Source organism: Pongo pygmaeus, chromosome 8, assembly GCF_028885625.2.
Source record: "Pongo pygmaeus isolate AG05252 chromosome 8, NHGRI_mPonPyg2-v2.0_pri, whole genome shotgun sequence".
Taxonomy (NCBI): Eukaryota; Metazoa; Chordata; class Mammalia; order Primates; family Hominidae; genus Pongo; species Pongo pygmaeus.
The window spans coordinates 103615328-104768760 of record NC_072381.2 but is presented as its reverse complement, the minus strand read 5'-3'; the positions used below and the strand labels follow the sequence as shown (position 1 = coordinate 104768760).

The following is a 1153433-nucleotide window of genomic DNA, read 5'->3' as shown; positions in this document are numbered from 1 at the left end:
GGGTAGTCTGGGGGCACAGGGACGGTTAGTGATTATAAGCTCTGGCTCACAGTAGGATCACCAGGATAGCTTTAAAAATACTGATGCCTAGGTTAGGCCTGGTGGCTCATGCCCTTAATCCCAGCAGTTTGGGAGGCCAAGATGGGAGGATTGCTTGAGGCCAGAGTTTCAGACCACCTTGGGCAACATAGTGAGACCCATCTTTACAAAAAAAAAAAAAAAAAAAAACAATTAGCCAGGCATGGTGGTGTGCACCTGTTGTCCTAGATGCTTGGGAGGCTGTGGCAGGAGAATCGTTTAAGACCAGGAATTCAAGGCTGCAGCAAGCTATAATTGCACCACTGCCCTCCAGCCTGAGCAACAGAGCAAGATCCTGTCTCTAAAAACAAAACTGATGCGTAGGCTTCACACCAGACAAATAAAAACAGTCTCTGGGGTGGGGCCCAGGCATCTGTATTTTTAAAAGCTCCATGGGTAATTTTAATGTTGCGAATCGCTGGGGCTAGGCTCCAAAGAAATGTCAGAATTTTAGAGCTGTCAAAAGAACATTCCAGAACAGAGTCCCTGTCTGCTGGAGAGGGGAGGGCTTTGGTTCTTTTCCCAAACTGCGTAGGTACCAGAGCAGAAGAGAGTAAGAAAGGCTACATTCCATCCTAATACTCAATGGATTTTCTCTGGGAGAAGAACTGAGGTAGTCAAACGTGCTCTGTTTTTGAGAAATTAGGGCATTTCCAAGAACAGCAGTCTTTGCCATCATTCCCAGAACCAACAGAATCAGCATTACCTGGGAGCTTTTTAGAAATGCAGAATCTCTTGGCTGGGCTCGATGGCTCACACCTATAATTTCAGCACTTTGGGAGGCGGAAGTGGGAGGATCGATTGAGCCCAGGAGTTTGAGATCAGTCTGGGCAACAAAACTGAAACCCATCTCAACACCACCAAAAACAAAATAGAAAAAAATTAGCCAGGCGTGGTGTTGTATGTCTGTAGTCCCACCTACTTGGGAGGTGAGGCTGATCACTTGAGCCCAGGAGCTGGAGGTAGCAGTGATCCATCCGTGATGGTGCCACTGCACTCCAGCCTGAGTGACAGAGGGAGAACCTGGCTCAAAAAAAAGCAAAAAGCAGTAGCTGTAGTCCCTCCCAAACCTACTGAATCAGAATCCATTTACACAAGATCCCCAGGTCATTTCTGTGCACTTAGAAGTTGGAGAAGCATTGATTGAGGTAGTTGTTCTCAAAGTGTGATTGGGGAATTGTCGGGGTACAGGTGAGGGTGAAAGGTGGGCTGTGGTTCTCACATTCTAGCCAGTTTCAGAACTATCTGAAGGGTTTATTAATCACTGATTACTGGGACAATTCCCAGTCCAAAGGGAAATTGATTAACTCATAAACCATCTCATTCAGTAAGTCTGGGGTGAGGCATAAAAATTTGCATTTCTAACAACTTCTCAGGTGCTATTGATCCTGCTGATTCTGGATCATGCTTTTGGGCTATTACAAATCAGAGTGTTATGACCATTCGTGTATAATTCTTTGTACAACGACATGCTGTCATGTCTTTTGGGTAAATACCTAGGAGTGATGTTGCTGGATCATAGAAGAATTGTATTTAATTTTTAAAGAAACTCCCAAACTATTTTTCAAAGTAGTTGGACCATTTTATCCTCCCACCAACAATGTATGAGAGTTCTAGTTCCTTCATATCTTCAACTCTTGGAATGGTCTACTTTAATGTAACCCATTATAATAGGTATGTGTGTGCTTTTAATTTGCATTTCCATGATGACTAATAAAGTTATCTTTTCATGTGCTTTTTTGCCATCTATATGTCCTCTTTGGTGAAGTGTCTGTTCAAGTCATTTGCCATTTTCTTATTGGGTGGGTTAATTGTTTATTATTGAATTTTTTTCTAATTAGGTTTTGATAGTTCTTTATATATTCTAGCTACATCTTTTATCGTATATATGATTTGCAAATATTTTCTTCCAACTTGTGGCTTGTCTTTATTCTCTTAGCAGTGTCTTTCAAAGAGCAGAAGTTTTCAATTTTGATGAAATCCAGTTTATCAATTTCTTTTTTATTAAATGTGCTTCATTTGTGTCTATTTTTTTTTTTTTTTTTTTGAGACAGGGTCTTGCTTTGTCACCCAGGCTACAGTGCAGTGGCATGATCATGGCTCACTGCAACTTTGCCTACCGGGCTCAACTGATCCTCCCACCTCAGCGCCCCCCAAGTAGCTGTTACTGCAGGTGCTCACCACCATGCCTGGCTAATTTTTTTTTTTTTTTTTTGAGATAGGGTCTTACTCTGTCACCCAGGCTGGAGTACAGTGGCTCGATCTCGGCTTACTGCAACCTCTGCCTCCTGGGTTCAAGCTATTCTCCTGCCTCAGCCTCCCGAGTAGCTAGGATTACAGGTGCCCACCACCAAGCCTGGCTAATTTTTTGTATTTTTCGTAGAGATGGGGTTTAACCATGTTGGCCAGGCTGGTCTCAAACTCCTGACCTCAAATGATCCACCTGCCTCGGCCTCCCAAAGTGCAGGGATTACAGGCATGAGCCACTGCACCCGGCTATGCCTGGCTAATTTTTTTTTTTTTTTGGTAGATATGAGGTTTTGCCATATTGCCCAGGCTGGTCTTGAACTCCTGAGCTCAAACAATCCACCCGCCTCAGCCTTGCAAAGTGCTAGGATTACAGACATGAGCCACCAAGCTGGGCTGGGTCTAAGAAATTTTTACCTAACCCAGGGTCATAAAAATTGTCTCCTTTGTTTACTTCTAGAAATGTTATCATTTTAGGTCTTACATATCATTATAGGTCTTATATATGGATATCTAATTTTTTCAGCATCATTTGTTGAAAAGACAATCTACTAAATTGCTTTCTACCTTTGTTGAAAATCAGTTTTTCATATATGTGTGCATCTATTTCTGTTGATCTAATTGTCTGTCTTTAATCTGATACATTGTCCTTTAAAAAATTATTAGTTTCTGGCCGAGCACGATGGTTCATGCCTGTAATCCTAGCGCTTTGGGAAGCCGAGGCGGGCGGATCACGAGGTCAAGAGATCGAGACCATCCTGGCCAACATGGTGAAATCTCGTCTCTACTAAAAATACAAAAATTAGCTGGGCGTGGTGGCACACACCTGTAGTCCCAGCTACTAAGGAGACTGAGGGAACCCGGGAGGCGGAGGTTGCAGTGAGCTGAGATTGAGCCTCTGCACTCTAGCCTGGTGACAGAGACAGACTGCGTCTCAAAAAAAAAAAAAATTAGTTTCTTTTTTAACAATTTTAACTGTTATTTTAGATACAACTTTTATGTGCAGATTTGTTACATGGGTATATTGCACCCAGGTAGTGAGCGTAGCACCCAATAGGTAGTTTTTCAGCCCACACTCCCCGTCCCTTTTCCCTCCCCCCTCCCCTCTCTAGTAGTCCACAGTGTCTATTTTTCCCATGTTTATGTTCATGTGTGCTCAATGTTTAGCTTCCACTTATAAGTGAGAACATGCAGTATTTAGTTTTCTGTTCCTGTGTTAATTCATTTAGGATTATGGCCTCCAGCTCCATACACATTGCTGCAAAGGAAAAGATTTCATTCTTTTTTTGTGGCTGCATAGTATTCCATGGTATGTACGTATTACATTTTCTTTATCCAATCCACCATTGATTGGCATCTAGGTTGATTCCATGTCTTTGCTCTTGTGAATAGCATGGCAATAAACATACACATGCATATGTGTTTTTGGTAAAATGATCCATTTTCCTTTGGGTATGTATCCAGAGATGGGATTGCTGGATCAAACGATAGCTCTGTCTTAAGTTCTTTGAGAAATCTCCAAGTTGCCTTCCACAGTGGCTGAACTAATTTACATTCCCACCAACACTGTATAAGCATTCTGTTTTCTCTGAAGCCTCATCAATATCTATTGTTTTTTGACTTTTTAATAATAGCCATTCTCACTGGTGTGAGGTGGTATCTCATTGTGGTTTTGATTTGCATTTCTCTGATGATGAGTGATGAAGAGCATTTTTTCATTTGTTTGTTGGCTACTTGTATGTCTTCTTTTGAGGAGAGTCTGTTCATGTCATTTGCCTATTTTTTAAGGGGGGTTGTTTCTTGCTTGTTGATTTATGTTCCTTTTAAATTCTGGATATTAGACCTTTGTTGGATGTGTAGTTTGCTAATATTTTCTCCCATTCTGTAGGTTGTCTGTTTACTCTGTTGATAATTTCTTTTGCTGTGCAGAAGCTCTTTAGTTTAATTGATTCCCACCTGTCAATTTTCATTTTTGTTGCAATTGCTTTTGGGGACTTAGCCAAAAATTCTTTGCCAAGGTTGATGTCCAGACAGGTATTTCCTAGGTTTTCTTCTGGGATTTTTATAGTTTGAGGTCTTACATTTAAATCTTAATCCATCTTGAGTTAATTTTTACATATGGTAAAAGGTAAGGGTCCAGTTTCATTCTTCTGTATATGCCTAGCCAGTTATCTCAGCAGCATCTATTGAACAGGGGGTCCTTTGCCCATTGTTTATGTTGGCCTTGTTGAAGATCAGGTGGTTGGAGATGTGCAGCTTTATTTCTGAGTTTTCTCTTCTGTTCCATTGGTCGATGTGTCTGTTTTTGTATCAGTACCATGCTGTTTTGGTTACTGTAGGCTTATATAGAATATTTTGAAGTTGGGTAGTGTGATGCCTCTGGTTTTGTTCTTTTTGCTTAGGATTGCTTTAGATATTCAGGTTCTGTTTTGGTTCCATATGAATTTTAGAATGGTTTTTCTAATTCTGTGAAGAATGGCATTAGTAGTTTGTTAGGAATAGCATTGAATTTGTAAGTTGCTTTGGGCAGTATGGCCATTTTAATGATATTGATTCTTCCTTTGCATGAGGATGGAATGTTTTCCCATTCATTTGCATCATCTGATTTTTTTGAGCAGTGTTTTGTAATTCTCGTTGTAGTAATATTTCACCTCCCTGATTAGCTGTATTCCTAGGTATTTCATTTTCTTTATTCCTGTTATAAATAGGATTGTGTTCTTGATTTGACTCTCACCCTGCACATTATTGGTGTATAGTAATGCTACTGGGCCGGGCGTGGTGGCTCCCACCTGTAATCCCAGCACTTTGGGAGGCCGAGGCGGGTGAATCACAAGGTCAGGAGTTTGAGACCAGCCTGGCCAACATAGTGAAACCCCATCTCTACTAAAAATACAAAAAATTAGCTGGGCATGGTGGCAGATGCCTATAATCCCAGCTACTCAGAAGGCTGAGACAGGAGGGTCGCTTGAACCCAGGAGTCGGAGGTTGCAGTGAGCTGAGATCGCGCCATTGCACTCCAGCCTGGGCAACAAGAGCGAGACTCCATCTCAAAAAAAAAAAAAAAAAAAAAAAGAAATGCTACTGATTGTCATACATTGATTTAGTGATACATTATCTTGATTACTGTGGCTTTATAATAGTGTTAGTCCTTCTACTTTTCCTTTTTCAAAGTTGTTTGGACAATGCTTCTTTTCAAAGTTCTTCGGACTTTGCATTTCCATATAAATTTTAGAGATAATTTTTCAAATTCTACTAAAAGTTTGCTGGGATTTTTATTGAAACTGCATTGAATCTACAGATCATTTTGGGGAGAATCAAAATCTTAAAAAATTGTGCTTTCAGAGTCATGAATATGGTGTATCTCTCTATTTAGGTTTTTAATTTCTCTCAATGTTGCTTTGAAGTTTTCTATGTACAATTCTTCCACATCTTTTGTCAGATTTATACATAAGCATTTATATCTTTCATCAGATTTATACATAAGCATTAACATCTTTCAATGCTCTTGTAAATAGTATTTTAAAATTTCAGTTTCCAATTGTTTATTGCCGGTGTATAGAAATATCATTATTTTTTGCATATTGATCTTGTATCATGCAACCTTGCTGAACTCATTCTAGGAGTTTTTTGTAAATTCTGTAAGACTTTCTGCATAGATGATCATGTCATCTGTGAATAGAGAGCGTTTTACTTGTTTCTTCCCCACTGGATGCTTTCATTTTCTTTTCTTTATTATTTCATTGTCTACGTTCTCAGTACAGTGTTGAATAGGGGTATTAAGGGTAAATATTACTATCATGTTCCTGCTCACAGAGAGAAAGGATTCAGTCTTTCATCGTTAAGTATGTTAGCTGTAGATTTTTTAGAGATTAAAAAAAAAAATCAGATTGAGGATGCTCCGAACTATTCCTAGTTTGTCCATTAAAAAAAAAATCAGAAGTGGATGTTGGGTTTTGTTAATAATTTCTCTGCATTTGTTGAGATGACTATATGGTTTTTCTTTTTAATTTAATTAATATGGTGAATTACACTGATTTTTCAAATGTTAAACCAGCCTTATATTCCTGGGATAAACCCCACTTGGTCATGGAGTGTTATCCTTTTTATATATAGCTGGATTCATTTTGACAAATTTTGTTTAGCATTTTTGTACCTATGTTCATAAGGGATATTGGTCTGTAGTTTCCTTGTAATGCCTTTATCTGGTTTTAGTATCAGGGTAATGCTGGCCTCATCCAGTGAGTTGAGGAGTATTCCTACTTTTTCAATTTTCTAGAAGAATTAATATAGATTTGGTATTATTTCTTCCTCAAATGTTTGGTAGAATTCACTAATGAGGTCATCTGGGCCTGAAGTTTTCTTTGTGGAGAGGTTTTAATTACAAATTCAATTTCTTTAGTAGATAAAGGGCTATTCAAGTCATCAATATCCTTTTGAATGAGCTTTGGTAGTTTGTGTTCTTCAAAGAATTTGTCAATTTCATGTAATTTGCTAAATTTGTTGGCGTTGATTTTTTCATAATATTCCTTCATTATTTTTTAATATGTTTAGCATCTGTGTGGTCCCTGTCTCATTTCTTATATTAGTAATTTTTATTTTTTTTTTCCTGATCAGTCTGGTTAGAGTTTTATCAATTTTATTGATATTTTCAAAGAATCAACTTTTGGTTTCATTGATTTTTTTTCTATTTTTCTCTTTTCTACTTCATCTCTTTCTACTTTAGATTTAATTAGTTCTGTTTTTTCTAGTTTCTTGAGGTGGAAGCTGAGATCCACCAATGATTCAGTTCATTGACGTGAGATCCTTCTTTTCTAATATAGACACTTAATGCTATTAGATTCTCCCAAGTAGTATCCCACAAATTTTGATATGTTGTATTTTCATTTTCTTTCAGTTAATATTTTCTTCTTCTCCTCCTCCCCCTCCCCCTCCCCATCCCTCTCCCTCTCCTCCTCCTCCTCCTCCTCCTCCTTCTTCTTCCAGAGTCTCACCCTGTTGCCTAGGCTGGAGTGCAATGGTGCGATCTTGGCTCACTGCAACCTCTACCTCTGGGGTTCAAGCAATTCTCCTGCCTCAGGCTCCTGAGTAGCTGGAATTACAGGCATGCACCACCACACTCAGCTAGTTTTTGTATTTTTAGTAGAGGCAGGGTTTCACCATGTTGCCCAGGCTGGTCTCGAACTCCTGACCTCAGGTGATCCACCTGCCTTGGCCTCCCACAGTGCTGGGATTACAGGCTTGAGCCACCTCGCCCAGCCCCCTTAAAAGGGGGATTAATATTTTCTAATCCCCCTTTTGATTTCTTATTTGATTCATGAGTAAGTTAGAAGTTGTCATTTGATTTCCAAATACTTGAGGATTTTCCAGAGACCTTTGTTTTCTGTGTCTACTTTAATTCCATTGTGGTTAGAGAACACACCTTTTATGTCTTGAATTCTTTTAAATGTATTTGACTAGTTTGTGGCCAAGTATCTTACTTATATGTTGGTGAAAGTTCGTTCCATGTGCACATAAGAAGAATGTGGGCTCTGCTTATGTTGCATAACATGTTCTATAAATGTCAATTAGGTCAACTTGGTTGATTGTGTTGTTTAACTTTTCTCTACCCTAATTTTCTTTCTACTTGTTTTATGAATTGTTGAGAGAAGGGTATTTAAAGGACAAATTATAACTGGATTTGTCCATTTCTTTTTACAGTTCTACCAGTTTTTGCTTCCTGTATTTTGAAGTTCTGTTCTTAGGCACGTAAATGTGCTAGATTGTTATGTTGTTTTTTTTTCTTTTCTTTTTTTGAGACAGCGTCTTAATCTGTTGCCCAGGCTGGACTGCAGTGTCACAAGCATGGCTCACTGCACACTCCACCTCCCAGGCTCAGGGACTCTTCCTGCCTCAGCCTCCCAAGTAGCTGGGACTACAGGCACATAACACCACATCCGGCTGATTTTTAATTTTTTTTTTTTTTCTGTAGAGATGGGATCTTGCTTTGAGATCTCATCTAGTCTCAAACTTTTAGGCTCTAGTGATCCTTCCGTCTTGGCCTCCCAAAAAACTGGGATTATAGGCATGAACCACCACACCTAAGTGTTATGTTCTTTTGATGAAATGGCTTGACATCTTTACCCCTGATAATACTCTGCTCTGAAATCTATACTGCCTTAACATAGCAACTCCAGGTTTCTTTTGCTAAGTGTCGGCATGGAATATCTTTTCCTGTCCCTTTACTTTTAACCCCTATGTGTCTTTAGATTTGAAGTACATTTCTTATAGATAGCATACAGTTGCTTCTTGCTTTAAAAAAAATCCAATCTATCTCTGATTTTGAATTGTAGTAGACCATTTACATTTGATGTTGTTATTATATGGCTAGGTTTAAATCTATCATCCTTTGCTCTGAGGACTTGACTGGTGGGGAAAATGGGGAGAGGGAACCAATAAATCTATTATCTTGCTATTTATTCCATTTGTTCTTCTACCCCTTCCATCCTTTTCTGCCTTCTTTTGGGTTAATTTTTTTACGATTCCATTTTATCTCCTTTGTTGCCTTATTATCTATAACAGTTTTATTTTAGTGGTTGCTTTAGGGTTTATAGATACACGTCTAATATATCACAGTTTACTTTCAAATGATATTATTCCACTTTATATTTAGTATAACAACCTTACAATAGTATACTTTCCTTTCTCCCCTCCTTACCTTTGTGCAATTGGTGTCATACATTTTACTTTTACATACGTTATAAACTCCATGCTACATTGTTATTTTGTTTAGACAATAAATGGGCTTTCAAAGAGACTTAAAGAAGTATAATAAGACATATATTTACGTGTTTCCAGCTTTCTTATTTCTTTGTGTAGATCCATGTTTCCATTTGTTATAATCGTCTCTCTGTTGGAAGGATTTATTTTAATAGTTCTCTTAGTATGAGCCTGCTGGTGATGAATTCTTTCAGCTTTCGCTTTAGAAAGATATTTTCACAGGGTATAGAATTCTTGCCTGATACTTTTTTGTCCTTTCAATATTTTAATGATGTTGCTTCCTCACAAGGAAGCATTTGCATTGTTTCCAAAACCAAATCTGTCAACCTATCTTTGTTCCTCTGTAAGCAGTGTGTCTTTCTGTCTTTTTTCTGGCTACTTGTAATATTTTCTCTTTATCACTGATTTTGACTAATTTGTTTATGATGTGCCTTGGTGCTATTTTTCATTTGCCTTATACTGGAGGTTCACTGAGCTTCTTGGATCTATGGATTTTCATAATGTTTGGAAAAATATATTTTTGGCCCTCTTCCCTCTCCTTTTCTTGGAGGACTCCAATTACGTGTATATTAGGCTTCTTAAAGAAATTACTAGCGAGGTAAAGTGGCTCATGCCTATAATCCCAGCATTTTGGGAGGCTGAGTGAAGCAGGTGGATCACTTAAGCCTAGGAGTTCAAGACCAGCCTGGGCAACATGGCAAAACCCTATCTCTACAAAAAATGTGAAAATTAGCCAAATGTGGTGTCATGTACCTGTTGTCTCAGCTACTTGGGGGGCTGAGTTGGGTGGATCACTTGAGCCCAGGAGACTGAGGCTGCAGTAAGCCAAGATCATCATGCCACAGCACTCCTGCCTGGATGACAGGGCAAGACCCTGTCTTTAAAAGAGAAAGAAAGAAAGAAATTACTGATTCTCTGTTTTTATTTTTATTTATTTATTTAATTTTGTCAGATCTAATGGTGGGATGTTTTTAAAATACTATATTTTCTTTGTTCCATTTTGGATAGTCCTATTGCTGTATCTTCAATGTCACTAATCTTTGCTTGCTGTGTTTAATTTGCCGCTAATATCATCCAGCGTATTTTTTACCTCACATATTGTTTTCATGTCTACAAATGTGATTTAGATTTTTAAAAAATATATATTCTTGCTACAGCTGAACAAAAAAAAATTTAAAAATGGGCAAAAAGTTGAATAGACATTTCTCCAAAGATGATATAGAAATGGCCAATTAGCGTATGAAAAGATACTAAACATCACTAATCATTAGGGAGATGCAAATGAAAAATACGGTGAGGCCCAGCATGGTGGCTCACACCTGTAATCCTAGCACTTTGGGAGGCCGAGGTGGGTGGATTGCCTGACGTTGGGAGTTCGAGACCAGCCTGACCAACATGGAGAAACCCTGTCTCTACTAAAAAAAAAATACAAAATTAGCCAGGCGTGTTGGTGCATGTCTGTAATTCCAGCTACTTGGGAGGCTGAGGCAGGAGAATCGCTTGAACCCAGGAGCCACCTCCCGGGCAACTAGAGCGGAAGTCCGTCTCAAAAACAAACAAAACAAAAAACATAGTGAGATATTACCTTATATTCATGAGAATGGGTACAAAACTGCACATGTACCCTGAATCAAAATAAAAGTAAATTAAAAAAAAAAGAACTAAATAAACAGAAAAAAAAGTACTGATAAGGATGGGAGAAATTGAAATGCTTGTTTACTATTGATGAGAATGTAAAATGGTGTTGCCACTATAAAAAACAGTAGGGTCGTTTCTTAGAAATTAAAAATAGAATTACCATATGATAGTAATTCCTGCTCTGGACATATATCCAAAAGAATCTAGGCCAAGCAATATCAAAAAGAGATATTTACACTCCCCAGTTAATAGCAGCACTATTCACAATAGTCAAGAGGTAGAAGCAGCCCAAGCGTCCATTGCTGGAGAGGTAAAATGTGGTGTATGCACACAATGGAAAATTTTTCAGCCTTAAAAAGGAAAGAAATTCTGACACATGCTACAACATGGATGAACCTTGAGGACATTATGCTAAGTGAAATAAGCCAGTCACAAAAAGACAAATTCCATGTGAGTCTACTTATATAAGGTGTATAGTGTAGTCAAATTCATAAAAACAGGCCAGGCATGGTGGCTTATGCCTGTAATCCCAGCACTTTGGGAGGTGGAGGCAGGCGGATCACCTAAGGTCAGGAGTTCGAGACCAGCCTGGCCAACATGGTGAAATCCCGTCTCTACTAAAAATACAAAAATTAGCTGGGAGTGGTGGCATGCTTCTGTAATCCCACCTACTGGGGAGGCTGAGGCAGGAGAATCACTTGAACCTGGGAGGTGGAGGTTGCAGTGAGCCAAGAACACGCCATTTCATTTCAGCCTGGGCAACATGAGCAAAACTATCTCAAAAGAAAAAAAACCCAAAAACCAAAAAACAAAACACATTTATAACAACAAAGTAGAATGGTGGTTTCCAGGGACCAGGGGTAGGGGGAAATGGAGAGTTGTTATTTAATGAGTAGTTTCAGTTTTGCAAGAAGAAAAAGATTCGGAGATGGGTTGTACAACCATGTGAATATATTTAACACTACTGAATTGTATACTTAGAAATGATTAAAATGGTACATTTTATGCATTTTTTACCACAATAAAAAATCCATAACAAATTATAAACAAGATAATAAGAAGTCAATTAACATAATACCAAAATATTACAATAAACAAGAAGTCTATTAACATTATGCCAAAATATTTTTGGGAAAAGTAACATATTGGTTGTCTCTCAGTAAAGTCCATTTTTAAAACATGTCCTTTCTAACCACATAATTATAAATAAATGGTATTTGTTTTTAAGAAAACATATCTTCCATGTCTCTACTTAACTTTTGGAACATATATAATAGTTATCTTCCATGTCTCTACTTAACTTTTGGAGCATATGTAATAGTTATAACTATTTTTAATGTCCTTCTCTGCTAAATCTAAATCTGTATCTGTTCTGTTTCTGTTTCAGTTGTTAATCTCCTTGCTATAGATTATACTTTCTTGCTATTTTGATGTCTGGCAAATTTTTATTGGATTCCAGGCATTTAAATTTTTTGTTTGGTGCTGGTTATTTCTGTATTCCAATAATACTGTGGAGCTTTGTTCTAGAATTTGGATAAATCACTTGGAAACAGTTTGATCCTTTTGGCTCTTGTTTTTAAGGTTTCTTAGATAGGACTGGAGCGGTGTTTGGTCTAGAATTAACTAGGTCTTACCACTGATGCAGTGCCCTTATGTACACTCTCACATACCCCACCATGAACCTTGAGGTTTTCAAGTCTGGCTGGTGAGAACAGATGCTATTCCCAGCCTTATGGGAGTGACTGCCAGTGTTATCTCTTTTCTTTTTTCCTTCTTTCTTTCTTTCTTTCTTTCTTTCTTTCTTTCTTTCTTTCTTTCTTTCTTTCTTTCTTTCTTTCTTTCCTTTCTTTCCTTCTTTCTTTCTTTCTTTCTTCCTTCCTTCCTTCCTTCCTCTCTCTCTTTCTTTCTTTCCTTCCTTTTTCTCTCTCTCTCTCTTTCTTTCTTTTTCTTTCTTTCCTTCCTTCCTTCTTTCTTTTTTCTTTTTGAGACCAAGTCTCACTCTGTCGCCCAGGCTGGGATGCAGTGGCACGATCTTGGCTCACTGCAACCTCCTCCTCCTGGGTTCCAGTGATTCTCCTGCCTCAGCCTCCCAGTAGCTGGTATTACAGGCTTGCACCACCATGCCCAACTAATTTTTGTATGTTCAGTAGAGATGGGGTTTCACCATGTTGGCCAGGCTTGTCTCGAAATCTTGACCTCAGGTGATCTGCCCGCCTCGGCCTCCCAAAGTGTTTGGATTACAGGCGTGAGCCACTGTGCCTGGCTCCTTCCTTTCCTTCCTTCCTTCCTTCTTCCTTCCTTCCTTCTTTCTCTCTTTCTCTTTTGACAGGTTCACACTGTCACCCAGGCTGGAGTGCAGTGGTGTAATCATAGCTCACTGCAGCTTTAATCTCCTGGGCTCACGCCATTCCCCCACCTCAGCCTTCTGAGTAGCTGGTACTACAGGTGCATCCACCACACCTGGCCAACTTTTAAATTTTTAGTAGAGACAGGGTCTTGCTACGTTGCCCAGGCTGGTCTCAAACTCCTGCCCCCAAACAATCCTCCTGCCTTGGCCTCTCAAAGACATGGGATTATAGGTGTGAGCTATTGTGCCCAGCCAGTACCTCTAGTTTTTTGGGTGTTTTTTTTTCTGGCCTCCGATAGTTTCCTCATGTGCATGTGCTGATCAGTCCTTAGCTGAATACTTGAGTGAGAACCCTCTGCAAGCCTCGGGAACATCCTAGCAGCCTTGGTCTCCCCAGATTCTCTGTTCTGTATTCTCAACTCATGGAGTTTGCCTGGTTCTACCCAGGTTCCCCTTTCTTTGTGGTGTGGCTTGCAAACTCTCTCAAGGCAGTAAACCATGGCAATTGTAGCACTTACTTCATTACATCTCTCGAGACCACTGTCCTTTTTTGCCTGATATCCAGTGTCTTTCAAACTGTTGTTTCACATATTTTGTCAATTTATTTGGTTGTTTCAGCTAGGAGAGTAAGCCAATCCTTGTTATTCAATGTTGGCCGGAAGTGGAAGTCTACATTTAAACTTTACAGCATGCTTTTATCCTAAAAGTTACTTATGTATTTTGCAGAATTAAAACTAATTGATTTATGTAGTTCTCAAATCAAACCATAGTTTTGTTCACCTGAAAACAATTCCTGACCAAGTGGATTGCCCTTTAACAGGAACCCCACTGCTCTCTCCAAGAAGTTAGAACAGAGCTGCATCTGAACATAAACCAAGCTGCATTAAATCACTGTGTGTGTACTTCACGATGACTGGTAAAACACAACTGTAGTTCTAGGTATAGCCACTTGACCGAGAGCAGCAGCGTTAAATCTTTGCCTCACTCAAGTATGGCCATTCTATGGTTTGCTTTACAGTTGACATGTCAAAGACATTATGAGGAAGAAGATGAAACTCAAAGGTAAGATTTATAAACATACGCTCCCTGCTCTTAGATTAAGCGTCCCTGAAGACTTCAGCCTAAAGTGGATCTCTCTAAGTCAAAATCCTGATCATGCACACACTGATGTCTTCTATTTGGATGCCAGTGCAAACCCTTAAGCGACGATGTAAATCTGACGATAGTGAAACACAACCATTTATTTGTTGGTGTTGAATGGGCGGAGCTGCAAAATGTGAAGCAGTAATAAATGGAAACTTCCTGCAGACCTAGAGGAATGACAAAGATATTTCAGGCATGTACTGAGGTATTAAAGTATAAGTGTACTATAGAAAGGATGAGGACTCTGCAACCTGGATGCAAATCCTGTCTGTGACAATTATAGCTGTGTAACCATGGGGAAGTCACTTAACCTTCCTGTCTTAGTTCCCACAGTACAACTTCCCAGGGTTATTGCAAGAATTAAATAAAATAATGTGTGCAAAGCACTTAAAACAGTGCCTGGACATAGTGCACTCCATATAAATGTGAGCTATTGGTATTATCATCATCGTTATTGTTGTTATGGACAATTGCAAAGGCAGGAAGGGATGTAGAATGCATGGAGCATCAGCAGGGAAGGCCTCAACAAAGTGGACTCTAAGCTGTGCTTTGATGTATAGAAATTTTCAAGTGATGGAAATGGACAGTGATTCTGGGTGTAGGGAACAGAATAAGCCAAAGACCAAAGGAAAAATGTTTGAGATATGCTTAGAGAAAAAGTAGGCAGTCTAGCTGAAGTTTATGATGTTGTTGGGAAGTACAGAGTGATAAAGCTGAAAGGGGAAAAATTATAGGATTTGGCAACATTTTGATATGATAACTGAAGAAGGAGGTGTTGTATATAATCCAAATATAAGCTGTACATCCACATAACTCAGTCTCAAAGCAACACTGAACTAAAAAAAAGTCTAATAATCAAAAGTATTTTAAAACTAATTCAAAATTTTACTTGCCATTCTCTAAGAACTTTAAAAAGCATACACTTCATAGTTTAGGAACAATTTTTAAACTTCTCTTTTCTGTCTTTAGTACTTAGAACTCATCAGTTCTGGAGTTTCTCACTCTTCTAACCTCCTACTTTCCATCTCTTTTTCCTGGAAACTCTCTCAAAAGCCTCAGCCCATGAAGCCCTTGTCTTTTGTTTTTTCTTTCCTTCCTTCTGCCTCTTCAGTCTTATCTTTGTTTTTCCATTCTCTTGGTTTTGAATCATGAAACTTAAGGGACCAGCCTGAAAAAGGCAGAACTCTCCTAAGAGGGCAGGCTTAGCCAAGCTATCAAAGACAACATTCTCTTACAAGTAGGTGGTAGAGAGATTGGGGACATGCTCATATTAATACATTTTTAAATTCATCATACAAAGATAACACTAAGATTTGGGGCTTTGGTGATAAGATAATGGGAGGTATACCATCAAGAAATGAAAGAGCTTTGGGGGTAAGATGTTGAGTTGGGGAATGAACATGAATTGGAGGCTAGAACATCATCATTTAGATATAGATGGACAAAAGAAAGCAGGATAAATAAGTCATGGATCTAGACAGATTTGAGCATCATCCTGAAATAAGTGATAGTTAATGATGTAGGAGTGAATGAGAAGATAAATAGAGAAAAAAATAGAAATATGAGGATTACAGACAGAATTTTAGACAATATCTGCATTTCAGGGAGAGGACTCATGAAAGGAGAGAGAAATCCTGGTGTACAGGCCTCATCCAGACTAATTCCATCAGAATCTCTGGAGCTGAATTCATGCATTAACATTGCTTAAAACTCTCCGAGTGATTCCATATGCAGCCAACGTTGAAAACCATTGTTCTAGTGGCTTATACAATGCTGAATGTTTTTAGAGTTTTACAGGAAAGCAGTGGTTAAGGAATGAAGTCCTAGTTCATTGGATTTAAAATCCAGAAACTTCAACACTCTGATTTTGCTGAGGAACTTGAGGCTCTAAGGGACTGATTAATTTTGGACCTTAAACAAGACACTTAATGAATTTCCAACCTACTGCTTACCTCCATTGCCACTGATGCAAACCCCTCTTTCTCCTCTTTTCTCGCTCCAGACTTCCTCATCCTAGCCCAGGTCCTCTACCACCCTTGCCCTGAAACTTCCTGCCCCTAGTTCCAAGGCTGTGCAGTCCTTCCAAAGGCTCTTGCTTCAGGTTTTAGAACACCAAAATCTGTCAGGTTAAAGGCTCATTTGAGGTACTTTCGGCAGCGGCAGACCTAGAGGAGTGATCTGCATGGAAATGCTGCCAGAGGAAAACTGTTGAAGGGGCTTTCTCATAACTTTGTGAGCCTGGAAGGAAAGTTTTACCTCTAGAAGAAAATGGGAGGGAGGGAGGCATCCAGTATTTTTAGGTGCTGGAGGTAAAGATGCCCTGACTTGTAGCACAGCCCCCTCCTCAGAGACTCCAGCATGCCCTCCACGCTGTTTATAAAGTGGTGGCGATGTCTGGGGCTGTGGTGGTGAGTCCTGCCAGAGCTGACGAGGACACAGCATTTGTGGGAATTCTGTGACTCAAGAGGCAAAGGGTCAGTTTCTTTTCATTGACTGTGTTCTTGCTGCCCAAGGGTTTATCTCTGAGAATCTTGACTGGTTTCCAGGGTCAGGCTTCACCTCCATTGTTATCTGGAAACACAGGAACAGCCCTTTTGTCGTGCCAGAATGGGTGAGACAACCCCATTCCCTGTGGCACTGTAATCACGCTCTTCCCCCACGAGTAAAGTTCCACACACTTTCAAAAGAGCTAGAAGAGGATTTAAAAAAATATATACAAGCCAGCTCATGTTTTTCTCATGCGTAGACATTTGTGCTTGATTTACACCCTCCTCTATATTTCATTTTCTCTGTGGTTCCACAAAATACCCATGAATGTGTTCTAACAATGGAATGCACTCTGGAGCTTGAGGACACGCCTAGAATCCCTTGCAAACATTGGTCTTTCACTCGTCCTCATACACATAAAGGATATGCACGTGTAACCCCTGAACTCGCATATGACTCCAGCCCACAGGCACGCTCAATGTGGGTTCGAGTTACACATGTGCTGCTTATACCTTGGTTCACAAAACCCCACCTGGAGGTTTGTGTCCATAGGGCCTGTTCACTCCTAGCAGAGCCGGCGTCTGTGTTCACAGTCATATGAAAAATACACTGTTAGGTTTCTGAGAAACAAACGGCAACAGAGAAGAGAGCCAGGGCAGCTGAAAGAGTGGAGCTGCTCCTTCCTCCTCTGTCCTGAAGCAAAGCAACCAGGGTGTTTTGGGCGAGTTTAGTGTGCTGGGTTCCAGTGTAGACTCTCATAACAGACCCTGATTTAATTCCAAGGCCATGAGCAGCAATCTCCTCCCCAGCGATGTCTGTTGGGTTCCTCCAGCTGTCTCCAGGGCAGTTCTCCCTCAATGCAAACTATTAGCATTTCCTGTTAAAATGTTTCTAATAAATAAATGAATACATCATCTTCCCAACCCAAAACAGGTCTCAAAGCAGCCTTAGGAACTGCTCTGAGCTAAGGACCGACATGGACCACCCAGCACCAACCCACTGGCCCAGAGCCAATGCTGCTTTTGTTTGAATTCCTGTATGAGTAACTGCTCGGGCTGACGCCAGCCAAACTCAGTGAAATATTATTTTTAATATTAAATAAATAGATGGTGGGGTGTGTTGATCTTTTTTTTTTTCTCAGTAAATTGCAGCATCACAACCTAGAAGTTGGCGCTCGTATCCAGATTTCCTCAGATAGCAGAAGGAAGGTTGACATTCTCTTTGACCTTCCTCATGGAGCGCTTACCCCCCAAGAGACAGAAAAGTCCCAGTTGGTGTTGACAGGACCCTATTTGGAGTAAACTGGGACTTTAAATGGTAACAAAGCATGTAAAGGATCACCAACCATTTTTGTTAATTTTTCTAATTTATTGTTTCCCTTCAATATACAAAAAACATACGCTTTTTTATATAAAAATCAGAAAGCACAGACAAACAAGAGGAAGCTGAAATGAACTACCCTGGAAGCGGTGATTACTGCTAAATTTTGGTGACTGCTCTTCCCAGCTTCGAATATTTATAGGCATATGTCACACTCGGTGTATGTTGATTTGACAGAAATGGGATCACAATGGGCATATGTATGTTTGTTACAGAAAATTATTTTGGGGTATCTATTTTAAATACTCTTCTAAAACTCCACTCTTCAGAGCTACTTGATTATATGAATATGCTACAGTGTACTCAAACCATCTTCCATCATTGGATATTAAGGTAGTTCTCAAGTTTTTGCTATTAGAGAGAACACTCCAGTAAAGAATCCTTGTAGCTAACTCTTTGCATCCATTCTTAATTGTTTTCTTACGCGAAAGTCCCCCAAACAGAATGTGTTGCTTTTTTTTTTTTTTCTAATATAGAGTCTTAATCTGTTGCCCAGGCTAGAGTGCAGTGGTGTGATCACAGCTCACTGCAACCTCTACTTCCTGGGCTCAAGTGATTCTCCTACTTCATCCTCCCAAGTAGCTGGGACTACAGGCACGCACCACCATACCTGGCTAATTTTTCTATTTTTTGTAGAGATGGGATTTTGCTTTGTTGCAAAAGTCTTGTCTCAAATTCCTGGGCTCAAGAGATCCTCCTGCCTCGGACCCCCAAAGTACTGGGATTACAGGCATGACCCACTGTGCCTGCCCCACCACTCAATAGAATTTTAAGGCTGTGGCTACATATTGCCAAATTGCCCTCTGCAACGATGGGAGCATTACTACCAGCAGGGAACCAAAATATTCCCCTGCTTGTACCTCTGCCACACTGCAAGTATTCTTCAAAAATAATCTTTGACAATTTTTTAGAAAAAACAACAACAACAACAAAACAACCCAACTTAAATGTTTAACACATGAGGTGAGCAATATAGTACTTTTGCAAGTCTGAGTGGTAGGTGGCTGCAGGGTGGACAGTGAAGGTGGTCAACCAAAAGGGAGACCCTGACTGTGGTGGCCCTCAGCACGTGAGAAGACACCTTGACATCAGGCTTGGCTGGATGAAAGAAGTGCTCAGAAGCCCCAAAGTGAGGAAGACAAGAGGCTCTACCACAGAGATTCTCAATGAGATTCATTTCTTTGGAAGGAAAATGACACTGAGGTCAGGAAGTTTAGGGTGCTCTGGGATAAAGCAAGTTAGACAGTTTCTTCACAGCAGAATTTCTCAGAACCTGTGGAATGTGGACGCTCCAGGAGGCCGACACTGTTTCTTGAACTTATTGAATCACTGATGGCCTGCTTCGGACCCATCTTTTTTATTTTCCACAAAGCAAACTGTGGATCCAGTGCCTGGTGGAACACACTTTGGGAAACAGTCTGACGCCATAAAGGGAAAATGGTTTTCACAGAAAGGGCAGAGAAATAGGACAGAAGTGAAGGGATGAGGGACAGAAGAAAAAAAGGGAGGAGAAAAAGAAAGAGAATAAAAAGGGAAATTAGAAAAAAGGACAGGAGAGAAACCAAAGGAAATGATAAAAAGAGAGGGAGAAAACAATTTAAGAGAATAAGGAAAAGAAATTGGGAGCAGGAGAAGTATAATAGAGAAGTCCCTTATTACTAACCACCTCCCCATTGCTTTTAGGAGAGATGTAGGTGCCTGTCATCTCTTCCAGGCACAGGGCTCCTACAGGCCACCCCAAACCTCAGCCTGTCACTCTTCAAGGTGATTTTCTCTGAAATGTTCTCATTTCACAGCTTTTTCCTCAATTGGCTATTACTTAAAATGCAAGAGTTCACTGGCAAGGGAAGCTCAGATAGAAACAAATGGTAGGCCTGGCTGGGCACGGTGGCTCACGCCTGTATTCCCAGCACTTTGGGAGGCGGAGGTGGATGGATCACCTAAGGTCAGGAGCAAGACCAGCCTGGCCAACGTGGTGAATCTCTGTCTCTACTAAAAATACAAAAATTAGCTGGATGAGGTTTGTCACTCCTGTAGTCCCAGATACTCAGGAGGCTGAGGCAAGAGAATTGCTTGAACCCGAGAGGCAGAGGTTGCAGTGAGCCAAGATCATGCCACTGCACTCCAGCCTGGGTGACAGAATGAGATTCCATCTAAAAAAAAAAAAAAAAAAGAAATGGTAGGTCCTAAAGAAACCCTGGAAAAATAGAAAGAAATTCCAAAAGTATGTAATCATTATGTCTTTTATGGTTGTTGTGTAGCTTTATGTCGAAGCACAGTAGGACATGACCAAAATGAAACAAACACCCTAGGGCCTACCCACTTAGAAAGCCTGGTTGCCTAAAGAGCCGACAAGGCAAATCGATGGCTTTTGAACACCAGCTGGGCCTTTCATCTATGAGGGCCTGCTTTCTGGCAAACTGAAAACACCAAAGTAGTCAAATAATCGAAAAGCTTAAATGCAGTGTATGTACACAGTTCATAAACCCTTTAGAATTCTGCAACAAAAAGACAATTATTTAATAGAAGCTATTTGTTATTTTTTTCAAAAAAGTCTCAAGTAATTGCATACTGAAATAGAAATAGGCATTTTGAAATAAACTCATGGTGTGTTCATCCAAATCTGAAGCCCCTAAAAATTTCAGAATTACGGGGTAGGATTTGAAGCAGTTACATTAAGATTGATATCATATTTCATTAGAACATTGATTCCCAGGCTCTTAATCACCAGGAGTTTGTTTATTAGCATTGTTCTCTGCAAGCAGTCACTTATCTTAGGTCATCACTGTGTATTCAAGTCCACAATTGCTCATGGATTCAATTGGCATCCTGGACTGTCAGGTGGACCAATAACATTCCAGAAATTTTTGTGACTTCAACAACTGTCAATCATAGCGACTAGCGTGATACACCATTAGTGAATGGGTAGATACTATTCTGCTCAAAAGGAAAGAATCTTGACAACCCTATCATAGGGAAGGAGCTGGGCCTTCATATTATCAAAAATAAGATATAAGTCATTATTACTGAGTTTGTAAATGCCTCACGAGTCAAGACCGCAAGGATGGAAATGCCTACATTTGAGATTTTTCTGAAAACCTTCCAGCTTTCAATAATTGTGACTTTTTTTTTTTTTAAATTTAAGACGGAGTCTCACTCTGTTCCCCAGGCTGGAATACTGCAGTGGCACGATCTTGGCTCACTGTGACCTCCACCTCCCAGGTTCATACAATTCTCCTGCCTCAGCCTCCCAAGTAGCTAGGATTATAGGTTGCCATCACGCGCAGCTAATTTTTGTATTTTTAGTAGAGATAGGATTTCACCATGTTGGCCAGGCTGGTCTCGAACCCCTGACCTCAAGTGATCTGCTCGCGTTGGCCTCCCAAAGTGCTGGGATTACAGGCCTGAGCCACCGTGCCCGTCCAACACTTCTCTGAGTTGACTTATCTTGAGCCTGTCAACCAAGGACAGCTAGTGATGCCACAAATGTGGCTGTTCTCACTTCCCTGTCTGTGCAGACATCTCCAACCCATCTATACTCTTTCCCATTGAGTGATTCTTCTCAATGTAATGTTCTAAGCAACCAATGAACCAGAGCTGTTACTGGAGATGGAAGTCACTTGCCTTCCTGTATCCCAGGTGATTTGTTCATAAGGTAAGTATGAGGGATACAGACTCAGATTCTCTTAAGTAGGGAAACTTGAGATGCCATGATAAGGGTGGAAGATATAGACATGAAGGGAACGAAGGGATGTAGAGGTCACTCAAGAATAAGAATCTGGCCGAGCACAGTGGCTCATGCCTGTAATCCTAGCACTTTAGGAGGCCAAGGCAGGTGGATCATTTGAGGTCACGAGTTCGAGACCAGCTTGGTCAACATGGTGAAACCCCATCTCTACTAAAAATACAAAAATTAGCCGAGGGTGGTGGTACACACCTGTGATCTCAGCTACTCAGGAGGCTGAGGCAGGAGAATCACTTGAACCCAGGAGGTGGAGGTTGCAGTGAGCAGAAATCCCACCACTGCACTCCAGCCTGGCAACAGAGCTAGACTTTATCTCAAACAAGTAAGAATCTGACTTCTCTTCCACCCCTATTGACAAGTGACTATAAATCCTTATTCTTTTTTGCCTCCTGTGCTCTTCCATGCACAGATACAAGGGTTGAACAAAAAGGTATCAGAGTGAATAGGAAAGGTTAGTCCAAGAACAAATTAAAGGAAACTTCCAAAATATTCTTGGGAAAATACCCTACATGACAAAAAGGCCAGGGCTTCCTGTTCTCCCAAGTCCTTTCTCTCACATTAACTACTTGGAGCCTGATGCTTCTATGAGAACGGGAGAGAAGGTGTTGGTGTCATCCTTTCTTTTACTCATGGCGAAAGAGAAGCTTAAAGATGATGAGTGATATTTCAAGATCAAGACTAGGAAGGCATGGTATTGGAAAAGAACTTAGATTTAAAACTCTACGTCCAGTCCTCTTTCTGATGTACATGTGCTTCTCATATTGGGGTGTGAACATCTCAGGGCAAGCACGGTAGGACTAGGAAATTATTTCAAAGATTTGAGATAAAATGGCCCTTCTCAAAGGTTTTTAGGGAGACATTTTGATATAAAAAATATAAAGGCACATGATGAAGTAGAATACAGAAACTGCATAACCTTTTATGATAAAATACAAGATTTCAAAGATATTGGCACAAATGGTAATGGCTTTTCTGGCCGTACCCCGAGATGTCCTGATGGTGTGCTTTGATTGTTCTCTGTTGTTCTGGTGGAGATGAGAAGTACTACTCTTCACCACAGCGCCTCGCTTCTTTCCCTCTCCTCCTCCTCTTCCTCCTCTGTTGCTCTTCTTCTTCATTTTTTTAGTTGATATTGCCACTCTCTCAGCACTCCAATGACAGCTTGTTTGCAAGATCATTTCAGAGGCATGATGCTGCTGTCAGGACTGCAGTTGTGGGAGGAGCTGACTCTCCCAGGGGTGATGCAGACAGGGTTGGGAAGAGACTGAGTCACACTCTAGGCTGTCACCTTCACTGTGTAAGTGTGGACCTGCAGTTGAACCACTCTGCTGGTGGCATGTACCCTAATATGCCTGTTTCAGCGTATTAGTCAGATTGGGCTGCTGTAACAAAATACCATAAACTAGGTAGCTTAAACAACGAAAATGTGTCTTTTTTGCAGTTCTGGAGGCTGGACATCTGAGATCAGGGTGTCAGCATGGTCAAGTTCTGGTGAGGGCTCTCTTCCTGGCTTGCGGATGGCTGCCTTCTTGCTGTGTTCTTATGTGTCAGAGAGAGAGAAAAAGAGGCTTTCTAGTACCACTTTTTATAAGGATACTATTCCCATCTTGAAGGTCCCATCGTCATGACTGAATCTAAATCTAATTATCTCCCAAAGTCCCAGTCTCCAAATACCATCACGTTGGGGGTTAGGCTTCAGCATATGGATTGGCGGAGAGTGGAGGAGAACAATGAAGTACATAGCAATCAGTGAGGGTGATTTAAGTTGTAAGTAACAGAAGACCCAACTCAAAGAAACTTCAACAATGACAGGCAGCTGTTGGCCCACGAAACTGGAGGCATGTTAGGGTGGCTGTCAGGAACAGTTGATGCTGAACAGCCTGAACCATGGAATTCTGGTGTCCATAGCACTGCCTTCATCCTAAGACTGCTTATTCTTTCTTTGTGCTTCCTAGTTCACCTCCAGTGAACATGTCTTCTAAGTTGAAATTATGTCATGGCCTCATTCCCACATCAATTACTGTGGCCAGTTAAACCAATCAAAGTTTTTTTCTGGGAGCTGAAGAATGAACCCATTCAAATTCCATAGCTACTTCATAATCTGAGAAAGAAAGGAACAGAGATGGTAGGAGATGATTATGTTGCCCATTAAAGTTTTGTCTTTAAAATTGTCCACTTTAAAAAGTTGACTGTGTCTGGTGCATGGTAAGTTCTCAGTAAATATAAGTAATCTAACTTATATCCTGCCTGCATATTAGGAGTTATTGTGAATGTCCAGGGAAGGGGTAATAATGATATGGACCCTATGGAAAGCATAAAGGGAAATGCTGTCAACACCTCTCTGAACTCTTATGTTGTGGCAACACAAAGAAATTCAAGAGAGGGGCAGAAGTTTGTGGCCCCAGAAGCTGCATTTGGGGTTTCACTGGGATCACATTGCATCTGTATGCACTTCCTCTTCCACATATGGGGAGAGCCATTTTCATTATGGAAATTGGCATTGGGTCAAGCCAGCCTGGTAGGATCTGAATTTTCTCTTTACTTAAAACATTCGCCTGAGGTCAGGAGTTTAAGACCAACCTGGGCAACACAGTGAAACCCCGCCTCTACTAAAAATGCAAAAATTTAGCCGGACGTGGTGGTGCATGCCTGTAGTCCCAGCTACTCGGGAGGCTGAAACAGGAGCATTGCTTGAACCCGGGAAGTGGAAATTGCAATGAGCCAAGATGGCGCCACTGCACTCCAGCCCAGGCAACAGAGCGAGACTCCATCACAAAAAAAGAAAAAAAGAAAAAAAATTTACTGTGACTTATATCCATACATCATATTGTAAATAACTTTGGAATATATCTAGTTAACAAGCTGGGAGTCCATTATGCTAAGTGAAATAAGTCAATCACAAAAAGACAAATACTGTGTGATTCCACTTATATGAGATACATAGGGTAGTCAAATTCATAGACACAGAAAGTAGAATGGTGGTTGCCAGGGAGTAGGCGAAGGTAGGAATGGGGAGTTAGTGTTTAATGGATACAGAGGTTCAGTTTTGCAAGATGAAAGGCGTTCTGGAGATGGATGGTGGTGATGGTTGCACAGCAGTGTGAATGTACTTAATGCCACTGAACGCTACACATAAAAGTGATTAAGACAGTAAACTTATGTGATGAATATTTTACTATTTGTTTTAAAATTAGGAGTCATGTGTGGGATTTCCTTTTTTACCTTTTACTATCTTTTTTTAAAGCTCTTTTCTATTGCTACTTTAATCGTCTTACTTGTACAGTCAGCAAAAAAGATAATTTGTTTTTTCCACCCCAGGCACCAAGATTTCTTTTTTAAGATTAAATTTAGACCTCCTAGTGAGGTACTCTAGATTATTTTCTAGATTTACTATGTATTACTTTTCTTCTAAAATTTTCCTTTCCATTTTTGCCCTCTCTGGTAGTGGAATTGTTTTGCAGCTCCTTTTTCTCCTTTTTCTTTTCCCAAAATTGACTAACTTTAGTGGCTATTAGAGTTACTGTCATCATACATTTTCTTGGGAGGATAAGAACAGCCCAGCCAAGTTTTGAGTAAGATATAGCAAAAGCCAAATTCTCCCATGTATTGTGGCTGCAGCCTGAGTGTCACATCCTTCGCCAGGTGATCGACTGTCACCTACTTTGCCAGGTCCCTTATAAACAGGACTTCATTAGCTTGTCACAGCTTCCCTGTGAGGTGTGTCTCATTGTCATTATACACCAGGACACTCAGCGAGGTTGAGTAACTTGTTCAACTCTCACAGCTGGTATCCTTGGCCCTGAAGCTTGATAAGGTCTTTTTTTTTTTTTTTTTTTTTTTGAGACAGAGTCTCACTCTGTTGCCCAGGCTGGAGTGCAGTGGTGAAATCTCAGCTCACTGCAACCTCTGCCTCCCAGGTTCAAGTGATTCTCCTGTCTCAGCCTCCCAAGTAGCTGGGACTACAGGCATGTGCCACCATGCCCAGCTAATTTTTGTATTTTTTTAGTAGAGACGGGGTTTCACCGTATTTGTCAGGCTGGTCTTGTACTCCTGACCTTGTGATCCGCCCGCCTCGGCCTCCCAAAGTGCTGGGATTACAGGCGTGAGCCACCACACCCGGCCAGGTCTTTCTTTTTATACTCCACTGCCTCCATCCAGTCTTTTCCTCCTATCAAGGCATTAGGATAGCCCCATCTCTGACCTCCTGGGGCACTGTCTGCATTTGCAGGGGAGTGAAAAAGCCTCCTGGGAAGAGCTGGTAGTAGAATCCCCTGCAGTAAGAGATGAGTTATCCTGGCTTTCGAATTGCCTCCCATCGTATCCCCTCTCCGTCTGCCCAGTTCCTCCACGTTCCCCTAGTTCTCCAGCTGCTGTCTCCACATCTAACCCAAAAGACACTTTGATCCTCTCTTGGAGCCAACATGGGTGTAGACAAACCTCCTTATTCTTTGTGTTCGGTAGAAACAAGGATAGCACTTTTCACAAGTAAAGGAACATTTTCTAAGAAAGAAGACGATACCAAGCTGCAACCAGAAAAGACAAAAGCATCCGAGTAGATGTACTGACAGTGGATGTACTGCTTCTCTTCGTAATTTAACTGCAGTCCTTCCAGAGTGGCTAAGGGTTTTTTTTTTTTTTTTTCCTCATAAGTTATTGGAGTACACGTGGTATTTGGTTACATGAGACATTCTTTAGTGGTGATTTGTGAGATCCTGGTGCACCCATCACCCAAGCAGTATATACTGCACCATATTTCTTGTCTTTTATCCCTCGCCGCTTTCCCACTCTTCCCCACAAGTCCCCAAAGTCCATTGATTTAGCTGCAGTTCTACTCCTCAGTCCCCTCAAGGGGAAGCAGAATCCCAATTCTTTCTTCCTTCCTAGGGCAACAATAGGTCTGAGTGGCCGGTGGACCGCTGCCCCTCAGGAGATAACGTTCACATTTCTCCAGATTTAAGGTTCCATGACCAATTTCCACACCTGGAACTTAGTGTCCTCCTCTCCTGACAAGGGGATGAGGAAACTGACATACTGAGAGGACCTTGACAGGAGTTTAATCCTCCAGACCACTCCCACAAACAAGATATTATAAAGAAGAGTTAAGAGTGTGTTCAAATTCCAGCACTGCCCACCGCTAGCTGTGAGACTTCAAGGTAGGCAAATTGTTCAGCCCTTTAAAGTCCCCCTTCTCCCCATGTAGGGGCTCAGGGAGAATTGAAGAGGTTTGTACACACAGTGCTCAAAAAACCCCCAAAACATTCAATGTTATTAACGACCCTGGGAACTGGGTGTCAATACTCCACTTTTACAATTAAGGCAGGTCTGCTGAGGTCAAGGCCCACATTCTTTCTATTTCCCCATTGCTGCGGCCCTCATCTGAGCACTTGTTCTCATACTGCCTTGCACCATTACCAGACTGTGCATTTGTGGAGGCCATAATAGCCCTAAGTAAATAACTGTTTGAATTAAATGCATGAATGCCTGTGTTAGTAAAAGGAGAGGAAATGATTTGAATTTGAGAGACAGCAAAAGTACTTATACCAGCGGCGAATAGATTAATTCATTTAGACAGTTAATATTTACTGAGTATTCACAGGATACCCAGCCCTATTCATGCTGATTCCACAATTTTGGATGCCTGGAGGGCATGGGGACGGTAGGGTAGGGCGACTGGAAGAACGGGGAAGTTGGTCTAAAAAAGTCTGAATTATAATTAATATCCTTCTTTTCAGATAATTATAATCTTCAAGTTGGGTTGAAAAAGTATTGTTGGATTAAGTAAAAAAATGATAATATCATTTGCAATAGCTATATTAGTTATTATTATAGGAAAACATTTCTGCCTCTTCTATCCCCAAATCCTAGTTACATGAATACTTTGCATAATCTCACAAAGCTAGTAATTTTAATTGTAAATTGGTATAGAGTCCAAGTGAAGTTTTTTATTGGACTGTTCCTATGGGCAGAAAGTGACACCATGCCTCGGATCAGGGGACAAGATGCCGGAGAGCAGGGCTTCCTGTCTTGAAGATGGTATATAATCTCTGACTTGGTCATTCATTTGATTTAAGAACAGGACAAGTAGCACAGGTGGGAATCCCAAAGGTCACAGGCAACTGCAGTCAGTTTGGGGTAACATTGCCATTGCTACAAAGGCTTGATGCAGTCAGGGTCCTGGATAGATTGGTGAAATGAGGGGAAGACAGAGGATTCCAAGGCTGAGAATCTCTCAGTGTGGGCATCTGCAGGTTCAGACAGGTAAGAGAACAGACAGGTTAAAGCAGGTTGGATCACAGATGACACGGTGAGAAAGGACTCATAGGAGCATGAGTTCTTGAAAGTAGTGTTAAAATCAGAGTGAGCTGAATCTGGGGACCTCAGTTCTCTTGCAATCAATCTTGAGTCATTAAATGGATTTTGGTTGATGCAAAAAGGGGACTTGTGAAGGCAGCCTAGTAATGTGTCTCCAAGCATATAGTATTTGAATCCCAATCTGTCACAAGCTGACTGATAGCAGTAAAATATGTAATCTTTGGGCTTCCACTACCTCATTTGTAAAGTCAGGATGACAACAGTACTTGCTTCATTTGGATGTCATGAGGATTAAATAACTTGGCAAAGGTTACATGCTTAGCAGTACCCAGCACCTAGAAGGTGCTCAGTACCAGGCAGCGATGATTATTATGAATGTATAAGACCTAGAGTTGCCACATTTGGTTTGTGAGTTCCTCAAGGGCAGGTTCTATGGTTTTGTCTTTAAGTACTCATCAAATTACTTAGTTCATCATCCCTACTGTCATTAATAAAATAACTCTCAGCTACTTTGAAACATGGCTTCTGCTTCCAATGGCGACTACTGTCTGATACCAAGCAACCTCTCCATGGACCTGGAACCAATTCTTCCAGATTATTTCCACCAGCAAAGAGATAGCTGAGCCATGGCAATGTGCACAAGCTATCACGTGAGTCATCCCTTTGCCCATCACATACTGCTACACTATTCCCTGGACCTCAGATCCCAGTAAAGGTGACAGTAGGGAGTACTTCTGAAAGCAGAGGTAGAGAATTCTGGACTCAGAGGGTTGGAAGGGATTTTAAAAGTCCCCCAGACCAACCAGCACACAGTAACAGTCAGAATAATTAGAGTAACGACAAGCAGGAAATGGAGAGTAGTGAAGGGAGGAAGGAAGGGAGTCCTCCGAGAAAAGGCAAGTGTAAAGGCCCTACGGTGGCACAACAGAAGCCTTGCTTCTAATTAAGAGTTTATCAACTGTTCTCCTTTAATTTGGGTGGTCTGGGACCTCTGGGGAATAGACAGGACCTCTCTTCTTCAAATACTGAGGTCTCTGGCTGAGAATTACTTTTGCAAAGAGGCAGCTAGCATCTCTTGTGTATGTTCTCATCAGATAATCTTAGTTAAATTATAGAGATTTATAACTTTTTTTTAACCCTACTCTCTTTTGTGTGGCTTTCGTAGTATGTAATACATGTTACCATCTTTCTTTCTTTGCAGTTTTTAAATGTTAAGGCTCTCTACATCTCATACATTCAGAGTAGAATTTTTTTTAAAAAAACTCCCTTCATTTTCTTATTTTCTCTACTCTGCCTCTTCAATTCTTTATATTCTGCCCCTTTGCCATTGTCTTCTTTATTTATTTTCTTTTCAGTCTTATTCTCTGTTCATCTTGCTCTAATATTGCATATGAGTTTCTATTCAGTGAAGGTTTTTATTGGACTGTTGCTATGGGCAGAAAGTAGTTAGAAAATATCTTCAGCCCAAGACAACTCCACCTGTTTATAGAGAGGGAAAGCTGGAGGTTCAGGACTGGAAACCAGGATTCTGGCCCTTCCCTGATTATGTGGCTCTGACATTCCCTTAGTGCTTTCCATTCTTAGGTCTTAGAATTGAAAAGAGAGAATAAACTAGGGCATTGCTCAGTAATGCGTTCCATGAATCACCTTTTTACGAAAGTCTTAGAAGACACAGCTTCACTATTCAAGGTCCAAGATATTATGCTCTCGGAGAACTAGGTGTTCTGGCTGAAGCCCAGTCTCTGCTGCTCTATTGTCCACAGGCATTGTGACACTTTGTATTTCTGGGTAGGCTTTGCTTTAGAATCAGAGACTTTGTGGGAAAGGTTCTTCAAAGTCATGCAGTCCATCTAGCCATCTGATGTCTGAATCCCTGAATCCAGGGAAGGGAAACTCCTACTTCCCAAGGCAGCCCAATTCATCCCATGGCCAAATAATAAAGCTGAATCTTCAAAGAAAACATCTCTATGTGGTTCTTTGCTTAGCAGACACTCCTTCCATTAATTACAAGGTTATCAACTGTTTTCCTTTGATTTGAATGGTCTGAGACCCCTGGGGAATAGATAAGAGGTCTCTTCTCCAAATACTGAGGTCTCTGGCTGAGAATCACTTCTGCAAAGAGGCAGCGAGCACCTCTTGTGGATAATAGCTAGTCTTAATTTTCAGTAGCCATGGCTCATTTCCTTTCTATTAAGGTTTTTGCTGGGTGCAGTGGTGCACACCTATAGTACCAGCTATTTGGTGGCTGAGCATAGGGTGGGAGGATCACTTGAGCCCAGGAGTTTGAGTCTAGCCTGTGTAATAAAGAAAGACTCCATGTAAAAAAAAAAAAAAAAAAAAAGAAAGAAAAGAGAGAGAGAGAGAGAGAGACAAAGGGCTTTAAAGTTATCAGAATACTGGATTAATACTTCATTATTTTTCTTAAATTTAGATATGGATGTAAAAAAATGTGTCTCTAGTGCACGGATCCATGCTCATCATCCATATCATGTCAATGATAATAGCTAACACTTCTATAATAGCTTCCACTTCTATAGATACTAATAATTCTAACACTATTATGTGCTAGGCACCGTTCTAAGCATTTTGCAAAATTAAATCAAGAAAATGTCATTTTTCTAAACAACTTTCCTTATTTGCTTCCCTCCAGGGGCTCAGAATCAACAAAAGAAAGAATCTGATGTTGTTTCGTCCAATACCAACTTTCCAGATAAGTGTCACAATATATGTCTCACTGAAGGCCACACAGCTATTAGGGGCAGTCAGATCTCCTGGCATCTGGGCCAGAAAATATCCTGAGCACTTCAAACATCTTAACAAGAACAAGCTGATTATTGATAACCAGGATCAAGTAAGGTATTTTAGGAACCTGAAATTATTTTATCATAAGAACCGGTCTCATTTTGCTCAACATGTGTGCAATACTCTTCCACAAGATGGCAAAATCACCTTTCTATTTTTCTGAATGTTTTTTCTTTAAAAATAAGCCCTTCTTTGAATTTCCCTTTAGGCCCTTGTATCATCTCTCTTTCCATTTCCCAGGCTCTTTAAAAACCTTCCTTATGTAGCCAAGTGAATTTTTATTCAAGTTAGGACAGGGGTTTCTGGATTGGGAGCAAAATAGTCCTTCGAATTTCTCTACAATTGACTCTCTTATCAGAACTGACAAACACAGTTTGGTTGACCTATTCAAGATCTGTTGGCTCTTCCTCCTGTGTGGCTTGCGGTGAGGGATGTAAGAGCAGTGGAGGGAGGTGCCAGAGAGACGGAAACCCTGGGTAGAGGAGGGACGAGGATGGCATCTTAGCTGGCTGCATAATGAACAGAACACCTCCCTAGAGGGAGAGAAGAGCTGGGTCCCTGGCTGTTTGCTTCCATGGAAATCCATCTGATACCTGCTTCTGGGGCTGACCAGGAGCACCATATGGAAACTCCCTGACCAATTCTGCTTCTGAACATTTCCTCCCAAGAATCTCTGCCTGTGCCCTGTCCACATTTGGAACCAGGACTGGCAACATCAATAAAGATGAGAGACTTTTGTCTTCTCAGAACATGGGGATATTCTAAGTCAACAGCAGTTTTTTAATGGTGGTTTGATGAATCAGTATGTGGATTACATAGAATATTCTAAAAATCATGTTTGCCTGCAAGAAGTAACAGCTTTATAAACAGCATGGACATAGATGAATGAGTCAAATTCACTTTAAAACATTTGCTAAGACAATATCGAAACGATTTTGTTGCATAAGATATTGTCCAGAATGTATTCATTGGGTTTGAGCTTCTTTTAATTTTACAAAGAAATTATTATAGCTATATTTGTTGGGGAAAAATACTGAAGATAGATTTGTTGATTTTTAGTTAGGTTTTGGGCAAAACATATGTTTTCTCTAATTATCTGAACTTTTCTCCACTTTAGTAACTAGCAAGATGGGATTTGTATGGGTTTTAGAGTCACACACACCTGTGACTTACAATTGTGGGAGCTTGTTTATGTTACTTAACTCTCTGAGTCTCTGCCTCCTTACATGTGATAGTACTTATTTCACAAGCCATGGTGAGCTTCAAATAAGATATTGCACATAGAATATATTTGTACAGTACTAGGTATACAGATATTCTGTAAAGGTTTCTCTCTCTCTCTCTGTGTGTGTGTGTGTGTGTTTGTAGTGTGTGTGTGTGTGTGTGTGTGTGTTTGGAGAGAAGAGGAGGAATTGAGTTGATGAGTATGAATTGGAGGACTGTTCCAGAAATAAATGATCTGTAAACATCATAAGTAACTAATAACCAAATACAAACCCAGAAAGGAACAGAGATAAGAAATAGAAAAAAGAAGTTTGGAAAAATGCTGTCGACAAAAAATACTTATTAAATACCTGCATTTAGGGTCCTTTGCCAGGTAACCAATGTATGGGACTGAAGGATAGTTCTTGTCCTCGAGGAGTCTTTAGTCCATTTGAGGATACAAGACTTATGCATGTGTAAAAGGCTTAATTAAAATGCAAAGGAATCATTACTGTTGCAGTTGAAAGGAGAGAGCAATCTCTGTATTTATCATGTCTTTGGAGACCATATAGAAGTTCAAGGGTGCTGCGGGCAGAAGGAAAGGGCAGATGTGAACATTTTGAAAGCACCAGCCTTATGAGTCTGATGACAAAGACTCACAAATGTCTACACATTTAGTTTTGTTAAAACAGCAGCAGTGAAAAATTATCTTAACAATCTCGGAAAAAACAGAAAATCCCCAAACAATGCTAAGTGGGGCCTGGTAGCCTCGCTGCACTTATGCCAAGGGGGAAGGGATGGATGGACTAGCTGAACATGTTCAGTGCACACTCCTGGCTTCCTTATTCGGTCTAAGAGACACCGACACCGTTTGTAGAGTTATCCAGATCCTCTTTAAGCTCCATTTCTTTCTCTTCCCAGCCGATCCCTGGAGAGATGCCCTTTCAACCCTCCATCTCTGCTAAATGCCTGTTGGATCCCAGCAGTGGAGGCTGCTAGATGGTTGGATTTACTTAGAACAGACTATTATGAAGGTCTATTAGGGTTGGTGAAAAGAATTCTAGACAAATCTTCCAGGTTAGAAGATAAATGACAGCTCTTCCCAAAGGTATTCCCATGAGAAAGCACAGCCACCATCCTATAGAGGGTTAATAGTCTCCCCCCTCTCCAACCCCCAACTTGCTGTCAGAGATCAGCTAATCTGATAATTACGGCAACAAACACAGTTTAGACAAACAAGACCTGACCCTGAGGGTTTGGAATGAAAACATTTACTCTCTCCCTCCCCAGAGAGATGGTGCCTGGAGCATACACACAGAGAGACACTGGGAAAATACCCTTGTGCTGGAGCAACAGGGTGAAAACATCTGTGTTCCTGAGCTGCTTAGGAAGATAAAGTTGCTGGGGAGGCGGCTCGGGTGGGGGAGGCAGGAGGAGCGGGGAATGGTGCAGTCCAAGGGTGTGCATGTTTGGAGCAGATGGAAAATGTACCCCCATAAGTGGGGATGTAAGCAAATTATAATTGATTTTACAACAGAGACAGAGTGAGAGGAAAGGTACAAAGGAGACCAATGCAGGATTTGAGTGAAAATCTGGGGAGTGGCTAACGGAAGAGAAACAGCTTAAAACACCAAAGTAGGATTTATTCCCAAGAGCAAGAGGGGAAAGATCTTCACAGCAGTCTTGATTCTAAGCAAATCTAATATCTTCCTGCCAGTGAGGAGACCCAAGCTCTAACAGTCTCAGCTGGCCAGTCATCTTCTTCCTATCCCCTAGTTTAGCTTCTAAACTGAACAACATGCCCTTTCCCCGTCACTGCCTGTCCTCAAAAATTACCAAGCTATTTTTTCCCCTTTTACTTATAAAAGCAGCTTCTTAGAAGAAATCTTTCTGGGTTGCTTAAACCAGAGATTGTGACTTGGATCTTCCTCAACCTGGAATTCCAACAGTTACTCCTTTCCCAACTCCAGCCTGAAGTTTCCCACATATCCCCATCCTAGCGGCCACACATCATTTCAGTTTTGCCCATGACTGAGGGTGAGTCAGCCGGCAAACACTCCTTGCCCCTTAGGATTCTCCAAATTAGATCTAGGCATCCACATCCTTGTGGTATTTGCAGATCGCATGTATGGATGCACCAAGCTAGGAGGATAACTGCTGTGATTGATGATAGGATAAAGATTTTAAATGAATTACATAAGCTGAAAGACGGTCTCAAATCAATAAGAATGCACCAGGAAAAAATGCAAAGCACTGCCTTTAGGCCCAACAATCAATTGCACAAATATAGGATGGAAAACAAAATATAGACCTACAAAACAACAGTTGAAAAAACAGACCAGTTTTTGTTCTACAATTGGCTCAGTATGAGACAACAATGAATCTATCTGCTTAAATAGTGAATGCAATCATAGTAGGCATTAATAAAAGTATTGTGATCACATTAATAGTTCCCTGTGTTCTTAACAAGGGAAAGGTTGGATAGGACTGAACAAATCTTTTTTTTTCTTTCTTCTTCCAACTTTAGCTGTTGGTTGACCAAGTACATGGAGTCCTGTAGGCTGTGCAGAGCAGTTTTGTTTTTTGTTTTGATTTCAGGTTCAAGTCCCCTATTGCAATCTATACAAGGTCCACCTTGGCAATTGTGAGTGACTCCCACATCCTGTTTATCCTGTTTATCCCACTTGCTCCTGTGTTTTGAGGCTCACTTGGCTGCTCCTCTGCTAGTCTGTTGGAGAGTCCTGTACTCCCAGAGAGAGAGACACCTCTTTCCAGACAGAACAGTCTTCTAACTGTTCCTCACACACACCATGGTCGTTTGTTCATTCATATATCCATGGAACATCCACTATGTGCCAGGCACTGTTCCAGGAACTGGGGATTCAGTGGTGAACAATAAAGACAGAGTCCTTGACCTCATCAAGCTTCCATTCTCATGGAGGTAGGCAGGCCCAAAAGAAAAACTTTAAAATGTCAGAAAAGGAGAAGGTATGAGAAGTTACCCGGTACTTGAAAAACCTTCCACCTTCTGCCTGGACTTTTCAGAATGTGACTTCCTGCTTCCTAACCCAGCTCAAATTCCACTTTCCCCTTGGAGGCAGAGAACTCCTCTGAGCCGTCATCATCCCCGAACTGTTGCCCAGGGGCTTGTACCACATAATTTAGCACTCAACTGTGCTCTAATTGTTTCCCTAATGCCAATTTTGCTTCCCCGACAGACTGTAGGAGACTGTTAGCTCGTTGAGGTTATAAGATATGCCTTCAATTTAAATATATTTAGTCAAGCTCTAGCTAGGATGCTCTTTAGAGGGAAATGAAAAGCACAGTTCAAACATGACTTTAGGTTTTTAAGCCGATTCCCAGATAACAAGAGAACTTCTTCCTGTGCTCCTGAAATCCTCTAAAATAAGAATGTAAAGTTAGGACAATAGTTTGTTTATTTGCTGAACTTACATCCCCCAAAGAGTCCTAGACTCTGTAAGGAAATCTTTAAAACAACAAACATACCTTAAATCAGGCAACAAAAAGATTAGGAGGGACCAGCAGGAGAGAAACATCCAACAAGCTCAAAGAGGGAGGAAAGGTAAGTACAAAAATGTCAAATTCCAAAAAATGCTTAGTTTAGAGTTTAGCCCAAAACAATATTCTTCTGGGCCCCCTCACACTCTGTGGAATCAAAGCAGGCCAGGAAAACCCAGAAACAATACAAATGGTCATCAATAAAAGACTGGTTAAAGAAGTAATGGTGCCTTCATACTGTGGGCTGGTATGTGGAAAAAATTAAGTAGGTAAAGCTATATACACAGACATAAAAAGTTTGATCATTATATAGTTTAAGAAGCAAGTCTCAGAGCAATATAGATAATAGAATCCCTTCAATTGAGTGTGTGTGTGTGTGTGTGTGTGTGTGTATATCAAATTGTTTGCCATGGATATTTCTGGTAATGGGGTTATAGGTAATAGGTTGGGGGAGACAGGTAGGGGAATTTAATAACTTATTTTTGCTTTATATACTTGTGAAATATTATATATCCTACATTTGTTTTATTTAGAATGAGCATTTATTGTTTTGATAAAACAATAAGCAGTAGAAACAACCAGAGCATTCATTGATCTTTCTTTTGGAGATGACACACATGTTGTAAGGAACATGTTCATTACTACTGTTTGGTTTGCTCCTTGGAGAATTGTGGGTGCTTTGTGCACCTGTGGGAGCACTTCTGGAGATAAATCTAAGTATTTGTCAATGGACTGTATGTGGTTATCCCCTAGAGGACACTCCTTAGGGGGAACGAAAGCATATCCAAACTGAAGACATGGCAGGGCACACCAGGGGAGAGATGTGGAGGCAGCTAGAGGCAGGTTTCACAAGTTTGCTTCCTAATGCAACTCAAGGATGCACTCAACAAATGCCTTGACGATTTTTTTGTTGTATATAATGAATTCCTAGAAAAATATGTGTAAGTAAAATTTTATATCAACTGTAATTTTAAGCAGCAAGGGAAAACAGTATTTAAGAGATGTTGAGGTCCGGAGCATGGCTTTGGAATGTTAGAGATGTTTTGAATTCTAAGTTTGCCACTTACTAGCTTTGTGATTTGGGGCACACTGTCACCTCTCATGTTTTCTTACTACCTCTCTGAGGCTCTTTTGGGGACTCTTCCTTCTCTTTCCATTCCTGAAATGCTGGCACATCCCAGGCTGCTGGCCGAGGCCCTCTTTTGTCTTTCCTGGGTAATGTCATCTTCCCATAGCTTCAGTTCCCACTGCATGCCCATGGCACACATCGGCTCAGGCCAGATCTCCTCAGCTACATGCTTTGACTAATACCTGATGAATCTCCATAGACACACAGTAAAACCCTTTAAGGTATTTTATAGGGTGCCTCTAAATCTGGGTCCAGTGTATTTTGATACAAAATATCTTACATATTTATGGGGTACATGTGATATTTTGTTACATGCATGGAACGTATAAGAAGTCAGGAGTATTTATCATTTGTAAGTGTTGGGAACATTTCAAGTCCTGGCCTCCAGCTATTTTGAAATACACAATACACTGTTGCTAACTATAGTCACCCTACTCTGCAACTGAATATTAGGACTTAATTCTTCTAACTGTAAGTCTATACCCATTGACCAACTTCCCTTCATCCCCCTGCCATCTCACACACCCTTCCCATCCAGTGTACCTTTTTAGTCTTATTGCTGAAACCTCTCTTTCCTTTCCACTCTAATCATACCAAATCACTTTTCAGTTCTTTGACCATGTTATATGCTCTCTTAACTCTAGGGCTTTGCAACTGCTATATCCTCAGCTGTGAGCCCCCTTTCTCCTGCTTTTCTGTTGGCTAATTTGTGCCCATATTTAGATCTCAGCTTAGACCTCACTTTTTCTGAGAAACCCCTCTTGATCCTCCTTGTCTAGGCTAGTCTGTCAGCATCTAACCTAGCAATTTCCTAGAACTGCTCTCCTCACACTGCACTGAATGGTTCATTTATACATTTGGATTGCTCTCAGGATTGTTAGCACCATGAAGGCCAGAGAGTTGTGAGTCCCTTGGTATCTGGGGGGAACTGGTTCCAGGACCCGTGCAGATACCAAAATCTGGAGATGTTCAAGGCCCTTATATAAAATGGCATAGTATTTACATATGGCCCATGCACATTCTCTCATATACTTTAAATCATCTTTAGATTACTTATAATCCTTAATACAATGTAAATCCTATATAGATGGTTGCTATACTGTATTGCTATATTTTTATTGCAACTTTTATTTTTTTTGTCCCAGATATTTTCAATCAGCCGTTGATTGAATTCGTGGATGGGGAACCTGCAGATTGGGAAGACCAACTGTATTTGTCTTGTTTGTCACTGTATGCTTAGAGCATAACCCCTAATACTAGCACTTAATAGTCCCATAATAATTGTTGTATGAATTACTGTTATTATGAATATGAGCAAGGTGATATAATGGTTAAGAGTTGAACTCTGGTTTCAAATTTTGGTTCTTAACAGCTAATAAAAAGCAATTGGCTAAAATCAGCAGCTACTATGACAAAGTCATGTGGCAGCATCAGGCTCAGCAGGGACTTTATTGGGAGTTACCTTCCAGATGGGCATCTGAGAAGTTGGCACTGGGTGGTCTCTGGGAGATGCTTCTGCTTCAGGGAGTGATCTCTGGGGACTGTTGTTGTCTTCAGAAGAACCCTGAAGATGAACTGGCTCTACCTTTAACAGGAACAGCTGCTGAGAACCAAGTCTGGGCTTGGCAGCCAGTTGGAAGGGGAGCTGTCCCCAAGAGGTGCTTCTTGAGGGTGCTATTAGGAACCCTGGCTGGAGGTGCTGCCCTAGGCAGCTGCAGATAGTGGCATTGCTTCTCAAAGGGGCCCCAGGATTACCTGCAGCCAGACTCACCTAGAGAGTTTGTTAAAAATGCCTATTCCTTGGCGCTGCTCCAGATCTTCTGAATCAGGATCTGTATTTTAAACATCTTTTTAGGCTGGGCGCAGTGGCTAACGCCTGTAATCCCAGCACTTTGGGAGGCCAAGGTGAGCGGATCACGAGGTCAGGAGATCGAGACCATCCTCGCTAACATGGTGAAACCCCGTCTCCACTAAAAAATACAAAAAATTAGCCAGGCATGGTGGCAGGCGCCTGTAGTCCCAGCTACTTGGGAGGCTGAGGCAGGAGAATGGCGTGAACCTGGGAGGCAGAGCTTGCGGTGAGCCGAGATCGCACCCCTGCACTCCAGCCTAGGCAACAGAGCGAGACTCCACCTCAAAAAAACAAAAAAACATGTTTTTAAACATCATTTTAAAAGTCTGCTTCACAGATTTTTCTGAGGTATGTTAAGATTGTAAGATTGGAGAACCACTGACAGAGGCTGAGTTGAGGAGACTTTGAGATACCAATGCATCCCAGCCTCTGCTGCCTGGAGTGGAGAGGCATTTTTGTTTCATTACACTCCCTTTCCTGAAAATCCAGCAAAATCAGGGTCCCAGGCCCTCTGCGTGGAACCTCAGACTGACTTCTCAGATCTTAAATGGTCGCCAGCCCTCAAAGACCAGCTGGAGGATGTAGCCTGGAAGAGATGTTTGTAAATCAAAGTATAACTTTCTTTGAATTATTAGGCATTATATGTACTTTTCTGAGGAGAACATGAATGAGCATTTGGTTTGCAGGAACTGTCTTGTTAAAAATGATTTTCTTTTGTGAGAAATCTCAATTATGGTAGATGAGCCTTGGTCTGGATTCTTCCTGTTGGGTCCTTTGAGGGCGACAGGGCCATCCCGGCACACTTGGTTCAGGTGAGTGAAATGTTTTGTAGGTGACATCTGCTCTCTGTATCTGTCAAACAAAGATGGATGAGCAGGGCCTCGGCTGCCACGGGGGACATTACCGCCTTGGTTTTCCCATCAAACTCTGTCAGGCTTTGTAACTTGAAGAAATGAAACAGGAGCTAGAGAGGGACAGTTCCTAACGAGCTGTCAGCAGGGCTGCCGTGGGCTGGAAGCCTCCCTCTCTGTCGGCCTGCCTCAGCCCTGACTTTGTTCCAATGCCATTAGGGCAAAATCCTTGATTTTCTCCTACAGAAAAAGAAGTGGCCTGGAGCTGAGAGGCACAGATTTATAAGTAGTTTCTCTCATTATGCACTTCCAATGCTTAATCACCATTTCAAAGAGGAAGAGCTATCACAGCAGACTTCGAGGATTTCTCCCTAGACAGGATGCAGATCCCTTCTCCTACAGCTTAATCAGTGTACTTTTCTCACTTGCCTGAAATGGAGGCAACCTAACTTTCAGCGAGGCTGAGTTGTAGATGGCTGTCTGTCTCCAGTGATTTTTAGGGCTGGGCCGAGGAAGGATTTACAAAGTACTAACATCAAGATTCTTCTGGAAGTACAGTGCTTGCCTAGGTGAGTTTTCCAAGGAAGCAGAGAGGCTGTTAGAGTCAATGCCAAGCATAACGTTGGATAGGGAGGGTATCCAGAGAAGTCAGGGAAACACAGTTCCAGCCATCTCAGGGTCAAGAAGTGACAGGCTCCATAACAAAAGCCCTGCGTGTCCTAGGAGCTTTTGTTTTGAGTTTATATTTAGATTTGCTTTGTTTTTTTGTCAACCACTATATTATCTATTATAGAATTACTCACTCAAAATTGTAATATTAAAATAATAGTTTAAATAGTCTATTATCCAGGATTATAGATGGTATGACAGCTGACCGCCCTGGAATATGTTTTGAATAGTTATGCAAGTAGTGCATGAATATGTTTTTGTTGTAAAATGTTTAGAGGTTTACACAGCAAAATGTCCCTTTCCCTTCCATTCCTATTCCCAGATGTAACCACTGTCAACAATTTGGTACATGACCTTCAGTAATCTTTCTAGACGTTTATGTATATGTGCCTGTATATATGCCCATAGCTTTTACATAAATGAGTTTTGTATTTAAACACACATGTATTGTTGTGTGTTTTGTTTTACTTAATAGTATATATCTTGGAGATGTTTCCACAGCAGTACATATAGGTCTGCCTCATTAATTTTAACAGTGCAGTATTGCGTCATATGGATGTGCCCTACTTATGTAATCACTCACTAATTGGTGGACATTAAAACTGTTTCCATTATGTTTGTTATTACAAACAATGTTGCCACAAGCCTTCAGGCATATACATCCTTGTACACATATTTTAGCAGGACAGATTCCTGGAGGTAGCCTTGCAGGGTCAGTGGCAAAGCTCAAGCCATATTTTTCAAGCAATTTTTAGCCCCTTAGCATTTCTATGTTTGCTTATTACACAATGGATCTAACTCTCCTCATCTCAGGACTCATCTCTATCAATGGTTTTCAACTCTGGCAGTATGTTAGATTCACTTCCACTGAATCAGAATCTTTTGGGAATAGGGCTCAGGCTTTGGATTTTCAGAAAAATTTAGAAAATTCTGAAGTGTAGCAAGGATTGAGAATCATTGATCTAAACAAAATAAAACAGAACTCTAGAACATTTCAAGACAATATTTAACATAACCAATTACGGAAACAAATAGTCATTGATTAATCTTTAATTGTTTACTCTAAAAAAGTTTGAATAAGTCAAGTTGTCCAGGTGCAAATAAATTTTATATTTAATAATTCTATTGCACTTTTATCTTTTGAAAATGCTTTCTTTTTTTAATTTTTTTTTTTTTTTTTTGAGACGGAGTCTCACTCTGTCACCAGGCTGGAGTACAGTGGTGCAATCTCGGCTCACTGCAACCTCTGCCTCCCAGGTTCAAGTGATTCTCCTGCCTCAGCCTCCCGAGTAGCTGGGACTACAGGTGTGTGCCACCATGCCCAGCTAATTTTTGTATTTTTAGTAGAGATGGGGTTTCACCATGTTGGCCAGGATGGTCTCGATCTCTTGACCTTGTGATCCGCCCATCTCAGCCTCCCAAAGTGCTGGGATTACAGGCATGAGCCACCTCGCCCAGCCAAAAACTAATAATAATAATAATAATAATTTTTTTTTTTTAAATCTCAGAGCTTCTTCCCTTCAAAGGTGTGAGCAGGGTGGGTCAGGAACGGCCTTGTCCATTTTACAGTCCAGGAAGCTCATGGGGGTAAAATGATGCTTCTTAATTTATTGTGCTTGGGAAAAATCTGAGGATCATCTTAAAATGCAGATCCTGATTTAGTAGGCCCAGGGTGGGGCCTGAGATTTTGCATTTCTAACAAGCACCTGGGTGGCACTATACTGCTGGTCTGAGGACCAATCTTTGATTAGAGCACCTAGATAAAAGTCAGCTCAATACAAGGGAGAAGGAAATTCCCTAGAAGAAACTATGTGTCATCGAAATGATAAATACTTGCCATAACAAAGAAGTGAAAGGAGAAGGAAATACAGGGTGGGGAAGGGTGGGAGACAAAGAGGCCCTTCCTCTACATGAGCTAAGCAAGGGTGTCCTTCATCTTAGGGTCCCTTGCCTTAAACAGGGGCATGTCCTGAATGTGACATTAAAAGCATTCTAAGCTGTTGGTTGTCACACCATCTATAATTCTGGAACTTTTCCAATATTGTTTCTTGCCTCTGACTATATATAACCTTCCCTTCTGGGGGATCCTGATGGAGCTCATGCATCCTTTAGTTCTCATCACACTGCTTTCCATGCCTCACTCACAGCCCATTCCTCCCTTGGGGGAACCAGAGGCCCCAGCTCTGAGCATGACCTGTCTATGCCCATCACCTGCTCTTTTGACACAATGGTCTTCCAGAGGAGACTTTGCAGCCTAGCTCTGGCCCCCATGCCCATCACACATGAAGGAGATGCTGCATGTCACTCGGTGATGTCCACATACCACCAATGACAGAGCTGTCCTCTTTGGGCAGTGCCAGTATGTTTTCCTTTTCACCTTTAGAGATTCTTGTCCTATGTAGAATAACAAACACAAATAGATGTTTCTGGTTCTACCTTCTCTTGATATTTGTGTCTTCCTTTAACTTGATAAAGATCTATGTTATTCTTACAGGAAATGTCTTATTCTTCACATTTCCCAACAGAAACACAAAGATAAAAGTACTTATATCTTATGAATGCAAATTAGATTTTTAAAGTGATGTTTTTGTCTTTTGGGAAAAAAGCTAGAAGCAATAATAAAATGACAAGACAATAAATTAAAAATATTATTTTTAATGGGCCATTTTCTCTTGAAAACATTGGCTGCCAACATGGACTCCAGAACTTTGTCGTATGTGCAAACTGTAAGGTCTAAGAGGTATAGCTGGGGTAGGAATTAGAAGTGGAATGCTATCCATGCCGGGTGGAAGATTCTGAGGGGGAAAGAACTGGCCTCAACTAGATTAATTCCCTCTATTTTATGCTTTCATGGACTTTTTCCAAGAAGATATGTGGCACTTACCATGGCTGTAATTTAGTAATCTCAGATTACTAAGATATGTAGCACTCAGATATGGCTACAGTTTAGTAATCTTAGTATTTCATTTGGCCAATACTCTTATTATCTATTTCCCCATTAGATTTCAATCTGTGAAGAAAGGGATTTTGTCTTTTTGTTCATCATGTTATTCTTAGCACCTAGTGCAATGCTGGCGCATAGTAGATGGTCCATAAATATTTATGGAATGAATGAATGAATCATGAAAAAAAGAAACACTGGTATTTTTATGGAATGGCGTTAAACTAAGGTTAAAATGAAAACTGGCTGGGTGCGGTGGCTCAGGCCTGTAATCCCAGCACTTTGGGAGGCTGAGGTGGGCAGATCACCTGAGGTTGGGAGTTCGAGACGAGCCTGACCAACACGGAGAAACCCCGTCTCTACTAAAAATACAAAATTAGCCGGGTGTGGTGGTGCATGCCTGTGATCCCAGCTACTTGGGAGGCTGAGGCGGGAGAATCACCTAAACCCAGGAGGCAGAGATTGCGGTGAGCCGAGATCGTGCCATTGCACTCTAGCCTGGGTAACAAGAGCAAAACTCCATCTCAAAAACAAAAAGAAAGAAACAAACAAACAAAAAAAACAAAAAATGAAAACTAGCCAGCAGGGTGGGTTGTGCTTATAATCCCAGCTACTTGGGAGGCTGAGGTGGAAGGATTGCTTTTGCCCAGGAGTTTGAGGCTGTGATAAGCTATGATCATGCCACTGCACTCCAGCCTGGCAACAGAGACTCCATCTTAAAAAAAAAACCTACAAAGCTTAGATATAAAAAAAAGATGATTCCTGATTGAAAAAGTTGGAGACTCATTGCTTTAGTTATGCAAAAGATTAAAACACACACAAACAACCTTACCCCTTTAAACAATTTTGACATTGTTATGTAATTCTCTGTAGGCCCTATGCCTCTTCCATTTCTAGAGCAAGATATTTCTGTGTTTGGAACTTGGAAGTGTTGTCATGGAAATGAATATGATGTCAAAAAACAAATACAGTGATTTTATCATAGGAACAATGACCTCCCATGTTCTTTTTAAACACAACTATTAAACCAGTAATACACTAAAACATGATTTTAGAAATATGCTCTACCTCAAAGGGAAGTTGTGGGAATGATTTTTAGGCATGATTTGATGTAAAATATTCTGAGGTTTCTGGGGCAAAAGCATAATATAATTTCAAAAACAGTAACACTTTATTCATTCTTACATTTAGTAAGTTTTTACCATGTGGAATGCAATATGGCACCATGGAGAAGTGACCCTGGAGGCAGACTGTGTTCATATCCCCACCATTGTCTAGCTGTACCATCATGGGCAAGTTACTTAATTGCTCTTTGCCTCAATTGCCTCATCTGTTAAATGGAATAATTAGACCACCTACTTCACTTACACAACTTGAATGAGTTAGTGTTTGTAAAGAACTTAGAACAGTACCCAACATATGATAAGCACTATATAAATTCTTTTAAATAAATAAACTTTTGTGATGTGTTAGACACGTATAAGTAGTGAACTAGTATCTATTAAACACTTGTTGCAGAACAAGTAATAATCATTAGGCAATTTTACATCTATTCTTATAAAAACTTGGGTGCAAATATCTTCACTCAATCCTTCAGCCAATATTTATTGTCTGTTCCATGTCAGGAGCTGTTCTAGGTCTTTGGATACAGAATTGTGGGATTCATTTTTTTTCTTCAACTCTTAAGTTCAGGAGTACATGTGCAGGATGTGCAGGTTTGTTACATAGGTAAATGTGTGCCATGGTGGTTTGCTGCATAGATCATCCCGTCACCTAGCTATTCAGCCAAGCATCCATTAGCTATTCTTTCTGATGCCCTCCCTCCCTCCTCCTCCCACCCCTGACAGGCCCCAGTGTGTGTTATTCCCCTTCATGTATCCATGTGTTCTTCATCATTCAGCCCCACTTATGAGAACATGCGGTATTTGGTTTCCTGTTCCTGCGTTAGTTTGCTACGGATAATGGGGATTCATATTTTAAAAAATCACTATTTTATTAACTAAGGAGCATCAGTAGCTCCCCAGATTTCCAGATCAAGTCTAAACTGTAGCACACCACATTGTTCTTCATTTAAAAATAGTTTCTCACAGTATCTGAAGTTTTAAGTTACTACACACATACATACTTTGCTTTGGAGAATTACTTTTTCCTGTCTGTTCTACTTCATTATCATTGTTAGAAACTATCTAAATTTTCTATTCCTGTGAAGTGTCTCTCAAGCCTGTTTTTAAAAAATTTTTATTTATTTTTGTTGACTCAGCAGGTGAGTTGTTACACACGCCTTAGTGGATTCCGACTTCCATGGCCACTGTCCTGCTTCAAACCTGTCATTTTTATTTCCAATAAAAACGTGATTTTTTTTAGGCTACAAAAATAATACATGTGTTTACTCTTTTTCTATTAAAGCAAAGCTACAATGCATAACTGTATGCCTACATATCTACATACCTATCTTTGAAAACTTGTATAAATTTCTTTAGGATAGATTCCTAGAGGAGAAATTGCTTGGTCAAATGGTATTATGTGCATTTTAATTTTGACTGTTATTACCAAAATGCACTCTAAGAAAAGGCTTTATTGATTAAGTCTCCCCTCAGTGCTCTTTCCCCTCAACACTATTTTTTGAACATTTAAAATGTTTGTCAGTCTAACGGATAAACATTGATAAATTAGGATGGTTTCAATTTTATAATGAGGATGATTTTGGACATGTTTACTGGTTATTTGTATTTATTCTTTTCTGAATTTCTTTATATCCTCATTTTTCCACCAATACAATGAAGCTCTGAGTATATAATAGATGTGACTAATAAGCATGTTGCAAATATTCTTCCATGTTATCACATATTTATTTATGGTGTCTATAGCCATGCAAAGTCAATTATTTTCTTTCTAGCTTCTGAGATTGTGCCATGATTAGGAAAGTCTATTCTACTCTAATACTATGTTTCAAAAATATTATTTTCCCTGTATTGTTTAAAATATTTAAATCTTATATCCATCTAGAATTTATTTTGTGCAAAGGAGAAAACCAATTTTTTAATATATCAAACAAATTTGACATAATTGACAGTCACATCAGATGAAAATCTGTGCTTGAAAAGGTGCATTGTTTTTAAAAGAGTTAAATACAATCTTGCCATCCTGAGAGTTCCAGAACTCTCTACAGCCAATGCAAGGTCCTTTTCTAGGACAGTTTCCCTTCATACTCCAGGCCTCACACATACCGGCCAAATAAAAATGCTATTGTGATACCAACAGTGATTAGAAATAATACTTTATTTTCAGTAATTAACAAAAGTCAGATATCCTGAAAATCAAATAATTGGCAAGTGAGTTTATATTTTAACCTGATAATTTCCTTCTCATAAATGTTTAATTGTATGTTAGACATAAATCACTCATGAAAGCATTCTATAGCGGCACCTTCTTTTCTGGCATCTATTTTCAGGTTTATAGAAAATGGCTAGGCCAGGCACAGTTGCTCACGCCTGTAATCCCACCACTTTGGGATGCTGAGGCGGGTGGATCACTTGAGGTCTGGAGTTCTAGGCCAGTCCTGGCCAACATGGTAAAACACTATTTCTACTAAAAATACAAAAATTTGCCAGGCATGGTGGCAGGCACATGTAATCCCAGCTACTCGGGAGGCTGAGGCAGGAGAATCACTTGAACCTGGGAGGCAGCGGTTGCAGTGAGCCAAGATTGTGCCACTGAACTCCAGCTTGGGTGACACAGCAAGACTCTGTCTCAAAAAAAAAAAAAAAAAAAAAAAAAATTCTGGATGAAAAAGTCCTAGAGATGTGTTGCACAACAATGTGCATATAGTAAACACGAATATACAGTATACTTAAAAATGGTTAAGATGGTAAATACATGTTTTTTTACCACAATTTTAAAAAGAGTTAATTATGTCTTGTGGTTTATGTTTGTAATCAACCAACAAATATTTGAGTACCTAGATACCTTGTTGTGGAGGATACCAAGAAGTGCAATTGATGGTTTCAGCTCTCAAGGAACTAGCAACCAAGTTGGGAGAAAATATTGAGTATGCATAAAAGTTAATTAACAATCTCAGGCAATAGAATGATACCAAATGAGGAGAAGAGACATAAAGTCTTCTAGGCAGGAATCTTTTTGGGCTACAGTGATAGAAATATTCATTAGGTACTTAAATGGCTTTCAAACCATTTTAATACATATTTTCTAAATTGACCCTTTTAATAAATCTAGGAGGTATTATCTCCATTTAACAGATGAAATAAAAGCTCAGAGATTGTAATTTGCCCAACTTCACATGGCAGAGCTGGGAACTAGACTCAACGTCTTTCAGTGCTTATTCCTAGTGGGATTTATCTAAATTGGCATTGAAGATTTGCTGCCAAAAGAGTTTTCAGGGTTAAACAGAATCCAAATGTGCTAGAATTACCATGGTTTTGTATTTGCTAAAATTAGAATTATTCTGTCAGCCTGCTAAAGAGCATCAAGTAACTTTTAGTAAAAAATAACAGATCATTTTTTCTTGCTATTTACTGGTTAGGGAAACTCAAGTCATACTGTGATAGAATGACGACGAGCATACAAGGCTTCAATTTCACTACTTACACACAGCCATTTAGCCAACTGCAGTCCCATGAAAGACATTCCTTACCCATCTTATCTGACACCACTCCTTAAAGTCATAATACACATACTGTATTTGAGATAGTTCTGACCTGACCCATGTATGACAGAGAGCAACACTAACACACAGCAGAATAAAGGCAGTGAATAAGAATTTAGAAGCACTTATCAGGGCTAAGACTATATGAGTTACACACATTTTTTAAAACCACATCCTGCTATTTCAGTAGATTGACTTCTATCCAGAACGTGCAGGAGCATTAGGTCTGTTCATACAATAACCCTATCTGATTACCCAGGGTCAAGCTACTGTTTATCTTTACTAGACAGAACCCATATCCTGAGTGGGGGACCTCAAACCTTCCGTGTTTTTTGCATTACCTGGTGTACCACTTCCAGGCAATCCAGGCTCTGACATTCTTTATACATAATCACCTAAACCATAATAAAAATACTCCAATTTTTTGTTTTTTTTTTTAATGGTAAAAGTAAACCCAGACACAGGGGTCAGGAGCTTTGCCTTTATTTTCCTCCTCAAGAGTACCCAACATTTTGCAAAAGAAAGACAGTGCTGCCCTCTACTGCTGAATGTTGAAATATTATTAATACACGAGGTTCCTACTAGCTTTGTGTACTAGATTACCACAATTTATTACATTGTTTTAAACGAACCCTTTAAGAGTTATTTAAAAGACTATGTTCTTGGCAAACACATTGAATTTGTTTCCTTCATTATCTCTTCATATACCTTCATCTTGTACCAAAGAGTAGGATTTTGGGACACGACGCAACCAAAAGAAGGACATTACAACTTTGGAGAAGAAAGGTTAATTAACATGGCTCTAGAAGTAAGAGACTGTACTGGTGATCCATTTAAGGAGAAACAGGGCAAGGAGAGGAAATTTTCTTCTGACTTCAAGGTCTGTAGCCTTCCCATTCTTCTGTTATTTGGAGTGTCTTCATTTGTTTTTTTGCTAAGGCAATCCATTTCCTTCTCTGTGTTTCTTTGGAGAAGGCTGCTGCCCCAGGATGTCGAGAGAATAGTGTTTCTAAAACATTTTTCTATTCTTCAGAAAAAGATAATATAGCTATACAAAGGGCTATCATTAACATTTACATTTTAATTAATTATTAATAAAGTTGTCTTATTACCTTTAAATTGCCTTGAGATTTTATAGATCTCTACAAAGACTTCTTGGAGGGCTCTAGATATTTTGAAAATTGTGTTCTCTGTTTTCTTTTCCATTTGAAAAATATTTCAGAGTACATGCCTGCAAGGGGTCAGATCAGGCAGACTTCAAAGAGAGTTTGCCTAACCATTAGCACCCTACAGCAACCCAGGGACTAATTTCCTAATATCTTTGACAATAGTAAAAACAATAATTTCTATAACTGTGTTAAATGTGTGTATATCAACACTAAGCAAAATTCTTTTTAAAAGTTATTTACATATAAGAATAGTAAAACTCAGAGACATCAAGTAATTTACTCAAAGTTTCAAAACTATAAGAGGTAAAGCTAGAATTTGACTCCAGTCCCCAGCCTACGTACTGTTCTACTATGCCGCTCATAATTTAATAAAAAAGCTAAACAAATCTCAAAGGCAAGTGCTTGTAAACAACATCTGTAATGATGACAGTCCCAGTTAATACTTGAGTACTAAGTGTCAAGTACAATTCAGAGTTTTGTATGAAATCATTTAATTAAATTAAATCATTTAATCCTCATAGCAACCCCATGAGGTAGAACTATTATTATTCCCAGAGGAGGAAACTGAGGCATACAGAGGCAATCTAGTTCCAGAGGCCATGCTTTTAACCATTATGCTAAACTGTTTCTTAAGCAACATACGAAAACTACACAGCACAATTTCTAAATGGTGCCATGGAACTTAATCACGTTCAACAAGTAGGTAAAACCATCAGTAGTTTTCAGTCCTATTGATCTATCTGTTATACAAAGATTTCAGCAGCTTTAAATAAAGTTCTGCACATGTGGGTACTCAGTTCAGGAACTAACCTTAGACCCTGTCCACTCTATGCCCTTCTATGAGGTAGGAAACAGAAAAATATCCTCACTTGGTTCAATCCATGTGTGCGGATTATGGGAGGAGTCATACACAAGGGAGGGAAGGAGAGAACTGAGGGAAGAGAAGGAGACATGGTTCCATGAAGGCACACTCAGGAAACAAGCCAGTGAATTTGAGAGGAGAGGTTGATAAAGGATCACTTTCCTTAGGAAGAAGAGTAAACTCATTACAGTGGGAGAACAGCACCACCTCAGGAGCCCTATGCTTATCTTATCGCACACTATTTAGCCACACTGTGACTCTATAACAGATCTCCTCATACGGCTTTGGTTTTTAAAGAAATATTTGCTCAGCACACAACTCAGCTTCTAAATAATATCCTACCCATAGTGCCAGCACTCACCCAAATATAACGACTCCAAAGAATGATAAACTCATCCCTCCCTTGACTTTTTCCTAAGTTTAGAACTTCTGGGTATTCAGGAGCAAGACTGAGTAAAATAAGCATGTGTGGCCTGGTGCAGTGGCTCACGCCTGTAATCTCAACACTTTGGGAGGCCGATTGCTTAGCCCAGGAGTTCGAGACCAGCTTGGCCAACACGGCGAAACCCCATCTCTACAAAAATTAGCTGCGCATGTTGGTGCACACCTGTGGTCCCAGCTACTTGAGAGGTTGAGGTGGGACAATCACCTGAGCCCAGGAGGCAGAGGTTGCAGTGAGCCGAGATCGTGCCACTGCACTCCAGCCTAGGCCACAGAGTAAGACTCTGTCTGAAAAAAACCCAAAAAACCATCCACATGCAGATTTGCTTACAGGTTCATGCAGTGCTCACTGCTCTTCTTGCCTGTCCAGCCCTGCAGGCTTCAGATTTCCAAGACAGTATGTTCTAAAGGAATTCATTCCAGGTGATGCTGTTGCTATATGGGTTCCCAGTTCCTCTTTTCCACTTCTTTTGAAGAAAAGGTTTCAGGGACAGGAGCAGGGGAAGGCAGAAGGGAGATGCTAGGAGGACTCCTGAACAGACAGTCATAAAGAAGGCAGGAGGCAGTGAGAACACCAGCCTCTTTCTCTTCTGACCCTTACTGCTCTTTCCCTGGACACTCACTTTACCTGGCTGCCTACCTGTCTGGGCAGCATCCAGCTCTTGAGTTTTTTGCTTGAATTATCCATTCAGCAAGGAGGCAGTGTTGAGTCAATTCTAAGCCAAAGTGTTCAAATTAGCGATGACTTGGAAAGCATTCTGTTTATTTCAAGACTGGCATTAAACTAGAGGGGCAGACTACAGGGCTCAAGACAGAAAGGTACTGCACTTAATCTCCAAGAACCTCACACTACCTAGGAAAGCAGTTTGAGACTTGGATCCTACATAATATATAGGCTTCCTTCTCCCCCAGTAATTGCCTTTTAAAATTCAGAGCGGATATTGTGGGGACATGGAGAAAAACTGCACATGGCACCTTCTTTGTCCCTATCAGCATTGGCTTGATTATGGGGCTGCTTAGGATGTTAGTAAATATTTGGTCTTCGCCAACAGTGTTTAGGTAACCTAGGGTTGTTTTTCTCCCAGGGAATGACGTAGGGAATGACCATGACATTGCTGGCCAACGCTGTGAAGATCATACTTTTAAATCAAATTCTGGGAAGGTTAGGCTATACAATGCCCCCCTCAGCAGTTGCCCTCTGCCCCTGCTTTTGGAAGCACTGAAAGTTTGTTGTCATTTGACTTTCAGTGTTGAACTTGTAATGCTTAAAATGTTATTAGTGAAACACTGTGGGCAGTTACCTTTAAAACCAGAGGCAATGTTTCGGAAAAGAAATAGATAACACAAAAAGTTGACAGATGTTACACAAAGTTCTTTGGCTTGTGTTTATTACTCTGAATGAAAATTCATTTTAAGATTTATAGTATTATCCAGTGGAGAGGAGCTGTGATATTGTTTTCTTCTGAAACACCAAGAGAATTGACTCTTCTACTATTTGTTGAAGGCTTAGTAAGTGCAAGAAACCTAGGGAGACTTACAGGTCCCTAGCCAAAAGAAGCTACATGGCCAACAAGCATATAAAATACTCAACATCACTAATCACTAGAGAAATCCAAATCAAAACTACAATGAGATATCATCTCACACCAGTCAGAATGGCTATTAATAAAAGTCAAGAAATAACAGATGCTGGTTTCTGGTAAGGTTGTGGAGAAAAGGGAATGCTTATACAATGCTGGTGGGAACGTAAATTAGTTCAGTAACTGCGGAAAGCAGTGTGGCGATTTCTCAAAGAGCTTAAAACAGAATTACCATTCCACCCAACAATCCCAGTATTGGGTCTAGACCCAAAAGAATATAAATCATTCTACCATAAAGATACATGTACATGTATGTTCACTGCAGCACTATTCACAATCGTAAAGACATGGCATCATCCTAAATGCCCATCACCAGTAGACTGAAGAAAATACGGTACATATACACCATGGACTACTATGCAGCCATAAAAAAGAAAGAGATCATGTCCTTTGTAGCAACATGGATGGAGCTGGAGGCCTTTATCCTAAGTGAACTAAGGCGGAAAAGAAAACCAAATACTGCATGTTCTGACTTGTAAGTGAGAGCTAAACATTGAGAACACATGGACACAAAGAAAAGAACAACAGACACTGGGACCTACTTGAGGCTAGAGGGTGGGAGGAGGGAGAGGATCAGAAAAAATACCTGTGAAGTACTATGCTTACTATCTGGGTGACAAAATAATTTGTACACCAAACCCACATGACAAGCAATGTACCTATAAAACAAACCTGTGCATGTGTCCCGAACCTAAAATAAAAGTAAAAAAAAAAAAAAAAAAAAAAAAAAAAGCAGTTTACCATCTACGAAGGGTGGCACATATGCAATGTTAACAATAGCTGACATTTAGAGAGTCCTTCTTATAAGCAACTAACCACTTCGTATATGTATTAACTCACCAACTCCCCACACCAACTCTGAGGAAAATACTATTATTTCCACAGAGCAGGAACTTCCACAGAGAGGTTAAAATAACTTGACTAAACCTGCCCAAATTCGTAAGCGGCAGCCAGAATCTAAACCTAGATAGTCCGGTCCCGGGGACAGGTTCTTAACCACAAAGGCATTTTCTAAAATTGTTAAAGTACAGAAGCACAGGAAAGAGACATTTTGGCCAGAATAAGGGTTAAGGGAAGGCTTCATGGATGAAGTGGCATTCGCTCTGGGTCTTGAAGGTCAACAGATGGAGAGGGCTCCTGGGGAGGAAGGACTCTAACGGGGAAGGAACAGCCTGACGAAGAGGAACTTTGGGTACCAGCCAGCTGACGACAGCAAGATCTGGTCCGGTGCGCGCGGGAGGAAGCTGGGAAGAGACGCCGAGCCCAGATCCCGAGGTCCTTGAGGACCAGGCCCTCTCTGCAAGGAATCGGGGAGGAAAATCTCAAACTATTAATAGAAGAGCGGCAAAAAGGAATTCGTTGGCACCCCTCCCTGTTGGAAGGACCTTCCCTGCCAGAGACCAAGACTGGCAGCACAGGTATACTTCCCTCAGGGGGAAACAGCCGACAAAGGTGGTCAAGGTCGCCCGCGCGGGCTCTGGAGCTGCACGTTCTGGCCGAACACTCGCGTCCCGAGCACAGACGCTGGGTATTTGGCTGCCAGCCCGGGCGCGCCAGGCCGGGCCTGGCAGCGCCAACACCTGCTCGGCGGGAACAGGAAGACCTGTGTTCGGGAACTCCCTCCGGCCACCTCCCCGTAGCCTCCTAGCCCTCGAAGGTCGAAAGGTGGCCTCTCAGCGACACCCGCCGCTCGCTCGGCTCCTCCCCTCAGCCGGGAGACCCAAGGAATAACAGCCTCTGCGATAGGAGCACGCTCTACCAATCAACCGTAGTCTCCGCCCACGCCTCAGCCGGAGTAAATTGCATTGGTTGCATCATTCTCGGCCGCCGATCAGATTGTTTTCTTGGATTGGCTGATAGCGTTCCTTCTCCCCTGTCTCCTTGTCGTCAGAAGCTGACGATTGGTTAATCGCGTTGCCAAGCTCTGGACGCGGCTCGACCATTGGAGGCCGCGGGCCCGCCCCCGCCGGCTAGGTGAAGGTGAGAGTCTCCTCCAGTCGCAACGTGCAGACCTGACGGGCCAGCTCCGGGCGAGGGGTGAAACCTCTTGATTTCCTACTCTCTCGATATGGCACCTCCGTCAGTCTTTGCCGAGGTTCCGCAGGCCCAGCCTGTCCTGGTCTTCAAGCTCACTGCCGACTTCAGGGAGGATCCGGACCCCCGCAAGGTCAACCTGGGAGTGGGAGGTAAGGATGTAGTGCTCTGGAGTGTGAGCAGCTCGGGGAGTGGAGCGGACCCAACCCAGGTCGTGGAGACTGTGGGAGAAGCCGAGGCCCAGTGTGGCGCTGCCTGGAGAGGGCGGCGCCAGAGAGGAGGCTGGATCCACGAAGGCTTCCTAAAACCTGCCCATTTTACAGATGCGGGTGTGGAGTCCCTGGAAAGGGGCGATGTGTCCGAGGCCGCACAAACCAGGTGTAGCAGCCAAGACACAAACTCAGTCTTTTTGATTCCCCATTCTGCCTTCTTTATACTACATCCTCCTAAGAAATGAGGCTGCCGGAGCTTGTAGAGAGAGGGAGAAAAATAGGAAGCCTGATAGGCTTAAGGTTCTAGTTGCTAGGAAATGGGTAAAGGAGAACTTTTAACGCTAGAAAGCTCTGTTGTGGGTCGGTAAATATTTGAGTGACCACCGAGTATCAATCAGCCACCTTATTAAGCTTTGTGGGGGGAGACTGAGGCTTGATTTTGCCCTTAAGGATTTAAAAATCTGCTGGTGTTACACAGTGCTTTGAGACAGGTTAATGCTGCCCCCGGGGGGTCTGGGGAGATGGTTCTGGCCGTCACAGATGTGGTAGAAATGGGTAGAGATGGTGGAAAGGAGTGGAGAGAAGTATGGTTGGTAGACGCTTACTTTCCACACATCCTATCTTCATTTCTTGATTCAAGTGATTCTCATCTGTACCTTGGACAACTCAGATCGTGGGCCTCAGTTTCCCCATCTGAAAAGAAGATTTATATTGGAGTGCCTCTCAAATTTTTTACCCCTAACCCTCTCTGGTGAATTTGTTATTCTTCTCACTATCATTTGGATGTTTGAAGCCCCACAGACACTTTCTCCATTTGGGTTTTGCCACGTGCAAAGACCAGCCAGAGAGATGAAAATGGGTGGGATAAAGTCTTATGCTAGGGAATAGACTTAGAATAAAAGGACTAGACATTGTGGAAAGAGAAGGTGGAATCATTTTGTAGCAGAGTGTGACATGAAGGACGCTCAGAATCAGGTTTCTCATAGATAACGTTTTGTCTGTGCATAGCGTTTGTTAAAAAAAAAAAAAAGTCGGCTGGGCGCGGTGGCTCAGGCCTGTAATCCCAGCACTTTGGGAGGCCGAGACGGGCGGATCACGAGGTCAGGAGATGAGACCATCCTGACTAACACGGTGAAATCCCATCTCCACTAAAAATACAAAAAATTAGCCGGGCGTGGTGTTGGGCGCCTGTAGTCCCAGGTACTCGGGAGGCTGAGGCAGGAGAATTGCTTAAACCCGGGAGACGGAGGTTGCAGTGAGCCGAGATCGTGCCATTGTACTCCAGCCTGGGCGACGGAGCGAGACTCTGTCTCAAAAAAAAAAAAAAAAAAAAGTCTTCACTAAGGAGTATGGGGAGGGGTAAGGAAAAATCCATCGAAAAGTGATGGTTTGTTGAAGCTGGTAATTTGTTGAAGCTGGGTGATGGGTACATGGGCATACGTTGTATTATTCTCTCAGCTTTTGTATAGGTTTGAAATTTTTCTTCATAAAGCTTTTAAAATAAGGCAGTACTGCATAGTTTGGCCCATTGAGGGAAAATGATGTTTTTAGCAGGCAACAGAGTGGGAGAAATATTGAAAGACTGCCTCAAATTGAATTTGAATGGACACCATTTGGTCTCTTAATTTAAATCCAGTCCAAAACCTCCAAGCGTTTCTTTGCAGCCAGATATATACAAAGAATTAGTATTACTGTCAATCTAAATACATCTTTTTAAAACGTCAGATTTTGCCTGCCATGGTGGCTCACGCCTGTAATCCCAGCACTTTGGGAGGTCAAGGCAGGTGGATCACCTGAGGTCAGGAGTTCGAGACCAGCCTGGCTAACATGGTGAAACCCCATCTTTACTAAAAATACAAAAATTAGCCAGACGTGGTGGTGCACACTGGTAGTCACAGCTACTCGGGAGGCTGAAGCAGGAGAATCGCTTGAACCTGGGAGGTGGCGGTTGCAGTGAGCCAAGATCACGCCATTGTACTCCAGCCTGGGTGACAGAGTGAGACTCCATCTCAAGAAAGAAAAAAAAAACAGCAAAAAACCACATCAGATTTATTTTATTAATTCAGTTTATCTTTGAACTATCTTACAGGGTTTCTGTGAGGATTAAGTACATTTAAAGTGTTTATAGCTGTATCTGGCACATAAGTAGGATTTATGTAAGTGTTAGGTATTACTGTTGTTGTTTTGGCATTTCTTTGAGTGATTCTCATAAAAGATATTGAATAAAAATTTTCAGTTCAAGAACTGCAAAATGAACTAATTTATGACATTGGTTCACAAATAAACTGCTCATGCAGAGAAAAAGCACCCCAACAGCACAGGCCAGAAGCGATGGACTCAGGATTGGAGTCATTGACTCAGACGGCCACCTCAGCTGTGATGGTGCCTTTGTCATGTTTTCCAGGAACTCCAACTCCTTACCATGAGCAAATTATTTATGAATGTAATCTCATTTAATGCTCACAACTCTGGAGGGTGGTTTATTACTATTACTGTTTAGAGGCAAGGAAGCTGAAGACTGGAGAGGTGAAGCAATTTGCCCCAGGTCATTTGACCACTGGGTGGTAGAGCTGGGAATCCAGGCCAGGTCTCTCAGGCCTCAGAGTCTCTGCCCACACCTCTATTTCAGGTACCTCCAGGTGGTAGCCAGTACACTGTAGTGGGAAGAGCCAGGAGACCTAGGTACAGGCCCAGCACTGTGGTCCAGCCATGTGACTTGGAAGGGTTATTTAACATCCCTGGGGCTCATCTGTTAAATGAGGAGCCAAGACTGAATGACCTCTCTCCCAAATTCTACTCTTAAGAGTCTACTGGGCCAGGCACGGTGGCTCACGCCTGTAATCCCAGCACTTTGGGAGGCCAAGGCAGGCGGATCATGAGGTCAGGAGATTGAGACCATCCTGGCTAACACGGTGAAACCCCGTCTCTACTAAAAATACAAAAAAATTAGCCGGGTGTAGTGGCAGGCGCCTGTAGTCCCAGCTACTCGGGAGGCTGAGGCAGGAGAATGGCGTGAACCTGGGAGGTGGAGCTTGCAGTGAGCCGAGATCGCACCACTGCACTCCAGCCTGGGCAACAGAGCGAGACTCTGTCTCAAAACAAATAAAAAAATAAAAAAAAAAGATTCTACTGTACTAAAGGTCTACTCCACAATTCACTAGCACATTCTATGACTGTAACGTAGGATAATAATTTTACTGGCCTCATCAGTTGTCTGAGGATTAAATGAATAATTATGTGTGAAATGTGATATGTAAATGAAAAGTGTTATATATAAATGTTATTTTTTATCATCACTGTGGCCCGTCTTTTTGTGGATAGCAGGTGTTTGGATAAGGATCTAATTAGAGTTGAATAAAAGGTCTCCTTCCAGCCGTTGTATGTCCTAGTCTTATTTATACACATCCCCAAGTATACCCCTTGTGAAGAAGATGTAATTAATCATTGACCTTAGGGAAGATACTTTTTTTCCCCCAAGTTAAGATAAAACCTAATGGAGGTTATCTAGTTAATGTTCCAGTGATTTTGGACACATTTAGAATAAACTGCAACTGTAATCTCAGACAGTTCCTACTTGCAACTAGTTTCCTCAGTTTTTCTTCTTGCTGTGATGATTTAAATAATTTCCTTATAGGTAAACAGAGGAGAGTATCACGTTTTCCACTGCTAAGCACAGTGCTTTCTAAGTTGATCATTTTAGTGCTTCTCAAAGCTTCAGACTGAAGTAGTTTTAAGGACATGGAAATGGATCCAACCTGGTGCAACCTGTAGCAAGAAGTTTCTTCAAAGACTCCAGTCCATTTTTTCATGTGAGCCTAGCTTTCTTTTGGCCCAGATAAACTCTGCTAGCTTTAATATTTCTTATTTTCAACATGGTTTCCTAGCATCTTCAAATAAAATATTTGGAAAGATATGCTTTATCAGATGTTTCTGAGTACCCCGGCCTTCTCCCCAGTATCCTAATTAGGCTCTTGAGTGGGGATAGGTGAGGGAAGTGGCGATCTTAGGAGGAAGATGAGGGTGATGGTTTGACCATTTAAATCTGTGTTCTTTCTTCCTTTCCTTCTGCAAAGCAAGACTGCTGGGCCCACCTGTAGACTGTGTGACTCCCCTAAAAGGGTTTATGTCCAGGAAGAAGAGCAGTGGGGCATGGAGCTGGGGAGCATGCTGATAAAAAGGCCCCTGACATGGTCCCAGGGACCTGCTTGCTTCAGGCTTTCTCTAGACATCTCTTGCTTTTAAAAAAGCACGTGGATCCATGAACTTAATAGTATGACAGCCTAGCTCTTGTTATCTCTGTGATCCTAGGCAAATGATTTGACTTTTCTGGCTGCAGCAGCCAGATCCTTAAAATAGACATCACAATATCTATTTTGTGGGTTGCTATACGAATTAAATGAGAGTAAAGAAATGTATTTAGTGCAGTACCTTGTATGTACAAAGTATTTAGTAAATCCGTGTTATTTCTCTGCCCTCAGGTTCCGTCAATGTCTTTCTCCATGCCCCAGACCTCATCTCTGAATGTCAGGCCTACAGTGGACACATCCTACAACTCCCTCAAATCCAGCATGTTCAAAGCACAGCTTATCGTTTCCACCTTCCCCTTGATCTTTTCTTTTATCTTCCCCTTGTGTTCTAGATCTTGGTCGACCCCACCACCACCACCCACTCATTATCCAGACTTGAGGGAGACCTTGGGGTCAACAGCAGCCCTTTCCCCAATCCCCTGTCTTTTTATTTGGTCAATAGGTTCTGTCTTTTCTACCTCGAATCTATTTCCAGTAGCACCGCTTTTCTTCATCCCTGCTGCCATTGTGTGAATTCAAGGCCTCATTATTTCGCTTCTGGAATATTGCAGTAGCTTTCTACTGCTTCTACTACTAGTAACTCACCCTTCTTAGCTACTGTCTCTGTCCTTCTCTCCGGTTTATTTTCTGTGGTGTCACTCAAATGATCCCGTTAAAATGTGCAGCTGCTCATGTCATTCTCTTGCTTAAATGTTTGCAGTGGTTACCCATTGAAACTGAAGTTCCCTAAAAGAGACTCCAGGATTCTTTTAGCCACTCCCCACTAATCCTTAATGGATTCCACGTCAGAGTCATGAAAATGCAGATCCTCAAAGACCTCATGCTCCCCAGGCCTCTGAGGTCTTGCACAGGTGTGCCCTCTGGCATGCCCTTCTTCCCTTGTTTACCTTTTAAACTCTTATTCATCTTTCATTCTTCATTATCTGTAAAATCTTCTCTGATTCCTCAAATTAGAATTAAAGGCTCTATCTATGCTCTGTGTTTCTTGGAGGGCAGATGGGATCTTATTTTATCAATCTCTGTAGCTTCTACTAGCCAGTGCCTGGCTCATGGTGAGACTTAGTAGGTATTTGTTATGTGAGCGAGTGAATGAAAGTGTGAATGAGAAACTCAAGGGTCCAACAAATAGGAATAAAAATTCTTGGGGAGAGCAGGAATAGTGGTTGTTGTTAATGCCTGACCTCACTGCTCCAGTCACCCAAGAGGAATCTGGTTCTGCTTCACTAGGGCAGTTAGGAGAGGCATTGGGAACAAATCTAGAACTCAACCTGGGAAAAACTGGGCAATGGAGAAGGAAGGGGAGTTGTAAATTGGCCAATTTTTTTTTAGTCACAGTACAGACACAATGCCTCTCCAACCATCCCCAACCCAAGTAGTAGTATTGGAATTTTAGAGTTTCACAGAGTATTCGGTAGTGGTAAGAACAGCAGTATTCCAGTCTTTTCTTTCTCTTTCATATTTTATTTATTCATAGCACATTATTTATGAATGACATTATCATAAATATAAACACATAGCCTAATAATGTTGTAGAATAGATATAACACCCAGACACAGAACTGAAACATAACAGAACTGGTTTTTCTATAAACAGCCCAAATTTTTTTGCATCTACATAGTATCCTTTGTAGGTAGTTCAAATATGCTTTTTTTGTTCCAAGATTCTAGAAACCCCTTTTAGACTGGCTATCAAGGCGTGTAGGACCCACACAAGAGATCATTTTTTAAAATAATTGTTCTCCGTGAGTTTTACCCAGCTTATTCACCCACTCTTTTCAATGGAGATGATGCAAATGCTATTCCCGAAAAATAATTGGCTTTCAAAGGACTAAGATTTGGCACTATTGAGGATATTCAAAATAATGAGATGTTGCCTCTAAAAACAATTTCAAGAGAAGTTTCAAGAATATTTTGAACAATGGTAGCATTGTGATCATAGATAGGTTGATGTGCTTTAGGGACAACTCTTACTTGGAAGTAGTTATTTTGGTACATCTTTAGAGAAACCAGACCAAATCCCAGCTGGCGAAGGAAGCTTTTTGAAGTTGTTGAGAAGTTTGGTGGACTAAGGGGTATACTATGAATGGTATGAGAGTATTGTGAATTGGGCCAGGCATGGTGGCTCACTCCTGTAATCCCAGCACTTTGGAAGTCCAAGGCGGGAGGTTTGCTTGAGCCCAGGAGTTTGAGACCAGCCTGGGCAACAAAGTAAGGCCCTGTTTCTATGAAAAATAAAAAATAAAAAAATTAGCTGATCCTGGTGGTGAATGACTTTGGTCTCAGCTACATGGGAAGCTGAGGCAAGAGAATTGCTTGAGCCCAGGGGGTTGAAGCTGCAGTGAGCTGTGTTCGTGCCACTGCACTCTCACCTAGGCAACAGAGTGAGACCCTGCCTCAAAAAAAGAAAAAAATATTGTGAGTTAGATTCACCAGAGCCGGAGGGTAGACTATGAGTGGTGTGAGAGTATTGTTTGATTCACCTACCCAGAGGCATTTGGTCAGTGGCTCTGTCAGTCTGTAGCCCTGTCCACATTTCTATTACTAGCTTGAAATGTTTTTCAGATTTGCAGATGACACATTCCTGGAGGGTAGAGTTAGCTGTTAGAAGACATTCAAAATGATCTTATAAAGTCTTTTTGCTGTATATCCTGTGACCTAATAAATTAACATTTAGATATTTTTCCTAAGAAAACACTCACGAATATGCATAAATATATGAACATTTATCACAATGTTTATAATAGCAAATAATTTAAAGCAACACAGTTAATAAATTATATATAAAAACAAATATTATTTATCCACTAAAATGATGTTGTAAATGGCTCATATGTATGAAAAATACCCAATTGCATTCATAATAAGATAAATGCAAATTAAAACTATTTGACATATTATATTGGCAAAAATTCACTCAGTGCGTAAGGCTGTGTGGAAGCAAACACTCTTAAACAGTGCTGGTGGGAATGTAAATTGATATAATTCCTGTATCAATTTGGACAATTTGGAAGTATTTGTCAAAACTACAAAAACACATACTTCTTAGCCCACTCTTTTGTTTTCCGCCCGGCGTCTTACAGATATATTTGCATACGTGTGAGATGACGTATGTACAGGGTCGTTCACTGAAGTATTGTTTTAATAGCCAAAGATTGTAAACAACTCAAATGTCCAACAAGAGACTGGCAAAGTAAAATATGGTACATTCATCAGCTAAGCAGCTGTAAAAAAGAACAAGACACTCTCTATGCGCAAATGTAAAATGATTTTCAAGTGGAAAAAGCAAGGAACACAAAACAGTGTATAGTATGCCGTATGCTACCTTTTGTTTAAAAGGGCATATGTAAGAAGCTGTGTTTGCTTGTGTAGGCATAGGGAAATGCAGGAAGGATATGTAAGAAACTAATAGTTGTTATTTATGGAGGGAGGGATTTGAGAACTAGGTAGATAGAGGATAAGAATGGGATGGAGACATGCAAACATGTCACCTATTAGAAGAATAGTTAATGAGGAGGAAAAATTCATAATATATATTTAAATGGAAAAAGGCATGTTGAAAATTCTACATACAGTATGATCCATATTTTATAAAAGAATATGCCCATCAAAAATAAAGCTTAGAAGGTTGTACACCAAAATTTTCATACTCCTTGTCTCTGAGTACTGGGATTATATGTTATGTTAGTTCTCACATTGCTATAAAGAACTACCTGAGACTGGGTAATTGGTTTAATGGACTCATGGTTCCACAGGCTGTATAAGAAACACGGTTGGGAGGCCTCAGGAAACTTACAATCATGGAGGAGGAGTGAAGGGCAAGCAAGCACCTTCACATGGCAGAGCAGGAGAGAGAGCAAAGTGGGAGGTGCTACACACTTTTAAACAACCAGATGTAGTGAGAACTCACTCACTGTCACAAGAACAGCAAGGCAGAAATCCGCCCCCATGGTCCATCAACACTGGGGATTACAATTCAACATGAGATTTGGGTGGGGACACACAGCCAAACTATATCGTTCTACTCCTGACCCCTATCAAATCTCATTTCCTTCTCACATTTCAAAACACCATCACACGTTAATTATAATGTTTATTTTTTACCTTCTGGGCTTTTCCCAATTTTCTACAATCAACAAGTGTTGTTCAGTAAACAGTAACAACAGCTCTAAAATGTAATTTTTTTTTTTTAAGTCAGGGATTAATGTTGGGCAGAAATCAAGAAAATAAAAATCAGTATCACTCTAAAATTTTGTTTCCATTTCAAAATCACTTGCGTAAGTGTAGGATTATTGAGGACCTAAACATTCAAACAGAGAGGCAAATGACCCCTGCCAGGAATCCTACTTGGAGAGATTATTGGCGTGGGTGCAAAACTAAAGTAACTGCCCTGTAAAGCTCTAATCCTAACATAATCATAGAATAGTGTAGGGAAAAAAATTGGTGCTGGATAACTCAGAGTGACTTAAAAATACTTTCAGAGGAAGAGGAAATGCTTAGAGGTTTACTGTAGAGCAAGATTAAATATTGTGAAATAGATCAATTTAGATCAATGAAGGGGTGAGGCAGATGAAGTGGGATGAAGTCAGAAGGGTAAATACTGGCTGAGGTCAAAATACAGAGAGAAGATAAAGATGTGTTTAAGTGGGTCTTGGGTGATTGTGTCACCTGTCATTGAAATCGTCAGGGCATTTGCTTATCATTCGTCTTATTTCTGCTCTTCTAGGACAAGAGGAGTGGTGGGCCTTCTTCCACTCCTTCTCCACGTTTGTGTTAAAGGTGCCAGGTTCATGTGGAAGTAGCACCTAGGCTTTTTCTGGAAGTCTCTTGGGGAGATGCAGAAGGAAGAAGACTGCTGGGCCAATGGCCTAGAGACCTCAGTGCACTAGCGATATTGACATGACATTTGCAAGATGCTTTTTACTTTGCAGAGTGCTTTTCTATGTACTTTCTCATGTGACCAGGCTCTGTGATGTCCCAGTTTTATTTCAGCATTCTACTTTTTGGAGGTCACATAGTTAAGAGCTGTAAGTTCCACAAGGATGGGGACCACATCTGCCCTTATGTTTGCCCAGCACCTAGCCCAATACTTGGCTCAAATTAGGTACTCAGTAAGTGAACAAACTTTTCTCCAATTTCCTTCACTGTTCTGTTTTGACCAGAAGGTGGTGGGATTCTCCTAATTCACAGTTACAAACTCTTAACTTGGACACAGCCTGAACCTCCTCTATGTATAACTCTTTTCCATTCTCCAGCGTATCGCACGGATGACTGCCATCCCTGGGTTTTGCCAGTAGTGAAGAAAGTGGAGCAGAAGATTGCTAATGACAATAGCCTAAATCATGAGTATCTGCCAATCCTGGGCCTGGCGGAGTTCCGGAGCTGTGCTTCTCGTCTTGCTCTTGGGGATGACAGCCCAGCTCTCAAGGAGAAGCGGGTAAGTTTTGGGTAAGGATGTATTTTCTTTTTAGAAACTGAAAGTAAAAAGATGTTGAGAATACAGTTTGTTTAAAATATTAGGTGTTATGTCTATTGAACTGCCAATGAATAAGGGTTTCAGTAGCGCGAGTTCAGGAACCTGATAGTGCAAATAATGTGGCCATGTACAAAGCACGGCTTTTTCACTTGTTCAGTTTTGCCCAGTAGATCATCAGATTTTAGCTACTGCATTTGAAGCAGTCAGTGGAGATGCCAAGTAGAAAGAATTTAATGGAATGATAAAGACACCAGGGTTCTAGATCCAACTCTGCCACTACTTTTGATCATAGGCAAGTCATTTAGCCCTCTGGCCTCACATACACGTTAGAAAAAGACCACATAGTGCGAGTCTATGATCCCATGAGGAGCACTTGCGTAGGGAATTGTTTAAGGGGCCTCTGAGTCCCCTGAAATTATGTGCAGAATTTTGTGTGTACTTATTTCTCAGGAGAAGGTGCATAGCTTTTATCAGATTTTCAAAAGGTGTCTGTGGCCCTCCAAGGGTTCAGGAGCTACTAGTAGATGCTGTCTAAAGTCCCTGCCAGTTCTAATATTCTTTAATACTTCTACTGTTGATCTCAGCATCTATCATTTAAGTGGTTCCTGGTATATATTCTATGTGTAACTGGAGATACATGGAGGAAGAACACATTTGGAAGTAGACACAGCGAGATAGGCTGTGTGTTCCAGGAAGTGGAACAGATTCTCAGTGTTGTAGGAATTCAGAGGGGAGGGAGACCTATGAGTGCTGGAGATGGCACTTGAGCTGAACCTTAGAGAATGTGTGAGCGAGGCTGGGACAGTGGTTCTCAGCTCCAGCTGGATGTTAGTATTACCTGGGGAGTTTTTAAAAACATACTATGGCTGGGCCCCGTGGACCCCATGCCAGGCCAGGTAAATCAGAATCTTGGAGGCACCACCCTTCTCCCCTCTCTTTCACTCCCTTTTCTTCTCCCCCATGGGCATATTTTTTAAATACTCCCCAGGTGTTTCCAAAGTATAGCCAGTTTTGAGAACCACAAAATATGGAAGAGGGGCAAGAGGAAAGATATTCATCTTGAATGGTAGGAGTCCAGGGACAGAGGCAAGAGCTAAGCAGGTCTAGCTTGTAAAGAGACCTACCTGATGAGAGCTGGGAACATGTTGGATAGGTTAGGCAGGCTGATTCTGGCAGCCAGGGCAGAAGAAGCCAACTGAAGGTTGGAGTAGAGGAGTTACCCAATAAAAGTGTTGTTTGAAGAAGATAAGTCTGATTGGGTGGGTGGGAAAAAGAAGAGCTCAGATTTTTGCACTAGTCCAGTTGGGAATTGTGCAGTTTAAACCAGTGGCCATTATTGTTCCCCTGGGTCAGTGTTGTGATGTAGCCTGTAGTTCATGCATTGAGAAAACCGCATCTTGGAGTCATCTGATTTATTCCCCACATGCTGTGTACAGTAGGTTTTTCTTTTGTATATCATGTTACCCAGATGCCCTGATAAGCAGAACGGCAGAGGACAATAAAGGTTGCACACCCATACATTTGTACATGTACCAGGAAGCAGGGAAGGCCCTGGTGAAGGTCTTGGGACTCAGGTCCATGATTAGGCAAGTAATGAACTTGATTAAGGTTTTGTATGGATTGGAATGAGAGATTATGATTTGCCTCAATGAACTGAAGTCATATGGTTAGAATAGTTAAGAGTATAGAGATTATTAATCATATTGGGAAGTTGTTCTGAAAATCCAGTGTTTCTGCAGAGGTAGAGGACAATCCTAATGAAGTTTGAAAGTGGGGAACTGACCGGGCGTGGTGGTGCACGCCTGTAATCCCAGCACTTTGGGAGGCCAAGGTGGGCAGATTACTTGAGCTCAGGAGTTCAAGACCAGCCTGAGCAACATGGCAAGAACCCGTCTCTACAAAGAAATACAAAAATTAGCCGGGCATGGTGACATGCACCTGTAGTTCCAGGTACTTGGGAGACAGGTGGGAGGATTGCTTGACCCCAAGAAGTGGAGGCTGCAGTGAGCCATGATTACACCACTGCATTCCAGCCTGGGCAACAGAATGGGACCCTGTCTCAAAAAAGAAGAAAAAAAAAAGAAAGAAAAAGAAAGTGGGGAACATAGGCCACTGGGGCCTCTCTTCTGAAACTGAATAAATTAGTTGGAATTCTGTTGCTGACAAATGAAAACAGAGATTCCATGTTGGGGAGTTTCTTCCTCTAGGACTGCATTTCTTATATAGTTGTTAACTATGTTGGGCAGATGCTGTTCCTCTGCCCATTGATCTCCATTTGATGACTTAACACTGTAAGACTTAAGGCTATTATTTGTAGCCTTGACCCTGGGAACATAGCCCTCCCTCTTAGTCTAGTTTCTCCTGTTTTATATTTTTGATCATAAAACAATTTTAAAAGGCCATCTTCATGGCAGCAAATATTTGAAGATACTTTTTGGATACTCTCTTGGCATCTATTAATACATCACTCTGGGTACCAGTTGCTATTGAGCTCTGAGCCTTTCTTTTTTTTTATATATATATATATATATATATATATATTTTTTTTTTTTATTATACTTTAAGTTCTAAGGTACATGTGCACAACATGCAGGTTTGTTACATATGTATACATGTGCCATGTTGGTGTGCTGCACCCATTAACTCATCATTTACATTAGGTATATCTCCTAATGCTATCCTTCCCCCCTCCCCCCACCCCACAACAGACCCTGTGTGTGATGTTCTCCTTCCTGTGTCCAAGTGTTCTCATTGTTCAGTTCCCACCTGTGAGTGAGAAGATGCAGTGTTTGGTTTCTTGTCCTTGCGATAGTTTCCTGAGAGTGATGGTTTCCAGCTTCATCCATGTCCCTACAAAGGACATGAACTCATCCTTTTTTATGGCTGCATAGTATTCCATGGTGTATATGTGCCACATTTTCTTAATCCAGTCTATCATTGATGGACATTTGGGTTGGTTCCAAGTCTTTGCTATTGTGAAGAGTGCTGCAATAAACATATGTGTGCATGTGTCTTTATAGCAGCATGATTTATTATTTTATTTATTTATTTATTTATTTATTTATTATTATTATACTTTAGGTTTTAGGGTACATGTGTGCAATGTGCAGGTTAGTTACATATGTATACATGTGCCATGCTGGTGCGCTGCACCCACTGACTTGTCATCTAGCATTAGGTACATCTCCCAATGCTATCCCTCCCCCCTCCCCCCACCCCACAACAGTCCCGAGTGTGATGTTCCCCTTCCTGTGTCCATGTGTTCTCATTGCTCAATTCCCACCTATGAGTGAGAATATGTGGTTTTTGGTTTTTTGTTCTTGCAATAGTTTACTGAGAACGATGATTTCCAATTTCATCCATGTCCCTACAAAGGACATGAACTCATCATTTTTTATGGCTGCATAGTATTCCATGGTGTATATGTGCCACATTTTCTTAATCCAGTCTATCATTGTTGGACATTTGGGTTGGTTCCAAGTCTTTGCTATTGTGAATAATGCCGCAATAAACATACGTGTGCATGTGTCTTTATAACAGCATGATTTATAGTCCTTTGGGTATATACCCAGTAATGGGATGGCTGGGTCAAATGGAATTTCTAGTTCTAAATCCCTGAGGAATCGCCACACTGACTTCCACAATGGTTGAACTAGTTTACAGTCCCACCAACAGTGTAAAAGTGTTCCTATTTCTCCACATCCTCTGCAGCACCTGTTGTTTCCTGACTTTTTAATGATTGCCATTCTAACTGGTGTGAGATGGTATCTCATTGTGGTTTTGATTTGCATTTCTCTGATGGCCAGTGATGGTGAGCATTTTTTCATGTGTTTTTTGGCTGCATAAATGTCTTCTTTTGAGAAGTGTCTGTTCATGTCCTTCGCCCACTTTTTGATGGGGTTGTTTGTTTTTTTCTTGTAAATTTGTTTGAGTTCATTGTAGATTCTGTATATTAGCCCTTTGTCAGATGAGTAGGTTGCGAAAATTTTCTCCCATTTTGTAGGTTGCCTGTTCACTCTGATGGTAGTTTCTTTTGCTGTGCAGAAGCTCTTGAGTTTAATTAGATCCCATTTGTCAATTTTGGCTTTTGTTGCCATTGCTTTTGGTGTTTTAGACATGAAGTCGTTGCCCATGCCTATGTCCTGAATGGTAATGCCTAGGTTTTCTTCTAGGGTTTTTATGGTTTTAAGTCTAACCTTTAAGTCTTTAATCCATCTTGAATTGATTTTTGTATAAGGTGTAAGGAAGGGATCCAGTTTCAGCTTTCTACATATGGCTAGCCAGTTTTCCCAGCACCATTTATTAAATAGGGAATCCTTTCCCCATTGCTTGTTTTTCTCAGGTTTGTCAAAGATCAGATAATTGTAGATGTGTGGTATTATTTCTGAGGGCTCTATTCTGTTCCATTGGTCTTTTTCTCTGTTTTGGTACCAGTACCATGCTGTTTTGGTTACTGTAGCCTTGTAGTGTAGTTTGAAGTCAGGTAGTATGATGCCTCCAGCTTCGGATTGACTTGGCAAGGCAGGCTCTTTTTTGGTTCCATATGAACTTTAAAGTAGTTTTTCCCAATTCTGTGAAGAAAGTCATTGTAGCTTGATGGGGATGGCATTGAATCTATAAATTACCTTGCACAGTATGGCCATTTTCATGATATTGATTCTTCATATCCATGAGCATGGAATGTTCTTCCATTTGTTTGTATCCTCTTTTATTTCGTTGAGCAGTGGTTTGTAGTTCTCCTTGAAGAGGTCCTTCACATTCCTTGTAAGTTGGATTCCTGGGTATTCTGTTCTCTTTGAAGCAATTGTGAATGGGAGTTCACTCATGATTTGGCTCTCTGTTTGTCTGTTGTTGGTGTGTAAGAATGCTTGTGATTTTTGCAGATTGATTTTGTATCCTGAGACTTTGCTGAAGTTGCTTATCAGCTTAAGGAGATTTGTGGTGAGACGATGGGGTTTTCTAGATATACAATCATGTCATCTGCAAACAGGGACAATTTGACTTCCTCTTTTCCTAATTGAATACCCTTTATTTCTTTCTCCTGCCTGATTGCCCTGGCCAGAACTTTCAACACTATGTTGAATAGGAGTGGTGAGAGAGGGCATCCCTGTCTTGTGCCAGTTTTCAAAGGGAATGCTTCCAGTTTTTGCCCATTCAGTGTGATATTGGCTGTGGGTTTGTCATAAATAGCTCTTATTATTTTGAGATACGTCCCATCAATACCTAATTTATTGAGAGTTTTTAGCATGAAGGGCTGTTGAATTTTGTCAAAGGCCTTTTGTGCATCTATTGAGATAATCATGTGGTTTTTGTCTTTGGTTCTGTTTATATGCTGGATTACGTTTATTGATTTGCGTATGTTGAAACAGCCTTGCATCCCAGGGATGAAGCCCACTTGATCATGGTGGATAAGCTTTTTGATGTGCTGCTGGATTTGGTTTGCCAGCATTTTATTGAGGATTTTTGCATTGATGTTCATCAGGGATATTGGACTAAAATTCTCTTTTTTTGTTGTGTCTCTGCCAGGCTTTGGTATCAGGATGATGCTGGCCTCATAAAATGAGTTAGGGAGGATTTCCTTTTTTTCTATTGATTGGAATAGTTTCAGAAGGAATGGTACCAGCTCCTCCTTGTATCTCTGGTAGAATTCGGCTGTGAATCCTTCTGGTCCTGGACTTTTTTTGGTTGGTAAGCTATTAATTACTGCCTCAATTTCAGAGCCTGTTATTGGTCTATTCAGAGATTCAACTTCTTTCTGGTTTAGTCTTGGGAGGGTGTATGTGTCCAGGAATTTATCCATTTCTTCTAGATTTTCTAGTTTATTTCCGTAGATGTGTTTATAGTATTCTCTGATGGTAGTTTGTATTTCTGTGGAATCGGTGGTGATATCCCGTTTATCATTTTTTATTGTGTCTATTTGATTCTTCTCCCTTTTCTTCTTTATTAGTCTTGCTAGTGGTCTGTCAATTTTGTTGATCTTTTCAAAAAACCAGCTCCTGGACTCATTGATTTTTTGAAGGGTTTTTCGTGTCTCTGTCTCCTTCAGTTCTGCTCTGATCTTAGTTATTTCTTGCCTTCTGCTAGCTTTTGAATGTGTTTGCTCTTGCTTCTCTAGTTCTTTTAATTGTGATGTTAGAGTGTCAATTTTAGATCTTTCCTGCTTTCTCTTGTGGGCATTTAGTGCTATAAATTTCCCTCTACACACTGCTTTAAATGTGTCCCAGAGATTCTGATATGTTGTGTCTTTGTTCTCGTTGGTTTCAAATAACATCTTTATTTCTGCCTTCATTTCATTATGTACCCAGCAGTCATTCAGGAGCAGGTTGTTCAGTTTTCGTGTAGTTGAGCGGTTTTGAGTGAATTTCTTAATCCTGAGTTCTAGTTTGATTGCACTGTGGTCTGGGAGACAGTTTGTTATAATTTCTGTCCTTTTACATTTGCTGAGGAGTGCTTTACTTCCAACTATGTGGTCAATTTTGAAATAAGTGTGGTATGGTGCTGAGAAGAATGTATATTCTGTTGATTTGGGGTGGAGAGTTCTGTAGATGTCTATTAGGTCCTCTTGATGCAGAGCTGAGTTCAATTCCTGGATATCCTTGTTAACTTTCTGTCTTCATTGATCTGTCTAATGTTGACAGTGGGGTGTTAAAGTCTCCCATTATTATTGTGTGGGAGTCTAAGTCCCTTTGTAGGTCCCTAAGGACTTGCTTTATGAATCTGGGTGCTCCTGTGTTGGGTGCATATATATTTAGGATAGTTAGCTCTTCTTGTTGAATTGATCCCTTTACAATTATATAATGGCCTTCTTTATCTCTTTTGATCTTTGTTGGTTTAAAGTCTGTTTTATGAGAGACTAGGATTGCAACCCTTGCCTTTTTTTTGTTTTCCATTTGCTTGGTAGATCTTCCTCCATCCCTTTATTTTGAGCCTATGTGTGTCTCTGCACGTGAGATGGGTTTCCTGAATACAGCACACTGATGGGTCTTGACTCTTTATCCATTTTGCCAGTCTGTGTCTTTTAATTGGATCATTTAGCCCATTTACATTTAAGGTTAATATTGTTATGTGTGAATTTGATCCTGTTATTATGATATTAGCTGGTTATTTTGCTCGTTAATTGATGCAGTTTCTTCCTAGCCTCGATGGTCTTTACAATTTGGCATGTTTTTGCAGTGGCTGGTACCGGTTGTTCCTTTCCATGTTTAGTGCTTCCTTCAGGAGCTCTTGTAGGGCAGGCCTGGTGATGACAAAATCTCTCAGCATTTGCTTGTCTGTAAAGGATTTTATTTCTCCTTCACTTATGAAGCTTAGTTTGGCTGGATATGAAATTCTGGCTTGAAAATTCTTTTCTTTAAGAATGTTGAATATTGGCCCCCACTCTATTCTGGCTTGTAGAGTTTCTGAGAGAGATCCGCTGTTAGTTTGATGGGCTTCCTTTTGTGGGTAACCCGACCTTTCTCTCTGGCTGCCCTTAACATTTTTTCCTTCATTTCAACTTTGGTGAATCTGACAATTATGTGTCTTGGAGTTGCTCTTCTCGAGGAGTATCTTCGTGGCGTTCTCTGTATTTCCTGAATTTGAATGTTGGCCTGCCTTGCTAGGTTGGGGGAAGTTCTCCTGGATAATATCCTGCAGAGTGTTTTCCAACTTGGTTCCATTCTCCCCGTCACTTTCAGGTACGCCAATCATATGTAGATTTGGTCTTTTCACATAGTCCCATATTTCTTGGAGGCCTTGTTCGTTTCTTTTTATTCTTTTTTTTCTAAACTTCTCTTCTCACTTCATTTCATTCATTTGATCTTTCATCACTGATACCTTTTCTTCCAGTTGATCGAATTGGCTACTGAAGCTAGTGCATTCGTCACGTAGTTCTCGTGCCTGGTTTTCAGCTCCATCAGGTCCTTTAAGGACTTCTCTGCATTGGTTATTCTAGTTAGCCATTCGTCTAATCTTTTTTCAAGTTTTTTATCTTCTTTGCGATGGGTTCGAACTTCCTTCTTTAGCTCAGAGAAGTTTGATTTTCTGAGCCTTCTTCTCTCAACTCGTCAAAGTCATTCTCCGTCCAGCTTTATTCCATTGCTGGTGAGGAGCTGCATTCCTTTGTAGGAGGAGAGGCACTCTGATTTTTAGAATTTTCAGTTTTTCTGCTCTGTTTTTTCCCCATCTTTTTGGTTTTATCTACCTTTGGTCTTTGATGATGGTGATGTACAGATGGGGTTTTGGTGTGGATGTCCTTTCTGTTTGTTAGTTATCCTTTTAATAGTCAGGACCCTCAGCTGCAGGTCTGTTGGAGTTTGCTGGAGGTCCACTCCAGACCCTGTTTGCCTGGGTATCAGCAGCGGAGGCTGCAGAACAGATAATATTGCTGAACAGCAAATGTTGCTGCCTGATTATTCCTCTGGAAGTTTTGTCTCAGAGGGGTACCCGGCCATGTGAGGTGTCAGTCTGCCCCTACTGGGGGGTGCCTTCCAGTTAGGCTACTCGGGAGTCAGGGACCCACTTGAGGAGGCAGTCTGTCCGTTTCAGATCTCAAACTCCATGCTGAGAGAACCACTACTCTCTTCAAAGCTGTCAGACAGGGACATTTAAGTCTGCAGAGGTTTCTGCTGCCTTTTGTTCGAGCTCTGAGCCTTTCTTCTGCTTGGAAGGCCTCACCATTCCCAGGCTGCTGTCTTAGTTCACTAATAGCCTCTTAATTTACCTTCCTGCCTCTAGTCTCTTCCCCATTTTAGTACATTCTGCATGCTGCAGCTAGGATGACCTTCCTTGGCAAAATAAGCTACTCATGTCACGTGTTCCCACTGCCCACCTCCACCGCCCATAGCTCCCCCATTGCCTTTAGGGTAAAATCCAGACTTTGAGCTTGGCATGCAGTGAATGTAGGTGACAGGTGATAGTCTTCATCCTATTCTTACAGTTGCTGATTTCCCCTCACTCCACTAGAGGTCCTGCCATTCTAAGAGCCTTGCTGTTTTCTAGACCTACTGGGCCCTGTCAAGACTAAGAACCTTTGCCTGGCCCTTCTCTCCACTTGGAATGCCCTCCCTTACTGCTCTAGCTCTCCAGTCCCCACCTCTAAGTCCTTCAAAAGCTGATCAAGGGTCACTTCCACACTGAATCCTTAGGTATTTTAGGCGGAGCTTGTTGTTTAAGCTCTCTGAGTTATCACAGGACTTTGTTCACAGCTTGGGAATAACAGTACTTAACTGTGCTTACTATAATGGATAATTTTATAAGTCTTCATCTCCCACAAGACCCTAACTTTCCCCAGGGCAGGGATCATTGCTTACTTATTTACCTTGCAGATTTTCAGCATTTGGCTCCTATCCGAGTACCTCAGATTCCAGAGGTTTGGATTCATTCATTCCTTTAGTCATCAGATGCCCACTACTAGAGCCAGGCACTGTTCTAGATGCTGGAGCACAGCAGTGACTCAAACACACAGAATCCCCTGCCCTTGCATTCAGTTTCGGGGAGAGGAACAGACTCTAAATGTAATCTTTTTGACTATATCAATAAGAAAATGATATAGTATACTAAAGATGATAAATGCTATAAAAATAGAGCAGGAGGAGGCATGTTAGGAATTCTGGGAGTGGATACAGTTTTAACTAGGGTAGTTATGATAGAAATAGAAATGACATTTGAGCCAAAACTTAAAGACGAGACATAAATGAAAGAATGAGTGAACAAGCAAACCAACAGTAATTGTTTCTTCCCTTAGATTTTTCTTCTCCAGATTCAACATTTCCAGATCCTTTACTCATTTTGAGGAGACCTATTTTCTAGACTCCTCACTGCCTTGTATTACTTTTCCACTTTCAGATCTTAGGATCCAGACAGAAATGTCCATTTTTCATCCCCGGCATAGTGCTGTTTCAGCTTTGAGATTACTGAGCATTGTAGAAAGGAGGGCTCATGGGCCATAACTCATTGTCACATCATGACATCCCACTCTCGCTTTGATTGCCTCTAGGAGACTTGGGGCTTCTGCTGTGGCTCAGATCTTTTCACCACTGTCTTCTTTCTTCATCTAGTTCAGCACATGCTTATGTAGTACCATGTGCCAGATGCCGTCAGAGATGCTGGGGGCACCCAGATGAATGCAGCATGGCTCTGGCCACAGGCAGCTCCTGATTGCTCTCCTACTCCTCATGGTGAAGTCATAGTATCGGCAAACTGTTATCTCAGACAAGGGTTCTAGAATCCAGCAATCATGCTGACATGTCCAGCTGAGGCCTGCTCTGTCTAGCTTCATACCAAGTCTTCCTGGATTTCCCTTGTTCTGGATACTCTTGTTTACCCAGGTCTAGTTGCCTGGCTCCTTGAGAAGTCTGTGCTTACTTCCTTTGATGTTATGATTTTCCTTTATAACAAGTACAGGACATTCTTAGGCTTTAGGACAATTTGCCAAAAATCAGTTCACAGAATGACCACATTGCTATGTTATTGATTCACCAAAAACTTGTTTCTGTTAGTTGCTGATGTTTAGAGCAACTTATGTTTCACTGAAGCCATCCAGTATTTAATATAGTTTTAGGGAGTGATAACTTCTTGAGAATTTGATATTTCAAGTGTCATATATGTCATGAATGTCAAGGATTAGTTAATGTGGAGTGGGTTTATTTCTTCTAAGCACATTTTTAATGTATTCTACTGACTTTTTTAAAAAATGAATTTGTTTTCTGTAGTGGGAGAGAAAGGGTGGAGTTAAAAGTTGAGCACAGGAAATGAAAAATTATGCCTGGGAATGTTTCCACTGGTATCTATGCATCTATCATGTTTCCGGAAGTTAAAACCATGTTCAAGGGAGGTCTTGCTCATTTGCTTAGGAAGTATTAGCACTCTAGAGTGGCTTAGGTATCTGAAATGTGAAGTCATGTATGAAATTGATATTCAACTTAGCTGGATGACAAATCCATAAAAAATAAATGCACATTTGTGTTGTATCATCTTGGTAGCAATTTGCATAAAGAATTCAGGTAAACCACAATGTGGGGGCAAAACTTTTAAAGTAATAGCAAGGGATGAGTGCTCAGTAAGGATCACTGTAAATAACAGAGAAGTTAGCACACCAAATCTGACACACACTGAGCATTTTCACCCCAGTGCACTGCCTTTGCCCCTCTCTGTAATGTACAGCTGTGTTTAGTTCTGCATCCCCTTGAATGTCAACTTTGCTTATGTTTCACATTTCAGGTAGTATTCTTTCACAGATGCTTACACCTATAAATACAAACAGAACATTGGTGCATAATAGTGCCGATAATTGGTAACATTGCCTTGTTCCTGGCTTAAATGGGATTTCTACTAAACGATTCATTGTTTTTAAGCTGACTTATGGGTTAAATGAATTTTTTTCAGTCATTTTCAGGAAGTATCCACTGTTCCCTGTTTTACTAAGCATTTATCTCAGGAATAGCCAAGCTTTTCTTACCTGTTGTGATGATCATTTGGGTTTTCTCTATCTAGCAGCACGACTGGTTTTATATCTCTTATAATCCATTCATGGGATGACTCTCAATCAAGGGGGTTATTTTAATGTACTGCTGGATTAATATTGTTCATTAATGTTTACTTGGGAAGTTAGTATCAAGGTACGACCTAGGTCTCTCATTCTACTTTTTTCCCTTTTGTTGTCTTTTAGCAGCAATGTTATGTTAGGTTCTTAAAAAGATTTAGGAAGCTTTTCTTCTCTAAGAAGAGTTTTAAAACCTTTTTATTGGCCAGGCGTGGTGGGCTCACGCCTGTAATCCCAGCACTTTGGGAGGCTGAGGCAGGCGGATCACAAGGTCAGGAGTTCGAGACCAGCCTGACCAACATGGTAAAACCCCATCTCTACTAAAAATACAAAAATTAGCTGGGTGTGGTGGCACGTGCCTGTAGTCCCAGCTACTCAGGAGTCTGACGCAGGAGAATCACTTGAACCCAGGAGGCGGAGGTTGCAGTAAGCCGAGATTGCGCCACTGCACTCCAGCCTGGGCAACAGAGCGAGACTCTGTCTCAAAAAACAAACAAACAAACAAAAAAAACAAAAAAAAAACCCTTTTTATTATGGGAAATTTCGAATCTATATGAAAGTAGAGAAAACAGTATAAAGAATGAATCCCTATGTATCCATCACCTAGCTTCAACAATTATCTGTATAGGGTCAGTCCTGTGTATTTCCCTCTACCCCACTCCCTGCCTCCCTGCCTCCCTGCCCTCCACCAAAGCTGGATTATTATTTAATAGTAAATCCCAGACATCTAAATAGGTGTTTTAAATTGTTGTAAAATTTTATGACTAATACATGAATACACTCATCTTATTTTTAAAAAAACGACTTATAGATTAGGCCAAAGTCCCTTTCAACCACTATTCCTACATCCTTGGACCCCTCCCCAGAGGTTGCCATTGTTAGAAGATTGGCGTGTGTCCCTCCTTGTATTTATTTATTTACTTGAGACAGAGTCTCACTGTGTTGCCCAGGCTGGAGGGCAGTGGTGCGATCTTGGCTCACTGCAACCTCTGCCTCCCAGGTTCAAATGATTCTTATGCCTCAGCCTCCAGTGTAGCTGAGATTACAGGTGTGTGCCACCAAGCCCAGCTAATTTTTTTTGTATTTTTAGCAGAGACAGGGTTTCACCATGTTGGCCAGGCTGGTCTCAAACTCCTGGGCTCAAGTGATCCACCCACCTTGGCCTCCCAAAGTGCTGGGATTACAGGCGTGAGCCACTGCGCCTGGCTAGATAGACTTTTTCATGTGATCTTTTTCTTCCTTTCTCTTCAGTCCTTTAGACAAATTGGGCAACGTGGTTTATGACATTTTTCTGCTGAGAGACTTATGCTGAAACCTAATTAGAATTTTGAAGAGGCAAAATCAAAGATCTATAGGCAGAGAACTACATCATTAGAATGTAGTGACTTGGTCTAGAATGGAAAACCTGGATTTGTGCTGAGCTATGCCACTCACAGCTGTGTATCCTTTGGGAAAAACATGTCTCTGAATCAGTTCCTCATTTTTCAGGGGATATAGACTTGACTTTAGAGGCATGTGGGCATTGAATGTACGTGAAAGCATTTTGTAAATGATAAAATATAGGAACAGAAAACCAAACACCACATGTTCTCACTTATAAGTGGGAGTTGAACAATAAGAACACGTGGACACAGGGAGGGGAACATCATGCACTGGGGCCTGTCGGTGGGTGGGAGGCAAGGGGAGGGAGAGCATTAGGACAAATACCTAATGCATGTGGGGCTTAAAACCTAGATGACAGGTTGATGGGTACCACAAACCACCATGGCACATGTATAGCTATGTAACAAACCTGCACATTCTGCACATGTATCCCAGAACTTAAAGTAAAATAAATAAATAAATAAAATATGACTTTTATTATTGCCTATGTTAGGTCACTTTAGGATGAGAGGAAGCTGGCCGGGCGCAGTGGCTCACACCTGTAATCCCAGCAGTTTGAGAGGCCAAGGCAGGCAGATCACAAGGTCAGGAGTTCGAGACCAACCTGGCCAAAATGGTGAAATCCCCGTCTCTACTAAATATACAAAAAATTAGCCGGGCGTGGTGGCAGGTGCCTGTAGTCCCAGCTACTCGGGAGGCTGAGGCAGGAGAATCACTCGAACCTGGGAGGCGGAAGTTGCAGTGAGCCAAGACCATGCCACTGCACTCCAGCCTAGGCAACAGAATGAGACTCTGTCTCAAAAAGAAAAAAAAAAAAAAGATGAGAGGAAGCCAAGGAGAGGAAAGTAGTATTTGTGCATCACCTCTGTTTTGTTAGAACATACTTCTAAGGATTAATAAGCCTGAATTCTAGAGATGAGGAGTAGCACAGATTGATGTCAATGACAAGTTAGGAACACTGTTTTAGAGGCTTATGCTAGAGGGTAAGTTTGATCTTAGGATGGGTGCTGAAGAGATGGGTTTGCCTTCCAAGGCATGTGCGTGCATGCACACACACACAGACACACACACATACACACACACTAATATGGCCTCGGTGTGTCCCCTACCTCTGTGTTCAGAAGGGAAGCTTCTTCTAGTGTCAGACCTCCTGGGTTGAAGACTGGCACTCCTGCTCAGTAGTTGGTAACTTTGAGCAAGGTTCTTCACCTCTCTCAGCCTCAGTTTCCTCAGTTGTAAACATGGGCAAATCATAGTACCTTTTTCATGTAGTTTTTGTAAGGTTTTGATGAGATAATACGATTAAAAGGCTTAGCACAGAGCAGGCATAGAGTAAGTGCTCATTGTTACCTTATTTTTGTAAATATTATCTGACCTCACCATTATCAGCCTGTGACCCTGTTTCTTCTCTTTCAGGTAGGAGGTGTGCAGTCTTTGGGGGGAACAGGTGCACTTCGAATTGGAGCTGATTTCTTAGCACGTTGGTACAATGGAACAAACAACAAGAACACACCCGTCTATGTGTCCTCACCAACCTGGGGTGAGTCTTTCAGCTGAAGTGAGAGGAAAAACAGAAACCAGAGAGAATTATCCTCATGACTCTCCCTGGTTACATAGAAAATGTAATCCAGCCCTGGAACAACTGACTGTTGGGAATGGCTTGAACAGTGGGTTATGGCAGTGCATGAGAAACCTGCTGCTCAAAATCAAGTTAAGAATACTCTTTCTCAAGACTCTTAGTAGACTTGTATCTACCAAGGCTATGTTGAAACTCCCCAGAGGAGGCATAGAATGTAGATGCAGGAAGTATCATTGTAGTAGAATGTAAGTCTGGCATTAATGTGACTGGTTGAACTTATTCTTGGTTACAATCATTCCTCTACATCTTAACCCCCAGCCTGGATGATGCCCAGTGGACATTGAGCCTGGGAGGGCCCTGGAAGCTGACTTGCATCCTTTCCACTCATGCCTCCTAGTGTTTGTAAAGTGCTTAACTTTTTACTCCTTTGCATGCAGAGAATCACAATGCTGTGTTTTCCGCTGCTGGTTTTAAAGACATTCGGTCCTATCGCTACTGGGATGCAGAGAAGAGAGGACTGGACCTCCAGGGCCTACTGAATGATCTGGAGGTGGGTGATTTAGAGGAAGAAGTAGAGAACTGCATGGTGTCAGGAATCTCAGGCAAAGTCTTTGGACCAGTTGCTAAGTGAATGAGTCTGAGACACCTTCCTCACACCCGATGGTGGTTTCTGACATAGCATGTAAGAGAGAGGGCACAAAGAGACATGAAAGAGTGACAAGAATATGGTTGCCCTTTGCCCTCCATCACTGACCAATCTGCTGCTGACTCTGTCTCCCAATATTCCCGTCAGTGTTAGAGCTGACATAGCTTCCTTCTCCTCAGAACGCTCCTGAGTTCTCCATTGTTGTCCTCCACGCCTGTGCACACAACCCAACTGGGACCGACCCAACTCCGGAGCAGTGGAAGCAGATTGCTTCTGTCATGAAGGTAACTGCCCCTTCAGAGCATCCCTTAAAAAATAGTATGTATTCTTAATGTATTCAGAAGCAATACCTGTTTGCTGAGGAATTAGGAAAATGGAGAAAAGTCCAAAGAAGAAAATAAGTATTAACTGTAAATTTTATTACCTAATGAAAGATACTGTTAATGTTTCGGTAGATAGAATGTCAGACTGTGTGTGTGTGTGTGTGTGTCTAGTTTTATGTATATGTTTTACAAAGATGAGATCATTTTGTCTGTACTGTTTTTTGCAACACAATTTGTTTTTCATTTTCACTTCTTTATATACATGTCATTGAATATTTTGAAGCATCATTTTTCATAGCTATATTATATTCCTTTCATGGATATGTCATATTAGGGATGGGGTAAATCATCTGATGAATATTTAGGTTTACTTCAGATTGCTTGATCTGATGAAAAATTATGTAACAAAATTTCCTTTTATCATTTCTTTGGCGTAACTTTCTAGGTGGGAATTCCTAGCTGAAAGTGTGTATATTCTTCCTTAACAAGTTTGTAGAATACTTATTAAGGAACTGCTGTGTATTGGACACTGTGGGAATACAGTATTGAATGGAGCAGATGCAGTCCCTACCCTCAAAGACAGACAGCCTGTTTGGGGAGATGGACGAGTACTAAGGCAGCTGTGATGCTGTGAGATAGCTGTGTTGACAGTGTTATATGGGGGTACATAGCCCAGACTTTGGGCAGTGTATATGTGGGAGTTGGGGGGTTGGTGGCAGGAATCTTCCTGGAAGAAGTGGTTTCTATGTTGAGTCCTGTAGGATGGGGAGGAGTTAAGAAGGCATCAGCAGACAGGGGTTGACAGGGAAGGGATGTGCTCTGCAGAGGACAGAGCATGGTCAGAAGCCCCAGGCAGAGATCATGGGGAGTGTGAGTGATGAGGCTAGAGTGAATAGGGGCAGGCTCTGTGCTGAGGCTTGGACTTTATTCTCAGGGCAGTGGGGAGCCACTGAAATCTTGGATGTCGGGGAGTGACATGATTGGATGTGCATGGTCTTAAGGGCACCTAGATGTCATAGCAGGGAATGGATCAGAGAGAGGCAAGACTAGACAGGCTGTGGGAGCAGTTAGGAGACCGTTGCCCTAACCCAGGTAGGAGTTGATGGTGACCTGAATGAAGTAGGTAGCAGTGGGGACAGTGAGATGCAAAAGGATTTGGGAGCTCTGAAGAGACAGGACTGATGAGACTTGGGGAGTGCCAGGATGTGGGGGATGAGCTGCAGAGTTAGGAGTCCAGATTCCCCCCAGTCCCGCCTAGTCAAGATAAACCTAAGAGATGGGAATCAAAGTACAACCAAAGGCTTGGACAGTTCCGGGGAGGGAAGTGGTGTCCACTCAGAGAGCACAGCTGTAGAAGCAGGTTCCCTGTGGAGAGCTCTTTGAGGAGATGAGTGACAAGAATGGAGGCTACTCTGTTCCCTTCCTCTTGAGTACCTAGCAGAATAGCCTCGGGGTCGTGAGGAGCCCTGGGGATACCAAGCCTACACTTGACTAAGGCTCTCACGCCAGAAATTCACGGAGGAAAATCCACAACGTAGGACATTGTCTCCTTGCGTCAAAAGTAAGACCTGTTTCTCTAAGCCGAATTGGGACACTCTAGGACAATTTACTTTTAAAAAGTAAAGTTTACGGAAAAGGTTACACTTGTTGGTTGTAGAGAGAAATGGATGTAAAGTGGTGCTTGGGTGCATATAGTCAAGAAATAGGAGAAACGGACAGTGTTTGAAATTCCCTCCAGGCATCAGCTGAGGAAGGAAGGCCGGTGTCTGAGGTTGGTGCCAGAAGGATTTCCTGCCCTGACTCACTTTCCTTCCCCGCAGCACCGGTTTCTGTTCCCCTTCTTTGACTCAGCCTATCAGGGCTTCGCATCTGGAAACCTGGAGAGAGATGCCTGGGCCATTCGCTATTTTGTGTCTGAAGGCTTCGAGTTCTTCTGTGCCCAGTCCTTCTCCAAGAACTTCGGGCTCTACAGTGAGTGCTCTCCCAAGGAGTTACAGCCCCACCTCCTCGCATCACTCCCCGCTTCGGCAGCCACAGCTGATTCTGGTCCCTCTGTTTAGATGAGAGAGTTGGGAATCTGACTGTGGTTGGAAAAGAACCTGAGGGCATCCTGCGAGTCCTTTCCCAGATGGAGAAGATTGTGCGGATTACTTGGTCCAATCCCCCTGCCCAGGGAGCACGAATCGTGGCCAGCACCCTCTCTAACCCTGAGCTCTTTGAGGAATGGTAAGGGGCTCCCAGTCTGGTGGGCCGGGGGGTGGGGAGTGCAGAACAGTGGTTGTCCCGGTACATTTAACTGGATGTCTTCCTTTCATTTTGGCAGAAGCAGGATAAAATTACTTTAACTTCTTTGACTCTCAGATATTTGTAAAACAGGGGCTGATACCCACTTCACATGTGCATAACACAACACCTGGAAGACAGGAGGGGGCACTCGATGAATGGTAGTTTTCCCCAATTTCTCCTCCACCCAGTCTTCCTCCCTATAAAGTTGGAAAACCCAAGAAGGTATTCCCAGCAAAATAGAATATCCAACGTCTAGGTAGTTTAACAGTTTGGGAGCTCTTGGTTTTTATCTATAATTTACATACACTTTATCTTATTTTAGAACACTAATTTTTATATAGTAGCTAAATCTGCAATCTCTGTTTAGCAAGTCCTGATGAAACATATTACCCTATTAATATCTATAGCAGCACCTCAGTGAAGCCTGAGTTGAAATGTGAGTGTATTCTAGCCAGTATACCCAAGACTAGCACTAGACTCACTAGTAAATGCAGTCCTTTCCTTCTGCCCCCTAAGTCTCTCTCTCTGGTATGTTAATCCACCCATCCAGACATCCACATGCCATAATAGGCAGGTTATGATCCCATTGTCAGCTGTTGTTTAAATTACAGTTTTTAAACCTGTGTGTTTTCGGGTACCATCTCTCCTGTCTGGATTGGTATTTACGTCGCTGTCCATGCTTCAGGACAGGTAATGTGAAGACAATGGCTGACCGGATTCTGACCATGAGATCTGAACTCAGGGCACGACTGGAAGCCCTCAAAACCCCTGGGACCTGGAACCACATCACTGATCAAATTGGCATGTTCAGCTTCACCGGGTTGAACCGTAAGTGGCCCCCACCACCTCCAGCCCATGTGTGCATGTAGACACACAACATTCCTTTCAGTCGCTCACCTTGAGCTCACCTTCATGGCCTTTGCCTAATTGGGCAGCCATTGCTTTGGACCAGGACAAGTTAGGTTTTCTTAGGGTGTCCCACCATCTCATAAACTCTTTGGGTCTCAGAAGAGTATTGTGGTCTGCCCTGCTGACCCACAGCCAAGATATTTCCATGTTTATGGGTTGGGAAGTGGCTCAGAGCCAGCTGGGAGGTAACAGGATTGGTAGCTGGGAGCCTTAATTTATGAAAGGTTCTTATAAATGCTCAGGTACATTTTGGGTTTGCTTTAATCCTGAATATAAATATGTATGATTATTCAGGGACCTGATTTCTTAACAGGTCTTTCCTATTTCTAGGTATTATCCTCAAAAAGAGGTTATAAAGTTATCTCTGCATTTCATAAACAAGAACCTAGATTGGGCTGGGCGCAGTGGCTCACGCCTGTAATCCCAACACTTTTGGAGGCCGAGGCGGGCGGATCACGAGGTCAAAGATCAAGACCATCCTGGCTAACACGGTGAAACCCCGTCTCTACTAAAAATACAAAAAAAGTAGCCGGGCGTGGTGGTGGGTGCCTGTAGTCCCAGCTACTCGGGAGACTGAGGTAGGAGAATCACTTGAATCCAGGAGGCAGAGCTTGCAGTGAGTCGAGACCACGCCACTGCACTCCAGCCTGGGCGACAGAGCGAGACTCCATCTTAAAAAAAATAAAAAAAAGAACCTAGATTGGTGGTTGGAATTAAAAGCTGATTGAAAATCTAGTAGGCGGTCATGCATGATCTTGGTCAGTTGTCAGTAGGGCACATCTGCCATCTGCAGTCCCATCTGATGACAGAAGAGTCATTTCTTCCTTTTTTTTTTGAGACAGGGTCTCACTCTGTCACCCAGGGTGGAGTGCAGTGGTGCAATCTCGGGTCACTGCAACTTCCACCCCCAGGGCTCAGGTGATCGTTCCACCTCAGCATCCGAGTGGCTGGGACCACAGGCGTGAACCACCATGCCCGGCTAATTTTTTGTAGAAATGGGGTTTCACCATATTGCTCAGGTTGGTCTCAAACTCCTGAGTTCAAGTGATCTGCCCACCCCGGTTTCCCAAGGTGCTAGGATTACAGGCATGAGACACTGCACTTGGCCAGAAAAGTTTTAAACATACAGAAAAGTTGGAGGAATTGTACAGTGAACCCCCATATACCCACCACCTAGTTTCTACAATTCTCACATTACAATACTTCCTTTGTTATCTTTTTTCTGTCAGAATGGGGCTTTTAACCTGGAGTCCCTGGATGTACATTTAGGAGAACTGTGAAGCCCCTGAAATGATGTTTAAAAAATTGTATATGTGTATTTTGGCCCTGCTCTAGGGAAAGAGTCCATAACTTTTACTAGCTTCTCAAACTGTGACACTTCCCTCCTCTGAAAAAGTAGAAAGGCCTCATTTTTACTAAAACAAAACCAAAAACCAGGGTAGGAGCTGTTTAATCACTGCCTCAGGGCACAGGCTTTTAGAAACAGTGGTGCACCAGGGGCTGTGTTGGCTTGAGGCTCTATCCCCTTGGGTGACCAATTCACACAGGTAAACCTCTTCTGAAGCTTGCTTTGTTTGTTCACTGGTTTGGAGGGGTCAAGGGAAAACTTACCCTTTGCCCTCTGAAAGTTTGCTGGAAATCAGCTGACAAGAGGCAGATGAACAGGAGAAAAGGCATACAAATTTATTTATTTATTTTTGAGTCAGAGTCTCACTCTGTTGCCCAGGCTGGAGTGCGGCGGTACAATCATGGCTTACTGTAGCCTCAACCTCCCAGGCCCAAGCAATCCACCCACCTCAGCCTTCGTAGTACCTGGGACCACAGGCGTGTGCCGCCATGCCCAGCTAATTTTTAAGATTTTTTTGTAGAGACAGGGTCTCCTTATGATGCCTAGGCTGGTCTTCAACTCCTGGGCTCAAGCAATCCTCCCTCCTGGGCCTCCCAAAGTACTTGGATTACAGGCATGAGCCACTGTGCCTGGCCAGCATGCAAATTTATTAACTTGCACAGGTGTCTTACAAAATAGAACTCAAATAAATGGCCAGATGATTGAGCTTTTATACCATCTTGGGGTTACAGAAAGAATGGGAGCTTGGAGCTTGCCAAAACAGATTATGGCAGGCGGAGAAGAGAAGGCCTGGTTAGCAAAGGTGGTCTTGCTATATTATGTAGATAAGTCACAGGTAGCAGCCCTCAGAGAAAATAGCGGTAAAGGTCTATTTCTTTTAGACCTTTAAAGGCATCAGACACTCAGTTAATCTCCCCTAGATCTGGACAAGGGAGGGCCTCAGAGAAAGCCTAGCTGCAGCCATGCAGATTTTCTCTACAGATACAGATCTCTCCCACAAAAGACAGCTTTGCCGGACTACTTCTGTATGTAGGCCCTCTCAACAGCCATCTCGAAATATGTCAAAGTGTATTTTAGGGTGAACTATTTTGGTTTCCTTCAAGGAGCACTGAGTCCAGGGTCCAGATTTTTCACTTCCATAGAGAGGCAGTGTAGCGTCACGAAGGCAGTGTACAGCCCAGACTTAAAATCCTGCCTGAAAATCCCACATCCACCACTGAGCAGCTGTGCGGCCTCGGAGGCCATTTAACGTCCTTACGGCCTATCTGCAAAATGGGCGTGATAAAGTTACTATCAGGATGAACTAAGATGCGGTGCCTAGAACACTGCCTGGCACATAGTGTTCGCTCCTCTGATTATGATGATTTTATTATTATTCCATTTCCTTAGGTTGGTGGTATCTTAAAGGTACTAATTACTTAAGCAAGAATTCACTAAAATTCTTTATTTTTTTGAGACATAGAGTCTCGCTCTGTCACCCAGGCTGGAGTGCAGTGGTGTGATCTCGGCTCACTGCAACTTCCTCCTCTTGGGTTTCAAGCAATTCTCCTGCCTCAGCCTCCTGAGTAGCTGGGACCATAGGCACATGCCACCACGCCTGGCTAATTTTTGTATTTTTAGTAGAGACTGGGTCTCAGCATGTTGGCCAGGCTGGTCTCAAACTTCTGACCTCAAGTAATCCACCAGCCTCAGCCTCCTGAAGTGCTGGGATCACTGGCATGAACCACTGTGCCCCGCCAAATTCACTAAAATTCTATCAATGGATTTGCCAAATAGCAAAACTGCTCTAGAGACTGCTGTATAAAGGAAGTACAGGTAGTCTCTTCTTACTCATATGTGATGCATTTCTGCAAACATGGAAAAACTACTGCATCTGAGAGACAGCTGAGAAATGAACAGAAGTCTGATGGTGCCAGGTCAGAGAGGTCTGTGTCGTTTCTCAGCTCGTTGGTTAATTCACACAGGATTGATCAGGTACCTCATGCATGGGGCCTTGCCCAATGTATTGTAAAAATGAAATGTCAAAGGGAGGCTGCCGCGGGTGCTCAGTGCAAGTCCAGGTTAGGGAAGAACTAAAGGAAGCACTTCATAGCCAGCGTTTCATATTGTTCTCTGTCTGATGGTTGTTTTTAGGTGATAGGGGTGTCCCAGTGGATGTAATGTATAAGGCTTGGTTGGAAGGCAATCTCAGATTAAAATTCCCACCAGTAGTAGCCATATTGAATTTTCTGGGGATTCAAAGGTGAACTAGTAAGAGTACTTTCCAGAATCTAGTGAGTGTATTTTTCTGTTTGTCAGTTGGACAAAATAGCGCCTTTTGTTTTGCTTCTCTCTCTTAAGGGGAAAGAAGTAAAGCTGTAATTGTCATATAATTGCTGAGCCTCCACTGCTTTAAGGATCCCCTCCGTTCTGATTATGTCTTCTTTTGGTTTTCAACAGCCAAGCAGGTTGAGTATCTGATCAATGAAAAGCACATCTACCTGCTGCCAAGTGGTCGAATCAACGTGAGTGGCTTAACCACCAAAAATCTAGATTACGTGGCCACCTCCATCCATGAAGCAGTCACCAAAATCCAGTGAAGAAACACCACCCGTCCAGTACCACCAAAGTAGTTCTCTGTCATGTGTGTTCCCTGCCTGCACAAACCTACATGTACATATGATGGATTAGAGACACTTGCAGGACTGAAAGGCTGCTCTGGTGAGGCGGCCCCACATGAAGAGAACATCCCTTGAGACGAATTTGGAGACTGGGATTAGAGCCTTTGGAGGTCAAAGCAAATTAAGATTTTTATTTAAGAATAAAAGAGTACTTTGATCATGAGACATAGGTATCTTGTCCCTCTCACTAAAAAGCAGGAGTGTTGCGTGTGGCGGCCACGTGCTTCTATGTGGTGTTTGACTGTACAAAGTCTAGTCCCAAAGATCAAGTTGTCTGAAGGAGCCAAAGTGTGAATGTGGGTGTCGGCTGTGGCATTAAACTCATCATCTCAACCCAGAGTGTCTGGTCTCCCTGCTCTTTCTGCATGGTTGTGTCCCTAGTCCTAAGCTTTGGTTCTTTAGGGTGACTGTGGTAAGAAGGATATTTAATCATGACATGCATGGACACATACATATTTAACTGAAACAGAAGTTTCACCAAACAGTATTTACTCGTGATGTGTGTAGTGCATTCTGATATTTTCGAGCCATTCTATTGTGTTCTACTTCACCTAAAAAAATAAAATAAAAATGTTGATCAAGACATGGAGTTGATTTTATGACCATTAATGGGTTGTGACCCACAGTTTAAAATGCATGCTTTAGAGGGTTTTACTAGTGGCTAAAGGAAAAACTACAATGTGTTCTTACAGTATAGCTTCCTTCAGTGAACTCACCATATAACTCCCTGGTGATTTTGCAGGCTTGTCATTTGGAGGCCAGCTGTCTTCTTATGTTACTTAAGAAACTGGACTTCTTGGACTTGTGAGAGGAGATGACATCACTCAGGTTGATTATAGAACATCAGCCTGTCCCCTGCTGTCAGAGTCCCTCCTGGTTTATTGAAACAGTTGGAACCACAAAAACATAGATCACAATTTCCAGAGTCCAAGGGCCGCTCCAAATGGCCATTTTGTAGAATTTGGTGGGGTTGGATGTTACTTAACACAAGAGATCTATTATTTGGAGTTTTTAAATATTTAAAGTTAATTCTTGTGATTTTAATAGGATCTGCCACTTTCTAGGACTCATTTGGCTTGTTAGAAAATCCTGCGGTCCTGAGGTCTTGGAAGTCATCAAGTCCTGCCTCTCCCCCAGTGAAATAGTCTCTCCATATTGTCTCTGACTCATCCATTTCAACTGGTGGGGTGGTGGTGGTGATGGATTCTTTAAATACCTGGTGAGGCATCCCCTTCTGCTGGTGGAGCCTCTTAATTAAAAAAAAGAGGCTCATTTACCTTTAGCTCATGGTAAAAGTTCATCTTTGTTCCACTCCCCTGCCCTTCCTTTCCTTCCTTTAAACCACAGATAGTAAATCTACTGGCACTTCTAATCTACCACCTTTCAAATATTTGAAAGTAGCAGTTGTCATTCCTTGTTTACAGTTTTCCATGTGAACTGCCTCTCCCCCACCACTTTTGTTTCTGCACAAGATGTGGTTTCCAGATCCTTCCCTGTCTGGCTGGAGCCCCGGGAGTCCTTCAGAGGACACTCACTCTGCCACTGTGTGGTTGGGCTGGTGGAAGTTCATGAGTGAATGTGATTAGATGCCCTCCCACCCATCTCTTCACAGCTTTCTGAACAAATCAGTCTTTGTTCTCCTTCCAATGTAAAGATGCTTGTTGTTAGTAAGGGAAGGCAGCCAATAGAGAAGTCGAACGATTCTACCTTCTGTCAATCTGACATTCTCTCCAAACGCTTTCAACCTCTCATTCTCCATGGGGATGATACTGCCTCCATGGGGACGAAAATTGGCTCTTTGGGGCAAAAAAAAAAAAGCCTGAAATATTAAAATGTCGCCTTCCAAAGTGTAATCCTACCTGACCATCTTATTAGTATTTAATTTCTCCTGTTAGGGAAAATTAAAATTTTCTCTTTAGGGGGCTGCCAAAACCATTAAAGATAAACACATCTTTAAACCTAAGTGACAGTACCAAAGTGCTCAAATGGTTTTAGCACTTGAAAAAGGCCCATCTCAATGGGAATCTGGCCTTCTTCTATTCCGACAGATATGTTGGTCGATATGGCTCCCACTGCGTTCACCTGAAAAAGGGTTGTGAGTTTGGGAAGCCGGCAGGACTCCTCAAGCCTCTGACATGCCAGTGAACTTCAGAGGTGGGATTGTTTCACCAATTTTGCCCACTCAAGAGCAGGGCACTCCAACCTCCAGGCTCTGCCAGTTCCCTGGTGTGTAACCGTGAGCAAGAAGACAGTAATCTTGCAGACAGTAAACCCTCCTCCACAGGGTGGTTGAGAAAGAAATGAGCTAATGGGTACTTAGCACAATACTTGGAACATAAAGCCCTTGGCAAAATAGTTGTTTCCATCATTTATTATTACCGTTAGTGAAATGAATAGCCTCTACTGAGGTTCCTGAGAAGAATCTTAAGAGGTTTTGGCATAGGCCCCTAATCCTCCTGTTTGCTTTGAGAAATTAGTAGTAGGTGTCAGATTTCAGCCTTCCTTCCACACAGGTATTAAATGCCCAAACACATCTTCCCACCTGCCTGGCTGTTCCCTCCCTCCAGTATCGGCTTAAAACTGACCAACAGGCCTGGCCCATTCTTGTGTTCTGTTCCCTAGCCTTTGGTTGCAAACTGCCAGAGTCATGCCACTTGGACTCCTTTCTGAAGGTTCTGCAGAAGCGAGCTAGTGTGACCAACATTCTGTCTCAGGGGCTTGTCTGGGTTTAGCCCCCAAGACCTTGAATGTGGATGGCACCCAGCACAGCACCTCACCCATCACGTGGGTTCAGCAAATGCCAGCCCTTCTCACTGTCGTCTTAGTTCCTTCCTTGTCTTTATGCACACTGGCTTCTCATTTGGGTTTTACTTCTCATTTCTGGCATTCACTCCTGCAAAATCTTACCATCTGGCCTCCCAAAGTAGTGTGCCAAGGCTTCCCCGTGACCTCACCGCAGCCTCACACCTGGCCCGGAGCGGCATGCCTCTTCAGGCAGGTGGTCCACAAGTGAGATCATCACACGTGGGCATCACTCAACCTGCATCTCAAATGAAGCTACGTCAGAAGATTCCAGGGGCAAGGAAAACAGCCACATTCCAGGAAAGACATTTTCATTTTATTTAAAAATTATTTACAATTTATTGAGCCTTCATAAATGCTTTATTTTAAAATCTTTTTTTTAAACTTTTTTTTTTAACCTGAAGAAAATCTTTGTGGGGTGGGGGTATATAGGAAGGGGAGTGGTGACAGGCTCCATAGGAATTTTGCAAAGGGATGGGTGTAATGCAACAGCAGTGGCTTGAGCCTGGTGGCCTCAGGGGTGATGAAGACCAGCCAGGCAGGCACCCCTGGGGCCAGTGGTCATCTGGGCAGGAAGCCTGCATGATGGTAGTTCTTGTTCAAAACTCACCATTTATTGGTTTGGGTCTAAGTACCCAACACTGAGGGCTGACACTTTGCCTGTTCCTACCAGGCAAGAGCAGGTGTTGGGACTGAATGGCTGTGAAGTTATCTACGAGAAGTCATGCACTGCTGAGCCTCAGGCCAGGCCAGGCAAGGAGTGTGGTGAAGTCAATAATCATTGCTGGAAAAGGCATCTCTAGCTCCAAAGTCTTTACTTCCACATGCTGTGGCCCTCCTGTCTGCAACACTTGCTCTGGGTTCTTAGGGAAGAGGGGACAAAGTTATGTAGGGGTGTTGGTTGTACAATACTCTAGGGTGTGTCAAGAATTTCTGAGGACTTCCACTTCTTGGTGGGTGCCAGCCTTCCCCATCAATTGATGGACACTTGAGAAGACCACTTATGATTAAAAACCTGTCTCGAACTGCCCAGTATCCACTTCACTCTGCATTGCAGAAACGCTGGGCTGAAAGTTCCACTATTTAAAATAGTAGTGTTTTTGTTTGTTTGTTTGTTTGTTTTAACTCATTGTAGGTCTGAGACCTTTGAGAACCTTATGAAAGCTTTAATGCTCTGGAAAAAACATACAAGAATAAATACATTAAATACTGACAGTTTTAGGGGTTTCATAGACCCTCTGAAGTCCAACTATGGACCCCTTGGGGTGATGGACCCCAAGTTAAGAACCCCTGAGTTAGCAGTTCCTGTGGGTAAGCATTTTCTTTTGAGATGCAGATAACCCAGAGGAATGATCAGTCTCCCTCCTCCCTGTGAATGACTGAATGGGTGTGGGGAGGTGGGAGTGAGGGTTTTGGAGGAAGGGGAGGGAAGCTTGATGGTATACCACGGGGAAAGGTTTGAGAATGGTTTGGAGATTTAGCAGACAGCACTCAATCAATGAGTTCAATGAGTACCTGACTGAGAACATCTAAAGCGTAGGAGACAGATCAGAAAGGGAGATAGTTATTCTGAAGACAAATTTCACTTACTTCCAAGTTTTCCCTAAGGCTGGCTGTGGTTGCTTTTCTTTTCTTTTCTCTTTTTTTTTTTTTTTTTTTTTTTTTTTTTGCGGGGGAGACAGAGTCTTGCTCTGTTGCCTAGGGTGAAGTGCAGTGGTGTGATCTCAGCTCACTGCAACCTCTTCTGCCTCCCAGGTTCAAGCGATTCTCCTGCCTCAGCCTCCCGAGTAGCTGGGACTACACGCCCAGGAGAGATGGGGTTTCACCATGTTGGCCAGGCTGGTCTCAAACTCCTGACTTCAAGTGATCCACCCGCCTCGGCCTTCCAAAGTGTTGGAATTACAGATGTGAGCCACCGCCCCCGGCTTTGTGGTTGCTTTTCAGAACTGTTTTATTCTTGGAAGCAGGTATGCGCGGTCACTCTGCCATCTGGTGGTTATGCTTGGAATTGCACCTGCCCCCAACTTCAGGAGAAAAACCAGAGATCTAGTAAGTTCTTGGAATAAAGTACACTCAGCCGATCTGCTAGGGTGTAGTAAGGGGTGGGAGAGGGACAAATGCATGAAAAAGAAGAATGATTCTTCCACATTCCTGTGTAACTCTCGCTGAAGTCCCATGAGATTATGTATCTTTCTTGGCTAACCTGGGCACTCTTTGGTTTGTCATGGCTAAACTTGCTTTCAGCACTTACAGTTTTTCCATGTAAGTTTTGTTTGTTTTTTGCTTTTGTTTTCACTTAAGACCTGAAGTTCCATCTCTGGCTCCCAGTTGGGTCTCTCTGCTCCCTGTTCCTTCTCTTCCAGAGCAGAATTATTGATCGATTGAAGACTGCTGATTGGGAGCCAAAACAGATGTGTCCCTGGTAAAAACAGTGACTTGAGGTTCCATCTCACATTCTTTCCATTCCAGCTGAGACATACTGCCCCAGGCTGCTGGAACCCTTATCTAACAGGAAACCAGTCACTAACAGTTTTCTGTGCTGTAATGTCAATCACACGCCAACATGGCTGAGTCCCACTTCTTTAAAGCTCTGGCGGAAATTCTTGGTCCATCCCCTGAACTAATCTTCAGACCTCCCACTCCAGCCTCCCATGTGCCTGTCTGCCAGTGGCACCTTCTGAGCCAAGCTATGCATGAAATGTGTTAGAAAGTTAACATTTTGTTCTGGAGGAAAGAATGGCAAGTTCCAAGACGATAGGTCTCCTATGGCATCAGGGGACCCAAAGAACAAAGAAGAGCATCAGGGGTCCCAGAGTGGCATTGTCAGCTTGCAGTCAGACATTTCTTCTCCAGTCCCAGACTATGCTGTGGAAAAGACCATTTCTAGCATGTTCTATCAGAGGCACCTCCTTCTGTTATGGCCATGTCAAGGTTCTGAGTCGAACTGGAGGTAACGAGGGAAAATCTGCCAAACTGACAGCTAGGGGCGAAGAGATGGAAGGGAAGGCAGAACATTCTGTCACCTGTGGGAGGCCTTGGGGGAAGCAGATGATGGGAGGGTGGGTTCTCCCCCAAAGCTCTGGAATTTCACACACCCAATGAATGCTGGCTTTGCCCTGTCATGTGATCAGAGGTGTTAAATTGGAGTTGTCCTCAGAGGTTCTCTCTCCTTCTGATGACCTCTTCCTTTTTTGGCCACCTGAAAAAAACAGGTTGCAAGTATCAGCCTGTAACACTGGAGGAACATTTATAATTGCTTGGCAGTCTGAGTTCTTTTCAAAACAGAAGCAGAAATGGAGACAAAGCCCTTGACAGCTTGGTTAGAACTAACCGGCATTGTATGCTGGTGCTGATATTGGCATATTTACATCTTGAAAGATTAGGACGTACTTTCCACATAAGATGCCATCTCTGAAAAGTCACAAACCCAGGCTGGTGCCTGGAATTGAGACTTCCTGGAGGGGACTGAGTAAAGCCCATGTAACACCTCAGGCCCATGCCTCCTGCGCCCCTTGGGGGCCAGCCCCTCTGACTGCCAGACACCCTCAGAGAGAACCAATCTCATAGACTTTGATGTCCCATGAATCAGGGTTGGTGGCTGTAGCTGGGAGCCATTTCCAGGGACCTGCATTCTCTAGCTCTGAAGCAACCTCCCTGCTGCAGTGGGGCAGGTGGGCATAATTACATAGTTGTCCTCAAGGATGAGAGAGCAATCTGTTCCCAGGTCTGTTTCTAGGAAGGAATATCTTCACCTTGTTCTCTCCACCATTGACTTCCATCTGTGGAGGAGATTGCTCTCTTTCTATTGAGTCTCCTGAACACCAATTCTTTAAAGGACTAGACAGAAAATATTAGAGGCCTGTGGGCCATATGGTCTCTGTCACAATTACTCGACTCTGACATTGTTGCCATAGATAACAAATGGATCTGTCTGTGATCCAGTAAGTCCTTACTTACAAAAACAAGTAAAGGAGGGAGGTCGGAATTGACCTGTGGGCATGATGTGCAGACTCCTGTCCTAGAGGACAAACAACTGAATGGGACAGATCCCAAAACTATCAAGGGTGCAGTGCTGGCCCAAGCCCTTTTGCGGATTTCCACAATTGTACCTCATTAGGGTTTCTAAGAGGAGTCCATGGCTCCTCCCCCAAGAGGAAGATGCTAACATGCTTTTCCTACTAACCATCAGCAGGGTGGCTTTCATCTGGGTGAAGAACTAGCTACTCACTCAAGGTTCTCAGCAGCTTCTTGCCCACGTTTTCCTCAAAATCGCTACTGCAGGGGCTGGGCTCTGTATCCAGGTTGATGTTACAACATTCACTATCTGATGCTGAGAAAGGAAAGAAGAGAGAACTCAAGTTGTCTCAACCTACACACTCAGGCATCAAGACGGTGATTCTGAGTGACATCCCTCAGCAAGTGAAGTTTAAGACGTGAGCCAGGTGAGGGTGGTGTAACAAAACAGGGATGCCCAGGAAAGTACGGGGTGTAAGTAGTTAGCAAGAGGCATTTTAGTGCCACAAAAGGAACAAAAAGATGGAGAACAGGAGCCGGAATCCAACGATCCATGCAAAGTCAGAAATCATTCCCTCTTCTCAAACACTGTTTGGCAAGAGAGAGGGGTTAGAGAACAATGTGTTCTCCACCCAGTCTATTTGCCAGACTAAAAGCACACATGAGGATAGGTGGAGGTCTCCTTGGTCTATTTGCACAAACCCTGGAAAGCCACAGGGTTCAACAACAATGCCCCGTCTTCTCCCACAGGACTCAATGGGAATTCAAAGAGTTACAGAATCTGAGAGCCCAGAAGGGGCCAAGCCTTACCACCAATGCAAATAAAAACCTAAGGCAGAGTGGTGTGCTGGAAACGGCACTGCACTGAAGCCATGAGGCTAAGCCTACTTCTGATGCAGTTTTTGGACTTGAGCAAGTTATTTCCCTTCTCTAGGCCTCCAGGGTCCTCATGTGTCACAGGACAAGGGTGGACTAGATGATCTCCAAGACCACTCCATCGCCTTCATTCTTATTCCTTTGTTACATTTTCTTGCTATGTGCTTTAGCTACTAGATTTGGTGTTGGGGGCAGAAAAAGAACATCAGTTCTAAATTCAGGTCCTGTAACAGTGACTATGTATGTCCCAGATTTTCTGGGTTAGCCACAAGTTCAAACATATTGTCTTGTTAACGTTAATTTTTTTTTTTTGAGACGGAGTCTTGCTCTGTCGCCCAGGCTAGAGTGCAATGGTGCCATCTCAGCTCACTGCAACCTCAGCCTCCCAGGTTCAAGCGATTCTCCTGCCTCAGCCTCCCGAGTAGCTGGGATTACAGGCACCCACCACCATGCCTGGCTAATTTTTGTTTTTTTTAGTACAGATAGGGTTTCACCATGTTGGTCAGGTTGGTCTCGAACCCCTGACCTTAGGTGATCAGCCCGCCTGGGCCTCCCAAAGTGCTGGGATTACAGGCATGAGCCACCGTACCCAGCCAACTTTAAAAATCTTGGAGCACTTTTTCAGGTTGTTGCTCTGGACTTGAGAGGTCTTATACTATGGATTGAAGTAGGTCTGACAAGTCAGGTAGGGGAACTGCTGGCTTGGGTGCAGGCATAGGGGGCTACTGAAAGCTTGGGGAAGTACATCTTAGTGAGGCAAACACAGAAGCTTCTCAGGACTGCTGGGACCCTGGGAGCTCAGAGCAACACCGCTGTCAAGGCAGAAGTGTTCAGTGTCTCAGAGGGGGGTGATATGGTCTGAGACCTCACGAAAAGTCTTAGAGACTACACCTTTGGTCAAAGCCACAGCTAGTTAGAACGATGGCTGACTTCAGTTTCCTAATCTGTAAGGTAGGCCTAATAATATCTATGTAACATTTATAAAGCATAGTACTGAACACTGTGATATGCCTTTTACCTACGTTATCTCATTTATACTCAAAGCTACTTTATAAGACAGCTGTCATAATTTATACCTATTAACATAAGGATACTTATCTATTCAGATAAAAAAAAAACTGAGTCTTAGGTTCAATAACTTGCCTAAAATTGCATAACTCCTAAATGAAGGAGCCAGGGTCTGAATCCAGGCAGAAACCCAACTCCTAATACTGCCCTACACAATTTTCCTAGGAGAATGAAACAGACAGGGCCTGACGCATGGTAGATGCTCAGTAAATGTTTCCTTTCCCTGGCTGTGTAAGGAGGTCGGAGGTTTAATGCAGGGGCTGCGGTCCCAGGGCTCCCCTCAGCCAGCTTTCCCTGGGCCATCCCAGTGCCCAAAGGCAATGATCTCCCTTGCTGCACTGGGCCCAGTTGGCCCCCCTGACCTGCTCTCATGGGAACGGCTGCAGGAGACAGTGTAAGCTGCTGTGTGCTGTGCTCCTCGAAGTCAGTCATTTCTTCCTGGGTGAAGGCCAGCTCCTCCATCCTCAGGTACACTACCTCGCTGGGGCTTCTCAGCCCGTCTGAGCGGCTGCCTGGGGAGGACAGTGAGTGCATCACCTCTCTGCTTTGGAGAAGACCCAGGGCTCAGGTGGTGTGAGCCCTGGGCAGGGCTAGAAGAGGAAGGCAGGGTCGTCCTCACCCCACACCAGCCCGGCCTGCCCGTCTGCCCAGCTGACTTACACGGCAGGCTGTTCCTGTTGTTCAGCAGCGTGATGGCGTGGTCATCCTTAGGGGTCTGGGGTGTGCCCCGGGTTGTGGGGGCCTTAGTGGAGTCCCCGTCTGTGAAGGCCTCCATGTCGGGGGACTGAGGTGAGCTGTCCATGTGGCAGGCAGTGAGTGCATTCTGATACTGCTGCCGTGTGATCTGGAAGGAAGAGGGCAGGAGCTTAGGAGCAGCTAGGCAGAGACCTCCCGGATGCAGTCAGCCTTCCCAGGCTCAGGGGCAGCCTTGCTGGGATGCTTGGAACCCTCGGCCTCTGAGTCCTGAGATCCACGAATGGGGGCCTTACCCATGCTGTAGCAGTCCAGCAGGGACAGTGAGGTGGCCCTTTGCTGGTCTGCCACCAGCTCCCACTGTTCATTTTTATTGGCACCTGGAAGAGCCAAACCTTCTGAGACCCTGGAGAGGATGGAGGGCATCTTCTGAGAGCAGGGTGGTTGCCCATGGAGAAATTTAAAACACCCATTTATACTATTGCCAAAGGCCCAAAGGGTCAGTCGGGGGTGACTTGGTGAGAATAAGGTAGGACTCCAGCAGGGAAGCTCTCATGCCCCAGGTCTCAGTGTCGGGAAGCTGGAGGCTAAGGCCTGAGAGAACATGGGCATTTCTGATTTGGACTAAGCCCATCCCTGGATGTAGGGTCATGCTCCTATGCTGGCTGGGACCACAGCAGGGAGGATTCCCAGCTGTCTCCTCAAATCACAGGAGTCAGACTTGTGACTTTCCTGATGTGTCAAACATCACCCACAAGTGAAGGCATCTGGAGGGTCAGGCTGCAGCCAGACCAGACAGGAGTCTCCACGATTCCAGGCAGGAAAAATATGGATCAAATATCTCTTCTAAAAGGCAGGAGGGTGTCTCTGTCACCCCTGTTCTCTGGGTGTACATAACAGACTGGCACGGTGAATCCTTGCTAGCAGTGAAAACAGACTAGGTTGTGTGCCACCCAGTACCGGAATGTGAAACTGCTCATCAGCGGCTGGCACTGGGGGAAGGATGGAAATGGTACATGGCATAATATTCTTCCCAATCATACCATCTCCTAAAGCGTTTTCATCCCTCCTTCACTGCATTAGCGCTAGAGAATGGACAAAACCACAAATTCTGCTCATTTTGCCTTCTGTTTCCTCTGGGGCAGAATCGGTATTACATGTTGAAACAGAAAAGACTTCTGCTGGAAATAGGAGAGGGGATGGTTAAGGCTTACACATTGGGACAGAGAGTAGGCTTGAAGTTGGCTTTGTATCCAGCAAGGTCTCAACAGTGGCTCCTTGTCAACTACCGACAAGACCTATTATTTTACCGGACACGATCAATCCTTTCTTTAACAAACTTCAGTATATTTTGCAAGAGAACCAAGCAAATTCTAAGCACAACTAATCTAATCACAAAACACCAGTTAAGAATGCATGCCTGGCCAGGTGCAGTGGCTCACGCCTGTAATCCTAGCACTTTGGGAGGCCGAGGCAGGCAGATCACCTGAGGTCAGGAATTCGAGACCAGCCTGGCCAACATGGTGAAACCCAGTCTCTACTAAAAAATACAAAAATTAGAAGGGCATGGTGGCAGATGACTTAATCCCAGCTATTTGGGAGGCAGAGGCAGGAGAATCGTTTGAACCCGGGAGGCAGAGGTTGCAGTGAGCCGAGATTGAGCCATTGCATTCAAACCTGGGGGATAAGAGCGAGACTTCTCTCAAAAAAAAAAAAAAAAAAAAAAAAGAATGCGTGCCTTTTTGCAGAGCATATGGAACACACACATGCAGAGATTCCAGGCTTCCAATCATACTACTGCCCATTTGAGTGGGCAAATAGAGTTTTCTCCTGATGATTTAAATCAGTGATTCTCAAACCTCAGCATCAGAATTATCTGAAGGACTTGTTAAAACAAGATTGTTGGGTTTAACTCTCAGAGTTTCTAATTTACTAAGTCTGGGGTAGAGACTGAGAATTTGCATTTTTAGCAAGTTCCTCTGTTCCTGGTGCTGCTAGTCTGGAGATCACACTTTGAGAACTGCTGACTTAAGACTTAGTTAAAATCAGATACAGGTACTACTCAGGTTTTGGTTTTTTTCTTCTAAAGGATTTTAAAGGACAAAGCAGCAAAGTGTTAACAACTGGCTTCGATATTTTTCAGGTCAAAATGGTATGTTCTATGCTTTATGGCATGGAACCACAGGTCTCCACTTAGCATTTATCCAAAGTCTTCAATCGATTCAATGTTCTTGTTGAGAACACCTGATTTTTGCAACTCCCTCTGTTGGGAAGTGAGAAGTCAGGTTCCAAAATTGCCCCCAAAGATGAGAAAATTTGGCTCTAACACCAAAGGACGGGAAAATTCCCTAAATGACACTTGGTAAGCCCAGTAAAGCAGTGGATCTTACTCTATTTGGGTTCTTTAGTTATTTAGATTTGGCTTCTAGTTTAGTCAAAGGCCAAATGTCCCTTCACCTAAGAAATATGGCAGGAAACACACTGCCAAGAACTAAAGTTCAAGTCTCAATTTTACCACTTTCAAGCTGGGTGACCTTGGCCAAATATATATACATTTTTAATCAGCCAATGGGCAAATGAATACACTGGCCACATTGTTAACCTCTCTGATCTTATAAAAGAGGCCCAGAGATAATGAGATAACATGAGTGAACCCATTATACAAAACTGTTAGGAATGGTTGTTTAAAACATGTCCACGTGCATGTCTCACCATTTGACTTTATAATGGGCATACATTTCAAAGACAGCTGTCAAGCTTACCATCTCATTATGTCTAAATTGCCGATGCCACACACAGGGTGGAGGTGGGGGAAGGAGCAGTGTCCCCTCTGCCTCCAGAGTCAGTGTGACTGGAGATGCCGTGAAAGCAAGACTAGGTCTTGGAAAAATAAATCCTTAATCAAGAAAATAAAGCAAAAGGGAAAGTAGGGGAAGGAAGGCAATTCCAAGTATGGACAGTGGAGAAGTGGGACAGAAGGAAAGGGACAGTGAGTGAAGAAAGGAGAGGAGGAAGAGAGAAGGAAGGGGCTGTTTCAGTAGGCTTTGAAATGGATTTCCTGTCTCAGGGCCCCTATGAGTTGGTAGACTGGCTGCGTCCCCTAAGCTGGAAGTCTCTTGGGAATGATTACTGTTGCAAAATGCTCTATATTATTTAACTAATTTATTTTTGGAAAAGTTCTGCCCAGATTTTATCTTCAGTGAGTTGTACCACTCTTTTTTTTAAATTTTTTTTCCTTTTTTTTGAGATGGAGTCTCGCTCTGTCTTGCCCAGGCTGGAGTGCAGTGGTACAACCTCTGCCTCCCAGATTCAAGCAATTCTCTTGTTTCAGCCTCCTGAGTAGATGGGACTATACGTGCACACCATGACGCCCAGTTTATTTTTTTTGTATTTTTAATAGATATGGGGTTTCACCATATTGGTCAGGCTGATTTTGAACTCCCGACCTCAGGTGACATCACCCTCCTCGGCTTCCAAAAGTGCTGGGATTACAGGCGTGAGCCACCGCGCCCGGCCTCTTTTTGTTTTTAAGAAACAATGATAAGCCCCTCTTGTTACCTGGAATCAAGGATCCAGGAACTCTAACCCTCTTTTTAAGCATTGTGAGGGAGGAAAGGATGGGAAGAAAGTATTTTTGGTAACAATACTGAGTGAATGGGACACACTTCCTCGTAAGGTACCAAGTTCCTCATCATTGGAGGCATTCACACAGATGTTCAACCACCACTTGTCAGTGATGCTAAAGAGAAGATTCAGAAAGCCTTATTAGTAGGAAGAAGCATGGCAGTGTATGGCAGTAAGGGTGGGGAGGGGTAGGGGCTGGAGAGGGTCCGCACTGTTGGTGGGTGTTTATATAAAAGGAAAGGTACCACCCAATGGCTAAATCCTCTATGTGACTCACAGCCTTAACAGCCTTGCTTTCACACAGCTCTCTTTTTAAAAAATTTTTTTTTTTCAAAATCATGAACTCCTGCCATGTCAATGTGTTGCCTTAAAAGAAATTGTTGACAAGGTGCCAATGTATCCAGGGAAGCAACTCTGCTCTGCCTCTCCCAGAGGCATTTCTAGGTTCGGGTATCACTTCTTGTCAGTTCCTTCTCCTTGTTCAACAACTTACGACAACTTCTTTTAATCTAGCATAATACTGTTGAAGAGAAATATAACGTGAGTCCCATGGGTCATTCAAAGTTTTCTAGTAGTCATATTTTAAAAAGTAAAAACAGGTAAAGTTAATTTTAATAACATATTTCATTTAACCCAATATATCCAAAATAATTTCACATCATCATGTGATTAGTTAAAGTGATTAGTGAGGAATTTTAAATTCTTTTTTGCACTGGTCTTGAAATACAATGTGTATTTTGCACTTATAGCACATCAGTTTGAAAGAGACATACTTCATGCGTTCAACAGCCACATGTACTAAATGGCTGTACTTATAGATGGCTACTGGCTACTGTACTGGATGGTGAAGGTTTAGTGGACCGCCTAAACGCTGTGCCCAGTTTCGATGATCTGGCCTTGAAGGGCCAGCAGCACTCCCACTACTCACCAGGACAGAACCACTGGTCCCGCCCAGCTTCTCTCTCTACCCAGTCCCTCGAATGCACCATGTCTACTTGCCTTCCATACCTGTTTAAGGGTGTCCCTTTGCATGGCATTGCCTTAACTCTCCTCTTGTTCTTTCCAAATTCCTAAAATACATTCTCCAGCCAATTAGTGCTTAAAAAATTCCAGATAGTGGCTCACACCTGTAATCCCAGCACTTTGGGAGGCCCAGGCGGGTGGATCACGAGGTTAGGAGTTCGAGATCAGCCTGACCAACATGGTGACACCTTGTCTCTACTAAAAATACAAAAATTAGCCAGGCGTGGTGGCGCACGCCTGTAATCCTGACTACTCAGGAGGCTGAGGCAGGAGAATCACTTGAACCCAGGAGGCGGAGGTTGCAGTGAGCCAAGATTGTGCCACTGCACTCCAGCCTGGGGGACAGAGTGAGACTCTGTCAAAAAAAAAAATTCCACATAATTTTGTAATGAATTAGATAGTACCCTGCATTGGTCACTATATTTAACTTACCTTAAGCTTCCTCTCTCTAACTAGGTCTTAATCTACTTATAAGGCAGAGGATATATTTTTATTAGATTCTATTTCTGTAGTATAGCTCATGGCACCCAGAACCATTGTTAATGCTTAACAAATACTTATCGATTAGCTGACTGAGGGAATCAAGCCACTTTTCAACAGACTCCATGTTTTTGTTTCCTCTTCATTGCAGTAGATATAACCATTTATTAGCAACAGCTTTAGTTCAAATTGTCTTCTCTTATAGAGTGGCCAGTTTAGAATCCAAGCACCCACTAAGCTACAAAGGAAGCGGAGGTCTGTTTATTCTGACAGTAGCAAAAAGCAAGGATGCTTTTCTGGACTTTTTGACTTAGCAGCCAAGATGTCCAGAAGTTAACCTTTAGGCTAATGTGATGTCTCTGTCATTTTATTTTAGAGACAGGGTCTCGCTCTGTTGCGCAGGCTGGAGTGCAGTGGCATGATCACAGCTCACTGTAACCTTGAACTCCTGGGTTTAAGCAATCTTCCTGCCTCAGCCTCCCGAGTAGCTGGGACTACAAGTGCATGCCACCATGCCTGGCTAATTTAAATATTTTTGTAGAGATGAGGTCTCACTTTGTTGCCCAGGCTGCTCTCACACTGCTGGCCTCAAGTGATTCTCCTGTCTCAGCCTCCCAAAGTGGTGGGATTACAGGTGTGGGTGACTGCACCTGGCCTCCTATCACGGTATGATGTTCTGTTTTCACTTTCAAGTGGTTTATTCATCCCTGAAGACACAATGCTGCAATCTAGGGATTTGGCCACCAGACGGTGATGAGGAATCTTGGTCAAGGTTATGCAGTCCAGACTGTAAGACATCTGCCAAGTATTCTTAGCTTAATGATGACACAGAACTCATTTCAAAAAACCTTCATAAGAATTCTTCGGTACCTTCATAACTTATTAACTAGTATTAATCATGGCTTTGTTTAACACCTTTTGCAGATAACTATTAGATACACCTTTCTATCTCATTTTGTAACTTATCTTGAAGTTCAGTTACTCCTGGACTTAATTCTGGACCTTCAGTCTGTTGGATATAAAAAGCCCTTGCGAAACCTTACAGCAGCCAACCACAGGGGCTTTGCCCTGTGAAAACACTCATCTTGCAGTCTTCTCTTTAGCTTCCCCCAAAACCCTCATGTTAAAAAACACAATAATAACAAAAGGAAAGATGGGGAGAGACGGGTGAGGGAGGTAGACAAATGAGCAGCCTAAATAACATCCCTAACACAGTCTAATCAATCAGGAGTAGGTAATTTTCAATGTTAATCTAAGGCAGAATCTTATATTTTAAAAAAAAGAAGAGAGAAAATCAAAACAAAAAAGGCACTTGTGTTAAAAAAAAAGGAGCTTGAACTCACAGAATTCCTTTTTGGAGAACTACCCATTTTAATCAAAATTTTTTTTTTGTTTTTTTTTTGAGACGGAGTTTCGCTCTTGTTGCCCAGGCTAGAGTGCAATGGCGCCAATCTCGGCTCACTGCAACCTCCGCCTCCCAGGTTCAAGCAATTCTCCTGCCTCAGCCTCCCGAGTAGCTGGGATTACAGGTGCCCGCCACCATGCCTGGGTAATTTTTGTATTTTTAATAGAGATGGGGTTTCACCATGTTGGCCAGGGTGGTCTTGAACTCCTGACCTCAAGTGATCTGCCTGCCTCAGCCTCCCAAAGTGCTGGGATTACAGGTGTCAGCCACCGTGCCTGGCCTAAAGAGGTTTTTGAATAACACTCTTTTTTTTTTTTTTAAGACAGAGTCTCACTCTTGTCACTCAGGTGGAGTGCAATGGCCTCGGCTCACTACAACCTCCGTGTCCTGGGTTGAAATGATTCTCCTGCCTCAGCCTCCTGAATAGCTGGGATTACAGATGCCCACCACCATGCCTGGCTAATTTTGCTTGTATTTTTAGTAGAGACAGGGTTTCACCGTGTTGGCCAGGCTGGTCTGAAACTCCGGACCTCAGGTGATCTGCCCACCTCAGCCTCTCAAAGTGCTGGGATTACAGGCGTGAGCGGCCGCACCCAGTTGAATAACACTTAGTTGGTTTCCACCTTCCTCTCAACTTCTCTACTTTTGACATTTAGTCTTCTCGATTTCAAAATATCCAGATGGAAAGAAAAATCAAATTCTGTGCTGCTCAGCTGCACTGATCACAGCAAAGTCTTCTGTTTGGACAAAAAGGACAGACACCTACACCTGAGAACTGACCTGGGACTTGGGGTTTTCAACACTGACACGATCTCACATTGGGAAACAGACTTTTATGTTCCTTGTGATTTGTAGAATGTTCCTTTTCCTTATGTTCTAGGGTTGGAGATATGAGATCATTGGCAAGTTTTGTTTTGTTTTTTTTTTTGAGGCTGAGTCTCCCTCTGTCACCCAGGCTGGAGTGCAGTGGCATGATCTCAGCTCACTGCCACCTCCGCCTCCCAGGTTCAAGTGATTTTCCTGCCTCAGCCTCCTGAGTAGCTGGGATTACAGACGCCTGCCACCATGCCTGGCTAATTTTTGTATTTTTAGTACAGACGGGGTCATGTTGGCCAGGCTGGTCACAAACTCCTGACCTCAGGTGATCCACCCACCTTGGCCTCCCAAAGTGCTGGGATTACAGGCATGAGCCACCGCGCCCAGCCCATCGGCAAGTTTTAAGAAAATTCTTACAAACTTAATGCTAGGTAATCATTTTAGCACATTCCTCTGAGGAGTTGCCAAATCCATCTCCTGAAAGTACTGTCCAATCTGTAAAGACTAACGATGTTTTGCCCATTGAATATGACTCTTCAAAATCTCCTTCACTTTTCTACTCCAAGCAGCAAACCAACTCTTCATACTGATTTTCTCAACTTCTGATATGAATGGTTATGGACTGAATATTTGTGTCCCCTCAATATTCATATGTTGAAATCCTAACCCCAATGTGGTGGTATTAGCAGGTGGGGCCTTTGGGAGGTGATTAGGATATAAGGGTGAATTCCTCATGAATGGGATTAGTGCCCTTATAAGAAGAGAGCTTGTCAGCACTTTGAAGGTGGAGGCAAGAGGGTCACTTGAGGCCAGGAGTTTAAGACCAGCCTAGTCAACATAGTGAGACCCTGTCTCAATTTAAAAAAAAAAAAAAGAGAGAGTTTACTTCCTTTCTTTGCTCTCCACCATGTGAGAGTACAACGAGAGGTAATCTGCAAACTAGGTAGTGAGCCTTCATCAGATGCTGGATCTGCTGGTACCTTGATATTGGACTTCCCAGCCTCCAGAATGGTGAGAAATAAATATCTGTTGTTTAAGCCACACAGTCTATGGTAATTTGTTACAGTGGCCGAAAATGACTAATATAAATGAAAAGAGAAACAAACTTAAAAATTCTGGCTGAGTGCCATGGCTCATGCCTGTAATCACATTGCTTTGGGAGGCTGAGGTGGGAAGATTGCTGGAGGCCAAGAGTTTGAGACCAGTCTGGGAAACATAGTGAGACTCCTGTCTCTACAAAAAAAAAAAAAAAAAAAAAAAAAAAATCCCACCACACATAAAATAGAATCCAAATTCCTTACTACGGCCTAAAGATACCAGGTGATACCACCTGTGATGCTACATTCTCATGGAGCCTCTGCCTTTGCACACCATGGGCCGGCACTCGGACCTTTAAACTACCAAGCTCTTTCCAGCCTCTGTTGTTTCCATCTTGAACATTCTCCCCCTCCCCTTTATCCCACCACACATAAAATAGAATCCAAATTCCTTACTACGGCCTAAAGATACCAGGTGATACCACCTGTGATGCTACATTCTCATGGAGCCTCTGCCTTTGCACACCATGGGCCGGCACTCAGACCCTTAAACTACCAAGCTCCTTCCAGCCTCTGTTGTTTCCATCTTGAACATTCTCCCCCTCCCCTTTCGAGTCTCAGCAAAAATGTCCTTTCTTGGCCTGTCTGATAGCCATTTCAAGAGCAGTCTCCTTGCCCTCTCTGCCCAATCACTGATCCCAATGACCTCTTTTTTATTTCCTTCACAGCCCTTATTACTACCTGAAATTACCTAGGTTATGTATGTGGTTGTTGTCTTTCTCCCTCATTAGCCTGTAAGCTCCCGAAAGGCAGCAGCTTGCTGTCTTCACCACAGTATCTCAACAGTGCCAAGAACAGAGCAGGCCTCCATTCAATATTTGTTGAATCATGTACTCATATTATGACTTTCCATTTCTTTCCCTACAGATCACATGTCCAACATGAAAACCAACCAGACTTAACATACTAGACTTCCTCTTTTCCCAATTTTTCCCTACCTCCCCTTCTGGGGAAGGTCTGCATTAGCAATCAGGAGGCTTCAGGGCTGGAAGCTATGAGGAGCAGAATCGTGGGCTATGGTTTTCTAAGGTTGTCACATTAGACTTAAGTGTCCACAGTCATATGAACCCATGAGCATTGCTCGGTCAGCTCGTAAAGGCACTTGCCTAGGGTTCCTTTAGCTCCGATGTCCTACCGCTCACTCTAAAGCCCACTGACTTCAGGGCTTGGATTCTGGAGGCAGAAAGACCCAACTTTGAAGCCTGGCTGTGCCATTTACTAAGCCGTGTGACCTTATACTCCTCAAACCTCAACTCTTCATCTAGAAAATGGGAATGACAGCAATACCTACCTCATAGGGTGGCTATGAGATTAAATGGATAATTCAAACAAAGGACTCAGTAAAGTGCCTTGCACAGTTTACTGCAAAATCAGTTATTGTCTCACCCCATCCCCCAGGTTCTATCCCTCCCTTTGGCAACATTCCATGGTTACTTTTCAAGGTTACTTTTATAGGCTGATGTCAGTTTTAACTCAGGGCTGTCCACAAAGTCCTGAAACACAGAAAACTGGCCAGCACACACCCCTCTCCAAATAATGAAGGCATGTGTTCTGGAAAGAAGGACCTTCTTCCACCCTGGTGATTTCAGTGCACCTCTCATGATCCAGCCTGCAACTGTACAACAGCTACCAAGTGAACTCACTGGGTGTTCTGCTGGCCTGGGCTAAATGGGGCTCTAGCTAGATCTCAGGACAAAGTTTGTCATGGTTTGCAGAATACTAGGAAACAAAACAGGCTGGGCATGGTGGCTCACGCCTGTAATCCCAGCACTTTGGGAGGCCAAGGCAGGTGGATCACAAAGTCAAGAGATCAAGACCAACCTGACCAACGTGGTGAAACCCCGTCTCTACTAAAAACACAAAAATTAGCTGGACGTGGTGGCGCGTGCCTGTAGTCCCAGCTACTTGGGAGGCTAAGGCAGGAGAATTGCTTGAACCCAGGAGGTGGAGGTTGCAGTAAGCCGAGATCACACCACTGCACTCCAGCCTGGGCAACAGAGCGAGATTCTGTCTCAAAAAAAAAAAAAAAAAAAATAGAACCTACGGAAACGAGGAAAGGGGAAAATGTTAAAGGCTCCTGTGCGATGCCAATCCCAGTGAGGGGTATGAAGAAACAGCTCCCCTCCTCTTTAATTATGAGGCCATGAGCCTTTTGCTACCTCTCTCCTGGGCAATTGCACATGGTTCTCTTCAAATAGCTTAGTAATTTTCAAGGGGTCCTACTAGTGACTACAAAAGATTTTCAGTTAACACACAGGTCAAGTTGTGTTTTAGACTTTAAGGTATAAAAATATATTATCATATCTAAAAGTATAGCATGGTTTCTTCTTTTGAACCAACAGACAGGCAGATGTATAGCATGGTTTCTTCTACACATCACTTGGTTTATTAATCACCTGCAAACTTATCTTGGAAAAATCTTATCTTGGAAAGACCAATGAACAAAATCAAACTGATGCCAATGGTAGGGGATCCAAAAGAAATGATTTTGGCAGAAACTTGTGTCAGGCAAGCTAATCTATTACTTTGTGCCTCATTTCCCCACATGAAAAAAGGGGGCCAGGAGATGTTAAAAGAGTGACAAATAATGAACAGTCCTAAAGCTTACTGAAAACAGCCTTTATACAGCCAGTAGCAGTTACCACCCAGCACTGTATTGGAACACAGGGGAATGGTGCGAACATCCCACCTAGGAATGGGGGTGGTCTTCTTGTCCCGCTCACCCAGCCAACGCTGCCCACTGGGAGAGGATAACCTTCCTGGGGGAGTTACCTTCACAAACTGCACATCACTGAGGATGTGGACTGAGTAGTCGGGCATGTAGAGGTTGTTGTTGCTGCTGTACAGCTGGGTGTTGCTGCCCCCAAAGTCACTGCGCTCTCGGTTTGGAGACTCAGAGCGATTCAACCCACTGCAGCGAGAAGGGGACCGGTTTACTGCAGATGGTGAGAGATGGAGAAAAGACAAGGAGGGATGGGTGGGGAGGAAGAAGGGGGAAGGAGGGAGGCAGGGAAGGAGGGAGAGATAGGTGTTGTTTACTGAGGTCCCATATGACTTTCAGGCAATGGTAACACTGGGTGGTGGTGATGGGCCTCACCCTTCCCATCAGAGCCCGGGAAGGAGCTGAGCTGCTTTGTTGATGTTTATTCCTAAGATGAACAAATACCTAAGACAAACTCATGGCTCCCTTCCACTCAGCTGCTCCCCACAACCTCTCCCAGTGAGGAGCTGGAGCATCTGTTTTCCCCAGACAGGGGGGACAGGTGGTTCACATCTTCCTTGGTTCTTGTCTTCAGGTTAGGTGCACAAGGACCCCGAACGAGATGAGGTACTATAAGCATGGCTTGCTACCCTAGACCATGCGCCCCTCTATCATGGTGAGGTATTTTACATCAACTCCAATCACAAACCTTATTTTAGAAAGGCCAAGGCCTTGGGTTTGCCCTCAAAACCATCTGTCACAGTACAGGCAACCAATCCTCATGTGGCCATACATTTTAGTGGGAGGAACTCAGGCCTGCCCCCACATTGGCAGGGCCTGAGACAAACAGAAGCCCACAAACCACAAGGATAAATATTTTTAAGTTAGAAGTTACATTGATAAACGGTAAAAATAGGCTTTATCCTCTTCCTTGACAAATGTTCATAGCAACCATGCCAGAAAACAGAGCTATGGGTGGATAGTCAGCACTGGCCCTAGGGCTTTTGGACCCCTGGTCCCCTAGGATTGTTTGGGTGGGGATTCCAGGATTCTGGATATCTGAAATGTGGTTTAGAAGGGAGGACACAGGCTCTGGCTCAGCACATCCCTTTGGCCCTGAGAACTCTTTGCCCCATATAGATGGGCTGGACTGAGAAGGGCCAAAGTGTGGGTCTAGGGCTGGGCTCCCTCTTGCATAGGCCTGAGGGGGGCACTGGGATCATCTGCAGGCCTTCTGTCAAAGATCTCCTGAATGCTTAGCCAGGTTCTTTTCACATTTTTAAGAAATACTTCTTGGAAAAGTTCAATTAAGACCATGTCACTTGGTTTTATGTGAGCTGCCCTCTGCAGGAACAACAGAAAAGAGGATACCAAAGGTGACTCCAAACATCATCTCAATCGTGGAACCACCCCAAGTGGTAGACTGCAAAGCTCCCCCAATCCTTCTGCTTCTTCCAAAAAAGGGGATGAGGAGGCTGTCAGCTTCTCTTAACACAGATTTAGCTCAGGGGGCTCAAATGAAAAATCAGATTCTTTATAGATTCTGCTCTTTCAGGGTAGAACCTTGGGAATTTAATCCTGTCTCTTGAGATAAAGCAAAATATTTGATTAGCCTCTATTTGGAATGAGTCATGGAAGATTGATGATCTATTTAGCTGCCAAGCTGTTGTCTGGCAAACCATGTAGCAGAAAGAGTAAAATAATAGGTTGAATCATTTTCTCATTAGAACCATAATCATCACTGTCTTGATCTGATTATGGAATTAAGGAGTCCACTCCCAGTCTTCCCCCTTCTCAGTAAGTGTCATCCACTTATATGCAGTTCCTGAAACCAGAAACCCCAGGATTGTCCTTGACTCCTGCCGCTCCCTCAGCCCCACATGGAGCCTTGCTATCCATCTGACATAATGAGCCCATCAGTCCTATCTCTGTCTCCATTCAAATCCCAGCTACCTCAGCCTCACCTGGACCACAGTCTCCCCACTTAGAATCTTATAATCTGTTTTCACCTCAGCTGCCAGAATCACATTTTTAAAACACAAATCAGCTTCCTGTTTTGTCTGAATAAAATCCAAATTCCTTGCTGTGACCTGGCCCCTGCTTTCCCATCTGATCTTATCTTGGGACCTCCTTTCCTCTCTCTTGCTTTGCTTTAGCCACTGGCCTCCCTGGGCGTCCTTAACCATGCAGGCTTTCCCCACCTCGATGAATGCCATTTCCCCTCCCCACCCCACCTCCTCCCACCTCAGCTAATGGCTGTCTGCTCCTCAGTCACTAGTTCTCAGCTGAGGCACCACCTTCTCTGAAGACCTTGTCTGGTCACCTAGGAAGATTCCTCTTGTTCTCCTCTATCATGATCCCCATCCATCCTTTCAAAGCACTTTCACAAGTACTAATTACATATTAGTAACTACTTGTTACATCTACTTAATTCAACTTTTAATTCCACGAGGGCAGAAACCTTGTCTTCTCTGGTTATCCTCATTGTACGCCCAGCACCTAGCACAGTACCTGGCCTAGAGAAGGTACTCAAGGAAAACATGCAGAATAAATGAATCAGCACGTCAGGGTCCCACAGGGCGATACAATGACTCTAAAAGTTTATAATCTAAATTTGTTTTAAAAAAAGGTTTCAGAGCTCTTAAATCATCACAAAGCTAAAGTCATTAAAGCTCTTAAATCATCAAACTAAAGTTCTTAAAGTCACTAAAGCTCTTAAATCATCACAAACCTAAAGTCATTCTGGGGAAGCTGACTTCCCCAAGAAGTGAGGGTGGGGAGCAAGACACTCCAGAAATGTGGCTGGATAGAGTAAAATAGTGTGCAACTAGAATCAAAGGGCACCAAGAAGCCTCAGGCCTTGACCCAGTAACTTGAGGAAGAGGCCACATGGAGCAGCAAGACTGTTTGTTTAATAAGGGCATGTGAAACACGGGGTCCTGAAGTCAGATGCCTAAGGCCCTGCCCATCCACTGTGTGATGAAGGACCAGACCCTTCTCCAGAGTGACTAAGAACTGACAGGGACAGGGACAGTGATGGTGCTGTAGAGAACAACATGAAACACCAAGGTGATTGTAAAAAGCAGTAGTGTCGGGCAGAAAAAGGTACATTTCACTTCTGGGCCTGATTCCTTGAAAACAAACTGGTGAGTTCTTAAAAATAGAACTAACATTCAAGCCAGCAATCCCACAACTGGATATCTACCCAAAGGAAAAGAAATTATGTAAAAAAGATACCTGTACGTGTATGTTTCTTGCAACACTATTCACAATGGCAAAGATACAGAATCAACCCAAGTGTCCATCAATGGATGACTGGATAAAGAAAATGTGATTTTGTATACATATATATATATGTGTGTGTGTGTGTGTGTCAGTGTGTCTGTGTGTGTGTGTGTGTACACACAATGAAATATTATTCAGCCATAAAAAGAATGAAATCATGTCTTTTGCAGCAACAGGGATGGAAATAGAGGCCATTATCTTAAGTGAAATAACTCAGAAAGTCAAAGACTGCATCGTTTCCCTTGTAAGTGGGAGCTAAATAATATGTACAAGTGGACATAGGGAAATAATAGACATTGAAGACCCAGAAGGGCAGGAGAGGGTGAGGGATACAAATTATATAATGAGTACAATGTATACTATTTGGGTGATGGCCACACTAAAAGCTCAGACTTCACCACTATGCAATATATCTATGTAACAAAAATGCACTTGTACTCCCTAAATCTATAAAAAAAGAAGAAGAAAAGAGAAAACAAATTGATGAGTTCTGGCTTGGCCAGATCCATTTGTGGCTGTTTTAGGGTGGTGGCTGGATAAGTCTGTGTTCTTTCCTCCAGGCTAGTTGTTGCAGAAAAGTGGGGCAGAGAGTCCTGCCCAAGAGTAGCTTTTTTGGCCCCAGTGCAGCATCTGGAAAACCATACCTTGACCTGGTGGGTTTTGACCTCAACTCAGTTTGGACATAACCAAGGGAAGAGAGTGTGAGCAGGGCTTGTGGCTTCAGCTGCTCAGAGAATCACCACCATTCCTCAATAATCCTCCACTTTGCCTGGCCAGACATGGGCTTCACACACCCTACACCAGTTGTTCCACATCCTCATCTCTTATGTCACAATTCAAGATATGTTCAGGGAGGACAACAGGGAAATAGCCCTATTTTATCTACTAAACTCCTTCCATCCGTGGAAGCTTCTCCTGTTGGAGACAGAGGCAACAGCTACATCCCAGTTCCCTCCAAAGCTCTCATCGTTTCACTGGCACCCGGTGTAGATGACACCCACAGGGACTCACATGTCAAACACAAGCTACATCACTATTGTGCTGGGAGGAGGAAAAACATGTCTTTTTTTTTTTTAAGTAAAAACAATGCTATTGAAAGTTTATTTATAAAATCATAAAGGATTCCCAACACCAAACGATACAACTGTCTTACAAAGATCGAGTTCATAAAAGCAATTTTTAAAAGAAAAAAGAACCTTTACTCTGTGAGAAAGTCCCAGCTCCTCTGAGTATTGTGCGAGATCAATGTTTTCGTGTCCTGGAGTCTGACATTCCTCAATAGGTGGGATGCTGATGACTTGGCATTTTGGTAATTGTGCACATACACTCAGAGGTTTCTGAGCAAGGGACATGGAAATGCTTTTAATAAAAAGCAGAAGAAATCAGTAACAGACAAGTGTCCTAGCAGCATGGCAAACTAGTTCAAGGTGTATAATTCCCCTTGGCATATCCTAAGAGCACAGAGGCACAGCTTGGGGGAGTGAAGCGAGGGGGAAAATCCTAAGTATAGTGCAAGGAGGTCTGGAAGGAGACAGATCAAACAGTGGGATATGTAACACCAACCACGGAACCTGTCAGCAGGCGGCAGGCCAAGCAACCAACCCATCCCTTGCCCACTCTTGCTCTTGCATCAGACCCTCGGGTTGGCTCGGGTGTAACCGGGTGATGGGGAGCAGGGTTTTCTGCTCTATGAAACTGTGGCAGACCTCATTCCTGCAGCCTTTGAGTGGTCAGTCTGTAAGAGATATCTGTCCTGGGTTGGCTACTTGGATTGCTGAGGTTTGGGTGGAGAAGGCAATAGGGTAAAATTGGGGGCAGGGTGGCAAAGGGTATGGAAGAGGACTTCACACTGTAATTGGGGCTGGATGGAATCTCCTCTCCTTCTGCAGTAATAGTCAGGGGCCCTGAAAATCTATACACAGCAGCTCTGGGACTCTTGCTTCATTTGTGACACCTGTATCCAGGGAACCTTCACAACCCTATGCTGGAATCAGACCCCAAGATACAGAAGTAGAATGCTAAGCTCCCATTTTCCTTATGGGGATTTGAGGAAAAAGGAGGGTTCAGGGGTTGCCTGCCTATATCTTTTGTACCATCAGTGAGGGATGAGGGGGAATGGCCTACTTTGGTCTGACTGTGATTGTGCCATGGGCTATCTCTGTTCTCCAAAATGGATGAGGAAGCTTAATTACATAGACCTGTAAGAGTACAAACTAGAATTATTAAAATTCATTATACTGGAGCAATATTTAGCATCAGACAACCGAACACCAAAGTCAGCTGTCTGTCAAAACTACAATGTGAACTCTAAGCCCAAGTTAGGATCCCAGATGAACTCATTCACTTTACACAGAGCTTTAATGGTTTCCAAATGTTCATCACACAAGAGCCAACTCGAAGGAATATTTCCACTTACCACATTTTGCAAAGTAGAAATATTATTTTTAGAGATTCCCTGTATATTCAAGCAGAAAACTGTCATTATTGATCTCAGTGCACATTATGAATAGATAACCAAGCACTGAAAAAGAACTCTTGGTTCTAAAGTCTCTGTCTCTGTGCTTTTGTGGATTTGAAAGGACTGTGATGGGGAATTCAAAATTATCTCCACCACCAGGAGAAGAAAGAAGGAGTGAATCTAGGGAAAGGGAATGATAATTGCAGTGGGGCTGTGTACTTTCAGGGAAAACCCCTGATCAGAAGTTTCATTTCTTAAATGAAAGCACCTGCCAAGTTGGTTAACCACACCACACCCTGGAGGTAATCTGTGAACCACTGTGCTCTTATTTCAAACTAAGGCTCAAATAGAAAGAGACTTCCTATGGATAATGATGGCAATATTTGGTGCAGAGACCCCTGGCCTCAATCTAGTGTGAGCACCAGATTCGTAATTAGCATTGCTTTCAAAATGCAAATAAATCACAGCCCTCTAGGGGGCACAAAATGTCTGTATTCAGAGGTACAGCAAGGTCCCAGGCAGTAGGTGGAGAGCAGGATCTAAGACTTAGATTCCAGTCCTTGTCCCTCTACCTACCTACTACACATACAACACTGACTGACTTTCTCAGAACCTGTTTTTTTAATCTGTTGTTTTTCAATGACAATTCCTGCCTATCTCCCAAAGTGATTGTGGGGAGTCAAATAAGACAATGACAGTTCTTTTTTAGACTTAAAGGCCCTACTAATTTCTAGGATTTATTTTCCCCCCATATAAGATAGGGTTGAGATTTAGCATATAAGTAAATTAATGTATCTGGATCAGAAATCAATATTTCCACTTAGCACATTTTGCAAAGTAAAAAAATTTTTTAGGTACTTTGGTATATTCTAGGAGAAAATGGCATCATTGTTGATCTCAATGCACACTATGAATGGACGATTGAGCACTGAATAAGAACCCTTGGTTCCAAAGTCTGTGCTTACAGGGCCAGAAGTTACCTGGAACTTCTTTCTACAAAATCCCAGGCCTCTGAGGCTACTTCTTTTAATGATATAGAACAAAAGCAAGAGTGACAGAGGAAATACCACAGAATAGGTCCTGTCAATGTCACCTGATCACTGGGAAGGCACAGTGATTAGCTCTAGATAGGGACCAGACATAAGGTGGACAGGAATAAGCCAAAGGAGAAACTAGGCACTCCCTACCTCTGGTTTTCTCCCACTGTACCCACCATTGCTCCACCCTGCAGAGTTAAACCAAGGGTGGGAATAAGCTTACCTCTTTATGCGTAGGGTTTCCATTGTGTTGACACTAATTTCCTGTTGTGTTGAATATCCACAGTCATGGAAAAGGGGGGAAAGTTGAAAATACTCTCAGGGGCACAGGACACCACCCAGAGTTGGATCAGAAGTCTCAGCACTTCCTGGGGGTTCGGCACAGCAGGAGGGAATCACTTCCATCTCTGTCTGACATTGAGTTATCATGAACCTTATCATAATCAATACAGATGAACTAGAATTAACCTTCCTTTAACTGGGAAGTTACAATTAACTAGGTCATCTGGTTAACTGAAGGTTAATTAAAAAGGAAAACACATCCTCGCTTTGATCTTTTGGGCTGAAAGTCTTTTAAAGTGTTCATCTCCCCTTTCCTCTGAACCTTCACAGCACACTCTTGGCATTCACCAAGATTCACTGCATGTGAAGGAACTTGAAGGTGCATCAAGTGGTCATTTCTAATTTTGTTGGCATGTAGGAGCAGACCATTTAGCTTGTGAGGGCACCAGGTTGGCATCTCACATTGACTGTCCAATCCTGTAGTCATTATGAAGGCATGAGCTCTCACAAAGCAAGAAAAACTATTTCTTAGTGGAAAATCACCATCGAGAGAGACAGAGAGAAAACTTCGGCAAAATTTGAGAAGGTGGTTAACTCATCTTGTATAGATCAACATGAGGACCAGATGGTTTTTGATGAAAAAAAGTGATTTTGGGAAAAAACAGAAGTCAACATAAATACTTCTGAGGTTGCAAATTGGAGGGTTTGAAGTCTCAAAACATAGCCTTTTTTAAATGTTGAGGGTCTACTATACAGACAGAGAAACATAAGCGATTTCTCGATGACTGAGGATATGGTGGGGTCTTAGTATCATTACCCCAGCAACGTGATAAGGGATACAGATTTAGAGGGTAGAGGAAATTGGACTGTGTTCTAACTGCAGGGCAATTTAACAAATACATTCCTGGTTTAGTCATTACTTGCTCCAAGAGCCCAAGAGAACAACCTCTAGAGATGAAAACAAACAGTTGATCATTCAGATTTGTTGCATTCTACTCAGTCATTGAATTATTGTCTAGCTCTATGAGGAATTTTTACCCAATTAAAAAGAAACCCAGTGACTATTTCATTTATCAACAAAAGAGGTTAAACCTAATGAAAAGTTGTTTTGAAAGTTTTACATATAGCATCCTTTGTACGAGCAGAGCTAGTGAGAATATGATCATCACATAGTAACATTATTAGGAAGATGAGGACATGGAAGGAAAGAGAGGTAGTAAGAAAATAGGTAGAAATAAAGCATAGTATTCCACTATTTCTACTTCATTCATGCTGTACTCCTCATCCCTCCATTCTGTAGTCAGACAAATGAGGAAAAACTCACACTATCCCTCACCCCCACCATTTTTCCATGTGCATACACAGATACATTCCTGGGAGGTAAACTCACAAATGACACCACTGAACCAGCAATGCCTGGGTGGTATGTGCAAATGAGTGCTATTTGTGCAAAGTGCTATGCCTTAGTCACAGGAGTGCCTGTTGGAGAGATTAGTTCTCATGCAGGAAAGTGACAGAGGCCAAAGGCTTTTTGCAAACCCCTCTGGATCTACAGAGACCCGAGACACCCATGCATGTTTACCTGGGGAGCCTGCCAGAGAGTCCCCTCTGCTGACAGCGAAGGTACGAGACACAGAGACGGGCACTAAAGAGTCAGGGGCCAAGGATTTGTGAGTTGCGAAAGGGAAGATATAAACACAAAAGGAAAGAGACAAAGAACAAAGTGGGTGAGACAGTCTGTTCCTGGATCTTCACATCACATTTCTCTGTAAAAAGGAATCTTGACTCTGAAAACACAGGAATCACATCCTCTTACAAAGTCACTCTCCAGAAAGACAAGAAAATAAAATGGATTTTTCTGAAGGTCATCTGAAAAGATGTACAACACATCTTGGAATCAGATGTAGAAGCACAAGCCGAGCTCTGTGGGAAGCATGTAGGCAGCATTCTCTGAGGCTCCCATTTTGAGCCAGCAAACATGCTGGGAGCCCAGCGCTGCGTTCTCACCAAGCTCTCCCAGCTCTCATGGAGCTCAACTGCCAAGGGCACCTGCATAGGTACTCAGAGGCCTGAATGGAAAGCGTGTGCTCCTGCTAGGGGCATCCTTGAGGAAGCTAGATCCTGCCTCAGACTCCTAGGACAGCCCTCTGGTCACAGTGTTGGTGAAGAACTGTGCATTGCTAGAGGATAGGGATAAAGGAAGAACAATATCTCTAGCAGTGTTAATGTGAATCAACTTGATGAATTAAATCAAAGCCACTTCGTGGTAAGTACCAGTGGTCCAAAGTATCTCTCCGTTCCCTTTTCCTTCTCTTTCCCCACAGAGTTTGAAATGGTGCTGGCTATCACTTGGGGGCCCGGGTAGAGTTGAGTGTGTAATAACAGTCCAGCCCCTCCCCCTTCAAGTGGTGTCTGGGCATGGGAACTATGGGAACCTGTCTTCGTCTCTTTTATCTGATCATTCCCAGAGTCCTTTTTAAGGAGCTAAATGAAACCAGTCTGCAGATGATAGCATACGGAAATAGACTGCTTCTGCAGTTTTATTTGCTACACCAAATGATTTTATTTGAAATTACCTACTTGATAATCCTTTACTCTGACGTGAGATGTTAATGAATATTAGAATGGGCCTCTAATATTATGAGACACAATGGAGTTAAGAAACTCTCTATTCTCAAGAAGAATCATATTTCTAAATGTATAAATGTATACACCAAACTGTATACATTGTATACACCAAACTGTACACATTGTATACAATGTATAAACGTATATACCAAACTGTATACATTGTATACAATGTATAAATGTATACACCAAACAGACAGGAGACTTGTTCTTTCCATATCTGCACACCTGTGTGTGCACCTATTCCAGCTACCCTGGGTTCCTGGCAATCAGAACCAAGAAGAAGAAGACAGTGTAGATTATGTTCCGTTCACCTCATACAGGAAAGCCAGAGACTTCTTTGTAGCCTCAAGTTCAACTCTGAAGCATAGGTCACTGTGCCAGTATTCCAGCAAACTCATAATCTCACTCCTCATCCTCAAAGGCTGATTAAGCTAGCTTCAAGCACAGGGGGACGGGGCTGGGCCAAGACCCTACAAGATTTTATTGCCTTTTAGCTTAGACTTAAGCTCTCCCTCAACCTATAGGTTGAGGTTCTTGGCCAGTGAAAGATGCTGGGTGGCTGGACCATGGGCTGAGCATTCACCTGGGATAACTGTGGGGTATGGCTGGCCTTTGCAGTTACTTCACACTTCACTACACTAAGTATGGGTTCGGGGAGGATGGAAACTGTCTTTTTACCCCATTGGCTAATAATATTTCTTTTTCCTTCTGAAGATTTACAGAGATGCTCAGTAACATGGGGAGAGAAAGAGAAAGAGTGCTATGCTTCTTTTCAGTTAACTAGTTTTAAATGAGAAATCAATGTTGCAACTTTATTTCTATCTCACTGATGCAACTGAAAGCTTTTGAAAGAAAGAACTAGAGACAGGAAGGAAGAAAAGGAAGAAATCGGATAACAACTTCCTTCTACTTAAAACATTTTTTTTTTTTTTGAGATGGAATCTTGCTCTGTAGCCAAGCTGGTGTATGGTGGCATGATCTCGGCTCACTGCAACCTTCACCTCCCGGGTTCAAGCGATTCACCTGCCTCAGCCTCCCGAGTAGCTGGGATCAAAGGCACGTGCTACCGTGCCTGGCTAATTTTTGTATTTTTAGTAGAGACAGGGTTTCACCATGTTGGCCAGGATGGTCTCGATCTCCTGACCACGTGATCCACCTGTCCTGGCCTCCCAAAGTGCTGGGATTACAGGTGAGAGCCACCATGCCCGGCCACAGCAATTTTTTTTTTTTTTTTTTTTTTTTAAGAAAGAAGGTCACATAAATTGGGTGGGCTAGGAAGCCATATGTAGGTCTTTTTTTCTCAGAATTTCCACCTCTTTTAGTCTTCTGGAAGAGATCACAGACATTTCTAGGTAACATATTAGAATCCCAGGAGTAGTCCCTAATGGGATGAATGATGGAGATTTCCTTTAGAGAACTAAGGTTTGCCAAAGTCCTGTAGCCCGTCCCTCACCCACCCAGAGTTCTACTGAGCACTGATGCTTCCTTCATCAACCTTGATTGAGATTCATTAAGTATAATAATGTACCAGGGTCTTTTCAATTTTACAGATCTCCTCCAACTCAAGTTCTGCCACTCTTCACACTGGGCAGGTACTTCATTTCAGCCACTGGCTGGGCTATTACACTGTAACAATTAAACTGTAAATTGTTCCACTATTTGCACTTAGAAATTGCATTCCAGAATATGATGGATCTGAAATCTGTATTTTATTGTGCTGTGTGAACTAGCCAGGACACCAGGAAGCATCTTGGCCGGTCACCAACTTACTGGGTGATTTGAAGCAAGTCGTTTCCTTAGTTTCACTCATGTTAAAATGGTATCTACCTTGCCATGTTCCAGGGACTATGATATCAAGCTCTGGGACCCTCTGATAATTCCCACCACAAGGCAATATGTAAAATCTTTTTTTATGATAAGAGGAAAGACCCTATTTGCCATTGGGTGGTCACTGTAAATACTAACAGCTGAAAGCAATGCAAAATTCAGATCCGTGAATCAGAAAGAAATCTAGAGAAATAATTCTTTCTGGATCACACTTTTAATCACAAAAAATGCCATGCCCTTTAAACACAAGTGCGATAACTACACAGAAAACAGCAAGAAGGCACAGCACAGAAGGGGCAGAGTAAACCAGCCATCAGCCCTGTGCCTGCCCCCCACCAACAGCATGCACAGCCAGCTGGCAGATACCTCTCCACTAGCTGAGAGGTGGAGAACCAGGAAAGAGAAGCAGATAAGCAATGTATTGCACGAGGGTGGAACTTACATCCCCAAATCTTCTTACTGAGAAGATTACATCCCCAAGTCACTTCTTACTGAGGACAAACCCCACAGACACGATAATAGCATATGAGAGTTTTGAGTAAAGGCCGTAGGTGAATTGCTATTGCACAGAAGGAAGGGCTGAGCCTCTGCCCAAGCACACAAATCACCTGCCTGCATTCACTGGAAGGTGGCAATAAGCAGTGCCTTCCCTCACAACCCCTGCATCCCCCCCAACCATGTGAGCACAGTAGCGGCAGAAAACATTCCAGACACACAGAACCTAAGCTCCCATGGTCTGTGGGTACCTGGCAGGAAGCAGTGTTCCTGGCAGAACATTACAAAGGGGCTGCCAGCATTTGTCTTAGCCCCAGCCCAGGCTCAAAGTGATCGGTCCAGGTCCCCAGAGCGGGCTGAGGCAGGACTGCGATGGGGAGGACGAGGAAGGGGTTTGAGAGATACATACGAAAGACAGAAGATCCAGCCAGACTTCCAACCTTCCGCACGTCATTATCTAAGGACAGAAGGATGCAGTGGGTTTCAGAGGCAACTCAGAAAACACACTTCTTTTGGGAATCTTCCCCCTTCTATCCACCCCCAGCACCAATTAACCCTGTAAAAACCGGCAATTAAATGGAAGGGTAGGGAACAAGTATAAAAAGCAAAATAAGCTTGTCTTTTCATACTGAAATCTATCACCCTAGATCCCTAACACTTGACAATATTACTGCTTTTTACAATTCAATTTTTTGGTCACTTTTTTTTAAGCACTAACTGAATGAAAAGTGATTCATACACCCATTTTGCAGAGGAACGAACTAAAGTCAAGGAAGTTAAATGGCTTGTCCAGGCTGATTAACAAGAGTCAAAGGGGGAGTCAAGACTTGAACCCCTGTGCTTTTTCTGCCATATCCCATTACTTTCCCAATAAACAAATGGAAACTAGAATACCTGAGCAAGCAGTGGCCATGATGGCTGGGACACCATAGTAAGTAAAGGCTCCATTTTCAAAGCGAAGGCCTTCCTTACCAACCTCCACCTCCACTTTACCCTGGAAAAAAAAAAAGGAAGTGTACTATGAATGTGTATGAGCACTTCCAATTCTACTATTGACTAGAATCCTAAGCATTGCTGCTTGGATAACAAGTGGACTAGACCCATGTTCTTATCACAGAGGAATGTTAATTCTCTCCAGATTTACATGTGAGAAAGCACCTCCAGCTTTAATAGCTCTTTGCAGTAAATTCAGTGCTTCATTGTTCATAAAACAGCATCCAGTCATGAATAACCAAGCTGTCCTTGCGTACTGTAATGGCCCTTCCATGATGCAGGCCTAAGCACCAGCTAATCCAGGGCCTCATAAACTGCCCCACTGGTTTAGACCAAGATTGGACCATTTCTAAGTCAGGTCAAGATAAAATCTAGGCTGGGTGCGGTGGCTCACGCCTGTAATCCCAGCACTTTGGGAGGCCAAGGTGGGTGGATCACGAGGTCAGGAGTTCGAGACCAGCCTGGCCAATATGGTGAAACCCTATCTCTACTAAACATACAAAAATTAGCTGGGTATGGTGGTACACACCTGTTAGTCCTAGCTGCTCGGGAGACTGAGGCAGGAGAATCGCTTGAACCAGGGAGGCAGACGTTGCAGTGAGCTGAGATTGGGCCACTGCACTCCAGCCTGGGTGACAGAGCGAGACTCCGTCTCAAAAAAAAAAAAAAAAAAAAAAGATAAAATCTAATTCTATGTGAAGCTTGTTTAATTCATTGCCAATAATAGTGATAGCTGATGTGTAATGCATAGCATACATGGACATCACACTGTGTTATGTGCACTGCATAGATTCTCACGCAATTAGCCCTACAACCCCATGAAGCCCATGCCATTTTTATCCCCGATTTACAGGGGACTCAATTTTGAGGCTCAGAGATTGAATAACTTGGTCAAGGTTAGTTAGGAAATGGCAACAATGGAATTTTAAAGCCATATTTTTCAAATTTCTGAGGGTACACTCTTGCTACTACATTTTATTCCACGTTTTATTTGAAAACTGTTAAGTTTACATTCAGCATAAGACATGAAACTATGTGATCATTACATTATACAAACAATGTAACATGATTCTTGTTGATTTCCAACAGTGAAGCACATGACTCCATTTTTTGGAGAAGAGAGGTCATTTTGTTCAGACCATTTGGAAAGATATATGTGAGGCAAGTTACAGTGACAGAGCAGAGAGGCTGGAAGTGGACAGTAACAAAGAGACCATTTCTAAGTTCATGTGAGCTTAATCAAGATTTTAAAATACAATCAGTGTATTTAGGATTCACAACATTATGTTGGGAAGGGACAGGGAATCAGTGGCAGAGCTAATGGTGAAGCCAGACAGGGCACCAGCAGTGTTACAAGCTGTAATCATGTCAGACACTTATTTAAGACAGGCCTATTCAGGTATCCAGAGCAGAAAGTGATCATACTTATGTGAACACTGGGAAGATGTTGCACTTCTTTGAACAGGTCATTTTCCCCCTTCCTGGTCCTCTGAAGGGGGAGAAGATTTCAGGAACTGCAAAGGCTGAAATGCAACTGAGAGAATGAATGTGTCCCATGTACCTCCAGAGAGCAGAGCAAGGACCAGTATGGAAGTCACAGATGGTGAGATTTCCACTTGACAGAGAGAAGGGTTTAAAGAAGCATGGTCTAAAGTTTAGGAGGCAGTGGGCAGTTTCATTTCAGGGGATGTTCAAGCAGAGATGAGGAGGTATTATAGCTTCCGCAGAGCAGCAGTTCTGGAAGTTTAGAAGCAGAACCCCTCTATTGGAGAGGTATTCAACCCACCCCAAACATCGCTGAGTTGTCAGACTAAATGTCAAAGATCCCAGCACTCCCAGGACACCAGTCTTCCATGTCTAGGCCCCTCCTGTGGGTCATGAAGAAATGTCCACCCAGCTGGCCTTGTTCCTGAGGCAGCCAGCCAAGTCTTGGAACTTGGTGCTGAAGGAGGCATGGCCATTTCTTCACCCTGGAGATGCCCTCGTCTGGCTCTTAGAGGTTCCCTGACTTTCCTACTCACCTGTAGAAGCAGCACAAAGTAGTCCACAGGGCGGTTGCGCTGGTAGAGGTAGTGTTCCGGGGCCTTCTTGTTCTTCTCATCAAACTTCAGTTCCTGGATCACATTGGGATGTTTCAGGAGCCGGAGCAGGATCTTCTCCGAAAGGTACAGAGACTTAAAGGGCTCCACTTCTAGAGGAGAATGAGTGGGAAGGGAGGAATCAGCATCAGCTGTGTTCCACCCATTCTAGCAGTGGCAGCTGGGAGGAGTCAGAGTGGGCACAACTAGGACCCCTGTGCATGTATCTGGGCACCAGGCTGGCAGGGCTTCTGCAGTTCCTCTGGAGTGGAGGATCCTAATCCCAAGTGTGCATCTCAGGGCCTTACCCACGTCCTCTGGAGATGTGTGTCCCTGCACTGGCATCTCAGGAGAAACAGGTCTCCATTTGGAAATGTTTGTTTCGTTATTAATTTTCTTTGATTTTATTTAAAATTGGACATGGACAACTAAGCCACATAAACAACAAAGACTTTAACGCTATAATTGAATGAAATGCAGATAATTTATTCTGGCTTATTTGTATGACATATATCTGCTGAATGAAATGAAATCCCACGTTACTAAAGACAGGCAATTATTTAAATAATAAGTTGCCAATAATGTGAGGCATCATTGCATCATATTTATATATTACAGCTATTACTTATATTACATATGTTAAACTTATATTATATAACATATGCTCTGGGAAGTAGTTAAAAGAAATCTGTATTCAGAACTAGAAATTCTATCTTAAAGCAGCTCCAACTTAAAATTTTCTACTCTTTAGCACCTAAAACAGTGCTAGCACTCATTATATACTCAATAAATATATGTTGGATTAATTAAATATTGAAGTTAGTGATAGATATGATCATTCTAGGTCAGCACATTAATTAGGCATGGATGGTCAGAGGGTTCAAAGACAAACTTTATCTTCTTCACAAGAAGGAGTTTATCTTTGGATTTTCTCACTTTTTTTTCTTTCTAAAGATCCCAAGATGCACAATACACTTCTGTATTTTAAAAATTCATAGCTGACAGGCTTCTATGGTACTGCTCTAGGGCACTGTAGGTCAAACAGACAGGGAGATGGCCTCAGGCTTCAGCGAGGAAGTGAGTAGAAGAGGGAAAAGTGCAGCAATGGTTTCTTTAGCTCTTTTCTCTGGTAGAAGAGTTGAGTTATACTCATTTCTTCCTCTATAAGATCAGGCCTGGGGCTCAGTACGACAGTAGGTGGCATCCATTACCCTGTCTAAGGCAACCTCCTTCCTAGAACAGTGCTTCTCAGTCCTGACAGCACACTGGCATCAGGCTGGAAGGTACTAACAAGGATTGGTGCCTGGCTCCCACCCTAGAGATTCTGTTTTAGCTTCTCTGGAGTGGAGACTTGTCCTACCTGTGGCCATGAAGCGGTGTGTGGCTAGCAGAAGCTGTGGTGAGATCTTCACCCGCATCTCCGTGTCCGAAAGCTTAAACAAGGAGAAGTCATGCCGCTTCCGCTCCCGGTGCGGGACCCTCTGCTTTTTCCGATTGTCAGCTGTGGGGTCACAGAGGACAGATTGCAGCTATCTCAGAATCACGTTGGTCTTTGGAGGTTTTCCCAGAATCACAGGGGACAGAACATTTCTGCAGTGTCAACTATGGGTGACATCACAATATCACCCAGGAAGTAGAAGGATGTTGGTGAGGGATAGACAATGGGAGCCTGCCATCATTTCAGTGTTTTCCACACTTAGGGGGTGTATAGTAGAAAAAGGGGAAAGCTGGCTTGGGGTACCCAAGTCTGGGGTTCTGGGGCTGGTTCCCCTACTTACTCACCATGCAACCTCTCTAAGCATCAGAGTTTTTATTTTAATCTGTACAAGGAGGCTAATAATATTTAATATAGCTCTCATACTCATCTTGTGCAATTAATAATGAGACTCCAACTGGAAACTACCTGTGAGAATGCTTTTACACAAAGTCATACACACACAAGGGACCTTCATTCTTAGTATCAAGAGGGTTGCAGAGGCCCAGGGAATTTCTGACTCTGTCCCCCTCCTTTGCCCTGAACTGGCCTCACCTAGTCTCCTGCTACTTATGTGAACCATGCTCTGAGTGGTACCTGAAGCATGCCACACAAGGAAGGAGGGAGGCCACCACCTCTTATCTCACAATTTCCCTGCTTCAACCCCAGTCCCTCCACTGGGAGGGAATCAGGGGAAATATAGGGAAGAAGAGAGGAGAAGAAATAAGATTGGAACTATAATCTCTAAAGGTGGGTTTTCTGGGTGGGGGCCTCAGGGAGGGTCTGGTACCTCCCAAGAGCCTATGTATCAGGCATGTAATTATTGGTTGAAAAAATTTGCTTTTTCCAATTTAATTTGCTCTCATTCTTTTTAAAGCTTGTCTAAATATATCTACTTCCCCCCGCCCCCGCTTTTTTTTTTTTTCGTTTTTCTTTTTGGTAGAGGAAATGTTTTCTTTGGTTCTTTCTCTTTTGCTTTCTCTGAGTTTTGAGTAAAATTTTGAAACTGCTAGCCCATCTTATCTGCACTAAGGGGAACAGGGAGAGAGATTTGGGTTTTCTCCAAACTTGGCCTAAAGAGAAACAGGGCTGTGGGGGAGCGTCTGGTGCAAGCTGAGTGGATGCAGTGAGAATGAAAAGGAATGAGCACTTTCGGCAGGAAAATAAGGCCCCAGAATCCGGCTCCCTGGTGTGCCCCCTCTCCTTTTGGGGCTTGCTTTTGGGTTTCCTTCTAGAAGGGTCAAAGTGCCCTCCTGCCAGCACAGCTCTCCCATGGCCCACTCTGACTCTGGGTCTTCACAGTCATCTGGCCCCTGCTTTGACACTCCTTTTGCTCAAGTCACAGTGGGCAGACCCAGACCCAGGTGTCCAGATAACGTAAAAGGTCAGGGTCATGCAAGAAGAAAGACAGTATCCTTGGCTTCTGGGCCTTTTCACAGCTCTTAAGCAATCATGCCAGCAGCTATTTATAGGTAGAAAGACCCTAACCTGCTCCTGTAGAAAGAGGATCACTCAGTAAAAGAGTAGCAAATACAGGTTATTAGCCCAGTTCTTTCGCTCTCACTAGTGAGCAACTTTCTGATTTGTATGATAAGTTTGCCTAAATAGCCCCCCTCTCCCCCATCAGATTGCCACTTAACATGGCATCATTAGGGAGTCATTCCTCTGATCGCCCCCTTCATTCCTTAGATTTTAATAGTGTGTGTTTGAAGCCTTGAGGTTGTTCAAACAAGTGCCCTGGGAGGAGCTTACTCATTTAGACTATTATCAGCACCTAACACCTTAGTGTGAATGGCTTCACTAGTTTATCTGAGACATCTGGGATTTTTTTTTTTTTTTTTTTTTTGAGACAGCCTTGCCCTGTCACCCAGGCTCCCATGCTGGAGTGCAGTGGCACAATCTCAGCTCACTGCAGCCAGGACCTCCCAGGCTCAAGTGATCCTCCCACCTTGGCCTCCCAAGTAGCTGGGACTACAGGCACATGTCACCACACCTGGCTAACTGTTGTATTTTTTGTAGAAATGGGGTTTCACCATGTTGCCCAGGCTACACCTGAGAATTCTAAATCAAGAGTGGCAGGCAGAGGTGGGGGAGGGAGAGGACATTTCCGAGCTCGATCCCCATGTGAGGAAGACACGCCTGGTCGGGGCAAGCACAGCAGTGCCCAGGCTCTTGGAGGGAGGCGCCATAACTCTGTTGCTTGTCTTTGTCAAGGCCTGCCCCACCTTTTAGAGTTGATCTCTTCTTTGTCTAAAAGGAAGGCACTGTTTCTGCACTGCTCACTACCTTATGGTATCAAAGCTCTTTCTACCAGGAGCCAGTTTCTGAAAGGCCGCATCTCACAAACTAAGGACCAAAGTCTGAAATGAGTTATCGGGAAGGAAGAAAAGGATGGCTATTCCTTGAGATGAAATTCTCAGGAGGAAACACTTCCCAGCCTAGGGACTCCCATGGACTTAGATAACCTTCCAGTCCTAGAGACAAAGCATGCCTTTGTAATGTCTGCAAGCAAAGCTTTGATAAGGTTCAGTAACCCAAAGTACTCACATCAGCATAGAAAAGTCTGTATTGTTCCTGAGTGAGGGAGTTAGGAAGGGGAGCAGACCAGAAAGAAGGAAGCAGAGATAAGAGCAGGGATGCTGGTGGCAGGGAGAGAACAGAAACCCAGGGTGGTGGGCTCAAAGGCATAAGAGGACAGGGAAGTTTGTAAGAAGGAATATTCAGTTTTTGGCTTAGGCTGTGAGTAGGCAATCTCTTGACAGTCTCCACTGCTCACTGATGTTCTGGTGTGAGTGGAACCCCTGTTGGGGTCTGCATCTAGGTGGATGAAGCAACCAAACAAGAACATGGGGGACAGAAACAAGGGCAGAGAGGCCTCTGGGCACCATCCTGGGAACACTGTGTTTCCTGTAGTCCCTTTTCTACCCAAAGGCTGGGAGGTCTCCTTTTCATAGTCTTGGCTCAGTTCCTGAAGTTTCCCTCCTGATAAACACTTAGCTAGCATGTTCCCAGTGACTCAGAAATGATTCCAACTAGGGTATCTTGCCACAGCAGCACCTGGCATAGGTGGCTGACACACATCAGGGCACAGGGTTTGCCCTGACACCCTTTCTATAAATCAAACGAGGCTTTACCTGAGAGTCTTGGAGGAAAATAAGATGACCCTGGAGAACAGCCAAGGCCGTGCACTTACTGTAGAGATCAGTTTCATCCAGGATCTCCGACTTGATAATCTCCTCTATGATATCCTCCAGCGTGACAATGCCCATCACCTCATAGAAAGGGTCCCCTTCTCCCTCATTATTCACCCGCTGGACAATGGCCAGGTGAGATTTTCCTAGAGAACAAATGAAATCACAGTTAAGTATCGGGGACATTTTCAGAGATCTTTCTTTGTGAGAAAAACGATACAAAGTTGCTGTCTGACCAATCTCAGGACTGCACTCATCCCTGGACCTCCTTAAAATATGAAGTTTTTATGCAAGCACTTATAAATGCAAGGGCTTATAAATGCAAACCTTATTCTTCTAGATTTGTGTTTCTATTTAGGGAAGTTACTGAATATACTCAAAACCAGTTAATTTGTTTTCTTTGAACTTTTACAAATTAGCAAGTATATGTTAGCTGATATAATATGTACTAATTGAAAGAGCAAGAATTTAGAGTCAGAATTACAGTAAAAGACATTCTCCCCCCTTAAGCCCCCTTCCCCGCTAACTATCCCAGTTACTATTCCTTGGCAAATCATTTAATCTCCATTGAATTACCATCTCTCATCTAGAATCAGGAAATAATGCCAGTGTGGTGATTTTAAAACATGGCCTTTGTGGTATGCCTCCCACGGAGAGGTGTGGTCTACAGCCCCTCCCCTTGAATCTGGCGGGGCTTGTGACTACTTCAACCAAAAGAGAATGGGAAATGAATGTCCACTATAGGACTTCTGAGGCTAGGTCATAAAGGCATGTAGTTTTTGCTGCAAGAACATTGTAAGAAGTCTGACTACTACCCTGAGGCCACCATAGCGGAGAGGCCACATGTAGGGGCTTAGGTGCCAGTCCCAGCTGAGCCCACCCTTCCAGTCTTCCCACCAAAGCGCCAGGCAGTTTGGCAGAAGAAGCCGTCTTGGAAGTGGATCTGCCAGTCTCAGCTGATCCAGCCCCTTGTCTCACTCACTAGCCTTTCTTTCTTTCTTTCTTTCTTTCTTTTCTTTCTTTCTTTCTTTCTCTTTCTTTCTTTCTTCTTTCTTTTTCTTTCTTTCTTTCTTCCTTCCTTCCTTCCTTCCTTTCCTTCCTTCCTTCCTTCCTCCTTTCCTCCTTTCCTCCTTCCTTTCCTTCCTTTCCTTCCTTTCCTTCTTTCCTTTCTTTCTTTCTTTCTTTCTTTCTTTTCTCCCTTCCCTTCCCTTCCCTCCCCTCCCCTCCCCTTCCCTTCCCTTCCCTTCCCCTCCCCTCCCCTCCCCTCCCTTCTCTTCTCTTCCCTTCCTTCCTTCTCTCTCTCTCTCTCTGTCTCTCTCTCTCTCTCTTTCTTTCTTTCTTTTTGAGATGGAGTCTCTGTCACCAGGCTGGAGTGCAATGGTGTGACCTCAGCTCACTGCAACCTCCGCCTTCCGGATTCAAGTGATTCTCCTACCTCAGCCTCCCGAGTAGCTGGGACTACAGACAAGCCTTCCCACACCCAGCTAATTTTTGTATGTTTAGTAGAGACGGGGTTTCACCATGTTGGCCAGGATGGTCTCAATCTCTTGACCTCGTGATCCGCCCGCCTCGGCCTTCCAAAGGGATTACAGGCGTGAGCCACCTTGCCCAGCCTCTCCCCAGCCTTTCAAGCAGCTCCCAGCTGTGGCCCCAGACACTGTGAAGCAGAGATAAGCCATTCCCACTGTACTTCTTTTGAATTCCTGACTCACAGAATCTGTGAGCATAATAAAATAGTTGTTGTTTTATGGCTCTAAGTTTTGGGGTAGTTTGTTAGCAGCAATGGTAGCTTGAACAATCAGTACCTATAAGGTGATTGTGGAGCTCAAATGACCTAGTGAATATGTGAAAAGACTATAAACTACAATGTGTCATTGGCAGAGACTTCATAGACTTCATTTTTATTGCCCGATGACTGAATAATAATAGTTTCCATTTATTCAGGTCTCACTATGTGCCAGAGAACTCTAAATTTATCTATTTAATTCTCATAACAACCACTGAGGTAAGTGCTATTCTCCACATTTTACAGATAACAGAACTGAGGCACAGATTGGTTAAGTAGCATGCCTGAAGTTACACAGCCTGTAAGAGCAAAGCTGGATTGCAAACCTGGTAACTAGGTTCAGTACTAACCTGGGGACTGAAGTTTTGTCTAATAGTCCTGCTTCATATCGGTTTGTTTTCTTCTGCTATAGACACATTTCCTGGTCCTTTTTCAAAAGTAAAAATCTGGTTGGTTCTTTCCCTTGGCTCAGAGACATTTAAGGAGAAAATCTGGGGTACTGACTCAGATGTTATTATGGAAAACAATAAAAAGCAAGTTCATGCTTTATTAGCACCCTTTATAAACTCTTTTTTTAAATTATACTTTAAGTTTTAGGGAATATGTGCACAACGTGCAGGTTAGTTACATATGTATACATGTGCCATGTTGGTGTGCTGCATCCAGTAACTCATCATTTAACATTAGGTATATCTCCTAATGCTATCCCTCCCCCCTCTCCCCACCCCACAACAGGCCCCAGTGTGTGATGTTCCCCTTCCTGTGTCCGTGTGTTCTTATTGTTCAATTCCCACCTATGAGTGAGAACATGCAGTGTTTTACCCTTTATAAACTCTTGCTTGACCATTGCTAAAAAATATCAGTCAAGAGGAGTCATCAGTTAGTGGGAGGCATAATTAACAATTAAAATGTAAATGAACTTCTGTATCAAATATCTGAAATCGTAAGATAGCTACCCCTTGGAGTTTTTAAACTAAAACGAAATTGGAAAGACGGCATTTGTATCACCCAAGAATGGTCTCTAATTTTTTCCCCACCTTCAACCTAACCTTCAGCCTCCTTCTGTACTGATCTGATCATGTTACAACTCTCCTCAGAAACACTCTATGGCTCCCTACTGCTTACAGAATCAAGTCCAGGCTCATTAGTTTGGTGTAATATCATCAAGATTCCACAATGTGGCTCTCCCCTGTCTAACTGTATGCCCTGCTACATCCCCTAATCATTCTATGCTTCAGGCATACCAGGTTACCACCAGTTCCTTGATTTCTCTTCCCCATTGCTGCCATCTCCCCTACCCCCAACTCTGAGCTCTAGCCCAGGTAGCAGCTCACCAAGAAAGCTCCCCCAGATCCACCCCACTCTGAATCTGAACCAACCTCTCTATTACAGCATTTATCACAAATTGCTACTTCTTGTAACTAGCAATGTATGTCTCCTACACTAGACAGCATTTCCTCCTCAGATCATGAACTACTTTAGGACAAAGGATCATATACTTAAATAAAGTTCCCTCCGTATATCAGACAGCCAATCAGTGCCCGATGAACCGAAGACTGAATAAAAACTCATAATTTATACAATAGGTGATATTAAAACCAGATACTAAAGAAAGCCTTTATTTTTTGATAAAATATAATAGTATGTTTAAATTAAAATTTAAACCTTGCATCAGTGTTTCTAAAATTATCCTTCTTGGAAACAACTACATCCTACCCAGTTTGGCCAAAGTACTTTGTAGCTTAAATTAGATTATATTAATTGTTAGAATGTGCTCAATTTAAAGTTTTTCATTTCTAACACATTTTTCTTAACTTACGGCATCTATTCTCACTTTTCTGCTAACATGTGCTAGCAGATGACAAAACAAATGACTAGTATAATGAAAAGTCTTGGAAAAGTGATTTCTTAAAATTTTTTCCTATAATTGGATATTTTTTGGTAATGTGAACCCTAGAATACATATAATACAGCCATACTCCCTACCACTAAGATAATTTATTCATATGATGAAATTAAATTAACAGTTTTTGATATTTTACAAAGAGTACTATAATTTCCACATTAAAAAACCACCATTGCTCTATACTTTGAAAGTTCAGTTTGAGGACACACTATGTTATCACCAAGGAATAGAGATTTTAAGCCCTAATTATATAATATTTAAGATAATGTACCTAGGTAAGCTATTTAGAAACATTTTATAATTTACTCTCAGCCTCTGAGCTTCCCTCCAAAGCCTCTTGAGATCTGCTACACAAAAATGAAAGAAGCCATTTCTTCTTAAGTACAGACTGGGACGGGAATTGTCAGTCACAATCCTTATTCCGAGTTGACACTCACAGAGACAAGAAAACCAGCTGTTTCCATGTCACACATACCACACACACTCATGAAAGGTTGGTCTTTAGGAGCCCTATGCCTGCACCTCCCCTACTCCCTTCCTAAGCTCTAGAGGTGCTGGGGGTGGCCCTATGTGAAGCCAATCTTGAGACAAGCGCAAGTCACTCCCTCCTGCCACAGCACTTTGTACACATCTCTGTATTGGCATTTATAATAACAATAATAGCTGTTATTATTATTATTGAAGCTACCTGTTGCTATGCACATTCTAGGGGCCAGGCACAGTGTCAGGCATTGCACACACATTATTTGACCCTGGTTGTTTTCTATTTATATGTGATCCCCACCTCCACCCATGAGGGTAAGCTCCCTGAGAGGCAACAGGTATGCTACAACCTATTTACTCCTGTTTCCTCAGAATCTAGAATAGCACCTGGCACATCATCAGTAAGGAAATACAAATCAAAATCTTACAACTCTTAAGAAGACAACTCCAAAAGTGGGCAAAAGATTTGAGTAGATATTTCTCCAAGGAAGATAAACAATTGGTCAATGCACACGAAAAGATGCTTAACATTGAGAAGTCAACAAATAGTAGCGGGTAACTGGATATCCACATGCAAAAAAATGAAGTTGGATACCTACCTCATACTATACATAAAAATGAACTAAAAATGAATCAAGCATCTACATATAAGAGTAAAAACTATAAAACTCTTAGAAAAAAAAATAGGAGAAAACCTTAGAGTAGGCAGTGATTTCTTAGGACACCCAAAACACAATCAAATAAAAAATAATAGATCAAATGGACTTCACCAAAATTAGAAACATCTGTGCAAAGTACACCACCAAGAAAGGTAAAAGACTATTCACAGAATGGGAGAAAATATTTGCAAATCATTAGATAAAGGACTTATATCCAGAATATATAATGAAATATTACAACACATAAAAAACCAACTCAATTAAAAAGTGAGCAAAGGATTTGAACAGATATTTCTCCAAAGAAGATATACAATTGGTTAATAAGCAAATGAAAAGATGCTTAACATTGTCATCATGAAGGAAATTCAAATCAAGATGCTAATGAGATACTTTATACCCACAAGATGGCGATAATAAAAAAGACAGATAATAACAAATGTTGGTTAGGATGCAGAAAAAATTGAACCTCTCAGACATTGCTGGTGAGATTGAAAAATAGTCTGGTGGTTCCTCAAGATGTTAAACACAAAATTATCAAATGACCCAGCAATTCTACTTTTAGAAAAATGAAAACATATGTCCACACAAAAACTTGTACACAAATATGCAGAGTAGTATTATTCCTAATAGCCTAAAAGTGAAAACAATCCAAATGTTTCCAAACAAAATGTGTTATATCAATAGAATTGGATATTAACCTGCCATCAGAAGGAATGAAGTACACCCTACAACATGGATGACCCTTGAAAGCATTATGCTAAGTGAAAGAAGCCAGACACAAAAGGCCATATGATTCCATTTATGTAAAATTTCCAGAATAGACTAATCTACAGAGGAAGAAAGTAGATCATGGTTGCCAGAAGCTGGGGAAAGGAGAGTGTGGTGGGGCATGGCTAAGTGAGTACAGAGTTTCTTTTGGGGTGATGAAATGTTCTGGAATTAAATTAGTAGGGATGCTTGCACAACTCTGAATACACTAAAATGCATTAAGTGTGCACTTTAAAAGGATGAGTTTTATGGTATGTGAATCTTATCTCAATGAAGCTATTATTTTTTAAAAAGAAAGCCAATTGAAAAAAATAATAATCCATGCCTGAATGAGCAGGAAGTTGGTGCAGCTGAAAGTTACAACCTACAACACAAGTTGAGTAAAAGTAGGGACTGCTTCATAAAGAGAATGGGTTGAAATGAGAGGAATGCTGGTTTGGACTTGGGTAATAATTTACAGCACACATTACCATTTTGTGCTCTAGGATGTGTGGAGAGTAAAAATGGTCTCCCACAGGTGAGGCCACTGGGAGACCAGAAATAGGGGAGAAGGCACCATATTATGAGGTCTGTGCAGGCGGAAATGGTCAACAGGTATGAGGGCTTTATTACAGGCAGGAGAGGGAAAATATAAGAACAAAGAGCTGTTGGCCTGGTTCACATCTTTCAGAAACCTCATCAACTCTCGGGGATGACTTGTGAATATTTACAACTCCTAAACTGGGTCCAACTGGGGCAGTGTGGACTCAAATATCCCAAGCGTTTCCATCTTTCTCTGGGCAAATGCTCGTATCTAACACATTATTTCTCCTCTCTACCTGTTCACCATTTCTACCTTTACTTCCTAATGGCATATGTGGTAAAGTGGCTTAAGTTTTGGTTTTTCTCTTCTGCCTTCCTATGAGATTATGTGAATGGGAACTGTGGCCTTTTCTGTTGAGCCATCCCTCTACAGACTAGCAAAAATTCTCAAATGCCTTCTCACAACTATTAGCCCGATCTCAGTTTCCTTCCAACTTTCTAGAAAAGTGAGATGGCTGCGAAATAATTTAGGCTAATAATGAAGAAGAATATCATTTACACAGAACTTCATAGTTTGTGAGGCTTTATACAGAGTACAGAAGAACACTGAAGTTGGATGTTCTTCAGGACTTCCTGTACCCATCATGGTGTGAATCAATGATTGGACAGGTTCTCAGCTTTCTCCAGAATCTATTGAGACATGTGTCTTGTGCATATTTTTAAACAAGTTAGCCTTGTTTCCAACTTCCATTGAAGGGTTCTATCTCATTTGCTGGGAATTTTCCTTGGCGAGGTGGTGGTGCTGGCCGGGTGGAAGCAGAGACTGTATTCCCTTAGGATCATTACTACAAACAAGACCACACAGTAAAGCCATATTAAGCTACAGATGTTGAGGAGTAGACTAAGCTAAGTTTGCTGTACACACTCTCAGTCTTGAGTCAGGTCCAAAACAATTGGGGCCCTGGCAAATTCACCCTTCCAATTGTTAAAAATAGTAAAAGTGACAAACTTTAATCCTGCTAAGTCCAAGAGCATAATGTATCTCATAAAGATTCAGCAGAGGCAAAAGGTACTTCTTTGGGTGGAAAACTCTTGAATGATACTAGTTTATGAGGCATTTTTACATGTTTCTTGAGCATACTACTGTGCCATTGAACATCAATAGATGAGAAATCTCTGGGCTGAGTTGAAAAGTGAAGAAACAGTGGGTTTTATGAAAATGCACTTTCTAAAAATGAAGGCTACACCTGTCTCTGAGGTCTAAAGAACATATTTAACTCTGGGCTCACTGGTGTCTCACTTGGGATCTGGTGACTACAAACTCTTTGGCCTCTGGCTTGATTTTCTGCCATGTTCCTGGTGATCAGCCTCAACAGAAGCCCAGCACTGTCCTTATGGCCCTTCCTGATTTCTACCAGCTGTGAGCACCTCAAGCCTTGGTTTGCTTCCCTCGAGCCTTGACTAGTTCTTCCCAGCCCAGCCTCTGATTTACAATCTCTGGCTTCAATCTTGCCCACAATCTTGATGAGACACAACAAAGATGATCTGCAACTGAGATTTGAACCTTGTGTGGACTACAGTGTTGGGATGCATTTGGGTGGAACAGGAGAAATAATCCTCAATGAAGCCTCAGGGGTTGGAGTCATACTTCTCTAGGATTAACTGATATTTACTGGTGATCTATCTTTCCTCTATTAAACAGGGCCATATGGTAAGACCCTCCACTCTCAATGCTTTGGAATGCATCTCACCTAGTTCAATGGTTTTCAATGCTGGCTGTGCATTAGAATTACCTGAGAAGCTTTAAGTATATTCTATTAATATAACTCAATCTCACACCTGGAAATTCTGATTTCATTGGTGAGGGGGTGGCATCAGTAGTTTAAAATGACCCCCAGGTGAGTCTACCGTTCAGCCAAAGTTGAGAACTACTATCTTGGCTTATGGCATTGGTCCTCAAAGTGTGATCCCTGGACCACCAGCATCAACATCACTTGAACTAATTAAATATGCGAATTCTGGCTGGGTGTAGTGGTTCATGACTGTAATCCCAGCACTTTGGGAGGTTGATGCGGGGGGACTGCTTGAGCCCAGGAGTTTGAGACCAGCCGGGCAATATGGGGAAACCCTGTTTCTATAAAAAAAAATACAAAAATTAGCTGGGCATGTTGGCATGTGCCTATAGCCCCACTTACTAGAGAGGCTGAGGTGGGAGGATCACCTGAGCCTGGGGAAGTTGAGGCTGCAGCAAACTGTGATCATACCACTGCACTCCAGCGTGGGCAACAGAGCAAGACCCTGTCTCAAAAAATAAAAAAATAAAAATGCAAATTCTCAGGCCCAACCCTAGACCTAGTGAATCAGAATCCCTGGGGGCATAGCCCAGTGATCTGTGTTTTAATAAGCTTTACAGGTGGTTTTGATGCAGGCTAAAGTTTGAAAACCACTGGTTTATGAGTAAGATTTGTCACACTGGTTATGAGGAAGAGAAACCAAGTACCAAGATGTCTAGTAAATACTGGTCCCTTTGGTGTACCTAGCTTAAGGGTCACAAGATCCTAAGTACTCATGAAAAGAACCTCCCAAAACAAAGGGTAGCTGCAGTGGCAAGGTGATTAATGCTGTATCTTATATTGTGTGAGTGGTTGTAGTATTTTGTTGACATGGGCAAAAAGTAGTAATTGACTATTCAACGCTGGGTTTGGGAAAGGGTCTCTTTGTGGCTTCTGTACTAATCTCTTCTGAGACACGCTTGAGATACCACATTACCTATTAGGCTCTTGGCACATTTGAGGTCAATAAAATTACCCATTACTGAAGGTCAAATTAGTGTTTTCTATTGCCCCAATAATCCAAAGGGCAGTCCTGGTACTGGTTACTGGCAGTGTTGTACCTAAGGTTTTATCATCACTACCTCGTATTGACATACCCAAACTACAAGTCAGATTTCTTAGAAGATGAGGTTTCCAGGCATTGCTTTTAAAGCAGTGGTTCTCAAATGGAGGTGATTTTGCCCCCCAGGGGACATTTGGCCATGTATGGAGACAATCTGGTTGTCACAACTTGGGGCAGGGAATGCTACTGGCATTTGGTGGGTAGAGGCCAGGGATGAAGCTAAACATCCTTCAATGCATAGGACAGTCCCCCACCACAAAGAATTACCTGGCCCCAAACATCAATACTATCGAGGTCTAAAGCCCTGGCCTATTAGGGGGGTGGGGCTGGGGGGAGGGAGAACATTAGGAAAAATAGCTAATGCATGCTGGGCTTAATACCTAGGTGATGGGTTGATAGGTACAGCAAACTACCATGACACACGTTTACCTATGTAACAAACCTACACATCCTGCACATACACCCCGGAACCTGAAATTTTAAAAAATGTAAAAATATACAGAAAGGCAGTGGCAGCAACATCACAACTGTATTTTGATATTTGAAGAAGCTAAAATAGCCTCCAAAGTCTTTAATAAATATAGCCTCATCTATTCTACATGGTTTAGGCACATCCATAGAGAAGAGCTCTCAAGGACTCCATTAGCATACCTCCGATGCCTTAGGGGAACAAAAAGGCAAATAATTGATTTGCTTCCTCTCTTCTTCAAAAATAGCTACAGCACTTTGGTAACTGTTCCCAAGATAAAAAGCTAGGAGGAAAGCATATTGCTTGGAAATAGAGAACTAAGCAAAATCGTTTTATGGTTTTATGGTTTCTGCCTCACTTGTGACCTTCACCTTATAAAATATAGTGGCTTTTGCTACGTTCTTCTTCCAGGTGTGCTTGCAGCATCTTTTATTCATTTGGTAGACAGCATTGAGTGTCTCCTCTTTCTTACCTTGGTCTTGGTCACTTGGTACCAATGGAAATGTATTCCTTGGAGTAGCAGCATGAACACTACCTGGGCCTTTGTTCAAAATGCAAGATCTGAGGTCCCATCCCTGCCCTACAGAATCAGGATCTTGTGGGGTGGGGTGGGGTCCAGATAGCTGTTTTTTGTTTTTTTTGTTTGTTTTAAGACTGAGTCTTGCTCTGTCGCTCAGGCTGGAGTTCAATGGCGCGATCCCGGCTCACTGCAACCTCTGCCTTTCAGGTTCAAGCAATTCTTCTGCCTCAGCCTCCCGAGTAGCTGGGACTATAGGCTCATGCCACCACGCCCAGCTAATTTTTGTATATTTAGTAGAGACGGGATTTCACCATGTTAGCCAGGATGGTCTCGATCTCCTGACCTCATGATCCGCCCACCTCAGCCTCCCAAAGTTCTGGGATTACAGGCGTGAGCCACTGTGCCCGGCCCAGATAGCTGTTTTAATGAACTCTCCAGGTGATTATTATACATACTAAAGTTTGAGAAACACTGCTCTTGACATGTGCTACTCAAAGTGTGGTCCTTGGATTGGAAACATGGTATCACTTGGGAGCTTGTGAGGGAAGCAGAAATTCAGGCCCTCATCTTAGCTTTCTGAATCAGAATTTGCATTTCCTCAATATCTCCAGGTGATTCTTACGCACACTTGGGTATCAGAAATCCTGGTCAAGACTACCCTACTTCTCTTCCCACCCTTATGACTGGATCTTTTCTATTTCCATTGTGGATTCCTTTTTTTAAATCCTCGCCTACACATAAATATATCTTAAAGACTCCGACTCAGTGATTCTTGACCCTGGCTACACATTGGAGTCACATACTGATGCCTGTGTCCCACCCACAGAAATTCTGATCTAATTGATCTTGGATGAGGCTGGGACACTGGAATGTTTAAAACTTGTTCAGGTGATTCTAATGGGCACTTGCAGTTAAGAACTTCTGCTCCTGTCCTTGATCTTCTGCTCATCTCTCTTGCTGATTAAAGATCCCAGCAAAGCCTACTAATTTAAATATCACAATCACATCTTTCCTGAGAACTGGATTTATATCTGAACATAGGTGTGTATTTTTTTGTTTTGAGACAGGGCCTCACTCTGTTGCCCAGGTTGGAGTGCAGTGGTGCAATCTCAGCTCACTGCAACCTCCGCCTCCCAGGCTCAAGGGATCCTCCCACCTCAGCCTCCTGAGTAGCTAGGACAACAGACTCAAGCCGGCAGGCCTGGCTATTTTTTGTTTGTTTGTTTGTTTGTTTTTGTAGAGATGGGGCTTTGCAATGTTGCCCAGGCTGGCCTCGAACTCCTGAGCTGAAGCAATCTGCCCACTTTGGCCTCCCAAAGTGCTGGCATTACAGGTGTGAGCCACTGCACCTGGCCTTGATGTCTATTTTGAACACCCTTCCTGTTTTAGATATTTTGCCTGAGCTGTCCTCTTGTCAAAATCACTTACCCAAATAGGAACTCCTAATCTTCAAGACACATTGCCCCTGCTCTTCCTCCGTCTTCACTACAGTAAATGATACCATTAACTCTAGTTACCCTAAGTCATAACCCAAGAGTCATCTTTTATCTTTCCTTTATGTCAATTTAGAAAAAAATCCCCACATTCTTTCAATTCTTCTTCCTTTATTCTTTTAACAAGTACTTACTGAATGACTACTACGTGCCGAGCACTCTTCTAGGCACTTGAAATGCAGCAATGAGCACAATGCACAAAATCATTTTCCTCCTGCAGCTTACACTCTTGTAAGTAGAGGTAAGAGATAATAAAGCAAACACATATCTAAAATATATAGCATAAGGCTGGGCGCCGTGGCTTAAGCCCATTATCCCAACACTTTGGGAGGCTGAGGCAGGAGGACTGCTTGGGCCCAGGGGTTTGTGACCAGCCTGGGCAATGAATCAAAACTTCATCTTTACAAAAAATTAAAACAAATTTGGCCAGGTGGGGTGGTGCATGCCTGTAGTCCCAGCTGCTTGGGAGGCTGAGGCAGGAGGGTTGTTTGAGCCTAGGAATTTGAGTCTGCAGCTAGCAATGATTGCACCAATGCACTCCAGCCTGGGTGACAGTGAGATGTTGTCTCAAAAAAAAAAAAAAAAATATATATATATACACACACACACACACACACACACACATCATATATATAAAAATATATATATAGCACAGTGCTAAGGGGAAAGCAAAGCAGGGAATAGTGATGAGGGAGTGTGTGGGAGTGAGAGAACAGGTGTTACAATTTTAGGGAGGGGAGACCGGGGATGAACTCCCTGAGGCGATGTTTCAATAAAGCCCTGAAGGCGGTGAGGTAGGGAGTCCTGTGGAGATCTCTGCAGTAGAACAGGGTGTAAAGGCCATGCATTGGGAGTGTAACTGATGTGCTTAAGGAATGGCAAGGAGGCCAATGCGGTGGCTGTAGAAACTGGGAGAGGAAAGTAGTGGGAGCCAAGGTCAGGGAGTTGAGGGGTGGGGGAGGTGCCAATGTGACAGAGCCACGAAGGCCTTTGTAAGGACTTTGGGTCTTACTCTCAGTGACATAAAAAAAAGCCATTGCAACATTTGTGTGTGTGTGTGTGTGTGTGTGTGTGTGTGTGTGTGTTGCAAAAAGGTGACATGATTTGACTTATGTTTTTGTTTTTGTTTTCGTTTTTTGAGACAGAATCTTGCTCTGTCCCCCAGGCTGGAGTGCAGTGGTGTGATCTTGGCTCACTGCAACCTCCGCCTCCCAGGTTCAAGTGATTCTCTGCCTCAGCCTCCCAAGTAGCTGAGATTACAGGTGCCTGCCACCATGCCAGGCTAATTTTTTTGTATTTTTAGTAGAGATGGGGTTTCACCATCTTGGCCAGGTTAGTCTTAAACTCCTGACCTCATGATCCACCTGCCTCCGCCTCCCAAAGTGCTGGTATTACAGGTGTGAGCCACCATCCCTGGCCGACTTATATTTTAAAAGGAACTCTAACTGCTGTGTTTTTTTTTTTTTCTTTTAACTTTTATTTTGGGTTCAGGGTATATGTGCAGGTTTGTTATCTAGGTAAATTCATGTCACAGAGGTTTGGTGTACGGATTACTTCATCACCCAGGTGCTAAGCATAGTACCCAATAGGTATTTTTTTCTAATCCTCTCCCTCCTCCAGTGTCTGCTGTTGCCCTCTTTGTGTCCACGTGTTCTCATTATTTAGCTCCCACTCATAAGTGAGAACATGCGGTATTTGGTTTTCTGTTTCTGCGTTCATTTGCTAAACTGCTGTGTTAAGAATAGACATAAGGCCGAGTGCAGTGGCTCACGCCTGTAATCCCAGCACTTTGGGAGGTTGAGGCAGGAGGGTTGCTTGAGCCCAGGAGTTCCAAGATCAGCCTAGACAACATAGTGAAAGCCTATTTCTATAAAAAATTAAAAATATTAGCTGGGCATGGTGGCTCATGCCTGTAATCCCAGCTACTAAGGAGGCTGAGGTGGGAGGATCACTTAAGGAGTGTGTTTGGCAAAAAGAGTAGGAGCTCAGTTTTGGGCAGGTTGAAGTCTGAGATGTATTTTATTTAGACTTCTAAGTGGAGATGTTCAGTGGCAATTAGAAATGTAAGTCTGGAGTTCATGTTGATAAGTTTGGCAGAATGAATGAAATAACTGAGGGAATGAGAGTAGACAGAGATCAATTTCTGAGCCCTGAGGCACTGTAACATTTAGAGGTCACAGAAATGCAACATTCATGGGACAAATATTTGAGCATCTGCTATGGGTAGGCACTGTGCTAGGTGCTGAAGATACATCAGTGGATATGATGTAGGCAGAACCAGTAAAGGAGACTGAGGAGGAATGTTCACATGTAATGAAGTCTAAGAGATTTTTTTTCCTCCTCTAATTCAAAGTGTCCTAATTTCTATGCCCTCATCCCATCTTGGACAACTGCACCAATATCCTAACCATTCATCCTTTTGGTTTTTCTAGCTGTAATACATCTTGTACACTAAAACCAGATTAACGATCCCCCAAATACTGCACTTGTGAGGTTACTCCCCATCTCAATCACATGTAGGAGGATCATTTAAGACTAAGCAGGATCATTTCTGAACAGTTCTTCCTTGCATTAAAGGCTCCCATGATTTCTTGGTATTTTTTTGCCTTCTTTCCCACTACTATGTCGAAATGTATTGTTCATAAAATAGCTGGTCCAGAGGCAATGCAGAATCAAGGGTGGTGGCTCATAATCCCAGCACTTTGGGAAGCTGAAGTGGGAGGATCGCTTGAGGCCATGAGTTCAAGACCACCCTGGGCAACATGGTAAGACCCCATCTCTTAAAAAAATTTTTTTAAATTAAAAAATATAAAAGAAAACAAAAATAAAATAACTGGTCCAAGAATACTCCGCCAATAAATGGTGAAGCCAAAATTGAGCCCTGGCTAGGATTTTTGGAAAGCTTCAAGACCCAACTAGAAAAGGCTGGATACATTAAGCTCAGGCCTCTCAGATACAGAACTGGTCTTGGAGACTGCCTGGGCGGTCAGTTTGACTCTCTCTCTCCAGGTTCAGCCTAACCATACCAAGAATCCCCTGCTTAAAAATCACCATGGTGACCCAGAGTGATTTGGCTAAGCTTTGGCAGATGGTGTCATTCTCAGGTCACAAACCAACCTCAGATATGAGGATGATACATTGAAAGGCAAACAGGGCCAACTTTAGTCATCACTTAGTTCTGGGCCAGCCAGGGACTGTGGTCAAGCTAGGCTAGTCCCTGGGAGAAGAGACATATGTGGACTCTCAGGGGCACTATTCGAAGTAAGCTAGATACCTGAGATGATCTTAAAATCCACGCTTTTGAAGGTTTTCATTGCAGCTGAAGACAGCCTATAGATTCTTCAGTGTTCTCCATATCATTTTTGATCTAAACCAAGCTGAATCCTGAGACTCCATTTCCTAGTTTTTGCCATAGTAGTTTCTGCAATACCTACTGTACATTGGGTGCATATGTTACCTCTGGTCTTCATAATATCTCTACAAAAGGGGGATTGTTATTACTAATATGTAGATGAGGAAACCGAGACTTGGAAAAATAAAGTGACTTATCCAAGGACAATATTAGTATGTGATGGAGCCAGGAACAACCCCAGGTCTGTCTGCCTCTTGACCTTGTGCTCTTTCCAACACAATGCAGACTCCACATTCCAGGCCAAATCTCAGGTTTACTGTCTCTGACGTGTTAAGAGCAATGGGCACATATTCTGTAAATGCCTAGAGGCTGCAGGAAGGCATGCTGAGCTAATGCCTGGCACCTCGCTAGTGATTAGCAAGGGAGGAGAACGGCTTTGAACTGGGAAGGGGAAAGGAGTCACAATTCCACCTCCTCGCTACACTTCTGCCTTCAAGTCCAAGCCTTCTTATGTTTAGCCTGATATTTTATTTTAGCAGACTGATTGGAGCTTTGAGGAGTTTTGTTTATATGGCTGTGATATTTGTGTATATGGTCAGGTTTTTTTATTTGCCTGAGATGTCTGAGGAAGGGCAGAGTGATGGGGGAGGAAACTGAATTCTAACTGATGACAGGATAAAAGAAATGGAAGGAACCTCCCACAGCCCAATTTTCATCCCCTGGGCCCTACCCAAAATAAACAGCTTTCAATTTTGTTTTCTTATTATATACAGTTTTACATGGGCTGGATCAGAGAGAGAAAGGACTTGTTATACAAGATGACTAACTGTATACAATTCATTTAACTACATCAGGGAGGTAAGAGGTAAATGGTGGAGTCTCTTTAGGGCTATACTGGAATTGTCTTCAGCCTTCACAGTAAACTCACAATGTAGTATCACTATTCCCTCCCACCCCCCCCTTTTTTTTGAGACGAAGTCTCGCTCTGTTGCCTAGGCTGGAGTGCAATGGCATGATCTCAGCTCACTGCAACCTCCACCTCCCGGGTTCAAGTGATTCTCCCGCCTCAGCCTCCTGAGCAGCTGGGATTATGGGCACCCGCCATCATGCCCGGCTAATTTTTATATTTTTGTAGAGATGGGGTTTCACTATGTTGGCCAGGCTGGTCTTGAACTCCTGACCTCAGGTGATCTGCCCACCTCGGCCTCCCAAAGTGCTGGGATTACAGGGGTGAGCCAGCACACCTGGCCTTTCTTCCTTCTTCTTAAAAAGGGAATAGGCCGGGCGCAGTGGCTTATGCCTGTAATCCCAGCACTTTGGGAGGCCACGCGGGCTGATCACCTGAAGTCAGGAGTTCGAGACCAGCCTGGTCAATATGGTGAAACCCCATCTCTACTGAAAAAAACAAAACAAAAATTAGCTGGGCGTGGTGGCAGGTACCCGTAATCTGAGCTACACAGGAGGCTGAGGCAGGAGAATCACTTGAACCCAGGAGGCAGAGTTTGCAGTGAGCCGAGACCGTGCCACGGCACTCCAGCCTAGGTGACAGACGGAGACTCCATCTCAAAACAAAAAAACAAAACAAAACAAAAAAGAAGGAAGACAAGTGTCAGAGTGATATAGTGACCCGCCCCAGTTGTAGCTAATCAACGAAGGTGCTGGGATCTGAGTTCAGGCCTCTGGGACCCTCTCTCTGTGTCCATGGCTCCATGGTCTGAGGTGGCAAGTCAGACATGTGAGTTCTGGTTCCACCTCTGTCACTAACATTGAGCAGGACACTTCTGTCTTTAGATCTCTGGTGCTGCATATACAAAATGGGGAAAAAACGCTGACCTCACATTTATGGTGAGCACAAAATGAATTACTAAATTGGAAATTTTGTTTATATGGCTGTGATATTTGTTTATATGGTCATTAAAAAAATTTGCCAATAAATAAACATAACGCCTTTGCAACTATGAGGGATTATCATTGCTCTTTTTAGTATTTGTCCTTTCTGTGCCTCAGTTTTCTCAATCATAAAAGATGTGCCGGGTGGTCACGGTGGCTCATGCCTGTAATCCCAGCACTTTGAGAGGCCGAGGTGAGCAGATCACCTGAGGTCAGGAGTTTGAGACCAGCCTGGCCAACACAGTGAAACCCCATCTCTACTAAAAATACAAAAATCAGCTGGGAGTGGTGGCAGGTGCCTGTAATCCCAGCTACTTAGGCTGAAACAGGAGAATTGCTTGAAACCGGGAGGTGGAAGTTGCAGTGAGCCAAGATTGTGCCACTGCACTCCAGCCTGGGCGACAAAAGTGAGACTCCATCTCAAAAAAAAGAAAGAAAGAAAAAAAAAAAAGATGGGACCAGGTGATCACCAAGGTTCCATTTCTGGCTCTAAAATTCTATGCTTTTATAAGTCTAAACAGTTCTGGGCTACAAAACAGTTTGGTTTTACAGGATACTTATTTGCAATGATATATGCCAGAATTTTAACAGTGCTGTTAGAGCCTCTTGTGTTTATAAAGGGCTCTGAGCTCCTAATCTTTGTATCTTAATATTCGAAAGCCTCCTTTGGAATAAGATGAGAAACAGCTACCTTGACACATACTAGATTTTTGTTGTTGTTGTTGTTGTTGTTTTTAACTATACAATCAAGTGAAATCATTCTCTACCAAATTAGGAAGAGAAACACAAAAATGTTATTCTACCAATCCTGCAGCAACCGTCTTGATATGGAAAAACAAAACTGTCCCTTTCTCTATCTTAAAAAAAAGGCTGTACTTTATAGTAATTATCCTGCTCTATTTTATCAGAAATAATCAACACTTTTATCACAAAATAACTTCTTGAGCCACTAAAAGGCAATTATAAAAAAGCCAACTGTGTCATCCAGAGCACCATGGTAACCAACATCACTAGGGCATGAAAAAATAGTTGTTCGTCACTAGAATCTCAGCCAGTTGGTGGTTTGGCTTGCTAAGCAACACTGTAAAAATAGCCGAGTAACAACCCATTATCTGGAGGTCTGACTTCCCACTGTTTTGAATATGGTCCCAGAAAGAACTGTCCCAGGTCTCTCCATTGACTCCCTACCCTAGGCTTACAGTCAAAACCTAACTAATCATTTAACCAACAAGTATTGATTGAAGCATACTATATATCAGCACATGATTCTCAACACGGTATTCACTTAGTTTATCTGTGAAACAGAAACTGTAAGTGAGATGAACACAGGAAGACTGGTTTTGTGGAGAATGGTGGGGCAGGGATTTGCGGGAGGCAGATTCAAAGAGAACTAACAGCTGTCAGCCAGAGGACAGAAAAAAATGTAAAAAATAGGGAATACAGCATAAAATAACTACACTCTCATGATCATGATCCTGCGTCATCAAGAAAAGATTAAGTTATATTTAGAATCCTTTGTTAAGGAAGGCAGGAATGGGTACAAAACATTTTAGAAATATCACCATCAAAAATGGTTAAAATTTACAGTTTTAGCATTTGAAGGAAACAAAATTATGTTTGACAAATATCTCCGGCTGCCTAGCTCCCCATTTTGCTGGAAGAAAAGCAGCGTTATGATAATGGCTTTCCCAGCGTTCAGACACAGTGTCGGCTCCCTCTCTGCCTTTCTTTTTCAGCTCAAACTCCTGCCTTAGCTGGAACACTCTTTCCCTTCATAATTGCTTAGCAGGGTCCTTCTCCTTCTTTTAAGGCTGAGCTGAAATTCCATTTTCCCAGAAAAGTTTTCTCAGATCATCCAGGGACTATTTCTCCCTTCCCTTTTCACCCACAGATGTTTTCTGGATTCCCTTGCCTGTACCCCAGGCCACCTCATATCATCATTTCCATCATGGCCCTTCCCTCTTTCTTGTTCCTGGAGGGCAGGGTCAGCACTGCATTTATATCCATGTCTATCTGCTGAGCCCTGGTACTCAGTACATGCTACTGAACTGACCTGCCCAGACGATGTTGAGAGTCACTGGAGGAAAACGGGAGGGTGGCTGGCAGAGGTGGCACTTTCCCTCCTGGATGTTACACAGCCCAGGAGCCCAGCATGGCACCCATGCTGGCCCTCATTCCTCAGGGCCTTTGCATGTCTGTTCCTGTCTCCTGGGAAGCTCTTCCTCTGATGAATTCCTTCTCACCGTCCTTTAGGATTCAGCTCAAATACCACTTGGCGAGGGAGAGTCTGTCTTTACCTATAAGACCAAGTCTATCTATTATATGTTCAGAGCTCCCTATACTTTTTCTTCAACTCACTTAGGACAATTTGTAATTATTTATTGCTTGGTGTCTCCTACTCGACTACAAGCCCTAGGAGGGCAGGAATGGTGTCTGTCTTGTCCACACTGCATCCCCAGTGCCTAACACAGGCCTGACAGAGAAGAATGGCCATTAAATACAGGAAGGAAGGAAGGAAGGAAGGAAGGAAGGAAGGAAGGAGGGAAGGAGAGAAAGAGAAAGAAAGAAAGAGAGAGAGGGAGGGAGGGTGGCAGGGAGGGAAGGAAGGAAGGAAGGAAAGAAGAGAGAGAAAGAAAGAAAAGAATTGAGGAGAATCCCATTTTGAAAAGGAACATAACAGTAGCAAATAAAAAGAGAATTTAGAGTTGTTATTGAAGGTCCCAGAATCTCCAAACATGGGCCTAGAAGGAACTCGTTTTAAGACAGTACTACTAGGAAAACCCATAGACCTTCCTCGGAGACACCCAAATGCTTTAAGGGAGCGAGAAACACAATCAAATGTATTTGGTAGCTAAAAAATGGAATTGAGATGAGCTATGATATTCTTCAAATAAAAGAATACTCACAAAGGATGATAAATAGAAAAAATGGAATTTAACTGCAGCCTGTGGGATTTAGATAGATAAAAAGTTTGACAATGAAGGCTGGTATGGCCTGGAAAAGATAACTAAATCTGAAAAAAGTGTGAATGAGATTCTCTCACAGGTTTTTTTACTGCCCCTTCCAGTTCAGATTCTATTGTTACCTGGCATTTCTTTTGCCAGGTTGGAAAAAAAAGAATATAACATTATAACAATCACGATGAAAATGTTTAAAGGAAAAAACCCCACAAGTTTATCATCTTGAATATTAATTATTTTCACTTTTTCATTTCCTTTCATTCTTTCTCTCTATATACAATGGACTACACTTGGTTTACTGTTTGCTCTATTACAAATTTTACTAATTATTATTTAGCAACATTTAACACATTTTAAAAACGTAATACAACTATTTATAACAGTGAAATGTAACTGTGAATGAAAAAATTTATTTTCTTTTATGGAAGACAAAGAATATAGCACTAATGTTTTGGCAGGTGTAGAATTAAGCAATGGAATGGTTATTCTTCCTGCAAAAATAGCTAAGGTCAGCATTTGGAGTGTAAAGTAAAACACTGGCTTTTTGGACTAGATTATTCTGCAGTGAAAAGGTCACATTGTGTGTCTGGGCCAGAAGCACTTACTGGCTGGTTGGAATACTTTAGGCCAGAGGTCCCCAACCTTTTTGGCACCAGGGACAGGTTTTGTGGAAGATGATTTTTCCATGAATTGGGGTGGGAGGAGGGCGGTTTGGGGATGGAACTGTTGTTCCACCTCAGATCATCAGGCATTAGATTCTCATAAGGAGCACACAACCTGGATTCCTTGCATATGCAGTTCACAATAGGGTTCTCGCTCCTAATGCCCCAGCTGATCTGACAGGAGGTGGGGTTCAGACAGTAATGCTTGCCCACTGCTCACCTTCCACTGTGCGGCCCAGTTCCTACCAGGCCACAAACTGGTACCGTTCTGCAGTCTGGGGCTTAGGGACCCCTGCTTTAGGCAACAGACCACTTGCAGGAAGATCAAAGATGGAAGAGGATATTTTTAGCTCCATAATGTCTGCCTAGCTCACCACTGTATTCCCAGAGTCTAGCGTAATGCCTGGCCCGAAGCAGGAATTCAAAAAATGTTTACTGAATGAATCAATGAATAAGCAAAGACTGAGTATGCATTGTGCAGTAGGCTGTGTTACAGCCATGCTAGTGTACAGGTGGAGCAGCCTAGCATATGTGGGTTGTGCTCTTTTATTTGCAAAGATGGTGTTACTAGCCCAGCAAAGCTAAATTGTTTGAGTTAAATGTCAGTCAGTGCTGTATTACTCAGAAGCTTTGACTTCAGAACAAAGCTTTATTCCTTTCCCCTGTTGTCTATACAGAACTCGGTGTCTTTTAAAAGCAATCCAATAATAGAGTAGTAAATTTAAGAAGTATGATAAGTCTCTATGGCTCCATTTTTAAAATTAGTCTTCCCAAATTATAGAACTCAACCCTGAGGAAACTATAGCAAAAATACCATCCTATAAGAAAATCACTCTTAGGATTAGAATGGGACATTTGATTTGTGCTTGAGGGCAGGACAATGGGTTTTTCCTTTTGTTTTCTTTTTAAGAATTTCATTAAGATTGTTATTATGTGCAATATATTTTTAATATGACAAAATATTGAGTTACTATTTCAGGACAGTGGGATGATTATCTTCATATGATTTTCATACTTCTTTTTTCTACTATTCTATACTTAAATTTTTTTCTGTATAAATTATAGAAACATAAACTTCAGTAAAAAATTTATAAAAGCAAAATATGACTGGGTGCAGTGGCTCAAACCGGTAATCCTAGCACTTTGGGAGGCCGAGGCTGGCAGATTGCCTGAGCTCAGGAGTTCGAGACCACCCCAGGCAACACGGTGAAACCTCGTCTCTACTAAAATACAAAAATTTAGCCGGGCATGGTGGCACATGCCTGTAGTCCCAGCTACTTGGGAGGCTGAGGCAGGAGAATCGCTTGAACCTGGGAGGCGAGATCACAACACTGCACTCCAGCCTGGGTGACAAAGTGAGACTCCATCTCAAAAAAAAAAAAAAAATGCCACCTAGTCATAGTTATTGTATCCTCCATGTTCCCATTGCATTTTTGTATTTCTAGTATAGCACTTTCATTTTAATGCTTTATGTACCAAGGTCTGTCTTACCCATATCCTGTACTTATATACTGAGACATGACTTGTAAATTCAAGGTCACTGGAAGTCATGGGAAAGGTGAGTGTCCAGCTTGCCTTCTAGCTTTGCAAAGGGAAGTGCTATTCATCCACTATGCTTTAGGCTCTTTGGGAACAGAGATTTTTATCTCATACCCCTAACTCTTAGCACAGTGCTTTACATGTGAAAAGAAATTGGTGTAATAAATATTAATAGATGTACCTAAAGAAGCTGAGAAACAGATGCAACACTTTTCTTCGAACACGAACAAACTTCTAAGTTTGATTTGTTCTTCTGCATAGTCCAAAATGATTTAATTGATTTACTAGCGCTCTGCAGATCTCTTCCATTATATTAAAGTTTAACTCCTTAAGTCATCCATTCAGTCTTTAAACAAACATTTATTGAAAATTTACTATGTGTCATATCCATCATTAGCTGCTGGAGCTACAAAGATAGATAAGACAGTTTTGCCCTGGAGATGCTCATTATATGGGCGGGAGGCACTTATAAACAAACACTGATAGTACAGCTTGTTAGTTCAATGACTGAGATATGCACATAAAACAATGAAGCTGGCCCAAAAAATCTATTTTTGTATTTTGGAGTTTATAGGAGAAGTTTCCCAGAGGAGGAGGCCCCTAAGCTGAGTGTCAAAGAGCTGGCAGTGAATTAGTCAGGCAAAGCATATTCCTGACAGAAGTGCAGTGTGAATAAAGGGACAAAGGCAAGAACAGCACAGTGCACCACAGAGTTCAGCGTTGCTGGAGGGTAAAGCTGTGGCAGGGAGTGGTGAGCGATGAGGCTGGAGGGGAGGGCAGGAAGCAGGTCATGTGTGCATTGCTGGCTGCCTTACCAGCTTAGCCTCTCTCCCGTAGGCAGCGGGGAGCTGCAGAAGGGTTTTAAGTAGTGACATTACCGGAGATTATTTTAGTGGCACTAGAGAGAACGAATTTGAGGGAGACAAAAACGTGAAAAAGTGTAACTTCTTAGGAGGCATTTGCATAAATGAGTAATAGACTTGTGTTTATATTTAATAATCATAGCTAACATCTACTTAGTACTTATATGAAAGGTAGTAAGTGACATTACTGGAGATTATTTTAGTGGCACTAGAGAGAACGAATTTGAGGGAGACAAAAACGTGAAAAAGTGTAACTTCTTAGGAGGCATTTGCATAAATGAGTAATAGACTTGTGTTTATATTTAATAATCATAGCTAACACCTACTTAGTACTTATATGAAAGGTAGTAAGTAAGCACAATGCAATAGTCTTAATATTTCACAAAATCTTATGAGTAAATATTAGTATTATTTGCATTTTACAGCTAATGAAACAGACATAAACAGTTAAGTAATTTGCCCAGGGCCAGTATCAACCCAGGCATTCTAGTAAGTCTTATGTTCTATTTTTGAGACAGGGTCGCATTCTGTTGCCCAGATTGGAGTTCAGTGGCATGATCTTGGCTTACTGCAACCTCCGCCTCCCAGGCTCAAGCAAGTCTCCTCCCTCAGCCTCCCAAGTAGCTGGAATTACAGGTGTGTGCCACTACTGCCCGGCTAATTTTTGTATTTTTAGTAGAGACGGGGTTTCACCGTGTTGGCCAGGCTGGTCTCTAACTCCTGGCCTCAAATGATCCACCTGCCTCGGCCTTCCAAAGTGCTCAGATTACAGGTGTGAGCTACCACGCCTGGCCAAATCTTATGTTCTTAATCACTATCCTGTTTGTTTAATTTCTGTCTCCTGTATTAGAGTGAAGCTCTGTGCAGACAAGGACTATGTTGATGATGTTCTCCACTGTGCCAACACAACTATTTGCTGAATAAAATCAGCAAATAACCTAAGTGGAACAAATAGTGGATTAAATTATGTACAGATTTAAGAAATCGTCATGCACTGCTTAACTATGGAGACACTCTGAGAAATTCATTGCTAGGCAATTTCATGATTGTGTGAACATCATAGAATGTACTCACACAAAACCTAGAGGATACAGTGTACTACACACATAGGCTATCTGTTATAACCTATTGCTCCTAGGCTACAAACCTGTAGAGCATGTTACTGTGCTGAATACTGTAGGTAATTGTAACACAATGGTAAGTATTTGTGTATCTAAACATAGTAAAGGTAATGTGTTGCCTTACGATGATGTTAGGTGTTATGACCACTAGGACATCACTAGGTGACAGGAATTTTTCAGCTCCAATGTAATCTTATAGGACCACCATCGTACATGCAGTCCATCATTGACCAAAACGACATATGACTGCAGTTGGATGCAATATTGGCATCCAATTATTTGGCCAGCTTTGGTGATTGTTATGGACTGAATGTTGTCTTCCCACAAAATTCGTATGTTGAAGCCGTAACAACCCCCAGAGAGGCCTCTAAGGAAGTACAGTAGTTAAGATTACATGAGCGCATAAGGGTTGGCCCTAATCCAACAGGATTGGTGTCTTTCTAAGAAGGGAGGACCAGAGCCTCTTGCTCTCTGTGGGTATGCACTGAAGAAAGGCCACGGAGAGAAGGCACCCATCTGCAAGCCAGAAAGAGCGTCCTCACCAGAAACTGAGTTGGCCAGAACTTTGATCTTGGACGTCAAAACCTCGAATTGCGAGAAAATAAGTTTATGTTGTTTAAGTCACCAGTCTATGCTATTTTGTAATGACAGCCTGTGCAGATGACAATGATTAATAGGGTGAGGTGAATGCAAACGAAAGCTTTCTAGCCTGGGAGACTAAAGGGACAAGTGGTGCCACTTATTGGGGATAGAGGCCCATGAAGAGGAACAGGAGAGATTTGCTGGGATCAAGGAACAACATTAATTATTCTGTACTTAGGGTTCACCTCACTCAAACATAGAAATATCGAAGTTAGGTATTTAAAACCATTTATTCAATAAATGTTTATATATCCCCTAGCCATGGTGGTCACTGTACTTGTCCTGAGAATACAAAGTAAATAAGATTCATTCTCTGCCCTCAAGGAACTTACAGTCCAGTGGTGAGAAATACTGTTCCCTTTTGTAAACGTAGCACTGTAGTGTGAAAGACGATTTTCCTCTTCTCCATTTCTAAAGACTTGCAACTCATAAGAAGTAAAAAGATAAAATCCCATATCATCACCTGTAATTGCAGAGTTGTTTAAGATTGGACAAGAGAAGGTATATAGAAATGTTTTGTCAAGTGCAATATGCATGTTAGCAATTACTGTAATTATAAAGCTACATTACTAACCTGCAGAAACTGGAGGTGAATCAGCCATGGGCAGCAATCAGAGGTGAAAAGGCTACCTTTGAACCCTGAGTGTGGAAGGAATTCCAGGATAGAGGAAGGAATAAGATGGGCATAGCTGGGAAAGAACAGGCTTTGGGGTCCTACAGATGTAGTTCACATCACAATTCAGTGGGTTATTAGATATGGAAAGTTGTACAAGTCATGCTATTGGTCTGAGCTTCAGTTTCCTCATCTGTAAAATGGAGTTAATAACATCTACCCAGGAGGGTTGCTCTGAGTATGTAAAGGGCCTGGCATGGTGCCTGGAAGAACTGTTGGTGCTCAATTAATGGTAACTGTGGCTCCTATTAATATCATAATTTTCCTCTTCTACCTTCTAAGGGGTTTGTTGGTGGTTAAGTTACTCGAGATGAAAGGAAGTAAGGAAAATGGAAGAGCTATTAAAGACCTGCTTTAAAAATTATTTTATTATTATTTATTTATTTATTTTGAGACAGAGTCTTGCTCTGTCACCCAGGCTGGAGTACAGTGGCACGATCTCGGCTCACTGCAACCTCCACCTCCTGTCTCAGCAATTCTCCTGTCTCAGCCTCCCAATTAGCTGGGATTACAGGTGTGTGCCACCACACCTGGCTCATTTTTGTATTTTTAGTAGAGACGGGGTTTCACCACGTTGGCCAGGCTGGTCACGAACTCCTGACCTCAGGTGATCCACCCACCTTGGCCTCCCAAAATGCTGGGATTACAGGCGTGAGCCACCGCACCCAGCCAAAAAAGTTATTTTTAAAGGTAAAGAAAAGCAGTTCAACCCAGCTTTCATCTCCTAACCTATGGTGCAAATGTGTAACTCCTAAAGAAAATGACCACTACGTTATATGGCTTGCAGCCTAAGAGCATCCACCTTGTTCATTATGTCTTATATTCCATCCTAAGTAGATCTACCAAACACTGTTATAAGGGGTCTCTGAAGGCAATACTCCTCAAACTTTAATGTCACATAGGAGCCACCTGGAGACTTGCTAAAATGCAGATTTTCATTCAGTGGATTTAGGGTGAAGCATAAAATTCTGCATTTCTAATAAGCTCCCAGGTGATACTCATGCTGCTGTTTCATGGACGTTACTTTGAGGAAGTAGCAAGGCTATGAAAGGAAGTGGAAATATCTTCCTTGGTATAGTATTCTCTGTAATGGCTTGCTTCTCTTTAGTGATCTACCTAAATACAAAGTAGCTATTAATATAACACTAAAGGAGCTTTTTTTCGACCAGGTTTAGAAATTCTGCACAGGGATTCATTTCAGATCAATATCAACTTTTTGGAACAGCTTACTATGTACAAGGCACTGTGTAAGGTGCTGGGGATATAAGAGTTGATATGACAATTCCTGCTTCAAAAGACTCCTCATTATGCCCTGTATATTGCTAACCTCCTGAGGACTGTCTTCTTGTCTCCCCTGTTGCCTAAAACTGTATAGATGTTTAAAAAATACTAAATGAGGCCAGGTGCAGTGGCTCACGCCTGTAATCCCAGCACTTTGGGAGGCCAAGGTAGGTGGATCACCTGAGGTCAGGAGTTCAAGACCAGCTTGGCCAACATGGTGAAACCCCATCTCTACTAAAAATACAAAAATTAGCCAGGTGTGGTGGTGCACTCCTGTAATCACTGCTACTTAGGAGGCTGAGGCGGAAGAATTGCTTGAACCCAGGAGACAGAGTTTGCAGTGAGATGGCGCCGAGATGGCGCCACTGCATTCCAGCCTGGGTGACAGAGTGAAACTCTGTCTCAAACAAACAAACAAACAAACAAACCTAAACAAACGAATGAATGAGTTCATAGGAGTTTCATTTAAAACATCTTCTGCCAGCACATGACAATGAGACACTATCTTAACTGCTCTGTATCTTAACTATCACTTTTAAGAGGTGACTGAGTTAAAATAAGGCCATTAGAGTGGGCCCTAATCCAACCTGACTGGTGTCCTTGTTAGATGAGAAAATTTGGACACACAAGGAGACACCAGGGATGCATGCATACAGAGGAAATATCATGTCAGGACACTGTTAGAAGGTGGTGACTGCAAGCCAAGGAGAGTGGCCTCAGAAGAAACCAAACCTGCCAGACACCTTGATCTTGGACTGCTAGCCCCCAGATCTTTGAGGAAATAAATTTCTGTGGTTTATGCCACCCAATGCCCAGATCTAAGACCCTACTTCTGTAAGATACACAAAATGTAAGCATAATTCTAAGAGTGGATAGATGAACCTCAAGTTGCAGTGGGAACTATGAATGCAAGGATTAAGGCGAGATGGACTGAACAGGGTGAGACAGCAGCCAAAAATGGACTAAAATAGCTGCCATATATACATTTCTCTCCCTTCTCATCATACCAACACAAAGTCTAAGGCTGTTCTCTCAAATCTGAGACTGAAAGTAGCTTTTAGACCTTTTTCCCCCCGGAAAGGCTACATTTTAATATTTAATATGATTTCAAAATATTGTAGCAGGAACAAGACCCCAGATTTGTATTCAAAGTTCTAAAGATTATTTATGATGTTAAAGTAGTGAGATTGAATTTCCCTTCCCCTTCCCCTTCCCCTCCCTTCCCCTCCCCTCCCCTCCCCTCCCTTCCTTCCCTTCCCTTCCTTCCTCTCTCTCTCGCGCTCTCTCTCTCTCTCTCTCTCTCTCTTTCTTTTTTCAGACAGGGTCTTGCTCTGTTACCCAGGCTAGAGTTCAGTGGCACAGTCATAGCTCACTGCAGCCTCGGGCTCAAATTATCATGAGATTAAATTTTTGACAAAAAATTTATACAAAATGCCGTCAAATGAGAGTACTGCTAGCCACAAGGAAGCTGTATCTGAAGCTTGAATCTGAAGTCAAGGGATTGATTTTTTGGTTTTTGTTTTTAATAAACATTCCAACTCACATCAGATGAATGCCTCCTTCAAAGGAGTCATTCTGGAAAGTTCTACACTTATTCTAATTATGTCCCTGTTTTCAAATTATGATGTCTGGAGTTGCTTTCAGGGTTTGTGAGATAGTCTTTTGAATGCTCTCAGTGTTGACTCTTGAAAGGAGATTTGATTTTAAAAAACAATCAAGGGTTCTGGGCCAAATCTGGTGAACTAGGGGGGTGGTCAAACTGTGTAATGCCAAGAGGGGTGACTCTAATGTATCCAGGCTGATTTTTCTTGAGTGAATTTGTAGTCACCAGAAGGCACTTTCTGAAGACAAACTCAGACATGAAGTAAACATGTTATAAGCACGACATCAAGCTTGAGTTTGGACAGGAGGGTTGGAGGATGGTGGCGGCGCTGAAGGAAACCCCACTCATTTGGGTATGCAAGTTTTCTAGGATCTCCTCTACCCAGAATATTTCTTCAGATCCAGCTCTATCCTATTTCACAGGACCACAGTTCCCAGAATTACAAGGATGCTACTGCCTTAGTCAACTTTTAACCCCCAACCTGAGTACTTCCCTCCCCCAGGCAAAGACAGGGTCTTGCTCTTTTGTACAGTGGTGGGATTACAGCCCACTGAGCTTTGAACTCCTGGGCTCAAGTAATCCTCCTGCCTTGGCTTCCCAAAGTGCTGGGATTACAAGCACGAGCCACGGCGCCCGGCCCTGGACCTGAGTACTTGATATGTGTGCAATCAATACCTGATGGGAAGTTAAGTATGGGGAAGAATGTCTAAGGTGTTTGGGTTTAGTCTACATGATTCAAAAGGCAGAAGAGCTCAGAGGATTTGGAGACACACATTTCTGCTCTATATGAGGAAACACTGTCAGCCACTGGAGCTGTCCAGCAATGGAACTAGTTTGCTCTGTAAATAGTGAGCTTTCAGCCCTAGCAAGTTTAAAGCAAAGTCTGCTTGTATGGGAACCTGTAGAGGTGCCTCCTGTAATAGGTGGGGAGCTATGCAATGACCTTCAAGGGCTATCTCCCACCTACACAGTATCTGATACTTGGTAGGCCTTGGAAAAACACTGGTGGAATGGAATAAATAAGGAATATGGTGCATCTTGTGAATCAAGTAGAGGGGAAGAGGCCTGGGGTTCAATCAGGAGCAAGAAGTGAGGCAGAAGTGAGATGAAAATAACCAAGGAGCCAAGAGGTAGTCTTCCTTGGGTTTTTAGTACCATAGGAGTGAAATTGCTTCGGGTACTTAGAGCCTCACGTGCTTAGGAAAGGATAATACCTTTGAAGGGGATAGTAGTTGGGGGAGAAGATAGACTACTGCTCACCTTTCTTAAACTCCTCCAGAACCGTGTCCAGTCGGGTGTCATTGAAAACACAATGCAGCGGCCGGTTGTAGAAGCGGGTGACAGTGAGGAGCGGGGTGCAGTCGTCAGGATCCACGAAGGCCAAGTCCTTGACAAATAAAATGTCCACAATGTTGTGCCGCTGGTCACCCTCGTACACTGGGATGCGAGTGTAGCCGCTGCGCAGGATCTCAGAGACAGTGGCGAAGTCGAGCACCGCGTCTGAGCGCAGCATGAAGCAGTCTCCCAGGGGGGTTAGCACCTCCTCTACTACTTTGGTGCGCAGCTCCAGGGCACCCTGTATGATGTTGAGCTCCTCCTTCACCAGGTCGCTGTAGGGGTCTGCGGCCCGCAACGTCTCCAGCAGCTTCTCCCGCGTGTAGAATGTGCTTATCTCCTGGCGCAGCGCCCAGTCCAGCAGGCGGCCCAGCGGGTAGCACACGGGGAAGGCGGCTGCCATCAGAAGTCGGGTCAGGCACACGCTGTGCGAGGCGATGGCCAGCCCGTGCCGCGAACACACTGAGTAGGGGCAGATTTCGGCGCCCAGGAATACCGCGCCGGTGCACACGAGTGCCGGCAGCCACGGGAAGTGGATCCCCTCTTCGCTGTAGTCTTCCCCGGTGTCCCCGACGCCCGGCGGCAGCGAGGTGTACAGCCAGCCAGCCAGGGCCGCGTTGGCTCCGGCTTGGCCCAGGAGTAGGGTGCAGAGCAGATGGGTCCCCCTGCCGCGAACGGCCTGCACGCGGCGCGCCTGCTCCTGCTCGGCGGCCGAGCCGCTGTTCCGCAGCACCCGTAACTCCACCGGGTCCAGCGACAGCAGGCTCAGGCGCAGGCCGCTGAACAGGGCCGACAAGGCTAGCAGCAGGAGCGCCCCGAGCGCCCGCAGCCACGCAGGGGGCAGCAGGTCCCCGCCTGGGCCGTACAACCGCGGGCGGACACGCAGCAGGAAGCCGCCGGCGGCGCCGTGGTGGTGCCACGCGCGCCCATCCCAGGCGCAGAGTGAAAAGAGCTTCCCGCCACCGCCCGCGCCGCCCCGCTCCGCCTCGCCCTTGCGCAGCTCCCGCACTCGCACCTGGACCAGGGCCGAGCCTGCCACGCCCCCGGGACGCAAGGGCCCCAGGACTTCCACGTCCGATGCCCAGTCGCTCTGCTCCCGGCAGCGCTGCGGTCCCGGGGGGCGCGTGGGGACCGCGCTGGGGGCCACGCCGCTACCGCCCGGGGGCTCCTCGATGAACACGAGCCGCGGAGCCCAGTCGCCGGTGCCATTCTCCCCCGAGTTGAGGGTCGGTGAGGGCACCGGTGCGGCGGTGGCTGGTGGTCCTGGCTGGAAATAGACACGCAGGAGGAAGCTGGTGCCTTCGGCGGCGCGCAGGGTGCCCCCCTCAAGGGACACGCGGCCTCCAGCAGTGTCCTCGGGCCGCAGGCCCAGCAGCCAGGCGGCGGCGGCCGGGGGCCGAGGAGACAGGGAAAAGAAGAGCAGGAGCACAGCGCCTCGGCTGCAGCAGTCCCGGAGCCTGACACCCACCACTGCTGCCGCCGCTGCGGCCGCCGCCATCCTGCACCCAGCGCGGCTGCACGTGATACTGCAGAAAGCCGAGCGAGAGCTGGAGGGAGGAGGAGCCGGAGCCGGGAACCCAGCCGCAGGCAGGTCACCACGTGTACGCCCACTGCGCGCGTGGGCTGGTGGCAGTGGGCATTCAGACTCCGCCTGGGCAGGAGTTCCCCGCGGGAGGCTGGAGGCGGCCAGGCATCACCGCACTGTGCGTAGCGGGTACACACTTCGGTATATCTGAGATGGAGCCTGAAAAGTCTGGGTTTGCAGCATGGCCTCCTACTCCAAAATTAAGGTGCTCCTCTGCGAACTCCTACCCGGCAGTAATTCCCTGCCGGCTCCACTGCTTCCCCATTGGCCCGGGAAATTTCCCAACTTTTCGCTTTTCCTGCCACTTGCATTCCCCCTTCTGGTCAAAAGAATATTCTGGAGTCAAGTCTTGAATATGTGAAAACTTTTAGCCTCAACTCCAGCCGACCTTTCATTATTGTAAACATTTCTGGATTATTTAAGTTCAATTCTTAGTTAAGATTCGAATGTCCATCAATAAGAAACTGTTGAAATAAGTGAAACCACTGTGCAATGGAATACTATGCGGCAATAAAAAATAATGTGGTGGATCCATTGTATATGTGATATGGAAAAAAAATCTCCAGAGTAATTGTAGAAACAAAGTAAGGCACAGAACAGCAAGTATAATATGCTACCATTTGTGTTAAAAGTATTTATGTATAAATTTGCACACACACACATTTATATGAGATTTATTTATATATTTATTTATTTTGAGATGGAATCTTGCTGTGTCGCCCAGGGTGGAGTGCAGTGGCACAATCTTGGCTCACTGCAACCTCCACCTCCCGGGTTCAAGCGATTCTCCTACCTCAGCCTCCTGAGTAGCTGGGATTACAGGCATGTGCCACGGCACCCAGCTAATTTTTGTATTTTTAGTAGAGATGGGGTCTCACCGTGTTGGCCAAGCTGGTCTCGAACCCCTGACTTCAAATGATCCATCTGCCTCGGCCTCCCAGAGAGCTGGGATTACAGGCGTGAGCCACCGCGACCCACCGGTTACATCTTTTAATTAATTAATTAATTTATTTGGAGACGGAGTTTCTCTCTTGTCACCCAGGCTGAAGTGCAATGGCGCGATCTTGGCTGACTGCAACCTCCGCTTTCCAGGTTCAAGCGATTCTCCTACCTCAGCCTCCTGAGTAGCTGGGATTACAGGCGCCCGCCATCACGCCCGGCTAATTTTTTTTTTTTTTTTGGTAGAGACGGGGTTTCACCACGTTGGCCAGGCTGGTCTCGAACTCCTGACCTCAGGTGATCCTCCTGCCTCGGCCTCGCAAAGTGCTGGGATTACAGGCGTGAGCCACCGTGCCTGGCCGGTTACATCTTAATTATAGTACAATATCAAAAGCAGGAAGTTGATATTGGTGTAATGTGTGCGTGTATAGTTCTCTATCATTTTATCACGTGTATGGATGTATATGACCATCACTGCAATCAAAATACAGATCTATTATTACCAAGACCTGGGAGGGAGACTTTCTTATTAAATTCCTTGTATTGTTTGAATTTGCTCTGGGAGTATATTATTTTTATGCATTTATTTTTAAACTTTATATAGTAAAATTCACTTTTTGGTGTACTGTTCTATGAATGTTGACAAATGCATATACATGTAAACATCACAATAAAAAGTAATTCCATCACCACCACCCCCCAAATTCTCTTACTGTCCTATTGTAGTCAACCCCTCCCTTCGTCTTATCCTCTGGGGACTACTGATCTGTTCTCTCCTATAGTTTTCTTTTCCAGATTATCATATAAATGGAGAATAGAGTCTGTAGCCTTTTGGGGTCTCCCTTCCTTTACTAAGTTAGCATAATACATTTACGATTCATCTATGTTGTTGTGATTTTCAGTAGTTCATCCTCTTGTATGGCTGAGTAGCATTTCATTATATGGATGTGTCACTGTTTGTTTATCCATTTAATAAAGGATATTTGAGTTATTTCCAGTTTTTAGCAATTATTAATAAAGTGGCTATGAACATTTGTGTGATGGTTTTTGTGAGAACATAAATTTTTATTTCTGTTGGGTAAATTTATCATAAGTCTGTATTACATTTTAAAATATAGTAATCCCAGCTACTTGGTAGGCTGAAGTGGGAGGATCTCTTGAGGCCAGGAGTTAGAGAACAGCCGGAGCAACGTAGGGAGACCCTGTCTCTAAAAAATTAAAAATAAAAAAAAATTAGCCAGGCATGGCGACACATGCCTGTAGTTTCATCTACTTGGGAGGCTGCAGCAAGAGGATCACTTGAGCCCAGGAATTCGAAGCTGCAGTGAGCTATAATCGCATCACTGCACTCCAGCCTGGGCAACAGCATGAAAACTTGTCTCTAAAAATAATTAATAAATTAAAAAGGAAGAGTTGTTTTACATACTACCCTTGGCACCTGGGTTTAGTGTAAAATCATCCCTATGTGTGAAATCTCATTTTCCATGGCATTTGTGACATGCCATTGTGTCAAAATACACTAGATCCTCTCCACTATAAGCTGCTTCTTGCATGGGCTACTTAAGAGACAGAAGGGAGGTTTAATCTTATGAGGGAACATTGAGGCGTTTATTGGAAGTATAAGGGAAGGAGAGAACTGGGGTCAACCAGATGATTGTTTCTCTTTCTTTCTTTCTTTCTTTTTTTTTATTGAGATGGAGTCATGCTCTGTCACCGAGGCTGGAGTGCAGTGATGCGATCTTGGCTCACTGCAACCTCCACCTCCTGGGTTCAAGCAATCCTCCTGTCTCAGCCTCCCAAGTAGCTGGGATTACAGGAGTGTGCCACCACACCCGGCAAATTTTTGTGTTTTTAGTAGAGATGGGGTTTCACCATGTTGACCAGGCTGGTCTCGAACTCCTGACCTCAGGTGATCCACCTGCCTCGGCCTCCCAAAGTGCTGGGATTACAGGTGTGAGCCACCCGCCCAGCTGATTGTTTTTCTTAAGCGCATAAAAGCTCTTACATCTTTCCTGACAGTTACACTTCTTTCCCTTCCCAACCTAAACTCCTCAGCACAAAGATACCTGCTATCCCAAGGGTTTTCCCAGCTCTTTTAGACCATAGAACATTATCATCATTACAATACCACTTAACATCTTTAACAAGCTTTAAAGTTATGAAGGAATTTCTTATTATTCCATATACACAAGAGACCTGGGAAGTAGGTATAATTATACCCATTTTACAGATCAGGTTAAATGACTGGTAAAACTTCTTTGGACCCTAGGTTGATGCTTCCTTTATCTGGTAGAGCTGACGGAAATAAAACATTTAAAAAATATTAGAGCAGGAATTAAAAAACTGAAATTTTTGGTTATAAAGTATTACATGCTTATTAACAAAAATTTTAATGCAGAAGAACATAAATAAAAATACACTATGACCTACCAACCAGAGATAAACACTGTTAACATTTTTTATACTCCTTTTTACATTTTCTACATAGATAAGTAATTGAGAAATACATGCACACACACACACGTGCTCTCCATATAGTTACATATTTTATAATTGAATATGTGTTATATATATAATTCTAGTCAGCTCCTGTTACTTAACACATCAAGGGCTTTTTCCCCAATGTAATAAAAAATCATTCATAAATGTAATTTAAATAAATCAAATATATATGTATTACATATGTATTGAGAAAGAGAGAGAACTGTAAGAATGAACCTATTCCCAATTGCACCAGCTCTATTATTAACAAATGTCAGGCTTGGAAAATCAATCTACTTTTCTGGGCTCATTTCCTCATTTGTGAAATGACAGTTTTAAGCTCCCTACCCTTTCATGAGTCAGTGAGTAAGGGCTAATGTACACTGTGTGAAGATAATCTAGAGAGACTGAGTACTTTTCCTTTTACTGAACAGGAGGTTCTGGAAAAGTACTGGGTTTCCAGAGCTCTGCTGTAACTGAAAGGATTCCTGGGGACAGGTTCAGGCAGTGTGATTCTCCTAAGGAAGAGCTGCCAAAAATAGCTCCCCAGAATCTGAATGTTTACTGTCTTCTTAGCTTACAAGATGGGCACTTCCTCGCTTCTCAGAGCGATGGAGGAAATAATACTTACCTTTAATATCATGACTATGCTATTTCAGAATGTACATGTTAAAATGCTTTTGTTTATTTCATTTCTTGTTCATCCATTCCATAAATATTTGTTAATCATCAAAGTGCCAGGCCTTGTGATAGATTGGGCATATCCGACACTATCTTTGTCATCTTGGAGCTTAGATTCTCCTGAGGAAGACAGACCTAAACCGGAAATTATCTACCTGTCTAATTAATTAATTACTGCCATGAAGGAGCTGTTCAAAGTGCCCTGAGGGTGCATGGGACCCATCATCTAGAGAAGAGGGTCTGAGAACTCTATCCACAAAAATTAGATGTTATAAAAATGGAAGAATTTATACATTAGGAAGAACATAAAATTATTAAATTTTGTATCTTCTATTCCTTTTTTGTACTTTAAAACTATGACAGTATATTAGTAATATTCCTAATAATATAATCTGTTAGCTTTCTTTTTTTTTGAGGCAGGGTCTTGCTCCGTCGCCCAGGCTGGAGTGCGGTGGCATGATCTCCACTCACTGCAAACTTCGCCTCTGGGTTCAAGCGATTTTTGTGCCTCAGCTTCCTGAGTAGCTGGGATTACAGAAGCACGCCACCACTCCTTGCTAATTTTTGTATTTTTAGTAGAGACGGGGTTTCGCCATGTTGGCCAGGCTGGTCTCGAACTCCTGACCTCAAGTGATCTGCTCACCTCAGCCTCCCAAAGTGCTAGGTTACAGGCATGAGCCTGTTAGCATTTACTGAGTGTTTGCCATGTGCCAAGTACATTATACCTTTTAATTCTCACAATAGATGAGAAAATTGAGGCTCAGATTAGGTGACTTTGTGAAAGTCACATGATTAATGGCTAGTGAAGCTCAATGGGACACATAGTTTGAGTCCAAGGTCTACAGTTCCAAAAGTTAGGAAAACAATAATACCAGGTAACCTTTACAGAAGGCCACTATGTTTCATGCATAAATTAACTTATTTAATTCTCATAAGAACCTTTGGAATTAGGTGTTATTATCATAATTTCCATTTTACATGAGGAGGCTGAGCTACAGAGAAATTAAGTACACTGGTGTCCAAGATTATACAATGGACGACCAAGGCACTGCCAATATACCACACTATTTTACACAACACTACATTATAGCAATCTGTTGTACTTTTGTTTGTTTACATACATCCTTTTACATAGCTGCACTTATAATGTTCCTTTTTTTTTTTTTTTTTTGAGACAAGAGTCTTGCCCTGTTGCCCAGGCTGGAGTATAGAGGCGCGATCTCCACTCACTGAAACCTCCGCCTCCAGGTTCCAGCAATTCTGGTACCTCAGCCTCCCTAGTAGCTGGGATTAAAGGCGTGCACCACCATGCCTGGCTAAATTTTTTTTGTATTTTTAGTAGAGACAGGGTTTCACCATGTTGGTCAGGCTGGTCTTGAACTCCTGTCCTCAAGTGATCCGCCTGCCTCAGCCTCCCAAAGTGCTGGGATTACAGGTGTGAGCCACTGCGCCTGGCCAGTTGCACTTACAATGTTCTTACCATTGTAGTATTCTAAACTTTTTTTTAATTCCTCATTATAGCATATTTTCCCTCACTAAAACTATAAACATGCTTTTCCTTTTTCCTTCCCTCCTCCCACCCTCAGTTGTTGTTGTTGTTGGTGCGTGTTTGTTAGTTTTATCACAGGCACAGATAATTGAGTTAATCATCTTCCTCAGTTGATAGTTGATGGTACACTAGCATCATTGGCTATAAAAAGCCTCTCTTACCCCATTCTAATCCCCAATCTCATCCCTTCCCCTTTCAGATAGCCACTCCAATATTGATTGATATATCTTTAAGTATGCATGTATCCTTGTAGAATACTTAGTATTGGTTTGTGTTTTTCTTTTATTGAGATACAATTTACATACCATAAAATTCAACCTTTCATTTTTATGTTTTTTAGAGACAGGGTCTCTGGAGTGCAGTGCCAGGATCATAGCTCACTGCCTTCTTGACCGCCTGGCCTCAAGTGATCCTCTCCAGTAGCTGGGACTACAGGTGCACACCACCATGTCCAGCTAATTTTGTTAAAAATAAAAAAAAAAAACTTTGGTAGAGATGGAATCTCTCCATGTTGCCTAGGCTGGTCTGAAACCCCTGGGCTCAAGTGATCCTTCCACCTTGGCCTCCAAAAATTCTGGGATTACAGGTTTGTACCACTGTACTAGGCCAAATTGACCCTCTTAAAGTGTAAAATTCAGTGATTTTTTTTTTTTTAGAATATTTACAAAGTTGTTCAACAATCACCACTATCTAATTCCAGAACATTTTCATCACACCTAAAATAAATCCTGTACCCATTCACAGTTTCTCTCCAATCCCTGCCCCAAGCCTCCAGCAACCACTAATCTACTTTCTGCCTGTGTATGTGTTTTTAATTTTCATAAAATTACTATAGAACTTGTCCTTTTTATTACATTTTCACACAACAATCTTAGTGTCAAATCTGTTCATGTTGCTGAACATATACCTGGTTTGGTGTTCTAAATGCTGCATGGTGTTCCATAGTGGATAGCCAGAACATTATTTTTATCCATTCCTTTGGAGATGGACATTTAGGTTACTTCCCACGACTACAAATAGAGCCACAGGGAAATCCTTGACCATGATCTTACTGGATCTGTGAGGCAATTCCTTTAGGATGTAGCTGCCATGGGACTGTTGGACCACAGTGTATGCATTCACTCAGAATTATCTCTCCACCAGTAGTGCCTAAGGTTTTCTGTTTTCCCACATCATAGCCTACATTTGGTATTGTTTACTTTCCAATTTGGCTAAGCTGATGGGCATGAAGTGTTATCTCATTCTTTCAGTTTGAATGTCCCTGATTCCTAACAACTTTGTGCCTCTCTTCATATATTTGTTAGCCTGTCAGGTGTGAAATTGGGAGCTAAAGTTTTGAGCTGGCATTTAAGGTACATCTGTTCTGTTTTATAGGACATTCCACATTCAACAGAGCTTCACATATGAAAACATGAACCTATGCTTTACTGTGCTTGAATCTCTGGACCCAACTCAGGCAGAAGCTGAGAGATACAGCTTCCATTCCACAGCGTAGAGCTGGCTGCTTCTACACCTGCCAGTAGAGCAGGTACAAGACCATCTAGACTTGTTAATGTCCACAAGAAATGATTAATTTTGTGTATAGCATTTCTGAGATAAGCTGTTTCTATCAGTTAATAAGAGAAGCTGCCTAGGCTAGGGAGGTTTTTTGTTTTACCAAAAAGGTTAAGAAGTTTTTCTGGAGGGAATGAGTAATCCCCAGCTTTTGGGCAGTCAGAAGGTCAATCCCACTTTTGCTACCAGTTTACTCAACACCTGAATCAGGGTGGGGTATCAAACTAGGTCAACAGAGAGCCAGAAGCAGAGGTGATAAACTCTAGCCAAACAGAAAAAAGATTGAAGACATTTTCTTTACTGAGAGGATCTGAAAGAATGGAAAGCTGTATGTATGTAATTGGCTTTGAGTGTTGTTTGTCAGGATAATCATGCTCTTAAATGGGTAGGGGGAAAATGTCTGTCTGATTGAGACAGCCTTTAGCACAATTAAACATTCATTCTTTTTCTTTATAGAGCAATGGTTCTCAAATTTTATTGTACATAAACATCATGTAAATCACCTGGGGAGTTTGTTGTTGTTGTTGTTTTTTGCTTTGTTCTTTTGTTTTTTTCAGGTTCTAAAAAATACACAGAAAACTGGTAATAGTGGTTGCCTCGCTGAAAAGAAACCGGTAACTAGGAAACAGGGATAGGAGATTTTTTGACCTTTTAAATTTTGTCAATTAACGTACTTATCCCAGTCAAAAATAATTGACATTCCTATCTCCATTTGCATTATGTATGTCTAGAATAGGGCCTAAGAATCTGCATTTTACCAAGCATCCCATGTGATTCCAATAGAGCTGACTGTTGGCTCAGTCTTTGAGAAATAATGATATAAAACAATGGTTCTTAATCTTTTTGCAGTTTACACACTCCTATGAGATTCTTTTTTGTGTGTGTGAGACAGAGTCTCACTCTGTCTTATAGGCTGGAGTGCAGTGGCGCCATCTTGGCTCACTGCAACCTCCACCTTCTGAGTTTAAGTGACTCTCCTGCCTCATCCTCCTGAGTAGCTGGAATTACAGGTGTGTGCCACCATGCCCAGCTAATTTTTTGTATTTTTAGTAGAGATGGGGTTTCACCATGTTGACCAGGCTGATCTCGAACTCCTGACTTCAAGTGATCCACCTGCCTCGGCCTCCCAAATTTCTGGGATTACAGGCGTGAGTCACCACACCTGGCCCTCCATGAGATTCTAATGAGAGCTATTGGCCTTTTCCCTAAAAAACTGCATATCTACTCAAGGATACAACAATGTTAATTTATTGTGAATACAATCACAGGGGTGCATGGGAACCCCAGTGTGCCATCGTGTCTGTGATCCCCATGTTAGGTAGGGATCCCTGATATAGACGTTTTGTTTATGTCAAGGACTGTGTGTGTGTGTGTGTGTGTGTGTGTGTGTGTGTGTGTGTGTGTGTAAGAAAAGAGCAGAGACAAATTCTACTTTTGATGAATGGGCTCCTTCTCCATTTCTAGAACCAATACCTAACTAATAAAGGAACAGAAGATGAGTCCCTCAGCACTTCCCTTCTAGCTACATCCTGTTCACAAACATGTTAATGAAATTTTCAGATGACCCTAAAAGAAGACATGTTGCAAACACCAGGGAAGCAAAATAAATTATATAAAACATTAACAATATGGCAGAGGGAATGACACTCAACTTGGAAAAATTTCAAGCAGAAGCATCTGGGGAAAAATAATCGGAAAGAAATTTTTTCATGAGGCGGGCAACACCTGGAAAATAGTAATAGCTGTAAGAGGCCCTAGGGTGATGCTAAACGGCAAATTAGAGATACATGTCTGCTGTATAATATTGTGAGAAAAATATGACATTGGTCTCTTGTCATAAAGCAGGGAGATAATAGCTCTTTCTGTTTGGCCCTAGTGAGATAGCACCTGGGATGCTGTTTTTAGTTTTGGACACTTCATTAGCAGAAAATTGTTGATTAGCATTTGGGAATTTGGAGGCAAGAAACAAGAACAATTAAAAACATTTATTTGACATGACTCAACCATTTAAAACCAATGGCACAAAGGGAAAAGGAAATAATACAGCTCTGTACTTAGATTGTGTTGCTGAGAAATCAAAGGTCTCTTCAACTTCAGCATCGAACCGCTGATTATTAGAATAGGAGGGACTTTGGAGATGAATTTTCATGAACTTTAAGTTCATGGGCAGTGCTGAAATTTTGTTAGCTGAGCAGGTTGCTTGGGGCAATGCGTTTCACAGAGATCTAGAAAGGGTCTTCTTAAAACATAGACCTGATAATATTATTTACCTGCTTAATACCCTTCAGTGTCTTCCCACGACATTGAAAATAAATCCAGCCTCTTAACAGGATACACATGGTTTTGCTGAATCAGGCCTTCACCTAAATGTTTGCTTAGCTTCCGCCACTCTCCCCTGAGCTCACCAATCATCGGCCACACTGGCCTCTTGTTTTGAGAACTCTCCAAGCTCTTTCCATCCTTATGATGGTTCTTATGGTCTTCAAATTTGCTGCTTATTTCTCCAGCTCCTTGCATTGTTGATTCCTTCTCATCTTTCCTCTGTCCCTGACCATCTTACCTAAAGTCTCCATCCTCATTCCATTATTCTCTTTATAAGATTATCATACTCTGCAATTACCTTTATTTACTTGATTGTTTATTATATTCCCCCTCTTTAGGATACAAAGTCCAGAAGAGCAAGGATCTTCTCTATCTCACTCATTGCTATATTCCCAGTGCCTAGCATACAGTAATAGCCAACACTTATTGAGTTCTTAGAATATTCCTGACTCTGTTCAGTATTTTACATACATCAACTCACTTAACCCTCACAGTAACCCTATGAGACAGGACCATTATCTCTACCTTACAGATAGGGAAAGTGAAGTGAAAAGTGGCTAAGTATAACTTGCCTAAGGTCACACAGCAAGTAAGTGGTTGAGCCGGGATTTGCATCTCAGCAGTATGACTTGCCCAGGGTCTAGAGAACAGGCAATGAATTAATTACTTGGATAGTTATGGATGATTATCTTTTTTCCTATGAGAAATTCTGGTAAATAAGAATTTGCCTCCCTATTTGAGAATGTGTAATCTTGAGTCATTTCTTTTGGGGATAATGAGGAAAAGAGACAGTTTAGGGAGAGGAAAAGGGAAAAAAAAGGAGAGAAAACATATGTAAGAATAAGATTTGAGCTTTTTGCGATACAGTCTTGGGAGAGGTAAACGAAGCTAAGAGGAAGTAAAGCAAGGATTTGTTTTCTGGTCTATTAAGAGGCAGGGAATTGGGCTGGTGTAAGAAGAGTTGAGGGCATGTACCTTGTCATGAACTTATGTATCATGAGCTGAAACAAGACCTATAACCCTATATTCTGGTTAGAGGATTAAGAAATACCTCTTCAGCTAGGCATAACCGACTAAAGTGTGCCGAAGGCCTTTCTGTATTGAGTACACAAGTGACTCTGTCTCTGTGAACCTGTGGGATCAAGGATAATAGGAGTCAAAGACAACCCTGTGTTACAAAATCAGACAGACATATTTGGATGGAGGAGCCAATAGGGACATCTTTTTAGTTTGCAGATTATCTGCAACGAAGCAAAACAAATTTCCAATCATCTTGTCAAAACTGGTAAGTTTTTGGCAAGCAAGGGATGATAAATTGAAATTATTTGGACACATTGCTATTATTCACATAGGTGAATGTTAACATTGACAGCCTTCACTGTTTTATTAACAAGAGTGAAAACATATCTATAAGGGATTTCATTGGTTCACTCATGGTGGCCTTGGCTTCTTCAAGCCTATTTTTCCTAACTCCAGTCTTGTTTTGTTTCTCTCCTCCGTTCTTTACAAGGCAGAGAGTAATCTTTATACGATATAAATCTAATTATGTTAATCCCCTGCTTAAAACCTTCCAGTGGTGCTCTATTGTTCTTAGGATATATCATACACCCCTTAATATGGCTTACCAAAGTCCTTCACAAGCTGCCTTTTCCAATCTTTTAAAGATATTTAATTTTATTAACTTGATTTTTTAAATTGACAAATAATAATTGTATATATTCATGAGGTACATAGTGATGTTTTGATATATATACTGTATGGTGATCAGATCAGGGTAATTAGCATATCTATAATCTCAAACATTTATCATTTCTTTGTGTTGGGAACATTCAAAGTCCTCCTTCTAGCTATTTGAAACTATATATTATTGTTAACTATAGTCATCCTACAGTGGTATACAACACTAGAACTTATTCCTCCTGTCTAGCTGTCATTTTGTATCCTTTAAAAAAATCTCTCCTCTATCCCTCCCTTCCTGCTTCTCAGTAGTGGCAAGTGGGATTTGAACACAGATAGGCTACCTCCAGAACCAAGAGTCATAACTACTCCCTGCACTGCCACCATTCAGCCATATTGAGTTTGTTTCAGTTTCTCCAATGAGTCATGCTTTCTCTTGTCTTCTCTTGCTACACGCTGTGGCTTTTGCCTGGAAATTTCTCTGTCCACTTTCCTTGGCTTAGAAAACTCCTCCTTATTTATATTTTAGGTCTCAGCTTTGAAGTTTCTCTAAGCTTTCCATAATTCCCCAAGTGTGGGTCAAAAGCACCCCCACGTTGCCACAGATTCTTGTTCTTCTCCTGGCATTTATAATATAATTACTATAACCATAATAAAATAATTATATTATTTTACATATAATTATTTTATAATTAATTATAAATGTCAGGAGCACCCCCATGTTCCCACAGATTCTTGTTCTTCTCGTGGCATTTGTAATATAATGGATAATAGCTTATTTTTATTTAATGGTAAGTAAACTGGCCAGTAATAGCCAGTTTTATTTATTGCCAGGAATTAGGATTCTGTCAAATTCTTGCCAATAAATGATGCATATGATGATTCCAGGGACTGGAATATTTCCAGTATCCACCACACAGTAAGAGCTGGGAATATATTGTGTGTATAAACAAACAGAAGATTTAAAAAACCATAGTAGGGGGTTCTCCCACTCTGGGAGTTTTCAGAAAGTACACGCTAGGTGGCCAGGAGAGGTGGCTCAAGCCTGTAATCTCAGCTCTTTGGGAGGCGGAGGCGGGCGGATCACCTGAGGTCAGGTGTTGGAGACCAGCCTGGCCAACATGGTGAAACCCTGTCTCTACTAAAAATACAAAAATTAGCCATGCGTGGTGCTCGGCACCTGTAATCCCAGCTACTGGGGAGGATGAAGCAGGAGAATCGCTTGAACCCCGGAGGCGGAGGTTGCAGTGAGCGGAGATGGCGCCACTGCACTCCAGCCTGGGGGGGTAGAGGGATACTCTGTCTCAGAACCACCAGCACCACCACCACCACCCAGGCTGGGTTTGGGAAAGGAATACAGTAGTTATTTTCTTGTTTGGCTCTGAGGGGGCGGGGGAAGATACTCTGGGACAAACGGAATCCGGTGCTGTTTTGCTCCGAGGGCTTCTTAGTCAATGACCCTTGTCTGCTGGTGAATCAGTATTTTGTCTGGGTGGGGCTCAGACTGTGAGGTGAGAGGCTGCGGCCACACAGTCCCCTGCATGAGCGCCGCCGGGCAGGCTGCTCGTCCTCAGCCAGGCCCGCCATCGCGGAGCCTCCTCACAGGCCCGGAACTTTTGCCTTTGAAAGCGCTTCAAGGGTCATGGAAAGTTCGAGAGCTTCCTCATAGGCCATGACTCTACAGCGACCCTCTAACACGTGTTCCGCCTCTGCCCTGACATTCTGTGGCTTGAATGCCCCAGAACAGCGGACTGGAGTCAACAGAGCCTGCGGAAGAATGGTGGTCTCTGGAGCCGAGCTCCTGACAGGAAAAGGCGCCCGAGCGCACTAGAGCCCGCCTGAGCCCCAGCGGAATGGCAGCGAGAGCAGCCACCCGACGCCTGGCGGGAGCCTGTGCCCTCTGAGGGGCAGACCGCGGAGGGTCCAAGAAAACCGATGATTGATGTCAGAGGGGCTAGAAGGCTCTACTTCCAAACAAGAGGGAGCCAGAGAAGATTATTTTCAGCGCCCCCGGGTGGGTGGACAGAAGAGGCTGACGACAGCGCGGAGCCGCCGGCACCCAACAGTGGGCTGAGGGACCCAGCGTGGAGGAACCCGGAGCTGAGGGACCTGGAGATGAGGAAGCCGGAGCTGTGGGACTTGGAGCTGAGGGTCCAAGAGCAGCAGGTGGCGGTTGAGAGGTGAGCATCCCCCTCTTTGAGGACTCCTAGAGGGACTAATGGGGAGGGACTATCCCAAGAAAATATGGACTCCCTGTTAATTAAGGGCACAAGATTTGGGGCGTGACTGTGAAGTTGCTGTTCGGGGAAGAGGGCTGAAAATCCTGGTTGTATTGGGACTTGCAGTTCTGCAGCCGCGTGACCCTGTTTATGGAACTGAGGAAGAGATTAGTGGGTAGGACTCAACTGAAGAACCTAGTTATTATAAAATGTTAATGTAAAATCACCTTAGAAATAACCACATCGCTGGCTGTGAATCTGCAAGCTTTTCGTGTAGCCCGAGCCCAGAGATTGAGATAGATTTCCTTCTTGCCTGTCTTCATTCCATTCCTTCTACCTGTCCGTCTCCTCCTTTCCTCGCTTCGCTTTTCCCCTCTCCCCTGACTGCTTCTCTTCACCATCACTCCCTTCTTCCTTCCATTATTAAACTAGGAGTTCTTAACCCTAGAATTCTGGTCGTCTGTGAACGAGGGTGGAAAGAAAAGAACATCTTTGTTTTGTCTAATATCTGAGTAAATGTTAGCATCTTCTTCAATTATGAAAACAATCACAAAGCACGGTAATATTAGCAGTACCTGTGACTGTCACCAATAGAAATCACAGGAGTGTTAACAGTACCTGCACCCTTGTCACCATGGAAATCACGGAACTGTCACGCACCTTGTGGTATGTAGAAATATTTTTGCTCACGGCTGTGAAATTATGAGGTATTTGACCTGCTGCCTGATCTTTTACTTAATGCATTAACATTAAAGCATATTTAATACTATGTCCCTAGTTTTAAAAAATATCTTGATAACTATACTTAAATAAAATTAGTGGTCTTTGTATACTTCTCATCCATTCCTACTCTTGCTAAGGTGCGTGGAAGGAAAATTGGTGCTGGTCCTGAAGTGATTGACTCAAATCTTGGAGCAACAAATCTTTTTCAGTTTAGGTGGTTTCTTTCTTTCAACCAAATTGAAGAAAGACCTAATGTAGCTGTTAACTAATAGATAATTAAACGTTATTTTAAATCATAGATCACCATGGGATGTTTGGTATGTAACTCTGAGGAGATCAAAGAATTTTATGACATTGCCATTAAGGAAATGGTCACTTTTCCTATCTACTTATTTATGTAAGCAAGCTTTCTCAGAGCTTATATTTAAAAATAAAATAAAAAGGATTTATTTTGTACATTGACTAATACTATTATAAGTGCATAGATTTGTAAAATAAAATCCACATTAATCTCATTAAGAGATACAGGCATACCTCGAGGATACCGCGGGTTTTGTTCCAGACTAACACATTGCAGTAAGTCAAAGTTTTTGGTTTCCCAGTGCATATGAAAGTTATGTTTACACTATATTGTAGCCTATTAAGTGTGTAATAGCGTTGTGTCCAAAAAAAAACAGTGCACATACCTTAATTTAAAAATATTTAGGCTGGGCTCAGTGGCTTATGCCTTTAATCCCAGCACTTTGGGAGGCTGAGGTGGGAGGATCGCTTGGGTTCATGAGTTCTAGACCAGCCTGGGCAATATGGCGAAACCCTGTCTGTACAAAAAATACAAAACTTAGCTGGGCATGGTGGCCTGCATCTATAGTCCCAACTACTTGGGAAGCTGAGGTGGGAGGATGGCTTGAGGTCAGGAGGCGGAGATTGCAGTGACCTGAGATGGTGGCACTGCATTCCAGCCTGGGCTGCAGAGACAAACTTTGTGTCAAAAAACCAAAACCAAAAACTTTATCGCTGAAAAATGCTAAAGCTCATCTGAGCCTTCAGTAAGTCATAATCTTTTTGCTGGTGGAGAGTCTTGCCTTAATGTTGGTGTTTGCTGACTGACAGGGTGGTGGCTGCTGAAGGTTGGGGTAGCTGTGAACATTTCTTAAAATAACAATAAAGTTTGCTTCTATTCACTTAAAAGATTTCTCTGTAGCATGTGATGCTATTTGATAGCATCTTACCTACAGTAGAACACCTTTAAAAATTGGAGTCAATCAGCTGGGCGCGGTGACTCATGCCTGTAATCCTAGCACTTTGGGAGGCCGAGGCGGGCAGATTATGAGGTCAAGAGATCGAGACCATCCTGGCCAACATGGTGAAACCCTGTCTTTACTAAAAATAAAAAAAATAGCTGGGCATGCCGGTCCTCACCTGTAGTCCCAGCTACTCAGGAGGCTGAGGCAGGAGAATCACTTGAACCCGGGAGATGGAGGTTGCAGTGAGCTGAGATTGCACCGCTGTACTCCGGCCTGGCAACAGAGTGAGACTCTGTCTCAAAAAAAAAAAAAAAAAAAAAAAAAAAAAAAAAAAAATTGGAGTCAGTCGTCTCAAACCCTGCTGCTGCTTTATAACTAAGTTTATGGAATATTCTAAATCTGTTGTTTTCATTTCAATAATGTTCACAGCATCTTTACCAGGAGTAGATTTCATCTCAAGAAATAGCTTTCTTTGCTTATCCATTAGAAGCAACTCTTTATCCATTCAAATTTTATCCTGAGATTGCAGCAGTTCTCTCACATCTTCAGGCTTCACTTCTAATTCCAGTTCTCTTGCTATTCCCGCCACATATGCAGTGATGGGAACCTCCACTGAATTTTGGAACCCCTCAGAGTCATCCATGAGCATTGAAATTAGCTTCTAAATTCCTGTTTATGTGGATATGTAGTCCTCCCATGATTCACAAATGCTCTTAATGGCATCTTGTATTAGTCGGCTCTTGCATTGCTAGAAAGCAATACCTCAGGCTGGGTAATTTATAAAGAAACAAGGTTTACCAGGTTTAAAGCCTGCACAGTTTTGCAGCCTTTACAGGAAGCATGATACTGGCATCTGCTCAGCTTCAGGGGAGGTCTCAGGAAGCTTAGAATCATGGCAGAAGGTGAAGGGGGAACAGGATTGCCACATGATGGCATAAACGACCAGATCTCATGAGAATTCACTGACTATCATGAGAACAGCACCAAGGAGATGGTGCTGAGCCATTCATGAGAAGCCCATCTCTATGATCCAGTGACCTCCCTCCTGGCCCTACCTACAATATTAGGGATTGCAATTCAACATGAGGTTTACATCTATAATAATGAATCTTTTGCAGAAGGTTTCCAATTGACTTTGCCCAGACCTGCCAGAGGAATTGCAGTCATATCCTTATGAAATGTATTTCTTAAATCATAAGACTGAAAATTAGAAATTATTTCTTCATCCATGGGCTACAGAATGGATGATGTGTTGGCACGTGTGAAAACAACATTAATTTTCTTGTACATCTGCATCAGAGCTCTTGGGTAACCAGGTACATTGTCAATGAGCAGTAATATTATGAAAGGAATCTTTTTTTCTGAGCAGTAGTTCTCAACGATGGATTTAAAATATTCAGTAAACTTTGCTGTAAACAGATGTGTTGTCATCCAGGCTTCGTGACAACAAAATGGAATATTATTTATACAACACAGGCAAAGTAGATTTAACATTCTTAAGGGCCCTAGGATTTTTGGAATGGTAAGTGAGCAGTGGCTTCAGCCTAAAGTCACCAGCTGTATTAACCCTTAACAAGAGAGTCAGCCTATCTTTTGAAGCTTCAAGGCCAGGTGTTGACATCTCTGTAGCTATGGAAGTGCTAGGTGACATCTGGTTCCAAGAGAAGGCTGTTTTGTCTACACTGAAAATCGGTCGATTAGTGTAGCCACCTTCATCAATTATTTTAGCTTGGTCTTCTGGATAACTGGCTGAGGCTTCTACATCCAGCACTTACTGCTTCACCTTGTAATTTTATGTTATGGAGATGGCTTTTTTTCTTAAACCTCGTGAACCACGCTTTACTAGTCCCAACATTTCCTGGGCAACTTCCTCACCTCTCTCAGCCTTCATAGAATTGAGGGGAGCTAGGGCCTTGCTCTGGATTAGGCTTTGGCTTAAGGGAATGTTGTGACTGGGTTGATCTTCTATCCAGACCACTAAAACTTTCTCAATATCAGCAATAAGGCTATTTCAGTTTCTTATCATTTGTGTGTTCACTGGAGGAGCACTTTTAATTTCCTTCAAGAACTTTTTCTTTGTATTTGTAGCTTGGCTAACTTTGGCACAAGAGGCCTAGCTTTCAGCCTATCTCAGCTTTTGACATACCTTCCTCACTAAGCTTAATTATTTCTAGCTTTTGATTCAAAGTGAAAGATGTGTTGTTCTTCCTTTCATTTGAACACTTAGAGGCCATTGTAGGGTTATTAATAGGACTAATTTCGATATGGTTATGAATAGGACTAATTTCGATCAGGGAATAGGAGGTCTGAGATGAGGGAGAGAGATGGGGGAATGGGCCAGTCAGAGGCGCAGTCAGAACATACACAACATTTATTGGTTAAGTTTGTCATCTTACATAGGCATGGCACCCCCAAACAACTACAATAGTGATACCAGAGATTACTGATTACAGATCACCATAACAAACATAATAATCATAATGAAAAAGTTTGAAATATTAACAAGAATTACAAAAAAGTGACATAGAAACGTGAAGTGAGCACATGTTGTTGGAAAAATGGCATTAATGCAGGATTGCCACAAACCTTCAGTTTGTAAGAAACACAGTGTCTGCAAAGTGCAATGAAGTGAAGCACAATAAAATGAGGTATGCCTACACATTGCCAATAAAATTTTTATGTTCCATATCTATTTACATTTGATGATGTTTATGTTATTTTGCTCAATTGGGTACTAATAATAATTGTCATAACAATATGACTCAGAAGACTTTTTTAAATACTCAAAGCCTTATGGTCAGAAAAGTTAAAATATTAAGTTTATCATACTTTTTTTGTATCAGAGAATTATGATAGGATGATTGATAGATCTCCAAATATAAAAGTATAATACATTCAGATTAAATGCCGTAGGGAAAGTGGAATGAAAAATTATGTTATAGGAGAAATAAAAATGATATGAATTTCTGAAGATCTCATTCTTCTGTTTTTAAAATGGATGATGGGTGGCTCATGCCTGTAATCCCAGCACTTTGGGAGGCCGAGGCAGGCAGATCACTTGGGGTCAGGAGTTTGAGACCAGCCTGGCCAACATGGCAAAACCTCATCTCTACTAAAAATACAAAAAAATTAGCTGGGCGTAGTGGCTTGTGCTTGTAGTTCCAGCTACTCGGGAGGCTGAGGTGGGAGAATTGCTTGAACCCCAGAGGCAGAGGTTGCAGTGAGTCGAGATCACGCCACTGCACTCCAGCCTGGCCGACAGAGCGGGACTGTCTCAAAAATAAAAATAAAATGGATGATGCTGGGTGGGTATTAAATCATTCCAGTATTTACATTCCACTGGATAGATCTGAAGGGGTGATATAACAATTTTCTTTAAAAATATCTTTAAAAATTAGTCCTTTGGGTATATACCCAGTAATGGGATGGCTGGGTCAAATGGTGTTTGTAGTTCTAGATCCCTGAGGAATTGCCACACTGACTTCCACAAGGGTTGAACTAGTTTACAGTCCCACCAACAGTGTAAAAGTGTTCCTATTTCTCCACATCCTCCCCAGCACCTGTTGTTTCCTGACTTTTTAATGATTGCCATTCTAACTGGTGTGAGATGGTATCTCATTGTGGTTTTGATTTGCATTTCTCTGATGGCCAGTGATGATGAGCATTTTTTCACGTGTCTTTTGGCTGCATAAATGTCTTCTTTTGAGAAGTGTCTGTTCATATCCTTTGCCCACTTTTTGATGGGGTTGTTTGTTTTTTTCTTGTAAATTTGTTTGAGTTCATTGTAGATTCTAGATATTAGCCCTTTGTCAGATAAGTAGGTTGTGAAAATTTTCTCCCATTTTGTAGGTTGCCTGTCACTCTGATGGTAGTTTCTTTTGCTGTGCAGAAGCTCTTGAGTTTAATTAGATCCCATTTGTCAATTTTGGCTTTTGTTGCCATTGCTTTTGGTGTTTTAGACATGAAGTCCTTGCCCATGCCTATGTCCTGAATGGTAATGCCTAGGTTTTCTTCTAGGGTTTTTATGGTTTTAGGTCTAACATTTAAGTCTTTAATCCATCTTGAATTGATTTTTGTATAAGGTGTAAGGAAGGGATCCAGTTTCAGCTTTCTGCATATGGCTAGCCAGTTTTCCCAGCACCATTTATTAAATAGGGAATCCTTTCCCTATTTCTTGTTTTTGTCAGGTTTGTCAAAGATCAGATAGTTGTAGATATGTGGCGTTATTTCTGAGGGCTCTGTTCTGTTCCATTGATCTATATCTCTGTTTTGGTACCAGTACCATGCTGTTTTGGTTACTGTAGCCTTGTAGTATAGTTTGAAGTCAGGTAGCGTGATGCCTCCAGCTTTGTTCTTTTGGCTTAGGATTGACATGGCGATGCAGACTCTTTTTTGGTTCCATATGAACTTTAAAGTAGTTTTTTCCAATTCTGTGAAGAAAGTCATTGGTAGCTTGATGGGGATGGCATTGAATCTATAAATTACCTTGGGCAGTATGGCCATTTTCACGATATTGATTCTTCCTACCCGTGAGCATGGAATGTTCTTCCATTTGTTTGTATCCTCTTTTATTTCCTTGAGCAGTGGTTTGTAGTTCTCCTTGAAGAGGTCCTTCACGTCCCTTGTAAGTTGGATTCCTAGGTATTTTATTCTCTTTGAAGCAATTGTGAATGGTGGTTCACTCATGATTTGGCTCTCTGTCTGTTATTGGTGTATAAGAATGCTTGTGATTTTTGTACATTGATTTTGTGTCCTGAGACTTTGCTGAAGTTGCTTATCAGCTTAAGGAGATTTTGTGGTGAGACAATGGGGTTTTCTAGATATACAATTCATGTCATCTGCAAACAGGGACAATTTGACTTCCTCTTTTCCTAATTGAATACCCTTTATTTCCTTCTCCTGCCTAATTGCCCTGGCCAGAACTTCCAACACTATGTTGAATAGGAGTGGTGAGAGAGGGCATCCCTGTCTTGTGCCAGTTTTCAAAGGGAATGCTTCCAGTTTTTGCCCATTCAGTATGATATTGGCTGTGGGTTTGTCATAGATAGCTCTTATTATTTTGAGATATGTCCCATCAATACCTAATTTATTGAGAGTTTTTAGCATGAAGGGTTGTTGAATTTTGTCAAAGGCCTTTCTGCATCTATTGAGATAATCATGTGGTTTTTGTCTTTGGTTCTGTTTATATGCTGGATTACATTTATCGATTTGCGTATATTGAACCAGCCTTGTTTTATGCTAAAATTCACTGTATATCCTTTCTAACTATTTACACTTTACAATGAAAAATTTTAGATGTTAATTAATGATGAGCAAAGAACACTATAGGTTTTTCTTTTCTTTGAAGTATAACATGCACACAGGAAAAAGTAATCAATTACAAGGTTACAACTCAATATGTTTTTATGTATTTTAGTGGCTCTATACGCCCTGGAGTGGAATTGTTGGATAGGCTGATAATGGCTCCCAAAGATATGTCTATGTTCTCATACCAGGAGGCTGTAAATGTTACCTTATTTAGAAAAAAGGTCTTTGCAGATGTAATTAAATTAAGGATTCTGAGATGAGGACATAATCCTGGATTTTCCAGGTGGGCCCTAAATGCTATCATAAGTGTTCTTATAAGAAGGAGCTGGTAGGAGGTTAGAAATACACAGAGCAGAAGGCAATGTGAAGATGGAGTGATATAGCCACAAACTAAGAATGCTGGCAGCCACCAGAAACTGGAAGAGATAAAGAATTTTCCCCTAGGGCTTTTGGAGGGAGTGTGGTCCACTTGATACTTTGTTTTCAGACTTCTGGCTTCCCAAACTGTAAGAGAATAAATTGTGTTGTTTTAAGCCACTAAGGCTGTGGTAATTTGTTACAGCAGCCACAGGAAACTAATACACAAAATATATAGCATATACAAATGTTGAGTTACAGTAGATACTGCCATATAGTTTTCCAGAATGGTTGCACCAATTTATAGCCCCAGTAGCAGTGTATCAGAGTTCTGGTTGCTCTACATCAAGGGTGGTGGTCCAGATATTAATGAGCTATATAATAGATATTTTAGGCTTTGCAGGCCATATGGACTTGTGGCAGATACTCAGTTCTGTCTTTGTAGAATGAAAGCCATAGACAGTACATAAATGAATGAGCATGGCTGTGTTCAGTAAAACTTCATTTAGAAAAGTAGGTGGTGCATAATAGTTTGCAGACCCTGCTCTGTGTCTTCATGAACTCTTAGAATTTTCTGTGCTTTTCATTTTAGCCATCTGGTTGGTGTGTAGTAGTATCTCATTATGGTTTTACTTCACATAACCCTGATGACAAATGAAGTTGAGTACCTTTTCCCAAATTGACTGTTTAGTTGTACTCTTTTGTGAAGTACCTGTTCAAATGTTTTGCTCATTTTTAAATAGTTTGAGATATATTCCACATAATATAAAACTAATCCTCTTAATGTATACAATTCACTGGTTATTAGTATATTTACAGAGTTGTGGAACCATTATGACTATCTAATTTCACAGCATTTTCATCACCTGCCCCCTAGAAACCCACTTATACCCATTAACAGTTACTCTCCATTCTTTCTACACCCAGCCCCTGGCAACTACACATCTACTTTCTGTTTCTATGGATTTTCTAATTCTGGACATGTCATATAGATGAAGTCATACAATGTGTGGTCTTTTGTATCTGGCCTCTTTCACTTAACCATTTTCTTGTTTAGAAAAAAAAAAGTACAGCTGTCTGCCAGCACTCATTTAATTTTACATAAATGCACTCTTTGAGGCTGAAGCAAATCTGCCTGATTCTCAATGTGAAAATAAAATATAAAAACTGTTCTTGGAGTTATTTCTAAACCGAACTAACATCAGCATCGTCTGACTCATCAGAATCGCCTATTTTGGAAAAATTAGATTCATCAAATGAATCTTTGGCCAACAATTGTTCAAGAATGATGTTATCATCCCACGTAGGAATGCTATGTTTTCTAGGATTTGACATTTTCAGTGATCAAGAATTACTATATTTTGTAAATGGAAATGCCACTACTAAAAACAGAATTCTGTAAATAGAATGATGTATTTTGTCTCCAAAGTTGATATACTAAAGTGATGCAAAAATAATAATAAAAGTGAGATATTCTGTGGCAAAGTTATCTCTGGGTAACCCTTGCAGCCACAGGTGCTGCTGGCAAGTATTCCTGGGGCAAACGGAAAAAGGGTTAATGAATTTCATATAATGTTTTCAAAGTTCTTTCATGTTGTAACATGCATCAGTACTTCTTTTCATGGCCAAATAATATTCCATTGTATGGATATGCCACAGTTTGCTTATTTCATTGGTTGATGGGGATTTTGATGGTTTCCATTTTTTTGAGACAGAGTCTTGCTCTGTCGGCCAGGCTGGAATGCAGAGGCACAATCTCGGCTCACTGCAACCTCCACCTCAAGCAATTCTCCTGCCTCAGCCTCCTGAGTAGCCTCCTGATTTCAGGCATGTGCCACCACACCCAGCTAATTTTTGTATTTTTAGTAGACACAGGATTTCACCATGTTGGCCAGGCTAATCTTGAACTCCTGACCTCAGGTAATCTGCCTGCCTTGGCCTCCCAAAATGCTGGGATTACAGGCATGAGCAACCGTGCCTGGCCGATTGTTTCCATTTTCTTGCTCTTTTGAATAATGTTGCTTTGAACATTCATGTATAAGTTTTTGAATGGACATATGTTTTTAACTCTCTTGTGTGTATACATAGGAGTAGAATTGCTGGACATATGATAACTTTAACATTTTGAGGAACTGCCAAAGTGGTTTCCAAAACAGATCTTATTTAGATCAAATTGTGAACCTCTGTTTCAGGTTTTTGTTTCTTCCCACTGTAGCCATTTGTGTGTGTGTGTTTGTGTGTGTGTGTGCATTTACTAGGTATAATTCAAGGGGACTCTTCTCTATTATGCTCATATTTATCATTTTTTCATTCAGACATTCTCGAATTCATATAATCAGGGTCAAGGGCATACCCCATGGTAATGGTTGTTAAGGATTTAGGGATCCTGGGTTTAACATAAGCCTGAATTAACTCCTTGGCTGTGCCATGGGGGTGCCATAGATATTTTCCTCTATAACCATAAGGATCAGAATCTTCTTTTTTTGGAGCAGAGGCCTAGCCAGCAGAAACAGAAGCAGAGGTGTTTAAGGCATAGGGTGTTGTTGAGCCATATGTTCCTGGAAGAGTGGACTTCAGCACGCCACTTGGTGTCTACTTCTCCTCCACATGAGCGATGGGCCATGTATCACACAGTGTATTGGTCTTCTCTCTGAGTGTTCTGTAAAACAGGGGCTACCATCTGATTGAGGTGCACAATCAATAGTCACAGGGTAAGAGTCATTCCCGTAAGTCTAGTGTTATAGCTTATGCTGGAATTGAGACATACGATTTAATATGAAACACACAGATAAATCCTGGTCGAGACATGTGACCCAGGGCCATTTTAAGGAGGGATCCACTCCCATACTCCTGTTTCTAGTGCCAGCTATTGAAACTTCCAATGTAGGTCTGTTAAATTTCAAACAGGAGTCAGTAAATGCAGCACAAAGCAGCACGGCTCCAACTGCAAACTCTCCAGCAGGCAGCAGCATAGCTCAAAGAGTTCATTTGCCAGCAGGCAGCAACTTAAAGTATATTCTTACTAGCAATCAGCAAAGCCAGTTAGCAGGCTAAAACAAGTAAAGAAAGGCTGGGCATGGTGGCTCACACCTGTAATCCCAGCACTTTGGGAGGCTGAGGTGGGCGGATCACCTGAGGTCGGGAGTTCGACACCAGCCTGACCAACAGGGAGAAACCCCATCTCTACTAAAAATACAAAATTAGCTGGGCATGGTGCCGCATGCCTGTAATCCCAGCTGCTCGGGAAGGCTGAGGCAGGAGAATCACTTGAACCTGGGAGGTGGAGGTTGCAGTGAGCCGAGATTGCGCCATTGTACTCCAGCCTGGGCAACAAGAGTGAAACTCTGTCTTAAAAACAAAAAACAAACAAACAAAAAAACAAGTGAAGAAAGATCCCCATGGCGATGATCATTGTCTCAATATCTTGCTCACAGTACCAGTTGTCTTATGGTTGCCCTGTGGAGGTCAGGATCAACACACTCCACCCAACATTTCATTCATTTGTTGGGACTGATGATGCCACACATACACCAAGAGGGCATAAAAAGATTTATTATTCACATAATGAGGTTTTTTTGGGGGTAACAGGGCAGGTTGCAAAGCAGGCCCCCAAAATGGCTTGAGAGAGCAAGGAGGAGAGACTGGCTTTAGCTTTTATTGTGGATAGAGGGTGGAACTGGAGTAAGTGCACATTGGCCAGGGCTTACGTGGTTTGAACTTCTTGCCAGTGCCAAAGGAGAGAGCATGCAGGCTGTTTTATTGGCTTGTCCAGATATGGGTCAAGAGGGTAAAATGGAGGAGGAGGGCTTGAAAGCTGCCAAAAAATGGAATCAAACAATTACAGTGGATCTTTCATCACTTTTAGAAAATCCTCCAACATATCTCCTCAAATACTGCTGGTGTTCCATTTCCTCTCTCCTCTCCTTCTGGAACTCTAAATACGTGTATATTAGATCTTTTGCCCATGTCCCACAAGTCTCTAGGCACTGTTTTCTCTCTCTGTGTCTTCTTCATTTTTTTCTTCTCTCTTCCCTTGTTCTCTCCTACTCCCCAGCAGTCTGGTGTGTGTGTGTGTGTGTATGTGTGTGTGTGTGTGTGTGTGTGTGTGAGTTTGGATATTTTCTATTGATTTCTTTTGAGTTTACTATCCTGTCTTCTGTTAGGTCAATCTATTTTTACACACATCCATTGAGTTCTTAATGTCAGATATTTAGTTTGAGTCAGAATGTCCATTTGATTCTTTCTATAAATTCCATTTCTCTATTGAAATTTTGTATCTTTTCATTTCTATTGTCTGTCTTTTCCTTTATTTGAATATATATTCATATATATAAGTCATAGGTATTTTAAAGTCCTGGTCTACTAACTCCAATATCTGTTTGACCTATGGGTCTGCTTTTATTGGTTATCAGCCATGTAAGATGTATTATGTTAAAATAATAACACCCCAACTGTCAAGGCTTCAGAAGATGGTTTCTTCCACCAGAGGTGATTTACCCATCAACCCTTCCTTCCTTTGTTTTTTCCTTCCTTCCTTTTTTTTTTATTTTTATTTTTATTTTTTATCTAGCCTTCTCTTTTCTTTTTTTTTTTTATTAGCATTATACTTTAAGTTTTAGGGTACATGTGCACAATGTGCAGGTTAGTTACATATGTATACATGTGCCATGCTGGTGTGCTGCACCCATTAACTCGTCATTTAGCATTAGGTATATCTCCTAATGCTATCCCTCCCCCCCACCCCACGGTAGTCCCCAGAGTGTGATGTTCCCCTTCGTGTGTCCATGTGTTCTCATTGTTAACTTCCCACCTATGAGTGAGAACATGCGGTGTTTGGTTTTTTTTGTCCTTGTGATAGTTTACTGAGAACGATGATTTCCAGTTTCATCCATGTCCCTACAAAGGACATGAACTCATCATTTTTTATGGCTGCATAGTATTCCATGGTGTATATGTGCCACATTTTCTTAATCCAGTCTATCATTGTTGGACATTTGGCTTGGTTCCAAGTCTTTGCTATTGTGAATAGTGCCGCAATAAACATACGTGTGCATGTGTCTTTATAGCAGCATGATTTATAGTCCTTTGGGTATATACCCAGTAATGGGATGGCTGGGTCAAATGGAATTTCTAGTTCTAGATCCCTGAGGAATCGCCACACTGACTTCCACAATGGTTGAACTAGTTTACAGTCCCACCAACAGTGTAAAAGTGTTCCTATTTCTCCACATCCTCTCCAGCACCTGTTGTTTCCTGACTTTTTAATGATTGCCATTCTAACTGGTGTGAGATGGTATCTCATTGTGGTTTTGATTTGCATTTCTCTGATGGCCAGTGATGGTGAGCATTTTTTCATGTGTTTTTTGGCTGCATAAATGTCTTCTTTTGAGAAGTGTCTGTTCATGTCCTTTGCCCACTTTTTGTTGGGGTTGTTTGTTTTTTTCTTGTAAATTTGTTGGAGTTCATTGTAGATTCTGGATATTAGCCCTTTGTCAGATGAGTAGGTTGCAAAAATTTTCTCCCATTTTGTAGGTTGCCTGTTCACTCTAATGGTAGTTTCTTTTGCTGTGCAGAAACTCTTGAGTTTAATTAGATCCCATTTGTCAATTTTGGCTTTTGTTGCCATTGCTTTTGGTGTTTTAGACATGAAGTCCTTGCCCATGCCTATGTCCTGAATGGTAATACCTAGGTTTTCTTCTAGGGTTTTTATGATTTTAAGTCTAACGTACATCACCTTCTTTCCTTTTAAACATTTATTTTTAAAATTAAGATTCACCCTTTCCTAGTCTAAGAAAATAGAATGGGGATCTGAACCCCTTAATCCAGTTTATGCACTTATTTAGGTCAAGTCTGGTTTGCAATTTTGGTCAGACTAGTCCACTTTTGTTTCCCTGTTCCTAGGAAGTGGTACTTCATGGCTTTTCATTGAAAGCCTGGGGTCCTTTGTTTAGAACCAAGGCTCTGTGGAAATTTTCACTCCACTTTACAGAGGTTTTGGATTAGCTCTTTAGCCTTCTACCCCATGAAGCTTCAAAATATCACAGATTTATTGAGGAATAGAGTGGCTGCTGGTTTAAAGTCTGTCAAGTCTCCAATTTTGGTACAACTGTACAACTGCCAAAACTCCACCAAAACTCCACCAGTTTCTCTATTTTTCAGAAGCAGCCTTCTGACAAGTGTGGATTCTCAGCCTCTAGCTGTGCCCATATTGGCAAATGTGACAGCAGATGTTAGTATTAATCTCCAGGGCTTTCACCTCTCATGGCTGTATTCAAGGCTCTTTTCCCTAACCAGTCTTTGTTTCCTAAATAGTAAGTATTCATAGACTCTGGGAAATTCCATTCTGCTTTTCTAAAGTTTTGGCTTATCTTAAAAATTCAGAAAATACCTTGAGGAGGAAGCTTGTGTTTGAGGCTTCTCAAATCTTCCATTTTGTCATTCCTGCCCATGTGTCTATAAAAAGTTTCATTCGTTTCTGTCTGTAAGCAGCATTTCTGTGCTTGGCCCAATTCCAGATCTCAGCCACTAGCCAAAGTGCTTGTCCCAGGAGTGAGCACATACCCCAAATATTTGCTCAGAAGTGGCAAATGCCCTGAAAGCACTTTAGACCCTTAGATCACCTATGAATGGTTCTCTGCTCTCTGGAATTTTGTTTCTGATACTCCTTATTGCCTTTGTAGTTCTTTGATACCTTTAAACATATGATTTTTGCAATATATCTGATGCAGGGCAGGCGAGCCCCAAAGTGGAGCTTAGCCCACAAGGGTTCTTGGCTTTGCCCAGGAAAGAATTCAAGGGCAAGCCAGAGGTAGAAGAAAACAGCATTATTGAAGAAGCAGTGTTACAGCTCTGTGAAGCTCCTGCAGAGCAGGGCTATCCTGGAGGCAGAGAGTAGCAGCTCAGGGCAGCTTTGCAGTCATATTTATACCTACTTTTAATTGCATGCAGATTAAGGGGCAGTTCATGCAGAAATTTCTAGGGAAGCGGTAGTAACTTTTGGCTCACTGGGTCATTGCCATGGAAAGGGGCAGTAACTCCTGGGTGTTGCCGTGGCAGGCTGGTAGGCATGTCTGATTGAAAGTTGCTTTTGCTCTGGCCCTGTTTTAGTTAGTCCTCAATCTGGTCTGATGTCTAGGTCTCACCTCTGGAGCTGAGTCCTGCATCAGATTAGATACTCCTCCTTAATCTTAAACAGGCTTCAGAAGGGCGGAGGTCCATCTTCTATCACTGCTTCCTGCTGAGCTTATGGGCATAGGCTCAACCCATAGTAAAAAATCTCTGGATGTCTAATCTAAGGGGCCCAGAGGCAGAATGCTTTTATTCTCCAGGTCAGTAGATGGGATGGGTTGGAAGCCTTGTGCCAGCATTGTTTTACCTGGAACGGTTGTAATCTAGAATACATTAAGAGGCTAAACAAGCAAGGGCAAAAAATTAGTGAAAAGATAGTGATCAAAGATCCTAGGAGGGGTAAAAAACAGAGCAGGAAGAAGAGCAAAATTAAAGTGCCTTTCCTACCCACAACATCATGTTACCACTTCTGGCTGAGTGTTGATTCTTTTAAGCAAGTAGCAGAGATCCTCCAAAGGCTCATATATGTAGTTCGTGGTGTCCTCCTTTTGTGCCTGCGACTCATACAAAACATGTTTAATCCTGGACGGGTGTACCCAACTAGCTGTTCCCTGAAGTTTAACAGTAGTGTGGGTACTCAATAACACCTGATTGGGGCCCTTCCATTTTGACTGTAAATGATCTTCAGGGGATCCTTCTTTCCAAGTTTTAGCAGGACTAAGTTTCCTGGTCGAATAGGGAGGTTAATTATTTCCCTTTGGGGAGGGGGCAATATTTTATTTCCATATGCTTGGAGGGCCTTCAGAACCTGGCCTAAGTTGATAATATGGGTGCTTATTCTATGTGTCTCTTAATCAAGCAGGAGGTCTGAAGTTAAAAAGGGTCTCCACGAGTCAATTCAAATGGACTAAATTTTAGAGTTCCCTTTGGAGCCATCTTTACACATGAAAGGGCTGTTGGTAAGAGAGAAACCCAGGCCTCTGAGATCTTCCAACAGAACTTTGCTAATATCCTTGTTAAAATATGAGCTTTTGCTCTGTTACCTGAGGATTGAGGTGTCCAGGAGGAGTGAAGTTGATAGGTAATACCTAAGGCTGAGGAAACCTGCTGGGTCACTTTAGCTGTGAAGGAGGATCTGTTATCACTCTGCAGACTTTTAGGTAATCCAGATCTTGGGATGATCTCTTTAAGTAAAAATCTGGACACTTTTAATGCCTTCTCTGTCCTTGTAGGGAAAGCTTCAGTCCACCTAATGAAAGTGTCTATAAATACTAGCAAATATTTTAGTCCCCTGAAAAGTGGCATCTGAGTAAAATCTAGTTGCCAGTCCTCCCCAGGATATGTCCCTCGATATTGTACAGATTTGAGTAGAGGTGGGGCTATGGGGTGTCTTCCTGGGCCATTACAGTCACAAAGTTCATAGGCCTTGGTGACCCTCTTTACAGTCTGGAATAGTTTCTTTCCCAAAAAGATTTGAAAACCTAATTTGAATAGGGAGTCCCATCCCAAAGGTGAGGAGTCATGGAAATACTTAACTATCTTCCATTGCTCAGCCTTGGGAAGAAAAAGTTTGTTGCTTCCTAGTAACCATCCTGAGGGATCTTTTTGTAAGCCTTTCTGTTCTGCCCAGTTAATTTCCTCATGGGTATAATATCGTGTGGCTGACATGGGTGGAGTACCTGGCATTAGTGCAGTGGCCTGTAATACTGGTGTTCTTTAGCTGTGGTCTTAGCTGCTTTGTCAGCCAAGAGCATTTCCTTTGATAATAGAGATTTCTCCCTTTTGGCGTCCCCAGTAGTGAATAGTGAATAACTGCTACTTCCTTTGGGAGCTGGACAGCATCTAAAAGTTCCAGGATCTCAAAGTGATATTGTATGGGGGATGCCTTAGCTGTTAATAGTCCCCTTTCTTTCCGTTTAGCAGCATGAGTATGGAACACCAGGAACCCATATTTACAGTCAGTATATTTATTGACTCTTAAGTCTTTTCCTGATTGGAGGGCCCTGATTAATAAAGCAATTAGTTCTACTTTTTGAGTGGAAGTCTGGGGAGACAATGTTTTTGCCTTAGTGACTGCTTGTTGGCTAACTGCTGCATAACCCACCCTTTTTACTCCCTTATGTGTAAAGCTACTCTTCTCCGTAAACCACTCAACATCAGGATTAGGCAGGGGCTCATCTTTGAGGTCAGGCCTGCTAGAGTAGATCTATTCTGTGGTTTCCACATAGGAATGAATGAGTTGGGGATCTGTTTCCTTGGACATGAACTTTGGTAACAAGGTAGCAGGGTTTAAAATGTGACATACGTTAAGAGTTACATCTGGGGTGTCAAGCAGAAGGGCCTTGTATTTAAGTAAGTGAGCTCCTGTTAACCATTGGTGTCCTTTTGTTGCTAAGACCTCCTGTACTTGGTGGGGGCTCATGATATCTAATTGTTGTCCCAAGGTAAACTTTCTGGCTTCTTCTACCAGTAGAATGGTGGCAGCCATGGCTCACAAGCACCCTGGCCACCCCGCTGCCATCTGGTCTAGGTGTTTAGAAAAGTAAGCCACTGGTCTGGAGCTATTCCCTAACCTTTGAGTTAGGATGCTGTGTTAGTCCATTTTCACACTGCTGATAAAGACATAACTGAGACTGGGCAATTTACAAAGGAAAGAGGTTTAATTGGACTTACAGTTCCATGTGGCTAGGGAAGCCTCACAATCATGGTGGAAGGCAAGGAGGAGCAAGTCCTTGGGATCAAAGTCCTTGTCCCAGGAGTAAGCACATACCCCCAATATTTAACCTTCTGCAAAGATCTGGGCTATATGGGGGGATACCTGATACCCTCACTTTTTGCTGGATTGTGTCTCTGTCAGAGTCTTCCCTAGTAGGGCTAGAAACTAATAAGTCATCTACATATTGCAAGAGGGACCCATTAGTTTACTGTAGTTCCCTTAACTCTTTGTCCAAATGATTGCCACAGAGGTGGGAACTATCCCTAAAACCTTGGGGAAGGACTCTCTAAGTAAGCTGAGATGCAGCATGAGTGTTTGGATCAGTTCATTCAAAAGCAAAAATATACTAGGAATATAAAAAGAAAGCATCCTTTAAGTCTAACACTGTGAACCAATAACCATCTTCAGGGACTTGGGTCAATATTGTAAGGATTAAGAACTATTGAGTGAACTGGGACTACTGCCTTATTAACTGCCCTTAGATCCTGAACAAATCTATACTCCCCATTTGGTTTTTTTACAGGTAAAATTGGGGTGTTACATGGAGGCTGACAGCATTGTAATAATACATACTTTGGGAACTTTGTTACTAGGGCCTGGATGCTACTTTAAGCCTCAGGTCTCAAAAGATACTGTTTTTTTCCGTGGGTAATTAACACTGGGTTTTAAAACAACCTCAACTGGGGGTACAGTAACAGCTCTGCTGGGAACTTCCGTGTCCCAAACAGAGGGGTCTACTTGAGAAACAATACGTGATGGAAGGGAGGTCTTCTTATCCGTGTTAAGAAAATAACTTAGAGTTAGGAGAAGTGTCCCTTCCTGGCCTGTTGCCTTCTCATGAGGCATCCCAAACTGAACTGTGGCCTGTAATTGGGAAAGTAAGTCTCTCCCCATGAGAGGGATAGAACACTCAGGCATGAGGAAGAACCTGTGGGGAAACATATAGTACTCCATGGTGCAACCAAGGGGGTGAGTGAATCTCCTAATTTTTGGCTGGTCATCAATTCTCATTACTGTACAAGAGTAGGAAGACAGTGGCCCTGAGAAATGGGTTAAATCTGAGTAGGCTACTCCTATATCCAATAAGAACTCAGTATTTTTGCCTGTTCCATCAGGAGTTACCTGAGGTTCTTCCATGGAGATTGTAAGATGTCCAGTGGGAGCTGTAGAGGACCTTGGGCCTCATCAGTCCTCTACCTTCTTGGCCATTATGGGTCTGGGTGTCTTAAACTCCCTCTTAAGCCTGTGGCAGTCTTTCTTTCAGTGGCCTTCTTGATTACAGAAGGCACACTGATTTTGACCTAGAGGCTGTTGAATGGGGGGCTCTTGTCTGAATGTCCCAGATGCTGATCTCATGACATTTCCTTGACATGGGTAACCCTGAGGCAGTAGGGGGCCCACAGCAGCCTCTAACAATTGTGCTTTTTGGCCAATTCTTTTTTTTTTTTTTGCCTCTCCCTCTGTCCTGTCCCTATTATTGTAAACCCCAAAAGCAATGTTTAAGAGTTGACTCATGGAGGTTTGGGGTCCCATTGTTCCCTTTTATAGCTTCCTCCTAATGTCAGAGGCAGACTAAGTAATGCAATGCACACCCAGGAGAGCTCACTCTTCTGGGGAGTCTGGGTCTGTAATAGTATATTTCCTGAGTGCCTCAACTAAACAGCCCTTTAATAGAGCAGGATTTTAATCTTTCTTCTGAGTTATTTCTCTCACCTATTCATAATTTACTGGCTTGACCGCACACTTCTTCATACTATCTATTAAACAAGTTAACATATGATTTCTGCATTCAAGATCTTGAGGTCCTCTCTGGTAATCCCATTGAGGGTCTAAATCTGGAGCTGCATCTCTTCCCACATGATACATGGCATGGCCTGGATTATGCACAGCCACTCCATCTGCATGTTCATGAGCAATACCTTGAATTCTTTGTTTTTCCTGTACAGTACAACAAATGGATGATAATTTCTGCATGCCATGCCAAGTTAAATCAAAAGACATGGTCAACTTAACAAACTCCTCTATAAACTTTCCTGGGTCCTCTGAAAACCAACCAACCAAATTTTTCCTTGCAGAAAGCCAAATCAAACATGGAAAAAGGCACATATTCTCTGATTGTTTCTCCGTCTCCATCAGCTGCCTCCTGCAGTAGATACAGGTTCAATTTAGGGGGCTGATCTGGGGCCCCACTCCTAGTAGTACTGGTCCGGCTTACTTCCTCAGGCAATGGGGAATAGGGACCAGGGTTTGTTGGATGAGGGGGAGGGGTTCCTGATGACTTTGGAGTAGAATTCTGCACTAGAGAACTAGTGGGGCCCCTCTCAGAACTAGGGGAGGGGGAGTCTCCAAAGAGGGAGCACAGACCTCCTATGGGGAGCAACTAGGAGGGGGTCATCTAGGATAGTTGATGCAGCTTCTGGGTCTCTGGGAGTATCAGGAGCCAGAGACATTCTACAGCTAGCCCTTAAGTTAGCATTCTGGTAGAGAGCTATAAAAACCTGTACAGGCTGGGCGCAGTGGGTCACACCTGTAATCCCAGCACTTTGGGAGGCCGAGGCAGGCAGATCACAAGGTCAAGAGCTGGAGACCATCCTGGCTAACATGGTGAAACCCCATCTCTACTAAAAATACAAAAATTAGCTGGGCATGGTGGCACGTGACTGTAGTCCCAGCTACTCGGGAGGCTAAGGCAGGAGAATCTCTCGAACCCAGAAGGCAGAGGTTGCAGTGAGTCAAGATCATGCCACTGCACTCCAGCCTGGCAACAGAGCAAGACTCCCTCTCAAAAAAAAAAAAAGAAAAAAAAAAGCCTATACATAGTGAACTTCTTCCTATTTTCTTTACTTTTTACAAAACAAGTCTAATTGTACAATATCATTATGACAGAGAACCATGTCTAGGCCAGATTTGTTGATTTGCTAATTTTTATTGAACCCAAACCTTCTTGCCATAGTAAATGAGTTTTTTCTTTTTCAATTTGGCTGATAATGTGAACTTACTCCAGTTGTCTAAAAGACACCTTAGTGGCAAGGCTTTTGGGATGCTTGCTGTTGTCCCTATGTCTAGTAAGGGTCACTACAAGGGGTTTCAGTTAGCCTAAGTTTGGTAAATGCCTGCTGACTTTTCCCTTTTCATTTCCCACTTTCTATTGATAGCAAGGTGTTACAAAAGTAGATTACAAGCTTCAAATGGGCAGTTGGGTGTTAAGCCTAAATTCCACAGAGAGTGAGAGTTGTGCAGAGAGATGGGCTAAACGGATGGTGACTGTGTAAGGGAGGAAGGGAAGGGTAGACAGCGTTGCCCAGGTGGAGACCTCAGAGGCTCTGACTTGCCAGAGAACCTACCCAGTAGCAGAGACACTGAAAAAGAATATTGGGTGTCCACTTGTCTAATGCTGTAGGTAGCTCTGTCAGGCCAAGGGCCTAGGAACTCCCATTTCCTTTGACCAAGAGGGGCTTGAGCAAAGCAGTTATAAGACAGCACACAGGAAAGCACTTGGAATTGGCAATTAAGAAAATAATACTTTTAACTTTAGGGCAGAAAAAGGCAAGACCAACATTCACCTGGGGGAGCGGCTATAACCCACAATACTAGAGGGAATGTCAACACCAAATACCCCAAAGCATCTGGGGGGTGGTCAAAATTACCAATGCTGAAAATTCAGGGTGCCCAAATTACAGCCAATAAGGGTCCCCTCGCCAAGTGTTGAAAACCCTGGGCCACCCAGGGGGTGGCCAGCAGTGAACCCAAGACCAAGTTAGGGTCACAGAATGACATGACTCTGGCATCCTAGAGTGAACAAAACAGGGGTCTCTCACAATCAGGTGTCTTGTTATAATTACCCACACACAATTAACAGAAAGTTAAAAGCAAACATAAGACTGCACCCATTTTAGGACTGAAAATAAAATGACTGATGGAACAATACAATGGAGTCAGAAGACAAAGGAGTGGGAGAAGGGGTGACAAGGACATGCTTTCTGGCACTCAAACAATGAGGGACTTCTAAGCAATTGCCTAGCCAAAGGCTGTTACTTTATTCCCTAGTTCTCCTGATACTATGGGAGTGTGGGCAGAAGGAACAGTCACCTCTTCACCAGAGTGGAAATGGTGCTGACTGATTTTTAGTGTGGGACCTTGGTGAAGATCTCTCCAGGATACCTCAGCTTGCATGGGCTTGGTTCAACTGCGGCAGTTGAACCAAGTTGAACCACTGCATGGGTGGTAACTCACCGGGCTGCCAGCGGGAGGGGCGGGTGTCACATGAGGCAGACTGCATTATGGCCACTCCACCAGTAGGCTCAACTGTGGCAGTGGGATGGGCCTGCACGGGTAACCCACCAGGCTGCGGTGGGGAGAAGCAGGCCCTACACGAGGTAGTGGAACTATGGCTGCTTGTCCTTCTGATGGGCTCTGCTGCCTGCCGGGGAAAATGTAGCTCTGAAAAGAGCCCTTGGTTGGTGTTAGAGTATTACAGCTCTGCTTTGCTGCCTCTCTGCTCCTCATCTCGCCAATTGCCATCCACTGACTGCTGTCCTGCCTTCCTGCCCTCCCATTGATGATTGCCTTCCTGCCAGCTGCCGTCCAGATGATTACTTTCCTGCTGACCGTCACCCTGTGGATTGCCAGCAGGCTGATCTCTGACGGCCGCCTGGCCAGTCCTTGACTACTGCCCTGCTGACTGTCACTGGCCGACTGCCACCTTACAGACTGTGGCTCCCAGATCTCCGACTGCCATATCTCATGAAGCCATCTTCTTTCTTCACCCTACATTGGGTGCCAAGCTGATGCAGGGCAGGCAAGCCCCAAAGTGGAGCTCAGCCCAGGAGGGTTCTTGGCTTTGCCCAGGAGAGAATTCAAGGGCAAGCCAGTGATAGAAGAAAACAGCATTATTAAAGAAACAGTGTTACAGCTCTGTGACTGCTCCTGCAGAGCAGGGCTACCCTGTAGGCAGAGAGTAGCAGCTCAGGGCAGTTTTGCAGTCATATTTATGCCCACTTTTAATTGCATGTAGATTAAGGGGTGGTTGATGCAGAAATTTGGGCTCATTGAGTCATTTCCGCAGAAAGGGGCAGTAACTCTGTGTTCATAGCAAACATAAATTGAAATGGCATGTTGGGGGGGCATCTGATTGAAAGCTGCTTCCACCCTGGCCCTGTTTTAGCTAGTCCTCAATCTGGTCCAGCATCTGAGCCCTGCCTCTGGAGTCCAGTCTTACCTCCTATCTCATATCCAGCCTTTCCAGTTATTGTAAGTGGTAATGTTTACATGCTTCAGACTACTGCATCCTACATGGAAAGCTAAGTGTTCAGAGGCCTGTATTTAATAAAAGTCTTTTGGAAGGCTATATGAGCAAGCTTTTAAAGTTTGCTGCAAACTTCAAAATAGCTATTGAAGTTCCCCCAATAGAAAGTGATTAAACAGACAATACTCAGTGTGATAAGTGATATGTCACATTTGGGGTGTAATCGCTCCTAAGCCAAGGCTAAAGAAGCTAGATTTAGGCAGTCAGGGGACACTTTTTGGAGGCAGTGTTGTCTAAGATGATAACCTAAAGGTTATGCTGGCCTGTACTTCAGACTGAGAAATAATACCAAATTTCTTTCCAATTTGTTTCCACCTGAACCATCTTACTTGATCTTTGCAGTGATTGTAGGGTTTGTTTATATCGCCATTCTACAGATGAGGATAAATCTTCCTTACAGGGTTTGGGTGGAGTGTTTCAGGTTTTTCAGCTTAAGTTTTTTTTATTCCAAAGGCATAATCTTTATCTGCCTTACCTTGCTATTTTTCATAAATAAGTTTTTGAAAACAAAGTGTATCATTGAGATCTATTCTCTCATCAGCAAAAGTATGGCTGTACTTTCCAGTTGCCTCTTGTATAAAAAAGTTAAATACAGTATTACAAAGATTTTAGAAAATATAGGGAAAAAAGAAAAAAAATCTTTAATTCAGTCTTTTCTTGTCTTGTTTTACTTAGTTGCAATAATAACTGTGAGTGTGTTTATGTATGATTTTATCTTGCTTTTTTTCACTTAACATTACAACATAAGCATTTCCAAAGTCTGAATACATCATTCATAAACCCAAATCAGTGGTTATTTAGTAGTCTATTGTGTGGACATAATTCCATTCTCCTGAGAGGCAGTATTTTGTGGTTGTTGAGAACACAGACTTTGGATTATTTCCTGGTTCTACCACCTTTTATCTGTATGACTTTGGACATCTTAATTTGGGTATGTCAATTTCTCTATTTTAAAATTGAGAATATAGTACTCGTCTGTTGAAAGGATTAAATGAGTCAACACATGAAAACCTCTTAGAATATTGCCTGATACAAAGTAAATGCTATTTATGACAGGCTATTATTTTATTAATAATAATATTAATAAATGTTATTAATTACTATTTATTACTAGTAATTACTTATTTATTATAATAGTATTATTTTTTATAACATTTATATAATTATTTATTATAATAGTAATAGTAATTTATTACTATTAATTACTATTTATTAATAAATAGTAAATGCTATTTATGAAAGGCTATCATTATTATTAATTTTCCACTGATAAGTGTTTAGCTTAAATTCATTTCTCATCTAACAGATTATGCTATTATGAACATCTCTGTTTTTATAGATTTTTGCGAGGCTATAGTTAATTCAGACTTCAGAGAGTAGAATTACTGAGTGAAAATGTGTGTGTGTTTTGAGACTGAGTCTCACTCTGTTGCCCAGGCTGGAGTGCAGTGGCGTCATCTCGACTCACTGTAACCTCCGCTTACCAGGTTCAAACAGTGCCCCTGCCTCAGCCTCCTGAGTAGCTGGGATTACAGGCATGGTGGTACACGCCTGATTTTTTGTATTTTTACTAGCTGATTTTTTTGTATTTTTAGTAGAGACAGGGTTTCACTATGTTGGGCAGGCTGGTCTCAAACTCCTGACCTCAGATGATCTACCCGCCTAGGCCTCCCAAAGTGCTGAGATTACAGGTGTGAGTCATCACACCCGGCGAAAGTGTACTTTTTTAAAGCTCTTGAAATATCTCTCCCAGTAGATTGCTAATTTACAATTTGCCAGTCCCACTTACAATGTCTTAGAATGAGTATTGCTCTGTCCTGTGAATACTGTTGGTAAAGTATAATAAATATAGCACAGCAATATATATAAAATATGTATTTATATATAAATGTATTATATATTACTATATATGTTAATATATTATATATTATAGATAATATAATATATTATATATTATAGATAATATAATATATTATATATTATATATAATATAATATATTATATATTATATATAATATAATATATTATATATTATATATAATATAATATATTATCTATAATATATAATACATAATATATAATATATTATATATTATATAAAATATATGTAAGACTTGAGCCTTAGACCACCAGGGTTTCAATAATCCCCACTCTTATGAAGACACATCTTCTAATTTATATGTACACATATATATATATATATATATAGAGAGAGAGATGACCTGTGCTATATGTGTATGTATTTATATATGTAAATTTTTAAATATTATATAGTATATAATACATACATATATAATATATAATATGATATATAATATAGTATATAATATATCCTATATAATATATATAATCTATATAATATATAATCTATATTATATTATATAACATAGATTATATATTATATATTATATGTAATACAGATTATATTATATAATATAGATTATATATTATATAGATTATATATAATACAGATTATATTATATAATATGGATTATATATTATATATTATAATATATTATATATAATATAGATTAGATTATATTGTATATAATATGGATTAGATTATATTATATATAATATAGATTAGATTATATTATATATAATATAGATAGATTATATTATATATAATATTGAGTATATAATATTATATATAATATAGATAGATTATATTATATATAATATAGATTATATATTTTATATTATATTCTAGATTATTTATATTATATTGTATATAATATCATATAATATATATTATGTTGTATATAATATATTATAAAATATATAATCTATATTATATTATATATCATATGTAATCTATATTATATTATATAATATATAACATATTATATATTAAATAATATGTTATATATTATATATTATTTAATATATAATGTTATATATTATTTAATATATAATATGTTATATATTATTTAATATATAATGTTATATATTATTTAATATATAATATGTTATATATTATTTAATATATAATATATTCTATATTATATATAATGTATAATATATTAACATATATAATAATATATATAATCTATTATATTATATAATCTATAACATATAATCTATTATATTATATAATATATAACATATAATCTATTATATTGTATAATATATAACATATAATCTATTATATTGTATAATATATAACATATAATCTATTATATTATATAATATATAACATATAATCTATTATATAATATATAACAGATAATCTATTATATTATAACATATAATCTATTATATTATAAAACATATGATATATTATGTTATAAAACATATGATATATTATGTTATATAACATATGATATATTATATTATATAACATATGATATATTATATTATATAACATAATATATTATATAACATAATATATATTATATAACATAATATCATATATTATATAATATATCATATATAACATAGTATATTACATAATATATTATATATTATATTAAATATAATATATTATATAATATATAATATAAAATATTATATATAATATAATATAAAATATTATATATAATATAATATAAAATATTATATATAATATAATATAAAATATTATATATAATATAATATAAAATATTATATATAATATAATATAAAATATTATATATAATATAATATAAAATATTATATATAATATATAATATAAAATATTATATAATATAATATAAAATATTATATATAATATATAATATAAAATATTATATATAATATATAATATAATATAAACATAATAGATTATATATTATATAAACTATAATATAAACATAATAGATTATATATTATATAAACTATAATATAAACATAATAGATTATATATTATATAAACTATAATATAAATATAATAGATTATATATTATATAAACTATAATATAAATATAATAGATTATATATTATATAAACTATAATATAAATATAATAGATTATATATTACATTAAATATAATATAAATATAATAGATTATATATTACATTAAATATAATATAAATATAATATATTATATTATATTAAATATAATATAATATAATATATTATATATTACATTAAAGATAATATAAATATAATATATTATATTATATTAAAGATAATATAAATATAATATATTATATTATATTAAAGATAATATAAATATAATATATTATAATTATATTAAAGATAATATAAATATAATATATTATATATTATATTAAATATAATATAAATATAATATATTATATATTATATTAAATATAATATAAATATAATATATTATATATTATATTAAATATAATATAAATATAATATATTATTATATAAATATAATATAAATATAATATATTGTATATTATATTAAATTTAATATAAATATAATATATTGTATATTATATTAAATATAATATAAATATAATATATTATTATATAAATATAATATAAATATAATATATAATATATTATATCAAATATAATATATAATATATTATATCAAATATAATAGATAATATATTATATTAAATATAATAGATAATATATTATATTAAATATAATAGATAATATATTAAATATAATAGATAATATATTATATTAAATATAATAGATAATATATTATATTAAATATAATAGATAATATAAATATAATATATAATAGATTATATTAAATATAATATATAATAGATTATATTAAATATAATATATAATAGATTATCTTTAATATTATAGATTATATTATCTTTAATATTATAGATTATATTATCTTTAATATTATAGATTATATTGTCTTTAATATTATATATTATATATTATAGAAAATATAAAATATTACACATTATATAAAATATAAAATATAGATTATATTAAATATAAAATACATATTATATATAATAATATATTATATATAATATAATATAATATATTATATATAATATAATATAATATATATAATATAATATAATATAATATATTATATATTATATATAATATATTATATTATACATTATATTATATATAATGTATAATATATTATATTATATATAATATATAATATATTATATTTAATATTATAAATATTATAAATTTAATGATATAAAATATATAATCTATAAGATAAACTATATAATCTATATTATATATAATATAATCAATCTATATTATATATAATATAATCTATCTATATTATATATAATCTAATCTAATCTATATTATATATAATATAATCTAATCTATATTTTATATAATATAATCTAATCTATATTATATATAATATATTATAATATATAATATATAATCTATATTATATAATATAATCTGTATTATATATAATATATAATATATAATCTATTTTATATAATGTAATATAGATTATATATTATATATAATATATAATAGATTATATATTATATATTATATAATAGATTATATATTATATATAATATATAATAGATTATATATTATATATAATATATAATAGATTATATATTATATAGATTATATATATTATATAGGATACATTATATACTATATTATATATTATATACTATATTATATATAATATATAATCGATTATATATTATATTATATATAATATATAATCGATTATATATTATATGATATATAATATATAATCGATTATATATTATATGATATATAATATATAATCGATTATATATTATATGATATATAATATATAATAGAGTATATATTATATGATATATAATATATAATAGATTATATATTATATGATATATAATATATAATAGATTATATATTATATGATATATAATATATAATAGATTATATATTATATGATATATTATATATAATAGATTATATATTATATGATATATTATATATAATAGATTATATATTATATGATATATTATATATAATAGATTATATATTATATTATGTATTATATATAATATATAATAGATTATATATCATATAAATTATATGTATTATATAGGATACATTATATACTATATTATATATTATATATTATATACTATATTATATATTATATTATATATTATATATGTATGTATTATATACTATATAATATATAAAAATTTACATATAATATATAAATACATACACATATAGCACAGCTCATCTCTCTCTCTCTCTCTATATATATATATATGTGTACATATAAATTAGAAGATGTGTCTTCATAAGAGTGGGGATTATTGAAACCCTGGTGGTCTAAGGCTCAAGTCTGCACTCTTTGCCACCATCCTATTTTGAGTGTTAAGAGGTATTAATTTAGGTGCAATCTTATTAGATATAAATTTTTAGAACATAATCCACTGGTCAGACACTACTGCCGCATTCACCTGAGATAAATATCTTGAGGAAGGGTCATTCATGCCCTAAGTAGGTTTACTAGCAGGTGAAGACTGAGGAGGAAACCTGAATCTGGTTTGGAGTTTAAGATGTTAGTCTTGTCCATCAGTGCTGGACCTGGTCAAGAATTTGTCCAGGCATTTTGACAAGCATTTTTTCTGATAGACTTGGGAAGTTACAGGAATAATTTGGGTTTGGACTGAGAGAATAAGACATTTATACCTTTCTCTGTAGGCCATGCCCTGCACATATTTTCCTCTATTTTCTGTCTCTTGTAATTGACTATAATCTGGGCTGAAATTTTGAAAACTCGTAATTGTTATATTATTGATTAAAGTATAAATGTTCTGTTTTCTTGATTAATTTTTTAGTTACTCTTTTGTCACTATATACTTTTAAAAACTGTTTAAAGATTAAAAAAAGCTTTGCCAGTGTCTGTTTTCTTTTAAAACTGGCAGCTGTAAAAACCAGTTTTGTTTCATTTGATCATGACCCTTAATCTACCAACCTATCCATTTTTATAGGAAGAACAAAATGTTCTTATCCCTTTCTGTAAAAGTTATCCTAGAACTGGGTACACAATCTTCTCAGAAATTTTTAAAAATGCATTTTAAGTGATGAATGGCCCAAGTTTTCAAATTCTTTTATGTTTTATTTCAATGTGCATTATTCATTTTTCAAGATACAGTTCAAATCCCATTCCCTCAATAAAGGCTTACCTGACTGTTCTGGCCTATCCAATGTTTCTCAGTTCTAACTTATACCATTTGCTGTATGATCAGGCACTACTTTTTGAATCAACTTATATAGCTTTCTTTTTTTTTCATTTTTGCTGTTTACTTCCCATGTTACTATTTTATTTTATATTTGTATGATGTTAAGATTTTATGACAATTTTCAAATAGATGTATGTGTGAGTGGTAGGTGGGGTATGGGTAGCTAAATATCAGACCTCACAGGTGAAGAGGGTCATTTATACACTGGAAAACCATAGAACTTTTGGCCCCCTGCTTTAGCCAGCAAAGTAGAGATTATCAACTGCGTAGGAAGGAAGAGGCGAAAATAGAGAATTCCTGTTTGAACAAGGAAGGGTTTGGGGAGGCGGGAGCAGAGAAGGTATATATCAAAAACTTCAGACAAATGTAATATTTATGTTTATCAAAAGAAGTTTGAGAAGTATTGCTCTAGATCTGTACTATCCAATAAGGTAGCTCACATGTGGTTTGTGAAAACTGGAAATACGGCTAGAGCAAATTGAGATGTGCAAATACACAGTGGATTTTAGACTTAGTATGAAAAAAAGAATGCAAAATGTAAAATATCTCATTATTTTTATATTAATTACATGTTGAAATAATATTTCAGATATGTTTGGTTAAATAAAATATATTATTAAAATTAACATATCAATTTATTTAACCTTTTAAAATATAGCTGTTAGAGAATTTTAAAATATATATGTGGCTCATATTTGTGGTTCTCATTATTTTTCTGATGGACAACACTGCTCTAGAATGTGAGTTCCATGAGTGCAGAGGCTGTCTCATTCATGTCTGTAATACCTAGCACCTACCACAGTGCCAAGCATGTGGTAAGCACTCCCTGAATGCTTGTTCAATCATATGTCCTCCCTCCAACTAAATTACAAACTTCTCATGACTCAGAGTGCATTTTAATGTTTTGAGTACTTCCTTCTAGGCTTAGAAGAGTGTTATACACTAGTAGACATTCAGAACATATTTATTTGATGAATGAATAAAAGAAGAATGCTTTCTGGTGCCAATTTCCAGCCAACTTCCCAGCTATTTACTTACTCTGCTTTTAGCCAGTTCCCAGCCTGTTGTCAAACATTTTCCATGTGATGTGTCTGGCTACTTCCTCCTCTCCCCTTTCCTCCCCTCCCTTCATACTCTTCTGCTTTTTGGACATTTTCAAACCAACAGGATATGTAGGCCCTTGCAACCTTCTATTTATTTCTTCAAAAGCCATTTATTTGGCCCCCTCTGGTTTCTAGTTTTTTGTTCATTCTTAAAAATTCATTTAAATTTAACTGGAGGGGAATGGAGCTTGCCAAAAGCTGAATGGAAGAATCTGGCTTTTCTCTCTCTCTGCCCAGACACCTGTGCAAGCCTTTCTCAGTGGGGCTCACTACAGTGTGATTTACTCGACAGTTTGGAACCCACTATAGGCCATTATCTTTTATAACTAAATAACTAAATGGGAGTGAGAACAAGAGAGAGAATGTGCGCCAAGGAAGAAAAAGTATGCAAACCTAGATCTGAAGACCTGAGTTTGTCTGGGTGATGGGCCTAGCCCTGTCACTTACTAGGAATATAGTTTTCGAAAATCTCTTCTCTTGGGGCTTCATGGATCTTCATCAGAAAGAAAAAACGAGATAGGATGCCAAAAGGTTGATTTCCATGGTCTCTTCTGGCACTAACATATGGTGATTCTTTTTTTTTTTTTTTTTCAAATGGAGTCTTGCTTTGTCACCAGGCTGGAGTGCAGTGGTACAATCTCAGCTCACTGCAACCTCCGCCTCCTGGATTCAAGTGATTCTCCTGCCTCAGTCTCCCAAGTAGATGGGACTGCAGGCAAGTGCCACCATACCCAGCTAATTTTTGTATTTTTAGTAGAGATGAGGTTTCATCATGTTGGCCAGGATGGTCTTGATCTCTTAACCTCGTGATCTGCCCGCCTTGGCCTCCCAAAGTGCTGGGATTACAGGCGTGAGCCACCGCATCTGGCCCATGTGGTGATTCTTTAACCACTAATCAGAGAGGGCAGAAGTGAGAAGCAAATGAAGACCAGATCCTTGTAAATTCAGGATGGGAACTCTATTGGTTTTGATCCATCCCCTGTGGCCTTGTGTGCTAATTCATGTTATTCTGACATCAACTTTGTAAACTCTTTTACCCTTTACTCCTACTTGTAATTGTTTCCTCCCCAGTATTCTTTCTGGGGACAGAATACTCATAAGAAGGGGGCTCCTTCATGGTTCACTTTAGCTCAAATTACTTTTCGTTGTTCAACAATTACTTTTACCCTTTTCACTTATATCAGATCAAAAAGTCTTTTTGAATGATTTCTAAATGTCAGTAACTATCCCTAGGACTTAATTTTCTTGATTAGAAATATTGATGACACCTCCAAATATCCTCAGAAATCTTCAGCTCTGTTGATCCAGCAGCTCAAGAAAGTTCTACACCTCACATTCCAATAATTTGTCTGGGTCACCTAAGGTCATAGAATGTTAAAGTTGAATTAGACCTTTGAGATTATTTGGTATAACCTTCTGTTACCATTAAACTGAGCCTTGGAGAAATTGTTGTTCTCCACATAGCTAGTTTGTGGGAGGTTCATAACTAGAAACCAGCTGTTTTATTCCTTACAACTCTGTGCCCCAACGCACTATGGGCCAATAGTCCATAAATGGAGCAGTGATCAGAGAGAAACATAAGAACCACCTGGTCTGAGGTGGAAAATTCACTCAGGCTTTTCACTTCACTGATAGCTGTTTCTTAATAAATCACATGATCATCTCTCCAGTAAAGAGATGGATCCCTTAATAGTGAGTTGCTCTGTTGTCAGTTGGGCTCAGTGGCACCCTTTGCCCTCCTGGAAGGAATGTAGGAAGATATGACTGACATCATTAGGAAGCCTTACTTAGACCTTGTTCAATAATCCTTTTACAATTCTTACAAGGTATGAGGCAGAGTGTTGGGTACTAGGGACACAGATGAATGAAATACTCAGGGTTCTGCCTTTTAGAAGCTCCAAGGTTTTTCACTCTGGCTTTTTCACTTCTCCATTATATCTGCCCTGAACCCAAATAAAGGCAAAGAAAACTTTAAGACGACTCTCTTCCCTGCCCCCTACTCTCTTTATCATTTTATGAAGACGTAAAGTTAAAAAAATAGTTTTAATCAAATATATTTTCATAATTTGAAATTTAAACAATCTATAGGTTTATAGATCTATAAGTGGTGGGGGGGAAGCTGTTCTTGGCCCAACCCCTGCTTACCTCTGAGTCTTCTGTCAGAAGCAACCATTTTTAGTTTCTTCTTTAGCATATTAGATATTGGGTGCCTTCTGTGAAAGATGAGGATTTAGTTCATTTATACTGCCCTGTCCTCCTCCTGCTCCCCTTGTCTTCTAGTTATTATATAACCTTTTGTTAGCTGGTATTTATTTATTTCAGCAATACAGTTTTTAATGTAATTTTGTTTAACTGAAACCATAATTTAATTTGCCATAAACTGAAGTGAAAGAACATTACAAATAAGCTTTTAACTTGAGTGTCGGTTAAAATAACCCTTTGCCAAGACGTCAGAAGTTAAAGAAAATGACATTTAATTGCAAGTAGGGCACCATAAGTTGAAGAAAAAGAAAATAACTACTTTAAAAAACTAGTCATCTGTGATTGGAAAACCTTAACTTTTATATGAAATAATATTTTTACTCCAGTGATATTCCCCCATGTTAAAATACTCTTGGCACTGAGTAAAAAATTAATTAACTTTCAAGAAGATGACTCAATCAGAATAATATAAACTGCATTCTAAAAAGGAAAATCATGGATAACAATTTTTTATTGCTAAAAATTGCCACCAGTAATTGTAGGATGTGAAAAATAAAGGAATAGGACATTTACTACAACCAAACGAAGAAGAAAGTTTCAAAAAAACCAGATGATATCTCCATTAACACACTCTTGGGTTCTAATATTAGAAATAATATTTTTTGCAGCCACGTAAATTGTTTCATCTTCTATTTATGATTTAGTTTAAGTACTACAGATTTTTTAGAGACTTCACCTTATTTATGCAACCTGAAATTTTGCAATCTGCTGCACTGTGGATGGTTTCAAACATCAGCTGCCTCTCAGTCCATCTTTAGGCACTCCTGATGCTTCTTAAATTGCCTCTCCTGTGACCCAAGTCTCCATTTTTTGTCACTTCTTACAGGGACGCAGAATGTTACCATGTGAAAACATCTTTTGGGGCTTGGTAAAACAGAAGACAGTGACCATGGCTCAATTTAATGATATTAGATTTTTAGCTGGTATTTTAATGATTACCAATACTATGAAAATATTCACATAGCTAAACTATTGAAGTATACCATAATTAAATTTCTTTCTTACACAAATTTTATTTTCCTTAGGGTTGAGAATTACCTGGCTGATTTTTAAATGCATCTATTATTATTTCATCCCAGAATCTCTATTATGCTTCCTCAATTCACTCAAACATATAATCTACCAGTTTCCATTCTGGTTTTTTTTTTTTTTTTTTTTTTTTTTTTTTTTTTTGCTTGAGGCTGTCCCTCTTGCAGCTCTTTCACGTCTTTCTCCAATCTGGATTGATTGTTCTCTAGGCTGCTGTACAGCTGTATAGTTCCCAGTGTCCCCCTTCACCATTACCTTGGATTCCCTTTGCTTTTCTCCTGTGTTGAATTCCCTGGTTCCTGGATCCCATGTATTTTTCCTCATTTCATTCCCTCATTTTGGTGGAAAGGAGATAAACTTTTCATCAGTTATATGTCTTATTTTAGTCATCTTTATCCTCCTCCTCCTCTGCCTTTTACTCTTTTTCAGACTTTACACCTTCTCTTTATTCTGGAATAATTAAATTCTAAAAGCTTAGAACTTCAAGATACCCAGTTGCTTTTGTATTAAAGTGGCAGAAGTCTTTTGTATCATGTACATAAAATATATACAGCATAAAATTACACGTGGAGCTTATGTGTAAGCTATCCTGGTAGAGCTTAACAGAACCATCCACCGTGACCCTACCAATTCAACATCATGTTCTAGATTTTCTTGCTCAGGGCTCCCTGGAACACAATTTAAAGAACATGATATAATCTAGCCTATCCCTTAGATTTTAGGAATGGGGAAACTGAAGCCCTGAGAAATGACTTACCTAGGGTCTTAACTTATTTCCTTCACTCTTACTCTTATCATGTTAAATTTCTCAACTTACTGTGAACCCTATTCTTACATTTTTTCAACTCAAATAATTATGTCAGTTCTACCTGTAAAATTCAAAATATGATATGACCTAACCCCTTTAGCTACAGCTTCTAGAAGAATCTAACCTCATGCTGTCTTAATCCAATGACTAGTGTTGCACAACATGTCTTTCTTTTTTGACTTGGGTTTAGGATCCCCTACCAGAAGCCATTTTTAATGTAAACTATTTTTACTCCTCAGTAACTAGCTTTCTTATTTACCAGTTATTAAAGATAAGCAACTTTGGCAAAGTAATGGCTGAATGAGCTTGAGACATCAAAATATACATCTCTACATTGACATATGAATGCTATTGGTTTTCAGACTCCCTTGTTTTAAAGTGAACCACCTAGGGAAAAATTCCCATTTTCTTAAGTTAAATGTTTGAAGTTGGTGTTATAATCATGGAGGTGTACTGCTCAGATCTCCATTTAAGAGGATCTGCTGCAAGAAACGTAGCTGGATGACTCCAGATGTTCACACCAGACCATATTCTCTTCACATTCTCTGTGATGTTCACTCCAAGCCACACACCCCTGCCACCTTCACACCCACTGTTGCTCCCAGCCAATGACTGAGCTCAGCTGGTTTACTAGGTTGGGCCATTTCTGCTCAACTGGGACTCCTCTTATCGCAGTCTTTGCTTGGACACTCCATGTTGGCCTGGTGAAGACTTTCTCTGAGCTGTGCTCTAGCTTGAGGTTCTTCCTGCCCAGTCCTCATTCCTTCTGTTCTTTCACAATTGTCATACCTAATCATAACTTGAAGGCTCTCCTCATTTATTCCTGCTGCTTCTCTCCTTGATCCTTCATGGGCATTTCCCTAAATAAATCTCTTGGATGTCTGATTCCTTCTTGGCATTTGCTTTTCAGAAGACCTGAACCAACACATTTGATATTTGCAGGATTAGCTCTAAGATAATTCAACAAACATTTAATGAATTCTGCTCTAGGGAAGGTTCTGTACTAGATGCTGGAGATACAAAGATAAATGAAACAAATCTCTGCTATTATGTTGTTTGTGAGAGGTATTTAGTGATCCCCAAGTATAGGATAGTGATTAAGAGGGTGAATTTCAAGTTCAAATCTATGCACCACTGCTTACTGCAGGCTCTCTAAGCATCATTATTCTTATTCAAAAAATGGGATGATAAAAGTATCTATCTTACAGTGTTACAGTGAGAATTAAATGAGAGACTATCCTATTAAGCAGTTTGCACAGTTCCAAGCATTTAATAGTAGTACTCAAGGAATACTGGTTGGTATCAACATTAATTTAATGGGATAAGTCTCAAATATTTTGTTTTTTTAACACATTAATTTTTTTCATTTATAAAGCTTTTTTATTATGATGAAATATATATAACAGAAAATTTTCATTTTAACAATTTTTAAGTGTATAATTCAATGTCATTATATTCACAACATCATACAGTCATCACCATTATTTCCAAAACTTTTTCATCACCCCATACTGAAACTCTTTACCTATTAAGCAGTAACCCTCATCACCCACTTTCCCCAGCCCCTGGTGACCACTAATCTATTTTCTGTCTCTATGAATTTGCTCATTGTAGATATTTCATATAAGTGGAATCATATAATTTTTGCCCTTTTGTGTCTGGCTTGTTTTGCTTAGTGTGTTTTCAAGGTTCATTCATTTTTATGGCTGAATATTCCGTTGTGTACATATATAAGATTTTATTTATCCATTCATCTGATGATAGACACGTGGATCATTTTCACCTTCTTGGTTATTGTGAATAATGCTGCTGTGGGCATTCATGTAGAAGTATTTGAGCCCATCTTTTCAGTTATTTGGATATATAACAAGTGGAATTGTTGGGTCATATTGTTGGTAATTCCACGTTTAATTTTTTGAGGAACTGCCAAGCTGTTTCCACAGCAGCTGTGTAATTTCACGTTCCCATTAGCTATGTATGAGGAATCTGATTTCTCTACATCCTCAGCAATATTTCTTCTGTCTCTCTCTCACTTTTGTTGTAGCCAACGTAGTGCATGTGAAGTGGTGTCTCATTGTGGTTTTGATTTGCATTTCCTAATGACTAATGATTGGAATATATTTTCATGTGCCTGCTGAGTGTGTGTGTATATATATATAATTTTGAGACAGGGTCTTGCTCTATTCCCCAGGCTGGAGTGCAGTGGTGCAATCTCAGCTCACTTCAACCTCCTCCTCCTGGGTTCACATGATCCTCCCACCTCAGCTTCCAGAGTAGCTGGGATTATAGGCATGTGCCACCATACCTGGCTAATTTTTGTATTTTTTGTAGAGACGGGGTCTCACCATGTTGCCCAGGCTGATCTTGAACTCCTGGCTGCAATCCACCCACCTTGGCCTCCCAAAGTGCTGGGATTACAGGTGTGAGCCACTGCACACCCAGCCTCATTTATATATTTTCTTTGGAGAAGTGTCTATTCAAGTCCATCACCCATTTTATCCTTCCTTCCTCCCTCCCTCACCTTTCCCTTCCCCTCCCTCCTCCCTTCCTCCACCCCACTCCTTCCCTTTCCTTTCCCTCCCTCCATCTCCCTCCCTCCCTCCCTTCTTCCTTCCTTCCTTCCTTCCCTTTCTTTCCTTTGCATTTCTTTTTTTTTTGAGATAGCATCTCACTCTGTTACCCAGGCTGGAGTGCAGTGACACACTCAGCTCACTGCAGCATCAACCTTCCAGGCTCAAGTGATTCTCCACCTTATCCTCTTGAGTAGCTGGAACTACAGGCATGTACCACTCTGCCCAGCTAATTATTTTTCCTTTTTTTTATAGACACAAGGGTCTCACCATGTTGCCAGGCTGGTCTCAGACTCCTGGGCTCAAGTAGTACTCCCATTCAGCTTGCCAAAGTGTTGGGATTACAGGTATGAACCACTACCTCAGCCCATTGCCCATTTAAAAAATTTAAATGGGCCATTTAAAGCCCATTTAAAAGATTGGGTTGTCCCTGCACATGTGCCTCTGAATCTAAAATAAAAGTTGAAATTATAAAATAAAAATAATTGAATTGTCTATTTGTCTATTTGTCATTGAGTTCGTTATATATTCTGAATAGTAAACCCTAATTACTTAAGTGGTTTGCAGATATTTTCTCCCACTCTGTGGGGGTGTTTTTTCATACTCTTGACAGTGTGCTTTAATATACAAATGTTTTCAATTTTCCATGGTATATATGTATCACATTTTCTTTATCCAGTCTATCATTGATGGGCATTTAGGTTGATTCCATGTCTTTACTATTGTGAATAGTGCTGCAATAATCTGTATAACAAACTCCCATGACACAAGTTTACCTATGTAACAAACCTACATTTGTACCCCTGAACTTAAAATGAAAGTTAAAAAACCCAAATATTTTTAATTTTAATGAAGGCCATTTACTTATTTTTTCTTTTGTTGCTTGTGCTTTTGGGACCATATTTAAAAAGCTGTTGCCAAAAAAGAGAGAAACTGTTACCAAACACACGGTCATGAGGATTTGCCTGTGTTTTCTTCTAAGAGAAAACTAAGAAACTTTTATAGTTTTAGCTCTTAATTTTAGGTCTTTGATCAATTTTAAGTTAATTTTTTTATCTGGTGTAAGGTGACATCCAGCTTCATTCTTTTGCCATTGAGTATGATGTTAGATGTGAGTTTTTTTTGTATATGGCCTTTATCACTGTGAGGAATTTTTCTTCTATTCCTAGTTCAAGTGGTTTTATCATGAGACGGTATTGGACTTTGTCAAATGCTTTTACTCTATCAACTGAGGTCATTATATGTTTTTTTCTTTCATTCTGTTAATATGGCATATTACATTGATTAACTTTGTATGTTGAACCATCCTTGCATTCCTGGGGGTTAATCCTACTCACTTGATTATGATAAGTAAGTCTTTTAATATTAAGCATTTAATATGCTTGCTAGTAGTTTGTTGAGGATTATTAACATCTATGTTCATAAGGGATATTGGTCTGTAGTTTTCTTTACTTGTGTGTTTGTCACCCTTTGGTAACAGGGTAATGGTGGCCTTGTAGAGTGAGTAAATGTTTCTTCCTTTTTAATTTTTTTGGAATAGTTTTAGAAGGATTGGTGTTAATTCCTTTTTAAATGGCAGAATTGGTAGAACTCGTCAGTGAAGTCATCCAGTTCTGGACTTTTCTTTGTTGAAACGTTTTTGATTACTGATTCAATCTAGGTTTTTGATTACTGTTTCAATCTCCTTACTTGTTTTAGATCTATTCAGATGTTCTGTTTCTTCTTGAGTTAGTTTAGGAGTTTGTGTGTTTCTAGGAAATTATCCATTTCCTCTAGGTTATCCAATTTTTTGGTTTACAGTTATTCTTAGTATTCCCTTTTAAGCCTTTTTATTTCTATAAAATCAGTAGTAATGTCCTCTCTTTCATTTCTGATTTGAGTAATTTGGGTCTTCTCTCTTTTTTTATCTTAGTCAATTTGCCTAAAGGTTTGTTAATTTTGTTAATCTTTTCAAAGAACTAACTTTTGATATTGTTGATTTTCCCTTTTTAAAATTTTCTTTTTAACTTCTTTTTTTCTTTTTTTTTTTTTTGTGAGGGCCTTGCTGTGTCACCCAGGCTGGAGTGCAGTGGTATGATCAGCTCACTGCAGCCTTGACCTCCTGGCTCAAGCGATCCTCCCACCTCAGCCTCCCAAGTAGCTGAGATTACAGGTATGAGCCACTGCAGCCAGCTGTTGATTTTCTCTTATTTTTTTCTCTATTTTATATATCTCTAATATTTATTATTTTCTCCCTTCTGATAGCTTTGGGTTTGTTTTGCGCTTTTTATTTGTAGTTCCTTGAGTTTAGGTTATTGATTTGAAATCCTTCTTTTTTTTTTTTTTTTTTTTTAACTGAGACGGAGTCTTACTCTGTCACCTAGGCTGGAGTGCAGTGGCGTGATCTTGGCTCACTGCAAGCTCTGCCTTTTGGGTTCACGCCATTCTCCTGCCTCAGACTCCCAAGTAGCTGGGACTACAGGCGCCTGCCACCATGCCCAGCTAATTTTTTTTGTATTTTTAGTAGAGATGGGGTTTCACCATGTTAGCCAGGATGGTCTCGATCTCCTGACCTCATGATCTGCCCACCTTGGCCTCCCAAAGTGCTGGGATTACAGGCGTGAGTCGCCACGCCCGGCCCCTTCTTTTTTTAACATAGGCATTTACAGCTATAAATTTCCCTTTTGCTTTTGCTGCATCTCATAAGTTTTGGTATGTTATATTTTCATTTTTATTTGTCGCAGTGCATTTCCAAATTTCCCTTGTGATTTCTTTTTGATCTGATTGTTCGTTTAAACATGTGCTATTTAATTTCCAGATATTTGTGAATTTTCCAGTTTTCCTTTAGTTGTTTTCTTGGTTTCTTTCTATTGCGATTGGAAAACATATTTTGTATAATTTTAGTCTTTTAAAATTTGTTCTGTGGCTTAACTTACAGTCTGTCCAGGAAAATGTTTCTTGTGCATATGAGAAGAATCTGTTCTGTTATTGTTGGGTAGAGGATTCCGTACATTTGTTAGGTGTTATTAGTTTGTAATGTTGTTAAAGTCCTCTATGTCCTTGGTGATCTTCTATTTGGTTGTTCTATGATTGAAAGTGAGTTATTGAAATCTTTAACTATGATTGTAGAACTATATATTTTGCCCTTTAGTTCTGTCAATTTTTGCTTTATTTATTTTGGGACTTTGTGCATATGTATATAATTGTTATATCTTGATGAGTGAAGCCTTTTTTCAACATACAATATCTTAATTTGTCTTTTGTAACTTTCTTTTTTTTTTTTTTTTTTGAGACAGAGTCTTGTGCTGTTGCCCAGGCTGGAGTGCAGTGGCATGATCTCGGCTCACTGCAAGCTCCCCCTCCCAGGTTCATGCCATTCTCCTGCCTCGACCTTCTGAGTAGCTGGGACTACAGGCATCTGCCACTGTGCCCGGCTAATTTTTTGTATGTTTAGTAGAGACAGGGTTTCACCTTGTTAGCCAGGACGGTCTCGATCTCCTGACCTTGTGATCTGCCTGCCTCGGCCTCCCAAAGTGCTGGGATTACAGGCGTGAGCCACCACCCGGCCTGTCTTTTGTAACTTTCTTTGGCTTAAATCTATTTTTTTTCTGATGATAATATAGCCACCTCAGCTCTCTTTTGGTTACTGTTTGCATGGGATATAGTTTTCTATCCTTTTACTTTCAACCTGTTTGTGTCTTTTTATCTTCTTAAAACCCTTAAATGCCTTTCTGGTATATTTAGAATTAAATCTAAACTCTTTACCATTATCTACAGGGTCTTACACAATCTGTTCCTTGCTTAACAATCTTAATTTAAATGAGACAAACTCTTTTAATAAAGTAATCCAGTAGAGTCAAAGGATTAATCACAACCTTTAATGATAAAGGGAAGATAAAGGAAATTTCAAAGCTCTTTCACTTACTTAACAAAGAAACTTCCCAAGTAGCATACTTTTCAGAAAATAGATAATAATTCAAATACTATTACGAGAGCAGTAAGTTATTAAATGAAATAATCAAGAATGGAGAATTTTAGGAGTTATAAGTTACTTTCGTAGGACAAAGCAACAATTACTGATTTCTTGTGTTTTTACAAATGACACTTATTATAACAGAAAACAGAATATATGTTTTCAGATGTTCTTAAATAAGGTAGCATTGGATATTTTGTGAATTTTCTCGATATAACACTTTATTAAATATAGTAATTACAAAAATAGTACAATAATAAGTAACATATATTACATATACAATGTATAGTATATATAGTATATATTATATATATTAATATAGGCATTATTCTGTTTTTAATATTTACTTAAAATTAATAAGATGTAATATAAAATGAATAAGATAATATTAATAAGTTATTGTTTAACAATAATAAGTAACATATACAATGTACAGCATCTATGGTATATGTTATTATATATTAATATAGGCACTATTCTAAGTTTTTAATATGTACTCTTAATCCTTCTAATAACTCATGAGATAGGTACTATTATTATCATAATTTTACAATGAGATTTGAGGTACAGAAAGTTAAGTAATCTGCCCAAATCACACATTTAGTATGTAGCAGGTCAGAATTCGAATCCATGCAGTCTGGCTCCAGGATCTAGAGCTGTACCTCACACATAAAGGCACTTAATATTTGTTGAGTGAGTGAATAAAATCCCATTTAATAGACAAAGTAGCTGAACCTCAGGGATTTAAGTGTCTAGTTCAAGGTCACAGAACAATTAAATGGAGGAGTCTGGATTTGAATCCAGAGCTGGAATTTTAATAACTGAGCTGTATGGCCTAGCTTGCAATGTGAGACAGACATACTCACAGTTAATCATAACACTAGGTGGCAGGAAGTGACAGCTGTGTTACATATGCAAAGTAGGTAGGGAAGGTACTGAATAATTCCCGAATTTGGTCAGAGGTGCTTTTATGCTTCAAATTGTGACTGTTCCATTGTCCTTAAGAGTCTAGGAAAGGGAAGGGGAAATTCTGTCGTTGTTAGCTTCTCTAATGAAAGGTGTGGAAGGGAAGTTGAAGTAATCATTAGGCAGTTGAGATTTGGGAATGCATATAAATCTAAAATGCCCATTTTGTTCTGTTTTTATGTAACTGGGTACATTTGAGGCTTTACTATACAGCAGATGTTAGATAAATGTAAGTGTGCTTTAAAAGTTGCAGTGGTATTCAAAACCCTTCACGGTCTGGCCAGACCTCTCTCTTCAACCTTTTCTCATGTTATTACCCATACTGAATCCTTCTTTAGATGATCAGGTTCATTCACTGACCCTCTAATAGACCTTTCACTCTCCTTTCCTTAGCTCTTGCCTCATGAGGCCTGTAACCTCCCTTGTGACAAATCTGTGATATTCACAAACTAATCATTTTGGATTTGGAAGGGACTTTGAAGAACTTCTGATTCAGAGAGCTGAAGAGACTTGTCCAAGGTCATACAACAGTTAATGGCAAAGCCAGTGAAGAACCCAGCTCTCCTGGACCTTATAGTCACAGGCTCTGTGCATAGCCCCACTCTATCTCATTTTTGGGTTGCTAGAAGGAGTCTCCAAAGGATTTCCTGAGAAGGCCTCTGGGTCTCCTCTGACATCAACTTAAAAATATGTGCCAATGTGAATTTTCATATACAGAGTATGGGATTCTTCAAGAAAGTCACGTCTGTTTTATTTACTCAGTGTAGTCCCTGACAGCAATATGCAAATAGAGAATTTATTTAGTCTGCCTCCCCTGGTGACTTGCCAGTCTCTGAGGGGGTGGAACACATTTTATGTTTCCCATGGGTTTTGTTTGTCATAGCTTGGTTTCCCATAGTAAAAAAAGCCCTGGGTAGCCGCATATGGGACAAAGCTGGAGATTATTAAATGCTTCTGTCTTGTGTACACTAGGCATTCATATTTACTTATGGAGTTGTTCCATGCATTAAATTTAGAGCTTGCTAAAACCTACCACTCAAAAATTAGTTTCATGGGTATTCTGATGAACCACAGTATTTGACAAAGGAAAGCTATTCTTTTAGTTATAGTGTAAGAAATTGGAACCTGGATTTTATTTACAATTTAGGAATCTCTCTTAGTAAAGCATACTCCCTTAAGTAAGTAATAAAAGCCTTGATTTTTATTGAGAACTATAAACTCTTTTACTTCTGTTTTTCCCGTGCCAACATGTTCTTTATCAGAGTTGATGTTCTTGTTCCAAAAATCCAGCATCATCCTGCTTTTCTGTATATAATTTGCTTATAGTACTCTCTGAGATAGCTCATTTTTGGCGATCACTTTCCATGGTATCAGTAAAGAGCAATGGAATCCTTTCATGAAAATAATCCATTTTCTTTCTCCTTCCTAACTGGTTCTGTCATCTATCAAAAAGAACAATTGCAACCCTGTTGAAATTCTGAAATGATATTTCTTTTTTTTTTCTGATGATAAATGAAGATCCAGGGAATCCATATGAGCTCACCAACTAGGAGAGAAACATAGTTTTTGTAAATTGTGATTTTGATGACTTAGTTATCTTTGGTAGTTTGAAGTGTAGAATCTAAACAGGCATTTTTTGAAAGGGAAATACTTGCCTAGAACATAGTCTCCTTTAAACATTTCATGATTATTCTTATTCTCCATTGCAGAACACCCTTTTGGTACTTTCAGTAAAGGAATGACCTGAAGCTTTCATTTACTGAACACCTACTGTGTGACAGCTACTTTTACATACTCTCCCTTCAATAAGTTTATGAAGTGGCTATTTTAATAGTAAATTAGAAGAAGAAATAGAAAGAAAGTCCAAATAATTTGCCTAAGATCACACAGTCAGTTTAGTGGAACTGGGATTTAAATCCAGATTTGTTGATTTCTGTGGCCATGAATGCTAGTTGCCTACTCAGTATTCATCCTTTTTTCTTCCTGATAAACAGAAGCCCACATTTTATTTGAGGCAGCAAAATTATGTATTTCTCAGCCTCCTTTTTAGCTAGGAGTGGCCATGAGATATAAGTGGAAATTTTTGGATGGGAAATCCAGGAATGACACAGCCGTTCCTGTGTAGAAATTAGGTGTGATGACTGGAGTTCCAGCAGCTGTCTTCTGAATGTGAGAGAACCCTGAGAATGGAAGCTGCATGCCAATGATAAGGCCGAGTGCAAAAAGAGGAATTTGAGACCCTGGTGATAGGGTCAAATTTTATTTTTTAAAAATTATTATTTTGTGAGGACATAAGTAATATGTATTTATTGTAGAACATTTTGGAAATATAGAACACTATAAAGAATAACAGAAAATCACTTGTAAATCCGGAAACAGCCATGTCTATCTTCCAAACTTTTTTTTCACATACATATTACTTTACAAATGTTCATTATCAAAATATTGTGAAGAGTCTTCTATCCCTAATTTATTAAGTTTGGAGTTTCGCCTATCAGTTTTTTTTTTTTTTTTTTTGAGAGGGAGTCTTGTTCCCAGACTGGAGTACAGTGGCGCGATCTTGGCTCACTGCAACCTCCGCCTCCTGGGTTCAAGCCATTCTCTCGCCTCGGCCTCCCGAGTAGCTGGGATTACAGGCGTGCACCACCACGCCCAGCTAATTTTTGTGTTTTAGTAGAGACGGGGTTTCACCATGTTGTCCAGGCTGGTCTTGAACTCCTGACCCCAAGTGATCCACCTACCTTGGCCTCCCAAAGTGCTGAGATTACAGGCGTGAGCCACCATGCCCGGCCGCATATCAGTTTTTTTTAAAGTGAGGTGAGGTCCACACATATTAAGCTGTATTATATGATATCTTTCCATCTTTTCTTAGGAATTTGTGGATTTATATTTTACTGTATTGTGCATATGACATTTAGACATAGAAAAACCACCATGATACACAAACGCTAAATGTTTTTATTAGAAATATTAAATAGAAATGCTAAATATTTCTATTAGATGCCTGTAACATGGAGGGTCGGGAGGGGATCTTAAGTTCCCTCAGGGGTAGAAGGGCTCATAGAGCTCTCACTTGGTGAAAAACCAACACTCTTCCACTATTTCTGTCTTTTCGTGGTTTCATCCAGTGACACTGAGCTCACTACCTCATAAGGGATTCATTTTATCTTTGCCGAACAGCTTTACTTGGCAGACTTTTCCTTAAACTGAGCCAAAAACCTTATTTTTGTTTACTATTTACTTGTTGGTTCTAACTGTGCTGTCCACAGCACAACAGAATAAAATGCTTGAGCTTCTTTCTGATTTTCTCAAAGTGGTGTAAACATCCCAGGAGAATTAATGAGATTATCTATGGTTTTTAACTTGTATTTTTGCACTCATGTGCACCTGCATACACAATTTTGACTTTATAAAGCCATAAGATGATATGATAGAGATGATTGTTTTTATGTTATTTATATCCCCATGGGTATCTTGATTTGAACGGGTGATAAATTAACTCCCAGCAATTTTCAAATGTCTGCCTTAAATAGTTTCCCTGTAATTAGATAAAAACCCACAAGATGGCAGTCGCTATCCATTGTCGCCTCTGTCCCATTCTTTCAGAATTGACCTGGTAATTTAGCTTATGACTGGGTAATATAGCACCATAATTTAATATTTCTATTCCATCCGGGTGACAGAAGTATAAATGGTTTCAATCAGCAGTTTTGGCGTTATTTTAAATTTACAAATATGCTCAAATATTATTATAGTAGGATAATATTTTTATATTACAATATTCTTTCTGGTACCTAAGTCACTCCACGGTATCTAATTTGACATACTAGGGTACTTCTGTAGAACTAAATGGCACCCCTGTGGCTTGAATAAAAAAGAATTAGCCTGTCTTTGTATTTGTGTCATTGTGCCTGATTTAACAACCTCTGCAGAGAACTCAATATTGTTTCTTGTCTGCTATTACTAATAGCAGCTTATCCTATTTATCAGTTATGGGGATTTCAAGACTCTAAGCATAGATTAAAAAAAAAGATGTAAAAAGAATTCTGGAATGCATAAAAGAACATTATAAATATAATTTGTATGAGGTTATGAATGTTCAGATGAGAGCAAAGAACATTCCTGGGCTGGAAGCAAAATTCTTTAAAAAGTGATGGCTAGACAACCATGCCACACAAATACTCAACTATGCAATTTTAATACTTTTCTATAGAGTTTTGTTTGCTAATGAAATAAAGACATTTAGTGATACAAAGAATAATTATTGGGTTGTAGGGTAAATAGGCATTAGTAGAGAAAATGTATATGAAGCACCGAGTATATAGTGTCTGGCTCACTGTAGTTGTTACTAAATGGAGTTGTTATGATTATTGTTCCAACGAATAATATTGTATTTATATGTAATAATTCAAAAATTAGTTTTATTCATTTTTCAACATAATTATTGGGCATTTACTACAGGCGAAGCACTATGTGTGATAAAAGGAATAAGATCCTAATGTTTTGGGTATATATACTACCATTATTAAATATTACTAATAAAACCAAATTTTCAGTTATTTCTATTTGGCTGTTTTTTTCTTATCTATGTCCATGATACGATGTGCTTTTAATAAGTCATTAACATTACCAGGATTGCACATCACATACACACACCCACACCCACCCCTTCATGTAATAATCTCTTCCCTTCATTCCCAATAGAAGGGTTCTCTTACAGTCCCATGCCCTAGATGCTCTGGCCTGAAGGAGCCTGCTCTGAGCTGGTACCAGAGATGATGTTGCCTGCCCTAGGGGAAACACTGCAATCATTTTGTTGGGGGCAAGGGTATGGAGAAGACCCAGGACGGATGTTACTGTTGGAAAGAGGGAGGATTCAAAGAGCATGGGCTTCACATATCCCTGGGATGGAGTTTAGGATTAGAAGAATGCTGTAAAATGGGTCAGGATTAAATTCAAAAGGAAAGAAGGGAGAGGAGCTGTTGCTGGGATGGTTTTTAGCCCAGACAACCAAAAGCAGGTAATACTTAAGAAGGGTGACCATAGCATGTTCCAGTTTGTCTAAGAAAGTCCACTTTATGTGTTGGTCATTGTTTACTTATTAGTAATATTCCCTTTAGTGCTCATAAATGTCCCAAGTTAGATAATACATTATGTGGTCACTGTACCCTTGGGGTACTAAGGCGTAGGAGTCAAGAAAGACTTCCTGGTTCATGCCATCTACATGACCATCTGCAAAGAAAACAGAGATGTACTAAAGAGGAATGATAATAAAAAGGGTTAACTGTAAACAGTAAAATAAACTTTAAAGATTTCATCTCAGTGTGTCTTTATCTTAATCGAAAAAATTAGAAGCTGAATGCAAAAGTACTTCAGTTCTCTAACAGCCATTACCTTTTTTCTCTTCCCAGATGTTTTCGGAAGGAACTAATACTGGATTTGGGGAGAACTGTTTTCTAAATTTGAGTCACTAACTTGCTACAGTAACTTGCTCTCTGGCCCTGTAGGAGCCCAAGTTTCTACATCTGTAAAATGAAGGGCTAGATTAAATTATTTCTTAGGTACCTTGCAGTTCTGATATTAAATAATAAAATTTTTTCATAATAATAAAATTTTCATGAGAACTGGACTGGCAAAGTGTGCCCTTGAAGAATTTTATTCTAGTTTAAAACGTTACACCAATGTAAGTGAGATAGCTAAGTCTGCTTTTGGTGAAGTATATTTCCCAGCTGAATGTTGTATGGTTTCACTTTATGCTATATGAAAACTTCCTCCAGTTTACTCTGGAAATTTTAAAAGAAGTTATTTTTCAGAGAGCTGCAGTACCATCCTTGTTAGAGAATTTCATTAGCTGCATTTAGCCTCCTAATAACTAATCTCAGACAGAAAGGGAAGTTCTGAAAGCATCCAGCTGCTCCTGGAAATGTTATCTCTCTTTTTTTTTGGTTGAATTTTTTTTTTTTACGTATATGAGAGTCAAATTTATTTTTTAAATGGTTAACACTTTAAATATTTGGACACAGACTACAGGCTTGACATATTTAAGTATAAAAATAATTTGAAGGAAACTTACTCCTCTATTAATGTTTTTTAATTTTTGTTAATTTTTATGAAAACTGAGTCTTAAAAATAATTATTTATTTTCTGTTTGAAGGTGTTTTAAAAAATTTTACTTTATTTTAAGTTCCAAGGTACATGTGCAGGACGTGCAGGTTTGTGGACTTCTTGCCTTACACTGTTTCTTTTTATTTTGAGACAGAGTCCCAGGCTGGAGCACAGTGGTAGGATCTTGGCTCACTGCAACCTCCGTCTCCCAGGTTCAAACGATTCTCCTGCCTCAGCCTCCCGAGTAGCTGGGATTACAGGTGTGGGCCACCATGCCTGGCTAATTTTTTGTATTTTTAGTAGGGACAGGCTTTTGCCATGTTGGCCAGGTTGGTCTCAAACTCCTGGCCTCAAGTGATCTGCCTGCCTTGGCCTCCCAAAGTGCTGGGATTACAGGCATGAACCACCGCACCTGCCTGCTTTACACTGTTAATAGGCATGTAGCTATTCTTTACTTATACAAATGTTACCAGGGAAGTTACATGACTCCAGATTGATTAATGATGGGTTTACCTTTCTCTTCTGTAAAGGCTTGCTTCAGACTGGATCTTAGAAATTATGTCCCTGGCAGCAGAGATAGTGCACACATTCTCACTGGCCAAAGGATCATGGCTTCTTTTTGTCTCTGTCATGGTTAAAGGGCAATCCCTCCCACCTGTAGTACTCACTTTTAAAAGAGAGTTCTGTCAGTTACTGGATCATTTATTTGTCCCTCCCTGCATCTGTTTGTCTATCCATCTTTCCATCCATCATCCGTCTGTCCATCTGCCCATTTTATATGTGTTCTGCCTAAATATATGCATCAAGCAATTCCAGGAGAGAAGACTTATGTCCTCTGTTTCTCTTGGAAACTAGTCTCATATCTGTAGGGGTTGGTTTATGTCTTGGACCTGATTCTCCCAAATTTCAGTGCCTAGATTTAGAACCCAATTTTCTCAGATAACATTTTCCTTGTCTATCATTTGTAAATTATTGCATTTAGGCCAAAGGCAGAGACAGAAGGAAAATTCTCAGACCATGATTTTTTTTCTTCAACTAAAAAAATTTTATTTATTTATTTATTTCAATAGGTTTTTGGGGAACAGGTAGTGTTTGGTTATGTGAATAAGTTCTTTAGTGGTGATTTTTGAGATTTTGATGCACCCATCACCTGAACAGTGTACACTGTAGCCATTGTGTAGTCTTTTATCCCTTATCCCCCTCACTCTTTTCCCTGAATCCCCAAAGTCCATTGTATCACTCTTATGCCTTTGCATCCTCATAACTTAGCTCCCACTTATGACTGAGAACATACAAAGTTTAGTTTTCTATTCCTGAGTTACTTCACTTAGAATAGTCCTCTCCAGTTTCATCCAGCTTGCTGCAAATGTCTTTATTTTGTTCCTTTTTATGGCTGAGTAGTATTCCATGGTAGATATATACCACAATTTCTTTATCCACTTGCTGATTGATGGGCATTTGGGCTGGTTCCATATTTTTGCAATTTTGAATTGTGCTGCTATAAACATGCATGTACAAGTATCTTTTTCAAGTAATGACTTCTTTTCCCCTGGATACCCAGTAGGGGGATTGCTGGATCACATGGTAGTTCTTCTTTTAGTTCTTTAAGGAATCTCCACAGTTTTCCATAGTGGTTGTACTAGTTTACTTTCCCACCAGCAGCGTAAAAGTGATCCCTTTTCACCACATCCATGCTAACATCTATTATTTTTTGATTTTTTTATTATGGCCATACTTGCAGGAGTAAGGTGGTATTGCATTGTGGTTTTGATTTGCATTTCCTTGATAATTAGTGATGTTGAGCAATTTTTCATATGTTTGTTGAACATTTGTCTATCTTCTTTTAAGAATTGTCTATTCATGTCCTTAGTCTACTTTTTGATGGGATTTTTTTTTTCTTGCAATTTGTTTAAGTTCCTTATAGATTCCGGATATCAGTCCTTTGTCAGAGGTATAGATTGTGAAGATTTTCTCCCATTCTGCGGGCTGTCTGTTTACTCTGCTGATTGTTTTGCTGTGCAGAAGCTTTTCAGTTAATTAAGTCCCATGTATTTATCTTTGTTTTTGTTGTATTTGCTTTTGGGTTCTTGGTTGTGAAGTCTTTGCCAAAGCCAATGTCTAGAAGGGTTTTTCCAATGTTTCCTTCTAGAATTTTTATGGATTCGGGTTGTCTTTGTCCATCTTGAGTTGATTTTTTTTTTTTTTTGAGACGGAGTCTCACTCTGTTGCCCAGGCTGGAGTGCGGTGGTGCAGTCTTGGCTCACTGCAACCTCTACCTCCCGGGTTCAAGCAGTTCTCTGCCTTAGCCTCCTGAGTAGCTGGGATTACAGGCGTCCGCCACCATGCCCGGCTAATTTTTGTGTTTTTAGTAGAGACGGGGTTTCACCATGTTGGCCTGGCCGGTCTTGAACTCCTGACCTCGTGATCCACCTACCTCGGGCCTCTCAAAGTGTTGGGATTACAGGCATGAGCCACTGCACCCAGACGTGTTGATCTTTGTATAATGTGAGAGAAGAGGATCCAGTTTCATTCTTCTACGTGTGGCTTGCCAATTATCCCAGCACCATTTGTTGAATAGGGTGTCCTTTCCCCACCTTATGTTTTTGTTTGCTTTGTTGAAGGTCCGTTGGCTTTTTGGCTTTATTTCTGGGTTCTCTATTCTGTTCCAATGGTCTGTGTGCCTGTTTTTATACCAGAACCATGCTGTTTTGGCGGCTATGGCCTTATAGTATAGTTTGAAGTTGGGTAATGTAATATCTCCAGATTTGTTCTTTTTGCTTAGCCTTGCTTTGGGTATGTGGTCTCTTTTTTGGCTCCATATGAATTATAGGTTTGTTTTCTCTAGTTCTGTGAAGAATGATGGTGGTATTTTGATAGGAATTGCATTGAATTTGTAGATTGCTTTTGGAAGTATGATGATTTTCACAATATTGATTCTACCCATCCATGAGCATGGGATGTGTTTCCATTTGTTTGTGTCAGCTGTGATCTCTTTCAGCAGAGTTTAGTAGTTTTCCTTGTAGAGGTCTTTCATTTCCTTGGTTAGGTATATTCCCAAGTTTTGTTTTGTTTCGTTTTGTTTTATTTCACAGCTATTGTAAAAGGAGTTGAGTTCTTGATTTGATTCTCAGCTTGGTTGCTGCTGGTGTATAGCAGAGCTACTGATTTGTGTATATTAATTTCATATCCTGAAACTTTGCTGAATTCCTTTACTAGCTCTAGGAGCTTTTTGGATGAGTCTTTTGGGTTTTCTATGTATACAGTCATGTCATCAGCAAACATTGACAGTCTGACGTCCTGTTTACTGATTTGGATGCCCTTTATTTCTTCCTCTTGTCTGATTGCTTCTGGCTAGGGCTTCCAGTACTATGTTGAACAGAAGTGGTGAGAGTGGGCATCCTTGTCTTGTTCCAGTTCTCAGGGGGAATACTTTCTGCTTTTCCCCATTCAGTATTATGTTGGTTGTGGGTTTGTCATAGATGACTTTTATTATATTAAGGTATGTCCCTTCTATGCCAATTTTGTTGAGGGTTTTAATCATAAAGGGATGCTGGATTTTCTCAAATGCTTTTTCTGCATCTATTGAGATGATCATGTGATTTTTGTTTTTAATTCTATTTATGTGATGTATCATATTTATTGTCTTGCATGTATTAAACCATCCCTGAATTCCTGGAATGAAACCCCCTTGGTCATGGTGGATTATCTTTTTGATACACTGTTGGATTCAGTTAGCTAGTATTTTGATAAGGATTTTTGCATCTGTGTTCATCAGGGATATCGGTCTGTAGTTTTTCTTTTTTTGTTATGTCCTTTCCTGTTTTGGTATTAGGGTGATACTGGCTTCATAGAATGATTTAGGGAGGATTCTCTCTTTATCTTGTGGAATAGTGTCAGTAGGATTGGTACAAATTCTTCTTTGAATGTCTGATAGACTTCAGCTGTGCATCTATCTGGTCTTGGACTTATTTCTGTTGACAATTATTAAATTACCATTTCAATCTCGCTGCTTGTTATTGGTCTGCTCAGAGTATCTATTTCTTCCTAGTTCAATCTAGGAGGTTTGTATATCTGCAGGAATTTATCCATCTCCTCTAGGTTTTCTAGTTTATGCACATAAAGGTGTTCATAGTATGATCTTTTTGTATTTGAATAATTTTTTGTATTTCTGTGGTATTGGTTCTATGGTATCTCCCATTTCATTTCTAATTGAGCTTATTTGGATTTTCTCTCTTCTTGTCTTGGTTAACTTTGCTAATGTTTTATCAATTTTATTTATATTTTCAAAGAACCAGCTTTCTGTTTCATTTATCTTTTGTACTTTTTTGTTTCAACTTAATTTAGTTTTCTGATCTTGTTATTTCTTTTCTTCTGCTGGGTTTGGGTTTGGTTCATTCTTGTTTCTTTACTTCCTTGAGATGTGACCTTAGATTGTCTATTTGTGCTCTTTCAGACTTTTTCATGTAGGCATTTAAGGCTGCTATGAACTTTCCTCTTAGCACTGCCTGTGCAGTATCCCAGAGGTTTTGCTAGGTTATGTCACTATTATTGTTCAGTTCAAAGAATTTTTAAATTTCCATGTTGATTTCATTGTTGACCCAACGATTGTTTAGGAGCAGGTTATTTAATTTCCACATATTTGCATGGTTTTGAGGGTTCCTTTCGGAGTTGATTTCCAATTTTATTCTGCTGTGGTCTGAGAGAGTACTTGATATAATTTTTAGTTTTCTTAAATTTATTGAGGCTTGTTTTGTGGCCTATGATATGGTGTATCTTGGATAATGTTCCATGTGATGATGAAAAGAATGTGTATTCTGCGGTTGTTGGGTAGAATGTTCTGAAACATTAAGTTCATTAAGTTCTAGCATAACATTAAGTTCATTTGCTCGAGGGTATAGTTTAAATCCATTGTTTCTTTGTTGACTTTCTGTCTTGATGACCTGTCTAGTGCTGTCAGTGGAGTATTGAAGTCCCCCGCTATTATTGTGTTGCTATCTATTTCATTTCTTAGGTCTAGTATTAATTGCTGTATAAATTTGGGAGCTCCAGTGTTAGTTACATATATATATTTAGGACTGATATTTTTGTGTTGGACAAATTATTTTTATCATTATATAATGTCCCTCTTTGTCTTTTTTAACTGCTGTTGCTTTAAAGTTTGTTTTGTCTGATATGAGAATAGCCACTTCTGCTCACTTTCAGTGTCCATTTGCATGGAACATCTTTTTTCACTCCTTTACCTTAATTTTATATGAGTCTATGTGTTGTTAGGTGAGTCTCTTGAAGACAGCAGATACTCGGTTGGTGAATTCTTTTTTTTTTTTTTTTTGACGAAGTCTCACTCTTGTCCCCCAAGCCAGAGTGCAATGGCACGATCTTGGCTCACTGCAACCTCTGCCTCCCAGGTTCAAGCGATTCTCCTGCCTTGGCCCCTCAAGTAACTGGGATTACAGGTACCTGCCACCATGCCCGGCTAATTTTTGTATTTTTTTTGGTTGAGATGGGGTTTCATCATGTTGGCCAGGCTGGTCTCGAACTCCTGACCTCAGGTGATCCACCCGCCTCGGCCTCCCAAAAGTACTGGGATTACAGGCGTGAGCCACCATGCCTGGCCCATGAATTCTTACCCATTCTGCCGTTCTTTATCTTTTAAGTGGAGCATTTAGGCCATTTACATTCAATGTTAGTATTGAGATGTGAGGTACTATTCTCTTCATCATGCTATTTGTTGCCTGAATACCTTGTTATTTATTTATTTATTTATTGTGTTTCTGTTTTATAGGTCCTGAGAGATTTATGCCTTTTTTTTTTTTTGAGACAGAGTCTTTCTCTGTTGCCCATGCTGGAGAGTGCAGAGGCCCGATCTCGGCTCACTGCAACCTCTGTCTCCCAGGTTCAAGTGATTCTTCTGCCTCAGCCTCCCAGGTAGCTGGGATTATAGGCACACACCACCACACCCGGCTAATTTTTGTATATATTTTTTAGTTGAGACGGGGTTTCACCATGTTGGCCAGGCTGTTCTCAAACTCCTGACCTCGTGATCCACCCACCTCAGCCTCCCAAAGTGCTGGGATTACAGGCGTGAGCCACTGCACCTGGCCGAGATTTATGCTTTAAGGAGGTTCTGTTTTGGTTTATTTGGAGGATTTGTTTCAAGATTTAGTGCTCCTTTTGGCAGTTCTTGTAGTGTTGGGTTGGTAGTGGCAAATTCTCTCATCATTTGTTTGTTGAAACAGGCTGTATCTTTCATTTTTATGAAGCTTCTTTGCTGGATACAAACTTCTTGACTGATAATTGTTTCATTTAAGGAGGCTGAAGATAGGGCCCCAATCCCTTCTAGCTTGTAGGGTTTCTGCTGAGAAATCTCTGTTAATCTGATAGATTTTCCTTTATAGGTTACCTGGTACTCTTGCCTCACAGTTCTTAAGATTCTTTCCTTCATCTTGACTTTAGATAACCTGATGACTATGTGCCTAGGTGATGATCTTTTTCCCAGGTGTTTTTTAAGCTTCTTGTATTTGGGTGTTTAGGTCTCTAGCAAGGCCAGGGAAGTTTTCCTCCATTATTCCCTCAAATATGTTTTCCAAACTTTTAGATTTCTCTTCTTCCTCAGGAACACCAATTATTCTTACGTTTAGTGTTTTTTTGGTCTTTTGTTTTTTTTTTTTTGATGGAGTCTCGCTCTGTTGCCCAGGCTGGAATGCAGTGGTGTGATTTTGGCTCACTGCAAGCTCCGCCTCCCAGGTTCAAGCTGTTCTCTTGCCTCAGCCTCCCTAGTAGCTGGGACTACAGGCCCCGCCACCATGCTGGCTAATTTTTGTATTTTTAGTAGAGATGGGGTTTCACCATATTGGCCAGGCTGATCTTGAACTCCTGACCTTGCGATTCACCTGACTCAGTCTCCAAAAGTGTTGGGATTACAGGCATGAGCCACCATGCCCAGCAGGTTTGGTCGTTTAACATAATCACAAACTGCTTGGAGCTTTGTTCATTTAAAAGAAACTTTTTTCTTTGTGTTTGTTGGATTGTGTTAATTTGAAAACCTTGTCTTTGAGCTCTGAAGTTCTTTCTTCTGCTTGTTTGATTCTATTGCTGAGACTTTCCAGTATATTTGTATTTCTGTTGAGTGTGTCCTTCATTTCCAGAAGTTGTGATTGTTTTTTATTTATGCTATTTCACTGAAGATTTTTCCCCTTGTATCTTGTATCATTTGTTTGATTTCATTAAGTTGTACTTACCTTTCTCTGGTGTCTCCTTGATTAGCTTAATAATCGACCTTCTGAATTCTTCTGGCAATTCAGGGATTTCGTCTTGGTTTGGATCCATTGCTGGTGAGGTGAGCTAGTGTGATCTTTTGGGGGGTGTTAAAGAACCTTGTTTTGTTATATTACCAGAATTGTTATTCTGGTTCCTTTTCATTTGGGTAGACCATGTCAGAGGGAAGATCTGGGGCTCAAGGGCTGCTGTTCAGATTCTTTTGTCCCATGGGGTGCTCCCTTGATGCAGTATTCTCCTCCTTCCCCTAGGGATGTGGCTTCCTGAGAGCCGAACTGTAGTGATTGTTATTTGTCTTCTGGATCTAGTCTCCCAGCAGAGCTGCCGGGCTTCAGCCTGGTACTGGGGAGTGTCTGCACAGAGTCCTGTGGCGTGAACAATCTTCAGGTCTCTCAGCCATGGATAGCAGCACCTGCTTTGTTTGAGGTGGCAGGGAAGTAAAATGGACTCTGTCAGGGTTTTTAGTTGTAGTTTTGTTTATTGCACTCGTTTTGTGTTGATTGGCTTCCTGCCAGGAGACGGTGCTTTCAAGAGAGCATCAGCTGTGGTAGTATAGGGAGGATTAGGCAGTGGGTGGGGCCCTAGAGCTCCCAAGAGATTATGTCCTTTGTCTTCAGCTACAAGGGTGAGTAGAGAAAGACCATCAGGTGGGGGCAGGGTTAGGCGTGTCTGAGCTGAGACTCTCCTTGGGTAGGGCTTGTGGTGGCTGCTGTGGGGGATGGGTGTGTTGTTCTCAGGCCAATGGAGTTATATTCTCAGGGGGATTATGGCTGCCTCTGCCATGCCATGCAGGTCACCAGAGAAGTGTGAGAAAGCCAGCAGTTATAGGCCTTACTCAGCTCCCATACAGCCCAAAACATTGGTCTCATTCCCACCATGCTGCCACAACAGCACCGAGTTTATTTCCAGGCAGCAGGTAAGCAGGGCTGAGAACTTGCCTCAGGCAACCAGCCTCCTGGCTGAGAAAGCAAAGCAGAGCATTCAGATTTTGCACCTCCCGACCTGCTGTGGCTTCTGTGCTGTGTCTGCACTGGTAATTCACTCCCTCTCCCAAGTTCTCTCCAGGAAACTTCGTGTTAGGTTGAAATTGTTACAAAGTTCAACTGCAAGTTTCCTTCTCCCTGTTGTCTTTTCCCAGTTCCTCTGGTAGCCCTCCCCGAGAACCTCTGTGAGACAAAGTCAGAAATGGCTTCTCTGGGGACTGAGAGAGCCCACAGGCTCTTCTTGCTGCTTCTTCTACCCCTGTATTTCACTTGGCTCTTTAAATTTGTCTCTGCTCCAGGTAAGGTCAAATCCTTCTCCTATGATCTAGACCTTCAGGTTCCCCTGTGAGGGTGTGTGTTTGGGCGTGGACAATCCCCCTTTCACACTTTCACACTTTGGGCACTCACAGTTTTTTGTCTGTCTCCCAGGGCCTGCAGAAGCAATCCACTTTCTTCAAAGGGTCTGTGGACTCTCAGCTTTCCTGGTATGTTCCTGTGGTAGTTCTTGGAGCAAAAGTTTATTATGTGAGTTTCCACACACTGCTCTGTCCATCTGAGTGAGAGCTGCAGTTTAGTCCTGCCTCATATCCACCATTTTTTGCTTTCACTCCTTTCTTCAACTTTTAAGTTCAGGGGTACATGTGCAGGATGTGCAGGTTTGCTACATAGGTAAACGTGTGCCATGGTGGTTTCCTGCACAGATCATCCCATCACCTAGGTATTAAGCCCAGTGCCCACTAGCTATTCTTCCTGATGCTCTCCCCGCCCCAAACCACCTGACAGGCCACAGTGTGTGTCATTTCCCTCCATGTGTACATGCATTCTCATTGTCATGCATGTCTATGTGAAGAGACCAACAGGCTTTGTGTGAGCAACAAGGCTGTATATTTCACCTGGGTGCAGGTGGGCTGAGTCCAAAAAGAGAGTCAGCAAAGGGTGGTGGGATTATCATTAGTTCTTACAGGTTTGGGATAGGCGTACAAAGTGCCTTCTTAAGGGCAGGGGAGAATATTACAAAGTACCTTCTTAAGAGCGAGGGAGAATATATCGTATCAGTTAGGGTGGGGCAGGAACAAATCACAATGGTGGAATATCATCAGTTAAGGCTATTTTCACTTCTTTTATGGATCTTCAGTTGCTTCAGGCCATTTGGATGTAGATGTGCAGGTCACAGGGGATATGATGGCTTAGCTTGGGCTCAGAGGCCTGACATTCCTGTCTTCTTATATTAATAAAAAAAAACAAATAAGAAAAAACAAAATGGTGAAGTGTTGGGGAGGTGAAAATTTTCGGGGATGGTATGGAGAGATAATGGGTGACGTTTCTCAGGGCTGCTTCTAGTGGGATTAGGGGCGGTGTGGGAGAGATTAAACTGAGGAAAGATTTTGGGGTGAGGGGTGATACTGTGGGGTTGTTAGAAGGAGCATTTGTCATATAGAATTAGTGGTGATAACCTGGATGCAGTTTTGTATGAATTGAGAAACTAAACGGAAGACACAAGGTCCAAATAAAAAAAGGAGAAAAATAGGTATTAAAGGACTAAGAATTGGGAGTAACCAGGACATCTAATTAGACAGTGCCCAAGGGGGTTCAATATAATTATTTGCTTGGTTAGTGAGTTTTTGGGCTCCACCCTTGAGTTTTTTTATGTTGTCATATGCCAGGCCAGATTCATTTAGGTAAAAACAACACTCTTCATTTAAAAATATACAGAGTCCCCCTTTTTTTTTTAGCAGTGAGTAAGTCAGGGCCTCGGTGATTTTGGAGGAAAGAGAAATGCAAAGCCAGCAATTGTTCATTAAAGAAGGATTAGAAACTGCTAGGAGAGGCTGGGCGCAGTGCCTCACACCTGTAATCCCAGCACTTTGGGAGGCTGAGGTGGGTGGATCACGAGGTCAGGATATCAAAACCATCCAGGCTAACACAGTGAAACCCTGTCTCTACTAAAAATACAAAAAATTAGCCAGGCATGGTGGTGGGCGCCTGTAGTCACAGCTACTTGGGAGGCTGAGGCAGAAGAATGGCATGAACCCGGGAGGCAGAGCTTGCAGTGAACCGAGATAGCGCCACCACACTCCAGCCTGGGCAACAGAGTGAGACTCCATCTCAAACAAAAAAAAAAAAAAAAGAAAAAAAAAGAAACTGCCAGGAGAGAGTGAGTGAGATTGATAGCGTGGTGGAGATAGCTGGGGAGAGGTAGAGGGTGGCATAAGAAAGGGAACGAGAATAAGAGTGAGTATAAAAGTAAAGAATAGGACTTCATCAGGGTGAAAGTATTGGAGTGTGTCCTGTCAGCAAAGATCATCTCTCCACTCCAAGAGGGAGTCAAGAGTGGTGGACTGGGGATTGATTTTCACGATGGAAAGGAAATGAGAGGTTTTAAGAGGTGGGCTAACAGCTTGTAACCTACATGGAAGAGGTTATGAAATGACGACAGAATAGGATGAACCTGTGAGGCTGGAAGGAGATTTTTTTTTTGGTCTAAGAACCATCTGCCTTGAGTGTAGAGGGATTGATAGGTGGAAACTTCAGTGGGAGAGTAAATAGGAGTGACCAATGAGAAGGAGAAAAACTGGCCCTGAGGGACAGAAGTTGGAACACTAGCTGCCTCTTTGGCTACCTTAAAGCATAAGCATTCCCCTGAACGATGGGATCTGATGCCTTTTCATGGCCCTTGCAGTGAATGACTCCAGCTTCCTTTGGAAGTAAAGCAGTCTTGAGAAGAGTTTTTATTAAAGAGGCATTAATGATGGAGGACCCTTGCATAGTGAGGAAACCTCTTTCAGCCCATAAAACAGCATGGTGGTGCAGGATATGGAAGGCATATTTAGAGTCAGTATAAATATTGACATGTAGTCCTTTTGCAAGAGTGAGGGCTTGAGTTAAAGCAATGAGTTTGGCTTGCTGAGAGGTAGTGGAGTGGGGCAGAGCGGTAGCCTCAATGATAGATGTGGAAGATACTATAGCATAGCCTGCCTTTGCTGGTGAGTGGCGATTAGGCCTGGTGGAACTGCCATCAATAAACCAAGTGTGATCAGGGTGAGGAATAGGAAAGAAGGAAATATGGGGAAGTGGAGTGAATGTCAGGTGGATCAGAGAGATACAGTCATGGGGGTCAGGTGTGGTATCCGGAATAATGTGGGAGCCAGCTTAAAACAGTAAGGTCAAGTTGTTTGGACAGAAAGGCTACAGGGCGTGGTCCTGGCTCTTGTGTAAGAATTCCGACCACACAGCCCTGCACTTCGGCTGTGTGTAACGAAGAAGGTTGGGATGAGTCAAGGAGAGCTAGTGTGGGAGCAGCTTTTAGGGCTGTTTTTTAAGGAATGTAAAGGGGAGTGGGGAAAGGATTTAGGATTTATGGGGTCAGCTAGGTTTATCTAGAACAGCATAATGGGTTGTGGAGGGAGGTATTGAGGATAGGAGAGTATATGGATTTGGCACCACGGGGTGGATAGGCAAGACAACTTGGTTGATAAGGCACAGATCCTGAACCAACCTATAAGACTTGTCTGGTTTTTGGACAGGTAAAATGGGGCAATTGTAAGGAGAGTTTATAGGCTTTAAAAGGCCGTGCTGTAACAGGCGAGTGATAACAGGCTTTAATCCTTTTAAAGCATGCTGTGGGATGGGATTTGGCATTAAGTGGGATAAGGGTGATGAGGTTTTAATGGGATAGTAAGGGGTGCATGATCGGTTGCCAAGGAGGGAGTAGAGGTGTCCCATACTAGTGGATTAAGGTAGAGAGATACAAGGGGAGGATGCAAAGGAGGCTTTGAACTGGGGAAAAGGGCAGCAGTGAGGTGTGGCTGTAGCCCAGGAATAGTCAGGAAAGCAGATAATTTAGTTAAAATGTCTCAACGTAATAAGGGAGCTGGGCAGGTGGGGATAACTAAAAAGGAGTGCATAAAAGAATATTGTCCAAGTTGGCACCAGAGTTGGGGAGTCTTAAGAGGTTTAGAAACCTGGCCATCAATACCCACAACAGTTATGGAGGCAAGGGAAACACGCCCTTGAAAAGAAGGTAATGTGGAGTGGGTAGCCTCCATATTGATTAAGAAGGGGACGGGCTTACCCTCCACTATAAGAGTTACCCAAAGCATCTGTGATGGTCCTGTAGGCTTCTGAGGCGATCGGGCAGTGTGAGTCTTCAGCTGCTAAGCCGAGAAGATCTGGGAAGGAGTCAGTCAGAGAGCCTCGGGCCAGAGTTCCAGGGGCTCTAGGAGTGGCTGCCAGGCGAGTTAGACAGTCCAATTTCCAGTGGGGTCTTGCAAAGATGAGACACAGCTTAGGAGAAATCCCAGGCTTTGTGCATTCCTTGGCACAGTGGCCAGATTTTTGGCATTTGAAGCAAGATCTTGGGGGAGGAGGTCCTGAAGGAATGCCTGACCACTGTGGTTCAGGTGTTTTGAAGTTCTTTTGTGCTGGAGATGTGGCTGGGGTTTTTCTCACAGTGGAGGCAAGTAATTGCAACTTTTCTCTATTATTGTACATCTTGAAGGTGAGGTTAATTAAGTCCTGTTGTGGGGTTTGAGGGCCGGAATCTAATTTTTGGGGCTTTCTCTAATGTCAGGAGCAGATTGGGTAATAAAATGTATATTGAGAATAAGATGGCCTTCTGGCCCCTGTGGGTCTAGGACAGTAAAGTGTCTAAGGGTTGTTGCCAAATGGGCCATGAACTGGGCTGGGTTTTTATATTTGGTGAAAAAGAGCCTAAACGCTAACTGATTTGGGAGAGGTTAGATAAAGAAAAAAGGAGCATTAACCTTGACTATGCCTTTAGGTCCAGCCACCTCTTTAAGAGGAAATTGTTGGGCAGGTGGGGGAGGGCTATTCGTGGAACGAAACTGTAAGCCAGACCAGGTGTGAGGAGGGGAGGTGATAGAAGGATTATAGGGTGGGGGAGCGGAGGCTGAGGAAGAATTGGGACCTGGCTCGGCCTGGCAAGGAGCAGCCTGGGGAGGAGCAGAGAGGTCATCGAGATGGGTCTGTAGAAAAGGAGGATTCACAGAACTCAGAGCTTGGGGTGGAGACTGAAGTAACAGGAGAGAAAGAAGAAAGATTTGGGATAAATTGTATTGGGAGCAGAGATTAGGGAGGGACAAATGTGTAAAAGAATGCGTGGACATCAGGCGCACCTCGGACCCATTTGACCATTTTTTGACAAAAATCATCCAGCTCTTGTAAAATGGAGAAATTAAAAGTGCCATTTTCTGGCTATTTGGAACCACTGTCAAGTTTGTACTGGAGCCAAGTGGTATTGCAGAAGAAAACACGACGTTTAAGTTTTAGGTCAGGTGTGAGTTGAAGAGGTTTTAAGTTCTTGAGAACACAGGCTAAGGGAGAAGGAGGAATGGAGGGCAGAAGGTTGCCCATAGTGAAGGAGGTAAGTTTAAAGAGAAAGGTAGAGACACGGAGAAGGGGATGGTGAGCAGCCCTGGGCTGCAATGTGGGTGAGCAGCCAAACCAGGTGTCCCCACAGTTGACTTGCCACCAAGGGAATGTGGGTGAATGACCAAGGCAGGCGTCCCTGCAGTGATTAAACACCAAGGGAAGACTGTCTTCCCAAGTCTGGGACTGGCACCAGAGTTTTGGGTCCATGGATAAAATGTGTCTCCTTGTCTCTACTAGAGAGGAAAAACAACTGGAATTGGAAGGGCAGGGAGATTGAAGGGTAGCGAGAGAGGAAGATTGAAGGGTAGTGAGAAAGGCTGGAGAAGAGTGAAAAGACCGCTTTCCTGATTTGAAATTGGTGAGATGTTCTTTGGGCTGGTGGTCTGAGGACCCGAGGTTGTAGGTGGATCTCCTCACGAATCGAGGGTGAGGACAGGGGACCAGTCTCCCGAAGGAGTCCTCCTGTCCCGGGTTTTGGCACCAAATGTCACGCGCATCCGTGTGAAGAGACCACCAACAGGCTTTGTGTGGGCAACAAGGCTGTATATTTCACCTGGGTGCAGGCGGGCTGAGTGCAAAAAAGGAGTCAGCAAAGGGTGGTGGGATTATCATTAGTTCTTATAGGTTTGGGATAGGCGTACAAAGTACCTTCTTAAGGGCGGGGGAGAATATTACAAAGTACCTTCTTAAGGGCAGGGGAGAATATATTGTATCAGTTATGGTGGGGCAGGAACAAATCACAATGGTGGAATGTCATCAGTTAAGGCTGTTTTCACTTCTTTTGTGGATCTTCAGTTGCTTCAGGCCATCTGGATGTATATGTGCAGGTCACAGGGGATATGATGGCTTAGGTTGGGCTCAGAGGCCTGACACGCATCATTCAGCTCCCACTTATAAGTGAGAACATGCAGTGTTTGGTTTCCTGTTGCTGTGTTATAGTTTGCTGAGGATAATGGCTTCCAACTGCATCCATGCCATGTAAAGGCTTCCAACTCCATCCATGCCCTATAAAGGATCTTGTTTCTTTTTATGGCTGCATAATATTCCATGGTGTATATGTACCACATTTTGTTTATCCAGTCTATCATTGATGGGCATTTAGGTTGATTCCATGTCTTTGTTATTATGAATAGTGCTGTAGTGAGCATACACATGCATGTATCTTTATAACAGAATGATTTATATTACTGTGGGTCTATATCCTAAGGGGATTTCTGGGTCAAATGGTATTTCTGCCTCCAGGTCGTTAAGGAATTGTCACAGTGTCTTCTGCAATGGTTGAACTAATTTACACTCCCACCAACAGTGTAAAAGCATTCCTTTTTCTCCACAGCCTTGCCAGCATCTGTTGTTTTTTGACTTCTCAGTAATAGCCATTCTGACTGATGTGAGATGGTATCTCATTGTGGTTTTGATTTGCATTTCTCTAATGATCAGTGATGTTGAGCCTTTTTTCATGTTTGCTGGGTGCATGTATGTCTTCTTTTGACAAGTGTCTGTTTATGTACTTTGCCTGCTTTTTAATGGGTTTCTTTTTCTTGTAAATTTGTTCAAGTTCTTTGTAGTCTCTGGATATTAGACCTTTGTCAGATGGATAGACTGCAAAAATTTTCTCCCAGTCTATAAGTTGTGTGTTCACTCTGATGATAGTTTCTTTTGCTGTGAATAAGTTCTTTAGTTTAATTAGATACCATTTGTCAATTTTTGCTTTTGTTGCAATTGCTTTTGCCATCTTCGCCATGAAATTTTTGCTTGTGTCTATGTCCTTGAATGGTATTGCCTAGATTTTCTTCTAGGGCTTTTATAGTTTTGAGTTTTACATTTAAGTCTTTAATCCATCTAGAGTTAATTTTTGTATATGGTGTAAGGAAGGGTCCAGTTTCCATTTTCTGCATATGGCTAGCCAGTACTCCCAGCACCATTTATTAAATAGAGAGTCCTTTCCCCCATTGTTTGTTTGTGTCAAGTTTGTTGATGATCAGATGGTTATAGGTGTGTGGTCTTATTTATGAGTTCACTATTTCTGTTCCATTGGTCCATGTATCTGTTCTTTTACCAGTGCCATGCTGTTTTTGATTACTGTAGCCTTGTAGTGTAGTTTGTAGTTGGGTAGCATACCTCCAGCTTTGTTCTTTTTGCTTATGATTATCTTGGCTATTTTGGCTCTTTTTTGGTTCCATATGAATTTTAAAATAGTTTTTTTTCTAATTCTGTGAAGAATGTCAATTGTAGTTCAATGGGAATAGCATTCAATGTATAAATTACTTTGGGCCGTATGGCCATTTTCATGATATTGATTCTTCCTATCCATGAACATGGAATGTTTCTCCATTTGTTTGTGTCCTCTCTGATTTCTTTGAGTAGTGATTATTTTTAACATTAAAAAATATTTTTATTATGTAGCTTTTCCAAAAGACCATCAAAATAGGATTGTATAGTTAACCCTTGTGTATCTACCCAGATTCAATAATTACAACATTTTGAGAATCTTTTTTCATTTGTCTTCCCTGTCACTTCTTTTTCCTAGAGTATTCTAAAATAGTCTACTTGTAATTTCGCTTGTAAACACTTCAGGATGCATCTCTAACTTATCAGGACTGCAGTTTTACGAAATATAATGACCCTGACACCCTGAATTTTGTTCTATCTTTGGTGACCTAGTTTCTGCTTAAGGGAACTTTTATAACAGGAAAAGTATGAGAAATGAAGGGGAAGTTGGGGTGTGTAGATGGGAGCATAGGAACCTAGCAGTGAAGGCCAGTTGTTCTTTTTTTTTTTTTTTTTTTTTTTTTTTTTTTTTTTTAATTTCTGAAGTATTTATTGATCATTCTTGGGTGTTTCTCGGAGAGGGGGATATGGCAGGGTCATAGGATAATAGTGGAGAGAAGGTCAGGAGATAAACACATGAACAAAGGTCTCTGGTTTTCCTAGGCAGAGGACCCTGCGGCCTTCTGCAGTGTTTGTGCCCCTGAGTACTTGAGATTAGGGAGTGGTGATGACTCTTAAAGAGCATGCTGCCTTCAAGCATCTGTTTAACAAAGCACATCTTGCACCACCCTTAATCCATTTAACCCTGAGTTGACACAGCACATGTTTCAGAGAGCAGGGGGCTGGGGGAAAGGCCATACATAGATCAACAGCATCCCAAGGCAGAAGAATTTCTCCTAGTCAGAACAAAATGGAGTCTCCTATGCCCACCCCTTTCTACACAGACACAGCAACAATCTGATCTCTCCTTCCTTTCCCCACACTTCCTCCCCTTCTCTTCAACAAAACCGCCATCGTCCTCATGGCCGGCTCCCGATGGTCGCTGTCTCTTCGGAGCTGTTGGGTACACCTCCCAGACAGGGCAGCCGGGCAGAGGCGCTCCTCACCTCCCAGACAGGGCGGCTGGGCAGAGGCGCCCCTCGCTTCCCAGACGGGGCCGCCCGGGCAGAGGCGCTCCTCTCCTCCCAGACGGGGCGGCCGGGCAGAGGCGCTCCTCACTTCCCCGACGGGGCCGCCCGGGCAGAGGCGCTCCTCGCTTCCCAGACGGGGCCGCCCGGGCAGAGGCGCTCCTCAGTTCCTCCCAGACTGGGTGGCCGGGCAGAGGCGCTCCTCACCTCCCAGACGGGGCGGCCGGGCAGAGGCGCTCCTCCCTTCCCCGACGGGGCGGCCGAGCAGAGGCGCTCCTCACTTCCCAGAGGGGGCGGCCGAGCAGAGGCGCTCCTCACTTCCCAGAGGGGGCGGCCGGGCAGAGGCGCTCCTCACTTCCCAGACGGGGCGGCCGGGCAGAGACGCTCCTCACTTCCTCCCAGATGGGGTGGCGGCCAGGCAGAGGCGCTCCTCACCTTCCAGACAGGGCGGCCGGGCAGAGGCACTCCTCACCTCCTAGACGGGGCGACCAGGCAGAGGGGCTCCTCACCTTCCAGACAGGGCGGCCGGGCAGAGGCGCTCCTCACCTCCTAGACGGGGCGACCAGGCAGAGGCGCTCCTCACTTCCCAGACGGTGTGGCGGCCGGGCAGAGGTGCTCCTCCCTTCCCAGATGGGGCAGCCAGGCAGAGGCGCTCCTCACTTCCCAGACGGTGTGGCGGCCGGGCAGAGGTGCTCCTCCCTTCCCAGATGGGGCAGCCAGGCAGAGGCGCTCCTCACTTCCCAGACGGTGTGGCGGCCGGGCAGAGGTGCTCCTCCCTTCCCAGATGGGGCAGCCAGGCAGAGGCGCTCCTCACTTCCTCCCAGACGGGGTGGCGGCCAGGCAGAGGCGCTCCTCACTTCCCAGAGGGGGCGGCCGGGCAGAGGTGCTCCTCACTTCCTCCCAGACGGGGTGGCAGCCGGGCAGAGGCACTCCTCACCTCCCAGACGGGGCGGCCGGGCAGAGGTGCTCCTCATCTCCCAGACGGGGCGGCCGGGCAGAGGTGCTCCTCATCTCCCAGACGGGGCAGCCGGGCAGAGGTGCTCCTCACTTCCTCCCAGACGGGGTGACGGCCGGGCAGAGGCACTCCTCACCTCCCAGACGGGGCGGCCGGGCAGAGGCGCTCCTCACCTCCCAGACGGAGTGGTCAGGCAGAGGCGCTCCTCACTTCCCATATGGGGTGGCGGCCGGGCAGAGGCGCTCCTCACTTCCCAGATGGGGCAGCCGGGCAGAGGTGCTCCTCACTTCCTCCCAGACGGGGTGGCAGCCGGGCAGAGGCGCTCCTCACCTCCCAGACGGGGTGGCCGGGCAGAGGCGCTCCTCCCTTCCCAGACGGAGTGGCCAGGCAGAGGCGCTCCTCACCTCCCAGACGGGGCGGCCGGGCAGAGGCACTCCTCACCTCCCAGAGTGGGCGGCCGGGCAGAGGCGCTCCTCACTTCCCAGAGTGGGCGGCCGGGCAGAGGCGCTCCTCACTTCCCAGAGTGGGCGGCCGGGCAGAGGCGCTCCTCACTTCCCATAGGGGGTGGCAGCCGGGCAGAGGCGCTCCTCACTTCCCAGATGGGGCAGCTGGGCAGAGGTGCTCCTCACTTCCTCCCAGACGGGGTGGCGGCCAGGCAGAGGCGCTCCTCACTTCCTCCCAGACGGGGTGGCGGCCGGGCAGAGGCGCTCCTCACCTCCCAGACGGGGCGGCCGGGCAGAGGCACTCCTCACCTCCCAGAGTGGGCGGCCGGGCAGAGGCGCTCCTCACTTCCCAGAGTGGGCGGCCGGGCAGAGGCGCTCCTCACTTCCCAGAGTGGGCGGCCGGGCAGAGGCGCTCCTCACTTCCCATAGGGGGTGGCAGCCGGGCAGAGGCGCTCCTCACTTCCCAGATGGGGCAGCTGGGCAGAGGTGCTCCTCACTTCCTCCCAGACGGGGTGGCGGCCAGGCAGAGGCGCTCCTCACCTCCCAGACGGGGCGGCCGGGCAGAGGCACTCCTCACCTCCCAGACGGGGCGGCTGGGCAGAGGCGCTCCTCACCTCCCAGAAGGGGCGGCTGGGCAGAGGCGCTCCTCACTTCCCATATGGGGTGGCAGCCGGGCAGAGGCGCTCCTCACTTCCCAGACGGGGTGGCGGCCAGGCAGAGGCGCTCCTCACTTCCCAGATAGGGCAACAGGGCAGAGGCGCTCCTCACTTCCTCCCAGACGGGGCGGCCGGGCAGAGGTGCTCCTCATCTCCCAGACGGGGCAGCCGGGCAGAGGCGCTCCTCACTTCCTCCCAGACGGGGTGGCAGCCGGGCAGAGGCGCTCCTCACCTCCCAGATAGGGCGGCCGGGCAGAGGGGCTCCTCACATCCCAGACGATGGGCGGCCAGGCAGAGACGCTCCTCACTTCCTAGACGGGGTGGCGGTGGGGCAGAGGCTGTAATCTTAGCACTTTAAGAGGCCAAGGCAGGAGGCTGGTAGGTGGAGGTTGCAGAGAGCCGAGATCACACCACTGCACTCCAGCCTGAGCACCATTGAGCATTGAGTTAGCGAGACTCCGTCTGCAATCCCAGCACCTCGGGAGGCCGCGGCAGGCAGATCACTCGAGGCCAGGAGCTGGAGACCAGCCCGGTCAACACAGCGAAACCCCGTCTCCACCAAAAATACAAAAACCATTCAGGCGTGGCGGCGCGCGCCTGCAATCCCAGGCACTCGGCAGGCCAAGGCAGGAGAGACACAGGAGCCCGAGGCAGGGAGGTTGCAGCAAGCCGAGATCCCGGCAGTACAGTCCAGCTTCGGCAACAGAGGGAGACCGAAAAAAGAAGGAGAGGGAGACCGAAAAAAGAGGGGAGAGGGAGAGGGAGAGGGAGAGGGAGAGGGAGAGGGAGAGGGAGAGGGAGAGGGAGAGGGAGAGGGAGAGGGAGAGGGAGAGGGAGAGGGAGAGGGAGAGGGAGAGGGAGAGGGAGAGGGAGAGGGAGAGGGAGAGGGAGAGGGAGAGGGAGAGGGAGAGGGAGAGGGAGAGGGAGAGCGTGCCTTTTTCTCTTGATGCTTTGGCAGCTTGGGACTTTGTGGATTTTGAAAGGAACCCAGTTGTTCTTAAAGGGAATTTTAATACCCCTTTTAAAACCAGATACAGATGATCAGATGATTCAGACTCTAAGTTGTTACTCCTGATATCACCATGTTATGGTTATTATTTAATGTTGCTTGTAAGTAAGTGCTCTTGTAGGGCTCCCTAACACTGGTCTAGGGCTTGAGGACATTTTCATAACTATTTTATTATGTTCCTAAAATACAAGGACTCATTAAAGAACATAACTATAACCCTATAGTTAACACATAACTACAACCCTATATATAACACATATATAACAATATCTTTTGGAGACCTACTAGGCTGGTCATTATTTCTTGGTTCTTTCAGTGAATAGAACTAGGAAATATGATTTTAACAAAGTTAAAATATAGCCTGAATTTTTAGTAATACTCCCCATTCAAGCACTACAGGGTTTTTACTTGACCTCATCTTTTTGTTCGCATGTTTTTAAATATTAGGTGTGTTATTCTAATTCTATTTCCTTTTTTCTATGCTGAGAACGCTGGTTCTCATGAAGGCTGCATATGATAGAATAAAATAGAATATTACATACAATTTGTTTGGTTTGTCTGCATTATACTTATAATAGTTGATAGTAATAATAGCACACTACCACTGAAAATTATGATCATTACAAAAGTATAAATTACTGTGCTTTAAAATCACTTGAAATACTTACGCTATGTGTGGTTATATCCTCACTTGGATATATATTTAGGTTACTTTGTTTCATTTAATTTTTAATTTTTAGGGGCTGCTTTTAAAAAACTTTTCTTTTATATTTAAATAAAATATTCACATGGTTCTGAAGTCAAATCAGTAAAACAAGTTGTATTTTAAAAGTTCAATATCTCTATATAATATTTTAGTCCACTTGTACTTTGTTTTTGTTCTGTTGGCTTCCTAATGTGAGCAATATTGAAATTAGCCAAGTAACTTCTCTCTCCCATTTCTTCTCCCCCAGCATCTGATATGAAGTAATATCCTTCTACTCCCAGTTAATAACTATGAGTCAATCAGTAAGCTTATTCTTTTTCCATAGAGTCTCTCTCTGTTGCCAGGCTGGAGTGCAGTGGTGTGATCTTGGCTCACTGCAACCTCTGCCTCCTGGATTCAAGCCATTCTCCTGCCTCAGCCTCCTGAGTAGCTGGGACTACAGGTGTGTGCCAACATGCCCAGCTAATTTTTGTATTTTTAGTAGAGATGGGGTTTCACCATGTTGGCCAGGATGGTCTTGATCTCTTAACCTCGTGATCTTCCCACCTTAGCCTCCCACCTTGGCCTGCCAAACTGCTGGTATTACAGGCATGAGCCACCGTGTCCAGCCTCATTTTTTCATTATTTTTACTGGATCTACATTGTTAGACCATATAGCCATTGTCTACTATGTTCTCTCCCTTGTAATCATCACCTAGTCTTAGTTCTATAAGTAAATACAGTCATGCATTGTTTAATGATGGGGATACATTCTGAGAAATGCATCATTAGGCAATTTCCTCATTGTGTGAACATCATAGGGTATACTTACATAAACCTAATGGTATGGTCTACTACACACCTAGGCTGTATGGTATAGCCTATTGCTCCTAGGCTGCAAACCTGCATAGCATGTTACTGTACTGAATACTGTGACAATTGTAACACAATGGTAAGTATTTGTGTATCTAAATACAGTAAAGGTATAGTAAAAATACAGTATTATAATCTTATGGGACCATCTATTGTTGACTGAAACTTTGTTATGTGGTACATGATCATACATGGTTAATGCTTACCATCAGTTCTTACATAGATATCTCTCCAGTCATTTGAGTTCTCTAGAGTTTATTTTCTGATAGATTTCTCTGGAAAGGCTCTTGGGAACAATATTCTTTGAGTTCTTACATGTCTCTAATAGTTTTTCTGTGGCCTTTATACTTGAAAGTCATTTTAGCTTAATATAAAATCCTTGTGATAGCAGCAGGAGGGAGACAAATTCCTAGGCAGATAGGGGTGAGTCCCCAGTGAAACCTGACCTCCAAGCCAAAGACAGCCTGAAGTCTGAAAACCAAGCTGCCAGTTCCAGGTGAAATCCCCGACTGGAATGAAAACTTCTATTCCTGTTTGCCCACCCTTTCCTGATTGGTTCTTTCTGAATAATGCTTTTTAACCAATAAATAAATAAATAAATAAATATTTGATAACTGTTTTTGTCTTCACAGAATATGAGTAGCACATTACATATTTTTAGATAATCTAATTAAGGCTCTAGTGGGCCATGCCCAATTTGTCCTCAGGATGTCCATGCTTTTTCATCATCATCACCTGGACTTTCAGACATTTCAGCAACAGGGTTTTTTTTGTTGTTGTTGTTGTTGTTGTTTTTTTTTTGTAGGAGCTCATGGCTGTTGCTATATTTGAGATTGCTGTTTCATCTATCATTATTCTCACAAAGATGCATAGGCACATCTGTGGGCTTTAACTTTAACGATATTTCTGATTGATCTATTCCATATTTTAGAATTGTTTACTTACCATCAGTAACAAAAATCTTGAAATTCTGGGTTTCTGCTACTGATGGTGAATAAGCAAGTCCTAGAGCAGCAGTCCCCTACCTTTTTGGCACCAGGGACCAGGTTAGTGGAAGACAATTTTTCTACAGGGGAAGGGTTGAGGGTGGGGATGATTTCGGGTTGAAACTGTACCACCTCAGATCATGAGGCATTAGATTCTTATAAGGAGTACACAGCCTAGATCCCTCGCATGCACAGTTCACAATAGGGTTTAGGGTCCTATGAGAGTCTAATGCCACCTCTGATCTGACAGGAGGCAGAGCTGAGGTGGTAATGCTTGCTCGCCTGTTGCTCACCTCCTGCTGTGTGGTCCCCCTTCCTAACAGGCCACAGACCCATACTGATACCAGTCTGTGGCCTGGGAGTTGGGGACCCCTGCTTTAGAGTGTTTACCTAGTCCATTTCTGTTGTTTTTGACATTGGAATATCGTTTTATTCATGACATCTTGGTATTGCATATTCCTTTCTTCCCACATTTCATTGTGGCTTTAATTTGCAACTCTCTTAATGACTAATGATGTTGAACATCTTTTCATGCAATTTTTTGTAATTCATGTATCTTCTTTGGTAAAGTATCTATTTAAATCTTTTGCCCACTTTATTATTAGGTTGCTTGTTTCTTATTACTTTTGGAATGTTCTTTATGTATCCTGTATACAAGTCTTTTATGGTATATGTGCTTTGCAAATATTTTTTTCCCAGTCAGTAGCTTGTCTTTTCAGCCTCCTAACAGTGTCTTTTTTTTGGGGGGGGGAGGGGTTTGCTCTTGTTGCCCAGGCTGGAGTGCAATGGAGCAATCTTGGCTCACTGCAACCTCCACCTCCCAGGTTCAAGCGATTCTCCCACCTCAGCCTCCCATGTAGCTGGGATTACAGGCATGTGCCACCATGCCTGGTAAATTTTTGCATTTTTAGTAGAGATGGGGTTTCCCCATGTTGGTCGGTCTGTTCTTGAACTCCTGACCTCAGGTGATCCACCCGCATCAGCCTCCCAAAGTGCCTAACAGTGTCTTTTGAAGAGCAAATGTTTTATTTTTCACAAAGTCTTTTATTACATTTTTTCCTTCATGTGTTTTACTTCTCGTGTTGCATCTAAGGGAATGCTCCTTAACCAAAAGTCATAAAGAACTTCTACGTTTTCTTCAAAAAGCTTTATAGTTTTAGGTTTATAGTTAGGTCTATGATCCATTCTGAGTTAATTATTTGTATGTATGGTGCTAAGTTTTGTTTGTTTGTTTTGCATATGGATAGCCACTTGTTTCAGCAGCATTTGTTAAAAAGGCAACCCTTTCTTTATTGAACTACCTTTGCATCTTTGTCAAAAATCAATTGTCCATGTATGTGGGTCTATTCTTGGACTCTATTCTGCTCTACTGATCTATTTGTCTTGATGCCAATAACACATTGCCTTGATTACTCTAGCTTTATAATAAGATTTGAAATCAGGCAATGTTGGCCCCAAATTTATCCTTTTTCAGACTGGTTTGGCCTGTTCTAGGTCCTTTGTATTTTCTTCTGCATTTTAGAACCAACTTGTCATTTTCCCTTAAGAACAAACTGGGATTTTAATTGAGATTGTGTTGAATCTACAGAACTATTTTGGGAGAATTGACCTCTTAAGAAGATTGAGTATTTCAACACAGGGTCAAAGTATATATATATATATATTACTCCATTTAGTTAGATTTTCTTTCATTTATCTCTCAATGTTTTATAGTTTTCAAGTCTTGCACATCTTTTGTTGGCTTTAATTCTAAGTATTTATCTCTAAGTATTTCCCCGGTGTTTTAAAATTCCTGAGTGCTATTATAAATGACATTGTTTATGAAATTTCAATTCTTTATTATTTGTCGCTAATACATAAAAATACAATTAACTTTTGTATATTGATCTTATAACCCACAATCTTTTTTTTTTTTTTTTTTTTTTGAGATGCAGTCTTGCTCCAGTCACCAGGCTGGAGTGCAGTGGCATGATTTCAGCTCACTGCAACCTCTGCCTCCTGGGTTCAAGTGATTCTCCTGCCTCAGCCTCCCAAATAGCTGGGGCTACAGGCGCGTGCCACCACGCCCAGCTAATTTTTGTATTTTTAGTAGAGACAGGTATCGGGGGAACTTGTCCCCGATAGTCACGTAGGTTCTTTTCTATTTTCTCTAAGTGTTGGCTGGTCTGAGAAATAAAGGGACAGAGTATAAAATAGAGAAATTTTAAAGCTGGGTATCCAGGGGTGACATCACATGTCGGCAGGTTCCGTGATACCCCACAAGCCTCAAAACCAGTAAGTTTTTATTAGTGATTTCAAAAGGGGAGGGAGTGTATGAATAGGGTGTGGGTCACAGAGATCACGTGCTTCACAAGGTAATAGAATATCACAAGGCAAATGGAGGCGGGGCAAGATCACAGAACCACAGGACTGGGGTGAAATTAAAATTGCTAATGAAGTTTCGGGCATGCATTGTCATTGATAACATCTTATCAGGAGTTAGGGTTTGAGAGCAGACAACCGGTCTGACCAAAATTTATTAGGCGGGGCTTTCCTCATCCTAATAAGCCTGGGAGCACTACCGGAGACTGGGGCTTATTTCATCTCTACAGCTTCGACCATAAAATATGGCTGCCCCCTGAAGCGGCCATTTTAGAGGCCTACCCTCAGGGATGCATTCTCTTTCTCAGGGGTGTTCCTTGTTGAGAAAAAGAATTCAGTGGTATTTCTCCCATTTGCTTTTGAAAGAAGAGAAATATGGCTCTGTTCTGCCCAGCTCACCAGCGGTCAGAATTTAAGGTTATCTCTCTTGTTCCCTGAACATTGCTGTTATCCTGTTCTTTTTTCAAGGTGCCCAGATTCCGTATTGTTGAAACACACATGCTCTGCAAACAGTTTGTGCAGTTAACGCGTTCATCACAGGGTCCTGAGGCGACATACATCCTCCCCAGTTTACAAAGATGATGGGATTAAGAGATTAAAGTAAAGACAGGCATAGGAAATCACAAGGGTATTGACTGGGGAAGTGATAAGTGTCCATGAAATCTTCACAATTTATGTTCAGAGATTGCAGTAAAGACAGGCGTAAGAAATTATAAAAATATTAATTTGGGGAACTAATAAATGTCCATGAAATCTTCACAATCCACGTTCTTCTGCCATGGCTTCAGCCGATCCCTTGGTTCGGGGTCCCTGACTTCCCGCAACAGACAGGGTTTCACCATGTTGGCCAGGATGGTCTTGATCTCTTGACCTCGTGATCTGCCCGCCTCAGCCTCCCAAAGTGCTGGGATTACAGGCATGAGCCACCAATCTTAGCCATAACCTACAATCTTGATAAATTCATGTGTTAGTTCTAGTAGCTTCTTAGTAGAGTCCATCAGATTTTCTATAAAGACATTCATGTTGTTTGAGAATAAAGATAGTTTTACTTTTTCCTGTCAAATATAAATGCTTTTTATTTATTTTTCTTGCTGATTGCACTTTCCAGAACTTCTAGTAGAATATTGAATAGAAGTGGTAACAGTGGACATTCTTGTGTTATTGCAGGTCTTAGTGTCATAGTCCATTTTGTGCTAACAGAATATCAGACTGGGTAATTTATAATGAACAGAAGTATGTTGGCTCAAGGTTTGAGAGGCTGGGAAGTCTAAGATTGAAGGGCCGGCATATCATAAGGACCTATTCGGTGAGTCATCTCATGGCAGAAGGGCAAAGAGAGGGCAAGAAAGAGCAAGAGATCAAACTTGCAGGCTCAAGCCTTTTTATAAATGGCATTAATCCATTCATGAGGGTGAAGCCTGCATGACCTAAATTCCTCCCATTAGGCTGCACATCCCAACACTATTGTATTGTTTTTCCATGAACATGGAACTGCTTTTAGCAGTGTTTTGTAGTTCTCCTTGTAGAGATCTTTCACCTCCTTGGTCAGATATATTTCTATGTATTTAATTTTTTTTTTTTTTTGAGATGGAGTCTTGCTCTGTCACCCAGGCTGGAGTACAGTGGTGCGATCTTGGCTCACTGCAAGCTCCGCCTCCCAGGTGCACACCATTCTCTTGCCTCAGCCTCCCGGGTAGCTGGGACTACAGGTGCCCGCCACCACGCCCAGCTAATTTTTTGTATTTTTTAGTAGAGACAGGGTTTCGCCATGTTAGCCAGGATGGTCTCGATCTCCTGACCTCATGATCTACCCACCTCAGCCTACCAAAGTGCTGGGATTACAGGCGTGAGCCACTGCACCCGGCCGGTATTTCATTTTTTTGTGGCTATTGTAAAGGGATTGTGTTCTTGATTTGGCTCTTAGATTGAACATTATTGGTGTATAGAAATACTACTGATTTTTGTACATTGATTTTGTATCCTGAAAGATTGCTGAGGTCATTTATCCATTCTAGGAGCCTTTTGGTGGAGTCTTTAGGTTTTCTATGTATAGAATCATATCATCCATAAAGAGAGATGGTTTGACTTCTTTTTTCCCCCTATTTGGATGACTTTTATTTCCTTCTCTTGCATGATTGCTCTGGGTAACACTTCTAGTACTATGAAGAATGAGTGTTAAGAGTAGGCATCCTTGTCTTGTTCCAGTTCTCAAGGGGAATGTTTCCAGTTTTTGCCCATTCAGTATGATGTTGGCTGTGGGTTTATCACAGATAGCTCTCATTATTTTGAGGTATGTTCCTTTGATGTCTAGTTTCTTGGGGGTTTCTATCATGAAGGGATGTAAGACTTTATCAAAAGCTTTTTCTGCATCTATTGAGATGATCATATGTTTTTTGTTTGTATGTATGTATGTGTTTCAAGACAAAGTCTCACTCTGTTGCCCAGGCTGGAGTGGAGTGGTATGATCATGGTCAACTGCAGCCTTGACCTACTGGGCTTAAGCAATTCTCCTACCTCAGCCCCCCGAGTAGCTGTGACTACAGGCACATGCCACCATACCTAGCTATTTTTTTTTTTTTTTTTGTTAGAGAGAGTGTCTCACTATGTTTCCCAGGCTGGTCTCAAACTCTTGGTCTCAAGTGATCCTCCTGCCTTGGCTGCTTAAAGTGCTGGAATTACAGGTGTGAACCACCATGCCTAGTCAATTGTTTTTAATTCTGCTTATGTGGTGAATCACATTTATTGATTTGCTTATGTTGAACCAAACTTTCATCCTAGGAATCAAGACTATAAGCCTATGTGATCATGGTGAATTAGCTTATTGATGTGCTGCTGGATTCGGTTTGCTAGTATTTTGTTGAGGATTTTTGCATCTATGTTCATTAGGGATATTGGCCTGTAGTCTTTTTCGGTTGTGTCTTCGCCAAGTTTTGGTATCAGGTGATGCTGGCTCCACAGAATTAGTTAGGGAGGAGTCCCTCCTCCTCGATTTTTTGGAATAGTTTCACTAGAATTGGTACCAGCTCTTCTTTGTATGTCTGGTAGAATTCGGCTGTTAGTCTATCTGGTCTGGGACTTCTTTGTTTTTTGGTAGGTGCTTTATTACTAATTACATTTCTGAACTTGATATTGGTCTGTTCAGGGTTTCAATTTCTTGCTGATTCAATTTTGGTAGATTGTATGATTCCAGGAATTTATCCATTTCCTCTAGGTTTTGTAGTTTGTGGCATAGAAGCATTCATAATAGTCTCTGAGGATCTTTTGTATTTCTGTGAGATTGGTTGTCACTTCTGTCATTTCTGATTTTACTTATTTGGATCTTCTCTACTTTTTCTTTGTTAATCTAGCTAGCAGTCTATTGATCTTGATCCTTTCAAAGAACAAACTTTTGTTTCTGTTGATTCTTTGTCTAGATTTTTGTGTCTCAGTTTAGCTCAATTCTGCTCTGATTTTAGTTATTTCTTTTCTTCTGCTAGCTTTGGAGTTCTTGTTTTTCTAGTTCCTTTAGGTGGAATGTCAAATTGTTAATTTAAGATCTTTCTAATTTTTTTGTGGTAGCTATTTAGTGCTATAAACGTTCCTCTTAATATTGCTTTTGATACAACTCAGGGATTTTGGTATGTTGTGTCTTTGTTTTCATTTTTTATTTCTAAGAATTTTTTAAATTCTGTCTTAATTTTGTTGTTCACCCAAAAGTCATTTAGGAGAAAATTGTTTAATTTTCGTGTAATTGTGTAGTTTTGAGAGATCTTCTTGGTATTGATTTCTATTTTTATTCCACTGTGGTCCAAGAGTATGGTTGGTAGGATTTTGAGTTTTTTGAATTTATTGAGACTTGCTTTATGGCCTAGCATGTGGTTGATCTTGCAGTATGTTATGTATGCAGATGAGAAGAATGTATATTCTGTGGTTGATGAGCGGAGTATTTTATAGATGTCTATAAGGTATAATTGGTCAAGTGTCATGTTTAAGTCCAGATTCTTTGTTATATTTGTGCCTCAATGATCTAATAGTGACAGGGTGGTGTTGAAGTCCCTCACTATTATTGTGCAGCTAAATCTTTTTGTACGTCTATTTATTAGCCTATTCTCTTGTTGCTATTAAGAAATACCTGAAACTGGGTAATTTATAAAGAAAAGAGGTTTAGTTGGCTCACAGTTCCATAGACTGTATAGGAAGCATGGTTGGGGAGGCCTCAGGAAACTTTCAATTATGGCAGAAGGGGAAGCAGGCACGTCTTACATGGCTGGAGCAGGAGGAAGAGAAATAAAAAGGGAGGTGCTACCCACTTTTTTTTTTTTTGAGATGGAATTTTGCTCTTTTGCCCAGGCTGGAGTGCACTGGCATGATCTCAGCTCACTGTGACCTCCACCTTCCGGTTTCAAGTGATTCTCCTGCCTCAGTCTCCTGAGATTACAGGCACCTGCCACCATGCCTGGCTAATTTTTGTATTTTTTAGTAGAGACAGGGTTTCACCATGTTGGCCAGGCTAGTCTCGAACTCCTGACCTCGTGATCTGCCTGCCTCAGTGTCCCAAAATGCTAGGATTACAGGCATGAGTCACCACACCTGGCCACTACACACTTTTAAACAACCAGATTTCATGAGAACTCACCCACTATCACAAGAACAACAAGGGGCAAATCCACCCCCATGATCCAATCATCTCTCACCAGGCCCTTCATCCAAAATTGGGGATTACAATTCAAATTGAGATTTGGGCAGGGACACAAATCCAAATCATATAATTCTGCCTGCAACCCCTCCCAAATTTCATGTCCTTCTCACATTGCAAAATGTAGTCATCCCTTCTTCACAGTCTCCCAAGTCTTAACTCATTTCAGCATTAATTCAAAAGTCCACAGTCCAAAGTCTCATCTGAGACAAGGCAAGTCTCTTCTGCCTATGAGCCTGTAAAATCAAAAACAAGTTAATTACTTCCAGTATACAATGGAGGTACAGACACTGGGTAAATACACCCATTCCAAAAGGGAGAAATCAGCCAAAAGAGAGGGGCTGCAGGCCCTATGCAAATCCAAAACACAGAAGGGCAGTCATTAAATCTTAAAGCTCCAAAATAATCTCCTTTGACTCCATGTCTCATATTCAGGGCACACTGATGCAAGGGTTGGGCTCCCAAGGCCTTGAGGAGCTCCACTGCTTTAGCTCTGCAGGGCTCAGCTCCCATGGCTGCTCTCAAGGGCTGGTGTTGAGTGCCTGCAGCTTTCCCAGGCACACTGTACAAGCTCTTGGTGCATCTACCATTCTGGGGTCTGAAGAACAGTGGCCCCTTTTTCACAGTTCCATTAGGAAGTGCCCTAGTGGGGACTGTGTGTGTGGGATCCAACCCCACATTTCCCCTCCACACTATCCTAGTAGAGGTTCTCCATGAGGGCTTCACCCCTGCAGCAGACTTCTGCCTGGACATCCAGGCATTTCCATACATCCTCTGAAATCTAGCTCAAGGTTTCCAAGCCTCAGCTCTTGCCCTCTGAGCATCTGGAGGCTTAACACCACATGAAAACTGCCAAGGCTTATGGCTTGCACCCTCTGGAGTAGGAGTCTGAGACCTATCTGGGGCTCTTTTAGCCACGGCTTGAGCTGGAGGGGCTGGGATGCAGGGAGCAGCATCCTGAGATTGCACAGGGCATTGAGGTCCTGGGTCTGGCCCACACAACCATTCTTCCCTCCTAGGCCTTGGGGCCTGTGAGGGGAGGGGCTGCCACAAAGGTCTCTGAAATGCCTTTGAGGCATTTTCCCCATTGTCTTTGCTATTAACATTTAGTCCTTTTTACTTATGCAAATTTCTGTAGCTGGTTTGAATTCTTCCCCTGAAAATGGTTTTCTTTTCTACCACATGGCCAGGCTGCAAAATTTCCAAACTTTTACGCCTCCCTTTTAAATATAAGTTCCAGTTTTACATCATTTTTTTTGCTCATGAGTGTGCATAGGCTACTAGAAGCAGCCAGGCTACATCTTGAATGCTTTGCTGCTTAGAAACTTCTTCCACTGGATACCCTAAATCATCACTTTCAAGTTTAAAGTTCCACAGATCCCTAGGGCAGTTGCCCAATGCCTCCAACCTCTTTGCCAAAGCGTAGAAAAGTGACCTTTTCTCTAGTTCCCAATAAGTTCCTCCTCTCCATCTGAGACCATCTCAGCCTGGACTTCATTGTCCATATCACTATCAGCATTTTGGTCACAACATTTTAACAAGGCTCTAGGAAGTTTCAAACTTTCCCTCATCTCCCTGTCTGCTTCTGAGCCCTTCAAACTGTTCCAACCTCTGCCCATTACCCAGTTCCAAAGTCACTTCCGCATTTTCAGGTATCTTTATAGCAGTACCCCGCTTCTGGTACCAATTTTCTGTATTAGTCGTTTTTACACTGCTATAAAGAAATACACAAAACTGGGTAATTTATAAATAAAAGAGGTTTAGTTGGCTCATGGTTCTGCAGGCTGTACAGTAAGTATGGCTGGGAAACCTTAGGAAACTTACAATCATGGCAGAAGTGGAAGTAGGCATGTCTTACATGGCTGGAGCCTGGGATATAGAGAGAAGGGGTAGGTGCTACACACTTAAACAACCCAATCTCATGAGAACTCACTGAGTGTCATGAGAACAGAAAAGGGGAAATCCACCCCCATGATCCAATCACCTCTCACCAGGCTCTTCCTCCAACACTGGGGATTAGAATTCCACATGAGATTTGGGTGGGGACACAAATCCAAACCATATCACCAACTCTTTACTTTAAGCCTATGGGTGTCATTATGTGTGAGATGGGTGTCTTGAAGAAAGCAGATGGATTGGTCTCATTTTTTAAAAAAATCAAATCACTACTCTGTGTCTTTTAAGTGGGGCATTTAGACCATTTATATTCAAGGTTAATATTGATATGTGAGGTGTTGATCCTATCATGACGTTGTTAGATAGTTGCTTTGTAGTTTCTATTGTGTGGTTGCTTTATAGGATCTATGGGTTATATACTTAAGTGTGTTTTTGCAGTAGCGGGTGTCATGTTTTCATTTCCATGTTTAGAACTTCCTTACTTTTAAAAATACATAGTAAACCTGGAATGAACTTAGGTTTGACCTCAGAACTAATTCATGTTGCAGTAAACTGCCTTACTAAGATTGTTTTCCTGGGAAGTGATCTTTACCAAAAGGTTTAAAAATGTCTTTTGGTAGTCTTTAAAGGAGATTATATGTTTATCTATTTGGGGAAATTAAGATAGTTTATCTCTGTGAGTCTTAACTGTATAGCATTCTGTGACATTTACAATGGTGATGGAAGGGTATGTGTGTATGCTTGTGTGTTCTTGATTTTCTTAAATGACATGAAATCTTGTAAGAAAGATAATTCCTACTCTCTAAAACTAGGGTCTTGAACTATATGATTTCTAAGATTTCTTCAAGCCCAGATATCCGATTATGGGTATGATTATTTTTGTTTTCGAGAACAGATTGTGAGGTAGTTGGGGGAGTTTCAAACATTTCCACCAGCAGATGGCACTCTAGCATTTCTACAGCAGGCAACCCTTAGCTATTACTAAAGTAGAAGCTAGGCAAAACTGGACATATAAAAAGAAAAACAGTATGAAATATTTTAGTAATTATTGTAATGCAAAATTACATATGTATCAAGTAATAGGCTTCTATATATACAAATTGATTTTTTTTTTTTGAGATGGAGTCTTGCTCTGCTGCCAGGCTGGAGTGCAGTGGTGTGATCTCAGCTCACTGCAACCTCTGCCTCCCCGGTTCAAGCGATCCCCCTGCCTCAGCCTCCTGAGTAGTTGGGACTAAAGGTACGCTCCACCACACCTGGCTAATTTTTTGTATTTTAGTAGAGATGGGGTTTCACCATGTTGGCCAGGATGGTCTCAATCTCCTGACCTCATGTGGCCCGCTTGCCTTGGCCTCCCAAAGTGCTGGGATTACAGGCATGAGCCATCATGCACAGCTGCAAATTGATTTTAAGTCATAATCCCTTATTGTGCTCCACAGCACCTTTCACCATATTTTTATTATAGCACTTATCAAATGGATTTGTTAGCCTGTTCATTTTTCCAGGTACACTGTGAGGTTTCCAAGGGCAAGGATATTCTTATTCCTCTTTGGATCTCAAGGTGGCAGGAGGACACAATACCTGGTCTATTGTCAGACCTCAATAAATATTTCTTGTTTTTTCCCCCCCCATAATTGGTTAAGTATTGCCTTGAATGTAAGAGACTGTTTACGAACATTGGTCCATGAAAAGTCTTTTTGTTTTATTTTCTTTTTCTTTCAACAACTATCTTATAGGCATCAACTTTAATGCATTTGATGTATGTCCTTTGATGTTTTCGTATCCTTGTAAAATATATTGTTTAACATATGTGTTTAATTTGCACTAACATTGTGCTATAGGTATCATTCTGGTTTTGTGTGTTTCTCACCTATCATTGTATTTAAAACCTATCTATTTTGTGTACATATCTATGTGTGCACATTTAGTTCATTGCTTCTAACAGTTGTCCTCATTTTACCTATCTATTTCCTTTGTGATGGACATCTAGGTATCTCCAATTCCTCACTATTAAACTTAGCGCTTTACTGACCATCTTCATTCAAATCTTTTAATGGCCTTTTTGCAAATTTTACTACTGGAGTTTATGCCCAGCAGTGGGATTACTGGCTCTTAGGGAATATACATATTTAATTTCAATAAGTATTGCCAGATCAGTCTCCAGAGTGGCCCAATTAGTTTATACTTCCATCAGCATGCAAGAAGTTTCCCATTTTTCTACATTCACAATTAGTGTTATTCAATATTTCAAATTTCCTAATCAGATGGTATAAAGTGAAAATATTTATTGAATGAAAGAATGATCAGTTTGAGAATCTGTTAAAGCTAGTAGGATGTATGATATTTACTTGCATAATTTTCCCCCTTAGGGGATGGTCCCTCTCTATCTGAACTTTCACTTTCTAAATTAGATGTAGAATAGATTCCAATAATTTTTTTGAGATATCCCTTAGAATCTGACCTATTTCTCCTCATTACCTGAAACCTAGGAATCAAATAGATTAAATAATATGGTATCCTTTGTCATTTAAATTTGCTCTCTGAAATTAGAAACCAAATAGAATTGTATAGTGAGGGATCTGGAATATTCTCAGGCCCTCCTCCAAATAAATTATTAAAAAGCTCCTCAGATGATTTTAATGTGCAGCCAGGGGTGAGAATCCCTGACCTAGGCTTGCACATTATTTTCATTTCTGCTTGAAAGGGGAAAAGACTATTTTTAAGTATTTGAGCACAGGAAATACTATTTTATTGTGTTGTCCAGGCTTCAGAAAATCAAAAGAAGAATTTAAAATTTAAGTGTCTGATCAAAATTAAATATACTTCCCAAGAGTCATCAGCATGTTGATATCTCTAGATAATGAAAAGGACTAGAAGAATTAGAGAATTTGGTGACAGTTAGGGCTGATAAGGTTTAATATAACTAGTATTGAATTAAGGAAGGTCTTGGATCTGCTTATGTGGGGACAAAACTACTCCAAAGAATTAGGGGTCTAGATGTTAATTCAAGCAGAAGTAAAATATTCAGTTGAGTAAGTATGTACTACTAAAGTCTGTCAGCTGATTTTGATTATTGAGTAGTGGAATGAATCAGTGGTAAGCCTTCTGTTATAAACATTTGCTTAACTCTCCTTATAATGAACTAAACATATTAGAGTATTTAAAAAGGTCAAAGTCTCATGCCTGTAATCACAGCATTTGGGAGGCTAAGGTAGGAGGATTGCTCTAGCCCAAGAGTTTGAGACCAGCCTGGGCAACATGGAGAGACCCTGCCTCTACAAAAAATAAAATAAAAAAAATTCAGGCATAGCTCACACCTGTCATCTCAGCTACACAGCGCTGCTGAAATGAGAGGATTGCTTGAGTCTAGGAGGTAGAGGCTGCAGTGAGGCATGATCACACCACTGCGCTCCAGCCTGGATGACAGAGTGAGACCATGTCTCGAATAATAATAATAATAATAATAATAATAATAATAAATAAAAATAAAAAGGTCAAAGTATGCCATTAGCCTAGAGAACAAAAGAAAATACAGTTGTAGGCCGGGCGTGGTGGCTCACGCCTGTAATCCCAGCACTTTGGGAGGCTGAGGTGGGCGGATCACGAAGTCAGGAGATTGAGACCATCCTGGCTAACATGGTGAAACCCTGTCTCTACTAAAAATACAAAAAATTAGCCCAGCACGGTGGCGGACGCTTGTAGTCCCAGCTACTCAGGAGGCTGAGGCAGGAGAATGGCGTGAACCCGGGAGGCAGAGCTTGCAGTGAGCTGAGACAGCACCACTGCAGTCCCACCTGGGCGACAGAGCAAGACTCCGTCTCAAAAAAAAAGAAAATACAGTTGTAGCTAGTCACTTTTTTGGCATTGACAAACACAATTATATTACAGGCAAATGTTTTATTATAGGTCCATTAATCTCAATGTTGAGATTAATATTTTATTTTATTTTCGAGACTGAGTCTCACTCTGTTGCCCAAGCTGGAGTGCAGTGGGGCAATCTCTACTCACTGCAACCTCCGCCTCCCAGGTTTAAGCGATTCTCCTGTGTCAGCCTCCTGAGTAGCTGGGATTACAGATGCTTGCCACCATGCCCAGCTAATTTTTGTATTTTTAGTAGAGATGGGGTTTTGCCTTGTTGGCCAGGCTGGTCTCGAACTCCCAGCCTCAGGTGATCTGCCTGCCTCAGCCTCCCAAAATGCTGGGATTACAGGGAGATTAATATTTTAAATGTATTGAGATAAATATACATGATTTATATACATTGCTTTCTTAGAAATTATCTTTAAGATTGATTAATATGTAATAATTGTCTAAGAAAACAGTACATATAAAAACAACTTATACATACATACATACATAGTTAATGAAGCTATAGAACATGTGAAAGGCAATGATTTTTTACCCCTAGGATATTAAAAGTTCTTGGTATTTTCAATAAGAAACATACTCAAAGTGTAGTTCAGTAGAGCTGGCATTAGTTTCAAATTCTTCAAGAAACGGCTTGAAAATTTTAACTCTATAATTTTTTTTTTTTTTTTCGAGACAGAGTCTTGCTCTGTCACTGAGGCTGGAGTGCAGTGGTGCAATCTCAGCTCACTGCAACCTCCGCCTCCTGGGTTCAAGCAATTCTCCTGCCTCAGCCTCCTGAGTAGCTGGGACTATAGGCTTGTGCCACCACGCCCAGCTAATTTTTTTTTTTTTAGTAGAGACAGGGTTTCATCGAGTTAGCCAGGATGGTCTCAATCCCCTAACCTCGTGATCCACCCGCCTTGGCCTCCTAAAGTGCTGGGATTATAGGCATGAGCCACTGTGCCCGGACTTAACTCTAATTTTTTACCCAAATTATGAAGATAAAGTCTGTGCTTTTTTATGCTATGAGCATGAAATTAAATAGTATATATGTAAATTATATTTCAAAACCTTAGGTTGTAGGTATATAATTTCCTTGTAACCCATCTGTGCAAATTACACTCATCTCCACAGTGAAACCCAACCAGGAGAAGGAAAATGACTTTTAATGAGTAGCAACTATGTGCCAGGTACTAAAGATATTATCTCATTTAATTCTCACAACACATTTGGAGGGAAGTAATCTTATGCCTGTTTTATAGATGGGGAAATTGGGACTCAGCAAGGATAAATAACTTGTTCAACAAAGGTCACATTAGCAGATATTAAATTGGGAATTAGATTTTAATCAGTCTATCAGACTCCGAAGTCCATGCTTTTTTCAATACAATATGATGCTTTTCAGGACTTACCTGAATGTATAAATGGCAAAATTGGCAGGGATGGTAAAAGATAGGTTCTTCAATGGGTGTGACTAAGACATGAGTAATTTTAATCTGCTTTTCTGTTAGTTTTCTATCTCTAGCAGTCCCTCAAATAACTGTCATCCCTACCTCCAAACATGCTAAGGGGTTTCAAACTGAACTTATTAGAGTCAATCACATTTATTATGGTTATGATCTTCCCCAAATAAATGTACTGCTTGATGGCAGTAGTAAGGACAAAGACCAGAGTTTTCTTAATATGATGAGGTGGAGCAATCACAGTTATAAATTATGAAGCCATTGAACACATGAAAGGCAATCTGATTTTTTTCCCAGGGACATTACACATAGAAATTCTCAGGTATTTTCGATAACAAACATCCCCAAAGTGTAGTCAGTAGAGCTGGCAATTATTTTCTCCTTCAACATTCCATATGGAGAAAGTGTTGTCATCCCTTGCTTCTCCTGGCAGGACAGAGACAGTCCTTGATGGTAAAATAACATACTTTGTAACCAGCGTTCTCCTGTACTGTCCTTTGCCTATTCCTGTTTCCCCTTTCCTAGTAGAAAATCGAGGACATTTAAAACCTACTCTAATTTCTTCCTTAAAAGATGCTAATCACAGGCAGAAGAGCCTACATGATTAAAATATGTGGTATGGACTTGTTTGACCATATTTATTAACACCATATTATATTAGATAGAGTTGACCTTTTGTTTCAGGTTTACCACTAAGTCATTCATGTATAACTTAATTCTTACCATAGTCATTAGTTAAGGGGATGCATCTTGTGGCACGTGTGGGAGACAGGAAATAAGAATGAATAAGAAAGCGATAGCACAATTGTATAATTTTTTTTATTTTTTTGAGATAAGGTCTCGCTCTGTTACCCAGGCTAGAGTGCAGTGGCATGATCTCATGGCTCACTGTAGCCTTGAACTCCCGGGCTTTAGCGATTCTTCCCACCTCAATCTCCTGAGTAGGTTGGACTACAGGCATGTGCCACTATACCCGGATAATTTTTTAAACATTTTGTAGAGACAGAGTCTCACTGTGTTGCTCAGGTTGGTCTCAAACTCCTGGGCTCGAGCAATCCTCCCGTCTTAGCCTTCCAAAGTGCTGGGATTAGCATGAGCCACTGTGCCTGATTGATTGTATATTTTAGAATTTATAAAGTACTTTCCCCGTACATAAACTTACTAATTATTACTTCACTCTTGGATATTATATCAGTTTTACAGATAAGGCAGCTGAGGCTTAGAACCATTAAAAATTTTATCCAAGTTTACAAGACTAGATCTGGTAAAGTCAGGACTTAAACCTAGGGCCTCCAACTTCTACTCTAAGGTTTTTTTTTTGTTGTTGTTTTTGTTTTCCCACTATACATTGACAGGTTCTGGAGGGTTATACAATACTTTAGCCACTTGTGGTGACTAAGAACACAAACCTAGGGTTTAGAGTCAGATGGCCCTGGGTTTAATTCTGTGTTGGTACTTATTAACTGTGTACCATGAGAAAGTTAATATCTGAGTCTCAATTTTTTCATATGTAAACTAGGTATAAGAAGAAGTTTATAAAAAACTCTTCTTAGGGTTTTTTTTGAGAGCACCATGCTTGAACCATGAGATCTCAATAAATATTAGTCATCATAGTTGGGTATACAGGCAGTAAGTGAGGACACAGTGGACTGGCTGTTATATCTTCATGCTTCCCAGTCCTAGTTACAGTGTAAAGCATTTTTTTTATTTCTATTAGATAGCTAGGCATAATTATTGCAGAAGGGGAAAATAGGAATAGTGAAAACTAAGCTTTGAATGTTTAGTAGAAGGAAAGGGCGGGTGGCATATAGAGTTAATGAGTTTGTGACAGGCTGAAAGTGAGAAAAAGCCATAGGAAAAGTCAAAAGAAATCATTGTAGGCCAGGCGTGGTGGCTCATGCCCGTAATCTCAGCACTTTTGGAAGCCGAGGCGGGCAGATCGTGAGGTCAGGAGGTCGAGACCATCCTGGCTAACATGGTGAAACCCTGTCTCCACTAAAAAATACAAAAAAATTAGCTGGGCATGGTGGCGGGCGCCTGTAGTCCCAGTTACTCAGGAGGCTGAGGCAGGAGAATGGCGTGAACCTGGGAGGCGGAGCTTGCAGTGAGCTGAGATCGCACCACTGCACTCCAGCCTGGGTGACAGAGTGAGACTCTGTCGCAAAAAAAAAAAAAAAAAAGAAGAAAATCATTGTAGTCAAGATGACCATTAGCTGTACATCTTGCAATACAATATGCTACAAAGTAGAATTTGGACATAAACACAGAATAATATCCCAGTAGTCCCATTCACCAGTCCTAGTACCCATTGTTGGTCACTGGTATATATTTCCACTTGTGTGAGATGAAATGATAATAATATAGGGATTTTTCTTTTCTTTTTTTCCCTTTCTTTTCTTTTTTTGAGATGGAGTTTTGCTCTTGTCGCCTAGACTGGAGTGCAATGGCATGATCTCAGCTCATTGTAACCTCCACCTCCTGAGTTCAAGTGATTTTCCTGCCTCAGCCTCCTGAGTAGCTGGGATTACAGGCACCTGCCACCATGCCCAGCTAAGTTTTGTATTTTTAGTAGAGACTGGGTTTCACCATGTTGGCCAGGCTGGTCTCGAACTCCTGACCTCGGGTGATCCACCCACCTCGACCTCTCAAAGTGCTGGAATTACAGGTGTGAGCCACTGCACCTGGCCGGGATTTTTCATAAAGCTAAATTTACTCAGTTTAAACAACTGCTCTTTATTTATACTGTAGCTTTTGTTCAGATGTTAAAATTTTCCTTTCTTCTGGAAAGTAATAGAGATAAGTAGTTGACAGTTTTTATTAAGGTCCTTACTAGACGATATAAAAAGTTGACAAACGGGGCTGGGCGTGGTGGCTCATGCCTGTAATCCCGTCACTTTGGGAGGCTGAAGTGGGTGGATTGCCTGAGCTCAAGAGTTTGAGACCAGTCTAGGCAACACGGTGAAGCCCCGTCTCTACTAAAATACAAAAAATTAGCTGGGCGTGGCGGTGTGTGCCTGTAGTCCCAGCTACTTGGGAGGATGAGGCAGGAGAATTGCTTGAACCCGGGAGGCGGAGGTTGCAGTGAGCCAAGATCGCACCACTGCACTCCAACCTGGGCGACAGAGCGAGACTCCGTCTCAAAAAAAAAAACCCTTGACAAACATATGTCCACTCCTCCCCATTAACTAATATTTATTTTGAAATACCAAAGTCTAGAAATCACTGAATCAGTTAATCTTCACGTTTTCTTACAGTTCTGGGAACCTGGGCTCTTAGATATCAAAGCAATTTATCTATGAAGACCATTCAGTAGACACTAAGCAGAGCATTTCCAAGGAGACATCAGTGCATCTAGTTCCTGACAGTTCATATTTTATTTTTTTAATCTTAATTTTACTTTTTATTTTTTTGAGACAGAGTCTTGCTCTTATCACCCAGGCTGGAGTGCAATGGCTCCATCTTGGCTCACTGCAACCTCCTCCTCCCAGGTTCAAGCAATTCTTCTGTATCAGCGTCCTGAGTAGCTGGGATTACAGGTGCCCACCACCACACCCAGCTAATTTTTGTATTTTTAGTAGAGACGGGGTTTCACCATGTTGGCCAGGCTGGTCTCGAACTCCTTACCTCAGGTGATCCGCCCGCCTTGGCTCCCAAAGTGCTGGGATTACAGATGTGAGCCACTGCGCCTGGCCTGACAGTTCATATTTTATACAGAGGCCCAATACTTGTCTTCTAGGAAGTTACAATCTAAGACAAAACAGAGATGCAGATTGCTGTCACCTAGCACACAGAAGACAGGATAGAAACATCAATCTAATATACTGATTACTAATGAACTACTTACAGCATATTAATAGATAAGAGGCAAGACAAAAACCATGATATGGTATATGTGTGGCAGCTATTTGCAGAGTATCTCTGGAGATCTAAACCCAAACTAAACCAAAGGGCCAAACAATCAAATCATCTTAGAGACCAACAAGGGCTAACCCCTTAAATATCAGTTATTTCTTTCCCCTGATGTCCTCTATAGAATGACTTAGAATTTCAATGGCTAGACTAGAGAAATGGTTTTCATCAGGAATTAAGAAAACAAGCACTTTGTTTTGTTGGTTTTGATTTTAATACCACATACAGATTCTGATGAAAACATTAAATACTACTTAATTAGGCCAATAAACCATTACAGAGTAGTTAGGTCAGTAAGCAAAAATGGTGAAAATTCATAATTATGTGCATTCTCTTTATACTCAAGTTCATTCTTGGTCACAAGAATAGGTATTTTTGAAAGGTATTAATTATAGACATCTAGTGGATATACATATTCAAATTGTCTTCCATTGGTCCCAATTAACATGGCTTCTAAAAGTGCATTCACTTGTAAGCCAAGGGTATTTTAGGCCCTTGGAAAATCTGGCTCATTGTCAAAAATATATAATTTTAAAATTTCTTAGTATAGCAAATGAACTAATGGCTTTACACGTTAAGTATTTTTTGAAGGAGATGGCCAGGAAAATGTTAATAACTGGGAAAACAAATTATTGAACAGAGACCCAAAACATAATTTACTGTGACAAATAAAAGTATTTATTTTTCACATTGTTCTGGAGAGGGGCATATTATTTCAGTGTGTTGAGCATGATTGGATTTACCATTAATTTATTTCACAGAATTTACTGAGTGCCTACTAAGTGCTCCGGTCTGGGAACACAAAGACAAAAGTGTTTGCTCGCCAGGCTGTTGCCATCTCTAAGAGGTGCTCAATACATACTTAAAAATTACGAGAATTTCGACTGAAATTTATATCACACCACACACCCACTCATAGACACACACACACAGTTTAAAGGATCTAGATGTGTTAGAAATGTTCAGGAACTGAAGGAAACAGGCCTTAGGGCTGGAGCCAACATCCAATACTTCATGTAACAGCTTGATTTAAAAAATCATCTTTAAATAATATGACTTGCATTTGCTTTCTCCGATATCCTCATCTTATGCAGTCCTATTTCTAGAAGGTCGTCATGGCGCTTCACAGATGAATGCAACATAATCTCGATTTCCTGGGTGCTTAGGTTGGTAGAGGCTTTTCAGGGAACTTCAGTTGAAGGTCGTCTATTCCAGCTGTTTTCAGATTTGTTAATCCTGGTCTGGGTGGAGGTAGGAGGATACATGTTGCTATTACGCGTTTGCTGGGCTTTAAGACTAACCCTTGTCCATCCACCCCTGGGGAAAACCCTTGCTCTGAATTTTAGGGTTTTGCTTGTTTGATACCAAGGAGGGCCCTGGACGCTTCTGCGTTTCTGACTGCCCACACTACATAAAGTAGTTCCCTTCATCTGCCAAGTAGAAGGCCCATTTTGTCCCAGAAAGAAGCCGAAAGTGGGGCCCAGCAATGTGACTGCAGCAAACTGTGCTTGATCCCTTTCCCGCGCTTCAGGATAGGACCTAGAGTTCAATTTGCAAGCTGTTGTGGGGTGGAAGCTCAATGAGCAGCGGCGGGTCATGCATCACGCGGCTTCCGGCTGTTAGTCCCCATCCAGGGCTATGTGACTCTGGTTTTGACTGGGGGCCGAGATGGAAACCCGAAAGTGTCACTATGGTCCCATCTGGCACTGTAAAGGTGCACTTCCCTGCAGGAGGGCTAAGTATAGGATTGACCTCCAGGAGGGTCTGGAGGGGGGACTCTACCTGTGCAGCAGAATAGAGTGGCCAAGAAGTGGCACAGTTGGACGCAGAGCCGCCCTGACTATCCAAGCACAGCTCAGGTAGCTTCGACTTGGCCAAAGCCAGCATATATTGACGCTCCCAAGACCCTTATTCCTCGGTTGCGGGAAGAGCAGAGGAGAGCCAGGGCGCATGTCCCTTTTGGCCCTCGGATCGGAAAAGCTGCTTGACCAGGTCACTGTGTTTTTCCTTCTTGCCACTCTTTGCCCTGTCGAGGTCAGAGGATGCTTCGGTGTGGCTACCCAACGCGTCACAGATATCAGGGCTCCTCTTCGGGGAATCTCCTTCAGGGCTCTATGCTTTGACAGGAATCACCGCCTCAAGACCCTTCTGCAACTTAACCGCCCTTGCTATTGCTGCTTCAACCAGAAAAGGGCCCTGAGCGGACGAAGTGCCTCACGCTGTCAGGACAAACAAGCGTGCTGTCGGTGGGAACACTACCTCAGCGCGTCCGGGGTTGGCGCTGGGGCTTTCGGGTTGGAGTCGGAGCTTGAACCGCCCTCCAGAGCCTCGCACAGAAGTACGTAAAAACGAGGCGTTTCGCTCTGTACCGGAGACGGTACAACAGCATGGTTTGGATTCCTCTTTCTGCTTCCTGACCCTAGAGGGTTAAATTAGGAGGGTACAACGCCACTCTTTTCTCCTCCTTCCCGCCTGCTCCCCTCCCCTTACCTTTAAAAAGTTAAAAAATGTCTGCAGTAGAAATCTCTTAAAGGGGCGGTGCCGGTGTACGAGTTCTCTTGGCAAGAGTCACTGGGAAGGCTGGCTAGGGGCGTGAGTTCGCTCCACCAGCACCAAAACACTGAAAAAAAAAATTAAAAAAAAAAAAAAGCGAGCGAGCGAGAGAGAGAGAGAGAGAGTGTGTGTGTGTGTTGGGGGGGTGGTGGGAGGAAGGGAAAAAAAGGGGGGAAAAAGGCGGACAGACACACACTTTAGATAAGGACAATTAGTCAGTAGCGAGACCCAGTAGGAAGAGAGCTTTAAATCAGAGGGATTGAATGAGGGTGCTTTGTGCCTTCCCTGAAGCCATGCCCTCCAGCAACTCCCGCCCCCCCGCGTGCCTAGCCCCGGGGGCTCTCTACTTGGCTCTGTTGCTCCATCTCTCCCTTTCCTCCCAAGCTGGAGACAGGAGACCCTTGCCTGTAGACAGAGCTGCAGGTTTGAAGGAAAAGACCCTGATTCTACTTGATGTGAGCACCAAGAACCCAGTCAGGACAGTCAATGAGAACTTCCTCTCTCTGCAGCTGGATCCGTCCATCATTCATGATGGCTGGCTCGATTTCCTAAGGTAAGGCAGGGGCTTCGATGGATCATTTAAAATTTTTTAGTAACAACCCCTCAACCGCTTCCTATCCCCCATTCCAAAGGGGAAAGAAGAAAATAAGCCAAGCAGATCTCTCAAAGAAAGGAGGTTTTCCTCCTCCTGGATTGTGTGCTGTGAGGCTGTAACTAGTGATTGAGAAAAGCAATGTTTTCTATTAAGATGCACATGTTTGCAATGCAGAAGGCATTTCAGAAACTTATCAGTTATGACTGAAAAAATGTTGTGCTTACATATATCCACAATTAGCCTTCCCGTCTCCTGAAAAAGAAACAAGAGGTTCAGAGCAGTTACAAAAGCGAAGAAAAGGTCTCAAACAACAAAGAGCTGAAAGGAATGGGTATGCGTGTGGGGGTGTGTGTGTATGTGAGACAGAGAGGAGAGTGTGTGTGTGTCTGTGAGTGTTCAAGCGGGATTGCACGAAAGTGGAATTTTCCACGGAAAGATCGTTTCGTCAGTTCTCTCCCACTCTCAGACAGAAAACGAATTTAAGCAGAGGCTTGAGTGGTAGGCAAGTTGGATCGGAGTTAAAAATTTTTATTTTATATCCTCCGCTGTCATTTCCAGACTTCAGGACTTTGTAAGGCGCTTTTTATAGACGGAATGCCCTCCCTCCCCCCAGTTCCTCCTCCTTAAATCTCCTGCGGTAACTGCACAGTTTAGCTTTTCTTTAAAGAAAAAAAAAATCCTCGCTGGGGTCACAGTGTTATAAGGCAAGCGGTAAGAGTCCTACAAATACTCCAGGGAGGCTTCGGAGATCTGAACCCCGCACCAGCAGATTAGCAAACCCGGAGGTTTGTGATCCCCTTTGCTCTAGGGCTTGTAATCTAATTGGGCTCACACTTCCCGGGTTGTTGCAGTTTGGCAGTTAGGCAACTGCGATCCCTTCCCATCAGAGACAGAGTTGCAGTGTAAAATACGAAATAAATCCTCTGCAATGTCGAATCCAAGTGTTGAGTTTTAAAAAATTCCCTCCAAGTTGGAGCCTCAGCTGTGGGTTCTCCTCGAAGAGCCGTCAGCGCTCTCAGTCCCACTTTGCCCCGAGGCCAGGTCCGTTGCGCGTCCTTCGTATTTTTCACTCCTTGCGAAATTCGAATTTTGCTTCTTGAGGTGCGCCCGCCTCTCAGCTCTTGGGGTTGTCCCCCTGGCCCGGGTCGGGTCTGCGGACGCGGCAGGTAGCGGGAGGCGCCACGTGGAGCGCTCCTTCCACGTGGAGGAAAGGTAGCCGGAGGACTGAGAGGCTGTAGCTGCCCTTGCTGAGGCCGTTTCGGTTCCTGTTGGTGCGGTTGCTGCGAGGGCGGAACAGCCAGCTCCGCGCGGCCCAGCTTCCTCTTCGAAAGCTCTTTCGTGCAGCAGAGCGCGTCTCTGAGCTCGTCCGAATGTAGGGTGCAATGGAGTTTTCCGCAATGCTTGTCCCACTTTCTTTGAACGCCTACAGCTGCGCAGACCCCCTTTCCCCACTACCTTGCTTTCTTCTTTTTAAAAATCAGCCTGTTCGCCTAAGGCTTTACTGCCTCAGAAACGAGTCTGGAAGGCAGATTTTCGGGGAAGAAATCCTGGCGGAGCGCATTCGCATTGGCTATGCAGGCTTCTGGATGAAAGGTTGTTGGAACTGCCCTTTCCCCAGGACCGGATTCGCGCGGACGTCTCCTTTGCTATAGTAGGCCCACGCGACGCCCTGACTGTGCCTGTCCTGGAGTGCGGTCCCGGAGACTTCAGCCAAACGACCATTCTGGTTACAAGACCCTGGGGTAGCCACGTCTCTTCTCAAAAAACTCTTCAAAAGCAGAGTCTGTTTTTTCTTTCTCGTATCCACCTCCTTTATGATGCTCTTTAACGTCACCATTTGGATTTGGGTTTTCAGAATCTGAAACAGTAAAGCGTTAAAAAATAATTTACAGACCTGGAACTCAACAGCTGATCCCCTCAGCATTATCAGTATCTGCATTGCTCCTTTTCTACTCCTTCCCAAAGCAGCAGTCTTTGGCTTTTAAAAAACCTATTGATGGAAATCCTGACCTTCAATAGATGCAAATGCTATTGTTTTGGTGCTCATTTAGTATCCCGTAACGCGCAGGTTCCACATTTCGGCAAGCTTCATTTTCCCTAGCGGTTCCAAACGGCCCCAAGTGGGAAAGAAGAAAGATGGAGCCTAACTCGGGGGTGGGGTGGGGAGGAGGATGTTACCTTTGCTGAGATCAGGCGGAATTATTTCAGGGGCCAAAGAGACTTTGCCTTTACTGTGTGTGTGTGTGGTAGTGGTGGTGGTGCGGGAGTGGAGAAGTGTTCTTGGAAAGGCAAGGGTTTACCCTGGGGATCTCTCCGTCCGGGGATTTGGGAAACAATGCGGTTTTTACAATATAGTGAAAAAGGAAAATCAACTCGGACATTAAAAGAAAGAAAGTAGGAATCCACTTAACCTCAGGCGCCGGGCCTGGTCTGAGAGAAACAAGGCAGGTTTCACCTCCTGCACGGAGGTTTGTGGGGCCCCTGGGGCTGAGGAGGCAATGCCAGCTTTCAGTATACAAGTTTTTGGCAACGGTCGGAAGCCAGAGGTAGGCGCGCCTAGCGCGTCTCCGCCCGGAGCGCTTCCCTGGCAGTGGCAGAAGCCGGGCAACTGTGCTTTAGCGCCGTGCTCGTAGCACGTACACCCACCCCATACAAACACTCTATGAACAAACACTATCTGTAGCCTTTAGGAGATCAGGATCTGGGTGTCTGCGGGAGGGGGCCGCTGCGGGCGCCTGGAAGCGGGAGGCACAGCCCCCGGAGCCGGGCGGTCGAGGGCGGGCTGGGGCGCAGGGCACTAGCTAGACGCTGCGGGAGCGGCCAAGGGCCAGCGTGGACTGCCGGCTGGGGCAGGCATGGAGTCTCTAGCCCCGGCCAAGTCGCCCTCAGGGAGTCGGAAGAGGGCCCTTCTCGGTGCCCCACGCGCTCTCGTCCTGTCCCGGGAAACTTTCCTCTCTTATTCTCTTCCTCTGCAGCTCCAAGCGCTTGGTGACCCTGGCCCGGGGACTTTCGCCCGCCTTTCTGCGCTTCGGGGGCAAAAGGACCGACTTCCTGCAGTTCCAGAACCTGAGGAACCCGGCGAAAAGCCGCGGGGGCCCGGGCCCGGATTACTATCTCAAAAACTATGAGGATGGTGAGAAACTTGATTACCATTCTTTATTTGGGGAGCGGAAGCAAGCCCCCGCTGTGTTTGTGTATCTGTGTGTTCGTGTGTCTGTGTGTTCGTGTGTGTGTTCGTGTGTGTGTTCGTGTGTGTGTGTGTGTGTGTATGCGCGCGCGCGCGCGTTGGGGCAGATTTGGAGAGCCTGGTTGCAGCTCGCCTGAAAATGAAAAGTTGGAAGCTTCAGACGAGGAGACACTGCAGTGTGGAACTCCTGACCTCATTGCGCAATGGGGGTTCTCCAAGTTGTTCTCACCCAGCTGCCGGCCTTTTGCTGGGCGGCTGTCTTGGAGGCTGAGAGCTGGTAGCCCAAACTGCTTAGCAGGCTGTTCCTGCGGGGTGTAGATGCAGCAGGTTTTTTGAGAAAATTCAGCCAGGTTCATAGATTATTAAAGGTCAGAGTCATATTTCATTGCTAAAATTCTAGGCAAAGTGCCTTTCTGTTTTTCTTATTTCTTGCCTTCCTGTGATTAGGGTACAGAAGGAATTCAGCCGTTTTTGAAACCCACTCTAAAGTTTTCTGGAATAATCCCTTTTAAATTCGTCCCTTGTTGAGGAAGGTTTGGAAATCTCCACAGTTAGTTCTTCTTCAGATTGCCTAATCTCAGAGTTGCATTTTTTTTTTTTTCTGTTTTAAAATGGGATTCCAAATGCCAGCTTTCTTTCCTGACCGGATTAGATAAGTGTTGGAAGGGCTTTGAAAACTTTAAATCCTATTTCAATCTGAGAGGCCAATCTTTTTTGGTTTGAACAGTCTCGTTTTCACTAGGGAAAAAAATGAAAATGCTATTGAAAACTTTTTGTTTAGAAGGTTAGGTGTTAACATCTATAAACTTCCTGTTTAAGTGGAGGGACGTACTTTCAAAGAGGCACGATGAGGGTATTGGTTTCTTGAGCTATTGACACTGTTAAGATTGGATAGAAGAGGCATTAGTGTCCATTCTTGGAGGGCTGTCATCCCCGTTGCTGTTCCTTCTCATAAGTAAACTACAGTTTTATATATAAAGGGCTCAGGGACAGGTTTTCAGAGCCTTCTGAATTTTGTTATATCTTGTCCTTACAAATCAGCTAAAGGAGCAAATGCCCTTGTATTTTCTTGGGCCTTCATTGAAAAGTACTTCTGGAGAGGTATTGGAATGTATTTCAAGGGTGGCAAAGGAACATTTTTTTTTTTTTAAGTGCCAGAATAGAGAAAGAGGGCAAGGCTAAGGCTTCTTGAGTTTGGAGCATGACTAGGACTTACTCTTTTATAACATTTGCCAAAGCATGTAGGTGTTTAAGGCTATATCTTTTCAAAGATAAAAGTCATTGCTATAAAAGTATGGATTGCAAGTAGACTTTTGCTGTCACTCAGCATAAATGCGGAAAGGTAAAAGATAGTCTTTAACAGCACCTCCTATGGTAATTTGACCCAGAACCTTATAGCTCCCAGGGTCACTGTCAGCTCTGTGACATAAGAAGGGAGAATATTAATGGTTTTTCTGATGAGATAGCTCTTCTTCCAATCCATTTGAACTACTTCCTCTTTAGTTTGTGGGAAAACTTGTAAGAGCCCCAGGAATTGCTGGGGGTGAGGGAGGGAGGAAAGGACCATTATAAGTTTAGAAATTGGTCTGTTTCTCCCAACCTTGTACCTAGGATTATGTTACGTTGAGAACAATGAGATCTGCTTAAAATGAAGGCTACAATTTGTTTCCCTTTGTGAAAGGAGAAAGTGGGCATCATGGGGAGAAAAGAAATTGGCAGAAGGCAGTGCCCTGTAAAACTATATAGAATTAAAAAAAAAACATAAATGGAAAAGATTTAAGAGGTTACTTCAGTCCTCTATCACGTCAGGGGCCAGTATAGGATCACTCCATATGGAATCCTTTTCTTGTTTTGTCCAACCTGGCATTAAATAGGAATGTAGTTTTTCACCACTGGTAGGGGAGAGAGTTCTTCTGTCCCATAAGCTTTTGCTGGGAAATTTCTCCTGAATTTTCCCTTTATAAGTATTTACAATTATTCCTGTTTGCATTTTTTAGACATCTATCTTCAAAATAATTTCTGCCTTTGGTGTGAGTGTTAGCTTAAAAAAAATGTTTCCTCATAGCTGTTTTTTATCTAGACTACCTGGATCTAATTCTTTTAAAACTTTCTTTAAAGTCAGTCCTTCCAGACACTAATCTGTTTTATTGCTCCTAGCTGAACTCCTTTTGATTTATGTTTTCCTAGTAATAAGATGCTCTGAACTATATCAGTATTTGAGGCTTTAGCAGAGTTAAAGAGAATGAGAATGTCCTATTTCTGCCCTTTGAAGCTCACATATCCTTAAATTACCCATACTGTCTTTGTTGTTGCATGTTGCATTGCAGAATTCAAGGCAAAATGTTCTTGGTATTGTCTCAGCAATTTTGAAAACATTATGCTTCTGTTGTCCCTTTTCATCTAGTGATAACTGTTATCATCACGAGCATCTTAAAGTAATTAAGCCTTTTTAGGAAATGGCCCTGTAGTAAGCACTTGGGCATAAAGGCATCTTATTAAAAAATGTATTTACTTAAACATAGTACAGAATAACAACATACATTTTGAGTAATGAGATATACCTACTGGCACATTATGAAACTGAATGATACAGTGAAGAGAAAATGGAATTTGGACTTAGGAAGCTTGTACTGCAGGCCTGGCCCTATCACTTATGAATGTGTGGCCCGGGGCTTACTGTTTATAGCATGTGGCTGATGATAATTACCTGCTGTACATTGCTTCTCTGAAGGTTCTAAGAGGTAATGTTTGTAAGTTATTTTTTTGACTGCACAACACTATAAGAAAGGTAAGGATTCTTACTTTCGTTAAAGGTAACTTCAACAAATTTCTAATATATATTTAATGTTTTAAAGTGGGATTAAGGAGTGAGTACGATTTCATGAGACTGAAGTTTTTACAGAAGGCAGAAGGTAGATTTATGGAATTACCTGAGAGGATTGAGAGAATGTAAGGAGAATTATCTTTAAGGAACAGAGTTGAGAACCAAAGGTGGCTTTTGTTATGTACTAATGTTAAAATGAATGGATAGTTGTAGCATTGAGCAAAAAGCCTCCACTTTTCTGGTTAATCTGTTTATATTGCTACCCTAATAAGATTTTTTTTTTTTTGAGATGGAGTCTCCTCTGTTGCCCAGGCTGGAGGGCAGTGGCATTATCTTGATTTACTGCAATCTCTGCCTCCTGGGTTCAAGTGATTTTTGTGCCATAGCCTCTTGAGTAGCTGGGATTACAGGTGTGCGCCACCATGCCCGGCTAATTTTTGTATTTTTAGTAGAGATGGGATTTCACCATGTTGGCCAGGCTGGTCTTGAACTCCTGACCTCAAGTGATCTGCCCAGTTCAGCCTCCCAAAGTGCTGGGATTACAGACATGAGCCACTGTGCCCCGCCCCTGATGTGATTTTGTTGTTCCCTTTGTTTCCCCATGAATTAATAATGCAATTAACAACTCATGTGTCTTCTGTTTTCCAGATACTTTCTGAGCACATTAATGCAACTGTATTTTCTCTAACTTTGTAAAACCACTATTTGTGTATCACTTTGGGAGCTTCACTGGTTACTCCTTTAACGCAGTTAACTATTCTACTCTGTGCTTAGGCACCTTGAATTACATACACAAATAGTGATGATGGAAGAAGTGAAAATAGAGTTGTTCTTTATACCCTAGGAATCTTACTGTTGCCTGACTTCCTTTTTGTTCTGTGTAATGTTATGCTTTACTTGCTCTCAACAAGGAAATCTTGGGTTATTCTTCTGTTCTTAAGTTTATTTTTTTCCAGTCTTTCCCTCTTTGTATTGTATTCAATTTGGTTTATTTGTATGCATGTTTTTTTAAGACCATAACTGCATCTTTAATGAAGATGTACACCATTTTTTTAATGTACATCAAAAGCCAGCTTAATATTTCTAAAATGTCATTCATCATGTTGCTCTTTTGCTAAAAAACTATGGTTATTTTTGGATTGCTTACATAGTATGTTCAGACTCCTCAACCTGACATTCAAAACCTTTCACATTTCAGGCTCAGCTTACTTTTACTACCCTGTGTTTCCATACACCTTTTATTACAGCCCAACTTACTTGATTGTTCACTGTCTTCTTAAAGCATCTTTATTGTCTCAACCCCATACCTTTGTTCAGTTAGTATATGAATGTCTTTGAATGTCTTTGAATGCCTTGAATGTCTTTCTCTTGGCTCAAGTCAGAGCTTACTCCATCCCACCTAGTTTTTGAAGGCCCATTGCAAATGTTCCTTATTTGCACAAAACTGTTCTTGAACAGGTCATTCCACAGTGATCTCTTCTTTCTTTAGAGTGCTGTAGCTTTTACTCTTTATGCTTTTCTTTTGGCTCCTTCTATCTTGTTTTGCCATTTAATTTTATATATATATATATACATACACACACACATACACATATATATATACACATTCAACTTTATATATATACATTCAACTTTATATATATACATATATATATATATATTTTACCTTTCCATCTAGAATGCAAATTCTTTATAGGAAGAGACCATATCTAATTATTGTATATCCACAATGTCTAGCCTTTATGACACGTGGTAGATCTTCAGCAAATTTTCTTGGGTGTATGCTAGGTTAAAAGCACTGTGAAAGGCCCTGGGAAAATGGAGGTGACCAGTGGAGAAATGACTGAAGGTATACATGAAGATTCTATTCATTTTACACTTTCAACACATATTCCCATGCAGTCCATTCTTGATGCTTATTTTTTAATGGCATTCTTCATTATTTTAACCATGTGCTCCTTATCTTTGGTTGTCTAAGTTGTCTTGATTTTATGCTATGTGTTAAATTAACTTTACCACCCAGTTTAAAGCCTTGCACTAGAACTACGTTTTAAAAAATTGTATCTGTTTTTACCTTGCCTTTACTTTTGCTTTTCTTTGTTAGCCTAATGTAATTTCTATCCCTGATTTTTCAATTCCTGGTGTAACAGTGCCTTTTCACAACTTTCAAATATCTTTTAGCTTTATCTCCTGAAGACTTTTCAGAGAGCTTCTAAATTCTAAATGATGAATGTGTGTATACTTTGTAAACTCTAAGACACTGTATAACTATTATTATTCTCTTTTCTCTAGGAAGCTTTTCCACAGATGAAGTAGTTAATTCTTTTTCTTTTTAATTCCATTCTATCAATCAAGACTTACGGTGTAAGAACAGCACAACTGCCAAAATACATATTTGCCTTGAACTTATCCACCTTCTATTATCTCATTTTATTTCACATAATGGTTTTGAAATTCTGTTACATTTAATAAGTATGTACTGATTATCTACTCTCTGTTTAGTTTCATGCTAGACAAAGAGTGGAGAATATAAAATAAATAAAAGATGCTATCCCAAATCAACATTAGAACACAACAGTAATAATTGCTTTAGGCGAGATACGTTAATCAAGTGTTGGACTTAGCGGGTGGAACTTTAAAAGAGGATATTTGCATAGCCTTAAAGCATCTCCCTCATAATATATATTAACTAATTATTGTGGTGGTTTTAATATATGTCCACAAATTCTCCGCCTCTAGGAGGTGGAGCTTAATTCTTCTTCCCTTGAGTGTGACTTGGATTTAAAGAAGAGAGTCTCCAAAGGGGAAAATAGTAACTTTTCACTGAAGCAATTGACAGATATCATTTTATCAGCGACTAAGGTTAACATCAGCAGATAAATCATATTGATATCATGTATTATTCTCTGATATGATATAATGAGAAGGGCACTTCACCATGTAGTATTCTTTCCCCAGATCTGTTACTCTCAGTAAACATGAGAAAACATTAGTCAAACCCAAACTGAAGGATACTCTATAGGATACCTGACTTGTATTCTTCAAAAGATACTGCATCTGCTGTCAATGAACCAATAGTGTAGTTGGTGAGACAACATTAACACTGACAAAACTGAAGAATAACAGAAAGACAATTTAGAATGAAGTGCTAAGTGGAATATAATAGTTTTCCAGGGTATAACAAGAAAAGTAGAGTTGAATGCTGGTGAGACTTAGGTGGGAGTTAGATAGGTAGGTAGACCTTAGAGAGAGAGAGACAAGAAGAGAGGATATGCAACTCAAGGGAAAGAGCATGAGGCAAATCCTCGTATATATTTGGGCAGGAAGGAGACCACCCTGGCTACATAGAAAGTATGTTAGAATTATCTTACTTCATGTGGTAGAACTATGTCAAAATCTCTATAGAAGCCTGTTTACACATTTTTGTTAAATAGAAATGTTTATAATTAAAGAAAAATGTATAAAAATAAAGTACATTAGAAATTATCCCAAGCAAAGTTCATATTGCTAGAATTATGTTTAAATTGGGTTTTAATACATTCTAATCTATTTTTCTTAACTTCAAAATATGTAATTGAAGAAGAAGAAGAAAAAGAAAGTACATGTGTGAGAGAAAATGTTGGTTGGGTAAATCCAGATCAGATTATGGGAATCTTGAAATTTAGGCATAGTAAAATGGAATTGGCCCTAGAGGAAAAAAGAGGCTATTATAACTTATTTTACTTCATTGGAGAAGGGAAGGACACATTTCAACAAGGGCCTTCCATGACACTGCTCTCTCCCATCTTCCCTTTCCAAATCACTAGACACATTCATCCCCTCCCTCTAACTAAACTGTGTTATAATAACTGCATTTGTCAAGGTTTGAGTTACAAAGCATGCTTAACAGACAGATCCTAAAATTGAATTATTAATTAGATCCTTACATTGCAAGTTTTATAAAGTAAAAGGTCTTAAAATTTGCTTGTTATTTTATGTTATTCTTCTTTTGTAGAGTAAATACAGGCTAGTATTTTATAATCATTTATTTACTCATTGAGTAGGCATCCAGTTTCAGGCCCCTGTTTGACACTGAAGCTGGGAAGATTAATGGGGCCCAGGTGTAATTATCGAATTACTTACTACTGACTTCTTGTCACTTCAGCAGCAGCAGCTAAAAGCAGTTTGTAGAGAATTTTAGGCCCAAGAAAAACCTTCATTCTAACTTCATCCTTGGCATTTCACAATTTGTCTGCCAATAACTTTAGAAGGATTTGATATAATTTAATATTCTATTAAAAAGTGTCAGTAATCACCTGAAATTTTATGTATGTTTATTTATTTATGAAGTATTATTTATGTTTATTTTATTCTGCCTTTTGAAATCAAAATGGATGCATTTCTGTAATACATTTGAAATTTTGTACTCAGGCCCTAAGTGTGAGCTGCAGTTCACTATATCCCAGTAAATTTGAATTTGTATCTTACAAAGATTTAGTCACCATGTCTAGTCACAGTGTAGTCATTGTGGCCACGTGCATACTGCTAGAAGTGGTAGAGACCAAGAAATACTGGTCCATTACTTGTGGAGGTGGCTTAATTAATTTCAGTGAATCAGAAAAGCCAGTAAATAAACCTTTTAATGCTGACCACATTTGTATAATTTACCACCTGGGCATTGGGGAAAAAGGTAATTCATCAATTTTTTTTGTACAATGCAACTGTACTACTGTTGCCAATACCAAATTATTATTTCATCTGCCAAATTCATTTAAATTATCTCTCCTGGTCTCCCAATCCCTACTGATGGGATGGGGACCTCATGGAAGAAAAGCAGTTTCTTTCAAAAAGTTTTCTGGTTTTGTTTGGTCTGCTGGTCACGTGATCTGGACTCCTGTAGTCAGAAGTCTCGTCTGACAATCCTTCATCAAAGTGGATTAGATGTTAAGAATCTTAATTTGGGTACTTCTTAGTTCCTTAATCATGCTTTCAGCTATCTCAGTCTGTAAGACAGTAGACTGAAACTCTGAGCTGTGTGTGTGTGTGTGTGTGTCAGAGAGAAAGAGAGTGAGAATGAATAAGAGAATCAGAGAATTTTGTGTTTCATTCCCTGAACTTGTCTATCAGTGGTAATTTAGGCCAAGTGAAGACGTATTTCTTGACTGGTGGTTAGTGCTGTTCAAGGTTTACATACCTTGTACTAGTTTGTTGAATTATTTTATCCATTGGCTTTCATGATCTAATTGAGTTTAGTTCAGTTCCATTCAGTTTTCTTCACTTTGATATGGTAAAAGACAGTGTAATTTTGCTCAATTCAATAAATGTTTTTTGATTATCAGTTATATATAAGCCAGACTTAGTGCTAGATATTGGGACAACCAAGAGGAATAAACATGAACTGTACTCTCAAGAGTGCTGTGACCTTACATATTAAACATAAATTTTGTAGTGGTCTCCAGTGTCCTCTCTTTAGTTAGACCAATCTTTGCTTAGTTCCTCTACTTCTCCACTTACATATATTATACTTTCCATGTTGAACACACATCTCCCTCTCCCCTGACATTGAAAATTTTACCTGTTCTTGAAAGCTCTGCTCAAATTCCATCTTTCATTAAACCTTCTGCTAAGTCAGTACCCATTAATTTCCCTCTTTCTCTGAATTTTTCTAAAATTCTTTCCTGAATACACACTCCAATTTAGTCCAAGTACCCAGACTGACTTAAGCAGGTCATTTTTGTCCTTAGGAATTTATGATAAAAATACACTGCTATTGTTACACATACAAAAAGCAATGTAGACATAACCATCACCATACTGCATGGAACAGACACATTAAGTCAAACAAAGTATTTATGTTATTTACAAACCTAAATATATGTGTTTTGGTTTTTGTGTAGCAAATAATGAAGAGTGAAATGTATATGCTGTATATTTAGAAAAGATGGGTGCATGCATGTATCTGTATGTTTGTGTTGAAGGAATTAGGGGTTAAACCAGTACCTTATTTTCACTTGGTTTGGAATGTGAAGTTAGAAAGCTGGGAAAAGGTAAACTGCCCAGATTTGGGACATTATCTCTTAAATACTGTGGAAGAATGAATGTTTCTGTGCAGCCCAATAATAGTAATAACACAACCATAATAATAATACTTAACGTTATTGAATGCTTATTATGTGCCAGGTACTGTTTTAAGCAGTGTACATGCATTAATACATTAATCCTTCCATCAACCCTATGAGGAAAGTACTGTTTACCCCATTTGACAGATGGGGAAACTAAGGCACAGAGAGGTTAAGTAATTTGCCCAAGACTACCCAGCTAATGAGTTGTGCTACAGGGACTCAGTGATATCAGTCATTAAACCTTCAAGCTTAAATGGAGCCTCTGCTATGAAGTATTAAATAGCAGGATTAGATCCCAGTCCTGTATTGTGCTTAGGTAAGAGAGGGATTCAATCTTTGAATCATCCGTTGTCTTATTTATTCGTCCATTCATTTGTCTGGCTGCGAAACCCCTAAACTAAGCATTGTGGAGCATTAAAAAAATGTGTGCCATATGCCTTCCCATGAGTATAGTCCCATGAACATATTCAAAGGTCTTGTGGGTTATGACACAAAATAGTTGTTAGGTAAAACAGAGAACAATAACTGCAGGAAGACACATGAACAATTGAAAGAAATGATTGTCACATGTTAGGACATGTTGAAGGAGTAGAACAACAACTGATCCAATGTAGGAAAGGACTTATAGTTTCTCTAGGAAGGAGGTATATTTTGGAAGCAAATGTGTTGAAGGGAATAATAGAAATGGATCAACGGTGTTATTGATGTAAGGGAAATTTTAGGAAAAAAGAGAAATAAGAATATTTGAAAAAATTATTGGACAATTTTGAGAATATTTGAAAAAATTACTGGGCAATTTTATAATTACTTTTTATTTATACACTGAACCATACTCTGACTTATTCTTCCTTCAAGTTTTAAGCCTAGTGAAGTCCTGTGAAGAGAAAAGGGAATTGATAAAGGTGAGATTTGAAGAAAGCCTTTTCTTCATACTTCTTTCCCTTATCTTTCTGTTTGAACTGTGATTTTGTTAAATTCAAGTAGGGAACACAACTATAGACACTTAAAATGAAGAAATCAAGGAACAAAAAGGTTATATAGTCTGCAAAATGTCTCAGGGTTAAGTAACTGTACTAGTAAATGGCTGAGCTGTGGTTGAATCCAGGTCAGTCTCTCTCCAAAGCTGGTGATTTTCATTACCCCTGTTATAACATGGCAGCACAGTGTTTCTCATTCTTCTACCAAGTCAGCTTCAAAGGCCTTTCCCCTAGAGGAAAGGCCTTTATATTAGCTGGAGTCTGATTTGAAAGTTTACTTGTAAATAGGGCTAAATGATAATTATTGTTGTTTCCCTTGTGACTGTTTTCATCTGGTTTGGGCACTCATCACCTCACACCTGTTCTGTAGCACGTCTCAGCTGGGTTTCCTGTTTTCAGCCTCTCTCCATCTTGTTGTCTTATTAACCTTTCTGAAGCTCCACTTTCCTCCTGTCACTGCCTAGCTCGAAACCTTCACAGACATCCCTTGTCTGCCAGCTCAAGTTTTTGAGCTTTCCAAGGCTCCCTATGGTCAGTCTACTCTCCTTGGCCAGCTTTTTCTGTCTGCCTCCCTATAGGAACCTAAGTTTATTCACAAGCAGATGGTATAGCTTGTTACTCTACTTCTACCTTCTCTGACATTCTTTTCATTTCTAACCCTCTGGATATTTCACCCTATCATCCCTCTGCCACATTCTACCCATTTCTGAATTCTGCCTACTTTTCAAAGCCCTGCTCAAGTTTTTCCTCCTTTTCTATGATTCTTTACTGTCTTAGCTCAAAGTGTTTAATTAATTCATTTATGAAACACTTATTGAGCCTGAGTTTCTAAAATGTTTATTGTGTGAGGCTATTTTCATATTCTGCTTTATGTTCTCAGGTATTTTTTTGTGAATGTTCATGTAAACTTGGCTCTACTTCTAGATTATAGGGCACTGTGAGAGTAGTGATTGTAACATTTCTGTTGTTTCTACAATCTAGTAAAGTGCCTTTTATGTAGTAGCTCTTCAGTAAGTACTTGTTGACTGGTTATTTCTCACTTATTTGGTAGCTAATATGCTAATAACTTCTCTTCCAATTCTAGTTGTTGCTTAACTTCGTCATACTTTTACAGATTTATGCTTTTTATTCATTTTATTATCAGTGTAATGCATGCACATGAATACTCTCATTAAATAATATGTACATCAAATAAAAATTGAAAGCTGGCCAAGCGTGGTGGCTCATGCCTATAATTCCAGCACTTTGGGAGGCTGAGGCGGGTGGATCACCTGAGGTCAGGATGAGACCAGCCAGGCCAACATGGTGAAACCCCATCTCTACTAAAAATACAAAAATTAGCTGGGCGTGATGGCGGGCACCTGTAATCCCAGCTACTTGGGAGGCTGAGGCAAGAGAATCGCTTGAACCTCGGAGGTGGAGGTTGCAGTGAGATGTTGCACTCCAGCCCGGGCAACAAGAGTGAAACTCCGTCAAAAAAAAAAAAAAAAAAAAAAAAAAGTGAAAGCCTGCCTTCATGTTCCATCCCCACTTTTTTTTTTTTTTTTTTTTTTTGAGACGGAGTCTCACTCCGTTGCCAGGTTGGAGCTGGAGTGCAGTGGCGCAGTCTCAGCTCACTGCAACCTCCACCTCCCAGGTTCAAGAGATTCTCCTGCCTCAGCCTCCAGAGTAGGTGGGACTACAGGCATGCACCACCACGCCCAGCTAATTTTTGTATTTTTAGTGGAGACAGGGTTTCACCGTGTTGGCCAGGATGGTCTCAATCTCTTGAGCTCATGATCCGCCCACCTCGGCTTCCCAAAGTGCTGGGATTACAGGCGTGAACCACCACACCTGGCCTCCATCCCCAATTCTACTCCATAGGTATAACCACTTTCAACAGTCTGACCTGTATCTTTTCAGATCATTTGCCATGCATACAGAAGTATATACATTTTAAAGTATATAGATAGAATCACATTGTTATAAAACTTGCTTGTCTAGATAACCTTATAGTTGGTAATTATGGTGTGTTTTTCAGTGGGTAAAGAATATATGCAGAGGACCTGTTTATTCTCTTTCACTGGTAGTTTTTTTTTTAAACAAGAAGTTATCTGTTTGTTATTTGTGCTATAGTATCATATTTCTCTGATCTAAATTAATTCTTTCCCTGTAACATCTCTTTAAACACCATTATCCATCTTAATTCTTTTAACTATAGTGCATTCTTTGGGTAAGTGTCACAAAAATGGCCATAGCAAAACTAACCTTATGCATCAAAATATGATATCCTTTAATAAAACAAGTGCTTTGTAAAGTTTTGGATGCAGATAGAAAGTGACACTAACATTATTTTGATTTTTGGCTCAAATAGTATATCACTATGTCATTTGTAAGAAATCCTGGCTAAGGAATTTTTGATTTTCTTTGAATATCACTCATCTCATTAATGCTGCTCTGTGAATTTGAATACTAATCAGCCCACAAATAAAGATTTTTAAATACCTGGGATAATGTTTAGTTAGAAACAGACTAAAGAAAGCAGAAGGTCACCATTTTTGAATAGGTCCCTAGCCAGTTGTCTGCAGGAGAAAAATAATTACACTTTACAGTTGTAATATTTAAAGATTGTAAAGACTGTGATTTTCACAGTACAGTACTCTTATTTTAAGTTGGCGTCTCCATTTTATAACTGAGAAAACAGACTCAAGGAAGTTGCTCAAAATAACATGGCTTTTACGTAGAAGAGCTGGGATTAGATCTCAGTACTTATACCTTTAAGCATGACATTCTTAAATGAAGTATAACAGCTAAAAGTAATCCCTCCACTCCACTGAAGTGAACTGGCATAGGTACTTGTGTTTTGGGGGTGGTTGGGCCAATCTGAAACAGGTTCTCTGGGAGACTAGAGTGGGTCTGTGGTTTCTGGGAGAGGCCATGTGTGCTTGTAGGTGTGCAAGGGTGAGTTTACTCCTGGATTCTTCCATGTTTTTGAACTGTCATTCATTGACAGACTCCTGAAGAGGCTGTAGAATGACATTCTTGGAGACTTAGGACTTGAATCCCAGACCCCCTTTGCAGTAGGCCCCAAACCCAAGGTGTGGTTAGAAACCAGTCCAGAGACTAGGAGCACTATTTGAAAGCACTCTGGGATGCCAAAATCACTTCTGAAACTTCCAAAAAGATTCTAAAAGCCTTTGAAATGCAGACATTCATTAGCTATCACAATGCACCCAGTGAGAGGGAGGAGGAGTCTGTTTCCTTTACTGCAGAGGAGGCCCATAGTGAATAAGCAGAGGAGTGGAAATAGAACTCGAGCTTTCCGGTGACTTAGTCACTAAGCCATGCACACTTTAAAAAATGAATGTAATCACCATTGAGGTAAATCTTTGGTTATCTCTCAGTGGCCTGGTAGGTATGTTATTCTCATCTGGGAGTTTATTTCCTTGTAATTGTTGGAAAAGCAGATCATGGACTTATTTGCCTGGCCATTACGAATCTCCTTGGAAGAGTAGACTTAGGGTAAATCCTGTGAGATGTAGATTCAAAAGGATCTATACTTAGGCTTAGCCAAGTTAAAATCCATAGGTGAAACTAAACATGTAACCTAAAACTATTAGAAAAATAAGTGCTATTGTTTCATAGAACATTTGTAGAAGCAAATGAATGGCACCCCTGTCCAAAAGTCAGGATTTTCAACAACTTGCAGCAGAAAACTTACACTTATGAAATGTCTTCACTTGGGGTTTTTGTGTCACTGAATGACTGAGGTCTTTTGTTTCTGTTGTTTTTCTCATGGCAATAAAGTTGAACTCAAGCTTTCAAAATGAAATTTCTCATAGAAGTTATAACCACAGGTTTTAAGTTTTCATCACCTAAATGTGGAACAGAACGATTGAAAACTTAGGGGGAGGGGAAAAGAGAGTTGAGGACACATGTGGTGTGTATCAAGAATCAGTGTAAATCAGGAAGGTGTGGTAAGGGGGATTTCCTGTGTTACAGACTTGTTGAAATCATGCTCCCCCACCTTCCATCAATAAATTCCAAATGAAGGTGCTGGCCTTTCTGACACCTTGCAGAGGTAGTTGGCCCCTTACCTGACACTCTGAGTTTCCTTCAGAAAGCTTCAAGGAAACTCAAAGTGTCAGGTAAGGGACAAACTTGTCCTTGGAGATAATGTGTTCTTTGACTGTGGCAGTTACCTACCTGTAGGATGGGACCAGACTAGTACAATCTGAGCCTATTCTTTTTATCCCTGTTGTTGCATTCATTTACGGGTTTCCAGATATTATAATAATAACTACCATTTGTTGATCACTTAAATGTTACAAGTACTGGACCAAGAGCTTTTCAAAGGTGATCAGGTTTGGTCTTCACACCCCCACGAGGCAGGTACTATTAATTGTCCCATTTGATAGAAGCTGATAGAAGTTATCAGTGGTTCCCAACTCTAGCTGTCCATTAGTATTAGCTAGGGGAGCTTTAAAAAATATTGGGGGCAGGCACAGTGGCTCACACCTGAAGTCCCAGAACGTTGTGAGGCTAAGCCAAGAGGATTGTTTGAGGCCAGGTGTTTGAGATCAGCCTAGGCAACATAGGGGGACCCCGTCTCTACAAAATAAAAAGTTAGCTGGGCTTGGTGGCACACACCTGTAGTCTTTGCTACTTGGGAGGCTGAGGCGGGAGGATTGCTTTAGCCCAAGTGTGAGGCAGTGAGACATAATCATGCCACTGCACTCCCGCCTGGATGACAGAGTTTGTCTCAAAAACAAACAAGCAGCAGCAGCAGCACAACAACAACAACAACAAAAACAACAAAACTGGGTCCTAGGCCAATTCAGTCAATCTCTAGGGTGGAGCTTAGGCATTGTGATTTAAAAAAATCTGCCCAGGTGGTTCTAAAGTGCACACTGGATAAGAACCTCTGAGTGAATTGATTTGCCAAATGCACTTCAGATGGTCTGCAGTGGCCTTTAAATCTAGAGCCCAAGTATAGCCAGCTTGAATCTAAAGCCAGGCACAGCCAGCTCTTACGGAAAAATGCCTAAAGTTTTAATGTGCATTTGAATCGCCAGTGGATCTAGTAAGAAATAAGATGCTGAATTTCTAACAAACTTCCAGGTGATGCCCTCCTCCTGGCCCGGAGTTTTATAGTTTCAGGTCTTAAATTTAACCCTTTAATCCATTTTGAGTTGGTGTTTGTATAAGATGTGAGATAAAGGTCTAACTGCGTTCTTCTGCACGTGGATATCCAGTTTCTCAACACCATTTATTGAAGAGGCTGTCTTTTCCCTATTGCCTGTTCTTGGCAATTTTGTCAAAAATCAGTTGAGTGTAATGTGTGGCTCCATTTCTGGCCTCTCGGTTCTGTTCCATTGGTATATGTGCCATTTTTTAATGCCAGTACCATACTTTTTTTTCTTTTTATTACGATAGCTTTGTTGTCTATTTTGAAGTCAGGTAGTGTAAGGCCTCCAGCTTAGTTCTTTTTGCTCAAGATTGTTTTGGCTGTTTGGGGTCTTCTGGGGTTCCATATGAATTTTAGGATTTTTTCCTAAATCTATGAAAAATAATACCATTGGGATTTTGTTAGAGACAGCATTGAATCTCTTTGGATAGTATGGATATTTCAATGATATTTATTCTTTGAATCCATGAACATGGGATAGCTCTTATGTGTACGAGTCTTTTACCTGTTTGGTTAAATTTATTCCTAAGTATTTTATTTTTTTGTAGCTATTATAAATAGAATTGTTGTCTTCATATCAATTTTGTCAGATGCTTTTTCTACATCTGTTGAGATGATCACAAGGTTTTTGTCCTTCATTCTATTAATATGGTGTAACACACACACATTTGTGTATGTTGAATCATCCATGTATCCCTGGGATAAATTCTACTTGTTCATGGTGAATGATTCTCTTAATGTGCTGTTGAATTCAGTTTGTTAGCGTTTTTCAACTATATTCATCAGAGATATTGGCCCATAATTATCTCTTCTTATAGTATCATTGTCTGGCTTTTGTGTCAAGGTAGTTCTGGTCTCATAAAATAAGTTTGGAAGTATTCCCTCTTCTTCAATTTTTTGGAAGCATTTGAGAAGGATCGGTATTAGTTCTTTAAATGTTTGGTAGAATTTAGCAGGGAAGCTGTCGGATCCTAGTCTTTTCTTTGAGGAGAGACCTTTTATTTCTGATTCAGTCTCCTTAGTCATTATTGGTCTGTTCAGATTTTTTATTTCTTCACGATTCAGTCTTGGTAGGTTGTGTGTGTCTAGGAATTTATCCACTTCTTCAAGGTTATTCGATTTTCTTGCATATAGCTGCTCCTGGTAGTTTTCTTAGGATCTTTGTGTTTCTGCGGTACAAGTTGTAATGCCTCCTGTTTCATTTATAATTTTATTTATTTTAGTTTTTTCTCTTTTTTCTTAATCTAGCTAAAGATTTGTTGATTTTATCTTTTCAAAAAAACAGCTCTAAGGCTGGGCGCAGTGGCTCACGCCTGTAATCCCAGCACTTTGGGAGGCTGAGGTGGGTGGATCATGAGGTCAGGAGTTCAAGACCAGTCTGATTAATATGGTGAAACCCTGTCTCCACTAAAAATACAAAAATTAGCCAGGCGTGGTGGCATGCACCTGTAGTCCCAGCTACTTGGGAGGCTGAGGCAGAAGAATCGCTTGAACCCGGGAGGTAGAGGTTGCAGTGAGCCAAGATCATGCCACTGCACTCCAGCCTGGGTGACAGAGCAAGACTCCATCTCAAAACAAACAAACAAACAACTCTTAGTTGTATTAATATTTTCTATTGTTTTTCTAGTCACTATTTTATTATTTCTGCTCTGATCTTTATTATTTCCCTCCTTCTACTAACTTTGGGCCTAGTTTGTTCTTTTTTTCTAGTTCCTTCAGGCATAATGTTAGGTTATTTAAAATCTTTTTTTTTCCCCGTAAGCATTTATTGCTATAAACTTGCATCTTATTTTGCTGCTTCCCATAAGTTTTGGTATATTGTGGCTCCATTTTTATTTGTCTTACAATGTTTTAAAATTTGCCTTTTAATTTCTTCATTGATCGATTGTTTATTTAGCAGCGTGTTGTTAAATTACCATGTATTTGTGAAATTTCTGAATTTCCTCCTGTTACTGGTTTCTAGTTTTATACTCTTGTGGTTGGAAAATATATTTGATATGATTTCAGTCTTCCTTAATTTGTTAAGATTTGTTTGTGGCCTAATATATGACCAATCCTGGAGAATTTTCCGTATGTGCTCAAGAAGAATGTATGTTTTGCTGCTGTTGGATGGAATGTTTTATATATGTCTGTTATGTCCAATTGGTTTGTAGTATTGTTCATGTCCAGTTTTTCCTTATTAATTTTCTCTCTGGATAATTGCTGAAGGTAGGTTATCGAAGTACCCTGCTATTATTGTATTTGTCCATCAATCCCTTGAGATCTATTAATTTTTGCTTTATATATTTAGGTGCTGCAATGTTTATTGCACAGATATTTTTAACTATTATATGTTCTTCATTAATTAATCTCTTTATCATGTTTGATGACCTTTTTTGTCTATTTAACAGCTTTTGACTTAAAGTACATTTGGTCTAAGTTATAGCTACCCCTCTTCTCTTTTGGTTTCCTTTTGCATGGAGTAGGTTTCCTCATCCCCTCATTTTCAGCCTGTGTCCTTAAAGGGAGAAGTAAGTCTCTTGCAGGCAGCATATAGTTGAGTATTTTTTTTTTTTAATCCATTCAGTCACTCTATGTCTTTTTTTTTTTTTTTTTTTTTTTTTTTTGAGACTGGATCTCACTCTGTCACCCAGGTGGGAGTGCAGTGGTGTAATCATGGCTGACTGCAGCCTCGACCTGCTGGGCTTGGTGATCTTCCCATCTCATTCCTCTCATATAGTTGGGACTACAGGCATGCACCATCATGCCTGGCTAATTTTCTGTATTTTTTGTAGAGATGGGGTTTTGCCATGTTGCACAGGCTGGTCCTGAATTCCTGGGCTCAAGAAATATGCCTGCTTTGGCCTCCCAAAATGCTGTAATTACAGACATGAGCCACTTTACCTATTCACTCTAATGCCTTTTGATTGCACAATGTAATTCATTTACATTCAAGGTAACTATTGATAGGTAAGGACTTACTACTGTGATTTTGTTAATGTTTTTTGGAGTTTTGTTTGTTTCTTTCTTCCTGTCTTGTCTTCATTTCTGATTAGGTGATTTTTTAAATAGTATTTTGCTTTGATTTGTTTTTGATCTTTTGTGTACAATAGTTCTTTTTGTCCATCGTTTTGCTTTCTGAACTTTCAGTTACTATGGTGCATTACAATAAGATATTTTGAGAGAGAAAGAGGAAGAAAGAAAACATTCACATGTTTGAATTTTATTGTGGTATAACTTGTTATAATACTATTTTATTATAGTATAACTTCTTATAATATAATTATACTATAATAAATTATAGTATATTGTTATAATTGTTCCATTTTATTATTAGTTATTGTTAATCTCTTACTGTGCCTAATTTATAAATTAAACTTTATCATAGGTATGTATGTATAAGAGAAAACATTATATATATTATATGGTTTGGTACTGTGTGTGGTTTCAGGCATCTACTGGGGATCTTGAACTGTATTGCTTGTGAATAAGGTTGGGGGTGGCTATTAAACCTACTATAGGTTTCTGCTTTGTATTTAGAATGAAGCTTACATAAAAACATAGTTATTTTAGGCTTTTTTAAACTGTAGTAACTTCGTTCACATAAAAAAACTCAACACCTTCACTCTACTCCCTCCACATGTTATGTTTGTGATGTCACAATTTATATCTTTGTATATTGCATATTCTTTAAAAACTTTTATTTTTAAGGTTCCTTTATTATAGCCATTATTATTTTTAGTACTTTTAGTAATTTTGTCTTGTAAGCATTATACTAAAGATATAAATTATTCACATACTATCATTACAGTATTTTTCTGAATTTGACTCCCTTTTACCAGTGATTTTTATATCTTAGTGGGTTTTGGTGTTGCTAGTTAGCATATTTTTCTTTCAGAACTCCGTTTAGCATTTCTTAAAAGACACGTCTGGTGATGATGAGTTCCTTAGTCTTTATTTGTCTGGGAAAGTCTGTCTATCTTTTATTTTGGAAAGGCAGCTTTGCTGGGTACAGTATCCATGATTGGGTATTTTTTTCTTTTAGCCCTTCGAATATGTCATCCTTCTCTCTCCTGGCCTGTAAAGTTTCTGCTGAGAAGTCTTCTGCTAGCCTTGTTATAACTCCCTTATATGTCATTTGCTTCTTTTCTTTTGCTGGTTTCGGAAATCTCTCTTTATCTTTGATTTTTAACAGTTTGATTATAAAATGCCTTGTAGTCTTGTTTGGACTGCAGTTGATTAAAGATCTTTGACTTTCCTGTGCCTGGATATTTATATCTTTCTCTAGATTTGGAAAATATTCTGCTATTATTTTTTAAAATAAGCTTTCTTTCCCAGTCTTCCTCTTATTCTTTTTGAACTCTTATACCTAAAAAATTTGTCCTTTTGATGCTGTCTCATAAATCTTGTAAACTTTCTTCATTCCTTTACACTTTTCTCCTCTGGTTATAGATTTCAAAATAACCAGTCTTTGATTTCATTGATTCTATCTTCTGCTTGATCAGTTCTGCTGTTGAGGCTCTCTATTGCATTTTTCAGTTCATTCATTGTATTTTTTAAGCTCCAGAATTTATGTTTAATTTTAGAAGATAATTTCAATTTCTCTGTTATATTTATAATTTTGGTCATTTATTGGTTTCCAGATTTCATTTGTTTCTTTTTACCATTGACCCTTGAACAACATGGGGGTTAGGAGTGCCAATTCGCCGTGCATTCACAAATCCATGTATAACTTATTTATTTATTTTTTTTTTGAGACGGGGTCTTGCTCTGTCAACCACTGCAGCCTTGACCTCCTGGGCTCAAGCGATCCTGCTACCTCAGCCTCCCTAGTAGCTGAGACCATAGCACATGACACCACCCCCGGCTAATTTTTTGTAGAGATTGGGTTTCACCGTGTTGCCCAGGCTAGGCTTGAATTCCTCAGTTCAAGTGATCCGTCTGCCTTGGCTTCTCAAATTGCTGGAATTACAGACATGAGACACTGTGCCCAGCACATGCATAACTTTATTTCTGAAAAACATGAGTACTAATAGCCTTCTTTTGACCAGAAGCCTTATGGAACAGTAGATTAACACATATTTTGTTTTTTGCAAATGTGTAAGGTTTTTGCACCTGCTGTTGTAGCTGCACTGACAGCTTCACAGATTTCCTATTCTGTTTTTATAATGATCTTTATGCTGGATTTATCTATATTGAAATGGTGGACATCTGCAGTTGCAGACCTCAACCTACAGTATATATCAAGCAATTGAACTTTTTCTTATAATGTCATGACTTTTCTCTGCTTCCTGGGAGCACTTCCAGCATCACCAGTGGCACTTCATATGAGTCCCATGATGTTAGTCAAGGTTTGCAGCATTGCACTAAACATGGTGGAAAATATGTGAGAACCACAAGAGATCACTTTTTACTGCCATATGTAGTTTATTGGAGAGACAAATTGCTCATGCAGAGATGATTAGCATCACATGACATTTTAGGTCGGTGCTCCCAAGACTTGAACTTACTGTGTAGCAATAGCAGGTGGCTACAAAATTAATATAGTAGTATGGTATGTACAACAGTTAATTTTATGCAGTTATGATTTAATACTGCATTTTATATTTTTTTACATTTCTTTTGACTGTGAATTGGCACGTCCAGTTTGTGTAGGTTTTGATATATATATGTATTTTTATGTGTGTGAAATTTCACATGAAATCCAAGAAAATGAGCTTTTTTTTTTTTTCTTTTGAGACAGAGTCTCACTCTGTTGCCCAGGTCGGAATGCAGTGGTGTGATCTTGACTCACTGCAACCTCTGCCACCCGGGTTCAAGCGATTCTCCTGCCTCAGCCTCCCAAGTGGCTGGGATTACAGGCACCTGCCACCATGCCTGGCTAATTTTTGTAGTTTTGGTAGGACGGGTTTTCACCATCTTGGTCAGGCTTGAACTCCTGACCTCATGATCCACTCACCTCAGCTTCCCAAAGTGCTGGGATTATAGGCGTGAGCCACTATGCCTGGCCTATTTTTTTTCTTTTAAACATTATTCAGACCAGATCTGGTCTATTTTTTTAGTTTTTAAATTTTATTTTAGATTCAGGAGCTACACATGCTTCCTTGTTACATGGGCATGTTACATACTGGTAGGGACTGGGCTTCTAGAGTACCCAGTACCCAAATAGTGAACATTGTACCCAATAAGTAATTTTTCAGCCCTTGCTTCCCTCCCACCTTCCCCGCTTTTGGAGTTGCTGGTGTCTATTATTTACATCTTTATGACCATGTGTACCCATTGTTTAGCTTCCAATTATAAGTGAGAACATGCAGCATTTGGTTTTCTGTTTCTGAGTTAGTTCACTTAGGATAATGGCTTCAGCTCTATACACGTTGTTGTGAAGGACATTTCATTCTTTTTTATGGCTGCAAAGTGTTGAAAAATATTAACTCATAAAGATTTGCATGTATTTTATGGCAGCAAATAATATAGACTACTATCTACATATATTTTATGAATTCATGACATACTTAACATTTTCTTTTTTTTAATATTTCTGTGCTATGCAGTTCATCTGCAACTTTTTTTCAAATTGTTGCAAATGTCCAAAAAATGTTTCCATATATTTATTCAAAAAATCTGCATATAGTTGAACCCATGGAGTTTACATGGTGGTGGTCACAGGTCTACTGTATTTTCTTGAGGTTTGTTGAGCTTCCTCAAAATAATTACTGTAAATTATTTATTAGGTGGTTTATACATCTCCATTTCTTTGGAGTCAGCTATTGGGAGATTATTGTGTTCTTTCAGTGGTGTTAATATTTCCTAGGTTTTTCATGTTTCTTGTTACCTTATATTGATGTCTGTGCATTTTGTGAAGTAGGAATTTATTTGAATTTTTGCAGACTGGTTTTGTCTAGGAAAGCCCTTAAGCAGTGAGACAGTCCAGAGTGCTGAGGCACGTCTGAAGCCTGGGACTGCTGGGGTCATCCTCGTGGTGGGGTGGGCCTGGAGACTGAATCTGCTAGGCAGGCCAAGAGCTGGTGCTGCCGGATCTGGCTTGGCATTAGGGAAGGTTTGGAGGCTCATTCTGGGGCCATGGGGGCCTGTCCAGCACTGGACTTTACTGAGGATGTCCCAGTTTCAGGGTCCAAGGCAAAGTCTGATTGCTCACTTCCTTCTCTTTCCTTCTCTCTCCATGATGTGCTGCCTAGAGTCGGGGGAGGGGTGACATGGGTAAAATTGTCCCTCTTATTCTCTTCAGTATGTCTTTTCTTATTTTTTGTGCTATGCCCAGGTGCTATAATCTCTCACCTAGTTTTCTTAGCTATTGTGAAGGTTCGTTTGTGTGTGATTAGTTGTTCAAATGGATGTGTCTATAGATGGGTGATGAGTGCTGGAAAGTCTTATTCTACCATCTTGCTGACATCTGGCTGGGACTCTGGTTTATATTTTATCTCATTTAATCCTCACAACTACCCTACTAAGCAGGTTTCCAAATACCACCATTTAATTCATTTTTAAATTGATACATAATAGATATACATATTTTGGGGATACATGTGATAAAATACTGCCATTTTAAAGATGAAGAAACTGAAGTTCAGCAGGGGTTAAATAACTTGTTCCAGCTTTACAACTAGGATTTGGGAATTAGTGCTAATGATTCTAAAATCTGTCATTTTCAACAATACATGGTTACTCTTGCTCCATTTAAGAGTATCATCATTTTTAGTTTAGTGATGAATACATATGGTTGATCAGAAATACTTGCATCGTTATATTTAATTTCTGAATACCCTTACAACATTTAAAAGCCAAATAGGGGCTAACGATCCTCTTAGTATCAAATAATGATGCCTGAGGATTTGCTCTACATTTCGTCATCTCTGTTCCTCATATCTCTGCTCTTGAGTATATCATGGTGTTTTAAAAATCACTATATATAACCGTTATCTCTATCTCTATATCTGTCTATATCTATATTATCTATATCTATATCTATATCTATATCTATATCTATATCTATATCTATATCTATCTATATATCAGATGTGAGGAGGGTATAGATTGTATTCTGGCCTGGCAGTGGATTTACTTTGTTACTTCCAGCACCTGGCTTGCTCTTCCAGTGATCTCATTTTATTTACTAGAATAGGAGATGGCTGTGGTTAGAGTATGGAAGTGAGCATTGTGAGACCCTGGTGATATTGTGGTGGGCTAATGAGTTACCACCATGGAGTATGGCGTCGTGCTCATCTTCTGGCCATTTTGGTTTCTTGGGAGTTGGAAGGGCTCTGGAAAAAACTAGGAGTCTAGGCTGAGAAATTAAGTTTTCTTGGAAATGAAGGAATATAGAATGAGTTTTTGTTTTATGCATATTAACCTTTGATCCCTTTTCTGAGGTTTTTAGTCATTATCAGGAGTATTTGGAAAGGAAGGGATACTCTTGTTTATGTTTCACAAAGTGCCTAATGTTTGGAAATTGATAAGTTACAGATAATAATAATGTGTCATTGGGCAAATCCCATTTCCAATATACTAATGTAATTTAGGAACCAGCTGTAAAAGACTTTCCTTGAAAAATGAAGTTGTAGGGGTTGAGATCAGATTGTGGAAGACAATCTGAGACAGCTTTAGCATTAAGATAAGGGGATTTTATTTTTCTTTAAAAGATAGGGAGTCAAGGAAAGATTGTGACTAAGAAAATTATGTGTGATATTTTAGGAAGATTTATCTCATGGCTTCTCACAGGACAGAATAGAATAGTGGTGAGGCTGCCTAACTTAGAAGGACCAAAAAGGCTAGTGAAGATATTCAGGAGTGAGATGAGCATGATTACGTTAGTCAAGCAGCAGTGGAAAAGAAAGGGATAGTTAGGGACTCATTACAAAGGAAAAATTGACAGGATATGGTAATTGATTTGATCTGGATAATATCCTTTGCAATTATTTGTATTTGAGTTGCAATATGAAAGGGAGACATTTGTATTTTTTTGGAAAATTTACTGGGATCAAATAATGCTTATAAACTGAGGAGTTAATAACATGGGCATGAGTCAAACTTAATTTTCAAAAATTCAGTGCAGATTAGATTTTTGGCTCTGTCAAATCAACTGAAAACAATTCACTTTTCTGCTTTTACTTATTTATTCTTTTTGCCTGAGTCCTCTCCTAAAAGCCAAAATGCAGGCAGACAATTTGATAGTTGAAGATGGGTTAAAAAATGGTTTCCAAGTATTGGTACATGGGCAGGAAGTAATTTTGTATGTGAGATACCTTCTTATACAGCTAAATATGACATACCAGTGTGACAGATACATATGAATCTGGTTAATATAGAGGGGAAAATCTTTCTGTAGCTAATAATGTGCTCCTAAACCTACTTTGTTTTCTTACAATTATATGTTCTTGCTTAGAAATAAGGACTGGGTGAGTGAATGGCCCAGTTACTTGTCATCATCATCATTGTCATCATTATTTTATTATTGATGATACTTATTAAAACATTTAATATGAACCAGACATTGTATTCATATCATACCTACCATTTTATTTAATTATCATAACCATCTTATGAGGTAGGTACCATTTTTATTATTGCATAAATGAGGAAGTTTAAGCTGAAAGATGTTAAATAACTTGTTGAAGGTTGTACTGCTAATAAATGTCAGAGCTAGGACAGGAATTCAGATCACTTGACTCCAAATCTCTACTATATCTGCTAAAACACTTCCAGGTACCTCTTCAGCATCAGTTTTAGAGCTATAAAAACTTGCACCCTAATATTATTGTACTTCCTAAAGAGAAATCTGGTTATAGGGACAAAGAGTTACTTATAAAATGTTTGATGTCATGTTTCCAGGTGCCTATCGCTTTGCTACATACAGAACACATTTCGGTCAGGCAGTTACTAATAGTAATGGGTCACTATCTGCCCAGGTGATTTTTTTTTATTGTGGTAAAAAAACACATAATATAAAATTTACCATTTTGAACTAATAAATTAATTCAGTAAAGTTGTAGATACAAAATCAGCCTACAAAAATCAGTTGCATTTCTTTACACTAACATTGAGCTATCTGAGAAGGAAATAAAACAATTCCATTTACAATAGCATCAAAGAGGGTAAAATATTTAGGAATAAACTTAAGGAGGTGAAAGACTACTATGCTGAAAACTACAAAACATTGATGAAGGAGTTGAAGAAGACACACGTAAATGGAAAGACATTCCATGTTCATGAGTTAGAAGAATTAATATTTTTAAAGTGTCTGTACTACGGAAAGAAATCTACAGATTCAATGCAATCCCTATCAGAATCTCAATGTCTGTTTTTTTTCTTAACAGAAACAGAGAAAAAAATTCAAAAAATCCATTTGGAATCACAAAAGACCTTGAAATGCCAATGCATTCTTGAGAAAGAACAAAGCTGGAGGCATTACATGTCCTTATTTCAAAATATATTACAGAACTACAGTAATTAAAACAGTTTCGTAAGGGCATAAAGACAGACATATAGACCAAAGGAACATAATTGACAGCCCAGAAATAAGACCATGCATATATGGTCAAATAATCCTTGACAAGGGTGCCATAAATATACAATTGGAAAATGACAGTCCCTTCAACAAGTGATGTTGGGAAAACTGGATATCCACATGCAAAAGAATAAAATTGGACCCTTATTTTACACCATACCCAAAAATCAAACCAAAGTGGACTAAAGACTTAAATGTAATACCTGAAACTGTATGACTCCTAGAAGAAAGAAAATATAGGGGAAGAGCTTCATTATGTCAGTTTTGGCAGTGATTTCTTGGTTCTGACACCCAAAGCACAGGCAACAAAAGCAAAAATAGACAAGTGGAAATATGTCAAACTAAAAAGTTTCTGCACAGCAAAGGAACCAGTTAACATAATGAAAAGACAACTTATGGAACAGGAGAAAGTATTTGCAAACCATATATATAAAAAGGGATTAATATCCAAAATACAAATGATTTTTTTTTTCAAATCAATAGCAAAAAACCAAATAACCTGATTTTTAAAAGGACAAATGACTTGAATAGATATTTCTCCAAAGAAGACATACAGATGACCAACAAGTGTATGAAAATATGCTCAGTATCACTAATCATCAGGGAAATGCAAATTAAACCACAGTGAGATATCACTTCGTACCTGTTAGGATAGCTATTATTTAAAAAATGATAGCTGTTGGCGAGGATGTGGAGAAACTGGAACCCTTTTATACTATCGATGGAAATGTAAGATGGTGCAGCCAGTATGTAAAACAGTATGGAAGTTCCTCAAAAAATTAAAATACTCTATGATCCAGAAATCCTCTTAATCTAAGAGAATTGAAATTAAAATCTCAAAGAGATATTTGCACTCCCATGTTCCTTGCAACAATATTCACAATAGTCAAGATGTGGAAACAACCTAAATGTCCATTGATGGATTAATGAATAAAAAATGTGGTATATATAGACAATGGAATATTATTCAGCCTTAAAAAGAAAGCAATTTTGTCATGTGTGACAACATGGATGAACCTGGAGCACATTATGCTAAGTGAAATAAACTAATCACAGAAGGAGAAATATTGCATGATCTCGCTTATTTGAAGTATTTGAGATAGTCAAACTAATAGAAACAAAGAGTAGAATGGTGATTTCCAGGTACTGGGAGAAGAGGAAAATGGGAAATTATTATCCAGTGGGTATAAAGTTTCACATATGCAAGATGATTAATTAATTCATTAAGATCAGCTGTAGAGTTTTGTGACCTTAGTTAACAACAGTTATTTGTAAAAATTGAGGGTAGAGCTCATGTTAAGTGTTATTACAATAATATAAAAAATTTCCATCATAGCCTTCATATTATGAAACCCTAAAGTTTATTATATGTACATATTAAGGTTTTAAAGTGTTGTACTATGAGTCTTACCTATAGTTAGGTCATGAGTAGTGATTTGCCATTTCAATAAAATGATGCCATCTGTTATTATTTATGGTATCATAACTCAATTGTAAGCTCTATAAAAGTGGAGTCCATGTCTTTTATTTCTCCCATACCTTGTGCTTTAAAAACGTTGGAGAACCATGCAGTAGTTAGTGCTTTCGATTTATGCAAAGATTTATTAATTATGAGGAGAGTAAGTACCTTCAAACTGAATGCTGGAAACTGTTATTTTTGAACATTAACTGTGTACCAGACACTGTCCTAAATGTTTAATATAGTTTGTTTCATTTAAACATTTATTAAACCCTGAGAAAAAATTATTATTACTCACATTTTAAACATGAGGTATCTGAGATTCAGAAACATGTGAGTTGTGTGAAATGACATAATTAGTAAGATTTGAAACCAGGCCTTTGCTGTTTTTGATTATTTTTTATTCTTCAAGAAATGTATCTTATTAGCTGGTAATAAATTACTGTGGCCTTGGAAAAAATTCACTTTTTTTTTTTTTTGAGACGGTGTCTCACTCTGTTGCCCAAGCTGGAGTGTGGCACAATCTTGGCTCACTGCACACTGCAACCTGTGCTTCCTGGGTTCAAGCAATTCTCCTGCCTCAGCCTCCTGAGTTGCTGGGATTACAGGTGTGCACCACCGTGCCCAGCTAATTTTTGTATTTTTGGTAGAGCTGGGGTTTCACCATGTTGGCCATGGTTGGCCAGGCTGGTCTCGAACTCCTGATCTCAGGTGATCCATCCACCTTGGCCTCCCAAAGTAATGGAATTACAGGTGTGAACCAATGCACCTGGCCCATTGTAACCATTTTTAAGTTTACAGTTCAGTAGTGGTATGCTCGGGTGTTACTGAGTCTATGAAAAGGATATATCCTCTCTGTCTTGTTTATCTTCATCAGACTCATGTTTTATATTAGTATTTCTATATTACATTTACATGATATTTTACTATTTGCTAAGTGCTTTGCATGTATGTGTCATTTAATCTTCAAAAAACTGTCAGGTGGATACTCATTCTTTTCTTAGCAGTATTATTTATTTTGTTTTCTTATTTATTTTTATTTTTAATTTTTATGTACATAGTTGGTATATATATTATGGGATACATGAGATGTTTTGATACAAGCATGCAATGTGAAATAAGCACATAATAGAGAATGGGGTATCCATCCCCTCAAGCATTTATCCTTTGAGTTACAAACAATCCACATACACTCTTGTTATTTTAAAATGTACAATTTATTATTTACTGCAGTCACTCTGTTGTGCTAGCAAATGGTAGGTCTTGTTCATTCTTTCTATTTTTTTGTACCCATTAACCATCTTCACCTCCCTGCCAACCCCCCATGACCCTTCCCAGCCTCTGGTAACAATCCTTTTACTATGTCCATGAGTTTAATTGTTTTGATTTTTTAGATCCCACAAATAAGTGAGAACATGCAATGTTTGTCTATCTGTGCCTGGCTTATTTCACTTAACATAATGATTTCTGTTTCCATCCATGGTGTTGCAAATGACTGAATCTCATTCCTTTTTATGGCTGAATAGTACTCCATTGTGTATATATACCACATTTTCTTTATTCACTCATCTGTTGATGGATACTTAGGTTGATTCCAAATCTTAGCTATTGTAAACAGTGCTGCAACAAACACAAGAGTGCAGATACCTCTTTGATATACTGATTTGTTTTTTTGGGAGGTATATACCCAGTAGTAGGATTGCTGGATAATATGGTAGCTCAATTTTCAGTTTTTTTGAGGAACCTCTAAACTCTTCTCCATAGTGGTCGTACTAATTTACATTTGCACCAGCAATGTACAAGGATTTCCTTTTCTGCACATCCTTGCCAGCATTTGTTATTGCCTGTCTTTTGGATGTAAGCCATTGTAACTGGGGTGAGATAATATCTCCTTGCAGTTTTGATTTGCATGTTTCTGATGATCAGTGATGTTGAGCACCTTTTCATATGCCTGTTTGCCATTTGTATGTCTTATTTTGAGAAATGTCTGTTGAAATCTTTTGCCCATTTTTTTGATCAGATTATTAGATTTTTTTTCCTATAGAGTTTGTTTGAGCTCCTTATGTATTCTGGTTATTAATCCCTTGTCAGATGCGTAGTTTGTAAATGTTTTCTACCATTCTGTGGGTTGTCTCTTCACTTTGTTGGTTGAATCCTTTGCTGTGCAGAAGCTTTTTAACTTGATGTGATACAGGGTATTCATTTTCACTTTGGTTACCTGTGTTTGTGGGGTATTACTCAAGAATTTTTTGCCCAGACCAATGTCCTAGAGATTTTCTGCGATGTTTCCTTTTGGTAGTTTCATAGTTTGAAGTCTTAGATTTAAGTGTTTAATCCATTTTGATTTGACTTTTGCATACAGTAAGAGATGGGGCCTAGTTTTATTCTTCTGCATATGGATATGCAGTTTTCCAGCACCATTTATTGAAGAGACTGTCCTTTCTCCAGTGTATGTTCTGTGTACCTTTGTTGAAAATGAGTTCACTGTAGAGGTGTGTTTTTATTTCTGGGTTCTCTATTCTGTCCGTTGATCTATGTGCCTGTTTTTATGCCACTACCATGCTGTTTTGCTTACTATACTGCTGCAGTACAATATGAAGTCAGGTAATGTGATTCCTCCAGTTTTGTTATGTTTGCTAAGGATAGTTTTGGCTATTCTTGGTCTTTGGTGGTTCCATATAAATTTTAGGATTTTTTTTTGTATTTTGATGAAGAATGTCGTTGATATTTTGATAGGGATTGCATTGAATCTGTAGATTGCTATGGGTAAAATGGACATTTTAACAATATTGATTCTTTCAATGCATGAACATGGAATATCTCCATTTTTATGGTGTCCTCTTCAATTCCTTTCATCAATGTTTTATAGTTTTCACTGTAGAGATTGTTTACTTCTTTTGCTAAGCTTATTTCTGGGTGTTTTATTTTATTTCTTGCTACTGTAAATGGGATTACTTTCTTGATTTCTTTTTCAGATTGTTTGTGTTGGCATATAGAAACGCTATTGATTTTTGTATGTTGATTTCATATCCTGCAACTTTACTTAACTTATCAGTTCTAATAGTTTTTTTTTAATGGAGTCTTTGTTTTTTTCCAAATATAAGATTATATCATGTGCAAATGAGGATAATTTGACTTTTTCTTTTCTAATTTTGAGGCCCTTTGTTTTTTTCTCGTCTTATTGCTATATCTAGAACTTCCAGTACTATGCTGCATAGCAGTGGTGTAATTGGGTGCACTTGTCTTGTTCTAGATCTTAGAGGAAAGGCCCATTCAGTATGATACTAGCAGTGGCTCTATTGTATATGGCTTTTATTGTGTTAAGGCATATTCCTTATATACCTAGTTATTTGAGGGTTTTTATCATGAAGGGATGTTTAATTTATCAAATGCGTTTTTAGCATCAGTTGAAATGATCTTTTGGTCCTTCTTTTTGTTGACATGATATATCATACTGATTGATTTGTCTATGTTGAGCCATCCTTGCATCGCTGAGATAAATCCCACTTGGTCCGAGTGAGTGATCTTTTTAATATGTTGTTTATTTGGCTTGGTTGAATTTTATTGATTCTTGTAACAATGTTCATAAGGGATTTTGGCCTGTAGTTTTCTTTTTTTAATTTGTCTTTGTCTGGTTTTGGTATCAAGATAATTCTGGCCTTGTGGCGTTGTAGAATGAATTTGGAAGTTCTTCCTTCTCTAATTTTTCAGAATAGTTTGAGTAGGTTTGGTAATAGTTCTTCTTTAAATGTTTAATAAAATTCAGCAGTGAAGCCATTGGATCTGGGCTTTTCTTTGCTGGGAAACTTTTTATTAGCATTTTATCTCATTACTTGTTATTGGTCTGTCCAGGTTTTGGATTTTTTTCATGGTTCGATCTTGGTGAGTTGTATGTGTTTATTTCTTTTAGGTTTCCCAGTTTATTGGCATGTAGTTTCTCAAGTAGCCTCTAATTATCTTTTGAATTTCTGCAGTATCAGTTGTAATGTCTTCTTTTTCATCTCTGATTGTATTTATTTGGGTCTTTTTTTAAAAATCTGGCTAAAGATTTGTTGATTGTGTTTGTCTTTTCAGAAAATGAACTTTTTGTTTTATCAATCCTTTGTATTTTTTGTTTCAGTTTCATTGATTTCTGCTCTGGTCTTTATTATTTCTTTTTTCTATTGATTTTGGGTTTGGTTTGCTTTTGCTTTTACAGTTTGTTAAGATGCATCATTATATTGTTTATCTGAAGTTTTTCTACTTTTTTGATGTAGATATTTATTGCTACAGACTTTCTTCTTAGTACTGTTTTTGCTGTGTCCCGTAGGTTTTGGTATGTTGTGCTTCCATTTTCATTTATTTAAAGAAATTGTTAAATTTTCTTCTTAGTTTCTACATTGTCCCACCAATAAGTTAGGAATATATTGTTTAATTTACATGTGTTTTATAGTTTCAAATTTTCTCTTATTATTAATTTCTAGTTTTATTCTATTACATTCAGAGAAAATACTTGATATGATTTTAATTTTTTGAACTTTTAAGAGTTGTTTTGTGGCCTTACGTGGTCTATTTTTGGGAATGACCTATGTACCGAGGATAAGAATATGTATTCTCCAGCTCTTGGATGAAATATTCATTAGATCCATCGGGTCTCTAGTGCAGATTAAATCCAGTGTTTCTTTGTTGATTTTCTATCTGGATGATCTGTCCAATGCTGAAAGTGGGGTGTTGAAGTCTTCAGCTACTATTGTATTGGAGTCTATCTCTCTCCTTAGCTCTAATAATATTTGCTTTTTATAATATATCAGGTGCTCCAGTGTTAGGTGCCTATATATTTATAATTTTTGTATTCTCTTGCTGAATTGACCCCTTTATTCTTATATGATGACCTTTTTGGTTTCTTTTTGTAGTTTTTATCTTGAAATCTATTCAGTGTGATATAAATATAGCTACTCTTGCTCTTTGTTGGTTTACATTTGCACAGAATACCTTTTCCCATCCCTTTATTTTCAGTTTGTGTGTGTCTTTATAGGTGAAGTGTGTTTTTTGTAGGCAACAGATCACTGGGTCTTGTTTTTTTTTTTCTATCCATTCAGCCACTGTATGTCTTTTGATTGGAAAGTTTAGGCTTTTTAAATTCAATGTTATTATTGATAACTAAGGACTTACTTCTGCCATTTTGTTATTTGTTTTCCACTTGTCTTGTAGTTTTCTCTTCCTTCTTTCCTTCCTTCCTGTCTTCCTTTTAGTGAAGGTGATTTTCTTTGGTAGTGTGTTATAGTTTCTCACCTTTTATTTTTTTGGTACTTGTATGCTTTTTGATTTGAGGTTACCATGAGACAAATAATACCTTATAACTCATTATTTTAAACTGTTGACAGTTTAACACTGTACAAGAAAAGAGAAAACTAATAAAAACTCTACTCTTTCCCCTCTGCTTTTAAACATTTTGTTGTTTCTGTTCCTATCCTGTTGTACTGTCTATGTCTTGAAAAGTTGTTGTAGTTATTATTTTTGATAGTTTTGTCTTTTAGTCTTTCTATTCAAGATATGATTAGTTTACATATTACAATTATAGTGGTATAATATTTTGTATTTTTCTGCACACTTACTATTACCAGTAAGTTTTCTACTTTCAGATGATTTCTTATTGCTCATTAACATCCTTTTTTTTTTTCATATGAAAAACTCCCTTTAGGATTTCTTGTAGGACAGGTCTGGTATTGATGAAAATCTTCAGCATTTGTTTGTCTCAGAAAGTTTTTATTTCTCCTTCATGTCTGAAGGATATTGTTGCTGAATATACTATTCTAGGTTAAAGTTTTTTCTTTAGCACTTTAAATATGTCATGCTGCCCAGGCACAGTAGCTCATGCCTACAATCCCAGCACTTTGGGAAGCTGAGGATCGCTTGAGCCCAGGAGTTTGAGAATAGCTTTGGGAACATGGTGAAACGCCATTTCTACAAAATAAAAAAAAATAGCCAGATATGGTGGCATATGCCTGTAGTCCCAGCTATTTGGGAGGCTGAGGTGGGAGGATCACCTTAGCCTGGGAGGTTAAGGCTGTGGTGTGCTGTGATTGTGCAACTGCACTCCAGCATAGGTGACCCAGTGAGACTCTGTCTAAAAAAAAAGTCATGCCACTCTTTCCTGGCCCATACGATTTCCACTGAGAAGTCCACTGCCAGATGTATTGGAGCTCCTTTGTTACCGATTTCTTTTCTCTTGCTGCTTTTAGTATCCTTTCTCTAACCTTGACCTTTTGGAGTTTGATTATTAAATGTCTTGAGAGATAGTCTTCTTTGTATTAGATGTGTTTGGTGTTCCATAACCTTCTTGTACTTGAATATTGATTTCTTTTCTAGGTTTGGGACGTTTTCTGATATTATCCCTTTGAATAAACTTTCTATTTCATTCTTTCTTTCTACCTCTTATTTAAGGCCAATAGCTCTTAGATTTGTCATTTTGAGGCTATATTCTTGGTCTTATAGTTATGTTTCATTTTTAAAAATTCTTTTTTCTTTTGTCTCCTCTATGTATGTTCAAATACTCCATCTTCAAGCTTACTAATTATTTCTTCTGATTAATTCTATAATTAAAGGATGTTGATGCATTTTTCATCTCCAGATTTTCTGCTACTTTTTAATTATTTCAGTTTCTTTGTTAAATTTATGTAATAGGATTCTGAATTCCTTCTTTATGTCATCTTGAATTTCTTGGAGTTTCCTTAGAACAGCTATTTTGAATTTCTGTCTGAAAGGTCACGTTTCTCTGCCTCTCCAGGATTGGTCCCTGGTGGCCTATTTAGTTCTTTTGGTGAGGTCATATTTTCCTGGATGTTCTTGATGGTTGTGGATGTTCGTTGGTGTCTGGGCATTGATGAGTTAGATATTTATTGCAGTCTTCACAGTCTTTTTGTACCCATTCTTCTTGGGAACGCTTCCATGTATTCAAAGGGATTTGGGTGTTATGATGTAAGTCTTTGGTCACTGCAGCCATATCTGCATGAGGGGGCACCCCAAGCCAAGTAACAGTGTGGCTTATGCAGTGTCATAGAGGTACTGCCTTGGGAGTCTTGGGTAAGATCCAGGAGAATTCACTGGATTAGGCAGAGACTCTTGTTTTCTTCCCTTACTTTGCCTGCAAACAAATGGAAACAGTCTGTGTCTGTCTGTGCTGAGCTGCCTTGAGATAGGGGAGAGGTGACTTAAGCACCACTGTGTTCACCACCCCTGGGACTGCACTGAGTCAGACCTGAAACCAGCACAGCATTGGGTCTCGCTGACAGTTCATGGTCATAACTGCCTGGCTGCCACCTAAGGGGTCTACAGTCAGCAGTGGTGAAGCCAGCCAGGCTTGTTTCCTTCCATTCAGGGTGGCGAACTACCCCCCAGCCTCAAGTGGGTCCAGAGATGTTGTCTGGGAGCCAGGGCCTGGAGTTAGGAACCTTAGGAATTTACCTGGTACTCTATTCCACTGCTGCTGAGCTGGCACCCAAATCTCAAGACAAAGTCCTTCCCCTTCTTCTCTCCCCTTTCTTCAAGCAGAGGAGTCTCTCCCTGTGGCCACGACCACCCTAGGCCTGCTGTGAGTACTGCCTGGCTACAGCCAATATTCATTCAAGGCCCAAGAACTCTTCAGTCAGCTTGTGTTGAATGCTGCCAGTCCTGAGTCTCTCCCTTCAGGGCTGTGGGCTCCCCTCTGGCCCAGGGCAGGTCCAGACACACCATCTAGGAGCCAAGGCCTAGAGCTGGGGACTCCCAGGAGCCTGCCTGGTGCTCTGTTCCACTGTGGCTGAGCTGGTACCCAAGCTGATTTTTTTATTTTTATAAAGGTGCTTTTTTTTGTATGGATAGTTGTTCAATTTGGTGTTCCTGCACGGGGAGGGGTGGCGGGAGGGCGAACACAATTGCTGGAGGCTTCTATTTGGCCATCTTGCTCTGCCTCCTCCTCTCCATTTTCCACAGAACATGTTTTGAGAAAGTCTGGGCCTGAGAATATTTTGGGAAGTCAAAGTGGTATAGCAGTTAAGGACGCTGGATTTAGAGTCAGACAGACATATATTTGAACTCTAACTGTGTGATCTTGGACAAGTCAGTTAATGTTGCTAGGCCTTAGTTGTTTTTTTTTTTTGTTTTTTAATCTGTAAAACAGAAATAATAAATAGCTAATACTTATTGAGTATTTCAATCTTTACAGAAATTCTGTGTAACAGATTCTTTCATTATTTCAGTGTTATAGATAGATGTGGAAACTAAGGAACAAAGAGATTATGTAACTTCTGCAAGGTCACTCAGCTTATAAGAGATGAAGTAAAAACATCTAACCCAAGTAGTCTGACTCTAGAATTTGAACTATTAATTAATACTCTGTATTACTACCTTGTGTTGTTGTGAAATGACATCATATTATACATATAAAGTATTAGCACAGTGCCCAATGCATAGTAGGTAGTTAACAAATGGTAGTTACTCTCTCTCTGTTCATTTATATGTCACTACATGGTTGCCCCATAAAGTGATTTGTGACAGGAAGGACTCAGTACTGAAAGATGTTAGAAAAAGCCCATAGAGAGGAAGACAGTGGAGATTCATTAACAGAATTATCCACCTAGGCTAGTTCACAGAGGGTTGGAGGCCCTGTCTCTGCTCCCAAAGCTGGCCAAAGCAGCCCTTGGGCCCTCTCTTACTAAAGAACAGCAAGAACTTGGTATCAGACAGTGGGTCAATTCATTCAAAGGAAGGGAAGACATTTTAGAAATTTTCATGTGTTTACTTCCATCTCAAAATGGACCCATAAGAGATGCACTGTTCCCTTTAGACCCACAGTCAGAGCCCATTCAGAAGATTATATTCAACATGAATAAAACCAAGCAAACAGGCAAACAAAACAACAGAAAAATCCTTGCTTGGTATGGCATTGGTTATCTGTACCCTGCAGCCAAATGCATTCTTTCGGGACACCAACTTTGGAACTTCCTAATTTAGGGTTAAGCTACAGTTTTCACGTGGTTCTGGTGTTACTTTGTGCATGGCTCCCACATACTCAAACTTTGCAGTAGAGAGCACTTTATTAGAATTTCGACACAATGACAGAACTGCTTAAGTAAGTTCATGCTTTTTATTGAGGCCCTCTCCTCTCCTCCCAAGGTCAGGGTCTTTTTCTCCTTAATTGTCTGTTCTGACATGTGGAAAAGGAGAGAAAGTTAGGTGTTTCTGTCTTTTGGGGAAATGTGGTATCTTCCATTTAAACTTACTCTCATATTGTTTTGCTTTCTTGACCTGTTTATATAAATACAAGAAGCCAGAAGCCAGTGAAAATAAAAATCATGAAGTTATCCATGAGACATGCAGAAGCAGCCTCCTTGTATGATAAACAAGCTCAGCTGCAGGAAGATCTGTGGTCTGATATTCATTACTGAAAAACTTGCATTGGATGGACAGTTTGTCCGGATGAGTTAATTAATTTTAAGAGTTCTCTGTCTTCTTAGAAATATACCATTCCAGATTGGCTGAAAGCATGTTTATTTTCAACATTCATCGGTAATTCTGGGCCAGCCACTCCACAGTTTGGTTTTCCTTGGTGCCAGCTGCATGTGGCAGAAAAGTTAATTAGATGTCTCTTGTGTTAAAAGAGGAAAAAGTCATGTGGAGGAACAGGACTCTTGCAGAGAAGGGAGTGTAGAATTTCCAATTTTCCTCAGGACTGAGAAGTCATTAGCACACAGACTAGTCCATGAGGAGCTCAGGGAGTTTTTCCAAGGATAGCTTCTCATCTCTGCAAATGAATTTACATTTCGATATTATAAAAATATTTAAACAAATTATTTCACTTGTCCAAAAGCTTTTTTTCTATCTCACATTTATCCTGCCTTCCAAGTCCTATTCGAGTCCTCCCTTTACTCCCAAACATTCTCTTGCTACAGTGGCTTTGAGATTAAGCCTCCTCTTCTCTGAAGTTCTAAAGAACTAGGAGATGATAGCCATGCTTTTTCCCAATATATTGTATGATTTGCTGTTGTTTCCAGTATATTTAGTAGATATCTCAATTAGATTTAGGCGAGGAATTACCCTGTGAATGGGTAAAACAAGAGATAACCTTTGCAAATGATTTTAAAAGAATTCCTGTTCCTTCTCCTCCTCTTCCCTATCGCCTTTTAATTGGTCAACATTATTAAGGTAAAATTTGCCAATTTTTAAGTATATAATTTGGTGAGTTTTGATAAATATGTTCATTCGTTAGCTACTACCATACTGATAGAACATTTCTATTCCTCAAAAAGTTTCTTCTTGCTCCTTTACAGTCAACCCTCCACCCCACTCCCCCTAGGAACTACTGATCTGTTTTCTGTCATTATAGTTGGGCTACTTTCACTTAGCGTAATGTTTTGGGGATTCATCAATGTTGTTGCAGAGTTTGTTTCTTTTTATTGTAAGTAGTAGTATGTTGAATGTATATATACACTTGTCCCTCAATATCCATAGGGGATTGGAGGACTCATCGTGGGTATCAAAATCCATGGATGCTCATGTCCTGTAGTTGGCCCTGCAGAAACCATGGGTATGAATTTGCTTACTATACAATTTGCTTATCCATTTACCACCTGATGGAAATTTAGGTTGTTTCCAGTTTTGGGTATTATGAATAAAACTGCTATGAAGATTTATATCTTTTCATGGACGTATGTTTCTATCTCTTTGGAGCAAATACCTAGGAGTGGTTTTCATGGATTGTGTAGCAGGTATATGTTTAACTTTTTAAGAAACTGCCAAACTTTTTCCCCAAGTGGTTGGACCATTTTTGTATTCCCACCAGCAATGTGTGAAAGTTAAAGTTGTTCCACATCCTTATCAAAGCTTATTACAGTCAGTCTTTTTAATTTTAGCAGTTCTAGTGAGTATTCAGTAGTATCTTACTACGTTTTCATTTGCATTTCCCTAATGACTAATGATAATGCGCATTGTTTTATGTGCTTATTTGGCATTTGTATTCTTTGGCGAAATTCCTGTTCACATCCTTTATCTTTAAATTGAGTTGTTGGTCCTATTATTGAATTGTAAGTGTTTTCAGAATACCAGTCTTTTGTCAGATATTTGTTTCGTAAATATTTTTCCTTGTATCTGGTTTGCCTTTTCATTTTCTTAAAGTGTCTTTTGAAGAGTAAAAGTTTTAAATTTTGATGAAATCCAGTTCATAATTTAAAAAGTAATTTGTGCTTTTTATGTCCTAGGGTTTATAAAATACATTTTAAAATAATTTCTTTCAAAAATTATACTGCTTCATGCAAAGTATAAGTACACTTCTCTGTCTTACCTCTTGCTGTTGATGTCATAATTTCACTCCAACATATTCTATACATGAAATTTTTTGTTTCCATCTTTGCTTGAAACATTGTTACTACTTAGGATGATTAACAATAAGAAAAAAAGTGATTTTGATTTTATCTTCATTTATTTCTTTTCTGATATTATTCAATTTTCTTTTATATTCAAGTTTTTGAGGCTGGGTGGGGTAGCTCATGCCTATAATCCCAGCACTTTGGGAGGCTGAGGTTTGGGGATTGCTTGAGTCCAGGAGTTCGAGACCAGTCTGGGCAGCATGACAAAACTCCATCTCTACAAAAAATACAAAACACTAACTGGGTATGGGAGTGTGTGTTTATAGTTCCAGCTACTAGGGAGACTGAAGTGGGAGGATAGCTTGAGCCAGGGAGGTTGAGGCTGAGGCTGCAGTGAGCCGTTACTGTGCCACTGCACTCTAGCCTGGACAACAGAATGAGACCCTGTCTCAAAAAAAAATGTTTTTGACATATATTCCTTCTGTCTGAAGGCCTTTTCTTTAGTATTTTTTAAAGAGTAAGCATGCCTCCAGGAATTTAAGTTTTTTTTCTTCATTTTTGAAGGATTTTTTGCATAGTATGGAATTTGAGTTAACATTTTTTTTCTTCTAGCACTTTAAAGATGTCAGTCCATTTTCTTCCATAGTTTCTGATGAGAAGTCTGCTGTAAATCTCTTTTTTTTTTTTTTTTTTTTGAGATGGAGTCTTGCTCTGTCACCTAGGCTGGAGTACAGTGGCGCAGTCTCGGCTCACTGCAACCTCCACCTCTCGGGTTCAAACGATTCTTCTGCCTCAGCCTCCCGAGTAGCTTGGACTACAGGCACCTGACACCACGCCCGGCTAATTTTTGTATTTTTAGTAGAGACAGGGTTTCACCATATTGGCCAGGCTGGTCTCGAACTCCTGACCTTGTGATCCACCTGCCTCGGCCTCTCAAAGTGCTGGAATTACAGGTGTGAGCCACCATGCCCGGTGTGCAATTCTTATTCTTATTCCTTTATAGGCAATGTATCTTTTTCCTTTGGCTGCTTTCAAGATTTTCTCTTTGTCTTTGGTTTTTAGCAGTTTAATTATGATATGCCTTGTGTGTGTGTGTGTGTGTGTGTGTGTGTGTGTGGTTATTTATCCTGCTTAATGTTATCAGTGTTTATTGGATCTGGCCATGGTTTATTGTCTGTCACTAATTTTGGAAATTTCTCAGCCATTATTTCTTTGGCCCTGTTCTTTCTCTCTTTGCCTTTTAGGATTCCAATTATGCATATACCAAGTTTCTCTGCTCTATTCAGAAAACTGAATATTCTCTATTCAGTTTTTTTCACTCTTTTTTCCTCTTTGCATTTCATTTAGATAATTTCTATTGATCTATCTTCTCTTGCTTGTATTGTTTCTGACAAAATATCCGCCATCATTCCTCCCTGCCCCACCTCTATTTTTCTTTTCTTTTTTTGTCTTTTGAGTTGGAGTCTCGCTCTGTCGCCCAGGCTGGAGTGCAGTGGCGCAGTCTCGGCTTACTGCAAGCTCTGCCTCCTGGGTTCACGCCATTCTCCTGCCTCAGCCTCCCGAGTAGCTGGGACTAAAGACACCTGCCACTACGCCTGGCTAATTTTTTGTATTTTTAGTAGAGATGGGGTTAGCCAGGATGGTCTCAATCTCCTGACCTCGTGATCTGCCCGCCTTGGCCTCCCAAAGTGCTGGGATTACAGACGTGAGCCACTGCACCTGGCAGCCCCACTTCTATTTTTCTGTACCTGTATGTGCCTTTTTCATTTGGCTAATTTTTAGAATTTATATTCATCTCTAGTTTTTGGCAATTCGATTATGATGATTATGGTATTGTTTTCTTCTTATCTCTTCTTCTTGGGTGTTCTCTGGGTTTACAGTTTTCATTTAGTTTAGAAGTTTGTGTTGTTTTTTATTTTTTTGAGACAGAGTCTTTGCTCTGGCACCCAGGCTGTAGTGCAGTGGTATGAACTTGGCTCACTGCACCCTCCGCCTCCTGGGTTCAAGTGATTCTTCTCCCTCAGCCTCCCTAGTAGCTGGGATTATAAGTGTGTGTCATCACACCTGGCTAATTTTTTTTTTTGTATTTTTAGTCAAGACAGGGCTTCACCATGTAGGCCAGGCTGGTCTTGAACTCCTGACCTTAGGTGATCTGCCAGCCTTAGCCTCCCAAAGTGCTGGGATTACAGGTGTGAGGCACTGCACCCAGCCAATTTAGAAGTTTTGACCATTAAGGTTTCAAATACTTTTTTCCTGTCTTCTCCGTTCATTTTTTTGGAGGTACCAATTACTTGTATGTTAGGCCAGTTAATATAAGCTGTTAGCTCAGTGATCCTCTGTTACATTTTTTAAGTGTTTTTCTCTCTCTCTCTCTCTCTATATATATATATAAAACATATATATGTATGTTATATATATATAACATACATATATATAATATATAATATATATAATTATATATATATAATTTTGGGTAGTTATGTTGCCACATCTTCAACTCCATTGGTCTTTTCTTCAGCAGTGTTTAAGTTACTATTAATCCAATCTAGTGTATTTTTCATTTCTGCTATATATTTATTTTTAGAAACTCAACTTGTGTCTTTTATACATTTTATAGTTCTCATTATTACTCTCCTGTTTTCCTCTACCTTCTTGAACATATATAATATATTTCTTAATGGCCTTCCTCTTAGCTTTTTTTTTTTTTTTTTTTTTTTTTTTGAGACAGTCTCACTCTGTTGCCCAGGCTGGAATGCAATGGTGTGATCTCAACTCACTGCAATCTCCACCTCCTGGGTTCAAGTGATTCTCCTGCTTCAGCCTCCCGAATAGCTGGGCCTATAGGCGTGCACCACCAAGCCTGGCTAATTTTTATGTTTTTAGTAGAGACAGGGTTTCACCATGTTGGTCAGGCTGGTCTCAAACTCCTGACCTCAAATGATCTGCCTGTCTTGGCCTCCCAAACTGCTGGGATTACAGGTGTGAGCCACCATGCCCGGATGCTTTTTTCTTATCTTTGCTTGCTCTTTCTACCCTCTGTATCATTTTGATATCTGTTTATATTTATTGATTTTTCTCTTCTTTATGGATCATATTTTCCTGCTTCATATGCCTGGTAATTTTTAATTGGATGTCAGACATTTTGAGTTTTATGTTGTTGGGTGCTAGTTGATTTGATATTCCTTTAAATTTTTTTGTTTTTTTCTGGGATGAAGTTAAGTTCCTTGGAGTCAGTTTTTTTTTGTTTTTTAAGGCTTTCTTCAAAATTTGTTAGGGTGGTAAAAAACAGTTCTTAGTCTATGCTAATTTGGCTTCTCTACTGAGGCTTTCTGAGGCTGTCAGTACCCTTCTATATTCATACCCTTCTTACTCAGTGCCTTATGTGTTACGAAGTCTTTTCAGTCTGGCTGTCCAAACTGAACTATTCCTGGTCCTATGTGAACTATGGTGATTGCTTCACTTACTTCTTCCTGGTGGTTCTGTTATAGAAACACCAGGGGTTTGGTCCAGGTCCTGCTGCTTGCCGCACAGAAGGCCAATGACTGAGATGACAAGTATTGTCAAGGAAGAAGGCTTTAATCGGGTGCTGCAGTTGAGGAGATGGGAGCTCAGCATCAAATCCGTCACCCTGATTGACTAAAATTAGGGGTTTATATAGCAGGGAAGAAATGTAACAATGTGTAAGAAAACAGGAATTAGGGAGGGCCAAGGAGGCATGTAGTGTGGTGATCTTGTGAGTTTCTGTTCTTTGATACTTTTTTGAGAGGCCTGAAGGTCCTTTCCTGAGGATAAAACAAATACAAGTTTCCAGCTGTAACAGCAGAAAGGTCAGTTTCCATGTTTATCCAAAAACAACTGTGTACAGGGACTATTGGGGCCATTTAAATTACTTTCCTTGCCTCAGTAGTTTCCTTACGTATATGCATAGGTCATTACCTAAATACCATCAGGGAACCTCTCTGCAGGTCTCTGGAGCTTTTGCTCTTTGTGAAGCTCCATCTCCTATACTCTGTCCTATAAATTCTAGTTGCCTTGGCCACTCTTAACTCTGAATTGTGTTTCCTTGACTCAGTAAGACTACTGAGCTCTGTTTGGAATCCTCCTGTCTGTACTACAGTCTGAAAACTGTCTGTAGGCATTGAGGTGAGGGTACTCATAGGGCTCACCTTATTTGTTTTTCCTTCCTCAGGGATCACTGTCCTGCACTTTCTGTTTACCTATATCTGAAACTGTTGTTTTATGTATTTTGATTTTTTTAAATTTTTTTTTTTTTTGTGGTGGCGTGATCTCTGCTCACTGCAAGCTCCACCTCCTGGGTTCACACCATTCTCTTGCCTCAGCCTCCCGAGTAACTGGGACTACAGGCGCCTGCCACCACACCTGGCTAATGTTTTGTATTTTTAGTAGAGACAGGGTTTCACCATGTTGGCCAGGATGGTCTCGATCTCCTGACCTCGTGATCTGCCCCCCTCAGCCTCCCAAAATGCTGGATTTACAGGTATGAGCCACTGCGCCTGGCCTGTTGTTTAGATTTTCAAGATAGGATGGTTAATCTGGTTCCTGTTATTCCATAATTACTGGATACCGAAAATCATGTTATGATTTTAAGTTTCTCAGAATGTCTCCCTGTCCCCAGATATCTGCTGGACTGCCTTTCAGGGTGCTTATAATTCCATCATAAAATAATCATTACTTTGGATCTTTTTATATTTTAATATCTGCTTAGAATACAAAAGTGTCCCATGGGAAAGGAAGCATAACAGTACAAGTAGCTTGCTAAATATTTATAAGGCATCTAAAGGCATAGAAATATTATAGAACTGGAAGTCTGGGTACCTGGCTTTTAGTCTTGGATCTACCGCAAACAAGGTGTGATCTGCTAAGTTATTTGACTTTTTTGGGCCCAGTTTTATCACTTGTAAAATAAGGGGGATAAACTAGGTGATTAGTTGGCCTCTGACCTTGTGTACATTGGCAGAATGTAGAAGCCTGGAATTAGAGGATTTGGAGGAGTTGAGGAAAATCGCTAAAAGAGGAGTAAAGAGGTCTCTTTTAAAAGTATCCTTAAGTTTAGTACATTAATTTGCTAGGGCTACCATAACAAAATACCACAGACTGGGTGGCTTAAACATCAAACTTTTATTAATCACAACAGAAAGTTATTCCTCCCAGTTTTGGAAGATAGAAGACTAAGATAAAGGTGTCAGGAGGTTTAGTTTCTTCTGAGGGCTCTCTCCTTGGCTTGCAGATGGCTCTGCTTTTTCATTGTGTTCTTACGTGGTCTTTCCTCTGTGAACAAGTGTCCTTGGTGTATCTCTTTGTATATCCTAATCTCCCTCTTCTTTTTTTTTAAAATTATACTTTAAGTTCTGGGATACATGTGCAGAATGTGCAGGTTTGTTACATAGGTATACACGTGCAATGGTGGTTTGCTGCACTCATCAACCCTTCATCTACATTAGGTCTTTCTCCTAACGCTATACCTCTCCTAGCTCTCCACCCCTACAGGTCCCAGTGTGTGATGTTCCCCTCCCTGTGTCCATGTGTTCTCATTGTTTAAGTCCCACTTATGAGTGAGAACATGCAGTGTTTGGTTTTCTGTTCTTGTGTTAGTTTGCTGAGAATGATGGTTTCCAGCTTCATACATTCCCTGCAAAGGACATGAGCTCATCCTTTTTTTATGGCTGCATGGTATTCCATGGTGTATATGTGCCACATTTTCTTTATCCAGTCTATCATTGATGGGCATTTGGGTTGGTTCCAAGTCTTTGCTATTGTGGACAGTGCCATAAACGTACATGTGCATGTGTCTTTGTAGTAGAATGATTTATAATCCTTTGGGTATATATCCAGTAATGGAATTGCTGGGTTAAATGATATTTCTGGTTCTAGATCCTTGAAGAATCATCACACTGTCTTCCACAATGGTTGAACTAATTTACACTCCCACCAACAGTGTAAAAGTGTTCCTATTTCTCCACATCCTCTCCAGCATCTGTTTGTTTGAGATGGAGTCTTGCCCTGTTGCCCAGGCTGGAGTGCAGTGGCTCAATCTTGGCTCACTGCAACTTCTGGCTCCCGGATTCAAGCAATTCTCCTGCCTCGGCCTCCTGAGTAGCTGGAACTACAGATGCCTATCACCACGCCCGGCTAATTTTTTTGTGTGTATTTTAGTAGAGACGGGATTTCAGCATGTTGCCCAGGCTGGTCTCGAACTCCTGAGCTCAGGCAATCCACCCACCTCAGCCTCCCACAGTGCTAGGATTACAGGCATGAGCTGCCGTGCCTATCCAATTTCTTGACTTTTTAATGATCGCCATTCTAACTGGCATGAGATGGTATCTCATTGTGGTTTTGATTTGCATTTCTCTAATGACCAGTGATGATAAGCTTTTTTTCATATGTTTGTTGGCTGCATAAATGTCTTCTTTTGAGAAGTGTCTGTTCATATCCTTCGCCCACTGTTTGATGGGGTTGTTTTTTTCTTGTAAATTTGTTTAAGTTGCTTGTAGATTCTGGATATTAGCCCTTTGTCAGATGGATAGATTGCAAAAATTTTCTCTCACCCTGTTCACTCTGATAATAGTTTCTTTTGCTGTGCAGAAGCTCTTGAGTTTAATTAGATCCCATTTGTCAATTTTGGTTCTGTTGCCATTGCTTTCAGTGTTTCAGTCATGAAGTCTTTGCCCATGCCTATGTCCTGAATGGTATTGCCCAGGTTTTCTTCTAGGGTTTTTATGATTTTAGGTCTTACATTTAAGTCTTTAATCCATCTTGAGTTAATTTTTGTATAAGGTATAAGGAAGGGGTCCAGTTTCAGCTTTCTGCATATGGCTAGCCAGTTTTCCCAACACCATTTATTAAATAGGACATCCTTTCCCCATTTCTTGTTTTTGTCAGGTTTGTCAAAGATCAGATGGTTGTAGATGTGCGGCATTATTTCTGAGGCCTCTGTTCTGTTCCATTGGTATATATATCTGTTTTGATATCAGTACCATGCTGTTTTGGTTACTGTAGCTTTCAGTATAGTTTGAAGTCAAGTAGCGTGATGCCTCCAGCTTTGTTCTTTTTGCTTAGGATTGTCTTGGCTCTGCAGGCTCCTTTTTGGTTTCATATGAAGTTTAAAGTTTTTTTTTTTCTCATTCTGTGAAGAAAGTCAATGGTAGCTTGATGGGGATAGCACTGAATCTATAAATTACTTTGAGCAGTATGGCTATTTTCACGATATTGATTCTTCCTATCCATAAGCATGGAATGTTTTTCCATTTGTTTGTGTCCTCTCTTATTTCCTTGAGCAGTGGTTTGTAGTTCTTGAAGAGGTCCTTCACATCCCTTGTAAGTTGGATTCCTAGGTATTTTATTCTCTTAGTAGCAATTGTGAATGGGAGTTCACTCATGATTTGGCTCTTTGTTTGTCTGTTATTGGTGTATAGGAATGCTTGTGATTTTTGCACATTGATTTTGTATCCTGAGACCTTGCTGAAGTTGCTTATCAGCTTAAGGAGATTTTGGGTTGAGACAATGGGGTTTTCTGAATATACAATCATGTCATCTGCAAACAGAGACAATTTGACTTCCTCTCTTCCTATTTGAATACCCTTTCTTTCTTTCTTTTGCCTGATTGCCCTAGCCAGAACTTCCAATAGTACGTTGAATAGCAGTGGTTAGAGAGGGCATCCTTGTCTTTTGCTGGTTTTCAAAGGGAATACTTCTAGTTTTTGCCCATTCAGTATGATATTGGCTGTGGGTTTGTCATAAGTAGCTCTTATTATTTTGAGATACATTCGATCAATACCCAGTTTATTGAGAGATTTTAGCATGAAGGGGTGTTGAATTTTGTCGAAGGCTTTTTCTGCATCAATTGAGATAATTATGTGGTTTTTGTGATTGGTTCTGTTTATGTGATGGATTAAGTTTATTGATTTGTGTATGTTGAACCAGCTTTGCATCCCAGGGATGAAGCCGACTTGATCATGGTGGATAAGTTTTTGGACGTGCTGCTGGATTCGGTTTGCCGGTATTTTATTGAGGATTTTTGCATCGATGTTCATCAGGGATATTGGCCTGAAATTTTCTTTTTTTGTTGTGTCTCTGCCAGGTTTTGGTATCAGAATGATGTTGGGGTCATAAAATGAGTTAGGGAGGATTCCCTCTTTTTCTGTTGTTTGGAATAGTTTCAGAAGGAATGGTACCAGCTCCTCTTTGTACCTCTGTAGAATTTGGCTGTGAATTCGTCTGGTCCTGGACTTTTTTTGGTTGGTAGGCTATTAATTATTGCCTCAATTTCAGAACTTGTTATTAGTCTATTCATGGATTTGACTTCTTCCTGGTTTAATGTTGGGAGGGTGTATATGTCCAGGAATTTATCTGGTTTTGCTAGATTTTCTAGTTTATTTGTGTAGAGGTGTTTATAGTATCCTCTGATGGTAGTTTGTATTTCTTTGGGATCAGTGGTGATCTCCCCTTTATCATTTTTTATTGTGTCTATTTGATTCTTCTCTCTTTTCTTCTTTATTAGTCTGGCTAGCAGCCTATTTTGTTACTCTTTTCAAAAAACCAGCTCCTGGACTCATTGATTTTTTGAAGCGTTTTTCGTGTCTCTATCTCCTTCAGTTCTGCTGTGATGTTAGTTATTTCTTGTCTTCTGCTTGCTTTTCAATTTGTTTGCTGTTGCTTCTCTAGTTCTTTTAATTGTGATGCTACAGTGTTGATTTTAGATCTTTCCCACTTTCTCCTGTGGGCATTTAGTGCTATAAATTTCCTCCTAAACACTGCTTTAGCTGTGTCCCAGAGATTCTGGTACTTTGTTTCTGTTCCCATTGGTTTCAGAGAACTTACTTATATCTGCCTTCATTTAGTTATTTACCCAGTAGTCATTCAGGAGCAGGTTGTTCATTTTCCATGTAGTTGTGTGGTTTTCAGTGAGTTCTTAATCCTGAGTTCTAATTTGATTGCACTGTGGTCTGAGAGACAGTTTGTTATGATTTTTGTTCTTTTGCATCTGCTGAGGAATGTTTTACTTCCAATTATGTGGTCAATTTTAGAATAAGCGTGATATGGTGCAGAGAAGAATGTATAATCTGTTGATTTGGGGTGGAGAGTTCTGTAGATGTCTATCAGGTTGGCTTGGTCCAGAGCTGAGTTCAAGTCCTGAATATCCTTGTTAATTTTCTGTCTCATTGATCTGTCTAATATTGACAGTGGGGTGTTAAAGTCTCCCACTATTATCATGTGGGAGTCTAAGTCTCTTTATAGGTCTCTAAGAACTTGCTTTATGAATGTGGGTGCTCCTGTATTGGGTGCATATACATTTAGGATAATTAGCTGTTCTTGTTGCATTGATCCCTTTACCATTATATAATGCTCTTCTTTGTCTTTTTTTTAATCTTTTTTGGTTTAAAGTCTGTTTTATGAGATACTAGGATTGCAACCCCTGCTTTTTTTTGGCTGTCCATTTGCTTGGTAAATATTTCTCCATCCCTTTATTTTGAGTCTATGTGTGTCTTTGCACATGAGCTGGGTCTCCTGAATACAGCACACTGATGGGTCTTGACTCTATCCAGTTTGCCAGTCTGTGTCTTTTAATTGGGGTATTCAGCTCATTTACATTTAAGGTTAATATTGTTATGTGTGAATTTGATCCTGTCATTATGATGTTAGCTGTTTTTTTTTCCCCATTAGTTGATGCAGTTACTTCATAGTGATGATGGTCTTTACAATTTGGTATGTTTTTGCAGTGGCTGGTACTGTTTTTTCCTTTCCATATTTAGTGCTTCCTTCAGGAGCTCTCGTAAGGCACACCTGGTGGTGTGAAAATCTCTGAGGATTTGCTTGTTTGTGAAGGATTTTATTTCTTCTTCACTTCTGCAGCTTAGTTTGGCTGTATATGAAATTCTGGGTTGAAAATTCTTTTCTTTTAGAATGTTGAATATTGGTCCCCACTTTCTTCTGGCTTGTAGGGTTTCTGCAGAGAGATAACCCTGTTAGGCTGATGGGCTTCCCTTTGTGGATAATCCGACCTTTTTCTCTGGCTGCCCTTTATATTTTTTCCTTCATTTCAACCTTGGTGAATCTGATGATTATGTGTCTTGGGGTTGCTCTCCTCAAGGAGTATCTTTATGGTGTTCTTTGTATTTCTTCAATTTGAATGTTGTCCTGTCTTGCTAGGTTGGGGAAGTTCTGGATAATATCCTGAAGAGTTTTTTCCATCTTGGCTCCATTCTCCCCATCACTTTCAGGTACACCAATCAGACATAGATTTGGTCTTTTCACATAGTCCCATATTTCTTGGAGGCTTCGTTTTTTTCTTTTCATTATTTTTTCTCTAATCTCGTCTTCACACTTTGTTTCATTAAGCTGCTCTTCAGTCTCTGATATCCTTTCTTCCGCTTGATCGATTTGGCTGTTGATAGTTGTGTATGCTTCATGAAGTTCTTGTGTTGTGTTTTTCAGCTCCACCAGGTCATTTATGTCCTTTTCTAAACTGGTTATTCTAGTTAGCAATTCGTCTAACCTTTTTTCAAGGTTCCTAGCTTCCTTGCCTTGGGTTAGAACATGCTCCTTTAGCTTGGAGGAGTTTGTTATTACCCACCTTCTGACGCTTACTTCTGTCAGTTTGTCAAACTCATTCTCCGTCCAGTTTTGTTCCCTTGCTGGAGAGGAGTTGTGATGCTTTGGAGGGGAAGAGCCATTCTGGTTTTTGGAATTTTCAGGCTTTTTGTGCTGGTTTTTCCTCATCTTCATGGATTTATCTACCTTTGCTCTTTGATGTTGGTGACCTTCTGATGGGGTTTTTGTGTGGATGTCCTTTTTGTTGATGTTGATACTATTCCTTTCTGTTTGTTCGTTTTCCTTCTATCAGTGAGGCCCTTCTGCTGCAGGTGTGCTGGAGTTTGCTGGAGGTCCACTGTAGGCCGTTTGTTTGCCTGGGTGTCACAGCAGAGGCTGCAGAACAGCAAAGATTGCTGCCTGTTTCTTCCTCTGGAAGCTTCATCCCAGTGGGACACCTGCCAGATGCCAGCTGGATCTCTCCTGTATGAGGTGTCTGTTGACCCCTGCTGAAAGCTGTCTCCCAGTCAGGAGGCATGGGGGTCAAGGACCCACTTGAGGAGGCAGTCTGTCCCTTAGCATAACTCGAACCCTGTGCTGGGAGATCTGCTCCTCTTTTCAGAGCCGGTAGGCAGGAACGTTTAAGTCTGCTGAAGCTGCGCCTGCAGCTGCCCCTTCTCCCAGGTGCTCTGTCACAGGGAGATGGGAGTTTTATCTATAAGCCCCTGACTGGGGCTGCTGCCTTTCTTTCAGAGATTCCTTACCCAGAGAAGAGGAATCTAGAGAGGCAATCTGGCTACAGCAGCCTTGCTGAGCTGTGGTGGGCTCCGCTCAGTTGGAACTTCCTAGCTGCTTTGTTTACACTGTGAGGGGAAAACCACCTACTCAAGCCTCAGTAATGGTGGATACTCCTCCCCCAACAGGGTTGAGGATCCCAGGTCGACTTCAGACTGCTGTGCTGGCAGCGAGAATTTCAAGCCAGTGGATCTTAGCTTGCTGGGCTCTGCGGGGGTGGGATCCACTGAGCTAGATCACTTGGCTCCCTGGTTTCAGCTCCCTTTCTGGGGGAGTAAACAGTTTTGTCTCGCTGGCGATCCAGGCACCACTGGGGTATGAATACAAAAAACAAAAAATACTGTAGCTAGCTTGGTGTCTGCCCAAATGGCCACCCAGTTTTGTGCCTGAAACCCAGGGCCCTGGTGGTATAGGCACCTGAGGGTATCTCCTGGTCTGTGGGTTGTGAAGACCATGGGAAAAGCATAGTATCTGGGCCGGAATGCACTGTTCCTCACGGCACAGTCCCTCACAGCTTCCCTTGGCTAGGGGAGGGAGTTCACCACCCCCTTGCGGTTTCTGGGTGAGGCAACACCCCACCCTGCTTCTGCTCACCTTCCATGGGCTGCACCCACTGTCTAACCAGTCCCAGTGAGATGAACCGGATACCTCAGTTGGAAATGCAGAAATCACCTGCCTTCCGCGTTGATGTCACTGGGAGCTACAGACTGGAGCTGTTTCTATTCCGCCATCTTCTCTCCCTCTTCTTTTAAATAAACCAGTCAGATTGGCTTAGGGCACACCCTAATGGCTTCTTTTTAATTTAATTAACTCTTTAAAGGCCCTGTCTCCAAATACAATCATGTTCTCAGGTACCGGGGGTTAGGGCTTCAACATATGAATTTTAGGTGGATACGATGCATCCTGTAACAGCTAGTAGTTCCATAAGTACAAACTGGACAGGTACCTAATTATTCACTACAAATGCCTGAATTTCTGTGGTTAGACATGTTACCAATCTAGGATTTGAAGTGGCTGATCTCAAGTATTGATACCTTTATTAACTTTGCAGGATAGGGCACAGAATAATGGTCATCACCATAACAGGGAGGCTTGCTCCCATAGTAAGATCATCGTTGATGATACATCTCCTATATGGTTAGCTCTATGATAGGAGCTATAGAAGCTACAGAAGTAGACCCTGTGTTAGTTTTTAAGAAACTTACATATAGTTGAGAAATACGACAAAAGTTTCTTAAAACTGCAGCAAATCATAAAGGACAGTGAATATTATTTATGCCAAGTGCTATGAGAGTTCAGATGTCAGAACTAATAAGGTCTGAAGAAATAAGGGTTTGTGACAAAGATGGAACTCAAGATGTTCCTTGAAGGTTGGATATTTTTGGATAAGCCAAAGAGGACAAAATAAAGGGAATAAAATGTTCACTTTTGTGAGAAAAATTTCATTGTCTAATGAGAGTTTTGTCTTCTGTGACTGGGTCAATTTCAGGGTGTTATTGGTGAAAATGGATGTAATTGCTCCTTATCACTAAGGGATGACAATAATTAATATTGTAATTGTGGTTATAACTCTTGCAGTTCTTTTTTTTTTTTTTTTGAGACAGAGTCTCGCTGTTGTTGCTCAGGCTGGAGTGTAGGGGCGTGATCTTGGCTCACTGTAACCTCTGCCTCCTGGGTTCAAGCGATTCTCCTGCCCCAGCCTCCTGAGTAGCTGGGACCACAGGCGTGTGCCACCATGCCCGGCTAATTTTTGTACTTTTAGTAGAGACGGGGGTTTAGCCATGTTGGCCAGGCTGGTCTCGAACTCGTGACCTCAGGTGATCTGCCTGCCTTAGCCTCCCAAAGTGCTGAGATTACAGGCTTGAGTCACAGCACCTGGCCTCTTGCAGTTATTTTGAGATGGTTATAATTTTTTTCAGAGTTATAAGTTTTACAGACCCTTTCCAGTATTTATTAAACACTTTTCAGATCTAATTTGTATCACAAATAAAATTTACTAAAGTTCCTCAAATAAAATTTACTAAAGTTCCTCATTATCACTTCTCTTGGCTTCTCCTGTGTTCTCTACTTTGGTTAAGGGCATCACTGTCTACCTTGGGTCTTAAGGGAAACTTTGAAGTATTTTTTACTCTTTCCTGGGTCTAATCTCCGTATTAATTTGGCTATGAGGTATAGCTATTCCTACTTCAATATTAACCTTTCTTACCTCTTTCTTAGTCTATTATGGCAGATTAATGGACCTCTTTGCTTCCCAGCTCTCCTAATATCTTCCTTATACTGCTATTAGAGCATAGCAGTATACTATGATGGGATGTTATTCTAGTGAACAGACTTCAGTAGACCGCTTTTCTGAGGGCCTCTGACATCTCTCCAGAACCTGGAGTATAAAGCTCAAACCATAAGGGCACTTACAAATTTGCTTCTAGCCTGGCTTTCTAGCTTTCTTCCCACCCTACTATACTCCAGGCTTAGTATTCTGAGTATGACAGCAAGTGGAAAAGGGGGGGTATTCTAAACAAGAAGGCATGAAAATGTGTAATGTACTTATATCCTCCATTAGATAGACTTGTACTTACTCTTTAAGGCTTGGTGAAAATGTCATCCCCTTGATTACACATTCTCTGACTTCATTCCCTTTCTTCTTTTTCTTCTTCTTCTTCTTTTTTTGAGACAGAGTTTCACTCTTGCTTGGGCTGGAGTGCAGTGGCCCAATCTTGGCTCACTGCAGCCTCCGCCTCTCAGGTTCAAGTGATGCTCCTGCCTCAGCCTCCCAAGTAGCTGGGATTACAAGCATGCGCCACCACGCCTGGCTAATTTTTGTATTTTTAGTAGAGACAGGATTTCACTACATTGGCCAGGCTGGTCTGGAGCTTCTGACCTCAGGTGATCCCCCCACCTTGGCCTCCCAAAGCCCTTTCTTAATTTATACAGATTATAAGTACTTACTATATTGTTTCAGAGTTATTTCTGTTCTTACATGTTTCCACAGTAGGCTGTGAGCTCCTTGAGGGTAGATAGGACCAATATTTATTCATCTTTATATTCCTAGTGTCCAATATAGGGCATATTGTAGGAACTGATGTGTTTGTTTGAATTGATCACCAGCATACATAAATTATACTCTCTTTTGAAAGCCTGGTTCTTCACAAGGCTCCTAGCTCTGTAGGTCCCCTGAGGCTACCACTAGGAGGCTCCAAAGCCATCCACATGAGGAAATTTGGTTTGCTTCCAGGTTAGGCAAGAAACTGATGATGCTTGACAAATTCTTATAAAAAAAATTCAGATGTTTTCAAGATGGCAACAGTACACACTGGGGACTAATGGGTGAGAGAAGGAGGGAGGCAAGGGTTGAAAAACTAACTCTTGGATACTAGGCTCACTATCTGGATGATGGGATCATTCGTATCCCAAACCTCAGCATCATGCAATATATCCATGTAACAAACCTGCACATGTACATTCCCTGAATCTAAAATAAAAGTTGAAATTATAAAAAGTTATGATATCTAAACCTTATTTTAATTTTTTAGAATTCTGTTTTGTGTTCTGGTTGATGTTGGCATTTAGCAGCTTTGGATTACACCAAAGGGCAATCCCTTTGGTGAAGTTATTCCTAAATGATAGTAAGTCAGGAATATAAACATTTCAATCCTGGACACTCTAGGGGAAAGTCAATTATCAAAGAGGTTAAGTTTTTTTTTTTAGTCACAAAATGAAGGCAAAGGCTATCGATGCCATAATCCAAGGCCTAAATACTTATTTGTTTCTTCATCAAAAAGGATGTATCAAGTGTCTTTGCCCATTATTCAATTAACTTCCAAAGGATGTTCATATACCAGATTCCAACGGAAATTGCCATCTCTGATTATTACTGCTCAATGGTCAAATATGTCAGGGTATTGGCTCTAATTGGCACTCATGAATGCTACTTTGGTGTAGTCAGTTCTAACTCATTTTCTTATAAGGTTTTTTTTTAGGGTCCTCTTGATATTGGGATAATCCTAGAGCTTCTGTTTGGAGGTGAGGAGTAAGAGATAAACATTCAGAGCTACATCCATCTCTTCATGCACCTCTGTCTTTTTTTTCCACATCTAAATTCTGTCTTTATGGCTGAGTTCATCTTCTATGAGGGCTTTTCCAGACTGTAGTAGTCTCTCTTTTTTTCCTAAATTTGGAATAACTGCATCTTAGTGTTAGAATAACTTTAGTTAATGTAGTGCGATATTCTTCCCAATGTGTGAATTCCACCAAGTGTGGTTTAAAATGGCCCCAGATACACTGAGTGAATTAGCACATGTCTTGGTTTTGGCCTAGGCTAGTTATGTAGCTGTTCTTATCTAAATGCAGTCCTCTTGTAAGAATGAATACTTTCTTCAAGCTAGGTATATCACTGCTGACTGTTTTTTATGATTATATTTGTCCCTTGGTATTTGTGGGGGATTGGTTGCAGTTCCTCCAGTGGGTACCAAAATCTGTAGATGCACAAGTACCCGATATAAAAGGTAGTATTTGCATATAATCTGTACATATCCTCCTGTATACTTTAAATAATCTCTAGATTAATTTTAATACTTAATACAATGTAAATACTGTGTAAATAGTTGTTACACTATTGTTTAGAGAATAATGACAAGAAAAAGTCTGTACCTGTACAGACACAATTAAAAAATGTTTTCGATCTGTGGTTGGTTGAATCAACAGACACAAAACTCATGGATACAGAGGGCGGACTGTACTCAGTCCTTTTATTTAGCACTTTTGTGAAGAATCAGCCAAGCCAAACAAAATATCAGTGTGGATGGAATCACAGAAATTTCAGGTGAAATAAATGAAATAGATTTGATACATTCTGATACTTTGTATAGATTAGTATTAGATCCAGTTCTGCAGGGATTTTCACTTGAAAATACCCTTCACATCACTTGGATATGAGTCCTAGTGTACAGATGAAAAATCATGGCTGTGGTCAATACTGTGAGGAGGGCCTTAGAAATATTTAGCATATGAATGATTTATGCTGATTTGTTGTGGCTGCTGCTGGGTTCAGCCTCCAACCCAATTGTATTGCATGTTTTCATGAACATTCTGGAGATGAAACTATAGTGTCTTCATCTGGTAATGATGTAAAGCTAGAGAAACAATGCAGGCCAGAGAGAAGGGAGCTGGAGCAGACTTGAATATTCATGGATATCTGCCAAGTATCCATATATATTTGCGTACATTTAGAAGTGGCTAAAAATACTTGCTGAGGCAGTTCCTGCCAGAGTGTCGTTTGCTCTGCTGGGTGATACAGTGAGAAGAGCATTAGCAGTCAGGAGGCTTGGAGTCTAATCTTTCCTTGGTACAAAATGGCTGTGAAACCTCAGGCAAATAAATCACTTCATCCCTAGCCCCAGTTTTCATATCTGTGAAAGGATATTCTACTCTACCCGTTCCTCTCGAGCAGGAGTCAGCAAAGTACAGTCTGCAGACCAAATTCTGCCACCACCTGTTTTCGTATAGTTTTATTGGCACACAGCCATGCCCATTCATTTATGTATTGCATATGGCTGCTTTTGTATTTGGTATCAGAGTCATATTTTGTTTTTTTAGTTTAGAAAGATCTTGATTTCCCTTAGAGAGTTGCAGCCCAGCCACAGAGTTAAGTAGTTGCAAGAGATTGTATGACCCACAAAACCTAAAATACTTTCTGTCTGGCTCTTTATAGAGAAAGTGTGCCAACCTCTGCTCTAGAGAACATTTGAAAAATTAGGGGGACTTTTCCCCCAAGAGACTGGGGATGCTACTGGTATCTGGTTGGTAAGGCTAAGAATGTCAACTGTCCTGCAGGGCAGGACACAATGAAGCACTATCTTGCCTGAAATTCTGATATTCTGATGACTCCCTCCTAAATATTCCTTCTCCTTTGTGAAAGAGAACAGCCACTTTGAAAGCTATATTAACTATGCAGTTTTACAAGTTAAATGGGTCAGGACTTTTTTTTTTTTTTTTTTTGAGACGGAGTCTTGCTCTGTCACCGAGGCTGGAGTGCAGTGGCGCCATCTTGGCTCACTGCAACCTCCACCTCCCGGGTTCAAGGAATTGAACCTCAGCTTCCTGAGTAGCTGGGACCACAGGCGCATGCCACCACGCCCGGCTAATTTTTTGTGTTTTTAGTAGAGGCGGGGTTTCACCATGTTAGCCAGGATGGTCTTGATCTCCTGACTTCGTGATCCGCCTGCCTCAGTCTCCTAAAGTACTGGGATTAAAGGCGAGAGCCACCGCGCCTGGCCTGGGTCAGGACATTTTTTTTTGAGACGGAGTCTCGCTCTGTCACCCAGGCTGGAGTGCAGTGGCGCAATCTCGGCTCACTGCAAGCTCCGCCTCCTGGGTTCACGCCATTCTCCCGCCTCAGCCTCCCGAGTAGCTGGGACTACAGGCGCCCGCCACCATGCCCGGCTAATTTTTTGTATTTTTTTAGTTGAGATGGGGTTTCACCATTCACAGGATGGTCTCGATCTCCTGCCCTTGTGATCAGCCCGCCTTGGCCTCCCAAAGTGCTGGGATTACAGGCGTGAGCCACCATGCCCTGCCGGGTCAGGACATTTTTTAACCACTCTCCTCAACGTGAAAAAGGGTATCTGCCTTGAAATGAAATCATTTTTTATGTTTAATGGTGAAATATTACAGCATTCCCTTTAAAATCAGGAAGAAACCAATGCTCTTACAGATTATACCGGAGATTCTAACCAGCACAATAATGACAAGAACAGTGAGGGGACTGAGGTTTCACCCTACCTGCAAGCTAAGCTAAGCTAATTGCCTGAAATTCTGATATTCCGATAACTCCCTCCTAAATATTCCTTCTCCTTTGTGAGTCTACCTGCAAGCTAAGAAAGACAACCTACCAGAGTGCAGAAACTCAAGAGTTTTATGTCTTACTACAAATAAGAAAGGTAAAGTAAATAAAAACGTAAGAATTGAGATGGAAGAAACAAAATTATTATTAGCAGATGATATTTCCATAGTGAATTCATGAACATCTCTAGATAAAAATAGAAATAATGGGAGAACTCACCAAAGTTTCTGAATTGAAGCTCCATATACCAAAACCAGTTGCATTTTTATAGAGGGGCAAAAATTTAGAACATACTATAAAAATGATACCATTTATCAGGGCAGCAAAACTCAAAGTACCTATGAATAATCTGACAAATGTTATACCAAATTTTAGTAGAGGAAATTGTAAAATTTTATTGAAAAACATGAAGACTTACATGGAGATATGTCATGTCATATCATGGATAGGAAGACGAAATATCTTGAAATTGTCTCCAAATTAATGTATAAATTCAATGCAATTCAAACTCCTACAAGCCACGTGTGTGTGTGTGTGTGTATGTGTGTGTGTAAGTTAATAGGCTGATCACCTCAATAGATGCAGAGAAAGCATTTGATAAAATTCGGTATCCATTCATGATAAAAACTCAGCAAACTGGAAGAGTAAGGAACTTCCCTAAGCTAATAAAATGTATAACGAATATATTTATGTGTATAGAGCTGAAAACTACAGAAAGTGGTTAAAGAAATCAAATAAATTGAGAGAGAGAGAGAGAGACAAAATGTGTTCATGGATTAGAAGACTCAGTATTATTAAGATATCAGTTCTTCTCGATGTGACCTATAGATTAAACTCAATCCCTAAAAACCATAGAAAACTTTTCTGTATATGTGTGTTTGTGTGTGTATGAATATATGGACATGAATACACACACACACACGCTAACTAGAATAAGTAAAACAGTTTTATAAAAGTAAGACAAGACAATATAGAGCCATTATAATCAAGGGAGTATGGTATTCATAGAAGAATAAACACATAGATCAATGGAGCAGAACAGAGAGCTTAGAAATAGACCCACAAAATAATGTCAACTGATTTTTGACAAAGATGCAAAGGCAACTCAATGCAAAAAAGAGAGTCTTTTCAACAAATGACACTAGAAAAATTGGAAGTTCTTATGTGAAAAGATAAACCTTGCTACATTCCTCATACTTTATGCAAAAAATAGCTAAAACAATCATATACCTAAATGTAAAACACAACACTTATAAAACTTCTAGAAGAAAAGGGAGAAATCTGTGTGACCTTGGAATTAGCAAAAAGTTTTTAGATACAATATTGAAAGTATGGGCCGGGCACAGTGGCTCATGCCTGTAATCCCAGCACTTTGGGAGGCCGAGATGGGTGGATTACTTGAGGCCAGGAGTTTGAGACCAGCCTGGCCAACATGGTGAAACTCCGTCTCTGCTAAAAATACAAAAATTAGCCAGGTGTGGTGGCACATGCTTGTAATCCCATCTACTAGGGAGGCTGAGACAGGAGAATTGCTTGAATCTGGGAGGCAGAGGCTGCAGTGGGTCAAGATTATGCCACAGTACTCCAGCCTGGGCAACAGAGCAAGACTCTGTCTCAAACAAACAAACAAACAAAAACAAAAGAAAAAAGAAAAAAAGAAAGTATGATCCGTAAAAAGAAAAATAGATAGATAAATTGGGCTTTGTCAACATTTGAAAAATTTTGGTCTGTGAAAGACCCTTTAATGAAAAAGTGAAGCCACAGACTGGGAGTGATTTTTTTCTTTTTTGAGACGAAGCGTCACTCTGTCATCGGGCTGGAGTGCAGTGGTGCGATCTCGGCTTGGAGGGAATGTTTTAAAATCACAAATCTGATAAAGGATTTGTGCCCAGAACATATAAAGAACTCTTAAAATTTAAAAAATTAGAAAATAACCAAATAAAAAGTGGGCAAGAGATATGAACAGTTTACCAAAGAAGATAGATGAATGGAAAATAAGTATATGAAAATATGCTCAACATCATTGTCATTAGGGAAATGGAAATTAAAACCACAACTAGATACCACTATAAATCTATTAGAAGTTGAACAAAGATAACTGAAAATACCACAATTAGATACCCCATAACTCTATTAGAAGTCTAACAAACAAAACTGAAAATACCAATTGTTGTTGAGAGTATGGAGCACCTGGAACTCTTATACAATGCTGGTGAGAATGCAAAATAATACAGCCATTCTGGAAAAAAGTTTGACAGTTTCCTATAAAGCTAAATGTGTAATTACCATATGACCCTGTAGTTTTGCTTTTATGAATTTGCTCAGGTCAACTGAAAACTAATGTTCACAGGAAAACTTGTATATGAATGTTTCTTGAAACTATATATTCATTCTCGAAAACCGGAAACAAGCTGGATTTCCTTCAGTGGGTGAATGGGTAAACAAACTATAGTACAGCCATTCAATGGAATATTATTCAGCAATAAAAAGGAATTAACTATTGATTCACAACAACTTGGGTGAATTCTAAATGCATTTTGCAAAGTGGAAGAAGCCATATCCCAAAGGCTACATATTGTATGATTCCATTGTTATGACATTCTGGAAAAGAGAAAGCTATAGAAACAGATAAACAAAACCAAAAAACAACAAATAAGTGTTGGCCAGAATGAGGATGGATGGAGGGGTTGATAATAGAAGGTAGCATGAGGGAGTTTTTTGGGGTGATCATATTATTTTGTATGGTAATGTGCTAGTGGTTACTCGATTCTATGCACTTGTCAAAACCCACAGGACTGGCTGGGTATGGTGGCTCATACCTGTAATCCCAGCACTTTGGGAGGCTGAGGTGGGCAGATCACGAGGTCAGGAGTTCGAGACCAGCCTGGCCAGCATGGTGAAACCACGTCTCTACTAAAAATACAAAAATTAGCAGGGCATGGTGACACGCATCTGTAATCCCAGCTACTCAGGAAGCTGAGGCAGGAGAATCACTTGAACCCAGGAGGTGGAGGTTGCAGTGAGCTGAGATCACACCACTGCACTCCAGCCTGGGCGACAGAGTGAGACTCCATCTCAAATAAATAAATAAATAAATAAATAAATACATAAATAAATGGACAGAACAAAACAAAACCCACAGGACTGTATGCAACAAATAGTGAATTTTACCATCTTGAAATTTTAAGAAACAACCAGGATATTGGGGGAACGTAAGGCAGACTACAGATCTGGCAAATAAATTTAAGTGTATTGTGATGAATGGCACAATCATACTGAAAACTTGGAGAAGAAAGAAGCTGAATAACTTTATTTTGAATGGACACCGTAAGGCTAAAGAAAAAAGAAGTATGCAACACTGTACTGTGGTTGGTAAATATATTTCTTAAAGGAGTATGGGTTAGCAATTCTGAAACTACTTTGTATGTGTATTAGTGTTGAGCAAATAAGCAAATATATTGTAGTTTATGAAAACTAGGCTTTACTGTCAGAGAAAGAAATTACAGATAAGAAAATGAGAATGCTAAAATGAATTCTTTTTTTTTTTTTTTGAGACAGAGTCTCGCTCTGTTGCCAGACTGGAGTGCAGTGCCACGATCTTGGCTCACTGCAACCTCCACCTCCCGGGTTCAAGCGGTTCTCCTGCCTCAGCCTCCTGAGTAGCTGGGACTGCAGGCGTGCGCCACCATGCCCAGCTAATTTTTTATTTTTAGTAGAGACAGGGTTTCACCATGTTGGCCAGGATGGTCTCGATATTTTTTTTTTTTTTTTTTGAGACAGAGTCTCACTCTCTTGCCCAGGTTGGAGTGCAGTGGCGCGATCTCGGCTCACTGCAAGCTCAGCCTTCCGGGTTCACGCCATTATCCTGCCTCAGCCTCCTGAGTAGCTAGGACTATAGGCGCCTGCCACCATGCCTGGCTAATTTTTTGTATTTTCAGTAGAGACAGGGTTTCACCATGTTAGCCAGGATGGTCTCAATCTCCTGACCTCGTGATCCGCCCACCTCGGCCTCCCAAAGTGCTGGGATTACAGGTGTGAGCCACCTGACCTCGTGATCCACCCACCTTGGCCTCGCAAAGTGCTGGGAATACAGGCATATGCCCCACTGCGCCTGGCCTAAAATGAATTCTTTAGTGTTGGATTGGAGTTGGACTAGAGTGTCCTTCTTTTCCTTTTAAGATAGTGAAATAAATATAGATATATATGTGTACATCAGTTAGTAAGCCTATATACCTCTCTGAGCTCTTTCTACCCGAGAGGGTCTAGAAGTAGTGATACCCCAAGTAGCAATGAACACGTGTGGTGCCTAAATCTTGGTTTCTAAATATTATTCTCCAACAAAAGGAACCAGGTTTCGTTAGAGGAGTGGATGATTCTAGGATGGGCGGGAAAAATACAAGATGAGACTGGGACATTTGTGGTGCCAGAAAGTAACGAAGTGCTTAAAAAAAATAGATTGAGGATATGTCAAAAAATTATAGAAGCTGAGCTGAAAAAGCTCTCATCAGCCAAAGCTGGAACAGTTTGTCCAACAAAATAAAGAAATGCGGCTTAATAAAATAACATTCATAAGTTCATATATATATATATAATGCTTGAATAAATGAGTGGAGAAGAGACAACTCTCTTCCTTATAGAAGAATTCCGATTAATAAATGTAGAGTGATTGAGAAAATAAGAATTGGAACATCAGAGTAATAATTGGTGTAGGTGAGATCCACTGAGGATTGCTAAAATTAGTGGGCAAAAGTTTACAGAATAATGTGGTATTGCATAGCCTCAAAATATCTCCTACAAAATATTCATTAATTACAAAGGCAAAATAGTAACTCTGTAGTGGAGAAACCCACCAGAACTCATTTTAACCAAGGGAACAAGGTTATTAATGTCACCATTAATAAGCTCCAAACATACCTTTGTGGTATCTTTCCACAAAATCTGTAACTTATTTCAATTAAAAAGAAACTTCGGTCAGCCCAAACCAAGGGATATTCTACCTAAAACTGATGAGTACCTGACCAGTACTCTTCAAAACCACCAAGATAATGGAGACAAGGAAAGACCAAGAAATTATCATAGTTCAGAGAAGACTAAGGAGACATGGAAACTAATGCAATATGGGATCCTGGTTTTGGTCCTGGATTAGAAAATAGTTCTAGTAGAAAAACTGGTGAAATGTAAATAAAGTATGCACCTAATTAAATTTATGTAAACATTGGTTTCTTAGTTTTGGTAATTTCCCTTGGTTGTATAAAATGCAATAAAAATGTAAGCCAATGTATGTTTTTTATTCATATGATGAAAGCATATACATGTACACACATGTGTACATACATATAAGCATATTACTTTCAGGATTTATGATGGTGGTTATCTTTCTGAGGATGTGGAAAGAGGAAGGAGAATGTCATTGCAGAGTGGTAAACTGAGGACTTTATGTATTTTTGAACTATTTTATTTCTTTAAATAAATCTGAAGGAAATACGGCAAAATGTTATCAAAGAATAGAGTGTGAGGGTGCATGGATTGTGGATGGGCATTTTTTGATTTTTTGTACACTAAAAAATATTTTATTATGAAAACAATGTTAAAATTAAGGCTTTTTTTTTTTTTTTTTGAGATGGAGTCTTGCCCTGTCACCCATGCTGGAGTGCAGTGGTGAGATCTTGGCTCACTGCAAGCTCGGCCTCCTGGGTTCACGCCATTCTCCTGCCTCAGCCTCCCTAGTAGTTGGGACTACAGGCATCTGCCACCACGCCTGGCTAATTTTTTTGGTATTTTTAGTAGAGACGGGGTTTCACCGTGTTAGCCAGCATGATCTCGATCTCCTGACCTCATGAACTGCCTGCCTTGGCCTCCCAAAGTGCTGAGATTATAGGTGTGAGCCACTGCGCCAGGCCATGAAGCCTATTTTCCAAAGATGGTATGCTGAATGCCTCGGAGATCTATGAATCTGGATTTATGAATATTGTTTTGGACTGTTTTAGTTATCCAGATATGAAGTAGATAGTATTAATTGGAATTGAAAAGAAGGGGACAACACTGAGACATTTTGAAGCCAAAGTGGATAAACTTGGTAAACTGAAGGGGCAGGGAAAAAGAAATAAAAGATGACTGAGGGTCAGAGACTAGAAGACTAGGGAAATTAAAGGACAAGTTATTTGGAGGGAGAATAGGGTAGATAATGAGTACTTTGGCTTGGGAATATTAGGATCTCAGCACAGAAGCTCTTCTAAAGTCTGTGAACCTGTTTCAAGGATCTGAGGAAGAGTCAGCATCTTCCTTTTCTTGCTGCTGTTGTAGTGGCTGCATTGAAGACAGGAGGGAAGGGAGTGGTACTAGTTTTAGCCCTGTCACTGTGTGTGAGGGAAGCCAAAGCATTCTTTCAGGTCTGCACCTGCTTCTTCTGGACCTAGTTTTAGCCCTGCCTGTGTGAGGGAAGCCAAAGCATTCTTTCAGGTCTGCACCTGATTCTTCTGGACCCAGCACTGTAACAGCAGCATACAAAATTCTATCCAAGTTTTAATATGCAATCTCATATAATCTGCAGAGAAACAGAATATACATGATGTAACAATGGCATTTGAAGTCCTAAGGTTTTAAGATGGTTCATTTTAAACTACAGAGAAAACTCTGTAACTCTGTTTCTTTTTATTGATTTTTATTTCCGTTAGAGTTTTTAAAAACTATGGTTAAATACATAGAACAGAATTTACCACTATAACCATTTTTGAGTGTATGATTCAGTGTTATTAAGTACATTCATAGTTGTTGTACAAACCATTGCCACCATCCATCTCCAGAACTCATCATATTGCAAAACTAAACTCTGTACCTATTAAAAAATAACTCTTCATACCCATTCTCCTCAGCCTCTGTCAACCACCATTCTACTGTCTCTATAAATTTGACTACCCCAGGTACCTCATATAAATGGAATCATACAGTATTTATCTTTTTGTGCCTGGGTTATTTCACTTGGTATCATGTCCTCAAGGTTCATCCACATTGTAGCATATGACAGGATTTCCTTTCTTTTAAGGCTGAATAATATTCTTCTTTATGTATTTATCACATTTTGTTTATCCCTTTGTCTATTGATAGACACTTGAGTTACTTCTACCTTTTGGCTACTGTAAATAGTGCTGCTGTGAACATGGATGTATTATTTTTGTGACTTTTTGATAGCTTTTTTTGGAGCTATGATTTACATATTTTCACAAAATTCACCCATTACAAGTATATAATTATTATTTATATATTATATAATATATAATATATAATATATTAATTATATATATTAATTATTTCTATGAAATGTATAAAGGCTTCCAACAATTATCTTAATCCAGTTTTAGAACATTCCTATGCTTGTTTACAATCAAGCCCTTCTCCCATCCCAGCCTTAGAAAACCACTGATATGCTTTCTGTCAATTGATAAGCGTTCTCCAGAAATTTCACATAAATGAAGTCATAATACGTGGTCTTTTTGTGTCTGGCTTCTTTCACCAGACACAAAATCTAGTCTAATGTTGTTGAAGTTATCCAGGTCTAGAATTTATTAGTAATTAGTTTCTTTTTATTTCTGAATGGCATTTCATTTTATGGATTTGCCACATTTTGTTTATCCATTTACTGGTTTCTGGACATTTGGGCTGTTGCCAGTTTTGGCTGTTATGCATACTGCTACTATAAATATTCATGTACAAGTCCGTTTTTTTTTTTTTTTTAACAGAGTCTCACTCTGTTACCGAGGCGGGAGTGCAGTGATGGGACCATGGCTCACTATCGCCTCAAACTCCTAGGCTCAAGCTGTCTTCCTGCCTCAGCTTCCTGAGTAGCCGGGAGTACAGGCACATGCCACCACGTCTGGCTAATTTTTAAATTTTTTGTACAGATGAGGTCTCCTTATGTTGCCCAGGCTGGTGTCAAACTTCTGGCCTCAAGCCGTCTTCCTACCCTGGCCACTCAGAGTGATAGGATTATAAGCATGAGCCACCGTGCCCGACCTCATGTAGAAATCTTTATGTGGACATATGCTTTCATTTCTGTCAGGTAGGCTCTCAGGAGTGAGTTTGTTAGGTTGTACAGCAAGTTTATTTTGTTCAGAAACTACCAATGTGTTTTCCGAAGAGGCTGTAGCATTTTGCATTCCCACCAGCAATGTGTGAAGGCTTTTGTTTCTCCACATTCTTGGCAGCACTTGGTATTGTCGGTTTTCTGGGTTATAACTATTCTAGTGGGTGTGCAGTAGTATCTCATTGTGGTTTTAGTTTGCATTTCTCTAATGAATAATGATATTATGTATAATTTTATGTGCTATTAGCCATTCGTATGTCTTTGGTGAAATGTCTACTCAGATCTTTTGTCCATTTTAAAAATTGGATTGTCTTTTTATCAAGGTGTAAAACATTATATATATTTTATCATATATGTAATTTTAAAATATTTTCTCAGTTGGTGGCTTATCTTTTCATTAGCTTAATGATATCTTTTTTTTTTTTTGTCAGAGTCTGGAGTGCAGTGGTGCATTCTTGGCTGACTGCAACCTTCGCCTCCCAGGTTCAAGTGATTCTTGTGCCTCAGCCTCCCCAGTCGCTGGGATTATAGGCATGTGCCACCATGTCTGGCTAACTTTTATATTTTTAGTAGAGATAGGGTTTCACCATGTTGGCCAGGCTGGTCTTGAGCCCCTGGCTTCAAGTGATCCGCTCACCTCAGCTTCCCAAAGTGCTGGGATTACAGATGTGAGCCACCACGCCTGGCCTAATGGTATACCTAGGAATCCAACTTACAAGGGATGTGAAGGACCTCTTCAAGGAGAACTACAAACCACTGCTCAAGGAAATAAAAGAGGATACAAACAAATGGAAGAACATTCCATGCTCATGGGTAGGAAGAATCAATATCATGAAAATGGCCATCCTTCCCAAGGTAATTTACAGATTCAATGCCATCCCCATCAAGTTACCAATGACTTTCTTCACAGAATTGGAAAAAACTACTTTAAAGTTCATATGGAACCAAAAAAGAGCCCGCATCGCCAAGTCAATCCTAAGCCAAAAGAACAAAGCTGGAGGCATCACGCTACCTGACTTCAAACTATACTACAAGGCTACAGTAACCAAAACAGCATGGTACTGGTACCAAAACAGAGATATAGATCAATGGAACAGAACAGAGCCGTCAGAAATAATGCCACATATCTACAACTATCTGATCTTTGACAAACCTGAGAAAAACAAGAAATGGGGAAAGGATTCCCTATTTAATAAATGGTGCTGGGAAAACTGGCTAGCCATATGTAGAAAGCTGAAACTGGATCCCTTCCTTACACCTTATACAAAAATCAATTCAAGATGGATTAAAGACTTAAATGTTAGACCTAAAACCATAAAAGCCCTAGAAGAAAACCTAGGCATTACCATTCAGGACATAGGCATGGGCAAGGACTTCATGTCTAAAACACCAAAAGCAAGGGCAACAAAAGCCAAAATTGACAAATGGGATCTAATTAAACTCAAGAGTTTCTGCACAGCAAAGGAAACTACCATCAGAGTGAACAGGCAACCTACAAAATGGGAGAAAATTTTCGCAACCTACTCATCTGACAAAGGGCTAATATCCAGAATCTACAATGAACTCCAACAAATTTACAAGAAAAAAACAAACAACCCCATCAAAAAGTGGGCGAAGGACATGAACAGACACTTCTCAAAAGAAGACATTTATGCAGCCAAAAAACACATGAAAAAATGCTCACCATCACTGGCCATCAGAGAAATGCAAATCAAAACCACAATGAGATACCATCTCACACCAGTTAGAATGGCAATCATTAAAAAGTCAGGAAACAACAGGTGCTGGAGAGGATGTGGAGAAATAGGAACACTTTTACACTGTTGGTGGGACTGTAAACTAGTTCAACCCTTGTGGAAGTCAGTGTGGCGATTCCTCAGGGATCTAGAACTAGAAATTCCATTTGACCCAGCCATCCCATTACTGGGTATATACCCAAAGGACTATAAATCATGCTGCTCTAAAGACACATGCACACGTATGTTTATTGCAGCATTATTCACAATAGCAAAGACTTGGAACCAACCCAAATGTCCAACAATGATAGACTGGATTAAGAAAATGTGGCACATATACACCATGGAATACTATGCAGCCATAAAAAATGATGAGTTCATGTCCTCTGTAGGGACATGGATGAAATTGGAAATCATCATTCTCAGTAAACTATCACAAGAACAAAAAACCAAACACCACATATTCTCACTCATAGGTGGGAATTGAACAGTGAGAACACATGGACACAGGAAGGAGAACATCACACTTCGGGGACTGTTGTGGGGTGGGGGGAGGGGGGAGGGATAGCATTGGGAGATATACCTAATGCTATATGACGAGTTAGTGGGTGCAGCACACCAGCATGGCACATGTATACATATGTAACTTACCTGCACGTTGCACACATGTACCATAGAGCCTAAAGTATAATAATAATAATAATAATAAAAAGAAAAAAAAATAAAGAGCGAACACTTTTACTCTTGATGAAGTTCAATTTATTATTATTTTTCTATTTTGAATTATACTTTTGGTGTCATAACTAAGAAATCTGCAGTTAAGGATACGAATATTTTTTCTTATATTTTCGTCTAGAAAATTTATAGCTTTAGATCTTATATTTAGGTCTGTGATTCATTTTGAGGGTTTTTTTTGTATATGGTGTAAGGTAAGGGTCTAAATTCTTTAAAAAATATTTTGAAATAACTTTAGACTTATAAAAACTTGCAGAAGTTGTACAGAAAAGTTAAGTAAGCTACAGACTTTATTCATATTTCACCAGTTTTACATACACTCATTTCTTCTATGTGTGTGCATGTATAGTTCAATGAAATTTTATTACATATATGAATTTGTGTAACCAATATAACAATCAGAATGCAGAACTGTTTCACCACGCAAAAGCAACTACCTCATACAACCTCTTTATAATCTGTTCTGTATCGTTATAATTTTGTCATTTTGAAAATGTTTGAAACCTTTTGAAAATGCCTCCCTCCCTATCAATTTTGGTAATTTGTGTCTTCTTTCTTTGTCATCCTAGCTCAAGGTTTTTCAATTGTATTAATCTTTTCAAATAATCAATATTTTGTTTTATTGACTTATCTTTTTGTTTTCTAGTTCATTGATGTCCATTCTGATGCTTTTTTTCTTTTTTTTGCTTGTTTTATGTTTAAAATTTTCTTATTTTTCTAGTTTGTAAGTGCGAACTTAGATTGTTGATTGATTGATTATTGATGTGAGAACGTTCCTTTTTTAGAATATAGATGTGTAAAGCTATAAATTTCTCTCTAAGCACTGTTTAAACTATGTCTCATGAATCTTTTGAAACTCAATCTGACAGTCTCTCTTTTGATTGACTGTGTAGTCCATTCAAATTTAGTGCAATTATTAATATGATTGAATTTATGTCTTTCACTTTGATATTTTCTATATTTCTTTTGTTAACTGCCTTCTTTTTGTTAAATGGATTATTAAGATTCTTAAAAAGACTAGTCAGTTAATTACTCTGTTGATTTTTACACTATGTTATTTTCAGTTATTTTCTTAGTTGCTCCAGGGATTTACTGTGCATCTTAATTTATCACAGTCAATTTCAGGTTAATGTTAACTTAATTTTTATAAATTACAACAACTTTACTCAAATATAGCTTGTTTTCTTATCCTTTCTATTGTGTTAATTTTGTTCTGTATATTACTATTACATCTATATATGGTATAACTAAAACATATTTTCTTCTTTATATAATCTTACAAGTTTTTAAAACATGTAAAAGAGAAAAGGATTTTTGTTTATTTACATATTTACAATTTCTAGTGTATTTCATTTCTTCCTGTGTATTTGAGTTATTACTTGATATCATTGCCTTTTAACCTGAAGCACTTCCTTTAATATTTCTTGTGTTGCAAGTCTGCTAGCAACAAATTCTCTCAGTCTTTTTTTTTTTTTTTTTTTTTTGAGATGGAGTCTCGCTCTGTCGTCCAGGCTGAAGTGCAGTGGTGCGATCTTGGCTCACTGCAAGCTCTGCCTCCCAGGTTCATGCCATTCTCCTGTTTCAGCCTCCCATGTAGCTGGGACTACAGGCGCCCGCCACCATGCCTGGCTAATTTTTTGTATTTTCAGTAGAGACGGGGTTTCACTGTGTTAGCCAGGATGGTCTTGATCTCCTGACCTCGTGATCTGCCCGCCTCGGCCTCCCAAAGTGCTGGGATTACAGGCATTAGCCACGGTGCCCAGCCTCTTTTTTTTTTTAAAATATGGAAATGACTTTATTTTGCCTTTATTTTTGAATGATAGTTTTGCTGAACATAGACTTATGGTTGTCAGAAGTTTTCTTTTAGCACTATTTATTTATGAGATAGGGTGTAGCTCTGTTGCCCAGGTTGGAGTACAGTGGTGCAGTCATAGGTAACTGCAACCTCAAACTCCTGAGCTCAAGCAGTCCTCCTGTTTCAGCTTCCTGAATAGCTGGGATTATAAGTGCATGCCATCATGTTTGGCTAAATTTTTCCTTTATTTTTTTTTTAAGAGACAGGGTCTTGCTGTTACTTTTAGCCTTTTGTAAATGTCATTCTACTGCTTTCTAGTCTCCATTGTTTCAAATTGGAGGAAGTCAGCCATTAATTGTATTGCTTGTTCCCTTTATGGATTAGTTTTTTTCCTCCCTGCTTTTAAGATTTTCTTTTTATCTTGGGCTTTTAACATTTTTATTATAATGTATCTAGATGTGGATCTCTTTGTGTTGAGTTTTGTTGTACTTGTGCTTGAGGTTTGTTGTACTTCTTGAATCTGTGGATTAATGATTTTTATCAAATTTTGAATGTTTTTGGTCATTATCTCTTCAAACAATTCTGCCCTTTCTTTATTTTTCCTCTCCTTGTAGGACTCCCGTTGTGCATATGTTTGATTGCTTCATGTTGTCCCATAATTCTCTGAGGCTGTGGTCATTTTTCCTTGGTCTTTTTTCTCTTTGTTTTTCAGGTTGGGTCGTTTCTATTCACCTATCTTTAAGTTCTCTGATTTTTTCTTACATGGCTTGTAATATTTTATTGGAAACTGGCCATTTTAGATAGATTATAGCCAATCTATACCATTCCCCTCTTGCTGATCTTTGTTGTTTTGTAATCAAAGTAGTTCTTTTTTTCCATGACAATTGTTGTTTTATGTTTTCTTTGTTTTTAAGTAAGTTATTTGGACTTTATATCTTTTTTTTGTGCTGTTACTGATATTTCTTTATAGTTTTAAAAATTTTTATTTTTATTTTTTAGCTTGGTTTCCTAGGGTTTGCCTCTGAGTCTGCATACCTTAGTGATCAGCCGATGACTGTTCAGAGGTTATGTTTCAAACATTTTGGACCCTTAATGTTTTCACGTTTAGCTGATGGATTTCTCTGTGGATTGATAAACACATTAAGTTTTGTGGCATTTTTTAGGTCTTTTTCACTTTATTTTTTCCTGCTGATCTCTTGGGTCTCTCCCATGTTTGTGCGTAGCCTCCCCATTAGCCAGTTATGTGTGAAGAACTTAGCCTATGTTGGAGCTCCCTTGCATGTGCACATAGCCTGCTAGTCAGCCAAGCTTGTATGGAAAGCATATGTGGCTCATTTTATGTCTCCTGAAGTGCCAGATTCTTTCTATTAAAATGTTTAGCTAGGCCAGATTTGGTGGCTTATACCTGTAATCCCAGCTTTTTGGGAGGCTGAGGCAGGAGGATTGTTTGAGACAAGGAGTTTGAGACCAGCCTAGGCAACATAGTGAGATTTCATCTCTACAAAAAATTTTTAAAATTTAGCCAGGTATGGTGGTGTGTCCCTGTACTCCTGACTGTTTGGGAGGCTGAGGTGGGAGGATTGCTTGAGCCTAGGAGTTTGAGCTGTGGTGGGCTATGCCACTACACTCCAGCCTGGGTGACAGAGTAAGACACTGTCTTAAAAAATTTTTTTGGCTGGTCTGCCAGTCTGTCATTTGTCTCAACCAGAACTGCCACCTTAGGCTAGCACTGCTGTAGGTTACTAACTGGTTAGTTTATGGAAAAGGTGTGGAAGAAAGAATAAAGAACAAAAATACAAATGCTTTTATACCTAGATGTCCAGAAATAATTATAGACAATAAATTGATTCTAGTGCATCAACTTTGGTGCAAGATGCCCGCTCCTTTGTTGCATCTGTCAGGGTATATATTGGGTATTTTGGCATCCTTGAATTGTATACTAGGGTAAGGACCATAAGGGGAGATGGGAAGAGGAGTATGGATAGCTTGATATTTGGACCCAAGTTTGGAACTCTACTTTGATTACATAACAACAAAGAATATCTGTAAGAGGGAAGAACTAGCAGGGGGAATGAAGAGGTTTAGAGATCATCCAGGCCAGCAACTCCCCAGTTTGGTGTACCAGGAAAAAAAAAAACAAGCATAGGGTTTTTAATTTTTAGTTTAGAGTTTTATGATTATTTGGTAAATTAGTTAAATGTATATCTAAGTTTTCTGGCTTTGAGTCTTTATTCTTTGTATTATGTCTGATAAAGACATAAGAAAAGCACACATTTTTGTGGAACCATAAAAGTGTTGAAATGACCTAAAAGAATACTACTGTCCTCCAGTAATAACTTTCTGATATTACAATGTGCTGTTATTATTGACAACCACTGAAACATCTGGCACTTGTTGAATTCCTAATATGTCTCTATTACTGTGATAAGTTCATTACAATTAAGCTATTGGTATTTTCATGTTTCTAAAAAACGAAATTCCCTTCTTTATTAGGAAAGGCATTGAGAGATTTAGTGGTTTGTCCAAGAGCTCTCTGATAATAAGTACTAGAGGGATCCAAACTTGTATATATTTGAATTCAAAACCTGTGCTTTTAACCATCCTGCTATATTGCTTCACATAATATAGGTGAAAATACCTAATCTTGTATCTGGCAGGTTTTAATATCTGGATTGAAATTACTTCATTATACCTGAGTCACCCATTCGCTGCTTGAATATCTCCAGGGATGGGAAACTTACTCCTTCATGAACTAGTCCTTTTCCTTATTTGACAGCTTCTGTTGTTAAAAAAGTTTTCTCATGTGGAACTGAACAGGTTTGGTTTTTGGGTACTCCCATAATGTTTGGCTTTTTAGATTTCCACAGAATAAGTCAACTATTTCTTCTGTATAAGAAAACAAGTCATCTTTGGCTCTTTCTTTGCCAGGCTCAGTTTCAGCTAGTTTTTTTGTATAAATATATATATTTATTTTTTAAACTTCAATAGTTTTGGGGGAACAGGTGGTGTTTGGTTACATGCATAAGTTCTTTAGTGGTGATTTCGGAGTTTTGGTGCACCCACCACCCAAGCAGTATACACTGTTCCCAGTGTATAGTCTTCCATTCCTCACCTGCCTCTTGCCCTTTCCTCTGAGTCCCCAAAGTCCATTGTATCATAGTTTCAACTATTTAATTAATTAATTAATTTATTTATTGAGTGGAGTTTCGCTCTTTTTGCCCGGGCTGGGGTGCAATGGCGTGATCTTGGCTCACTGCAACTTCTGCCTCCCGAGTTCAAGTGATTCTTCTGCCTCAGCCTCCCGAGTAGCTGGGATTACAGGCATGCGCCAGCCACCATGCCCGGCTAATTTTGTGTTTTTAGTAAAGACGGGGTTTCACCAGGTTGGCCAGGCTGGTCTCTAACTCCAGACCTCAGGTGATCCGCCCACCTCGGCCTCCCAAAGTGCTGGTATTACAGGCGTGAGCCACTGCGCCCGGCCAGTTTCAGCTATTTTAAAAGATCAACATTATTTTCCATATTTGTACTTTTCTTTGGACGTACTCTAGATTATCAGGATTCATCTGAGACTATTATAGCTGGAAATATATAATACCACAAGCAGGATACTAATAACAAAAATAATTATAGGTACTCTTTATTGTGCTCTTATTGTATGCATAGTGCAATGCCTTTTGTGTATCTGTACAATAACAGTAGCTTAAGAAATGTAATCTTAGAAAGGTGTTTTGTCTGCAACTTTTGTAACTAATAAGCGAGTACCAAGCCAGGATTTGAATAGAGGTCTGCTTAACTCTAAACTCTTCACTGTGCTGCACTTGGTAGGCATGGAATGTAGCACAGCTGTGTTGCCTCCTTTATTCCGCATGTTCTGGTTCTGTTAATTTAGACTAAGATTGCATTAATCATTTTGGCAGCAATATCATAGCACTGACTTATATTAAGCTGGTATTCAACTAAAGCCTACAAATCTTAATAAGATCTTAAGTATATGAGCTTCTGTTTGGTCTGGCTTTCCCATCTTAAATCTTATGTCATTAATTTTCAGTATAAATATAGGACTTTGTGTTCATGTCTTTACCTTCCATTTTTGGGATTTCAGCCTAAGTTTTTAGATTTCCAAGATAATTTTGAATTTTGAGTGTGTCATACATGATACTAACTCTTCCTCCAGATATATTACCATGTGCTTCTTTGATAAGTATCTTTGCTTTGTGTTTATCTAGTCATTGATACAATTTCAAGCAGATTAGAGTTGAATAAGGAATTCATACTTTTACTTTAGATACAGCATGTCTATTTTTTTTCCCTAAACATTTTTGAAATCTGCTTTTCTAAAGTTTAGGACATACATTTGGCCATGTTCATAGTTTTCTTTTCTGACTGTTATTAATATAAAGGTAATGTAGTTACTTTATTTCAAGGTTCTTGTTGGAATGATGTTGAGGATATCAGTTGTAATTGTTGCTTCTGCTGCATTCTGGCAATAGATTTATTAGATAGGAAATAGGGAGTTTAGTTGGTGTTCTACTCTTCAAATTAGACTTATATCAGAAGATATCAGGATAATTGAAACTCTCCTTCACTTTTTATAGTATGTTTTGATACAAGTGTTATAATCTTTTCTGAGAAAGCATCATTCATATTTCTTTTCCACATGAACAGTCTATGGAATACCATTGTAACAGTATAATTCAGTTTTTCTTTTTAGTTCTTCCTTTTATTGTTTAATGTAATTCTACTATTAAGCTCATGAGTTTCATATAGGAGCTCTGGAAAGAGCACTGAAATTGGCTTTGAACATCTCTGGGTTTGAGGACTGACCAGGTTTTGTGAACTTGTGCAAGTCAAGCTTTGTGGACCTCAGTTTCCTCGTATTTAAGATAGAGGTAATAATAGTGTTCTTTATCATTTAGGATTATACAACAGGTTAAAATTTTAGAAACAGGAAACTGACTATTAATGACTTACATAAATAGTATATTTGTCTCATATGACAAGAAATTAAGAGATAGGCAATCTAGCACAGGTATGGTAGGTCAATAAAGACATTAGGGACTTAAGCTCTTTCCATTTCTCTGTTCAGCACTTTTAGTGTGTAATCCTTTACCCTCTTGCTTATTTTTTATTTTTTATTTTTTATTTTTTGATGGTGTCTCACTCTTTCACCCAGACTGGAGTGCAGTGGCGCAATCTTGGCTCACTGCAGCCTCCGCTTCCCGGGTTCAAGTAATTCTCCTGCCTCAGCCTCCTAAGTAGCTGGAACTACAGGCATGTGCCACCACGCCCAGCTAATTTTTGTATTTTTAGTAGAGATGGGGTTTCACCGTGTTGCCAGGCTGGTCTTGAACTCCCGACCTCAAGTAATCCACCTGCCTCGGCCTCCCAAAGTGCTGGGATTACAGGCGTGAGCCACTGTGCCTGACCCTTACTCTTGCTTCTTAACTCAAGGTTACAAAGTGGCTACTAGAACTCTGGGCTTCATGTCTATGTTTTAGACATAGAGAATAGGAGGGACTAAAGGACTAAAGGGAAAAACTGAGTTTCTCTTAGTGAGGCTGTCTCTTTTAATCTGGTAAGGGAAGTCCCCCTTTAAGATGTCTGCCTGCAGCTCATTTTCCAGAACCATGTTACATAACTACCCTTTTCTGCAAGGAAAGCTGGAAAATTGTGTAGTGTAGCTTTTCAGTCTCTATAATAGATGAAGGCAAGGGAGAAGGGATTGTGTTTAGGGTTTGGGTCAGCCAGTCAACAATGTCTGCCATTTACTTTGATAGTATTTTTGGAAGGATCCAATGAGATGATGTAATCCAAAAAGTTTTATAGAACGTAATTTATATAAATGTAAAATGCATTATTCCTCTTTGACTTCTATTGGATTGTCTTAAAAGCTAGTATGTTCTTGAACTTATTTATCCAATTTTTGTATTTAAGTCTCAGAAAATCTGTGAGACTAGTTATTTATTAAATGAGTTCAATTTATTACCCATATTCAAGAAATTGGTATATACATGTTTAGGCATAAATACTGCATTATTTCTACTCAGCTCCCCTGTTTTAATCTAAGAATTAGTGAGGACCATTTTCACATCTGGCTTATCTTTGTGTGCCACACATCCTAACCCTCATAGTCATGGGTTTGTATTTATACCTGGGCTTTTCTTTTAGAAATCTGAAAGAAAAGACTGCTTCTCCAGAACAGTGTTTCACCCTTTTCACCATATGCCCTATTTTCTCTTTAAGTGTCACTCAATATAGCTTTTCTTTTAGTACCATTAACATGGGCATTAGTTTTATTCTTTCCAAAATCATTGGTGTCAAAAGTGGCAAAGCAGTTATTTTTTAGTGCCTTCTATTAAAATTCTTCAGTTTTGTTATGCAAAACTTGAAAGTTTTTAGAGTTGCCACCTAGATTACTGCTGATGGTATCATTTGTACCTATGAGAATCAGTTGAATTATATTTTAATTTGTAAAAAATTAATAAATAACTTTAGGGCCTGAGAGCTTCCTGCTAATTGGGAAGCATTCTTTTTTTTTTTTTTTTTTTTTTTTTTTTTTAAAGACAGAGTCTCCCTCTGTTGCCCAGGCTGGAGTGCAGTGGTGCAATCTCGGCTCACTGCAACCTCCGCCTCCTAGGTTCAAGCGATTCTCCTGCCTCAGCCTCCCAAATAGCTGGGACTACAGGTGTGTGCCACCACGCCTGACTAGTTTTTTTGTATTTTTAGTAGATACAGGGTTTCACCATATTGGTCAGGCTGGTCTTGAACTCCTGACATCGTGATCTGCCCGCCTTGGCCTCCCAAAGTGCTGGGATTACAGGCGTGAGCCACCACACCCGGCTGAAGCATTCTGTATGAATTTTTCTTTTTGAGGAAGCTGTTTTCTGGAGACTATATCTGCTTTGAATGAAAATCATACCGAAGTATAAAAAGCAGTATGGGAAAATAGTTGGGGAAAAGGCAGATCTGCCATGACTCTAGACCTCCTGTGCTCTCTTCAGTGACTCAAAAAATATTTTTGGATTGAAAGAATGATTATTGAGTCAGAATTTAACTATTTTACTTGAGTTACATGAAAAATAGCAGAAAAAACCCTGACCAGGTAAGCCATAGATCGGCAGCTCTAACTTGAGCTGAGTAGGCTGGCTGGCAGGTGAATTAAAAAATAGACCAAGTATCCTAAATACACATGCTGGAGCTATCACCTGGTCCTGTAGAACGAGGTAGAGAGAATAACCTTGATAATTACTAGTATTCAAAATTGTATTATAATACTTTTTCCCATGGAAAACGGTAAGATATGTTAAGGAAAGGCCCTAGGAGGTAAATAAGTTCTGAAGGGCTGGGAAGGAGAATTGAGGAGTGAGAATCTTAAATGATGTCAGAGAGAGCTAAGAAACAGATAGATCTCCCAAGAATTTGGAAATGACCAGAGGAACTTTCAGGATGTGTCATGGAGTTGGAGAGCCTTCTGATTGATTACTTCTGCATCCTTTAGGCTGATGAAAATTCTGGTAGCTTATTAATTCTGTCATTTTGGATGAAACAAGACTTTGATGATGTATTATTTTTTGTTTTGTTTTAGTTTTTGCTGCCTGCTTTCTTTCTTTCTTTTTGTAGACATTGTTCGAAGTGATGTTGCCTTAGATAAACAGAAAGGCTGCAAGATTGCCCAGCACCCTGATGTTATGCTGGAGCTCCAAAGGGAGAAGGCAGCTCAGATGCATCTGGTTCTTCTAAAGGAGCAATTCTCCAATACTTACAGTAATCTCATACTAACAGGTAAGGCTATTGGAGTTGGTTGAAATCTTAGAGCATTCAGTTAGTAGTAACTTGTTTTTTGGGTTACACATCTGTCTGTCTACACCCACTGTATCACTTTTTAAATTGTGATGACTTGTCTTTCTATTACAAATATTTCTTGTAGTTTACAGATATATTTTGGTTTGAAGTTATGGGTGCTTCAGCATGTGTTTTCTTCTCAAAACTGATGAAAACCTATTGAAGCCTTTAAAAATATGACTTTCTAAATGTGTGCCAGTAGATTTGAGAGAATTACTAAATTTGGTGTCTTTTAAGAAGCAGCTATTTTCCTCTTTCCGTGTATGCCCTTTCTATGAACCCAGTGAATATAAAGATGAAATGTAAAAGAGATAATGGTCTTCAGGCAGAGCAGAGAATGTTCTGTTCTTGGTGGAGTTTGGAAATATCTGGGGAATTTGATTTTCTTCTTAAGAGCAAAGAGGCTATGAGACTAAGCCATGCTCCCTTACATCCTTGGTTCTAGGAGGAAAGTGAATATGTGTCAGAGCTACAAGGAGAATCAACTTTTTTCAAGGCTGCTTGCAGACTTGCTGGTAATGAGCAAACGAGCTGCATGCTTTTGTCAGGCTTTGGAAAAGATTATAATAGCAGAATCTTATGTGAGAATCATTAAGGATTTGAGATGAACTCAGAAGAGTAGTCCAAATTACCTCCATTTTCTTGAGACCACATAAGGCAGACCTACGTTATAGTGATCCAAATAAACTTTGACAAATCAAAAGTATGTGTTTTCCCTTGTTTATGAATATTAAAAAAATAAAAAGATGGATTGTCTGACAGGCTATGAACATCTCACACTTATTTTTGTAAGCTCTAAGTTAGGAAAACTTTAACTTTTTTTTTTTATAGACTTCTTGGCATGTCACCAGGAATTGCTGAGTGGCAACCAAATTGTTTTGCTTTTAGAAAAGCACAAGACTCTTCCAGCTTTTCATCTTGTACCTGGTGAAAAACCCAACAGCATGAGATGAAAGCCAGACTTAAATGTGGCTTTGGGGAGCAGAAAAGGGGATTATGGATTTCATAAGTATAGGCCCTGTTTTTTGCTCTTTGATAGGTCATTAAGAAGGGAAAACTTAAAAGTGATTTATGGCCAATGCATGTATTTCCCTAAATTGGTTAGTGAAATTGGATTTAAGTTTAGATGTTTGGGAAGAGCATAGATGTTTCTTCAGGGTTTTTCAGTCAACCTCATATGTATGTGTGCATGTGTGTGTGTATAAATACGTGTGTGTGTGTGTGTGTGTGTAATATTTTCCAATTCAATGAGTGGAAATGAAATATTTGTATTCCATCTTTATTCTAATATTTTTAGGCACTTATTAGAGGGGTCAGACCTTCTGTTCTTTAATGTGGTATAGAAAGGGCTTAGGGTAATTCTAACCCTAAACCGAGGCTCCAGAGTATGGCTTGAAGGCATATTATCTTTGAAAACACAAGTGTTCTATTGAGTTTAGTGGAATCTTTTCTAATTCTCAGTAACATAATCCCTTTGGATGTTTATTCGCAGTTCAAACTGTTGGGATCAACATTGTCAACTTTTACCCTGACAACTTGCTTACTTTCTACTAAACAAACTTACCCTAGAGAAGAGCCTCTTTCCTGCTCTTACTTCTCCTAAGCTGCTTCAAAGAGTCCTCAGGCATTTTCCACATTTTTCACCCAAATGCCTGTGCAGAGGTGGTACCTTGGTGCAGACAGAGGATTTTGCATGTCCTCATTTATTTACATGAAAGTTCAAAAGGTTTTGATTCCAGGTGTTGGGAAGAGATGGAGCCATTTCAGTTTAGCACCAATGGTAAAACTATTTTAATTTCCTTTAACTAAGTCTTTGATTTTACACAGTGTGGTTTTCTAATTGTTACGAAGTTTAATCCTTGATTTCTTGTATAAATCTTGAGAACATGGTCTCCAGACAGCTAAACATAATATTTAAACATAACTAAACTAACTTTTGTAAATATTTCCCTTTTCAGTGATGAATGTATATTGGTAAGGAGGGTGAGGTTGAAGGGGCAGGGACCTCTCAAATGAAGTGACTTTCTTTACCAACACATTCAGAACACATACTCCAGGATTTCTTTCTGTATAAGTCTGGCATAACAGTTGAAATATCTGCAGTGAAAGTATTTATGTGGGAACACAATGAGGAAACTGGGCCTCTGCAATCTCAGAAAGAGATCACTTTTTACATCCTTCTCCTCTACCCACCAGTTATTTATAGAATTTCATGTGTGTGGGTGTATAGTAATTGTTTTCTGGTCAGTTACTGGTATATTCTTTATTTTAAAAATGGGACAACTAAGATATCAGTATAGTAACAAAAATTAAGTGATTCAAGTGTCAGATGGTTAAAAGCATGTTAAAAATGATAGTTGTTGAGTTCCACCTCACAAGCAACTCCTCATTCTTTGATGTTCCACCTTTACCTAATGTGACTGTCAGCTGTTGATGGGAGAGGCATGCCTTCATATTCTGCATTACAGCTAATGATCCCTGTTAAACAGCCACTCATTTATTCCAGATAAGGGAAAATTGTATTCTAGCTTTGAAGGTCTTTCAACCATTTAATAAAAGAAAACAACTCTACAATTGTTAGTGATAGCCCAGTTAATGGAAATAATAAAAACTAATACAATTTAATGTATATACTTTGTTGAAGTATTCCTTATTACATTGTATTTGTAGAAAAGTAGATTCTTTTAATATATTTTTGCATAGTTTTAAACTTGTCTTAATGTTTTCATGTCAATGGTTTATATATACTGGAAATAATGTTAGCCTCACCTAGCCTAGAGAGTTTTTAAAGTAAACTCTAAGGTTACAGGGAGATGATGGAGTAATTCCAGTAGAGCATCAGTGATGGAACTGTTTTAAATGGTGATGAGTCATGTACTGCACTTTTCCCACTGACTCACCTATGGGGGCGTATATGTTTGTCCTGCAGTTTTTTGAGCTGGAGAGTGTTGTTATTGTGCATGTCACTCAAGGAGTGGCTAATGAGAGGGAGAATTGGGTAGGAGACTTTAGAAAAAGAACAGGAATCAGATGTGTTCTTTGTGCTCTCATGATTCCTAATATAACAATGCTCTATAAATTTGTTGAAAATGTTCTGCTGTGTACATAAAGAATGAATTCATTAGAAGACTACTTTTTTTTTTTTTGAGACAGAGTCTCGCTCTGTCACCGAGGCTGGAGTGCAGTGGCACAATCTCGGCTCACTGCAAGCTCCGCCTCCTGGGTTCAAGCGATTCTTCTGCCTCAGCCTCTGGAGTAGCTGGGACCACAGGCAAATGCCACCACACCCGGCTAATTTTTGTATTTTTAGTAGAGATGGGGTTTCACCATATTGGCCAGGCTGGTCTCAAACTCCTGACCTTGTGATCCGCCCACCTCGGCCTCCCAAAGTGCTGGGATTACAGGCGTGAGCCACCGCACCCAGCCAGAAGACTACTTTTTAGGTATAATGTTGACATGTATTAAATAACTTTTATGGGTTCGAATTCAGTTGTCTCCCTTAACCTTGCTCCTTCCCCTTTAGGTATAAATTGAACTTTTGAGGTAGATCCTTGTGCTGTAATCAAATGAAAAACATAAAAGTTAAGTCAACCTTATGGGGTAATAACATTTCTAGGATTTTGTTTAGAACATAAACTCCTAGAAGGCAAGGAATATTATATGTGTGCAGCATTCTGGATTGCATGTAAAGCATAGTGAATGATCCTGAAATGAGGTCAAATTTCTAAAAATTTATTTGTGTTGTGAAAGTCATCTAGTCAACCATCTGTATCCAGACAGCTTGAAACTGTAGCCAATAATTATAGATGGATGGCATTACACAAGACACTTTCTAATATTCCTTTAGGAGGATTCTTGTCATGTGTTGGCTGCCATTTTTGGTCTTCTAACTCTTCATTCAGTCATTAGACTCCAAACTGAACTGAGATTCCAATGGTTGGCCTTATAGTGTTACTGTGGCAAGTAAATTAAGCAAAAGAGACTTCCACTTCCAGTTGTGGCCCATTCTGTTAACTTCAATTGAGCAAAAGTGTGCAAATCAGTGAAACAAGGACTATTTCAGTTAGCACAAACCATAATTATCTGGGGACTATTGCTACTTTATCAAAGTAAAATAATATTTAAAAAAATCACCTTGAAAAGTGATTATGTAGCATTGTGTGCTATTTATTTGCATGTTTATTAAAATACTATAGAGTGATGTGGATTATATCACCATTATTTTACTTTGTCTGATAAAGTTGGAAGCAAATGCCAGGGGGATGAAACCTGGTATTAAATAGTCTGCGATCCAGGAGTTTGGGTTGTGCTGTACATCCAATCACACCTACCTGGGTTCATATTAATACACAAATGTATTTTCCTACAAAGCAGAAAGCAAATGAAGTAGATGGTTCCTTGTCTCCTGACGCTAATGTAAAAGGTGACTCTTCTAGAAGGCTAGATTGTGTTACATGTATGTATATATATATCCTAAACTTTCTAGGGAAATTTTTCCATATAAAAATTTATAGACTAGCCCCTGCAATGGGAAGACATGTTTTACAACAAAGCTGATAAATGAAATCCTTGTATTCATGCTTTATAAGTAATAATTATAGTAAACATCATAACTATTCAAGCACACTTGATGGGATTTTTAGTGTAATTTTGAAGTAACACATACATATATTTAACCTCTCTTTTCAGTTTTAGTTTTATTTGTTTATTCATTAATTTTTATTATTTATTTATTTAAAATGTCAACAGCTTTAGGGGTACAAGTGGTTTTTGGTTTTATGGATGAATTGTATAGTGATGAGGTCTGAGATTTTAGTGCACCCATCACTTGAGTAGTGTACATTCTACCCAATATCTAGTTTTTTGTCCTTCTCCTTTCTCCCTGCTTCTGCTTCTGAGTCTCCAGTGTCCATTATACCACTCTGTATGCCTTTACAAACCCATAGCTTAGCTCTCTTATAAGTGAGAATATACATTATTTGGTTTTCCATTCCTGAGTTACTGCACTTAGAGTAACGGACTCCAGCTCCGTGGAAGTTGCTGAAAAAGACATCATTTTATTCTTTGTTATGGCTGAGTAGTATTTCATGGTATATATGTCCCATTTTCTTTACCCACTCATTGATTCATGGGCCCTTAGGGTGGTTCCAAATCTTTACAATTGTAAATTGTGCTGCAATAAACATATATGTGAAGGTGTCTTTTTGATATAGTGACTTCTTTTCCTTTAGGTAGATACCCAGTAGTGGGATTGTTGGATTGCATACATTCAGCCTCTTTTTAAAAAATGATTATACTTTAAGTTCTGGGGTACATGTGCAGAACATGCAGTTTTGTTACATAGGTATACACGTGCCATGGTGGCTTGCTGCACCCATCAACCTGTCACCTACATTAGGTATTTCTCCTAATGTTATCCCTCCCCTAGCTCCCCATCCCCCAAAAGGCCCTGGTGTGTGATGTTCCCATCCCTATGTCCATGTGTTGTCATTGTTCAACTCCCACTTATGAGTGAGAACATGCGGTGTTTGGTTTTCTGTTCTTGTGATAGTTTTCTGAGAATGATGGTTTCCAGCTTCATCAATGTCCCTGCAAAGGACATGAACTCATCCTTGTTATGGCTGCATAGTATTCCATGGTGTATATGTGCCACATTTTCTTTATCCAGTCTATTATTGATGGATAATTGGGTGGGTTCCAAGTCTTTCCTATTGTAAATAGTGCCACAATAAACATATGTGTGCATGTGTCTTTATAGTAGAATGATTTATAATCCTTTGGGTATATACCCAGTAATGGGATTGCTGGGTCAAATGGTATTTCTGGTTCTAGATCCTTGAGGAATTGCCACACTGTATTCCACAATGGTTGAACTAATTTACACTCCCACCAACAGTATAAAAGCATTCCTACTTCTCCACATTCTCTCCAGCATTTCTTGTTTCCTGACTTTTCAATGATCACCATTCTAACTGGCATGAGATGGTATCTCATTGTGGTTTTGATTTGCATTTCTCTAATGACCAGTGATGATGAGCATTTTTTTGTATGTCTGTTAGCTGCATAAATGTCTTCTTTTGAGACACGTCTGTTCGTATTCTTTGCCTACTTTTTGATGGGATTGTTTGTTTTTTTCTTGTAAATTTGTTTAAGTTCTTTGTAGATTCTGGATATTAGCCCTTTGTCAGATGGATAGATTGTAAAAATTTTCTCCCACTCTGTAGGTTGCCTGTTCACTTTGATAATAGTTTCTTTTGCTGTGCAGAAGCTCTTTAGTTTAATTGGATCCTATTTGTCAATTTTGGCTTTTGTTGCCATTGCTTTTGGTGTTTTAGACATGAAGTCTTTGCCCATGCCTACATCCTGAATGGTATTGCCCAGGTTTTCTTCTAGGATTTTTAAGGTCCGAGGTCTTACATTTAAGTATTTGATCCATCTTGAGCTGGTTTTTGTATAAGGTGTGAGTAAGGGGTCCAGTTTCAGTTTTATGCATATGGCTAGCCAGTTTTCCCAACAACATTTATTAAATAGGGAATCTTTTCCCCATTGCTTGTTTTTGTCAGGTTTGTTAAAGATCAGATGATTGTAGATGTGTGGTGTTATTTCTGAGGCCTCTGTTCTGTTCCATTGGTCTATATATCTGTTTTGGTACCAGCACCATGCTGTTTTGGTTACTGTAGCCTTGTAGTATAATTTGAAGTCAGGTAGCATGATGCCTCCAGCTTTGTTCTTCTTCCCCAGGATTGTCTTAGCCCTGTGGGCTCTTTTTTGGTTTCATATGAAGTTTAGTAGTTTTTTCCAATTCTGTGAAGAAAGTCAATGGTAGCTTGATGGGGATATAGCATTGAATCTATAAATTACTTTGGGCAGTATGGCCATTTTCACGATATTGATTCTTCCTATCCATAAGCATGGAATGTTTTTCCATTTATTTGTGTCCTCTTTTATTTTATTGAGCAGTGGTTTGTCGTTCTCCTTGAAGAGGTCCTTTACATCCCTTGTAAGTTGGATTCCTAGGTATTTTATTCTCTTAGTAGCAATTGTGAATGGGAGTTCACTCATGATTTGTTGGCTCTCTGTTTGTCTATTATTGGTGTATAGGAATGCTTGTGATTTTTGCACATTGATTTTGTATCCTGAGACCTTGCTGAAGTTGCTTATCAGCTTAAGGAGATTTTGGGTTGAGACAATGGGGTTTTCTAAATATACAATCATGTCATCTGCAAACAAAGACAATTTGACTTCCTCTCTTCCTATTTGAATACCCTTTCTTTCTTTCTTTTGCCTGATTGCCCTAGCCAGAACTTCCAATGGTATGTTGAGTAAGAGTGGTTAGAGAGGGCATCCTTGTCTTTTGCTGGTTTTCAAAGGGAGTGCTTCTAGTTTTTGCCCATTCAGTATGATATTGGTTGTGAATTTGTCATAAGTAGCTCTTATTATTTTGAGATATGTTCCATCAATACCCAGTTTATTGAGAGATTTTTAGCATGAAGGGGTGTTGAATTTTGTCAAAGGCCTTTTCTGCATCTACTGAGATAATCATGTGGTTTTTGTCTTTGATTCTGTTCATGTGGTGGATTACATTTATTGATTTGCGTATGTTGAATCAGCCTTGCATCTCAGGGATGAAGCCGACTTGATCGCGGTGGATAAGCCTTTGGATGTGCTGCTGGATTCAGTTTGCCAGTATTTTATTGAGGATTTTCGCATCGATGTTCATCAGGGATATTGGCCTGAAATTTTCTTTTTATGTTGTGTCTCTGCCAGGTTTTGGTATCAGAATGATACTGGGCTCATAAAATGAGTTAGGGAGGATTCCCTCTTTTTCTGTTTGGAATAGTTTCAGAAGGAATGGTACCTGTTCCTCTTTGTACCTCTGGTAGAATTTGGCTGTGAATCTGTCTGGTCCTCGACTTTTATTTTTGGTTGGTAGGCTATTAATTACTGCTTCAATTTCCAAACTTGTTGTTGGTTTTTTCAGAGATGTGACTTCTTCCTGGTTTAGACTTGGGAGGGTGTATGTGTCTAGGAATTTATCCATTTCTTCTAGATTTTCTAGTTTATTTGCGTAGAGGTGTTTATAATATTCTCTGATGGTAGTTCGTATTTCTGTGGGATCAGTGGTGATATCCCCTATATCACTTTTTATTGTGCCTATTTGATTCTTCTCTCTTTTCTTCTTTATTAGTCTGGCTAGTGGTCTATCTATTTTGTTGATCTTTTCAAAAAACCAGTTCCTGGATTCATTGATTTTTTGAAGGGTTTTTCATGTCTCTATTTCCCTCAGTTCTGCTCTGATCCTAGTTATTACTTGTCTTCTGCTAGATTTTGAATTTGTTTGGTGTTGCTTCTCTAATTCTTTTAATTTTGATGTTAAAATTCAAAGATTGAATGTTAAAAGAATTAAAATTCTTTTAATTTTTTATCTTTCCTGCTTTCTCTTGTTGGCATTTAGTGCTGTAAATTTCTCTGTACACACTGCTTTAAATGTGTCCCAGAGATTCTGGTATGTTGTGTCTTCGTTCTCATTGGTTTCATAAAACATCTTTACTTCTGCCTTCATTTAGTTATTTACCCAGTAGTCATTTAGGAGCAGGTTGTTTAGTTTCCACGTAGTTGTGCGATTTTGAGTGAGTTTCTTAATCCTGAGTTCTAGTTTGATTGCACTGTGTTCTGAGAGACTGTTTGTTATGATTTCCGTTCTTTTGCATCTGCTGAGGTGTGTTTTACTTCCAATTATGTGGTCAGTTTTAGAATAAGTGCGATGTGGTGCTGAGAAGGATGTATGTTCTGTTGATTTGGGGTGGAGAGTTCTGGAGATGTCTATTAGGTCTTCTTGGCCCAGAGGTGAATTCAAGTCCTGAATATCTTTGTTAATTTTCTGTCTCATTGATCTGTCTAATATTGACAGTGGGATGTTAAAGTCTCCCACTATTATTGTGTGGGAGTCTACATCTCTTTGTAGGTCTCTAAGAACTTGCTTTATAAATCTGAGTGCTCCTGTATTGGGTGCATATATATTTAGGATAGTTAGCCCTTCTTGCTGCACTGATCCCTTTACCATTATGTAATGCTCTTCTTTGTCTCTTTTGATCTTTGTTGGTTTAAAGTCTGTTTTATCAGAGATGAAGATCACAACTCCTGTTTTTTTTTGGTTTCCATTTGCTCCATAAATATTCCTCCATCCATGTATTTTGAGCCTATGTGTGTCTTTGCATGTGAGCTGGGTCTCCTGAATACAGCACACTGATGGATCTTGCCTCTTTATCCAATTTGCCAGTCTGTGTCTTTTAATTGGGGCATTTAGTCTGTTTACATTTAAGATTAATATTGTTATGTGTGAATTTGATCCTGTCATTATGATGCTAGCTGGTTGTTTTGCCCATTAGTTGATGCAGTTTCTTCATGGTATCGATGCTCTTACAATCTGGTATGTTTTTGTGGTGGCTGGTACCAGTTGTTCCTTTCCATGTTTAATGTTTCCTTCAGGAGCTCTTGTAAGGCAAGCCTGGTGGTGACAAAATCTCTCATCATTTACTTGTCTGTAAAGGATATTATTTCTCCTTCACTTATGAAACTTAGTTTGGCTGGATATGAAATTCTGGTTTGAAAATTCTTTTCTTTAAGAATGTTGAATATTGGCCCCCACTCTCTTCTGGCTTGTGGGGTTTCTGCAGAGAGATCTGCTGTTAGTCTGATGGGCTTCCCTTTGTGGGTAACCCGACCTTTCTCTCTGGCGGTGCTTAACATTTTTTCCTGCATTTCAACCTTGGTGAATCTGACGATTATGTGTCTTGGGGTTGCTCTTCTCAAGGAGTATCTTTGTGGTGTTCTCTGCATTTCCTGATTTTGAATGTTGTCCTGTCTTGCTAGGTTGGGGAAGTTCTCCTGGATAATATCCTGCAGAGTGTTTTCCAACTTGGCTCCATTCTCCCTGTCACTTTCAGGTACACCAATCAGACGTAGATTTGGTCTTTTCACATACTCCCATATTTCTTGGAGGCTTTTTCTGTTCCTTTTTATTCTTTTTTCTCTAATCTTGTCTTCTCTCTTTCATTAAGTTGATCTTCAATTACTGATATCCTTTGTTTCGCTTGATTGATTTGGCTATTGAAACTTGTGTATGCTTCACGAAGTTTTTGTGCTATGTTTTTCAGCTCCATCAGGTCATTTATGTTCCTTTCTAAGCTGATTATTCTAGTTAGCAATTCGTCTAACCTATTTTCAAGGTTCTTAGCTTCTTTACATGGGGTTAGAACATGCTCCTTTAGCTCAGAGTAGTTTGCTGTTACCCACCTTCTGAAGCCTACTTCTGTCAATTTGTCAAACTCATTCTCCATCCAGTTTTGTTCCCTTGCTGGAGAGGAGTTATGATCCTTTGGAGAAGAAGCAGTCTGGTTTTTGGAATTTTCAGCCTTTTTGCACTGGTTTCTCCCCATCTTTGTGGATTTATCTACCTTTCGTCTTTGATGTTGGTGACCTTCGGATGGGGTCTTTGAGTGGATGTGCTATTCTTTTGTATTTGTTAGTGTTCTTTCTGACAGTCAGGTCCCTCTGCTGCTGGTCTGCTGGAGTTTGCTGAAGGCCCACTCCTGACCGTGTTTGCCTGGGTATCACCAGCAGAGGCTGCAGAACAGCAAAGATTGCTGTCTGATCTTTCCTCTGGAAGCTTCTTCCCAGAGGGGAACCTGCCAAATGCCAACCAGAGCTCTCCTGTATGAGGTGTCTGTTAGCCCCTACTGGGAGGTGTCTCCCAGTCAGGATACATAGAGGTCAGGGACCCACTTGAGGAGGCAGTCTGACCCTTAACAGAGCTCAAATGCTGTGCTGGGAAGTCTGCTGCTCTCTTCAGAGCCATCAGGCAGGGACATTTAAGTTTGCTGAAACTGCGCCCACAGCTGCCCCTTTCCCCAGGTGCTCTGTCCCAGGGAGATGGGAGTTTTATCTCTAAGTCCCTGACTGGGGCTGCTGCCTTTTTTTCAGAGATGCCCTGCCCAGAGAAGGGAAATCTGGTAGTCTGGCCACAGCAGCCATGCTGAGCTGCAGTGGGCTCCGCCCAGTTTGAACTTTTCAGAGGCTTTGTTTACACTGTGAGCATAAAACCACCTACTCAAGCTTCAACAATGGTAGACACCCCTCACCTCACCAAGCTTGTGCATCCCAGGTCAATCTCAGACTGCTGCTGTGCTGGCAGTGAGATTTTCAAGCCAGTGGATCTTGGTTTGCTGGGCTCCGTGGGCATGGGACCCGCTGAACCAGACCACTTGGCTTCCTGACTTCAGCACCCCTTTCCAGGGGAGTGAACAGTTCTGTTTTGCTGGCGTTTCAGTCGCCATTGGGGTATGGAAAAAATAACTCCTGCAGCTAATTCGGTGTCTGCCCACATGACCGCCCAGTTTTGTGCTTGAAACTTAGGGCCCTGGTGGGGTAGGAACCGGAGGGAATCTTCTGGTTTGCAGGTGTTGAAAACCGTGGGACAAGTGCAGTGTCTGTGCCTGAGTTCCTCAGGCTCAGTCCCTCATGGCTTCCCTTGGGTGGGGGAGAAAATTCTCCGACCCCTTGTGCTTCCTGGGTGAGGCAACGCCCCACCCTCCTTCGTCTTGCTCTCCATGGGCTGCACCTACTATCCAACCAGACCCAGTGAGATGAACCAGGTACCTCAGTTGGAAATGCAGATATCACCTGCCTTCTGCATTGATCTCGCTGGGAGATGCAGACCGGAGCTGCTCCTATTTGGCCATCTTGCCAGCAATCCCCCATTCAGCCTCTTTTAAATGATTCTTGTGATTCTGGATTTCAGGCTTCTCGAATCAATATCAAAGAGTTCATTTTTTACATTTTATTAATTTTATTTCAATAGTTTTTGGGGAACAGGTGGTTTTTGGTTACATGCATAAATTCTTTACTGGTAATTTATTTTCTTTCTTCTTCTTCTTTTTTTTTTTTTTTTTTTTTTTGAGATGGAATTTCCCTCTTGTTGCCCAGGCTGGAGTGCAATGGCACAATCTTGGCTCTCTGCAACCTCTGCCTCCCAGGTTCAAGTGATTCTCCTGCTTCAGCCTTCTGAGTAGCTGGGATTACAAGCATGTGCCACCACATCTGGTTAATGTTTAAATTTTTAGTAGAGATGGGGTTTCATCATGTTGGCCAGGCTAGTCTTGAAGTCCTGCCCTCAGGTGATTCTCCTGCCTCGGCCTCCCAAAGTACTGGGATTACAGACATGAGCCACTGTACCCGGCCTTTAGTTGTGATTTCTGAGCTTTTGGTGCACTCATCACCCAAGCAGTGTACACTGTAATCAGTGTGTCATCTTTTATCTCTCTCCAACTCTGAGTCTCCAAAGTCCGTTCTATCATTCTTATGCCTTTGCATCCTCATAACTTAGTTCCCACTTATGAGTGAGAACATATGATGTTTGGTTTTCCAATCCCTGAGTTACTTCACTTACAATAATGGTCTCCAGTTCCATCCAGGTTGCTGCGAATGGTCTTATTTCTTTCCTTTTTATGGCTGAGTAGTATTCCATGGTGTGTGTGTGTGTTTGTTTCTGTATATATATATATATACACATATACACATATATAAATATATATCACATTTTCTTTATCTACTTGTTGGTTGCTGAGCATTTATTCTAGTTCTGTAGTTTTGCAATTGCACATTGTGCTGCTATAAAATGCATGTGCAAGTGTGTTTTTCAAATAATGACTTCCTTTCCTCTGGGTAGATACCCAGTAGTGGGATTGCTGAATCGAATGGTAGTTCTGCTTTTAGTTCTTGAAAGAATCTTCATACTGTTTTCCATAGTGGTTGCGTTTTCCCTTTTCAGTATGATGTTCATTGTGAGTTTGTCATAGATGGCTTTTATTACATTGAGATATGTCCCTTCTATGTTGATTTTGATGAGGGTGTTTTAATCATAAAGCGATGCTGGATTTCCTCAAATGCTTTTTCTGTATCGATTGAGATGATCATATGATTTTTGTTTTTAATTCTGTTTATGTGATGTATCACATTTATTGACTTGTGTATGTTAAACCGTCCCTGCATCCCTGGTATGAAACCCACTTGATCATAGTGTATTATATTTTTGATATGCTGTTGGATTTGGTTAGCTAGTATTTTTTTTGAGGATTTTTGGATCTATGTTCATCAGGGATATTGGTCTGCAGTTTTTTCTTTTTGTTATGTCCTTTCTTGGTTTTGGTATCAAGGTGATACTGGCTTCATAGAATGATTAAGGAAGGGTTCCCTCTTTCTTTATCTTGTGGAATAGTGTCAGTAGGATTGCTACCAATTACTTGAATTCAGTAGAATTCAGCTGAGAATCCATCTTCTCCTGGACTATTTTTTTTGTTGGCAATTTTTAAATTACCATTTCAATCTCACTACTTGTTATTGGTCTGTTTAGAGTTTCTGTTTCTTTCTGATTTAATCTAGGAGGGTTGTAGACTTCCAGGAATTTATCCATCTCCTGTAAATTTTCTAGTTTGTGCATGTAAAGGTGTTCATGGTAGTCTTGAATTATCTTTTGCATTTCTGTGGTGTTGGTTGTAATATCTCCCATTCCATTTCTAATTGAGCTTATTTGGATCTTCTCTCTTCTTTTCTTGGTTAATCTCACTAATGATGTATCAATTTTGTTTATCTCTTCAAAGAACCAGCTTTTTGTTTCTTTTATCTTTTTTTTTTTTTGGTTTCAATTTCATGTAATTCTTCTCTGATGTTTATTTCTTTTCTTCTGCTTGGTTTGGGTTTGGTTTGTTCTTGTTTCTTTAGTTCCTTGAAGTATGATCTTAGATTGTCTATTTGTACTCTTTCAGACTTTTTCATGTAGGCATTTGATGCTATGAACTTTCCTCTTAGCATTGCTTTAGCTGTATCCCAGAGGTTTTGATATGTTGAATCACTGTTATGATTCAGTTCAAAGAATTAAAAAATTTCCATCTTGATTTCATTGTTGACCCAAAGATCATTCAAGAGCAGATTATTTAATTTCCATGTATTTGTATAGTTTTGAGGGTTTCTTTTGGAGTTAATTTCTAGTTTTATTCACTGTGTTCTGAGAGGATACTTGATATAATTTCAATTTTTAAAAAATTTATTGAGACTTGTTTTGTGACATATGTGGTCTATCTTGGTGCATATTCTATGTGCTGATGAAAAGAATGTATATTCTATAGATGTTGAGTAGAATGTTCTGTAAATATCTGCTAAGTCCATTTGTTCTAGGTTATAGTTTAAGTCCATTGTTTCTTTGTTGTCTTTCTGTCTTGATGACCTGTCTAGTGCTGTCAGCGAAATATTGAAGTCCCCCACCATTATTGTGTTGCCGTCTATCTCATTTCATTGTTTTATAAATTTGGGAGCTCCAGTGTTAGGTTCATATATATTTAAGATTGTGATATTTTCCTGTTGGACTGATCCTTTTAGCTTTGTATAATGTCCCTCTTTGTCTTTTTAAACTGTTGTTGCTTTTAAGTCTGTTTTTTCTGACATAAGAGTAGCTACTCCTGTTCACTTTTGGTGTCCGTTTGCATGGAATATCTTTTTTTCACTCTTTTACCTTAAGTTGATATGAGTTGTTATGTGTTAGGTGAGTCTCTTGAAGACAGCAGATACTTGGTTGGTGGATTTTCTTAAAACAATGAAATTAAATTTTATTTTAAGTTCTGGGATACATGTGCAAGATATGAATATTTGTTACATAGGTAAACATGTGCTATGGTGGTTTGCTGCGCCTATCAACCCATCACCTAGGTATTAAGCCCAGCATGCGTTAGCTATTTTTCCTAATGCTCTTCTTCCCCTCACCACATCCCCCAACAGGCCCCAGTGTGTATTGTTCCCTTCCCTGTTCCAGGTGTTCTCACTGTTTAGGTCCTACTTATAAGTGAGAACATATGGTGTTTGGTTTTCTATTCCTTTGTTAGTTTGCTGAGGGTAATGGCTTCCAGCTTCATCCATGTCCCTGTAAAGGACATGATCTCATTCCTTTTTGTGGCTGCATCGTATTCCATGGTGTATCTGTACCACATTTTCTTTATTCAGTCTATCATTGATGGGTATTTTGGTTGATTCCATGTCTTTGCTATTGTGAATAGTGCTGGAATGAACATATGCATACATATATCTTTGTAATATAATAATTTATATTCCTTTGGGTATATACCCAATAATGGGATTGTTGAGTCTAATGGTATTTCTGCTTCTAGGTCTTTAAGGAATTGCCACATCATCTTCCACAATGGTTGAACTAACTTACAATCCCAGTTTGGTGGATTTTTATCCATTCTGCCATTCTGTATCTTTTAAGTGGAGCATTTAGGCCATTTACATTCAACATTAGTATTGAGATGTGAGGTACTGTTCTATTCTGTATTCTAATTGTTGCCTGAATACCTTGTTTTTTTTCCCCCCATTGTGTTATTGTTTTATAGACCCTATGAGATTTATGCTTTAAGGAAGTTCTATTTTGGTGTATTTTAAGGTTTTGTTTCAAGATTTAGAACTCCTTTTCGCATTTCTTGTAGTGCTGGCTTGGTAATGGTGAATTCTCTCAGCATTTGTCTGAAAAAGACTTTATCTGTCCTTCATTTATGAAGCTTAGTTTTGTTGGATACAAAATTGTTGGCTGACAATTATTTTGTTTCAGGAGGCTAAAGATAATACTCCAATCCCTTCTGGCTTGTAGGGTTTCTGCTGAGAATTCTGTTAATCTTATAGGTTTTTCTGTATAGTTTACCTGATGCTTTTTTCTCACAGGTCTTAAGATTCTTTCCTGTGTCTTGATTATAGATAATTTGATGACTATGTGCCTAGGTGATGATCTTTTTGCAATGAATTTCTCAGATGCTCTTTGAGCTTCTAGTATTTAGTTGTCTAGATCTCTAGCAAGGCCAGGGAAGTTTTCTTCTATTAGTCCCTCAAATAAGTTTTCCAAACTTTCAGGTTTGGGGCAGGGTTAGGTGAGTCTGGGCTCAGGCTTGGGCAAGGCTTGCTGCGGCCACTGTGGGGGATTGGTTGTGGTTCTCAGGCCAATGGGGTTATATTCCAGAGGGGATTATGGCTGCTTCTGCTGTGTCACATAGTTCACCAGGGAAGTGGGGGCATAGCTGGTAGCAAAAGGCCTCACTCAGCTCCCACACAGTTGGTAAGGCTGGTCTTGCTCCTGCAGTGCCTCATTCAGACCTTGCCCCAGGTTGTAAGCTTCCCTGCTGAGAAAGCAAGCACAGATTTCAGGCCCTGCCCCTCCCATCTGCACACACTGTCATCACCAGCTCCTGTGCTCGTATCTGCAGCAGTCCCCATTCACCCCCTGGATTCTGCTCAAGTAAATTCACTCCCAGTCAAAATTATTACAGATTTCATTTGGAAGCTTCTTTCACCCTGTAGTCCCTCCCTAATTCTACTTGCTGCCTTCTCTAAGGACCCTGCGAGATAAGTCAGGGATGACTTCCTTGGGCTTGAGCTAAAGACTAGGAGTGCCTACAAGGCTCTTCCTACTGTTGCTTCTACTTCTGTATTTTGCATGATTCCCTAAATCCATTTCAACTATAGGTGAGGTTAAATCTTTCTTCTGTGATCTGGATTTTCAGATTCCCCATTGGGGATGTGTGTTCAGAGGCATATTTTCCCCCTCTCACGCTTTGGGAACTCACAGTTTTTTGCCTGTCATGGAGAATTTGCAGTGGCATGCCACTTCTTTCAAAGGATCAGTGAATTCTTTCAGTTTTCCTAGTACGTTCCCATGGTGGTTCTTGGAGCAAAAGTTCACAGTGTGAATCTCCACATGCTGTTCTGTCCATGCCAGTGGGAGCTGCGTATTAACCCAGTATCCAATCTGCCATCTTCCTCAGCTATCTCAGCTTCCTAATATTATAGTCTAGGAGCCAGGGGATTAGATAGAGTCTGAGCAGTGGCCTCTCCCATGCCATAAAGAAAAGTTCAAAATTAAATTTTTGTCATGGAACGACCAATCATAGAAACAGTCTCTGCATGATTCACTCTCCAGGTAGTGTAGCAGAGTTCATTTTGAAGTATGGTTTAAAATAAATGAATTTTCAGGATTTTTATCCAGAGCAGTGATTCTTAGATTTGGGAGGGGAAAGCTTTCTTTATTAGGGATCAGGAGAGGAAGATTTTGTGTGTGTGTAATTAAGAGGTTTTATAGCTATTTTCTGCCTGGTTGGGGGCATGGGTAATCAAAATACCCTGATTCAACTTTCAACAGCATTTGCTGAGTGCTTACTGTATACCACTATCTCTTCTGCTGCTACTCACAATACTGTACTATGTCATCTTTTGGGACACTCCATTATTAGACTTCCCTTATGCTATTGATGGCAGTGGCAGCCCATATGGAGTGGCTGCTGTGAAGATGCCAGCTGCAGTTTGGGAGGCACAGCCAGGGCTGCACACTCCATGGAGCTGGCAGGAGCCCCACCCCATTTCGAGTTGGCAGGGTGGGAGCCCCATCTTCCCAGACACAGCTGAAGCTGCCCAGTGATGGCCACAGACCCAGGGATCTCTGCACTCTCAAATGCCAGGGAAGCCCCTCTGCCCCAACAGGCTTTGAAGTGCCTACTCCTGCTGTCTGGCCTCGCCATGCTCCTGGTGCCTGCACCAGTTTTGGAGCAAAGTTGAGGCCAAGCCTGGGTACTGTTGCAACCTGGCTGGGTGGGCATGTGCTTGGGGCAGTGCTGACACACCAGTCCCCTGCTGCCTTGGCCCCCTCTGGACTTTGGGTGCCAACAAACACAGGAGGGAGTCTGAGGGAGGGGCTGAGGGTGGCTCGGCACAGGCCTGCAGGCACCCCTTGGCACTAACAGCCTGGGAGCTGTGGACATGATTGATGGTGGCAGTAAGCAGACAGGCTCCTGGGCAGAAAGTGGTGGGTATCTGGTGAAGCCCCACCTTCAAGCCAGGAATTGCCTGAAGCATGGGGGCCAGGCTGTGAGTTCTGGCTGGAGTCTGCAGACCAGAGTGAGAACTTACGGTGCTTTTTCCAGGCCCACCCATAGCCACCCATGGACCAAATCAGTACACACTTTCTCCCTTCTAAGTCCATAAAAACCCTGGACTCAGTCAAACTCAGGCAGAAATCAGGACGACCTGCCTGCACATATGAGCCACCCACTCCAGGTATCTTTTCCACTGAGGACTGCAGCATCAGTGGGACAGCCTGCCTCTGATAGTGCCCAGGCACAGCCTCAACTTTGCTCTGAAATTGGGTAGGAGCTACCCACTCTGGGTCCCCTTTTTGCTGAAGGCTGCACAGACGTCAGGACAACCTGCTTATGGATAGGAGCTACCCACTCTCGGTCTCCTCTCTGCTGAGAACTGCACACTCATCAGGATGACTTGTTTGCAGATAGGAGCTACCCACTCTGGGTCTCTCCTCCACTGAGAGCTGCACAATTGTCAGGATGACCTGCCTGTGGATATGAGCTACCCACTCAAGGTTTCCTCTTCACTGAGGGCTGCAAACTTGACAGGATCACTTGCCTGTGACTAGGACTGCTCACTATGGGTCTCCTCTCCACTGACAGCTGCATCATCAGAACGACCTGCCTGTAGAAAGGAGCTACCCACTTTGGATCTCCTGAGAGCTGTATAGTCACTCAATAAAGCACCTATTTGCCTTGCTCACCCCTAGTTGTCCATGTACCTCATTCTTCCTGGACATAGGACAAGAACTCAGTGGTGGGACTGAAAGAGCTGTAACACAAACAGTGCTGAAACACACACCCACTTGCCTTGTTGTGGGCAACAAGGAGGGACAGAAGCGATAAGGAGAGAAGAGCTGAAACCATGCTCTGCCTTTAGTGCTGTTTTTAATCTTTTTTAGTCTAGCAGGCAAAGCCTTTAGTGTTCTTTTAAAGTTTTTTTCAGTCTAGCAGCTAAAAAACGTCTAATTTTTGCAGATTGGGGTGTGTATATTTTAACCTGTTTATTGGTGATTTACATATCCTCTTTGATGAATTACCTTTTCATATTCTATGCCTTTTTAAATTGGGTGTTGATCTTCTTCTTAATAGTTTGTAATTGCTCTTTGTGAATAGAAATGTTAATCCTTTGTCATATGTATTGCAAACCATTTTTCACTCTGGATATCATCTATTTTTTGACTGTTTTTAATTTAGAGCTTTACTCTTTTACTGTGACTGGAATTTATGTTTACATGTAGTGTGATGTGTGTAAGTATATAAAATTTTCTTCCAAATGACTAGCCAGCTTTGTCTACACTGTTTTTAAAACATTTTTTGCCACTGTATTGAAATACCATAGATGTTATATATTATATTATACTCCCACATATATTTGTACCTATTTCTGAATTCTGTTTTCTGTCATTTTCCTATTCTTTATTTCTATGCCAGTGGTATACTGTTTTGATTTCTGGTAAGGCTTATTAACTACTCTCTCATTTTTCTTTCTAAAGATTTACTTGACTATTCCCATATAATTACTTTTCAAAATGAACTTTTCATTTTCTCCAGTTCAAGAAAATTCATCACTGGATTCTGTTTGGAATTATATTCAAATTATTGTCCAATTTGGGAAGGATTGATATTTTTCAGTATTGTCTTCCACTTAAGAAAATAGTATATCTCTCCATTTGTTCAGTTATTTTGTGTCACTTGGTAACTTAGTAATATTTTAGAATTTTCTTTCTATTCTTATTAAATTTATTTTAAGATATTTTATAGTTTTATTGAGAGTGAATTTTTTCCCCTTGTAAGTTTTTTTCTGGTGTAAAGAGAAGATGCAGATTTTAATTATTTTAAACTTGTATTCATTCCTTTTACCAAATTTTCTTATTAATTCTAGTAGCTTATTCATAGAGTGTTTTTTGTTGTGTAGGTATACAGTCTTATCAAGGACAAAGGTATATTTGTCTTTTTTCTAAATTTTTACCAATTATTTTCCTTTTAATTTATCAAAATCCCCAAAAGAAGATTGAAAAATAGTGGTGATAGCTGCTTTTCACATGATTTAAATGCAAATAACTTTATTATTTTATGTGCATAACTATCTGAATTTTTCCCACTGAAACCAGTACATTTGAGGTAAAAATAAGTTTATATATATTTAAAAGTAGGATAACTTCTGTTATTATTTCTGATTATAATAGAGATAGAAATATTTTGATTGATTTTCTTCCATTCATCTCTTTATGCATTCTTGCACACATGCAAATATAAGTCATAAACTTAGAAACACATACATATACATAATTTTATATAAATCAAGTAATACAGTACATGCTTGTTATCTTGTTACCACCTTAAAATTTTGTGGACTTCTTTCTGTCTATAGCAATAAGTATAGGATCATATTATTTTTAATGGCTGCATTAGAATTACATTGTATGGATGTATCATAATTATTTAATTGATCTTCTGTTGATAGCTCTCATGGTTGTCTCTAATTTTTCATGATTATAAATGATGTCATGATGAACATCATTGTAGATATATTTTTGCACAATTCCTAGAAGTGTGATTGCTTCCCGCATATTTAAAATTTTAATGTATTTAGTAAAGGGACTTTTATAAATGTCCTGCCAGTTTATACTTATCCCAACAATACACAGGAGAGCTCATAAGTCTTGTCTCATGTTAATCCTGATTATTTTCCATTCTTTTATCTATGTCAGTGTAATAGACAATAATTGATATGGCATTGTTGTTTGTAATTTTATTTCATTGACTGCGAGTGAAGTTAACTGTCTTTTTATATTCTTTGTTATTTTTATTTTTTCTGTGAATTATGTTTTAAAATATATTTTTTTTAAGTTAAAAACTTTTTTTAAACTTGTTTCTTTTTGTAAGCTTTTATTTAATATATTTTTTAAGTTCAGGCGTACATGTGCAGGTTTGTTATGTAGGTAAATTTGTGTCATGGGCGTTTGTTGTACAGATTATTTGATCACCAAGGTATTAAACCTAGTACCCATTAGTTATTTTTCCTGATCCTCTCCCTCCTCCCACTCTTCACCCTCTGATAGGCCCCAGTATCTGTTGTGCCCCCTGTGTGTCCATTTGTTTTCATTGTTTAGCTCCCACTTGTAAGCGAGAGCATGCAGTATTTGGTTTTCTGTTTCTGTGTTAGTTTGCTAAAGATGATGGCCTCCAGCTCCATCCATGTTCCTGCAAAGATCATGCTCTTATTTTTTATGGCTGCATAGTATTCTGTGGTACATTTTCTTTATTCTGTCTACCATTGATGGGCATTTAGGTTGATTTTATGTCTTTGCTATTGTGAACAGTGCTGCAATGAACATACGCATGTATGTGTCTATGATACAATGATTTACATTTTTTTGGGTATATAGCCAGTAATGGCTTTGCTGGGTTGAATGGTAGTTCTGTTTTTAGCTCTTTGAGAAATCACCACACTGTTTTCCTCAATGGTTGAACTAATTTACACTCTCACCCACGGTGTATAAGCATTCCTTTTTCTCTGCATCCTCGCCAGCATCTGTTATGTTTTGACTTTTTAATAAAAGTTAGAATGGTTGGCCGAGCATGGTGGCTCATGCCTGTAATCCCAGAACTTTGGGAGGCCGAGGCAGGTGGATCATGAGGTCAAGAGATTGAGACCATCCTGGCCAACATGGTGAAACTCTGTCTTCACTAAAAATACAAAAATTAGCTGGGCGTGGTGACACATGCCTGTAATCCCAGCTACTCGGGAGGCTGAGGTAGGATAATCATTTGAACCTGGGAGGTGGAGGTTGCAGTGAGCCAAGATCGCATGATTGCACTCCAGCCTGGGCAACAAGAGCAAAACTCTGTCTCAAAAAAAAAAAAAAATTAGAATGGCTGTTATTAAAAAGTCAAAACATAACAGATGCAGGAGAGGATATGGAGAACAGATGCTGACTGTTGTTATCTTTGAAATGGTATCTTATTGTGGTTTTGATTTGCATTTCTCTAAGGATCAGTGATGTTGAGCTTTTTTTCATAGGATTGTTGGCCGCATGTATGTCTTTCGAAAAGTGTCTGTTCATGTCCTTTGCCCACTTTTTAATGGTTTTTTTAATTGTAAATTTGTTTAAGTTCCTTATAGATGCTGGATATTAAACCTTTGTCAGATGCATAGTTTGTAAATATTTTCTTCCATTCTGTAGGTTGTCTGTTTACTCTGTTAATAGTTTCTTCTGTGGTGCAAAAGCTCTTTAGTTTAATTAGATCCTGTTTGCTAATTTTTTGCTTTTGTTGTGATTGCTTTCGGCATCTTTGTCATGAAATCTTTGCCTGTTCCTATGTCCAGGATGGTATTGCCTAGGTTATCTTCCAGGGTTTTTAAGTTTTGTGTTTTACATTTAAATCTTTAATTCATCTTAGCTGATTTTTGTATATGGTGTAAGGAAGGGGTCCAGCTTCAATCTTCTGCATATGGCTAGCCAGTTACTCCAGCACCATTTTTTGAATAGGAAGTCATTTCCCCATTGCTTGTTTTTGTCAGCTTTGTCAAAGATCAGATGGTTATAGATGTGTGGCCTTATTTCTGGGCCCTCTATTCTGTTCCATTTGTCTGTGTGTCTGTTTTTGTGCCAGTGCCATGATGTTTTGGTGACTGTAGTCCTGTAGTATAGTTTGAAGTCAGGTAGTATGATGTAATGCCTCCAGCTTTGTTCTTTTTGCTTAGGATTGTCTTGGATATTTGGACTCTTTTTTGCTTCCATGTGAATATTAAAATAGCTTTTTCTAGTTATGTGAAGAATGCCGTTGGTAGTTTAATAGGAATAGTATTGAATCTATAAATTGCTTTGGGCCGTATGACCATTTTAACACAACTGATTCTTCCTGTCCATGAGCATGTAATGTTTTTCCATTTGATTGTGTCATCTTTGATTTCTTTGAGCAGTGTTTTGTAGTTTTCCTTATAGAGATTTTTTACCTCTCTCATTAGCTGTATTCCTAGGTATTTTATTCTTTTTGTGGCAGTTGTGAATGGGATTGCATTCCTGATTTAGCCCTCAGGTTGACTGTTGGTGGTGTAGGAATGCTAGTGATTTTTGTACATTGATTTTGTATCTTGAGACTTTGCTGAAGTTGTTTATCAGTTTAAGGAGCTTTTTGGTGAGACTATGGGTTTTTCTAGATATAGAATCATGTCATCTGTAAACAGGTATAGTTTGGCTTCCTCTCTATTTCAACCTTTCCTTCCTTCCTTCCTTCCTTCCTTCCTTCCTTCCTTCCTTCCTTCCTTCCTTCCTCCCTCCCTCCCTCCCTCCCTCCCTCCCTCTTTCTTTCTTTCTTTCTTTCTTTCTTTCTCTCTCTCTCTCTCTCTCTTTCTTTCTTTCTTTCTTTCTTTCTTTCTTTTTCCTTCCTTCCTTCCTTCCTTCTTTCTTTTTTCTTTTCTTTCTTTGTTTCTTTTGTTCTGTCATCCAGGCTGGAGTGCAGTGGCACACTCTTGGCTCACTGCAACCTCCACCTCCCAGGTTCCAGTGATTCTCCTGCCTCATCCTCCCAAGTAGCTGGGAATACAGGTGCCTACCACCAGGCCCAGCTAATTTTTGTATTTTTCGTAGAGACAAGGTTTCACCATGTTGGCCAGGCTGGTCTTGAACTCCTGACCTCAAGTGGTCTGACCACCTCAGCCTCCCAAAGTGCTGAGATTACAGGTGTGAGCCACCACACTTGGCCCAGGATGCCCTTTATTTCTTTCTCTTGCCTGTTTCTCTGGCCAGGACTTCCAATACTATATTGAATGGAGTGGTGAGAGAGGCTATCCTTGCCTTGTGCTGGTTTTCAAGGGTAGTGCTTCCAGCTTTTGCCCATTCAGTATGATATTCACTGTGGGTTTGTCATAGATGGCTCTTATTATTTTGAGGTATGGTGTTTGTTTGTTTGTTTGTTTGCTTGTTTTGAGATGGAGTCTTGCTCTGTTGCTCAGGCTGGAGTGCAGTGGCGTGATTTCGGCTCACTGCAAGCTCTGCCTCCTGGGTTCATGCCATTCTCTTGCCTCACCTCCTGAGTAGCTGGGATTACAGGCGCCTGCCAACACACCCGGCTAATTTTTTGTATTTTTAGTAGAGATGGGGTTTCACCATGTTAGCCAGGATGGTCTCGATCTCCTGACCTTGTGATCCGCCCACCTTGGCCTCCCAAAGTGCTGGGATTATAGATGTGAGCCACCGCACCCAGCTGAGGTAGGTTCTTTCGATACTTAGTTTATTGAGAGTTTTTAACATGAAGGGGTGTTGAATTTTATGGAAAGCCCTTCCTGCACTTATTGAGATAATAGTGTTTTTTTGGTCTTTAATTCTGTTTATGTGATGGATCACATCTATTGATTTGCATATGTTGAACCAACCTTGCACCCCAGAACTAAAGCCTACTTGATTGTGGTGAAAAAGCTTTTTGATGTGGTGGATAAGATTTTTGATATGCTGCTGGATTCAGTTACCAGTTTTGCTGAGGATTTTTGCATCGATGTTCATCAAGGATATTGGCCTGAATTTTTCTTTTTTTTATTGTGTCTCTACTAGGTTTTGGCATCAGGATGATGCTGGCCTCATAGAATGAGTTAGGGAAGGGTCCCTCATCCTCAATTTTTTGGAATAATTTCAGTAGGAACAGTACCAACTTTTCTTTGTATAACTGGTAGAATTCGACTGTGAATCTGTTTGTTCCTGGGCCTTTTTTGGGTGTTAGGCTATTTATTACTGTTTCAATTTCAGAGCTCATTATTGGTCTGTTCATGAATTCCATTTCTTACTGGCTCTGTCTTGGGAGGGTGTATGTGTACAGAAATTTATTCATTTCTTCTAGATTTTCTAGTTTATATGCATAGAGATGTTTATAATAATCGCTTATGATTATTTATATTTCTGTGGGGTCAGTGGTAATACCCTCTTTGTTGTTTCTGACTGTGTTTATTTGGGTCTTCTCTCTTCTTTATTTGTCTAGCTAGAGTTCTATCTATTTTATTAGTTGTTTTTTTTTTCCCCCAAAAAAACAACTCCTGGATTTGCTGATCTTTTGAATGGTTTTTTATGTCTCAGTCTCCTTTAGTTCAGCTCCGAGTTTGGTTATTTCTTGTCTTCTGCTAACTTTAGAGTTGGTTTTCTCTTGGTTCTCTGGTTCTCTTAGTTGTGATGTGAGGTTTTTTGTTATTTTTATTTATTCTGTGAATTATCTACTTATTTAGAATTAATTTAATTTATTAATTTATTTAGAATTGTTTATTTACATGACTTTTAAATTGGGGTATTGGTTTTCTTGAATTATAAAATCTCTTTATTAAGGATAGAAATCTTTTGTCATGTATCTTGCAAAAAAAGGTATTCTCTGCTTTTAAAGTTTGTGTTGTATGTATTGCTTAGTAGTCTTTTTGTTTTTCTTTTCACTTTCTTTCTTTTTTTGTTCTCACCCCTGCCAGGTTAGCAGTTTAGGGATTGTCGCTATTCTGTCTTTAGTGTTCCCAGACCAGAATCTGTTTGGGGGCTCCTGCTCTTTGGTGATATTTGGGGGTATTGTACTTTCAGTTCCTGAGCCATATAACCTGCCTGCATTCTAGGTGGCAAGGCAATGCATTTATCCTCTCCTGCAGCCCCTATCTTCCCTTCTTGCTGCCACTTCCCATCAACTGTTGCCTCTGGTAGCAGGCAAGCAGTACTTTTTCTTTTTGGGTTCTAATTAGGGAGTCTGGCTTTTGTTCTCCATGTCTCACAGGGCACTTTTTTATCTGCATTCTCTCTTAGAAGTTCAACTACTGGCTGCCACTTTGACAGAGATGAGGTTGGCAGGTTCGGAGTAGGGACTGCTTATATATGGCAGTCAGGAAAGGCCTCTCTTAGCTGTGACTTTTCAACTGTATAATCGTTAGTGTTAGAAATCTTGGCATCCTCGTCATTGATAGGTGGGTAGTAATATTTGCATTGCTTTAATCTTGGGGTTATTTTAGGAATCATTGTCTTTGAGGGTGTCAAAACTGGAGTAATAATTTTCTTTGTTTTTGTATTTGAATAATAAGATAGAGTGTAAAAATATAAATGCTAAGAAATCTACATCTTTTTATAGATGAAGGAATCATAGTGGGCCCTTGGTGCAGAAATGTGCAAGTGGTTGGACAACTTTAATTCTACATAGTATATTGATTCACAATGTGAGGTTTGGAATTTAGACTGTTAGAGTTTGAATCTAGATCAGTATTTCTTGGTTATCTAGGATGTATGTAAGGATTAGTGAAATAAAATGCAAAGAATCACTCAGTCCCCTGGGAAATAAAGGTCTGAAAATGTGTCTTGGGAAGCATTGTCATATTTTAGCCAAACATTTTGAGTTCTTTTAAGGCATGATGCTAACTAGATGAACATTTGTTGGTATTAGAATTCTTTCTGATTACCCTAAAATGAAGCTGAGCTGAACAAAAATTAGATGGCATTTTACATTTTTAGAATGAGCCTAATGCTGTTATCAACACAATGGAATGTCTGTGTAAAAGTCAATGGCCATGCACAAATGTGGTCATGAGATTAAAAGGCACATGACTGGAAGTTCCCCTTTTCTCTAACTGTTTTATGTCAAATTTTAAGTACAAAGATATGCTCTCTGTTGCTTAGAAGTCCTCTTATAAACCATCACGTAAGGGAATACTTTTTTTTTATCAGCTCAATTTTTCACTAGATTCAACCTTCATAAAATTATATTTTATACATATGATCAGAAAAAAACAATATGGGAAAAAGGATATAATTACAAAAACTGTACATATTGTACAGTAAAAGCATTGCATTGGCAATTAATACAGAAAATCACTAAAGGATGCCAGTTGTAATGGCTCACTCTTGTGATCCAGGTTCTTTGGGAGGTCAAGACCAGAAAATTGCTTGAAGCCAGGAGTTCAAGACCAGCCTGGGCAACATAGCAAAGCCCCGTTTCTACAAAAAAAACCAAACAAACAAACAAACAAACAAACAAACAAAAAATTGGCCAAGCGTGGTGGCTTACGCCTGTAATCCCAGCACTTTGGGAGGCCGAGGCAGGCAGATCACGAGGTCAGGAGATCGAGACCATCCTGGCTAACATGGTGAAACCCCGTCTCTACTAAAAATACAAAAAAATTAGCCGAGTATGTTGACGGGCGCCTGTATTCCCAGCTCCTTGGGAGGCTGAGGCAGGAGAATGGCATGAACCTGGGAGGCAGAGCTTGCAGTGAGCTGAGATCGCGCCACTGCACTCCAGCCTGGGCGACAGAGCGAGACTCCGTCTCAAAAAAAAAAAAAAAAAATTTAGCTGGGCGAGGTGGTGATGTGTATAGTCCCAGCTTCTCGGGTGGCTCAGGCAGGAGGATCCCTTGAAGCTGAGGAATTGGATGTTACGGCCAACTATGTTCCTGCCACTGCACTCCAACCTGGGTGACAGAGCAACCCTGTCTCAGTAAAACAAAACAAAGAAGCAAACAAAAAAACTAAAGGATATATATTTTTAAAGTAGTCGTGTTCTTCTTCTTTTTTTTTTTTTGAGACAGAGTCTCGCTCTGTCACCCAGGCTGGAGTGCAGTGGTGCCGTCTTGACTCACTGCAAGCTCTGCCTCCCGGGTTCATGCCATTCTCCTGCCTCAGCCTCCCGAGTAGCTGGGACCACAGGTGCCCGCCACCACGCCCAGCTAATTTTTAGTATTTTTAGTGGAGACCAGGATGGTCTCGATTTCCTGACCTCGTGATCTGCCCGCCTCGGCCTCCCAAAGTGCTGGGATTACAGGCATGAGCCACCGCACCCAGCCGTTCCTCTTTTCTCAGGATTAGACTTGGGAACATTGATTTATTTATATCCTAAGTTGATGAAACTTTGTCTTTATGAATTTCAGAATGAACTTCCTCCATGTTTGTAGAAGTCTTTGTGTTAAGAGACCTGAAAAGATGATGATTACTTCCTGTTTTTCATCTTCCTTTATTAAAGATAATGTAGGAAGAAGTCCTTAGAATTCATTTTAACTTTAGCTCTCCTGTTTTCTCAGTATGAGAAGCAGTTTCTTAGAGGTTCCTTCATTTAGTTTGATGACATCACATCAAAACTCATTGAATAAAAAAGAATTTTTTTTGGATGGTGACTTAAATGCAGACAGCTCTTTCCAGATTTGGTTGAATACGGGTGCATTTTAGAGTATTTAGTTAAGTGCTGTCCAAGGTCAGGTGTGGACCAGAGAGGCACTCTAGAAGATACGCAAGGAAATCCCCTGGGTGGGGAAGTTTTGCTAATAACCTGTCAGAAGATGACTTGTTTTGTACATTTCTGGTTTATTCTGAGAATACAGTGGAAATTTTTCCTAATTGATTAGTTTATTTCCAGTGTATTTCAACATGTTGCAGTTCACATGTCCCTAGCTAAGTGGACTTAAAGGGATTTTTGAAAATAAATTGGATTAAATATAGTACTAATAATGTCAGCACATAGGAACAACAAGAAAATTGCAAAGCTAATGGTTTGTCTTTAATATGAACTCTTGGTCAGCCATATAATGAGGTAAAAATAGTCTAAAAAGAAGTTGAGCAAAAAAAAATCTAAATTACTTCACTAATACACAGTATATTCATGTAACACAACTGCACTTGTAACTCTAATTTTATAGAACTAAAAAATTTAAAAAACTTAAAGTCTAAGTTATCAAAAAACTATTTGAAACTTGGATTTACGTTTGTTATTTTTAATGAATCTTATTGAAAGTTTATATAATGCCCAGAACATCATTATTAATATTATTTTTTAAATGGAGCAAAATGGTTTTTGAACCATTATCAAAGTAAAACAAATTTTAAAAATATTACTTAATTTTCAGCTGATTAATTTAAAATTGTATTTGATCTGTTTTATAATGTAATTATATATTACCACAGTAGATGCATGTATAATATACATATGTGTGTATATGCATATGTATATATGAATGATGTATGTTCAAAAATGTTTTGTCAATAAGTATATACAATAAAAATTTTTGGAGACCAACAACCTGTGAAGTCCTTTATTCCTAAAAGCAGCATAGAAGAATGGTTATGAGCAGGAACTTTGGGGTTAAACCAACGTAGGTTTGGATTCTGTATTTACCATGTACTAGTTTTATGGAGCTTGTGCAAACTACTTGATCTCACTCCCGCTTATATAGTAGGGAAAGCAATATAAGATCATGAGGATTAGATTAGCCAATATTATTGAATGCTTAGTAAGAAGCCATGTACTCAATGACAATGCTATTGTTGTCTGTTATATTGTTATTAATAGAGAGTTGCCTATCCTTTACAAAAACGTCCATAAATAAGCTCATGTCTCAGATACAATCACAATGCAAAGTGAAAATGAGCTAAATGGAGTCCAAAAGAAGTAAGTCCTTAAGTTTCATGGTTGTCAGAACTAAAATTTTGCATGCATGTGTGTATGTGTGTTTGTGTATGAGTCTAGGCCTTAAAAGAAACATAGTTTATTATAGAGATTGCATGGGTATGAGCAATTGGACATACTTGCCACACTACTTTCCCAGAGCAGTTCCAGTCTCTGTTACACTTCTGAAGAAGAGAAATGCAACCATCCTACCAATTCTTTAGTGTTCTGTTTCCTTAGAATGTAATAGCTTCAGCTATTATATGTTACCTGTTCATTTTCTTAGTATGAAGAAAATTTACAAATCTGAAAATAAAGTTCACATATAATCTGGGTGAGGGTGGAAGTATGGTGGGAGTAGGAAATGATAAATTGTACTTAGCCAGCAGGGAAAAATAACTTTATCTTCATTTGAAATAGTCATTTTAGGCCGGGCACGGTGGCTCACGCCTGTAATCCCAGCACTTTGGGAGGCCGAGGCAGGCGGATCACGAGGTCAGGAGATCAAGACCATCCTGGATAACATGGTGAAACCCCGTCTCTACTAAAAATACGAAAAAAAAAAAAAAAAAAAAAAAGCCGGGCATGGTGGCAGGCGCCTGTAGTCCTAGCTACTCGGGAGGCTGAGGCGGGAGAATGGCGTGAACCCAGGAGGTGGGGCTTGCAGTGAGCCAAGATTGCGCCACTGCACTCCAGCCTGGGTGACAGAGCGAGACTCTGTCTCAAAAAAAAAAAAAAAAAAAAAAAAAAAAAGAAAAATTAAATAGTCATTTCGTTCTCCTATGGCTTATGTTATAAAATATATTATTGTTACTGTATTAGGCAGAAATTTTCAGAGTTGAGAGACCTGGATTTTAGCTTTGCCATTTGCTTCACATGTATTCTGGGGCAAGCCTCAGCTTCCTTATTCATAAACTTGGAATTAGAGTATTTGCCTTTTGTTAATATTCACTCAACCCATATTTGAGCGCCTAGAATGTGCTAGCATGTGCTAGTGCTACTCACTAGGGATACGTAGATGATAAGACTTGACCCAATCCCTGCCCTCACTGAAGTTATACTTCAATATGGACAATATTTATTATTTGAAATATGTACAAACAATTACAGATCTCTAGCATTGGGGCTATATTGGAGGAATAGGAGTCTGAGTTGGCCTAGGGGAATTAAAGGGCTCTTCATAAAGGAAGTGGTACTAAAAGTTTCCTACTCTTACACTAAAATTCTGGTTAGCATGTGTTTTGGAAATTAAGAACTGTTTGACAACTAAAAGACATAGGCACAGCAGCACAGTTTTCTTCAATGTTGTTGGTAGTATCTGATGCTTTCAAATAAAAAAACTGGTTTATAGGTAAGTAACATACCTTTTTTGTATACTAAGATTAGAGGTACTATATTTAAGCACCTGCAGATATGTGGTTTGGAATTAGAATTGTTGAACAATTTGATAGGAATGCAGTCTTTCTTCCTTCTTGTTCTTTTTCTTCATTTCTCTCTTCTCCTTATATAAGGATATACAGCAGGGTCTCAGCCCTCTGCCTTCTCCCTCTAGATTTTAATCTACAATAATCATAACTTGAACTATGCAGAGGTGGGTCCTGATTTTGTGGATTCTGTAGCTTACAGAATTACAGAGGCTCTCTTTAAGAAAAAGAATACAAAATTATGAACTCACTTATAAAAGTGTATATGGAAAGGCAAAAGAGCTAGAATAGCCAACACAATACTAAAGAGGAAGAACAAAGTCAGAGGGCTGACAAGTCCCAACTCAATACTTACTATAAAATGACAGTAATCAAGACCATGTGGTATTGGTGAAAGAATAGACAAATAGATCAATGGGACAGAATAGAGAGCCCAGAAATAGACCCCCATATATATAGTAAACTGATCTTTGACAAAGGAGGAAGAGCAATTCAATGGAGGAAGGATAGTCTTTTTGACACATGGCACCAGAACAACTGGCTATCTAGATACACAAAAAAATGATTCTGAAAACAGACTTTATATCCTTCATAAAAATTAACTCATGGATCATGGATTAAAAATGGATTAATAAACCATTTTAATGGATCACTTAAAATGGATCATACACCTAAGTGTAAAATGATAAACTGTAAAGCTTTTAGAAGATAACATAGGAGAAAATATAGATGACCACATAGGAGAAAATGTAGATGACCTTGGGTCTGGCCATGAGTCTTTTGATAAAACAACAAAGGCAGGATAATAATTTGACACAAAATGATGATTTGACTGATGCTTTTGCAAATTTTTTGGGTAATTTCAATAGAATTTTTGTGTTTTCTAATATATTAGTAAAGGAGAGATAAATAAAAGTGATATTTTTCTTCTGTCATTAGGATTTAAGTATAGCATTTATTTTATCCATAAAATCATTATTTTTAATTGCCAATTTCTATTTACTCTGAACATATTTTCCCAGGATCACTACTTTTCAACTTCTTTTGTGAAAATGGGATTTTATATATCCTTGTATAATTGAGTCTTACTTCTCCAAAGTCTTCTCCTTTCCAGTGCATTCAAGTCATAATCTGTGTTGAAAGGACAGAGAATACTTATTATTCTCTTCTCATAGGGCAAGGAGGACACAGTATGCCATTCAAGGATGGAGCTTTTGCACATACCCTGAGGAGCAGTTTCTGCGTTTATTCTGTGGCTGCTGCACCACTCTCTTAAGACAGGATTTACAGCTGAAGAGCCAACTAGGCTCTCCAGCTGCTAATGCAGTCTCTTTTTCAAGTGGGCCTACCTAGCCTAAAAGAAGAGTATATACTAAGCAGAAAACACTGCAGTAAACTAGTGCTATAGAGCATGTCTTTTTCTTTTAAAATAGTTTCAAGATTATATTCTTTTAGGAGGAGAAACCAACAAACTAATATCCTTATGTCTTTGAGTCAGATAATTCTCTTTATGATGTTTAAGAGATGTTTGCTTGTGATACAAATTTTTGCTATCATATAATTTCTGGAGAACAAGTTGGTCTGCCTTCCTTAAATAATTTTTATTTACACTTCCCTCCCCCACCTCACATCACTGACACCAGGCCTTTATTTCTTGATCCTTCGTATGAGTAGATTCACAGAACTTGATTTTCATGGGACCTCCACAAGCAGACTCATATTAAACATTATTGTTTACCACTTTTATTTCTTCCAACTTAAGTGTTACCTGTGATAACTCCATGATATCTTTCCTCATGAACTGGCAATACCCAACCTAGTGTATGGAAAAGTTTTCTTCATGTCATCTTTAACCTCTTTGTAGAAGAGGAGAATGGAAGAGAAACACAGGGCCCACATTGGTTTTGTAGCCAAAGCGCATTCTGGAGTGTTTGGTGGGTATTGAATGCTGCCAGTTTTGTTCTTGAGAACACTTCTCTTGAGATGAAGAGGCAGTAAAGAGACAACCCCATATAGCACAAGACCTTCCTGGTTAGCATTATCATTCCTTTCTCAGAGTTGCCCAGTTTCAGCTGCGAAATAATCTATTCCACCCTGTGCTAGTTGGGAATGACTCTTTTGTTTGCTTGGCTGAAGTCATCATTTCAGCGTTTAGTACTCTAGGCAAGAATTCCAAGCAACTCATAAAAAGTTAACCAGATAAAAAAGTTTCCAAATTAAATAAAATTTAGTTTGAAAGGTTATGAGAAATCAAGTTTTACCCTGATACATTGTAGGTAGATAAACTGAGGCTGTTTGTTCAAGGTCACACAGTTATCTAGGTGAGACTAAAATCTAAACGTTGGATTTTGAGTTCATTGTTCTTCCCATTACATTGCAAAATGCTTTCTTTTCTGGAAATGAAATAACATTTTGCCCAATTGGAAAACAGTTATACAATTAAAGACTTGATTTGTATATGTACTCCACAATTTTTATTGAGAGGCCGCTTTGTTGAATGCAGAGGTTGTCACTCACAAAATGGTTGCCGTAAGTACATTAGTGTTTCAACCCTGGATGAGCCTTCCTGACCGAGAGATTCATGACAACACATGGAGGATAAGTGCTGTGCTCTCAGAGATAGGGATAAAGTGTTGTGGAACTCAGACTAACTTGCCTGGGGAATAGGGACCGGCTTCACTATGTGGATGTCTTACCTGAGTCTTGAAGGGAGAATATGAATCATAAAATGCATGAGAGGATATAGTTAAATTTTATTGAAAATGTGCCATACACTTAACCTTTTATGGCCTACTGAGACTTTTAAGTCCCTGTAGTAAAGGTATCACTTACAAGAGCATCTAATTTAAGTAACCACTTCGTGCTAAAAGGACTAAGGCTACAGTATAAACCTAGGAGGGACTTCTAAATTGTCTGTCTTTCACTTTTATTTTTGATGGCTATTGGTAGTTGCTAATATGGTCTCGTTATAGAGTAATGAATAAACTTTAGGCAGGGATAATGGAGAAAAACAATATCCCTCTATCACGTGCTTGTGTTTTTAATAGAATTATGATTGTTTATGTGATAATATAAGTTAGTCATGAAATATTATATACAGTGAAATTGGAAGAAACATATCTAAACATAAGGGGTATACTGTGTTACTAAAATGAACTGATTTTTTTTTTTTTTCTAAACAATGTCTTCTCTCAGACTTACCACACTAGTTGCTACAGGTTTCTTTCAGTATGGCCTCTTTTTAGCTTATGTCTATTAGTCTGAAGTTATAAAATACCTGCTTAGTACTTTTCTTCTAATCTCTCAGAGTATAATAGGCTTTCAACAGACTCTCAAATCCTCTGGCACAAGTCACTTTTCCAACTGCCTAGTTACCTGTCTCTTTTTTTCATTCTTAGCTGTTTGCTGTGTGGTAGCTCAAAATAACAGTATCTTCACTTTCCAGGCGCTCTGAACTGTCTTTCAAAGAGGAGGCATGGAATGTCACTATCTGCTTCAGCCATTTTTAATTCCTTCATCTAGAGAGGAATAGTCTGTTTAATTTATAGGAGTTAGGTCTATATTTTTATATCCTAATTGAAAAAGCAAAACAGATTTAAGCTGTTAAAAGGTCTCCTTACAAATAGTTCAATCTTGCTTCTCAGTGGAATATTAATATTTGCAGAAGGATGATAGGATGCTCTTTTAGAATAATGAATCCAGGAAATACTTAGTGTTCATTTTCTTCTCTTTCTTCATTCCAAGAAAACCAAATATACTAAATGAGCATGTACCTGGGAGGTACTTGTTGAATGTTCGTCTAGAAGTTCAGGAACTTCCAATAATGTGTTACTGGTATTTTGAGTAGTCTTTTATCAGTCAATCATTTATTAACTGAAAGTTAAATGTGTATATAGGTATAATGGTGCCATGGAGAAAAATAAGTTGAATATATGTTCTTGATTTCCAGGGTAGCTCACTAAACAAAGTGTTAAATATTGATCTAAAAAAATGCAAAATAAAAATATGATTTAGAATTACAATTTTAATAGGCACATGTAAAATTAAATTTATGCTTAGTGTTGCTTGAGGTAGAAGACGGCATGGTTCGATGGAAAGTACTAACCCATTTTCCAAATTAGATGGGAAATATGGAGATAGATTGCTAAGACATGATAAAGGTTAGAAAAACCAATGGTAGAAATTTCAAAAAATTACAGTATCAGAATAGAAACTGACTGGTATTTAAAAATATGGTTGGTTAATCTTTCATAACTAAAGGAAAGTTTATTTAAGGGAAAGTTTAAATACTCTGTTTCAAAAGATGTCTAAACTATTTTCGGATTGATATCAGAGAAAAGGATATAGAAAAATTAGTGAAAAGTAGTAAATTCTTAAAACTTAAGAGTCAGAGGCTGGATGTGGTGGCTCACACCTGTAATCCCAGCACTCTGGGAGGCCAAGGCAGGTGGATCCCCTGAGGTCAGGAGTTTAAGACCAGCCCAGCCAACATGGTGAAACCCCGTCTCTACTAAAAATACAAAAATTAACCAGGCGTGGTGGTGCACACCTGTAGTCCTAGCTACTGGGGAGGCTGAGGCAGGAGAATCGCTTGCACCCAGGAGGCAGAGGTTGCAGTGAGCTGAAATCACACCACTGCACTCCAGCCTGGGTGATAGAGTGAGACGCCATCTCAAAAAACAACAAACACAAACTTAAAAGTCAGAAAGGCCTAGAATGAGTCAGCAGGACTAGAATGCTAACTTTAACATTAATAGTGAAACTTTGGAAAATAACCACTTTAAGCCCCAACTTTCTTAGCTATAAATGGGGATAATATTATCTACTTCATAAGGTTATTATGAAGATTAAGTAGTTTGTATGTTTAGGTTTAGCACAGTACCTATCTTATAGTAAGCCCTTAGGTAAGTGGCAGCCATTATTAATATTAATATTATTATTATTATTTTTAGATACAAAGTTCTTTAATAACTTACTAAGTCAATTCAACAACATATAAAACTTATAAAAAAGATTATATATACCATGATCCAGTTGGATTTATTTCAGAAATGCAAGATTGTCTTTATATTTGAAAATCAGTTAGTGCAATGTGTATATCATATTAATAGAATGAAGGGCAAAAATACATTGTCTCAAAGATGCAGAAAAAGCATTTGATAAAACCCAACATTTATAATAAAAATTCTCAGCAAACTAGAAAAAACTTCATTCTGATAAAGGGCATCTACCAACAATTTAACAGAAGTATGATAATTGTACATTGCATTTTATAAACCGTTCTTGAAATAAATTAAAGAAAATTTAAAATAGACAGCCTATGATCATGGATTGGAGAACTCAGTATTGTTAAGAAGACAGTTTTCCTCAAATTAATCTGTAGATTTAACACAATCGTTATCAAAATCCCAGCAGGCTTTTGTGTAGAAATTGACAGGTTTCTCCCAAAATTTATAAAGAAATGCGAAGGATCTAGAATAACCAAAATAATTTTGAAAAAGGAAGAACAAATTTAGAAAACTTTTACTACTCAATATCAAAACATTTTGTAATACTATAATAATGGAGACAGTGTGGTATTTGTGTAAAGATAGGTATACAGATAAATGGAACAGAATTAAGAGTTTGCAATAATCGCTTATGATTTTTGACAAAGGTATTAAAACAATATAAGAGTGAAAAGATAGTCTTTTCAACAAGTGGTACTGGGACAAGTGGATATTCGTATTAAAAAAAATAAATTTAGATCATTACCTCAGACCACACACAAAGTTTAGCTCAAAATGGACCATACACATAATGTACCAGGTAAAACTATAAATCTTCTACAATAAAAGATAGGAGAAAGTTCTCATGTTCTTGGTGTGGGCAAAGAGTTCTTAGACATAACCATAACAGCTAGGGCCATAAAAAAAAGCATGATAAATTTAACCTCATTAAAATTAAAAACTTTTGTACTTTAAAAGACACTATTAAGAAAATAAAAAGACAAGTCACAAGCTGGACAAAAAATTGCATATTATGTATCTGGTAAAGGTCTTCTATCCAGAATAGAAAAAAAAAAAACAACTCTTACAACTCGATTATATATATAAAAAAATAACCCAATTAAAAAGAGACAGAAAACACTCACAGAGAAAAAAAAATAACCTGATTAAAAAATGGGCAAAGGACATGATTAGACATTTTTCCAAAGAAGATATTCAAATGGCTAATAAGCACATGAAAAGATGCTTAACATCATTAACCAACAGGAAAGTTGAAATTAAAAGCACAATATGATATCAGTGCACATCCACTAGAATCTCTCTTGAGAAGATTATAGTCTGGTTGGAAAAGACAGACACATAAATACTATCTGTTACTGTTACTACCAGGCAAATCTAAATAGGGTTTAGTTAGACATAAAAAGGTCATGGATGAAAAACTGTAGCAATAGACAGGCTGGATACCCCTCACTAGACTATGATGTTTCTATGATGTTTTGACTCCCAGCTTTTCTTTTTTTTTTTTTAATTATACTTTAAGTTCTAGGGTACATGTGCACAATGTGCAGGTTTGTTACATATGTATACATGTGCCATGTTGGTGTGCTGCACCCATTAACTCGTCATTTACATTAGGTATATCTCCTAATGCTATCCCTCCCCTCTCCCCCCACCCCACGACAGGCCTCTGTGTGTGATGTTCCCCTTCCCATGTCCAAGTGTTCTCATTGTTCAATTCCCACCTATGAGTGAGAACATGCGGTGTTTGGTTTTTTGTCCTTGCAATAGTTTGCTGAGAATGATGGTTTCCAGCTTCACCCATGTCACTACAAAGGACATGAACTCATCCTTTTTTATGGCTGCATAGTATTCCATGGTGTATATGTGCCACATTTTCTTAATCCAGTCTATTGTTGATGGACATTTGGGTTGGTTCCAAGTCTTTGCTATTGTGAAGAGTGCTGCAATAAACATACATATGCATATGTCTTCATAGCAGCATGATTTATAATCCTTTGGGTATATACCCAATAATGGGATGGCTGGGTCAAATGGTATTTCTAGTTCTAGATTGTTGAGGAATCGCCACACTGTCTTCCACAATGGTTGAACTAGTTTACAGTCCCACCAACAGTGTAAAAGTGTTCCTATTTCTCCACATCCTCTCCAGCACCTGTTGTTTCCTGACTTTTTAATGATCACCATTCTAACTGGTGTGAGATGGTGTTTCATTGTGGTTTTGATTTGCATTTCTCTGATGGCCAGTGATGATGAGCATTTTTTCATGTGTCTGTTGGCTGCATAAATGTCTTCTTTTGAGAAGTGTCTGTTCATGTCCTTTGCCCACTTGTTGATGGGGTTGTTTGTTTTTTTCTTGTAAATTTGTTTGAGTTCTTTGTAGATTCTGGATATTAGCCCTTTGTCAGATGAGTAGATTGCAAAATTTTCTCCCATTCTGTAGGTTGCCTGTTCACTCTGATGGTAGTTTCTTTTGCTGTGCAGAAGCTCTTGAGTTTAATTAGATCCCATTTGTCAATTTTGGCTTGTGTTGCCGTTGCTTTTGGTGTTTTAGACTTGAAGTCCTTGCCCATGCCTATGTCCTGAATGGTATTGCCTAGGTTTTCTTCTAGGGTTTTTATGGTTTTAGGTCTAGCATGTAAGTCTTTAATCCATCTTGAATTAGTTTTTGTATAAGGTGTAAGGAAGGGATCCAGTTTCAGCTTTCTACATATGGCTAGCCAGTTTTCCCAGCACCATTTATTAAATAGGGAATCCCTTCCCCATTGCTTGTTTTTGTCAGGTTTGTCAAAGATCAGATGGTTGTAGATGTGTGGTGTTATTTCTGAGGGCTCTGTTCTGTTCCATTGTTCTATATCTCTGTTTTGGTACCAGTACCATGCTTTTTTGGTTACTGTAGCCTTGTAGTATAATTTGAAGTCAGGTAGCGTGATGCCTCCGGCTTTGTTCTTTTGGCTTAGGATTGTCTTGGTGATGTGGGCTCTTTTTTGGTTCCATATGAACTTTAAAGTAGTTTTTTCCAATTCTGTGAAGAAAGTCATTGGTAGCTTGATGGGGATGGCATTGAATCTATAAATTACCTTGGGCAGTATGGCCATTTTCAGGATACTGATTCTTCTATCCATGAGTATGGAATGTTCTTCCATTTGTTTGTGTCCTCTTTTATTTCGTTGAGCAGTGGTTTGTAGTTCTCCTTGAAGAGGTCCTTCACATCCCTTGTAAGTTGGGTTCCTAGGTATTTTATTCTCTTTGAAGCAATTGTGAATGGGAGTTCACTCATGATTTGGCTCTCTGTTTGTTATATGTGTATAAGAATGCTTTGATTTTTGCACATTGATTTTGTATCCTGAGGCTTTGCTGAAGTGGCTTATCAGCTTAAGGAGATTTTGGGCTGAGACGATGGGGTTTTCTAAATATACAATCATGTCATCTGCAAACAGGGACAATTTGACTTCCTCTTTTCCTAATTGAATACCCTTTATTTCTTTCTCCTGACTGACTGCCCTGGCCAGAACTTCCAACACTATGTTGAATAGGAGTGGTGAGAGAGGGTATCCCTGTCTTATGCCAGTTTTCAAAGGGAATGCTTCCAGTTTTTGCCCATTCAGTATGATATTGGCTGTGGGTTTGTCATAAAGAGCTCTTATTATTTTGAGATACGTCCCATCAATACCTAATTTATTGGGAGTTTTTAGCATGAAGGGCTGTTGAATTTTGTCAGAGGCTTTTTCTGCATCTATTGAGATAATCATGTGGTTTTTGTCTTTGGTTCTGTTTATATGATGGATTACGTTTATTGATTTGCATATGTTGAACCAGCCTTGCATCCCAGGGATGAAGCCCACTTGATCATGGTGGATAAGCTTTTTGATGTCCTGCTGGATTCGGTTTGCCAGTATTTTATTGAGGAATTTTGCATCGATGTTCATCAAGGATATTGGTCTAAAATTCTCTTTTTTTGTTGTGTCTCTGCCAGGCTTTGGTATCAGGATGATGCTGGCCTCATAAAATGAGTTAGGAAGGATTCCCTCTTTTTCTCTTGATTGGAATAGTTTCAGAAGGAATGGTACCAGCTCCTCCTTGTACCTCTGGTAGAATTCGGCTGTGAATCCTTCTGGTCCTGGACTTTTTTTTGGCTGGTAGGGTATTAATTATTGCCTCAGTTTCAGAGTCTGTTATTGGTCTATCGAGGGATTCAGCTTCTTCCTGGTTTAGTCTTGGAGGGTGTTTGTGACCAGGAATTTATCCATTTCTTCTAGATGTTGTGGTTTATTTCCATAGAGGTGTTTATAGTATTCTCTGATGGTAGTTTGTATTTCTGTTGGATCGGTGGTGATATCCCCTTCATCATTTTTTATTGCGTCTATTTGATTCTTCCCTCTTTTCTTCATTAGTCTTGCTAGCAGTCTGTCAATTTTGTTGATCTTTTCAAAAAAACCAGCTCCTGGATTCATTGATTTTTTGAAGGGTTTTTTGTGTCTCTATCTCCTTCAGTTCTGCGCTGATCTTAGTTATTTCTTGCCTTCTGCCAGCTTTTGAATGTGTTTGTTCTTGCTTCTCTAGTTCTAATTGTGATGTTAAGGTGTCAGTTTTAGATCTTTCCTGCTTTCTCTTGTGGGCATTTAGTGCTATATATTTCCCTCTACACAGTGCATTAAATGTGTCCCAGAAATTCTGGTATGTTGTGTCTTTGTTCTCATTGGTTTCAAAGAACATCTTTATTTCTGCCTTCATTTCGTTATGTACCCAGTAGTCATTCAGGAGCAGGGTGTTCAGTTTCCATGTAGTTGAGCGGTTTTGAGTAAGTTTCTTAAACCTGAGTTCTAGTTTGATTGCACTGTGGTCTGAGAGGCAGTTTGTTATACTTTCTGTTCTTTTACATTTGCCGAGGAGTGTTTTACTTCCAACTATGTGGTCAGTTTTGGAATAAGTGCCATGTGGTGCTGAGAAGAATGTATATTCTGTTGATTTGGGGTGGAGAGTTCTTTAGATGTCTATTAGGTCCGCTTGGTGCAGAGCTGAGTTCAATTCCTGGATATCCTTGTTAACTTTCTGTCTCGTTGATCTAATGTTGACAGTGGGGTGTTAAAGTCTCCTGTTATTATTGTGTGGGAGTCTAAGTCTCTTTGTAGGTCTCTAAGGACTTGCTTTATGAATCTGAGTGCTCCTGTATTGGGTGCATATATATTTAGGATAGTTAGCTCTTCTTGTTGAATTGATCCCTTTACCATTATGTAATGGCCTTGTTTGTCTCTTTTGATCTTTGTTGGTTTAAAGTCTGTTTTATCAGAGACTAGGATTGCGATCTCTGCCTTTTTTTGTTTTCCATTTGCTTGGTAGATCTTCCTCCATCCCTTTATTTTGAGCCCATGTGTGTCTTTGCATGTGAGATGGGTTTCCTGAATACAGCACACTGATGAGTCTTGACTCTTTATACAGTTTGCCAGTCTGTGTCTTTTAATTGGAGCATTTAGCCCATTTATATTTAAGGTTAATATTGTAATGTGTGAATTTGATCCTGTCATTATGATGTTAGCTGGTTATTTCGCGCATTAGTTGATGCAGTTTCTTCCTAGCATAGATGGTCTTTACAATTTGGCATGTTTTTGCAGTGGCTGGTACCGGTTGTTCCTTTCCATGTTTAGTGCTTCCTTCAGGAGCTGTTTTAGGGCAGGCCTGGTGGTGACAAAATCTCTCAGCATTTGCTTGTCTGTAAAGGATTTTATTTCTCCTTCACTTATGAAGCTTAGTTTGGCTGGATATGAAATTCTGGGTTGAAAATTCTTTTCTTTAAGAATGTTGAATATTGGCCCCCACTCTCTTCTGGCTTGTAGAGTTTCTGCAGAGAGATCTGTTGTTAGTCTGATGGGCTTCCCTTTGTGGGTAACCCGACCTTTCTCTCTGGCTGCCCTTAACATTCCTTCCTTCATTTCAACTTTGGTGAATCTGCCAATTATGTGTCTTGGAGTTGCTGTTTTTGAGGAGTATCTTTGTGGCGTTCTCTGTATTTCCTGAATTTGAATGTTGTTCTGCCTTGCTAGATTGGGGAAGTTCTCCTGGATAATATCCTGCAGAGTGTTTTCCAACTTGGTTCCATTCTCCCTGTCACTTTCAGGTACACCAATGAGACGTATATTTGGTCTTTTCACATAGTCCCATATTTCTTGGAGGTTTTATTCATTTCTTTTTACTCTTTTTTCTCTAAACTTCTCTTCTCGCTTCGTTTCATTCATTTGATCTTCAATCACTGATACCCTTTCTTCCAGTTGATCGAGTTGGCTACTGAAGCTTGGGCATTCATCACGTAGTTCTCGTGCCATGGTTTTCAGCTCCATCAGGTCATTTCAGGACTTCTCTACACTGGTCATTCTAGTTAGCCATTCATCTAATCTTTTTTCAAGGTTTTTAGCTTCTTTGTGATGGATTCGAACTTCCTCCTTTAGCTCAGAGAAGTTTGATCTTCTGAAGCCTTCTTCTCTCAACTCGTCAAAGTCATTCTCTGTCCAGCTTTGTTCCATTGCTGGCAAGGAGCTGCGTTCCTTTGGAGGAGGAGAGGTGCTCTGATTTTTAGAATTTTCAGTTTTTCTGCTCTGTTTTTTCCCCATCTTTGTGGTTTTATCTGCCATTAGTCTTTGATGATGGTAACGTACAGATGGGGTTTTGGTGTAGATGTCCTTTCTGTTTGTTAGTTTTCCTTCTAACAGTCAGGACCCTCAGCTGCAGGTCTGTTGGAGTTTGCTGGAGGTTCACTCCAGACCCTGTTTGCCTGGGTACCAGCAGCGGAGGCTGCAGAACGGCGAATATTGCTGAACAGCAAATGTTGCTGCCTGATTGTTCCTCTGGAAGCTTCATCTCAGAGGGATACCTGGCTGTGTGAGGTGTCAGTCTGCCCCTACTAGGGGGTTCCTCCCAGTTAGGCTACTCGGGGATCAGGGACCCACTTGAGGAGGCAGTCTGTCCGTTCTTAGGTCTCAGACTCCGTGCTTGGAGAACCACTACTCTCTTCAAAGCTGTGAGACAGGGACATTTAAATCTGCAGAGGTTTCTGCTGCCTTTGTTCAGCTATGCCCTGCCCCCAGGGTTGGAGTCTACAGAGTCAAGCAGGCCTCCTTTAGCTGTGGTGGGTTCCACCCAGTTCAAACTTCCACCCTGCTTTGTTTACCTACCCAAGCCTCAGCAACGGCGGTCGCCCCTCCCCCAGCCTTGCTGCTGCCTTGCAGTTCAATCTCAGACTGCTGTGCTAGCAATGAGTGAGGCTCCATGGGCATGGGACCCTCTGAGCCAGGCACGGGATATAATCTCCTGGTGTGCCATTTGCTAAGACCGTTGGAAAAGCGCAGTATTAGGGTGAGAGTGACCTGATTTTCCCAGTGCCGTCTGTCACAGCTTCCTTTGGCTAGGAAAGGGAATTCCATGACCCCTTGCATTTGCTGGGTGAGGCGATGCCTCGTGCTGCTTCGGCTCACGCTCAGTGGGCTGCACCCACTGTCCTGCACCCACTGTCTGACAAGCCCCAGTGAGGTGAACCCGGTACCTCAGTTGGAGATGCAGAAATCACCTTTCTTCTGCATTGCTCACGCTGGGAGCTGTAGACTGGAGCTCTTCCTATTCGGCCATCTTGGAACGAGAATGCTATTATTAATATTACATAACCAAAGCTTTGAAAAAAGGTAGATGTTTAAAATACAATAAAAATAGATTAAAAGGCAGTTTTTTTCTCTACATGCCTGCTATAGTTTGAATGTATCCTCCAAAATTCATGTGTTGGAAACTTAATCCCAATGCAACAATGTTGGGCAGTGGTGCTTAATGGGAGGTGATTAGTTCATGAGAGTTCCATCCTCATGAATGTATCAATGCTGCTATAAAAGTGCTTTTGGGAGTGGGCTCTTGCACTTGACATTCCACCTTCTGCTATGTGATGATGCAGCATGCAAGGCACCATCTTGGAAGAAGATGACCTCTCCAGACACTGAACCTGCGGGTGCTTCAACCTTAGACTTCTCAACCCCCAGAACTACGAGCTACTAAATTTCCCTTCATAAATTACTTAGTCTGGTATTCTGTCATAGGAGCACAAAACAGTCTCAGACAATGCCTCTTTATGATGTTTTGCTTCTTAAACCACGTGAATGTAAAAATTTATTCAAAATTTTAATTTGATAAAGTCAATGTTACTAGTTTTTTTTTTTTCAGGAAGATATTTTCATTCAAAAATTTTAACAAGACAGTTACGATTGATAGCTAGTTAACAGAGCTGAGAGGGGAATTCCTGAGTAGTAGAAAGGGCAATACTTTTTTTTTTGAAATGGAGCCTTGCTCTGTCACCAGGCTGGAGGTACAGTGGCGCAATCTCAGCTCACTGCAACCTCTGCCTTCTGGGTTCACGTGATTCCCCTGCCGCAGCCTCCCAAGTAGCTGGGACTACAGGTGCACACCACCATGCCTGGTTAATTTTTTGTATTTTAGTAGAGATGCAGTTTCACTATGTTGGCCAGGCTGGTCTCGAACTCCTGACCTCGTGATCTGCCCACTTCGACCTCCAAAGTGCTGGGATTATAGGCGTGAGCCACTGTGCCCAGCCAGCAATACTTTATAAGAAATGTCCTTATTGGAAAATGAAGTACATCTGTTTATATGACCAAATATTATATAATTTTAGATTCCCAGAAGTCAACAAGTCTCATTGGAACCACAAAAGCAGTTACATTATTTTTTTGATGTCTACTATGTCCTAGGTGTGTTATTTCTAATTGTTACGACAACTCTGCAAAAATTGGTGGTGATATTTTCAATTATGTATTAAGAAAATGGTGGCTCAGAAAAGCTAAATGGACAACGCTGGCTTTGAATGTTTTACTCCAAAACTCAGGCACCTTCCCTCAGACCATGCTGTACCATGCTGTATCCAAACTTCAGTTGATTATGCTTGCAGATATTTTGAAGTAGTAGCATTTTGGAAGTATCGTTGCTAAATACTTAGGTTCCTGAGGGTTTTCAGAATGTTCTTCTCTGTGAAATTTCTATTGGAAATTGCAAATTGACATTATTTTTAAAGGTCAGTGAAGGTGCTTGCTTTGGACTGAACACATTAGGACCACAGTTTACCATTTTTAGAGTAATAGATTAGTTGAGTCACAGTACTTATTGACCTGATTATTGATGCTAATGACAATAATATCAATCACTTAGTAAACTCTTATTATTTAGTAGGCATTATGTTTATTGTGTCTTCTAATGTTTATCATATAGTAAAATTCTATGGGATTTGATTAGATGTTGTGTGGTGGGGAAGAGGTTGCATGGTTACGCAGGTTTGGGAAATACTAAGTTAAAACAATTTTTCCTATAGGACTTATCCAAGCCTTTAATACGCTGATATATATGTGAATCTCAATGAGATGAATATAGAATGTGGTTTTCCCTAATTTTATTTGATCAGTAACTCTTTTCCTCTCTGTTTCTCCCCACTTTCCCAGCAAGTCTTGAGACTGGAATGATCTAAAGAATGTATTTTCAAAAGTACCCTCTAAAAGGATTTGTTTGGAAAGGATTCTCAGCAATTGAGCTCATGCATGTAACAAAAATGACAGCAACTTCTGAGTTAAAGAATTTCTGAAAGCTCACAGATAATTAAAAATCCATAGTGAATTTTAAGTTAGTGAAGGAAGTGACATGTCCTTTAATGAGAGAGAATGTGGTAAAAGGATGAGAAAAAAATGATATGGCAGAAATACAACATCAAGAACATTTGAAATAGGGGACATAGTAATGACATTCATGCCCCCATAAAAGAGTAAATTAAAAGCAGCTGGGCAGAAGAATATGCTAGCATGGCTATCAAAAAGCACCACAATAGGGAATGGAGCACAGAATGCCAAATGGAGCATATTTAGGAGACTTTGTGCCTTCATTTTTTTTGTTGTTGTTTTTGTTATCTTATATTTTAAGTCAGAGCAACTGCATTTTTAAGAAAACAGAGAATGGGTTCAAAATCATAGCAAGTAGTGGCTGTGCTTTTAAAAAAACTTTGTTAATAGATTGATGTAGCAGTGAATATTGTAGAAGTAATCATGGACATAGAGTCTAGAGACCTGTGTTCAGCTTTTGCTCTGCAGGTACCAACTAAGTGGCTTTGAACAAATAACATAGTGTTATTTACTCTCTTTTTCACAAGATTTAGTTTTAATAAGGTAATGGGTACACTTCTCTGGCTACATAGGCATTTAATAAGTTTAGTTGTAGTTCTGTGTCTCTTTGAGTGCAGAAAAGAAGGTTGGGATATGTTAGAGCTTCTGTTTCATTTTTAATTTGATGGGATGCTATTACCAGAAACTGCTAAGGACTAATGGTTTAAAAGAATATTTTTGTCATAGGTAGAAATGTTGATCTTTCAATATTTCTGAAGGCTTGTTAGCATCAAAAGAAGATATAGCTCTTTTGTTTGGTGTTTTTTTAAATGTGTAGTTAAGGTAAAATCTGAATGTTGAAATTAAAAGAGGATCTGGATTCAAGGAGAGAGCCCTGTGGAAGGCAGGCCAGGACAGAATTGGCTGCAGTGGATTTTGAGGACTGATAAACTAAAACAGTAGTTTTCAAAAGTACATAAGCATAAGAATTACCTGAGGAACTTATTAGAAAAATGAAGATTAATAGGCCGCAACCTCAGAGCTCTTGAGTGGAGGCAGGAAATTCCTTTTTTTTTAACCAATAAACACCTTAGATATTTTGAGGTAGATAGATCTTTGATCACAATTTGAAAAAATTGAGCTACAACCTACGTAAAACTATCATTAAATAATGGTAGATGATATAATAATGTTATAACAGATGAAATAATGGTTTTTAGGAAATTTAGTATTTTCACATATTTGATTACTGTGTCAAAATAAATTCCTTGAAATGTTTTTTCTTATCCTACTCATTTATTTATTTGTTCAAATATTTCTCATTTATGCATGTATACTTAAATTTTATTTAGCATTTATTGATACTTAAATTTATTTATATTTATATTTTCACAAGGAAAGTATTCTGGTAATGGTTTCCTGCTTTGGGAAGGTCTTGTTGCAGTAGAACTTCCCAAAAGCTCTAGGCTCTTCTTAAAAGTTCCTTCCTTCATTCAGAACATATTTATTGGGGATGGACTATGTACCAGGCACTGTTTAATTACTGCAGAATATAATAATGACCATTTTAGAAGAGAAGAGAAAATAAGCTAAATAAAATGTTTATTCTGCTAGATGGTGATGAGTGCTATGGAGAAAAATTACAGCAGGAAAGGGGGGCTAGGGAGTATTCAGTTTTAAATAGAATATTGAGTCCTAGCCAGAGCAATCAAACAAGAGAAAGAAAAAAAGGGCATCCAAATCAGTAAAGATGAAGCCCAACTGTCACTGTTTGCTGATGACATGACTGTATATGGAAAACCCTAAAGACTCATCCAGAAAGCTCCTAGACTGGTAAATGAATTCAGAAAAGTTTTAGGATACAAAATTAATGTATACAAATCAGTAGCCCTGCTATATACCAACAGCAATCAAGCTGAGAATTAAATCAAGAACTTAACCCTTTTTACAATAGCTGCAGAAAAATAAAATACTTAAGAATATACTTAACCAAGGAGGTGAAAGACCTCTACAAGGAAAACTATTAAACACTGCTGAAAGAAATCAGAGATAACACAAACAAATGGAAACACATCCCATGCTCATGGATGGATAGAATCTATATTGTGAAAATCACCATACTGCCAAAAGCAATCTACAAATCCAATGCAATTCCTATCAAAATACCACCATCATTCTTCACAGAACTAGAGAAAACAAACCTATAATTCATATGGAGCCAAAAAAAAGAGCTCACATAGCTAAAGCAAGACTAAGCAAAAAGAACAAATCTGGAGGCATTTCATTACCCAGCTTCAAATTATATTATAAGGCCATAGTCACCAAAACAGCACAGTACTGGTGTAAAAATAGGCACATAGACCAATGGAACAGAATAGAGAACCCAGAAATAAAGCCAAATACTTAAAGGCCAACTGATCTTCAACAAAGCAAACAAAAACAAAGTGGGGATAGGACACCCTGTTCAACAAATGGTGCTATGATAACAGGCAAGCCACATGTAGAAGAATGAAACTGGATCCTCATCTCTCACCTTATACAAAAATCAACTCAAGATGAATCAAAGGCTTAAATCTAAGACCTGAAATCACAAAGATTCTAGAAGATAACGTCGGAGAAACCTTTCTAGACATTGGCTTATGCAAAGAGTTTATGACCAAGAACCCAAAAGCAAATGCAACCAAAACAAAAATAAATGGATGGGACTTAATGAAACTAAAAAGCATCTGTACAGCAAAAGAAATAATCAGCAGAGTAAACAGACAACCCATAGAGTGAGAGAAAATCTTCACAATCTATACATCCAACAGAGGACTAATATCCAGAATCTATAAGGAACTCAAACAAATCAGCAAGAAAAAAAGCAAATAATTTCATAAAAAGTGGGCTAAGGACATGAATAAGCAGTTCTCAAAAGAAGATATACAAATGGCCAACAAACATGAAAAATGTTCAACCTCATTAATTATCAGGCAAATGCATGTGATACCATCTTACTCCTGCAAGAATGGCCATAATAAAAAAAAATAGATGTTGGTGTGGATGTGGTGAAAAGGGAACACTTTTACACTGTTGGTGGGAATGTAAACTAGTACAACCACTATGGAAAACAGTGTGGAGATTCCTTAAAGAACTAAAGGTAGATCTACCATTTGATCCAGCAATCCCAGTCCTGGGTATCTACCCAGAGGAAAATAAGTCATTATACGAAAAAGATACTTGCACATGCATGTTTATAGCAGTGCAATTCACAGTTGCAAAAATGTGGAACCAGCCCAAATGCCCATCAATCAATGAGTGGTTAAAGAAAATGTGGTATATATATACCGTAGAATACTACTCAGCCATAAAAAGGAATGAAATAATGGCAATTACAGCAACCTGGATGGAATTGGAGACCATTATTCTAAGTGAAGTAACTAAGGAATGGAAAACCAAACATTGTTATGTTCTCACTCATAGGTGGGAGCTAAGCTATGAGATGCAAAGGCATAAGAATGATACGATGGACTTTGGGGACTCAGGGGAAAGGGTAGGAGGTAGGTGAAGGGTAAAAGACTACACATTGGCTACAATGTATACTGCTTGGTTGATGGGGGCACCAAAAATCTCAGAAATCACCACTAAAGAACTTATTCATGTAACCAAATACCACCTGTTTCCCCAAAACCTATTGAAATAAATAAATAAATAAAGTATTGAGGGGAGAGGTCACTGGGAAAGTGGCATTTGAGGGAGACCTAAAGTAGTTGGGGAGCAGGTCATAAAGGTAATAGGGAAAGTATTACAAGCTGATGGAGTATCATGGGTAAAAATCCATGAGCCATGAGCATGTTGACTGTGTTCCAGGGACTTCCAGGAGCCCAGTGTGGCTGGAGAGGGATGAACAAGGGGAATCTAGTAGGCGAATATGTTTAGAGAGTTAATGAGAAGGAGGGTTCAGGAATTAAGGGGTGGAAGGGAATGGATGGATAGCTTATGATCTTGGGAATTCTAAAGTTAGAAATTCAGTTGAAATCTATAAGAAGTCATAATTTCAGCTCTTCAGATAAAAGTACTCTTCTGTATTGCCATATTTAGACTGTTAAATAAAACTTCCTGTTTTTAAAATTATCAGCATTCATTGGAATCTCAGTTTTATTTTTTCTTTAAATAGGGGGTAGATCCAGAAATGAAAAATTTTGCTGTGGGCTAGTCTTCAGGACAATAGCAGACCCAGGGACTTACAGGACATAAAATCTCATTCTTTGCTTAGGTCAAAAGGCCACACACCCACCCGGTCACGCATGTAGCTTTTCATTTGATCACAGCCTTCATGCATCATTTCTGGTATCGTGTGCACATTTAAGAGAAAAGGAGCCAAAATCAGACCAGTCTTAACAAACAGAATTTCAGCAGTTACGTTACGAATATGCAGAGGACCATAGTCTGGCCTTAGATGCACACCCAGAATTTCCATTGACGTCAGTACTTATTGCTTACATGTATCCAAGGGCAGGATCTGGTCCTTAGAAATTAAATTAAATAATTCCCTGTGTGGGACGCCAGAAAGTATCACAGATTTACTGAGAGCGACAAGTTATTAACCATGAAAGGGAAGTTTTTCTGTGGTAGTGTCAACACTGACAAACTTAAATGACCCAGGGATGCAAAATATGGGCCCCGCCCATTACTGTTTAAGTTTACAAACATTGTGATCTGCAAATGTGCTTTTGAAAGTACACATGATTTTTCAAACATGCAAGAGATGGCTCCAGTGAAGTTTTCATTCGTTGCCTGCTGTATGCATTTAAATGCAGTGAAATTAAAATTCGAACCCCTAAGATTTTAAAATAACTTTCATTCTATAATTTTAGCTTGGAATAATATGGAGAAACCCAAACATTCTTCAAGCTAGTGCTACATTTCATCCATTGGTGGATGCATTTTCTACAATGAAGTTGTCTGGAGTTTAAGAATTGCTAGGGATCTTTTGGACTGAACAAATGGGATGATAATACTCTGTGTTATCTGATTTGGGAGTTGGTTGGAGGTCAAGCTCTTGTCAATCCTCAGAAGGAGAGGAATAGTTTTATGCTTTTATTTGGCATAATAGTAAATGGCATTTAGTCTTCAAAATGGGAAAACACATTTACTTTTTGGATGAAAGATGAGATTAGGATGATTTGTTTTCTGTAACAGATCCAATTCAAATATATAGAGAGGTAATTATTTAAAATCTTCAGATGAAAGTACTTTTCCGTATTACCACCTTTAGACTGTTTAATGCTGGTTAATAATAATTCCTTTTCTTCAAGTCTTCAATTCACTTAAAGTAACATTTATTGTGTAACGCTTTTATGTTAGTTTGAGGGCTAGCATTCTGGGCTAAACACTGAGTCCTAACTCTCTAGATACTCAGCATCCATTGAAGGGGCCAGGCATACTATACTATATATAGAAGATAGAGTATGGTAAGTTCTGTAATAGGCATATAAACAAAATTCTGGAAGAGAATGAAGTGGGGGAGAAAGAGCTTAAATTTGCCTGTTTTTGGAAATGCCTTAAGTAGCCCTTATCATCTGTGATGTACTTTGGAAATGAATGTGGTTTTGACAGGTGACAGAGGTGTGGGCAGGGCAATAAGAACAGTATTCTAGGTGGAGTGATAACCCTGAACAAAGAATTAGATGAGTGCTTGATGTGGATATTAGGGAGCAGTGAGGCATCTGATGTGTTTAGAACTGAAGTTATATTGAATAGGGATAGTGGAGATAAAATAGTTGAGGCCAACCTTTGACCTTTGAATGCTAAGCTGAGGAATTTGGCTTTTGCCCTGAAAGTACACATTTCTTACTGTTTTTGTCTAACCTCAGTCCATAACAGGATAAAATTCTAGTCATTTCACTTAAAAATAGGCTCAGATATAATATCACATACACACACCCAGTTTTAATTTTTTTTAACCTTCTCTCAATACTTTTAATAAATATGATTCCTTACCTGCTCAGGAAGGTTTTAATGCTGAGTAAACAAGTTTATGAAGCAGTATGATGGATGTCATAGAAGGGACTCAAGGTGAAAAGAAGTGATGTGAAAATCTTTGGGTGAGAAAAAGAGATACCATGAGGCAGAAACACCTTTCAGTTCTTATCTTCTTAGGGGAGTCTTCTTTTGCTTAGAGATGATGTAGATTTAAAGCACAGGCATGCAGCTAGCCCCATCGTGGCACACTATGGTTCTGGGACATAAACCTGGGCCTTGGTGTTAGCTACAAATACAGGAGCTTGGACAAATTACTCTACTTCTCTAGACCTCATTTTCTTTATTATGAAAATGAGAAGTTGGTCTAAACAAGTTCTAGGTTCCCTTCCTCTTCCATGATTCAATACTGAGCAGTCATGGCTGCACCTAGTAAGAGAGACCCCTCTTGGATTTGTCTTTGCTGCTGCTGGGCAGTGCTAAAGCACACTAGCTTCTCACTCTGGATGCACTTGCAGATTCCTGCACCTGGCTTGCACTCCTCCCTCCCTTTGCTTTGCACCTACAGGCCATGTGAAGGGTGATGGAGGAGAAAGGTAATAGAAGTGAAGAGAATGAGAAGTGCTAGAGGTAAAGGAAAGTTGGTAGTCAAAGGTGTACTTTGAGCTGGAGGTGTGAAGTACGTAATTTTAGGAGAGGGAGAATTACAAAATAGGCAAAGCTGTTCTTTCTCACTGCTGAGTTTGTTACTTTTTAATGTACCTTCTGTGTGTCAGGCAGTGGTAACGGGCAAGTTGGTCCATTGGCTTATTTTTACAGATTTTACTCTGTTTACTTCTTTAAATACGATTGCATTGTTTGCTGGCAACCAAAGACAAGCATTTACAAGAGGTTCTGTCTCTGCCTAGCTTTACTAGAATTTTGTTTTTGTTTTTTGTTTTTGCCTTTTAGAGTTTTGTCCCTTGAAGAGGTAAAGTTCAAATTGATGGCCTCATGCAAATCAATTTCTAACCAGTGGAGCCAACCTGTGCAGCAAAAATGGTTCCCCAGGGAAACTCAGTCTGGCGTTGTTTGCAGAAGTCTCTAACTTTAAAAATAACTCTCTGAGTATAAGGAAAAGAAAACCCATACCCTGAGAACATTTGGATCCTTCCTCTTTTAGGAACTTTGACCTACCTGGGAACAAATGTGCACCTTGTGATTTGTCAGCGAAAGGGGCCAACACATATTTGCATAGAAAAGAAAGTCCACTTTACATTTTAATTTCCCCCCCCACCCCCGGCACTTTTCTTAGGGGGAAAAAAAGAACCTGAAATAGCTGTTTTGTTCTTAGTTCTCAAGAATTGAAAGTATGGACTTCAGTGCCCTTAAATGCACTGGTTACCAAGAAAAGCAAATGCTTCTCTGTGGCATTCTGTTGATGTTCTGCGTTACTCTGCCTAGCATTTATTTCAGGATAGGGAGGAGTTGAGTTTTATGGTCCTTGCTGCAAAGGGCACAAGACAAACAAGTCTTGGACTTCTAAGCTGGGTATCAATGACAGCCCTTTTCCAATAGCTATATTTTCTGTTTCAGATAAAAAATGGGATAACTGAGTCTAAAATGACTCTTGGGAAAAAACCTTGGGCAGTTACTTAAAAAAAAAAAAAAAAAAAAAAAGGCTTTCACACATTCCCATATGGTTTTTTTGGCCCTTTAGTCCAGACTTGCAGATGAACAATGCCTTCTGGCTCAGGTATTTCCAGTCTTTTTCAAAATTCACAGTCTTCTTTGACTTTTGTTCTTTTTCCTTCAAGACATTTTCTTTTCTATTATTGGCACCAAAAGCATATTTGTTGGAGGAAAAGAAACTCAAGAGTCCCTCTCAACAAATACCTCTTCCCAAGAAAAATAAATGAAAAGATAGTTGAGATGGGATAGAGAACTTGGTCTATTTAAAACCAAGATTTCTGATCTCTACCCATCTCCCCCCGCCCCCTGATTTTTAATCCTTCAAGCTGAGGCAGTAAATCTGGGGTACCATGTCATATAAAATAAAGAAGTAAAATATTTGGAAGCCCACTGTAAATTGTGAAATGCTATCTAAAGGTAAGATCTTATAAAAAATGGAAGAAGGGATTTAAAAGAGACCTCCTAGACCCATTATGTGATTTACTTCAGGAACTTGGAAATGCCCTATTTTTCACAGATGCTTTTGATTACAAAATTTGTAGAATAGTGACCTTGAGGTTATCTAGTTCACATTTTCCTTTGGGCAGAAATCCACTTAAATCATGTTAGAAAGATGGATACTCTTTCCATGAAAGTCTATAGAGTAGGAGAATCCGTATCTCTTTTGACAGCCTTTGCCAGTGTTTCACATCCCTTGAGATATGAATTCTGATTTTTGATGTAAAGACCTCCTGCTAGTAATGTAAGGCTGTTCCTTTGTCCCATTCTCAATGGAAACAGGATAGCTGTAATATCCCTTTATATGCTTGAAGGCTTGGCTTCTCTAAATGAAACATGTCTGGTTGCTTTTGAATTTCTATGTAGTGTCTATTTCCTAAAACTTTATTCCTCTGAACATCTTCTCAATTCCCCAGATCTTGTTTTAGTTGTAGAGGCCCAAAGTAGAGCTCTCTAAAGACTTCCTCAGTGCTGTAAAATGAATTTGTATCTCTTTGCTGTTCTCTTCTTTTATGTATTTCTACATATAAAAATCATGTTTATTTGTTTTGCTACTAAATGGCATAATTTATTTTTGAAATTCAGTTATTTTTGTATTTTGCATGTTAAGGCTCTAAGCCTTAACTTAGGGTCTGGGTAAATATGAACTCCAAGGCTCCTAGAAAATAGGGTAGAAATGATAGCAAAATTAATGATGTTTGTATTCTCTGTGAATTTATTTTTTCATTCATTCAACAAAGAATGTGTATCTAGTATGTGCTAGGCATTATAAATTTAGCAATGAACAAAGATGATAAAATCTCAGCTCTCCTGGAGCCAACATTCTAGTGAAAAATTTCTCTTTCTTCAACTTTTTCTGTTGACATTTATATGGTCTAACAATGTAGCTGAGGCTGGGTATATAAGGTGGATGACAGTAGGGTACCTGCTCAGCTGTAACATAGAATGAATGAACCCTTAGCCATGAAATTCTAAGAAAGCAATAGCAACAGACAGATTGTCTAACGTTTAGAAGCTTAAGTGGGGTGCTCAGCCTTAACAAAGATATGAAACAGTCTGTGCAGCAACTTTTTCACTCCGTGTCTCAGTTTGCTATTGTGCTCATGAATTATTCCATTGTAATTATCTTTGAGGTCTTTTGGGAACTTTCCAGCTGATTGTACACCAAGTGCTTCAACTTTCTAGTATTTCTGTATTTCGGAATTTTGTTTTTTCTGATAGGTTTAGATTTAGGGTTAGGGTGAAGTTTTCTTCTCGTTGACGTGGTGACCACATGTAGCAGGCCCCTACCCTTTCTGTGCCATCTCTGCCCCTTTATAAATTTGTGTGCAGCAGCTTTTATAGACTGTAAATGACAGATTATGTCATTGCTTTTAGTCATCTGAAGAGCTATGGAAGAAGGATTAACCATGGTACAGTTTAAAAGGAAACACGTTTTAATTCACTGTGTGGAAGGGCTTTGCAATAAAGCTGTCTGAAAATGAATTGGTAGCTTTAAGAAATTGTATCATCATCAGCTGGGCAGGGTGGCTCACGCCTGTAATTCCAGCACTTTGGGAGGCCGAGGCGGGTGGATCATGAGGTCAGGAGATTGAGACCTTCCTCAAAAATACAAAAAATTTGCCAGGCATGGTGGTGGGGGCCTGTAGTCCCAGCTACTTGGGAGGCTGAGGCAGGAGAATGGCGTGAACCCGGGAGGTGGAGGTTGCAGTGAGCTGAGATCACGCCACTGCACTCCAGCCTGGGTGACAGAGTGAGATTCCATCTTAAAAAAAAAAATAAAAAGAAATTATATTATCATCATCATCGTCATCATCGTCATCATCATCTTTAGTAGTAGTAGAATAGTACTGTAGTAGCTACTTGAGCTACTAGTGAGTGCCTAATATATCCAGATACTGTGCTAAGGGCTTTAAAGACATTATTTTTAATCTTTAGCACATCCTGTAAAATATCATTATTTCTGTTTTGCAGATGAGGCACCTGAGACTTAGAGAGTTTGTGAGTTCTCAATTCAGCATATAGGCTAAATGATAAATGGCAATGTTGTAAAGTGATTGAAACATTACATGGGAGAAGATGGACCACTATCCATCTTTATATTGTGCAATGCAAGTTTTAAATACAAACAAAAGAGCATTTAACTTGCATGTGGAACCACAGGATTTTATAGTTCATACATGCATATGTATTTCTTTCTTACCAGAACAATGGAAATGCTGTGCAAATTTAACAGTCTTTTACTTTACCTTCGGATGTCTGCACACTCTACCAACACTCTCTACTTTTGGTTTACTCATGAATAAGGAAGGCCTGAGGCTGGGTGCGGTGGCTTACCCCTGTAATCCCAGCACTTTGGGAGGCCAAGGTGGGTGGATCACGAGGTCAGGAATTTGAAACCAGCCTGGCCAACATGGTGAAACCCCATCTCTACTAAAAATACAAAATTTAAAATTTTAGAATTCAAGAAATGTAGCTTCAAATACTCTACAGTCAGCATTATATAAGAGATAGGTACTTATTCCAAATAAACTGAACCAAGATGTGTCTGTAAGAGGAATTTTGGCCTATAAAAGTGAAAAAAAACCTCGTTGTATATGCTAAGAGAATGCATTTGGCAAGAGCATCGGCTTTAGTGGAAACTGATAGAGCTGGTTTATATAAAGCATCTTTAACCCATTTGCCACTTGAATGATGGCTTCTGACTCAGTCTCCTTATTTCAAAGGATACCATTTGAGCATTGTCTTAAAGAGCACTTGTAAAACAGCACTTTGATTTGCTAAGTGGAACTAAATCAGAAACATGTAGACTTGGCATCCCTAAGATTTACAAAATGAGCAGTGTCAGGGTAATGCCAAGTAAAACAATGCGATAAACTCTAAATATTGTTTTCTCACATACCTAAGACTACAAGGTTCAAGGCACTCCAGTGTCAATGCCAGAGATGCCCTCACCCTGATAAGACCTATGGCTTTAAGAAGAAAATGTACCATGGTATTTGACTCCAAAGCCATTTCCCCCACATGCCATAGCCTTGTTTATGTTGTTTACTAGATAGTTAAGAAGCAATGAGAGCACTTTTTGTTGCTATTGTTGGTTTTATTTGGCTAACATAATTCAAACTAGGCTCATTAAAGTAGTGCCCACAAGGAATATTAGGCCAACAATTTAAACAGAATTTTTTTAAATAAGAAATTATTGAGCAAGGATGGATAGGAAGCTCTAGACTCTCCTTTCCTGCACAAACACATCTGTTTAACAGCAAAACATGGACAAGTTCCTTTTTTGAGACATCCAGAAACTAATTGAGAGGCTCTTATATCCTGGGTGAGTGTGAAACCAGCCACATTAAAACTGGTATTGAAATTCAGGATACCCTTTCACAAGAATTGCTACCCTGGCACAGTACCATACAATCGGAAAGAAACCTCCTAATTCTCAGCTTCTCCTTGGGAATGGAAAGAATTGGACCATGTATCTAATACTCCAACTTTTTTGGGGACTACTGAGAAGACTGCTATATGTCTTGAGTGTCTTGGAGTGCTGACAGGACCTGGCATACTTTAGCTGCTTGGGCACCAGTTTGGACTGACTGTCACTATAGCCCATGCCCCCAACTCAGCACAAAGCGAATGGATGAATAAACCCAGCTCCCAAATTTTTCCTGGTGAGAAAATGAGTTGGACCACACATCCAATGCCTCAACTTCTCTGGAGGTGCACTAAAGACTAGATCCTGTTTTGCCTGTTATGGGATCCTGACAGGTCCTGGCATATTATAGCAGCCCTGGAACCAGTGAGATCAGACATGGTGGTTTAGGCTGGCTTTTACCATAACCCCCAATCCCAGCTCAGCACAGAGTGAATGGGTGAATAACTCCAAATCCCAGCTTCTCCCTTGGATGAGATAGAGTTTGACCATGTGTCCAATACCCCAACTTGCCTGTGGACTGCCCAAATGACTACCATCTGTCTTGCCTGTCTCCGAGTGCTGATGGGACCTGGCATACTCTAGCCACTTGGGGCCAGTGAGAACCGAGGTGGTAGTTTGGGCTGGCAGTTGTCATAGCTCCTTCCCCTGGCTCTACACAGAGCAAGCAGATGAATATACCCTAGTTCCCAGCTTCTCTCTGGGGAGGGAAAGAGCTGGATCACACATCTAATGCCCCAACTTCTCTGTGGGCTGCCAAAGAATGATTTCTTTCTTGCCTCTTATGGGGAACTAAGGGACCCAGCATACTTTGCTGCCTGGGGACCAGTGCAGACAAAGACTGTGGTTTGAACTAGCAGCTCTCATAGCCACTTTCCATGACTCAATACAGAGCAAATGGGCAAAAAATCCTGCATCCCAGATTTTTCTTGGGGAGGGAATGAGTTGGATAGAACATCCAAAGATCCAACTTTTCCAGAGGCTGCCTAAGATACTGGGTTCAGTCTCATTTATCTTGGCATGCTGACTGGACCCAGCATAATCTTGATGCCTAAGGGTGGCTAAGAGCAAAGAAAGCAGGTTGAACCAGGACACAGGTTTGAAAAGTCCCCAGAATTTCTAGCTAGGCTGATTGAAGAGGGCCTTTACCTATACAAGGCCAGTCTGTGAAAGGTAACTGTTCTCTAATGCACAGATACCATCACAAATAATCAAGGAAAATAAAGAAACAAGGATATATGTCCCACACAAAGGAATAAAGTAAATTTCCTGAAACCAACTGTAATGAATTGGAGATACAGTGTTGGCCCTCCATATCTGTGGGTCCTGCATCCATGGATTCAACCAATGACAGATCAAAAATATTTTTTAAAAATTTATATCCCAAGGCTTAGCATCATGCAATATATGCATGTTTCAAGTAAAAAAAAAAAAGCATCTGTATTGAACATATGCAGACTTTTTTGGGGTTATTATTTCCTAAATAATACAATATAACAGCTGTCTACATAGCATTTACGTTGTATAGGTATTATAAGTAATCTAGAGATGATTTAAAGTACATGAGAGAATATGCATAGATTATATGCAAATACCATCCCATATTATATCAGAGACTTGAGCATCCATGGATTTGGGTATCCGTGGAAGGTCCTGGAATCAACTCCTGATGGATAATCCAGGGATGACTGTATATGACTTACCTGAATTCTCTGACAGATAATTCAAAATAATAATCATAACGATGATTGTGTTGGTCTATTTGTGTTACCATAAAGGAATAGCTGAGACTGGGTAATTTATAAAGAAAAGAGGTTTTATTTTGGCTCATGGTTTTGTGGGCTGTACAGGAAGCATGGTGCTAATATCTGCTTCTGGTGAGAGCCTCAGGAATTTTCCACTCATGGTGGAAGGTGATAGGGGAGCAGGCCCATATCACATAGAGGGAACGGGAGCAAGACAGAGAGAGGGAGAAGTGTCACACTCTTTTAAATAACCAGATCTTGTGTGAACTGAGATCAAGAATTCACTCATTACTGTGAGGAGGGCATGAAGCCACTCGTGAGGGATCCACCTCCATGACCCAAACACCTACTACCAGGCCCCACCTCCAACAGTGGGGATTTCATTTCACCATGAGATTTGGAGGTGACAAACATCCAAACCATATCATGATCAATGAAATCAGGAGAACAATGTTTTAGCAAAGTGAAAATTTCAACATAGATAAATTTGTGTGTGTGTGTAGTACACACACGTATATATATATACACACACACATATATATGAAATGGATATATATGGATATTTATACACCTGTATATATTTAATGGATCTATATATGAAATGGATGTGTGTATATATATCAAGTGAATACACACACATATACACATACACACACATACACTCACACACACCCCCAAACAAATCTTGAAACTGAAGAATACAATAATTGAACTAAAAAATTCAATGGGAGGTTGAATAGCGGACTAGATCAATCAGAAGAAAGGATCAGTAAACTCAAAGACAAATTACCAGAAATTATTCAGTCAGATGAACAAAAAGAAAAACAAGTGAAAAAGAATGAAGAAACCTTAAGAGACTTATGGAACACCATGAAAGCAGACCAAGAGACATATTATGAATGTTCCTGATGGAGAAGAGGTGGAGAAAGGGGGAAGAAAGCTTATTCAAAGAAGTAATGGCTGAAAACTTTTCAAATCTGGTGAAGAAACTTGACATCCAGGAGCCCTAACAGACCTCAAATAAAATGAATCCAAAGAAATGCACACCAAGACACAATGTAGTCAAATTGTCAAAAATCAAAGAGAAAGAGAACCTTTTGAAAGCAGTTAGAGAAGAACAATTTGTCATATACAAGGGAACCCTCATAAGACTATAGTGTATTTCTCAGCAGAAACCCTGCAGGCCAGAAGGAAATGGGATGATATATTCAACGTGCTGAAGGAAAAAAAAAGGCCAACCAAGAATAGTATACCTGGCAAAATTGTCCTTCAATAGTGATGGAGATAAAGACTTTCTCAGGTAAACAAAAGCTGAGAGAGTTCTTTACCACCCAGACCTGCCTTAAAAGACTCATTAAAGGGAGTTCTTTAAGTGAAAACGAAAGGACACCTAACAGTAATACAAAAGCATAGGAAAATGTAAAGTTTGCTAGTAAAGGTAAATATATAGACAAATACAGAATAATGAAATATTGTAATGGTGGTAGGTAAGTAACTTGTTGTTCTAGTGTAAAAGCTAAAAGACAAAAGTATGAAAAATAGAGTCAGGCATGGAGGCTCACACCTGTAATCCCAGTACTTTGGGAGGCCAAGGCAGGCAGATCACCTGAGACCAGGAATTCAAGACCAGCCTGACCAATGTGACAAAACCCCATCTCTACTAAAAATATAAAAGTTAGCCAGGTGTAGTGGCTCATGCCTGTGGTCCCAGCTACTGGGGAGGCTGAGGAACCAGAATTGCTTGAACACAGGAGGCAGAAGTTGTAAGTGAGATGAGATCACACCACTGCTCTCCAGCCTGGGTGAGAAAGCGAAACTCTGTATCAAAAGGAAAATATGAAAAATAACTATAAATATAAAAATATGTGAATGGATACACAAAATAAAAAGATGTAAATTGTAACATTATTAACATAAAATGTGAGGAAGGGAGAAGTAAAAGTGTACAGGTTTTTCTGCAATCAAAGTTACATTATCAGCTTAAAACAGATTATTGTAACTATAAGATATTTTGTGTAAGCTCCATGGCATTCACAAAGAAAACACCTATAGAAGATACACAAAAGAAAAAAAGAACCAAAGTATATCAATACAAAAAAATCAATGAAAAACAAGGGAAGACGGCAAGAGAGGAAAAGAGGGACAGAAGAACTACAAGACAGACAAAAAGCAATGAAAAAATTGAAAAAACAATGAGAGAAACCTATGAAAAAAATGGTCCTTTCCTATCAGTGGTTATGTTACATGTAAGTGGTTTGAACTACCCAGTCAGAAGGTATAGTGTGGCTGAATGAATTAAAAAACAAGATCCAACTATATATATCGTCTATAAGAAACTCATTTTAAATTTAAACACATACATAGGCTAAAAGTGAAGGGATAGAAAAATATATTCCACATAATTGGTAACCAAAAGAGAGCAGAGTGGCTATACTTATATAAGACAAAATAGACTTTTAGTCATAAACTGTTACAAGAGCCAAAGTATGTTATATAATAATAAAAGAGTCAATTCACCAGGAAGATGTAAGAATTATAAATATATATGCACCCAACATGAAAGCACAATGCAAACATTGACAGAATTGAAGAGAGAAGTGGATGACAATCCTATAGTAGTGGGACACTTCAGTATTCCACTTTCAATAATCAATAGAACATCCAGATAGAAATCAATAAGGAAACAGCTGACTTGAAAAACACTATAGACCAAATGGATGTAACACACATATATCAATTATTTAACCCAACAACAGAGGAATATACATTTTTCTCAAATGTACCAAACATTCTCCAGGATAGATAATATGTTTAGCCACAAATCAAGTCTTAGGAAATTTAGGAATATTAAAATCATACCAAGTATCTTTGCTGATCGCAGTGGAATGGAAACTAGAAATAAACAGTAGATGGGAAACTGGAAAATTCACAAATATGTGAAATTAAACAGCATACCCCTGAAGAGCTAATGGATCAAAGAAGAAATCATAAGGGAAATTAGAAAATATCTTGAGACAAATTAAAATGAAAACACAACATACCAAACCTATAAGATTCAGCAAAAGTGATCCTAAGAGAAAAATTGATAGTGATAAATGTCTCTATTAAAAAAGAAAGAGATCTCAAGTAACCTAACTTTATACCTCAAAGAATTAGAAAAAGAACAAACTAAGCCCAAAGGTAGAAAGGGAGGAAATAAAGATTAGAGCAGAAGTAAATGTAATAGAGAATAGAAAAGACCAACAAAACTAATAGTGGGTTTTTTTAAAAAGAGCAACAAAATCAACAAATCTTTAGCAAGATTAATGAAGAAAGGGGAGAGGATTCAAATAAATAAAATTATAAATGATAGAGGAGACATTACAATTGATACCACAGAAATGCAAAGGATCATAAGGGACTACTATGAACAATTAATTATATGCCAACAAATTGAAAAACCTAGAAGAAATGGGCATATTCTTAGATATATCGATATATCAGTCTACCAAAACTCACTCATGAAGGATTAGAAAATCTGGACAGGCCAATAATGAGTAAAGAGATTGAATCAGTAATCAAAAACCTCCCAACAAAAAGCCTAGTGCTAGGTGGCTTCACTGGTGAATTCTACCAAACATTTAAAGAAGAACTAATACTGATCCTTCTCCAACTCTTCCAAAAACATTGAAGAGGAGGGAACACTTCCAAGTCCATTTATGAGGCTAGCATTACCCTGATACCAGAGCTATACAAAGACACTACAAGAAAAGAAAACTCCTGGCCAATACCCAGATAAACATAGATGCAAAAATCCTTAACAAAATACTAGCAAACTGAATGAAAGAGCACATTAATAGGATAATACACCATGATTAGATGGGACTTTTCCCTGAGATGCAGGGATGATTCAGCCTACAAAAATCAGTTAATGCAATATACCCCATAAACAGAATGAAGAATAAAAATCTCATAATTATCTCAATAGATGCAGAAAAAAACGTTTGACAAAATTCAACACCCTTTCATGATAAAAACTCAATAAACTAGGAAAAGAAGGATATTACCTCAACATAATGGCCATATATGCAAAGCCCACATTTAACATTATATTTAATGGTGAAAAACTGAAAATTTTCCCTCTAGGATTGGGAACAAGGCATAATGCCAACTCTCATCGCTTCTGTTCAAAATTATACTGGAAGTCCTAGCCAGAGCAAATAGGCAAGAAAAAGAAAAGTCAACCAAATCAGAAAGGAAGAAGTAAAAATTATTTCTGTTGGCAGATGACATTATCTTACATGTAGAAAATTAGAAGGATTCCACCAAAAAAAAAAAAAAAAAAAACTTTTGGAACTAATAAGTGGATTGAGTAAAGTTTTAGGATTCAAAATCAACATATAAAAGTCAGTTTTGTTTCTATACACTAACAATGAACTATCCAAAAAGGTATTAAGAAAACAATCCTACTTATGATAGCATCAAAAAGAATAAAATACATAGTAATAAACTTGAGTAAGGAGGTGAAAAACTTGTACACAGAAAATGACAAAACATTTTTGACACACATACATGGAGAGGCAGCTCGTATTTATGGATTGGAAGACTGAATATTATTATTTTTTTAACCTTATTTTCTATTTTAAATTCCAGGTTTCATGTGCAGATTGTGCAGGTTTGTTATATAGGTAAATGTGTGCCATTGTGGTTTGCCGCACCTGTCAACCCATCACCTATGTATTAAGCCCAGCATGCATTAGCTATGTTGCCTAATGCTCTCCCTCCCCCACCCCACCCCTAACAGGCCCCGGTGTATGTTGTTCTCCTGCCTGTGTCCATGTGTTCTCATTGTTCAACTCCCACCTGTAAGTGAGAACATGTGGTGCTTGGTTTTCTGTTCCTGTGTTAGTTTGCTGAGGATAATGGTTTCCAGGCTCCATCCGTGTCCCTGGAAAGGATATGATCTTGTTCCTTTTTATGGCTGCATAGTGTTCCATTGTGTATCTATACCACATTTTCTTTGTCCAGTCTATCATTGATGGGCATTTTGATTGATTCCATGTCTTTACTATTGTGAATAGTGCTGCAATGAACATACACGTGCATGCATCTTTGTAATAGAATGTTTAATATTCCTTTGGGTATATACCCAGTAATGGGATTGCTGGGGGAAATATTATTTCTGGTTCTAGATCTTTGAGGAATTGCCACATCATCTTCAACAATGGTTGAACTAATTTACATTCCCACCAACATAAATATTTTAATTCATAATTAAAATATTCATTTGATATTAAAATTGATTTAATTGATTTGCACTCTTGATATGGTTCAGCTGTATCCCTACACAAATCTGACCTTGAATTGTAATAATCCACATGTGGGGCCAGGTGGAGATAATTGAATCATGGGGGCAGTTTCTTCCACACTGTTCTTATGGTAGTGAATAAGTCTCACAAGATCTGATGGCTTTATAAATGGAACTTCTCCTGTACAAGCTCTTACCTGCTGCCACGTAAGATGTGACTTTGCTCTTCATTTGCCTTCTGCCATGATTGTGAGGCCTCCCCAGCCACGTGGAACTGTGAGTCAATTAAACCTCCTTCCTTTGCAAATTACCATATGTCTTTATTAGCAACATGAGAACAGACTTATATAGTAAATTGGTACCGAGTACTGGGGTGCTGCTGTAAAAATACCTGAAAATGTGGAAGTGACTTTGGAACTGGGTAACAGGCAGAGACTGGAACTGTTTAGAGTACTCAGAAGACAGGAAGATGCGGGCAAGTTTGGAACTTCCTAGAAACTTGTTGAATGGCTTTGAGCAAAATGCTGATAGTGATATGGGCAAGAAGGTTCAGGCTGAGGTGGTCTCAGATGGAAATTAGGAACTTGTTGGGAACTGGAGTAAAGGTCACTTTTGCTATGCAAAGAGACTGGTGGCAGTTTCCTCCTGCCTTAGAGATCTGTGGAACTTTGAACTTGAGAGTTATGATTTAGGGTATCTGGCAAAAGAAATTTCTAAAAGTATTCAAGAGGAAGCAGAGCATAAAAGTTTGGGAAATTTGTAGCCTGACAATGCAATAGAAAAGAAATACCCATTTTCTGAGGAGAAATTCAAGCCTGGTGCAGAAATTTGCATAATTAACAAGAAGCCAAATGTTAATCACCAAGACAATGGGGAAAATGTCTCCAGGGCAAGTCAGAGACCTTCACAGCAGCCCCTCCCATCACAGGCCCAGAGGCCTAAGAGGGAGAAATGGTTTTGTGGGCTAGGCCCAGGGCCCCTTTTACTGTGTGCAGCCTTGGAACTTGGTGCCCTGTGTCCTAGCTGCTCCAGCTGTGGTTAAAAGAAGCCAACATACAGCTCAGGCTATTACTTTAGAGGTTGCAAGCCCTAAGCCTTGGCAGCTTCCACATGGCATTGGGCCCACGGGTGCAGAGAAGTCAATAATTGAGGTTTGGGAACCTTCACCTAGATTTCAGAGGATGTATGGAAAGGCCTGGATGTCCAGGCAGAATTTTGCTGCAGGGGTGGAACCGTCATAGAGAACCTCTGCTAGAGCAGTGTGGAAGGGAAATGTGGGGTCAGAGCCCCCATACAGAGTCTCCACTGGGGCGCTGCATAGGGCAGCTGTGAGAAGAGGGCCACCATCCTCCAGACCCCAGAATGGTAGATCCACTGACAGCTTGCACCATGCACCTGGAAAAGCCACAGACACTCAACGCCAGCCTGTGAAAGTAGCCAGGAGGTGGGGTGTACCATGCAAAGCCACAGGGGCGGAGCTGCCCAAGGCTGTGGGAGCCTACCTCTTGAATCAGCATGACCTGTATGTGAGACATGGAGTCAAAGGAGATCATTTTGGAGCTTTAAGATTTGACTGCCCCATTGGATTTTGGATTTGCATAGGGTCTATAGCTACTTCGTTTTGGCCAGTTTCTCCCATTTGGAATGGGTGTATTTACCCAATGCCTGTACCCTGATTGTATCTAGGAAGTAACTAACTTGCTTTTGATTTTACAGGCTTATAGGTGGAAAGGACTTGCCTTGTCTCAGTTGAGACTTTGGACTGTGGACTTTTAAGTTAATGCTGAAATGAGTTAAGACTTTGGAGGACTGTTGGGAAGGCATGATTGGTTTTGAAATGTGAGGACATGAGATTTGAGGGGGGGTGGGGGGCAGAGGCAGAATGATATGGTTTAGCTGTGACCCCACCCAAATCTCACCTTGAATTGTAATAATCCCCATGTGTCAAGGGTGGGGCCAGGTGGAGATAATGGAATCATGTGGGCAGTTTCCCCCATACTGTTCTCATGGTAGTGAATAAGTCTGGCAAGATCTAATGCTTTTATAAATGGGAGTTCCCCTGAACAAGTTATCTTGCCTGTCGCCATGTAAAACACGACTTTGCTTTTCATTTGCCTTCTGCCATGATTGTGAGGCCTCTCCCGCCATGTGGTACTGTGAGTTGGAGTTACCCAGTCTCGGATATGTCTTTATTAGCATCATGAGAATAGACTAATACAACTCTAATCTTTATTTTTTTTCCTGTCTTTTCTTTGCTTGGGGTTGAGTTTACTCTTCCTTTTCTAGGTTCTTAAGGTAGAAACTTAGGTCATTTATTTGAGACATCTTTTTCCTTTTCTAATAGAGCCATTTAAAACTATAAATTTCCCTCTAAGTATTGCTTAACTGAAAATGGATAAATTTATTGCTGATTATTTTTACTTCAGAAGCTGTAGTAACAGTTTGTAATCTTGGTTTGGCAGAGACTATCCAGATATTTGTTCTGTTTGGATATTGGGGTTGAATATTTACTGCCCTGCCAAAGCTATAATCTTTAGGGGCATATACACTGTTGCTGGGAATTCTGTTTTGTCCCAAACATTAGTCCTCTAGTTAGAAAACAATTTTCCCAGCTGCGTGCCTATACTTATTGACTTTCTGCCTTGTACTTATGGATTTCTGTGACTTCTCATTTTACTCGTTCAATTGTTTTCCATGATCCTTTAAAGCTGAAGAGAGGTGAAGAAGGGAGGGAAATAGTATTCCAAATGATGAAAGAAACTGGAAGTTAGAAGGGTTGGATTTTGTTCCCAACATCATTGCTCATCAGGATCAGACATGTATTTTGGATAAAGCAGGTGATGTGGTTTCAGAGGTATCAATAAATCATTTTTAATACTTCCTTCCTCCTACCCACTTTTGTCTGGTTAATGCCTACTCACTCTTCAAGCCTTGGCTTAGATATTTCTTCTTCTAGAATTCTCTGAGTGTTTGTACTTGATTAGACCTCCTCTTTCATAACACTCTGTCTTAACCCTATCATAGTGAGTATTACAATTTTATGTAATGGTATGCCTGTTTATCTGTTGTCCATGTTCTCTGAGAACAGGGCCCATCAATTTGGTTCAACTCATATCAAATACCTGGGAATGTGGGGGGTTCATGTTGAATAAAAATAATTGATTTTTAAAATTTAGCAGTTATAGCTGTATTCCTTTGTGTGTGTTTTTTTAACTAATCAATGTAAATTTGTTTTTCACATCCTTTCCAGAAAGTAGGCTTTGTTGGGAGGGAGATGGATATCTTGGAAAGCAGCACCAAAGGCAAACTGGGTGCAGAAGGAAAATGCGCACACCAAAGGCAGACTGCACTGACCTAATAGTTTTGGATACTGCTGCTCCATTTGCCTCTGAGCTTAACACAGTTTTTCATGATTCATATTTTTGGATAACATCATAACATGTTTATATTGTCTTTACTGAAAATGGAAAGAATATCACAAAATTGAGCTGGTGGTCTTGTACCAGAGAGAAATATGTTCAAATTTAAAATTATCTGACAAACTGAGAAAATGGGAAGATATAAAAAGAAGGAAATTTAAGTTTGGTGTAATTATTTTAGAAGACAAGTAGGTCAGGGAAAGCTTCATGTTCTAGGAATAATATTAATGTCTGCAATAAGCTTTAAACATGAGAATAATAGTAGAGAAGGAAAAAATTTACAGGAATTTTTTTCTGATTATATTGTTTCTAAATAGTGTTATAATTCTGTATTTTAAATCTAGAATTACCACATTTCCTTATGTCAAGCATAGGAAGCTTGAAACAACTTTTAAAAAATTTTTCTTGACTCAAATAATTTTAAATAAGAAATTCTGACAAGAAATAGTAACATTTCATACTGTGTATCACCTTAATTTTTTTTTTTTGGTTGATAAGGTGTATTTTAGAATAATATTATGCTTTTTTTAATAATTGGCAAAACTTTTTTTAAATGTTAAGAAGGAAGTTCATGTTGGTTGGGGAAAATTATGGGATATATATATATATTTAAGTAAATATTTTCCCCATAATTGAGAATGGGACAGTGATTGCATATAACTATAGTAAGGTCATGGTGGTGGTGAGGAGAGAGGGCATAGAGGAGGGAGAAATGGTCATGGAAAGCAACTGTGCCTGTCTTTTATCAGTTTGCTTCCAAAATCCCTGTCAAGAGGTTTCTGCTTCAGCTGGCCAGTAACTTACACTGCTTATGAGTTAGAATCCTAACCAATATTACATTATAGGGTAGTGTTTTATAAGAGGATTAAACTGTGCAGTGTTCTGTATCTTGCTTTCTTTATTTGATGATTACTCCCTCACACAAATCTTACTTCTTTGTTAGATTTCAGATTGGCTAGGAGGTACATGGCAGTTTATATATTTAAATAAAATATATAAAGTACAAGTTCCTTCTACCCCAACTCTTGTTATCTAACCCTGTTTCCCTGGAATAGATATCATTAGCAGCTGTATAAACTTCCAGACCTTTTTCTGTTTCTTTTTTTTTTTTTTTTGAGACGGAGTCTCGCTCTGTCACCAGGCTGGAGTGCAGTGGCGTGATCTCAGCTCACTGCAACCTCCAACTCCCTGGTTCAAGCAATTCTCCTGCCTCAGCTTCCTGAGTAGCTGGGATTACAGGCAAGTGCCACCATGCCCAGATAATTTTTGTATTTTTAGTAGAGATGGGGTTTCACCATGTTGGCCAGGATGATCTCAATCTCCTGACCTCAGGTGATCCACATGCCTCAGTCTCCCAAAGTGCTGGGATTACAGGCGTGAGCCACTGTGCCCGGCCTTCCAGACCTTTTTATATGCACATATGAACATATATTTATATTTCTATGCACATATAAGCACATTTATATAAACATATGTAACAAATGCATAAATATAAAATATTTGTGTATAGGCATTTATTTACCATTAATTTAGTTATTTTAATCTACATCCTTTTATGTGTATTTTTATGAACTTGTGATAATATTTCTGATTGACAATTTACTAAAAGTAGAATTGATAGACTAAAGGTTATTCACATTTTAAATAGTACAGGGAAATTGCCTACCTAAATGGTTTACACTCTTTTCAACTGTGAATGTGAGTATTCTTTTTCTCCACACCCTTGCCAACATGGGTATTACCAATCTTTTTAATTCTTGCCAAGCTGAAAAGTGCTATCTTCCTGTTTGCAATTTCCTTATCCCTAATGAGATGGAGCCTCTGGTATTTCTTCTGCAAATTGCCTATGTATATACCCTTGCTGTTTCTTTTTTCTATGTGTGTGTTGTTTGTATTTTTCATATTGATTTGGGAGCATTTTTGGATTATTGGGGTACTAACATTTTGTTAAATATTTGTCATAAATATTTTCTTCGGTCTTATGTTTATCTTTTTTAACTTTTCTTCCAAAAAATTTATTTTTATTTTGTCAGATCTTCAAGATTTTCAATATATTCTCATATAACTCCTAAAACAAACTTATGAAGGTAAAAATTACTATCATCATCATATAGATGAACTAACTGAGGTTCATAGGGCTTCAGTGACTTGCTCTAGAAGGAAGGGCTCACATCAGGCTCACGCTAGAAATGCACACCATGACAAGGGAAAGTAGAAAATAGGTGAATGGGAGCCACAGAACAAAGAAGGCTTTAGTACCATCCTTGTTTTCTTTCAGACTAACTGCTTCTCAGGGACCAGCTATTGGTCAACAGTGTTTAAGGAGGGTGTGCCTAAAGCAGGACTAATAGTTTAGTTTTGCAATGGTCTCTGGGTGGTTCTGGTGATATGAGGTGTTTGTAACTTCTTTGGCTTACATTTGACACCCATTTCCCTTCCTCACCTCTCCTCTGCCAATGTTGTTTTATGGCTCTTGGCTCACATCTTAGATACTAACTTTGCTTACTTCATGATTTCTGGCTCTGATCATTGGCTGTGCCTATGGACAGATTACTGGCTGAAATCTCAGTGGTTCCCTTGATTCCAGATATAAGGTTTTGGCTCTGATTGAAGGTAATGGTGCTGATACTGGTCTCTTAGGCCTTATATCAGTAGATAACAGAGAGATGGCAAGTAGAAAAAAATGCAACAGAAAAAAAAACTATTTAAAATGCTCTCAAAATATTTAATGGGAAGATTTGGCTACTGGATACCAAATGTCTGTGAATAAGAAGAATGGCTGGAAGAATGTTGTAAGAATGGTACATTTCATTCTTCTGTCTAACTGAGAACTAGTTGTGGACAGTTTACTCTCCTAGCATGGATTAAATCACATAAATTCTTCTTAAACATTCTGTCACCTGGAGTTGGACAGGAGCAGAGACACTAGGAGAAACTGGCATCCACCTCCTAGCCAATCTGAAATCTAGAAAGCAAGGTAAGACTTGTATGAGGGAGTTATCATCAAATAAAGAAATCAAGATACAGAACACTGTGCATAGTTTAATCTCGTTGTAAAATAGAACACTGCCCTTGGATGTAATATTGGTTAGGATTCTAACTCATAAGCAGTATGAGTTACTGGCCAGTTGAAGCAGAGCCTCTTGATAGGGATTTTGGAAGCAAATTGATAAAAGACTTGGGGCAGTTGCTTTGCATGCCCATTTCTCCCTCCTCTATGCCCTCTCTGCTCTCCTCACCACCACCATGACCTTACTGTAGTCACATGCAGTCACTGCTCCATTCCCATCCATGGGGAAAAATCCAAAATTATCTCCTCAATACTTCTCAGTAGATGGAAATTCCTACCTTATGAATTTACTTTTATTAACAAAAGTACTTTATGTACAATATCTCGTTTAATCCTCACAACAAATGTATTTGCAGATAAGGAACATGAGACACAGAGAGTAAGTAATTTGCCCGAGCTCAAACAGCTAGTAATTGGCAGAGCAAAGGGCTCCATAGTCTGTGCTCCTAACCATTTTAACTACTGTGCTGTATTGCCCAACTTAGGTGAAAATATGGGAGAGGATGAATGTGTTCTTTAACAATGGCTAACATTTATTGAGTTTTTATTATATTCCAGGACATCTACTACATACTTGACAGGTAAAATGTTACTTAAAGCCATAAAATCAATAATGGCAGTGCTGGAATTTAAGCATAGATTTGCCTTATGCTAGAAACTGTGTTAACTGTCCTGCTATACTGATAAAAAACAAATGAAAACAAACCCCAGCTACATTTAGTCTTCTAAGTAAACCTATAATTATAAATTCAGATATTAAAAGGCAACTTTTGGAAAATTTTGAGAGAGAAACAGACATGAACACACCTCACTTGAGGACTTGGTGTAGGGGAGGTGTGTTACAATGGATGCATACTGGGTCATCTGGGACATGGGACACTAGAGTTGGAGTCCTAGATCTGGTGCACCACATCTTCCTCTCAACATCTGGATTTCTTTTCTGCAAAGCTCTATGCAGGACCATGGTCCTCTGTAAACCACCACCCTAGTCCACAGCCTTCTTTGGATTCCTGGATTAATTATCATGTGTACCTGTCAGCATATAATTAATTACCTTGAATTCTTTATTATTGTCTCCCTCACCCATTTTTCTGTAAAATTTTAAACACTATGAGCTTGAACTTTTTTAAATTAAAAAAAAATTTAAATTTTTATTAACCATTCTGACTCTCTTACCCCCAACAACTGCCATTCCCAGCCTCTGATAACCATCATTCTACTCTCTATCTCTATGAATTCATTTGTTTTAATTTTTAGTTCGCACAAGTAAGTGAGAACATGCAAAGTTCATTTTTCTGTTCCTGGTTTATTTCACCTAATGACCTCCAGTTCCATTTGTGTTTTTGCAGATGACAGGATCTCATTCTTTTTATGGCTAAATAGTATTCTATTGTATATATGTACCACATTTTCTTTATCCATTAGTCTGTTGATGGACACTTAGATTGCTCACCTTTTTTTTTTTTTTTTTTTTTTTTGAGACAGAGTTTCACTCTTATTGCCCAGGCTGGAGCGCAATGGCCCAATCTCGGCTTACCGCAACCTCTGCTTCCCTGGTTCAAGTGATTCTCCTGCCTCCTGCATGCACCACCACGCCTGGCTAATTTTGTATTTTTAGTAGAGACAGGGTTTCTTCATGTTGGTCAGGCTGGTCCCGACCTCCTGACTTCAGGTGATCTGCCCACCTCGGCCTCCCAAAGTGCTGGGATTACAGGCGTGAGCCACTGCGCCCAGCTTGATTTTTGTTTTTTATGAAGGTGTTTTTTTGGATAGATAGTTGTTAAATTTAGTGTTCCTGTGTGGAGGACAATCAGTGAAAGATTCTATTTGGCCATCTTGCTCCACCTCTTCTAAGCTTAAATTGTTTAATACATAGTTGACATTACACATAAAAATATGTCCCCAAATATATGCCTCAAGGACATTCTTTTATGCCCATATTATCCTTTTCTTATGTCTTTTGTTATTTATTTCCCATATTTTACTATATTTTAAATAATTGTCCTCTTTTTCTTTTTGAATAATTATTCTTTTATATCCATAGGTTTATTTTTGTGTGTGGAGGGGGAGATGTTGTATTATATTATTACTTTTTATGGCATATTTCTAATTACAATTTCTGTAGGTTTTTATTTCTATTATGTCAATATAGAATTTTATATTGTTAGAAATTTTCATATATGTTGAATTATGTGAAGTATTTGCAGTTATTATATTACTCTTTTGTATGTCTTTTATACTTCTACAACTAGACTGTACATTTTTTTAAGAGCAAGACCATATTTATTAGCTCTATCAGCTTATGTCCTGGTATCTTTATCTATGTGTAGTCCCTTTAGTGAGAACTGTGAAAAGTATTTGCAGACACTTAACAGTTATAAATTTTGTGCTGCTCTTGTGTATTTTTTTGTGCCCAACTGTTTTTCTCTTTTAAAATGACATGCATTTGTTGTTCCCGGAAAATAAATCTATTAAGATAGATATGCTGATTTATTTGGGGGGAAATATGTTTATTTAAAAAAGGAGAGAGAAAAGAAAGATACTGGTACCTGTATTAGCCTTTATTAATACCAAAATAAAACACTAGTAAATACTTGAAAATGCTCATGGTCACCAAGAGACGACTTTTTCTTTATGCCAATGAGAATGAAAGAAAATATGTAAAAAGAATGGGCAAGTAGAGAATTTTTGAAAGTTTGAAAGTAGTGAAGAAATGTATTTCAGATATATATTTATTTAGACCTCCAGACATCTGCTGATCCTGAGAGTGAAAAATTCACAGTTCTTCATAGTAGAATTGAACACTTAAAAAAATCTATTCTGGGTAAGACACCATGTGAGACTCTTACTGCAACCATTGTGGAATTCTAAAGCTGAAGCTTGTATAATGGTCTTTACTGGTATGTTATAAGGATTGGTAAACTATGGCCCATGGGCCAAATCTGGCCTGCTTCCTGTTTTAGTATGGTCTGCAAACTAAGAATGGTTTTAACATTTTTAAATGATTGAAAAAAATCAAAGGAAGGATAATATTTCATGACATGTGAAAAGTATATGAAATCCAAATTTCAGTATTCATAAATTGGAACACAGCCATGCTCATTCATTTACATATTGTCTATGGTTGCTTTTATGCTACAACAGAGTTGAGTAGTTGTAACAGAGCCCATATGGCTCACAAAGCCTAAAATAATTACTATCTCCCCTCCAAAAAGGTGGGTAGCAGACTGAGGCAGAATTTCTTTCCTGTTAACTTTTATTTCTTCCCTTGCCCCCCATTTCCAAGTAAGCTCTATTCTTCTTTCTCTTTCACACATCCCCACCCAACTCCACCTTCAAATTCACAGACACATATATGTTTGTGAAAAAAAGAAAAATCAAAGTCTTTCGTTATTATGAGAGTTACTGGTTGCTCTTAGTTTTTAAAATCATATTTTCTTTTATTGCTTAAAATATAGAGTTTGGATCATCTTGGAAAGAGCTGAGGATCTCAGTATGTAGGCTCTCCATTTGGCAATACCTAAACAAAGTGCTAAGACTAGTCAAGAGGAGTGAAACTGAAAATGAAGCTTTGTTGGCTTGTATTGGGAAATTTGGATCAGATCCAACAGTTTGAGTGCCATTTTTGACTACCATGCTTGGAATCCTGTTTTGCTCCTTGGTATAGGAAACGTTTAGGGGTGAGACTCCAAACATTCAGGTCTTTGTGAGGAAATGGAAATGACAACACAAAACTAGAGGCTCAGTTTGGAGGAGAAGCTGAAACTGATTCAAACAAGATTTCATTAACTAATTTGGGGAACATTTGAAGCTGTTTTGAGCTATACAATTCCCCCCTTTTCTCATCTCTACTGGCACTCTGAGAATCAGATCACCTGGGGAAAGCAGATTTAAAAAATTCCAGATGGTGTGTGTGGTGCTCCAGCTGTGGAGAATCTCTCCCAGTCAGGCAATCTGCCTTTCTGCCGGAACCCTCTAAAACTGTGCTGCCCATTTGTCATGCTTCTCCAGTTGCAGCCTTCTGGATAGCTTCTCTTTGCCTTGTCTGACTCTCCCTTTACAGTTTTTATCATTCCCCTCTACATTCCCCTCTATGAGCTAATGTAGTAACATCCCTTCATTGGCTATAAATCCATAGAAGAACCCGATATAAAATATGGTTTTGTGAAGGAAAATTGGAAGACATCTGTTTTTTTTAACCCATAAGATTCAGTGTTCACTTGTCTTGTAAGACAATGTGACTGTTTGTGCATATGTGAAAAGAAAAGAAAGAGGAAGAGGGGAGGGAAAAGATAGCATGAGAGTGAGCAAGAAAGAATTCATGCATGTATTTTTGCAGCCAGCTGGACCAAATAAGTTCATCACCATGTCAGCTTGATTAGAATCCTGGGTTAATGTTGGGAAAGGTCAGTCTTCCTGACTTGAATGAACTTGATGGGGCTACTGAGGAAGCAACTGCTTCTGGATTGGACCTGGTTGTTGTCTTGTTGACAAACTGAGTGTGGAGTTATCCCCAACTTATGGTGGCAGTGTCTGAAAGCTTATAGGCATTTTTTGATCTCCAGAGGGGTCAGGTGGGTTTTTCTTGGAAGTTTAGCATTGTTGGGCAGTGGTTAAGGGAAGAAGCAGATGACAGATCAAATCCCATGCTGTTGCCTACCCTCCTTTGGTGTATATTCACAAAAAAATTGTGAATATACCTTTCCTAATCTGTAGAGTATTAAATGGGAGGATTTTAGAATCTTTCATTTTAGCTATGTTATGGTCTATAGTTTGGTTCAGGTAAGGCACATGGGTCACTTGCTTTTATTTTATTTAGTACTTGGTACTTACTGAAATCTAGATACAAAATTACATAAATTGGTAGGAACTGAAGGTTTTTCCCATATTGTAACTTTAAAAAATTGAAGTAAAATTTATATGTGGTAAAATGCAAACATCTTACATGTACAATTTGATTAGTTTTGATAAAATTATACACCTATGTAACCACCACCTCAGTCAAGATCTAGAACATTTTCATCACCCAGAAAGTCCCCTTATCATTTCTTTCCAGCAAATCCTCACCTCCCAAAGGCAACCTGTCACTATAGATTATTTCACCTGTTCATATACTTCATACGTACTCTTTTGTTTCTTGTTTAAGCTTAACATAACGTTCTCAATACTCATCCACTTTTGTTGTATGTATCAATAGTTCACTTAAAAAATTTCTGAGTTGTTTTCCATTGTATGAATATCCTACAATTGATATATGATTTCTCATGTTAACTTCTAACTTGTTTTCAGTTTTATAGAGTAGAAAGTTTTGATTATGATAAAATCCAGTTTATCAAAATTTCATTTTATGGTTAATGCTCTCTGTGTCCCATTTAAGAAATTGTTGTCTACTCCCAAGGGCATAAAATTTTTTCTCCTTTGTTTTCTTCTACACATGTTATAACTTTAGCTCTTACAATGAAGTTTATGATCCATTTCACATCAATTAATTTTTAGGGAGATTAATATTCACTTTTCCCATATGTTTATTCAATTGTTCCAGCAACATTTGTTGAAAAGACCACCCTTCCCAGAACTTAGTTGAGGATTTGGGCTATTGGTTTATAACCTTTTTTTCTTCTCAGATTAACAGCTTGTCAGATTTTTGCATCAGGCTTAAGCTATCTCATAAAATGAGGTGAAAGCATTCTTTTCTCCTTTATTTTCAGAAAGCATTTGTGTACTATTGATGTTAAGCCTTCCTTCAAGGTTGAATTTACCAGTGAACCCAATTGCACCTGGAGTTTTCTTTTTGGGAAATTTTTATTATATATTTAGTTTCTCTAATATGTATGGGAATATTCAGATCTTCTGTTTTTTCATGAGTTAATTTTGTTAAATTGTAGTTTTTTTTAAAAGGAATTTGTTCATTTCATTTAAGTTACCAAATGTTTTGCCATAAAGTTGTTTATAATAGTCCTATATTGTTCTTTTAATGTCTATAGGATCTGTAGTGCTGTCTGCTTTTATTCCTGATATTGTTAATTTGTGTTCTTAAAGTCTTTTTCCTTATTCTTGCTAGGTGCTTATTAGTTTTGTTAATCTTTTAAAAGAAAAACTTTGGATTTTATTAATTTGTTCTATTGTTTGCTGATTTCAACTCTGATCTTTATTATTCCTGTCTTACTACTTTGGATTTAATTTGCCCTTCCTTCTCTAGCTTGTTAAGGTGGAGATTTAGATAATTGATTTTAAATATTTTTCTTGTCTCTAATATAGGCGCTTGAAGCTGTAAGTTCCCTTCTTCAAACACTGTTCTGGCTGCATCCCACAAATTTCGATACGTTATGGTATTATTATTCAGTTAGAAATACATTCTAATTTTTCTTCTGATTTCTTCCCTGACCCATGGGTTATTTAGAAATATGTTATTTAATTTGTAACTACTAGGAGATTATCTAGATATCTCAGTATTATTGATTTTCAATTTAATTTTGTGGTAAGATAACATACTTGTGAGTTTCAATCTTTGGGTTTTAAGGTTTACAGTGGGTGTTTTTCACCAAAATTGGGAAATTTTTGGCCATTATTTTTTCCAATATTTTATCAGCTTCAGTTTCCTTCAGGACTCAATTATATTAGGTCATTTTATATTGTTCCAAATATCCGTGAGGCTTTTATATTTTTCAATAATTTCTTCCCTCTCTTCTTCAAAGCGTATTATTTTTATTGATTTGTCCTCAAGTTCACTTCTCTTTCTTCTACAACCTGCTTTTAAGCCCATCTAGTGAGTTTTTAATTCCAGCTCTAGTATTTTGTTTGGTCCCTTGTATGTGTATTTAGTTTCCATTTCTCCATGTTAATCTCTTAACTTACTAAAACTACATATTCTTTTAATTCTTCACATATTTACAGTAGCTGCTCGAATGTCTTTGTCTGCTAAGTCCAACATCTGGGCCATTTCTGATTTGGTTTCTGTTGACCAATTAAAATGCTTGTTTTGGTTTATTTATTTATTTTTGACTATGGATAACATTTTCCATATATAGCTGGTATATGTTTCTTATGTATCTGGTGAATTTTTAATTGAATACTGACATTACAGTTAAAAATATTGTAGAGTAGGCTGGGCACAGTGGCTCACACCTGTAATCTCAGCACTTTGAGAGGCTGAGGCAGGCAGATCACAAGGTCAGGAGTTTGAGACCAGCCTGGCCAACATAGTGAAACCCTGTCTCTACTAAAAAAATTCAAAAAATTAGCTGGGCATGGTGCTGGGCACTTGTAATCCCAGCTACTCAAGAGGCTGAGGCAGGAGAATTGTTTGAATCCAGGAGGCGGAGGTTGCAGTGAGCCAAGATCACGCAACTGCACTCCAGCCTGGGCCACAGTGCGAGACTCCGTCTCAAAAACAAACAAACAAACAAAAAACAATAAATATTGTAGAGTAGTCGGATTCCATTATCTTCCTCTGAATAGTATTGATTCTTATTTTAACAGGCAATTCAGTTACTGGCTGGTCACCTTAAACTATTGTAGGCTTGGTTTTATGCTTTGTTAGTACAGATCTGTGGAAGATCTGTGATCTTGAGGTGTTTCTTCAGGTCCCTCTATTTTAATAGGACTTAACTTGCAAACTGTGTCTCTGTTGTGGATCTCATCAGTACTTGGTTTCAGACCTTGTTAGTGTGGATTTAGGGGAGATCTAAACTAGAGCTTAGCTTTTACTTCTATAGTGTAGCATTTTGATGTCTCAACTGAATGCCAGCAGTATTATTAAAGTTATTAACAAGATCGCTCTGTTCTGATAGGGCCAGGAACTCTGCTTTTACTCTAACATTGCTTTTCTTCTAATATCTCCGTTCCTTTCTCAACTCTGTAATATCTGCTATCTGATAAACATAGCACTGTCTAACTGTGAATTAAGTTAGGAATCACATGCAATTTTCCATGTAAACTCCTAGCTCTCCCTTCTCTTCATAGCCACCTTTTCTCTGATGTCTTGTCTCGTAGATTACAGTGACTTTCACCAGCCTGAACTCTGATTTCTGCTGCCTCAGGTCAGTGGGATCACTTTGATCTGCTAAGATTGCAACTCTTGACCAGGCGCAGTGGCTCATGCCTATAATCCTAGCACTTTGGGAGGCCGAGGCGGGCAGATTGCCTGAGCTCAGGAGTTCGAGACCAGCCTGGGCAACATGGTGAAACTCCATCTCTACTAAAATACAAAAAAAAAAAAAAAAAATTAGCTGGGCATGGCAGCATGCACCTATAGTCCCAGCTATTCGGGAGGGCATGACTCTGTCTCCAAAAAAAAAAAAAAAAAAAACTGTAACTCTCTGTACTTAATTCAGGAAATTGTGTCCAGTAAGAGCTAGATGCTCACATCATTAGTTTCCTTTCTTTCAAGGGTTGTAATCATGTCCTATCTGTTGCCCACTCCCTGAAAATGGTTTCGACAAATAGTTCGTTCAAGTTTATAGTTGCTTATGTCAGGAGGACTGGTGTAGTACCAACATGATTGGAAGTGGGATTCTAGGTCTGTCATTTTGTTGTTTCCTTTGTCCTGTCTGTTTTGTTTTTCTTCTATTTTTTAAATTCCTGCTTTATTTTGGGCTAATCAAATCTTTAGATGTTTTATTTTAATTCTTCTAATGTCTTTTTAGCTATAACTTTTTGTACTGTTTTTTAGTGGTTGCACTAGAGATTACAATATGGGTCTTTAACTTATCACAATCTACTTAGAGTTAATATTATACTACTTCCATAAAATGGAAAAGTTTTACAACGGTATAATTTTATTTAACTTCTCACCCATCCTTTTTGATACTATTGTCATGTATTTTACATTTACATGTATTATAATCCCCACAATATAATATTATAATTTTTTCATTAAACTACCAAGTTTTATTGTGGTAAAAATAAATTATAAAATTTATGATCATAACCATTTTTAAGTGTACAGTTTAGTAGTGTTAAGTATATATAGGCAGTTTGTTTTTTTCAAGAAATTAATAAAAGATGGAAAATACCATCTGTTAAAATTATCCATATATGTATCATTTCCAATCACCTTTATTTCTCTTTATATGTTTCAATTTCCATCCGGTATTATTTCTCTTCACCAGATAACTTCTTTGGCATGAAGTGTATGTTTTTTCAAGATAAATCCTCTCTGCATTTGTTCATATGAAGATGTCTTTATTTCACTGTTTCAGTTTTGAAGGATATCTTACCAAGCTATAGATTCTAAGTGATAGTTTTTGCTTTTTATTTTTTAAATGTCATACTTTTTCTTGGCCTTTTCTTCTTTACAATGAGGAGTCAGTTTTCATTTGCATCATTCCTCCTTTACATGTGATGTGTCATTTTACTCTGGCTGCTGTCAAGATTTTCTTATTACCTTTGGTATGGCTATTTTACTATGTGCTGCATGTGGTTCTCTTTATGTTTTTCCTGATTTGGTTTATTGAGCTTCTTGGATCTAAAAGTCAATGTTTTTAAATCAAATTTGGGAAGTTTTCATCCATTATTTTTTTTCATAATTTCCCCCCACAATTTCATAGTTTTCTCTTTTTGAGATTCTAATTACACATATGGCCAACTGTTTGATATTGTTCTACAAACCCTGAAACTCTATTCATTTTGTCCTGTCTTTTTTTCTCTGTGGTCTTTAAGGTTGTTCTATTGTTCTGTTTTCAAGTTTGTGAACTTTTCTTGAGATGGCTTCAGTCTTCTGTTAATCTCATCTATTTAATTTTTTATTTCACACGTTGTACTTTTCATTTCTAGAGTTTCCACTTGGTTATTTTTTATAATCTTTTTTTACTTAGATTTTCCATCTTTTCATTCATCATGATCATTCTTTCCTATAGTCCTTGATTATATTTATAATATCATCTTTAAAGTTCTTGTCTGTATTTGTAACATCTGTGTCAGTTTGGGGTTTCTTTCTATTGACTGCTTTTTCTTTTAATTATGGGTCACATTTTTATTACCCTGTAGAGTAATTTTTATTGTAACTGGAAATTATATTTGATATACCCTGGAGAATCTGGATTTTGTTCTTGTTCCCTGAAGAGTGATTTTTTTTTTTTTTAATTTCAAGCAGACAGCATAGTTATTGGCTGATCACCTTAAACTAGTGTAGGCTTTATTTTACACTTTTCTAGAGCAGGTCTGTTTTCATTTTTCTTTTATTCTTAGTGTGAATCTATAGTCCTGAGACATAGTCTTTACTCCTATGGCATTACTACTTTCTGCAGATACACTGGAGAGTCAAAGATGTTTATCAAAACTCTTTAGGATTCAAACTTAAAACACACTCTCCCTGAATTAGGTAGCAGCTGAAACCTCTGTTCAGACTTTTCAGCTTTCCAACTGTTGCTTTACCAGACTTTTCGGAGTCTCACAGGTTGGAAGTTAGTTTATATTTAGATTTTATACTTAGATTACAACTGTATGCTTACAATTTATGCTTAGTTTTGGTAACTCCCTCTTCTATGGCTTTTTCTTCTCCTGGATTTCCTATCTCAATTACTAGCTTCTTTGCCTGCCCTGAACTCTGTGTCCTGGGGATTTCTGTACCATTTGGCACAGACTGATGAATGCCCTGAGTAGAGTATTGGGTAAATTATTATTTATAGGTCTTTCTTTTTTTTTGTTTATGTGCTAAATCAATGCTGCATGGGAAAAATGGAGAATATTTTACAGGGATATTTTGGAAATATTGCAGGTTCTGTTCCAGACCATTGCAGTAAAGCAAATATTGCACTCTGTTGCCCAGGCTGGAGTGCAGTGGCGCGATCTCGGCTCACTGCAACTGCCGCCTCCTGGGTTCATGCCATTCTCCTGCCTCAGCCTCCCAAGTAGCTGGCACTACAGGCGCATGCCACCATGCCTGGCTAATTTTTTTGTATTTTTCTGTCTTTTTAGTAGAGACGGGGTTTCACCAGTGATATATATTTTTTTCACTGAATTGTTCACTTTGTGTTTTTTTATTGAATATTAACAAATGATAACTGTATATATTTATGGGGTACAAAATGATGGTATGATTTTTTTCATACACACACACACACACACACACACACACACACACACGATCGAATCAAGCTAATTAACATATCCAAACCTCAAATATTTATTATTTATTCCTGCTGTGTAACTTAAACATTGTACCCTTTGACTAACATCTACTTATTATCCCCACTCTGCAGCCTTTGGTAACCACCAGTCTACTCTCTGCTTCCCTGAGTTCGATTGTTTTAGATTTCATGTGGAATTTGTCTTTCCATGCCTGGCTTATTTCATTTATACTAATGACCTCCAGGTTCACCCGTGGTGTCCCAAATGACATAATTTCCTTCTTTTAAATGTCTGATTGTTTCTATTGTGTATATATACCACATTTTCTTGGTGTCCATTGGTTGATGGACACTTAGGCTGATAGACACTTAAGTTGATTCCATAACTTATTGCAGTGATTCCACATTTATTGCAGCGTTATTGTGAATATGAGAGAGCAGTTATCTCTTTGACATACATAATTCAAATCCTTTATATATATACCCAGAAATAGGATTGTTGGATCATATGGTAGTTCTATCTTCAGTTTTTAGAGGAATAGCCATACTGTTTTCCATAACGGCTGTATCAATTTATATTCCCACCAGTAGAGTACAAAGGTTCCCTTTTCTCCACATTCTTACCAACACTTGTTATCTTTTCAAGTTTTAGGGTTTTTTCTTTTGAGACAGAGCCTCGCTCTTTTGTCTAGGCTTGAGTCCAGTGGTGCAGTCATACCCCGCTGCAGCCTCAAACTCCTGGGCTCAAGTGATCCTCTCACCTCAGCCTCCCAAGTAACTGGGATTACAGGTGCATGTCACCATGCCTGACTAATTTAAAACACTTTTTTTGTAGAGATGAGGTCTCACTATGTTGCTCAGGCTGGTCTTAAATTTCTGGCCTCAAGCAATCTTCCTGCCTTGGCCTCCCAAAGTGCTGGAATTACAGGCCTCAGCCACTGTGCCCAGCCTACATTTCCTTAATGACTAGTGATGTTCTCTATATTTTCATGTGCTTATTAGCCATTTATATATAGTTAAATATCTATTCAGTTCCTCTGCCCATTTTTAATTGGATTGTTCATTTTTATTATTAAGTTGTCAGAGTTCATTATATATTCTGGGTAGAAGTCCTTTATTAGATAAGCAATTTGCAAAAAATATTTTCTCCTGGTCTGTAGCTTGTTTTTAAACTTTTCTTAATGTTGTCTTTTGAAGAGCAAATGTTTTTTATTTGATAAAATCCTTTTAATTATTATTTGTTAATAATTGTTTATCTTGTATATCTTTATTATACCCTTGCATTTGTAGTATACTTTTGCTGGATCTGGAAACTTTGGTAGACAAGTTGTTTTTTTTCCCTTGTACTTTGAATATGTCAGTCTACTGCCCTCTGTTCTCTACTGTTTCTAACTAGAAGCCAGCCTTTAATTATATTGTTATTTTTCTTTGTATAATTGTTTTTCTCTTGCTTTCAAAAGTTTATCTTTGCCTTTGTCTTTCAAAATTTGACTGTGATACTAGCTTTGGATCTCTTGATGTTTATCTTACTTGGGGTTCTTGAGCTTTTTCAATATTTAGTTTTTATATTTTATCATTTTGGAGATACTTTCAGCCTGTTTCTTCAAATATTTTTTCTGTTCCCTTTCTCTTTGCTTATTTTTAGAAAATATTATGTTGTAATGCTAATGTTTTAAAACACTGGAATAAATGAAAAGATCAATGGCATAGAGTATAGAAAAGAAGTAAAAAATATATGGGAATTTCTTTTAACTTCAACTTTTACTTTAGATATAGGGAGTACATGTGCAGATTTCTTGTACAGGTATATTGCATCCAGGTAGTACACATAGTACCCAATAGGCAGATTTTCAAGCCAAGCCCTTCTCCGTTCTTCCCTCCTCTAGTAGTCTACAGTGTTTATTTTTCCCATGTATATGTCCATGTGTGCTTAATGTTTAGCTCCCACTTATAAGTGAAAATATATGGTTCTTGGTTTTCTGTTCCTGTGTTAATTCGCTTAGGATTATGGCCTCCATCCATGTTGCTGCAAGTAACAGGATTTGATTCTTTTTTATGGCTGCATAATATGCCATGGTATATATGTACCATATTTTCTTTATCTAGTCCACCATTGATGGATACCTAGGTTGATTCCAGGACTTTGCTATTCTGAATAGCACAGTAGTGACCATAGAAGTACATGTGTCTTTTTGTATAATGATCTATTTTCCTTTGGGTGTATACCTAGTAATGGGATTGTGGGGTTGAATGGTAGCTCTGTTTTAAGTTATTTGAGAAACCTCTAAACTGCTTGCCATAGTGGTTGAACTAACTTACATTCCCAAAAACAGTGTATAAGCACTCCCTTTTCTCTACAGCCTCACCAATATATCTTGTTTTTTTGACTTTTTAAAAATAGCCATTCTGACTGCTTTGAGATGGTATCTCATTGTGGTTTTGATTTGCATTTCTCTAATGATTACTGACAGTGAGCATGTTTTCATATGTTTCTTGGCCACTTGTATGTCTTCTTTTGAGAAGTGTCTGTTAATGTCCTTTGCCCCTTTTTGAATGGGATTGTTTTGGCTTGCTTATTTTTTTTTTTTTCAATTTGGGAGCAGGTACTATTTATTAACTGACCAGCTTAGAAAAATAAAATGGGTGGTCTTTTTCTTCATTCCACCTTGTGGAGAAGATACTTTGAAGGGCCACAGGAAGTTATTTGCTTCTTTGAAGCATTTTCCAATAGTATAGATCTCATGAATCAGATCCTCCATGCAGATGATGCCATATTTATCAAGAGATCAAGCAATCAAAGGGTTATCTGTCAAAGCAATTTGCTTCTTATTGATTTTGCCATAACCACGCTTGTAGATTAGTTCATTTACTGACATCAGATTTGGGTACCCCCATGCAATATATGGTTCTACAGTCCACAGCATGGTAATTGGAGCCTTGTTGAGCTTTGCAAAGGTTCATTGAAGACTTGATGAAGGCAAAGAAGCTGAAACATCTTTTGGACCTTTGGGCTAACACCATCGATACCTCTGATCCTGATGACAAACGCCAATTTGGGTTCTGAAGGTACATTAAAGTTGCCAGCTTTTCTTGCCATCCTCGCCATTCAAATTTCAGTTCTGTACATCTGCCTATATTCCTAGTGATAGTGCTTTGCTTTTTCATAGATAAGCTTCCTTTTTGCCTTTTGAAGCATCCTTTGGGCAAACTTCTTTCTTAGGTGCTTGATCTTCAGCTCTGTGAAATTCCTTCACTTTTTCCTAGGGGTTTCTGGCACAGCAGGAACCTTCTTCTTCTTCTCTTCTACACCATCCATGGTTCCAGCCAGAAAAGAGCTGCTTGTTGAATTAAGTCCCTTAAAGATTCTGGCTAGCAACTTCAGCAAAGTCTCAGGATACAAAATCAATGTGCAAAAGTCACAAGCATTCTTATACATCAATAACAGACAAACAGAGAGCCAAATCATGAGTGAACTCCCATTCACAATTGCTTCAAAGAGAATAAAATACCTAGGAATCCAACTTACAAGGGATGTGAAAGACCTCTTCAAGGAGAACTACAAACCACTGCTCAAGGAAATAAAAGAGGATACAAACAAATGGAAGAACATTCCATGCTCATGGGTAGGAAGAATCAATATCATGAAAATGGCCATCCTACCCAAGGTAATTTACAGATTCAATGCCATCCCCATCAAGCTACCAATGACTTTCTTCACAGAATTGGAAAAAACTACTTTAAAGTTCATATGGAACCAAAAAAGAGCCCGCATCGCCAAGTCAATCCTAAGCCAAAAGAACAAAGGTGGAGGCATCACACTACCTGACTTCAAACTATACTACAAGGCTACAGTAACCAAAACAGCATGGTACTGGTACCAAAACAGAGATATAGATCAATGGAACAGAACAGAGCCATCAGAAATAATGCCACATATCTACAAGTATCTGATCTTTGACAAACCTGACAAAAACAAGAAATGGGGAAAGGATTCCCTATTTAATAAATGGTGCTGGGAAAATTGGCTAGCCCTATGTAGAAAGCTGAAACTGGATCCCTTCCTTACACCGTATACAAAAATCAATTCAAGATGGATTAAAGACTTAAATGTTAGACCTAAAACCATAAAAACCCTAGAAGAAAACCTAGGCATTACCATTCAGGACATAGGCATGGGCAAGGACTTCATGTCTAAAACACCAAAAGCAAGGGCAACAAAAGCCAAAATTGACAAATGGGATCTAATTAAACTCAAGAGCTTCTGCACAGCAAAAGAAACTACCATCAGAGTGAACAGGCAACCTACAAAATGGGAGAAAATTTTCGCAACCTACTCATCTGACAAAGGGCTAATATCCAGAATCTACAATGAACTCCAACAAATTTACAAGAAAAAAACAAACAACCCCATCAAAAAGTGGGCGAAGGACATGAACAGACACTTCTCAAAAGAAGACATTTATGCAGCCAAAAAACACATGAAAAAATGCTCACCATCACTGGCCATCAGAGAAATGCAAATCAAAACCACAATGAGATACCATCTCACACCAGTTAGAATGGCAATCATTAAAAAGTCAGGAAACAACAGGTGCTGGAGAGGATGTGGAGAAATAGGAACACTTTTACACTGTTGGTGGCACTGTAAACTAGTTCAACCCTTGTGGAAGTCAGTGTGGCGATTCCTCAGGGATCTAGAACTAGAAATTCCATTTGACCCAGCCATCCCATTACTGGGTATATACCCAAAGGACTATAAATCATGCTGCTATAAAGACACATGCACACGTATGTTTATTGCCGCATTATTCACAATAGCAAAGACTTGGAACCAACCCAAATGTCCAACAATGATAGACTGGATTAAGAAAATGTGGCACATATACACCATGGAATACTATGCAGCCATAAAAAATGATGAGTTCACGTCCTTTGTAGGGACATGGATGAAATTGGAAATCATCATTCTCAGTAAACTATCGCAAGAACAAAAAACCAAACACCGCATATTCTCACTCATGGGTGGGAATTGAACAATGAGAACACATGGACACAGGAAGGGGAACATCACACTTCGGGGACTGTTGTGGGGTGGGGGGAGGGGGGAGGGATAGCATTGGGAGATATACCTAATGCTAGATGACGAGTTGGTGGGTGCAGCGCACCAGCATGGCACATGTATACATATGTAACTTACCTGCACATTGCGCACATGTACCATAAAACCTAAAGTATAATAATAATAATAATAAAAGAAAAAAAAAAAAAATAAAGTTAAAAAAAAAAAAAAAAAAAAAAGATTCTGGCTATTAGACCTTGGCATATGCAAAGTTTGTGAATATTTTCTCCTATCGTGTAGGTTGTCTCTTTAGTAATAGTTTCTTTTGCTGTGCAGAAGCTCTTTTGTTTAATTAGGTCCCACTCATCAATTTTTGTTTATGTTGCAATTGCTTTTGGGGACTTAGCCAAAAATTCTTTGCCTAGACCAATATTGAAAAGTGCATTTCCTAGGTTTTCTTCTAGGATTTTTATAGTTTGAGGTTTTCCATTTACATTTTTAATCCATCTTAGGTTAATTTTTGTATATGGTGAAAGGTAAGCATCTAGTTTTATTCTTCTGCATATGGATAGCCAGTTATCCCAGCACCATTTATCGAATAGGAGTTCCTTTCCCCATTGCTTGTTTTTGTCAGCCTTGTCAAAGATCAGATGGTTGTAAATATGTGGCTTTATTTTTGAGTTTTCTACTCTGTTTCATGGGTCTGTGTGTCTGTTTTTTATACCAGTTCCATGCTGTTTTGGTTACAGTAGCCCTATAATATCATTTGAAGTTGGGTAGCATGCTGTCTCCACATTTGTTCTTTGTGCTTAGGATTGCTTTGGCTATTTGGGCTCATTTTTATTGTTATTCCATATGAATTTTAGAATATCTTTTTCTAATTTTGTGAAGAATGATGCTGGTAGTTTGATAGGTATAGCACTGAATCTACAGATTCCTTTGGGCAGTATGTCCATTTTAATGATATTGATTCTTTCCATCCAGAGCATGGAATGTTTTTTCATTTATTTGATTTATTTCAGCAGTATTTTGTGGTTATCCTTGTGGAGCTCTTTCACCCCCTTAGTTAGTTATATTCCTAGGTATTTCATTTTCTTTGTGGCTGTTGTAAATGGGATTGTGTTCTCAATTTCACCCTCAGCATGGACATTATTGGTGTTTGGAAATGCTACTGATTTGTGTATATTGATTTTGTATCCTGAAACCTTATTAAAATCATTGATCGTTTCTAGTAGCCTTTTGAGGAGTCTTTAGGGTTTTCTAGGTACAGAATCATATCAGCAGCAAAGAGATTTGATGTCTTCTTTTCCTATTTGTGTTTTATTTATTTTTTTCTTGCCTGATTGCACTGGCTAGCACTTCCAGTACTATGTTGAATAAGAGTAGTGAGAGTGGGCATTGTTGTCTTATTCCAGTTATCAAGGGGAATGCTTCCAGTTTTTGCCTTTTCAGTATGATGTTGGCTGAGGGTTTGTTATATAGCTCTTACTATTTTGAGGTATATTCCTTCAGTGCTTAGTTTGTTGAGGGTTTTTATCATAAAGACATTTTGGATTTAATCAAAAGCTTTTTCTGTATTTATTGAAGTAATCATATGGTCTTTGCTTTTAATTCTGTTTATGTGGTGAATCACATTTATTGATTTGCATATGTTGAACCAGCCTTGCATCCAAGGAATTAAAGTGTACTTGATTCTGGTATATTGACTTTTTAATGTGCTGCTGGATTCAGTTTGTTAGTATGTCATTGAGGATTTTTGTGTCATCAGGGATATTGGCCTAAACTTTTATTTTTTCACTGTGTTCCTGCCAGGCTTTGATATTAGGCTGATGTTGGCTTCCTAAAATAAGTTAGGGAGGAGCCTCTCCTCTTCGATTTTTTGTAATAGTTTCAGTAGTATTGGTACCAGTTCTTCTTTGTACATCTGATAGAATTCATCTGTGAATCCATCTGTTCCAGGGCTATTTTTGGTTGGTAGGTTTTTTAAATTACTGATTTAATTTCAGAGTTTGATATTGGTCCATTCAGGGTTTCAGTCTCTTCCTGAGTCAATCTTGACAGATTGTGTGATTCCAGAAATTTATTCATGTCCTCTAGATTTTCTAATTTTTGTGTATAGAGTTGTTCATAGTATTCTCTGAGATATTTTGTATTTCTATGGGATCAGTTGTAAAGTCATTGCTGTCTTTTCTTATTGTACTTACTTGGATCTTCTCTTTTTTTCATTGCTAATCTAGCTAGCCATATGTTAATCTTGTTTATTTTTTTGGAGAATGAATTCTTGTTTTCATTGATTTTTTGGTATGGGTTTTTGCATCTCAATTTCATTTGGTTCTTCTGTAATTATTGTTAGAGAGGAACTGCTAGCTTTACGGTTGGTTTGTTCTTTTTTCTTCTAGTTCCTTTAGGTGCAATGTTCGATTGTTAATTTGAGATCTTTCTAACTTCTCAAAGGCATTTCCTCTTATACTGTTTTAGCTGCATTCCAGAGATTTTGGCATGTTTTGCTCCTAATTTCATTAATTTCAATGAATTTTTTGATCTCTGCCTTAATTTCAGTGCTTACACAGGAATTATTTGGGAGCAAATTATTAAATTTCCATGTATTTGTGTAGTTTTGAGATATCTTTGATTTTTATTTTTATTGCACTGCAGTCCAAGAATATGGATGATATTATTTCAATTTTTTTGAATTTATTGAAGTTTGGTTTATGACTGTGCATGTGGTTCATCTTATAACATGTTCTGTGTGCATGTGGGAAGAATGTATATTCTGTCGTTGTTGGGTGGAGTGTTCTGTAGATGTCTATTAGGTCTAATTGGTTAAGTGTTGCATTTGAGTCCATAGTTTCTTTGTAAGTTTTCTGCCTTGATCTGTCTAATGCTATCAGTGAGGTGTTGAAGTCTCCCACTGTTGTTGTGTGGTTGTCTTAAGTCTTTTTGTAGGCCGAGAAGAACTTGTTTTATGAATCTGGGTGCCTCAATGTAGGTGTGTATATATTTTAGGATAGTTAAGTCTTCTTGTGTGCTTGTACTCTTTATCATTATGTAATGCCCTTCTTTGCCCTTGTTATTTTATACTGGTTCAAAACTTATTTTATCTGATATAAGAATAGCAACTCCTGCTATTTTTTTTTTTTGTTTTCTGTTTGCATGGTAAATCCTTCTCCATCTTTTTACTTTGAGCCTGTGGGTGTTGTTACATGTGAGATGGATGTTTTGAAGACAGCAAATGGTTGGGTCTTGTCTTCTTATTCAGCTTGCCACTCTGTGCCTTTTAAGTGGGGTGTTCAGTTCATTTACATTCAGGGTTACTTTTGAAATGTGAGATTTTGATTCTGCCATTATGTTGTTAGCTGGTTGTTTTGTCAGCTTGATTGTGTGATTGCTTTATAGTGCCTGTGGCATATGTGCTTAAGTGTGTTTATGTGGTAGCAGGTGTTGTTATTTTGATTCCATGTTTAGCATGCCCTTAAGGACCTCTTGTAAGGCTTGTCTGATTAAAATGACTTCTCTCAGTGTTTGCTTGTCTGAGAAGGATTTTATTTCTATTTCACATTTCAAGTTTAGTTTGGCAGGATATGAAATCTTACTTGGAATTTCTTTTCTTCAGGAACACTAAACAGAGGTCCCCTGATTTCTTCTGGCTTTTAAGGTTTCTGCTGAGAAGTCTCCTGTTAGCCTGATGGGGTTTCCTCTGTAAGTGACTTGACTCTTCTCTCTAGCTGCCTTTAAGATTTTTTATTTTGTAGTGAATCTGATGACTATGTGCCTTGGGGATAGTCATATTGTATAGTATCTAGCCAGGGTCCTTTGTATTTCTTGGATTTGCATACCAGCCTCTCCAGGAAGATTAGGGAAATTTTCATGGACTGTATTCTCAAATATATTTTCCAAGTTGTTTATCTCTCTTCTGTCTCAGGAATGCCAATGAATCATAGATTTGGTCTCTTTACAGAATCTCATATTTCTTGGAGTTTTTTTATTTTTAAAAATTCTTTCTTCTTTATTTTTGTCTGATTGGGTTGATTTGAAGAGCCAGTCTTTGAGCTGTGATTCTTTCCTCAGTTTGGTCTATTCTACTATTAATGCTTCTGATTGTATTATGAAATTCTTGTAGTGAATTTTTCAGCTCTAGAAGTTCAGTTTGGTTCTTTGTTAAAATGACTATTGTATCTTTCAGCTCTTGGATCATTTTACTGCATTCCTTGGATTGGGTTTCAACTTTCTCCTGAATCTTGATGAGCTTCCTTGCCATCGAGATTCTGAATTATATGTTCATCATTTCATTCACATCCAACTGTTTTTTGTTTGTTTGTTTGTTTTCATGAGATGGAGTCTCGCTCTGTCGCCCAGGCTGAAATGCAGTGGTGCGATCTCAGCTCACTGCAAGCTCCTCCTCCCGGGTCCCAGGTTCACGCCATTCTCCTGCCTCAGCCTCCCTAGTAGCTGGGACTACAGGTGCCCACTACCACGCCCAGCTAATTTTTTGTATTTTTAGTAGAGATGGGGTTTCACTGTGTTAGCCAGGATGGTCTCGATCTCCTGACCTCATGATCCACCGCCTCGGCCTCTCAAAGTGCTGGGATTACAGACATGACCCACCGTGCCTGGCCTCCAACTGTTTAAGAACCATTGTTGGGGAGCTAGTGAACTCATTTGGAGGGAAGGGGACACTGGCTTTTTGAATTGCCAGAGTTCTTACGCTTATGTTTTCTTATCTCGGAGGGTCGGTGTCCCTTTAACTGTGGTGTAAGTTGAGTATAGTCAGTTGGCTTTGTTTCTGGATGTTTTTAGTGGGTCAAGGCTCTGTGTGGGGTCTGTTTGTGGCTGAATTCTTGTCCTTAGTTTCACAGGGATGTATATTAGCAAAATATTTTTGGTGTTGTTGTTTGGACTGTGATCCAGTAGATGGCGCTTAAGAGTAATGGCCAGTGCATAGACTTAGTCTTGTGGCTCCTTTGTAGTTTCTGACATTTGCAGCCCTGCTCTGTGTTGCAGTGTAGAGAGAGGTGACCCCCTCAGCAGGTCCACTCCTAGGCCTCTGGAGAGTCCCCTCTGATCACTGGGACTGCACCTTCATTTCTTTTGTTGAATGTTAGGCGAGGGGCCACGGGGCTCTCTCTGGCAGAGGCAATGGCAGAGATAAGCCACACCTTTCTTGGTGGGCCCTTCTGAGGGAGGCATGCACTGCTCCCACAGCAGTCCACAAGCCAGCCAGACTCACCCCTCTTTGTGCTCTGAGAGTGTGCACTGCTCTCCCGTTCCAGTGCTGGTCATAGATCTTGGCTCAGCACTCCCAAGCTTTGCACTGCAGCCCTGTGGTGAACTCAGGCTTTTTGTTCCCCCTCATCTTGGGGGCAGCAGGAGTGGGGACCATAGTGGTTGGTATGGCAGAAGGACTGTCTGGGAACTCCACCCCAGAGAAATGCAGAGCTGCCTCTGCCAGTTGGGATAATCAGCTGTGGGTGGGCAGCTGTGCTGTGGGCCCAAGCCAGAGACGCCTTGTCTGGCCAAGAGTAGGGCAGGGGTCAGGAGTTTACATGGAACACAGTCTGGCCTCTTCTCCACAGGACGGCTGTGGCAGTGTGCTGTCCGTGCAGGAAAGTAGTCAGGCTCTTGGTTTCCTCCCTAGCCTGTTGGGAGGAAGGGCAGGGACCAGGCAGAAGCAATAGGAGAGGGCCTGCCAGTTGTCTCTAGGGACTTCCACCCCAGAAAAACACTGAACTGAAGTGATCAGGTGGGAGTGTGGTGGCTATGACTTGAGTTTTTATACCCCAAATTAAAAACTATACATGTGAAGGTCTGTGTGTACAAATATGTGTATATGTAATATGTGTGAGGAGCAGTGAACCATATGGAAAACAGTCCGGCTGTCTTTTCATATGGCAGCTGCAGCATGTTGGAGGCCTGTGACTGTTCTCAGGCTCTTAGCTCCCTTCCCAGCCTTAGGGTAGCAGGCACAGGGACTATAGAGGCGATCACAACGGGCCTGTAGGTTATCTCTGTGAGCTCCATCCCAGAAAAATGCAGGGCCAGAGTGCTTAGGTGTGGGTGGGATGACTACACTGGGGGCCCAGGCCAGTTGGCTGTTCCTGGTGAGGTGCAGCAGAGGTGAGGCCTACAATCTGTGCACTCCTCAGCACTATGGATGCGGCCCCTACCCTAAGGGCACATGAGAGTGCTTGGCCTCTGTTGTTGGTGAGGCTAGGGAAGCTGGTGCTGGGGTGTTCAGGAGTCCAAGGCCTGTGGGGCTCAGCGTGGGTTTGAGTGTGTAGTTCTGTTCAGACTCCAGGCAGCTCTCTGTGTTAGTTTGGAGTCCCAGAGGGATTGGGGGTTGGGAGGATTGCCCATACCCAGGATTGCAAAGATCCATGGCAGAAGTATGGGTCCCCAGGGGTTCTCACTCATTCACCCTTCCCTAGAGGTAGGGAGCCTCCCCTGGTTCTGCTGACAGTCCTGGGTGGGCAGCTGTTCTGCCTCGTTCCTCTCTGCTCTTTGTGGGTTGCTGTTGCATCCTTTAATGAATCTCAATGTGGCCTCCTGGATGATCTACTTGAAGAGCCTGTTTACTTGGCCAAGTAGTATACCATGGTGTGGCTGACCACTGTTTGTTTAACCATTCATCTGTTGTCAGACATTTTGGTACTTTCCAGTTTTTGGCTATTACAAGTAATGTATGAACAATTCTGTGCATGTTGTTGTGAGGACATAGTCTTCATTTCTCTAGGATAAATCCTTAGGAGTGTGATTGCTGGGTGGTATGGTGAGTGTATATTTAGTTCCTTAAGAAACTGCCAAACTATTTTCCAAAGTGGCTATACCATTTTCACACTCTTACAAAATGTTTCTTTGCATTCTTGCTAGCATTTAATATTGCTACTACTTTTTATTTCAGCTGTTGGAATAGATATGTAGTGATATCATCATGGTCTTAATTTGCATTTCCCTAATGGCTAGTGATATTGAACATTTTTTCATGTGCTTATTTGTCATCTGTATCTCCTTTTTGATGAAATATCTGTTCATGTCTTTTGCCCATTTCTAAGTGGGTTGTTTGTTTTTTTATGGTGAGTTTTGAGAAATTCGATTTGGTGTTATATTTTGTAATGCTTTTTTCTTTACTTTTCAGGTTTTTCTTATTTTTTGAACCTAATATGCAAAGTATTATTGAATTAATCATTTCCCTCATGTCGTAGAACATTATCATTGTTGATTGATGCAAGTCTTCTCTCATTTTATTTCTTTATTCCTTTTAATCCGTGTACTTTACTCTTATTCCTTTCTCCTTCTTATAAATCACAATTCTAATATATTAATATTATATACATATATCTATGTATTCTCGCAAGTTTGTTTACACTTTGCATTTAATTGATGTCTTTTGAATTATATACCATGTTTCTATGTTTTTAAGGTTAATCTATATAGCTAAATGCTTTTTTAAACTTTTAATTTCAAACTAATTTTATACTTAAAGAAGAGTTGCAAAGATAGTGCAGTTTACATATATGCGTCACCAGCTTCCCCAACATAATCTTGTATAACTATGGTATAATTATCAGAACTAAGAAAGCAATATTGTATAATACAGTTAACTGCAGATTTTATTCAGATTTTCCCAGTTTTTCTACCAATGTCCTTTTTGTGTCCCAGGATCTAATACAGGATACCACATTAAATTTAGTTGTCGTATTTCCTTAGTCTCTTCTAATATGTGGTAACTCCTTGATCTTTTCTTCTTTCATGACCTTGACAGTTTCAAAGAATACCAGCCAAGGAACGTCCCTCAATTTGGGTTTGTCTAATGTTTTCCTATGTTTAGACTGAAGTTATGGATTTTTGGGAAGTTTACCACAGATATGATGTGCCTTTCTCTTTACATCATTTCAGAGGGTACATAATACCAATATTTCTTCTTCTTAGTGATACTAATCTTGCTCTTTTAGTTACTGTGGTGTTTGCCAGGTTTTTTCTCTGTTAACTTACAATTTTCCCCTTTCTTTGACTATTCATTAGAGGCAAATAACTAAGCAACTGAGTAAGTATGCTCACTCTAAAGAGGATGGGAATTAAGCTTCACCCCATGAAATGAGGAGTATGGAGGGATTTCTGGACATATGCTAAAACCACCATAGTAATTAATCAGTATCTTGGGCACAGATTGTTTGAAGCTATGACAATATCCATTACCTCTTTAAACTTTTACCCACTAATTTAAGCATGCATTTGTGGACCTTGCCTGTAGCAATTATTATTGTGGTGTTCTAATGCTGATTTTCATTTATTTCATTCATTTTACCTTTATAATTTGAAATTCTTCTGTAAGGAAGAGTTAGTTGTCCTTTCTTGCTCACTTATTCATTTATCCAATTTTAAATTTTGTATCACTAAGGACTTAGGGATATTTATTTTATTCTTTAGGTAATGATTCAATACTAATATTATTTATTTTGTTTCTCAAATCGTTCCAGCTTTGGTCATTGAGAATTCCTTCAGGTTGACACCTGTGTTTTTTAGATATGTCTCATTCTTATTGTTTTGAGCACCACCTGTCTTTCTAGCAACACGAGATGCTCCAGGCTCATCTATATTTTCCCCATCTTGATTTCCTTGGAATTAACTATTTCTCTAAAGATCCCTGGTTTCTTTTATTGTAAAATCATACTTATTTATTTTTATTTTATTTAGTTTATTTATTCTGAGTTAGGGTCTTGCCCTGTCACCCAGGCTGGAGTGCAGTGGTGCATTCATAGTTCACTTCAGCCTCCAACTCCTAGGCCCAAGCAGTTCTTCCACCTCAGCCTCCCAAGTAGCTGGGACTCTCGGCACATGGTTCTATGCCTAGTTTAAAAAAAATTTTTTTTTTGTAGAAACAGGGTCTTGCTTTGTTGCCCTGTCTGGTCTTGAGCTCCTGGCTTCAAGTAATCTTCTGCATTGGCCTTCCAATGTGCTGGGATTATAGGCATAGGCCATCAGGCTCAGCCTAGAGAATGGTGTTTAGAGACCACTATCTGGATGTTAAATGTGCTCATTGCTGCTGGAGTGTCACTGCATCTTGGTTCTCTCATTGGACAAAGCTAGAAAGTGTTGTACCTGCTGGACGCAGTGGCTCACGCCTGTAATCCCAGCACTTTGGGAGGCCGAGACGGGCGGATCACAAGGTCAGGAGATCGAGACCATCCTGGCTAACACGGTGAAACCCCGTTTCTACTAAAAATACAAAAAATTAGCCGGGCATGGTGGCGGGCGCCTGTAGTCCCAGCTACTCGGGAGGCTGAGGCAGGAGAATGGCGTGAACCCAGGAGGTGGAGCTTGCAGTGAGCCGAGATAGTGGCACTGCAGTCCAGCCTGGGCAAAAGAGTGAGACCCTGTCTCAAAAAAAAAAAAAAAAAGAAAGTATTGTACCGTCATGCACTGCATAATGACATTTCTGTCAATGATGGACTACATATATGATGGTTTATGAGAAAAATTCCTGCCTGAAAAATTCCTATCACGTAATGACATTGTAGCTGTCATAACATTGTAGCACAGTGCATTACTCATGTGTTTATAGTGATGCTGGTGTAAATATCATCTGTTGTGCTGCCACTTGTATAAAAGTATAGCTAGCACATAAAACTATATACAGCATATAATACTTGATAATGATAATAAATGATTATGTTACTGGTTTACGTGTATACTATACTTCTTAGTATTTTAAGCATACTCTTTCTAGTTATTAAAAGAAAACTAAGTGTAAAACAGCCTCAGGCAGGTCCTCCAGAAGGTATTCCAGAAGAAGGCATTGTTATCATAGGAGATGACAGCTCCATGCATATTATTGCCCCTGAACACCTTCTAGTGAGACAAGATGTGGAGGTGGAAGACAGTGATATTGATGATCTTGATCCTGTGTAGGCCTAGGTAATATGTGTTCGTGTGTTTGTTTTTAACAAAAAGTTTAAAAAGTTAAATTAATAGAAAAACGTTTGTAGAATAAGGATTTAACCGCACATTTTTTGTATATTTTTTGTTCGTGTTTTAAGCTAAGTGCTATTACAAAAGAGTCCAAAAGTTAGAAAAATTTAAAAGTTTATAAAGTAAAAACGTTAAAGAAAGTTATGGTTAATTTGTTATTGAAGAGAGAAATACTTTAACAAATAAATTTAGTGTAGCCTAAATGTACAGTGTTTATAAACTCTACAGTAGTGTACAATAATGTCCTAGCTCTTCACATCCACTCACCACTCACTCACTGACACACTCAGGGAAACTTATGGTTCTGCAAGCTCCATTTGTGATAAATGCTCTGTAAAGGTACACCATTTTTTTTTTCTTTTATACCATATTTTTACTGTATCTTTTCCATGTTTAGATATGCTTATATATCTAAAGCATATAAGCATGTGTTAGAATTGCCTATAGTTTTCAGTACAATAACATGCTGTTTAGGTTTGTAGCCTAGGAGCATAGCCTAGGTGTGTAGGAGGCTATAACATCTAGATTTGTGTAAATACACTCAATGACATTTGCACAACAACAAAATCACCTAACTATGCATTTCTCAGAACATATCCCTTTGTTAAGTGATGCATGAGTGTATGTTTACTAATGTATATATAGACACACGTGTCTTTTTCTATATCTGTGTATTTATGTCTCTGTGTACATGTATCATGTAATACAGGTAGAATCATTTGTCACAGTTTGCATTTCATCTTCCTCTGACTTTGTGGTTAATTAAAAAAATTAGAAACAATAAACTTTACTCTTGGTGGTGTACAGTTGTATGGGTTTGATGAATTTAGAGAGTTATGTATCCACCCCCACTATAGAACAGTTCTATTATTCACTAAATTTCCTCATGGTACCTGTTGATAGTTTATCTTTCCTTCACTCCAACCCATGGCAGCCACAGATCTGTTTTTCATCCTCATAGTTTGCCTTTTTCCAGAATGTCATGTAAATGGAATCATACAATACATGTTTGCATATATACAATACAACCAGCCTTTTGGATCTGGTTTCTTTCATTTAACAAAATACATTTATTATTTATCTATGTTGTTGCATAAATCGTAGTTTGTTCCTTTTAATTGTTGAATAATATTCTATTATACGGAAGTGCCACACTTTGTTAACTCATGCACCTATTGAATTGCATTGGGGATCATTTTCAGTTTTTGCAGTCATGAATAAAGTTGCTAAACATATGCACATATAGGTTTTTGGTGAGCATGTTAAATCTTCACTTGTATTTGATTCACTCTACTTTGGAGTGCAGAGTGGGATTTCCAGGTCAGATGTTAAGTTTGTGTTTATAGGAAACTGCCACACTGTTTTCCAAACTGACTGTACCATTTACATTTCTACCAGGAGTGTATAAGGATTTTGGTTAGTCTTTGTCCTTTATAGCACCTGCTGTTGTTGCTGTTGTTGGTTTTTTTTTGTTTTTTTGAGATGGAGTCTCTCTCTGTCACTCAGGCTGGAGTGCAGTGGAGCCATCTCAACTTACTGCAAGCTCCACCTCCTGGGTTCACGCCATTCTCCTGCCTCAGCCTCCTGAATAGCTGGGACTATAGGCACCTACCACCATGCTTGGCTAATTTTTTTGTATTTTTAGTAGAGATGAGGTTTCACCGTGTTAGCCAGGATGGTCTCGATCTCCTGATCTTGTGATATGCCCGCCTCAGCCTCCCAAAGTGCTGGGATTACAGGTGTGAGCCACTGCGCCCGGCCTGTTATTGGTTTTTTTAATGCTTTTCTAATAGGTATATAGTGCTGTATCATTGTTTTGATTTGTGTGTCCCTAATGACTGTTGTTGAGTGCCGTGTCATGTGCTTATTTGCCATCTGTATATCTTTTTTGGCAAAGTGTCTATTCATACTTTGGATTTTAACTTAAAAATCATATTTTTCCTTCTTTTAAAATAAATAATTTTTTTGAAGAAAAATTAGAAAATACAAATAATCTCCCCCCAAAAGGAAATAGAAAACATTTCACCACCCAGTAATAACCATATTGTTACGTATCTTTCTAGACCTTTTTCTATTCATAAATAAGAAATATATATGATTTAATCAAATGCACATTCTGTCTATCGTTTTCTACATACCTTTTTGAAACTTCAGTGTTGTAGTAGCTAGAAGAATGTCAGCCCTCTCCTCCATCCCCGATATCCATGTCTTAATTTCTGGAAATCTGTGAATGTGTTAACTTACATGGCAAAGGGGAATTTAAGTTGTAGATGAAATTAAGGTTTCTAGTCAGTTGACCTTAAAATACAGAGATTATTTTGGATTGTCCAGGTAGATCCAGTGTAATCACAAGGATCCTTAAAAGCGGAGGACCTAGGCAGAAGAGCAAATGTGAGAGATTAGATGTGATATGAGAAGGACTTGCTGGCTTTGAGGATGAAGGAAGTGGCTTATGAGCCAAGGAGTGTGGACAGCTTCTAGACACTGGAAAAGGAAAAGAAATAGACTCTCCCTTAGAGCTTCCAGAATGGAATGCAGCCTTCTCAATACCTTGATTTTAGCCCATTGAAATCCATTTCATGCTTTTAACTTCCATTTATGTAAGACCAATTTGTATTGTTTAAGCCATGAAGTTTGTGGTAATTTGTTATAGCAGCAATAGAAAACTGATAAAAGTGTCAAGATAATTTTTCTACATCAATATGTTCATCCACTATAGGTTTTAAAAAAATTATAAAAGCAGAGGCATAAATAAATATTAAAATAGATAACATGGGTTTGAAAGGGATGGGGCAGGGAGTAAGTGGGGATCGTGGGTTACTTCAGTGGAATCCTTAGTGTTTCATGGAATTCATGTTGAAGATTATTGATTTTTAATGGTTGGATGATGGTATGATTTTCTGATTTTCATGTACTCATAGTTTCTTATTTGACGATTTTTTTTCTTTCCACCCCTTCTTTAAGCAGTGGGTGAACAGAGGGGACATCATGATCTCAGGAAGTAATTGCCAATTGAAGACATTGTCTAAATATTGCCCTATGTGCAAATGTGTGTCTGCTGAATTTAGATACAACAGCTGTTTCTCACCTTCTTACTAATGTCCTCCAAACATTCAGCAGGATCTGTAAAAAACGCCTTTCAATGTCATATTTATGATGTGGCAAGTGGAGATTGAGATTATTGTGCTTATATTTAAGCGAGATGTATGTGGTGTGATTGATATACACATTCAAACTAAAACTTCGAGCCTAGGTTGATTCATGCATATTTTGTGAATGTTGGGATTTCTCTCATGCTTAATAAGGCAGCAGAAATCCCAGGAACAAAAATCCCTAATAGCTTGCCATATTTGAACTTGGCTGGTATTTTCTATGTAAACGTAAAAAGTGCTGAGCCAGTTCCTTTTTGATTGCCAATATTTCACATTTAACTTAGAGATGGACTTACTGACTTAACTACGAACTGTTTATCAATGTGGTTGAGGACTTTCGCAGTCTTTCCTGCTGTGTCTTCCAATATTACACTGTAGATAACCCAAATATTATCAAAACTGGTTGTTTTCTGTTTCCCATAACTAGCTCTGTCTTTTCCTTTACTCAACTTTGAATTCCTCCCACTACTTAGAATTCTCTCCAATCATACCTCCATTTTAGTGTACTGAAAGTTCAAGCATTTTAAAAATCCAGGCTCAAATTCTATCCCTTATATGAAATGTATTCTTATTCCCTCTGAATAGGAAGAAATGTGTCTATCTCATAGAGAGGACTGTGCTGTGTATTATGGAAATTTGAGTATTCACTAACTCTTTGAGATAGGTAATTTCTGATTCTTTTCATTCCTCTAGGACCTAGTAAAAATTTTAGTTTCAGGGGATAATGCATAGGGTTATATGAGATTAATATTAGAGTAGAAAAACTAAGACTATGGACATGGACTCCCACATAGAAAATTCTTCACATTAAAATTTTTTTTTATTTTAAATTTTGTGGGTACATAGTAGGTATATGTATTTTTGGGGTACATGAGATGTTTTGATACAGCATGCAAGGTGAAATAAGCACATAGATGTGGTATCTGTCCCCTCAAGCATTCAGCCTTTGTGTTACAAACAATCCAATTATACTCTTAGTTATTTTAAAATGTACAGTTGAATTACTATTGACTATAGAACCCTGTTGTGCTATCACATACTAGGGTTTGTTTATTCTTTCTATTTATTTTGGACCCATTAACCATTTCCTCCTTCTCCCTGCCCTCACCACCTCACTACTCTTTTCAGCCTCTGGTAACCATCTTTCTACTCTCTTTGTCCATTAAGTCCAATTGTTTTGATTTTTGGATTGCACAAATAAGTGAGAACATGCGATGTTTGTCTTCTGTGCCTGGCTTATTTCACTTAACATAATAATCTTCATTTCATCCATGTTATTGCGGATGACTAGATCTCAGTCTTTTTATAACTGAATGGTACTCCATTGTATATATATGTACTACATTTTCTTTATCCATTCATCACTTTGGTTGCTTCCAAATCTTGGCTATTGTGAATAGTGCTGCAACAAACCTGGGAGTGCAGATGACTCTTTGATATACTGATTTTTTTTTCTTTGGGGTATATAGCCAGCAGTGGGATTGCTGGATTGTATGATAGCTCTGTTTTTAGTTTTTTGAGGAACCTCCAAACTGTTCTGCATAGTGGTTGTACTAACTTACATTTCCACCAATAGGGTACAAGGTTTCCCTTTTCTCTACATCCTTATCAGCATGTGTTATTGCCTTACGGCTAAAAGCCATTTTGATTGGGGTGAGATGATATCTCATTGTAGTTTTGATTTGTATTTCTCTGATGATCAATTATGTTGAGCACTTTTTCATATGCTTGTATGCCATTTGTATATCTTCTTTTCAGAAATGTCTGTTCGAATATTTTGCCCATTTTTGATTGGATTATTATATTTTTCCTATAGAGTTGTTTGAGCTCCTTATATATTCTGGTTATAATCTCTTGTCAGATGGTTAGTTTGCAAATATTGTCTCCCATTCTTTTGTTTGTCTCTTCACTTTATTGATTGTATCCTTTGCTGTGCAGAATCTTTTTAACTTGATGTGATCCCATTTGTCCATTTCTTCTTTGGTTGCCTGTACTTGTAGGGTATTGCTCAAGAAATCTTTGCCCAGACCAATGTGCTAGAGATTTTCCCCAATCTTTTCTTGTAGTAGTTTAATAGTTTGAGGTCTTAGATTTAAGTCTTTAATCCATTTTGATTTGATTTTTATATATGGTGAGAAGGACCTAGTTTCCTTTTTCTGCATATGGATATTCAGTTTTCTCAGCACCATTTATTGAAGAGACTGTCTTTCCCCCAGTGTATGTTCTTGGCACTTTTGTCAAAAATGAATTCGCTGTAGGTATGTAGATTGTTTCTGGGTTCTCTATTCTGTTCCGTTGATCTATGTGTCTGTTTTTAATGATAGTATCATGCTGTTTTGGTTACTGTATCACTGTAGTATAATTTGCAGTCAGGTAATGTGATTCCTCCAATTTTATTCTTTTTGCATAGGATAGTGTTGCCTATTGTAGGTCTTTTGTGGTTCTATATACGTTTTAGGATTGTTTTTTCTATTTCTGTGAAGAATGTCATTGGTATTGTGATAGGGATTGCATAGAATCTATTAAATTGCTTTGGGCAGTATGAACATTTTAACAGTATTGATTCTTCTGATCCATAAATATGGAATATTTTTCCATTCTTTGGTGACCTCTTCAATTTCTTTCATCAGTGTTTTATAATTTTTATTACATTTATCTTTCACTTCTTTGGTTAATTCCTAGGTATTTATTTGTGGCTATTGTAAATGGGATTACTTTTTAAATTTCTTTTTCCCATTGTTCACTGTTGACATATAGAAAATACTACTCATTTTTCTATGTTGATTTTGTATCCTGCAACCATACTGAATTTATTAGTTCTAATAGTATTTTTTAGTGGAGTCTTTAGTTTTTTCCAAATATAAGATCATGTCCTCTGCAAACAAATATAACTTGACTTCTTCCTTTCCAATTTGAGTGCCCTTTACATCTTTGCCTGGTTGCTCTAGCTAGGACTTCCAGTACTATGTTTAATAACAGTGATGACAGTGGTTATCATTGTCATGTTCCAAATCTTAGAGGAAAGTTTTTCAGTCTTTTCTTGTTCAGTATGATACTAGCTGTGGGTCTGGTGTATGTGGCTTTTATTACATTGAGGTATGTTCCTTCCCAAGTTTTTTGACGGTTTGTGTTATGAAGGGATGGTAAATTTTCAATTAATTTTTCAGCATCAATTGAAATGATCATGTGGTTTTTATCCTTCATTTTGTTGATATGATGTATCATATTGGATGATTTGCATATGTTGAAACATCCTTGCATCCCAGGGATAAATTCCACTTGATCATGATGCATGTTCTTTCTGATGTATTGTTGAGTTTGGTTTACTAGTATTTTGTTGAAGATTTTTGCATCAATATTCATCAGAGATATTGGCCCGTAGTGGTGGTGGTGGTGGTGGTGGTGGTGGTGGTGGTGTTTTTCATGTGTCTTTGTCTGATTTTGTTATCAGGGTAATCCTGGCCTCATAGAATGAGTTTTGAAGTATTCCTTCCTTTCCTATTTTTCAGAATAGTTTGAATAGGATTGGTTTTAATTCTTCTTTAAATGTTTTGTAGAATTCATCAGTGAAGCCATCAGGCCCCAGGCTTTTCTTTAGTGGGAAACTTTTTATTACAACTTTGATCTTGTTATTTGTTGTTGGTCTGTTCAAGTTTTAGATTTCTTCTTGATTCAGTCTTAGTAGGTTGTGTCTAGGAATTTGTCCAGTTCTTCTAGATTTTCCAATTTATTGGTATATAGTTTCTCGTAGTAGCCACTAATGATCCTTCGGATTTCTGCAGTATCACTTGTAATGTCTGTTTTTTTTCTCATTTCTGATTTTCTTTATTTGGATCTTCTCTCCTTTTTTGTCAGTCTGACTAAAGGTTTGTCAATTTTGTTTAACTTTTCAAAAAAACAACTTTTGGTTTCATTGATCTTTTGTATATTTTTTCATTTCAATTTCATTTATTTCTGCTTTGATCTTTATTATTTATTTTCTTCTACTATTTTGGGGTTTAGTTTGTTCTTGCTTTTCTAGATACTTAAGATGCATTATTAGATTTTTCATTTGAAGTTTTTTTTCTTTTGTGATGTAAACACTTATAGCCATAAAATTCCTGTAGTACTTCCTTTGCTGTATCCCACAGGTTTTGGTTTTTGTGTTTTCATTATCATTTTTTTTTCAAGAAAATTTTAAATTTTATTCTTAATTTCTTTACTGACCCATTGATCATTCAGGAGCATATTGTTTAATTTCCATGTATTTCTACAGTTTCCAAAATTATTATTCTCCTTAATTTCTAGTTTTATTCTATTGTGGTCAGAGAAGATACTTGATACTATTTCAATTTTTTTAATGTTTTAAGGCTTGTTTTGTAACCTAACCTATGGTTTATCCTTGTGAATTATCCATGTGCTGAGGAAAATAATGCATATTCTGCAGCTGTTGAATAAAATGTTCTGTTAACTATCTTAGATCCATTTGATCCGTAGTGCAGATTAGTTCTGATGTTTCTTTATGGATTTTCTGTCTGGAATATCTGTCCAATGCTGAAAGTGTGGTGTCAAAGTTTCCAGCTATTATTGTATTGAGGACTATCTCTCCCTTTACCTCTAATATTAATCTTTTTGTACTTATATATCTAGGTGCTGCAGTGTTGGGTGCATATATATTTAAAATTTTTATATTCTCTTGCTAAATTGACGCCTTAATCATTATATTGTACCTTATTTGTCTCTGGTAGTTTTTGTCCTGACATCTGTTTCATCTGTTATAAGTATAGTGACTCCTGCTTTTTATTGGTTTCCACTGGCATGGAATATCTTTTTCCATCCCTTTATTTTTAGTCAATTTGTGTGTTCGTAAGTGAGGTGTGTTTCTTGCAGGCAGCAGATCAATGGTTCTTATTTTCTCATCCATTCAGCCAGTGTATGTTTTTTGATTGGAGAGGTTAGTTCATTTACATTAAATGTTATTATTGATAAATAAGAACTTACTCCTGCCATTTTGTTATGTGTTTTCCGGTTGTTTTGTGGTGTTCTCTTCCTTCTTTTTTTTCCTTTCTGTGTTCCTCTAGTGAAGGCAATTTTCTCTGCTCATAGGATTTAGTTTCTTGCTTTTTATTATTTGTGTATCCATTGTATGGTTTTTGGTTTGAGGGTAACCTGAGGCTTGCAAATACTGTTTTATAACCTATTATTTTAACCTGATAACTTTTTTTTAACTTTTCTTTTAGGTTTGGGGGTACATGTGAAGGTTTGTTACATAGGTAAACACATGTCACAGGGGTTTTTGTACATATTATTTCATCACCCAGTGTTATTTCATCACCCAGGTATTAAGCCCAGTACCCAACAGTTATCTTTTCTGCTTCTCTCTCCTCTCCCTCTTCCTACCCTCCCCACTCAGGTATACCCAGTGTCTGTTGTTTCCTTCTTTGTGTTCATAAATTCTTATAATTTAGCTCCCACTTATAAGTGAGAACATGTGGTATTCAGTTTTCTGTTCCTGTGTTAGTTTGCTAGGGATTGTAGCCTCCGGCTCTATCCATGTTCCTGCAAAAGACATGATCTTGTTCTTTCTTTATGGCTGTGTAGTATTCCATGGTGTATATGTACCACATTTTCTTTATTCAATCTGTCATTGATGGGCATTTAGGTTGATTCCATGTCCTTGCTATTGTGAATAATGCTGCAATGAACATTTGCGTGCATGTGTATTTATGGTAGAATGATTCATATTCCTCTGGGTATATACCCAGTAATGGGATTGCGGGGTTGAATGATAGTTCTGCTTTTAGCTCTTTGAGGAATTGTCACACTGCTTTGCACAATGGTTGACCTAATTAACATTCCTACCTTAACACTATTTGCATAAACAAACAAAGGAGCAAAAAGAAAACCAATAAAAACTCTACACCTTAACTTCATCTCTCTGCTTCTTAGCTTTTTGTTGTTTCTATTTATGTCTTATTGTACTGACTATGTCTTGAAAAGTTGTTGTAGATATTATTTTTTATTGGTTCATTGTTTAGTTTTTCTACTTAGGATAAGAGGAGTTTACACACCACAGTTACCATGTTATAATAGTCTGCGTTTTTCTGTGTACTTACTATTATCAGTGATTATTTATTGCTTTCTGTGATTATTTATTGCTCATTAATGTCCCTTTCTTTCTGATTGAAGAACTTCCTTTAGCATTTCTTGTAGGATAGGCCTGGCATTGGTGAAATCTCTCAGCTTTTGTTTGTCTGGGAAAGTCTTTATTTCTCCTTTGTGTTTCAAGGATACATTACCAGATATAATATTCTAGGGTAAATGTTTATTTTCTTCAGCACTTTAAATATGTCTTGCCATTCTCTTCTGGCCTGTAAGGTTTCCACTGAAAAGCCTGCTATTAGACATGTCTTATATTATTTGTTTCTTTTTTCTTGCTGCTTTTAGGGTCCCTTCTTTATCCTTGACCTTTGGGAGTTTGATTATTAAATGCCTTGAGGTAGTCTTCTTTGGGTTAAATCTGCTTGGTGTTCTATAACCTTTTTGTACTTGGATATTGATATCTTTCTCTAGGCTTGGGAAGTTCTGTGTTATTATCCCTTTGAGTAAACTTCCTACCCCTATCACTTTCTCTACTTCCTCTTTAAGGCCAATAACTCTTAGCTTTGCCCTTTTGAGGCTATATTTTATTTTATTATTTGTGTATCCATTGCATGTTTTTTGGTTTGAGGATACCCCGAGGGTTGCAAATACTATTTTATAACCTATGTAGATCTTGTAGGTGTGCTTAATTGTTTTTTATTCATTTTTCTTTTGTCTCCTCTGTGTATTTTTAAATAGCCTGTCTTCAAGCTATTTCTTATGCTTGATCAGTTCTGTTATTAAAGGACTCTGATGCATTCTTCAGTATACCAATTGCATTTTTCAGCTCCAGAATTTCTTCTTAGTTGTTTTTAATTATTTCAATCTCTTTGTTAAATGTATCTGATAGAATTCTGAATTCCTTCTCTGGGTTATCTTGAATTTCTTTGAGTTTCCTCACACAGCTATTTTGAATTCTCTTTCTGAAAGATCACATATCTATGTTTCTCCAGAATTGGTCAGTGGCACCTTATTTAGTTTATTTGGTGAGGTCATGTCTTCCTGGGTGGTGTTGATGCTTATAGATGTTCTTTGGTGTGTGCACAGTGAATAGTTAGTTATTTATTGTGTTCTTCACTATCTGGACTTATTTGTAGCTGTCCTTCTTGGGAAGGCTTTCCAGATATTTGAAAGGACTTGGGTGTTGTGATCTAAGCTGTATCTGCTCTTGGGGGCACCCCAAACCCAGTAACACTGTGGTTCTTGTAGACTCATGGAGGAACTGCCTTCATGGTCTTAGACTAGATCTTGAAGAATTCACTGGATTATCAGGCAGAGACTCTTGGTCTTTTCCCTTACTTTCTCTCAGAGTCTCTCTCTCTGTTCTGAGCAACATAAAGCTGGAGCTGGAGTGACACAAGCACCTCTGTTGCCACCACTACTATGACTGTGCTGGGTCAGTCCTGAAGCCAGCACAGCACTGAGTCTTGCCCAAAGCCTGTGGTATCCACTCCCTGGCTACTGCCTATGTTCATGCAAGGGCCCTGGAGCTCTACAATCAGCAAGTGGCAATGCCAGCCAGGCCTGTATTCTTCTTTTCAGGGCGGTGATGTCCCCCAGTCCCAGCTAGGTCCAGAAGTGCCGTCCTGGAGTTAGGGACTAGAGTCAAAAACCTTAGAGGTCTACCTAGTGTTCTGTTGTACTGTGGCTGACATGGCACTCAGACCACAAGATGCAGTTCTTCTCACTCTTTCCTCCCATTTCCAAAGACAGAGGAGCCTCACCCCATAGCCACCGCCACCCCAGGCCACAAGGAATACTGCCAGACTTTTGCTGATGTTCCCTTAAGACCCAGGGGCTCTTAAGTCAGTTTGTGGTGAATGCTGCCTGGCCTGGGACTTACCCTTCAGGGCATTAGTTTCTCCTCTAGCCTAAGGCAGGTCCAGAAATGGCCAAGAGTCAAGTCCTGGAATCAGGGACCCCAAGAGCCCACTTAGTGCTCTATCCCACTGTGGTTGTGCTGGTACCTAAATTGCAAGACAAAGCTGCCTTTACTTTTCCCTCTGTTTTTCTCAAGCAGAGGGTGTTTTACCTTGTAGCCAGCACAGCTGGTAATGTGGTACATCTTACCTGAAGCCAGCAAGTCTCAGAGGCTCACCCAAGGCCCTTGATTATAGTACCTGGCTATCGCTGTTAGTTATTCAGGGCCCAAAGGCTCTTCAGTTAGCAGGTAATGAATGCTGCCAGGGCTGGGTGTTTTTCTTCAAGGCAGTGGAATCTCTACTGGCCCAGGATGTGTCTAGAAATGTCATCTGGAAGCTAGGGCCTGAAACGTGGACCTCATGACTCTGATCAGTGCCTATCCTGCTGTGGCTGAGCAGGTATCCAAGATGCAAGACAAAGTCTTCCCTACTCTTTCTTTTCTCCTCAAGTGGAAGGAAGGGATCTCTTATGGAGCCTTGAGCTGTGCAGCCTGGGGTTAGGGGAAGAGTCATGCAAGCACTTTCTTGTCTTCTCCAGCTTGTGTCTCTGTATGTCACATGCCCCCTCAGTCCACTGTGTCTGGGCCTAGTTTAACACTAGGATTTGCCTAAGAGTTGCAGTCCTTATGGCCTAGACTGCCTTTCAAGTTTATTTGGAGACACAGAGTGCTGTAGCCCTCCCTGGCAAGGTTTGCAGGCGCTCAAGTTTGGACAGCTGGGATTGGTGATTCCCTTCTGGCTAGGTCTAGTTTAAATGCTCCCTCCATGGGTGGGCATCAGCTGAGTTTGGTCCAGTTTTCTTTTCTTCTTTATCAGGATGGCACTGAGTTCAATTTCTCAGAATTTCTGTGTTCTTCCTCCCCTAGTGCCCAGAGAAACTCTCTGCACCAAGCTGCCACTGCTGGGGGGCAGAGGAGGGGTGGTGTCAGAGATTCAGGCTGTATTTTCTATCTCTTCAGTGCCTCTTTCAGTGATATTAAGTTAAAACCAGGTTGTGGGGTGGGGGGAGGGGGGAGGGGGGAGGGATAGCATTAGGAGATATACCTAATGTAAATGACGAGTTAATGGGTGTAGCGTACCAACATGGCACATGTATACATATGTAACAAACCTGCACGTTGTGCACATGTACCCTAAAACTTAAAGTATAATAATAAAAAAAAAACAGGTACAATGAGTGCCTCCCTGATTTTTGGTTCTCATGAAGGTGTTGGGTTTTTTTTTTTTTTTTTTTTTTTTTTGGTGTAGATAGTCATTAACTTGGTGTTCTTCCTTCGTATATAACTGTGTGAGGAGGTGATGCCTGCAGCTGCTGTAGCCATCTTGCTATTATTAAGGCACAAGCCTGAGGACAAATCCAATGTTCTAAGGACGTCAGAGAAGAAATTGGAAAGGACTTGCATTATACCACTAAGTTACTCAATTAATCAATCCTTAAAACACCTTACTTTGTCTTCTCTTTTTATGTATTACATTTATGTATTGTTATTTTTTTTCTTATTTGCTGTTGTAAGTGTCTTAATTAATTTAGAGTAGGACCCTTAGTGAGATGCTCTATATCTTGTCTTGCCTAAACCATCGAGCAGGCAATAAATGTGGTGACCAGGAACATGAGCTTTGAAGTGAATCAGATTTATATTTAAACCCTGGCTCTGGTCTTTTATAGGGTGAGTAACCTTGGATGAATTATTTAACCTTGCTAATCTCTTTTTTTCTCATCTATGAAATAAGAGTAATAATTTTAGCTGTTTTACAGTGTTATTAGGGTTAATAATGCATTCATACCCTTAACGTAGTAACTCCTACATACTAAGTGCTCAATAAACTCTTATTATTAATGTGCATAAGTACAGATTGATGCCACTGTCCACACCATTTATGCACTAAGTAAATATTGATTAGGGACCTAGTTTGTAGGTTGAGTGTTGAAGGCAGCTTGCTTCTCTCCTATGGAGACAGGTATGTAAACTGTAAAGCTTTCAATGGAGGGATCAGATAATTTCGAGTTCTTTACTCCTGTGTCTTCCAAGACCTGGAAAGGAATAAATGGACTATCTGGTCCTGCTACTTTGACTTTGGAGATAATGCTTCAGAAAGCCCTGGCTCTACTCTCGCAGCCAATAAATATCATCCTCTGCCATAGTTTTCCAGAACATATCCATGGCCTGTGTGTTCCCTGGCCCTGTAAGTTGACCGGCTCACCATTTTCAGGTAGTATTTATGAGAAAGCTGGTCATGATTTTAGAAAATCACCTAGAATGTCTCCCTTCACCTGTCCCCAGGTACATCTCTTTTTCACTATGGGCAGGGATCATGAAAGGCTAGGTGGACACTGCTGTATTTCTTTTACTAGCATAGTCTTGTGTGTTCTTCACAAAAGTTTAGAAGACCTCCATTATGACATTCACCACCCTCCCTCAACACATACACTTGTATACACACTGCTCTTCCCTCAGGTAAACCTCAGCAAAGAGCAAAGCATTTTAAACTTGCAAAAGAAGGCAAAAAACTTGGAAAGCCCTGCTCTGGAGAAGCTGCTATGAGACTGCCTTGGAAGGGGAATGTCAGATCATCTTTCAGTCCAGGGAAAGCATATTGAAATGCACTAGGATACAGAGTAAAAGAGAACTGGGCTGGGAGCCAGGAGACCGGTATTCCATAATAGACTTACGATGGGACCTTAGAAAGTCACTTCACATTTCTATGTCTGTTTACTCGTCTCCAGTTAACAACTATACATTCGTTGAATAGTTATTTAATTTATTTAATAGTTATAAGTAGTTTATGAATTATATATTTATTTCAATAATTACCTATTTGATTATTTAATTAAATATCTCCAGGAGATCAGAGACTACATCTGGTTCTATTTGGTATTGTAACCACTAGTATAATGCCTGACACAGAATAAGTGCTCAATAAATAATTATGAAAAATTTATGACTGAAGAAATGAATCAGTATTGTAACCACTAGTATAATGCCTGATACAGAATAAGTGCTCAATAAATAATTGTGAAAAATTTATGACTGAAGAAATGAATCTGATAGGAATGAGCTCTGGGAGAGGATCCTGAAGGTCCCTTCGTATTCTATAAATAAAGGGAAAGTTATGTTTCCTCACATCCTCTTTAGTATAAAACTGAACAGGCTGGGTGCGGTGGCTCACACCTGTAATCCTAGCACTTTGGGAGGCTGAGGTGGGCAGATGACCTGAGGTCAGGAGTTTGAGACCAGCCTGGCCAACATGGTGAAACCCCATCTCTACTAAAAATACAAAAATTAGCCGGGCATAGTGGTGCATGCCTGTAATCTCAGCTACTAGGGAAGCTGAAGTGGGAGAATCGCTTGAATCTGGGGGGTGGAGGTTGCAAGTGAGCCAAGATTGCACCACTACACTCCAGCCTGGGGGACAGAGTGAGACTCCATCTCAAAACAAAAAACAACAAAAAACTGAATAGTGCTTCTTGGAAAAGGAATACAACTGCCATTGTATTTGAGAGGGGGAAAACCACCTCAAGAAACTGGAAGCACTAGAATGAACTTTTGAGGAAAATCTGGCTATTTTGACTCTACAAGAGTTTATTTGGCAAAGCCTGAAGGTATATACATGTATGTACTTATCTTAAAAACCAAGGTAGAATCATATAAAGGTAAGACTATTACCTTGGACTGTTTAGTGTCAATCAGAAATAAGAGAAAGTCCAATTCTTAATGTGTTGAAATAAATTTGGGGGCTTCCATAAAGGGTTGTAGGGAAACTAAAGAATTCTGCAGGAGAAATTAACTCCCATATAGTGAGATGCCTCTGATGCAGAGGACATCTTGAAGTAATATGGAACACTTGATAACACCTCTTCAACACTTAGTAAATCTGACCTTTCCTTTCATCTGTCATTATGCTGAATCACGTGGCCCAGCAAGCAGCTAACACATTGCAACTAAACTTCACAATTGCAGGCTGGGAACCTGTGCTTCCTTACATTGATTAGTGATATTACCAGTGTTTAAGCCCATTTCCTGTCACCTTGGAGGATGGAGGTTACTTGACAGGAAGTCATTCTGCTGTCATCCAGCAGGGCTGCCAATGAATTCTTTAAACTTGTCGATGAGTAGAAATGCAGCCGGCTTTACTCTGGCTTAAAGCTTTTGCATATGTTGGGTAACATAGCATTTAGTACATCATGGAAGCACCTAGTTTTGATACTAATGGAATGTGCATTTCTTTGAAATTTCTAAATTCCCAAAAGTTTAGGCAAATGCTGACATGAAAACTGTTTTAGTTAAAAATGAGCTTACTTTATGCTTAAAGGGTCATTTTGCATTAGCTGTGTCTTCAAGTCGATTTTGAAAAATCACCTCTTTGAGGAGTGGGCAAAAAAGGGGTCCCAAGAGGTAGTCCATTTCCTTTAATAAATTCAAGCAACTTTTTCTTTGTATTGAAGATATTATTTGTCATACATTTTCCTTGTCATATTGAGCATTCCCAGACCATCATTTAAAACAGATTGGTAATTTGGCCCTTAATTTTGGCACCTGTACATCTTTTAAAGCTCTGAGCTGTGTTTGGAAACTTTACTACTCTGTAAGTTAATACCCTTTTAGGGCCTAAACACTACCATTAACAGCAAATTGGCCTCTCAGGATGCTGGATAGAACCATTTTTTATATTTATTTGTTTAATCTTTATTAGCCAAAAGTTGTCCAACAGCTCTAAGGGAGTGATTTGCCCATGAGGCTTGGAAGCATGTTTAAGTCTTTCCCTATAACTTCAGGGTTGGGAGAGAATACTTGAGGCTGCTTATAATTCCAACTGCTGTTTCTAGGCAGCCTTGAAAATCCAGCCATAAACTACTCCCATTCCCTGGCCTTTAGGCCTAATAAGTCTAGATTTTCATACTAGAGAAGACCACAAAGATCATGTGGTCAAAACCCCTTATTTCACAGGTGGGTAAGCTGAAGTCCAAAGTGGGGAAGTGATTAAGCTGCTAGAGTTTTAAGTTATTTCTCTTCCCAGGGGATATTTGCTTTGTAACAGAAGTCTTCTAACAAAATCTTCAAGAATTAAGGGAACAGATTCCTACTGATGGAGTTTCATGAACTGTTAGGTGGTAAGGAGCTATTCATAGACAGGGAAGCTCTTAAGTAGGTACATATTCCTTTTACTTTTCCTCTTTATTATTACTAAACCCTCCTCTGCTAGGGTAGTAAAACTTTTTGAGGTTAAAGAGGCTTCAAGAAGCTTCCTTCCGTATCATGTCAGAGTATCTTTATTTCAGCACAGTGCCTAAGCATGGTGCCTGGCATGAAGTAGGTGTTCAAAAATGTGTATTGAAAGCATATATCAAAGTCACTTTAAAAATATCAACATAAGGAAAAGTAGTATTCTTTTGAAGAAGTAGCATTATTCTTAGGAGTAAAGAGTCCCAACTCCTAATGGTAGCCAAGTTAAGTAACAGGCTTTGAAATTGAGGTAGTAACAAATAGGCTACCAACCAAAAAAATCTCAGGACTAGACAGATTCACAGCTGATTTCTACCAGACATACAAAGAAGAACTGGTACTAATTCTACTGAAACTATTTCAAAAAACTGAGGAGGAGGGACTCCTCCCTAACTCATTCTGTAAGGCCAGCATCATCCTAATACCAAAACCTGGCAGAGATACACCAAAAAAAGAAAACTTCAGGCCAATATCCTTGATGAACATCAATGCAAAAATCCTCAACAATATACTGGTAAAGCGAATTCATCAGCATATCAAAAAGCTTATTCACCACTTGATGGTAGGCTTCATCCCTGGGATGCAAGGTTGGTGCAACATACACAAATCAATAAACATGATTCACCACATAAACAGAACTAAAGACAAAACCACATGATTATCTCAATAGATGCAGAAAAGGATTTCCATACAATTCAACATCCGTTCATGATAAAAAACTCAATAAACTAGGTATCAAAGGAACATACCTCAAAATAAGAGCTATGTGTGACAAACGCATAGCCAACATCATACTGATGGGCAAAATAGAAGCATTCCCCTTGAAAACTGGCACAAGACAGGATAGCCTCTCTCACCACTCCTATTGAATATAGTATTGGAAGTTCTTGCCAGGACAATCAGGCAAGTAAAAGAAATAAAGGGCATGCAAATAGGAAGAGAGGAAGTCAAACTATCCTTGTTTGCAGATGACATGATTCTATATCTAGAAATTTCTAGTCTTAGCCCAAAAGCTTCTTAAGAAGATAAACAACTTCAGAAAAGTTCCAGGATACAAAATAAATGTGCAAAAATCACTAGCATTCCTACATCAATAACAGTCAGTCTGAGAGCCAAGTCAGGAATGAACTCACATTCACAATTGCCACACACACACAAAAAATACCTAAGAATACAGCTAACTAGGGAGGTAAAAGATCTCTATAAGGAGAACTACAAACCACTGCTCAAAGAAATCAGAGATGACACAAACAAATGGAAAAACATTCCATGCTCATGGATAGAAAGAATCAATATCGTTAAAATGGCCATACTGCTCAAAGCAATTTATAGATTCAGTGTTATGCCTATTAAACTACCATTGACATTGTTCACAGAACTAGAAAAAAACTATTTTAAAATTCATATGGAACCACAAAAGAGCCTGAATACCCAAGGCAACCCTAAGCAGAAAGAACAAGGCTGAAGGCATCAGACTACCTGACTTCAAACTATACTACAGGACTACAGTAACCAAAACATCATGGTACTGGCACAAAAACAGACACATAGACCAGCAGAACCGAATACAGAACCCAGAAATAAGACCACACACCTACAACTGTCTGATCTTTGACAAACCTGATAAAAATAAGCAATGGGGAAAGGATTCTATATTCAATAAATGGTGCTGGGATAACTGGCTAGCAATATGCAGAAGATTAAAACTGGAACCTTTCATTATACCATATATAAAAATTAAGATGGATTAAAGGCTTAAATGCAACACTCAAAACTTTAAAATCCCTGGAAGGCAACCTAGACAATACCATTTGGGACACAGGCACAGGCAGAGATTTCATGATGAAGACGCCAAAAGCAATTGCAGCTAAAGCAAAAATTGACAAGTGGGATCTGATTAAACTAAAGAGCTTCTGCGCAGCAAAAGAAACTATTAACAGAGTAAATAGCCTACAGAATGGTAGAACATTTTTGCAAACTATGCATCCAACGAAGGTCTACTATGCAGCATCTACAAGGAACTTAAGCAAAGTTACAGGAAAAAAACAAGCCCATAAAAAAGTGGGCAAAGGACGTGAACAGAAACTTTTAAAAAGAAGACAAACATGCGACCGACAGTTGTGAAAAAAAAAGCTCAACATCACCAATCATTAGAGAAACGCAAATCAAAACCACAATGAGATACCATCTCACACCAGTTAGAATGACCATTATTAAAAAGTCAAAAAATAACATATGCTGGTGACAGTTGTGGAGAAAAAGGAACACTTATACACTGTTTGTGGGAGTGTAAATAGTTAATCCATTGTGAAGAACAGTGTGGCGATTCCTCAGAGACCTAAAGACAGAAATACCATTCAACCCAGCAATCCCATTACTGAGTATGGGAATACTCAGTAATGCAAATCATTCTGTTATGAAGACACATGCATGCACATGTTCATTGCAACACTATTCACAATAGCAAAGACATGGAATCAACCTAAGTGGCCATGAATGATAGACTGGATAAAGAAAACATGGTACATATATACCATGGAATACCATGCAGCCATAAAAAGAATAAGATCATGTCCTTTGCAGGGACATGGATAGAGCTGGAGGCCATTATCCTTAGCAAACTAACAGATGTAGGGGGAGGACGGTGGCTTGTGAGGCTCGTTGCAGACAACTTGGTGGCAATGTCCACGAGCCAGGTGAGTGCTTGGCGGTAGCAGGGCCTCGTGTGTGGCAGGGTGACCTGGGTTTTGGCCTCCCTCTGGTTCTCTGGAAGTGGGCCAGCAACCAGGGCAGGAACAGCTGCAGAGACAGAGGCTCCAGTGTCTCTCTCTCTCTGCCACCCCCTTAGCCTGAGCCAGGGAGGCCAGGTGGTCTGGGTGTCTGGAGGCGGGGTCCACTGCCTGAGAATGGGAATTCTCTTCACCAGGATATGGAGACTGTTCAATCACCAGGAGCACAAAAGTATCATTATTGGGCTGGATAGTGCAGGGAAAACTACCATCCTTTAACAATTTTCTATGAATGAAGTTGTACATCTCCTACAACAGGAAGTAATGTAAAAGAGATAGTGATTCATAATATACGTTTCCAGCTGATAGCTCACGCCTGTAATCCCAGCACTTTGGAAGGCTGAGGTGGGTGGATCACCTGAGGTCAGGAGTTCGAGACCAGCCCAGCCAACATGGTGAAGCCCCGTCTGTACTAAAAATACAAACATTAGCTGGGCATGGTGGCACGCACCTGTAATACCAGCTACTCAGGAGGCTGAGACAGAACTGCTTGAACCCAGGAGGCGGAGGTTGCAGTGAGCCGAGATCGCCCCACTACACTCCAGCCTGGGTGACAAAGCAAGACTGTGTCTTAAATAACAATAATAATCATAATCATAATCATAATAATATACGTTTCCTAATGTGGGGTATTGGTGGCCAAGAATCTCTTCGTTCTTCCTGAAACACTTACTGTACTAACACAGAGTCTGTATAGTTGTTGTGAACAGTACAGACAGAGAGAGGGTTTCTGTAACTAGAGAACTCTATAAAATGTTAGCACATGAGGACCTAAGAAAAGCTGGATTGCTGATTTTTGCTAATAAACAAGATGTTAAAAAATGCATAACTGTAGCAGAATCTCCCAGTTTGTGAAGCTAACATCTATTAAAGATCACCAGTGGCATATCCAGGCATGCTGTTCTCTAACTGGTGAGGGATTGTGCCAAGGACTTGAATGGTTGGTCACGACTTAAGATTAGATGATCTCTACTGACCTCTTCTCATAGAGTTTGTATAAATGAAGTGCTAAACTTTACCTGAAAGCTACAGCAATTAAAGATTTAGATATATTTATAATCAACTGATTTAAACTTTTTCTATGAGAAGAAAAATTAAGACCACTTATTTGAAAACAAAGATGAAGTCTCACCTTCCAATCTGCTTTCTCATTATTTTTTTCCAAAGTGAAGTTATTAAAGCTGTGAATGACATTTTTTTCGTAATGAATCCTCTCAGGACATTGTGTAGCCTCTGGTAAGTACAAAGGGGGAGGAAGACATTTTGAATTTTGAGAGCTTTATTATCAGTATAACCCTCCCTAGTTGAATGTTATTCTCTTCTTGGTCCGTTAAGTCAAAATACAAATCAGCACAGATATTCAGTTTCCAATATTTTAAAATATAATGTTACTTATGGGAAGTATTTTGCATAAGGTTGTATATGTATTGTGTATATACCTCAAGTTCAAGTTAATGGCTTTGATTTATGTTCTAAAGAAAAGCGAATAACACAAATATTAATAATATCCTTACCTATAACCATAATGAGGTAAGTACTGGCATTGGTGCTAGGTGCCATTTTATACTTTCTCCCTATATTCTCTGTATTGTATTAACCAACCCTCCAAATCATTGAGCTGCTTGTTAAAAAAAAAAAAGGAAAAGGAAAAAGCATGATATTGTGTATCTATTTTTTGTTGTTGACCAATCACACAGATGGAAACATAATTCAACAGAATGTGATAGCGATCAGATTCTTGGCTTAGTATTACTAATGGGCAGGATTGTACAATGAGTAATTATCAGATTATTACTCTCAATGGTTCTTATGGCATCTAAATTACTGAATAAATTTTTAATCCATTAATCAGTGTATCATAAGTTGTGATTAAAATTATCAAATGAATTATCTGCATTAATTGGAAACTGTTGTGTGAAACATGTCTACTCAGAGAATTAATATTCTATAAATATTATAAAATAATTTTTCTATATTATTTTTAAATATTAAATTATATGTCAGGCAGTTAAAGTGAATTTCAAAGCAAAAGTAAGGTATGTTTTCTGAACAACATTGATAATTCTTTAACTTGCATATTTCTTTTTTATTTTAGGACTGAGAATATAGTGTGAGATTTTTTATTACGTAAAATTTGTTGTATCTTCTGTAATATAAATACATTGTTTGACAATTATAAAATGCAAGCGTTTTTTGAATGCTTTTAAGAATTCCTTTTAAAGATTGATTGATACAATGTATTATTTGTACTAAGAAGTAACTTGACCCAAAACACCCTTTATGCTTGCTTAGAGCATTTTTTTTTTTTTTTTTTTTTTGAGACGGAGTTTTGCTCTGTCGCCAGGCTGGAGTGCAGTGGCACGATCTTGGCTCACTGCAACCTCTGCTTCCCGGGTTCAAGCAATTCTCCTGCCTCAGCCTCTCGAGTAGCTGGGACTACCAGTAACACGCCTCCACGCCTGACTAATTTTTGTATTTTTAGTAGAGACGGGGTTTCACCATGTTGTCTAGGATGTTCTCTATCTCTTGACCTCGTGATCCGCCCGCTTCAGCCTCCCAAAGTGCTGGGATTACAGGCATGAGCCACTGCGCCCAGCCTGTATATCTTTCATGGCCTGAAAATCTGAAGGTTAATCCAAACTGATATGTTTTAGCATATTTAAGAAAAAATAACTACTTTTAATATCAACCTTTTAAATTTCAAGAAGATTTTGCTGAATAATAGTACATACTATAAGTATTGATCAAACTTTGAAAATTCCTTTCTGTAAAATGTGAAATACTCAATATCTAAATCCAGATCAGGCATAGTAGATCAGTATTTAACATTGGATGTTTTGTGTTTCATATTTATAATGTTCAAAATGCAAGCATAACATTTAATATTTGTCTACATGGTTTTACAAAAGTAAATCCTAAATTACCAAAAAAAAAAAAAAACCTAACACAGGAACAGAAAACCAAATACCTCATGTTCTCATTTACAAATGGGAACTAAATGATGAGAACACATGGACACATAGAGAGGAACACAACACACATTGGGGCCTACAGAGGGGTGAAGGATGGGAGGAGGGAGAGGATTAGGAAATATAACTAATGGGTACTAGGCTTAATACCTGGATGATGAAATAATCTGTGCAGCAAACCCCCATGACACAAGTTTACATATGTAACAAACCTGAACATGTATCCCTGAACTTAAAAGTTAAAAAAAAAGACTGATGATTACTGAGTTGTCAGTGTTCTGAAATTGTGCAATTAATATTCATCCTCATGAGAATTTTGTGTCTATTCTTGAGTATTTGACTAATCTTTTATTGCCTTTTGGCTGGTAAGGGCTGGGATGGGAAAGGAATCCTAGATTCTTAGAGTTAGATGGCTTCTCAGACATTGTCTGAGCCAATCTACTACCTTGACTTCCCTTTTCAGTAAAGCTGCCAAATTGTTAACCAGGTTTTGCTTAAGCACTTCCAGAATAGGTCGGCCTCCCATACCATGAAGTTGCCGAGTCATCTTTGAATTTACTTAGGAAGTTATGCCTCTAAAAACAAGTTCTTATCTTTATCTATATACTGCTGCTCTTAAAATTTCTGCCCATTTATGGTAATTCTGATCTCTGGAATCAATAGGAGTCAAGTAAATCCCTCTTTCACAAGGCTGCAATTCATGAGCCTGCTTTTTCCCAAGCTCAGGAAAGTATATCATTAACATTATTATTGCTTCTATGTGAAGGTGAAGATTCCCAAACAGGCTGATTTCATGGTCATTTTTCCCCAAGTATGTTTTATTTACCTTTTATAATGTTTTATGCTAAAGGATTTTCAAAGATAAAAGAATAAAAAATAAACACATTTAGTTTACTTCCGGTCTTTTGGCTTTCCAAAACAATGGTTGCTACAGGTTTCATTTGATGTCCTCTTTAAGCACAGTAAATCATCTCATTCCTTAAAGAATCTCACTGAGTTTTAGATTATTAGTTTATTGGAGAACAGCTGTGGTCACAACAGAGAGGGTTCTAAGGGTCTGCTATTAAGAATTAAACTGGCTAATTGTTCCCAAGCGATGCTCTATAAATGAATTTCAGTTTATAATGAAGGTTTTAGCAACTTGGGACAAAATAAGAACCAAGTGATGAGTTTTTATGAAACTAAATTTATTTAATTTTTAAGTTCAAAGTTTATGTCCTTCCTACATTTTTGTTATTGAAGTTATGAAATGATGTTGATAATTAATGGTAGTTGCTATATTAAATGTCTTTGTTTTGCAAAAGCAAATGACTATGAAAAAAATGAGCAACTCTATTTTGGTGCCCTGATATTTTTCTTTTTGAAATATTACTGGTCCTGAAATCCGTAAATATGTGAATCACTGGCTTAGATGCTCTTTGTCTCCTCCCAGGGTCAGCATTCTATAGTCTATGAATTGTGGTTTAATCAGACTTGGACATGAAACCCCTATGGAAACCAGGTGCTACAGGAACTGAAGTTTAGAATTCTACAAGAAACTGGCTGCCTTTTCCCTCTGGTCCACTGTTGAATCAGTACTTCCAGACGGTGGCAAGGAGATGTGGCTGCCAGTAGTAACCCAGCTCTGGGGGGAGACTGAATGCTATCCCTGATGCTCAGTCCTGCTTTTTTTGTTTGTTTTTTGAGACTGGATCTCAGTCTGTCATCCAGGCAGGAGTGCAGTGTTGCAATCATAGCTCATTGCAGCCTCAAACTCCTGGACTCTTGCAATTCTCCCACCTCAGCCTCCTGAGTAGCTAGGCCTACAGGGCATGTACCAGCATACCTGGCAATTTTTTTTTTTTTTTTTTTTGTAGACACTGGGCCTTGTTATGTTGCTCAGGCTGGTCGTGAACCCCTGGCTTCCAGCAATCCTCCCACCTCAGCTTTCCAGAGTGCTGGGATTATAGATGAGCCACTGTGTCTGGCCTCAGTTCTCTTTTAATAGCCTTTAGAACATTTCTAAAAGCTTTTGCACTGAAAAACTACATAATTGAACCAAAAATGTAGGTTTTCATAATTCCCCTCAACCGTTGCAAAGTTTTTGGTTCAAACAGAGCAGCAAGAATTTTCAGGTTGAAGTTATGAAAGTGGTTTCAGTTAATAGTAAATTGCAATTCTTCTACAATGATGGATGTTTTTAGAAATAGGACTGAACTCTGTTGTGACAATAAAGGGATCATTTAAGAAAAGTTTATCAAAACTATCTTCAGGGGTGCTTCATTTTATTTCCTATATACATTTCAGTCCCTTAAGCACTGAGTCTGGCTGCTTTAGAATTGAAACAGATGGACTTGAGGGTTTCTGTATCTAATTTTACAGTAGCATATCTCTCGATTATTGACACATTAAAGGCAATATATTTCTAGTTTAGAAATCTGAGGCTAATTGGCTTTGTAATATTTTGTTTAAAAACATTTTCCAAATGAGGCTGTGAATTGTTCAGTTTCTTTATTCAGGATTAAAGAAAACATTAATTCTGCCAGGAAAAGATTGTCCAGTGGGGCAGAAACATTATAGCCTTGGAGTTTACCTGTCAATCTTGTATTTTCATGTCCTTTGTCTAGAAACAAGCCTACAAGCTAATTGACTTCTGTTTCTTTCCTTTTGGCCTCTCATTTTTCTGAACATAAAGACTCAAATTAAAACAAAGATAAAATTCCAGGGGAAGCTGGCATTGATCAAGGTTTGGATTAAATTAAATTAAGTGCTTTTTATTGAACTCAGCAGTATTAGTTATTAAAACCAGAAGGCTTTACCCTTGCTAGTGTAAAAAAAGAAAACAATGACTCATGCTGGGGCACAGATTTTATTAGGAAGTTTAAGCACTCATTTTCTCTTATTCCATGAAAATTTTGCAGATAAACACATGTAAACAAGATCAGGAGATGGAAAGCAGTGAGGAGTCAGTCCTTCTGAGCTCTGGTGTTCTATGGGTTCTAGCTTTCAGTTGCAAGAACTTAGGGAAAAAACCTTATCTGGGAAGAAAGCAAGAAGTCATACTAGGATTTTCTTTTTTGGACTGCATAAGTCAGTTGAATTGCCAAAGTGCTTCTCTTTTTCTTGAGTGACTTGGAATTATGCATACAGGGAATGGGGAGAGGGCGGCAGCATCATGTAGTATAAAAAGCATTAGCCAGGAAGTTGGACCCTGAATCTCAGCTTTAGGTCCACTGCTTACAGACTGGTTGGACCTAGGTAAGAAACTTAACCTTACTGCTCCTGCTTTCTCAGATGTGAAATAAGGGGCTAGACTCTAAAGGCCCTGCTCTCATTTTGTCATCTATTTCTGTTTTGTGTTATGACTGTAGGAGACCATCATGACCTTTAGTAAATATGGCAATTAACTCAGACTGGATTCAGAAAACTATGGCCTCTAGGCAAAATCTGGCCTGCCATCTCTTATTTATATATATTTTAATTAACTAAAGTCCAGATTGATGTCAGCAAGATGGCAGAATATGACCTTCCAGTGATCATCCTCTGCAAAAACATCACTTTGAACAACTATTCATGCATGAAAATTCCTTTACATCAGCAACAGAAGCCAGGAGAGAGATTTCAGCACTTAAGTATAGCACAGAAATAAGAAAAGACACATTGAAGTGGGTAGGAAAGACAGTTTTACATCACCTGCATCTCTCCTCCCTCAATTCCAGGCAACACAATGTGGAGATAGATACTCTCTCCTTGGGGTAGGGAGAGGGAAGTGAGCATCGGATGCTGCATGGGACCCCAACACTAGCCCTGCCCCAGTAAAACCCAGTGCCACACAAGCCCTCACAGCCCCGGACTCCAGGCTGGTGTGTGTGGACTGAATGTCTAGGCTCATCTTGGTGTCAGACCAGATCCTGAAGCTCTACACTCCAGGTCTACCTGGAGGACTTGTTCTATGTGCTACCCTATACCAGGTTGATCCCCACAGTGCTAGGCTCCAGGCCACCGCCAGCAGTGGGCTAGTATCAACAATCCCAGGCTTCAGGCCTGCCCCAGCACCAGACTGGCCCCTGAAGCCCTGGTCTTCAGGCCAATACCTGTGGACACAGCCTCCAGGCTGGCTTCTGCAGAAACAGGCTCCAGACCCACCTAGCCCCAGGCCAGCTCTGGAAGCCCCAGGCTCCAGAATAGTACCTGTAAATTGAGCTTCCAAGGCCACCCTGCCACAAGACAGAATCCTGCAGCCCTTGGCTCCAGGCCTGCCTTGCACACTAGGACTTGGGGCTGCCCCAATACCAGGCCTACCCCAGCAGCCCCAGGCCTGAGATTGGTACCAGCACTGAGGTGGCCCTGGGTTTCAGGCACGACATAGCACCAGGCCAAACTCTACATACTTGGGCTGTAGGTTCACCCCTGCATGAGGCCAGCCCCTGAAGCCCTAGTCATCAAGCTGGTATCTATGGACCAAACCACCAAGCTGGACATCACAGATATAGGTTCTAGGCCCACCCAGTGCCAGGCCAGCTTCTGGGACCCCAGGCTTCAGTTCTGCCCTAGATTTTGAAACCTGGAGCCATAATGGCCCATGACTGCCAAAGCCAGGATGGTTGCAGGCTTTACAGGCTTTAATCTCAGTCTAGCACCAGGTCATAGCCTCTGGCATCAGATACAAGGCAAGCTCTTGTGGACATAGGCTCTGGGCCTGCTCAGTGCCAGACTTGTCCCTGTGGTGCCATTCTCCAGGGCAGTCCTTGTGGCCACAAGGTCCAACAGATCCAGGGTCCAGGCCTGCTCCAACAGACTCTGGTTCTAGACTGGTCCCCATGGATCAAGACTCTAGGACCACCTTACAGATCCAGAACCCAGGATCACCCTTGTGTCCCATCCCCACTCTAGTTCCAAGCCAGCCCCTGTGGACTCAGTTCCCAGGACCAACCCAGCACCTGGCTGACCCCTGCAAACTCAGGCTCAGAGACCACCCCAGTGCCAGATCAGTTCATGTGGATACGGGCTTCAGGGAAGCCCCTGGAAAAATAGGTTCTAGGCCTACCCTCTGTGACCTAGGCTCCAGGTCTACTTCTGAGGAACCAATCAACAGGTCCACTTTGGTGTGTTTAGGCCCTAGGCTTAACCCCATGGAACCAGGTTCCAGGCCCACCCACCTGCTGACCCACTTACGAGGCTACCTGTCCAAAGACTCCAGCAGTAAACTCACCTATGGACAACTTACTTAGAATACAAGACAACTTACTCAGAATCTCTGGATGGACTGAAAAGGAAGGGCTCTCCCATACAAAGCCAGTCAGCAAAAACTAGAGTGAATTCCAACTTCTTTCCATGTGCAAACTTCAATGTAAGATAAGAGGAAACATGACAAACCAAGGAGATATAACACCACCAAAAGAGTACAATAATCTCCCAGTAGCTAACCCTCAAAGAAATAGAGATTATGAACTGCCTAAAAAACAATTCAAGATGATTGTCTTAAGGAAGCTCAGCAAAATTAAAGAAAATACAGAAAAAAATTGTATGAAATCAGGAAAATAGTAAACTACCAAAATGAGAAATTTAACAGAGAGATTGAAATTGTTTTTAAAAGTCAAACAGAAATTCTGGAGCTGAAAGATACAATGAATGAAGTGAAAAATGCAATAGAAAGCATCAATAGCAGAATTGATCAAGCAGAAGAATGAATCTGTGAACTTGAAGACAGATTATTTGAAAATATATAGTCGAATGATAAAAATTAAAAAGAAAAGGAGTGAAGAAAACTTCCAGAATTTATGGGACAATGTAAAAAGAGCAAATGTCTGAGTTATAGGATTTCAAGGAGAAGAGAAAGACAAATGGGGTAAAAAGCTTACTCAAAGAAATAGTAACAGAAAACTTTTCAAATCTGGGAAAACACATGAAGATCCAGAGATCTAGGTAAAAGAAGGTCAAAGGTATTCAATCAAATTCAGTTCACACAAGATTATGCCAAGACATATTATAATAAAACTGTTAAAAATCGAAAACAAAGAGAAGATCCTGAAAGCAGCAAGGAAAAAGAAGCAGATCACATATAAGGGAGTTCCAATAAGGCTATCAGTGGACTTCTGAACAGAAACTTTATAGGCAGGAGATAGTGGGATGATATATTCAAAGTACTAAAGGACAAAAGAAACCCTGCCGGCCAAGAGTAGTGTATTCAGCAAATCTGTCCTGCAGAAATGAAGGCAAGATAAAGACTTTCTCAGACAAATAAAAGCTGAGGGAGTTCATCACCACCAGACCTGTCTTATAAAACATACTAAAGGTAGTTCTTCAAGTTGAAAGGAAAGCACACTAATTGGTGATACAAAAACTTATGAAGGTATAAAAGTCACTAGTAAAAGTGAATACACAGTCAAATTTAGAATTCTCTAATACTATAAAGGTAATATGTAAATCACATATCTTTAGTATGAAGGTTAAAAGACAAAACTATTACAAAGATTAATAGCTACAAAAATTTCTTAAGGAATACACACTATAACAAGATGTAAACAGTGACATCAAAAACATAAAATATTGGAGGAGGAATGAAAGTGTTTATTTTTTTTAATGCAATCAAATTTTTGGGTTAACATAGCCTGTTACAACTATAAAGTTTTATGTAAGCCTCAATGTAACCACAAAGCAAAAACCTATAATCGATACACCGAAGATCAGAAGTAAGACATTAAAGCATACTTCTAGAGAAAAATCACTTAACTGCAAAGGAAGACAGCAAGAGAGAAAGAAAAGAGGTTCTACAAAAAAAACAAAATAAAACAAAATAAAAAAACAAAACAATAACAAATAACAGTAATAAGCCCTTACATATTAATAATTGCCTTGAATGTAAGTAGATTGAATTCTCCTATTAAAAGACATAGAGGGGCTGAATGGATTTAAAAAAAGCAGGGCCAACTATGTGCTGTGTACAAGAGACTTATTTCACCTTTAAGGGCATACAGGCTGAAAGTGAAGCGATGAAAAAAGATATTCCATTCAAATGGAAACAAACAAATGAAAAAGAGCAGGGTAACTATACTTATATCAAATCAAATAGTGTTGAGAAAACTGAATTTCCACATGCACTAGAATGAAATTAGAACCTTGTCTCACAACATATACAAAAATCAACTCAAAATGGATAAAAGACTTAAATTTAGAATCTGAAACTTTACAGTTACTAGAAGAAAATCTAGGGAAAAATTGCTATGACCTCAAAAGCATAGGCAAAAAGAGGAAAAATAGGCAAATGGGATTACATCAAACTAAAAAGTTTCTGCACAGCTAAAAAAATCAGCAGAATGTTGAAAGAACCTGTAGGATGGCAGAAAATATTTGCAAACCATCCATCTGGTAAAGGGTTCATATCCAAAATGTGTAAGGAACTCAACTCAATAGCAAGAGGAGAACCTGATTAATAAATGGGCAAAGGACCTGAATAGATATATTTCAAAATAAGCTATAAAAATGGCCAACAGGCATACAAAAATGTGCTTAACCATCAGAGAAATGCAAATTAACACCACAGTGAGATATCTGCTCACACCTATTAGAATTGCTATTATCAAAAAGACCAAAGATAACTTGTTGGTAAGGATGTGGAGTCAAGGGAACGCTTGCATGCTGTTGGTAGGTATGTGTACGATTATTATGAAAAATAGAATGCACATTCCTCAAAAAACTGAAGATAGAACTATCGTTCGATGCAGCAGTCTCATTAATGGGTATTCAAGGGAAATGAATTCAGTATATTGAAGACATACCTGCATTCAAATGTTCATTGCAGCATTATCCATAATAGCCATATATGGAATCAATCTAAGTGTCCACAAGCAAATGAATTGATAAAGAAAATGTGGTATATATACACAATAGAATACTATTCAGCCTTAAAAAGGGAGGAAATCCTATCATTTGTGGCAACATGGATGAACATGGAGGACATTATATTAAGTGAAATAAAGAGGCAAAGAAAGATAAAAACTGCATAGTATATATGTGGAATCTGAAAAAATGAACTCAGAGAAGTAGAGGGTAGAATGGTGGTTACCAGAGGATAGGGAGGGTGGGGAGATGTTGGTCAAAGATTACAGAATTTCAGTTAGATAGGAGGTATATGTACAAAGGATCTATTGTACAACATGGTTAACTGTAGGTAATCACAATGTATTGAGTAGATTTTAAGTGTTGTCATCACAAAAAAAGATAGGTATATGAGGTAATACTTATGTTAATAGCTCAGTTGATCCATTCCACCATGTATACATATTTCAAAACATCATTTTGTATACATATTTTGTAATTTTTATTTTTCTGTTAAATAAAAATAAAACATACTTTTTGATCTGAAAAAATTAACCAAAGCCCATATTTTATAGATATTTACCTAGTTTTTACATGTGTTCATTTTCTGTTTGGGATCTCATCCAGATTTAGTCATCATGTCTCTTTAGGCTCCTCTTGACTGACAGTTTCTCAGACTTTTCTTATTTTTGATGATGTTGACAGTTTTGAGGAATATTGGTCAGGTATTTTATCAGGTGTCTGTATGAGATTGGTCTGCTATTTTTCTTACAATTTAAACTGAGATTATAGATTTGGTTATAAGTCACTATCAATGTGACTTATCACTGTTCATGTTGGCCTTTATCACCTGGCTGGGGTAGTGTTTGTCAGGTTTCTCCAATGTAAAGTTACTTACCCTTCCTCGGTATCCATACCGTAGTTTTTGGAAGGAAGTCACTACTATGTGCAGCCCACACTTAAAGAGTGGAGAGTTATGCTCCACCTCCATGAGGATGGAGTATCTACATCAATTATTTGTATTCTGCATGAGATATTTGTCTTTTCTCCCCATTTATTTATCAATTGCTTATTAATAGTGAATATGGGTATTTATTTTATATTTTGGATTATAATATTACTCTGTTTCATTGTTCAAATTGTTATAGATTTGGTTATGTGGAGCTCTTTCAGTTGGCTCCCATGTCTCTTTGATGTACCTCCTCATTGCAGATTTTTGTTGATGAGTAGTTGCTTTTGCCATCTGTGTTTGTAAATAAAGTTTTATTGGAACACAGCCACAGTTATTATCTTATATATTCTTTATGGCTACTTTTGCACTACAGTGGCAGAGTTAATTCACTGCAACAGAGACCATATTGCCTGTAAAGCCTAAACTAATTACAGTCTGACCTGTTACAGAAAAAAAAAATTTGCTGACTCTTGATCAGAACATTCTCTATGATTTTTAGTAATGTACTATAGCTTGATGGATTATAATTTCCAGGATTTTAAGATTCAAATTTATGTCATATTTTTTACTCATAACATTATCTTTACCCTAAAGTATAATCATCAATGGTGTGTACCGTCAACAAGCCTTTACTGAACATTCATGGGTTTATGTGGCTGTGTTCCTTTGGCCATTACAGTTTCCTTGCCTGGACACTTGACTAATTACAAAGTATCTTTTCTGTCAGTAGTTTTTTTGGTGAAAGAAAAAATTTAAAGATAAGATCTATTTTGTCTTTATTCTTTTTACTAACCTAGACTAAAGTAATTTATGTAATCATGGCCTGAGTTATTTAAATGGCTATGTGCTTGAGAGATTTCTTGTTGGTAGCACTAGGACTACCTCATGGAAGCAGATAAGTAGAGAATTTTGTTACAGTGAAGAATGTTGACTAGAGTTTTGCACATGTCCATCAAGCTTATTTTATTGGTAAATTTAGTCAAACTAGAACCAAAGGTTCCAGGAATGAAGTATGAGTGCATTAGCCTACTTCTTTTAAGTATTCTCTAAGCTATATGCTGTGACCTATAGTGAGAGAAAATAAATCATAAGGCTTCATAGTGCTTTAATAAGTGTAAACATCTGGATTTAAATATAAATCTTATATCAATATGGTTTTCACACTTCAACATCATCATCATTTACTAATTTACCAAATTAGTAAAGTTGTCAATAGAGGGTGATTAGAGAAATGAGGTTGTTTATTTCAGATAATAAACATATTAAAATCCCAAAGAAACAACATTAGTTTTATAAATTCAAATTACAGTTCAACTATTTAATAACACAGATAGGAATGGGGTGGACAAGCCTAATACTCATATGCTTTCTTCGGTGTATTGAGACACCTATATATATATCCTATATAAGACCGTGCACGCAGGGGACAGGACAGGATTTGACCCACGGTATAGCTTAATTCAGGTTGTAGCATAGTGGTGCTTTAAAATAGAATTTTACTATAAAAACAAAAATTAAAATAATGGACTGAAAAAGTTAAAGTTCTCCTAGAGACATTAAGCTTGGCATATTATATAAAATCCTCTTTTTTTCTTCTTCTACTGCCAATCTTTTCAAATAAGTAATCTGTCTTACATCCTCCATTTTCAGTTCACATTCTCCTTAGCTCTCAGAAATCTGCATTTTCCTAATTACTTGCCTGAATCTGAGCTCTTGAAGGTCACCATGACCTCCTAATTGTCAAATCAAATAGTCTTTTCCCAGCCTTAGTGTCTTTGATTTGCATGCAACATTCGATACTGTTTTGCACCTCTGAGTGTATGCTTTGTTTTGTTCTTGCACCCTGTTCTTAGCCATTATCTCTTGTCACTCTATGCAATTTTTCTTGGTGATTTTGTTTCCACTTTGGTTCCACCACTGTAAAGATGATGGACAAATCTAAATTTCTAGTCAGATCTTTCTCCTGGGTAATTGTGTCCACAAAACATTTTCATGAGGCACCCTGAGTTGTCTCAAATTTAGTGTTTCATAATCTTAACCTGTTATTTTTCTTTCTTAAATTTGGTTCCATTCTTCTAAATTTCTTACTTCTGTTAATGATCCCACTATCATCAAGGTTGTCTGGGTCTGACATTTGAGTGACATTTAACACACACTTTCTCTTGTTTTCCATAGCCAGTAAGTTAACAAGTTCTAATGACTCTCTCCTCACACTAACTTTTTTCCCCCTGCTCTGCCTTTTTATAAATGTTATACTTACTAAGTAGTGTCTACTGCATGCCAAGGATTGTTTTTATTTTTATTTTTCTCTCCATTCTGTCCTAGTTTACCATTTCACATCTGCACTGCTAAAACAAATACCTCAGACTGGTTTCTCTGTTCTTTCTCTACTAATTCATCTATCATACTCCAAATACCAGATGATATTTCTTAAAAGTGAATTCAAAAATGTCATTCAGACAACTGTAGTGGCTCCCCATTATCAAGAAAATAAGGCAACACTGTTAAGCTTAATGGTAAAATCTTTCCATGATTTTGTCCAGGCCTATCTTTGGGGTGTTAGTTCCCTCTTCTTTTCTATATAATCTTTCCTTTAAAGCAAGCTTCCTCATAGCCCACTTAACTGATCTTTTGTTTGGGCTTTTCTGCTTGAAAATCATGATAGAGTCTAGTCTGCCTACCTAAAATGCTTTTCCCGTTCCTCTCCACAGAATATCCTTCAATTCCCAGCTCACATCTCACTTCCAATGAGATTACTTCATTACAGACCTGGCAACATAAAAAAGCAGCATGGTGCATGGAAAGAAAAACAAGAGAATTGAACTCGGAGGACTTACTTCTAGTCTGCATATGAATGACTTTGGATAAATCACTTTTGCCTGGCCAACCATTCTTTCCTCATCTATAAAAATAAGAGTATACAATTACTTTCACAAGGATGTTGGGAAGATTAAATAAATAGGCACACGTAAGCTCTTCAGGCACCTGGAAATTGCCCACAAATGTTTGTTGCATCTGAGTTTCCAAAATCAAATTGCAATAGCATTGTTTGCAAAACTCATATTTCCTCCATATATTTATTGCCCATTATAATGAGTTAGCTCCTTGTGATCTCTCTTTTTCTCTCTTTACGCACACACACACGCGCACACACACACACACACACACACACACACACACACAGAGTCTATACCACTTAGCAGTGTGCTTTGGGCCAGTAACTGATACATTATTTGATTTGATGGCATTAGTGTTTTAGTGCAATAATTTCTCTCCTTTTCTACAAACCTCATTCATTCTAAGAAACCCCTCTCCTCATATGTACAAACCCATATACTTGGATCCAAGTAATAACAGATAAATGTAATTCCAGCCTTATATGGAATTCCATCTCTAACTTGGCTTGCCCTTTGGGCAGAATTGAAGGGGAATAATAACATGTCCTTTGATAAGGTTGGAGTCTCATTAGTATCCTTTGGGATCCAGGAGGTGTCTCTACAGCCTCATATGCCTTGTAAAAGAGTAGAGTATACCTTTTGCATGGGTAGTCCTTTTATTTTAGTACAGAACTCTGGGTACTGGGTTATCTTTACCTGGCTTTTTAAATAGTGACTACATGAGTATAAAGGGGGAGGCATGGAAATTCAAGATACAAATTCTTATGTAATCCTGAGAGTGATGGGGGAGTTGCTGGAGGACTGAGTGATCTGGTTCACTTCCTGTGTTTGGAAAAAATGATTTGAGGTCTAGCATCCAGAAAAGTTTGGAACTAAATGAAGGAGAATCTATGTTTCCAGGGAGCTGAAGTCAAGGTGTGATGATTATTTACAGGCATGTTGATGCCCTTCTTACAAGAAGCCTTCTTAGGCAGATACTACCAGCCAAAATCACATGAAGAAATCCGTGGTCTTCTTAATCTCTTCTACATCTAGAATTCTCCTCTAGGCTTAATGAAACTAGTTGAGCTTTCATCAGGAAGATACTTTAAGGCTATCACAGGAAAAAACACTGAAAATTTTCTTCTTTAATTTAGCAAAACAAAATGAAACAAAAGTTTTTAAAAACTATCTAAAAGGAGAGTATTTGCATGATAATGTATTTGCCTGTAGTCCCTTAACCGAAATCACAACTTTCCCTTTTCTATTTGCCTGTGATGAAATATATCCACCTAAGTGTTGGCTTGAGCTTCTGACATGAAGATAAAGACCTTTTCAAATTTCAGCACAGCTAAACTTGTATGTAGTGTAGTACCTGGAATGGAGACTTCAGGAAGGAATGTTTTGGGCGTGGCTAGTGGGAGCATTTTTCCTGTTGTATTAGAAATGCCACCAATGGAAGGAAAAGGTCACTGTGCTGTAGGACATGCCTTCTGTGAGATGAGGCTCTGACCACTAATGACACTTGTGCTTTTCATTACGACAGATGTGTTAACCACATCATGCTGGCTGTGCTCCAGCCCAAGCCATTGTAGCTTTCTGCTTCTGCAACCTTCCTCGTCTTCACTTTGGTTGGCTGTAGAATTCTTTACTTCCTGTCCTAAACTTTTGTGAGGTGTCATGGCTGTTAAACAGCTGCCATGTTGCAGGCCAGATGTGGCTGCACTTTAGTGTGCATGAAATGTTCTTCCTATAAAATATTAGATAGTTTAAAAATCTGTTTTGAAGGTTTGTGAAACACTTAGGATTCCTTCAGATAAGAGGGCTATTTGTATATTCTTAAATTGTGTGTGAAAATGTGCCAAAATCTAAAATACAAATGCTGGAAATACTGCAGTCCCTTCAGTCTCCTGTTTGTGATAAGTTGCTATTTTGAAGGGAATAAGTGTATATAATCCAGTTAGACTTTCAAAATCTATAACAAGCCTTCTAATCAAAGGCCTCTAAGATGTAGTCATTGCATTGAGTGTGGAGTAGAAAGGTCTGTTTTGGCCGGGCACAGTGGCTCAAGCCTATAATCCTAGCACTTTGGGAGTCTGAGGCGGGTGGATCACGAGGTCAGGAGTTCAAGACCAGCCTGGCCAATATGGTGAAACCCCGTCTCTATTAAAAATAGAAAAAAAAAAAAATTAGCTGGGCATGGTGGCGTGTGCCTGTAGTCCCAGCTACTCGGGAGGCTGAGGCAGAAGAATTGCTTGAACCTGGCAGGCGGAGGTTGCAGTGAGCTGAGATCGCTCCACTGCACTCCAGCCTGGGCGACAGAGTGAGACTCTGTCTCAAAAAAAAAAAAAAAAAAAAAGGTCTGTATTGACTAAGGACTTTAGGGACAGGAAATAAAAAGGAATAAATACATACTTAAATTATTAAAAATGTTTTTATTGAGATATAACTTACACACAGTGAAGTGTAAAGGTCCTAAGTGATCAGTTTTCACAAATGCATACTCTTGTGTTACCCTAACACTATCAGCACCCAGTACGTTTTCATCATTCCCAGAGAGTTTCCTTATGCTCCTTCCCAGTCAGCACTTACTTAGTCCCAATTCTAAGCAACCACTCATCTGATTTCTATCACTATAGATTATGTTAGACTATTGTAGAGCTTCATATGTATAGAATCATGTAGCATTTACTTTTTTGTGTCTGACTTCTTTCACTTGGCATAATGTTTTTGATATTCACTCATGTTGTTTATATAAATGCTTCATCCCTTTTTTTGTTGCTGAGTACTGTTCCATTAAATGAATATACCACAGTTTATCCATTAACCTTTTGGTGGATGTCTGAATTGTTGATGGATATCTGAATTTACTGACTGTAAAGTATTTGTTTATCACGAGTAAAGGTTCTATGGACATTCCTAAGACTTTTTATAGACATAGATTTTAATTTTTCTCATAAAAATATCTAGGAGCAGAATTTCTGAGTCTTAGGGTAGCTAGAGATATGTTTAATGTTTTAAGAAACTGCCAAACTATTTTCCAAAGTGGTTCTACCATTTCACACTCTTACCAACAATATATGAAAGTTCTGGTTGCTCCATATCCCCACCAACATTAATTTTTTTACTGATTCTAATGGGCGCTTAGTGTTATCTTGTTATTTTAACTTTTAATTTTCAAACAATTTTAGATTTGCAGAAGAGTTGCAAGTTCCCATAAACCTTCACTCAACTTTTCATAATATTAACATTTTATATTAATCAAAACTAGTATATTGATAGGTTGGTCAAAACAAATTATCATTGTTATAATATCGTTAACCAATCTGTAGATTTTATCTGAGTTTCCTTAGTTTTTACCAATCTCTTTTTTTGGTTTTAGGATCCAATCCAAGACACAACATTGCATTTAATTTGTCAAAACAAATTATCATTGTTATAATATTGTTAATCAATCTATAGATTTTATTTGAGTTTCCTTAGTTTTTACCAATGTCTTTTTTTGGTTCTAGGATCCAATCCAGGATACCACATTTCATTTAATTTCAGTATGCTTTTAATGTGTGCTTTCCTGTTGACTAATCATGATCACATTTTCATGTACTCATTGTCCGTTTATAGATTTTCTTTTGTAAAGTGTCTGTCCAAGTGTCTTGCCTGGTTTTCTTTTGATTCTTTTTTGAGGGGGTTGGTTATTGGCTTTTTATTTACTGATTTTTAAGAATTTCTTATTTGTTCTGGATATAATTTTGTCAGATATAAGTGTTGTGAATATTTTTTGCCTTAGCCTATTACTTGTCTATTTATTTTCTCAATGGTGTTTTTTAATAAGTAGAAGTGAATAGAATATTTGTCTTAAGGGGGAAGTATAATAGGGTTCCTATGGAGCAGAAAGAGAACTTAGGTTTAATATTTTAAAAATTTATCTGGAGAGGAGAATAAATGGTGACTTTTTCAAAGAGGTAGTTTGAACTAAGTTTTTCTGGACACTGAAAAAACAAACCTGAAAGGGGATACATCAGGAATGGGCCTAATATTACAGCAATAAATAATAATAAAAATAGTAATTGATAATACTTGTTATGTGCTTTATGTGCTTACTATGTGCTTACTATGTGTAGCAGACCTATTGCTTATTGTTTATAGGCATCATCAAACTCATAAGGTAGAATTATTATTATCTACATTTAAAGGTAAGGAAACCAAGGCTTAAAGATGGTAAATACAACTTTGGGAGACAAGATGGCTGACTAGATGCAGGTAATATGTACCTTCTCCATGTAGAGGAGCCAGAATAGTCAGCAGATATATTTTGAACAGATTATTTAGGAGAGAATGCTAGGATTCACCAGAGAAGAGATGGGAAGCACCAGAAGCAAGTAAGGAGAGGGTTCGAAGCACCTTCCTCAGCCAGGAACAGACTGAGAGTTGGGAAAAGCTCCTGGACATGGGGAAACAGTGACAGAGAAATCCCCAGGAATCAAAAATGGGCTTTTGCAATCTTGGCTACATGAGAAGCCATAGACCCACTAAGGTCTTGGCCCAAAGGTGCTGTTTTGAGAGTTTAATGCTGGGCTGCACCCTACCCTTGGCTTCACTTTGGGCTGATGTGGCTATAGCCACCACTCTGCCAAGGAGGGACAGGGAAACCAGGTTATCCTATGCATATCAAGGACAATACCCACTACCCTACAACAGATTGCTTTGAGACTAAGATGCGAGTGGACCACAATTCCTACAGCCTCTTGCCCACGCTGCTTGCTTAGGAGGGAACCCACCCTCTCTGGTCCCATGACCAAGGGACCTGAGAATTCAACACTGAGCTGTGCCTCACTCTTGGTCTGAGTTTGGGCTGACATGGCTATAGCCACTCTCTGGCCAAGGAGAGACAGGAAAACCGGGCTTTACTATGCATATCTAGGACAAGATGCACTGCTCTGCAGTGGGCTGCTGTGAGACTGAAACATGAGCAGACCACATGCCCCATAGCTACTTTCCTATGATGCCTGTTTGGGAAGGGTCCCATTCTCCCTGGTTGCAGGCCCAAGGTGCCATTTTGAGAGTTTAATGCTGGGCTGTGCCCTGCCCTTAGGCTGAATTTGACTTGACGTAGCTGCAGCTGCTGTCTGGTTGAGGAGGGACAGGGAAGCTAGGCTCTCCTATACATACCTAGGACAATACCCACTGCCCTTCTATGGGCTACTGTGAAACTGAGACTTGGGCAGATTACAATCCCCACAGCTTCTTCTCCATGCTGCTTACCTGAGAGGAGCTGCACCTTCTCTGGTTGTAAGCCCACAGCTGGCGTCATTTTCAGAGTTTAACACTGGGATTTTCCCCACCCTCAGGCTGAGTTCAAGGTGATGGCAAGAAAATGGTGAATTAAGAGTTTAAATACAGGCAGTCTGACTTCAAAGCCTTCATGCTTAATTTCTGTGCTATTCTGGCAGACAGAAATATAATAGTGAACTTCAGTGTGGCTACCAACATGGAAACCAAGAGCTATGGAATACTGTTCCAGATGTCATTGTTGTGGCAAAAGAAGTATGTATGTTGATAATCTCTGCAAAACACTGTTTTATCCTTATGTAAAACTGGTGCCCTTCTATCTAGGACACCATGTATAATTTTTGGGTCACTATACTTCAAAATTATGAAATCAGAAAGGTCGACTAATACAGAGTGAGAAGGAAGTGTGATAGTGTTGGAGATGCTGTTCAGGAAAAAATTATACAGATTGGAAGTGATATATGAAGCTGAAAGGGAATGTAACCAATCCATTAAAGTATCCAGAGTATGGACAACGTGAGCATAGTCTTAGTTGCTGGATCTCAGTACTGTAGCGTAAGAGGACCAATACTGAAGCTTCCTTAATAAATGGAAGCTTAACTAAAACGAAATAACTCTTTTACATAATTTCTGGAATGTATTAACTGAAGAGGTAGTGAAGAGTAAAAATAAAAATATATTCAAAGTAAAGTTTGAAAGGTTTAATGAATGGCAGTTCCATGAGTTATTGGAACTATATACTACTATGGCAGTCTAGGGAAACTAGGCTGTGACAGAGAGGGGACAGGGACATGCCTAAACTTTGAAGTTGATGTCCAAGAGGACAACCATATTCAATTTTAACAAATCATTGTGACACTTTGGAACATTGTATATGTCTGAGCAATTTGTCTTTTCCAGAATATGAAATTGTATGTTTATGTTATATATGCAGTTCTCTCTGGCTCAGATGCCCTAGCCCTCTTCATTTTTTAAGGCCTAGCCAAAAGGCACCTCTTATGTGAAAGATTACCCAGCATTTCCAGGCAATTAGTTACTCCCTGCTCTGTGCTCCTTGTAATTTCCTCGATTTTAGCACTGATCACAGTATTTAGGAATTTTACAGCCTAAATTTTTACTGATGAATGACTGGATGGAGGGACCATGGCGCTAACTTAATATATGAGAAATCTTCATAGAGATCAAAGAAATCAAAGAAGGGACAAGAAAATACAATTCTCCTGTGTACTCAGAACTAGAAACTGGATATTGGTTAACTGTAGTAATTCCCATAACTAACTGGGACTCAGAGAAGTTAAATAATTTGTCCAAGGTCAAACAGCTGCAAAGAATTATAGCCAGGATTGGAACCCAGTGCTGTCTAACTTCAAACCCTGTGCTTCTGGCTAGTACAGTATGAAGGTGTTTTGATTCCTGCATCACATTTTAACTTACTGTACACATGGCTACCATTGAGAATACTTGTAGGGAAGAAAGATGTTATTTCTTTCTTTAAGTACTTTGTGCCTCCTTTATAGGCATCATTCTGCTATTTTTTGTATATAATTTCTTGCATAATAAGATCCTTGACTGCAAGACTTTTCTTTGTGCTTTCCTTGACAGATCTAGCCCAATGCCTTGTACATAGTAGGTACTCAATGAAAATCTATTGAATTGAATTAAATCCTACTGTGCTTCAATGATTCAACACAGAGGCTGAGCTGTGGCTTGGAAATCAAACCCTCATGGCCTCAGCTTCCCTATAGATCTCCCCAGTAAATGATTAGCAGCAACGTAATCTCATGCCCGTGTTCTGGAAAACATTAACATTTTCTATTTTAAAATGTCTTATTTTGGCCCTTTTAGAGAATTATTACTAAGAAATTCTATTAAAAACCCAAATCAGTTACTATGAAAAAAATAACTATTTAAATTATAGGACAAGTCCTAAAGAAGGCAGAAAGCTAAAGGGAAAAGGGGCTATTCTAGTTTCTTAAAGCCCAAGGGAACAATAAAGTATTTTATCCAGTGAAATATATTTTTGTCATTTTTAACATTTCTTTTTAAAAGTTGCCTTACGTATGAGTTTATCCTGTTTTTGTGAATATGTAGTCACATTTTGTCTCTATCCTTAAGGAAATTAAAATTTGATTTGAAAGACAAGATAAAGAAAAAGATGCAATTGATTCATTTCTACATGAGTGGAAAGGCTTTGGTGCTATATGGCTTTAGAGAAAGGTATGTGGAACTGATAAAATGAAAATGGTGATTGAAGCCTAGAATGGTCAGGGAGGGTTTTGGAGGCAGTGGAGCCACCTGGGAGCAGCCTGCTTCAGACCTGCTCCTAGCCAGTTTTATGTTGATGAAGCATGACTTTGCTAACTGGGTTTACTTTACTTTCATGATCATTAACCCAAAATAGGCGTTGGTGATGCCCACCAATCTTACTGTTTTTTTTTTTGTCCACCACCCATTCTCCTATTCTCTTTTCTCTCCAAAACCTACAACACTTAATTTCCTTCCTTTATCCTTTACTTTCATTGGCATATATACATGGATCCTTTTAAACCTAAGTTGAACCATGTGACTCTTCTGCTCAAAACCTCTTAGTGGCTTCTCTTGTCCCTCAGATGAAGGCTACCATCTTGCAGTGACTTACAAGGCTATAAAGTCTGCCATCTACCACCCACTTTACTCCCCACTGTCTACCCACTCTCTGACCTTTCTTCTCCTACTCTCCTATTTGTTATATTCATTGGCCTCTGTGCTCTTCCTTAAAATACAGAGCATGCTCTTATGTAAGGACCTTTGCATTAGCTGTTCTCCTGCTTGAAAATTTCTTCCCTCAGATGCCTGTGTGGTTTCTCATTTCCTTCAGGCATCTGTTTATATATCAGAGAGGCTTTTTCCTGGCCATCTAAATAAAATACCGGTCCCCACTCTGACCTCAGCACTTTCTAACCCCTTTCTCTTCACATTTTATGCTTGTTTAGCAATTTATTGTCTGTAACTTCTTCTTTGAATGTAAGGAACTTTGTTCTGTGTTATGTTCTTAGACCCTATGTGTTATAACACTTGATGAATGAATGAAGTAGACATTTTTAAAAAATGGGTAGACATTTGATAGATGAAGGCTAGTTAGGTCACTTCACATTAGGGAAATGGTATGAGAAAAAAGTGGAGGTGGGAATATACATGATCAATTATAGAGACATTTAATAGACCAGTATGACTGGGGCATGGGGTTTGATTTGGGAAATGGATGGATAAAATTTAGGATGTTATGTTAGAATATATTGGGAAAAGTTCCGAAGAGTAAACTAAGACATTTTGAGTGTATGTGTAGGTAATGTGAAATGATTGCAGAAGAATGGAGCATGCCTTTCTTGCTGTTAAATAGGACAGACTCTATTAGGCACATCCCATAGAAGCTAACAATGTCTCCAATGTCCCTGTTGCTAGAGCTCCAGGATCTAAGCTTGGCTATTTTGGAATATAGGTGAACAGATTTTAATTAATTTTCATTTTAGAGATGGAAGACTCACTTGACATCATGTTGTTCAAGCTACTATTATGGTATTATAAGTGCTTTCATGGCAAAGACCATTGTTTGGCACAGGGGTCCCCAACCTCCAGGCCACAGACCAGGACCAGTCCATGGCCTGTTAGGAATGAGGCTGCATAGCAGGAGGTGAGTGGCAGGGTGAGCGAGTGAAGCTTCATCTTTATTTACAGCGACTCCCCATCACTTGCATTACTGCCTGAGCTCCACCTCCTGTCAGATCGTCAGCAGCAATAGATTATCATAGGAGTGTGAACCCTATTGTGAACTGCTCATGTGAGGGATCTAGGTTGTGCACTTTTTTTTTTTCCATCAAAGACCAAAAGTAGATAAAACCACAAAGATGGGGAAAAAACAGAGCAGAAAAACTGGAAACTCTAAAAAGCAGAGCGCCTCTCCTCCTCCAAAGGAACGCAGTTCCTCACCAGCAACGGAACAAAGATGGACGGAGAATGACTTTGACGAGTTGAGAGAAGAAGGCTTCAGATGATCAAACTACTCCGAGCTACAGGAGGAAATTCAAACCAAAGGCAAAGAAGTTGAAAACTTTGAAAAAACTTTAGACGAATGTATAACTAGAATAACCAATAGAAAGAAGTGCTTAAAGGAGCTGATGGAGCTGAAAGCCAAGGCTCGAGAACTACGTGAAGAATGCAGAAGCCTCGGGAGCCGATGCGACCAACTGGAAGAAAGGGTATCAGTGATGGAAGATGAAATGAATGAAATGAAGCGAGAAGGGAAGTTTAGAGAAAAAAGAATAAAAAGAAACGAACAAAGCCTCCAAGAAATATGGGACTATGTGAAAAGACCAAATCTGCATCTGATTGGTGTACCTGAAAGTGACAGGGAGAATGGAACCAAGTTGGAAAACACTCTGCAGGATATTATCCAGGAGAACTTCCCCAATCTAGCAAGGCAGGCCAACATTCAGATTCAGGAAATACAGAGAGCACCACAAAGATACTCCTCAAGAAGAGCAACTCCAAGACACATAATTGTCAGATTCACCAAAGTTGAAATGAAGGAAAAAATGTTAAGGGCAGCCAGAGAGAAAGGTCGGGTTACCCACAAAGGGAAGCCCATCAGACTAACAGCTGATCTCTCAGCAGAAACTCTACAAGCCAGAAGAGAGTGGGGGCCAATATTCAACATTCTTAAAGAAAAGAATTTTCAACCCAGAATTTCATATCCAGCCAAACTAAGCTTCATAAGTGAAGGAGAAATAAAATCCTTTACAGACAAGCAAATGCTGAGAGATTTTGTCACCACCAGACCCACCCTAAAAGAGCTCCTGAAGGAAGCGCTAAACATGGAAAGGCACAACCGGTACCAGCCGCTGCAAAATCATGCCAAAATGTAAAGACCATCGAGACTGAGAAGAAACTGCATCAACTAACGAGCAAAAGAACCAGCTAACATCATAATGACAGGATCAAATTCACACATAACAATATTAACTTTAAATGTGAATGGACTAAATGCTCCAATTAAAAGACACAGACTGGCAAATTGAATAAAGAATCAAGACCCATCAGTGTGCTGTATTCAGGAAACCCATCTCACATGCAGAAACACACATAGGCTCAAAATAAAAGGATGGAGGAAGATCTACCAAGCAAATGGAAAATGAAAAAAGGCAGGGGTTGCAATCCTAGTCTCTGATAAAACAGACTTTAAGCCAACAAAGATCAAAAGAGACAAAGAAGGCCATTACATAATGGTAAAGGGATCAATTCAACAAGAAGAGCTAACTATCCTAAATATATATGCACCCAATACAGGAGCACCCAGATTCATAAAGCAAGTCCTGAGTGACCTACAAAGAGACTTAGACTCCCACACAATAATAATGGGAGACTTTAACACCCCACTGTCAACATTAGACAGATCAACAAGACAAAAGTTAACAAGGATACCCAGCTCTGCACCAAGCAGACCTAATAGACATCTATAGAACTCTCCACCCCAAATCAACAGAATATACATTTTTTTCAGCACCACACCACACCTATTCCAAAATTGACCACATAGTTGGAAGTAAAGCTCTCCTCAGCAAATGTAAAAGAACAGAAATTATAACAAACTGTCTCTCAGACCACAGTGCAATCAAACTAGAACTCAGGATTAAGAAACTCACTCAAAACTGCTCAACTACATGGAAACGGAACAACCTGCTCCTAAATGACTACTGGGTGCATAACGAAATGAAGGCAGAAATAAAGATGTTCTTTGAAACCAACGAGAACAAAGACACAACGTACCAGAATCTCTGGGACACATTCAAAGCAGTGTGTAGAGGGTTGTGCACTTCTTATGAAAATCTAATGCTTGATGATCTGAGGTGGAGCTGAGGCAGTGATGCTAGTGCTGGAGAGTGGCTACAAATACAGATTAACATTAGCAGAGAAGTTTGACTGCACAGAGATCATAATAAACCAATTGCTTGCAGACTGATATCAAAACCCTATCAGCAAGTGGCAAGTGACAATTAAGGTCCATCTGTTGGCAGGGAAGTTGATGTACTTCAGTTGTACAGCTGCATCTGGTGGCAGGCTTTAAGTCAGAGTCTGACACTTGTTTTAATCTCCACATGGCCTGCCCATTAATTCTTTTACTTCTTTTGTTTGCGCCTCTTTCTAACACTGTGCACTTGTCTCAATCACAGTTTTGGTATGCCCACAAGCTAACTCTAGGCAAAATGAGTGAAAAACAAACGTCACTAGAGAGCTTCTTTGAAAAGGAGGAAAAATTCAGTGATGAGACAGCAGAAGACTCTAACAATGCCAACAAAAGCTTCATTTAAATGAAAATACCAAGAGTCCTACTTAAATTATGATTCATTGCAACAGGTGATATACATTCTCCAAGCCTGCTTTGTATACTGTGTGGCAATCAGCTATCCAAAAAAGGCCATGAAATATTTAAAACTGCTTCGCCACATGGAGACTAAGCATCCTGGATTAAAGGACAAGGCTTTTTGAGTTTTTTTCTTTTTTTAAATTATACTTTAAGTTTTAGGGTACATGTGCACACCGTGCAGGTTTGTTACATATGTATACATGTGCCATGTTGGTGTGCTGCACCCATTAACTCATCATTTAACATTAGGTATATCTCCTAATGCTATCCCTCCCCCCTCCCCCCACCCCACAACAGGCCCCGGTGTGTGTGATGTTCCCCTTCCTGTGTCCATGTGTTCCCATTGTTCAATTCCTACCTATGAGCGAGAACATGCGGCATTTGGTTTTTTGTCCTTGCAATAGTTTGCTGAGAATGATGGTTTCCAGCTTCATCCATGTCCCTACAAAGGAGATGAACTCATCCATTTTTTATGGCTACCTAGTATTCCATGGTGTATATGTGCCACATTTTCTTAATCCAGTCTATCATTGTTGGACATTTGGCTTGGTTCCAAGTCTTTGCTATTGTGAATAGTGCCGCAATAAACATATGTGTGCATGTGTCTTTATAGCAGCATGATTTATAATCTTTTGGGTGTATACCAGTAATGGGATGGCTGGGTCAAATAGTATTTCTAGTTCTAGATCCCTGAGGAATCGCTACACTGACTTCCACAATGGTTGAACTAGTTTACAGTCCCACCAACAGTGTAAAAGTGTTCCTATTTCTCCACATCCTCTCCAGCACCTGTTGTTTTCTGACTTTTTAATGATCGCCATTCTAACTGGTGTGAGATGGTATCTCATTGTGGTTTTGATTTGCATTTCTCTGATGGCCAGTGATAATGAGCATTTTTTCATGTGTTTTTTGGCTGCATAAATGTCTTCTTTTGAGAAGTGTCTGTTCATATCCTTTGCCCACTTTTTGATGGGGTCTTTTGTTTTTTTCTTGTAAATTTGTTTGAGTTCTTTGTAGATACTGGATATTAGCCCTTTGCCAGATGAGTAGATTGCAAAAATTTTCTCCCATTCTGTAGGTTGCCTGTTCACTTTGATGGTAGTTTCTTTTGCTGTGCAGAAGCTCTTGAGTTTAATTAGGTCCCATTTGTCAATTTTGGCTTTTGTTGCCATTGCTTTTGGTGTTTTAGACATGAAATCCTTGCCCATGCCTGTGTCCTGAATGGTAATGCCTAGGTTTTCTTCTAGGGTTTTTATGGTTTTAGGTCTAACATTTAAGTCTTTAATCCATCTTGAATTAATTTTTGTTTAAGGCATAAGGAAGGGATCCAGTTTCAGCTTTCTATATATGGCTAGCCAGTTTTCCCAGCACCATTTATTAAACAGGGTATCCTTTCCCCATTTTTTGTTTTGTCAGGTTTGTGAAAGATCAGATACTTGTAGATATGTGGCACTATTTCTGAGGGCTCTGTTCTGTTCCATTGGTCTATATCTCTGTTTTGGTACCAGTACCATGCTGTTTTGGTTACTGTAGCCTTGTAGTATAGTTTGAAGTCAGGTAGCGTGATGCCTCCAGCTTTGTTCTTTTGGCTTAGGATTGACTTGGGGATGTGGGCTGTTTTTTGGTTTCATATGAACTTTAAAGTAGTTTTTTCCAATTCTGTGAAGAAAATCATTGGTAGCTTGATGGGGATGGCATTGAATCTATAAATTACCTTGGGCAGTATGGCCATTTTCATGATATTGATTCTTCATATCCATGAGCATGGAATGTTCTTCCATTTGTTTGTATCCTCTTTTATTTCACTGAGCAGTGGTTTGTAGTTCTCCTTGAAGAGGTCCTTCACATCCCTTGTAAGTTGGATTCCTAGGTATTTTATTCTCTTTGAAGCAATTGTGAATGGTGGTTCACTCATGATTTGGCTCTCTGTTTGTCTGTTATATGTGTATAAGAATGCTTGTGATTTTTGCACATTGATTTTGTATCCTGAGACTTTGCTGAAGTTGCTTATCAGCTTAAGGAGATTTTGGGCTGAGACGATGGGGTTTTCTAGATATACAATCATGTCATCTGCAAACAGGGACAATTTGACTTCCTCTTTTCCTAATTGAATACCCTTTATTTCCTTCTCCTGCCTAATTGCCCTGGCCAGAACTTCCAACACTATGTTGAATAGAAGTGGTGAGAGAGGGCATCCCTGTCTTGTGCCAGTTTTCAAAGGGAATGCTTCCAGTTTTTGCCCATTCAGTATGATATTGGCTGTGGGTTTGTCATAGATAGCTCTTATTATTTTGAGATACGTCCCATCAATACCTAATTTATTGAGAGTTTTTAGCATGAAGGGTTGTTGAATTTTGTCAGAGGCTTTTTCTGCATCTATTGAGATAATCATGTGGTTTTTGTCTTTGGTTCTGTTTATATGCTGGATTACATTTATTGAGTTGCGTATGTTGAACCAACCTTGCGTCCCAGGGATGAAGCCCACTTGATCATGGCAGATAAGCTTTTTGATGTCCTGCTGGATTCCGTTTACCAGTATTTTATTGAGGATTTTTGCATTGATGTTCGTCAGGGATATTGGTCTAAAATTCTCTTTTTTTGTTGTGTCTCTGCCAGGCTTTGGTATCAGGATGATGCTGGCCTCATAAAATGAGTTAGGGAGGGTTCCCTCTTTTTCTATTGATTGGAATAGTTTCAGAAGAAATGGTACCAGCTCCTCCTTGCACCTCTGGTAGAATTCGGCTGTGAATCCATCTGGTCCTGGACTTTTTTTGGTTGGTAGGCTATTAATTATTGCCTCAATTTCAAAGCCTGTTATTGGTCTATTCAGAGATTCAACTTCTTCCTGGTTTAGTCTTGGGAGGGTGTATGTGTCGAGGAATTTATTCATTTCTTCTAGATTTTCTAGTTTATTTGTGTGGAGGTGTTTATAGTATTTTCTGATGGTAGTTTGTATTTCAGTGGGATCGGAGGTGATATCCCGTTTATCATTTTTTAATGTGTCTATTTGCTTCTTCTCTCTTTTCTTCTTTGTTAGTCTAGCTAGCAGTCTGTCAATTTTGTTGATCTTTTAAAAAAAAACCAGCTCCTGGATTCATTGATTTTTTTGAAGGGTTTTTTATATCTCTATTTCCTTCAGTTCTGCTCTGATCTTAGTTATTTCTTGCCTTTTGCTAGCTTTTGAATGTGTTTGCTCTTGCTTCTCTAGTTCTTTTAATTATGATGTTAGGGTGTCAATTTTAGATCTTTCCTGCTTTCTCTTGTGGGCATTTAGTGCTGTATATTTCCCTCTACACACTGCTTTGAATGTGTCCCTGAGATTCTGGTATGTTGTGTCTTTGTTCTCTTTGGTTTCAAAGAACATCTTTATTTCTGCCTTCATTTCGTTATGTACCCAGTAGTCATTCAGGAGCAGGTTGTTCAGTTTCCATGTAGTTGTGTGGTTTTGAGTGAGTTTCTTAATCCTGAGTTCTAGTTTGATTGCACTGTGATCTGAGAGAGAGTTTGTTATAATTTCTGTTCTTTTACATTTGCTGAGGAGTGCTTTACTTCCAACTATGTGGTCAATTTTGGAATAGGTGTGGTGTGGTGCTGAAAAAAATGTATATTCTGTTGATTTGGGGTGGAGAGTTCTGTAGATGTCTATTAGGTCTGCTTGGTGCAGAGCTGAGTTCAATTCCTGGATATCTTTGTTAACTTTCTGTCTCGTTGATCTGTCCAGTGTCAACAGTGGGGTGTTAAAGTCTCCCATTATTATTGTGTGGGAGTCTAAGTCTGTTTGTAGGTCTCTAAGGACTTGCTTTATGAATCTGGGTGCTCCTGTATTGGGTGCATATATATTTAGGATAGTTAGCTCTTCTTGTTGAATTGATCCCTTTACCATTATGTAATGGCCTTCTTTATCTCTTTCGATCTTTGTTGGTTTAAAGTCTGTTTTATCAGAGACTAGGATTGCAACCCCTGCCTTTTTTTATTTTCCATTTGCTTGGTAGATCTTTCTCCATCCTTTTATTTTGAGCCTATGTGTGTTTCTGCATGTGAGATGGGTTTCCTGAATACAGCACACTGATGGGTCTTGACTCTTTATCCAATTTGCCAGTCTGTATCTTTTAATTGGAGCATTTAGCCCATTTACATTTAAGGTTAATATTGTTATGTGTGAATTTGATCCTGTCATTATGATGTTAGCTGGTTCTTTTGCTCGTTAGTTGATGCAGTTTCTTCCTAGCCTCGATGGTCTTTCCAATTTGGCATGTTTTTGCAGTGGCTGGTACCGGTTGTTCCTTTCCATGTTTAATGCTTCCTTCAGGAGCTCTTTTAGGGTGGGCCTGGTGGTGACAAAATCTCTCAGCATTTGCTTGTCTGTAAAGGATTTTATTTCTCCTTCACTTATGAAGCTTAGTTTGGCTGGATATGAAATTCTGGGTTGAAAATTCTTTTCTTTAAGAATGTTGAATATTGGCCCCCACTCTCTTCTGGCTTGTAGAGTTTCTGCCGAGAGATCAGCTGTTAGTCTGATGGGCTTCCCTTTGTGGGTAACCCGACCTTTCTCTCTGGCTGCCCTTAACATTTTTTCCTTCATTTCAACTTTGGTGAATCTGACAATTATGTGTCTTGGAGTTGCTCTTCTTGAGGAGTATCTTTGTGGTGTTCTCTGTATTTCGTGAATGTGAATGTTGGCCTGCCTTGCTAGCTTGGGGAAGTTCTCCTGGATAATATCCTGCAGAGTGTTTTCCAACTTGGTTCCATTCTCCCTGTCACTTTCAGGTACACCAATCAGATGCAGATTTGGTCTTTTCACATAGTCCCATATTTCTTGGAGGGTTTGTCTGTTTCTTTTTACTCTTTTTTCTCTAAACTTCTCTTCTCGCTTCGTTTCATTCATTTGATCTTCAATCACTGATACCCTTTCTTCCAGTTGATTGAATTGGCTACCAAGGCTTGTGCATTCATCACATAGACCTTGTGCCGTGGTTTTCAGCTCCATCAGGTCCTTTAAGGACTTCTCTGCATTGGTTATTCTAGTTAGCCATTTGTCTAATCTTTTTTCAAGGTTTTAACTTCTTTGCCATGGGTTTGAACTTCCTCCTTTAGCTCGGAGTAGTTTGATCATCTGAAGCCTTCTTCTCTCAACTCATCAAAGTCATTCTCTGTCCAGCTTTGTTCCATTGGTGGTGAGGAGCCGCCTTCCTTTGTAGGAGGAGAAGCACTCTGATTTTTAGAATTTTCAGTTTTTCTGCTCTGTTTTTTCCCCATCTTTGTGGTTTTATCTACCTTTGGTCTTTGATGATGGTGACATACAGATGGAGTTTTGGTTTGGATGTCCTTTCTGTTTGTTAGTTTTCTTCTAATAGTGAGGACCCTCAGCTGCAGGTCTGTTGGAGTTTGCTGGAGGTCCACTCCAGACCCTGTTTGCCTGGGTATCAGCAGTGGAGGCTGCAGAACAGCGGATATTGGTGAACAGCAAATGTTGCTGCCTGATCGTTCCTCTGGAAGTTTTGTCTCAGAGGTGTACCCAGCCGTGTGAGGTGTCAGTCTGCCCCTACGGGGGGTGCCTCCCAGTTAGGCTACTCAGGGGTCAGGGACCCACTTGAGGAGCCAGTCTGTCCATTCTCAGATCTGAAGCTGCATGTTGGGAGAACCACTACTATCTTTAAAGCTGTCAGACAGGGACATTTAAGTCTGCAGAGGTTTCTGCTGCCTTTTGTTTTGCTGTGCCCTGCCCTCAGAGGTGGAGTCTACAGAGGCAGCCAGGCCTCCTTGAGTTGCAGTGGGTTCCACCCAGTTTGAGCTTCCTGGCTGCTTTGTTTACTTACTCAAGCCTGGGCAATGGTGGTTGCCCCTCCCCCAGCCTTGCTGCTGCCTTGCAGTTTGATCTCAGGTTGCTGTGCTAGCAATGAGCGAGGCTCTGTGGGCGTAGGCCCCTCTGAGCCAGGTGTGGGATATAATCTCCTGGTGTGCCATTTGCTAAGACCATTGAAAAGCGCAGTATTAGGGTGGGAGTGACCCGATTTTCCAGGTGCCATCTGTCACTCCTTTCTTTGACTAGGAAAGGGAATTCCCTGACCCCTTGCACTTCCCGGGTGAGGCGATGCCTCGTCCTGCTTCGGCTCATGCTCGGTGCACTGCACCCACTGTCCTGCACCCACTGTCTGACAATCCCCAGTGAGATGAACCCGGTACTTCAGTTGGAAATGCAGAAATCACCCGTCTTCTGTGTTGCTCATGCTGGGAGCTGTAGATTGGAGCTCTTCCTATTCGGCCATCTTGGCTCCACCCCGACTTTCTTTTTTTTCTTTTTTTTTTTTTTTTTTTTTCTCTGAGATGGAGACCCAGGCTAGAGTGCAGTGGTGCGGTCTCCACTCACTGCAACCTCTGCCTCCCTGGTTCAAGTGATTCCCCTGACTCAGCCTCCCAAGTAGCTGGGATTACAAGCATGTGCCACTGTGTCAGGCTAATTTTTGTATTTTTGTATTTTTTAAATTAGAGACAGGGTTTTGCCATCTTGGGCAGACTGGTCTCAGACACCTGACTTCAGGTAATCCTCCTGCCTCAGTCTCCCAACATCCTGGGATTACAGGTGTGAGCCACTGTACCCAGCCTGGAGTTTTTCAAAAGAGAAAAAATGTGAACATGAAGAATAATTGCTTTTTTAAGGCCACCACTTCATCAAATGTGTCTGCACTGAGAGCATCATTTTTAGTGTTTAACCACATTGCTAAGCTAAGAAACCCTTTACTATTGGTGAATAACAGTTGATCCTGCCTGATGCTAAGGACATTTGTCGTGAACTTTTAGGAGAGGCTGCAGTTCAAATGGTGGCACGTGTTCCTCTTTTGGCTAGCATCATAACTAGACAAATTGATGAAATATCAGAGGATATTGAGACACAAATGTTAGAAAAGATTAGTGAGCCACTGTGGTATGCAATCCAGGTTGATGAGTCTACCAATGTTGACAACAAGACAATACTTGTTTTTGTACAATATATTTTCAGAAGGATGTGCATGAGGATATGTTATGTGCACTTTTGTTGTCAACCAACACCATAGCTGCAGAACTATTCAAGTCTTTGAATGATTACATATCAGGAAAACTGAATTGGTCATTTTGTATCAGTATATGCATGGACAGAGTGGCTGCCATGACTGGACGGCTTTCAGGTTTCACTACTTGGGTCAAAAAGTCACTTCTGAATTTGAGTCCACACACTGTGTCATGCATAGAGAAATGCTGGCTAGCTGAAAAATGTCACCTGAACTTAACAATGTTTTGCAGGATGTGATTAAAATTATCAAGCACATTGAAGTACATGCCCTTAACTGACGTCTGCGCAGCTCTGTGAGGAAATGGATCAGAGCACACACATCTTCTCTTATACACAGAAGTGAGATGGTTTTCTAAAGGTAGATGACTGGCCAGAGGTTTTGAGTTACGAGAGCCACTCCAGAGATTTCTTTCAGAAAAACAGTCACCACTAGCAGCACATTTCAGTGACACAGAATGGGTCACAAAACTTGTTTACTTGTGTGACATACTCAGCTTGCTCAATGAACCCAATCTGTCACTTCAGGGGAGAATGACAACTGTGTTCAAGTCGGCAGATAAAGTGGCTGCATTCAAAGCCAAACTGGAATTATGGGAGCAATGAATGAACATTGGGATTTCTAATATGTTTCAAACATTAGCAGAGATCTTGGAAGAGATTTAGCCAGGGGCTTCTTTCTCCCAGCTGGTGCATGATCACCTATCTCAGCTTTCAACAGAGTTTGAGCATTGCTTTCCAACCACAAAAGACCCCCAACCTGGGAAGGAATGGATCCACGACCCATTTGTGAATAAGCCAGGTAAATTGACTTTGTCTGTGCTAGAAGAGGATCAACTGCTTGAGATCGCAAATGATGGTGGCCTTAAAAATAAGTTTGAGACAATTTTAAATCTCCATACATTGTGGATTAAAGTCAAAGTGGAATATCCCGAGATTGCCAAAAAAATCACTGAAAAGCCTGCTTCCATTTCCAACATCGTATCTTTGTGAAACAGGGTTTTCTGCAGTGACAGAAACCAAAACGAGATTATGGAGTACACTAAACTTAAGCGACACACTTCTGGTTTCACTGTCTCCCATCATCCCCAGATGGGACCATCTAGTTACAGGAAAACAAGCTCGGGGCTCCCACTGATTCTACATTATGGTGAGTTGTATAATTATTTCATTGTATATTACAATGAAGTAATAATAGAAATAAAGTGCACAATAAATGTAATGCACTTGAATGATCCCGCAACCATCCCCCGCCTTCCAGTTCGTGGAAAAAATTGTCTTCCATGAAACTGGTCCCTGGTGCCAAAAAGGTTGGGGACTGCTGGTTTAGCACATTGTCTGGCATTTAATAGTAGCCAGTAAATATTGATTATATGAATAATATTTGTTGAGTAGAAACTAATTTGAAAGAATTTGAATGACTTACCTTAAGCTCAGCCAATAGAATGTTTCCCGAGCTAGTCTTGGCAGTTGTTCTTCATGTTTTCTAGAGAACAAGTAATTCAAGTGATCAGCCACATAGTTCAAACTCGAGACTTGACTTTTTCACCTTAATAATTAACTATCAGAATTTGACATTATTTGTTTTATTAGAGGTAAATAACTAAATGAGATAAACTTTGGATTAAAATGGAATAGATTAGTACTGTAAGCACAATTTATTTTCCTTCTGACTAGTTTCCTATCCTCAGTTGATTGCTTATTAGGATTATAATCTTATCTAGAATGCATAGTGAATGTTCTTTATCAAAATTAACTTTATTTGGGACTTTACTTGGTTGCTTACTGGCAACTTTGCCATTAGAAAGCCATATCTGTTTTTAGGTGCTTAAAAACTCCCTTTTCCTGATTCTTCCTTCGTATCAAGAAGAGATAAAAATTTATTTGTTTTGCTTTTATATATTAAATGTTCAGTGACTTTAAAAACTGAGTGAGATAGGAATTTGAATCGATGAGAACCTTGTGTTAGAAAATCTATTGAGTTTATAAAACTTTCTTTATAAAGCTTTCTCTTACCCCTAGATCTTCCATCTGTTTTATTGTGTTGTGTGTGTATGTTTTGAAATTAACTTAAATGTCTTCTAACCTGGCAATTTTACCTTTATTTCTCTTCTCACTGCTCCAGATTCCTCACAAGACAGCATCTCTTTGGGTAAATTCCATAGCAGTTGAAAGAGAGCTTTCGATGACACTATTCAGATCAGTGGGAGTTTTTGTTTTTCTGACAGGTGATCTTTTATATCTTTACCTGAATTTCTGATGGAGGTCAAGGCTTTTTTCTCTAAAAAAATTATTTAAAAATGTATGTTGAACGAGGAGAAACAAAATCTAATTTTTGAAAAAAAAAGGATAGAAGAACTATTTTCTCATAGTAATAATTTGGAAGCGGTGATTTAAGATTAGCATGGGTTTAGTGACTAGTCAAGTGGATAGTTTAAGAAAAAGAGGCCAGTAAGGAGGGTATTGCATTGTTCCAAGACTCAGTTATTAGGGTTACAGGGAACTCAGTTGTTAGGGATTAGGGTATTAGGGAAATGGGAAAGAATGTATGTATGTAAAGGTACGATTGGCTCTTCTAGAGAGTAGTAAGGGAGAAATACAAATAGTTGTAGAAATAAGGTGTTCAGGAGGGAAAACCAGTTTTAGATATATTGAGGGGTTAGAAGGGGAGAAGGACAAGGAGGTAGAAATAGCTACCAGATAGGTGATCAATTGGACAAGAAGCTAGAAGAGATGTCAATTTCTGAAATAGAGTTATTAAATTTCAGGAGTCTAGTGTCCTTTTATGCAAAGACGATTTCTCAGTGGAGACAGAACAAGGAGAAGCAGGAGGAATTAACATTCTTGAACCTGTCTGTAAATCATATACCATGCCAACTTTTCATAAATGTTATTTCAATGATTCTTACACTAAGCCTATGAGGATATGAGCCTCCCTTTTTAGATGAGGATGTTAAGGGACTTGTCCAAGCTCTTACAGTGAGTGCACTTGGTGGAGCCAGAGTTAAACTCCAAAGCCATACTCTTCCTATTTATATCACATCGACTCTGACACCTAGACAGGGAAAAATTGGAAAGGAACTTTGGAGGTAGAAATTAACGTAGAAATTAAGAAATGCATAGGTATAAGGCAGATGGAGAGCATGAAGGAATTAAATTGTTTTAAAAAGAAAACAGAGTAGCTCAGGCAGGTGAGACTTTGACTGTTTCACCAGTAATATTTTATTCAAAACCTGGTTATATAAGTGTAGAGTTGATTCTACTTGAGATTTATTTCAGTATTCTGGTGGCTGGTATGCTTGAATTTTTCTCTTGATATTTCATCTACTCAATATATTGGAACGTTGCCACGTAACATAAACATATTACCATCTTTGGCTAGAGATTCCATGAGAGATAGCTACTAAAATTGCGAGAATTTAGAAAGATTCTTATTATAATATCTTATCATACTCCTGACTAGTAACCAAACCATGGCAAATATTGAGCCATAGAGGAAAAATATTTTGATTTGGCAACCAAAATACATAGCTCCGACACATAAATGTTGTCTTTACTGTTTATTTAACATTAAAAGTTGAGCTATGCAATAATATTAGATTTGATCATATGAAATTGCCAATTGTTAAATCGAACTAAATATGGCCTGAGAAAGCGTCCATATTTCCATATTTGAGTCCTTATAGACAAACCATAACCTAACTTAGTAGGTAGACAAGACTGAAAACCTAACTTAGGAGTATGCTACTGTAACAACAGCTGTGTATCAGTCAATCCCAGCAGCCAGACTTCAATCACTCATACACTGCTGACTGTTCAAACTGTGTTCAAATAAGGCAAAAGCCAAGCTGTAACCAATCCAGCTGTTCCTGTACTACACTTCTGTTTTCTGTATATCGCTTCCCTTTTTTTGTCTATAAATTTGTTCTGACCATGAGACATCCCTGGAGTTTCTCTTAATCTGCTGTGATTCTTCAGGCTGCCTGATTCATGAATTGATTTTTTTTTCCTTGCTCAGTTACACTCTGTTAAATTTAATTTGTCTGAAATTTTCCTTTAACACCAATATTCCATGATTTTTAAAACAGTAATAAATAATAAACTTTATTGACATTATCAAATCTTAATGATGTACTAAATGATTAACATAATTATTTAATTCTTAAAGCAAAATTGTGAAATTGATATTATTTCCTCTTTTTAGAGATGAGGCTAAAAAATGTTGAGTTGTCCAAGGGCTCTTAGGTTGGATGGTAGCAAAGTTCGGGTTTGAGCCAATATCTCTTTGACTTTATATGTCCTGCATTGTAGAACACTAGGTTGATTCCTTATGGGAAATTACAAACATGAAGATACATTTAATAATAATTACTGGCCTGCAGCATTCATCTCACATAGAGTGTGTTAGTTTCATTTTAACTAAGCCATACAAAAATGGATATCCACTCTAGCTGCTTGTGAGTTCCTAATGTGGCTTTTGAGTTTAGAATAACCCTTTTTTATCCTTTCTGAGGCCAATCCAATATGGCTTTTCCTCATTCTTCTTGAAAATTCCTTCTCTAACATTTCTGCTTTTGTTGCTTAAATATCTTTTGGAAAATAGGGAAGATGTTTGAAACAGCATATCAGTAAGAAAGGATTTATTTCCTTTCTATTTGTTGTTTCTCTTTTAGTGAAGTGCTGTAGTAGTTCTGTACTATAAAGTTGCAGCAAACACTGAATTAGCAAATACAGAGCCATTGCTACTAGGAGAAATACAAGGTTAAGTTTCTGGTCACATTTTTTATCAACCAATCAATACATAACCTTGTTTAGTATATGTTTCTGTTTAAAAACACCTCTTTAATATGTCTTTTGTACAAATAATTAACTGTATACAGTATTTCTTTATAATAAAGCCCTAGCTGAAAAGGATGTAATTTTTTCCAAAGCTTGAGTAATGTGACTATAAATTTCTTTGGTTTTCAGCCTCACAACAATGCTGTACACTATGCTTATTTTTTAAAAAATAGGTCATCATCTCATGAATCCACAAATTTAGCCACTTTTTCATCTTTTCCATAGCTTCATTATGCACTGTAGATGTTATTTAAGCACTGTCTGGTGTGGCCTTTGGTATCGATTACCAAACTTCTTCTTTCTTTTTCTGGATGTGTTGTATTGTTCATTCATTAACATTGAATTCATGGCCAACAGTACTCTAGCTCGTGCCTGAAGGAGGTTTACCTCTAGCTCGTGCCTGAAGGAGGTTTACCTAACACACATATTTTCTCCATTAAGTATATCACAGCCTTCTTGCACTTAGAAACACTTGGCAGCACTTAAGCACTGTGCTTGGAAGCCATTTTAAACAGCAGAATCACCAACAAAAAGCACAAAAATGTAAAAACAGTGGCACTAAATAGGTCAGGAAAAGAACACGTGTTTACAGTTCAAGAGCTGAAACAAGAAGGCAGAGCATCTCCTTGTTTGACCTCAGTTGGGAACATGCGTGTCCAGTGACTCCAATTTTTTGCCTTTCTGTGTATGTCCACAAATGACCAAGAGTCGAGGATACTGACTTTAAGGTTACAAATAAATTTTATCAGGTAGACAAATATGCAAATACAGAATTATCATAAACAAGGATCAACTGTAATTCGATTTATTGCAAACCACAGTTTTGTATGCATTGCAATTTTCAGGACTTTTATGATGCTTTGAAGGAATTAGCAAGAATAAAGTAATTAGTAAGAATAAAGTTGTCACATGCTTTATTACTGTATATTTCTCAGAATACCTATGTAAAGAAAATTTTTAGATTTATTATCAGGTTACTATTAGCCATATAGAAGCTGAAGTAAGTAATTATTTTCAAATCACAGAATAAGCTACCAGTTGGCTAAAATGCAACTGTGGCAAAACAGTACCGGATTGCTAGGGTTTTGTTGTTGTTGTTGTTTTCATTTTTGTTGGTACTACCTAATACTTGTAATTAATATTATAACAGAAGGAAAACAAGATTCATTCTAAATTGTTAATAGGAATAGCTAACCTAGACTTAATGGTAGCAGAGTCTGTGAAGCAAGTCTCTTCTCTATGACTTCATTATAAAACAAATAATAAATAACAGGGATTTTTTTAAAGGCCTGCTTATAGAAAATGATTCCTTCGAAACTATAGCCTTTTAAAAAAAATTATCTCCTATGCCCACTCAAAGGTACATGTTTATTTAATACATATTTATTGAAGGCTTTAACAATATTTTCAGTTTTTAACATTTGCATAACAAATCTGATAGTAGTGGTTAAAATATCAGGCTGTGGAATTAAGCCTTGTTTCAAATCCTGGCTCTACCTTGTACTAGCTATGTGGATTTGGGCATTATATTTATTGTCTCTGAGTTTGTTTTCTCCATTTGAAAAACTGGTGAAATAATAAAACATTATTTCATACATACGTAAATATATGAAATATATAATCATATGGGTATATAAAATATATGAAATCTATATTTTATATACACCATAAAAATTAGTATATGATTTATATACATAAATAATTTTTAGGTTGTGAGAGTTAAATTCATAATCTGTATAAGATGCATAGCACTTTCTAAGCATTTGATAAAAAGTATTTATTATTATTATAAAAAACCTGTTTTAAATGAGAATACAATAACTTTTGACTCTTCTTGTGGAAAGGCAGAGAGGCAAAAGTTATTGTAGTTTCATGAAAGAATATAATGGAAGACACTATGGAAGACAGTGTTTATATCACCCCTGTTATTTATTATTTGTTTTATAATGAAGTCCCAGAGAAGTTAAGTGACTTGCTTGCCAGACTCTACCACTGTTAAATCTGGGCCAGCTGTTCCTCTTATGAATTTACAATGAATCCCATTTTCCCACTGTTATTGATTACAAGAAAATGTAATAAGTCACTTGAAATGACATGTGGGCCAAGATCATATTTGTTGTCCTGTGGTTCCTGGTTGCCCAGCTCATTGCCTAGTACCTCCCCAGTGTACATCCACAGTGTGTGATTTTTGAATAAACAGGTTAAATGCATAAGGTCACACAGTTTTTATGTTGTAAATCAGTCTTTTTGTTTTCCATTTCCACTTTTATTTTCCAGTGTCATTGCCATTGTATCTGCACATCATAGGCACTACACTAAATTGATAAAGGAAGGGCTACAAAGATACATAAAACACAGTTCCTGTACAAGGACCTTCTAGTCTATCACAGATTGCAAATGGGTGGTTTCCTATGGTTGCTATAACAAATTACCACAAACATGGTGATATAAAACCATGGAAATGTACTCTTTCCCAGTTCTGGAGGCCAGATGTCTGAAATCAAGGTGTCAGCAGGTCCAGGCTTCATTAGAAGGCTCTTGAGTAAATTCTATTCCTTGCCTCTTACAGCATCCGATGACTCTAGGCATTCCTTGGCTTGTGGCTGCATCACTCCAATCTCCACCTGTCACATTGCCTCCTCTTCTTCTATCTCTTTTCCTCTGTGTGTCTTTCATAAGTATACTTACTTGTTATTGGATTGAAGGCCTGCTCATATTATCCAGGATGATCTCATTTCAAATGCTTAAATACATCTGCAAAGCCCATTTTTCCAAATAAAGTAACAGTCATAGTTTCCAAGGATTTGATATGGATATTTTGAATGACTTTTTTTTTTTAGCTTACCACGGATAGCAACAATTGTCAGTCCATTTTTATTAGGGAACAAACTCTTCCTTACTTCAGGTGTGAGGAATGATCATGTTGCCAATTATAAGCAGAGAGATGGTAGTATGTACAAAACACAGCTCAGCTATGCTTAAGAATTGTATTGTTAGAGTATATTAAATTCTGAATATCTTCCCAACCACCCATGCTAAATTGAGAAATTTAATATGCAGCTCCCATCCCCACCCCTGGAAGGATAGTGGAATGCAGGCTCTGGAATTAGATTACTTGGCTATAAATCCCTCATCCTATCCCCATCATTTACTAGCCACATGGCCTTAAATAAGTCTTGCCTGTAAAGTTGGAATTATAATCGTACTTGTTGTGAGGATTAAATGAGCTAATACATGTAAAGCATTTAGAACAATACCTGGCACATAGTAAGCACTTAATATGCATTAACTATTATTAGCTATTGCTGTACTTGTCTTTGTTGGAGATACAGGAGAAATATATTGTAGTAAATATATATATATATATATATATATAGTCTCTTTCCTTGAGGTCTCTAATATCCTGTAGAGGAGACAGGATGAACATAGCTGAGTTCTGGTTGTAGAACGATATACCAAAAGTCTATCTCGGAGGTTGTTGTATTAAATCTTCTGCAAGATAAAGGAGGTCTGAACTGGAGCTGTGATATGATATAAAAAGGTTGGATAAATGAAGAGTTTTTAAGGAAAAATGGACAAACCTTGGTAACTTTATTCTACCTTGTTATGAGTGGGGAAAATACTCTTTTCCTTAGTTCTATTCTATTTCTAAAACCTGCATTGATTAGCCTTTTTCTCTAAAATGAATTAATTATAAGATTCTTTCAAGATATCAAGATATCAAGTTTTCTGAATCTGAACTCTTTTGATTTCTGAAGAACCCCCGATGTCGAACAATTTGTTCAGGCGAACTGAGTGCCCAAAGCCTAACCTAGTTCCAACCTCAACTGTTTGCATTATTCTCTGGTGAATAATCTACACTTACATCTACTTGCTTCTTCTCTTACAATTCTTGAAACACATGAGCAGGGTCTCAAACACCTCTGATATGAAAGAGAATTTCCTGAATAAATTACATATGCTTATATTTTTCAATAAATATTTATTCTCCTTGTAGGCATCCAACAGAGTGAACATTGATTCAGCCAGATATTTCAACACTCTAATCTCAGCAACTGTTGCAGTTTCTTCATTAAATCTAATAAGATTTCATGAAAAGCAGTCACCCAAACAATACCAGAACACATGACTATTGTGTCTTCCATCCATATAATGGATACTTTAAGATGAATATATTGGTGCCTCAAGTTGAATTTCCATGCCTAATATACAACTAGAATTTGATGTAAATAGAAATAGCCAAGAAGAAAGAGTAAATGTCTTAAGAAAAGAGGTGGCTGTTGTTTCTATTCTTTGATCAGTTAGTTTACTCTCACAGTAGTTTTTCTACTTTGTAGACATCAAACAGTGCACACTGATTCAGCCAGATATTTCAACATTATAATCTCAGCAACTGTTGCAGTTTCTTCATTAAATCTAATAAGATTTCATGAAAACCAGTCACCCAAACAAATGTGAAACAGGAATCCACTTAGGAAATAATGCTGAAGAAAATAAAATCAAAAGTAAATGAGAAGAACACCGTTACTTTATTTTCATAGTTCAGGCTTCATACAGTTGTTATTCATTCAAAGATGATAAATCCCGCATTTCATCTGCTATATTGAATACTAGAATAACAAAACTACTATGTTGAAGATCAGAATAATAAAAGTGATAGCATTAAATTTTCTTGCTAATGAAGGCTTAATGTTATTTTTATTCAACATCAGTTCCTTGCTTCCAGAATAATATTAGTACCGCTACATACAATCTTTAGTTAGTGTTGCTTATGGAGAGGTATTTATTAACAACAAAAGAGAATAAGGTGATACAATTTTTATAATGATTATATTGTGTCTTCCATCAATATAATGGATGCTTTATGATGAATATATTGGTGCCTCAAGTCGAATTACCATGCCTAACATACAAGTAGAATTTTCCATGATCTTTTTATATGAACGCCAGGTAATCCTTTTGTCTATAAAATTGCTGTAGCCTTTTAAAATCCTACATTAAGGATAATTAAAAGCAAAACTAGGCCGAGTGCAGTGGCTCACACCTGTAATCCCAGCACTTTGGCAGGCCGAGGTGGGTGGATCACAAGGTCAGGAGTTCAAGACCAGCCTGGCCAATATGGCGAAACCCCATCTCTACTAAAAATACAAAAATTAGCCGGGCATGGTAGCACCTGCCTGTAGTCCCAACCACTGCACTCCAGCCTGGGTGACAGAGTGAGACTCCATCTCAAAACAAACAAACAAACAAACAAAACTATTTGGCATTACAAATCTTTCTTTTTTTCTTTTCTTTTCTTCTCTTTTTTTTTTTTTTTCCAGAGTCACTCTGTGTTGCCCAGGCTGGAGTGCAATGGTACGATCTCAGCTCACTGCAACCTCTGCCTCCTGGATTCAAGCAATTCTCCTGCCTCAGCCTCCTGAGTAGCTGTGATTACGGGTGCACGTCACCACAACTGGCTAATTTTTTGTATTTTTAGTAGAGATGGGGTTTTTCCATGTTGGCCAGGCTGGTCTCAAACTTGTTGCCTCAAGTGATCCACCCACCTCAGCCTCCCAAAGTGCTGGGATTACAGGCGTGAGCCACCATGCCCAGCCTACAAATCATTCTATTTGATCATTTACTCTTCCCCATATTTTAAACCCCTCTTTTGTCACTGTGTAAGTGGTTGGTGGTATTGGTAATAGGGGTATGGAGGATGATGAAGATGAATATAGTATTTTAAAATAAATTATATCTCCCCCCCCATTTTTTTTTCCTTTTTGCTCATTATAGGCAATATGGAAAATACAAATTAGTAGAAAGGAAAGTTGGAAAACATCACCCAAATGTATTTCTTGAAAATTCCAGTGAAAAACTCAGGCCCCTTATTTTTTTCCTTGGCAAGAATGCTATATTCTTGTTCTTAGAAGTTGTTCACATCTGGTAAGGTAAGCTTAAGATTTACCTTTTGTTATAACTAAGATGTGATCATCAAGACAATCTATTTCAGAAGTACTATTTATGTGCCAGATGCTTTTTAAAGTTTTGTAGGCCTGGATATTTTACCTTGGAGGCAGCATCTTCAGTATACATGAGAATTTGCCTTTGGAGACAAAGGTGTTTGCAGGCAGGAAATTCTTTGAGGATTCTCAGCTGGTAATATAATGTAGGGCTAGCCTGCAATTAATGGCTCACCTTGGTGCTTTTACTTGGGTAACAGCTTTCTTATGAAAGATGCTTCCTTCTTTGGGTCAAAGTTGTGACTTGTAGTTTATCTAGACAGAAGATTGCTTATTTATTCAGATAATTTTGACATTTATAATCATGGGTATATAGCTCAAACATTGAAAATTGCAAACACTGTCCATTTTGTTACTGCTTTGTTGATGGCTTTCTTGGAAAGGGTTACTACAGGCTCTGATTGATGGAAGGCAGAATAAGCCTTAAATTTATAATTCAATAATGTAGTTTATTATCATTTCCACCTGATCTGTATGAGTTATTTCAAAATTATATTGTATAGTAGAAATCACTGCAGTTCTTGTAAGAACAGTGATTTTGTTGCTTAGTGCAGTCTAGAAGAATATACAAGCAGTTCAATATAATAGTGTTAATAATACATGACTCAGGAATCAATATATAAAATTTATCATCTTTAAAAACCTGGTCATCTGTATCCAAAGTGTTTTTGGCTTCTAAACAAGGAACTTACCCACCTGGAGCTCCCTACCCCATACCTGTCTTATAAATACATTAAGAAGAACTACATTAACATGAGACTATATTTCTGGGAATGTAAAATGCTTTCTGCATTGCTGATTAAGGGCAGGACTAAAGAAAATAGAACTAGGATGGTTGTCTTTCTTCCATTTGTAATCAAGCTTTTAGGGCAGAGTGTTGAGGGAGTGGTTTGAGCTAAGTAAGAGAAGACAGGAATAAGGAAAGATAGTAGCAAAGTTGTTTTTATTAACTTATAAATAACTCAATGATACAATTTCAGATAAACAGCCTGAGGGAGCATAATGGAGATCTCAAAGAAAGAGCCATGTGTGTATCACTTATATATGATAAAGTGGCACTAGAAATCAGTGGACCTATATGTGAAAAATAAGTCTATAAAGTTAATAGAAGAAAAAGTGAATATCTCTGTGAACTAAGGGCTCGAGAAATGTCTTCTCAAGAAAATTTCAACCAATAAAGCACAGCCAATAAAGGAAACATTAATACATTAAAAATCAGGATTTTTGTTCAACAAAGCTTCCAGGGACAATATTAAAAGGCACATAACGTAAGGAAAGAATATTTTTGCTATGTCTATAATCAACAAGAGATTAGTATCTTGAATGTATAGAATGCCTGGAATCAACAAGAATACAGCAACAAGAAGAGAAAAATAGATGAAGAATAGGAACAGAAAATTTGCTTACAGAGAATTTGCTTAGGAAAAAACCCTAAAAGCTAACAAGCACATGTTCAAAATGATTAATAATTTTAAAGATACTAATTATAAAAACAATGAGATATTACTTTCTACCTATTAAACTGGCAAAAGTTAGAAAGTTTGATAATCCCATACGTTGAAAGGCATGAGGGGATATAATTTAAAAACTATTAATAATAACTATAGATACAATGATTTGTTAAGGGATAAACAACATAGAAAGATGTAAATTGTGACATAAAAACATAAAATGTAAGGGCCTGGGGAATAAAAGTAGGGGGTATAGGAACCTTCATATTCTGCTGGTGGGATTGTACACTGGTACAGCTATTCTGGAAAACAAATGAAGAGTATGCTCACTCTTTGACTTTGAAATTTCACTTATGTGTTTATACCCCCATGGGAGTTCTCATGTGGGTCTATAAAGGGCGAGGTACGAGGGTATTTGTTGTAGCTTTATTTGCGGTGGGGAGTTGTGACAATCTGGATGTTCATTTTGAGGAGAATGCATAGATAAAATGTAATGATTGCACAACAAGGAATGTTATGCAACAATTAAAAGCAAACAGTTTGATGTTATATCTAGCAACATGAGTGGATCATAACATTGTGAAATAAACGGGCAGCAATATATAATACAATAACATTTACATGAATTAAAAATACATGCTCAGATAATACACATTTATAAAAGCATATGCAAGGACAAATATATTAAACACATTTAAGTGGTTGTCTGACTTATGAATGGGGATGTGAATGTGTTGTGGGTACAAAGAGAATTAAAAAAAATGAAAGAAGAGAGAGGCTTTGCAAGGATCAATGATGATGAAGTGTCATTAACTGAGTAGAATTAATTCTATCCTCTGCATTTGAGATCACAAGTAAAAATGATGTTAACAATGTCATAAAAACAACAGAATTTTTTTTAAAAATCCACAATTCTTCTACAAATTCTAAGTTGTTTGGAAAAATGGATTATGTTGTTATTCTTGTTAGTCTTTGTAACTCTGGTGCCTCACATGTAGTAGTCAGTATTAAACTTTTGTTAATTTAATGAATAAATGAATGGATGAATGAATAGAACTAATTATTTTCAGTAATTCTGTATTCCTTACAGTTGTTATCAAATTTTAAACTGCTCTGAATCAGGGAAATATAGCCTCAGTAATGTGCACCATATCACAAACTGTGAAGATGATACCAGAGACTTCTTGCTGAAATGCAGATTTAATTACTTACATGATTAAATACTTTATTGGTTTTATTTAAGGTTTTTAGGGGGAAATAACTTTTTAAAATTTAACAGACACATGATTTGGCTTCTGATTACCTATTTTTTTTCCTCATCCTTTTCCTCAAGTACCTTGAGCTTTATGCCGTGGGAAACTTCTTTCATTTTACAAATGGGGCATGTTGTTTCATGACCTTTTGCTTTTATACATTCTGATCTTGAAATAAAGCTCTTTCTCTCATGAAGTCACAAGGTGGTTTCAGATACTTGATACAATCAGAAAAGTTTATTTTAGGCCACTTTTTTGTGTTAGCACTTTCCTGAATTCAGGGAATGCAATGTTAAAAGGGTATATTGCTTAAGTCAATGTGCTTTTTAAATATTAGCCCACTTTGAGCAGTGTTATTGAATCATTAATTTTCTACTAATTTAAGCCTACCTGTCCTTTCCCTCATTGAGGCAAAGATGTTTCCATAATTATAAGGTGTCAGTGTTGCAAAGGACCTGATATGGTTTGAATATGTGTCCCCTCCAAATGTCATGTTAAAATGTGGTCTCTGGTGTTGGAGGTGAGGCGTGGTGGGAGGTGTTTGGATCATGGGGACAGATCCCTCATAAATGGCTTGGTGCTATCCCTTGGTGAAAAGTGACCTCTTGCTCTGAGTTTACATGTGATCTATGTGTTTAAAAGTGGGTAACAGGCCAGGCATGGTGGCTCATGCCTGTAAGCCCAGCACTTTGGGAGGCCAAGGCAGGCAGATCACCTGAGGCCAGGAGTTCCAAGACCAGCCTGGTCAATGTGGTGAAACCCCATCTCTACTAAAAATACAAAAATTAGCCTGGCGTGGTGGCGGGCACCTGTAATCTCAGCTACTTGGGAGGATGAGGCAGGAGAATTGTTTGAGCCTGGGAGGCAGAGGTTGCAGTGAGCTGAGATCACACCATTGCACTCCAGCTGGGCAACAAGAACAAAAGTGCATCTCAAAAAAAAAAAAAAAAAAAGTGGGTGACACTTGTTCCCCACCTGTTGCTCCTGCTTTCGCCACATGAAACACCTTCTCTCCCTTCACCTTCTCCCGTGATTGGAAACTTCCTGAGGTCTCTCTGGAAGCCAAGCAGGTGCTGGTGCCATGCTTCCTCTACAGCCTGCAGAACCATGAGCCAATTAAACCTCTTTTCTTTATAAATTGCCCAGTCTCGGGTATTTCTTCATAGCAATGCAAGAATGGCCTGACACAGGACCTTTTAGGTCACTATAGTACAAACCCTCAGGACATTGGTTACAGATGAAAGGGAATAGGAGAAGTGACTGGACTAATATCATAGCATGTCTGTCTTCAGTCAAGGGTACTTTGAAGAAACCACATCATGTTTCTTCTTAATTAACTTCCAGCAAGAACTCAACACTTACCTAGGAAGATAAAAAAAGAAACATGAAGAAGAGAGAGTTAAAATATAAACTTGTCCATTTGTTACCTTGAGATTTGTGGGATTTTTCCTTTCCTATTGCGTAGGGGAAGTCTGGGCAAAAATAGTTGGCACTGGGCTTCAGACCAATGCAACTATTAACTATCTGATCTAGGAATGAACTGTGGTTATTTCCTTTCTGATGCTGAAGGGTAGGTAGAAAAAGGAAAGATTAGTATAGAAACCTTGTCGGTTCTAAGGCTTGACTTACATAAACTTGACTTTATGTAGTTTCCCATAAGCCAAGATGAGATTTTGGTGCTTATACTTCATATATGCCATGCTCAGCCTTGAGAAGCTGATTGTGTGAGGAATGAGATGACCAGACAGGAGTTTCATTGAGATGTCATGCTCTCTCGCATTTTGTAAAATTACAGATAATCGTTTTGTTATCTAGTAATGTAAAGTGACTTTGATTTACGTTAAAAATACTTACCTAAGAATTTCCATAATTAATTTTATGGAATGCAGGACATATTTTTTGATATTTATTTGTTTATGTTTTTTATTTCAATGGTTTTTGGGATTCAGGCAGTTTTGGGTTACATGGGTAGCTTCGTTAGTGGTGATTTCTGAGATTTTGGTGCACTCGTCACCCGAGCAGTGTACACTGTACTCAATATAGTCTTTTATCCCTGACCCCCCTCCCACCCTTCCTCCCAACTCCCCAGAGTCCATTATATCATTCTTATGCCTTTGCATCCTCATAGATTAGCTCCCACGTATAAGTGAGAACATAAAATATTTGGTTTTTTTATTTCTAAGTTACTTCACTTAGAACAACAACCTCCAGATCCATCTAAGTTGCTGCAAATGGCATTATTTCATTCTGTTTTATGACTGAATAGCATTCCATGGTGTATATATACTACATTTTCTTTATCCACCCATTGATTGATGGACATTTAGGTTGGCTCCGTATTTTTGCAATTGTGAATTGTGCTGCTATAAACATGCTTGTGCATGTGTCTTTTTCATATAACAACTTATTTTCCTTTGCGTAAATACCCAGTAGTGGGATTGCTGGATCAAATGGTAGTTCTACTTTTAGTTCTTTAAGGAAGCTCCATACTGTTTTCTACAGTGGTTATACTAGTTTACACTCCCACCAGCAGTTAAAAATGTTCCCTTTTCACCACATCCACACCAACATCAATTATTTTTTGGTTTTTAAATTATGGCCATTCTTGGAATGCAGGAAATGTTAATAATAAGAAACCTGAACAGTGTATCTATGGGGATCCAAACAGAGCTAATTGCCCACAGGTGAACTAAGCATATGCTTAGGGTGCTTGCAAAAATAGGGTACCATATGTTTTTAAAAGAATTTAAATTATTAATTTTTAAAGGCATAAGAGTGGCCATCGTGAGGAAATTTAGAAACCTGTCAAGCTTCCTTACATGTTTTTTTCTCTTATAGGTTAGTATTGTTTTTATTTTGAATTACATAGTGGGGATGTATAGGGAGGGGGAAGTCTATGATTTTCAGTCCTTTAAAGGTTTTAGACCTTAATCTGAAAAATTCATTGTTCAAGCCAAGAGTAAGTGAGTCATGTGTGTAATAGACTTTTTTCTAGTATTTCCCAGGGCCTCAGAATTTCAGTCTTTACTGGTCAGATATTCCCTCTCCTTTTGCTTGTAGCCCCTGGTCAATTTGAAAGGATACCCACCGTAATTGGGTTGTTTCTGGGCTCTCCCAAGTTAAAATCTTACATCTATCTGTAACAAGTGGCAGTTTGGGGTCACTAGTGGTTACTCAACTGAATCATCCTTCAAATATTTAACTTTATTTGCTTTACCAGTTCGTTATTTAAATTATTTTTTCCAAACTAAGCTTAGACTCTGTCTGAGGCTTGACCACATGTGAAGTCTGACATTTTTAAAGGTCAGCTGGTTTGAGTTATTTGTGTGTAAGAGTCAACAGATTTGTTTTTCTTTTTTGTTTTTTCCAATTGAGAAACCAAATAAAACGTACAAATATCTCATGAGCTTTCCTCAGACTTTCCCAGAAAGAGTTTATATTTGTGCTGAGACAAAGCACAGAGAAGTTGCAACCTCAAATGGCTTGGAGACAGTTCACATTGAAATAGCTGAAGAGTTAGGTAAATCTGTAGAAAGAAGACTTCCACTGGATTAAGTGTGAAGAAGAAAATATAACTTTGTTTTCTCTGTGTTATAGCAATCTACAGTATCATAAACTCCAATGGAGAACCACATTTGGGGCATGACTGGGGTGGGGCTAATATGGTAGCATGTGCTAAACTCTTTCTAGCATATTCTGTTGCCTCTGAGCTTATACCCAGCTCCATTATCTATATCAGCTTTTTGAGCTTAAGTCTCCATGGCAACTGCCAGCTAAATGCTCAGAAAAAAACCATTTGGAGTCTACCCCCTTCTCCTAATTTATTTCTCCTCTAAATCGTGGTTCACTCGTGCCAGTCCTGGCAGAGGGTGATCTTCTTAGGATGCAAATTAGATAATCTTCATAACATAAAGCCCTAACTTTTAACCTTAGCCCGGAAGAGCCCCACATGATCTGAACTCCAGCCTGGAAGGATTAAAAGATCTTTTTGATATATTTGTACATATTTATGGGGTACATGTGAAGTTTTGTTATATGCATAAAATGTGTAATGATCAAGCCAGAGTATTCAGGGTATTCGTCACCTGAACATTTATCATTTCTACGTGTTGGGTGCATTGCAAGTTCTCTCTTGTAGCTATTTTGAAAAATGCAATATATTGTTATTAGCTATAGTCACCCTACTCTGCTATCAGGCATTAGAACTTATTTTTTCTACCTAACAGTAAAAGGATTTTAATGTCAGCTGAGTTGAAGGGGCGCGTCACAGAGGGAGTAGAGGTGTGGCCATTAGTTGGTAGAAGAGCAACAATCAAAATACAGTCCCACCATTTAACTGTCCTGTTTTTTTCACCCTGGCAGCTTCCATGCTGCTACTTCTGAAGTCTTTTCATTATAGTATAAATAGCTCTCATTCAATATGTGACTAGTACCTGTTTAAAAAATATGGCACTTTGATAGTATATGCTTAGGGGAAGGAACTGTTTCTGCTTCTCTGCCACCTTATGCTGCTTCTCTCTAGTGCCTTTCTGTCTCTCTATCTTACCTCTTTTTCAGTTCCTTTATTTTGCAAAACTATTTTTCTGACCTCAGAACCTTCGCACAAGCTGCTCCTTCTTCCTGGAAGCTTTCCCTCCCTCTCTTTGCCTGGCCACTTTCTACTCATCCTTTAAAACTCAGTATAACTCAGTCCTCATCAAAGAGGGCTTTCTGGCCAGGCACAGTGGCTCACGCCTATAAGCCCAGCACTTTGGGAGGCTGAAGTGGGCAGATCACTTGAGGTCATGGGTTCAAGACCAGTCTGGCCAACTTGGTGAAACCCTGTCTCTATTAAAAACACAAAAATTACCTTGGAGTGGTGGCAGGCACCTGTAACCCCAGCTACTCAGGAGGTTGAGGCAGGAGAATCACTTAAGCCCAGGAGGCGGAGGTTGCGGTGAGCCCAGATTCACGCCACTGCACTCCAGCCTGGGTGATAGAGTGAGGCTCCATCTCAAAAAAAAAAGAAAAAAAAGGACTTTCTGTAAATGATTGAATGAATGAACAGGGCATACAAAGAGGAACCATGCAGATTAGTACTCTTCAAGGAGCATGTAATGTTGCTAGAACGATATATTCTGAATACATGAAAAGTTGATGATGCAAGACAACTAATAAGAGACATGAGTGCTAGAGGCAATGACCACTTTTAGATGAGGTTTATGTTGAAGACTTCATAGAGTAGGTAGGTTTTGAAGAGAACTTGAAGGATGGTAATATTTGTGTAGGTGTAGAGGAGAGGCACAAGAGAATGGAAGAATTTCTCTTTGGGAAAAGTGAATATGGGAGTTGGACTGGAATTGGAAAGACTGATGAGAGAAGAGAATCATCAAACTTTAGAGGTAGAAGAGACCTCATATTCAGATTCAGACTGATTGAATGCCTACCATGTGTCATGCACGTCAGTTTTTTTTTTTTTTTACTTAATTTGTATTTACCCCAACTATTTGAAAACATTCTTATTTATCCTTATATTCTAAATAAAGAATTTGATGTTCACAAGATCACACAATTACCAACTAGCACTAGTATTTAAACCCCTTATCTCCTTACTTGGAGTCTAGTATCCTTTATACTTTCCTGAGCTATTTCTTACAAATAATCCCCAAATAAGAATGTTAAGTTGGAAATCATGGAGAATTTGATGTGAAATTGGAACTTTATTTTCTAGACAACAGTACCTATTAAGGATTATTTTGATCAGAGAATTGCATGATGAAAGTAATATTTTAGGAAGCTTATTCTGGTAGGTATGTGCAGGATAGGTTAGAAGTGGGTGGTCTGTTGACAGAGAAACGAATAAGGAAGGTATTGCAGTAGTCTCTGTGTGAGATAATAATAAGTGGCTCTATCTGGAAATTGGAAACATGAGAATCAAGTTATGAATATTAAGAAGTCTAAGGAAGAACCAATAGTGCTTGTTGAGGATTAAATGTTATGGGTAAGAGAGGGAAACCAAAGGAATGGTTTACCTCCGTTAAGAGAGAAAGATAAATCAGGGATTGGCATTGATTTGGGGGAAAATATAATGAAATTGAGTTATTTGTATGATGATAACAAGACATATAAAGATGTGTTGTAGCATGTTAAGAAGATATGACTAGAACTTGAGAGATAAGTCAGGTCTTGACAGATTTATTTAATAGTTGACTAATAGAAGAGGTATCAAATATCTTGAATGCATATGAAGGATTAGGAACTTTTGATAGATACAAGAGCAGAAGATTGCAAATAGATCCTTGATGAATACTAACATCTAGAGTGAAGGAGTGGGAGGAGGTACTTGAAATATAAAGAGTAGAGTGATTAGTGGGTGGGAAAACCAAACTAGAGGAATTCTATGGAAAGGAAGGAAGGTGCATTAAGAAATCAAATGTAATAAGCAATGTGGTAGTAGCAGATGCTTGATACTGGCAGATAATATGGATTCTAAAAGATTATTAAAACAATGATAATTACTGTTGTTATTAGCTAGGTAAATTAATGTCAATGAATACCAAGTAGTTCAATTTAATTCCACTTTTAATAAACTTCTTTATTTATAATATGTGACAGTTATTTTCTTTCAAAGAGCTTAGATTTCTATACAGAAACCTTGAAATAGGGATTATGTTATACATTCATGAAAAGGGAAGGAGAAAATAATTGAAAATAAAATAAAACACAAATTTAGGAAAGGGTGGGCAGCTGAAAGACGAAAATTTGGAGGGCAATAGTGACAGTTCACTGGACAGGCTCTGGAGTGAGGAAAACCTTTTTGTTAATTTATTGAACTATGAACTATGCAGGTGTTCCTCATACAGCAATAGACATGTTCTTCTGAAGTTGTGTAAACACGAACCTATTTATTCCATTGACTTGCATTATAATGTGAAATATTTTATCTCCATCGGGCATTAGGTTTAGATAATAGACCCTGCTATTCTGTGTTCTGTAATCAGTGTTCTTTGCTGAGTCATTAACTTTATCTTGACCTTTGTTTCCTAGTCTTACAAAGGCATCTCTAAACCTTTTCCAGCCCACACAGCCATGTCATGATTCCATTAGTCATGATTCCATGACTAATCCTCAGTTGGAAATGCCCACCATTGATGTTCTTCACTTAGAGAAACATTCTGATGCACCTTTTCAAAACTCTTTTTATGTTTCCTGTTAAGTTATGCAATGTCTTTACTTGGAAAAAGTTTGGAAGGGGACATTTATAACCATGCTTCTGTATTTCTTGATGTTTCTCCATTACTTGTCATTCATGTGGCTGGCATATAGAAACCAAATATAAAACAAGGTGGCACAAGAGTGTATGTGGGGATGAGTAAGAAAATGAAAGCCAGAAACACTATTTAATACACAAATGCATTCTCAATTTTGAAAATAAGCATGTTGAGACTGAGTCGTTGTAAAAGAAAGCTTAGCAACTATTGGAGAGGTACTAATGACATACTAATGTGGCACTGAGACACAAACAAAAAAGACTGGAAGAAAACACTCTAAAATGTGAATAGCAGTCATCTGCAGGTGTGGGAATTAGAGTTTATTAATTTTTATACTTTATGCTTTTTGGCCTTTGCTTTTTGTATTGTCTAAATTTTCTGCAATTATATTTGAACTTTTAAAATCAGAAAACAAAGAATTATAATATGTCTTGTTTTTTTTTCTGCATACTCCAAAGGACTTGAACATGATAGAAGGTCAGAAAGTACATATTGATTATTTATTGACTGATATTTAAATAGTGAGTAATGAGAATCTCATGCTATAGAGAAATCTTATGCTGTGTACATCCTGAAGGTCCTTAAAGTGATTACCACTATTCCACAGGTGGGATGGAGGTGAATCAAGTTTTCAATTCAACAAACATTCACAGAGAATGTGCTCTGTAGAACATAAAACAGATCCTTAAAAATGAATAAACCGAAGACTCTGACTTCTATTTAGGGAATATAGGAAATGTACATAGTTAACTGTAATTCAAAGAAGATGAACTCATGTTGTATTAGATATACAAACAAGGCTGTGGAATTATAGAGGAGTGATAGATTAGCTCTGCCTTGGGGTAGTAGGGGGATACAGTTTAAACTTTTCTGTTTTCAGGTTGTATAATAATTATTATCTCCCACATTTACTCATTCTCAGCCCCTTTTCATAATTTTTTATCTGCATACAATTTTATTACTGATTCATCTTTTTAACTTGAATAATGTAAATAAATGAATTTAGAAAGTAAAGTTTATTTTACTACTATAAATGGAAAAACAATTCACTTGCCATAAATAGACCATAACTAAAAATAAAGACAGTATAAACAAAATGGTGTTATTGAATTCTATCTAGGTAGTATTGCCTGTTCCTTGGCTTTGAGGCTGAGTCTTTGTAAGAAGAAAGCTTAACAACTATGGGAGAGGTGCTAATGACATACTAGCATGGCAGTGAGCCATGCTTCTTAACAAATCAGAAATTCAAAAAAAGCAATGAAAATAGAATAACTTTCTCCTATGTGATTCAGTGTTGTTTCATGGCATCCCTTAACCACTTGTGGTACCAGTCTCACTTCCTTGGAAGTATTTTGGTGAATAAGCAGTCCAGATTTTAGGTTTGATGGATATAATCTCAGCAGGAAGGAAAGAGGTGAAGTTTATGGAAGAAGTGGTGTCTGAGGCTTTTGATTGATAGAATCTGAGGCAAGGATATTCCTGTGGGGGGGGAAAAACTTTGCAGAAGCATATTGGCTTCTATGGTAGCAGTAGAAAAAGGAGAAAGAAGAGAAGGAGAGATACTTGCTCTTATTTCATAGCTTTATTTTTCTGCCCCTAGAATTCATCGTGGGTCTAGATGTAAAAATGAGCTTAGTGTCAGCTTTCCCACATTTCTAATGCCTTCTTTCTAGTTGTCTCTACATAGATGAAGGCCTCCACCCCCAATCTGTCCATGTGTCTGCTTTAAACTATAAATGCCTCCGCAGATGTGAATAATGGATGCCTTTTCAAATGCAGATGAAGTTTATGTACTGAAAATAGACTTCACTAGGGAGGTTTTGCTGGAGTTTATCAGCTTCAGAAATACAACCTCTCAAATGTAGATCATTGAACACATTAGTATCATTTCACAAAACATTTTGGGCACAAACAGTGCTTTGATGCTTTAAAATCCAAGATAAACGCTGTCAGTCAAGACAGAAAGTGTTATTTATTTATGAGCTAGACCTTTGAAGAGATATGGGTGTTTGGATTTGGCAGGACATCAGCAGCCACTGGGCATCCTATCCACTGGCCTTTTTTTTTTTTTTTTTTTCCAGAGATAGTTTTGACAAGAAACTGGAGAGAATCCTTTTCTGTTCTGTGCGGAATGTGAAATTATTAGGTTTATAGAATCTATTTTGTTTGCCTCAGAAGAGCCCAACTTTAGGAATGTTAAGAATTGTAATTTGTAGCAGAATGCAAAGTAATAATGAAAGCACTCCTTTAGAAAATATGAATTTACATCTCATGCTAATGTTTATAAAATATGATCTATGTCCTAGTCACCTTCTTCTTGGAATAATAGTAAATATATTGCCTTTCATATTTGTAGTGCCTTCTATGCTTACTACATGCTGGACATTGTTTTTGACTTCATATACATTATCTCTGCTCTTAACATCAACTCTTTAAAATAGATATTTTTCCCACTTCAGATAGAGAAATTGAGGCTCTCATGGAACTAGCCAAGGTCACATAGCTAGCAGTGGTTGGAGCCAGTACTTTCTAACTCTAAAAGTCTGTGTCGTTAAATTTGGTTGCTAATTTGACATGATGCTTCAGGTGAGGTATAATAGTAATTTAATCCAGTAGAAATATTATAAACTTTTAATATTAATGTAGCTTAAGTTTACATTTTTCATTGTCCTTCCTACCCCATGTGGCATATGAGTATCATATAAGCATAAGAAGCTGTTAGAGTACAGGGTTTAGTTAGGCAGATCTGACTAGAGTTCAGCTCAATCACTTACTGTTTCTCAGGTCTTGGCAAGAAATTTAATCTTTAGTACCGTTTCTTTAACTATAAAGCAGTTATAATAATACTGCCTGTCTCTTAAGGTTATTATTATTAAATGAGATAAATCTTATCTCATTTAATATGTGCTAATTGTTTAGCATGTAGTAAATGCTCAATAATAGATAGCATTCATAATAATCGTTATCATTATTTATTCATTTAATCAAACTTGAACTTTTCCTATTGCATTAGAGTCTCCTTTGTTCCACAGTTCTCTGTGTGACCTCTTCCTTGCATTTTTTTTAACCTTGTTATCTGTTTGACTAATCCTTGACTTTAACTTGGTCTTTAACCTGCCAGGTTCTGCACATGTATTAAAATTGTTTCATATGCAAATGACTTGGCCTGCTTTAGCTGTTGTATATGTATACAAATATGTGTATGTGTGTGTAAATATATGTGTGTGCATTTGAGTGTGTAGTGAGTGACATAGACAAAGAAAGCCCTCTGAGACACTAGCCTTATAGGGCATTATTTTGTTCACAATCCTACTAATCTCTTGGGAATTTAGATCCGTCTTTAAACAACTGAACTTTCTGGAAGATCAGTGACTCAGATTATCAGAGCTTACAGAGAGCAAATGCTGGAAGAAGAGACAACCTCTCCAGCTGTTCCCTTTCTTCTCTCTGCAGATGTGAACACTCCCCACAAACCCCTGTATGAAATCTAGGCGAATCCGAAGGAAAACTGTTGAGCTGTTTATTTTATTGCAAACAAAGGTTAAGAGAGCCTTTTCTGGATATTTTTCTTGGAAGCCAAGAATGAAATCTTATATTACTTGACTGATATGTTTATTTTGAGGGAATTTAGGATTTAACTACCTTGAATTGTATCTCTGTTCATGGCATGCCTACATGATCTTGTTAAAGCTCAAGCACTCCAAAGTCACAATTGGGAAAAGCTGCTAAGGGAGTTGGGAGAGGGAGAGTGAGACTCAAGAACCAGAGCCACGTTATTAATAGAGCTGTGGAATCAGAAGACTGCTGTGTGGGCATGCATTTACAACAAGGAGACTTAGATAAATTTGATGTTTGATGGCTTAGGCTAAGGTAGCCTTAACCATCCTATCATAATGGGCATGGCCCTGTGAAGGGGACTGGAAATACTCCAATCTAAACTTATTACCATGACTTATTATTAAGTCTAATGTGCCAGTCTTCTGACTTCATGCTGTAGCACCCTGTTCTGCAGTGAGAACAGTGAGCAGGTCTATGCAAACCTACCCCTGAAGGCCGAGGGAGCTGAGAGGCCAGAGAAAGAGGCTGACAAATCCAGTTTCTCAGAAAGAAACATTTAATAGGGACTTACAAAGAGGTGCCATTTCTTGGGTAGCTGCTAGATAGTGGATCCCCACACCTGCCCTCTAGAAAGTATCCTTCACATAGCATGCTTTTAGTGTAAAGACATGTGCAGCTGGTCATGCCTCAGACTTTCTTGCCAAACTTGCGACCACTGGGGAGGTTAGATAAGCATCTTTATGGAGGAGTTATCTATGCTACAAGTATTGTTTAAAGACTTTGCTGCAGATCATGTTGGTATGCAACATTAGTCATCATGGTGGTTTCACTTCAATATGGCATCACTCTTGGAATGCAACAGACTGTTTTCCTGCACACTCTCTCATTCAATTTGTACCAGTGCCCTGGCTTTCTTGTGATTCCTAAGGTATACAGAGTTCTTTCCCACTTCAGGAATTTTGCACTTGTTCTCTTCTTTGAAACCTTTCATCTCCAGATCCTTTCATGGCTGCCTTCTTTTCATCATTGAGACTTCAGGTCATATGACTCCTCAGAGAGGCCTTCCTTTCTTTCTTTCTTAGGCACATTGCCACACAGCTGAACAACTATGTTTTCCACCGTCCCTTGCAGCTGAGTGTGGCCCTGTGACTAAGTTCTGGCTAATGAAATGTAAATCAAATTGTACTGTGGTACTTTGAAGGGAACTGTAAAAGGAAAGAAGTGTATTCTTCTTTCTCCTCTTCTCTATCTGTTGTGTTCCCTGGAATACCTGTGACTGAGCTCTAGCAGCCATCTTAGACCATGGGAGAAAGGGTATTCACTAGGTACGGTAGAGCAGAGATTTGGAAAGCCTGAGTCTCTGATGAATTTGTGAGGCTCTACAGTAGCCCTGAGCTGTCTACCTCTATGCTTCTTTTAAATGAGAGAGAAATAAGTTTTATCTTACTTAATTCACTGTTATTTTAGGTTAATTTGTATATGCAGCCAAACTTACTCCAAACCAATTTAACATATCATGTTTCCTGCCTGAACACACCATGCTCTATCATACCATTATTCTCTGGTTTGTCTTCTTCATGGCTTGTTTAATGACTGGAAATTCTTATTATTTTCTTTTTTTTATTGTTTGTCCTTCCTGCTTTAAATATAAGCTTTGTGGGAAGAGTCCTCAACTTCCTTGTTTACTGTGTTGTCTTCAGAGAGAAAACAATGTCTAATAGGTACTCAAATTGCTTTTTCTTTTTGTTTTTTTGAAATTTAATTTAAATTCTGGGATACATGTGCAGTATGTTCAAGTTTGTTACATGAGTAAATGTGTGCCATGGTGGTTTGCTGTACCTATCAACCCATTGCTTAGGTAATAAGCCCGCATTCATCAACTATTTATCCTGATGCTCTCCCTCCCCTCCACTCCTGAGAGGCCCTGGTGTGTGTTGTTCCCCTCCCTGTGTCCATGTGTTCTCATTGTTCAGCTCCCACTTATAAGTGAGAACATGCGGTGTTTGGTTTTCTGTTCCTGCATTAGTTTGCTGAGGATAATGGCTTCCAGCTCCATCCCTGTCCCTGCAAAGGACATAATCTCATTTCTTTTTATGGCTGCATAGTATTCCATGGTATATATGTACCACATTTTCTTTATCCAGTCTATGATTGATGGGCATTTGGGTTGATTCGATGTCTTTGCTATTGTGAATAGTGCTGCAGTGAACATACGTGTGCATGTATCTTTATAATAGAATGATTTATATTATTTTGGGTATATACCCAGTAATGGGATTGCTGGGTCAAATGGTATTTCTGATCCTAGGTCTTTGAAGAATCGCCACTGTCTTCCACAATGGTTGAACTAATTTACATTCCTACAAACAGTGTAAAACCATTCCTGTTTCTCCACAGCCTCACCAGCATCTGTTGTTTGTTGACTTTCTAATAATCACCATTCTGACTGGCGTGCAATGGTATCTCATTGTGGTTTTGATTTGCATTTCTCTAATGATCAGTGATTTTGAGCTTTTTTAAAAAATACGTTTGTTGTCCACATAAATGTCTACTTTTGGGAAGTATCTGTTCATGTCCTTTGGCCACTTTTTAATGGGGTTGTTTGTTTTTCTCTTGTAAATTTGTTTAAGTTTCTTGTAGATTCTAGATATTAGACCTTTCTCAGATGGATAGATTGCAAAAAATTTATCCCATTCTGTAGGTTGTCTAATAACAAATTGCTGAGTGAATGAAATCCATAGGTTAAAATTCCTTCCACTTATATCAGCATTTGTCTCTGTGATTCTGTTCCATGGCTGACCAGTGAATCACCATTCTTTTGGATAGAGTAATATATATAAATAGGTCTTTCTAGCCTTAGAGTTATATATAAATAAATATGTGTGTGTTTGTGTGTATGTGTGTATATATATATATATATAAAATTGATGCTTAGATCCACTGAGTATTTAATACTCAACTTTCATTTCTAAATGTTTTTTTGGGAGACATCCACTGTCATCTCTAAGTATGTACACCAATCAAATCTGGGTTATTGGTAGTTTCACTACCACATAACCTAAGCCATATATATAATGGAAAGAAACAAGGTGGAAAATGCAGAATTTATATTGTACTGACCTTATATTTATGACTGTTGCCTCAAATCAAATGGAATTTTTTCATTTAATTTATTTCTCCCTAAAGTGGTAAATGGGATGAGGTTAGTGCTTTCAGGATCTCAGTGGCTACATGATGCTGAATGGTGTTCAACTTGCCATCTCTTTTGACCCCACAAAGAAAAACACATTAAAAATGATTCAGAGGCAACCACCGGTGATATAAGAAATGCTGATTTAGAGTACTTCGCAAGTAGTGGAAAACTAAGGAACATTCATTAACTTAAATATTCGTATGTCTTAACTCTCACAAGTGTTAATTTAATCAGGAAGATTTTTAGTGACACGTTCAGTGTCCTAGGGCTCCCAATAGAATGGAAAAGGAAATGAGGATTTTTAGGACTTCCCCTCACTTTCCTGCCTACAGCCTTCTCCAAACTTAGTGCTCTTTTTTTTTCTTTCTTTCTTCTTTTTGAGATGAAGTCTCACTCTGCCGCCCAGGCTGGAGTACAGTGGCCCGTTCTCTGCTCACTGCAACCTCTGCCTCCCGGGTTCAAGTGATTCTCCTGCCTCAGCCTCCTGAGTAGCTGGGACTACAGACATGCACCACCACACCCAGCTAATTTTTGTATATTTTTTAAGTAGAGATGGGGTTTTACCATATTGGCCAGGGTGGTCTCGAACTCCTGACCTCGTGATCCACCCGCCTCGGCCTCCCAAAGTGCTGGGATTACAGGTGCGTGTCCGGCCAACTTAGTGCTCTTTTCTTCCCAGTTCATATTTCCTCTCAATAGTAATAACTACTGTTTATTGAATGCTTATTATAGATTTGGCAGTATAATCAGCATTTTGATTATGGTAACTTTTCAATCCTGGCAAAAACATGACTTTGGAGGTGTTATTTCCGGTTTAAAGATGAAGAAGCTGAGGCTTAGAGGAGTTGAATAGAGTATTCAATGTTGCATAGTCACCAAAAGGCAGAGCCGAGATGAAGACCTAGGTTTGTTGAGCTCTAAAGCCTGTGTTTTTAACGAGTTTCCCTGCCATATGGCCATATTATACCGTCCCCATGATGCCTGTTTTTTTCACTCTCTAGTTGCCATTTAGCATACAAATATGTCTTAACCATCTTCCCCAATTCCTCAAGCTCCAAAACAGTTCCTCCTTCCACTCCGTCAATGTGGAGCTGTATACTCTGAACCAAGCCCACAGACCTCAAGAAGGGCTAGATAGATAATACAGGATACTACAGAACACAGACCTAGATTGGGGGTAGAAGGGACCAGACCTAGGCAGTGTGAGCAGAGTTTGATGTAGTGAGATGGCTGAATCTGCCCAGGTCCTTGCTGTATTAGATGGAAACATGGTGAGGTAAGCTGGCATTGATAAGGCCAAAGGGTCATAGTCACAGTGGCAGAACTGGATTAGACATGTGCAGTGTGGGATAAGGCCAAGTCAGTAAGGTTCTAGTCATGTGGGAAGAATCCTATCCCAAGTCCCCTGCACCAAGGAGAACACCAAATGAATTACAGCCCTCACAGAAATCTTAGAGCTGGAGCCTTTTATTGAACATCTTAGAGTTGCCAGGTTTACCCTGCTACCAGAAGGAAGCCCAGCTCTCTTGTTTAAGAAATATTCCCCTTGTCCACCAGGAGCCTTCAGCATCTTTTTTCAACTATGCAACAGGCCCTGGCAGAAGTCGGAGGGAGAGAAGGTGTGGGTTGGGTGTCACAGTCATCATTCTTTGTCAGAGCTTACTACCACTACTGCTTTGGACTGAATTGTTTCCCCCACCTTCCCTAATTTTGTATATTGAAGCCCTAACTCCCAATGTGGACTATATTTGGAGACAGAGATTTTAGGAGGTAATTAAGGTTCAATTAGGTCATAAGGGTAGGGTCCTATTCCAATAGGATTGGTGGCCTTATAAGAAGAAGAGAGATCATGCACATGCACCAAGGAGAGGCCATGTGAGGACACAGCAAGAAGGCAGCCATCTGCAAATCAGGAAAAGAGCCCTCATCAGAACCCTACCATACTAGCACCCTGGTCTTGGACTTCCAGCCTCCAGAATTGTGAGAAAATAACTTCTGTTGTTTAAACCACTTATTATATGGTATTTTGTTATGGCAGCCCAAGCTGACTAGACTAATACAATGTTTTTGTCTTCAGTGGCTGGTCATTTTCTTTGGCCAGAGCAACAGGAATTCTTTTAGTTTCTAAGAGAAAAGCAAACTGATCAAAGTAATTCACATTGAGTTGTGAATGACTGATAAGTCTTACTTGGGGAAGAAAGGATTTACCGTTTTAAAATGACATTTTTGCAGCCCACCTTCCACTCCTTTCCACCTTCCAAACCCTTGCCCATTTTGCCCTACTATACCCACCCTGACACACACACACACACACACACACACACACACACACACACAAATTTTTTTGAGCGGGGAATCCTTCCTCAATGGTCTTACATTTTCTTGACACCCTCTTTACACACACTGGAGTGGCAGAACCACGGGAAAAACAGGTGATCTGCTTAGCACCTCACTTGTGAAAAGGAGTTTACCTCTACAGTAGATTATTCTTTTCTGACCATGACAAGTGAAAAACAAAATCCTGTGAAATAAAATCAGAAAGGGGTCACTCATGATCCACTTGTATACCTAAGAACAGCAATTCAAATCTGCCATCATTTGGTATAGGGTTAAAAGTGGTTAAGGCTTTGGAATCAGCTACCTGGGCTTGAATCTTGGCTCCACAGTATAGTTCTAAGAACTTAGGCAAGTCACGTTACCTCCTAAACTTTCATTTCCCCATCTATAAGATGGGGTTTATGGTAATACCTATTCAAAGGGCTGGGGGAATTTAGTTGGATAATCTGTTAAGCTTGTAGTAGAGAATCTGGCTGAGCAGTGAATAAATGTTAGCTTTATTATTATTTAGTAAGCATCTCCTGTGAAGGGCACTATACTTGGAAATATGAAGGGAGATAATGGTCTGTTTCTGCCTTTGGGGAGCTTATGAGTATGAAAAATGGCATGCAGGATTCCTATGAGATTAAGAGATCCTCATAGATACCAAGTCTTTTAAACATCTTCAGAATTCCCATTTTCCAGTAAAGCCACTGTCACATTTTCCTGCACACGTAGTTTATCTGCCTTCCTAAATCTTTTTGAAGTCAACTACACTAGGCTTTTTTGCATCCTTCCTCCTGGCCCTGTGCACAATGTGGCCAAATATTATACCTCATGTATTATTTCTTTGTCACTTCCCTGGTGCTTCTCCAAAGCAGACCCTTTTCTTGCATGCAAAGGAGGGACACTTCCTTGGAAGAACATCTAGTGCAGAGGCTCCACGTATCACACATGCTGACTGTCATTTCTTCATGAAGACAGTATATTTTCTTGTAAAAACAAAATAAAACAGCTCTGTAAGAATGATCAGGGCATCTTAATGGTATCAACTAAGATAAAAATACTTTTGCTTCTATTATTAGTTGGAGACAAGTCTGCAGCCTTTCTTTAGTCTTACTGTTGTCATCCAGAGTTGACAGTGTGCTTTTTGGTTTAAAAAAGAAAAGGGGCCAGTAATTATCTCCTCATGCTGTTAAAATGGCTCTTTCGTCTTCTTCCTCATCTTGTGCCCCTCTACCTTCTCTAGTTAAACTAGTAGTATGAGAAAGGGGCTGACCACCAATTTTTTTGTCACTTGTACTTACAGGCCTATCTTGGATTGTCATCTCGTGAACTTTCTTTTATTACAGTCTCTGACATAAAGTGGCACAGAAAGCCAGACAGAGGTCAGTGCATGTGTAAACAGTGGTACCAATAGTTAGAACAAGTAAAGATGGGGTGGATGAGTCATGCTACTTCTCAAGAAACTAAACATCACAATGGCATTATATGGTTTTTGGAAAAGGTAACATGTTGTCAACTCATAGCTTAACTTTTGAGTTGCCTATCCTCTTGAATGAGTTATTTGAGATGGGAATACTGATTTGTTTATTGAGTGAACATATGTCAATATTGCACTGAAGTAAAAGGTGCTGGTGTGTTCCGCCATCACCATAATACCAAAATTAAATGCCAGATTAATTTTATTGTTTCTGTGTTCCTGACTTCAAGAAAATCAGTGTGAAAGAAGTTGGTACAGCCACAGAGATGGTCAGAAACATTTGGAAATATTGAGAACATAGCAGGAAAACTATAATTGATTTTTTCAAAAAGGATATCATCATTTTTTCCATTCATTTTAGTCATTTAACAAACATTTACTGGGTACCTCCTAATGTATTTCAATGACTCTAACACTTGGATTGTGAAATACATTATTATTAATATTTCAAGTACCACTAGTGTGTCAGGCAGGTTGTAATATGACTGCCACTAATCCCTACTCCTGGGTATTTATGCCTTTGGGTAATCCTTGTGTGTGGGTGGGCTGGATCTAGTGACTTGCTTCTTAAGAACAGAATATTGCAAAACATACAGGTTATCACTTCATATAGGCTACAAAAGACTAGGACTTTAACCTTAATAGGACTTTCTCTTTCTTGCTGGCACTCTTCTTTGCCTTCTTGCTTGCTTGTTCTGATGAAGCAAGCTACCACGCTGTATCATGCACTATGGAGAAGCTCATGTGAGAGACTAAAAGAAGAACCAGTTAAGCTACACCTGGATACCATATAAAGAAAAAAGAAAAAAAACACTAGGATGGAATCAGCTGTTCCTGAAGATTCTCAAGAGTTTTCTTTCCTAACTTAACAAAGAAAACTTGATATTTTTAAAGTTTCAACTTGACATAAATGCTGTTACCATTTTTGTTCATTTGCCATACTTCTGCCTTCCTGTTCTGTTTTCCTCTTTTTATATATCTTTCCTTTAGCTGCTTTTTTCTTCAGTGGGATGCAACTTGTCTTTATAAAAAACACATGTGCTTCCAGGCCAACGCTAACTGACTTCATAATCTTACTTAATTTTTTTGAACTTTAGGTTTCCTATATGTAAAAAACAGGAATAATAATATCTTCTATATTAGGCATGACTTTTTATTTCAAATGATAGAAACCCAGGTCTGTCCAACTTAGACAAACAATAACCATATAAATTTATTGATTCAGGTAACTTCAGAAAGGAGTGCAATTGAGGCTCAGGAATTACTGACATTGGGAACTAAAATGTTGTAAGAATTGCCTGATTCCATCTGTAAACTCTGCTGCCTTCTGGTCAGCTTCATCTTGTCAGACTGGCTTTTTTCATATGGCTGGAAGCTTGGTTACTAGCAGCTCCTATTTTTTACATCTCTGACACAACTCTGCCACCAGAGAGAGACTGAATTTTTTCCCCGGCTCCGGTGTGATAAATGCCATAGAAATACTGATTGGCCCACCTTGGGTTACATCCATTGTGGGAAGGGGTAAGGGTCTATATTAACAATCCTCAAGAAAACTTCCTGGTTAGAATTTGTGTGTGTGTATATATGTGTGTGTGTGTGTGTGTGTGTGCACGCATGCATGTGCATGTGCGTGTTGGGGGATTACACTTTTTTTTAAAGGATTATTGTTAGAAACAAAAATTCTTTTAAAATACTTGGTTATTTTATTGTTGTTTTTGTATGTGGGTGAAAGGAATAGTCTTATCTGTGTGTCTAAAACAGAGACTACAGTTGACCCTTGAAAACACGGGAGTTGAGGGGGCACCAACTCCCTGTGCAGCAAAAAATTTGCACATAACTTTTGACTTCCCCAAAACTTATCTACTAATAGCCTACTGTTAACTAGAAGCCTTATTGATAACATAAACAGCCAGTTAGCACATATTTTGTAAGTTTATTATATTGTATATTCTTATAATAAAGTAAACTAGAGAAAAAAGGTTATTAAGAAAATCATAAGAAAGAGAAAACGTATTTACTATTCATTAAGTAGAAGTGGGTCATCACAAAAGCCTTCATGATGAGTAGGCTGAGGAGGATGTAGAAGAGGAGGGAGTGGTCTTGCTGTCTCAGGGTGGCAGAGGGTGAAGAAGTAGATGAGGTAGAAGGTGAGGCAGGAAAGGCAGGCACACTTCTTGTACCTTTACAGAAATACCATCATAATTTCTGTTTGACTTTTTTGCTTTTTCTTTACTCTAAAAATGTTTTTATACAGTACCAATCCTTCTTCTACCATTTGCTTTAGTTTCAGTGTCCATATCATATAGAAGGATCCATGTTGTAAAGGAAGTCAAAAGCAGTCTTGAATAATCAGAACGCTTCTTCCAGATTGTCTAATGTCAATTTGTTTTCTGGCATAGCTTCTTTTCCATCGTCTTTCTCACCATCTGGCATTGGTTTGGAAGCACTCATCTCTACCAAGTCATCTTCTGTTAATTCTTCTTGTGTGGTGTCCATTAGCACTTGAATTTTCTCTAAGATCCATACTTTGAAACCCTTTACCCCCTCACCTTTTTTGCCATATCCATAATATCTTTCATGATTTCCTTGACTGGCTCTGTTATAAATCCTGTGAAGTCATGCACAAAATGTGGGCACAGTTTTCTCCAGCAGGAATTTATTGTTTTGGACTATGGCTTTCACAGCTTTTTATTTTTAAACAATGATGGCATCTTCATTGTTGTAATTCTTCCAGACTTTCATGATGTTCTCTCTATTGGGGCTCTTTTCCATAGTGTTGAAATCCTTTTCTGTAGTACTATGTGTAATGACCTTTAATGGTCCTTATGACCCCTTGATCTAGGGACTGAATTAGAAAATGTTGTGTTTGGGGACAAGTAGGCCACTTTGATGCCTTCAGTGTGTTGAATCCATGGGGTTCTGGGTGGCCAGGAACATTGTTTAATATCAAAAGAACTTTAAAAGCCATCCCTTACTGGAAAGGTGCTTCCTGACTTCAGAGACAAAGCATCAATGGAACCAATCCAGAAAAAGGGCTTTTCTTGTTCAGGCCTTCTTATTGTACAACTAAAAGGTGGGTAGCTTGTATTTATCTTTTTCCTTTAAGGCTTGGGGTTAGCAGCTTCATAGATAGGGGCAGTCCTGTTCATAAACCCTACTGTATTTACACCAAACAATAAAGTTAGCCTGTCTCTTCCTACCTTAAATCTTGGTACTTGCTTCTCTTTATTACTAATAAATGTCCTTTGTGTGGCATTTTATTCTAGAATATGGCATTTGTCTGCAGCAAAAATCTGTTCAGGCAGATATCCTTTCTCCTTAAAATTTTCTTAATGGTGCCTGGGAACTTATCCGCTGCCTCTTATCAGCAGGAGCTACTTCTCTTGTTATCTTGACTTTTTAAAAGCCACATCTCCTTCTGAAATTATCAAACTATCCTTTGCTGGCATTAAATTCTTCAGCTTTAGATACTTCACCTTCCTTTTGCTTTAAGTTGTCATATATGTCCTTGCTTTTTCTCTAACCATATTATAGTCTGTAGGTATGCCTTTCTTATAGCAGTCCTGTACCTACATAAAAGCTGCATTTTCAATATGAGATAAGAAAGTATTTTGCAAAAAGTGCAAGGTTTTCACACTTTCTGGAATAGCTGCAGTGATGGCTTCATGATTTTCCTTTTCTTTTTTCACCATGGTCCTTATTCTCAGTTCATTTATCTTGAAATGATGGGCATCACATCACAGCCACAAACCTCAATCAGTGGTATGTGTCAAGCAATTCAACCTTTTCTTGTAAGGTTATGACTTTCCTCTGCTTCTTGGAAGCACTTACAGCATCACTAGTGGCACTCCTTATGGACCCCATGGTTTCTGGTATTGCACTTTAACATGATAAAAAATAAGTGAGAACTCCAAGTGCTCACTTTTTACTGTGATATGCATTTTGCTGGAGAGACAAATTACTCACGTGAAGATGATTAGCCTCACATGGTGTTTTAATGGAATACAACTCTTGAGCTCACCACAATAGCCACAGGAGGTAGCTACAGAATTATTACCATAGTACAAGAGATACTAGTTAATTTTATGTAGTTATGGCTTAATACTGCCTCTTTACATTTGTTTACATTTCTTTTAACTGTAAATGGTGCCGTTTATAGTCTGTAAGTGTTTGTGTGCATACTTTTTTTTACAATGTCTTCACGACATTCAATTTTTAAATTAACTTTTAATTTTAGGATAGTTTTAGTTTTCAGAACTGCTGTGAAGATAGTAAGTTCCCATATACCCAACACTCTGTTTCCTCTGCTGTGCTCGTTTTACATTAATATGTTGCATTTGTCACAATGGGTTTTATTTCTTTTCTGTTTTTTTTTTTTTTGAGTAAGGGTCTCACTCTGTTGCCCAGGTTTGAGTGCAGTCGTATGATCATGACTTGCTGCAGTCTAAAACTCGTGGGCTGAAATGATGCTCCTGCCTCAGCCTCCCAATTAGTGAGTAGCTAGGATTACAAGCATGTGCCACCACACCTGGCTACTTTTTATTTAATAGAGATGGGGTCTCATTATGCTGCTCAGGCTGGTCTGGAACTCCTGACCTCAAGCAGTCCTCCCACTTTGGCCTCCCAAAGTGCTGGAATTACAGGTGTGAGCTGCCATGTCTGGCCATGCACGTAAATTTTGACAAATTTCAACCTTCTATAATAGATTTGTGTAATATTTTATGGTAGAAAATGATAAAGTAGACTATAGCTATACATATTTTATGTGCTCATAATATACATATTTTATGTGCTCATCACAACTTTTTCCTTTTTTTTTGATATTTCTAGGCTACAAGTTTGTCTGTTTTTTCAAATTGTCACAAATCTTGAAAAAAATTTCCAATATATCTTATTGAAAAAATCTGCATATAAGTTGACCCGCACAGTTCAAACTTGTGTGGTTCAAGGATCAACTATATAATCCGTGCTCTGTCTTCATCCCAGCTAATTTTGAGGAATGGGAACAATGAAATATTGCAATGTGAACAGTAAATGCTAAACAAGACACCAGAATTATCTGATTGTCTCTCTTTTTAGGTAGCATTTCATTTCCTCTAAAGGAGTTTTGATAAGGAAAGCAGTAGATAGAAAATTAAAGAAAAACTTTGAAAAGAAAGTAATTACCCACAATTCCATTTACTTAATGCACTTTTGCATACTGTCTTCTAAGCCTCTTCGCATCCCAAAAACATTTGCGGAGTTATAATTGTGTCTACCTCTCACTTTCTATTCTGCTTTTAATATTATATAGCAAGTATTTTCTGTCTTTCTAGGTAGCAATTAAAATGATAACCTAATGGTAATATATTATTTCATTATGTTGATGGATCATAATTTATACTGCATTTCCTCTTTATTGGTTGGGTTAAGAGGGTAAAGAAAGCAATGAGAGAATCTTTCTGTATCATCTACAAATATGATAAGTAGAGAAAGCTATCAGCAGATCAAATGTGAGCCAAAGGTCATTTTTTAAAGAAAAGGAGTGAATTCTGGAAATATTCACCTAATAATAGAGTGCTTTTATATTTCAGTATCTGTAAAAACAACTTGGGGAATTATAAAACTTGTACACTGTGACCATTTAGAAGAAAACGTGTTAATCAGTAAGAGCCGACTTAGGTTCACTAAGAAGAAATCCTGCCAAAGTAAATTCACTTCTTTTTTTGGATGGGGTTAGTGGCTTGATGTATTGGAGAATTCCATACACAAAAGGTATACTGATTTCAGCAAAGCAATTTACAAAGACTTCCATGTCATACATCTTGTAGCTAAAATGATGAATTTGCACCTAAGTGAATTTGCAGTTGATTGAGCAACCATTGTGGCGTGACAGCAGAACAATCTAAGGCAATCTTAGGCTCTGTTAATAGATATGTAGTACTCATAAAAAGAGGCATAATGGTTTCCCTGGTTATTAAAATGAATAGTGCTCTGTAAGGTCTTTAGCTTTCAGGTACCCTTTCTTTCCAAAGTTAGCAATGTGGAGAAGATAAAAGAATAGATGTAAAAACTTAAAAAGGTCAAGGACGGAGAAACTGGAAGCTAACTAAGGATTTCAAACATGGCTGAATGAAGGAGGATACTTTCTACTTAAGCTAATAGGCAGGCATTGTGATAATGTTAGGCCAGGCAGAATTAGTGGGTCCCTTGAGGAATGGTATTATGCCTTATTGACCTTTCTAATCCCTTCTCCCCTCTAAAGCCTAGTATGTTATGCCTAGAACAGAGGAAATACTCAGTAAACAATTACTGAATAAATGATAATGCCTATGCATAAATTGGGTTGCTTTCCAGACTGAGAAGATGCCCTACCAATAGCTTGTCCCTCAAAACCACTGAAAGAGTATACACTATAATTCACCTAAGGCAGTGCTACCACCTCTAGCATTGTGCAAAGAGAATATTCTAATAGTAGAATTTATAGTCATCCTATCTCTTTCCTTTTTAGATAAGAAAACTAAAGCCCCAGCATGACCGAGAGGCTTGTTCAGGGTCCCATTTGCCTTAGGAAATGCTGGTCTTTTAAATCCCAGTCCAGCAGAGCTCTTTCCTGCCTCCTTGCTGTCCTCTTGCTCTCTGCCTCTGCTGCTTTAGATACTGTCCCTTAATACATTTTCCATCTGGGCACTTATGGACTCATGTCAGTCATTCTTGAGCTCATTACCTGTCACCACCCTTTGCCTTTCGAATTGATCTGCCTTCTTGTTCTTAACATTTGACCCATCAGCATCTTCCCTGTACCTCTCACTGCTCCCTCTCTGGGATTTTGGTCCTCAACCCTATCCCATGTTTTTCCTTTTCTCTTAAAAAGTCGAAGATGATTGTTTTATTAGATATCTATTTTGGTGTAACAGACTACTCCAAAACTGAGTGGCTTAAACTACAAACATTCATCATCTCAATTTCTATGGGGAAAAAATTGGAAGCTGCTAAGCTGGATGATCTGATTAAGGTCTCTCATGAGATTTCATTCAAAATATTGGCTGAGGCAGCAGTCTAATCTGAAGGCTCAATTTGGGGAGGATACATTTAGAAAATCATTCCCATGGTTTTTAACAGTCCTCAGTTCCTATCTAGCTGTTGGTCAGTGGCTTTAGTTCCTTACCACATAGGCTTTCTATAGGCTTCCTGAGTGTCCTCATGATATGACAGCTGGCTTTATCCAGAGCTAGTGTATAGAGAGAGCAGGGGGAGAGAGAAAAAGAGAGAGAAAGTAAGAGAATAAATAAGATAGAAGCCATTGTCTTTATCATCCAGTCTTGGAAGTGACACACCATGTGTTATTTTTCACACAGACCTTCCTAGTATGATGTGGGGGGTACTACACAGGGCTATGAATACCAAGGGGTGGGGATCATTAGGGCCTGTCTTGGAGGCTGGCTACCACAAGGGTACAGAAATGGTCTTTGCAGAAACCATTGCGATTTATTTTAAAAGCTATTTTAATAGGTAATACATTTATGTAGTCTAAAAATCAAAATAATATTAAAAGATACTCAATACAAGTCTCCCATTTTTACCCTCATCCTTTACTCTTCTCACAGATAATTATTTTTAAAACGTTATTGTATATTGTTTTAGAGGAAGAGGTTGAAAAACTTAAAATTTTCCAAAAAGTTGGAAAACTTTTTTTTTTTTTTTTTGAGATGGAGTCTCCTACTGTCACCCAGGCTGGAGTGCAGTGGTGCTGTCTCAGCTCACTGCAACCTCCGCCTCCCAGGATTAAGTGATTCTCCTGCTTCAGCCTCCTGAGTAGCTGGGATTACAGGTGCATGCTACCATGCCTAGCTAATTTTTGTATTTTTAGTAGAGACAGGGTTTCACCATGTTGGCCAGGCTGGTCTCGAACTTCTGACCTCATAATCCACCCACCTCGGCCACCCAAAGTGCTGGGATTACAGGCGTGAGCCACCACACCTAGCCAAAACTTTCAAAATAAGTAAGTATTTTAGGCTTTATGGGCCATATAATCTCAGTCACAACGACTCAACTCTGTTCTTGTAGCATTAAAAGCACTCATAGGGAAGAGCAGAAGCAGGGTGGGGCGTCGCTTCACCTGGGAAGTACACGGAGTTGGGGGCACCTCCCTTCTCCAGTCAAGGTAGCAGTGAGGGACTGTGCTACCCACTGGGGGTCCTGCGCTTTTCCCAGAGATTTTCGCAATCTGGGGATCAGGAGATTCCCTCGTGAGCCTACACCACCAGGCCCCTGGGTCTCAAGCAAAAAACTGGGCAGCTGTTCAGGCAGGCACTGAACTGCAGTTTTTACATACTCCAGTGGCACTTGGAACTCTAGTGAGACAGGAGAACAGTCCACTCCTGTGGAAAGGGGGATGAAGCCAGGGAGCCAAGTGGTCTTGCTCAGTGGGTCCCACTCCCATGGAGCCCAGCAAGCTAAGAACCACTTGCTTGAAATTCCCGTTGCCAGTACAGAAGTCTGGAGTCTGCCTGGGGGGATCGAATTCCCCGGCAGGGGAGATGCAACTGCCATTACTGTGGCTTTAGTAGGCGGTTTTCCCCTGACAGGGCTAAGGAGACTGGGAGGTTTGGACTGGGCAGAATTCTCCACAGTGCAGCAAAGTGGCTGTGGCCGGACTACTTCTCTAGATACCCCCTCACCGGGCAGGGCATCCCTGCAGGAGTCCACCAGCTCCAATCAGGAGCTTACAGACAGAGCTCACATCTCCTTGGGACAGAGCACCTGGTGGGAGGGGTGGCTGTGGTCCCAGGTTCAGCAGACCTAATCTTTCTTGCCTCTTGGCTCTGAAAACATCGGCTGATTCCGAAGAGGGGGATTTCCCCCAGCACAGCACACCAGCTCTGCTAAGGGACAGACTGCCTCCTCAGGAGTGTCCCTGACCCCATGCCTTCTGTCTGGGTGAAACCTCCCAACAGGGGTTGGCAGATGCCTTATATAGGAGAGCTCCAGCTGGCATCAGGTCGGTGCCCCTCTGGGATGAAGCTTCCAGAGGAAGGCGCCGGCAGCAATCTTTGCTGTTCTGCAACCTCCACTGGTGATACCCTGGCAAACGGTGTCTGGAGTGGACCCCCAGCAAACTGCAGCAGACATGCAGAAGAGGGTCCTGACTGTTAGAAGAAAAACAAACAAATAGAAAGCAACAACAACATCAACATCAAACAAAAAAGACCCCACAAAAACCCCATCCAAAGGTTATCAGTCTCAAAGATCAAAGGTAGATAAATTCACAAAGATGAGGAAAAACCAATGCAAAAATGCTGAAAATCTCAAAAGCCAGAATGCTTCCTCTCCTCCAAATGATTGTAACACGTCTCCAGCAAGGACACAGAATAGGGCTAAAGCTAAGATGGATGAACTGACAGAAGTAGGCTTTAGAAAGTGGGTAATAACAAATTTTATTGAGCTAAAGGATTATATTCTAACCCAATGCAAAGAAGCTAAGAACCATGATAAAAGATTACAGGAGCTGTTAACTAGAATAACCAGTCTAGAGAGGAACATAAGCGACCTGATGGAGCTGAAAAACACAACATGAGAACTTTGTGATGCAAATAGAAGTATCAATAGCCAGATCAACCAAGCAGAAGAGAGAATATCAGAGCTTGAAGGCTATCTTGCTGAAATAAGGCAGGCAGACAAGATTAGAGAATAAAGAATGAAAAGGAACAAACAGAACCTTCGAGAATTATGGGACTCTGTAAAAAGACCAAACGTATGACTGTTTGGATACCTGAAAGAGACAGGGAGAATGGAACCATTGTAAAACATTCTTCAGGATATCATCCAGGAGAACTTCCACTTCCCCAACCTAGCAAGACAGGCCAATATTCAAATTCAGGAAATCCAAAGAACCCCAGTAAGATACTCCACAAAAAGATCTGCCCCAAGACACATAATCGTCAGATTCTCCAAGGTCAAAATGAAGGAAAAAATGTTAAGGGCACTGAGAGAGAAAGGCCAGGTCACCTACAAAGGGAAGCCCATGAGACTAACAGTGGACCTCTGAGCAGAAACTCTGCAAGCCAGAAGAAATTGGGGGCCAATATTCAACATTGTTAAAAGAGAGAAATTCCAACCCAGAATTTCATATCCATCCAAACTAAGCTTCATAAGCAAAGGAGAAATAAAATCTTTTTCAGACAAGCAAATGCTGAAGGATTTTTGTCACCACCAGGCCTGCCTGGCAAGAGCTCCTGAAAGAAGCACTAAACACGGATAAGAAAAACCATTACCAGCCACTACAAAAACACACTGAAGTACACAGACCAATGACACTATGAAGCAACTACATTAACAAGTCTGCAAAATTAACCAGCCAGCATCATGATGATGGGATCAAATTCACACATAACAATATTAACCTTAAATGTAAATGGGCAAAATGTCCTGATTAAAATACACAGAATGGCAAGCTGGATAAAAGACAAGACCTGTCGATGTGCTGTATTCAAGAGACACATCTCGTGCAAAGATGCACATAGACTCATAAGAAAGGGGTGGAGGAAAATTTACCAAGCATATGGAAAGCAGAAAAAAGCAGGGGTTGCAATCATAGTTTCTGACAAAACAGACTTTCAACCAACAAAGATAAAAAAAGACAAGGTGCCGGGTGTGCTGGCTCAAGCCTGTAATCCCAGCACTTTGGGAGGCCGAGGCGGGTGGATCATGAGGTCAGGAGATTGAGACTGGCTAACACAGTGAAACCCCGCCTCTACTAAAAATACAAAAGAATTAGCTGGGTGTGGTGGCGGGCGCCTGTAGTCCCAGCTACTCGGGAGGCTGAGGCAGGAGAATGGCGTGAACCCAGGAGGCAGAGCTTGCAGTGAGCCGAGATCACACCACTGCACTCCAGCCTGGGTGACAGAGCAAGACTCCATCTCAAAAAAAAAAAAAAAGTAAAAGACAATGAAAGGCATTACATAATGTTAAAGTGTGCAATTCAACATGAAGAGCTAACTATCCTAAATATATATGCACCCAATACAGGAGCCCCCAGATTCATAAAACAAGTTCTTAGAGACCTACAAAGAGACTTAGACCCCCACACAATAATAGTCAGAGACTTTAATACCCCACTGGCAGTGTTAGACAGATCATTGAGACAGAAAATTAACAAAGATATCCAGGACTTGAACTCAACTCTAAATCAAGTGGACCTGATAGATATCTATAGAACGCTCCACTCAAAAACGACAGAATATACATTTCTTTTTGGTGCCACATGGCACTTATTCTAAAATTGATCACATAATTGGAAGTAAAACACTCCTCAGCAAAAGAACTGAAATCATAAGTCTGTCAGACCACAGTGCAATCAAATTAAAACTCAAGATTAAAAAGCGCACTCAAAACCACACCACTACATGGAAATTGAACAACCTGCTCCTGAATGACTCTGGGGTAAATAATGAAATTAAGGCAGAAATCAAGAAGTTCTTTGAAGCCAACTAGAACAAAGAAACAACGTATCAGAATCTCTGGTACACAGCTAAAGCAGTGTTAAGAGGGAAATTTATAGCACTAAATACTCACATCAAAAAGCTAGAAAGATCTCAAATCAACACCTTAACATCACAACTAAAATAACTAGAGAACCAAGAGCAAACAAACCTCATGGTTAGCAGAAGACAGGAAATAACCAAACTCGGGAGATAGAGACATGAAAAACCCTTCGAAAAATCAACAAATCCAGGAGCTGTGTTTTTGAAAAAAATCAATAAAATAGATAGACTGTTAGCAAGACTAACAGAGAAGAAAAGAGAGAAGATTCAAATAAACACAATCAGAAATAATAAGGGGGATACCATCACTGACCCTAGAGAAATACAAACAACCATCAGAGAATACTATAAACACCTCTTTAAAAATAAACTAGAAAATCTAGAAGAAATGCATAAATTCCTGGACACATACACCCTCCCAAGACTGCACCAGGAAGAAGTTGAATTCCTGAATAGACCAATAACAAGTTCTGAAATTAAGGCAGTAATAAATAGCCTGCCAGCCAAAAAAAAAAAAAACAAAAAGCCCAGGTCCAGTTGGAGTTACAGCTGAATTCTACCAGAGGTACAACGAGGAGCTGGCACCATTTCTTCTGAAACTATTCCAAACAATTGTAAAGGAGGGACTCCCCTCTAACTCATTTTATGAGGCCAGCATCATCCTGATTCCAAAACATGGCAGAAATACAACAAAAAAAGAAAACTTTAGGCCAATATCCTTGATGAACATCTATGCAAAAATCCTCAATAAAATACTGGCAAACCAAATCCAGCAGCACATCAAAAAGTTTATCCACCATGATCAGGTTGGTTTTATCCCCAGAATGCAAGGCTGGTTCAATATTGCAAATCAATAAATGTAATTCATCACATAAGCAGAACTAAAGACAAAAACCATATGATTATCCCAATAGATTCAGAAAAGGCCTTCAATAAATTCAACATACCTTCATGTTAAAAACTCTCAATAAACTAGATAATGAAGAAACATACCTCAAAATAATAAGAGCCATTTATGGCAAGCCCACAGCCAATGTCATACTAAATGGGCAAAAGCTGGAGGCATTCCCTTTGAAAAGTGGCACAAGACAAGGATGCCCTCTCTCACCACTCCTATTCAACCAAGTGTTGGAAGTTCTGGCCAGTGCAATTAAGCAAGAGAAAGAAATAAAGGAAATTCAAATAGGAAGAGAGGAAGTAAAATTGTCTTTGTTTGCCAATGACATGAGCCTGTATCTGGAAAACCCCATCATCTCAGCCCAAAAGCTTCTTAAGCTGATATGCAACTTAAGCAAAGTCTCAGAATACAAAATCAATGTGCAGAAATCACAAGCATTCCTATACACCAACAACAGACAAGTGGAAATCAAAATCATGAATGAACTCCCATTCACAATTGTGACAAAGAGAATAAAATACCTAGGAATACAGCTAATGAGGGAAGTGAAGGACCTCTTCAAGGAGAACTAGAAACCACTGCTCAAGCAAATCAGAGAGGACACAGGCAGATAGAAATACATTCCATGCTCCTGGATAGGAAGAATCAATATTGTGAAAATGGACATACTGCCCAAAGCAACTTATAGATTCAGTGCAATTCCCATTAAGCTACCATTGACATTCTTCACAGAATTAGAAAAAACTTTTAAAATTTATATGGAACCATAAAAGAGCTTGCACAGCCAAGACAACCCTAAGCAAAAAGAACAAAGCCAGAGGCATCATGCTACCCAACTTCAAACAGTACTACAAGGCCATAGTAACCAAAATAGCATGGTACTGGTACAAAAACAGGCACATAGACAAATGGAACAGAAAGAGAACTTAGAAATAAAACTGCACATCTACAGCTATCTGATCTTTGACAAACCTGACAAAAACAAGCAATGGGGAAAAGATGCCCTATTTAATAAATGGTGCTAGGAGAACTGGCTAGCTATATGCAGAAAATTGAAATGGGATCTCTTCCTTACACCTTTTACAAAAATTAACTCAAGATTGATTAAAGACTTAAATGTAAAACCCAAAACCATAAAAACCCTAGAAGAAAATCTAGGCAATACCATTCAGGACATAAGAATGGGCAAAGACTTTATGATGAAATCTCCAAAAGCAATTGCAACAAAAGCAAAAATTGACAAATGGGATCTAATTAAACTAAAGATCTTCTGCACAGCAAATGAAACTATCATCAGAGTGAACAGACAACCTATGGAATGGGAGAAAATTTTTGCAATCTATCCATCTGACAAAGGACTAATATCCAGAATCTACAAGGAACTTAAGCAAATTTACAAGCAAAAAACAACCCTGTCAAAAAGTGGGCAAAGTGTATGAACAGACACTTCTCAAAAAAAGACATACATGCAGCCAACAAACACGTGAAAAATAGCTCAACATCACAGAGAAATCAAAACCACAGTGAGATACAGTCTCATGCCAGTCAGAATGGCGATTGTTAAAAAGTTAGGAAACAACAGGTGCTGGTGACATTGTGGAGAAATAGGAATGCTTATACACTGTTGGTGGGAGTGTAAATTAGTTCAACCATTGTGGAAGACAGTGTGGTAACTCCTCAAAGATTTAGAACCAGAAATATCATTTGACCCAGCAATCCCATTACTGGGTATATACCCAAAGGAATATAGATCATTCTATTATAAAGATACATGCACACGTATGTTCATTGCAACACTATTCACAATAGCAAAGACATGGAATCAACCCAAATGCCCATCAATGATAGACTGGATAAAGAAAATGTGGTATATATACACCATGAAATACTATGCGGCCATAAAAAGTAATGAGATCATGTCCTTTACAGGAACATAGATTAAGCTGGAAGCCATTATCCTCAGCAGACTAACACAGGAACAGAAAACCAAACACTGCATGTTCTCACTTATAAGTAGGAGCTGAACAATGAGAACACATGGACACAGGGAGGGGAACAACACTTACTGGGGCCTGTTGTGGAGAGTGGAGGGGGAACCATTAGCGAAAAGAGCTGATGCATGCTGGGCTTAATACATAGATGATGGGTCGATAGGTGCAGCAAACCACCATGACACACGTTTACCTATGTAACAAACTTGCACATCTTGTACATGTACCCCAGAACTAATTTTTTTTTAAAAAAGCACTCATATACAAGAGATCATGGCTAGAGGCCAATAGCCAATAAAACTTTATTTATGGGCACTGACATTTTATTGGCTATGTGCCAATAAAACTTTAGTTATGGCACTGAAATTTTAATGTTTAAAAATAATTTTCTGTGTCATGAAATATTCACTTTTTTCGACCATTAAAAAATGTAAAAATAATTCTTAGCTCATGGGCTGTTTTAAACAAACACAAACTTAGGCTGATTTTTCCCACTGGCAGTAGATTGCTGACCTCTGTTCTAGACTTTCTTTATGGAAATAGAAGCAAATATGAATATATAGTCTTATTTTTTCTCCATTAGGGACATTAAACAATTCTGGGTCATTCCAGAGCAAGCCTCTTATCTATAGTCTTTCAACTTTTGACTGTTAGAGTTCTTCTGGCAACTAACTTAGGTCTTCAGAAGCCACTCAACTTCTTTACAAAACTGGGCTTATCTTCTCATTGTTCAATATGAAGATAGCTTTAGTATGTAAAAACCTGGATCAATAGGGCCAGAAAGGATCTTGAATATTATCTTTTCTACCTCCATTTTCCGTTTTGCAGACAAGAAATCTGAAGTCTAGAGTTTTAAAATTTTTATTTTATCAGGAGTAGAGGTAGTACCACAACCCTGGTCAAGGAAAGCCTTGTTTAGCTATAGGTTATAAACAGTGAAAAAATGGAAGATTATAGGATCTGCAGTGTCCACTGACGCTGAAGCTTCCAATTTCTTTGTTCTTTTGCCTGGCATATTGACAGTGGTGTGTGCTTCTGGAACTTTGTGCCTGCTGTGTGTGTTTACAAGGGCACACGTGATATACTATGAGTGTTAATAGGAAAGAATGTATTGGTTTGTGGTAGAATTCTGGCATTTGGTGGTAAATGGATAAATAAAAGCTTAAGTTTGTTTGTTTTGTTTTTTTCCTTTTCTTTTAATTTACAGTTTGGGAGCAGAGTTTTAGTGGCATGGGAAAAATAAGGATAAGTAAGGGACAAGATGTATCACAACTTTTTATTTAGTGTGTCCTAATCACTGCCTTTTAAAATTTTTTTACCTTGTGGGCTTGGTGGGAAAAGTGTGTCTCATGCTTATTTATTGGTGCCTTGAAGACAGGTTGATATTTGAGCATTGTTTTCAATGCTGGAGAGAGGGTGATTAGAAGGGAAGACAATAAAAAGGTATTGAGGCAGACAGCTTGGTGACAGTTTAAGGGGACCAAACTTTTTCCACTACCCGAAAAGCTAATATGAAGCATGCCTCCTTTTTCTCATGCTTTATTTAGTGCTTGCTTATCATGAAGTAGACTAAATTAGATCTATTTCCAAGAGTGGGTAATCCTAGCTGTATCGTACCATTACCTTCCCTCAGTTGAGCTCTGTAAATTCTGTTTCACTACTGTCTGGTTATATTTAATATTAATTTTGTCTCCTACTTGTAATTCTTATGTAGACCTTTCCTTCACTCCTATTGACCTTCAGACCTCCTCCCACTGGTTCAGCACCAATTTCAAAAATAAAACTTAAAAATGATGTATTTTCCAATAGCACACATTTTGTGGCTTTATAAATTCATTCAATAAGTTACTATGGCCATACAAAAAGCATGCCCTTTTGAGGTTCACTTTCTACCAGTGGGATATAGATAATAAAGAATAAATGTCTTTATTCTTTATTAAATAAAGAATGTATATTCAGGATTTTAAAAGGCAATGATACCTACTTCTACTTCCAAAAAGATAGAGTAAATATACTTTCCCCTATTCCTCCTATTAAGGGTAACTAAAAACTCTAGATATTATATATAAAAAACATATAAGAAGACTCAGAGGTTGAAGAGAAGTCAGCCAAGAACCCAAGGAACAACATGATGGTGAGTTCCCTGGGTTTTCTTCTTGTCTTTAATATCCCAAACTTGGAGCTGAAGAAGCTGGAAACCTGGAAATCTCAATGAATACAAACACAAAAGACCCCAACAAAAGCCAGTTTTCTCTAGCCAAGGAGAACAATAAAGGAGCAATCTAGCAAGACAGAAAGGTTTTACACAATAACCACTCCACCCTAGCCAAATGTCATAAAAAATTTGTGTCCTATTTCTCACACAAACAAAGGCTGAGTAGGGAGCCTGGACTTACCCTCATGAAACTCTAATGTGCTCCTGCAACATCCTTGCCAGGATGGTGTCCAAGTAGAGAGCCTGCACTTCATCCCCATTGGTTGATATTGAGGGAACACCCTCCCACTTCACTGCAGTATTAGTTGAGACTCTGGAGATGTGGAACTTACCCACCTGCTCAGCAATAATGAGGAGCCTCCCCTTAGGTGTCAATGAAGGCTGAATGGGCAACCTGAACTTTGGCATCCACCTGGCAGAAACAAAGCAGTGCCCTCACTTATACCCTGCCAGAGCAGTGTCAAAAAAAAAAGCCAATTAAAACAGGAGGTTTAAATAAGATCTAGGGAGGTGGAGCAAGATGGTTGGGATAGAAGCCTTCAGTGTTTGTCCCTCTGGCTTGAACACCAAATCTTAACATCTGTACACAGAAAAGCCCCATCACAAAAACCAACAATCAGGTGTGCAATCACAGTACTTGGATTTAACATCATATCCACAGTACTTGAATTTAACAACAGAGGCATTGAGGAGGGCAGAAGAGATACTTTAGAATCACTGACACCACCTCACCTCCATCCCCCAGCAGTGGCCATGCAGTGCAGAGAGAGAACTTGAGCACTTTGGGGAGGGAGCTGCTGGGGGACTTAACATTGAACTCAGTGCTGCCCTGTTACAGTGGAGAATAAACCTGTATTGAGCTCAGCCATTGCCTGCGCACAATGGAAGCATCTGGACCAGCCCTAGCCAGAGGGGAGTCACCCATCCCAGTGGTCCAAACTTGAGTTTCTGTGCAAACCTCACCACTTAGGGCTAAAGTGCTCTGGGGTCCTAGGTAAACTTGAAAGACAGTCTAGGACACAAAGACTGCAATTCCTAGGCAACTCCTAATGCTAGGCTGGGCTTCAAGCCAGTGAACTAGGAGTGGAACATGACCTAGGGAGACACCAGCTGGCACAGCTATGGGAGAGTAAATAGAAGTCATCCCTCCCCCAACCCCAGGATTGCAGCTTGTAGCAATGAAAGTGACTGTTTCTTTCCGTTTAAGGAGAGGAGATCAAAGTTAAAGGGTACTTTGTCTTACATTTTGTGGAAAGGGGAGGGAAGAATAGGAAGGACTTTGTATTGTGGTTCAGTACAATGCAAAGTCCTTCCTATTCTTCCCTCCCCTTTACTTCCTTTCCCTCAACTTAGCTTCCGTAGAATAGAACATCACCTAAGTTTCTAAGGTTTTTGACTCCAACTTCTGGCTCCCAGACAGCATCTCTGGACACACCTGGAGCCTACAAGAACTCACTACCCTGAAGGGAAGGGCCTTGGGCAAGGCCCAGTGCTGTGCTGGCTTTGGGTCTGACCCAGCACAGTCCCAGTGGTGGTGGCCACAGGGGTGATTGCATCACTACACCCCCCAGTTCCAGGTGGCTCGGCACAGAGAGAGGGAGACTCCATGTGTTTTGGAGAAAGTAAGGGAAAAGAACAAGGGTTTCTGACTGGTAATCCAGAGCATTCTTCTGGATCTTACCCACGACCACCACAGCAGTACCTCTATGAGTGTACAAAACCCACTGTATTATTGGGCTTGGGGCCCAAGTCCCTTTGAATACCTGGAAAACCTTCCCAAGAAAGACAGGCACAAATAAGCCCAGACTGTGAAGACCACAATAAATACATAACTCTTTAATGCCCAGATGCCAAAGAACTTCTACAAGTGCCAACATCATTCAGGAAAACATTACTTCACCAAATGAACTAAATAAGGTACCAGGGATCAATCCCAGAGAGATAGATATATATGACATTTCAGACAGAGAATTCAAAATAGCTGTTTTGAGGAAACTCAAAGAAACTTAAGATAACACAGAGAAGGAATTCAATATTTTTTCAGGTAAATTTAACAAAGAGATTGAAATAATTAAATAGAATCAATCAGAAATTCTAGAATTGAAAACTGTAGTTGACATGCTAAAGAATTTATCAGTCTCTTAATAGCAGAATTGATCAAGCAGAAGAAATAATTAGTGAACCTAGAGACAGGCTATTTGAAAATACACAGTCAGAGGAGACAAAAGGCAAAAAGAATAAAAAAGAATGAAGCATGCCTACAAGATTTAGAAAGTAGCCTGAAAAGGACATATCTAAGAGTTATTGGCTTTAAAGAGGAGGTAGAGAAAGAGATAGGGATAGAAAGTTTATTCAAAGTGATAGTATCAGAGAATTTCCCAAACCTAGAGAAAGATATCAACATTCAAGTAGAAGAAGTTACAGAACACCAGGCAGATTTAACCTAAAGAAGACTACCCCAAGGATAGTCTTCCCCAATGGCCAAGGATAAAGAAAGATTCTAAAAGCAGCAAGAGAAAAGAAACAACACACAATGGAGCTCCAATAGGTCTGGCAGCAGACTTTTCAGTGCAAACCTTACAGGTCAGGAGAGAGTGGCATGAGATATTTAAAGTACTGAAAGAATAAAACTCTTATCTTAGATTAGTATATCTGGAGAAAATGTCCTTTAAGCCTGAAGGAGAAATAAAGACATTCTCAGACAAATAAAACCTGAGGGATTTCAATACCATACCTGTCCTATAAGAAAGGCTAGAGAGAGTTCTTCAATCTGAAAGAAAATGATGTTATTGAGCAACAAGATATCATCTGAAGATATAAAACTCATTATTACCATAGTAAGCACACAGAAAAACACAGAATAGTATAACTTTGTAGTTGTGATGTATAAACTTGTCTTGACTAAAGTAGAAAGAATAAACGATGAACTAATCAAAGATAACAGCTACAACAACTTTTCAAGACATAGACAGTACAATAAGACATAAAGAGAAACAAGAAGTTAAAAAGCCAGGGCACTAAGTTAACATGTAGAGTTTTTTTAGTTTTCTTTTTCCGTGTTTGTTTGGAATGGTGCCAGCAAGGCCCCTACTGTCTCTGCTGCTGGCCATACTTGAAGTATATTATACCATGTATTTATGGATTCTGAGTACTAGATGTCAGGTCACCCCAATTGGTGCCCATGAAAGCTGGATACCTTCACCATCAGCCTAGCCAGAAAATTAATTCCATGTATACAGGGCCATGTTCTTCATTTTTTTCTGTTTATAATTCAAATCTCATATGGCTGTTTCTGATTGGTCAAGCATGCGTTACCTTCCAATGCATTAGCTGAAAGAGAATCTGAGAAATTGAGTTCTCCTTTGTACCTTCATGAAATGAGAATGAGACTCATAATATGAAAGCTATCCCAGGACAGAAAGAATGTTCAAAAGATGCTAGGTACCCCAAAATGACAAACATCCATAACAGTGTCTTGGTCTTTTACAGAACCTTGTCATTTCCCAGTCCACTCCCCTGAAGGGCACTATCCAATTTGGTAACCACTCTCCACATGGACATACTGAGCACTTGAAACATGGCAAGTCCAAATTGAGGTGTGCTGCAAGTATAAAATACACATAGGATTTTGAAAACTTAGTATAAAATATTAAACATCACATTAATAATTTTATACTGATTACATGTTAAAAGAATGTTTTGGATATATTGGTAATTAATTAAATCATTTCTATTAACTAAAACTGATTTTATCTGTTTATTTTTTCTTCTTGTGGTTAGTAGAAAATTTAAAATTTTAAATGTAACTTGCATTTGTGACTTACATTATGATTCTGTTGGACATCACAGGTCTAGAGTGCAGATCTGAGACTTAGCCCTTTCCTTACAGCTAATCACTTGGATGCAGCACACCAGTCTCTCCCCATGAATTGGCACCTACTTATTTATAGTTACTAACCATTACTTTAAAAGAGAAACAAGAGTGTAGGTGACAGAACTCCATGAAAGATATTCACGTAATAAGCTTCTCCTGCACCTGTGGGAAGAAATCTGTGACTGCATTGATTTCAGAAAATGTCCTCATGGAGCACTGGCCTCAACTGCTGGGGAATATGAAAGGAGAAGGTCTGCTGATAAGTGATGTCACAGTTGGGCAAAGGAGTATGTGCTAATGAACCATGCAAAGCTCCATTCACTAAAATTGGGGGTTTACAGATGTGTTTTTATGGATTCTTATTTACCATGAACATTTAGATGGTAATTGGAGCACAAATTGTCTGTTAAAATAGTTATTTCAGCTTTCCCCTGACCATCGTAATCTTCTGGTAATCCCTCTTTTGGCCCTTTCCAGCTGTCTACCCCTAATACAGAAAGAGGCCAGCTTTCCTTTTGCTGCTGTGAGTGAAGGCTGAGCCTTAATGTGTGGCCATGTACATAGCTTCTTAGCTTTCTAGTTAAAAAAAAATGCCAGATCATTTTATATGGCCACTGGTTTCTTCAGTGTGGATAAACAACTCCATTTATTCTCAGAGCAGATGCTTCCACTAACAACAATGACATACATAAATAATTTCCAATTACTCAGTGCTCAGTATGTGCCAGGAACTGTGCTAAATGCTTCATCTGCCTTGGCCCATTTAGTCCTAACAACAAGCATATGAGATAGGTACTAGTATTATATTCAGTTTGCATATGGGAGAATGGGGGATCAGAGAGGGGCAGAGGGAAACATGCCTGAAGTCACCTAGTTTGAGCACCTAGTAGAGCCAGGATTTAGACGCAAGTGTGTAGGAGTACAGAGCCTGCACGCTTAACTATTATGTCAGACTGCCTCCCTTGACTAGAATTCTTGTGTGTTGACTCTAAGGCAATGTCATCCAAATATTCTACTGGCAGCTGGACGAAGCTGTTTGCAGCAGGAAAGGCAAATTCTCCTGAGAAGGTGGATGAACGTTGTACTCCAGAAGAGAGACTATGTTGTCTGCCTGAATTGCTTGTGCCCCTGGAGCTCAAAGAGCAGACTATGATTATTTAAGCTGAGAATTCACTTAGTTGAAAATAAAATTCTTATGGAATAGAGTTTTCACTATTTTTAGTTCAGTCCAGTTTTTATGGGAAGTTTAATTTAATTCAATTATATGAAATGTTAGTAAAAGATGTTCTGGAAGTTAGAATGGAACATATGGCCCAAGGGAGGTGGGTAAGTCTTTAGGAGTAAAATATCTGACAGTGAGGGCTGTTGAACACTGGGCTGGGTTGTGTACTCTTAAGAAAACCCTGAGGCCAGGGTGGTTTATGTGTAAGATGCTCTGAGGAGGAATTCACATTTCCCTGTGATTTTCATTTTTAATACATTTACTTAAACTATTGTGTCAGTTAAGGTCCTCTGAGGAGCAGACACCAAGATGCAGTTAGAGACATAAGTTTTATCTGGAGAAATATCTGTGCTGAGTAAAGGGGAAGAGAGCAGGAGTAGGCAGGGAGAGCCTTCAGCCAGTGATGCAGGTCTAATATCTATGAAAGGAGCAGAGGAAAGAAAGAAAATTGGGCAGGAAGAGCCCCAGTCCGTAATGCAGTTCTGAGAAAGTCTTGGCCAGGCTGGGAACAGAAGTCTTTAAGCTAAAGTTCCCCATTGTAGAAATCCCACATTACAGGGAAAGGATGGCTTAGCTTTACTGTGCCTTCTGTGCTTAGTCATTGCCTGGGAGCAGCATAGGGGTCAGAAGGTGTGGAAGTGGGGAGCATGACCTCAGAGTGAACACTGCAATGGATCTAAACATACAGCAGCTGGAGACTATCAGACAGCTATGCTTCTAGCAGCAGGTTCTCTTGACAGGAGATCTGAGCAGTGCACCTCCGTGTCTGCCACCGTTACATATTGTCTTGCCACACTGGAGTACTTTCTTCAAATTTACTGCTAATGTCAAGTGAAACAAGAAGTGACTTTCCATTTCAGTGATATTTTCTCCTAAAAGTAAATACTGTAGCATCAAAGCATCCTCTATAAAAACTTCTTCATTCCTTCTTTTCCAGATACCATATCTAACTATCTGTACTTTTGTTTTTATTTTTTCTGGAATTTGTTAAAACTTTGCCACTTGGTATCTAATATTTTTTCTAAATGCTTCAAATTTCTGTTCTGATATGAGCAGAAAGAAGACACTTGTACATACTTTTCACTTTTATTTTTCCATTAATATTGATTAATCTAAAATGATTGTTAATTTTATCTCTTGAATATATTTAAAATGTATTCATTCTCTCTATTCCTTGTACTGTTAGATTAGCTTAGTTCCCTCATCCTCACTTCCTTGGATTATTTTAGTAGCTTCCTATCTTTTCTCCCTGCCTCTAATCTTGTCACGGTTTAGTTTGCCTTCTGTATAATTTCCAACCCAAATCTGACATTTTTGGAGGCCTTCAATGGCTTACCAGCATTTCGAGGGAAAAAATAATCCAAGCTCCCTAGCATGGCATATGAGGCATTTCATGAATTTATCCATCTCCACTTTGCTAACTTCATCTCCTTCTATTCTCCCCTTCATGCTTTCTGGTCCAGTGCTACGGAACCAATTACACATCTGCGTATTATCTGCTTATGTGTTATCTGCTTATGTGTATTATCTGCTTACTCATTTCTTTGTGTAGAATGTGCTCTTCTTGTTCACTTTACACACTGCTACTAAATATCTGGTCAGGTATTACATTCTTTTTGAAGTTTTTCTTGATTTCTAGTCAGCATTGATCATTTTATCCTTTATATTCCTATTAAATCTCTTAGCAGTCTGTAATTGCAGGCTCTATGTTTTATATTTTAATTATTTGTGCCTTTTTCTCAAGGCCCCAGGCTGTATCTTATTTTTCTTTACAACCCTTGCCCCTAGCACAATGCTTGGCCCATGAGAGGTACTCAATAAATATTGGTTGAACTACGCCAAAATTGAGTTACATTCTTTGTATTGCTCCACAATATGTACCACAGAGTCTTAATGAACAAATGTTTGTGTAATGGGATGTAAATGAATAAAATGAAAACGTATTTAAGGAACTGTAAGAAAACTCAGTTTAAATATTCAGTAAATAGATTTGTTATTGTTGATACTTAATCTTCTCCATTTTCATTACTTGAGAGCAATTGCCTTACTTGCCTCACTACTGGGTCAACACATTTTATGTGTATAACATATGTGTACAGAAATGTGATGATGCAAGAGGCAAGAGTTGACGGCCTGAGTTATCTTGCAAGTATGGCCCTGAACTGGTATCACTTTAATTTCTGTATAACCTGTACCTGAACAATTATATTGTGTTGTATCTGTAGAAAACTGTCTCTAATGACGTGTGCCGGCTCTTCATTAAAATTCCCTACAGGCATTGCCATCAGAAAGACTAACAGAAAAGAAATGAAACTTCCTTGCTAGATGCCTACCAGTTTCTCCTGTACAAGCGTTACTAAACGTTTATTTGTTCCTTCATTCATTCACTTTCACTCACCTATTTATTCATTCATCGTTCAGCTTACAGTGGTAAGTGAAAACAATCCATGAGAAAAATAATAATAATAAGGGTAGGTATCATTTATTGAGTCCTCATTCAGGCACCAAACTGGGTGACTTAAATGTCAGAACAGCTCTCTGAGAGAGAAAATACTATTTTCCTTTTAAAGATGAAGAACTGGATGCTCAGACAAGTTAAGTTGTAGAGCTAGGATTTTAAGGCAGAAGTTAATCCTTTCAAATAGTCCTATTTCAGGATTGATTTCAGAATTATCTGTTTCAGAATCATTTCCACCCACTCACATGATGATTGCTTATATAATTTATATTGCTGAGTTTTTTTCCGCTCAATGTTCGAATCTGATGATGCCAACTTCTAAATTAGATGATGGCATACAAAATACAATTCTGGAATCACCATTATGTTTATTGAATACCTAATATATAATTAGAACCTTTGTAGCTTAGTTCTTATTTTGCCTATAAGAATTGTTTCTATTAAAAATGTTAGTGTTTCCCTCTCAAATTCTTCCCATTTTCAACAGACTAATAGTGAGTGTGGGTGTCAGGGTGGTCTGCATGTAAGTTGACAATGATAAAATCGTCTTGGATGGATCTATTGATTCCTTTCATACACCCCTCAACAAAAAAGCAAGAATCGAAAAACCCAGCACAACCCTTGTAATAGTTGCCAAGTCCCCATGTGAGGCCTTTATTTTGCTTTTAATAAAGACAGACCACATATAGCCTAAGGGGAACTTCAGTCAGACCAATAGCAGCCTCATTTCCTCCCAGTAGGAGGCATGGTAAACAAATGGTTCTGAAGATAGATGCTCTAGAGATTTCATAGCAATATGGATGTGGAAAAGGCTGAGGCCGATTAAAAGGAAATTCAGAGAAAGGGACTGGGACTGAGCTGTGTATAGAGGCAGGGGCCAGACCTATGTGTTAAAGTTAATCAGAATAGATTATCTAACTATCTTCCAGAATATAAACACCCAAACTTAATATTTCTATTTATGTTGAAAGAAATCAAGAAACAAACTTTGTTATGTTCTTTGGAATAAATCTGTGCAGATGGTAAGCAGAACCAGAAACTGTTTGAAGTTTTGTGACAAGCCAGAGGCCTACATGAATATGGTAACTTTTCCCTTTTGAAAGCACTTGATTTTATCAGCTTGTTTACCTATCTGTCACAACAGAACATAAAACCAAGAAGCAATTTCATAAACTGATATCTGAGAAATATGTTCCTGGTAGCTGAGAAGAATTAAGAGAGTCTTATATCAGTTTTCTGTTCCTCGTTAGATGCAGTAATCAACTAGTTTTTTAAAATCACCTAACTGGATGTCAAATAGTATGTGACAGTGGGAAAATTTACAGCAAGGGGTAGACATTGTCTGTGTAACAAATTGCTCTCTTGTACCAGTATTTCATGCCCTGTGCAGATAAATCAAGAGCAATTTGTCACATCCTCAAAAATGCATTCCCATTAAGTTGTTAAACATAGCAAGTAATTTTGGTACAGTTTTATATTCTTTAATCTTCAAAGGACACCATTTGGTCCTCTGAAAAACCTGGATGGTTATCACAGCCAGAGCAGAAATGGTTAAATCTGAATCTGTCTTCCAACAGGGAGCTAAAAAGAATTGCAAAATATCTCATCCCTGTTGGCTCTGAGTGTAGATTTAAAATTAAATTGGTTCTGGTTAGCAAGCTAGAACGGGGCAACTAAATTGAATTTTCTGAGGAATGTTGTGAATCCTATGTGGAAAAAAAAGTCATACAAAGTTTGTGTTTCCTTCTATCCTTTCTTTGTACACTACTCTCTCCTGTCCATTGCACTCTTTCCATACTCTCCTCCCTGTTGGTAAGCCCAGCTTCTATTGTATCTCATTTGGAGTTTTATATGCATTTCTACCCATTTCTCTGAAAGTTTCAGTCATTCCTTTCTGCATGTTCTTTCTTTTCCCACTAGAAAATTGCTCTCTTTATTTTTCTTCTCATTCACACTTTTCATGGAACAAGATTATTGAGAGCATTTTATCAAGTTTGCACAGAGGAAAAGCAAGCACAGAAAAGACCAGAGACTGGGGCATGTGAAGTGTTAGGCTTTTGGTTATGTTGTCAAAGCATAAGTACAGACTTTTGATGATTCTATCTTTCAGAATAGATGATGGTGTTCTAAAGATTCTAGAAGCATTTATTTAGAAGTAAATTTTTCCCTCCCTCTCATTTTTCTTTTAACATTTATTTTCTTGCTTGCTCATTGTAAAAAATATGGAAAATTGGGCCAGGCGCAGTGGCTCACACCTGTAATCCCAGCACTTTGGGAGGCAGAGGCAGGCAGATCAGGAGGTCAGGAGATCGAGACCATCCTGGCTAACACGGTGAAACCCCATCTCTACTAAAAATACAAAATAATTAGCCAGGCATTGTGGTGGGTGCCTGTAGTCCCAGCTACTCAGGAGGCTGAGGCAGGAGAATGGCGTGAACCTGGGAGGCGGAGCTTGCAGTGAGCAGAGATCATACCACTGCACTCCAGTTTGGGCGACAGTGTGAGACTCCATCTCAAAAAAAAAAAAAAAAAGAAAAGAAAAATTTAGAAAAGTATGTAGAACAATATAAAATTGCATCGAAGTTTATGGAGGTTATATAAGTATATAGAAGAAAAATAATTTTATCATCAAAGACAAAAGCAGTTAATGATTTGGCATATTTCCTTCCAGTGGTTTTTTTTTTCAGTACATTTGACTTTCTAAATGGTTGAGATTATCCTGTGTGTATACTTTTGTATATTGCTTTATCTTTGGAAAGTTTTATAATGGATTTTTCTTAAATTGATCTTTGTCATGGGAGTTGGGTGTTGGGGTGAAGCTCACCAAATTGGCTTCAGTTTGGTAACAGATGGATATCCATCTTCTATTTTCCCTTTGCCCTTTAGTATTAGAGGACAGGTATCTTAATGCTGCCATGGTTCAGATTTATCAGCTTATAATAGGGTGCTTTTTCATAGGACCTGGGTAACTTTTCTTTTATAATTTTATTTTTTAAATTGACATATAAGAATTGTACATATTTATTGGGATCTGGGTAACCTTTCTTATTAAACATTCATTCTATATTTAAGAACATACTAGATCAGACATACAGCTGATGTTACATCAAGTTACTAAGTACAGTTGCCCTGGATTAAGAAGTGTTTGCTATTTGGCCTTTATGCAGCATATTGGAGCAATCTTAATTTTTATTTTATACTTCCTTCCAGCAAGAAAATGCCCCAATGGATACTAAATTGTGAGGATTTGAGAAATTCATAGTGTTTTTTGTTTTACCTCTATATTAGTCCATTTTCACACTGCTAATAAAGACATACCCGAGGCTGAGCAATTTACAAAAGAAAGAGGTTTCATTGAACATACAGTTCCACCTGGCTGGGGAAGCCTCACAATCATGGTGGAAAGCAAGGAGGAGCAAGTCACATTTTTACGTGGATGGTGGCAGGCAAAAAAAATGAGAGCTTGTGCAGGGAAACTCCCCCTTATAGAACCATCAGATCTCATGAGACTCATTCACTATCACAAGAACAGCACAGGAAAGACCTGTCCCCATAATTCATTCACCTCCAACTGCGTCCCTCCCACGACATGTGGGAATTGTGGGAGTTACAATTCAAGATGAGATTTGGGTGGGGGCACAGCCAAACCATATCAACCTCTTATTTTTGTTGAAGGAATAGTACTAAATCCTCCATTTTCACCTTCTAAAATTTCATTTTCCTCAGTGATTATATGGGAAAGAGAAAAAGCATATGAGTGCTTTACTTTGTTACCACAATTATTTGTGGATTTAAGCTCCACCAGTCATTTAGTAGGATATTTTGCTTTTATTAAGGAATCTTCCCCTTCCTTTTAAGTTCTTAAATGTTTCCCTTTCAAGAAATCTGCTTTTAAATTTTTTGAAGCTCTACAGCAGATGATCTCAGTGAGAGCTTTAATTTCATTTTATTGCTCTAATTCAGGCATCTCCAAGCCATGATGGGCAGTCAGTGGTCTGCATCCTTGGGGATTTTCAGTGGCATTTGGGCTGCTCATTTTGGTAGCTTTTAGGCCATTTTTTCCTCAAAAATGAAGTGTCTTTTGAGTGGTGTTATCTGGGCTTTTAGAAGGAGCCCAAAAGTTAGGAATATGTGAATCTTCTCTAAGGTCAATTCTTTTTTCAACTCTTGTTGGGCCCTGCTTCACCTCCATTGTGCAGTAACTGAAGATGCCATAAGAGATAATAGAGATTTACACACAACTTACTTCACTATAAGAAAATAGTTTATAAGTGATTTGTGTCCTGTAATTGATCTCAACAGTTCTATTAAAGTAGATAAATAAAGTGTTGATTGACTTTCAATATGTACAATACTCAAGTTGCAGGAACAGTGACTTTAACCATCTCCAGTTTGGTTGCAGGACTTCTTTATTGGCTACTAGAGGTTTCACTACAAGTATATGGAGTTCTTTTAACATTTGCAATTGATGTTGTTGCTAATTAGATAACAACTCTACCTTGGATCTAAATTACTTGATACAGTTTTTGAATACATTTATTTTGAAAATTTGAAATATTTGGAGAATTTTTTTTAAGTTATGTATTTTATTTATTTTATTTTTTATTTTTGTGCCTACATAGCAGCTATATATATTTATGGGGTACATGAGATACTTAGGTATAGGCATGCAATGCGTAATAATCACATAATGGAAAATAGGGTATCCATTCCCTCAAGCATTTATCCGTTGTGATTCAAACAATCTAATTATACTCTTTTACTTAATTTTAAGTGTACAATTAAATTATTATTGACTATAGTCCTCCTGTTGTGCTATCAAATAGTAGGTCTTGTTAATTATTTCTAACTATTTTTTTTTTGTACCCATTAACCATCCCCACCTCCTCACTGCCCCGGCTACTATTCTTCCTAGCCTCTGGTAACTATCCTTCTTCTCTATCTCCAAGAGTTCAATTGTTTTAACTTTTAGATCCCACAAATAAGTGAGGACATGTGATGTTTGTCTTTCTGTGTCTGGCTTATTTCATTTAGCATAATGACTTCCAGTTTTTGCAACTGACACTCTCATTCTTTTTATGTCTGAATAGTACTCCATTGTGTATATGCACCACATTTTCTTTATCCATTCATCTGCTGATGGACAATTAGATTGCTTCCAAATCTTAGCTATTGTGAACAGTGCTGCAACAGACATGGGAGTGCGGATAGTTCTTTGATATACTGATTTCCTTTCTTTTGGGTTTACACCCAGCAGTGGGATTGCTGGATCATATGATGGTTCAATTTTTACTTTTTTGAGGAACCTGAATGGAGAATCTTTAGCCAATGAAGTAGAAGAAATATAAGAAAGAAGAGAGACCTACATTTACACCAAATGACATTGCTGGAAGATTCTGTTCTACTAGGCATGGTGTCTAGCAGCGATAGATGTTAGCAATTCAGTGTGTCGGTATTAAATGTCTTCATTGCAGAGAACAAAGTAGTTGCTAAATATAGGATTTTTTCCACTCTCTGCATTTTTCCCAAAATAAACATCCAATTAGTCCCCAAATCCTGTTGATGGCAATTATCTCATAAATACCTCTTGAATCTGTCTCCTTACCCTCAATGCCACTCTACTACCAATGCATATGTTACTAATATTTATCACTTAATATGTAGCCAGATACGACAAGACACATTATCATATTTAACTATCATAACAACAATTCTGGAAGGATAATATTATTTTTATTTTATAGAAGAGGAATCAGAGGTTTGGGAAGATTGTTTAGTTTCTCAAGGTCAAATAACTTGTGACAAAAGCCAGGTTTTAAACCCATATGCATCGATTCTAAAACTCCTTCATTTGCTGCCTGTTCTATTTGCAACAGCCTCCTAATTTTCTTGCCCCCATCCCCACCGTTATCTCATTGCTGTTTCTTTCCAGTGATCCTTTTTTGCAGTACTACTGTGTTAATACTGAAATATACAAACATCAGTATGTCCCCCTACCCAATGCCTAAACTATGAAGTCTAGCCTTCTTGGCTTGTTTCAACCCGATTATAGCTGGACCCCTACCTCATCTCTGATCACTCTCCTGCCCATTTCCTATCCCTCTACCTCAGGTCCTTATGTTTCAGCTGCACCAAATGTGGTGGTATTATGTGAATGCTTAATGTCTCTGTGCTATTTCAGTTACCTAGAACACACTCCATACCTGCCCTCTTTGGTCTGTGAGCTCCTGTTCATTTTCCTACACCCAGCTCCATGTTCCTTTCTTTGTGAGGCTTTTCCACAGCTTTCCCAAGCAGAATTAGTAACTCTAATCTCTGCACTTCCATTACACATGCAAGGAGCCTTAATCATTTATGTATCTATTCCCCCTCAGAAGCCTGTGAACCCCTTACAGGCAGGAGTCTCTTATTCTTTGTACTTATCTCCTGCATCTCCTAACAAACAATCTGGAAGTTGACTCCAATTAATGTGCTGCCCCTAGAAAATTTGGAACCACATTATGTCTTGCTCAAAGAAATACAGTCCCAAGACTATAGCCACGTTTGTTGAGGTCTTTTCCCCTCTAAACTACTTCTATGCCCAACAGACTTGTTTCTCATTGATGCCTGATAGTTTCTCCTTCTTCCCTTTCCTCTTTCTTGACTAACCTCTCTTCTTGCTTTTCTTCTGGCTCAATTATGTTTTCCTATTCTGATTTTTTATGTTCTGCATCAGAAAGTCTCAACATTTTCTGGTGGAGATAGAAATTTCCTCAGATAGAGGGTGGCCAGTGAAGCTGAGTAGGCAAAACCTCAATTCCTTTTAGTTAAGCAAGATCTTAGAGGAAGTCTATGAGCACTCATGCCTTAATACCTTAAAAATTTTTTTTTTCAATCCACAAATGTATTTTGCGTTGAATTTGGTATAGTGGAAAACAACTGGATATGATCAGCCGACATGAGTTCAAGATCTCTATTCTGAGTAATGCTGAGCCTTAAATGCAGTATGTGATGTAGAAACACTTTGTAAGCTACAAAGCAATACATTGACACTGAGAGATTACTGTTCATCTGGGCCTGTTCTCAGGCCTGCATTGAGCATTGTTCCTTCTTGTTCTGCCTCTAAAGCCTTCTTCTGTCTCATTTAGGAAGATGCTGCTGCTGAATTTAAAAATACATATTTTGTTATTTAATATAGCATACAAACTGAAAAATACATAAAACATATGCACAGTTCAACAAATGAAACCATGTAACCGTCAAGAAATGGAACATTGCTGGCAGCCCTTGAAGTTCCCTATGTGCCCTTTTGCTGATCTGTCAAACTTCTAGCACTGGCTTCTTTATTCCCTTCAGTTGAAATTTCTCTTTATTGGTGACTCATAAACCTTCTTGAGCCTGATACTATACTGAGGGCAGCAAGGGTGTCTGACCAGAGAGAGCTTTATCTAACAAAGCAGCTCTGTCTTAGTGCCTTATCTCCACCCTGGGCACCAGAAGTACTAGCCCCTCCCTCACAACTGTCAGTCTCTTTCCTCTGTGCTTGGGGAAGGTAAGCAGATGGTCTGTAAGTGCCCTTCCCAGTAGCCCCGTTGCATCAATGATACTGCTGTTGCCTTTATCATAGCACAGTTAGGTATTATTTTTATGAACACTTTTTTTTCTTCTTATAATAGCATTATGGTCTCCTTTTAGAAAACTTGGAAAATACTATAAAGTATAGATGAGTATTAAGTAATCATGCAGAGATAGCTTACATCTCTGTTAACAGTTTTTTCCATATTTGGACAACTTTTAATCTTGGTTTTTGTGTCATCAAAGTTTTCATTAAAATAATTTTAATGGTTGCCTAATATTCCATCACATGAGTATAGTTTACTAAACTTTTTTTTGTGTGAATGGCATTTAAGTTGTTTTTTTTTTTTAAGTTTTATAAGTAACCTTATAATAAACACTTTGATGTGTAAGTTTTTGTCTGCATTTCATTTTATTGGCTTAGGCTAAATTTCCCAAACTGAAATTACTGAGTTAAAAGTCATGCATTAAAAAATAAAAAACTGTTATTTTTCTTTTTTAATTTTGAGACAGAGCCTCACTCTGTTGCCCAGGCTGGGTACAGTGGCGTGATCTTGGCTCACTGCAACCTCCACCTCCTGGGTTCAAGCGATTCTTCTGCCTCAGCTTCCCAAGTAGCTGGGATTACAGGTGCCCGCCACCACACCCAGCTAATTTTTTGTATCTTTAGTAGAGACGGGGTTTCACCATGTTGGCCAGACTAGTCTTGAACTCCTGACCTCGTGATTCACCCGCTTCGGCCTCCCAAAGTGCTGGGATTACAGGCATGAGCCACCATATCCGGCCAAAAAAAAAAAAAACTTTTTTGAATACCAGTTGTAGAACTATTATATGTTGCTTATTGGCATTTTGGAAAATACAGGAAAAGAATAAGGAAAATTACAGAAATTACCTTATCAGTTACTGAGGTAACAAACCCTGAAATGTCAGTAGCATAATACATTAGCAGTTTATTTCTCTCTCAGAGAAATGCAGATAAGGCCTTTCCTGTGTGACTGTCCTTCAAGCGTCAGTAACCCAGGATACTTCTGTTTGTGGCTCCACCATTTTGTTGCCTCAGTTACCTTGATGGCATAACTGACTGACAGGGGGAAAAGAAAACGTGGAAGACCACACATAGATTCGGGCCTGGAATTGCCCTATACCATTCCCACCCACATTCTATCACCTGAATTCAGTTACATGGCCAGGGGAGCGACAAAGCTACAGGGGAGAGGGTGTTTAAGGCAGGCATGTGTCTTTCTGTGACAGCAGGAAAATGAAATGGCTTGGAGGAATAAATAGCATTGTTATTTAAGCATATTACCCACAATTCTGTCTCCCAGAAATAACCCTTGTTAGTATGCTGATATATTTCCCTTTAACCCTTTTATATAGATATATGGAATATTAAGCAAATGACAATCACTTTCCACATACCCTTTTTTTTTTTTTTTTTTTTTTTTGAGATGGAGCTACTCTCTTGTTGCCTGGACTGGAGTGCAACAGCATGATATCGGCTCACCACAACCTCCACCTCCCGGGTTCAAGTGATTCTCCTGCCTCAGCCTCCCAAGTAGCTGGGATTACAGGCATGCAGCACCATGCCTGGCTAATTTTGTATTTTTAGTAAAGACGGGGTTTCTCCATGTTGGTCAGGCTGGTCTCGAACTCCCGGCCTCAGGTGATCCACCTACCTCGGCCTCACAAAGTGCTGGGATTACAGGCGTGAGCCACTGTGCCCAGCCTCCATATACCATCTTATATCTACTATGTATCATCTAATATTTTAGGAATATTTTTATATTATTAAATATTCTAACTATTTTTGAAGCTCTTGATGTATCATGACAAGTTGTTTTTCAAAATGTGGCACCAGCTCTGTGTGAGAGTGACTTGAGTGGTTCTTTGTTATTTCACATTTTGCTTAACTTCTTTGGGTCTTGGTTTCCTTATCTACCTACCTTATATGATTATTGTGACTAACAACTTACTGCAGGTAAAGAGCTTAGAATAGTGCCTAGCACAGTAACTATTATTGATTACAGTTGTATGGAGATACTTGGACTTCCAAAGTTACTCATCAGTCTTATGCTTTCACTTTGGTATCTTGGGTATGTTTTGCATCTGTTGGTACTTGATAATGAGTGTTCTGAGCACTTTTTGGGTAACTTTTTATTCACAAAATAGACTGATTTTTATCAAATAAGCTTAACTACAATGGTGAAAGAGATTTTCAATATATACTAAATGGTTTTGGGGGATACAGGAAGTAAAAGGAAATTATAGTTGTTGAATACCTACCATATGCCAGACCCTGCTTTTTATACTTTTATACCATATCTCATGTAATTATCCTAGCAACCCTGGAAAGCAGGACTAGTGTTTTTATCCAGATTGACTCGATAAGGAAAGTGAGGTTCAGATAATTAATCTAAGACCACAAATGCTAGTTAAGTAGCAACATCAGGATTTAAATGTGTCCCATCAAAGTCTACTATACCATCATGCCTCCTATTTATCCTGTTTTCCTGTTGCACTTCTGGTATGTTCATGTGGAATAAGGTCCTGTTTTTAGACCGTGCATTGTCAGAACAATTACAGTGACTATTGTTAAGCTGAAGAAAGAAAACTGTGTGTATTTTTTTTTTTTTTAATTTGAGAGCAGGTCTCACTATGTTGCCTAGGCTGGCATCAAACTCCTAGGCTCAAGCAATCCTCTTGCGTCAGCCTCTTCAGTAGCTAAGTCTATAGGCACATGCTACTGCACCCAGCCTATGAACGTACATTGAGACATACTTCCTCCTTAAGATTTTGTGTATTGATTACTTACCTTGCTGGCCATTTAAAACTATATTTGACACAGATAGCAACAGAGGCCCCAACAAGACTCTATAATTTGTCCATGTCAACTAGTCAGTTTCTCTCTGGATTTAGGAAAAGTAAGCAGGTCTTTTCATCTTCTTGGATTCTAACAGTATACAGGAAGAGGCAGTAGCTTGGACAAGTTACTTTAACTTTGTAAGCCTTAACTTCTTTGTCTATAAAATGGGCACAATAATTGGACTTCCTCACAGAATTGTTGTGAGGAATTTAAATAAGATTACGTGCCTAGTTCCCAATATAGAGTGAACTCAAATCATTATTAACATAATATTAAATGAATACATGCCCTTCATTACTAAGTTGGTCTACTATTCTAGCATTTTTTTTTTTTTTTTTTTGAGACAGAGTTTCACTCTGTCACCAGGCTGGAGTGCAGTGGCACAATCTCGGCTCACTGCAACCTCTGTCTCCCAGGTTCAAGCGATTCTCCTGCCTCAGCCTCCTGAGTAGCTGGGACTACTGGTGCATGCCACCACGCCCGGCTAATTTTTGCACTTTTAGTAGAGACGGGGTTTAACCATGTTGACCACAATGGTCTTGATCTCTTGACCTCATGATCTGCCCTCGGCCTCCCAAAGTGCTGGGTTTATAGGCGTGAGCCACTGCACCCAGCCTATTCTAGCATTTTTAATTATTGGAAAACATTTCTTAAATCTAACCTAAATTTTACTAAAGTTTACTCTCTATTTTTGTACTGTCATTCATCACCCTATCATTCGTCTCTGAAATAAATATTTCAAATTCCTTTAACCTTTCCTCTAATGTTCCTTTGGCACCTCTGTCTCCTCACCAGATTTTCTGTGGTTTATTCAGTTGATCACTATACCAAGCAAGAACCTGATCTATTAATTAGTGTCCTGGATTACCTAGAGATGTGTGGTATTCCTAATATCATAGTTTCTTCACAGTGAAACTCCATGGCAGTAGTTCAACATCTTCTTGGCTTACCGGTTGGGTTTCCAAGAAAGCAGATTCTGAGATGGAGATTGGCATGAAGGGAATTTTTGGGGGAAATTGTTCTTCAGAATCAACACTTTTGGGGAAAGGGAAGAAAGCAGAATTGGGCAGAGGGAGACATTGGTCTGTGATGCCTCCTAAACAAGAACTCAGTGAGCCCGAAGCTCTGGAGCTGGGATGGCCTTTCAGAGTGGAGATGAGGGGATCAGACCTTCAGACTCTCACATTGACCAATCATTGGATGCAGGCAGCAAGACCTTGGATAAGATGGCTCTTTTCAGCTAAGGACAATTCCTAGAGAGGGTTGTCAGCTGGCAACACTCCCAGCAGCCGGGAGACTAAGTCCTTCAATCCTGAAGGGAGATCTGGTGGGTGCAACATACATCCACTACAGCTTATTTTGTGCAGATGTTGTCCCTGACCCTGAAGGGCATTGTGTTCCGTTGTCTCTAGTGAATATCATTCTTTTAGTTTCTAATTCTTTCTTCAGTTTGTGTCCTTCTGGTTTAGTCTCTAAAATGATAAAGAGTGCGTCTGAACATAATGAAGGAATTTTCAAGCCAGGGCCAGTTAACTCTCAACCTAGTACTTTCCTGCCTTTTTAAAATAATATCATATTGGAGCTATTTATAGCAATTTATTGAGAAAAATTTTATAACCAGTTGTGTTTAATGCTGGTCTGGGAGCAGGGGTCACCGAAATGCCATGGGTATACCCATACCTATAGGCTGAATGAATAGAAGTCATTGGATCCTGAACATGTAAGTATTTTTCTAGGTTACTAAATAAAATGTCTCCCTTTTCCTAAGTTTAGCTTGTTCTCCCCGCCTCTCACCCCGACTCTCATCTGTCAGCTTCTGTGCTCCAATTGGAAGTACTTGTTAGTAATCGTATAAAAGTATATAGGGATAAATACAAGCATTTAGCCCATATATGTGATGAATGTTTTCTGTGTTCTCTATTTTCCTCCTGTCTCTTATTATGCCCATGTATGTAAGAGCTGGCGATAATGTATTAAATGTTAAAGACTTTTTGAAAATACTTTACATTTTTATGTCATTAAGATTGAAATGTATACACAGAAGAGTCAGAACATTGAAATATTAAATGTCAAATAGTACTATTCACTCTGGTATATTACACTGAGTATGTCATTTCAGATTATATTTTAAATTGTTTGTCCAGACAATTTGTATTGTAGGGTGATTTTACTTTTACCATTATTTTTTTCTTGACTTTATATGGATCTATGATTATTTGTTCTTTAGCTTGTAATTTCTTCCATTGTTTTTTAAAGGATTGGAGAGTCATAGAAAATATGGAGGTAATTCACAGTTTTTACCAGAAGCCACCATTCTACAGACAAGCAAACATTACATCAATCAGAAAACAGACTGTTTTTATCCCTATGTATGTAGATGCTTAGGTCCTAATTTGTGAGAAACTGGAACCATAGTAGAACTTTGTATTTAAATTATTCTGGGAGAAGATATTGTGCTCACTGAATTACCTTCACTTTCACCTTTTTAAAAGAAAATTTATGTGATTAATAAAGATACATGGCAAGGTTGTACTTACTAAATAAGATTTCTCTTCATCTTCAAAGCCCTGCCTTCTGCACCATGTTTTCTACCATGCCTGTGTTCTCCTCAAGCTTACTATCTGGTTGGCCTTTGTCTCTTCCAACCATGATAGCCCTTCTTCCATGTTATTCTTCATCTTCTTCATTACATTTCAAGCTGTTTCCTTTTTTTCCCCCAGAAACTATTAAAATTCCATCTGTTATTCTCAGTTACAGGAAAAATATTGTATTAATTATTTTTTCTCAGATTTTAAAGTACATTACTAACTCTATTCTCACTAATTTACAAAGAAAGTTAACAAAGCAACGGTTATTTCTAAAATATCGATATATCACAGTGTACTATAATACACAGTGGTACTATGTAGTTTATACGATACTTTTGTGGACATGTTTGCATTTAATTATCACAATAACCCACTGAGTTGGGTGGCATTTTCTCCATTACACAATTGAAAAACTGGAACTTTGAGTAGTTAAATGACTTACTTAGGATTATAAAACTACTAAGCCTATTTAATTTAACCAAATTTTCTAACTCTACATCTAGTGGCAGAATCTGTTCTTAGCACTTTTACATGCTTGAATTATAGTACATGTTAATTGATATATTACTGTGTGTTTACACATCTGTCTCCCTTACTAGATTGTAAACTTTTTGATGGCAGGCACCTGGTCTTATTTGACTTTGTACCTTAGGTGTTTAACAGAGTTTCTGACACAATGTAACCACTCAGTATAAATTTGATAAAGTGAATGAATGAAATCAGGAAAGCATCACAAATTATTGTAGTCCAAGAACAAAAGTAAAATATAATTTCAAAAGAAAATCTGAGATGCAGTTTTCTAGGAATATTTAAGAAAATTGCGAGTGCCACTGAAGCAAGAAATGAGAGAGAGAGAGAGTGAGACCGCTTCTTGATCTTAGCACTAAAGAGGTATAGGGTAGAGAAGAAACTGCAGAGGGACCCAATACATTTTTTGCCTTTATTTTTTTATCTTTAACATAGCTTTCTTGAGATATAATTCACATACCATACAATTCATCCATTTAAAGTGTACAATTCAATGTCTTTTAATATATTCATAAAGTTGTGCATTTATATTGCAATCAATTTTACATTTTCACTACTCCAAAAATGAAACCTATACTCACTAGCCATCACTCCCCAAATCGCCACTCCCCTAGGCCTAGGCAGCCACTAACTCACTTTCTATCTCTATAGTTTTTCTTATTCTGGGCATTTCATATAAATGAAATAATATAATATGTAATCTTTGATGACTGTCTTCATTCATTTAGCATAATGAAGTTAAGTTTCATTCATGTTGTTGCTTGTAAAAGTACTTTCTTTTTATGGCTGAATAATATTCCATTGTATGACTATATCACATCTGATTTATCAATTCTGTTTCTGATGGACATTTAGATTATTTCTCTCTTTTAGCTATTATGAATAATACTGCTATAAGCATTGTGTTCAAGTTTTTGTGTGGGCATATGTTTTCAATTCTCTTGGGTGTGTGTATCTAGGAGTACAATTGTCATCTCACCTGGTTTACCCATTTGAGGAAATTTATCACCTATCTATCCATCTATCCACCCATTAATCTGTCTTATTTTTGGTGCCTTTTAACATAAGTTGCAGAAATCATTACACTTAAGCCCTAAACATTTTAGCATGCATATCATTAACTAAAATGTATTATTTGTATGTAGGGTTTTAAAATTTTCACATAAAGTTTGCATACAATTAAATGCACCAAAAATCAGTATAAGTTCACTAAATACATTCACATGTGTAACCCAGCTTATAGGGTTTTAAGTTAGAAAGTACTGTGGAGGTATTAGACAACACCTTCCCATTGTACAGAGGAAAACTGATATCCTGAGAGAGTGAGTAACTTGTCCAAAATCAAAGGAGAAGCAAAGCATCAGCCTAGCATGCTTTGACTCATATTGTCATTCATACTTTAGGTATTGAGGTTGCTGTAATCTATAGGCAGCACCTTAACTTGGTCATAAAGTTACCTGAGATCTTGGGCTTTAAACTCATGCTTATTGTACATAGATTTAAATAAAGTAGGACTTTATATGTCAAGTAGTAAAGTACTCTTGGAGCAAATGAGTTTAGACCTTGGAAAGTCTAGCCAAGATTACAAGCTAAATTCCCACTTCTTTCTTAAGTCAGATGCACCTTTATTCATATACCTCCTAGTTTGCAAAACTGTATTCAAGTACTACTTCATCTGATACTTTATTCTAAATCTCTTCTAATCCTTTTTCCTTTATTGTTTGCCTCAAATAATTAACACCTCTTAAGTCAGCATTTTGTGACTACGGATTCAGATCTTAAGGCATCTTTAATGTCGATAAAAAATAATGGATGACAGTATGAGTTGTGATTACTTGAACAAATTATAGCATTTTTAGGAAACCTAGATATTGAGCACTCTGGAATTAAAGTCTTAGAGACTAAGGTACCTGGTGTTGATTAGCCTGTGTGAGAAAGATAGAGAGCTGGTAATGATAATTGAGCATATGCCATATGCCAGGCGTTATGTTAAGTGCTTTACATGCATTACCTCTTTAATCCTTATAATCCTCATAGTGCTATTATTATGAATATTTAACAGCTGAGGAAACGTAGGCCTACAAAGGTTAAGTAGCTTGCTTAAAATCACTCAAAAGTGACGTGGTCAGAATTAAATTCTAAGCCTGTCAGCTCTCAGAGCACATGTTATATAAACTCTTTCTGTTTTACTGTCTACAAGATAGGCAGCTTTCAATATTTGAAGGCTGTCAATAAAGATTATATGAGAGTAGCTCCAGAGGGCAGAACTTGGACCAAATATGGCCATCAGAGGGAAGTTTATTTAGACTCAGCATGGAAAGATTTTCCGACAGAGATGTCAAGAAATGGGCAAGGCAGCATTGTTTAGCAGCAAGCTTCAGACATAAGAAATATTCAGGTAGGGCTAGGTGACTGTTGTAGAAAATGTATTTGCATTCAATTGGAGATTAGATTTGCTCAGAGACTTCCCTAATACCAGAATCACTTGGAGGACACTTTTTCCAAATCAACTGTATTGAAATAAAATTAACATACAATAAAATGTACCCAAATTGTAAATTTTTAACAAATTTATACAACCATATAACTGCCATCAAAATCAAGATATAAGGTATTTCAGCAAACTCCGAAAGTGTTCTTGTGCTCCTCCTTGGCTAACACCTCCTCCATCCCCAGCCCCAGACAATCACTAATCAGCTTTCTGTCACCTTAGGTTAAATTGTTTTTTTCTAGAGTTTCATATAAATGAAATCATTCTGTGTGTCATCTTTGTGTCTGGAGGTTTTTGCTGAGCATAGTAACTCTCAGATTCATTCATGTTGTTGCACATATCAAGCACTCATTCCTTTTTAATGCTGAGTAGTATTCTACTGTATGAATATACCACAATTTCTTTATTCATATACCTGTTGATGGACATTTGGGTTGTTTCTGTTTTTTAGCTACTATTAATAAAACTGCTATGAGTATTTATGTATACATTTTTATATGTACATATGTGTTTGTTTCTCTTCAGTAAATAACCAGGAGTGGAATTCATGGATTGTATGGTAAATGCAAGAAATCGCCAAATTGTTTTTGCAAAGTGATGGTACTATTTTACATTCCTTCAAGTAATGTATGAGAGATTCGATTTTTCCACATCTTCACCAACATTTAATATTATCAATATTTAGTATTTTACATTTTATCCACTTTGATGAACATGTACAGGTATCTGGCTGTATATATTTTTTATAACAGTTTTGTTGGAGTATAATTGATATTACAATAAGCTGCACTTAAAAGTGTTCAATTTTATAAGTTTTGGCATATCATATATAATGTTCATGCATAACTAACATGTACTGTATATCCATATCATACTAATGTTCATACATTTGTATGAACATCTACTATAGATCCATCATCCCCCAAAGTTTTCTCATGCCCTTTAGCAACTTTTCCCTCCCTTCCTCCAGTTTGTCCCAGGTAACACTGATTTGCTTTTAATCACTGTATATTACTTTGTATTTTCTTGAACTGTACATAAATGGAATATTACAGTTTGTACTGGGTTTTTGGCTTCTTTTACTCAGTACAATTATATTAATATTCATCCATGTTGTAGTGTTCCTTTTTATTGCTAAGTGGTGTTCCATTGTATGGCTATACCACAGCTTGCTTATAAATTCATTTATTGATGGACATATGAGTTGTTTGTAGCTTTTGATTGTTAAAAATAAAGCTGCTATGAATATGCTTGTACAAGTCTTTATGTAGACATATGCTTTTATTCCTTTTGGTCAAATACGTAGGAGTAGAATGACTAAATCACAATTGGCAAGTATATGTTTAACTTTGTAAGAAACTGCCAAAATACCAGGAGTTTGAGACCAGCCTGGCCAACATGGAGAAACCCTGTCTCTACTAAAAATACAAAATTAGCTAGGCATGGTGATGCACACCTGTAATCCCAGCTACTCAGGAAGCTGAGGCATGAGAATCGCTTGAACCCAGGAGGCAGAAGTTGCAGTGAACCAAGATCATGCCACTGCACTCTGGCCTGGGCAACAGCATGTTTGTCTCAACAGCAAACAAACAAACAAATCTCAAAAAAAAAAAAAAAAAGAAACTGCCAAAATATTTTTCAAGTGATGGTACCATTTTACATTTCCATCAGCAATGTCTAAGAATTTTCATTCCTCTACCTCCTCATCAAAACTTGCTATTGTCAGTCTTTTATTTTTAGCCATTTTAATAGGTGTGCAGTAGTACTTCATTCTGGTTTTAATTTACATTTTCCTAATAATTTATAATGTTGAACATTGTTTTCATGGGCTTATTTGCCATCTATATCCCTTTTTTGGTGAAGTATTGGTTCAAATTTTTTGCCCATTTTAAAATTTGGCTGTTTGTTTTCATATTATTGAGTTTTAAGGGTTCTTTATATCATCTGGATACAAGTCCTTTATCAGATATATGGTTTGTAAATATTTTTCTCCCTTTGTGTTGTTACTTGTTATTTCGTTCTCTTGATTGTGTCTTTCAATAAGCAAATGCTTCAATTTTAATGAAGTCCAATTTATCGATTTTTAAAATAGACTATGCTTTTGTTGTTCTTTCTAGAACCCATGGGTCAAATCTGGCCTGCTTCCTGTTTTGGGCAATAAAGTTATTTTGGATCACAGCCATGTCTTCTTGTTTACATATCGTTTATAATTGCTTTCAAGCTACAAAAGCACAGTTGAATTGCTGGAACAAAGACCACATGGCACACAAAATCTGAAATATTTACTTTTTTGCCCTTTACAGAAAAAATTTATCTAAGCAAAGGCAAAAAGTTTTTCCTGTAGTTTTTGTATACTTTTGGAGTTTTATGTTTTGCATTTAGGTGTATTATCCATTTTTATCTTTTTCTTACATTTAGAGTTATGGATCAAAGTTTGCTGTTTTATACATGGACATATGTTCCAGCACAATTTGTTGAGCAAACTATTCTTTCTCCACTGAATTGCCTTTGCACTTTTGTCAAAATCAGTTTTCCAAATAAGTTTTGTTTATTTCTGGACTCTATTGTTTTCCATGTATCTATCTGTTGATCTTCACACCAGTTGGATTGTATTGTTACATTCTGCAGTTCATCTTGTAATCCTCTGATCTCCTAAATAATTTTCTATAATTTGCATACATTAAGGTTCACTTTTGTGTGCTATTTTATTTTTTTGTCAAATGGATTGTGTTGTGTACCTACTGCTATAATATCATACAGAATAGTTTCATCACCCTAAAAAAAATCTCTACTGTCTATTCAACCATCCCTTCCTTCCTCTGAGCCCCTAGAAACACTGATCTTTTTACTATCTTGATATTTTGCCTTTTCCAGAATGTCATATATTTGGAATCATACAGTACCATACCCTTTTCATGTGCTAGTTTCTTTTACTTAGTATGCGTTTAAGATTAATCCATGTCTTTGTGGCTTGATAATTTCTTTCTTTTTATCACTAAATAAGATTCCACTTTATGATGTACCACATTTGTTTATACATTTACCTATTGAAGGATATCTTGGTTACTCCCAATTTGGGGCAATTATAAATAAAGTTGCTGTAACATTCACATGTAGGGTTTCTTCGTGGACTGAAACATTCAAATCAGTTGGGTAAATATCTATGAGTGTGATTGTTGGATTGTAATGTGAGACTATGTTTAGCTTTGTAACATAGCTGCCAAACTGTCTTTTAAAGTGGAAGTACTATTTTTATTTGATTTGCAATACCTTAATGACAGATGAGGCTGAGCATCTTTTCATATGCTTATTTGCCATCTGTATATCTTCTTTGATATGGTGTCTGTTCATATCTTTTGCTTACGTTTTAATTGGGTTGAGGTTTTTTTTCTCATTGTTGAGTTCTAAGAGTTCTTTGGTGTATTTTTGGCATAAGTCTTTTATCAGGTACATATTTTGAATATCTGTTTTGCCCAGTCTGTGGCTTTTCGTTCCATTAATGATATCTTTTGCTGAGCAGAAGTTTTTAATTTTAATACAGGCTAACTAATCAATTTTTTTCTTTAATGGGTCATGCTTTTTGTGTTTTATCTAAAACTCATTACCAAACCCAAGGTCTCAACCATTTTCTCCTGTTTTTACCTAGAAGTTTTGCATTTTACATTCAAATATATAATACATGTTGAGTTAATTTTTGTGAAGGGTATGAGATCTGAATCTAGCTTTGTTTTTTATTGCATATGGATGTCCAATTGTTTCCACACCAGTTTTTTGAAAGATATCCTTTCTCCATTGAATTGCCTTTGCCTCTTTATTAAAGGTCAGTTGCCTTTATTTGTATGTCATTTTCTGGACTCTCTACTCTGTTCTATTAATGTGTGTATCATGGTATCTTGATTACTGTCACTTTATTGATCTTGATTAATTGTAGCCTTATGTTGTTTTTACTGTAGTCTTTGAAATGGATAGTGTGAGTCTTCCAATGCTGTTCTTCAGTATTGTGTTGGCTATTCTAGATCTTTTGCTTTTCCATATAAACCTTATTTTTCTATTTTATTTCAATTGTTTTTGGGGAACAGTTGGTTTTTGGTTACATGAATAATTTCTTTAGTGATGATTTGCACTGAAGCAGTGTACACTGTACCCAATAAATAGTTTTTTATCCCTCACCCCAATCCCACCCTTCCCCTGAAGTTCCCGAAGTCCATTATATAATTCTTATGCCTTTGCATCCTCATAGCTTAGCTCCCATTTATAAGTGAGAACATACAATATTTGGTTTTCCATACCTGAGTTACTTCACTTAGAGTAACGGCCTCCAGCTCCATCCAAGTTGCTGCAAGGGCCATTATCTCGTTCCATTTTATGGCTGAGTAGTATTCCATGGTGTATATATACCACATTTGCTTTATCCGCTCATTGGTTGATGGGTATTTAGGTTGGTTCCATGTTTTTGCAATTGTGAGTTGTGCTGCTATAAATATGCACATGCATGTGTCTTTTTCATATAATGACTTATTTTCCTTTGGGTAGATACCCAGTAGTAGCATTGCTGGATTGAATGGTAGTTCTATTTTTAGTTCTTTAAGGAACTTCCATACTGTTTTTTATAGTGGGTGTATTAGTTTTCATTTCCACCAGCAGTGTAAAAGTGTTCCCTTTTTACCACATTTATATCAACATCTATTATTTTTAATTTTTTTTATAGCTGTTCTTGCAGGAGTAAGGCGATATCTCATTGTGGTTTTAATTTACATTTCCTTGATAATTAGTGATGTTAAGCATTTTTCATATGCTTGTTGGCTGTTTGTATATCTTCTTTTGAGAATTATCTTGTCCTTTACCCACTTTTTGATGGGATTATTTGTTTTTTTTCTTGATGATTTGAGTTCTTTGTAGATTCTAGATATTAGTTGTATGTCAGATGCACAGTTTGTGAAGATTTTCTCCCACTCTGTGAGTTGTCTGTTTACTCTGCTGATTATTTCTTTTGCTGTGCAGAAGCTTTTTAGTTTATTTAGGTTCCATTTATTTTTGTTTTTGTTACATTTGTTTTTGGGTTCTTCCTCATGAATTCTTTGCCTAAGCCAATGTCTAGAAGACTTTTTCCCGTGTTATCTTCTAGAATTTTTATAGTTTAAGATCTTAGATTTAAGTCTTTGATTCATCTTGAGTTGATTTTTATATAAGGTGAGAGATGAGGATCCAGTTTCATTCTTCTACATGTGGCTTGCCAGTTATCCCAGTGCCATATATCAAATAAGGTATCCTTTCCCCACTTTATGTTTTTGTATGCTTTGTCAAAGATCAGTTGGCTGTAAGTATTTGACTTTATTTCTGGGTTATCTCTTTTGTTCCATTGGTCTGCATGCTTATTTTTATACCAGCACCATGCTGTTTTGGTAACTATAGCCTTGTGGTATAATTTGAAGTCAGGTAATGTGATGCCTTCAGATTTAATTTTTGCTTAGTATTGCTTTGGCTATGTGGGCTCTTTTTTGGTTCCTTGTGAATTTGAGGATTGTTCTTTCTAGTTCTGTGAAGAGTGATGGTAGTATTTTGATGGGAATTGCATTAAATCTGTAGATTGCTTTTGGCAGTGTGGTCATTTTCACAATATTGATTCTACCCATCCATGAGCATTGGATGTATTACTATTTGTTTGTGTCATCTATGATTTATTTTAGCAATGTTTTGTAGTTTTCCAAACCTTAGAATCAGTTTGTTGATATGTACAAAATAGCTTGGTGGAAATTTTATTGGGATTGCATTGAATTTATAGATCAAGTTGGAAAGAATTCACATCTTAACAATATTGAGTCTTCTAATCTATGAACATGAAATATCCTTCTATTTATTTAGATCTTATTTGATTTCTTTATTCTAAGTTTTGTAGTTTTCAGCATATAGATCCTGTACATACTGTGTTAGACTTATTTCTAAGTATTTTATTTTGGGGGTGCAATTAATTTTATTTTGGGGGTGTGATTAAATGACATTAAAAAAATTCAAATTCCATTTGTTCATTGCTGGTGTGTAGAAAAGCAATTAATTTTCATATATTAACTTTGTATCCTGTGTACTTGCTATTCTCACTTATTAGTTCCACGAGGTTTTTTGTTGGTGATGATCTTTTGGTATTATCTGCATTAGAAAATCATCTCATCTGTAAACAGTTTTATTTTTTCCTTCCCTTTGGGAGGGGTTGTAGAGAATTGGTAGCATTTCTTCCTTAAATGTTTGGCAGAATGGCCCAGTGACACCGTGTGAATCTGTTGCTTTCTTCTTTTAGAATGTCATTATTAATTCAACTTCTTTAATAGATATTGGCCTATTCAGATTACCTATTTCTGCTTGTGTGAGTTGTTGTTAATTTGTGTCTTCTGAGGAATTGATCCATTTCATATAACTTACCAAATTTGTGGTCACAGAGTTTTATCTAGCATTCCATTATTATCCTTTTAATATCAGTTGGATCGGTAGTGATGCCTCCTCTTTCATTTCGGATACTGGTAATTTGTGTTGGCTCTCTTTATTTCTTGGTTAGCCTGGCTAGAAGTTTATCAGTTACTGATGGTTTTAGTTCCATTGTTTTTCCCTGTTGCTTTCTTAGTTTCAATTTCATTCATTCCTGCTCTAATTTTTGTTAATTCTTTTTCTTCTGCTTGCTTTTGGCTTCAATTGCTTTTCTTTCTCTAGTTTCCTAAGGTGGAAACCATGTTATTGATTTTAGGTATTTTTCTCTTTTCTAATACATGCATTTTAATGCTAAAAATTTCTCTTAAACCATGCTTTTTCTTCATCACCATTTTGTCCAGGTTTCAGACAACCAACCAACCGTATGATTAGAACTACTCCCTGTTGCACTGCCTACTATGTTGAATATAGAATCTCTGGTAAATTCACCTATAGCCACAAATTAGCTGGTTCTAAAAGTATTTTTCTCTCTCACTGGTCTAGCTCCCTCCAAATTTCCCCCTAAATAGTTTCCACCAATGTATAATTGGCCAATCTTTTACCAGGCAAGCATTTTCCTCCTGGGTTTGACTTTGCACTTGGCCACCAGGAAATATACTAGGATCAACTGTAGGCAAGGAGATATTTAGATGAAACATGAGAAAAATGGTATCTCATTGCAAGGGAACTACTTTAGAAGAGATACTATAGATGAGTTTTTAAGTAAGTCAGAAATAGGCTTTTCAAACATTGGGGTGAAGTTCCTTTGGTTGACGGTGTAGACAAGAGTAGTGTTTCGAAGATCAGAGTACTTAGAATTATCTGAATCTTCCTAAACTTTCTCAATGAATGTGATTACCTTTACACAGAGACCTGATGAGGTGAAATAATTAAAATACACACAGAATTGGACTCTGCATCCAATTTTCAACTACATGGACTCTGTGGCTGTAAGAAAATTTATTCTACTGTGATCATAGAAACTCTGGCTAACTGTATCTTAGGCAATGAATTTAAAACATTGGGCCTATTTTGAGAAGCAGTATTTTTTGTTATTGTTCAACTCTCTGTATTTTCTATATGCTATGATTTCTTACCTGAAAAAATCATATCTATGATCAGCTGTATAGAAGTGTGTTTTTAATTTCTATATGTATGGGTTTTTCTAATTGATTTTTTTTGTTAATCTTAATTTCAGTGTTTACTCTCAGATATTGTGATGGTCTGAGAGTATGGTATGGTAAATGCTCCTAATTTTTTTTTTAAACTTCGGATGTCTTTGTTTCACTCTCATTTTTGAAAAATCGTTTTGGTTTGTATACAACTTGTATACAATTCCAGGTTGATGGTTATTTGTTTTCTCATCACTTTAAGGTATTATTTCACTATCTTTTGGCATCCATTGTTGCTTCTGAGAGGTCAGATGTTAATATAACTCTTCCTGTGTATACCATCTTTCTTTTCTCTCTAGCTGCTTTAAGATCATGTCTTTGATGTTTTGTATTTTCACTATGTCTTGGTGGAGATGTCTTTTTCTTTATCTTTCTTGGCAATATTGTTATTCCTCAATCTGAAAATTCAAGTTTTTGTCGATTCTGGAAAATTCTTAGTCGTATCTTTTAAATATTGTCTCTTACCCTTATTGTTCATTATTTTCTCTGAAATTTTGTTTGGACATATGTTGAACCTTTTTAGTCTAACCTCATTGTCTTTTAGTTTCTCTTTCATATTTTCTATATCTTTGACTTTCTATGCATGTTTTTAGGTAATTTCTTTAGCTCTATCTTCCATGTCATTAATTGTCTGAAATTTTGCTTTCCCATTCTGTTTAACCTTTTACTGAACTTCTGCTTTCCCATTCTGTTTAACCTTTTATTGAACTTTAAATGGTAACATTTTTCACTTCTAGAAGTTCTGTTTGATTCATTTTAAATTTTGCCTCATTATTTCAGTGTTTAAAATATCCCCTATTATATCATTAAACATAGAAAACAGGTTTGTCATATTCTGTACCTCATAATTTCAATATCTGAAATATTCTGGGGTCTGATTCTAATATCTGTTGTTATACTTGCTATTTCTTGCTCATGGTGCCTTGTTTTCTGTTGTTACTTATTTGGAGATGATTTTTTCAGTCCTGAACTGAAGGATTGTTTTCTTCAAAGATTGAGTGTTGTTTTGCCAGGTGCTTTTGGGCACCAGCAATCTATGACCACTTAAGAATAAATAATAAGATTATGATTTTCCCAGTTATACCACTAGTGTGAATTTAGGTTCTATATTTATGTGAAGGCCAATCTGTGGCATGTGTTTTCAGAAAATAGTTGTTTTCCTTCCATCTGTCCATTTCTTGCCAAAGTCAAGAGAGGCAGTTTTCACTTTTATGGAATTTTTTTTTCTTTACTGCCCATTTTTTTTTCTAGTTTACCACTTCATTATGGTATAGCCCTTTGAGGTCCTGGCTTTATATAGGGATCCTCTGTCTGACTTCTTGCCTTGTGAAGCTCTAGACTTTGTCTTCTGTCCTTACAGCAATATCACAATACCACTCAGGGTCTCCAGGCAGTTAGAGATGTTCCCAGGGCTTTTGGCTTTAGTGCTTGCTTTTCTTACTGGATTCCCTAGTTTGTACCCTCTTTGGTTTTCCTTACTTTCTTACCAGTTCACTAATGCATTTTACAAGATATTTTTATGTTTTATTCAGAATTTTTTTAATGCAGCTCAAGTACTGTTCAGGGTATCTAATTTGCTATCTATCTAGAAATGGAGTTCAGGCATTTTCTTTTAATATTTGATCTCCTAGCCCATGACTTTCTTATAATTTGAATCTATAAGTGCAGATGTTAACACAGAATGTATACTCTTTTATCTTTAGGGAAAAGGGATATATTTACTGGCTTTGTTACTGTGTACCAGTTAGTTAGCCTTTTTAGCCTCATTCTAAAAATGAAAGTGATGGCTGGGCGTGGTGGCTCACGCCTGTAATCCCAACACTTTGGGAGGCTGAGGCGGGCAGATCACCTGAGGTCGGGAGTTTGAGACCAGCCTGACCAACATGGAGAAACCCTGTCTCTACTAAAAATACAAAATTAGCCAGGTGTGGTGGTGCATGCCTGTAATCCAAGCTGCTCGGGAGGATGAGGCAGGAGAACCGCTTGAACCCAGGAAGTGGAGGTTGTGGTGAGCTGAAATCGTACCATTGCACTCCAGCCAGGGCAACAAGAGTGAAACTCCATCTCAAAAAATAAATAAAATAAAAAATGAAAAATAAATTAAAGTGATAATGATACCTACCTCATAGTACTGTTTACAAGAATTAAATGAGATAATGTACCTAAAGCACTCAGACCAGTGTATGGCATTTGTAGGTACCCAAGTTAGCTGCCCTCTTGTTCCCTGCTCCAGGACAGAGGACAACTCTACAAAGGTTTAATGCTGGGGGAAAAGAAAACAAAAACAAGAAAAAAACCACAATGTTAATAGCTTTTTAAACAATGTGCTCCTCACTTCTGTCACAGAAGTTAGTCACAATTCTTGGCTGCAGGGATAATTAAAATCATTCAGGGGAAGTGAGAGACTTGTCATAAGGCAATTTATTTTACTTGTCAGACAGTTAACTTGTTGATGAATTAGCTTGTGGTTTTTGGAAGTTGAGAATGAAATTCAACTCAGTAGAAAGGCCACTGGCCCAGTTGTAAGCATCTTTTTGTTCCTAAAGAGATCTATAAAGGAGAATAGAGAGTTCTGCTTAAGAAACATCTGAGAGTTCATAGATTGGGAAAGGTTCACATTTGTTCATTTCTGGATTAATTTCTTGTACTTAACTCCCATGCCTTGAACATGATAAGCACTCAACAAATGTTTGCTGAGTTAAGTAGAAGGTGGACTTGGTGGTGTCAGGGTAAATTAAAGAATATTTATTCAAATTTATTCTAAAGCTCATTTAGAAATCTTTGGGATCATGATAGGGCTTTGGTAGTCATACTAAGTCTTGAGCTTTGATAATTGAAGATTCGGATAATGCAACAGAGATATAGTCCACCTAATCCTGAAGTATCTCTTATAACATATAGTGTAATTTTTTTCCCCCTTTCACTTAATTTTGAGATTTTTCAACTTTTTGCTAATCTTTTTAAATGTTTTCCATCCCCAGTTTTGTGTCTGAAAGACCTCTAACCAAATGCTCAAAGTATACATAATTCTCCATACTCTCAGTTTAAGAATGTAACTGGCCAGGCACAGTGGCTCACGCCTGCGATCCCAGCACTTTAGGAGGCTGAGGCGGACAGATCACTTGAGCCCAGGAGTTTGAGTCCAGCCTGGGCAACATGATGAAACCCCATCACTGCTAAAAATACAAAAATTAGCCAGGTGTGGTGGCACACGTGTGTAGTCCCAGCTACTCAGGAGGCTGAGGTGGGAAGATCACCTGAGCCAGAGCGGTGGAGGTTTCAGTGAGCCAAGATCATGCCATTGCACTCCAGCCTGGGCAACAGAGCAAGAGCCTGTCAATAAAATAAAATAAAATACAGGATTTAACTGTTATCCAGGTGTGGTGGCTCATGCCTGTAATCTCAATGCTTTGAGAGGCTGAGCTGGGAGGATCACTTGAGGCCAGGAGTTCAAGATCAGCCTGGGCAACACAGTGAGACCCTGTCTCTATGAAAAAATAGAAAATAAAAATTAGTGGTGCATGGTGGTGCATACCTATAGTCCTAGCTACTCCAGAGGCTGAGGTGAGAAGATTGCTTGAGTCCAGGAGTTCCATGTTACAGGGAGCCATGATCATGCTGCTATACTCCAGCCTGGGTCACACAGAGAGATCCTGTCTCTACTTAAAAATAATAATAATATAACTGTTAAATTGCTAAGATTTAACAACTGGTAATGTAATTTCATTACATTCCATAAGTAAATTAGAAATAAATGTTCCACGTCTATGGACTTTCAGGTCAACCTATTATATATGGTTTGAATTATTTAATTGCTGATTGGATCATTTTTGTGCTGATTGGATCATTTCGAAGTTTTGATGACTTGCTATTCAAATGGTTTTTATTGGATATTGGTACTATTTGGATATGGTTCTCTACATTTTGGGGAAATGTAAAGGACATTTTGGGGAAAATTCTGAGAAATAGAAACTCTGAATCAATAGAAGCTATGTCTGAAAATTTTGAGGGGGGCAGGTTTTATAAAACAGGAGATTGTTCTGATATTCATAAATTTTAAAGTACCATCAGAAAGTATAGTGACAATAAAATTAAAATAACATATGTGCTGCATGTATACCAGTGCACTTATATGATCAAATTGCAATAAGAAAGTTACCATATTTTTGTTAGTTCAGAGTTCAAATGATATTTGGAGTAAATACCTTGATGGAGTGATCAGAAATGTTTACAATCTAGTCCTGTCACGAAAATAGCCATGTTAAAAGCATATCCTCTAATCATCCTGTGTGCACAGTATCGGTATGTGTAAGGCTCTACCGGTATGTGTAAGGCTCTACCTGGCTAGTAGGATGCACTGGGCTTGGTGCCCCTTTTACAACCCAAAGGGAGTTAAAGCTGGCAGTTATTAATGTTATCCTTTACCTGGATGGGTTTTTTCTTTTGTTTTGTTTCATTTGTTTGTTTGTTTTTATTTATTCATTTGTTTTACAATGCATTATATAACAATACCATGCTAATCGTGAAAAAAAATTAAAGGAGAAACATAATTCAGTTTATTCAAATATCAACTAACTTCACTTTTCCATCTTTTCTTGCCTTTATATACATGTATGTACATTTTATATAGTTAAAATCATAATGTACAGGCAATTTGGATCATGCTTTCCTCAGTTAGTACTATATCATTCATATTTTCCCACAATATTGTCGGCCATTTATAGTAATTACGTCAATGGCTTCTTAATTCTCTATCAGGTTTACCACTTTTCAGTTGTTGAACATTTAGGTTTTTTTCAGGTTTTTTTTTTTTTTCTGATTACAATCAATGATACCACAAATTATCAAGTACCTTTGTTTTTTCTTATAATGATTTCTTAGAGATAAATCCCAGGAGTGGGGTTATTGGGTAAAAACAAAATAAAAATGATAACTTACATGTTTTCAGTACTTACCAAGGGCCAGGTTGTTAGTGGGGCAGGCCTTTACCTGAATTTAATTTAATTCTCGTAGCACCCTTTCAGACAACTACATATGAGATAACTATGTTAAACAACTTAACTAAATGGGCATTGGAACTTTGCCATTCTGAAAATTAGAGATTGCCAATTTTGAACCACTGTTTGAGTCTCATGTTCTGGATGTATTTTACCAAATTTTCCTTGTAAAGAGTCATACTAATTTATAGCGGTTCTCCATTCTGTTCTGCCCACCCAGACTGTAAATGAGAGTACAAATTTTATGAACCTTAGAAAGGGTTATGCATCCCCCCATCCTCCGTTCCAAACTGTCAGTTTTGTTAATTTGATAGAAGCAAAAGGTACCCCATAGTTAATGACAGAATTTTTCCACTGGAAGGGAACTCCTGGAATATCATCTTATTGATTAATTAATTCAACTTCAGAGGAGTGAAGTAATTTTTCCAATATCAACCCAGGTCCCACTTGACTCCCTTGACCAGTGACTTTTGCAATACACTTTGTTATCATCCAGATATTTGTATTTTCCTTTTATATTCCTTTTCTTGCTCTCGTTTGGTCTTTGCCAATAGATACCAACCACAAATTTTGCAGAGGTAGCCCAAGAATAAAAGTTTAAAAACCAGCTGGGTGCAGTGGCTCATGCCTATAATCCCAGCACTTTGTGAAGCCAAAGCGGACAGATAGCTTGAGCCCAGGAGTTTGTGACCAGCCTGGGCAACATGGCAAGAATCTGTCACTACTGAAAATACCAAAAAAAAAAAAAAAGGAAAAGAGAGAGAGAAAAGCCAGGCATGGTGGTACATGCCTGTGGTCCCAGCTACTCGGGAGGCTGAGGTGGGAGGATCGCTTGAGCTATGGGTGCAGAGGTTGCAGTCAGCCCAACCTGGGTGACAGCATGAGATCCTGTTTCCAAAAAACAAAACAAAACAAAACAAAACAAAAAAACCCAAAAAAACAAAGTTTAAAAAAACAAGGCAAAATCCTGTCTATAAGATTGAATCAACCTCATTACTGATTCATTTTTTATTGGGAATGGGGCAAGAGAAAAAATATGAAAAAAAAATCTATGTTGTTTTAAAAGAGAAAGTGATTGATCTGACACTGGTATCACCGGTGAGACTTCTAATTTTTTAATAGATGGGGTCTTGCTATTTTGCCCAGGTGGGTCTTGAACTCCTAGCCTCAAGTGATCCTCCTGCCTCAGCCTCCCAAAGTGCCAGAATTATAGGGATGAGCCACCATGCCTGCCCAAGATGACTAATTATGAGAATGTAGGACTAAATTACTAGTTTTCACATAGCTTTTAAGCAATTCCAAATTGAAAGAATTCTCAAATTTTATTGGTTTTCCATGATTCCTTGTTTTTGTTGAAGAAATGGCATGTTCAAAGTTAACAAGAGATTTACTTACTAAGGCCTTGTGGACTATTGAGAAACACCTTTTGATATATAAGTGAATCATGTGTGTTTCAGTGTCTTTATGCCAGCCAGTTTGGGGAGAAAAGGAGAGGGTAATTGAGCACTTAACATGTACCAGATTTGTGCGTAACATACCTTCATTTATACAGTCCCTAAACAGAGGTTTACAAATGAGAAAACTGAAGCCCAGAGAAGTTAATTGACTTGTTCAAGGTCAAAACAGGTAATTAGGAGGTGAGATGGTATCTGATTCCATTATGGTTTGTTTTCTCATAGAAGCTCACTGACATCTTTTTCTTAATTTCCTCGTACAAAAATTAGGATAGTCAATTATAATTATTATGTTTTTAAACAATAAGCAGGTAAAAATATGTATCCTTTTCTGCCTTCAGTAAAGATGATTTCTGCATAGTGACCCGAAGACTAATTCTGAAGCAATTTTCTTAAGTTTGAGAATGTAAGTGATCAAATTCACCGTCAGATTTCTATGGAAACTATATGTCAAGTTAACAAAGGATCTGTTTGCTCCATTTTCTTCAGGGCTGATTTCTTTAGACCTTATCGTGTGTGTGTGTGTGTGTGTTTTAAGACCTATCCCTTTTGCGGGTGTGGTATTCATCCCCTCAAGCATTTATCCTTTGAGTTACAAACAATCCAGTTACATTCTTTATGTTATTTAAAGGTATACAAGTAAGTTATTATTGACTATAGTCACATTATTGTGCTATCAAATATTAATAGTAGGTCTTATTCTTTCTATTTTTTAATAAATGTATACAACTGTACCTTATTGGGGGTGTGCGTTCACATCTTCATTTTAAATTACTTTAATTCTATTTTCCTGTGTCATATTGTTTTCACCAAGGCTTACATTTCCTGTTTTCCAAAGGAAACATTTGAACTAATTCTTGCAAATGCATTTTTCATCTCTCACCCATGCAACTTCTCTTATTTTTCCTTTGGTAGGCTGTCCCTTTGTCTTTAATATTGCATTATTTCTGTCCCTCCTCCCTTTTTGCCTTTTACATTAGTGTCTGGTCTACCAGATTGTTTTCTTCAAATCACATCCCTGAGAGTATTTCTTGGGTTAATCCTACTTTACTTTTGAACTCCCCTATACCTCGAATGTTCTGTCTTTTCTGGCCCCATGGCTTTCATAATGCTTCTCTGTATACCCTTCTTGCTTCCTCATTTACTAGACTCACTGATCCTGTGTTGTCCACATGGTTCACATTTTTAAAACCAGAAACATCTGCATGGAGAGGAGATGCTAATAGTAAATAATTAAATTTAGCACTTCCCTTGTCTTAGACCTCTTCATCAGTGTTATTTAGTTCTTTCACACAATAGTGGAGCTAGTAGGCCATATTGTCTTTTTCCCCACTGCAGAAATAAAGAAGGTTAATGATCTGAGGAAATTGAGATAAACTGAGATCCAGTCTTGGAATTTAGTCAGTATTAAAACTGATATTATGATTCTTAGCCTTGACCTGAAAAAATGAACTAATACTGTATGTTTGTGTTCTATAAGACCATTGATCAGAGGTGATGATGTAGATTTTGTGATATAGGAAAACTCATTGTTCGGTATATTAATCATTTCAACTTTGTGACTTTTTGTGACAGCTTCTGAGGCATTGCTTTGTACTATCTCTATTAATTTACAGAGGATCCAAAACCATTAAGTCTGCTTTGCCTTCTTCAGAAATCAAAAGATTGAGAAAGATCTGACCATTGTTTAATCTTCATATGCATGTAACTAATTGCAAATGATACCATTGAAATGCCAGACCCATGATTCATCCTATCACTCCCTGTTTAATAAATTTTCTGACTTCCAGTTCCCTGTTGAATTGAGGAAGCTCTCCTAGAGCTCTTCCAGCCCTACTCTACTTTAAATACATTTATTCTGTTCTCGTCTTATGCTTTTCTGATTCTCTCAATTTTTATCTCCACTACTGATTAGCTTACCAATCAGGCCATTCCAATATTTTGCACTAAGTCTTTAACACGGTAGGAACTTCATGATTCTTTGTTGAATCAATGAATCTCAAAGCCCCTCCTAATGAGTTCTTTTCTCTCTCTCCTTTGAATCTTCCTAACGTTTGGCATGAGCCTTCTCTATGGCACTCTTTCCTTACTACGCTCTCTATTTGAGTCATTAGCATGTGTCTCCTCTGTCTCTTAATAACACTTTAATTCCTGGCTAGAAATTATGTGTTGCTGTAGTGTTAAGGCATTATACATAATAGATGCACTGTAAATTTATGTGAACTTTGGCATATGTGAAAGTAGTGTAATTATATTTTTAAATATGTTCTATTAGATTAGATTGGCATGCCTTTTATTTAATCCCAGCAAAGGTGTTTTTACCTTGTGTGTCTTGGATGTATCTGGAATATAGGTACAATATATGAATATTTACAGTATTTCCTCTGCACACTTGTTTTTGAAAAACCATGTGGCAGGAGATTTGTAACTGAAATATATGAGAATTTATGGCAAAAATAGTCTTAGGGGAGGTGAACTAAGACCTCATATATAAACATCTTTATAAAATTCTTATTTTTACGTATCTTAATATTGATACTTCAAAAGCAATTTTTAGTTTTGTTTCATCCTAAAGTTTCAAAAAGATGCTCATAAATTGACTATGAATTTTTTGGCAGATAATATGGATACTAAGAGGGTGTTTATTTTTCAATAGCTGACCCTTCATCTAAACTTTCAACACCTTTCAGATTTTATACTGTCTCCAGATTTCACCATAGTAACAGAGATGAAAGTAATTTGGATGGAGACATGCCTCAGAGATACACAGGTTTGGTTCTAGACCACCACAATAAAGTGAATATCTCAATAAAGCAAGTCATACGAGGTTTTTGGTTTCACAGTGCATATAAACATTCTGTTTATACTGTACTATAGTGCATTAAGTATGAAATGGTATTATGTCTTTAAAAAGTACATACATTAATTAAAAAAAAAACTTTAGTGCCAAAAAATGCTGACAATCACCTGAACCTTCAGTGAGTTGTAATCTCTGTACTAGTGGAGGGCCTTGCCTCTATGTTGACAAATGCTGACTAATCAAGGTAGTGGTTGTTGTAGGTTGAAGTGGCTGTGGCAATTTCTTAAAATAAGACAGCAGTGAAGTTTGCCATATTGGTCAACTCTTCCTTTCATGAAAGATTTCTCTCTAGCACATGATGCTGCTTGATAGCATTTTACCCACAGTAGAATTTCTTTCAAAATTAAAGTCAAACTCTACAGTTGCTTTATTAACCTTATGTAATATTTTAAATACTTTGTTGTCACTTCAACAATGTTCAGAGCATCTTCACCAGGAATAGGTTCCATCTCAAGAGACCACTCCCTCTGCTCATTGATGAGAATCAATTCTTCATCCATTAAAGTTTCATCATGAGGTTGTTGCAATTCAGTCACATATTCAGGCTCCACTTCTAATTCTACCACATCTGAAGTTACTTCCTCCACTGAAGTCTTGAACCCCTCAAAGTCATCAATAAGGGTTGGAATCAATTTCTTCTAAACTCCTGTTAATGTTGCTATTTTGACCTCCTCCCATGAATCACAAATATTCTTAATGGCATCTAGAATGGTGAAACCTTTCCAGAGGTTTTCAATTTGCTTTGCTGAGATCCATCAGAGGAATCACTGCCTATGGCAGTTCTGGCCTTACAAAATGTATTTCTTAAATAATAATACTTGAAAGTCCAAATTACTCCTTGATCCATGGGCTTCAGAATGGATGTTGGGTTAGCAGGCATAAAAACAACACAAGTCTCTTTGTACATCTCTGTCAGAGGGATCTATGCAAGGGATCTAGGTTGCGTGCGCCTTATGAGAATCTAACTAATGCCTGTTGATCGGAGGTGGAACAGTTTCATCCTGAAACCATCCTCCTCCCCAACACCCCACTACCTCCACCATCCATGAAAAAATTGTCTTCCACAAACCCAGTCCCTGGTGCCGAAAAGGTTGAGGACTGCTAGAGTAAACCATGCTGTAAACAGATGTGCTGTCATCCAGGTTTTGTCATTCCATTTATAGAGCACAGATGGAGTAGATTTGGCATAAATCTTAGGGAACCTAAGATTTTTGAAATGGTAAATTAGCACTGGCTTCAACTTAAAGTCCAGCTGCATTAGCCCCTAACGAGAGAATCAGCCTGTCCTTTGAAGCTTTGAAGCCAGGCATTGACTTTTTCTCTTTAGTTATGAAAGTCCTAGAGGGCATTTTCTTCCAATAGAAGGCTGTTTCAACTACTTCGAAAATCTGTTGTTCAGTGTAGCCACCTTCAACAATTACCTTGGCTAGATCTTCGGAGAACTTGCTGCAGCTTCTACATTGGGACTTGTTTGATCTAGTACTTTTATGTTCTGGAGATAGCTTCTTTCCTTAAACCTCATGAACCAACTTTTTCTTCAGCAGCTTCCTCACCTCTCTCAGTCTTCAGAGAGTTGAAGAGAGGTAAGGCCTTGCTCTGGATTAGGCTTTTGCTTAAGGGAATTCTGTGGCTGGTTTGACCTATCTAGACCACTAAATCTTTCTGCATATCAGTAATAAGGTTGTTTAGCTTTCTTATAACTTCTGTGTTCACTGGAGTAGAAATTTCTATTTTCTTCAATAACTTTTTTCTTTACATTAACAAGTTGGCTAACTGTTTGGTGTAAGAGGCCTAGCTTTGAGCTTTAGCTTTAGACATGCCTTTCTCACTAAGCTTAATTGTTTTGAGCTTTTGATTTAAAATGAGAAACATGTGACTCTTTCACTTAAACACTTAGAGGCCATTGTAGGATTATTATTTTATTTATTTTACTTTTTAGAGTTGGTGTCTTGCTGTGTCTCCCAAGCTAGAGTGCAGTGGTACAATCATAGTTCACTACAGGCTTGAACTCCTAGGCTCAAGCAATCCTCTAGCCTCAGCCTCCCGGGTAGCTGGCACTACAAGCACATGTCATTATGCCTGGCTAATTTATTTGTATTTTGTAAAGATGGATCATGCTATGTTGCCCAGGCTGGGTTTGAACTCCTGGCCTCAAGTGATCCTCCTGCCTCGACCTCCCAAATTGCTGAGATTACAGGTGTGAGCCACCACATCCAGCCAAGATTCTTAATTATTAGCTAGCTCTAAAAGTTTCTAGCCATTTTGGACATTGAAAAACTCTGCTTTATTACTACTGTAATAAAAGCTTTTATTAACCAACAGTGAATGTCTATGTTTTTAGAATAATTTTCATAGAATTACAAAGTTTCTTGGCTGAAAGAATTTTAGGTTTTAACTATCTTTCAAGCTAACCATATTTTCCATATGATTTTGGAATCTTCTTTATAACACCCATGCCTTGTGGTCACCTAGGTATTTACTTGGATACAAGCCATCATTGAGAAGTTTTTACTGTTAAAAAAGTTTTTTTTTTTAAATTGTGCCAAAATGTATATTCCTTTGATCTCTCAACCCACCACCTCTACCAAGGGTACCACATTTTTACAACACACAAAACAAATCTTATCTCTCTCTTCCATATGATAGCCCTTCGGAGCTAGGAAGATGGTCAACACATGGCTTTTCCTCTCCACGCAAAACTGCTCTTATTGCTTTAAACATTGATCACAGGACATGTTTGGGTGGAGGTGAATCAGACTGATGAAGTATACAATCTTTGGCATCATACTGTGAAGGTTCAAATCTTATAACAACAACCTGCTAACAGTGTGATATTTGCATAGTTATTATCCTGTCTGTATCTCAGTTTCCCCAAACTGTAATAGGGAAATTGTGTTTATTCCATAGTATTGTTGTAAAGAAATAAATAAATAATTTGTGTAGAGCACTGGGCTAGATTGGACAGTCATTGTTCTGAACTTCCCATAAACTGTCTATTAAAATATTTTACATTTATCCCCTTTGCCACTATGCCGGGCCTGCCACTGTGCGTAGAACATACTTTCCTGTCTCAATGATGTTGGGTTTAGCCAAATGACTTGCTCTAGCCAATGGAATGTTAGCAGAAGTGATATAATGAGAAACTTTAAACATACATGTTTTTCTAGTCTCATACTCTAATGATCTTCTATAAGAACATGCCTCAGAGAGTCACTAGTACAAGGAAAATAAGAAAGCACACAAAGCTGATTTGAACCCAGTTTACAGTCTGAAGTCAAGCCTAGCCTATTTCAGCCATATCCAACAGAGCCACAACTGACTCATGACTTTTGAGAAAAAAAAAATATTGTTGTAAGTCATTGAGACTTTGAGGTTGTCTGTTGGTATATTAATCAATTATTGCCACAATAGTGCTGCATAGCAAACTCCCCCAAACTCAATAGTGTTCAACAATAAACATTTATTCCTAGCTCCCTTGTCTGGACTGGCTGAGGTTCAACTGATCTAGACTGGTCTTGGCTGGAATTCACTCCAAAGGCTGCTGATCAGGTCTGGGTCTGCTCCCAATATGCCCCTTCTTACTCAGACTAGCAGCTACCCAGGGCATGCTTATCTAATGGTGAAAGGCAGGAGTGTAGGAGGGAAAAGCCAACTAAGAAGACACACAAAAAGCTGGGCTTTTGCCTGTCACCTCTGCTAGCTTACCATTGGTCACAGAAAGTCCTGTGCTGAAGTCCAAAGTCCAGAGGAGGGGAAGTAAACTCTGCCAACCATGAGCCCAAAGCAAGTCGCATAGCCACATTCAACATCAAATGGGGTGGAAAAGTATACACTTCCAATGGATGCAGGGGAGGGAGGAGTGAATATTTACTAAAAAACAATGTAATCTACACTGTTATGCAACAAAAACTAGTATAAGCACTCAAGAGAATGTTTGGTACATAGAAACTGGTAAACAAAGGCTAGCTATCATAACTAAACATCATCACAATGATTCAGGTTCTTCTCCATTTTGATTGTTCTCCTATAAGTGCAGTTTATTATTGTCTCTCTCAAAAGTAATATGTTGATATAGAAAGCAATAGTTATATATGGTCTAATTGGATGGAATTATCACAGTTCTCATTCTATATTCTTATTCAAAAGCATCCTAAGCATTAATGTTTTGTTAGTACCTTCACTGTCACCTAAAGTCCTAGTTTATCTTTCATCAACACTGATGTGCAAACATCTCTTCCCATCAAGTAACCAATCATTTAGCTATATGTATATTTAGGCCCATCTTGCTATATTTAAGTTGGTTGCAGCCTGTTCAGATAGTTTTGGATCCTGACTTTATTACTTAGCACATCCCTCCCAACTTCCTGTCATATATGCAATCTCTACCTTCATCCATGTCATTGACTGAAATGTATATTGCCAGTGTAGGAAGGAATGACTTGACTGGACTTGATCTACCAAGGGAAGCCGTGGAATCCCTACCCATAAGAACAGAGCCAACTGCTTCCAGAAAGAATAAACCTCCCAAAAGCCCTGGCAATTCTATGAGTTCATCATTCTATGTTCTTCCTGCACAGCTGCTTGCAGCCTGTGCTGAGGCCAGAGACTATAGAGAAAGGAGGGTGAAGGCCCAGATCTGGAAGCAAACAAAGCTATGCCTCTGGGCAGGGATTATTGGGTCCTGAGAGCTGTCCTCAAATAGAGGAACAACACTATGGGATAGAGAGAGCAGCAACAGCAGCAGGGTTTACATCCTTTGCTGGCATGGCAGACTTCCTGTTGATAGTAGAGAGGATTAACCAATTAGGACTGGGAAAGCAATCTTAGGAATACCTGACAAAACAAACTAAGAAAAAAAAATTTCTCACAGTTCACAAGATGGGGGCTTTTATTCATATTGGTTTTGCTTCTTTGTTTTTAACAAAGTCATATTTAAACATGGAAAAAACCTCCAATGGTACAAAAGGATATGCAGTGCAAAATAAGTCTCCTTCTTATCTTCAGTTCACCTCTGGGGGCAACACTTGTTACTTGGGTTCTGTAATGGCTCTGCAGAGTCATTTCCATGTAAAAATAAGCATATTAATTTATATATACTTGATAATCAAAAGGAAGTGGAGCATATAGTGTCATTTAATTTTGAATATTCATTTTGCACCTGGTAAGAGCAGGACATCTGAGTTACACATATGAAGCTCCTGAGGTTCATAGAGGCTAAGTGACAAAGTCACAAGTCTAAAAGAGGCAAAAACAGTATCTGAACTGAAATGCCGGGCCTGGAGCAAGACCTACCCCTAACATGCATGAGTTTACATAAAGGAAAAATACCCATGATGTGACGTAGTAAAGGTTTTCCAAACTGTGAATAGGTTGTAGATATTTGAAGGGGGCAAAAAAGAGTTGCAGGATACTTAGTTGTGACTATAACTCAAATCCATGCCCTGCAACCTCAGCCAGACCGTGGCAACCTAAAGGAGTAACTGATGATTATTTTGTGCACTTTTTGAGTTGGGGATCTGGTATTTCTCAAAACCCTAAAATATTCTAACTGAAAACTGTCTTAAGAAAAAGGAAATGTTTCTATTTGAAATCCTTAATTAAAATCACATTCATAATTCTAAGTATTTTAAGAGAAAGTTAAAGAAGAAATTTACATCACAGAGATTATAATAAACACAGAACCTTGCCAAAAGACATGCCTCCAGCTGCACTGAAGTAACATCAGAATAGAGCAGCACTGCAGCTTCAGCAAGTGAAAGACTGAAGGCAAAGTCATGTACAGAAAGGCAAACAACTGTAATGTAAAACTCATGTTCCCTGGTGGAGTGGGATTCTGCGGAAACACATCACACACACACACACACACACACACACACACACACGCACATGCACACCAACAGTTGTTTCCCAGTATTAACTAAAAACTGTCAACTGTAAGTCTATTTTCTTGAGGTCCACCAAGGCCGCAGATGTTTGCTCCATAAAACCATTTCTAATTTAGGGACAAGCTCAATCAACTTGTGCCTGAAAATGATTCACATGGGTCTTTACACTGCAGAGCTCATTACTTCAGGGATTTTCCAGAGCTCTACATTCCTGGCTGCCTGCTCCAATAAGAGAATGCATATTTATTTTGCCAGGATACACATCATGGTAGGAAAAAAAAGTCCTTCAAAATTCCTGTAATTCCTAAGAAATCCATTGCCTGAAATGTGGAATGCTATACCTGTAAGGGAGAAAAAGTGCGTCCTCACCAGACACCAGTTGGAACAAGAGTAATGTTTTCTGGTTTCTCTGTTGAAAATGTTTATAGTGTATGTATTGTGTATAGAGGCTTATTCTAGAAGCTAGAAAGAAACAGAAGTAGTATATAGGAAATCAAAGACTAGGAGCATCTCTTACAGCATACAGATATGTGTGAAACACCTTAAAACAAACTACTGAGCATACAGACAAGTAAGAAATAAATAGTATACTTAGATGTACCATGGTGTGACAGGGCTTATTTTATCTGCATCCATGACTTCTATACCATTTACATGGTAAAAACTCCCATATCTTGCTGGCACTCTCCTCTTGAGCTCTAGACCTGTGTATTCACCACATTGACAGCTCCACTAGGATATTTCACAGGCATCTCAAGTGTAATATTATCAAAGTTGGATTTATTTTGTCTTCCTCCCAATATGCTCCTTCTTCAGAATTGTCTCTTTGATAAAGGACATCATTCTTCTCCCAGTTGCTAGACATAGAAACAGTGAAGTCATTCTTGACTTCCCTCTTTCCCTTTCCTCTCTTGCCAGATATGTAATCTATCCTCCAATCTCTCTCACTCATCTTTATACTGTAATCCAGTCTCTATAATCATTTACTGGGGCATTTGCATTAGCTTCCTAAATGATCTCCTTGCTTACTGGCCCATTCCAACTCATTCTTGACTTGGAGCCAGAGTAATGTTTTAATTATACAAAATTGATTTGATCTCTTGTTTGTTTAAAAAACATCAGTGGCTTCCCATTATCATTATGATAAAGCATCACATTCTTAACATGGCCTATGAGCTGTTGCATGCTCTGATCCCTGCGTCATTCTCCAGTTTAGTCATAGCTCCTCAACCACAAACTCCTACATTCATTCTAATCAAACTAAATGTCTAATCACTAGGATACACTAGGATCTCTTCAACTTCTGGGTCATTGAAGCTTCTCTTTCTTCAGTCTGGAACATTCTTTTACCCTTAGCCACCTTGTCCTGCTTATCTCTTATTCATCCACCAGACAATGAACTCTGTGAGAGCAAGTACCTACCTTGTCTTTCTTGTTTAACTCTGCCACCTAGCACTTAGAACAATCAATGCACAGATGCTCAACAGTACTTGCTGAGTGAATAACTAAATCTTTCAAGTCTCAGCATAAACATCATTTCCTCAAGAAGCCCTTTCATGACTCCCAGGAAAAAAAATAGATCTCTTTATTATATCCTCCTACAGCATTCTGTACGTTGGCTATGACCTAGGAACGACTTCCAGGCAATATGTTGGAGAAGTTTGTTTTTCTTTTCTCAGTGATCACAGCACTGTGCTGGCTGTTGTCAAAGATTTGAAACCTGTCTTGTATATTTTGTCCTGGTTTTCAGTTGTTTAAGTCAAGAGGGTAATTCTGTTTCTTGTAATTCTATCTCAGCTGGAAGTGGAAGTTCCAGGTCACATAATTTCTCTTGGAATTACTCTATATTAGCATTCTCTGAGGTTTGGATTTTATTTCTCTCTGAAGTTAACCTTTTTCTCTTAGACCATCTTAAACCTAGAAAGTTATCCATTGGGCTGACTTTGTTTTGTTTATTTCTGTATCCCCACAGCCCACAGCATCATGTGAAGAACATAATAGACATTGAATAAATTAAAGGTTGCATGAAACCTGCCCTGAACGTACCCTCCCTCATTGCATATCTGCTACTAGAACACAGGCCTGGGCAAATCACAATCCTACAAAAAATTGGTATGTTAGTTTTGGAAGTGAGAAAACTGCACATTTAATTTTTAGCTATATCGATTCTCTATCAGTTTATTCTTCATAATGATTATATCCTACTTATTATTTGTCACATTCCTTAGTTTTGAAATATACCTAATATTTCTTTTCAGTTATGATTTGCCAGGCACTATACTAAACATTAACTGATATAATCCTGCCAATAAACTTATGAGATGGGGCCTATTTTTGTTCCCACTTTATTGATAAGAAAATGAGGCATCGAAAGATTAAACAAAATGTCAAGATAGCAGCTGAGAAGCAATGGAGCTAGGATTTGAACACAGAGAGTTTGAGTGTGCACTTTTTCTAAACTACCTAAACTGCTTTCTAGTACTTCTTGCTTCCAAGTAAGATTATAGATGGCTTACAAAAAAAATCTAGAAAACATATTATTAAAATAGAAATTTAAAATAAAAGTCATAGTGATAGGAAGCATATATTCCCTTAAGAACCCAAGCTAATATGTGCTACTGTAAAAGGACATTAACTTAAGTTTCAAGCTTTCCATCACTCAGGAGTAAAAAGGAAATTCAGTCAGTCAAATAAATTTTGTTTTATAATAAAATGAAGGATGCTCATTCATTTTCTAAAAAGAATTTGTACAGCAGGTTCTTATATGATAGATATTTCACAACAAACAATGTTTTTGAACATGGATTTTTTTTACAAAATATTCAATAGCATGCCCTATATAAAGGTCATGCCTAATACTATTAATAAACTTCAGAAGTGTAATAGAAAAGCTCAGTGAACACGTATGTACAGGATATTAAGTAATGAGATTCAGGTAAATAGTCACCTGTTGGTTTTATCTGGTCTAAGAATAGAACTTGGAATTCATAGAAAAGTAGAGAGAGGTAATATGTCTTCAATTTCTTCAACTGTTAATAATCTCAGCTAAGATTGTAGCAACAATTCTGCAAGTAATATTTTGAGACAGAGCTCTCTAGTGAGTCAGCCATGAAGATATTCTGTTGATGCTGCTGCTTGCAAGAAAATCCATATGCTTTGAATATTAATGTACAGTTGGCAAAGTTGCCATTTATTATGACTAAAAAAATCCACCCTCAGTCTGCATAGAGTTAGGCTATGGGATGGCTGAAAATAGGCTCAATATTTTCCTTAAAAAGTAAAATAGAAAAGGTGGGTTTTAGCCAAGAAAATTCTGTTGGTCTGCATGCCAGTTAAATGCATTAATTCATCATTCAACAAATATTTATGGAGTGCATGCCATGTGCCAAGTTATGTGCTAAGTTCACTGGTCACTAAGAAATTTTAGAGTGTTTCCATGGAACATTTGATTTGGAAGGCGCTGCCTCTTGGTGGCCCTACCAGAACTGGTTAACTCATTTATAACTAACAGCCTAGCATAACACTTTCCAAAATTTAGTCACCACCATAATAATTTTAGCTATAGCCTTCTACTAGCTATACTATAATATTTTTCTCTACATTGACCACTTTTTTTTTACTTCTCAAATTTTGTTTTAACATAAAGTTAACTCCTTGCTATAATGGGAAACCATTATCGCCTCCTAAAAGTAAGTACAATAGCTGACATTTATTGAATATTTCCTAGTGCTTCATACTATATTATTTTTCATGAATTAGGTCTTTGATCTTCACATGAACCCCATTAAGTAGGTACCATTATTAGACCCATATACAAATGACAGCAAAGATACACAGAAGAAACCTACCCAAGAAATCAGTCAATAGTTAGCAAACCTGTATTTTTTTAATTCAAGCTGAGTGACTTCAAAGCCTGTAATGCCTAACTACTGTAGTATATTACTCTGTAAACATAGATACAAATGACAAACAAAACAATATTATTTAAATATAATTACGTATTGTTGCCTGCTTGTTGACGTTTTTGAGAGATAATCACCTAGTGCCAAACCAAGTGTTTATTTGATGCAAATAGAATTCACGGAGGATTGAAACTAGAAAAACTTCCTGAAGTTTTCCTTTTTTGTTGTGTCTCTGCCAGGTTTTGGCATCAGGATGATGTTGGCTTCATAAAATGAGTTAGGGAGGAGTCCCTTCTTTTCAATTGTTTGGAAGAGTTTCAGAAAGAAGAGTACCAGCTATTCTTTGTACCTCTGGTAGAATTCAGCTGTGAATCCATCTGGTCATGGTTTTTTTTTTGGTTGATAGGCTATTAATTACTGCCTCAATTTCAGAACTTGTTATCGGTCTATTCAGGGATTTGACTTCTTCCTGGTTTAGTCTTGGGAGGATGTATGTGTCCAGGAATTTATCAATTTCTTCTAGATTTTCTAGTTTATTTGCATAGAGGTATTTACAGTATTCTCTGATGGTAGTTTATATTTCTGTGGAGTCAGTGGTGATATCTCCTTTATCATTTTTTATTATGACTATTTGATTCTTCTCTGTTTTCTTCTTTATTAGTCTAGTTAGTGGTCCATGTATTTTGTTAATCTTTTCAAAAAGACAGGTTTGGGATTCATTGATTTTTTTGGAGGGTTTTTGGATCTCTATCTCTTTCAATTCTTGTCTTCTGATAGCTTTTGGATCACTTTGCTCTTGCTTCTCTAGCTCTTTTATTGTGATGTTAGGGCATCAATTTGAGATCTTTCTAGCTTTCTGATGTGGGCCAATATCCCTAATGAACATCACTGTGAAAATCCTCAATAAAATACAAGCAAACCGAATCCAGCAGCACATCAAAAAACTTATCCACCACGATCAAGTCAGCTTCATCCCTGTGATGCAAGGCTAGTTCAACATATGCAAATCAGTAAATGTAATCTATCACATAAACAGAACCAAAGACAAAACGACATGATTATCTTAATAGATCCAGAAAAGGCCTATGATAAAATTCAACATCCATTCATGTTAAAAACTCTCAATAAACTGATATTGATGGAACATACCTCAAAATAATAAGAGCTATTTATGACAAACCCACAGCCAGTATCACACTGAATGGGCAAAAGTTGGAAGCATTGCCTTTGAAAACTGGCACAAGACAAAGATGCCCTCTCTCATCATTCCTATTCGACATAGTATTGGAAGTTCTGGCCAGGGCAATCAGGCAAAAGAAAGAAATAAAGAGTATTAAGAAAAGAAGAGAGGAAGTCAAATTGTCTCTGTTTGCAGACAACATGATTCTGTATTTAGAAAACCCCATCATCTCAGCCCAAACATTCCTTAAGCTGATAAGAAACTTCAGCAAAGTCTCAGGATACAAAATCAATGTGCAGTCAGGTAGCGTGATGCCTCCAGCTTTGTTCTTTTGGCTTAGGATTGACTTGGCGATGCGGGCTCTTTTTTGGTTCCATATGAACTTTAAAGTAGTTTTTTCCAATTCTGTGAAGAAAGTCATTGGTAACTTGATGGGGATGGCATTGAATCTGTAAATTACCTTGGGAAGGATGGCCATTTTCATGATATTGATTCTTCCTACCCATGAGCATGGAATGTTCTTCCATTTGTTTGTATCCTCTTTTATTTCCTTGAGCAGTGGTTTGTAGTTCTCCTTGAAGAGGTCCTTCACATCCCTTGTAAGTTGGATTCCTAGGTATTTTATTCTCTTTGAAGCAATTGTGAATGGGAGTTCACTCATGATTTGGCTCTCTGTTTGTCTGTTATTGATGTATAAGAATGCTTGTGATTTTTGTACATTGATTTTGTATCCTGAGACTTTGCTGAAGTTGCTTATCAGCTTAAGGAGATTTTGGGCTGAGACAATGGGGTTTTCTAGATATACTATCATGTCATCTGCAAACAGGGACAATTTGACTTCCTCAAACTATACTACAAGGCTACAGTAACCAAAACAGCATGGTACTGGTACCAAAACAGAGATATAGATCAATGGAACAGAACAGAGCCCTCAGAAATAACGCCACATATCTACAACTATCTGATCTTTGACAAACCTGACAAAAACAAGAAATGGGGAAAGGATTCCCTATTTAATAAATGGTGCTGGGAAAACTGGCTAGCCATATGTAGAAAGCTGAAACTGGATCCCTTCCTTACACCTTATACAAAAATTAATTCAAGATGGATTAAAGACTTAAATGTTAGACCTAAAACCATAAAAACCCTAGAAGAAAACCTAGGCAATACCATTCAGGACATAGGCATGGGCAAGGACTTCATGTCTAAAACTCCAAAAGCAATGGCAACAAAAGCCAAAATTGACAAATGGGATCTAATTAAACTAAAGAGCTTCTGCACAGCAAAGGAAACTACCATCAGAGTGAACAGGCAACCTACAAAATGGGAGAAAATTTTCGCAACCTACTCATCTGACAAAGGGCTAATATCCAGAATCTACAATGAACTCCAAAAAATTTACAAGAAAAAAACAAACAACCCCATCAAAAAGTGGGCGAAGGACATGAACAGACACTTCTCAAAAGAAGACATTTATGCAGCCAAAAAACACATGAAAAAATGCTCACCATCACTGGCCATCAGAGAAATGCAAATCAAAACCACAATGAGATACCATCTCACACCAGTTAGAATGGCAATCATTAAAAAGTCAGGAAACAACAGGTGCTGGAGAGGATGTGGAGAAATAGGAACACTTTTACACTGTTGGTGGGACTGTAAACTAGTTCAACCCTTGTGGAAGTCAGTGTGGCGATTCCTCAGGGATCTAGAACTAGAAATTCCATTTGACCCAGCCATCCCATTACTGGGTATATACCCAAAGGACTATAAATCATGCTGCTATAAAGACACATGCACACGTATGTTTATTGCGGCATTATTCACAATAGCAAAGACTTGGAACCAACCCAAATGTCCAACAATGATAGACTGGATTAAGAAAATGTGGCACATATACACCATGGAATACTATGCAGCCATAAAAAATGATGAGTTCACGTCCTTTGTAGGGACATGGATGAAATTGGAAATCATCATTCTCAGTAAACTATCACAAGAACAAAAAACCAAACACCGCATATTCTCACTCATAGGTGGGAATTGAACAATGAGAACACATGGACACAGGAAGGGGAACATCACACTTTAGGGACTGTTGTGGGGTGGGGGGAGGGGGGAGGGATAGCATTGGGAGATATACCTAATGCTAGATGACGAGTTGGTGGGTGCAGCGCACCAGCATGGCACATGTATACATATGTAACTTACCTGCACGTTGTGCACATGTACCATAGAGCCTAAAGTATAATAATAATAATAATAATAATAATAATAATAATAAATAAAAATAAAAAAATAAAAAAAAATAAAAAAAACAAAAAAAAAACAAAATCAATGTGCAAAAACCACAAGCATTCCTTTACACCCTAGACAAGCGGAGAGCCAAATCATGAATGAACTCCCATTCACAATTAACTCAAGATGGATGAAAGACTTAAATGTAAAACCCAAAACCATAAAAACCCTATAAGAAAACTGAGGCAATACCATTCAGGACATAGGCATGGGCAAAGACTTCATGATGAAAACACCAAAAGCAATTGCAACAAAAGCCATAATTGACAAATAGGATCTAATTAAACTAAAGAACTTCTGCATAGCAGAAAAAAAAATCAGAGTGAACAGACAACCTACAGAATGGGAGAAAATTTTTGCAATGTACGCATCTGACAAAGGTCTAATATGAGGAATTTACAAGGAACTTAAAAAAATTGATAAGAAAAAAACAACCCCATCAAAAAGTAGGCAAAGGATATGAACAGACACTTCTCAAAAGAAGATATGTATGTGGCCAACAAACATATGAAAAAAAGCTCAAAATCACTGATCAAAACTGCAATGAGATACCATTTCATGCCAGTCAGAATGGAGATTATTAAAAAGTCAAGAAACAATAGATGCTGGCAAGGCTGTGAAGAAATAGGAATGCTTTTACAAACTGTTGGTGGGAATGTAAATTAGCTCAACCATTGTGTAAGACAGTATGGTGATTCCTCAAGGATCTAGAACCAGAAATACCATTTGACCCAGCAATCCCATTACTGGTATATACCCAAAAGAACAGAAATCATTCTACTATAAAGACACATGCACCTGTATGTTTATTGCAACACTGTTTACAACAGCAAAGACATGGAACCAACCCAAATGCCCATCAATGACAGACTGGATAAAGAAAATGTGGTACATAAATACCATAGAATACTATGCAGCCACAAAAAGGAATGAGATCATGTCCTTTGCAGGGGCATGGATGAAGCTGAAAGCCATCATGCTCAGCAAACTAACACAATAACAGAAAACCAAACACCACATGTTCCCACTCATAAGTGGGAGTTGAACAATGAGAACACATGGACGCAGGGAGGTAAACAACACACACCAGGGCCTGTTGCGGGGTGGAGGGTGAGGGAAGGCAACTTAGAGGATGGGTCAATAGGTTCAGCAAACCACCATGGCACATGTATACCTATGTAACAAACCTGCAAGTTCTGCACATGTATCCAGGAAATTAGTGTAAAATAAAAATAAATAAACAAATAAAAATTAAAAAAAGAAACTAGAATAACTTCCTCTATGGGATTCAAGTGTTATTTAATACCATATTCATGAACCATGTGAAATCAATTCATATACCACATAAAATTGTACGTCCTATGCTTTGGGAAACAAAACTCCAGCATTAAGTAAAGTTAAATAGCAGCCCTTGTAATCGTGATGGCTCTAAGATGACCAAGTGTGGTCAAGTTTAGCCTTCTCTTCTTTACCTTCTAAACAGAGCAAGCAGATGCTGCTTAGTGTCCCTTCAATGGAAGCCACATTCTGAAATTTGCTGAGTAAAAAGATAGGAGGTAAATAAATCTTTGGGTCTTCAGTTATTCATAAGTTTATTCATACAAGTTTACTGAGAAGTTACCACTTGCCAGAAACTGTTCTAGTTACTGAGAGTCAGTGATGAACATGACAGCTTCGTACTCTGAATTGATAAGAAATAATATCTAGAACTTGCTGTAGTTTTCTTAGCATTTTCCGGATATTTTCTTAGATATTCTAGTCAGCAATGGCAAGAGACAGAGGTGAATTGAAATTATCAGTGTTCAAAATATTGTCTATGTACCACTGGTTGCTCTGAGTGATGGGGGCAAATTTAATTTCCTATGGATTAAAAAGTATAACTAGCACATCAGACCTGAGATTTTACAGATGTTTTTACCTTAGGTGAAGTAAATATAAGTATTTACATTAAAAAGTAAGGTGCTTTTTTGTAACACTTTAAGTTACTCCAAAGGAAAATTTAAGTTGACAATAGAAAAGATCCTTAGTGGATATGGCAAATATGAAGATAATAGAAAACTGACTAAATTTCTAAAGTTTGAGAACCTCTGCCTCACGCTAATGCTGGGTATTATATATCTCATGTTGAACACCAGAATTTGACCTAATAATCTCTACAACACGTGAAGGAAGGAAGACATTCATTCTATCAATAGAGCTGGAGACAGAGTAGAGCAGGATGTCCTTGTGTTCCATTCCTTTTAGAGGAATTTGATTATATTCCATTCCTTAGTGAGGGGAAAAAGCCTCTGCAGAAAATGATCCTTCCTTTTCATCCAGGCTGCACATCTCTTTCTTGACCAGTATTTAGTCCTAGTCCATATAGGAAGGGACCTCACAAAACTGCCTAAGTGGTGGATACAGTGGTATATAGAAGAAAAAAAGGATTTATCCTAGATTTTCAGTTTCTCTTCTGAATAGAGGTGGGATATAAACAAGGACAAAGAAGTAGATTGGTAGATTTTCATTTTTGGGCCAAAATCAATTTATTTTTTGCATTTAGTATTTTGTATTTTCAATGCTTTCCTATCCAGTTTTCAAGGTTCAACTTCTATTGCTGAGGCTGTTTTCACAGTAGATACAGTCTCCAATTTGATTAATAAGTCCCAGTGGCCTTTTGTTCATAGAGTAGTCAGTTCTACCAAAGATAGGCAACATTTTTACCTGCTTTCCTCTAGTAGTCAGTTTTCCAGAATCCCTTCCTTAGGCTGTTTTTCTACTTGGAATAACCTGCCCTACTAAATCTGCCTGTCCAAATCCTTCCTTCTGTGCTCTAATTAAGTGCTGCATCATGGTGTTTTCAGCATGAATTTAGTAAATATTCATTTAATCAAGGAATAAATAATTTTAAATAAAATATAATTCTGTAACATAATTGCTTAATTTTGTATATTTGCCATTAAATGTCATTAAATTATAAATAATATTAAATACTATTAAATTATTCCTAACATGCCTAATAAGCCAAGAAATTTTAGCTAAAAGTATACAGTTTTTTTTAAGCCAGTATCCAGTAATACCAACACTTCTATGGATATATGAAAGAAAAGCATCTGGTTCTGTCTTGCTCCCTATGAGAGGGTAAGGACCCATTTGGGTGCAGCTCCTAGCTGTACTTTTCATATCAATTATGATGGATGTGGTCAAGAGGATCTATCCTTAAGTATGGGTTGTATGGATTAGAGCCCCAAAATATAAACTGGGCATATAATCAAAATCCATTTATTGAGCATCTATATTAGGTGTTTTTCGTACACTATCTGCATTGCCATAAAGGAATACTCGAGACTGGGTAATTTATAAAGGAAAGAGTTTTATTGGCTCTTGGTTCTGCAGGCTGTACAAGAAGCATAGTACCAGCATCTGCTTCTGGTGAGGGCTTCAGGAAGCTTACAATCATGGCATAAGGGAAAGGGAGCCAGTGTGTCACGTGGTGAGAGAGGGCAAGAGAGAGAGGAGGAAGTTCCAGCCTCTTTTTTTTTTTTTTTTTAAATAATTTAAAGATCTCACTATGAACTCAGAGTGAGCACTTACTCATTACTGCAAGGATAGCATCAAGCCATTCATGAGGGATCTGCCTTCATGAGGGATCTGCCTCCATGATTCAACCACTTCTACCAAGTCCTAGCTCCAACATTGGGAATTGTGATTTGGAGGGGGCACACATCCAAACTCAGTATCAGTATCTCATGACAACAATTTTTCAAAGTAAGTAGAATTATTCTCATCATATGGAAATGGAAGTGAGATCACTTTCCTAAGGTCACTTAACTGTAATTATCAGAGCCAGGGTATAAACGTAGATCATAACAGACTCTAAAGCCTGTACTTGTCCCATTACTTTACCCTGCTTCTGAAAGGTTTCCCAAAGACACTGTGGCTTTAGCCTTGGCTGCTGCTTAATGGGTAGTTTCGGAGCCCGCTCAGATCTCTGTAGCCATACACCCTTCTGACTCTAAGGACATCTCAGCTGCTTTGGTTGCCAATTAAATTATACAATCAACTTTGGGTTCTGATCATTGAAAGGCAATGTAATAAAAGAGGAAAACACTGGATTCCTGGGTTCAATTTTGTTAGAGTTCACAATTAACCATATATTCACTGGATAGTTATTTTCTGACATCTTTCTACATTTTACATGACCTATTATCAGGTATATACTTTAGACCTGCCTCACCTAATAAAATGACAGTTGCAAGCACTATATTTTTCTAAATCCAAAGAGTTAAAACTTACACTACAACATTAAAAAACAAACAAGAGTATGTAATGAAATAATACTCCTGATAAACGTTTATCTTCTGTCTTTTTTTTCTTGAAGCTCCAACTCAGGCTGTCTCAGGTTGTTGCTTTTATATGCTATTGATTTCCTATTGTAATAATTGAATAATAGACTTTGACAGTATCCCTCTCAGTACACTTCAGAAGGAAACTATGGCTGAGAGGAAAAGATAAATTACTTTCCCATGATCACATAATTTATTTAGTGTCCAAGTCAGGATCAAAATTCTTATTTCTTAGGAAATGGTATGTTTATTCCAAATTTGCTACCATTGGTTCTGCTTGGGCACTACTTTCTGAGTCTGTGGCATATTATTGTAAATACTCTCACTGGTGTAAATACTCAGAAGGCAATCTGGAGCCAAATTAGAGAAGAAAGTCTGTGACTGAACTGTATAATCACATTTGGAGTAAAAACCAATTCTTAATTACAATATAATGAAATAGACTTTGTTCATATGAGGCCATAACATAAAGGTCTGGAAGCTAATTCCCAAAAACCAAAGGACAAAAATGTTTAGAGTGATAACAACATTGTTGTAGTAAGTGTCTGACTTCATAAGAACTACTTTAAAGGGATTAAAACTCATTTGAATGTTAGGGCTCTGATATGCTTGTTTTAAAAAGATGTCTTAATAATGAAAAGAGTTTCAAGTCACCAGAAAAAATATTATAATTTTTATTTAACTAAAACCATAGCTTCAAAATATATAAAGAAAATCATGACAAACTACAAGGAGAAACAAGCAAACACATAATCATAGTGGTATACTTTAAGATACTTTTTTAAAAACTGACCAAACAAGCAGACAAAAAAAATCACTAAGGATATAGAAATCAATAAGGATATAGAAATCAAAATGGCAAACACATTGTTTTTGAAATACATAGATGACTCGAAAACACACATGCGTGCGCACGCATACACACACTCACATGCACATATACACACCACACACACACACACACAGATATGCACACATGCAATTGGGCACCACAAAAAGCAAGTCTAAATACATTCTAGAGGACTGAAATAATTTAGAATGTAGTTTCTGCAAAAACTGGAAGCATTCCCTTTGAAAACTGGCACAAGACAGGGATGCCCTCTCTCACCACTTCTATTCAACATAGTGTTGGAAGTTCTGGCCAGGGCAATTAGGCAGGAGAAGGAAATCAAGGGTATTCAATTAGGAAAAGAGGAAGTCAAATTGTCCCTGTTTGCAGATGACATGATTGTATATCTAGAAAACCCCATTGTCTCAGCCCAAAATCTCCTTAAGCTGATAAGCAACTTCAGCAAAGTCTCAGGATACAAAATCAATGTACAAAAACCACAAGCATTCTTATACATCAATAACAGACAAACAGAGAGCCAAATCATGCGTGAACTCCCATTCACAATTGCTTCAAAGAGAATAAAATACCTAGGAATCCAACTTACAAGGGATGTGAAGGACCTCTTCAAGGAGAACTACAAACCACTGCTCAAGGAAATAAAAGAGGATACAAACAAATGGAAGAACATTCCATGCTCATGGGTAGGAAGAATCAATATCGTGAAAATGGCCATCCTTCCCAAGGTAATTTACAGATTCAATGCCATCCCCATCAAGCTACCAATGACTTTCTTCACAGAATTGGAAAAAACTACTTTAAAGTTCATATGGAACCAAAAAAGAGCCCGCATCGCCAAGTCAATCCTAAGCCAAAAGAACAAAGCTGGAGGCATCACACTACCTGACTTCAAACTATACTACAAGGCTACAGTAACCAAAACAGCATAGTACTGGTACCAAAACAGAGATATAGATCAATGGAACAGAACAGAGCCGTCAGAAATAATGCCACATATCTACAACTATCTGATCTTTGACAAACCTGACAAAAACAAGAAATGGGGAAAGGATTCCCTATTTAATAAATGGTGCTGGGAAAACTGGCTAGCCATATGCAGAAAGCTGAAACTGGATCCCTTCCTTACACCTTATACAAAAATCAATTCAAGATGGATTAAAGACTTAAATGTTAGACCTAAAACCATAAAAACCCTAGAAGAAAACCTAGGCATTACCATTCAGGACATAGGCATGGGCAAGGACTTCATGTCTAAAACACCAAAAGCAATGGCAACAAAAGCCAAAATTGATAAGTGGGATCTAACTAAACTAAAGAGCTTCTGCACAGCAAAAGAAACTACCATCAGAGTGAACAGGCAACCTACAAAATGGGAGAAAATTTTCGCAACCCACTCATCTGACAAAGGGCTAATATCCAGAATCTACAATGAACTCCAACAAATTTACAAGAAAAAAACAAACAACCCCATCAAAAAGTGGGCGAAGGACATGAACAGACACTTCTCAAAAGAAGACATTTATGCAGCCAAAAAACACATGAAAAAATGCTCACCATCACTGGCCATCAGAGAAATGCAAATCAAAACCACAATGAGATACCATCTCACACCAGTTAGAATGGCAATCATTAAAAAGTCAGGAAACAACAGGTGCTGGAGAGGATGTGGAGAAATAGGAACACTTTTACACTGTTGGTGGGACTGTAAACTAGTTCAACCCTTGTGGAAGTCAGTGTGGCGATTCCTCAGGGATCTAGAACTAGAAATTCCATTCGACCCAGCCATCCCATTACTGGGTATATACCCAAAGGACTATAAATCATGCTGCTATAAAGACACATGCACACGTATGTTTATTGTGACATTATTCACAATAGCAAAGACTTGGAACCAAGCCAAATGTCCAACAATGATAGACTGGATTAAGAAAATGTGGCACATACACACCATGGAATACTATGCAGCCATAAAAAATGATGAGTTCATGTCCTTTGTAGGGACATGGATGAAATTGGAAATCATCATTCTCAGTAAACTATCGCAAGAACAAAAAACCAAACACCGCATATTCTCACTCATAGGTGGGAATTGAACAATGAGAACAAATGGACACAGGAAGGGGAACATCACACTTCGGGGACTGTTGTGGGGTGGGGGGAGGGGGGAGGGATAGCATTGGGAGATATATCTAATGCTAGATGACGAGTTAGTGGGTGCAGCACACCAGCATGGCACATGTATACATATGTAACTTACCTGCACATTGCGCACATGTACCATAAAACCTAAAGTATAATAATAATAATAATAATAATAATAAAAAAGAAAAAAAAAAAAGAATTTTGCATCACTCTCTGCTTATATTGTAAGTTGTATCCGTAACTGCAGAGAGCCCATTAAATGCACTTTCTGCTCTTTCATCAGAATGCCATAATAAAAGCAAGAGAATATAATAAAACTATATGTATCATTTCACCCTTTTCTTTGGCACTCTAACATCTCTCCAAAGAGAATTTTGTGAAGTGCTTCTAACCATTTTTCTATCCAGTAATTAAGAAGAACTCTTTCAAAACTTGCTTTCTGAAGAGGGTATCAATAAAACTGAGATGAGAGAGATAATCTGACTTTCAAAAAAAAAATATGACAGTCATCCTTAAGAATTATTCTTAGAGGTGCAAATAAAATTATACCTTCAATCTTCATTTTCTAAATTTCCTCAATAAATAGCCTGGACAACATCGACATGAACTGGAACAGTTAACTCTGGTAATTATTACAGCTCATAGTGGTTTTCTACTATCTTAACAATTTTCCCTACAAGCGTTCCATACATTTGACAAAAATCAATAATTATAACCATAATATCGGACCTCTCATTACAATTCCTTTTATACAATTAAAGATCCCTAAGAGGAAATATAAATTTAAATTTCAAACTTTATTATTATGGGAAAGTGATGTTGTTGGTATTGTTTCAAGAGGAAATTATTCACTTTGTAGTCTGGGTTTCCTTTTCTATCTTTCTTGACTGCACACTAAGAAGACTAAAATATGGAACCTCATTCTTTACCGAGCTGGTTCCTGTACTTACATGAGTCCCTGCCATTCTTCTCACTGGCATTTCCAATGGAGCTTGAAATTAACATTTTTTTTGGCCTTATGCCTTATTTTGTTTTGTTTTGTTAGTCCAGAGTTGTTTTCCTTTAGTGATTTACTTCACGCAACATTTTCTAGGAAGTCAGTATAACTACAGAAGCAAGCCGTTTGTCTTACCCAATGCTATAGAACCAAAGAGAATGAGAAATATATAAAATATTGCTTGTTATTTCTTTGTGTTTGAGATGATGGATATGCTAATTACCCTAATCTGATAACTCTATATTATATATCAACACAGTGCTATGTACTCCATAAATATGTACAATTATGAATTAAAATAAAATAAAAACAAAAACATAAAAAAAAAAGATTTTAACTAGAAAAATCCACATTTGGAAATTCAAAAACTCCTCTAGTAAACATTAGTCAAAGAGAGAAGTATTAATCATGAAAATTAGGACATTTTTGAACTTTGTAATAAAAATACAACAATCAAAATTTCTATGATACTGCTAAGGTAGTACTTTAGAGAGAGATTTATCATGCTAAATGTATATATTAGAAAATCAAGAAGACTGGAAGTTAATGTGCTAAGCATTCATATTAAATTTTAAAAATTTTTTTAACTTTTGTAGATACATAGGAGGTGTACATGTTTATGGGGTAAATGAGATATTTTGGTGCAGGCATGCAATCCGTAATAATTACATCTTGGAAAATTGGGTATCCATTCCCTCAAGCATTTACCCTTTGTGTTACAAGCATTCCAATTATATTCTTAGTTATTTTTAAATGTACAATTTAATTACTATTGACTACAGAACCCTGTTGTGCTATCAAATACTAGGGTTTGTTCGTTCTATTTTTTTTTTTTTTGGACCCATTAACCAGCCCCACCTCCCCACTGCCCACACCACCTCCCTACTCTTCTCAGTCTCTGGTAATCATCCTTCTATTCTCTATCTCCATGAATTTAATTGTTTTGATTTTTAGATCCCACAAATAAGTGAGAATATGTGATGTTTGTCTTTCTGTGTCTGACTTGTTTCATTTAACATAATAACCTCCAGTTTCATCCATGTTGTTGCAAATGACAGAATCTCATTCTTTTTATAGCTGAATAGTACTTCATTGTGTATAAGTACCACAATTTCTTTCTTTCTTTTTTTCGTGGAGATGGAGTCTCTGTCACACAGGCTGGAGTGCAGTGGCACGATCTCGGCTCACTGCAACCTCCACCTCCTGGGTTCAAGTGATTCTCCTGCCTCACCCTCCAGAGTACCTGGGATTACAGGCATCTGCCACCACCCCTGCTAATTTTTTTGTATTTTTAGTAGAGACAGGGTTTCGCCATGTTGGCCAGGCTGGTCTTGAACTCCCGATCTCAGGTGGTTGGCCTGCCTTGGCCTCCCAAAGTGCTGGGATTACAGGCATGAGCCACTGCACCCAGCCCACAGTTTCTTTTACCATTCATCTGTTGAACACTTAGGTTGCTTCCAAATCTTGGTTATTGTGAATAGTGCTGCAACAAAAATGGGAGTGCAGATAACTCTTTGATATACTAATTTCCTTTCTTTGGGGTATATATCCAGCAGTGGGATTGCTAGATCATATGGTAGCCTATTTTTAGTTTTTTGAGGAAACTCCAAACTGTTCTCCATAGTGATTGTACTAACTTACATTTCCACCAATAGTGTACAAGTTCCCTTTTCTCTACATGCTCGTCAGCATTTGTTATTACCTGACTTTTGGATAAAAGCCATTTTGACTGGAATGAGATGATATCTCATTGTGGTTTTGATTTCCATTTCTCTGATGATCAATGTTGTTGAGCACTTTTTCATATGCCTTTTGCCATTTGTATGGCTTCTTTTCAGAAATGTCTATTCAAATCTTTTGCCCATTTTTAATTGGATTATTAGATGTTTTTTCCTGTAGAGTTGTTTGAGTTCCTTATATATTCTGGTATAATCCCTTGTCAGATGGGTAGTTTGCAAATATTTTCTCCCCAAAATTTCTTTATTCCCTGTTAGTCTGAATGAAGTACTTTGGGCTTCCCAGACTGTTATCTCTATCTCCTCAAATCAAGGAGCTTACTAAGCTCCTTTCACTTCATCTTCCCTGTGTTATGACCTGTAAACTCCGTTAATGCAGAAAGCTGAAAAATTACAGTGCTCACCTTATTTGGTTGTCATTTCTCTGTGTTCACTGTCCTTTGTTGTCTGGTTGCTCAAACCATTGTAAGTCAGGGACTATCTGTAGTTACCATTTTCAGTGCTCTGTATTATTTCATGTAAATACAGATTTCTATTTGTTATTATTTTCATTCTGCCTTAAGGACAGTCTTTAACATTTCTTATAGTTCAGGTATTCTGGTGATGAATTATTTGTCCTTCTGTCATTTTGAAAATGTTTTTATTTCAACTTCATTTTTTGAAAGATATTTTTACTGGCTATAGCATTCTAGGTTGACAGGTTTTTTTGTTGTTGTTTGTTTTATTCTTTAAGTACTTTAAATATGTTGCTCCTGTTGTCTCACTTGCATTGTTTCCAGTGAGGAATCTGAAGTCTTACTTATCTTTGCTCCTCTGTAGGTAATGTATTTTTCTTCTCTGGCTACATTTAATATTTTCTGTTTATTATTGGTTTTGAGCAATTTAGTTCCTTGGTATAGTTTTCTTTGTGTTTCTTATGCTTAGGATTCTTTGAGCTCTTTGAATTTGTGTTTTATGGTTTTCATGAAATTTGGAAAGTTGTCTGCCGTAATTTCTTCAAATATATTTTTCTGACCTTTCTTCTCTCTGTTCTAAGACACCAATTATCTCTATGTTAGGCCACTTGAAGTTGTCCCAGAGCTGACTGATGCTCTTTTCATTTTTTTGGATTCTTCTTTCTCAGTAGATTTCATTTTGAATTGTTTCTAATATTACTCCTTCAAGTTCACTAATATTTTCTCTTGCATTGTCTAATCTACTGTTAAACCTTTGTGTATTTTTTGTCTCATACATTGTAGATTTCATCTCTAGAAATTCAATTTGGATATTTAAAAATATTTTTCTTGTCTCTCTTAGAACATATGGAAGTACAGTATGTCATTCTTTGATAATTCTAACATATCTGTCAGTTCTGAGTTGTTTTGGTTTAATTGATTATTTTTCATATCATGGGTCATGTTTTCTTGGCTCTTTGCATATTAAGTAATCCTTGATAGAATGAGAGATAATTGTACATTTTGCCTTGTTAAGAAGTGTATATTTTTGTATTGTTCTGAGCTATGTTTATGGAGAGTTAAGTTATTTGGAAACAGTTTGATCCTTTCCTGTCTTGCTTATATGATTTGTTAGGAAGGGCAGGAGCAATGTTCAGTCTAGAGCTAATATTCTCCATAACTGAGGCAAGACCTCTCTGAGTACTCCATCTAATGCCCTATGAATTATGATTTTTTTCAGGCTTACTGGCAGGAATAAGTACTATTCTCAGTCTTGTAGAACACATTATTCCTTATAACTTTCAGATGATTCCCTACCTCTGGTAGTTTCTTCATACTCATGTGCTTATTTGTATTCTGCTGAATATTTGAGAACTTTCTGGAGATGTCTAGAGTTATGTCTCTGTGCACCTCTTTATTTGCTGTTAGTTTGAATGAAGTGCTTTGGTCTCCCCAGACTCTTACCTCTATCTCCTCAAATCAAGGAGCTTACTAAGCTCCTTTTCATCTTTTCTGTGTCATGACTTGTAAACTCTCTCAATGCAGAAAACTGAAAAAATTACAGTGCTCAGTTGTTTGGTTGTCATCTCTCAGAGTTCACTGTCCTTTGTTGTCTGATGTTCAGTGTTTTGGAAACCATTATTTCATATATTGAATCTGGTCCTTTTTACTTTATCTTGGCCAGAAGTAGAAGTCTCTCATATCTTTTTTCTTTAAACTGCATTTAGTGACTTACCAATTTGGAAGTATCTTAGGAATCAGTTAACATACCTTCTAACTTAAAAGTCTGTGATTTTGTTTTTTTCTATGGCACCTAGATTAAATTCCGCTGGTTGGGAAGAAAGGTTCTCAACTATAATTTAATTTAAGTCTTAGTTCCTCTCCTAACTAGGAGTATGATTATTGGGTTTCAATTGAGATTATCTCTTAAGAATCTTTTTAATGCCAACATTTTATGCATCTGTCTCTTGTGACAACACTGAACAAAAAACATAACTTGACATAATTACATATCATTTCTGCCTGCTAGAATTACCCGAGAGTAAAACTTGCTTTCACATAACCTCTAAGGTGTTGAAGAAGGAAATGGTCTGCAAGCCATATTTCTTTAAATTACTTGGACTTTAGAAAATGAAAATGTCAAAACATTTAAAAATGTTAAATAATATATGTTTGATCAATAATACTGAAAAATTATTCTATACCAAGCCAGCAAAGACTTTGCAGGCTTAATCAGACAATGAATGTCAAAGAGAAAAAACCTGGTCATACACATAGCAGCTTTTAATGCATAATGCATGGCTTTGACACTGTCATTCTTTAAGGGCAGCTTGTGTTTGTGAGTGTCCTATTAGCTGCTCTAGGAAATGTACCATGTATAGTGTTTCCGTTCAGTCCTTGTGTGGACTTAGTGAGTCTAATGAACTGGATAACTTTATTTAGCTTCTCTCAGCCTCAGTGTCATCTAATAAAATGGGAATAATACTCAGTTTAAGGATTATATAAGATAATGAATATAAAATTCCTTAGCCCATGTATTCTCAATAGAAGCAATATAGCCTTCAAGTTGGTGAAAAATTGGTACTTGGTGGAGTGTGTGTGTGAGAAAACTTAGATATTACATTGGTTTGTTCTCCTCCAAAGGTCACAGTATGAACAGTATAAAATAGATATACAGTATATGTGTAGTATTAAAATTTCATGGAGGACAATTAAGAAAAATAAATATCTATAAGGGGTCCTTGGGGAGATGATAATTTAAAAACATTGAGAAGCACTGCCTTAGTCTAATGTTTAGCCATTGCTTATTATTAGTTTATTAGTTTATTAGTCATCTTAAGTTTCCTAGTTCTGGGTTGGTCACTTAGAACCCAGAATGCATTTTCTGTGTAAGATTAGTGATGTAAATTAATGATTCCCAACATGTGGACTAGAGGTTTCTGGGAATCTCAGAATTAGAGGAGATTTTTAAATTCATTTATACACAAATCATCAGCTATAGGCTGAATAAATTTTGTTTTGCATAGTACGTGTATATATATATTCATATACATATATAGTACATATTTTATAATATGTACAACTTCTTGAGTATATTTATGATGGTGGTGAATAATAATGAAATTCACTTAAAAGTTTTTGGGTTCACAGCTCTCTTCATTTTGTATTTTCTCAATTAATAGATTCTAAAAAATCCAACTACCATCATTTGAGAGCTTGAATATAAAATATTTTTCTATTAGCAAAGGCTCATTATACTTCATATAAGGTTTGTAAACACACTTATAAATGACAGTTAGGGGTTTTAGACCAGTCATTGAAGGAATATTTAACCCATAGGGTAGCTAATCTGTCTTACCAGTTGCAGGTAGGCTTGAGCATCTGTGAGACGATCCCCTTCTATACTTGAAACAGGAGGCTACGGAAGAAGTAGAGGCCGCCTGTAGGTTTCTTCTACTGACTAACCTTTGGTGGCATTGGACAGGGTGGGTAGGAGGAGCCAAGAAATCACAGTGTGTGTACCTGTGGGTAGTTCACAGGGCAAGTTTTCTATCTTTTTGTCTATCTGTCAAGATATCTATAACTGCTTCCCAATTCCACTCTCTCTCTCACACACAGACACAGACACACAGATACACACACACACTTTATTTTTTTTTGCCAGGTCTACTCCTGTTTTCTAGGCACTGGAATTACTGACAAGATCTCTCAGAAATAACGTTAATTATTTGGCACATTGGAATTCCCTAGATTCTATTAAATGTTTTGTAATTTTCTTTTCCAATTTTTTCCAAGGCTTGGGTCTCATTGCCTGTGATTTTTTCTGGGAACCAATGGTCAACAAAAATTCACCCCTTTTCTTCTCTTTTCAACTACTGACATGTTTCATTCCTGGGGAATCAAGGATTTCCCTTTCCACTTAAAAACAACATTGTTGGCCTTGCACAGTGGCTCACGTCTATAATGCCAGCACTTTGAGACGCCAAGCCAAGAGGATCACATGAGCCAAGGAGTTTGAGACAAGCCTGGGGAAAATAACAAGACCTCATCTCTACTAAAATCTTTTTAAAAAGTAGCCTGGCACAGTGGTACATGCCCACAGTCCCAGCTACTTGGGAGGCTGAGGCAGGAGGATTGCTTGAGCCCAGCAGTTCAAGGTTACAGTGAGCTATGATCACACCATGTCCCCCAGCCTGGGTGACAGAGAAAGACCCTATCCTTACAAAAATAAACAGCAACAACAGCATTGTTTTCATCTCTGGTCCCAAGAGTCCTAATCACCCCTCCTTAATAGTTTTCTCTTGCCTACTCTACTCTTTTGGGGCTTCATGTACAATTCCGATGTTTTATCCCAAAAGCTTCTATAGGGATTCTTCTCTGCTAAGCCTAGTATATCCTTCCATGATCACTCTCCCAAAAGCATGAGAGAACAGAACTGCAGATTCTAAATTAGTAATCTGATAATAGCCTTAAAAGGGTGACTATTTTGAGTTCATCATCCACATTTCAGTATGAGATTAACAACACCATGAGATAGGACAGGTCTTATAAGTGCCACTGTATATATCAGAGAGATTAAATATCAAGTTAAAATCTAATAAGTGGAAGTGTCAGGACTTCAAATAAAATTTTCTGAATCCAAAACTAGGGATTTTTCTGTTTCTAAGGACTGATATTTGGAATATATGAGACCCCCAAGTTCTTACCAATTTGAAGATCATGGATAAAACTGTTTAATTCTCTATTTCTCTCTCTGGAAAAGCTGCCTTTTTTCTTAGGCTCTCATGCTGGGTGCCTGATTCCAGTGCCCTTGAGGCCCAAGATTGCATTAGAGCCAGAGATGGGCTCAATCTATCTCCACACAATGATGTATCTATCTGAGCTTTGGTTTCAACGCAGCCAGTACCACCGTTATGGATTAAAACAAAATGATTTCTTGTTGTGTCTGTTAACCAATATTTAACTAACAGCACATACTTTTCTTCAGTCCAAACATGGGTTTTTCACCTTGATATTATACTGGACAACTCACTATTCCTGCAAATGCTAGAAGGCCTATATTTCAAAGATCCACTCCCACCAGCTGATTTTTAAATCATGAGACATCTTGGAGTAATAACTAACAGTTGCCACGTTCTTTACCATTGGTGATACAATCCTGGTGCAATGTTGAGATGTGGCCCTCAGAGTCCTTTGTCCTGCATCCCCTTTTGATAGCACCCAGCGTCATTATCTTTTGATTGTCCAGTGACCCTCTGGTATGGCTGCCCTCTCATATCTGTCCTCTCCTGCATCCCTGTAGATCATCTTTCTTGATATCATATCTATCAAAATTTACTTCACATTATGTCAAAAGGCAAGTATTGAATACTGCCAAGGCCCTTTCTTGTTCTAGGGATAATTGATGATGTAGAAAATAATAAGTAATAATGAACAAAAATGTGTTACTGAATTAACATGCATTCAGTATAGTTTTCAAGCCAAATTGTGCTGTGTTCTAGAAGTTCTATGGTGGTACTCTAGGGGTCCCTTGGAGGTGGAAGGATTCTAGAGCTTCATCTTTCCTTGTCTCTCTACCCTCTACTGCTTCAATTACAAGATATTTCATTTCATTGATTTTATATTATAATTTGGACTTCCATATAGGATTTTGTTAAATAAAATATCAGCAAATAAGAAAAATTGGAAGATCACTGCCCTAACCCCAAAGAGAGATGAATGTTGGGGGCTTCTGTTTCTCTGGCTAGACCTTGTATAAACAAGATAATTTCTTCAATTATCCTGTTTGGCTATACTTAAGGCTTGCTTCAGGTAGTTATGTAGATTTGAAAAGAATGTCTTGATTATGACTCACTTTGAATAGCAAATGAAACCAAGCTCCCTATCAAACATGTTAATATCTTTACCACCTGAGGAATTATCTCCATTAGAATGTTTTGTTTAATATCAGGAGCCAACTGCCTTTGCATTCATTCACTCAGTTATTTGCAGTAGATGCATTCGTGAAGCACCTGCTCTGTATGATGTAATGGATTGTATGTTTCTTGCCCTGAATGAGCTTAAAATTCACATTTTGTTTATGTATGTGCCTAAGGTTGGGAGTGCAATATGTAAATTAGAACACAGAGTAAAATGAACTGAGTACTATTATAGACAAATAGAGGGCTCATAAAACCATAAATACAATTATTTTGAACTTGTGGGCATGGAGAATCTTGGAAAAAGGCTTTATGAAAAAGTGGGCATTTTATTTAGGCCTTAAAAGTTGAAAGGGCTTTCAAAAGTTGCAAAAGGGGTTATAGCCTTGTGGTTAGTAGTTAATAGCATAATATCTGAGATTGTGTTAGATTTCTAGGGTTTATGTCCTAGCTCTAGCACTTACTAGAAGTGTGACTTGGAGCAAGTCTGCATTTCAGTTTCCCCATCTGTAAATGGGCATATTAATAGTAATTATCTCATTCTGTTGTGTGGATTAAATAAAGTAACACATGTAAAATGCTTAAAGCATGTAGAAAATGCTCAATTTTCTTAACTCATAAATATTAGCCATTTTTATGGTTTTTCTCGTCGGGGAGAGGTATTCCAAACTGACTGAACAGCATGAGCAAAGGTAGAAAGTATGACTTTGAAAAGTATGTTCTGATATTCAAAGCTTCCACAGCTGGAAATGCCACCAGAATTCTCAGAAGAATTCAAGGCATAGACTTTGGAATTCTATTAACACCACAGCACAAGAACATTTTAAATGATATTGGCTTTTGCCAGCCAACCTGGGAATGTAATAATATTTTATAAGAAGGATCACTGTATTAGTCAGAGTTCTCCAGGGAAACAGAATAAATAGGGAATATATAGATATATAGTAGTCCCCTCTTATCCATGGGGGATACATTCCAAGACCCCCAAAGGATGCCTGAAACTGTGGATAGTACCAAACCCTAAAGACATTATGTTTTTCTCTTATATTTATATACCTATGATAAAGTTTAATTTATAAATTAGGTACAGTAAGAGACTATTAACAATTAATAAAATAGAACAATTATAACAATATATTATAATAACAGGCATATGAATGTGGTCTCTCTCTCTCAAAATATCTTACTGTATATAGTAATTTTGGACGGTAATTGACTGAGGGCAACTGAAACCTCAGAAAGTGAAACCTCAGATAAGGCAAGATGACTGTTTATATACAGGAAATTTATCATGGGAATTGACTCATGTGATTACGGAGACTGAGAAGTCCCACAATATGCTTTATGTAAGCTGGTGGTATACTTCAGTCCAAGTCTGAAGGCCTGAAAACCAGAGGTGGCTATGATTAACTTCCAGTCTAATGCTGAAGGCCTGAGAACCTGGGAAGGGAGAAGAGGGTTGGTCTAAGTCCTGAAGTCCAAAGGCCTGAGAACCAGGAACTCCATTGTCCAAGGGCAGGAGAAGATGAATGTCTCACCTCAAGGAGGGAGAGCATTTCTACTTCTCCACTTTTTGTACTATTTGGACTCTCAAAGGATTAGATGATGCCTGCCCACATAAGTGAAAGTGGACTTTCTGCACTCACTTTTCTAATTTAAATGCTAATCTCTTCCAGAAACACCCTCACAGATACACCAAGAAATAATGTTTTATCAGCTATTTGAGCATCCCTTAGCCCAGACAAGTTGACACATAATATTAACCATTACAACCAGGAAACTTTTAATGTAAAGGGCCAGATAGTGTATATGTATGTGTATATTTAAGGCTTTGTGAGTCATATGGTCAAAACTACTCAACTTTGCTGTGATGTGTAAAAGTAGCTGTAGGCAATACATAAACAAATAAGCATGGCGGCATTTCAATAAAACCTTATCAATGGACACAGAAAATTGAATTTTCTCTATGAAAAACAAAATTTAAAAGTATTAACTGGGCACAGTGAAATGCACCTATGGTCCTAGTTATTCAGGAGGCTGAGGTGGGAGGATTGCTTGAGCCCAGGAGTTGGAGGCTGCAGTGAGCTATGACTGTGCCACTGCACTCCAGCCCGGGCAACAAAGTGAGATCTCGACTATGAAAACAAAAAACAAAAAAAAAAAACAACCAGATGATAGGCTGGAGTTAGCATGTGGACTATAGTGCTGATTTCTGATTTGTAACATTGTTTCCATGGTGCAAGGTATTCTGCATTCTAAATAATTAACTTTGAAATAGACTTAAAATACAACCTGTTGGTAAGGTAGGTAGGGGCTATGTAGTCTCTATTTCTTCTAGCAGCCCCATCTGCTGGTTGGTCTTATCCACAACCACATCGTCGTGTACTTAGATTTCTCGGAAATCATTCCCCTTACAAATGATTTGTAATACCAACTGCCATTTATTAGTACCACTGAGTTTGGGACCCTTCAGACAATTCCACAGAGGCTTTTTCAGCAACTTTTAATCTCTAGCTTTTAGCCTCATATACAGGCCCACTGTTCCTTCTCCAAATCTGCTTTACTCTAATGTCCTGGTGAATTATTAATGAAAATTGTGGCATTAAAACCATGGAAGTCAACCTACCAAATACAGGAATGAATTTCCTGTTGCCAAATTTGGTTTTCTATTAGTTTCCCCAAACATATTACAGATCTGTAAAGTTGCCAAAGAATCAAAGCTTAATAATCATGCTTCACAGGGGTTTTGTTTTTGTTTAACAGGCTGCTAATTGCCAACACGTATTCTATTTCAAACTATCAAGGTCAAGAGTGGCAGAATTTACAGTTTCTGGGTCATCCTTTGTCTTGATAGTTGGAAAACCAAATTTCATCTTCCAAAGATTGGGATGTGAATAATTAAGACAAGTTCATTCACATAGACATTCAACAAGCATTGTTGTAGCATTGGGCAAGCTACTTAAACTTTCTGAGCCTCAGTTATCTTCTCTATAAGATAGGAAGAATAGCTAGTTTGAAAGATTGTTAAAGATTGAATGAGATAATGTATGATACTTGGTAGCTATTGATAGCCATGAATATTATTTGATCGCCATTATTTGCCTCTAAGACCAGTGGTTTTCCTTTATAAAATTATATTTTTCTCAAATAAAAATACAGCCCTCACATTTTTTCCTACTCAAAATATTTTGTGAGATTGCGTTATGTTTTATGCTTATCACTTGGACATTTTATACTCTAGAAAAGACTCTATGCCCTACAAATGCAAATATTCTACTCTGTATTCCCTGTTTCAGATAATGGATAAATATGCCAAATTAAACTGTCTTCAGTCAGGTTCTTGGGTCCCTCCATTATTAATACTTCATTATTAAAAGTCACATACATTTAACTCTCATCTTTGCTTCTGATTATTGATATAATTATTTTTCTATTATAAGACACAACTCCATTGAGATCCATGACACAGTTTTTTTAAAAGTCATTTTATGCCTTGATTTTTGGTGTGTATGTGTTTACTATTCTGTATTTTAAAACCTCATTTTCATGTTGTAAATATTGCACTCATATTAATCTACACTGGGGAATGATTTAAGTTTGTGGCGTTTAATGTTCTCAATCAATAAAGAGATATTTCCGGCTCTAGAAGATCATACTGTTTCTATTCCAACTCACAATTGGAGGACTGGATTGCCTTCACATTATAGTGAGCCATCATCTAGCTTATACAGACATATAAAGGTGTTTTATTTCTTTTATTACATACAGGTCTGGCTGCAAAGTACAGATAAGAATTCCTGTCTATCTGTGCAAGTAAGGTACCCATAGAGGACTGTGGAGTAAAGTTAATGACCCTAGAATAAATAGGAAGGGCTAATCTTCTTAAGGTAGAAGATCCAAGAGTAAGATGATGAATTAGCCCAAAGACCCCAAAATGGATCTGACTTTACAGATCTAGTCTGCTATCTCCTGAGAGATGATGCCTCTGAGTGACCCTACTAATTCTAACATTTTGTGATTAAGACTTGATGGGCAGGGACCTGGAGAGAAGAATCAGCTGAGGAGAAGTTAAATGTGAGGAAGTGATAGAGGAGAAAGAAGATATTATCCATATTGTGGAAAAACTAGATTGTCCATTGGGTCACTGAGTGTTGGCCAGATTGCAGCTAATTATTGACTGTCTTGAACAACAGGGATTCTCATGTGGGAATAATACAAAAATAGTTCCTAACACAATGTTTCTGATTTTTTACTTAAAATAATGAATGACTACATGTGGGGCGACTAGGAAACAGTTGAAAAAATCTTTATTTCTCTTTCATATTTTTGAAAATTATCTTTGTAGTGATAAAACATACATCACATTTACCATTTTAAAAATTTTACAGTCCAGTGGCATTAAGTACATTCAGATTGTTGTACAGCCATCACAGCCATCCATCTTATTCATATTCTGAAAGATGTTTCTTTTGCTTATGAAATTCTAGGTTAACAATTCTTTCTTCCAGCATTTATCTTCTGGTTTGCATGGTCCCTAATACATCTACTATAATTCTTACCTTTGTTTCTTTCTATGTAATGCATTTTTTTCCTCTAGCTGCCTTTATGAATTTTTATTTCTTTGGTTTTCAGAACATAAGTTTGAATATATGTCTATGTATTTTTGTTTGCTTGTTTGTTTTAATCTTGTTTAATGTTCTATGAGCTTTCTGAATCCGCTTATTCATTCACCTACTTTTTGCCTCTGGAACTCTTAATATGTTAATTATAATTGTTTTAAAATCCCTATCTGATGGTTCTCACATCTAGATTATATCTGAGACTTATTTTATTGATTGTTTTGATTCTTGTTAGGGGATTGTTTTTCTTGCTTCTTTGTTTGTCTTAAATTTTTTGGTTGAAAGCCCAACAATTATGTGTAGGACAGTAGAGACTGTGTTAAGTGGTATTTATGTCTGCAGATGGGTGTACCTCTCTTTCTGCTAGGCCTTTAGTATGTATAGGTGATGTTTGAGTCAACCTCAGGAGTTTGCATTTTATGGTTTAGATTTTATTGGTAGCTGGGTTTGGATTTTATTGTTGCTATGGTTACCTCATTGCAATGTCAGTGTCAAATTCCTGTATCATTACCTTGTGCTTAGGTAAGGGCTGCATTGCCAGAGGGTTTTTCTCCATGTTCCTGTAACATCCTCAGCTTCAGGCATTCCTTGTGAGTCTATACCTGAAAAGAGGGTGTTTCTTCACACTCTTGACTCCTCAGTGGTAGATTGCCACTATTTGTTACTCATTGCTTGCTAGCTTAGTTGGGAAAGGCAAGGGACAGGGGTTCAGCCTATGTTGTTCAGGTTCAGCCTTAGTCTTAGATTGGCGTTGTGTCTCTGGGTCTTAGAGGTGGGCCTTTCTCGTCAGTCATTTTTGTTTCATTCTGGGTGACTGGGAGTCCTTAATGATCTGAGCCCAGGACTGCTTCCTGCCCCACCCACAGAGAAGTAGGTATTTTCTGTTTCGTTTTCATGGTTGCCATGGGTTTTCAACTGTGCCCTGAGAGTCATAGGGTATATTTCCTGTCCCCTAGTAGCGTGGAGCTTTTGTACCTTAAAGTTAGGAGAGGACAAAAGGATCTGAGCTGGGCTTTGTGCCTTTCCCAGAGTGGTTATTACCACCCTTCCCACCCCCATTTCCAGACCTGAACCACCAAGGGCAGCTCTCCTTGGTCTTCTGCCTTGTCTCCCTCCTCTCTATCCACAATCCCCACACACCCAATCATTTTGAAGCGTGCCCAGTGAGATTTAGGGATAAGAACCTGTGAGTAAATGCAAAACTCTTTTGTGTGTGAGACTCCCAGGTGTTCTATACACTCATACTAGTCCATACTCCACCTTTTGCAATATGTTGGACCTCTTAGCTGAGTTCTTACCAGCTTGTATGGTGCTTGGCATCACCTGCTCCCATGTTCTGCAAGTGCAGGTATTTCTTCTCTTTTTGGAGGTGCCTGTCTGTAGAATTCATGCTAGTTGGTTGCCCTGAGATTTTTGAACTTTCTCTGATGGGATCTAGATCCTGTAAATTATCTTCTAAATTTTCTTGTCATTAAGGTGAGAGTGAAGTTCTTTATAGCTTCCCGTATCCTAAGTAAAGGTCAAAACTCCAGTGAGTTAACATTTGAACTTTTAAAGATGTTGAATGATTAATTTTTTTCCCTTTTTAAGCTTTATTGGTTATTATAGGTAAATATGATGTATAAGAATCCTCAGTGGTTTAAAATACCTTCCTATAAAACTAAATCTACAAGTACAGAGACTTGGTTTTTCTTGCCCATCAGCTAGTAGTGAGTGCCCTCTCTCTTAGTGCCCATGGATCCTGTTTTCATGTTTCTCGATATGTTACTTACATGTTATATGTCCTTTTCTTTTCTGTCTACCAGAATTTCAACTCCTTGAGGGCAGCAGTTTTATCTATTATTCATATTTGTCCTTCCCCATGTCCCCCTAGCTGTTTATGTGTAGCAGTAGGTACATCCATGTTTGGTGAATGCCAATTAAAGAAATTTATCCTCAATTATAAATCACTGCACTACTAGGTCTTTAGCGTGTCGTTTGATTTCCTAAATGAGAAGTTGAAAAGTTATGAGTTGGCCTTGACAAGCAAAGAAATGCTGACCTGTTACAGCTAATGATGTTACAGCTAATGATACATTAAAAATAAAAACAAAACAGGTTTCAGTCTTCTCTGTGTGACCAGCACTTTTAGCAATTCATAATTGAATCTCTTGACCCTTGAGATAATTCTCTCTGCTTGATTACACAGTAAACCATTTCTCATAAAAGAATCATCAACTCATAAAATAGTCATTACGATGCAAAGTGTGTGTGAAACATGCAATATAAGTAAAGTAGCCTAGAGGAAATTAAGAAAAAGAGCAGAGGCCATTTAAGAAATCTTCACTTTTAAACTCTCATTCTTAACTGTAGATCTTCTTTTCCCAGAGTAATGGAAAAGAGGCAATTTTTGTTGTATTATTCCAGATCACTTTTCTTAATATTTTTTAAATTATTGAGACATACAAGTATCACTTATTTTCTTGGTACTTCTGATCAGCCTACTTAGAAAAAGACCAGAAGGATGATGAAGAAGATAATAACGTTCCCTTTCACTTGTCTTGCACACTTTACAGTTTACAAAACAATTTCATGTATCTCATGTGTGAGATAGTTGGGACCCTTAGTTCCATTTAACAGATAAGTAACTGAAGCTCAGAGCAAAGTCATGACTGGCTCAAAAGGCCACACAGTTAGTAAGAAGTAGGGTTTTGGTTATCGCTTGTGGCTTAGCATCATACATTTCCTCTTTATAACTGCCTTTTTATAGTTAGGATTCGTATATCTATGTTTCAAATATATGGAATAGTACAGTGGGCAGATGGGATTTCTGGGAGTGATACAACTTTTACATTTTCTTGGCCATTTTATTCTAAATCATGCCACCTCACTATGGCAAAACATTTTTCCTAATGATATGTGCAGAAAAGGGATGAGATGAAAAGAAAGGGGAGGTGATAAGGAGACAAGATAAAAAAGGAGATAAAAAAGAGAATGAGAAAAAAATAAAGATAGGGAACTCTTTTTTTTGCTGTCCACTGCCAATATCAAAGGCAATAATGTTGACTGGGAGAACTGAAATTATAACTGAAATCTTAGGGAGTTTTGTTTGCTGAAGCACTTTCCTTCTCTGGAAAGGAATGAAACAAATTGTCTCAATGCCTTCTTTGACTTTATGGCAAACAAGAGGGAAAACATCTCCTCTTTGTGTTTTCTTTTAAAGCCCCTCACAAATGCTGGAAATTTTTAGTGGAAGTTGTACTGTTCCTCCTCATTTAGCTGTGAAAATAGAATGGCTCAGCCTTCCATAAATTGCCTATTGCATAAGAAGTTTTCAAAGAAGATTAATGACAAAGATATTTATGAAATGTCTCTGTGACTTACATTTTCAGCTATTCAGATATGTGGCTTTTGCCATTTGTATTTAATTTACATTTTAAAACTTTTGTTTTGTAGCTCAGTCAGACAACATAAGGCCCCAAAGAGGGCCTTAAAGCTGTGTAAACAAATAAATAAATGATCCAGTGTAGGTTATATGCATATAGGCGACTTCTTAGCTCTTGTTCAAGAAGGTCAGCAGGCCCCTAGTGGCAGGTGTATATAAGAGCTCATCTTACTTTTCCCAATTTATTTTTTCAGTTTCTTCCTTTAGTTTATAGGCTGTTTTTAGAAAAAATATAGGGCTACAAGGTGTGTAGAAAAAAACAAACTAGTTTCCTTCTATTCTCACACCACAACAGTCAATACAAGAAGACTTCTGTTACATATGGGAGACTTCATTGAATAGGCGTGATTGAAGCAGGGACAGCCATGTAGAAAGGTGATTGGACAAAAAGAGTATGATCTAATAGTAATAGACTGAGTGGGGAAACCCAGCAAGGCCTGTCTGTTCAGATTCTTCTTGGCCTCTGTATAGCATTCTTTTCTCTTGAGTATGGGGCAGGGTCCGTTTTGAATTGGGAGTCTTAAGCCAGGTACAGTGATGCACCCATGGCTACCCGGGAGGCGGAGGCCAGAGGACCACTTGAGCCCAGAAGTTAAAGAGAAGCATAGGCAACATAGTGAGACCCTGTCTTATGACCTATAATCAGACAAGGTAGGTCAGAGAATTCTTTATGGCCAGCTCCAACACAAAAAGCTGGGGGAAGATTTCTGCCTTGGGCAGAAAATGTAGCAGGTGAAAGGAGGACTGGATAAGGTCAGAGTGAGAGAGATTCTGTTTTCTGAGTCCTAAAGTGCCCCAACATTGTAATAAGGGCTATGGGAGTTATCAGCTAGGAAGGATGGATGAAAACCAAGTGCATATATATATATATATATATATATATACACACACACACACATATATATGTCATAATATGCAAGGTTTGCAAAACCGTCCTGTAAAGAGGATTACTTTTTTAAAGTAAATGAATGTGTGAACTGCTGTAGCTGGACACGGGTAGTGCTGTCTGAAAACTTAGTCTGATATGAATTCATGATAAATCTTAAATTTGAAAGTCATTTTTAATTTCCCTTCCTGGTTTTCCTCCTAATTACAGTATCTGTTTCTCCCAGCTCTCTTAAAAGACAAAGTAAGGAAGAAGCATTACCAACCTGGCTTTGTCTAGGTAATAAGTGATTTTTATTACTTAGGATACTTAGTTGTAGTGTAAAGAATTCCAGATATAATTGGTATGATCCCATATTGAAACTTTCTTGGAGGTGGAAGTGAGCTTATCTGCATCACAGTTAAAGTAAATACTGGTTTACTCTTTGTCTTAATGACTCAAGAAGTCAACATTCTAGCTAGATTTTAAGAGAAATATGTGTTGGATTAGGGAATTTTTTAAGGAAGATTCTCTCAAAATGCAGAGGAATGTGGGAAAGAAAGAAGACACAGTGGTGAAAAGCCAAGGAGGGACTATAGAGAAAGGATTGTTCTATATGACAGACATTTGCTCTTTGTAGAAAGAGGAAAAGCAGAAGAATCCAGGAAGTGGCTACAGGAGAAGCAGGTGTTGGTGATGGAACATATTTTCTTGAGGAATGCCTTTCTGGTTTGTGCTGAACAAAAATGTGAAATCTTTTCACTTCATGAAAACCTGTGCAGCAAGAGATTAAGGATAAGTGAGAAGGGAGACTGTTGATGTATTCCAGAGAGAAACAGCAGCACCCACAGCATCACTAAAATTCAGAGGCCCCCTCTCTGCTCAGCTAGCCTCCCTGTGTCTTAGGTAACTTCCCGCCTATGTCTTCAAGACCTTTTGGAGATTCACTTCAAATATTCTATAAGGTCCAGAACACATGGCTATCTCTCCTGAGGTACTTTTTTCCTTTTAAATTTATCTCTACCCAACATGTATGGTTAACAGTTTAAGCCATGCTATCACTATGTGGAATAATCTCAAAAATACGAACTGTTAGTTTTCAGATGTTTACTTTCACTCGCATTGCCAACTCGGTTTGACATTAATTCACAGTAAATCCTAAGTTTTAGAGTCATTTTTAATCCCCTGTTCTTGTTCATCTGCTAATTGCACATCTATTTCTTCCAATTATCTTAGAAGACAAAGTAAGGGAGAAACAGTGTCTACCTGATGTTGCCTAGGCAAGTTATTCAATGTCTCTGATATTTCTCATTTATAAAATTGCAGTTTGCAGCTATTGCATCAAACTGTAGCAATATCCACTTTGCAGGGGTATTAAGAAGGTTAAACTAATATTTCCTTTTTTTTTTTTTTTTTTGAGATGGAGTCTCGCTCTGTCACCCAGGCTGGAGTGCAGTGGCGCAATCTCCGCTCACTGCAAGCTCTACCTCCCGGGTTCACGCCATTCTCCTGCCTCAGCCTCCCGAGTAGCTGGGACTACAGGCGCCTGCCACCACGCCTGGCTAATTTTTTTGTATTTTAGTAGAGACGGGGTTTCACCGTGTTAGCCAGGGTGGTCTCCATCTCCTAACCTTGTGATCTGCCCGCCTCAGCCTCCCAAAGTGCTGGGATTACAGGTGTGAGCCACCGCGCGTGGCCCAAAATAATATTTTTTAACTCACTATAATACCTGGATCTCAGTTTGAGCACTGGAGTTTACCAGTTGGCACCAGAAAAGCTATTTTTTTCTGAAGTTACTAGAACTGTTCCTATTAATTCTTTCTTTATCACTTCTAGGCTATACTTCTCACTTATGTAAGAGCTTTGAATATCTGTTGAACAATGTCGAATAGAAATATGGAATGTATAGCTCACTCTATATGGGATGATTTGTGTGCTACAGAGAGGCCTTTCATTAATCAGAAAACTTCTCTACCATTAGCATGTATAAGACTAGTGCTTTTTACCAAAGTGATGCCATTGGTGTATTTAATTTACCTTTTTCATAAGCCAAATAAGAATAAATATTTTTGAATTTGATTTTCTTATTTTTACTTTTAAAAAAAAGATTGGCCGGGCGTGGTGCCTCACACCTGTAATCCCAGCACTTTGGGAGGCTGAGGCAGCTGGATCACCTGAGGTCAGGAGTTCAAGGCCAGCCTGACAAACGTGGAGAAACCCCGTCTCTACTAAAAATACAAAATTAGCCGGGCGTGGTGGCCCATGCCTGTAATCCCAGCTACTCGGGAGGCTGAGGCAGGAGAATCGCTTGAACCTGGGAGGCAGATGTTGCAGTGAGCTGGGATAGCGCCACTGCACTCCAGCCTGGCGACAGAGCGAGATTCTGTCTCAAAAAAAAAAAAAAAAAATCGAGGAACTTAAATAGGGCCACCTTAAAACTTAAAATACTTTATTTTATAGCCAGTTACAAATTATTTCTATTTATTCATTTATTAAGAAATAAGAATGGGTCTTCCTAATTCTCCAGTTCTCATCTTTCCTTTCCCTTTAGGAGAGGTTATGGCCATAGTAAAGCCTTGACTTTTACTTCCAAAGCCTTTGGTGAAGCCATTTCTTAATTTCTTGGTGATGAATTCAGATAGAGTTCTTGCATAATTTATCCTGAACCTTGAAATATATTGTCTTTTGTAAGCAGAAGGATGGTTGTCAGATATTTCCAATCTTAGCTTACTCTTTGGCTTATTTACTCTGATTCTGTTTAATGATGGTGTTAAATTATATTTGCTTAACCTTTTGCAAGGTGCAGAGTACTTTCATATATACCTAGTGTTATCCTTCACACATGTGCTTATATATGTGTGTATATGTATGTGTGCATACACATGATGAAGTACCTCTCTGTCAATTACACAGACTATGGTGAAAGTTATTTAACTGGGAGGGAAGGAAGGTATCATTAACTTTCATGTTACTAATTCTTTTTCATCTCCTCTTTATTACCCATATTCTACATTAGATGGTTGATTTTGGACAATTGCTTAACCTCTTTGGACTTCAGTTTCTTCATTTTTAAAAAGGACATAGTAACTCACTGCCCTATTTGAACAATTGCTTTGTAAAGTGCTATGAAATTATAATGGTTTTTTTTTTTTTGTCTTTCCCACTCGACTGTGGGCCTTGGAATTGCAAAGTGAAAATCTAATTCAGTTGTGTAAACCTAAAGTACTTTCAATATAGCTGGCCCTCAACAATGTCTTATGAGATGAAAAAGTGGGAAGAGTCAAGAAAGAGGGGAAAGCAGCAAGGGTAAGGACAGCAGGGAGCACAGAAGTTAAGAGGAAGAAGAGAAGGTGTAGGAAAATTCTTCCCTGCATGTGGTACTTTTTCATCATGGTTGAGTTTAGCAGGTGAGACTGTTGAAGCTAAAGGAATGCATTGCAGCTAAATGAAAGTTAGCCTTACTTTCCTGCCATTGTCTCAGGTCCTGGGCGCTCTCACTCATTTCACTCATTTCCGTGGCCTCAGAAATAAGGAATAGAGCAATAAGGAATAGTACATGTTTCTTGTGGCCACAAGATTAACTCTGACTCATCTGTTTTGGTGTAGCAATAAAAATTACCAGAATATAAACAGTAAGCAAACAATTGTTTCTTAAGAGTAAGAGATGGTGTTTATGAGTTTCCTTTGATCTGATTTCCTCTTTTTCTCTAACCTTGCTGCTCTTTGACCTTATTTATTTTTTATTTATTTATTTTTTTAGACAGAGTCTCAATCTGTCACCCAGGCTGGAATGCAGTGGTGCGATCTAGGCTCACTGTAACCTCTGCCTCCCAGGTTCAAGCGATTCTCCTGCCTCAGCTTCCCGAGTAGCTGGGATTACAGGCTCATACCACCATGCCTGGATAATTTTGGTATTTTTAGTAGAGACGGGATTTCACCATGTTAGCCAGGCTGGTCTGGAACTCCTGACCTCAGGTGATCCACCTGCCTTGGTCTCCCAAAGTACTGGGATTACAGGCGTGAGCCACCACACCTGGCTCTTTCTTAATTTAGAATCCTTTTGTTCAGCTACTCTCATACCCTGAATTAACTCCCTTGGCTGTGAATAAGTCTGTTTACTCTGAGTTTTTATCTTTTAATGACTATTTTTTACCTGAATTATTTTATGAATTATATGCACAGAGAACATCTAGCTAGTGCATAAAGTTTTGTTAACACTTTTTAATTGATATGCTGGTTCTTCTCATTCTCCCATCCCAGTTGAGCCACACATTTCTTGTGGGAAACTTAAGTCTGGTCTCTGTTTTTCACAAATAGTACAGGGACCACACAGTCTGGGTATTCTAATAAAGTACCGTTTAGGGAAATTTCATTGACAGACCATTTGTTCTGATATTAGTCTGATAAAATATGGTCACACAGACATGTCATAAACTGGTCTGCAGAGTAGATCACATATCATACATAGAGCGAGCAAGCATTACCTAAGGCAGAGGTGGCAAATAACTGCTGCATGTATCACCACTACCATTTTTCCATCCTTTGCCATAGCAGACATCAGTAAGCTATCATGATTCTTTTTCCCACTGAATTTACACTTTGCCTAAGAATAGAGAAATGTATTTCTAATCCAGGCAAATTGGCATATAAAGTAAAATACAATAGCCATGCTTGGGGTAGTGGTCAAAACCATAGGCTTCAGTGTTAGGCAAATTTGAGTTCAATTCCAGCTCAACCACTTATTACCTGTGTAACCTCTCTAGCGTTAATTCCTTTCTCTATCAAATGAAGATAGTAATACTTTTAGGGTTGTTACAGACATTAAATGCGACCATATGAAGCACTCTGCAAATTCCTGATGCATAACAGGTGTTCAATAAATGGTAGCTACTATTACGATTAGAATTAAATGAGTTACCAGATATATTTTTGAGAGGCAGTATGAGCCATCTCTGATGGAAAGGCAAGGGGACATAGACTGTACTCTTTATGCAGCATTCATATAGCTCTGGCAAACCTCTTACTAATTCTGAGTTTGTATCTTCTGTCAAATGTTGTTACTGAATCTGAAGGTAAATGGTGAACTGAAGAGATGACTGTGCCAGACAATGCCAGGATAGCTTGGGCTAACTTCACCCATCAGTACTCTTCCTCTGTAGTTGATGTTTGCTTGAAACTTCTCTGAGATCATGATATCATTTTACCTCTGCATATACACACCCTCTGATTTGCACAGAATAATATTGTGGAATTTGTGTCCTGGACTTTAAGTGTGAACTCTGTCATTGGAAACAATGTGTCAGAGCCAGGCACAGTGGTGTGTACCTGTAGTCCCAGCTACTTGGGAGGCTGAGGCAAGAATATTCCTTGAGCCAAGAGTTTGAAACTAACTTGGGCAACATATTAAGACCCTGTCTCTAAAAAAGAAAAGAAAACAATGTGTCATAGCATTTTGGCAGCTGTCTTAGTAAAGCTCATTTAAAAGAAGCATTTGTTTATTTGTTTGTTTTAATATGCTTCTTTGTTTGTTGGCTTGAGTCTCAGTAACTTTTTGATTTTTTAGGTTTTATTGAAAGCTTTTTCATTAATGATGAAGTTGTTTGAACTGTGCATCATTTATTCCAGAGAGAGCTCCAGCAGATGCTACCCTACTCCTGGGTTGCCTCAACAACAGGGAAAAAAATGTGTGCAGAGGAGATATGTAGCAAAGCATGTTTCCATGCTCAGCATACTCACTACAGCCTTGTGCTGTATTTTTTAAGTTCTTTTTCATCTGATCACAAACTTCAAAACCCAGGTTTAATTTTCTTCACAGTCAAGTAATTGTATGTTGGATCCAAATAGAGTATTTTGCTTTTCAAAGCACTTTCATATAAATAGATCTGAATAATAATCTCAGGAAGTAGGCAGGCAGGACATGACATAGTTATCAAAAATTTCAACTTTGACTTCTATTTTTTAAAAAAACTCTCAAAAGCTGGTATAGGCTTTTGATCCAGCTTATTTTCTTGTTAAGTTGTATAAAGACAAAATCAGTGAGTTTATAATAATATCATATTCCCCTGCAGAATCAGTCATGAGAAAAACTCATCTGATGGTGAATAAACTCTAGCTGTAAAGAGAATCTGTAAAGTTATCTTGCTTGATAGGAAACAGAAATCCCACACCACATGCCAGGCCCAAGGCCCCTTATTCTGCATCTGTTCAAGGGGAAAATACTTGGAATGGAAAAGAATTCCTATTGGTTGGGAAACACCACTACTGGTAATTAAAAGCTCTCATTCCTTTACTGAGCAGTCCCAAGACAATCAGTAGGAGCTTGTGCTCTAAAGACTCCAGCTGCCTTCAGCCTGCAAATGACCCAGTTCCCAACCTTATTTTAGTCCATGACACACCTGTGCACTGGTCAGGACACACTAGAGAGTAAACGGGAAGTCCCCTGTCCAGCCTGCTCCCAGCCACATCAGAGACACACACCAGGTGTGACTGGAAAGTAATGAGGCTCACTTATTACAAACAAAGCAAGACAAGTGAACTAAGAACAGGATTTATGCATCCAGTTGAGGATTGTTCCACAAAGTGGTCACCATGGAAAATATAAAATGCTGCCATTGCTCATAACATTTTTAGAATGGCTCCTTCGAATGGCCTGTAGAGGTTATGATTCTCTCATGAAAATTTGCCCATTACTTTATACTCACATGTTGGTCTTTTAACCAAAAACTTTGTGATTTGCTATATAGATCCAATGCTCAAAAGAAAGGTCTATATAGGAGAGACAGACACCATCAGGGATGTCATCACTGCTACCAACCACCTGTAACAAACAGTATAAACTAGTTGAGAAACTAATATTGGAAGACATCTTTTTGGCTGCTCACCTATCCTCCAGCATTACAGCCTTGATTTGAGTGGGGTGAGAGGAGTCAAGGAATAGGCTCTCCTGCTCTTACCCCATGTTCCTAACTTAGCTTCACAAATAGCTTTTATTTCTTTCACAAACTCTCTCATTCCTGTCTAGCTCCCAAGCAGAGGCAATTTGCCTAGAATTATCTTCCCTTTCTTGTTCCTAGCCAATGCTTAACTTCCTTTCTCCTCCAAGTTACAACTTTAGGAGTTACCTTCATTTTATTTGTGTCACATTTGGCAATGTCTTCAGCCAGGAAATTAACATCTTAATGGCATTTAACAGCTGCCTTACTCTGCACATAATAGAAATAAATATTCTTGATTTGATATAATTTGCTAATGGAAGAGTACACTTGAAGGAGGTTGGGGTTTTCAATCAGAAGACCAAGGTTAGAATTTTCGTGTTCTCAATGAATGTCACTACTTTGAGCTTCAGATTTCTTATCTGTAAAATGGGAATACTGCTACCTATTTCTCAGGATGTGTTGTAAAGTTTAAATATTAGAAACGTGTATGTAATATAAACCAACATAATGCCTAGAACATAGTGTATATTTAATATGTGAGAGCTATCATTAAAATTACATGTTGAAGTTCAGAGAGGCTAAGCGACTTTCCTAAGGCCATATGGCTGATTGATAACCTGGTATGGACATGGGTTCAAGTATGTCAAATTTATGATTACTACTAATCCATGGCACTAACTTTTCATTTCAATAATATTTCTCTATCTTTGTCTCTGAAACTTTCCTGTGCACAGGTCAAATATTGACAAAGGTCCAAATTCTTCAATATACTGTCTAGTTCCAAGAAATTATGGTTGGACATACTAGTATCATTTAAATAATTATCAAAATCACATAAGAATATGAATAATATAAACTTAAGCATGACCTACCACCCCAAAATGTAAGAACCTCTAAATGAAGATTCTTGGAGTCTAAATACTGACCACTCCTTGCGTAGCCAGTTGTTCTTTCTGGAAGCTTTAATCTTACAGATGCCTTCCGACAAAGCACATCCCTTCTGAGGAAGCTCCTCTTCCCATATTTTATACTAATCAATTCAGAAAATACCAAAGCTGGAAGAGACTTCAGAGATCATCTACTCCACTTCCTCAGTTTGCTGGTGAGGAAACTTAGGCCCAGAGAGGGTAAGCGACTTGCCCAAGGCCACATAGCTTAGAAGTAGAACCACGTTCAATATTGCTTGATATAAATAAGCCCCCTGCCACTGGGTAACTCTCCAGAAGCATCAGGGAATTCCTGTTTTACAATGAAACTACCATCCTAGGAATGAAAGGGAATCAGTCTTTAATCAGAATTATAATTGAAGCAATATATCAACAGTTTCTTAAAAGTTTTTTTAAATGGAAGATATATATGTATCTAAAATTAAGTCAGAAGAGTCAGAATTTTATTGCTTTTGTTTACCAGGCAGTAAGCTCATCACTTGGAAGCTTTGGAACCAAAATATTTCAATAACCTTTCCCCAACCTGGTGAAGGAGTAATGCACAAATAGAGCCATTTAGAGAGAAAGGAAGATTTATTGTTTGTAGATTTGTTGTAAAATGCTGTTTTTTTCATGAGAGGTGATGTTATGTCTACTTTCAACAGTGAGTGTAGGAGTGGGAATAGATTTTAGCAGGAAGTAGGTTAGGGAATTTGAAGAAGTTTTCATTTATTTTTCCATAGTCTTTATGTTGTACCTTAATTATTGAAATTTTACATAGTTTCCAAACATCTCTGTTTTCAAACATAAGTGCCCAAATTCTAAAGCCAAATGCAAATGTCTTTTGTATTAAGTATATCATTGTTTCCCTCCAATTTTGCAATATATATTGTGTTCTATATCGGATTATCCTAATACCAACCATTTCCTGTATACCCCAATCTAGAATTTTAAGTTTGAAACTTAAACTTATTTAAACTATTAACCTTAGGAAACTAACATAGGAACAGAGAACCAAATACTGCATGTTTTCACTTATAAGTGGGAGCTAAATGATGAGAACACATGGACACATAGAGGGAAACAATAGACACTGGGGCCTATCGGAGGGTGGAGGGTAGGAGGAGGAGGAGGAGGAAGAGTATCAGGAAAAATAACTAATGGGTAGTAGGCTTAATACCCGGGTGATGAAATAATCTGTATCACAAACCCCCATGACACAAGTTTACCTGTATAACAAACGTGAATATGTACCCCTGAACTTAGAAGTTAAATTAAAAAAAATAAGAAGTGAGCTATCAAGCCACAAAAAGAATGGAGGAAACATAAGTGTATACTACTGAGTGAAAGAAGCCTGTGTGAAAAGCCTGCATACCATATGATTCCAAATATGGCATTCTGGAAAAGGCAAAAGTATGGAGACAGTAAAAAGACAGTGGTTGCCAAGGGTTAGGGTGGGAGGGAGTGACAAGTGGGTGGTGAACAGAGGACTTTTAGGGAAGAGGAAATATTCTATATTATGTTATAATAGTAGATGCATGTCATTATACAGTTGTCCAAACTTACAGAATGTACTACACGAAGAGTGAACCCTAAGGTAAACCATGGACTTTGGGTGACAGTGATAATCAATGTAGGTTCATCAGAAGAAATGTACTACTGTGGTGGGAGATGCTGGTAACAGAGGAGACTATGCATGTGCAGGGACAGGGCGTATATAGGAAATCTGTGGAACTTCCTCTCAATTTTGCTGTGGATCTAAAACTGCTTTTTTTTTTTAAAGACATTTAAAAACAAAAAAGAAGAGCTAGTAAAAAAAAATCAAAAGAAGTGATATTAAAGCTCAATGAATTCAACTTTACATCATTGACATGGCAGATTGGCAAACTCTACCAAAACCGGTTCACAACTGGACGCTGCCCCCTTGTAATAGTAACTTGTGGCAGAGACCATGTAGCCATGACAAGCTTGGAGCCTGCATTATGTTGTCGCTCCTAGGTAAAGCACACATATAAAAAGATAGTATCTTCTGAAGACCTACTCTGTCTTTAGACCACTGATGTTCTACATATACTTCAACATATACTGCTGTATCTCCTTATCTGGCTCATAACAGATACTCAAGAAATTACAATAGTGGATGCATGTCATTATACAATTGTCCAAACTTATAGAATGTACTGTATTTACTCAATAAATTTGTTGAGTGTCTGGGCTGGGTGCAGTGGCACGCCTGTAATCCCAGCACTTTGGGAGGCTGAGGCGGGCGGATCACGAGGTCAGGAGATCGAGACCATTCTGGCTAACATGGTGAAACCCCATCTCTACTAAAAAATACAAAACTTAGCCGGGCGTGGTGGCACACGCCTGTAGTCCCAGCTACTCGGGAGGCTGAGGCAGGAGAATTGCTTGAACCCGGGAGGCGGAAGTTGCAGTGAGTTGAGATCGCGCCACTGCACTCCAGCCTGGGTGACAGAGCAAGACTTCGTCTCAAAAAAAAAAAAAAAAAAATTTTAAAAGGAAGAGTAATCCCTGCAGAAAGTCATGAAATTTACATTCCACTGGGGGAAGATAATGTACTTTTTGTTACATCCTTAACAACTCTCATGTTAGCATATACAGTAAAATTATTGAAAAGGCATCTTCATGGAGAATATACTCAGATGAAGTGATTGCTGCCCCTTTTCACTCACAACTACATTTCTGGGGGCAAGACTAATAGGATTCCAAAGATGCATTATAGCTACATAGAAGTAAGGATGAATTTTAGCAATACTATTGAGTGAAAAAGTTAAGTTCCGGAAGATTACTTACAGTGTGAGGGTTAAAAAGTCAAGATACCTTTTTTTAATAAAGCTAAATACAAATAAAGCTTAAAAATGTTTATTTTAGGAACATAGGTATGATCAAACTGTATTTTTAAAAAACACCAAAGGAATCCTAAAGGATTGGGATAATAGTGGCTTCTGAATAACAACTATCAGAGAGGTGGAGTGAAGGAATGTGGAAGAACCATATAGGTAAATGTGTGGTATTGTAAGTATTATAGTTGTTTTTGTTGTTGAGACAGCGTCTCTTGCCCTGCCGCCCAGGCTGGATGCAGTGGTGTGATCTCGGTTCACTGTAACCTCCACCTCCAGGGTTCAAGTGATTCTCATGCCTCAGCCTCCCAAGTAGCCATGATTACAGGCCTGCACTACCAGGCTTAGCTAATATTTTTATTTTTAGTAGAGATGGGGTTTCTCCATGTTGGCCAGGTCAGTCTCCAACTCCTGGCCTCAAGTGATTCGCCCCCCTTGGCCTCCCATGTGAGCCAGCAAACCCAGCTGTACCTATTATAGTTCTTCTGTCGAGTTTTAAGTTCATAAGTGTTAATTAGTTAACCAAACAATAATTACAGTATGTCATGAACCAAGAATTGTGAATAATCCAATGCTGTGTATGGTAAATTAAAACTTTTTTCTCTCTAAAAGTGACAGTCCTTTAAATAGTTAAATCTGGCTAACATGACTTGCTTTTATTTTTTTAGTTCCAGGCTAAAAATGCTAATTTCTTTATATCATTTTCATGTATCTTGGTATGACTAAAACTTGACTTATTTTCTTCTCATTCTTTTCTTCTCCATTTCATGTTTCAGCTGATGACAGTATACTCCTCTGAGCCATTAAGGCATGCGAATTTGGAATCATCTCTGAATCCCTCCTCATTTTTTGTGTCTTCCCAATCCAATCAGTTTTCAAGCCCTGCAGAGTCTATCTCTGCTTTTCCCGCTTCCCTCCTGTCTTCTCTGTTCCCACTGTCATCACCCTAGTCGAAGCCCTTATTATCTCTCTTCTACAATATTGAAATAGCTCCCAATTGCTGTCTCTGCCTCTAGCCTATCATCTCTCCTATCAGTTTTCCACTGTGCTGTCAGATTTATTCTTTCTTCATACTTTCAGACTTCAAGGCATTCCTCTGTTCAAAACTTTTTAATATCTACGGATGGAGTCCAAATTTAATAGCTTGCTCTTCTAGACCTTCTGCCATCTACCCCTGCCTATTTCCAACAATTTTTCATACTCTTCTCCTTTATCTACCATATAATCCCGCCCAGCTGAACTATTAATTCACTTTTCCTCAAAAGATCCTGTAATTTTCTGCCCCATACTGATACTCATGAGGATTTCTTAATTAAAAAATAGTTCATTTACTGAAATGAACAATGGACATAAAACAAGACAACCTGAGTTCAAAATCACCAACTATAAGGCCTTGGACATGTCACTGAATTTCTCTAAGTCCTCATGTCCATATTTGCAAAAAAGAAAAATCCAACTAAATGATTGTCATAAGGCTTAAATAAGAATGTATATTTATAAATGTTTTGTAAAATATTGTTACATGTAATGTTTCTCCCATTTATGCTTCTCAAAGATTATCTTAAATGCCACTCTTGGAAATTTTTATTTATCATCATCACTCCCTCCTCCATTTGAATCTAAGCCTTTCATTTTGTGAATCCTGGTAGCGCTTTCCCTATGCTTTACTGTTTATGGGATCCACAGATGTGCCCATATGTGCATTGTCAGGAGAGTTCTGCCTCATAGAGGTCATCTGAGAACTCAGGAGGTCAATAGCATGGATAACATAGGGAAAAAACATCTTCCCACATTCCTTTATAATCATTTGAATACCTAGCACTGTGTTCCTGTGAGGAATATAAAAATGAATCAGGCTTGGTCACTTGACCTATGTACCTTTTATTCTAACTATTTATGTGTATCTTCTATTTCTCCTACTAAATTGTGAGGATTTGGAGGACTGGTTATCTTTGTATCCCCTTTCTTTAATTGAATATGTTGTCTTAAACATTGTTGATGTTCTCTTGTACTTAGTGAATGAGTGATGAATTTAAATTCATGATTACAAAAGTATTATTCACCTTTCTACAATATATTTCTTTGCCTAATCTCCATCTTACATTTCAAAAACAGAGTATTGGGGAGGTTTTGGTAAGGGTTTGAATCTGATAGGAGTTCAGAGCCTCATAGCCAATATCATATGCAACAGCAATGCTATGTAGGTTTGGTTACCAGTCATTAATAATATGAAAAAATTATCTCTCCTAACTTATGCATTTAAATTTTCAGTCTTAATGTTGCATGGCTGTAGATTTGGACTTTAATTTATAAAGTTTCCGTATTTTAATTATGTCTAGATGAATGAAGTAAATTTTCTTTATATGGCTCATTACCTACATTAGTAAAGACATACTGTAGTAAAATGTGAATCACATATTCTTTGCTGGCCTATTTCTAGAACTGATCTATTACAATTTTATATTAACTTCTCTAGATGGTTTATGAATTTTAAATTTATACTAGATCATAACTTTCTAACCTCCCATAACCCTGTGAAGACTGTTCACGGGATCTACAGATGAGCCTATATGTGCATTGTCAGGAGAACTGCCTCCTAGAGGTCAGCTGAGAGCACAGGAGGCCAGTAGCATGGATAAGATGGGGAAATGGACAACTTCCCACATTCCTTTCTAATCATTTGAACACCTAGCACTGTGCTAGTGATGTGAGGAATATAAAAATGAATCAGGCCAGGTATAGTGGCTTCCGCCTGTAATCCCAGCACACTGGGAGGCCAAAGCGGGAGGATTGCTTGAAGCCAGGAGTTCAGGACCACCCTGGGCAGCATAGTGAGACCCCATCTCAAAAAAAAAAAAAATGAATCAGGCCTGGATTATTCTCTGAAAGAGAAGATTAAAATGTGAAAAGATAATTATATCACAGATAGAAATAATGTAATGCATTCAGCTATGTGCCAGGCTCTCTGTACATTATTATTATATTTAATATAGTCAATCTTTACAATAAGCGGGTGAGATACATACTATTATCTACATTTTACAGATTAGGTGACTGAGGTTCAAAGAGATAAATTAATTTGTCTGTGGTTATACAACCAGTAAGCTGTGGAGGTGGGATTTAAACCCAGGTCTGCCTGATTCACAAATCACAAGAGGATTTGAGCCATAGGTGAGAGAAACAAACCGCTATAGGAGATTAGAGAGAGGAAATACTCCCAACTTGCTATGTTAGGGACAGTTTCAAATGCATGTGATAGAAATTTGTCTGAAATATGTCATATACTTTTCTAAATATTTCAAGCATGCAGAATAAGGTAGAAAATAGTATAATGAATATTCATGTATCTACTACTCTGGTTTCTCTTACATTAGTATTTTATCAAGTTTGTTTCAAAAATTTTTAAGCAAAACCGCACAGATATACTTGGAGGTTTCTTTTTTTTTTTTTTTTTTTTTTGAGATGGAGTGTTGCTCTGTCGCCCAGGCTGGAGTACAGTGGCGCGATCTCGGCTCACTGCAAGCTCCACCTCCCGGGTTCAGCCTCCCCAGCAGCTGGGACTGCAGGCGCCCGCCACCACGCCTGGCTAATTTTTTTTATTTTTAGTAGAGACGGGATTTCACCGTGTTAGGCAGGATGGTCTCAACTGCTGACCTCGTGATCCGCCCGGCTCGGCCTTCCAAAGTGCTGGGATTACAGGCGTGAGCCACTGCGCCCGGCCGGAGGTGTTTTTGTATTCCTCTTAGATCCCACTTCTTCTCTCCCCTGAAGTAACCACAATCCTGATTTTGGTATTTGTTCTAAATTTGATCTTTGTTTCCTATACATAGAAAATAGAAAACAGTAATAGTTCCAAGGGGTGAAATTAGATGGCAACTTTAGCACCTTCCATATTTTTCTGATGCCTGCCCCATTCTTTGAAATAGACGACTGTCATTTTTCTACCTTATATAAAGTACAATATAAATGCTGTTTAAGCTCCCATTCTAATTAGTTTACTGCCTCTAAGTCTCTCCACACAAAATCTTTTGGGTCACCACTAACTAAAAATAATGCATACCTTTCTTGATGTTGCTGTTTCAAACTATGAGTATTAATGATTATTCTGTTTTATACTGTGATGGTATTTCTGATGTGTCAACTTGAATAGGTTAAAGTCCTCAGCTATTTAATCACAATCCAATCTAGGTATTGCTATGAAGATGTTTTGTACATGTGATTAAAGATTATAATCAGTTTATTTATTTATTTGTTTGTTTGTTTTTGAGACAGAGTCTTGCTCTGTTGCCCAGGCTAGAGTGCAGTGGCACCATCTCAGCTCACTGCTACCTCTGCCTCCCAGGTCCCAGTTCAAGCAATTCTCCCTCCTCAGCCTCCCCAGTAGCTGGGATTACAGGCACATGCCACCATGCCCAGCTAATTTTTGTATTTTTAGTAGAGACGGGGTTTCTCCATGTTGGCCAGGCTGGGCTTGAACTCCTGACCTCATGATCCACCTGCCTTGGCCTCCCAAAGTGCTGGGATTACAGGCGTGAGCCACCGTGCCCGGCCCATAGTCAGTTTATTTATGAAAGATTATCCTACATAATTTAGGTAGGCCTAATTTAATCAGTCAAAAGCCCTTTAAAGCAAGGATGGGGCTTCCCCAGAGAATAAATTCTTATGGTCAGTAGCTTCAGTTCATGCTCATGAATTGCAGTCTGTCCTTACTCATGACCTGTTCTACACATTTCAGACTTGCTAGCCAGATTCCATAACTGCATAAACCTTGTAACAGTTTTTTTATCAGAAGTTACTTTAAAGCTTGTTAGATTCATGATGTAATTGCTTTCCTGAGAACCTACTTTTTGTCAATCTCCTTCAAGGAGGCAGATATGTAAATGGATAAAGACAATAAAGCATTCTGGGTTCTGTGCTAGAGATTTGCATGGGGTATTTGAAGGGCCTGAAGGAGGCAGGAAATTACTTTACAACTCAGGTTACTAACTAACCATGTGAAACACTTTATTTTCAAAGGTGGTTTTAGACTCTAAGAGCAAAATTTCAACGAATTGAGTTTTAAAGGTCTAATTGGCTTTTATTAGCAATTCATGAATGAGACAACACCTCATCTATGAAATAGAAAGGTGTTCTGCAGAGCTAAGCAGAGGGAGTGAGCTTTATTTGTAGGAAAGGCTGAATAAAGTAGAAATCGGAAACAAAAAGCATATTGCTCATTTCAAAATTACTTTCCTTGTATGGATTGAAGCAGAGAGGAGTTTCTTATCATGCTGGCTCAGGTTGACTAGGCCCCTTTTGATCGATTGCTGTAAATCTCCCGTTTTTAGAAATACTGTCCTGTCTTCAAGTTCAGTTTGATTACATGGCACCTAGCATGAGTGACTCCATTCTGGTTTGCTTTGATTTGTTGGAGGTCTAGTGCAGGAGCTCAGTCCAAAACAATGGCCTCCCATAAATTTTATTTGACAATTCCAAAGAAAAGGTGTGAGGACCCATGACCCACAATTAGAGAGTTACAGACACAAGAACTTGAGAGGCATATAGCTAGTATCATCTTTTTAAAATAGGTGACTGAAGAATGGTCTCTTCAAGCTGTAACACATCCAATAATATTGTATAACGGTTAAGCATACAGGCTTTGGACTCATTCCTGTACTTGGCAGGATTAAGTGACTCCATAACTTGCCATATTTTATTGAGAACTAAGAACTCTTTATGGCTTGATAAGTTATTAGAAGGTAAACACCTTTATAACCAGCACTTAGGTCAAGAGAATTTTTTAAATCACCTTGAGTCCCCTCTGTGCATTGCCCCAATTAACTCTCTCCCTACCTCCAAAGTAACCATGATAGCAATCACTTTCTTGTATCTTTAAATATTTTTTATTAACCAAGGGTGCATTCCTAGATACTATAGTTTTGTCTTGTCCATTTGTGTGTGTGTATAAATTTCATGTTTTTGAAGTGTCTTTAAATCTAAGATATTTTTCTATCCTTTTCTGTTTCTTACAGTTTGCTTGTGGAAGAATTCAGGGCATTTGACCTGTAAAGTGTTTTACAGTCTGAATTTTGCTGATTAGGTACTTACTAATATGTTACAGATCAACATGTTCATCTGTCCTCTGTATTTCCTGAAAATTGGCAACTGGATTCAGGGACACAGTCAAGTTCCATCTCTTTGGCAAGACCAACAATTCTCAAACATTTTAGTTTGAGAAATAATCCTCTTTTATTTCTTCAAGACCACCACCCCGCAAAAGCATTTGTTTATGTGGGTCATATTTACCAATATTTGCCATATTAGAAATTAAGATAGAGAAATTTAAAAATATTTATGTAGTAATTCATTTTAAAATAACAATATAAACTAATTACATGCTAATATAAATTTTTGAAATCATAAGTAACTATATTTTGCAAAACAAAAAAAAAAGCCTGGTGAGAAGAATGACATTGTTTTACATTTTTGCAAATCTTTTTAAAGTCTGGCCTAATAGAAGACAGCTGGATTATCATATCTGCTTTTACATTCAATCTGTTGTATTGTGTTCTTTTATTTGAAGTATATGAAGAAAACCTGGCCTCATACAGATATGTAGCTGGAAATGTAGGGACCTCACAGATCTCCTAAAGGGATCCAGGATCCTTAGACTACACTTTGAGAACCTCTGGGTAACTCTATATGTGGTTTTGAGATTTTTCACCATGAGGGACATTATTTCTACTTGCTCCTCTTTTTTTATGGTGTTAGCTATTGATGCTGAGTGTACAAATGCACTAATTCATTGGATGTTGCAAAATGGTGATATTCTATCAGTTCTTTTAAATGGCCATAATACTTTTATGCAAACCTGCTTCCCCTCATTTACTGGCTACTCAGTGGTGCAGTTAGTGTAGGGAAACTAGAATAAATCATTGATTCTTTTCCCTTATTTACCATATTTTCAAGATAATGAATTGGTTCTCTATCATCTTCCAGATGTCACCAATTGGTTTTTAAAATATCACTAATGGATTAATGGAATTAGTATATTTCATGGGTCTCAATCAATTGCAGTTATCATTTTGAAGCTTATTTTGTCCCATCTTTAACAAGTCAGAACTTCCTGAAATTGTCTTCTGAGTCCTTATAGTAAGGAAGCTATAAGTCTTGTCATTTCTTCACAATTTGGCATCTCTGAAATAAAGTTGTGTTTTACAATCAGTTGGGTGTTATTGTTTATTTGGCAACTTTCTTTTCTTTCTTAGTGATATGTAAAATGACAGTGCATATGCAATCAGTAGCATTTTATTTTTTTATTTTTTATTTTTTTTGAAGCAAAGCATATATTTAATATGATTAGGGCCTATTTCCTACATAGAAGAGTTTTGTTTAAAATACACCATGACCAAAAGCTTAATTATCAAAATAAAACAAGAAGCATAAAGAGTTACAGGCTTCTAATATTTTTTTCAGCCCCAGTTCCCTTCACAAGTTATCATCTCACCTGTTTTTAAACCAAACACCTAACTCTATCTCTGACAAAGGTACTAACTAAATGTCCTTTCAAATCATATAGAAAACAGATAATATAATTTGTCTAGACTTCCTACCAGTTATAATTAACATTAAAGAGGTCTTTTTTCCTTTGTCACCTCTCTATTCAGTGCTTATTTGGGTTTGTTTGTACTTTCTATCTGTTAATCTCCCTTTACAAATGACAACAATAACTAGTGCTATTATGCATGGAAATCAGTAGCATTTTAAAGGTATTTGGTAAAATACCTTAATGCAACTGAGATTTATTTCTTGCTTAAAGTCTGATTGAGGCATGTCAGGCATACCATCTTCATTTTGTTATGTCATCTGAAACACTGGTCTCTACGCTCATTTTTGGCGGGGTTACAAAAAACCTGAGGATTGTACCAGATGTTTTAAAGGTCTAGGCTCAAAAGTGGTTTCTGCCACTTCTAAGCATGCTTCCCATTGGATGAATTTAATCACATGATTACAACTTGTGCAATGGATGCTGGGAAATGTAGTTTCTGTGCCTAGAAAAACGTGGTGTGATGAACATAGCAGTGTCTCTACAACATTAAGTAACTTGCATAACATCTGTGTCTCAGTTTCCTCATTGGTAAAATAAAGATAATAACAAGACATACTTTATAGGGTTATGTTAAGTATTAAATGAACTAGGGTAGTACATGTAAAATGTTTGGTACAGTATCTGACATAAGTGCTCAATAAATGTTACCTATTAATAACAATATCATTTTGATAGTAATGTTTTAAAACAAATCCCTAATATAGTCCAGAAGTCTGAAGCATGGTTATTCCTTAAAAGGTATTCCTCAGAACATGCTCAGATTCAAGAAGCACAGAAGACTTTGGCACATATATCTATGCTCTAAACCAATCCTTTAGTGAGCCCACCTTTTTTGAATTCACCTTGGATTGTCAGGTCAAAGAATAAGATATCCAGGAAGAAAAGCAGTTGGTAGTCATGGCTTGGTTTTTGCTTCTTCCCCAAGAAATCCAATTCCATTTTTGTGTCTCTAAAATTCTTGTGGATTGTTAGGTGTTTGGATAACTGTCTACTTCTTAACGATTTGAGAATGCTTTTAAAAGGTTCCAGAAAATGCTGTTTGTTGATAAATCAGAATAATCAGAAAGAAGAGTATTAGTGAAACTGTAAAAGTAAGAACAAGATTTTATGCAGTGGTGCCAGCTGTCATCCCACTTAGGAACACACATCATAGATTTCAGTGCTTTTCAGACATCTGCTCGCTTAGCCATATAAAACAGCCGTTCTGTCAGCAGAACTCCTGGCAAAAGAGCTCCATTATTTCAGGAATCACATTCCCAGGCTTGCTGCCTGTATCCCTCTTCATAGTTGTGGATATGGAGAAGTCACATAATATTCTCTTGCAAAATTAGCTCATGACCTAGTATACACATTTTCTTACCACCTAATATACACATTTCTTACCCCCATGGCTGGAATTCAAGCTCCTTTTTATATTATCCAAATACATTGCACTGGATCAGTGGTATCTGGTCACCTTCTCTGTCTCTTAATCTGAAAAGAGTGGTCGTTATCTAAATCCTTTCCCATGTGGATCCTGACCACAAGTTGTCTCTAATCATCTGGTGCAGATTCTTAGCTACCTCACCTAGACTTTTAGAATCCTCCAAACTGAACTCATTTCTCATGACAATTATCTAAACTCTTAACATTTCAAGATTGAACCCAGATCTTGCAGTTTATTTCAAGCTGTTTGTCAGCTTTCACTTGAACCTAGAAACCATTGTTGTCATTTGAACTCTTTACCATCTGACGATTGAAACCAGACCCCAAGCGCCTTCCAAGCATTTTAATGACAAGAGATTGAACCCAGACCTCATTCCTGACATCCAAAACTCTTACCATTTGAGGATTAAACTCATTCCCAAATATCATCCAAGCTTCATGCCATTTGGAGACCAAATTTAGGTCTTAGGACTTTTATCTAAGTCCTTTACAGTTTCTGGATTTAACCCATGCTGCTCATATGTTATCAAAGCATTACATCAATTGGAGATTGACTGAACACCACAAGGCAGACAGCCAACCTCTTTAGCAGTTAGATATTGAACCCAGACCTCATTGAGAATTGTCTTCCAAGTATTGTGCCAGCTGGATTTCTAGCCCAGACTGTGGCTGCCTTCCAACCCCTTTATTGATGGAGGAGAAACAGAGGTCCCCAAACCACTTTAAGTATTCTATCCCAAGGGATCAAACCTATCTGCGGTCATTATCCAACCACTTTACCAGCTGTGTATTGGACTCGCCTGTCAAAAACTAAGCAGAAAGATCGGTTGAAACCCTATTTATTTATTTATTTAGCTATAAAGATCTTGAATGATTATCTTAGTAGCTCTGAGGAGCAGTACTTCTCAAAATGTGGTTTTCTGTCACCTGCATCAGAATCACCTGAGGCTGCTTATTAAAAAGCAGACTTCCAGGGTCTACCCAGATCTCCTGGCTCATAATTGTTAGACCTGTGGCTGTGGAATTTGCATTTTTAGCAGGCACTCTAGCTGATTCCCATGCACACTAAAATTTGAGAACCACTGCCTTTGAGCAAGGTCTCTCTTATCTGTTGGAGAACAATCCCAAATTTCCAGCTGCCATGCAGCTGCTCACCAGCTGGGTCTAAAATGCAGGTTCTTATTAATATACACTATCAGTGCATTACTTTATTAGCTTGGATGTATAAGCCAAGTTTTTCCTGTTACTCAGTTGTGCTAGTTTATAGGATGGGGTTCATTCCCTTGTTTCAATAAATATTGGGGGGAAGGGAGTTAGTTGATTTGTAGTACAGCATAGCCAACTCTGCCACAGAATTTTTATTTCCCACTCAAAGAGGGCCACCAACATAGTACCTTGCCTTGGAGGAAGCACACTGTCAGTCCTGAATGCATATTCTTCTTCAGGACTACACCCTCCTGCAAATACAGGAAGGCCAATATGGCTTCTATGAAGGTGAAAACTGTTCTTCCCCCAGCTTACTCCAGCAAAAAAGTTGGTCTGATTGGCATAGCAGATGAGACCCTAGATTTCTTGCTCACCCTATTTCTTCCTGCTCTCTTGTACCACCCTCTCATATTTAAAATTTCAGAATATTTACAAATGTGCTGTTGTATAAGGAAATGCAGAGGGGTGGAGAATGAAAAACAAATAATCTAGATGTTAACATCTGGAGCAGACTAAATTAAGACATAGAACTCATTACTGCAGCAATTACTTACTAAATCTGGGAACTTAAACCTAAATGTGGGCTGAAATTTTTCAAGCATGCTTTCATGTAAAAATAACTTGGGGGAAAAATCTGCATGGACTATTGTGAATCAAATTGAATTTCATCTCCATTATTGAAAATGCATGGCCTTCCTTTCCCATTGATTATGGTGAGAATCATACTGTCTAGGGCTGAAATGGGTGCCTTTGCTTTTGACCAAAGGATGCTAAGTTAAAGAATATTTTAAGTCATGAAGTGTTTTTCCTACTAACAAGATGGCTGTTTACTTTTTAAATCTCTTGGTTAAAGCAAAGCTAAAATTCTCATAATGTTGGGAGTCTTGTTATTAAGCCTTGCTTATGTCCACACAGGCACATTTTCTATTGAATTAGACTTAGTAGCTATCAAGCATAATTTTTGTAAATTCTTCACCCTCTTCCCAGTAGAGTATAAGCTCTGAGGCCCAGTGTTCTGTTATTGAATTTGCTGTTTGCAGATTGAAGCCTTTTATTTGTGAATCATAGGTGTCCTTTGCCCATTAGGTAGAAGAAGGCATGATATATAGGGCATCTAAAATAGTCCCCTCCTTCCCATTAAGTCCTGTTCCTTATCTTGCTTTGTTCTTTTCTTCATCTTTTCCTCTTCTTCCTCCTCTCCCTACCCCTCTTCTTCATCACATTTATTATCTTCCTCCTCCTTCTCTCTATTGCGTTTATTGTTTTCTGTCTTCCCCAATAGAATGTAATCTCCATTAACACAGGGACTGCATATGCCTCATTCACTGCAGTTTCTTTAGTGCTTGGAACATAGTAGGCAATAGTATTTATGGACTAACTACCTGACTGTCTGATTGAATAAACGAATGAATGAGTGAGTGAATGAATGAATGAATGAGTGAATGAGAATAGCCAGAAAAGAAACAAGTAACTTTGAAAATCCCCATTAGTGAACAACACACACCAGGGCCTGTTGGTTGGTGGGAGTTGAGGGTGGGGACGGGTCAACAGGTGCAGCAAACCATCATGGCATACATATACCTATGTAACACACCTGCACGTTCTGCACATGTATCCTGTTGTTTTCTTAGAAGAAATAAAATTTAAAAAGAAAGAAAATAAATAAAAATAAAAATCCCCAGTGGTATTAGAGAAAAGTGAGAGGTTAAAAATTTCATATAAGTAGTGTTGAAAAATCACTTTGAAAATGCAATCCAGCCCATATATTAAAGGCTAGATAAAGTTTTTGGTCTTTTGTTTGTTTGTTTTTGTTTTCGGGGGAAGTTAAAATTTTATTTTTAATTGTGGTAAAATATACATAACATAAAATATACCATTTTAATCATTTTAAGTGTACTATTCAGGGCCATTAAAGAGATTCACATTGTTGTGCAACCATTACCATCATCTATCTCCAGAACTTTCTTCATCTCTTTTTTGTTTTTTTTTGAGATGGAGTCTCACTCTGTCGCCCAGGCTGGAGTGAAGTGGTATGATCTTGGCTCACTGCAACCTCCACCTCCTGGGTTCAAGCAATTCTTCTGCCTCAGCCTCCTGAGTAGCTGGGACTACAGGCACACGCCACCACACCCGGCTAATTTTTTTATTTTTAGTAGAGACGGTGTTTTGCCATATTGGCCAGGCTGGTCTCGAACTCCTGACCTTGTGACCCACCCACCTCGGCCTCCCAAAGTGCTGGGATTACAGGTGTGAGCCACTGCGCCCAGCCCAACTTTCTTCATCTTGTAAAACTGAAACTCTTTATTCATTAAACAGTAAGGCCCCATTCTCTCTTCCTCTTATCCCCTGGCAACCACCATTCTTCTAACTCTATGAATTTGACTATTTTAAGTACCTCATATGAATGGAATCATCAGTATTTGCCCTTTTCTGAGCAGCTTATTTCACTTAACATTAATGTCTTCAAGGTTCACCTATGTTGTAGCACATGTCAGAATTTCCTTCCTTTTTAAGGCCAAATAATATTCATTTTTTGTATATACCATATTTTTTAATTCATTCATCTGCCTATGATACTTGGGTTTCTTCCACCTTTTAGCTATTATGAATAATGCTACTATAAATGAGTGTACAAATATCTGTTCATGTTCCTGCTTTCAGTTCTTTTGGTTATATAGTCAGAAATGGAATTGCTGGATCATATGGTAATTCTAATTTTAATTTTTTGAAGGACTACTATACAGTTTTATACACCATTTTACATTCCCACCAGCAGCACACAAGGATTCAAATTTCTCTCCACTCTTGCCAGCTGACACTTACCTTCTAGGGTTTTTGTTTGTTTATTGTAATAGTCATTCTAATGGATGTGAAGTGACATCTCACTGTGATTTTGATTTGCATTTCCTTAATGATTAGTGATGTTGAACATATTTTTATATACTTGTTGGCCATTTGTATACCTTTAGAGAAATGTCTATTTAAGTCCTATGCCCATTTTTAATTGGTTTTGTTTTTGCTGTTGAGTTTTAGGGATACATGAGATTTTATTCATGAGACTGTATCAAAGTTAATACAGAAGGCAAGATGATGTAGTACAAATAATTGGTACCAGGAATCAGATGATTATGAGTTCTAGCCAGGCTCTACCACTTACTTAGCCTTGTGACTTTGGAAAAATTCTTTATTCTTTCCCAACTTCACCATCCTTGAAATTTTCATTCTGCTTACCTTTCAAGGTTGTGGGCATATAATAAGACAATATACATGAACATTCTTTGAAAACTACAAAGCATTATTCAAAAAGAAGCAGTGTCTGTTAGTTACGGTTCTACAGAGAAACAGAACCAATGGACTATGTCTGAGAGACAGAGAGATAGAGATTTATTTTAAGGAATTGGCTTATATGATTGTAAAGGTTGGCAGCTCTAAATCTGCAGGGTAGGCTGGTAGGCAGGACACCCAGAGAAGAGTTAGAGTTCAAAGGCAGTCTGCTGGCAGACTTTTGTCTTTGCCTGGGGAGGCCAATCTTTTCAAATTGAAGCTTTCAACTGATTGGATGAGGTTTACTCACATTATGGAGAGTAATCTGCTTTACTCAAGATCTACTGATTTAAATGTTAATCTTATCTAAATAAATAAAATAAAACCTTCACAGAAACATCTAGAATAATGTTTGACCCAATATCTAGGTATTGTGATCTACATAAAATTAGCTATCTCATGGTAATAATAGTGGGCGGATATGTACTTTGGTGGCACCACCTGGCTTCAGCAACCTTAAAGCAGTTTTTAACTACTAATTTTTACCACATGACAAAATATGTAGTTCATCCACACTTCTATTTCTCCAGTCCTTTGACTACCTTACTTAATAACTACCATTACTGTTTCCCCTTTGTAATCAAATTTAAGCTGTCCTTCTCTAAGCGTCTTTCTGCCCTTTTCTGTTGAAGGGTGTTTCAGTTTTATGTTGCTGCATAACAAATCACTGTTGAAAACCTAGTGGTGTAGGGCCGGGCGCGGTGGCTCAAGCCTGTAATCCCAGCACTTTGGGAGGCTGAGGCGGGCAGATCACGAAGTCAGGAGATCCAGACCATCCTAGCTAACATGGTGAAACCCTGTCTCTACTAAAAATACAAAAAAATTAGCCAGGCGTGGTGGTGCATGCCTGTAGTCCCAGCTACTCGGGAGGCTGAGGCAGGAGAATGGTGTGAACCCGGGAGGCGGAGCTTGTGGTGAGCCAAGATTGTGCCACTGCACTCCAGCCTGGGCGACAGAGCAAGATTCCGTCTCAAAAAAAAAAAAAAAAAAAAAACTACAATAATTATTTAGCTTAGGTTTTTAAAAAAAAATTTTTTTTTAGAGACAGGGTCTTGCTCTGTTGCCTGGGCCTGAGTGCAGTGACACAATCCTAGCTCATTGCAGCCTCTAACTCCTGGTCTCAAGCAATTCTCCCAACTCAGTCTCCAGAGTAGCTGAGAATACAGGCATATACCACCACACCCAGCTAATTTTTTAAAAAAATTTTGTAGTGATGAGGTCTTCCTATGTTGCCCAGGCTGGTCCCAAACTCCTGGTCTCAAGCGATCCTCCTGCCCTGGCCTCCCAAAGTGCTGGGATTATAAGTGTGAGTCACCATGCCTTGCCTGATAAGTTTTCAACTTGTGCAGTGCTTGTGAAAGCAGGCTCACCTCTCTTCTATGTGGTATCATCCAACTGGGCAGCTTGAGCTAGTGGATTTACTCCCAATATGGCTGACTCACATGGCTGGTAAATTGGGGCTAGCACAATGTCTACTGAAGCTGAAACCTAGGGGCCTCATTTCCTCTTTACCGGGTCTCTTCTTGGGATATTTGTTTTCCTCATGGCATGATGGCTAGGTACCAAGAGTAAGCATTATAAGAGATAAGAAGAGGAAGCTGCCAGTTTTGTAAGAAGCCTGGTCCTAGAAACTGGCACACTGTCATTCCTGGAATATTCTATTACTCGAGTAGTCACAGAGTCTGAATTCAAGGACAGGAGATATATACCCCAACCTTTCTATGAAAATAGTGTCAAAGAATTTGGGACCATATTTTAAATCTGCCACAAAGGTACTTCCACAAACCCCAATATTTAGTCTTGTCGATGCCCTCTTTTCAGTGTTGCTATTTGAAGTTAAAATTTTATACAGTGTGGTAAAATGAATGTAAAAAACATTAGAAATAGAGTCTTTTTTTGTTGACCCTACACAATACAGACACAAAATCCTTTCAGAGTTTTCTCATGTATTCATTCAATAAATATTTACTGAGTATCTGCTATGTACTTGGCACCATTCTAAATACTTGGAATACAGTGGTGAACAAGATAGACAAAGTCTTTGCATTCTTTGGAGCATATATTTTAGTGGGGAAATAAATACATAAAAATCAAATGATGATAGATACAATGCAGAAAATTAAACTACAATGATGTGTTAAATGACTGAAAATGAATGCTTTCAGCTGCAAGTAACAGCTGAATTTAATTAAGAGTAATTTAAATGATGAGGAGTCTGGAAGTAGAGTGGTTCTGGCTGGTTAATTTAGTGGTCAGAGACATCATGAAGAATCCAGGTGCTGTCCATCTTTCTCCTCTCATAGTCATAAAATGGCTGCAGCTGTTTGCCAACACATGCATTCATGACCATGTCCAATGACAAAGAAGGGGAAAAAGGAGTGTGTGTATATAAATCTTCTCTCTTTTCCTTTTGCATAAATGAGGGAAATTTTCTCATAGTAGGTTTCTCTTATGTCTCATTGGGTAGAACTGTGTCACATGCCCATGCTTGAGCCAATCCTAGCAATGGTAGTGAGACCACTATAATCAACTTACACCAATTAGGTTTCACTCCCCTCCACCACCTCCCCCACCCCCCCCCACCTCCCCCCACCCCACCACCTCCCTCACCCCGGGGCTAGAGCCTGTATCCCTATAAGCACCAGTGTGCTCAGAGAAGGATAATTTAATTCTTGTTAGCAAAGGAGGAAAAGGAATTGGCTTCAGCTTCAGTGACTAGGTACAGATGTTAGGGAAGGCCTCCTTTGAATAGTTGTTGTTTAAGCTGAAATCTGAATGACAGGAAAGAGCTAGCCTTGCTCGAGGAAGAGCAAACACTTAAGGACTTAAATAATTGGCATCTTACCTAGTTCTCCAGCCTTTTCTCAAATAATTATCCACATATCCATCCCAGCCTTTGTTTATGACATTTTGGCTATACACTCTTTTTTCCTTTCTTTCATCATAGTAATACCTATTTTTTCCTTTAGGAAAGCTCAGCTCAAGTATTACTTCTTCAGGAATGCCTTTTTTTTCCCTCTCGCCACCTCACACACATCCAAAAAGAACATTAAACCTTCTTGGATTGATAAACTCTGAAGAAGTATGTACCTCTCTTTTGTTTTAAGTATTACAGCAGGGTTTTGAGGTATACTTGAGTAGTGTGTGCAGCTCCTCCTCTACTGTTGGTTCCAAGAATACAGATCATATCCAGTTTTTTCTTTGTATCCCTAATCACTATCACAGTGCCTGACAGATAGTAGATTATTGATAAATGTCTGTTGAGTGAATAAAAGAGAAGGAGGAAGGAAGGAAATGTTTACCCTTATGAAACATACAGGCTACTGAGGAAGATGGGGAAATAAGCAAATAACTGCAGTGAAGCCTGCTAAGTGCTATACCACAAGGAAGACATTTGAAGAGGTTTTAAGAGCAGAAGCAACAGCAGCCACCTGTGACTTGAGGGGTTTTCTTGAAAACAATGCAGACTCATGAAATAGTTTTGATATTCTAGAAAACTCACATTATTTAATTCTGTCCTCAGATGGACATATAGTTTAAGGGAATAAAATAATTTTAGTAGGATAAGCAGAATGTGACTAAATCTTTCTCCAGGTTATAGAACCATAAAAGATTAGAAATGAGATGCATTTCTGAAGTCACCTAAAAATTAGCTCCATCATTTTAAAGATAAGATAAACTGAGTGACACTTTCTTAACCTAGATAGCTTCGTATGATAGTAAGGGACATTAGCACACACACAAAATCTTCAAGCACCACAGGAAATAAAAATGATGAAAAATTTTTCTGAGTTATGTTAGTAACATTTTAGTGAATTAAAACATACATGCAGAAAAGTGCACACAGTATTAGTGAATAGCTAGATGCATTTTCATAGTGAACACAACCGCTCAGATCAGAAAATAGATCATTACCAGCACTAAGATGGTCCTTCCATGACCACCCCTGCTCACTAACCTTAATCTCCTCTTTGAAGATAACCATTGTTTATCTTCTTATTGACTTTAAAAACCATGAAATTAATTTTGCCTGGTTTTGAACTTTGTATATATGGAATCATACAGTATACACTCTTTTTATTGTTCAATTCAAGATATTTTCCAATTTCCCTTTTGAGCTATTCTTTGACCTGTGGGTTATTTTAAAGAATGTTGCTTAATTTCTAGTTATCTTTTAATCTTCTTCATTTAATTCTACTGTAGAGAACATACTCATCCATACTCATCAATCCTTTAAAATTTGTTAGGACCTGCTTTGTAAGCCAGCATATATTCTGTTATGGTAAATGTTGATTGAAAAGCATGCATTTTTTCTGTTTGGAGTTCCATAAATATTAGGTGACGTTTGTTGATTATGTCCTTTAAATCTAATATTATCTTATTGACAGTTTCTATTTGCTTCTAAAGGTTATTGTTAGAGGTATGTTAAAATGTCTCACTGTGACTTGTGTACTTGTTTATGTATGCTGTTTTCTTTTTTAATGCATTTTTGAGGCTATATTTTTATGGACATGAAAATTTAGAATTATATCTTCTTGGTAGATTAATGCTTTTAATCATTATCTCTCTCTATCTATCTATTTATTTATTGTTTAGAGATGGGGTCTTGCTTTGTCACCCAGGCTGCAGTGCAGTGGCATGATCATAGCTCACTGCATCCTTGAACTCCTAGGATCAAGCAATCCTCTCACCTCAGCCTCCTGAGTGGCTGGGACTACAGGCATGTGCTACCACGCCCAGCTAATTTTTTTGCTTTCTATTTTTTGTAGAGATTGGATCTCGCTGTATTGCCCAGGCTGATCTTGAACTCCTGGCCTCAAGCAGTCCTCCTGCCTTGGCCTCTCAAAGTGCTGGGATTACAGATGTGAGGCACTGTGCCTGGTGCATTATTTCTTTATAGTAATCCATCTATATTCATTTTGACTGCTGCTGTAACAAATCACAAGTTAGTGGCTTTAAACAATGCAAATTTATCATCTTACACTTTGGGAGATCAGAAGTCTAAAATTCATTCTCCACAGCTGTGTTCCTTCCAGACGTTCCAAGAGAGAATCTGTTTCCTTGACCTTTTCAGATTCAGGAGGCTGCCTACATTCTTTGGCTTCTGGCTCCTTTCTTCCATCTTCAGAGCCGGAAGCATAACATATTCAAATCTCTTTCTCTCTGTCCCTCTGCTGCTTTTGTCACATTGCCTCCCATCTAACTTTGGCCCCACCTGTATCTCTTTTACAAGAAGACTTGTAATTATATCAGGCTCACTTGGATAATTTAGGATAATCTCCCCATCTAAAGATTCTCAATTTGATCACATCTTCAAAATCTCTTTTGCCCCATGAAGTAACATTCATAGGTTCTAGGGATTAGGATGTAAACATTTTGGTTGGGAGAGGGCAGCCGTCATTCCTCCTACCACATCTTTAACTTTTCATTGTCTGATAGAAATATATAGGTACATACAACTTCCTTTTGGTTAGTGTTTGCATAGCATTATTTCCCATCTTGTTACTTTTATCATTTTTGTACGTTATAGTTAAAGTTGGCCTCTTTTTCAGTAACATATTATGGGTTTTGTTTTCTGTTTAGCTGACAGTCTTTGTCTTTTAATTGGAATTCTTAATCCATTTCCACTGAATGTTGTTACTGATATATTTGGATTTACATCTACACCTTATTTATTTTCTAATCATCCTACATTTTCATGTTCATTTCCTGTATTGAATTTTAAAATTCGTGCTTGGTATTTCATTTTCTCTATAAGCAGTTCATTAAACATTATAATTTTTAGTGATTATTCTTGAAATTTTATAATACATTCTTATTTAGCATGATATTATTAAGTTAAAAAATCCTTTGACATGGAGGTTAAAGGAAATATCTTACAGATTTTAACTAGAACATATTTATAATCTTGATATGGAGGTGGCTGAATGAAATGCATTTGCATTCATGAGGTCCTAATGGACCTCAGAGTGTCCATTAGGTAGGTTAAAATGATCTGGAACTATCTGAATTGTCTTTCCTGGGTTGAATTTTGGACAAACAGTACAAGACAGTTGTAACTATTTGGCAGCCCTTGAAATGTTTCCCCACTAATAATACTGCTTGATAAAATTTATCCCCCAATTAGGCATCTGATATGTCATTTTGAATAAGGTTTTTAAAAGACATATAGATTCTGGTAATAGCAGTTTATTATTGGGACCATACCATAAATTTGTTGTTGGGCAAAAAATGCAATTATTATCAGCTCAATATAATTTTTTATATGATGCCCAAGACTGAGTACCTTTCACAACATCATTTAAATCCTTTTTTGGAAAACAATCCATATCAGCTATAAGGTTTTTAGTCTTAGTGGAACTCTAGGTAGTTGCTTTTGCTGCATGATCAGCCAAGTCGTTTTTCTTAGCCTTTCTAATTTAGAGTGCCCAGAAATTTTGATTATAGCCAAGGCAGAGGGAAGTTGAATTGAATTTAATAAATTATTGACAAAAGTTCCATTTTTAATTTGGTTCCCTCTGGAGGTTAAAAATCCTTTTTGTTTCCAAAGCACCCCAAAATCATGAACAACCCCAAAGGCATAACGGCTATTGGTGTAAATGTTTGCAGTTTTATTTTCACCAGAATATAAGCCCTGATTAAGGCATAAAGTTCTGCTTGTTGGGCTGAAGTGGCCATCAGCAGTGCTGCTTCTTCAACTATAGTCATATGCTGCATGTAGTCATGTGCTGCACATTTTTGTCAACTGACCACATATATGACAGTGGTCCCATAATTGTAATACCTTATTTTTACTGTACCTTTTCTATGTTGAGATATGTTTAGATACACAAATACTTAGCATCATGCTATAATTACCTACAGTATTTAGTACAGTAATATGCTATACAGGTTTTTAGCCTAGGAGCAGTAGGCAATATCATATAACTAGGTATGTAGAAGCCTAGGTTTAAATACACTCTATGATATTCTGTTCATGCAATGATGAAATTACCCAACAATGCACTTCTCAGACTGTATTCCTGTACTTAAGAGATGCATGTCTGTACTTCAAGAAAAGTTATAGTATATCTAGCACAATATTCTCCTATATTATCTGTCATTTATGATGCGTCAGTAAACCATGAAAGTTCTGTATTTGGTCTAGGAATTTCATGTAAATCGACTTTAGGTTTTAGCTAGCCGGTTAGATTTGAACAGTTATGATGTGTCTCATCAACAGGTAGGGGAAGGAGGGTTACTGGATTAAGAGTATTGCACTGAGAAAGAATTTGAGAAATCAACAGCAAGATCCCATAAGAAGTTAGTCTGCTTGCAGAATAATACTGAGTATGATGAGAGTTCTCTACGGTTTCTACAAAGCTTCTACAGCATGAGGAACATAGACAGTGAGAGTAGAGTTCATGATTTTCTCTTCTGTAGAGTTAATTAAAGCTGTAGTGGCTGATACCGCTGTCATGCAGAGAGGGAGTCAGCTATTGAACCTAATTTCTGGCTATTATAGCCAATGGGTCTGTGTTGAACTCTGTTTTGGGGTAAAGAACCCCCCAACACGTTTATTTCTTTTTCATGCACAAAAATGAAGAAAGAGAGCTGATGATTGGGGTACCTTAAGGCAAGAAGACTTAGAAATCCTTCTTTTGATAGAAGGCCATACAAGCATTCTCTTTTTAGCCCAGGGCATCTGGGTTGTCAAATTTCTGAAGGGCATATAAGAGTTATGCTATCAAAGGAAAATTAGGTATTCAGTTTTGACAGAACCTGCCCACCCCTATCTCCTTTGTAATAGTCTCAGTCTGAGATTGAGAAAAGTTTAAATACCATTAAGTCTGTCAGGATCCAAGAGAAGTCCTTGGTTTTATATCACGTGTCCCAAATGTTTGACATGGTCCTGGGTAAATTATAGTCTTTCCCTGGAAACTTTGTGGTTTTTGTCTGCTAGAAGTTTAAGGAGATGAACATAATCATGTTCACAAGGAACAAAGAAGGAGGTCATCAACATACTGCAAGAGAGTCAATCCTTGGGAGAAAGACATGTCTGTTAAATATGTCTTCAGTATCTGAAAAGTAGGGAGGGCTTTTTGTATACCCTCAAGACATTACTATCTAGGTATATTGTTGACTTTCCTACGTGAAGACAAATAAAATTTGACTCCCAGTGTCCGCATGAATGCTTTTTTCAAAAAAGCACTATAAAAGTATGTCACTGTAAAATTTACATTCTGTGAGGATGGAAGTCATGAGAGTATGGAGATTTGGAATGACAGGGTGTCAGAGAGTGACAATATTATTAATGGTTCATAGGTCTTGTATAAATCTCCATCCATGTCCATGAGATGTCTTTATAGGAAGGATAGGAGTACTATAGGGGCTAGTACTAGGCACCACAAGATTCCTGGCTTTATATTCTTCTGTAATTGGCTTAATTTCTGCAGAAGCTTCAGGATTTAAGGAGTATTGTCTGATATTAGGAAGGGACTTGTTTGGGTCAATTTGAGTCTTTATCAGAGAGCCCAGTGGATTTGTCCAATGTCTGTTGTAGATTTATCCAAAACTTCCTCAAAAAGCTCTTTACAAAAGAACTAAACTCTCAGCATTTTTGTTATTTAGGTTAAAGACAAAAGTAGGCAAGAGTGTTGAAGAATTTTCACTGTTGTCAGTTAAAGATGATGGGGATGTAAATCAGCTTTAAGAATTATCTTACCCTTATGGGAAAAGGTAATGACCACATGATGTTTTTCTAAGAAGTCCCTTCCAAGTAAGTGAACTTGGGCCAAGAGAACTGGTAAAAAAAAAAAAAAAAAAAAGAATGATTGTAGAACCTAATTGAAAAAGCAAGGAGAAAGATTTGTAAACTGTTAAAGGTATATTAGAAACTCCTACCATTTGCATTTGTTTTCAGTACTTCAAGGAAGCAACTGGTTGAGGCTGATGAGTGTCAAATACAGAGGATTGCCCCAGTGTTGATAAGGACAGTGAGAATCTCCTTTCTGATCATGACAGGGGTTGCACCCAAATGATTAAGAGGCAAGATTGAAAGATGGCCTGTAGGTTTTTTGGAGCACCCTCGGTCTATAAGGAACATAGAAGGTGGCCTATTAAAGGGGGTCATTTATCTTGTTTTAATTGTATGCAATCTCCCCCTACTCTGTGTCCAGGCTTTTTGTAGTAGTGGCAGACTCCTTTAAGATTTGGTTTTATAGTGTTAAAGTACTGTGTTTTATTATGAGGGATAGAAAGATGGTAAAGCTGTAGGTTCATTATTTTCTTTGCCCTCACTTTATCCGCCTTACAAATTGTTCGGGCTAATTGGCTGTCCAGGTTAACTGAATTGGAGGTGGACATTGCATTGTTTCCCATTCAAGGTGAGCCTATTTAGAATTGTAAGATCATCGTCTAAACTATTTACAAACATAGAATTAAAAGCCACTTAGATAGATTTGGTGACCAAGGGGAGTCCAGAGTTTTCCTTGATAACTATTTCATGTCTATTATAATAATTATGTACTGCCTCAGCTTTCTTTTGGGTACAGGCCTGGATCTTGTTTTAGCCTACTGGTTTAGGGAACGTTAAAGGAATAGGTGGATATAAAGTTTTGGCTTCTCGTTGGACTTTCTCCCTATTAGAAGGCAATATTGCATTGGAGGCCTGTTAGAGCAGGGATCCGCAACACCTGGGCCACAGATGGGTACTGGTCCATGGCCTGCTAGGAACAGGTCCACATGGCAGGAGTTGAGCAGCAGGTGAGCAAGTTGAGTGCTGACTACCTGAGCTCTGCCTCCTATCAGATCAGCAGTGGCATTAGATTCTCATAGGAGCATGAACCGTACTGTGAACTGCACAGGTGAGGGATATATGTTGCGTGGTCCTTATGAGAATCTAATGCCTACCGATTTGAGGTGGAACAATTTCATCATCCCCCACCCCTGGCCTGTGGAAAAAATTGTCTTCCAAGAAACCGGTCCCTGGTGTCAAAAAGTTGGGGACTGCTGCATTAGAGGATTGTTCTAACCCGCCTTGCCATCTAATGTTGTGCTGATGTTCTCTGATGGGCATACATGTACAGCTAAACATTGAATAACACAGATTTGAAGTACATGAGTCCACTTATATGTGGATTTTTTCAACCAAAAGTGGATTGAAAATATGGTATTCACAGGACGCAAAAGCCGCATATATGGAGGGCCAACTTTTCATATATGCTGATTGGTGGCGCCAACTGAGGGACTAGAGTATGAACAGATTTGGGTATAGCATGGGTCTGGAAACCAATCCCTGTGTATACTGAGAGATGACTGTATTAATGGATAAAAGTCAGATAAATCAGATTTATGAGTTTGGATAACAATTTTAAATTCTTCAGCAAGTTTATGATGGTCCTCGGTAATCTTGGTGAACTCTGTAGCTATATCCCTAAGTTCAGCTTTTGTCCAAAGTGTATAGGAAACATTTAGTAGAATGACCTCATTATTCGGATGGAGCTTGAAAAGGTGAATTTGAACAGTTTTAACAGAAACAGGGGAATCAAGGGAAGCTTTAGGGTCAGAAGAGTAGAAGGGAATTTCAGCAAGTGTATGACATAAAGGTTGGAGAGCAGGAATAGGAGAGTGAGAGTTAGTAGAAGAAACCAGAGCTTCAAGGACTTTTTCTTTCTCTTTTGGTTTTTTTATTAGCCTCTGTGAGTTTAAAGACTGCTCCAGGGAGAAGCAATTTTAGAATCCTGAATGTGTTTGGATGCCTCCAAATGCTAACTAAAATATGTACTTCATTCAGGTTGTTTTGTTTTAGAACCATGGTCTTCCTATTTAATTTGGAGAAACCTAGTTTTGGGGAAAAAAGAACCCCAATTTGGTTATTGTAATTCTGAAGTATCTTTTGTTTAGAAAGTCAACTGTTCCAGATTAGTACAGATGGAAGGCCCATAATTTTTGAACAAATAACCAGCTGTAGTCTCAGAAAGGGGACAATCACTGCAAGGTTTAGAATTAAAGAATCCGAAACTTACAATAAGAATAATAATACTGACCAATAGGAAAATTTCCAAATAGTAGGAAAACTAACATCCCTGGAAAAATTCCCACACAGGCTAAAAGCCTTTGTGGGCACAAATGGAACAACATCCCCAAATTCCCAAATAAAGGCATTGACCTCAACCAAAGGGAGGGAGGGAGGAGCTCAAGAAGACTTACAATTGAGGGTGCCAGCAGTCCAAGGAAGCAGAGAAGGAGAGCACAAGAGGCTCTTTGTTGTGGGTACCTCATCCGATTCCAGAGAAGCCAGTCCACTAGAAGGTAAGATTACTTCAGGTCCTGCTTCGGACATCAACTATGTTATCTAAAAAATAAAAAATAAAAAATAAAAAAGATTGACATGGAGGTCAAAGGAAATAGCATTTACTTGGTAAGCAGAGAATTGCAATTCAGGTACACTACCTCAGGACAGCCCTGAATAGTGTCCCATAAGGCAAGTATAGGAGAGGGTTTTTAATCAGGGATTTTCACAAAAAGTTGTTTATGGAGGCAGTTCATTGGCTGGGCAGAAATCCTAAATTGTAAACCTGTTCTAATTGGTTAGCTAATTGGGGTACTTCCAGCTGGAGAGATGTTGAAGGCTGGCAGATACTAACCTCAGTTGTTTTTCCAAGTCTATTGGAACATTCCACCTTTAGCAGGTGTCAGTGCAGTCCTCTCACAATCTACCCACTCTACTTTAGAAAGCCTTAGCCTTAGTTACCTCATTTTCTTTCACAATGTAAATTAGTAATTTTATAATGTACTTGACAACACAAGGGCCATAAAGTACTTTAAATCTATTTATCCACTCTCCATTGTTTATGCTGCTATTGTCATTTGCCTTATTACTCTGTATATTTTGCAGCCCACACTCCCAGAACTGGAAGCTAAGCTCCCAGGCATCTGTTGAGAAACACCTTTGACTGTAAAAAAAAACAAAAAACAAACAAAAAAACAAAAAACAAACAAACAAACAAAAACCTGTAGATTGTAATGGCTGCTTCTTATCTTTTGCATTTTAAATCTTTTTATTTTATTTTATTATTATTATACTTTAAGTTTTAGGGTACATGTGCACAACGTGCAGGTTTGTTACATATGTATACATGTGCCATGTTGGTGTGCTGCACCCATTAACTCATCATTTAGCATTAGGTATATCTCCTAATGCTATCCCTCCCCCCTCCCCCCACCCCACAACAGTACCTGGTGTGTGATGTTCCCCTTCCTGTGTCCATGTGTTCTCATTGTTCAATTCCCACCTATGAGTGAGAACATGCGGTGTTTGGTTTTTTGTCCTTGCGATAGTTTGCTGAGAATGATGGTTTTCAGCTTCATCCATGTCCCTACAAAGGACATGAACTCATCATGCATTTTAAATCTTACATAAATTCCTTGTTGGCCAACTCTAACATAGAACAATATGGAGAAGAGGACGTGGAGAAATGTAGTTTCCAGCTTAACCAAGTTAGCACAACACAAACCATCACATAATTTTCTTTCAGTAAATATTTACTGGCAGACAGATTAGGGGCCAGTTATCTCAATCCTAATTGGAACCCCGCCGACTTGAAGCTTGTTTCTGTCTTTGTAAGGACCATTTTATTTCTGGTTCATTCTTACTCTTAGGTTGCATACTTTCAGGTTCCCAACAGGAAGCATAGGAAATTTACCAGGGCATATCCTCCTAAACTACAAGTACTATACTTGTATCCCAGCACTGTGAGACTGCCGGAAACTGTGCTCAGTGTCTTAGCCTCTTAGCTGCTGCTTTCTCCTTATTCAGCTTCTTGGCTCCGTTTTGCATGTGAATCAGCAACTGCTTTGAAAGGAAAGCCATGAAAGACAGCTAACCTCAATTAGGGATTTTTCTTTCATAGATCTACCTGTTGTATACTGCCTGTCTTGACAACTATATGATGCCTCCAAACTGATTTTTTTCGAGGTAGTGTCTTGCTCTGTTGCCCAGGCTGGAGTGCAGTGGTGCCATCATGGCTCGCTGCAGCCTCAACCTCTCAGGCTCCAGTGATCCTCCTGCCTCAGCCTCCTGAGTACTGGGACCACAGGTGCATGCTACCACACCAGGCTAATTTTATTTTTATTATTGTTTTACTTTTGTGGAGATGGGTGTCTCCCTTTGTTGCATGGGCTGGTCTAGAATTCCTGGCCTCAAGCAATCCTCCTGCCTTGGCCTCCCAAAGTGCTGGACAGGCTTGGGCAACTGCCTGGCCAAACTGATTTTTAAAATTGTTTTTTTCTAGTTATTCTCAGCAGGAAGATTGGTCTGATACAGCCTGACTCTTCATAACCAAGAATGGAAATCTCTTGAGTGTTTTTAAATTAATCGGCCACAATGTATAACGTAATAACAAATTATATTGGATAATGAAGAGTAAGGGACAAAGATAGCATTAAGAAACAACAAATAATGGCTATTTTATTGGCTGATCTCCCCATTGCTGAAGAGAATTGTCTGCCATAGTTAAATAAATAAAACTCTGCTGCTTCTTACCCTGGAGCATTGTAATACTTGAAGTTGCCCAAATAACAAGCATGCAATAAATTGCAGTTTGATGTATCTGCCCTTAATGTGTTTCTTAATTGATTGTTTTCTCTGTCTCTGGTATTTTAATCAATGTTGCCTTTTCCTTTGGTTGGGCAGTCATGTGGGTCTGCAATCATGCTTCACTTTCAGCTGCTTGTGATGATGATTGTCTGCCTCTTTAAACGGTCCTGAAAGTTATCTCCTGATAGACTATTATTAGCCTAATCACATTATATTTTCCAAATGTGATAAAAATTTATGTAGTCATTTTTACTTGACATGTAACAGAGAAATAGACAAGTTATATAGATTGGCTCTGTATAATCTACAAAAATACCGGCAGGACTAATAAGTGAATTTAGCTAAATTATAAGCTATAAAGTCAATACACAAAAATCTATTGTTTTTCAATATATTAGTCACAAATAACTGGAAAACAAAATATTTAAATTTTTTTAAATTTTATTAAAAACATTAAAAAACTCAGTATCAAATTCGATAAATTTGATCTGCGAAAATTTACATAAAATGATTTTATTAACATTTATAAGGGTATAGTGAAAAGGCCAAGGCCTTTTGGGTAAAACAAATTCAAACTCTTGCTCCACTACTTACTTGCAGGGTAACCTATAACAAGGTACTTAGACTCTCTAGACTTCAGTTTCCCCTTTTTTAAAGTGAGAATAGTAGAAATTACCTCAAGGGGTTGAAATGATTTGACATATATGGCAAGTGTTTAATACATATTAGTTGTCTCTTTCCTCTTTGTATAACAACGTAAGGACCATCTTGTACCTCTGAATTTAAAATGTTTTATTGCAAATTTGGCTATCTTAACATTTTCAAGATATTGATTGGTTCACTAAAGCAAAAACATTGAAAGAAAGAGTACAATTTAAAGATATAATGAACATAACCGTTTGTTAATTCAAAATAAAAAGTTCAGGGAACTGTCATACTGGAAAATATTGCTTTAAGTGCTGATAGTAACAAATAAGATTAGTTATGGAGAAATAGTAATTTGGAACCCATGGGATAAAATGGGTCCCAATCTGATTGATTCCAGAATCTCTGTCCTTACATTTTACATTCTACTCTTGAGTAACATCCCTTTAATTGATCTGGTTCTATCTGACCTTTGCGGGCAGGGCCACTTTTGTGCATAGATGGAGAAGGCAGGGATTTGGGGGATTCTAAGATCATCAATTCTTCCTCAACTTCACAATGTTTTGGAGACTATGAATTGAAGCTTCTTATTAAGGTGAGCATGTTCAAGTTAATGACTGAGATTCTGCTTATAAAAGAGACATCCTCCTTCTTACCTGGGGGATTTAATTTAGAGACGCAGAATACTAGAATTTCTGGAATTTTTGATGTATAGGAAGAAAAATGTGAAGTTCTGGTCACGTGTCTTTGGTTCAAGTTTGAGGTTAAGTGGCCCAGATCTTGCTATGAGTGATAATTCGTATTAGTTGTTTAACGCTTGGTAAGAATGCTAGATCAGAAAGCAGTTTTCCTGGGAGGAAGAAAGCAAGGTCATTGGGGGTAATAGAAATATCCTTGAGGAAGAAGTAAATAGAATTGGGAGGCTGGAGAAAGCCAAGACCAATAATTCTTTCATGTTCTGGGATCTCTTTATCAAGAGTTCAGCCTTATCCAGCCCATAGAAACTATTTTCCTGAGAGCCTACATGAGCTTTGGTTCATGCCCTGCTGCTGTGATTCCCAAACTTCCCTGAAAATATGAATCACCTACAGTGGCACATATTCTTACGGTTTCCTATCCAAACCTACAGATTTAGAACTTTCAGGGGAGAAGCTTATTAATTTATTGTAAAAAAGCTTTTATGGAAAAAAAAGAAGAGAAAAAGTTTGAGGTGACTTTTATTATCAAAGAAGTTGAGCAATATTGCTTAAAATCAAATATTCATATGAAAGTGCTGTTTCAAATGAATAGCCACTAGCCACATGTGGCTACTGAGTGCTTGGAATGTGGCCAGTGCCACATGTCAAAATGATAATATTTTGGATATATTGGGCCAACAAAAATATATTGTTAAAATTAAATTTATCTTTTTTAAAAGTAGGGCTACCAAAAAATTTTAAATTACATATGTGCCTTGCTTTTCTGGGCAGTGCTGCTTTACAGAGCATAGAATATAGACTAGTATTCCTCAAGTATGGTTCATGGACCATCTGCATCAGACTCACCTGAGGTGGCTTGCTAAAATGGTTGAAGTCTCAGAAATCTGTATTTTTAATAGGTGTTCACAGGGGATTCCTGTGTATATAAATTTTGAGAATTCCTGGAGTAGCCCTTTATTCCTGTCTTTCCCTTTCCAAATTATAGGAGTCAGGACAATTCAGGTTAAGAAGTCAGAATCACCACCAGATAATCTCTTATGGGTAACTCCTGATTCATTCATAATCCTCCCTAAACAATATTCTTTGTGGATTGAGGATGGAGCAATGGTTACCCATAAGAAGATTGTTCTGTGGTTGAAACCTGTCTGACATTAATATAGCATTTTCCCTGGCTAGTGCTAAATAGATTTGTGTTAAAGAACCACACAAATCAAATGAAAGCTGGATTGTCTAGGAAACTTCAAAAAATCTACAAAAATGTCGCTGGAACTAACTGAGATTAATAAGGTGAAGGATACAAGATCAATATAAAGAATTGTATTTCTATATCCTAACAATTAACAATCACAAATTGAAACTTTAAAATATAGTATTATTCACAATAGAACACTAAACCATGAAGTGACTAGGTATAACTCTAACAAAATTTGTGTAAGATCTGGATGCTGAAAACTATAAAACAATGATAAAAGAATACCTGAATAAATGGAGATATTTGCTATGTTTATGGTTTACAATACACATTGTTAAGATGTCAATCTGATCTTTAGAGTGATCTGTAGAGTGAACACAATCTCAGTCAAAATCCAGAAGGACTTTTTTGGTCAAAATCAACAAGTTTATTCTAGTATCTACTTGCTTATAAGGTTCTTCTGAGGATCGAATGAGATAATTGCATATAAAGATAATTGCATACTACAAAGTCTAACATTCAGCAAGCAATAAATATTAGCTATTATTAATAAATATTTTATTGTTCTCTTTGACCAGTGAATAGTTTGATCCTAGATACTATCTTTTCTGTAATACATACTGAGAGTTCTATCCTCTTGGACATTAGTCTTCATTCATTTATTTCTTCATTAATTCTACAAATATTTATTGAGCACCTACTCTGTATACAGCATTGTGGTAAACTGGGGAAACAATAATAAACAAACACACTGTCACTCCTACTTTCATGGAGTTTTCATTCCAGTAGCAAATAGGTATTAAACAACTTTTTACAAAACTCTGTAATTACAATCGTGAAGAGTGTTTTTGAGGAAGTAGGGAATATCGTGAATGAGATTACTGGGAGACTTAAACTAGGCTTCAAGTCTTTCTTGACAAAGTAGCATTTGAACTGAGCTGTAAATGGTGGAGTTGGGATGGGAAGAGGAGTCTGGGCAAAGGAAACTACCTATGGACAGGTCCTAAGGCAGTAAGAGAAGGCCAATGTAGTTGGAGTATAGAAGGTAAAGAAGAGATCAAGATGCAGTTGGAGACGAAGGCAAAGGCTGGGTTATACAGTAATTTTTTATCTTAAGAGCGGTAGGGGGCCGTTAAAGGGTTTGTAGCATATATTTGGTAAAAAAGAGTATGAATCCACCCATCCCTGCCTTCCTGCTCACAGCTATATTTTTGAGGATCTAATAAAAACTTGTCCAAACCATGGCCCACGGGCTGCATGTGGCCCAGGACAGCTTTGAATGTGACACAACACAAATTTGTAAAGTTTCTTAAACATGAGATATTTTTGTGTGTGATTTATTTTTATTTTTATTTTTTTAGTTCATCAGCTGTCATTATTGTTAGCGTATTTTATGTGTGGCCCAAGACAATTCTTCTTCTTCCAGTGTGGCCCAGGGAAGCCAAAAGACCGTATACCCCTGGTCTAATACATTTAAGGCACTGTGCTGAGTGCTGAGAATACAGCAATAAAGAAGTCACACATGGATTTATCGTGAAGCTAATGAAGCTCATACTTCAGTATATACCACTTTCCTAGGCTCTTGTAAATGCTAGTAATGGGAAGGGAAAGCCAGGTTGTAACTGAAATGCATTTCTATATAAACATTTCTGGTAAATTGTCTAAAGAAGTCTCAGAAGAGAAGGATCTTAATCTCTAAAGCTTCAAGAATGTGTTGTGATTTCTTTTCTCATTTTAAATAAATATACATGTTTATACATAATTTGGTATTTGTAATTTTGTATATTTTTTTAATGTAGGCTCCCTAAATTGTATTAGTTTCAAGCCCCATAAAACTTGGATCCACCCCTGGTTGCAGCCCACTTGCAGTCTTACAGGGGAAGCAGATAAGTAAACAATTTCGGTAGAGTATGACAAGTGTTATGATAGAGGAAGACACCTGATCCAGATTTGGGTGGAGAGATAGTGAAAGGCAGGGAAACTTGGACATGAAGACTACAAAAATCAGCAGTACAAAAGCGAGGATAACTGCAAATTCTCCTTAGGGGAGTGGTAGGAGTATCTTTGGACAAAGCAGAAATATACAAATTGACTTCGATCATGATTTTACAAAAAATTATGAATTTGGACTAAACGAGGGGCAAGAAAATCTTCTATGGTTTTCCTTCATCTGTTTTGCCCATAACGGGAAAGATCAAAGAATTAAGTAAAACCTTGCCAGAAAGTAACAGAAGGCAGTCCCAGATAAGGTTGGTAGAAAAAGCACTTAATTAAAGTCAATGCCTTGAGAGAATACATCAAATAAACTTATTTTGCCTTCAATATGTAGCATGCTTTGAAGCATAGATATATACTTTTATTATTCTTTAGTATTTAATGCTCCCAAGAATATAATCCTCAAGATCCACCTTGTACTAAATATTTCAGTTGTTAATATGATTTTGTTTATTTTAAAAATTTTCAGATGTTGGTTGTAAAAATTATTGCAGCAAAAAGAGTAAGCTATGATCATCCACTGTAATTCTTAATTACCAGGGTTAGCTGTTAGTTTGGTGGGTCCAAAGTAACCAGATTTTTATCTGTGGATATACAAATATATATACACATAAACACATACATACAGAATTTGTAAAACCCAAAATGGAGCATTATTGTTTATCAAGTTGCTATCTCACTTAATAATATATCATAGCCCTGTTTCTGTGAGTACAGATTGATCAATCTTAATTGTCTCTAGTAGTTACATTATATTAATAGTACCCTAATTTTAAAAGGTTGTATTATGGAAGAAATTTTAAACATATGCAAAAAAGTAGAGAGAATTATATAATGAACCCATCACTCAATTTCAACAATTACCAACCCATGACAATTTTGTTTCATCAATACGCTTACCCTTATTCTACCCACTTATGAATAGACATTGTCATGTCTTAAATTCTGCTAGACAAATGCAACTATAGTGAATATATTTGCAAATGAACCTTTGTATATTTATTATCAAAACTTTGAGTCCCAGAGTACTGGAGTGAGTCAATGTCAATTGGGGTATTCTCTGAAAAAAGTGTCACCTGGGAAGGTAGATATCTGGACAATACTATAATACATTGCAAGCGAAAAGCTAAGCAGAAAGTTAAAATCTGTAAATTAGCTGTTTTGTATCGCTGGGGGATTGGTTTTAATAGAAGCCAGTCATTAGAGATAAGTGTTCTCAGTTAAGATAAGCTCTAGCTTGTATGTTAAGCTAGTAAACTGGAACTTCAGAGCTATGTAGCTAGGACACTAATTGGAGACTATCAAGACTGGAACTTTATGGCACCTTTGAAGGGCTCTCTAAATGTAATAATGGGAATATAAGTCTTTATATAGAGACTGTAAAATTTAGGGAAATGTGAGCTGTATTTGAGAAAGCCCAGATTGCGCTCAGATTTTGTTGGTGTGATTTCTTTAAAGATTATCAGATGTTTGCATTATTCAGACCTAGTTATAAAATAACATGCTTTACCAATAAAGAGAACTTTGTTTTTTTTCTGGCTCAGGAAAAGGATTTATGTCTTTTTAAACTCTCCTAAGTGTTAGTTGAAGGGCTGCTCAGGCATGACTCTCACTTAATTCCTAAAAGTGTTTAGAATTCTGGTTTCTTGATTAAATGTTATATGCTAGAAAGTGTATTTTATTGACTCCATGAGCTATTGCATTAATTAGGCTGGGTGAAGCTGTAATGCCCCCATTAGTGGAGTTGGGATAAGAGCAGAACAAATAAAAGAAACGTTTTTAAGGAATAATGACTCTTTGTCTTTGATGTAAAAATGGAAGGATGAGTCTCTAGTTTAAGACAGTCTGACACAAGAGTGATGGCATCAACAGAAACAGAGGGTTTCTGAGAGGGTTTGAGGGAGTGATGATGAGTTTAGGTTTGAATATGCTTCTTTTGGGGTTCAGAAGTTTCTTACAGTCAGACAAAGAATTGTTGGCTGGAGATGTTTATTTTAGAATTCTTCATATAGAGATGCAGGCTGAAGAAGTATGAGTAAGTCACCCACAGGAGCTTGTAAAAAATCTCAAAGAAGAGGAGTAGGTCTTAGAATATGTCCCCATTTAGTATGCAGAAGGATAAAGTGAAGCTGAGAAGAACTTATCAGAGAGGACAGACATAGTTTGAGCAGTGACCTAGAAGAAGTCAGAATTTTCCTGTGTCCTTCACAGTGACTCCATCATTAAAGGAAAGTCAAAGGTGTTTTCTGTTTGCCTACCAGTACGCTTTAATAAATGGCTGCAGTGGCTTCAGGAACTTCTCACTTAGGCTATGGAGCTTATTCTATTTCTTTTATAATTATTTTAAAAGTAAATACTATCACCAAGAAGACATAAAGAACTCTTTATTACATTTATATCATTTAGGAAACTTAATTCGGTTTATATGTCCCACCTTGATAAGGTACAAAGGAACAATGAAGAAATGTCAGTAAAATACTCCAAATAAAACCTGAGAGCCATCACATCAGTGAAATGGAATCCATCGTGTTATCAGCACAACTCTCTGGGAACAGTCATACCTATGAATGGTGGGAGCAAGTGAGCTAACATTTATTGAATACTAGCCTATATGATGTTACAGAACATCCTTTTAAAATTCACAACAACTTTGAGAGATGGATGCTATGACACTCATTTTGTTGAAGAGGAAACTGAGGCTTAGAGCAAAAAAGTTTCATACCAATTTGGGTGAAAATTGAAGTGCTAGATGTCTGATTTAAAAAGTAAGATCTTCATAATTATCCACTGGATAGGTGGGAAGTGGATGGAAGTTTAAGACTAGCAGACACAGCAGTATGAATGTAGTTAATGTCATTGAACTGTGCTCTTAAAATGGTTAAAATGGTAAATTTATGTATATTTTACCACATGTAAAAAAGAATGGCAGAATTTTGAAAATATTGAAGCTGAGTGATGCATATTTGGGATTCATTATATATATATTTTTTAATTTTTGAGATGAAGTCTCGCTCTGTTGCCCAGGCTGGAGTGCAGTGGCGTGGTCTCGGCTCACTGCAACCTCCACCTCCCAGGTTCAAGCGATTCTCCTGCCTCAGCCTCCCGAATAGCTGGGATTACAGGTGCCTGCCACCACACCCGGCTAATTTTTTGTATTTTTAGTAGAGATGGGGTTTCACCATGTTGGCCAGGCTGGTCTCAAACTCCTGACCTTGTGATTCGCCTGCCTTGGCCTCCCAAAGTGCTGGGATTACAGGCATGAGCCACCGTGCCCAGCTGGGATTCATTATATTCTAATCACTTTGTAAATGTTTGAGATTTTTCATAATTAAAAGTTAAAAAAACTTTAAAGGCAAATTTAAACATATGCAACATCTTTTCTGAATCATGAGAATTAGAGACATAAAATATGTTACACAACATTCACATAACAGTCTAGTTACTTGAAAAGTATTATATCCATTTAACTAAGTAGTGACTATGAGATCATCACCATTATCATATATTCTAATAGTTTTGCTATCTGTTGTTTTTCACAAAGCACTTTCACATTAATATACGTAACATTTTTATGAAGTAGGTCTTAATCATTCCCATTTTTCGGAGAGCTGAAGTGACTTGCCCATGGTCTCATAGGAAGTAAGAGGCAGAGCTGGGATTCAAATACAAGTTTGCTGACTCTAAGTCCAATGCTCTATTCCATGAGCTCCCTGGGTAGTGGTATTTTGATAGTGTTATGCTTATGATGTCTCTATTAGCATTCTGGGGCTCTAAGCCTAAACTGTTTGCTCATCAGTAGTGTCACTGTTGGGTGACTTTGGGCAAGTCAGTTAACTTTAATGCACTTCATTTTCCTCATTTGAAAACTGAGGGAACTGGACCTGATGAGAGTCTTGGTTTTTCATTTCTAAAATTCTGCATATTAGATTTGAAAGTAACAAGTGCTAATAGAGTTCTGGTGATCAAAAGGGAAACAGTTGTCCTGTTGTATGCGCCAGGTCATATACAGACTTTAGCTTTTATTTTTGCATACTATATCTTAAGGGAAACTGATGAAGAAAACTATACCAGACAACAATAGTCCATGCACTGAAAGCCTTTATGATTCAGTCGACTATTTAAATTCATGTTGCAGAGCTTCTTGCTCATTCCCTATCTCCTCTAATTTCTTATATTCTCTATATAGATTTTGGGTTTTCTGATCTTTTCCTTCTCCATTATCCCCAGTGATAAAATTTACAACCACACTTTTCCCTTGTTTGTTTATTTTTAGCTAGTATTCATGGCAAAATAAATTACACTGTACTTGGAAGAAAAAAATTTTGGAAACCTTGCATTTGCCACTGGGTGTCTAAATTAATTACAATTCATAAATGATCAACAATTTCTTTTCACATTTTCTATGATGTAAAAGCAACTTATTTATTTACCTAAATATCTAGTCTATTTTATTTAACTACATAAATTTATATTTAAAGTCAGTTATTTTTATTTCTTGAAAGTCTGTAAACATGTCTTATTTCTTAGCATTAACAATGCACATTCTGTTTTCCATCTCTTTCTTTCTTAATTTTTTTTATTTTTGTGGGTACATAGTAGGTGTATATGTATATATTTATGGGGTGCACAAGATATGCCCTGTGTACCCCATAAATATATACACTTGCTTTGCAATAGGCATGCAACACATACTAATCACTTTATGGAAAATGGGGTATCTATCCCCTCAGGTTTTTATCCTTTGTGTTATAAACAATCCAATTATACTCTTTTAGCTATTTTAAATGTACCAGGTCTTATTCATTCTTTCTATTTTTTTGAACCCATTAACCCATTTATGACAAAGGTTACAATTTTTTTTGTGAAAAATCAGACCTTGGCGATGACCTTGAGCAGTAGGATATAAATAACTCCCACAGCTTAGCGTTCCGGTAATAGAACACTAGGCATAAATGGGTTAATCATCCCCACCTCCTCCCCACCCAGCTCCCCACTACCTTTCCCAGCCTCTGGCAACCATCCTTCTACTCTCTTATCTCCATGAGTTCAATTGTTTTGATTTTTAGATCTTACAGGTAAGTGAGAACATGCAATGTTTGTCTTCCCTTGCCTGGCTTATTTCATGTAGCCGAATGACTGCCAGATCCATCCATGTTGTTGTTGCAGATGACAGGATCTGATTCTTTTTCTGGCTGAATATTACTCTATTGTGTATAAGTATCACATTTTATTTATTTATTTATATGTTATGGACACTTGGGTTGCCTGCAAATCTTGGCTTTTGTGAACAGTGCTGCAACAAACATGGGAATGCGGGTATCTCTTCGATACACTGATTTCCTTTCTTTTGGGTATATACCCAGCAATGGGATTGCTGAATCCTATAGTAGCTCTATTTTTAGTTTTCTGAGGAACCTCCAAACTTTTTTCCATAGTAGTCATACTAATTTACATTTCCACCAACAGCATAGGAGCATTCCCTTACCGTCCACATCTTCTCCAGCATTTGTTATTGCCTGTCTTTGGATGAAAGGCATTTTAACTGGGGTAAGATGGTATCTCATCGTAGTTTTCATTTGCATTTCTCTGATGATCAATGATGTTGAGCACCTTTTCATGTGCCTGTATGCCATTTGTATGTCTTATTTTCAGAAATGCCTATTTAAATCTTTTGCTCGTTTTAAAATTAAATTTTTAGATTTTTTTCCTGTGGAGTTGTTTGGGTTCCTTATATAGTTTGGTTATTAATTCCTTGTCGGATGCAGAGTTTGCAAACATTTTCTCTTATTCTGTGGGTTATCTCTTCATTTTGTTGACTGACTCCTTTGCTGTGCAAAAGTGTTTTAACTTGGTGTGATCCCATTTGTCCATTTTTGCTTTGGTTGCCTGTGCTTGTGGGGCAATTGCTTAAGAAATTGCTTAAGAAATTTTGCCCAGTCCATTGTCCTGGAGAGTTTTCCCAATGTTTTCTCTTGGTAGTTTTATAGTTTGAGGTCTAATGTTTAAGTCTTTAATCCATTTTGATTTTATTTTTGTGTATGGTGAGAGATAGGAATCTAGTTTTATTCCTCTGTATATGCATATCCAATTTTTCTAGCATTATTTATTGAAGTGACTGTCCTTTCTCCAACATATGTTCTTGGAAACTTTGTCAAAAATGAGTTCACTATAGATGTGTGGATTTGTTTCTGGTGTTCTTGATTTTGTTCTGTTGGTCTATGTTTTTAAGCCAATACCATGCTATATTGGCTACTATAAGCTCTGTAGTATAATTTGAAGTCAGGTAATGTGATTATTTCAGTTTTGTTCTTTTTGCCCAGGATAGCTTCGGCTATTCTGGATCTTCTGTGTTCCATATAAATTTTAGGATTGTTTTTTCTATTTCTAGGAAGAATGTCATTAGTATTTTGATGGGGAGTGCGTTGAATCTGTAGATTGCTCTGGGTAGTATGAACACTTTAACAGTATTGATTCTTCCAATCCATGAACATGGAATATCTTTTCATGTTTTTGTGTCCTTTTCCATTTTTTTATCAGTGTTTTATAGTTTTTATTGTAGAGATATTTCACTTATTTGAAATTTCTAGGTATTCAGTTTGTGGCTAATGTACATGGCATTACTTGTTTGATTTCTTTTTCATGTTGTTCACTGTTGACATGTAGAAATACTATTGATTTTTTCATGTTGATTTTGTGTCCTGCAACTTACTGAATTCATTTAGATAGCTTTTTGATGGGGTCTTTAGGTTTTTCCAAATATAAGATCATATAATCTGCAAACAAGGAAATTTGACTTCTTTCTTTCCAATTTGGATGCCCTTTATTTCTTTTTCTTGTCTGATTTCTCTAGCTAGGACTTCCAGTACTATGTTAAATAACAGTAGTAAAAGTGGGCATTTTTGTTTGTTCCAGATATTAGAGGAAAGACTTTCAGTTTGTCCCTGTGCAGTATGATACTAGCCGTGGGTCTGTTGTATATAGCTTTTATGTGTTGAGGTATGTTCCTTCAATACCTAGTTATTTGACAGTTTTATCATGAAGGGATGTTAAATGTTATCAACTGCTTTTTCAGCATTAATTGAAATGATCATATGGTTTTTGTCCTTCATTTTGTTGATATGATGTATCACATTGATTGATTTGCATATGTTGAATTATCCTTGCATACCTGGGATAAATCTCACCTAGTCATTAGTGTATTGTTGAATTTAGGTTGCTAGTATTTTGTTGAGAATTTTTGCATGAATAATCATCAGATATATTGGCCTGTAGTTTTCTGTTTTTGATGTGTCTTTGTCTGGTTTAGCTATCAGGGTATCACTAGCCTCACAGAATGAGTTTGGAAGTATTCCGTCCTCCTCTATTTTTCAGAATAGTTTGAGTAGGATTGGTATTAGGTGTTCTTTAAATGATGGTAAAATTCAGCTGTGAAGCTATCAGGCAGGTCCTGAGCTTTCCTTTACTGGGAGACTTTTTATTATGACTTCAATTTCATTACTTGTTATTTTTCTGTTCAGATTTTGGATTTCTTCATGGTTCAGTCTTGGTAGGTTGTATGTGTCTAGGAATTTATCTATTTCCACTAGATTTTCCAATTTATTGGCATATAGTTCCTCATGATAGCCACTAATTATCCTTTGAATTTTTGCAATGTCAGTTGTAATGTCTCCGTTTTAATCCCTGATTTTATTATATATGTTATAATATATTTATATATTCTATAAATATACATTTTATATAAAATGATATATGTTATATAAAATTATAATATATTTTTATGTATATTATATTTATATAAATATAAATATATATTTATGTATATATTTTATATATATTTTTTTTTTGAGATAGGGTCTCACTCTGTCATCCAGGTAGAGTACAGTGGTGCAATCAGAGCTCACTGCAGCCTTGACCTTCTGGGATCAAGAGATCCTCCCAACTCAGGCTCCTGAGTAGCTGGGACTACAGGCATGTGCCACCATGCCTAGCTAATATTTTGTATTTTTAGTAGAGATGAAGTCTCGCCATGTTGCCCAGGCTGGTCTTGAACTCCTGGGCTCAAGCAATTTGCCCACCTCGGCCTCCTAAAGTGCCAGAATTACAGGCGTGAGCCAGCACTCCCAACCTGGTTTTATTTATTAGGGTCTTCTCCCTTTTTTTTCCTTTATTAGTTGAACTAGAGGTTTGTCAATTTTATTTTTTCAAAAAAACGACTTTTTGTTTCATTGACCTTTTGTGTTGTTTTCCTCATTTCAAATTCATTTATTTCTGCTCTGATCTTTATTATTTCTTTTCTTCTACTAATTTTGAGTTCAGTTTGCTCTTGCATTTCTAATTCTTTAAGATGCATCATTAGGTTTTTTAATTGAAGTTTTTATTCTTTTTTGATGTAGGCACTTACAGCTGTATATTTTCCTCTTATTATTGCTTCTGCTGTATCCCATAGGTTTTGGTATGTTGTGTTTTCATTATCATTTTTTTCAAGAAATTTTGCAATTTTCTTAATTCCTTCATTGACTTACTTGTCAGGCAGGAGCATATTGTTTAATTTCCATGTGTTTGTGTAGTTTCCAAAATTCCTCTTGTTATTAATTTATAGTTTTATTCCATTATGGTCAAAAATGCTGTATATTATTTCAGTTTTTTGAGTATTTTAAGGCTTTTTTGTGACCTAACATATAGTCTATCCTTGAGAATGATCCATGTGCTGAGCAGAACTATGTATATTCTGCAGCCAGTGGATGGAATGTTCTGTAAATAACTATTAGGTCCATTTGTTCTATAGTGCAGATGAAGTCCAATGTTTCCTTGATTTTCCATCTGAGAGATCTGTCCAATGCTGAAAGTGGGGTGTTGAAGTCTCCGGCTATTATGTATTGGGGCCTATCTCTCTCTTTAGCTCTAATAATATTTGCTTTACATATCTGGGCACTCCAGTATTGGGTACATATATATTTACAATTGTTATATCCTCTTGCAGAATTGACCCCTTTATCATTATATAATGACCTTCTTTGTCTCTTTTTATAGCTTTTATCTTGAAATCTGTTTTGTCTGATATAAGTGTGACTCTCCTGCTGTTTTTCGGTTTTCATTGGCATGGAATATCTTTTTCCATCCCTTTATTTTCAGTCTATGTGTATCTTTATAGGTGAAGTGTGTTTCTTATAGACAACAAATAATTTGATCTTATTTTTACATCCATTCAGTCACTTTATGTCTTTTGATTGTGGAGTTTATTCCATTTTCCATTCAGTGTTACCATTGATAAGTAGAAATTGTGGAGTTTAGTCCATTTTCCATTCAATGTTATCATTGATAAGTAGACTTACTCTTGCCATTTTTTTAATTTGTTTTCTGGTTGTTTCATGGTCTTCTCTCTCTTATTTCCTTCCTTCTTGTATTTCTTTTAGTGAAGGTGATTTTCTCTGGTGATATAATTTAATAGCTCATTTTATATTTTTGTGTATTTGTTCTAAGTTTCTTGATTTACAATGAGGCTTGCAAATATTATCTTACAACTCATTATTTAAAACTGATGACAACTTAACACTGATTATATAAACAAACAGACAAAAAGAAAACTAATTAAAACTCTATACTTTAACTCCATCCCCTTAATTTTTAACTTCTGTTGTTTCTCTTTATGTCTTATTGTACTGCCTATGTCTTGAAAAATTGTTGTAGTTATTGTTATTGATCGATTCATCATTTCTTCTTCCTACTTAAGAATAGTTTACACACTATAATTACAGTGTTACAATATGCTATGTTTTCATGTGTGCTTACTGTTACCATTGAGTTTTGTACCTTTCAATGATTTCTTCTTGCTCATTAACATCTTTTTCTTTCAGACTGAAGAACTCCCATTAGTATTTCTTGTAAGGCAGGTGTGGTGTTGATGAAATTCTTCACCCTTAGTTTGTCTCAGAAGGTCTTTATTTCTCCTTCATGCTTGAAGGATATTTTACCAGATATATCACTCTAGGGTAAAAGTTTTTTTTTTTTAATTTAGCATTTTAAATATGTCATGCTCCTCTTCTCCTGGAGTGTGAGGTTTCCACTGAAAAATCTGCTGCCAGACCTATTGCAGCTCCATTGTATGTTATTCTATCCTTTTTTCTTGCTGCTTTTAGGGTCCTTTCTTTATTCTTGACCTTTGGGAGCTTGATTATTAAATACCTTGAGTTAGTCTTCTTTGAGATAAACCTGCTTGGTGTTCAGTAACCTTCTTGTACTTGAATGTTGGTATCTTCTCCAGGTTTGAGAAATTCTCTGATATCATCCCTTTGAATAAACTTTCTACCCCATCTCTCTTTTTTTCTTTCTTTTTTTTTTTTTTTTTTTTTTTTGAGGCAGAGTCTTGCTTTGTCGCCCGGGCTGGAATACAGTGGCGTGATCTCAGCTCACTGCAACCTCTGCCTCCCAGGTTCATGCCATTCTCCTGCCTCAGCTTCCTGAGTAGCTGGGACTACAGACACCCACCACCACGCCTGGCTAATTTTTTGTATTTTTTAGTAGAGACGGGGTTTTGCCGTGTTAGCCAGGATGGTCTTGATCTCCTGATCTCGTGATCTGCCCGCCTCGGCCTCCCAAAGTGCTGGGATTACAAGCATGAGCCACTGCGCCCGGCCTACCCTTATCTCTTTATCTGCATCCTCTTTAAGGCCAATATCTCTTAGATTACCCTTTTGAGGTTATTTCGTAGATCCTGTAGGCATGCTTCATTCTATTTTATTCTTTTTTTTTCTTTTGTATCCTCTGACTGTATATTTTCAAATAGCATGTCTTCAAGTTTACTAATTGTTTCTTGATCAATTTTGCTATTAAGAGACTCTGATACAGTTTTCAGCATATCAATTGCCTTTTTCAACTATAGAATTTCTGCTTCTTTTTCATTATTTCAAGCTCTTTGTTAGAGTTATCTGATAGAATTCTGAATTCTTTCTCTGTGTTACCTTGAATTTCTTTTGAGTTTCCTTAAAACAGCTGTTTTGAATACTCTGTCTGGAAGGTCATGTATCTCAGTTTCTCCAGGATTGATCTCTGGTGGCTTATTTAGTTCATTTGGTGAAGTAAGGTTTCCCTGGATGGTGTTGATGCTCGTAGATGTTCTTCAGTGTCTAGGCATTAAAGAATTGGGTATTTATTGTAGTCTTCAAAGTCTGGGCTTATTTGTGCCTGTCCTTCTTGGGAACACTTTCCAGGTATTCAAAGGGACTTGGGCCCCAAGCCTAACACTGTGGTTTTTGCAGACTCGTACAGCTACCACCTTGGTGGTCTTGGATAAGATTTTGAAGAGTTATCTGGATTACCAAGCAGAGACTCTTGTTCTTTTTCCTTACTTTCTCCCAAACAAATGTAGTCTCTCTCTGTCTGTACTGAGGTGCTGGAACTGGGATGTGGTGATGCAAGCACCCCTGTGGTCACTACCACTGGGACTGCACTGGCTTAGATCTGATGCTATCCCCGCACTGGGTCTTGCCCAAGTCCTGTTGTAACCACTTACCAGGCTACCATCTGTGTTCACTCAAAGCTTAATGTCTCTGTGATCAACCAGTGGTGAAGCTAACAAGCTTTGTGTTCTTCCCTTCAAGGCTGAAAATTCCACCAGACCCCAGGCAGGTTCAGAGATGTATCTTGGAGCCAGGGATTTGAGTCAAAAACTTTAGAAATTTACCTGATGTTCCATTCTACTGTGGTTAAGCTGGCACTCACACCACAATACAAAGTCCTTCCCACTCTTCTCTCTGCTTTTCACAGGCAGAGGAGACTTTCTGTGTGGCCACCACCATCAGCGGCCCATGGGAGTTTCTGCCAGGCCACTGCTGATGTTCACTTAAAGCCCAAGGGCTCTTTCTTTGCTTGTGGTGAATGCTGCCAGGCCTGGGACTAACTCTTCAGGGAAGTGAGCTCCTCTCTGACCCAGGGAAAGTCCAGAAATGCTATCCAAGAGCCTAGGCCTGGACTCAGGGACCCCCTAGAACCTGCTTGTCACTTTACCTCACTGTGGCTGAGCTGATACCTAAGGCAAGGTGCAAGAGAAAGTCCTCTTTACTTTTCCCTCTTTCTCAAATACAAGGAGTCTTTCACTGTAGCCACCACAACTGAGAATGTCTTGGGTCACACCCTAAAGTGAGCACATCTCAGAACCCAAAGCCAATGGCATACTACTTGGGTATCATTGGTGGTTATTCAGGACCCAAGGGCTCTTTAGTCAGCAGCGATGAATCCTGCCAGGACTAGGACCTTCTCATCAAGGCAGCTGGTTCCATTTTGGATTGGATTGTGTCTAGAAATGTTGTCAGTGAGCTAGGGCCTAGAATGAGGGCCACACCATTCTGTCCAGTGCTCTCTCCTACTGTGACTGAGCTGGTATCCAAGATAAAGACAAAGTCCTCTTTACTCTTAGCTCTCCTCTGTATAAGTAGAAGGAAGGAGTCACTTTCATTGCTACTAGCTGCACCGATTAGGGCTGGGGGAAGGGCGGCACAAGCACTCCCTTAGCCACCCTGGCTGGTATCTTCCTAGGTAACATGTCACTTGAGTCTACTGGCTCTGAGCCCAGCCTAGCTCTAGGAGTTGCCTAGGAATTGCAGTCCCTGTGGCCTAGACTGCTTTCAAGTTTACCTGGGACCCCAGAGCACTTTGACCTGTGGTGGTGAGGCTTTCTAAGAAACTCAAGCTCTGACTGCTAGGATAGGTGATTCGCCTCTGGCTAGTCTGGTCCAAATGCTCCCTCCATTCATAGGCACTGGCTGAGGGCAGCACAGCTTTGCTCTCTGTGACAAGGCAGCACTGAGTTCAATGTAAAGTCCCCCAGCTGCTGTGCTCTCTCTCCCCCAAGTGCACAGACTTTCCATGCTGCAAGGCTGCTGTCAGGGGATGTGGGAGGGGTGGTGTTGGTGACTCAAGACTGTCTCTCCTACCCTCTTCAATGCCTCTTTTCAGTTATATGAAGTTAAAACCAGGTAGTGTGATTATTCACCTGATTTTTGGTTCTTGTGACAGTGATTTTCTGTGTGCAAACAGTTGTTAATATTTGATGTTCTTGAGATGGGGGGCGGTGCATGCTATAGACTTCTATTCTTCCATCTTGCCCTTTCCTTCTTTCCTTCTTTCCTTCCTTCCTTCCTTCTCTCTCTCTCTCCTTCCTCCCTCCCCTCCCTTTCCCTCCCCTTCCCTCCCCGCCCTTGGCTATGGTTACAGTTTTGAGCAAGGAAAGAAAGCCTTCTTGCATTTGCTTTTAATTCACAGGAATTTGCCTAATTATATTTCTAGTTTTACAATTAACATTATATTTTTGCAGTCGTTTAAAGCATAAACATACATTGATCTCCTCCTAGCAAAGCATACAATTTTTAAATCCCACCTTCCCAGCATATTAGTAATGGAACAAGGTGACACTCTGTACCTCTCCTGATATGCTATATTGAAAAGGATAACTTTTTTATAACCTGTGTCACCTGAATCTAATCTCAAGGAAACATCAAACAAACCTAAATTGAAGGACATACTACAAAATAAATGGCAAGTTCTTTAAAAAAATTTCAAGTTCATGAAAGACAAGAAAATATTAGGAACTAAAGAGGCATGAAAATTAAATGCAATGTGGCCAGGTGCAGTGGCTCATGCCTGTAATCCCAGCACTTTGGGAGGCCAAGGCAGGTGGGTCACTTGAGACCAGGGGTTAAAGACCAGCCTAGCCAACATAGTGAAACTCCATCTCTGCTAAAAATACAAAAAAATAGCTGGGCATGGTTGTTCACATCTGTAATCCCAGCTACTCAGGAGGCTGCGGCATGAGAATCTCTTGAACCTGGGAGGCAGAGGTTGCAGTGAGCTCAGTTCGCACCACTGCACTCTAGCCTCGGTGACAGAGTGAGACTGTGTCTCCAAAAAAAAAAATTAATGCAATGTATAATGCTGGGCTCTCAATAACATTTCTATAAAGGACATTTTGGAGACCATTAGTGAAGTTTAAGAAAGGTTTATAAATTAGATAAAATATATTCATATTATTTTCTGATTTCAATAAGTGTACTATGGTTATAACAATGAAAATTTCCTCATTTTGGTAACTGTACTTTCATAACTGTCCTTGATCCTAGGAAAAATACACTAAAATATTTAGAAGTTAGAAAAAACTTTACAGTTTTTGAGATCCCTCATGTATAACTCCTTCATGATCTAGCAGCTCCAACTTGCCTCTTGGATTTCTCAGAACTCATGTCCTACCTGCCACTTCCTTTTATTAGTATTCAACAACCTTGGCTTTCTTTTTGCTCCTCAAAGATTCCAAGCTTGTTCTATTTTCAAACCTTTGTACTTGGTATTTTCTCTGCTTACAGCATTCTCCTCCCAGACCTGTACATGCTGGCTTCTTGTCATCATCGAGCCCTAACTCAAAAGTGACACTTTAACACCTCATCTCACAGCAGCAGTTTTTTATTATTCAGACAAAAGTAGTTCTCCATACAGTTATCGATTACATTAACCTGTTTTCTTGTCTTCATGTGACTTATCACTATCTTAATGTATGTTGTTTAAATATTGCCTGTTACTTCCCTCATCCCACACTCTTCTGTTCCTACCTATCTGGAATGTAGGTCCGTATAGCCAGACCTTGTCTGTTTTGATGACTTTGATAATCCCTTTGTGTATAACAATAGCAGGTGCTCAGTAATATTCATTGAATGGATGGATGCATTTATATGTACAAAGAACTAGAGATGAATAGCAGCAGCAAAGAAATCAGTTGTTGGAAGTGATGTTATGGATAACCAAAAAATTTATTTAATTCGATAGCCAGTTGATTTTATGATAGCAAAGTGCCTATGACCCTAAAAAAGTTAACACCTAAAGTGCTGTCTGTTGTAACAGTAGCAGTATCTGGTTATTTCTACCTAAAGCCAAGAACCTGAAGGGATAGGACATGCATAAGGCTTAGGGAGAACAGAGTTTTCAAACTTAACTTGTATGACAGTTAAGGGAGAACATCTGAAATACAAACAGTCCTTGACTGTTTAATGGAGCAGTAGATACGTCCCTGAGATAGAAGCAGTCTCCAGGCTGGTGGAAAGAGGCCATTCACATACTTTTAGAACAACCCATTGGCCTGAGGGCCTATACTAATGAAAAATTTCACAGTCCAATTTGTTTTTTGTCTGTGAAGTGGGTATGTCATTATTTAAGATAGGCTGGAGATGAGCTAAGGCAAGCATTTGTTTAATAAAGGCCCTAAGTAACAACATTCCTTATTTCATCTTCTTCTGACCTTTTCAAAGACATCCTTCAAAGCTGTTCTCTCTGAGGCTGTATTTACCCCATATTAAATGTCTCTCTGAGTAAATTATTTGGGTAAGGGCCAGTCTTCATGGTGTACTTGCTAATGCAAGACTTTGGAACTATCTATAAATGACAGGTCTCCTTTGTACAATTGGTTGGAGAAACAATCAACACTCTGACCCCTGGGTGGCAGGAACCATTTTCCATTCTTCGTTGGTTTTTTTTTTTTGTAGGAATTTGTATGGAGCTGGGCTTCATTAGACTCTTTTAAATGTACAAAAATGCCAACCACATTTTGCAGACATGATGTTTTCAGGCACTGTAAGTTCAAAAATACCCTTTATTCTTTCCAATTCAGTAAGAAGGCTGTTCCCCATGGAGGTCTAGCCACAGAGCACAGAGTGTTCTTTTGTTTGACTTATGTGGAGTTACTGGTGAACTAGTTATAGAAGCCCCTCCACCTTTTTCTCTATATTTGGGGTAAGGAAATTGAATGGGAAGAACAAAGCTAAAGTTGTCTTCCTTTCACTCTTTCTTATGTCCAAAGGGATTAGATTTTACTTAGATTTACACAAATACAGAAACCGATTTTCACCTTGATGATAAAAATAAAAGAAAAATGAGTGTGTACAGATTAGATTTATTGGCTGAAAAAAGAAACCTTTTGATTGTGTGGTGAGACTGTTTGTATTCTAGTAGAAGTACTTATCCACCTGAAACAATAAGCACAGGATTTTACCTGTGCAACAGTGTGGTGATTTATAAATTATTTTTGGTTCAGCTCAATATTATACTCAGTTTTATACAAAGCAGAGATAATAATGCGCATATTTTCCCATGCTGTTCTGGAGGCAGGTAACTTTTAACTGTTACATATCTGAGACAGCATGGAAAATATTCAAAACGGTAATTTCTTATAGCCATTGTCACTTTATACATGTTGAAAAAATAACGTTGATAATAAGTGGAGAATTTGAACTAGAAATCAAGTAACAGAAAAAGGAATTCAATAAAATGAGTGTGGAATTATACATCAGAAAACTTTGACTCATGGCTTTGTTTCTCTCTAGCTGTGGAATGTTAGGCAAATCTTATGTTCTCTATAGACCTTTATTCAAACATTCACTCAGTAGACAATATAATATGAGAAAAAGGTATGAAATTATTTTGAAAAGAAATAAGTGCTATAATATAGAGGGACTAAAGGAGTTGTTCAGTTAAGTAGAAGTGTCTCTGCAACACAACTGCATTTGTTTTATAGAGATATTTTTATGTGAGGCAATTGCCGTTTAAGAGGTATTTTGGTCAAATATTTGAAACTTACATATAAGGTAAACAAACCCTTATTTGGAAAATAGTTCCTTATAAGGAAAAAGTCCACCTATTTTTCCTTTTTTTTCTTTTATAGCAGATGTGTTAAACATATAGTCTGTACTCACTGCTTCTACTTTCTCAGCGCATTCTCATTCCTCAACATTAGGCAGTCTGGCTACCACTTCCATCACTATTCTTCATTTTCTTGGAACTCATCAGTCATCATCTGATTGTTAAATCTAACAGCCTTTTGTTAAGGCTTTGTACTTTGTATCTACAATAGCATTGCATTTGCTCCTTCCTCCAGGTTCTAATGCCAGTCTCCCTCTCCCTCAGTCAATTCCAGCATTCATTATATCTTCATGTTCTAAAAGGAAAAACAATGATAAGTTGTGGGAAAATGATATAACATGAAACACAATGCTATAAGTTGTGAAACATAAGATAGTCTCTTTGTTCTATAACAATAAAAAATTTGCAGAATATTTATTGATAGAAACTCAGAAAAAGAAGGAACTATGAGTGCCATCTTGTGGCAAAGCATGCCCTATCACATCTGCTTTGACATACCTCATCACCCCTGCAAATATTTTGGCTGTTTTGCCTGTCTCTGTGTCATTTGACACTGAAGGCCACTCTTTTTTGAAGCTTTTTCTTATCTCTAATCTTTTAGTCACTGTAGTAATCCTCAGTCATCGTCTTTTACACATATTTTTCATTTTTCAAAATTCAATATTATATCACATTATTTTTCTTTTTAATTGACAAATTATAATTATGTATGATAAATATACATATATACTGACCACACTCCAGTACAATGTGCTATTTTGATCTGTGTACACGTTGTAGAAATATTCAGTCAAGCTGACTAACATATCCATCACCTTATCAACTTATGATTTTTTTGTGGTGAGAACATTAATCTATTCTTTTAGCAATTTTGAAATACACATTATTATCAATTGTGGTCACCATGCAGTACAATGGATCACCAAAACTTAATCCTCCACTCTGAGACTTTGTACCCTTTGATCAACATATTCCCTTTCCTCATCCCTCCTTCTCCCTCCCAGCCTCTGGTAACCTCCTTTCTAATTTGTTTCTATGAGATCGACTTTTTTAGATTCCACATGTAAGTAAGATCATACAGTATTTGTCTCTTTGTGCCTGGCTTATTTCACTTAGCATGATGCCCTCCAGTTCTACCTTCTGAGTGTATATCCAAAGGAATTGAAATTGGCATATTGAAGAGATATCTGCATTCCTATATTCCTTGCAGCATTATTTACAATAGCCAAGGTATGGAATCAATTTATTTGTCTATCAAGGAATGAATAAACAAAATGTAGCACATATACATGATGGAATATGATTCAGTCTTTTAAAAACAGGAAATTCTGTCAGTCACCTCATTATTTTGAAAGCCACCTCCTTCTTTGTGTCTCAATGCTATTACTTTATCTTGGTTCTTGGATCATTCTCTGACTTTCTCTCATCTCTTCTTGACAATTCCACTTACTTCTCTCCTGACCACTGTGGCTCTATCCTGACTCAGCCTTTAGTAGAGTTGACAAATAAACACAGGACACTCGGTTAGATTTGAATTTTAAATAAACAACAAATAATTTGTTAGCATAATTGTGATTCAACTATTACGTGGGAATATTTATATTAATAACTTACTTTGCTATTTATCTGAAATTTAAATTTGACTGGGTGTCTTATATTTATACTTGCTAAATCTGGCGACTCTAGCCATTAGCCTTCTTTTCCCCATTTGTGGTAGATACGGAGATATACTGCTCATATTTCCCTTCAAAAAAGTACTTGCCATCCAGCTATAGGGAATGAGGTCAATAGACAGCTTCCAGCTGTCAGCTCCTTTAGGATCTGCCTCATCTGCAGAGAGTAGCCTCATCCAAGGTCAGCCCTACTCAAGACAGCCCACATCAGTGACTGAATGAGATGGGGCTATAAAGGTCCAACTGTTTGGGTCTATTTCAGGACAACTCTGACAGGCAGCATTTACTTCACAGTTTTCTACCAGTTTGGCTGAGGTATTTCCAGCCTGCATTGCAATTTGACTTCTTTCTCTAACCAGTCCGCTTCCTTTCAAAGTTGTCGATCCTTAATAAACACCCAGACTCTTACTCAGGCTTTGCTCTTCAAGAACCCACCCTGCAACATTCATCCTCTCAAGGAACTCATTCTTATGATTTCAACTACGACTGTTCCAACTATGTTAATGTGTCCCAAGCATGTGTCTCTGGATCTCTCATACTAGCATTCACAGCTGCCCGTAGTACTTCTCCACTTAAGGTCTGACCATTTTTTACACACAGCTAAAGTTACCATCTTTATATTCATTTATCCAACAAATATCTATTGAATGTCTGCCATGTTCCAAGCCCTGTATCACCGGGCTGTAACAAATCAAACAGACACAAATTTCTGTCCTCATGGAGCTTACATTCTACTGGGGAAGAGAGATAATAACATAAATAGGTAAAATTTACTGTAAGTTATAGAGTGACAAGTGCTAAAGAGGAAAAAAAAGTGAGAAGGATAAGAAGTGGGTATATGGGTGTTTTTATTTCATAGGGGCAGAGGCTTGTGGAAATTTTGGATATGGTAGCCAAGCAAGATGTATTAATCAAAATAAGCTATGCTATGCTGTAGCACTAAATCTAGATGTTAGTGGTTTAGCCCAACAAAAGTTTAGCTTTTGTTCAGAATAAGTCTGATATAGGTGGCTCATCATGTCATGTAGTGACTCAGGATTCCAGGCTTCCTACATATCATGATGCTGCCACAGAGACATTGTTTCTAGGGGCAGAAAGAGATAAAAGTAGATCAGTATTCAGCAAGTGTCTTGGCCTGGAAGTGGCACATCACTCCTACATACGTCCCATTTGCCAAAACTAAGTCATCTGCTCCCACCCTAACTACAAAGGAATCCAGGAAATGTTCTTCTGTCTGCCCAGGAAGAGGAAATGGTGCAGTGATCATTCCATTTTTGTTTCCTGCCACACAAGACTTCACTGAAAAAGTGACATTTGAGTCAAGTCCTGAGAAATTTTCCCAGAAGTTTTGCTCTGTTTTAAGATCTATTTATTTCAATTATATTATTACTCACAACTTCCTTCCTATTGAAAACTTGCAGTCATCTTGCATTTTTTTCATTTTCCCTAGCCAAGCAATCAAAAGCCTATTTTGTGGCTATGGTATTGCAATAATCTCCTAGATTCTCTTTCTTTCTCAATCTCCACTATTCAGCCACCTGGCCATCTTCCCTGCTGTAGTTGGAATGAAAGTTCTCAAACAAAACTGCTATTGATTTTTAATTGTCCTTAAAAGATGTTTTATTGATATAACAAACTCAATTCTAAGTATTCATCTGTGATTTTCCCACTACGATTATTTATACATGACTTAAAAGTTATAACAAAGAGCAAGTTTGGAGAAAATATAAACATTTAAGTACAAATGAAATACCTTCTAATAAAAATTTAGCTATTTATTTAATCATTGCCAACACTATAAACTAAATTTTCTATAAGAATTAGAGATCTTCTGTCTCTTGTGTTTGATTATGGTTTCATTTTTACATCAGCACTTTGCAAGCTTCCCTCAGCTCTTAAACTTTCTGCCCATAATTTACCAGAAAGAAGACATCACCTGCTTTCTGAGCACTTTGTAAACAGATCTCAGAACCTCGTTTCTAATTCTGCCTTCCTACATATACCATTTCTTCCCCTTTCCCTCTCTCTTCCTCCCTCCATTTTATTGTCATAGAGAAAACAATTTTAGTTCATGGAATTTTTAAAAATTTTTCTCAGAGAAATCTGAGCTTGAAGGAGAAAAAAATATATATTATGAGAGACCCCCATGCTTGTAACTAATGTGTGGCTCTCTAGCAAGTCTCTTAGAAATCAGGCAATTCCCTACCCTTTGATGTCAGCCTCTTAGTAAAAACCTTCCAAGTTACTTCCAATAGTTTGGACTTGAATATAATTACTCTCAAAAACACTGGCAGTATTAGGTCTGATTTCTAGTTTGTGAGCTTTTAGAAATTAGGGACTGTCTTATTCATTTTATATTCCTTTTACCTCACTCAGTGCATGCTATGACTAGATGTTCAATAAATGTTGAATAAATTAATGAATGAATGCTATAGTCCTCTTAAAATATTCTTATTAGTTTTGTTTCTGAAGATCTAAGAACATTTTAAAATAAAAATTTATGAACAACAATACATATTAATATTTTAATTCTCAAGATAACTCTCTGTTAGAGCTTATGCGGGTAGAGGAGAACCCATGGTGTGTGTAAATACATCTGCTTTTTCTTGTATCACTACTTGCCTGAGCTATCCCCTGAATAAAGGGGTGAAATTGTGGAAAGTGATACCTTTCCTCATTTGTTCTTCCACTGCTCACATTGAGTGAGTTGAATAATGTGGGAGGGGTTCTTTCTCTAGCTTTAAGACACTTGATTCCACCCCACCCAAGTGTCCATTTCAGTGTGTGGAAAGAGCTTTGAGTCTTTTAAAAGAAAAGACAGTGAGAGATTGAGTGATTTCAAAGTATTCTTTTATTAGTTATATTGGGTACTAGTCTTCCCCAGAGCTTTAAATAATTTATCTCTGAATCTAACAGGTGATGGAAAATGAGACACTAACAAACTAATTTTTCTCCTTCATGGGCTACATTTACATAGACTCACAGACTCTGAGCCTGTCTTCTGCCTAGTAACAAAAAGAGGAGCTGAATTTCATACCGCAGTTTAAAATTAATCTGTCTCTTAACGTCTTTTTCAACATGTTATTTAGATATTCATTTGCAATTTGATATAAATCTTAAAGAAGGCATGTTTTGGATTTCTTTTATATCATCAGTGAAGTCCATTAAACCTGACTGTGATTTGGAACTTTATCCTTTATTTGACTTTCACAACTTCTTTAAGATAATTTTTCCTAAGAGAAGAAAATCTCTTCTTTGCTAAAATTTAATCTCCTTTGTAATTTATTCATAGCAAGTTCATAGATTCATGGACATTGAGAGCACAGAGCAAATGAACATTGGAGAGCATCTGATTTAATCATCTCCTTTATAGATGAACAAACTGAGGCTCATTGAGGTTAAGGGATTTGCCTAAGTAGCCAATATGGAAGCAATGTAGTGAATTCTTGTAAGTGTGCGTTGCCTTGGCATCCATTTTGAATATAAATTTTACTTTCTTATACCAGAAGCAGGGCTCAGTCACCCTTGACAGTTTCCATTTACACCTCATCCCAGTTTCTCAATGTGGTTGATCCAGATATAACTGCCTCCTGACCACTTCCCTGTGGGACAGCTAGATACAACTGACTTGACTTGCCCCACTGACCCTCACATCCCACACTGACTGTGTAGATATGCCACAGAGACCACATCTCAGTCACAGTGTGACCTCCCAGAACTCATGCCTTCTTGCTCTAAACCCACCAATTAGAGCTTCCTAAGAGAAACCTAGTTGGGTAATACCCTAGATCCCAATAAAGGCTTTGGCTAACAGGTCTCTCTCTCTCTCTCTCTCTCTCTCTCTCTCTCTCTCTCTCTCTCTCTCTCTCTCTCACTCTCACTGAACAACCTGCAGTCTCCAGATTTCTTGTTGGTCCTCATGGGCATGTGTTTCTCCCATGGATCTTTAATAAAATTATTCTGTTATTTCATGTGTTTTGTTATGTACCCACCTCTGTGTCCCACCTAACTGACACACCTGACCCTAACTTTCCTCCCATTTGGGGCTCTCCCTGAAAGTGGGTATCCTGGATTATGGCCACTACGGAGAGAAACCTCAAGGCCAAACCAGAAGAAATCATAGCAAGCAGAATCATGGTGTCCTGACTCCCTGTATATATAGAGTTGATCTTGCGTGTTGCTCTGTCTAGTATGTTTGCATTAGGCATACCTGTGCCATGAAGGGCCACATCATGTATCCCTTGATTTAAACTACCACCAAGAAATCCTGGTGGCCTGACAGAACCTGTGCTTTCAAGTAAGTACAAGTAGTTAAATGTGGCTGTAGCCTAGGGCATAAAAGAGCATGATGTGACAAGGGAAGAAGAAGGACAAGGAGGCAGGGACTCCTCCATAAACAATCTCTGGGTTGCTCGTCTAAATGCAATAAGAATTTTTATCAGGGCTTAACATAGAGGTTTTTAAAAATTGTTTTGTTGTAAGGCAAAAGAAAATATAGAGAACAAACAACAAATTAATAATGCTAATAGAAGAGAAACCAAGACTCAACCATCCTGTTTTTAAAAGGTTAACGTGTTTACTCTTGGAAAACCTCTAATATTATATAATAATGCACATTATTGGTTTGACAGTTATAAAAACTCTAGTATGGAATTCAATTTGGTTTTCCCTTGGTTTTCCCATTTCTAAAATGAAGCTAAGTATCTCATTTGGTTATTATGAAGATTCAATGAGAGTTTGCATGTAATTGTTTTTATATTCTTGTGTATGTAAAAAACAAAATGACTGGTTTGAATTCAATTTGTCTGTTGAACTACCTAGCTACTTCTATATATAGCTTTTAAGTTTTGGGTCAATTGTGTTATTGTGTTTACTCTCTAATTAAGCCTGCCCAAGGTGATAGGGATGAGAGTAAATGGCTTTGGTAATTTAACCTTACCGACCTCCCTACCATTTGTTTTTTAATCTCCCACGACTTCAAGTTGTTTTTGTACCATGAAAGTTGTCTACTGGAAGAAAAGTTTAGCAGTGGTGACTGGCAAAGATCTTTTCTTTCTTCTTCTTTTCTCTTCTTAACTTTTTATTTTGAAAACTTTTAAACATAAACAAAAGTTGAAAGACTAAATTAATCAATTGTTTACATTTTACCAAATTTGCTTTCTCTCTATCACCTGTCTATGTGAGATTTGCTGAATTGTTTGAGAGTAAGTTGCAAACATCATGACATTTTAGCCCTTAGCATGCATCTCCTATACTAAGAACATTCTCCTGAATAATCACAATACTATTACTACACCTAAGAAACCCAATATTCATTGATTCAATAATCATCTAATACACAGTTTGTATACTAATTTTTCCTAATTATCCAATAATGTGTATGCTGGCTATTCCCACCCACTACCCCACCAATCTCGGATCCAAGCAAGAATCACACTTACATTTAGTTTTCTTGTCTCTTTAGTCTTTTAAAATCTAGACTAGTTTCCCCAATTATATTTTGTCTTGTGTGACACTGACTTTTTTTAAGAGTGCAAGCAAGTTTTCTTATAAAATGCACCTAAATCTGGATTTATCTGATTGCTTCCTTATTGTTAGATTCTGTTTAAATATGTTTGGCAAGAATACTACATAGGTGATCTGTAGATATGCTGTTTATTATTATTATTATTGTTGTTATTATTATTATTTTTGAGATGGAGTTTCACTCTTGTTGCCTAGCCTGGAGGACAATGGCGTGACCTTGGCTCACTGCAACCTCTGCCTCCTGGGTTCAAGCGATTCTCCTGCCTCAACCTCCCTAGTAGCTGGGATTACAGGCGTGTGCCACCACACCCAGTTGAATTTTTTTTTTTTTTTTGTATTTTTAGTAGAGATGGGGTTTCACCATGTTGGTCAGGCTGGTCTCAAACTGTTGACCTCAAGTGATCCACCTGCCTCAGCCTCCCAGAGTGCTGGGATTACAGGCGTAGGCCACTGTGCCCGGCCAGATACGCTGTTTAGAAAGCTCCCTGGGAAGAAATGTGCAGATTCTGTGGGATTGAAGGGTGCTAAATGGGAAGACTGTGACAACTATTTGAGTGAATGATATAGAGGCCTGAGTTAGAGTAATGGTTGTGGGGACTGAGGAGGGACAAATCTAGGAAGGGTTTAAAAGATGAACTTGATGACCTGTTTTGGTTATGATTAGATAATAGAGAGGAACCAAGGACAATTTCCAGGTTACTGAAATATGACTGTTATTCATCAATTCAGGGAATATAAAAAAGGAAACAGATTTATTGGGGTAGCTGATGAATTTATTTTTTCACATGCACCAGTTGAAATGCCTGTGAGTTGTTCAGATAGAAATGATTGATATCACTGGCCTGGAGTTCAGAAGAAGCCTGGACTGGAGATTTAAATTTCGGACTACAATATTAGTATATAGGTAGGGGGTAAAGCCATAAGGGATAGATGAGTTTGCCTAGACAGAGTATTAGGTGAAGAGAGATAGGTGATAAAGCATTCTTAGTGAAGATTTAGCAGTAGTTCCTAGTACAGTGCTCTTTTCCTATAGTTGTTGCACAGTTTTTCAGAATTTTAAGTTCTAAGGTTGTCCCACTGATTTGCTCTTTAGACATCAACTAAACTTATAATTGTTGGGCTTCATCACAGATTGCATTTGCCCCAACTAGACTAGAGAATAACTGGCACTCACCCCATACTCATAGTGATCTGTGTTTCATCCTGGTACCCTTCGATGAATGTGAGACTGGTTTCTCCCAATGGAGATGTGCCCTAGTTAAGATGGGGTTCCAGACCTCCTCCATTATTACTTGGTTCAATCCCAGAATGTGCTGAGGCACAATATGCAAATCAACCAGACACAAGAAAGATGATCATATATCAGCTGTGCATGTGCACATGTGTGTTTCTGCAATCTGGATTGCAATTCTGCAATGGAATAGTTCCAGACTGGCCTAGCAGAAGAAAAAGAAAGGAAATCTAAGGAATGTTCTCTCAGCTCCATTTAATACTTTGGCTTTATCAAATTTGTGTGCTGTGTTTCTGCCTGTATCTCTCAGCATATGGAGAAAAGAGCCAGGACTCAGTTGTTTCTCCCCATTCCTCCAAGAAATCTTTTGTATTTGCTCCACAGGTTGAAGCCTAGGTCACCAACAACACTAAAGTGTGTTTTATTTGACACTTGTGGATTCTATTGCCACTTTTCCATTTCCAACATACTTAGAATCATGTCAGATGAATATCTACAAAATGGAAATTTTTATTCAATGAACTCTAAAGAGTCCCACGATGAAGGAGATGGGGCAATGCAAGAGGAAAGGGAAAAGCCTAGGTACTTCTTGCAGGGAAAGGAAACACTGAGCCCAGTGGGGAAGACTATGTGTTCAGCTGCCAGTACCTGTTACTTAAGGTTGACATTTTCCAGATCTTACTTCAGGGAAAGCAACACCTGATTTCACTTAAAACTGCAGCATCTGCCCTGCTGCTTTTTCCTGACCAGCCCCATGCCTCACCCACCAGATCCATGAAGACTGAAGGAATGGAGGATACAATTAGTGGGGAAGGGGGTTGGGATGAATAGGAACCCCTTGAGAGCCTCCACCATATTTCTGATCTGACTGTGCAGCTGACTTAGGTTTCTCCCGCATGGATAACACTAACAATAAAGTCCCAAGAAGCAAGAGAGAGAAAGAGAGCTGACACAATCATTTAAACAGAATACTACTTTTTTTGTTGTTTGTTTTTGTAGTGGTTGTTGCTTTAATAGCTGTGCATGTCTAGCTTCTGTTTTCTGCTTGATATATGGAATAAATAGGAATTTTTCTCTTGAATATATTAGCCTTGCCAAGGAGAACTGTAAAAGATGATCAGAGCACTAATACTCAATTATTTTGTTCTTTTTTATTCTAGTCCTTACTGTCTCTCTGCTTTCACTGTGTATGTGTGTATAGATAGGAATGTATATATGTATTTACAGACATTAAAATATGTTTTAAGTATATATATATATATATATATATATATATATATATATTTATCCAAAAGGTGATCCAAATTTTCTGATGTTGATTTTTATCGTTTTTTTTGCTACAGGATGTCACTCTGTCACCCATACTGGAGTGCAGTGACACAGTCATGGCTCACTGCACCCTGCACCCTTGACCTCCTTGGGCTCAAGTGATCCTCCCACCTCAGCCCCCCAGTAGGTGGAACTACAGGCATGTACCACAATGCCTGGCTAATTTTTAAAATTTTTTATAGAGATAAGGTCTCACTATGTTGCCCAGGCTGATCTCAAACTCCTGAGCTCAAAAGCAGTCCTTTCACCTTAGCCTCCCAAAGGCATGAGCCACTGTCCCTGGCCTCAAAAGATATATTTTTCTATAGTACCTTTATTGATTGAATTTCATCCTATAGATTTATTTATTCACTCTTCTTTTTAGTCATCCTCTCTGTTTGCCATGAAATAAAGCTGAGATGAACACTCTTATGCACTTGTGCATCCCATTCTGATTATTTCTTCAGAAAACAATTTTAGAAGTGGAGATTTTTAGTCAAAGCGTATATACGTTTTTAAAGCTTTTGATACATATTGCCAAAATGTCCCTTTCCAGAGGAGTTTTTGGAGACTTATAAGGATGACCCAACTTAAAATTTCCATATGCAGATTGGAGTTTACAGCAGGGAATTATAAATTATAAGGGAGATCACTGCTATATATCCTAAAAGTATCTAGAACAGTTTAATTGGGTAGTTATGTTTGAAGACTATGCAATAGTAAGTCCTATCCACCCTTCTGGACTGGCTTAGAGAAAGAAAGACAATCTGATAACTGAACCTTTGATTCTCTATTGATGGTGTATTAATTAGAGAAATGAACCCACAGAATCCTAGAGCTAGTCTCATATAAAAAAAATTATAGGAGAATATAAGGATATAATGTTGTGTAGAAAAGTGGTTAAACTGTAAAGGAATAGATTCTTGCATATGTCCCTACTGAATTAAATACTTCTGATACTCAGAATTCCCTTGACTGCTGCTTGGAGGCTCCTATGCCTCTGGCTAGGATCTTGAAACAGATCACCGTAGGAAGAAAGCTTTTAAATGGCGGGCAAGTGAAGTAGAAGTTAAAGGCCTCCAAAAGAAGAGGAAATAGGTCCTTCCTAATCAATCATAATTCTTTGTTGACCTCATGAGCTTATTTCAGCCTAATGGAAGAACTGTCCTTGCAATTCTTGCCTTTCCTAGAAACCTTCGGTCTAATAAATTCTTGCTTAGAATTTCAACCTCCTAGCAATAACTCTCATATCAACATTTTTTGCTAATTATGTTTTTGCCTGTAGAATATGTACATGGAAGATTATTTTTTGTAGTCATGTCCAAGGAATAAAACCTTTCTCCTTATTTTTCATAACCATTCTTGTAGTGAATCAAATCAGTCAATAAGTAATAGGCATCTAATTTGCATTAAGCACACTTCTAGGATTCCACTCATTGCCTGGCCTCCATAAATTCCTCTGGAATAAGGAGGGCCTGATAATACTTTGGATTTCCAGGTGTCACTGTCTGCTCAGATCCTGTATTAAATATTCCTCAAAATGTATTTGTTTTCTCCTTTTCCTTAGTTTACAGTCACCTGAGTAAATGATCATAGGTCCCTTTGGGGAAGGAGAATTATAATATATAATGCTACAGCACCCCTCCTAAAGTCCTGGCCATGTCTTCAGTCAAAGGGTTCTGGATCTGCAAATTGGCTCAGGACCAGGAACTAACTAGCAAAGGATCAGGACTCTTGATTGGGGCAACCATCCTCAGTTTCCCAGTCATCCATTTTTGTCTTTTTTTGTGATTACAGATGTTAACTAACACTCATGTAGTCTGCCCATCTGTTATAATTGCCCCTGGGGATGTCATGCTCTGTTAACCACTTGTGTAACTCTCTGCCAGTCAAGCACCCTTGGCTGCACCTCTGACCTTGCTAGTCATTATGGTAATTGTAACTTTTTGGCTTTTGGAAGTTAAGTACCGACACCTAAGGCTCTATTGCTTTGCATTTCCAACCACCATCCTTATGGTTATTGCCAAGTCTAAAACTGGCCTGCAGATACGAGCCATCACTGAACTTCTTAGTGATGCTGCGTGCCTCTCACCAGCACATTCCTAATGGCCTTAGTGAATGGTGTCCTTTGGGTTCTCCCCTGGAACATCCTCTGATGAATCTTCTGGCCTTATTAATATATCCATTCCAACCACTTCCTTCAGTCTCTTTTATACATACCTGTCTTTACCATCTGCCAGGGCAACTCAGGTACTTCTACTTTGCTCAACATGGCTATTACTTTTTTCAGACCTCTAAAAGTCACCCTGGCAGGGAGTTTGCCCCATCCACTGGGATCCATGCCAGAGTGTTAAATCCCACATCTCAAGAGAGTAACCTGAAGTCACTGAATTCTTGGGTATCCAGTTGTACATCCTGGCCCCCTTGATCAAGCTCTTTCAAAATCCAATCCTAGGAGTACATCTCTGGCTCCTATTGATACATCTTAGCTAACTTTCATAACTCCTGGCTACATAGTCTCATTTGTTTTCTTAATTGGGTTATCCTGGGCTTTAATCCTAGTTATCAGCCTGGTATCCAGGAGAGGAGGTGCGAGTGGCTCCCAAAGGGATCAACTGTTGCCTTGCAGGGATAGGCTTCTGCCAGGTTTTCCAACACAGGGCAGGTGCTACCTCTTATTAGGGAAGGGTGGTCACTAAACTCTGAGGGTTCACGGAGGTCTTCAGCTCCAATATTTGGAGCTGAAATCCATCTAAATGGGCCTATCTCATATTTCAGGGTACTGGGTTTTTCCAATATAGCCCTGATAGCATAACAGACCAGCTTAATTGATTGAGTATTCAAACATCTCTGAATCCCTATAACTCCATCAGATCTTCAGTTTTCTGCTTAGCTGTGTCTGTTTTTCCGCCACAGGATATAACAGCCCTTTTATTAATGACCAGAGAAGTCCTCTGGCTCTCCCACTGAGCCATTAGTTACTTGTTAACTCCCTCAGTTTCTCATTTTTTTCCAGGGCCTCAATGTAATTTTGCGGTAGCCTGCAACTCTGCTCTCTTGATAGATATTTTCTCCTCATGTCTTTTAAATCCCAGAATTATTGCAGCTGCATCCCTCTACCTGGCTAAATTCTCAGATAACCACTAATGAAATATTTAGTAAATGAGCCATCACCTTTTGTCAGGGGCTGTTCATGCCCACCTACCCCATTCAGGATGGCTCCCTTTTTCTCTTTTGGTTGGTGAGTCAGTCACAAATCCCCATCGTAGATGTATCTCAAAATAATAAGAGCTATCTATGACAAACCCACAGCCAATATCATACTGAATGGGCAAAAACTGGAAGCATTCCCTTTGAAAACTGGCACAAGACAGGGATGCCCTCTCTCACCACTCCTATTCAACATAGTGTTGGAAGTTCTGGCCAGGGCAATTAGTCAGGAGAAGGAAATAAAGCATATTCAATTAGGAAAAGAGGAAGTCAAATTGTCCCTGTTTGCAGATGACATGATTGTATATCTAGAAAACCCCATTGTCTCAGCCCAAAATCTCCTTAAGCTGATAAGCAACTTCAGCAAAGTCTCAAGATACAAAATCAATGTGCAAAAATCACAAGCATTCTTATACACCAATGACAGACAAACAGAGAGCCAAATCATGAGTGAACTCCCATTCACAATTGCTTCAAAGAGAATAAAATACCTAGGAATCCAACTTACAAGGGATGTGAAGGACCTCTTCAAGGGGAACTACAAACCACTTCTCAATGAAATAAAAGAGGATACAAACAAATGGAAGAACATTCCATGCTTGTGAAAATGGCCATACTGCCCAAGGTAATTTATAGATTCAATGCCATCCCCATCAAGCTACCAATGACTTTCTTCACAGAATTGGAAAAAACTACTTTAAAGTTCATATGGAACCAAAAAAGAGCCCACATCGCCAAGTCAATCCTAAGCCAAAAGAACAAAGCTGGACACATCTTGCTACCTGACTTCAAACTATACTACAAGGCTACAGTAACCAAAACAGCATGGTACTGGTACCAAAACAGAGATATAGATCAATGGAACAGAACAGAGCCCTCAGAAATAACGCCGCATATCTACAACTATCTGATCTTTGACAAACCTGACAAAAACAAGAAATGGGGAAAGGATTCCCTATTTAACAAATGGTGCTGGGAAAACTGGCTAGCCATATGTAGAAAGCTGAAACTGGATCCCCTCCTTAAACCTTATACAAAAATCAATTCAAGATGGATTAAAGACTTAAACGTTAGACCTAAAACCATAAAAACCCTAGAAGAAAACCTAGGCATTACTATTCAGGACATAGGCATGGGCAAGGACTTCATGTCTAAAACACCAAAAGCAATGGCAACCAAAACCAAAATTGACAAATGGGATCTAATTAAACTAAAGAGATTCTGCACAGCAAAAGAAACTACCATCAGAGTGAACAGGCAACCTACAAAATGGGAGAAAATTTTTGCAACCTACTCATCTGACAAAGGGCTAATATCCAGAATCTACAATGAACTCAAACAAATTTACAAGAAAAAAACAAACAGCCCCATCAAAAGTTGGGCGAAGGACATGAACAGACACTTCTCAAAAGAAGACATTTATGCAGCCAAAAAACACATGAAAAAATGCTCACCATCACTGGCTATCAGAGAAATGCAAATCAAAACCACAATGAGATACTATCTCACACCAGTTAGAATGGCAATCATTAAAAAGTCAGGAAACAACAGGTGCTGGAGAGGATGTGGAGAAATAGGAACACTTTTACACTGTTGGTGGGACTGTAAACTAGTTCAACCATTGTGGAAGTCAGTGTGGTGATTCCTCAGGGATCTAGAACTAGAAATACCATTTGACCCAGCCATCCCATTACTGGGTATATACCCAAAGGACTATAAATCATGCTGCTGTAAAGACACATGCACACGTATGTTTATTGTGCCACTATTCACAATAGCAAAGACTTGGAACCAAGCCAAATGTCCAACAATGATAGACTGGATTAAGAAAATGTGGCACATATACACCATGGAATACTATGCAGCCATAAAAAATGATGAGTTCATGTCCTTTGTAGGGACATGGATGAAACTGGAAATCATCATTCTCAGTAAACTATTGCAAGGACAAAAACCAAACACCGCATGTTCTCACTCATAGGTGGGAATTGAACAATGAGAACACGTGGACACAGGAAGGGGAACATCACACTCTGGGGACTGTTGCGGGGTGAGGGGAGGGGAGAGGGATAGCATTAGGAGATATACCTAATGCTAAATGATGAGTTAATGGGTGCAGCACACCAGCATGGCACATGTATACATATGTAACTAACCTGCACATTGTGCACATGTACCCTAAAACTTAAAGTATAATAATAATAAAATAAAATAAAATATAATTTTCAGAAAGATTAAAAAAACAAACAAACAAAAAAAACAAATCCCCATCGTATTCCCTATTTTTTTGGACAATTTTCACTGTTATTTGCAGTAGATTGAGTCTACCAAGAAGCAGACACTAAGATATGATTAGATGTTCCAGAGATTGATTGGAAGCAGGGAGGAACTGGTGAAGGTGAAGAAAGCCTTCAGATCAGTCTAATGTCTGTGGTGGGGGGAGGGGAGGCGAGGGGAGGGGAAGGCATCTTAGACTAGGGCATTTCCAAAAATGGTTCAGCCAGGCTCATGGGGAGTCCTCAAGCCAAAATTATCTGCAGGAAGAGTCCTATAATTTGCTGGAATAAACCTGCCTTAGTATCCTTGGCCACTGTGTTCACTCATTGACTAGATGCAGCTCATGGGAAGTGTGACCTTGGCAGAAATGCAGTGATATATGTAGAAGAGGAGTAGCTAGAACCATTAATCAGTTATGCTCCCTGTGGCAGATGTGAGTAGTGCATTTTCATGGCACACACATACACATGCACACACATACACAGACACATATATACACACAGATAGTTACACCTAGGGATCAGATTCCACCATTCCATTAGTATTATAATTCCTTATTCAGAATGGATTTGTACTACCTTTTTTTGGCCCATCTAAAGAAATGACCCTCACTTGTGGCTTTCTTTCAATGTGAAAACACATACCAAGTTTCCAACAGCTGACTCACAAGTAAGTCTTTGGAACACAACAAAATTAAAAGCGGAGAACTTTCTAGCCATGAGAGGCCACTTGGACTATTTCTGGGCACTTTGAGATATAAGTCACCAAGTGCGTGCCCTATTACTATTTCAGTGGTTTGGGCAAAGGGATTTCTCTTTCTAGATATACTTTGCACTTTTTAGATAGAATCTTCAAACTTAGCAATAACATTTCATCTTTGTATCCAAAAGAAAAATAATATACTAGTAATATAAAAGTGTGGCTTTTGTATGTGATCAGTATGAATAGTGCATATGTTTTTGACTCATTATTTCATCCCATGTTGATAGTCTGCTGGTTGTGTCCAAGTTACTTATGTCTCAGCCTATAAATTCCTTGAAAGCAGGGACCATGTCTCAGCTTTGATTACACTCAGTACCCAAGTGACTAATTCAGTGCCAACAAATATTTGGTGACCTCTTTTCTTAACCATCTCCTTCCTTCCGAGGTTAGCTCTTTATAGTTTCACATTAGAATCACATTATTTGGAGAGAGGCCCCATATCTCTACATAGTCACTGCTCTTCCCTGGCTTATTTAGCACCCACACCCCGCACTCATGGGACAGCCGGGTCTATCCTAGAGCCAAAATGGTTTTAAGTCAAGTAAGAAGTGTTATACTTGTTATTGCTTTATCACAGGCTCAGTGGAATCTTTGCCAAAAACTGATTAGTGTGTCATCATGCCATCTTAAGAAATTTCTTCCTAAGAAAATATCTTTAATTATGACTAAAGATGTCCATTTCCGTAATATTTCTACACAAAATATCACCCCCCAACTCCCACCTCCATTCCACCAAAACAACAAGCTATATTCAGACTTTCAAGACGCATATATGGAAAGAGGGTGGTTTTTATGGTCACTAACATGTTCTAGAAAACCATGGACCGTGGATATTTATGTGATGATATGATCTCTTGAGAATTCTTCCCAGTCTTCCAGTGGTCACCTACATTTCTTCAATTTGCATGTACTTTATATCTTTCAAGAACAGTTTATTGATATCCATTTCCTTATTTGAAACTTAAAATAACGTTGGGACATAGAAAAGTTATTATTATGATTATTGCTATTATTTGAGATGGAGTCCTGCTGTGTCATGCAGGCTGGAGTGCAGTGGTGCGATCTCCCTTCACTGCAACCTCTGCCTTCCAGGTTCAAGCAATTCTCCTGCTTCAGCCTGAGTAGCTGGGATTACAGGCGCTTGCCACCACGCCTGGCTAATTTTTGTATTTTTAGCAGAGATGAGGTTTCACCATGTTGGCCAGGCTGGTCTTGAACTCCTGACCTCAAGTATCCACCCACCTCAACATCCCAAAGTGCTGGGATTACAAGCGTGGGCCACCGTGCCCAGCTGAGACAAGTATTATTGACTTTTGTAAAACAAGGAATCTGAAGTACCATAGAGTTAAATGATTTGTCCAAGGGAACAGAATAAATTTGGGGCCAGTGATTAGAAAACAGACATCATATTTATATATGTGGATTATAATATTTAGTAAATAAAATAAAACAAACAGTAAATATGTACTTAGTACCCACTCTGTCCTGGGTACTGATGCTAAACTTGAAAACTACAAGATCAAATATGATCAAGTCATCAAATAATTTAGAATCTGAAATTGTCCTCACCATTTTCTACTATCAGTTCATTTTTATTAAAACAAAAATAATTTTATGAGAATTATAAACTGACAAAAACAAATCAAATAGTAAAGAGGAGCTCACGGTGAAAAGCAAGAGTCTCCTGCACACTTTCCTCCTACCACCACCTATCCCAGCCCTTCTTTCCAGAGACAAACTTTTTAATTGGAACAAGTAAGTGTGTTGAACTTTTTTACCTTGTAGTATTTTTATTAGGAAAAAATAAAACTATACAAAAAAGTGTAGGGAATTATGTGATAAACACCCATCACCCACCAGTAAGTAACTTTTTTAACATTGATAAATCTTTACACAAGGACTATTTGCTTCCAATTTTTTAGAAGAAATAAAAGAGTATAGACATAATTTAAACCTGCCTGAGTATTTCTCTCCAATCCCATTATCTTCCATCATAACACAGAGGAGGTACAGTATCCTGAATTTTTAATTTACATTTCCCTTTATTTTATTTTACTTATACTATATAAACAGATAGCTATTTTTAATGTATCACTATTATATAGTTATATATTACTATGCCATATATAAATATGTATCAATTTAATATTTATATACTTATTTAATATATATTTCTATATAAATGTTTATATAGAACCTATGTCTCTCAAGGCATGTAAATGTTTATATAGTAATATATATTAAATAAGTATATAGTATATTAAATTTATACATATTTACATATGATGTAGTAATATATAACTATATAGTATTGATACATTAAAAATACATGTATGTTTATATATGAATTTATTATATATCATGTATAAAAATATTGATATAATTTATAGATACATAAGTAATATATTTAAAATAAATATTAATAAATATTACATATTAACATATACTTACATATGTTATAGTATTGTATAGAACTACATATTATATATAGCATTACATAATATACATATATGTATATACAGTATAATATACATATGTATATACAGTATAATATACATATATAGTATATATAGTGCAATATGCATAACATATACATGTATATATCATGTATTATATAAACATATAATGTATTTCCATAATAAATGTATAGTACTATTTTGTATGTCTTAGCTATCATATAAATAGTATCATACTACTTGTATTATTAGGCAACTCCCTTGTTTTTCTCTGTAAATTATGTTTTTGAGATTTATTTCTGTTAATACATGTAACTCTGGTTTATTTTTTAAAAAATTACTTATCAATTCTTATAGATGGACATTTAGGCTATTTCTAATTTATTCTTATTGCAAACAGCCTTTCAGTCAAAATTCTTGTTCTTGTCTCCTTGTACACAAGTGAAAAAGCTTCTCTGGAGAGAGAAAACATTCAGTTTTTCACTATTAAATATGACATTAGCTGGAACATTTTGTAGATGCCATTTATCAAACTAAAGAAGTTCATAGCTATGAATTTTTTAAAATAATGAATTAATGTTGAATTTTGTCAGATATGTTCTCAGCATCTATTGAAATTATCATGTGCTGTTTCTTATGTAGTCTGTTAATATGGTGAATTACATTGATTTAATATTGTGGGGTTTTTTGTTTTTTTTTTTTTTTTTGAGACAGGGTCTTGCTCTGTCACCCAGGCTGGAGTGCAGTGGTGTGATCATGGCTCACTACAGCCTCGACCTCCCAGGCTCAGGTGATCCTCCCATCTCAGCCTCCTGAGTAGCTGGGACTACAGGTGCACACCACCATGCCCAGCTAATTTTTGTATTTTTAGTAGAGATTGGGTTTCGCCATGTTGCCCAGGCTGGTCTCCAATTCCTGAGCTCAAGCAATCTGCCTGCCTCAGCCTTCCAAAGTGCTGGGATTACAGGCATGGGTCACCACACCCTGCCCATTGATTTAATTTTGAATGTTGAATCAGCCTTTCATTGCTGGAATAAACTCCACTTGTTTGTGTTATTTTTCTTTATATTTGTGAATTAATTTGTTAATATTTTGTTGGGGATTTTTATTACATTTTTATGAGAGATGTTGGCTTATATCTTTTATTTCTTGTAATGTCTTTATTTCATTTTGTTACAAGGGTAACGCTGGCCTCAAAATGCATTAAGAACTATTTCCTTCTGTTTTCAGGAAGAGATTGTTTAAAAATGGTATTATTTCTTCCTTAAATGTTTACCGATGTAGAATTGGTGTCAGCAGTGAAATCAACTAGTGTATGTTCTGTGGTTTTCTTTGTTGAAGGTTTTAAACTATGAATTCAATTTCCTTGGTAGATATATGATTATTCCTATTTTCTGTTTTTTCTTGAATGACTTTTAGTAGTTTGTGTCTCTCAAGGCATTGTTCTGTTTTATGGATGTTATTCTTGAATTTATGGATAGTGGATAGTTCATAATATTTTATTTTCCTTTTAATATTTGTATGGTTTATATTGATTCATCTCTTCCATTCTTGATACTGGTAATTTGTATGTCTCTCAGCTCATTTTTGGTCAGTTTGTTAGAGTTTGATCAATTTTATTGATGTTTTTGAAGAGCCAGCTTTTAGTTGATTGATTTTTATTTATTTCAATTTTATTTATTTCTACTCTATTTCTTTCTGCTTGCTTTAGATTTTATTTGCTTTTCTTTTTATAGCTTCTTAAGGTAGACGATTAGATTAATGATATGAAACCTCTCTTCATTTTATTTTTTTATTTAGATGGAGTCTTGCTCTGTCACCCAGGCTGGAGTGCAGTGGCGTGATCTTGGCTCACTGCAACCTCTGCCACCCGGGTTCAAGTGATTCTCCTGCCTCAGCCTCCTGAATAACTGGGATTACAGGCACGTGCCGCCATGCCATGCCTGGCTAATTTTTGTATTTTTAGTAGAGACGGGGTTTCAGTCTTGGCCAGGCTGGTCTTGAACTCCTGACCTCATGATCCACCCGTCTCGGTCTCCCAAAGTGCTAGGATTACAGACTTGAGCCACCACGCCTGGCCTCTTCATTTTAAATAAAAGCATTTTTTGCTATCAATTTTCCTGTAAGCACTGCTTTGGCTACATCACACAAATTTTGATATGTTCTATTTTCATTTTTATTCCATTGAATATATGTTATGATTTCCCTTCTGACTTGTCTTTTACCTAAAAGTAACTTATAGCAGTAGTTTAATTTCCCAGTATTTGGGAGAATTTTCCAGATATTACCTTTCTGTTACTAATTTCTGGGTTAATGCCATTATGGTCACATAAAATACTTTGTATGATTTGAGTTCTTTTATATTTGCTTAAGTTATGGCCCAGAATATGGTCTGTCTTGGTGAGTGTTATGAGCACTGCTAAAGAATGTACTTTACTATAGTTGTCTTCAGTGTTCTTCAAGTTTCTGTTAGGTTAAGTAGGTTGATAGTATTCTTCAGGTCTCCATCTACTTGTTCTATTGATTACGGAGAGAGAAGTGTTGTAGTCTCCATTTGTAATTGCAGATTTGGCTATTTCTTCTTTGAGTTATGTCAATTTTTGCTTCATATGTTTTGGAAGTTTATTAGGTACAGGTACTTTTAGGATTCTTATACTTTGTTTGTGAATTGACCTGTTTATCATAATATTATGGCCCTTTTTATTCCTAAGTTTCCTTTCTCCAAGGAAAATATAGACACTCTAGTTTTTTTGTTTGTTTGTTTGTTTTTTGAGATGGAGTCTGGCTCTCTGGCTCTTTGTCACCCAGGCTGGAGTACAGTGGTGCGATCTCAGCAACCTCTGCCTCCCTGGTTCAAGCGGTTCTCCTGCCTCAGCCTCCAGAGGAGCCGGGATTACAGGCGTGTGCCACTGCGCCCAGCTAATTTTTGTGTTTTTTAGTAGAGATGGGGTGTGCCACTGCGCCCAGCTAATTTTTGTGTTTTTTAGTAGAGATGGGGTTTCACCATGTTGGCCAGGCTGGTCTCGAACTTCAGACCTCAAGTGATCTGCCCGCCTCAGCCTCCCAAGGTGCTGGGATTACAGGCGTGAGCCACCACGCCTGGCTTATCCATCCTTTTAACCTATTTATATAATTATATTTTAAGTGGGTTTCTTGTCATAGCATATAATTGGATTTATTTTTAAAAATCAAATCTAACAAAATGTGTACTTTTTGGTATGTTTACATTTAATCTAATTATTGATATGGTTCTGTAAATTTTTAAATTTGTTTTTATTTGCTTTCTTTTTGTTTTTTATTTGCTTTTAACAAATTTATTTATACCCTTCATGTTTTTTGGTACCTCTATTCCCCCATTTCTCCCATTGTTTGGATTAAATGAATATTTTTAGTGTTCCATTTGAATTTATTGATTTTTGACTACATTTGCAGTATTTTAATGATCTCTTCAGGAATTTTAATTCCTGAATACATGCATAACTTTTCTCAGTTTACTTAGAATTAGTATTTGACCATTTCTACCATTTTTTCTAAATTATAACCAAAATTATAACATTATCTGAAGGAATTTCAACATACATAGATGTAATACATTAAATAACTAGGGGCAAGAGGGTAGTTGTTTAATGTATTACATCTATGTACGTTGAAGTTCCTTCAGACAATGTTGTGATTTTTGCTTTAAACTGCCATACATCTTTTAAATTATTTGAGAGGAGAAAAATAGCCTATTACCTTTACTCCCAAATTTCCTACTATTTCTGTTGCTTCTCCTTTGTTCATTTCCCTTTGGCATCATTTCTGTTTAGCCTGAAAGACTTCCTTTTGCATTTCTTTTAGAGCAAGTTTCTTCACAATGGATTCTACTAGTTTTTTTTTTCCATCTGAAAATGTCTTTGTAACACCTTTATTCCTGAAAAATATATTCTCTAGATATAGTCTTTTCTTTTTCAGCACTTTGGATATTTCACTTTCTTCTGATCTCCATAGTTTCTTATGATAAATATATAAGAAAAAAACCTTCTTTTCTCATCAGAAAAATATATATTTGGAACAAAAGAAGTGAGGAAAAGAGGCTTTTAAATCCGGAGAGAGAGAGAAAATATTTGAGAGCTGGCAGAAGATTCCAGAGAAGAGAACACATGAAAAGTACACGATCATTTAAATCATTTTTCTCTTATATGTAATATGTTGCTTTTCTCTGGCTATTTTCAAGATTTTTTTCTTTATATTTCGATTTAATCAGTTTTATGATTATGTGTCTGGGTATGTATGGGTTTTGTTTTGGTTTTTAGTTTACATTGTTTGAGAGTCACTGAGAATCTTGATTTTGTTAAATTTATTTTTTAAATCAAATTTGGGAAGTTTTCAACTACTGTTTCTTTAAATGTTTTTTTCCTGCAGTAATGTCTTTCTTTTCTCATTCTGGGATGCCAATGACATGAGTCTTAAACCTTTTGATATTGTCTCACAGTTCACTGAGACTATGTTCATTAAAAAAAAAAAAAATCTGTCTTTAAATTGTATATTTCTCCTGTTTTATCTTTAAGTTTATTGATTTTTTTCTTCTGTCATTTTTGTTCTGGTATTAGGCCCATCAAGTAAAGGTTTCATTTCAAATATTATATATTTTAGCTCTAAAATTTTCATTTGGTTCTATTTTATGGTTTCTATTTCTTAGGCATATTTTATTCTTAAAACATGTTCATCACTGCATCATGGGTGATGGCTATACTGGCTGCTTTCAAGTCTTTGATAATTGTTATTATGATTTGATAATACAATGTCTGGATCATCTCAGGATTGTCCTCTGCTGATTGTCTTTTCTCTTGAGAATTGGTCAGACTTTGTTTTTGTTTTGTTTTATTATTTTTTTTCATGTGGCTTAATATGAATTATATTCTGGACATTTTGAATGTTACATTGTCAGAACCTGTGTCCCATTTTTTTAAAAGTATGAGATAAATGTGGTTATGTTCAGACTGTAAATTTGGTCTCATCTCCCATGTATGGTGGTTTCAATGTCAGTTCTGTTTTTAAAGTTTGAGTCTACCCAGTACATGTACCACTCAGAAATTAGTTTGGGACTTGGCCCATGGTTTTATCACATTTCAATTCTTAAATACTTTTCTGTGCTTCTTTGGGTCTCTTTTGCCTGCAGGTAACTCCAGCGTGATCCTGGTACTTCTGCTGTTTCATATCCAGAATTAGATGAGTCCCCTTCTCCAATGTTCTCTTCTTGGGAATCCTCCAGCCCCAAACATTTTCTTTCTGTCTTCTCCTTCTCTCTGGATTTAAGAGACTTTTCCTCACTTCTTATGTTCCAAATATATTATCTTTTTTCTCAAGGTTTTAGCACACCCCACCCCCCGCCCCCACCAGGTTTTCAGTTCTGTGAGACTGGGACTTCTTTAGAGGCAAACTGGTGAGAAAGAGGGATTTTTTAAAAAGGAAATTCTTCCACATTATTTGAGCAACAAGGTCCCATTTTTCAATTCTTCTGTGCAGAGAGATAAGTCCCTTCTCAGGATTTTAGGTGCCTCTGTCATCAATGTCATAGCCATAAAACTCTGTAAGTGGCTAGTCCTATGGGCAGGGCTGGGAGAGAAATGAGAAGAAAGGAAAGGGAAGGAAAGGAAAGAAGAGGAGAAGAGGGGAGGGGAGGCGAGGGAAGGGGAGTGGAGGGGAGGGGAGGTAAATGAGTATTCTCAAACTGTCTGGCATGTGGGGGGGCCTCTTCTTCTGATTCTATGGCTAGAAATAATGCTTTTTTTTCAGAATTTCTACTTTTAGCACCTATCACACTGTTCTGCCACTTGGGCCTTCCCTTAGTCAAAGACTGGAGGTAAAGGAAGAACATAAGACCACGAAACTCACCTTCATTACAGATCATTATCCAGATTGTGAGTTAAGTCCCCAGTCCGCTTGCTGCTGTTTACTTTTTGGAGTTCTTAGGTAGTTGCCATTTGTATTCTGTCCAGAGATTTTAGTTGTAGTCAGTATGAAATATACACTGTAGTTGGCTTACTCCATATTGGTTGACAATGGCAGTCATGTCCTCATATTTGGAAGCTATTTTGTTCTGGGTAAATAATTTTATGTTGAAATTTTCACTGTCAGAATTATAAATGAAGAAGGAAGTTTATAGTAATAAATGCCTACATTAAGAAAAAAGAAAGATCTTAATGAACTTTTTATCTCAAGGAATTAGAAAAAGAAGAACAAATGAAATTGAAAGTTAGCAGAAGGAAGGAAATAATAAAGACGAGAATGGAAGTAAATGAAATAGAGATTAAGAAACCAGTAGAAAAGATCAAGAAAGCTAGGAGTTGCTTTGTTGATTTTATCTTTTCAAAAAGCCAACTCTTAGCTTCCTTGATCTTTTCTACGGGTTTTCTAATGTCTATTTCATTTATTTCTGTTCTCATCTTTATTATTCCCATGTTAGTTAGACTAAACAAAAAAGAGGGAAGACTTAAAAAAAATTATAAATGAAAGAGGGGAGGTTACAACTGATACCATAGAAATACAAAGGATTACAAGAGACTACTACGAGCAATTGTACACCACATATTGGATAACCTAGACAAAATGGAGAAATTTCTGGAAGCATACAACCTATGAAGATTAAACCATAAACAAATAGAAAACCTGAACAGACCAAAAATAAGTAAGATTCTATCAGTTGTCAAAAGCCTTCTAACAAAGTAAAGCCCAGGACCAGATGGATTCAGAAGTGAACTCTACCAAACATTTAAAGAATTAATACCAATCCTTCTCAAACTCATCCAAAAAATTGAAGAGGGGGGAACACTTCCAAAGCCATTTTATGAGACCAGCTTTAGTGATACCAAAGCTCATATCAAAGACCTGATACTAAAGCTGGACAAAGTCACCACAAGAAAATAAAATTATAGGAAAGTATCACTTATGGATAAAAATGCAAAAATTCTCAATAAAATACTAGTAAAGCAAATTCAACAGCACAATAAGAGACTAATTTATCATGATCAAGTGAGATTTATTCCAAAGATGCAAGATACAAATCACTAAATGTGATATACCATATTAACAAACTAAAGGACAAAAACCATGTGATCATCTCAATAGATGCAGAAAAATTATTGGATAAAATTCAACATTCTTTATGATAAAACTCTAAACAAATTGATATACAAAGAATGTATCTCAACATAATAAAGGTCATATATGACATGCCCACAGCCAAAATCATATTCAACAGTAAAAAGCCAAAAGCTTTTCTTCTAAGATTAGTAACAAGACAAGGATGTCCATTCTTACCCTTTATATTCAACATAGTACTAGAAGTCCTACCCAGACCAAGTGGACAACAAAAAAGAAATAAAACCTACCAAGACTAAATCATAAACAAATTATTAATAAAAAGGAAAAAGTGAAATTGTCTGTTTACAGATGACATCATTTTATATAGGGAAACCCCTAAATACTTCACTAAAAAATTGTTAGAATTAATAAATGAATTCAGTACAAGTTGCAGGATATAAAATCAACATACAAATATCAGTAGTGTTTATATATATTAACAACAAACTATCTGAAAATGATATTTTTTAAAACCCCATTACAATAGCATCAGAACAAAATACTTAAGAATAAAATTAACCAAAAAAGTGAAAGATTTGCATACTAAAAACTATAAAACATTGATGAAAGAAATGAATAAAATACAAATAAATGGGAAGATACCCATGTTTATGAATTCAAATAATATTGTTAAAATGTCTCTACTACAAAAAGCCATCTATAGATTCAATGCAATTCATATCAAAATTCCAATGGCATTTTTCACAGAAATAGTAAAACAATTCTAAAATTCACGTGGAACCACAAAAGACCCTGAATAGTCAAAGCAATCTTGAGCAAGAAGAACAAAGTTGGAGGCATCATACTCTCTGATTTCAAAATATTATTACAAAGCTAAGCTAATAAAAAGAGAATGGTTCTGGCATAAAAATAGACATATAGACCAATGTAACAGAACAGAGAACTCAGCAATAAACCCACACATTTTTAGTCAACTGATCTTTAACAATGGTTCTGAGAATTCACAATGGGGAAGAGATAATGTCTTTAATATATGATATTGGGATACTGGTTATACACACACTGAGGAATGAAATTGGATCCTTATTTAACACTATATGCAAAATTTAATTCAAAATGGATGAAAAACTAAAACAGTAAGACCCAAAACTTGTAAAATTACTAGAAGAGATCACAGGGGAAAAGTGTCTTGACATTGGTCTGGGCAATTACTTTTTCTTCCAACTTTTATTTTAGGTTCAGAGGATACATGTGCAGATTTGTTACATGGGTAAATTGTGTGTCATGAGTGTTTGGCATACAAATTATTTCATCACTCAGGTAATAAGCATAGCACCCAATAGGTAGTTTTTCAATCCTCATCCTCCTCCCACACTCTACCCTCAAGTAGGCCCTGGTGTCTATTTTTCCCTTCTTTGTGTCCACGTATACTAAGTGTTTAGCGATAACATGTCAGTGAGAATGTGCAGTGTCTGATTTTCTGTTCCTGCATTAATTCACTTAGGATAATGGTCTCCAGCTCTATCCATGTTGCTGCAAAGGACATGAGCTCATTCTTTTTGTGGCTGCATAGTATTTCATGCTGTATATGTACCACATTTTCTTTATCCAGTCCACTGTTGATGGGCATTTAGGTTGATTCCGTGTCTTCACTATTGTGACTAGCACTGCAGTGAACATATGCATGCATGTATCTTTATGGTAGAATGGTTTATATTCCTTTGGGTGTATACCCAGTAAAGGGATTACTGTGTCAAATGCTAGTTCTGTTTTGAATTCTTTGAGAAATCTCCAAACTGCTTCCCACAATGGCTGAACTAATTTGCATTCCTACCAACAGTGTATAAGCATTCGTTTTTCTCCACAACCTCACCAGCATCTGTTATTTTCTGACATTTTAATAACAGCCATTCTGACTGGTATGACATGATGTCTCATTGTGGTTTTTATTTGCATTTCTCTAATGATTAGCTATGCGTTGAGCATTTCTTTATATGCTTGTGGGCCATGTGTATGTCTTCTTTTGAGAAGTGTCTGCTCATGCCCTTTGCCCAATTTTTAGTGGGATTGTTTGGGTTTTGCTTGTTAATTTGTTCAAGTTCCTTATATATTCTGGATATTAGACCTTTTTTGGATCTATAGATTGCAAATATTGTCTCCCATTCTGTAGGTTGTCTATTTACTTCGCTGATAGTTTCTTTTGCTGTGCAGAAGCTCTTTAGTGTAATTAGCTCCCATTTGTCAATTTTTTTTTTGTAATTGCTTTTGGAGTTTTCATCATGAAATCTTTGCCAGGGCATACGTCCAGAATGCTATATCCTAGGTCTTTTTCTAGGGTTTTTGTAGTTCTACATTTTACATTTACATCTTTAACCCATCTTGAGTTGATTTTTTATATGGCGGAAGGAAGGGGTTCAGTTTCAATCTTCTGCATATGGCTAGCCAGTTATCTCAGCACCAGTTATTGAATAGGCAGTCTTTTCCTCATTGCTTGTTTTTGTCAAGGTTGTTGAAAATTGGATGATTGTAGATGTGCAGCTTTATTTCTCAGTATTGTAACCATTCCATTGGCCTATTTGTCAGTTTTTGTACCAGTACCGTGCTGTTTTGGTTTTTGTAGCCTTGTAGTATAATTCGAAGTCAGGTAATGTGATGCCTCTGGCTTTGTTCTTTTTGTTTAGGATTGCTTTGGCTATTTGGGCTCTTTCTTGTTCCATATGAATTTAAAATTTTTTTTTTCTAATTCTGTGGAAAATGTCTTTGGTAGTTTGATAGGAATAGCACTGGTCTGTAAATTGCTTTGGGCAGTATGGCCATTTTAACAATATTGATTCTTACTATCCATGTGCATGAAATGTTTTTCCATTTATTAATATTTGTGTTGTCTCTAATTTCTCTCAGCAGCGTTTTGTAATTCTTGGTGTAGAGATCTTTCATTTCCCTGGTTAGCTGTCTTCCTAGGTATTTTATAATTTTTTTGTGGCTATTGTGAATGGGATTGCATTTTTGATTTGGCTGTCAGCTTAGACAATGTTGGTGTATAGAAATCCTACTAATTTTTGTATATTGATTTTGTATCCTGAAACTTTACTAAAGTTGTTTATCCATTCCAGGAGCCTTTTGATGGAGTCTTTGGAGTTTTCTAGGTATAGAATCATATTGTCTGTGAAGAGAGATCATTTGAACTTCCTCACTTCTTATTTAGATGCGTTTTGTTTCTTTCCCTTATCTGATTGCTCCGACTAGGACTTCCAGTACTATGTTGAATAGAAGTACTAAGAGTGGCCATTCTTATCTTGTTCTGGTTCTCAAGGGAAATGCTTCTAGCTTTTGTCCATTCAGTATATTACTGGCCATGGGTTTGCCATAGATGGCTGTTATTATTTTGAGATATGTTTCTTTGATGCCTACTTTTTTGAGGGTGTTTAACATGCAGGATGTTGAATTTTATAGAAAGCCTTTTCTGTGTCTATTGAGATGATTATGTGGGTTTTGTTTTTTGTTCTATTTATGTGATGAATCACATTTATTAATTTGAGTATTAATATGCAATGTTGCATCCCAGGAATAAAGCCTACTTGATTGTGGTGGATTAACTTTTTGATGTGCTGCCAGATTACTTAGTTTGCTAGTATTTTGCTGAGGATTTTTGCATCTATGTTCATTAGAGACATTGGCCTAAACTTAGGTTGTTAATTTGAGGCATTTCTACCTTTTTCATGTGGGTATTTAGTGCTATAAACTTTCTTCTTAACACTGCTTTAGCTGTGTCCCAGAGATTCTAGTATGTTGTATCTTTGTTTTCATTAGTTTTAAAGAATTTCTTAATTTCTGCCTTAATTTCATTGCTTACCTAAAAGTCATTCGGGAACAGGTTGTTTAATTTCCATGTAATTATATGGTTTTGAGAGATCTTTTTTGTTTGTTTTTTGTTTTTTTGAGACAGAATCTCACTCTGTTGCCAGGCTGGGGTGCAGTGGCACCATCTCGGCTCACTGCAACCTCCAACTCCCTGGTTCAAGCAATTCTCCTACCTCAGCCTCCCGAGTAGCTGGGATTACAGGCATGCACCACTACACCCAACTAATTTTTGTATTTTTCATAGAAATGGGGTTTCACCATGTTGGCCAGGATGGTCTCGATCTCCTGACATCGTGATCTGCCCACCTCAGACTCCCAAAGTGCTGGGATTACAGGTGTGAGCCACCACACCCAGCCAAGACATCTGTTTAGTATTCATTTCTGTTTATATTGCACTGTGGTCTGAGAGAGTGGGTGATACGATTTTTAAAAAAATTTTTGAAAATTGTTTTATGACCGAGCATGTCTTCTATTATAGAACATGTGCCACGTGCAAATGAGAAGAATGTATATTCTGTTGTTGTTGGGTGGAGTGTTCTGTAGATATCTGTTAGGTCCATTTGGTCAAGTGCTGCATTTTAGTTCCTAAATATTTTTGGAGTTTTCTGCCTTGATGATCTAACACTGTCAGTGGGGTGTTGAAGTTTCCCATTATTATTGTGTGGGTATCTAAATCTCTTCATAGTTCTCTAAGAACTTGTTTTATGAATCTGGGTGCTCCAGTGTTGAGTGCATATATGTTTAGGATATTTAAGTCTTCTTGTTGAATGAACCTTTTCTCATTATGTAATGCCTTTCTTTGCCTTTTCTGATCATTGTTGGTTTAAAGTCCATTTTGTCTTAAATTGGATTAGCAACCCTTACTCTTTTTTGTTTTCTGTTTGCTTGGTAGATTTTTCTCCATCTCTTTACTTTGAGCCTATGAATCATTGCATGTGAGATGGGTCTCTTGAATACAGCATAAAGTTGGGTCTTGCTTCTTTATCCTACTTGCCACTTTGTGCCTTTTTTGTGGGACGTTTAGCTGATTTACATTCAAGGTTACTATTGACATGTATAGATTTGATCTTGTCATCTTGTTACTAGCTGGTGTTTATGTAGACTTGATTGGGTAGTTGCTTTATAGTGTCAATCAAGTGTGTTTTTGTAATGACCAGTAAAACAGTCTTTTGTTTTCATGTTTAGTACTCCCTTAAGAACCTCTTTTAAGGAAGGTCAGGTGGTAACAAATTCCCTTACCTTTTGCTTGTCTGAAAAGGATTTTATTTCTCTTTTGCTTATGAATCTTAGTTTGGCTGGATTGGGCACCTGTAGTCAGCATTCTTAAAGAAAAGAAATTCTAACCCCAAATTTTTTTTCCTTAAGAATGCTGACTAAAGGTGCCCAATCTCTTCTGGCTTGTAGAGTTTCTGCTGAAAGGTCTGCTGTTTGCCTGTTAAAGTTCCCTCTGTAGGTGACCTGCCCCTTCTCTCTAGCTGCTTTTAATATTTTTTTTTCACATTGACCTTGGAGAATCCGATGACTATGTACCTTGGAGATGGTCTTCTTGGATGGTATCTTACAGGGGTTCTCTTAATTTCCTAAATTTAAACGTCAACCTTTATAGTGAGGTTGGGGAATTTTTCATGGAAAAAAATCCTGAAATATGTTTTTCAAGTTGCTTGCTCTGTCTCTCTCCTTCTTTCAGGAATGCCAGTGAGTCATAGATTTGGTCTTTTTACATAATTTCATATTTCTCAGAGGTTTTGTTCATTGCTTTTGTTCTTTTTTCCCTGTTTGTCTGACTGACTTGATTCAAAGAACTAGCCTTCGAGCTCTGAGATTTCTTCCTCGGCTTGATCTATTCTGCTGTTAATACTTCCATATTGTATCATGAAATTCTTGTAGTGAGTTTTTCAACTCTATCAGATCAGTTTGGTTTTTTATTAAAATGACTATTTCATCTTTCAGCTCTTGTATCATTTTATTGGATTCTTTAGATTTCTTGGATTAGGTTTTGACTTTCTCCTGAATCTCAATGATCTCCATTGCAATCCAGATTCTGAATTCTGTATCTCACTTCAGCCATTTCAGCCTGGTTAAGACCCATTGCTGGGAAGCTAGTGTGGTCATCTGGAGGTAAGAAGACACTCTGGGTTTTTGAGTTGCCAGACTTCCTATTCTGGTTCTTTCTCATCTGTGGGTGCTGATGTTCCTTTAATTTTGAAGTTACTATCATTTGGATAGGGTTTTTTGCTTTTATATTCTTTGATGCCCTTGAAGGTTTGACTGTGGTATAAGCTGGATTCAGTTGACTGGTTTCTTTTCTGGATTTCAGGGGCCGAGGCTTAGCTAAGCATTTCTGGGCTGCATGCTCTAACCCTGGGGGGCTGGTACCAGGCCCAAGGCTTTGTCCTCTGGCCCCCAAGGTTAAGCACTTGCTGCTGTGCTGGAGGGGCAAATATGTTCCCAGTCTGCTGGCCACAACACTCTGATGGAAGGTGCCAGCAAAAGTGCTTCATTCCGTTTTATGGGTGAACAATATTCCAATGTATTGATATACCACATTTTGTTTATATATTTATTAGTAATGGACACTTGAGTTTTTTCCACCTTTTTGGCTATTGTGAATAATGCTGCTATTAACATTGATGTACAAGTATCCTTTTGAGTCCCCACTGTCAGTTCTTCTGAATATATACCTAGGAGTGAAATTGTGAATCATATGGTAATTTTAGATCTAGCTTTTTGAGAAACCACCACTGTTTTCCACAGAGGCTGCAGCATTTTACATTCCCACCAGCAATGCAAAGCATTCCAATTTCTCTTACCCACACCAGCACTTGTCATTACCTGACTTTTTTTCTCACATAGTTATCAATTTTTTAGTGAGAATACATAACATCTGTTCTCTTTACATTTTTACAGAATACAATGTATCATCATTAACTATAGTTGACTTGTTCTACAATAGATCTCTTGGAAATTATTCCTCCTATGTAACTGTAATTATGTATTCTTTAATCAACACCTCCTCATCCCCACCTCCCAACTAAAGTCCTCAGCATCTGGTATCCACCATTCTACCCTCTGCTTCTTTGAGATCAACTTATTTTAGATTCCACATATGAGTAAAATCATGGAGTATTTGTCTTTCTGTGCCTGGCTTATTTCACTTCACATACTGTCCTCTGTATTCATCCACACTGTCACAAATGGCAGGATTTTATTCTTTTTATGGCTGAGTAGTATTCCATTGTGTATGTGTGCTACATATTCTTTATCCATTCATCTGTTGATGGACACTTAGGCTGATTCCATATCATGGCTACTGTAAATAGTGCTGTGATAAACATGGGAATGCAGATATCTTTTTGGTCTTTTGGCAATATTTCTTGATGCTCTTACAGCTCTGTAAGATGAGAATATTAATACTGATGCCCTTTTATCTATTTCCCCTATACCCTTTCAAGACTCTTGCCATTTTCACTAACACATTTATTTTTACTTTATCATTGGTGTTATTACATTTTTTTCTGCAATCCTAGCCAAATTATTTACAGTTTTCTGTAGAAAGTATCCAGATATTAAAAAGCAATAAAGAGTATTTATATAATTATGACAATATAAATGTCATTTACTGCTGGGACAAGATCTATGTTAGGTTAACATTTTCTGCTGTATAGTCTAATGTTAAAACCCATAGGCTACCCAAAGAATCTTCCTATCCTCAGGGTCAAATTGTCTCTCTTTACTTTGTACTCTTTTAACTGCTTAAGACCATATCACATTTTAGTTTATTTCATATTGGACTTGACTTTCTTATGCAGCTCTTTTGTTCCCAAGTTTTTCTGACTTTTTTCCTTATAAAATGTGTTGTTGTCACAGTCACATATTTTTCTATCCTTTTCATAATAGTGTTTATTTTTCAGAGCCTGAAAATTGCTTTCATAAACCTAGATAAGAAGAATCCAAATGTTCTTTGTCTCACTACACCAAATGCGAGGTTATATTAAGAGCAGTGAGTAGGGAGCCTGTTCTCTCCAAAGTATACATGGAATAGACTCATAGAAAGATTGAGAATTGTGTTTAAAAAAGAACAGAGTTTATGTAGAAGAGTTAAGCAATAGCATTAAAGACTTATTTTTTAAAAAATCTTTCTACAAAAGTAAACCCTTAAATTTTAACTTCTCAGTAATTTTGGCTTCCAATTTTGCTTCTTGAGTTCTATCACAACACATTAAAGCTTCTTCATAGCTCAATACTTAAGATGTCATCCCTAGTATTAACTCAACCCCAAATAGGCCCCTTTCCATTGCATGTTTTTGCCCCTTGGGGAATTATGGGGAAGCTGTTCTCAGAGGCCTGACATCAAAGTATTGAGTTCTGTTCAAGTATGTCCAGTCTCTAGATTTTGTTGTTCATGTGACTTGATAATCTGTCCGTATTCTCACATGCTCACAATTAGAATAAGTTGACACTGTTCTATAGGCACCCATTGTTCCTTCTGGAGTCACCAGCCCTGTCTTCCAAGAGCTAAGGGTCTGGATCATGTGCCGAAGTTCTTAACCACACAGAAAAAACACTCTTTCTTCATGTGAAGGTTGCAAAAGAATAAAATAGTCACAAATGGGTATTAGAGTTATTTTTGCCAATTAAGAAAAGAACAGTATTGAACTGAGTCCTTAAAACAAATTAACTATGTTTTCTATGTGAAACTTGCATACACTTGGTCTCAAACACTAGTCTGATAAAATTTGTGCCAATTTAATTCCCAGGTAACAGTTGTGGCTCCATCATTTCTATGGAAGAGGAGCTTAGAGGGGGCCATCAATTTGAAAAGTGAGGGCTGGGGCCATGTCTATAAGCTTTGTTTGCATAGTAGCTTACAAAACATGAAGAAAATGTTAATCATCTCTGTCAAATAATGGAGGGAAAAGTAAGGTAGCTGTGACTTTGAGGGAAATACGTAACAAAAACAGGATAAAAAGGTGGGAAGTTAATCCTGAATAGGGAATCAAGGAAGGTGAGACTCAAGTAGATGCTCAGCATTAAGGGGAGGAGGGGGAAGAGCTGGGATGGAAACTAAGCTACTTTAATGACATTGGCATCTGTAAACTGGAAGATCCCTATGACAGCTCCTGTCTCTCTTCTTTCCAGTAAAAGTTCTCTACCTCTCCCAACCTTTGAAAATGTTTTGCTTACTCAGCTTTATACTTTCCATCCACATCTCACTGCTTAACTCTGGATTTGAATATTCTGCCCACTCAAATTATTTACCTATATGTCTAAGGACATTACAAACTTAACATGCCCGAAGCCCAAATTCTCATGTTGGCCTTCTTCTCTCTTCTCTCAATCGTTCACACTTCCTTCATAAATATCAAGTTTATCTTTCTGTTGCTTAAGCCAAAAACTTCAGAGTTTCTTGACTCTTTTTTTCTCAAACACCACATTCCAATCCTTCAGCAAATCTTACTGGCTCAACCTTTAAAACATCCCCAGAAACCAACCACTTCTACCACTCTGCTGCTACCACCCTCGTCTAAGCCACAATGATCCCTTGCTTCAATTATTTCTCTAGACTCCTAATTTCCTTGCTTTCACCCTTACTCTTCCCATCCCCTTCAGTCTCTTCAGCTCAGCAGCCAGAGTGATGATTTTAAAATGTGAGTTGGGTCATATTCAAAACCATCTAATGGCTTCTATGTCAATGAAGGCAAAAGCCAAAGTTCTTATAATGACCAGTAAGGCCCTTCGCAACATGTCCCTGCTACCACTATGATCTCATCTCCTACTGCTCTCCCTCTCATTCATTCTGGGGCAGCTACACCAGCCTCTCAGTGTTCTTCACATTCATCAGTCTCACATAGGTCTTGGGCCTTTGCCCTTACTGTAGGACCCTCTGCCTGGAATTCTTTCCATAGTTATCTACCTGACTTGCTCCCTTCTTTCCTTTGGGTCTCTGATCAAATGATACCTTAATTATGATGCTTATTTAAAATAGCATACTAGCTACTATTAGTTCTATACTATCACCTACCCTGCTTTACTTCTCCTGCCAGCCACATTAAATGTAACCTCCATGAGTGTAGGGCTTGTTTTCTGTTTTGCTCATTGCAATATAAATGTGTGTGTAAGTATATATATATATAGTGTTTAAAAATATATATATGTATATATAAATTACACATGCAGATGCTCCTCAACTTATGATGAGGTTATGTCCCAATAAACTGATCATAAGTTGAAACTGTCGTAAGTCAAAAATGCACTTAATACATCTAACCTACTGAACATCATAGCTTAGCCTGGCCTACCTTAAATGCGCTCAGAACACTTACATCAGCCTACTGTTGGGCAAAATCATCTAACTGAAAGCCTATCTTATAATAAAGTATTGAATATTTCAAGTAATTTATTGAATACTATAATGAAAGTGAAAAACAAAATGGTTGTATGAGTATACTTGAAGTACGATTTCTACTGAATGGGTATTGCTTTTGTACCATCATAAAGCTGGCACTATTATATACTATATAATCTTCTTTTATATATGTATATCTATCTTCTTGTATATATGTATATATACAGATATATATGCATGTATATATGTAAATATACAGATATATATATGCATGTATATATGTATATATACAGATATATATATGCATGTATATATGTATATATACAGATATATATATGCATGTATATATGTATATATACAGATATATATATGCATGTATATATGTATATATACAGATATATATGGTGTAAAATAGTGCCTGTCACATAGTAAGTGCTTAATAAATATTTGTTGAGTAAATTAATTAGTTAATGAATGTCCAATTTTTTGTTTGTTGGATTGCTTGTCTGTTTGGTTTTTGAAGTGTCAAGTCCTACGGAAACTAAGAGAAATAATCTGTCATTCATATCTTAGTGTGAATTCATTGACCCTTATCTACATTTTCCTAATAGAAAACTGAGATTAGCTTTATTAAAGAAGTAGCTTTCCTTGGATCTTGCATTTTAAAAAACAAAACAATCTGGTGCTTCTCTCATTACTATTTTGTTTCTTTTCTTCTTTTTATTGCCATAGAACTTCAATAAGTAAGTTGAATGTATCAGAATCTATTCCTTGTTCATCTACTCATTCTTTAAGTTCTCATCACAACCTAAATCTAATTTCTAACCTCACTGTTTGATTAATCTAATGGCTTTTTTTTTCTCAGTCCTTTTCCTTCTCAGTTTGTCATGAACACCTACTGTTATTGAACAGCACCTCTTTGCAACTGTCTTCTTTTGGGTTCCTTAAGACTGCATATCTGGGTTCTTCTTCTTCTCTTTTTGTTGTTGTTCTCCATGACCCTTATATGTGGACATTTCATAAGGTTTTCTCTTCAGCCATCTTTCTACATTTTGCCCTTCAGAAATCTCAAGAACTTTCACAGCATCAACTGTCAGCACTGAGTGACACCCAAGCCTGTATACTTTTACATCTTTCTCAAGTCCCAGCTCCTCATCTTCAACTGCCCACTACCCAATGCTTCTTAGAATTATATGCCTGTGAACTGTCAATGCACCCTGACTAGAAGACATAGAGGCATTGGTCCCCTCTGGTGGAGGGAGTAGAAAGTCATCTTTAAGTATCTATTTGTTTTGATGGAACCTGAGCAAATTTTCTAAGGGAGATTACATGTATTGAGTATCTACTAAATTCTCTATATTCAAATGTATGTACTTTTCTAATAAACTGTAGAACATATGTCTTAGATTAGCAATAATTATTTTTTTTTTGAGACGGATTTTCGCTCTTGTCACCCAGGCTGGAGTGCAATGGTATGATCTTGGCTCACTGCAATCTCCACCTCCCAGGTTCAAGCGATTCTCCTGCCTCAGCCTCCTAAGTAGAGTAGATGGAATTACAGGCATGTGCCACCACACCCAGCTAATTTTTTTGTGTTTTTGATAGAGGGGTTTCACTATGTTGGTCAGGCTGGTCTTGAACTCTTGACCTCAGGTGATTCACCCGCCTCAGCCTCCCAAAGTGCTGGGATTACAGGTGTGAGCCATTGTGCCCAGACTAGCAATAGTTATTTTAGACAGATCTCTCTTTTGCCTCTTTCTACTTCTTATAGGCCACTTTTATGCAACACAAAGAATTTGGGCCTTGAGAACTCTTTGGCATGATATTAAGGCAGAAAATTGCTGTGTGTTAGATGCTATGAAGGATATAAGATACGGTACCGAACTTAAGAAACTTCACAGTTTAACTGGGAAAACAAGTTGTTCACTCTGGAGAAGTGAATAAATCAAGAAGTAAATCCCAAGATAATATCATGTCACAGATAATATCATGTCACAGAGCAGTGAAATGGCAAAAAATGGTATAGCTCTTGAGTTTAGAGAAAGTCGAAATCACTTTCGGGAGGTTGGTGTGTTCAGGAATGGCGTCATGGAAGAGGCAGGACTTAAACTTATTCTTAAAGAAGTATTTCCCAAACTTTTAGCATTCTAGTTCCCAGTTTTTGCTATGTGAACAAATTATCCATACTGTTTCTCCCATACTGCTCTTTAGGTTGACACATTTTTTGTAAATACATTTTGCCTTGCCTTAAACCATCAAATCCATGAAATCACAGGTTTGATATGCTTTTGTGTTTGATGTGTGTTTGTGTTTCTACTACATGTGAAACCTGTACAGTAAAATACTCATTATATGGGAATAATTAGTTTTAGAAAAAGACCACTTAAATGGAATCAATCTATCCAAAAGGAATATCAGTCATTCATATTAAATTTTGATGCAAACATTTGATATGGATTTTAGTATATAATGAAACCAATAATTATGAAAATAAGTAATTTTATTAAATGCTTAATAGATTATAAGATGTCATTGCAACTATGGATGAATAAAATGTTATTTAATTGAATATTGAGTATTTTTATGATAATATTACTTTCATGACATGAATAATAGAGGACTTAAAAATGGACCTCTGTTGATCTTATAATATTCAAATTATTTTTTGAGTAACCTATAATAATAATTCTTAAATCTCAGGGAAACCTCTGGATAAAAGTTATTATATCTAAAGCTCATAGTATATTAGAATGACTATTGAGCTGTAAATATATAATTATCCAATATTGCCAATGTTCTGTTAAATAGTTATATTTTCCTTAGAATCTGTTTAGTGTGGCCAGTTTCTTAACCTATTTTTTGCAAAGTTTCCCTCTCCCCACAAAGGATACCAATTCTAATGGTATAGATAAAAGAAACTTCAGTTTTTCTTTTAAAAAAAAATCCTACTAGATTTTTTTTGTATCTTATACAAGTGGGTCTCAAAGTCTTAACACAAATTTCTGTTGTATCAGTACTACTGAGGTATGGTAAATGCAAGTCCTATTTAAAACTGAATAGGAAAACTATTTTAGACAACTATTATTGAAAAGAAAAAAAGAGTAGTTAACTGTCTTTCTTGAAATTAATTTCATTATTTCCTTTTCATAAATTTGAAAATATTATAAGGCAACCATAATTTGTTTTTGTTAAGTAACTAGTTTAAGCCACAATGGGCTAAAATTTTTCTAAGGGTAGGTTTGTTAGGTTTAATTTAAATAAAGGTTATGAATTTACTTTAACTAATATTATTTTGAATATAAAATGTATTAATGATGTTGAATAGTAAAGCATGTAAAACTATACATCAAAGCAATATGAATAAAATTATAGCCTATGATACAATTTTATATGATACTTTGAAAAAAATTATTTTTTTACCTAATGGCATGTAGATAATTATAAAATTATTATATACTGGTTTCATGATCACTTTACTAAGCTATAAATGCATTTTAATTTTAATTGTTATTTTGGAACTAAAAATAATAATTAAATGTATTTCCTGAATGTGAAATTTATTCCTTTTGTTGTTGTTGTTGTTGCCCAATTACTCAATTCTGGGTAGAGTATGATATAAGTTGACATCGATTTTATTTCCAACTGAAATGAGACAATTTCTGTTCTTGTTCTTGGTGCTTCTTAAGAAATACTTTCTTATATACGTAAGATGAAAATGGCAGTCTTCCTATATCCTGCTTCAAAAACTGATAAAATATTCAACCCAATGATAATGGTTCTTTTTTAAAGGACTAAAAGATCTATAACAAAATTGATAATGGGGCAACTTGGACACTCTGCATCATCTCTTGCAGAACCTCTGGTGACCTCTTGTGGAACCCTAGTGTTTCACAGAACCCCATTTGAGAAACTCTGCGTTAGGTTTAATGGATACTAGGATAATATAAACTCTTCTACATAATTATTAATCTAAGAAGCTTTTTAAAACTGTGTACTACCTGAAGTCATGTTATCGATACCTTGGGATACACTGTGTAAAAGGACAAGTAAAATATGGATATGTTTTAAAAAGCAATAAGGGCATGACAAATAAGGAGAGCAAAGGTCAATGGGGCAAGGAGTTCTCTAACAAATAAACTGGCTGATATCAACACAGAACTCATTAAGAGAAATAGGGAGGCCTAAAGTTGAGGGGAAAATTATGGGTGAGTTGTAGAAGCCTTGAATTAAGGAAGAAAATCCACTGGTTTTGAGGATTGAGTAAAACTGGCTGAGAGTGACTGGGGGAAGATGAATTGGCCGGATGGGAAGAATCTAGAAGTAGACAGGCAAGTACAGAGATTACAGTAAGTTATCCAAGTGTAAATGACAGCCAGAAAAAGAATGGTGGCAATAGAAATGAAGGAATGAGATAAATAGGAGACACATGTTGATAGAGTTGATGGTATCTGGGATCAACCTGATAATGAACATATTTCTTTATTTTATTTTGTTTATTTATTTATTTGAGATGGAGCCTCGCTCTGTCACCCAGGCTGGAGTACAGTGGCGCAATCGCAGCTCACTGCAAGCTCTGTCTCCTGGGTTCACGCCATTCTCCTGCCTCAGCCTCCTGAGTAGCTGGGACTACAGGCAGCCGCCACCATGCCCGGCTAATTTTTTGTATTTTTAACAGAGACGGGGTTTCACCGTGTTAGCCAGGATGGTCTCGATCTCCTGACCTCATGATCCACCTGCCTTGACCTCCCAAAATGCTGGGATTACAGGCGTGAGCCACTGCGCCCAGCAATGAACATATTTCTAGTAGTGGTCATAGTATTTCCATTGTCAGAAATATTAGAAATCTGGACTTCAGTGAAAATTTTTGGAAATCATACTAGGCTGAGCTATTTTCCAAGACTCACCAGCCAGTTATCCTTCCTGGCCTTGTACCCTGACTATTATTTCTATTATGTCCTGTAGGAATATGGACCTAGCAGTGCCATATTGTCTGACTTTTCAAGGAAAATTAAGAAATTCAGCTACTTTGTGAAATCTTCCAATTTTTAAACATCAGCAATTCAACTTTTTGTTAAATAAAACATATGATGGACTAGATTTGGTTGCCAATTTGCAACCTCTGTCTGGAATTCTCTCTGCTGCCTGTTTTTTGTTTTTTGTTTTTTGTTTTTTTTGTTTTGTTTTGTTTTGTTTTTGAGATGGAGTTTCGCTCTTGTTGCCCAGGCTGGAGTGCAATGGTGCAGTCTCGGCTCACCACAACCTCAGCCTCCCAGGTTCAAGCAATTCTCCTGCCTCAGCCTTCTGAGTAGCTGGGATTACAGGCATGCACCACCACCCAGCTAATTTTGTATTTTTAGTAGAGACGGGGTTTCTCCAGGTTGGTCAGGCTGGTCTGGAACTCCCGACCTTAGGTGATCCGCCCACCTTGGCCTCCCAAAGTGCTGGGATTACAGGCGTGAGCCACCCCGCCCGTCCCTGTCTGCTGCTTTCTAAAGTCACCTTGAAATGTACCCAGACCAAAAGGTAATAGTCCCTTTTAGAAGCCTGTCTGTGTTATTCCTTATTAGTGGGAAGCTCATAGAAAGGCTTTTTATAATAGCTACTATTTTCCTTTTGTTGGAATGTTGATTTGAAAGTTACAAGCCTTTCTCTGCTTCTTCCCAGCCAGGTCTCTAGACAAACTTTATAACTTTGCTGATTGCTCTGGACTCCACCTGATATTTGCTCTAAATGCACTGCGTCGTAATCCCAATAACTCCTGGAACAGTTCTAGTGCCCTGAGTCTGTTGAAGTACAGCGCCAGCAAAAAGTACAACATTTCTTGGGAACTGGGTAATGGTAAGTAAGGATGTTACTTCCTCTGAATTGACAAAATAAAGGGGAAAAATAAGTTGGCTTGTGATATAGTTTCAATCAGACCATCTCTAGTACCCTGGCCCAGAAAACATTTGTGATGTTTGGCCACTGAGTTGACTATCCAAATGGTAAAAGACCAAATAGTGAAGGATAGTGTATTTAGTGAATACACACCATTTGCATCTATAGTTACCTCTAGTTACCTCATTCCAAATATGGGGAAAATGCCACAAAATGGGAAATATATAGTGATTTATGACTAACAAATTGATTTTATAACCTGTTTGCACAGCCTGAGCTGCCTTTTACAATGTGTGTTCTGTGGAACATTGGTCCTACAAGATGATCCTTCTAAAATAATAATTGAAAAGAGCTTTGGTCAAATATATTTGAGGACCTTTATACAGTAAGTGAACCCCCTGAAGGTTCACAGTGCACATTAGTATATAAAAGGCTATAAGAAGTTTTGTTGCAAAGAAATCTGTTTGACATTTTTTAACCCAGCATTTCTTAAACAATTTAACCAAGGCTAGTTTCAAGGGTGTGCAGCCTGTGCAGTCACATAGGGCCCATGCTTAGAAGAGACCCATTCTTGGCTGGGCGTGGTGGCTCAGGCCTGTAATGCCAGCACTTTGGGAGGCCTAGGTAGGCGGATCACGAGGTCAGGAATTTGAGACCAGCCTGGCCAACATGGTGAAACCCCAACTCTATTAAAAATACAAAAATTAGCCAGGCGTGGTGGCAGCCGCCTCTAATCCCAGCTACTCGGGAGGCTGAGGCAGGAGAATGGCTTGAACTCAGGAGGCGAAGGTTGCAGTGAGCTGAGATCGTGCCACTACACTCCAGCCTGGGCAACAGCAAGACCCCATCTCTACAAAAAACTAGAAAATTAGCTGGGCGTGATAGCGTGCACCTGTGATCCTGGCTACTTGGGAGACTGAGGCTGGAGGGTCACTTGAGCCTGGGAGGTCGAGGCTGCAATGAGCCACGATCATGCCACTGTTCTTGAGCCTGGGCGACATGGTGAGACCCTGTCTCAAAAAAAAAAAAAGACAAAAGAAAAGAAAATCAAAAGCAAAACAACAACAAAAAATGACTTTCTTGACACCATACTTTTTTACAATTACTTTCTTTGGATATAAAATATTTCCCTAAATGTCCATAAATTGTAAACTCTGTAACTGATTAACATAATGATTACAGATTTTTACATTTATATTAACCATTGGTGAATCTAAAGTAAGAAAGAACTGGAGAAATTTTGAAGCTGGGACTCAAACTCTGGAAGTGTATATAAATTCTAGTCCAACTCCATTTCAGGGAAATGGTGTTTGTTCTTTAGAAAGCTATACTTAATCACAAAAATTACCTTAAGATAATGTAATACCTCTAATTGAATAAACACTGAACTACATTATGAACTATAAATGTGCTTTCCAAATACATCTTCCCATTTCTATAAGCAAGTAAAAGCTACTAAAATTAATTATTGAATCAATATTATATATTCATACCCATAACCTGACCTATATACATTCACATGTTATTCTTTTATAAGAATTAGTTATATGACTTAGTTCTCTGGAGCCTGTCTACTAAGTAATTTTGTAAACTCAAGTTTCTGACCTTAGAAAGTCAGAAATAATGATTCTTATGATTCTGGCAGCACAGCTTGATTAATGCATTCCCTCAATATTTATTAAGCTTTTAGCCTGTGTTTAGGTGGATAAATGTATGATGTATTTATGTCCTTTTTTTCTTTATTTTTTTTTTACATGTGCATAACGGGCAGGTTTGTTATATAGGTATACATGTGCCATGGTGGTTTGCTGCACCCATCAACCTGTCATCTACACTAGGTATTTGTCCTGATGATATCGCTCCCCTACCCCACTCCCAACAGACCACCGTGTGTGATGTTTCCCTCCCTGTGCCTATATGTTCTCATTATTCACCTCCCACTTATAAGTGAGAACATGCAGTGTTTGATTTTCTGTTCCTGTGTTAGTTTGCTGAGAATGATGGTTTCCAGCTTCATCCATGTCCCTGCAAAGGACATGAACTCATTCTTTTTTATGGCTGCATAGTATTCCATGGTGTATATGTGCCACATTCTGTTTTTCTAGTCTATCATTGATGGGCGTTTGGGTTCATTCCAAGTTTTTGCTATTGTGAATAGTGCTGCAATAAACATACATGTGCATGTGTCTTTATAGGAGAATGGTTTATAATCCTTTGGGTATATATCCAGTAATGGGATTGCTGGGTCAAATGGTATTTCTAATTCTAGATCCTTGAGGAATCGCCACACTGTCTTCCACAATGGCTGAACTAATTTACACTCCCACCAACAGTGTAAAAGCATTCCTATTTCTCCACATCTTCTCTAGTATCTGTTGTTTTCTGACTTTTTAATTATCGTAATTCTAACTGGCATGAAATAGTATCTCGTTGTGGTTTTGATTTGCATTTCTCTAATGACCACTGATGAGCGTTTTTTCATATCTTTGTTGGCTGCATAAATGTCTTCTTTTGAAAAGTGTCTGTTCATATCCTTCGCCCGCTTTTTGATGAGGTTGTTTGTTTTTTTCTTGTAAATTTGTTTAAGTTCTTTGTAGATCTGGATATTAGCCCTTTGTCAGACGGATAGATTGCAAAAATTTTCTCTCATTCTGTAGGTTGCCTGTTCACTCTGATGATAGTTTCTTTTGTTGTGCAGAAGCTCTTTAGTTTAATTAGATCCCGTTTGTCAATTTTGGCTTTTGTTCCAATTGATTTTGGTGTTTTAGTCATGAAGTCTTTGCCCATGCATATGTCCTGAATGGTATTGCCTAGGTTTTCTTCTAGGGTTTTTATGGTTTTAGGTCTTACATTTAACTCTTTAATCCATCTTGAGTTAATTTTTGTTTAAGGTGTAAGCAAGGGGTCCAGTTTTCTGCATATGGCTAGCCAGTTTTCCCAAGGCCATTTATTAAATAGGGAATCCTTTCCCCATTGCTTGTTTTTGTCAGGTTTATCAAAGATCAGATGGTTGTAAATGTGTGCTGTTATTTCTGACGCCTCTGTTCTATTCCATTGGTCTATATATCTGTTTTGGTACCAGTACCATGCTGTTTTGGTTACTGTAGCCTTGTAGTATAGTTTGAAGTCAGGTAGCATGATGCCTCCAGCTTTGTTCTTTTTGCTTAGATTGTCTTGACTATATGGGCTCTTTTTTGTTTCCATATGAAATATGAAATTTAAAGTAGTTTTTTCTAATTCTGTGAAGAAAGTCAATGGTAGCTTGATGGGCATAGCACTGTGTCTATAAATTACTTTGGGCAGTATGGTCATTTTCACAATATTGATTCTTCCTATTCATCAGTATGGAAGGTTTTTCCACTTATTTGTGTCCTCTCTTATTTCTTTGAGCAATGGTTTGTAGTTCTCCTTGAAGAAGTCGTTCACAATCCCTTGTAAGTTGGATTCCTAGGTGGTTTTTTCTCTTTGTAGCAATTGTGAATGGGAGTTTACTCATGATTTGGCTCTCTGTGTATTATTGGTGTATAGGAATGCTTGTGATTTTTGCACTCTGATTTTGTATCCTGAGACTTTGCTGAAGTTGCTTATCAGCTTAAGGAGTTTTGGGGCTGAGATGATGGGGTTTTCTAAATATACAATCATGTCATCTGCATAATTTGCAGGAGATAATTTGACTTCGTCTCTTCCTATTTGAATATGCTTTATTTCTTTCTCTTGACTGATTGCCCTGGCTAGAAATTCCAATACTGTGCTGAATAGGAGTGGTAAGAGAGGGCATCCTTGTCTTGTGCTGGTTTTCAAAGGGAATGCTTCCAGTTTTTGCCCATTAGTATGATATTGGCTGTGGGTTTGTCATAAATAGCTATTTTGAGATATGGTCCATCAGTACCTAGTTTATTGAGTGTTTCTAGCATGAAGGGGTATTGAATTTTATCGAAGGGCTTTTCTGTATCTATTAATTATTATTTCCATTCTTTTGCTGAGAAGTGTTTTACTGCCAATTATGTGGTCAATTTTAGAATAAGTGTGATGTGGTGCTGAGAAGAATGTATATTCTGTTGATTTGGAGTGGAGAGTTCTGTAGATGTCTATTAGGCCCGCTTGGTCCAGAGCTGAGTTCAAGTCCTGAATATCCTTGTTAATTTTCTGTCTTGTTGATCTGTCTAGTATTGACAGTGGGGTGTTAAAGTCTCCCACTATTATTGTGTGGGAGTCTAAGCCTCTTTGTAGGTCTCTAAGAACTTGCTTTATGAATCTGGGTGCTCCTGTATTGGGTGCATATATATTTAGGATACTTAGCTCTTCTTGTTGCATTGATCCCTTTACCATTATATAATACCCTTCTTTGTCTTTTTTTGATATTTGTTTGTTTAAACTCTGTTTTATCAGAGACTAGGATTGCAACCCCTGCTTTTTTTTTTTTTTTTTTTTTTTTTGCTTTCCATTTGCTTGGTAAATATTCCTCCATCCCTTAATTTTGAGCCTATGTGTGTCTTTGCACGTGAGATGGGTCTCCTGAATACAGCACACCAATGGGTCTTGACTCTATCCAATTTGCCAGCCTGTGTCTTTTAATTGGGGCATTTAGCCCATTTACATTTAAGGTTAATATTGTTATGTGTGAATTTGATCCTGTCATTATGATGCTAGCTGGTTGTTTTGCCCATTAGTTGATGCAGTTTCTTCATAGTGTCATTGGTCTTTACATTTTGGTATGTTTTTTCAGTGGCTGGTACCAGTTTTTCCTTTCCGTATTAAATGCTTCCTTCAGGAGCTCTTGTAAGGCAGGCTTGGTGGTGACAAAATCCCTGTGTTTGCTTGTCTGTAAAGGATTCTATCTCTCCTTCACTTATGATGCTTAGATTGGCTGGATATGAAATTCTGGGTTGAAAATTTTTTTCTTTAAGAATGTTGAATGTTTGCCCCCACTGTCTTCTGGCTTGTAGGGTTTCTGCAGAGACATCTGCTGTTAGTCTGATGAGCTTCCCTTTGTGGGTAACTTGACCTTTCTCTCTGGCTACCCTTAACATTTTTTCCTTCATTTCAACCTTGGTGAATCTTATGATTATGTGTCTTGGGGTCGCTCTTCTCGAGGAGTATCTTTGTGGTGGTCTCTGTATTTCCTGAATTTGAATGTTGGCCTGTCTTGCTATGTTGGAGAAGTTCTCCTGGATAATATCCTGAAGTGTGTTTTCCAACTTGGTTCCATTCTCCCCATCACTTTAGGGTACATCATCAAATGTAGGTTTGGTCTTTTCACATAGTCTCATATTTCTTACAGACTTTGTTTGTTTCTTTTCATGCTTTTTCCTTAATCTTGTCTTCATGCTTTATTTCATTAAGTTGATATTCAGTCTCCGATATTCTTTCTTCTGCTTGATCGATTCAGCTATTGACACTTGTGTATGCTTCACAAAGTTCTTGTGCTGTGTTTTTCAGCTCCATCGTGTCATTTATGTTCTTCTCTAAACTGATTATTCTAGTTAGCAATTCCTCTAACCTTTTATCAAGGTTCTTAGCTTCCTTGCATTGGGTTAGAACATGCTCCTTTAGCTCGGAGGAGCTTCTTAATACCCACCTTCTGAAGCCTACTTCTGTCAATTCATCAAACTCATTCTCTGTCCAGTTTTGTTCCTTTGCTGGCAAGGAGTTGTGATCCTTTGGAGGAGAAGAGGCATTCTGGTTTTTGGAATTTTCATCCTTTTGTGCTGGTTTTTCCTCATCTTCTTGGATTTATCTATCTTTGGTCTTTGCTGTTGGTGACCTTCGGATGGAGATTTTGCATAGTTGTCCTTTTTGTTGATGTTGATACTATTGCTTTCTGTTTGTTAGTTTTCCTTCTAACAGTCAGGCTCCTCTTCTACAGGTCTGCTGGAGTTTGCTGGAGGCCCACTCCAGACTCTGTTTGCCTGGGCATCACCAGAGGAGGCTGCAGAACAGCAAAGATTGCTGCCTGCTCCTTCCTCTGGAAGCTTCATCCCAGAGGGGCACCTGCCAGATGCCAGCCGGATCTCTCCTGTATGAGGTGTCTGTCGACCCCTTCTGGGAGGTGTCTCCCCATCAGGAGGCACTGGGGTCAGGGACCCACTTGAGGAGGCAGTCTGTCCTTTAGCAGAGCTCGACTGCTATTCTGGGAGATCCACTGCTCTCTTCAGGGCTGGCAGGCAGGGGCATTTAAGTCTGCTGATGCTGTGCCCACAGCTGCCCCTACCCCCAGGTGCTCTGTCCCAGTGACATGGGAGTTTGATCTAAAAGCCCCTGACTGGCACTGCTGCCTTGCTTTCAAAGATGCCCTGCCCAGAGAGGAGGAATCTAGAAAGGCTGTCTGGCTACAGTGGTTTTGCTGTGCTGTGGTGGGCTCCACCACGTTTGAACTTCCTGGCGGCTTTCTTTACACTGTGAGGGAAAACCAGCTACTCAAGCCTCAGTAATGGTGGACGTCCCTCCCCCAACCAAGCTCAAGCGTCCCAGGTTGACTTCAGACTGCTGGGCTGGCAGTGAGAATTTCAAGCAGTGGATCTTAGCTTGCTGTTCTCCATGGGTACGAGAAATGCTGAGCAAGACCACTTGGCTCCTTGGCTTCAGCCCCCTTTCCAGGGGAGTGAACAGTTCTGTCTCACTGGCGTTCCAGGTGCCACTGGGGTACAAAAAAAACTCCTGCAGCTAGCTCGGTGTCTGCCCAAACGGCTGCCCAATATTGTGCCTGAAACCCAGGGCCCTGGTGGTGTAGGCACCCAAGGGAATCTCCTGGTTTGTGGGTTGTGAAGACCGTGGGAAAAGTGTCGTATCTGGGCCAGCAAGCACTGTCCATCACAGCATAGTCCCTCATCGCTTCTCTTGGCTAGGGGAGGGAGTTCTCTGACCCCTTGCACTTCCTGGGTGAGGTGATGCCCCACCCTGCTTCTGCTCACCCTCCATGGGCTGCACCCACTGTCTAACCAGTCCCAATGAGATGAACTGGGTACCTCAGTTGGAAATGCAGAAATCACCTGCCTTCTGTGTCGGTCTTGCTGGGAGCTGCAGACTGGAGCTGTTCCTATTTGGCCATCTTGCCAGGGAATTGTATTTATGTTCCTTTATGTATAATGTATAAATGTGCATTTATATATTTTGATCCTGTATTTTTATGTGTATATAACAGGTGAAAGCCAAACATAAAATTCACTCACAGTCTTCACACATATTGTCAATTATTTATGAGGGTAGGTCACAGCTAAGAGCTTTAGAAAACTGTATTTTCAGAACATAAAATTTTGATAGGGAAGGAGAGGAGGGGAAAAGAGGAGGAGGAGGGAAAAAACAAGAAACCATATAGTCTTTTTACCTGCTTTCTTTTCTCAGTTTTCTCTTCCTGTCTGCTTCTCTCCTTTAACCTTCATCTTCCCAATTCTTTCCCCACAGACTCTTATCCAGAAACATACTCTCATGGTATTTAGTCATTCTTGCATTAACTATGTATGTGTGAAGCACCTGCAAAATATGCCAAGTGTGAAATGGGAGTTGGAGGAATCCTTGAATTCCTTCTCTGGCCACTACTTTATAGCTTGGCGTAACATACTATGACACAGAGTGAATATACAGAACAAAGAAATCCTAGTTTCCAGGGGTTTATTATCTAAAGGTAAAGTTAGGATAAACTTAAAACTATTAAACTATTAAACTCTCATATGCTAGAACTGGAGGAATCTCTTCTAGTTTGAAAGAAGTGAAGAACTGAATCAGGAAAATTGTTAAACCAACAAATAATATATAATAAAAGTATAAATTAATGCACAAATGTATTCATAAATTCATAGCTTACATTTTTAAGCACTTAAGTTAATTATCCTTTGATTATTAAGGGAAGTGAGTGAAGTTTGAATTACATTGGTTCTTGGAGTTCATTATCATGGTGGAGAATCATGTTCTCTCACTAAAATTCTGGTTACTGTCACAGTTAGATAGTTACAGAAAACATTTGTGAGACAGCTGCTGTATAAAGTCCATTTTCAAGCTGCTGATAAAGACATACTCAAGACTAGGTAATTTATAGAGAAAAAGAGTTTAAAGGACTCACAGTTCCATGTGGCTGGAGTGGCCTCACAATCATGGCAGAAGGTGAAAGGCATGTCTTACATGGCAGCAGCCAGAACTGAATTAAAAAAAAACAAGCAAAAGGGGAAACCCCTTATAAAATCATCAGATCTTGTGAGATTTATTCACTACCATGAGAACAGTATGGGGGAAACTGACCCCATGATTCAATTATCTCCCACTGGGTCCCTCCCACAACACATGGGAATTATGGGAGCTACAATTCAAGATGAGATTTGAGTGGAGGCACAGCCAAACCATATCATTCTACCCCTGGCTCCTCCCAAATCTCATGTCCTCACATTTAAAAACCAATCATGCCTTCCCAACAGTACCCCAAAGTCTTAACTCATTTCAGCATTAACTCAAAAGTACACAGTCCAAGGTCTCATCTGAGACAAGGCAAGTCCCTTCTGCCTATGAGGCTGTAAAATCAAAAGCAAGTTAGTTACTTCCTAGATAAATGGTAGATCAGGCATTGGATAAATACAGCTGTTCCAAATGGGAGAAATTAGCCAAAACAAAGGGGCTAATGGCCACATGCAAGTCTGAAATCAAGCAGGGCAGTCATATCGTAAAGCTCCAAAATGATCTCCTTTGACTCCATATCTCACATCCAGGTCACGCCGATGCAAAAGGTGGGTTCCTGTGGTCTTGGGCAGTTCTGCCCCTGTGGCTTTGCAGAGTACAGCCCCACTCCTGGCTGCCTTCATGGGCTGGCATTGAGTGTCTGGAGGTTTTCTGAGGTCTACAGGGTGGTGGCCCTCTTCTCACGGCTCTGCTAGGCAGTGCCCCAGTTGGGACTCTTTGTGGGGGCTTCAACCCCACTTCTCCCTTCCACACTGCCCTAACAGAGGTTCTTTATGAGGGCTTCACCCCTGTAGCAAACTTTTGCCTGGATATCCAGGCATTTCCATACATCCTCTGAAATCTAGGCAGAGGTCCCAAACCTCAATTCTTGACTTCTGTGCATCGGCAGGCTCAATACCACGTGGAAGCTGCCAAGGCTTGGGGCTTGCACCTTCTGAAGCCACAGCCTGAGCTGTACCTTTGCCCCTTTTAGCCATGGCTAGAGTGGCTGGGATGCAGGGCACCAAGCCCCTAGGCTGCACAGAGAAGGGAGGCCCTGGTCCCAGCCCACAAAACCATTTTTTCCTCTTAGGCCTCCGGGCCAGTGATGGGAGGGATTACTGTTTAGGTCTCTGACATGCCCTGGAGACATTCTTCCCCCTGTCTTGGCAATTAACATTTGGTTCCTTGTTACTTATGCAAATATCTAAAGGAGGCTTGAATTTCTCCTCAGAAAATGGGTGTTTCTTTTCTATCACATCATCAGGCTGCAGTTTCCCTTTTAAGACTGAATGTTTTTAACAGCACCCAAGTCATCTCTTGAATGCTTTGCTGTTTAGAAATTTCTTAGCTGGGCATGGTGGCTCAGGCCTGTAATCCCAGCACTTTGGGAGGCCAAGGTGGGTGGGTCACCTGGGGTCAGGAGTTTGAGACCAGCCTGACCAACATAGTGAAACTCCATCTCTACTAAAAATACACAATTAGCTGGGCATGGTGGTGCATGCCTGTAATCCCAGCTACTTAGGAAGCTGAGGCAGGAGAATCACTTGAACCTGGGAGGCGGAGGTTGCAGCAAGCCAAGATTGTGTCATTGTACCACTGCACTCTAGCATGGGCAATAAGAGCGAAATTCCATCTCAAAACGAAAAAAAATTCTTCCGCCGGATACCCTAAATCATCCTCCTCAAGTTCAAAATTCCACATATCTCTAGGGCAGGGACAAAATACCACCAGCCTCTTTGTTAAAACATAGCAAGAGTCACCTTTACTACAGTTCTCAACAAGTTCCTCATCTCCATCTGAGACCATCTCAGCTTGGATGGTTTCTTTCTTTGTTTTTTTGAGATGGAGTACCACTCTGTCACCCAGGCTGGAGTGCAGTGGCATAATCTCGGCTCACTGCAACCTCTGCCTCCTGGGTTAAAGCTATTCTCCTGCCTCAGCCTCCTAAGTACCTGGGATTACAGGGTGTGCCACCATGCCCAGCTAATTTTTTGTATTCTTAGTAGTGACGGGGTTTCACCATGTTGTCCAGGCTGGTCTTGAACTCCTGACCTCAAGTGATCCACCTGACTCAAACTCCCAAAGTGTTGGGATTATAGGCATGAGCCACCGTGCCTGGTCCTCAGCCTGGATTTCATTGTCCATATTATTATCAGCATTTTGGTCAAAGCCATTCAACAAGTCTCTAGGAAGTTCCAAACTTTCACACATTTTCCTGTCTTCTTCTGAGCCCTTCAAACTATTCCAACCTCTGCCTGTTACCCAGTTTCAAACTTGCGTTCTCATTTCGGGTATCTTTACAGCAGTGGCCCACTACCCGGTACCAATTTACTGCATTAGTCCCTTTTCTTGCTGCTGATAGAGATATATCCAAGACTGGGTAATTTATGAAGAAAAAGAGGTATGGTACTCTAATAGTGGATACGTGACATTTTGCACCTTTCAAAACTCACACAACTGTACAACACGAAGAGTAAACCCAAATGTAGACTATGGATTTCAGTTAATAATGATGTGTCAATAGTAGTTTATCATTTGTAACAACTGTATCAGACCAAAGCAAGATAATAATGGGAAATTGTGTGTGTTTGTGTGTGTGTGTGTGTAAGGGACAAATTATATGGGTACTCTTTGTACTGTCTGCTCGATTTTCTGTAAACCTAAAATTGCTCTAAAAATAAAAATAAAGTTTATCAATTAAGAAAAAAGCGTGAGTCATGATGAAGACCTACTTCTTGGAAATATGAATATCATTTGCAGGATTGTTTCACTCATATTAAGGACAACACAAGAAGCAGTTAGAAGAATATTTTGGACAAAATATTTCATATCTCCAAAGAGGATATACAAATGACAAGTAAGTACGTGGAAAGATGCTCAACATCATTAGCCATCATGGAAAAGCAAATCAAAACCACAATTAAATACCACTTCACACTTACTAGGATGGCCAAATTTTAAAAAGGAAAAGTAAAGTAACAAATGTTGACAAGGTTGTGGAGAAACTGAAACCTTCACACACTGCTGGTGGGAATGCCAAATGGTACAGCCACTTTGGAAAATAGTCTGGTAGTTCCTCAAAAAGTTAAACATAAAATTACCAAGTAACCCAACAATTCTACTTCTAGATATATATCCAAGAGAAATGAAAACATACATCCATACAAAAACTTCTACATGAATGTTAATAACAGAATTACTTTTAATAGCAAAAAAAGTGGAAACAACCTAAATGACCATCAATTGATGACTTGATATATGAAATGTGACAATTACATACAAAGAAATACTATGTGCCACAAAATGGAATGAAGTACTGATACATTCTACAACATAGATGAACCTTGAGATTATGCTGAATGAAAGAATCCAGTCACAAAAGACAATACATTGTATAATTCCCCTTATATGAAGTGTCCAGAATAGACAAACCTACAGAGACAGAAAGAAGATTAGTGGTTGCTTAGGGCTGGGGAGCCCATGAGGGGTGAGGGGTGACTGCTAAAAGGCACAGAGTTTTTTCTGGGATGATTAAAGTGTTCTAAAATGTGTTGTGATGGTTGCACAACTGTGTGAAAATACTAAAAACCATTGAATTATGCACATTAAATTGGTGAATTGTATGTGTTTTATATCTCAATGAAGCTATTTAAAAAGAATAACATGTTTGTCTTTTATTTTAAAGGGTATAAAATGCCTATTTCTTGCCACTGGTTGATTACAAAGACTTAGTGTTACTCCCTTAGAGGTTTATATTTGTAATTATCAGCAATATTGTCATCCTATATTTGCATAGTATTTAGTTTAGGTAGCACTTCCAAATAGACTCTTCTATTTGGACCTCAGAATGGTAAATAAAGTGCCTGATAAAGAAGAAACACAAATGAAGAAACACATTCGAAGAGGTGAAGTGAATTGCTAAAGGCAGCACTAAGTACCAAATCTATGTCAGGAACTTGGGAAATCTAATAGAAAGTGAAATACTTTTTCTACTACCCTATGGTTATTACTTTTAAATTTATGTTTAGATTTCTTGGCTTTCTTCACTAGGTTAGAGAGATACATTGGTAAATAACAGGCCAGTCATGGTGGCTAATGCCCTTAATCCCAGCACTTTGAGAGGCCAAGGTGGGCAGATTGTTTGAGCTCAGGAGTTTAAGACCAGCCTCGGAAACATAATGAAACCCCATCTCTACAAAAAATAAGCAGAATGTGCTGGCGTGCACCTGTGGTCTCAGCTACTCAGGTGGCTGAGGTGGGAGGATCACTTGAGCCCAGGAACTCGAGGTTGCAGTGAGCCAAGGTCGCACCATTGCACTCCAGCCTGGGTAACAGAGCAAGACCCTGTGTCACACACACACACACATACACACACACACGTAAATAACAGATGAATATAGCTGCCTACATCCTTATAGAAGAGATAGATATTAAATAGAAGGACCTGAAAACAGTTGCTCTTCCCTAGTGACTAATGATGTTGGGCACCTTTTCATGTACTTACTAGCCATTTCTACTTCTTAATTTGTGAAATATCAGCCCAAAGCTTTTGCTCTTTTAAGTGGGTTATTTATTTTCTTATTGAATTTTAAGAGTTCTTTATATATTCTGGATACAGTATTTTTTTAAAAATTCAAGTATATGATTTGCAAATAATTTTTTTACTTCGTCTTTTGTAACTTGATGGCATCTTTTAGTCCAAAAGCTTTGAATCTCTTATAGAAGAGATAGATATTAAATAGAAGGACCTGAAAACAGTTGCTCTTCCCTAGTGACTAATGATGTTGGGCACCTTTTCATGTACTTACTAGCCATTTCTACTTCTTAATTTGTGAAATATCAGCCCAAAGCTTTTGCTCTTTTAAGTGGGTTATTTATTTTCTTATTGAATTTTAAGAGTTCTTTATATATTGTGGATACAGTATTTTTTTAAAAATTCAAGTATATGATTTGCAAATAATTTTTTTACTTCGTCTTTTGTAACTTGATGGCATCTTTTAGTCCAAAAGCTTTGAATTTTGATAAAGTTCAATTTATGAGTTTTTATTTTATGGATTATGCTTTTGGTGCTATAATCTTTGCATAATCCAAGATCACAAGGAGTTTTTCCCTATATTTTCTTCTAAAAGTTTCATTGTTTTAGCTCTTACATTTGGCCCTAAATCTGTTAGGAGTTAATTTTTGTGAACGTTGTGAAGTAAGGCTGTAAATTAGTCTTTTCGCATGTGGATATAGAGATTCCCAGTACCATTTATTAAAAAGACCATTTTATCCCCATTTACTTACCTTGGCACCTTTTTTAAAAAAAATCAATTGACCATAAATAGTTTTATTTCTATACTCTTAATTCTGTCCCGCTGATCTGTATGTCTTTCCTTATGCTAGGACTACATTGTCTTAATTACAATAGCTTTACAATGAGCGCTAGAATTTGGAAATGTAAATCCTCCAACTTTGTTCCTTTTTTTTTTTCAAAATTAATTCGGCTATCCTGGGTGTTTGCATTTCCATGTAAAATTTGGGATTAGCTTGTTAATTTCTTCATTAAAGCCTTCTGGAATTTTAATGGAGATAGCATTGAATCTATAGATCAATTTAGGGAGAATTGCCATCTTAACAATACAAAATCTTCCTATCACAAGCTTAGATTGTCTCCCCATTTATTTAATTTTTAATTTATCTCAGCAATGTTTTGTAGTTTTCAGTGTGTAAGTTTTGTACTTCTTTTGTTAAATACTTGTTCTTAAGTATATTATTCTTTTTGATGCAATTGGGAATGGAATTATTTTTATGATTTCATTTTTGGATTGTGTATCAATAGTACTTAGAAATATAATTGATTTTATTGTTATTGTATCCCCTCCAACCTTGCTGAATTTATTCTTTAGATTTTGTATTTTTTCCCCTCCTGTGTGTGGATTCCTTAGGATTTTCTGTATGTAGGATCGTATTGTCTGAGAATAATAACAGTTTTACTTCTTTCTTTCCAATTTGGAAAGAAATTGCCTGACTCTCCCTTGCCTGACTGCACTGGCTAGAATCTCTAGTACAAATGTTGACTCTTAAGTGGCAAGAGCAGACATCCTTGTCTTCTCCTTAGTCTTAGGGGCACACAGTCCATATTTCACCATGAAGTATGATATTAGGTCTAGGTTTTTCTTAGATACCCTTTATCAAGTTGAGGAAGTTCCCTTCTATTCAGTTTGTTGGTAATATGTATCAGGAATGGGTGTTGCATTTTGTCAAACGAGTTTTGGTGGTGGTGTTGCAGCTATTGAGATGATAATTTAGTTTTGGTCTTTTGTTCTATTACAATGGTATTTTACATTAGTTAAAAGGCTTTAATATTAAATCAACCTTGCATTCCTGGCGTAAATCCCACTTGGTCATAGTGTATAATACTTTTCATATGTTGCTGGACTCACTTTGTAAATATTTTGTTGGGGATTTTACATCTATGTTATGAGGAATATTTGTCTGTAGTTTTCTTGTGATGTCTTTGTTTTGTTGTTGTTGTTGTTGTTGTTTTTGAGAAAGGGTCTCACTCTGTCACCCAGACTGGAGTGCAGTGGCACAATCTCAGCTCATTGCAAACTCCACCTCCCAAACTCAAGCGATTCTCCTGCCTCAGCCTCCTGAGTAGCTGGGATTACAGGTGTGCACCTCTAATGCCTGGCTAATTTTTGTATTTTTAGTAGAGACAGGGTTTCACCATGTTAGCCAGGCAGGTCTTGAACTTCTGACCTCAAATGATCCACCTGCCTCAGCCTCCCAAAGTGTTGCGATTACAGGGGTGAGCTACTGCACCCAGCCTCTAGTGATGTCTTTGACTGGCTTTGGTGTCAGGGTAATATTGGCCTCATAACATAAGTTGAAAAGTGTTCCCTCTTCCTCCATTTTCTGAAAGAGTTTGTAAAGCATTGGTGTTTCTTATTTAAATATTTAATAGAATTCACCAACTAATCCATCCAGATCTAGGCTTTCTTTGTGGAAAGATTTTTAATTACTACCTCAATGAGTTTTCGTTGTTGTTATGTGTCTATATAGATTTTCTGTGTCTTATTTATTCAGTTTTAATAATTTGTGCATTTTTTTTTGAAATTTACCATTTTATTTAAGTTTTCTAAATTATTGGCACAAAGATTTTCATAGTAGTTCCTTATCAACTTAATTACTGTGAGATCCTTTAGTGGTGTTCCCTTTTGGTAATCTGTGACTTCTCTCTCTCTTTTTTTTTGGTCGTCAGTCTAACTAAAGGTATATCAGTTTTGTGGTCTTTTCAAATAACCAACTTTTGCCTTCCCTGAATTTTCTCTATTTTAAAAATATCATTGATATCTACTCTAATTTTTATTATTTCATTCCTTTGTTTTGCTTGGGTTTAGTTTTCCTTTCTTTTTTTCCTTTCTTAAGGTGGAAACTTAGGTTATTGATTTGAGATCTTTGTTCATTTCTAATATAGGTGCCTAAGGCTATAAATTTCCCCCTAAAGCATTGCTTAAGCTGCATCCCGTATCTTTTTATGTATTTTATTTTCATTTTTATTCCACTTAATTTTTTTATTTCCTTGTGATTTCTTCTTTGACCAATGGATTATCTGTTAAATTTTCAAATATTTGGGGATTTCTCAATTTTTGTTGAATTCCAGTTTAATTCTATTGTGATTAAAGCACATCCATTGTATGATTTTAATCCTTTTAAATTTATGAGATTTGTTTTATGTCTTGCAATATGATCTGTCCTGAAGGATGTTCTCTATGTAGTAGAAAAGAATATGTATCCTGCTGTTGTTGGGTAGAGTATTCTGTAGATGGCAATTAGGTAAAGTTAGCTCATAGTGCCAATCAAGCCTTCTATATTCTTGCTGATTTTTGTATCCAGTCGTTTCATCTATTATTAAGAATGTAGTGTTGAAGTCTCCTTCCATTGCTCTTGAATTTTCTATTTCTCTCTTCAATTTTGTTTAATGTATTTTGGTGGTGTTGTTAGGTATATATGTTTCTAATTGTTATATCTTCCTGATATTGAGACCTTTCTTCTCATTATAAAATGCCTCATATTATCTCTAGTAATGTTTTTATCTTAAAATCTATTTTTTCTGATTTTTAGTGTAGTTATTTCTGCTCTCTTATGGTTACTGTTTATATAGTCTACATTTTTTAATTAAATAATTAATTTATTTATTCTTTGAGACAGAGTCTCGCTCTGTCACCTGGGCTGGAGTGCAGTGGCGCAATCTCAGCTCACTGCAAACTCCACCTATCGGGTTCACACCATTCTCCTGCCTCAGCCTCCCAAGTAGCTGGGATTACAGGTGCCGGCCACCACGCCCGGCTAATTTTTTGTGTTTTTAGCAGAAACGGGGTTTCACTGTGTTAGCCAGGATGGTCTCAATCTCCTGACCTCGTGATCTACCCATCTTGGCCTCCCAAAGTGTTGAGATTACAGGTGTGAGCCAACATGCCACAGCCTACATAGTCTAGCTTTTAAAAAAAAATTTTACCTTCAATCTGTTTATGTTTTTGAATCTGAAATATGTCTCTTATTAGGATCTATTTTTTATTCAGTCTGATAATTTCTGCTTTTAATTGGAGTATTTAATCCATTTCCATTATTTGAGGTTGTTGATATAATTGACTTTACATGTGCCATCTTGCTGTTTTCCATTTATCTCATGGCATTTTTGTTCTTCTGTCTCACTTTTCATGCCTTTTTGTGTAAAAGAAATATTGTCTAAGGTACTGTTTTCATTGTTTTGTTCTTTCCTTTTCTTTTGTTTCACATAAGGCCCTGCTCTGTTGCCCAGGCTGGAGTGCAGTGGTATGACTACAGCCCACTGTAGCCTCAACCTCTTGGGCTCAAACGATTCTCCCACATCAGCCTCCTGAGTAGCTGGGACTACAGGTGCATGCCACCACACTCAGCTAATTTTTTAAATTTTTTGTAGACATGGGGTTTCACTATATTGCCTAGGATGGTCTTGAACACCTAGGCTCAAGCAGTCCTCCCACCTCAGCCTAGCAAAGTGCTGGGATTACAGGTGTGAGCCACCACACCCACCCTGTTTTGTTATTTTCATAGTAGTTTCTTATCACAATACATCTTAACTCATCACAATCTATTTTCAAGTAATACTAACTTAATTCTAGGTTGGTTTGTTTGTTTTGAGACAGAGTCTCGCTATGTCACGCAGGCTGGAGTGCAATGGTGTGATCTTGGCTTACTGCAACCTCTGCCTCCCAGGTTCAAGCGATTCTCCTGCCTCAACCTCCTTAGTAGCTGGGATTACAGGCACCCAGCACCACACATGGGTAATTTTTGTATTTTTAGTAGAGACAGGGTTTCACCATGTTGGCCATGTTGGTCTCAAACTCCTGACCTCAGGTGATCCACCCACCTCGGCCTCCCAAAGTGCTAGGACTACAGCTGTGAGCCACCATGCCTGGCCCTTAATTCTAGTTTAATACAGAAACTTACTTCAGTGCAGTTTAATTCCCCAGTCCTTTGTGCTATTATTATTCTAAATATTATATCTTTATATTTTATAAGCCCAACAATACAGTTGTATATTTTTGTTTTATGCAACTGTCTTATAAATCAGTTAAGAGAAGAAAAGAGTAATGAATATTTTTTACAGTTATTCATGTAATTACCTTTATTTATGTCTTTTATTTCTTTGTGTGATTTTGAGTTACCATCTGGTATCATTTTATTCCAATCTGAATGACTTCCTTTCTTATTTCTTATAAGGCAAATTTGCTCACAACAAAATCTCTTCTGTTTTTCTCAGAATGTTTAACTTTGCATGCAGCTTTCAAGGATAGTTGGCTGCATATAGAATTCTTGGTTATCAGTTTTGTTTTGTTTTCTTTCAGCATTTTGAATATATCATCCTACCGTCTTCTGGCCTCCATTTTTTTCTGATAAAAACTCAGCTGTTAATCTCATTGTGTTCTCCTGTATGAGATTAGTCATTTAAGTTCAATAATTTTCTTTGACTCTTTTTTATAATTTCTTTTTCTTTATGTATATTTCTATTTGATGAATCATTAACATTATACTTTCCTTTAGCTCTTCATTTTTTTTAGTTTGTTTTTTTGTTGTTGTTGTTTTTTGTTTTTTGGAGACAGTGTCTCACTCTGTCACCTAGGCTGGAGTGCAATGGTGCAATCTTGGCTCACTGCAACCTCCGCCTCCCGGATTCAAGCAATTCTCCTGCCTCAGCTTCCCAAGCCAAGTAGCTGGGACTGTGGGCACATACCACCATGCCCAGCTAATTTTCATATTTTTAGTAGAGACAGGATTTCACTGTGTTGGCCAGGCTGGTCTTAAAATCCTGACCTCAAGTTATCCATCTGCCTCGACCTCCCAAAGTGCTGGGATTACAAGCATGAGCCACTGTGCCCAGACTCTCTTTAGTTCTTGAACATATTTATAATAAGTCTTTGTCTGCCAAGTCTAATATTTAGGCCCCCTAAGAGGCAGTTTCTATGTTTTTTGCTGGTTTGGGTCAAACTTTTCTATTTTTTTCATGTATAATAGGTTTTTTGTTGAAAACTACACATTTTAGATAATATACTGGACCAACTCTGAATTCTGTGTTTCCATACCATAAGTCCTGGACTAACTCTGTAGAGTCTTTCTCCCTTGAATCCTGTAGCTACTGATATCTCTTAAGTTTTTTTATTTCTTAATCATTTTTTAATTGTTAAGACAAGTCTCCTGGGGGTTGCACTTGAGTCAACATAGCTTAATGGTGAGCTGAGGATTGATCAGAGGTTTTGCTTAATTCCCTTGAGCCAGTAAGCCTTCCACCTTTTGCCAGTGCATCTCTGTGTTGGTTGGGAAACACATTAAAAATTTAGGCCTTTTACAAGTCTAACTGGGATTTTACTTTCAGTCATGCCTTCTGATGTTTCCTTTATAAGTGTCCTAGATTTCATACTTATCTGGAAATGTGTGGATAGCTAGGTATCCTCCTACTATCCACACTACTATCCTGTAGTCCCTCCTAAGCATATTTAGCCTTCTAGATTACAGCGGGTATGTGTGAGATTGTCAAGGTTCACTGTGGCTGCCTTATTCCCCAAATTTTCCTATTATATTTCTTTTTTTAATTATTATTATACTTTAAGTTTTAGGATACATGTGCACAACGTGCAGATTTGTTACATATGTATACATGTGCCATATTGGTGTGCTGCACCCATTAACTCGTTATTTAGCATTAGGTATATCTCCTAATGCTATCCCTCGCCCCTCCCCGCACCCCACAACAGTCCCCGGTGTGTGATGTTCCCCTTCCTGTGTCCATGTGTTCTCATTGTTCAATTCCCACCTATGAGTGAGAACATGCAGTGTTTGGTTTTTTGTCCTAGCGATAGTTTGCTGAGAATGATGGTTTTCAGCTTCATCCATGTCCCTACAAAGGACACGAACTCATCATTTTTTATGACTGCATAGTATTCCATGGTGTATATGTGCCACATTTTCTTAATCCAGTCTATCATTGTTGGACATTTGGCTTGGTTCCAAGTCTTTGCTATTGTGAATAGTACCACAATAAACATACGTGTACATGTGTCTTTATAGCAGCATGATTTATAGTCCTTTGGGTATATACCCAGTAATGGGATGGCTGGGTCAAATGGTATTTCTAGTTCTAGATCCCTGAGGAATTGCCACACTGACTTCCGCAATGGTTGAACTAGTTTACAGTCCCACCAACAGTGTAAAAGTGTTCCTATTTCTCCACATCCTCTCCAGCACCTGTTGTTTCCTGACTTTTTAATGATTGCCATTCTAACTGGTGTGAGATGGTATCTCATTGTGGTTTTGATTTGCATTTCTCTGATGGCCAGTGATGAGCATTTTTTCATGTGTTTTCTGGCTGCATAAATGTCTTCTTTTGAGAAGTGTCTGTTCATGTCCTTCGCCCACTTTTTGATGGGGTTGTTTGTTTTTTTCTTGTAAATTTGTTTGAGTTCATTGTAGATTCTGGATATTAGCCCTTTGTCAGATGAGTAGGTTGCGAAAATTTTCTCCCATTTTGTAGGTTGCCTGTTCACTCTGATGGTAGTTTCTTTTGCTGTGCAGAAACTCTTTAGTTTAATTAGATCGCATTTGTCAATTTTGGCTTTTGTTGCCATTGCTTTTGGTGTTTTAGACATGAAGTCCTTGCCCATGCCTATGTCCTGAATGGTAATGCCTAGGTTTTCTTCTAGGGTTTTTATGGTTTTAGGTCTAACATTTAAGTCTTTAATCCATCTTGAATTAATTTTTGTATAAGGTGTAAGGAAGGGATCCAGTTTCAGCTTTCTACATATGGCGAGCCAGTTTTCCCAGCACCGTTTATTAAATAGGGAATCCTTTCCCCATTTCTTGTTTTTGTCAGGTTTGTCAAAGATCAGATAGTTGTAGATATACAGCATTATTTCTGAGGGCTCTGTTCTGTTCCATTGTTCTATATCTCTGTTTTGGTACCAGTACCATGCTGTTTTGGTTACTGTAGGCTTGTAGTATAGTTTGAAGTCAGGTAGCATGATGCCTCCAGCTTTGTTCTTTTGGCTTAGGATTGACTTGGCAATACGGGCTCTTTTTTGTTTCCGTATGAACTTTAAAGTAGTTTTTTCCAATTTTGTGGAGAAAGTCATTGGTAGCTTGATGGGGATGGCATTGAATCTATAAATTACCTTGGGCAGTATGACCATTTTCACGATATTGATTCTTCCTACCCATGAGCATGGAATGTTCTTCCATTTGTTTGTATCCTCTTTTATTTCCTTGAGCAGTGGTTTGTAGTTCTCCTTGAAGAGGTCCTTCACATCCCTTGTAAGTTGGATTCCTAGGTATTTTATTCTCTTTGAAGCAATTGTGAATGGGAGTTCACTCATGATTTGGCTCTCTGTTTGTCTGTTATTGGTGTATAAGAATGCTTGTGATTTTTGCACATTGATTTTGTATCCTGAGAGGTTGCAATCCTAGTCTTGGATAAAACAGACTTTAAACCAACAAAGATCAAAAGAGACAAAGAAGGCCATTACGTAATGATAAAGGGATCAATTCAACAAGAAGAACTAACTATCCTAAATATATATGCACCCAATACAGGAGCACCCAGATTCATAAAGCAAGTCCTGAGTGACCTACAAAGAGACTTAGACTCCCACACAGTAATAATGGGAGACTTTAACACCCCAGTGTCAACATTAGACAGATCAATGAGACAGAAAGTTAACAAGGATATCCAGGAATTGAACTCAGCTCTGCACCAAGCGGACCTAATAGACATCTACAGAACTCTCCACCCCAAATCAACAGAATATACATTCTTTTCAGTACCACGCCACACCTATTCCAAAATTGACCACATAGTTGGAAGTAAAACACTCCTCAGCAAATGTAAAAGAACAGAAATTATAACAAACTGTCTCTCAGACCACAGTGCAATCAAACTAGAACTCAGGATTAAGAAACTCACTCAAAACCGCTCAACTACATGGAAACTGAACAACCTGCTCCTGAATGACTACTGGGTACATAACGAAATGAAGGCAGAAATAAAGATGTTCTTTGAAACCAATGAGAACAAAGACACAACATACCAGAATCTCTGGGACACATTCAAAGCAGTGTGTAGAGCACTAAATTTATAGCACTAAATGCCCACAAGAGAAAGCAGGAAAGATCTAAAATTGACACCCTAACATCACAATTAAAAGAACTAGAGAAGCAAGAGCAAACACATTCAAAAGCTAGCAGAAGGCAAGAAATAATTAAGATGAGAACAGAACTGAAGGAAATAGAGACATAAAAAAACCTTCAAAAAATCAATGAATTCAGGAGCTGGTTTTTTGAAAAGATCAACAAAATTGATAGACCACTAGCAAGACTAATAAAGAAGAAAAAAGAGAAGAATCAAATAGACACAATAAAAAATGACAAAGGGGATATCACCACCGATCCCACAGAAATACAAACTACCATCAGAGAATACTATAAACACCTCTACACAAATAAACTAGAAAATCTAGAAGAAATGAATAAATTCCTCGACACATACACCCTCCCAAGACTAAACCAGGAAGAAGTTGAATCTCTGAATAGACCAATAACAGGCTCTGAAATTGAGGCAATAATTAAGAGCTTACCAACCAGAAAAAGTCCCGGACCAGATGGATTCACAGCCGAATTCTACCAGAGGTACAAGGAGGAGCTGGTACCATTTCTTCTGAAACTATTCCAATCAATAGAAAAAGAGGGAATCCTCCCTAACTCGTTTTATGAGGCCAGCGTCATCCTGATACCAAAGCCTGGCAGAGACACAGCAAAAAAAGAGAATTTTAGAGCAATATCCTTGAGGAACATTGAGGCAAAAATCCTCAATAAAATACTGGCAAACCGAATCCCACAGCACGTCCAAAAGCTTATCCACCATGATCAAGTGGGCTTCATCCCTGAGATGCAAGTCTGGTTCAACCTACGAAAATCAATAAACGTAATCCAGCATATAAACAGAAACAAAGGCAAAAACCACAGGATTATCTCAATAGATGCAGAAAAGGCCTTTGACAAAATTCAACAACCCTTCATGCTAAAAACTCTCAATAAATTAGGTATTGATGAGACGTATCTCAAAATATTAAGAGCTATTTATGACAAACCCACAGCCAATATCATACCAAATGGGCAAAAACTGGAAGCATTCCCTTTGAAAACTGGCACAAGACAGGGATGCCCTCTCTCACCACTCCTATTCAACATAGTGTTGGAAGTTCTGGCCAGGGCAATCAGGCAGGAAAGGGAAATAAAGGTCATTCAATTAGGAAAAGAGGAAGTCAAATTGTCCCTGTTTGCAGATGTCATGATTGTATATCTAGAAAACCCCATCGTCTCAGCCCAAAATCTCCTGTTATATTTCTTGCAAGTCTACAGGTTTATTTCTTGTACCTGCCAGTATCATAGTCTCAAGCCAACTGAGATGTTGGCCTCTCCTGGGGTATGCACACCATTCCAAATCAAATTAGCCTCCTCCAGCTGTGGAGCTGCTGGTTTGGGGAAATTATTCTCCCCTTTTAGAACTACCAAGGTAATGGAAGCTGGAAGAGGAGGCTTTGCTCAAAATTACTTCAATTAGCTACTTTGTTATTAATGAATATTAATATGTTTTCTGACTTTTTGGCAGTGAACATCTTTATGAAGATTTCACTTCTTACCATGTGTATTAGTTTTCTAGGCTTGCCATAACAAATTATCACAAATTTCATGGCTTAAAACAACAAAAATTGCTTCTCTGTTATTTTAGGAGGCCAGAAAGCTGAAATCAGAGCTTCAACAGGATTGGTTTCTTCTGGGAGTTTTGAAAGAGAATCTATTCCATGCCTCTTTCCTAGCTTCTGGTGGCTGCCAGCAATGCTTAGCCTAGCAACATCTCTCCAATCTTCATTGTCACATGGTATTCTTCTCTCTGTGTCTGTGTATCTGAATTTCCTTCTCCTTTCTCTTATAAAGACAGAAGTCATTGGATTTAGGACCCACTGTAATCTAGTATGACCTTATGACATAATTACATCTTCAAAGATCCTGTTTCCAAATGAGCTCACATTCTGAGATTCTGGTAGACATAAATTTTGGGGGACACTATTCAATCCAGTATACCATTCGTTATGAAGTAGCACCTGAAAATCTGAATGGTCTCTGGTGTTGATTAGGTTATCTTTTTGTGAAAATTAGTTTGAAAATGAATGGAACAGCAAGCTAACTTGACCTTTTTTTGTTTGGGTGGTTCTTTAAGTTAAAATAATTCACACCCACTTTTTTATTTTTTTATTTTTTCAATACTATTAAGAAAAAGGCAGAGAGATCTGTGGACAGGAAAGTGTTGGCAGAGCCTTACACTTCTCAACTCTGACTTACGTGTCTGCTTTTATTCTAGAGCCAAATAACTATCGGACCATGCATGGCCGGGCAGTAAATGGCAGCCAGTTGGGAAAGGATTACATCCAGCTGAAGAGCCTGTTGCAGCCCATCCGGATTTATTCCAGAGCCAGCTTATATGGCCCTAATATTGGGCGGCCGAGGAAGAATGTCATCGCCCTCCTAGATGGGTAGGTCAGATTATTTAGCTTTTCTTATGACATTGTTCATTTAATGAATAATGTATTTGCATTTCTCCTGGTTATTTATTTATTTATTTATTTTGGTCTTAAGAAAAAAGGAGGGACTCTTTCCATAGTGGCTTCACCCACTCTAAGTCAGAGATTCTCCATCTTTCTCATCATTCTAGGCCTTCCATAGTCAACAGGGGGTAGTGGGATGGGGAAGGTATATCACAATCTCTAGGATGGGTTGGAAAGGAAACATTGTTTGAAAAACCACAATTAATATTATGCATCTTATAGCATCATTTTATATTTAAAAAAAATTACTCTATACCAGTGTCCTCTTGTAGAAAGTGAAGCTTTACAAAGTCTTGGCCAGCAAAGCTGGGTTAAAAAGTTGAAAAACACTACAAATACTGGTAGATTAAAGGTCTTAATAGGCCTATTAGCAGATATTCTAGAGAATTGCTACCACTTTTCCTATTTAGTTTTGACTGAATCTGACAATCGTTTTTTAAAATCACCTAAGGCAAGGAAAGATACTGATCAGGAATTTTTCTTTTATGTCAGAAAAAAAATAGAGATTTATCTCTCAATGTATATGTACTAAATATACAGTGAAATATAACTAGAAACACATAAACATCCCCAGCAACTTGAACTAACAATAACAAAAATGTCAGCACTCTAAATTACCAGCTCTGTATTCCTTTCTAATCCTCCTGGTTATACAGATATAATTTTACATAGTTGTGATCATTGTATATGCATCATTTTGAGTGCTGCATTTTTTACTCATTGCTTCACATGACCCTTTCCTTATTTCTACATAGTTCTCATATTGTCATTCTTAATAGCAATAAAATATAACATTGCATTAATGCACCAAAGTCTGCCTAAGCATTCCCTCACTGTTGGGCATTGGACTTTTTCCAAATTTTGTTTGTAATATATAGCACAGCTATAAACATTTTTATACAAATCGGTTATTTATTTCTTTTGAATTACATCCTTGGGCTATATTCCAAAAAGTAGGGTTTCTTGGTCAAAGTATATGATAATTTTTATGGCTTTTATATTTGTTGCCAAATTTTTTTCAGAACACTTTCATCAGGTTTCAGGGCAGCAATGTATTAGTATATCTTTTCCCCCAATATTCTATAGCAATGAATGTTGTCAATTTTATTAATTTACCCTATTTTGATTAATGCAAGATCATGTTGCATGCTTGTTTAAACTTGAATTCTGTTAACTATGAAAAGAACTCAGCATTTTCAAATCCTTATGTTGTCTTGTTTCCTCTTATCCCAAATTTGGTTGGTAACACAATAACCATTTTGCCTGAGACCCAGACATGGAAGCCGTTTTAGATCAGTCTTTTCCTTTGCTCACACACTCAATTAGTTATTAAGTACTATAATTTCTGATTTCTTAGTATCCCTCATATCCCATTTTCTTTTCATTTTTATTTTAAACCTTATTGTTTTTAATCCTAAGTGATTTCTTGATATCTAGCTAGCCTCAAACTCTAATAATTTTTCCATATAGATTCCTGAGTAGTTATTTTTTATTGTTGTTTTTTAAACACAGAGTCTCACTCTGTCAGCCAGGCTGGAGTGCAGTGGCGTGATCTTGGCTCACTGCAACCTCCATCACCTGGGTTCAAGCAATTCTCCTGCCTCAGCCTCCCGAATAGCTGGGATCACAGGTGTGTGCCACCACGCCTGGCTACTTTTTGTATTTTTAGTAGAAATGGGGTTTCACCATGTTGGTCAGGCTGGTGTTGAACTCCTGACCTCAGGTAATCCACCCGTCTTGGCCTCCCAAAGTGCTGGGATTACAGAGTAGTTTTTTTTCTCTTTTTTTGTTTTTTTAAATGCAACATCTGGTCAAGTCACTTCTGCTTGAAATCCAAACCCTTTCAGATGCACTCATGACCTTTAGGGTCTGTGCCTGCCTAAATTTGCAGCTAATAAGCAGTGATACCCTCTTACCCTCTAATTACATCTAACTACATCAAAGTACAGTAAATTTTTAATGTAAATTTTGGAAGATGCCATACTCTTTTATACCTTTACATCTTTTTATTTTGTGTAATTTTGTTAAGAATACCAGCCTCTCCTCTTGTTTTTCTCCTTTCTCTAGATCTTCTCTGACATGTTGAGGCAGGATTTCTTGGGGCCTCCTCTGTCCTTGCATGGCACTGTATTTTTCTGCTATAGCACTTACCAAATTGATGATAACATTTGTTTATATATCTGCCAGCCATAATAAACCACAGAGTAGGGTCAGGACCCCATTTGTTTTATTCATTCTATATCTTCAGAATCTAGGAATATAGTAAATGCGTTATAAATGCTTGTTGAATAAGTAGTATCTGTCTTATTCAACAACTGATTTTAAGGTCATCCAACATAAAAACAGGATGCATAATTGTAATTATGAAGCATTGAAAAGCATTGTATAAATAATGATTTGAATGGATTATGCTGATTTTATAAATCATGACTAACTTCAGTTTTATGAAACTATACCAATGTCTATGTTTTTAAAAAATTTTATTGATACAGAAAAATCGTATGTATTTGTTGTACATATCTATGACAATTTTTTTATTATTTCTGTGTGTTGGGAACATTCCAAATCCTTCTAGCTATTTGGAATATACAATGAGCCACTGTTAACTATTGTCACACTACTGTGCTATTGAACACTAGAACTTATTCCTTCTATCTAACTGTGTTTTTGTACCCATTAACCAACCTCTCTTCATCCTCCCTCTCTCTTTCCCTTCCTAGCCTCTGGTTACCACCAATTCTCTACCTCCGTGAGGTCCACTTTTTCATTTGCTCCTACAAGTGCCTGAGAACATACAATATTTGTCATTTCATGCCTGGCTTGTTTCACTTAGTATAGTGTCTTCCAGTTCCATCCATGTTGCTGAAAATGACAGAATTTCACTCTTTTTATGGCTGAACAGTATTCCATGTGTATGTATACTACATTTTCTTTATCCATTCATCCTTTGATGGACACAGGTTGATTCCGTATCTTGACTATTGTGAATATTGCTGAAATAAACATTGAAGTGTGCATAATCTTTTTGATATACTAACTTCCTTTATTTTGGATATATACCCATAGGTGGGATTGCTGGGTAAGCTTTTTTACTGAGGTAGTTACAGAACTAAACAGGACTGTCTTTCCAGTTAGGATATGAACTCTATGAAGACAGAGATAGAATCTTCATGTTCATATTTAATATCTTCAAGGATTAGCCTGTGGCCTGGAAAATGGGAATTACTTAACAAAATGCTTATTTTATTGTTTTCATTTCCTCATTTGGGAACTGGCTATTCTTAATCATCAGTTTTATCTAAAGTCATGAGAATTACTATTTAGAGTTATATCAGTTTCTTGTTTTTCTTTTGTAAACTTTTATGCATCATCTATGTAATGACAATTTTATCTTAATCTAGTGCTTTTCTTGTGTGTGTCCCAAAACATGTTTTTATTGTTTTAGAAGTTTCTTTTCATTACGATTTTTCTTGTCTCATATTGTTCAACAAGCTCTGCCTACAAAATAGAAATCCTAGTCAAAAGGAGATTTATCTAAAAAAAATATATATCCAATAACAGAGAAAAACCTATACCTCTACTTTGACAAATCTACTTAGTCCCTAATTTTTAAAAATGAGTACAGGCAAACCTCATATTTATTGTGCTTCACATATATTGAATTTTTTATAAATTGAAGATTTGTGGTACCTCACTTCATGTCTCTGTGTCACATTTTGGTAATTCTTGCAACATGTCAAGCTTTTTCATTATTGTTATATCTATTATGGTGATCTGTAATCAAAGATCTTTGTTGCTGCTATTGTAACTATTTTGGAGTGCCATGAACTATAAGATGGCAAACTTAATCAACAAATGTGTGTTCTGTCTGCTCCACCCACCAGCCATTCTCCCATCTCTCTCCCTGTTCTCAGGCTTTTCTATTCCCTGAGACGTAACAATATTAAAATTACACCAATAAATAACACTACAATGGCCTCTGAGTGCTCAAGTGAAAGACTTACATGTCTCTCACTTTAAGGCAGAAGCTCAACACGATTAAGCTTAATGAGGAAGGCATGTTGAAAGCCATGACAGGCTGAATGCTAGGCTTCTTGTGCCAAACAGGTAGCCTAGCTGTGAATGTAAAGGTAAAGTTCTTGAAGGAAATTAAAAGTGCTACTTTGGTGAACACAAGAATGATAAGAAAGTGAAACAGCCTTATTGCTGCTATGGAGAAGGTTGTAGTGATCTAGATAGAAGATCAAACCAGCCACAATATTCCCTAAGCCAAATCCTAATGCAGGAAAAGACCCTAACTCTCTTCAATTCTATAAAGGCTGAGAGAGGTGAGGAAGCTACAGAAGGAAAGTTGGAAGCTAGCAGAGGTTAGTTTATGAAGTTTAAGGAAATAAACTATCTCCATAACATAAAAAGTACAAGGGGAGGCAGCCAGTGCCCTACAGAAGATGCAATTAAGATAATTAATGAAAGTGACTACACTAAACAACCGATTTTCAATATAGATGAGACATCCTTCTCTTGGAAATCTGAAACTCTGAAAATCATAGGGTCTCTATGAATTATGTTAAATCTACTCCACCTGTGCTCTATAAGTGGAAAAATACAGCCTGGATAACAGCATATCTGTTTACAGCATGGTTTACTGAATAGTTTACACCCACTACTGAGACCTACTGCTCAGGAAAAAAAGATTCCTTTCAAAATATTACTGCTCAATGACAATGTGCCTGGTCACCCAAGAGCTCTGATGGAAATGTACAAAGAAATTAATTTTTTAAGCCTGCTAACTCACCCTCCATTCTGCAGCCTAGAGATCAAGGAGTAATGTTGACTTTCAAGTCTTATTATTTAAGAAATACATTATTTGAGAAGTACATTTTATAAGGCCATAGCTGCCATAGATAGTGATTCCTTCTCTGATGGATCTGGGTAACGTTAATTGAAAACCTTCTGGAAAAGACTCACCATTCCAGATGCCATTACGAACATTTGTGATTCATGGGAAAAGGTTGAAATAGCATTATTAACAGGAGTTTGGAAGAAGTGGACTCTAGCCCTTGTGGATAACTTTGAGGGATTCAAGACTTCAGTGGAGTAAGTAACTGCAGATGTGGTGGGCATAGCAAGAAGACTGGAATTAGAAGTGTAGCCTGAAAATGTGACTCAGTTGTTGCAATCTCATGATGGAATGTGAATGGATGATGAGTTGCTTATAAGTGAGCAAATAAAAAGGTTTCCTGAGATGTAATCTACTCCTGATGAAGATTCTCTGAACAGTGTTGAAATGATACAAAAGGATTTAGAATATTACATAAACTTAGTTGATAAAACAATGGCAGGGTTTGACAGGATTGACTCCAATTTTGAAAGAGTTTCTACTGTGGGTAAAATGCCATCAACCAGCATTGAATGCTACAGAGAATTCTTCCATGAAAGGAAGAATCACTTAATGTGGCAAACATCACTGTTGTTTTATCTTAAGAAATTGCCACAGCCATCCCAGCCTTCTAGTAATCACCACCTTGATCAGTCAGCAGCCATCCATATCAAGGCAAGACCCTCTATCAGCAAAAAGATTATGACTCACTGAAGGCTCAGATGATCGTTAGCATTTTTAGCAATAAAGTATTTTGAATTAAGGTATATACATTGTTCTTTTAGACATAATGCTGTTGCATACTTAATAGACTGTGGTATAGTGTAAACATAACTCTTATATGTACTGAAAAACCAAATAATTTGTGTGACTCTCTTTATTGTAATATTCACTTTATTGCCATGGTCTGAACCTGCAATACCTCTGGTGGTATGCCTGTAGAGAGCCAAAGATCACAAGACATAAAAAAGAAATCAGTAGCATGAAACATAAAAACCAAGATAAATTAATTGAACAATTGACCCAAGAAGAATTATAATTCAAGATCCAGTGCTTTAAAAATAAAAATCTGTAATTGGTATCCTTATAATGATATAGAAAGATACAGTATTTATGGAGTAAAAACACATTTCTATGAAAAAGCTACGAATCAGTACAAAAAGATCATTTTGAAAGTAAATATATTCTTGCTGAAATTTTCTAATAAAGTTTAAGGAGTGATTTCTTAGATACAACACTAAAGGCAAATGTGATAAAATATATCAATGATAAATTGGACTTTACCAAAACTAAGAACTTTTGTGTGTCAAATGACACCATCAAGAATGTGAACAGATAACATGCAGAATAGGATAAAATATTTGCAATCATATATCTGATAAGAGAATGGTATCCAGAATATATTTAAAGAATTCTTACAACTCAACAGTGAAAAGACAAATTACCTAACTAAAATATGGACAGAAAGGATTTGAGTGGACATATTTCCTAAGTTATACAAATGGCCAATAAGCACATGAATAGATACTTAACATTGTTAGTTGTTAGGGAAATGCAAATCAAAACCACAGCGAGATACCACCTCACATCCACTGAAATAGCTATAATAAAAAAAACACACAATAACAAGTATTGGAGAGGATGTAGAAAAATTGGAACCCTTATACAATGCTAATGGGAATATGATAGGGTTCAGCTGCTTTGGAAAACAGTCTGGCAATTACTTAAAATGTTAAATGTAGTTAACATAAGACTAAGCACTTCCTAAGAGACAGAAAAACATATATCCACACAAAAACTTGTACACAAATATTCATAGCAGCAGTATTCATAATAGCTAAAAAATAGAAACAATCCAAATGTCCATCACTTGATTAATAGATAGGGAAAATGTGGTATATCCATACAATTAAATATTATTAGACAATGAAAAGAAACGAAGCACCAATACATGTTATAACATGGATAAACCTTAAAAATATTATGGTCACTGAAGGAAGCCAGTCACAAAAGGCCATACATTGTATGGTTCCTTTTATATTAAATGTCACAAATCAATAGAAAGAAAACATAGTTTAGTAGTTGCTTAGGGCTGGTGAAGATTGTGGGGAAATGAGGAGTGTCTGTAATGGATACAGGGTTTCTTTTTGGAATGATGAAATATTCTAGAATTAGATTTTTAATGGTTGTACAACACTTAAAATATAATAAAAACTATTGAATTGAACTCTTCTTTGAGTGAATTGTATGATATGTAAATTATATTTCCAAAAAGCGTTTAAGAGTCTAATAAAATATTTAGAAGATAAAAGATAAAGCTCCTATACACAGAGCTTTATACAGAGACAGAGAAATATTACCGATATAGAGAATCAGTTAAGGATATCCAACGGCTGGCTTATAGGAGAGCCAGATCGCGAAACAAGAAAGAGAAGTATGGTTACAGGAAGAATGAAAACTTTACGAACCTTGACAATATAAAAGTAAAGGGACAGTTGATAGAAATAGAAGGTAGAAATGGAGAGAAGAAATACCAAATGTGAAGGGTGATATCCTTATATAATATATGGTGATTCAGAAAATATTGTCTAAACTATTAGAATAATAAATGGAGAGGTAAAGGAGAGGGGACCCAGTAAACCAAGCACATGGAATTTGCTTGACTCTTGGTTAGAATGACTTATGGCAGCACTTTCTTAAATATGCTCTGGAGAATATCACTTCTACAGGATATTAACATTATGTGGAGGAAAAAAAAATAAAATGTTCCATGGTCAAGTAAGCTTGAGAAATGCTTGGATCCACACATTTACTGAAACACTTACCTGTGCTTTTAATATATTAGTTTACATTCGGAATCTCCAAGAAGGGGATTTAGCATGCTGAATTTTCTGAATTTTTTTGACCACAGCATCTTACTTTCAGCGACCATCTTGAGGGATTAATGTTCCACTAACATGTTTGGATCACACTGACTTCGAATATGCACTCTGGTTTCGGTGGGTGATGGCAGCAAAGGAAACATTAAAAAAAGAATTACAATTTGGAGAATTCAGAGAATCTGGATTGCCTCAGTACCCTCATTACTACTGTACTTGCGTGCATCTTGTTCCCCTCCTATCTGTTAACTCAGTTGCCAAAAGAATCATTTACAAACCTAGTTCATATGATGTCAGTCACTTGCTAAAGATGCTTTAATGACTTTTCATTGCTCTTAGAAAAAATGTAATCTCTTGACCATGGCCTGCAGGGCTCTACAATGAATGAGCTAACCTCTATCCAGATCTTCATTTTTATCTTCTACCACATTCTCTTTTTCTTACCTCACTCAGTCTTCACGGGCCTGGTTATGTGCTAAGCTAGTACCATGCTAGAGCAGGCTCCTCCCCACATGGCTGGTTTCTTCTCATCCATCAGAGTGCTTCCTTGAGTCATCTAGCGAAGTAATTCTCTATCTAAACTAACAGGCTATAGATAGTTATACTTTCTAACTATATATTTATTGTTTGTTTGCTTGTCCTTTATAGATTATAAATTCCATGAGGGCAAGAAGTATGCTGTATTTACTATTGTATATGCAGTGCTAGCAACAAGCCTAGTACATAGTAGGTACTCCAGTTTGTTGAATGAGTGAAGAATGAAGAATGGAAGTTAATCCAACATTCTACAGAATTGCTAGTGGAATATTCTACCCTGAACCTGTGTTAGAATAGAAAGCTAGACAGAGTTTTCTGCTCCTATCGTGGCTCAGAGAGCTATGGGAAGCATTTAAATTTGAGCAAAGGAGATAGAAGCAGGACAAAACTAGGAAGCAAATAACGGTCTTTGCCATCACGGCAGACCACATGATATATGCTATATGTTCAATAAAGCACAAATAGAAAAATTGCCATTTTATATCCAGATTTCTGTCTTTAGTTGTGTCTAATCACCAACACTTCTACTAAGTGCCTAATCCTGATTTATCGATTCCATCTTTTCCACAAAGCATGGATAGGTGTGAAAGCTGTATAAGTGGATGAGGATGGAAATTTTACTGTATTCCTATACACAGACTTCCATTGTGACTTTTATGGGCCCAAGGCACTTTTAACTTCATGAGTCCCTTCCTTAAAGACATATTAAAAATTATATTTACACTACATTGGTATAAAGACATATAACAACTTTTTTCAACCTTAAACTTGTTTTTTTTTCTTCTAATTTTAACCAAAAAAAAAAAAGTGGTCTATAAAAGTGTTGTGGTTCCCAGGCACTATGCCTACTGTGCCTAATGGACAATTCAGTCCTGTCTGTACATGCCAAGAAGAGAATTCAAATAGAGACAAAGGTAATTTTGGATATTTAATTGCTATGATATCCACTCGAGACATCAGTCTCCTCATAGGTGGATAGTAATAAGTTATTTAAGATGTCCCTTTCATGTTTAACTTTCATGAGTTCTGTGATAGTTTGGCACATGACAGACGAGTTCCTGATTAATTTTCTAATACATAACAGTAGCCTTCTGTTTTCTCTAATAGTGAATCAATATAGCAGGATGGTGAAGAGCCTGCACTTTGGAACTAGATGAGACCTGGATTATCAATTAGCTGAATTGTTTTCATTGTTGTTGTTGTTGTTTTGACACAGGGTCTCACCCTGTCACCCAGGATGGAGTACAGTGATACACACATAGCTCACTGCAGCCTCTAACTTCTGGGCTCAAGCAATCCTCCTGCCTCAGCCTTCCAAATTGCTAGAATTACATGTGTAAGCCACCATGCCCGGCCATGTGTGAATGACTTTGAGCCAGATACTTCAAGTCTCTGGGTCATCTGGAGCCTCAATTGTTAAGAACAGATATATTTGCAAGATGAAAAGGCAGGTTTCAGTCTAATAGCTTTTTTGCATATGACTCAATGTAGCTTTCTAAGCAGTTCAGAGAATTGAGTGAGGAAAGGAACTAGAAAGATTAGCTACAATAACATGTCAGTATAATGAGGGTAATCACAGCTCTACTTTCTGTCTAAAAACCTGCTTATACCACTTTCTTGTTTGGAGCAGGAAGATGCACAGCTGGGTACAATTTGGTGCACAGAGTAATTATCACGATGTTATTCCTAATAATTGTTCTATTTTATTTCAGCTATGAAATAGTTTTATGACTTGACCAAATTACAGGAGGAGAGAAGATAACAATATATTACTCTTAGTTTATAAGATGAAAATTTCCATCTCTCCACCTCTAGAGAGACCAAAGCTGTTCAGTGCTCATTGACAGGAAAGTACTGTATACTGCAAAGGTCTACTCCCTAGCTGAGAATTGTGTTAATGACCAGTTACTTCTAAACTTGCTTTCATTTACTTTTATTTTGTTCCTGAAAAGGCCTTCTTTGCTGATTGAGAAAGCAGACTACTTCTTTACCCAAACTCAAGCTTTTGAGTTACTGTCATTATAATGGAGGACGTTTCTCTCCGTCTCTAATACCAGAGAAGTCAGTCTGTCGAACATTGGAGATGGAGGCTGGAGTCCTGAAACATAGACTTCGATTTAACACTTTACTAGTCAGATGGTCTTGAGAAATATTCTTCCTCATTTTCTTATTTTCCAGTTTTTCCTCTCTTCCCTTTTCTTTCCCTCACAACCCTGCTTTCCCCTCCAAGAATGCTCTCCCCTTATAGGTGCTGCTAAAATTAGAATTTGTCAGAAGTGTAGTCCATGGTCCTCCTGCATTAGAAGCACCTAGAGGGATTGCTAAGCATGCAGCATGATTCTTAGGCTCCAGCTCAGATCTCCTGAAGCAGATGTGTGGGGATGTGAGCTAGATATTGGCATTTTGAATAAAGACCTCAAAGAATTCTTTACACACTAATGTATGAGAACCACTACCCTGTAATATAGGCAAAGCAAGTTTTATTATCTTTATTTTACATATCAAAGAATGTAGGTGCACAAATATTAAATGATTTACAAAGCTCAAAAACCAGAACCAAGAAGAGGAAACTGACATTTATTGAGTGCCAACAGTGTACCAGGCACTACCTTTGTTTCTCGTTTTCTTGTTAATTCTCACAACACTTTTGGGAAATAGGTTCTGTTCTTTCCATATGACATGAATCAAGGAGGTTAAACAACTTACCCAAGGTCACATGGCTAATTAACTGTGGAGCCAGGTCACAAATCAGATAAGTGTCTGACTCTGGGGCCCATTCTCTTGCTATTCAGTGATGCTATTTTTCTGAATCTTCATCTTTCAATTAAGCTAAATAGTCTAGCATACAAAATAAAATACAGTTCTTCTCCACCTCAGTTCCTCAGTGTTCACACTTACAGTCAAGTTTATAGCAGGGCTTGAACTCCAAAAGAAAAAGTTTGCTTTTTCATGTGAAATCCATAACAAAATCCTGATGCATTTTTCTTCCTTCTCACCAGGCTCTACAGCCAGGTCAAATCATTTCAGGTTATTAGAGCCTTCTTTGCTTGAATCCAAGTCTTTACAACTTCCTCAGCAGCATTTTGGACCGTCGAGGGGTGTGTATCATGATCTTCTAACCAGCACCTTCCAACTCCAGCCAGAGCCTTCCAGATCTCTTTCATCATCTTTTCTCATCATCTCCCATTTCCCTGTCTTTTTCTTCTTTCCAATCAAGCAAATCTATTTGGTCCTCCTTAATGTGTTATTCTCTCACATCTGCCTCTATCTTGTTCCAGACATTGTCCTATAGCCTCCCATCTCTCAACCCTTCACTGGCAGCAAATAGGCTTCATCATGGGGGCCAGTTTTAGTAAACAGGGCCTGGCACTCTATCTTGAGAAAAACTCTTAGGCCAATTGTGAGATAAATGAGGGAGTATTGAGCTCTCTTACCACAGGCTCAGCAAAAAGGAACAACACCACCTGTAGTACAAATTTGCCAACTCTGCATGGTTATAACAAGGGCTTTAGAATCAGAATTGGGTTTGAATCCCAGCTCTGCAATTAACTGCCTATGTGATCTTGAGCACAATTTCTTATCTAGAAAATAAGACTAATAATACCAACCTTATAGAGTTGTAAAATAGATAATCTGCTTACCAAATGCCTGTAAATCGGCAAATGGTAATTAACTTATTTTTTCCTTTCTTCATTCAGGATTCTCCTTAAATTAAACTGCCAGGAAGTAACTTTTATCAACAAGATGGATTGGTCGAAGAGTCTCACCCATCTTAATTCCTGTATATTTAAGGCTCTATAAACCTATCAAACTAAGGGAAACATAAGCTCCAAGGGAAGCCTAAATAGAGATCTGCACTAGCCATTAAAGTCAACAAACATATAACTATATACTATTTATTGGTCTACTGCCAATGTGATATTATTAATATACATAAATAGGGATGGGGAGAGGAGAGACAAGGAGTGAGTGAAGGAGAAAGAAATGGAGGACTGAAGGTGAGGGAGAGAAGGGGAAAGGGAGAAAGAGAGAGGGGTCAATATTTCATTTCTTCTATGTAGCACCCAGTCTAGCTCAACATATAATTAACCATGAAAAAGTAAGTGGCTTTGGACCAAATGAAAGATGCCCCAAGATGTTGTTTATCTACAGTTCAGCCTAGTTTACTATAACTCAGGATGAATTATTTTCTCACAAGCTTTCCCTAGGCTTTTGTGTAGAACGGCTGTCACATCTTATTTGTGTTAGTTAACATAACCAAAGATTCTCTTTGTGGACAGGAAAGATCAGGCTGCTATGCTCTTATTAAAGTATGTACTCAGTTAGATATCCAGTTCCTGGTGAAGGATTTATCCCCTTTCCTGGGAGCAAAATTCAGAAATCAGATTTTCGGGTTGCAATCTGTGATCCAGAAGTAGAAATCAAACCCCAAAGACCATGAGTAAAGGTGGGCCTTATTATAATAGAGAGCTGTGATATGCCCTGGGAGAGAAGGCTCAACAATATTTCAGATACGTCATATGTGCAGGTGGATAACAAAGGAAAGAAATTCTCCCAGATTTGGAGTCCCCTGTGGGGCGGGGGGGAAGGAACTCTCACAATGAAAGGAGATATTTTGTTCTTTCCTATAGTAGCAGAATGGCCCTGATGGGAAGGCCCCCAAATACTGAAATGTCTGCCTGGCACTGGCCAATTTCATTAGATACAGGCCCTGTCCTCTTCCCTCTCTTGCACTTTTCTGTGTGACTGAAGATCAGCATGAGGGCAAAGACCCCTTGTCCTCTGAGATCATAGTCCAGATTTCTGTCACCATAATTCAGCTATGGAAACATCCAACCTTGGAAAACCAAGATCTTCCACTCTTGTCGGTATTCACAGTCTGAGTCATCATTAACTTGTACCTTCATAGACCTAAATCTAGGGATTAGAATGGAAGTGAATGGTAGAAAGTCCTTGGATAATACCAGACCCTAAACAGAATTTCACTCTCCCAGTGGAATTTCACTCCTGACAGCACTATTCCATGTGCATGTTATTCCACCTCTAATATTACTGTTGCTGAGCATTTTGCAGCTGTGTTGAAGTTGTTCATTTATGTGGTTTGGGCCAGTTTCCGAGAAACAGGCAGAACTAGAGAGCAGAACAATCTATCAATGTTAGATTTGAACAAATAAAATAATGATCTTTTTTGGAATTGTCCTCCACAGTGTCAATACAGATATAAAAATGGAGTATAGGAATGGTATAGATTTCTGCATATAAGATATAGAAAGCCTAATGTTTAGGGAAGGTTCATGAGGGCAGGGAGAGTACTCCAAACTCATTGACTGTAATATCTGTTCTTTGGAATTGTATTTAATTATTTTTCTTCATTTGTTATTTCTGTGGTTGGTTTTCCTTTTCTAGTTTTTTAAAAATATAAATGTTATTCGAAGACTTCTGGAAACAGAATAGTTGTCCTATTTTAGATGAGGTCTTTCTAAAAAGAGAAGGATGTGTTTGGTCATCTTGCTAGAATTTGGAAATGCATATTTTGTTTGACATTGTTTGCAAATTTGATTTTTTCCTCCTCAAACTAAGTGTAGAAATGCTTCCATATGGTTGAAGTTGATCTCATCATTTTGTTAGGAAGGAAAAAGGAAAAAATGTAGCTTACAGCAATTTTTACATGAGCACATACTTAATAATGGTGTTTCCTCAAAGTTAGCTAAAACAACTTTTCTACTGCTTCAATATACCACTGTGGTTAAAAAGACAATATAATTTGTCTAAAAATATTAAATTGTGATTGAAATTTTTTTTTTTTTTTGAGACGGAGTCTCACTCTGTCTCCCAGGCTGGAGTGCAGTGGCGCGATCTCGGCTCACTGCAAGCTCTGCCTCCTGGGTTCATGCCATTCTTCTGCCTCAGCCTCCCGAGTAGCTGGGACTCGGTACAGGCACCCGCCACCACGCCTGGCTAATTTTTTGTATTTTTAGTAGAGACAGGGTTTCACAGTGTTAGCGAGGATAGTCTCGATCTCCTGACCTCGTGATCCGCCCGCCTCGGCCTCCCAAAGTACTGGGATTACAGGCGTGAGCCACCGCGCCCGGCCTGAGATTTTTTAAATATAATGAAACTAAACTACATTTTAATATTTTGATTTCTTATACAGAATATTAGGTGAGGATCTGACTTTAATTTTTTTCCCAAGTAGACAACAAATCACATAGCACATTTCAAAATGCTTCAGTTTTTCACATACTGAATTCCTTTTTATGTAATAAATTCTTATATAGTTTTTTAAATTTTATTCCATCGATCTCCTTACTAAATCTTGAATGTTTTAATCATTACAAATTTCATGATAATATATGGTAGATCCAATAAATGCCCCTTCATTATTCCAATTTTTCAAAATTTTCTTGGCTTCTTCCAGATGAATGTTAGAATGGTTTTGTAAAGCTTCAAAAATATCTGCTGGGATTTTTTATTCGAATTTCATTAAGCTTATAAATTGGTTTAAGAAGAATAATTGATTTTCCTCTGTAGGATCATGGTAGCTCTTTTTCTATATCTGATTTTAAAATATTTTTCTGTAAACTATATACTATTCTACTTATGGGCTCAGGATATTTCTTATTTAATTATAGATATTATGGATTTTCTTTGAGATGTAGGGTGCAGATGTGAAGAGAATACAATAACGGTAACTTTAAATATCACTAACATTTAAATAATAGTTTTCTCATTTTTTATATAATGTTCCTTTAGTTAATAGAACATTATATGAGGACTTAATTCTCACATATAGCAGAGAAAACTATTCAGTGCATGTGAGGATCTCCTGATTATAGTGTCATGAAGGACCGGTTTCCAATTTTCAACATGCCAAATTAGAAATGTTCTGAATTGCCTGTCCAGAGACTTTTAGCCAAGTAGGGCATTAATGATTTATTTGGTCTTAATTTTCTTATGAATACAGCGCTGTTAATATCAATGACTAGTACTTCAAGTTATTTGAGGCATATTCAGAAGGACTGGAATATATTTACCACCAGTGGCATTGAAAGTCCTCTCCTGGGTCTTATCCTGGACAATAGCATTCATTATTGCAATTAAAATTTTGGCATTCCTCTCTTTCTCTTGAGCACACCAACAGTGTTTCTAAAGTGGGCCTTTTTTTTTTTTCATTCCTACATTTCAAAGCCTCCCATGTCTCTGTAGTAATCTCTTGCCAGCTTATCTTCACCAGTATCTTTCATTTCAGTATTTAGCCAGATCCTAAAATGCAAATCTGATCCTGAGAATCCCTTGTGTGTGTTTAAAGACGGAATAAATTCAACAAACATATGTGGAGGACGAGCTGGCTATATTTTACAATATTATGTTGGGTGCTAATCATACAAAGGTAAATAGGACCTGGACTTGTACCTTGTTGTTAAGGGTAAAGGCCAGACTTATAAAGGCAACACAGGGCAGCTCCTAGTGAACTGACCAGCCTGACCTCCTGCCATTCCCTTACTTGTTCCCTGACATCTAGCCATACTGGACTTCTGTGAACAGCTCATTTAGACTCTTCCTTGTTTTGCTCATGCTATTCTTTGCCTGGGCTGCTTCTCTTGGCAAAATCCTACCCTTCTATCAATCTCATATTCAACATTGTAGACAATGTGAAGGTTTTCTTAATCTGTATTCCTTCTTCTAACACCATAAGGCAGACCTAACTGCACCTCTTACTGAGGTCTTCTTACTGTACTACTGGTACAAACTAACAATCTGTTACAGCACACAGAAACTTTGGTATGTCCTTGTCCACATTTCTGTCTCCTGGGCTTCATTGTGGTTGTCTTGTAGCAGAGGCCCTGAGCCAGTCACCTTTTGATACCTGCATCTAGCACATTGTCTTACAATAAGCATTGAAGGGCTCAAGTCTGTGAGAGGAAGCTAACAAGCAAAGAAGGTGCTCCAGCTTTTTCCTTTTTCTAATCAATATGGTAGTGTTTTCTCAAAGCAAAAATTCAGCTAATTTTTTGTATCTTAGAGTTTACTATACTTCCTAGCCTCAGTGAAAACAGCTTGGAGGCAGCATAAGATACTGGAAAGATGGTCGGATTTGGAATCAGAACCTGAGTTTAGCCTGCACTAACTACATGAATTTGAACAAGTCTCATAATCTCACAACGTCCTCCACTGAAATACAGAAATATCTACCTTACGGGATTGTTTTGAGGACTATGGGAAGCTATACATATAAGAAACTGAAAAGCATTTTATGACAAAGCTCTATTAATGTCAGTATTGTTTTCATTATGGTTATTTGTATATGATTATAAAACAGTTTTACATAAAATATTTCTTTTGTTTTGAATTTTACTTTAAGTTCCAGGATACAAGTACAGGACACGTAGGTTTGTTACATAGGTCTACATGTGTCATGGTGGCATGCTGCACCTATCAAACCCGTCATCTAGGTTTTAAGCCCAGCATGCATTAGCTATTTATTCTAATGCTCTCCCGCCCCTCGCTCCCCCACCCCGCGACTGGACCCAGTGTGTGTTGCTCCCCTCCCTGTGTCCATGTGTTCTCATTGTTCAACTCCCACTTATGAGTGAGAACATGCAGTGTTTTGTTTTCTGTTCCTGTGTTAGTTTGCTGAGGATAATGGCTTCCAGCTTCACCCATGTCACTGCAAAGGACATGATTTCATTCCTTTTAAGGCTGCATATTATTCCATGGTGTGTCTGTATCACATTTTCTTTATTTAGCCTATCATTATTGGGCATTTGGGTTGGTTCCATGTCTTTGCTATTGTAAATAGTGCTACAATAAACATACATGTGCATATGTCTTTATAGTAGAATTATTTATATTCCTTTGGGTGTGTACCCAGTAATGGGATGGCTAGGTCAAATGGTATTTCTGGTTCTAGATCCTTGAGAAATTGCCACGCCATCTTCCACAATGGTTGAACTAATTTACATTCCCACCAACAGTGTAAAAGCATTCCTATTTCTCCACAGCCTCGCCAGCATCTATTGTTTCTTGACTTTTTAAATAATTGCCATTCTGACTGATGTGAGATGGTATCTCATTGTGGTTTTGATTTGCATTTCTCTAATGATCAATGATGTTGAGCTTTTTTTCATATATTTGTTCACCACATAAATGTCTTCTTTTGAGAAGTGTCTGTTCATATCCTTTGCCCAGTTTTTATGGGGTTGTTTTTTTCTTGTAAATTTGTTTAAGTTCCTTGTAGATTCTGGATATTAGACCTTTGTTAGATGGGTAGATTGCAAAACTTTTCTCCCATTCTGTAGGTTGCCTATTTGCTCTGATTGTAGTTTCTTTTGCTGGGAAGAAGCTCTTTAGTTTAATTAGATCCCATTTGTCAATTTTGTCTTTGGTTGCAGTTGCTTTTGGCATTTTCGTCATGAAGTCTTTTCCCATGCCTATGTCCTGAATGATATTGCCTAGGTTTTCTTCCAGGGTTCTTATGGTTTGGGGTTTTATGTTTAAGTCTTTAGTCCATCTTGAGTTAATGTTTGTATAAGGTGTAAGGAAGAGGTCAAGTTTCAGTTTTCTGCATATGGCTAGCCAGTTTTCCCAGCACAATATATTAAATAGGGAATCCTTTCTCCATTGTTTGTTTTGTCCAGTTTGTCGAAGATCAGATGGTTGTAGATGTGTGGTGTTATATCTGAGGTCTCTGTTCTGTTCCATTGGTCTTTATGTCTGTTTTGGGACAAGTACCATGCTGTTTTAAATACTGTAGCCTTGTAGTATAGTTTGAAGTCAGGTAGCATGATGCCTCCAGCTTCCTTCTTTTTGCTTAGGATTGTCTTGGCTATCTGGGCTCTTTTTTTGGTTCCATATGAAATTTAAAGTAGTTTTTTCTAACTGTGAAAAATGTCAATGTTAGTTTGATGGGAATAGCATTGAATCTGTAAATTACTTTGGGCAGTGTGGCGATTTTCACAGTATTGATTCTTCCTATCCATGAGGATGGAATGTTTTTCCATTTGTTTGTGTCCTCTGATTTTCTTGACCAGTGGTTTGTAGTTCTCCCTGAAGAGGTCCTTCACATCCCTTGTTACCTGTATCCCTAGGTATTTTATTCTCTTTGTAGCAATTGTGAATAGGAGTTCATTCATGATTTGGCTGTTTGTCTATTGGTGTATAGGAATGCTTGTGATTTTTGCACTTTGATTTTGTCTCCTGAGACTTTGCTGAAGTTGTTTATCAGCTTAAGGAGTTTTTGGGCTGAGATGATGGGGCTTTCTAAATACAGAATCATGTCATCTACAAACAGAGACTACTTGACTTCCTCTCTTCCTATTTGAATACTCTTTATTTCTTTCTCTTGTCTGATTGTCTGTCCAGAACTTCCAATACTATGTTGAATAGGAGTGGTGAGAGAGGGCATCCTTGTCTTGGCCAATTTTCAAAGGCAATGCTTCCAGCTTTTGCCCATTCAGTATGATATTGGCTGTAGGTTTGTCATACATAGCTTGTTATTTTGAGATATGTTCCATCAATACCTATTTTATTGAGAGTTTCTAACATGAAGAGATGTTGATTTTTATCGAAGGGGTTTTCTGCATCTATTGAGATTATCATGTGATTTTTGTCAGTGGTTCTGTTTATGTGATGGATTATGTTTATTGACTTGCATATGTTGAACCAGCCCTGCATCCCAGGGATGAAGCTGACTTGATCATGGTGGATAAGTTTCTTGATGTGCTGCTAGATTTAGTTTGCCAGCATTTTATTGAGGATTTTTGCTTCAATATTGGCTTGAAGTTTTCTTTTTTTGTTGTGTTTCTGCCAGGTTCTGATATCAGGATGATGCTGGCCTCATAAAATGAGCTAGGGAGGAGTCCCTCCTTTTCAATTGTTTGGAATAGTTTCAGAAGGACTGGTACCAGCTCTTCTTTGTACCTCTGGTAGAATTCAGCTGTGAATCTGTCTGGTTCTAGGCATTTTTTGGTTGTAGGCTATTAATTACAGCCTAAATTTCAGTACTTGCTATTGGTTTATTCAGGGATTCAACTTCTTCCTGGTTTAGTCTTGGGAGGGTATATGTGTCCAGGAATGTATCCACTTCTAGATTTTCAAGTTTGTTTGTGTAGAGGTGTTTATAGCATTTTCTGATGGTAGTTTGTATTTCTGTGGGGTAAGTGGTGATATCTCCTTTATCATTTTTTATTGTGTCTGTTTGATTCTTCTCTCTTTTCTTCTTTATTAGTCTAGTTAGCAGTCTATCTATTTTGTTAATTTTTTCTGAAAACCAGCTCCTGGATTCATTGATTTTTTTTTCTTGAAGGGTTTTTCATGCGTCTATCTCCTTCAGTTTTGCTCTGATCTTAGTTATTTCTTGTCTTCTGCTAGCTTTTGGATTTGTTTGCTCTTGCTTCTGTAGCTCTTTTAACTGTGATGTTAGGGTGTTGATTTGACATCTTTCCAGCTTTCTGATGTTGGCATTTAGTGCTATAAATTTCCCTCTGCTCTAGCTGCGTCCCAGAGATTCTGGTACGTTGTCTTGTCTCTGTTCTCATTGGTTTCAAAGAACTTCTTTATTTCTTCCTTAATTTCATTATTTACTCAGGAGTCATTCAGGAGGAGGTTGTTCAAATTTCAAGTGGTTGTGTGATTTCTGAGTGAGTTTCTTAATCCTGAGTTCTAATTTGATTGCACTGTGGTCTGAGAGACTGTTATGATTTCTATTCTTTTGCATTTGCTGAGAAGTGTTTTACTTCCAATTGTGTGGTTGATTTTAGAATAAGTGCCATCTGGTTGACTTGGGGTGGAGAGTTCTGTAGATGTCTATTAGGGCCACTTGATCCAGAGCTGAGTTTAAGTCCTGAATATCCTTGTTAATTTTCTGTCTCATTCATCTGTCTAATATTGACAGTGGGGTGTTAAAGTCTCCCACTATTATTGCGTGGGAGTCTAAGTCTCTTTATAGGTCTCTAAGAACTTGTATTATGAATCTGGGTGCTTCTGTATTGGGTGCATTTATATTTAGGATAGTTAGCTCTTCTTGTTAAATTGATTCCTTTACCATTATGTAATGCCCTTCTTTGTCTTTTTTGATCTCTGTTGGTTTAAAGTCTGTTTTGTTAGAGACTAGGATTGCAACCCATGCTTTTTTTGTGTGTTCCATTTGCTTGGTAAATATTCCTCCATCCCTTTATTTTGAGCCTATGTGTGTCTTTGCACATGAGATGGGCCTCCTGAATACAGCACACCGATGGGTCTTGACTCTTTATCCAATTTGACAGCCTGTCTCTTTTATTGGGGCATTTAGCCCATTTACATTTAGGGTTAATATTGTTGTGTGTAAATTTCATCCTGCCATCATGATGCTATCTGGTTATTTTGCACACTTGTTGATGCAGCTTCTTCATAGTGTCATTGGTCTTTATATTTTGGTATGTTTTTGCAGTGGCTGGTACCGTTTTTTTCCTTTACATATTTAGTGCTTCCTTTAGGAGCTCTTGCAAGGCAGGCTGGTGGTGACAAAATCCCTCAGCGTTTGCTTGTCTGGAAATGATTTTATTTCTCCTTCATTTATGAAGCTTAGTTTGGCTGGATTTGAAATTCCTGGTTTAAAACTATTTTCTTTAAGAATGTTGAATACTGACCCCCACTCTCTTCTGGCTTATAGGGTTTCTGCTGAGAGGACCACTGTTAGTCTGATTGTAGTCCCTTTGTAGGTGACCTGGCCTTTCTCTCTGGCTGCCCTTAACATTGTTTCCTTCATTTTGACCTTGGGGAATCTGATGATTACGTGTCTTGGGGTTGATCTTCTCATAGATTATCTTAGTGGGGTTCTCTGTATTTCCTGAATTTGAATGTTGGCCTATCTTGCTAGGTTGGGGAAGTTTTCCTGGATGATATCCTGAAGTGTGTTTTCCAACTTGGTTTCATTTTCCCCGTCTCTTTCAGGTACTCCAGTCAGTCATATGTTCGGTCTTTTTACATAGTCCCATATTTCCCAGAGGTTTTGTTCATTCTTTTTCATTCTTTTTTCTCTATTCTTGTCTGCATGCCTTATTTCAGCAATATGGTCTTCAAACTCTGATATCCTTTCTTCCACTTGGTTGATTTGGCTGTTGGTGCTTGTGTATGCTTCACAACGTTCTCGTGCTGTGTTTTTCAGCTCTTTCAAGTTATTTATATTCCTCTCTAAACGGCTTATGGTAGTTAGCAGCTCCTGTACCCTTTAATCAAGATTCTTAGCTTCTTTGCACTGGGTTAGAACATGCTCCTTGAGCTCAGCGGAGTTTGTTATTACCCACCTTCTGAAGCATACTTCTGTCAGTTCATCCATGGCATCCTCTGTCCAGTTCTGTGCCCTTGCTGGAGAGGCACTGTGATAATTTAGAGGAGAAGAGGCACTCTGGCCTTTTGGGTTTCCAGTGTTTTTTTTCACTAATTCTTTCTCATCTTCATGAGTTTGTCTACTATCGATCTTTGAGGCTGCTGACCCTTGGATGGGGTTTTTGTGGGGACATTTTTTTGTTGATGCTGTTGTTTTTGCCTTGTGTTTGTTTGTTTTTCTTGCAGTGGCCAGGTCCCTCTTCTGTAGGGCTGCTGCAGTTCACTGGGGGTTCAGTTCAGGCCCTATTCATCTGGTTCACTCCCACACCTGGAGATGTCACTTGAGGAAGCTGGAGAACAGCAAAGATGGGTGCCTGTTTCTTCCTCTGGGATCTCTGACCTCAAGGGGCACTGACCTGATGCCAATAGAAACACTCCTGTACAGGGTGTCTGACAACCCCTGTTGGAGGGTCTCACCCCAGTGGGTGGCAGGGGGTACAGGAACCTGTTTAATGAAGCACTTTGACTGAGGGGGTGTGCTTCACTTGGGGGGAAACCCACTTGTCTGGGCTGCTAGGATTCCTCAGAACTAGCAGGAGGAAAGACTAAGTCTGCTGGTCCATGGAGACTGTGGCCACCCATCCCCCTAGGTGCTCAGGCCCAGGGAGATCAGAGTTCTGTCCCTGACTCCCTGGCTAAAGTTGTTGGAGTTCCTGCAGAGAGGCCCTACACAGTGAGGAGGGATGAGTCAAGGTCAGGCCTGAAAAGGCACTCTGTCAGCAGTCTGCCACAGCCCCTGTGTTGGGCTGCGGGGGATACCTCTTGAGACCAAGCCGTCCATCATCCCTGGCTCCAGCAGGGGAAAAGCATAGCCTGAAGCTATAGAGATGGCTGCCGCCCTTCCCCCACCCTGGGAGCTTAGTGTGTTAGGCAGCTATGGGTCCTCGAGTTGGCTGTCACCCCTCCCCTAAGGAGTTCAAACAGCTTAGACAGCAGGGAGCCACAGCTGTGGTGCTTGTCACCCCTCCTTCTGGGAGCTCAGCAGGCTTAAGCAGACTCTAGCTTAGTGACTGTTGAGAATCTACGCAGCTCCATGGTTGGGACCCATGCCCCATTGGTGTGGGCTCATAAGTGAGATCTTCCAATCCATGAGTTACACAGTTCCATGGAAAAAGCACGTTTTCCCAGTCTGGGTAGCACACTCACTGACTGCCTTTCCTGGCTGAGGATCGGGCTCCCTGCCCTGTGTGGCTCCCAGGTGGGCTGCAGCACCACACTGCTCTTCCTTCCTGTCTGTGGGTCACGCCAGCTGCCTAGTCAGTTCTGATGACAGAAACTGAATACCTTGGTTGTTGGTGCAGGATTGGCTCGCTGTTATGGTTTGTTTTTGTTTTTGTTTTTTTTTTGATGGCAGCCTCCGATCATCTCTGCTTCTAGTTGGCTATCTTGGCCCTGTCCCTACATAAAATATTTCTATTTCAGAGATTTTAGAAATTATTTTGGAGGAGTAAATTCCATGTAAACATTTGTTTTTACATTTCTTTCTTTGAAATGACATTTGTGTCTAAGATTGTCTAGGTTTTTTAGTTTTTGGAATATCTGAGAAGGAGGTACAAAATTTCATCTCTTCCTCTTTATTCTGGGGCCATCCTACATCTAAGATTATTATCAGATCTTCCCTGCTTAGAGTGGCATAGATGGCAGGGATAATATTTTGAATATTAATCTGTTTTCTTTCTCCTTGTATTTTTCCATTTTCCTTCTATCCATTCAAGAGCTGGTTGTGTGCCTGTGACAGGATAGCGCGTGACAGGAGGAAAAGGCAAATACTGCACAAGTCTTTCTGGCTTTTGAATTCCAGAAGAGGAATTTTAGAGGCATAGGGCCAGAAATAGTGAGGAGATTGGAGCTAGTCTCCCAAACTCAAAAGAGATTGTCCTGGGCTGGGGAAAGGAGATGAGATAAAGAGGAAGAGAAATCCATGGGCTTCAAAAGCAGAGGATATCTGTGCCATGCTTCCCAATGGCTGCTGCTAGGAAGGGTGGCATGACTCCATCAAAAACTGGCTATTTGGAGTGTTAGGAGATGTACTTCTCTAGGCAATAGGGAAGCTGGTAATCTATATAATGGAATTGACAATATCCACCTTACCAAGCAAGGCATTTTTAAGAATTATAAGAAATAACATGTGAATGGCTGGCACTCAGTAGGTACATAGTAAATGTTACATTCCCTCCAGCCCACGTTGACATTTTGGCCCTGCTCATCAAACCAGTTCTATTATTCCTTGATCATTCCCATGTGTCATGGGAATGACTTTCTTGCTTGAGGACTGCTGAATGGTACTGGAGAAAGAAAGGCAAAACCATTCAGCCAAAGGCCAAGCCAGGGCTTCTGTGGCCTTCTCATCCTCCATCCTCGTCCTCCTTCTCCTCCTCCTCCTCTTCCTTCTCTCTTTCCTCCCCCTTTCTCAGACCCATCCTGTCCTTCCCCTTCTTCTTTTCCTCTCCTTTTTTAAACTGCACTTTAATGCTAACCAACAGCCCTGGCATCCAGCCCTATGTTTCTCTTATGTACTCCTCCAGAGAGACTCAATTCTCTTCTGCTGTCACAGCAAATCAGAGCCTCTGTTTAGGCAACACACAGCAACCCACACAGCATGAGCAACATGCATCTGCCTTGCAAGATTATGCTGGGGTAAAGTAGAGATAGGGCCTTCTAGACAAAACACCATCTTTCTCCCTGGAGGAAGAATTCTTCAGTTAAGAAGTACTATTAAAGATTGCTTCTCCCTCTGAAGAAAAGTTCCCCACCAGGGTCTCTGGACTAAAAGGAATATCTTAAAGTCACTGGGAAATGACTCCCTCAACTAGTAGTTATAACCATGATAGCACATGGCCTCAGAACATGTGGATAGGGAGAAGGAGGTAGGTAATTGAGTTATTCACAGACATGCAATTTATGAGAGACTCTGTGTCATCTTTGGGCCCCCAGATGCATCCTCTTGACCTATTGATTTTCCTGGAACCTCCAGAAACACAGAAGGTGGGGAACCACTGGCAAGGCTTTGATGTGTGCTTAACTTCATAGATCCAAGTCTGGTTTACCTTTTGAGCTGAGCATGATTGTCAGATAACACTCAGTACTCTACTTAGCTGCTCCAAAAGTAGACAATAGATTTCTCTTTGTGCTGCTCAGCTTTCTACACTGAGACAGGTGTGGCAACCCCTCACTGGGGCATATTTGATGGTGCTTTTTACTTGTATAAATAAATTGGGTTTTCTCATGCTCACTCTAGGAAAGCCTGAAGTTTTTCAAAGGCATTTTTGTGCTGTCATCCTTGGGAAATATTACTGTTTGTTTCCTAGCAGAGATTGGAATCCTTAGAGAATAGGAAATGGGACAGACAAGTTTTGGTTATGAGGAAATTGATGTGGGAGTCATCAGGCGTGGGCTTGGGAAGACAGATGTAGATAGAATGCCTTATTGGGATTTTGATTTCCAGATGGTGAGGGATGTGTGGGGAGCTGGAAGTATGGTTACTTTCACTTTCTGTATAGTTTGACCTCCAATAGCTGTGTCTAGGCCATGATTGTGGCTATGGAGGATCCTCTCAGAAAGCATACCTGCTTAAGGATTGGTCTAATCTGTCTCAGTTTATTTCCTTTTGATTTAGGGGATGTGGTTTAATCTAAGTTGTAATATCTTTTTTCTTTCTATTCCTTACAGATTCATGAAGGTGGCAGGAAGTACAGTAGATGCAGTTACCTGGCAACAGTAGGTATTCACCATTTTTGCTCTTACTTATTATCAGCTGCTGTGAAATGAAAGATAATTAGCTGTCACCAAGTTCATAACTGACATTTAATAAGCTATCCTTCATCCTCCAGGAAAAAATTTAAAAGTAACTCCAAAGTTGTTTTTATGGCACATACTGTCTCATAGTACTATAATTTTGTTTGGTTGTTTTCAGAAAAATTTAAGAAAACAACTGATGCATTTTGGAGATTTCAGCTATTATGTACCCTTTTAAATTGATCTGTCATCAGTGAACAGGTAATGGGGATCTGAGCATGCCACTGTTTTCCCATAGGCTTTTCCTTTGGGAATAAATTTCCTTGTATAAGACATGAAATAATTTTAATTGTTCAATATATCATGGGAAAATGGAAACATTTTGTTATATTAATGTCAGTGGTCTTAATTATTGCCAAGTGAGTCTCTAAAATGAAGCAGCTTTTTTTTAAAAAAAGGGTATCAAGATGAAGCAGCTTCAAGAAAGGGAATAAACTCCAACATTGCAGAAAGAATCTTACAATGGAAAAGACCTGTTACTGCAGGATAATGAAAAATATAATTATCTGATAAATAAATTTAAATATTCTATAAGTTCCCTTAGGGCATTTTTACTAGAAGGTCCAGCCCTGAACAGTCAATGTCTCACTAATTGTATACTGGAATCCTGTTCTTCTTTTCTCTGAGAAATCTATTTCACAATATCTTCCAAATCATCTCTTATCTAATGTGGTGCTAACTCAGACCGTGCTTTTACTCAGGGCCCTCATAGGCCTTGGCAATGGCCCTCTTTCTCAGTTACTCTAACCCTTCCTGCCTAGCGTATGTACTCCTTCTGTCTATCCTCTATTTGAAGTGGGTCACACTATCCACTGTGGATTCATTACAGATATGAAAGAAAATGAAGTGGATTAAATCTTTATTAAAGATTGCTTCTCCCTCTGAAGAAAAGTTCCCCACCTAAAGTGTTTTTGTATGCTGGCAATCAATAACTTCAATCATAATGGGAAATATTTTAGTCTACATTTATACTCTTAAGTTCCCTAAAAAACAAGTTCCAAATGTTTTCAGAAATTCTTATTCTTCTTCAGTTTTTTTTTTTTTTTTTTTTTTGAGACGGAGTCTCGCTCTGTTGCCCAGGCTGGAGTGCAGTGGCGTGATCTCGGCTCGCTGCAAGCTCCGCCTCCTGGGTTCACGCCATTCTCCTGTCTCAGCCTCCCAAGTAGCTGGGACTACAGGCACCCTCCACCATGCCCGGCTAATTTTTTGTATTTTTTAGTAGAGACAGGGTTTCACCATGTTAGCCAGGATGGTCTTGATCTCCTGACCTCGTGATCCACCAGCCTCAGCCTCCCAAAGTGCTGGGATTACAGGCATGAGCCACCGCACCCAGCCTTCAGTTTGTTTCTGTGAGTCATGGATTGAGTAAGCCGGAGGATCTTGTCATTCTCTTGCTTGAAAACCCACAATGTCTCTCCTTTGCACTTGAACCAAAAGCCAAACTCTCCACACTGGCCTTTTGTGTTTGGCCTCTGCTACTTTCTGATTTCATCTGGTGCCACTCTCCCCTTATTCTGTCCCAGCTCACTAGTGGTCTTTCAGTTCTTTCAGGTCCATGTGCGTATCTGCCTCTGGATCTCTGTATATGGTAGTCCTTCTGCCTGAAATGCTGTTCTCCCTACTCTTCGTGTGGCCAGCTCCTTTTCATCTTTTAAGTCTCACCTTACGTGTCATTTCCTAGAGAGGCCTTCCCTGATGATCCTATCCAAAAACAGGTCCCCCATTTCATTCTTTTTCTTAGTTCTTTTTTAATAGCTCTTATAATAATTTATAATTACTTTTTTCCTTATGACTTGTTTTTGTAATTTGTTTGTTTTTCTCTTCTACCATAATGCCACTTATTCAATTCACCAAGTACTTATTTAGACAATAGTTTATTAGGCATTTACTATGTGGAAAAAATAACAATGACAATAAAAATAACAATGTACCAGGAACTGTTCTTAAACTTTATATGCCTTATTGTATCTGATCCTCACAACAACCAAATGAGTTAGGGACTATTTTAATCTCTATTTTACTATAACTTAGAGGAAATTGTAGAAAATCCAAAGATTACACAGAAAGTGGAAAATGTTGGACTTAAAGTTGTGTCTGTCTCACTCCAAGGGTTATTGTCTTAACTACTACTGCTTTGATAACAGGATAACATCCCTTTACTGAAACTCTGTTCAGTGTCCTCACCAAAAAGGCTATCTGGATAATGTAGCATAAAGGCTGAACTTTTAAGAATTTATAGGATTTGTAGAGAAAGATAATGATATCAGCATAAAAAAATTATTGGCTAAGAATGTATGGCTTTAATTATTATGGCTGACAGGGAGGGATAAGAGAAAGCTTTTCTTTTCTATTCAAGTACTCTTCCTGGCACAAATGGAATGGAATGAGCACAGTATTATTTTTATGATGTAAAAATACATTTTTAATAAATACATTTTGTTTATTGACTACTTAAAAAATACTGGCCATGTCTCCAGATAAATATCACTGTTTGCAACTACTCCAAAAATACCCTAAAAAGCAAGCAAGGGGTTGTATTTCTTTTGGCTCCAGGATCAGCATTCATTAGAGGACAAATAGCACCTGGAATCTACAATTTATCTTTTCCAGCCATAGTTTTCAGTCAAGGCTTGGAAAAGTGATGGAAGAATCCCAGGCAATTCTGGCCAGGAGAACTTCAGGAAAATTAAAGCCAAATGCCACGTTTCTTCAATCCTGAGAAATACTGAGGTGAAGATGTCCTAATAATGTAAAGAAATTGAGGGACATTGTTAGAAAAAAAAGGGTGGGGGAGACTAACGTAGAATTTGTCATTTGTCACTATATATAGATGGCCAGAAGAATCAATTCAGTATTGGGATGTTGAGCTTGGAGCTTGAACAGCCCAAATTCTGAGTCTGAAGTCATGAATAAACAGATCTCTGTAGTTTGACTATTTTTATTTGGAAGCATATTTTTGGGTTTGCTGTATTTTGAGGACCAAAATATGTGACTTAATAATTGGTCCTGCCCACCAACCCATTTAGAAAACCCAGAAAAAGTTATTAAGAAGAAAGTATAATTACAAGTATAGTGGAGTAGCTTGTATCGTAATAACCCTCATATAGAGAGCAATGATAAAATATAAAGTATTAAAAAAAAACACTGCAATATGACCAAAAAAGGCAGAAACCAAAGGAAAGTATTCAACCTTTGAAAGAAGTGAACAGTACTACATGAGATCTACTTTTATTTGACTTTTTCTCTGTAGTTATTATCATTTTTATTTATTTATTTATTTATTTTGAGATGGAGTCTCTCTCTGTCACCCAGGCTGGAGTGCAATGGCACGATCTCAGCTCACTGCAAGCTCCGCCTCCCAGTTCATGCCATTCTCCTGCCTCACCCTCCCGAGTAGCTGGGACTACAGGTACCTACCACCATGCCAGGCTAATTTTTTTGTATTTTTATTAGAGATGGGGTTTCACCATGTTAGTCAGGATGGTCTTGATCTCCTGACCTCGTGATCCACCTGCCTTGGCCTCCCAAAGTGCTGAGATGACAGGCATAAGCCACTGCACCTGGCCTTCACTGTAGTTATTTAACAATTCATGCATCAGGAGATAACTAGAACTCAAACAGAAATGCATGCTCATATTGGCTTGAAGTGTCAAGGAGAAGGAGTCGGAGGCTGGAAATTGAGGGTGGAAATCTCAAAAGAAGGAACTTCAAGGTAAAAATACAAAATATGCATATAAACTTCCCTCAAATCTTTGTCTGATCCCTGAAATGTATATATTCATGAGACATTCCAAGGAGCCTAGTGAAAAGAAACAGCTGGAAGTCTGAAAAAGTTGAACAGAGATTTCAGCTGCCATTTGTCACATGAGAGACAGAGGTTGGAATTTGAATGTCACAAATTTAGAAGGACTTGATAAACACCTTGTTTTTATCCAGTGAAATCTAAAAGAGTTATGCCTTAGGTGTAAAGTCTGTCTCAAGACTAAGGATTTTCTCTAAGACTCAAGTATAACCAAAACAGACTTGTCCAAAAAAAGCATAAACTGATGCCTTCACAAGAACAAGAAGATCAGTCATTCATTCAACTTCCTGCTAGATTCAAAATCAGCATTCTTCTGTCTCTGTAGTATATCATCCACACTTTGCTATATACAATAAAAAAATTACCAGACATGCAAAGAAACAGGAAAATATGACCATGATGAAGAGGATAAGCAATAAATAGAAACCTTGAGATGACCCAGGTATTAGAATTAGCTAACAAGGATTTTAAAGAAGCTATTATAACTCATATTATATATTCATAGAGTTATGGGGAAAATATCCATATTGAGAAGTATTAGCCTGGAGAAATATCAGCAGTGAAATGGAAACTATAAAAAAGAACCAAATGGAATTCTTGAAGTGAAAAGAAGAGTATCTGAAATGGAAACTCATTGGATGGGCTTGTCAAGAGATTGGAAACCACAGAAGAAAGAGTAAACTTGCATACTGAGCAATAGAAATTATACAACTTAAAGAAGAGAAAGGAAAAAGTAGTGGAAAAAAATGAACAAAGTGTCAGTGACCTCATTGCCAATACCAAATAGCCTAACATATGCACAATTAGAGTTCAGACGAATAGGAAAAAGAAAATGTGGCAGAAATTTTTTTTAAATCAAAGCTGAACTTCTCCCAATTTTGGTGGAAAATATTAATTTACAGATTCAAGGAGCTAGGTAAACCCTAAGATGGAGAAATACAAAGAAAATTATATCTGGGCACATTATACTCAAACTGCTGAGAACAAAAATAACGTAAAAATCTTTAAAGCATTCAGACAAAAATAACACTTCATATATAGGGAAAATGATGACTTATTTGACATCAGAAACAATGGAGGACAGAATACAACAGAACAATATTCTTAAAGTGATAAACAAAAAAAAGGTAAAGCCAGAATTCTATATCCAGCAAAAATATTCTTCAAAAATGAAAATTAAATAAAGACTTTTTTTTAATCAATGAAAGCCAGTAGATCTGTGTTGCAAGAAATATTAAAGGAGACCAGGCACAGTAGCTCATGCTTGTAATCCCAATGCTTTGGGAGGCTGAGACAGGTGGATCACCTGAGGTCAGGAGTTCAAGACCAGCCTGATAAACATGGTGAAACCCTGTCTGTACTAAAAAATCCAAATATCAGCCTGGCTGGTGCCAAGTACCTGTAATCCCAGCTACTCAGGAGGCTGAGGCAGGAGAATCACTTGAACCCAAGAGGCGGAGGTTGCAGTTAGCTGAGATAGTGTCATTGTACTCCAGCCTGGGCAAACAGAGCAAGATTCTGCCTCAAAAAACAAACAAACAAACAAAAAGAAATGCTAAAGGAAATTCTTCAGACAGAAAGACAGTAGCACCAGAAGGAAACTTGGAGCTCAAAAAATAATGAAGAGCATTGGAAATGGTACATTTGTGGCTAAATATAAAAGTCTACTTTTTCCCTAATTTATTCACAAAATAATGATTCATGCAAAAATATAAATTGTATTATGGGGTTGATAACATATGTAGATGTAAAAATACATGGCAATAATACCACAAAGGATGAGAAAAGGAGGAGTCAGTAAATGGAATTATAGTATTACAACGTTCTTTTATATAAGTAGTACAATATTTACTCTGAGAAGACTGATAAGCAAGGGTGAAAATTATATTACTACAGCAGTCCCTTTAAAAATAATGACAAAAAGTATAGCCGAAAAGCCATATTAGAATTAAAATAAGAAATACTGAATTAACCTCAAAAAAGCAAGAAAGGAGAAAGAGAGGAACAAAAAATAAATGGGAAAAAAATCAAGTAGCAAAATTGTAGACTGAACCATGATTATATGAATAATTATACTAAGTGTAAATGTTCTAAACAGTGTAATTAAAAGGCAAAGATTGTCAAACTGGATGCTATAGAAGACTCAACTATATTCTGCCTACAAGAGAAACGCTTTAAATATAAAGACACAGATTGAAAATAAAAGGATGAGAATAATATGCAAGCAGTTATAAAAAGCTGGTGCAGCTATATTAATTTCAGGCAAAGTGGGCTTCAAAAAAAGGAGGATTACCACAGAAAAGGAGATTATTCATAGCGATACAAGGATCAATTCATCAGGAAGACATAATAATCATAAATGTATTGTCCTGCGATAGGCAGAATAATGAACCTCCCCCAACCTCCCCCAAAGATATCTGCATTCTAATCTCTAGAACCTGTAAATATGTTACATTATATGGCAAAGGGGAATTAAGGTTGCAGATGGAATTAGTTGCTAATCATCTGACTTTAAAGTAAGGAGCTTATTCTGGAATATCCAGAGGGACCCAATATAACCACAAGAGTAGAAGAGGAAGGCATAAAGAGGAGGCATAGGGAGATCTAATAGAGAGGAGGTTAGAGAAAAGCAGGACTTGACCTACAATTGCTGGATTTGAAGACAGAGGAAGAGGAACATGAGCCAATGATTGTTGGTATCCCAAAGAAGCCAGAAAAGGCAAGAATATGGATTTTCCCTTAGCATCTCCAAAAGAAAGATAGCCTTCCACATACTTTGATTTTAGGCCAATGAGACCCATATTGATTTCTAACCTATGGAACTATAAGAGAATAAATTTGGATTGCTTGAAGCTACTGTTTGTGATGATTTGTTTAGAGCAGCAATCGAATACAGTACTGAAGAACAGAGATTCAAAATATACAAAGAAAAAGATAACAACAAAAGGAGAAAAAAATAGAAAAATCCTCTATCATAGTTGGAAATTTAAAAACACTTCTTTCAGCAATTAACAGGACTAGATTAAGTAAGGTATTTATTTTAATCTAGTCCTGTTAATCGCTGAAAGAAGTGTATACATATGTAACTAACCTGCACATTGTGCACATTTACCCTAAAATTTAAAGTATAATAATAATAAATTAAAAAAATAAATACAGTAAGGATATAGCAGATTTTAATAACACTGTCAAACAGAGTGACAGTTCACATTTACAGAATGCAGTTGAACACACATTTTTTTCAAGTGTACATAGAACATTAACCAAGTTGGACCATATGCTCAACTGTAAAACGAGTCTCAATAAATTTGAAACAATTGAAATAATGCAGAGTATGGTTTGGGATGACAAAGAAATTAAGGTAGGTATTAGTAACAAAAATATCTATAAAATGCCTAAATATTTGGAAATAAATAACACACTTCAAAATAATGTATGTGCCTGTAATCCCAGCTACTTGGGAGGCTGCAGTGGGAGGATCACTTGAGGCAAGGAGTTTGAGACCAACCTGAGAAACATAGCGAGACTTCCATCTCTAAGGAGAATTTTTAAAAATTAGCTGGGCATGGTGGCTTGTGCCTGTAGTCCCAGGTACTTAGAAGGCTGAGGCAGGAGGATCCCTTGAATCCAGGAGTTTGAGGCCACAGTGAGCTATGATCATGCCACTGCAGCCTAGCCTTGGCGACAGAGCAAGATCTCATCTCTAAATAAATAAATAATCTATGAATCAAAGAAGAAATCATGAGAAAAGGTAGAAAAATATTTTGAAATGATCATGAAAATACAATATATCAAAATTTGTGGAATCCAGCAAAAGCAGAACTTGGAGATAAATTTATAGCCTAATATGCTTGTGTTAGAAAAGAAACATTTACAAGCAATGATCTCCATTTCTATCTGAAGAAGCTATTAAAAGAACAAACTAAGTACAAACTAAGTAAAACAAAGGAAATAAAGATATAAGCAGAAATCAATAAAGCAGAAGCTAGACAAGTGGTAGAAAAAATTTACAAAACCACTGTTTCTTTGAGTAGATTAACAAATTTGAAAAACCCTAGACAGAGAAACAGAGAGAGAAAGAATGAGAAGTAAAGTACAAAATTGCAAGTATCAAGAATGAAAGAGGGATTCTTACTAGAGATTGCACAGACATTAAAAATACTGCAATGGATTACTATGAACAACTTTATACCAACAAATTTGACAAAGTAGATAAATTCTTTGAAAAATATAACTTACAAAAATGATATAAGATTTAAAATTCTTAAAATCCTGAAATATCTGGTTCATTTTGGAAAATCTGGCAGTTTCTTATATAACTAAGTGTATGCCTGTCCTATGACAAAGCAGTTCCACTTCTAGTTATTTACCCAAAGGAAATGAAAACATATGCCACCAAAAAAAAACTTTTACAAGATGTTTATAGCAGTTTTATTCTTAATAGGCAAAAATTTGTAAAAGCCCGGGTGTTCATCAGCAGAATGGATAAACAAATCATTGTATATTCATACAAAGGGATACTACTCAGCAAGATGAAATAAACTAATGATATATGCCACAACATGGATGAATCTCAGTATGCTGAGTGAAAAAGCCTTATAAAAAAGCACATTTCTATTATTTCAGTTATATGAAGTTTTGGAATAAATTTTTAAAATCAGTGCATTGCTTTAGTGAGTGTCAGGGGTAGGGATACAAGTTGAAAAGGAAAGGGCATGAGGGAATTTTCTGGAGTGATTGCAATGTCCCACATTTTGATAGGGTTTTGTGTTATGCAGGAGTATACATTTAATCAAAATTTATCAAATGATATGCTTAAGATTCATGTATCTCATTATATATAAAATTGCATAAGAAAAAGAACCATAAATAGATATTAAAATCTGACTAGTGGTTTGCCTGATGATGTGTTCAGGATGAAGTGTACCAAAGTCAGCAACTTATTTTGAAATGCCTCAAAACATAAAATGGATCAATGGATGTATAGAAGGATAGACAGACTGATATATTTGTGAAAAACAAGTACAGTAAACTGTTAAATGTAGAACCTAGTAAAGGATATATGACGTTCCCTATACAATTTTTTCCACTTTAAAATTTTTTCTAATAAAATATGGATAAAGAACCTAACCTATTACACCTGAACAAATATACTTATCTATTATGAAATAATATATTGCTTTGAAAATATTTATGACAAACATAAATGGGAAATAATTTTGTTAGGAGTGTTAATCCTTGGATGTAGGAAGTATAGGGAATCTTTTTTCTTATTTTTCTGTAGTTTGCTTTTTTTTTGGTAATGAGCTTGTAATACATTTTTGTTTATAATTTAAAAATCATCAGTGCCCAGCTCCTCCCTTCCCACTCCAAATTTCCCCACTCCAGAAGCAACCTTCCCAGTGTTAGGCACTTCTGACATCTGCTTTCATGTTTCTAAGTAACAGTCTGATGCTCCTATGGAAGATGAGAATTTAGCTCTCATACCTCCTAACCATTCATACACCCAAACTTACTTATTTACATACTTTTCTCATCCTCCAATAGTTTATATCTTAAATATTGGTCAGAATTCATGGTTTACATTTTTATTACTATGTAAATATTATCCAGAGCAGGGACATGTGGTATGCTATGATGACATTTTCTTTCTTTCACAACTTTTTGTTTACCCTGGAGTTATTTATTAACTATCTCTTTTTTTATTTGCTTAGCTTCCTATTAATCTATTCTAAATTCATCCCTAAACTGTACCAGAGTAGTAAATCTCCTCTTTCTATATGCAGACACCTCAGGTAACCATCAGTTTCATCTTCTCCTTGGAGATCTGCTCCTGGAGCCATCCCTCCTTCTGTTCCCATCTGGAAGGATTGATTGCTGTGTTTCCTGAACAGCTGTTGTCCTGGGAGTGCCCTTCACCATTATCCTGGGGATTCTTTTTGACTCTTATTTGTTGGATTTGTGCCCTTTTTTGAGGTTTACTCCCTCATTTTGGTGAAGCATTTCTTCCAAGAACTTCCTGAGAAAAGATAAATGAGAGGTCAACACATTGAGACCCTGTAGTAGAGTTTGATTTATATTTTGGATGCACATAGATTTCCCTCAGATTTTGATGCTTTTGTTCCATTTCATCTTAGTTTTCCTTTAACTATTGAGAAATCCAGTACCTTTTAAAATTTCCAATCCTTTTCTTGGTCCTGCTTTTTTTCTGTCTTGTTGCTTTTAAGATCTTCTCCCTGTTCCTAGTGATCTTTTATTTGGCTCTCTTTTTATTCTGTTCGCTAGGTATGTGGTTAGACCCTGTCAATCTGAAATTAGTGCCCTTCAGTTTAGGGAAATTTTCCTGATAATTTTTTCTTTGATAATGTCATTCTTTCATTTTTTGTGCATTCCTTCTGAAATTTTTATTAGTCAGATATTGGAATTCCTCAAACAGTACTCTAATTTGTATATATTTTCTCTTCTTTATTTTTCCTCTCTTTTCTGATAAACCTCTTTAATCACCTAAATTTTCTGTTGAAACTTACATGTTGCCGTCATATTCTAATTTCCAAAAGCTCTTTTTTATTCCTCAAAATGTCCCTTTTATAGCTTGTTTTCTTGTTTTTGGATGCAATGCCTTCTATTTTCTCTCTGAGGATATCAATTTTAGTTTTATTTATCTTCTTTTCCTATTTTTTCTTTTTTCTTTCTTTCCTCTTTTTTTCTTTTCTCCACTCAGTTGCTTTCTTTGCTTTCCCAGTAGGTAGTTTTTTTTTTTTTTTTTTCATGGTCCCTGAATTACTGTTATTTCCTCTATGTCCTTCCCTCTTCTCCCTATTTGTCTTACTCCCTGGCTTTGACTTTAAAGCTTTTCCTCAAATATCTGATGATCCCTAAATCTCTACTCTTATTTAGGAGAAAGGCATAAAAAGGTGATTGGATGATTTTGTTTATGGACATTTCTTTTTAACTAGTAGCAGCCTACGTAAGGTGATTTGATTAGGTCATTAGGGGATTCCTAACTGTCCATATCTGTTCATCTTTTCTCTTGGGATATTTAGTTGTTCCAGAGAAGAATTCTCTATTCTCCCATTTTGGAAGTATAAATCTTCTAGCATACTCACATCTGAGAGAAAGGGCTGGATGTCTTATTGCTTAGAATATAGCCTTTCACATAATCCTCTAGGTTTCATTGTGATTACCCTCTGCCTTCACTGTGCTTGGTGGTCCTGACTGTAGTTCAGTCTCTAGCACCCTGCTTTCTTGGAAATGAGGCAGTTTGTTAACTACATAGGAAAGTGGTTTCCCAACTTTTTTGTCTCAGGACCCTTTTCACTCTTTAAAAATATTAAGGACTCCAATTCACTTTTGTTTATGTGGATCACGTTTATAGACTATATAAATGGCTCCCAACTTACAACGGCTTGACACGACTTTGTGACTTTACCATGGTGTGAAAGTGATATGCATTCAGTAGAAAGTATACTTCAAATTTCCAATTTTGATCTTTTCCTGGCCTAATGATATGTAGTATGATATCCTCTCACAATGCTGAGCAGGGGCAGTGAGCCACAGCTGCCAGTCAGCCACCTGATCATGAGGGTAAGCAACCAATACTCTGTATTGTGTTACCAGATGATTTTGTCCAACTCTAGGCTAACATAGGTGTCACAAGCACATTTAAGGTAGGTTAAGGTATGGCATGATGTTTGGTTGTGTGTTTGGCTGTTCTTATATTGCTATAAACACCTGAGACAGAGTAATTTGTAAAGAAAAGAGGTTTAATTGGGTAACAGTTCTGCAGGTTGTACAAGCATTGTGCTGGCATCTGCTCACTTCTGGGAGGACTCAGGGAAATTTCACTCATGGTGGAAAGCAAAGTGGGAGCACACACATCACGTGATGACAGCAGAAACAAGAGAGAGAGAAGGGGAGAGTGCCACACACTTTTCAACAACCAGATCTTGGGATAAATTCCTAACCATCACAAGGATAGCACCAAGGGGATGGTGCTAAACCATTCATGAGAAATCTGCCCCCATGATCCAGTCACCTCCCACCAGGCCCCAACTCCAACACTGAGGATTACATTTCAACAGGAGATTTGAAGGGGACATCCAAACTATGTCAGGTAGATTAGGTGCATTAAATGCACGTGGTATTTTGAATTTACAATAGGTTTATTATGATAACCCCATAGTAAGTCAAGGAGCATCTGTATTACAATTAAAACACATTTTAAAATATTTATTTACTTAAAAATAATAAGCCCATTACATTTTAACATAAATATTCTTGTGGAAAGTATATTTTCCAAAACTAGAAAAATTAGTTACAAGAGTGACATTATTTTATATTCTCACAAATCTATTCAATATCTGACTTAATTGAAGACACATGGATTCCCATATCTTTTGCATTCTGTAGAAATGTGTCATTTTGGTTTGTTTAAGAATATGAAGAAAATTTGGCCTTATAGAGAGAGGTAGCTGGAAAAAGCAGGTGTATTTGAATATCCTTTTCAGGTAATTATAGCTGTTCTCACATACTATAACAAAATTCAACAAGTGATAGTTTCTTAAAAGTTAGTTACAATGTGGACTATTAAACCATATGCATGAACTTTTCATATTGTAATGTATTAAATTCCACTGGTCTTGTGCTTGGAATAGACCTTTTACCCATGCATGATTTTATAACATCATGAATTGGTCATTTGGAAAATATTACAAAACCAGTTATGAGTTATAAAGATGTTCCAAATGTTGACGCATTTCATTATAAAATTTTTTTTAATCACATTCACCAATATCACCACTTATCTAGTCAGAAGTCTTGAAGTTTTGAAAAGCTGACAAGTTCACGGTGGCAGATACAAATTTTTGAAAATTTTAATTTTCACTTAACAGCTCAAATTTTATAATCAGCCACAGGTTTTATCTGATGTTTTTCTCGACAAGCTCACTTTGTTCATTTTTGAGAAAGTATCTTTCAAAAGCCTAATGCTAAATAATTTGTCTTTAATTGTTTCAAGTGAAAAAGTTATTCCATTAAAAAAAAATGACCAATTCAGGGACAGGCATGGTGGCTCACGCCTGTAACCCCAGCACTTTGGAAGGCTGAGGTGGGTGGACGACTTGAGCCCAGGAGTTTGAGACCAGCCTGGCCAACATCTCTTAGTAGAGAAACCCCGTCTCTACTAAAAATACAAAAAATAGCTGGGCATGGTGGCATGCACCTGTAGTCCCAGTTATTCTGGGGGCTGAGATAGGAGGATCGCTTGAGCCCAGGAGGCGGAGGTTACAGTGAGCCGAGATCATGCCTCTGATCTCCAGCCTGGATGACAGAGTGAGATCCTGTCTCAAAAAAATAAAAATGACAAATGACCAATTCAGTTTGCAGCTCAATCATACAAGTGCTTTTCCTCAAGACAACAACCATATTTTGCTAATGGAGCAAAGTATGTGTATTTCCCATTTAGTTACACAGAATTTTTTTTATATGTGTACTCAATAAAATTAACTTTACTTTGTCAAGGACATTCTTAAGTGAAAGTGACATTTTTGTTTTATTCCAAGTATGTGACAATGACCACCAGTACAGTTTGATGTTCCTGACTTGATTTGTGCTAAGGTACCTGCAGTTTTACCCACTGTTGCTTTAAACAGTCAGTCCAAATGTTAACATAGTTTTTCCAGTACAAACCATGAGAGTTAAATAAATGATTTAACACTTTATATATTTCATCGTCACTTGTATTTATTTCCAAGCATTCACATAAAAGATCTTGATCAATGATGGTGCTGATACTGGATAGATACAAGAAAAAAAAAAAAAAACAATGTCTATAGATTTATCCATTTGTAAGGAAAAGTACACTTTTACTAACAAGATATTAACTTTGTCTTCATGTTTGCAACTAAATATTTCATTTAACAAGTTATTGAATTGTTGGGAAGTGCCATTGGGTATGATTTATTTTAATAACTTTTCATCCAATGGGCATTCAGCAATATCAACTGTACAAAGCTCTTTTAATCTCTGAGCTACTTTGTATATTTTTCCAGTCAATGCAGCACAATAACTTACCCTCTAAGATGCTTTTCTAAATTTAAAAATCAGTTTTCAAAAAATTTTTAAACGTTATTGGAAAACAAAATATCATGGCTGGGCCCAGTGGCTCATGCCTGTAATTCCAGCACTTTGGGAGGCTGTGGCAGGAGGATATCTTGAGTCGAGGGGTTTGAGACTAACCCATCTTTACAAAAACAATAAAAAAAAATTAGCCGGATGTGGTGGCATGCATGTAGTTCTAGCTACAGAGGACACTGAGGCAAGAGGACCTCTTGAGCCCAGAAGTTGGAGGTTATATAGTGAGCTATGATCACACCACTGCACTCCACCCTGGGCAACAGAGCAAGACCCTATTTCTCAGAAAACAAAAACTAAAATAATCCCACAAAGTGTTCTTATTTCCATGTAGGCACAAGAAAAACATTAGGATTTCAAAATAATAACTTATTGGATGTTTATGAGCTTATACTAGTTATAGCAGGTATAAAAATAGCTTATTAAAAAAAAACACAGTAGAAAGTATTGAGAGCGAACTGAGTCGACCTTTGAAAACATATATATGTATACTCCAAAACCATACCTTAAAAAAGCCTAGAAAACAAAGATATACAAGCATACATTCCATTAATTGTCAGAGCAATGACATTGTCACATGTCATATGGACTCTGGAAAATGCCGCTGTGCACTCATGAAAGGTGAGAATGAAAAAGGCAAATAATGTCTTGGTATTGTTATGAAAATAGTTTTGATCTCAAGGACTACTGAAGGGGTCTTAGGGACCTCCAAGAGTCCCTGGACCATTCCCTGGAGAACTGCTGATGTAGAGTGAGAATGGGGATCTGCAGGTCTAATTGCCTCTCATTTCTCCTGTTTCACTCCATGCATCCCCTCATTCTCAAAGACACATGGTATTTCCAGCTCCTGAGATTTCGTGGGGTTCTGTCACAAGAATCAGCAACTTTTAGACTTCCCTCACCACAGGTATATAATTCAACTTTCTCTGGTCAGCTAAGATAGTTACCACTCTTCCTTCTGTTTTCTAATACCAACATTTTTATTGCTGTTTTTCTTGCCCAATTCTTTTAGACCTTGTGAGCTAATGCCCTGGGTTTTTTGTTTGTTTGTTTGTTTTGGTTCTGTTACTATTGTTTTGGTGGTGTTTGGGGAGATAGCTTTAGTAAATGCCTGTACTTAAACCACCATTTTAACCTGAAATCCTACTTTCTGCATTTTTTTCTCTCTCTAGGATTATTTTTAATAAGGCAAATTACAATTTTATCTCCAAAAAATATGAAATTAATTTTTAATATGTATCGAGTTAGCCAAACTCAGATGTTCCCAGTGCCTAGCTCCCACCAGAGACCAAAAAAAGTTTTAAGAACCTCCACCAGAGACCAAAAGAAGTAAAAAACAAAACAAAATTTCTGGCTGTTTGATCCAGACATCAGTATTTTTAAGAAGTTCATTAGGTGAGTCTGAACTACTACTGCCCTGGAGACACCCAACTCAGCACAATAACCCCTGGATGCTTAAACTCCACGGAGCACACTCTAAGTGTAGTTTCTAGATCAGCATCACCTGAGAACCTGTGAGAAGTGCAGATTTTCAGGCCCCATAAACTTCGGGAATGGGACCCTGCAGTCTATTTTAATCACCCTCCAGGTGATTCTGATGTACATTAAAGCTTGAGCACCAGTACCACAGAAGATGGCTGCCTGGATCTGATTTCTCAGAATACATCCATCATCACATTTTTTGGCGTAAAACTTTCTTCAGTAGCTTCTTTTCTGACATGTGGATGGGGGGAAAAATGTAAGAAAAATTGTCCTGGGAATTGGCCTTTAGAAAATTCCTGCCTTTTATACTGAAAGTCATAGTTTCAAGTCATCTAATTTTCAATACATTTTTCTCTTATATAAAAGTCAGCACTTTTTCTCTCTTTGGTCTTAGTCCACACTTATATTCATCATTTTTCACTTCTGCTGTTGCAGAAAAACAAGATATGGTGGGTATACTGCAGCTGTAGGCTTAAAGAGATCGATTTGATAATTCAGATTTTTAGCTATGTTTAAAGCCTAAAAATGAACACTTTCAAAAGTCATTGCAAGAGCAGCTATGAATTATCCCACAATATAAGTAAACGTGAGCAAAATGATTCTGATAATAGCATCTATTGGAGATTCATGAACATTTCCAAGGGTAATGGGACATTAGAATGACTTGTTAAGCAAAAATTCTGCTTAAAAAGAAAAGCTAAAGAAATCCATCACAATTTTTTGTGAAAAATCCACCACAATTTTTAGAGGTTATCTGTCTCTAGTATAGATTATCTATCTCTTGTATAGTGTGGTTTGGTAGAAACAACAGGGTCTTTCAAGTCAAATAGGCCTGGTCAGAATCCCTCCGACCTTTAGTAGATTTGTGGCCTTGAGAAAAAATAAATCCTTCAGAGCTCAGTTTTCCCATCTATTAAGTGGGGTTAATGTCCACCTCACAAAACTATCATGAAGACTAAATAAGGTAACATATGAAAAGCGTTTGGCTCAGTACATACAATACATTGAGCCCTCATAAAATGTGAGTTTCCTTCTTTTTTTCTAGATCCCTCACAATCTGTCTGCATTTATGAAAGTGTCTCACTGTAGAATATACAGATGTTTAGCTCATATTTCTGAGCATTTTTATACATTCTACAGATACTACAGGGCTTTTGCCTATGGCCATTTCAGCCAAAGGAGGAAACTAGATGGTTCTGTGGGGTAACCCTGTTACATTTTATTTATTAATTCATTCAAAAGATAGTTATTGAGCACCTACTATGTGCAGGCACTGTGATAGATGTTATGAATAGACAAGGGAATAGAAAGAAACAAAATCCCTTACCCCAGGAAGCTTAGTTAGCAAGGAGATTCTCCCTCTAGTGACCACTTCTACAAGTATAGCTTATTTTCTTTCTTCTGAAAGAGATGGTAGAAAGGGAGAGGTGCTCCTGGTGGAGGAAGTAAGGACTCCATAGGGAGAAAATTCTCGTGGGCCCCAGACAGAACTATGACTAGACAAATGTCTGCTGCAGATGATTTAAAAAGGAAAGGAGGAAAGGATAGGGAGGAAAGGGAACCATTAATGACATATGGAACTTAGCTGAAAAAGAAAAAAAGAGAGAAAATGGAACAGAAAGAAAAAGAAAACTTTCTAAAAGCAGGTTAAAGAAGCAAAAAGAGTTATTTGTTTTAAGAAAGAGAATACTATGCACGCACAATAAAATCCAAAACACAGTCAGGAGAGCAAAAAAGTGAACTTTATACTCTCTGTCTAACTCCCTTGGACCTAAGCTCTATATCTAAATGTAGAGTCTCATGGCCTAGATCTCTAGGGGTCCCCTCATAGTGACCCCCTAGTCAATGAACAGTGTTCTACATGAATCCTCTCCTCTACACTCCCTGCCAAATATCTCAGCCCTTTTACCTCCTTTTCTTTCTCCAGATTCTTGCCCAGTTAGTTCACTGCAGGTCATCAGTTAGCCAAAGGAGAAAGGTCCTGCCTCATGAGCTAATTGATTTCTTCTGGCTCATTGACTAAGGTAGTGGCCTTAAGAAATTGTAATGATTTTTTCTAGAAGGGCCTGGGGCTGTACTCTCCAAAAGGGAACAGTATTTCATGGAGACCTAGATGTAGGCCCAGCAATTATTCAAAGCCATGGGATAAACAAAGTTGTGTCTTTCTGGATTTTACTTGAAGAGTAAGGCTGGAGGGCTATACAGTGTTTAAAACTCTGAACAACAGTCTGAACAAACTCCAGCTCTGTTCACAGGTATCTCCCTGCCTAAGAAGGGAAAGTTTGAGAAACTGGTTTAGGACCTTCACATAGTTAATAACACTGGCCACTCATTAAAGCTTCCCAAGCACATTGCATACATTATATCAGGGGCATCTGTTAAATGTATGGATGTTAAAAGGGCTATTGTTAAAGACTTACTAGGCATGAAATCCCCAATCTGCCCTTCAAAGGGTCTAGCCCTCACTTCCTTTTTTTTTTTTTCTTTGAGGCGGCGTTCTGCTCTGTCACCCAGGCAGTGGCACAATCAAAGCTCACTGCAGCCTCTATCTCCTGGGCTCAAGCAAACCTCCCCCCTCAGCCTCTAGAGTAGCTGGAACTACAGGTGTGCACCACTGCATCAGCTAATTTTTTTAAAAATGTTTGTAGATATGGGTCTTGATATCTCTACAAAAAAATTTCCCAGGCTGTTCTCAAACTCCTGGGCTCATGCAATCCTCCCACCTCAGCAAAGTTCTAGAATTACAGGCCAACTCTCTCTTTCTTTTTTCTGTCTCGCTTTCTTTCTTAGATAGGGGTCTTATGCTGTCACCCATGCTGGAGTGTAGTGGCAGTAGCATAATCATAGTTCACTGTAGCTCCAACCTCCTGGGCTTAAGTTATCCTCCCACCTCAGCCTCCCAAGTAGCTGGGATGACAGGTGTGTGCCACCATGGCTGGTTATTTTGCGTGTGTGTGTGTGTGTGTGTATATGGAGACAGGGATCTCACTGTGTTGCTTAGGCTGGTCTCAAACTCCAGGGTTCAAGCAGTCCTCCCACCTTGGCCTCCCTCCTGTGCTGGGATTACAGGTGTGAGCCACTGTGTCCAGCCCCTTGCTTTCTTTATTCATCTGTTACACAAGTATCGCACTAGTCTGGAGTCAGACTATCTGGTTTTGAATTATGGCTCCAATACATATTTATCTTGGACAAGTCATTTATTGCACTGAATTTCAGCTTTTACATTTGTAAAATAGAGTGATCTTTTAGAAGGTGAGATCTGAACACAGACGTAAAAGAAGTGAGGGAGGTAGCTAAGCAGACACCTTAGGGAAGTATGTTCCAGGCAGAGGGAGCAGCTAGATAGAAGGCTTCAAGGTGAGAGAGGTTTTTAGGTGTCATAACAGTTCCCACTACACAGTGTTATTGTGAAGAGAAATGAGATGATGCATGTAAAGCATCTAGCATAATATGTGCAATCCCAAGTGTTTAATACGTTTTTTTATAATTATTAATTATCATTGTTATGAAAGTCATATTTCTAAATGTTTAGTATGTTGTAGAATCTTTAAAATGATCCATAGAACACATTGATGTAGTGGTACCTCTTTGAATTTGCTGTTTTCTTCTCTGTCGCCCAGGGTGGAGTGCACTGGTGTGATCTCAGCTCACTGCAGCCTCCACTTCCCAGGTTCAAGTGGTTCTCCTGCCTCAGCCTCCCAAGTAGGTGAGATTACAGGCCCACACCACCACACCTGGCTATTTTTGTGTGTGTGTGTGTTTTTAGTAAAGACAGGGTTTCACCATGTTGGCCAGGCTGGTCTCGAACTCCTGACCTCAGGTGATATGCCCACCTCAGCCTCCCAAAGTGCTGGGATTACAGACGTGAGTCACTGCACCTGGCTATTTTCTTCTCTATATATTTTTGACTTTTATACACAATCTTGAGATGAAAACATTTATTATTTCTGAATTATTTTCTTCCTTGGCAAGAGCCATGCCAGTGGTGTAAACTATGTTATATTTCCAAAAGCTAAATGGAAGATGTGACTACTGTTCTCATGTCTTCAGTTGCTTTTATCAAGTTCTCAGTGCTTTTTATCTGAAAGGCTGCTACTGTCAAAAGCACAGCCACTTTCTAGGGAGGACTTTCCATTATTTCCAACCAATCTAGCCATTTTTCTTTTCCATTTCTCTCTTCATTTTAGAATAAAAGAGTGGGGAGATTTTATGTAACTGGAATTCTATTTTGCTGTCTCAAAATGCATATCCTCAGAGAAATAGAAGTTCTTGCATGCACATTAGTGTTTTGTGTAATATACTGTATGGGAGTGAGGATGATGAAAATAAAAGGTAAGAAATAACATTAATTGAAAGCCTTCCATGTGCTGAATATTGTTGTAGCTTCTTTATAGAAAATCAAATCCTTGAAAGACCTTCCTACATTGGTGTTAAAGTGTGGTCCAGACCAACAGCATCCACATGACCTGGGAGTTTCTAAAAAGTGGGACTCTTGAGCCCCAACCTGGACCTACTGAGTAGAAATCTGTATTTTAATAAGATTCCCCAGGTGTTTCATATGTACATGAAGTTGAGGAGTACTTCTCTAGCAAGACAAATATCATTAACACCATCTTCCTCCATGGGGTAAGTATGCTTTAGAGAGAGTGCATAACTTGTCTAAGTACTCACAGGTAGTAAATGGTGGTCCAGGATTTAACTGAGGTCTATTTATGGAGAGGAGTTCATGCTTTTTCCCCTGAACCTTCCCTCACTACTTTTTTTTAATAGGTATATTTCATAATCTGTCTACAGAAAAAAAAATACAAGAAATCAGCCAGCTCCCACTTGAATGCACTTTGAAAGCATTTACCCAGACAGACAGGCTGAGTATAAAATACCTGGTCCAAAGAAGGACGGGAAGATGATAATTGAGTTTGTGTGTGGCTGTGGGTGGATGAGTCACATGCTCCCCTGCTCTCTTGAGGTAACCTGCCTTTCTGTTGAGTTAGGGAACCCAAGTGTAATTGTTGGCAGGATTCTCCTAAAATTCTGCTCTGATGAGCAGAAGAGAAGAGCAAATGGGGAAAGGCAGACCATGGCCTGAGGAGATGAACAATCTGGCGTATGAGACAGGGAATGTCTTTTTTTATGAGCAAAGAGGTATTTTTATGGTTTGCCTTGAGTGAGTAGCCTCTGATGTTGGGAAAACAGACTGGTAACAGCTGGACCACACTTTGGATCAGTTGCCACAACAACTTGATACATTTGTCTCTAGTGTCATTTGATCCCTTTGAGAGCTGTATTATCTCAATGTAGATGTTTGACTTTCGGGCCTACTCTGTGCAGTGAACACGTCTGTTCGATTGTATTCCTCAGATTACAGACAGTTATTCATTTGGGAGCTTGCATTCTAGGATTACAGATGCTGGCAACCTCATAGGTGACTGGAACCCAGGATCTTATGGAACCATCTTTATATTTACCACCCTCAGAACGCTGATTTCAGGGGCAAATTATACCTTATAGCATCTGGGAAAATCATGCAGATATTCAAAGTCATCCCCAACTTCTGGTAATATATTCCACTTTCTCATCTCAGGTGATGTTTGCAAGCAACACTTTTCAAATTTGATCTCAGTACGAGTTATCATTAGTAGTTATCATTTTTTTCTGGAAAAATTAAGCAAGAGACACTCACCTTTTAAAGGTTTACAAAACAAAATTGAATGCACCTGTGTGATTTCAAGAGCTGTTTACATTTTTCCTCTTAAGAAGCTTAGAAATAACTGAGGTCTTGATGAGAGTGAGCCCAGCTACTGTCATTAGAGAAAGGGCTGAGTGCTTTGCATGAATCATTTACTCTGATAGACATTTGTTCTCCTTAGGAAAAGTGTCTACTTTCTCCTCTCTTTGATGAGAAATGGCCAAGCACTCTTATCCCATCTCCCAAATTTATGGCAGCTGAAACTGGAAGGCCTGATAAATTATATTACATGTCTGTGCCCACCATCACCACCGCCATCATCTTCTTTGAAACTCATGGCTTGTTTCAGAAAAACAACCCATGGGAAAGCATAAAAGCAAACATAAACAAATGTCATTAGAAGCTATGGAAGAGGATTTTGAGCTTGTGTAAGATGTAATTTCATTATTGTCTAGAGTTACATGGCTGTTTCTGGGATCAGGGAGTTTCCTAAACAGAATACACTGTTGTTAGATGGCAGCATAACTGTGGTTTTCTGCTAGTATTTTGGTACAAAGGTGGATAGCTGTTTCCTGTCGTTTTTTCCCCCTTTTTATCTTCCTTGCCACTTCATTTCATCTAAATAAAAAGAAGCAAAGTTAAGGGTAACATGAAAGAACTACCAACAACAACCACTTCTGTTAAAGTTCTGTACTTGGCCTATAGAAGTCAAGGAATTCAAAATTCATGTAATTTTTTATTCAAGTACATTGTATGTAATTAGTATAGTTTTTCCAGTGCTTTAATGTGAATCACATGAAAAATGTCATCAAACATTATGAGCACTTCAATATTTGCATTTCCTGTTCTGTGTAGGTAATTTTGTTAATTTGAGGTTAGCCTCACAAGCTTTGAGGGGAGCAGGAAGGGAGATGGCCAGGTGGATTTGGAAAATGCCCCTCCTTTTTGGATATTTGGCATGCCTGAGTGAATGGATAGTGATTTCCTTGTGGCATGTTGGGGCTTTTCATTGCACCAAGAGCTGAGTTTTGCCATAAGTGGGGCACAAAGCCTTTGTTCCAGGCAGGGAACAATCAGTAACATCACCACTACTAGCAATCTTTCAATGCTTGAGAAAACCAGCTGACTCAGCCAAATGAGTGGGCAGACTGTGAGCTGGTGAGACTTGAAATCCCAGGAAGGACCTCCAGGACATAAGAGATTTCTCAGATCCTTGCCCTTTACCACGTGAGCCAAAACTCTAATGCTACACTTTTGGGGTTTAAAAGACTTTAAGGTAGTCAGTTCTGTTACAATTCTGATTAAAAGTATTGACCTTAGAAAAATGTGTAAGTGTATATGCAGAAATAGGCACACACATACACAATTTTACAAAGAGCTCAAGGTTTTTGTGGATACCGAGAGCCCATCCATGGACTTCATAAGGAATCCAAATACCCTATGTTAAGAACTAGGTTTGGACATGAACAGACACGTATCAAAAGAAGACATTCATGTGGCCAATAAACACATTTTAAAAAGCTCAGTATCACTGATTACTAGAGAAATGCAAATCAAAAACACAATGAGATACCATCTCATGCCAGTCAGAATGGCAATTATTAAAAAGTCAAGAAACAACAGATTTTGGCAAGGATGCAGAGAAAAAGGAACACTTTTACACTGTTGGTGGGAGTGTAAATTAGTTCAAACATTGTGGAAGACAGTGTGATGATTCCTCAAAGATCTAGAAGCAGAAATACCATTTGACCCAGCTAACCCATTACTGGGTATATACCCAAAGGAATATAAATCATTCTGTTACGAAGATACATGTATGCATATGTTCATTGTAGCACTATTCACAATAGCAAAGACATGGAATGAACCCAAATACCCATCAAGGATAGACTAGATAAAGATAATGTGGTACATATACACCATGGAACACTATGCAGCCATTAAAAGGAATGAGATCATGGCCTTTACAGGGACATGGACGGAGCTGGAAGCCATTATCCTCAGCAAACCAACACAGGAACAGAAAACCAAATACCACATGTTCTTACTTATAAAGTAGGAGCTGAACAGTGAGAACACGTGGACATATGGGGGGAACAACACACACTGGGGCCTGTGAGGGGCAGTGCGGGAGGGAGAGCATCAGGAAGAATAGCTAATGGATGCTAGGCTTAATGCCTAGTTAATGGATGATCTGTGCAGCAAACCACCATGGCACACGTTTACCTATGTAACAAACCTGCACGTCCTGCACATGTACCCCAGAACTTAAAAGGTGCAGAAAAAAAAAAGGAACTAGGTTTGAGCATCACTTCCTCCTGCCCTCACACCCTCATACCACACTGCTAACTTCCAGGTCCCCAACTACTTATCAGTTGTGGGGCTTTAGGCAAGTCCATTTAATTTATCTGAGCTTTTATTTCTTCACTTATAAAATTGGACTAGTATCATCTACGTCATAGAATAATTATAAGAGAAAAAAGATACAACATGTTAAAGAATTATGCTAAACCATATGAAATTGCCACAATTTCTGACCCACAGAAAAAGGCAGTCTCATAGTTCAATCTAATATCTAACACAGATCATTGTAAGTGGGAAACCGTCAATAAATGTTGAGTCTGAATCTGTTTCATTTGGGGAGGAAGTGGGATTATGATAATTAAAGATTGCTTTTAAGATAACTTCCCTGATCACATTGTAAAGTACATACTTTATTCCTGAAGAATACCCTTAACAGTGCTGTAGGGAGACAACTCTATTCTGTATCACAACTTGCTCCTGAGCACAAAATACAGAAAGTTTCAAGGCCACAGTTTTAGATTACAAGATGGTTTAAAGATCTCCCATAAAGGCCGGGCATGGTGGCTCACGCCTGTAATCCCAGCACTTTGGGAGGCCGAGGCAGGCAGATCATGAGGTAAGGAGTTCAATATCAGCCTGACCAACATGGTGAAACCCTGTCTCTACTAAAAATACAAAAATTAACCGGGCGTGGTGGTGCATGCCTGTAATCCCAGCTACTCAGGAGGCTGAGGCAGGAGAATCACTTGAACCCCGGAAGCGGAGGTTGCAGTGAGCTGAGATCACACCATTGCACTCCAGCCCTGGGCGACAGAGTGAGACTCCATCTCAAAAAAGAAAAACAAGAACAAAAACAAACAAAAAAAAAGATTTCCCGTAAAAAGAATAAACTTAAACACAATACTTTTCAACTTCCCAGCAGTCTGGCCAAAGTTATATTATTTAATTAATAAAAATTATGTCATAGCACATGTATTAAGCATATTGTTCCTGGAGCTATGCTTTTGGTCAAAACAATATTATTCTCCTACAGTTGACCCTTAAACAACACAGGGATTGAGGGAACCATCCCCTGCACAGTCAAAAATCTGCAAATAAATTTTGACTCCCCAAAAACTTAACTTTTAATGACTAGAAGTATTACTGATAACATAAACAGTTGATTAATACGTATTTTATATGTATTATATACTGTATTCTTACAATAAAGTAAGCTACAGGAAAGAAAATGTTATTACGAAAGTAATAAGGAAAATATATTTATTATTCATTAAGTGGAAGTGGATCATCATAAAGGTCTTTATCTCATATTCACATTCAGTAGGCTGAGGAAGAGGAAGGGGAAAAGTTGGTCTTGTCTCAGGAGTGGCAGAGGCAGAACAGCTGGAGGAGGTGGAAGGAAAGGCAGGAGAGGCAGGTGCACTCAGTATAACATTTATTGAAAAAAAAAAGGCCACATGTAAGTTGAACCTCACAATTCAAACCCATGTTATTCAAGGGTCAACTGCATTTTGTAGATGATGAAATAGAAGTCAGAAAAGTGCCATAAAAGTGAAATAATTTACTCAGTATGTTTTTATTTATTATAAGAGGAAATGCTTACTGTGTAGCAGGACGAGCTGCAGACAAAACCTCTCAGACACCAAGTTGTAGAAGGAAGGGCTTTACTCAGCTGGCAGCATCAGCAAGCTAATGCCTTAAAATCTGAGCTCCCCAAGTGCACAATTTCTGTCCCTTTTAAGGGTTCACAACACTAAAGATTTCACATGAAAGGGTTGTGATTGATTGAGCAATCTAGGGGATACATAACAGGGGTTTCGTGCACTGGTAGTCAGAAAGAAACAGAACCGGGCAGGGAGTTTCACAATGTTCTTCTATACTATGTTTGGAATCTATGAATAACATCAGTTTCTAAGTTATAAGTTGATTTTTAACTACTGGGTTTAGGCCAGTCAGGCCCAGTCCTGGTTTTGGGCCTGGCGCCGGGCTGCCTGTCTTTGATTTCACTTCCTTGTTTTTTCTTAAAACAGATACTGAGTATCAAACAATATGAGAGGGTCTCTTTCTTCCCTGAACTGGAGCATTTCAGATCTTGAATTTTCAGATTATGGATGCTCAACTAGTAAGTATATAAATGCAAATATTCCCAAATCTGAAAAAATCCCAAACCTGAAACACTTCTGGTCTTGAGCATTTCTAAGGGATACTAAACCTGGATCAGCAAAATTCAAAGACAGTTTTTATTTCTTCCCCAGACTATTGCAATAGATTCCTATCTGCTTGCTTCCACCTATACCCTATTCCAATAAGCAACTATGTTGATCCTACCATTCCTCTGCTCAAAATCCTTAATGTCTCTTCATCTGACTTGGAATAAGAACCAAAGCCCTTAGAGTGGCCTGCATGGCCCTACTTAACTGTCTGCCTGAACTCATCTCCTGCACCACTGTCCTACACTCTGCCACGCTCTACTCTAGCATACCTCGTGTTCCTTGAAACATGACAATGACGCTCCCACTTTAGATCTTTGCATTTGCTTCCCCTTTACCTAGAATAGTCTTCCTCTAGAAATCTGCATGACTCTTTCATTTCTTTCAGGACTCTGCCCCAATATCAAAGTGGCCTTTCCTGGCCTCCTTTTGTAAAAGAGCAATCTTTTCTCCCCATCTCAACCATCTTTGTAACCCCTTTATCCTTCTTTACTTTTTCTTTTTTAAAATTTTGGATTCAGGGGGCACCTGTGCACATTTGTTACATGGGTGTATTATGTGATGGTGAAGTTTGGGGTACAAATGGTCCTATCACCCAGGTAGCGAGCATAGTACCCAACAGATGGTTTTTCATCCCACACCCCCTTCACTCCCTCCTCTGTTCTAGCAGTCCCCAGTGTCTATTGTTCCCATGTTTATGTCCATGTGTATTCAAAGTTTAGCTCTCACTTATAAGTGAGAACATGCTGTAATTTGGTTTTCTCTTCCTGTGTTAATTCACTTAGGATAATGACCTCAAACTACATCCATGTTGCTGCAAAGGACACAATATTTTTATGGCTGCATAGTGTTTCATGCTGTATACGTACCAAATTTTCTTTATCCAATCCACCATTGATGGGCATGTAGGTTGATATCCTGTCTTTGCTGTTGTGAATAATGCAGCCATGAACATAGAAGTGCATGTGTCTTTTTGGTAGAACAATTTATTTTCCTTTGGGTATATACCCAGTAATGGGATTGCTGGAATGAATGATAGTTCAGTTTTAAGTTCCTTGAGAAATCTCCAAACTGCTTTCCACAATGACTGAACTGATTTGCGTTCCCACAAACAGTATATAAGCATTCCCTTGTCTCTGCAGCCTCAACAGCATCTGTTATTTTTCACTTTTTAATAATCACCATTCTGACTGATATGAGATGGTATCTTATTGTGGTTTTGATTTGCATTTCTCTAATGATTAGTGATGTTGAGCATTTTTTAATATGTTTGTGAGACACTTGTACATCTTCTTTTGATAAGCATCTCTTCATCTCCTTTGCCTATTTTTTAATTGGATTATTTGGGTTTGCTTGTTTATTTAAGTTCCTTATAGATTCTGGATAGTAGACCTTTATTGAATACATACTTTGTGAATATTTTCTCTAGGCTATTTACCCCATTGTTAATTTATTTTGCTGTGCAGAAGCTCTTTCATTTAATGAAGTCCCACTTGTCAATTTTTGTTTTTGTCGCAATTGGTTTTGGTGACTTAGCCACAAATTCTTTACCAAAACCATATGGAGAAGGGTATTTCCTACATTTTCTTTAGGACTTTCATAGTTTGAGGTATTACATTTAAATCTTTAATCCATCTTGAGTTGAGTTTTGTATATGGTGAAATGTAGTCCAGATTCATTCTTTTGCATATGGTTAACCAGTTATTCCAGCACCATTGATTGAATAGGAAGTTCTTTCCACATTGCTTATTTTTGTCAAGTTCATTGAAGATCAGATGGTTGTAGCTGTGTGGCTATATTTCCAGGTTCTCTATTCTGTTACAATGGTCTATAAGTCTGTTTTTGTACCCATAACATGCTGTTTTGGTTACTGTAGCCTTATAGTGAAGTTGGGTAACATTATGTCTCTGGCTTTGTTCTTTTTGCTTAGGATTGCTTTGGCTAATCGGGCTCCTTTTTGGTTCCATGTGAATTTTAGAATAGTCTTTTCTACTTCCTTGAAAAATGACATTGGTGTTTTGATAGGGATAACATTGAATCTGTAAATTACTTTGGAAAGTGTGGCCATTTTAACAATATTGATTCTTCCAATCAATGAGCATGGAATATTTTTCTATTTATTTGTGTAATTTCATTACTTTCAGCAGTATTTTATAATTCCTCTTATAGATATCTTTTACCCTCCTTGGTTAGATATATTCCTAGGTATTTATTTTTTATGGCTATTATAAATGGGATTGTGTTCTTGATTTGGCTTCCAGCTAGAATGTTATTGGTGTATTGAAATGCCACTGATTTCTGTATATTGATTTTGTATCCTGAAACTTTACTGAGATCAATTATCAGTTCCAGGAGCCTTTTGGGGTTTCTATGCATAAAATTACATCATCAGCAAAGAGAAATAGGTTGATTTCTTCTTTTCTTATTTGGATGCCTGTTATTTCTTTGTCTTGCCTGATTGCTCTGGCTAGGACTTCCGATACCACGTTGAATAGGAATGGTAAGAGTGGGCATCCTTGTCTTGTTCCAGTTCTCAAGGGGAATGGTTGTAGCTTTTGCCCATTCAATATGATGTTGGCCGTGGATTTGTCATAGATGGCTTTTATTATTTTGATGTATGTGCCTTTGATGCCTAGCCCCTGTTGAGGGTTTTTGCAATTAAGGGATGTTGAAATTTATTGAAGGCTTGTTCTGCATCTATTGAGATGATCATATGGTTTTTGTTTTTGATTCTGTTTATGTGGTGAATCACAATTATTGATTTGCATATGTTGAACCAACCTTGCATATCAGGAATAATGCCTACTTGATTGTGGTGAATTAACTTTTTGATGTGCTGCTGAATTTGGTTTGCTAATATTTATTAAGGATTTTTGTGTCTATGTTCATCAGGGATATTGGCCTGAAGTTTTCTTTTTTCATTGTGTCTCTGCCAGATTTTGGTATCAGGATGGATACTGGCTTCATAAAATGAGTTAGGGAGGAGATCCTCCACCTTGATTTTTTGGAATAGTTTCAGTATGATTGATACCAGTTCTTCTTTGTACGTCTGGTAGAATTTGGCTGTGAATTCATCTATCTGAGGGCTCTTTTTAGTTGGCAGGCTTTTTATTACTGACTCAACTGCTGAGCTTATTATTGTTCTGTTCAGGCTTTCACTTTCCTCCTGGTTCAATCTTGAGAGGTTGTGTGCTGCTAGGAATTTATCCATTTCCTCTAGATTGTCTACTTTGTGTACATAGAGGTGTTCATAATAGTCCCTGAGGATCTTTTCTATTCTATTCTATTTCTGTGGGATCGGTTTTAATGTCATCTTTGTCTTTCTGATTGTGCTTATTTGAATCTTTTTTTTCCTTTGTTAATTTAGCTAGACGTTTAACAATCTTGTTTATTCCTTTGAAGAACCAGCTCTTGGTTTTATTGATCTTTTGTATGGACTTTTGGGTCTCAGTTTTGTTCAATTCTTCTCTGACTTAATTATTACTCTTTTTCTTCTAGAAATAATTATTTTTTGTCTCATTTCTCTAGGTGCAATGTTAGCTTATTAATTTGAAATTTTTTAAACTACTTAATGAAGGTGTTTAGTGCTACAAACTTTTCTCTTACCACCACTTTAGTTGCATCCCAAGGATTTTGGTAAGTTGTGTTTCTATTTTCATTAGTTTCAAGGAATTTTTTATTTCTGCTTTAATTTCATTGTTCACTCAAGAGTTATTCAGGAGCAAGTTGTTTAATTTCCACGTTTTTGTGTAGTTCTGAGAGATCTTCTTGGTATTAATTTCTATTTTTATTGCACTGCAGTCCAAGAGTATGCCTGGTATGATTTTGATTTTTTTAAATTTATTGAGACTTGCTCTATGACTCAGCATGTAGTCAATCTTAGGATATATTCCATGAGCAGATGAGAAAAATGTATATGCTGTGGTTGTTGGGTGGAATGTTCTGTAGATGTCTATTAGGTCCAGTTGGTCAAGAATTGCATTTAAGTCTAGACTTTCCTTGTTAGTTAGTTTTCTGCCTCAATGATCTAACACTGTCAGTGGAGTGTTAAAGTCCCCTGCTATTACTGTGTGGCTGTCTAAGTCTTTTCATAGGTCAAGAAGAACTTGTTTTATAAATCTGGGTGGATGCTCCAATTTGGCTGCATATGTTAGGATAGTTAGGGCTTCTTGTTGAATTGAATCTTTTATCATTATGCAATACTCCTCTTTTTCCTTTCTGATTGTTGACTTAAAGTCTGTTTTATCTGATATAAGAATAGCTACTCCTGTTCTTTTTTGCTTTCTGTTTGCATGTTAGATCTTTATTCATCCCTTTACTTTGAGCCTGTGGATGTTATTACATGTGAGATTGGTTTCTTGAAGACAGCAGACAGTTGGGTCTAGTCATTTTATCCAGCTTGTCACTCTATGCCTTTTAAGTGGGGCATTTAGACCATTCACATTCAGGGTTAGTATTTATATTTGAGATTCTGATCCTGTCATCATGTTATTAGCTTTTTGTTTTGTAAATTTGATTGTGTAATTGCTTTATATTGTCTGTGGGCTATGTGCTTGAGTGACTTTTGTGGTAGCAGGTATCAACCTTTTGTTCCCATGTTTAGCACTCCCTTAAGGACTTCTTATAAGGCTGGTCTGGTAATAACCAATTCCCTTACTGTTTGCTTGTCAGAGAAGGATTTTATCCTCCTTTGCTTATGAAGCTGAGTTTGGTGGGAGATGAAATTCTTGGTTGGAATTTCTTTTCTTTGAGGATGCTGAAAAAAGGCTGCAATCTCTTCTGGCTTGTAAGTTTTCTGCTGAAAGGTCTGCTGCTATCCTGATGGGGTTCCCTTTGTAAATGACCTGACCTTTCTCTCTAGCTGCATTTAAGATTTTTTCTTTTTCATTTACCTTGGTGAATCTGATGACTGTGTGCCTTGAGGATGGTTGTCTTACGTGGTCTCTCACAGGGGCTCCCTGTATTTCTTGAATTTGCATGTCCACATCCCTAGAGAGATTGGGGAAATTTTCATGGACTGTTTCTTCAAATATGTTTTCCAAGTTGCTTACTCTCTTATCTTCTCTCTTTGGAATGTTAGTGAGTCATCGATTTTGTCTCTTTACATTATCCCATATGTTTCAGAGGTTTTGTTCATTTAAATTTTTTTTCCTTTAGTTTTGTCTAACTGAGTTGATTTGAAGAGTCAGTCTTCAAACTGAGAGTTTCCTCAGCTTGGTCTACTCTGCTGTTAGTGGTTCTGATTATATGAGGAAATTCTTCTGGCGAATTCTTCAATTCTGGAAGTTAAGTTTGGTTCTTTCATAAAATGGCTACTTTATCTTTCAGTTCTTGGATCATTTTACTGGATTCCTTGGATTGGGTTTCAACTTTCTCCTGGATCTCAATGAGTTTCCTTGCCATCAAGATTCTGAATTCTGTGTCTGTCATTTCAGTCATTTCAATCTGGTTAAGAACCATTTGGGGGTTGGGGTGGCTATTATATTCTTTTGGAGGTAAAGAGACACTCTGGCTTTTTGAATTGCCAGAATTCTTGTGCTGATTCTTTCTCATCTGAGAGGGCTTGTCTTTCTTTGTTTGTGATGTAAGATGAGTATAGTCAGTTGGCTTCATTTCTGGGTGCTTTCAGAGGGCAAAGGCTCTTAACAGGATCTTTATTTGTGTCTAGATTTTTGCCTTAGGTTTCACAGGCGCTATATACGGGCAAAATATTTTTAGTGTTGTAATTTGGATTATCGTCCAGTAGATGGCGCCTGAGAGCGATGGCCGATAGATAAGCTCTTAGCCACAGTGCTCTTTTGTATTTCAGCGCATTGTCGATAATGCTCTGTGATAGAGGGTGAGAGAGGTGATCCCTTTACCAGGTCCATTCCTGGGCCTTGGAAGAGCCCCTTCTGATCAGTGGTACTGTGCCCACCTTTCCTTTGCCAGGTGTTCTGAGTCATGGGGCTGCCTCAAGCAGATTCCCTGGCTGGCAAACAGGCTACGCCCTTCTTGGACTGGCCCTGCAGAAGGAGGTATGCCCTGCTTCCCTGCGCCAGCCCACAAACCCAGGCATCTTACCCCATTCAGTGTTCTGAGAGTGGGGGCTCTTCTCCTGTTTGGGCAGTGGGGGTGGGTGGAATCACCCGGTCCACCATCTGGGTGTTTACCAGGGTAACACAGTTGTGCCCACTGGCAGAGTTTAATCAGGGTCCCAGCCACTGCACTGAAAGCCCAAGCAAGTTTTGCCTGGCTAGGAGCAGCTGAGATGGGTAGAGTCATCTGGTCTGCCATCTGGGTGCCTACCAGGGTAACATAGAGCTGTACCCACCAGGAGAGTTCAAGCAGTGGCAGGGTTGCTGCACTGGAAGCCCAAGCCAGCGAGTCCCACTCTACTAGAAGCAGCAGGGGTGGGTGGAGTCAGCCAATTCACCTTTCCCCAGCGAACATAGAGCTGAGCCTACCCACAGTGTTCGGACAAGGGCAAGGTCACCGTGCTGGAAGTGAGAGCCGAACTTTGTCTGGCAAAGAGGAATGGATCAGTCTGACTGTTCCCTGGCACCGTGACTGTGACCACCACTGGTGTTATGGTAGCTGGTGCCAGGCTGCTCAAGGATCAAAGGCCTGTGGGGCTCTCTGTGGTCTTGAGTGGTCCCTCTTCAAAAATCTGGGTAGCTCTCTGTATCAGTCTAGAGGCCCATGGGGGTCAGGAAAGTTCTCCCGTTCCCAAGATTGCACAGGTCCCTGTGGGAACTGTGATCACCTGGTGGTTCTTACGTTCTCATTCTTTCCCCATATTAGGGAGCATCTCCTGGCTCTGCAGTAGTCCAGGGCAGGTGGCTCCACAGCTGCAGTCTTCTCTGTTCTTCCTGTGTCCCCTTGCTCCCTTGTTGGATCCCAACATGGTTTCTTAAAAGAGCCACTTGAAGAGTCACTATTTACTACTTTGTTTCCTCTCTGTGAGAGTGGCACATACTAGCCACTTCTAGTCAGCCCTAGAACCCTCTAGCCCTATTTTTTTTCCTTATAGCACTTATACTCAATATGAGTCCCTTATTAGGTTTTTTTTCACCCTCAATATGAGTCCCTTATTAGGTTTTTTTTCACCCTTCTAGAATATAAGTTCCATGAGAGCAGAGGCATTGTCTCTTATTCACTGCCCTATCCGCAGTACCTAGAACAGTGCCTGGTACATAGCAGATACTTGATAATGATTGTTGAATGAGGGAACTAAAGGAAGATTGGTGAAGACTGAGGGCCTAATCAAACTGATTTTCGTTATGCCCAGAACATATTTTGTGTTTTTGTGGAATGGCTAACCCTCATACCCCTGCCCTTAAGTCTGCTCATCCTTTGTGACCCATATTAAGTCTTACTTCCCCTATAAATATTAAATGACCTTCATCTATTTCTAAACTCTCGTGGTCCTATCATGTCCTATCTTGGTCTCATGAAATTGTTCTTTGTTGTTCTTTAAATCTTTCTGAATTTATTATATAGGCTTGTATTATCTCCCTAAATAGATCTCTGTTTGTTTAATGCAAGTCAAACAGTATTTTTTGAGCTAAACTGTTCAAGCATGTGTTAGATGCTGATTATCCAAAACTTCTATGAATTCCTAGCTGTAAAATAAGAGGAGGTTGGACTAGACTAGACATTGTTTTCTCAAAGTGCATTCTAAGGAAAAATCCACAGCATGACAATTGTTCATTTTAGGTTCAGTGGTACATGTGCAGGTTTGTTATTAGGTAAACTCATGTCACAGGTGTTTATTGTACAGATTATTTCATCACCCAGGTACTAAGCCTAGTACTCAATGGTTATTTTTCTGATCCTCTGCCTCCTCCCATCCTTCACTCTCAAGTATATCCCAGTGTCTGTTCCCCTCTTTGTGTCCATGTGGTCTCATCATTTAGCTCCCACTTATAAGTGAGAACATGCAGTATTTGGTTTTCTGTTCCTGTGTTTGTTTGCTAAGGATGATGGCCTCCAGCTCCATCCATGTTCCTGTAAAGGACATAATCTCATTCTTTTTTATAGCTTCATAGTATTATTAAATATATTTGTGAAACCCTAGATTAATTCATGTGTGTTCACTGTGGTCTTCTCAGTCTAATGTGTACTGTCAGTTTCCAGGGGGGGCACCCTTTGGGATGAGTGTTCCATGAACATGCTTTAGAAAAATGCTCCAACAAATGGTCATTAAGATTCCTTCCATTTTGGCCAGGCGCAGTGGCTCACGCCTGTAATCCTGGCACTCTGGGAAGCCGAGGCGGGCGGATCACGAGGTCAGGAGATCGAGACCATCCTGGCCAACATGATGAAACCCCGTCTCTACTAAAATACAAAAAATTAGCTGGGCGTGGTGGCACGCGCCTGTAGTCCCAGCTACTCAGGAGGCTGAGGCAGGGGAATCGCTTGAACCCGAAAGGCAGAGGTTGCAGTGAGCCAAGACCACTGCACTCCAGCCTGGCGACAGAGCAAGGCTCCATCTCAATAAAACAAATAAACAAAAAGAAGATTCCTTCCATTTTGAAAAGGCCGAAGTCCTAACTGACTTGCCCAAGGCCACACAGCTGCATAGTGTAAGAGTTTAGACTTAAACTGAGTTCTCTTGGACATTCATTGCACAAGGTCATTTATTTCACCTTTGTTTGTAATAGCAAAAAATTAAAAACAACTTAATGTTTAGTAATAGGGAATTGACTAGATAAAAATTATGGTACAGGTTTGTAATGGAATACTAATTCAGATTAAAAAGGGAAAGAGGAAGCTCTTTGTGGACTGATATGAAACAAAGATATATTGTTTAGGTGAAAAAAGGAAAGTTAAGAACAATGTGCATAGAATATTGTATAAAAATATGTTTGGGGGAAATATATACTCTGCTTATATGTGCTTAAAGTCACTTATATAAAAGAAACTGAAAGCATTTGTTGCTTCCAGGGAGGGAAATAAAGTCACTAGGACATAGAGATGGGAGGAGACTTTTTCCATATACTTTTTGTTCCTTTTGATTTCTGAGCTTTGTACATGTACTAGCTACTCAGGAACTAAAATTAAATAAACTAAAAGCAATCCTAAGTGATTCTGATGCAACAGAGATTTGGAAACCAGTAAACTATATTTTCTTCTCCAAGACCAGAATCCTTTGAGACTTCATTAGTCCAAGTTTTATCATGCTGCTTCCAGTGACTTTTCTTATGTATCCTTTGAAGGAGATAATTATTTCCCATTCCCTTCACCAGCCTCTCTGTCTTCTCAGCTTGCACTGGGCTTGTGATTCCCAGGGGAGCATTAGTGCAGGTTATTCTATGCCAAACAGGCTCATACACCCTGGGAGGAAGGCTGTGTCAGGGCAAGGAGGAGCTAAAGAATGGCTAGCAGTCCAGATTCAAGGTGGGTGTCCTGAGATGTGTCCTGGCCTCTGGTGCCAATTCAGCCTACTCCCTCTTTACATTTTAAATTTCTCCTCTTGAAAATTGGGATAATGGAACCTAACTAGGAAGGTTTTGAGGTTCACTGAGAGTGCAGATGAAAAGGTACTTGGCAAATATAGTAGGTTCCATATAGATGAAAGACAGGGATTCATTGTGAAGAGAAAATTGCTCAAGGGACACCCAATGCCATGAACATATGGTAGCATTGTTGCAAGGTCTCTGGTTCTACCCCCATCCCTCATAAAGGAAACAGAAGGAAAGGAAAGATGAAGGTCATCTTCAAACTCTGAAACTTCATCCTGAGTGTATAAGGGCCATTACGGGAAAGCCAAAGTGCAGAGACGCAGCTGATGCCAAGAATTGCCTCCCTGTTCAAGTGGGCTCCTTTGCCAGCCCTTTGCCAAGATTTTTCCTATGGCCAAGAGAGGCTATGGCATGCCAGGGGCACCTTTTAAAATCTACGTTTTTCATAGTGGCCAATTTTAAAAGTAGAACTTATAACTATTTTCAGAGGCATGGAAAGGAGCCCCAATAATAAGTTGCATGACCTTGGACCAGAATTTCACCTCTCTGGGTTTCTACATCTATAAGTGAGAAGACCTTTATGATCATGTAGTCCCTTCCAGTTCTAAAGTAATAAAACCACCCAACACAACTGGAAAAGGGAAAAAAGAAATCCCAGGCATTTGTACAGTTCTGCACTCATAGTGTTAACAAATTTAGAAAATAAATTTGCAACGAGAAAATTGTGCTGAGAACCCCTCAGGGATCAGCTGCCTCTTACTCATTAACATATGACCATTCTTTTCCCCTCATGTGTACTTCTCTTTGATCATCCCCCCCAGCAGCACTTTCTCTCTTCATTCAGACAACAAACAAATAACCAGCCTGGTAGCCAAGAATGAAATCGGTAGCACGCAGAACAGCTTAGTTTTAATGATGCTGCAACCAAAGTTTAATTGAAAAAATAGTTTAAGTTTTCCCATTCTTAGCTTATTAATGCCTCACAAGTACTCAGTGAAGTTAGCAATACCAAGTCTCCTAGCGAGAAAAATGCTAATACTCTTGGCATCTATTATCAGCTTTCCTTTCCTCTTCTCTAAGTGGACCCATTGTCCTGTGTAATTTCAATTTCACTCTAACCCAGATTGTCTTTGTTTGTTTTCTTTATCTTTCTAATTTTTCATGTGGAAATTTGTTCAAAGGAGACCCTTTACTGACTCTTCTGAGGTGAGAGTGATTTCCATCCATAGGACCTTCCTACTGTTACTGTTACCCAGTGATTTCACTCATAGATGTGTATGTTCCAAAGAATTGAAAACAGGCATTCAAACAAATATATGTACATGAATGTTCATACAGCAGTACTCACAATAGCTTAAAGGTAGAATCATCCCTAATGTCCATCAACAGATGAATGAATAAATAAAATATATCAATACCATCGAATGTTATTCTGCCATAAAAAGAAATGAAATACTGATACATGGTACAATGTGAACGAACTTCAAAAACATTAAGTGAAAGAAGCCAGTCATAAAGGACAACATACTATAGGATTCCATTTATAGTTGACTCTTGAACAATGTAGTTTGAAATGTTCAGGTTCACTTATACATGGATTTTTTTTCAACCAAATGTGGATGGAAAATCAGCATTACTGGGATGCAGAACCTGAGTATACAGAGGCCTGACTTTTTTGTTTACACAGGGTCAACAGAGCAGACTGCAAGACCTGACTATGTGTGGATTTTGGTAACATGGAGGTCCTGGAACCAATCCCCCACATATACTGAGGAATTAATGTATATGAAATATCAAAAATAGGTAAATCCATAGAGACAAAAAAAAATGCTTAGTAGATTCCAGGTTCTATAGGGAGGTGGGAAATGGTGAGTGACTGCTTAATGGATATAGGATTTCCTTTTAGGGTAATGAAAATATTTTGGAACTAGATAATGGTGATGGTTGTACAACTTTGTGAATGTACTAAACGTCACTAAATTGCACTTTAAAATGGTTAATTTTATGTTATGTGGGTTTTATCTCAATTAAAAAAAAAAAACTCTGCCAGTATCAATCAAGATACATACAAAAGAAGCCACAACGATGTAAATCATAGTCAAATTGCTGAAGTCCAAATTTGGCTGTCTAAAAATGTCATTCCATTATCTTCTGGCCTCAATAATTTTTGTTGATAAATCAAATATAAGTAATATGGTCACTCTTTTGAAAGTAATGTCTTTTTTCTTTGGCTGTTTTTAGGATTTTTGCTTGATCCATACCTTACATCATATATAAAAGTATTGTGTGAAAGGTAAAACACTGAAGCTTCGAAAGAAAGCATAAAATACTCTTGTGACCTTAGGGTAGGCAAAGATTTCTTAAGTAGGACATAAAGCTCACCAACCCTAAAAAAAAAAAAAAAAAAAAAAAAAAAAGTGATTAATTGGATTTTATTTCAATCAATGATAGTGATAAATCAAGTCACAAACTGAGAGAAGATATTTACCAATCCTGCCCATCACGGGTTTTTGCATGGCCAGTGGGCCTAACAACGTTTTATGTCTTTGCAAATGGTTGAAACAAAAACAAAAATAACACCTTGTGATGTGAAAATTATTCATATATGCAATTCAAATTCTAGTATTCACAAATAAAATTTTCTTAGAACACAGCTATGCTCATTCATTTATGAATTATAAATTGCTTTGATATAACCATAGCAGAGTAGAGTACAGGGAACATCTAGCTCCCACGGCCTAAATTACTTGTTATCTAGCCCTTTCCAGGAAAAGTCTGTGACCCCCGGGCATGGCGATAGTCCTTCATTGTATCATTTAGGCCCATCCTTTACCCTATAACCCCAAGACTGCCTCCACTTTTCTGATCCTCCCCACCCCCAAACCATATACACTCTGATGGAATGTGCCCTGCAATGAAGTCCCGGACTTTCTTCTTCATTATGAAGGAAGAGAAAAAACAAAACTTTTTCTGTTCTCATTCCAAAAAATCCCTTAAGTTTGTTATCTCTGAAGTACTCTGTGATCTTTGGGAAAATATGTCCTAAAAATACCAGGTAGTCCTGATTATATTAATTTTTCAACCTTACCAACTATTGGTGCCACTTAAGACGGTCAATTCCAGCCCCTGGAAAACATAAACATGTCTAAGAATTATTAGAAAGGGAAATCTATTTACAGCAGACTAAAGGTTAATGTCTTTGTGATTCAGCCTTAAACTGTATTATACCAAGTACAATATTTTATCTGACAAAGAGTGTTTTTAAACTTAATAAGAGAACAGAACTTACTGAACCTTTCCCAATATCTTATAATATAAAAAATAGATTTGGGGCCGGGAGCAGTGGCTCATGCCTGTAATCCCAGCACTCTGGGAGACCAAGGCAAGCAGATTATTTGAGGTCAAGAGTTCGAGACCAGCCCAGCCAACATGGTAAAACCCCATCTCTACTAAAAATACAAAAATTAGCTGGGCATGGTGGCGTGCACCTATAATCCCAGCTACTGGGGCAGGGAGCATTGAAGCACAAGAATCGCATGAACCAGGAGGTAGAGTTTGCAGTGAGCCGAGATCACACCACTGCGCTCCAGCCTGGATGACAGAGTGGTAACAAAACAAAACAAAACAAAACAAACAAAAAAAAAGGATTTTGGAGGAAAGAGGGAAGGAACATAAGCAGGATACAAAACTGAAGGTCTTTGCATAGCTTTGTATAAATAAGGGCCAAGTATATAGTTTGTGAATTATTGAATGCTTTTTTTTTTTTTTTGCACAGCTTCTCTCAACCTCTCTTCTGGTTACTTTGCTGTCCAATAGCAACATTATTTTTTAAAAACTGAGGAAGGAAGAGTAAATGGAAAATAGGGTTAGAGTAGCAATAAAGTGATGAGAAAGATTAGTACTCCAAAAAAATGCCCATCAGGCCAGGCGTGGTGGCTCATGCCTGTAATCTCAGCACTTTAGGAGGCCAATGTGGGTGGATCAGCTGAGGTCAGGAGTTCGAGACCAGCCCGGCCAATATGGTGAAACCATGTCTCTACCAAAAATACCAAAAATTAGCCGAGTGTGGTGGCGGATGCCTATAATCCCAGCTACTCAGGAGGCTGAGGCAGGAGAATCACTTGAACCCGGGAGACAGAGGTTGCAGTGAGCCGAGATCAGGCCACCGCACTCCAGACTGGGCAACAGGAGTGAAACTCCATCTCAAAAAAAAAAACAAAAAAAAACCTATCAGCTGATTCTATTCTCTTGTGACAGATGGGATATAAGTTTGACTCTATGTTTCATAGTGGCCAAAGCAAAGTGGAAAACAAAATCTAGTGTCTGTAAGTAAGAAATCAAAGTAAGTTTTCATGAGAAGCATCATTTTTCTGATACTAAGCCTTGATATAAATTCTTATGGTGGGTCCTCATAAAAAAGTCAATTATGTGATGACATGGATGCTGATATCTGGTATAATATAAATACTCTTTGTCTATCTTATTCTCTCAAAGGCATACAAGCACAACCCACATTAAGGAAGAGGCATGCATAGGGACAGTGCAAAACAACGATGATTTATCAATCTCATGTATAAATGAAAGTGTAGAAAATCAAACTCAAGGCTGGGCATGGTAGCTCACACCTGTAATCCCATCACTTTGGGAGGCTGAGGCAAGTGGATCATGAGGTCAGGAGATTGAGACCATCCTGGCTAACACAGTGAAACCCCATCTGTACTAAAATTACAAAGCATTAGCCGGGTGTGGTGGGATGTGCCTGTAGTCCCAGCTACTCAGGAGGCTGAGGAAGGAAAATCGCTTAAACCTGGGATGTGGCAGTTGCAGTGAGCCGAGATTGCGCCATTGCACTCCAGCCTGGGCAACAGAGCAAGACTCTGTCTCAATTTAAAAAAAAAAAAAAAACTCAAATAGGAAACTAATGTGAAACCTTTAGGAAAGTCATTTTGTTTTGCTTTTCTCACATGTTGGATTTTATCCTGTTCACATCTGTTGGACAACATTCTACACAATGCAGTTTCACTGACTGAAATATAGTACCTTCATATGTGTTGAGGGGACACCCTATGGTATTATTTCACTGTGTCAAAGAGGAGACCTTGAGTCTTGGATCTGGAAAGGGCCTTAGAAAGCATCTTGATCAAAATGACACGTGTGTATCACATGTGCCTTTATTCCTTACTCTCATAACCATGGCAGACCAAAGTAATTGGTCATATTAACATACTAATTGACAATACGAAGTGGAGATTAAGGGTATTTCCCAGCACAACTGCAAAAGGTCAGTGTTGACATGCATGATGAGAATTCCATTAGTGGACTTCTGGTTTCAGCTCAAACATGAAAATAGGAAGTTGTTACTTCCTATTTATACAAGAAAAAGCTGAAATTTCATACAAGCAAAAGCTAAACAAACCGACAATCAATGACTTTTCTTGAATGCATCAGAGAATTGATGTTGCAGAGCAAACACCACCCTGAAATCTGGAGAGACAGGTGAATCCACAGTTACCACCAAAATTTGCTTAATAAGAGCAGAAATTGCTGAAGCCATAAGCTGGTATCAACACTTAAGTGGTAATTCCGATGAATTGCTGGAGACTTCGTGTGAACTAATTTGAGCGTAAAAACCTGGGAGCTGCAGTCTTTGGCTCCACACTTTTGTGGGATCCAAAAAAGATTTCCTAGTAACTCTGTCAGAGAGAGAGAGTAAATCATTCTGAAATATGACCATAGCATTTTCCATAAAAAAAGCCAACTCTCCAAGCCTTATCCCAGATGGGAAAGGGCATTCCCCACACTCTAGCCCTCTCTAGCCTTTCTGTCTTACATAGAGCGGGAAAGCTATCCTACTGGGAAAAAAAGGTGATGATCATAGCCCAGAGACAAAGGTCCACTAAAAGACTGAGATTTAACCATAAAGTTACAGAGCACTTCCCTTCTCCCACAACTTACTGCCACACCAGCAGCATAGTAACAGTGAATACAACTGATAGAGTTCACCAGATACAAATTCTCTTTGAAGAGGAGTAATTAGGAAAGCCTAAAGTGAAGAAAAGAGGCATAAACAAGGATACTAGGGGGATTTGAAGCCTCTGGCATCTACAGATATAGCAAACACAGTCCAGCTCCTCGCCCAAAACCTCACGCCAAAGGTCTTTTTTCCTCAGTTCCTATTACCTAATTCAGCATGTCAGTTTTCAACAAAAAAAATTACAAAGTAAGCCAAAAGCAAGAAAAAACACAGTCTGAACAAAATATCAGAACCAGTCTTATATATGACACAGTTATTAGAATTACTAGATGGAGAATTTAACTATGATTAATACATTAAGTGCTCTAATGGAAGTAGACAACATGCAAAAATACATGGTTAATATAAGTAGAGAGATAGAAACTCTACAATGGAATCAAAAGGAAATGATAGAAATAAAAAACATTGTCACAAAAATGAAGAATGCCTTCAGTAGGCTCATTAGTAGACTGGATACAGCTGATGAAAGAATTGGTGAGCTTGAGGATAGGTCAATAGAAATTGCCCAAACTGAAATTCAGAAAGGTAAAAGAATGAAAACAACAGAATAGCCAAGAAATGTGGGACAATTTCAAAATGTGTAACATACACATAATTAGAATAGCAGAAGGAGAAGAAGGAGAAAGCAGAGCAGAAGAATAATGAAATAATAATGGCTTAAAGTAATTCAAGTGTTGAAGTAATAATAGCAGAGAACTTTCTGGAATTAATGACAGCTATAAGGCCACAGATCCAGGAAGCTCAGGGAACACCAAGCAGGATAAATTCCTTGAAAACTACAGCCAGGCATATTATATTCAAACTGCAGAGAACCAAAGAAAAAAGAGAAAATCTTGAAAAACAATAGGAAAACAATAGCTTACCTAAAGAGGAACAAGGCAATGAAGTGCATTGATATGAAGCAATATGAACAAGGATCTGAAGTATCATAAGAAACAATGCAAGCATGAAAATAGTGTAGTGAAATCATTAAAATGTTGAAAAAAAAAACTCACCAACCTAGAATTCTGTATCCAGCAAAATTATCCATGAAAAGTGAAAGAGAAATAAAGTCTTTCTCAGACAAACAAAAACTGAGTGAATTTATCACCAGCAGACTTTCCCTGCATGAGAGATTGATAGAAGCTTTTCAGGTAGAAGGAATGTGATATAGATCAGAAATGCAAGTCTACAAAAGGAAAGGAAGGGTGTCAGGGAAGGAATAAATAAAGGTAAAATAAAAATTTTATTTTCCTTATTTTAATTTGTCTAAAAGATAAATGTTTAAAGTAATAATAGCCACAATGTACTGGGTTATTATAGCATATATATAAGGCAAATGAATGATAGAAATGAAGGGTGGGATAAATTTAGGATACTCTATTATTACCTGTACTGCATATGAAGCAGTATAGGGTTATTTGAAGATACACTTAGATTCATTAAAAATGTATATTGGAAACTCTAGGGCAACCACATAAAATGTTTTAGAAAGAAATATAATAGTATACTAAGAGAGGAGATAAAATGTAATTATATAAAATGCTCAACTAAAACCAGAGACAACAAAAAAGAAGAGATTAAAAAAATAACAGATACAAGGAATAGAAAACACTTAGAGCATAATAGATATTAAACCTAATTATATCAATCATCATTCTAAATGTGAATAGTCTAACTATACCAATTAAAAGACAAAGATTGTCAGGGAGGATATAAAAACAAACTTAACCATATATTGTCTACAATAAACTCAATTTAAACATAAAGACTCAGATAGGTTAAAAGTAAAGAGAGAAGTACACCATGCACACACAAATAAAAGGACAGCTGAAGCAGCTATGTTTCAGACAAAGCAGACCTCAGAACAAGGACAATTATCAGGGATAAAGAGCACCATTACATAATGATATATAGATTAATTCTCCAAGAATTATCCTAAACATGTATGCATTTAACAACAGAGGGTCAAAATATGTGAGGCAAAAACTGATAGAATCCAGTTAGTTATTAGCCATCCTTGATCTAGGCTTAAAAACCTAGGTAGATGAAAGAAGACAAAAGAAACTAAGTGACTTGCTTAAGGTGACAAGACTAATGATTGGAAAACCAGCTCTCCTAGCTCCTTGTCCAGATTGCTATCTAGTAGGTAAAAATTTTGTTTGAATAATTATTATCTTAGTTAATGCAAATTCAGACAGGATTAATAACCACTGGGTAAGAGAGAAAGAGTCTATGTCACATTTTAGCCAAGATACCATTTAATTAAGCCTAGGCTTTGTGAGGAGAAGGCTGAACAGATGAAGGTCTCCAAAGACCAGTCATGTAGACCTTGTAGTTTTGCCAAGAAGGGTTGCACTGCCTGGAGAATGGAAGTGGAGGTTAAGCCTTGGTTTGCCACTCAAGTAACAGAACTCAGGGGATTTGGAGTAGGTGCTAGATAGTGGGAGATTGGGAGTGGGCAGGGGGTAAAAACTGCTCTGTTGTGTTTCACTGACCGAGGTAGGATTGGACAGGTGGTGGTATAAAACCAGTGAATCATGAGAGGTCACTTTAGGGACTTGGTGATTGAAAAAAGCAGGTGGCTGAAAGGGTGTATGTGGGACTGGTTGTTGAATGATGAGGCTTAGTAGGATACACAGATGTAAAGAACAGAGGCAGAAAGGATGAGTTGGCTTGGGGGAACCAAAAGATCCCCAATGCACTATGTTGGTGTTTCCTTCCTCATCTGGCTCTTACCTTCCTATTCCCTATTTTCCTTTTGTTCTATATATATACTTGCTTCTACTTTAATTGTCTAAAATATGTGATGAGAATGTATTAAATGAAATTTTACCTTTTTTGATCTTGATTTAGAAAGTGAACTATCATTGTTTCTTTCAAGGAGCAATTGCTTTTTATTTCTGTCTTTAATTAACTTTTAAAAATGGAACTATTTCTGGCTGGGTGTGGTGGCTCACATGTGTAATCCCAGCACTTTGGGAAGCCGAGGCAGGTGGATCACCTGAGGCCAGGAGTTTGAGACCAGCCTGACCAACATGGTGAAACCTGTCTCTACTAAAAATACAAAAATTGGGCAGGCGTGGTTGCGGGTGCATGTAATCCGAGCTACTCGGGAGGCTGAGGCAGAGAATTGCTTGAACCCAGTAGGCGGAGGTTGCAGTGAGCCATAATCACACCACTGCATTCCAGCCTGGGTGACAGAGCGAGACTCCATCTCAAGAAAAAAAAAAAAAAAAAAAAAAGGAACTAGTTCTTTAAAGGGGATCTACCCTTCTACTTAACATGACTTCAAAATGATAGCAGTTGGCTTGCTTTCTCTTTGTGTTCAAACAAAATCTTTCCTCAATCACAGAGAAGAAGATAATATGCTGATATTTCTCTAATTCTCAGACTCTTTTTGGTTAGATAACCAAAGTGAATTTGTAGGAGATTGGAGGGGAAAAAATACAATATTTTAGGGTACCATTTTTTAAATTCCTTGAAAATTTTTAAAAGAAAGGATGGTAAAGAAACATTCTGTTACAGAGGGACATGTGAAATTTTACCTTAGAATTATGACATTAGAATTCCTATTAGCTGAATAAATTTAACTGAGTCATCTATCAGTTTCAAATATTATATATTCTGAGCACTAGTTCAAGGAACTTAAATTTTATTTCCTGGCCCTGATGTGATTTGCATCATACAGAACTGACTGTCTCTCCCTCTCAATCTCTTTCTGTTTCTCTTAACACATATCTAGACACATGCTTATATGCACATACATATATCTTCCTGGTAAATAATCCCTTTAAAGGCTTTATATGGTGAGAACTAGCTTTTCTTTTTAAACAGAGAAGTGACAATTGTCATAAAAAGAATCATAGTGAGGTAAGATTTCCTTTCAGTGCAATATTCTCCACAGTGAGCATCCTTTAAGAAGGTATAGCTCTATGACATTGAATTTGCTGGTTGTAAAAGTTAGGAACAGGAACTAAAATATACAGGGTGTTGGTGAGTGTAGGAAGAAAAGCAGTTTGATGTGTGTGTTGGGTTGTCTGGACATAAGAAACATCATGCAGGCTAGAGTTGAACCTCTAGCTTTTGTGATGCATGCAAGTTAGGACATGTGCTTTCATATCCTCAGTGAGATACCAAATAATGAGAATGTCTCATTAAATCTACCTCAAACTATTGGCTGTCCCTGAGTATCTAGAAGCCTAATGGAGAATATTCTATGTTGTCAAAAGACTGCCTCCTACTGATATGTGACCTTTATTAACTGGCCTCCCTTCCAACATTCTAGATTCCATGTCCTTTTTGGTCATTAGTAATCACCTTGGTCACTGTGTTTTTACACCAGGTTCAGTATGTCTAAATATAGAAAAATAAGAATAATATCTCCCCTCATCAACTGTTCTTGCGTGGGATTAGAATGAAAGTTATTATTCAGCCAATCACTGGTAGACATTCAGTCAATTCAAACTAGAATTGCAAGTAAGTTCTCCAGGCTAATCTTTTTAATTTTCATACAAGGACAGTTTCTTCTCAAAGGAAAACCTCTTTTATTATGAACTGTTGGTCAAACAGATTGATTGGTATAAAGGTGTTTTGTTGTAATGAATATCCATATATTAGTTAATATAACACAAATTGTTTTAACAATTAAATCCCCACATTTCAGTGGCCTGGCAGTAGAAGTTTGCTTCTCACCAGCGTGACAGTCCAGTGCTGATGTACCTCGGAGATGGCCTCACATGTGGCCATTCCAGGACCCAGGTACTTACCATTTTGTGGCTTTTCCTCAGAGACTTTTCCATTCAGCTGGCAATGGGGACAGACACTACAAAGAAGACATGGCTTCTTAATTTCTGCTCGAAAGTGAAAAACACCTACATCTACTTTAGCCCTGAAGTGTCACATTATTTCTGCTCACATCGTTTTGGCATTCCCCTGCCTCTACCATGTAAGAGGGGCAAAGAAATGTAGGTTCTGCCTGGCAGCTGCTTCTTGGCAATAGCTCAGCACTATGGAAGGGAAGCTCAAATTTTGGTAGTCAGTAAATTATCTTTACCCTGTCCCAAGGAGCAAGCTCAGGTGAATGGGATCTGAAGTTCACCTCATGTGCCCTACCATCTCTCAAGAATCGCAGCCTGAATTGGTTGCTGTTCAGTTCTGTCATGGCTGAAACAGGAAGTACTACTGAATTTGGTTTTAACCCAACATTTCCTAAACTTATTTGACCATGGAGCCGCTTTTTCTTTATATAACAATTACTAAAACACTTTGAAAAACTTTTTTGCAAAGAAAAGAATAGAGTTTTACCACCTCCATGCTTTTACTTATCTACGCTGGTTTTTGCTTTTGTTATTGTTTTGGGTTAGTTTTGTTGTAATTGTTTTGTTTTCTTGAGAAATTTGCATTTAGTTCAATATTGTTTAAATTTGGTTGAAGTAAGCAAGACTAAAGGCAGTTAAAAAACAATTTTACTTGATTACAGGACCAATGAAGTAAGCATGGTGCTGTATTGTTGGGACACTTGGCAGACAAAGTACAAAGGGAAAAGGTTTTGGTGTCTGTTACTTAGTACCTATGTGATCTCTGGTTTCCTACTTACTAATACCGTGTGAGCTGTAGTTTCTAATCTGCAAAATAGAGAGTGTTCATGAAGATTAAATGACACTATATGTATAATAGCTAGCAAATAAGAAGGAACTTAATATATGTAAGACTCCTCCCTTCTTCTTTCTCCTTTCTATTTTCTCCTAGTTAGTAATATACTAACTTAATTATAGTTCAGTTGTGCTATTCTGCCACGAACAATGACAATTACATGAAAAGAGGCCAGGGAAAGGATGTGGCAACAGTATAAGCAACCCCCAATTTACAAACACTGAATTTTTTAAAATACTGCACATAGATGGTTGGGTTCTGGCCACTTAGACCCTATCATTCTTGTTATTAATGCCTCACAGTTTAGATTTACCATGAAGCTAATGAATTAAGCTTCAGACCCCTCTCTTGCATTGATTCCTATGAATGCTGAGAGTTGTAGGATGTTCTAGGTGGTAAGGGGTAAGGGGATGGGGGCAGGTTGCTATGAGGAAGCATTATGTAAACATTTCTGGTAAATTGCTTGAAGAGCTCTCAGAAGAAAGGAACTCGATTCTCTAAGTTTCTGGGAGTTTGTTGTGATTTATTTTGTCATTCGATATAAATACTTACTTTTGTATCTGTTATGTGTTTTGTAGTTTAAAAAATGCTTTCTAATTTTTTTTTTAGAGAGTCTCGTTCTGTCACCCAGGCTGAGTACTGGTGCCGTAATAGCTCACTGTAACCTCGAATTCCGTGGCTCAAGTGATCCTCCTGTGCCACTACACCCAGCTAATTTTTTTATTTTTTGTAGAGACGAGGGTCTTGCTATGTTGCCCAGGCAGGTCTCAAACTCTTGGTCTCAGGAGATCCTTCCACTTTGGTCTCCCAAAGTGCTGAGACTACAGGCATGAGCCACTGTGCCTAGCCTTGTTTTGTACTTTTGATTTCCTCTTCTTAAAGAGGGCCCCACAACTTGTGTAAGTTTCAGACCAAAAGCACATGGATCCACTTCTGCCCACAATTCTGGTGCCATCACCTGCTACTATTCTGAAAATTTTTAGAGGTCCCTCCGTAGAGCCCGCTCCAGTGGCTGAAGCTGCGTGTGATTTCCCTACCCCTTTCCTTTCCCAGCTTCCTGTACACCTCTCCTTAACACTGCTAGGACCAAGATGATTTGAGCCTCTCCACATACAATTCTGGATATATGGGGAAAAGGGTCTGGGCTTGAGGCACAGAACCCAAAGTGTGCAAAGAGTTAGGAGAGCAAGAAGATGAAGAAAATGGAGCCCTTGGCATAGCACTTGAGCCTCGGTTGGCTTATCGTGGGTTAAGTCATACAGGCACTCATTCTTTCATTAAAGACATTATTTGCCTTTAGTATTGCTCACAACTCTGACCTTTGCCTGTACTATTTTTCTATAGCATTTTTCCAGAGTACAAACTCTTTCTTACTGAACTATGTCCGTTTATTAGGTTAGATGATTCCTGTATGGAATTATTTGAACTGGTTTAAGAAAGCCAAAGAAACATCTGTATTCTGTAGAACCTTTCTTTGTAACAGTGTTCATTTCATCTAAGCTTTCCTGCCCAAAGCAGTTCTGAAACACAGGATAGGAAGGTTGACTTTTTTTGTAACAGTGTTCATTTCATCTAAACGTTCCTGCCCAAAGCAGTTCTGAAACACAAGATAAAAAGGTTGACCCATTGCAAAGAAGATGAAAACTAATGTAGCCTCAGAAGAAAAGCTTGATGGCAAGTGCTCAGCAGGAGCCCAGGCTGAGGGCCTTTGGAGAAGGGGCAAGTGCAATTTATAAAGCCTAAATACTCAAATCAGCCTTTCTCCAGTGTTTGCTTTGAGGTGGCAGAATAGGTTTTATAGGTCAACAGGGTTTTTCTAATGATTATCCAAGCTTCTCCCCCTTCAGTAGGGAAGGCCCCGATTTTCTGGCATTACCTGCCCAGTCAGCAGGCTGGGTGTTAGAATTCTGAGCAGGCTGCCCCTCCTCCTTGAAACCAGCAGGGAGCAAGATAAGTCCGGAAATTCCTGAGCATTGGGAAGCCCGCACTAATGCAATTACCTGAAATAAAAGAAGGGGTCAGATAATAAAGGGCAAAGGTTTTTCCTTTTAAAGTAAAGGGCCAGGTAAACAAAACCAGCTGCCCCTGGAGCCAACAAACTCTCCTCATTAAATGTTTTAAAAGCCTAATGGGCATAAGTGGCTAATTGTAGTACAATCCTGAAGACTGAATCTAGGGGCCTGATGAAGGGGGTCAGTGGGATGGGAATGGGGTTAAAACTTGGCTGACAGAGACAGGAAGGAGGTGAGCTCTGCTCCTGGCAGAGGACCTCTAAATGGCCAGAATGAAATTAAAATAAGAGTAAGATGCTTTGACTGGGAGTCTGTAATCTTTCTGACAGTATCCCTGTGAGATGGGCTTGGATGTCTCATTTGGAGCAATTTTAAATTTAAATGCTAGTTGAATAGGATCTGGAATACAGGTTTATTAAAAAACTAATTATGGGAAATTTTATGTTTATTTACTATGAAAAACTGGAAGAGTATGCAGCAAAATGTTGCAATGAGCTTCTCTAGGTGTTGTGCTTATTATACTGTAGGTGATTTTCCATTTTCCTGTTTCTATTTTGTTTATGTTCATTCTCTAATTCGTCTACAATGAGCATTTAGTTCTTTTGTAATAAAAATAAAGGGCAACACCAAATAAAATAAGATGAAGATTATTGTACTGGAACTAAAATGTAAAATTAAGGGGGACAGGAGAGTTGGTGAATACATTGATAAGTGGTTCCTTTTACTTTGTATAGTCTGCTGTCTTTGCCACTTCCCCAGAGATACGCTTGATATGACCTGCCAATCTAGAGGCAAGAATGAATTGCTGGCATTGGGTGAGACAGACCTTTTGACCATGTATTAATACAGAAGTTTCAACTTCATAGCCTTTGTGATAGTTCCCAGAAAGGTTATTTCTGCACAGCCTTTCTTGGCTTTGGTTTTTAGTGGAACAGCTCGACCACTTGTGGTATGATCTTAAGTGATGCTGAATTTCAAGAGAGCTTGGAGGATGACTATGATTTACCTAAAAGTGTCAGTCTAGGTAATGCTAGACCATTCTGCCAGGTTTTTTTTTTTTTTTAAAGAGAAAAGAAAAAAAAGAAATCACTATTATCATCATTTTTAGCAATTTATTCTCATAAAATGGTCACCACAGACTACTCCATCTCCTTCATGCCCAAATATAAATGATATATTTATATTGAACCTATCACCACATGCAACTACCATCAGAGAACCAAAGCTGTGTAACTGGGAAGAAGCTTTCAAATAGCCACAGACTGTTGATGCTGAATGTTTTCTTAGAAGCTTCACATTTACAATGGATAAGTACAGTAAGTTAGTTGTCTAAGAATATCTAAGAAAAAGGTTTAGGTATTGATAAATTCATACCCTATGGGTTTTTGTTTGTTTGTTTGTTTTTGTTTTGTTTTGAGACAGAGTCTTGCTCTGTCGCCCAGGCTGGGGTACAGTGGCACAATCTCGGCTCACTGCAAGCTCCACCTCCTGGGTTCATGCCATTCTCCTGCCTCAGCCTCCTGAGTAGCTGGGACTACAGGCGCCCCCCCACCACGCCCGGCTAATTGTTTGTATTTTTAGTAGAGACGGGGTTTCACCATGTTAGTCAGGATGGTCTCGATCTCCTGACCTCATGATCCGCCCACCTCGGCCTCCCAAAGTGCTGGGATTACAGGCTTGAGCCACCGCGCCTGGCCATACCCTATGATTAAAGGATCCCCTCTCTTAAAAGTGATACGGAATTCTGGGTGACCAAAGTTCATATTTCCATAGTATAGTATAAATGTGGGTTTAAGTTTGCAAATGAAAGTTGCTGAAACTTCTCAGTGTAATGTGAGGATTCCTTTGACATTCAAATGTGAATTGGACTCAGACTGAAGTTATTAAAAAGATGCTGTGATCATCAGGCTAGAGGAGGAAGGGGTCCTTAGCTGGGTCAAAGGTAGAGGCAATGCCCAGGGCCATATTTTAGAAGCATTTTGAAGGGTCTCTGACATCTCTGTTCATTTCCCTTATTCTCTTGAAGAGCTCATCTGCAGCCATGGCTTTCGCCATTACTTATAACCTGAAAAAGACCCCCACGTCAACATTTCTTGTCTCAACTTTTCTCTGTACCTCTTTCTTATATCCCCAGCTACGTGGTATATAGTTCTTTCTTGATATTCTGTGTATTTTTGATATGTCAGACAGTATCTTTCATCTCTCTTAACAAATTGTATTCCTGTATGACTAACCTACATCTCTTTGGCAACAGTGTTCTCCAAGGCAATCCCTCTTATATGTTGATGGTCATCAGTGACTCCCTTCCTCTCTTTTACCCTCTACAGAAGCTTTATTTGTTCTTCCTTCATGGCTGCTTGCTTTCACTTTTCTTGTTCCCTCCCTTATTTAGACCCAGATCATTTCTTGCCAGCACTATTGAGATAAGATAACTTTGTTTATTGGTTTCCATGCCTGTATCTCCTCCCGCTCCAATCCAATTCACAGCCCACAGAAATAGCCCAAGATCACCTGAGAATGAATGGATCCAGCTTGTAAGGGTAAAACTGGGGACAAGAATAGGCTAAACCGCTTAAGCAAGGTTACTGGATTTCATCTCCCATGTATCACATGAAGGAGCAATTGGACCATTTCTGGGTTCAAGAAGATAGAATGCTAGCCATTGAGAGGAAGTAACAGGGATCAGATTTCAGCACCGTGTCAGAAGAGCTTTTCATCAATTAGAGCTGTGATGCAGTGAAACAGTCCTAGTAGTGTATGACAGTGAATTCCTGTCCCTGGATATGTTCAAGCAAAGCCAGAAAATCATTTCTAAGGGATATTGTAGCAAGCTTACATGCTTTAGGCCAGCTGACCAGTAAGGATTTTACAAACTCCAAATTTTTACAACATAATCACAGCCATCTCCATCCCTGCCTCTGCCTCACACCTGCTGAGAATCCAGCGTCTGTTCTTGCTGCTCTACACTTTCCTCACTCCAAGTTCTACAGCGGATAGCATGCTCTCCTCCAGAGGGATGCTCCCCTGCCTATCCCATCCCATGGCCTTTCAGTGTAAGTTTCTGCTGCCTTGGGCCGTTAAGTAATCTGAACAGGGTAGATCTGGTTATTGAATAGCTTTTATATGACAGGTCCCGTGCCCAGCATTTTTCCTTATGTGATCAGTACACCAATCCTGTGAAAATACTATGGATTTGGATTTTTTAAAACCCACTTTAAAGAAGGGATTGAACCAAGGTTTTCTAACTCCAGATTCTGGGTACTTGAGAAAAGGAAAGAGGAAAAGAATGAAGGGACCCTCAACCATGGGCCACAGATTGGGGTAGGCTAGGGAGGTTCTTCACAGGAAATCCTACGTACTGAAAAATTACATCTGGAATTTTTATCTCAATAAGTATTAAACTATGTGTGTTGCTAACAAAAATTATAAATACTGACGTGTAATGTAGTTACTGGGAACTAATTGAGAAAAGAGGAAAGTGTAATATATTTGATTAAATAATAAAAGAATAATTACAATGCATTACTTGTCAAATTCCTGGTCACCATATAATATAGTAGCAAGTATTCATGTCCTCAAATGTGTGTTAGATTAGCATTGCATAAATTATTTTTAATTTTAACACTACTCTGTCTCAACATGCCTGGCTTTCATGTAGTATGCCATGTATCTGATCTTTTTTCAAAAATCAGAGGTGCTAATTAAGTATCTGATCTTTTTTCAAAAATCAGAGGTGCTAATTAAGAAGTACTACTATGAACAGGTTATGAGATAGGATAATGGACATGGATATGCCCAGCACTATGTGTTGCACATAATAAATGTTCATTGGATCTGAGTCTGGCATCTATACAAGGGATGAGGCAAAGGACATGTTATTATTTTATTTCCTGATATAAGTAACCATCAAAAATTTTCAAATACATGTACCACCAGCACAGAAATTCCACTGTTATAGTATTCTATATTTACACATAACTTAATTAATCAGTCTCCTATTGTTTATAATCCCTTCTTTGTGAGGTGACAATTAGGAAGAACTAAAAGTTGTTCAGTCCCTACTGTATGCCAGGAACTTTACATTTGTTAGCTCATTAATTCTCAATTAAGCCTGAGGAGAAGATATATTGTCCCCCATTTAAGAATTAAAAAACTGAGGCCCATAGAGACTACGTAACTTGCCCAAGATCATATAGTTATTAATACCAGATCTGGAATTTGAAGTCAGATATTTCTGGCTAAAAGCCAAATTTGCTCCAACATTCCAATGGTTTAAACACTGCATTCTGTGGAAATGTCATGAAGTGGTAAGTGAGGCCAAAAGGAAAGCTGAGTAGGTAGATCATCTACCACCCTTACCTCAACTAAAGTACCTGCCTTACAATAAAACAAAAATTTAAAAATTAACCATTCCAATACATCACATATTGGTATAGCAAGTTGACATTGAAAATAATTTTCACATAGTTCTGTAATATGTAGTGATGGGTGGCTGCTTCTTAAAAATGAAATAATTTATCATTAGCCAACAACCAAGGATAACTTAGTGGATTGGAAAAGGCACCCAGGAATCACAAGCATTTAGAAATTGATTGAATTCAGAACTTTGCCAAGATGGGGGTAAGGGAAGGTCTGAGGTAATGAAGATCACCTAACCCTGGGTCCGCCTTAGCTTAATCTTCAGCAAAGAGTCTTACAAAGGATATCTCCACAAAACTGGATGGGCCTGTTTTGGTCAAATATTTATAACATAGTGTCAACAACTTAATGTTTTATTTAAGCTAAGAAAAACCAAATCAAAACAAAAACCAATGAGTATCAAGTTGTTACTATTTTAGGAGAGGGCTCTTCCACCTTTGTACATTCATCATTAGTTTGTTCATTCATTCTGGAGGTAGTAGGCAACCACAGCATATTTTGGTAGTAGGCTGACTACAGAGTGTTCGCCCACAGGAATAAGCTGGAGACTCACTCACTATACTAAGTCAGATTTTTGCTTTGGTGTTTATTTTCTTATTTAAAGTTATGGAAAAATTTTATTAAAATGATGGAGTATTCTTTCAAACCTCTCACATACCTTTATTACTTTAAGGTGGGATTAGTGATGGGCATGGGATGGGTGTTAAATTACTTTCTCAAGGGGAAAAAAAAGTATTCCTCATTATCCAATTTGTATTCTGGAATTTCCATCAATTCTGGCAAGTAAGCAATGGGGTTTCATGTGACAAAAGCCGAAAAAAATAACAGTATTAGCCCACAAATAGCAGTGGAAATGGAGAAGAAATGGGTGCAGCACACCAGCATGGCACATGTATGCATATGTAACTAACCTGCACATTGTGCACATGTACCCTAAAACTTAAAGTATAATAATAAAAAAAAAAAAGGTTATTATTTGTTTGAAAAGTACCCAGGTTCAAAACCTTTTAGAATACGAGAGCCCAAGTGGAACCCTGGTTTGTTTCCTCGGGCAACAGAGACCTCGGGCTAGAGAAGTATATTTATAGTCCCTTGCTTGAGATTTTATCTGATTCTTATTTTATTTTTATTCCAGTTGCTACATTGATGGCCGGGTAGTCAAGGTGATGGACTTCCTGAAAACTCGCCTGTTAGACACACTGTCTGACCAGATTAGGAAAATTCAGAAAGTGAGTAAAAGTATCCTGGGAAGAAAAAGAGCGATTCTGGGGGTAAGACAGGGAAGAAGACACAAAGTCCCAGCTCGGCCTCAGCACTGTGGGAACCAGGGTAGAAAAATAGGAAAATAGTGCAGTCTAGATGGGCAAGGTCACAAGCTGCCCATCACAGTTGTTGCCTGTCATTTATTGTTTTTCAAATTGAAAAGGGTCTCTGTGTGCCATATCAAGGTTTAAAGCGTCTCTATTTTTTTTTTAATTAATTTTTTTTTGAGATGGAGTCTTGCTTTGTTGCCCAGGCTGGAGTGCAATGGCATGATCTCTGCTCACTGCAACCTCTGCCTCCTGGGTTCAAGCGATTTACCTGCCTCAGCTTCCCGAGTAGCTGAGATTACAGATACAAGCTGCCATGCCCAGCCAATTTTTATATTTTTAGCAGAGATGGCTTTTCACCATGCTGGCCAAGCTGGTCTTGAATTCCTGACCTCAGGTGATCCACCCACCTCAGCCTCTCAAAATGCTGGGATTACCGGTGTGAGCCGCTGTGCCTGACCTAAAGCATGTCTATTTTAATATGAAGTATTTGTTTATAGTTTGCTTCTTAATTGTGAGTTTCATAAGGGAAGAATAGATTTACTTGATATTTTCTTTTTTGGAGGGGTTTATTTTAGGTGACTTTAAGGAGAAAATGATTGTATTCATTCAGTGAAATTCCAGTCTGGGCACTGGCAATTCTGAGCCATATTTACACTGTTCCTATGTGTCTTAGAATTAGCCAAGTAAGATCTTAATTTTGTAAAGTTGAGAAGAAAGCTATATTATATTAAGCAATTGCATGTAGGTGCTATCAGCACACCTTTGGTCAGTGATTCTCAGACTTGAGTACAGTCAAAATCACCAGTGGTGCTCACTAAAGTTTCTAATTTCACTCCTGATGTTCTGATTTAATACGGCTGGAGTGGCTCCCAGAGGTCTCTATTTTTAATCATCTGTCAAGTGATTTTCCATAATGCCAATTATGGATCACATTTTGAACTACTGGATTCATTAATTCTAAATTGTGAGGATCTTACATCTACAATTGTCATGGGCCTCTACAATATATTATTATCTTTTGTTGCCCAGTTAAGGTTCTTTTCCAGGGAATGGGGACCCTTTGAATAGTTTGCTATTTCTCGAGCAGATTAAACAAATCTTTGCAGAAAAATTATAACAGGTAGGCCCCCATTAAATATGAGATGAATTAATAAATAGACAAATGAATAGCTCATTTATAGCTCTGAAAGGAAATCCTATTTGAATAAATCATACAACATCAGTTTTGAGAGCTAAAGTGGAGGTCTTCACCTTTTTTGTATTCATCCCAATGTCATACTCAGATTATAAACAGCCTCTGGAATTCTCTTGTTCTCAAGAGTTTGATAGGCTGAGAAGCCTCAGAGCTTCTGAACTACTACATCCCAGTCTGATCCCTCCAGGGATGAGGTGCATTGGCCAGCACCCTTATCTGTTACTGCGTTCCACTAGGCAAAGCCTAGGAGAACTAAATGATTTGAAATATTTCTACCAGTCCCTGTTTGATATTCATTTAGAGAAAAATATTCACTGAGCATTTAGCGAGTACCTAAGGCAAAGTGTCAGATGCTGGGGATACAAAGTGGTATAAGACATGGTCTCTGCCCTCAAGGTAAAGTAAGTTTTAACACTTACTTTCAGCAGATTGAAAACATATTACCTAATGTAATAGAATGTTAACGTATTGAATACTCTAGCTTTCTAAGCACATTATGCTAATCTGATATTACATATTGCCCTCTAGAAGGAGGGAAGAATTTTCTGTCATTAATTCATTTGTTTATTGCTTCATTCAATAAATATTTCAGTGCTTACTATATTTAGGTACTGTTCTAAGTGTTTATATTACAATAGTGTACAAGATAGTCAAGTTCCTATAGTTTTGGCTTTTCCAGTCTTGAGTTTGACCAAAGGGCTGTTGTTGGAAGTAAAATGATTCAGTTCTATCAAGGCACTGAGAGTGAAGGTTCTAACTGTGCTCATGTTATTATTTAAGTATAGCAAGTGGCTGTAGGTTAGAACTAAGACAAAGGTGTTGGAAGTTAGGTTCTTTCCTTTATCCCCACTTCCCATTACCCTCCCCCACTGCATATGCCTTAACTATGTGAACCAGTTTGAAAACTGAAATAACTTACTTCCTGATTTATCCAGGGCCCAAGAAACTTAAGGAAAAGAGCTAAAACCCTGCGTACAATTGGTATTCAGATCTTTAAAAACAAACCTAATGGACTTAGAAGGGGAAGGGGAAGGGGAAGTGCTGTCACAGGGAGGAACAGTAGAGCCCCTGAGAGATGACCTATATGCAAAAAGCAACTGGCAGGGAGGGCTAGGCTTAGCAGCGGGGTCTGAACTTACCTTTTGGCAATTGCAAACAGAACATGCCCAGGGTCCCCTCAAGCCAGGGCTCCTATTCTGATTATCTCTTGCTGTGCAACAAATTACCCCAAAACTTAGTAGCATAAAACAGCCATTTATTAAGCCAATGCATTGTATGGGTCAGGAATTCTCAAAGGATACAGAGGGAATGGTTTGTCTCTGCTCCATGATGTCTGAAGCCTGAGCTAAAAGACCTAAAGGTAGGGATTACTGAAAGGTTAGTATCTGGGACCATCAGAAGGCTTGTTCACTCCCATCTCTGACAGGTGATGCTGTATCACTTTTCCTAACCTACCCTCAGAAGTCACAGGGCATCACATTAGCCATATCCTATTCATCAAAGTAGTCGCCAAGACCCACCAAGCTTCAAGGTGAAAAGAAATAAACTCCTCTTTTTGAGGTGGGAGTGGCAAGATTCTGGAAAAGCATGTAAGACCAGAAATGTTTTTGCAGTCATTTTTGGAAAATATGATCTTCCACAGTTTCATCCTCCCTGTTTCATTTAGTAGGCTTTAAGTCATTTCCCTGTTTTTTTCCCCTGATTCTCTTTTACAAAGCTCTTGCCAGATATTGCCTTAAGTGAGTATATGCTAGAGGTGTTGCTGGATCACAGATTCCCTGAGATTTGGACCACTGGATAGACTTCTCATTGGCTAAAGCAGTCTGGACCCAGTTGTTAGGGCCTCCAAGAGGAGAGTCTGTCTCACCACAACCCAAGGTGTGCTAAGCGCTGGCCTTCCCTGGGGACATGAGAGCTGGGAGACTAGACAAGAATCCCCAAACTTTGATTGTTGAAATGTTGCTTTGACTATTCCTGAAGTCCCTGGTGGGTGGGGGGGAGGGTTCTTGGGAATTAGGGTCCAAAGTGCAAACTAGGGTGCACTAGCCAAATGGCTTTCTTGCAAGTTCCTCAAACCATTTCAGAGATGGACCAAGTTAGGTTTTATGTTTTTTTAATTTTTAATTTTTTGTGACAGAGTCTCGCTCTGTCACCCAGGTTGGAGTGCAGTGGCACAATCTCGGCTCACTGCAAGCTCTGCCTCCCAGGTTCACACCTTTCTCCTGCCTCAGCCTCCCGAGTAGCTGGGACTACAGGTGCCTGCCACCAAGCCCGGCTGATCTTTTATATTTTTAGTAGAGATGGGGTTTCACCATGTTAGCCAGGATGGTCTCGATCTCCTGACCTCGTGATCTGCCTGCCTCAGCCTCCCAAAGTGCTGGGATTACAGGCGTGAGCCACTGCACCCAGCCTTTTTTTTTTTTTTTTTTTTTTTTTTTTGAGATGGGTCTCACTTTGTCACCCAGGTTGGAGTGCAGTGGCAGGATCTCAGCTCACTGAACCTCAGCCTCCCAGGCTCAAGCAATCCTTCCACCTCAGCTTCCCAGGTAGCTGGGACTACAGGCACATGCCACCACAACTGGCTGATTTTTGTATTTTTGGCAGAGACAAGGGTTTCACCATGTTGTCCAGGCTTGTCTTAAACTCTTGAGCTCAGGCAATCCACTCGCCTTGGCCTCACAAAGTGCTGGAATTATAAGTGTGAGCCACCGTGCCTGGCCTTCCAAGTAAGGTTTTATTGTCTATATACCTAGAACCTTCACCCCAAAGCTAGAAATGTACTTTGTTTCTTCTCTCTTTGTGGAAGTGAAGTCCTAAGGACCCCATTAGGCCCACAGTGGTAGAAAAGGGGCAGATTTTTCACCAAAATGGCGCCATGTGGGAGTGGCTTGATAAATCACTGGTTAGGCTGTTTGAATAGGGTATTAGGCCCAGGATTTGAAGTCTGATGGCCTGACTTAAGTATAGCTGTGTGACTTTGGGCCAGTCACTTACTTGATTTCTCTGATATTGTCTCTTTGTTTGTAAAATGAAGATGCTAAGGATACTATTCTCCCTCCCTCTTAGGTAGATTAGGAAAGTCATGTGAGAAAGCCCTATTTTGTTCATTGTTATTGAATGCTAGTTCTTATTGCTATTATTATTGTTGTTATAGTTATTATAGCATTTTTAATAATTTCTGTGACTAGAGAAGCTTTACATTACCTTTATCCTCAACTTGTTCTTTGCTTTTTCTCCTCTTTCCTCTTTTTTTTGAACTCTGGGGAATATGATAGGTGATATTTTTGGCACCCGAAAGACAATGACTCAATTGCTAAAAACAGCTGTGGTTTGCAAATTTGGACTGCCACTTAGAGAAGAATTCTCAGTTTTCTGAGCAGTGGGTGAATTATCTGGTTATATGAAAATCTACATGATGCATTTGAAAGCCAAATAGAGACATGTTTGAGCAATGTGTGGACAACTCACCCCTTTGGATGATCCACACACTCTTTCCCTTTCATTAGAATGATGATGATCATGTGTACATTGGGAGATGAGTCAAAGGAAAGAGTTGACAATCTAAAAATACAGGGAAGAGTCAGATGGGAAAGTGAGAAAGTTTAGGACACAGTGCAGATGGTATAGTTTGGATAGCTGGGCTGACTCCAAAACAGTGACTTAAGAACCAAGAAGAACCACTTTGGCTGAAGTCATTTGGACTCTGTGATTTGTGTCTTCATCTCCTAGAGGAATCAGAAGAGGAAATAACACTTTTTGATATTATTTTCAGTAATTCAATAAGCACAGAAAGGAGTTGGTGAAATCCCAGTCATAAAGGAAGTGTTTCCAAAAGTACTGTCCATATAATTGCATTTTGAATACTAACTAAACTCAACAATTGGCTCCCCAAATATTTGAAAAATTTCTTCCTTTCTTCCTTCCTTTTTCCTAAAATTATTTTTAATTGACATATAATAATTGTACGTACTTATGGGGTACAGAATGATATTGCAATATGTGTATACAATGTGTAATGATCAAACTAGGATAACTTGGCTGGGCACAGTGGCTCATGCCTGTAATCCCAGCACTTTGGGAGGCTGAGGCAGGCAGATCACCTGAGGTCAGGAGTTTGAGACCAGCCTGGCCAACATGGCGAAACCCCGTCTCTACTAAAAATACAAAAATCAGCTGGGCATGGTGGCAGGCACATGTAATCCCAGCTACTCAGGAGGCTGAGGCAGGAGAATCACTTGAACCCAGGAGGCAGAGGTTGCAGTGAGCTGAGACCATGCCATTGCACTCCAGTCTGGGCAACAGAGCAAGACTCTGTCTCAAAAAACAAAACAAAAAAAAATCAGGATAATTCACACATTTATCACTTCAAACATTTATCATTTCTTTGTGTTGGGAACATTCGAAATCTTCTAGCCATTAGAAAATGTACAATAAATTATGTTAATTATAATCACCCTACAGTGCTATCATACACTAGAATGTATTCCTTTTATCTGGCTGTAATTTTGGATTTGTTAACCAGCCTCTTCTATCTCCACTCCCCACCCTTCCTAGCTTTTAGTAACCACTGTTTTACTCTCTACTTTTATGCGATCAAATTTCTTAGCTTCCACATATGAGCAAGAACATATGTGGTATTTATCTTTCTATGCCTCACTTATTTCACCTCACCCAATGTCCTCCAGGCTCATTCATGTTGCCTCAAATGACAAGATCCCATTCTTTTTTTATGGCTCAATAGTATTCCGCAAATATATATGCCACGTTTTCTTTCTCCATTCTTTTTTTTTTTTTTTTTCTTGAGATGGGGTCTTGTTCTTTTGCCTAGGCTGGAGTGCAGTAGTGCAATTATAGCTCACTGCAGCCTTAAATTCCTGGGCTCAAGCACTCCTCCTGCTTCAGCCTCCCAAGTAGCTGAAACTACAGGCCCACGCTACCACACCTGGCTAATTTTTTAATTTTTCTGTAGAGACAAGGTCTTGCTGTGTTGACCAGGGTGGCCTCAAACTTCTGGTCTCAAGTGACTCTCCTGCCCCAGCCACTCAAAGTGCAGGGATTACATACCTAAGCCACCACACCTGGCTCCATTCATCTGTTGATGGACACTTTGGTTGATTTCGTAACTCGACTATTGTGAATAGTACTGCAGTGAACATGAGAGTGCACTTTTGAAGTCTCAATAAATGCAGTGACATTATGCCACTTCTTCCAATATATTGTAATTGCAGGACCATGGAAGTAAGGGAGAAGGACATGTAATTTCTTGGAAGTAATTAATAGATTTTAAAAGAAACTCTTGCTTTTAACCAGCTTTCCAGTCTACCTGCTTATTTGATCCTCTTAGTAAATAAGAAGAAAAGAGCAAAACAAACAAACAAAAACCCACTTCTTCTTGAGGACCATAGAATAATTCGAGGCACAATTAAAGGAAACATGAGGACAATGATAATATTAGTCTTCTCTAATGGAGAAAACTGGAAAATGAAAACACATTACTAGGGTAAGAACAGTAGTATCTCCACAAAAATCAGTGTTTGTTTGATTAATTCATTAATTCCCTCATTCATTTGGCAATATTGACTGATTATTTCAATGTCCCAGTGCCCATCACTTAGCAGGTGCTCAATACATGTTGGAGGGAAGGATGCACAAAGCGAGGGGCAGGTGAATGAGCAGAATAAAGCACCTGAAATATAAAAGAAGTAATGTCTTATCTCATTCACATTTATATGTGCTGTCTCTGCTGTTCACACTGCAGAAGAAACTTATCTGCTGCTAACTTTGTGGTAGTGTTGAATAGATGGAAATCAGTTTAGACAGCCCTATGAGCTATGCCTACATATAGACATAGTAGGAAAGTATCTTCAGTGTATGTGTTTAGGAGTGATGGAAAAGTCTTTTTGTGGCCCCAAATAATATTTCAGTCTGTTTGTTTCAGACATTTTATTTGAGTGAACAATCTTTCATTCTACATTAGGCTGATGATGAAGAATGTAAGCAATCTGGGAAGAGGTAGACTACACTGGCTTAAATTCACATTAAGGCTTTAAAGGCAAATAGAAGATCCTTTCCCAAGAGCAGGTTTTGATGGAGGGGAAGAGAAACACAGGCCAAGGAAATACAGTTGGCCCTTGAATAACATGAGGGTTAGAGGCGCTAACTCCCTTGCATAGTCGAAAATTCATTTACAGCTTTTGACTCCCCCAAAACTTAACTGCTAATAGCCTGCTGTTGACCAGAAGCCTTACTGATAACATAACAGAAGACTCACTGATAACATAACATAAGCCTAACTGATAAACATATTTTGTCTGTTATCTGTATCATCTACTGTATTTTTATAATAAAGTAAGCTAGAAGAAAGAAAATGTTATTAAGAAAATCATGGGCTGGGCGTGGCAGCTCACACCTGTAATCCCAGCACTTTGGGAGTCCAAAGCAGGTGAATCATTTGAGCCAGGAGTTTGAGACCAACCTGGGTAACATGTCAAAACCCCATATCTACACACACACACAAATAAACAAAAATTAGCTGGGCATGGTATCACATGCCTGTGATACTAGCTACTTGGGAGGCTGAGGTGGGAGGATTGCTTGAGCCCAGGGAGGTTGAGGCTGCAGTGAGCTGGGATCCTGCCACTGCACTCCAGCCTGGGCAACAAAACAAGACCCTGTTTCCAAAAATAAAAAGGGAATAAAAAGAAAGAAAAGAAAATTATAAGAAAGAGAAAATATATTTACTATTTATTAAGTGGAAGCAGATCATCATCATAAAGGTCTTTGTCCTCTTTGTCTTCACATTGAGTAGGATGAGGAGGAGAAAGAGGAGGCGTTGGTCTTGCTGTCTCAGGAATGGCAGAGGCAGAAGAGGTGGGGGAGGTGGAAGGGCAGAAAGGAGAGGCACATGCACCCAATGTAACTTCCACTGACATAAATTAATGTATAAGTGAACTCGCGCAGTTCAAACTCACGTCGTTTAAGGGTCACCCGTACTCAAAAGGCACAGGACCCCAATACAAACTGTACCACATTAATACCTCGGGATAACATCAATGAGTGTTCTGAGTTTTATGGGGCCTGACATTTATACAATGGGGACCTTTATAAGGAAAATAAAACAAGGATATCTGCAAATTATGTAAATATTTGACCATATGAACACATTAGCAGGGCCCTTCTTAGGATATTGTTAGATGCCTGTGAAAGCAGGGAGCTGGAAATTTAAGCTCCATGAACTTCTCGGTAAATTAGCCTCTGTGAATCCACTTGGCTGTGCATCTGCAAATGGGAGAATATGACCTAAGGGAAACTTTGACTCTTTGCCTTCATATACAAGACATGAAAAATATTATAGTTGGGGAGTCTAACCCAAAAGATATGTTTACCACCAAAGAACACCAAAGTTTTAGTCGTTGTCATTCCATGAACCTTAATTTCCTTGATTCTTAGATACAAATATTTCCTTGAATCTTAGAACAAATATTAGAGAATTCACCATTAATTTAATAACAACTGGGAAGGGAGAGGGTAAACAGCAGGCAAGTTTCATTTGATATTGATTTTGAATAATATCCTGATTTCAAAAGCATTGAATTGTGAAAAATGCATCATTAACTTACAGAAATATAATAATTGTATTACCTTTTGGGTTATAAATGCCATTTATTGAGTGTACTATATATTATTAATCTATTAAATAAACCAGTGATTTGCTCAAGCCAACAGAACTTTTTAAGTAGTAAAATTGGAGTTCAAACTGAGGCTCATCTGACTCTAGAACCTGCACTCTTATCCATTACACTGTTCAGTATTGCCCACACTTATCAACTATTTATTTTATAACCCATGTAATATTTATATTCCTAACCACCCAGGATTAGGAAGGCTTTCAAAGGAGAATACTGAATGAATGTTCTTGGTGAAAGAACATCAATTTGACCCCACAGTCAATTAATAATCTAGGGTGGGTGTCCTGGAAGTGAGGGTTGAATGAACTGAATGGATGAATGAAGTAAGGGCTGAATGAATGAATGAAGTTGAGTATCATGATATTAGACAAGTGACAGTGGAAGATGACAAGACTTTTTAGAGGGTTATTTGCACTGATCTACTGGATTCCATTCATATGTTTCATATGCACAGGCTCTTGGTCAGTGTTTAGTAAGGTCCTGCTATATGCAAGGCCATGACAATGTGAAGAAGGTATGTGCTACCCATGGACATTTGGAGGAATGGCCTTGGGAGCAAATTGCTGTTTGGGGCAAAAAGCTTCTTCAGGAGGAAGGGGCAGCTTAGGATGACCATCCAGTGTTTCAGCGTGTAAGTGGGAGGATTATAAGGTTTGTCCTAAGCAAGAGTAAAATTACCAGTGAGGCTGCTGGAGCCTATGACTTGTAAGTAGGTAGGGGTTGGTTAGTCACAGAAAAGGACTGGGAAAGAGAGGAAGAGTAATTTATGTGCAAGTGGCTACTTTCCAATCTCTCTCTCACTAGCATTTATCCTTGAACGTGGTCATTGCTTTGGGCTCTGTGAAACTTTTCTTTCCCATTTTCTTGCATATGATCATAATGTCCTTGCCTCCCCAGTGACTTTATCTTTTTTGTGTATGTCCTTATTTTAATTGTATGTTTTGTTGCAATTACATTCAACTGCTTTTCTGTAGTTTGAGATAACAAGTGCAGAGAATGGAATTTTAAATCCTAAAAATGTCACAGAAACAGAAGCCGCAAATTAAAAATTGATCTGATACTGAAAGAAAATGGGCAAAGATGGCACTCCAGAACACAGAGATGATAAAAAGAAATTATACAGAAAAAGATTAATGAAACTGACAGGAAGTACATTAGACAGAAGAAATACATCAAGAGGAATGTGATGAGATACTGGAATGACTGAGCTTAGAATAACCCAGCTTGTCTAACCTAAGAAGGACATGTTAAATATGGAGGCAGTTTAGCCAACCAGAAGTTGTGGGTCTCCTCAACAGGAAATTGAATTAGAAAGTGAACAGAGCCCTAAACTGGAACTGTGAGGATTTGGTTTTTGCCCTTGTGATACTGAGATTATTAGTTACCTTCTCTGAAACTTAGCTTTCTCATCAGTAAAATATTATCTCTCTCATTTATTTGTAAGTATTTTATAAGCAAAGTAATCATCAAGCATTCTATAGGACATGCAAAAAGGAAAAAAAATAGAAAATTACAATTCAGTATAATAAGTTCAAGGTCAGAGGTAGGTCCAAAAAACTTTGGGACCCGGAGGAGAAAAGAATTAACTTTCTGAAGGTTTGAGGAAAGTTTCACAGGGGAAATAACATTTGAAATAGGCTTGAAAAAAAAATCAAAACAATGTGGATGAGAGGTGAGCAGGGGAAAGGTAATCACTAAAAAACTATTACGGCCGGGTGCGGTGGCTCACACCTGTGATCCCAGCACTTTGGGAGGCCAAGGTGGGTGGATCATGAGGTCAGGAGATCGAAACCATCTTGGCTAACATGGTGAAACACCATCTCTACTAAAAATACAAAAAATTAGTTGGGCGTGGTGGCGGGCGCCTGTAGTCCCAGCTACTGGGGAGGCTGAGGCAGGAGAATGGCGTGAACCTGGGAGGTGGAGTTTGCAGTGAGCCAAGATGGTGCCACTGCACTCCAGCCTGGGTGACAGAGCGAGACTCTGTCTCAAAAAAAAGAACAAAAGAAAGAAAAAAAAAAAAAACTATTGCTTCGTGTAGTTGAAAAGTAGGAGTCCTTTCTTTGTAGTGAACCATAGGTCTTCCTCCCACAGGGGAGCAATGGGGGAAGAGGTAGCTAAGGGATGGTTGTGAAAGTCTAAGATAACAAGTTAAATAAAGCAGTTAGCATCTTATCCTGTGGTTCGGTGGTTCTCAACTTTATTTTATCATGTCTAAAATACTCCCATGGACAAATAGATAAAATAGACTATGGGTTATATGCAATTACTAGCTCCTTAGCTTTTTTCCCCCAGTTAAGGAAACATTTCAGAATTTTGGCAAGCTATTATTATGACAACTTTGAATCCACTCTTTTTATTTTGAAGTACATTATTCCCAAATCACTGTTTTCAACAGTATCTGAAGCAAGTTGCTTGTAGCACATCTCCCAGCTGATCAAACAGACCTCTCTGAGCACAAATAATTGAGTACCACTGCTGGCAGTAGGGAACCACTGAAGGTTCTTAAGCTGAAGAGGGATCTGTCAAGTTAACAAATAGCAGCAGTGTGAAGGAAGGACTAGAAGAGGAAAAGATTAGAGGCAGTAAGACCAAGGAACAAATGACAAGATCCAGAACTCAGGGAGGGGCAGTGAGGAAGAAGAGGACAGAGTCAATATCCTCTGCTCTAATGTAGCAGGTAAGTGGAGAGTCAAAAAACACAAAAGAAGGATGGAAAGAAACATGGGAAGGGCACAGAGCTCTCGCCTTGACCACTTATAAATACAATAAGGAACAAAGACTGACAAGACGAAAGGATGTCCCTAAGAAGAGCTCTGTGTGTAGGTAAGGTTTAAGAAGCTTCCTGTAAGCTATTCAGCTCTTTGTAACCAACTTTGTAGAGGACCAGTTTGGGTTACTTAAAGAGCTACTGTTCTTCCTGAAATTCTGGGGAAGGTTGATTTCCAACTAGATGAGATGCTAGAATTAATGGGCTCCAGCTTCATTTGGAGGGTGGGCCTTCTGCCAGGGCTGATTAGCCCAGCTGGCCTGTCTGCTATTCCTGTTTTATTGCTTCCTTTCTCATTAAGGAAGGTGCTGGGTTTGGATAACCATAAACAACATGTCTGCTGCTACAAGGCTACCATTTCTTACACAGCCAGTGGCTGAAGCCAGGCTCTCAAGAGTCTTTTTAAAGGACTTAGATCACAGTTTTAGAGGCAGGATATCAAGGAAACACAGGAAAAGGAAGCCCAAATTTGAAAATGTGCTACATAAATTGCTATTTTCTTATTTTTACTGTTTTTTTTTTCTTTTTTTCTTTTTTTAATTCAAAGTGATAGGGAAAATAAACTAAAAAATCCAGGCTGTTTTATCTAGTCTCCCCTCTCTTTCTGTCTCCCTATTCCTCCCTCAGCATGTCCACGTGAAACAGTACTCATAGTCCCCAGCCCTGAAATATGAAGGAATGGAGCTAGAAGGGTTTCCCTTTATACAACTCTGCCTCTAGCAGGCCCAAGGATTCAGAGCAGCCACTGGCCCTTTACTGAGCAGTTTTCAGGGTACCTGAAAGCCCCCTTGACCACATGGACCCAAGGATTGAAGTCTATTTGGGAACAGAAGAACAGCTGAAAGGCAGCCAACCACTCAGCTCGCTTTACCTTCACTTAAGTAATTTCAGCATTTGTACTTCTTACTCCCCAGACAGTGTATCCCTTAAAATAACCTTCATTGGCACATCATTTCTCACCAGGAACTGTACCCTTTTTCTTTCCAAAGTACTCCAAGTTTCTCTCTTCTAGCACAGGGAGAATCATGTTTACTACAAAAAACCACAGTGTTGAACTATAGCCCTCAGTTTCTTAGAGTTTTACTTTCTAAGGGAATTTTGCAGCTGGTTCCATCTGTTTCTCCTAATTTTTTTCTCTCCTCTTCTGCCCATGCTGATTTCCTTCCCGGACCCAACCAGCACCCAGCTTCAGTGTCTGTACCTCCATTACATGTCATCATCATGCTCTTCTCTGCTCATGGAAGATACAGAATTCATAAGCCTCTCACCATGCCCCAAACAGTAAATACTCAGAAAATATTTGTTGGTTTGTACTGACTACTCCTAGAATCTTTAACATTAATAATTTCTAGGAATATTTCCCCAAAAAACATTTCATATAACTGGTTTAGTTTTTGTATCAAAGTTGTTCCTCACTGTGTGTTTTTTGTTCATGTGGCTTGACTGGAATTACCCCTGTGCTGAGAATGGATAAATGAACTACTCTGAATTATAATTATGTTTGTGTGAATTATCCATGTGCATTTTAAATTCTAAACTGGCCTTTCCTGCTGCTTAGCATGCATCTGGGCTACTACCTATCACCACAAGTCCTATGTCTGAAGGAAAAACAACCAACTCTGATGTTATTCATTCAAACACAAGCTCATGTGCCTTGGACAAGGAGAGTGGTCTAGGTAACATTTTGGTTTACACCTCTAAGTGCTTACTATATGCCAGACACTAATTCAACTGCTTTACAAATATTATATAATTTAAATATCATAAAATCCTCTAAGGCAGATATTATTCTGATTTTACAGCTGAGGAAATTGAAACACAGACAGCTAATGTAACTCACTCAAAGTCATGCAGTAAGTAAATGATAGAACCAGAATTCAAATGCAGGCAATCCGTCTCCAGAGTCCATGCCCTTAACTGCTCTTCAATTTTAGATTGTTTCCTTTCAAATCTCCCTGCAAGTCAGAAGAGAATTCTGATCAACTTTTTTATTTTTTATTTTTTAAGAGACTCTCATGGCAGGCTGGAGTGCAGTGGTGTGAACATACAGCCTCCTACCTCAGCCTCCTGAGTAGCTGGGACTACAGTCACAAGATTGGCTAATTTTTTGTTTTTCTTTTTTGAGACAAGGAATTTAGCTATGTTGCCCAGGCTGGTCTCAAACTCCTGGCCTCAAGTGATCCTCCCACCTCAGCCTCCCAAGTAGTAGGGCTACAGGCGTAAATTTTATTTACACAGAGTCTGTGTCCTTGAAGGGTCCTGTGGACACAGTATTTTATAAATCCAACCGTTTTCTGGAATCAAGTCCTCACTTAAAGGAGCTAGAGTTTGAACTCCTTTTGAAAAATAATTATCTCGGCCGGGCACGGTGGCTCACACCTGTAATCCCAGCACTTTGGGAGGCTGAGTGGGTGGATCACGAGGTCAGGAGATCGAGACCGTCCTGGCTAACACAGTGAAACCCCATCTCTATTAAAAATACAAAAAATTAGCCGGGCATGGTGGTGGGCACCTGTAGTCCCAGCTACTCCGGAGGCTGAGGCAGGAGAATGGCGTGAACCTGGGAGGCAGAGCTTGCAAGTGAGGCGAGATTGCGCCACTGCACTCCAGCCTGGGCGACAGAGCGAGACTCCGTCTTGAGAAAAAAAGAAAAATAATATCTCATACAAATCACCCCTCTGAGTTGGGCATGCCACCATCCAACTAAGTACAGTAGGGTCTTGAATACTTTCATTTCATTTAACATCATTTTATTATAATATTGATGGAAAAAAAATTCAGTTCCCAGCTGGGGCCACTGTCTGTTTGGGTTTTCTCTGGATACTCCTGCAAATATGTAGATTGCATTAGGTTTCTTGGGTATCTAAATGGTCCCTGTCCAAGTGAGTATGGGTGTGTATATGAGTGGCCCTGCAATGGAATGGTAACCTGTCCATAGCTGGTTCTCACCTTGTACTCTGAGCCTCCAAGATAGGCTCTGGCTACTCTCAACCCTGAACTGGTATAAGCAGGTTGGAAAATAAATGAATGAATGAATAAAAATTATTGTAAAATAAAAATTTGTAAAGTCTACAATAATTATGCAAATACACAATAAACGATGTGGCACTGAAGCACACACACAGCAAGTCTGTGATATTTGTGATTGTTTTTGAACTTCCTGGTGATAGGAGGTGCTCCTTTTTGCTTTGCAAACAAATTCCTTGATTTAACCCCCCCCCCCCCACCTCCATGACTACCACCACTCACTGATTCACCAAAAATTGGGTAAATAATTTTCTTATTTGTTTTTATTCATCTTTTTTCTTTTTTTTTTTTGAGACGGAGTCTTACTGTGTCACCCAGGCTGGAGTGCAGTGGTGCGATCTCGGCTCAGTGGTGCAATCCCAGGTTCACGCCATTCTTCCGTCTCAGGCTCCCAAGTAGCTGGGACTACAGGCGCCCGCCACCACACCCGGCTAATTTTGTTTTTGTGTTTTTAGTAGAGACGGGGTTTCACTGTGTTAGCCAGGCTGGTCTCTATCTCTTGACCTCAAGATCCGCCCACCTCGGCCTCCCAAAGTGCTGGGATTACAGGTGTGAACCACCACGCCCGGCCTATTCATCTTTCTTAAATGTATATGTAGATCACACTTATTTCAGTGATTAGTATTAAAAGTTTTGGGGTCTTTATTTAGAAATTTGGTGATGTTTTTGTGACCAGAAATATGTCATAGGAACTTAATTCTTATTAATATCATTTAGCCTATAGCAAAATTGGTTATATTATACGTTCTTTTGCTTAAAGTTGCCATTTCCAAGGACCTATTGATGACTTTAAGTGAAGACTTATTGTACTTACAGCAAACGTCCTCAAGTGATAAATGTGGAAATACATGATTGTTTCTTTTCTTAATATCAGAATATTATAACAAGCTAGATAACACATAAAATCCTTCTGGTATCCAAATCACCTTGTATGGTAATTGACCTTTAACACTTTTGAGGTTATTGGATTCCATACGTAAATTACCTGCTAAGCAAAGCAGAATTTTCCTTTTCCCTCTCAGATCAAGGAGAAAACCCCAGGCCTGGTATCCTGAGATTTGGCAAATAAGCATGTTGCTCTTCTCTAAATCTTTCATGTTGTAATAGGTTTTCATTGTATATTTTTCCTGATCTCTAAGGTTGTTTTTGCAATCAACATATTGCTTCCAATTCTTTGATCAGTTTAGTCGCCGTCTATAAGGTCACATGACTTCCTTAAGGAGTGGCAGTTTACTGTGAGCTTGTGCAAGGGCAGGTGTGGAATCGTATTAACTTCTTTGTGTTACACACAGTCTCCTGTGAAGCACTTACTCTGTGCCAGGCATTCTGATAGGAAGTAAATGCAAAAGTGAATAAAAGTATTCACTGCCTTCAAAGAGCTAATGGTTCAAGGTTTCTAGGAAATTTCCTGAATTTCTTACTTGGATCAAAAATGGTAGTTCAGAATCCTACCAGCAAACCGTAAGAATAATTGGCACTAGTTCCTCTGAATTCATGCATCACCATAGAAGGACCCATATAAATGTTTATCTGCTAGTTCTGTGCTCCTTTTCACTAACTCTCAGGATCTTCCTGTGATTGGCCTAGTGTATGTGTCTTTGGCCTTTGACAAGGAAAGATCCTTAACACGATCCTATCAGGTATTATTCCAGCTTACATGTGAGGAAATTGAAGCTCAAAGTGGTTATAAAATAATAAAACTTTAATTTGCATATCATTTTACAGTTTTTATCATTTTACAATTAAAATGATATACAAATAACTGTATCATGATACAGTTTCATTATATATATATGATCTCATAGCAGCTGCAGGGATCTTTACCTAAGTCAGATCAGATCACTTTCTTGGTTAAATCCCTCCAATAGCTTTCCATCACACTCAGAATAAAAATACTCCTTTCTTCTCCGACCTCGTTTTTAAATATTTCACTCCCTTACTTTCTACACTCCAGATAGTCTTCTTTTGGTTCTAAAAACAGCAGACCTGTTTCCACCTGAGGTCCTTTTTCTGTGCTGTTCTTCTAGATCCATTAAGAGGCTGGCTCCTTCACTCAGTTCTCAGCTCAGATACCATCTTCCACATGAGCCTCCTCTGACCGCTATCTAAAGTACTGACCTTACCCTCCTGTCAAGTTGCTCTCTAGCGTGTTACTCAGTTTTGTTTTCTTCCATCACTTATTATTATCTAAATTTCTTTTATTTATTTACTTGTTCATTATTATTCTCCTTCCCTTGACTAAAATGTAAGACAACAAGAACAAAGACTTGTTATGCTTGATTGCTATAGACCCACCCCTAGAGCTCTGCTTGGCATATAGTAGGTGCTCGATAAATATTTGTTGAATGAATTAGTTAATGCCCTTGATAATGCATTAATGTTTTTCGATGGGAAATCCTTAGCCCTTTCTAGCCTCATGTTTATATATTCTCCCTAGGCAATTTCATTTACTCCTGTGGATTTTTCTACCTTTCTCAGTGTTTTCCTCCAGCCCAGATCTTTGTTTCTGAGATGACCAGCTCTGAGCTGTGTTTGACTTTTTTTTTCATTTCCCATACTTGTTGTTTTAAATTTCAGAATCAAAGATACTCTAGACCTTTGGGTGATAACCAAGGGAATCTACATTAGCATTATAAATACTAACATATTTTAACATTTATATTTAAAAGGAACTTAGAGTTCATCTACTACAAATTCATGACTTTAAATGTGGATGAAGATATTGAAGTCCAAGATAATAACTGCTACACGTGTCACAACTAGCATGTAGCATAACCCAGAATTTCCAGGGTACATTCTTGTTTCCACGTTATGGTTATTTGCCTACTTAGACCATACCTCTCCTTTTGTTAATGTGTTCTTTTACACGTATTTATTTACTGAGATATAATTCACATAGCATAAAATTCACCCTTTGAAAGTATGAAATTCAGTGGTTTTTAATATATTCACAGAATTTTGAAATCATCTCCACAATCTAATTTTAGAACACGTTCATCACCTCCAAAAGAAACCTCATACTGATTAGCAATCACTCTCCTTTACCCCTCCCATCTTAAACTTCCTCTTCTTCTTCAACCCTAGGAAACCATTAGTCTACTTATTGTCTCTATGAATTTGCCTATTCCGAACATTTCATATAAATAGAACCATATCATATGCGGCCTTCTGTGTCTGGCGTCTTTCACTTAGCTTAATGTTTTCAAGGTTCATTTATGTTAAAGTATTTACCTTTTTGTTTTGTTTAACCAAAGCTCCTTTCTCTAACTGCCTTTAAATCTATCTTTGAACACAAAATTAAACATTAAATATCCTGCAAGCCAAAGACAAAAAAAAGAAAAACACAAATATATTATTCTGCTCTGGTTACTCATAAAGGAAGTGCATAGTTTATCATGTATACAGATTTTTTTAGCACTATATTTTAAGGGAAATCATAGATGTAGTCCTTTAATCTGGCCATATGGATGTGTCTTTTGATTATTTAAGGCATTTTTCTTACTTTTTTATTCCTACAATTCCCTGCTTCCCCTGAGTTGGGCACGAACAGTATTGAAAGGGTTGAGAGGACTACCTGGTGGTATCCTCAAAAGAATCTTCTTTTTTTGTGTATAAAAGTGAGTTTTTACTTAATCTTTACCAACATGCTATTGACCACCACCGTTAATCTCAGGGTTTTTCTTCCATTTATGATCATAATACTCACTTTAATCTCAAATTTGTGTAATTTTCTTAAAACTTTGTTTCTGAAAAGGGTCAGTAACTTTGCAAATCCAAAATATGTTCCAAATAATTCAAATTCTCTAGCAAATGTGGGGAGAGAGGGCAGGGAGCTGTACCTCGCTAGAAATGAAAAGAGAAATATGATTGATTGTTGATGTCTATGTACCCATGGGTTTGGCCACATATATTCTTTTCTTTTTGAAGGTCCTCAGGTGCAGAGAATTAAATTAACATAATACTCCTAAACTAACAGCAAAATATTATCAGTTCATGAAAGGTCTTGTTTTTGTTTCAGTTTTCACCTCTCTCTTATACATGCTTTCCTTATGTGTTTGATATATGTTCTTAAGAGGCATGTGTCATTATAGGGTATTCAGTGTTATTGGGTGTGAATGAGCAATTTTATAAGTAACATTGTGCCATAAATCTCACTCAGTGTGTTTTTTTTTTTTTTAATTTACCACTAAACCTTTAAAGACTATTCATGATGTTGGATTTACATTGACTTTATTGTTTTAACTGCTGCATAATATTGTATAGTATATATCCACATTTTATTTTTCCATTCCTCTAGCAGTGGACCTCTGCTACAGTGACATAGAAAGAATTCTCATTCTTACCTCTTTAGAGACCTGAGGAAGAATTTCTTTGGTGTGTATGTCTAGGAGAGTAGCTGGGGGGCCATAGGACCTAAATACACTATTTTCTTTATCCAGCCTTTTTAGTGCATAGCTGGCATCCTCCCAGTCCCACCTCCTACTCTAGCCATCATTGTAGAGATCAGGGCTGGGCCAGCATGCAGGCTGCAGCCAGCTAGGTATCAGTGTACTAAGTAGTACCTCACTTCTTATTTCCTTCTCTGAGGCAGAGATGAGGAACACTCGGAGAATCTGCTCAGCACTCAGGCCTGCACGTGAAATAGGGATAGAGGGGCAAGGGGTTAATGGTCACAAGGCTACTCACACTTTCCCTTGTATCCCCTTGGGGGTAAGTTCTAAGACACAGTCTGTAAGGCTCTTACCAAGATCCCTGTGAGACTGAGTAGTTGCCAGCATTGGTTGTCAATTTGAAAATGCATCCTTGTCTTAGTTTTCCCTTCTTCCCTATTTCAGTCCCCCAGTCCCTCATTCCTGCTCCTTAGTATTATTTCTTGAGTGAACTACCTGTAGACAAGCCTTTGACTCAGGTTCTGCTTTCAGGGGCTACCCAGTATACAATCTTACTCCTAAGTGCTGATTGCAGTCCCGAGCATCTACACCCTGATCTGAATAGTTTGGTCAATCTTCACCTTGTGGGTCAGAGACTAGGCCATTACAAATCTTCAGTGTGCCACCTTTCGACAAGAAGTTTTGCTTCTGCTTGGAAGGCACACAGTTATTCCCTGAGTGGGATGTGACATTTGTGGGTCAGTGACTTTTCTTTTTACCCTTACTGCAGTTATTTTCAAAATGTGATTACAATATACCTGTACTAGTAATTATAAAATACATCTCCCACGAGCATTCTCTCTACCTTCTTGTGATTTGTGACTTTTGATGCTTGTGATGCATTCGTGGCTTTTAGATAGTACATGTGTCATAGATGTGCTATAAGAGAGACTGAAAAGCATTGTTTCTCAGTGCTTGTTGATATGGAAACACAACATGATTTGTATTTTTTAGTGGAAAGTACTGCAGTCAGTTTACTTCCTAGAGTATGCACTTGTTCTGTCACATTATCAATTGGGTTTACTTAGGGAAAAATGATAATTTCTTTAAGTGGATACGTGTCAATGTTAATGCATTTTGGTTTGTGAATGCCAACTCACTGAAATGGGTGCATCATCATAAAAAAAGCACAAATCATGACCCCCTGAAAACAGGAAATCAGATCAACTTCCTTAAGGGAATGTGTGTTTCTTCTCATGTGGGAATAGCTTTTAAAACCTCATTATCCCCTTCTGCTTTTGTTGTGTAAATAGGTGGTTAATACATACACTCCAGGAAAGAAGATTTGGCTTGAAGGTGTGGTGACCACCTCAGCTGGAGGCACAAACAATCTATCCGATTCCTATGCTGCAGGATTCTTGTGAGTAACACTTGCAAGTTCACACTCAGGGGCTTTCAGGAGGGAAGGACAGTGAACTGGTATTGCTGATTATTCTGCCCATCCTACGGGTGAGGCATGTTTCCCATTGAAAGTTCATTTCATTCATTCGTGTATGTCTTAAACCATTCAACAATGACCAACACCTTCTCTAGATATTAAAATGTCAGGCACAGGCATCAGAGCAAAGATTATAGTAAGTAATAGTAGTACCAGTAATCATTATGGTAATAACAGCTTTATTGAATGTCTAAAGTTCAAAACACAGTGTAAACAACATACATTTTCTAAGCCAATTTTCACTATAGTCTTGGGAGATAGGTAAAAATAAGGCATGGTATTTTCCCTCCAGAAAAAAATATGATTGGTGGAACTGGGATAGGAGATAACTACATTGTAAAGCTGTAGGAGGTAAGTGCCGTAGTAATCATACTTTTAATGATACGGTGCTTACCGCTGTCTGAAGTGCTTTATTTATATTTCATAATTTAACAACCAATGAAATCGATGTTACTGCTTTTATAACAATTTAGTGAAATAGATGCTGTTATTATCCCATTTACAGATGAGAAAACTGAAAAAGGTGAAGTAACTTATCCAAGATCACTCATTTAGTTAGTGGCACAGCTTGGACTCAAACCCAGGCAGTTTGCTCCAGAGTACAGCTTCTTTACCACTGCAGTAGAGCACCTGCCTTTCTGCCTCACATTGTCTGTCTACAGAAGAAAAATGACAGACATGCAAAGGAATAAAGAATTTCTGTGACTGGGAGTATCAGGAAGGACTTCATGGAGGAAGTGGCATTTGAGTGAAGCATAGTAGGATTACTCTAATTTCTATAGGTGGGAGTCATGGTGATGGCAGAGGAGAGCCTTCTAGGCCCAAGAAACATTATGATCAAAGGCACAGAGGAGCAGAGAATGACTGATGTGACTAAAGCCTTGTTATCTGCGAGGATGCAATGAGGACTGAGACTCAGGAAAGGGTTTACCACCAAATTACAGAAGGTCTTAAAAACCCGGTAGAGGAAGTGAGGCCTTGTTCTATATTCAGAGCAAGCCATTGAAGATTGTGAAGGAGAAAGAGAGAGAGAGACAGAGAGAGAGAGAGAGAGACAGAGAGAAAATCTGGAGAATCTGACTTGTGTTTTAAAACTTTGACTTTGTCAATGGTATTCACAAAAGTTGGGAAGGAATAGGAAAATGAATTTGAAGGCTACTACAGTTGTCTGGAGAATGACTTAAGCCAGAAGCATAAGGGCCTCTCATTAGCCTGCCAGTGTCATGTGGCAGGGACAAATCCCTCAGGATCACTAAGTAAGTGACTTGTTCCTGCTCCAGTACAGTCCTGTGGCCTTGGATTTTTGACTGAGCAATGTCCTCCTAAGAACCATAGCTTTGCCCTCAGCTATGTGTTTTGCTACTAACAGCTGTTCTTAATCATGCAGCTTCCGTTCCCCTGTATAGAGGCAGCTTCTTTAATACATTAATGAAGGACAAATCAGGCCAGTCAAGTGGATTGCCTTTACAGATGGAGTTCTGGCAAACACAGATGAAGAAAATGAGTCAGTGTAATTCATAGTGATACCTTGGGTCTTCCATTTCTGTGTCCTCAGCATCTAACATTGTATAGCACAGACATTGTCAGCAAGCATGGTTCAAATGCATGAAGTGGAGTGACTCACCTTTGATATAGTGTCATTAAGAATCTTCTTTCAAAAGTACACTCCCAGCCAGACACTGTGGCTCACGCCTGTAATCCCAGCACTTTGGGAGGCCAAAGTGGACAGATCACTTGAGGTCAGGAGTTTGAGACCAGCCTGGCCAACATGGTGAAACCCCATCTTTACTAAACATACAAAACTTAGCCGGGTGTGGTGGCATGCGCCTGTAGTCCCAGCTACTTGGGAGGCTGAGGCAGGAGAATTGCTTGAATCTGGGTAGCAGAGGTTGCAGTGAGCTGAGACTGCATTCCAGCCTGGGCAACAGAGCAAGACTCCGTCCCTCCCCCACGCCCCGCCAAAAAAACTCCACAAAAGTACACTCCCACTCTCCACTGGCTTGATATGAGACCTGTTGAAAGAGTGAGAAGCCAGGGAATCAATGCTGCAGGGACCCCCTTGGAATCAGCAGAGGAATGGCATTTGCTCAGTACTCAATATAGGACGCTGCTGCAGGGCCCAGCAAGCAGCCCAGTTGTACTGAGTGGTTTTGTGAGCATTCTTCCCTTTAGGGAATGATATGAAATGAGAAATACTGCAGACCTTCATGGAGGAAGTTGGAAAAGAGAACTGCCTTTTCATGAGCATCAGCCAAATAGCCATAGATCCCTACAGTCACTTTGCAGAACACGGATCAACATAGTTGTTTATATTCCGGTTGTAATTCAGATATCCGATGCTTAGTTGACGTAGATCTGATGAAAACTAGTTTATTCTGCTCCCGATCTCTCGTACCTCTTTGTCACCCATTTGGTCTCAACTCTACTGACAGCACCCAGCAATGTGCCTTTTGAGTCCAGTTCTCCAAGGGGCATAAATTGCTTCCTGTTGGGGGTGGGGGAGTAGGGGAGCAGTAAAGCATTCTAGGAAGCTCTAGGAGGCTAGCAAGAAATTGAAAAGAAGGCATTTTTCCAGCCTTTTTGAAATGTCAATATATCACATAACTCTGAGTTCACCAGGACATATACGTGCATGTATGCATAAATTGGGATTCTCTGCTACCAAGTGTTCAAAAGTAGGGTTTCCCAGCTAGGGCTTTGAGATTCTTTGGCGGACCACAAATACTCTTGGCATGCTGCTGTGTCTCAAGCACTTAATAGTGTCTGGTATATAGTAGATATTTACCTTTAGTGGAGTGGACAATAATGGCAGGGTAGCATCTTTGGTTAGATATACCAGTCATTTTATCAACTGTCTGTAGCTAAGCATAGAAAGGAGCCTGGGAAGACCATTGCTTTCCCTCTCTGAAGGATCTTGTTATTATAGGAAGAAGATGAAGATAACTTTCATATTAACCATTCTATTCCTAAAGCCATGGGAAAGCAGTAGTTTTGGTTCTAGGCATTTTTGAATGCTCCAGATCTTGCATGTGCATATAGGGGTGTAGGTTTGCAGGGAGAATGCATATTCTTAATTTCTTAAATATCTTCCTATACACTAGTAAAAACATCAGGTTTATGAATTGATATTTATTTGTTGTGTATATACTCTATGCAGGTCACTAAGCTAAGCTCTGTAGAGGTCAAAAGTAGAAATTTGATATGATTCTTTTAAAGGTGTATACACAGGCATCTACATGGTCACACGAGCGTTTTTTAATATCTTCTCAATTCTGAAAACAATGCCTAGCATTTAGCATTGACTAATGTTATTGAATAAATAATGAATGAGTAAACAAGTGGGATCTTTTCACATATAAAAATACCAAGATAGAGCCCTGTATTGACATGAAGATGCTGCTAGATGGAGGGACTCACATATGTGATTATGTGTTTCTTCATTGTTTTGTTTCTTCCTTCATTTGACAAGCATAGGGATGGAAAGTTGAATAAGACAATTTGCTTTTAAAATACTTGTTAGATATAGACCCTATTGTATTTGTGCCATTTCAATATAGAAAGAACACTACTTAGGAGGCGTTAGCCCACAATTCATGTTATAGTTCTACCACAGGACAGCCTTTGACAAGGTATTTCATAGTATGTCTCAGTGGCTAAAGGAAAAGCTAAACCTGTTATCTTGATTTTATAGGATTACTAAATTAATAAAAATTATGAAGGCAAGTAGCTTGCTTAGCCATGTCATGTTCCAAAAGTAATTTCAGTTCCCTGGGTCACAATGTTCCAATTTGAAGAACAACAACAAAAATGATTCTACTATATTACAGTCAGATTTCCCTTTTGATTTAAAACTTTTGTGTTTTGCTTTGCTTTTTGTTTTGTTTTGTTTTAGTTTTATAACTCTAATTGTCAGTAAATATTTGTTAGTTTTTTTGAGAATAAAATATAATTGTAAATGTAAAAAACATTTGAATATAGGAATAATATTTATTCACAATATAAAAATTAGCAATGCTCTTTATTCCAGCAAGGAAAAAACTTAATTCTTCAAGTCACGGGTTTGGAGCTCCATATGGTTTCAGATTTGGGAAATCATAACTATGCGTCATTTTCCCCAGTGTGCTGAATGGTGATTCTCAAAGTTCCGAGAATCTAATTTTATCCAGACAGATTTCAAGTCAACAGAGTATTGAGTACCTGCGGTGTGCCAGGAATGGTGATGGGTGTTTGGGGTACAAGTTCAGACATTGTGTCTATGCTTGATGAACTGAGAACTGACAGAGGAAAGGCAGAGAAATAAGTTAAGTGATTCTTTCTGTGGACTTTCTGAGGCTATGAATAAGAGATCTGGGGAAGTACAGAGGAAGGTACCACTGTTGGCTGGGACAGCAGAGTTTAGAATAAAATGACACTTGATTTGGAGATTAATATACGAGAAGAAATTTGCCAGATGAAAAGGGGTAGGTTCAAAGAAGAGTAGAAGGGAATTCTAAGCAGAAGTTAAAACATGTATAAGGACTTGGGTAAGTGTGAGAAAGCAATGTGTATTTGGGTAGCCAAGAGTAGTTTCATGTGTCTTGGAGCCTGTGGGAAATGGGGTCTAGGGTGACAGAAGATGGGGAAGAGGTGACAGATAAAGCTGGACACACATATGTTTAGGACAAGTTGTGAAATGCCTTATCTTTCATATAGAGAAGACTGAATCTCTAAGTCACATTTATTCTATGTATTATTACAAGTAGAAATTTCCCTAAGTTTCAGAAGTAGGAAGAGAAAGAGAAGCCCAAATGAATGCATGAATGTGTAAATAATGAAGGCAGAGTCAGCAGTGTTGGAAGAACCAAGAGGGCAGTATTTTTGAAGGATGGCATGCCCTGGAAAATGGGTGTTTGGCATAGTAGGATAGATGATAAGTATGTGAACAGTGCAGGTCCTCCACTGCAAAATATGTGTGATGGTAGCATACTTGAATCCCTGAATAGTTACTTATAGTGCCAAGGAAAATTATTATTGCATTGACTACTGACAGTGATATACGAGGGTTGCTAATGACTAGACTATATTTGCATAGGTCATAGGAGTATATGAGTTAGAGTTCTGTTAAAGGTACATGTTCGGGGACAGGGTATAAGCAGGGGCGTTTGAGGGATGGAATGCAAAATGTGCACTCTTCTGTAATTGTATGTCCTCTGGCCAGGAGGGATATTAGGCTTATAAATGGCTAGGGTGTTCATTTGTTAGTATTTCAGGAATAAAAAGTTAAGTCATTAACAACAAACTATTTAATGATCAAGGGCGGTTCATTTTACTCCCCTAGACCTCTGTTTCTTTTTCTATCAAATGAAGAGGTTGGATTTGATAATCTCTAAAATATATTACAGCTGTGAACTTAATGCTTAAAATAACCCTCTTTAAAGTACTAGGTAAATTTGGTGACTGGAGATTGGTGTATATGTGTATATAGTAGCCAATCTCTATAGAGCTTGTTATATGCCATTTTAAAAATATATTGATGTAGCTCTTTTTCTCTGCCTTTTAGATGGTTGAACACTTTAGGAATGCTGGCCAATCAGGGCATTGATGTTGTGATACGGCACTCATTTTTTGACCATGGATACAATCACCTGGTGGACCAGAATTTTAACCCATTACCAGTAAGTGTGGGATGAAGATTCCCAATTCCTTTTCCATATCATTCAGTTCTGTTGATCATGCCTTGTTCCATACTAGGAGAATATTTTTCCTCTTGCTGTTACCAGTTAATTTCATTCATTTGAACAGAAACATTCTTGTCTTTGTTCCCTTGATCCATTTCACAGACTTTTGGCTTCAACACACACACACACACACACACACACACACATCTGTTCACTCACTCACTTTTATATATACACATACATATGTATGTGCAGTATGCAATATACATATATTCATTTATATATGTTTGTATATTTATTACTATTGTTTTAACAATCCAGGCCGGGCACTGTGGCTCACGCCTGTAACCCCAGCACTTTGGGAGGCCAAGGCGGGCAGATCACGAGGTCAGGAGATCGAGACCATCCTGGCTAACATGGTGAAACCCCATCTCCACTAAAAATACAAAAAATTAGCCGGGTGTGATGGCGGGCGCCTGTGGTCCCAGCTACTTGGGAGGCTGAAGCAGGAGAATGGCGTGAACCCGAGAGGCAGAGCTTGCAGTGAGCCAAGATGGCGCCACTGCACTCCAGCCTGGGCGACTGAGCGAGACTCCGTCTCAAAAAAAAAAAAAACAATCCTTGTGCAGTTGAGATTCCCCATCTACTTGTGGCCTGTTTGAACTCTGCTTGAGAGTGAATTTTGCCCGATTGTTTTATTTTAATGCTAATAGGAGACATTAGTTAACATCAAATGCAACATGTTGAAAGCAGATGGGGGAGTGTTATCCAAGATCAGACACACTAGGAACCCATCTCTTGAGGAGTGGCTGAAGTGCAATTACAGTTAGATGATGAGCCCTGTGTGACAATGAGGGGATTTACCAAGAGCGTCAACTTCTCTAGGAAAGAAAAGGAAAGAGAAGAATAAACTAGAACGGCAAAAGCAGAAATGTGGGTTTGTCTAGTCACCTTATTGGCCAATCAGAGAAATTCCACGGCCCAGAAAAGCTACGCTTATCAGAAATATCACACGGGTTATCCTTTATCATAGAAGTCATGGTCATGACAAAAGATCAGACTGCTCTCATCAAGTCATAGAATTTCAGAGCTGGGATCCCTCCTTGAGATGATCCAATTCCACCTCATTTAACTGAGGGACTGCTAGCTAGGGGAGGGGCAAGGAGGTGGGATATGTAGGGCTAGCCCTGGAACCTGTTCCTGTGCCCTGGTTCAGTGCTCTTTCTACAGAACTACTTGTTGTCCTGGGGCCCACAATAAACAAACCCAAACTGGAACCAGTGAGCATTCCTACCACTTGCCTCTCTCTGCCTATTTCTACCACTCCCTCCATTCCCCAAGCCCTGAGCCAGGAAGCTTCCAAGCCCGGAGCAGAGAACAGCTCAGCACCCACAGCACCCACAGCACCAGTTCCACCTCTCAATTACAACCAAGTAATTGTTGTATCACTTGGTGTACACGACTCCGAAAGTCCAATTAAATCACAAAGAGTAAAACTAGCATAGTTGCTTACATTTGCTGGACTAGCGTACCTCTCCCAAGATACATGTGTGGGAGACTGGGGTGGAAAGGGGTAAAAGAGAGTTTTCAGTATGGAACCACAGAGGATTGTTTTGTTTTGTTTTTGCAGAAATAAAACAATTAGAAAAGTATCTATGAAATGTAAGCACTAAACAAATATAATGGCACACAGAAATAAATATTTATTGAACATCAGGCACTGGAGAGGACTAGTAATAGATAAGTGAATCAACAAATAAGAGAGCACTGCTTGGGCTCTTTAGGGTACATGTGCAGGAAAGGCTTCTCTGAGAAGGTGACATGTAAGCCAAGAGCCAATGACAGTAAAGAGCCAGCTATGCAGATTTCACAAAAGAACTTTCCAGGCCAGGGAAGAAACTAACGCAAAAGCTCTGAGGCAGGAACAAACTTGGCACGTTTGAGGAAACACAAGAACACTAGGGTGACCAGGGCATGATGAGGAAGGGGGAGAAGTTGGAAATGAGGTAGGCAGGAGTCATATCACCTAGGGCTTTGTAAGCTGAAAGGAGTTGACTTGTAAATAGTATGAAAAGCCATTGGAAGGCCTAATTAGGGAAGTAACCTACCTGATCTAACTTACATTTTAAACAGATCACCTTGGCATAATTAACGCATCAAATGTTAGTTATAAAAGATGCAGATAATAATTAACAATGTACAGATCATTTTCATAAATGGCATCTACAATGCTCTGAACACTTCCCTCTGTCCTTCTTTTTCCTTTCTTTCCTTTTTTCCTTTATTCCTTTCATCACTCATTCAAATTTCATTCACTCTTCTTGATCATGTACTATGTGCTGATTGCTATTCCTGGCAATGGGCCACTGTGGGGAACCAAAAAGACAAGGTTGTTGAACTCTTGGAGTTTACAATGTAGTGAACTGTACTGAGAAATGGAAAATAAATAAACATAAATCAGAGAATTGCAATTTGTTATAATTGCTCTGAAAAGAACCTGGTGAGATGAATATGACTATTTATACTTATTTTGCTAAAGAGAAACTAAGGCTCTGTGACATTATTGAGTGACTTATCCAAGGTCAGACGAGTAGTAAGAAAGCTGGAACTCAGAGTTTTCCAGTTCTAAATTGTGTTTTCTTTTCACTGGACTACACTATTTCTTATGGTAGCCTCTTTGATGTCTTTACTGTGTCTGAGGCCAACATTGCCTTAGAATTGAGTCTGGAAATGAAAACAGGCATGTTGGGAAATTGGAGAGAAGAAAACAGGCTGGAAAAAGATGGTCTTTGGGTGACTAGACAGGCTTCATTTCCAGAGTTGGACAAACTTGGATTCCATATCAACCCTCTTGGACCTTTGCATGGCCATCTGTAAGTTAAGGATGTCAGTCCTCATGGCTTTGTCCTCCTCAAATAAGAGTTGCTGCCAGTGACTTTCTTTAAAAGCATGGCACAAAAGACCTCAGTTGATACATGGTGGAGCAGAGCTCATAGAAGTTCATAGGAAGAGAAAACAAGTTCCACTGATTCAGCACAAAGACTCAAATGATCTGGGCAGCTGTATTTCTGGAAACACCAAGCCGTAATACAGAAACTGTATGTAAAAGCACTTAAAAAGGTAGCAGGCTTTCTTTTTATCTTTCTTTGCACTAATAAATTCTGCACCTTATAAGTAGAGAACTTGGCAGCTGGGAGAGTGTGTCCTAAGTCTCCCCTGGAAGGAATTTACAAGGCTAGACCAGAACACCAATCTGACACACATTGCCAGCAGGCCCCTGGAATGTGTAATGGAGACAGACCTGGGAATGGTACTGGTTGCCACTTCAGAGAGTTGTGCAATTGATAACTAAACACTGCCAATAAAAACTTGTGGATTTTACATTGTGATTAAATCTTCAAGAGAGTTTGTTAAGCGCTTAGGGGATTAGTGAGTTGCATTTTGCCTCCCAAAACCAGTGCTTTTGAATAAATTGAGAAAAAGTGAGCATCCTGGCCTTATGGCTCTTCAACCCATATCCCATATTACCCCTCCCCCTGCCCAGTCAACTTTAATCCCAGTTTGTGGCATTCTAGCCTAGCTCTGGCAGGACCATTTCAACAGCCCCAATCTAAGGTAAGAGAGAATATGAGGATAGCTCTTTAGAAGAGAAACTTGTCCTTAGAAAAGATCATTTTCAAATATACCACATGTTCTTCATGGTTATTCCTCCAGAAAAGTGCCACCCACCTCCTACTATGACATTTTCCTTCTCCTGGGAGGAGAATATTTAGTTCAGCCATGCTTCATCACTCAACTCCCACTCCCTTCCCCTGGCCCCCCCAACACTGGGAAAGTGGGGACGTGTGAGTCTCCACAGCTGGTCAGTCAGTCACGGGCTCCCTTGGGAGTAGGCGATGTTTGTGCAGAAGAGATCTGCACATTTGATGGACATAGTCCAGACCCCACCAGTCATGGGCATTTCTCCTCAGAGAGGGTTTTGGAATTTAGCTTGCTGCTTTTTTTAAGAGCTTGATTTACAGAGCTTTCAGGGAAAGGAATGGTGAATTACTAGTCGACATCTTCTTAACTCCCACACCAGGCTGTCTTCACACAATTCAATTCACAAAGCATGGACACCTCAGTTGTGTCTGGCTTCGTGCTTGACATTCTAGGGACATGCACATAAATTCATCTGTGGAACTAATAATCTGATGTGTGTTTGTGGGACTACAATTTAGTCCTCTATTTGGAATAAAATAAAAAGCTAGATCACATTGGATTGCCTTTTCCACAGTGGGCACAGTGGTATGGAAATTTACTGCCAGCATGCTTTTTTGCCTACTTTCCCTGATGAATAATATACATTCAGTTCAGCCCAGTGCACACTTATTGAGTGCCTGCTGTGCACATTGTTCTGGAATATAGTCATTGGTCATGGATTGGAGTACAATTCACTGTCTATGGTGAGATTGAACCTGTGGTTGCAGTTCCCATAGCAACGTGCTCTGAGCCAAGCCATCGCTGTTCAGATATCATTTGACCATCAGAAGGAAACTCTGACTCTTACTGGTGCCTGCCTAGCACAGTTGATGAGCCTATCACAAGATCCTAGATGCTCCATCCTTGTTTCCCTCCAAAGTGTTAGAGACAATGCCCAGTATGCACCGCCAAGCCATGGTGTGGACACAGGGCTTAAATCTCTCCCTGTGTAGAGCGAGGACACCCAGTTACAAACCCATGTTCCATTGATGCTGGATTGATACAAGAACAACACCTGAGGCCAGGCACAGTGGCTCACGCCTGTAATCCCAACACTTTGGGAGGCCAAGGTGGGCAGATCACGAGGTCAGGAGATTGAGACCATCCTGGCTAACATAGTGAAACCCCGTCTCTAGTAAAAATACAAAAAACTAGCCAGGCATGGTGGCGGGCGCCTGTAATCCTAGCTGCTTGGGAGGCTGAGGCAGAAGAATCACTTGAACCTTGGAGGTGGAGGTTGCAGTGAGCCGAGATCGTGCCACTGCACTCCAGCCTGGGCAACAGAGTGAGACTCTGTCTCAAAAAAAAAAAAAGAAGAAGAAGAAGAACACCACCTAATTAGAAGGCATCATAGGAAATAGCAGGAGCCTGGAACTATGGTAAGATTCATGAGTTCTAGTCCTAGCTCTGCCATTAATTAGATGTGTATCTTGGTATTCCAGTTTTCCCTTCACTTAAATTGGAATAAAAATGCCACCTCTACCTCCAGAAGTTACTGTTACAATCTTTGAGAAAATTAGGTATAAAAACAGGATTCTGATTTGGTATATATACATACATGTAGAAAATTACAGAAGGGACTACCTCGAAATGTTAAAAGTGGTTTTCTTTGGGTGGTAAGATTACAGGCAGTTTTTATTTTCTTACATGAATTTTTTGTATGTAAAATTGCTGCAATCAGCATTATTGCTTTTAAGATCTTAAAGAAGTCCTATTTTTCAAAGAAAAAAGAGTATTTCAAAAGGATTGTGTTTAAATAGCTATGCAAATGTTCACTTATTATTCATGTTTCACTTATTCATAAACACTTATTACATTCCTGCTATGTGCTAGATACTATGCTAGACACTAGAGACACTGTCCTGCCCTCAAGGAGCTTACAGTAGAGATAGGGAGATAGACAAGTTAGCAGGGACTATAACAGAAGCCCTATAGTGTATTAGAAGAGGAGTACAGAAGTCATACTGGGTGGAGGGCAGGCATGGGGCATCAAGGAAGGCTTTCTGGAGGAAACAATGCCTGAGCTGAATCTTTAAAAAGGGCCAGTTAGCTATAGGAAGAAGAGTTTGGTGTCTGGGGAGGAGCTTCCAAACAGAAGCAGTAGTATATTTAAGGTTCAGAGGCATTAATTTTCCAGTGAGTCATGTTAGATGGATTAGGAAAAATTAAGAAAACTTTTCCCATTGCTGTCCAGTGGCCACACAGGGTGTATGAAAATTAAAGAATTTCAAAGCTACAGACCTGGAGGTGGTAGGGCGGGGGAGGCACAAAACCCAGCCAAACCAGCCTGTGACCTGTTTCTTGGTGAAGCCGCCTTTCTCTTTCTTTTCTTTCCCGTGGGAGCCATCAGGAGGATGAAAGAAGCAGAGTGTACCTGTTTAGGGGTAGCTGTGATGTGAAACCCAATGCTTCCATTAGGGGCCCTGACAAAGACTTCACCATGTGCAGCCTTCCTTTGTGGGAACCTGCGGCTGCTGAGAGAAGGGCATCCTTGGCTGCAGGATCAATCACTGAGACTCAGGCTGGCTCCACATCAGTGGCCAAAGTGCCTGGGCTGCATGCCCAGGGAACATGACTTGCTTCTTTTCTCCTCTGTGTCTTTAAACCCTGGCTGCTCAAATCAGAGCCTGTGCTCTGCACTATCTGACAGGAAGGCAGTTCTTTTGCCCCTAATGCTTTCACTTAGACACTCCTCTGATTTTCTACTAGGAGTTCTCCTCCCTTGCTTATTTATCACCCTGAGCGGTGTGCACAGGATGTCGGCAACAACACTAGCAGTTGTAACAGCTCATGCCGATGCAAGCCCCCTTGGGAAACAGAAAGCGCTCTAGACCTAAAATCAGAAGGTGCAAGCTCAAAATGCACACCACAATTTTCTAGTTACATGAGTCTTCATTTCTTCCTCTGTGAAATGGGGCTAACTGTGCTGGTGTTAGAGACAGGGAAGTATTTGAATGTACTGCTTAAAAGTATTGGCTTTGGAATCTGACTGACCTGAGTTTCAAAACCAGCTCTACCACTTACTAGCTATATGTCCTTGGATTTATAAGCATCAATAAACATCAATTTCCTCTCATAAAATGGAGACAGTAATAGTGTCTACCTCAGAGGGTTGTTGGAAAGATTAAACGAGCCAATGCATATGTATCTTTTACCACATAGTAAATACTCAATAAATGTTAATCACTATTATTATTTATAAAGTCACTTTGTTAAAATTCTGTAAGTCACAATAATTATCATTAATAACCTGAATATAACTGTGGTAAGATAATAAACATTTGATATCAAATATATATTTGATATGCATTTGATATATATTTGATGCATTTGATACCAAATATACATTTGACATATAGTTGATATACATTTGATATTTAGATATCTGGAAATCAATTCAAGCAATGATGACTAAAAGATAAAAAGTAGATTTTTTGGTAAAAGTAATTTAACTTTTTATAATTTTCTAGCAACTTAACTAGAAAATGAGAAGAACAAAAAAGGAAAACTATGATTCCTTCACTTGAGAGGAATTGACTGCAATGGTTAAAGACAAACTAAAAATTACATTTTATTTCCCTCTGGAGAAGATGCTGGCAACCTTTCCCAGTGAAGGCAATTAAGGCAGTAACCAGGGTACAATACTAGCCCCAACACCTTCATTTGGTATTTATAAATGGCCCAATAAGCCCTGGAAACCATGATATGTCACATCAAAGTGCTAATGACAGCACATTATGTGAATCACTGAGAAGCAACAATTGAAAATCCCACTCTGCCATCAGCCATTTATATTGTTCCCAGATTGCAATACTGAGGGATTACAGCTACAGCAAATTGTGTGGCCTCCTAAATCAATTAGGGAGAAGAAGCAATTATAGTCTTGCTGTACTTGAGTTTAGGAACATGATTTGCCATCCTGGAAGCAACGTGCAGACAGTGAGGAGCAAGGTCAGCTCTGGAATGAGAAGAACTGCACTCACCTAACCTCATCAGCTCACTGAAAACACTAAACAATTATCTAAAAATGACCTGAGAAGAAAGAGAGGGAGGGAGGGAGGGAGGGAGGGAGGAAGAAAAAAGAAAGAAGGAAGAGGAAAAAAAGAAATGTACTTTGGTAGGTTGGAAGGCAGTTTTGTGAATGCCACAATATGACAAATTTAAGAATATTTCATCTTAAAGACTATATTTGCAAACATTAAGGGCACAACGATGTCTGGTTGTGACCTGTAAGAACCAAAAAATAAGCCGCTGATAGAACCAATATAATACGTTATGTTTTTTTCTAACTCAATTACGGTTTTGTGCTTGTTTAAATAAAAGCAAAAGTCTTTATTAAAAAATAGAACAAATAAAAATAAATTCTGCTTTTTCTTATTTAAATGTACTACACTATAACATTTAAAAAAAAAAAATCTGTCAGTCATTAGATACCTCACTTACTAACTTTCAACTATTATCAGTCTCTGCTTATTTCATCCTTGATTCGGTTTTAAGCATTGAAAGGATTCAGTAGAACACACCATTTTTACTTACCCTAAATTTGATGGCAGAAGACCTGCCTTCTATTCTAAAATTCACCCTCGTCTTGTTGTGACAATCCTTATAGCCTTTCTTTGTTAGAGCAGTGGTTCTCAAACCTGGCTGAACATTATAGTCACCTAGGGAGCTTCTTAAAAATACCTGTGCTTAGGCACCAACCCCAGAGATTCCTGTCAAGTTGATCTGTAGAGGATCCCAGGTGTTGATATTTTTTTAAAGTCCAAGTGATTCTAATGTGAAGCCAGAATTGAGAACTGTATTAGAGGTTTACGTTGCCCTGATTAAATTATTAACTACCTTTTTATTTTTCTCTACTCCTCTGTACTCAACTCTTGCTTCAATTTTTGAGATAGTAACAAAATATTTAGTACTGTCTATCATTCATTCATTTGACAACTATTTATTGAGTACCTAATATGTGCCAGACACTTCTAGATTCTGATGAAATGGAGGTGAAGGGGAAAGACAAGATCCCTGTTCTCACTGGAGGTTACAGTCTAGAAGGGGAGACTAAAAATAAACAAGTAAACTAACAATTAATTACAAAATTCCGAATGCTGTGTAGGAAGCAGTTGCTAAGTTGAATAATGAGGAGGAGAGGCTTCTTTAGAAAGTGTGGCTAAGGGGGTCTTCACTGAAGAGGCAGCCATTAGAGAGGCTGGTGGAAGAGCAGAGCATCGCTCAACAGGAACAGCATCTGCAAAGGCTGCAGTGGGGGAAAGACGCTCAGTCACACATCAGAGGTCACACAGTGTCTCTAAGACCAACCTGAGGTATGGTCCACCCACAGCCAGGCACAGAGGCAGGCAGCACTGCTCAGCAAAGTTTAGCTCAAGCTCCCTGCACCTGATGCTCTATCCTGCCCTTGCCACCAGCACTTGGCAAACTTCATTGCTTCCTGTTTATTGCCCTTTATACAAGTAATAGTGGTGTATCTCACTGCCTGGCCCTTTATCTGGGATCCCCGACTGAACTTAGTGCCTAGAGTTTCCCTGTCACTGGCCCAACCATCCGCATTTACACTCTCTGTCACCTGTCATCAGACTTTGAAACGAGAATGGCAGAACATTTGGTGGTTTATTATACTATTCCGTTTTTTAGTATCTTTACAAATTTCACCGATAATTCTTTTTAATATCTTTGTTCAAGAACCTTATGACATACACAAAAACAAAGCACAGTTTTAGTTTCTGTAGAACATAAAAAATAATGTTAGATTCCTTCTCTCCATGTTTACAATCTGTGTTGGGTGGCATAAAGCCTTGGAGAGAGAGTTAATAGATGATGGATGTGTATGTTAAAGTCTGTCTTGTTCACTCATTATCCCCGGAGCCTAACATAAGGTGTCTTGCATAGGAAGTACTCGATAAATACTTGTGAAAATAAGAGAGGGAGGAAGGGATCCAAATGATCAGTAGACAATAGGTTTTTTAGATGTCTGAGGTAGGAGATATTACTACTGGCTGGAAGGGAGGAGCTAAAGGGAAGACTTGGAAAGACTGTGCAACAAGACGGCATTGGCAGACATTTGTAATATTAGTTACCCAAATAATACATGTTCCTGAGAAGGCTCCTTACCCCAGGGCACCACAATGAGATGACAGCAGGAAGGAAGGAAGGCCTTGGGATAGAAGGCTCACCTCCTGGAAGACCAGGAGTTCTGGATCTGATTCCACATTCTGACACCAACTCACTCATTGTAGGGCACTGGGCGCTCTGTATCTGTCTCTAATGTAGAGGTTGAATTGGACAATCTGAGGTTCCCTTCAGCTCTGAAGTTTTCTGATTCATTTCAATATGTTATTTCCATACCACTATCTTCAGATGGACCTCCCAGCTGAACCTAAATTAATAAAATCTTTTAAAATAAAACTGCACTGCTTCCCTTTGAAACCATTCAGGAAATAAAGCTTTTTTCTTCAAGGCTCCTGTAGCCCTGTTGTAGTACTTATGACTGTCTTTTGTTATTAGAATTGTTGGGGTCCATCTACTACTAAATTCTCAGTCATTATTGTTTCAATTATTTCTTCGATTCCTTTCTCTTTCTTCTCCTTCTAGTTTGTTACACCTTTTGTAGTTGTCCCACAGTCCTCAGATATGCTGCCCTGTTTTAATCAGTCTTTATTCACTTTGCTGTTCAATTTGGGAGATTTCTATTGATATATCCTCAAATTCAGAGATTATTTCCTCAGCCATGTCCAGTCTACTAATAATCTTATAAAGGGCATTCTTCATTTGTGTTATAGTATTTCTGATCTCTAGCATTTTTTTTTTTTAGTTCTTTCTTAGGATATCCATCTCTCTGCTTGCATTGCTCATCTGCTTTTGCATGCTATTTGCTTTGTCCATTAGAGCCTTTAGCATATTAATAATAGCTGTTTTTAATTCCTGTTCAGATAATTTCAGCATCCCTGCCATGTCTAATGTTTGCTCTGTTTCTTCAAACTGTGTTTTTTGCCTTTAAGTGTGCCTTGTAATTTATCTGGATAGCTGTGATGTATCAGGTAAAAAGAACAATTGTAAATAAGCCTTTAGTAATATGGTGGTAAGGTATGGGGGGAGAGGAAGCATCCTGTAGTCCTATGATTAGGTCTCAGAGTTTTTGTGAGCCTGTGCCTTTGGACTGTGAACTTCATAAGTGTTTTTCAGTATTTTTCTTCCCCCTTTTGGTGGAACAGGATGGCTAGAGTGGGCTGGAGTTGGTATTTCCCTTCTCCTGCATGGAAGGCTAGAGCTGACTGGAGTTGGGTATTTCCTTTCACTTAGGTCAGTTAGGCTCTGATAATACCCCAACAGGTTAGGCTATGGTTAACTAGTTTCTCCTGAGGGCAGAACTTGTTAAGAACAGAGGCCAAGCACGGTGGCTTACACCTGTAATCCCAGCACTTTGGGAGGCCAAGGTAGGCAGATCACGAGGTCAGGAGATGGAGACCATCCTGCCCAACATGGTGAAACCCCGTTTCTACTAAAATACAAAAAATTAGCCTGGCGTGGTGGTGTGTGCCTGTAGTCCCAGCTACTCAGGAGGCTGTGGCAGGAGAATTGCTTGAACCCGGGAGGCGGAGGTTGCACTAAACCAAGATCGAGCCACTGTACTCCAGCCTGGCAGCAGAGCAAGACTCTGTCAACAACAACAAAAAAAAAACAAAAAAAAAACAGAGTCCTCTGGCATATTTCAAAATAGTTCCTTTCCCCTTGCCCCTACTGAAAGCGTGAAGAATTTTTGCCCAGTATTTGCTGTGAGATCCTGGTTGAGCTCCTGGAGGTAAAACTCACAAAAATGTGGGGGTTCTCCCAATGACTGAGTTCCCCGGAAGTTGCAAACTCTCAAACTTGTCCACACTGAGCCTCCAGCACAGTCACAGTTCAGGTTGTCTGCTGCAGTATGCCATGACTCCCTGTATTTGTCTGTCTGTCTCTCCAATTTTGGGGGCAGTGGTTTGCCCTGTGTCCTCACCTCTCTAATGGATCCAAGAAAAATTGTTGATTTTTCAGACTGTTCAGCTTTTTATTTATTGTTCAGAAGGAATGGTGACTTCTAAACTCCTCATATATGGAACTGGAAACCAGAAGTCCAATAATCTGTGTGTTGTCTTTTTATTTTCTTGATGGTGTCCTTTTAAGCACAAAAGGTTTTAATTTTGATGAACTCTAATTTATCTATTTTTTGGTCATTTGTACTTTTGGTGTTCAATTCAAGGCCACAAAGGTCTATTCCTATTTTTTCTTCTAAGAATTTGTATAGTTTTAGCTCTCCTATCTTTAGGTATTTGGTCCATTTGAGTTAATTTTTGTACATGATATGAGGTAGAGATTCAACATCATTCTTTTGCATGTAGATACAGTTGTCCCAATACCATTTGTTGAAAAGACTATTCTTTTCCCACTGAATTGTCTTGGCACTTTTATTGAAAACTAAGTGACCATAGATATAAAGGTTTATTTCTGGACTTTCAATTTTATTCCATAGATCTTTATGTCTACCTTTATACATATATGTATATGTACAGTAATCAAGAGATTATGGCCAATAACATAATCTCTTGATTACTGTAGCTTTGTATTAAACTTTGAAATTGGAAAGTGTGAGTGAGTGCAAAAATGAATATGTTCTTTTTCAAGACTGGTTTAGTTACTACTTTCAGTTTTGAGTGGTGTGACAGCTGCTCACAGCTCAACTAAATGAATTTCCAATGTTTTCAGCCCTTCCAAAGCCCCATGTCAGGTGGTAAGTTCATAATTACCGACATCATCTATTTCAGCTTTCAATAAGCACAACCACATTGCATTTGGGTTAGGATCACAGGGCTTGCTATCCCATTGTCATAATAAACATCCTTTCCCTCACCCTCCTTGGGAAAGTGACCAACAGCCAAGGTACCATTTTGGTGGCTTGTTTCAATCCTATCACTGTTTGCCTCCAAATAATTAGTTCTACTTTTGTTCATTAAAAATAGGACACTGGGGAATCCTTACTCCTCAGCATCACTCACTATTCTGGTAAGAGCATTTACTACCAGCTCCTGGGAATTCTTATATCCCCAACCCAACCTGCAAAGCCTCTGTCCTTCCTCTTTCAGAAAGTCATGTCACTGTTGGCATCCCATCCTCGTCACTATAGCTGTCAAGAACTGTGAAGGGCCTGAGAGTTACCCTATTTGCAAGCTAACAAGTTTGCCTTTGCTGCTTCAAGCCCAAGTCTTCTAGGTCAGAAACAGAAGACTTTATATACTCAGCAAGCATCGTTAGCATATTTGCGTCGGTTTCCCCGGCCACCGAGTCCCATAGGAACAACGCAGTGGGCCCAAATTTATGCTACACGTGCAGTGGGTCTAAGCTGCAGCTGAGGAGTTCAGGCCAAAAGTCTAGCACTTTTTAGGCTATCAGCAAACATTGTGGAAGCAGCAAACGAGCCAATATTCCTCCCCGCAGGGGTGGGCAATTATATGGTAGTCATGCTGTGGTCATTTTGACAACTTAGTTGCCTGTGTAAGTAGCTACAGAAACTACTTTTTATCAGAAGACATAAGTATTGCAGTCTGGCACACTCATCAAGAACATGCAGAGATAATCAGGGTTTGTAGTCAACTACTTCTCCCAACAATCCATCCCTCAGCCCTACATGTTCTTGGCTGAACTCAGATTTACACTGAGTATGCCACTCCATCAGCCACTCTGATTAATCTGATGGATGGAGGCTGGGACCAAATTTGTTCCATTTTTCTCATATAGTATAATGGTTAATTGTATGTGTCAACTTGGCTAGGCCATGTTACCCAGATATTTGGTCAAACATTATTCTAGATATTTCTATGAAGATATTCTTTAGATGAGATTGATATTTAAATCAGTAGACTTTGAGTAAAGCAGATTACCCTCCATAATGTGGATGGGCTTCATCCAATCAGTTGAAGACCTTAATAGAGAAAAGACTGGTCTTCCCTGAACAGCAACAACAAAAATTCTGCCAGCAGACTGCCTTCAGGCTTGAACTGCAACCTCAGCTCTTCCCTGGGTCTCCATCCTGCCAGCAGCCTACCCTACAGATTTTGGACTTCCCAGCATCCATAATTACATGAGCCATTTACTTAAAATCAATCAGTCTGTTTCTCTCTCTCTCTCTCTCTCACTCTTTTTCTCTCTCTCTCTCTCTATATATATATGTGTGTGTGTATATATATATAATATGTATATTATATATCTGTGTATATCTACACACACACACACTTGTGTATATATACATACATGTGTATGTATGTATGTGTGTATATATGTTTTTAGTGTGTGTATATATACATATATATCCTATTGGTATAGGTTCTGTTTCTCTGGAGAACCATGACTAATACATACAGTATTTAATTAAGGACTTATATGAAATACTGAGCATATGACATTGCAGTTAATCTGTTCATCTCTTTTTTTCCTCCTTCTCCATGAGGAGGAGAAACATTTGAGTTGAAAGTGACTGAAATCTGACGTGCAGAGACTTTGTTTTTAGTAATCTGTGTCCTCCTCATACACAGTAGGTACTCAATAAAAGTTTGATGAATGAAAGAGGAACTAAGTGTGTAAGTGTATGATTGGATTTCTTCAACATTTATAATTGCCTTCCCCAACAACTCCTTTAAATAAAACTCAAGCTATCTTTCAAAGTTTATCTCAAAGACCACCAACTCTTTCTTGACGCTTTTCTTGAATTATCCTAAGTGAATGTTTTCTCTTCTGCTTCTAAAACTCATTAACATGTTATCTGTATCCTTTTATGCATGTAGTATATATGGTATTACCTACGGGTATTTATAGTCATTTGTAAACTTGTCATTATTTCCCTTCCTAGAATATAAGCTCCTTGAGGGTAGGGACTTGGTATACTTTTCCTATATTTCCTCTAGCAAGCAGTACACATCCATACCTAACATACACTAAAAAATTATTTGCTGAATTGGGCTGTCTCAAATCAGGTAGAAAATCACTGAGTAGAAAATCTTTGCCTATATTTCCTCTAGCAAGCAGTACACATCCATACCTAACATACACTAAAAAATTATTTGCTGAATTGGGCTGTCTCAAATCAGGTAGAAAATCACTGAGTAGAAAATCTTTGCCTATATTTCCTCTAGCAAGCAGTACACATCCATACCTAACATACACTAAAAAATTATTTGCTGAATTGGACTGTCTCAAACCAGAGTAGAAAATCACTGGTGCAAATGCGCTAATTACCCACAGCTGGTCTTAAAGGTGTTTTGATTATTAGTTAGCAGCTCAGATTCCCTTTAGGAAACATGACCTTTTTGCTAATGATCACTTTAACCACTGCACATCAATGTAATGACTGGTTGCCTTTAAAATTAGCCAGTAAAGAAGGCTGGGAGTATAGTAGCAAGAAGGCAGAATAGGACTTTCCAGAGCTTGTCCCCCTGCAGAAACATACATTTGAACCACAACAATTATGTGTGAAAATACCTTCACAAGAGCTAAGGAAGCCAGGTTAAATATCATAGCACCTAGGTAGAGCACAGAAATAAGACACATTGAACCTCTTCAATATGGAAGGAAGAACAGTTTTATACTACTCCTCCAACCCTAGGCAGCATAGCATTGAAAGAGACACCCTGCACTTGGGGGAAGGAGAGGGAAGTGAACACCAGACTTTGCTTCAGACCCTCAACACCAGGACTGCCCCCATGTAAACTGCCCCAGTAAAACTGAGCACTGGTCAAGCCCCCTTGGGACCAGACTCCAGGCCAGTACCTACAGACTGAGTCTCCAAACCCGCCCTGCACCAGGCAAGACCCCACAGCCCCAGGCTCCAGGCCTGCCCCAGTATTGGACTGGCCCTAGTGGTCCTGGGCTTCAGGCCCACCCCGAAAGGCCAGATCAGGCCAGTACCAGCAGACACAGTATCCAAACCACCCCTGCAGCCTTAGCCATCAGGATAGCACCCTTTAATTCAGCCTTCAGGCTGGCCCGTGGATACAGACTCTAGACCCGTCTAGCACCAGGTCAGCTCCTGTGGCCTCAGGCTGCAGGACTACCCCAGAACCAGGATGACACATCTAGCCTTAGGCACCAGGCTGACACCCATGGACACAGAATCTAGGCATGCCCGGTGCCAAGCCAGTCCCTTTGTCCTATCCTTCAGGTCAACCTCTGTGCCCCCAAGCTCCAGCAGACCCAAGGTTTAGACCATTCTCAGTAGATCCCAGTGCTGGCTGGACCAGTCCCCATGGACCCAGGCTTCAGGACCACCTCTGTGGACCCAGGATCCATGCTGGCCCCCATGGCCTGAGGACCCAGGTCACCCCTCACAGACCTAGTTTCCAAGCCAGCACCTATACACCCAATCTCCAAGCCAACCCCAGTGGACCCAGGCTTCAGGCCAGTCCCCATAGCCCTAGGCACCAGCCAGTACCCATGATCGCAGGCTCTATACCAGCCCTTATAGACCCAGGCTCCATGTCTGCTTCATCACTGGCTAGCCCCAGTATCCAGGTCAGTCCTGATGACACCAGACTCCAGTTAACCTAAGGTCAAGACCCACCTGAGTAGATCCCAGTGCCAGACCAGCCCCTGTGGGCCTAGGACCCAGGTCTGCCTCCACAGACTCAGGCTTCAAGCCTGTCCCAGCACCAGGTCAGTCACCGTGGACCAGGACACAGACCCATCTTCCATGAGCTCAGGCTTCAGACACAACCCTGTGGACCCAGGTATCAGACCCATTCCAGCACCTGGCTGGTCCCAGAAGACTCAGGCTCAAGGCCCACACCAGCACCAAGTCAACCTCTATGGACCCAGTCTTAGACTGGATGTCATGGATACAGGCTCCAGGTTCATCCCCACAGATACAGGCTCCAGGCCTGCCCTAATTGACCCAATTAATAAGTCTACCACAGTGGATCCAGGATCCAGGCCCAGCCCTGAGGACTTATACACCAGGCCTGCTAACCTGACCCAGGCACCAGGTCAGCCTGCCCAAAGACTCCAGCAGCAAGCCCACCTATGGACCACTCCAGACAACCTGTCCAGAATCTCCAGATGGGCTGACTGGTAAAGCCACTCTGCAGCAAATGGAATAAGTCCCTACTTCTTCAAAATGTGCAGATATCAACCTAAGGCAACAGGTAACATATAAAAACAAGGTGACATACCACCAAAAGAACACAATAAGACAAGTTGTTTGAAAATATACAGTCAGAGGTGGAAAAAAGAAAAAAAAAGAATGAAAGGGAATGAAGAAAGCATATAGGATCCATGGGACAGAATCAAAAGAGCAGTTTTTTTTTTTTTTTTTTTGAGATGGAGTCTCACTCTGTCACCCAGGCTGCATGCAGTGCAGTGGCATGATCTTGGCTCACTGCAACCTCCACCTCCCAGGTTCACACCATTCTCCTGCCTCAGCCTCCTGAGTAGCTTGGATTACAGGCACGCACCACCGTGCCCGGCTAATTTTTGTGTTTTCAGTAGAGATGGGGTCTCACCATGTTGGCCAAGCTGGTCTCAAACTCCTGACCTCAAATGCCCTCCTCAGCCCCCCATGGTGCTGGGATTACAGGTGTGAGTCACTGCATGCGGCTGAGCAATTTTTTTTTTTTTTCTTGAGACAGAGTCTTACTCTGTAGCCCAGGCTGGAGTGCAGTGGCACAATCTTGGCTCACTGCAACCTCCACCTCCTGGGTTCAAACGATTCTTCTGCTTCAGCCTCCCAAGTAGCTGGGACTACAGGCACATGCCACCACACCTGGTTATTTATTTATTTATTTATTTATTTATTTATTTATTTATTTTTAGTAGAAACAGGGTTTCACCATGTTGACCAGGCTGGTCTCAAACTCCTGAGCTCAGGCAATCCGCCCACCTTGGCCTCCCAAAGTGCTGGTGTTACAGGCGTGAGCCATGGCACGTGGCCACAAATTTTTTAATTGTAGAAGTTCAAGGGGGAGCAAAGGGACAAAGGAATCGAAATTTTACTTAAAGAAATAACAGCAGAAAACATTCCTCATCCAAATCTGGGAAAAGATATAAATATCCAAGTACAGGAAGGCCAAAGGTCTCTGATATTGTTTGGCTGTGTCCCCACCCAAATCTCGTATTGTAGTTCCCATAATCCCCATGTGTTGTGGGAGGGACCTGGTGGGAGGTAATTGAATCATGGGGGCAGTTTCCCCCATGCTATTCTCATGATAGTAAGTTCTCATGAGAGCTGATGGTTTTATAAGGGGCTTTCCCCCCTTTTGCTTGGCACTTCTCCTTGCTGCCACCATGTAAAGAAGGATGTGTTTGTTTCCCCTTCCACCATGATTGTAAGTTTTCTGAGGCCTCTCCACTCATGCTGAACTGTGAGTCAATTAAACCTCTTTCCTTTATAAATTACCAAGTCTTGGGTATGTCTTTATTAAAAGTATAAGAACGAATTAATGCAGTCTTCAATCAGATTCACCCCACACAAGACTACACTAAGACATGTTATAATTAAATTGTCAAAAATCAAAGACAAAAAGTAGATATTGAAAGCAGCAAGAAAAAAGAAGCAAATCGCATATAAGGGAGTTCCAGTAAGGGTAGCAGCAGACTTCTCAGCAGAAACATTACAGGCCAGGAGACAGTGAGATGATACCTTCAAAGTGCTGAAGAAATAAAAGCAACAAAAACCTGCTAACCAAGAATACTTTACCCAGGAAAGTTGCACTTCAGAAATAAATGAAAGATAGACTTTCCTAGAGAAACAAAAGCTAAGGGAGTTCATTACCACTAGACCTGCCTTACCAAAAATGCTAAAGGGATGCTTCAAGCTGAAAAAAAAAAGGATACTAATTAGTAACATGAAAACATAGGATAAAAGTCACTGGTAAAAGTAAATACAGAGTCAAGTTCAGAATACTTTAATACTGTAATGGTGTTGTGTAAACCATTTATATCTTTAAAATGAAGATTAAAAAAACAAAACTAAAAATAACAATAGCAACAATAAATGGCTAGGGGATACACAATATAAAAATATTTAAATTGTTATATCAAAATTATAAAATGTGGGAGCAGAGAGTAAAAGTGTAGTTTTTTTGTGATCAAAGTTTATTTGTTCTAATACCAAAGCCAGATAAGATCACTAAAAAAGAAAGGAAAATGTAGGCCAATATTCCTGATGAATATAGATGCAAAAGTCACCTAAAAAATACTGGCAAACCAAATTCAACAGCACATTAAAAGGATTATTTATCATGATCAACTGGGATTTATCCCAGGGATGCAAGGATGGTTCAACGTGCATAAATCTATAAAGGTGATACACTACGTTAACAATATGAAGGACAAAAAACATATAATCATTTCAATAGATGTAGAAAAAGCATATGACAAAACTCGACGTTGTTTAATAATGAAAACTCTCAACAATTAGGTATACAAAGAGTGTATCACAAAACAATAGAGTCCATATATGACAAACCCATGGAGCTAACATTATACTCCATGGTGAAAAGTTGAAAGCTTTTCCTCTAAGATCAGGAAAAAGGCAAGAATGTTCACTCTCACCATTTCTACTCAACATAGTATTGGAAGTCCTAGCCAGGGCAGTTAAGCAAGAGAAAGAAAGCAAAAGCATCCAAATTGGAAAATAATAAGTTAAATTGTTCCTTTTTGCAGATGACACGATCTTATATAAGGAAATCCTAAAGACTCCACAAAAAAAACCATTAGAACTAATAAATTGATTCAGTAAAATTACAGGATATAAAACCAATATATAAAAATAGTAGCATTTTAATATACTAACAAGGAACTATCTGAAAAGGAAATCAAGAAAATAATCTCATTTGGCCGGGTGTTGTGGCTCACGCCTGTAATCCCAGCACTTTGGGAGGCTGAGGCAGGTGGATCACGAGGTCAGGAGATTGAGACCATCCTGGCTAACACAGTGAAACCCCATCTCTACTAAAAATACAAAAAAATTAGCCAGATGTGGTGGCAGGCACCTGTAGTCCCAGCTACTCGGGAGGCTGAGGCAGGAGAATGGCCTGAACCTGAGAGGTGGAGCTTGCAGTGAACTGAGATTGTGCCCCTGCACTCCAGCCTGGGTGACACAGAGAGACTCCGTCTCAAAAAAAAGAAAATAATATCATTTGTAATAGCTAAAGAAATATTTAGGAATAAATTTAACCAAGGAGGTAAAAGACCTATATCCTGAAAACTATAAAACGTTGATGAAAAAAATTGAAGAAGACACAAATAAATGGAAAGATCTCTTGTGTTCATGGATTGGAAGAATTAAATGTTCATACTACCCAAAGTGATGTGCAGATTTAATGCAATCTCTATCAAAATTCCAGTGATCTCTATGGAAATAGAATACACAATTCTAAAATTCATACAGAACCACAAAAGACCTCAAATAGCCAAAGCAGTTTTGCACAAAAAGAACGAAGCTGAAGACATCACACTACCTGACTTCAAAATATACTTTAAAGCTATAGTAATCAAAACAACATGGTACTGGCATAAAAACAGACACACAGAACAGAACAGAGAGCCCAGAAATAAATCCATGCACTTGTAGTCAATCGATTTTTGACAAAGATATGACAAACACACAATGGAAAAGGACAGACCCTTTCATAAATAGTATTGGGAAAACTGGGTTTCCACATGCAAAAGAATGATGATAGACTTTTATCTCATACCATATTTAAAAAAAACTCAGAGTGGATTAAAGACTTAAATTTGAGACCTGAAACTACAAAACTACTAGAAGAAAATATAGGGGGAAAGCTCCATAACATTAGTCTCGGCAATCATTTTTGTTTTTGTTTTTCTTTGGATATGACCCCCAAAGCACAGGCAACAAAACAAAAATAAACATATAGGACTAAATCAAAGTAAAAAGCTTCTGCACAGCACAGGAAACAACCAACATAGGCAATAGACAACCTATGCAATAGGAGAAAATATTTTCAAACTATACATCTGATATGGGCTAATATTCAAAATCTATAAGGAACTCAATAACAAGTAAACAAATAGTCTGATTTAAAAATGGGCAAAACACCTGAATAGACATTTCTCAAAAGAAGATATACAAATGGCCAACAGATGTGTGAAAAAAATGCTCAACATCACTCATCATCAGAGAAACGCAAATTAAAACCACAATGAGATACCACTTCACGCTTATTAGAATGACTAATACAAAAAGATGAAAGAAGTGTTGGTGAGGATGTAGGAAAAAGAACACCCTTTGCACACTGTTGGTGGGAATGTAAATTAGTACAGTCATTATTGGAAAACAGTATGGAGGTTTCTCAAAATAATAAAAATAAGCTACCATATGACCCAGAAATCTTGCTGGTAGATATATATCCAAAGGAAATGAAATCAATACGTTGAAGAGATATCTGCCCTTCCATGATCACTGCAGCATTACTTACAATAGCCAAGATATGGAAACAATCTTAAGTGTCCATCAACAGATGAATGGATAAATAAAATGTGGTATGTATACACAATAGAATACTACTCAGCCTTAAAAAGAAGGGAATCCTGTCATTTGAGAAACATGGATGAACTTGGAGGAGGACATTATGGTAAGTGAAATAAGCTAGGCACACAAAGACAAATACCACATGATGGCATTTATATGGAAAATAATAAGTTAAATTGTTCCTTTTTGCAGATGACATGATCTTATATAAGGAAATCCTAAAGACTCCACTAAAAAAACCATTAGAACTAATAAACTTATTCAGATATATAGATATATATCTGAATTGATATTTGGATATATATCTAATAAATTGAATCTTAAAAAGTTAAATTCATAGGAGCAGAGAGTATAATGGTGTATATCATGGGCTTGTGGTGGGGAAGGGGAGGTGGGGTAGGGAAATGTTAGTCAAAGGATACAAAATGTCAATTCTATAAGAGGAATAATTTTAAGTTATCTATGTACAATGTGGCAGCTCTAGTCAATAAAAATGTATTCTTGAAAATCACTAAGAATATATTTAAGCATTCTCACCACAAAAAATGAAAAGTATGTGAGCTAATACATATGTTAATTAGCTTGATTTAGCTGTTTCACAATATATACATATTTCAAAACATGTTGCACACCAAAAATATATGTATAATTTTTATTTGTCAATTTAAAAATGAGCCAATAACTAGATATTTATAGAGATACATGTGAAAGATATTTAAATAGTATATACCAAAAGTTCAGAGACCTGAAAAGCATGGGTATTGATTTGTTCTGGAAATCTTAGCTCACAAACCTCATTTTCATTTTTATTTTTTGTGTTACCATGAAATGAGAGCCTGCTGTATGCCAAGAAGGAACTAAGACATCTCATACTATGTTTTTTAAATCCTTAATATAACTGGAGATATTATCTTCAATCTATTCTTAAGAAAAGGAAGACCCCAACAATGTAGGTAATTTACCCAGAGATCCCTCACAGCCTACCTAGTCTTCATATCTTACTCACCTCTAAAACTCTATGAAGCCCATCTCAGCAATGTGTCTCAAAGCCAAGCCATCCACTGTCATTACTTTAGTCTCTGTCATCAGTCAGAGCCTCTATAGTTCTTGTCTGGATCATCACAGCAGTCTTCTGAATCTTCCCCTGCCTATAGTTTCTTTCACTTCCAATCTTGTCTTCCACATTATCATAGTTAAACATATGATTATATCATTCTTTGTATTTAAAAAAAAAAACTTCGTTGGATCCCCTTTGCCTACATAATGCCCCAAACTCATAAGCATGCCATCCAACGCTTTCCATAATCTGGATTTTCGCTGCTTTTTGAATCTTATTCCAAAGAGCCAGTCCCAGATTGCATGTCTTCCATTTTAGCCACCTACTCATAATTACCCACAACATACTCAGTAATTCCTAAGTGCAGCCATATTGCCATATTCCCTGATGTCTCCAATAGGAATTTCTGGTTCTTTCATAGCACTTTGATTATATGTTACATTTAGTTCCTTCTATCATAGTTTAAATAGATGGATCAATTTTTCCTTTTAAACAATGAGCAAATTGAAGGCAGGAAATATTATGACTTATTGTAACTAGCACATAAGAGGTACATAGTGAAGTATTATTAAATTGACTGGGATTAAATTGAAATGAATTTTAATTTTGGATGAATCAGCCATTAGAAGCCATAGCCCACTCTGAGGAGCAGTTATAGCTGCTGCATAAAAGAATCCTGATGATAAATTATTTAATCACTCTCTCTCTATACTGTAAGATACCCTCCATTCAGGCGGTTATATATCAACTATAAAATGGACAGAATGGCATCTCAGATATTCAGGATGACTTTTCGAAGTATCTTGCCAGCACTGAAAAGCACCTGGGTAGAGTTCCATACCAACTCAAATAAGATGCAAGAAGGAATTTGAAGGGCAAGAGAGGTAGCTTGCCAAATGTAATGTCTTAGAAACACCAATTCAATGACTTATATATAAATTAATCATAAGCATGTGGATTAAATTTCCCCCAGAAAACACATGTTTAGGCTCTCTCTGGACCACAAAAAATTGAAAAATGATTGGAGATATTTCCTGAGCTCAAAGACTGAGAAGGAGCAGATCTCTACTTCAACTGCACATAATAATGCAATAGATAAATTATCCAGGGGGTCTGAGTTAAAAATATGGACAGGAAATAAGAAAATGAGATTTAGCTTGAAAATATTTTCCAGATACATTTGGGACAAATAATCAGAAATAGAGGATTTTTGTTTGAGGGAGAACCCAATAAAGTTATGCAAACTATAAGACATTTAGGGTGATTTCTAGTTGGCATGGTCCATGTGACAGAAAGCTGGTTATTGTGATTCCTGAGGATGCAGGAGGAAAGGCCCTGAACTATGGAATATGAAATCATATCCATTGCCCACAGAGTGTGAACAAGGTCTTCACTTTCGTTATATTAAGATTTACCTGGTATAGGAAAGGTTTAACTAAAATCAGATTAATTTCTCCAGGTAACTCAAGGAAATGAATGATCAAAGTCAAGACTGCAGCAGTCTTTGAGCATGGATTGCAGAGGCAAAATGGAGTCTGAGATCCAAACCAAGAGAAACTGAAGCTTAAGTTCTAACAGGATACCTTCTTTAGGGAAAGACACAATCTGTTTGAAGCTGTACATGCATCATGAGCCATCCACAGGAGACTTGCCTAAAAGTGTTTTATCCTTTCCTTGTCATTTGGAAACACTTTTGAAGAGATCAGATATTCATCCAAATAGGCCAATAGGCCAAACTGAAGTATAGTCATCACAGGCAAGCTCCGACCTTGAAAACTGGGCCGTGTAATGCAGCGTTATACATGCGCTGATACATTGAAATGAAGATGAAATGCTCTAATGCCAAGGAAATGCAAAGGGGCCTTCTTCAAGTCTAGAAAACAGGGTTAAAGAAAATAATCAATTTCTTTTTACAAGGCAGGATATCCTGATTTATTTATTTTATTTTATTTTATTTTATTTTATTTTGAGATAGAGTCTCACTGTGTCACCCAGGCTGGAGTGCAGTGGTGTGATCTCAGCTGACTACAACCTCTGCCTCCCAGGTTCAAGCAGTTCTCATGCTTCAACTCCCAAGTAGCTGGGATTATGGGCGCACACTACCATGCCCAGCGAATTTTTGTATTTTTAGTAGAGACAGGGCTTTGCCATGTTGCCCAGGCTGGTCTCGAACTCCTAGCCTCAGGTGATCTGCTCCTGTCAGCCTCCCAAAGTACTGGGATTACAGACATGAGCCACCATGCCTGGCCAATATCCTGATCTTATACATGTCTCTGGATGCCAATTAATTGTGAGAAGAATAATGATCAATGATATTAATGACCTTTTACATTTGTACAGTGCTCTGCCATTTATGTGGTGCTCCATGTAAATTGTCCCATAGTCTTCTCAGTAACTACCAGGTAATATTACTATCTCATTTTTGCAGATGAATAAATTGGAACACAGAAATGATAAATAATTTGCTAGCTAGTGGCAGTGTCAGGGGCTCTGTTTTTTTTTTTTTTTTTTTTTTTTTTTGATCCCTATTTCAGCGTTCTTCCTGTATCTAAATAAATGTATATAGCTCATAGGTATAACTGTACAGGGAAGAAGATTACTATAGCTTGTTCAGAGTCTCTTGACATAATTTACATCCCTTGTTGACTGGATTAATTGGATGGTCTAAGCATTTTACATATATTAATGCATTTAATGCTCACAACAACACTGTGAGGTAGACCTTATTATTGCCTTCATTTAAAAAAATCTTTCCATTTCATTTATTTATTTTTTAAAGGTAGAGAAACTCAGACACAAAGGAATTAAGTGACTCTCCCACTGGCTAGTAAGTGGAGGGGCTGGAATTCAAATCCAGGCAATCTGGCTCCAGAAACCACTCTCTAACCACTAGACTGTATTGAACTTAGAAGCTACTTTATCATAAATTTCATTTTCCCGGTGTGGGAAAGCTATTGGAAGTTGGCATACAATCCTGGGTGTATCTAATCGTGGTGTACAGATTTCAATTTACTGCATGTTTCTGTACTGGAGAAATGCTTATGTGACATGCCTATCAACAGATAAGTGCATCATGGCTCCAACCCAGACAAAACTCTTTTCTCAGCCATTAGTGACTGTTGAGTCCTGAATGAAAAAGAGAATTTGAAAATGAAAGAATAAAGGGGGATATTTAAACAAGACAATGTTTGAATGATACGACCCCTAGAAGCATAACCAGAGATTCCCACCCAGGCTGGAGTGCAGTGGTGCAATCTTGGCTCACTGCAAGCTCCGCCTCCTGGGTTCACACAATTCTCCTGCCTACCTCCTGAGTAGCTGGGACTACAGGTGCCTGCCATCACCCTTGGCTAATTTTTTTGTATTTTTAGTAAAGACGGGGTTTCACCATGTCAGCCAGGATGATCTCGATCTCCTGACCTCGTGATCCACCTCCCTCGGCCTCCCAAAGTGCTGGGATTACAGGCATGAGCCACCACGCCTGGGCGAAAGTTATCTTTTATGCTTAAGGCTTTGGGGGTTGGTGTTAGAACGTGCAGTAAACCCTTTCTTTACTCTTTTACTTTTCTGTTCTTGCTTTGTAGAGAAGTAGTGATCAGGGAACTTGGACCCAACAGCTGACTTTCTAATTAACCTCATCTCTTTGTTTAAACCTATCAGCATAAGGGAGACAAGGTAGGGAAAATTGTGAACATCTGGATAGTTGAATCACAGCTGCCAGCGGCCTTCTCCTGACAGGATGACTAAATTCTGTGTAATTCCAAGAGGGGTTTGAGTCAAAGATGAGGATTCAAGGGAATGAAAAGAACCATTCCAGTTATGGCTGAGGACAAAAGTGGAGTCTTATCAAGCAGTTATGTGTTAACAGTGTGAAGTTAGTATGAAGGGAATATAGGTAACTTGCAAATACTTTTAGGGAGAGCAGTCTGGATGGTGACAGGGTGATAGATCATATGATGTGACTATGGATTAAAATTTCTAGAGAAAGTAGACCAACGAAGGACAAGCTCACAGGGGAGACAAAGGTTGTCTTCTGACATCTGAAAGGCTGTCATGTATGAGAGGGCTGATTTCTATTGGGCATAGATTTCTTATAGGGCACAGAACTGCACTCCTGGGTGGAAACTAAAAGGAGGAAGATTTCAACTCATGCTAAAAAGTGATGAGCCAGGATTGGAAGCATGAAGTCTCATCCCAGGGCTCATCGTCTTGACCACCATTTGTTAGATTCCAGCCCAAGCTGAGGTCTGAGGGGAGTCAGTGGGGTGGCAGGTAGCTGAAAGAACACTCAAGAGACCACAGGTAGGTGGGACATGGCTTTATTCAGCAGCTCACTCAACTGTCGGTGCTGCATTTATGCACCTCACAGACAATAGTGGCTCACAGCCAGGTGATGAGCCCTCGGATGTTATGGCTACACAGCTGTGATTATATAATGCATGGGATTGTGCGCCTGAGTTCCAATCCTGCTGTGTCATGCTGTGCCAGATGTGTACCTTGGCCTATACTTGACTGCAGTGCACCCATCCTCCTTACACTATGTTATTTTAACAGGAAGCCTTGAATTCATATTCTACCAATCAGATATTTTTTTTAAAACACACTTTATTTCATGGATTGATCACTCTTGAGCCCCTACCTCTGCTTGGAAATAAAATCACAATAACTACAACAACAAATCAACTTTCCAGTTAAGGTAGCTCAGCTTTTTTCTTCCTGGTAATTTTTCATGTTTTGTAGAGTTTTGAACTCTCTCCTTTTTTTCCTTTTAGATGCCATCTAGGTACTAGGAGCTGCTAACACCATGTGCTGGCACTGGGCAGGGGCCTTGTGGCTCATGTGCCATCATCTGGTTACTTACTGGCCTTCACTCAGTCATCCCCATCCCTGATTACTTGGTGCACTACACTGGTGTTTACTGAGCTGTGCTGGGTGCTGTTAGGTCTTTCTGGCTTTGTCTCGGTGCCTGCTGTTGAGCATGAACATTACCATTGCTCCATGTTAAGCTGTCCATATTTTGAGACTTCCTTGTACTGTCACCAAGATTATTTCAGAAAACCAGTCACCTCAGCAGTTCTCTGTGGCTTCACAGAGCACATAGGAGCTTGTGGATCTCGTGCAGGAAAGCAAAGGCCGTGGCAGACTAGAAGCACTGACTTAGGTCTTGTCTTTGCTGAATCACACCAAGACACTGTTTCTGTGCCACTGTAGCTGCCCTAGGTTGGTAAAGTCTCCCCACAGAGCTCCATATGAAAAGTCAAACACTTGCATGCCTGTCTTTCGGTTTCTCCTTCTCCCTGGCCTGAAAATTAGTAGGATAAACACTGGGCCTCTTTTCTGTGATGCAGGCAATGTCCTGACCCTGGTCTCATCCCCTCCAAACTTTCCCTACATCATATCCTCAGTCCTCTCTAAGGCTTCTAGTGAAACATTATGTCAGACCTCCAAGCTTTGCTGTGTTAAGAAAAGCTTTGACAATTTAGAGAGAAAAAACTTACTTAATAAAATCTGTTTTCCAAGACTTTGCCTGAATAAATGTTTTTAGGCTAATTTGAAACTCAAAGCTGGGTATTGACCTTTTTGTTCTCAGTGGTATCTGACCTTCTGAAGAAGCTTGGATGTCCTCAATTCAATAGATAAAGAGCTGAAGGGCAGCATGATGTATAGAGAATGAAAGCTAAAACTGGTTACAGAAAATGAAAACTGAATTAGCTGTTTCATGTATTCTTTTGTTTCAGTGAAATATTTTACAATTTTAAAAAGTTTAAAACATTAGTTTAAGATCTCTAAATATCATTCTCATGACACTTTACTGTTTTCTGGAGTAAAGAAAATCAACCAGAGAATGTTAGCATAAGCCTTTACTCAAAAATGACAGGTCAAAGAAGGTTCTGAAGGAGCATTTTAACTTGGGGAAGGAGGGCAGAAGTGTTTATAGGGATTCAGAGGGAGGGGTGAACTGAAGTTCATCTAGTTTCAGAAATATTTGGATCAAGACAGTTCTCAGAAGAGGAGGAATTGTACTCAAGAGTTAGCAGCCATTGTTTGGTAACTTGAATTTTTTATTAAGAGGAGTAGAAAGGAACAGCTGTGGGAGGACAAGGGCATGCTAGGGACATGTGGAAAATTATCTGGCCCTAAGTGTCTTGCCTCTTAATTTACAAAGTAGAAACATGTATCAGTTGCTCCTTTCAGCATGTATGAGGCTGTTTCCTGAGCAACTGTTCTGATGATATGGCCATAACCTGCCTGAGTGCTCAATCTCTTGCAGGTTTAAATTTGCAAATTTTTTTCCGAATCATGATATGACTCACAGAGCTTTGGACAGAGTAGGCTTTCAATCAACGTGTGCTTTGCTCTGCTCTGCTGAGAAGAGGCTTTGCCTTTGAAAAACTCACTGAACAATGAGTGAGACAGATATAAACAAGTCATTCAAATGAAAGTACATTCAGAGTGTTGTGAAATTTCAGGGAAGAAACTGGCATTTTTACAGAGGGTATAATATTTGATCCATGCCTTGAAGGATGATAATGATGATAATGATAAAGATAATAATAATATAAGCTATGGTTTATTAAGACATTTCATATGCTAGCCATCTTATAAATACCTTATCTCAAATCCTTCAGATCTCCTGCTGAGGTCGACCATATTTACTTAAGAAGAAAGGAAGTTTACAAAGGTCAAGTGACCTGTCCAAAGCCAAATTTATAAATGGCAAACCTCAGGTTTGAGCACAGAACAATCTGGCCCCAAAGCCCACCATTATTCCTCTGCGCCAATGTTTCCCAAAGTGTGGAGCACCCACCACTGATGATACCGGAGAGGAATCTAGGTATCCGACTGTGAGTAGGAGAAACATGGCATGGTATTATATCACATTGAATCCCACCGTGGGAGAATTATTCCCTTTTCATTATTCTGATCAAGTCTAAGAGGAAGTTTCAGTTTGTTGGAGTATGTCCTCCACTCTTTAATCTTGCCAATCTCCTATTTTACAAACAGTCTCAGACTCAGAGCATTTGTTAGCTTTCTAGCTAGAATACAACAATGTATTTTTTCCAGAGTATTTGTTTTTATGGTTACTTTCTAATTATGGAAAGTAATGCTATTTAAATTTTTACATAATTTGATATTGAGTTTCCCATTTATATGCTTAAATTAAGAAAAAACATTTAAACAAGTATTAGAAAAACACCAGTGGAAATGGATGTAGAAGGTGTAATAGTGGCCTATGTGAATGTCGTGTAGGACATTAAAGCACAACGCCTGGCTGAAAAGGATTTCACTAGATAAACAGGGATGGTGGAACATAGCTGTTGGTGGTAAGAGGGAAAAGAGCACTCCAAGGATAGAAAAGGACTCATAAACTCAGAAATATATCAAAATATGATGCATCTGGAAACAGTGAACAGTTTGGGGAGCTAAGATATGCATGGTAGATACTGAGGCATGAACCTGGCAATTCTATTGTATATGAATCCTTTTTACAATTTCCTAATAGAGATGTAAGTTACATTAAATAGTGTCCAGTCTTTTTTGTTGTCTACTGTGAACTCTCTTTCCCTTTATATCAACGTTATGCCGTAATAATTGGAATTAGAATAATTGGAATAATAATTGTAAAGCTTCATTTACATAAGTAGGTAAGAGATTAAGGACTTTTTTTTTTTTTTTTTGAGACACAGTCTTGCTCTGTCGCCCTGGCTAGAGTGCAATGGGGCGATCTCAGCTCACCGAAACCTCTGCCTCCAGGGTTCAAGCAATTCTCCTGCTTCAGCCTCCCGAGTAGCTGGGATCACAGGAACCTGCCATCATGCCCAGCTAATTTTTATATTTTTAGTAAAGACAGGGTTTCACAATATTGGCCAGGCTGGTCTCAAATTCCCGACTTCGGGTGATCCACCCACCTCGGGCTCCCAAAGTGCTGGGATTACAGGCGTGAGCCACTGCTCCCGGCCTTAATAAGTTTTTACTTAACAAAAACATACTTCTTTAGCATAAAACATTTAGCATCAAATAAACATTAGGTGACTGTTCCTTTGAAAATACACTACTATAGGCCGGGCACGGTGGCTCATGCCTGTAATCCCAGCACTTTGGGAGGCTGAGGCGAGCAGATCACAAGGTCAAGAGATTGAGACCATCCTGGCCAAATGGTGAAACCCTATCTCTACTAAAAATACAAAAAATTAGCTGGGCGTGGTGGCGCGCACCTGTAATCCCAGCTACTCGGGAGGCTGAGGCAGAAGAATCACTTGAACCTGCGAGGTGGAGGTTGCAGTGAGCCAAGATCATGCCACTGTACTCCAGCCTGGGTGACAGAGTGAGACTCTGTCTCAAAAAAAAAAACAAAGACACTACTTTAGAACAACTTTTAAAATAAAGAAGCACTTTTGGTAGAACTTGGTACCTTTCTTACTGATTATAACTTTTCATGTAGCAGCTAACCCAAGACTTAGAGCAAACTATGTGATTTAAGTCATCCTGGTCACTATAGGCCGGGCACGGTGGCTCATGCCTGTAATCCCAGCACTTTGGGAGGCTGAGGCGAGCAGATCACAAGGTCAAGAGATTGAGACCATCCTGGCCAAATGGTGAAACCCTATCTCTACTAAAAATACAAAAAATTAGCTGGGCGTGGTGGCGCGCACCTGTAATCCCAGCTACTCGGGAGGCTGAGGCAGAAGAATCACTTGAACCTGCGAGGTGGAGGTTGCAGTGAGCCAAGATCATGCCACTGTACTCCAGCCTGGGTGACAGAGTGAGACTCTGTCTCAAAAAAAAAAACAAAGACACTACTTTAGAACAACTTTTAAAATAAAGAAGCACTTTTGGTAGAACTTGGTACCTTTCTTACTGATTATAACTTTTCATGTAGCAGCTAACCCAAGACTTAGAGCAAACTATGTGATTTAAGTCATCCTGGTCATGGCTTAGCCATACAACCCCCATGTGGTACCAGTAGACCAAACTGCAGAGGATTTTGGGGGGATTGAGTAGGTAGATTATTGGAAAGCTCTCAGAGAACTTATAGTCTAATAGAAAATTTAAATTATGTTTTCTTTGTTTTTCTCATTTTACTACTCTAATATTTTGTGACTTTAAGCAAGATTCTTCTTAGTAATACAGGAGCCTTTTACTACTCACCTCTAGGCAGGTCTAACCGTCCAGGTAGGGAGGCAAGACACCTGTCTATACATGTATGTGGGGTTGCAGGCTTCCTTTCACAAATATCCACTGTCAGATCCTAGCTTTCCAGAATATCTCCAAAGCAACCTGTTGTTAAGACAAAAGTGAGTTTGTTTTTGCTGGTGGAGAAAACACTATCTAAACAGACTCTTGGTAACATCTTAGAATGGGGAAGGCAAAGTTAGAATATTTATGAGATTTTTGAAGTCTGGTTTATCCTGGGTCTTAGTTAAGATTAGCTAAGGATTATGATAGAATAGTTTAGTATTAGTGAATGGCCAGGTGGGGATTTTGAGGTGAGGAGTTCAAAGGAGACTTGAGGTGCAAACTATTGTTTGCTACTTTCTATTGAGGGGTTGATGGATTTTTCAGGAAGTTCCTGGAATCCACAATTAAATTATTAGCAGCTTTTATCTTCCTGACCAAGAATTTCTAGAATAGGAAATCTACATTGAGAAGACATTGGAATGGTAAAGTCAGGTTACTATGGACAGTAAGAGGTGTGGCTATAGTTTTGATTACTGCAACCCAACCATCTAATTTCTTATTTCTGCCCTTACACAGGGGGAAGATTCAGTCCAGTGAAGGCTTTTTGGTCCTCAGAGTAGGACAACCAAAAGTACATAGATTTTGAAGTTAATGTATGTTTTAAGCTCAGTGCTCAGTGCATGTTTACTCCCTTCACCCTCTTTTTACCCCCTACTTTCAAAGACTTCTATTAAGATGTGGAGCAACTGGAACCCTCCTACATCGCTGGTAGGATTGTAAAGAGGTGCAGCCACTTTGAAAAAACAGTTTTGCAGTGTTTCAAAAAGTTAAACAGAGTTACCATATGCCCCAGCATTTCCATTGCTAGGAAGCACATATCTACACAAAAGCCTGTACATTATTTTTTATAGCAGCACTACTCACAGTTGCTAAAAAGTGGAAACAGCCCAAATGTTCATCAACTGGTGATGAAGAGGTAAATGAAATGTGGTATGTCCATGCAATAGAATATTATTTGGCAATAAAAGGAACAAAGTTCCATGCTACAGCATGGATGAACCTTAAAAAATTATGCTGTATGAAATGTCCAGAATAGGTGAATACATAGAGACAGAAAGTAATGTCAACATGAAATAAATACAAGAGTGATAAATCTTCAAACAAAGGGTTTATTTAGAAATAATATACAAGAATTATAATTTGGGGCACACAAACCAGGCAGCCACTAGGTGTGTCCTAGAACAAAGGGAAAGCCTGGGGTTTTATTGGGGGAAAAGAGGAAAGTTACATACGTTATTTTGTAATAAAGTTAACTGGTGTGGGCATTGTTTTGCAGGAGCAGGCAAGTTCTGATTGGTGAATGGCAGCAGTTTCTAAGTAAAACTTGTATTTTAAAGTCATAGTGTTACCGGTGCACGGTGTCTAGGTTCTTGGCATTTTGAACAAAGAATTGGACAAAACACACAACCAAAGCAATGAAAGAAAAGCAAAGATTTATTGAAACAAAAGTACACTCCACAGAGGGGGAGTTAGCTCGAGCAAGCAGCTCAAAAGCACTGGTTACAGAATTTTCTGGGATTTAAATACCCTCTAAGAGGTTTCCCACTGGTTAATAGGCGGTGTATGCCTATATAAATGAAGAGGATAAAGTGAAGTTACGAAGTTATTTACTTGGGTGTAGAAGATTAGGGTTTTTCCTTTTGATTTAGTTCTGGGAAGTTCTTAGGTTCCCTGCCTCCAGACCCTATTCTCCTGCCTCAATAGCAGGCTGATGCAGTTTTGGATTGGACTTGTAAGACAGTTCCCGGAGTAGGCATTTGTGACCTGCTTCCCTATGCCCCCCTAGTCTTTGTTGTTTGGGTATTACAACAATGAGTCCATTTTGTATAATCAGTTTGCACAGTAGATAAGTGATTACCTGGGGCCAGGGAGTGCAGAGGAGAAAACGGCTGGGGGTGGCAGGGGGTACAGAAATAGGGAATGACTACAAACAGTTATGGAATTTCTTTTGTGGGTGATGAAAATGTTCCAAAATTGATTATGGTGATGGTTACACAACTGTAGACATATTAATTGGATTATAAACACTAAATGGGTGAATTACATGATATGTGAATTATATCTTAATAAAGGTATTTACTTTAAAGTAAAGGCTCCTGTAAAATGTAAATACTCCATAGAGAGGGTTATGCCATAAAAGAATACATTAACTGACTGCAGAGAGCAAAACTTCAGAAGTGGAATCTTGAATTGGCAAAGCTAGGGTGAGGCCTGGGAAGGGACAGGGCTTGAAAGAGGAGGCACAGATGGAGCTGATGAACTGGTGCCACACTCATCTGCTTCACGGTACTGCCTGGTCTTGCCCTAGCAACCTGCCAAGTCATGCATGGGCATGCTTGGTGTATTTGGCATCCAGAAGGGGATCATTTTTCAACATCCCCTTCCTCAATATGACAGTTAATCATAGTGATAATCTGTAATAGTATTATTTTCTTGATTCCTTTTATAGTATTAAAACAGTTGACAATTTAAAAGAGCAAATTTCTATTTTAAAGATCTTTCTATTTAAAGGTATTGTTCCATTTCAGTAAAATATTTTAGTGTAAACTAAAACTTGCATTTGTCCAACAGAAATAGAGCACAGCTTGTACTCTTTCTGTTTACATTTTCAACACAAAATCTCTAAATGGCCGCATAAATTGACAGAGTTGAAATAACTCTAGTTCTGTTTTTTCATCTTTAAGATCACGATGCTATCATGGTTTATTTTGAACCCTCTGTTTAAGTGCAGGAGGATGTAGTACCATTAGGAGTTGGAGATGTGAAGTCCTGGCTGGAAGAGAGCTTGCACAATTTCAAACAGCTCACACAGTCACAAATTCATTCTCACAAGGAACATGTGTGTGTAGGGGACCCACTAAACTACTGGGAGTTCTTGGAATTAACTTTCATCTAGAGTACAATATTTACTAAAGATAAATTATTAAAATGTGCTAATTTGAAGCTTACACAAATATTCTTAAAACTCAACAGAAACCACAGGGGTTGTTTAGAAGTTAGAACCAACAAAAGATTATTTCAGGGAGGGGTATTTTATGACTGGCAATGTTTAGAATTGTTGGCACATGGCAATAATAAAAAGCAGACTGACTTTTATTTTGTTTTATAATTGCTTTAAAAATCTCTACACACAATGTATCCCTCTCAATGCCTGTACCAAGGGTGGACTATTCCCACTACCCTACACGTGGGATGCCACAGTTGCATAAGCCTCCATGGATTTAATCATATCTGTGGTAAATGATTCCTTATATATTCTAACAACTGTAGTTACTGTGATTCAAATATGTTAACTAATAGTAAAAAATTATATTATTTAAATCTAAATTGCTATTGGTCTGTTATACGACCCTAGCCCTGGAATTCAAAGGTACATTTTTATCAAATCTCTGACTTATAGAGGCTCTAAAGCCCACACTAAGTTGTTGTTAAGTTAAAATGGATTTATCAAGGTAAAAATTGGTTTTGATCATTAAGAAGAAAAGACTAACAGCCAGATGTTGAGCTCTTGGGACACCCAACACAAATTTTGTTTTTAAATGTTGAAAATATTTTAATATAAAAAATAGCACATAAAAAGATGAATAGACTGGGCACAGTGGCTCACATCTGTATTCTCAACACTTTGGGAAGTCGAGGTGGGTGGATTGGTGAAACTCTATCTCTATTAAAAGCACAAAAATTAGCCAGGTGTGTTGGCCCGCGCCTATAATCCCAGCTACTCAGGAGGCTGAGGCTAGAAAATCACTTGAACCCAGGAGGCAGTGGTTGCAGTGAGCTGAGATCGCGGGACCACACTCCAGCCTGGGCTACAGAACAAGACTCAGTCTCAAAAAACAAAAAGAAAGATGAATAATAATAAGCAAAAAATTTTAATAACGCCACGTAAAAGCCATATATATATATTTTATATATATCATATGTTTATCACACACACACAGATAGATAGATAGATAGATAGATAGATAGATAGATAGATAGATAGATATAAAACCAAGCACAACTTGACTAAACAGATTTGAGGAAAAAACATAACTCTTCTTGATAGGTATTCAGTTCAGCTTATAGAAGTAGGAATGTGGGCAAACCAGTGAATAGCCTAATAGCCATGAGCATTCAGTGTGTATAAATACTGGAAAGTGTCCGTTGATCTAATAAGTTGGTTGATGGAAGTCAGCTAAGAGAGCCCACAGTGTATTATATTCAGAAACCAGCACAGCAAGCTATATTATGTATTAAAAGCGGGAACAATGAAAATGTAAGGACCTCTTGGAAATTAAAAATATAATTCCCAAGCAAAAATAATAATAAAAGGACTGGAAAATGAAATAGAGAAAAGTCCCCAAATATAGAACATAAAGAAAAACAAAAAGATACAAAATATTGAAAGGAAAGTTATAAAAGGGAGATGAGAAGGTTCCCCTATTTCACTAGTAGATGTGGAGAAGGAGAGAACAAAGAGAACAGAGGAGAGGAAATGATCAAGGAAATAATGCAAGAAAATATCCCATAACTGAATATGTCCCTGGGTTGAAGGGATGTAAAAGTCTTGACATTTGAAGGGCCTAGCAAATTTCAAGCAGAATGAAAGAAAACCAATCCACATGTAAACACATCACTGAAGAAAATTTTAAAAAACAAGAATAAATAGAAGGTACTGAAACCTTGCAGAGAGAAAAAGGAGTAAGGCTAAGATTGGCATCAACTTTCTTATCAATACAATACAATACAATACAATAGAGCAATACTTTGAAAGTTAGTTTTCAACACAGAAATGTATAACTCACCTGACTTTCAATAAAGTGTGAGGGCAGTGACATTTTCAGACATGAAAGTCCAAAAATCACCAGCTGGGTAGCAGACTTACAGTGCAGATAGTCCAGATTGGAGCAAAAGAATGGAGGACTCCAGGAGGAAGGCTTTCTGGGCAGAAAATGGCAATTTGATGAAACAGGTAGTATGTTAGAGATTTGGGGAAAAACTGAGGACATGGTAAAGGCATAGGAGTTCAAGAAGAAGAGAAAAGCCTTTTAGAAACTGTAAAGTGGAGGGGAAAGGTGAGAACTAAATGAGAAAGTCATGATTCAAATATGAGTAAACTAAAAGTTGATAGGTGGTTTTCAACACTTAGACTACATCTTCCGATAGCCTTGGTTAAAGAATAGATTATAAATATTATCAGCCTTGGAAAGCTATAAAAGGAAAGCACAGCTGACAGAATTAGGAAGTGGAAGCGGGGAGAAGTGGTGGAGGGAAAGATGGAAGAACTAATGACCTCCTCTTAAAAAGTGGAGTTGAGTGCCTGCCGGCTCCCTGAAAACATCAGCAAAATAACCTGGCGATCAGGCAAAGCTGAATGACTTGCTCACCACAGTAATGGCGAGCACTACCTTGGCAAGTCTTGCTCTGTTTTTGTTCTAAGACTCTTTAAATCTTCAGTGAGGTGGTGGAGGTCTGGCGATAGGACTGTTTCCCATTCTAGATTTTGCTTGCATATTAAATCCTCTATTTCTAGGCTATTCACAAAAAGTGAAGAGAAACTGGGATCAGCTCTGCTTCGGGATCTACTCCTGAATGCTGTCCAGCAGTGTTAAAGAGCTGGTCCTTCAAGTCTCAAATAGACATATCCTTCTTTACTTACGGGACTGCATCGGAGCTTCTGATGCAATTCTGGGTCTTTTAAGTCATTCTCCGGGTCTTCCCATTCTTCGTTCTCCATCCAATTTTTTTGCAACTGAGATTCCCACTGACATATAAGCTAATTGGTATAGATCTGGGAGCCCCACATTATATACAACTAAAACTATTTTTAATTCCTATGCAAATTTCACAATATCTTATCTAGGCTTTGGAAAGTCTTTTTTCAATGGCTTTCAGTTCAGATTGAGACAAGGAATTAAAAGCCAGGGGTTTTCCTGTTCTTAAAGGGGTTTAATTTTAAGGGGTAACTGAGCTTCAAGAGTTTCTGGCTAGCCAGGAGGGGAGGGGAATGCATCTGAAGAAGAAAGAGAAGCAGAGGGAAATGGAGGAGCATAGGATGAGGGAAGAGGAATAGGAAGATGAAGGCGGTTTGTGTCAAGTTGTGAGTTGTAGGGGGTATCTAAAGGAAAAGAATTTTAAGTGTTTCACAATTTTTCCTTTGCCTTGGCCAAGGAATCTGTTAAAGAAGTAATTTTATAATTTTAATTTCTTTTGTATGCTTGTTTCTACTAATCAAAAAATGCAGACTATTTGATATTTACTTCTTTTTTTATTCTAAAGCGTTTCTCAAGTGAACATTTTTGTTCCTATTAAAAATTCTGTCATTCTAAATTATACTTGATGAAATTGTGCCATTTAGAAAGGAAGTTCACAAATTTGGATTTTATTTAAGAACATGTAAAAAGCAGGAGTGTGGCCCAGAAGATTGAAGCATTTGATTTAGACTGAGACAAACCCATGAGAGTGTGGAAATAGTTGGTTGAAAGTGTCGTTGTGCACCTCATGACTTGGGTCCCCATCCAAAAGACTGGGCCATCTCCAATGGAAAATTTGATGAATTTTCAGTTCCCATGGGACAGAAGGTTTAGAGAGGAGATCTCATCCAGAATCAGAGTCTCAGAGACAAAACAGCAACAGTGAGAAAAATTCTTATGAGGTTTTGAAAACTGACCCAAAGCATAGTTTTTCCAAAGGATGCTGGTCAAGAAGAAACCTTCTGAATTTCTTAGTCCTTGGGGCCAGCTTGAGAAGCAGACTCTGGGTCTTTATCTTCTCCCTTCGAACTTTTCTTTAAAGATGTACAAGAAGAAATGTCAAGGACAGATGGAAACAAATAGCAGGGTTAATAATAAGGCAGATTTCCATCGAGGATAAAAGTTTTCCCAATCTTATCGAATAATGAAAGAATTCCTGAAAAGGGTTTCTTAACCCTAGGATGCAAAATAAACTCAGCATTTGGAGAGCTCAGATAAATGAAATGAAAAAGAAATCAGAGCCAAGTCCAATGCAGGACTTACAAACTTTATTGTCAATGTCAGCGAGATCCCAGCAGGAGGCAACAGGGCTCAGGGAAGCACTGTTTTAGAGTTGAGTCTTAGGTAGTGATAGTGAGCAGGTCCCAAATGAATTTCAGTGGCACTGCCAAAATTGTGGAATGAGGGCTCCAAAGTACCATCAAACTAACCTGATGAGAAGGCAAAACTGAGTTTATTGCTTACTGTGGTAAGAGAGAGAAAAATACCTCTCCCAAGTTTTAATAGCACCTCAGAAGAGCAAGGACAAAATGGGATATTTATGAGGCCTTTCGTGAGATCTGGTTTGAAGTGAATCTTTCATTGTGGGGCTTGATTAGGGCTAGGTAATACCATAATATAATAATATAGGACTAGTGAATACCACAGAGCAATAACATTGGGTGAGGGTTATTCACTTTGTAGCTTAGTTTACACAGGATGAGTCTTAGAGAGTAAACAGTCATTTGATACTATCTACTGAAAATTTGTGCAATCTGATGTTTATTTAAGTGGGTTTTCAGGAAATTGCTGAAACAAACAATAAACATATTTTCAAGTTGTATCTTCCTGGGCAAGAGCTTCCTGGGACAGTAAAATCATATTGATAAAGACAATAGAATAAAGACAAGTTAAAGTAATCAGCAAGCTGCTTGCCTGTAGATGGTTTCCATTCTCGGTGGGGTATATCATAGATAACTATGTATGGTTGCTACCAAAACAATTATAGGTTTAAATATGTTGTTTGGAGTTGCAGAAGTGAACAGAAGAGAGTGTGAGAATATAACTTCATCAGGAGAAGGAAGGAGAGAATAGAATGTAGGGGTTTTTCAAGAGCTAAATCCTCATCTTTCCTACCAGAAATTCAGAAATAGTGGTATATTTGATGGGAGAAGCTGCACTCATCATGATAAGCTTTTTGACATTGTTTTTAACCATGTGAATATATTACTATGGTAATTTAAAGAAAAACAATAAAAAAAGAAGGGCTAATTAGCAATTGAAAATCCAGTAGAAAGACTATAGAGAACAAGGGCTGTGATTAGAGCAGGGGTCCTGGTGATCTGTTTTCTCAGACTGTGTTGGGGGCGGAGGGGCAAGACAGGATGGGGGAGGGGAGAAAGCAGAAGCAAAGCATGTGCTGGAGAAGTTTAGGAGGCAAGAAATCAGGTAGACCTGAGGAGGGCCCTCTGTGAAACACAGGGGGTCTGACAGTGACAGATGTGGAGGTGCCTGGGACCCCGCAGAGCTTCCTCTTCTCTCCTCTGTCCCCACCTCCCTCTCTGCTTCTCCTTGTCCTCTTTTGCTGGCTGTAACATGGGCCCGAGGTAGTTTTTATTACAGTTTTTGGTATATTATTGAGTATAGTTTTATGTTTCCTGTTCATAATTGAAAAAGCAGATGAGTTCAACATTTTCTGTTTCTTCCAAAAAAAAAAAATTAAACTAAATTGATTTGCTTTTTATTTCTCTGTGGTCTTCAGTTGTCTTCATTCTGTGGGTGAGTGGCCTCAAAGATTCACCCCTCCCCTCCCCAGCCTACAGGATTCCCTTTGGAATATGTAATCCGCCTTCTCATATGCCAGAATTTTTATTGTTTCTCTGGTGATTTGTGCTCTTCCATGACACCTTTCATTATTTTAACCTACTCTAGGTTTTACCCGTGATATCATAAGTTGTTCACTTTGTAGCTTAGTATATATTATTCCAATTATTTTGGAATTCATTTTTGACCTTTACATATATTTCTTCAGTAAAGAGTGAAACAGGGGCTTCATTCTACTCAGAAACAAAAGAATCAATTTCAATTTTTAGCTAAATAGTGACAACACCTAAATTATAAGTATCAGCTTATGAAAATACTAAGTGGAGGTGCACACAAGATGAGTGAAATTCTACAAGGTAATTATTTACTAATATAACCTCTTGTCTTTATCAGGTGAGTTTAACTCAAACATACAGTTAAAAATGACAAGAAAAAGTCCAGTAGTCTGATTTCAAATTGGAAACTCTGGGGAATTAAAAATGGTGGTGGTTGTCGGAGGCTAGGGAAGGAAAGTCAAGAATCTGCACCATGGCATGATAATAACATTGCACTGGAATCAGAAGACATGATGTCTTGTTCTAGCCCCCAACTAGCTGTGTGACCATAAGCAAATTACCTCATCTCTCTGAGCCTTTATTTTTTTATTCATAAAATGAAGGTCATGATAGCATCTACATTATAAGGCTGTTGTGAGGATTAATTGAAATAATAAATATGAAATGCTTAGCATAGTGCTTGGCACATAGTAAGCACTTAATAAATATTAACTATGTTATCACTATTACTATGACTGTTGCTACTACAAATTCACCATTTGACTTCAGGCAAGTGACTTTACCTGTTTAAACATCTGTTAGAATTGATGAGTTCTATCTTATCTCTGTTTTTTGTGACATTCCAATTTGGCTGTCTTCCACCTAAGAGCCATCATTTATCATCACGGCCATGTGGTGCTGTGTGGAAAATGGGTACCCTGAGAATGGGTACCTGTATTCCAATCCTAGATGTGTAGATAGCAGATATTCTTTCTAAAGTCATCACAAGCAAATTCAGTTGTGCCTAGGTCTTTAGCATCATCAGAGTCTATTGAAAATGAAGGTAAATTCTTCTCATGATCCATAATTGGTTGTGTAAACCGAGGAGGCTATATGACGCCTTTTCCTTTTAAAGGTTGCTCAGACTGTTTGCTGAGGGCTCTTTCCCTACAGTGGTTGGTTGTGGGATCAGCCTATCCAGCTTTCCTCTTCCCTGCTTTCCCTGGAAATGATAAAAATAAAAAAGAAAAGAAAAAGGACAAAAGGTCCCCCTTTCCCCCTTTTGTTTCAAGATCTACTCCACTAAATCTGTGGAGACCACTGAGGTCAAGACAGTTCCCAAGGTCCTAGAAGCTGGATTTCCATCTCAGTATGTATGTACAGATACACAGGGTCCTGGATAGTGTAGTTCCTGCCCTCCTTATATTTCCCTGGAGCTTAACAGTGTCTCTCACAGTTCAGAGTCCCCAGTCTTCCTACCTACTGCCCTTTAAATTAGTAGGAAATGATGACAACTGAGGTTGTCCTGTGGTTGAAGTAGACTTTCTTCTCGATGCCAGTGCACAAAGGGAATCACTGCTCCCTGGGCGTTGCTTCAGGGCTGCATCTTATCCAGGGAGTTTTTCTGCATGTTGGGTAGACTGGATGGGTCTGTGGGATCAGAGTGGTTCCAGATTCTTCAGCAGCATCAGGGAAGCTTGGACTTCCTGCCCAATTCCATTTGGGACTTTCCAAGGAAAGCTCCTGCTTCTCTTTCTCTTATTTCTACTGTTCTCTTTTGAATTAATTTTTAATTATAGAAGTAATGCATGAAAAGTTATCCTTGAAAAAAATTAATAGGAAGGGTCCTCTTTGCATTCTATTCCTAGTCTTACTCCTCTCTCCCCCTCCCTGGGGGTCTCTTCTTTTATCATTTTGATGTATATTCTTCCAGATTTTATATTTATGTGCATATGTAGATCTATGTTTTTTAATGCTGCAGTAATCCACAGTATGACTGCACTTTATTTAGCAACTCTCCTTTTGTCATACACTGAAGATACTGCTGTCTTTAAGAAATATAGTAGTATTAAGTGAAAGAAGCCAGTCACAAAGGACCATATATTATGATTCTATTTATACAAAATGTCCAGAATAGACAAATCTGTAAAGGTGGAAAGTAGATTAGTGGTTTCCTAGGTGTGAGGGGTGGGGTAAGGGGTTGGGGGTTGAGAGCTGAGGGATGCAGGGTTTCTTTTTGGGGTAAAAAGTATTCTAAAATTGATTGTGGTTATGGATGCACAACTCTGTAAATATACTAAAAGCCATTGAATTATACACTTTAATAGGTGAATTACATGGAATGTGAATTATATCTCAATAAAGCTGTATAAGAAAAAGAAATATAGTAGTATTCTTATTAGGTATGCTTCATTAGGACTAACTAAATTAGAGGCCATCTCAAGGGCTGCCTGATAGTGCTCATGGTTTTTAACCTCAGCTCCTCATCTATACAGCTAGCATATTCTGTGACGAGCCTGGTTTCCTTTGCAGATAAAGCCTTTTTTAGGTTTGAGCCATGACCTGTGTGACCCATGGGCTTTGTGAAAAAGTGAGGGGTGAAGAAGATAGGAGCTGAGCAGTGCTGAGTTCCTGCTGGTTTCCATTTTCCATCCTAAGAGCAGGAGTCAAGAGGGAAACCCTCTCACCCCATTTCACCTGTGCTTTTAGAATGGGGGACAACAAAACGATGTTCTCTTCATTCTCGTGGGCCTGAGCAACAAGCAACACTCCCAGAGTGGGCTCTCCACAGAGTCCCTCTTCAGTTGCCTCATGGTAAAATCAGGCCCTTTTTGGGGAAGTGGAAACATGTTCTATATGCAGGCCTCAAGAGTTAGGCTTACCAATAAGCCTGGAACAATTTCTTTCTAATACATATTAAAGGCATCTCTGAAAGCTTTTCTACAATAGAAGTGAGTTCCAGATTTTGTTTGGCTGGTTCTAGAGTTCTAATAGTAAATACTGCTGTTATATTTAAAAAGAATAATAACAGTAAATTATTAAATGTCATTTATTGAATGCCTAGTATATACCACTTGCACTAGTGAATCCTCACAAGAGCCGCTATGAGATAGGTATCATCTCCTTTTACAATTGCGGAAAATAAGGTTAATTAACTGGCCCAAGGTCACTCAGATCTGTTGCCCCAAAGCTAGTACCCTTTCTGCTACACCATGCTGTAATTTATGTATTTTAGTCTTGAATATTGTGCCAAGGACCTTAGAGCTCTTTGAGGTCAGGAACCATACTTGATTAATCCCTGTCTCATCCACCACTCCTAGCAGGGTGCTGGGCACACAGTCAGTTCCTAGTACACGTCAGTAGAAATACTCTCTTAGAACCCTCCACTTCACTTAGTCTGGGCAGGCCTTGCCTGTTCGTGGCCACGTACCACCTGAGGCATCTGAGCCTTGTGGGGGGTATTTCACACAGGAGGCATGTGGAGCCTGTGACTAACTCCAAGAAGGGATTTTCTTTTTAAAAAGAGGATGTTAGGAAAAGTCTAAAGGGAAATGTTAGGAAATTAAAATCTGTAGAATCAACATGAAGGCTGCTTATGGATTGCATTAGTCATGGAAGGTGAGTTCACTCTCGAGAAAGCAGAAAAGTGGAGAGATGGGAGGATGCAGTTGGCAGGATGCAAATGACAGGTATAGGAGTTCACAAAATACCTTGAGAAGGAAGAAATCCAACCCCAGGCATCCCTAATGCACATGAGCACGTGGTGGATCAGGTCAGGAAGGAGAGAAAATTAGAGCAAGCAGCCAAAGCAGAAAGATCCACATTGAGATATGGTTGTATGTTTGCAGAAACAAAAAAAACTGACCTCTGGAACATGCAGATGCTATCCCCAGGGAATAAATAAATCATCAATTGTAGTATCTCTCCTTAATGGAAAATAGATACTATATTTAGAAAGAAGTTTTACTTTGAAATTAGAAATAAAACCAGGTAAGAAGAGAAAAGGCCGGGCATGGTGGCTCATGCCTGTAATCCCAGCACTTTGGGAGGCTGAGGTGGGCAGATCACCTGAGGTCAGGAGTTCGAGACCAGCCAGGCCAACATAGTGAAACCTCATCTCTACTAAAAATACAAAAAGTAGCTGGGCGTGGTGGTGGGCACCTGTAATCCCAGCTACTTGGGAGGCTGAGGCAGCAGAATCACTTGAACCCAGGAGGCGGAGGTTGCAGTGAGCCAAGATCATGCCACTGCACTCCAGCCTGGGCAACAGAACGAGACTCTGTCTCAAAAAAAAAAGGAAAAAGAAAAGAAAAGAAAGGGAATTCTCTTGCTCTGAATTAGAACTCCAAGGACTCACGATCCAGAATAGATAGATAGAAATCTGAGTGAGACTCACAGCTATGAAAATAAGCTTGGCTTAACTGCCAATGCCTGAAATGAATCAGGCTGGGCTGAAAGACTCTCCCTCGCCTAGCAGTTATTTTGTGTGAGATTTTTATGGAAATTTGTCTCGAAGGCATCTTTGAATGCCTTCATTTCTGCTCACAATTTCTTAATCTCATGAAATACATCAGTAGTCCATGAATGTTGTAATTTTGAAATTGGAGTCCAGTATCTGGAGTAAGTAAATATTGAATACAGTTCTAGGTCTACTATGGATATGTTAGGAGACTCAAGTTAGTTACTTCCTTCTTTGTTCCTCAGTTTCTCCTTTTGTAACACAGAAAATGTAATTTTATTAGCCAATTACATCAAGATAAATGCTTTTTCTAAATGTAAAATTATTTTACCCCTTTGAAGCCCATTCAACAATCATTCATTACATGTTGGTCTCCTTTTGCAAGGTTCAGGGTTAGTCTGTGCAATATGATCCTCCATGATTTTTTAAATTTTGTTTTATTATTATTAGTGGTAGTAGTAAAGATAGAATCTCACTGTGTTGCCCAGGCTGGTCTTAAACTCCTGACCTCAAGCGATACTCCTGCCTTGGCCTCCCAAAGTGCTGAGATTACAGGCATGAGCTACATGCCTGGCAGGTCCCCATGCTTAATCCACAGGATTATTGTACCAGGCAGCAAATGGACCAAGCACTGACATACATTAGGTCTTTCTACTTTCTTTTCCAGAAATATTTCTCCTGGAATCCAACTCTGGAATTTCCTGACTGTTCAAAGTTTAGATAATAAATCTTCGATTGCACTAGTACAACTTAACGCCTTTATTTGCTTGAATTATATTTTAAAAAGAAAGTTGTACAGTCCCACTGCCCTCAGCGAGACCACAACAAGCATCTGTCATTAGATTTATACACTTGAGTTTCTACACTGTGCAGCACTACAAACTTTAAACATGCAATAACTAACACTACGTGGTTGAAAACAGTCTGAGAAAGAATCGTATTTTTTTAATTGGACAGGATAAATCATTTCAAACCCCAAACTTAGAGCCAGAAGACATGAGGTGCATGTTATAATGGGACTCCAGTTGACCTATCCAGGTTAGTTGTCCACCCCCAGACCCTTTACCTGTGGCCACAGCCAGGGTCCCATTTGTAGAAAATGGCTGCTTCTGTGGTCTCATCTGGTGGGTCTATTTTATGTGAAAAAGCTAAAGGAATTGGTAGATGGGATCTGAGCAGACAAAGCAATGTATCCAACTACCAAGTCATTACTAACTGCTGTTTTTTTATTCTAATGCCCGGGTCAAAAAAAGGGAAAAAATACAGTCCCCTCAGTGACTAGCATATAGGCAATTCAGAGCTAATTAATTAATTATCAGCTTCTTATTTTAAAAACAAGACAAAAAAAAATCCACAAAAACACTTCGTCTTAGTCCAGAGGGAAAGTTCCGAAGCAGGCAGAGGGTTTGTCTTAAAGAAGAGAAGGCAGCATTCATTTGAGTACCTACTGGGTACAGAGCATTGTGCTGTCCCATGAAGGCATAAAGCAACAGGAGCCATGCCGTGCAGATAGCAGCAGGAAGGGCAAACAACAGACAGCAAGCTGAGCACAGAGACAGCAGGTAAATGAAACAAGCCTCTTTAGGGGAAGACTGCCTTCAAGGAGAAGGAATGTTCAGAGCTGGCCTTGGAAAGAGGCGAGGGGCAAGGAAGGAGCAGCTTGGGGCTAGGATTCCACCTGCCAGGAGGAACCCTTGCAGAGACCCACAAACCAGCTGGCCAGAATAGAATGGGAATGTTGTGAGGTGGACAGAGATGCCAGTGAGATACAAAACAGCTGTCTCAGAGAAGACCTCTTAACACTTAGTTGGATTGTGTGTGTAATTGGAGTCATTGGAGTTCTTAATTAGGAGACTAAAGTAAATGAAAACGGATATGAAGAAGTTTAATTTGTGGCAGTTGTTTGGGAGTTGCCTGAGCATCAGTCCTGGTCTGAAATGGAGACTGGGGAGCTATCCTGGAAGAGGTTGCCTGGGCATCAGTCCTGGTCTGAAATGGAGACTGGGGAGCTATCCTGGAAGAGGTAAAAAAGAGACTTCTGAGTAGAGGAGATCCTAGGAGTGGTATTGTTAATATCTTCCTTTACCCGTGCTCATCTGTGTATCCTTGAGCCTAGTCCCGTGCAAAACAGATAGGAATAACTTAGCACATATTTGAAAAGTGATTAGAAAGATACTTCTTGATAGAGACCAAGAAAGGCTTCATGGGATAAATCTAGAAGGATAAATTGAATTTTGACAGGTACAGTAGTACTTGAGGAGGAGAGAGAATGAGAATGAGAATGAATATGGATTTGGAGGGGTAGAGGTGGTATATCATCTTGATTCAAAATGCTATATGGTATAACTATATTTTTGTTAAATTTATGTTTTAAATTTGTAATTTAAATGTATCATTAAATTTATTTTACATTTTAATTAAAAGTAGAGAAGGACAGAAGAATGTAAAACTAACTAAATAATCAGACTTTTGGCCAGGTGCAGTGGCTCACGTCTGTAATCCCAGCACTTTGGGAGGCCGAGGCAGGTGGATCACCTGAGGTCAGGAGTTTAAGACCAGCCTGACCAACATGGTGAAACTCTGTCTCAAAATACAAAAAATTTAGCTGGGCGTGGTGGCAGGCACCTGTAATCCCAGCTACTCGGGAGGCTGAGGCAGGAGAATCGCTTGAACCCAGGAGATGGAGATTGCAGTGAGCCGAGATCAAACCATTGCACTCCAGCCTGGGTGACAAGTAAAAATCTCCATCTCAAAAAAAGAAAAAAAAAAAAAAATCAGACTTTTTAAAATAACAACTTTATTGAGATATAACACAAACCATAAAATTTACACTTTTAAAGTGTATGATTCAATGGTTTTTAGTATATTCACAGAGTTATACAACTATCTCCACTATCTAATTTTAGGACATTTCATCACACCAAAAAGAAACCCCAAACCCGTTAGCAGTAGTCTTACCTATTTTTAATTTAAAACTCACAAAAACAATGTGTAGATTGCCAGGAATTAGGAATTCTCTGTCTTCCTTAGCTGGGTGGAAACCTTGAGTGACTCATTAATCTTCAAGTCCCATGTCACTGCTGCTCTAAGGAAAAACATCCTGGTGTGGCTAGGCTGCCAGGGAGGGGTTGAGGGGAAAGAACCTGAAGCCTAGAAAGGAAAGATGTGTAAGAGAACCTCAAGGCAGAGAAAGGAGTTGTTGGGCCTAAAGAGAAAGAGAAGTCAACCAGGGTTTCAAGGAAGATAACAAGGCCGCACTTCTCCCAGAAGCCCCAGTAACCTGAGAATCTTAAAAGACAATCCTGAGACTGCTCTATGCCCACAGACTTCTGGGGCTTGGCCGACAGGAAGTTATCTTCCTTTGTCTACCCATCCCTCCTGGAGCAGTATTCATCCCCACCTTCAGCCATGGCTCTTGAAATGTGCCAGTCCCTGACCTAGGGGTTTTCTCGGTGCCATCTCACTGAATCCCCACAACAGACCTATGAAGTAGACATGGCTATTTCCCATTTTTATAGATTAACAATTGCAAGTTATATAGAAGTTAAAGTAACTTGCTCGGGATCATACACTTAAATTGATTTTAAACTAAGGACTTCACTCAGGACCCATTTTGCTTCTGGATCTTTACTGTCACTGCCTCAGCAGGGTCAACAGGATTTGTTCTAAAGACTTTAGTTCTTCTGCATCCTTCTTGACATGCTGAGGCAAAGAATCAGGGCACAGTAAAAAGTCTGCTACCTAAGTCTGATAAAAGCATTATGGTGACTAACGTTACAAAACCCATTGAACCCTGCACTAATGTTTTTGAGAGCTATGTGGTCTTCCCAGCAGTGTCTTTTCCATGTTAGCCCTTTGCACATCTGGCACACTTGATCCCAGATGTGTGATTTTTATCCCATGAGGTGGGGCCACAGTACTGGGGATCCTGCCGGCTCAGCTGTGTTCGCAAAGGCCTGTTTCTTTGACAGGGCCTGCAGGAGGTAGCTAGTGGTGGTTTTGTAACCCCTGATTTATTACTGTCTCCAGTCAGAGACAAGTGCTACACAATTTGGTACACTTACATGTATACACACACACACACACACACCATCCATTTGTAGAGAAACACGAAGGAAAACATTCACAAGGCATCACCATTGATTCCTCTTTTCTCCCATATCAGCTGGTCTGACTTTTCCCTGTTGCCTCCTTTGCCTGTGGTCTGTCAGCTGGAGGTGATGACAAGGAATGTTTCAGACTCTTTTCCCATCTGCTCCAAACACCAGGAAGCTGCAGGCCTGCTTCCCTCCAGGCCAGCTTAGAAATCCTGGTGTCAGGATAGAGCAGGCTTCCAAAAGCCAACCACAGAACATTTAATACCTGTGCAAACCCCACATAGAATTCATATGCCATGGTGTCATGACTTTATGAGTGTTTCCATGACATGGTATTATTACACCCCAAATCTCTCACCTCATATGTCACTCAAGCATTCTCTGTCAGGAAACCAAGGAATAAACATCCAAAAAGAAGATTAATATTAGAGGGACTAAAAGAGTAAAGTTCACCCAACCATCTGGTTCAGCTCAGAAGGGATGTGTGTGAGCCCTTCTCTCTCTTCCTTCACCCCTGCCTTACACCTCATCCTGTCTCACGCTCCAATAGGAATCCCTTTACCACTGTGTTGCTTGGGCTACCTGTGTCAGAGTCGGTGGGGAAGCTTATAAAAAATGCAGCTTCCTGGGAATCATAATTTCTGGGATACGACTTAGGAATCTGCATTTCACAAGCTCCCAAAGACATATCCGTGCACTGCAGACTACCTTATCTCCTTCCTGAGAAGCAAGTCATCTACGAGTGTTTGAATATAGTTAGCCATGTAGAACTCACTACTTCCTTGGGCAGCTAAGTCTAGTAAAAGATTATGGTAATGAGGGGAAAAATATCTTTTATTGAGAAGAATTTGACCTTCTATAATTCTCACCCATTTTTCTTTTCATTATTACTCTTCCATCTGGAGCAACAGGAACTAAGTCACCTCCCCTTCCATAGGAGAGCCTCTAACTCAAACCCTTCTGTGTCCCACCTTAGGAAGCGGAGAAATGAACCTAGTTCTCAAACATAAGCACATTGCGTTCAGGGGCAAGTTTTCCCCAGCTCTCCAGCTCATGCTGTCTCACACCTTCCCTGGGCACATGGGCAGATTACTGATGGCCTGATGTTGTACTGCCTTAGCACAAAGTCTTGGAGAAAATGGGCAGAAAATCTACCTGCTATAAAAACAAATTTGACTTTTAAAAAGCCGTGGTTGCTTCTGTGTCCCTAGGTCTTTAGTGTGGCCTTCTAGAGAACAGGTAAGGAACTTACATAAGAGGTGTAGCTTGGAGGCCACTAGAAAGGTTCTCCGTCCCCAAATGCCTCCCTTGCATGTGCAATGGTGGCCAAAATCCCCCTGTTCAAAGATCATCCCTTGTGGTAGGCTTTGCCTTTCCAAAACAACTCCGTTAAAATGGAAATACCCACGAAGAAGATCACATGTTAAGTCATTAGCAGTTTGTGAAAAGAGCAGTCAGAGCCAAGTTCTAGGTCATCATCCTAGCTATGCCACTTTTTCTATATATAGCTTACGTTTCCTTCCTGAGCCTAAATTTCCTTCATGTATTAAATAAGAAGAATGATAACCTTCACTAACCACCTCACAGGGTTGTGAGAATTCAAGAAGAGGATGTATATTTCACACATTTGAAGTGTTCTGAAGTATTTTTATTGTAACGCAGTATTGTAAGGATAGCCAGTCGGGGCTGGGCACTGCAGCAAAAGGTCTTGTCTTGCCAGGATCTTGAAGGCGGCCTGGAGGGGAGCGTGTTGGCTAAGAACGCAGCCTCTGGACTTCTTTGGGAAGATCCTGGCTGTAGAGCCTTGGTTGATATGCTCTCTCTCTCCCTCTACCTCTTGGTGACCCATTTCTTCATCTGCGAAACAACAATAATGATGATGATGATGATGATATAGGTTTTTATGAAGATTTCATAAAACAATACTTTAAGACACTCACCTAGTATACCTATTAAGTGTTCTGTAAGTATCGTCATCAAGGACAAGGAATAAATTCTTCCAAGTTTTTCTAGAACCAGAAACCATTTGACCCAGCAATCCCATTACTGGGTGTATACCCAAAGGACTATAAATCATTCTACTATAAAGATGCATGCACACGTATGTTTACTGCAGCGTTAGTTACAATAACAAAGACATGGCACCAACCCAAATGCCCACCAATGATAGACTGGATAAAGAAAATGTGGTACATATGCACCTTGGAATATTGTGCAGCCATAAAAAAGAATGAGATCATGTCCTTTGCAAGGACATGGATGAAGCTGGAAGCCATCATCCTCAGCAAACTAACACAGGAGCAGAAAACCAAACACCGCGTGTTCTCATTCATAAGTGGGAGTCAGACAATGAGAACACATGGACACAAGGTGGGGAACAAACACACTCCAGGCCCTGTCAGGGGGTGGGGGACAAGGGGAGGGAGAGCATTAGGACAAATAGCTAATGCATGCGGGGCTTAAAACCTAGATGACGGGTTGATAGGTACAGCAAACCACCATGGCACATGTATACCTATGTAGCAAACCTGCATGTTCTGCGCATGTATCCTGGAACTTAAAGTAAAATAAAAAAAAAAAATAGTCTTCAAGTTTTGTCTGTCTGCTTGGGTTTCTGTTTCTTTTTCCCTCATTCCACAAATTGACAAAAAAGTAAAAGCTTAAGAATATAAGGTTGTTATGTAGACCATGGGAACCAGTTGTTCTTTTCTGCTAAGTACCAAGTAATATAATGTGGACAACACTCGGAACAGGACAAATGACCATACAGGACGATGTCTGTGTGTCCTAGTTTGTCCCAAATTGTCCCAGTTTGGATTTTGTCCCATCCTGGTTTGGATGATAAATTGTAGAGTCACCCCAGAATTAGATTTTCAGAAGAACTTTCAATGATGGTTGGAAACATTAAGACAGGTTATTGAGAAAGCTTGCAAAATTTTCTTCCTTGGAAATATTTAAAACATGGCCATCTGGCTGAGATGATTTAGAACAACTGCAAGTAAATACTCATTCATAAGCCCCCTAAAATGCTTTGTTTGGTTTAGTTTAACTAAACTGCCTTGCCCTGCCTCCAGGAGGTACGTAGGTAGTAAAATTAATGGAAACAAGATTTTTAACTACTCAATTTGCCAAACAAAAATTGCTTTGTGCTGTGAACTAATGGATGTGGATGAGTAACCATTATGAGTTTGGAGCCACAAAATTCTGCTTCAGATTGTAGAAAAGAAATACTGTAAGTTTGGAACTTAACAAATTACTGGACAACTAAAAATTTGAAAGAAGAACATAGAATACTACATAAAGAAATTGCAACAATAGTTAACAATGTACCATGTTCTCTGCAAATACTACCACACTTCATCCTCAAAAAAAATACCTATAAATTTAGTACTACTATTACACATATTTAAAGATGAAGAAAATGAGAGACAGAGAGTAAAGGAACTTGCTCAAGTTAATGGCAAAGACAGAATTTGGCCCAGAAGGTTTGGATCTAGAGCCTACTCTCTCAACCTCTGTGCTTTGTACTCCTGGGAAAGAGGTTAACACTTTGATTCAAACAAAGGCAGGGAGAGGGGACAACAGCACTAGCTAGGTTTTAGTACATTGTGGCTGGCTACTGGTGACAGCAGTCTGCCTTGCAACTGAGGGAAACAAACCAGCTCTCAGTAAAGGGAGGAGGGCTGGGAGGAACAAAGGAAAATAGCACTTATTGAACTTTGTGTTTCATCTTCTTGACAGGCATGGAAAGTAGGTGACATCATTTCCATTTTACAGTTACAGAAACTGGAGGTTAGAAAGGTTAAAGAGTTTCTCCAGGCCTCATAGTATGCCAGGGGCAGAGGCAAGGTTCCTACCCAGGAATCCTGTCTGACCCCAGGACCCCTGCTTATAGCATTTGTTGAAAGTGCTATGATTCATACTAAGCCAAACAAGCAGACTACGATCTTGAATATTGAAAATGACCCTAGTTATGTATGTTTGTGCAGCCACACACACATGTGCATGTGGATATACAGAAAAAAAATAAGAAGAAAGTATCGCAAAAATGTCAAGTGTGGTTATCTCTGAGTAGTAAAATAATGGGTAAGTTGTTTCTTCTCTGTATATTTCTTTATTTTCTAAGTGTTGCTTAAGGAACATGCATCTTTTTTATAATGGCTTTATTTGACATATAACTTACGTGAGCTACAATTTAACCATTTAAAGGATACGATGCAATGGTGTTTAGCATAGTTACAGAATTGTACAATAATCACTTTTTGTACATTTTCATTACCCAAGAAGAAACCTCATGAGCACTCACTACCGGTACGCCCCCAACCCTCCCAGCCCTAAGTAATCACTAATACAATTTCTGTCTCTGTAGAATTACCTATTCTGGACATTTCTTATGTATTAAATCATACAAGATATGGTCTTTTGTAACTAGGTTCTTTGACTTAGCATAATGTCTTCAAGGTTCATCCATGTTGCAATGTGTGCTTATACTTCATTTTTTTATTATAGAATAATGTTCCACTACATGGATATACCATGTTTTATTTATCCACCCATCAGTTGATGGACATTTGAATTATGTCCACTTTTTAGCTATTATGATTATTTGTGTACAAGTTTTTGTGTGTATACATGTTTTCATTCATCTTGGGTATATATCTAAGAGTGAAATGGCTAGGTCATATGGTAACTCTGTGTGTAATCTTTTGAGGAACACATGTATCTTTGAAAATATTTTTTGGGTTTGTTTGTTTGTTTTTTAAGCCAGAGCCCCAGGAACCACTTGTGTGATACCTGGCTCAAGGAAGATTATCCTAACATCAGATTTGCTATATCAAACCTCTTGTAAAATCATCCAAATAAAAAATCAACCCATCCAAATAAAAAAAGAATAAAAAAAGTAACTAATCCTCAAGAGAAATTTGTACATAGAATCATTTGTTTATCCTACAAATATTTTTTAATATCTATTGTATAAAAAGAGTAGACCAGCAGATTTTTTTTTTTTTTTTTTTTGAGACAGCGTCTTGCTCTGTTTGCCAGGCTGGAGTGCAGTGGCGCAATCTCGGCTCACTGCAAGCTCCGTCTCCCAGGTTCACGCCATTCTCCTGCCTCAGCCTACCAAGTAGCTGGGACTACAGGCGCCCACCACCAAGCCCAGCTAATTTTTGTATTTTTAGTACAGACGGGGTTTCACCTTGTTAGCCAGGATGGTCTCGATCTCCTGACCTCGTGATCTGCCTGCCTCAGCCTCCCAAAGTGCTGGGATTACAGGCATGAGCCACCGCACCCGGCCAACCAGCAGATTTTAAGTCAGAAGACCTGATCTCTGCCTTTCCATGCTCTCAGAGGCTGTCTGTGAGGATCCAACAGGATTGAGTAGAGTCATGTATCATTTAACGTTAAGGATATATTCTAAGAAATGCATTGTTAGCAATTGCATTGTTTGTGTGAATATCATAGTGTGTATTTATGCAAACCTATATGGGATAGCCTACCACATGTCTAGGCTATGTAATATAGCCTATTGCTCCTAGGCTACAAACCTGTACAGCATGTGACCATATTAAATACTGTAGGCAACTGTCATGTAATGGTAAGTATTTGTGTATCCAGATATCAAAACATAGAAAAGGTACAGGAAAAATATGGTATAAAAGATTAAAAAATGGTACACCTGTGTAGAGCAGTTACCATGAATGGAGCTTGCAGGACTGGCAACTGCTCTGGATGAGTCAGTGAGTGAGTGTTGACTGAATGAGATGGACTAGGACATTACTATACACTACCAAATTTATAAACACTGTATACTTACACTACACTAAAGTTATTTAAAAGTTTTTCTTTGTTGTTGGGTTTTGTTTTGTTTTGTTTTGTTTTTGAGACTGAGTTTAGTTCTATCGCCCAGGCTAGAGTGCAGTGGCACGATCTCAGCTCACTGCAACCTCCGCCTCCTGGGTTCAAGTGATTGTCGTGCCTCAACCTCCTAAGTAGCTGGAATTGCAGGCACCCGCCACCACACCCGGCTAATTTTTTTATTTTTAGTAGAGACGGGGTTTCACCATGTTGGCCAGGCTGGTCTCGAACTCCTGACCTCGGGTGATCTGCCTGCCTTGGCCTCCCAAAGTGCTGAGATTATAGGCATGAGCCACTGCACCTGGCCAAAGTTATTCTTTCTTTAATAATAAATTAGCCTTAGCTTACTGTAACTGTTTTACTTTATAAACTTTTTAATTTTTTAAAACTTGCTGATGCTTGTATAATAACATTTAGCCTAACAACTATACAAAATTTTCTTTATATCCTTATTCTTTAAGATTGCTCTGTTTTTTACTTTTTAATTTTTTTACCTTTTGAAGTTTATTGTTAAAAACGAAGACAGAAACACACACATTGGCCTGGGCCTACAAGCGGACAAGATCATCAGTTTCCTACTCGGGAGACTGAGGCAGGAGGATTGCTTGAACCCTGGAGGCAGATGTTGCAGTGAGCCGAGATCATGCCACTGCACTCCAGCGTGGGTGACAGAGCAAGACTCTGTGTCAAAAAAAAACAAAAAAACAAAAAAAAACAGTATCACTTTCTTGCACCTCCACATCTTGTCCCCCTGGAAAGTCTTGTTCCATGGCCTGGAGCTCTCACTTCCTATACCAATGCTTTCTTCTGGAATACCTCCTGGAGGATCTGCCTGAGGCTGTTAAATTTTAATAAGTAAAAGGAGTAAATTCTAAAATAATGATGAAAACGATAGTATCATAAATACATAAACCAGTCACAAAGTCATTTATTATCATATCAAATATCATGCACTATACATAATAATTATATGTGCTATACTTTTATACAACTGGCTGTGCAGTAGGTTTGTTTTTTACCGTGGTTGCCACAAACACATGAGTAATGTGTCACACTACATTACAATGGCTATGATGTCACTAGGCGATAGCAATTTTTCAGCTCTATTATAGTCTTGTGGGTCCACCATTGTATATGTAGTCCATCATTGACTGAAACATCTTTATGCAGTGCATGACTGTACTTGGCACATTGGAAATGGCTGTTGAACTGTGAAGGAGTTGTAATGGGACTGATCTAAAGGAGGCAATGTCCTGCTGAGGTGGACCAAGAAAATACACTCAGTGAAGAAAAAAAGGCCTGAGTGGCAAAGAGGAAGGTGGGGCCTACATGGGGCCAGGACTGGGCTTTGGTCTCAGGCTGCTTAGGGTTCACCAGGAGATCCCCAAGGGAGTGGCAGGCCACGGGACCACCTGTGAGGTGCATCTCAGGGCAGAGACATGTATTGTGTGGCTTTGCCCCTTCCTCCACCTGCCTGTTTGTCACAATGAAATCTGGTGGGGAGAAGCCAGCTCATCCAGTCACACTTTCAGGAGACCCCTGGCTTATCAGCAAACGAATAGGAGAAAGCAGTGGGTGGTGCCTATCATTCACAGTATCTAGGATCTGCTGTGCTGATTGGAGGACAAGACTTCCAAGGGTATTTGGAGATTAGATTGGCAGTAATGATATGTTGAGCTTAAGGGGGAAATTAAGTGACTCAGAGAGAATAGGAGAGATGAACATGGATGAAAGACTCTGTATGCTCCTGGCTCTGCACTCTATTTTTAAAAACTTTTTAATAGTCTTCACTACCTATACAATAAAGTCTGTAGTGAGGCCTCCATGACTCTCCATGGTCTGACTCCAGCTTATTTTCCACCCTAACTTCCCACTGCTCCCTTTTAGGACATACAGCCACAGTGAAATACATACCCTTTCCCATACAAACCCAGAACCCAGCCTTCGTCTGAAACAGTCTCCTGTACTCTCTGCAAATCTAAATAGCCACCAGTTCTAAAAAGTACAGTTCACAAACCATCTCTTCCACAAGGACTCTCCAGAACCCCCACATTCTCCTCCCAGAGAGAATGAATCTCAGACTTCCCGCGTTCTTATAATGCTTTATCCGTATGGTGACTCTCCCAGACTGTCTTTACTTCTCATCAGAGGGTAGGGACCTCGGGACAAAGACTATCCCTTCATTCACCTGCTCTTGAACAGTCTAGCACATAACAAGTAGTCAATAAATGTTTGTCAGTCAGTGAGTGAGCGGGTGGATTAATGAAATCAGGAGGCAGATAAGGGGAGAGTGAGAAGGACTTGAAGGATGTGAGGATAGACATAATCAGATGAATGCTAGCACAGGTCAGGAGAGAAGCCGTCAGGGTGAGATGACTGGAGAGTGTGCTGAGGTACAACAACAGTGGGAGTGGAGAGTTGGGGCAGGGGGAGAATAGAGGACAGAAGGAAAGAGTACACAGGGCAAAGAGTGAGCTCTATCGTGGGGACTCAGAACTGAGTTAAAGAACCAATAGACAAGGCCGAGTGCAGTGGCTTATGCTTGTAATCCCAGCACTTTGGGAGGCCGAGATGGGTGGATCACTTAAGGTCAGGAATTCGAGACCAGCCTGGCTAACATGGTGAAACCCCATCTCTACTAAAAATACAAAGATTAGCCAAGTGTAGTGGCAGCCACCTGTAATCCCAGCTGCTCAGGAGGCTGAGGCAGGAGATAGCCTGAACCTGAGAGGCAGAGATTGCAGTGCGGCAAGATTGCGCCACTGCACTCCAGCCTGGTCAACAGACTGAGACTCTGTCTCCAAAAGAAAAACAAGAACCAACAGACAGAGAGGCTTTGATTCCCAGGGACACAAACTCAGATGCCTAGAAAGGCTAGACAGGGAACATGAATGAGCAAAGTGGGTAGCGAATGGTGTATACCCTATCTCAAGGGTACAGCCTCTGCTCAGCTCCAGAGGATTCTTAGAAGTAAGCCACCATGAACAGATCTTCAGATGTTTTCAGAAGCCAGAAATATGTATTTTTTGGTGAAATCTCCCTTTCTTGAAATATTGGAAACAAGTAGGGTTTTCAAAAACTTTTTGTTGAAACATGACACACGTATAGAAATGTACACATATCCTAAGTGAATTTTCAATGAATGTTCACAGACCGAAGATACCCATGTACCCAGTTCCCTGATCAAGTATCGGAATATTACTAGCAACCCAGAATTCCCCTCCCCAAGTTCTCCCTTCTAGTGATTGCTGTCTGAATAGTAACCACTATCCTGACTGCAAATGATGTGGAATAATTCTGCCAGTTTTATACTCTGTAAATGGAATCCTAGAGTATTTTTTGTGTCGGGATTTTTTCGCTCAACATTATATTTGTGGGAAGCATCCATATTTTTGGGTATAGTTGTGGATTGCTCATTCTTATTGTGGGATGGTATCTCACTTGAATATACCACAATTTATAAATCCATTTTATTGTTTATAGTCATTTAGAGTTTCAGTGTTTTAACCATTACACACAGTGCTGCTAGGAACATCTAGTGGACATCTTTTAGTAAACATATATGTACATTTCTATTGGATGTATACCTAGGGATGGAATAGCAGGATCATAGAATATGTTTACATTTGGCTTTAATAGATACTGCCAAAGTGTACAAACTTATATTCCTACCAGCAGTGTATGAAAATTTTGGTTTCTCCACAACCTTGTCAACACTTGATTTTTTTTTTCATTTTAGCCATTCTCAGATACATGTAGTGGTGTTGATTTTGTTGATATTGCCGTGATTAATAATGATATTCAGCACCTTTTCCTATATTTATTGGCCATTTGGATAGTTACTTTTATGAGATGTCTGTTCAGGGTTTTATTCATTTTTCTATCAAACTGTCTATCCTTTTCTTTATATATTCTGGATATGAATCCTTTGATAGATGTAGTGGCATGATCTCGGCTCACTGCACCCTCCGCCTCCTGGGTTCAAGTGATTTTCCTGCCTCAGCCTCCCAAATAGCTGGGACTACAAGCATGTGCCACCATGCCCACCTAATTTTTATATTTTTAGTAGAGACAGGGTTTCACCATGTTGGCCAGGCTGGTCTCGATCTCTTGACCTCATGATTCGCCCACCTCGGCCTCCCAAAGTGCTGGGATTGCAGGCATGAGCCACTGTGCCAGGCCTCAATGGTGTCTTTTGATAAACACACATTCTTAACTTTAACATTGTCCAGTTTATCAATTTTTTTCTTTATGATCAAGATTCTTTGTGTCTTGTTTAGTAGATATTTGCATACTCCACTGTCACAAAGATGTTTTCCTATGTTTCTAAAAGCTTCTTTGTTTTACCTTTCATATTTAGATCTGTAGTCCATCTGGAATTGTTTTATTGTATGATATAAGGTAGGAGTCAATAAACATTTTTCCATACAAATATTCAATTGACTCAACAGCATTTATTGAAAAAGATCATCCTTTCCTCAGTATACTGCATTGGTGCCTTTGGCATCTATCAGATGATCATATATAGGTAAAGGTCTGTTTCTGGACCTTGTATTATGTTTCATTGGTCGGCTTGTCTATTCTTGCACCAAAACCTCGGTATCTTAATTACTATAGCTTAATTTTTTTTTTCCTTTGGAGATGGAGTCTTGCTCTGTTGCCCAGACTGGAGTGCAGTGGTGCGATCTCGGCTTACTGCAAGCTCCACCTCCCAGGTTCACGCCATTCTCCTGCCTCAGCCTCCCGAGTAGCTGGAACTACAGGCACCCACCACCATGCCCGGCTAATTTTTTTTGTATTTTTAGTAGAGACAGAGTTTCATCGTGTTAGCAAGGATGGTCTCAATCTCCTGACCTTGTGATCCGGCCCCCCTCAGCCTCCCAAAGTGCTGGGATTACAGGTGTGAGCCACCATGCCTGGCCAATTACTGTAGCTTTATAATAAGTCTTCATATCTGGTGGTATAAGTCTCTTCCAACTTTGATTTTCTTCTTCAAGGTCACCTTTGATATTTTTGGCTTTTGGCATTGCTGTATAAATTTTAGACTCAGCTCATTAGTCTGCACAAGAACCTGCTGAAATTCTGACAGAGGTTGCATTGAATCTGTAGTTTAATTTAGGATTAATTATCATCTTTACAACATTGAGTCTTTCATTCCATAATACGGTAAATCCCTTCATTTATTTTGATTTCTTCATTCCTCTCCATAAGGTTTTATAGTTTTCAAGGCAGAGGTCTTACCTACCTTCATTAGATATATTTCTAGGTGTTTGATGTTTTTGAAGTTATATCTTTCTTAAAGTTTTATTTTCTTTGTAGTTGTTGGTAGTAGATAGTGATCAAATGTACATTTGTATGTTGACCTTATATCCAGTGACGTTGCAAAATTCACTTAGTAATTCTAATAGTTTGTAAATTCTTTTGAATTTTCTACATACACAATAATAGTGTCAGCAGATAAACAGTTTTCTTTCTCCTATTCTAATTATTACTCATCTTTGAATCGAGCCATCTATTCACAGAAGTATGTGAATGGGGGCAGCGTACTATCTCTACTAGGATCTGTTGTTCATACTTCCTTCCACCAAGTTTGCATGTCCTGTGCTCTGGGGGTACATTCCCTCTTCTATTCTCCACATTCCAGAGGTCAGTGTAGCTCACAGCAATTTCCCTTAGATCTAGACTCTGTGTCGCTATCTGGTAAGCTCACCCCTTTCTTTATCACTATCAGTCGTTTTTGGCTAGAACCACATGTGGCAAATAATAAAAGTGAATTAATAATAATAATAATAAAAGTCAGAGTTTAATATGGGTTCTTCTTCAACTCAGTCTTTTCTGTGGTGAGGAGCTAAGTCTTTATAGAGACACTCTCCACTTCCACCTATACTTTTAGAGTTCTTAGTACACTTTCAAGGCTGTGACAGTTTTCAGGACTCTTTATTCTACCTCAAGCAAGCAAGCTCAATATATGGTAAGTATGCTTTGTAATTATGGTGCTTGGTATTATGGCTGTTTACTTGCTTCATTGATAATGGCCTTCTTCTTAAGGCTGCTTTACGTTATTTTCGTTGTTGTCAAATTGGTTTCGAAAGAGGAGAATTAAGTTACAATGCCTTTATTCCATCATCTGCAACCAAATGTCCTCTTCACAGTTTTAAAAACCAGAATTTATAGCTTTTCTTATTATAAACTTTATACATGTTCATTGTATAAAGTATAGAAAATAAATGGAAATACACAGAAGAATAGTTAAGTATAGAATCGTGTGGGCTTATTTGCTTGAGGCAAGGGCAGCAAAGACTTTACTATAACTGCAAGACAAGAGGTGTTAATGGACAAACGAATCCCGTGGAGAGCCAGACTGTGCCAAAATATACAGCCCTCAAAGGGGAGCTTAGTTAGACAAGTCCACAGGACAAGCTGAGTGTGCAAACATAAACAGCCCTCAGAGGGGAGATCTGGGCAGGCAGACACATACAGGGCTCTGCAGGAAAGCGGAGGCTGCAGAAAAGGCAGAATGTGCAAACAGCACCTCGCTCAGAGGGGAGGCATAAAAAGAGTGGAATCCCAGTCATTAGAGGTGCTGGAAGGCTTATTAAGTTACATTCTATTCCCTGAGGCTAATGCTGAATCATTCCCATTCAAGATTCATTTAATGCATTTTGTTAAATGGCTCAAGAGGGGGCATAACTTCCCCAGAGAAGATTTTAAAGCCCTTAGAGCTGAAGGGAACTTGTCTAAACCAGCACCTCCTAAAGCATGGACTATGTGCCATTAGTGACGTAGGAAGTTATTTTAATGGTACACAGATTTTTATTTTTACTTAACAGTTATATTTAATTTATGTTAACAAATCATAGCTGCTACAATGAAACCACAATTTCACAGATACTCTTATTTAGGATAAGGCTAAAGTTGGTAGTAATGTTAGGCCTTGGGTGATTTAAACTATTAAGCAAATAAAGCACAGGTATTGTACAGATACTGCAAAAATTAAGGTTTGGGAAATAGTGATCTAGAGCAACCCCTTTGTCTTAGCTATGAGGAGACCAAGCCAGAGAGGAAACATGACCTACCCAAAGTAGAACCAAGACTAACACGCAAATCCCTTAATTTCCAGACTAGTGTGCTTTCTTCGGCAACTGACTTTCCTGTTAATTTTAGCGAATTCAAAATTGCAAGGGTTTCTAGGTGTTCATCTTACTCTTCTGGAATATTACTTACTTTTACAATACTTGTGTCATTGTAAACAATCTCTCTACCTTTGTGTAGTCAACCATTTAGTAAACGTCATAAGGCATTTTGGGGCTGATGTAAGGAATACTGAGACAAGATGGAGTCTCCGACCACAAAGAACTTAGAATTTTATGGGGAATTAGCTAAGTACAAATAATCATTCAAGACACAATGAAGTACAGACACAGCAATACAAGAAAGCTGTTGTGGGAGAATAGAAAAAGAGACAGTTATTTTCAGGTAGAGACTGAGAGACTTCATGAAGGAAGTCCTACTTTAGTCATATTTGAGTAAATGAATAGGATTTCAGTGGCCAAAAAGGAGGAAAGAGAATTCCAGGCTTAGGCAAATAATAGGAACAAAGATTGAGAGGTGCCTGAGTCCACGGGGAGTTTGGATATTGTCGTATAGTCTGATCTGGCTGGAAGCCTGTGGAGAGGAGACAGTGTGCAGGATGCTGGGAGAGGTAAGGCTTGGAGGACAGGATGAGTCTGAGCCTTGGTGGGCGTGGGATGCACTGCAAATTTCTCTCAGGATTATGGGAAAAGGTAGTTGATGGGACTGAGGCATTACATATTATTATAGCGACATGACATGCCTGGAACCCATTTACTTAATGCTAAGAGTACTCAAAGTACCCTTGGATCCTTGGTGAGCTCTATGGAGGAGAGAGTATTCAGTGAACAAGATCGCAATACAAGATTGTACTGTAAAAACAAACAGGGACCAAAGGACTGACTGGACACAGACACATGGGGCTGTCCACCTGAAGGTGAGAAATACCACTGAGAACAAAACAGCCCCCTAAACAGCACAGGAAGAGCCATAGAGAGAAAAGAGAGAAACAAAATAGCAATCATCAGTGACAGCAATTAAATTCGTCTTTCTTATTGTGACGTTGGAGAGGCTTTATTAACCTGTGGCCTTGGAAGAGAGGCTAATGTGATCTAGGATCCAGAAGGTGAGAGGTGATATTAGCGCTTGAGCAGTGGGATGGCAGAGTCAGAAGTGGTGGAGAGAAGGATGGTAGAAAATTCTGCTGGAACAGACCGAGAGAATTGACCTGGCCATTGCCAAGGCTTGAGGTGTGTTCTGTGCAAAAAGTAGGCTTGGGGAGGAGGTGAGCTCTTTACTTCAATAATGATGCATGTCTGAGCATGTAGTTGACCCCTAGGGATTTGGTGAGACTGAACACACAGGTAATGGCCACCCAAAGTCTCACATGTAAACAAGGAAAAGGAATAAAGCTTCATTAACAGAAAGAACAGACAGCGCAAACTAACACATAAAGTATCAACATCTGTAGTAATTACACAGTTATTAATATGTGTATGAACAGTGTTCTCTATTCTCAATATAACTTTGTAGTAAGATTTCTGATCTTATCTTTTTAATATTCCCAGGAATGCTGGGAATATGTTTCTTGAAATAGTTCATGTAACCAGCCACCTGGGGAATTCACATTGTAGATGCTTTGAATTAGGTATAATGTTAGTAATCTGAAAACGAGTGTGTACTTACACATGTCAAATTGAAAGATGGGAACTGCAATGAGGCTAATTGCAAAATATCAGAAATTCTAAAAATAATTTATATCCTGCTTTAGAATTCAATTTAATCCAAGCAATTTTTATTAAGGGTCTTTTGCAGGCAAAACCACTTAGTGTGTCCTTTGAGAAACAAAAGGAAGAGTCAGAGATGTCTTGACCCTTGGGGTTCTTGCAGTCTAGTAGCTAATGGACAACTCTAATATTCAGCAGGCTAAAATAAATGTTATAGAAGAGGTTGATATGGGATGTCTTTGAGGTTCAAAGAAGAGAGATCATACTTCTCGTATCATCAAATCTAAGATGCTGTCAACTGAAAGACACACCATTATTTTATGCACCACTAAAAAAGAAAGAACTCTGATAATTAAACAATGACATGTCATTGATGGCAAGAGGCATTCCTTTTCCAGAGATGTTAAAAATGTGAAAAAAGTCATCATAGAATTGATGAAGTGTTGTCGAAGAATTTTGATAGGTTGAAATAAAACAAAAAGCCCACCAAGTAGAGGTCCTTCTGTTTTTTATATACTGTAGGTCCATACATTCTTAGATCATTCACTTCTGTGACTTCAGTCACTCCCTCTAGGATCATAACTCAGAAGTCTTAAAATGCAGACCCTTATATCCAACTTTTTTCATTCATTTCTCCGCCACTTATGTGGTACCTATATGTGCCAGGCACAGTTCTAAGTGCATTAATATTAAGTGTCATAAAACCCTATGAATAGGTATTATAATTAGTAAGATGATGATGATGATCTCCATTACACAGAGAGGCTAAGTAATTTATCCGAGGTCACACATCTAGTAAGTGGCAGCACCATTTACTAGCTACCTGTTTTCCCTTAAATATCCTGCATTATCTAAATATCAACATATCCCAAAACCAAATTCATTGTTCCCCTATAAACATGCTTCTCCTTAGGTTTTAGAGCATCATCACCCTGATAGTCACTCAAGTCAGGTCCCTCTCCCTCATGCACCACATCCAACTTATCACTATGTCTGTCAGTTTCTTTGTTTTTCTTTCCCTGCTGTCTTTGCCCTAGTTCAGTGTTTGCCAAGTTTGCCTGGTTATTAAAACCTACCAGAAAAAATGTATTAGTGATAAAGATTCCTAGGCTCTTCCCCTGGGGTTATTGATTCAGTGATTTTGGCTAGGGTAGGATCCAGAAATATGTATTTTTAACAAGCATCTTAGATGATGTTTATATTCAGGCAATATTCAGTTTATATATTGGGATACAGTGCGGTATCAATTAGGGTACTTTGGTTGCAAGCAACAGTAACCAACTTTGGCTAACTTAAGCAAAAAAGAAAAAAAAGAATTATTAGAAAGATATGGGTAGCACACAGACTGTCTTAAAAAGCTGGGCAACCAAGAAAGGGTAGGAAATTGGATAACTCTGGGGATCCAGGGAGTAGGAACAGTCTCTTCAGAGGCCGCAGTTGGGATGAATGAGCCCCAGTCATTTTTCAGTCTTTGTGTCACTCAGTTTGTGTCTCTGATTCCAGAGAGAGAACATTTGATCAGCTTAGTTCAGATCATACTCCTGCCCCTTGGTGGGAGGGTGGGGCATCTTTATTGACAGTCTCAACAGAACAGCATCCAGTGGGGAATAGATACTTTTTATAAAAGGAAAATGGGAGCACTGTTGTCAGAAGAAATGGGAGTTGATGACGGGCAGGCAAAAGCAGCAGATGTTCAGTACAAACAACCCAAACACATAGTCCACGTCTTCATTCCCCTTCATCTAGAGAAGTATGCATCCTCTCTAATCTGTTTTTTCTGCAGCGCTGTCAGTGTGATCTTCCAAAACATACAACTGATTGTCTTACTTTCCTGATTGCAACCCCTAGAAAACCCAATCCCACATACAAAATAAAGATCAAGCTTCCCAACAACGCTCACAGGGCCTGCGGTGAACTGACCCCTGCATACCACTTCAGTGTCATCTTTTGCTGCTTCCCCTTTCCCACCCCCTCACCCAGTTCCCTTTATGCTTCAGTCATAAAACTATTTATAGTTCCTCAAATATGCTATACTGTTTGATGCCTTTGTATTCATTTATTCTTTTGTTCATCAGTGAATAGTTATGGAAGGCTCAACCATAAGCCAGGTACTGGAGGTACAACTGAGATCAAAACAGACTAGTCCCGGCCAAGTTCAGTGGCTCATGCCTGTAATCCCAGCACTTTGGGAGGCCAAGGTGAGAGGATCACTTGAAGCCAGGAGTCGGAGACCAGCCTGGGCAACAAAGCAAGACCCTGTCTCTACAAAAAAACTTTAAGAGGCGAGGTGCGGTGGCTCATACCTGTAATTCCAGCACTTTGGGAGGCCGAGGCGGGCATATCACGAGGTCGGGAGATCGAGACCATCCTGACTAACACAGTGAAACCTCGTCTCTACTACAATACTATAATACAAAAAATTAGCTGGGTGTGGCGGCGGGTGCCTGTAGTCCCAGCTACTCAGGAGGCTGAGGCAGGAGAATAGCATGAACCTGGGAGGTGGAGCTTGCAGTGAGCTGAGATCGTGCCACTGCACTCCAGCCTGGGCAACAGAGCAAGACTCCGTCTCAAAAAAAAAAAAAATTTAAGAAAGAATTAGCCAGGTGTGGTGGCCTGCACCTGTAGTCCCAGCTACTTGGGAGGCTAAAGCAGGAGGACTGGTTGAACTCAGGAGTTTGAGGTTGCAGTGAGTCAGTGAACTATGACTGTGCCACTGCACTCAAACCTGGGTGACAGAGAGAGAACCCATCTCGAAAAAAAAAAATGCTAAGCATTAATAAGGATGGAAGGGTTTCCCTGAGAAAGGGACATTCAAGCTAAAGAAGTTTACTAGGCTGGGAAAAGAAAGGAAGTTTCTAATAGAGGTAACACAGGCTGTAAGGTGGCATTTTAAATGGAAAGAAAGCCAGCATGACTGGAACACACAGAGAGAATGGTTTGAGAAGAGATACCAACAGGAGTAAGTAAATCAAATCAAATTCCCTTTGGAGGGAAAATGTTTAAACTTGAATAAGCTGAGTTTTTAAGTGCGGCAAGAAATGCAGGTGCAAATGACCCTGATTGAGTTGGAAATACTAATGTGTAGATTTTCTCAGGTATCAGGCCAGGGATATGATCTGGGAGTCAGATATAGAGCTGAACCGTGGGAGTAGATGATATTGCTCAGGAATAGATCTGGTAAAAGGAGACTGAGGACAACTTGAGAAAGGACCACGTCTAAGAGAGATGCAGAGAAGGCTCGCTCTGAGAGGTAGGAAGCGAGTCATGGAAGGCAAACGAAGAGAGTTTCAAGAAGGAGGAAGCTGTTGGTCAATATTCAGTTGCTATTAAATGCAGAGGTGGAGAAGAAGAGTGACAAAGAAAAACCCTCATATTTGGTAGATGGAAGTCTACTAGTGATAAAAAAGAACACTTGGACCAAATTGATTAGATAGAAACAAGTGGGTAGGTAATTTTAAAAGGAGGTAAGGGCTTTTTAAAGAAGTTTGTCAGTGCTGCAAAGGAGACCCACAGTACTGTAGCCGGATAAGGAAATACGTTTTTAAAATGGAATTTTGAAGTAGCAAGGGAATAGACCTAATGGAAATAAGTCAAGATGTAAGATGTAGAGAATTAGAGTGAACTTCTGAAAGAGGCCAGAGGAAAGAGGACCTTTAACAAATATGACATTTATCTTCATTCTCAGAAATAGAGGGATAATAATAATAATAGTTATTTTGTAGTTTTGTGGAATATCAGGCTCTATTCTCAGTATTCTAGAAGTATTTAATTTTATCAACAACTATATAAGGTAAATACTATTAATTTTCTCATTTTACAGATGAAAAATCTAAGGCTCAATTTTTTTTAGCCCAATGCCTCAGACAGTAAGTGGTATAAGCAAAATTTAATTCCGGGTAATTCGATTCCAGAATTTCTACTCCTAACCAGTATACTGTAAGATGATAAAGATTTTGAGGTTGCTGGAATGGAACCTTAACGTGAGTACTTTAGGATACTCATATCAGATGACATACAACTTTGTAGGAAAATAGGACTTGAAGGTATCTGCTGCAAGTGGGCAAAAGAAGGTGCAATTGTGGGGCTCTGTGGGAACAGGGATGATCTGGGAATGTGTTGTGTGAGAAATTCAACAGGGATCTAGTAAAAGATGAATCGAAAGACTGATCTTCTTACCTGCCACAGTGAGAGAAATATGAGTTTCACAGTAAGATTAATGTTCTTGTTTTTCTTGACCATTTCAAGATGCCAGATGCTGAAGTAATTGGTTGTAGAATTAAGGCCAGGGGCAATGGGCCTAACATCTCAGTTTCCAAGTGTGCTCCTGTGCAATTCCTACTGTGGAATGCCTATATCAGCACTTGTTCCCCTTACCCCAAGGTTGAAAACAGTACACATTCATCTCTAAATTTCTTTTTTTTTTTTTTTTTGAGATGGAGTCTCACTCTGTTGCCCAGGCTGGAGTATAGTGGCACTATTTCCAGTCACTACAACCTCTCCCTCCCGGGTTCAAGTGATTCTCCTGCCTCAGCCTCCCAAGTAGCTGGGATTACAAGTGCACACCACTACGCCCAGCTAATTTTTATATTTTTAGTAGAGACTGGGTTTCACTATGTTGGCCAGGCTGGTCTTGAACTCCTGACCTCAAGCAATCTGCCCACCTTGGCCTCCCAAAGTGCTGGGATTACAGGCGTGAGCCACCGCACCCAGCCTCATCTCTGAACTCCTGAAAGTAGGAGGTAGAGGGGGAAGGGAATTTGCCTACCCACTGTCAACAATATACTTTTTTCTGTCTAGCACCATTCACTAAGTCGTCAGAGAATCAGGATTACAACCAAAGTTTTATAAGAGCTATTAGAAGTGAGTAATATGTTCTTCTCTGTGGCCATAATGCTTTGTTCTTTTATGGAATATATGACTATCATTATGTTATAGTTATTTATGGGCATTTTTGTCCGCCTGTGAGACCATCAGCTTTGGAAGACAAGGACTATGTGTTGTCCATATCTGTATTTCCAATGCCCAGAATAGTGCCTGGAATCTCATAAATCTATTATATGTATTTAAATTGAATTATTGTAGAAGAAGAGACCTCTTTCTCAACTTCTTGAAATTTTGTCTAGTTCAAGTAATTCTGAATTTAAATGAATGTTTAAACATGGAAAAGTCAGTTTCAATATCATCACTTGAGTTTTTTTTAAGTAGTTTGTTAGGACAATTGCGATGTTTTAATAAATATTATTCTTCCATTTGAAATTTGTCTTATGCAGTACATTTCAGAAGAACAAAGATCACCTTTTAAAAATTAAATTTTAACAATGAAACACTAGAGTTGCAGTATAAGGATAGCATAAGGTTAAAGCCTTTTTAATTATAATTGAAAAGAGGAAAACTTTACAACTACAAGGATTCTAAACATTTACCCCACTCTAAATTATTACATTAAAATCTGTTTTTTAATTTTATGAAGAGAATTAATGAATAATTCTCTATCTAATGAGTCCTCGGAGTCCTAAATATTCTTTTAAAAAGAAAAGCTATTTCTCTTCCTCACATTGTTCTTGCTTTTCCTTTTTTATTTGATACAGTTTATATTATAGTCTTTAAGTTCACACAACCTCAAATTTAATTATCCTCATATTTCCTCTTTACATCTAGAGTCCAATTATATCACAGTAGATGCATTTGAAATGGCTCTGCACTTCAAATTTGCTGTTTCCTGACTGGTTTATAAGTCTTAATGTGCTATTGATTAGTTGCTTTTGTTTACTTAATTTTCTTGCTGTTTAACCTTCTCTCCGTCTTGCATACTATATTTCCAGAGAGCAAGCATTATCTATTTCGGTTATTTATGTACTTTTGAAGGAGTTTATGTTTTATATCTTTGACTTATTACCCCAAGATGCTCTGGATTCTGTTCTCTTTTCAATGTAGTCTGTTTTTCAGAAATTATTCTTTTGCTTTGTTCATATGCTCTTGATTTTCTAAAAAATGTGTTTAAGACATACTTGTAAATGGCTTTAGAAAATGGTCAAATGACTTATAATTGCATTTGGCCTATTACATCTTTAGGGTCCTATGACGGTCACGGTCATGGGCCCTTTACCTCATGGGCCAATTTGTGTCACACCATTTATGGATCACAGACCTTGCTCATGACCTTGCTCAAAATTCACACAAATGTAGATTTTCATGCCCAAGAGAAACTAGGAGAAAACATATGTATGAATAAATGCAAATTCAACCCTATTGCTAAAAAATGGTTTAATGTATATGCTCTGCCATTGGTGGTTTATTCAGGCAACACATCTATTCATTTGTGCAACAAAAATTATTGACTTCCTCCTACGTTCCTAGCATTCTTTTAGTTACCAGGAAACACAATGGACAAAAGAGACTATTTCTAGCCCTATTCAGAACAATTGACTCATACCAACTTTATTTTTATGTACAGAAATTGAGACCCAGAATGTGTAAGTGGCTTACCCCAGGTAATACTACTGTCACTGACCAGGCAGGGCCTGAAATCCCGGTTCCCTACTTCTTCACTCAAGGGCTTTTTCTGCTATAGTGCCTTCTCTTAAAGATGAAGAAAGACTGTTGAAGGGTGCAGGGCGAATGGCAGAAGATAGAAGGAGGAAAGGTGTGCCTAAGGTGGGGGTAAAATCAGGAATGAGTACGGAAGTTAAAAGAGAAGAATCAAAGTGCTTAGGGCAGAGTGCCAAGAAACTGCAAGAGGCAGAGGGGTGTGAGAAAGATAAGAAAAGAAAAGCAATTAGAGGGAGAGTGAAGAAAGATAGTATAGGCCAGAGACAACCAGGAACAATAAAAGGATATACAGAGAGGGTAAGAAAAAGGTAGATGAGACAGTCCCTGAAGTAGAATGCAACCCACACTTTTCTGATAATCTGAGTAAAATGCTAAAAACAGGATCACACAGCTTTGTTAACATACTTTTTTGCTTGTTTTTTTTGTTTGTTTGAGACAGAGTCTCGCTCTGTCGCCCAGCCTGGAGTGCAATGGCGTGATCTGGGCTCACTGCAACCTCTGCCTCCCGGGTTCAAGCTATTCTCCTGCCTCAGCCTCTCGAGTAGTTGGGATTACAGGCATGCACAACCACGCCTGGCTAATGTTGTATTTTTAGTACACACGGGGTTTCTCCATGTTGGTTAGGCTGGTCTCGAACTCCCAACCTCAGGTGATCCACCCGCCTCAGCCTCCCAAAGAGATGGGATTACAGGCTTGAGCCACAGCGCCCAGCCTAACATGCTTTTTAAGGAAGGGTAAGTGTCATGCCTTGCAGTTACCAGACTGTTAAATATTGTGGGGCTGATTTGTTGATAAAATGGTTTGACAAAGAGAGGACCAAAAACTGATTGCAACCTCTTTACCACTTTCCTGAGCCTAATATCAAGCAGTCACGTATTGCCTTCCCCTATGTAATGAGTCAGTAATTCTGGAGAACAGTATTCTGATTTCTGTTTGGTGCTGCTAGGAGAGAACCAGCCTATGTTGCTGGCTACCTATGGACAATTTAGACAAGATGTGTCAAAGTACTTGACAATACACATGAATCCATTGGCTATGACCCCATCAGTGTCTTCACTGTCCCCGCAAATGTGTATGCTTATGCCTCTGTTCACTTGCATCCCTGAAGGGCCTGCTCAAACTTTGCAATTCTTCCATTAAGCTAAACAAGCAGTTCTCTAGAGATGAATATATGTCCTTTATTTCGAAACGCTGATGCAAAATCAAAAGCCACATTAATTAAGTAGGATCTAGGTCAGTTGTTCTCAAGCTTGGCTACACATTTAGAATCATCTGGGGAGCTTTAAAAAAATCCAATTCCCAGGCAGCAAAAGCAGAGTTGGCAGGGAGTCGGGGGTAGGTCCCATTTATCAGTATTTTTTAAAGCTCCCCAGATGATTCCAGTGTACAGTAAGGTTGAGAACAACTGACCTAGGCCTTCTTAATGAGATATTCTGGGGGACATTATATGGACATAGGGAATAAACAACTGCCTTGTTTGCTCTTAGCTGCTCCAAGAAACTAGTGTAAAATACCAATAAATACATTCCTAAATCTACTGGTAATATTAGGTAAACCTAGTTTCAGGAAGGTTCGAGATTGTCAGGACCCATAAAAAGATGAAGAAAGCCCAATAGAAAAGGAGACTATTATCTATTTGTCACTCACATGTAGGGTCCAGCCCAGGGGGCTTAGCGGGTGTTCTCCCCGTGTGCAGAGATGAAAGATTGTAATAAATGAAGACACAAGACAAAGAGATAAAGAGAAAGCAGCTGGGCCCGGGGGACCACTACCATCAAGACGCAGAGACCGGTAGTGGCCCCAAACAGCTGGGCTCGATGATATTTATTGCATACAAGACAAGGGGGCAGGGTAAGAAGGGTGAATACTCTAAGTGATTGACAAGGTGAAGCAGGTCACGTGATTACAGGATGGGGGGGCCCTTCCCTTTTAGGTAGCTGAAGCAGAGGAGAAGGCAGCATACATCAGCGTTTTCTTCTCTGCACTTATAAGAAAGATCAAAGACTTTAAGACTTTCACTATTTCTTCTACCGCTATCTACTATGAACTTCAAAGAGGAACCAGGAGTACGGGAGGAGCATGAAAGTGGACAAGGAGCGTGAGCATTGAAGCACAGCACCGCAGGGAGGGGTTTAGGCCTCCAGATGACTGCGGGCAGGCCTGGATAATATCCAGCCTTCCACAAGAAGGTGGTGGAGCAGAATGTTCCCTGACTCCTCCAAGGAAAGGAGACTCCCTTTCACGGTCTGCTAAGTAACGAGTGCCTTCCCAGACACTGGCATTACCGCTTGACCAAGGAGCCCTCAAGCGGCCCTTATGCGGGCGTGACAGAAGGCTCACCTCTTGCCTTCTAGGTCACTTCTCACAATGCCCCTTCAGCACCTGACCCTATACCCACCGGTTATTCCTAGGTTATATTAGTAATGCAACAAAGAGTAATATTAAAAGCTAATGATTAATAATGTTTATAATAATGATTGATAATTGTTCATGATCATCTCTATATCTAATTTGTATTATGACTATTCTTATTCTAACTATTTTCTTTATTATACTGAAACAGTTTGTGCCTTCAGTCTCTTGCCTCAGCACCTAGGTAATCCTCCGCCCACACTCACAAATACATATGTCTTGACCATTTCTCTCTTCTGGCCTTCAGCTTTCTGCTGGACATAAACAACTGGATGTTTCACAGGCATGTTTATCTAAACGTAAGCTCAACATCTCCATTCCCCTACCTCTCCATTCCCTTGCCATAAGTTTGAATCTTCTCTAGTGTCCATATCTAAACAAATGGCATCACTATCACACAATTGCCTGAGTTAGAAACTTAACTTACTCCTTCATCTTACTCCCCAAGTCTCCTTAACTTATTTTGGCCTCTCTTTCAATCCATTTTCTACACTGAGGCCAAAAATATTTTATAAAACACAGTGTTTGTTAACACCTTCTTAAAACCCTTTAATTCACTGCCTCTGGAATAAAATTCAGATTCCTTAAAATGGGCCATAGAGACCTGCATGATTTGGCCTTTACCCACATCTCCAACCCCATCTTGTGCCATCCTTCTTCTTGTGCTCTGTTCTCCAGCCAAACAGAACTTATTTTAGTCCCTTGAATGTGGTTTATTTGTTTTCCTCTGAGTAAACTCTCTTACATTCATGGCTGCAATCCCAGTGCCTACCACAGTCCCTGGGACAGAGTCAGCACCAGGAAGCATTTGTGGCATGTGTGTGCATGGGTGAGACAGTGAATATGTACTTAAAGCTTTAGATGTTCTCTTCCCTGGCAATGAGCTAATTCTCCAGCACAAATCTGTTGATTCAGAGCTGTGAAGCTTCTCCTGCCTTACCTGACTCTGTTTCCCTTGGCCTTAGATGGCAAACATGACCACACTTCCTGATGTTTCCCCACCAACCCTGGCCTTCCCCTTTTTTCCCTATCTCTTGTAACGAGATTCATCTGCACTTCACTTTGCCTTCACAGTTCAGAAGGAAGGACCATCAGGATTCTTTGTTCACATCAGAAGTGCTCTCTCTTTCCAGCATCACCTCAATGGTTTCCACCTGCCCTGCTTCATTAGCAGTTTTGTTTGGGTTCCCCACTAACCTAAAATAAAGCAATAAAGAAATAGTTGTGTCTGAAATGATCTTTTGAATAATAAACTGAGAATATCCTTTCAGCTCCACCATGACTCTGATTCTGATTCTCATTGAGCCTTTCCTTTTGTAACAAGTGGGACTTTTCTGTTGTCCATTCCACCTGAAGCCCCAAACTGAGGTCGATGGGTATAAAGTGCCCATACATCTTAAAGAGAAGTTAGAGTTAATGTGTCCATGCAGGACTTCCTAAGGGGTAGCCCCAGACCAGCTCTGGACCCAAATGAGATGGGACCTATAGCCCTTCTTTTGTCTGCATATAAGAGGGGGCTGGGAGGTTAATGAGGGAGAAGATTCTGTCTGTGTCTGAAGTGAGCTGTGTCAGCCTGGCAGTAGGAACAGGAGGAAGGCTCTTCTTCTCCACTCCAAGCCCAGTGATAGGGTTCCTTGGCCCCAGAAACACTCTAGGGTATCAAAAGAGTTCTTGGGAAGCCTTGATATGTGCTGAAGTTTGGCAGGCACGGAGCCCAGTGCCTGGTTCTCATCTGGAAAGGTCTAATGAAGAGGCAGGCTGGAACTGTCCCTAACAGTTGAAAGAGATGAGAGGGCTGTTGTATTATAAAATTACATCTCTATTGAGGGCAGAACAAAGATGCCTCTCTCTCCTGGGCTAGAGTAGTTACCACAACAGCTAACCAAGCTTTCAGTTATCTTTAAAGAATCATGTCCCAACAGAAAGAGACTGAGATATATATCAATAGTATACGCTTAGCGGAGATTCAAGTGGTCCACCAGAGTATACTGCCTGCCTAAGAAAACAGTATGACATGGGGGTTCCCAGCAGGAAAGCATTGGAAGAATCCACAAAAATGTCTGGCAAGAGAGGGGTCCACGATTTGGCATCACCCTCAGAGGGTGAACCAAAGCCATATTACACCACCACCAGTCACTAAGTATGGTTGTCCCAATTATACCTTTCTTCTTTCCCTCTGCTCCTTCAGGAATTGGTAGGAAGAGAATTAAATAAAAAGCAAACAAAAATATGTAGCCTCTCCCCTCACTGCAGTTTTCTGATTTATGTCAAGCCTAAATTGTCCAAGATGAAAATCAAATTGGATGAAAAACTAGTTTTGATATAAAACTGCCTGGACTTTTTAAAATCTGAAAATGAAATTGTTCATTATTATCTAAAAGCTAAGAAATCTGCCTTGAGAAGACATTCACGGATAGGAAAGCAGGTTTCAAAGACAGTAGTAAAAAAATAGTATGAAGTTGTTTTCTGTAGGTAACCCACAAAGTTGAATCATTTCACTTGGTCTCCTAATATCTGAGAGGCGGATGGAAGGGAAGGTTCTCCTTACACGTGAAGTAAGCTTAGGAGGTAACATGCTAACTTTTAATCAAACATCTTAGAGCTTATATACCCAAATGAGGGAAGCTTTCTTCAAAAAAAGTCACTTCAGAAGGCTCTAGTTCCTTTATTGATGTTGCCTTTGCTGAAAATATCTGGAAATATCTCTTTAAGAATTGCTCTCCAAGTTTATAGCACATTCTTTGGTAGCTTATCCATCACTAATCTTACCTGTTAGTGCTAAGTTGGATTTTTCAAAATAGCCAAAAGTTTTTTGGTGCCAAAACTAATGAATAGGCCGGGTGCGGTGGTTCATGCCTGTAATCCCAGCACTTTGGGAGGCTGAGGCAGGCTGATTACCTGAGGTCAGGAGTTCAAGACCAGCCTGGCCAACGTGGTGAAACCCTGTCTCTACTAAAAATACAAAAATTGGTCGGGTGTGGTGGCACAATCCTATAATCCCAGCTACTCGGGAGGCTGAGGCTGGAGAATCGCTTGATCCCAAGAGGCGGAGGTTGCAGTGAGCAGAGATGACAGCACTGCACTCCAGCCTGGGCCACAAGAGTGAAACTCTGCCTCAAAAAAAACAAAAAAACAAAAAAAACTAATGAATAAAGTGAATAATTAAACTGAGAAATTTCAGTTGGGGTGAAAAAAATCTCAGGTTATGACTATGAGGCGGATTTCTTCCATAACTTTTATTGGCTCAAAAGACAATTCCAATTTAAATATCCAAATGGTTATGAGTCATGGCAGTGTTATTTGAAGCACCAAGTGGGAAGGAACTTTAAGAATCAAATTGTCCTCCATTTCCTCGTAGGATAAAACAGATAGTAGTTATCAGATCTTCAGAGCAGATGCTACCCATTCCTCCGTATCATGGTTTTTGCCAGTTCTCATTGTGATGTCCTGGCTTTTAAAAACTTACGTCTAGCCCTATTTCTGTCACTTTTTAAACTGTAAATTTCTTATTGTCCTGAAATGCTAAGTCATCTCCCAGCTTCCTTTTCTTAAGACAAAACAACAAACACAGTTGTTGGATACCAACAAAAAGTCTGGTTAATTGCTCTCTGAGGACTGAGTGAAACTGTTTCACATCAGTAGAAAAAAATGAGAATGGTCATTTTGAAATTCAGATGACTATTAATGACCAACAAAATCAGTATGTTCTCCATCTGCATTTAAAGTCCCCATGAAAGTGTTCTTACATTGGCTTTCATTGTTCTGTCCAATTTTCAAATTTCCAGATTCTACCAAAGTCTGCCGGACAGCTTCCCAACTCCCTCCATTACTTAGGGTGAGCAGTATTCACTGAGCTATCCCAGGCTTCATGCTTTGTTTCAGGAAATAGTCTTCCTCAGCTGACCCCATTGCTGGAGTGATCTAAGGTTTTCTTCCTTCTTGAATAGCAATCAGAACCACGTCTGAAAAAAATCAGACCCTAATTTCATCAAAGAGTTAACTGGTGTTTGGAACTGTACAGGTCTATTCAATATAAAAAACATATGTTTAAAATTGACATTTGGACCAATTTTTGCATCCATTAGATCCCAGATTTAGAAGAATTGCATGTGATTAACATTACGAAACATAAACACTGTGTTCCAATGACTCAAAAGAAAGCCAGGAAATTTTGTATTAAGGCATTATTGTATCTTCAAACTGTCCCATTGTGACTTCCATAAATACCTCCAAAAGCCTACCTTCTGTAAAATTCTACTTTACGCTGTTTGAGCCTCAAATTATGGTGATGCTTCCTGACATCACAGCTGCTTCATTTGTAGTCCTAGCAATTGGCTGAAATCTTTCTTGCCCACACTGACCTTGAATGCATCCAGCTTTGTAGCAGTCAAGGCCAAACTTCAGCTGGAAAGGGGTACCAGTTTGGATTCACAGACTCATAGAACATTGGCATTAGAAGGGATCTTAGAGATCATCCAGTCTCTACAACTGAGAAGATTGAGGCTCCAAGAAGAAGCATATCTAGTTCTAGTTCTTCAGTGAATATCAAAAATAGAAAGGGATCAAAGTAAGGCCAGAGCATCTGTTAAAATGAAAATAGGCTCAGGCCCATGAAAGAGAAAGAATCAGGTCAGCCCTCATCCCTGAAAATCAGTAAGGCCAGAAGCAACAAAGGCCAAATAGACAAATAAAAGGAAGCTCTTCCAGGGTCTGCAGTGTATTCCCTGAATCCCAGAGAGAGAGAGAAGGCTATTGTTCTGCCCTCTGAAAGGAAAGATGATAGAGGCTAAAAAAAGCTGATTACACCTGGGAAGAATCTTTTGAAACCATCTTCTCCCACTCCTTTATTTTACAGAAAAGAAAGTGCAGCTCCAACAATTATTATTGGAGATTAATAGTGACACACTTGGACTAAAACTCTGTAACTTCAACTTCCAGTCTGGTCTTCTTTACATTATGCTACAAGAGCTAATATTATTGAGTGCGTATTATGTATCAAGCACTATAATAATAATGCTTTACCCAAAATGTATTATTTAGTCCTCTCAGTAACCCCCTGTGGTAGGCATCTTTATCATCTTTGTTTTTTCAGATAAGTGAGGCGAATGGTGCTTAAGGTATGGGCCCAAGATCACGAAGCAGAGGCAGAATTCAACCCAGACTAATTCAAGGGTCCACGAGTTTCCCATTCCCAACTCCCTTTACAGCAAGAGGCATTTCAAGACTTCTGTGCCAGTCTTTTGTGTTGCAGGATCTGATGTACCTTCTCCTCTATTTCTGAAGCTTCGTACATAACAAACAATTTGGGAGAGGTATTGAAGAAATACTAGAGACTCCCAACATAGGAACAGGAGAGTTTTCTTCTCCAAGCTCTCAAAGAGCTTCTCAGCCCTAGCAATAGATTAGGGGTCTGTCTTGTTGAACAGGCAAATATTGCACATGGCCTGGCTTAGGAAGGGCCCTCTTGAAATCCAGATAAAGAGTTCTGAATTAAACACTGAAAAAAATAGAAATAAGGACCTTCTGGGGCTGATTTACCTTAAAATATATTTGCTTGGTTTAAATGTCAATATGAAAAAACTAGCAGTTATGGAGTACTTATAAATATTAATTCATTTAATTCTCACAACAACCCTATGAGTTTAGGTATTATGATCCCCATTTGTGGATGAGGAAAATTGACACACAGAGAGATAAAGTAAATTGCTAAGGGTCACACAGTTGGTAATCAAACAGTAGAGGGGAAATACAGAGTCACCAGGGGGCTTCCTGTGTTTAACTTTCACCTTAGATATCCAGAAAAATAGCTACTGTCTTTCTTATGTCACAGGATAGAGGTTAAACAAAAGAAAAAACCCACATGCCTGATAAGGCTGACATGTGGGAAAGATGAGAAATGTAAGATTGAGCTTGTTGCCCTACATTTGAGAAACTGGACATCTTTCCCTAGAAAGACCCTCTTTGAAATTGTAAGCCATGATCATTAGTCATGGGTTCTCCCCATTATTAGCCCGCAAGTGCACTACAGTTGCTTGAATACCAGGCCCAGAGTACAGTAGATCCCAGCAGTGACTACCAGTGTGGATGGCCGGAAGACACCCTTGGATGTGGGGCTGCAGCCAGGAAGAGCTGGTGCTCTTGATAGCACTAAGTAAAGCCTTTGAAATACGCTGTTTCCCCATCGGAAAGGGGTACCATACTAAGGGGAGAGCTTAGCAGTTTCTGTTCTCCAAAGCCCAAACTCCTCATTCTTCCCATTCTCCTCCTGGAACCAGTTAAAATGCCACCCTCTTATTGAAGTCTTTCCTAATTTCTTTTGTCAGAATCCATTGTTCCTACCTCTGTGCTCCCTGTATTTCCATGTATTTGCATTTTAGCACCTATTGCTTTTGATCTTCTATGGAAGTCACTTAATATCTGTCTTTGCCACTGGGGCATAAAATGTTGGAGGTGAGGACTGGGTTTTCCACATTTGTTGTCCCTAACTTCCACAGTATAGTGCCTGGCACGGAGATATATTCAGTTAATATTGAGGGAAGAAAGGGAAGAAGAAAATGACCGGGCAGGTAGGGAGGAGAGTAGAGAAAATCAAGGGCAGAAGTGACTGACTGACTTTCAGGGCCTTCATCACAGGGTCCAGACCTCTTCCTTCAGTAACAGGCCTCAGTAGAGGGTCCCTCTACTCGCTCCTCCTGGAGTCTTCTCCAGCAGGGCCACCTTGGGGGCGGGAGGCATCATGTTGGGGAAGGGATGAGAATGCGGGGCTGCATCCTTTCCTACATCTGACTCTCCAAAGCCCTGCTACAGGTTACCTATGGATGCTGTGTATACACTACAGGGTGTGGGCTGCAATCCTGGAGCCAGTCCGAGCAGAGCAGACACATTCCACACAGCTACTTGCCGCCTCTCTAACACAGAGACTGCCAGGAGCTTGTCAGGCAGTGAAATCAAAAGCCTTTGGACTGAGAGCTAACAAAAGGGATGGATGCTCTCCTGTATGACCTCATGACACTTGCCTCAAGATCCCTTGTACATGGATAAAGGAGAGTCAAAGTTAACCCATTGAAGTAACAGTTTTCAAAGTAGAGTCCCAGACCATCAGCATCACCGGGAACCTGTTAGAAATGCAAATTTTGGAGTCCACATCAGTCTTACGGATTCAGAATCTCTGGGGATAGAGCTCAGAAATCTGGTTTTAACAAGCCTTCTGGGTGATCCTTATGCATGCTAAAGTTTGAGAACCACTAGAAGATTTAAAGTCCTCCAAGTGAGGGGTGGAACACACAAGGTGAACTGAAGTAAATCTGGCTGGCTTAGTACCCTTGAGCAGGAGAGAGCACAAACCCCACCCCACCTCGTCCCCATGTATATACGCTCCTCCATACATCTGTCTAGAAATACAAATGAAGCAGCCAGAAGGAAACCAAAAGGAGCCAGTGGGCACCAATTTGCTCTGCAGATTTTTCCAATCAGATGAGGTCCTGGCAGTTGGTAAGGATCCAAGCAATCTGTCCCAGAGTCAGCAGGGATGACTAAAGTCATCTAGATGCTCTATCACAGAGTGCTCTACGGCTATTTAGGTGTGGCATAAACTTTTTCAATACCATGGCTGAACATATAAATGTGTAAGCATATCTAAATCCAGGTGAAAGAGGAGTGAGGATGCAGGAGAGAAACAAGGTGAGAGATGACAGACACAGAACCTAACCTTGCTTAGGAAGAACAGCATTTAGCACATCCAATTTGTGCAGGAGAAAAGAGAAGGGTACAGTGGCAATCATGCATAGATTGGGTGGTAATAAGAAAGGAGAGCTTCCAAACCGTAGTTTTCTGTACTGCTTGAAGTGCAAGGCAAGGCTAAGAGGAAGGGAAGTGATTGGAGAAGAGATTTTGAAGAGAAAGGAAATGTACAAAATAGTCATATCAGAGATTAGAAAGGCAAGCTTAATAAAGAAACTAGAGAAACATCTAGGATTATTGCAGCGTTGAGAACATGTGAGGTTTGAGATCATGTTAAAGTGAAACCTATCTGCCTGACTGTGCTTTTCTCCAGCTGCATTCAGCTGCTTGAGTACAAAAATGGAGAAGATGGATGGATAGGGATGTCTTTGTATATTTTTGCATGTCTTTAATAAAAATACCTAGAAATAGAATGACTGGGTTAAAGAGTATGTGCATTTGAAGTGTCGATAGAGATCACTATCAATCAATATTTGCAGATTTAACTAGAAATTTAAAATGTGATTTTCATCCCTGTTAGTCTGTCTCAACACAGCAAAAATAAAAACATTAACTGGATAATAGAGTTATTAAGACTGATAACTTAGAAGTTTCAAAAGAGAAAGGCTTAATTCAATTTAAGAGAGAAAATAGAAAATTTACTTGCGTAATTCATCTTCTGTGTGTGAGGCTATCACTGTGTGTGTGTTGGTTGGGTAAGAGTTTAGGGTGTGTGTGTGTGTGTGTGTGTGTGTGTGTGTGTATGTTTGAAAATGGAGGGTGACCCTGCCCTGAATGAACCCAAAAACATCATGATTAAGCCCAGGGCGTACCATAAGTGGTTTGCGGTTATTACCACTGATTTTTCACAGTGTCTTCCTGCTGTGCAAGTCTCTGTCAGGAAAACAGAGTGGTTTGGCTGGAGATGACTGAGGTTTGCTATGAGTGGGGTGGAGCTGTCAGATTTATATGGCTTTTTCTCTTAAAAATATATGGCCTTTCTTTTTCATTCGCAGTAACTGTAAAGCCCATTTGGGGCTGCTGCTTCCCAGTCACTTGGCTCCCCATGTTCTAATGAATGCACAGCACTTCCCTCAGAAGGGCTGCCCTTCCGGCTGACACATCAGATAGGAAACTCAGAGGGGTTTGGTCCCGAAATTCGTTCTGGGTATCCAGGTTTCCGTAGTTCCTTCCTTTCACTTACCAGTCAAAGGTTATTATAACTAATTGGGTGTCTGTTCTCCACCGGCTCTCCTGGTTTGATCTGCACACACCATGCTTCACTGATGGAATCACCATGTGGCCTGGGAAATTAGTGTTGATCAAAGCATCGTCCATCCTCTTTGCTCTCCTGCTTTTTTTTGTAATTCCAGCTCTGCCTCCGGAAATGCCCTCTAAAACTCACATCATATGCTTTTTTGAGAAAATGACATGACTCAGAGAATGTAAGTATCTAGAATTATAAAGCTCAGCTTTCAAAACTTAAGTGTATTTGAATCTGAGCCAGTCAAATGAACTAAAAGCTGGCTGGGAGAAGGCAAACACAGGAGAGTGATGAGTGGCTCTGGCTGAGCAGAGAGTACCTGCTGGGAGGCTGTCAGGGATGAGGATCCCTTTAATTGTTGTCTCTCTCATCATCATTCGGGATCTAGAAGACAGATGTTAAAGCCACCTTAATGAGAATGCAGGTGATACCAAATTTAGAGACATTCTCCAAGGCATAGAAAATATAGGTAGGAAGTAACAGAAGAAAAAAAAGTTTTTTCAAAGCTGCCACTGCTACAATAGAAGGTTCAGAGAACATCTGACCACGAATGATACCCACCTGTCCCACTACTGAAGGGCCTCAGATCAGCAACTTGGGGGCTTAAAATACGTAGTTCAGTTTACTATTCAGGTACATTCATTAGCTCTGTGGCTGTAGATATCCTCCCTAGGAATGACCATGGGATTCAGAGGTCCAGTTTTTAAATATGCTGGGCACAGCAGTGGCCCGCGATGAGAGACAGGTTTAGTTACTCTTCAAATATTTATTGAGTGCCAGCCTTGTGCCAACGCTGTGCTAGGCTCCAGGAATATAGCTACAAAGGAAACAGACATAGCCTCTTACTCTCAAGGAGCTAGGAGTCAATCTAGGGCAGAGGCAAACAAAAATAAGTAACTGGATAAATAATATCATTCCAACAGATTGTGGAAAATGTAATAAGGCGTTGGAGAATTCTGGGGAAGTGACCACTTTAAACAGGTAAAGATAAGTCTCTGAGGAGGAGCACTTAAGCAGAGACCTAAGGGATGAGAATGACGTGGGCTCTTGAGGAGCTAGAGGAAGCACCATCTTGTGGAGGGGCCTTAGAAGGGAGAGGGTCCGGAGGGTTCAAAGAACAGAGAGGAAAGCTAGATGTAGTGAAGTAGTCCCATGGTAGGAAACAAGGTTGGAGAGCTGAGCAGGGGCAGATCATGCAGAGTGTGCAGATCACCATAAGGAGCTTGATTTTTAGTCCAAAAGCAGTGAGCAGCCAATGAAGAAACTTTACAAGGAACTGATATGATTGGATTTAAGTTATAGGGAAATGACTTTAGCTGCTCTGTGGAGAGTAGATCATAAAGAGTCAAAAGTGAAGGCAGAGAGCCTAGAGAGGAAGCTATTGGCTCTACTAGGGTAATGGCAATTAACAAAGCAGAAGGGGGCAGATGAAAGATATTAGGAGGTAGGAATTAAAGGATATGTGGATGAATCAGCTAGGAAGGGGTAAGGTTAAGAGGGGAACCAAGGGATAATTGTTTACATTCTACTCCTTTTTATGCACACCCGGGATAGTATTATCCTAAATCACATCAATACTGCACAAACCTGAGTGGGTTTGAGGTCCCTTTAAAAAAAAATTTTTGCCCCTCCCAAAGCTTGCAAGTGTGGACTAGTTAAATATCTTTGCAAGGGATTTGAATTCATAGTAACACAGTTGGACCCTGAGTGCTATGCCCCAGAAATTTATACCAGCTTCATCCCCTCAACCCCAGTGAGCCCTGGTCCTAGTCTAGTCATGACCACACAAAACCAGTCCTTCTCCATCATTTGCTTTTATGGTTAAGATGTTCTCCCCAGGCCTCTACCCTGCGTGTACTCTTATTTGGAATTCCTAACCCATCCTTCGTCCCATTAGTGTCATCTGTAAACTTAATGATGACCATGTTCTGTATTTCAGCCTCCAGGTCTTTTAGAAACAATGTTCTCTGTATTTATTTTTAAAGTCCTGAGCAGATGCCATGCTGCCTGAGCACAAGCACTGAAATTTGAACCAAAGAAATGTGATTTTTGAATAAGGCTGCTTCCCCATAACTAGTGCTAAACTTTATACTACAGGAGTTTAATTTAATATAGGAGTTGGTGTTGTAACCAAAATGAAACTTACATCGAAGTTGCTCTGATACATCTAATAATATAATTGTTATGCTACAAGAGGAATGACATTTGTGTAAATGACTTACACACATTCTATTTCACAGCCACATGAAAGTTTTAATTTTCCTTATAACTGTGCAAATACCAACTCACAGTAAAAGACAAAGATTCTATCTAGAGCTTCCTTCTAACCATCAGAGGGCTGAGACTTCCTTGCTACACCCAGTCTTCTATACCTTCTGCCCACACTCAGGTCCTTCAGTAGCATATATTACCATTTTCAGCATCTACATACTAGCAGGCTAGAAATAGCAGAAACTGTGGCTTCTGAGGCTGTGGAATTTTTGTGTAAGGGATGATGGCAATTGTCATATCCCTGTTCTACAGAGTAACGAGGGTATATGTAATGTTGGGAAATATATCTTAGACAATGCATTCTTAGATTGTTGTTCCCGCAATTTTGCCTTGCATGCATAGGAGCATCTAATATACAGGATCGGTACTGTTACTGGAGTGTTACATCAAAAAGTTGAAGTTCAAATATTATTCATGGTTGGTGTTAAAAGCTGCCAAATAATACTTTACTTTGCTGCCAAATTTCTGAGTTCTTTTATGGAGGTAAAATATTGAAGAGTCTTTCTGCCAGTCTCAGCCCTCGAGTTACATGCCCCCCAACCCATCCCACCCCCATATTTCACTTCCTGCCCTTGCGAGATCCAAAGGCCACCCAGGTAAATAGTGGTCACCACAACAGCCCACAGGCCTGCTTTGCTTTCTCTAGAACTTGTGGGTCTCACCCATCAAACTCAATTTCCACCAAAGGAAGATCCTCCCGTTTCCCTTAACTAGCAGCTGCCATGGTTTTCTCTTCTGTAGCTTTTCTTTTCATTGTCAAAAAGCCACTGTGGGGCTCCCTTAGGCCTGTCTTCCCAGCAGGTAGTCCATAAGTGTCTCTTCTGTTTTTCAGACTCCTATTCCATTTTATGGCATATGCCTATGAATTGTATGACAAGACGAAGGAGATGTTATGATGGCATAGAGTTGTTAGGGTGGGGACTAAATGGTCCACGAAATGCGGGACCTCTACATTTTAAAAGTGCCATTAGGCCCAGCGCAGTGGCTCATGCCTGTAATCCCAGCACTTTGGGAGGCCAAGGCGGGCGGATTTCCTGAGGTCAGGAGTTCCGGACCAGACTGGGCAACATAGTGAAACCCCGTCTCTACTAAAAATACAAAAATTAGCTGGGCATGGTGGTGGGCGCTTGTAATCCCAGCTACACAGGAGGCTGAGGCAGGAGAATCACTTGAACTCAGGAGGTGGAGGTTGCAGTGAGCCAAGATCGTGCCATTGCACTCCAGCCTGGGTGACAGGAGTGAAACTCTATCTGTAAATAAATAAATGTGCCATTAAAGGTCCCAAAATGTAAAGCTTTGTCTTTTCTTCCAGTCTCTCTCTTAATCTGTCATGGCATTTTTAATGTGCTATTTAACGTTATTCTACGTAAAGAAAAGTTAAAATTTTAAATTAGCATGAGTGTTACCATTCATCTTTATATTGTGCATGTAAGATTTAATGCTAATAACATAAGAGCATTTGTTATATGCAAAATTACCAAAATTATGTAACTTGTATTTCACAGCTTGTATAATACACACATATGTATTTTGTTCTTACCAAAACCATAGAAACATTACACAAAACTAACTCAACTCTTCTTATCTCACTTCTTAATATGTGTGCGTTCCACCAACACTTTCTACCTTCAGATTAGTAAGTAAGGAAGGACTGAAAGAAAAAGGAACAACTGGTTGCCTTATCTTTCCCTGTCCTTCTATATTATCATTTTCAGCAAAAGTGGTTGGCTAATACAGAGAAGTAACATGAGGAAGAAAGGATATGATCAGGCTCTTTGGTTGTTTGTGTTACTTAGAATAAACACCATTGCCTTCTTCCTGCATTCAAAAAAAGTTCTGGAGTGAAAGAAAGTGCGGCCTCTCGGACAGTCAGCCCCACCACTCCTTACTTACGTGTACTTATCTTGCACTCACTTGAGCATCTTTGAAGTCCCCCACTGGCATTATGGCTCCACCAGAACTCTGTGCTCACGGGGCATTGCAACACTATATGTTAACATGACAGCAAGGATCTTTGGACATGCATATTGTCCACAGCTCCTCAACTCATGCACGTGTCCCATTATCCCATTGGACTTCATTTACAAAGCAGCGGTTCAAAGATAAAATTATTGAGAATTTCAAGATGTCAACAGCAGAGCATTAAGCCAAGCGCAGGGCCCTTTGGAGCATGGGGCCCTGTGCAACTGTACTGGTTACGTGTCTTGAGGTTGACCCTGGAACTGAGAAAGGGTTCAAGGATTGGGTAGCTGGGAGAAAGCAGGTGGAGCAGAAATCCTTCACTCTGCCAAAAGAAATCTTTTATGATATTATGAAAGGCCCCTAAGCTATTGTACTTTCTGGTCCAATTTCTGTTAAGAACATCTGAAATTTTTGTTTATATCTTTGGCTAAGGAGGTAGAGAAGACAGGAGGAGACTCTGCCAATATTTACATTAGAGTTGACAAGGAAACTTTGCTGAGGCAGAAGTGAGAGATCAGGTAGTGAACCTATACTATATAGACTTTAATTCCTAATCATAAAGGAAATTTAAAAATACATTTTTAGTATCCCACTTATATGTTTAAAACAACTACTGGCCCTTAAAACTGCAGAATGGTGATCAGAGCAAAATAAGGAAAATTTTTCCATCCAGTTTATTTTGTATGAGAGTTTGATTTTGTGCAATTCAAGATTTATGTCATTATGCATTTATAAATGTCAGAATTATCAAATTACATAAAGAAATTTATAGTAATGTCTTTATTTGGGATTCAATAAGCTATCTTCCAGCCTGCAGTTTTCTGAAATTGGACTTTCCTTTGAATTTTGAAAAACTTTCACATTTCCAAGAGTCTATATTCTATTTCCTACTGGGTTTCTGTGCCAAGGTGGCTGTTCTTTCCAACTTTCTCATCAACTAATGTTTTCTTACACAAAGTCTGTAGAACCCCATAGCTAAAGCTCTTTAGATTTGTAATGACTGGTTTCCAATATTTGAGTAGTTGTGTATGAAAATATCAAAGGCAGTTACTGAGTTGGTACTGTGCCTTCCCATGTACATCTATTAAACATAAGTATATAAATTGCAAAGTACCAGCCCCAAAGTGTTCCTGTCACTCACCCACAATTACCTTCTGAATAGTAAGGACGAGGTGACAGCTGGAAAAAAACAAACAAACAAACAAAACAAAACCTTTCCAATGGTTGGGTGCTGTGCCCAACTTAGAGAACTGCTTGTTGTCCCTGGTCATAGGACAGCATCCATATAGGAAGAATTAAGCCGCAGCCCAGAAAAATCCTGCTGTATGGATGGCCACTTTGGTTCATTTTGTTTCTAGTATATTTTCTCTTGGGAATGATCCAGTTTGGCAGTGTGGGCTTGCCAGTTAGTTACCAGTCCTCTTCCTTACTAGATGTCAACAAAACTATCTGCAAGACTCAGGATAAGATGCAGGTCTTCTGCCTTTTCTCTATACTGTGTCCGTCTCCTCCTTTCAAAGATTCGCTGATGAAGGCCGGACGTGGTAGCTCACGCCTATAATCCCAACACTTTGGGAGGCCGAGGCAGGCAGATCACCTGAGGTGAGGAGTTTGAAACCAGCCTGGCCAATATGGTGAAAGCCCATCTCCACTAAAAAATCCAAAAAAATTAGCCGGGCATGATGGTGGGAGCCTGTAATCCCAGCTACTCAGGAGGCTGAGGCAGGAGAATCGCTTGAACCTGGGAAGCAGAGGTTGCAGTGAGCTGAGATCATGCCATTGCACTCCAGCCTGGTGACAGAGCAAGACTCCGTCTCAAAAAAACAAAAAACAAAAAAAAAAGATTTGCTGACGGAGGTGGCCTTATTCCACAAGACCTATTTCTCCCGCCCCCCCGGAACAGCCTCACACTTTGCTCTTCTTTGCTCTTCATAAACAGCAAAGTACCTATTAGTTTCTCTTATAGTGGATGGAGGGGAACAAAGATTCTCTATCTCTCCACAGCCTGATTCTTTCTTTTTTTTTTTTTAATTATTTTGTTTTATTGGTTTTTTTGCATATTGAAGAGTTTATTTTGTTTACAAACCCTAATACTTATCAGTCACTGTTCTAAGCCCTATATGAAACCATTTAAACTTCCTAACAATCCCATGTAGTTGATTCTTTTTTTTTATTATTATACTTTAAGTTCTAGGGTACATGTGCACAACGTGCAGGTTTGATACATAGGTGTACATGTGCCATGTTGGTTTGCTGCACTCATCAACTCGTCATTTACATTAGGTATTTCTCCTAATGCTATTCCCTCCCTCAGCCCCACACCCCCTGACAGGCCCCTGTGTGTGATGTTCCTCACCCTGTGTCCAAGTTATCTCATTGTTCAATTCCCACCTATGAGTGAGAACATGTGGTATTTGGTTTTCTGTCCTTGTGATAGTTTGCTGAGAATGATGGTTTTCAGCTTTATCCATGTCCCTGCAAAGGACATGAACTCATCCTTTTTTATGGCTGCATAGTATTCCATGGTGTATATGTGCCACATTTTCTTAATCCAGTCTATCATTGATGGACATCTGGGTTGGTTCCAAGTCTTTGCTATTGTGAAGAGTGCCACAGTAAATGTATGTGTGCATGTGTCTTTATAGCAGCATGGTTTATAATCCTTTGGTATATACTCAGTAATGGGATGGCTGGGTCAAATGGTATTTCTAGTTCTAGATCTTTGAGGAATCGCCACACTGTCTTCCACAATGGTTGAACTAATTTACACTCCCACCAACAGTGTAAAAGCATTCCTATTTCTCCACATCCTCTCCAGCACCTGTTGTTTCCTGACTTTTTAATGAATGCCATTCTAACTGGCATGAAATGGTATCTCATTGTGGTTTTGATTTGCATTTCTCTGGTGACCAGTGATGATGAGCATTTTTTCATGTGTTTGTTGGCTGCATAGATGTCTTCTTTTGAGAAGTGTCTTCATATCCTTTGCCCACTTTTTGATGGGGTTGTTTTTTTCTTGTAAATTTGTTTGAGTTCTTTGTAGATTCTGGATATTAGCCCTTTGTCAGATGGGTAGATTGCAAAAATTTTCTCCCATTCTGTAGGTTGCCTATTCACTCTGATGGTAGTTTCTTTTGCTGTACAGAAGCTCTTTAGTTTAATCAGATCCCATTTGTCTATTTTGGCTTTCGTTGCCATTGCTTTTGGTGTTTTAGTCATGAAGTTCTTGCCCATGCCAATGTCCTGAATGGTATTGCCTAGGTTTTCTTCTAGGGTTTTTATGGTTTTAGGTCTAACATTTAAGTCTTTAAGCCATCTTGAATTGATTTTTGCATAAGGTGTAACGAAGGGATCCAGTTTCAGCTTTCTACCTATGGCTGGCCAGTTTTCCCCACACCATTTATTAAATAGGGAATCCTTTCCCCATTTCTTGTTTTTGTCAGGTTTGTCAAAGATCAGATGGTTGTAGATGTGTGGTGTTACTTCTGAGGGCTGTGTTCTGTTCCATTTGGTCTATACATCTGTTTTGGTACCAGTAGCATCCCAGCTTGATTCTTTCTTATTCGTATTTCTACACTTATGACTTGGCTTTAAGGTACAACAATACACTTTGGAAGTTGCAAAGTTAACTATTATTTTTTAATCACGTAAAGCCTGATATCAGTGAAAATGTCCTAAAAGCCATTAGATATACAGTTTCTTCTTAAAGGATAGATCTTACTTTGCACCTTGAAGCCCACTTTACTGTGAGGCTTGGCTCCACTTGAGTTTGGACTTTGGAGAGCAGGGTCTGCTATCCCGACAGGTTTAGTGGGCCCTGTGAAAGCATAGACAGTATAGTCTACACTTAAAAACATGAAATGTGAGGTTACTTGGGACCATTTCTTGGGAATGGTTTGTAAGTCTCTCTGTAGATGGTCTGTACGTTGTAGCATCTGAACTGCTCACGAGCAAGGAGCAGCATCTGAACTGCTCACGAGCGAGGAGAGAAATGGAGGCACTGGCCTCGTTGTCTGTAGCCAGCATTTCTTTTCCTCAGAAAAGACCCTAAACTTAGAACTTCCTCAAGCATAGAAAACATGTCCCCAGTGTTCAGAGAATCGGGAATGGCCCCTTCTCCCTAACCCAGTGGAGTTCTGGGTATAGCTGCTCTGTAGAGGGTGGATTGATAGACGGAACTCCTTTCGTCATGCTTTCCCACCAGTTACACATTGTAGCCATTTCAGGTTCAGCCATGCATGCCAGATTGAATGAAATGCTTTTTTTTAAGTCTGCAAAGCGGAAAACATCTTTCTCTGACGGGTATTTTTTTACATATTTGTTAATGAGTGTCTGCACAATAAAGATATGGTCTGTAGCTTGTTTTCCAAGGAGGAATCCAATTTGGCTCTCATGTATGTTGCTGCTACTCAGATACAGTTTAATTCTTTAACTGAAGCAGCTGCAAAATAGCTTGTGGACAATGCAATGTTCCACAGGCTTTCCTGGAGCGGTCTGGGTGGAGACCACCTTCACTTTTGTTTTCTGAATCCCCTAAGCCCATCAGAGTGACTGTCAAGAAAATGTCTCTATGGCTGGTTGACCCAGCTGTTGGCCTGTTAAAGCTGCAATTAGGTCTCCACCTGACTTCACAGACTTGATTCTACTCTTTGTAGCCGGAAAGATGCTAGCATGATGCCCACCCTGGGCAAAGGAGTCAGCCAGTTACTTCCAACTGCCCTCCCAGAGATTTCTCCACTGGCTCAGCTTCTGCAGCCTGCCAAGAAGGCAGTGGTTATTATAAAACCTCTTCTTTAAGCACAGCACATGCGCTTTAACTTTCCTGACTTGTAGAAATACTTTTGGTGCAGAAAAGCTTAGGTGGTAAAAGAGGGCAAGAGCATTTGGGGAGAAAAAGGGCTTGCTGAAGCTCACAGGGGCTTGTACTCCTCTGCCCACCAACATCCAAAGGATGTGTCAGTGAAAGAAGGAACATGGGACCTCAGAATTAGCTCAAAAACTCTACTTACAGAGACTTTCCTGGCTGTGGGCCAACTAAACTATGAGCTCTTCAAGGTGTGAGACTGTATCTTAGTTATTTCCATCTGTCCAATACATCACAGGTGCTCAGCAAATGTTAATGAATGATGATGATGATGATATCTAGCCAAAAAGCCCTTATAATATCTATCTGTTTGTTTCTATTCAATGGAGGACCTTGCTCCTAGCCCAAATGTAAGACTTTCGGGCACATACATAAGCGGTACCTAGCTTTCACAGAAAGTTGCACCATTCACTTTTGTCCTTTGTCTTTTTTGCCCACTTTCTTTTTTCTGCATTTTTCCCCCATTGGTATTTATCCTCAGCTTGTTCTTTTGATTGGTCAGCTGTTTGAGTTCTGTCTTATCTGTCTTGGACCTTGTTTCCCTATTATTTATCCTTTCAAGAATATATTCAGATGTGCTCATATTGTGCAGGCATTTACAGAAGGTGATTATTAATATAACATCAGCTAATATAATATTTCACAATGTCTACTACTCACCAGGAACTGGGCCGATCTCTTTGCATGCATTATCTTGCTAATTTTCACAACAACCTGATAAGATAGGCTAAAGTATCATCCTTTTTTTTTTTCTTGTGGGATGGAGTCTCACTCTGTGGCCCAGGCTCGAGTGCAGTGGCACAATCTCAGCTCACTGCAACCTCCACCTCCTGGGTTCAAGCGATTCTCTTGCCTCAGCCTCCTAGTTAGCTGGGATTACAGGCACACACCACCACGCCCAGCTAATTTTTTTTTATTATTTTTAGTAGAGATGGGGTTTTACCATATTGGCCAGGCTGGTCTTGAATTCCTGACCTTAAGTGATCCACCTGCCTCAGCCTCCTGAAGTGCTGAAATTACTGGTGTGAGCCACCACACCTGGCCCATCCTGTTTTATAGATGAGGATTCTGAGGCTTAAAGGGAAAGTTTTTGCCTAAGGAGGTGGTCTCATCTAGAAAGTGCTGAAGTTGAACTAGAATCCACATCTAACTTCTAATTACTGTTACCTGCATTATAGCTTGCAGAATGATGTAGAAGAGGTCTTCAGAATGAAACAAAACCTCTGCACCAGCAGACCTCTTGCCCAGACCTCTTGGGTGGACACTCTCCCTGAAAAAGCCCTATCCACCCAAACTCAGTCTTTAATTACTGCCTGCCAAGTTGCTTCTGACCAACTCCAGGCAAAAACTGTAAGTCACATTCAAAAGCCTCCCCTGATTATCCCAGTATTACTTCTTCTCACCCAGTACTACCTCTTCTCACCCAGTATTACCTCTTCTCACCATGTTTTGGGAAGAGCTGAAGGAATATTCTGGGGTACCAGACACTGGGAGGGAAGCTTTCCTTTACTATTACTTCTTGGGTAATAATCAAGCATCAAAGGAAGAAAACATTTACAAGCAGGAACTGGTTCTACCAACCAGGCCTGTGCCAGGCCCGTTTCTTGGCTTCACCTCATTCAGTTTTGACCACAGTCAAATACGAGAGGTTTCTATGGTTGAGGAACTTGGATCTCAGAGCAGTTTTGTGGCTTGCAGTGAGCACAGGTAAATAAAAGTTTTCATTGGAATTTCAATCCAGGGTGCCTGACTCCAAACCTCATGCTTTTCTGTCTACTAGGGATGTATGCAAACATCCAGAAATCCAAAATGGTCCAGGGAACCAGCTCCATTCCAAAGACTAAGATTGTAATACAAGGATTCCATGCTTGGAAACCTTAGTTGGCTGGGTGAATGGAAAAAAGTTTCTTAAGTGAGGATTAACAAAAGATTAGACATTCTTACATATCACCATCAAACACGAAATGTTAGGTTAATGGGATACTTTCTCCCTTCCTCCACTCCAGGTAAATAAACAAGCATCATGTGTCCACATGTGTATTTATGAGATACTCTCTGATGTTCTATGGGAAGGGAATGAACCAGTGTTTTCCATTTGCCACACTCTAGATCAGTGGTTCTCCAAATGAAGGGGTGGGATGGGAAGTGTGGGAAGTGTGATTTTGCTCCCCAAGGGACATTTAGCAATGTCTGGAGACATTTTTGGTTGTTATAGCTGGGTGGGGCATGAGGGGTGTGCTACTGACATAGGACAGGACAGGGCTGCTGCTAAATATCCTGCAATGCACCCCCTCGCCTCGCCCCCCCAACTCCCACCCCCCACCCAACAGAGAATTGCCAGGCCCAAGCTATCAATAGTGTTGAGGATGAAAGCCCTGCTCTGGGTCTTAGGATTGGGAAATAGTATGCTTTCTCTCAGGTTCCTGGGATTCGAAAGAAGGGATTATTCCTACAATATTTTCCTGGATAAAAATAACCCCTGAAACTAAGAACCACTCAGAGAGTCAGGGAGATCCTGGTAAATTTCGGAACTTTGGCAATCCTAGTGAAAAGCAGGAGATTTCTTATCACTTAACTTTTCTGCTTGCTGAATTCCAGCTTAAAATTGAGATTTTGGCAGACTGTTCCTTTTCTTTTTAAAGCAGTGCTTCATTGATTATCACATTTGTCCCAGGTTTGTTCTTTGTATTTCAGGCCCCTACTCACAGTGTGAAGGTCTGGACAATGAGCTTCACATCTGGTGTTCTGGCTCTGTTCAGGTATTCCAAGTGCAGCAAAGAGGGATACAGGGCAGCTTGGGGGCAATTCAGGTGAGAGAGAAGTGCTTTTACCTCTTGCCTTTCCCTGCATGTAATTCAGCCGGTGAAGTATACCCTCCTGGTTTAGTAATTCTCACAGAAGCATTCAGAGACAGGAAAAAAAATGGGACTGATTTTTATCTCTAGGCAGTAGTGGCTCTAAATTTTTAAGAGAGTTTCACAGTGAAGTCACTAATTAGTGAGATAAGATATTTTTCCCCTTCTGGCTACATACTGACATTTTACCCTTTTCATCAGGCACTTTTAATTCTGGCAACATTTTTTATTTATAGATTCAGAAAACTGCAATAGGGAGATTTAGCTACATAATTTTAGTACATTCATTCATTCATTCAACAAATATTTATTTATAAAGCACCGAATACATACTTAGACCCTGTGCTGGGTGCTGGGTGCTGCAGCTGCAACTGTGTCACTTGGGTAAATTGCTTTCTGTCGCTGAGTTTCAATATCTTTATTTGTAAAATAGGACAAACAACAGTACCTCTTTATAGGATTGTTTCCTGAATTCAATGAGATAATATATGTGAAGGGCCGAGCACATCTTAAGCACTCTAGAAATGTTCACTGACATTGTTATGAACAAACACGGACCCTTCTGCCACTGAAGGGTCTAGTAGAGAGGACAGGTAAACAGGCAATTCACATATAGTGTGACCCGTGCTGTAAGGGATGGAGGTCAGCGGGGAGAACTGCAGGAATCCACAGGGTGGAGTACAAAAGAAACCCTAACCTGGACTTGGGAGTTCAAGGAGGCTTCCTAGAGGAGGTTTCAGTGGAGCTTGTGGGGAGAGGGAAGAATTGATATATATTTGGGTATTAAATGTTCATTCCTGAAAGTTTAGAAAATATTCTTAAAAAGAAAATGCTTTATAATCCTGCTACCCAGAGATAACAACTATTTTCATTTATATGTATATCCTTCAGGTTTAACTGCACAGAGACAGGTTTTATTTCCCCTTAAAACAGGATAATTCTATTTTAGAGTCTGCTTTTATTCTGCACACTGTAATGACCATTTTTGACATCATTATATTCTTCTAAAATATAATTTCTAGTGACAAAGTATCCATAGTTGGAGCTATAATTTGTTTACTCATTAATTGATTTATTGAACTTTGCTTTCAAGATTTTTCCCCATTAAAAATAATGCTATAATGACCATTGAACCAAGATTCTTTGGTAATAAAAAAATCAAGGAGGAAGGGAATGTAGGTAACTTAAGCAGAGAAGAAAAGGTAAAGCAGCTGGCTTGAAAAGGGTAGGATCCAGGGCAACACAGGAGATCTAGATGTCGGCACCCATGGTACCTGGATCCTATCCTGTCTTAAGATCAGTCTCCTTAAAGTGCCACTCCATGGAATAAATCGTCTCCAGCCACTCTCAGTCGTCTTGACCACACCACCCAGTTTTCAGATTCCCTGGAGAGGAAGTCCAACGAATTCAATATGATTGCTTGCCTCAAGAGAGACCAGGGAACCTAAGTAAACAGTATATAACTGGCTGGGCGCGGTGGCTCACGCCTGTAATCCCAGCACTTTGGGAGGCCGAGGCGGGCGGATTGCCTGAGGTCAGGAGCTCGAGACCAGTCTGGCCAACATGGTGAAACCCTGTCTCTGCTAAAAATACAAAAAAAATTAGCTGGGTGTGGTGGCGTGTGCCTGTAATCCCAGCTACTTGGGAGGGTGAGGCAGGGGAATTGCTTGAACCAGGGAGGTGGAGGTTGCAGTCAGCTGAGATCGCACCACTGCATTCCAGCCTGGGTGAAAGAGCAAGACTGTCTCAAAAAAAAACAACAACAACAATAAAAAAACAAAGTATATAACCAGAGCCAAATGATTTCCTAAAAGAAAATCCAGATGCTGTGACCAGAAGGAGGATATTAGAGAAGAAAACCAGCAATGGTCACTACAACCATCTTACAGATAAATCTTTGAACAAATCTGTGATTATTTCCTAAAAATAAATTATAAGAAGTGAAATGGGTATGCAGCAATTAAGGCTTTTGATACGTATTGCCAAGTTACTCTCAAGAAAGTTTATTTCCAGAAATTCATTCCTTTTTTTTTTCTGTTTTTTTATTTTTTTATTTTTATTTTATTATTATTATACTTTAAGTTTTAGGGTACATGTGCACAATGTGCAGGTTAGTTACATATGTATACATGTGCCATGCTGGTGTGCTGCACCCATTAACTCGTCATTTAGCATTAGGTATATCTCCTAAAGCTATCCCTCCCCCCTCCCCCACCCCACAACAGTCCCCAGAGTGTGATGTTCCCCTTCCTGTGTCCATGTGTTCTCATTGTTCAACTCCCACCTATGAGTGAGAACATAAGGTGTTTGGTTTTTTGTTCTTGCGATAGTTTACTGAGAATGATGATTTCCAATTTCATCCATGTCCCTACAAAGGACATGAACTCATCATTTTTTATGGCTGCGTAGTATTCCATGGTGTATGTGTGCCACATTTTCTTAATCCAGTCTATCATTGTTGGACATTTGGGTTGGTTCCAAGTCTTTGCTATTGTGAATAGTGCCGCAATAAACATATGTGTGCATGTGTCTTTATAGCAACATGATTTATAGTCCTTTGGGTATATACCCAGTAATGGGATGGCTGGGTCAAATGGTATTTCTAGTTCTAGATCCCTGAGGAATCGCTACACTGACTTCCACAATGGTTGAACTAGTTTACAGTCCCACCAACAGTGTAAAAGTGTTCCTATTTCTCCACATCCTCTCCAGCACCTGTTGTTTCCTGACTTTTTAATGATTGCCATTCTAACTGGTGTGAGATGGTATCTCATTGTGGTTTTGATTTGCATTTCTCTGATAGCCAGTGATGGTGAGCATTTTTTCATGTGTTTTTTGGCTGCATAAATGTCTTCTTTTGAGAAGTATCTGTTCATGTCCTTCACCCACTTTTTGATGGGGTTGTTTGTTTTTTCTTGTAAATTTGTTTGAGTTCATTGTAGATTCTGGATATTAGCTCTTTGTCAGATGAGTAGGTTGCGAAAATTTTCTCCCATTTTGTAGGTTCCCTGTTCACTCTGATGGTAGTTTCTTTTGCTGTGCAGAAGCTCTTGAGTTTAATTAGATCCCATTTGTCAATTTTGGCTTTTGTTGCCATTGCTTTTGGTGTTTTAGACATGAAGTCCTTGCCCATGCCTATGTCCTGAATGGTAATGCCTAGGTTTTCTTCTAGGGTTTTTATGGTTTTAGGGCTAACATTTAAGTCTTTAATCCATCTTGAATTGATTTTTGTATAAGGTGTAAGGAAGGGATCCAGTTTCAGCTTTCTACATATGGCTAACCAGTTTTCCCAGCGCCATTTATTAAATAGGTAATCCTTTCCCCATTTCTTGTTTTTGTCAGGTTTGTCAAAGATCAGATAGTTGTAGGTATGCGGCGTTATTTCTGAGGGCTCTGTTCTGTTCCATTAGTCTGTATCTCTGTTTTGGTACCAGTACCATGCTGTTTTGGTTACTGTAGCCTTGTAGTATAGTTTGAAGTCAGGTAGCGTGATGCCTCCAGCTTTGTTCTTTTGGCTTAGGATTGACTTGGCGATGCGGGCTCTTTTTTGGTGCCATATGAACTTTAAAGTAGTTTTTTCCAATTCTGTGAAGAAAGTCATTGGTAGCTTGATGGGGATGGCATTGAATCTATAAATTACCTTGGGCAGTATGGCCATTTTCATGATATTGATTCTTCCTACCCATGAGCATGGAATATTCTTCCATTTGTTTGTATCTTCTTTTATTTCATTGAGCAGTGGTTTGTAGTTCTCCGTGAAGAGGTCCTTCATGTCCCTTGTAAGTTGGATTCCTAGGTATTTTATTCTCTTTGAAGCAATTGTGAATGGGAGTTCACTCATGATTTGGCTCTCTGTTTGTCTGTGTTATTGGTGTATAAGAATGCTTGTGATTTTTGTACATTGATTTTGTATCCTGAGACTTTGCTGATATAACATAAAATTTGCTATTTTAACAATTTTTAAGTTTGCTATTCAGTGTTATGAAGTACATTCACAATGGTATGCAACCTTCTCTACTAGCTATTTCCAAAATTTTTTTATCACTGAATAACAACTCTGTAACCATATGCAATATCTCTGTATTCTTGCCTCCCCCTTCCGCCTTTGGTAGCCTTATTCTACTTTCTGTGAATTTACCTATTCTAGATCATTCATGTAAGTGGAATCATACAACATTTGTCCTTTTGTGTCTGGCTTATTTCACTTAGCATGTTTTCAAGGTTCATCTATTTTATACCATGTTTCAGAAAGTCACTCCTTTTTACATCTGAATAATATTCCATTTATGCATGTATATAAATATATATGTGTGTGCCATATTTTGTTTATCCATTCGTCTGTTGATGGACTCTTGGGCTGTTTTCACCTTTTGACTATTGTGAATAATGCTGCTGTGAACATCCATGTACAAGTATCTGTCTGAGTTCCTGTTTTCTGTTCTTTTGGGTATATGCCTAGGAGTGGAATTGCTGGATCATGTGATAATTCTATATTTAAATTATTGAGGAACCACCAAACTTTTACCTAGTGGCTGTACCATTTGACAATTCATTACTGATACTAAACACTAGGAAATGTTTCATTGGCATACTAGACTTTCATGATCTGACTCTCCAAGTTGTTGATAAGAATGGTTCAAATGCATTTCTGCCAAAAAATAGCTCTTACCAAAAGCATATTGTTGTCATTTTTTTCCAGCAAACTTGTCAGTTCTGCCCTGATTTTTTGAGCCCAGACAACATCATCTACCTTTTGACAGTGAGCAGATGAAGGCATTCCTTTGTAATTTTTTGTGCAAGTTTATGATTGCTTTCACTTGCAGCACACCTGGAATTCTGACTTCATGTTCCAGGACTTCTGGTGCCCCTTATGTGATGACCCTCTGGACTGTAATTCAAGGTTGAGGGCTTCATGGGTCTCCATTCCACTCATTTCTCTAGTTTGAGCATCACCCCCATTATATTGGGTTAAATGTTTCTCACTGCTGCCAGTGGCTGCTCCGTGGAACCCCAACTGAGCAAATGCCTCCTCCCACTATTACTCACATCTGGGTTTGATGAAGCTGAAAACATAAAAATTATGTAATTTTTTTTCAATGTTTATTACCTAAAGTCCAGTCATAGATAAGACTGGGTAAGAGAAGCAAGGGGCAGGAGGCCATACAAGGGGAACATAGATACCTCAAGGCCCTCATAGTTACAACGGTTTATTGAAAACCCTTACGTTCTAAATGCTATATTAGACTCTAGGGATACATCTGTGAGAAAACATAATCCTATCATTATGAAATTCATAGTCTAGAAGGAAAGACACATATGAATCAGATAATCCCACCAATAAATATGTAAATACAAATTGAATCAAGTGTCCCAGGAGAAAGAAATGGTTCTATGAGAACATATGACACAGAAATGTGATTTCACCCAGGCAAGGGATGTGGGTGGTCCAAGAAGTCTTCCCTGGGAAAATGACCCTTGAGCTAATATCTCAGTTGATTTAACAAAGTGTGCCTGTGTGTGTGTGTGTGTGTGTGTGTGTGTGTGTGTGTGTGTGTGTGTGTTGGGGTGGGAGTGGAATGGGTCTGGGAGGAGTGGAGTGGGAGGTAAGTGGAGAAACAGAAAGGCCCTATCCTTGAAGGGAGAGAGAAAACCACCAACATCCTTAAGCATGAAAGGCCAGATAGAGAAAGGTGAATCAGTAAGGAGACAATTCATATTAAAAAGCACTGATCTTCCTACTTTACCCAGCAAGAAATGGGAAGCCATTTGACAATTTTTTTTTTTTTTTGAGACGCAGTCTCACTCTGTCACCCAGGCTGGAGTGCAGTGGTGCGATCTTGGCTCACTGCAACCTCCGCCTCCCGGGTTCATGCCATTCTCCCACCTCAGCCTCCCGAGTAGCTGGGACTACAGGTGCCCACCACCAAGCCCGGCTAATTTTTTTTTGTATTTTTAGTAGAGACGGGGTTTCACTGTGTTAGCCAGGATGGTCTCGATCTCCTGACCTCGTGATCCGCCCGCCTCGGCCTCCCAAAGTGCTGGGATTACAGGCGTGAGCCACTGCGCACAGCCGCCATTTGACAATTTTAAGTAAAGTAGCCTAAAAATGGGTTGGAGGGTATTTCATTACCTCTAGAGGGGCAGCAAGGGAAATAGTAGCTTTCAAAATTTCTAAAGATGCTTAAGTCACATGAAAACTTTCTGGATCTGCCTTGCAGCTCCCTCTCTGTGGAGGAAGTTGGAGCAGCAGAGCTCTTTCCCTCACTCGTTAGCTCTGGCATCCTGCCACATCTGGTGCAAAAACCAATGGTAATGTTCCACTCCATTTCTTCTTGGCTCTCCAAGGTCAAATATCTAGATGAAGAGTAGCTACTGGTTTAGCATTTGTGCCTATTAGAATTAATTAGGTTTTTACAACTTTGGAAACCACACAACAGGCTCCAGGAAGGAAAAATATTTGTCATTTTGCCATCACACTTGGGAGCACTTATAATTCCCAGAAGCAAAAACTGTTGAGATTAAATAAGCTCATGCACCTGCAGCAAGGCCTGTCAGTGCCCAGGGAAACCATGACCTTTCAACTTCACAGTTATTTCATTCTCATCAGATTCAGGAGGTGAATCTTAATTTGATCATTTATTCAATCAAATAATATGTATTAAATCCCAGTATCTATGGCACTGGGGATGCAAAGATACAAGCCCTGATCTCAAGAAACTTCCTTCCAACCATCCTGAACCTTCCCAACACACACGTGCGTGCACACACACACAAACACACACATACACACACCATAGTTACGTTTTCAGGACAACTTGAAGCATACCTGTGTACATAGTAGAATATTTTCATGAGGTAAAAAATATATTTTAATTAATAAAAAGAAACAGCAACACATGGCTGGGCACGGTGCCTCACACCTGTAATCCCAGCAATTTGGGAGGCCAAGGCGGGCGGATCACGAAGTCAGGTGATCAAGACCATCCTGGCTAACACGGTGAAACCCTGTCTCTACTAAAAATATAAAAAATTAGCCAGACGTGGTGGCATGTGTCTGTAGTCCCAGCTACTCTGGAGGCTAAGGCAAGAGAATCGCCTGAATATGGGAGGCAGAGGTTGCAGTGAGCCAAGATCGCGCCACTGCACTCCAGCCTGGGCGACAGAGCAAGACTCTGTCTCAAAAAAAAAAAAAATAGCAACACATTAAATACTTCATTAAATACTTTTATGTATCAGGCACTGTAATAGATGTTTCCAGATATATTATCTCATTAAATCCTGATGAGGAAACTGAAATTTTGAGTCAATACATAACTTTGTAGAATTTGAATATGTGTTTCAATTCTAAGCAAATTACTTCTCCACTTTTGTTTCTTGGTGAAGCTGTCCGCAAATTCCTCCAGTTATAAAAAATAATTTCCTCTTCTGAATTCCCAAAGTACTACAAGTGGTTCCTGCTCATGTGATGTTTACTTTAGTCAGCCTCATTTCATAGAGGGTTGTTTACATGCATCTTTGGCCCTGTGGCCCTCCATGACAGAAAGATGTCTTGTTCATCTTTGCATTCCCCCAGGCCGCACAGGAAACCTTACGCACTAGGAATATGTGCTCAGAAAATGCTTGTAGAATGAAAGGACTGGCTAACATATTCACTGCTGTGTCTATGTTGGTCAGAGCCTAGGGTCAGAGTCCAGGGCCACAACCCAGTTTCCCCTTCTCACCCCTGGCTCTGTAGTATATCATCAAAAATCTCATGGGCCTGCAGTGTAGACAGTCCAGTTCACAAACCCAAGCCTGATCACACCTCCATAAGTAGGTTCCCTTTGCCACCTTTCTGGCCTAGCAGTGCACACTCTACTGGTTTGCTCTCAGGAAGCCAGACTCTAGGTTGCAGCCCATGCAGATCCTGGCAAAAAGCTAGGGATAAGATCTGAGCAGAGGATTCGGGGGCCTGAGTATTCAGAGCATGGTCTAGAAAGGGGTGCTAGCTCAAGGTGGGCATAAGTCCTTGGTCCTGTGGACTTGCCCCATGGAAAGGGTTGTAACTAAAAGAGAGCTGGGGCTTGGCCTTCTGAAACAAGGGTCCTCTTGGCCAGCTATAGGTATTGGAAATAGTAAACCTGAGAAATAGTGAGTGAAGTAAGTAAAGACAAAACATTTCAAAAATATGCATTAGATTCATATTTATCAGTAAATGTGATTAAAAAAAACTTCAGAACTAAATTTCAGGAAGACATAATGCACATTTGTGAGTTAATATTATTACTTTGTTTGATTCTTTTTTCTTTTCGTATGCTCCCTGGGAAAATGACCCTTGAGCTAATATCTGAGTTTCAGGGAAAATGACCCTTGAGCTAATATCTGAGTTTCAGTTAACAAAGTGTGCGTGTGTGTGTGTGTGTGTATCCTTGGCAGAGCTTGATAGCACTAAGCTTTTATGGCTGAGGTTGGGATAGGAGGGGCAGGATGAGGAGAGAAGAGAAATGCTGCCGTTGTTGCTGCACTACCAGTAGCCATTCCAACCTCCCGAGTTAAGCATTTGAGCATTTAAGAAGCTATGAAGCCGGGTGCGGTGGCTCACGCCTATAATCTCAGCACTTTGGGAGGCTGAGGCGAGTGGATCACGAGGTCAGGAGTTCGAGACCAGCCTGGCCAAGATGGTGAAACCCCATCTCTACTAAAAATACAAAAATTAGGCGGGCGCGATGGCAGACGCCTGTAATCCCAGCTACTCGGGAGGCTGAGGCAAGAGATTCGCTTGAACCCAGGAGGCGGAGGTTGCAGTGAGCTGAGATCGTGCCATTGCACTCCAGCCTGGGTGACAAAGCAAGACCCCGTCTCAAAAAAAAAAAGCAAAAAAGGCTATGAATCCTGTTTTATGCTCATTCTGTATATCCAGTCAATCACCAAATCTTATCAATGCTGTCTCCTAAATATCTCCCAAACCTCTCTTCTAAGTTAACTTTCTCACTTTAATCAAAACTATCATCTTTCATCTAAACTAACCTCTTTTTTTTCTTCTTCTGTTTTTGTTTTGTTTTGTTGTTGTTGTTGTTGTTGTTTTTGAGATGGAGTCTCTGTCTCCAGGCTGGAGTGCAGTGGCGTGATGTTGGCTCACTGCAACCCCGGCTTCCTGGGTTCAAGTGATTCTCCTGCCTCAGCCTCCCAAGTAGCTGAGACTACAGGCGCCCACCACTATGCCCAGCTAATTTTTGTATTTTTAGTAGAGACGGGGTTTCACCATGTTGGCCAGGATGGTCTTGATCTCTTTACCTTGTGATGCACCCGCCTCGGCCTCCCAAAGTGCTGGGATTACAGGCGTGAGCCACCACGCCGTCTAAACTAAACTCTTAAGTGGTTTCCTCCAATTTACTTTCTACATAGCTGTGAAAGTCAACTTGCTAAAAGTAAATTGAATAATGCCGTTTTCTCTCCTAAAATTCTGCAATGGCTTCTCATTTATTGTAAGATGAATTCCGAAATCCTTCGGTCTCTATGATCTGCCCTACTACCCTCATCTTATCCCACTATTGCCTTAACTTGCTGAGCTCCAGCTGAATTGGTCTGCTTTCAAATTCTCAAACACACCAAACTCCTTCCCATCTCACAGTATTTGTGTATGCTCTTTCTGTTGCGCCAACCACTTTATGTCCCCTCCCTTCTTTTCCTCAAATCTTAAATGTTCCTTCATGAGAGACTTCCTCCCTGGCCCTCAGACATGGTCACACCTTCTAATGTCTGCTCTCATAGAGTCCTGCCCTACTTCTTCTTACCATTAGCACTACGAAAATTAAGTAATTGTTTAACTCATTGGCTTAAGGACTGTCTTTCTTGCTAGGTTAGAAAGTTCATGATGCCAAGAACTTAAGCATAGTAGGCATTCCATAATTAAATTCTAGCACCTCCTATAGCCAGGCACTCTACTAGGCACTGGGCTATAGGAATTGTTAGTGAGTCTTAGACCTTGGGGAACACATAGTTGAGCAATTAATTCAGCAAATTCTGTAACCTTCTGTCAGTTTCTCTTTTCCTATTTATTTTGGTTCAACTCACTCCATATACTACTTTGTCTAGCTTTCAGACAGCAATTGACTTTTTGACAAATACTAAAGAAAAAGAAAAGATTTAAAACCTCTGTCTTTTTAGTGTCATCTGCTATTAGTTTTCCCTTTCCAACTAATAAATGGACACTATTTTTCTTCAACCTCTCCTCACATCTAATACATTTAAAGAATGTCTGTCTGTGTCTCTCTTTGTCCCTTGGAAATTATAATGCATGCATGCCTTCCTTTGGATTTTTTTTTTTTATTGACATTTAAAAAACATTGTATTTGCCTTCCTTCTTAATGACTCTTACTGTCTGCAAACTTTTTATTACCTTCCCTTCCAGGAAATGTCTTTGTTGTTGTTATTGTTAGATGTGTCTGTGTATTCTTTCTTTTTTTCCTATCCTGTGCATAAAGATAACTTTATGCATTTTCATGTCATTGCCTTAAGAAATATTCAGGAGTCATTTCATTTGTTTCATTTTATTTATGATTACATAAATGGAACCCATTCATAATAAAATGAAAGAAAGATAGGGAGGGAAGAAGGGAAGGAAAGAAGAGAAGAAGGAGGAACAAAGGGAGGAAGGAGGTGAGCATGGAAATCTAATTTGATTCTGCTGAGAGCTGGATTACATAAGGACATGATAAGGACAGAGAGGGGGAGGATGGAGTTTGAAAAAAATAGCTAGAATAGATAGGGAACTGAGAGAAATGCAAGGATGAAAAAGGAGTCTGAAAATGGTACATGGAGCTAAGAAAAGGTGAAAATTCCATATTCACCTGGCTTTCAACCCACTATCAGCCAACTTAAAAACCAAAACCCTCCATTGCCCTGAGGAAAGACATGGTAAACTAACATCAAATCATCATAAACTCTTCTCTCTTTGGGTAAAACAATGCAGAGATGCCAGCCTATACCTGGGTCAGTAACGTCGTCTTCCTAAAGGAATCTCTGATAAACAAATAATATAAAACTTTTCATGTATTATCTTTTAAATATATTATTTGACACATACAAAACATTATCTGTGCCTATATGTTACTTTTAAAGCAAAATAATACACTCAGGACCTGTGAATCCACCACTCCACCCCAAAACTAAAACATTACCAATAACTCCCATCAACCTATGAGTTCCCTTACTACCCCATTTCCCTGATTTCTCCTGTCCCACCCAAGGTAACCATTATTCTAAATTTTATGTTTATTAACCTATTCATATACACATAAACACACAACTTCATTACAAATATATGTGTGCTTAAGCAATATGCATGAGCTAATTGTAAACAGATATTTTTAAAAACAAAAAGAGCAAACATTTGCCTACAGTATACGAGAAGCATACAGCTATTACCTACATCACATGCTTTACCTGGTTACACTATCCTTGAATTGGGGATGGGAGTAAAAAATGAAGGCTTCTGTCCAGTAATGTACACTTTTGGAAATGGAAATGAAGAGATCCATCACAAATGGTTTTCATAGAATAGCAAAAGGGTAGGTAGGGAGAAGAGAAACATAGAAGCACTTTGAAAGCACTCTCTAGAAACGGAAAATCAGGCCAGGTTCAGAAGCTCACGCCTGTAGATCCCACTGCTTTGTGAGGCCAAGCTGGGAGGATCACTTGAGGAGTGATCAGGAGTTTAAGACTAGAGTGGGCAACATAGCAAGACCCTGTCTCTACAAAAAAAATTAAAAGTTAGCTGGGTATAGTGGTGCACACCTGTAGTCCTGGCTACTTGTGAGGCTGGGGGAAACTGAGGCAGGAGGATCACTTGAACCCAGGAGGTTGAGGCTGCGATGAGCTGTGGTTACACACCACTGCACTCCAGCATGGGCAGCAAAGCAAGACCTTGTCTCAAAAAAAAAGAAAGAAAAGGAGAAAGAAATGGAAAATCAGTGAATCTGCCAACAGGACAAGTTTGGGGGTTAACACTGTATTTTCCTTATTGCTTTGCATACTACTAAATGGTTAATAGCAAACTCCTAAAAATAAAATGTTTTTTGACTTAATTCTCTAAACTGAAAAGGTTTTCACATTTTCTCCTCCATTAAAGATTTATTTTCATTATAAAAGATCTAGGACCATTTCTTAATAGAGAAAAAGTACATAATTGGGAACTTTCACCTTCAAAGCAGAAAGAGAAAATAAAGATTCCCTACTTGGAAGGAGTTCTTTTTCAGTTTTTTTCATCTTTATAGATAAAAAGACTCAGTATCATAAAAAGGTAAATTCTCCTCATTTGAATTATAAATTCTATGTAGTTCCAAAGTTCTAACAGATTTTGTTTAGATACTAGATAATCTGATGCCGAAGTGTCTATAACTGAGCAAAGACTAAAGATTAACAAAGCCATTTCTAAGAAAGGAGGACTCGCTCTATCAGATTTCAACACAGTATAAAATAATAGTAATTAAAACAGTGTGGTATTAGTACAGGACAAAGAAACAAGGCAGAATAGAGGCCCAGAAACAGACTCATGAATATGTGGGAGTTTAATACAGGACACGGGGCATTTCAGATCACTGAAGAAAGGAGAGACGATGTAATAAATGATGCTGGTGTAATTGGACTATCCATATGGAAAAATATGAAATTAGATACCTATCTCATAAGTACCCTAGACCAATTCTAGATTGGTTAAAGACTTATCCATGAAAGAAAAAAAACTTTAAAAGTTTAAAAAGAAAATATAGAATATCTTTATGAACTAGATATAGAGAAGGACTTCTTAACACACAAAAAGAGAAAATTAAGAAGTCTGAAAGCGATGAGTGTGGGCAAGGATGTAAATCAAGAGGAGACCATACGGACACTGGTGGAGGGAGTATAGTTGGAATAGCTGGAATCACTTTGGGAAACAACTGGGCATTATCGTGTAAAGTGTCATACATATACCTGTATATGACACAGCAATTCCACTCTTAGGTATATACTCTAGAACGGGCTTCTTAAACTTTAATAAGCATCAGAATCACCTGGAGTGTCACACAATTTTGGATCCTCACTCCCTGGATATTCTAAATCATTAGGCCTGGGGTGAAGTCCGTTAATTTGCATTTCTTTGAAGCACCCAGCTGATGAAGTTGCTGCTGGTCCCCAATCACAGTTGGAGTAACATTCCTCTAGATTTTCTCGCTTGTATATAGGGAAACAGGAACAAGAATTTCAAAACCACATTGCTTATAATAGCAAAAGTCTGCACACAAATATCCATCAGTAGGAGAATAGATAAATTGTAGGATGTTCACACAATGAAGTATTATACAAAATTAAAAAGGAACAAACTGTAAGTGCATGTAACAACCTGGATGAATCTTAGAAGCATAAAGTTAAGTGAAAAAATTAAGACACAGGAAATTACATACCATTTTTATAAAGCTAACACACTGAATAATATATTGCTTATGAGTAGATATGTGGATAAAGCTATAAAATATAAAGTAAGGAAATAACGGCAAAGAGAAGAATCACATAACTCAATGCAACAGTATGGGTATTACAGTAGTTTTTTTTTTTTTTTTTTTTTGAGATGGAGTCTCACTCTGTCACCCAGGCTGGAGTGCAGTGGTGCGATCTCAGCTCATTGCAAGCTCCACCTCCTGGGTTCACGCCATTCTCCCGCCTCAGCCTCCCGAATAGCTGGGACTACAGGTGCTTGCCATCACGCCCAGCTAATTTTGTTTTTGTATTTTTAGTAGAGACGAGGTTTCACAGTGTTAGCCAGGGTGGTCTTGATCTCCTGACCTCGTGATCTGGCCACCTCGGCCTCCCAAAGTGCTGGGATTACAGGCGTGAGCCAATGCACCTGGCCCTATTACGGTAGCTTTTACAGTGGATGGTACGTTCTCATGTGCTTCAGAACTATCATGTAAGTTACATATAGTCTGCTGTATATGGAAACACATACATAATATACATAAAATGGAAAAAAATTTAAATGAGAGTCAGACAATAAGGTGAGCTAAAGGAGACAAGAAAAGATTACAAGGAAACTAAAATTATAATAACAATTAAAATGTTCATTGGACATAGTAAATAACAGAAATAGTCCTGAAAAAAATATGTATAGCAATGTGGAAGACAAACTTGAGACAACCTCTTGCAGAGTGAAAAACAAAATGTTTAAAAAATAATCAGAAAGGAGATGATGTGCAGAACTGAGGATAGAGATCTAATAGATTCCTGAAGCAGAGATTGGAGCAATAGAAAGAAATACGAATTCAAAGCTACATTTATTTATTTATTTCACCTTTAGTATTCTACCTTAATCCAAAAAAATATAAATAAGTTATTCAGTGATTTTTTTCCCATAAGTTATTGGGGTAAAAGTGGTATTTGGTTACATGAGTAAGTTCTTTAGTGGTGATTTGTGAGATTTTTGCTGTGCCCATCACTCGAGCAGTATACATTGCACCCTATTTGTAGTCTTGTATCGCTTGCTCCCCTCCCACTCTTCCCCCCAAGTCCCCAAAGTCCACTGTATCATACTTATGCCTTTGCATCCTCATAGCTTAGCTCCCACATATCAGTGAGAACATATTTGGTTTTCCATTCCTGAGTTAGTTTACTTAGAATAATAGCCTCTAATCTCATCCAGGTCGCTGCAAATGCCATTAATTCATCCTTTTTATGGCTGAGTAGCATTCCATTGTATAAATATACCACAGTTTCTTTATTCACTTGTTGATTGGTGGGCATTTGGGTTGGTTCCATGATTTTGCAATTGTGAATTGTGCTGCTATAAACATGCGTGTGCAAGTATCTTTTTCATATAATGACTTATTTTCCTCTGGGTAGATACCCAGTAGTGGGATTGCTGGATGAAATGGTAGTTCCACTTTTAGTTCTTTACAGAATCTCCACACTGTTTTCCATAGTGGCTGTACTAGTTTACATTCCCACCAGCAGGGTAGAAGTGTTCCCTGTTCACTGCATCCACACCAACAACTACTGTTTTTTTATTTTTTGATTACAGCCATTCTTGCAGGAGTAAGGTGGTATTGCATTGTGGTTTCGATTTGCATTTCCCTGATCATTAGTTACGTTGAGCATTTTCTTTTATTCTTTTTTTTTCTTTTTTTTTTTTCAGATGGAGTCTTGCTGTTGTCACCCAGGCTGGAGTGCAATGGCGTGAGCTTGGCTCACTGCAACCTCCACCTCCCGGGTTTCAGCAACTCTCCTTCCTCAGCCTCCTGAATAGCTGAGATTACAGATGCCTGCCACCATGCCCAGCTAATTTTTGTATTTTTAGTAGAGACAGGGTTTCACTGTGTTGGCCAGGCTGATCTCAAACTCCTGGCCTTAGGTGATCCAACCGCCTCGGCCTCCCAAACTGCTGGGATTACAGGCGTGAGCCACTGCACCAGGCCTATTGAGCATTTTTTCATATGTTTGTTGGCCATTTGTAAATCTTCTTTTGAGTATTGTCTATTCATGTCCTTAGCCCACTTTTTGATGGATTGTTTGTTTTTTTCTTACTGATTTGTTTGAGTTCGTTGTAGATTCTGGATACTAATCCTTTGACAGATGTATAGATTGTCTGTTTACTCTGCTGACTGTTCCTTTTGGTGTGCAAAAGCGCTTTAGTTTAATTAAGTCCCAACTATTTATCTTTGTTTTTATTGCATTTGCTTTTGGGTTCTTGTTCATGAAATCCATGCCTAAACCAATGTCTAGAGGATTTTTCCAATGTTGTCTTCTAGAATTTTTATAGTTTCAGATTGTAGATTTAAGTTCTTAATCCAGCTTGAGCTGATTTTTGTATAAGGTGAGAGATGAGGATGCAGTTTCATCCTCCTACATGTGGCTAGCCAGTTATCCTAGCACCGTTTGTTGAAAAGTGTAATGTTTCCCCACTTTATTTTTTTGTTTGCTTTGTTGAAGATCAGTTGGCTGTAAGTATGTGGGTTTATTTCTAGGTTCCCTATTCTGTTCCATTGGTCTATATGCCTATTTTTATATGATTACCATGCTGTTTTGGTGACTATGGCCTAATGGTATAGTTTGAAATCAGGTAGTGTGCAATGCCTCCAAATTTGTTCTTTTTGCTTAGTCTTGCTGTGGCTATGCAGGCTCTTTTTTGGTTCCATATGAATTTTAGAATTGTTTTTTCGAATTCTGTGAAGAATAATGGCAGTATTTTGTTGGGGATTGCATTGAATTTATAGATTGTTTTTGGAAGTACAGTCATTTTCACAATATTGACTCTACCCATCCATGAGCATGGGATGTGTTTCCATTTGTTTGTGTCATCTGTGATTTCTTTAAGCAGTGTTTTGTAGTTTTCCTTGTAGAGGTCTTTCACCTCCTTGGTTAGGTATATTTTTAAGTTTTTGTGGGGTTTTTTTGCAGATATTGTAAAAGGGGTTGAATTCTTGATTTGATTCTCCACTTGGTTGCTGTTGGTGTATAGAAGAGCTACCAATTTGTGTACATTAATCTTGTATTCAGAAACTTTGCTGAATTATTTTATTAGTTCTAGGAGCTTTCTTGGAGGAGTCTTTAGGGGTTTCAAAGTAAACGATCATATCATCAGCACACAGTGACAGTTTGACTTCCTCTTTACCGATTTGGGTGCCCTTTCTTTCTCTTGCCTGATTGCTCTGGCTAGGACTTCCAATACTATGTTGAAGAGGAGTGAGGAGAGTGGGCATCCTTGTCTTGTTCCAGTTCTCAGAGGGAATGCTTTCAACGTTTCCCCATTCAGTATTATGTTGGCTGTGGTTTGTCACAGATGGCTTCTATTACATTGAGGTATGTCCCTTGTATACCGATTTTGCTGCAGAGTTTTAATCATAAAGAGATGCTGGATTTTGTCAAGTGCTTTTTCTGCATCTATTGAGATGATCATGTGATTTTTGTTTTTAATTCTGTTTATGTGGTGTATCGCATTTATTGACTTGCGTATGATAAACCATTCCTACATCCCTAGTAGGAAATCCACTCGATCATGGTAGAATATCTTTTTGATATGTTGTTGGATCGATCCGGTTAGCTAGTATTTTGTTAAGGATTTTAGCATCTATGTTCATCAAGGATATTGGTCTGTAGTTTTCCTTTTTGGTTATGTTCTTTCCTGGTTTTGGTTTTAGGGTGATGCTGGCTTCATAGAATGAATTAGGGAGGGTTCCTTCTTTCTGTATCTTTTGGAATAGTGTCAAAAGAATCGGTACCAATTCTTTGAGTGTCTGGTAGAATTCTGCTGTGAATCTGCCTAGCCTTGGACTTTTTTTTGTTGGTAATTTTTAAATTACCATTTCAATCTTGATGCTTGTTATTGGTCTCTTCAGGGTATCAAATTCTTCCTGATTTAAGTTAGGAGGGTATTTTTCCAGGAATTTATCACCTCTTCTAGGTTTTCTAGTTTATGTGCGTAAAGGTGTTCACAGTAGCCTTGAGTGATCTTTTGTATTTCAGTGGTGTCAGTTGTAATATCTCCTGTTTCTTTCTTAATGAGGTTATTTAGACTTTCTCTCTTCTTTTCTTAGTTAATCTTCTTTTCTTCTTTTCTTGGTTAATCTTGCTAATGGTCTATCAATTTTGTTTATCTTTTTAAAGAACCAGCTTTTTGTTTCATTTATCTTTTGTATTTTTTGTTTGTTTCAATTTCATTTAGCTCTGCTCTGATCTTGGTTATTTCCTTTCTTCTTTTGGGTTTGGGTTTGGTTTGTTCTGGCTTCTCTAGTCCCTTGAGGTGTGACCTTAGAATGTCAGTTTGTGCTCTTTCAGTCTTTTCAACGTAGGCATTTAGGGGCTATGAACTTTCCTCTTAGCACCACCTTTGCTGTATCCCAGAGGTTTTAACAGGTTGTGTCATTATTGTCATTTCGTTTGAATAATTTTTTAATCTATCTTGATTTCGTTTTTGACCCAATGCTCATTCAGGAGCAGGTTATTTAATTTTCATGTATTTGCATGGTTTTGAAGGTTGCTTTTGGAGTTGATTTCCAGTTTTATTCCACTGTGGTCTGAGAGAGTGCTTGATATAATGTCAGTTTTCTCAGATTTATTGAGGTTCATTTTATGGCCTGTCATATGTTCTATCTTGGACAAAGTTCCATGCACTATTGAGTAGAATGTGTATTCTGCAGTTGTTGGATGAAATGTTCTGTATATATCTGTTGAGTCCATTTGTTCCAAGGTATAGTTTAAATCCATTGTTTCTTTGTTGACTTTCTGTCTTTTGATGACCTGCCTACTGCTGTCAGTGGAGTATTGAAGTCCCCCACTATTACTGTGTTGCTGTCTATCTTTGGTTTTCTGGTTCCTTCTCATTTGGGTAGGCTCTGTCAGAGGGAAGGATTTTTTGGGGGTGTTAAAGGGCCTTGTTTTGCCCATATTACCAGAGTTGGTTTTCTGGTTCCTTCTCATTTGGGTAGGCTCTGTGAACTCTGTGAACTAGTGTGATTTTTTGGGGGTGTTAAAGGGCCTTGTTTTGCCATATTACCAGAGTTGGTTTTCTGGTTCCTTCTCATTTGCGTAGGCTCTGTCAGAGGGAAGGATTTTTTGGGGGTGTTAAAGGGCCTTGTTTTGCCATATTACCAGAGTTGGTTTTCTGGTTCCTTCTCATTTGGGTAGGCTCTGTCAGAGGGAAGGAAAGTCTACAGCTAAAGGCTGTTGCTCAGAATCTTTTGTCCCATGGGGTGTTCCCTTGATGTAGTACTCTCCTCCTTTTCCTATGGATGTGGCTTCCTGTGAGCTGAACTGCAGTGATTGTTGTCTGTTTTCTGGGTCTAGCCACCCAGCAAGTCTACCCAGTTCTTAGGCCTATTAGTAATTGTTTTATAAATTTGGGAGTTCCAGTGTTAGATGCATATATGTTTAGGATTGTGATATTTTCCTGTTAGACAAGGCCTTTTACCATTATATAATGTCCCTCTTTGTCTCTTTTAACTGCTGTTGCTTTAAAGTTTGTTTTGTCTGAAAAAAGAATAGCTACCCCTGCTTGCTTTTGGTGTCCATTTGCATGAAATGCCTTTTTCCACCTCTTTACTTTATGTGAGTCCTTATGTGTTAGGTGAGTCTCTTGAAGGCAGCAGATAGTTGGTTGGTGAGTTCTTATCCATTCTACAGTTCTGTATCTTTTAAGTGGAGCATGGAGGCCATTTACATTCAATGTTAGTATTGAGATGTGAGGTACCTTTGCATTCATCGTGCTGCTTGTTGCCTGTGTACCTTGGTTTTTTTGGTTTTTGTTTTTGCTTTTTAACTTGTATTTTTGTTTTATAGGTCCTGTGTGATTTATGCTTTAAAGAGATTCTGTTTTGATGTGTTTCCAGGATTTGTTTCAAAGTTCAGAGCTCCTTTTAGCAGTTCTTGTAGTGGTGGCTTGGTAGTGGCGAATTCTCTCAACATTTGTTTGTCTGAAAAAGACTGTATTTTTCCATCATATATGATGCTTAGTTTCGCTGGATTCAAAATTCTTGACTGATAATTGTTTTGTTTCAGGAGGCTGAAGATAGGGCCCCAATCCCTTCTAACTTGTAGAGTTTCTGCTGAGAAATCTGCTGTTAATCTGACAAGTTTTCTTTTATAGGTTACCTGGTGTTTCTGTCTCACGGCTCTTAAGATTCTTTCCTTCATCTGAACTTTAGATAACCTGATGACAATATGCCTAGGTGATGATCTTTTTGTGATGAATTTCCCAGGTGATTTTTGTGCTTCTTGTATTTGGATGTCTAGGTCTCTAGCAAGGCCAGGGAAGTTTTCCTCTATTATTCCCCCAAATATGTTTTCCAAACTTTCAGATTTCTCTTCTTCCTCAGGAGCACCAATTATTCTTAGGTTTCATCACTTAACATAATCTGAGACTTCTTGGAGGATTTGTTCATGTTTTCTTATTATTTTTTCTTTGTCTTTGTTGGATTGGGTTAATTTGAAGACCTTATCCTTGAGCTCTGAATTTCTTTCTTCTACTTGTTCAGTTCTATTGCTGAGACTTTCCAGAACATTTTGCACTTCTATAAGTGTGTCCAGTGTTTCCTGTAGTTTTGATTGCTTTTTCTTTATGCTATCTATTTCCTTGAATATTTCTCCCTTCACGTCTTGTATCATTTTTTGGATTTCCTTGCATTGGGCTTCACCTTTCTTTGGTGCCTCCCTGATTAGCTTAATAACTAACCTCCTGAATTCTTTTTCAGGTAAATCAGGGATTTCTTCTTGGTTTGGATCCATTGCTGGTGAACTAGTGTGATTTTTGGGGGGTGTTAAAGGGCCTTGTTTTGCCATATTACCAGAGTTGGTTTTCTGGTTCCTTCTCATTTGGGTAGGCTCTGTCAGAGGGAAGGAAGGTCTACAGCTAAAGGCTGTTGTTCAGAATCTTTTGTCCCATGGGGTGTTCCCTTGATGTAGTACTCTCCTCCTTTTCCTATGGATGTGGCTTCCTGTGAGCTGAACTGCAGTGATTATTGTCTGTTTTCTGGGTCTAGCCACCCAGCAAGTCTACCCAGTTCTGAGCTGGTACTGGGGGTTGTCTGCACAGAGTCATGTGATGGGAACCATCTATGGGTCCCTCAGCCGTGGATACCAGCACAGTATTTAGGGTGTCTCCCAGGTCCTGCAAAAGCGGTGCGCTTCCTTCAGAGGGTCTGTGGGTCCTCTCAGGATTGCTGGTTTGTTCTTGCAGTTGATCTGGAGCTAAAATTCACGATGCGAGCCTCTGCATGCTGCTTTGTCTGTCCGAGTTGGAGCTGCAATCTAGTCCTGCCTCCCGTCCACCACGATGATCCAATCTCCTCAAAGCTATATTTAAAGAAAGTTCTCAGAGGCTAAAGAAAAGTGTTTGTCCTTCAGATCAAAAGTGCTCTCCCTAATACTGGCAAATTAATGCAGAAACTCATATTGACAGATTTCTGGCCAAAGTTCATAAAATTAAGGATAAAACATGACTTCTCTAAGCATCCTAGCAAAACACAAATACTAGAAAATAAACAGGCTACCTATACATAGAACAAAAATCATGCTAGCTTCAAAATTCTCTGCAACAATGCTAGAAAATGATCTCATTCTGCTTGAGGTCAATATTGACATTTTTAAAAAAGAAAATTATTTCAAAATTTATTTGGAAAAACAAATGAGTATGAGGTAATGGAAATCTCAGTTACATTGACTTGATCTTTACAAATTTATGATCAAATTAAATTATTGCATGCACCCTGAAAATATGTATATTGATTATATATCAATTTCAAAAATGCTTTAAATAAATATGCCTAAATAAGAAAAGTTTGAACAAAATAATAAAAGTATAATGAAATAGACTTGAATCTGTAGATATTAAAATGTAAATGATAATAATGAAAATGCTGTGAAACTGATTAAAAATTGAGAATTCAGTGGAAGAGAACAGAAAATCTAGACAGAGAATTACATATACTGTTTATCAGTATATCATGAATATCCCACATCATAAGATGCACACACATACACACAAAGTCCTCATTTAATGTCATTGATAGATTCTTAGAAACTGTGACTTTAAGTGAAATGATGTACAGCAAATCCTCAAATAATGTCATTTTGCTCAATGTCATTTCGTTATAATGTTGATGAGGAAAAAAGTGGTTTTGTTACACATCGTTTCACTTAAAGTCACAATTTCCAAGAACCTCTTGATGACATTAAGTGAAGACTTACTGTTACTTAGTATGTGATAAGGATGGGCTTACAGATAGGTTATTCATTATATGATACTAAAATAATTACTAGACTACTTAAAAAATAGCAAACTTAATAGTATACATCAAATCATTTTCAATGAATTAAAAGTTTAAATGTTTAAATAATATAAAAAAGAACTAGAAGAAATATAAATGAAGATGTATCTAATCCTTATATGAGGAAGGACTTACTAAGAATTAGAAAAAGAAACCAAAAGAAAAATATTGATGTGTTTTCCTATAAAATTTTTTTTAATTCTCCATGTCAAAAAACCATAAAAAGTGATAAAAGTCAAACTACAGACTTGAACAGAATATTTATACCGTATACAACTAAAGGATTGTTACTACCAAAATTAAAAGGTATGTTACAGAGGATTCTGGAAAGATGGTAGAATAGGAAGCATCATGAATCTGTCTCTTCACTCAGACAACAATTGCACTGGCAGAATCTGTCTCATGTAACTGTTTTAGAACTTTAAGGTCTATTAAAGGCTTGCAACTTTCAAGGGAAGGCTAGGAAGGTGAATTGCAGTTAATTTTGGTCAATTTCAGCTCTTAGCTCAGTAGTGACTACCGATTCCCCACCTCTTAGCCCTATGGCAGGTAGCTGTGTATGTGTTCCTGGAGCAGTTTGCATACAGCTTGCAGGAAGTCAGAGTGGTCAAAAAATACCCCATCCTCTAAATACCAATGATCTCTACTCTCATCTCTGATTACTGCTTCTGACCAAGAGGTGCAGATAAAGAAGCAGGCAACCATTGTTGTTGCACCTCTCTCCATTGATGTAAACCCCTCCCCCTCTGACTGAAGTGACTGTAGGGGATTTAAAAGATTGGTGCCTTTTTGTTTTGTTTTGTTTTTTTACTCTCCTCCTTTTTTCCTCTTTTTCCTTTCACACATTAAATACAGGAACATTCAAAAGCAACTGTGTATATGGGGAAAAGTAGAAAGTACGCATACCCAAGAAAAGGTGCAGGCTCAAAAAAGACCTGAGAAGACCTTAAGTTTGTACCTCAGGCTGATCCTTGGCACAGAAACAGCCTACAATAATTAAACACACACACACTCACCCACACTCACACACACACACACACACCAAAAACAACTAAAAACCAGCAAACCCTAGGGAGGAAGAGGATGTGATTTCCAGAGTCACCACATTATTAGATTCAAATGTCCAGTTTTCAACAACAACAAAATTACAAAGCATACAAATAAACAAGAAAGTATGGCTCATTCAAAGAAAAAAATAAATAAATCCATAGAAACCATTATTGAAAAAGACTTGATGGCAGATCTACTAAGCAAAGACTTTAAACCAATTCTCTTGAAGATGTTAAATGAAGATGTGGAAAAAGTCAAGAAAATGATGTATAAACAAAATGGAATATCAGTAAAGAGAAAGAAAACCTGTAAAGAAACAAAAAAAAATTCTGGAGCTGAAAAATATAGTGACTGAAATAAAAATTTAGTAGAGGAATTCAAAGGCAGATTGGAGCAGTCAGAGAGAGAATCAGCAAATTCAAAGGTAAGACAGTGGAAATTATCTAGTCTGAGGAACAGAAAGAAAAAAGATTGAAGAAAAATGAACAGGGTCTAAGGGACCTGGGGGACACCGTTAAGTGGACTAATATACACACTGTGGGAGTCCCAGAAGGAGAAGAGAAAAAGGAGCACAGAAAATAATCAATGAAATAATGGCTGAAAACATCTCAAATTTGATAAAGAACATGCACATAAACATCCAAGAAGCTCAATGAATTCTAAATAAGATGAATCTAAAGAGACCCACACCAAGACACTTTTAATCAGATTTTAAAGGCCAAATCAAATCTTGAAAGCAGCATGAGTGAAGTGAATTGCCAAATATAAGTAATTCTCAGTAAGATTATCAGCAGATTTCTCATCAGAAACTTTGAAGGCCAGAAGGAAGTGAGCCAATATATGCAAAGTGCTAAAAGAAAAAGAAACTGTCAACAAAGAATCCTATATCCATCAAAACTTTTTCTTCAAAAGTAGGGGAGAAATTAAGACATTCTCAAATAAAGAAAAGCTGAGAGATTTTGTGATGACTAGACTTGCTCTGCAAAAAATGCTTAAGGGAGTCCTGCTGTTGCAATGAAAGTATACTGATAGTAATTCAAAGTTGTATGAAAAAATAAAGATCTCAATAAATATTAAGTATATGAGCAAATATACAAGCTGGCATTATTGTAACAATAGGTTTTAACTCCTATTAAGATAATAGGTTTTAACTTTCTTTTCTGCATGATTTAACAGACTAATACCTCTTTTAAAAACAATTATTAGTCTAGAAGCTAGTGTCATTGTTACTTTGGTTTGTAACTCCAATTTTTGTTTCTACATAATTTATGAGAATAATGTATTTAAAAGAATTATCAGTTTATGTTCTGGGGACACACAATGTATCAAGATGTAATTTTGTGACATCAACCATTGATGTAAAAAGACAAATAGAGGTTCCTCTTCAAAGACTTTCCTCCCTGTCTAATTAGGAATAAATAGTAACTTCTCTTAAAAGCAAAATTTATTCAAAGACCTGTGCTAACATTCTTAAATATCTGCTAGCCATAATAAAGAAATCAATGTACTTTATGTTCTTAGCTCCCACAATTTAGCCTAAATATTTGCCCTGGCATGCTTATACTGGTCCAAGGAGGCATTAGGTCATAGCCTGTTCCTCTTCCTTATTTAAAAGTGTTTTTATCTTTCTCAGCATTCCACAAGTTACTTCCTCCTTCCTTTGTTCCCCTCTACCTTTGCCTCTTTTAAAAAGCTCTAAGTTGCTAGCCAATCAGGACAAATACAGAATGTGAGGTCCTGTTCCAGCCAATAGAAACCAGACATAGCAGTAGGGTGGACGCGTCAGGTTATAAATGACCCTGTCTCCTTTGTTCAGTATACTCTCATGGCAAAACTGCTGGCAGGTGTACCCTTTCTGCAGGAAGTAAAAATGGCCTTACTAAATAAATTAAATTTATGTTCAAGTGCTATTTCTTTATGGCACCGGAGAACAAGCATTTCAAACAATTGAGAAGGGTGAGGACAGAGCTTTAAAGGAACAGAGTTTTTGTATGTTGTTAAAGTTAAGCTGGTATAAATGCAAATTAGAATGTTATAATTAGGATGTTAAATGTAATACCAAAGTAACCACAAAGAAAATAGTTATAGAATATGCACAAAAGATAATGAGAAAGGAATTTAAACATTTCACTAAAAAATATCAACTAAACACAAAAGAAGACAGTGATATAGGAAAGGAGGTACAAAAAAGCTGTAACATATACAAAACAGCAAAATGACAGATGTCCCTCCTTATCAGTAGTTACTTTAAATGTAAATTGATTAAACTCACCAGTCAAAAGAAGAGGTTGACAGAAAAGATTTTAAAAGAAAAACAGGATCCAACTATATGCTGTCTGCACAGAGATTCACTTTAGACCCAAAAACACAAACAGATTGAAAGGATGGAAAAATATATTCCACAAAAATAGTAACCAAATGAGAGCAGGGGCAGCTTTACTAATATCAGACAAAATAGATTTTAAATTTTAAAAGATTATAAGAGACAAAGAAGGAAATTATATATTAATAAAAGTTTCAATGCAGCAATAATATATAACATTATGTTTACACACCTGATTACAGATAACAAAAAAAATGAAGTGAAAGTTGCCAGAATTGAAAGAGAAACAGACACTTCTGCAATAACAGTTGAAGACTTCAATATCCCATTCTCAATAATGATAAGAAAAACAAGACAGAAGTAAGGAAGTACAGGAGTTAAACAACACAATAACCCAACTAGATCTAACAGACACACCAAACACTTTACCCAGCAACAATAGCATATACATTTTTTCTCATTGCATATGGGACATTTTGCAGGATAAGCCATGTGTTGGGCTGCAAATTAAGTTCAAATGTGGTATACAAATGCAATGGAATATTATTCAGCCTTACAAAAGAAGAAAATTCTGACATATGCTACAATGTGGATGAACCTTGAGGACGCTATGCTAAGTGAAATAAGCCAGTCACAAAAAGGCAAATACTATGAGTTCATTTATATTAGGTACTCAGAATAGTCACAGAGGCAGAAAGTGGAACAGTGGTTGCCAGAAGTTGGGGGAGGGGGAATGAAGAGTTAATGTTTAATGGGTACAGAGTTTCAGTTTTACAAGATGACAAGTTATAGAGATGGACAGTGGTGATGGTTATACAACATTATGAATTTATATAATACCACTGAACTATACATTTAAAAATGGTTAAGATGGTAAATTTTATGTTATGTGGATCTCCTCACAGTAAAAAAAAATTGGGAAAAAATGTTGGTCATTAGGAATTAACCTTATCAACTTCTTTTATATATCTATCCCAAACCTCTTTAGAGTTTTACCCAGGTATCCTCATCTCCTTTTTTAGAGTGGCATGGCATTTAGCTATCTCCTATTGAAAAGCAGACAGGTTTCAAGTTAGTAAATCTAAAGTTTGCCACTCAATTATGGTGGGGATTATATAAGTTTATTTTTTATCTCTACGTAATTATTGAGAATTAAACGTAATAAACATAATATCTCTTTTCTTTTCTTTTTTTTTCTTTTTTGAGACGGAATCTCACTCTGTTGCCCAGGCTGGAGTGCAGTGGCGCAATCTCGGCTCCCTGCAAGCTCCGCCTCCCGGGTTCACGCCATTCTCCTGCCTCAGCCTCCCCAGTAGCTGGGACTACAGGCGCCCACCACCACGCCCTGCTAATTTTTTGTATTTTTAGTAGAGACAGGGTTTCACCATGTTAGCCAGGATGGTCTTGATCTCCTGACCTCGTGATCCGCCCACCTCGGCCTCCCAAAGTGCTGGGATTACAGGCGTGAGCCACCGTAAACATAATATCTCTTTTTTCCGAATGTGAGTGGCTTGCTTACAAACATGTCTCACATTAAGTGAAAATTGCTACGACACAAAGATAATGGCTATACCCAAATGCAAGTTTGAGAGCAAGCCTGTTTAGCTTTTTCAAATTACCTAAATAAAAACAGGGGTGTTTGTGATAAGACATTGGAATGAAGGATAAGAAAAATGGGAATGAACTGTAGTGAGTCGGAATTGGAGAAACAGAAGTGTTTTGTGCTTTTGCTGTTCTTGTCTTCTAAATGCTTTGTGAGTGTAAAAATCAGAAATTAAATTTTGGCAACCTCTATACAAAAAACTAAGGATCCCTTCCGGATTCTATACCCACCCTCTAGGTTGAATTCCTTGTTTTTCAGCTGCCTTGTGTCTTTATATAATATGACTTTGTACTTCACAGCATGAAGGAAAGCGTTGTACAGCCATTGGAGGCAAATGGATCCCTATTTGCTTTCATGGTCTACCATTCACTAGTTTTGTGACCTGAGATATCCCTTGAAACATTCTCATATCTGTAAAATAAGAATAATAATCCCTATTGTTATATCAGGAGCTACTGAGAAAATAGTAAGCTAATCCTAGCTAACTTACAGTTTTTTACTTTTATTATTTAAAAGAAAGTACATTGCAAATCAGTAAGAAAAAGGTGGAAATCCCTTTGCAATGTGAAAACCATTTCATAAAGTAATCATCAAAAACACAGAAATTGTAATCAAATTTGAGCATATTAAACCCACAACACTTTTTCCATCTATATAATTGATAATGATTATTTGCCTTTTTTAATATTAGGAGACCATATATAACAGCCATCCTAAGGCCACTTAAAATTAAAGTAAATGGTTGTGCATGGCTTAGAGCACACTACTCAGGGCAGATTTGGAGCCATTCTAGTGGCAAAGGGGCTTTGAGACTTTGTTCTGATTTACGCAGTTCATCAGATATTTTTAAGCAGCTGATATTATAAATGACCACACAAGAAAAAAGAAAACATTATCAGAAGGCTTCTGCCTGAAAATATGAAGGCTAATAAATCGCGATTGATGTCTTTAAGGCATTGAAGAGTATGCACTGAATAGTATATTCACTGAATTCAGGAATTTGAGTGGGGTAGGGGGGTCCTAAATGTTATTAGGAAGCCCTATTTTATACAGTAAGTTATAAACACTGAAGTCATTACCTCACAATAGTTGATAAGAGCTTGCATAACAGAAATGTAAATTTTATATTTATATCAGATACAAACACAAAATATGATAATAGCAAATACAGCAGAAATTAAGGTGGGTTTTTGTAAGCTCATATAAATGTGTGCCACAGATTGAATATTTTTAAATCAATTACACATGGAATGGTTAAAGCATCACATTCTTTTTAGTTTAGAATTACACTTTTTATTATCAAACTGTTGAGGATAACCAAGAATTAGCACCACGGTTGCAAACATTTTTCTGTTTGCCTTTCTGGCTCTGGAATCAAGGACTCTGGTCTCCTATGTGGAGAAGCTTCACCTCAGTCCCACTGCACTAGTGGTCTTCAGTGATAATATTTGGAGAATGATAGTTTGGATGATCATGTTAGTAACAATTCTAAAGAATGGAAATAGTCCATTCCATAATTAAATGGAAGTCATAAGCCGCTATAAAAGTAAAGTCATAGGAAAAGAAAGTTGAAAATGTAAAGCCTCAAATGGTTTTATTTCATATATGAAAATCCTTGATTCATTTGTTCATATGCCGCTGTGGATCGACTCCACTTACACATCCCAGTTTAGTTGAAAGGCCACTTTAGACAGTGTCCATTTCCTTATCAACCCACGTTCGTGTTTCATGGGGCTGACCATGCTTGTAGGCTTAGGGCTGCATTGGTCATGACTCATGACTCCCGGTAGGAAGTGATTTCTGGCCCGTATGTGTGTGTGTCATGTTTACTCAGAACACCTGAGCATGTGTTCTCTCCCTGACCCTCTCCCTCTCTATTCTCCTCAGGACTACTGGCTCTCTCTCCTCTACAAGCGCCTGATCGGCCCCAAAGTCTTGGCTGTGCATGTGGCTGGGCTCCAGCGGAAGCCACGGCCTGGCCGAGTGATCCGGGACAAGCTAAGGATTTATGCTCACTGCACAAACCACCACAAGTAAGTCCTCAGAGAGATGGCAGAAAGGCCACCCGAGGGGCTCCCACCCCATACCATTTGGGACCCCTTCAAGACTCATCTCCATTCACTAAACTTAAAAACTTTTTGCCTCTGGAATCACCATACCTGCTCTTTGCAGGTTCAAATAATTTCTGGTAAATAGCTTTTACTCCAAGTAAACCCTCCCTTCTCATACTTAGAGGATTAATCATAAAAGGTTCCTAAAATTCTTGCCATTTGTTCATTTACTTATTCATCCAACACATTTTTATTGAGCATTTTCTCTGTGCCAGTTGATGTAATGCCCATGAGGCTTTTTTGTGTGCCTAAGCTTTAGCCAAGTCAAGAGGTATAAAATCTTTTCCTATGACCCACCAGCAAAGCTTGAGAAAATAAATCTCCCTTTTTAAGATGCATGCTGGAGAGATATGCCACTAGAAACCTAGCCCTAGACCAATGCGTCTCAAGCTGGGGGTCCCCAGAACTAAAGGAGTGCCCAGAGATGGTCATGCCAGCTTTAGAGCCATTTCCAGTGTTTTGAAAATCTTTTCAGCTATTTTAAAAATTAAGAGGCTAAGTGAAATCTGGGCTTCCTTTTCTGAGGGCTCTGGACTTAACAACAACCTGATGTGGTAGTGTGGGGTCATCCTCTTTTTGATCTGAAGCACTGTTTGTCATTACAGTTGTCTTTAAAACAAACAGGAAAATTAATTATCAATAAATATAAGTTTGGCAGATAAAAAATTTTAACACATGAAGACCATAACGGAAAACTTTAAATCGGGGGTGGGGGGTGCCTAAAGCAAAATCCATCTGGCCAAATATGGCTTTCTTACATCACTTCCTGTTTAAGGCAGAGTAGGCTGCCCTGGAAAAGATAATTCTTTCTCTTTCTCTTAATGCAAAGAAAACCTGGTGGGGGGATACAGGGCGGGGAATGGTAAGCAAGTGCCTCCAACCAGACCTTCATTCCAGCCCAGGCCTATCGGGAACTGATCAAGGGGAGTACTTAGTACAAAGAGCTTGGAGTGGTCAGGTTACAACAGATGCTCCTTCTGCTTCCTTGATGAGAGAGGAGCCAAGCCAATTAATTTATCATGATAAGACTTTTCAAAGAATCACTCTGAGCAGAGGAGGGGCAGGAGCCAGTTGTCTTGTCAGTAGATACAAGTGCCTATTGTAAATGAGGGGAGGCTGGCTTGGGCAGAGGCCAGAGGCTTTCAACATCCCTTTTGCTCAACAGGAAGCTCAATCCAATACCTGACAGAGAGTGACTGCTTTATGGCCTTGGCCTGGAGTTATCTGATCATCACACAAGGAAACATTGTATTCCTTGTCTCTGCCCTGGCCCTGAGGTAACCACCCAAAAGGTGGACCCCCAGACTCAAGATAGAAAAATTACTCTTGGCACCTTATATCCCTGTTGGAAAGCATATCAGTCTGTGGCCTTTATACTGCTAGTCTGAGGACTCGGGGGAAAAACATATCTGCAGCCATGGGCTTAGCAGGATTTGCGTCTCCTCATAGAAGCCTCCTCACAAAATCTCGAGTGTTCATTCTCATTCTTTAACATCCTCATGGGAAGTTGTCATTAATATTCTGAGTGTACCATGAACTCAGGGCCAGTGTCTCATTCATTTTTGTATTCTTGGTGTCTAATGTAGTGACTGGCATGAAGATCCCAGGAAAGGTTTGCAAATGAATGAACGAATGCAGAATTTGGGCATCAAGATGTTACTGTTGATTTGGAGTTAGAGCTTTCTTCCCCTTTGATATTACTACATCAGCCAGAAGGAAATGGTATGGTGGAGTGGTTAGGAATTCTACCATTCCGTAGCATGAGACCTCAAACAAGTTACTGAAATTATCTGCATTCAAGACTCTCTGTCTACACCACCAGCTCTCCTCTAATTTCTATGCAAAGTCACTCCAGAACCTTTCTAGAGAAATGGTGTCACTGGGCTTCTGTCAGTACAACCTCTCTCACTCTCTGTTAAAAAGACAGAAAGAAAAGACTTTCATAATCCATTCTACATGTGACCCTAATGATAATAATTGGGGTGAAGGTGTTTTTGTTCCTATTAGATTCATAAAGAAAACCCACAATGAATGCACGGAGCTGGCTGAGGGTGCAGGGCTCCTCCATGTCAACAGTTGTCAGTGTCCAGCCATGTTAGCTCAAAGGTAGAAGAAGTATCTGTTCACCTCTCTGAGAAATCATGTGCCATTAAGGAAGCACTGCTGAGTCATTTATCTGTGGCCAATAGGCCAAAATCACAGAATTATCCCAGAGTGGGCATGGTGGATTCACACTATTCAACCTTGACGAATACTCTGAAAATATTTGTCCCAGGTCAAAACAGGGATTGGGGAGAAGGCATAAACTTATGAGTAGAATCATCCAGAGAAAGCGTCTATTAAAACAACAACCCCTGCACTCCAGTGTGTATTGAATACTTGCTGTGTGACAAGCATCTTTCCAGATATTTGCACTTATTTTATTGAATTTCAAAGGTTCTATGGTATCACACCTACATGCAAATAACAGCATTAATAATGCAAAGAATGTTACATTTGGAAAGAGCCCTTAGAAATCATTCAGCTGAGTGCCTGTTCAACACAGGAATCCATTTCACATCTCCCTGATAGTCATGCAACCCCTACGTGGATACCTCACTGCCTGTCATGGCAGCCCCTGGCATTGTGGGTCATTTCTGATCTTGTAGAGTGCTGTCTCTTATGATTAATTTAGGAGAAAAAGTTAGATCCTCATACCACCACCAGCAGGTGCTTTTCTCTTTTCTGTTCTAGAATTAACAAATTAGGACACTGACAGAATGGCAGTTCTCATCCTCTATCTTCTTGTTCAGAGAACAATAAAGTTTTGACGAGGAAGCCTCTTTTTACGAGCCATTCTGCTGAAACAACGTATGTTTCTGGGGTGGAGATGAGGTCCTTAGCCAAGTTCAGAACCAATTGGAACCTGGTGGATGCTGAAGCAAAATTAAGCCTTTTGGGGTTCAAGTTCGTTTATTATTGGCAAAACATGACTTCCTGTTTTTCACAAGAAGTTTTTTTAAAGACTCATAAAAATGGTTCCTGAGGCTTCTTGGACATCAAATGGCTCTTACAAAACAATATTTTGATGAGTTAAGTGTAAATGAATCAGAAACATGTGGATTAAATTTCCCTTAAAATACACAGGGGCTTTGAAATTAAGGGAAAAAATGTTTGGCAAAACATGGCCTGGCTTTTACCGAACCCAAAACCTTTGAATTAGATTTGGAGACAATGGATCAACCCAGTTTCAAGCACATTGACTTTCAGTGGGAATGACCGTGGACTGCAAAGCATCATCCCCCTTTCCCTTTCCCAGCCTCCCAGCTTCACTGGAGACATTTCTAGAACATGACTGTTTTCTATCTGGAAGTCAAGATGCACCTCCCCATATGACATTCCCCACCTCTTACATTTAGGATATTCCAATTCCAGCCTCCCTTCCCTGACTCACTACCCCCTCCTCCCATGGCAACACAGAGAAATGTCAGGCAGGAAAAGAACAGCCAAAAAAAATGAACTCCAGATACATGGATTCTCTGCTGGTGAAAAAAAAATCTCACCCATGAGTGAGACATGGGGCAAGATAGATGGTCCTCTCAGACAACTTCTCTCCTGAAAGGACCATTCACTAAGATAACCAAAAGCCACCTGGACTTGATAACCTCAGAAGGCCAGCAAATGCTTGCAGGCCAAGCCTTCAGACACCATCTTCTCCAAGATTATTTTTCTGTGGTCAGAGAATATATGTTCCTCAGGAATTTGGATTCTCAACACACTACTTTCAGGTTGGTGCTGCACTCCCCATCCAAGAATGTGTCTTTGCAGCAAAAAGACCTCGCTTAATGTCCTTGCCCATAAGCCAAGCAGGGAGAGGGATGGCTGAGGCAGTCTTTAATGCCAATTCCTACCTGAGAAGGCACTATGAGTTCTGAGAGCCTCTATATGTGAGTCTTTGGGCTGTACTGGTTTGTCTTCCCCAGGGGAACTATGTAAGTGGAAATCAGAACACTGCCAAACAGCTTGAAAAAGACAGCTTTCCCTGCAGCAGTGCTGTGATTTCAGGTCTCCCTCCCACCCACCACTTCCCCACATCCCACCTTCTCTTCTGCAGTCTCCAAGGGCTCATTCTGCCCCAGCTCTGCAGAGGAGAAACTCATAAATGCAAGCACGTGGCTCTCTCCTCCTCCACTGCTGGCCTTTGAGAGTGTTGTTTGATGGTAGCTAGCAAAAGAGTTTACTGCAGTCTGGCAAAATTGATACCCATCCACATGTATTTTGCTCCCACTCTGAAGCCTAGAGATCCTGCAATTAATGGTGTCTTCCTCAGTTTTACAGATAGCTAAGCTAAGCTGAAACCCCACCAATGGGATAGAGTCGATGTTCTTCTTTAATGATGGTCAACACTGATTCAGGCTGCCAGCATCCTTCTTCAGAATTCTGGGGACACAAGTCTGCTTAAGTCAACTGGCATTCTCTTCTGACCTAACTCATTTAGCTACAAAAGCTAGTTCACATGTTGCAGGAGATTAAGAAGGACCAGAGGAGGAGGAACCAGATGAAAGAGTCATTTTAATAATTTATCAGAACACAAATGCAGGCATCCAAAAGCCTTGAACACAATAATGTACCCTCCTGCAGATGCAAGAAAAATCCTCTGACGCACAGCCAGCAGGATATACTTTGGTAGTTCTTCTCATAATCTTAATGGATTGTTCTAAGCAAGTGGTTCCCAAACCCAATTCATCTGCCAAATATCCCAGAAAGATTTTTTTAAGTATAGATTCCCAGACCCTAATCCCAAATAGATTGCATCAAAATCTCCAGGGAAGAGCCCTGGAAACTGTGCTTCTAAACAAAAACAAAAATAAAAAAACTCCATGTCACCATGCTGACCTGTCCATGGTCACTCAACTCTTAATTAGCACCTTTAGAAGCAGAGGTGAGTGACCCAGGATGGAGGGGTGTTATTTCTACAAGGAATGATGCTTTCCTCTGGGCAAAGTTGACTTAGAGTTTCTCTGAACTCCTCCTTTGAAGGTGGGGCTGGGTCATTTTTTTCTGTTTCCTCTCATTAACCTATCCAGATGGGGCCCTAAGGGACCCCTTAGAAACTAAGCATTTTTTCCTACAGAGAGAAGGAAATCGTTATAGTTTTGCTGATACATGCTGAAGGGCTTGTGCATGTAGGCATATAGTTCTCTCAGACTTCTGAAGATCTTATGCTCATTTAAAAAGATTCCAATATGGTGAATAGTTTTATAATCTTGAGGTAGGTAAAACAGCAAAGGAAGAAATCAAAAAGATAAATTTGACTACATAAAAGTTTTTTAAATTTTATATATTAAAATACAATGTAAATAAACTGAAGTGGTCAAAGAAAACCGGGGGAAATTTTGCAGACAAAAGACTGCTTTTTAATAAATAAATTGTTTTTATAAATCAACAGAAAAATAGGCAAAGGTGTCCGGGCACAGTGTCTAATGCCTGTAATCCCAGCACTTTGGGAGGCCAAGGCGGGTGATCACTTGAGGTCAGGAGTTCAAGACCAGCCTGGCCAACATGGTGAAACCCCATCTCTACTAAAAATACAAAAATTAGCTGGGCATGGTGGTGCACGCCTGTAATCTCAGCTACCAGGGAGGCTGAGGCAGGAGAATTGCCTGAATGCAGGAGGCGGAGGTTGCAGTGAGCCGAGATCGTGCCACTGCACTCCAGCCTGGGCGACAGAGAAAAAAAGAAAGGAAGGAAGGAAGAAAGCAAAGAAAAGGAAGGAAGGAAGGAAGGAAGGATGGATGGCAGGCAGGCAGGCAAAGGACATGGTCAGCTTACAAAAGAAGAAATGAAATGGCAAATGAAAAAATGCTGCATGTCAGTATTAATTTTTAAAAATACAAATTAATACAACATTGAAATCCCATTTTCACCTCTCAGGTTGACAGAGGTATTTTAAAAGAACACATTGGAAGTGTTCTTAGGGGTATGAGGAAATAGGTGCTCTCATACAGAGCAGGTGGGAGCAAAATTAGTGAAAGCTTCCTAGAGAGTTAATATCAATGGCATCAAAAAGTGTGTATCTGTCAGGATAGGTGAGTTTATGCTGCAATAATGAATAGCCCCCTCTCCATGGCTTTCAATAAGAAAATTTATTTCTCATTCACACTACTTGTCCATCATGGCTCAACTGTACCTCTGCCCACATCATCTTCATTCAATAGAACAGCCTTTGTCAAGAACATTGTCAGTCTTCTGGCAGAGGGAAATGAAACATGGCAAAAGATGGGCTGAGTCCTAAAGCTTCTGCCTAGAGGTTTTTACCATGTCCACTCACATTTCATTGGACAAAGCAAATCACGTGATCACTCAGTAGGGCAGGAAGAAAAAATCTTCCCACAGGGAGGTGCACCACTGGGAATGAACTGGAAAATTTGGTGAGGAATCATACAACACCCATTTCCCTTGGACTAATGATTCCAACGTCTAGGACTTTATCCATCAGAAATAATCAAAAAGTTTATACACATGACATAATTTATAATGGCAAAAATGTTCAAACATGAGTTGTCTGAACTGCAAACATAGGGGATTAGTTAAATAATGTTACACTTCTATGACTGAAAAGTTTAGCATTCTTCTACAAGTAGAAAAAGAATCACATAGGAATATGTTTAAGATGTTCATTAATGGAAAAAAATCTCTGTGAATAATGTGATTCCAGTTATGTAAAAACTGAGTAATAATGTGTCAAAGTACTCAATAAATATTTGTCAAATTAATAAACTAAAAAATACTGGAAGGATGTTTGCCAAAATATTATCATATCTCAAGATATGAGGGTTATGGGGAATTTTCTTTTTCTTCTTTTTGTTTCTCAATATTTTTCATTTTTTGCAATCAGCATGTTTTACTTCCATACTATGGTAATATATGCCATAAAATACATATATTATATTTCCTAAAATCATTGCAATACATTTAAACAAAAACAAAAGAAGTATAGCAGGAAGTGGCTATCATCTTTGCAAGAAACCACAATAACAAGGCCTTCCTGTCTTTTAGGGTCTATGGTGGCCAAGTTTTTAAGTTCCATTTTCTGGGCTGTTCATATTTTGTACAGCCTATAAATTATTTAGAAGCATCTAACTGACCACTTTGTTTCCATCTTTCACTTCTCTCTTTCTCTGGATCTCAGCCACAACTACGTTCGTGGGTCTATTACACTTTTTATCATCAACTTGCATCGATCAAGAAAGAAAATCAAGCTGGCTGGGACTCTCAGAGACAAGCTCGTTCACCAGTACCTGCTGCAGCCCTATGGGCAGGAGGGCCTAAAGTCCAAGTACGTGCCAACCTGAAAATAGCTCGGGAGCAAGTGCAGCAGGAGCTGAGGGAGGGGGAGGCTGAAGACACCAAGGCTGCTACTAATTCTCTCAAGGGCTCAGTGGGATGGAGTAGGACAAAGAGCGGTCTGGGGTCAGGTGACTGCTGACTCCTTTTGGGAACATGTTCAAGCCCCTCCCTATCTTAGATTCCCCAATTGTAAAGTCAAATGGTGGAGAAAGTATTTCTCAACAAGGGTACTCTTGGTATTTGAGCTAGATGATTCTTCGTTATACACGACTATCACATTGTAAGCTGTTTAGCATCCTTGGCCGCTGCTCACCAAATGCCAATAGTGCCCCATGGTCATGTAGCAACCAAATATCCTGGTAGTTGAGAACCATGTCCCTCACAGCTGTAACATTCTGTAATGCTGACTCCCTTGTTGTTACCATCTATTAACCTCACAGGGCTTACAGGAAGGAGCACTAAACAAAGAGTTTAGTGCTCAAAAGGTCAGAGATAAAGAGTCTGTCCTGCCCCTAACTTTATGACTTGAGCACATCACTGCTCCATCTCAGCTTCTTCATCTGAATAATAGGACAGAGATTATATTTTGAGGGCTCTGTGACCCTTTCAAAACTCTACAAATAAACGATTCTCTGACACTCCCTGCCTCCCTCAGTCTCTATTAGAGACTTGACAACATGGATCTCTACAAACAGAACAACTCTAGGCCACAGTGAGAAGGGCCTGGTCAAGGGCAAGGCCACCCCAGCTCCCCAAGTGAGGCCTCTCAGGAAGGGTATGGGATGCTGCACAGACTGGAGGCATTCCTATTCCATTTTTAATGTTTACCAAGTTTAACAAAGCTGTAAACTTGGAGCAGGTGGCTTGTACTCCAACAGCTGCCCACAAATATTTGTGCTATAATTATTCACTGTTTCACTGCAACCTTGGTGGCTTGCATTTGGCTTCCAATTGTATTTGCAATGGGAGTAAAAAACAATCTGGGAAGTCACTTATCGAGTCTCTTTAGCCCACCCTAGATCTTCATTTTCAGTCTCGGTTCACATGCTGACTCTTTTTTCTGGCTACATGTACATTGCGTCTGCTTTTCTTTCTTCCCAGTCCTACCTATGTCAGCAGGGCTCTGTTGAGTATTTTATCCCCTTTCTCTTCACTTCTGAGTAGTTCATGATGAGTGTGCTGAATTCCTGGCCTTCACCCTAGGCAGGAGACCTGGTTCTGGTCCCCGCTTTACCACTAAATAATCATATGACCTGGGAAAATTATTTTATCCTAATCCTTTGGCTTCAGTTTCCTAATCTTCAGATTTCAAGGGTTGTTGTATATGTGGTAAGGTCCTGTGCAACATGAAAACTCTCATCCTGGGTGTGATTTTCTGAGGATCATGAGTGCATTTAAATCTCCTGCTGCCATTAAATAATGATCTGCAAAGCCATTTCTGACAGAAGGGCTGACTCTGCAGCAGTGATTAGGGTCCTCTGGTTAGGGTCCTCTGGAACCGAAGAGCTTAGGAGCTGAGCCTGCCCAGTGTCAGGAAGACTGTGCACTGTGTGGAGGGGACTGGCCAAATGCTTTAGTCTAACAAGCCAAGGTGTCCATCCCTGCTCTGTTACTTGCTGGCTGTGTGTCTTTAGGCAAGTTATGTCATCTCTGTGAGCGTCAGTTTCCTCATCTGTGAAACCTCTCTTTTGGAGCAAAGTAAATGAGGTAATCTGTGTAAAGTTCCTGACACATAGTGAATGCTCAATAAATGTCCATTGCCTTTCTTTTCCTCAACTCAGAAATCTGGCTGGTTGAGAAAGAGGAAGGATACAATTGCTTTCCCTAAGAATGTTCTTCCAAAGAGGAATGTTTTCAGACTTTTAAGACAATGTGTTGACAAGTCATTTGTTAGGATTATGATAAAAAATCATGCTAAGAATTACAAAAAAGCAAAAGGATGAAACAGAAGATGATAGTCAAGGGTAGCATTTTTTTATGAGCTTCTTTTCCCTCCAACCAAGGATGCAGGCAGGACTCTAAACCTATTTACCCCACCCCTATGTCCCTGCCTCCAAGATGATTCCCCTGCTGTTTGGAGCTGGCCGTACCTTAACCCCTGTCTTCCTATACCTATCCTTAAGGGTGACTGAAGGGACTGACCCCCACTGGCTGGCGATATGCCATATGTTCAACTTTTGCCATCACCATAATAGGAAGGAGCTGTGTTACAACTTTGTTAAGACTGTAGGAAACCAGCCAGGCACTGTGGCTCACCTCTGTAATCCCAACACTTTGGGAGGCTGAGGCGGGGGGATTACTTGAGGTCAGGAGTTCGAGACGAGCCTGGCCAACATGGTGAAACCCCTTCTGTACAAAAAAAATACAAAAATTAGCCAGGTGTGGTGGTGAGCACCTGTAATCCCAGCTACTTGGGAGTCCAAGGCAGGAGGATCACTTGAACCTGGGAGGCAGAGGTTGCAGTGAGCTGAGATCACACCACTGCACTCCAGCCTGGGCAACAGAGCAAGACTCTGTCTCAAAAAAAAAAAAAATGTAGGAGAGGGACAAGGACAAAGAGAATTTCATTCTACAGGGATCCTTAAGAAGGATTTGGTAACACCCACTGAGCTCCAAAAAATAATGTCAGGTAATTGGAAGAACATTGGAACTGGAATTAGAAGGTGAGGATCTGCATTCAGATGCTACCGTTTATCTTTGTGATCAAACCTGAGCTTCCTTAACTGTCAAATGGGATTATTATGAGACTCAATTTGGAAAATATGGTTGAAATAAAGCCTTCCACAAACCCATGCATATGCATACATCTATAAATATAAATACAGATGCACACATAACGATTTTACATATGTTGGATTAGAGAGTTTTGGATTGGAATTCAAGGGAACTGGATTCCAGCCCCTGATCCTGCCACTAATTCACTGCAAAATGTTGGGCCCTTCATTCTTCTGAGTCTGTTCTGCCTAAAATTACTGCCAATTTAACACCTCTCCTATTCTAGACCTCATTGGCTCGACCCTGGGCTGTGCCATGGTGGACTGTAAGCTGCCAGACAGGGACTGTCATGTACATGTTCAAGACCACATCTAGTGCTCTGCTCAGCAACTACTAAAGAGCTGAGTGGTCTGTGATGGGGGTCTCACAGGAAGGGTGTGGTTTCAGTGAAGCAGACTGTGCAGAAAGGGATGAAAGAAAATGCTAGGAAGTGATTTCAGCCTTTGGTGTCTCTTTCTCTCTTTTATAAGCCTCTGGGGCCAGACTCTGTGTTCTATGTCTGCTAGTTCTTGCTACAGCTTGAAGCCATATTAGCTCAGAAGGGGATAGAAAGTTCTGGGAGCAGAAGAATGTGTAATTGCTCCTGTCTGGAGGAACCAGGAAGAGGATATAGAGCAAGTCAGTGCCCCCCGCCCCAATTCAAGCCACCAGTTGGGTATTCTGATCTAGTGTTTCAGGAATAGGGAGAGGCCAGAAGACTTCTTTGATTGCTTGAGGACATGGGGTAATTCTCATTCTCTTAGAATTGCCACTGGGCCTGGGAAGATTTGCAATCTCTGAAAGGGCATCTCTATGTGAACTCAGAGCTAAGGTATGTCAAGTATCACACAGGAAGCACCCTTGGGGTCACCATTTATGTATGGTCTAGGCAACCACATTCACAAGAAGGTTCTTGTTTCCCATCTCAGTGAATGAACCAGTTGTAAGATCCCCCTACTCCAGTCCCAACTCCTTATTTAAGAGACTGTTCTTATTCTAGGAACCAGACAAAAAGTAGGTGCTCTCTAGCCCACAGGACAGAAGTTTTAGAAAACTGCAGTGTGTACAAACAAGAGTATTCTGCATCTGGAATACGTATTCTTCAGGGAATAGCTGAAGGAAATGGGGAAATTTAGTTCAGAGGAGAAAAGTAAGGTAAGTCATGAGGACTTTCTTCAGAGGACTGCCAAGTGAAATTAAACAGATTTGGCCTAGAATACTCCAAAATGACAGAAAACCAAGGAGTGCAATTTAAAAGAGATAGATTTCACTTCAAAATGAGCTCGCTTTCCAAAGGCTTGCCTGGTCTGACCGAGGTCAGGATAGGCTTTCTCAGGAGGTAGCCTATTAATCAGAGTGTGAGCAGCCATCTCAGAGGTGCTCTAGGATTCCTTCCTCAGTCGGGGGTTGGACAAGAGATTATAGCTTCCCTTTGAGCTCTGAAATTCTATTCTCTTCTGGTCCCCATTCCCCCTGCTTCCTCTTCACTTTTGGAGGCTGTGTTCTCAGCGGTCACCAGTAAAGTCAAGCCACTAAGAGGCCACACAAAGAGGCTCTATGACTAGAGGAAGTGGTGGCAGTATCTGGCTAGTTTTATTTTCCAGAAAAAATCCAGCTGTGGGTCCCTCCCTTGTCATGTTCCCTGGTTTCTCACCTTTCTCAGAAGAAGATGGCCCCATTCACATCCAGAACAATAGTTCCCATTCTGGATAAGCCAGTGGAGATTTTGGGGGCATCTGCAAAATACAGAATCTACCCATTGCCTTGTGTGATCACAAAGCAATAACCACTGTCCTCTAAGGCAGTGGTCCCCAAACTTTTTAGCACCAGGGACTGGGTTCATGGAAGACAGTTTTTCCACAGACCGTGGCGGGGTTGGGGGTGGTTTGGGAATGAAACTGTTCCACCTCAGATCATCAGGCATTAGATTCTCATAAGGAGTGTGCAACCTAGATCCCTCGCATGTGCAGTTCACAATAGGGTTCACGCTTCTATGAGAATCTGATGATGCTGCTGGCCTGACAGGAGGTGGAGCTCAGGTGGTAATGCTCACCCACCACTCACCTTCTACTGTGCAGCCCAGTTCCTAACAGGATTGGTCCATGGCCCAGGGGTTAGGGAGCCCTGCTCTAGGGAATCATTTGTACCTGATAAATATCTCCAGTGTCTCTCAACAAACAGAGAAGCAACATGAAGTTTGGCCTCACAAGCCAACTGACATCTAAAATCGAAAGGACTTACCTTTCCAGAGAAAAAGCAAACCAAAAACAGGTGTTAGGTCAGATCCTAGTGTTCCCCCTTATGTGCCTTGTTCAATTCCATTTGGAGGGAAAATACTCCAAAAATTAGGAAAGAGGAAGCAACTTTCATCACATTGGCTGTTCTGTTCTGACACATTGACCTGAGGGAACCAGCCGATGCTAAGAATCCTGAGGTGGAGTGACACTGGGAGGTGATCTGGCTCTCTCCCCCAGCCTTCAGTCTGTGGCCAAGCCATCTGGACCAGAGGATGCCCCACATTTAAAGACCTCTCAGAAAGGAGTGACCACAATTTCAATCCTGTCTGAACACTTAATTGTATAAGAACACTGGGGCCCACTGTACCTATGACTGCAACTTTATAGATAATGAAAAACTTTAATAGCCATTATCTCATTTAACCTTCTGACAGAACCATGAAGCATATAGAGTAATTCCTGCCTCCCTTCCATTTTAGAGTTGAAGACACCGAGTCTTAAAGTATTAAGTGACTTATTCAAGCGTCACACAACTAGTAAGTGACAAAGCTAGAAGTCCCTAGGATCCAGTTCCCCTGACCCTTACTCTAGTGCACTTTTTTCAACAATGTGCTACACCAACAGTCCAGTACTATAAAATTACAATTACATAAGACGAATATACATATGGATAACTGGACTCTGTCATGATATTGTCTGGGTTCATTTCATTGTAGGCTCCTTATAGAATGAATATAGTTGAAGAGTATTAGGTTACCCAGAAGTTTTCTCCTTCAGGCTAATTCACGCCAGTTTCATTAACTTTTCTTCACAAGTCCAGAATTCAGACCACCCCCCCCCTTTTTTTTAGACAGACTCCCACCCTGTCACCCAGGCTGGAGTGCAATGGTGTGATCTCAGTTCACTGCAACCTCTGCCCCCCAGGTTCAAGCTATTCTCCCGTCTCAACCTCCCGAGCAGTTGGGACTACAGGCATGCACCACCACGCCCAGCTAATTTTTGTATTTTTAGTAAAGATGAGGTTCCACCATGTTGGCCAGGCTGGTCTCAAACTCCTGACCTCAGGTGATCCACCTGCCGCAGCCTCCCAAAGTGCTGGATTACAAGCATGAGCCACCATGCCCAGCCTCAGACCCTTTTAAAAGTTCTTCTCTGAGCTACTTCTAAGACTGTCTCCCAATCACAGAATTCTAGTAAAAGCACATTTTTTTTCCAGAGAAACTGGGGAATTCCCTTATGTTTTTATTATGCTTTTCTCAAACAACGGGATTATTAAAAACCATCAATGACTCTAGATTTGTTTAATTTGAGGTATATAAAAATCAATATCAATAGGTTATATTCCAACCCCATATACACCGGCACCTTCAACTCCCTCACACCTAACGGAGCCCATTCTCAGAGGTATATTTCTGAGGGAAAGATGCCAACAAGGGAGGCTTCCCAAGGAAACTGGAAAGTATATCTCTTCATCCATTCACCAGTTTTATTGATCCTACTTTGTGTCAGACATAACTTCTTCCTCTTCAGTGATCTAATTTGCAATGACTAACTAAAATTTTAAAAGAATTGTGGTCCCGGGCCGGGCGCAGTGGCTCACGCCTGTAATCCCAGCATTTTGGGAGGCCGAGGCGGGGGGATCACAAGGTCAGGAGATCAAGACCATCCTGGCTGACACGGTGAAACCCCGTCTCTACTAAAAATACAAAAAAAAATTAGCCGGGTATGGTGGCGGGTGCCTGTAGTTCCAGCTACTCGGGAGGATGAGGCAGGAGAATGGCATGAACCCTGGAGGCGGAGGTTGCAGTGAGCTGAGACCGCGCCACTGCACTCCAGCCTGGGCGACAGAGCGAGACTCCGTCTCAAAAAAAAAAAGGATTGTGGTCACATAGCTGCAAGGGCTCAAGAGTTCCAAGTAGACAAATTAGGGGAAAATTCTGAATGTAAAGTTCAATATGAATGTTTCAGGTCAGAATGTCCCTTGATCTTTCTATTGCTGGGCCATATCCTCACCTGGTTTCAAGAGCTATTTAATGTGGGGTGTTTTGGGGTTGTTGGGGAGGGGATTCTGAGATGAATCTCAGAATCTCCTAAAGGAGCTCAGAAGGATCTCCTAAAGGAGCTCATCTGTTACTAGAAACAAACAACTAACAGGAAGCAGCCAGTGGGTGGTGCCATAAATAGACATGTAAAGTATTTCTGCTTTGGGGCTAATAGGTTCCATATTAATGTTTAAATTTCAGATCTGCATGAGCCTCTCCTTTAGCTGAAAAAAATCTCAAGGCTCCTATGAATCAAAAATCTTAATGCCTATTCTGTGAAGAAATGAACATCTTTTTTTTTTCCTTTTTCCACATACTGCTCATTTTTTCCATCTCTCTGGGATAGAACTTTTGCTTTGATTTCACCCTCATTAAAATCTATATCAAAGAAAAACATTGGCATCTAACTGCATACCTTTAGAGAGGTGTCATTTGATGTTAACCAAACAGAATGGTTCTGAAAATACTCAAGTAACTCCCAGGTGCTAAGACTTTAAAAATATCTTCGTGTCCCTGTTGGAACAGACCAGACCATATTATGATATTTCATCTCTGGATTCAGAGCTTGGCTAATGTGAAAAATCCTGAGGGGTGAACTGGCCACCACCTGACCCGCCACAATCTCTCACTAATGATACCTGGAAGCACCATGTTTAGTTTCTGGACACTGAGAGATCAGGTAAAAGAAGCTTTGGGAAAAACCTTAACCTCATTAATTCAATACCAAGACTCAGACACTCAAAAACAAAATATGAAGACTTGTTTCTGGGACCAGTAGGCCGTTTGTCCATTTATCCCAGCAGACTCAAGACATCTAAGTATTTTAGTTCTACACTGCTGATATTATTTGGTACCTACACTTTTTGAACTCTGGTCAACCAGATGTACTCCCTGCAGGTTTCCATTATCTTCACTTGTCTGGGATCATTTAAATTAGTTTCTTTTAAAAATAAACCATTCTATGAAAGTTCTGTAGTTAGTAAAAGATGACTTTATAAAGGAAAAATTTCAAAGAACTCGTATGGGTCAAGAGGTTTCTTCTATAACGTCCCCGACATAAAGCTTTTCAGTTTCTGTTTGATGGGATGGCTCCTCTCAGGAACTGGCTCATGCTAGGACTAGACAGCTCTGACTGTAGGAAAGAGCCTCCATGTATTAGGCCAAAGGTGTTTTCTTGCCCTTTCTACTCTTGCTTTGGAAAAAGGAAGAAGAGAAAATCTATACCTTCTTCTTTATCAATTTTTCTATATATCTACCCTAAAAGCTCTAGTCTCCAAGCTAAACACTCTCAGATCCTTCAACCATTCCTCAAATGACCTGGTGTTCAGATTGCTCACCTTAGAATCCATTGAGTTTTAGAATTTTATCTCACAGGATTAACCTTTCAATTTTCTTTTTCTTTCTTTCTTTCTTTCTTTCTCTTTCTCTCTCTTTCTTTCTTTCTCTTTTTCTGCCTTCTTTTTTTTTTTTTTTGAGACAGAGTCTCACTCTGTCACCCAGGCTGGAGCGCAGTGGTGCGATCTTGGCTCACTGCAACCTCCACCTCCCTGGTTCAAGGGATTCTCCTGCCTCAGCCTCCTGAGTAGCTGGGACTACAGGTGCGTGTCACCAAACCTGGCTAATTTTTGTATTTTTAGTAGAGACGGGATTTCACCATGTTGGTCAGGCTGGTCTCAAACTCCTGACCTCAGATGATCCACCTGTCTCAGCCTCCCAGAGTGCTAGGACTACAGGCATGAGCCACTGCGCCTGGCCACCTTTCAATTTTCTTACCTCATCCAAACTTAGTTGAAGAGGTCTGAGATGGAGGAGGAAATATGAACATTTTGTTATTACAATTCTCCTCACCAACACAATATAGTAACATTTTTTACATCTTTGCTGACTTCATAATAAAAAAAGTATTCTTATGTTAATTTCTATTCTTTGAGCATTAATGAGCCTGAAGATTTTTCGTATGTTAGTATTGTATTGCTTTCATGAATTTTCTGTGTCTTTTGCTATTTTTCTATTGGGGTATTAGTCTGTTTTATTAAGTTTGCTCTAATACAGGTATAAAAGGCAATTTCCCCCATTGCTATCTATGTATTGAAATATTTTCTCTAGTATTTTACTTGCTATTTTTCTAACTATTAGAAAGAGTATTATCTTGACATACAGAAATATTCCCTTTTATATAGTTAAATATGTTTACCTTTCTTCCATTCTACTTATATGTGTATGAATTTACATTCTTGAAATCAGATCAATATGCATCTTTATTTTCTTCCAGATTCTTTTTTGTTTCACTCGTATTCATTTCTTTGATTCACTCGGAATCTGTTTTGATGCATGGTAAAAGGTAAGGAGCCTCAGTGCCTGTAACGTTCAGGCTGAGAGCATGTGAGGAAAGCTGTTAACCCCTGCAGGGCTTCAGATGTTAAAATATCAGGAAAAAATAGGATAATTTTTTACAAAGGAAGACTTAGAATGAGACATCTTTGACCTGGAGCAAAAGGCCCCCCTGGTGCAGATCAACCACATCAGCTGCAGCCCTTTTGAAAGGCCATTCAGAGCCCCTCAGCAGGAAAGACAAGCTGCAGAGGCTGAGAGCACCGAATGGCAAGAAAGTGCCTGGGATCAGGGAGATTTATGACCTGGCTGTGAGTTAACAGGAAAGTGGTACTAACTCTAAACACTAGCATTCAGGTTAGTGCCCCAGTTCAGAAAGGCCGAAATAGACACTGTAAAAAGCAGAAATATAAATATATATGTATGAGTATATATATATTTATAAAAATACTTATACTTAAGGTTCTGAGGCAGTATATAGAAAAAAAGAAAGAGAAGTAAATATGTAGAGAAATGAGCCTCACAAATCTTGTTAATGCAAGCTTACTCATTGAAACCCAGAGGAGTTTGGATTCTTTTAGCCTTTGTGCTAATTTAAGAGATAGTAGCTTTAACCAATGTTAGCTACATAAATAAGTATATACATATCTGAAAACTACAGTGAGGATACTGAATGACACATTCTTCATTCGCTTAGTTCCTCTTGCCTGAAGAGAATTTGAACCACTCTTTGTCTATAAGGAGCTCTCTGCAACACAGTCCAGAACTTGAGAGAAATCTAAATGATTTTATAGAAACTGACTTTCAAGAAAAGAAAAAAGTTGTTCTTTTCAGTGTTCAAGAAACACAGAGTTGGCTATCAGCGCTGATGCTTCATCTGATTTGTTTCCTAAGTCATCCTGTAAAGTGCTACACATGAACTTCCCTGGTACACACCAAGGAGCATAATCATCCCACCAAGGTACAAGCAGGAGGGGGCAAGACATTCAGCAAAGCAGTTCCAGTGAAATAGCAAAAATGCTCCCTTCAGTCTATGGAACAAAAAACTTGTCTTTGGAAAGTTCACATCTTCCTTTTAGGTTAAAAAAAATGTAGCCTCCTGACATGGCACTCAAAAAGTAAGAAAATCTCTTTTTATTCTAAATAAATTCAGAATGTAACGGTTAGAAAGATATCTGAGTCCCCTCCACCCCCAGCTACAAACATATCCCCGCCCCTTCTTCTACCCGTGATGTTCAACCTTGGCTGCACTTCCAACTACCGGGGAGCTTTAAAAACCCCAATGCCCAAGCCACACCCCAAGCCAATTAAACCAAAATCTTTGGGCTGGGACCAAGGCACCAGTAGTTGTTAAAGCTCCCCAGGTGATGCAAATATGTGATCAAGGTTGAGAACCACTGTCCCTCTATAAACTGCTAGAACAAGATCCCAGATGATTTGTATCTTCGATTTTTCCCAGATTATATTCTTCATTCAGGCGCTATGCCATTTTGCCAAAGGTGTGAACATGCCATGAGCCCCTGGGAGTTCTCTGTGACTGAGTGGAAGGATGAGTGCTGGCTTCCCAAAGGTTTTATTGTTTGTTTTGTTTTAACTCCCAGATTACTAATGTGGAGATCGCTGTGCCGATTAGAGGATTATGAAATGCTTTTATGTTTTACAGCAACTTGACATCTTAAACCAAGATGTTTAGGAATCTAGGCTTTTCACTGTTATTTTCTGAAAGTTTTTTGTTTGTTCTCAGATCCAGAATATATTTTCCTCCAGCTCACTCCCAGCAGCTGGAAACTGTCTGCATAGCTGTCCATCAAGGCTGTGGTCTCCCCTGTTCACCTCCACTCACTCAGGGACCCTCATTGTAGGCAGGGATTTCCATTCTGTCCCAGATGACCTAGATGAAACACCTGTAAATGAGCAAGTTAGGGTAGAGCTAACATATTTCTAAACAGTTGATTCTAAAGTGAGAGAGCAGCAGAATATGTGGGCAGTTCTGGCTGACTGAGAAGAAATGGCCCTTGTCTTCTTCTTCCCCTGCACCTTCCAGAGGCTGTGATGAACAAATGTAAGCCTTAAGGAACTGAAAGTTCTAATCCAGCTTATCCCTATAGTGGGGCCTGGGCCCTGAATTGGTGTTTCTTTGGCTGCTAAGCATCAGGAAGCCCAGGGCAGGATGTGGCTCATTCCAGACAAGGGGCCTGGAGCATTAAACTGTGGACCCACTGCCAAACACCAGCAATACCCGTGCAGACTAGCCTTCCCTGCTTACCCTTGCAACAATGATTCAGAGTCACCCCACACTTTGCACGTGGATATCTGTGGGATCTGGAACAGAGCCTGTACCACCTGAGACATCTTTTTTCCCTTTTGAGATTATACCAGTACACCTGATGTCATGGGGAATACCTTGTCAAAAGTTAATAAAACAGTTATTTATCACCTTAACATGTGTGTTAAACATAACTAAACATGTTATGTTTAAAATGTGTGTTAACATGTGTGCATACACACACACATACACACCTGCCTTCCTACCTGTCTTCAGTCCACCTGTAGACTGCTGTAAAGGGGATGCTTTGTACCCCCACATTGTCTCCTCCAGCTCCACACAATTAGGGCTGGGGAAACCTGGTCCCTCTCCACAGAGGATACCTTAACTCAGAGACAAAACAGACCACATAAGGGTAAATGTAGGAGATGGGATTATGAGAAAGAGAGAGATGAATTCTGACTTGGGAATCTGAAAAGTCTCAGGGCTGAAGGCCGTGGAGCTGGAGCTGGAAGGATGTGCCATACTTCTAGGAAAGGCAACTTCCAGCACCAGGATGAGCTCACTAAAGGTTTGGAAGTACAGAAGTTCAAGGCTCATTTTGTCTGGGAGGTAGCAAATCATCTCATGTGACTGGAATACAGGATGCTTTGTGGGGCAAAGGGAAAGGCCACAAACACATAATAAGGCCAGACTGCAGAAGGCCTTGAAATCCAGACTAAATCTGATTTTCCTTCCTTCCTGCTCTTTGTGTAATATGTTTATTATGGTGCGTCTGCTCAGACATTTGCATATTTCAGTGTTTTCTGTCTTAGAGGACAAGGAGTAAGTCTATTGTAATTTAATTGGTACAATGAAAAGAACGATGGAACTATGAATAATGCCCCTTAAACACTACTTGTAAATGTTGATGATGATGGCACCAATTCTTTACAATGGTAGGGGGACATAGTTAACCACATACTGAAGTCTCCATGGTTTTTATAGCTGGTTCCTATTGTGTCCTGTGGTTTGAGTGTGATATGCCTATGACATGGAGCTTTGAGATGGCTGCAGGATCAAATTTTCTTTCCAAACTTCCCCCAGATAATTCCCTCATCTGCTGGGAGTTAACAATATCAGTACAAATCCAGGTTCCTTAGTCAGGCTCTCATATTGTCTGCCAAGTGTGCTAAGTTATTTTAAGCCATTAGAAGCACATGGTAGAATCCATTATGGATTGGATCACTGTTACACAGATTTGGATAGAATACAGATCAAATCCTGACCCCCAAACCACACTACATCCAGGAAAAGCCTATATCCCTAACAACTTGCCTATAAAACCCCCAGCTCTGCTTGTACAAAGGGTCCTAGTATTTTCTGTGGCAGTGATACAGAAGCTAGATCAAAACTGCTCACCATTTCAGCGTGTCCCTCAGAGGGTAGGATGGAGGGCAAATAATCTTAGCCTCAAAATGTCTTAGGGACAAGGAACTCCAAATAGGGTATGGGCTGTTGGAAGGGCAAGGGAACAGGACACTATTTTCCCCATTTTCTCTCTCTATCCCTTACAGTCCTCTCTGTTAACAACAGTAGAGGAAGAGATTGGAACATACAGCCAGGCATGACTCCTAGAGCGGTTGATTGAGCAGAACTCAACAAGCATTAACTAAACAGCTATCATGGACAAGAAGGCACTGAGCCACATACTATTGAAAATTAAGAAATGAAAAGTCAGTAGCAGACAAACTGACCCAAGCACACAGATAAAATAAGGCTGAAAGGGACACTAAAAGGGAGATGCAGATAATGTGCCGCTCTCCCAGCTTGTTATCAGGTAAGGTCCCAAGCAGGAGGCTACCTCTGACGGTGCCTGGAGGGAAGAACAGGCTTTTGAGAGATTCCACCGGATTCCAGGTAGAGCAAAAAGCACACAGAAGAAAAGTTCAGGACACACTTGAAGTAATTGCCCCCGTGACTCCTGAGGAGTGGGAGCACCCCAGAGAGGGTCATGACGGTCTTAGAGCCTTTCCTCCAGCCGGACATGGGGGACCAGGCGACACTACCTGCAGGGGCCACTTCTGAGCAGCCTTCCTCAGCGTGGTAGCCATCACTCAAGGCAATTTCAGACGAATTTCCTGTCCAAGCTGCCCCAGATGCACCGTCTCCCCACCGAGCAGGAAAGGGAAGCAAAGCCCCTCTGTCCTCAAACCTGACTGGGCCCCCTCGGGACTCTAACCTGCCCCTGACCTGGAGAAGGGCAGGGCAGCTGCACATACCAGCTTCCTCACTCAGCGAGGGGGCCGGGAGCCTGCAAAGCACAAACAGGTGCGGGGCCGACCCGACTGGCGGCCGGGGGCGGCCGGGGACCCGGAGCTCGGGAGAGCCCGGCGCCGAGTCGTGGCGGGCGCCGCAGACCCCTCACCTGCGCCGGGACCCCCCCTCTCTGCACGCTGGCCGGGAAGCCGGCACCCCTGCAGGAATTGGAGCCAGGTTTCGCACGTTTCCTTAATATTAGGCCACATTCCAGGTGGGACCCTTGCCAACGGGACCGCAACGAAGTTCTAGTTGGGATTTGATTGATTCTGTGATTTGTTCCTTCGTGAGACCAAGCGCAGGGCACATCTCCCGGCCTTCCTGAGACTGGAGTGCGGGATTTGGAGGCAGGCGGACGCATTCCGGCTTCCTGGGTGCCACCGCGAAGTCAGACTGTCCTGGCACCATTGTGTAGGACAAGAGTGACCTCTAGTGGCCCCTAGGAAAGCACACTGGAAGAAAGGGAGCTGATAACTCAGGCGCAGGCCCATACAAACACACAGACTTACTCATTCTCTCCCCTTCCCCTCCTTTCTCTCCCCCTTCCCTCTCTCCCTCTCTCTCATCATTTAACAATCCAGAAACTGAGACCAGAAGCGGCTGGTCACGTACCTAGACTTGCACATTTCATGTCCCAAGCCTGGACTAAAACGGGTTTCTGGCCTTCCTGTCCAGTGTCTTTCCTTCTAGGTAGTATTTCTTTTGCCCACGTGTTTATATCCAATGTGTCTTTTGTTGACGCCTGCTGTGTGAGTGGGCGGACAGGAGAGTGACGGTTGAGTAAGACACATGGGCTTCCAGTCTAGAGGAGAGACTGACAAGCAGTCAGCTCAGCGGTCACAATACTGTGTGACAGGAGCTGAGATCTAAGAAGTACTGGGTCCTGTGGGAGCACCCCTGACTTGAAGGACAAGTAAGAGTTAGCCAGGAGAAGGAAGCTGGAAGGGAGGAGGAGGGCATATGGAGAAAGGTCCGGGTAGAAGGAAACCGTGTGCAAAACCCCTGTGCTTAGGCCGCGATTAGAGAAATGGCCGTAAAGAATGAAAGGAGGTGGGGGTGGAAGGGAGCTGGAAGGGGCAGGAGAGTGAGCCTCTTGGCGGCTGGAGAAGTAGATAATAGGGCCTGTGCATGGGGACTTCAGGCAATGTTCTAAGATCAGCGGGAAGCCACTGAATATTTAGACAGGTGAATGTCATGGTCAGATTTCTGTTTATGCAGGATCACTCTGGGCTTGGCATAAAACTTTGTCTTAGGCTAGCTGTTAGTCATAGGCAACCCAACTGAAAAATGGTTAAGCCAGAAGGGATCTTAGGGTTCATCTGATCTATCACCCCTCACCTTACAGATGGAGAAACTAGTCTCAGAGAAGGCAAATGTTCTGAAGGTGGGTGAGACTAAACCGATTTTCTTTTCTTTTTTTTTTTCTCTTGAGACGGAGTCTCACTCTGTCGCCTATGCTGGAGTGCAGTGGTGCAATCTCGGCTCACGGCAACCTCCACCTCCCGGGTTCAAGCGATTCTCCTGCCTCAGCCTCCTGAGTAGCTGGGATTACAGGCGCCCACCACCACGCCCGGTTAATTTTTATATTTTTAGTAGAGCCAGGGTTTCACCATGTTGGCCAGGCTGGTCTTGAACTTCTGACTTTGTGATCCGCCCACCTCGGCTTCCCAAAGTGCTGGGATTACAGGCGTGAGCCACCGTGCCTGGCCAGAACCAATTTTCTTTAAGTCCCTTCACCTCCCACTCAAGGCCCCAAAATATGCTATGCCAGCCTGAACTACACACCAGCTCCCAAGGCTGCTCCTGATAAAACACATAATTCCCCACTAAAGATCCTCCCTTGCCGGACTGTAGTTCAGAAAATTATCTTCAAGCTTTAAAAAGGACATGCTCATTAGACTTACTTCCCTGACACCTCAGAACAGTTGAAACCTTGCTTAAATATCCATGGCTATCGAGAACAGTGATAAGACATGAAGACCAGAGACTGTAGACAGGTGGGCGGAGGGTAGCGGGGGAGTGACCGGGCCAAGGGGCTCCCATGGAGACCTGGGGAGCAGAGGGCTTGACTCCAAACTGACACTTTGAATCCTATTTTAAATAACATTCAAAATTAATAAAACAAGTTTAGGGATTGGAAAGTAACTCAGACTTTGTAAAAACAGATGGTGATAAAATGCAGTTGTCCTAATATTTGGATAATTTAAATACCCTCAGCAGTTCAGGCAAGCTAGGGAATTAAGAGAAATAGTTCAACCTAGGCTGGATCATTCAGCATTTGATTTAAAAAGTCATGGGCCAGTTAGGAGGTCTCAGAATATGATGAAAATATGATAAGGACGGTTTTCAAAGAAAGAAACACAATCCTGGTGAACGCCAGCTGGAATTGGAGAAACAAGATGAAACAGTAGAAAGAGGTGGTTAGGAAGCCAGAATTTGAGACCTAGCTTAGCCACTTATTAGCCACATGACCTTGCCCAGGCCACTTAACCTCTCTAACCTTGTCCCCATAGTAAAGTTATAATAATAGTAATACTGGCCTATGTATCTCCTGGGGCTCTTTAGCAATCACTTGTGACAAGGGAGGCCAGATAGGGCTATGGTTAAGGGCGTCAGTGCAAATCTCAGCTTTACCACTCATTGGCTGTATGGCTTAGGTGAGTTTTAGACCCCTCTAAACTTTCATTTGCTCATCTGTAATACGGGAATGCTAACACCTGCCTCAATTACTGTAAGGACTAAATGAGATAGTCAAAATAAATCATAGCATAGTGCCTTTTGCATAAATAGTGCTGCATAATTGGTGAATTTTATCATTAATGTGATTATGTTTACAAACTTACAAGCTGTTCAATGTATATAAATGAAAGATTATTGTTATATTTAGCATGATATGACTTTGCTGAGTAACAAGATAAATATTAAAAGAAAAATATAAGCAGAAAGGATAGAATGGAAGTGATAAAGCACGTGGCCCATCTTTATAATGAAGGAACTTTGTGGATAAGGATGTATGAGGACTCAAGGTCTCACAAAACCTTATTCACAAAATTAACTTATGCTCACTTAGCTAAGAGATGGTCGCATAGATCTTTTTTAAGGATGGAAAACACTAGCAATGATCAATGGTCTTATGTCAGGTTGGGATGAGGTATCTAGTGAGTGACTGAGAGAATCAGTGATAATTCAGATCTTACCTAGCATCTCCACAAGCCACCAAGAGCAAGAGTAATTGGCGCATTAATGAAATCTGTAAACACACTCAGCAAACCTCCAGGGAGCCTCTTTAGAACTGGAGAAACTCAATCCAGGAAGATCAGAAATAATGCAAAAGAGCCTCAAAAGCCCATTCACTTGCTCAGAAAATATTTAGCCCCTACTCTGTGCCAAGCACCTCTTTAGGCACTGAGGATTCATAACCCAGTGAGGGATCAAACAAGTAACTCACTACAATAAGGGCCACAGTTAGAAATAACTTTGGGTGCTAAGAGAGTCCAGAAGTGGGGCTCCAAACCCAACCTAGGGGTCAGAGAAGGTTCTCCAGAGGAGGCAACACCTACACAGACTCTGCAAGGATCCATTGCAGTTAGTCTGGCAGAGGAGGACAGCTGGAGGGAGCACCACACAGAATGATAAGACTCGGAAGCAAAACTGCAAGTCATTTAATTTGGTCACACTAGGGCACGGGGACTTGGCCTCTTCAAGCATGTGGGTTCCTTTTAAATGTCAACAAATGTCATGGTCTTCCACATTATAGTAACTGTCCTTTCAAAATCTATTTCTTAAAAAGTACGTGATACCTCCCTCCCCCCAAAAAAATCTATTGGGAATTGAAGAACAGTTTTAAATGAACTTGTTTTAATCCCAAAACTGCTGACTAGCATTTACTTTTGAAAAATATTTTCTTTCTTTTTTTTTTTTTTTTTTTTTGAGAAAGAGTCTCGCACTGTCGCCCAGGCTGGAGTACAGTGGTGCAATCTGGCTCACTGCAACCTCTGCATCCCGGATTCAAGCAATTCTTCTGCATCAGCCTCCTGAGTAGCTGGGATTACAGGTGTGCACCACCACACCCAGCTAATTTTTGTATTTTTAGTAGAGACAGGGTTTCACCATGTTGGTCTGGCTGGTCTCAAACTCCTGACCTCGTGATCTACCCACCTCGGCCTCCCAAAGTGCTGGGATTACAGGCGTGAGCCACCGCACCCATCCTGAAAAATGTTTTCTACCTTTTTGTTATTTTGGAGACAGGGTCTCGCTGTGTCACCCAGACTGGTGTGCAGTGGCACAGTCTCAGCTTACTGCAGTCTCAATGTCCTGGGCTCAAGCAATCCTCCCACCTCAGCCTCCCAAGTAGTTGGGACTACAGGCATGTGCTACCACACCCATCTGATTTTGTTTATTTTTTTGTAGAGATGGGGTCTCACTATGTTGCCCAGGCTGGTCTCAAATTTCTGGACTCAAGTGATCCTTCTGCCTCAGCCTCCCAAAGTGTTTGGATTACAGGCATGAGCCACCACACCCAGCCTACTATACTTTTGAATGAATTTGTGTATTTCAATCCCAATAATATCTACTTACATTTTCATTGAGAAATATTTACCTCATCTCTGTGAAAGACATTATTTTTTCATTCGTCATCTTCGTGTATGCATATATTAATGAAATTCTTACAATAATTGGCAACCCCCTACCAATGCCCACTCCCAGAGGTCTGCGATCCACAGTGAGCATTGGAGGGGGGACTGGCAGGATCTGAGACTGGAGAGGTAGCTGGAGCTGGGTGTCATCGTTCACAATAAAGTGTAAGGGAAGCGGAGTGTTGGCAAGTTTGAAGCAGTACAGTGACAACAGATAACTGTCAGCAATGTGGCATAGAGATAGGTTAGGAGGCAAGTTCTGAACTAAAAAGATAGCAGTGAATGGAGGAAAAGGAGCAGATTTGAAAAACATTATAAGGTCGAATTGTTTTGACTTGGCTACCCTACACATGGGAATAGGGGGAGAAGTCCCAGAAGACTCCAAGCTTTCTGGCTACAGTAATTGGATAAATGGCGGTACCATCACAAAGATTAAAAAAAAAAAAAAAAAAGCAGAGATAAGGACAGAGTTTGAGGAGAAGATTTTGAATTTGGACCTAGTGACTTTGAAATTCCTGTGGACAGCCAAGTGGAGATACAGAAGTTCATAGAAAGAATGTAGGGTAGAGATACAGGCTTAGGGAGCATCGGCATGTGGATAGTGACTGAAGTCAAGGGTGAGAGCAGCAGCAACCTGGGAGGAGTGCAGAATGTGGGGAGAGAAGAGTCCAGGGACAAAACACTAGGAACCCTGGCATCTGAGAAGCAGGCAGAGGGGAATGGCTCTCTCTCTCAAAAAACAAAAAAAACAAAACAAACAAACAAAAAAAAAAACACACTATCCAGAAATGGAGCAAAACAGAGAGAAATATCATGGGAGCCAAGGGGCTAGAGAGGGTTTTGAGAATGGAGACTTGAAAAGTGTCAGTACCACAGAGCAGTCAGGTATGATATGGACCAAAAAGTACATCTGTCCACAGTGACATTAAAAAGAATAACAACAACAGGTCAGACACGGTGGCTCATGCCTGTAATCCCAGCATTTTGGGAGGCCAAGGCGGGTGGATCACTTGAGGTCAGGAGTTCGAGACCAGCCTGGCCAACATGGTGAAACCCCGTCTCTACTAAATATGCAAAAATTAGCCAGGTGTGGTGGCACATGCCTGTAGTCTCAGCTACTCGGGAAGATGAGGCAGGAGAATCGTTTGAACCCAGGAGGCAGAGGTTGCAGTGAGCCAAGAATGTACCACTGCACTGCAGCCTGGGCAACAGATCGAGACTCCGTCTCAAAAAAATAAATAAATAAAAATAAAAAGAACAACAACAACAAAAGCACCATATCTTAAGTATATGGTTAATTATGCTTTCAAAGCACTTTCATATTTCTTATTTGATTTATTTGGTGCCTATATAACGTTCCTACAGATGCAAAAGCTACAGGGTAGTGAGGTTAGGGGATTTGCCAAAGCCATCTAGCTAGTTAGCGACTTGGTTCCTGGAATTACAGATTTCGGTAGAGAATCTTCACCATGCTTCCTGGTTCTACTCTTAGCTTTTTAACCAACCAATAAAGAAACCAGAATAGGGCCTGTTCCAGGACAACTACTCCTTATTAGTATAGATTTTTAAAGGTTTCTTATCACACGTGGTTTTCCACTCCCCAGAACCCAAAGATGTCAATACTGTGGGATCATCTGAATCTAAAAGGGCATTACCTAATTCTTCAGAAGAAAGGTTTGCACCTAATTCTGTATATGGGAGAAACCATTGAAGGTTTTCGAGGAGAGACCTGATATAAATTTGAGTATGCCTTAGAAAGATTAATCGGTATTGAACTTGTATTTGACTGTGCTTATGTCTGGGTGATAGATATTCATAGCACCTGAAACAAAATAATGAAAATACACTGTGAAGACCCATCTGGGCTTCTTTTGTAACTGAACCACTCTCCTCACCCTGCCTTCCACTCCAATAAGTAGGCTGTCTTCACGAGAGAGGGTCACTTCTCATATTTGGAAGCAAAAGCTCCTTGCATATCTGATGCAGTCAACACTGACCTTCAGATCTCAATTGTCCCACCCCCACGCCTTCCAGAGGCAGGCCTCGCTCTCCATATAGGAGCCTCCTGCTCACTTATTCACTCAGTCATTCTAGCAAGGGGAGGGGGCCTTCTCCCTCTGGCCTATCAGATCTGGACCTAGCCCAAACTTACCCATGTGGGGCCAGGCCTGGATCTCTTCTCTGCCTAGCTCTCCATTGGGAGCAATTTATAACACATTTATCTCTGGGAATTCACTGCTCTATTGGGCATGGGTCTGATTATCTCTCTCTAACCCTGTCTATCATTCATAGCACAGAAGGAACACTAAACAAAGACCTCTATATCAATTTATAACATTCTATTCTCTTTACAGCTCAGATGATATCACGGCAATGTTATCACACTGGAGGTTGGGCAAGGCCCAGAAACAGTCATCACTATGCAATGTTGATTTTCTGAGGGTGACTCACAACCTTATTTCCAGCTGGTGGCCCGTTTCTGGCCTTTTCTACTGACCCATAAAACTAAGCTTCCACCTGGGTGCATGGCTGTCAGGAACAGCTGGAACATTATCTGGATTCTGGTACCATAGGTCAAGGATAGGTGGCATTTCCCTCTATCCAGCATAAGATGAGCTGTTTCTCTTTTCTAAGTTTGCTATGTATGTGGTCCCCCTTCTCAGGGTGAAAGTGGCTGGCTATACAGAAAGAATAAAAGCAAGATAGGTGAATTGTGATCACAAATGCCTACTTTATCACCTACTTTGCTGTTTTGCTAAATGGAAACATCTGTTAATATTAAATATGAAAACTCATTTTTTTTTTGGGGGGGGGACAGAGTTTCTCTGTCACCCAGGATGGAGTACAGTGGTGTAATCTTGGCTGACTGCAGCCTCAACCTCCCAGGCTCAAGTGATCCTCCCACTTCAAACTCCTGAGTAGCCACCATGCCAGGCTAATTTTGCTTTTATATTGTTTGTAGAAATGGGGTCTCGCTATGTTGCTCAGGCTGGTCTCAAACTCCTGGACTCAAGCGATCCTCCCTCTTCAGCCTCCCAAAGTGCTGAGATTACAGGCATGAGCCACTGCACCCAGCCAAAACTCATTCTTAAATTAGAAAAAGTAGAGGTGTTACCTATGTCTCTGTCTCCCTTCCATATAACCCTAGACAAGCAAGGTAATGTCAATTATCTAATCTGTCAAGTAAATTAATGAGATATGAGTTATATAGATTTCTGAAGCCATCTTAAGCCCACGTATCGTTCCACAGGTAAAAACTCTTTAGGTGGAAAAGTCAAACTGAGCTGATATTGTGATTTTTAAAAAAATAGGAATGAAACATTCTAGCTTCTGCATCACAGACTTTTCACTTGTCTAAATGTGTCTCTGGAGGTAGACTACCTGGGTTCAAACCCTGGACCTCCAAGCTGTGTGACTTGGGACAAGTCATCTAGCCACTCTAGATAAAATGGGGATAATGATATTAATAGTTACTTACCTCGGGGGAGTGGGGGGTTGTTGGGATGTTTGAATGAGTTACTAAAGTAAAGCACCTAGGTCAGAATCCAGGGCATAGCCAGTGCCAGTAAGTCTTAGCTGTGTGTGTGTATCAGACACTGCCAGGCCATCTGGGGCTAGGCTTTGTTGCAGTGGCTCCCTTATAATGCAATAATGAGTCCCATACTGTTTTTCCTCACTGTAGGTCAGTGCAACTGAATGGCCAGCCCTTAGTGATGGTGGACGACGGGACCCTCCCAGAATTGAAGCCCCGCCCCCTTCGGGCCGGTCGGACATTGGTCATCCCTCCAGTCACCATGGGCTTTTATGTGGTCAAGAATGTCAATGCTTTGGCCTGCCGCTACCGATAAGCTATCCCCACACTCACAGCTACCAGTGGGCCCACTGGGCTGCTTCCACTCCTCCACTCCAGTAGTATCCTCTGTTTTCAGACATCTTAGCAACCAGCCCCTGCTGCCCCATCCTGCTGGAATCAACATAGACGTGCTCTCCAAAGAGACTAAATATCATAGCGTGATCTTAGCCTAGGTAGGCCACATCCATCCCAAAGGAAAATGTAGACATCACCTGTACCTATATAAGGATAAAGGCATGTGTATAGAGCAGAATGTTTCCCTTCATGTGCACTATGAAAATGAGCTGACAGCACACTCCCAGGAGAAATGTTTCCAGACAACTCCCCATGATCCTGTCACACAGCATTATAACCGCAAACCCAAACCTTGGCCTGCTGCTGCTGCTGCCCTCAGAGGAAGATGAGGAAGGAAAAAACTGGGTGGACCTACAAAAACCCATCCTCTCCCAACTCCTTCTTCTCTGCCTCTTTCTTGCTGCTGCCTTGAGTTTTTTGACACATCTCTTTCCATAGGGGAGTAATGGGTGTGTCAGCCCTGGCCTGCTGGGAGAGCTGTTTATGTGATTTCCCGGCTGATGTATGAGCGTGCGCATCTGGGTTCCTGACAGTGGCATCCATCACTGGCAATTCCTCTGGGAAGCGGGTGCTTCAAAAGTAAAATTACTATCACACTCCAAATTTGGTAAGAAGGTTCTATTCCTCTGTGAATCCAGATTCCCCCAGAGTTGTAATGGGAGTCAAGTAACAATATTCATTGAGTGGAGAGCAGCTTATTAAGCACAACAAAAAGTAATCATCATTCTTCATGTTGCTATGAGGGAGAGTTTGAGTACAAAGGGAAAGCATACTGAAACATCAGGTACACACACATGCGCACACACACCCCCCTCAACTGGACAAAGCAAATTAGACCTCTCCAAAATTAAGAGAATATTAGGGGCTCTATAGGGTAAGCCCTTAATTGTTTGATTAACTCAAATCATTATTTTAAAAAAAGAAGAAAAAGGTGTGAATCAAGGTCATCACTGGAAGACACAACTGAATCTAATCTTTTTGCCTCTTCCCAAGTGGCCTATTTGAGCTAGAACAAAACTTTGTTAGCCATTTTGGGAGAGAATAGGGAATGTAGAGAATGAAGATCTGGCCAAAACTATGGAATGGTAGGTAGGAAGCTTCTGAGTTGGGCAGGTGTGAAGTGGGGGATGAGGACGTTCTATATGATTCAAGGGGCATGAGGGTCTTTGCCAATGAGCTACAGCTGAAATGACTTTCTTTTCTGTGGATGTGATTTTCTTTCTCAGGATAAATGACAGGAATGACGCTTTTGTTAGAAGGAGAGATTTGACACTGTTCCAAGTGAGACAGTGATACAATTTCTGCTGTTTGTGAAAGGACAGGAATGGGGTGGGGGCAAGGCAGGGTTGCCGAGGGCAGAGGCTAGGGAGGCTGCCTAAGATGCACACGGAGTTAAGGATTTGGGCCAAGTCTGCAAAGTGAGAGATGGAAGGGAGATTAGACCAAAGAGGAGGGAGAGAATTCTGAGCTTGGAGAACGGTGGATTTGGGAGAGGGAAGCTGACTACCTAATTCCAGGAAGTGAGGGGACTTAGGTTTTGACATGCTTATCATTAAGCACAGGAGGAACAGCATACAGCAGATGTACTACATCGAGCAAGAAAGGGAGAGCCCGAGGACCAGGCTGCACCAGGTCAGTGGCTGTGCTCAGCATGGAAGCAACTGGAGAGAGAGGGGCAGACCCTGAGACTGCCTTGCAAGGCTGCCCAGAAGGGGCCCCTTTCTCTGGGACCAGGCACCTCCCACTGAGGCTTCAGCTCTGAGAGAGCAGGAAAGTGAAGTGCCAAGATGGGGGCGGGGCAGTGGGTAGGAAATAGGAGAAAGAAGAAACAGATTGACAGGCCGAAGTGAGGAAAAGAGAGGAAAAGAGAAATGAGACTAAAAGGTTGCTCCCCCCAACTGTTAAAAATGTGTGCAGATATCAACATCTCTTCTACATACTGGTACAGGTGCAACCTCAGGGCCCCTTGATATAACAAGAGTAACCAAAGGTCCCTAAGGGCCTGGCCCTGGGGACCTGTGGTTTGTTTTGCATCCATAGTAACCCCATGATAAAGGGGCTACTACTGTTATCCCCATTTTTCCTACGAGGCATGGAAAGGATCCATGGCTTGCCCAGGGGCACCTGGGGAAATGGGTTGCTGAGTGCGAAATAATCCAGAGCCTGCCCACTCAACCACAAGGCTCAGCGTCTCCACAGGTCCAGACACCTCCTTCACATCTTTGTAGGTTCTGCTCATTCAGAACAGCCAGAACTCCACTCAAACACACTTTCTGTAAATAAGTGTTGATTTTTTTTTTTTACTAAACCTTGCAGAATATGGGTAATTCCTGCTTCTTTTATCTTCTCTGTGTATTAAATGCTGCTCTCACGAGATTTAAGTTTTGTTTATTTTTTAGTTAATAAAAGGAAGAGGGAATTACTGAAATTTATCTCTGGAGTCCTGCAATTCTAACTTTGTAACTGTTTCACAGAAGAAATATATGCATTGTTCAAAGGATACCAGAAAAACTCACTGTAAAACCACATTCCATAGAAACACCTTGGCTTTTTCCCTTGGAGGGGTGGGGGTTGCTTGTCATAGGGATTCCCCTATCACACCCACCCACAAAAGACAGCCTGTGGCAAAACGCAGCATCACAATGCACTTCAAGAGAGCAGGTTGCCAGCTGGGAGCAGGGACAAAAGCATAGAAGAGCTGGTCGGTCAGCTGCCCCAAATCAGATATTTCCTTCCTAAAACAAGATGTGGCCATAATAATCTGAGACTTAAAAGCCACTTTATTTTAAACCTAGAATGGGCTGGCAGAAATGCTCATTTGAAAGACTAATAATGCATAATGAAAAGTTTCTGCCTATTGTTGAGACGGTTTTCTGCTTCTGCCTCTAGGAATGATCTTCTTTCTCATTTCTTATCACAAAGGCTCAGAAGAAATACTCATTGTTATTTGGAGAGAAAGTCCCAATTCTTCTAGTGCCCTGAACAATGCTGCAGCTGTGGGATTATTAGCATTATCTCTGCTGGAGAAAAGTTTGAAAATACCAGAACTGGGCTACAGTGAGACTAAGGCCTGGGGCTCCCAGAAGCTCAATTCCCAAAAGCCTAGTGGCCCTCTGCAGCCTGACCCGTCCCCAGCAGGCGGGCGGTCCCTAGGCAGGTGGGCTCAAAGCCTTGCACTCTCCAGCAGGGCAGAGGTTGCTGGTGGATGCTGCCTGAAGAGGCTCCCACCTGCTGTCAGCACTGGGCGTCTCTGTGGCCCCCTGGCGGTGAGGACTTGGTGTGCTAACCACTTAGCCTCCGGTGGTCATGGCGAGGCCCAGCATCTGCAGGTGTACTCCACAGGCACTCAAGGCCCCAGTGTCTGGGATGGATGCAGCTGCAGGATTCACCTTGGAAATCCATTGAGGGTAGCTTTATGTTTGAAAACAAAAGGGCAGTGTTGAGTCTCTGCAGAAGCAAAGGTGAACCAGGTGGATCCCTCTGACAATAAAAACACAAGGGGAAGGGAAGACTAACATTTTGAAATATCAATAGAGCAACCAAAATTAATACTGCTATGGCTTGGAAAAGGCAAGAGAAGAAAGGGCATAAACCTTACCTAGCATGGCTTCCTCCACTTCTCCTCTTTCCAGCATCGGCACAACTGCCCCAGCCTGGCCCCTGCTGAGTGCTCGTTTCCACCAACTTACTCTCCACGCCCACAGACTCCCCTCTGCCAGCCCAGCCAGGAGCCCAAGGAAATCTGCTGTACTGAAGTGGAGTGAAGTTTCCATTTTAGAATTGTTTGTAATCTTTTCTTAGGATATACCAGAATTGAAAAGAAGATAAGAAGTACTCCAAAGAGAGATAGTGCTAAAATGAATTTTATTATTATTATAAGGCCCAAACAACTGGGACATACAGAACCCTTCCCTCTGAGTTCCACTAACCATGGCACGAAGGCTTCTGTGGCTGCCCTTCCTTGATCGAGTGCCTTCTTCTTATCAGACATGCTATTTCACTGAATGCTCACAGCAGTCCTGGATGGTATGGTAAGTGTTCAGACCCAATTATAGATGGAGAGTATTAGAGAAAGAACTTGCCCAATACCACCCAGAAAAACAGTGTGGCAAAACTAGGAGTTGAACCCAGGTCTGTTAAATTTCAAAGCCTGCTGTCCCTACACTGTGCTACCTCTCACCTGACTGATTGTAGCCACCTATTTCTCATCTGTGTATTGCCCATAGCTAGATTCCTTAACATCTCATGTGTGTCCTACAGAGAACCCTAGCAGTGCCTTACCCCCAGTACAACTGCCCTCTGGTTTAAGGATGCCAACTAGAAGCTCTCGTGAGTAGTAAGTAGTGTTGTGGACAGCCTTTGCTGTAGAACTTTGAGTCCAGGTTCACCTTGGCCCATCAGTGGTCCTCCTGGTCTGTTCCGCTGAGATTTTTTTTTTTTTTTTTTTTTTTTTGAGACAGAGTCTCTGTCACCCAGGTTGGAGTGCAGTGGCGTGATCTTGGCTCACTGCAAGCTCCGCCTCCTGGGTTCACGCCATTCTCCTGCCTCAGCCTCCCGAGTAGCTGGAACTACAGGCGTCAGCCACCACACCCGGCTAATTTTTTTATATTTTTAGCGGAGACGAGGTTTCACCATGTTAGCCAGGATGGTCTCGATCTCCTGATCTCGTGATCCGCCCGCCTCGGCCTCCCAAAGTGCTGGGACTACAGGCGTGAGCCACGGCGCCCGGCCTCCACTATGATTTTCTATAAAGCAGTTTTAAGGACCACTCCCACCATCACCACCAATTGTAGGTGAGAATCTTCAGTATTCCTAAGGCCTGAGAGGTGAGTGGCAGAGCCAGTCAGCAGCCCCCCCCCACACACACACACACAGACAGCTTCCATGAGTGCTGCTCCCTGACCCCCATGACCCAAAGGTTAAATCCATTAACCATTGCCCTCGGGGTAGTATTTGCGAATACCACTTTAAAAAAAGAAAGTCAAAATCCAGCAAACCAACTGCTTTGGCACCACCTCCTTCCAAACACCAAGGCAGCCCCTGTGAGCACTGGGAGCATTTTGGAGGAGTTGACCAAGTTCCATATGACTGGCTCATAAGTAAATCCCAGGGTCCCAGGGTCCTATGCACACAGCAGAGAAAAGGCACCCTTCCTATGTGAACATTACTCTTCTAATTATTATTCATGAAAATATTCTAGGATTCTTTTTCAAGTTATAAATGTTATTTGATAATTTATGTTTTTGGAAGAAGCAAAAAGAAACTTTAGTTTTGTTCATCTGGAAGTTGGCAAAATGAGTTCAGGAATACCTCCCAGAAAAAGTTTCCTCTCTGTGCAGGTAATTTTAACAGGTTAATATTTTCTTCCAGAAAACAGATTAGATTATAGTTTATGGAACCTGGTGATTGTAGAGAATTTGGGTCCAGGGGGTAGTTTGCATTTTGAGGTAATGTTTTGTAAGTAATAAGATGTGACTATTCTAACTTCCTATTCTCAGGGTGTTCTGTGGGGAGAGGGAGGCAACTGCTGCCCACACTAAACCCTGACCTTAAGACTGATTGACTGATGAACTAACACATAATGGGGATCTCTGATTTCATGGTGTGCTGCCCTCCTCCCCTCCCCCACAACCTTTGCTTCAATTACTCTAAGTAGAAATTGAATTTCATAATTCCAGTTAGATGTCATTGACTATATTAGTTAAAGTCATTCTTAACTATAATAACAGTTAAACCCCAGAAACTCAATGGCTTAACACAGTCCAAGTTTATTTCTTGCTTATAATTCATGTAAAGTTGAATTGGTGGTAATGGGGTGGAGGTGGTGGTTCTGTTCCATCGTCGTGCCCAGAGCAGTTGGAGGCCTAACCTGGAACTGGAGTCAGCCCTTTCCACTCAATTCCATTGGCCAGCAGTCATTTGGTCCCACCTGGATGCTAGAGGAAATACAGTCCTCATCTGGGTAGCTACTTTCCAACAACAGCTGTATTTCATGGAAAAGGAGCACAAAACTATGATGGATGCTAGAAGCCCAGAGAATGGGTCAATGCCGTTGGATCCCTCTAGCTGATTTGCCATCAAGTGACTATTACACACCGTTTGTGTGTGCTGTCATCTAAATCCACAGGACTTTTTTGCACACTCCATAGTAACCTAAGCTTCCTTCTCCATCTCCTCCACTTCTAAAGTCCTGCCTCTCCTAGCACTTGGCTGATTTTTATCAGAAAACAATCTCTGTGTTGCTCCACTGCCATCCAATGTAGATGCACATAGTAGAAGATGCTGCACCCTCTACTGGAAACATCAAAAATATAATTTGAAACCTCAAATAACAAAGTGGGTTAAAAGGTAACTAGAGAATCATAGAGGCCAACTCTAGACCCAATGAACAGTCACACCTGGAGATCACGACAGGCTATTCCACTGATTTTATCCACCTCAGAAGACAAGTCACTCAGCCTCTCTGGACCTCAGTGTTCTCATCTATAAAAGGAGGACTTTGGATTAAAGTGAAATCTAAGTTTACCTGAAACTCCCTGTTGTCCGATGTTATGTCAGATGGTCTCTGGTCCAGTTGCTATTGTTTTTCTATTTCCTCTTCATGTTAGCTTATATATTAGATACATCCTTTTGAGAAGTTTCAAAGTTAGCTTTAAATTGTTGCTATTTCTACATAAATGCAACGTGCCTTCTAGAATGCATGCGCATGAAATTCAACACAGATAACACGTTTTGAAGACCCTCTCACCCTCAGGGATAGTGTCCTGATTTCTTTTTTGAGTTAATTACTTGACGCTTGCCACCCCAGTTTCTTCCAAGCCCTGATTTAGTGCATATTTAATGTAGACTAAGCATGCCCCAAGGCATACTCACCTTGTTAGGTTTTTAAAAGGAAAAGATTGACCTCATATAGGAGAAATCAGTTAAATTGAACTTTAAGACAAGTACATGGGGTTGCTGCAGCAGCAACTGAAATGTATTATAGTAGAATTTCACCACATGTGCACCTAATGTCTTGCAACTCAGCTATGTCCATGTATGCGTGGGTGGTGGGAGGCTGAGAAAATTGGAGGAGACAGTGAAAGGAAAGATGAAGACAGAGACAGGGAGAGAAAGAATGAACAATCAAAATAATGCAATGAGAGATGCAGGAAAGAATAAAAAGCAACGTGAAGGGTAATTATGTGGGAAACTCTAAATAAATATAATCTAATAATAACAATGTCTCATGCAATTTAAAATAGGTAAATAATAAAAAATGCATTATAATAATACCATACATATTGAAAGCTGGTAAATGGAAGACATATTAACATCCTTACATTTTCAAGAAAGAGGTAAAACTACTAATTTACATTAAACTTTGAAACGTCAAGGATACATGTTTTAGTCTCTATGGTAACCACTGAAAGAATATTTAAAAGAGTATATTCTTCTAAGTGAATGGAGAGGCAGTGGAATCATAACAAAAATGCTTCATCTAACAGAAAGCAAGAAAGAAGACAAAGATAATGAAGAACAGGACAAATAGCAACTAGCAAGATAATAGATTTAAAACCAAATTTATTTGTAATGGCACTAAATGTAAATGGAATAAATGCTCCAATTAAAAGACAAAGGTTGTCAGATAAGATAAAAGAAAGTTCAACTAAAAGCTATTTCAAAAGAAATATCTAAAATACAAGAAATTAAAAGGAGTAATGGAAACATATGCCATGCAACAAAAGGTGATGTCCTTATGTTTATATGAGACAATAAATGCTTTTGTAAAACCAAAAAGCATTGCTAGTGATAGGGACATTTCATAAAGATGAAAGTTTTGATTTAACAGTAAGATATATAATTATAAATCTGCATGTACCTAATGATATCTCCTATATGTGAAGCAAAAATCTCATAGAAATAAAAGGAGAAATAGAAAAATTTGCAATTATAATAGATTTTTAACTGCTGTTTCTCTCAGAAAATGAGAGAAAAGGCAGACAAAAATCAGAAAGAATAGAAAAGATTTAAACAATACAATTAACATTTTATCTAAATGATATATAGAGAACATTACAACAACAAATGAATAAAGTCCTTTTTCAACAACACATCAAAACGTTTATAAAACGTGATTATATACTGTGACATAAAGTTTCAAAAAACTTCAAAGAATGATAACATACAATGTATTTCTGACAGCAGTGGAATATAAGTGGAAATGATAGATAGATAGATAGATAGATAGATAGATAGATAGAGATAGAAAACTAGAAAATCTCCCTGTGCTTGAAAATTAAGAAACACACTTGTAAATATTCCGTGAGAAAAAAATCAGAAATCACAATAAAAAGTAGAAAATATTTTAAACTAAATGGAAAATACTACATATAAAAATGTGCAGAAAGAACTTCCAATTTCTGGTAATGTTAAAATTATATCAGACTGACCCTTTTGCCAATAACAATTATGAACCTTAGACAAAATTTGAAAAAACAATTCTTTGAAGGCAATGCAGAACAGCTAAGAACAGGCAGAAAGTGCAGGAGATACAGCTCTCGAATGAAGAAAATCACACTGGGTGATATCCACATTTATTTGGCTTTTCTCCTGAAAGAATTCCCCTAGTTCACAACAAGTCCATCAGCAAGCAGCTATTATATTAGGCCATGGAGTGACATTGGTGTTCAAGACTGCCAGAGCAGCTGAAAATTGAATGGAGAGGGAAAGGGAACAGGTGGGAGAAACTTAAAAAGCTGGTACAAAGTACACTCAAATATCTGGCTGACCTCTGAACTATACTCTAAATAAATCAAAAGAAAAATTAGCATTTTAAAGTAATTGAAAATGAAAACATGGCAGATAAAAAGTTGTGGGATGCTGATAAAGCAGGACCTTGGGGAAGATCTACAGCACTAAACTCCATTAGAAAAGACAAAAGTTCTCAAATCAATGGCCTCTGTTTCTACCCTAAGAAACTATTAAAAAGAAGAAAAAAAAACCCAGAGTAAACAGAAGATAGGAAATAGTAACTATCAGAACAGAAATTGATGAATTAAAAAACAGAATCAATAAAAATTGATTCAACCAAAAACTGCCTCTAAGAAAATCAATAAAATCCTTTTAAATTTATTGAATAACAAAGACTCCAAAAATAGATTCACACACAGATGGTCAATTGATTTGAGACAACTGTGCCATGGTAATTAATTCAATGGAGAAAAGATTTATTCATTTATTTATTTGAGATGGAGTTTCACTCTTGTTGCCCAAGCTGGAGTGCAATGGCACGATCTCGGCTCACTGCAACCTCTGCCTCCTGGGTTCAAGTGATTCTCCTGCCTCATCCTCCCGAGTAGCTGGGATTACAGGTGCATGCCACCACGCCCAGCTAATTTTTTTTTTGTATTTTTACTAGAAATGGGGTTTCACCATGTTGGCCAGGCTAGTCTCGAATTCCTGACCTCAGATGATCTGCCCTCCTCAGCCTCCCAAAGTGCTGGGATTAGAGGTGTGAGCCACCGCGCCTGGCTGAGAAAATATTTTTTTTTCAACAAATGGTGCTAGAAAAATTGGACATCTATATGCAAAAAAACAAAAACAAAAACAAAAGCAAAAAACTAAAACCTCAACCTTCTTTCACATCACACACAAAAATTAACTCAAAATGGATTGTGAACCTAAAGACAAAATCTACGACTATTAAATTTCTGCAAAAAAGAAAAAACAGGAGAAAATCTCTGTGACTCTGGCTAAGCAGAGACTTTACATAGGACACAAAATGCACAAACATTTCTGCTCTTCAAAAGTCACTGTAAAGAAAATGAAAAGACAAAGCCACACACTGGGAAAAAAAAATCTAATAAAGGGCTTGAATTCAAACACATAAATCAAATAAATAATAAGACAAACAATCTAATTTTTAAATAGGCAAAATTTGAACATTTAACATACTACCACATACCTACTAGAATGGCTAAAGTTAAAAAAGGACAATATCAAGTGCTAACAAGACTACAGAGCAATTACAACTCTCAGTGTTGCTAGGAGGAATGTAAAATGGTACACCCACTTTGGAAAATGGCTCAGCAGTTTAATATAAATTTAAACATAGACTTACCATACAGCCCAGCAATCCCATGAGTAGATATTTACCTAAGAGAAATATAAACTTATGTTGAACTACCTCACACCCATTAGGATGGCTACTATAAAAATTTTAAAGAAAATAGAAAATAGCAAGTGTTGACAAAGATGTGGGTAAACTGGAACCCTTGTTCCAGGTTGGGAATGTAAAATGATGCAGCTGCTGTGGAAAACAGTATGGTAGTTCCTTAAAAAATTAAAAATAGAATTACCATATGATGTAGCAGTTTCTCTTCTGGGTATATGCCCAGAAGAATTGAAAGCAGAGTCTCAAAGAGATATTTGTACACTCATGTTCATAATGGCCTTATACACAATGGATGTAACCCGATTGTCCATCAGCAGATAAATGGATAAGCAAAATGTAGTATATACAGACGATAGAATATTATTCAGGCTTACAAATAAAGAAAAAAGGAAGGAATTCTCACATATGCTACAGCATGAATGCACCTTGAGAATATTATGCTAAGTGAAATAAGCCAGTCATAAAAAGACAAATACTGTATGATTCTACTTACATGAGGTACTTAGAGTAGTCAAATTCATAGAGACAGAAAGTAGTATTGTGGTTGCTACAAGGAGGAATGAAGAATTGTTGTTGTTGTTGTTTTTGTTGTTGTTTTTGAGATGGGAGTCTTGCTCCATTGCCCAGGCTGGAGTGCAGTGGCACGATCTTGGCTCACTGCAACCTCTGCCTCCTGGGTACAAGCGATTCTCCTGCCTCAGCCTCCTGAGTCACTGGGACTACAGCTGTGTGCCACCACACCCTGCTAATTTTGTATTTTTAGTAAAGACAGGGTTTCACCATGTTGGCCAGGCTGGTCTCAAACTCCTGACTTCGTGATCCGCCCACCTTGACCTCCCAAAGTGTTGGGATTACAGGCGTGAGCCACCACACCCAGCCAGCATTATTGCTTAATGGATATAGTTTCAGTTTTAAAAGATGAAAAGAGCTGTGGAGATGGATGGTGGTGATGGCTGCATAGCATTAGGAATGTAGTTAACACCACTGAACAATACACTTAAAATGCTTAATGATCAATTTTACATTACATGTATTTTACCACAAACAAATTTGAAAAAAGAAACATGTTGACACAAAAAAACCTGTACATAACTAAAAAATAGATTATATTGGATTACATAAAAATTTAAAACTTTGGTGCTACAAATGATACCACTAAGAAAGTGAAAAGACAAGCCACATAATGGGAAAAAAACTTTTGCAAATCAAGTATTTGATTAGGGGCTTGTATCCAGAGCATATAAAGAACTCTTACAACTCAATAATAAAGACAATTTAAAAATGGATAAAGGATTTGAATAGACATTTCTCCAAAGAAGGTACACAAATAGGCAAAAAGCACATGAAAAGATGCCGAACGTCAGGGAAGTGCAAATAAAATCACAAGATACCACTCCACGCTGGGTTACTATATTTAAAAAAAAAATCAACAGTAACAAGCATTGGTGAGGATGTGGAGAAATCAGAATCCTCATACATTGCTCTTGGGAAATGGAAACTACCAGTAGGGGAATGAATAAGTAAATAACAGCATATCCATTTGAGGAATTCATTCAACCACTGAAAGCATAGTGAGTGAATGATCTCAACGGTGGGCTGAGGAAAGAGATGCCTGTGGTAGGGCTATGTGCTGTAGATGGGGAGTTGGAAGAATTTGCCCTAAGGTGGTCTGGAAGGTGTGGGTAGTGGGTTGGGGGGAGTGATGCTCTCTTTGATTTGCAAGTGGTGGAGGTATTGATTCTTAGCCTCTGCCTTTCCCCCAAGGGATGCTCAATTTACTATATCCCCAGCCAGTTCCTGCAATCCGTACCCTGCTGGGCTGGGTTCAAAGTTCCCAGGTGGCACCCAGGCACTGAGGGGTGGACTGTTCAGGGATTTAGGCCCTTCCAGAGCGCCCCCTCCACTTCCAGCCATCTCCAATACACATATGATTTTTTAAAATAAATATTGCAAACATAGGTTCAACACAAAACTCCTAATGTGCACTCCACTCCCAAAATAGATGGAGAACTCCTATAAAGAAATTCCAGCGTTGGCACTCTGGGGGCAACTGAGCCCTTCTGTGCGCTGTGTCACCTCCCCAAAGGTCAGGGAGAGCAGTCACAAAAGGACAGCTCTAGCCCCAGAACTTCAGTTCATTAAGCAAAGCCTAGGGTTCCAGGGCATGGGGAGGAGAGAAGGGATCAGTTGAGGAGCCAGGAAACCTGGGTTCTGAGCCTGGTTCGGCCCCTCAGCAAGTTATTTCTTCTCTCAGCTTCCGTTTCCTCTTCTGTAAAATAAGGCATGGGCAAGGCCTGGCAGGGGCGGGGCCCGAACCTGCGGAAGGCGACGGCGGCTCCGGCCCCTCCCGGGGCGGGGCGGTCACGTGCGCGATCACGCGTTCCTACCCGGAAGTGCGCCGGGGCTCCTGCAGGCGGGGCGCTGTGCGGGCCGCGTTCCGGTACGTGGGCCTCCGGGCTGTCCCCTCCGGGGGCGGCGATCCTCCCTCCGGAGCCCCCCGCAACCCTCCCGGAAGTGGGGGAGGGGCCCTAGGGGTCCCGGAGCGGGCCCACCCCTAGCTTCACCCACTCCGGGCGTGTGGCTGTGGGCCGGTCGCTTCCTCGCTCGGAGCCAAAGTTCCTCAGCCGTGAAGAGGGTGGATGTCACAAGTCAAGCCTCCTTCCCAGGGTGGCCGTGAGGTGGTTCGGGGGTGGGGGGAGGTGGGGATTTGGGGTGAAACTGGACAGAAACTGGCGTGCTAGGCAAACGGGAGCCCCGCGGCGGCGAGCCGCTGACTCGCTCTCTCCAGAGACTCAGGGGCAGGGCCGGGCTCCGAAGGTGTGGGACCCCAGAAAGAGCTGCTGAAGACAGGACCAAGGGCCACAGGGTGGTTTGCTGGGGTCCAGATGGTGAAAGTGGGCGCTGGAGGTCGCCCCAGGTTGGCCCCCCCGCCATCTGGAGCTCCTTTCGCCACTGAGTCCCCTCCGAGTTCCCTTTCTAGGGCAAGATAGCGAGGTGAAGCGGAAGTCACAATGTGACACTGGCGAGGTTCTCTTCCCAGCAGCCTTTGGGAAGCATTCCCCTGTTTCGGGAATATGGCATTCGGGCCAATCATGTGGGTGATGGAGCCCGTCTCAGGGTTCGGTTGCTAAAGGCCGAACTCGTAACAGCAGTCTCTGTGGCGGGTAGTCACTTGCCTCTTGCTCGCTCACAGTGCTTGACTTCCTAATTAAGTTTTCTGTTGCTCCTGCCCTCTATCCAAATATGAATGATTCCGGAACCAGATTCGTTAATCCTGTTATTTGACGAAGGGAAGCTGGGAAATAGGAATAATGATCCCCACACCTATGTAAGAACGCAGTTTGCTACGGTTACTTTGCAGCTTGCCTGGTCACTCCCATGATCTGACCCTGTAGGGAGGTAGAGTAGGGGATGTTGCTCTATTTCTCCGCAGGAGTTTGAGGCTCAGAGAGGTTTATGCGACTAGGCAAAGCCACAACTAGAACTTGGTCCCAGATGCCTTTCCTGTTAGTTTCCTTCCATTCATTGTATCATCCCAGGATCCCCACTCACTTCACTGGGACTGCATCCTCACCGCCTGGGATGTGCTATGCTGTCTCCCGTCAGTCACTCCTAGCAAGCTCCCTGGGGCTGCTTGGGGAGCTCTGGGTGACCCGCAGAAGTGAGAGCACTTCATGGGAACAAAGGAGGAAGGAACAAAAGTAGGCACCTGCTCTGTGCAAAGGGCTGTGCTGGCTGGGTTTCTATTCTCCATTATGGGAGGTGAGGGGCAGGATCCCAGATATGTTCTTAGCAGACTGCCTCAGGGCCTGGAGAGACCAGGGACCACACAGCCCTTCTCCAGCTTGTCCTTTTGCAACGGGCAGCAGTCAGGACCAGGGCATCTGCCTGCCCTCATATTCTCTCTGTTTTAAGCATTTGCAGGACCAGGGATGCTGCACTGCTCTCCCATGAGCCAGTCACCAAGTCTGTCTGCTGCAAGCCCTTTCTGAACCTCTGGCTGTCTGGATGCTCCACTGTGCTCCTTGCCAAGGTAGATGATCTTGCCCCACCTGGGGAGGACAGGGAGGCAGGCAGCATCCACCCTGGGGCTTTGGGAGGCAGATGGAATGAGGTAGGCAGTGGGCTGAGTGCTCCTGGGCTCTGCACACCTGCTCATCCCCTCCCCAGCCCTGCATCCTGAGGCCACCCGCATCCTGATGCCTCACCTCTCCTTCACCCCTCACATCCAGGTGGGTCATCACAGCCTGCTGAATCTTTAAAGCTCCTCCCGGCCCCCACCAAGGGGTGAGCACTCATTACCCGACACCCGCACCTAGATGACTGCCTTCATGACCTTGACCTGCCCATCTCCAGCCAGCCGGTCACTTCTCCGCTCACAACCACAGCCTCCATTCCATAGCCCGCTGCTCCCTAACCCATACACTCTGGTCAGCTTTGTCACATGTACCTGAGAATCCCAGAGCAGCCTCTTCAGGTCCACCCACCTCTCCCAGCAACCTCCTCTTCACACCTGTTGCACTCTCAGTGTCTGCCTTGGCATTGAGTAATTCTGTGCGAATAGGCTGCATTCCTTCTTCACTGTGCTGTTATGTCTCCTGGCATTTGCCAGAAACACCTTGGGACCAGTTGCACCGAGTTAGTTTGGGAGGAATTCAGTAAGGACCACCAAGCTGGACATGGGGGTGACGGAACACAAGACCTGGAGATGCTGTGATCCTCCCAAGAAAACTGGAAATCTGCTTGTGTGAGAGTTACAGCAGAGCTTCCTAATCATTGTCATGGCTTAGCATACATACCACATGATTATATCTGTGTGACACCCTAAGGCACCTAAGAGGATTTGAAACCACTGCCTGAGGCCTCTCAGCTGCAGCAGCCAGCCTAGAGCACTGCCCTCACCAGCCTGGTCAGGCTGCCCCAAGAGTTTTAGAAGATCAAGGGTTTGCCGTACCCAGAGGGCCATGGCACACAGGGTGGGAAGCCGTATTAAAGATCTTCCAGTGGGTGAATAGTTAAGATGTTTCTTACAAGCACAGAGTGTGTGGTGTGTGTGTGTGGCAGGGGGTTGGGGAAGGAGATTTGGGAGGGCTGAAGACACTGGTGGCTGTGGCCCTGGAAGCTGCAGCCTACTAGGTACAGGGTCTTTAGGCAGCCTCTGTTCTCACCATAAGCAGGGAGAGCAGCATTTGAATAAAACTTCTGTGGTGCTGAAGTAAATTCAGGGGCTTTGAGGCTCATCTTCTGGAGCTGTTTTTTGTTTGTTTGTTTGTTTGTTTTTTCAGACAGAGTCTTGCTCTGTCACCCAGGCTGGAGTGCAGTGGTGTAATCTTGGCTCACTGCAACCTCTGCCTCCCGGGTTCAAGCAATTCTCCTGCTTCAGCCTCCCGAGTAGCTGGGATAACAGGCACTTGCCACCACGCCTGGCTAATTTTTGTATTTTTAGTAGAGACAGGGTTTCACCATGTTGGCTAGGCTGGTCTCGAACTCCTGACTTCAGGTGATCCACCCACCTTGGCCTCCCAAAGTGCTGGGATTACAGGCGTGAGCCACTGTGCCCAGCCCTGGAACTGTTTTTATCTGAGGGAGAGATATCTCCGGACTGCCCAGAGATGGAGGTGTACCAGCACCCTCCGATCCACACCAGGCACTAACTGTCTGCCATGAGCATGGCCTCCCTGGGCATTCGGCTCCATGTCTAGGCTAAGACCTGGGTCCCTTCCTGTCCCAGTCTGGTTCCAGTAGGCCCCGTGGTGGGTCTGATGCTGTGCTGAGAGGGACCAGATACCACAGAGGAAAGAGCCCCAGCCTTGGCATCAGACAGGTCTGGGTCCAGATCCCAGCTTTGCCATTTCAGGCTGTGCCTGCGTCCTGCTCTCTAAAATGGGGGTACCTGAAGAGTCCTACTTTGTCCAGTTGTGAGGGTGCAACAAAAATGGAAGGCGCTTGTGATGCCTGGTGTGCAGAAAGGGCTCACTGAATGTTTGCTGAGGTTGGGGTCCTCTTCGTTACTCAGGCTGAGCTCATGGATGTTGGGGCTGGGGGCTGACCTTGACCTTGCCTTTCCCTGGCAGATGAAGTGTGTCTTGGTGGCCACTGAGGGTGCAGAGGTCCTCTTCTACTGGACAGATGAGGAGTTTGAAGAGAGTCTTCGGCTGAAGTTCAGGCAGTCAGAGAATGAGGAAGAAGAGGTGAGTGCAGGGTAGGCAGTCCCAGGAGGGGTGGATAGGAAGGAACCATACAAAACTACCAGCAGGCAGAGAGGCAGGAAAACCTGTGTTCACCCTGTCCTGGGCAGCATGAGCAGGGTGCTGTGTGGGGTCCAGCATCCTTCACACCTAGACCCTCATCCTCAAGGTCGGCCTCTTGATGCTCTGAGCTCGGTGACTCCACCCCCACACCCCACCAGTTCCTCTCTGGACTAAATGAGGGCAAGAAGAAGTCGAATTTTAATCACGTAACAGAAGAACTTGGAGCTATCAGTTTCTGTAACCTAAAAAGTTTAACAAGCCTGGGCATGGTGGCTCACGCCTATAATTACAACACTTTGGGAAGCCAAGGTGGGCCAATTGCTTGAGGTCAGGGATTTGAGACCAGCCTGGGCAGCATGGCGAAACCCTGTCTCTACAAAAAAAATACAAAAATTAGCCAGGTGTGGTGGTGCGTGCCTATAGTCCCAGCTACTTGGGAGGTTGAGGTGGGAGGATCACTTGAGTCCAGGTGGTAGAGGCTGCAGTGAGCCGAGATTGTGCCCGTGCATTCCAACCTGGGCGACAGAGCAAAAAAAAAACAAAAAGTTTAACGTAAGCTGAACACGTTAATTTTTTAATAGCTATATTAAGGTATGATTAACATACCATAAATTGCACATATTTAAAGTGCACAATTTGATAAGCTTTGATATGTATATACCTATGATTCTATCACAATCAATAAAAGGAATATATCTACCACCTCAAACATTTGTAATCCCTTCTTTCCCATCCCCATCCCGTAGGAACTGCTGATCTGCTTTCTGTCATGATAGATTAGTTTGTATTATATGGCCTTATATAAATGGAGTCATACAGTATGTGCTTGGATTTAGTTTGGTTTTGGTTTGACTGCTTTCACTCAGCATAATTATTTTGTGATTCATCTGTGTTGTGGCATGTATCAATCGTTCATTCCTTGTCATTGAGTAGTAATCTATTGTATCAGGATGCCACCATTTGTTCCTTCATTTACTTGTTGATGGACATCTGTGTTATTTTCAGTTTTTGACTATTACAAATAAAGCAACTATGAACATGCACATACAAGTCTATGTATACATGGATGCTTTCACGTCCAAGGACAGATATTTAGGATAGACTGGCTAGATCATGTAGGTGTATGTATAACTTTTTAATAAACTGCCAAACTTTTCCAAAGTGATTGTATAATTTTTGATTCCACCTGTAGTGTTTGAGAGTTCAGTTCCTCCATATCCTCACCAACACTATGGTCTGTCTTTTTAATTTTAGCCATTCTAATAGATGTCCACTAGAATCTCACTGTTTTAAATTTCATTTCCTTAATGACTAATGATTTTGAGCATCTTTTCATGTGCTTATTTGCCATATCTTTTGCCCAGTTTTTATTTGAGTTGATTGTTTCTTCTTATTATTCTTACTGAGTTTTGAGAGCTTCTAATATATTTTGGATGAAATCCTTTATCAGATATATGTTTTACAAATACTTTCTTTCAGTTTGTGGCTTGTGTTTGTATTCTCAATGGTATCTTTCAAAGAGCAGAAGTATTAGAACTCGAGTTTATCCATTTTGCATTTATGGATTATGCTTTTAGTGTTATATCTAAGAAATCTTTGCCCAACTTACAAAGAGTTTTCTCTACATATTCTTTTGAAAGTTTTATAGTTTTAGGTTTTATATCAGGTCAGATGATCTACTTTGAATTTTTGTGTGTGGTACGAGCTATGGATTGAAGTTAATTTTTTTTTTGCATGTGGACATCCAGTTTAACACTTTAACATTACAACTCAGAAATACTTGTCATTTTCACTTACATAATTTCCACTCTACATTTTAAAGGAGTAATTTATTTTGAAAATGTTTTCCACATTAATTTTGGGTTAAAAATAATTTTTATTGGGGATGCAGTGGAAGGTGTTCTTACATTTCTGCAGCAGCATGGACTGATTGCCTCTCTTGCCCTTTCTGTTCTAAGGGGTGTCGTCATCCAGCCAATGAGTTAGCCGACTCCACTTCAGGGAGTCCATTTACCATCAACATCACCCATGTTCTCACCACAGTCTTTAGGCAAACACAAGATATCAGAGATCATAGACATTCAAGTGGTTTTATTTAAGCTAACTGTTTGTTAGGCTTTTTTTATTTTTTAACAGTCAATACATATAATATTTAAATTAAGAATTTTTAAGTATTTCAGTTTTTAAACTACTGTTACAACTATGTCATCTTAAGAAGCAAATTATTTGGTGGCCTTTCTCTTCCTCTTTATTGAAAACCTGGCAAAGGAACGAACTGCTGAATTTTCAGTTCCTAAAAATGAATAGTGTAAAGGAAAGGTGGTCTTTAAAGTTTTTTTTGTTAATGTGCAACACATTCTTTTCTCGTCATATAAATAATGAGTTAATTGTAGGAAATTTGGAAATACAAAGAGATAGTTTTTAAATGACCTATAATTCCACGACCCAGAGCTATTAGCTTTTTAATATACTTTCTTTGGGTCTTTATTTTTTCTATATAATTGGGATTATACCACATTTACAGTTTTACTGCCTGTTTTTTTTTTCCCACTTGCCATTATATCAAGATATTTCTACTATTTTCTTAAATAGTCTCAAAAGCATAATTCTTAATAGAAATATTACACTCAAGTACATGAATCAGTGTATCATCCTTTAACCATTTTCTTCATATGGACATATATATTGCTCCTAATTTGCTATATCACTCTTGCTTTAAGGAATGTTTGTGCTTAAATTTTATCTCATGTCAGATTATTTCCTTAGGATAAATTCCTAAAAATAAAAATATTTAGTCAAAAGCCATTCAAAGATATTGTACTACTTTATAATTCCATCAAGTAATATATGAGTATGCTCCTTTATATACACCAAATATTTTTATCTCCCCCGTATTAGTCTGTTTTCTTATCACTATAAAGAAATGCCCAAGACTGGGTACTTTGTAAAGGAAAGAAGTTTAATTGACTCACAGTTCAGAAGGCTGTGGAGGCCCCAGGAAACTTACAATCATGTCAAAAGGCAAAGGGGAAGCAAGACACCTTCTTCACAAGGCAGCAGGAAGGAGAAGTGCTGAGTGAAGGGGAAAGAGCCTCTTATAAAACCATTAGATCTCATGAGAACTCACTATCACAAGAACAGCATAGGGGAAACTGCCGCCATGATTCAGTTACCTCTGCCTGGTTTCTCCGTTGACATATGAGGATTGTGGGGATTATGGGGATTACAATTCAAGATGAGATTTGGATGGGGACACAAAGCCTAATCATATCATTCTGTCCCAGGCCCCTCCCAAATCTCATGTCCCTTTCACATTTCAAAACCAATCATGCCTTCCCAACAGTTCCCCAAAGTCTTAATTCATTCCAGCATTAACCAAAAAGTCCAAGACTAAAGTCTCACCTAAGACAAGGCAAGTCCCTTCTACCTATGACCCTGTAAAATAAAAAACAAGTTACTTCCAAGACACAATGGGGCTATAGGCATTGGGTAAATATTCCCATTCCAAATGGGAGAAATTGGCTGAAACTAAGGGGCTACAGGCCCCGTGCAAGTCCAAAATCCAATGGGGCAGTCAAATCTTAAAGCTTTGAAATGATCTCTTTTGACTCTATGTCTCACGTCCAGGTCACACTGATACAAGAGGTGGGCTTCCAAGGCCTTGGGCAGCCCTACCCCTATGATTTTGCAGGGTACAGTCCTCTTCCCGGCTGTTTTCACAGGCTGGTGTTGAGTGTCTGCAGCTTTTCCAGGTGCATGGTGCAAGCTGTTGGTGGATCTACCATTCTGGGGGCTAGAGGATGGTGGCCCTATTCTCACAGCTCCACTAGGCAATGCCCCAGTGGGGACTCTGTGGAGGCATCTGACCCCACAATTCCCTTACTCACCACTCTAGCAGAGGTTCTCCATGAGGGCTCTGCCCCTGCAGCAAATTTCTGCCTGGACATCCTGGCATTTCCATACATCCTCTGAAATCTAGGTGGAAGTTCCCAAACCTCAATTTTTGATTTATGTGCACCTGTGGGCCCAATACCACATGTAAGCCACCAAAGCTTGGGGCTTGCACTCTCTGAAACAACAGCCAGAGCTGTATGTTGGCACCTTTTAGCCATGGCTAGGATGCAGGGCACCATGTCCCTAGACTGCACAAAGCAGCTTGGCCCTGGGCCCAACCCCTGAAACAGTTTTTTCTTCCTAGGCCTCCAGGCCTGTGGTGAGAGGGGCTGCTGTGAAGACCTCTGATATGCCCTGGAGACATTTTTCCCATTCTCTTGGTGATTAACATTTGGCTTTTCATTATTTATGCAAATTTCTGCAGCCAGGGCTTGAATTTCTCCTCAGAAAATGGGCTTTTCTTTTCTATTGCATCATCAGGCTGCAAATTTTCCAAACTTTTATGTTCTGCTTCCCTTTTAAACATAAGTCCCAATTCCAAACCATCTATTAGTGAATGCATAAAACTGAGTGCTTTTAAGAGCACCCAAGTCACTTCCTGAATGCTTTGCTACTTAGAAATTTCTTCCACCCTAAATCATCTCTCTCAAGTTCAAAGTTGCACAGATCTCTAGGGCAGGGGCAAAATGCTGCCAGTCTCTTTGCTAAAGCATAACAAGAGTCACCTTTGTTCCAATTCCAAATAAGTTCCTCATCTCCATCTGAGACTACCTCAGCCTGGACTTCATTGTCCATATCATTATCAGAATTTTGTTCAAAAGCATTCAACAAGTCTCTGGGAAGTTCCAAACTTTCCCACATCTTCCTGTTTTCTTCTGAGCCCTCCATACTGTTCCAACCTCTGCCTGTTACCCAGTTCCAAAGTCACTTTCACATTTTTGGGTATCTTTATAGTAGCACCTCACTCTCTGCGGTACCAATTTACTATGTCAGTCCGTTTTCATACCACTATAAAGAACTGCCTGAGACTGGGTAATTTATAAAGAAAAAAGGTTTAATTGACTCGCAGTTCAGCATGGCTGGGGAGAACTCAGAAAACTTACAGTCATGGTGGAAGGCAAAGAGGAAGCAAGGCACCTTCTTCTCAAGGCAGCAGGAAGAAGTGTCAAGCAAAGCGGGGAAGAGCCCCTTAAAAAACCATCAGATCTTGGGAGAACTCACTCATTCTCACGAGAACAAGTTGAGAACAGCCTGGGGGAACCACCGCCGTGATTCAGTTGTCTCCACCTAGTCTCCCTTGACACATGGGGATTATGGGGATTACAAGTCAAGATGAGATTTGGTGGGGACACAAAGCTTAACCATGTCATCCCCTCACCAAAAAAAAGTTCTATTCCTGCAGAAAAAGCTATAGTCATGCCCTGCTTAATGATGGTGATACATTCTGTTAATAACAAATTCATCATTAGGTGATTTCCTTGTCATGTGAACATCATAGTGTGTACTTACACAAACCTAGATGGTGTAGCCGACTACACACCTAGGCTGTACAGTATGGCCTGTTGCTCCTAGGCTGCAAACCTACAGCATGTGACTGTACTGAACACTGCAGGCAGTTGTAACACAATGGAAATGTTTGTGTATCTGAATGAACATAGAGAAGGTATAGCAAAAATAAAGTAGTATAATGTTATGGGGCCACTATCATGCGTGGTCTGTTGCTGACCAAAACATTGCTCTTCAGTATGTGACTGTACTGCTTTTAAGATGAGTTTCTATCAAAATCTAGATTCATAAGTGACTTCTCCATTAATAAAATTTGTTCAAGAAAATCATGGTATATGAATAATTCAGCAAATATTTGAATTCTTTCCTGTTTATGGAATTCTCGCCTATCTGTGGGGTATTCATTAACCAAATATTAATTGAGAACCTATCATGTGCCAGTCTCTCGGGGTAAAGCAGTAAACATAGCAACATGATCCCTGCTTTCATGGAGCTTAGAGTCTAAAGAAGGATGTTGTACAGTGAACCAGATGGCAAATAAGTACCATGAGTTCAGATAGTGACAAATAGTCTGGAGAAGTTAAATGGGGTATGCGATGGGGAGTGACAGAGGCGGAGGGTGGTGGCCAGAAAAAAAAAAAAATCTGAGCTGGAACCAGAATGATAAGTAGGAGCCACTGTGAAAGCTTGACAGACGAACTGTGGGAGCTGGGCACAGTCCTTGGTTCCCGAATGTTGGCAGGAAAACCTACTCCACAGTTGTGTCCCACTTGTACTTCAATGCTGCACCTTCCCGCTGGCCAGTTGCCTGTCTTTCTTTTCAAGGCAAGGTCTTACTCAGCTTCTTGTAGACTTCCTCAGCTCCAAGTTAGGACTGTGCCTTCCCCATATTTCATTCACGTCTCCTGAAATCCTCTAGGGAAGTCTGCTGTTTTCTTCCTTTCTTTTTATTCCACTATGGAGAATTTGAGTTGTAACTGTTCCACTGGCTTTATCCCATTTTATTCACACATTTGCAACAAACTTGTCCAGTTCCTTTTTGTTTTTGTTTATTTGTTTTGTTCCTTCTTTTGGAGAGCTGAGAGAATGGATGGAGGAAGAGCTTATCAAAGTCAATGCAGGCTTGTTATGGAAAATAGGGAAAGTACAGAAACATACTTAAAAATAGAGGGAAAAAAATCACTCCTAATTCCTCTATACAGAAGTAACTTTAATAGTATTGGCTTTCTCGGTATTTTATGAATACTTCGTTTTTTCTATGTATTCACATTCTTGTTTTATTTTTAACTACAACATTGTATCAGACGAATTTTCCATGTCATTGAAACACTCTAATATTTTAAATGGCTATAGACTCTTCCATAATTTTGATGTACTGCTATTTATTTAACTATTTCACTGATACTAGATGTTTACATTTTTTTCCAGTTGTTTGCTATTATAAATTATGCAGTAGTGAACATCTTTGTGCATGTATCTTTGTCCCAATCTCTGATCATTTTCCTTAGGACAAATTTTCCAAAGTAGACTTATTGCAAAAAACAGCATAGATTTGGTACATGCTGCAAACTTCCTTCCAGCTCCCGGTTCAGTGCTCCCCACATTCCACTATTGTAATGAGGCCCAATTCCTTAATGTTTCCTTCTAGATTCAGAGCCTAAACAGCACCATTACCCAGGTGGCCCTTCCCATTCTTCCTAACCACCACCCAAAGTGTTGGGGGCAGTCTCTTTTTGCCCTCCTCCCTACCAGGACAGTGATACCCTCCCAGGAGGGTCTAACACTATGGAACCCTTGATATCAAGGCCTGGTCTTGTCCCTTCCTTTGTTCTTGGTGTCTGGCCCACTCTAAGCTGTGAAATTTTCCCCCATTTTTGCAGCTCCCTGCCCTGGAGGACCAGCTCAGCACACTCCTAGCCCCGGTCATCATCTCCTCCATGACGATGCTGGAGAAGCTGTCGGACACCTACACCTGCTTCTCCACGGAAAACGGCAACTTCCTGTATGTCCTTCACCTGGTGAGTCTGTAGCTCTGGGGCCCATGTTCCTCTTCCCTCAGCTTGATGGGGAGTCCACAGGCCTCTCTTATTTGGAACTTTAGACTCCTTTAGAAGGCAGAAACGGCATCTTATCAAACCCGCCTGGGACCTGAGCCTCCCCTGGCTTGTCTGCAGAGACCAGGGCAGGTGAAGGGAGTGCCCTCGGGGCTGGCTGACACTGGCCTGCCTGTGCCTGCAGTTTGGAGAATGCCTGTTCATTGCCATCAATGGCGACCACACTGAGAGCGAGGGGGACCTGCGGCGGAAGCTGTATGTGCTCAAGTACCTGTTCGAAGTGCACGTCGGGCTGGTGACTGTGGACGGTCAGCTTATCCGAAAGGAGTGAGTCTTCAAAGCTGGTACCCTCTGTCCTTTGCCGAACACCCTCGCTGGGCCAGGCAGCGTGTGCCCAGCCCCTGTGAAGCTGCCATTTTTCACACACTGCCCCCAGCTGGGTCCCTAGGTCAGAGAAACAGAGCTCAAATGAACCTTGGAGACCATCTGGTCTGACCCTCTGACTTTATATCTGGTGAAACAGAGCAGAGAGTGGAACTCACTTGCCTGGGGTCATCCAGCTGGTTGGTGGCCACATCCAAACTGGATATTTGAGCTCAGGACTCTGTCCAGTGCTCTTTCCATCCTCCCAATATCATCGCCCGTCATTACAAATCTGGTCTGAGCTAGTCCTCTCTGGCTTCTCAAGCTTCAGACTCTCTCTCCAGAAAAACACAAGCCCATGCACACTCATACAGTCTCGTGAAGGTTTTCTCAGGAAGACAGACCTTAAAACCTGTCTCTGGGCCCACAGTAAAGAACTTGGGGAAAGAGAATCATGGTTCAGAGTGTACACTGAGGTGGGAGGGACCCCAGAAAAGGCTTGTAGTTGAAATGTAGACCTAGAAAAGAGAAGTTCATGGTATCACCACCCCCTGATTCTCTAAGATGGATTGGAAAGCTGCAGAGTGTGAAGCTCTGGGACTTTAGAGTTTTGTAGCGATATGAGCAACTACCCACATCGAGACATTTCTCAAATGCACAAACATTGTTTCATGAGTCATTTTAGCCCAGATAGGTCATGGTTTCAGTGGCAAATGCTGCAGGTGGCGGATGCTTGTTACATGAACCAATTGGCCAGTGCAGACCTTGCCAGCATCCGAGATGGCTGCGACCCTGAGTAGGGCCCTGATGATGGACCAGACCTTTCTGTGTTCAGTGGCCTCTGTGTGAGAAGCTTAAGCATCACACTGGCTCTCTCTAGCTGGCTTTGTATGACATGTGTTTGTGTGACAGAGGCTGAGGAGTGAGGTGATTTGCTCAGCTGCCTGCCTTCTGGCTCCGTGCCTATCCCACCCCACTCCACAGCTAGAGCTTGGCAGGAGACCTGGCCCCCTTTCCCAGCTGTGTGGGCAGGTCACATGGGCTCCCCAAGCTCTGATGCTGAGCTGAGACTGTGGTCCTTTGGTTGGGTGTGGGGGAGACCAGCTTTCTCGTGGTCTCTCCCACCCTCTCTGGCTGTGCCCCCAGGCTGCGGCCCCCAGACCTGGGGCAGCGTGTCCAGCTGTGGGAGCACTTCCAGAGCCTGCTGTGGACCTACAGCCGCCTGCGGGAGCAGGAGCAGTGCTTCGCCATGGAGGTGACTACTGGGCGTGGGAGTCCTCAGGACTTGAAGCTGTCAGGTCAGAGGGGGCGTCCAGCTTTAAGACCATGTTTAACCCTAACGAGTGAAGGCACAAGCAGCCCCTGAAACTCGTGTATTCAGAGAGAGTTGTTCTTTCTGGCCATATGGAGGGTTGGGTACCCTGATGGGCTTTCCCATGGTAAAACAGCTTGATCCTGGATAACACAGACTTTTAATGTAAGTTTTGGGTTCACTGTAAATTACAGAAATCTTTGAAGACAGTTCCTTCAACCCTCCCCTCCTCTTCCCACAAAATTATATTGAGCTGGAACTGGAGGGGAAAGCAGTGGAGAAAAACACAGCGCTAAAGGCAAGATTCCCTGAGTGCAAATGATACCAGCACTACAGCCAGTAAACAGCCTTAGGCCAGCAGCAGCATAGGAGAGCTGAGCCTGCCGCTCTAGGTTAAGCCCAGCCCCAAGAAGTCAAAGTGGCTACTGGTCCTTTTATAAAGCCCTAGTAAATAAAAAACTAAAAAATTAAAAATAAAAACTAAAGTGGCTGCTGATCAGTAGCACTCCTTGCCTTCCTAAAGAGGTAAACCAAATTCTCTTGCAAGCAGTGGTTTTCATACTCCAGTGTGTGTCAGAATCCTCTGTAGGGCTTGTTAAATACAGGTTACTTGGCCTCACTTTCAGCATTTCTCATTTAGCAAGTCTGGGATGGGGGCTCTAGAACTTGCATTTCTTTTTTTTTTTTTTTTTTTTTTTTGAGACGGAGTCTCACTCTGTTGCCCAGGCTGGAGTGCAGTGGAGCAATCTTGGCTCACTGTGACCTCTGCCTCCTGGGTTCAAGCGATTCTTCTGCCTCAGCCTCCTGAGTAGCTAGGATTACAGGCACGTGCCACCACACCTGGCTAATTTTTGTGTTTTTAGTAGAGATAGGGTTTCACTTTGTTGGTCAGGCTGGTCTCGAACTCCTGACCTCATGATCTGCCCACTCGGCCTCCCAAAGTGCTGGGATTATAGGCGTGAGCCATCGTGCCCAGCCCTAGAACTTCCATTTCTAAAAAATTCCCAGGTGCTGTTTATTGTGCTGGTCCAGGAACCACACTTTGAAAACCACTGCTAAAGCAGGAAAGGTAAAGATCAAACAAACGTGAACTCACAACTGAAGAAAATCAGATATGGAAGAAAATAAGCCACCATGAGTGACAGTCAGGAAAATCAACCACCAGCAGATTTAGATCCCAAGGCACTTGATACATTGGAACTATTAGGTATAGAATATAAAATAACTATGAAATATTTAAAAATATGAAATGTAGAATCACAAAATGAGATAATAAGAAGAAACTCTAAATTGACCAGGCAAATTTGAAAAAGAACCCGTACAGATATTTTAGAAAAGAAAACATAGTTGTTAAAATGAAAAACTCAAGGGAAGTGTTAAATAGCAGATGAGACATAGCTAGAGGGAGAATTAATGAGCTGGAAAATAGATCTGAAGGAATTCATTCTTACACCCCCACTTATTCACTCTTCCAATAAACATATAGTACCTATTATATGGTAAGAGGTGTGCCAGGCCATGGGAATAAAGAGATGAATAAACACACATTCACTGCCCTTGAGGGGAAATCAGCCATGTATATACTAAAAGATATAATAAAGAATCCTGGTGCCATATTAGGTTTTTCATCAAAAGCCATGGTGGCACAAGAGATGGAGTGGTTAACTCTTTCTGGGACATTAGGAAAGACTTCTTGTAGGAGGTGACCTAATGCCATTAGTATAAAATCCAAACTCTTCCCAAGCCTACCAGGCCCTGTGTGAGCTATCGTTGCCTATTTCACTCCAGCTTCATCTTATGTCTCTCTTGTCCACACTTACTGAGTGCTAGTCACATGAAACTTCTTTAAGTTTCAGGAAAACTCTATATTTAGATCTTTCCAATATGATAGTCATTAGCTACATGTGGCTGTTGAACATTTGAAATATAACTAGTGCAAATTGAGTTATGCTATGCATGTGAAATATATACCAGATTTTGGTAACTTAGCACAAAAAAGAATGTAAAACATTCCATTAATAAGGCTTTTATATCATATGGTGATAATATTTTGGATATATTCAGTAAAATGAAATAGATCATTAAAATTAATGTCAACTGTTTCTTTTTACTTTTTTAATGTGGTCATTGGAAACATTTAAATTATGCATAGGGCCTTCCTTTTATTTCTGTTGGACAGCACCATTCCAAACTCTCTCCCCATCTCAGGGCCTCTGAATACGCAGTTTCCTTGACTTGCAGTGTTCTCTCGCTCCCTTTTTCTCTGATAGGCCATCCGGTTGTTTAGATATTAGTTTAAAGGTGACCTAATTCAGGGACATTTCTTTGGACACCCTACCCAAGGAGGTCTCTGCTATTTCTCTCTAGCCTAGTGCTGTGTATTTTGTACTTGGTGCTTATTTACAAATGGCATTTACTTTATTTCCTTGTGTATTGCCTTGCCTCATCCACTGGAGACTAGTGACCAGATGGTAAGCCTCAGGAAGGCTGGGACCTGGTGGGTCTTAATCCACCTGTTTCCAAGTATCTGGTGCAGAGTCCAAGCTCACTGTGGACAGAGTGAATGTCCCCACTAGCCCAGTGCTTGGAGTGGGGCAAGATTGTTGGTGATATGGCTTCCTCTCCCTTCCTGCCCTGGCCAGGCCCTGGAGCGACTGATTCACCCCCAGCTCTGTGAGCTGTGCATAGAGGCACTGGAGCGGCACGTCATCCAAGCTGTCAACACCAGCCCCGAGCGGGGCGGCGAGGAGGCCCTGCATGCCTTCCTGCTTGTGCACTCCAAGCTGCTGGCATTCTACTCTAGGTGAGCTCAAGGTCCAGCATGTGGTGGCTAAAGGCTCCCTGGCCTTCTCACTCCCCTATTGCCTCTGCCTGAAAAGCACCACCTGCCCAGCCAAGAATCACCTCCTCCATGAAGCCTGAAACCTTCCCAGATTTGATTCTCCAACCTTTTTCAGCTCACTCATTTCTCCGTATCATTCCTTCCTGGAACACTGTCTTAGAGTCTCAATCTAGAACTTCCTTTTATGTTGTTCTTGGTCCCTGGTGCTTTCCCACTGCTAAATCACTTTCTTTTCTTTGTTCTATACAACCAAGTTTTATTTTAAAATTTGATGAGTTAATTAATTGTATTTGTGCCTTGCCCATCTCCAGAAACGATTAAGTACATTGCTCCTTGAGGGCAGGGGCCAGGCTCCACACTCCTTTAACCTGCCTGCCCCATCTCCTGCTGGGCACGTGCTGATGGGTGGCCATGCTCCTGTGTCTGCAGCCACAGTGCCAGCTCCCTGCGCCCGGCCGACCTGCTCGCCCTCATCCTCCTGGTTCAGGACCTCTACCCTAGCGAGAGCACAGCAGAGGACGACATTCAGGTCTCAGGGCAGCTGTCTGGGCAGAGGGAGGCCATTAGGGAGGTAGTTCAGAAAACCTGCCTGGAGAGTGGTGGGCAGGCCCCCCCTGGGGACTCCATGTTTTTTAAGTCACAATTCTGGGTGTGTGGTTGGGCGCGACTTCTTTCCCACCGCTTTCAGATGTAAGGGGAATTCTGGAGTGCGCATTCCCCTTACACTCCAGTGGGTAAAAAGTGGGTCCAGTGGGTTAAAAGTGCAGATTTTTCAAGTCAGCCATGGTTTGAAACCCAGCTTCACCACCTGGCTGTGTGAGCTGAGCCCATACTTGCACCTCCAGAGCCTCAATGCCCTTATCTGTGTAATGGGAATAACAAAGCACCTACCTCTCAGGGGTATTGGGAGGGACAAAAGGGGCAGTTCCCACAGAGCCCGGCACTGCCTGGGGCATAGTGAATGCTCAGTGAGTGTCAGCCACCACCATCGCTGTTGACCTCATCACCAGGGGTAGTGGTGGGTTGGATACCAGTGTGTTGGAATTTCTGGAATTTCCATAGAACAGACCGCCTAGAATCGAATCCCTGGGAAGTCTGAGGACTGCACACCTAGGACTGCACCTGGAACGGGTGGAGGAGTGGAGGCTTCTCTGCGAAGCCCTGGGAGGCAGAAGGGGTGGAGGGAGCCAGGTCAGATAGGAGCTAACCAGCCTCTCCCCTGCCCTGCACAGCCTTCCCCGCGGAGGGCCCGGAGCAGCCAGAACATCCCCATGCAGCAGGCCTGGAGCCCTCACTCCACAGGCCCAACCGGTGGGAGCTCTGCAGAGACGGTGTGTGCTGTGCACTTCGTGGAGTCGGGCAGGAGGGGATCTGCCTCTGCAGACGACCAGGCCTTTCCCGTCCCTCCTGGGAGAGCAGGGACAGGGTTGAGCCAGCTGGGAGAGCCTCTCAACCTGAGCCACCTTCTCTATTCCAGGAGACAGACAGCTTCTCCCTCCCTGAGGAGTACTTCACACCAGCTCCTTCCCCTGGCGATCAGAGCTCAGGTGGGGCCCGGAGGGAAGCAGGAGGAAACAATAGCTAGCTGCGTGCAACAGGCAGCCCAGGACATCTGTCTTAGGCTTCAGTGGACCCCCGTGCCTCCTAAGGCTTGAGTGCAGGTACCTGTGTTCCTAGAGCACAGGACACTGTCTGTGGCTCCCCATCTTCCCTGCCAGCTCCAGCCTGAACTCAAGGACTGTTAAGACCACTCCACTGATCCCTAAAGCTGTTGATGACAAGTTGATTATCATCATTTAAAACTTTTGTACATGCATTCTCAGACTCATCTTTTTTGTAATTAAAAATTAAGTTAAATTTAGTAATAATCATCTCATTTCAATACATTCTAAAATATATTCAGCATCTGTAGTTTATACTTTACCTGTTTCTCCAAAGTATGTGGGTAAACAATAAAAAAACTATAAATATTCAAAATGGGTGAGGTGTGGTGGCTCACACCTGTAATCCCAGCACTTTGGGAGGCTGAGGCGGGTAGATCACCTGAGGTCAGGAGTTCTAGACCAGCCTGGCCAACATGGCGAAACCCCGTGTCTACTAAAAATGCAAAAATTAGCCAGGGGTGGTGGCAGGCGCCTGTAATCCCAGCTACTCTGGAGACTGAGGCAGGAGAATCACTTGAACCCGGGAGCTGGAAGTTGCAGTGAGCCGAGATCATGCCACTGCACTCCAGCCTGGGCGACAGAGCAAGACTCTGTGTCAAAAAAAAAAAAAAAATACAAATATTCAAAATATTAAGAAAAAATGGACAACCTTGCTTAGAGAAGTAGATAAACCAAAATCCAGACTGTTGTGGTCACTATGAATAAGCATTACATTCATTTCTGAAGTTCTTAGGTAAAAAAAAAAAAAGGATCCTGTGGTCCATCCACATCATCTGATGGAAGAAAGAAGGCCAGGGTTTCAGAGAAACCTGTTGGGGACTAGGATTTGAAAGGAATTTATTGTGTGGCTGCTTTGAACCAGCGGCTCCCAACCCTGGCACACTGGAATCACCGGGCAGCTTCAGCCCAACTAAGTTATAGTCTGTGGGCCTGGGACCCAGGTGTGAATACTTCTAGGAAATTTTCCCAGGTGAGTCCAGTGTGCCTCGGGTGCAAACCACTGCTGTGCACAGATTTAGGTTACAGCATGCTTTGCCCCCTGGCTGCATATTGAACTCACCTGGGGATCTTTAACAATTATTGAAGCTGAGCCTGTACCCGGAGATGCTGACTCAGTTGGTCTGAGCTGTGCCGTGGGCGTCAGGATTTTGTAAAAGTCCTCAAATGATTTTCGCATGTAGCCAAGGTTGACAACCAGTGGGTTAGATGCTCTTAACTTTAGGTCTGGCTAGAAGCCTAGGACCCCCTGAGACTGTGTGCGAACTCACTGATGCCTGTGCAGTTCCTGGGGTGAGGGTTCCTAGCTATCTTCAGTTTCCCTGAGCTCTTGATGAGCCTGAGACCTGTTGAGAAGCAGAGTTCTGGGTAATCTCCAAAGTTCCTCTTACCACTCCCTTCCTCATTCATCACCATCCTCCTCCCAGTCCCTCTCTCTCGATAGTGGTTTTTTGTGCCTTAGAACTGTAAAAAAATAATGCTGTTCCACCGTGCAGAGAACTCACAACTTACAAATGACTTGGGTTGCACTCATCCATTTGTAAATCAGGTGTTTAAGATGTAGGAACACAGTTCCCCCGGAGAAACGTGATTATAAATGAGGGTTGTTTGCAATGAAATATAAGAGGTAACAGTATTATTACAAACACATAATATTTCAGATATGTGGTGGGTTCAGTAGGTTTTTGTGTGCTATACTAGGAAGGAAATCCACCTCAATTCCCAGCACACAGTAGGTGCTCAGTAAGAGCTTGCTTGTTGAATAAATGAATGGGCAAACGTGGACTGTGTGTGCTGACTCCTGAGGGGCGGGTTGAGGCCTGAAGGAATACAGGGGACAGAACAAGGAGGGGATTGGGGGCAAGGGAGGGGGGAGGAAGATGCCCCCCTACCCCCCGACCACCATTACCAAACATGTCCTCAGGAGCTTGATTCTCAGCAGCTGGCTCTGGGGGCAGCTTCTCTGCCAGGCCCACGCCGCCTTAGCCCTGGTACTGCAGAGATCACCTTGTGCCTGCCAACTTAGGATGAAGGGGTGTTGCCCCAGCCACATTGGCACCCCTGCGTGGAGCTGGTGGCCAAGGGCTGAGGTTGTGGGGGGCACCTGGGCCCCGTATCCCATGCTGTTGTTGTGGGGGGCACCTGGGCCCCCTACCCTATGCTGTTGAGCCATTGTTTACATCTCATGGTACTTACATAGTTATGTTATTACCTGTGGCCTGCAGGTAGCATCGTCTGGCTGGAGGGGGGCACCCCACCCATGGATGCCCTTCAGGTGAGTTTCTCCTGTGTCTGCCGGGGCACCAGCTGATCTGAGATGCCGCAGTGAGTATTGGGGGCTCTGAGGGTTTCGCCTCCAGGGTGATTCTCCCCGTGCCAACCCTCCTCCTGCCCACTCTGGGGCTGGTCAGTGCAGGTGCCTGTCCTGGTGCCAGGGCTCAGCGCAGAGGCAGGGTCCAGGGATGGGCTGTGAGGGGTGGTGAACTTGCCCCTCCCCTCCCCCGGGTGCTGTCCCTCAGCTCCGTTGTTCTTGGGAGTGAAAGTCCAATAGAATTTTTTATTTTTTTTTAGTGAGCATGTATATTTATTGTAGAAAAATCGGGAAATACAAAAGTAAACTATAAAAAAGGGAATAAAAATTACTTTTAATTCCGTCCTCAAAATGAGATTAACATCTTGGGATGTTTCCTTCTAGTCTTTTTTTCCTATGACTTTACACACACACACTACATATGTACACGTGTGTATTTTTAAAATCAGATTTGGATACTAAAGTGCTTCATTATACTTTTTTATTTAAACATTTTTCCATTTCCTAAGCACTCCCACAGTGTGGTTTGTAATGGTTGTCTGGGAGTCCATCACATGCATATGTTATTTATCTAGCAAATCCCCAGGAAAATCGTGTCATTGTGTCCAGTGTTTGCTGTTATGTATAATACTGAAGAGGAATTTTTGTGGCATTTCTCATGATTTCCTTAATTCTATAATTTTTTGCACTAAGGCTTTCTTACTCAGATCTCTCTGTAAGGCTGGAGCCTTGCCCATTTGGTCACTTTATGCCTCAGTTTCCCCCATTTGAGTGGCTGTTGGGATGTTCTGAGGGTGACCGAAGTGATACAATGTTGAACGTTAGATACCTCCATCTGTTGCAAATGTGGGGAGGGGACCTCTCCCCGTCCACTCCCCATCCACGAGTGTTTCCCTGCCTTCTTGGTCCTCTCTGTGCCACCACCCAGCCCCTCTGCCCCTGCCCACTGCCCTGCTTGGCACCCAGGCCAGACTCTGGGCAGAAAGGCCCAGGAGCAGCTGACGGAGAGGGGCAACAGAGGAACTGGAGCTGCGAGGGCAGGTTCAGCAGAGTGCGGGGATTTAAAAACTGGAGTTTCTTGGAGCTAAAAATGTTTATTTCTTGTGGTTCACAGATAGGGCAGCAATGTGTGGGTCCGACTTAGGGATCCCACCTCTCACTGCAGCTCTTCTTCCTCTGTAGATAGCAGAGGACACCCTCCAAACGCTGGTTCCCCACTGCCCTGAGCCTTCCGGCCCCAGAAGGATCTTCCTGGATGCCAACGTGAAGGAAAACTACTGCCCCCTAGTGCCCCACACCATGTACTGCCTGCCCCTGTGGCAGGGCATCAACTTGGTGCTTCTGACCAGGGTAGGAGAGCCCCTCACCCTGCCCTGATGACGCTTGGGGCTGGCACGGCTTCCCCAGGGGCAGCCCCGTTCACCCGCCTCTCGGCCCTTTCCCTCAGAGCCCCAGCGCGCCCCTGGCCCTGGTCCTGTCCCAGCTGATGGATGGCTTCTCCATGCTGGAGATGAAGCTGAAGGAAGGACCGGAGGCCGGGGCCTCCCTGCGCTCCCAGCCCTTTGTGGGAGACCTGCGCCAGAGGATGGACAAGTTTGTCAAGAATCGAGGGGCACAAGAGATTCAGGTGAGACCCAGGTTCCAGTCCTTCCCACCTGGGGAAGGGGCAGGGCTGGCAGCAGGGTCCATCCGGTCCACAGCAGCTGAGGGGCCAGCAGGCCTGGGTTCCTGTCCGGGCTCCACCTCCCCTGGGCCTATGATCCATGTTTTCCCTATTATGAAATGATAATGAAAACTTAGCTGCTTTTTAGGTTTTCAGAATCTTTTTATGTGTGTTTGGCAGAACACAAATTATAATTCCCCTTTTTTAGGTGTGGAAACTATGGCTTAGATAAGTTTTAACTTGGCCAAGATTATGTGGCTCATGAGCAGTGGAGCCAGAGCCTGGATGCAGTGAGCAAGTGCAGGCCGGGGATCCGCCCGTCACGGGCTTCCTCTCTGCAGTGGGGCTGTGTCCCCGGGCTCGCAGGGCAACACGGGGATGTGCAGGTCACGGCCCCACCCCACCCGCAGCGAGCTTAGGGCCCAGGTGGGGAGCTGAGACCAGGAGACACGCGAGAATGTGCAGGCAGTAGAAACAGGCCATCACCCCGTGCTCTGACAAAGCCCAGATCAGGGCCTGGATGGCAGTAGGGTGGGTGGGGGTTGACACTGGATTTAAGCAGTGGCCGCGCCTGGTGTTTGAGGAGCTGGGACCCATGTGGCTGAAGTGCCTGTCAGTCTGAAGGCTGCAGGATTGGCTGGAGGAGGCGGAGCAAGCAGCTGATGCCCCAGACCCAGGCTCCTCTTCACGGAGGCAGAGGCAGTGCCACATCCCACAGTGCCTCAGGGCATCCTAAGGAGCACTTTCACTAGAACACCAAGTTCTTCTGCTTTATAGAGATCCTGTGAGGCCGCCCCCTGCATGGCTACCCCATGCCCTCCCAGCTCCTGCAGCAGCACCTCCTCCGCACACCCCAGCCCCTGCCCTATGTATACCCCCCACCCCGGGGGGCTGGCCTGGTTGCTGTGACGGTGCTACTATGCGCACCTGTGCCCATCAGACAGCGAGCCCCGGGAAACTACCCTTTAAATAAACGCTGCTCAGTGACTAGAACATGGCACACTGAAGTCTGCAGGGGGCTGGTGGGGCCTGCCAGAGTAGCCTGCATTGGCCAGATGGGCAGATTTGTCTGGGGGCCCTGTGCCCTCTCAGAGCCTGATCTGGGAAGGACTTTGGCCTGGACCTCACTGGAAACATAGTCGGGATGCAAACCTGCCCCCTGTCTTCCTTACAGAGCACCTGGCTGGAGTTTAAGGCCAAGGCTTTCTCCAAAAGTGAGCCCGGATCCTCCTGGGAGTGAGTGGTGGGCCTCGGGACAAGGGGTGGGTCGTGTGCCGAGGGGACTGTTCCCTGAGAGACCACGTCTCCTCCACCACTGCACTTCGTTTATCAGCAAAATAATTTCAAGAAAGGAGATTTCTTCCCACATACGTGGAGCACCGCGTGGAGAAGCTGGGAAGCTCCTTCCTATTGCCTGATCAGCTGTGGCTGCTCCCTTAGGTCCTTCCATCTGTCTGTCCTGGGTGCAGGAGCAGGGTGGTCCACCTGGGAGTGAGGGGCTCCCCAGGTTGGTCTGTCCTGGGTACAGGAGTGGGGTGGTCCACACGGGGGAAAGGGGCTCCCCTAGGTCTGTCTGTCTATCCTGGGTGCAGGAACAGGGAGGTCCACACGGGGCAAGGGGCTTCCTAGGTCTGTCTGTCTGTCTTGGGTGCAGGAGTCAAGTGGTCCACATGGGGCGAAGGGTTCTCCCAGGTCTGTCCTGGGTACAGGAGTAGGGTGGTCCACATGGGTGAGGGACTCCCCTAGGTCTGTCTGTCTGTCCTGGGTACAAGAGCGGGGTGATCCACACAGGGGAAGGGGCTCCCCAGGTCTGTCTGTCCTGGGTGCAGGAACGAGGTGGTCCACACAGAGCGAGGGGCTCCCCTAGGTCCCTTCTGCTGTAATGCTCTCCTCTCTCATGCTCAGGCTGCTCCAGGCATGTGGGAAGCTGAAGCGGCAGCTCTGTGCCATCTACCGGCTGAACTTTCTGACCACAGCCCCCAGCAGGGGAGGCCCACACCTGCCCCAGCACCTGCAGGACCAAGTGCAGAGGCTCATGAGGTAAGTGCGGCGCGGCCCCCTTGATGGCCAGGGCAGGGTCTGGGGCCCGTACTTCCTTCACGCAGCCTGAGCTTCCCTCGGCAGGGAGAAGCTGACGGACTGGAAGGACTTCGTGCTGGTGAAGAGCAGGAGGAACACCACCATGGTGTCATATCCTTACGCCGGGGCCCCAGCCAGCCCAACAAGCCTCTTGGGTCTGCTGCCTCCACACCTGCTCCCTGGAGGGACTATGGGCCCCAGGGAAGGGGAATATATGTTCCACCCCGTCAGCTGCTCACCACCTCTCTGAAGGAAAATAATGGGACATAGTGGCCCATGTGCCTTGTCTATAGGAACATTTCAAGCTGAAATTTCAGGAATTCCTCCTGTCCCAAAGTTAATTCACAAAAGCCATAAAGACCCTTTATGTCAGTGTTGCCCAGCTGGCAAAATGGTAGTAGGTATTCCACGAGGGGTGGGGACGGGTTGGGTTCCTGTGGTCTAGTTTGGTTGAAAGGGCCATGTCCTTCTTCGATCATCACAGTGCACAGTGGCATGTAAAAGCTCTAGAAGGCCTATGGTAAATGTTTATCCCTGTTTCAAAAGCCATTCCTAAGACTATTTGACCCTTTTATTATGGAACACTAATTTTATTGAATACTGATTTTCCATGGAACTTTGTGTAAAGCAGCTTTTCCCATATCATCTCTGAAATGTCCAGCCCCTAGTCTCCTGAGGCTGGGTAGGTGAAAGGATGCCAGAGGGCCTCTTTAGCCACCAGCTGCTGCCCTTCCGTGGATGTCTCTTCCCCTCCCAAATGGGAGCCTTCCAAACTCTCATGATGAAGTGTAAGGGTTTAGCAAGATCACAGTGAGGTGCATAGGTTGGGCGGTCAGCGAGGCTCACTCATGAACCAAGTGGCTGTGCTCACACTCCAGCCTCACGTGTGTCTGACTTAAATTCATCCCTCATGAAAATGATGCATACCATGTTCCTGTAGGGCCAGAACTGCCTGTGTCAAATGTGCAAGTGTTGAGGATCTTACAGCTTTTCAAGGCCTGGGGAGCCAGGAGGTAGTGGGGGATCTGAGGAAGCAATGATACAGGGGCTTGGCTGAAATGGAAGCCACTGGAAAGAGGCAGTCCTGGCCCTCCTGCCACCATGACTGGGCACAGCTAGAAGCCCAGGGCGAGGATAGAGGCAGGCTATCCCTAGCTTCTGGCTTGTAAGCACCTTAACTCAGACCTTCACCTACCTAGAAGACTTCCCAGGCTTGGTGCACTTCATCTATGTGGACCGCACCACTGGGCAGATGGTGGCGCCTTCCCTCAACTGCAGTGAAAAGACCTCGTCGGAGTTGGGCAAGGGGCCGCTGGCTGCCTTTGTCAAAACCAAGGTAACCATTCGGACCCAGGGCGGGGATGGGTGGGCCTCAGCCAATATTGGGCAGCCCCTCCTGCTGTGATCCACATTCCTGGGGCTAGCAGAGTGCACTGGGCAGCAGGCCCGAAAGGCAGTGGCCAGTGCCGGCATAAATAAATGCTCGACAAGTATTTGTTGAATGAGCTAGAATAGAGAGAACGGCAAGGTCCATCAGCTGAGCATCAGAATTTAAAACAAGGTGATTTCTGTTAAGGAAGCATTCCCTGGAAATTCTTTTGTTCTCCTTATTTAACTGTTTTTCATGGCAAAGTTGTATTTTTGGTAGGGGGAGGACCCCTGCCACTCTCCAAAACAACTATACATGTGTGTGTATGTGTGTGTGTGTGTGTGTGTGTGTGTGTGTGTTCTTTTCTTTCTTTTTTTTTTGGTAGGGGGAGGCAAGTAAAGTGTATTCTAATGTTTAAAACAAGATGAGAAGATGGGTGGCGGAGGCATGTGTTGGAAGCCCAGCCCCATCTCCCACCAGTTTTGTGGCTTTGGGCAGTACTTAGCCCAAGGGTCAGTTTCCTCATCTGTAGAAGGAAATAATAGTGCTATTTACATCACAGAGTTATGAAGATTACATGAGAGGATACGTATCAAATATTTAGCATAGCACGTGGCACAAAATACAGATACAGTTCATTCAGTACTTACTGGTGGCATCATCATCACCATCTTCATCCTTACCCCTCATTCTGGAGACAGTTGGGGTTATCTTGGTACGTTTCTTTCTGTTGGTTTTTTGTGCACAGTTTGTTGTAGTTGAGATCACTCTGTATGTGCAACTTTGTTACCATGTTTTCACTTCACATTATATCAGATGCATTTCCTCATGCCATTAATTCTTCATAGACATGATTTTTAGCAGCTCCATAATAGTCCATCATGTGAATGTAACATAATTTATTGAACTATTTCCCTGATGTTTAGACATACAGATTATTTCTAGGCTTTTGCTGTTATAAATAATTCTGCAGTATACATCTTACATACATCTGTGTCCCCATCTCTGATTATGTCCCCAATATGGATTCCTAGAAATGGAATTATTAAGTCAGATGGGAGGAATGTTTTTAAGGTTATTGATGGATGTTGTCAAATTACTTTCCTGGAAAGTATCGTCAATCCACGGCAGATTTAATTAGTAATTGCACGGTGATGCAGTTCGGAGCAGATCGCCTGTCCCTCCCATTAAGGGTAGATGAGAGGGCTCCTCGAGTCTCTTCCCAGCCCTGAGAGGTGGGAGAGAGCCCACTGTCCCTGCTGCCTTCCCTGGGGCATTTCACCGGCAGCATTGGTGACAGTCCCTGCGTCAGGCAGGAGGACATTCCCAGGGGAGCTAAGGCACGTGGTTTCTCAGGCCCTGTGTTTCCATCTGACACCTTGGTGAACTCTGATTTGGACTTCACCCCTGGCTCAGGACATGCTACAGGGTCACTCACCTGTGCCATCAGTTCCCAGCCTAAAGGGCATTAGGTGAGTGGGCGACCCCAGGCAGAGGAGGGGATTCAGGAGACCACACCTTGTTCTCCTGTGTTCATTAATGATGTCCCTGGCTATTTTCTGGCCCGAATGATCATTTCACTAATTTATTTATTTTTTTTAATATTATTATTTTTTGAGACAGGGTCTCACTTTGTCACCCAGGCTAGAGTGCAGTGGCACAAACACAGCTCACCGAAGCCTCAAGCTCCTGGGCTCAAGCAATCCTCTCGTCTCAACCCCGCAAATAGCTGGGACTACAGGTGTGTACTACCACACCCGGCTAATTATTTTGTATTTTTTGTAGAGACGGGGTTTTGCTATGTTGCCCAGGATGGTCTTGAACTCCTGAGCTCAAGCAATCCACCTACCTCAGCCTCCCAAAGTGCTAGGATTACAGGCATAAGCCACCACACTAGCCCAGTTCACTAATTTATGGCTTATGTGTATAGTAAAGTTACACAAAGCTTTTTTACATATATTTTGCCCCCACGCTAACTGGAGGGTAGTCCATCCATCCAATAATGATTTATTGTTGAGCCTCCTGCTCTGAGCCGAGGCAGTGCCCAGGTACTAGGAGAGGCCCCTGGCAGTCATGGAGCTTCTCAGCTGTGCACTTTCCTTCCTTCAGAGGTAAGAGCTGCCCAGGCAGACCAAGGCTGGGAGAGTGGTGATGCTTGCTCTCTTTTCCCCAGGTCTGGTCTCTGATCCAGCTGGCGCGCAGATACCTGCAGAAAGGCTACACCACGCTGCTGTTCCAGGAGGGGGATTTCTACTGCTCCTACTTCCTGTGGTTCGAGAATGACATGGTAGGTGAGGCTGAGTCCCTGGGCCAGGACGGGCTGCACACACTTCCCACTCTGTAACTCTTGGATTCCTTTCTTCTGAATTGTTGTCTGCCTGTCTCATCTTCTCTTCTTGTTGCTGGTAAGTCCAGCAGTTGGGACCCAGAGCTCAGAGGTCACATTTTCACATGGGCATTTAACTGCTTTGTGATCCCTCTGCCCAGCTGTCTGGCAAACTCTTGCCATTGTCCACGTGGCATCCAGGCACACATGTGAGCAGATGGGCACATGCCCCACTGTGAGAAATGTGACTCAGACCACACACTTTGTCGCTAATGCTTCCATGTCGCCAGCGTCACGTGCCAAATGTGGCACACGGTCATCCCTGTGGCGTAGGCCCCTGAACTCAAGAGCATAGGCCCCTGCTTGAAGCAGTGAGCCAGGCCGCCCGAGGAGACACTGGTGGTGCGGCTCAGGGCCCTGGCCTCCTGGCCCTGCACTGCTTCCTCTGGGCCTCACTGTTACTGCAGAGTAGGCTCCAGTGAGGGAACTTACTATCATTGTGTCTCCATCCATACAACGGGGTCCGGGATCCCTGCCCCAGCCACTGCACAGGGCTGTGAGGGGTACAGTGGCTGGGGCTCCTCTCCTCCTGTCCCTCCCTCTTCTCTGTCTTTTCCCTTTCTTTGCTTTCCTCCTGTTTCTATTTGCATCTCACTTGTCACCATGAGTGGTTGTTCCAGCTCTCAGGAGTGTTCCTCCTCCCTCGCAGCCCTTGGTCTCTGGGTCCCTGCACTACTGTGCCTTCCCCTGCACCCCCCTGCACGCTCTTTGTTCACTGAGGGTGACAGCCATCCCTTTCCATAGGGCAGGGTGGTTACTGGGGCCCTCCACCACTGTTCTCTCAGTCACCCCTCACAGCCCTGTAAAGTGGCTGGGGACAGGGATTCTTGACCCCGTTGTATGGATGGAGACACAATGATCCGGAGATCAGACGCCATGGCCAGGGCCACCGAGGCTGTAAGTGAGGAAGCCGGAGCCCAAGCTCTGCTCCCCCAGCCTGCAGGCTCCCAGTTTTCCTCCGTGCCCTCAGAAGTGCCCAGGACGTGTGTACAACAGAAGTGCTAGAAAATTCCTGTGACCTTTACCTTCACTTCTAGGGAGGGACAAGAGTCTGTGTGCTTGGGTGGCCCCATGGGGTGATAAAGTGGGGCAGAGCTGTGGGCTGGAGACGCCAGGTTTGAATGCCAGCCACACAGCCCAGCCAGTGCCGTGGGGGCAGCCGTGCACGCTACGGAGTCCACTCCCCCTGCAGGGCAGACCACGGTGCCCACGCAAGCATCAGCTAAGTGCCATGTTCGTGCCTGGCACACAGGGCACATCCAGCAGATCTTAATTCCTTTCCCACCTTATCCCACCCTGGGAATTCCCAATTCTTTCAAAGCAGAGGCTTGGGCCTTTTGTGAATGCTCTGCTCTTCAAGACCCTGTATGACAGCCCCGCAGGTTGCCCTCCTGAGCGTGTGTTTGTGGCCTGTACAGGTCCAGGTATTGATGGTAATGAGAGCTACCCTGCTGGCCCTTGAAACTTTGAGTGCTTTGTCTCTAATGTTCATAAGGTGACTGTTGTTATTCTGGCTTCAAAGATGAAAAAACAAGGTCCAGGCATTTTCCCAAGCACCCAGCACACATGACAGAGCCAAGCCAGGCCGCAAGCCCGGTGCGTCTGACTCAGGCCCTTGCGCTCCCCCCGCACCCACTGCCTCCCTGTCCTCCCTCCTCAGGGGTACAAACTCCAGATGATCGAGGTGCCCGTCCTCTCCGACGACTCAGTGCCTATTGGCATGCTGGGAGGAGACTACTACAGGTGACGCCACGTTGGGAGCCGCTGGGGACAGATGCCCCCATTTGGGTGATAAGTGCTCGCCTCTACCGGGAGCAGCTTCTGCTTCAGCAGTGCCATACCTCAGACCCAGAAATCCACGCTGGCAACACCTTCCCAGCTGGCCCTGTGTGCAGCGAGGGAGGACGGGTGTGGAGGGCACATCTGTGTTCCCACCACCTTCCTGCTGGCATGGTCTTGGCAGCACGGGGAACGTCTGTGCCCGGCCCAGAACATCCCTGCTGCTAACTCGTAGCCAGAATGGCACTGTTAGGTCAGTGAGGAACCGGAGCGGGTGTCAAGGCCCACATGCAGGGGCCTAGTGAGATGACCGAGGGCATGGGCATTTGCTTGCGAGGGCCCAGAGAGGCCTCTGGCACTGGAGGAGTGCCGCAGCCTCACTCCTGAATCCCATCCTCCCTTTCCTCCCCAGGAAGCTTCTGCGCTACTACAGCAAGAACCGCCCAACCGAGGCTGTCAGATGCTACGAGCTGCTGGCCCTGCACCTGTCTGTCATCCCCATTGACCTGCTGGTGCAGCAGGCCGGCCAGCTGGCCCGGCGCCTCTGGGAGGCCTCCCGTATCCCCCTGCTCTAGGCCAAGGTGGCTGCAGTCTGCCTTTGCATCCTGTCTTCCAGCTGCCCTTGCTTGCCACTGTTACCCATGACGAGAGCCTCCTGTCTGCAGTGGCTATCCTGAGGATGGGGCAGAGTGCCCAGGGTGGCCCCAGGGTTTCTAAAACCCCACCTAGACCACCCTCCATGTCGGGTACTGAGCAAGGCCCCAGATCCTTCTCTCTGGAGGAAGAGGGAAGCCCAGGGGTCCTGTTTGTAAAACAACAGTGGCAGCAGCTCCTCTTCCAGAGCTGCCTCTGCCTTTATCCTGGGAGATGGGGAGGAAGCCCCATCTCTGCTGTTCCCTCTGTGGAGGAAGCCCACGCAGCAAGCTCTCTCCTACCCCAGGTAAAAGTGCTCCTTTGCCTGGGTTTGAATTCTAGCGCTGCCACTTCCTCTCTGCACCTCCTAGCAAGTTTCTTCTATTCCCCACATTTAAAGCGATGGCACCTCCCTCCCAGGGTGGTGTGAGGATTACCCAATGTGGTAGGTGCTCAATAAATGTTGGTCAGTGTTATCACTGAAGCCCAACATGCTTGTGCTTCTAGACCCTTCTGTCAGTGCTGATAAGCCCTTGCTAAGTCCCAGCCCCTTCATGCTTGGCTGGCGTCTGCCCTAGGGCTGGGGTTCTCAAGCCCCTGGCCCTGGCCCAGAGATTTGGATTCGCTTGGCAGCCATGGAGCCCAGGCTTTGATGTCTTTCAAAGCTTCCGTGGTGCACCCTGGATTGAGAACCACCACCTGAGGGGTACAGCCCCTCTCTTCCAACTGAGAAGTTCCTGTCCCAGAATGGACCCAAGGACAAGAGACCCTGAGAGCCCTGGGACTGGGAGTGTCTGCTCCTCTGAGGCCAGAAGGCTGGTGCTGGGCCAGAGAGGGCGGCGTGGCAAAAGTCAGCGTCCACTGCAGCACAGGATCAGATGGCCGCGTGCTGTGTGTGCAGGAGCCTCGCCTTCTGCGTCTTCAGTCTTCAGCCAAAATTCGCTCAAAGACTGGTCTCTCCCTTGCAGGGAACAGCTTTGGGGCTGGGGGAACTCGAACCCACACGTTGGTCTAAAGCCTGAGAAGGTGGCAGTGAGGAAGTATCCCCTCAGGTGACTGGATCTGTGTTCCTCCTTAACATCATCTGATGGAATGGCAATGAAAAGCATGGATTGTGGAAAATACAGAAAAACATAAAGGAAAAAACTCCAATCCTCTGAGCCCACCACTGTTCAGGACCCCTGCTTTTGTCACCTACTATTTTCCTTTAGTTTTTAGCAGCGGCTGGATGTGATATGTCTAGTTTAACCCATCCCCTTGATCTTTCTATGTAATAAATAACACAGGAGTGAACATCCTGAATCAGATCTTAGCAGAGATGCTCACATGCGGGGTAACTGTCCATGGTGTGTGGAGGGGTCCTCGGAACTCCCTCTTAGGATCATCTCCACATACTCTCCCAGTTCTGAGATTCGTTACCAATAGCAGGTTTCCGTCACACTGCGATATCAGAGCAGTGCAGGAACTCTCCACTCCGAGGGGTTTCTTCCTCCTAGGGGAACACTCTGCTAAGTAATGGGCAGAGAACAAAGGGGCTCCTAATTCAAGGCAGGCCTAAGGGAGGGTCAGAAAGAACTTTAGCTGGAGGTATTTATAGATGTGACCTCGAATCCTTGGGGATTCTTGGAAAATGAGCAAAGTGCCAAAAGAGGAGAAATGGCCAGGCCTTCAAAATAAAAATCCCAGAGAATTACAGACAGTGAACTTGCCCCTAAGCCCTCGTTGAGGGGTGTGTTTGAGCATTTAGGGGAGGACTCCAGTGCTCCTCAGCGACAGACACAGCCGCCTCTGCGTGTCTGAAGGCGCTGGTCATGGTGATGCTACATGGCCGCCCTGGGCGCCTCCTGTGGGTGTAGAGGCATCACCACTCTGCACTGGCAGACTCAGCATGGAGTCAGAGCAGAGTCTGACACGAGCACTTGCCACCCCAGGCGTTTCAGTTCTGACTGAGAAGGGAGACGCACAGGGGAGGAGAGGGCCCTTTCAAGCTCCACTCTGCCTCCACCACTCATTCCCTAACCCCGCAGCCTCAGCGCCCTCATCTGTAAAATGGGGAGTTTTGCCTACAAGGTTCAGCACAATGCCAGCCTGACATAGGAACCCCAGTGGATTATCAGTTTTGCCATTATCCCCTGCATCCTGGAGGTGACACCGCCTGGTTAATAGGCAACCCTCCCGACGGCCCAGCACAGCCTCACGGCAGCAGGAGGCTGGCCTGTGGCCAAGAATGCATGGTGGAGGGGGCCTGGAGGGGGACTGCAGCTCCTCCTCTTCCTGCTTCCTCCCTGCTCCACCCCGTGCCTAGGGCAGCACGAAAGCCAATTGCTAGCAGACTCCCTGCCTAGCAAGGCCCAGCCTGGGGCAGAAATGGCTGCAAGTGGCCGAGGTCTCCGCAAGGCTGTGGCCGCCTCTCCCTTCCCAGCTTGGAGACGAGCTCACACGGAAGCAGGGGGAGGTCTGAAGCCTGAGTATGATGCGGTGGTGATAGGAGCAGGTAAAGTGGTAAAAGCAGGCTGGGCCAGAGCTGAGGGGCGGGAAGGCAGCCCTGCTCAGAGCTTGGTGCGGAGGGGGAGGGGGAGCCAAGCCCCACTGCTCTCTCCTCTGGCATAACCCAGCCAGAAGTTTATACACTAGCAGGGGCTGCAATGGAAAGCCCTTCCATCTGGCAGACAGGCACCTGGGATTCCAGTGCTGTCTCTACTGTGTGGCCTGGGGCAAATGCTTGCCTTCTCTGGGCTTGGATCTTCCCATGGAGAATGACAGAGGAAGACTAGGTGAGCTCAGGGGTTCCCTATATCTCCTGCAAAGTGACCTAGTTTCCACCACATTCTCTGCCTATGGTTTGTAAGGGTTGGAAAGAGCCCTGGGCCAACAGACAAGTGAAATCCAGCACCCCGCCCCCTCAGTGCCCTGAGTTCTCGTCACCACTACCTTACCACTGAGGCCACCCCTCGTCACAAGAAACTGCAGTCATTTCATAACGGCCAGTTAGGATGAAATAGAACTGAGTCCCAGAGTTCCTACTGCGTGTCTGCAGAGGGAGATGGACCCCACTGCCTTGCAGCTCTGGGACATTTGGGGATCTGCAGTGATCCTGCCACACTTTGCCAACCCCTGGGCTCAGAGTATCATAGTCTACTGGGTGCTAGGGGAAGAGGCAGGCCCAGGACCAGGTGGTCTTTCCTTAGTGCCTTCCATTCACACTTGCAGAGGGCCCCAGATGCATGATTGCTAACTAGGTCTATACAGAGATAAAGCAGACGGCACTCAACATGCAGCTTTGAGGGCATGTCTTCATTTTCATATGCACTAGAGCAGTTGCGAGCTGGTAGATACTCAACAGTCATCTCTCCAGGGAAAAATGTGTGATGTATGTGTGTGTGTACGTGTATATATGTATATGTATATATACACACATATGTGTATATATGTATATGTATATACGTATGTATGTATATACATCATACATACACATACACACATGCCTATTTTAAATATTGAAATAAAAGATACACTGCACACAGTTTTACAAATAAAGATATAATACTCTCAATTTAAATGCAGTCTACCCAAGTGATTCTTACCAAAGGCTTTCTTTGATTTTTGCCAAACTCAGTAGCCAACCTATAGTTGCAATTGACAAATGAGGGTAGCTCCAAAGAGAATGGTGCTCCATATTTTCTGTAAAGAGTAAGATGATTGTGAAACAAGTGAAACAACAAAGATTTATGTCCCAACCTTACTCCTTTATTTTTTAAAATTTATTTTTTTTTTATTTTATTTATTTATTTATTCATTTATTGAGATGGAGTCTTGCTCTGTCGCCCAGGCTGGAGGGCAGTGGCGCAATCTCAGCTCACTGCAACCTCCACCTCCTGGGCTCAAGCGATTCTCTTGCCTCAGCCTCCTGAGTAGCTGGGACTACAGGCGCCCGCCACCACGCCCGGCTAATTTTTGTATTTTTAGTAGAGACGGGGTTTCACCATGTTGACGAGGCTGATCTCAAACTCCTGGCCTTGTGATCCACCCACCTCAGCCTCCCAAAGTGCTGGGATTACAGGTGTGAGCCACTGCGCCCGGCCTCCTTCTTTAAATGACAGGAATGATGTTACTCAAATAAGATAATATTGTTCTAATACTAGAATATTTCCTTCAATTTTTGTGCTATTTATTCACGCTATAACAGCTAACGCTGTTAGGTTTAATCTGCATTATTAGCATTTTCCCATAGCTTTCTTAAGCCTGACCACAAAAAATAAATTCAGCCCTTCTGTGTAATATTTGCTGAGGACGGTGGTGTAAATACTCCCACCGTAGCCTTTTCTGTTACCAGGATGAGGTTGCTCAATGTGATTTAGGAGAGATACCCAGTAGCACATCATTGTACAGTGTGTCCACCATGCAGATATGTACATAGAGGCCAGTGACTGCCAGGGCATGGGCAACAGTCAAATGTAGTAAAAACAAATAGGAGGTAGTGTGTTTTGAGTATTTATTACCTTTGTTTTTAATATAATTTATTTAATTGTAAGCTTATATAATTTAGTTTATAACAATGGCTGTTTGACAGCCGGCTCACAAACTCCCCGGGCTGGTGGGAGCCATCTCCAGCACCTCACTTAGCCTCAGAGAAGCCCCCTGCCTCCTTCCGTGCTCGACCATAGCTCACCCTGCTGTCTCCTAATGGGGAAGGTTGACTCTAGGTCACCAGCTGCCTTGGTGACTTGCCTACAAGTGCGAGTGAGTCTCAGTGTGTGAGCTTTTCCTTGACATGATTTCTTTAGTTGCTAAACATACCATAAAGCCTGGTTTAAAGGCATCTTGGACCTCAATGAGGAACAGAATGGCATCTTCTGAGACAAGGGTTACCTCTGAGTCCCTGAAGGCACACTGGCACCTGGCCACCACCTTGAAGTTGTATCTGATTTAGTCATTTGACTAAATGTGCCTGAGAGTGACTGAGGGGCTTGTTAAAATGGAGACTCCTGGCCCCGTACCTGGTGACGAGCATTCTGAGGGTGGGAGGTGACTCCCGGAGGTCAGCACATTCACCCAACCAACACTGCCTGATGCAGGCAGCTGCAGAGCCCACGCCCAGAGCAGCTCCTCAAGGGCCCAGGCGCCTGCTATGGGGCCCCTGAGGCAGGTCTGGAGATTAGCAGAGCCCGCAGCTGAAGTCCTCTTCAAGGGAACAGAGGTGTCACCAGAAGCCAAGGAGGGCTCAGCCAGGACTTGAGGGTGGGCACTGAGAGGGGGTCTTGTGCTTTGGATCCTTGACCTTACTCATTTGAGGTCTGCCATGATTGAACTGGACCCAGTTGCCTGGAAAACTATGAGTTTTCCAAGATTGATCATCAGCACCAATTAAAAGACAAATAGCTCCCATTTATCTCATCCTTGCCACACTGCAGGGTCCCTGGCACCCTCTGTTCCCCATGTGAAGAAACTCAAGGCTCAGGGCAGCTGACGACTCTCTGAGGTCATGCCCTGGCAAACAGCAGAGGCTGGGCTGAGCCCAGGACTGTCTGCCTTTAGTTTGCTGCATGTCTTTGAGAGACAGGTTCCATCTGTTCATGAGTCCCAACTGGCAGATGGTTTAAACTTTCTTATGAACATTTTCAAAAGCCCATACAAATAAAGAGTATGTCAACCAGCACTTTTTAAGATAAACTATAACCAACTAGCTTCTCACATGCTTCTCATATGGTAAGAGTGAATTTTAGCTCATGAAACTTTTGGTTCTGTGAAACACCTGCTGAATAGACCCCTGGGAAGGGGGTCTATGGGAGTCGACATTTATACAACCTCCCAGGTGATTCTGAGCTTATCAGAGCTGGAGAGGCACTTGCTACCCAGGGGCTTGGTGTGGAACGTGAGATGCCAAAGCCAAATTCAGGCCTCTCAGCTCAAGGCACCCTGAAGCGCAGCTAGTCACTCTAGCACATGTTGAAGCTGTGCATGTTTACTTCATGTTGAACTCATGTTTTATTTTTGGAACACTGGGGATTGGCAAAAACAAACCCATGTGAATAAAGCCTTCTAGGGCACCACTGTGCCGACTGTGAACCACACGTGGATGAAACAAGCCGCGCTTGACAGCAACTACCCACATGACCAGCACTCCCCTGGATGCTGATGCTGCCATGCGAGACGGGACGTTGGTGCACCAGCATGCCAGCCACCCATTGCTTCTCCTGCATGCCAACTCAGCTGTGCTGCTCCCTCAGACACCATCACTTGCACCTCCCAAGCGATGGAAGCCCTGGCGATGCTCTCACGAGCCCCTCACTCCAGCAGAGCCCCTGACCAAGCCAGGGGAGCAGGACTTTTCCAGCCAGGGCAAGAACCGGGGTTTTCTGACTCCTTGAAGATCCAGTGTTTCATGGAGTTGAGCTAGATGCTGTTCCAACATCTGAGTGCGGGAAGGGGAGGGGAGGGTCACCAAGGATCTTCATGGCATGGGGGCGGGCAGCGGTGAGCACATTCCTCAAGGACTGTCTGTCTGCCGGCCCGCTGACCAGTGATGCTTTCCTTCCTTCCCTCTCCCGTTTTGTTGCAGGACACAACGGACTGGTGGCTGTGAGTACCTCCCCCTTGATCCCACTTCACTGGCCCCTGGGCGTGTGGCTCTCAGCAGCCTGGGAAGGAGTGTGAAGAAGCAGGTGGGATAATATCGGGCCTTGAGAGAGAAGGAAAAGGCAGCCTAGTCGATGCTCTCTGCTCTCCAACGCTGACTGGGGGCTGGGTCGAATGCACATCTGCAGCCAGCTGAGGACATCACAGGCTCCTTTCCTCCCCTTCCCCTAATGGGGAAAGGTGGTTTCCCCATGGCCTGTGAGGGAGTCAGGGAGCTTCCAGAAACAAGCTGACAAGGCAGGGAAGCATGTAACCAACATAGCATCGGAGCAGGTGGGAACCAGGGGATTGGGCACCTGGGGCGGAGTGGGGGCCCTTGACTCCAGGTCATAGGCAGCCCTTCCGTCTAGAGCCCTGTGTTGCCAGCTAGGTCCAGGCCATGTACCATCTTGGAGTACATAGCTGCCATGTGGCCAAAGTGTGCCCTGGAAACATTGAGGAGCTCAGTCTAGCAGAAGGGCCTGCGCCCTGTCCCCAACACAACTGACTTCAAGATCCCAAACTGAGCTGGGTATCCCACAGCTATCCTTAGCCTATGCTTCTGTAACCTGAGTCCAGATACCTCCAGGAGGCCACAGAAGGCATTCAAGGCCACAAAACAAACGTGGAACATCTTCTTGAAGCAGCGGCAGCTCTAGAATATCAATATAGGGGGAAACTGTGGGTGTGCTAACGGACTGATGTTAAACCTTAATACTTTGCCGGATGTTTAAGTTTTACTTGAACATTTTACGTGGGGCATTTTGTAACTCAATGGATCAGTTATTTAAAACATTTATTTTATTTTATTTTTTTTTTTTTTTTTTTGAGATGGAGTTTCGCTCTTGTCACCCAGGCTGGAGTGCAATGGCATGATCTCGGCTCACTGCAACCTCTACTTCCCGGGTTCAAGCAATTCTCCTGCCTCAACCTCCTGAGTAGCTGGGATTGCAGGCACCCGCCATCATGCCTGGCTAATTTTTGTATTTTTAGTAGAGACGGGGTTTCGCCATGTTGGCCAGTCTGATCTCGAACTCCTGATCTCTGAAACTCCTCTGAAAGTGCTGAGATTACAGGCGTGAACCACCACGCCCGGCCTGATTTTATATTAATTTAAACAAAGATTCATCTCCCAGCTCTGCCACTTTGTGAAGGTTGAGTCACTTAGCCTCTCCGAGTCACGGTAAAATGGAACAATGTCACCTGCCCTCACAGAGCTGCTGTGAAGGTAATAGATCATTTGCTGCTAGGACCTGGCACATGCAGCCTTGCCCAAATGGTGGCTGTTATTACTGGAAGTTTCCAGGCCAAGGAAGGCTGGCGTCCACGCCCTTCACCCAAAGCCCACCAGGAACACACTTATAGTTAGTCTAGTTTGGTTTCTTGCTCTTTGCCGTGGGGGAGCTCACATCAGGGGAACCTCGGGTTGCCTCAGTAGGAAGGTGTTAGAAAGAACCTAGCACAGGATTTGAGCTTTGGTGATTTGAGGGAAGGCCTAAGAAAATAGGGGTTGCCATAGATTAGATACTGTCAAGAAGGAGGGACAACCCTGCAACTGGGCAGCTCAAGAAATCTGATCTGTAGGGGGGAGAGATGAGTGTGCGGAGAGCAGTAATTGATAAAGAAGTAGCAGTCACTCATTTCAGCCAAGAGGGGTGTTCGGTATTTTCTGGATGGCACGGAGACATGGGTTTTGTTTGTGCTTGCCTCATTTTATCATAGTCTCATAGAAGCCTTGTTTGAGGTTGTCAATCTGTGAGATCGTTCCTGTGTAATAGGAGAATGACGCAGCTCACCTTGCGTGCCAGGCCTCAGCCACTGAGTGACGGCTGCTGTTTCTTTCTCAGTAGGTTATGATAGGAGGATATGTTAGGATAAACGCTGGTTTCACGCTGTCTGGTTTCAATTCCAAACACCTCTACTCATCAGCTCTGTGAGCCTGAGGCAAGCTGTTAACCTCATTGAGCCTCAGTTTTCTCATCCGTAAAATGGGAGAATCATAGTACCTACCTCTTGGCTGGTGGGAAAAATTAAACAAAACAATGTACTCAGTGTTTCTGGCACATAATAGTTGCCAAGTGAGCTTTTTGAAAAGTCTGACTTTTGCATGGCACCATTCCTGTGTTCACAGGGCCAGCATTTTATATCGGTAGATTCATGACCAGTTTGGTTCAACAAATATTTATTGATTTTTCCACTAAGTGCTAGAAAAAAATTAATAGAAATCCTTGCATCATTTGTTCTCCCAAAATAAAGCTCTGCTATAAACAGCTTCATTTACTGAGTACATTCTCTGTGCCAGGGACCACTTAAAGCCCTGTCTAGGGACCAGCTCAGTTCATCTTCACAGCAGCCTTATGAAGTGGGTAAAGCCGGCACTATTTTCATCAGCCCCATTTTTGCATGTGAACAAACTGAGGCCAGACAGATCAGGTACCGAGGCTGCAGCAGCAGAGAGAGAATGAGGGGCTGAACCTGGGTGGAAGGGTCAGCATTCACAAGTTCCACCTCACTGTGCTGTGCTTGTAGGAGAGATGAGGCTTGCTCCCTGCCTGGAGGAGAGCGACATCCCAGGGCAGAGTGGCAGGAAGCAGCGTGAGTCCCTGAGGCACCAGGCCTCTAAGGAGGGAAGACCACCTTCATTGGGAAGTGGAGGGGTGGGAGCAGGCCTGTCGGATCTTAGAGGACATCTAGAAAAGGCGAGAGTGGAAAGGGAAGCACAGGGAAGGGCATTCCCAGAGGCGGCAACAGCATGAGCGGGGCGGGGAGGCCGTGGAGTGTGGGCCATACTGGCCTATAGTGAGGACCTTAGTCTGCGGGTCAGCCCGAGGGAGCCCTGACATTTCAGAGGGGTAAAGGGAGGGCCCTGTGTGCTGCCCCCCTTCCCAGGCAGCGTACCTGCAGAGACTGGGGGTGAACACCGCCGTCTTCGAGAGGCGCCATGTGATCGGGGGTGCGGCTGTCACTGAGGAGATCATCCCAGGTGAGCTCTGATGTGGCATGGGGGAGTGGAGGGCAGTGACTCCGGGTGACAGACTTCATCCCTGCTGACCCCTGGCGACGGTCTCCATCCCTGGTGACCCCTGGCGACGGTCTCCATCCCTGCTGACCCCTGGCGACGGTCTCCATCCCTGCTGACCCCTGGCGACGGTCTCCATCCCTGCTGACCCCTGGCGACGGTCTCCATCCCTGCTGACCCCTGGCGACGGTCTCCATCCCTGGTGACCCCTGGCGACGGTCTCCATCCCTGCTGGCCCCTGGCGACGGTCTCCATCCCTGCTGGCCCCTGGCGACGGTCTCCATCCCTGCTGGCCCCTGGCGACGGTCTCCATCCCTGCTGGCCCCTGGCGACGGTCTCCATCCCTGCTGGCCCCTGGCGACGGTCTCCATCCCTGCTGGCCCCTGGCGACGGTCTCCATCCCTGCTGGCCCCTGGCGACGGTCTCCATCCCTGCTGGCCCCTGGAGACGGTCTCCATCCCTGCTGGCCCCTGGAGACGGTCTCCATCCCTGCTGGCCCCTGGTGACGGTCTCCATCCCTGCTGACCGCTGGTGACGGTCTCCATCCCTGCTGACTCCTGGTGACGGTCCTCATCCCTGGTGACCCCTGGTGACAGTCTTCATCGGATTCGGTTTCAGGGTTTAAGTTCTCCCGCGCGTCCTACCTGCTCAGCCTGCTGAGGCCGCAGATTTACACTGATCTGGAGCTGAAGGTAGGGCCCCCCCACGGCCCGATTGCAAGGAGGGAGGAGGCAGTTCCATCTTCCCAACCTGGGTGGAGGCTCCCTGTTCTGTGCCCGAGGTGATGCCCGCCCCTGAGGGCTCCCTCTTCCACCCAAGTCTTGTGTATCCCACGTGGTCTCCCTGCTGCGTTCCTGCAGATGGGTTTTGTCTCGTCCATGTAGTGTCTTGAAAAGTGGGAAATTTCATCCAAAAATCAGACTTCTTTTGAAGAAAGAGCTTTGTCACCCTCAGGCCCACGTGGGACACCTATCTGAAGCCTTGGGCACCTGAGCTTACAGCTGCCTTGGGACATGAGCCCGATTTCTGCCCTCATTGAACTTGAGAGCTGCTTTCCTCTCTTGGCAGCTGGAGCAGGAAGTGGGGCCTGGGGACTTTTCTGGCTCCCGGGCTGTTTGGAAGGTTCCTGGGAGTCTCATCTGGTGCTGTTTGCCTCTCTTAGTCTGCTGACCTTTGTCCACAACCTGGGCCAACCCTGCCCCCCACTCTTTCACCTTCCTTCACCCCCACTGTCTTATAAACTGTGTCACCACATTCTTGAGGCTGGAGGCTGATTGGCTTCTACCTGCTTAGTGCCACTGTCACTTACCACTCAGAGAAAAGGGTTCTTGGTGCCATCTGCAGCTGCCACTCACGTTGGTGCCATTTTTTTTTTTTTTTTTTTTGAGACGGAATCTCGCTCTGTCGCCCAGGCTGGAGTACAGTGGCGCGATCTCAGCTCACTGCAAGCTCCTCCTCCCAGGTTCACACCATTCTCCTGCCTCAGCCTCCCGAGTAGCTGGGATTATAGGCGCCGCCACCATGCCAGGCAAATTTTTTGTATTTTTAGTAGAGACGGGGTTTCACCGTGTTAGCCAGGATGGTCTTGATCTCCTGATCTCGTGATCCACCTGCCTCAGCCTCCCAAAGTGCTGGAATTAACAGGCGTGAGCCACTGCGCCTGGCCACATTGGTGCCATCTTTGCTCTAAATTCAAAATTTTAAACTAGTAAGATGTCCAGCTGTTGTTCACAGCTTTTTGGCTGCTCTAACTGGTTCATGTAGAGAGTTCTTCAAGCCACTGGAACAGAGTATGTGCATCCTGGTACCAGGACTGGATGAAATCTAGCCAGGCCTGGGGGTGGGTCGCTGGTCTCCAGTCCAGAGCAGACCATAGCAACAGGCAGTTTATAAATGCACCACGTATTCATAGTGGCAGATGTTGGGGAGCAGGGACCCTCCTTTTGGCAAACCTTTTTTTTTTAAGAGACTAAGAATCACAGAATGGACATTTTCGCTTGGTTATTCTCTTTATTTAAAAAACGTTACTCATTTGAAATGGTATTTGTCATAGTGTTCCTTGAACTAGAAGCTCCCAAGTGAATTGAGTAGATGCTTTAACCTCTGCCTTAGGCTCAATTAATAGGAGTACGGCGCTCAGAGCAGGGAGAAAGCAGTCCTGCTGTGTGATGCGCAGGACTCATCCCATCTGGAGTACCTTGTTTTAACAGGACATTGACAACCTGAAGGGCATTGACAGGAGGGCAACTAAACTCCTTCCAGGAATATTGTCTTTCCAAAACTATAATGGAGAGCATTTATTTTACCAGCATCACATCTTGGGCTATGACCTTTAATGTTCTATCTCAACTGATCCTCACCTGTAAGTCAAGAGCCATGTTACAATCAGGGAACTAAAGTTCAGGGGTTAAATTCACACAGCTAGAAAGTGATGGAGAATTCAAGCCAAGGCCTGACTGTCTCCTACTCCTTGTTCTTGAGCTATGATGTGCTCAGGCCTCTTGGTACCGATACCACCCAGACTCACACGTCTCTAGCTCTTTGTAGTTTGCGGTGAACGTGGTGATAGAGTGCCCCTGGCAGCTCCAGCGGGGTGTGCACAGAGGCTGAGACTGGAGCTGCTGACTGCCTCCCTGCTCCACAGCTCACCAGCTGTGTGATTTCACCACGTGGTACCTTCTCTTCCTCATCTGTAAGATAGGAATAGTAACAGCACCTGCCTCCTAAGGCCACATCAGCACAGTGCCTGGTGCACAGAGGGCTCAGTACTTGTCGCTATTATTATTACCCCCATTTGGCACTTGAGAAAACTGAGGCTCCACAAAGACACATGGCTGGAGACTACTCACCCACCCTGCCACTTATAAGGCTGTATCCAATTAGACTGAGTCCTCAACTAAAGTGAGAGGCTTGGCTTTGGCACCACTGCCCCTCCTCCCCTCCTTGAGTCAAAGCACCCTCCACTGACCCGCTGTGGTCCCCACCAGGGCCTGCCTCCCCTTCCCGGGTGTTAGTTTCTACAGCTGTCAATGCGAGCACTGACTTGGATCACCTCCCAGTTCCATCCACCTAGTAAATGAGTTTGCTTTTGCAGCAGCCCCACGCTGGATGATGGAATCCAGGCTGGAAGGGCAGAGCCTTTGCACTGGCAGAGAAGGGGGTGTGGAGGGGGGCTTTTCATCCCCTTCAGCCATAAGCCACCTTTTCCACCTCCCCCTGGGCCAACCTTGACCTCATTGCCAGAGGCAATCCCATCCTCCCTCCCCTCCCTCACTGACCTTCTGGGTCTCACTCAGCCTTATTCATTTTGCTCTTGCTTTTCTCCTGGAAATCTCTCTAAGGTAGGGCTCTAATTTGCAGGGCCACAAAGTATGACCTGGGAAACTGCTGGGGAAACCCCAGGGGTTCTTCCTCACAAATCTGATTCTGTGGCAGTGGTGGGGCCCAGAAACAGTCGTTTTTATGGCATTCTCAGGTCATTCTGAAAGAGGAGGCCCCCGGAACATAACTTTGAGAAGCACACCCTTTAAATGTCTTGTATCTCTGGTCCTTTAGACACCCTTCACACACATACGCTCTTCACACACACACGCTCTTCACACACACACACCCTTTCCAACAATTTCCACCCAGGATGACTGTGCATGCTGAGAACTCTCATGGGGTAAATAAAAGAAGGGTTTGCTTTCATTTTGTTTTTTTTTTGTTTTGTTTTTTAAGAAAAAAGCTTCATAATCCGAACAAATCTTGTGGATATAATCTGATGGTTATTTAACATTCCCCTTCTCATTCGGACTCCACATAATTAAAACCATTGTTAAAAGAAAAACCTTCACTAAATTAAATTTAATAGAGTTTAATTGAGCAAAGAATGATTCATAAATGGATCAGGCTCCCGAGCTGGAGTATGCTCACAGTCTCCAGCACAGCTCCATGGTGGAAGAAGATTTATAGACAGAAAGTGAAAAGTGATGTACAGAAAATGGAACTGAGGTACAGAAACAGCTGGATTGGTTACAGCTCAGTGTTTGCCTTATTTGAACATGGTTTAAACAGTTGGTCCCCTTTGATTGGCCAAAACTTGGCGATTGACACAGGAGTAGGTTACAGTCTGTTTACGCCTCCTTCTAGGTTATAGTTCACTATGAACAGAGAAACCTTTAGGTTGAGCTTAAAATATTTAAGGAGGCAGCTTTAAGCTAAATTTGATTTAACACCATTAAGAATGGCAGAGCCTCCATTTAGAAGAGAAAGTCCTGGAATCAAATGAAAAGTGATTCATAGTTAATTAGTTATACTTGAAATAACTTTTGGATTCCTCTTAGGTCCCTGATTTGGAGGGTTTATTCGTTCATTCAGTCCATGTTTCTGAGCACCTGCCGTGTGCCACGCACTGAGAGAAGCCCTTGGGTGTACAGCAGTGAACTAGGAAGGCAAGGACTCTGCGCTTAGGCAGAGAACTTCAGGGACAGTGCCAAGAAGAAAAGAAAAGAAGGCAGCATTAGAGAAAGAGAGTGGAGATTCCAGCCTAGATGGCGACCAGCAAGGACATCTTCCTCAAGGGGGTGACATTTGAGCTGGTATTCAAATACCAAGAGGTCACCAGCAGCAGCCATGTGGACATCTGAGCAGTCTGCAGTCAGAGGGAAGAGGAGAAGGGCCCACCCAGGCAGGCGTGAGCAGAGGGCAGGTCAGTCTGGACAGAGCAGACAGGCAGAGAGCAGCAGATTGGGGTGGGAGGGGCAGGACTGCATTTTATCCAAGTGCAGCGAGAAGCCAGTGAGGTGTGTGATCAGGAAGTTCACTGCTAGGATTTGTGACTTTACAAAGGTAGGCCCACCTGCTGGCTTCTCCACCTGCCGGAGGAGGGGTCGCATGTGAACCACCAGGCCGCCGCTGCAGCGGTTCCCAAAATGGCAGCTTGGAGAGAAGTGCACAGATTCTGGAGGCAGCGGATGGGATGTCAAGGATGACAAGGAGAGAAACTAAGGATGCCTCCTGGGTATGAGTGAGTTCACTACATTAAGAAGAACGAAGCTGGAAGTTTCTCTAGCTTAGAATAAAGAATGTCTCTATCTTAGGGATAGGAGGGACCCCAGCCGTCTCCTGGCCCCGGCCCCCGCCAGCGTCATAAATCTCCTCCACAGAGTGTCCAGGGCTGCGGCGAGCCTGCCCGGCTGGAGCATCTCCAGTGTGGAGCAACTCCAGCGGTAATTGTTGGAAAAGCCTGCTTTTGGTTTCCTCGTGCTTTTCTAAAACGTCTACTCTCAGATCTAATTTCTGTCCTCTGGGGCCGTACCTTGTCTGCAACGTAGCATTCATTTATTCAGAGTCGACGGAGAGCCTATTAACTACACCGTGTCTACATGCGGAGGGTACAGCGGTGAACAAAACAGACGACGCCCCTGACTTCACAGGGCTTACATTCTACTTGGGGAGACAATGAAAACACTGAATATGTGATTAGCCATGTGGTGACAAGTGCTTTGGAGAAAAATATTGCAGGGTGAGGGGGCAGGGAGTGCAGGGGAGGCCTGGCTGATAAGGTGGCATTCCAGCCAAGACCTCGAGTCGTGAGGTTGCAGGCCACGGATCTGGAGAAGGAAGCCTCTCGACAGCAGAAACTGGAGGCAGCACAGGCCCCTTTTGTTTTATCTGTGCTTTGAAGAAGTAGATGTGCTCTTGGAAAATTCTGTGTGTTAATCAAATATTTGTAAATCAAATCATATTTTAAAAGCATCAAAGAAACTTCCATTTAAAGTGACCCTGGAGTAAATGAGTCTGCAAAGTAAATAAAATGTTCTGATGTGAATAATTTATCTACCTTGTAAGTATAGATTTTCACATAACCATTGCTTGATTGTGTCTTTCTAAATTTAATTATTTATTTCTGAAGTGAGGCAGTTACAGACCGGTGCTGAGAGCTGGGGCTTTGCAGTTACAGAGCTGTGGTTTTGAAACCCAGACCTACCTCCTAAAGTGACCTGGGACAAATTATTTAACTCCTATGAGCCTCTCATGTTGCTTTTGTACAATGAGGATAATAAGACAGCCACATGCCACCATGTTGGTCAACAGTAGACTATATACAATGGTGGTCCCATAAGCTTACAATGGAGCTGAAAAAATTGCCGTCCCCTAGTGATGTCACAGTGGCAGTGCAACATATTATTCATGTGTTTGTGGTGATAAGCCTACTGTGTGGCCAGTTGTCAAGAAGTCTAGTACATATAATTATATGCAGTACATAATAATACTTGATAGTAAATGACTTTGTCACTGGCTAATGTATTTATTATACTATACTTTTATTATTATTTTAGAGAGTATTCCTTTTCCTTATTTAAAAAATTCACTGTCAAACAGCCTCAGGCAGTTCTGTCAGGAGGTATCCAGCAGAAAGCATTGCTCTCTAGGAGATGACAGTGCCACGTGTTACTGTCCCTGAAGACCCTGCAGTGGGGCAGGATGTAGAGGTGGAAGGCAGTGACATTGATGATCCTGACCCCATGTAGGCCTAGGCTGATGTGTGTGTTTGCATTTTACTTTTTAGCAAAAAAAGGTTATAAAGTAAAAAAAAAAGTAAAAAATTTTAAAAACAGAAAAAAGCTTATAGAATGAGAATATAAAGAAAATATTTTATATTTTAAAACACAAACACAGTGTTTGTGTTTTAAGCCAAGTGTCTTTTTAAAAGAATCAAAAAGATTTTAAAAATTAAAATATTTATAAAGTTTAAAAGTTTGCAGTAAGCTAACTTACTGAAGAAAATTTTTTAATAAATGTAGTGTAGCCTACGTGTGCTGTATTTATAAAGTGTGCAGTAGCGCACAGCAATGTGCTGGGCCTTCGGTCACTCACCACTCACTCGCCCAGAGCAACTTCTGGTCCTGTAGGCTCCATTCATCATGAGGGCTCTATACAGTATCATTTTTCTTACCTTTTATGCCATATTCTTAATGTACCTTTTCTATGTTTTTTTTTTTTTTTTTTTTGAGACAGAGTCTCGCTTTGTCACCCAGGCTGGAGTGCAGTGGCGGCAATCTTGCCTCACTGCAGCCTCTGCCTTCCAGGTTCGAGCAATTCTGCTGCCTCAGCCTTCCGAGTAGTTGGGACTACAGGTGCGTGCCACCACGCCCGGCTAATTTTTGTATTCTTAGTAGAGGCAGGGTTTCACCATATTGGCCAGGCTGGTCTCGAACTCCTGACCTCAGCTGATCTGCCCGCCTTGGACCCCCAAAGTGCTGGGATTACAGGCATGGGCCACTGTGCCCAGCCTAGACATGTTTAGATACCCAAATACTGCTGGATTACAGTTGCCTCCAGTATTCAGTGCAGTAACATTCTGTGCAGGTTTGCAGCAATAGGCTACACCACACAGCCTATGTGTGGTAGGCTATCAGATCTAGGTTTGTGTAGGTACACTCTGTGATGCTCAAACTATGATGAAATTGTCTAACAATGCATTTCTCAGAACATATCCCCATCATTAAGTGATGCAAGACTGTACTTACAAAGTTATTGTGAGGTGACCATTGTAAACCCTAGTACAGTCCCTGGCATGGAATGAGTGTGCCATGCTGTGATGTGGTATGACATGGCGTGGCGCAGTGTGGTGTGATATGGCATGGTATAGTATCGTATGGCGTGGTAGGGTGTGGTATGGCATGGTGTGTGTGGTGTGATGTGATGTAGTGTGGTATGGTATGATGTGGCATGGCATGGCGTGGTGTATGGCATGGTATGTGTGGTATGTATGGTATGGTATAGAATGGTATAGTGTACTGTGATGTGATACAGTATCGTCTACCATAGGGTACTTGGGCAAGAGGGCTTTTTATAAACTTATATTTAAAAAACAGACACCAAGACCATATGCTTGGGAATCTACACACAGGTACCTAAATGGTCACACAAACACAATCGGAGAAAGATGTTGGGCAGAGATCACAGAGCCATTCACATGTGGCCCGTGCTGTTTGTGTTTTCAGAAACATGGGCTGAGGCTTCATCTTCGAAACCCCTACTCCTTCACCCCCATGCTGGAAGAGGGTGCAGGCAGCAAGGTGCCCAGGTCCCTTCTGCTGGGCACAGACATGGCAGAAAACCAGAAGCAGATCGCCCAGTTCTCCCGGAAGGATGCCCAGGTAGGGAAGGCGACCAGTGACTGAGCTCCTGCTCCCTCAGCAGCCTAGAGATGGGCCTGGTTGGATTGTCCTAGAACAATTGTCCAAAGGCCAGGGGCACTGGGCCAGGCCACCCCATATTCTTAGGAGGGCTCCAGTTGGTGGCAGCTCTTGATCTCAGGCACTGCGAAGAGAAGTGGATGGAGGATGCTGATTAAGACCAGTGGACTGGGAGGCCTGCTCACCTGCATGTGTTCAGTATGGGGCCACTCTCAGAGGGGCTGTGCATGCTGAGTTCAAGAAGAAATGCACTGGCACGTTCTTACACCAGTGTGTGCTTCATGCCCCTCCAGCTTTCAGACAGAGTTCCAAGTGTTTGTCCACATTAAAGCACATGAAAGCCAAAAAGGAGAATGAGGGAGGATCAGAGAAAATTAAGGATAAAATAAACTGAATCAGGAACTTAGGACAAGAGTTGTAAATATTCATTCAATGTGGCATCCCAAGGCTCCCTCCTGGCTGCCCAAGGCAACAAAGTGTCCATGATGGTGTGGGTCTGGTGACAGGATGAACACATGTCGGATGGAGAATGCACTTTTTTTCCCTTGGAACTACATTCTAGGAACCTGCTGGGTGACCTTGTCTAGATGAGCCACTGACTTCCGTAAGGGTCCTGCCACAGTTGGTTCTGTGGATATAGAAAGATTATTTGAATGGCCATTTTGTACCAAGCCTGGATACAAGCTGAGGTGTAGCATTAAATCACATCTCAGTGGAGACATTTTTATAAGAAGAACCTAGGTTAGTAGAACCCTTGTACATTTCTTTTGTTGTGTTAATCTATTGCTGGGTAAAACTTAGAGAACCACAGACACACAGCCTACATGTCTCTTCCACCAGCAGTTTTCAAACCTGGCTGATGATCAGAATCACCTGAGGAGCTTAGCCTTTTATTTTGTTGTTTTATTTTATTTGTTTTTGAGACAGGGTCTCACTCTGTTGCCCAGGCTGGAGTGCAGCAGTGCGATCTTGGCTCACTGTAACCTCTGCCTCCCGGGTTCAAGCAATCCTCCTGCCTCAGCCATCTGAGTAGCTGGGATTACAGGCGTTCACCACCATGCCCGGCTAAGTTATTTTTAATTTTTTTGTAGAGACAAAAGTCTCACTATGTTGCCCAAGCTGGTCTGGAACTCTTGAGCTCAAGCAATCCTCCCACCTCCGCCTCCCAAAGTGCTAGGATTACAGGCATGAACCACCACACCCGGCCTGAGGAGCTTAGCTTTTTTAAAAGTGCTTCTTTGGTGGTTCTTTTGTGCAGCAGATTGGAGACCGCCACCTGCATCCTCTCGTCCAAATCCCGCCCATCTCAGATGCACTTGAGGGGATTTGGCACAAGGCCAGGTCCCCGGGCCTGCAGGACACTAGCTGTGGCCCTACACGCTAGTGACCACACACGCCGGAGGCCAAGTGCCCATTTCCCATCGTGGAAAGTAAGGAGCTTGATTTCTGGTTTTGTCTTTCCATGCTGTCATATTAAAGGCCTGCTTAGAGGAAGCTGTTTAACTTCATTTTTACTAAGACTTCTCGAATGTATTTTAACATGGAACTTTTCTTTATGTAAACACTCATTAAAATGCCATGGGTATATCCATGGGTAGAGATGGACCAAAATTCAAAGTTCAGGGCTAAGAAGAGTCAGGTAGGGCCTCCAGTAGCATAGGCTTCTATCACTGCTCCTGTGCCCACCAGGGAAGGGAGGGTGGGTGTCAGAAACCAGGCCTTCGAAAGTGGATTCTGACGTGGGAGCTTGTGGGGTGAGAGGAGGCAGGCTTCTGTGACTGCAGGTGATGAGACGGCATGGGAGACGGCCTACAGACTGGAAAAGAATACAGGCAAAGAGGTCTAACTTCTACCAGTAATATAGGAAAGGACAGAAGGACAGGCCGGCGCAGCGGCTCACGCCTATAATCCCAGCACTTTTGAGAGGCCGAGGCAAGCAGATCACTTGAGGTCAGAAGTTCGTGACCAGCCTGGCCAACATGGTGAAACTCTGTCTCTACTAAAAATACAAAAATTAGCCGGGCATGGTGGCAGGTGCCTATAATCCTAGCTACTCAGGAGGCTGAGGCAGGAGAATCACTTGAACCTGGGAGGCAGAGGTTGCAGTGAGCCGAGATCGCGCCACTGCACTCCAGCCTGGGTCACAGAGCAAGACTCCATATTGAAAAAAAAAAAAAAGAAGAAGAAGAAGAAAGGACAGAAGGAAGAAACTTCTAAGTGGTTTCATGGTCTATCGCATAGACCACACCCTAGGATTCTTGCCAGTTTTCTGTGGGTGACACTTCATGTTAGCCAGCATTAGCTCCTTGTCCCTGTCACCACTCCCAGTGACTCTCCTGTTGCCCAGGGTCTCCTGACCACCACCACCCCACCCCATGCACTCTTCCTGGTGTTGATGTTAACCTAGAGACCTGGAACTGGGGGAGCTCAACAGAGCCAAGCCGGACCACAGCAGGGAATGAGGCTTGAGGAACCGTGGGGGGTGACAGGCCATATGGGGACAGGATGGAGGGCAGGGATGTGGACGGTGGGGCCTTATGCAGAGCTCTGTTCCAGGTCTTTCCCAGATATGAGGAGTTCATGCATCGCTTGGCATTAGCCATTGACCCTTTGCTGGATGCGGCTCCCGTGGACATGGCAGCCTTCCAGCGTGGCTCCCTGCTGCAAAGGATGAGGTCGTTCTCCACCCTCAAGCCCCTGCTGAAGGCAGGTAAGTCCAAGTGCAGGCACCGGGGCATGATGAGTGACCTTCAAGGAGGTGAGCCCATTGTCTCGATGCCTAGACACAAGCCTGAACCTCCACAGCAGCCTGCCAGCTGGGATCAGTTAACATACTGTGATCAATTAGGGGCAGCCTGGAGCACTTTGTTGAGAGCATCTTAGGCTGATGTGCCTTTAAAATAGAGCCTGAGACCAAGGCTTATGCATGGGTAGTTCATTTGGAAGGGTGACCCCAAGGCACAAAAATAGGAGAAAGTTGGGGTGAAAGTGGACAGAGAAAGAGTCAATACTAGAGTGTGTGATCGCACTAGCCCACACTGTGGGTGACAAGATGCTGGACCTGTGTGGGCCCTCTGGGAAGCCTTATGAAATGCATTTGAGAAACCTTCCCAGGAGATGGAAAGGGAAACATTTATCCATTGGGTTGTATCTCCCATTGGTCAAGGGTTGCCTCACAGGGCATTGACTCCCACACTTCTGGGCTATGCATCTGTGGGTGCCAAGTAGGTTCCCATGAGTGCCCTGCTCTGGTGCCAGAGAATCCCTAGGGAAGAAGTAGAGAGGCTCACTTTTCAGGACTGAAGTGAGATGCTGTGGAGTTGCCTATGTGAAGCTGATCAAAGCCTGCATGGAGCTCAGCATCATGGCCATGGCTAGAATAAGATATAGGGGCTAAGAGATTTGAAGAGCTGCCCCCATACAGGAAGAATGCTAGATTTGGGCTCAGCAAGGAGAAGTTCTGTGATCAATTAGTAATGTCTGCCGTGAGTATGAGAATGGAAGGCTCATCAAATGTGCTATTATTTTCTACCCTCCTTGAGGGTATACAGACCAGTTTATATCCTAGAAAAAAAAATCATTTGTTTCCCACGTGTCTTCGTGGTTCAGCTGATCTGGTCTGGCCTCAGGCATGTGTTTGTGTCTGCAACAGCTCAGTGGAGGCAGCTCTGCTCCAGGTACCTCTCGTCTTCCTTGTAGAAGCACATGCTGATCTGGGCGTGGACTTTTCACATCAGTGGCACAAGCACAGAGGGCATGCCCCAATGTACAGGCCTGTTTCAGATCTGGGTTTGTGTCACATCTGCAACCATTCCACTGGCTGGCCAAATCACATGGATGAGCCCAGAGCCAAGGAGCCAGGCAGGTTAACCAAGCTGTGGTGGGTTGGGAGGCACTGCAGATTTATACATTGCAAAGAGTATGGAGCCAGTGGAATCTATTACAAATGCAAAAAGTAGACACTGCCTCTCAGATAACCAGTCCAAGGAGCTCTGTGTGAAAAACAGGCAAAAAACATTTATTGAGCAACTACTATGTGCCAAACACTAAGCTAGGCCCAGGGGCTGTAAGGCTAGAGACCATGATTTCTACCCTGAAGGCCTTAAAGCCTAGTTTCTTTCTGAAACGGTCTGAATCAGGGTCATAGGAATGGATCAGCCATGCCAGCAACCTCCCAGGATATGGGCCTTCCAGAGTTCAAAATAAGGGAATAAGGTACAAGCTTAAAATTTTCCAAAAATAATGCTAACTGCTTAAATGTATTAAGTACCTATGAACTTGCAAATGCTTTACCTAGCTCGTTTAATCTTCACCGTAGCCCTTGGGGTGTAAAATAGGATTCCCATTTTACAGGTAAAGAAGCAGATTCAGAGATGTTAAAAATGTGTCCCAGGCGCTGCAGCTGGTGAGAGGTGTGGCCAGGACTCAAGCTGGATCTGTCCCTGCATTGGCTGTGCTATACCACCTCCTGGCAGGAAGTCTTGGCCTCCTCCATTCTTTTATCCCCCAGGCCAGGTCGGAGGGTTTCCCTGTCACCTGTTTCAACTTCTGTTTTGTGGATCTTCTCTTGTAGGCCGCATCCTAGGAGCCCAGCTTCCCCGATATTACGAGGTCCTCACAGCTCCCATTACCAAGGTGAGTGGTTCCCCAGCCTCAGGCCCGACCAGGCAGTGAGGGGGCCCTCCTCCCATCAAAGCCCCTAAGCCCTTCTCTCTGCTGTTGTGCTGTCCAGGTGCTGGATCAGTGGTTTGAGTCTGAGCCTCTAAAAGCCACTCTAGCCACAGATGCTGTGATTGGAGCCATGACAAGTCCCCACACTCCGGGGAGTGGGTGAGTGAGGGAGGTGAGGTGGTACACAGGAGTGGGGCATGTTCCCCAACAAGAATGAGGACAACAGTGGCAGTGGCAGCAACAACAGCTGCCACTTAACAGAGCTCACCCAATGAGCCAGGAACCGAGCCAGGCACATCATACACGATCCACTTAACCCTCAGAGCAACATCTGAGAACTGCGGTTCAGAGAAGGGAGTGTTGTGCCCAAAGCCACTCAGCTGGTAAGTGGCAAGGCTGATTTCCAGCTCGAGGTGTCTGACTCCCCAAAATCTTCCTTCTTAGTGACTGTGCCCTACTGCTTCACTAAGAAAAGTCTCTTTCCCACCTCCTGCTTGATAGCTCAACATTAATATTTTCTTTTCTCTCCTCTTCCCTTCCCTCTTCCACCTCTCCACTCCCGCAAACGCCCTTTCTCCCTTCTCTCCCACCGTTCCTTCCCCTGGGCTCTGGTACACACTCACACAGACACCTCAGGATGGACAGGAAGCTGTCTCTTTCTTTGTGAGTGAGGGTTTTTGCTGACAGCCCAATCCGAGAGGTGGCAGTCAGACACAGCAAAGCCTGCAGTGTGGTCTGACTTAATGAGCCCCTCCAGGAGCAGGAATGGAGGGGTGTGTGTGTGTGTGTGTGTGTGTGTGTGTGTGTGGTGTGTTGGGATGGAGAATGCCGCCAAGAGTTGGGCCGTTTCCAGTGCACCAGAAGATATAGCTAGAAGCTAGAAGCTAGAAGCTGTCAACGTGGCTTTTCTCTCAAGGGATGAGCACACCCTCGGAAGTGGTTTTTCAACACATATTAAGCTGGCCCCAAATTCCCCTAGGGCCATGGAGATGGGGGCTTGGCAGCAGTTGCCACATATTGGCCAAACTGTGATCTACCAGCCAATCTGGATCTTCCAGCTGGGGCCTCCTCCCCTTTTCTCTTCGGATCTCTGGGAGGCTTAACCAGTGCTCCATTTGTGAAATGTGCCTTTAAATAATCTGTTCCTTCATTAATTCTTCCAACAAATATGGATGAGCGCTTGCCTGTGCTAGGTGCTGGGGATACAGTAGTGAGCGGAGCAGACGTCCTGATGGGCGAGAGACACAGAGTGAGTGATGATGATGAAGTGGCGTGAGTGTGATGCTAGGAGGAGCAGCCGGGACACAGCCTGGTCAGGGTCAGAGAGCCTCCACGTGGAAGAGGTGTTTGATCTGAGACCTAAAGGACAAAGAGGAGTTAATGAAACATAAGATGAGGGAGGAAGGGGCTTCAGGCCGACAGAACAGCAGGGGAAATGCTGGGATTGAGAGAACATGTGATCCACCCAGGGAATCGAGAGGTTCTGTTAGGAGGATGGGGTATGGAGAGGGGGACAGGATGAGGGATGAGGCTGGAGCGCCTGCTAGGAGACTAGCCATTACCCTAAGAGTAGCACCAAGCCGGGGAGGCTTGGAATTGGTGATAAGTGAGTGGCAGGAGCAGAGCTGGGCTTTAAGATAGGGCTCCAGGATATATGTGGACAAGACCTGCAGGAGGGAAAGAGTGGGAGAGGGGGTCCAATGAGGGGCACTACTGCAGCAGCATAAGGAAGAGAAGAGAGGCTGAGAGGTGGGGTGACCTTGAAAGCCCTTTGGAGGCTGAGTTGGTGTTGCTTTGTGGATGTAGATGGGGAAGGATGGTAGAGGTCAAGGCTGACACCTGGGTTTCTGTTGGAAACAGAACCTTCCATTGAAAGGTGCCATTCACTGGGATGGGAAAGGTTGAAGGGGAAGCAGCTGGAGAATGGGGAAAAGGTGGTGGGTTTAAGATGCTGCCAAGAAAGGGTCCAAATGGAGATATCTGTGGGTAGCTGGACACAGGAGCTGGAGCTCAGGAGAGTGCTGGAGCTGCAGGTTTGGGCATCGTTGCCTTCTTTTTGGTAATAAAGCTATGCACATAGACACACTTGCTGGGGAGAGGGTATAAAGAAGGCAAAGGGCTCTTACAAGAACTTGAGCTCATTAAAGCCTACTGGGAAAGGGCTGGATGGTGGCAGGGAGGGGCTGAAGATCAAGATGGAAAGGAACAGTTGCACCTAGAACTCTGGGGAGATGAGATCCCACCTCCAGGATCTGAGTCAGATGGTCTGTCCGCAGGTATGTGCTGCTGCATCATGTGATGGGAGGCCTGGAGGGGATGCAGGGGGCCTGGGGCTACGTCCAGGGGGGCATGGGTGCCCTCTCTGATGCCATCGCAAGCTCAGCCACCACACATGGAGCAAGCATCTTCACTGAAAAGGTGAACGGCCCCTCTACCCCACCCCAATTATTGGCAAGGATCCCAGGACAGAACAAAGTCTCAGATTTGGAAAGTTGCTTGTTTTACCGATGAACAGAGGGGCAGTGGGGGGGTGGGTTGCAGAATCAAGAGACTAAGGTCATGCAGTCTGTTAGTGGCTAACCACCCCCTTGGAATTCCCTGGTCACTGAACTGAGGCTGAGTGTTTCATGGAGAAGCTGCAGAACTTGGTGGGATGGGTTTGGGATGAAGAAGCTGTGAATGCCTAGGAGCAGCACAGACCATGGAAATCCCACAAGATCTAACCTGGATTTCCCTTCCTGGGGTTTCTGGGGCCTTGTTTTGGTGGGCTCTAGACAGTGGCGAAGGTGCAGGTGAACAGTGAAGGCTGTGTTCAAGGAGTTGTGCTGGAAGATGGCACAGAGGTGAGAAGCAAAGTGGTGCTGTCCAACACATCACCGCAGATCACCTTCCTGAAGCTGACGCCACAGGTGAGGCTGTGGGCAGGAGGGTGGAGCTTAGATGTTTGCCAAAACAGGGGTTGGAAACTGTGGGGATTGAGGGAGCCAGGATTGCTTCAGGGTGTGAGATGCAAAAGCCAAGTCTCTGCATTTGGGAAACAGGCGGGTAAGGGCAGGTAGCAAATGGGGAAGAAGCCTCACAGGTGAGGAGAAGGGGCCAGAGAGGTGAAGTGGCCAAGATTCTGGCCATTGGCAGAGCCAGAGCTAGAACCCAGGTCTGACTTTCAATCTAGAGTTATTTCCACAACCTTCCTACTTTCCTGATTTCTCCCCTCTCACCAGCTCTAATTCCATTGTCTGTGTCAACGATCTGTTGTATTATCCATGATTATTAATTAATCAGTTAACAAAGAGCCACACAACTTCTGGGCATACAACAAGAAATACTGGCACCCAGAACTGGAGACTTCAGTTGATCTTGGTGGATTTTAGCTGCTCAAGGCTTGCTCATGTATCTGCAGTCGGCTGTGGGTCAGCTTGCCAATTCTGCTGATCTTGGCGGGACTCCTTCATGTACCTGGGAGCTGGCTGGTGGTGGCTGGTCCAGGACCGTTTCTGCTGGGATGACCGGGTGGGGGACTCGGCTCTGCTCCATGTGTCTGTCCTTCTCCAGCACAGTAGTCCAGGCATGTTCTCAGGGTCTGGCAAAGGGCAAAAGCAGGCAAGCTCAAGCATGCATGCAAGCATCACATGGTTTGAGCTCTTTGCATCCTGTTTCCTAGCATTGGCCAAACCAAGTCTCATGGCCAAGCCTAGAGTCAGAGTGTGAGGGCACTGCAAGGTTACACAGACGTGGGTGTGCAAACACGGAGGGGTGAGCTTTGGGGGCAGTTTTTGCAATTGACCTTCCCTGTGCCCAAAAGATATGATAACATGTATACACGCATGAAGCTCCCAGCCATTCTTGGGGGCAATTCTTAGGGGCAAAGCACTACTTTTTCTGAGTGATTCCATTACCAAAATTCAACAAACATCAGTAAGAAGAAACTTGTTAAGGCAATTCTGAGATCATTGAGGCTTCCAAGAGCTTACAGACCAGTAGTGAAAAGAGGCCTGCAAACCACTGACCCCTTTGCAAGCAGGGAGAGGTGTGGACTATTTCACAGTCAGAACTGCTGGCCAAGTGCGGAGGAAGAAGTGGTTAGAGCTGAGTGGGAGGGGATCTAGGAAGGCTTCACAGAGGAGGTGGTTTTGGCTGAGATTTGAAGGATGAAGAGGATTTCTGGAGAGAGCGACTGAGCGATCTTCCTGAGCAAAGAAAGAAGGCAGCTTCCTTGGGGCCTTGGACATCTGAGGCCTTTCATGGAGCCTTCTCCTTCCAGGAGTGGCTTCCTGAGGAGTTCCTGGAGAGAATCTCTCAGCTGGACACCCGGTCGCCTGTCACCAAGATCAATGGTAAGAGGCACACCACATTGCAGCACTGTCTCCTTTGACCCATCTGAGTGAGAAGCCTCCAGGCTGGGGGCAGCTGAACTCAGTCATCATCTCCATTCCCTGACCTCCAGCCCGTGTCCCCCTGCAGCCTAGTCAGAAGGTGAAACACTTGCTCATACTTTCCTACTCCCGTCCGCCACTGAGGGTAGCAGGGTGCTGGCTGTAGAGGGAGGACCTTGGGGGGCTAAGACCTGACCCTCCTCTTTGGTCCCTCAGTGGCCGTAGACAGGCTGCCCAGCTTCCTGGCGGCCCCCAATGCTCCCAGGGGCCAGCCGCTGCCGCATCACCAGTGCTCCATCCACCTGAACTGTGAAGACACCCTCCTCCTTCATCAGGCCTTTGAAGATGCCATGGACGGCCTGCCTTCCCACAGGTAGGGGCCCTGGACTTTGTGTCCCCTGATGTTCTTCCACATGGGCCTGGGAGGCAGGGCTGTCCATGCCACGCACAGCAGGGATCAGGCCTGGCGTTCAACCTTCACAGTGACTTAGGATCTGCCAAAATCCATACTTAACTTCTAAGGACAGGAAGTGCATCCCAGGTAAAAAATCTGAGGATGAGGGCAGGTAAGCAGTGAAGAGCGTCTCAGGTTAGCGGAAGGGGCAGAGGGGCAGAGCGCTGCCCGGGAAAGTGTTTGGGCTGGGGAAGAAGAGGAGAAAATGTGTTCTGGGAGAGCAAAGGAAGTTCTCTCATTCAAAGCCCGTCAGAGAGCACGCACTCACCGAGTCCCCTACTCCGTAGCCTTTCTTTTTCTGATAATCTGCCTTCTTGCAAAACTTCTAAAAGCATTTCCTACCTCCCACTGCAGCTGTATTTCCATTCCTCCAGAACAGGCAGGGGCGCTATAGGAGCAAGCGCCTTTCCATCCTGTCCACCGTCCAGCACACACTGTTGAAAACCTACTCAGTGCTGGGCTCTGTACTAGGTACGGGCTGGGAGAATTAGCGGGGCAGGGGCATGAAACTGACACAAAGCTTATGATACGACAGGTACACAAATATTTATAGCATGTGGTAAAGAAGATGTGTGCCTGGAGAGAAGGGTATAGGGCAAAGTTCATTCATCCATTTATAAATATTCTGGAGTCTCTATCCTGTGCCAGGCTTGGTTCAGTGACTGGGCACAGATCAGCAAGCAAAGCCAAGAAAGTCTCAGGTCGTTGACTCTCTATCCATGAGAGGAAGACAATCAACAAGTAAGCATTGATGATGAGCACTGCGGAGAAAAATAGGCAGGGAAGGGGAGGAAAGGCTTCTCTAATAACGTGGCACTTGAGCAGACACCGGAAGGAAGTGAGAATACAGATCTTATGGGTATCGGGGGAAAAAACATCCAGACAGAGGGAAAGTCAGGTGCAAAGGCCCTGGGGCAGGAGTGTGCTGCTGTGTAGGAGGCACAGAGACGAGGGCAGAGTGGCTGAAGAAAGAGCACCTGGGAATGAAGGGTCTCAGATGGTGCTGGATCTTGTCAACTGCCCTGGCTCTTACTCTAGGAAAGTTTGTACAGAGCCTGCCTTATACTTTAAAAAGACCAACCTGGACACTGTATGCAGAAAAAGTTAAGGCATCTGTTGCAATGGGTTACTGTTGCAGAATCCAAGGGAGAGAGGACAGTGGCTTGGACAAGGGTGGGGGCAGGGGGAGTGATGAGAAGTGATGGAAGACTGGGTGTATTTTGAAGGTGAAGCCAACAGGACTTGCTGTTGGACAGGGAGTGGGATGTGGGTCAAAAAAAGGAGCGACTGTGAAATGATGCCTCCATTTACTGAAAAGAGGAAGAGGCGGTGGGGGTGGAGCAGATTTTAGAGGCTAATCAGGCATTGGGGTTTGAACAGGGGACATTTGAGATCCCTGGTGGACATCCGAGTTCAGTGAGAACATTGCAGCTGAGGGACGCAGGGAGAGGGGCATTTCCCGTGGCCTTGAAGGAGACTCATATTTGGAGATCAGAGGGAGAACATGCTCCAGGTAGAAAAGGTGTGGCAGGCAAAGGTGGTGGGGTGGGAAGCAGGTCACAGCTCTGCTGGGGCTCGAGGCAGCCCTAGCAGCTCTGTCTTCCATTGGTCTACTCTGGAAAAGGCAGTCAGGCCACTAAAGCCTGGCTGAAATCTGGCTGCTTGGGCGCCTGCTGTCTTAGGCCTGGCCCCTTTCCACACTCCACTGTCTGTGTGGACCTTGGAGACATTTGCATTTGGGAGCTGTGGTTAGAGCACAGAGTGTGATGAAGGCAGGCAAGGACAGGCCATGCATTCGGGGGTCTGGGGCCAGGTGAGCTCCTCACAGGTGCTCTGGACCACGCTAGCAGCCGCTAAGCCCGTGCAGGTGGACAACCACTGTGGCTGTACAGCGACAATCGCCCAGGATTGGTGTCATCTCAGGGCCTCCACTGTGTCCCAAGTCATCTCAGATGCCCTACCCTCCGCACTGCTGCTCTTTAGACCTGCCGTCTCTGCTCCCTGCCCGCACAGGCCTATAATTGAGCTCTGCATCCCTTCCTCGCTGGACCCCACCCTGGCTCCCTCCGGCTGCTACGTAGTCTCCCTCTTCACTCAGTACACGCCCTACACGCTGGCTGGAGGCAAGGCCTGGGACGAGCAGGAGAGAGACGCTTATGCAGACAGAGGTAAAGAGAGCTGCACGTTCTGCCTCCAGAGCCACAGCCGGGCATGCGACCCGACTGGGCCTGCTCCTCCTCACTGCCCCATTCGGGATTGACAACTGCAGGTGCTGTCCCAAAGGGAGGAAATAGTCGAGGGAAACTCAAGTCAACATAGTTGACTGCTGGGGTCAGGAACTGGGCTAGGAAAGCCAAGAAGACACAGTTCCTACCCTCCAGTTTCTCACAGTCTAGCGAGGGATGGAGGAGACTAATGAAGAAACCTGTCATTACAGCACAGCTGACTGCATGAACCAAAGGAGAAGCATAAGCCAGAGAGCCAAGGAAGGCTTTCAAAGGAAGGGACGGTCAAGCTGGGTTTCCAAGGATGACTAGGAGCTGGCCAGGCAGCAAAGGGCATTCCAAACAAGAGAAACAGCTTGAGCAGGCCGGGCGTGGGGGCTCATGCCTGTAATTCCAGCACTTCGGGAGGCCGAGGCAGGCGGATCACCTGAGGTCAGGAGTTCAAGACCAGCCTGACCAACATGGTGAAACCCTGTCACTACTAAAAACATAAAAAAATTAGCAGGGTGTGGTGGCACATGCCTGTAATCTTACCTGCTCACGAGTCTGAGGCAGGAGAATCGTTTGAACCTGGAGGCGGAGGTTGCAGTGAGCTGAATTTGCGCCACTGCACTCCAGCCTGGGTGACAGAGCGAGACTCCGTCTCAAAAAAAAAACAAAAACCCAGCTTGAGAAAAGTGAAGAGGTGAAAAAAGCTGCATATGCAAAAGGAGATAAGCAGCTTTGTGTTTAAGGTTGGGGTAGGGAAGTGGGGAAAATTGGGGACTGGACTGGCCTATCCATGCACCTTTGGGATGAATTAATCATTTGCTTGTGGACTGATTTTTGTTTTTCACCTATTGAGGTATAATTTGCATATGATAAAATAAGCCCATTTCTGTGTGTAATTTAATGACTGTTAGTAAATTTGCCGAGTTGTACACCCGTAGTGCTTCCTCTTCTTCCTAACACCATCTCATTTCTCTGTTTTTGGCACCCCAGTGTTCGATTGCATCGAGGTCTATGCCCCTGGCTTCAAGGACTCTGTGGTTGGCAGAGACATCCTCACACCACCAGATTTGGAAAGAATCTTCGGGCTTCCTGGGGGGGTGCGTATAAGCCTAGGGGTTCTCTCACCATAGCCTTCCCTCTGCACCCTCACTTCCTGGCTGTGGCCTCTCTGCTTTATCTTGTCCCTCCATTCTCAGCTTTCATCAGGAAGGGAGGACAGTGGCAGGGACCCCGGCTGAGAGAGGGCAGAGAAGCGGTCAAATCGAGGGAATGGGGGATCCCTAGTGGGGGCTCAGAAACACAGGCAGGACAGCCCCCACTGAGAACGTCACCAGGATTGTGGCCCTCTGCCTTGACAACCATGCTGGCTCTGCCATCTGACTTTCTTCAGCGAGAGCACCCCCTTCTCAAGGCAGCAGCACATCCTCAGACTTGTCAATTTATCAAAAACTGGAGATTGGAGACAGGGAGACCAGATAGGAGGCCAGGCTCAATCGCCTCATTGCAGCTAGTGAGCACTTGAAAGATCAGAGACCAGCCTAGGCAACGTAGTGAGACCCCATCTCTACAAAAATAAAAAACCTAAAAAATCGCCAGGTGTGGTGGTGCGTACCTGTGGTCCCAGCTACCCAGGAAGCTGAAACAGGATGATCGCTTGAGCCCAGGAGTTCGAGACTGCAGTGATCTGTGATGCGTCATTACGCTTCAGCCTGGGCAACAGAATGAGACCCTATCTCTAAAAAGAAAATTAAAAAAAAAAAAAAGCTAAAGAAAAATCTGAGGCCAAAGTAAGATGTGCTGCAAGTGTAGAATGCACATAGTATAGAAAAAAATTTAAAATATCTCATCAATAAGTTATATATTGATTACATGTTGAAATTATAATATTTTGGATATATTGAGCTAAATAAAATATATTATTGACATTAGTTTCATCAGCTTGCCCTTCCTTTCATCCTTCCTTCCTTCCTTCCTTCCTCCCTTCCTTGTTTCCTCCCTGCCTCCCTCCCTCCCTCTCTTCCTTCTAGAGATAGGGTCTTGTTCTATCACCCAAGCTGGAGTGCAGTAGTGCAATCATGGCTCACTGCAGCCTTGACCTCGGGCTGAAGCCATCCGTCCTCCCACCTCAGCCTCCTGAGTAGCTGGGCCCACAGGCATGCACCACCACACCAGGCTAATTTTTTTTTTTTTTTTCCATAAAGATGAGTCTCCCTGTGTTGTCTAGGCTGGTGTCAAACTCTGGGGCTCAAGTGATCCTCCCACCTTGGCCTCCCGAAGTGCTGGGATTGCAGGCATGGGCCACCACAACCAGCTCTGCTTTTGCTTTTTAAATGTAGCTACTAATAAATCAAAAACTACATATGTAGCTCCCATTACATGTTCACTGAACAGCACTGGTCCAGGTATAGAGGAAAGAAGGCCAGGCAGTGGGAAGGAAGGGAATGGCTGGGTACAGCAGGCATGGGGCAGGCAGACTTGAGAAGCCTTGGTAACAGTGTGCACGTGGGGGTCAGGGTGGAGGTGATGTGAAGGGCAGGCGCAGAGGCCAGGGGGAGGAAGGTGGTGTCATTCACTTACACAGGAGGATGGGGAGGAGCAGACTCGAGGGAAGAGGATGGCCTCCGTTTGGGGCAAGGTGAGGAGGGCAGCGGGGGGACACTCCTGTGGTGACACCCAGCAGACGTCAGGCTTCTTGTCCAGACCTGCCCCCTGAGTCTGACCTTCGCTTGTCCCATGCTGCCTCCCTTCTCAGCCTGGGGCTGGTCTCACCCAAGCCAGGGGGGCAGAACCGTGCTCAGGCTCCATTGCCCCTTGTCTGCCATTCGCAGTGATCCTGCTGGAGCTTGGACGCCAGGGTCCGGGCCCAGGTGGATGCCTTGGCCAGAAAAGGGGGTTCTCGCAGAGACGCATGCCAGCCGCCACAATAAGTCAGACAATTCTGTTTTTCTAACAGAGTGAGAGGGATGCAGAGTAGATAGCAAAACCCTCTTTTCTTTCCCGTTCAGTTCGTGTTCCCCACCCTGCTTTCTTCCTTAAAAAGCCTCTGGAAAACTTCACTCCCAGCCCCAGGGCGTGTGCCCATTCCATCTCATCTCCTTTCCTTTCTGCATTTTAAGAACCCAAGAAAATATCCCGGAAGGAGAAGAACGTTTGCTGGAGAACAGGGGAGGGGAAGAAACCCCGCCAGGGCAGGAAAGGCTGTAATGCTCCTGTGCTAATGACTGTGGCCCTGCCCTTGCAGAACATATTCCACTGCGCCATGTCCCTGGACCAGCTCTACTTCGCCCGCCCCGTGCCCCTGCATTCTGGCTACCGCTGCCCTCTCCAGGGCCTGTATCTCTGTGGAAGTGGGGCTCATCCTGGTGAGTGACCTGGAGTCCCACTACCCTGTGGGGACTGGGAGGGCTCACTGGAGGCCAGAGACTTGGAGAAGGAGGAAGTTAAGCAATGAAGGTGGCAGAGAGGAAGGGGAGCAGGGAACTCCCAACATAAGAAGCTGCCCTGTGTTCAGAATTCTCCATGCACAGGTGAGCACCCAGCCGCTGCCTCCACCAGGCTGACCACAGCCCACAGTTGAGCTCACACCTCCCCTTCAGGAGGCCTGGGGATGCATCCTGGTGGAGGCATCTCACCACATTCCAATGCGGGGTTGTGAGAGACCCATGTCCCTAAATTCCCCATCCATATATATATTTAGACAGGGTTTCACGCTATCGCCTAGGCTGGAGGTGCAGTGGTATGATCACAGCTCACTGAAGCCTCAACCTCCTGGGCTCAAGTGATCCTCCTGCCTCGGCCTCTGGAGTAGCTGGGACTACAGGTGTGTGCCACCATGCCCGGCTAATTTTTTATTCTTTTGTAAAGATGGGTTTTGTTAGGTTGCCCGGGCTGGTCTCGAACTCCCGAGCTGAAGTGACCCTCCCAACTCAGCTTCCCAAAATGCTGGGATTAGAGGCCTCCATCCATATTTTAGACCAGGAAGGATGGATAAAGTTAACTTCTTCAACTTTACAATTCTTTCTTGTGCACATTTCAAGCCTAACGGAGCTGGCTGAGGCTGTCGTTTGCTATGCACACTTTCTCTCAGCTGTGTGGACTTGGTCCCCTGGAAAGAGTCTGGGCTTACACATCGTCCCCTCCCCCCAGCCACTTATTCTGAAATTTTAACTTCGCTTACTAAGCGTCTGCCCATCCAGCATGTCCACCCTCAGCCGTTGAGACAGTGGGCTGTGGACCTGGCCCCTCCCCAGACCTTTGGTGCAGGAAGCCTGGAGGGAGCCAGAATCTATTGAATGGCTGTCTTAGGTGATTCCAGTGCCCACGCTCCCGCACCCCTCTAACCAGCCCCACTCTGCTTTGTTGCTGGATCTCTGTAAGCCCTGTCCCCACCCCCACCCTGGCGGGTTTTTGAGGGGAGCTTTGGTTCATAGGAGATTCCCTTCCAGGAGGAGGTGTGATGGGAGCTGCTGGGCGAAATGCAGCACATGTGGCCTTTAGGGACCTCAAGAGCATGTGACTCTGAACCAGCTCTGACCCAGGAAGAAGACTCCACCCCTGAATTCCAAGTGCTCCATTGGATCAGCTTCCCAGGAAGTTCAGCTTCGGGTTAGTACAGAAGGCCACCACAATGCTCAAGAAATTATTTTAGAAAAAACGTATGAGTTACATTTAGTCCAAGTTACCTTATGCCCATGCCTCCATACATGGACTGGTTCTGTTTTATTAAAACTAATATTTCATACAGATTATTTTGCTTGTATTTTTTCTCTGTGTTAGTTGGTGGGATAGACTTCTCTGGGGGTACTCACAGTTCTTACACCAGCTAAGAAGCAGTCCATTTAAAGGCCAGGCATGGTGACTCATGCCTGTAATCCCAGCACTTTGGGAAGTTGAGGCAGGCAAATCACTTTGAGGTCAGGAATTCAAGACCAGCCTGGCCAACATGGTGAAACCTCATCTCTACTAAAAATACAAAAATTAGACAGGCGTGGTGGCGGGCACCTGTAATCCCAGCTGCTTGGGAGGCTAAGGCAAGAGAATCACTTGAACCCAGGAGGTAGAGGTTGCAGTGAGCCGAGATTGTGCCACTGCACTCCAGCCTGGGTGACAGAGACTCCATCTCAAAACAAAACAAAACAAAAAACAGTCCATCTAACCAGTGGAAGAGTCTGATCCAAGCATCCCCCTGTCCTTGCCTGGGACCCCCACTACCAACAATTGGAGGACTGCCCAGGTGAGGCCCAGTCAACTGCTGTCACATTCCTGGCAAGCTATAAGAATGGACCCAATTTCCCCATGATCCACAGAGTCACCCTCAGGGGCCATGGTCCTGAACAATGCTGGGCATCTCAAGCCACAGAATCCTCCAGTCAAGCAAAAAGCAGCCAAGGGTGACTGCAAAGTGGATTCCACTGAGGCCGTCTGGGAGCCCAGTCTTCCTGATTCCAGAGCATTCAGCCTTCTGCCTCCCATGAGCTAAGTCTGTTGCATCACCAACACCTTTCAATATAAACCTTTATAATTCTAAAGAGAGTTGAATTGTCACTCTTGTCCAGGAAAATCCATCCAGAGTTCCCGTGTTAATGCAGCCCTCCCAGCCAGCTTCTCCAGTTCCGGCAGTCAAGGCCACAGTCCAAGCCATCCCATCTGCAGATGAGGCAGGATCTTCCCTGGGAAAGCTTCCCTTCCTCCATTTCCTGGGCAAATTTATACAGGTTCAAATAGATCTACCTCATTACTTAATGTTGGTAAACTCAGATTTCTCAGCTGTAAAAGAGTTGTTTTAAAGCTCACATCAAACAATAGATCATGTTTCCATCCAGTATCTGGCACATGATAAGCATTCAGTACATGGTGGAGCGGCTGCTGCGGCTTTTATTGATGAAGATATTTTTGTCATTTTTGTATTCTGCAGAAGGTGATCTTTTCTGTATACTTTTTAACCTGGCACCCCGAATTGAAACTAGCCCCCTAGAAGCATTGTGACCAGGACAGTGCAGAACAATGTTTGGGTCCCCAGGCTTTTTCCAAAGTAGCCAAGCCCCCTCCCTCATTCAGCATCAGGACCATCAACTTCTTGATCTTGTTGAAAATTTGTTTTTGGTCAATATTGCTGGTTTTCTGGAAGGAAAGAAGGAAGGCAGGGAGAGAGGGAAGAAGAATGAGAGAAAAAAAGGGAGGGAGGGAGGAAGAAAGAGGGAAAAAGAGAAGAAGGAACAAAGAAAGTGAGGGAAGGAAGGAGAAAGGAAGGGAGGGAGGGAGGGAGAAATGAACACAGAAAATCTTCAAAGGCCTGGGGCAGCTCACATCAGACTTGGTCTTTAAAAATAATAATGATTTTTGGCTGGGCGCAGTGGCTCACGTCTGTAATCCCAGCACTTTGGGAGGCTGAGGTGGGCGGATCACGAGGTCAGGGGATCGAGACCATCCTGGCTCACACGGTGAAACCCTGTCTCTACTAAAAAAAAAAAAAAAATTAGCCGGGTATGGTAGCACACGCCTGTAATCTCAGCTGCTCTGGAGGCTGAGGCAGGAGAATTGCTTGAACCCAGGAGGTGGAGGTTGCAGTAAGCCGAGATAGTGCCACTGCACTCCAGCCTGGGCAACAAAAAGAGACTCTGTCTCAAAAAAACAAAAAACAAGAAACAAACAAAAAAAAACTTTATTTATTTTGGTAAACAAAGGTTACAAATGCCTAATGTAGGAAATTTTTAAAATATAATAAGAAAGAAACATAAAATGCACACATAATTTTTCCTGCAGAGATAATTGCAGTTCCCATTTTACAATATTTCCAGGTAGTCTTTCAGGTCATTGGTATTCCGTGTTCTGTATGTGGGCTTTACATCTTTCCTTCATTTCATGAAGCAGTTTTCATGTCATAAGCAGTTTTCAGTGCCATAAAAATTCTTTGAAAACATTATTTTTAATAGCTGCCTAATATTCTCTTGTAAGGATGTGTCATAATTTATTATGCGACATTGGGTTCAGCTTTGGCCTTGATTGCTAATTAGTATAAGCCAAAGGCCCAAAAGCTGCTTTTATCGTCACTGTTCCTGTTTTAATGGTTCCCTATCATTTCTGGGATCACAAGGGTGCGGCTGTTCTCCAGGCAAATGTTCCCTGTAAAGGAGGAGGAATTTGGAGGAGGCCAGGGAGAGAGGGTAAAAAGCATCTTTAGCACCAAGAGGAAGAATTTCCCACTGTTTGGTGACTTCTCATCCTGTGTCTCATGTCTCTGAAAGATGACATTTATTCCAGACCAAGAGACAAGATAAGTCCTCAGCACTACAGGGTGCCTTGGTTCCTCCAAGCCCCCAGCACATGCCGACTCCGCCGAGCAAGGCGGGCTGGTCTTACCTAAAGTGCTGACTCTGCAAATCAGCCATGAACTGGACAAATGTGTCCCTTGCTGGCCCTAATATGTAAAACTTTTAGAGGGATAAATAAGCCAGGGCCTCATTGTTACCTGATTTACAATTGCCTGTTTCCCCAGAGCAGCAGGGAACACTTCCTTCGAGGCACAGTCCTGTAAACCCCTGAAGTGCACTGGAACCTCAGCTGGTTAAGCCGTTACCAGCGGGCCCTCCTGATTTCACAGCCCCTGGGTGATGGTGTCCAGAGACTCAGTGAGATGTGAGGTTTACAGCTCTGGGAGGAATTTGGCCTTCCTGGTGGGAGGAATGACAGATGTGGCTGACCAAGCCAGCTGTGAGCCTTGTGAGCATGCATCTTTCTAACATACATTCAATTTGCAAGGCAGGTGACAATCGCCAAGTTCTTCTGTGGGACCTTTGTAATACTCCTGCCCTGACATCTGGAATGAGGGGAAAAGAGACCTGCTGAGCACAGGATGTCATTCTGTGAGGGAGTAGAGACACATGAAATGAGAAAAAGGAATGCAAAATGCAAAGCAAGGAGAAACGCAAATGGACAGCAAACCTGAAAAAATATTTAAACTCACCAGGAATCCGTTAAATGCAATGAAAACCAAATGATCATGCTTTACCTATAAAATTGAGAAAAAATATTTGTGTAGAAAATTATTGGTGTGGGCAAAAAAGACGCTCTTCTATGCTGTTGACAGCGGTATAAATTTGTATTTGATCATGAGACTCAAAAGCCAACATCCGTGTGCTTTGTGGGTTATTCTGCATCTTATCACTTAGCCTAAGGAAAATATCAGAAATGTCCCTGAGGATTTAGGTAGAAGGATATTCATGCAGTATTATTTGCAATGGCAAAATACTGAAAACAGCCCAAATGTCCCAAAATAGAGAATTAGTTAAATTAATCATGGTAACGGCACGTGATAGAATATCAAACAATAACTTTAAAAGTTACATTTTTGAATGTACTTTTCTTTTATCACATGGAAAAAATATGCTAATAAAAAGTAAGATATAATGGGACCTGAATTTTGTTGATAGGTGATAGATGGGTAGACGGATCTCTCATATATGTAAATATACATTATATACACTAACTATAAAAAACATACTTACCCACACAGACAGAGAAAGACAGAGACAGAGAGAAAGACAGAGATGGAGGGACAGAAACAGAGAGATAAATGGGAAAGAACAAAGTATACCCCAAAGTACAGTCTGCTAGCAGTAGCCTGAAGTCTTTCTGACCACTTGGCAGCAGCTTGGAAAATGTTCCTCACTACCTTCATGGAACCTATCTTAGCATAAGAACCAGCCCAAAGTAACTGGATGGGACTTTGAATTTTTGTTTAAAAATGATGGCCTGTGCCTGGTCAAAATGGTGTGTGAATGGCTTATGCATTGATATATATTGATTGGCCATAAGTCAGAGCGCTTCAGACCTGGTCTCGGTCTAAGAGATCCTCAGTGGAGACGTGGCGTCTTTAGTCATCTAAGGTCCCTGCAGCATCACAAAGGGAAAGGGTGGCATCTTCTAGTGTTTCCACAGCCCAACAAAAATCCTGTGTTCTTGTAAGGAGGTGACCAAGGTGGACCTGAACCTGGATTTTGTCTGGTTTTATCTGAAATTAGTCAATGCTGTTATGTAGATTATCAGACCAGCAGCTCTGCAGCTGGCTATATATGTCTTTGACTAATAAGAGAATCACAAGAGGAATTAAATGAGACTAAGCAAAGGACATTTGATTGGTATGCAGAAGTCTTCAAAACAATGTGTCTCTTAAGAAAAAAAAAAAGAAGGTTGTCAACAGTGAAAAGATAGGTGAAACCTACACTTTCTACACTGCACCTGTCGGCCTTCCTTCCTGTCTGATCTTTCAGGCCCCATGGAGAAAGTGTAGGTCTGACCCAGAAGGCTGTTGTGTATAAAGAGGATGATGTTGCCTCGCATAGAGGGATGTGAGGATTGTATATACATAAACACAGCTCACAAAATATGCACACTGTGTGACTCAGCACACCCACTCCCAGATATACCAAGCAGAAATGCTTACTGGTATTCACCAAAAGATACATACTAGGCTGCTGCTAGCAGCACTACTTGTAATACCTCCAACCAGAAAGCTACCCCAATGCCCACTGACAGTAGAATGGATAAGTAAATTGCAGTACTTTCACATGATGGACTACTATTCAGCAATGAGAATGAACAATCTAGAACCACATGCAACAAAACTATATTGAGTCAAAGAAACCAGAAATGAAATAATACATGTTGTAGGATTCTGCTTATAAATTGTACAGAAACAGTCTAAATTAATAGTTCCTATACTGTTAAAAGTTCACCTTTGGTTGGGCACAGTGGCTCACACTTGTAATCCCAGCACTTTGGGAGGCTGAGGTGGGAGGATTGCTTAAGTCAAGGAGTTCAAGACCAGCCTGGGCAATGTAGCAAGACCTCATTTCTAAAAAAAAAAAAAAAAAAAAAAATGCCAGGCATGGTAGTGCATGCATGTAGTCCTAGCTACTTGGGAGGCTGAGGAGGGAGGATCACTTGTGCCCAGGAGTTGGAGGCTACAGTGAGCTATGCTCATACCACTGCATTCCAGCCTGGGCAACAGAATGAGACACTATATTGGAAAAAAATTTCACCATTGAGGGTGTTAAGGCCTAGAAGGAAGACTGAGAAGGGCTTCAGGGTGCTAGCAGTATATCCACCTGTTTGATCTGTGTGATGGTTACATAGGCATGTTCAGTTTCTGAAGAATTCATTGATTTCTACACTTAGGATGTTGCAGCTTTCTGTATGTATATTATACTTCAATAGAAAGTTAAAAAAACTAGCGCCTGGAACATGGTGATGTCACTTATTAACATCATTACTCTAAAGCTCATATTTATTAGCAAAGCCCTATGTCTGAGGCTAGACTTGAAAGGGGAAATGAAGAAAGAGGGTAAGGAAGGAGAAGAGGAGAAAGGGAAAGAGGGATGTGGTGGACAGACCTGTAGGGTGCCCCCTACCCAGGACCCCTGCTTACTGGTGCCCATGGCCTTGTGTGATCCCATCCCCTCAAGGGTTGGTAAGGTCTATGAATTGCTTCTAACCAACAGAATATGACAAAGGTGAAAGGATGTATGTGATTATATCACACACAGTGTAATCGTGCAGGAATTTCAGTTCCTGGCTGGCCGTGAAGAGGCAGGTAGCCCTGCTGAAAACCCCATGTGGCAAGTAACTGCAGTAGCCTCTAGCTGACTGAAGCTCTCAGACCTACTACCTCAGAGAACGGATGCTGCCAACACATGTGAGCAAGGAAATGGATGCTTCCCCAGTTGAGCTTCCAGATGAGAACATAGCCTGGCCGGCACTGTGAGTATAGCCTTGTGACACCCTGAACAGGGAGTCCAGCTGTGCCTAGATTCCTGAACAGTGGAAACTGTGAGATAATAAATGTGTGTTGTTTAAAGCCACCAAGTTTGTACTAATTTGTCACACAGCAATCAATAACTAATATAAGGGAGAAGGCCACATAGCCATGCACATGATGGGTGCAAAATACGATGATATGAATTGAAATTATGCCCCTAGATTTCAAAGTCTTCCCATTCAAAATGACCCTATGAGTTGGACTTCACTCCCATAGTGGCTGGGCATCCATCTCCCAGCAGGGCCAAGCCCGGAGTCACCATGACAGAGGGCATCAAGTCAGACACACCTGTGTTTGGATCCTGGCTCTACCAGCATTGGATTTTAGGCATGTTCCTAATGCTTCCGAGTCTCCATTTCTTATGTGACTCATGGAGATGGTAATTTTTTTGTCTGGCACAAGGCACACAACAAAAACTAGTTTTATTCCTTCCTTATACAAAAACATGTTACTACATACATTCAGAAGCACAGGAATCAGACACAGTGAGAGGCCTTCTGGAACATTCTATGTCCACCTGAAGCAGGGGGATGAAATTAAAGCCACCACAAAAATAAATGGAGCAAGATTTCCTTCAATTAAGGCTTTGGACATCACTCAATGAGAGGGCCCCCAATCTGGGAGCTTCCATCCTGGGACCATGGCACACACAAACGCACACACACAACCCTATATAATAAACTACACCAGCTCACACACACAGATCAATACGCCAGGGCAAGAGAGAAGGAAGCAGGCAGGGCAGTTTGCCAAAGGCAGAGATCTGTGTGTGGGATGTTGAGCTGTATTTCTGGTCCAGTAAATCAATCTGCCTTGAAAGGGTTCCTCCAACTTCATGACTGTAATTGGAGCTACCTTCCTCAGGGGTTGTTTGTTACGTTTAAGGTCAGGTGACAAGCACTGTTTTTCAGTCTGCACAGTCACTCTGCATCTGCCTCTGGGAAAAGTTCTAGCAATATCTGGAGAATCAGCTAAAAATGAGTATGCCTGAAGGCTGTTGAAAAGTTGGGAGAAATGCAATTGGGTTAACTTCTGATTTCTCTCCTTGTTGGATTTCCAAAACTCACTTCAACATTCTCTCTAGGATGCCTCCCCTAAAACCAGGATCTATCTCCATTAATTTGATGTTTGTTAAGACTCACTGTAGCAGAGGCACCAGCCCCAAAACTAACCCGATAATAATAATGGCTGCTATTTAGTGAGCCCTGATTTCATGCCAGGTACTGCGCCAAGCAAGAATTTCCCATGCTTTACTTCATTTAAATCTACAGTAAACCCGGGGGCCGATTACTGTACATCTCTCCTTTTACGGATGAGGAAACAAACACAGTTAGGCTAAACCTGAGGTCACAGAGCTGGTAGTTGACACAGTCAAGATTTGAACTGAGGTCCTTCTGACAGCAAAAATCATGCTCTAAGCAAGAAACAACACTGTGGACACACCTAGTGGACAACTGGTTGTAGGGTCATCAAGTTGCATCAATTGTTGGCCACCTGTGTAGGGCTATACATGAATGTTAAGGAACGGTTCCTTGTTGCAAAGCATTTACAGTCTAGTGGAGGACGACAAAGAACACTCATGTAAGAATTATTAACAACTGCAGCTGCATGAATCTGTGTGAGCACACTAGTGGAATTCGGAGAGACAAGCTGCCTGTTAAGTGGTAGGGTCAGGAAGTATTTCTCACAGCCGAGGAGACTGAGCTAGAGTGGGGTCAAGGATGCGCTAGACATGAGGAGTGACAAGAATAAGGTGGGCATTCAGGGTCTTCTGGGCACCATGTGACAAAGTTGGGATGGAGGGATGGGCAGAGAGTTCAGAGCCACAGTCGGACGGGATGAGGATTGTGAAGAGCAAAGGCGAGAATAAGGCCGGATAAGAAGGTCAAGCTGCAGACGCCATGCCGGGCAGAAGGTGGCCTTCATTCTACAGCCAATATGGAGTTTGCTGGAGGAGGTATTGGGGATTTTTACACACATGGGAGGACGTCCAGTCTGTTAGCCTGTTAAAGTGGCCACATTTGCAGTGTTGGCAGACGCCAGGGGACAAACTCTTGGGCTTCCTCCTCCCCACCTCCCCTCGCCCTCTCCCAAGGACTCAAATGAGCAGTTGAGAGATGGACATGAGTTGGGAGTGGGAGCTTCTCACTTGGAGGCTAGAGGCAGATCTTCAGACTACTACACCCCTCTGTCTGCCAAGCCCAGGTGCTCAGTGGAGGGCCATGAACAGAGGCCAGCGTGCCTCCTTCTCATCTCCATAATACAGCCATGTCCCCTGCAGCCTCAATGCAAACAGCTCCTCATTCACCTCTGCCACAGACAGAAGAGGGATCCTGGCCATGGCACCTGGATCTGGGAAGCTTTAGTGGCAGCACCTGTTTTTGGCTGGAGGTGTTTGTAACACCTTGTAGGTATTGTCCCCTGGGGCAGCACGGACACCTCTACCTGCTTTGGGACTGTGGATGACCTGCATCTCATCAAGGACCGAGGCAGATGGGGACCTGGGCCTGGATTTCTACTACAGAAGCCAGAGACTCATCTGCACGCTGCAGAAACTGGAGCAGCCCATATTTGGAGTTAGGAAGAAGTTTAATAATAGTACACAAACTTCCTTGGAAAGGGCTAGCCTAAAGGGGAACCGGTTATTAGGAGAAAAAAACACCACCGCTGTTTTTACAGTAACCCTCCTCAGTCTATAATGAGCAATCCTCTCTTCTGTATAGAGCAGCCTCCTAATGTGAGTCACTCCAAGACTTGGCTTCCAACCGCTGCCCCTTAGCCCAGGAAGCAGGAGCACAATGGAGCAGCCAGGTGTCAATTACAGGAGCCGGTCAGGGCAGGAAGCAAGGTGAGTTATAATAGGAGAGCAAATTAATTTCACATAAGTAGGATTAGTAGTTAAATAAATAGAAGTCCCACCACTAACCCTGTCTGGAATGCTGAGTGTCTGTCCCCCACCAGGGGACAGAAAAAGCTCACAGCTGAGCAGGAATCAGGTCGCCACAGGGTTACCTACCCACTGTTAAGGACGACCCCCTGGAAATGTAAAGCAAGGACATTCTTAGGTTAGAAAAGACACTCTGAGCCGGGAAAAAGAGATGGTATGTAGGGAAAGATGCCTCCCACTGATGGTTTAGTCATCTATTACAGGGCCACGATGCCCTGTGAAGCAGCTGTACCTAAGAACAGTCTGAGCAGTGGAGGAGGGGTCACCCAGGATTTGGGGTAAATTGTGGGCGATGAATTCTAAGGATTACTCCATCAGGAGCTTCCATTCCAGGCTGAGTTTGTGTTGGTTTTATTTTTAAATTGTCAACCTCTTGTTTGTTTGTTTGGGCTTTTTAAAGCTTCTGTCCCTTTCCCAGTTTTCAAGTGACCTTTGTTCAGGTGAGTGGAGTCCTGGGTTCCTTGGTACTTCAGGGGCTGAGGGAGCGTGGAGGGGAGACCAGGGCTCGAGGTGAGCCAGGTCAGGGCAGCCGGGTTCCAGACCTACAAAGTAGGGTCAGTCATACATCACAGCATTGATGTGAGGACTAAGGTAAATTAAGTCCAAAGCAAAAAGCCCCTAATGAGAGTTCTGACAACTGGAGATAAGCATGAAAATAAGCAGCAGCTTTCTGTCCTCCTCTCCTGCCTTCCTGTTATGCAATGGAGCCAGATAAAAGAATTCATAGTGGACACTATGCAAAGGAGGCTATACACAAATCTTCCTAGGGCAGGAGGAACTGCCTGCCCATTAGGGAATTCTCAGTAAGGACCTCCGGGGAAGCTTCTGAGCTGCTTCTGACTCTGCATTGGCTTAGAATTTTGAGCACGGTCAGGGTGGATCTGCAGCCCCAAGCTGTAAGGGGTAGGGCAGTCTAGGAGTCCTTAACCCAGGGGTTCCTAAACTTCTTTGACTATATCCACTTGAGTGGGGCCAAAGGACACAATGTCTCACCAGTTCCCCCTGTCTCCTGAGTTTGGTAATTATAGGGGTGGGGCTTATGGGAAGGAGGATTGCAGAGGAACCAAACAGACATGTTGCACTAAACCTGCTGAGCAGGCAATATACATGGTTCACTTCCTATTTATGTTAAAGAAAAATCTGCCATTGTACACTTGATTTTATATTATAAATGAATGCCCCATGATCTCAAAATAACCCTACTAATTTTATTATGCTAACCTTGATTGCAAGACGAAAGTGAGGAAAATAGCACAAATTCACCAGCAAGGAAGCCACCAATGAAGTGTCCTTCTATAATAGGGTGACCTACCATGGGAGTTTGCTCAGGATTCTCCCAGCTTTAGCATTGAAAATTCTACATTCCGGCAAACTTCTCAGTCCTGGGCAAACCACCATACAAGCAAAATATAAAGGGATCATGTATACACCTCCCTTAGCAGTAGGGGTACATGAGTGATGAATTATTCAACTGCAGTTCGTTTACATATAATGTCTAGAAATCGGACAATTTTATAATAAAAGCCCAAAATTATCAAAGTAAATACTTATTACTACCCATTCTAGGACAACCCTAAACTCTCACCAGACTCAATGGATAATGAGGGCACAACACCAATAGTAATTTATAAATATAAAGTATGAATAAAAGCGGTTGAAAACCATGATAGCTCAAAACAACTGCTGAAGAGCTAACAAAATAGCATTCTTCCAAATCTTGGGGAAATTCCAACTACATAAAGTATAGTGTAGAATAACAAATTGGAGTCCTCAGTAAATCCCAGGAACACTAATTTTAGTTTATGAATACCAAATTTTTGTGGGTTAAAGGCTTTACTTGCACATAAGAAGTAAAGTCTGGGGGCCACCTCTGTGACCCACCTGGAGGAACCACAGGAAAGATTTGCGTGCTTGGGTCACTTCATAGTCATCAGAATGATACTCAGGTCCCACTTTGAGAGTCACTGCATTAGCTCAATTAATAAATGAGAAAACAGAGGCCCCGAGAAGTCAAGTGATTTTTCCAAAGCTACAGGTACCATGGGTCCTCCAAGGAAGGTTCTATGAGGGCTGGAGAGGTGTGTTGGGGGGCAGAGGTAGGATTTTAAAATAGTTTGTCTGTCTTACTTAGTCACTCCCTCCACATACATCTGACATAGTGAAAGAGCATTGGTCCTCTTGAACCCTCATAGGGCTTGTTAGGGTCTAATTGTGTCCCCCAAAAAGACATGTTGAAGTTTTGACCCTCAGTACCAATCAATATGACTTTGTTGGGAAACAGGGTCTTTGCTCATGGAGTCAAGATGAAGTCCTAAGGGTGAGCCCTAATCCTATATGATCGTGTCTTTATAAAATGAGGGAAATTGGGACACACACACACACACACACACACACACACACACAGTGCCTTATGAAGACACAATCACAGGGAGAAGACGGCCGTGTGAAGTGGAGGTGGGGATGGGCGGGATGCTGCCACAAGCCAAGGGTGTCTGGAGTGACCATGGAATAGGCAAGAAAAGATCCCCCTGCCACCCCCCAAGAGGTTTCAGAGGAAGTGTGGCTCTCCTAACACCTTGATTGTGGTCCTCTGGCCTCCAGAACTGTGGAATAATAAATTTAAACCACCCAGTTTGTGGTTCTTTGTCATAATAGCCCAGAAGACAAATACAGAGTCTCTCAGTTGCTTCCCGTGCCTGGCCTGGGTACTCTCCTTCTCACACTCTCTCTGCAGCTGGTTGGGAGCAAAAGCCTCAGGGAAAAGTACAGATCCTCCGGTTTCTCTTTGCCATGTCTCCCCCATGCCTGCCATAGTAGCATCAGAGAGTGTGCCCCTGGGAGGGGACGCAACTTGGGCATGGAGCGGGTGGCCCGGTATCAGAGACCGTGTCATGCAACAGGAGGGCAGGGGAGCCCAGCTGGCACCCCTTGTCCCTGAGGGTGCTGGGACGATGAATGCCTCTTCCCAGTCAAGTGCTTCCAGCAGACACTTGACATTTTCCTGTCCACACACCATTTGGCAAGGGCAAGAGCTCCGATGGGCCATCCTGAACTTTGCTGTATTTTTCTAGGATAAAAGCAAAGAGCTCATCAGATTACAGGGGAAGGGGCCTGCCTCTGCAGAAACTGAGCACGTTATACCTTCCCTTGTTTTACCTTTAACATCTTATAGAGGCAACATAAAGACTTGGTTGGGCTGCAGCTCTGTGATTTGCCTGCCTGTGAACTTCCACCCAGAGGCGAGCACAAGCCCCCAGGGACTAGGATGGCACCAGCCAGGGCAAGGTCGATCTTTATAAATACTCACCAGATGCAGAGTATGATCCCAGTGTTATAAAATAAATGCACTTGTGTGTCTATCTGCATATTGAATTGTCTGGAAAGAAAGCGCCAAATGTTATCTATCCAGGGGAGAATTATAAATGTTATTTTACTTCTGTTTATCTCTTTTCTAATATTGCTACTATAAACAGGAAGGAATGATGTAATAAAAACTGCCAAAAGACAAAAATTATCCATGGTTACGGCTCCTGAGTGCAAATTTTGTTTATATTTCTGAGTGCCTGATAGATAAACAAAAACACCAAAAGAGAGAGACATAATGATATAGCTACATATAATACACAATATTAACTCTTTCTTACTCCAGAAAGGATAAAGATGCTTTTTCCAGTGAAACACTTTTTCCTCTAGTTTGATCATCCTGTGTTTACAATACTGTGATTTCACTTAACATACTATCAAGCATTTCCCCATGTTGTTCTAAACCTTTCCATTCATCATTATTATATGTTACTTACTTAAAGTCCTTATAATTGAACATTTTAGTTTTAAGCTTGGAATTTTTAAATTAGAAATGTTATATTTTACTTCTAGCAGCAAAACTTAGAGAGCCAGGCAATTTACAAGTTGCATTATCTTTTTTTACCCCACTGGTTTATTTTGATTAATACACAATAATTTACATTGTAACTCTTTGTGGTCATATATATATTTATTTATGGTTAAACAGTGTTCTCTCCTTTTCTTTAAATTTCAATTTTTTAATTTTTTTTTTTATTTTATTTTTTGAGATGGAGTCCCTCTCTCTTGCGCAGGCTGGAGTGCAGTGGTGCAATTGCGGCTCACTACAACCTCCGTCTCCCAGGTTCAAGCGATTCTCCTGCCTCAGGTTCCCAAGTAGCTGGGACTACAGGCGTGTGCCACCACGCCTGGCTAAATTTTGTGTTTTCAGTAAAGACAGGGTTTCACCATGTTGACTAGGCTGGCCTCAAACTCCTGACCTCAAGTGATCAGCCCTTGGCCTCCCAAAGTACTGGGATTATAGGCCTGAGCCACTGCGCCTGGCCTAAATTTCAATTTTTTCAATTATAATTTTTTAAACGTCTCCAACATTTTGTATTCCAAGATCCAGTTTGATTTACTGTCAGGGAGTGGCAACTTCCCTTCTGCTGAGGTTGAGAGAGGGCTTGCAGAAATCTGTTTAGAGCCAGATTCTTGTAACATGTCTGGTCCATAAAGTTTGCTGCACCTGGTCCAAGGCAGGAGGCAGCTGGATGGTTTCTCTCCAAACCCCCACCGTTGTGCCTGCTGACACTCACAGGCTGGAAATCAGCTTGAGTCGCAGTTGATTGTTTCATTTGGATCTACCCCTGTTTTGCCCCACACCATCCATGTCTGGGCCAGGCATTCTCACTCCTATATTTCAATTTGCTACTAGCCTTCTTGGTTTGAAAGTGACTTTGAATGTCAATTGATAGTAAAAGAAACACTATTTCTGCCACTAAATTTCCATTTTCCTAAAAAACTTTCAACCTGATGGCTGCCCTCCCTTCATCCATGGGCCATCCCTGCCTTTCTGCAAGGAGGGCAAGTATGCGGTTCAGGCCACGCTGCCCTTCCTCGCTTGCTTGTGGCCAACGTCACCAGACGATCACTGCATTCTCACGGGCAAGGCCTAGACACGGTGTTGATAGGGCTGGCAGCTGGGATAGAAAACTATTTGCTGTTCCTGGACTTCATCATGTTAAGTATCTCCTTTTAATTCTGATATTCTGTGAACGTTTTTCCAAATTATTCCATTTTTACCTTTTTAATTTAAAATCTGAGTTATGTATGATTGCAAACAGAACCTACGAAGTCTCTGCAATTACTAACACAAATCCTGACAGAGAAATCCTGGCATGAAAAACTGAACATCTCTGCAGTGACTGATGTGGAGCAGCAGCAGCTGGAAGTTGGGATATGAGACCAGCAGCGAACGCACAGACAATACCTCCAAACCGGGCAGAAACAGAGACACTTCCTTCACCACACTTGGCTGGGATTTTCACCAATCCGTGGTGAGGAGTGATTGGAAATTAATCTCAGAATCCCACTGTGCGTTTGTAGTTCACAACATATAATTATGCCTAAGTTTACTTTATAGTAAACCATATATAATTCTCATTCCACAGTGCAGATTCTGCCTCAGACAATCCTTTTATTGTTTTTAGAAGCCCTGTGACAAAAGCCTTACTGGATGATATCATTTTAATTATAAATCTCTACTGGAAGGTCCCCCAAACGATTGCAGTAGACAAAATTCCAATTCCCAAAGTCAAGGGCCAGGTAATTTAAACCCTGTCCAAAATGCTGCTTTAATAATGCTTAGTTTTGACTGGGGAACTACATGTTATAGCAGCATCAGAGAGCTTATACATACAGGCCCTGATACACACATGTATCTGTGCTAGGTGCTGGGGATACAGCAAAAAATAAAACAATGTTCATAGCCTCAAAAATCCTCCAGGTAGTAAATAAACCATGAAGATATGAGTCACACTAGGACCTTTTTTTTCTTTCTTTCTTTTACTTACCAATATACCAAACAGGAGAGTACGAGGATAAGAAGAGAAGGTCTGGAACAATCACTAAAGGACAAGGATGAGGGAGATGATGAGAAATTAGTAAAAGGACTGATGTAAGACCACGCCCATATTGTTATGGACCAAGTCCATGGAATCTGTATTAAACACTTAGAATAAAGAGACAGGAGGACTGGCTTTTCTGTTTCACGCTCCAGGAGTATAAGTGGTGAAATAGTGAGATTCCAGCAGAGGATTTGGATGGGGTTGCACATCAGGATGTTAGATGTTAGGTGGCAAGTCCCCTGTAGAGTGTGCAGATGGCTTGAAGTGGGGCATGTGAACGAGGAGAGGAATGCGCATCCTCCCGGATTGGGGGAGATGGAGCTATTAGGGAGCGATGTCTGAAAGGCTCATCTTGGAGCACAGCTGCAGGAAGCAGAGCCAACGCAATATAGCAGGCGCTCAAATGGGGCCGTTTCATCAGTTTCCATCTCTGTGCAGTGCCAACCTGTGGAAGGAAAAGAAGGGAAACTTGGAGACAACCCAGCTTTGTGAAGCCTCAGCCTCAAGAAGCCTAATTGCCAGGAAAGGCTTAGCAGTTGGGTTCTCAGTAAAGAAGAGAGAGCTTAGATGAGGCTAATCAGGGCTTTTAAAATTACCAGTTGAATGTATAATTCTGCCCTCAGGCCATTTGGCCTTGGAATGGGTGAAGGGATGTGGTGGAGCTTCATCTATTCGCAGTGCTTGAAGTAGAGAGCAAGCTGGAAGCACAGAGGACCCCATTGCCCGGACTTTCACCCTCAACTCCTTCAACCCCCGCTCTTGTTACGGCAGCGTGCAGCCGCCTTCGGCCTCCAGCCACACTCCCAGAGCAGCCTGGCCTTGCTTGGTAGTAGTGAAAAGGACAACAATGCCTCTTCGTATCTGTATGGATCTCACCGTTTACAAGCTGATGACAATTTTTATTTCATTTGATAGAACAACATACAGATGGAGGCAGAGTACGCATTATCCCCCTACTGTGCAGCAGAACAGACTGAGGCTCACAGAGTAGGTGGGCATTTTCTCTCTTACAGCTGTTAATGGTGTTAGAATTCCAACTCAAGAAGTTTCACTCTGAAGACCACTGCACTAGGAGGAGTCTTTATAAAACAGTGTGTCCAGAGTGTTGATTGTAAGCTGCTCATTGTTCTGCAAACTTACTGCATGGAGTTTTTGAATGAGGACTAATTCCTGAGAGGAGAAATGCTTCCTCCCAGAAGCCAGGTTTGGAAGAGGTGGGGCCCCAGCCCGTCGCTGTCAGATGGAATTGGTGGTGACAATGGTGGCCATTTCAATGTCATGAGAAAGACTCAACCTGCGGGGCTCAGCCCTAATGCAGTTTGGGGCAGATAGAATCCGCCCCTGATACCTGCAGGCAGCACCTAAAAAGTTCCTGCGTGGTTGTCATCTGTGGTTTGGGTGCTCTGTGTCCGTGTCCCCTTCGTTTGATAACAGCATTGGAATTTGGAGCTCTCTCCTCCATCATGTGACATCTTGGTGTTCTTAGCTCCCTTGACTTAAGGGTAGGCAAGTGACCCCAATACAACAAATCAGACTGTTTCCTGGGATTCTCTCCTGCACAGAGAGAGGGGGAAATGTTTGGAGCATATTTATTTCAGGGGCAGAATCTCAAGTAAGCTGTCAATTAATTTCTCCTGCCCAGACCCTGGAACACTGTGGTTCTTGACCCTGCTCTCCTACAGTCTACTGGATTCTGAAAGCCACCAGGCGCCCCTCCAATCAAACCCTTTCCCATCTAAGATAGCTAGAATCAGTTTCTGTTGCTTGCAACCAGAGAACGATTGGTGGTCTCCACTTCCCTTCTATTTCCCTTCATTTTCTCTCTCTTCTAGTCCCCTCTCAGGGGGAGCAGAAGATTAGAAAGGAAAAAGTCCTGAAATCGAAGCCAAAAATCTGAGTTTGAATCTAGTCCCTGCCACCTCATAGCTGAGTGATCTCAGACAAACTAACCTTTCTGAAAACTCACGAAAAATGTGAGTGCTGATGCGAACGTCACCTGTGTGTTGTAAGGGCTACATGAGGTAATATATACAGGCCCCAGTGTAGTACCCAGCACGTATTCGCACCTTCCTTCCTTCCTACTTTTCAGCTCTGCTCCCTGCCCTCCCCCTTCTGGTCATTTCCATTTCTCCACCTCTCTCTCCTTTCCTCTTTCATCTCCCTCTCTTTTAGCTCCTCCATCTCCTGTCTCAGCAAGTAACCAGCAAGCTGCTGACATTCCGGGCCAGGCCTCAGCTTAACAGCAAGTTCACAGTGAGCTACACACACATAGGACATGTGGAATGGTGCTTTGGTCAACAGGTCAGGAGATGTCAGGTCAATGAGAAACAGCTTCGGAGAAAAGTAAGAATAGGAAGGAATTCATAAAGCTGAGGGTGAAGCTGTTTGCCCTGGGGGAAGAGGACAGAATGAGAGCAGGATCTGTACTCCTTCCCTGACCTATAAAGGGAGCATTGTCTTAGGTACTTTGGGAGAAAAAGAGGACAGGCCCAGAAATATGCCCTATGAAGAAGGGTAAACAAGCTGGCACCCTGGGCACCAAGTGAGACAACTACCCCTTTTCATTTGGGGATAAAGAGGGCAGTGAGTCTGTGGCCAGGCGGGTGGCAGGTGGGTTCAGGTGAAGTGGGAAGTTCCGGCTTCATCAGGCTGGCTCCGGGTCAGGCAGTGTGCGGCTGAGCAGGTCTTTCCTGCTGTGCTTCTATTTCAGGGTGTGTGTAAGATGAGGGGTCACCGAGGCTGTGTGCAGGCCTCTGCGTGTTACCCAGGGGGGTGTGTGGGCTCCTGGCTGTAGCCAGGCCTCAGGAGGTCAGCCGGCCACTGAGACACCAGGGCTGCCTGATCCCTGGCAGGCCTGGGCTGCGCAGATCCCATCCTGCTGTTTCGGCTGCTGTGAGCAGCTCCTGCTCTTCTCTCTCACCTGCTTTCTACTGAGTCCCTGTCCACTGAACTTGAAAACTGGGTTTGTTTTTTTTGGTCTTAAATGACAGTTAGCAATTGACTTGGCTCCACGCAGCCACCAACAACCCAGGAGGCAGGATCCTTTTATGCAGAAAGATGGACAGAAGTTCTGACGGGGGGCCTGACTTGCACTTCCTTTGTTCTGAGCCAGAATTCAGCTCAGATGACGCCTCCATCAGGGGACCTAGTGAAATTCAGATGCACCTGCCCAAGTGAGCACCACCGTTTGGGCCACGTCAATGGGCATTCTGAGGCTTTGTGTCAGATGAGAGCTGTCTGAACGGGGCCTTTCATGCGGCCCATCTAAAACTGTGTCTCTACCTAAGCACTTTCAAAATTGTTAAAAAACAAAAAGAGAAACAAAACAAACAAACTAAAACTACAACTGTGTCTGAAAGCATGGAAAGGGTTTGGGTGGCCTGTGAGCCCTCAGAGGGCTCCAATGCCTGACATTGGAAACGGAAAAAGGAAAAGGTCTTTTTCACACACCCCCATCGCTGAGGCCATCAGTATCTGGGACTCTGATCCCACGCATCACATCGCTTCCCCTTCTCCCTCCTTTTTCTCTTCATCCCCAGTGGTGAGGAATAGAGAACCTGGCGTACCAGAGGATATCATCGCTGGTGATACATGTAGACCTGGAGAGAGACCATGCCCTCTTAAGTAAGGAGCAGGATCCACTTCGTAGCTTCATTCACAGGCTTCTGTTTGATCTCCTGTAATTCTCACTGTGACTCACTTATGTCATACTCAAGAGTCACTCTCAGAGGGGCAGGCTCCGCCCCGCTCCCCAACTCAGCAGGTACGAATCCCCGCTCCAGCACTTGCTAACCACATGGGCTAGTGACCCACGTCTCTGAGTGATGCTTCTTCATCAAGGGACAGGGATGCCAGCACTTCAGAGAATTGTTGTGAAGCTTAAATAAGATGAAAAGTAAAGCATTTGGCACATAGCAGGTGCTTAATAGATATCGGTTCCCTTACCGTGGTTGACTGATGATAGAAAAGGCCACAGTTTGCTCCCTGCCCCCACACCCTTTGATGGTGCCTCCCACACTGACTCTGGGCTTGGCCTCCCACACTGATACTTTGGCCAGTGGGACAGTAGTGAAAGGAAAAATCAGGAACACGTGAGAAGTGGAGAGCCCAGCAGAGCACAGTAAATTATTTTAGGACAACAGCTATAGCTTTTGGGAGTGTATCAGAGGCTTCTCTCTATGTGGCACCACTGCTTGGTCCTGGGGCAAAAGATCCTTGGCTTTCCAATCACTAGAGACCCCTCCAGGCCTGGCTGAACATGATCTCAGCAGATTAGTCAACCAATGGGGAGTGCCCAACTGGGCACTCTGCCCAAGGCTGGGCTAGGGGTTAAAGAGCAGGCTGAGACCCCTGCCTCAAGTGGCTTACACATTACCTCCTGGAAACCATGCCAACCAGATCCAGAAACATAAGTTCAGGGCAATACATGGAGAAATAAGTGGGAGCCGAATAGTTCGGTACACGTGTCTGGAGGAGAAAGCCTTGAGTCAGACCAGGAGAAGTGATTAGAATTTAATAACAGAAAAAAGCTTTTGGCCTAGGATCAAGACAGGTTGGCACAAAAGGGGGCCATCCAGGATGGACAGCATCTGCACACATGGATGACAGCAGCAGGCCCTCTGTGTGCCCTCTGTGACCTGGATGGCAAAGTCCCTTTGATCTTAACAGTCCCTGACTAATGGCGTTTGTTTTTAGATACAGCCATGGCACCCACAGTCCACGTGACCTGGAGTGATCAAGGGAGGGGAGAGGCAGGTATTATACTTTTCTTGTCTGGGTTTCTCACCCAGAAAACTGAGGCATGTGTTAGACTGGTAAAGAATCCTCCCAACTGCAAACATACTGGTCACCATGGGCAAACAAAGGAACAGCCAGAAACCTTAGAGAACAATAGATGGAAATAACAAAATTAACATAAAATTCAGACTTACTTACTTTTGGGAAGAGGAAGGAGAATTCCACTAGGGAGGGCTTACAAGAGTATCTGTTACTGGTGATAATTCTGTCTTTTAAGCTTTCTGGTAAGTGCTTGGATATTTATTATGGTTTGTATGGATTTCATATACACTTTTAAAAATATATTTTGCATATACATATAAACGCAGTCACGTGATTAGGTCAAGTAACAGAAATAACAGACTGGGCACAATGTCTGACATCAGCCTTCTCTCAGCTGGGTGTTTTCCTCCAGAGCTGCCTCCTGTCTGGTTACTAGTTGAAGGGCCTGTTCATGACTTTCAGCGCTGCCTGGCAGTATCGACCCAGGACTTGGAGTTGGAAGACCTGTTCTGCCACTTATTAGCTATCCACATTTTACTATTGTTGACGTTATTGTTCCCGGACCAAACTGAGGGTCAGGCTGCTATTTCTCATGGCCCAATAACGAGATGCAGATGAACTGGGGAGGAAGATAATTTTTATTTCTGCAACCTGTTACAGGGAGAAGGCCTGGAAATTATCACCAGACCAACTCAAAATTACAAAGTTTTCCAGAGCTTCTATACCTTCTAAGCTACATGTCTACGTGTAGGTGTGCATTCTTCTAAAGACATAAGTGATTAAGTTCTTTTAATCTATAACTAAGGTCTGAGTCTTGAAGACCTTCCTCTGGAGCCTCAGTAAGCTTACTTACTCTTGCTTTTTTTTTTTTTTTTTTTGAGAAAAGAGTCTCAATCTGTCGCCCAGGCTGGAGCGCAGTGGTGCGATCTTGGCTCACTGAAAGCTCCGCCTCCCGGGTTCACACCATTCTCCTGCCTCAGCCTCCCAAGTAGCTGGGACTACAGGCGTAGCTGGCACTACAGGCGCCCGCCACCACGGCTGGCTAATTTGTGTGTGTGTGTGTATTTTTAGTAGAGACGGGCTTTCCCCGTGTTAGCCAGGATGGTCTTGATCTCCTGACCTCGTGATCCTCCCGTCTTGGCCTCCCAAAGTGCTGGGATTATAGGCATGAGCCACCACACCCGGCCAGCTTACTTACTCTTAATGGGTCCAGTTGCTGGAGTGATTACCCTTATCTTCTCTCCTGTTAAATCACAGGTTTGAGGAGTTCCTCCAGACCCCCAATAAACTTGTTTAATCCTAAATGGGTACTGTTAAGAATTCCTTCATTATTCTGTCATGCTTTAAGGCCCAGGAAAGGCCTAGACAAAACTCTTGGTGGGCTTTTGTTACATCCTAGCCTTTGTGTAAAGGCACTGGCTTTTAATATTTAACTTAACCACTCAGTCAGTACTGAAGCGGTTGTTATGGAGGCCTGTGTGAAACTTGGCCTGCCACAATATTAGATTCTCCTCAGTAAAATGGGGATAGCAACTGCCTGCATTAAAGTGTTGACATGGCTGGGTGCCGTGGCTCATGCTTGTAATCTCAGCACTTTGGAGGGCTGAGGCAGACAAAACACTTGAGCCTAGGAGTTTGGGACCAGCCTGGGCAACATGGTGAAACCCCATCTCTATAGAAAATACAACAATTAGCTGGGCATGGTGGCGCATGCCTGTGGCCCCAGCTACTGTGGAGGCTGAGGTGGCAGAATCACCTGAGCCCGGGAGGTCAAGGCTGCAGTGAGCTGTGATTGTGCCACTGCACTCCAGCCTGAGCAATAGAGTGAGACCCTGTCAGAAATAAATAAATAAATAAATAAATAAATAAATAAATAGTGTTGACATGAGGGTGAGAGATGATGATGAATACCAATGTTCCAGAAAGTTCCATGTTTTATTAATGGCTTCCATGACCACCATCTCCAAGGCTCCAGTAATGTGTCTCTGTGCCTCTGGCACCTTCTTCAATCTTCCTATGCCCAGTTTGCCTCAGAGGCTCTGGTATTGCAGTCCTCAGAAGCTGGCTGACATTCCTCTTCAGATCAAGCCAGGGAACTGCCTCTCAACAAAAGCTTTGCCTCCTCCGACCCCAGGCTGTCAGAGAAGGGACCTCCTCCTCTGGACATTGCCTCTCGTTCTTTATCCCTAGATGACACCTGCCGCTGGGGCCCAGAGCCCCAGAAACCAGGTACATGTGACTCTCCCAGGCAACATAGTCCCTCCCTCCAGAAGATGCTCATCTCAGGCTCTCTCTACTTTCACTCCTTTTAGGAAAGCACACTGTGGCCTTACCCCAGCTCTCTGAGAAGTGCCTGGTCATCCCAGATGGCCTCATTCACTTTCAGGAGGCACTAGGGCATATTAGGCAAAGCCCCACTCAACCCACATATCTTCATTATCACTTGCTGTGTTACGAATGACTCCAAAACGTTTATTATCTTGCAGCGCTGTGAGTCAGGACTTGAGAAGTGGCTTAGCTGGTGGTTCTGGCTCAGGGTATCTCATGAGATTGCAGTCCGGTTGTCAGCCGGGACCGCGTCATCAAGAAGCTTTCCTGAGGCTGAAGGATCTGTCTGCAAGCTCACTCCCAGGGCTGGTAACAGAAGGCTCTTGTTCCTTGCCAGCTATTGGCTGGAGGCCTCAGCTCCTCACCATGTGGGCATCCCTCTATGACATGGCAGCTTGCTTCCCAGAGGGAGTGATCTGGGAGAGCGAGCAACACCAAAGCCAGGATGTCTTTTTAAATATTTTCAGATTTCTCATTATCTTTTATTTGGTATTTTTAGAAACCATACATAGCAATACTGACAAACTCGATTTTAATGTTTGACATTAGAGTTCAGACCAGATCATAGAGATCTGCTATACTTTGCAATGTGATTTTTGTTAATTTATTTATAATTTTTAATTTTTAAAAAATATTTTGCAATGTGAGTTTTAAAAAATAACAGCTTCAGGCCGGGCATGGTGGCTCCCACCTGTAATCCTAGCAGTTTGGGAGGCTGAGGCGGGTGGATTGCCTGAGCTCAGGAGTTCGAGACCAGCCTGGCCAACATGGTGAAACTCTGTGTCTACTAAAAATGCAAAAAATTAGCCAGGCGTGGTGGCAAATGCCTGTAGTCCCAGCTGCTCAGGAGGCTGAGGCATGAGAATCGCTTGAACCTGGGAGGTGGATGTTGCAGTAAGCCAATATCACTCCACTGCACTCCAGCCTGGACAACAAAGAGAGTCCCTGTCTCCAAAGTAAATAAATAAAAAGAAATTAAAAATAACAGCTTAATTGATATGTCATTTATGTACCATACAATTCACCCATTTAAAGTATACAATTCAGTTTTTAGTATATTCACAGAGTTGTGCATCATCACTGTGATTAATTTTAGAACATTTTCATCACCCCAAAAAGAAACCCCGTAACCATTAGCAATCACTCCTCATTTCTCCCTAAGCCTCCCAGCCCTCACTAACCAGTAAGCCATTTTCTGTCTACATGGATTTGCCTATTCTGGACATTTAATATAAATAGAATCATACAAAATATGCGGCATTTTATAATTCTTTCATTTAGCATAATGTTTTCAAAGGTCATCCTTATAGTATGTATCAGTACTTCATTCCTTCTTATTGCTGAATAATATTCCATTGTATGGATATACCACAATTTATTTATCCATTCATCAATTGATAGACATTTAGATTGTTTCCTCTTTTTGGCTATTACAAATAATGCTGCTATGAACATTTATGTACAACTTTTTGTGTGGACATGTGTTTTTATTTCTTTGGGTATTTGCCTAGGAGTGGAATTGCACAGTCATATGATAACTCTATGTTTAACATTTTCAGGAACTGCCAGGCTATTTCTCAAAGTGGCTGCACCATTTCACAGTCACATCAGCAATGTATAAGGGTGCCAATTTTTCTACATGCTTGTCAACACTTGTTATTATCTATCTTTTCTATTATAGCCATCTGCATGGGTATGAAGTGGTATCTGCCAGGTTTTGATTTGCATTTCACCAATGGTCAATAATGTTAAACAACTTTTTGTGTGTTGGCCATGTGTATATTGTCTATTCAGATCCTCTGCTTGTTTTTTAGTTATTGGCTTTTTATTATTGAGCTGTTAGAGATCTTTATATACTCTAGATATGAGATCCTTATTAGATATAATTTGCTAAATTTTTCTCCCATTCTTTAGGTTTTCTTTTCACTTTCTTGACCAAGACTTTTGCCTTGAAGCACAAAAGTTAATTTTGGTAATGTATAGTTTGCTTGTCTTTTGTTCTTTGTACTTTTGGTGTCATATCTAAGAAACTATTGACTAATGCAGAATCATGAAGATTTTCTCTGTTGCCTTCTAAGAGTTTATAGTTTTAGCTCTTAAAATAGGTCTTTGATACACTTTGAGTTAATTCTTGTATATGGTGGAGATAAGGATCCAACTTTATTCTTTTCCATGGGAACACAATGTATTTTATAACCTAATCTCAGAAGGCGCTTATCATTATTTCTGCCATATTCCATTGGCCACACAGGCCAAGTCTGTTATGATGAGGATGAGAACCACATGTCTCTTTCTAGTCATGAAGACCAAGAGGATAATTGGGCACCATCTTTGAAGCTGGTTACCATACCACAGATTTTCAATATTCATTAATCAGGGAAAATTGATGATATTAGCTATACTGAATAACAAAATGAGATTAAAATATTCCCTCAGCTATAAAGGCTAGCTAATTTATTCCTCTATTATTGATTTACTTTCTTATGTGTCCTGATAATATCAAGATCTATCATTCTTGAGCAACAGCTTAGTTCCTAACACACAGCCAATTTTCCTATATGTTCTTTTTATACCCCACTTATTGGATATTAAAACAAGGAGGGTTTTTTTTGTTTTTTTTTGTTTTTTTTTTTTGAGATGGAGTCTCACTCTGTCGCCCAGAATGGAGTGCAGTGGCGCTATCTTGGCTTGCTGCAAGCTCCGCCTCCTGGGTTCACGCCATTCTCCTGCCTCAGCCTCCCGAGTAGCTGGGACTACAGGCGCCCGCCACCACGCCTGGCTATTTTTTGTATTTTTAGTAGAGACGGGGTTTCACCGTGTTAGCCAGGATGGTCTTGATCTCCTGACCTTGTGATCCGCCAGCCTCGGCCTCCCAAAGTGCTGGGATTACAGGCATGAGCCACTGCACCTGGCCTAAAACAAGGAGTTTTTAATCTTCCATTTATTGATAAAGAAACCACAGAAGAGGTTAAATGACATATCCAACGTCACTCAGCCAGGAAGTGGTAGTCACGTTATAAAACCTTAAATTGGTTCATCAGACTTTTAGAGTCTACCTTTCCCCCATCGACTGCTGCCCAATAGTCTCCCAAATGTGTAGGTTGGGGCTGAGCCTTGCCTGCTTCTCTGTCCTCTCCATGCCACACAAAGCTGGCTGTTCTTAAAATCAGCTTTCTCAAAACACTCAGAAACATAGACCACGGAGCCATCAAGCTATGAGATGCACTAGATCAAGCTGCAGGATTTGGGCAGTGATGCCGTGACGGCAGATAGGTCCAGTGGGATCTGTTTGATTCAGTTACCATTCTCGTAGCTTCAACAGATTTCTAAGGTATTGTACCAAATTTCAAAATATAACCCAAGTACATTTTTATTTGCATTTTATAGTTTATTTTGAATAGCTGAGCTACTTAATGGTTATCCAAAATATTATTTTCCTTTAAAAACACACTTTAAAATGTTTCACAGCATTAAATATGATTTTATTACATCTCAGAATCAGAATGCTTTCTAAAATTAAGGTATAATTTTCTGACTCAAGACTATCAGAAAATAAACCTAGTTACACATTCAAAATTTACATTGCTGGACACTTTTATGTGTACCCATTCCAAAAGGAAATATAATACATCTCTCTCTTTCTCCCCACTGCCCACCCCTCTCAAATTTCAAGGAGAGTCAGAGACTAGCTCATGGGCATTAGAAACAAGAAGAATAGTTTTGGTCCTCAAAGAAATGTAAAACCATTTTCAAACATTCAACTTCTTGTACCTCCTGGGGAGGTAAGATTTTGCGGTCTGGGGCTTTTTCACTGTTTTAAGTATTTCCCATTAAAATACAGCTGCTGTTCTTCTCCTTTACAACATGCAGAAGAAACCACACAGGCCAGGGGTTCGCCTTGTGCTTCAGTCATTTCCATTCACTTCCTATCCCCTGGGGATTTCATGTTTCTAGGGAGGGGCAACACATTGGAAACCTAATTCACCTAGCAAAGCTTCAGGCAGATAGAGGAAAAGCAAATATGTTCGTAAAAGTGCCTCGTTTATTTTGCTGTATTTAGCCACTTGATGGTCCTCATGTGGCTGTCAAGTTCTCCCAGGTCACAGAAACAAGCATCTAGTGCCAGAGTGCTGCGTGCAGCTCCAGGGGGCCTTTTACACATGCAAGCACACAAGCACCCCTCATTTATACAGGCTCATTCGTGTGGCCGGAAGGTGGCAGCTTGCCTAGACCACTGCAGCAGCTTCCCAGATGGTCTTCCTGCCTCTGGTCCCTGCCTCTGCTCAGACCCCCACACCAATGACTGACCTTTCTGAAACGCCTACACTTCTCTCCTGACATGATTTGGCTCTGTGTCCCCACCCAAATCTCACCTTGAATTGTAATAATCCTCACATGTCAAGGGCAGGACCAGGGGAGATAACTGAATCATGCGGGCAGTTTCCCCCATGCTGTTCTCATTATAGTAAGTGAGCCTCACAAGATCTGATGGTTTTATAAGTATCTGGCATTTTCCCTGCTTGCACCTATCTCTCTCCTACTGCCTGGTGAAGAGGTGCTTTCCCCCATGATTGTAAGTTGCCTGAGGCCTCCCCAACCATGTGGAACTGTGAGTCAATTAAACCTCTTTTCTTTATAAATTACCCAGTCTCGGGTACTTCTTCATAGCAGCGTAAGAATGGACTAATACATCTCCCAAGCTTAAAATCACTGTGGTGGCTCACACCTGTAATCCCAGCACTTTGAGAGGCCAAGGTGGGCAGATCACAATGTCAGGAGATTGAGACCATCCTGGCTAAAATGGTGAAACCCCATCTGTACTAAAAATACAAAAAATTAGCTGGGTGTGGTGGAACATGCCTGTAGTCCCAGCTACTCGGGAGGCTAAGGCAGGAGAATCGCTTGAACCCAGGAGGCTGAGGTTGCAGTGAGCCAAGATCGCGCCACTGCACTCCAGCCTGGGTGACAGTGAGACTCCATTTCAAAAAAAAAAAAAAAGTCACTGTGATGGAAAGAAGAGGGACAACCAGGCATTATGAACCTCTTGAAGTTGTATTGAAAAAAAAAAATCAAACCTCAATATAATGATATCTGTAGCTCAAACTCCCAGTATATAGGAAGCACACAGATAGAGGCACATGTTAAATGACACCATGAGCTGCAGCTCACAAAATCCAGACTGCAGGAAACTCTACAGGACAAATGACAGAAAAAATAGATGGAAAGGGACTCTATGGGTTGAAGGAGACTTAAAGAAAGCAAGGTATGAACTCTATATGGACCCTAAATCAAATTAACAAACTGTTTAAAAAAAGTCAAGAGACAATTAGGAAGATGTGAACACCTGACTGAATATTTGATGATATTAAGGAAATATTGTTAAACATTTTAGATGACTTAATGGTATTGTGGTTGTGTGTTTTTTTTAAAAAAAAAATCCTTATATTTTAATTCAGAAACATACTGAATATTTTCTTTGAGATTAGCATCAAATCAAGCCTGAGGGTGTGGGAAAAGGTGAAGGTGCAAGTGAAACAAGACCAGCCACAAATTGATCATTGTTGAAGGTGGGACATTGAGTTCGTTATATTATTACCTCTACTTTTGGTATGTTTGAAAGTCTTTATAATAACTTTTTAAATGAAAAACGATATTCCAATAGGTCCCCCATGGCCTATATCAGCATTGATGGCTCTGGATCTCATTGTGACCCTGAAGGAATATGTAGACTCTCCTCTTAAAAAATATATTTGCACTCAGATAATTGCGTATAATTTGAGCAGTTACGGACCCTGATGTCTCTTAGGCTTCTGGCCTTCAGGTTCATGTGTTAACCAATTCCTTCTGTGGCCTTGGCTGACCTATCCAGGCTCTCCCCAACTCCCCATCATAGGCTCTGTCACACCTACTCCTCCATGCCTCTACTCATGAGGTTCCCTCGGTCTGAAGATGCTTTCCTAAGGCCCATGCCAAATCTCACTTTCCTTCCAGCCAGTCACACACCCACTGCCCTGACCCTAACCCAGGAATAAATTCTTCCAGCCCTCTTGCCCTCTAACCCCCATGTATCCCACCCTATAGTGAAAGCCAGAGCTCACAGTTTGCTTCTGTTACATCATGATCTCCCTGTGGGGCCAATTCACCATTTTCTTTACTGTGCTGAGCCCAGAGCTTTGTACACACCCAATAAATGTGGGTTAAAATGAATTCAATGGGAAATTTAAAGCCTCAGGGTCTGAGGAGAGCTAATGGGATCTCACAGCTCAAATACCAATATTACTGATATGTCAGAGCAGGAGAACAAAATGCTGAGCTCACCACAGCTAGGTCTTTGGTCATATTTGTCAGATGAGGAGTCTGTGCCCTGGAAGTTGTGGAGGTGGAAGTGGAATCTCTGGTTGGTGACTGACACAGCCTCACATGTGGGGACTCTGTCCTTGACCTCATCTAAAAGGCAGAGGCTGCCAAAGGTGGGGGGACATTTGACTCCTGCATTTGGTGTTTTTATTCTCTCTCTTGACAGCACTGGAGAATGTTTAGGGTGGGGTTAAGGGATGCTCTTGGGCAAATCACAGCGAAGACAGGTGCTGCCCATATCCCCTCACTGCATTCCACCTGTGACCTCTCCTTTCCTCACCCCTTCTGTACTCCTGGGCTGCAAACATTCCCAAATTAAGCCTCATTCACCCCTCAGTGTAAATTAGTGCAGTCTGCTAGCCCGAGGCAAGATAAAAGACTTTGGACATCCAGGAGGCAGCCAAGGCTTCTGGGACTGCAAAAACAGGGAAAAGAATTCAGAAAGGGAAGGCCCAACCAGAACAGATGGGCCAAGATGAAGTCCAGGACAAACGGAGTGGCTGGAACCAGGAAAGAAGCCACCAGGAGCCAGAGGAGAGTGCATAGGGCTTGTCAGGAACAGACAGAGTCAGTGCAAGGCCTGAAGGTGAGTTCCAGGGTCTGCAAAGCTCTCCTTGCACCCCACCACTCACCACGGCTCTTGCCTGGCACTTGGCCTTTCTTTTAAATGGTGTGGCCTTTCCTATTTTTCAAAAGGCATCCTTGGGCTTGACAAGATGAGACAGGAAGAAAGGGATAAAGCTCAGACATGCTTTCTTTGAGCTTGCATCGACATCTAAATGACGATGGTAGGGATAGCCTGGGCAACTGCAAACAAAGATTCTATCTGCTCATCCAGGCACCTTGGCTTCCCTCACTGCAAGGGAAAGGAAACTGTTTCTTGAGGGCAGTACTAGGGTGTAACCCTGGCCACTTCACCTGCTCACTAAGGTGGTCTTTATCATCCTCTGCAGGAGGTCATGTCATTCCCATTGTATAGTTGAAACAGACTCAGCAAGTACACCTAGAGCAGATAAGTACTTTGTCCAAGGACACGTGGTCAGCCACTGTCACTTTTCACTTGTTGCTGATTCTTTTAAGGCAATGAGGCTCTAGTCTTCTTCAGATGATATACTTGTGCCTTGAGTCATTCCGTCCGCTCCCTCCACTAACAGTAATGCCGTTCAAACACCAGCCCTGGTGTCAAATTAAAGTCCTTGCAGATGTAAGATGGTATGGACAGAGGAACTGGATTTCCCAGCTGTAAGGGATGCAGACAGGGAAGCTGATCCCAGCAGGTGAGTGTGGGGTCATAACTACCACTGCCTGTGTGGCCAGCCTTTGCTCTGTCTCCAGCTCTCTCCCTCTATGAATGACGAGTCAATTGCTAGTGGAAAATTCTTCTGTGAACGTAACAATTCTGGAAGCAGTAGTCCCCTTCCAGGGCTTCTGTGTCCCTGGGCAATGTTTCTGCTTTAAAATCCCCATTTCCCCTTCCATCAGTAGCAACTTACAGGGACCCCCAAATTATGTACCAGTCTTAGTCACACCCACGTTTGCTGACAGATCTGGAAATTGCTCTTGTTAACCTCTCATTATCTCACTAGTGATTTGGTTTTGACTTGGCCTGTTTTGTTCTTCAGAGCTCCTGTGCCATCCACTCCCTCCTTCCTATGGCTTGATGAAGGAAGGACTTGCAGAGAGAGCTGATCTTATTCCCTCCTCCTCCCTTTCTTGTTTGCAGAACTATAGTTCCCTTATTCGTTCTTTCATTTCTGCTTTAATCACAGGTTCCTGCAGCCATACTTTCATACTTTCCATTTCTTCCTCTTTGTGCATGGAAGACTTCCTGGGGATCTCCTCTGTTTCCTGAACCTGTTCTGTCCAGAGCACATGTCTATGCCTAATTTTCACAATGACTTCCTTTGTTGATTTTAAATCCTATACAGCAATTCCAGCCACCTGGGTAAAGGAATGATTGTAGATGACCCACCTCCCTCACCTCCTTACCCCTTCCCTCTCCCAGGAAAGTGCTCCCAGACACCAAAACCTCTGCTTCTTCACATGTCATAATGGCAACATTCAGTAGCATTCCATAGGTGTGGTTCAATGTTCAAAGCCTGTTCACTGTTCCAAGTGATCCTCCCAGCCATCCCCGAAAGAGATTTTATTCTTGCCATCCCTATTTCACAGCAAGGGAAACAAGTTCAGAGACAGACTCCTTGAGGTTTCCCCACTGGTGAGAGGCATTGGGAGGAGCATGCAGCAGGTGCCTGCAATTCAGAAGCACCCACTCCTTTCATTTCATTGGTCTTTACCAGCAAAAGCCTGAGGTATACAAGACACAGTCTTCCACAAAGACCCAGTTGTAGACATGTGTGGATCTTCCAAACTGAATTCCCCAAAAACATTGTCCATGCACACCCCCACCATCATGTCTGGAAGTGTGTCTGTTTCTCCACATGCTCACCAAAATTGGAAGGGTAGGATTTGGGCTGCCTGTTTGTTATTCCTGCAAAGGAAAGATGGTATCTGCTCTTCTTATTCCTAGGATCCTGGGCTTCAGGTCTTCTCTTCTTTATGGAAGACAAACGAGGAAAAAAAGGAGTTACAGCCTCTCCATATGCTCGTCTGCAACCAAAGTTCCCATCTCAGATCAGAGGTCCTCTGGCAGCTGGTTTAAGTGACTCTCCCCCAATACTCCAACCTGATCAAAATCCTGAGGTGTCTTCTCCACAGACCGCAACAGCCCCTGCATTTTACAATCTGCCACAGATAGGATCTACTTTTCCTTTATGAACATTTTAAAATGCTCCCTATCAGGTTCACATGGAGGTCTCTTCCATGGTCTAACTCAGACATGAACGTCCTTGGTAACCGGGGCCTGCCGCTCACCTCCCCTCTCCTTCCTGGGCTCAGACATTTCCCTTGATTTCCTCCATCCCCTAGTTCTTATCACTGAGCCTCTGGAACTTGCCAAAGTTTAAAATCCTTCATACTTGTTGCTTTCCTTCTTGGTTTGTGAATGTTTTCTCATCCTTGCTGGAACAGAATTCCATAGCTCGAGCCATCACATCTTTCAAGACAGGACTTTCGCCTGAGCTCATATTCACGAGCTTGGCACATCCCCACAGTCCACACCCTACAGCCACTGGCAAAACCCATTATCCTCGGCTTCGCTCCAGGGACAGGCGTGTGGGACCGTGGAGAGCCCTGCTCACACAGCGAGGTTGCCCTTCAGCACGAGATTCCCCCTGCATAGCCCGCATGCGTCTTGCTGGGGGAGGGGCAGGGGTGGTGGAGTTGCCTGGGGTCTTGCTGGGGTGGGGCAGGGGTGGTGGAGTTGCCTGGGGTCTTGCTGGGGTGGGGCAGGGGTGGTGGAGTTGCCTGGGGTCTTGCTGGGGTGGGGCAGGGGTGGTGGAGTTGCCTGGGGTCTTGCTGGGGTGGGGCAGGGGTGGTGGAGTTGCCTGGGGTCTTGCTGGGGTGGGGCAGGGGTGGTGGAGCTGCCTGGGGCAGTGAGGCACCAGGGAGTTACCCGGGGACTGTAGCTCTGAGGAGTCTCCAGCAGAGCCAGGGTGAAGGCTGATGCTGTGAGTCTGAGAGACAGTAATGAACCTGAAGACCAGGACAGCCGTGAAAGAGCAGCAGGGTCTGCAGCCAGCACTCTGCAGTCATACAGCAGAGCAGGGAAGGAAATGAAGTCTCCAAACAGTACTAATCCCACCACAGCTATTCCCACCCCATCTGCTTTTTTACCTTCCTCGTCTTTTTCTTTTTTTTCCTTTTTTTTTTTAATCTTGAAATAATGATAGGAAGTTGCCCAGTGGTTACGGGAATAACTATCACAGAAAATCTGAACCAGGAATTTGACACCAGGTCAGTGTGTGTGTAGCTCTATGCCATTTCCTCACATGTGTACATTTGTGTAATCATCACTGCACTCAAGATACAGAACTATCTCATCTCTACAAGGAATATCGCTATTCTTTTTATTGGACACTAAACGTATTCCTGTTTCTTCCTAAAACACCCTAGAAAATAGGGTCTCCAATTATCTTCATTTCACACATCAGAAGACTGAGGCTCAGGGTGATCATGTTTCTCACCCACATTATCATAGGTAGTAAGAGCAGAGGACTCAAGCTTATGTCTTGGTGTCTCCATCACACAGCCAAGCATCATGTACCGTCTCTGCACATGGGTCAGGAGGATGCTTTTAGTCTAGATCTGTCGGGTATCAAGCTGGACTGGACACCTCGAGAAGAATATCATCCTCACATCTGTCTTGTCTGCTTTCATCAACAAACTGGTTCATGTTAACAAACCTTTAGAGTGGAAAGTGGTTTGTGGCAGACAATAGGACAACAGCATCATTAAGGAGCACCGACCCTAAACAAGAGAATGAATTTGTAAGGAACAAGATCAAGCAAGAAGCACGTTTTCTCCAGGATAGCAAAAAAGGGCAGGCTTAATCAGAGTGGTGAGTCAGGGGCTGAAACAGCAAATGGGTGAGTGTAAGAGCCATATAGCATGAGAGTTGGAAGGGAACCAAAGCACTGAGCAGGTGTGCTCTGGAAGGGGCTGCAGATACTCCCAGCTCCTGCAAGCCTCCCCTTCCCACCACTGCAGCAGTGATGCTGTTCGGAGCACACCTTTGGGGTACCTGCCTTGATTCCCAACTCCACTACTTCATTCTGAAGAAGAACTTTTCACTTGCACTTAGTTTCAGAGATATTAAAACTGGAGGCTGCATTTCACACCTGCTAGTTCACACCAGCCCAAACTGAAAAAGGACAAGGAACTATGAGCCACCCCAGCATGCTGACCTAAAGAAAGACTCTCCTGCAGAGTGAAAAGGAGGACTTGTCATTATGCATTATGGGCAGACTTAAGTATAGGCTTAAGATTCAAAGTATGAACCTAAGGATTCCATTCTACCCTACCAGGCTCTATGTTCAGTCAGCATAACCATGAGAAAACGCCCGCCCCTCCTTCCCTCCCTCCCTTCCTTCCCCCCTTCTTTCATTCCTTCCTTCCTTCTTTCCTTCCTTCCTTCTTTCCTTCCTTCTGTCCTCTCTCTCTCTTTTTCTCTCTCTCTTTCTTTCTTTGACCAGGTTTCACTCACCCAGGCTGGAGTGCAGTAGTACTATCATAGCTCACTGCAGCCTTGACCTCCTGGGCTCTAGCAATACTCCCTCCTCAGCCTCCCAAGTAGCTGGGAGGCATGTGCCACCACACACACCTGGCTAATTTTTAAAATTTTTTCATAGAGATGGGGTTTCACCATATTGCCCCGGCTTGTCTCAAACTCCTGGGCTCAAGCGATCCTCTGGCCTTGGCCCCCCAAAATGCTAGGATTACAGGTGTGAGCCTCTGTGTTCAGCCAAAACTCCCCTTTCTAGAACATGAGATGCCCTAGACTCTTTGTGGTCCTAGAGCTACTCTGTGAATGTTCCTTGGTGTGGGTTCTTTCGCAAGGCAAGCAGATGATCTCAGCTCTCTATTGATCACTGTTAGTGGTCTTGGTCTTTCCTTTAACAATTTCTTTCTGAATCAGGAACCCTCTTCAGAATACATGTGAGAGGATGGCATTTATTACCATGATAATCTCCAATATGTTTTCCTCCTTTCTCTTCTTCACAGAATGATTTCTTTACTTTACCTTGGAAACAAATTAGTTATAACACATCACATCTGATCATGACCGTGAGGTTGAGAACCAGCCCTCATTGTTTTTTTCTGCAGGATGCAACATATATATTTTAAATATATATGTATATGTTTGTAGACAGAGTCTTGCTCTGTGGTCAGGCTGGAGTGCAGTGGCGCGATCTCGGCTCACTGCAACCTCCGCCTCCCGGGTTCAAGCGATTCTCCTGCCTCAGCCTCTCAAATAAGCTGGGATTACAGACACCTGCCACACCTGGCTAATTTTTGTATTTTTTAGTAGAGACGGGGTTTCACCATATTGACCAGGATGGTCTCAATCTCTTTACCTTGTGATCCTCCCACCTCGGCCTCCCAAAGTGCTAGGATTACAGGCGTGAGCCACCGTGCCCAGCTGCAACATATTTTTTGAAAGTCAAATGCAAGTCTGTTTGGCCTGGTGCAGTGGCTCACACTTGTAATCCCAGCACTTTGGGAGGCCGAGGTGGGTGGGTCATTTTAGGTCAGAAGTTTGAGACCAGCCTGGCCAACATGGTGAAACCTGGCCTCTACTAAAAATACAAAAATTACCTGGGCATGGTGACGGGTGCCTGTAGTCCCAGCTACTCGGGAGGCTGAGGCAGGAGAATCGCTTGAACCCAGGAGGTAGAGGATTCAGTGAACTGAGATCACGCCACTGCACTCCAGCCTGGGTGACAAAGTGAGACTCTGTCTCAAAAAAATAAAAAAATAAAAAATGTCAAATGCAAGTCTGTTTGAGACTCTAGCAAGGACTGTGGTCAGGATCTCTGGTGCAGTCAGTGTAGCTGCTGGCAGAAAATAACTAATTTTGAAATGTCTCAAAGCGGTTTCCACTTGAGGAGCAAGATAACTGCTGTTTAGTGAGATGGGCTTTTGGAAATGGCTTGATGTGGCCATTCATGCAGCCATAACTTACGCATAACTTCTCTCTTTTTTTATGGCTGCAACATTTTATGGGTACATGTTAATCACATTTTCTACTTCCTTCTTCCCTAAGCTCAGCCCAGGCAGTGATGTTTAAGAGCCTCCTCTCAGCACGAAGTGAGGATGCCTGAGTTCTTAGCTGACGGCAGCTTGCAGACTTGGAAGCGTTCCTTCGGTTATCCTAGAGAATGTGGGCTTGTCTGAGGTCAGGATGCGGGAAGTGTCTGTGTTGGCCCGATCTGCTGGGTCCCCGGGGAGCCATATTTCAACAGCAAGAAAAATGTATAGTTCTTGCTTTTAGTTTCAAGTCCAGATGTGCACACTCTGAGGAGGCAGCATGCTGAGAAGTGTTGGAGGTGAACATTCAGAACAGCTGCTCTTCAGAAGCAAGGCTTGTAATGTGGCTCCAAGTACCCTCTCCTGCTGTTGATCTGGAATCGACATTGCCGGTCCAGATGTTTTCAGATAAGCCGTAAATCTCTCCCTGCCTCTGATTTGATCAAATGAGAGGGCGTGACTCATGGGACTAGTGGGCAGGATGACTCCTCAGTGGGGTACCTCCAGCCATCCTTCGGGGGTGGCCGCAGGGTGTGAGTTATGGCCCCAGTGGATTCGTCATTACTTGAAAGTTTTGCACATGGAATTGTTACCTATGTCTGCAGATACCAGGAGGGCAGGAGAACTTAAATGTTCCAACAGACTGGTTGACTCTTTTAGCTGTGATCCCAAAATTCTGTGGAGAAAAGCACAAGAAGCTCTGGGATGTGAACCCTGGAGACACGGGAGAGGCTGGTATTGCTGAGAGACGAACGCTTTTATACCAACCCAAAAGGTAACTGATAAGCAAATGGGGACTTCAAGGCCACTGTCCAGAGGAGGCAGCCTTGAAGGGGGCAGGCTGCTGTTGTTTTATCAAGTGATCACAAGGAGAAATTGTTACTGGGGGTCCTTGCTCAGAGAGCTCCCAAGATGGTGGTGAGCCACTTCCAAGATGGCGGTAGTCCACTTCCAAGATGGTGGCAAGCCTCGTGTTCTCTGACCTGGGGTTCTTGGCCTCATGGATTCCAAGGAATGGAATCTTGGGCCATGCAGTGAGTGTTATAGCTCTATTAGAAGCTGTGGGTCACGGAAGAGAACTGTGGAACCCAGTGACTAGCAGCTCGGTTAGGATGAACCCAGGCACTTAGCCGTGCAGGAACAATGGCAAGCCTTTAGCCTGATCAGGAGTGGCAATGGGCGCCTCGCTGGATCAGGAGCACCACAGACACCCTGCTGGATCTGGAGGGATTGAAGTGAACAGCAGGTCTGCTACTGTGGCAAACAGCAGTGGTGGACGGTGAGCAAAAGCTCAGCTCAAGCTGTAACACAGAAGAGTGCAGTTGCAAGATTTAATAGAGTGAAATAGAGTGAAAACAGAGCTCCCATACAAAGGGAGGGGACCCAAAGGGTGTTGCCATTGCTGGCTCGAATGCCTGGGTTTATATCCTGATCATTGTCCCTCCCACTGTGCTCTCAGTCAACAGATGATTGGCTATTTCTTTACCTCCTGTTTTTGCCTAATTAGCATTTTAGTGAGCTCTCCTTACTATCTGATTGGTCAGGTGTGAGCTCAGTTGCAAGCCCCATGTTTAAAGGCAGAAGCAGTCACCTTCCCAGCTAGGCTTAGGGATTCTTAGTTGGCCTGGGAAATCCAGCTAGTCCTGTCTCTCAAAATGTTCTAGATTCAAGACGTAGGTATCTTCCTTTAAATCTAACTTTTTCTAAGTGTTTTACTGTGCCCCAGATACCCACATGCAGATTTTTCACTTGATCCTCATGATAGCCTTTTGCAATAGGTGTTATGATCCACATTTTACCAATGACAACAATGAGGCTCAGAGAGAAAAATAACTTGCCCAAGGCCCCTCAGCTCGTAAGTGGCAGAATGAGCATCCAAATCATGCTTCCTCCTTGAAATCTTTTTTACCAAGGGAGCGTCTTAGTCAGCTCAGGCTGTTATAACAAAATACTACAGACCAGGCAGCTTAAATGACAGAAATTAATTTTCTCACAGTTCTGGGAGCTTGGGGTCCAAGATTTAGGTGTCGGTCCATTTGGTTTCTAGGGAGGGCTCTCTCCCTGGCTTGTAGACAGCTGCCTTCTTGCCATGCCCTCACATGGCCTTTTCTCTGTGGCAGAGAGAGGAAAGAGACAACAGAAGCGCATCCTGGTGTCTCTTCTTGTAAGGACACTAATCCTATCAAGTCAGGCCTGCACCCTTGTGACCTTGTTTAACCTTAATTACTTCCTTAGGGGCCCTATCTCAAAGTACAGCCAAACTGAGGTTAGGGCTTCAACATATTGTTGGAAACAGTGAGTTCCTCTTCAAAGGTTCGGCTTGTCCTCTATTTTCAAAGCCTAACTTCCTTGCCTCCTTGCTCCTAGTTACGGTAAACAACCTTCCAGCCATTCCCAATCTGTAACCCACGTCCATTCTCAATCTGTAACCCACACCCATTCCCAATCTGTAACCCACATCCGTTCCCAATCTGTAACCCACATCTGTTCCCAATCTGTAACCCACATCCGTTCCCAGTCTGTAACCCACATCTGTTCCCAATCTGTAACAACCCACATCTGTTCCTTATTTGGCACTCTTAGTTCAGAAACTGCTCTTCCCTCCACTGTAGCCCCTATCCCTGCTCAATTTTGAAGTAGCCAGTCGGGATCAGCTTAGATGGTATGGTGCGACCTCAGCCAATGGAGACCGGACACAGTAGTAGGGACTGACTACATTAGGGATAAAAACCCCTTCCCTCCTTTGTTCGGTGTGCTCTTGCAGTGACCAGAAGAACGAGCAGCACCCTTCTGCAGAAGTAAGTTTGCCTTGCTGAGATATCCTTTATTTCAGTGCTCATTTTCTTTGCAACTCTGAGCTCTTATTTCCAACAATGTGAATTTGGGGGTGTTGAGGGACACAAACATTCAGCCTGTAACAGGGGGCTGCCAGTTCCTGTTCCACATGGTATGTGGAGGCCATGAACAAAGAACCTCCAGGGTCAGTTCAGCGTGGAGTAAACAGTGGTCTTCCTTACACCAAGAGAGAATGCCTGGCTGAAGACCGGGCGATGGGAGCTGAGGCCATGTGTACCAGTGAGAGGTATAGTCTGGCTGGAGAAGGAGGATGCAAGTCATGAGTTGTTCTGAGATGGGTGTGGGTGGTGTCTGATGCGCCTTATCAAGGGGCTTGGGTTGAGGATGAAAAGAATTCTCAAGGAAGGGAAATGGCAGAGATCCCAGATCATTCTTCTTTTCCCTTCCCTCTTCCCTTTCCTCTCCCTTTCCCTTTAATTAATTAATTAGTTAATTCATTAACTTATTTTGGACTTTGCCTCTGGAACCCTGCAGATTAGAATAAATTGTGGCCATGGAGGCCCTATTATATCTCATTTAATAATATAGTTCCTCAGTTTACCTACAACATTAGTGCCACAAATTCATCCAGCCTCTTCTTGAATTTCTCCTCTGTCTAGAAACTCACTACCTCCTGAGCCAGCCCATTCTATTTTCAAGTGTCTTTAACTGAAACAAACCCCATCTCTCTGTAGGTCCTGGTTCTACTTTCTGGGGCAATACAAATGGAATCAGCTTTTTAGAAGACAGAACAAATCTCTTCCTACTCAATATTCACAGATCTCTTTTTGTTTATTTGTTTTGAGGTGGAATCTCACTCTGTCACCCAGGCTGGAGTGCACTAGTGCAATCTTGGCTCACTGCAACTTCTGCCTCCTGGGTTCAAGCAATTTTCCTGCCTCAGCCTCCTGAGTGGCTGGGTTACAGTTGCACAGCTAATTTTTGTATTTTTAGTAGAGATGGGGTTTCACCACGTTGATCAGGCTGATCTCAAACTCCTGACCTCGTGATCCACCCGCCTCAGACTCCCAAAGTGTTGGGATTACAGGTGTGAGCCACTGCACCTGGCAATATCCACAGATCTCTTATCTGATCTTCACACTCGGTGTTTCCTTCCATATTTTGATCTCCAAGATGACCTGGTTACTTTCTAAGATATATTTCATTTTACACCAGCAGCAAATTCGCATTAAAAAAGCTTGCAGGTTGGGTGCAGTGGCTCACGCCTGTAATCCCAGCACTTTGGGAGGCCGAGGCATGTGGATCACAAGGTCAAGAGATTGAGACCATCCTGGCCAACAAGGAGAAACCCCATCTCTACTAAAAATACAAAAATTAGCTGGGTGTGGAGACTGAGGTAGGAGAATCACTTGAACCCGGGAAGCGGAGATTGCAGTGAGCCAAGATTGCACCACTGCACTCCAGCCTGGGCGACAAGAGTGAAACTCTGTCTTAAAAAAAAAAAAAAAAAAAAAGAAAGAAAAGAAAAAGAAAAAGCTTGCATTCCCCAGAATTAAGCTCATTTTAACTGTTCCCTACATTGCTTCCTTCTGAGCCATAAGGCCACCATTCATCCCCTCAAAAACCACTTAATGATATTTTCTTTGTTCCAATACCCCCCAAGGTACAAGGAACATAGCTCTGAGCAAGATGGACAGAGTTCCTGATTTCAGAGGGTTTACAGTCTAATGGGGAAGGCAGGGAAGACAGGCAAACAAAGAAGAAAGTCAGGTACGAAATGCCATGAGATAATAATGTTTTCTTTCACAATCAGACTACAGTTCTAATGCCTAGTGAGCACTTATTTTCAGCAAGGCACTTTGCTAATTATGAAACGAATAGTCTTGTATGCAAGTATAGCTTTCTAAAAGAAAATGTTCATAGGGCTCTGATCCTAGCAAGAACCTTGTAAAGTAAATAGCATAAACATTATTTTGATTATTAAGCCCACTTTGCAAATGAGGAAACTGAGACTTATTTTAGTAGCAATGCAGCCAGTGAGTGTGCAGGAACTCACAGCCTCTGACACCAGCTGCTCTCTACAGCGCTTCACTGCCACTCATTGACGAGTTTGCTGATGACTTACCCTCATTTCCCAAGCCAGCTCTGGTTTAGTCATTAGTAGTATTGTCTGTCGGTTTTTTGGCAAATGTATGCATTCACACATTTATGTGATGACTTTGGTGGTTTGGAAAACAGATCTTGCATCTCAGTCTTTGTAGGGAGGACGTTGATGCAGGGAGCCAGGAAGAGGCTGGCCAGCATCCAGAGGCCCTACTCTGGATAGGGGGTAGATTTCCACATCAGGAAGTGCAGAGTGAGACATCTGGGGAAGTCAAGTGGCCACTCAGTCAATAGCCAGGACTTGGGGTCAGGTCATAGCAACAGCTGAAGGAAACAATCATGCTGGGCCAGCGGGTCCTGGGGCTTTGGGACAAGCAAAATGTGGCATCTCCCAACCACGGAGGAGGCGGAGGAGGCAGTGTTTGGAAGTCTGCTAAATGAGGGGCAAAAAATGTTTCTGCCTCCATCACTCAGCACCTCCCCTGGCTGCTGTGCCCTTGAAGGACTGACCCTCAGGCCTTCCTTCTACTTGCTCAAGAAGGGACGATCCCAAAAAGAATGCACCCTCTTTCTTCGGGTTTCTCATTATTAGTCTTTTCTTGAATAACCTACATAGGACATGTTTTATTCATCTCCTAATTGGTTCCTTAGTCACTCTGCTGTAGAACCTTTTCATGACACACTTGCATTGGACATACATCAATTCCTCGTGTTTGCAGGGACTGTTCAGTTACCTAGACCAGGGCCAAATAGGGGAGCCCCGGGATTTGACACTGAGATGGTTCGGGGCTCTGCTAAAGACACCAGGTAAGACAGAGGCGTAGTGGGAAGCAGGCTCTCTACAAGGAACCAAATAGACTCGAAGGAGACTTTAACTTTGCAAGGGAAGGTAAGATGAAGCAGCATGACAGAGGGGAGCAGAGGCTTTTCATCTTCTTCCCTCCCACCTTCACCAGCTGAATCTGGACCCTGCAGAAGGTCATCTTTTCCAAGTAGCCTGGTCCCAGTAGCAGATTCAAGGCTCTGAGCTGTGGTAATTATTATTATTAGGGCCTGGGGTCCACTGAATGAGCATCCCCACCATGCACTCAATAGTTAGACCATATTGGTCTATAGTGAGCAGCATGAGTTGTCTTTAAAATGACATGTGGGGTGGAAGTAAAATGAAAACCAGGGAGTCAAAAGCAAAGTAAAAATGTAAACTAGGGATCCAAGCCAGCGAAGCTGTGATTGGTGGGGATGGCCTTTGATGTGTTCTTTTCTTTCCTTTTCTTTTCCTTTTTTTTTTTTTTTTTTTTTTTTTGAGATGGAGTCTTGCTCTGTCGCCCAGGCTAGAGTACAATGGTATGATCTCAGCTTACTGCATCCTCTGCCTCCCCATGTTCAAACAATTCTTCTACCTCAGCCTCCCAAGTAGCTGGGATTACAGGCATGCACCACCATGCCTGGCTACTTCTTATATTTTAAGTGGAGACAGGGTTTCACTATGTTGGCCAGGCTGGTCTCGAACTCCTGACTTTGGGTGATCCTCCCACCTCAGCCTCCCAAAGTGCTGGGATTACAGGTGTGAGCCACCATGCCCAGCCTGATGTGCTCTTTAATTAGCCCTGGATGACTTTCATTAGCCCTCTGAGCCTATTTCCTTGTCTGTGACATGACAGGGATGAGCCAAGTGAACTCCAAGGTCCCATCAAGCTTGAAGACCCCAGGTTCCTGGGAATAAACCTTCAAGAGGAATGAGAAAGCAGAGGAAGACTTACAAAAAATTATTTAAGGATAGGAGATGTTTCCAAATGTTGCAAATTTGCCTTCTATTTGCAGTTACATTTCCCAGTTTACAGTGTTTTCACAAATACTAGTTCCCTTGTTAAATCCCCACAGTGACTATGAGCCCCCTGGTCTTATAGAGATGGAGCTGATGTGGTTCTATGGAGTTAAGAGAGTTGTCCAAAGTGGCATCTAGCATGAACGAGGATGCAAACCCAGGATGACTGGCTTGGCCGCCCTTGGCCACCACCTTGACCTTGAACCCATCATATCATCCCCCTTTGCTCTCTACTCCGTCACCCGCTCCTCATCTCATGGGCTCTCAGCCTCTTACCTTGACTCCTGCCTGCAGCATATATTCATCCCTGTCTGTGAGGGACTGGAATTGTTCTCCTTTTACCCTCTGTGGTCTCCCTTCTCCCACCACAATCTGTGCTCAGCTTTAGGCCGCCTTTGGTTGTTGACCCAGGTAATATTCAGCTCAGACCCTGAGACTTGGCCTGGTGCTGGCCGATATGACCAGTATCCATAAGAAAGGATTTCAACAATCGCCGCACAGAAGAATTATGCACACAAAACAAGAGGGTCTTTCTGCCACATCTCTGAACAGGAAAATCAATTCAACAAATATTTATTGGCACCTACTCTGTGCAAGACATAGTCTGTATATTAAAAAGAGAAATGGTATGGCCTTGAGGTGGTGGAGAAAATAAAAACATGGTTCAACCAATTTGTAAACGTCTGAGAGACTACAGGGAACAAGGTAGGCTCCATAAAGCGCTTGTCCAATCAAACTAATATCTCTATTTATTCCACAATAAGAATAATGACAGCTGGAAAGATATGTCATCCCTTTGGACAGGTGTATGACTTCTCTTCCAGAAGCCAAACAATGAGCTGCATCCAGAGGTGTCACTGTGCCCGAGGGAGTGAGTAGAGGGACCAGAATGCAGGCGGGGGAGGCAGGCACGGGTAGGCACCTATGGGACTTGACTTACAAGTGAAGTGGCTTCCATAGTTGAAGCCGCAGGGGGAAGGTTAGCTGGCAATGCTTGTGCTGATGGTTCCTCCCTGGCAGGAAGGAGGTTCCTGGAGTCTCCTTCTTCCAACTCTAGTATCCAATTCGACTCCATATAGATCTTGTGTGTTCTTTTTTCTTGTAGAAGAACTGCTGTCCATACCTTCAGGGCACATGAAACTACAAGATTAAGTCATGACTTGCAGGACTGTATTTGTCTGATGGAAATTGCAGGTGGCTGGCCAGGCGTGGTGGCTCACGCCTGTAATCCCAGTACCTTGGGAGGCCAAGGTGGGCAGATCACGAGGTCAAGAGATGGAGACCATCTTGGCCAACATGGTGAACCTCCTCTCTACTAAAAATACAAAAATTAGTCGGGTGTGGTGGTGGGCACCTGTAATCCCAGCTTATTCAGGAGGCTGAGGCAGGAGAATCCCTTGAACTCGGGAGGCAGAGATTGCAGTGAGCTGAGATTATGCCACTGCACTCCAGCCTGGTGACAGAGTGAGACTCTGTCTCAAAAAAAAAAAAAAAGAAAAAAAAGAAAAGAAATTGCAGGTGGCTACATGTTCTCACTGAAAGAAATTGCAGATGGCTGCATGTTCTCACTTATAAGTGGGCTAAGGAATGTGTACACGTGAACATAGTAGAAAAACACTGGGGACTCAGAAGGGTGGGATGGTGGGAGGGGAATGAAGGATGAGAAATTACCTAATAGGTACAGTGTACACTATTTGGGTAATGGTTACACTACAAGCCCAGACTCCACCACCACTCAATATATCAATATCACGAAACTACACTTGTAGTCCCCGAATCTATAAAAATAACAATTAAAAAGAAAAAAGAAACTAGAGGTAGAAGTGAAAGAAATCCGTCAGGCTAAAAAAAGTATCTGCGAGGGCATCCCATGGAGTCACAGAACTGCAGGGACCCCAAGGGCAAGTGACCACTTTGCAGCAAAGGGCACCAGCCTCAGCTGGGACATCTGCCCTGGCCCTGGCACACTGCCTGTGCTGGCTCACCAGCCCACCTTCAGGCAGCTCTGCTTATCAGCACACTCTTTCTTAATACTCACTTTGATCACGTCCACTCGGTGATGGCAGTTTCTGCTCCTTAAGGCCATAATGAACAAGCATAATTTCTAGACTTTTTAGTGTTGGGGACTCTAATGCAAGATTAAGAACTCCTAGAGTGCAGGGACCAAATTAAACGTTTGAGATTCTTTTAAAATTATGAAAGAAATACAAGCTCCTGGTATAAAATTCAAACTGCACAGAAGCAGGCATAGTAAAAACATTCTAGTCTCCCTTCACCCCTACCCCAGAGACACTCACTATTAACAGCTTCCAGACTTTTTATTATGCATTTATATTAATGCGAGCTGTGATTCAGTCCAATTTGCACTTCTAAAAACTCTCTCTGGCTCCAGGGTGGAGGACAGACTGGAAGAGCCAGGAGTAAGAACAGTAAGTCCACTTGGCCAAGGTGAAAAATAACAGTGACCCAGACAAGGTGGCAGCAAAGGAGATAGAGCTGAGGGGGGAGATCCGATGTCTTTGGGGGCGGTAGAACCAGCACACAATCGCTGAGTGACTCACTGGGCCGGCGTTCATGGTAATCTTCCTTCCCTTCTCTGCACTGCTCTTTTGTCCAAGTTCTCCCTGGCAACAGTCAGAGAAGCAGAAGGTTTTAAAAATAGACCCGAGCTTCCCCTCACCTGCCACCAAAACGTGATCTCAGAATAGCAGAGCAAAAGACAGAGCAGAGAGCTGCCCCCTGCTAGAGGCAAAGGAGACATTTCCTTTTAAATCTCTATTTTTAAATTCTGAGCACTTACTAGAAAGTGACCCGCTAATGTACCTGGGTATTTATTTCCAGGTATTGATGGTTTCCAACCCGTGGGTAGAATTCGGAGAGGCTGGGTATTTGGGAAAATAACTGACTCCTACCACCTTTGCAAGCGCCCCAGATTTATCCCTGGGGTGTGAACCTATTTGCGGATTTCTTTTCTTTTTCCTCTTTCTTTTTCAGATTGCCTGAGCCATTCCTATACATAGCCAGAGAAGAGGCTGACTGAAAATAGCTGCTTAAAGAAACAGAGCAATTTGGAACAAGCAAAAATAGCTCTTTGTGGTAACTTGAGTGTCTCATTTTCAATATTGATTTCTGTGTCCTCTTGAGTGTGGTTTTCTGGAACTGCATGGGCAGGCAGGTGACGGTACCACCCTGTTTATTTCCTGATGCACACAACACGCAGTGGCTGTCTGGTCATGTGTGCTTAAATACTGAAATAAACCCAGGGAGCAGCCTTATTTTCCCATGTGGTCATTAAAACTGTGGGTACCACACTCACCTTGGCCCACAGATGTCTTACAAGGTCTTTCAGGGCACACAGAGCACCCCATAGCAGATCTTCTATGGAATGTGATCCCTACCATCAGGTGCTACCTGAACTCCCTTTTTTTTTTTTTTTCTTTTTTTTTTGAGAGAGGGTCTCACTCTGTCACCCAGGCTGCAGTGCAGTGGCACAATCTCAGCTCACTGCAACCTCTGCCTCCCTGGTTCAAGCAGTTCTCCTGCCTCAGCCTCCCAAGTAGCAGGGATTACAGGCACCCGCCACCACGCCTGGCTAATTTTTGTATTTTTAGTAGAGACAGGGTTTCCCTGTGTTGGCCAGGCTGGTCTTGGACTCCTGACCTCAAGTGATCTGACCACTTTGGCCTCCCAAAGTGCTGGGATTATAGGCGTGAGCCACCACGCCCAGCCTAAACTCCCTTCCTTTTGCTTATGTGTTCACTGCCCAGGTGAGTTTTGGAAATTAGTGGCATTACTTCAAAACAGAGTTTCACAACCAGGCCACACTTCAGACCTTTGGAGCCCTGGGGATGAAGTGTAGGCACACGCAATGTGAAAAAGTTGCGTCCAAGATTCTGGTGTGCACCCTGGTAAGTCCTGTGGCTTTTGAACCAGCGACACTTGCACATACTGGGACACAGGGAGCATCAGAGTGCTCAAAAGACAAGTGTTAGAAACCCCAGGCAGCTGCAAGAACATGCTAGAAACCCCAGCCAGGACCTTGGAGATGCACCCCACTGGCCTGTGTCTCTCATTTGGAAATACTTTATCCACCATGTGCAGAAAGAAAAAAAAAACAGAAACCAAGTTGAGATTCATCCAAAGATGGATGAATTTCAAAATAATTATGCTGAGTAAAAGAAGCCAGACAAAAAATGAATCATTTGGTATGCTTCCATTTATAAAAAGTTTAGAAAATGCAAGCTAATCGATAGTGACAGAGAGCAGATCCGTGTTTGCTGGGGGACAAGGAGAAGGGAGGGATGGATTGCAAAAGGGCAAAGGAAACTTTTTGGGGTGATGGATCTCTTCATTATTCTGATAGTGATGATGTTTCACAGGTGTGTACCTATGTCAAAACTCATCAAATTGTACACTTAAATGTGTGTAGTTTACTGTATATCTGTTATATCACAACAAAGCTGGAAAAAAGAAAGGCTACTCCAAAAGTGAGTTCACTAGGAGGTGCTATTCCTGAGTCACAGGAAGGTCACTAGACTGTAAGAATAGTTCACCTTCAGCATTATGCCAGGCCCGTGCTATGCCTTTACACACATTATCTCATTTAATCTTGACACAACCCTAGGAGGAAAGGGAGGTGTAGAGATGATGAGTAGTTTGCTCAGATTCCCTCAGTGGGTCAGTGGAGCTGGGGTTGGATCCATGTCAAAATGACACCACAGCCCAAGCTCTGAAATCCAAGGAAGCATTTTGTTCTGGCTGCACCACTAAATGGCCATATGACTGAGTTGGGGGGGGTCCTTAGGCAAATATCATTTTGGAAACCTACATAATCCCCAAGCAATATCTCTTTATAAGAATTTCTTTGGGGAAAAGTCACCAACCCCAAATTAGTCAAAGCTTGTAGGTCTTAAATAGAAAGCCAGCTAATGTCTCATAAGTACAGTGTATCGTTTTGAACTTAGGAGTCACTGGAGGTTTGAAAGGTGCGTTGGGCTTTCAGCTGTATACTTTTTTTTGCCTGAGACGGAGTCTTGCTCTGTCATCCTGGCTGGAGTGCAGTGGCGTGATCTCAGCTCACTGCAACCTCCGCCTCCTGGGTTTAAGCGATTCTCCTGCCTCAGCCTCCGGAGTAGCTGGGATTACAGGCACCTGCCACCACGCCCAGCTAATTTTTGTATTTTTAGTAAAGATGAGGTTTCATCATGTTGGCCCAGATTGGTCTCGAACTCCTGACCTCATGATCCACACACCTCAGGCTCCCAAAGTGCTGGGATTACAGGCGTGAGCCACCGCATCTGGCCTCAGCTGTATACTTTTAAGGGATGGGTGGGTTGCTTGTGTCTGGGCAGCCAGCCCCTCAGTGCCTGGCCCCTCTCAGCAAGAGTCCCTGACGGCCCCCTACCTGGGGCAGCCAAGGTAATGACTACTGTACAAGGTCGGTGCCACTGATGCTGGCCCTCGGGGCCCACAGACACAAGGGCTGCTCCCTTCCCACCAGGGGAGAAAGTTTCAGGATCTTAGAACACTTCACACCTTCTCCACAGCTGGGTGCTCTCACCCGACCTGGAGGAGGAGTAGGTTTTCTTTCTCTCTTACTGGACCACATGCTAGTTTGGCTCACACCCAGTAAGTCTCCAACTATTCTCCCACCCTCTGCTTTCCCCATGTAGGGGCAAAAGGACCTGCTGCGAATTCCCTTCTGAAATGAGCAAACGATCCTCTAATCAGACGAAGGGCATGAACTTGAGCTTCAGTCGTCCAGTTTCTTCAGATCTAATAAAAATAACAATTAATTAGTTAAATGACATTGGGCAAATCACCTAACTTCCCTGTGCCTAATTGTCCTCATCTGTAAAATGGGATACAAATAGCAACTAACTCATAAGGCTGTAGTAAGAACTAAATGAGAAAATGTAAGCGAAGTGCTCAGAACAGAGCCTGGTGCATCAGACAGATCTGTTGGCTGTGGGGGAGTTGTTGTCGTACTTTGCCATTCACAAGGATTTCAGGTATTAGTTTTACCTCCATTTTACAGAAGAGGGACCTAATGTTTGGGAAAGTGTAAGTAACTTGCTTAAAGAGTACAGAGCTAGAACTTGAGCCAGGAATTGACTAGATAATGAAAAAGTGTCCTCTTGATCCAGTACTCTGTAGTCTTTCTTCTTCCTGACATCAGTGATGATAACTTTGTATTCTCCTTCATAAAAGGTCCTCCAAATCCCTTTCAACTCTTGGATTTACAGGGAGGGATGAAGAAGGAGGGGAGTGGGCAGGAGGGACCCCTTGTGCTACACTGTCCTGTTGGCAAGGATGTGGGGAGGGGTGAGCAGGAGGCACTCCCAGGGGCACAGTGCCCCTTATTGGCAAGACCCCTAACCCTGAGCAGCCCCTCTAGTTAGCAGTCTTCTGCGCATCTGCCATCCACCACTTCCTAGAAAAGGGGTTAACTTTCACTTCCAAAAGTTGCAGCTAGTGAATTTGCAAACTTTTTCTGATATGAACTCTGAAGTTCTTTGGCACTGGATGTAAAGCATGCCCAGGAATGTTGAATCAACAGCAATCCTGGAGGACACCCAGACATTTGATTTAGAAGTCATCTTTGTGAACCAGACTAAAACCCTGGGATGGCAATGCCAAAACTATAACTTCTGATTTTTCTTTATTTACTGCTGCAAAATCTCAAATCTTATCTGGCAATTCAGTGGTCTAGTTAAGGGGAACATTTTTCAGGGACAAAAACATTGAACTGACTTCGCCTTCAAAATTGAGAGGGGAAAAAAATAGCTGGCGTTTGCTTTGTTGTTGGTGCCTTAGCTTCTTGGTCGAGTAGTAGAAATCCACTTGGGTGAATTTCCATAAAACAGTTATGGAAAGAGCAAGAGGCATCTAAAGGCCACGCCACAGGCTCATGTAACTCATGTTCACATTGTTTTTCTTAAAGAGGATCCACAAGTTGTACAAGCTTCAGGGCCCACAAAAGCTGGCGGCATTGTGTGTGCCATGCCTCTGTGCTCTCTGCAAGGGGTCCCTCCTCCAGTGTGCCGTGGTGGAAGTGGCTGCCTCAGGCCAGACTATGTGCCATTCACTCAGGCCCTACTTCATGGCCCAGAGTCCCCACCACCCTCAGCTCCAATCCTTGATGGAAAGGATCAAGCCAATTGCTGACCTACCAATACCTTGACTGCCCCCCCGACACACACATCCAATGACTTGGAAGAGTGGAGGGGACAGGAATCTTTTGGTATAAAAATAGGTCCAGGCAAGGCATGGTGGCTCACACCTGTAATCCCAGCACTCTGGGAGGCCAAGGCAGAATTGCTTGAGCCCAGGAGTTCAAGACCAGCCTGGACAATATACAGACACCCAGTCTCTAAAAAAAAAAATAAAAACATTAGAAATAAAAATTTTAATTAGCTGGCATGGTGTGTGCCTGTAGTCCCAGTTACCTAAGAAGCTGAGGTGGGAAGATCACTTGTCCCTGGGAAGTCAAGGCTGCAGTGAGCCATGATCCTACCACTGCACTCCATCCTGGGCAACAGAGCAAGACCCTGTTTACAGAAAAAAAAAATATGTCCTCTCTGCATAGCCTGGGAGTAAGCGTGGTCCCAAACAATGGTGGCTCCAGATTGTGTTAACTACACAAGAAAACAAGACAGAAAGACCCCAAAGAAAATGATCAAGGCTTCAAGCTGCTCTTCCTCCTCCTCTCCCTCTTCCTTTCTCTTTTTTTTCCTTAGAGGTGGTGCAGGGCCAGGGCCCTGGAACTGGCTGTGAGCTGGATGGCAGTGGCAGGGCTGGGGACTCAGAGCCAGTTGGCATCGTCAAGACCTGGGTTACAATAGGGGGACTGACTGGAGGAATAAATAAATTGAGGTTAATTGGAGCTAGGTTTTTCACCATTGGAGAAGGGATTAACAAATATGGAAAGGGGGAAAATGGAAAGAATCCTGAGGTGATAAGATTGTAATTGAAAGTGTCAGTGTAACCTTGTGATCAGATAGATGATAGATAGATGTGTTTATGTGTATTCATACATATAAATATATACTACACAGTGAGTGTGTGCACATATATACACACATATAATTCCTAGCTCTGCCTGCCAAGAGGGCCTAGAAAACAATCGCACTCCAGGAGAAGGGAACATCCAGTGTTTGGTTTCTAAACACCATCCTCCACTAAAAGGAACCAGAGCTTCTTGGAGAAATGACTGATTCCAGGGCTGAGGCAAGGAAAGTACAAGACAAGGGTGGAGTATCTTGTTCCAGAAAGTTCTTTGATATTCTTTATGTCAAAGAACGATGTAGACCTGTCAAAAGGACACAGGAGGCAGCTTGAATGTGCTCATTAGTCAAATCTGTGACAACTGAGCACCGAAATAAATAATGGTATTCATGGGTTACAATTCATTTTCTATACCAGGGGCGCCCAATCTTTTGGGTTCTCTGGGCCACATTGGAAGAAGAATTGTCTTGGGTCACACATGAAATACACTAACACTAACGATAGCTGATGAGCTAAAAAATATATATTGCAAAAAGAAAATCTCATAATGTTTTAAGAAAGTTTACAAATTTGTGTTGGGCTACATTCAAAGCCATCCTGGGCCGCATGCAGCTGGTGAGCTGTGGGTTGGACAAGCTTGGTCTATATTGACATGAATAGGTAGATAGGTAAGTAGGTAGGTAGATAAGTAAATCAGAAGAGATGGCTCTTTTTTACCACGAAATATCAACAAATAAATGCAGAAGGAATTGTGGAAATCAATTATCACCATTTGGCAACAATCACTGAGGTTGTAAATAAAGGCATTAACAGGCGTAGTAATTGGTGGGGAAATACTCAGAGGCTCTGCCAATATCATGTTCATTGATCCTCTACCCAGCCCCTGATATTGGTGTAGCCTTGGAATATCTCTCCACCAAATACTTGTCAATCACAAGGAGGGAAATGGTGAGTTTATGGTGGAGAAGTCTGGCAGACACCGTGACCAGCAGACATTCAAGGATCACATCCCAGTGGTATGAAGGGTCAGTATCATGTGTCCTGATGAGATGCACTGAGAAGAGCCCTAATTTCTGTGATGTTCCATCAAAATGCACAGCCTGAGCACGAGGCACTGGAAGCACTGGAAAAAAACAACGAGAAATCTGTACTCTTCATAAAATGTCAAGGTCAAGAAAGTTAAGGAGAGATTGAGAAACTTCCATATTGAAAGGAAATAAACATGACAATCAAAGTAGCATATGATCCTGGATTGGAACCATGTGAAAAGAAAGAAAAAGAGAAAGAGAGAGAGAGGGAAGGAAGAAAGGAAGGCAGGGAGGGAGGGAGGGAGGGAGGAAGGAAGGAAGGAAGGAAGGAATGAAGGAAGGAAGGAAAGAAGGAAAGAAGGAAAAAAAGAAACATTGATTGGAAATTCATTGATGGGAAATGTTGGCAAATTCTGAATGAGGTCTGTGAATTGGATGGTCATGTTGTATCAGCATCTTTTCTGGATTTGGAAGGTTTGTGATTGTTATGTAGGAGAATGTCCTTGATGTGGTGAAGTATTTAAAGGTATGGGATATCAGGTCCACAACTTATTCTCGAAAGTTCAGAAAGAGACTAACGCTAATGGGTTGATGTATATATAGAGAGGGAAGACAACGGAACAATTGGGGTAAAATGTTAACAACTGAGGAATCTGAATAAATGGATACAGGAGTTCTTTGTACTCTTCTTGCAATGTTTCTGTAAGTTTGAAAGTGCTTCAATATAAATATTTAAAATGTGTTCATAAAACCACAAAGTGCTGGAATTGCTATCCATGCCCACCAGACTCTTGCTAAAGAGCAGGGAGCTCTTCTCCCCTGTTTGAGCAGAGCCTCCTAAAAAGTTCTAGCCATTATCCACTTCAGTGAACCAAGAACATCCCCCTCTTCTGCTGACTGCTGCAAAACACCAAAGCAAAATAAAATAAATTTTAAAATCTCTCACGAGAATAAATGAGCACCCGATACTGCTTTGGTAAGACACTGTAAAGTAACCCTTTGTTTACAATGTTAAAAGCAAACAACTGATTCATGCCGGAAACAGAAAGCATTTAAAACTTTAGAATTAAGTGCCTCTGGCAAACAGTTGGAGCTGTTTGTCTCATGCCGAGGCCAAAAGTATCGGGCTAAGCATTTTCATCTGCTTTAGCCACGTTATCAATATTGACACCAAGGGAGATGGACCTAGTACTGCAGAAAGAGTTCAGTCTCCGGAGTCAGACAGTGATGGGTTCAAATTCAGACCCCTCCACTTTCTAGCTGCATGGCTGCAGGCAAGTTACTCAGCCTTTCTAAACCTTGGTCTCTTCTCCTATGGGGTGTGGAGGACAGCAGCTATTTCCCATGGCTGTAGGAAGCCTGGAGAGATGGCAAGTTACTCCGCCTTTCTAAACCTTGGTCTCTTCTCCTGTGGGGTGTGGAGGACAGCAGGTATTTCCCATGGCTGTAGGAAGCCTGGTGAGATTGCACGTGAAAAGCATCCCGCATTCAGAAGACCTCCATATAGACCTGTTCCCTTCCTTTCTGTAAAACACATGGAGAACCCATGTGTCCCACCCACATCCCCGGGCCACACTGTAAGAACCATTCTAACAAGGAGACATGTCACCAGTTTCATTTGGGTCTCTTCAAATCCAGGACTCCTGTCGCCTGTGATTTCTTTCTTTCACTCTTATGACATTTTTTCCTGCCTGTCTTTATTTCAACCAGACATCCCTTAATCTCATGGCACAAAGGCCTGGTAATATTTGTGACATGCCCAATGTATTCTTTTTCTCTTGAAGACATATCCCTTCACTTTTGTGGCTTATAACCTAGGGAAACCAAGAGGAAAAATGTTCGTCTGTCTTAGCCTGTCTACAAAGAGGAGCAACACGGGAAGAAATTGAACCGGGATGAATTTTCAAAGGGCTGAACTTAATAGCAAAAAGCCAAACAAATCTCATGGAGGGTACACACGAGATGCAGGGGCACTGCTTTGGGTCCCTGTCTCTTAAAGCGGGTCTTCCCTGAGAAGAACATGTCATCTTTCAAAAGCTAGCCTGACGTCAGGGTTGGCGATTGTTGTTCTTGTTCTTGCTTCCTGGCGTTTTCCACCTCCAGTAGGGGGCATCACCCACAAGCCACTGTTTCAGAGCAAGCCCCATAATCATCTCCTACCCGAGGAGCAGGAGAGAGAGGAGGGAAGGGCGGACGTGCTGCACTCTCATGCAAATTGCTTCAAACCCAGGGAGGGACACAAATTAAAGGACAGAAGAGAAAAATGGCCCAGAGATGCCTCATCCTGTTCAGCTCCAACTTCCTATCCTGAAACAGGGCAAGCCTGTTCCCAATGGGGTCCTTAAAGATCATCCCAACATTACGAGTGTTCCTCTAATCTTCCTCCAGAAAACAGAACTATGAAATAGTACTACTTTGAAAAAAAATGCATTTTCTTTCATTTTTTTAATTACCAAAAAAAGTCATAATAGAAAATTTAGTAAATGCAGATAAACCAGAAATAGGAATAGGGAGGAGAAATGAAAATCATCTATAATCCTACTGATATATACAATTTTCCTTTTTCCAGGAATAGAACGGTCCTGTACATGAGCTTTTGAAATCTGCACTTTTTATTTAACAGAAGCCCATAAAACAGCCCCTTGCCACTAGGCATCCTGCCAAACTGTCCTCTGTGAAGGTTGTACTGTGTTCCTTAGGACCACCATTTATTTAACTACATCCCTAATGGTGAAGATTTAGGTTTGCTAAATGTGGAGTGAGTTTCCCCACATTTTGCTGTACAGATAATGCAGTAAAGAATATCTTTACAGCTCAATCTTCCCATGTGGCCATGATTATTTCCTTAGAATAAGTTTCCATATGTAAAATCAATGTAGTGAGGGCAGGCACGTTTTTAAGGTTTGGCCACATATTGCCAGTTTTCCTGCCAGAGAAGTTGTGCCAATAAAGCAAAATGTTCCTAGATCAGGGGTCACAGCTGCCAAGCTCCTCCACGTCTTCTTTACCGTCTGTAAAACCACACGATGCAGAAGGGAAGGGTTAGGTTTAGTAGCTTGTCAGAGAAGCAGAAACAGGAATGAAGATTTCCATGGCTCTGAACGTCTTATTCCCACCTGCTTGGAAGGATGTCTGTTCAGGAAGACACAGACCATTGCTAGTGATTCCTCTCCACAATTTAAAGACCTCAGAAACAGGATTTAGGAAAGAAATTTTCTTTCTCTTTTTTTTCTGTTTATAAAATTATACTGGCTCAATCAATCTTAGAAGATTTAAAAAGTAAAGAAAATTATAAGGAGAAAGAATCCTCCAAGTTCCCACAACCCAGAGTTCCCACTATTAACACGCTGGTGAATTTCCTTTTAGTCTTTTCTCTTTGCATATATGTTTTGTTCACATAAATGAAATGAGATGGTTGTAGTCCATTTTGTGGCCTGATTGTTCACGTTTCTTCCTATACTAAGGGCTTTCTTGCCCTTCACCCACTCAGGACTCTGCCTTGCTTAGCGATCATGCTTCCAGGAGGATGTGGGCCATGCGGTGCCCATCCAGGAGTCCTTTCTCAGCCTGGCTCCACGAGGAAAGCCACACATCGCTCCCAGTGTTTGCCCTCTGCTCCAGGGCTGACCTTATAGCACTCTAACTGGGCCTGTCTCTTCAACAATCTATAAGCCATTAGCCGGGGCTATATTAAATCTAGAAGGGTTCATCCCGAAGACCTCAGCTTTTATCCAGGGTCGATATAATAAACGACCATCTGAAGAATGCTTCTGCATCTTCTGCAGGAGTCTTGGAGGAGAGCGTCTGTTACGGGCCTCACTGTCCCCCTCTATTGAGATTCTCATGATAAATTTGTGCTCACATTGAGTGTCAGGGAAAACTTTGGCTCTCCTGAAAAATAGCTATACTTCCCTTTATCCAATAACTCATCATATTTTCCCTTTCGCTTTAGCTCAATTTAATGTGCAATTGCAGTAACTATCTTCTGCTAGGTTTCTGGTTTAATCATTTCTTCCCTTCATCCCTATGACTTTGGATATTTTATCTTTAATCTTGCTGTCCTGGGGCCCATATTTTTAAATGTCAGTCATCTCAAATTTGTTTGAAAGTTAAGAGGAATACAAATCACAAATAAAAAAACAATAATCATGACCCCTAGGCCATCTCTTTAAAGCCATGCCTACCTTAGTAATTAATAATCCCCTTCACCAATACCAGGTTCCCTCCTGGCATTTTCAGGCAAGTGTACCTTAAGAGCCATTTTAAGATGCATTTGGGTACATTCGGCCTGCCTGAGAGGAATGGAATTTTTAAGGAATGAATTCTTACACAGTGATACCACTTAGTCATTTTCCGGTACACCTGAAGTCCTTGTAAGTCTCTGATCAAACACAGCCTCTTTCTGATATAACGCTGGGCGATTTCCCTACAAGGATGCGAACCATTCCACTTTTATGCCAGCCCATTTGGCAACTGATAAAGTGAAATGGAGAGGTCCTGGCCAGTGGGGCTTCGTGGTAGTGCCCTGGGACCCATGGAAGGGGACACTGTTGTTTCTACCTGAAGCAGTTCTGCTCACTTAACATTTCCTTAAGCCCCACCGCAGACCTTCTTTGGTCTGCTTCTTTGGGGAGCTCTCTGCCTCCTACATCTACTCCTATCCACCAGGGTTCACTCTTTAAGTGAAAGGTCAAATTGGAGACTGCAATTCTTCACCCCTCCCTGTAACAACATCCTTGCTGTAGCCTCCACATGGGCAGAGTATACTTTCCTTTTATTTGCGGGGCAGGGGATGCGGAATCCCGCTCTGTTGCCCAGGCTGGAGTGCAATGGCACAATCTCGGCTCACTGCAACCTCCACCTCCTGGGGTTCAAGTGATTCTCGTGCCTCAGCCTGCCAAGCAGCTGGGACTACAGGCGTGCACCACCACGCCTGGATAATTTTTTGTATTTTTAGTAGAGATGGGGTTTTTCCATATCGGCTAGCCTGGTCTCCAACTCCTGACCTCAAGTGATCCACTCGCCTTGGCCTCCCAAAGTGTTGAGATTACAGGCATGAACCACCATGCCCAGCCACTTTCCTGCTCTTTGATTTTCAGCTTGGCTCAGTAACTTGCTTTGGTTAATAGAATGGAACAGAGATGAGTGTGCCAGCTCCAAGCCTAAACCTTAAGTGGCCTGGCAAGCTTCCACCTGCTCCTTCGTGCTTCTGCCACAGCCATGAGCACAGCTTTTCCTGGGTAGCTGCTGCTCCTTCAGCCTGGGGACCATATGAAGCAGAGCTTCCCCAGACAACTCACAGATTCATGAGTAAAATAAATGCTTGGTGTTGGGTGCTACTGAGGTGTTGCAGCTATTTGTTATGCAGCAAAAGCTGACTGATACACTCTGTAACAGATCCTTCCTGGAAGATCTGATTCTTCTTCTTGTTCTTATCCATTTGGCCTTGATTCTTTGGACCATTCAGCTAGCTCCTAAGTCATATGGAAATTAGACTCCACTCCTATGTGCAGTCCCAGCCTGTGCCAAGGACCTCAGCTCAGGTGAGAGTCCTGGGCCTCCAGCTTGTCCCATAGGATTAGAATCTCTAGGATGTCCTAACAAGTAGGAAAGAACATGTGCATCTTAGTCACTGGGATTTGGGTTATGGGCACTAAAAATAGCTAACACTTACCCAGCAGACACTAACAATGTGCGAGGCCCTGCACTCAGGAGCCACCTGTGTTATTTCGGGTATTCCTCAGCCTTCTAGTACACACAAAAAGACTGATGCACTCAGAGGACTTTCCCGAGCCTCACAGCCATGTGGAGAGAGAGCTCAAACCCACCTGTGTCCAGCTCCAGAGCCCACACCATGCCACTGCCCTGTGTTGACCTAAATTGTGTGACTCACTCTGTGCCCTGTACACTAGGTTGGCAGACAAGGCCATTTCAATCACAGCTGAGCTCTCTCCCAATCTGTGCTCAGGGCCAGAAAGCTAGGCCCTGGATTGGTGGTGGCTGCCATTTTTGCCATTGCTCCCTCCTCCCAGTCCAGACCCTGCACTGCAGGTGGATTCCTAGACAGGAACTGTGGCAGGAACCTGAAAAGGACAGATCCCCTGTGCTGCATCCTGCTAAGCAGCAGCAAATCCTTGGGGAGCCATTCTGTGGCTAGTAGAACTTAGAACTCAGAGGAAAGGGAGTAGTGGGGTGAGCAGAGAGGCTTTCCAGAAGCTTTTGGGGGGAGCACCATGTGGCTTGTGGGAAGACTGGATCATACTGATCCTCCAGGGAAAAGTCCAAGCCCCCTGGTGCTGCTGAGAATTGCAAAACCACAGCAAGACAGAGCTGGAGATGGCCCTAGAGAACTTTGGTTTCAACCTCCCACCTTGCTTTACAGATGGGGAGACTGAGGCCCACTTCTTTGCAATACAGTGTCTCACTCCTATTCCCAGGAGTATCAGCAAGAGTCATGCTGTCAGGGAAATGCATTAGTCTCCTTATTAAAATATCTGTACACTGTTGTCTTTGATTTAACCTGAGATTCTAGTCCTTAATACCAATTCTGGACCTTGCACATTTATTACTATTAGAGTGCTTGATCATTCGCCTGAGCCTGGAACATGCCAGGCCGCCATGGAGCCAGACACCGTCCTAGATCCTGTGTGGTTGAAAGGGACACGTCTGCCTCACATGCTGTCATGGAGCTCTGGTTTAACTAGGTGGGGATGTTTATATGGGAAAACCTGGCCCCTTCAGTGCCCTCCCCACTGCACAGGTCCACGGACAGCTGAATCTGTCCCTCCTAAAGCTCTCCCAGGATGGGAGTGTGCTTCTGCACAGACATGTGCCGCTGTCACCAGGAGGAGAAAGTGCTGCTCGCTCCTTTGCTTGTTTTCCACATCCTCACCAGACTCTTCCCACCTCCCATCGGGGTGCCTCATGTGAGAAATGGTGTTCACTTCCTGGGAGATTTACTCCTTGGAATGGAAACCAAAGGTGGGCTTCATTTCTGGTCAAGAACATTTCATCTGTCTTTTACCAGTTCCCTGGGAGCAAGGAAGACAGGCCCTCCATCCATACATTTCCCCCTTCCCTGACATCCATCCCTCCACAGCGGGATGAAGCACCCCAGGTCCCTTGCAGAGAGGGCAGCCGAAGGTCCTCTCATAATGTCCCCAGAGACCACTGCCCAGCGGTCCCTCGGCAAGGACTGTATGTCCTCACTGCCCTTCAACAAGTCTGCCGGGGGTGACAGCCTGGCAGTTCCCCTGCCGTGGCTTTCGGAGACGCCCGGTACCCCTCTCACCCCTCCTCTGATGGGTGTAAATTGGTTCACAAATCCTGCAATTCGTTTAGCTTATGCTCTGCTGAGTTTCCTCAGCGATTTTCTGGTTTATTGCCCCTTGCCTGGTTGCTAAGATTCCTTATAAATTGCGTTGCCCTCTGCTCTGTTCTGCCATTTGTCCAGGCTCAATGTGGAAGCTGCTGTCCCGGCACTTCCTATGTGCCGGCCGCGAATCCCTCTAGCAACAGCTCTGCTGCAGGCAGGCCTGCCACCTGAATAGCAAGGCAGCAGCACGGTGAGACAAAGCCCCAAGGGCACAGAGCTAATTTATGCCACCAGGCAGAACTCATCTTTCTCTCCTGTCTCTTTCCAGAGGAGGAATCAATATATTGAGGTGGTGGGATTGCTTGGCACTCTTGAACTGTTTTTTGACACTGTCCTGTCACACCCTAGGGACTGCAGATGCCTGAAAGACAGATGGACAACCTTCCACTAGCACTACAGAGACAGACAAGATGTGACTGGGAAGAGGCTAAAAGTGCAGGCTTTAGTCAGACAATCTGGGTTCAAATGCAAGCTCTGCCACTTCCTGGCTGTGTGACCTTAGCTAAGTTACTTAAGCTCTCTGTGCTTTAATTGCTCTCTAAAATAGAGGTAACGAGCACCTACGGCACTGGCCTGTTGTGAGGTTTAAATGAGATAACACGTAAAGCATAGCTCCTGGCATACAGTAAGTGCTTGGTAAACATCAACTATTAGCACTATTATCATCAACAAAATCATCTGCCGGGCTGGGGGACTCACACCTGTAATCCCAGCACTTTGGGAGGCCAAGGTGGGTGGATCACCTGGGGTCGGGAGTTTGAGATCAGCCTAGCCAACATAGTGAAACCCTGTCTCTACCAGAAATACAAAAATTAGCTGGGCATGGTGGCAGGTGCCTGTAATCCAGCTACTGGGGAAGCTGAAGCACAATAATCACTTGAGCCTGGGAGCCAGAGGTTGCAGTGAGCTGAGATCGCGCCACTGCACTCCAGCCTGGGCGACAGAGTGAGACTCTGTCTCAAACAACAACAACAATGACAACAACATCCCAAAGCTGCATGCCAGAAGCGAGTGAACACAGCTCCCACCTCAACCCCTCACCCAGCTGACGTGTCTCCCTGCTGCAGCTCTGTTAATCTGACCACCCCTTTGGCTTGGTGTTCCTTGTCAGTTCCCTCCGTTGTCTGCCTTCCTCTCCTGCTCCCTCTGCTTAACGCTGTGGCTTCATATTCTTGAACCCTTTAATTGGGAGAGAGGAGCCCCTCATCATAACGAAAAGAGGGGCCCAGCCAGGCTTTCACTCCCACCTCTTCAGAGCAGAATTAAACATCACATTTATATAGATGCCATGTAGTTATATAATTATAGACCACATATTCATAACGTATACATATGAACTTCGATATAGATAAAATCTTTATATGGGTTCCTATAGGAAGGCTAATGTACATTCTCCTGGCATAGACCAATTTCTCAAATGTTCTCAGCAGCCACCAGAGTCCAGTGTGCTGATGAAAGCGTTCTTCCAATTAACCTTCTTTTTAGCTGTCTTTGCAAAAGGATGTGGCCACACCCTGGGGTCTCAGAAGCCACTTTTGCAGAGCTCTTCACAGGGACTAAGAGGTGGAAGATACCTTAGAAGTCATTGAACTCAAACTCTTACCAAGCCCAACAACTTTTAGTCAATGGATACTGAAGATCTTCTCCACAGAGGAAGAGCCTGTTCCGCTGATGGATGCTTCCAGAGATTAGACAGTTATTGCTTAAGTTGAACTGCAATGTATTTCTCTATAGTTCCTCCACCTCTCACCCTGTTCATTCTTTTCTCATGGCCAACAGTGGAGAAGTCTAGCCTTTTTTTTTTTTTTTTCCTCCACTGGCAGCAATCCGAAGGTCTAGCCTTCTTAAACACAACAGGCTTTTCAAACTGTTAAAGTTGCCCTCCCATCTCTCTTGGGCCCTCTCTTCTCTAGGCTAAATATCCCAAATTCCCTCAAACATCCAGACCCAGTTTCCTAACACTTCTTCATCCCAGTCTTCCCTCTGACCACACTCTGGTTAATTAACAGGCTTCTTAGAATGTAGACCTGGGCCAGGCATGGTGGTTCACACCTGTAACCCTAGCACTTTGGGAGGCTAAGGCGGGCGGATTGCCTGAGCTCAGCAGTTCGAGACCAGCCTGGGCAACACAGTGAAACCCTGTCTCTACTAAAATACAAAAAATTAGCTGGGTGTGGTGGCATGTGCCTGTAGTCCCAGCTACTCGGGAGGCTGAGGCAGGACAATTGCTTGAACCCGGGAGGTGGAGGTTGCAGTGAGCTGAGATCATGCCATTGCACTCCAGCCTGGGCAACAGAGCGAGACTCCATCTCCAAAAAAAAGAAATGTAGAGCTGGGCCTGGGTGTAGCATGAGAAGCCCAGCGCCCTTCTATACTCCTATAACATGATTACCATGTTCATTCTGTAATCTAAAACAGAATTGGCTTTTCAGTTGCTATGACAACTAAAACCTCTCTGGGATCTTTTCCACAAGGACTGATGCTAAGCCATGGATCCCTTAACTGCACTTGCAAAATTGATTTTTGAAACTCAAGGTGGAAATTTACCTGTGTTCCTTGTAGTCTTTGGTTTGGCATCTCAATTTTCCTCTACAACGAGGGATACAGCTTAAAAGGGAGTGGACATAACCACTCCAGCACTGAGTGAAGCTCGAATCTTTACAGTGCCCCTGTGACATTTATTTTCACCAGCATCTGTCATGGTGCTGCATACACAGTAGATACTCAGTAATAGCTGAATCTGCGTCTGACCTGCTGTGTCACCTCCTAAATCATAAATTCAAATATATGATAACGTGTGAAAGTGCTTTTAGTGTCAAGTACTGTGCAAATATCAGTTATCTTTAATGCTGCTGCTATTATGGCCATTAAACGTACTGAAAGCAAGAGTCATGTGTTATTTTTCTCCATCTCCATAGCACCTGGAATAACATCTTTTGCGCAGCAGGTGCTCCATAAATGTTGGCTGAATTGAATTGAAAGAGCTTGCACAACATCTTAGATATGGACTTAGAAAAAGAAAGTCCAAACGTGAATGGAAGGCTCTGGCTGGAGTGGCAGGAGAGGATGGCATAGGATAAGAGGGGACAAGGAAGAGACCTCTGAAAAGGAGACACTGGGGCTCTGCGGAACCTGGAGAGCATAGTTTCCCAAGGTTTCTATACTGTACCAGTTAACTGTCACTACATAACTAACACAAGCATTTATTATCACTCATGAGACTATCATTCCACAGGGAAGATCCAAACCAGGCTTGTTTGACCTCGGCTGGGCTCTTGCATCTGCAGGTCAGCTGCTGGGGCAGCCTGAGACCCTTCACACATATGCCTGGGGGATGGCTGGCCACAGGCAGGGGTGGAGGGGTGGCTGGGCCATGTGTCTGTCATCATGCATTTGGCCAGCTCATGCTTAGTCACTTGGTGGCTTGACCAGGTTCCAAGAGGAAAAGCAGAATTATGCAAGAGGTCCTGAGGCCTTGGCTTGGAGCTGGTACATTGTCACTTCCACTGCATTCCATTGGCCACAGCAAGTCACAAATGCAACTTAGACTTAAGGGATGGGGGGAAAAGCCCTCCACTTCTTCATGCGGGAAGCTGAAAAGTCACATTGCAAGTGGTGTGGATACAGATAGACATGAAGAAATGGGGTCGTTTTCATAATCAATTTACCATCCTTCCCTTTGTCTCTCCCTCTCTTCCTTCTATCCATCCATGCTTCCAGCCAGTACACATTGATTGGATACTGCTGTTGGACAGGAACCATGCTAGGTGCTGGAGACATGGCTGGAGAATGTATATATTGGTGACATGAGCCCCAGACTTTCGAAGGGAGTTTCAACCAGAAGAAAACCACCATCGAAATGGATTAGGAGGGCTGCAAGTGCCCATAGAGCTGCCTCCATGGGCATCTGTCACCTCTGCCTTGCTGTGGTCACAGAAAGGTGGTCCCTGTGCAAATGCTTGTCAATGCTCACTTGCTTTGGTGACAGGCGGAACCCTGATGCCCATCCTTGCTGCCACTGCTGCCAGAGTCCTGAACAATTTATGAACTTAGCCAGTCACCACGCACATTGCCATGCCACACGTCATTCTAGCCCTGGCAAGGACATAGATGACCTGATGGGCCTCCTGAGGGCCCAAGGAGCTCAGCAGCTGTAATCGACTACAGAACTCTCCCAGGGTGACTGGGAACAAAACTGAGACCACTGGGCCGGGCAGCCCAGGATAGAAAGCCCTGTGCAGAGTTCTTGGCAGGGCACTGTTATAGCTCAGTTTTATGAGCTCCTAAATCTCAACAGTTTCTAAAATGAGGGAGCTGGACAGAAAGATTAAGCACTGCCAGGCCCTTTAAATCATCAGCGCCAGCTATCCTGGGGGCTAGATTTGTTTTAGACCCTGGCGTGATCTCTATGTCAAAGACCCAGGGAAATGAACAGTGGATAAGAGCTTGAGCTCCTTGCCAAGTTCTACCACTGACTAGCTGTGTGACCTTGAGCAGGTGAACCAACTTCTCTGTGCCTCAGTTTCCTCTTCCAAGAGCCATGTCATAGGATCTGATGACTCTGAGAGATTTGATGGCATCTACCTCCAGGAAGAACCCCTCCACTCCCACCTCACCCCCAATAACCTGGAAATGCAGGAGAGCCAGGAGTAATAGTTCTGTCAGAGTCCCCACCTCTTAAATCAGTCACAGTCAGAAAAAGATGCCCTGAGTCCACTCACACAACCCAGGCCCCAGAATACCCTGTAATCGCTCAGCGTCCCTTGGGCTCAGGGTATAGATGCACCTGGGTTACTATCACGCTTCTAACTTGCTGATACCTCTGGACAATTCGCTTAGCCTCCCTGAGCCTCTGAGAAGCACCATGATGCTCCCGGGACATCCATAGAGCAAATGCACACCAGGTATGAAAATCCTTTGGAGACTGTAAATCTCTGTGTAATACATTCATTCATTCAACAAGCAACTACTGAGCCCCACGCACCAAGCACTCTGCTGGGCCCTCGAGGTAGAAAGATGAGTGAGGCTCCATCCTTGCTTGCCAGAGGCTCATGGCTGCATGGAGAGGGAATTGGCCAGCAAGCACCTATGACAGAGAGTCAGGGCCCTCGGGGAGCCCACAGGAGAGGTCTCCCCGGTGCCTGAGGGTCAGGGAGGCTCCACGGAGGGGGCAGTTAGAGCATCATGGACCGGAAGGAGCTGGCCAGGCAGAGGGGGACGTGAGTGTTCCAGCCACAGAGAGCAAGCAGCAGAGGAATCACAAGGAGGGCGAGTGCCATGAGGGGCAACAGCAAGTGTCTGCCAGGGCCTGGGGCCTGTCTCAGCAGAGAGAAGGTTAAGATGGAGGAGTGGCTTGTGGGCCATGCTGAGGGGGCTGGGTTGTAACCTGAAGGGTGTGGGCTGTTAATTAGCAGCATTAGCAGCAGCAGCAGAATGCAGGAGCCGTGCTCACTGCAGTGCTAACAGCTGGTATTTCCTACGCACTTAATATGTGCAGAGCCCTGTGCTATGTCCCCACATTCTCTCACGTGTTCACCACAGAAGGTAGGGCTGGGTATTGTCTGTATTTTGCAGATGAGGTGACTTTGTACTGAGCCTGAGGCCACCCAGTGAATCTGAAGCAGAGTCAGCCGCAGTCCCATACTCCTCTCTGGGACCCTGGATAAAGTACAGCCTCCCCCCTAGGGTCTCCCAGATCCCCAGGGGCCCCAGTGCAGGCTTATCCACTGACATCTGCGGTACTCCTCCCTCTGGGCCTGCCTGTCTCCCTCACCCAGAGCCAGCACCACCTGGCCTGTATTTACCCTCCCTTCCCAGGGCCTAGCGTGGAGCCTGCCAGGAAGCCCTGTCCCCAGAGAGTGCACTTTGAAATCCTCTTCATTAGGCTCCTAATGGGGGAAATTTAAACTATGAGCTTGAAGCTTTTCAGGGCAGCGAATAATGTTTACGGTAATATTGTTTTAGGAGATCAAATATTTATAATAGTGTAGACTCCATCGTATTGCCCGTTGTCTGAGTTTCTGGGGCTGCAGCAGCTGCATTATGAATGGACCCAGTCATTAAAATGCTTTCAAAATGATCTGTGCTCCTGGTAGCTGCTCTCCAGGGACCATGATGTGTCCTAGTGTGAGAGACACTGCCCAGGGCTCAGTAAGCCGGGTTCCTTCTCTAGCAGAGACATGGGGATGGCCACCCTTCTCCCTGCTCCCTCGACTGGGGGATCCTGGGTTCCTAGTGATAACCCTTATCACATGACATTGTAATTACCACCCGTGTTAATAGATTCCTCACCGAAGAGTTCTTTCCTTAAAGGGCAGGACAGTGTCTATCTTCTGAACAGTTGTTTCCACAGGGCCTAGCCCAGTGTCTAACACACGGTAGGGACAGGGTCTGAATAAATGATCACGGAATAAACAACATGCCTCTGAACTCAGAATTTTCTTTAAGAGCCAGTTGTGGATCCATCAAAGGAAGATTTTGCTGCATCTTTTTTTCTCTTGTTAAGTTTTCTGCCTGTGCTTTCTCACCATGAGCTCCATCTTCCAAAGGCACATTTTCCTTTCACCAAAGTTGGAGTCACCCTTTCCAGGCCTAAAGTGCATTCTTGGCTTAACTTGCTTTTTCTGAGCCATTTTCTTCTTTCTCATCCTCATCATATGATATTACTACTTTACAATTAAGAGAGGCTTATTTTATTTGTATTATTACTGCATGATTATTCTTTGTTATTTCCCTGTCTTCTTATCACAAATCATTACCCCCTTGGTCTTCAGCAGACTTCTCTAAACCGTCTCCAGTTTGAGGATGCCCAGTGACTAACATGCATTCCATGCTCCAGCCAGAGCCAGTCCATTGCTGGGTTCCGCAGGAGGCAGAACAATGTCTTCTAGCAGGTGGACAACATCCAGGCTTCCTGGCCTTTAAAGAATGTCTTCCTGCAAATAACTGCTGAGAATAGTTTGCAGGGACTCGAGGACCCTTTACAGGTTGAATTTGATACCTCAGTAGGATTCAGCTCAGATTAGGGAGACAATGACCCCGATGCCAGGATATTCCTTTCTCCTGAGGACACTTCCCAAGTCAACTGATTGAGCGGCAGACCCTATGAACTCTGGGGCCCGGGCCAGCATCTGTGATGTGGCGTTTACACATGCAGCCTCTATTTGCATGGACAGAATGAGATGGACAAATCAAAGTGTGGCCATGAAGTCACAAGGCTATGTTTATTTCATGAAGTCCTAAGGCTGATTTTCTGGCTTGGCCCTGACAGCCAAAAGAGGTCGTCAGTGTTTCATATCAATTCTGTTAGATACAAAGTATAATCAAATACTTTTTGAAAATTTAAAATAACTTTCATTTATCAGTTTGCCTGTACACATGGACAATTACCACCTCCCAGAATGCTGATGGATTGGTGACAAATGATTCCTTTCGGACCTCCTGCTTACTTTTGTGTTCGATGATTTTACCCTTTATTACAGATCAGTGGTTCTCAAACTTGCCCATGTGGCTGAGCACCTGGAAGTTATGGGGCTTTTTGCGGAACACCATGAAATACTGATGTATTTAATCCCATTATATGAGCCAGGAACAATTTTACTAGCAGAAAATATGACTATATTAATGTGTGCAATATAATATCACAACCACAAACACACGTGTTCTAGAAAAAAAATAATAAGCTACCAAGCTGAGATTGGCTGCGTGCGAAGTTTCTCTTAGCATCTGCTTGCTGCTTGTTCATTCATGCTGTGGGCTCCGAAGTCTGCCCAGCAGTGGAGGAGCAGAATGTATAAAAAATTAACGATCGGGGGTGAGAAGACTGAGCTGTTGTGTGCAGGAATCCAGTCCATGAGAGTTCAGAAAGCCCCTTCCAGCTCCCCAGATGTAGGACTCTGGTGTCAGAAGTGCCCCAGGGCTGAGGGCAGTTCCCCCAGGGTCACCAGCACTGTCCTGAGCCCAGCAGCCACCAGCATCTGGTTGAAGTACCGGATTCCAGTGTGACTTGGGCTGCTGCTGAGATGATATGTCTGGGCCCCATGTGCTCACGCGTTCTTAAATCACCTGAGCAGATCTCTTCCTTGTAACCATGGCAAGCCAGTAGGCATAATGGGAAGGATGGAAAAGCAAGAATCAAAGAGAGAGGCACCAGGGCCATCTGCGCAAGATTCAAAGAGAGAGGCACCACGACCGCCCACGTCACCCGGGACGGTGCTCGCCTGGGTACTTCAGGGTGAACTCATCTTTGGCCTGAGTTTATGCTGGCTGAGGATGAGGATGAGAGGCTCTGGACCCCTCTTCCTCTCTTTCTTCAACAACCCACCCTGGGTCTCCTGCCTGTTTGTGAGCCACACTCTTCATGAACTCAGCTCTTCGATGAATGTTTTCATCACTTAGTTCTGTCCCCACTGGATCCATTTCCAACAGCTGCCATAGCAAATGACCACAGACGTGGAGTCTGAATACAGCAGAATTTATTCTATCACAATTGTGGAGGCCACAAGTCCAAAATCAGTAACACAAGGTCCAAATCAAGGCGTCAGCAAGGCTGTCCTCCTTCCAAAGGCTCTAGGGAAGCCTCCTTCCTCGCCTCCTCCAGCTCCTCGTGGCTCCAAGCACCCGTTGGCTCATGGCTGCCTCCCTCCAGCTCTGCCTCTGTCTTCACATGGCCCTTCTCTTCTTTCTCTCATAAGGATTTAGAGCCCACCCAGATAATCCAGGATAATCTCACCTCAAGATCCTTAATTTGATCACATCTGCAGAAACCATTTTTCAAATAAGGTCACGTTCATAGGTCCCAGGGGGTTAAGGCATGGCCATATCTTTTGGGGGCCACTATTATACCCACCAAGACAAGCTCACTCCGAATGGGAAGTCTCATTACCTGGGATGATGCTGGTTCACCCGTCTATCCCTCCTCTGGGGGTCCCTTTTCTTCAGTCTGACTCTTGCCCAGAGTCTTGGCTTAATATAACTGTGGGGCCTAGAACCTGCCTGGACTCTGTCAGTAGCTGGTGGGGACTGGCCCCACCAGCAGGCAAACCTCAGAGGCACATTTAGCTTCAGTACTATCTCATCCTAAGATCAGCACATCTGACCTCCTGGAAGGAGAATTTTCCATCCAGACTATGATTGACTCTAAGTTGAGACATCATTAAAAAAAAGATCTCTTTAAAGATGGCTCCTGAGAGATGATCTTTTGGGTACAAAGTTGACAATACAAAAGAACAAAATAAAGTGTGTATGTTCTACAGTTAGGATCTGACAGGAAGGTGATCACCATTTTGATTAAAACTGAGTCTTTCTGGGGCCCCTGGAAAGTCTAGTTCCCTCTGCCCCTGGGCAAATATTGTCCTTAAGATCATGAGTATAATAAAAGCAGTGACGCTTGAGAATAGTCGGCCTCTGGGTGATCCTTTCAGGTGACAAAGCCCCCTGCAAAGTCTAGAAAGTGGACGTGGTCACCCTTCCCCCAGAGGCATTCCACCATACCAGGGAGCAAGGGTCCCTAAATTCACCCCAGTAATCTCTTTCTGCTCTGTTGCTTCCAAAATGCTTGTCACCTACCAGGGGATTATCATTTCATGTGCTGCTTGTCATCAAAACTGTCAAACTTCCTGCTCTTATATATTCATTTGACCATTTGGATTTTCCATCCCATTGTCTCTTGTCTGCAGTGCAGAACTATAAGGAGCCTTGGTTACTCTTTCCAATCCCAACAGTTTTTCTCTCCTTTCAGAAGGTGAAACCAAACAAGGGAAGATGACAAGGACCCCTTTTCTGGACCCCAGCCCCCTAGCACCCAGGGCAGAGGGAGTACTTCCAGTCAGACCCCATCCTGAAACAAAGCACAGAATGTGACCTCAGTGCATTTCATAGAGAGCAGGGAGGCAGGAAATTCTGACACTCATTACTCAGTGTAGCTCACTTCCTGGCCCAAGTCATTAGGAAATTATCTGTTTCTTTTAATGCCTGTGCCTCACCAGACTGTGAACTCCCAAGGACAGAGATAATAATAGCACTAATAGCCACCATTTATTCAGCTCTTACTATGTGCCACGCACTGCTGTAAGTACTTAATATACATAACCTCATCTAATCCTCACCGCAGCTCAGTGAGTGGGGTGCTGCCACTGTGTCCATTTTGGAGCTGAAGATACTGATGAGCGTAAGGTTAAGTGACTTGCCCAGGGATGGAGCTGGAATTTGAATTCAGTCCAATGAGCTCCAAAGCCTCTGTTCTTAATCCCAGCACTCACCACGGTGCCTGGCACACAGTAGGTGTTTAATAAAGCATAGTGAAAGGAAGAAGTAAATAAATGAATGCCTTATCCCTGCTTCCCTCAGCTCAGCCTGTGCAGACACCCCTCCCGCCATCAGCACTTCCCAGCACAGTGACTCTGCACCTGGATCCTGCAACCGTGCCTCAGATCTCATGACCTGAGTTTTCCTGTAAGTTCCTGGTCCTGGTGCCTTCTGTGCTGCTACGATGCATGAGGAGCATGAGATTCTGGGAGGAGAAGAGCAGGTCATAGTTTCTGAACAGGAAAATGTCCATCCAGAGGCCAAAGTTATCTGCAGAGACTCTTATGGGTGTGGCCATCATAGGGGCAAGATGGGTGATTTGGCTCCCCTCATTACCATATTTCCCCCTCTCTTCTTACCACCTGTCTTTGGATCTGAGCTGCTGAGAAAGAGGCCTAAAGTAAGTATGCCGAGAGTCCTGGTCCCATGGGTGCCCCACTGAGAAGCACACAGTGTGCTTGGATGAGAACCTCAGAGAGCAGAAGGGTTCCTAATGGTGACTGAGAGGTAGAGGGACAAAGGTGGGCTTTGGAGCACAGCAGACTGGCACTCCTTCCTAGCTAGGTGGCCTTGGACACATCTCTGTAAACTCTCTAAACCTGCCTTTGCTCATCTGTGAAATCAGCACAGTCGGATGTACCTCAATTGTAAAGATTGGTAAGATGGAAATATGTGGAGAGCCCACCTCTTTCTCTCCAGGCCTGGCCTGGGAACTGGACCACAGGAGGTGCTTCACCTTGGGGCCTTCCAGAGGGTCTAAAACCCCAACATTCTGAGGATGTAAAGTTCAGGCTTGAGAGCCAGCATCGGGGTTTGGGTCTCAGCTCTGGAGCTTACCAAGCACAAGTTTTCTCTATGCCTCAGTTTCCCCAACTATGAGGTGGGGTGTTGCGCTGTCACTCCCTCATACTTGTTGTGAGGATGAAGCAAGATAAAAGGTTCCATAACTGTCCATATTACCAGTAACATCACAGCAACAGCAGAAGCAGTACCTTCATCATGCTCCTACCTCATCACCAGGAGAAAGGGAAGGACCCTTACCTGCAGGGGCCAGGGTGAGAAGGCTGCTCCTCTCTCTGGGGGTACCTGACATAAAAGACTCCAGGAAAGAACTCGGAGTCTCTAGAATCCTGCGCCTCCCGCAGAATGTTCAGACTCCCCACTCCCCTGGCCAGCCCGCAATAGGAGAATACCTCTTCTCCAGCAAAGATTACGGAACTGAGGTCTGGGGCTCTGCAAGGAAACAGACCTGGGAGGAAATCCGGTTCCATCACATGTAACCTTAGGCAAGTTACTCAACCTCTCCGAGGCTCAGTTTTCTCGTCTGTCAGATGGGGGAGAATCATAGTATCCAACCTCATAGGGCTATTGTGAGTCTTCCATGAGATAATGCGTGTAACTCATTGAGAACAGACTCCAGCAAACAGTGAGTACTCAGTAAAGTTTGGCTGCAATCTTCTCCATTTGTACAGAGCTTTACAGTTTATAAAGCATTTTCACATTGACTTGACAATCTAATCCTAAAGGTAGACCCCAGAGGGCCTCTAAATTCATCAAGAACTGGACATTCCAAGATAGGAATTATCCTTGTTTTACAGAAAAGCACAAGGCTCAGAAAGATTACACAACAGGCCCAAGGCAGGGCCAAGCCTGTGTGACACTGGAGAACGTGCCCTAGTCATGGTGCCAGGCTATTTCTCAACCAAGGAAAAATGTCACCACACCCATGAAGGCATTTAATTTTGCCACAGCTTTGTGGATCTAAGTTACTTCCTTGCACTGGCTGTGCTGGGTAAACAGCTTTATCAATGTGTCACCTCCAACAAGAGGCCACAGATACACGAGGCCAAGGCTTGGATGTTGTGATACTGTCAACAGCTACCCACCCATTTTCATCCTGCAAATAAATGCCTGGAGTCCGGCCAGTGGGGCAGGGCGACCTCAGTAGAGATGAAAGTGGAGCCCTGTTGACCAAAGCCCCCAAGCTAGAGGCCAAATGGCCCCTCCCCGTGTTGTTTTCCAGTGTGTTTTCTCTGTTAAAATTTAGGCTGCATCAGTCCCCTGTTGGAAATTGTGCTCTTGCATATGTTATGAAAGCTGTGGCGATGTTCGTGTACCCCAAACACTTGTACGCTGACCCAAGGGATCTCTTTAGCGAAAAGGCTGAAAGGCCTGAGTAATCCCCAATTTTGAAAGACGCCCTTTTAAGTAAGCTGCCAAAGCTAAACCCAAGCATCCACAGATGCATCTTGTGTCTAAGAGAGCAAAGAGCGAGAAGTAGTGACATCCCCAAACGGTTTATTCTAAAAGAAGAGAACGTGTCCATTAGCCTCCTGGGCCCACCATGGAGCCGCCCCCAGGCTGCCGTATCCCAAAATGTGTTCCATGGAATATTCTGAGGATGTTAGTAAATACTCCACCAGGGGCAAGAGGACATAGGAGGAGGGGGCTCCACTGTCGGATAAGTTTGGGAAACTCTAAAGAAAATTAAACAAATGTCCTTCCTTCTCAAGCCTTTGAAAGTGCCAATGTGGATGGGCTACAGGAGAAGGTTCCAGAACTCAATGCTTCACAAACATGTTTGATGGCCCCTGCCAGAGGATTCTCTCTTCTTCCATCTTGGTGGCATGGGGCTGCTGTGTGGTGAGGTCAGAAATGTCAGTGTCACCGTCCAGGGAGTTCCATAAAGGCAGGGACCTGCCCATTCAGCTTTGCTTCCCCAAAGCACCTGGCACAGCACCTGGCTTATAGGAGGCAGTCATAAAAGTTCATTGGATTTAATTGAATTCTACAGGCCGTTTAATGGGCATTTGTCAGCAGCTTTCCAAGGTCTTTGTCCTTGGAATTCTAGAAACAGATTTTAACACTCCCAAGTGTCCCTGAGTTCTTGGAACAGCTTCCACCTTGGCCTCAATTAAATGTAGCTTAAAGTCCTGTCTAGGACGTCACTGGCTTCTGAGAACTACTCCCTGGAATTGGTGGCCCTCACCCTTACAGGGAAGGGAGAAGCAGTCTGCTCCACAAGGGTTTAAGAACCAGCTTCTCCCTTCCCTAGAGTGGCTCAGCCAAATCACAGACTCCGTTTTCACATCTGAAAACAAGTTTGATTAATTCCTAGGCTCACACTGAGGATTTAACTAGCTAACAGAAGTGATGGATCCTGCAAATAGTAAGTGCTTCCTCACTAGTAATTCCTTCCCTTGTTATAGTTCCAAAATCCTGAACAAGGTAGAGACAAGTTCAACCCAAAAGGCTGGAGAGGGGCCCTTGCAGAGGGGAAAAATGCAAACTTTTAATGGACAGTTATTACAAGTGCCAAGGAAGGGCTCATAAATGTGAAATCCACAAACAGCGAGGCTATACATATCTTCAGAATCCCAAGGTGAATTCCTGGCTGAGCAAGCCCAGCTTACAGAGTTCCTCTACTTGAGGGAAGGTATTTGCACTTAGTCAAAACCACAGAATACCTAGTACTTAGCCTGAGGTTTTAGCAAATAATTTATGACCCTACCACCAAACTCTGCTTCCCGTTCTAAGCACTTACGCCTGTGCTGTGTAGCCGCAGCTCATGGCCAGCAGGGTGTGCTGGACTGCAGAGGGCCAGAGGAGTGGGCCACACAACTGGGCCAGGGCCCAACTCGGCCACTCATAGCCATGGGATTTGGGACAAGCTAATGTCTCTGAGAGTCAATTTTCCCGCCTGTACAACGGGAATCATGATGCCTTCCCGCTGAGAATGCCATAAAGATGAAATGAGCTCAAGCGCAATGAAAGGACTTTATAAACCAACACGAGGTTCTGCCATTCAGAGAGAAGCTGTCATAGTTCTCTTTCTTGGAAGAAGCCCAGTGATGCGCCCAGGGCATCCGATGTGCCCCATGGACTCCCCAGTGGGAGGAGGCTCATCTCTCTGGAACGGATCTTGCAGCATCAGCCATGCCACAAGTGGGAAGAGGGAGAAACAGGTCTGGTCTTTGGCATTACTAATCTTGCTGCTGTTCTGTACCTGTGAGCAAGCAGCCTACAGTGTTCTTGGGAGGTGAGCTGTGTGGGTGCTTGTGGCTTAACCTACACCCCATCACCCAGGCACCCATACGCACAAGTTTGCCTGGTTTCCACCTGTTGTCCCTATGTATTTATAAACAAAACTCCCTTTTACTCTCAGAAGTGTCCCAGATTGAATAACTCACGTGGTACTCCCTGACTTAGGACATTTTCCTGGAGCCACAACCAAGGAAATGGAACCCCTTCCCAATCCCACTCCCCACGTGTAAACGATCAGACACCACACCTGGGCTCCCCTTGGAGACCTGCTAGTCAACTTGCTTGCTTTATAGTTGAATAAACTAAGGCCGAAAGAGGGCTCAGGTGCTGTTCCCGAGTTCACCCTGATGGGGATCTCCACAAAGAGGCCAAAAGCCTCTTTGTGTTCTGATTCACTGTTCCCCCTTGCTGGGGACTGGCTGGCAGTTTCCTCCTGGGGACATGACTTGAGGGCAGGCATGGAGGGTCACAGCACAGGAGATGGGCCAAGGGTTATTCCTCCAAGCAGAGCCCAGGGACGCATCTCTCTCAGCTAGGTGCCTCACCAGCAGGACATTCAGGTGCAGTGATGGGCGCAGACCAGCAAGTGTGCAGTGGAGGATGTGGGAAAGGCTCCAGCAATGAATGCTGAGGCCGAGGCCTGTCCTGAGCCCTGGAGGGAGGCCAGCGTGGTCTGTTTCACCTGGTGCTCCTGACAAAAACCTTCCCAGGGCAAAGACTTTGTGAGTCCCCCCAGAGCCTGGCAAGGGAGGTGGTCTTGGCCCTACCCTGAATACAAAAATTATCTTGGAGAACCTCTGCCATTCCCTGGTGTGCTGAGAAATTCTGAACTGGAACATCTTGTCCATCCAACATAGGCACGTCCCAGTTCCCCCGTGGAGCCACCTTCATATTCAGTTCCACAAGGGAGCATGTACTGTGTGCGAGGCACCTTGCCAGGCTTTGAAATGAACAGGACCCAGCCCCTGACTCTCAGGAGTCCTGTTCTAATAGAAGGGACGAGGCAAACGCATTCTCCAGAGAAGGACAATGCCAGGCAGGGGAGAAAAAAAATGCCAATAAGACACTTTTAAAAAAGGGAAAGTCTGCATGTGCAAAACCATTCTTTGAAATCATGCATTTGGTTACGTGCATATTTGTTATGTATTTGGTTATGTGCATATTTGTTAATCTAGCTCCATGATTTTTAAGTGTTTTAAATCACAGATTTTTTTTCCAAATAAAATCTTTCCTGAAACCCCCAGTGTGTTATAACAAGACAATGATGCTGGGAGAAAGGTAAATGCAGAGTTCCTGGGGTGAAAGGAGAAGTTGGATGCCATCACCTGTACAGCCCCTAGACTCAGACT

At 40.2% G+C, this 1153433-nt stretch overlaps 5 protein-coding genes, 1 long non-coding RNA gene and 2 pseudogenes across 25 annotated transcripts; 5 read left to right on the top strand and 3 right to left on the bottom strand.

Annotated features, from left to right (window-relative positions):
* Positions 1-22721: 22721 nt before the first annotated feature.
* Positions 22722-53570, bottom strand: LOC129045247 (uncharacterized). The gene is made up of 3 exons (XR_008504920.2): positions 50566-53570; positions 32510-32723; positions 22722-23922 (listed from the first exon to the last, which is right to left on the bottom strand). It is a non-coding gene; the product is annotated as an uncharacterized LOC129045247 (long non-coding RNA).
* GOT1 (glutamic-oxaloacetic transaminase 1) lies at positions 50950-87138 on the top strand. The gene is made up of 9 exons (XM_054503726.2): positions 50950-54060; positions 63680-63861; positions 78221-78344; positions 78821-78933; positions 79209-79313; positions 81173-81323; positions 81413-81578; positions 82324-82466; positions 86335-87138. Exons 1-9 carry the CDS (start codon positions 53943-53945, stop codon positions 86472-86474), a joined length of 1242 nt encoding a protein of 413 aa, XP_054359701.1. The 5' UTR covers positions 50950-53942; the 3' UTR covers positions 86475-87138.
* A 2513-nt stretch (positions 87139-89651) lies between these two features.
* CNNM1 (cyclin and CBS domain divalent metal cation transport mediator 1) lies at positions 89652-157887 on the bottom strand. 6 transcript variants are annotated; one of them, XM_054503721.1, is made up of 13 exons: positions 156253-157887; positions 126908-127051; positions 123601-123741; positions 122184-122353; positions 120064-120163; positions 119579-119626; positions 115799-115861; positions 107226-107389; positions 95976-96159; positions 95678-95827; positions 93586-93687; positions 92453-92556; positions 89652-91381 (listed from the first exon to the last, which is right to left on the bottom strand). In XM_054503721.1, exons 1-12 carry the CDS (start codon positions 157823-157825, stop codon positions 92477-92479), a joined length of 2919 nt encoding a protein of 972 aa, XP_054359696.1. In that variant the 5' UTR covers positions 157826-157887; the 3' UTR covers positions 89652-91381; positions 92453-92476. The 6 variants fall into 6 exon arrangements, with proteins under 6 accessions (XP_054359696.1, XP_054359695.1, XP_054359698.1 ...); XM_054503720.1 differs by having other exon boundaries at positions 89652-92556; XM_054503723.1 differs by lacking the exon at positions 95678-95827 and having other exon boundaries at positions 89652-92556.
* A 105628-nt stretch (positions 157888-263515) lies between these two features.
* On the top strand, positions 263516-1005453 carry HPSE2 (heparanase 2 (inactive)). 2 transcript variants are annotated; one of them, XM_054503558.1, is made up of 12 exons: positions 263516-263877; positions 266895-267052; positions 343604-343765; positions 720440-720613; positions 744732-744903; positions 770305-770352; positions 824726-824819; positions 845267-845373; positions 850991-851105; positions 972976-973121; positions 980371-980517; positions 1002776-1005453. In XM_054503558.1, the coding sequence occupies exons 1-12, from the start codon at positions 263588-263590 to the stop codon at positions 1002939-1002941; spliced, it is 1779 nt and encodes a 592-aa protein (XP_054359533.1). In that variant the 5' UTR covers positions 263516-263587; the 3' UTR covers positions 1002942-1005453. The 2 variants fall into 2 exon arrangements, with proteins under 2 accessions (XP_054359533.1, XP_054359534.1); XM_054503559.1 differs by lacking the exon at positions 980371-980517 and having other exon boundaries at positions 1002776-1005440.
* On the bottom strand, positions 427977-428686 carry LOC129006488 (large ribosomal subunit protein uL30-like; annotated as a pseudogene).
* LOC129006487 (ADP-ribosylation factor-like protein 5A) lies at positions 459718-468092 on the top strand (annotated as a pseudogene).
* An 8751-nt stretch (positions 1005454-1014204) lies between the features above and the next one.
* HPS1 (HPS1 biogenesis of lysosomal organelles complex 3 subunit 1) lies at positions 1014205-1046573 on the top strand. Of its 6 annotated transcripts, none has more exons than XM_063670138.1 (20): positions 1014205-1015617; positions 1017102-1017210; positions 1019252-1019368; positions 1026709-1026846; positions 1027067-1027209; positions 1028392-1028500; positions 1031200-1031360; positions 1031829-1031928; positions 1032632-1032730; positions 1032877-1032946; positions 1035286-1035335; positions 1036554-1036721; positions 1036819-1036998; positions 1038209-1038270; positions 1038940-1039074; positions 1039159-1039219; positions 1040297-1040449; positions 1042656-1042769; positions 1044529-1044611; positions 1045060-1046573. In XM_063670138.1, exons 3-20 carry the CDS (start codon positions 1019252-1019254, stop codon positions 1045220-1045222), a joined length of 2106 nt encoding a protein of 701 aa, XP_063526208.1. In that variant the 5' UTR covers positions 1014205-1015617; positions 1017102-1017210; the 3' UTR covers positions 1045223-1046573. The 6 variants fall into 6 exon arrangements, 5 of the variants coding, with proteins under 5 accessions (XP_063526208.1, XP_054359524.1, XP_054359526.1 ...); XM_054503549.2 differs by having other exon boundaries at positions 1017093-1017210; XM_054503551.2 differs by having other exon boundaries at positions 1017093-1017210; positions 1039159-1039224; positions 1040305-1040449.
* Positions 1046574-1047472: 899 nt separating this feature from the next.
* PYROXD2 (pyridine nucleotide-disulphide oxidoreductase domain 2) lies at positions 1047473-1079560 on the top strand. 9 transcript variants are annotated; one of them, XM_063670133.1, is made up of 16 exons: positions 1047477-1047774; positions 1051840-1051859; positions 1054785-1054878; positions 1055533-1055606; positions 1062906-1063061; positions 1065657-1065810; positions 1067674-1067735; positions 1067833-1067930; positions 1070048-1070189; positions 1070546-1070680; positions 1071919-1072105; positions 1072361-1072517; positions 1074612-1074766; positions 1075805-1075911; positions 1078056-1078176; positions 1078536-1078628. In XM_063670133.1, the coding sequence occupies exons 1-16, from the start codon at positions 1047648-1047650 to the stop codon at positions 1078568-1078570; spliced, it is 1824 nt and encodes a 607-aa protein (XP_063526203.1). In that variant the 5' UTR covers positions 1047477-1047647; the 3' UTR covers positions 1078571-1078628. The 9 variants fall into 9 exon arrangements, with proteins under 9 accessions (XP_063526204.1, XP_054359515.1, XP_054359517.1 ...); XM_054503546.2 differs by lacking the exon at positions 1078536-1078628 and adding an exon at positions 1079260-1079560 and having other exon boundaries at positions 1047480-1047774; XM_054503541.2 differs by lacking the exon at positions 1078536-1078628 and adding an exon at positions 1079260-1079560 and having other exon boundaries at positions 1047485-1047774; positions 1072033-1072105.
* The last annotated feature ends 73873 nt before the right edge of the window (positions 1079561-1153433 follow it).

What these genes read in the sequence shown, in the direction of transcription:
- PYROXD2 (XM_054503546.2), top strand. Translation starts at nt 1,047,648, where the DNA reads ATGGCTGCAAGTGGCCGAGGTCTCCGCAAGGCTGTGGCCGCCTCTCCC. An exon ending in TCTCCCGGAAGGATGCCCAG is followed by an intron (nt 1,063,062 to 1,065,656) that starts GTAGGGAAGGCG and finishes GCTCTGTTCCAG; the next exon opens with GTCTTTCCCAGATATGAGGA. An exon ending in TGGAAGTGGGGCTCATCCTG is followed by an intron (nt 1,078,177 to 1,079,259) that starts GTGAGTGACCTG and finishes ATTCCCTTCCAG; the next exon opens with GAGGAGGTGTGATGGGAGCT.
- HPS1 (XM_063670136.1), top strand. Translation starts at nt 1,016,634, where the DNA reads ATGCGACTAGGCAAAGCCACAACTAGAACTTGGTCCCAGATGCCTTTC. An exon ending in TCCTGTATGTCCTTCACCTG is followed by an intron (nt 1,026,847 to 1,027,066) that starts GTGAGTCTGTAG and finishes CTGTGCCTGCAG; the next exon opens with TTTGGAGAATGCCTGTTCAT. An exon ending in GAGGGGCACAAGAGATTCAG is followed by an intron (nt 1,036,999 to 1,038,208) that starts GTGAGACCCAGG and finishes TCTTCCTTACAG; the next exon opens with AGCACCTGGCTGGAGTTTAA.
- CNNM1 (XM_054503720.1), bottom strand. Translation starts at nt 157,825, where the DNA reads ATGGCGGCGGCCGCAGCGGCGGCAGCAGTGGTGGGTGTCAGGCTCCGG. An exon ending in TCTGGAGGAGTTTAAGAAAG is followed by an intron (nt 127,052 to 156,252) that starts GTGAGCAGTAGT and finishes TTTGTTCTCTAG; the next exon opens with GAAAATCTCACCTGGCCATT. An exon ending in GAAGCTGCTGAGAACCTTGA is followed by an intron (nt 92,557 to 93,585) that starts GTGAGTAGCTAG and finishes TGTTTTTTTCAG; the next exon opens with GTGGCCAAAAAAGGAAGAGG.
- HPSE2 (XM_054503558.1), top strand. Translation starts at nt 263,588, where the DNA reads ATGAGGGTGCTTTGTGCCTTCCCTGAAGCCATGCCCTCCAGCAACTCC. An exon ending in AGAATTTTAACCCATTACCA is followed by an intron (nt 851,106 to 972,975) that starts GTAAGTGTGGGA and finishes TATTCTCCTCAG; the next exon opens with GACTACTGGCTCTCTCTCCT. An exon ending in CAGGAGGGCCTAAAGTCCAA is followed by an intron (nt 980,518 to 1,002,775) that starts GTACGTGCCAAC and finishes TCCTCACTGTAG; the next exon opens with GTCAGTGCAACTGAATGGCC.
- GOT1 (XM_054503726.2), top strand. Translation starts at nt 53,943, where the DNA reads ATGGCACCTCCGTCAGTCTTTGCCGAGGTTCCGCAGGCCCAGCCTGTC. An exon ending in CCTGAGCTCTTTGAGGAATG is followed by an intron (nt 81,579 to 82,323) that starts GTAAGGGGCTCC and finishes TCCATGCTTCAG; the next exon opens with GACAGGTAATGTGAAGACAA. An exon ending in CAGCTTCACCGGGTTGAACC is followed by an intron (nt 82,467 to 86,334) that starts GTAAGTGGCCCC and finishes GGTTTTCAACAG; the next exon opens with CCAAGCAGGTTGAGTATCTG.